At 43.3% G+C, this 1,153,433-nt stretch overlaps 6 protein-coding genes across 33 annotated transcripts; 2 read left to right on the top strand and 4 right to left on the bottom strand.

The window, feature by feature from the left end:
* The first annotated feature begins 209,015 nt into the window (after positions 1-209,015).
* On the top strand, positions 209,016-698,205 carry KALRN (kalirin RhoGEF kinase). Of its 21 annotated transcripts, none has more exons than XM_075000961.1 (57): positions 209,016-209,106; positions 248,848-249,040; positions 253,471-253,983; positions 284,886-285,008; positions 295,014-295,205; positions 306,952-307,083; positions 312,131-312,361; positions 346,452-346,574; positions 389,488-389,679; positions 409,207-409,376; positions 412,407-412,581; positions 432,569-432,764; positions 439,567-439,733; positions 451,396-451,515; positions 453,542-453,760; positions 457,936-458,085; positions 459,178-459,292; positions 462,068-462,183; positions 464,150-464,272; positions 467,439-467,621; positions 469,354-469,472; positions 470,898-470,964; positions 472,426-472,535; positions 478,488-478,557; positions 479,474-479,563; positions 484,146-484,238; positions 486,206-486,317; positions 487,489-487,679; positions 488,082-488,183; positions 488,920-489,062; positions 492,578-492,680; positions 544,921-545,167; positions 607,954-608,237; positions 609,442-609,543; positions 618,252-618,347; positions 620,356-620,486; positions 626,211-626,277; positions 627,808-627,911; positions 631,963-632,032; positions 633,182-633,268; positions 634,428-634,520; positions 635,995-636,045; positions 636,430-636,507; positions 637,345-637,530; positions 641,073-641,244; positions 644,453-644,688; positions 645,938-646,185; positions 650,091-650,211; positions 667,325-667,352; positions 669,312-669,483; positions 670,706-670,827; positions 673,719-673,850; positions 677,700-677,864; positions 685,083-685,161; positions 686,786-686,986; positions 688,391-688,529; positions 691,298-698,205. In XM_075000961.1, exons 2-57 carry the CDS (start codon positions 248,888-248,890, stop codon positions 691,841-691,843), a joined length of 8,550 nt encoding a protein of 2,849 aa, XP_074857062.1. In that variant the 5' UTR covers positions 209,016-209,106; positions 248,848-248,887; the 3' UTR covers positions 691,844-698,205. The 21 variants fall into 21 exon arrangements, 16 of the variants coding, with proteins under 16 accessions (XP_074857062.1, XP_074857061.1, XP_074857064.1 ...); XM_075000960.1 differs by having other exon boundaries at positions 609,439-609,543; XM_075000963.1 differs by lacking the exon at positions 618,252-618,347.
* A 1,877-nt stretch (positions 698,206-700,082) lies between these two features.
* UMPS (uridine monophosphate synthetase) lies at positions 700,083-709,215 on the top strand. The gene is made up of 6 exons (XM_075000981.1): positions 700,083-700,265; positions 704,392-704,545; positions 705,169-705,837; positions 706,652-706,827; positions 707,409-707,523; positions 708,542-709,215. Exons 1-6 carry the CDS (start codon positions 700,113-700,115, stop codon positions 708,721-708,723), a joined length of 1,449 nt encoding a protein of 482 aa, XP_074857082.1. The 5' UTR covers positions 700,083-700,112; the 3' UTR covers positions 708,724-709,215.
* A 20,102-nt stretch (positions 709,216-729,317) lies between these two features.
* Positions 729,318-852,447, bottom strand: ITGB5 (integrin subunit beta 5). Of its 2 annotated transcripts, XM_075000932.1 has the most exons (16): positions 852,033-852,446; positions 849,213-849,316; positions 845,374-845,459; positions 836,064-836,268; positions 824,253-824,502; positions 816,276-816,444; positions 803,580-803,741; positions 800,420-800,515; positions 798,248-798,337; positions 791,368-791,502; positions 782,058-782,487; positions 739,241-739,463; positions 738,142-738,245; positions 732,700-732,816; positions 730,600-730,766; positions 729,318-729,933 (listed from the first exon to the last, which is right to left on the bottom strand). In XM_075000932.1, the coding sequence occupies exons 4-16, from the start codon at positions 836,095-836,097 to the stop codon at positions 729,838-729,840; spliced, it is 2,073 nt and encodes a 690-aa protein (XP_074857033.1). In that variant the 5' UTR covers positions 836,098-836,268; positions 845,374-845,459; positions 849,213-849,316; positions 852,033-852,446; the 3' UTR covers positions 729,318-729,837. The 2 variants fall into 2 exon arrangements, with proteins under 2 accessions (XP_074857033.1, XP_074857032.1); XM_075000931.1 differs by lacking the exon at positions 849,213-849,316 and having other exon boundaries at positions 852,033-852,447.
* A 5,107-nt stretch (positions 852,448-857,554) lies between these two features.
* On the bottom strand, positions 857,555-890,005 carry MUC13 (mucin 13, cell surface associated). The gene is made up of 13 exons (XM_075001031.1): positions 889,921-890,005; positions 889,205-889,351; positions 886,628-886,734; positions 884,033-884,091; positions 882,258-882,421; positions 881,991-882,104; positions 877,650-877,778; positions 875,916-876,030; positions 874,184-874,221; positions 871,597-871,684; positions 869,395-869,644; positions 858,238-858,339; positions 857,555-857,629 (listed from the first exon to the last, which is right to left on the bottom strand). Exons 1-13 carry the CDS (start codon positions 890,003-890,005, stop codon positions 857,555-857,557), a joined length of 1,473 nt encoding a protein of 490 aa, XP_074857132.1.
* A 44,197-nt stretch (positions 890,006-934,202) lies between these two features.
* HEG1 (heart development protein with EGF like domains 1) lies at positions 934,203-1,038,263 on the bottom strand. 5 transcript variants are annotated; one of them, XM_075000926.1, is made up of 29 exons: positions 1,037,613-1,038,263; positions 1,001,997-1,002,341; positions 999,915-1,000,241; positions 997,040-997,375; positions 995,800-996,132; positions 992,917-993,258; positions 985,966-986,298; positions 983,109-983,693; positions 980,910-981,242; positions 979,236-979,820; positions 975,895-976,227; positions 973,508-973,849; positions 972,429-972,764; positions 970,229-970,588; positions 967,503-967,841; positions 965,540-965,884; positions 964,316-964,645; positions 961,514-962,917; positions 957,866-957,982; positions 957,190-957,309; positions 953,781-953,875; positions 950,612-950,670; positions 949,805-949,965; positions 946,154-946,288; positions 943,266-943,308; positions 943,119-943,156; positions 941,884-941,971; positions 940,219-940,393; positions 934,203-938,361 (listed from the first exon to the last, which is right to left on the bottom strand). In XM_075000926.1, exons 1-29 carry the CDS (start codon positions 1,037,908-1,037,910, stop codon positions 938,212-938,214), a joined length of 8,787 nt encoding a protein of 2,928 aa, XP_074857027.1. In that variant the 5' UTR covers positions 1,037,911-1,038,263; the 3' UTR covers positions 934,203-938,211. The 5 variants fall into 5 exon arrangements, with proteins under 5 accessions (XP_074857027.1, XP_074857028.1, XP_074857031.1 ...); XM_075000927.1 differs by having other exon boundaries at positions 970,229-970,522; XM_075000930.1 differs by lacking the exon at positions 964,316-964,645.
* A 9,845-nt stretch (positions 1,038,264-1,048,108) lies between these two features.
* On the bottom strand, positions 1,048,109-1,141,892 carry SLC12A8 (solute carrier family 12 member 8). Of its 3 annotated transcripts, XM_075000912.1 has the most exons (15): positions 1,141,857-1,141,892; positions 1,133,880-1,134,108; positions 1,132,787-1,132,933; positions 1,127,802-1,127,993; positions 1,123,078-1,123,309; positions 1,095,921-1,096,034; positions 1,085,693-1,085,780; positions 1,082,058-1,082,145; positions 1,069,582-1,069,728; positions 1,067,728-1,067,769; positions 1,063,395-1,064,076; positions 1,062,113-1,062,210; positions 1,061,521-1,061,638; positions 1,059,682-1,059,742; positions 1,048,109-1,051,775 (listed from the first exon to the last, which is right to left on the bottom strand). In XM_075000912.1, the coding sequence occupies exons 2-15, from the start codon at positions 1,133,997-1,133,999 to the stop codon at positions 1,051,610-1,051,612; spliced, it is 2,295 nt and encodes a 764-aa protein (XP_074857013.1). In that variant the 5' UTR covers positions 1,134,000-1,134,108; positions 1,141,857-1,141,892; the 3' UTR covers positions 1,048,109-1,051,609. The 3 variants fall into 3 exon arrangements, with proteins under 3 accessions (XP_074857013.1, XP_074857014.1, XP_074857015.1); XM_075000913.1 differs by lacking the exon at positions 1,067,728-1,067,769; XM_075000914.1 differs by lacking the exon at positions 1,061,521-1,061,638 and having other exon boundaries at positions 1,051,640-1,051,775.
* Between the last annotated feature and the right edge of the window lie 11,541 nt (positions 1,141,893-1,153,433).

Below are 1,153,433 nucleotides of genomic sequence, written 5' to 3'. Positions count from 1 at the left end.
AGCTTCCCAGCCATGGTAAGGGAGCATCAGGGATGTGGAGAGAGCCCTGCTGCACTTCCAAATGGAATGGCTTCTTGAGAGCTTGTAAATTTCTCCAGAAGTGGAATCAGCCTCCACTAGACCTCATGAATTAGGGGTGGGGGGATGACAGAATTGCTAAGCCCCTGAGCAGGGGTGCGGATGTGCAGATCCACACGCATCAAATGTCAGGGCCTCATATGGAAGGGGTGCAAGTTGCCATGCCCCTCCCACAACTAGTCCTTAGTGTCACACGGAGTGTACTGCTAGGGTTCTGGCAGCAGTTCAAAGGGACTGGGGCCCCTGCTGCCACTGCTGCTGCACTAGCAGTGGTGGCAGCTAGGAGGCTAGGATTCTTTAGAATCACCACGCCCCAGGGTAATTGTCCCCCAAGTCTGTAGACTTGTCTAGGGGTGTGGGCAAAAGGATGTTATTAAACCACCTTTGCCCCTTTCCACCACCTAGGCTGTGCTGAGCAGTGCCCTGGTGCAACTGACAAGCTGTCCCAACTTGTTACTATTTTAAAAAGGCATTTTATTTATCCATCTATCATTCTGGCTCATTTAGTATGTTTCTGTTTTCAAATTCATTTTTCTGGCTCTAAGTTAATTGAAACAAACATACTGCTATTAGTTCAGGTCCTAAAGATAAACAAAGCTGAGCACCAGTCCCCTGGGCTATCTGCATGAATGTGTATGATTCTCTATATGTGTGGGAGTGATACTAAAGAGGCTTCCCTACCTATCCACAGCTGGAGAGCTTGATTTGGAAACAAAACATGTTAATACAGTCAGGAGACACTGGTATGAAAGTTTTATAGCGTTTGAAGCCTGATAATGTCCCTTTTAAATGATGCTCTGATATTCGATAGAACTTTCAGTTGACATCTGTGACCTGAAACTGAATGTGAGTTGACATATTTTTGGCCTGCAATGTGTAACACACTTTTGTCATGTTCAAGTGGCCCAGTAAATTGTAACATTGTGTTACTAACTTTTTTTTAAAAAAAAAACATTCCTTGTGGATGAGTTTAGAGAGCTTACCTGACACTTGGCTTGGACACTTCTCCCATCTGATAAATAAGAAGGTCCTAAAAGTGTTTGATAATTGAAGTTTAAATGTTGCTTTGTGTGGAATGTTTTCTCATAGGCTGATCACTCAAATGTACCTGAAGGCGCAGACGTAATAAAAGATGGAGGCTGGTTTTGTCCCTGGGATAATGTAGAGGGGTTTGTTTAAACCCATGGCATTCAACACACTAGCCACTAGCCACATGTGGGTATTTGACTGGTTGAGTGTGTCTGGTTGGCTTGAACAATAAATATAGTTTCAGAATAATGTGGCTAGTTTGCTACAGAACGGGTTGGACACAATGGCTGTGGCCACACTTGGCCAAAACTTCAAAATGGCCGTGCTAATGGCCAAATCGAAGAATACTAATGTGGTGCTGAATTGAATATTCAGTGCTTTATTAGCATTCACATTCTGCCAGCTGCAGCGCTTCAAAAGCGCCGCTTTTGAACATGTGCCACTCGGCACAGTTACATGGGGGTCCTTTTCGAAAGGACCCAGCACATTTCAAAATCCCTTTATTCCTCTCAGCCGATTTTGAAATGGGTGGGGCCCTTTCAAAAAGGACCCCCTTGTAGCTGCACTGAGCCACGTGCTTTTGAAAGCGGCGCTGTCGAAGTGCCGCAGCTGGCAGCATGCAAATGCTAATGAGGTGCTGAATTGAATATTCACTAGTATTCTTCAATTTGGTCATTAGCATGGCCATTTCGAAGTTTTGGCCAAGTGTGGCCACAGCCAAAGGCTTTAAATGTACCCAGCTGCACTGGCTATCAAAGAGCAATTCCACAGTCAGGACTGCTGTGTTGCACTCCCAGTAAACTCCCTATTGGACTAAGAAAGGGGGTTGATTTAGGGCCAGATACGCCAGCTCAAACCATCAAGGGTTTCCTTCACAGTGGGAGAGTTCCATTTGGCTTGATTCAATGGCTTTCCAGTTGCTTTACGCTGCTGGAACAGTTCACCTCAGCATGATATATCACAAAATTAATGGGTGAAAATGGAGGCTCTTACATGTTCCAGGCCAATCCTGCCCTTAGCTACACTTATACAAAATCACGGCCAGTGGAATTGTTTCACATATGCACGCTCCTGTGAGTGAGTGTAGAATCTACCTTTTCTTGCTTAGATAAATCAGGGGGACTCTTTAATTAGACTTCGTTGAAGGAAGAGCAAAATGAAACGGAAGGGCCAGATAGTCACTAATACCAATAATGTGGGTAGGGGGCTATGTGGGCATATCTGCATCATGGGGAGCCTGGAGAAGAACTACACTTAAGAAAACCTCTGAGAGGTGCAGTCCCTTCCAAAATTCACCATTGTAGATGGATAGTGGTCAAAGTAAATCATATGACAAGATAGTGTAGCTTGCTCTCCTAGTCTTCCCAACTGAGCCTGCAGGAAGGACCTGCCACCTACTAGCACTCTTGGACTATACTGTGCCCAAGAAATCAGCAATCCCTGTGCTCCTCCATACACAGGAATTGTATTTGTGGCTATCTCTTAGAGGGCGGTTGCAAGGCCTCTCGCTTTTTTTGTGCTCTCACACAGGCCTAACAAATTCTGGACCAAGCTTCTTTTCTGCAGCTGCAGTGTTTCTCACCTGGTTTCCCTTCTCAAGGGCATAAGGTATCCTTGTTTCTGCTCCATTATCTTCCAAGGACACCTTTGTGACTCAGCTCCATCCCAGAAGCCTTTGTTCTGGTTAACAAGTCACTTCTTTTAAGTCACGACTGTGGTTGCCATGCAGTGCAGCATGCTTGGGAGATGTAGAGGCTCTCACTGCAAACAACTGAAGATCAACAAAGATACCTGCTGAGAGGAAGGAATGGCACAGAAAATTTAGTGGAATGCTAAGCTGGGTGTGCTGGTGAGGAAAAGGAAGCAGGGAACAACTGAACTGGGGTGCAGCAGGAATGGTTGGGCCAATCTTTCCTCACTTAGCAATCTGATCTAATGCAAGGCACAGGTACATTTGTAACACTATTTGATAGCTTTATGCTGTCTAGCCCCCATATTGATGATACCTGACTAAAAATTACTTTCTCTTGTGAATGGCCATGTCTACACTAGCCAAAAGCTGTGAAATGGCCATGCAAATGGCCATTTCGAAGTTTACTAATGAAGCGCTGAAATACATATTCAGCGCCTCATTAGCATGCGGGTGGTTGCGGCACTTCGAAAATGACGCGGCTCGCCACCACGCGGCTCGTCCAGACAGGGCTCCTTTTCGAAAGGATCCCACCTACTTCGAAGTCCCCTTATTCCCATGAGCAGATAGGAATAAGGGGACTTCGAAGTAGCTGGGTTCCTTTCGAAAAGGAGCCCTGTCTGGATGAGCCGCGCGGCGGCGAGCTGCGTCAATTTTGAAGTGCCGCGGCCACCCACATGCTAATGAGGCACTGAATATGTATTTCAGTGCTTCATTAGTAAACTTCGAAATGGCCATTTGCATGGCCATTTCGAAGTTTTTGGCTCGTGTAGACATGGCCAATGTGTATTTCTAAATGCGTTCAGAATATGACTTTTGTGCTTCCCTGGTTCTAGCTAGTGGTAGCAAAAGCGCCTCCGCTCACTTTTTGTTTGTTCTCTTGACATATACTTGTAATGGACAGACCTGGGAGCTGTCATATATTTTTCTGGATCATCAAATACATTATATGCTTGTCCTTCCCACACAAAATGCAATGGCTTTCATTTTTCAAACCATCAGCCTGTTTTTTTTTTTGCCCTTTAAAAATCATTTAAACTGAGTGAGATTGTCCATAAGCATTATTCATACAAGGGGGAAATCAATGAACAAATAAAATACACACAAAAAATTCTATAATCACATGGTGACAACCTGCTGTAAACAAAGGCCTGCTTTTCCATTGCTCTGCAACTTGTGTGGTAATGTACACCTGTGCAATGTGGATGTGAAATACCACCACTCTGGTCAGGTGTAAGTGATGACTAAAGGGGAAGGGCAGAGGAAAATCAAGTTTCACTAGCTGTAAGAATTAACAATAACATGGAAACAAGATGAAATTAAAGGAAATGTCAGAAGTGGCGTGTGTCTTCTCAGCCCAGAAGCTGCTGCCTGAGTGGTGTGTGTGTGTGTGCAGTGTGCTAAGAGGGAGATGAATACACGCACAATCCCAGAACCTTCACATTATATCCCTGCAGGAAAGAAGAGTCTTTTTTTACACAGAATCTGAGTAGAATTCAGCTCAGAGTCTTTGGCTTCTCCTTTCTTTCCACACCAGTTGGTGAGACAAAGTTTCTTCTTCTCCCAGGAGATTTAAATAGCTTCCTCCTTTTCCATCCTAATGGCTAAATTGGTTGTCCACATCCTAATTTTCCCTGATTCTGCAACTGCAGCCTCCCCTTTTCTGGTCTTCTGACCTTGCCCTGTTCAGATGTCTCAAATGCTTGCAAGAAAATCATCTTTCTTATCTGTTAACTGGCCACTCTCTCTCTTCAAACCACTCACTTAGTCTTCATTACACTGCCCATCATGTTCAAGTGCTCATACTCACTGTCAAGACTCATAATCCTCCAGGTGTGAACTATGATTTTAATTTCCTTTCTTTCCATTCACAATCACCAACCCAGAGCCGTCTGCCAAAAAATACCAGCGTGAATGTTTCTTTGATCGATTCTTATATATGCTCTCTTTATACATAAAACAACTCAATTCAGCTGATAAGAAAATATCTTCCACTGCTGACTTCCTTTCCCCCCACATTTTTATTGACATTTTTAGTCGAACATTTTACTTTGCCTCTGAAAACCAGATAACTAGATATTTTTAGCCAAAAATAACTAAACTTTGCATCTGAAAATGCCAAATACAAAAAAGTGAAAAATGTTAAGTTTATAGATTAAAAAAGGGAAGCAGACAATTTCTGTGACAATTTTTGACCAGCCTTGCTCCTCAAACCTTTTAAGCGCATCTTCTCATTTTGCTACATCACAAGCGAGCTATCTACATCTAGCTAGACGTAGCTACATCTAGATCTATCGCTAACAAACTCCAAACCTTGACAAAACATAATTTAATGGAACTATCAGATGTCTTCATGCTTTGGCGAATCACAATGAGGTCTTATTATTGATATCCTTGTCACATTGCTTTCCATTCCCTGTCTTTTTTCAAAGATCGTTTGATTTTAGGGCCAGAAGGAGCCATAGTGATCATCTCGTCCGACTCCCTGCATAACACAAAATCATTCCTAGACCATATCTTTTGGAAAAGCATCCAATCTTGGTTTAAAAATTGTCTGCAATGGAGAATTCATCATGACCCTGGATAAATTGTTCCAATAGTTATTTGCACTCAACATTAAATTTGGACTGATAATAAGTTGTACATTTTTGTGTGGCTTTGGCTTCCAGCCATTGGATCATGTTATACCTTGCTCTGTAAACCTAAAGAGCCCATTATTAAATATTTCTTCCCATGTAGATACTTATAGTCTGTAGACAAATTACCCCCACAATCTTTCTTTGTTTCGCTGAATAGATTGAGCTGTTTGAGTCTATTGCTGAAAGGGAGAAGTAGAGAACTTTTTTTGATTGTCGGCCACTGACTCACAGAAAAATCAGTTGAAGGCCATCCATAAGTGAGAAACAAAATACCCCAAAACTAAAGCAACCAACCAAAGAAAAAGCCCTCACTTAGAAGCTTGGATACTTGCTACAGTGGGAAGTCCTGAGTCCTGCCACAGACCAAATCAGAGTAAGTCAAGGGCCAGATCCAGCCCACTGTCTTTAGGTTCCCCACCATGCTATAAATACACATTTTCTAATAATTGAATCATGCTTGTGGTTCTTCTCTGGACCCTCTCTAGTTGAACTGTGGCACCAGCATTGGACACAGTGTTCCAAGAGCAGGAACATCAGTGCCAAATGCAGAGGTTATATAACCTGTCTATTCATGGTTTCCCTGTTTATGAAGCTCAGGATCACATTAGATCTTTAGACCATGCCGTCACACTGAGAGCTCATGTTCAGCTGACTCTCCATCATGACTCCCAAATCTTTTTCACAGTCCCTTCTTCCTAGTGTACAGTTCCCCATCCTGTACAAATGGCTGACGTTCATTGTTCCTACATATTATAGTTAGACACATTAAAATGTTTGTTTGCTTGTGACGAGTTTATCTACTGATCCAGAATCAGTGTGACCTGTTCTCTTCATTATTTACCTTTCCCTCAATTTTTGTATGTTCTGCAAACTTTTTCAGTTCTGATGTTGTTTTTTTCTTTCAAGTCACTAGTAAAAAAATTAACTAATGTAGTGCCAAGAACCAGTCCCTGTGGACCCCCACTGTAAACACACTCAGTGATTCCCAATCTAAAACTACATTTTGAGACTTATCAGTTAGCCAGTTTTTAATCTGTTTTGTGTGTGTCATCTTAGTTATCTGCATATATTACCTAATGTCTTTGTTACAATATGTTTGTCTGACTTTAGATTGCAAGGCTTTACAGGGAGGGGCCATGTCTTTGATTCTATGTGGCATCTGACATGCTTTGGATTGCTGAAAATAATAAAGAAAATTAGGAAGAATTAAAAATCTCTGGAAGCCCATACACCAATGGCAGAAGAGGGCACCACTTCATTGAAATCAATGGGCTTTTATAGGCTTGCTCTATTTGGGTAAGCTTGGCTCATGGACCATACCCATGTGCACTGAAAACACTCATGACGAATAAATCTTTACTCAGTAGCTCAAAAAGAGCAGATTCCTTGAAGCTCTAGAAAATAATATGGAAAGGTTGTTCCTTGGAATTAGGTCACTATGATGCCCTGTATGCATCCTATTCTTCTACCTCATTCTTTCCTATACACTGCTGTTATGCAATGAGGCCAAATCAACATGCTACTGTCTGCAAATACGCTGAGATATTGATAATTTTTAAGGTGAGAAGAGCCCTGTGGGGGAAATTAAGGCATGGGGAAAACTCATGCTCTGTTTAGCACACATGAAAAGGATGGGATCTGCATCCTACAGGGCTGGGGAAAGGAAAAATCTGCAAATTTGACTTCATTAACCATGGATTAAGCAGAGACTGGGAGTGGCTCGCAGGTTATAAAGACAGTTTCTCTGTTCTGGGTGTTGATAGCTCCCCATTAGACGCTGACAATGGCTCACATCCCCCTGTCTGATCTGACTTGTTTTTTCCTCTTTTGATAAGTACTGTTGATACTGGGCCATTTCCACCTTGCTGAATAGACCTTGTCAGCTCTGGCCCTCCCCCTTTACTGGGACCCCACTCTTTAAACACCCCTCTGAAACCGCCCCCCCCACTCATGCATCTGATGAAGTGGGTCTTTGCCCATGAAAGCTTATGCTCCAAAATCACTGTTAGTCTCTAAGGTGCCACAGGACTTCTTGTTGTTCTCGAAGCTACAGATTAACATGGCTACCACTCTGATACTGAAACACTTGTCATCAAAAGGATACAGTATAGTTTGTGATTACTTGGTGGGATGAAGCACAGAACTGTTTTGGTAGAGAAGTGGTAGAAATAGATATGAGAGGTCACCCAAGCTAAAATGGAGTTGATTTCCCCACAGTTTGTTTTTCAAGATGTGGGAGGCTTGGGTGGGTGGTTGAGGTCCTTGATTCAAGGTAGAAGCATGTGATGGCCTGGTGGACAGCCCTGTGCACCCTGGTACACTGCTCTTCAGGGCAAGTATTGTGCCTTCAAACATGTTATACATGTAGCAAAATGGGGTCTCTGGGCATATTACTATGGTACAAATACAATTATTAATGCATAGGGCCAGCCCTGGAGATGTCTCTGAATCCATCATCTATTAAAAATACTGAATTTTTTTTCTTTGTATTTTTGCTCTCCTCCCACAAATGCCTGGATATTGTACGGAATGAGTTTAAAAATATCACTAGGTACAACAAGTATATAATGGAAAAACAGAAGTAAATTATAGCATAGTTATGCCTGTGGTCAACCTGTAAGTCATACAGTTGCACAATACCAGAGGAGCAATAGATGATCAAATCTGCCACCTATGTTGCTTTTGTCTTGTTGGTTTTTATCTGAGATGTTGTTGAACATGAATTTGTTGCCGAGAAAAGGCTTGTTTAGGATTTGCATCCATTGATTGCTCTTTTTAATTTTAAATTACACCTTTTCTCCCACCTCCAAGCGCTTGGCGTATCTCTCATCTCCTAATCAAACAACTCTGGAGAGTTTTCAGTGTTGTGTGTATGCCAGTGCATGGTATAGCTGTCATATTCCTGATGCTTGAGCAGAAATTTATGGTTAAGAAAGACAGATACATGTGGTGTTAGGTTATGAGGCTGACGGATTTGCTGTCATATTTCATTGCAGTTTGTGTAAGATTAAGTAGGTTTTTATTTTTCACTCTGCGTAGAGTGCAAAGGCCAAAGTTGAAATTTATGCAGAATTAAATTACTGTTAACATACAAATGGAGACTGATTCTCCTTCCATTGTAAATCTGAAGGTGCTCTACTTAACTAATTTTATTTAAAAAAAAAATTAAAGCTCCCACTTATGTACCTGGAGAAAGGTGACCTTGTAGAAGATAGTAACAAATATAACGCATACTGTCAAACAGTCTGCTGCCCCTTCAAGACCTACTATTTATGCGCAGTTATTGAAAGACATGAACTCTTATCTGTTTTATTAGAGCATTAGTTCATGGTGTGATTAATTGGCTGAGCACTAACAAAGGAGTAGAGGGCATTGTCAAAAGTGAGTGTGTTCTGCTGTTTTTCTTGTGCTGAGGAAGGGATTAGGTCACCAATAGGAAGTGGTGCTGGAACAATTTTTATAGTGGTGGTGCTGAAAGCCGTTGAACAAAACTGTACACCCTGTATACTGTCAAAAGGCAATATTGTTAAAGTACACATTATGATCCACTAAATGTTATGGCCCTATCACCTTAACATCTGAAGCATTGTTACAACCAAGGATGGTGTACTGTTCCGCTACCAGAGACTGTGATACATACCACACAGCATGCTGAAGTTCTAGAGACAAATCTCTGCAATGGGTTTGTCTCAAATTTATTTAAATAGCTTTCACATGTGAATTCACTGTATTTTTAGCAGCAGCTGTCAAAATTATGTATTGGCTAACGTGTCAAAACAGTCTGATCTCAATCCATTGAGGTTATGGGGAGTCTGGCTTTATGTGACTTTTGCTACATGTACTTGAACATAGGGAAAATGCACTCAAACTAATTAAAAGTCAACAATCAAAGAAAAATCTGAAGGAAAGAGAAATTTAGAAGTAATCCAAGATTTTGAAAAGTTACTATTAATTTTGGATGACTTGATTTCTGAGTGCTCAGTTGGAGACATCTTAATAGGGCCCTGATTTGCAGGAAGTGCTGAACATTCATGTTCTGAAAATTAGGCTCCCTTAAGGTTGTCTTCATGTGGACACCCAATTTCTGAAGCACCCAAACTCAGAAGTCATGTATGAAAATACAGACTGTAGAATTCATATAGATGGAAAGATTATATAATGTTTTCTTGTGGTCCAATCCCATAATTTACTCATTAAAAGCAAATGAAAAGATTCATATTGACTTTAATGAGAGCTGACTTTGGTCAAGAAGAAAATATTTCCTAAAATCAAGAACTTCTTAATTGTTAGTGGTGAAGTCCTCTCATGTTGTTATCCCTCTTGCATAGCAGATTTCTACTCCCATAATCTGCTCTGTGCATGCCACTGAGGAGAAACAGGAAAAGTGGGGTATTTAAACTGAATCCTGAAGTGCAAATTTCAGGGAAAAATTTTTCTCTGGAGTAAACTGAAGAATAAATAAAAAGTCTGTTCATTCCAGAAGAGCGATTTCTTCTTCCCTGGATTATATTTCCTCTAAAAATATCATCTATAGTGATCCACTGTGTTCACCTTAATTATCTTGTCAAACAGGCCATACCAAATATTCTTCCCCAGCAGAAAAAAAAAAACTTTTCCGGTGGTTGCTATGAATTTCTGTACACCCCATTATAGAATTACAGTTTTACAGCATGCAGGGGAACAATGAGAGTTGCATATGAATCTTACTTCTTCCAAAATTTTTAGTTTATGTATTTAATGTTTTAATCTATTTTCTTTCTTCTCTTGTAGCATTGGCCCAATCACATGGTATAGGAAGGCTTTTGAGCTGGTCATAGCTTGAATGCATTAGAAAAAATGTACTTCAGCCTTCTGGTTGGAGTAGTTTTCTCAGAACTGTTAAGAGACGTTGTTTGTTACAGACACACACTACAATTAACAACCACAGTGGGGGCTGTCATTGGCTAAAGCTATGTGGGGTCCTATAGACTTACTAACAGCTTAGGTAACGAGCACAGCACAGCCTCAAGTAAGGAGATAGGTTCTTTTTCAGTCTGTACCTTTGACCAAAATGTTCTTTCATAAATGCCTGGCTATAAACAGACCTGTTCATATATGTTTGGGGTCCAATCCTGTGCTGTGCAGTGAGATATGCTGAATAAGTCCAACTATATTGACTTCAATAGCAAACGTAATTAAAGCGGGAATCCTATGTTGCTCATCCATTGAAGAAGCTGTGTAAGTACTCTCTGTCTTTTGATGATCAACCCTATAAGAAACACTCTGGAAAATTTTGCTCTATTTTATGTCTCCTTTGAACCTGATCCCAGGGTCTTTTAGCAAGGAAACACTAAATGGGGAGGGGGGTTATCCATATAAAGAATAAGGGCTTTTTGCTTAATACATATCTGTAATGTGAATTGACATATGAATGACAGCTTTTATAGCTGCTTCAGATCCTTTGCTGACTTTAGGATATGCCTTCATTTGTGCTGGGAGGTATAATTCCCAGCTTGCTTAAACATAGCCGTGCTATTTTTACTTGAGTTAGTACCAAAAGAAAGCAGTGTGTGTGCATGGTGGAACAGGCAGTAGTGTCTGCTAGCTTCCTGAATAAGTACCCCAGAGCCTAGGTGGTGTTGTACGCAGAGTAGCTAGAGGAAGCCCAGGCAACTGGACATACTCCTCTTTTTGATCAAGCAGAGTTAGCACTGGTACCATGTTAGTGTGGAATCACACCAGCCAGCGCAAATATAGAATGCTTACTTAATTGCACAAACATTTCCTAGCACATATTAGTTCTTTAACTTTCTCATAGGCATCTCTGTTCATCCCCAATGGCTGACATTTTGTCAGCATAGAAAATGTTATGATGTGCCTTAATTCATTCTACTACTTTCTGAGACATGCTCTGCACTTCCTTAAAATCAGGCCCCTATGTGATGTCTCAGTTTAAGCATACAATAACTGAAGTATTGAAAACCACTATTCATTTTTCAAAATCTAGACTTCTATCCCCTCTTATTTGTGAAGGGGGACTCCACTGCAGACACCCATGTCTATAACAGAGACAGGTATTCCCTGTGTATAGTATTTAAACTTTTTATAATTCAGGATACTCATTAATGAACATTTCTGTATTGAGGGAAAACCCTAAGGTCTGTAAGTGGGAGATTTTCTCTGTTTATCTTTGAAGCTGTGCTGCTTCATATTTGGAGCATTTAAGAACTGATCCTTCAAGTTGCTGCACACTGTCTATTCCCATTGATTGCTCTGTATCTCACTGGATAAGCCTCTTATACTGCCTAAGGTGTAAAGCATTTTGTTCTGATCTCTTTGAAGGTTAATTTCCTCTTTGCTTGGCGTATTCCCACAGCTACCCCAACAGTTTAGTGCTATTCATCCTTTTTCTTTAGACCATCAGTTCCCAAACTATGTTCTGGCGGAACACTAGTGTTCTGCAAGCTATGGCAAAGTGTTCCACCACTTTTCCCATTCGCATGGAAAAAAATAAATTTTGGGATAGAATTTTCTCCATTTTACAGTTTTCTTGACATGACTATACAGTTATCAATTTTTCTTAACATTGCTGCTTGTTAGCAGGCTAAAGTGTTTACTTTGTTAAGTCATCATTTGTGTCTGTTAATACCTTAGAAGCCTTAGATCAGTGGTGAGTAAATTTTTTGATACAGGGCCAATTTAAACTATTGATACTATCCAAAAGTCCTTGTGGGCTACAGTAACATGAAAATAATTTTAATAAAACAATTTTAAAAAAAATAAAACTAATTTAAATGTTGAAAACATAGGACAGTTAAATAATTTAATTGAAAAAAATAACAATTCATAAAAGTAGCCTAATTTTTGAATGCTTGATGAGCTATACATTTTTATTTTTTTGCACAAAGTTTCATCTTTGTACTTATTATTCAGGCTACATTCTGAAGCTTTGAGGGCCTCATGTGGTTTCATTATTATTTGTTGAGTTGTGTTTACCATACAGTAATTTAATTAATATTATTATGAAATATTTTCCATTAGTAATGTTCCTCATAGTTAGTAAGATGATATAAAAAAGATTGTGTTCTGCAGAGAGCACCGTGATGTTCAAGTGTTCTATGACCAGAAAAAGTTTGGGAACCGCTGCTTTAGAACAACAAGAATTGTTGACAGACAAAAGTGTTTTATTAAAATAAGAAAGTACTTTGTTTATTTCACTGAGTGGTTGTGCTGCTTAAAGGTGCACATGCTGGTAACTTGTGTGTATGTCAAATATTTCCTGCTGATGGGAGCAGTTCATAAAACAACTGTTAGTGCTCAAAGTAATATCACAGCTGTAAATATCTATCCTTTGTGATCTCTAAGCAAAACTAAGTGAAAGGCAGCTTTTCTGCTGCATTGTGTTGGAATGAAGTTTGGATACCAATAGCTTTAAAGGCACTTAGGTCAAAATATTCACTTTTGGATTTTTAATGTTAAACATGTAAGTTCATATTTAGACACCTCTATAAAAGCGGGTAGCTGTTTGGAGGCACTGAACACTTCTAACTGTCATTGGTTTCTGAAAACTCAAGCCACCCTTATTAAGGTGTTTAAAATTTCGATTTAAATGACTAAATTTAGGCACCCCTGTTTAAACATTTTTGCCTTAACCTAGGGTGTACAATGTACATGATAATCCGTTCTAGTGAATTGGTGACCAGACCTAAATCATCTGTTACAGCCATGAGAATTTAACATGCCCATGGGACGCTAGAATAAAACAGTAAAATGTTGTACTGCATATTGTCATGTGCTCATGCAGAATAAGTGGTACAATAGTTTTTCTCTTACTCTGAGGCAAAAATGCTCATGGTCTGATTCAATATAGAAGGCAAGTCAAAGCTTCATACCAAATAAGGTTGTAGCACCACAAAAGATCAATTTTGTGTGGTTTTTGCAATACATGATTCCTATTATTGCTTAATTTGGTGTTCAGGTGTTGTGTTAGTGCAAATCAGTTCAGCTGTCCAGCACAAACAGCACTGCACTGGTAGTATTTTTAACAGTGGGAGAAATGAGATTTTTAAAATCAGATCATTGGAACCCTAGAAAGACAAACACAAGACCGGCGAGTATGAAATGCTGTTTAGACTCTTTTCTTTTCTGGGTTTTCCTTCAGGGAGTGAATTCATGTAGATTTCAGATGTTAGAGCAGGTTGGTACAGTAGGGATCCTGTGGTTTTAAAGACAAACCTTTTGTAGATTATAGAAATCTTAATTGGGATTTAGAGGGGTTTTGATACCTCTAGTGTGCAGAAAGTACTGGTTCAGAAAGGGGATGATCCTGCTCCAATTGAAGTCAGCAGAAGATTTGCCACTGAGTACAGTGGGAGCACAATTAGGTCATAGTATTGCTGATAGAAATATATGACAATAAGAACACTGATTGGATTAGTAAGAACCTGCCAAGTCCGTCCCAGCTACCTACCTAGTTTTCCTTTCCTGTACTTGCTATGTTCTCTCTCCTCACTCCTCCCATGAGTTCCTGTAGCAGAACACTGCAGAGGAAGAACTGGGGGGCTTGTTTACTTGCACATCCATTGTCTGTCTATCTAATCTTTTTTATGATCCACCAACCTGATATCTGAAAGCTCCCAAAATTGTAAATTGTACCAATACAAAATGATTACTCTCTTTTCTCCCCAAGCCCACGCTGGCCTGGATGTTTGTTGGGGACAGTTTGTGGGTAGGCTGAGGAAAGAGGAATGGTTTGCATGTTGATCTGAAGGTAGAGAGGTGCATGATCATGCTGATCTCTTGCAGGAGAAAGTTGCTCTTTCATTTGAGGGAGCTGCTGAAAACACATATCATGCTGTTCAAACCAACTGTGATGCTGCCAGACCTGGGTTGCTGGCCTCAGGGATAGAACCTGCAAATATAGGGTCTAAAGCCCTGCCCTCTGCCACATGAGCTAAAGGCCAGCTGATGCTCAGCTGAAGCTAGCTGTAGAGCAGAGACTTCACTCACCCCAGATGAGGTCTCAGTGCCTCTGGGTACTACACAACCAAAAAGCAAGAGACAGGATTGAAGTTTAAGAGATAATTCCTCTTCTTGGTGCACACGTGAAACATCTATCTATTCATCTGCCTTCCTGTCCACTAGCATATCGGCAATGCCTTCATCACTACAGTAATCAAGTACCAGCTCCAAACAATAAAGAATACTTGCACTATGCAGTGATGGATGCTGTTTACTTCCCACTCTTGTTCTTAATATTTTTTAATTATTTTTGTTGAATCACGTGAATTAATATACCAAATTCTAATTGTGCATTTAAAAACTGCTTCTACTGCAGTACTGTTGGATTGGGAGTCCTCAGTCTTAAAGATTTGATTGAATTGGACATTAAGTCTTATTCTGTTCAGGAACTGACAAGGAAAGAAAGCACACCCAAATTAGATTGCTGAAGGTGTTTTGGTAAAAGTAGCATGGAAGCTTTTATTACCTGAAGTTGTTGTGAACTCTATTTTATGTGCAAGCTAGAACTATAGCATTTCAGACAGCACTGTGCCGCACGACAGATGCTGAGCTATTGGGATAGTGCTAGACCTGATCAGAAAATTTAGATAAACCTGATTTTGCTAATTCTGAAAGATTGGGACATTTCACAGACATGATTTTGCCAAAGTTTTGATGGTTAATTGATGCCTTCCAGGACTTCCAATGCTGGAGACTTCAGCTTTGAACAGCCTGTCATGTGGATTGAACTGGGCCTGGGGACTTGAGGGCTTCCAGGATCCAAAGATCTAGGACAGCCAGTGAGACTATGCTTCACGGAGAATTTTTGGTTATTTTTCCTAATTGGAAGGAAAGCAAATTTTGAAATATCAAAATCCATTGTGAAATGGAATTGCCTGTCTTTGCATGGCCCTAGTTAGTACTGGCCTAAAGAAAAGAAAAGCTGTGTCTACACGTGCATGCTACTTCGAAGTAGCGGCACTAACTTCGAAATAGCGCCCGTCGTGGCTACACGCGTCGGGCGCTATTTCGAAGTTAACTTCGACGTTAGGCGGCGAGATGTCGAAGTCGCTAACCTCATGAGGGGATCGGAATAGCGCCCTACTTCGACGTTCAACGTCGAAGTAGGGACCGTGTAGACGATCCGCGTCCCGCAACATCGAAATTGTGGGGTCCTCCATGGCAGCCATCAGCTGGGGGGTTGAGAGACGCTGTCTCTCCAGCCCGTGCGGGGCTCTATGGTCACCGTGTGCAGCAGCCCTTAGCCCAGGGCTTCTGGCTGCTGCTGCTGCAGCGGGGAATTCATGCTGCATGCACAGGGTCTGCAACTCGTTGTCGGCTCTGTGGATCTTGTGGTGTTTAGTGCAAGTGTGTCTGGGAGGGGCCCTTTAAGGGAGCAGCTGGCTGTTGAGTCCGCCGTGTGACCCTGTGTGCAGCTGTGCCTGGCACCCTTATTTCGATGTGTGCTCCTCAAACCTCAAAAGGTTTGAGGAGCAAGGCTGGTCAAAAATTGTCACAGAAATTGTCTGCTTCCCTTTTTTAATCTATAAACTTCTGGGATGTAGGCTTCATGTGTAGACGTAGCCAAAGAGTATCATAATAGGGCTCCATTAGCTCAGCGGCCATGATGAGATTTTTGTTTTCCACCATTCCCTCGTGCACAATTTCAAGAGCGTGGCTCAACAAGTACCGGCCTCTTTCTATTTTCAAATTCCCTGTTCACAATTTTTTTTCAAGCCATGCCCTTCTCCCATCAGTTTAGAAATCTAGTATTAAATGCAGTTGTTCAGCAACCCATTTGTGTGCTGGCGTGTGTGTTGGAGGATCAAAACGGAGTTTCTAATAAAAAGGGGCCTCTGACACCTCTAGAGAATATTCACCAACAGTTTTTTGCCAATGGTAATCCCTAAATTATATCCTAAATTTAGCAAAAGCACAAGGCTGCTGTTTTCACTGCAAAAGTATACTGCTATTTGTTGGACATTTTTGTTGCATTTCTAGAAGAATGAAGTTGCTTCCATAGGATATTTCCTACCTGCTCATTTACAAACTGTATGTATCAAATGGACTGGAAATATAAAGTTTTATTTTAAATATAAAATAAATGCCATACAAACTCATGCATGCGATAGATGACAATACCATATGGTATATAAGAATAAATGGTGGTTGTGCCATACTTCTAAAATGGCACAGAAACAAAGCTACTCTTCCTATTATAATTTTACTGCGTGCAGACTGCTGAGCTACTCAGCATTTTCCTTTTTATAGCATTTCTTTAAACAGTTGCATTTGTTTGTGAGGTACATTTGAGAGTGGGCTGTATCTAGAATTAAAATTGAAACAAAGAATAGAAAGGTAAATGTTAAATACTAAATTCTGGTCTAATTTTAGATGAAGGGATGTGTTTTGTTGAAAGGTAAAAGGTGGAGTCTAGTTGCTGGGTACTCCTTGGTTTATGAATGGTGCTAAATTTTACTTTTATTTCAGTGTAAATCTAGATTGATTCCATTGTCATCAGTGAAATTAAATATTTGTTGTGGTGTAACAGGGCAGAATCTGGGTGTTAGCATTTTCTATTGCTGTTATCTCTTTGTACAATAGGAATTCAAACTCCAAAATGGTGTAGACTCAAGGACTATGTATAGCCACAAATACATAGTGTATGTTTTATGTAAATATGGGTATATAGAAAGGACACTGCTGTTTGGTCTGGCCAAAGAGTACCAAAGTGGAATTTGATGTTATTGTGGTAACATTAAAAGCAATAGGAAGTTTCCTGTGTGCTTAGCAGTAGAAGATACCAGCATCAGATTTCCCCAAAGCTGGCATAAAGTGACACAGAGATAAGATAGAGAGACAAAACACAAAACAAAACAAAACAAAACAAAACAAAAAACCCTAATTGAAAGTGGTTCCCTCTCTCATGCCCCTGACAATGTTTCCAAGGTAGAAAGAAGCGGCGAGAGCAATGCGAATAGGACTCTTCCATGGCGTATGAGATTGAAGCAGGTGAGTGGGGAAAAAGCAAAGCAAAGCAAAGCAATTAGCTTAGGAACGAAGCTGAGAGTCTTGAAAACATGTATTCAGCAGCATATTGTGTGGATGTGAGAAATGGGTGATAACGAAAGATTCAAAGAGAAGAATATTGGCATTCAAGAAGAGTCATTATAGAAAGATCCTGAGAATAGGATAGATGCAGAAGGTCACCAATGAGTAATTATATAGGAAGATACAGCCAAAAGAAAACCTACTACAGAAGGTTATACAACACAAGTTACAACTATTTGGGCATATTTGCAGAATGAATGACGAACAAAAAATCAAGATCATGGTATTTGGCATAATGGACCGTTCGAATAGGAGAGGCAGACCTCACAGAGAATGAGTCGATGATATAGTAGATTGGTGTGGAGCTAGTTTACATAAACTAAGCCACTCTATACTGGACAGGGAAAGATGGAAGTTAAAAATGAAAGTGGTATCAGACACCAAGGGGAGCTGAGCCCATGGTTGTTGATGATGGTGATGAGGAAGTGGGAAAATGCTTATTGAAGATAGAATCATTTAAGGCTGGAGATAAAAGTAGTTAAATGTGAAGATGCAGGTGAGAATAAAAATGCCATACAATATCCAAAAAAATAATATGACATAATATCCTGACTGATATGAAAGCATAGAACTATTTATAATATGCCTGCATTCTTCTCCTCTTCTTCAGAATTGAGGTTATGGACATCTTCTTGGCAACTAATGAATTTCAATATGGAGGTATTAATGAAATAATAATTCAAAATGAGTGTTATTGTGAGGAATTCTCTAGAATAGGAAAAACCTTTTTAACTGCGTGGACTTTGTACGCTTTTATCAAGTTATTGATGGTACTCAAGACATAGCAACCAGAGTGATGTCTACCTGGGGAAAGGAGCAAAAAGAGGATTGTTAGCCAAAATACATCACAAAGAAAACAGAATAGCATTCAAAGTACAGGGCTTGAAGATGTCTTTGGTATACCATATGTTTGACATATCCCTATAGGCATCTCCTGGAAATCGGTCCTTTCAGTAGTTATTTTATATAACAGTATAAACAAAGCATGCATGCTGGGATTTTACATATGTTTGTCATAAAAATCTCCATGTCCATGTATCAAAGGAATTGTTTACTCCTGCACAATGTATGAGAATGGAAAATACTATTTTGATGTAACTGTTATGGGCCAGATAACTTGAGTTGCTAATGCAGCATGCAAAGTGTTTCAGGTGCCTATGTCCCTGAAGAGGAATTATTCTGTGAAACTTGTGTAAATCATGGCATGGGATTGACTGCATTACACGTTTCTGGGAAACTGAAACTTCCATGGGAAATAAAATGCTGTATCTCATACAAACTAGACATTTTTTGCCTTTTAAAAATGTCAGGAATGCACAGGTTAGGGCCAGTCGGCTTCCACTGAGACTAACTGGAGCTTTGCCATTTACTTTAACTGGAGCAGGAAAGAATCAGGGGGAAAAAAACATGTCCAAGGCCTGTAATATTGTAAATCATAATCTTTACATTAGTCACTATTTTTCTTTTTATTATTTGTATTACAGTAGTGCCTGAATGCCTTACCCAAGATCTGAACCTCTTGGTGGTGGGCAACATATAGACATATAATAGGGCATAGTCTCTGCCTCTTAGAGCTTATCAATGCAATAAACAAACACACAGAAAGATAGGCAGGGGAACAGAGACACAGAAAGGGGAAGTGACTTGCTCTTCCTTCCAAGTTCAGTGCTCTGGCCCAGACTGTCCTTTTTCTGCATTATACTGATGGAAGGCCTGTTCCTGCTAAATCAATGGGATTTTTGCAGTGGATGTCAGTGGGAGCAGCATCTGCTCCTAATTTGCCCTGGGCAGTGGCAGAAGGGCAATATTCCTGAACAAAGCTAAGATGTGTTATTTCAGTGAATAGATATTGGTTAGGCCATCCATCTTTGACTTACGTTTTTTCCTTCTAGGAATGGGGTGCTCTTTCAGCAGGTCTCTTTTGATGCACATCAGGTCTGTATTTCATGATACATTGCCACTGTGATAAAGGCAAATAACTGGAATACTTTGTCTTGTCTTTGCAGAACAGGCCTGACTTGTGTTCAACTAAGAGTTAAGTAAAGCTCTTGAAAGCACAATGTGTCATTATGGTTATTCTTTGACTGTGTTTAAGGCTGTTATCATTCAGCTTCCTTTATTTATCATCTTGTATTGGAGAGGAGAATATATACATTTTGATGTGATTCATGGTTAATGAAAGCTCCTTAGAGGTTGAACCTCTTTTATCCGGCACCCTTGGGACCCAACTAGTGCCAGACAAGAGAATTTGTGAAGTGGCGGGTGGTCAATATTTTCTAGCACATTACCAACACTTCCACATCTTACTGGGCTCTTAGAAGACTTATAGAGATAAATTACAGCTAAATAACATCACAGAACACTGAGAGCCAGGACTAGTAGCTGTAAACAAACTTTACAGGACCACAGAAAACTTGCCCACGCCCACTCTCAGTGGTCATCTTGCTAACTAAAATCACGATGGATTATGGAGTTTGCTGGACTAGAGAGTTCTGGATTAGAGAAATTCAGCCTGTATCAAGTAACTGCTAAATGCAAAGTCTGTAGCTTGAGTTCCTATATTCACTTATCTACATTCTGGGAGTCTTAAATATCCTCCATGCAACAGAGTCTTATGTTGTTGTTGTTTCACAGGAACTCACTGCTCTTCTAAATATGAAATCACCTGCAGTAGAAATGAATTTACAAGACTCTCTGTCTGCTTTAGCTAATTTAATCTATTTTGGGTAAATAACTCTATACTTATTCCAGCTCTGGGGTGAAACATGGAAATGTTTAACATAACAGAATAATAGTGTGCAACAATTTAGAACAGAAAGCAAAGAATACATTGGAGACCCAAATATATTTTATTTATAGCAGATGTTGGTCTCATACATTATAATTAACAGTGAAAAACACTTTCTGTTATAACTTCCTGTTTCCAAATATTTATAACTTTTCTGGAAACTCATCTTTTGGATTGAAGGAGAATTTTTTATAATGTTTGAGCAAAACTCCATAAACTATTTTTGACATATAAAATACTAAAACCCAATACACATTTTCCATTGCAGAAAGAAGTCTTTAGTAAATACAACATGATGAGTTGGTATAGCTCTTGGAAGCTTACTTTGTATTTGATGTTCTTTGAGAAATAGTATGTAATCATGTAATCTGAGACTGTGTTGTAATGTATAAACACCAGGGGCCGTTTCTTGGCACAGGAATGCTTAATTGTGCAACATTTCCATTCCTTCATTGTAGTTTTTGTGTGTGTGTGTGTGTGTGCTATAGTCAATAGATGTATGTGTATATACAAGAGACTAAGACAGATGTTCTATAATAATTGTAGAGTTGAATTTCAATTTATCATTCATCTTTATTTTTCATGCTGGAGATCCCATTACCTTGTGTGTGTGTTGTGTATAATACACACAGTGGCAAATTTAGACTGATAAAAATACTCATGTCAACCTTATGTGCTTTTTTAACTTTCCTCTGTATCTCTCCCCCTGTTTTGCAATAATACTGGATATAGGTTTTTTAATGAACAATTAAATATGTTTCTGCTACAGTTTCACTTTACTAGAGAGATCAGGATGGAAAACATAAAATTAAGTGAAAGTGATGTAATCGCCAAGGGAAAAAAGTTGCTTCAATTTGCTGTAAGTAGAAATTATGTTTCTTTTTTAGTGAGTGTCTTGGATCAAGCTGTTTAGGAGTTCCAGCAGAAATGTGAGTGCATCCAAATGGATTTCCTCCAGAGTAAAATGGTCTCTTTTTTTGGCTGTGCTTTTTATAGCAAAAATTATGTTAACACTCAGCAATTTCTCGTAAGCTCAGAACAGCAAAGTCCATTGGATCATCTGAAAAAAAAAGCATTCAATAGGATGTTTTGGAAAATCAATCCCAAGAAGTGAGGAATACTGTGTGATCCATGACATATGAGGCACTAAAAGTGATAAAATGAATTTTAGTGATGAGGGGAAAGGGGACTGTGTGACTGTTTAGTTCTAAATCAGTGGCAAATAATGCTTTTTAGAAGTTACTATCTTATTTCAGTTTTCCTTCTGATGTTGAGAAATATTCTGATTTCTTGTTATCAGACTAACTAAATGATGGGACAAATGCTGTCTGCAGCCATGTCTTGTGGAACTCTAGTCAAGTCAGACCTAGGCTACGATTGTGGGCAGAATTTGGTTTATTAATAAATTAATCCTTTCCACCTCCAAATAGGAGTAAATGTTATTAGCCTTATTTTACTCATGCGCAACCAGCAGCAGAAAGTACAAGTGACTTTCCTAATGCCACACCATGAGGCAATATTGGTGCAACCTTAGAATGCATGTTCCTCAATATCTGCACAGTTTTAAGCCATGAGACTACATCTCTTTCTCAAAATCTTTTTTTCATAAAGTGAGTCTATATTGTAATTAGGATCTACTCTTTTCTAGAGGCTATGCCTACACTAGGCCATTTTTACACCTGCCACTTTCTTTGAAAGTGTCATGCTAATATATGGTCCGAAATATGCTAATGAGGCACAGATGCAAATCCCTCACACTTCATTAGCATAAGGTCACATGATTTGAAGTCCGGAAGACGTTCTTCCAGACTCCAAAATGCCGTTTAGAAGTGCGCTCCCCAGGGGGTCTTCCAGAAGGAAGTCCTTCTTCCGGAGGTCCCTTCTTACTCAAAAATTTTCAGAAGCAGCTTCTGTCGACAGAAGTTACGGTCAACAGGGTAATCTCAATGGAACCTCTGTCAACAGATTGCATCTACACACAACTTGCTCTGTGGACAGAGAACTCCCAGACTGAACTGCCCTCTGGTGCCAGAAAGCGGAAAGGCAGCTCTGCAAAGAGGGCTGCCTGTGAACCTGAAGCCCTTTCTGTCGACAGAAGTGTCTACACTACACTTTTGTCAACCGTACTCTTTCCAGAGATTGTTATGCCTCACATTTTTGAGACACAACACTGTCAAGGAAAATGCAGCATTCTGTCGAGACTTTGTTGAGTGCTTTAAGTGTGTAGATGCTCACTGAGTTATGTCAACAGAAGGCCCCTTCTGTTGACAAAACTCTGTAGTGTATACCTAGCCAGAGTGTTTAGTGAAATTATCAGTGCTGAAGATACTCCCACAATCAGCTGATTTAGCCTCTGTATGAGTTAAGGATGAAAGTTCCTCTGGCCTGTTTTCTAGGCTGAAGTGTCCCATTCCTTTCTGTTTTTCCATCCTTCTCACTATATCTGGGCCAAATTCTCTGCATGAGTGAAACGAAAAACTCCACTGAAGCTTTATATTGGGAAACAAAAACCTTAATTAAGAAAGGTTCATTGTATGTATCTGTTTAAAAAAAACAAAACAAAATGAAAAACCTGTATGGATATTGTAACTATTTCAAAAGCAAGTGTCATAAACCCAGGAAATTAAGACATAAAGTTACATTTAAAAGAAAGCCAGTATGTTAAAGTAAGAAATGCACAATGAAGGCAACCAAGCAGTCTGAAGTCTATATTGTAGTAATGTCTTGCAATAACCATGTGATCACAATTAAGGCATTTTAATATTTGTGTTCCCAGATTAGATTAAATTTATTCTAAAGCTACATTAGTTTTTTCACCTTGTAGCATTCTACGTGGCAGAGTATATTTTCTGAAAATCAAAGAAGTTGAAATCCTGATTTAATTGCAAAATATTCAGCCTTAACTATTGACTTGTGATCAGTGCCTCCATAATAAGAGCAGGTAATACCATCTTCCACTTAGTGCCTGATCCTGCTTTTACTGAAATAAGACAGGGCAGATTTGGGCCCTTAATACGTACTTCTGGCACCACTATTTTTTTCTTGAAGAGTCTGACAAGTGTAGCTGCTCCCAGAGATGCCATCTTATTGCTGAAGAAAACCAGTGGGTTGATATCTGTATTCTTGAAAGAGCTATTTTAAAATATTCTCCAAACCAAGTTTAGCTTGCAGTCCAGTTAGTGTAAACTGAATATTTAGTTTACCTCTATAAAATGACCATGAAGATGTGGATGACTGTAAAATAATGGAGCTCATGTGGTTTGTCCTATGCCAGGTTTACACTCTAACCTATGGCACAGCTATGTTGGTCAGGGACATGATGAGGTGTGATCTTTGACTCCCATAGCTATGCTGGCAAAAGCGTTAAGTTGAAGATGCAGTTATGCTGCCAAAACTGTTCTTTTGCCAGTAAAAGTCATTCCAGCCTCCCCAAGGAAAATAAGTGAGGTTTCTCCAGTATAATTTTGACTATCCCAAGCAGTTTTGTTGGCACAGCTGTCTATCAGAGATCATACCTCATACACCCGCAATGAGCATTGCTAGTTTGGCAAAAATGTGTAGTGTACAACTAGATTTAGATATGTGCCTTATGCTGCTTTTAGCCCTCAGCCCCCTGCTTCCTTTTTTACAATTGCAAACAAAGGTATGCTTATTTTTAAGTAGACCATGAAATTCACATTCAGTATAGCGGACTTTTACTGGAAAAAAACTCTTATGTAAAAATGGCATCTTCATATTTAGTATATCTGCTCTCTGAATGTAAGGAAATTCAGAGTTTTGTACTTGGATGATAAAACGTGTTCATTACTGTCAGACCTGCAGAACCAATATAGATCTGACAATGATTTGAATTCTTTTCTGGTTTATGCATCATCAAGAGTATTGTTAACTAAACTCCATTTGCAGGACTACCTGTCTTCAAAGTATGGCATCAGTGACACCTGTTGAACACCACAGAAGACAATAGAGTTGCTCAGCTATAACTGAAAGCATACTGTAAGGACAGAGGCATTATACTGCACTTGGAATTGGCATTACTGGTGATGAGAGCTAGGAAACATTCAGCTTGACTTTCAGATCCAGGGTGAAGTTTGAAGGAGTTATTATTGTTTTAAACATAGTTTTTACTTATAACCTGACCAACTTCCTATTGAAATTGGTGGCGTAACTCCATGTTGTCTTTTATACTGAGTCACATCTCAGAATAGAACCACACTTTTTAAGTAGCAGCTACTAAAGGTTTAAAGAACCAAAATTCTCCAGCACACATACAAGTGGTCAGAGGAAGAAAACAATACATTTTTCTTACCATCAAAATACAATGAAAGATTTTTTGTAACCAGAGTAGCTGATGTGAATCTGAAAGTCAGGAATTTTTTTCATATTGTTTTTTAATACTTTCAGATTTACAGCCAGGCTATGTCCGTGTTTTGAAAAACTAAAGAGTTCAGGATGTGTGTCACCACAGTCACAAATTTCCTTCTGTAGTCCCAAAGAAAAAGTAGGCAATGCTAGTTCAATTACTCTTACAGTTGTGGCCTTCACTTTGTTTACTTGAGTGTTGTTGTTACACTTGTTTTATGCCAGTGCAATTCCATTGAAGTCAATGGCATTACATTGTCATAAAAGTGATGTAAAGGAGGGCAAAATCAGATCCTTAAATCTAAAAAGTTATTCAACACTGGCAATCCTAAGGATGAAAGGCCCATATTACTACCTTTGGAGTCTAAATGTTAGATGCTTACATCCATTTTTAGGCATTCAGTCAGAGGTGGATTCTCAGAAATACTGGGTGTTGACTTCAGTGGAAGCTGGAGAAACATCACCTCAGTGGGGCCAACAGCCACTGCACATCTTGGGGCAAGGTGTGTGGGGGCCCAGCTTTGCACCCCAGATGGGGTGGGGATCTAGGTGGAATGGGTGGGACAGGGGCAGCCAGCCCTCCCCCCTGGAGTCCTCAGAGTTGCACAAAGTGCCCAGGGTGCTGCTCTGGCTACAGTTTAAAGGGCCCAGGGCAACAGCTGCTGTCACTGTAGCAGCTGCAGCAGGTCCTGGGCCCATTTGAATCTCCAGACCCTTGGGCAATTGATTCCCCCCCACCACTGTCTGTAGGCCTGCATCACCTTATCTGCACCCAGGTTGTGTTTTACACGCACTTTGGACATAGGTTAAAACAAGAAAGAGTTTATTAAATGGCTAGCTCATTACAAAATTTTTCCCCTTTAGGGGTATTCTCACCTTATCAACTGTTGGAAGCGGATCACATCCACCCTGATTGAGTTAACCTCATTAGCACTGATGTTACACTCCATTTCTGTATAAATCCCTGCCAAACTGAAGATTCCACTTCATGCATCTGATCAAGTGAGCTGCAGCCCATGAAAGCTTATGCTCTAATCTTAGGGGTGCCCAGGATGTCTCTTTGTTTTTGCTGCAACAGACTAACACAGCTAGCGCCCTGAAACCACACTTAGGTTAAGGCATGGAGGGTCAATACTCTGAGGAAAATGTTCAGCTGTGATAAATAAATGCAAGTCCACTGAAGTCAATTGGAACTGTGTTGATTTACTTCATCTGTGTGACTGGTCCATTGTATTTAGATGCACATCAGTTCTGTTCATGTTAGAAGATAGCTTTGAGGGTATGTACAGTGGGAATAAATGGCATTGTTTTCTTCCACTAAAATAAGGGCCAAATTGTGTCTTGCAAGCAGTGGCTGAGTGAGGCATGTTGTGTAAAGTTCTGCTACCAGTGCTGGGGTACTGGAGGAGGGCTTTGTCTGTGAGGGCTCTGAACTTTCTTGTGTGCACAGAGCATGCAAAGACTGTACCACCTATTATGCTGCAAGTAACCTCTCATCTAAGTTACTAAGGTAGTTGCTTGTTTGTTTATGGTGTCTGTCAGATCTGAACCCAAACAACACTACTTCCCTAAGTTTTTTTCCTTTTGATGTATACATTGCATTTGCTTCAAAGACTGCCAGCACAATCACCATCCTTGAAAGCTAAGGAGAGCAAATGATGCTTCCTTCAGACTCCCTCACAGTCTCTCCCTATCACGCAGGTCCTATTGGATCAGGCCTCTAATGTTGAACCATGTGAGGCACTCCCTCCTTCGAGGGAAGTCACTTGCTTGGCCTTTTTAATACTTCCAGCCCCCACAGTTGGAGACAGGGACTATTATTCTAACTTGGCTTGGCAGCACAGAGCTCATTCACAAGGCTTCCAGACTGCTGCAGCTAGGTTCAGTTGAACAGCTTTATACAAGGCCAGAATAATGATTTTTCTCTGTTGTACTAAGGGGAAGGAGAAACCTCCTGGCTCTTTTTCTCTTGATTGGAAGGAAAATGATCCTTTACTACTGGATTTCTCAAACTGCCATGTAATCCGAATAAGTCTGGATTTTATTGAATTCCCATAAAAGGCTTAGTGATATTTGAGCCATTTAAAAAAACCAACAGTATAATCTAGTGCATAATATCACACTTCAAAAGCTTTTTTAAAAAATCATGGATAACTATGAGGGATTAATACAAAGCTTTTATTTCTATTAGGGAAGCACCAGACCAATTCTCATCCATTTAATGATTCTCCAGTTATAATAAATGATCTTTGTTGTCTTGTGCCACCTTCTAAGTTTACCTTCCTGATCAAGGCTCTGCCATTATTTTCATAGTGTCTTGTTTTTTTTTTTTTTTGTGATGACTTTCTAGACTTGCCTGGTGCACATATTGTGCTGCTCTGGCATTGATTGAAAGGGCCGAGTTCTCCAGCCATTGCCACTCTTGCAGTAGTGGCAGTGGCAGCTGGGAGCCTCTGGCTGTTTTGAATCTCCAGGCCCCAGGGCAACAGCCCCCGGTTGGTGGGCCTGCCCCTATCACTGGGAATTCCACTTCTAAGATTTTATTTTTACTGTTATAAATTGATGGTAAATCTATTGGGAATTGCAAGTACTTGCTTCCGTAGTATAAGGGGTTAGATTTATTGACATAGTGGTAGAGTCTCCCATTTTATTCTTGAACAGTTGTATGATTTCATGAGTTAGATGTCAGATCTGTGTTACATTTAGTATTTTTTTTTAAACCCAATGTGTCGGCAGCACAATGTGTAAAGACAAAATGTCAATTAGGATGTGAAAAGTAGAACTTAAAGGAAATGGTAGATGTCAAAGGACACTTCACTGAAGAAAAAAATATCTCCATGTAGATTTTAATAGGATACCAGGAAAATCCTCATTCAATAATTATATAATCTACTGTAGGTCGCAAATAAATGTTGTAGGATGTCATATTTATGGACACAGTGCTAAAAGCCTGTTTCCTGTCTCATTGGAACCAATGTCAAACCTTGGTACAGAGGTACAGGATCAGTACACATAAGCAAATCAAAGGACCAAATGTTGCTCTAATTTCTGTTGGTGTTCACCACAGATATTAGTGAAGTTATTCATGATTTATAGTGTCCCTTAGAGGAGAATTTGCCCCCAGAATCGCCAACATCACTCAACAGATCAGCAGCACAAGTGGATAGAAATCATGTCTTTTAGGGCTAAGTTCACACACATGAAAAGGAAAGAGAGGCAAACATAACAACCACAGAATGAATGCTGTGCATGTCGTGTGCATCAGGAGCACTAGAAAATTGAGCCAAAGTCAAGGCCAATCCTAGAGATGCTACGTATGTTAGTGTGCATGTGACCCTCTTTGATTACCAGTGTGCATACATAGGGTTTGTATATGGCAGTGCAGCTAACCTGATATTTTCTTATTGCTAAGAGGGCCATTCTCTTTAATTCCCATATGCACATATTGTTTTAGCAGTATTACACTCTATGATCTCTAGAAACTAACAGAAAATATTCCTGCTTTTCTCAAGCATTTTGGATTACCATTTTGGTGATGAATCCGGGGAGTGATCAGGGGATTTTGATTATAGGCTAACCTTTGAAAGAGCAGAACTTGGAGAGTAAAATACTTACTGTACTATACATCTGCATGGTACTTCTCAGATGTTTTTATTTAAGTGAAGCACCACATTGTTTCCCTATGATGTTGTTTTAATCTATTCTTTGACATTAGTCATGATCTTGGTGCTTCTAGTCCTGATTTTCCCTGATCAAAGATTCCACAGAACACAAGATTTCGTTCTCTAACTCAGGGGTGAGCAACCAAAATAGCAAGAAGAGCCATTTTTTAAAATTTGATTAATTCATTAACTCACTAATTCAAGATCTTATTCAACGCATGTGAATACGACTTTATTAGCAACACAATCAAAACACAGATACAGTATCATATCTCACAATGCACTGCACATATTAAATGGGGAGCTATCCAATGTTTGGAGATCACATATCGTTTGCTATTTAGATATCAGTTGTTTGTTGCAGTGCTTTTAGACATTCAGTCCTTATTGAAAATAATCAGGAGAGGTTTTTTTAATTATTTTTTTAAGTTTGCAATTATAGCTTTCGGAATCACAAAGAAATTATGAAAGAGCCATGTACGGCTCCAGAGCTATAGGTTGCAGACCCCTGATCTAACTGACAGGAAAGTAGCGTGCCAACCAACTGACCCATGCTGGCTCCCTACCATAAAGGCACCATAATGTGTGTAACAGGACTCATTATGGGATGGGCTTTTCGAAGAGCTTAAATAAGTTAGATACACAGCTCCCAATGATTTTCAATTATATCTAAGGGCTATCACTGTCTCCCTAGCCTCATTTGAGAACCTCAGTTGATAGTTCTCCTGATCACCATTAACAAGACAAAGGATGGATGGAACTATGTTCACTCTCTTGTGTCTTCCTCATGGATCTGATATTTAGTATTGGATTGTGGGCTTGCGTCCAAACCTAGGCAACAAACCTTAGTAAGTTTCCTATTGTCTGTTGATATTTCTGATATATGTGGTCCTGATAAATAAGTGCTCATCAGCGTGAGTAAGGAGTCCACAGTTTGGTCCAAAGCAATAGTTCCCCTATTAGATACTCAATAGAAAGTGAATTTTGTAATTTTGTTAAGACTTGTCATCTAAAAAGTAGTTACTTTGATTTTATGGGTAGAAGAGGTTGGGTTAAAGGAGGAACAGCAATATTCTTAGGCATGGATAGCAGCTACTGTTGTATTAAGTAAGCCATTATTATTTTCAGATGCCTACCAGTAAATGATGCAAAGATCAAAGTGTTGTGTTGGGAGGGTTACTTCAGTAAGCTTTCTCTCCACAACTGTTGGCTGAGTGCTTTTATTATGATATAACTTGGTTTAAGGTCACTGTGTCAGAAAGCCAGCTGTTGCCTGTAGTGTGCAAGTGAACGTAAGTAAACTCTCATTAACAAACAGCCTAGAGTAATTCTTGTGCCTCCTCCTTTTAAAGTCTGCCTTTTCTTTGCTGAAGTGTACTACTGAATTTAAAATACAAGGTCACTTAAACTGGAAATAGCCTCATATGGGCTGCTGCTTCAGTGGTGTTGCTGAATACATCATAGCATATGTGGATTGCTTCCTATTAGTTTAAATTAATAGCAGGTACCAACATTTTTGTGGTGCCAGATCTTACAAACCGCTTGACTGAAAATCATGTGAGTGCTGGTATAAATTCCAGTTTTATACAAGAGATTTTTGCCTGGAAAAAATACAGAAGCTCAGGAAAAAGGTACTTATGTTGGCCAGATCTATGTTTCTTTTGTTTTGAACCATGTGTGATGTAATGAAGATTTTTGTGATGCTGTGAACCTGGAAGTGTGCAGGATTATTACAGAATAAAAATGCTTCGCGTGATGTTTCAACCTTTACTATAGCAGAGGTTTTACTTTAGAGGGATCTATGTTATGCTCTTGTTCATTCACACCGAGAAGAGACTTCATTTCCCTAGACTGGGTAGAGATGTCAATAGAGCAATATGCAACTCCTATAATTGTAAAAGGGTTTACATGACAAAATAGCGTTAACTAAGATTTTCCTAAAGTAAACATATGGGGCAAGTTGAACATTGCTCTTCAATTTGTGTAGTGGTACAGGGCTTGATCCAAACCCATAAAACAATGGAAAAGAGTTCTATTGATGTTAATGAACTTTGGATCAGGTCCTTAGGCCAAGGATGAGCAAGATACTTAGATATATAAATGACTTTCAACATGTGGGTCGTTCCACTGCGGGTCCACTGCTTATGGGTTGCTTATAGTTATAACCAAACAGGAATAAAGGGATTTCGAAATGTGCGGGGTTCTTTTGAAAAGGACCCCATGTAGATGAGCTGTGTGTGATTGAAAGCAGCACTTTCGAAGGGCTGCAGCCACCATTATGCTAACGAGGGGCTGCATATATTCATTGCAGTGCCTCATTAGGATACCTCAAAGTGTCTCGTTAGCATCCCTCTTTCGAAAGGGGGCTGCTAGTGTAGACATAGCCATTGACTCTGTAGGGTGTGAAAAGACTTTGTAACAGTCGAGAGTGCAGTCCAACCCCTCTGTGAATCCTCAGGAGAATCTAAACAGACCAGTCTGTGCAAGGTGAAAAGCTGCAAAATAACTGCCATGGGAACTACTGCAGAACAAGGCGTGCTTGCCAAGATTTCAAGGCTACGCTGGCAGTAGGCCACAAGAGATAGTGATAAGAAATGCGTAGGCAATTTTAGGCAATCTTATGTTAATGAGTTCAGCTTTATCAGCTAGTGTTAGGAGGGCTGTTACAGAGCCTCTCCCCGAGCGAAGCTCCGACACGTCGGGTTTTCCCCCACTGGTGACTGCGGCGTCTCTGGGGCTCCCATCGCGGGTGTCACACGCTTTCAATAAACCAAATATAACACTCGCCTTCTGGGTGCAGCCTCGTTTCTGGGGAACTCGAGCCTGGTTGGCTACAGTTGGCACAGCGAGCAGGGTTTTCCAGGTATGATGCCTTTTTAGTCGAAAGCTGGGGAGGCAGGGAAGCCAGCGCTGTCCCTGCAACGCATACCAGGATGGCCCTCGATGGAGTGATGGGGGCCGGTAGCACGGATGGTGGCCTGTTGGGCAGCCCCGGCAGACTGGCCGGAGTTGCAGGAGGTGGCAAGCGTGATGCCAGTACAGGTAGAAGGAGAGTTGCGTTGGCTGCGGCTGAGCCGCCGGCCAGGGACGGAAAAAAGGGAGGTGGGAGAGGTAGCATGGCTTTTCCTAACTGCCCTCTGGGCCCTGGATGATGAGCTTCTCCGCCTGCAGAAGGCGCTGGCAGGGAAGGAGCAGGAATGTCGCGATTTAGCGGATGCGTGGGCAATAGCGCAGGAGGTGGTTACCTCGCAGTCTGAAAGGACGCAAGAGTTAACCCATCGTTGTGAGGTGTTGGCGGCAAGAGTTGTGAATTGGCGGCACGTGAAATTAGGGAAAGAACCGGCGTCAACAGCCCAAGTGTGTGAGGTCCTTGTGCTAGCCACTTGGGACCCTGAGACCTGGGATGGTAACATTTGGAGCTCTTCCTCGTCTGAGGAGGAGGAGGAGGTGAACGGGGAGGCTGTGCAAACCGACCCGAGACAGGCGTGCCCCATTCAGGAATTGAGGGCAGAAGGAGGTCGCTGCAATGAGGTCTGGCGGATGTTTAATACAAGTGAGTTGCAGGAGATGGTGAAGAGTTTTAAGCAGGAGCCAGAGGAAGGCCTGTTGGCCTGGCTAGTGCATGTATGGGACAACGCAGGCAACACTGTGTTGCTGCTGCTTGCGGAACTCCACCAGAAGGGAATGTTGTTCCAGGATTCACAGGTCAGACAGGCGCTGCAGACTATGCAAGGTATTACTGATGCACAGGGAAACGCCATGGAAGCGCCGTCCCTGTACTGCTGCTTGACCGTGGCAGTGGACCCGGTCTACCCCTCCCCGGGGGAACTGGAAGCACTGGTGAGGCCCTGGCATACGATCCCAGAAGGGGTGGGTGCGCTGCGGCAGCTGGGCATGGCGTGGGCTGTGGCTTTCATCGACATGGGACCGGACGATATAGGAGTCCATAAATCCATCAAGGCCACTCTGTTACACCTTGCCCCCCTCGAGCTGAAGGCCTCACTTATGGCCATGGTCATGGCAGTGGGTGGGAATGTAGGTGACTTGGTTGGAACGTTGATGCAGATAGAGGCTGTCATAGGCGTGAAAGCGGTCCGTGCCACAAAAGGAAAAGGTGGTTGGGCGGGAGCCCCTGGACAGGAGAAAGGGCACGTTAGGGTGACCTGGAGAACCATGTGGATAGACTTGCTGAAGGCAGGAGTGCCCCATGAGGAGATCAATGGTTTGTCAACACCAGACTTGTACAAGCATTGGTTACAACTGCCGCCTACTCAGCAGAGTGAGGATGTGGGTGCCTCCAAGAGGGCAGGCGAGACTCAGGCACCACAGAAAGGTACAGGAGCTGGGGGGAGGACCGAGCCCAGCGTCCCAGTCAACTGGACCCTTCCCCCTAGGAAGTGATGGGGAGGCAGGTCCCCTGTGGTACGGGCTGTGGTGGTGCAACAGGTAGCAGGGGACCGGCGCCCATTCGTCCCAGTAACCATCAGGTGGCCCCAGGGAGGGGAGCAGCATGTGCTAGCTCTGTTAGACACTGTAGCTGAGGTGACCATTCTGCATTCTACCCAGACTGCGGGTCACACGGTGGTCGTGCAGGGCCTCAGAGGAGAGGAGACCACCGCTTATTCGGTGGAGGTCACCCTCACGCTGGGGAAAGCCCCTGCCTTTCGGGCGACAGTGCTGGCTGCACCTTTAGGTGAAGACATCATTGGAATGGACATCTTGCGTGGCTGGTGTGTGGATACACAATATGGTCTGTTTGCTTTTGGGCACCCCCGCTACATTGGGGCAATCAGAACTGTGGAGCCCCTACTGCGGGGACATCCCAAATGGGACCCAGTGTGCCTGCCGGTTCCCCAGACCCCGGTGTCAGTCAAGCAGTACTGCATTCCTGGTGGAGAGCATGAGATCAGCGACACTATTGCTGCATTGGTACAGGCGGAGTTTATTCGCCCTACGCTGAGCGCCTTCAACAGCCCCATCTGGCCATTGAAGAAGCCGGATGGATCGTGGCTCATGACAGTGGACTATCGGGAACTCAATAAGGTAACCCCGGAGCTAACGGCTGTAGTTCCGGACATGGTTGCCATCCTGGAGCGCATCACCATGGCGGCTTTGCCATGGCATGCCGTCATAGACCTGGCCAATGCGTTTTTCTCTATTGACATTCATCCCGAGAGTCAAGAGCAGTTTGCCTTCACATGGCTAACAAAGCAGTACACGTTTACCGTGTTACCACAGAGCTTTAAGCATTCCCCGACGATCTGCTATCAGCTAGTGCAGGCCGATCTGGAGTGTCTGGACCTTCCTGACCAGACAGCCTGCTACCACTGCATCGATGCCGTTATGATCTCGGGACCAGATGAACCGACTGTTCAGGCTGCCCTAGACACCATCATAACAGGAGCTTGAGCGCAAAGCCACCCAGTGGAACTGGACAGAGAAGCACCAACGAGCCTTTGATCTCTGCAAAGAGGCGGTGGTGGCACATGCCCACCTCACTGCACCGCTGCAGGGCCAACCGTTTGAACTGGAGGTAACAACAGTTGGCAACGTGGCATCCTGGGGTCTGTGGCAGCAGGTAGGAACCCAGCGAAAAGAACCCATCGGCTTCTGGTCACGAACCCTTCGCGGAGCCAAAGGTGGGTACACCCCCCTGCAAAAGCAGATCATACCAGTGGTGTGGGCTTTGCAGAACATTGAGCAGGTCACGGGCGTTGCCCCTGTTACTGTACGGACCCCGATCCCCTTAATGGGGTGGGTCACGGGTACCTCTGGACTGCTGTAGCAACGGCCTCAGAGTGGGGCCCATGTAGCAGTGACAGCTCCAACGTATGGGTAACGTTGGCACAGACTGTCATCAACGCATCTGCCTTTTGTCTGCCCCACAGCATGGCCGTGGGACAGCTCATGGACACATGCTTTATAGGTGTCAGTGCTACTCCTGCTCTCTTGCAAAACTATACCCTTTTGTGTAACTTTGCTTTCATTGCTCTCATATGCTGTTATCAAGTCTGTTCCACAGGTGCACGCTGTGTTGCCAGAAGAGCATCAACCACCTCACTTGATTCCTACTAGCCTCGGAATTCACAAAGGGGTCGCGGGGAGGAGTGTAGGGTGTGAGAAGACTTTGTAATGGTCGAGAGTGCAGTCCGACCCCTCTGTGAATCCTCAGGAGAATCTAAACAGACCAGTCTGTGCAAGGTGAAAAGCTGCAAAATAACTGCCATGGGAACTATTGCAGAACAAGGTGCGCTTGCCAAGACTTCAAGGCTATGCTGGCAGTAGGCCACAAGAGATAGTGATAAGAAATGCATAGGCAATTTTAGGCAATCTTATGTTAATGAGTTCAGCTTTATCAGCTAGTGTTAGGAGGCCTGTTACAGAGCCTCTCCCTGAGCGAAGCTCCGACGTGTCAGGTTTTCCCCCACTGGTGACTGCGGTGTCTCTGGGGCTCCTGTCGCGGGTGTCATGCGCTTTCAATAAACCAAATATAGCACTCGCCTTCTGCATGCAGCCTCATTTCTGGGGAACCCGAGCCTGGTTGGCTACAGAGTCCTTCACTTGCATAGAGGTCTCTTGCTTGGAGCTGCTAGCAATATAAGAAGGAGAGGATAATAACATACTAGATAGAGTTTAATATTTGGAAATATAGTACTTTGGGTGCCATGTGTTCTAGTTAAAGTCAGGAAGCATGAGCCTGGGATTCAGGAAGTCTTGTGTACAAATCCCAGCTTCACCACTGAATTTCTGTGTGAACTCAGACTGGTTGCTTTATTTCTTTGGGTTTGTGTAATTTTCTTCTTCCACCCTTTGCTTGTCTTGTCTATTTATGAGAGTAAGCTCTTTGGGGCTGTGACTGGGCATATGGATAGCGTTTATCTCCATCTTAGTTGTGGGCATTGGCTGCAACTAATACAAACTAGGATACAAATTAAAACAGAAGCCAATCAAAGGACCATGACCTCTGCAACTTAATACAGTCTTCCCCTGCCTTACAAGGGTAATTCGTTCCTGAAAAACCTGTCTTAGGGCGAATTCTCGTAAGTCGAAAATGTAATTACCATTAATTTCAATGGGAAAAAATTTTATGCGTTCCTGAGCCCCAAAATTTACACCCATTTATGCTAAAACAACACCAAATCCCATTAAATCCGGTGCAAGGGGGTGGGCAGGGCACGTGGAGGCAGCCTGGCCTGAGTGCAGCTTAGGTTAAGCGCGGAGGGGGTGCTGCCAGGGGCTGGCTGCGTGGGGAGCTAGGCAGGCACAGGGGGCCCCCAGTTGGCGAGGGGCAATGCCTCACTTGTGTGGGGCTGCGCCGCGGAGAGGCCCTGCCGGTGGCAGCCGAGGTGGCAGCCATGGGCGAGTCAGGCGCTAAATGGGAGGGAGCGCCACAGATGGTGAGTGGCGCCCAAGGCACAGCTGCGTAGGGTGGGCAGTGGCGGCTCCCTAGGTGCCCAGGGGGTGAGCAGCAGCAGCGGGGCCAGGATGGGCTGCACGCCCAGCATCCACGTCTCGCAGAGTGGCATGATCTACTGCCGGGACTTGAATGAGTCTACCTCCCCACACCAGACTGCTGCCCTCTCACAGAGCGCTGCCACCCCCCTGCACTGCCTCTTCGTCAAGACCAATGCGGCTGACTCCATCCCCTCAGTGCTTGCGTACCAGAGCTGCCAGCCTCCAAATCAGTCCTCGTAAATGTGAAGAAATGCCTTGTAAGCTGAAGTAGGGGTATTAAATGAAACTCCTTGTAAAGTCGAATTCTCATAACTTGAATGGGCTTATCTTGGGGTATGACTGTACACGTTTTGGCTGAAGCGTTTTGTGGCAGTCAGAGAAATGGTTGATCTCTCCCTCTTCAGTCTGAATGCTGATGAAATAAATAGTGTCAGATTTAGATCAAGGTGGTCCCTAACTATGTAATATGTGGATAAAGGATCTGATCCTGGAAGTTATTTAGGCTCCTAAAGTCCATTTAAATCAATGGAAGTTAGAAGCCTAAACACCTTTCAGGATCTTGGCCAAAATGTTTTTCTTACAGGGGAGAGGAGGATTCTTCTGGTGTCTGGAGGTCAGTCCTAAACAGTGCAACTTATCCTAATATTAAAATCCCTTTGAGATCCATGCTCAGTGTCTAGCACTTCCAGTTTGCACTGCTGATAAAACAAAAGAGGGGCACTTGGGATGTTCTTGCTTTTTTCTAGTTTAGTAGTAGAGTATATGGGAGCAGCAGAGGAGATGACAAGGGAGCAGGAAGAATTGGGCAGGAGCAGTGACCCAAACAGGTGACTGGCACATAGTGGGCAAGAGACTGCCTGCTGCCTCGAGTTGGCAAGGAGTTCTTGAAGGCGCTGACTGCAAGGTGGCTCAGTTGGAAACAGCAACAGGTGGCTTGGTTGAATTCAAGGTTCAATACAGTTGACAAAAATGAGTGAAAAATGTGTTTTCCCCTCTTTTTGCATATCTGCAGATAGTAATGAGGCCCAAGTACCTTCTCTGTGCCACAGACAAATGAGAGGAATTGAAATTCCTAGTACTCCTCAGGCTTTCTGTTCCAGGGATTCATTCTGAAGGCTTCACATTCCCTGAAAGCAAGAAGTGGTTTCTGCGCTGTTGGCAGTGGCCTGTGTGGTCCTTAAGATAGTTTACAAGAGTGTTAGAGATTTGCCTGGTTTTGAAACAAGGATGGAGGAATGAACTTTGTGGGCTGTACATGCTGTCTCATTACTTTGAGATTTTAAAATTACCTTTGCTTGCTCTGCTGGATGAAGTAGAATGGCCAAAGGAACATGAATAATGGGATATGCATGTGTGCATATCAGTGAGATGCCTGTGCATCTATACTCGGACAAATACATATGTCTATTTTCCCTGGCATAGAGAAAATGGCTCCGAGAGAAGGAGTATCTTGGAAAGTTAAAACAATTTTTGTAAGCAAAATCTACACTTGCTTTTTATGCTGGGCTGTATTTGGATATTGCACTGCCTTTTTGTGGTGCTTCTATACAATTATAATAACTGGGCTCTGAAATTCTTCCACTAAAGTTAGTGCTCACAATGGGCCTTCAAAAATCTGCTGGCCCCAAATTATTCCATGATTTTATTCAGCAATTAATAGTGAGTAATAAGGAAGTTTAAGAAAACCCAACAACTGGAGCGGGGAGTGGGGTAGGTAATGCATTGCCAGAAACAGGCTCAATTTATAGAATGACTGAGCTGCTTCAATCTTTACTCATCTCTGATTTTAACACAGGTATTTTTAATTAAAGTAGCTGATACAGCTTTTCTTATGCAAATATTAAGTGTAATCACAACTTATTAAGCTTCTAAACATTCTACATGGAATAATTAGCCCTGAGTCTTTATTGTTTTTCCCAAACCTGGGAATTTGTTGATATGTAAACATCTTGTAATCTTGATTTCCTTTATGACAGCAAGAGTTTAAATTCAAACACTTCCTGCAACTATTTAGAGGTTAATTTAAGTGAAGGTAATTCAAATGCTGGGATAGAGCTCTGCATTAGGCCTTTTAAAAACTCTTTGCAGAATGAAGGGATTCATATTTTGCTAATAAAAACAAACAGCTGTGTCTCCCATATGGTATTCTCTTGTAAAATATTTACATTTGAAAGGCGCCCAGACTCCTTGCATTAGAACACAATTTAAACAATAACTCTAAGCAAACAAAACATCTCTTATTGCCAGCTTTGATGGTAAACGTTCTTAGTGTACACCTTTTTGCTTCCACTCTGCATTAAGCTATCATATTGTTACTGATGATAATGCCTTTTCAGGTAACTTGCTATTTTCAAGAATTAATAAGTCCCACAAAGGCTCAATGTAATTAATGTAAGGGGTTGTAACATTTCAGTGGAGTCAAAGGGTGTGTGTAGAAAGAAAAATATTGTGGAAGAACCAGAAAAACAACCAAAGGGGAGAATGAGTTATTAGGACATGAAGTTTTCTGATGTTTTGCTATTCTAAACTGCAGAAAAGTTGGCTCCAGATAGTTCTCCCTGGACGCAGAACCACTCTGTAGTTAGTGGCAGCAGTTTCCTTTTCTGTGTGTCTGCCAGAGTCTGTCTTTTTTAGCCTACTGGAAGAATAAACGCTAACTTTCCAGCTGGAATTGCTCTGTTTGCTTTCACAGTAAAAACAGAATTAACAATTCTGGTAATGTTATTAAAAATATTTATCATGTCAAAAACTCTTGCTGCCTACAATTACATTTAAACATCCCAGACTGAATAGCAACATTCAAACTCAACTAGAGTATTTGATTAAGTTCAGTTAATAGATACTAATGGGTGTGTAGCTTTTTTGTATGACTCGAGGGAGAGAATGGAAGAATTAATGACAATCTTATTTGGATAATTGTGAGTGACTGAAGGTTTGAGGTCTTGAATCTGATCCTGTATGAGCTTGTGTGTAGTGAGACTACTGTTGGGATTGTTCTATAAAATAAGGAGTTCTTATTTTTACAGTAAAGACAAATGCTTAATCAAGGTGAATTTTTATTGTCTGTTGAGCATGAGGTTGTTTTTTTGGGGAGGGGGGTTAAGTCTATGTTTTGTCTCAAAGCATCAGAAATGACTTTGCAGGTCATATTTATTGTCAATGTTGTGCTCTGTAGTGCCACAGGGATCTCAGTCAATAGCATTCAAACAGTGAGCTACTTTTAAAAACTCAGCTTAACGGAGGTGTGCACATGGTTTCCTGAGTCTGCCAGACACCTCTCTTAATTTACTGAGAGGTTGTCTACACTAGATAATAACTAGAAAGTAAATATCTCCTATGTGGGGTTAAAGGTGAAGTATGCTGACATAGCTTGCTCCTGTATAAGAAGGGAAATAAGTGATACTAGTATAAGGTATCTTTATATCAGTATAACTATATTGGTAAAAACAAAAAACAAACAAAACCAAAACCAAAACCAAAACCAAAAATTCACAGTGAACCAACATAGTTAAACCAGTCAGGCATAGGTGGAAAATTTTATGTCACAGCAGTTATTGATGGAACCAGATTTATTTTAAATCAAACACACTTTGACAAAAAGTTTTTAGAAAAAAATTGGAATTTTGGGGGGAAAATGCATGGCTTCAACATTTTTACCACTGGACATTTTCATTTTTTAAAAACAATGTACTTTATATAAAAATTTAAAAGGGTCAAAATGAAAAGAAAATAATTTGTTTTTTCAAAATAAAACATTTTGATTGAATCAAAATTAATTTTTCCAACAATTTTGTTTTGTGAAAAGACTAAACATTTTGATGTTGTGTCCAATTCAGGATGGAAAATCTGTTTTCCAATGAGCTCTAATATATATATAAACTTGTTGTGTAGACCTGACTTTTTGTGGCTTGAGAAAACTTTTGAGGTATGCTCTTTGTACCAGTTTCAAGGCCCTGATTGAGCAAAATGTGAGTCATCCCATGCCTATTCAGTAAGATATGTAAGTGCATTCTCAACTTTCAGCATACGCTTAAGTCCATTTTATTCAGTAATACATGAGCGCATAAAGTTTGTGTGGTTAAATCTTTTCTTCATAGGGCTGGCATTACTTGCATGCTTAAAGTTCAGCATGTGCTTAATTGTCTGTAGACCCACCTGTAGTGCATCGAATCATAGAATCATAGAATCATAGAACAATAGAGCTGGAAGAGACCTAAAAAAGCCATCGAGTCCAGCCCCCAGTAAGAAGTGAAAAACAAGATGGAGTAAGCCAGTTTAGCCCATATAATGTTAACATGGGATACTGAAAAATTAATTTTCAACAAAATATTTCCTTGTGCCTTGTGTGTATGTTCCTGACATTATTAAGTGGTTGGGCACTTTCCCATTCATACTAAAAAAGCTATTTCCTTTTCATTTATCAGCTCCATCTTGAAGCACATGTTCCTTCTTAAGTAGGACTAGTTATGTACTCTTGTTGGGAAGCTATAATATTTTATGTGCTTTTTGACTGTGAGCCAAAAGGTGGCCCAAAAAGCTGCATCTTTTAATGTATGGAATGTTTGGACTTCAGGAGTAATGTATATTTGGAAATAATAAATTACCAATGCCTTGAGAAAAGCTGTAAGACCTAAGTATGTTAATATTATTGGTTGAAAAGAAAATGAGAATAGTATTTTATGATACTATCTGATGCCTTAGATACATTTACTATCTGGCCGTAAAATAATGTGGAGGATCTCTTGTTTTTCAGATGAGGAAATTCAAATGTCTCTGTTTTAAAAATACATTTTAATTAATACATAAATTCTTAAGAGATCAGAAGACGCTGCAGATGCAAGTTGTGTGTCTGCTAGGTTGATAGTGGACCTGCAGTCCTAGAGGAAGTGGATGCTCTGTTTCCCATAGATCATCTGGCAACCATTAAAAAAAACCAGAGAAATAAAGGCCTATTACTTTATGCTGAACTGGAATAGGTGTAAACACATTTGCTATATTTTTCCTGCCTAGCATCTTTCCTTTTGTGTTTTCAGAGAGGTTCAGAGATGATCACAGGAGGACAGTAACATGTTCAGGAGGCATTGCTTCTGCAGCAGAAATCAAGCCTACCAACAGCGGGGAAACAAGGGGGCAGTTGCCCTGGGGCTCAGCGTTTCAAAGGGTCCCAAAGCTCTGGGCCCTTTTAAAGTGCTGTGGCTGCACTGCTCTGCTGCTGTATGTGAAACTGAAGGATGAGGTCCCGCCCTGCCATCCAGGCGGCCCTAAGGACTGACTTCTGTAGACCCCGCCTTTGATCCTGCCCCTTCCAGGGGACATAGAGCTCGTCTTTTCTTCCCAAATTGCCCTGGGGCCTGCAGAAGCTGTCAGCCCTGCTGGCCAGAATTAAAGTAGTTTTTAATCTCTTAATATCCCTGGTTTGCACTTGTAATCCTTGTGTTGCCTTGGAACTGCTGTTGATAACTCTGAGACTGCCAGACTCTAAGCGCACAAAAGATCAGCTCCATCAGGGTTATGACCCAGTGTTAATAGTGCTGCCATTTATTGTGTGGCTGCCATGTGACTTCCTTTGCTTTATCTTTAGTACTGGCTGGTGCAATATTCTCATCAAAATGCTTCCTTGCATAAACAAAAATTTGTGTCAACTTAACATTCTCTTTTATTGAACCCGCCTGCTCGCTCTTACTGTCGGAGGGCTTGCTGAAGGAAAATCTCACCGATGGGAAAATAGTGTAAGTTTCTATGTATATTTCTGCCGTGCAACCTGAATTACAAACTAGTGGGCATTTGAAAAATGTCGTACCATATGGCTTTCAGGCAGACTATCAAGATTCTTTTTAGATTGATGATAGCCATCTTTCTTGTGTATTTTTATTTGTCTGGGTCATCCAGCCACACCACAGAGTCTTGTCCCTTTCAGAAGGAAGCTACCTGCCCTTGTAGTGACAAATATGTTGAAATATTGCTTTAAAGCTGCATGTGCCTTTTCTCCGTTCCAGTGCAAACGTTTAAAACATAACTGGATGATCATTGTGTAATAATAATTACACATTGCAATAGATTTATGACCAGCTATCAGCTCATCCTTGTAACTAAACTGCACGCCATGGGCGCTTCGAACTCCATGACTGCTGCAGAGATGGAACAAGTGTACTTGAGCTCCAAAAGCACAAACCCTATACAGCCAACATATACAGGTATCCTCATTTGGAGTTGGCAATACAGGATCAATTGCACACAATAATCTGCATTGTGAAAATTCAGTAAAATACTGCTTCATTTGTTAACAATGCCTCTTCTCTTTCTCTTCCCAACTAACTCCTCATTGGCTACCTCCTCTTCTCTGGCCCCACCTACCTCTAAGTATTATAGAGCATTCATAGTCTCAGAGCCCTCCTGGCCTGAATGAAGTGTATCAAGTTTTCTCCTTCTCAAATGTTTGAATACCCAGAAAGCATTGCCACCTAAATACCCTTCCCTCCATGCTCTGCAGAAAATGCCCTTTTAGAAGGGAAACGTTACAGCTAGGGCTCCATTTCTGCCGAAAGTCATAGTCAGACCAAGATTTTCAGGTATGAAAGTGAGTCTGATGCCCAACCTTAGACTCATTAAAGGTGCAGTATTCCCAAACTGCTAAGCATCTATCTCTGAAAATCAGGTCCCTTTAAATGATGCGTCAGCTTGGGCATCCAAACAGTAAGGCAAGTAAAATCACTTTGGAAAATCTGTGTCTCTCAGTTCCCATAGAACCCCAGAAGATAGTAAGGAGATGTGCAGGAACACATTATAAATATGAAAACATTATGTGATACTGAGAACATAAAATATCCACATTCTTGCCAAGTAGCATGGGCTGAAATAGATGGATGAAACCACACCCACATATTTGTGATGTCAGCACCTAGCCACATATTGAAATTCTAGCCAGGCAACTCTGTTTCATTACTTAGAGAATATGTTTTAAATTTAAGTTATAAAGAAGAAACTATTAAATATGGTTCATTACTAAATTCAAAGACTATCTGTAATGGATATTTCTTAGTCATGAAGATAATAGAGATTACCCTTTGGAGAGTTTCCTAAAATGATTCTCCTTCTCTCTATCTCATCTGTTAGTTCCACTGTGATAGGGATGCGCTCAAACAAAAGTATGCATTGACTAGAAGACGTTTGGGGTACTTAAAATCTGGCCCAGACACATTTACATCACTGTTGGTGCTCTGTATAGTCTGCCAGGTATTGAAATTTTATGAATGTTGCATAATGTAGCACAAAGTGCTAGTCCTATCCTGTGGCATCCAGAGGTAAAAGGCAGAAGATTTCAAATTCATATTTGCAAAAGAAACTTAATTTTAAGAGCTGTGCTCATCCAATCAAAGAGAACTAATGTATGATGTTATCTATGGTATGAGTCGAGCCAATCCAGTTGGAATATTAGTTATTTTAATAACAAGCTACATTAATAAATAGTTTGTGAAGAAGCTACTTACCAGAGAAGTTATTTAGCAGATTGTTCAATTAATGAATGCATGGGGGAACAGGGGCGGATTAAGAGGGACCCACAATATATTAAAATGTTGATGTAACATCATTATTTATGCTTTAAAAATCTATTCATGCTTATTATTACTCAGGGGGTGCGTCTACACAAGGAACTAACTTGGAAGTTAACTTTGAAGTTAGGCACTACATTGAAGTAGCCAGCAGAGAATCCACACACATTTTCCCTTTCTTTGACGTTATCTTCAAAGTAGGGAGCCCAACTTCGAAGTCCTTACTCCATTCCCAGGAATTGGAGTAGTGCCCTATTTCAAAGTAGGGTGTGTGTAGACACTCTGCTTCGAAGTTGCTTACTTTGAAGCTGTACTTTGAAGTAAGCAACTTCAAAGTTATTTTTGTAGTGCAGACACAGTCATGATGTATAATAAAGTTACACAATTTTAAAATAAGAATGACAACATATTTCTTTTATTTCATTAAAGCAAATTGTTTAAACAAAATGGAGGTATGGAGTCTTGGGGCCCCTCACAACTGGGGCCCTGGGACCAACTGCCCCTTTTTGCGCTGTTGTTAATCTGCCACTGCTTGGGAAAATGGTGATCATGATCAAAGAGGGCAAACTATTTGAATAAATGAATTACAGGTTGAACCTCTCTAGTTCAGCACTCTCTTGTCTGGCAACATCTGTAATTCAGCATGATTTTAGTTAGCAGGACTTTCACGGGTGTGGTCAAGTTTCCTGTGGTTCCATAAAGTTTGTTTACAGCCACTAGGCTAGCTCTCAGTGTTCTGTCCTGTTATTTGGCTCTAATTTACACCCTAAATGTCTTTTAAGAGCCCACTAAGCAGTGAGCAGTGCAAGTGTTGATAACATGCTGGACAATATTGACATCCTGTGCACGGCAAATTCTCTCCTTTAGCACCAGTCAGATTTATTTAGCCAGCTTGAAGGAAGTTCCAACTTTCCTCTAATGTACTTACTCCAGTGTCTGTAATTCATGGGGCCAGATCATCAGTTGCTTCACTGATTTTGATGAAGCAGTGCTGATTTGTATGATGTGAGCATATGGCCAATATAATGAAGTTCATGTGGTAGAAGCTTTGGGATGGTTTTATTTTCCTTGCATTGAACTGAGCATTTTGCCTGAGGACTGTGATTGCTCTGTGTGTTTCGCAGAGCTCTCTTCTTGTATTTATTCTTTTCTGTTCTAATCTGCAAAGCTCACATGTTGCTTTTTTTTTCAAGTAGCATTGTTGAGTAGCCAAGAATGGAACAAAGAGAAACTATGCAGTTGTCAGAGGCTGGAAATTAAGTATTGGATTTTCTGTTCTATGAAGCTAATGTAGATGATGACCTATTAACCATAGTCTTCTACAAGCTGCCATCATATTTAGCATAGTATCTGTCCTGCTGTACATTAATGCTCTTGCACAAATCTGTTGAGTCAGATGCTTCCATCCACTTCCTTCTTTTACTATCAGTTCCTGGAAGTACTGGAAGGAAAGCAGACTCTCAATCAGAAGATCAGAATCCAAATCATATGAAGAGCAAAAATACTGAAAGGAAAAGTTTCTTCATCCAGTAGTGTAACCCACACATCTATGCATGGTTCAGTGTCCCATTTAGTGGTACCTAGACCACTTCACAGGGAAGGAATAAGTGTTCTCCACTGCTTCAGCTGAGAAGCTTTAGCTCAAGCTATAGCAACACATGCATTATGCTCTAGAGGTTTCAAGGTCAAGCCTGTCTGTAGGCAGTTACACTAGCTTCTTGGAGAGCTGTTTCCTGTACCTATTCTGCTTTTCTCACTTGCAGCCTTGGTAGTGATGCAGAAATCTGGGACAAAAAGTTATTCTCCTTGTGCTCTCTCAAGATTCTCATGTGGATACATGATGAATCTGGTTCTGTGCCCAAGACTGAAAAATTCACCTTCACAGATCAGAGGGACTTCAGGGAACAGATTCTCACTTTTACTGGTATAGAGGAAGAGTAAGTGTGTACTAGAGACATCAGGTTAACTGAGAGCAGAAGCTAGCCCTAACAGTTCAAAATACAATTTGAGCTTTTAGCAGGCTCTTTTAATTGCTGGTATGAACTATGTTTTTAAAATTATTATTTAAAAGTATTACAAATAAAGCATCTGCCAAAGGATATTTGCCATCAGTAATTTGCCAATGTTCTTACAAGTGTAACAAGCTCTGTGTTTGGGTTCATGACTGTGAACATGGTTTTCTACTTAACTGGTCATTGTCTGTGCTGATTTGAGAGATGTGGTTATGTGTAATAATACTCTTGGTCCTTCCTACTAAATGAGTGAGCCAAATTCAGAAGCAGAGTTGCACAAAGACTGTAAATTAGGCCCTTGTGTATAAATTAGTGATTTCAAGGAGGGTATGGCTCCAATTTGAGTTTCTTTTGGACATAAAGTGCAAAATAAGCCTCAGATCTTGCCTCATTGAAATCCATGGGAGGAGAATCAACCTCGAAACTGGGCAGAAATAAGAGGTTCAGTGAGGGTGAAATCATCTGAAAAGATGGGTGTTGCCTAGCTTGATTTACAGAGATCATTAGAAAAGCAGCTCACTGACAGCACTTTGTGATGAGTAGACAGCCAAACCCAGAGGAATCAAAGAAAGACTTACAGTTACATAGGCAATGTACACAGCAGCTTCACTGAGGTTTACACAGATAATCCAGCAATAGCACAGTATCTGAGGCATTCTATAAAATCAAATATTGTATAGTTCAGGCAAGTATCTATATGAATAGCATTACCAACAGTTTTTGCAAAATCTTATATCTATGAATCTTCTATGAAAAATGGATAATAGATATGTATCCTCCACTGTCCTTCACTGGGTGGAATCAGAGTTGTACATCTCTGAATTATAAGCCCTATATTGCTCATAGCTGATGACATTTCTTCTTTAGCTCAAGAGGAAGGGGTTTATTCATTGTAGCAGAAAGAATCCTCTCCATTGTAAAGTTTCAAGTGGCCATGATGTGCAATGTAGTGATAATAGTGATGTCATAGGTTTATTAAAGTGAGATCCTCCTATATTTTCCATATTTACTACAACATGCATGTGTAAGGCCGATGGACCCTGGTCATCAGCAGGAGGGATTGAATCTGTGGCAACAGACACTAAAGCCATGTGCCTCTACCACATGAGATAAAAGCCAATTAGATCCCAACTACGGCTGTAGTGCAGATTTCACGTTCCCTTGTCAGTGGTCTCAGTGCCTCTAGGGTTACACATGCATTGTAAAAAGAGACCAGTTCCAGAATAAATTTATTTCTCAGCCTCTTATGTTTGGTGGGCTAGTTTAACACCAGCTTTCTCACAGTACTGGGTGGCATCTGTGTGGTGTTATAAGAATGTTTGATGTGTCTACACTGGTGTGGCTGTAAATTAAATTGGGGCTGGGAATATGGAGAATTTCTTTATTCTCTCCTACTTCACAGCCCTCTGTTCCAGACACACTACCTCTGAACTGCCTCAGTATAACTTGCTACTTGACAGGGCAGAAAAATAACCCTGTTTTTCACCAGTTACATATCCTCCTTTTCCAGTTATTCCCACCCTCTTGTATTTTGTGAATGATTAATGATATTGGATTCCATTGGGCGGACTTTTCAGAAATGCACACAGCATCAACTGAAGTCAATGGGAGCTGCAGGCCACTTTTGCTTCTGAATATATGGGCACTTGTGAATGCTGATGAATTTAAATCTAGTACAGTCTAGTGCATTTTGCCATTTACCTCCCATTTCTGACTGCCCAATTTGTGAATTACTGAACACCTCAATTTCTCTCATCAGTGCTTGTAACCTAATGTGTTTTGTTACTCTGAGATGAATATATAGTTGCAATTTCATCTTTCCTCACATTCTCTTTTCTAGGTTTAATGCATTTATGTTGGGTTAACCTGTAACGCTTTTCATTATTATATAGGCTAAGAACCTCTCAAAAGAGGACTGTGTTGTGTTTGCCAAAGAACCAGAGGAAGGGGACATACAGAGCTTCTTCCCATAGCATTCCTTCCATTTCTACTTCTCACAAAGGCCAGCCAAAGCTGCAGTCCATGTGCTTCCTCAGATACAGACTTCCCTTGCAATAGGGTGAGCATCTGTCCCGTTTTGGCGGGAACAGCCCTGTATTTCAGGTGACAGAAAGGTGTCCCGATTTATTTTAACAAAGGGACTAACTGTCCCATATTCAGGCCCCCTACAAAGCTGACACTTTTCTCCAACAACAGGGCAGACACAGCTGCTGGCCAGAGGGAATGTACTCACATGCTCGCTAGCCACATGTGAGAGGGAGCCAGCATGGGGCCCTGTCCTTGGGGTGTGGCTGCTGCCTGGTTCCCAGCCACCCATGTCCTGGGAGAGCTGGGAGGAGCAGTGGCATGCCGGGTGCCCTGAGGTGTGGGACAGCTGAGGAAGTACGGCGCAGGGGCAGCAGCTCCATTCCTGGTGCCCTGAGGCATGGGGCAGCTGGGGAGATCTGGGACAGGGGTGGCAGCCCTGTTCCTGGCACTTCAAGCCATGGGGCAGCCAGGGAGTTGTCCCCCATAGCGTGTCCCGTATTTGGGCTAGGGAAATACGGTCACTCTACCTTGCAAGCCCTCTTATGATATTACTGACTTCAAAAGGAGTGGGGAGGATATTGTGTCTGATCTCTATTCCTCTGTCTACAATTACCAGCAGAGTCGGCCAGTGCAGACAGAGGTGCATGCTGCACCACATGAAGAAATGATTCCTGGATGTGCTTTCTGTGTGCCTGTGACATCTGGAGGAGATCATGTACTTCTGAGGCACAATCAAGTCTGATGCTTTCCCTCTATGGGGCAGCTTTGCATCACCCTCAAAGTTAGCCAATGCTAAAAGTCACAACTGAGCCACAATGTACCAAACAAAAGCCTCCCAAGGAGAACTCCTTTCTTTGTGAAGGCACTGAGAAGCTGATAATTTGCTCATTATCATCCACGAATACTGTATGTTCCTCCCTATGCACCAATATGTCGAATCCATCTCAGAATAATGACTGATGCTTGACAGCAGCCATTCCTGGGAATACAACTCCCCATGCTGCCATGTTATGCATTCACATGATAATTTCTGAGAGGGATGCACCACCGATGAGCATATCATTTTGATGCTGGGTAATCCCAGTAAAAATATGTGGCATTAGTGCTGGATTAAAGTGGAGCTGTTGCATACTCACATATTTATATGTGAAACAATAGAATGTGGTAAGGGAAATCCAACACAGAAACAAAAATAGAAGGCATCAAAATTGCTAGATATCAGGTACCTTTATGATAAACATGTGATCACTTATTAGAACCCTGTAGCAACTATGGCAATGTGTGATAATGATTTTTCAATAAACTATTTCCTGCACACTCTCATTTAAATGCTGGACACATCAGCCCAATTGCCTCAACTCTTCTTCCAGAAGTCTGTTTTTAAAATGCATTTCAACTTATCTGATTACATATATTGCCATAAATTGCTAAAAATTCCATCAGGCATACCAGATGGTCTCTCTTCCTTACCAGCACAGACTCTGACATGGTTCTACTTCTGTCCTTGTCCACATGATTCTAACTGAGCAACTTGAACTCTAGTTTCTTCCTTTCTCTACCCTGCTTCCTTCTTTTCCTCTCTTTTGTTTCTGATGTTTGCTGTGTCATCTTGTCTTCTGGGGTGCCTGCCGCAAGGGACCTGAGCTCCAGCCCATACACATTTAATTCACTAGCTAAAAATACGGAGATGTCAATCCAGTCATTTCCACCCTGAGGGTAGGAAGGCTTGTGGGAATTTTACCATTTAATGAAATGCTTCCAGTGACATATTCTAAATGAGCTATTAATATCTTACAGAAATAAATCCAAAACCTAAAAAGGAGGACAAACTACGTTGAATTAAAATGTGGAAAAGTTTATTTTAAAATTCCTGAACATTTCTCCAAAAGATACTGTATTAAGGCATGATTCTTTGCAGAGCTGTGCAACAGCAGTGTGAGCTGTTGGTTTAAGAAATATTTGTTGCATCTTTTCCCTTGGTGTTGAGGCCTCTCAGAACCAGGCCTGTAATTCTGAATGAGAACCTGGTGTCCCTACTGCAGCAGAATTCTCATTAAAGCCAAAGTAGTTTTGTGTGAGTAAAACTGAGGGCTCAGGTGTGGAGCTACCACTGGTCCTGAGTAATGGATAGCGTGTATTTGCACTGCCCAAGAAGCAGACCATAAATCAAACTGTAACTCTGGGTCACTGTGTCCCCATTGCTCTTGAGGGGAAAGAAGCTGTGCCAACCTGTATCTGGTCCAGGTTACATCCCCCTTTAAGCAGGCTCAGCTGCAGGAAAGGGGGTGAATAGTGCTCCTTATAGACTATGCCCCCTCCCTCCCAGGCTGTAATCTGTAGCATATGTAGCCTGCTCAGGGGAACAGAGAGGGGAAATTTTACTCTCTTTCACTCTGTTGTATAGGATGAGCTGCTGACTTACCTTCAGCGAGAGCTTCAGGTGTTGTATCCAAGATGTTCAGTTGATTTATAGTGCTGAAAATGGTGTTGTATTAGAAGGTAGGCTTCTTTGTGCCTCAGCCTTGCTCGTGAAACTTATAATAAGCTTTGAGAGTTTCTTTGGTTGTGAATCTGAAGCTTAACAGCTAACCCCAAAAATGAGCAATCAAGGCTAGATTTTCTTTCAGACCTCTCAATAGCGTGCTGCTAATGCCCACTTCGGCTTTTTCTGATGTATGATCTTTTTTTGTTAAACAAGAGGCCTCATCATGGCCCTAGGATCGCCTCCAGCCTATCTCAACAGGAGCTATGTTTCTGAGAAATAATAACTGATTGACTTAATCGACAGGTTTGCAGATCCAGATCCTTGACTATTGTGCTTATGCATCAGTGTGTATATGTTCAGCCAGTATTCTATAATTGTGCAGCCAATTAGTTTTTGTTACAAGCTCTCATGACAAAATACACTCTATTTTAATAATAATCAATATTTGACAAGCCACTAAAAAATAAAAACAGATGCAGTCATTAGGTGGCTGCTCATGTTTGCCAGATTCTACCTGCTTTCTTCAGTCATGAATCAAGTTGTAGCTTGTTTAGGGACTGTAACAGAACCCTAAATATGGCAATCAGGCAAAATATATTCACCCTACTGACTTCACATAGAGGAGCTCACACATGTCTGTGCTCCCTGTGGGCAACAGTGAGACAGGGTGCATATAGATATTAGAATTCAAAATAAATGCAAGTGAACCTCCAAGCCGTGCCACCGGGGAAGCCAGGCTGGGTGTCCATGTGCTCATGCATATATGAGTGTGTGTACGTTAATAAACCCCAGGGGCAAATTAAGATGTATGCAAATAAATTTATTTGTCTGAAATATGTGCTTCAAAGTGTTTCTGTATTGAGTCTTTTGAAAGTATATCCCAAGCACGTAACTGAAAAGCTTTTCCCCATGTTTCTTTCTGGATTAGAGAAAATAGGAAAGAAGAGGAAACTGAAGAAAAAAAATGAGTTTAGTCAGGTGGAAGGAGGGAAGATGGAAGAATTCTGCCAAAAAGTAAATGGAGGCTTTCATACTTTGGCAATGACAGTGAAGTCAGTGGAAGAAGAATGGAAGATGTTTAAAGAATTTTTCATAAAGATGGTGGAGGTGGCAGAATGAATGGTAAAACGGGGAGCGGCAGTTCAGAGAAGAAGCTGGTGGTAGAACTCTAATGTACAAGAAAAGTTAAAAAGAGAATTATTCAGAGTTTGAGCAAACAGATCATGATATGAGGCATGCAAATAGTCAAAAAGGGAGGCTATAAAGGCAATTGCAAAGGCAAGAATGGAGGCTGAAGAGGAATTCTATGGGAAGCTGGAAGAATACAATAGTGGGAAAACAGTTGGGGGGTTGGGCTGACTGCAAAGAGGAACAATGAAGCACAAGGCATGAAGAAATTTTATGTCTGAAGGATGAGAACTGTGTGGTGACTAATCTTAAGAAGGTGGTAGAGGAGTGGAAGAAATATGTTCAAAGGCTGTTAAATGATAAAAGAGTTGCAAGTGCAAACACCACTAGCAATTAGAGAGAAGTGTCAAAAGTATAGAGATGTCTGTAGAGGAGCAGAAGCAGTGAATAAGATGAAAGAATGGTAAAGCAATTCGTGAAGATGAGATACTACTGATGTAATTAATACAGTTATAGATACTGGAGTAAAGTGGCTTCATAAATTACTGTGTGTTTGCTGGAATTGAGCAATGTGTTTTAAGCAATCTTCAGATGACGGGAGAATGGAAGTGACTGTGCCTTCTTTGAAGGATAAGGATGATGCAAATGATACAAACACCTATGTGGGCATCACCTTGTTAAGTCAGCCTCTCAAAGTCCTTACAAAACAAAACAACAGTCATGTAGCCCTTTAAAGACTAATAAAATGATTTATTAGGTGTTGAGCTTTCACGGGACAGACTCACTTCTGAGAGAGTTTTGGAGGCAAGGTTGACATTCAAGAGGCTTGTCTACATTTGTCCTCAACTTCAAAGGGGGCAGGGTAATAAAGGTGATGGGAGATTACTAATGAAGTGCTGTGATGCATATTCAGCACTTCATTAGGCTAATTCTCCCCAGCGGCAACTTCCAAGTGTCAAACTTTGAAGTGCCTTTACTCGCCAAAATTTCAAAGTACCCACAGCTACACGCATGCTGGCACTTTGAAGTTGGACACTTCAGTGTTGGTCGGTGGATAATTGGCCTAATGAATTGCTACATATTCACCTCAGCACTTCATTAGTAATCTCACATCACCCTGATTACCATGCCCCCTTCGAAGTTGGGGGCAAGTATAGACAAGCCCCTTGAATATCAACCTTGCCTCCAAAACTCTCCTAGAAGTGGGTCTGTCCCATGAAAGCTCATCACATAATAAATCTTTTAAGTGCTACATGACTGCTGTTTTGTTTTTGTGTTTGATCATTTGCATCATCCTGATCCTTCAAAGAAGGCACAGGCATTCCATTGTCTCATTGCAAATCTGTAGTACTGCATCCTTTCCTAAAGTCGTGCAGTTCCTCTCCTCTATTTTAATTCACCTTGGCTGGGTCTACACTTGCCCCCAACTTTGAATGGAGCATGGTAATCAGGATTACTAATGAAGTGCTGCGGTGAATAGGCATCACTTCATTAGGCTAATTCTCCCCCATGGCAACTTCAAAGTGTCAAACTTTTGGGGAGTAAAGGCACTTCAGAGTAGCGCGGGCACTTTGAAGAGTCTGTGACTATATGCATGCTGGTACTTCTAAGTTTGACACTTTGAAGTTGCTGTGGGGAGAATTAGCCTAATGGAGTGCTGCATATTCACCGCAGCGCTTCATTAGTAATCTCCCATCACCGTGATTACCTTGCCCCCTTCAAAGTTGGGGGCAAGTGTAGACCCAGCCAAGGTGAAGAAAAATAAAGGAGAGGACCTGCATGACTTTAGGAAAGGAAGGAGTACTACAGATAAAGTGTTTGCAATGAGACAGACGTTTGCAAGAATGATAAATGGAAGGTGTAAGTCCTATGAGTATGCATTGATCTTGAGAAAGCATGTGACTCATTTCTATAGGAATGATCTTTTGTGTATTGACATAACAGGAGAAGGACTTAAAAAAGTGGACATCATAGAAAAGCTGCCTGGAGGGTTAAGAGTTAAGGTGGTAACAAAGCTGGGAATTTCAGAGAGTTTTCAGGAAATGGTGGGATTGACACAACAGTGGGATTGTTCTGTGCTGATTCCACTTCTCATCATCCTATTTATGGAGTTAGTAAATTGGGGAACTGAACCTTTGGAGATGCAGAAAAAACTAATGCCCACTGGCAATCTGGACCTTTTGGCTGAGGGTAAAGAGGAATTGGTAAATATGATTCAGGATGGGCATATGTGTTTGAAGTTAAATACACAGAAAACTGAAGTTATGTATTTAGGGATGGTGAAATACGTGCTGTTAATTGAAGTATTTGGAGAAAAACTGCAGCAGAAGAAGCAATTTGTGCCCTTAGGAAGTACACTTAATGCCATCAGAGAGAGGTCTGGAGACTTGAAAAAAAGAACTCAGTATGTATATCTGTCAAGACCTGCAGTTAAGTAACAAATTCTGAGGAAACATATATGTGGCATGGTTTGGAAATAGTTTGTGTTACAGAGATGGAAGAAAAGAAGATATTGATAAGAGTGGCAGGCAAATGGAGGTAAAGTGAATGTGCATGGAAAATTAGGGGTAAAATTAATTTGGCATTCTCAGTGAAAGGTTGGAGAGCAATTGTCTGAAGTAGAAGGGAGTTGTGGTAAGAATGGGAAAAGGACAACAAGAAAAGGGAGGAAGAGTATAGCAAGAAAAGGGAAATGGAAGACCAAAGATACAAAGGGAAGTTTCTGTTAATAGAAGTGTGATGAGAAAAGGACTGGAAGTCCAAGAAGTATGAACCCATGCCATGGACCAGAAAGAGTGGTGAAGAATCATGAGCCCCTGCAATCCTACGTGAATGGGTAAAGCAGTTGAGAAGTGAAGATATTGATACTTATCACCCATGAGTGACCTCTGTTTCCCCATTTGATTTAGTGTGATCCCTCAAGTTATAATTACATAATAATTAACAGAAGATCTGGGAAGATGTGTAGGAAAAAGGAGAAAAGTAATTTGTTATATTCTATGGCTACTTCTAGACTGCAGACTTTTTCTGGGAGACTGGAGGTCTTTTGGAAGAGGTTTGCAGCATCCAAACTGTTGGAAAAGCAGAAGCAGTTCTGCCAACATCCCTGTACACCTGGTGCCACAAGGTAGAAAGGAGGTCCTGGCAGAGGGGCTTTTCCTGACATTTGGCCCCATGTGGATTCACATGCACACTTTCCCCTGGCTTTTCTCTCTCAGTCAGAGTCCTTGGTTTTTCCGTGTCTCTGGCTTTGTGGTGGAAGCAACTTAGGTGGTGAGGTTGCTCTACACGCTATATAGCCCCACCCTCAGAACATCAGTCTTTCTTGGGGGAGTGGGGTGGTGGAGGTAGAAGAGGAAAATGTAGCATGTTAGATAAATTGCATAGGAATGAAAGTGAGCAAGACTTCAGCGAGATACTTAAGTGTATGCTTAATATTTTGAATTTGCTCAAGTGCTTTACTAAATTGAGGCCTAAATAAAGTCTTTGAAACTCGTTAGTTAATCAGCCAGTTCTATATCATGTTGTGTCCAATACAGTTTTCGAGTGCGTGTGTTCTAGAGCCAGTGGGTGTAGTTGGCTTAAAATAGAGATGATAAATGTTAGATCTGGAAGGGCTAGGCTAATCCAAATTGTGTGTTAACTGAAAATACTGTTTGAATATGCACTACGAAACACAAATAATGTTAAAGAACTGAAACCAACCCCCATGCACAATCTCAAACATGCCAAGGGTCAGAAAGAATAAACAAGCAGAGTTTTAACATATTGCAAAATAAACCATGGATTCATGTCAGGCTGATGACACATAACCCTTGCAGTAGCTAGGGACTGACTGGATCTATATGCACAAGTTTATTTATTTATTTTCTCATGTGTCACAGCTTCTTGACAAATTTTAGTTTATTTGTGCTTTTCAGTTAAAGTGAGAAGTTCCCCTTGTTATGTATTCACAGAAACTGGAAATAGAAACTCCTGACAGCAGTATGAAGGACATCTAATAATGTATATTCTATAAAAATTAGAAGATTCTGGAGGAAGAGTGATCTTACGGTTAGAATAGGAATCAGGAAAGCTGCATTCAGTTTTTGCCTGACACAGATTTCCAGTCTGACATTGGAAAAGTCACTTAATCAGTGTGTGCCTGAGTTCCCCATTTTCTCCTTGTAAGCTGCATCCCAAAGCTTTTCTGAGCAGGGTTGCCTCTTTCTATATTTGTGCACACTGCCTAACATGGTATGCATTTGATCTCAGTTGGGGCCTTATAGTTACTTCTGCAATACATATTATTATAATGTTTAACTCAGAATGATCAGCTCAGAAAATGGGATAAACCACAATACTCTTGCTCTCTCTCAGGTGGTTCCTTCCCTTTGAAATTGACAAGGCCACTCTGCTCATGCCTGGGAGATCACCTCTCCTTCCTGTAAAGGCCAGTCTCAGAGGGGTAGCCAGGTTAGTCTGTAGCTTCCCAAATAAAAAGCAGTCCAGTAGCATATTAAAGACTAACACATTTATTATTTTTATCATATTCAGATGAAGTGGGTCTTATCCACGAAAGCTCATAACCTAATACATTTGTTAATCTTTAAAGTGCTCCAGGACTCTTTATTTGTAAACTCCAGTGTCTTCTTTAATTCCACTAAAGCTTCTTTCCCTCCTGCTAGGAAAGTCCCTGATATTCTTTCCATCCCTGCCTGTTACAACTAAGGCAGGGGCAGGCAAGATAGGCCCTGGGGATTGGATCCCCCTCACACCCACAACCTTTTAATCCAGCCTGTGGCAGGCACCTAGGGCTGCAGTGGGGCCGGAGCTTCAAGTGCTATCCCTGCCTCCTCAGCAAACTCTCTCAGCTCCTGTTGGCTGGACACACAAAACTGACCAATGGAAACTGAGAGATTTTGCTAAGGGTAGGAACAGTGCAGCACAATTTTTCAGCTCCTACTGGCTGTTTCTGAAGAAGAGAAGCAAGACATTTTGCTGGGGGTGGGAGCAGGAACCCCTCTCCCTTAGTGCAGAGAACCACATTGAACAGCCTTTGGGCTGGGTCTGCTGGCAGGTGGGGCAGCCTGCCTGAGAGTGCTGCTGTCCAGGAGCTACTTAGGTAAGTACCTTCTGGCACCACACCCCACCTGCATCCCAGACTCTGCACCCCATCTTCTATCCCTCCCCCAGGCCAAAATCCTTTCCTGCACCCATACCACCTCCTGGACACTGCATTCCAGGTCACAACTCCCTCCTTTATCGAAACTCCCTCTCAGACCTTCCCATTGTCACCTGAACCCCAGTCACCTACTCTGAGCTCCCTTCTGTGCCAGAACTCCATCCCAGACTCCACAACCACTCTGTAAAAAAACTGTGGCCCTTGACCACTTACCAAATTTGGAGTGCCGCCTCCCATCAAAAATTATTGCCCAGTCTTGCACTAAGGACATTCCCACTATTCAGATACTCTGTTAACCTCCATGCTGAGACTCGTAGATTAGCTTTCAGTTCTTCTCCAGAAAACTGTGGGCCTAATTTTGAATCAATCCATCAATGTTTGTTTTGATGTACTGTATATGATATGATAAATATGCCTTTTTGTTTTGGATACTGTATGGAGTTTTTCAAAAAACATTAACTCCTGATATTTTCATTGTGTGCTTCAAGTTAAAACCACTTCAGAAAGTTGCTGTGCAAGTAGCTATTATGGTGTGTGGAGCTGTGAACCTCAGATGCTTTTGGCTTTTTTTATATAATACACCTTTGAATTTCTATGATCCCTCCTAGTAAAAACAACTGGGAAGCTATTTTGTTCTCAAAATCACTGCAACCTGTAGCAGAGGGGACCTCAACAGTGTGCTTTCTCTCATGGAGCCTTGAGATTATCTCATTTTTTTCTTTTATTTAAAATAAGCTATTTTGATGGACACAGCATTATTTCACTCTTGGAGTCTGAAAAAAACATAGTTAGAGGAGGTGAAATTATTCTCTAGTGAACATATGCAACTCCGTTTGACTTGCTGTGGAATATTTTTACTTCTCACCTATTCTCTCGCTATCTCTGAACGGTCGAATGGTCTCAGCTCTGCTGTAATTTGGTCCTGCCGTGGAGTGGGAATTAAAACTCAGCCCTCCATGATTTGTGTATTACATTTCAAATAACCCATCTGCTTTTTTCCCCATCAAATCAGTCGCTTAGAGCAGTTCAGAGAGCCTCTGTTCAACTAGCAAATTGAAAATTTCCCCTCACTTTTAAGGCATAACGCCAAAAATAATGGTAAAAAGAAATGCCATCTTTTCACCAGTCATAGATGTTTCTAATGCAATTGTATAATTAGGTTTGTTTGCTTGGCAATTCTGCTGACATAATATTTTATATTAATGCTGAAAACAAGAGGTTGTACTTAAACATCCATTGTTATCATATAGGGTTTCAATTTCAATAAGACAGGTTCCTAAGTCAGTTAGGCACTTTAGAAAATATTACATAAAGTGAAGAATTCATTCTTTAACTTGAAATGCAGTGGAAAACTTTGTGTAACTCATTGTAATCTCCATGTCACCCTACAATTCTTTATGGTAGAGTTAAGTGACATTTTAGGATCTGTCAGAGTTATTTGCATTTTGACACAGCTGTATAGCATGACCAGAATGTAGTGAGGAGGAGCTGAGGGAATTAAGTACAATGGATTCATTTAAGGTCTGAAGAGAAAAGCAGCTTGTGTCAGTAAAACAACTGTCATCTTCATTTGTAGACAGTAAGGTAGCCAAAAAGCATTTTAAGTGGACATTACTTTTTCCTGTGTTGAAGAGCTTTTGCAGTCAAGATATTCACAAACAATGGTAATTCAAGCTATTTCAGAAATCTGTTTGTAGTACCCAGAGGCCCTGAGACCTCATCTGGAGTGAGTGAAGTCTCTGCTTTAAAGCCTCAGCTGAGAGCCAGTTGGCCTTTAGCTCATGCAGTAGCATGCAGGGCTTTAGACCCTCTGCTCACAGTTTCTATCCCTAGTGCTAGTGAGCTGGGTCTGTCAGCATTGCAATTGGTGCATTGGCTGGGAAGAACTGCTAGAAGGTCTCAGAAGCTCAGGAGGTGCTTTCTCAGACCAGGGAAGCATGTAGTATCCAGAGGCACTGAGACCTCATCTGGAGTGAGTGAAGTCTCTGTTCTACAGCTATGGCTGGGAGCCAGCTGGCCTTTAGCTCATGTGGTAGAGTGCAGGGCATTAGACCCTATGCTTGCAGGTTCTGTCCCTGATGCTAGCAACCCAGGTCTGTCAGCATTACGTATTAATGGGAGGAAAGATGGGCATCCACAATGCATCTTGGATTGCTTTCCAGTTAGCAATAAAACACACTTCTTATCTTTACAGGTGGGATTTTCTGAAGAGCTCAGTATTGGCCTAATTCTTCTCCTATTCAAGTCAATAAGGCTACATCTGTACTTGCCCCCTTCTTTGAAGGGGGCATGATAATCAGGATGATGGAAGATTACTAATGAAGTGCTGCTATGCATATGGGCAGTAGGAGGGCCAGTAGCTGGGAGCCCTGCTGGGGCCAGGACCCTGGCTGGGAAGGGTGAGAGGAGGGACAGCAGCCCAGCTGGGGACAGTGGATGGGAGTCCTGCCAGAGTGGGAAGCCTGAGCAGGGTCAGTGAACACAGGGCTGGCAGCCTGGCTAGGGTTCGGTGGCCAGCCCAACTAGGGCTGGTGGCTAAAAGCCGGCTGGGGCTGGCAGTCTGAGTGGGGCAGCCAGGGTATCAGCAGCTGGGAGCAGAGCCAGGCGGGGGGTGGATTAAATGATATGAAAAGTCATAGCCCACTACAAATGAAGAGTCTTGCTTCCTTCCAGCATGCGTGTAAATGCTCCTGAAGTACAAGGCAGGTATCAAGTTTTGAAAGGCTCTATGTTGTGGAAGAGATTTGATAATTGAGGTAGACTTCTGAATGCTGGTTAATGCATCTGACTAGGGGGTAGGCCCCTCCACAGAGTAATGATACATGAGGGGAATGAAGGAGGGTTGTAGCAACTCGGACATTTAGAAAGTTTTAAGCAGTTAGAAATGTGGAGAGGGTTGACATCACCACTCGTAAGTGGTCCTAAAGAACCCAGTCTTGCAGCCCTTACTCAGCCAAAACTCCCACTGGATGAAGCAGGAATTAAATGATCCCTAGAAGCTCAGCCACCGGAAAGACTCAGATTCAACAGGCCCCTTTGCAAAGCTACTTTTAATTATAATTGCACAAATAATTTGGAAAATGATTGCATCCTAGGATCCCAGCCACTTGCCCAGTTGCCAGTCAAACATTGTTATGAACTGGTAGCTGCAAACTTATATCTTGTACTACAGTGTATATGTTCTGAATATAGATATAATGTATTTACATTTCAGAAAATAAGCAGATTAAATAGTGATACTTTAGTACAATGTATTTATGTGTAGAGTCAGTAGCTCACATGATATAAAAACTCCATTACAAAGCTGTTTCATGACATGGCCTACACAGTTATGTTTAATGAAACTGAAAATATTCTACAACATAGACTGTGTTTAAAACACTTTCTCTGAACATCATACTATAATATCAGTGGTATACTGGATTTGCTATTGTTAGGGGAAATATAGTAATGATAGTTAATAAGGAACCAATTCTCCTGAGAACTTTAGAAAAAGAACTAGTACAATAGAAATACAAAATCTTTTACAACTATCTCTATGAGCAGCTGATGTGATATGAAGGAAGGTCTGTTTAAAAAAAAACTAGTTGGTTTCCTCCTTTAATATTAATAGAACTTAATATTTTACATGTTCAAAGTACAATATAGGTATTAACAAAATCATTCTCAAGTAGCTTCTGTGAAGTAGGTAAATAAATAATGCTTTACTTTCCCCATTTTACAGAAGGTAAAATGGAGGCAAAGAGGTTATTTGACTTGTTCACTGGCACACAGTAAATCACCAGCAAATATGGGATTAGAATTTAGACCTTTCAGTTCTATGCTCAGTGCTCCAGATGTGCTGCCTCTGCAAAAGGGGGAAAGGAAAAGTATTTCTGGTTGAGTGTAGGAGTCAGCTGTTTGTACCTGAACACTCATGGTTTACTGACTAAGAGGGTACACCATTGTTTGGCAGGTGAGTTTAAAGTTCATGAAATCCTGGAAGACTGAAGTCAAACAGCAAATATTGCAATACTGCAAATATCACTATAGAGCTTAGCCCTAGGTAGGGGTGGGGCATCTTTATTGGGGAGGGGGCACTGACCCACAGAAAAATCAGTTGGGGCCACAAAATGAGGAGCAAAAAACAAAACACAACACCCCTCATTGACGTAGTCTGCAACTGAAAAGCAGAAAAAGAAGATACTCCCCTCATTCTATTTGCATACCAAGCCCAGAGCCTACGAAGGCCAGAGCTAATAGATTTTGTGGGCCCCCTTAAGATCTGGGGTGCAACCATAAATGAGGGTTTCTGTGTGCTAGGGGCTTGCCAGGAAGCAGGCTTGGGGCATGGGCAACAGGGAGGGTGCATAGTCGCTTCTTTCCTGCCCCACCTTGCAAAGCCTGTGGGACATATCCGGCCCCGACTTGCCTGACTCCAGCTTGCAGGGCTCAGGGTTCCACGCAATCCCCCCCTGCATCGGGCCAGATGCCTCAGGGGCTAGATCAAGGAAAGTTGCAGGCTGGATCCAGCCTGTGGGCTGTAGGCTCCAACCCCTGTAATATACACTTGGACAGATGAGAGAGAACTCTTATGTTTCTACACTCCCTCAGGCCTTGTTGCTTTAGCCTGCCAGGGAGCCATTCAGTGCTAAATGTATTGGTAGCTTTATGATATGGAAACCAGCTCAGTAGAAATTGGATTGAGGCCCTAACATTGATCTCCACTTCCCAAACTATGCTTTGTGGAACACTTGCTGGTGGTCCCCAGAAAGCCATCTGCTCACACAGTGCTGACTCATTGCTTTGTTTCCAACTGCTAAAATATATTATGATGTAACTAAAGATACTTAACTTCTTTGTTTCCCACGTATGCAGTTGGGGGCTGGACTCAATGACCTCCTGAGGTCCCTTCTAGCCCTACAATTCTATGATTCTGTGATTCACACAGATACAAGTGCGACTGGGAAGGGAAGCAGCTTTCCCAGTTGTCAGTGCGAAGGAACTTGTTTCATAAGAAAATGTTGAAGCCTGAGAAGTCATGGCAGACTACTGAATAACCTTTAAAATAGTAAAGGACTATGTATCACAACAGACTTGAGTTGAATTTGAATTAGTGATCTAGATGTGAAAGACTATCTATTGGTGCTAATCCTTTGAAAATTTTGGTCTCCTGGAGGTGCTGTTTTGGGCAGGGTAATATTTGCTGTAGTTACAGCTCTGCAATTCAGCTGACTAGGACAAGAATGGGTTGGGTGAATACAAATGAAAAGTTAGGTAATTTCTTTTTTCATCCATTCTGTGTTCCATTTCTCATTTCAGTGCTGTAACACCACAGACTCATTTATTTAAAACAGAGTTGTTTATGCTTGAGCAGGATTGCTAAACTAACGCTGACATTAACAGCGCTGATGATTTAACATTTATTTATAACCAGCCTGCTATCTAAGGCAGGATGATGGTTCTGCTGGCAATCCAGGCCTGCTCTTATTTAAAGGAGCCAAGCACAGTTGCATGTGACCATGGGTGGTTGTTGTCTCAGAGAGCAATTAAAAGTTTAATTAAAATCAGCGTATCCTCTATTGGCTACCACTGTAAATATCCTAAAATGATCAGACATGGGTTTGCAGCCTTTGGAATCCAATACTTGCAATGAATAGTGAACACTCGCCAGATACTGAAATGAAGGAAGAGTGCTGGCATGGGTTTAAAACCATATAAATGCTGAATTAAATATTTTAGATCATATAATAATCTCCATATTTTAAAGCTATTTTAAGTAGATCTGTCTCAGAATAAAGCAAGAAGGATAAAATAAAAGACATACTTTAGACAGAAAAGCATTACTCATCAGACTTTTAACTTTAATAATCACAAAGTTTAAAAAAAACACTCTAATACTGTAATGTAAACCATATTTTGTGCTGATGTTTAGGACAAAGAGTGCCAGTTGCTGCAAGATATAATTAAGCCAGCAAGTACAGTATAAGCCAATAGGATACATTGAGATTCTAGGCAATATCTGTGCTAGAAAAGATGTTTAGAAGTTAAGCGCTGTGTATGACACTGTCCTGCTCTCTCTATTGTAGTTGGTTCAGCACATAAAGGTCTAGCCAGTCAAGAAATAAATGGTGGTTGGCTTGTACTTCTTTTCTTCCAAGAAGTTGTGGACGTATGGCATGTGCAAAGATTCTAGTTCAAGGGAAACGTTGGTTTGAGGAGGGAACATACCACTGTGGGCCAGGTTTAAGTGAGTGCAGATGTATGGCTTGTAATCTAATATGGGTGAGTGGGAGGAAGTGCTCCCCATTTTTGCCCATACATGGCCTGGTCACATACTTAGTAGTTAAACTGCCCTCCCTCAGATCCATATCTGCCACATTTTACCATGTTTCTGGAGTGGGAAGAAAGCGGAGCAGGAAATGAAGGAAATGTAACCTTTTCATATTAGTATCAGAGGGGTAGCCACATAAACAACAAGAAGTCCTGTGGCACCTTATAGACTAACAGATTTTTGGAGCATAAGCTTTCGTGAGCAAAGACCCACTTCATCAGATGCATGCATCTTTTTATATTATTAGTTCTTGTTAATGTCCTAGAGCTTTAAAAGCCCACCTAACCTGCAGAAAAGAAGTGACTTTTTATTTTAAAACATGACATCACGGCATTTATCCTGTAGGGCACAAAATTCTTGCAGACTAGATAGTGGAATTCTGAGGCTGTAGGATTCTGTTTTCTTTTTCCAGGTGATGAGAAAACCACAGCAATGTATGTAATATTCACAGACTGACACCACAAGTCGTTGGTGTAATTACAGCCTGATGGCCATGTTTTGGCCAGCTGCAGCAGCATGCAACCCTTTAGACAGATCACTTCTGTAAAGTGTTAGAAACTACTTGTAGGTTCTATGTGCTACAATGTATGAGAACCGTGCACCCTACTTCCGTGGTCCCAGCCCTGAATTCTCTTTCCTGGTACCTGGTGCTGAGGTTTGATTTTTTTGGAGGAAGCCAGAAGCAGATGGAAAAATTCACTCTATATTTTTCTATGTGTTCATGGATCTTCTGGCTGACGCATACTGTTATGCATAGCATCTGACATGTATTCAATAGTCTCTGTATTAGTAGCACTTTGTTTATGGAACATATGACTCAATGTCATTAGTTTCCTACAGTAATATACTGGCAGATGCACTTAATCCTTAAGATCCATCTCTTAATCCTTAAGATCTCTCTTCTACTAGGTTTTTGCAACTCTGGCCTACCAAACTTTTTACTACATATCATACCTAAAAGTTTAATCTTTGTATAGCAAGCGAAAGGAATTTACAATTTCTCTTGGCCAGTTTCAAGAGAGTAGAGGTGACCTGAACTGAAATCATGGATTCACACTTGGATACATGAAGTTGTTTAGATTTCCAACCAAAATACTATTTTGCGCTTATGATTATATTTATAATAGGTTGAAACAATATTTAGAACTTTAAAGAGCATCAAAAACCAAATCTTAATTTTGCAGTTTGGTCCCCTTACTGATGAAATTCCTTTTTACAGTGAAGTATCTCAAGAGGGCTACAACCATCAAGACCTTTGGTTGAGCATTTATGCATCCTTGACCACAAATAAAATAGGAAGGTGAAAAGAAATTAGATAATTCTCTGGACATCAACATTATCTTTGCGGATAAACATGTTTGGGTGCTTGAAGACCATCTCATTAACATTATTGTCTAAGATTTTGAAACATACTAATTATCTTAAGTTCTGAACTGAGAAACTGATTTTCAAATTTAAGATCAGGAGAGAATGCTCATGCATAATATATGGAAAGGTTGTTCGAGTGGCCAGGATTTAATCTTTTTCTGCAACACTGGGCATGAATCATCCAGTTAGGGTTTGGTAGCTGCAAATCCAGTGTGGTATTGCCAACCACAGACTTTCAAAAATAGTGTATGAGGCTCCCAAAAATTAAAATTGAGAGAAATAATCTGAAGCAAAAATGAAACATTATGCTCAAGTTCAGTCATTTTATTTCAATTCATTGAAATAATACAATAACCTAAGGGATCTTAAATGTTTTCCCTGTCTTGCGAGATCTCCTGTGCCTATTGGAGCAAGTTCATCATTACAAGACCACACAGCTGCCTCAACTATATCTTTCCAACCCATAGTCACAAATATTTTCCACCACTGTGCCCCACTGAACTCCAAGGAAGGCGAATGGGTGTTTGGTCTGTGTTCTAGTTTTGTAATTTAGGTTTTTGATCCCATCCCGTTTTTGCTTTGTTTTTTTTTCTGGGTTTTGTGATATCCATCTAATTGTTGTAAAAGCAGGGGTCAAAACTGAAGAGAGAACTCCTTGGCAGAAAAAGATATCTGAGGCCACTGGAAAGTTTCTTCTGTTGCTTGAAATGACTGCTGAGTGGTAGGATAATAGAAAGGCCTGGGTTTTGAAATGTGATTAGGATAAACAAAGACTGGTTCTTATCCTTTATTCAGTCACAATCTAATCCGAGCAGCTCAGTGTAAAAGTACATTTTTGGCATTAATTGATATTTTACTAATCTTAACATATATGCCACAATGATCATGTTTACTATGACAGCATAAACTGTTGTGTAAGATTTAATTTGTACCATCAGAATATAAACATTCCCTTGCTCAGCCTGTGAGTTGCCATGATGGTTTAAATAGAGCTGTTTTCAAGGCTGAAAGCAGAATTGTCCGTGTTGGCTAAGGTGGAGTGGATGGGTCAATAAGGTCTGCTTTCCCATTTACTGGAATCACTTACATTATGGGTCTGATCTTGTAAGCACTGTGTGCTTTGAGTGCCTATGCAATCAGCAGAAATTGTATGCACAATGGCCTGGAAGGACTGGATCCAAAAGTTGTTTAATGTAGGTGGCTGTATGCCAATACAATTAATGCATTAATTGTGAAGAATTAAAGTCTTTAAGCATTGAAGAAGTGAAAGCTCCTGAGGAATAGCTGCTGAAATTTAGCTCATTGATTATTTTCCTTTGGAATGTTGTGTTCACCTCTGCTTTATTTGAGATTGGGGCTGCAATATTTCACTTAAATTGTGGTGCCAGAGTTGTCTCTTTGCAGTCCATATGTAGGGGTAATGGCTCAAACCCAAGAGTTAGTTATCTTGTGCATGCAGTGCATCTACCTTTAGCACAGTTACTTCTGTGACTCTGCTTGCTGATGCTTTGTGCAGCAGTATTCAGGATAGGCATGGAGGGAAGAGGGACAGCAAAGAGCTTGACAGGTATCCTGGCATAAAAGCTTTAGTTCTCAGCTTCCCATGGCTTCCTATGCATGTGTGAAGCAGAGAACAGCCGGAATGCAGTGCCAGTCTGACCCTCCTGCAAATCCTGGATAGAACCTGACATGGGTGACTCTTCCATCTTGGCAGTTTCTTTCTGTGGAAATTGTCCCTGAATGTAGTCTCTACCCATTTTAAAACAGCAAATTGGCAAACATGGCTTTGGAGCAGAAGAGCATTAGTCCCAGTTTGCCTGCACAGTAAACCCTCAAAATACGCAGCTTGAACTTGTGCGTTGCTGAGCTAAGCACAACTTGAAGCTGCTCTGTGGCTGTCAGAGTCCCTTCTCCCTGCCTTCCCCCAGCCATGTGGCTGTCAGCCTGAAGGCTGCACCACTGGGGGAAGGCAAGGAGAAACAGCCAGGAACTAAGGGCTGGTCAGTTTCCTGGGTCTTGCAAGTGGCAGCCGGCTCCTGTATCCCTCTGCTTGCAGAGCCAGGAAACTAACCAGGATAGCAGCAGGAGTGGAGGGGACCCAGGCTGCCTCTGGTTCCCTGCTCCCCTCATTGGTCTGAAGCCAGGAAACTGACCTAGGCTGCTCCCCGATCAGTTTCCTGGCTCTGCAAGTGGAGGGGAGCTGGGTTGGTCCCCAGCTCCCTGCCACTTGCAGGATCCTGAAAATTGTCCAGCCCACCAGCTGGTCAGTTTCCTCTCTGCTTCTCCCACCACTTGTGGGGAGCAGGGAACCATGTGGCAGCCTGGTTCCCAGCTGCCCTGCACTGGTGGGAACTAGGAAACTGACCAGCCATGAGCTTGTGGCATGCATGGGGGCACATAAACTGTTCTGTTCTGGAGCCCAGAATTGCTGTCAGTGGGCCTGTGTAAGTCTATTAGAGTCAAAGCTTACTGAAACCCACTGAAGCATTTATATTCATTCCACTGAGTTTTGGCTCAGGTACTTGTCCGATGTTGGGACTGGCCAGTATTGGTATACTCAAACTCTCATGTGCTTTAGTAATTAAATCCATTCACAGAGTGCATGTCTGCATTAATTCCTTTCAAATAAAGACCTCTAAGCTTTCTCTGTATTTAAAGTGTGACATCACTCTTTTTGATGCCCAAAAATAATTATATTTTTAAACAATCAGTCTGTGTAAGGTGGTGGGATAAGAAGCAATAATACCCTCATTTAAAATATTTAATTCTAGATCAGTCAATCTGACAAATGCACTTCTGATGGTCTGAAATTTAAAAATCAGACATTTTAAAGTTTGAGAGAAAAAACTTAACAAAGAGCAAGAGCTTGCATCTCAACCCTATGAAAAAAAACAAGTGTCCTCACATGAGCAAAACAGTAATAAATCAAGGCCCACATGGGCTGGAGTGGAACTAATAAATAATAATATGAATTAACAAAATAATATGAAATAATTGTGAAATGTGACACATGAATAATGTGAAAAAGAATGTGCCCCATTATCTATGTGAACTTGAGGAGGCTCATGTTGTTACAACAGCCATGGAACGGCTCTTTAAAATCATTTATAGTCTCTTGTTAGTAACCTGTGGAGTAAAGGTCCCTAGAAGTACATGTTGACATAACAGAGATTTTCTGTAACCATGCAAGTATGGTCTCTTGAGCAGTGTACAGCAGGTGAGGGGGCTGTGCTCTGAACTGCTGCCAGCTGAGACTCCTGAACTTCCTCCCACCAGTGGAGGAGGAGCAGGGACTGAAGATCCTACTTGCTCCTAGCCCACGGAGAAACCCCAGGGGAACGTTGAGGTAGTGCAGGATGTAGGAGAAAGAAGAATGGAGACTGATAGTTGTGAATCTATGGAATTATAGTATCAGTGATAGTCATTTAGATTTTGTCTTTTTATACCTGTTTTGATGGTATTACCAGTATCATTGATGCTTTCTGTTATCTATGGCCTAGGAGTACCATATAAAAGACAGGACACCCCTGAGAGGGAGTGTATCTGTATTAGCATCTACCAACTCACATTGTATTAATATATTATAGTAGATCTCATACATTAATACAACATGAGTTGGTAGATACTGATACAGATACACTCCCTCTCAGGCGTGTCCTCTTTTTTGAAAGGTCAAATATGGTAACCCTAGTATGGCCTCTGTCTGACTCATCTTAATGAACTGCTGCTCCACAGATGATTCTTATAATTTCAGTGATTGAACAATCTTAATTTGTCCATTCTTCAGTGTCATATTTTTTATCTTCTGTCTTGTACTGGAAACACCCCTGCCTGGGGTGAGTGGGTGGTGAGAACTGAAATGAGCAAAGCAAATTAGACTTTATTGATGATAAAAATTCGTGTTCTGCTACCAAGTCTTGTCTTTGTTTCATATAGTCACAACACTTGACACTAGGAGTGATTGGGATAAAGGATGAGCTATTCACCTGGTGTAAATTAGTGTGGTTATAGTCAAGAGAGCTGTGCTCGTTTACACCACCTGAGGATCTGGCTGCAGATATTTTGTGGAGAAATTTGAAAAACCCTGATAAGAACCCACTTACTGTAGTCTCTTTAAAAGATTGCAGGGTCCCCAAGTTTAAAGTGACTAGAAGCAACCAGAAGGGAAACCAAAGCAAGCTAGAGTAGCTTGTCAGAGCAGTAATCACTCAGTAAATCTGAGCTACAGTATGTAATAATAAATGAAGAGCATAGGTGAGTCTATTGTTAGTCATCTTGTTGAACCAGAATTTTTATTGTGTACAGTAAATTTCAAAATTCTGTTGTGTGTCATCTAAAAGAAATTGCTTTTTTAAATGGAGTTCTATGAGTATTACCATAGAAAGTAAAATGTGAATAGCCCATTGGTTCAAACTTAAGTGACAGACGCCAACAAGGAATGTTGATTGGGGTATAAAAAGCAGTATAGTTAAGGAGATTGTTGAGCCAATATGGAGTCTCTTTGTTCATTGCCAATTTACATCTCTATATCTGTTTGTTTAGAACAAATGTTATAATAACTTTGCCTTCTGTTTGAACAAGGAATAGGGTTCTTTGTATTGTGTAATCAGAGATTAGATAGCACTAAGTCAGTGGCACTGAGCTAATACGTGTGAATGAATACAGTCAAAACAAGTAGTTCCTGATGGCTGTAAGTCTACAAGCTATCCATAAAATATATTTATTTGCCTCCCAAGCGATAACAGAAAAGGAAAACAGCTGCAGCAGTCATTTTTAGATATTAGAATTATTTGGTCCCCTAGACCCTTAAAATTCATCCAATCCTTGATAAGAGCTTGTGTCTGCTTGTCCCCTTTAATTTATTGAAGTACATTAAACCACTGCAGTTATCCAAGAACAGTACAGTACACAGGACTGATAATGAGCCGATATCACTGTCTGTTTCACCAGCAGAATCTTTTCTTTTTGCTAAGGCCCGGGGGAGAAGTGCATTCTGACAGTGACAGAAGGGGCCACTGATAGCCACTAGTTGCATTAATGGCAGTTTGCCGAGGAGCTATCAGCAGGCTCACCATAAATCTTCACATTTTTTTATTGTGGTATCTATGAAATGTCACTTCTCTAAGCACAATCAACTTTAGAAGGGACAGAATGTTAAAGGGGAATTTCTTGTTTCTCAAGTGTTACAACTTAGATAGTGTAGGGCGATGTAGGAACCCTGGAACTCCTGTATCATATCAGACCATTAATTCATCTAGTCCAACATCCTGTCTTCGGAGTGGCCTGTACTACATGCTTTGAAAGAAGCAGTAGACCCACGTAATGGACATTTTTGCATCAATATGCTAAGAGCAGTTTCTTCTTAGCTGACATAGTTTAGTGATTGATTAGTTTATGTCCTGAAGCAAGAGGGCTGCTATCTCTTACAAATTTTTCTCCTGCCCTAGTGTTTGCAATGTAACTGCAGAAGTTATTATTTATATAAATGTTTAATCCTTTTTAGTTTTTGCCTCCAGCATATCCCATGACAGTGTTCCATAGATTAAATATCCATTTTGTTACAATTATTTATCATTTTTAATTTCAGTGAAGTTCTCCTTTTTTCTGTATTCTGTGAAAGGACAAAGGAGAGCAATTTCTTTTAATATTGTATACCTCTATCACATATGCTCTTATTTTTCTCTGCAAAAGTTAGTTTAGAGATATCTTGTAAATCTCTCTTCATGTGGAAATTATTCCATGCTTCCAATTTTCTGTTGCGGTTCTCTGGATCTTTTGTGTTTCTTCTATACTTTTTAGATGTGATTCACCATATATGCAAGGTAAGGGAGTACTGTCTGCAATATTTATTTATATAAATTAATTAACATTTGCAGTATTATTCTCAGTCTCTTTCTTAATATAGCCTAACATCTTGTTTCTTTGAGTCATATTCAATGACCAGATGTCCTCATTAACTTGTTCACCGAGTGGCTTTTTTCTTAGTAGTTACAGTTTATGGATAAAATCCTAACGGCCTTTGAAGTCCTATATGCTGGAGTGCTTCTGTTCTCTCAGTAATCTCAGTGAGTTGCTGCGGCAGACCTTACTTTAGACACAGGTGATCTAGATTACTGCCACATGGAACTTCAACACATCAGAAGAGTCTGGAGAGCTATCTTCCATATACACTCTCTTACAGGGAAGTAAGAAAATAGGAAGTGAATAGTACCAAAGAATGGGAAGCAGTCTCCAGTTAAAGGAGAACCTGTTGCAAGCTTTTAAGGTGAGAGAACCAATGAATTGTGGAGAGGTGGAATGACAAGGGGTTAATTCCTAGGGCTTGTGCTTGTCTTTGAAGAAAAAGTAAAGGCTTCCTTATTATTACAACAATTGGCTATACCAAGTTATTCCTTACAGTACTATTGGTGGCCATCGGTGTGCCCAATGCAGTCACCATAGTTCACATTTGTAGTGTCGTATTATATGAATTCCACACAGCACGGGGAAATATTTCTATCCTTATTTAAGAGATATAAATGGTATTTCCTTATGTAATAACTATAGGAAAAACTGCAGAGACTATCCTATCTGCCTTTTTTCACAAATACCTTGTCTTGTTTTGTGCTGAATAAATCTCAGATTTTGACACCTGGTGAGAAAATGAAGCGGGAATGATTTAAGACTGACACTGTGAAGAAAGCACTGCTCTTGAGATTGTGGGTTTTTAAAGAAATGTAAGGGTCTTAAACACTCAGTTCTGGGAACTAGGCAACTAACTTAGGCTTTGTTTACAATCCAGGCATCAGATTTGAGTTGAAGATAACATTGGCTTCACTGCAATGCAATGGAATATAGACCTGAATGAAAAATGCAATTCTGCCAACTGAAAGTATGTTTGGATTCATTACTCAGGATTTTTGGTGGCAGCTCCAAATGGAGGAAATGAAAACAAAAACTGAATTTATGACAGCAGTGAAGTAGTATTAAGAGGCCCCTTTTAAATCCTATTTTAGAGGGTGCTTCATGGAAGTGTCTTTCTGAATTATGATATTGCCCTGCCCAAAGATCCAGCCATTTTGGTTAAATGTCATCTTGTTAAAAAATACTGCTATTGATAATAAAGTGGGTGGATGGTGGTTCTTACTGTGTCTAGCACAAGAATTGGATTCTTTCTCTGAGTATTGCTTTCAGGTTCAACACCAGTGCTGTGCAGCAAATCAATTCTGAATGGCTATGGTAAACACTGCAGTGATCTGTCAACAGAAGTCACTGTCAGAAGAAGTTTCCTGACAAAACTTCTGTTTACAGAGTGCAGTCAGACACAAAAGCCAATCAAGAGAGAGCTCTGCTCTGTCGACAGAGTCTGGCTCTCTTGATGAAACGGGCACCCAGAAGCCCAGCAGACAGGGCTGTCCATTGTTGTGGATGCCTTGTTTGTCGAGAGAGGCCCCCTCTGGGGCTGGGTCTACTCGGAGCCACTCTCCCAGCAGCTCCATGCTAAAAGCAGTCTCAAAATTGCAAATTTCAGTCATAAGGGGCTGGAGACAGAGGGGCTTTTTGTTGGCAGAGGCAGGTGCACGTGGACTCTTTACTGCCAGCACCTCCCTCTGCAGAGAGCGAGTTCTCGCACGATTATGCTAATGAGCTGTGGGACCATGCTAATGAGCAGCCACTGGTAATTTTCAGTCTACTCATTAGCATGGAGCTGCCAGGAGAGTGGCTCTGTGTAGACCCAGCCTGGGTGTTTACACAGCTTTTTTGTCGATAGAATCTGTCAACAGCAGCATTATGCCTCAAATCTTTGAGGCAGAATGCTGCCGGCAAAAGTGGTGTGTTTTTGTCTAGATACTGTTGACAAAATGCATTTTGTGTAGTCACACTCCATGAGGTTTGTAGAGAAAACTGGGGTTTTGCTGGCAAAACTTCTAGTGCAACCGTAGCCCATGTGTTTATGTAAACCTCTTGGCAGCATGGATGTGTTGCTTCCTCTAACGTATATAAAAACGATCTTGGAGTAGTCTTTCTTGAAATCATAGGGGTGAATTGGAAGTTTGGAATACAACTTCTGTATTCATGCTTTCAATCTTTTCTAGTGGAATTTACAATGTTGTCATTGCAAAAAGGTAGTTTTAGATGTAGCAGTGATTGATAATCTCAACACTGTTAGAATACGATCTCTTAACATGATACACATGCTATTTCAGTGTGGAATAGTTTTCAGCTCATTTTGTATTAATTTAAAATTGTCTGGTGCCATCAGAGAGCCCCTGCAAAATAGCTTATGGAAATACACAGAGGCTATAAATATCAGAGGGGTAGCCATGTAAGTGCTATTTTGATGTTGTGCTGGCTACTTCGAAGTAGCCAGCTAGTGTAGACATAGCAGATATAAGGATCAAAGTGGGAAGAGAAAATGAACAAGGCATTGAAGTGGGTTTAGCTATTCAAGCAAGAATGGTGATGGAGTGCGTAATAAGATCTAAGACTTCAGGTGTAGGACATAGCACAGATGAGCAGAACCTTGCAAGTATATGTGAAAAACTTGATGTTGTGAGGATAGGTAAGTGGAAGCCAGTGGTATGACTAGCAGAGTGGAGTAATTCTGATTTGGATGAGGAAGATAATTTTGACTATGTCTTTTGAATTGATTGTGTTTTGGACAATTCTATTGTCTCTGGACAAAACTGAGACCCAGCATCTGCTCACAACAGTTCTGAATTTGCTGCCTTTGTTTAAAATGTACTCTAGGTTCTGTGAAAACGTTTTAAGCATTATGCATTTTAGAATGACCTTACCTTGTGGGTGGGTAGAAGCAGATTTTCAGAGATGCTTTAAAGAGAAAGCACTTTATTTTGCCTCTAACTTTCTGAGTATTGTTTACACTGCTAATCCATAAATTTCCCCTTTTATACAGTCTCCTGTAATTTGTGAAATTTGTCATGCTAATTAAGTTTATTTGCATAACAGTTAACTTGCTCTTCCTTTTAGGATTTACTTCATCTCCAACTTATATTGGAGTCTTTGTCTGTGGTTCTAAAAAATAAAGGTAAAGGACAGCTAGAATTCTGATAGTACCCATAAATATAGTGACTTTGAAGCCCATCTTAACTAATCGTACAAGAGATTGATAAAAATCAGTTGCTTAATGTAGGCGATTGCATCATAAGAATAGAGCCAAAAAATGACTCAGTAAATGTGGATATATTTTCTGTTGGTGCCCTAGGAGTGAAGTTTGCTCAGTAACAAAGGGTCCATTTTACCCACCACTCTTTTAAGTAATAAGCTTTTATGTATAATGTGAGATTTAAGTAATCTGCGCCTTTCATTAACCTGTAAAAGAGCAATTGTCAGAGGTCTATCAAAATCAGTAAGCATAGACTGCCACAATAATTACAATCAGTTTCCAGTTTTAACATATGAAAATAGCGATGATAGAATTATGTGAAAGCCACTAAGCTTTTGTAATTAATTTTCTGCCTTCTCCTTACCAGTCTCTTTGCCTTAGTCATTTGCATCATAAATCTTTTCTACAATGCAATGGATTTAAATGTTTAAAAATGAGTTTTATTAAAGTAAAAATAAATCCCTTTACAAAACAAACAGTGTTCATAGTCCTGACTGAATACCAGAGAAGATTATTTAATTATTGCATTGTTCTTAGGCTACTGAATACTGTCAAGCATATTAATGTGATTGCTCATACTGATGGATGAGATATAAATAGCAAGGCAGATGGATATTTGAAGTCTAAATTTTCAGTAGCCTGTGTAGTCTGTCATTTGAATACAGTTCATATAATCATTAATAGTCTTACAGAGGATTTTAAAGATGGACACTGGGACATCCCGGTTATCTGTGGAATAGAGGAAGATTTGGGAGAACCTGCACAAAATGTGTTGGTTAGTAGCTACAGGAAGTGATTGGATGCTTTTTATTACAGTACAGGACTTGGAATCTGCAGACCTGCATTTTGGTCCTGGCTCTGATGCTGACTTGCTGTGTGACCTTGGATAAATCCCTTAATCCCACTGAGACTCAGTTTCTCTATCAGTAAAATGTGGCATAAAGTGTTGTCAGACCTACACACAGGCATGCTGGGAGATTTAATCCAAAGGTGTGGACCTCAGTCCCTTCCATATCAGAATCCCTTTCCCCCTCCAGAACTACCCTGAAGTCTCCCTCCCTTCTAACTGGGAACACCCTTACACTTAGACATATGCTGAATTGGACATGCTGATTGATGACCTCCAACACTTTTCCCAGGATTAACTCCGGTTGTCCTAACCATTCTTCTTGTCCTTTTTGGTTACAGGTATATCATTCATACTCTTCCAGTCTTCTGAAATTTTCCTGGCAGTCCGACATCCATTAAAAATAATATTGGGCTGGAAATTTCATTAGTCAACACTTTTAGGACTTCTGGCTACAGGTTATACAGGCTTACTGATTTTTAAAAAATGTCCTTTATAGATGCTAACATCCCCCTAGACTGTTAATGGAATGCAAAGTACTTCATCATCATCCTGTCCTATGAGTATGTCATACTTTCCAAATACAGAAAAGAAATATTTATCGAATGTCTGTCTCCTGAATCATTATTAACAACTTCATCTCCATCTAGTAATTAGCCTTTACCGCTGATAGGATTTCTTTTGTTCCTAATATACTAAAAACTCCTTGTTTTTGTCTTCTGCCTCATCACAAATAGATTTTCACTTAATCAATTTTCTGCACTTTATAACTCCTAATTTACACTGATTGTTATCTATTACCCCTTTTTCCAGTTGTTTTATTTTTCTTTTTGAATTCCTAATTGTTGCCTTCCCTCTGCTAAGGAACAAAAGATGTCTTAATTGTAGAATCACTTATTGTCAGGGCCCTCTAATAAACACTTCTTTTAAAATTCCTAATGTTCATTTACATTTCGAGTCTAACTTTTTCCTCCCAAGTCATTTCACTCAGACTTTTCCTCAGCTTCAGGATACTATCCCTTTTGAAGCACCTAGTACCTAGTTGAGACTGTTGTTCTGAAATGCAACCTGTGCCTGCAAATGGGGTTCAGAGTGGGGACAGCAGGCTTCAGCAGTGTTAACTACCATGTTCAGTCCACATGAGTATTCTCAGTACAAGCCGAATTCAACGAATCAACAAATCAACGAATTCAGGTGGGCTTGTGTGTGGTGGGGGAAGCACCCTGTCCTGCCTCCAAGCATCTCCCTTTAGAGAGAGAAAGAAATGTGGCTAGAGTCTCAGTGAAGATAATCAATGGAGCTCTACTAACTCCAGTGGAGTTACAGTTATTTAAACCAGGTCAGAATTTGGGCCTTATGTTTTTAAGCCACTAGCAAGCCACATTGGGTCCAGCGGTACAATAAAAGTAGGTGAATTCTCTTCCACTAAGAATACTACTATAGAAGATAAATGAACATATTGCTCTTAAAAGATTGTTTAAAAAGAAAATTCAACTTGGTTTCCTTGCCAAACAGGTTGCTGGATAACCCTTTTAAAGGTCTTTTCTCCATTAGCATGGAAGCCTTTTCAGGAAGTGATTTTCTCCCTTAAGAAAGTCTTGTGCTGTTTAAATTCTGTAACCACAGCAGGTAGACTTGAACCTGAGATCTGGGGAGCTTAGTGCATAAGCCTCTAGAGTTTGAGCTAAATGCTGTTTGCTGCTCAGCTAAGGCTGTAGATGAGACAATTTCTTTCTCTCTGTAAGTGGTCTAGGTGCCTCTATATGGGACAGTGAACCATGTGTGGGTTATGGCTACATGGGTAGATGTGTGGGTTACAGCTATACTCAGAAGAGGCCAGGGGGTGGATGTCAGAAGGTACATCTATACAGCAACCTGATTTCAAATAAGCTATTTGGGAAGAGCTATTCTGGAATAGTTTATTTTGAAATAACGCTGCTATGCACAAAAATACACTGTGCCTTATTTTGAAATAGTATCTATTCCCTAACTTAACAGCACCTATTTTGAAATAACTATTTTGAAACAGGTACTATTCATCACAGAGGCTGTGTCTACACTACAGTCCACTTTCAAAAAGGGAATATAAATTAGGCAAATCAGAAATTCAAATGAAGCGACAATTTACATATCTCATGCTTCATTTCCATAATCACATTTTTGAAAGAGAGTCTTTCGAAAGAAAAAAAGCAGTGTAGACGGGGTTCCTTTGAGCACTTCTAGAATGGCATGTGGCGGCCATTAAGCCAATGAGGTACTGAATATGCAAATCAGCACATCATTTGCATTTTTGATAGACTGTGTTTGCATGCCCGTTTTAAAAGGGAGGGGTGGTGTAGATGCAGTCAGAATGAGGTTTACCTATTTCAAAATCAGCCAACTGCTATTTCAAAATTATTGCAAAACAGCAGTTGCGTTGTATAGACGCTAGCATAGTTATTTTGGAATAACAGCTGACACCCATGAAAGGGGGTTGATTTTCAGAGGGTGAGCAATCAGCATTTCTAAATATTGATCCTTTTTAAGTTATTATGCTTTGGACACCCAAAATCATTAATTACTTAGAGATATTTAGATCTGTTTTCTTTAGATGATTTTGGATATGCTCCTATTCTCATTGAAGTTTTGCCGTTGACTTCAGCTAGAGAAAAACTGAGCTTTTAGCATGTGCTGTGTTTGAAGGATGAATTTCCGATTGTTAGAAAATGCATTCTAAGCATTAGAGTCTTCCTATTTTTCATTAGAGAACATTTTAATTACTTGTAACTTTCTGAAAGTTGTCCGTTAGCATTCCCTCTAGTGAAGCTTTGGAAGTTATTTCAAAAGTTTTAGAAAACCATCAAAATCTGTACTTTAGCAACACCTGCTAATATCAATACCCATGATATTAGCAGTTCTTAGCTGGAAAACAGAAACTACAACTTTAAAATGTAGCTAGAGGCTAGTAATATATTTCTGGTATATTAATAAGGTTTTCCATGAGGCAATACATAGACATGTTTGGTGAACTGATATACTTTTTAACCTGAGTGAATATTAATTACAATAAATATTTAATCAGACCACTCATGGTGTGAATAAGAGAGTTAAACATAAATCTTATGAATAAACTTTTTTTCCTGTTCTGAATATAAATGCAGTTTTTATTGAGGGAGATGAAGTAAAATAATTTTGGTTTGCCTGGCTAAATTTCTAAGCTAATTTGCAAAGTAATGTGCACTCTGTTTCCAGTTTATACTGCAGTCTGAAGATAAGCATGCCTCAAGTTAGTTGCCCTTTTACAATCCACACAAAATTCAAAAACAAGAAGTCCTGTTGCACCTTACAGACTAACAGATATTTTGGAGCATAAGCTTTTGTGGGCAAAGACCCCCTTTGTCAGATGCATGAGTGGGGGGGTTTCAGAAGAGGATTTAAAGAGGGAGTCTCAGTAAAGGGGAGGGCCACATTCACCCTACCTGAATAGACCTTGTCAGCTGTGGCCCTGAGAAACTGAGCTGGTGTGGATGGTCTCCAAATGTTATGGTTTTCTATGCATGTTTAAATTCTGCAGTCAAGTTGTTTGACTTCTTGTGATTTGTATCTGACACCACAGGTATTCAGATACTTCATGGATAAGCATAGTAATAGAATTGAGAGGGTGACCCACCAGAAAACAGAAAAGAAGCAGAGAGAAGGAAATCTGAATGGTGAATGTCTGAAGGGTTTTTTGAAAAGTTAAAGATGGGGGGGTTTCAGACCCTGGATTTTGCCAGGCTCAAGACATCTTTATTTTGTAAAGTGGAAGCAATACTTCTCAGCAGTCACCAGCCAAAAATGTAATCTACTTCTTTTCATTAAATCATATTATACATGGTGGCCAACATGTGTATGTTATTGTAACCAGGCTTACACATATATAGCATGCCAAGGGACAGAAGTAATACACACAGGTTTTTTCATTTGTTTTTGACCTGCTCTTTTCTACAAGCTTATCCTTGGACCTATTGGCTATGGCTACATTAACAAGTTTTTTCGACAAAACTGGAGTTTCGTCAAAAAAACTCGCCACACGTCCACACACAAAATGTGTTTTGTCAACAAAACTCGACACTTCTGCCAGCAACCTTTTGCCTCTCCCAGATGAGGAAGAGTGGCTTTGTCAACAGTTTCTGTGAACAAAATAACTGTGTGGATACTCTGGGGGAGCCGGGGAGGTGTGTGTGTGTGTGTGTGTAGGAGCTTCTGTTGACAGACAGGGTTTCCAGGACACTGGGTGGCCCTGTCTGCTGTGCTTCTGGTTGGCTGTTTTGTCAAGAAAGTGGCCGGGCAGTCCAGCCGCTCTGTTGACAGAGCGGATTGCTCTTTTGAGCTGCTTTAGTGTATGGCTGCACTCTGTCAACAGACATTTTGTTGGAAAATCTCTTCCGTCAGAAACATCTGTCAACAGATGCTTCTAGTGTGGCTGTAGCCATTAGCTGCGTCTACACGTGCACGCTACTTCGAAGTAGCGGCAGTAACTTCGAAATAGCGCCCGTCACGTCTACACGTGTTGGGCGCTATTTCGAAGTTGAAATCGACGTTAGGCGGCGAGACGTCGAAGTCGCTAACCCCATGAGGGGATGGGAATAGCGCCCTACTTCGACGTTCAACATCGAAGTAGGGACGTGTAGACGATCCACGTCCCGCAACATCGAAATAGCGGGGTCCTCCATGGCGGCCATCAGCTGGGGGGTTGAGAGATACTCTCTCTCCAGCCCTTGCGGGGCTCTGTGGTCACCGTGGGCAGCAGCCCTTAGCCCAGGGCTTCTGGCTGCTGCTGCTGCAGCTGGGGGTCCGTGCTGCATATACAGGGTCTGCAACTAGTTGTTGGCTCTGTGTATCTTGCACTGTTTAATGAAAGTGTGTCTGGGAGGGGCCCTTTAAGGGAGCGACTTGCTGTTGAGTCCGCCCCGTGACCCTGTCTGCAGCTGTGCCTGGCTCCCTTATTTCGATGTGTGCTACTTTGGCGTGTAGACGTTCCCTCGCTGTGCCTATTTCGATGTTGGGCTGAGCAACGTCGAAGTTGAACATCGACGTTGCCAGCCCTGGAGGACGTGTAGACGTTATTCATCGAAATAGCCTATTTCGATGTCGCAACATCGAAATAAGCTATTTCGAAGTTGGGTGCACGTGTAGACGTAGCCATTGAGTTTAAAGGGAATTTGCCTTACCTTGCTTACCTAAGAACCTGAGTGACCAGGGAGTTAAAGAACAAGAATAAATCTAAAGGCTAGTTTCTGCCCTTTGATACATGCACACAGCTATCCTTCTGGCAAAAATTGTTGACTGTGATCCCGTCTTTACAGCAGTGAATGAGAGGAGAGATTTTAAACATGGAAACTTCACTGGGGTTGGGAGAAACATTGGGATTTGTTTTGCAGCTGGGTTCTTCATTTGCAATCAAATTAACAGAGATGTCAATATTATTGAAGTGACAACATTTATAATACATATGCTGTTGACATATAAGAGTCACAGGTGATGGAGTAACTCCTCACTACTTAGACTTGGCTGAATTTTTTTATTTTTTTATTTTTTGTTTGATAATTTTGTGGCTTATTGAGTATTTTACTCTAGATAATGTCCGTAAAAGGCAAAACACATTGCTTGTGTTACTCTTAGCAACTTGATGGAAGTGAATACATTTGGTTCACAGTTTCCTAGAACAGAGGAATTCAATTAGCCGGTAGTGGGGTTAATGATGGGAGCACAGAAACAGTTTTCATCTTTTCTTGTTAGGGATGTAGTTGATGACACCTTTTCCATGCTGACTTCACTGGACCAGATTCTGCCACTCAAACACATGGAATAGAACCTTACTTCACGAGGGCTGTGTCTAGATTAGCCCTGAACCTCATAGGGGGCATGGTAATTAGGGTGTTGGGACTTTGCTAATGAAGTATTGCAGTGCCCGTGCAGCACTTCATTAGTCAAAAACTCCCCTGGGGCAAGTTCGAAGTGTGAAACTTTGAAGTGCCGGCTTGCGTGTAGCCGCAGTTTAGCCGTGGGTACTTTGGAGTGCCTGCACTCCCTCCAAGTCCCTTTACTCCTCAAAATTCCCTTCAAAGTTTCACACTTCTCGCAAGTGGGCACTTCGTAGTTCCACGCTTCGAAGTTGCCGCCGGGGCCATTTTGATGAACGAAGTGCTGCATATGCACTGTGGCACTTCATTAGTAAACTCCCGACACCCTAATTACCATGCCTCCTTCAAAGTTCGGGCTAGTCTAGACACAGCCAAGTAGTCTTATTCAGTTCAGTGATATTACTCGTGGTAAGTCACAGCTCTGTGTGAGGAAAGGTAGCGCAGTCTGGTCTATTGTCTTTTTTATGTTAATTCACAAGAAACCTACTAATGTTTGCAGCTGTACTTTTTGAAAATCAAGTATTTTTGTAATGGTCTTATAAAGCAGACACATATAAACTCTCTTAGATTTTGTACTGAGATAAGGAAAGTCATTTCCCCCTGCAACTTAGTTATGGCTCTGTAAGGACTATTAAAAAAATAAAATATTCTACCTTGTTTAAATCATTAAGGAACTTTATCCAGTATTATGGAAGAAAATAATGTCAGATTATCTGCCTGCTCTGATGTCAAAATTTTCCCTCAAATACAGACTTTTTCCATTGAAAGCTCATTCATGTTGCTTTTATTATCTTACTGTTTTCACACGTGGAGCATATTATCAGTTTAGGGATAAAATCCTGCTCCCCTCATCCTTTTAAATAGAGAGCTCAGTGAAAATATTATTAATCTTTCTGGGGTTTTTACCTGGCATTACTAGTAGCAGATCCATGGCGTCAGTGTTAATGATTTTATGTAGGAAGGAATGAAATCTCTGCACTGGCCCTGAATCACTGTGGGCTTTCTGAGTATTATTTTGCAGTTTAGACATTTACTGGTGATTACTCTGGTTCTGTGAAAGGATGTATTAGCTGTAACATTGATTTTCTTGTCCTCTTACATGGATAGAATAAAATGTACCTGCTACATTTTGGTTGAGGGGAAATAAAACAATGTTTTGTTTTTTTTTAAACCCTCGGGCCTCAGATAAAAAGAGTTTGGGAGCAGGGACAGCTAAATAAAATTATGCACTTACCCTTGTGATGAGGTCTTGGGTGAATTTTTAAGCTGTAGTAGCATTATCTTTGAACTAAAATAATTTCAGGCTCCGTGCTGTCTGAAGCTGATAGAAACTGTAGTGGGAAGTCCATCTTCCAGGGGAGACAGCTCTGTTGGCAGAAATTGGCCACTAAATATGGAAGATAGCACCACTCTTCAATGGGTAATTGTGGATGGAAGACATTATATATAACAACTCCTATGTAGTTCCAGTCGTAATCTAAGACTGTTGCTTGGGGGAGGAATTTAAGTGAAGGCTTGCTAAAATAATTCTTGCCCTCAGGGAGTGAATTCCCTCACCCACCTGGTCTGAAGGGGGCTTAGCTGGCACAAGGGGATGCAATTTAACCACCACAGACCAGAAAGCATGAATCTGGCCCTTCATTTTTAATTGTATAAGACCCAAATCTGACAACTAGGGAAGTGTACAATTATTCTTTCCAACTAGGAGTGGGCTCTTTTGTTTATCCCTTTAGCTGTGGCATTCTACTTTGGCTGTCCCTAATCTAATCTGCCACTTTAGGTATTTCTAGATCGTGCTCTTTATTGTGGTATGTAAGCACTTTGTGCAGTGGGGAGAGGAGTGTAAAAAAATTGAGGTTGCACTGTGTTGTGCTCATTTCTTGTTTGTGTGGAAGAGTATGCAGAGTTTGCCTTCTGCTTTCTATGTCTTGAAAGGGGATGAAGCTAGCATGATTATGATTTATCTGTATTATTGTGTGTGATTTTTTCATGTGCCCAAAATGTGTTTCACGAATTTCCAGTTGTAGACATTTCAAGCCAAAATCTCAGTTCATCTCAGCTGGCATAATTTAAATAACTTCAACAGAGCTAGTTTAGACCAGATGAGAATCTAACTTTTCAGTTGCAGAACAAGGCTATGTCCAACTAATGGCAGTAACATTTCTAATCTTACAACCACCTCAGAAGCCAAGTGTGTGGTTTTCTTTAGAATCTCATTTGTTTTACACACTTTTTGCCTTCTGGTTAATACTCCATATTAGCATTTGGCTAGTGCAACCCAATTTGTCTGTTTCACTTTCCAGCTGTCATGCAATAACACAATCCAGGAATGTTTGGGTTGCAAACATAGCAGGCAATATATAAGTCCAAGCAAACATTTGATAATGAAAAATATGTAATTTCACAGTTTGGCAGTTTATAGAATTGAACAAGTGTTGTCAACCGTGAGCAGAGATGGACCCAGTTGCACCTGTGACACAATTAGTGTGCCTCCCCAGGTGTGGATGAGGGAGATAGCCATGAGAGTCAATCAGGCCCTCTGGGAAAGAGAAGTGGCTGTGGATGAGCTAGAGGATTTAGAAGAGTCCAACAGGCTGTAGATTATAAGAAGACTCCTGCAGGGGACCTTGGGATCTTGTGAGGTAGGTACATTCAAGGCAAGAAGCTCCAGGAGCAGCAGTTAAACAGAGTAGGAAGGAAGATGTGGCTGGAGAATAGAGTGAAAACTGTTTAGTGTTTTGTTTCGGATTACTCTGGGAAGGACACCATCAAATTCTATAGCTTCACAAATAACAAGCAGTCCTGTGGCACCTTAGAGATTAACAGATTTATTAGGTTGTGAGCTTTTAGGGGTAAAACCCACTTCCTCAAATGAAAAAAGTTGCCAGTTGTGGTAGAATGGGTGGAGGGGATGTCAAAGGGAACAGAGAAAAGCCCAGCATAAGACCTAGGGAATTCCACAGCTCTCCTTCTAAGTCCAGAGGGGAGAGTTTCAGCCTAGAGTGTTCCCTGGAAAATGTGTGAAAGATTAAATAACTTAGGCTCTCATGCAGGATGGAACTATTGCTAGGGATTCTTTGAAGTGTGTGTGGAGTTTTTACAGAGTCCCATGAGAAGAAACTGAGGCAGCACTGCTGCAGAGTCACCCCGGGTCACAAAGGGGAACTTGTAAACTGTTACAAGAGTCAACGTGAATTCTCCTAACTACAGTGACGCCTGCTTTCTTCGAAGAATTGCTGTCACATGGGAATCTTATTTTCTATAGTGATGATAATATGAAGTGCTTGTTCTCCCTCTGCTGAATTCCACTCACATGGTTATTCTTCATGCCTTTTCCTGCCTTCAGCTCAGAAAACTCGCAGAAGCAAATGAAGCTGTAAAATAACAGCTGTGTTAATAAAGCATAATTGTACCAATGCTATTAAAAAGAGCATTGCCCCCAATAGGCTCTTAATACTTTAGATCTCCATGCCAGTAGAAGGAGAGCAGACTTATTAATTTTTACCCTCCAAGTAAGGATGGGGTGAATGAACCCCACACTAGATCTGGCCAGGGATAAGAGAAAAATCCTGCACAAGGCAAGCTGAACTTCTGAAGAAACTGCAAAATTTGCAATGGAATGCAGCTACCTAAAACCGGGTTGCTGCCAATCTACTTAGAAGGGCTCATACTAGGGCTGTGGGGCTCCAGTGTAGAAAATAAGCAGATTGGTCCAAGATACCATGTGAATGAGAGACCCAGAAGGAGTATGCTGGATGCTGCAGGAAGTGGCATTGATATTTCCTTTGGGTACCAGGGGATAGTGGTGAGATGGGACAAGAAGTGCTTTTTTCAGTTGTGACTAAGAGGTCCTAGGTGAGCAGGGCACTAATGCTTTATCACAAGTATCTCTTTGATTACACAAACCACATCTGTCTGTAACCATAGTCTAGCTCCAGGATGACTGAACTTCAGGCAGATTTCTTCAAGTAGGTTCCATTGCTTTAATTACCCCTCTTATAGTGCCCTGAAAAAAAACAGTTGTATTAGAAGTAGGCAGCAAAGCTTTGGAAATTTTATTTTTGTTTAGTTTTCTATGATGTTTGCACTGTTGGGCTGATTTAGCATTTTAAATACTTGAAGAAGCATTCACATCGGCTCCCTTCACAAGGGCATATGCACTCAGGAATAATTAAGAAGATGATGACTTGTCTTAAACCTTTGTATTCTGAGTAGGTCATCTACAAGTCTCCTCCACTTCACTCTGTCTCAGGACAAGAGTTCTAGTTAACTTCAGGAGTATCCCAATTGTTGTCCTTCAGTCTCAGTAGATCTTCTCCACGTTTTGTGAGGTCTTCCTCTTTTGCGTTTCCCTTGAGGGTTCCATTTGAGAGCTTGACAGACTAAGCTGGATGATGATTATCTGAGCGTGTAGGAAGATGGTAGTGAAAATATATTTGAGCTGGTCAGAACATTTTCAACCAATGTATATTTGTTAAAATATATTGGTTTGTCAAAGGCAAAATGATGAATGAACAAGACTCTTTTAATGAAATTTTCAATAGGAAGGGTGGACTCTGTCTGGTCACCTCTGCCAAGGGAGTGTGAAAATGAGACCTGACTCAGAAACCTGACCTTTTTCATCACAAAAACTGGACATTTCAACCCAATTCCTTCTCTGAAAGCTTTTTGATTCCAAAGTGAAATGAAAATGAAATAGAATTATTGTTCTCTGGCCTGTCTTAAAATATACTTTCAGCTATTAACCCTGCTGGCCTAGGAATGGTTTGTGAATGGGAATTGAAAATTCCAGATCTGTTGTCTTCAGTCCAAAGTGCATGCACACTGACATACAGACTGAACATGCTTGTGAAAGACCCATGCTAATTTATACCAAAGTTGTTTTCTTTTTGATTATCTGTTGGTATCTTCTTCTGAGGTGAGGAAAATTGGGCCCTCAAAGCAGTAATCCCAAGCGTGTCACATAGAGATATGGGATTTATCAGTCAGAGCTGGAACGGTATTCATGTTTCTCATTAGCACGGCCGATAGGTGAGGTAGATGACTTCCTAAGTACATCAAAATACTGAGGACTACAGCAGGACTGTTGCTCCTAGTGAGGGTAGGTCTAAGAGATGCATATTTGTAGCTGTGTGTCAGTCCATGGGATAAGCATGATTTATGTGGGCCCTGATGGAAAAAACTAGACAATGATGTAAAGCCCATGTGCAGATATCTTTCCCCATTTCTGAGCTGTTAAAAAACTCTATCTACAAGTGTGAGAATGTAAAGATTAAAGAAGCATCGAGGCATTATTATCCAGTGGATTAAGCTGGGGAGGGTTAAGTTCAACCTTTGATTCTGCAACTGATTTAAGGTGTAGCCCTAGTAAAGCCATGCTAAATTTTTCAAATGTGCCCATTTTTTTCTGGGTGTTCCAGTGTGCGAAGGCTTGAGTCTCATTTTCAAAATGGCTGAACCACCAGGAAGCCCAAAGGTATCAGTGGGAGCTGCTAGGCTCAGCTTTGCTGAGAGTATGGTTTGAGGTTTTTTATTTCAAGTTAATAATACCTGTTATATAGTGCTTTCCTTCAGCAGATCTCAAAGCACTTTACAGAAGAGGTCAGAATCATTATCTCCATTTTACAGGTGGGAAAACTGGGGCACAGAAAGCTGAAGTGATATGTCCAATGACACCCAATGGCAGAACCAGAAATAGACCCCAAATCTCCAGTCTCCCACTCCACTGTTAATTTCACTATGCCACCCTCCCAGAGGCTGAAATTTAAATCCTCTGAACTCATTGATCACTTTTGAAAACTTTGACCTTAAAACCATCTTCAGCTGCAGACTCAGGCTTAAAATATACCAAGTGTGCTGGGAGTTATTCTTCAGTGACTGGTAGCTTGTTACATAAGTGCTAATTATTATGAGAACATGCTGAATTATCTGTAGAGCGCAGTAGGTACAAATGACATTTAATTAAACAGAGAGAAAGGCTAATATCCTGACCTCAGTGCCTTTAGAAGTTAATGGGAGCTGCAATTCCACATGGAATTCTGAATTTGGACCCTTATTCAGGCAAACAGGATACACAGGGCATTAGTTTCATCAGAAGGAGATGTCAGGGGTGAGATGATTAAAACAGGAAGCCCTAGTGCAAGACATGATTTAAAGTGGCGAGGAAGAAAGGTCTGTGGATATACGGGGGAAGGCTAGGGTTCCAGATGGCCCAACTCTATCTCTTTCCTTGGACCTGATGTTAATAACTGTAAAAAATACATTAGCTGATGCTTTACATTACCAAGGAGAGCAAAGGATGCTGTAATTAAGAGAGGGCTGATGCATTATTTAAGGACAATCTGCAGTTAGCAGTTCTAAGTACCATGCTATTATTTTCTCTTTTCTGGCTCTGTTGAATGCAGTTGGATAATCTGAAAATTTACAATGATGGAAAATAACCCACGAACACAGCTATGACTTTCCAAACTGAAGGGAGATGGAGGAGAAATGAGAGGCTTGCTACTATGGTTACAAGGCGAGAAAGATTGGAAAAAAAACCCAACTCTATACACCAGTGGAATACTGATAATGGATTTATAATAAATCAGTAATATAGGTGCTGAGCTCCCAGGAGAGGGTGCCAGGAGGAAAGAAATTTGCATATTGTTACCCTGAGAGCATTTTTCTTCAAGTCCTTCCTATAGAGGGCAGGATTTACCTCATGTAGAGAAAGCAGATGGCTGTGCCTGCCGAACCTTACAGATCCTAAATATCTGCCGAAGGTCTGGGAGCATTCCCTATCACTTTCCTTCAGCTTCCTGATAGTCTATTAACAATTAAGCTTAGCTGCAAGGTTACTCAGAGATCTTATACCTCCCTGTATACTACAGCACCTGGCTGAATAACTTTCCTTCAGGGTGAGTGTGAGGTGAATGTATGTATGTCTCCTATTCCCATTATCCCCTCTGACCCATTTGTGTGCCCTTGGAACCATAGAAAGCCCCAGCCTGTGTTCCAGAAGATGGAAGTGGATGAAAGCAATTGTCCATCCCTTTCCTAATAGACAGGAGGAAACCTGCATAACTCACACAGCCCATTTTCCATTAACAAATACATTAAGATCCCTTTACCTTCTTGCATTGTAGGTTTATTTCTTTAATAGCTTCACCCTTTCATTTGGTTCATGGGCAGTAATGATCAGCCATAGCTGTTCAGTTCATTCATTTGCTTATGGTTTCATTTCTGCTGCCATGGTAGAGATGTAAAAGTGCTCAACCCATATTCTTATTGCATAATATTTAAGTATTTATTATGTGTGTAATATTCTAGGCATGATTCAGAAGTGATTAAACCAAAATAAACATCATGAACACTCACAAGCAATCACTTTTAAAAATATTTTGGATTTTAATATATGTGCAAATATGTCTGATTTTCAAGGGTGTAGATCTAGTTGTTTAAATCCAGAGTAGAATAATCTGCCTGACATGGCCATATAACACTACCAGCTTCATAGCTGAATAGTAAAAGGCTGTGTCTAGACCAGCCCCCAACTTCGATGGGGGCATGGTAATTGGGGTGTTGGGAGATGACTAATGAAGTGCTGCGGTGCATATGCAGGATTTCATTAGGCTAAATCTCCCCTGCGGCAACTTCCAAGTGTGACGTGCGGCTACATGCAAGTCCACACATAGAAGTTTCACACTTGGAAGTTGCTGCGAAGGAGATTTAGCCTAACGAAGTGCTGCATATGCACCACAGCACTTCATTAGTAATCTCCCAACACCCCGATTACCATGGCCCCTTCAAAGTTGGGGGCTACTCTAGACACAGCCACAAAGAAGTAGCCATGTTAGTCTGCATCCTAACAAAATAAACAGACAGTCATGTAGCACTTTAAAGACTAATAAAATAATTTATTCAGTGATGAGCTTTTGTGGAGCAGACCCACTTCTTCAGATCTGGAGATAGCCTGTCATTACTATACAAACCACAGACTCATGGTGTTCAACCAGTTCTAACCAGCTGCCTTATTCTGAAAATATTTGTATTGTTTAAGCCAACGAGCCATCCTCAACTGGCCAGATAGCCATATGGGGCTAACAGATAGACACCATAGCTATAAACACTTCATGGCCAATGTTCCCTCTAGTTTTTTTCCATCCATGTGCAGAATAAATTTTTTGTGTGTACCGAGGCACATGTGGGTGTGAATCACCAATAGAATCACATGCTGCTGGTGATGAGTGACTGTGGGTGCTCTGCTAAGCGGCTGGATGGCACTTTACTCTTCCTGGGTGGCTGGAAAAGTGCTCAGCTTATAGGAAACACTATTCATCACAGCAGTGGGACTAGCACTCATTGTGCTTAGTTATAAAGCCATGGGCACCTATCATTTGAAGTAAAGGAGAAGCTCCTCTTCCTGATAGCACAGTAGGATTGTGATTTGAAACACTGCTATTGGTTTTAGGTTTTCTTTACAACTGAATTTTATTTATAAGCCATATGTGATTTGATTGTGATCTCTTTTGAGATTGGTCCCCCAAATCTTAGGTCCACCCTCAAAAAACCCCCAAAACTGTGGCTTGTCTCTTTCCTGCATTCCACACCCTTTGAATGATATATGAAGGAAACCATGATCCAGAATTAGGACATGCCTGCAGTTGCAGACACCCTCCACCTTCCTCCCCTCTTCTGCAGACATTTATCAGCTCCAGTATCTCAGTATTGGTGCAAGTAGGGAATCATTTGCTCTGTGAAGCAGGTTTTGTCACCTGGCCAGATGGTAAGTGAGCATTTGCCAAGAGTTGTTACCTTGGCAGGCACTGTGCGATATCCTGTAGAGGCTAAAAGCTCTAAAACAACTTCACTTGCATATCACCAGAAAAGCATCTCTGGTAAGAACTGTTTGCCTTTCATTTAGTTTGTTTTCTTTTTGGGGTGAAAAGGTAAGCATAGCTGCTCCCATAGGTTTTGCAAAAGAAGGGACTTTCTTCCACTTTAAAGGGCAAGTGTAGACATATATCACAACAATCACTAGGTACTTAAACATATCTCTTCCAGCCCTATAATTCTATGAAAGCTTGTTGCCCTAATGTTTTAAAAAGCGGATGAGTGGGAAGTAGAATACAAAGAGGTAATTGAGAAAGGAGGCTAAACCTGATTGATTTAAAGGGGAAATACACCACTGAAAGGAAATGAAGTAAGAACTGGATGTAAAATAAAATCAGAATGGAGATTCATAATGGCTATGGATTTCAGGTGGATAGTTTTCTGTATGGATCATATAGCTGTGAAAGAGCTTGGCCACCTTTGGGTTATTGCTTCCTTGGTTTCCAGTTGTGTGGCTATGCATCTTTAAGTTCAACCTCCTGCATTTAAACTGTGAGCTCTGAGTTTCAATGTGAAATCATAAATCTGATCTAGGGTTTTATGGTGGCAAAAAATTCAATGGACCTCTGATGAGTCTTGATTTTAGGCTTAGCCAATGCCAACTCTTCCTTTGAAGCTTCCCCCCACCCTTTATGCCCATTGTCCCTCAACCATCATAAAAGTAGGATCTAATTTTTTTCCAGCTGAAAGACAGGAATTTGCTGCCCAATATGGAAAAGCCATCAACTCTGCTTGATAAGAGGATTTTAAATTCCTAACTTCCATGCTTGGGCTGGTTGTTAAGGTGACACACATGCTGGATTCTGGAATGGGGACCTGGTGTCCTACTGGCAGTAGGTATTAATGCATTTCATACTGGCCCAGGCAGTAGAAACTGTGCTAAACCCAGCTATTTAACTGAAAATCTCTTGCATCCGTCAAGTCCAGTGTGCAGTTGTTGCAAATGGAAACTGCTGTTGTATGTGTGATTTTATTTTCACCCCGTTCCTTAGAAAAGCAAAGAATGCTCACTTTGGGGTAACTGCATTTAAGTGAAATATACCACAGAATTGGGCCAATCCATTGATGCTGTAATCTTCATCCCCCTACCTCTCACTGGGCTAAACCCACTTCTTATATGTACTGAGGCCTCATATTATTGAGACTCCTTTAGTTATGCAAAAGTTTCTGAAGCTCACTGGCATGTGATAAAGTTTTAGTGCAAATAATTAGACTGAAATTGTTGAAAGGAATGAAAAAGTCTCTTTTGGGCTTCATTTCCCTGGCATCTTTTGTTATGTTTGTGTGTACACCTATTAATTAGTAACATCTAGTCATTTCCAGTGGATCTTCCAATCATTCATCCAAATTAGTGAGTTGCTATAACATTTGCCTTTCATAACTATAATAGTAATTATAATAATAATACAGTAAAGCCACTTCCTCCAGCACTTGGATTACCAGCAAGTTCTCTTATCTGGCATGGTGGCCCATGGGGCTACTTGGCCAGTGGCTGCAGGAAGGCTGCCCGTCCGGCCGCCGTGGGGCTGTCACTCAAATAACCAGATTTGATTGTCCAGAAGTCCCCATTCCCCTGGGATGCCAGATAATCATTCTTTTGCAGTACTCAGAATGTATATAACACTTTGGTTACGTCTACACTAGCCCAAATCTTTTGAAAGGACCCCACCAACTTCGAAATCCCCTTATTCCTATGCCGCTTTTTGCTGCCGCGTGGCTCCTCCAGGCAGGGGTCCTTTTTGAAAGGACCCTGCCAACTTCTATCGGAATAAGGGGATTCTGCTGATGGGAATAAGGGGATTTCGAAGTTGGCGGGGTCCTTTCAAAAAGGACCCCTGTCTGGATGAGCCCTGCGGCAGAGAAAAGCAGCAATTTCAAAGAGCCATGGCTGGCAGCATGCTAATAAGGCGCTGAATTTACATTTCAGCGCCTCATTAGTAACATTCAAAATGGCCATTTGCACGGCTATTTCGAAGATTTGGGCTAGTGTAGACACAGCCTTTATGTGTTTAGCATACTTTACAGATATTAAGTAATTATCTATATATATGTATCTAAGGTAGAAGCCCTCCCATTTCAATTTCGTATTCTCATGAGGAGCTTTTTTCTAAGATTTCTTTTGTATTACTTTGTTTCGTGTCATGTGAACTATTTTGCAATACCAGCTTATTTTTTAAAAATTAGTTTCCTTTCTTGTCCTTTACTTTAGACATTTGGTTTAATAGGCTTTGCCAAAATATTTAGGATCTGTTAAGGCTGATGCAAAAGTATGTTTAGCTTTCATCTTGTATCGGATATTCAGAATATCGTGGTACTCTAGTAATGGGCAGTGTGCATATATGTGTAATAATAATAGGTCATATCAGAATTTATGACGCTACTGTGAGGATCAGAACAAAATCTGGATACTGAGGGGGTCAGCAATGCCCATTAAAACAAAGTTTAGCTTTTCCATGTTGTTCAAGTTAACAAAGAACAAACCTGAAGGATATTTATTGTTTGTGTGTATAGAACTGAGCAAGGTGGGTTAGCATGTTGAGTCAGCTGGTTTCAGCACAAAGGTGCCAGTTCCACGATGTATAAGAAATTCTAAGGAATGAGCTAAAACATGAACTCAGCACTGAAATATTTTATGAAATACATTCTAAATCTCCCTGCTCTAGGATAGGTGGGCTGCAAGCCAAAAAGAGTAAATCTTACTTTAAAGGAGTGACACTTGGTAGATCTACAATTTTGCACACAGCATGAATTTAGCAAGGGAAGGAAATGGAGCGATTATGAGGCCAGGAGACAGCTGTTTTGAGCTTAGGCTGAACAGCAAGAGTTGGAATACATCCTGAGTAAAATGGAGTAGAAAGAGAGAGGGGAAAAAATCAGTATGATGTCAACTAAATTAGCATTAACACACTTTTAAAGATTTACAGTACTGTATCTTTTCAGTCTTAATCTGCTTTATTATATCATTCACACACTAAATCTTCTTAGGACATGTCTCTTACACTAGTAATTATGATTTGCATTTTATTGGGTCAATTGCTGCTTCAAATAACTCCAGAGCAAACTGGAATAAGTCTGGGACTAGTTTTACAACACAGCAAATTCCTTGATTTTAGAGGATGATTTATAGCCATTTTTACTTTGTAAAAAAGGCCCCACAAACAATCATACCCTTTATTAGCAATATTTTTGCATTTATAATAGGACTTTTTAGGCATGGATCTCAAAATGCATTGCAAATACAGGTAATACAGGTTGAACCTCTCTCTTCTGGCTTGGACCTGACCAGTACCGAACCAAAGAATTTGCCAAAATGCAGGAGTCAGTTTTGTCTAGCAGCACTACCAACAGTTCTACTGCTTACTAGGGCCTTAGAAGACATTTAGGGGTAAATTAAAGCTAAATGCCTGCACAAGAACACTGAGAGCTGGTGACTGTAAATAAAATGTATGGGACCATGGGAAATGGCCACACTTATGATAAGTGGACATATGGCTAACTAAAATCATTCCAGACCATGTATGTTGCCAGACCAGAGTGTGCTAGACTAAAGATGTTCAACCTGTATTTCACAATATTGTAGGTGGATAGTAACAGAGAGGTAGCTGCAGTAACCTGTACTCCAACAAAACAAAACAGCAGAAATGTAACACTTTAAAAGACTAACAGAGGCCGTGTCTACACTAGCCCCAAACTTCGAAATGGCCACGCAAATGGCCATTTCGAAGTTTACGAACGAAGCGCTGAATTGCATATTCAGCGCTTCATTAGCATGCGGGTGGCCGTGGCACTTCAAAATTGACGCGCCTCGCTGCTGCGCATCTCGTCCCGATGGGGCTCCTTTTCGAAAGTATCCCGCCTACTTCGAAGTCCCCTTATTCCCATGAGCTGATAGGAATGAGGGGACTTCAAAGTTGTCTGGACGAGACGCACGGCGGCGAGGTGTGTCAATTTCGAAGTGCCGCAGCCACCCGCATGCTAATGAAGTGCTGAATATGCATTTCAGCTCTTCATTAGTAAACTTCGAAATGGCCATTTGCGTGGCCATTTCAAAGTTTGGGGCTAGTGTAGACGTAGCCAGAATGATTTATTTGGTGATGAGCTTGTCGTCCTCTGTACTTAATAAAGGTCAGTCTGTATTGGTAATTAGAGTAATCTGATGAAGTGGGTCTGTTCCATGAAAGCTCATCACCAAATATATCGTTTTGTTAGTCTTCAAAGTGCTCATATTGTAGGTGGTAAAACCAAAGATTAGATTAAGTGAATTGGCTATGATTCCATGAGCAACTACAAAGCTGGGAACAAAACCAGGTCTCTAAGACAATTGTCTACCCAGCAACCTGTGGCATTTCTTGCTGGGCCTTCTCCCTAAACTGCCAGGCCCCCAGAACTGTCTGAATTGTCTTATTTCCTCCACTTTGAAGTTCTGAAGCTTAGCTGTCTTCACTAGGCAGCACATATTTCCAAGTCCCTTCCCTCCTGACTACCCAATTCTGACTGGAAGGTATGTTTTTAATATTGTGAAAAAAATTGTGTTTCTACACTACAAGCTCCACAGGAAATTCACCATTCAATAATAATAATAATAATAATAATAATAATAATAATAATAATAGTAAATGGCTTAGAGTTTTCATTTGGAAGGGAGTTCAAGACAAGTCGAGAAAGTTGAAGGAGCCATTCTTGCATTCCACGTATGAACTAGGCAGTGATGGCCATCCATAAGAGTTTCAAGTACATGGAAAGTACATTATAATGGTTAAAGATAAAAGCAGTGTCAAGCCTGTGGTGCAAGAAGAGGCTGTTCGGTCAAGCTCATGATATTGTCCCCTTGACAAAACATATTAAACAGCTCAACCCTTCAACGTCTATTATTTTATAGAAAAACATGAGCACTGAAAAAGAAAATGTCTTGGCCATCTAATCTTTGGGGATGAGACTATATGATAGATGTTTTGCAAATGACTAGATGTTACTAATTAATAGATGTGTACACAAACATAACCATAGAGGCTCTCTAACTGTAAAAATTAGTTTTTGCACCCTGTGAGCAATGACCTGATGTCTGTTTTCTTTTCTACAAGGGTGTGAGATGGGGCAATATCTCAAGAAAGTTATTCTTGAATGATAGAGATCAAACTAGTATCAATCTGTATTTCTGCACTTGGCTTATGGCACTTCCTAACGATCCACCGGCAGGGTTATTTAGTTCTTAAAAAATCACATGGCATGTATTTGCCCAGTGGTAGTGTGGAATTTTGATAAAACATCTTAATAAGAATGGAGGGCAACTTTGAAGTTGACTTGACATGCTCACCCTGCAGTTCACACTGCATCTTCACTTTGTGTTTATACAAAATAGAAATACTGGGTTACTATAGCAACTCCTTTTTCACAGGTTCAGTGTTTGTGATATACTGTAATTCTTTCCTGTATGGTAGATGGACAAAGAGAGAGAGAAGACTGAAAGGTGGACTTGGAGATCACTCTATGTATGCAAAGAGGAATAAGCCTAGAAGGTGGACATGTACATAAGAACATAAGAATGGCCATAGTATCCTGTCTGCCGACAGTAGCCAATGCCTGGTGCCCCAGAAGAGGTGAACTGAAGACAATGATCAAGCTATTTGTCTCCTGCCATCCATCTCCTGCCTTCGACAAAAGGCTAGGCACCATACCTTACCCCTTGCTAATAGCCGTCTATGGACCTAACCTCCAAATATTTATCAAGCTCTTTTTTAAACTCTGTTAGAGTCCTGGCCTTCACAGTGTCCTCTGGTAAGGAGTTCCACAGGTTGACTGTGCGCTGTGTGAAGAAAAACTTGCTTTTATTAGTTTTGAACCTGCTACCCATTAATTTCATTTGGTGTCCTCTAGTTCTTATATTATGGGAACAAGTAAGTAATGTTTCTGTATTCAGTTTCTCCACACCATTCATGTAATAATTCAAGCAAATGCAGAGCTCACAAACTATTCTGATATATCCATGGATCTCTCTCCATACATTATGAAGTCAATATTTTACTCCTGTGAAAACCTGCCTCATTTTTTTAAATTTCTTTTTTTTTGCAAGCCATCAAGTGGAATTGAAGTTGGACTGTTAGGATTCTATAATGTTTAATGCATCTTTCTCACTAAATATTGCAGCAACGTATTATTAATGGTGTTCATTCAAAGTAGATTGATGAACAGTATATGAGGTGACCTCCTTGGGAAGTCCTTACTGGTTTGCAAGCAGATAGTGCCTGATAAATCAGTAAAAATATAACTCTCACTCTCATCACATGCAGCTCTTGTCTTTGACTGTCTTCCTGCTGTGCACGTGTGTTTGTGTTGGCAAGGGGATAATCTGCAATTGCACAAGCAGATGTTCTGCCTGTTTGGCAGATCTGTTTTGAGAATAATTTGTAGCCAATGTTATTCTCTTGCAAGGAAGAGATTGAAAAAACAGGACAATATGTGTAATAGCTAATAAATATTTTTCTGTAGTTTTTACATTATTTGTACTATGGTGGTGTTCGGTGACCCTGTTTTAGATTGTGGGCCCATTGTATCCAGTGTTGAATCATGGCAAGATACACTGCCTTCACCTCCTTTTTAAGTAATACCAAAAGGGAATTCTTTTAGAACTCTTGCCACTAAATCTGAGTTTAACCTCATAACTGGGAATAAAGAAAACAAAAAAATACAGATGTTAGCTCCTGTGCCAGTTGTCTATTTGGTGGTCTACAACACCAAAACATTGTACTTGTCATCACTAGTAAGGCAGTAAATAAATTGGGATTATCCAATTATTCTCATTTCATGAGTATGTCAGAAAGATTGTGTTGAGTTATAATATCCATGTTGCTTGTTAGTTACTCTAGAGCTGTGTCTACACGTGCACGCTACTTCGAAGTAGCGGCACTAACTTCGAAATAGCGCCCGTCGCGGCTACACGCGTCAGGCGCTATTTCGAAGTTAACTTCGACGTTAGGCGGCGAGACGTCGAAGTCGCTAACCTCATGAGGGGATCGGAATAGCGCCCTACTTCGATGTTCAACGTCGAAGTAGGGACCGTGTAGACGATCCGCGTCCCGCAACGTCGAAATTGCCGGGTCCTCCATGGCGGCCATCAGCTGGGGGGTTGAGAGATGCTCTCTCTCCAGCCCCTGCGGGGCTCTATGGTCACCGTGGGCAGCAGCCCTTAGCCCAGGGCTTCTGGCTGCTGCTGCGGCAGCTGGGGATCCATGCTGCAGGCACAGGGTCTGCAACCAGCTGTCGGCTCTGTGGATCTTATGTTGTTTAGTGCAACTGTGTCTGGGAGGGGCCCTTTAAGGGAGCGGCTTGCTGTTGAGTCCGCCCTGTGACCCTGTGTGCAGCTGTGCCTGGCACCCTTATTTCGATGTGTGCTACTTTGGCGTGTAGACGTTCCCTCGCAGCGCCTATTTCGATGTGGTGCCACACAATGTCGAAGTTGAACATCAACATTGCCAGCCCTGGAGGACGTGTAGACGTTATTCATCGAAATAGCCTATTTTGATGTTGCTACATAGCAATAGCTGATAAGCTATTTCGATGTAGGCTTCACGTGTAGACATAGCCTAGATGTGGACATCTTTCCGTACCCAAGTGAAAGATTCAGTTCCCACTTAGTAAAGGAAAGAAGTTTGTATTTGTTGCTTTACTGCTTAAGCTCTTGATACAGGAAAGATTTTTGGATGCCTGGCTGCACTTAGTCAGCAGAATTCTTTCATCTAACCAGTTGACCCATGAATTGGAATACCAATTACTTGTAAACTCTCAGGCATTGAATGCAGTTTCCTTTGAAGAGGTTCCTGCCCTCTGCATGGGCTTTTCCAGGAAAGGACACTTTGTGGGTTTGACTAGTCGTACTTTCACACTAGTTGATAAGGCATCAGACTTTGTTTCTTTCCCTATCCATCTCTGCCTGACTCAAAGAAAAGGATTATGGGCAATGGAGCATTTCAGCACTAGGTCAATGCTAGTTCAAATTTCACTCTGACTTAGTGGCTGAAATATTTTAACTGTATGAGGCATGTATGTAATGAGTTGGGAATCTCCAAATCCACTACTGGAACTGATCCTAATGGGAAATCTTGCCAGAGAGGGCCAAAGAAGTGTTTGTGTCTAGGAAACTGAACTTTTCTCTCAGACCTAGAAACCTACTCTGTAGCTCACTTTCAGGGTGGTGCAGGGAGACCTGCCATGTGCATATATAAACCACACACCTATGTGTAGTTAACTGTCTCGTGTAGCAGTAGCTAGACCACTTCACAGAGAAAGAATGTGTCCTCTACGTCCAAAACTGAGCACCAACTAGCCTTTAGCTCAAGCTGTAGAGATGCCTGCACTAAGCTCCAGAGGTCACAGGTTGAGGTCTGCCTATAGGCAGTTACACATACGCTGTCCAATTTTCCAGAGACAATAGGTACTTCATCTGTTAGTGATGTCAATTCCACTGCTTCCTGAGACCTGAACTCACTTTAAAAATAAATGTGCTAGTTAAATTAAGCTGATTTGCATTAAAGGTCTAGAAATAAATAATGTGCATCCTAGTATCTCTCATTATAACGTTAGACAACAGTTCATTGAACAGTTTAAAATCAATAGCACAGATACAGGTAAATCACTCCTGCCATTCAGAGAGATTTTGTGGAAAACTTTGGTTTCTTCTGAGGATTTTTTAAGCCCCTTTTAGTCTGGTTAAGAACTGAGAAATTTCAATGGGAACAAGATTCATTGCTACATAGCCAATTCTACATGAATGCAGTTTGTAGCTTCCTGGTACATTTTCCCCATATTACCTGGATAAGACGAAATAACTCTAACTAAAATCAAAGGGTATTGTGGATACTCAGCACCATAAAAATCAAACACTGTGTCTAAAGCTGGGCATTCAAAATAAAGCCATCTCAAAAAATGGCCTTTCTCTGCCTGAGCTCCGAAATCTGGAGAAGGGGAGTAACAATGTGTAACTGCCCCACTGGGGTCTTGTGAATGTTGATTTGTTAATGCATTGGGAGTAGAAAGCTTTTTGTGACAGGGACCATTTTTGTTCTGCATTTTTACAGCACCTAACACAATGGGCACCTGAGCCAAAAGTGGGGCTTCAAGGTGCTATCTCAGTACAAAAAATAAGACTGAGATGGATTATCATTGAAACATCTGTGTTTTATATTTGAATTAATTTCATTTGGAAGCTGTAATAGGGACATCAGAGTAGCCATAATTTACATGGTCAAAAGGCTATAAAATATTAAACTCAAAAGCTTTCTTTTCACAATGTTGTGCCAAACACTGAGGCTACGGTTACACTGTAGCTGTAACTTGAAATAGATTACACAATTTGCGCAACCCAAATTGCATAATTAATTTCAAGTTAATTTATTTCAAACTTGTTGCTGTCCACATGGTACCGAAGCTTGAAATAAGGGGCTATTTTGAAGTTTCTGCTACTCCTTGTACAACAAGGGGTAACAGAACCAGAATACTGAGCTTGAAATAATAGCGCCACTATGTACAAATGTATCCCAAAATAGCAGCTCAAGTGTAGCCATAGATTTAATGTATACTGTAGTAGTCCTTGCAGAGCTTCCTAGAAACATAGATTGATAATGATTTTATTAACTGAAATTATGCACTAATTTTGAGAGGAACAGAACGCAAGTTATTTAACGTGTCATTAAAGTTTGGGAATGTTGAAATGAAAGGAACTCTTTCACACTTGTGAACGTGGCTTACAGTTTTCTCCATTGGAAAAGATCAGCTGTTTGTGACCATGATCAACTTAATATTAAAAGAAAAAAGAGGATAAAGGAGCATTAAAAAGTAATGAAGGAGAAAAAAAACTTATAATCTGAAAATCCCAAAACTTCTCTTTCTACTTCATTACTATTTTAGTGCCCCTTTATCCTTTTCTAACTTTAATCTGTGAAGTTTGCAAGATTTTTAGCTATTCATTTTTTTTTTTTGCTTTCCATTTGGAGCATTCATGATTTAAGCAAAACATACATACCAAAAAGGAAATAATTTGGCCACTTAACTGTTGTGTCATATTTGATTTTAAAGAACACTGCAATAGACATCCCAGAAATCTCTGGATATAAAATTCTATCCACTGTTTATATTTGTAACCTCTCACAATTACCTAGAACACTTTTGGTTTAAATGAAAATGAAAGACCCATATGCTGTGATATGAAGTGTACAAAACACATTCTTCCAGTAAACATTTGCAAGGTATTGCTTAAATACAGCTTTTGGTATGTTTTACAAAATATTAGTAAGTTATTGAAATTGTAGGAAGATGACAACAATTTCACCTTCCACAAAATTCAACTTGTTAGCTGCGTCTACACGTGCACGCTACTTCGAAGTAGCGGCACCAACTTCGAAATAGCGCCCGTCGCGTCTACACGCGTCGGGCGCTATTTCGAAGTTAACTTCGACGTTAGGCGGCGAGACGTCGAAGTCGCTAACCTCATGAGGAGATAGGAATAGCGCCCTACTTCGACGTTCAACGTCGAAGTAGGGACCGTGTAGACAATCCGCGTCCCGCAACGTCGAAATTGCTGGGTCCTCCATGGCGGCCATCAGCTGGGGGGTTGAGAGATGCTCTCTCTCCAGCCCCTGCGGGGCTCTATGGTCACCGTGGGCAGCAGCCCTTAGCCCAGGGCTTCTGGCTGCTTCTGCGGCAGCTGGGGATCTATGCTGCAGGCACAGGGTCTGCAACCAGTTGTCAGCTCTGTGTATCTTGTGTTGTTTAGTGCAACTGTGTCTGGGAGGGGCCCTTTAAGGGAGCAGCTGGCTGTTGAGTCCGCCCTGTGACCCTGTCTGCAGCTGTGCCTGGCATCCCTATTTCGATGCGTGCTACTTTGACGTGTAGACGTTCCCTCGCTGCGCCTATTTCGATGTTGGGCTGAGCAACGTCGAAGTTGAACATCGACGTTGCCGGCCCTGGAGGACGTGTAGACGTTATTCATCGAAATAGACTATTTCAATGTCGCAACATCGAAATAAGCTATTTCAATGTTGGCTGCACGTGTAGACGTAGCCGTTCTGAGCTAATCAGATATCTTCCAGGTAAGAAAAATGGGTCAAACATACCAAATTAACTAGACACAGAGGAAAATGTTTCAGGATTTTCTTCATTAATTTTTTTTTCTTTGTTTTCATTTGGAATTAAAGACACTTGTGAGCTAAAAGTGGTAGAAGGTGATGTGGAGGGCTATTGTCATTTGTTTAAGTTCCATTCTTAGCCTACAATTTGTAACACTGAAAATTACAGCCATTTGAAAGTGTGGTATCCCATTTTAGTGGGATTCAGCCAGAAATAATGGCAAAAAAGTGATTGACATACATCCACTACAGCTCAGGAGTGACTGAATGTTGCTGTCATTCAAGAGCCGTCCAGTGCTGCATGTGAAATGAGTTGGTTGTCACTGTATGCTTGTTAATTCACAAACAAAAACTGCTGCCAAAATCAGCACTAGTTCTCCCGATTCAGTCCATTCTTCACTTTATTGCTGAGACTGCCACAGGCACCGGTTTCCTCTCTTTCCCAGGGATGTTCAATCTCTGCTCAGCCCCCGGCCCTACTTCCACTCCATCTCTTCTCGCCCTGTTCCGCCCTGGTGTGAACGTGCCCCATTCTCTCCTCGTCTCCTAGCATTTCCTGCATGCTGTAGAACAGATGATGATGGTGGACAGGAGGGGTAGAAATTCATCAGCGGACCCACCTGCTGATCTATTTCTGTGTGTGATCCAGCCCTGGAGCACACACAGAGTCGTCACCTCTGGAGACTATCCTCCTGTAGTCCTTACTATGGTCAGTGCAAAGTAGCAGGAAAGCATAAGGAAAATTAACCTGCTGTTATTCTACACTGCACTCAACCTGTGATTTCATTCTCCAGGGCTGCCCACCCAACACCGTTAATTCACTTACAAGGATTAGCCTGAAACAGAAAATGTTATTTTATTTGTTGGAAGTGTCTAGTATTGACATACTGGATGAGGATTTGGGAGACATGAGCTCTAAGTCTTGATTCTGCCACTGATCTTCTCTGTGACACAGGACAAAATACTTCATTACTATGTACCTCTTTCCCTGCTCACCCTTTATCTATTTTATCTTGGAATGTAAATTCTCTGGGGTGGGCTGTATTTTACTATGTACTAATGCAGCACCATACCACTTGTTTCTTTAGGGGCCTCTATGTTCTATGATAATACAAATAATAATTGCACTGTATTCCTCTCATTGCTTCTACCAACTGCATCAAACAATTAAAGTTTTGTGATAATCTTCCTACAAATTGAGAGTATTGAACAGCTGTGAGTAAAAGGGAGCATCATAATCAGGAGATTCGTATGAACTTATCTGCAGAAAGCTAATGATCTGATTTCAAATCAGCAGTAGTCACCCAGGCACAGGACAAACACAGCCTTCTTCAGAGAATCATCAGTCAGAAGGGGGTCACCTTTTTCACTTACACTGGTTATCATTTTTAAAAATAGAAGATAATGGAAGGGCTCATTGTTTAATTGTGATGTGGCTAGCTCTAAGAGAAAGATACTGGAATTTGAAAACTCATTGCCCCACCCCCCATGTACACACACATTAGTTAGACTGGCACAGTGTTTAATAGCTGTTTTTAATTTAATCATTAATTTTCAAAGAGACAAGCCAGGAAGTTAAAAAAAAATCTTTATGGTTCTTCACATTCATGAAATTCCAGCAGCTACCTTCCTCCATTTTCTGTATTTCTCAGTTTAAGCTGGTCTCCTGTCAACCAATTTAATTATCTAAATTGGGACTGTATTAGTGCAAGAGCACAACAAGACAGCTCTTTTCAAATGCCATGGCTCCTATGTTTCTAAAGAGTTCCAAGTTTAATCCATCTCGTTGTTTATAGTTTCAACCTGGACATCAACAGCATCTGCTAACCTGTCCTCAAACCTGAATAAGAAAGGAGGATTTATGTACATTAGTCAAACCGATTTAAAGGGGAGAATAATTATTGTGAGACAGGAAGAATGGCTGATGTCTGCCTAACAGAGAGAGAGATGTCCATAAAACAGTGTTAGACGTTACTTACCAAAGGTGGCACTCGCAATGGTGTATGGATTCAGCAACAAACAAGTATTAAGGTATCAAGAAGGAAAGGTGCTGAATAGTGAGGGGGATGCAGCTACCAACATTCTCTGCGGAACATGAAGGTGTTCAGCCAATTCCGGATTGTTCAGTACCATGCAGATTCAGATGCAAAGGTCCCAAATAATTATTCAGCAAAGCACATGCTTAAAATTAAGCATGTGCTGAAGTCTCATGTGACTAAGTAAAGTGCAGCATGTGCTGAATTGCTTTCCTGAATAAGACTGTAAAAGCATAGGCTATAAATATAGTCATATAAAATACCATGTGTGTGGGGAAACATTGATGTCAGTTTAGTAACAGCAACAGTCTATACCGCAGGAACACCAGTCCTGGGACTTTTCCTTGCCACAAAGCTCGCTGACAGCTTTGTCCACTTATCTATTCAGGAGATACCATTACTAGACCTAACCAGGTTAGTCACAGTATCATGGACACACTCTTATGTTCCTCAACTAACATCATATATGCCATCATGTGCCAACAATGCCCAGATGCTTTGCATATTAGACAGACTTCAAACTCTCTCAGACAAAGAGTTAATGGGCACGAAACAGACATCAAAACACTCCTGATCCACAAACCAGTTAGTCTACATTTTAATGGAGTGGGCCATTATGTTAATGACTTCAGAGTTTGCATCTTACTGAAGAAGAATTTTCACACTGCTTTGGAGAGAGAGAGACTGCTGAACTCTCTTTCATATTCAAATTCGACACATTAACATGTGGTTTGAACCGGGATGCAAATTTTCTTGGACACTGTAGGGGCTCTCTTCCATACTGGGCTTCATCTAATTCTTGACTCTCCCCCTCCCCTGCCCCTCTGCTCTCTGATTTGCTCACCTTGATAATTTTTTTTCTGATTTGTCAACCTTGATTACTGTTTTTGGTTCTCTGTGCCTTAAATATTGAGTCTGTTCTGGTATGGCTATGGTCTGAAGAAGTGCGTCTGTCGCACGAAAGCTCACCTAATAAATTATTTTGTTAGTCTTTAAAGTGCTACTTTACTGCTTTCTTTGTTTTGATGTCAGTTTAGTATTTTATTTATTATGTGCCTGATGGGAAAGAGAAACTTCTTTTTTAAATTTTGCTGTAACTTCCTTTACAGGTAGAGTGGCAAAGATAACTCTATATCATTTGGAAGCCACACTACCTATTACATTTAATTACTTCCCCCTGTGGTTTTTAAATCAATGGTCACTTCAGAATGAGGGCCGCTTGTAATAAATTAGACTGTTTTACTTTGCTGTTTGCATAGGAAATATGGGACTACTAAGCAAAGGGTGTTAATTTTGGCTTATCTTGACTTACAAGCCACCTTCAGCCCATGCGCTTGAAAAGCCCAATCATCTCAGTGCCCAGTACGATTTTACACTAAAAGTGCCGGTTATGTCCATTCATCCTGGAAAGAATGTATGTTGCATGAGAAAGCATGCAGGGTTCTGATCACAATTGAGCAAGTCGTTTGTGGTAGCAATTAAGGGCATAACGCAGTGCAATGGATTTGCTCATGTTTTATTTATGAGCCGCAGTATATGTGAATGTGGCTAAACAAAAAAGGAAGTGAGATTAAGTCAAACTAGTTACTAATTCTGGACCGAAAAAACCCAAGCAGTCCTGTAGCACCTTTTTGTTTATTAGGTAAAAAGACTATTTTCATTTATTAGGTAATGGGCTTTCATGAATAAGACCCACTTTGTCAGATTCTAGAACAAAAATGAGAAAACAAAGTGTGTGTCTGTGTGTGTGTACTGTGTGCATATATATAGATAGATATAGATAGATATGCATGCAGCAGAAGCGGCCCTCTCTCTGTATATATATACATACACACACACCAGATATATATGCCACCCCAGATCTGGTCACTGGCATCAACTTGGCCAATATCAATTGGCACGATAAAGTTTCAAATGTAGATGTCCTGTCAAAATCTGGCATACCCAGCCTAATGGCGATCCTCAACAGTAGAAGACTATGATGGCTCAGTCATGTGAGAAGAATGGGTGACGAATGTCTTCCCAAAGCAATCCTCTTCAGTGAACTGTCATGTGAGTTGAGAACAAGAGGAAGACCAAAGCTAAGATTCCAGGATACATGCAAAAACACCATGAAAACATTCAGCATTGATCCAAAATCCTGGGAATCTACATCATCAGACTGAAATACCTGGCGATGATTGCTATGACAGGGCACATCATCCTTTGATAATATATGTGCAAGCCACACAAAGGAACTTCGTCTTAGAAGGAAAAATTCTCAGACTCAAGAATTTGGAAATAGACTGACATGCGGTTGTTGCAATTGACCGTGCAAATCCAATATTGGATGGATAAGCCATGAGAGAAGCTGCGGAGTCAAACAATGCCCATAGATCCTCACCGCCGCTGCTAACCACCTTCTCTCGAGACAAAAAGGGGCCATACATATGATAGGTGACTTCTCCCCTTTTGCCCTTTTTTCTTTTCTTTTCTTTTTTTCCATTCTTCCTGTTTCTCCCCTCCCGTCTCCTGTTATATATTACACCTTGTTTTCTTATTTTTGCTCTAGAATCTGATGAAATGGGTCTTATCCACAAAAGCTCATTACCTAATAAATGAAATTGTTAGTGTTTCAGGTGCTACAGGATTGCTTGGTTTTTTTGTGAAGCTACAGACTAACATGGCTATCCTTCTGAGACTCATTCTGGTTCAGTTCAGCAAAGCATTTAACCATACATTTTATTTTAGGTTTGAAGTCAATGGGAGTACTTAAGTACGTATGTGTGGTCACAGTTTTGGCTAATGCAAGGATTAGACTGGAACCTCCACATTTAAGCTTTAAGTGCATTGCAGCAAGTCCAATGGAGGGGAATAAGAAGTAGAATCCCTAAGAGCTCACTGCTTGGGCCAGTCCTATGTAATATCTATATTACTACTTGGAAAAGAAGAGTAGGTCTATTTGTCAGAGAAGAGGTATGACTTGGCAGTAGGTCCATCAACTGGATGCAAACATGCTAAAGAAATTTCTTTCTGTTCTTGGGATGACATTAATTAGAATCACATATTGTCACTCTATCAGAGAGGTAGCCATGTTAGTCTGTGGCTTTGAGAACAACAAGAAGAAGTCTTGTGGCACCTTATAGACTAACAGATATTTTGGAGCATAAGCTTTCATGGGCAAAGAGCCACTTCATCAGATGCATGAGTGGGGGGGAGTGGTTTCAGAGGGGGTGTGTAAAGAGTGGGGTCCCAGTAAGAGGGAGGGCCAGAGCTGACAAGGTCTATTCAGCAAGATGGAAATGGCCCAGTATCAACAGTACTTATCAAAAGAGCAAAAAACAAGTCAGGTCAGATACTGTCACTCTAGCTGTCATGCAGATGAAAAGAAACCAACTTGAAAACCCTTCATGTTATCTAACAAATATTAGAAATCCACAAAGGAAGAAACATGAGTATATAAGTCCTCTGTCTCCATTTTTATGCACCACTGTAAATTAGGAGTAAGTTCATGCCAAGTCATTAGTTACACTAACATGAAGTATGCATTTGTGAGAGTGAATCAGGTTCACAGTGTACATCAGACCTTAAAAGCCAGTATAAGTGATGCTCAGGCCTTTGCTCACCCCCTGTTGTGCTGATATTACCATTCACAAGTTACAAAAGAGCACTCGCTGTTCTGAGTTTCACTTAAAGAGACTATCAGATTTAACATCTATTTTAGTTGCTGGTGGTTTGTGGCTCTAAGCCAGAGCTCTAGTGTTATTTTACCATCAATTATTGCATAAGCATTTCTTCCATTTTTTTCTTTTTTAAAAAATAAAGACAAACGTGCCAAGTTTTCTGCTGGTGCAGCACCATTAAAGTTAATAGAAATGAACTAGTTTGCACCAGTACAAAATTTGACCCATCATCTCCATGGAGACTGTAGAGTGTTTAGACAAGTTGTTAAAATGAATACTTGTTTAAAAAAGGAGAACTTTACCTGTTTTGAATTACATCAACCAGGTCTGGAAATGGTAACACATCCAGAAATATTTAAAGGGAATGAGCAAGGGATTTGAAGAACCTTTACAACTTTTCTAAAGCTCTTTCAGGAGTGATTCCTGAAGACTGTGAAGTGACGGACAAAACACCTACAATTTTTAAACGGGTCCAGAGACAAATCAGGAAACACTAGGCCAGTGTTTTTAACATCTGTTGTTGGGATGAGAAACACTTGGAAGCTATTTTAAGGGATGTGGAGGGAGTGCACCTGGAAAAATGCAGTTTCACCAAGGACAGCTAGCATGGATTCAGGAAGGCGAGGTCATGCTTAGCTAATCTGATGGAGTTTTACTAGGTTAGTGTCATGACATGGAAGGATGTTCTATGAGTAGTTTACACAAACACACACACACTCTCACAAATCTTTTGTCAAGGATCTATGTCAGAAACAAATAACCTGAGTGAACAGTAGTGGAAGAGAGGTTAAGGATGTGTGTGATGTGAACTGGCTTGACACCGGAGATAAAAGATTTCCAGAGAGGGAAACTACCAAAGTTGGAAAGAGGCTGTGAGTAGGACTGTGAGGGACCCAAAAGTCTCTTTACATAGCGTCCACAAGGCAAAACAGGGATGTTTGCTTAGAACTTGGTGTTGAGGGTTCACATAAGTTCAAGAATTCTGAAATGAATTGGGAACAAACTCTGGACAGCGTACTCAGGTTGAAGTTTTCCCACCTTCTCTTCTTACCCATTCATCCTCCATTAGTACCTACCACAAGGACTCTTGAGGAGCCCTGATAGGCCAGTCTATATTCTGTCCTGGTCCCTCAGCATTATAGAAATTCATTTCTGGCTCCTTCATGGAGACATGAGCATAGGTGTGTAACTTGGCATGGTTCACCATGCTCCCCAACACATGCCACTTCTGGGAATGAGGGAGATCCTGCTGCAGCCGTATCTCATATGCACTAGGTGGCCAACCTTCCTCTGGATCCTCCAGAACCTTCTCAGTTCTGATTTCACTTTTCCCCACAACTCTTGGGGAAACAGCACACTCCATCTTTAGCCCCATGAAGTCATGAGATCTCCTTGTCAACCTCCTTCTTGTTCTAGCTAATATGGCTATCCATCATACCAGAAGGAGAATGTTGGACAGGGAGATGCTCTGTGACTATGGGACCTTATTCCTTCTCCTATCCCTTTGGGCATGTATCTGGGCAAAGTTCTTCTAGCTCCTGTCCTCTGCTTCCTTAAACACCTTCAAGGAGAAGTTGATGCTGTCTGGGGTTCTCTGCTCATTGTCCCCTTCTGACTCCCTGGCTTTGAGTGTGTGACTCTCTCTTTTAGCATTTGTTGCCACACAAAATTACTTGATGTCTGGGTCCAGTAGCTCCTCCCCTTAAGCTGAGGATAGGGACCTTCAGAGGGGCCTCTGCTCATGCCTGACCATCCCCAGATGCTCAAATGGTACGTACTACAAGAACTCAGAACTTATCCCTCACCTAATATCAGCTGTGGGGAGATAGGGTAGTGGATGTCAACTCCACATCCCCTTTGGACATCTTTTTGGGGCAAACTGATGTTTTTTTTCTCTTCTGCAGACAGTGAGCTGGATTATGGTTCCCCACACTCTCTGGATAGATCTTTAGGGAAACAGGCAGACTTCTCATTAAAGTGGATCTAATGATACGCCTTTTGGTGGAAGTCCTAACTTCAGTTGTAGAATGAATAAAACTCTGGCAGCTGCAGTTCAGATTTCTTGTTTCCCACTAACTCATCAAAACAAAAAGCAGTCAAGTAGCACTTTAAAGACTAGTAAAATAGTTTATTAGGTGAGCTTTCGTGGGACAGACCCACTTCTTCAGACCATAGTCAGATCAGAACAGACTCAATATTTAAGGCACAGAGAACCAAAAACAGTAAGCAAGGAGGACAAATCAGAAAAAGATAATCAAGGTGAGCAAATCAGAGAGTGGAGGGCGGGGGGCACTCCACTCTCTGATTTGCTCACCTTGATTATCTTTTTCTGATTTGTCCTCCTTGCTTACTGTTTTTGGTTCTCTGTGCCTTAAATATTGAGTCTGTTCTGGTCTGGCTGTGGTCTGAAGAAGTGGGTCTGTCCCACAAAAGCTCACCTAATAAACTATTTTGCTAGTCTTTAAAGTGCTACTTGACAGCTTTTTGTTTTGATAGTGTATAGACTAGCACGGCTTCCTCTCTGTTACTATCCCACTAACTCATGTGGTACAAAGAACTAAAGTAATCAGCAAAAGAAGTCGCAAGTACTTCAGAGGATTGTGTTATTTTTGCACCCTGATCTCTACATGGCTAGTGTGGGGGTGCGGGGGGGTGGGGACGGACAACACATGGCTTACTCATTCCTGTCCTGGTTTTCTCCCTCTTTGCTCTCTTCTCCTTCACAGACACAAGGGCCCAGGAGGTCAGAAGGTTTTGCCACAAAAATAACATAGTAACTTCAGCTTTTCATTCTGAAGGGATGTGATCTAATATGTAAAGTTTTAAACATGTAGAACACGGGGACACAGCCAGGCTCACTGTTTGGTCTGCCGGATATGAGTGGGGTCGATTTAATGAATAATTGCTTATCTCCACCCAGAAATTCCATTACTGGTCATAAAAGCTATTTATGTTTTGGAGAAGGTACTGTGTGAAGAAATAAGTCTGCTATCGCTTCTTTGTTGAGAGGAAAGGCTAAGGGAATTAGACTTACTCTCTTTTGAGGGAAAGAGAGCCTGCAATAATATGTAAAGAAATATCCAAATGTTTTTAGGATTACACAGAATCAATGACAGATTAATGAACACTAATTAATCTACCAATTAATCTAGTAATTAAAAAATTAGAACTAAACCCGGAAAAAATCAGTCCAAACTGTACCACATGAAGATAATAAATGCATGGGATTAGTTACTACAGTAGATGAACGGAGCAAACACCTCAATCTCTCTCTTTGGAAAGAAGATTATGGGATTTAGTGAAAAAAGCAGGAGGAGGTATGGCAGGGTTTAGATCTACCAAGAGTTGGCAAGTGGATTTTCCTGTTCCTAAAACATGTTGTTCTTTGAATATAATATGCTTACAGGGAAATCTCTGTGCACCTCTTTTAAGCTACAAGTAGTTCTGTCCACTGTATTGTCAGATAGGAGCGGGTTTGCCTCAGGATCCTAAGGTAACAAGCACCCAGTGGGATTCGTCCAAATCATTCACCAAGTTTTGCGTATCTTCCTGGGACAGTGCTGATTACTACATCGGGGATGTACTAAGCAGCTTGCCAATAGGTGGCCCAGCTACTGTTTACTTTAAGGGAAAATAAACACTCTCCAAGACACAAAATGTATCAAAGATGCAAGGAAAGTCTTGTGGTTCAGGCACTTCAGTGATCTGAATTCAATTTGGGCTCAGTAACAGACCTCTGTGTGGCCTTGGACACGTCCCTTCTCTGTATCTCAGTTTCCCCATTTGTAAAATGGGGGTAATAATATTTCATTTCTTCCACATTTTATCTTGCCTATTTAATCTGTAATTTCTTCAGGACAGGGACTGTCTTTTAATATGAGAATGTACAGCACCTAGCTCAGTAATGTTGTGATCTCAGGGCTGTAGGTGCTGCTGTGATAAAAGTATATATGGTCATTAATAATGAGTGTCAGTGTTTATTTGTGTTAGGATAGAAAGGAGAGTTCCTCTTAGGGGTTTATCTTCAGATGCAATTTCAGCCCTTAACACATAATAGAACAGAATAATAATTAGGGTGGCCAATGTATTCTCCTACAGTATCTATCATTCACTTCAAGCCCCTTTGAAGTCCTTTGTATTCTAGAAGCTCAATGGCACAGTTTCTGTTATAAGTGGGAGATATCTCTAGGCAGTGTCTTTGTGGTAATAACTGTTTTGTGTGTTGCAAATAAATGAGATCATCAAAATGCACAAGCAGCATCTGACATTAATTGTATGAAATAAAATTCTGTGGAGAATTGCACGAGAGAATCTCACTGCTGGAAGCTCCTAATCTTTAAGACTGGTGTTTGTACGGCTCAACAGGCTTGAAGTTCATCACATGTTGAACTGTTATTGTGAGTAGCCTGCATGTCAGTGCAGGCTATTCTCCATGAAGTACAGTTTTAACCTGGGGTTTTGTTTCCCATGTGGATTTTCAGCATTTACACTGGAATACGGTAGAAAATGTTACGTTTATTGGGTTCTCTTAATGCTCTCGGTGTTTTCCTATCAAATCACTACTGTTCCCTACATCTGTGAGATTTGTATAGACAAGTGATTACTAGACAGCTAAACAAAACCATCCCCCCCTCCATAAAAAAATCCCATAAAGGGCAACATTTCCATTCCTTCTTTGGAAGCAAAAGCCTTGTTTATTAGAGCTTAATTAACAAAATATATTGTAGTTATTATACTCAGAATGATTCCAAACATTGTCCAAGGAGGAGGTAAATTGAATCCTGATAATTGGCCTTTAAGCAAAACTGAAAAGCAGCACTTAATAATAGTTGGTATAAATGTAGAACCCCATTGGATTGCCTACCCTCCTCCTAAGGATTCAATTTGGGCTAGTGTTCAAGTAGCCTAATCTCCCATTTTCATCCTACTGTTCTCCTCCTACAGTGTTTTTTTTAAATAAACCTTTAAGCTGAAATAATCATTATGTTCTAGCATGGCTGGCTGTCAGTATGCAGCTGAGAGAGAAGGAAGATTTTACAACCCTCAGCTTACAGCCAGGATGGACATTTATGGAGTTTTATCAGGCATTTCTTTCTATGCCCCCTGCTCATATTTTCTTTAAAGACAAAGATAATACTTTTTCAGTCCACTACAATATCCCAGACCTTTGAAAATGATCATCTGGTACTAAGAACAGAGAAGAACATGTATGCCAGTTAAAGCTTTATGTAAAATCCTCTTTGCTCTCTGGAGCATTGTGCAGTGAAAAGACGATTCATCATTACTTTAATGCCTCATAAAGAGAAAATCAGTAGCTAAAGTGAGTTGGGATGCTTTGTTCCTATACCCTCAATAAGGCTTTTTTAAGAAACAGCCAACTCTCCTGGATTCCTTTCCCCCTCATATTGGCTGCCTATGGGATACTGCTCATCTGTTCCCTGAGGGAATCAAATTCTTCTTTCAGAAATTCATGATCCATATTCTGCTGCTTTCCTTTCTCACCTTCTTTCAGAATCCTAAAGTCAGCCATGTCATGGTCACTGCTGCTCAGGTTGCCACCTACTTCTATTTTCCCTACAATTTTTTCCCTGTTTGTGAGCAGGTCAACAACCTAATTTTTTCCTCCAGCACTTGCACCAGGAAGTTGCTCTCAACACTCTCCAAAGGCATTCTGGATTTTCTGTGCACAGCTATATTGCTCTTCCAGCGGATGTCGGGGTGATTGAAATCCTTCATGAGAGATAGAGCTTATGATCTGCAGACTTCTGTGAGTTGTCTGAACAAAGCCTCATATACCTCATTCTCCCAGTGTGGTGGTTTATAGCAGACACCCACCATGCCATCACTCTTGTTGCTTTCTAAAGATGCTCAACACGCTTTTCACCAGTTTCGCTTTGGACCACTTTACAATCATACTGCTCTCTTACATTCAGTGCAACTCCTCCACCTTTTCTCCCCTGCCTGTTCTTCCTGAACAGTTTATACCCATTCATGACAGTGCTCCAGTCATGTGAGTTACCCCACCAAATCTCTGTTCCAATCACATAGTATCTTAGCTGAGCCAGGATTTCTAATTCTTCCTGTTTGTTTCTCAGACTTCTTGCATTTGTGTACAGGTATTTAAACTAACTAGCCAATTGCTCTACTTTCTCAGTGTGAATGAGGAGGCTTCCCGTTTCACCTTTCTTCTTCTGTTTCCTATCTGTATCCCACTTCCCCACTTACCTCAGTCACTATCTCTCAGAGAACGTATTTTAAAGCCCTCCTCACTAGGTTAGCAAGCCTGCCTGTGAAAATGCTCTTCCCTCTCTTCATTAGGTGGCAATCCCATCTCTTCTTAACAGTCCTTGCTCCTGGAACAATATTCCATGTGTTGTTGTAATGAGTTTGAGTTTGGGTGTGTGTTTTCTTGCACGATTGCAATAATGTGTTTATTTAAAACCCTATTATTGCAATGGATGTGGGAGATTCTCATACTCTAAAAGTGAAGTGCATTTAATAAATTTACCCTAGTGCCCAGCAAAGAGCAGCTGACATTACAAAAGCACATCACTTTAATAGTGTACAGTATTTAGAATCTGGTTTAGCTCAGTGTGGTAAAAACATGTTGCACTCCTTACCGAGTGCTACAAAGGCGATTGGAAGTTAGAATGCTGTCTTTGCACTGCACAGCAGCCTTTTAAACAGTATGCTAGTCAGTACAGGTGGCAGAATGTAGTATTTTTAGATGCATACACTGTAAAACGTGTTAGAGCTTGGAAAAGTGTAACTGGGAAATTTTGAAATTGGAGGAATTTGCAAATTATGAAGGCCCAGTGGTAAAACATTTTTTTTCCCAAGGATTAAGGAAGTAGAATTGTAGTTAAGGGATTCATAGTACTCAAGAATCTTAACTGGTTTTCACATGAATCATTGTGTAACATCCTTACAATGTTATTTATTAACTTTATCTTAGATCTAATGCGAGGAAGTTCTGTTAAAGAGGTGAGTGGAAGTATTTATCTTTACTGGAAAATTACATACCCACATGCACAAGTATTGTGTACCAGTTGTTTAGTATATTCAATTGTTGAGCAATTTCTGTTTTTACACAATTCAAACTGTGATAGGATAACACATCTGCTTTCAAGTCATGTGTGGGGAGATGTTTTTTTCTTTCCAGGAGTCATACTTTATTACATGTGGTGGCTTCATTTTTGGTCAGAGATATTGTATAATAAACACATTACAGCAGGGAATTATATGAGATTACTGAGATGCTGTGAACTCTCCCCCATTTTCTGGAAATAATGCCGAAGAACCACATAGTATAGCTTATGTAGAAGTGTGTGCATTTGAGTTGCATTGGACGTGGGGTGTGAATATGTGTGTAGGTAAGGAAAGAAGACTGGTCTTTTAGTTAAGCTACACAGCTGGTGGGCCTTTTTGCGTTCTCTTTCTGGCTCTGTCCCATATACGTTGATTCTGAGTTGCCATGCCATGCACCATGTGTAGTTCATTTTCATTTAGGTCTTAGCTATTCTGAAGTCCACTTTTCACTTTACTTAAATGATTTGCTGAATAGGGAAGGTCTACAGAATCTGGGCCATCTCTGCAAAGTGACTAGAGATGTCTTATTTGGTAGCATTTCACCCTCTGTGTCAGCTCCCCTGAATAAACTTGGCTAAGTAATTTCCTTTCACTGTGCCTCACTTTCATCATCGGTATAATGGCAGTATTAACAACTGGAGGATCTCAGATGGAAGTGGTTAGACATAATTAATGTTGGTTAAGTAGTTTAAAGTCTTCTAAAGGAGGTGCTGTAGAAAAATAAAATATATTTATTGATCTATAATTATTAATGGACTTTGAAACCTGTTAAGATAAAAGATGTTATCAGATGTAAGGTTTATAATTATTGTGTATAGCATTATTCATGCAAAAGCATCACAGACCTCTTACCATCTGATTAGAATATGTATAATTTAATTTCAGATATGAGTAAACACCATTACTAAATAAATTTAAATTACGGAAAAAACCTATGCATGTTTTAAATATATGGTAAAACTTCATTATTATTTTTGTGTAACCTAATGAAGATAATGTGCAAGAATTCATTATGAATAAACCTACAGAATTTGTATAATGAAACGGGCCTTTACTGTTTGTAGATCAGTGATTAAAATAACACAGAGTTGTAGAAAGAAACAGAAATAATTTAAATTAGAGTCCCACTTTTATTACCATCTCTCCTGAAGCGTGCCAGCTAGACCCCAGGATGGTGCTGGTGCCTTCCATTACAATTTAAAACTCTGAAATATTCCTCTGTATTAACCCAATTTAAATAATATTTGCTTATAAAGGGAAAGTTGTATGTTTTACAGCTGTTCTACATATAGCTAAAACTTTTGGAAACACTAACGGAAGCAGGATTGGCGTTGTGGAAAAGGTACAAAACACAGATTCAGGCATCCAGGACTCCATTCTTATTTCTGCTGGGGGATTTCTGTGTAATCTTGAACAAATGGACTATCCTTCACTTACCTCTATTTCCCCATCTCTAGAGTGAATGTCATAATGTTCATTCCTATGGAGCTGGTGTGAACATATAACAAATATTTGTAAAACACTTTGAGAGCCTCCACTAGAAAGGCCAAGTAGGCTGCAGAAAATAAATTATTGGACTTTGGGGTTTTTAAACACAGGCTGAACCTCTCTAATCCAGCATCCTTGAGACCTGACCGGTGTCAAATGAGAGAATTTGCTGGAACCTGGGAAGCTGATACTATCTAGCAGCATTTCCAATACTTCCACTGCTTACTGGGTTCTCAGAAGATATTCCGGGCCAAATTACAGCTAATTAATATATTAGAACACTGAGAGCTCGGACTGCTGGTTGTAAACAAACTTTATGGGACCACGGGAAACTTGGCCACACCTATGGTAAGTGGTTGTCCAGGTAACTGACATCATGCTGGATTACGGATGTTGCCAGACAAGAGGTAGACTAGAGAAGTTCAACCAGTATTATCTTTTGAATATTTATGACAGTAAGCAACTGGAAATTCTTAGGCATATTGAATAGGGATGTAAAATCCCATTTAATTGGTTGACTGGTTAAATAGTAGGTTAAACTGATTAACCAACTGCAGGGGGAGGGGGAGCAGCTGGCTGGAGTGCCCCACCCTTGTTGCACTGGGGACCTGGGCTGTTTGAGTCTGGCTGGAGCAACCCTGCCTGCGGCATTGCCACGAGCAGGGAACAATGCAGCACCAGAACATCCTCTGTCCATGGCAGTCCTGCATGTGCCCTGGACAAGGATGCTCCAGCTCCTCCCAGTTAACTGCAACTCCTACTGGTTAACTGCAACTGATAAGCCTCATCTGTTTAGGGTGACTCTCACCTATTACCACTTATCTGGTTAAACATTAACTTCTCCCTTATTGAATAAGTAATATACACAATAAACTCCTTTGGATGAGAGTTTCACCCACTTATAAGGTTGGTATAAAGATGGAGAGGTGTCAAGATGCTCTGGAAGCCCTATTTTCAGGTTAGGGAGGAATTCCCATATTCGGGAAGTAAGACTGCCTTCCCAGGCCTGCCTTGGCAGACTCTGTAATTCACAGAGACCCTCCTGGCTTTCTGCATTATGCAGATGTCTTTTTAGCTGCTGGAGCAGTCCAGGGTCAGGAGTATTCTCATACTCCTCAGCCTGAGAATTTCACTCTTATTGTGCTGGCTGTTATTATGTAACAAAAATAGCATTGAGCATATTTTATCTCCACTTGCACTGAGGTTTGCTTTGTTTTGAACATGGGCAAGAATTAAATATTTGTGTGTGTGTGAGAGAGAGAGAGAGAGAGAATTCAGCTGGCTTTATAAAATGAAGTCCTCTCTGTGCAGATCAGATCAAGCATAAGTAGTGTCACTTTGGTCTTTTACACTGTCCTGCCTCTGTACCTTCCCCTAAGCTCTGGGTGTGTGAAGTTGAGAGGTAGAAAGATCAGTTTCCATACTTAATCCTTCAGTGGCATCTCTGCTGAGGATACAGTCAAAAACAGAGGTGCTGGATTGAGGGGTGTTGCTGCGCCCCTGGCATGCAGTGGCTTTAATCATATACATTACAGTTTGAGTCAGTGGCTCTTAGCAACCCACCTAAACAAATTGTTCCATGTTCCTGGGCAATACTTCCAATTAGTGTGAATAGTGTGGTGGGCTGTGGTAGGTAGACATATCTTTATTGGCAACTGAAAAAGTGGGTTTAAATTCTGAAGTGGTGGAAGATATAAAAAATTAAACAAACTTAAAAGTCTTAACTGAGAAATAGGGGGATGCGTGGCATGATCTCTGTAAAGCATTTGTTGTGGAGACTAAATTCTAGAGCCATTTAATCCTTCGTAGAGGTCAATCCTGTGTGGTTCATGATACTTCTATAGGATGTAGAGCACCCTTGACTCTCCTTCAGGTCTGTGGATGTTTAGGGTGCTGAGACCCTTGCAGAATCAGATCCAGCATTTGGTGGGATTCACATTAACTCATTTTGCCATTAGCTATCAACTTTCCTTTGATGAGCAACAAAATAAAAAAGGAGTAATACTACTTTTTGGTTCAAGGAAGAGTTTCAAAATGTGACCGGGTGGCTGTCAGCACCGGAGTAGTCCATTTCATTTGCTTAGCTTTTGATGTGCAAGAAAAATGAAGGTATTGCCCTGCAATGCTTTGTGAAGAGAGACGGTAGGGGAAAATGAAAGGGAAAGAGAACTGAAAGCCAAAGAACAGTTCAGCCTTAAAATGTGGCAAAGTCACTACACCAAACAACCAATGCTCTGTAGAAATGTGTCACCATAGGAAATCAGTTGTGAATTACACTGTGTGATGCAGGCGATATTTTCCATCCTTCATTATAATGAGCAAGCACAGCCTTATATGATGATAAAATTTAAGAGATTGTTCTTGTCTTAATTTATTCCCAGGCACAAGTATCTATGGTGTTTTACTCTCATGTGTGAACATTGCACTGAAATATGCACGCTGGCTGTAGTGGTGGGTCGAGACTTGCAGAACCAATAAAGGTCTACATCTTTCTTCCACTCTTATGCCTCATTGATCTCTTACAGTAAGTGAAAAAGAACACTAATCAATGCCACTGATTCAGTTCCACTTCCTTTTTATTGTAAACCAGCAGAGGGGATGGACTTTTTCATCAAAAGAAGATGACTTTTAGCTCTGTGTTGGCAGCTTTAGGTGCCTTGGAACAAACTGTGTCTATGTAAGTGGAAGAATGTGAGAAGTGAGCATGAACAAATAGAAAAAGAAATATATGGTGATGCATGGTGAGAAATCCTTTCTAAAGTGCTTGAAAGAGAGGCGTGTATTTTTTGGAAGTTTGAATGAATTTGGGGACTGCTGGTAAAACAGGCTGACATGACAGATCTGGAGCCTGAAGTTCTTTCTGTAGCCAGAGGACAGACAAAACATAAGCAAGTCTCCCCACATCACTGCTCTTTCGGTCTGCAACTCTGACATAAAAAGAACAACTGTGGTGTGTACTCCATTCCGCTATGAACCACGTTGAGACAAACTGCTAATTTCCTGTAGGCCAACAATCAGAGGTTGGTAATACAACTTTTGGAAGCTGCTAATGTGGGCTGCATTTGAAACAGCAACAAGAGGCTGAAATGCTGTGTATTTCTTTATCTGTGCAATGGCCTAAGTAAATAATGGCCTTAGTACAACTGAAGTCTCTTCCCCTTGATCATTGGCCATTACTGTGGCTGTCTGATCTCATGTAGAAAATGAACCACCTCCAGCAGTGCTTCCTAAAGGTCAGGGTGGGGATGGCAGATCATCTCCCTGTTGGGAAAACTGTCCTTCCTTCACTATGCCCTCCTCTATACCACCAAGTATTTTCAGCCCTCTTCTTTATGTAACACTGACAGATCTGGGTGGCTGACAGCAGGGATAGAACCTGTAAGCATAGCGTCTAAAGCCCTGCACTCTACCACATGAGCTAAAGGCCAGCTGCCTCTCAGTCAAGGCTGTAGAGCAGAGACTTCACTCACCCCAGATAAGGTCTCAGTACCTCTGGGTACTACATTTAGCTTGTGGACTTTGGGGCCTGGGACCTTGAAAGGTCAAGGCCATTTCCAGCTGGGCAGTCCTCTGAGGTGGATGTTCTTGTTGTAATGTTCTCTTGCAGTGGACAGGGGGACCCAGGCCCAATCTCACCATGGGCTCCTGTCCAAAAACCAATATTCAGCATCTACACTTTGTGTCTTGGGGTTCTATGCAGCTGTCCCTGGACCACTTCATACCTAAATCTCCTGTAGTTTCACAGAGTAAATAAAAGATGCTTCAGTTTAGTCCCTCACCTGCTCAATCACCTGCTTATCCTTGGTAGATTTGTACAGGTCAGTGTTGTTGAGTTTGATGCAATAAACTCCTGAGCAGCACTTTCTCCTCAGTCATCTGCTCCTTCCACAGCCTTCCTGTCTCTGAGCTAGTCTGCTACCTTTTCAGACCCTGCCTTTGATTGTGCCAGCTTTCCAGGAATGACTGGGCAGGGATATTTGAGACCAAGAGCTTTGCTTTCAACTGTGGAATTTGCAGATCCCATTGCAATTCACAACTGAACTGAGGCTAGGTCTACACTGGACCTGAAAGTCAGTTCTAGATATGCAATTCCAGATATGACAATTGTGTAGTGCCGTGGTGTCCAATATGCTGTCTGTTTGCCACTTGTGGCGAACTGGACAGTGCGATGTGGCAAGCGGCTCCTTAGAACCACACACATGGACTGTCCTCTGCCCTTCCACTTGTGCACCCCATCACTTGGTGGGACAAGTGTGGCAGCAGTGCAGAAGTAGCTCCTGCTGCAGCTTGCTTGGGCCACAGGACATCTTGCATGGGGCGCCTCATGGCTGGGTGGCTTGCGTGGCTTGGGGCTTGGGTAGCAGAGCATGCAGGGCTCAGGGCTTGGGCAGAAGATCATGCACAGCTCGGGGCCATGTGGCTCTGGTGAGTCACCAGTAGTTTGCGAGGGGGTGAGAGGGTAGGGTGCCTAGGTCAGAGTGGGGAGGCAGCACCTGCCTTGGAGGCAGGCAGGGGACATGTGGCAATCTGGTCAATTGCTTTTGGACACCACTGGCATAGTGGGAATTGACTTCTCTAGTATCAGCTTATCTGGCCATCCTCACTGAGGGAATTTTCCAATCAACCTCCCTTATGCCTCTTGATAATGAGTACAGGGTTGACTGTTGAACCCTAATAGTTCAATTTCATGCATCCCCACTAGGTGTGCAAAATCTAACTCCAGACGATCAATTCTGACTGCGGCAATCTCCTGGTAAGTGAAGAAGAACCCTGAGATGAGGTTTTCACAATTTGTTTTGATTTGTTTTGACTAGTTCCAGTTTTGCAAAAATAAATATTAAAATAAGTTTCACAATTTTTTGCTGAGAAATTAGACCATTTAAAAATTTAAATGAACTCTCTTTTGGGCTGACGGGGTAATGTTTTCAACAGCAGTTAAGTACTAAGTTGCATGTCAATGACATTTAGGACCCTAAGCTTTAGAAATTTTCACCTGGCATACTAACTTTTTGAAATTTCAATTGGCGGAAAAGCACTTTTCTTACTGAAACATGTTACACCACAAAATTGCATTTATGTTGTTGCAAAACCATCATTTCACAAAAAGGGGCAATGTGCAGGCTAAAGAGTGTACTGGAATGAAAGAGTACAATGAAAAACCTTCCAATACACCCTACTATTTAGTGTTTACAGGGTAGCTGCCATGAACTTAGTGAATTAAATTCAGCAGGATCTCTGGTGCCAGGTCTGAATTTCACAATCTCCTCCTCCATCCAGATGAGCGTATATAAGCATCTCCTATGCCTGGAACTGAAGTGGGGCTACCCCAAGAAGGAAGTGACCCTCTTCCTGAATGGCAATATGGTTACCCTTTAACATATCCATGGCAGCCCTGGATATTGGTCAAAATACCAGAAGGAAACAGAACATAAACTCTAGATATCTGAGACTGAATTTTCCTTCCAAATGAAAGCAGAAAAGTTTTAAGTTAATATGAATAAAAGTCTAAAACCTTTAGACAGTTAAGGATTCTAATTAAATCCTCTACTTCAAACAGTCCTTTCTCACATGGCTTGATATATTTGCTGCTTAAACTGGTGAGTTCTGTGGCACTGTACTGTTTGTTTTGGTTCCCAAAGCGCAACTGTTATGAATCCCAAAGTGATAATAGCAGGCTTAGAAGTGCTTGGCTCTAGCAGATTGATCTTTCGTTCTTGGCCATGTAGTAACCTCAGTCTGAGTCACTGTTTGCATAGCACTTACTGATATACACACATCACCACTTGAAAATGCAGGTCGAGGGAGTCACTCTGTGAACAGAAACCTTAGACCTATACATTCTGATGAGCTGATGCCTGAAAACTCTTCCATTTCCCTTCTCCCTCACTCTAGCCCTCCCCCAACCCATTGACTCTACACTGAGGGTTGCATTGTAGTTGTAGGTAGCTGTACATAGTAGAGGGTTGCATTGTAGTTGACCATTGTGGTTAAGATGACCATTCGTCCTGTATTGGGAGGGACAGCCCCATATTTTGGGCACCAGAGAGGTGTCCCGACTTATTTTTTAAAGGGGCTAATTGCCCCGTATTTGGATCCCCATCAGCTGACCTTTTCCCTCAGCAGCATACGCAGACGTAGCTGCTGGCCAGAGAGCACATGGAGAGCTTATACGCCAGCAGAGGGCCCTGCAAAGATAAGGTAGGTTGGTGCTGCACTTCCTGACTCCCTGCGCCTTTGGGAAGCTGGGGGAACACAGCAGCAGCTGCCACCAACTTCACTGCTCCCCAAGGCTCAGGGAAGCTGGAGGAGCAGCTGTGGCTGCCACCAGCTTCCCGGCTGTCCTTATTTGGGACAAAGAGATATAGTTGCCCTAATTATGATGTATGTGATGATCAGAGGGGATAAGAGCTTTCACTTTCATACCAAAAGATCATTCCGTTTACTTAGACATCAACCACATATACACAGCTTAGATCAATCTCCTGATTTCTTCACATCTGCATGGTATTTGGTCTGGTTTGTCTCTAAATCTAACTCTGTGGGCGGAAAGGGAAGGTAAAAACCAGATGTACTGCTAGCCACTTGTGCAATGCTATATCTGGGTGCAGGGTGAGTAAAAGGCAATATAATTCCTATCCCAAGCACATAATTAATGGTGGTCTGGAGGTAAAGGTCATTGGATTGAGTCTCCATAGATCTTGATGTAAACGAATCCCAGCTCCACAACAGATCTAAATCCTGTTGCTTGTGTCTGTTTCATCATCTGTAAAAAGGGGATTTTCCCCAGCTCACAGGGGTATTGGGAGGACAAATGTATTCACATTTGTCAGGCACTCAGCCAGACAGTAAAGGGGTCTATATGTATGAAGTATAAATGCATAATCATGAGATTTGATTAGTCTTGGTATATATTTTTGAAAGAAATTTACAGCTTTTAGTTGCATCACAGAGTTAAATTAATTATTGGTTGGTCAGAGGCCTGCTCTTATTATTCAGTGGGAAAATTCCCATTAACTTCTTTAGAGACAGGATTAAGACCTATGTGTGCAGTTCTTTGAAAAGTATAAATTCTATACAGTATTGTTGTTAGAGTTTCTTCTTCAATACACATTGTAGTCAGTGAAAACCCTGTGTGTGGAGCTGAAAGCAATATTTGGCCTGATTTAATATCATTGATTTATAAAAACAAATGCTAAATATAAGGCCAAATTGTTGTCTATTTAGTAACACACAAATCTACACTGACTTAAAACTGGGATTACTTTGGCCTCACAGCAGGCCAATAATTGTCCTGAAGAGATTGTCACTGGTTTTAGCAACATGGTATGAAATCCACGTCCCCAACTGGGAGTAATGTCCATGTAGGAAAGAGTACAAATCTGGGTGCAAACCTACAAAGAGAACTGTTATTCCACATAATATTACAATTGTTCTATTTGTTTACTATTGCTAATTCTACATGATCAGAGGGAATGAATTAATTTCACTTCAAGGTTTTTTTGAGAAACATACAATACAAGTAAAAACGGACAGGATTTTGCATGTCTACCAAGTTTACTATATGAGGCTCTCCAGATGTTTTAGGGAGCTGGAGATGTATTATTGCCATTCTACAGTTGTGGTGCATTTTTAAAGGCCTGATCCTACAAGGTTCCAAGCACCCTGAGCTCCCACTGAGTCAATGTGAACTAGGGGTACTTGAGAGTTTGCAGAATCTGGACAAAGAAGTCAAGACTTGTGACTTATAGATTATTGTTCTAGTCACTAGGCAGCAGTCAAATTAAGTAAACGTTTAATTTTAGTTTATTCAGAGTTTTAAGGAATATTCCTAGCTAACCTCAAGTAAAGCGTAGCATTTCCCTTAGCCACTAACCACTGATTTATTTAAAATGTATATATTTGTCTGTCTTTTCATATGTTGTATGTAGTGGTTCAGTTTAATGGGACTTGTATCCCTAATCCATTTAGGGTATGTCTACATGGCAATTATACACAGAGGCTGGTCCCAATCAGCTGAATTGGGTTCGCAAGGCTCAGGCTAAGTGTCTGTAAAATTGCTGTGTAGACATTCAGGGAAAGGTTTCAGAGTCCAGGCTCCAGTTTGAGCCTGAGCATCTACACAGCAATATTTTAGCTCTGTAGCCTGATCCCTGTAAACCTGAATCAGCTGACACAGGCATTCTGCAGCTGTGCCACAGGCCTTTTAGTCCTGTGTACCCATACCCTTAAGTGCTTTTGAAAATCAGCCCCAAAATGTATACATAGCATGCACTCTCCATGCAGATTAGAAGAAAATAGTCCCCAAATTGACAGACTTTACCTTTTCAGGAGAGGATATTGCCAACTGGTGCAACATGGTCTTGCATGGTCTAAGGCTGCTGAACTGTCAATCATTCTGTTCCTGCCTTGGTGGAAGCATACAAAATGTCTTTGACACATGGTTTGATAAAAATCCAGTATTGCATACTCTGGGGATACGGCATCCTCACTTTAGAGAACAAAGGGAGATATTTATTGACAGTAGCAGTGAGAAAATGCATTACCACACTACAGCTTATGGGAGAAAGCCCTTTGATCAGGATGTGGCTAAAAAATAAATATCAGATATGGAATATATTACAGCAAGGGCCAGACTGTCTCCACACTTGTCTGAAAAAATGAGGGGCTTCAGCAGATAAGACATAATGGCTCTCAGAAAAGCAACTGCTGAGAGCATCCAAGGCACATGCATTTCAAGGAAATTTGGGAAATCTGATTTGTGGGGCTGTTCCTGTAAGCATCCCAATGGGATATCAGAGCATGAATGGCTGTTAGACTTTCCTGAGTGTCAGCTGCATGCATCAACTGGATCCAGCCTTCAAGGGAAATTCCAAATATATTGTTCTCCATGCTTAGTTCCCAAAAGGAACCACCCGCTTTCTGAACCATGCTTCCTGATCAGTGAAAGTCTTGGCATCACATTTACTTGTGTAATTATTACTGAGAAAGTTTTCTTTTGCTCTCCCATTACAATTATAATAATGAGAGTCTATTTAAAACCCTGAAACTTTGGGGGTGATCATTGCTTCAATCCTGCAAACACATGTAATGTCAGGTATAGAAAATGTCCTCCCTGAGCTCATCTGTAAAATAGGACTGTTGAGATGCATAAGTGTCTGCAGGAAAATTTAGCTCGTTGCAAGAAAAAAATCACATATCTTTTGAAATGGAGGACTTGATCCTCATTTGCAGGTAGGCCCCTTTCTACTACACCAGTGTGTAAATGTGTGTTCATGAAAATCAGAATTGGGCTGCGAGTACACAATTGATAGGAAAGCATAATGGTTTCATTCTTCAGTGTAACCCTGGCCTAAGACTGTACTGAATTAATCTCAGGAAATGACAGCTATTCACTGCAACATGGCCTGTCTTTGCCATCTCTGTTTACAGCACCTAGCACAATCTTTGTGGGATCTTTAGATGCTACTGTAATTGGGGTGGCCCACAGAATTGCCAGGCCCCTGGGCAAGATAAAGGGGGCTGGCTCCACACTTCTGGAAGGGGTGGGACTAGAGTAGCCAGCCCTCAGCACTGTGCTGCCCCCATAGCTCTCAGACCCTTCCGGAGTGCATGGCACAGCGCACCAGCTGTGATTTAAAGGCCCTGGGGCTTTGGCTGCTGCTGCAGTAGCAGTACCAGCAGCGGCAGCTGGGAACCTCAGGGAGTTGCCTCTTTTGTCCCCTCTGCCACTCCCTCCTTCTTTCCTCCTCCCCACCCCGGCGCCTTCCCTCCTGGTGGGTCTGACAGTAATACAGATAATTGTGAATGAAGCCATACATTTTTCACTCATCCATTTGTATGATTTCACATTTACACACACATTGTAAGTCTTAACACCCTCAAGTTGATTTGATATTAGATTTCAGTCCTGGTTTAAGAAATGAGTTTGAATATGTGAGAGAGGCTTTCATACCAGAGCAAAAAGCACTTTTAACATTTGTTATGGACAACATTTTCAAACGTCAGTGCCCAAGGTTAGCCACCTGCAGGAAGTTTTCTAAAGCATGCAGCTGTCTCTTGTGTCTTTGAAAAATCTCCCCCCACACTGTACTTAGGCTCTTAAATATAAGTGGTCTGCTTTTCGGGGTGCTTTTCAGCAACTTCCACTCCCAATGGCTCCGATAGGTTTGATGAGGTCTTCACAATGTCTGAGGAGTGAGCTACTTCTAGTTAAGTGGCTAACCATGTTTCTTAACTTTCCAGTTTCAGGAACTCTTGTTTAATAATGTTGTTTTAAGGACCCAGTCCTGCACTCTTTGACGGCAATGGTAAAATTTCCATTGATTTCAACGGAAGAAGGAGAAAATTCACAGGTGTGTTTACTCTGCAGTTAAAAACCCATACTGAGCATATGTCAGAAAACTTGGGCTTGCAAGTATCAGGCTAAGGGACTGTTTAATTGTGGTGTAGACATTTGGGCTTGGGGTGAAGTCCAGTCTCAGACATTCCCCCATCACGGGGTTCCAGAGTCTGAGCTCCAGCCTGAACCCAAATAGCTACACTGTAATTAAACAGCTCCCTAGCCTATCCCTCCAAGCCTGAATCAGCTGACATAGGCCAGCCTCAGAGGGTTAATTGCAATGTAGAAGTCATTGTGCTCTCTCATCCAGTTCATCTTTATGCACATATTAATATCTTTCAATATGCTTAGTCTTTGCTTTCAGCAAATGCATTTATGGTTGTTTTCTATATTTCCTGTCCAGTCATTGCTGACATCGAGAAGGCTTGTGATAGCCACAGAGGGTTACGGCAAATCAAGGGTTAAGGAAACATCTGCGTATTAGTGGTAATTAGAAATCATAGTGATTATTAACCACAACTGAACTAATTCCAAAGGCCATAGAAAGATCCCTTGGGCTTTAATGCTTTCTGTACAATGAATGTTTTAAACCGAGTAGGTTTTCCTCTCATATTATTTTTTTTCTGGGGACATCTCTGATATGAAAGGCCTCACATCTGGAAGGAAGTAAATTATAGGCAACAATGATACATATTCAAACACTGTATTTTTAACATAGATTCTCTTTGTAATGGAAAAACACTTATTTGTGATAGAAGCAAGTGATCACACGTATTTCACCACAGTACACAGGAACATATTGCCATCAGTGAAGCAGACGCTGCAAATGGGGAGCTGATTTATTTCATGCCAAGTGTTTGTGAGGCAACTAGGGGTTGAAGTGGAAGCACAAATAAGCTGATGCCATTAGATTGTCTTCATAAATATTAATGCTGATGTGCTTTCCCACAAGTAACGAGAGAATGGTGAAGAAACAATACGCTCTTGTAGCTGTGCAAGAATTAATTTTTTCCTTTTGTTGTGATCTTGGGTATCCTTTGAAGTGTATTCAAACCAGGCACCTACCAGTGACACACATCTCTTTGGACTGGATGGGACCTTTAGAGGTCATCTAGTCCAATCCCCTGCCCTCTTGGTAGGACCAAGCACCCTCCCTGACTTCAATTTGCTCTAGTCCCTAAATGGCCTCCTCAAGTACTGAGCTCTGAACCTTCAGTTTAGCAGGCTAATGCTCAAACCACTGGCCTAGAGGAAATGATCTATTTAGCTTCCACTAAGGACTACATGAAGAAAAAAGTATTGGGTTAAAGTCATCCCCAGTATAAGTCCACTGCAATCATGAAGTTACACCCGAATGCATTTGGCCCATTGTGATATCTTTTGAAGCTTATTTTCATACTTGGTTATTCCTGGCTTCAGAAACCATATGGATTAGCCATTTTGTAAATGCCTTGAATGACAAAGGTCTGTCATGACATCAGTTTTGCTGGTCACATGAAGCTGGATTCTCAGTTGTCAATTTCTTTATCCCACTTTCCTCCTCCTCACCCCCACTGAAAAAAGCAATGAGTAAATGCTATAAGTCTGAATCTCATTGCAAACCCTTCCAGAATTGCAGAATGTTGTAACCTAACTCTGTTCCAGGCCTAACAACTTTAAAACTGAGTTGGTTTTCAAATTATTATTATTTAATTAGTATTTGTATAACTGTAGCACCTAGGTGTCCCATGCATGGACCAGCACACCTCAGCTCAAATTAGCTCTCCCCACCTCTGAACAGATAATTAGCCCTTAAAAACCTGGTCTTTGTGTATGTCTTCTTTTCCCCAAATGTGTAATGGGGCAAACCACAGTATAGACACACTTACATCTGCTTCAAACTGGTTCTATGGATTCAGCTTGCATCTGTACATTACTGTCACAAGCAAAACGACTATCAGCCAGAACTGACTATCCAGAAATGAAATGAACTCACCTTGGCTTCACTGAAATGGTTTAAAAATTATACCTTTCATTCAGCTAGTGCAACTTTGTTTAGACCTAGCCTTTGAACAGTCTTCAGGTTTTGTCTAGGACACACAAGCTTGTAACATCCCTTTGAGGTCTGTTATGCTGGCAAGGGAGTCTTAAAGGTAGATGCAAGCAAGAATATTAGAGGTAGATACGAGGGCTCACACCATTCCCACAACTGGTTGCAGTTATGTAGGGAATGGGCATGAGAGCTTGGAAGGTGCCTACTCAGCTTTTCATAAAACTGTCACTGAATAATCTGACAAAACTTCACCAGAGGATTGTGACAAAGTGTCCTTTCAGGATTCTTGATTGTTTTGCCTATCCCTTTGTAAGGTCTGTGCATAGATGACCAGGCAGATTCCAACAGTGCATGTAGGGTTAGATGGTGGGTCTAGCCATCATACCATGAGTGCCAGTCATAATTGAATAGGTGGCCTAATGTCATGACCCATTTGGTGTTCATCTGCCAAGTTCCATGGAATCCAGAGCTGCTGTCACAGAACTCCCCTAGATGTAGACATTTACTCTTAATGTGGCTGGAGAGGAGTGATGTTAGTATATTGCTACCTTTTCATAGAGGCCTCCAGTAAACCAGGTTGTACATTGGCTCCTGTCTGTACAAAGATAATCTAATCGAATAATTAAGGGTTAATTACTGTCACCCAGGCTCTTTGCTGTGTGTCCTTGGAAAAGTCAGTTGTTGAATTTGGGTGCTTGACTGGATTCATCTAAATTGGTATATAGTCAGATAAATAAAAGTGGCCTGATTTTCCAAGATGCTGTGGACTTCCTCTCCAGTTGACTTCAGGGGAAGCTGCAGTGGACAGGAAATCAGACTACTTATTTAGCTGCCCATTTAAAAAAAGAAAGAAAGAAAAGAAAAAAAAAGTTCTTGACCTTTAAGAACCTGTCCTAATTTCCATGAAAATCAACAATATTCTTTCCATTGACTTCACTGGTACTAAATACGATGTATTATTTGCACACTACCTCCCAGTGCTGACAGCTCTTTGTTATTAGCAGTATCAATGAGGAGCCAAATGGACAATATATGAGTAAGGATAGCAGAATCAAATTATGTACATGGAAATGCCAAGCAAACCAAAGTAAATCTATTTATATTATAGAAGCTCATATGCAATGTTTACTTGCTGAAAAATGCACAGGAGATTTTTTTTCAGTACTGTATGTTTAACTGAGAACTTAAATTGTTCAGGCCTCACTTGTACTTTAATGATCAGCCTGCATTGATACCTTATAATATAAATATATTTATTCTGCCTTCCTTGGCATTGTCATGTACATAATTTGATTCCCAGTATGAAACTGACAAGAATTCGTTTGAAATGTTTTTGAAGCGTTCTTTCAAGAGACAGAAGTCTATTTTTAAAAAAGACTTATTTGACACAGCCATATATTCAATGTATAAATCTAGTCTATAACCTTAGTAGGTCTTCAGTGTTACATACAAGTTTTAACTGAAAGCGCTTTTATGATTTGTAAGGATAATGTCTAAGTACATACTGGAAAATACTTTTAAGTACAATTCTAATTGTATGCCTTGAAGGGGTACCAGAATTGTTTGTATAGTGGAAGTGAAAGAGAAAATAAGATTTTTTTTTACAACAGAAGAAAATCCAGTGTAATACTGCTCTGGATTTATCTGAGACGTTATGAAATCATTGAATTTGTATGATATTTAGAAAAATGAAGTCTCATTTTCCAGTATGCAGCAGATCTCATTAAGGCCCCCCAAAAAGAGGCTTATATGAAAAAATGTTTAAACCATCCTCTTATTCTTAGCAAATCCTTAAAATGTTAGAAAGAGAGAATTCTTAAATTGTTGAATTTTGTACCCTAATTAAATCTCTCTGACAGCTCTATACATTATATGCAGCAGCAGCAGCAGCAGCTCCATACAGCACACAGTACTGGGGTTTAGAAAAGCTTTTCACAGCTTACTTTTTCACAATATGAGGTCCCAGTTCTCTTTTATGTATTATACAGGATGAAGTCCAATTTTCAGATGATTGGAGCATTTTCACTTCCACAGAAGGTGTGCCTATTATTTTTCTCTTCTTGTAGGGGACAAAATGTCTGAAGGTTGAACACTGCCAGCGTTGTAATCAAGTAGGAGGAGTTGTAGTCATTTCTGAAGTTGCATTGAGAATGAACTATGGGATTTGACTGATAGATTTTTAACTATAAATGGATTAATTAGAGTGTGACTGAGGTCATGTATAAAAAAGGAGCAAGCTAATTAAGTTTAATCTGCACTGTGAATGTTTGTTGTACTGATGATTGGAGATCAAAAGCTAGAATAAGGTCTTTACATTATAGTTTTTTAAACAAATAAATGAGTCTTATTAAGGGCAATTGGGGGCAATCTTTCCAGGAGAATATTTAAAATCTTTGTTTTCCCTGTGATTTTGTGCACAGAAATGTCTGTTCTGCCATAGATGCATGGGTGTTTACACGCACAGCTCTCCCTTGTATTCATAAGCAGACCCAATATATTTCTGCATATAGTCTAAAAGTTGGGATTTTTCATTGCTGCCTTAGGCACTGACATAGGGAATTTCAGAAATGCTCTCCCTGTGCACCAACTCAGGAGTAGCAGAAAGACTGTATCATGCCTCAGAGAAGCTCTATTCCTTCTCTGCTTTTCCCTTACTTTAGGGCCATAATAATATATTACTCTGCCTCTTGTGCTTACCCTTCTACCAGCACTGAATTCCTTTCCCCTCTCTGTGCCCAGCAGATTGTGGGAAGTTAATGGGCATAAAATACTTGGTTACCAATATGCACCCAGAGCTGTGGACCAAGGAGGAAACCCATGGGCATGGTGTTTTATTTCTCCCTATGTCATTGCAGGATGAGCCACAGTTTGGCCCTCAGGTTTTTCAATGGTCTTTAAGAGTTTTGGAGTAGGGACCAATCCTGCAAGGGTACTGAGCATTCTCAGTGAAGCCAAAGAGAGCAAATAGCACTCAGCACCTCACGAGAGAGCAGAAGTTTTGCTTTGGAAATTTTTCTTTACAATTCCTTGATTATCATTAGAATGGAAATTATGATTTCCTTGAGAAGAACAAATCAACCCAACCAAGACTAACTGTGGAGAAGGATCAGAAAAGGAGACAGAAATTTTAAGTGGTAGTCTAAGATTTTTCTCTTAATGGACAAACATAATGAACTGGTTTGATGTATTACATATTGTGTTTGAAGATACTACGTCATAGTTACTACCAATTGGCCAGACAGTGTGGGGTAGTTATATAAGCTGTTGCAGGAGCCATGATGAGGGGCTGGAGAGGGGTAAAAGGGGCGGTTGCCCTGGCTCCACACAGCTGTCAGGACCCAGTGCTGTGGTCCTGGTGGTTCTATGGGTGATTACCCCATGCCTCCTGGGGGCATGGAGTTGCACCCCCATTTCCATCAGGATAGCTCAGTGGTTTGAGCGTGGGCCTGATAAACCCAGGGTTATGAGCTCAATCCCTGAAGGGGCCATTCAGGAGTCTGGGGGAAATAGAATTAAAAAGAAAGGGAGGGGGGTGGGGGATGGTGCTTTGTCCTACTACAGCATCAGCATCTGGGTCCCATAACTGGTCACTGGAGTTCTCTGAGCAGTGTTGAGGGTGCCTGGGGAAGGCTAACTCCACCCCTTCTGCCTGAAGTCCCACTCTTTCTGGGGCCTGGAGCTGCCCCCAACCCCCATATTGCCCTGGGGCCCAACAATTCATTCGGCCCCAGAGCTATTGGGGAAGCAATCCTCAATAAATTTATTTAGGGGTTTTTTTATCCTAAGGAAGTAGCTAAAATAATCATGTTATTGTTAGCAGTTATCTTTAAGAACTCATGTGCTACATCTACACTAGAGAGTTTTACAGACAAAACTGGGGTTTTGAAAACAAAAATCATGAAGCATCTGAACAGTTGGGCTATGTCTAAACTAGAAGCATCTGTCTACAGAAGTTACTGTTGGAAGAGCTGTTCTGACAAAACTTCTGTCAGAAGATTACATCTACACATAAAAGCAGATAGATCTTTTGATCTGCTCTGCCAACCAAATGGCTCCCAGAGCATCTACATGGCTTTTTTGCCGACATTTTCTGTTGACAAAATGCATTTTGTGTATAGATGCTCTGCGAGTTTTGTCTACAAAACCCCATTTTGGTCTACAAAACTCTCTAGTGTAGACATAGCCTAAATGTATGTTGTCAACAGAAATTGTTGACAAAAATACTGTGTGGATGCTCCGGGGGTCTCTTTTGTGGACAGAGAATATCAAAAGATCGATCTACTTTTACGGGTAGATGCAGTCTGTTAACAGAAGTTTTGTCAGAACATCTCTTCTGACAGTACTTCTGTAGACAGAAGCTTCTAGTGTAGACATAGCCATGGAGAATGGGATCAGTCCCACAGGGCTGAAGAAGGGCAAATATGGCACTTTTAAGAGGGAAAAGAAATTGGATGGGGGCGGAGAATAGAAAAACTGATTTTAATAAGGCTTTTGTCAGAGTCTCTTGTGACATTCTCCTAAGTAATTTGGAAAATGTGCTCCAAATGAAGTTACTATAAAGTGAGTGCATAATTGGATAAAAGACCAAAAGTGTAGTTATTAAGGGTATGCTGTCAAATTTGGAGGTTATGGCTAGTGGATTACTGCAGGTGTCAGTCCTGAATATGGCACTATTTAGTAATGTATTCTACTGAACGATGTGGACCATGGAGTGGAGAATATGTTTATAAAATCTGCAGATGATACCAAGCTAGGAAGGGCTGCAAATACTGTGGAGGGCAGAATTCAAAATGACCTTGACAAATTAGAGAATTAATATGAAATCAACAAAGACAGTTCAATAAAAACAAATGTCAAGCACTACACTTAGGAAGAAAAAATGAAATGCACAGCTACAAAATGGGGGGAAAATTGTCTAGGAGACATTACATAGGTTACTGCATTAAGTTTTGGACACCTTACTTTTAGAAAAGATATGGAGAGAGTGGAGAGTCACTTTGTCCACCTTATCCATAAAATGGGGATAAATACATCCATTGTTCCTTATGTGTTTGGAGATAAATATATTAAAACTGTGAGATTCTCTGATACTACAGTGGTGAGGAACATGACTATCTATATCAGTATTTAAGGTGCTACAGGACTGCTTTTTTTGACTCAGCCTGAGTAAGAGAGAAAAAAGAAAACAATAAATAAATAAAGGATGAAAAGTTTAGAAAACAGAATAGAAAAAAAGTTTGAAAACAATCATGAGAAAAGACTGACGGAGGATCTGATAACAGTCTTCCAATATATTAAGGGAGGTTATAAAAAAGAAAATGATCAATTGCTCTCCATGTCCTCAGAAGGTAGCACAAGAAATGATAGGCTTACTCTAGATCAAGGGAGGTAGCCACTGGGCATTAGGAAAAGCTTCTGATCATAAAGGTAGATTTAAGTTCTAGAATAGGCTTCTAAGGTGGGTTGTAGAATCCCCATCATGGAGGTTTTCGAGAACAGTTTAGACAAACACCTGTCAGGATAGTTTACTTGGTCTCATCTCGGGGCAGCGGACAGCACTAGAAGACTTCTCATGGTCCCTTTCAATCTTATGATTCTGTGGTGTTTGAAACAGATTATTTAAAGAAGCAAAGTGTACAGCCTGTTCCTTGTATTATGAAAAATTATTGCAGTACCTACTAGAAATAAATTCAAATGCTTACCAATATAAACTTCATGACCTTGAGTCCCCAGAGCTCTGCAAAGCAGTCCAAGGATTGTTGGACTTGGACATTTCAAAGCTCTCCCTGACTAGAAGAAAAATTGGAGGATGGATAGCTGCTATAGTGGTTTCTTTGCCACCTTCCTGCCTACCAGCATAGTGAGGAAAGGTAGTCTAGGGAATAAGACACTGAGTTTGTGTTCAAAACACAGAGCAGCTCCATTAGCAGCTTATCTACAGAGTTCCTGGGGGACCCTTGGCGAGTCATTTAGTTCACCTTATCCATACAATGGGGATAAATATATCCATTGTTCCTTATGTGTTTTAAGGATGCATATATTAAAGATAGTGAGGCTCAGATACCACAGTCATGAGGATCATGAGTTTCTAGTCAGCCTGAATGAGGGAGAAAGTATCAGTCTCTGTTTATGGACACTGTTGAATGCGCCTGTCAATATTCTGCAGGGGGTGCCCTGAGATATCTCCATCTGGTGTTTTGGAGCTCCCTATAGGAAGTAGACTTACCGAGTATAGTATCTGGGGCATAGGAGCAACTTGCAATGAATCTGTGCAGAAAAGGATAGCACAAGAATGAGGGGTCACACAAGGAACTAGGGAGCAGTTTTGAAACAAACATAAGGAAGTTCTTCACACAACTCACAGTCAACCTGTGGAACTTTTTAGTGTGGGATGTTATGAAGACCCCCCTCAAAAAAGGGGAAGGGGTTCTTAAAACTAATTATGTGAGTTCACATATAGGTCCATCACATATGGTTCCATCAGTAACTATTAGGCAGGGTAGTTAGGAATGCAACCCCATGCTCCAGAGGTCCCTAAATTCCAGTTTTAGTATCTGACACTAGCCGTTGTCAGAGACAAGATCCTGGGCTAGATGGACCATTGCTCTGACCTAGTATGGCTGTTCTTATGCATCTCTCACACAGAGTATGTCTATTCTTTGAATTTGGAGTGTGGTTCCCAACTTGGGAAGAGGTACTCATACTAACTAGCTCCCAGGTAGGTATCACAGGGATGGGCTAGGAGACATGAGTATATGCCTAGGGTTTTGGACAGCTCTGCACTTGGGGCACCCATCCCTTCCAACAGCTCATGCTGCTGCAGCAACATTGTGTTTAGCATGCTAACTATCTGATATCTAGCACATGTCCTGGAGGTGAGACACTCTCCCTCAGCCTGAAGTGCAGGCATACCCACTGTATCAGCAGGTCAGGATGACAACCCTTGTTGTTTAGCTCCAAAGATCTGGGCCTTTTCCACTTGAGATAAAGCAGCATCTCTGCTAGCTGTCACCTATTTTGAATGGATCTACAGCTTGATATACACATGCAAAACTCTTCTGGCTGTGTCTAGGTTTTTCACCATTATTTCTTCACATTTGAAAATGCACAAAAAGTACAATCAGAATAAAGGTAAATTGATTTTGTTCTATTTTCTTATTGTCTGAGAGGAGCAAAGGTCCTGAGGTTTCTCACTGCTGCTGTCCATTTGCTCTTTATCTTGGATGGGTCAGTGTTCATGGAATTGGCTGCACTATCAGCTAGCTAGAAGCCTGAACTCAGCTCATGACAAGTAAGGCTTCATGAAATTAGTGAATGGAAAACACACAATACTGAATATTACAGGGTAAAGTTTTAAATGAGCTGGGGCCCAGCTGCCCTTGCATTTTTGCATCTCAAAATAATTTGGAGGGAATTTGGACTAGCAAGTACTAGCTCTCTGATATGCACCCAGAGTAAGGCAGTAAAAAGGGGAAATATTCAGATTGGAGTCTCTACTAAATTTCTGTTGCAAGCATTCAGATGCCAGTTATATATGGGGAAATGCATCTGCAAAAGGAGGCTACCCTCTGGAAAATAGGTGTCCTTTGGTATGCCGCATAATGTATAGGACTAAAATTTTTATGGTCTTCTGATTAGCAGGGAAGATAAGGATCAATTCTTAAGTCAAAGCTATTGTTCTGGTATTTGCTTCTGCTATTATTTCCTGACAGTGCCAAGGTTTAATATGAATGTGTTTATTATTAGCTCATAAAGCCACCTAATCTTGCAGAGTTGAGTGAGTGCTCGTCTTTGATGGATTATTTCCCCCCTTAGGAATGAAAACAATAACATATTTAAGGCGTCCCCTGAGAGAGAGAGGAGGATGTGACTAGGATACCTTCTGGTGTTTCTTGTTGATCTATAAATAAGGTCAGATCCGTCTGCTGGCTGTTAGCATACACACCCATCTGTGAAGACACTTATTCTTAGGAAACCTACCTATCTATATTTATGTTGTTGTTCTTGGAGCTAAAATAGCTATTTTGCTTACAAGACCTGTTTCTGTAACTGATGGATGCAAATTAGATTGGCCCTGTCCATATTTAGCATTACGTAGGTGTGATAGTTACATTACTCACATTTCCCAGTGCTAACGGAATACAGCAATGGGCTAAGTCCCATCAAATAGGAGGAAGAATATATGGTTAAGGCAGAGGACAAGAAGGTGTGAAACCTAGATTATATTCCTTACTCTACTGTAGACTTCCTGTGTGATTTTGGACAAGTAACAGCAATATATTCTAAATCATCTACAGGCCTGGTCTCCCATCATGTGCACACAAAATTTGAAATGAATGAAAAGAATTTAGGTACAAATCTGCATACATCCATCTGCTTATTCTGCATCCACCATCAGGTATGTATTGATTCCAAGGCAAGAAGAGTCCATGTTGATCTAGTCCAACCTCCAGTATAACACAGGCCAGAGAAAATCCCCTGAATAATTCTTTTGGAAATGGAATATATCTTAAAAAAATAAATTCCAGTCTTGATTTAAAAGTTGCCAGTGATGGAGAATCCATCATGAGCCTGGAGAAATTGTTCCAATGGTTATTTGCCCATCCTGTTAAAAATTAACATCTTATTTTCAGTCTGAATTTGTCTAACTTCAATTCCAGCCACTGGATCTTGTATACCTTTGTTAGTTTATACATTTTCTAAAATATATAATCATATATATGGTGTGTGTGTGTGTATATGTATATATATGTGTATATATATATACTTTTGTTCTAATATGATGAAGTGAGTCTTACCCATGAAAGCTCATGACCTAATAAATCTGTTACGTTTTTAAGGTGCTACAGGACTGCTTGTTATTTATTAAATTGAAGAGCCAATTATGAAATATTTGTTCCTCATATAGAGACTGACAGGCTGTGATCAAGATATGCCTTAATCCAGGGGTGAGCAAACGTTTTACATCAGGCCCCACTTTCTGTCCCTGAAATTAGCAGGGGCTCCACGCCAGTTGGACCTGGAAGCAAGCTGTGGTCTCCTAGCAGTGACACACTGTGTGCCTTCAGCAACAGTGGCAGCAGAGGCCTTAGGGGCAAATAGGGAGGCAGTGGAGAAATCAGCTTTCTGAATGCCATGTTTTCTTTTTAAAAGCCTGGCTTTTATTTTGAGTTCATTCAGGAAGAGAGACCATCAAAAATGTTATAAATCTCCTTTTTTACCAGTTGGACCCATGGGATCATTTCTCTGACCATGGCACTAAACAGAAAGAGGTTGATTGTAACTGTGCTAGTTTTGTAACTTACACTGCTTCTTACTGCAAGGGATTCTCAGCAGCAATGAAACTTTAAACAAAATATGTTCCTCTCTCTTTATATCAGACTCTCAGAAGCTTTGAAGCAAGCTCATCCGAGGGTGCCTCAAGGAATTAAGTCTGAAGATGACTTTTGAAGCCTTTTGTAAGATATGGGGCATGCTGTGTGCAGTGGGAAGCTCAGCCCAAGCTCCTCTGAATGCTCAGCTGCGCTCGCTTCCCCATGGGAGGGTCATTAATCAAGCTGCTCTCCAGTGGCAAAGCCACACCTTCCTTCTGGGAGAGACTCCCTGCACAAGCTGCTGCCTCAGGGAGTTGAGTGGTGGGAAGACCAGGGCTGCGTCTACGTGAGAAGCCTCTGTCGACAGAAGTAACTGTTGGACTGTTGTTTGCTGTTAAAACTTCTGTTGACAGATTGCACCTACACATAAGAGCAGATTGAAAGAGCAATCCTCTTTGTCAACAGAGAGCTGGCAGACTGCCCAGCCCTCTTGATAGAATGGCCAACCGCAAGCTCTGCAAACGGGGCTGCCCGGTGAACTGGGAGTCCTGTTGTTGACAAAAGGATCCCAAAATTTCTACATGGCTGTTTTTTCAACAGAATATTGTCGAGACAGGCATTATACCAGAATGGGGAGAGGATGTTCTGATGGATGTGCCAGGTTTTGTTGACAAACTGTCGACAAAGTGCATTTTGTACATAGATGCTCTGCATTTTTTTTCCTGATAAAAGCTGAGTTTTGCCAGGAAAAGACTCTTGTGTAGGCCTGATCCAGGAGACAGCTCTCGGCAGACCTCAGCAAAATGGGAACAGAGTGGCTGTGGGGGAGGGGAAGGGGCAGCCTGATCTTGCTGTGCCCCCCTTTAAATAATTTTCACATACCGCCAAGGGGACACCCCCCCACACACACTTGTGCACTGCTGCCTTAATCTTTGCTTTATTAAGATAAACAAATTGAGTAGGAGGGAGGGATAGCTCAGTGTTTTGAGCACTGGCCTACTAAAGCTAGGGTTGTGAGCTCAATCGTTGACAAAGCCATTTAGGGGAGTGGGGCAAACAGATTTAAAAAAAAAAAAAAAGTTTACAACCAAGGAGAGTGGTGCAGTGGAAGTGTGCTGGGTCTGTAGGTTGATGGGTTAAAACCATCCTCTGCTAGTTATCAGAAACAGGTCCTTCAGTGGCTTGAGCATGCACCTGCTGAACCTAGGGTTGTAAGTTCAATCCTTAAAGAGGCCATTTAGGGAGTCAGGCAAACAGATGTCAGGGATGCTGCTTAGTCCTACCAAAAAGACAGGGGACTGGACCAAGTGACCTTCCAAGGTCTCTTCCAGTTCTAGAAGATGCATACCTCAAATTATTTCTTATTCTTTTCTTAGCTTCCAGTACAGATAGTCTGGCTGCAAGCATAGATTTTGCAGATGCAAATTGTTCACTAAAAAGAAGAGGACCGCAACATGAAAATTGACCTTTATATTTTTATGCCTTAGCGTTAGCTACTGGTTTAAAAAGATAGTGATAATACCTCCCTACCTTATTGTAGTGTGGTGGAAATTATTCCCCAATCTAACACCCTCTGAAGTAATTGGAATATCTCCCTTAAACACTGATGGACATTGAGTCATATCCTTAATGACGTTTGTAAACTGCCCTGAGATCTTCATATTACAGCTACACAGAAGTTCAAAGTATTTGTAGTATTTTTACAATTTGAAAGTAATAGTGTTTTTTTTTCTGTCAGTGACCTGAAAGCCAACAAAACAGCCAAAAAATATCTTTCTTTCATTTGGTACTGCCACTAATCTTAGGCTCAAAATACAGCAAACCCTTGAAATGTGCATGTTCAAGTAGTGCTTAACTTGTGTTAATGCAAGCTAAGTGCAACTTGAAGCCACTCTATGGCTGTCTGCCCGCCCAGGTCCCCCAGCTGGGGGAAGCCAGGTGGGCATCCACGCCAGGCTCGCAGAGTCACGGGGAGGAGCCAGGAAACTGACCAGCACTTGTGCCGGTCGGTTTCCTGGCTCATACCAGCAGAGAGGAGCCAGGAGCCAGGCTGCTACCTGTTCCCCAGCTTCCCTCCGTGCACTGGAGCCAGGAAACTGACCAGGGCTGGTGCCCTCGTCAGTTTCCTCGCTCTCCCGCATTGTGTGGGAAATTTGACTTACACGGGGGTTGTGAGAATGCAACCTCCATGTAAGTTGGGGGTCTACTGTATAGATTTTTGGAAGGAAATGAAATAAGATTTTATAAGGCTTGATGGGCAAGGAAGAAGGGTGCTTTTGAAAGCAGGGTTTCGTTTGGAATGAACCCTGTCTATATTGCTTATTTTTTTCCTCAAAAACAGTACTTCCAGAACAGTGAATGGGTGCCAATATGCAAATGAGGCATATAATATGTAAATTAGCACCTCATTTACATTTCTGATCAGCTGCATTTGCATTCCCCTTCCAAAAATGGGAATGTAGCATAGATGAAACCTATATGTATTCTCAGCTAGTTTACCATGGCAAAACTAACAGTCATGTAGCACTTTAAAGACTAATAACATAATTTATAAACATCACTGCTGATTAGATAAATCTGGGGCACTGCCTGCAAGGTGTTAAGCATTCCTTTTATCTGGTGAAGTCAGTGGGAACTGAGAGCACTTAGCACCTCAAGGATGCACTTAGCATCCTGTAGGGTCTGACCTGTAAACTATAAGGTTCCTCAGAGCAGAGATCTGTCATGTTTTATTTTATCTGTAAAGTACCAATGACCCCAATGGTACTGTTTAGATAATAACATACTGTTGAGAACAGATCCTCCCAGGTTGGGTTAGGGGACCTAATTCTTTTTCCCATTTCTCATCTTTGGTGCTTAGTGACTGGATGTACAAAGTCTGAAATCTCAGCTGTGCTGCCCAGCAAAGTGCTTACAGCTGTAGTGAGATCTAGGCTACCCGTCCCAGTAAGTATCGGAGGGGTAGCCGTGTTAGTCTGGATCTGTAACAGCAACAAAGGGTCCTGTGGCACATTATAAACTAACAGAAAAGTTTTGAGCATGAGCCTTCGTGAGCACAGACTCACTTCATCCCAGCAAGCTCACCTTCAACAGCACATATCAAAGGGGCTGAGGCCCTGAGTGGTTTTTGTGCTCTGGGATTGGGAAATTCCATCATTTTTCATTAAAAGTTTGAATAGAAACTAGTTTACCTAAAGGGTGGCTTGTAAACTCTGCAGAGAAAAGAGTTGTAGAATATTGTGTCATATGCTCCAAATAGCAAGGAGATGAGGGAGATTCATCACCTCAGTGGCCTCAAATTCCATTTTTGTTTTCTCCCTGGCCTGATATCTAGGTTCCCAAATGCATCCTGCTCCACAAGTTGCAGTATATGCTGGAAGTGCCACTTTATCAAAGCAAGAGTTCAAACCTGAGCTCAGTGAAGTCGATGGTGACTTTGCCTTTAACGTCAATGGAAGCAGAACTATGCACACTGTGTATTTTAAAAAAGCAAGTCCAGTTTTTCTGACCCCTGTGTATGCTGATTTCAGCCTTCAGTGAAGCCTCATGGTGATACCTTCCCCTGAACCATGTGCTCATTGCTGGATACTAAGTGAATCATTTATCTGTTCCACAATGATTGGTCTGTGTTCTCAGGCATACTGAAAAGACCATGCTACCAAGCAGGAGCCAGGAAGCCTTGCTGTCTAAATAGAGGAAATAAAGATAAAATCCCAAGTCTGTTATATGCTAAATACCACACTTGCTCTTGATGTTCAGCCCATATGGACAATCAGCACACATTTCTGAAGTTATGGATTTATTTCAGAGAGGCTCTGTCTACACTTGCCCCATACTTCGAAGGGGGCATGGTAATCAGGCTGTTGGGAGATTACTAATGAATTGCTGCTATGAATATGCAGCACTTCTTTAGGCTAATTCTCCCCTGTGACAAGTTCAAAGTGCCAGCATGCTGTGTAGCTGCAGGTACTTTGAAGTGCCCGTGTTTCTTCAAAGTGCCTTTACTCCCTACAGTTTTGGGATAGTTGGATATTTTGGGGAGTAAACGTACTTCGAAGTAGCGTAGGCACTTTGAAATGTCCGTGACAGCATGGCATGCTGTCATTTCGAAGTTTGATACTTCGAAGTTGCCACAAGGGAGAATTAGCCTAATGAAATGCTGCATATTCATCACAGCACTTTATTAGTAATCTCCCATCAGCCTGATTACCATGCCCCCTTCGAAGTATAGGGCAAGGGCAGACATAGCCAGAATGAAGCTGTCCTCATTTTAATACAGCCTGAGCTATACCATGTTATAGGCTAATTTCTATACCAATATCTTTAGAGTAACGGGTCAAGTGCTGTTTTTCCCACATGAAGTAAGTTTTTGGTAATTCGTAAAACCTTCCAAGAGGTGCTACTAATATGCCATTCTAACTGCTATCCTATATTATACTGATGTTATTCATTGTGACAATGGAGGAAACAAGATCCTGTAGAAATGGACATATCTTGCCGTCTGACATATCTTGCTGTTGCTCTGTATATTCACTATCTATTTACTCAGCTTGTCAGAGAATATAGTTCAATTTAACTTCAGTGTGTGGGAAGGATTTTAGTCTAAAATTCCCTGACCTTTAAGATAACAGTGTGTTTTAATTAAAGACAAGGGATTAGTAGCATATGTCATAGTTCTGAAACATCTTTATATCAGTTTCTTTAAGTGCACACAAATGTGCACGTGTTAGTGCACAAACACAGACCCACACAGAGGCCCACAATCATTGTCTACAGCCAAGCAAAGCACAAGAGCTCAGGGAGGAGTTGTGATGAAAAGGGCTTTCCACTCCTGCAATTTTGGATTGGACTGGTCCTAGTCCCATTCCCTGGTGTAGCTTGACAATCAGTTACATGGGCCTCTTAGAGCTGTTGGAAGCTCTATTTTTGGGAGAAAGGGCACGTGGAAGTTGCGCAGGTACTTCAAAGTGCCCACAGCTACATGGCCTGCCAGCACTTTAAATTTGCAACTTCGAAGTTGCTGTGGCAAGAATTAGCCTAATGAGATGCTGCATATTCGTTGCAGCACCTCATTGCTATTCTCCCCAAGGGCTGATTACCAGGCCCCCTTTGAAGAAGGGGGCTAGTGTAGACACAGCCTTAGTGTATTACTGTATTAAGCTTAGATGGAGAGTTTTTTTAAATTTATTAACTTACTTTGTCTATTTCACTTGCAGTCACTTAAGTCTTATACTCAATGAAAACACTTTTATTTATTATCAAATCCAGTGTTGTTACCTGGGAGTGAGTGTTGGGGTGAGGAGCAACCACTGTGTATATTTCTTATTGATAAAGAAGGCAAATTTGTAAGTTTCTCTGTGTATAACTCCTATACAGAATAAAATGGATTTATTTGGAGGTTTGGTCCCTTTTGGAGGTTGGGTTCTTGAGTGCTGTCAGTGAAACTTCCCACAGCTGGTTTGATTCAGTGTTGGTGTTGCTCTGCTGGGGTGCAGTAACCCAAACTCTGTGTCTTGGCTGGGGGAGATAAAGCTCCTGGTTCAGCAGGACAGGGTAGTAGGGAGCCCCAAAGGGCAGGACTGCAAGTATCAGTGGCTTGATCAGCATGCCAGGTGACAACCTCAAGGGGATTTCTGTGATCCAACCAGTCACAGTTTCCCATTGTAGAGGACAGAATAACACCAGATGTACTGTTGTGCCCTTAAGCATCCAGGAGATTGTATTGCAGATGAGACAGGACAGAAAGTACACCACAGTGAGCCCTAAATCTTTTCATGTTAATAGTCACATGTTGCTGGTGTGACATGCCCTGCCCTTGGTACAGATGAGATGGTGTTTGCAGAGAGCTAATAGCACATGTTTTAATGGTACCTCCATGATACAGTTCAGACATGCAAGTGAGCAAGAGACAAAAGATGCTATGGTTTGTGACCATGAACTCCCATGTTTTGAAACATTTAATGAATGATATGTGTGTGCAAATCTTGTTTTGCCCAAATTGCACTTGAACCTCTTTAATCCAGTAACACAGATTAAGGAATTTGCTGAGCCAGGGAGGGCCTTGGACGATTTGGGGTGAGGATGATGGTGGGTGGGGTGCTTATCTGGGTCCCTGCTGCTGGTTCCACTCCCAGCCACTGCTTCCAGCCACTATGGGAACAGCAGAGAAAAGCCTGAGGGGAAGCATGTTGCTGCACTGCTATTCCCCCAGCCGGAGGGGAAGGGTAGCAGAAGCATACAGATCCACTTCCTCCTCCGTCTGCCAGGGTCCTTACCATGGGACACCCTGAGTACAGAAACTCGAGTGTCCCATGAAGTTCATCTTTTCCTGGGCTATTAGTTGCTTTATATCTGAGTCTGGTCTGATTTTTATGTTCTTAGCTGCTGGATTTCATGCAGATACCAGAAACAAAATAGAAACAGTTTAGCTTTTTATGCAATGGAACTTGTATGCTGCTGAGCACTCCTAGCTTTCACCAATGTTGATGAGTGAGTAGGAAAGCCTCAGTGATGCTACTTGTATTGAGCTGCATTATGTAAGCTGGACAATGTATGGAATTGTCCTAAGAGAAGAAGGATTAGATCTCAGGCTTCAGGATGAAAGGAGTATCTCTCCCCAAAATTAGGTGCATTAGTGTCAAACAAGTTAGCAGCATGATGCATTTTTCTCTTCCACAGCTTCCTCTAAGGTGTCAGTCATTGGCTGTCTGACTAGCTTGTAAATTGATGGCTTCATATACTGCTATGAAACAATTTGCAAAACGATGTGACCTCTCACAAACAGTGGGCCCAATTGTCAGCTGGTGTATATTACCATAGTGCCATTGATTTCCAGTGAAATTGTGTTACATCAGCTGGGAAAATGACTTGCATCATGTGAACAGATCAATTTAAGCCTTTGCTTGTGCAAATGACTATCAACAAAACCACATAAGCAGCTGCAGATCCAAGGGCAGACTTGCTTTTATTTTATTACCATTCATCCTATTACCACTTCTTTAAAATATGATTTTGTTGTAGATGCAATGTCCTAATTGTGCCTTCAGCTATGCATCTGCTATCTCGCTCTCTTACAAGTTGTTGGAGGTGTAATGGAGGGCAGAATTTGGTTCAAGCATTTGATTTAGCCCTTTTGTTGTCTGCAGATCATTCAATATTAAAATGATCTGATCAGTTCACTTACAGCCTTGGATATGTAATACTGCAGAAGGAGACTGAGGAGGACAGAAGGACTCCTCAGTTCCTGTGACTACAGGATATGGATTACACGGGATATACATTCCTGATTCTTGCTCAGTTGTCTGGATATAGACAGGAAGCTGACCAAGGTCTCTGTCAAAAATAACTAGGAGAAAATAATGTACCAAAATCCAAATGTGGTCTTGAATTCTGCTGGACTTTTATGTGGGTGAACAAAGAGAACAGAAAGAGTAAGGAGCTGCCCCTTTCATTGGGCAACATGTATAAAGACCAGGGAGTTTTCAGGACACAAAGTTCTAAGGAGCATAATCCCTGTTACCATCCTATTCCTGTGGGATCTACAGCACTCTGAAGGGAGTAGAGAAGAAGGACGAATGTGCCCCATTGTTTGACCTTGTTATTATACTCACTTGCAATTTATTCAGTCTATTCCTTCATTAGCATTTCATCCATGTTCCATAGATGGATGACCAGGTACTATACACTTACTTATATTTGTCTGCTTTGTTAAATGCCCAACCAGACATCTGACTGTTTCCTGTGCTGTGAGATTTTTAGTAGATTTTTGTGCTGTGATTTCTTTTAGGGTATGTCTGTAAATATGGAAAGATTGCCACGCCATGATCGATCTTTCAGAGTTTGATTTGGCCACATGTGTGCAAACAAGGCTAAATTGATCTCCCTGGGCTCGGCTGTCAAGCCTGGTACGTGTGGTTTAAGGAATGTTGGTGTGAGCCTGAAGAGCCCCGCTCTACGCAAGGGCAGAATGTCGATTCTGATATGTCGATTCTAGCTATGCAAAATTGCATATCTGGGATCAACTTTATTCCCTAGTGTAGACTAGGCCTGAGTGCTCTAATCTTCTTGGAGAAGTTCCACAGTGCAGTATATCTCAGTGCTAAGAAAATGCCTTTTGAATCAGGGAACAATTACTTCAATTGATTTAAGCCTGGCCATACTCCCAAGGCATTCAGTGTTTCTGGCACCAAGATTCTTTAAGGACTGTAGTTTTTTAATAAAAGACCTTGCTGAGCTGTCAGTGTTTTTCTTTCTCAGAAAGGAGGAGATGCACCAAAAGGAAATGCAATGGCTGTGGACAGAGAAGTGCACTTTCTTTGGCTTTAATGTTAAGCTCATGCTAGCTTCAGGAACTTCCCACTTCCCACTGGGAGTCTCAGGTTTTGTCTAGGTATCATGTCATCTGTCCACATTTATTTTGGATTGAAGAGAAATGATTAAAAGTGACTGAAAATTAAACTTTGAAACAACTGGAGACCTGCTGGTATACAAGTGTAAAGCCTGACTGTCACCTTGTGACTCAAAAGTCTTGGCTTTTCTCTTCCCTGTCAATTCCCCATGCCCCCCGCTTCTTAAAGTGAAAACACTAGTTTTTTTTTCCTGAGGTGAGAGTGCTGCTTACTGATGTTATAGACTTTTTCTACAGGTTGCACCTTCCTTATCCGGCATGGAAGAGAAACCCCAGCATGTGCACGTGCACACACACATATACACACACCCCATGCTACTGGGCAAGTTCATGGCAGCATCCCAGCTCCTGCTGCTGTGGGACAGGCAGGAGACTCCAGGTCTCAGCCCCCCAGGTTAGGCAGGGGCTCCAGGTCCTGGCCATGCAGCAACCATGGCTGGGAGGCTGCTGGGAGGCAAAGAGGGGCTCCGTCTCCTGACCCTGTGGCAGTGTTCCACCCCTACTGCTGCAGAGCATGCAGAGACTCGGATTCCCAGCCCTGTGGGCAGGAGCGAGGCTCCAGCTCCTAGCCCTGAAGCAGCTTCCCAGCCATTGCTGCTGCAGGGGAGGCAGGAGCTCCAGCACATGTCTGCGGCAGCCTCTCAGCCCCTGCTGCCATGGTGCAGGCTGGGGCGGGGGTCCAACTCCTGGCCATGCAGCAGCCTCCCAGTCCCCGCTGTTGTGGGGCAGGCAGGGGCTCTGGATCCTGACCTAGCCACAGCATCCTGCCCCTGCGATTATGGGGCAAGCAGGGGATCTGGGTCCCAGCCCATGCAGCAGGCGAGGGCTCTAGGCATTGGCCGTGTGGCAGCCTCCCAACCGCCACTGCTGCAGAGAGCTCTGGTTCTCAACCATGCTGGGGCTCCTGTATCTGCCTGCTACTTTCTCATTGAGCAACATCCCTGGTCCTGTTGGATGACAGGTGGTGCTGGACGAGAGAGTGCTGACTTTGAGAGGTTCAACCTGTACTAACAACTAAAGGCTAAAGCATAGATAAACTGTCTAGACACCACCACTCTCTGAAAATTAAAGCTGGAAATACATTTTAAAAGGAAGCTTGAGGGATCCTGATTAAGATCTACATACTCCAGAGAATCATACAGTAAACCCTCAAGGTGTGCAGGGATTGCATTCTTGCAACCCCCACATAATTCAGATTTTCATGCAAGTTGTGGGGAGATGAGAACCAGGCTGCTGACTGGTTCCCGACTCCGCTGGGTTTGCAGGAGCCAGGAAACTGACCAGCTCATAGGTCTATTATCTCTCTTGGTTAGAGTAAGAAGTTAAAAACCATGTGCCTATGAAGTTTTGTTCAGTCCATCAGCCCTGAGATTCTGACTGTCTGGGCTGTCCCGGAGCCTGTCTTGTTATAGTTGCTCTCCTTTCTTTTTATTTTTTTATTTATTTTGTAACATGTTCTGATGTTGCCCCGAGTTTCATTAATTTTTCATTTTTAGCCCCTGGGAAACTTCTCTCATTCCTAACACATTTAAGTCACTCTCTGCAGAGTCAGACAAATTGTTTAGTTTCCTCGCAATATCTGCCTGATTTGTCATCAAGAAATAAAATTACTAAAACGTTGAACAACAGATTTTAAAAATGGACTTCTACAACTGCTAATTTTTTGTCTCCACATTATGATATTGATTGTATGTGAGAATGTGTATGCGTATTTGTGTATTGCTCTTGTATCTTGCTATTTGCCTTTCTACCACACTCTCTTTGTTAATGAAACTTACACTTGGCTGACCTATCTTCCTGGCTGAGAAGAATTGGATGTAGAACCCCCTAGATCTTAACTTTGGTGCTCCTCGGGCAACCAGAGAGTTTACCTGAGCACAAAGTATAGGAGAACCATCATTTAAAGGGAAACATTGCAGTTTCTATTGTTGGATGTTTTACTAGTGTAACCCCAGAGGTACTGAGACCACATAGTAGGGAGAGTGAAGTCTCTTCTCTACAGCCTTGGCTAGGAGACAGCTGATCTTTAGCTTAAGTGGTAGAGTAGCAGGCTTTAGCCCCTCAGGTCACAGGTTCATTTCCTCCTGCTTACAACCCAGGTTTGTCACCATTATAAATGTGGGGGCTCATCTGGGGTGAACTGCCAGAAGCTTGGGATGCACTTTCTCAACTGAGGGAATTACATAAGCCCACAGGCAGTGAGACCCTGTACTGGGGAGAGTGAAGGCTCTGCTCTACAGCCTTGGTTGAGAGTCAGCAGGTATTTAGCTCATGTGCTAGAGTACAGGTCTTTACCCTTATAGTTTGAGGTTCAATCCCTCCTGCTGATGACCTGGGTCAGTCAGTATTACACTAGGATACATGTGAGCAGACATGAACAGGATTGTGCCTCCTCGGGTGTGTGGGTAGTCCTTACAGTTCAGTGGCGGCAGACTAAATACAAATAATAAACAAAACCAATAACAAATGATTCCAACTGGAAAAAAAAAGAACTGAGGGAAATGTCTTTGTATCTTACTACCTTGAATCACATATTGCCCTTTGTAGTGTAAAAAATGGCAGTAAAACATTTTGATGTGGTAGCACCTTCTACTCAGTGTGCAAAAATGAAAAATAAGGTTTAGGGCCTGTAACTCTGATCTCATATATTCTTGTGTAAATTTGTGGTAATTCCTCTAAATACCCAGGGATTTACATTGATATAAAACTGGTGAAAAAGCAGTGTAGAAAATCCAAAGTCTTCTATAAGTCTTCCCTTTTGGATTGTCAGGGAACAACCTGTTACACCTAAGAATGCTATGTTTTAATGAGTGAAATTCAGAAGGAGATTGGGTAAGATTAGAATGCTGAAGACCAAATTCTGTTCACTCTTACACAGGCACAAACCCAGGGATCTCAGTGGCGTTTCCTGTGATTTACTGCTGTGGGTTTAAGAGCAGAATCTAGTCCTGAAATACAATTATATGACCAGTTTCTGTGCTATTAGCAACATTGTGAATAGACAGAGGCACCATATTTTCTGGTACAATACTGCCTGACCTTGCACGGCAAGTTTAACTTTCTATTACATTTCAACTGCCAGTTTTTTAGGTTTTTTTTTTTTTCTGAGCATCAACATAAGTAATCCATGAAGGCTGTCATCAGTGGTCTGTGGAGATTGCGTTGGGAGCTGGGCCTGGAGTAGGATTAAAGCTACATTTTTTAGTTCAAGTGTAAGGTCCAACTAGAATTACTCTTTGGATACAGGTTCTATGATGCTAATTTTTAAGCTATTTTCTTGAAACTTTTGGTCCTAAATTGAACAAATCTCACAGGGTCAGATGATCTCAGGCAGAAAATTATTTAAAAAAAATTCACATGTGCAGTCCATTACTTTTGAGAAATGGAAAAGATAATTTTTCTGTTCAATATACGCCTTAACTGAATATCAGCTGAAGATCTTTAATCATTGAAAATTAATTTACAGTTATGTGGCAGGTGAGTACAGTAATAACAGGTTAGTAAAGCTGAACAGAAAAAAAATTGCAAGTTATCCAGAATTCGTATCAAGAGATTTCATTAAAGATAATCAGAATAACTTGCCCACCTCAAATAGTTGTTGGATGCAGTTTTTTTTTTTTTCTGTGCTGGTACTTGATGGTGCTGACTACTGGCTTCTTGCCAGCCCCAGCCATGGCAGGGGGTGGAGGGTGAGGAGCCGTCTGAATACTGGATCCATTTTTTTTTAACAAAAAAAGCACTGGTTGGACATAATCTTGCTGAATGGTACTGTGGAAAAACCCTGATGTCTGTGCAGCCTCAGGGATGTAACAAATTCTTTCTTGGTATAGTTTTCAAAGTAAATACTCTCAGGAGCAAGCACCTAACAGGAAAGGGAAAAAAGACAGACCTTTGCAAGGTGTCTGCTGCGTTCCTAAATTCAGAGGCATACCCTATACAAGACAGTGGATTTAAAGCCTATTGGACATGATAAGAAAAAGTAAATTCAACAAAACATTGCATGGAATTTTTTTTCTGGCTCTGTGATTGTTTTGAAAGTTCACTCTTGAGGTTCCAATAACTTCCCACTGTACCCCCTGCCCTGCTTTTTAAGGCAGGGTTCAAAAAGTGTGTAATTGTTGTAAGGTGTTCAATATGTTAGAATGACTTTGTAGATAGGCGAAGAATTCAGGAGACCTGTGTTCTGATGCTGGTTTTGCCAATGGTTTGCTGCCTGGTGTTATTCTAAATCTGTTTTCCCATCAGTAAAGTGGGGATAATGATACTTATATTTATAAATGAAACTAAATTACTCAGAAAGTACAAACAAAAAAGGGGATTCATAGGAACGATCATACTGAATTAAACTGAAGGTCCATATAGCCCTGTATTCGGTCTTCTCTCTGAAGCACCTGGCACTGGTGTTTCAGAGGGGTGACCATCTGTCCCATATTGGGTGGAATGGTCCTGACTTTTTTTTAAAAGGGACCAATTGTTCTGTATTTAGACCCTAGAGGGCTAGGGCCCGGGGCCAGGAGTCCCTGCGGCTGCTGCTTCCCCAGTGCTACAGGGCTGGGTACGACCACAGCTGCCACTCCCCTGGCATTAATAGCCATTGATGGATTAATCCTCAGTGAATTTATCTGGTGCTTTTATGAACCCTATTCGTTGCTTGGCCTTCAAAACATCCTCTTCAGACTTCCATAGGGTGATCTGAAATAGCAGATCTTTGCCCATGAAAGCTTACACTCCAAAATATCAGTTAGTCTATCAGGTGCCACAGGACTTCACATTGTTTTGGCGGATACATACTAACATGGCTACCCCACTGACAGGTTGACCTTATGTTGCATGAAGAAATTCTTCATTTTGTTTGTTGCCTGCTGCCTGCTAATTTCATTTAGTGACTCCTAGTTCTTGTGTTTTGAGGACTAAATAACACTTCCTTATTTATGTTCTCCACTTCAGTCATGATTTTATAGATTTATATCATCTCACCCCTTAGTCGTCTCTTTCCCAAGCTGAAAAGTTCCGTTTGTACCATGGATTTATAGAATTGCAATATGCTATTTTCTGTCTTATTATCTGTCCCTTTTCTAATGATCCTCAACGTTCTGTATTCTTTTTTGACTGCTGCTGCACAGTTAATGGATGTTTTCAGTACTCAGTCTTCAGCTGCATGAAGTGTGGGATGAGTAGCAGAGGCAGGTAAAGAGAAAGGAACTGTCTCTTTCTCCTATCTGTCAATATTGCCTTCCCTGCCACCCACATCTCCATACATGTAATAGACTTGGAATCAGCCCCTGCTTTTGCTCCTGCCCTCCAAGAAGTTCAAATAAACTTCCAAGCACAGTTTGGTACTTGATCATTTTCTCTGCTGCGCCAGAGGTATCCGTGAAACAGAGCAGACACTGAGCTTGTCAATTTTGTTCTGTTACTGCTGGCACTTGCCAGACAAAGCATACAATTCACTCCTAGAAACAGGGTGAGTGTATATTTCAGGCTTGGACAACAAATTCCTTTGTGCTCCCCGTTCTTTGTACTATGGTTCAGTGTATCGTATTTTTTCTCAGTCACTATACTTTTTCTAAGATACTCTTTTCTAAACTCCTCAAGGCTGGGAATATGTCTCCTTACGTAGGTTTTTAGCTTGTGCTGAAAGTCTGTTCACTTTAGTGAAAGTTAAGCACATGGAGGATGTTACGCACATGCTTAAGCATCCTTACTGAATGCACACACTTTCCTGAATTGTGACCATCTTTTGTAAAAAGCTGCTTCTGTTGTCTATAGATAAATAACAATAATTGCAAGATTTGTGGTATGAAGTTAGTGGAAAGTTTTAAACAGTCACTCCAGTACAGAATGAATTATTCTCCTAGGCTTTATATCTTGTTGGCATGTATTCTGTGATTGTGGAAGAAAAAAGGATCCTGTTTACAAAATAATAACTTTTAAATTGCATATAAGTCAGAGGAAGGCCTATCTATAGTCCATAACAGTGTTATTAAAATACAGTCACTTGGCTTCTTTCATTACAGAGTGCTAGCCAGAAGGATACAAACCAGAATGGCTTGTCGAAATTTGCTTGGTGTGTTCATTTTAATTCAGAATCTAATGAAAAGTATCGTACTAGTTTAATCTTTCTTAATTTAACAGTCACTATTTAATTTTTCCAGGTACTTTGCCTGTTTCTGATTTGCTCTTTCAAATGCCTATTAAAACACCAGGAGGACACTATTTCAGTTTAAAAATAAAGATCATGTTGAGTAAGTGAAAATGAGGGCTCGTTAAAATGACTTGCTAAGAATATAATACAAGCTGCACTTACTTGATCATCTAGTGATTTAGCAAGATAGATAATATTACTGTACTTCAAATATCTAATAGTTAATAATATAAAATATTTGTTACAGGCAGGTAGGGTACTTGTTTTATTAGTAATTGTGTTGTATATAAACACAGTCCATTTTATTTGTGTAGACATACCATAAAAATCCATGTGCTGCATATATAATTACTATATAAATTACATAAAGAACTAAAGGAGCCAGACACACAAATGTGGTCTTTCATATCCTGAATCATAGGTCACTATCATTTTATTTAAAGGAGACCCTCTCCCTTAACTCAAGTGTCTGGTTGCATTGGTCCAGTTTTAAGTGGGAGATTTCCCCAGGATTAATGATGATTCTGTAGAAGGAGATAGTGGCATTTAGCAGACACCTTTCTTCTCTCTGAAGTTACTAACGTGAGCTAAGTATTAGGGAACACTGTGCTGGTCTTTCAAATTAGAAGTAAACCAGAGCTCTTTGTCTCTCTTGGTCCTTACAGCTCTCAGGGTGATTTATTGCAAGAAAAGTGTGTCCTGGAATGAAAAAAAGGTGGGTGCTCATCTGGATCATATAGTCTGTGTAAATAGTGTATGGTGTAATTTGGAAGAATAGTTTTAGGTGAGGTTCCAGTTGCCTATGGCACATTTGTTTAAGGATTGCCTGCAACATACCCATCTTTTCAGGGAGAGCATTGATTCTCACAGGGATAAGTTATCCGCACAGTTGGAACACTGTACTTTTGAAGAAGCAGGATGTATGTTCCAACAGCTGTATTCGTGCTCAGGGGCAAACAATGAAATTTGCCAGGCTGGGGTTTTTTCCTACTTCTCTGTGCAGTGAATATTGCAGCTGCAGAAGGTGACCACAAAATAGTCATTAAAGATGGATAATGTCCATCAGTTGGGTCCCTTAAGACTGGATTGGACTGAAAGCTAAAAAATGTACATTAAAGAATGATGCCCCATTGGCAAAGGGCATGGACTAAATAATTCATCAAGGTAAGCTGCTCTTTCTCATTTCACCTTAATGCTACAAATGGCCCTGAGAAACTGTTGTGTAATTATTGGCAAGTTGGTGAGAAATTCTATAGCAACAGCTGCTGTGGCCCCTGGGGCAAAGTGGGCGTGGGTCCTGGCTCCAAGCCCCAGAAGGGGTGGGGACTAGAATGGAAGGGGCGTGGCTTAGGCAGCCAGTCTTGGGGCCTCCCCCACATTCCCCGAGAGACTCATGTGGAGGGGTGGCACAGCATTCCACAGCATTTCAAAGGGGCCTGAAGCTCTGGCTGCTACTGCTGCCAGAGTTGCAGCAGCAGTGGCTGGAGCTCCAGGCCCCTTTGAAATACTGGGCTCAAGGGGCAACTGCCCCTTTGACCTCCCGTCCCACCATCAGCAAGCCTGACTGGGCATGTTACAATAAGAATGAAGCCCCATTCCATGCACCATATTTGAAAAATGTCAGGGTGCTGACAATGGTCCCAATTGTATCAGTGGTTCAACTCCCATTATCTCCTAAGGGACAAAGATTTTACCTACCTTGGAGAGTGCATAAGAGACAAGAATTTTATTTACATAGGGCTCTTTTGTCTGTGACCATGTTTCATTATCATTTTGTCACATTCTACTACAGTCACCAGCAGGAGCCGCTCTCCTGCCCTGCAGTGTTGAATTCTGTAGAACCATTTCTGTTTAGAGATGTGACAGATGGGGACAGTACAGAAATTTCAAAACAGAATGATTCCAGCTAGAGTGCCAGTTAAGCAGCCACTAAAAGCACCTTTATGGAGGATATGTCCAGACAACAGAAGCCTCAAAGGACCAAGTCTCTCTCTTTCTCTCTTTAAAGGGCCAGTGTTCTCAGTTTTCTTTTAGTACAAAAATGAAGTGTATTACTGCATCATTAGCATACAACATACCATACCTTTCTGAAATGTGAGTGTGAAAAATAAATTGGGATTTCAAGGATGGCCTTGCAGTTTTGTGATATGCAGATTATAAGAACTCTGTACGTATTTTTTAAATATAAAGTCTGGCCTCAGATTGTAAAATCCATTTAGTGCCTGTCTGTGAAGAGCACAAATTGTTTTCAGCAGTATGTCGTTAATTGTTCAATGAGCACACAGGACCTTACCAACAAAAGTTCAAGTAATTTCACATTTTTCAGTGGTTTGCTAACACCATTGGTTAATGCAGCCCATGGTTGCTTGATGTTCTTTTCTGTGCATGTATGTGTCTGTGTGTGCGTGCTTGCGAGTATATGTAACCTTTGTTAATGGCATATAGATTATTAATTTAAACCTGCTGAGGTGCTAAAAGCCTTCATAACTGGAACTCCAACACATATCAGTCATTGTTGGCTAGTTCTTGTGAGGACATACAGCTGATCAGTTGGTTAACATGTACTGTTTTTATGCTCCAAAAACAAGAAGGTATATAGAAGCAGAGTGGGTTTATCCTAAATTACTTGAGATTCTGTCTCTTAGACTCTGCGATCACATCATGAAAATGTTCTGTGGTCATAAATACATCAGATTTGTAGAAATGGTTACAAAACTCACATTCCAAAGTGGTAAAAGGGGATTTAAAGCCATTTTGATGGTTTAATGCTATCTCAATTATTTGTAGCTGATGATATCCAGCTATAAAATTTATTTTCTTAATTAAAGGGAATTAGTAATTGTTCTAATATCTATAGAGCAAACCAGGGTAACAGCCATCTTCAGTATAATGGGACTCTTAGGCTTTGTCTACACTAGCCCCCTTCTTCAAAGGGGGCATAGTAATCAGCATGAACGGAGAATACTAAGAAAGCACTGCAATGAATATGCAGCACTTCATTAGGCTAATTCTCCCCACAGCAATTTCAAAGTTGTAAACTTCAAAGCGCCGACATGCTATGTACCTGCAGGCACATTGAATTATCCATGCACTTTGAAGTGCCCTTACTCCCCAAAATTCAGGCTGATTACCATACCCCCTTTGAAGACGGGGGCTAGTGTTGACAGAGCCCTAATTCTTTTGATTATTTATAAACTTTTTCTATCTTAATCTGACAACTATGGCATGCAGGGCAGGGGCCAAATCTATTCTTGCCAATAAAGGCCTGAATCTGGATGGCACTGATTACCTGATTTCAATGAGAAATGAAAGCGGTCAGCACCATGAAGGATGAGGTTTTTAGGGAAGTGTACATTATACTTGCCAGGGCCATTTTGAATCTCTGCCTGCGCTTAGATATTCACCTAAGGGAGGGTCCAGTAATGGTACCTCTTCCTCTGCCAAGCATAGTAGCTGAGTTAACTTGGCTATGAACCTCATCGTTAGAGGCTGCTCAAGGAGCATGGTGCATCAAAATATTCTCCAGCCTACTTAGTATATGCTCTCAATGGCTGCTTTCACAATGCTCTCCCCTAGTGTGCTTTCCATGACCAAAGTTCCTATACCTGTGCTTATGCTGGTGGTCCATGGCTGTAAGTCTAAATGGTAGGTCTATATGTGCATGCACATGTGCACGGGGGGTGGCGTGGGAATAAGAAACCTACATTTTGTTTTAAGGAAGAGAAGCTGATTAAGGAAGCTTCACATATGTCCACAGGACTGTGCTGGAGCCAGGGTGATGCCCATAGAATCATCCCTCTCAGTTTCTTCTCTGCACAGGGTATGTCTGCACTGCAGCGTAAGCCCAGAGTTGGTGGGACTTAAACCAACTGACATGTTAAGGAATGTCTACATTGTATTTTAACCCTGTGTTAAGACTTCTCTAACCCTGCTTGAACCTAGGGAACTGACATCCACACTGCCATGCGCCGATCCAAGTCAAAGTACCTACTGCCTTTGGCACCCCACTCTCAAATGTGTCTGCTGTAGCTCTGGGGCTGTGGTGCTCTGTGGGAAACTTAACAGCATGTCCTGGAAATTACCCATGAAGCAGCTGTCTTTGGAAAGGGCTTGACTGGTTATCTCACCACTGCAAACCCAGCAAGTTCTTTGATAGTTAGTATGGTTGCAGTTCAGTGATCAGAAGAAACTGGATTAATCCTGACCTGTGCTGTAGCTGTTTGCAAAAGGGAGCCAAATAGCTTCCATGTTCAATAGCATAGATTGCAGATTGTTGGGCCAATAAGTACTAAGCAAGTTGTCTCATGAAACTGTGGGACACTTCTGGCTAGCTCACAGGTCCAAGTCAAATGGACCTGTGTCTACCCTGAAAAGCAAAAGTGTTTGGACTGTGGGTCCTGACCTTAACTTGATGTGACCCTCGAGGTTTGCAGGGTCCTGAGACCTGGATCAGCATAACTGCAGTGTGGACACATGAGGATTAGGTTTTAGTCTGAGCTCAGGAACCATCGTACATTTCAGTGTAGATATATTTTTAGTGTTTTGTAACTGGCAGTAATTCTGGAAGGAGGGAAAGGGATTGAAGGGAATAAATAGATCGTTAACTTCCATATCTGAAATGGGGAAGGATTTCAGTATAATTTGATTTCACTGATCTTTGATTTCTCAGTGACCTCTGAATGTACCCTATCACTCAGTAATGCATTATTGTTGTACTCAGCAATGCATTATTACTGTACTCAGTGACACTTAAAGCCTGTCTTAATTAATATGCTGCAATGTTTATGAGCCACTGTAAACACTTTGTTCGCACTTGAGCTATCTGCAAGATTCAGATTATCGCCATTAGTCCTGATACGTGTTTGGCATAAATAGCACTATCCCAGTTATTTGTCATCTTGGGACTTGTGTGTAACGTGCCGAGGCTCTGTGCAGGATACTCACTGTTATGAACAATACCTACTGGCTGCTGGTAATTAAACAAGCTTTGTCTGTTCACATTGCTTCCTTCATGGTGCTAAGCACTTGCAGATTTCATGGAGCATTTGAAGACAGATGAAGGGGCATACACAGTGGATCAGAGCAGTAAATTGAGAACTCATGGTAAAGATCCAAGAAGGTGGAAGCATTAATAAATAAAAAGTATGTCCTATTAAAGGTATTATCCCAAAAATGAGAATGCAGGTCATCTCTGCTATCGGACTTGAAATGCCTTGAAATTACCCAGTCTGCAACATAAATGTCACATGCTGGGATGTCATTTCAAAAAAATTTTGGGATGCGCAAAGTTGTATCAGCATCATTTTTTCATCACTCTGCTTAGGCAGTTGCTGCTTATGAAGGTTAGCGGGCTGGACCCATCCCAGAATGGCAAAGGAAAGTGGCATACCAGTCCTATTCCAGGAAATAGGGGGAGCAAATTAGGCTGGGTTGGTGTCTCACTGATGGCCCTTCCAGGGTTGGGACCTAGCTTTCCCCCAGCTAACACTCCTGCTTCCTGCCTGGCTGTCAGGGCAGGCTGGGGTATGTTGCTGAAAACACAGTGATTAGGAGCCCTGGACAGTTCCCACCCAACCCACAGTGACCCCACAGACCTAGGGGAGACACAGCAGTGCCCAATAGTGAGAGCTATACAAAGTTGGTGAGGTTGGGCAAAACAAGGTCTGAGGGAGGGAGAATATCACAGCAGCCCCATAGCTGGAAGGAGTGAATGCAGAAATGTGGAGAGAGTAAGAGGAAATGTAGAACAGAAAGGTTAGTGGGGTTTCCCATTTTTTTTAAGTTGTGCACCATCTACAATGGTAAGAACAAACACGCTGTTTGTACCCATCTCTTAAAGTGGTCATTTCTGTAAATCAATGGAGACTACATTTCTGGTAAATGGAGTGTTTGTTCAGCCTGAACCAGGACTTTAGTACACTTCATACATGGAGCCAATGAACACCAGAAATCCATTCTGTGAAGCTGAAAAGGGTGCAAATGTAGTGTTTTCTGTTTTATAGATTGTTTCAGATAGTAATAGAAGAGCCAGTATCTGGTGGGTACAGAAAATTCAAATCACACTGTAAAGGTATATCTATACTTACTGAAACAGTCACTCGATCACTGTTCATTTTCTGGGGTTTGATCAGGGGACATGCTAAATCGAACCATTGGGGCTTTACCGTTGACCCTGATGCTCCTCACTGTCACAAGGAGTATGGGAGTTGACAGAATAATTTCTCCTGTTGACCTCCGCGCTGTTAGGACAGCCAGTAAAATTAATCTATGATATATTGACTCCAGCTATGCAATTGTTGTAGCTAGAATTGTGCATCTTTAATCAACTTTTCAACATTATTGTAGACCTGGCCTGTGACTCTGCAGCCTGCTAACTGTAGATGCTATAAGTCATTGATCTATTTGATATTCTGGTTGCTATGGTGTGAAACAGGAATGCAACGGTGTTATACTTTCAGGATTATGGGCTGAAAGAGGTTGTCATTTGATAATCCAATCTGTCCGATTCAATTTCATCTGTTTCTCCAGCAGAGTGTTCAAGTACTTGGGAATGTCTTGCAGCAAAACAAAACAAACATATTGTAGATGTTCCAGTTTAATAACAATGAACATTACAGTTCAGCATCACTTTCAGGATTGACACAAGAAGTCGGATAAAACATCTGTTTAGAAGAAGTGCTGGGTCACTATGTAGCTCTCTTATTGTCCCTTGTAAGCTGCTGGCATCACTGATTATATGAAGCTTACAGATTTGTAGCCAAAAGCTGGCCCTGCCTTTCTAATGCATTGGCAAGACGGAGTTTAACAGTAGCAGATCCCTGATGGAGGCAACGACAAACCTCTTATTGACTTCAATGTGAAAGGAATTAGATGTAAGAGTACCAAGATCTGAAAGGTCATGCCTCATACTACTGGAGCCAAGATTTAGAAAAAAAATGACTAGTGATTTTTTAGTGCCTCAGTTCTTGGTATACCCTTGAGTGCCCTTATGAAGGCCTGGTTTTCTGAAAATGCTCAGCACTCACCTTCTGAAAATCAGGCCTCATTATAGTGTCTCATGCTGGGCACACAAAGCACATGAAAGTCTTGGCCTATATTCAGATGTGTCCATGTATATTAAACCAACTTTGATCCACTGTATTAAATCAGATTTGTTCATTATTTTTGGTCCTGTTTTACAAATTGTGCCAAACCCTCCCTTCGTTGCTCTGCTCTTACTCAGGCAAACAGCCATTGACTTCAAAGGAAGGTTTAATAGCATAAAGACTGAATCTATTATTGCTGGGCACAGGAAGCTAACATCAGCCTGGTGGGAGCAGGAGTTTCACTCATTTATACCAGGCTGTTTTGGTCCAAGTTCCTAACTTCTAATCTTCTATGCAAAGTGCTTTCCTCTTCTCCTTATGGAGGTTAAACTGCATATAATTAATTCCCCTATTTAACGCAACTCTTCTGTGTTTGGGGAAGTTCCACAGAGCTTAGATCTGGCTTATATAGTGGGGCTCCTGTGAGTTATTCCTGAAATCTTGCTCCCCGTCTCCTGTTCTGCATCTGTAGGAATTCAGGTGCATATTTCAACTCTGCAGTACAGTGTCTCTGAAAAATTTACTTAATCTAGTCTTGGTTGACCAAGGCATGTTGTTAGCCGGTGGCCAGGTAATGTGCGGTGAGGTACTCCCCTGGGTCCTAAACAACCCAGTTTTTTTACTGTTAGAGCAGACAGCTCCTAGCACTCTCACCCACGGCCAGGCTGTAGTAACCAAACGGTTAAAGTTCTTTTTGTTGTGCCGGCTGTGTTGCAGTAACAAAAGGGTTAACAAAATGGTTAGGCTCAGAGCTTAACTAGTTACAAGTTTATTTAAGCTACAGTTATAAGCGGGCGGTTACAAAAGGCTATTGTTTACTTCTTATATGGTAGCAAAGTACAGGTGTTAACAAGTTACGTTACAATCCAATACAAAGATATCTGTTATCATCTAACACAATGATATCTTGACACTAGTTACAGAGCTCTAATTCTTTAGCTGTGCACGAAAAAATCAGAGACCTAGCATGGGTGTATCTTACCCTCTCTGCGTCTCTCGATACCAGCGTAGCCAAGCTGGATCGGTCACTCAATTCTGCAGAAAGATGAATACGAGGTTGGGCGTCCCCAGCTGTGGACCTCGGGAGGCAATCACCTGACCCGACCAGCAGGTAGTTGGTGGAATGCACTCAAAGTTAGAGTTCTGCTGGACCCATCTTTTATACCCCTTTTGGGTTACGTATTCTCTTTCTTATCTATGGTGCCAGATCATACTGGTCTGTCTTTGTGACGCCAGTTTGTTACAAGGGCATTTCTACTTAGTTTGCACTTGTAAGACAAGAGATAAGCAATTTAGGAGTACAGGACATTCTTTTGTGTGGGCGAGGCACATCCCCTTCTGGGTGATTGTGTGTGTGCATCATATTGATCAATGCCAGCTGGGGTGATTTCTGAGGGTCCCCCCCCCTCTCACGTTGACAGTCTGGCCTGTTAGCCTTCTAGCTGTACTTTCTGCTTCTCAGGGTCATGATAAGCTAGCATATCTGGGCCTCAATGAGGGCATCAAAGACTGTGCTGTCAGCAGCCATTTCCGTGCCCTGTGTGCTCCTCGGTGGGGGGGGCAACGAGCAAGCTGGCTTGTAAGGGGGAGACTTTGTCTGGCTACATTCCACCCCCTGATGCACCACACTACATCCCAGAGCGCAAGGTGGTGGTGATGCCAGCACCTTTTGCCCTCCTTGGGGGAAGTCTAAAAGTGCCCAATGATCCGATCAGTATGTGGGCTATCGCGGAACTGGCTAGGATCACTTGTCAGCTCCATGTATCGGATTTGCGTGGAGGAGATAGCCACATCAATTAGTCTCCCAACGATGCACAGTGTTATACAAGACACAACTACTATGATAAGAACAATCAAAATAGTGGTTACAATAGAATGCAGGAATGGAGTGAGAGAAAATTCTAATTGTTGAGCTAACCATTTTAACCATGAGATAGTTACAGCATGTAAGATTTTAACTGCATCTTTGATGGCAGATACATCCTGTTTAATCTGTTCTGAGCGTTTACCTAAAAGCAGTAAGATTGGTTAATTACAGCACAAACTCTTCCTTGTTGGGCCAGGACTACATACTTTGAGACCCACCCATCCCTTGCTGGCACTCAGACAGAGAACAATTAGACAGGAAGGCAGATGGGAATTATGGTCTAATCCAGAAAGTTCAAACCAGTTACTTCTACCCCCACCAGCTTGGCTGGGAGGATGGGACAAAAGGGCCCAGCCTAACCTTGGAGCTTCCTCGCACGCGTTGGCTTCCACTCCGAGGAATTACAAGCAAGACATTCAGTTCCACCCTCCCAGCACCCGGGATGACAAGGTTGTCAGGGACTCAAATCCCACCAAGCCTCATCCCGTTACAGGGTACAATAACAAAACCAGAACCAGAACTTCCAGATTCCTTATCCAAGTAGGAGTTCACCCTATCACAGCATGAACCCCAGGGGCCGCGGCGAAGGTAGGAGTGGACGTCGCTGTCATATTGTTTCCTGTCCAGCTCTGGTTCTGCTTACAGAATGTGTACAGACTTGGGCCCTGTAGTGATGTTTACTTGCAGTATATTATTTAGCCTTCAGATGTCTCTGTTCTGTATAGCATTGCAGATGGGGTGTGTTCTCTGGTAAACAAGGAAGACAAAGCTGGAACTTTAACTTGTTTGTTTGTAGCTTGTAGCTCATTCTTTAATAAATGTCTCCTGTTTAACAATGACAAGTGATACCCTGTATCTTGTCAGACCCTGATATGGGGCAAGATGTGGGCCTAAGAGTTTCAACTTCAGCTGCAAATACATACTCCTAGGTATTCTTGGCTGGAAGGGCTGGAGAAGGCTGTTGATTACATGGCCATGTATCTCCAAGTCCTTATGAACTCATTACCATATAAGAATTGCTCAATCAGAGGTGTTTCATGTCAAAAAAAAAAAAAGGAGCATGTCATCTTGTACAGATGAGTCTGGAAACAGAGACTTTTCGTTGGGATAAGGCTTTCTGATCTGCATAATGTAACAATGTCTATGCGAGCTGGCACTGATTTATAGTTTTTAAAATAAATGGGTATTTAATTGAAAAAACAGTATTTACTAGATAAATGGTTGTTTATATGCAGATAGTAATAGAGATCTATTTTAATTGATTTTAAGACTCAGATTTTATCTTTTGTGCATAGAAAATGAACAGCAATTATTGCTTTTGTTTGAACAGGTTAATTGATTTCCTGGAATCCAGAGGCATGTTCATTCTGGGTAAAATTCACCCCTGTGCAGAGTCAACAGAATGTCTCTGCACCATTTACATCCCACCCAAGCTTCTGAGACTGAGATAATGCATAGGTCTTGTTCCTGTCTCTTCTTTCTCTTTTTATTTTCTGGAAATGCTTCCTATTAAGGAAAGCAAGATCATCCTCTTAAGGTGTATTGGCTCATTGGACATCTCCAAAGCAGATAACAATCTGCATTCTTTTCAAGTAGCTAGAGAAAAGATAACCACAGTGCTCTGAGCCTTGAACTACATCGGCTGAGGTAATGTGCTCTGAAGTTCCTGTTCCTTTTGACTTTGAGAGAGCATTGTGTAGCTCTAAGAGGATGACCAGACAAAATAAATAATTGATAGGGGGCATTCTTTTCACAAACAAGGGAAAGGGAAAGAAAGGTTATTAAGAGTTTGAAAACTGCAGTATTCTCCCATCATTTTTGTTGTTAGATTCCCCATAATTCTTTGTATAGGCAGTTACCTAGGAACGGGATCACAAACTATACTGCAATTTGTCCCAATTAATGCTGAATGGTCATTTGTTGTAGTAGTTTGAGAGGACTGTAGAATCAAATGATTCATTCTAGATGTGGATTTTGGTGAAGGTAGCTTTGTGTCAATTTGTATTTTATTCTCTTGACTCCATATATCTCAGCTAGTGTGATTCTACGAAGACCAACATTTTCATTTGCTTGGAAACTAATATGTATTTTAATCTGTCAAGCAACTTATATGGATTTTTTTCATTAACCAGTGTTACCAGACAGCCTAGCAAAATCCAGACTCAGGAAGTGGCTGAATTTCTTAGTCAAGAGTTAGCTTTATTGTAAGAACTATTTAATATGGAAACATTAGAGATAAGCTCATTCAGTGTGTCCTTCCCTAAGATCATGATCTTGTGTATTAGTTTTCATGGCTACCAGTTTACCAAGTGTTTGCCTGAGATCTGCAAAAGCCATTGATAAGAGTTTGTTTCCCGTCATGGGACCAGACCCTGTTTTCAATTACCATCCTGCAGTTTTACGGGCAACAGATTACTGACTTTTTAGAGGATGGGATGGATAAATATGGTATAAAAATATAGTTCTCTTGAATTGGGATCAAGTTTAAAATTGCTTCTTTTGACTTTCAATCTTTTGATTTATCATAGTAACATTTTTATTAAAAAACATACATGTGTTTCTTTTCTCATTTACACTTGCTTGATTCATTGTCCTCATTTACATTGATTAATTCATTGTCTTCTATTGAACTGTTAAATACAGCCATTATGTTTTGGGAGTTCTAAGTTAGTGTGTAAATTTCTTCTGATGGAAACTCTGATATGTTTAAGAGAAAATAGGTGCTTGAACGGAAGACTTTAGAATGAAAATACTGCTCTGTTTTCAAACATTTGCGTGTGTCTTTGACTTGTGATAAAAAATGTATAGAGTCTGAATAAATGACAAACACTATCTAACCAAAGACTGGAAATTCTGTATGAGAAGCCTCTTGCAAACAGATATTTCTCGGGATTGGACTGTTCACAGAAAAGAATATCTCTTTATGACTTAATGACTAGCTTTCATCATAAGCCCTCTCACAATACAGTCTAGGTCTTGGCTTAAAACAGGGTTTGGAATGTAATCATCTGCGCCAAAAGTGCATGTAGCCAAGATCCATTGTGGTGGAGATACTCTTGAAATCTTGGCTGCTTGTGTCTGTAGGAATATATTTGGATGGCTAATAAAGCAAGTCCTCTGTGAGGCCCAATTTCCTCTACAGGAAAAAAATATGGAAGATGGAGATCATCTAACTATTGATTTCTCAAGGTGCTGTTTCTCTGGCTGTTACCTATTGTAATTTTACATTGACAGGGGAACTTCTCCTGGATCACCAAGAACTTCGTGTTAATTACTTGTGCTAACTTGCAAACATGGAAGCCCATCAAGATAGTATTTCCAAATTAGGAAATCATAATGAAAAAATGACTCCTGTAAAAATACGCTTGTTCCTTTGAGTCTGAAGGATTAGCAACAGTGGGAACTGAATCTCTCTTTGTTTGCTAGCTATAGTTCAAACACAAATTGGCTGCCAGCTTCCTCTCATTCTCATGCTTAACTCCCCAACTCACACTTTGTGGCCACAGCATTTTAAAAGTGAGAGTTAATTCAATTTTGGTACTAATTCAGTCCTGAACCTCACCTGAGCAAAGACTGACAACTCTGTGCAGTTGTACCAGATTTCAAAATATATAGCTTTTTCTTACCCAGGACAGTGCCACCAAACTCATTTCATTGAGGACTCAAGGTATATTTGGGCTGATGTCATACAAGTGAAAGGTGAGGGGTTTTGTTAACCAAGCAATCCATCTCCTCTTAAAGAAAGAAAACATATTTTACAAGGTGTGGTGTCGCTCCCACATCTCAGATTTGAGCGCCAGCTTTAGCAACTCTTACATGTTATAGCTGGAGAAATTACACCTTTCAGTAACTGGATTATTTAGTGTATGATATCACATTTTATATTCAACTCTACCAATTTTTAGAGCAACCTTCACTTTGAAATGTGGTGAAATTATTGTCAGGAGTAAGCAGATGATTGTGGAAGAAGGGAGAACCACTGTAAAACCCATTCTTGCAATGTCACTGCTACTGCTCTTTAGGAATGAAGGAGCTAGGTATTCTTTCTCACCTTTCAGGAAGTTAGTGGTTAATATTGTGTGGTTCTGGAACTTGTGTAAGGCCTGCTTTGAACTATTTCACAATGTATAAATGGCTCTTGAGACAGAGGTATTGTTAAAGTGTTAAATAAAAATCCAAGTAAATAGCTTGGACATGAAGGGTGAGCACATATATGGCTCTGTTCCCAATTTGCTGAGGAGGCAGTGTGATCTCCTGGATAGGGCACTGACTGTGGTCCAGTAGACCTAGTTCTAGGCCAGCGTGACCTTGGAGAAGTGCATGTCTGTTTCCTTTATCCTTATGAACAGTGTACAGTAAACCCCCAATAGGCGCGATTTACGTGCAAGTTGAAATCCTTTGATTTCCAGGGACTGGGTGCTGGTGGGAGTGCATCTCCTCCGCCAACTCCCTGCTGCAGCCCTCAGCTCCCCCAGCTGGGGGAAGCCAGTGAGAAGCCACTCTGCCCTGGCTGTCTGCCTACCCAGCTCCCCCCAGTTGGGGGAAGCAGGGCAGATAGACAGCCACGGTGGGGCTACTATTTGCCCACCTGGCTTCCCCCAGATGGAGGAAGGTGGGGAGAAGCTGTGCCTGGCTCCCAGAGGGTTCCTGGCTCCCTGCTGCTCTGGGAGCCAGGAAACTGACCAGAGCTGGTGCAGTGGTAATTTTCCTGGGTCCTGCAAGCCCAATAGAGCTGGGAACCAAGCGCAGCCTGGCTCCTGGCTCCCCTGGGCTTGCAGGAGCCAGGAATCTGACTAGTGCTCATGCACTGCTCAGTTTCTTAGCTCCCACCAGCGGAGGGGAGCTGGGAGCCAGGTTGCTGCCTGGTTGCCAGCTCCCCTCCAACTTGTGCAAAATTTGATTTAAGTGAGAGTGCACAGGAATGCAACCCTTGCATAACTTGGGGGTCTACTGTATACTTTATGGAACAGGAGCTGTCTTTCTCTGTGTATGTGTACAATGTCTACCATGAAAAAGCCCCACTCTTGCTCATGGCTTTTATGCATCAATCAGACTCATGGGCTATGTTTCCTAGAAGCTGAGCGCTTAAGCGGCCACTCAGGAGAGATTCAAATGCTGCCGAACTAATTAGCAGAGTGTCCACAGCCAGAAACATGCATTTCTAGTGGTGGTGCACAGCTGCTTATGCCTGGATGCAGATAACAAAATTTATTCTGCACATAGGTGGAAAAAATTAAGGGAACATTTGTCCTGGGGACAAATAGGCATGGCCTTGATGCACTGCATGAATACAAATAATATTGTGCCCCAAAAGAGGATAATGTCTTTCTTTTTAATTTGAAGGGAACTATTTTCTGAGTCCTCACAGGAGCTTTTGCCTCAGGTCAGGACAGCACAAAGCATACTGTTTCCTGTGGAACTAAAGAAAGAATGTAGTAAATAGGAAGAAGGGCTCGTTCGAAGGCAGGATTTATTTTCAAAAGAGCCCCATCTACACTGCTTTTTTTCTTTCAAAAGAATCTCTTCTGAAAAGAGATTATGCAAATGAAGCATGAGATATGTAAATCAGCACCTCATTTGCATTTTTGTTTTCCCTCATTTGCATTCCTCTTTCAAAAGAGGAATGCAAGTGTAGACACAGACTGGTAGAATAGGGAACTGAAATTGGGTTTCCTGTGTTCCAGGCTAACACCATAACCGTTACCCTTCCTCTTGCTGGTTCCCAATGTAATGGGCAGTCCTTAATCTTTATGGGAATATGCTTATGAATATGAATATGACATAACAGGATTATATTTTTGCAAGTTACTTCATGTAAGATATTTTAAAGGTTGCAGTCTATGGAATATGATTATCCTGTGTGCGTGCATGTATAATTTCTGTGTCTGAAGCTGGGAATATTGATTGTAGATTTATTATCAATGTTTCCAGAGGTAGCTGTATTAGTCTGTATCTTCACAAAACACAAAAGCAGCCATGTAGCACTTTAAAAACTAAAATTAATTTATTATATTATGAGCTTTCATGGGGCAGACCCACTTCTTCAGATCTGGAATATCAGCACTACTTCCAGATATGAAGAAGTAGATCTTTAAAGTGCTACATGACTGCTCTTTTTTTTGTTTTGTCATTATCAGTGTGTTCATATTAGGAAAAGCCTATTACCAGCTCATCGTTCACAACAATGAAGAAGCTTGACACAGTGAAGCTGGACACAATGAAGAAGCTTGACACAGTCCATTAGCAAGAGAGGATAGAACTCAACCTTCCTAAAAAGTATGGAGACAAGGGCCTTGCACAGACATATGACCATGCCACCTGATACTCGGATCCATCTTGGCATGTTGTGTAGTGTTCCACAAGAGCGGAGTGGAAGTTAGGACTGAGCACAAAGTACTTCCACCTTACGTAAAACCTACTTAAGGGTGGGGAGTGAGGGAATCTAGGTTGTCAGTTCTCCTGGGCTCTCCCACCACAGATGAATGCTGGAAATATCCAAGATTTAACTGAGGGAAATACTGGGCCCAGACTGGAAGTGAAAAAAGCTTATTAGAAGAAATTTGAGGGTGAGATACTACATGTAATCAATTTTTCAGTGTTTTAAGCTTAGCATATGTGTTGGATTGTTTTGTTTTGTTTAGTAACCTACATTGTTCTGCATGCTCTTATGATCACTTGTCCTACCTTTTTATAGTTTATAAATCACTTTTATTTATTAATAAACCCAATGTACGGGCAAGGAGTCTGTGCATTGCTCTCATTACATTGAGAAAAAGGGTGAAATTAATGAATTTATACTGTGGAGATCTCTGTATAACACAGGACTGATTTATCTATGGTTCAGCTCCCAGAGGGGCTGAATATCTGAAGGCTAGAAACAGGTATTATGTACTGTTTTTCTGGTCTGCACCTTTGGGGGCATGGCCCAAACCCTATCTCTGTGTTACAGCAGGCTAGATTGTCTGACTCAACAAGAAAGGGTATGGGGGACCCAAGCTGGCAGGGAAAATAGGCTCGGTGGGGTCTCAGCACATTGGGTGGCAGCATCAAAGAGAATTCTGACCTGTCACACTCACATAATAAGATGTCAAAACATGAGCTTCCAAGACACCAGAAATGGCTGAATCAGGACCTCTCAGCACATTGATGGAGTTGCTAAACTATGGGCCACGTGCAGATTTTGTTGACTTAGATGTGACTCTAAGGCATTGAACACTTTACAAGAGTTGCTCAGCAACAGACAAGATTGGGCCAGAGGAAGGTTGATTCTTTGCTAATAAATATAATGCAAAATGAGAAATCTGCGTTTATGTAAATACTGAGTTAATGGTTGTAAACCATTTGCATGACCTATTCTCATATTAGAACTGTGAAGACAGCACAGGTATATTAGCACCAAGAAGAAGCTCATAGAAAGTGTGGGACCCTTACTGAATGGGTAAGGCAATCTGGTGATAGATGATGTAGAAAAAGCTAAAGTACTCCATGCCTTTGTTGCTTTGATCTTCATAGACAGGGTGAACTCCCAGACTGCTGGACTAGACAGTACATTATGGGGATGAGGTAAACTGCCCACTGTAGTGAAAGAACAGGTTAAGGACTGTTTAGAAAAGCTAGACATGTACAGATCTGTGAGGCTGGATCCAGTGCAGCAGAGGGTGCTGAAAGAGTTGGTGATGTAATTGCAGAGACATTGGTCATTAGCTTTGAAAACCTCTGGTGATTGAGAAGGTTCAGGATAAGCTGGAAAGGCAAATGTAGTGTGAATATTTTAAAAAAGGAAGGAAGGGGATCCAGGAAACTACAGACCAGTCAGCCTCACCTCAGTCGTTAGAAAAATCATGAAGCAAGTCTTCAAGGAGTCAATTTTGAAATACTTAGAGGAGAGGAAGGTGATGAGGAACACCAAGATTCACCAAGGTCAAGGCATGCCTGACCAGCCAAATTGCCTTCTCTGTTGAGATAAGTGGCTCTGTGGATATGGGAAAAATGGTGAAAGGTGTACCTTGATTTTAGCAAAGCTTTTGATATGGTCTTCCCCAGCTTTCTTGCCAACAAAATAAAGAAGTATGGCTTGTATGAATGGACTAAAAGATAATTCTGGTTACGTGCTTGGGCTCAATACATAGTGATCAATGACCTGATGTCTAGTTGGCAGCCAGTATCAAGTGGAGTGATCCAGGGTCAGTTTTGTTCTACATCTTTATTAATCCTCTGGATGATAGGATGGATTGCACCCTCAGCAAGTTTGCAGATGACATTAAGGTGGGTGGAGAGGTAGGTATGCTGGAGAGTAGGAATAGGGGCAAGAGTGACTTAGACGATTTGGAGGATTGGATTAAAAAGAAATCTGGCAAGGTTCAAGAAGGACAAGTGCAGAGTCCTGCGCTTAGGATGGAAGAATGCCATACACTTCTACAGTCTGGGGACTGACTGGTTAAGCACCAGATGTGCAGAGAAGAACCTGAGGATTACAGTTTATGAGAAGCTGGATATGAGTCAATAGTGCGCCCTTATTGCCAAAAAGACTAACAGTTCATTGGGCTACATTAATAGAAGTATTGCCAGTAGATAAAGGGAAGTGTTTATTCAGCACTGGAGAGACCATATCTGGAGTATTGTGTCCAATTTTTGGCCCCCGATACAGAAAAGGATGAGTGGAGAGAGTCCAGTACAGTGCAACATAAATGATTACAGTCGTACCCCAAGATACACCCATTCAAGTTATGAGAATTTGACTTTACAAGGAGTTTCATTTAATACCCCTACTTCAGCTTACAAGGCATTTCTTCACATTTATGAGGACCGATTTGGAGGCTGGCGGCTCTGGTAGGCAAGCACTGAAGGGATGGAGTTGGCCGTGTTGGTCTTGACGAAGAGGCCGTGCAGGGGGGCAGCAATGCCGTGTGAGAGCGTGGCAGTCTGATGCGGGGAGGTAGACTCGTTCAAGTCCCGGCAGTAGATGATGCCGCTCTGCGAGACATGGATGCTCAGCACGCAGACCATCCCGGCCCCGCTGCTGCCGCTCACCCCCCCGGGCGGCTAGGGGGCTGCCACTGCCCGCCATGCGCAGCTGTGCCTCGGGCGCCACTCTCCATCTGCGGCACTCCCTCCCATTTAGCTCCTGGCTCGCCCGCTGCCAGGGGGGCCCCTCTGCCACGCAGCCCCACAAAAGTGAGGCATCACCTCTTGACAGCCAGGGGCCCCTGTGCCTACCTACCTCCCCACGTGGCCAGCCCCTGGCAGCGCCCCCTCCCCACTTAACCTAAGCTGCGCTCAGACCGGGCTGCCTCCACGTGCCCTGCTCTGCCCTGTCCGCTCCCTTGTACTGGATCTAATGGAATTTGGTGTTGTTTTAGCATAAATGGGTGTAAATTTTGGGGCTCAGGAATGCATAAAATTTTTCCCATTGAAATTAATGGTAATTACATTTTCGACTTACGAGAATTTGCCCTAAGAGGGGTTTTTCAGGAGCGAATTACCCTCGTAAGGCGGGGGAAGACTGTACAAGTCTGGGGAGCATGACTTATAAGGACAGGCTGAGGGGACTGGTCTTAGTTAGTATGCAGCAGAGAACAATGATCTGATAGCAGCCTTCAGCTACCTGAAGGTGGGGTGGGGGGTCCAAAAAGGAAGGATGTGGGGTATTCTCATTTGTGACAGATGGCAGAATGAGGAGCAATGATCTCAAGTTGCAGTGGGGGAGGTCTAGATTGGATATTAGGAAAAGCTACCTCACTAGGAGGGTAGTGAAGCACTGGAATGGATTGCCTAGGGAGATGGTGGAATCTCTACCCTTAGAGATTTTAAGGTGAGGCTTGACAAAATCCTGGCTAGAATGAGATAGTTGGGGTTGGTCGTGTTTGGAGCAGGTGTTGGACAAGATGACCTCCTGAGATCTCTTCTAACTTTAATCTTCTATGATTTTATGATTGTACGACCATATAACATATTAGCTGTAATACAAAATTATCCAGAAATCTTTGCATCTGCCTTGCTGTTCAGTGTTATAGTTTCTAGGAAAAGTAGATGAAGACAAGCCAGCAGCACTGTTTGATTTGATTGAATGGTGATACTGTCTTTTCTGACTTCAAGCTCATGAAATCCCCTTTTGAGATCTCATTGTCATTGGTGCGACCTTGATTGGGGGTGGAGTTTAGAATATTATGGACAGTTGTCTCACAGTAAAAAGCTCTGTGATTGAGGGTGATTTGGAAGGCGCTTCTAGTCAAGGAATGTGTTTGTTGTAAGCTGTATAATTAACAGTAGTTTGTGCTCTTTCTTCTGCTTTACACCTGAACATGTGAGCAGCACTGGAGAATAACAGTACATTTTTCACCTCAATTACAACTGTAATTTGTCTGATGATAAATTAACAACTTTTCTTAATGATAGATACCAGAAGTGTGCTTTCCAAGCCAACAACAAAACACTTAATTAGAATGTATGACATTTTCACTTACACACCCTCATTTCCCCTTACTGGGAGAAAAGGTTGTTTGAGTTCTGCTGTTCTTAGTTTGACAGGGCTGCATGTGCTTGTAAGATGCAGGCAGGAACTATGGTTTATAAAAACAGCATGGAAGAGGATATATTGGGCATGCAAAAATCTGATAACCTGTTAAAAGATAACTTTAAACCTGTTGACTTATTGTATCCTTAAATACCTTCAGTATCTAATAGTCCATACTCCCGTTGTCTCCTATGTTGCTCTTCTACATGGCAGTGCCTTTTTTTCTGTGAGGTACTTGCAGGTTCTGAGTACCTGCACCTCAGCAGCCCCAGCCATGGGACTGGCTGGGGTGGAGGGAGTTGGTGGAGTGACGGCACTTCTATATTTTTTTAAACAAAAAAGGAACTGTATACTTGGCACAAACTCCCTTGAAAATATTTTTAAAAAACCCCACTACATAATGGTCCTTCAAATCCCTCTATTAGAACTGTTGCAGCTGTGAAGGCAATGCCTAGAGTAGTATTTCTCATTGAGTGACCTGTGGACCAGTGCTGATCCCTGAGATTTCCCTGACAAGGTTTAAGGAAGCAGCAAGCCAGTCTCTAGTATTGGAAAGATTGGGAACACCAGCCTACAGAATGCTACAAGTAGATCATGGCTAGGCAATTGAGATTTACATTTTATTTGTAGATTATATCCATGATAATTTGTTAATTTCATCCTCCCTCTCTTCCATCTCAAATCATGTGTTGGTCTGATTGTTGCACTTTGTCGTTAATTTTAGGGCCATTTTCTCAGTGGCTATCCATCTACATAGTTACGTTAAAATCAATGGAGCTGTACCAGTTTAGTCCAGAATTTGTTTCCAAAAGATTATAGCTTCTTTTAAATAAGGAGCAATCTTTTTGCTACATGGTTATATAGTGTATATAGCAATTAATACCTTTATATGGTCCTGTAGGCATTACTATAATATAAAAACAATAATGTATATGTGTACAGGTCTCATGGAATAATCAGCAGTTACCATACGTGCGTACCTGAAGTTAGATCCTCCAAGTATACATTTAGATACTGGAATAAACAGTCAGCTGTTCAGAGATACTGAGGCCATGTCATTTCACAGAAGTTAATGGGAGCAGCTTGTGAAAATCTAGGTGCCCAAATATGAGTTTAGGTAAGCTTTGAAAATATTAGCCTTAATTTTTATACCTTTTCATTCCCATAAGACCTGGAGAGCTAGTTCAGCTCTGGAACATAGAGTGGCTGCTCAAGCGCATGCCTGACAGGATATAGAGAGCCCGTTCAGGCTCAGGTAGGCCTTGTACAAGCTAGAAAGATAACAATTTAACTCTCAGATTCCAGTGTGGGTTTATAGGCCTGGCAGTTAGAAAAACAATCCAACATCTTTTACTTGTAAACTGAGCACATTTGATCTGGAAGTCACTGAGATGCAATAAACATGGAACTCTACAATCCCGTTTTTATGGAGTCACTTTTCAGAGTAGAATCACACTTAACAAAACAATAATTATAATTGAATAGTAGGGTTTGTGAAAATGCTGGATTGAAAGCATAGATGACATAAGCCTTCTGTTTAATCAGGGAAGTGCAGTGACAGTCGTAGCATAAATTTACAACAGGCGGCTCCTTAGACAACCTACACCAAAGGCAGTGTTTAATTTGTAATGAAAGGTTCAAAGGGCTCATCAGTTAGGTGGCATGACTCAAGTAATTTTTTTATTTTCATAAGCGAAGAAGCAAACCTAGACATGCAGAGGCAATGAACTGCCAAACCCAGAGGTGATGGGACTCAGCCCTGGCACAGATTAATCACTGATCAAAGGGATGGACTGCCATTAGGGCCTTGTCTATCTTAGTACATTTGGTACTTATTTTTCATAAATGGTTCAAGGTGCACTGGAGTTAGCAATGATGGAAGATGCAGTGTGGACATACTTTGGAGCATATTTCTGTAGAACAGTACACCCTGTCCTGGAATGTTTGTAGCTGTACCATTGCTAGAAAATAAGAACCACAGTTTCAGAAACTTTGGGTTGGAAAAAGTAGTTTAGTTTTTATTGCCTATTTGGTCTGTGTGCAAATTCTCACTTGTGTTGCCAATTAATGCTGAGTATACTAGTGCTTTTTTATTATGTGAACACCTGGCTATTGGGAACTGGACCTCAGGTTTTCAAAGCCATAACTCCTATGGTTTATGGAATGTTTCATTGTAAAGGTATATTAAGAATGCCTTCATGTTAAATTCAAGAGAATGGATTTTTCTAACAGTACCAGAGTACAGACCTCTGAATATTTTGACAAAAACAAAGGCTCATTTCAATGTATTAGATATCAGCGTGGGCTTGGGTTGTTTATCACTGTCTTAGAAAACTATTAAAGAAGAGTTTTAAAGTGCATGTGAAAAGAAAATAATTTCTTTTATGTGGTATTATCTGGGCAATTTATGGAATCATTTGATTCACCACTTTGCCTCCCATCAACATTTATTCCCACAATCTTGGTGCTTTATGTGTGGGTCTCTTGTGGCACTTGGGGACCACATCTGTACTTATGAGTAAGCTTACAGAAGTGTGCTTAGTACTGTGGCTTTTTAATGGCATGAAGAATAAAACTTTTCCTGATCTCTTTTTTTTTTTTGCAAAGCAATTTGAAACATTTTCTGGGTATGGAATTGTTGTCCATTTCACAGTACATCTAACAACATTGGACATTGTGAGACCAGTTATCTGTCCTATTCCCCCATATGATATGACAATGTAAATTACCATCCATAATATTTTAATGTGCATTATTTATTCAAATTCACAGATTGCTCTATCTGTAGCTTTCATTAGTAGTCATCCTTAGAGATCTCTGACATTGTGCAGGTTATTTGTGCCTTAATATAAAGTAATATTGCAGCATTTGATATGGCTTCATCCTGCAGAGATTTGGTGAAGAGATCAGATTGCGTAGACAAATTTTCATGGCCTGTGATCTCATGTGATCACACACGAAGTAACCTTTGTCAGTGATTTTTCCAAGGAAAATACAGGTGATAGAGAAAATATCATTGGAGACTTGGTAGGGGGCGCTCTTCCAGCCAAATCAATTCCATACCAATGCTACAGTATGGTGCTGGTATGGTTTTTACAGATACTGGAGGTGAGGTCTTTTGGATGAGATGTAAATCTGATATTCCTGACTCTTCTGATCCTTACAAGTTTCATAGCACTTTCTCTAAGATTAAAAGTTTTGGTCTGAAATTCTTTTTACCTATAATTCCCCTCTGCAGTTATCAGCTGAATAAGTTATTTTTATCCTGTTTGTGCTGTTAAATACCTGATGCTTTCTGCCCTTCAAGTGACTAAATTACACGTGTGAGAAGGAATGATTCTAGTATGTATACTTTTGTGGGATTCTTTGATGTGTAGTAATCCCCCGAAATGCGCTCAAAATCCTGCTCCTCCCTGCTCTGGCTCAACCGCCAGCCTCGTGGAGCCCTAGTTCAACCCCCCCACCACACCCCACGCAGCCCGGGTCACCACCCCCTGCACGCAGGTGTGGCTGAACCCGAGCGCAGCTGCGGGGCCCCGGCTCAACTCCCCCCCTCCCCTCCCCCGCAGCCCTAATCCACCCAGGCTTAACCCCCCTGCCCCACTCCCATGGCCACAACCCACTGCTAGGCTTAACCCTCCCGAACTGCCCCCAACCCCAACCCCAGGACTTACTTTTCAAAAGGAGCTCCAGGTGCTCCTGCTGCTTCCTTAGCTGCAGAACATGCATTCCACCAGGGAAGAAAGTCCCCCGCCCCCCTCTGGACTTAAGTGAAATTCGAGTTGTGTGAGGATGTGTGGCAATGTAACCCTTGCATAACTCGGGGAACTACTGTAACTTGCTGTATAAACATGACATGGTTATTATTCTAACCATTGTTTGATTCCTGCACCCAATTGCCCTCTGCTGCCTGAGGCTATATCTGGATTATAGGGATTTGTTGGCAAAAGTTTGCATCGGAAGATATCTTGCGGCAAAACTTCTGTTGACAGATCATGGGCAGATGGCACAAGTGGATTGACAGAGCGATCTGCTCTATTGACAGAGAGCAGCCAGACTGCCCAGCCTCTCTATTGTCAAAATGGCCCCCCAGAAGAACAGCAGACAGGGTTGTGTGGTGTCCCAGAAGCCTTGTCTGTTGACAGAAGGCCCTTGGAGCATCCAGAATGGCATTTTGTCAATAGATCTCTGTAGATGGCGGTGTTCTTCCTCATTGCACCCGGGGTATGGCTGTCAACAAAAGTGCCACATTGTTGACTTACTGCTGAGACAATGCCCTTGGGAATCTGGACATTCTCTGGACTTTGTCGACAAACAGCCAGTTTTCTGATGGATCCCTCTAGCCTAGACATAGCCTGAGACTGGGGGCATTGTGGACCCAGAATGCAGGGTCCTTAGCTCTGGCTGTGGTGGAGCTGGAGAGAAGAGAAAGAGGGTGTCACAGAGGCTTATTTCATTTAACATTAGTGCCTCTTGCTCAATTAACGCTGGTGAATTTGGATTGCTCTTTGGCCAGCTTGGGCTGGGGAATTTTCCTGTCCTGGGAGCTGACAACTATGTTGGAAGGGGGCAGTAAACCAAAGTCCTGAATAAAGAGTGGAACAGAACTGCACTGTATCTGGGGGAACACTGAGGGGGGAATTTCTTCCCAGAGCTTATAAGCCCAGAGGAAGTGAACAGGCTGCGTGGTTTCTTTGAGTAGTTGAGACAGTTGCCCTCTCTGTTGCTGGCCAGCTGTGTACGCAAGCATCCGAGGGAAAGGGCCATCCTGTTTACTACTTCCTTGCTCTCCTTGAGGTGGCTTGCATCCCCCAGAGAGAGCATTCTGGTGGACTGGAAGGACTGTGATTATAAGTGATCTTGTGTGTGTGGCCAAGAATTGGAAAGGAAGAGACTCCTTACACTCCTACCCCTTTTGTCAGTGACAATTAGCCCTTAATAATTGAAGGTTAGAGAAGAGATCCCAGCTGTCTGTGTGAAGTTAGGGTGAAGTGGTTTTGCCCATCTTCTCTCCCACTCAGTTGTTTATTCTAAATACTACAGGGCAGGAACTGTCATCTCGACTGTATTTGTACAGCACCATGCACAGTGGATGGACCTGACTGGAAGATGACAATGTGTTTTGCAGCAGTTTTTGAAGTTTTGAAGTCTGCTTTTTGTACCAAATGTCTCACATTTTTTTAAAAACCAGAATTGTGCCAAAGTGTCTATTTTCAGAACAAGACCTGAGCTTGTCCATTCTGCAGGGAAGTCATATTCAAGGCCCTTCTCTGCCTGATTCAGAGAGATCTAACAAAGCTTATCCTTGATCTCTGTGAATCAGGGATTTGAACATCAGTCTTCCAAATCTCACTTCGTGTCCCAACCAGCAGACTATAAAGTGTGAGCTCTTACTTCTACCTCCACACTATAGCCAACTAGTTTCCAGCTTAGACAGCTGTACATGTGCTAGCTTTGATGGAGCTAGTGGTCTAAAGATAGAAGTGTTGCTGCCTTGTAAGTAATCAGATGCCTGGTTTGTATAGCTGCTGCCTTTGTTGCAGCAGCTATGCTGTTATTTTGAGTGCCCTGGCTTTATCAGTGTGAGTGTGTGTTTGCCCAGGCTGGAAATTACATCATCAGGTGCAGTGTAGATGTGTCTTCTGTCTGGCTCTCTCAATATGTTTTAGGAAGAAAAAATCCTGAAAACCAAAATGTTTCAGTGAATTTCTGTTTAGAGTAAATTTAATTTCATCCCAAATATTCTAGCCAGCACTAACAATGGGGCTTGGGGTTCTGTTGAGGCCAATGTTGATATTAATTAAGGCAAAGTATATACAATCAAGTCTCTGTGGTTTATCTTTAGTTTATCCTTTCCTTTAGAAGCAAGTAAGAAAATATTAGTCAGGTTTTTTTTACTGCTTCCATTTAATTTGTTATTGTTTCTAATTAAACCTAACATTTTATTGACTGGGAACTTTAATTTAAGTCTTTACTTCAAAGGGTATTAGCATGGCACTTCCTAAGTGCTCTTGACTGATTGACATAATGGGCAAATCATTTCTGCAGCAGCACTGGAGTTTGCTGAAAATGGACATAGGAAACCTTCATTTTGAATCATAAAATAAAAACATCCACAGACCCAACCAAATATTCCTTTGTTAACATATGAGTAGGCCCAGTGATTTAAAACAGTGTATTCCAGGGGACAGGAGGGAAAAAACAAGATAACAGAACAGTAGATATTGTTTAAATTAAAAATATATTTCCAATGGGAAAAATCATAAGTGGCAGCAGAAAAAATTCACCAGTGGAGGAGTGAATTATCACTTAACAGTAGCAAAATTGGCAGAGGGGAATTGCGTATCCCCTTTTTTTGCCAATGACATGAAATCCACTGAAGTCAATGGAATTATTTCCATTTATTTCAGTTGGATTTGAATCAGGAACCATGTGTTAAAATAAGTCTACGTTATGATTACCACTTTATTTTCGTTATGGGAGATTTTTAGCCTTACCCCATGGATTAATAACAAGACTAGGATTTTAAAAAAAAATGTTTCTTCTCGTCTGCCTTTGCTAATTTTTGCAGAGCATGGTGATCATTAAAACCCAAATCAAAGGAAATAGCAATCAACAAACTCCCTTTATAAGAGGGGAGGAGATGTATGGAAAATACTTCTATAAAATAGCCTGAGGAAAGATTAAAAAATATACCAAATATAAAGTACACTTTTCAGCCCTGCCACAGAAAACATCACCTCTATACCCTCTGTCTTGGCAACCTGACAATACTGATTAGAATACTAGGCTAAAAGGAGGTGCTCCAAATTAGTGGCCTTTGCTTTATAGACAAGTTAGATGGTCATTTGACTCCAGCTGTCAGGGATCTATATGGTAACAGCTTGCACCCCCTAGAGATCAGTCAGATTTCATTAACCTGTAGCCAGTTCTTTGTAGAACTCTAAGCTCTCTTTAGCAAAGAGAAGCTAATTTGTTGATTTTAGGCAGTAGCTGGAGATATTTTTTCTCTCTTTCCTAAAATGAAGCATGTTTGAGATGAAGAACATGTTTCTGGTAACTGGTATTCAGTTGTGCACAGTGTAATAGGATATGGGAGGTGAGATTAAATGCTTATCCTTCTGTCTTGTACATCAAGAGGGCTGTCTGGTAGGTTTGTAACTATATCTCATGATGCACCATCTCAGTAAAGTTAAGTGATGACTTGTCCAGGAAAGGATCTGAATAGTTGGTGATGTTTTATCACAGACTTTTTTGTCCTGTATTCCCCAAAAGTCACATTTGAAGGAAGCTGCAGTTTCAATTCACTGATGACCCATGTCTTTTCAACTGTACAGAAATGTTTAATTTTCTTGTAACAAAGATTCCTAGAGCAACGTATCCTAGGACTATGAACATCCCCATTGGTCCATTTAAAAGACTTGGATATTAAGAGCTATATTGGCTCTAGAAAATAATTGAAAAGATGAGTAGGCTGACACTAAATTAAATAGAGACAGGCAGTAATTAATTATTATACATATATGGTCTGGAAGAAAATATGTAAAGCTTAAAAAAGTGTGTGAGGAAGTCTTTAGAAATCAAGGAAGTAATTTGCTTTCCAAAATGATTCACAGCATCTCAGCTTACCTAATTAACAAAACAGCAGGTTTGTGATCTTAACAGAAGCAAGGTTAGGACTCAGTGGATATAACTATAAATGCCACCTAATAATGTATTTCTAATCCTGTATTCAAATATCTTGAGAAACTGGCTTTGCTGCTTCATATACGTAGGCCCCCAGCACCATTCAGGATCAGACCTGTGGAGCACTGAGAGTTCCAAGTGACTACTCTCCGTAATAGGAGTTAGACAAAGGTGAAGGAGGCAGTTGGAAAGGCAGGGGATTATGTGCTGACAGGCATGACTCAGCTGTCCAGAAAATGATTTTTATTAATGTTTAATGCATGTCAGAAATGTCAGAATGAGTAGGAGAAACATACATTATTTAGTTTTGTGATTTTGTTTACCTCCCTTCCACACTGATAAATGAAAAGTATTAGTTCCTGACTTGTTTATATAGCTGATGCTCTCTGAGAAATTAAACTGATCACCTTTACACTTAGAACATTTCACTGCTGATCTCTTGAAGAGAAAGAATGCTACTTTGTGGCCCAATGTTTCATAGGGAAATCTGAGGGATCTGGAGTGAGTGACAACTGTGTTATGTAAGATCTGGTAAAGTAGGTTCTAGCTGCTTGGGGTTGATTTCCAGAGGAGTGAGCCATTGAATAACTGAAACAATAATGAAACCTAGTACAACCCTGGGGTCTGTTCTGCTACCTGTACTTATATGAATAATTGTTACGGTCTTTGAGTATGATGCTGATTTGTGACCTAAATCACAATTTGGTTCCTAATTCTACCTTGTTCCAGAATGGGAGTAAGACATGTCAGCTTTTTAATTTGGCAGAGTTTACTTCATTTTCTGTTCTTTCTATGCTGGCAGAGGCATGGATCATGTTTCTGTGAACTGCCTAGCCCACTCCTACAACTTCCTGCCCTTCAGTGTAGGAGAGTAGCAGCCCCTTGGAGGCAGCTCTTTCAGATGCATGTAACTTGCATAGGGGATGCTGTGGGCCTCCTTACTTTTCTGTGTGCACTTATGCCATTGGTCATAGTTTGGCTCTAAATGGCAAATCCTAACTCATTCAAGAAGTCATGCTGAAGTCAGTGAGTCTCCTTACCAAATAGGGAAAAGCCACTTCAATAAGGACTAATGCAGGTCAGTTACAGGATCTAGCCCTCACTTTGTTGAGTGTCTTTTGAACTAGGTGGATTTGAAAACGCACTGCAGAATTCAAATATAGTTACTGAGTTAAATCCTAAGCATGATGGAATGAGAATTGGACCAAGAGGCATAAGCAAAGCAGAAAAAATTTCTCTTCAGATGTGGAGAGTTAGTTAGACAGAGACACAGGAATGAAAAGATTAAGTAGAAGTAATTAAAAATTAGATATGTATGGTCTGAGCATAACATGAGCTAAAGCCAAACATGGATTATTATTTGTAATTGAAAAACCATAGTGCCATTCAGACAAAATCTAATCTTGCTCCCATCCAAGTCAATGGGAACTCTGCTGATGTATCTGTGTGTGTTAGGATTGGGCCTCTACATGCTATAAAGGAAAGGATAATGAAAAAGTGTTGCTATCTTAAAAGAAGAAATTAACAGATTTTTTTTTCAATTTGGGGGAAAATGCCGTTGTTCTCTTTGTTTGGGATTTTGTTAAGGTTTTTAGGAAAATCACAGGCTCCGAGACTAGGATCTGACCTGGCCTCTAATTAAAGTTGCTTTCTTACTGTCTGGCATTAAATCCCCTTGGGAAGCAGATGTTTAGAAAGCCCACTTCGGGCACTGGCATATGGTTCTTTTGTAAGGCCAGGGTTTCAGAAAAACACTTCCTGAATGTTGTACATAATTAGATATTTCATTTGTTCATCCTGGAGAAGTGACTGGGGACCTCCAGAATCTGAGAACTTTGTTTTCTGGAAGACAAGTGGGTGTGCTAATGATGTCACTTGGTGAGTTACGGGTGCAGACTGATGTCTTGCACAACATTTGTGGAAAAAGCCTATAGACTATACCAAGCATGAAATCAATGCTGTTTATAGAAAATATTCTAACCTATAGAATTTAATACTGTACGGAATGAGATCCTTCTGGATCAACCTGTAGAGTATAATAGTGAATTACATCTTTCTTTTAGAAACCCATAGGCAGATTGAAAACAGTTTGTAGCATTATTAAATTCTATAGAACGGTTTCCTAAGGGAATCAGTTGTAACTGAAAGGAGAGTGAAATGAAAAGGAAATGTTCAAACACCTTAGATTTGTCAGGGGAAAAAAAATCTTACATCAATTGACATTAGCCTGGAGTAGAAATGGTTCCTAGACCTGTACTAACAATATTACAGTTGGCAGTCTTTTTGACAGTTATTGTAGAGCAGGAGTAGTCAGTTTTTGTCAAGGTTCAAATTTCTTGGTTGAAGTATAGTCAAAGTCCAGACTTCAGAGAAACATTTTTCACACCACAATAAGAATAAGAAGTAAATAAAAAGATTTTGCCGTTGTTCAAAAAAGTCTGGCTGTCTAGATTTGGCCTGCAGTCTTTCTTTTGACTACCTCTGCTCTGGAGTGCCAAAGTCTATGGTTACGTCTACACTTACCAAAAACTTTGAAATGGCTAGGAGCTCATAGGAATAAGGGGATTTTGATGTTGGTGGGGTCATTTCATACAGGACCCCCGTGTAGACAAGCCATGTGGGAGTGAAACACGGCGATTTTGAAGTGCGGCGGCCGGCAGCATGCTAATAAGGTGCTGAATATGCATTTCAGTGCCTTATTAGTATTCTTCGATTTGGCCATTAGCATGGCCATTTTGAAGTTTTTGGTTAGTGTAGACACAACCATTATAAGAAGAATAGGATGGTTTTGTAGCTAAAGTCTTAGTCCTGCAATTTCTGACTATTTTTAGCTTCCTTTGCAGTTGAGGGTACAGCTACTTGCAACTTTGAACCCTAAAAGCACAAAACTGGTTGTCATGTGATGTACATTTTGTGTTCAGCTGTCCCACAAACTTTCTTTGTGATCTTGAGAAAGTCTTTCACCTTTCTTTGCCTCAGTTTCCCCCATCTGGAAAGGGAAATGATGTGATCTGCTACCTCAAAGGGGCTGTGTGAGGCTAAATTAATTGTTTATAAAGCACTTGAATGTCTTAAGGCAACAGCATTCAACACTTTTCATTTACAGTTCTCAAAGTATTTTACAAAGGTGGCTAACCATTATTTCACTTGTATGGTTGGAAAACTAAAATACAGAGAGGTTATCATAGTTTAAGGTCACAGAGCAATATAGCAGAAGAGCTAGGATTAGAACACATGTCTTCAGACTGCGAGGCAGGTGTTTTAGCCACAGGGTTATGGTGACTAAAGGCTTTATGGTGGTGCCAAGAATTTTTGTTTTTATTGAGGGTAAGAAATGAAATTTCTCAGACTGATCCCCAGATCCAGATGAAAATGAAAAAGAATGTCACTAAAGGTTGACTTGCATTAATTACATCTTCATAGTATTGTTAGTGTTATTTTAAACTGAAATAAAAAGTAATCCCCTGTTGATGGAGATAAAATACAAAATGCCCCACAGATCACACAATAATTCAGAGTTCTTCTAGTGCTTTGAGTAGTTTTGGGCCCTTGTACGAAAAGACAAAAGTCTGGCTGTTGGCTGATGTGCGAACATGTTTTTTGACTTCAGATGCTGAATGCTGTTTGTAAGAGGCCACATGTGCCCTGAAGCTGATTAATTTGCATTTTTGACACAAGTGAATGTCTTTTTATCACAACCTTGCCTATTATTTGGCTTGCTCTCAAGTAGTGGGGCCACAATTTAGATGTCTGTATATTCAGAGTGTGTGCTGAGAGACTGGGTGCTGCCAACCACCACGTGAAGGGAATAACAATCTTAACAATTAGCAACTCCCTGCCACTTAAAAAACAAAAAACTTGACAAAACCAGCCAGATTTTCATGTTACAGACAAAGCAATGAGGTTGTGTTTTAGCTCACAGTGGTTGCCCCTGTCTGAGGCTTTAAGTGACAGGAAATTTGAGAGACAGACTTCACTACAGGAGCTACTGGATCTCTGACAAGTATTGGCAGAGTTTTGAAGGGCTGAGTATTGTTATCAAATAGTTCCAAGGGAGGGATGTTGTGGCAAGTAATCGTGCCATATAATTAATAGAAGGAAGGACAGAATGGGGAAACATGAAAAAATAATATTAGTTTTGGATTGAGTCTAAGTAATACATGTAAAAGGACATTCATCTTTTCACTTTAGAATAAATTCAAGTGTAAAATGAATATAACCTTTGTCTTGGCTGGAATAAATTGTTTGGCATATGGACTAGTGGTATTAGTCTATAGTGCATACTGACTGTTTGGTTTCCATGGTTCTTGTGACTGAACTCTTTAAACAGTTCACTAGGACACAGTTTAGCCTGTATGGAATTTGTACATATACACTATATGTAATAGCATACAGTGATTTATTGAGTATAGTATTGGGGGAAAAGTTACAATTCCAATTCATAAGACACTGAGAGCTAGAGTCCACTGTCAGGTCCCAATTCTGTGCTACACTCAGGCTTATGCTTAACTTCAAACATATACTAAAGAACATTTTATTCAGCAAAGGACGTGTGCACTTTGAAGCCAATGGGATTTAATCACGTTTGAATACTTTGCTGAATAAGGGGCTCAACTGCACTGCTGTAATGCCAGTCTAAGTACAGGGAGGACAAAGGAGTTATTTGCATTTGCACTGTTGTAACTGAAAGCAGATTCTAGCTCCTGCTCTAGGAAGTGTAAGTAGTACTGTCTGAGCAAACTACAGTTCCATGGAAAATACCTGTAACGTTGATGTTGGTGCTCCCATATAAGCACTGCTCACTTTGGTCACATCTCTTGTGCAGGGTGTGTTGAATTCAAACAGTCCATTCACTGAACACAAATGCATTTAGGAAAAAGGCGACATATGGCAGGAACACTAAATTAGATCCTATTGATTGAGAAGGCAAACAATGGAAGGTAAAAGACAGCTCTTCTCTATTCTTGTTGCTTTGACTTAATTTACTCTGCCTTTTGCCCTGACCCCACTGCCCTCTAACCTGAAAATCTGTGATGGTTACTGATTATTGTGAGCTCCACAGATGTTATTTTACTTTACACTGGTTATTAATTAGCAGCATAATAATCTCTGCTGTTGCTGATATATAGATCCTGGTGTTAAGCTTCAGTAATACTCAATTATGATTTTTTTCCAGATTTCTTTTCTTTTCAAATGAAAAATGGGATTCTGTTAGGGCAGTAATGGCTTTGGTTTGGTTAAAATCCTACCCTCTGAATCCCAGGTGAAGAGGTGGAAAAACCCTTTTGCTCCTGAGTAAGCAGCAAGAGAGTAATGTACTCCACTGAAATATGTTTACAAGAGGTGTGATCAACAGACAGCCACTTGTCTCACCCAGATGGTGCCTGAAAGTGCTGGTTGGGGGCACAGATTGCATTTTTTCAGCAATATGTGCTCCACCACACACTCCCTTCTGGGGTTCTGAACAAATCTCTTCTAAAACCAGCATATTTCTAATGGCAGAGCCCCCACCAAGCAGTGCCTCAGCTCTGCTTCACTGCCCCTGCTAGAGCAGGATTTGCTTTTATTCTGCATGGTTTGAACAATTAATATCATGCATAATAATGATACTGGCCTTCCATCCAAGGATCTCAAAGCCCTTTACAAACTTTAATACCTTAATTGCCACTGGGGTTAAGATAAGAGTGAATGTGGTCATATGAACTAAAGGAGAAAATGGAGTATATTATGTGGAACCAGGAATGGCCACAGTGTGCAAGAGAACTCATGAGTAAGGTGTCCAGGTGTCTAGCTGTCAACTGGAAAACCTGGTCAAAAAGAGACCCTGGTGGCTCTAGTCAGCATCACTTGACCTAGCCATTAAAAGTCTGGTTGGCAGACAGGCAGGCAGGGTGCCTACCAAGTCTGCATGGCTCCCAAGAAGTTGGAACCTCCTTCCTGAGTACCAGCTCCTTAGCTCCTATTAACCAAGAACTGTGACCAGTGGGAATTGCAAGGGCAGTGCTTGCAGGTGGGGGCAGTACGTGGAGCCCCCTGAGAACCTCTCCACTTAGGATCAGTCAAGAACTGGGACCAAAAGAAGGATGAAGGGAAATAGATTCAGAAGAAAAAAATATACAAAAACAAAACAAAAACTCCAGAAAAGATTCTAGGAGGGGCCTTAGAGAAAGAGGAACAATGTCAGTGTGAGCCAGATTCAATCTAGCATAATTCAGGGACTTCAGTGGACTTACGCAAGTGATGGATTTGGTCCACTGAGTTCAGGTTATTTTTAAAGAAAACTTATTGCCAAAGTTTCTTAAATGGTAAAATCTGTTCTGAAAACTCTTAAAAAGGCAGAATTACTTTCCTTAAACATTGAATAGGGTTTTAGATGAGTGTCTCCCATCGAAGTCACACCCCATGCTGTGCTTTGACAATATGCCCTCTTTTCGCAGACACATACTCTTTCTATATATAAACTATTTCCATGGGTTTTTGAACAACTGATCTTTATTTGAAATTGAGAGTACATCGCATTTTCCAGATTAGAGTTAAATCATTTCTAGGAACAGTCAAACTGGATCAGACCACTAGTCTGTCAGTCCAGTATCCTGTTTCCAACAGTGACCAAAGCTATGTGCTTCAGAGAAAGTAATTCTGGAGTAGGCATTTATGGGGTAACCTGTCTCCAGGGATAGTTTACTGAACTAACACTAACTATTAGTTTGGCTTACACCCCAAGCTTGAGGGTTATGTTCCTTCCAAAGCTCTTGTCTATATTATTAATGTTTTCTACCATGACTGGATATTCTTGTTATTCATATAAATGTTCAAACCTTTGGAATCCAGCTGAGCTGCTGACTTCAATATCATGTGGCAATGAGTTCCACAGGCTAAGTTATGCTTTGTGTGGAAAAGTATTTCATTTTAGTTGTTTGAATTGGCTATGTTTCACTGGCTGTTCTTTTGTGGAACCATTTGTCAAGATCCCCTCCTCAAGCATGTGGTTTCTTGATTACAGTGCCCCACCTAAAACTAGAATTTGAGGTGTGTAAATCACTGTGCTTTGAAGTGTTGTTCTGCTGTGAAAAATGACTATGTAAAAATACTATTATGGGATCAGATCATCTTTCAATAACTCTGAGCTCAGTTTACAGCAAGAAATTTTCTAACTGCCAACCCTGTAAGCCTGTCCCTCTCACCGCTGGCAATAAAGGGTTTTGCTTCAGACTATTGTAGTCCAATGGAGTGCTATACTGAAACACAGGAAACTTGGAATCTGTCTGAATCTGCTCTGTCCTGGTGTGGGTGCCCATGGACATGCCATTGAATTTGTGTGCCTCAGCTTTCCCTTGTGTAAAACTGGGTTAACGCTATTTAACCTTGGCTGTGTCTACACGGGCACAAATCTTCGCAATAGCCATATTTCGAAGATTACTAATGAGGCGCTGAATTGAATATTCAGCACCTCATTAGCATTAGGACGCTTTGAAAGCGCCGCTTTTGAAAGCACGCAGCTACACGGGGCTCCTTTTCGAAAGGACCCTCACCTTTCGAAATCCCCTTATTCCGATCAGTGATCAGGTTAAGGGGATTTTGAAAGGTATGGGGTCCTTTCAAAAAGGAGCCCGTGTAGCCACGCTGAGCCGCGCGCTTTCGAAAGCGGTGCTTTTGAAGCACCGCGGTCGGAAGCATCCTAATGCTAATGAGGTGCTGAAGAGTCAATTCAGCGCCTCATTAGTAATCTTTGAAATAGGGCTATTGCGAAGATTTGTGCTCGTGTAGACACAGCCTTTCTTTGTAATGTGCTTTGAGATGGTCAAAAGAGTGTGATAGGTGAGATCGTTGAGTAATCTCATTTCCTTCAATAGGTGAGCAAGTGACTGGAAATGAACAGTTTCACTGAGTACCCAAAAGGAACACAGGAGTGCAGCTCAGTTTTATTCTGCTTTGTCTCTGAAGAGATAACAAGAGAAAAGAGCAGGGAGAATTTGTATTTTGCACATAAAGTTAGCAGATCTACTGGCCTTTTAACAGCCTTTTATTCAGAGCAGTACTTTTACTATAGGCCTGTCCTTCGTTGCTATTATTTACCAATGAAAAGATCTAGTCTGAGAAAGCTGAGTGTATAGTTGGATGCAAGTATTATTGGTACCATATTTTATATATTAATCAGACCTAGGGTTTGTATACACAGGATTCCATAAGAAAAGTTATACAGTGTCATGCACACATGGCATAGTATTTGGCAACTGAAACAAATACGTTGGAATCCAGTGTATTAGAAACAGCTGGTAGTTGGTATGAAAATGTTCTAATCTAAAAATAATAAGAATGGGTATGTTTATAAATTATAAAGTAGAGAAAGCATATTTGCCAGGCTGTTTTCTGCCTGAAGATGGATTGCTGTTGCTTTTTGTGCTGCCTTTTACCTTATTTGATCCTCTGGTTCCTGGTTCTTAAGTAAAAGGCCAAAAAAACAGCTTTGTTGGGAGAGAGAACTGCAAGAAATGGGTGAGCTCCTACAGAAGACCCTAGATCAAGAGAAAGGAGAGGCTTTACCTCTGTGTTTATGTGTGACTTTTTTGTTTGAGACCAAACCCACTATATGGAAGAAAGGGGCTGAAAATTTGACATTCTTGGGAAATTAACTTGATGGCCTGGCTGATGAATTGGCTCATTGGTTTGATGTTTCTTTGGCGTTTTTGACCACTACAAAAGAGTACTGTAGTATGTTTTATTAGCAGTGCCCACCCCCCCCGACCTTTTTTTTTTTTTTTTTTTTGGTGCCAGTACTTTCCAGTACTGAGTACCAGCACTTCAGCCGCCTGAGCCATGGGACTGGATGGGGAACGGGGCAGGGAGCTGGCTGAGTACCAGCTCCTCTTTTTTTCTTTTTTTACAAAAAAAGTTTATAAGTGCATCTATAAACCTCATTTCTGTGCCCATTCATACCTTCTTTTGTACTTATGCTCTCTCAGTACAGACTGCTACACTGAGAAGTTCTGAATAAACCACAGGTTCTGTGTTAAGGCAAGTGCAGGTGTAAATACCATCACCATGGTAGCCAGGTGTCTTGCTGCTGTGCTGGTCCAGTGGAGGTTACTCAAAGTAGTTCTGGAATACACAGAGCTTTGCTTCTGGTGTATCAGGCTAAGACCCTATTCATTTAATATATATGGCCCATTCTACAGACCTTACTCACACAAGTGGCACCAATTAATACAAGTAGCAAAATTCCTGTTGATTTCAGTGATGCAGAACCTGATACGGTTCTCCCTGCAGTGATGTCAATGGTGTGTCAGAGATAAAGGTGGCCCAGTCCTCGGTTTGTGTAGCTAAGAAGTCTCATGTGCAGCTAATGTATCAGTTGCCCTGGTCTGGCTTTTTTATTTGTTTTATAGTTGAAGAAGAGAGTTAGCTAAATAAAAGCACAATTCATCCTAAAATTTTATCAGAGGCTAAACTACTGTTATCCAAGCTGTGGTAAATCACTTCTTTCCTTTTTATCTCCATTTTCATAAACAAATGCAACATATTTGCTTTTGAAACTATCAGAAGTGAGTACCAAATGGATGAACACGAGAGGATTCCACAAACCAGGGTTCTGAAAGTGCAGGGCAAGATTCAAGAACAACCTTGCATGGGGACTGTGATGTAGCTTATGGAAACCCTGTTCCTGTGAGTACAAATCAGATCAAATCAAATCAACTCATGCTGTGTTCTTCTGGTAAACTCAAGCCACAAGAAAAATACAAGAACCAGAATAATGAGCCCTGGCCATATACAGAGATTTGTTTTATTAGGGTATACACACACTTCAGCTGTGAGCCATATAATACCGCTAATGCAGGCTGGTCTCTTTTGTATATCTGACTTAAAGGCAGGACTGGCCAAAGGCTTTGTTGGTCCCTGGGCAATATATGGGGAGCTTGGCTCTAGGCTCCTGGAAGGGGTAAGACCTCAGGCAGAAGGGCTGGGGCTAGGGAAGCCAGCCCTCAGCACTGCCCAGAGAGCACTGTGCCTAGGCCAGCCAGCCCTCAGCACCACACAGATCATGCTGTGTGGATCTCTGATGGAGATTTAAAGGGCCTGGTGCAAGTACCACTTTTGCCTCTCCCCCCCATCAGTGGCACTCCTTAAAGAACACCTTCAGCTGAAAATGGCAGCCTTTTGTACTTATGTGATCAGCCACCAGAGGGTGACATGATCACATATGCAAAGCTGGTTATTATGCAAGCGAATACAGACAGTGTACATTTACAATGCTACATAATCCTATCTTTTAATAGTAAATTAATAATGCTATTAATAATAGTATATGTACAGATTAGGTACAGTTTGGCTGTCTGTTTGAAAATTGGCAGTATGGACTGCCCCCTTGCAAAATATGTGTGTGTGATTGTACGTGCTAGGACTAGTTCATTGCCTGCTGATTGCACAGACTTGCGGAGATTAAGATCCCGTGTCTTTGCTCTGTACATAATGTATGGAATATGACAAAATGCTCTGAGAGGCATTTTTGCCATCCACATTCAATCTCAATCAAAAATCCTCCACTAGTGGTGCTGCATTCAGCAGCTGTGACAAGACAAAATGCAGTGTTTGAACAACAGGAGGCATTTGGGTGTTGTGGCTGGAGTGAAACACCTCATTTCAGTCCAGTCAACAGAGCTGCTTCCAAGCAAGTGGTTTATTCCACGCTCTGCCTTTCTCTCCGATGAATGGTGGATGTTGTCAGTCTGAGGCTAAAAGTAAATATGAAGTGTTTCAGTGTATGCTGTAATCTTTTGTGTCCCTGTGACAGAGATGAATTTAAAGTTGTATTGCAGCTCTGTTTTTATGAGGGGCATTTGCTGTGCAGTGACAGTTGCTCTGTAGGTCCTGGCAACTTCAAAGATGTCCTTCAAATGCTCATTTTTCAACATCAGCTGATCAAGTAGCAGCATCTGGCTTGAATGGGACTATTTAATGTTGGCCCATGATATATAAGCAATATGTGCTTTTCTTTTGAAAGACTAGGAAATGTGTATCTCCCAGGGCTTCCAAAGGACTGAAAGAAACCAGTGATTAATTGGTGAAATTCCTTGAGGGGGTGAAGCCACTGAAACTGCAGGGGAAGATAAACATCACATCATAGTATATACAGCAAAAATTCATGCATACAGCAGCATTCATACAAGACCTCTTCCCTTTGGAATGGTGCAACTACCCCTTTCCCCTAAGTCAACCTAACTATATAACACTGCAGTCATGTAGCACTTTAAAGAGTAACAAACTAATTTATTAGGTGATGAGCTTTTATGGGGCAGACCCACTTCTTCAGATCTGGAGATAGTGCTGTACTGGAAATTATTTTGTTTGTCTTTAAGTGCTTCATGACTGCTTTTTGTTGTGTTACGATACAGACTAATACAGCTACCTCTGATACTATGCAGCACTGAAGGAGGAAAGGCTAGCCCCCACATAAACCAAAACCTTTTGATGAATCCACCAGGGTTGATGCTAAATTAGTGCAGGCACTGCAATGTCCCATAGTCATACCTGGGCTTTGCTTAGGAACATGTAGGGGGACAGCCATGCATGCTTCCATTCCTGTGCACCTGCAAAAGGCTAGCCACAGTCTAGTCTATATGTGGGAAGGAAGCGGGGAGTTTTGTTCCCTGATTTGAAAGTTTATTAACCCTACAGAACACTGATGAGTGAGATAGTATGGTTGGATTCTTTGACTTTCACCATATAACTAATTGGGGTGAAGCTAATGCTATTTGTGTCTCATCTACTGCAATCTGTTTTATAACCTATACATCGCAGAAAAGCACTTCCTATTGTTTGATTTGAGCAAAGTGGTGGAGTATGTAGGTAACTGCATTCAGGGACCAACATCCTAATTTGCATTGTTATTTCCTCTGTTTTGCAGGGTCTTTTCGAAATGATGGCTTAAAAGCTGCTGATGTACTTCCAATACTAAAGGAGAAAGTGGCCTTTGTATCAGGTGGGTTCATCCTTCATTTGTTTTCTCCTCTGAGGATGTAGAGCCACATGCCAATGAAAAGATATGGAACTCAGTAGTAACAATTATAGCAATTCCTTATATCACTGCACAGACATTTAAGGGCTGGTTTCTGATATCACTATTGGCACTGATTAATGCTCTGATCCATGAATAGTGGCAATGATTTCAGTGAGACTGCTTGTGGAGCAAGATCCTATTCAACATGTACGAGGGCACTGGAGTCTGGCCCTTTATGACTGTTCCTCATATCCTGGGAGATAGGCAGTACCAATGGGCTCTTGGCATGAAGTCATGATTGCCATTAAGATGTGACCCAAATATTTCCCAGTTTCAGGGAACTTTGAATTAACGCTTCTAATTTGGACTCACTCTGAAGATAAATTGTGACTTTGCCTCTGAGGGCTTAAGTTTACATTACCCTAATGTTCTGGGAGGTTCAGATATGTCATCCTGCTGTGGGCCTCTTGTCAGTAAGCAGCATTATGCGCCTTTACAGAAAGCGCCATGCTATATGCCCTGCCACATATTCAGCTTCTAATTCTACCCTGCAACTTTTACAAAACCCAATAAAGGGTAAAGATTATATATTAATGTAACACCTTTCCCCCTCAAGTATCCCAGAGGATACTACACATTAGGTTATAAACTACATTCTGAAGAACAGTTGCAGCACATCAGGTTTGCAGACGACTGGGGCAGATGGGCTAGCAAGAGGAGGTTCAGCTGGAATGCTCTCAGAGTGGGTTGGGTTAAGGCTGTGTCAGAGTCTTACAGGACTTGTTGGAGGTAAGAGGGATGAGGAAGTGTGGAGTGATTGTTAAAATGATCATAATTCCAAGATAACTTATGGCTATTTTAATGGAAACAGTTATAAAGTTGTGAAACAGTCCCAGTGCTTTGCATTCTGTCTTCTTTCTTTGACCTTCTGTTCCTGGATATGAGAAGTTCCACCAGAACAGCTCTGTTTCTTCCCTTTGCACCCTCTGGCTATGTCTACACTAGCGAGTTTTTTTTTTCCCAAAAAAGCCAGGGTTCTTTCGAAAAATCCTGCTGAACATCTACACACAAAATGTGTTCTTTCAATATGAAATTGGAAGAATATGTCAATTTTTCCAGCAGCCCTCTTCCAATCCTGGCTGAGGAAGAGTGCTTTTTTCCAAAAGATTCTTTTGGGAAAAAGGTATGTATATGCCCAGAGGCCATTTTTTTAAAGAACAGTCCTCCATGGCACTGAATTTTTCAATCAGTTAAATTTAAGAGTGGCTGAGGTAAGGCCACTCTCTTTGAAAGAGAGGATCAATTTTTTTTCAATCCACTTTTTTGTGTGTGGTCACAATCTTTTGAAAGAAGCTTTTTGGAAGAGATCTTCTGAAAGACCTTCTTTTAAAAGACCACTGTAGTGTAGACATAGCCTCTACTTATTGGTTCCCTACTCTCTGTGATTTAGTAGACTATTGGAGAGTAGTAACCATGTTAAGGGAAGCAACACACAGAGGGACTGTCAATTAGATTTCCTTCAGCAGCCTTCTGTCTTCTGATTGACTCATTAGACTCATATTCCAGTGTTATTACTGGACAAGTCATAACAAGCTTTGACCTTGGAAAAATAATCAGTGCTAAACATACTGTGTGCTGACAGTGAAACTGGTGTAGAAAGTATTTTATATGAGACCACTATGACTTGAACAAATAAAACCTCACAGTTAAACTGGGAGATTCCAGATGTCCCTGAAAGAAGTTCTCAAGATGCTAAATGAAAAACCAAAATTATCTTGGTAGAACTGGGACACACAGTCCCTTTGTCTTCCACTGGTATCTCATTCTGAGTATCTCAACATCAGTCTCTTTGGAAGGTGGAACATGACAATTAATGGTGCATAGCAATTGCAGAACTCTTTCGGACTTGAAGTGAAATCGAACAGCATGTTCAGTGGACGGGGATTCATACATGGATTAAGCTGGAATTGTGTCAGGCCCCTTCTGCTAACAGTTCTGTTCACTTGGAAATGACCATGGCATCATATGGAAACTCCTGGAATGACCCACTAACACTAACCCCTTAAGCATTGACCTGGTGCAAACCTGCTTGGCTTGTGAAATCTAAAGAGTGGCCACTGAATGTCTATATATTGCTCTTTAATATTTCCCTGCAGAAAGATATATTTGGGAAAGCTTTTCCCTGAAAGCCTCACTGGTCTCCAAAGGTAGTTCAAAATAAAAATGTGATAGTTCCTGACACAGTTAAGTAGCTAGTATAAGGTATGGGGGGGGGCCAGCAGAGGCACAGGACCAGTGGCTTGGTATGGGGTCAGTGGTGGCTGCCAGATGCAGGACAGAGAATCTGGCAATGTGACAACAGGGATGGGTGCAGGGGTGGGCGGCCAGGAGCTGGGAGTTCAGGGGCGGCAGGACCAGCAACCAGGCACTGGGCTGCAGGTGGAGGAGGGACCAGCAACAGGTTGCTATTGGCCATGCCTAGGAGTGGCATTGATGGCCTGGGCTGAGAGTGTGGGTGGTGGGGCTGCCAGTCCCTGGGGAGATCATGGAGACTGTCAGCAGAGGATCTGGCATTGATCTCCCCTGGTCCAGCAAACTCCCTTGCTCAGGACTAGTCACATCCTGAGAGTGTTGGACCAAGGAGGTCCAAACTGTGTTGTAATTAATTCCAACTAGACGCATATGCCAAAATTGTAGAGTATGTTGGGATGGTCTCCAAATCTTTATATTAAAAAGAATGTACCAGTACACAGACAATTCTCATCTGATAATTTAATTGTCTGTTTCCCTTTCCCTTACTCTGTGGCTCTTTCCTTTTTAGGTCATGTTCCTACACTGAGTTCTCCCTGTTGCAAGATTGGATCCCATAGTGTATAAACACACTCCTCAAGGCAAAGGCCATACTTCTTTTACTTGTACAGACCTTTGCACATTCTGAAGGCTGCTGTTTTATGATCCAATGTCATTGTTCTGAGTCTGTTAAACATTTGTTCAAATGAGTGGGATGAACCAAGGGTGTAACCAAATTGGATGCAATGAAGCAGGGAGGGTCAAAAACAGACTCATCAGGAACTTGTTGCAGTCCAGTAGTGTCAGAAGAGTACTGAGATTTTCAGAGTGCCCTTGATTACAGATAGGGTTGCCAGGTGACCAGTTTTCAGTTGGAGCGACCAGGCTGAAAAGAGCCCCTGGTGGCTCTGGTCAGCAGTGGTGACCAGGCTGTTAAAAGTCTGATTGGTGGCACAGGAAGGCCCTCTACCTGGCTCCACCTGGCCTCCATGAGTGGTGACATGCCCCTCCAGCTCCTAGGCATAAAGATGACCATAGGGGCTTTGTGTGCTGTCCCTGCCCTAAATACTGGGTCCACAGCCTTCAGGTGGCTGGCAGCTGAGGGGACAATGCCTGCAGGTGGCAGTAGCAGCATAGGGAGAAGAAGAGACATATCAGTCTTCCTGGGAACCACCTGAGGTAAACATCTTTCACAGCATGCACCTCCCCGCAGCCCCAGCCCACACCAGAGCTTGCATCTCCAGATAGAGCCTTTACTCATTCCCCACACCCTAACGCCCTGAGTCCCCTCCTGCAGCCTAGGATAAGCCCCTTATCCCACCTCAGACCCTGTGTACCAAGCCGGAGCCCTCATCATTTTCCTGAATCCCAACCACCTGCCCCACATTGAGGGTGGGAGAGTGCAAGAGATGGAGGAAGAAGGGGCAGGGCCTCAGGGAATGGGTAGGGTAAAGGGTGGGGCAAGGATGTTTGTTCGTCTATGATTAGAAAGTAGGGAACCCTAATTACAGGGCTGAGGTGCAGCTAAAACCAGTTAGATTGTCCCACCTAAAAGTTAGATTTTAAAATAACAGAAGTTCTGCATGTGTGATTCTTTCCTAGTGGCTCTGATGGTAAGCTAGGCAGGGTTGACTTCTTCAGAAAACCCCAGTGTTATCCAGGGGACCCAGTCTGGTACTGCTGATGATCCCCAATGAATTTCACAATCTCAAATGCATCTTTGAGTGATTGCTCAGGTGCATTCCAAGTTGGGTGTGCGCTGGTGCATGCCCAGTAGCCATAGGGTTGGTGCAGCACCCCCTGGAGTGATGCCTGTATGGCGACCAATATACTCACTGCCTGACCTATCGTCCCGCCCCCGTCCCCCACTCCCTGGGCTCAGTTCCTTTTTTCTGTGCTGTGCTGTCAGTTACTGGAGCTCTCCCCTGTCTTGTAGTTCAGCTGGTAGCCATCACCTGTAAATTAGTTAGTAATTGTTAGTGTAAATAGTTGTAAGTAGATGGTTCTTATCACTTGTAAATAGCTTCACTTAGTTGTCAGAGAGCCGAGGCAGGACTTTAACCCCTCTCAGCACTTCGGTGCCAGGGGCTGACTGGCTCTCCAGGTTTCAAAACCTGCTCAAAATATGGCAAATGGATGCCCAAGAGTGATCCACCTAAGCCTTGTTTGAGTTGCCTCGGTGAGGCACACCTTCGTGAATGTTGCTCCATCTGTCAGGCCTTCAAGCCTAGGACTCTAAAGGACAGAGTGCAACATTTAAAAGCCCTACTGATGGGAAGTGTCTTGCACCTGGATACCTCCCCTGCAGGAGCTCAGAGTGATGCATCATGTGTGCAGAGCACTCCGGCATCATCGGTGCCATCAGAAAGCTCCCAACACTGGGACCAGGTGTTAGTGCCTAGCGCTACAAGATGACACAGAAGTCAGTTCCCAGTGCCTTGTAAGAGAAAGAGGCATGAATGGGGCTGGTCCCCAGAGAGGGTAAAGAGACAAGTGCCCTCTAAGCCATCTGCCAGAGTGCACCATGAGTTGGGTCATGAAGTGTGTGCATTGACACCAGCACGAGGTGGGAGCCCGTGCTCTCCGAGGCTGCCCTCAATGCCGGAGGCATTCATTGCGGCACAGGGCCTGTTACAGATCATGGTGCCAGGACCGACACCATGCTGTGAGTCTCCATCGCCACCACCAGACACGTGCGCCAAGGCAATCCACCAGGCAGGAGTCATCCTTTATGGAACTGGACCAGCCTTCACAAGGCAGACCAGCTGTGATGACTCTGTTCAGTGTGCCTTTTCACACAGCGCAAGGGCAACACGAGGGGGCGCAAACCATGGGCCCCATGGCACTGCCCTGGTCGTCGGCATCAGAGTCCAACTATTACTATTTCAGCTTGGCCAGGAGTGGGAGCATGGACTTAAGATACACATTTCTGAAATAGTGTTGGACTAGTTGTGGACTAGCGGATGGACTAAATTTTTAAGTTAAAAAAAAAGCTTTAAAATAATACAAAAATATTTCTATCAAATATTTTTCACCAGAATTAGTTTTGATTCAAATAAAAATGTTGTGTGCCATCCTGTCTTCCTATCTTGTTCCAGGAAGCAGGGTTCTTTTGAAGATGTGGTTTATTTTCAAAAGAGCCCCGTCTACACGGCTTTTTTTTCTTTCAAAAGAGTCTCATCCGAAAAGAGATTATGGAAATGAAGCACGAGATGTGTAAATCAGTGCCTCATTTCCATTTTCGATTTCCCTCATTTGCATTCTTCTTTCAAAAGAGGAATGCAAGTGTAGACACAGCCTTTGCATGTAGTTGTGTGACCCTATTACCACTCCTTTACTTAAGATACATTGATGACATCTTTATGATTTGGACCCATGGTACAGAGGCTCGAGAAGAATTCCACAGAGACTTTAACAATCTACACCCCACCATCAACTTATGCCTCGATTACAACATGCAAGAGATACATTTCCTGGACACTACAGTACTAATCAAGGATGGCCTGATCAGTACTACACTGTACTGAAAACCTACTGATCGCTATACTTATCTACACCCTTCTAGTTTCCATCCTGCACACGTGACTAGATCCATTGTTTACAGTCAAGCTCTTAGGTATTATCGCATTTGCTCTGATCCAACTGACAGAGACCAAAAACTACAAGAACTTTACCAAATATTCATAAACCTGAGTTACCCACCAGGAGAAGTAAAAAAAAACAAATCGACAGGGCCAGACACATACCCAGAAACCAGCTACTCCAAGATCAGCCCCAAAAAGCCAAGAACAGAACACCACTGGTCATCACTTACAGCTCCCAACACAGACCACTGCAACGAATTATTAAAGACCTACAACCTATTCTTAATCAGGATGCTACACTCCAGAAGGCCCTGGGTGACATGCCTGTTCTCTCCTACAGACAACCTCCCAACCTCATGAGGATCCTTACTAACAGCCACAGTCTATACCCCAGGAACACCAGTCCTGGAACCTTTCCTTGCAACAAAGCCCGCTGCCAGCTTTGTCCACATATCTTCTCTGGAACTACCATCACTGGACCTAACCAGGTTACTCACAGAATCACGGGCACTTTCTCATGCTCCTCTACTAACATCATATATGTCATCATGTGCCAACAATGCCCAGATGCTTTGTATATTGGACAGACTTCTAACTCTCTTAGACAAAGGGTCAACGGGCACAAAACAGACATCAAAACACTCCAGATCCACAAACCAGTTGGTCAACATTTTAATGGAATGGGCCATTCTGTCAATGACCTCAAGGTATGTGTGTTACTGAAAAGAAATTATCGCTCCTTTGTAGAAAGGGAAGTGGACGAATTGACATTTATATTCAAATTCGGCACATTAACACATGGTTTAAATCGTGATGTGAACTTTCTGTCACTATAGGGGCTCGTCTGCATACTTAACTCAATCTAATTCTTGATCTTCTCCCCCACCCCTCCACTCTCTGATTTGCTCACCTTGATTATCTTTTTCTGATTTGTCCTCCTTGCTTACTGTTTTTGGTTCTCTGTGCCTTAAATATTGAGTCTGTTTTGGTACGGCTATGGTCTGAAGAAGTGGGTCTGTCCCACGAAAGCTCACCTAATAAACTATTTTGCTAGTCTTTAAAGTGCTACTTGACTGCTTTTTGTTTTGATAGTGTATAGACTAGTACCGCTTACTCTCTGTTACTATTTTGAAGTAACTGTTTTAAAATATCTTATCTCAAAATAGGGCTGAATGTAGCCGTAGGTACAGATAAAACAGCAGAATACAGTCAGTGGCCATATTTCTCTCCATATGTTTTAACAATAGCCACAGTCTAAATCAAACCATTTTAGCAGAGATTAGTTAATACCTGCCAGCACTCCCTGTACTGGCTGCAGACACTAACAGCCTGCCAAAAGCTATCCACCTGTCTCCCTCCTGAGTAGGAAGAGATCTCCTTTATGTGCTCCCTTAATTGGCTTGTTTAAGGTTAATGAGGCCACCTGTGCTGAATGGCTGAGTCACCAGTGAGGCTCAAGTGCTTTCAGCCCTAGACAAATTGGAAAGGGCAAAAGTCTCACACTTTCAATTTTTGTTCCCAAGGGCTCATGAGACCTTGCTAGACTCCAAATTAGAAGCAGGCCTCGATATAGACCTGTGGCTCTCAGCACTGGTTTCTAGGACAACCTACATAGGCTTTTAAGTGTTTGTGTGTTCTGAAATCCAATCAGCCAAATATGCCTTTTTAATTGACCACAGTTACTTTAATTGGATCAGAATAGCAACAGCAAACTAAAATAACGGCAAAAACTCTTAATTTTCTCTGTATGTAGAGTCCTTATGTACAAGCTACATTTGGTTTCTCAAACTCTGCTCTCCTTGCAAAATGGCTACCAATTGACCAGTCTTTTGGCCAGTGGGCCAGTTTGTATTCAGCCTTAGTCCCATGTTTCACCAGGGGGATCAGTTGTTAGCCTCTTCGTGGCTATGGTCAAAGTGTCATTCATAACACCAGGGAGCAGAGGTTGACTGATGGAAGGGCCTGCAATTGTGAGGCCTGTTTTTGTTCTTTTCTCTGTTCTCTGGGCAGAGTTCCTCTCTGTGGTGTCTGCTGGCTCCTTCAATGCTTTTAAGGAGCAGTAGGTGCTGTCTGGGACTCTGCTCAGTGTCCCCTTCAGGTTCCCTTCTTTTGACTGTTTGATCATCACAGCTGCCCCTGTTTTTCCTTTTATTTGTCTCAAGTATTCATTTGGTTTCCTAGGCTCACTAGATGCTCCCCAGCAACTGAGGCCATTCCACTTTCCAGAACCTAATGGTACTACTCTTTTGACTTCGGTCACAGTTTTCTAGACCTTAAAGATACAGTATCCACACACAGATTCCCCGAAGTGCTGAAAGGTCTTCATGGGTCGGTAGACATCCTATGTCTTGATGAAAACTGTGGAGTTTGTCTAGGTCAGGGGTTGGCAACTAAAGTATCAAGAAGAGCCTTTTATTTAATTCAGTAAAAAACCTCCATAATTCAAGAGCTGCAATGCATATGAAAATGAGACAGTCCTTAATAAATAATGTCAAATCACACTTTTTGTAACCTCTGCTTTAAGAACAGCACACACACAACGATTTGTTATGCGATACCTGTTTACTGCAGGATGTTTACAAAATTTTACATATGCTTTTTCCTCACACTTTACAAGTGTGTGTTTATAGCACTATCGTCCTCACTTTCACTCCTGAACCTACTTTAATTATGCCAGTTTTACTTCGTGTTTAATTCCAGTTTTATTTCTTAAAATGCATGTTGCCCTTCACAGCAGGAATGTCGCAAGCTTCCCTTTTCCTTTTCAAAATCAAGACTTTATTAGCAACACAATCAAAACACTGATACAGTGTTGTATCCCAGAATGCACTGCACATATTGAAAGGAGAGTTATCCTACGTGAGATCACATATTGTTTGCTGTTTAAATGAGTTGTTCATTGTTGGACTTTTAGACATTCACGAGTTATCAAAAATAATCTGGAGGGGTTTTTTACTTTGCAATTGTAGCATTGGGAACTGCAATGGCCAGTGACCATCTGTCCCATTTTTCCCAGGTCAGTCCCTTATTTAAGCTGTTCCACAGACATTTTAAAGAAAATTGGCAAATTGTGCCATATTCTGTGGGACTCTGTTTCCCGGCACCCAGTGTCTCAGGGTGGCAGCCTCTGCTGCCAGGGAGCCCCACTGAAGAGCAGCTGCTCAGTTCCCTGGCACCCTGTGCCTTGGGGCAGCACCTCCACTGCTGGGGAGCTCCTCTGTGGGCAGGCTGCCCTGTTACCTGGTGCCCTGTGCCTCGGGGCAACAGCTTCTGCTGCAGGGGAGCTCCTCCAGGGGCAAGCTGCCCCATTCCCTGGCACCCCATGGTGTCAGCCCCTGCTTGCCAGCGAGTTTTGCCCTGGGCCAGCTGCCTCATTCCCTGGCACCCCATGCCTTGGTGTGGCAGCTCCTGCTGCAGGAAAGCTCTTCCATGGGCAGCTGCCCTGTTCCCTGTCCCACCTCCAGCTGAGAGGCTGTGAAGCCCTTAAGCCCCTGTTCTCATTGAATGTACCCTGCCAAGAGGTTGCCAAGCTCCAGTCCTCTGCTCCCCCTCATTGGGAGTCTGTGGAGCCCCCATCCCCAATGCCTCACTGTGGGGCAGCAGCCTCCATAGCCAAGGAGCCCTAATATAGGAGAGCATTTCCAGAGGCGAGTGTCCTGTATTTGCCATAGGGCAATGTGGTCACCCTACTTAAAGAGCCACATGCATGGGGTGACCATATCTCCCTATCCCAAATATGGGGCATGGAGATATGGAGGGGAGGGGCAGCTTCTTCTGGCATCACTGAGACATTGGGAGCCAGGAACCCAGTGGCAGCCACTGGGAGCTGGGAAGGAGGCAGCAGTTGCTGGTGCTCCCATGGCTTCCCCAAGCTTCAGAGAGCTGAGAAGGAGGCAGCAGCCAGTGCTCCCCTGGCTTCCCCAAGCATCAGCGAGCTGGGAAGGAGGTGGCAGCCATTGGAACTCCCCTGGCTTCCCTGAGGCACGGGGAGCCAGGAAGTGAGTGACAGCCACCCCTAAGCCCCAACCTACCATTAACTTTGCAGGATCCCCTGCTCGATCCCTTTTCCTGTGTCCAGAGAGCATGGTGAGAGAAAAGGTCAGCCATGGGGGTGTGGAGTAGGGCAAGTACGGGGCAATTAGCCGCTTTTTAAAAATAAGTTGGGAAGCCTTTCTGGCACTTGAAACACAGGGCTGTCCCACCCAGTATGGGACATACACATATGGCTGTGGAGCTACAGGTTGCAGACCCCTGGTCTAGCTGGGAGAATCAAGGCAGGTTGTTTCTGGGCCAAGAGGGTTTCTTCGTGAAGCGTTGTGCGCTCAGCCACAGAGATATGTTGACAGGCTTTCCAGTTACATTAGCTAGTGTCCAGTTATGGCAGTTGTCATTGTATATCCACTCCTTGTTCCTGAAGCATATTCCAGGTCTCATACAACCATCCTAATGGGAATGCACTCAGACATGTCATTGGAATGATTTTTCATTCATATTTAAATCCAGCCTTATTTATTATCAGAGAGAGGGAGAGGCTAGTCCCAGAGTGTGAGGACTCAAGGGGTGATGTGTTTGCAAATTGACACTGTCCTATGGATTTCAGCTGTATGTTTTCATGAGAATGATTTTGGTTGCCTTTGCTGTCTCTTAGTGGGCTTTCTGATCTCTGAAAAGGTGTGCCCTCCATAAAATTCATGCAGGCAGAAACATGGCATTTTCCCAAGGCTGATTAACCAGTGCCAAGGCGCACAACTGAATATGCTGTCCATTCCACAGCACTAGGCTGGCAGGCTACACCAGTGAAAAACATGTTGCTCATACAGGGGGTTGTGAAACCTGCCCATGATTGCTGATTGGGAAGCAAACCCTGAGACTCTATTTTAAAAATATTTATCCCAAAATTTGTACATTTTAATCAAACTCATTTTCACAGCATTTGAAGAGATGCTCCAGACAAAGCCCTGACCGTTTAGTGCCAGTCTGTTTCTGCACAGTACTCTGTTAGTCAAGGAAGTAAAAGATGTAATGGTAAATATTCAGGTGTGCTAGCAGTGAAAGCACCTGAAATCAGGACATAAGTGCAACATGGGCTCACTGGGTGTTTTATTTATTTGTGATATTCTCTACTTGTCTGTAATTGGGTATCATTTATGTGCTGTGGGGGTATAAATCCATTCAGCCAGTCAAATTAAAATCAGTTGAATTCATTGTTAATTTTCACCAATTAACATCAGAATCCAGGTTCCTCTAATAATTATTTGTGTTGATATCAAGTCAGAAGGGAGGCTGAGCCAAGGCAGGTTATCAGCTTGGCAGTGGCTACCATAAAGTTGTGACTTCCTGACTTTCTTCACTTTTCTTGAGATGATGTGAGGGAGATTTTTCTCACAGACCAGGATCAACACAATCCCCAAAAGTGCCAAATTGTGAAGAGTTCACGTAAGTATAGGGAATCCAAGACCTACCACATTTCCCCACATGAACAGACTCCTAGTACACGCGACCTGAGACAGTTCTCACATCCTGTAAGGGACCAGAAAGCTCCACTGTAACCAGTGCTTTCATTGAAGACTGCTATCATGGGGACCTGAGATCCCAGTCAAAGCATTTACTATTTGATGGAAGGCAGGCTGTATTCTACCATTACCATCTACTGAAGATTCCTGCCAGGAAGTGATGCCTTATTCTGTATACTTTTGCTGGTTTATATTCTCTCCATTTTATAATCTCTACATATTGAGGTGGTTCCCATCATGGTGACATCTGCCCTACATTGTAGTATCTGAACATGTTGGTGGGCAGAGCTGTGGTGGTGAGTACAGCTTGAGAGTGTACCCCTACTTACTATTCCTTCGTTTGACTATTGCCTTGCTCAAAACTCAGTGTAATGCATAGAGTCATCTAGTGGCTGAAATTTGCATTGCAGGTAAACATTCATTACATGAGTTTGAATTTGATGCAGAAGCACAGAGATTACTATAGGGGAGTGCCATGGTATGGTCACAGCAGCAGAAGATAGAAACTGATTTCACCAGTGGCTTTTTATGTAGCCAGGGAAAGGCCAGAGAAGAGGAGGTTGCAGTTGCTAAGGGAAGCGATGACTAAACCAGTATACCGTTACAGGGTGTTATATTTATTTTCAATGCATTTTGTGCCTGCAACCTTCTTTTTTACACACTACTAATAATCCTGAAGTGTCTGTTTGCTTTCATAAATCATACAAACCCTGTTAAATTTACCTTAAAATAATTTAAATATTAAACCTTTGTTTTAGTATTTAATAAATCTCAGGGGCGTAGTTTCAGCAAAAACAACAAGGAGTCTGGTGGCGTTTTAAGGACTATCGAATGTATTATGCCATAATACCCTAATACATTTTATAATCTTTAAAGTGCCACCGGACTCCTTGTGTTTATTTAATAAATGTAGTTAACACACTTAATGACATGTTTGATTACTGCCGCTCATGCCTTCAGGCACAGTGGGAGGCAGGAGAGGGGGCATATCCCCAAAAGAAATCCAGACTCTCTACTCACCCATTGTGTTTTTTTACTTTAAACAACATCCTACATGGATGTGGGAAAATCCATTGTGTATAGGCAACAGCATTTAACTAAAAATCAGCTTGGGACAGGATTGTTCCTGTAGGTGGATAACTTCTGTGCAAGGACAGAGTAAACCCCTGAAATATGCACAGCCGAGTTGAGCATGTCTCGAGTTAACATAACTGCTGCCCCGACAGGAGTGGAAAAACTGCTATTGTTATGGGAGGTGGCTGCTCCTGTCAGTGGGGGCCGCCAAGAGACAGGCTGCCATCCCTGACAGGAGTGTAAAAACTGCTTCTATCAGGGGCAGCAGCTTGACTCTTGGCTGCTGCCCCTGACAGGAGTGGTTTCCTAGTCCCTGAGAGTGGCGGGGGGCTGGGAACCAGGTGGCAGCCTGGCTCCCCTCTGCTGGCAGGACCCAGGAAACTGACCTGCTGCTCAAGGATAACTCCCTGAGTTACCCAAAAATTCAACTTACATGGGGTTGCCAAGAATGCAACCTCCATGAAAGTCAGGGGTCTACTGTATTCTCAACTGAAGCTGAAAAATACATTTAGCCACCTGTGGAACTAGTAATGAGCACACACCGTAGCACTGAACTGATAGGAGATCTTGTTTCTAGTCCTGGTTATTCCATGAGGGGTGATCTTTGGCAACCAGTTTAACTTCTCTGTTCCTCACTTTCTTAAGTACAATGGGGCTGGTAACACTTAGGTTCCTTGTGAAGCACTCTGAGATCCATGGATGTAAAATGCTGCAGAAGAGCTGATTATTATAACAGTTTGCACTGATTCCCCAAATTCTAAAATGGAACAGGAATCTATAGAGAGTAGTTTAGGAAGAAATTCTAGAATAAAATTTGTTCCCATAAACTCTTTGCCAGTTACCCCCAGATTGCGATATATTTATGAATTTGTGCATTACTTTACAGTTTTTTGACAAGCAGACAAAATGATTATGTTTGTGTGGTGCATTATTTTCAAAGACCATTTCACCAAGTTGCACAAATCTGGCTGCTACATTTCTTACCTTGCATAAGAAACAGCTGAGAAACACATGGGTTTTTGTTTATTTTCTGGGCTTTTTTTGAGCTCAGCTTTCTTAAACTACCTGTCTCCTTGCCCTTGCAACCTGGATGCTGCAGAAATGAAAAGAATTGGTTCAGGTTCTATATACCCTTCCGTCACCTGAAAAAACTTCAATTAGGTCACCAGAGAATCTCTGCTTCTCCACAGAGAATTAGCTCATTTTCTCCAACCTGTCCTTGTGACGTCAGATTGTATGATCTAGCATTATCTGCTCTGTTCCCTGAAGTACAATTAGACCAACTGTTAAAAAGGACTTTCAGGCTGGCTCAGAGATTGGCCAGAAATGTACTTGTCCTGTATTTCCATTGCTGAAGCTGAAGATCCTTATGTTACTATGTAGGCTTTCTTTCATGCCAGCTTTCCTTCCTGCCTGACACTTCAGTGATTACATAATGGTTTTGGTATTGTTATGGTATGTGAAATAATCACAAGTGAAGAGTGAATATGCTCAAATATAAAATTTTTGATTTTTTTATATGAAAGCTGAGCTGGGCCTAAATCACTAAACAGTTCAGCCTGGGCAGTATTAATCATAGATCATCCCTATGTTTGTCCCGACTGGTTCACAGCCACCTCATCCCTAGGATGGAGAGAGGTGCAGAATTCTGCTTAGAACATCCTGTTTGTTCTTGGGAAGCATACCTCTGATGCACCCTGTCAGGGACTGCAGCATTGTCCCTTCTGTGTGGCCAGTTTACTTAGGACCTGCACTTGTATGGCCCATTGTTGATTGGGGGTTCAAGAGAAGGGAGCTTTCTTCTCCTCTTACATGCCCCTGGAGAGCCAGACACTTCCTGCTTTGAGTGATTGCATGGGTGCATTCTCTGTTGCCATTAGCATACCCAGTGCATAGCCATTGGAAACATTTGGCCACACTGGTACCCATTGGGCAGCTTGGGCTTCCCCTGCTGCTGTGCACCACAACATGGAGGTATATAGGGTAGAGGCACCTCAGCTCATTTAATTTCCTTCTTACTGTCTGTAATGATTGTTGTGTGTGTTTGGTTAATCTAGACTTCAACTTAGGATAGTAAGATTTAGTTGTATTAAAAAAAATCTTTTTGGATTTGTTATTGTCCCTGTTTAGGGGAAAGGGATGTTTCTATTCACAGTCCCAATTTATGTCCCGGTAGCAGACTTCCCTCTTCAATCCTGGTATCTTCTTCCATATCTCCCAATAAGAGCATTTTGTCTAAGGCAACTTTACTCCCTCCTGATGATTTTAAAATGTATCAGGAGTTGTTAAAGAGAATGGCTGAGTATACAGGTGGATGAAGTCAGGGAGTCTTCACTTCACCTGACAAGCATTTTATTGTCTGCAAACGGTGGACTAGACCTTGAGGCCTTGTGGCCCTGTCACACCCTGCCATAGCAGAGGGCAGTAGAGAGATCCTGCAAGCTACCTACCCCAGCTGTGTGGAAAGCTGATATTCATGGCCTAGCAGGCTAGTATACAAAAAGCTGCAGGGCCAGAATGAAATTAGGGACAATCCTTGCTAGAGCTGATGGAGTGTGGGCAGTGGTCTGGGCTGGCTGTTTGCCTGCCACCAGAACAAGGCCTGAAGTAAGGGTAAAGAATGTTCAGGAGCTTGTGGGGTATGGCCTGGGGAATTATCAGAGGAGTTTATCTGATTTAGAGGGATACTGTGGATGGCAGCTATCTACAGAGTTACTGAGCTGGAACCCAGAGTAGGAGATGGGCCTGTGTCTTCCCACATCAGCCACTGGAAAAGTGGCCTGGAATTTGAGGCACCCCAGAAGGAGGACTGAACTACAGTGCTGGTGGGGCCTTGAGAGAGTGAATACATTGTTTCCAGGGAAGGTGTCCTTCACTTATTCTCAAGCAGGAGCAAACAGAGAGATAACAAAGAGGGCATTGAGAAAGGCCTCTATTGGACTTGTGCACCAATAGGTGTCTGCTTTGCTTTTATCTTACAGACAGACCGCCTATGACTGGGGCAGTAGGCTGAGTCAGTAAAGACCTACCACAACCAGGTAGTGAGAGAGTGCAAGCACATGCACTCAGCCCGAGGGCACTTGTTAGAGGTGAGTGCATCCTCATTATAGTGTCCCTCCAGAGCAGTGCTGCCAATTAACAAGGCAATAGTAAAGTTAGTAAAGCCTTCATGGCAGATTCCATGTTTTTGCCTTCCACCTCTAGAAAGACAGAAGAAAAGTACTGTTTACCTTTCCAAGGCTTTGAATACCTTTATACTCGCTCACCTGTGGGTTGATTAGTATTCAGAACAGTTAATTAGAGAGCACAACAGAGGCACCAGACTGCCAACCCCAAATCATACAAAGCTAAAAAGCTGTGCATTTGCAGTTGCATGTCACTAACCAACAGGATTTGCTGGATTAACAATACATTGATTTGTGTGAACACATGGAAATGTTCAGAGAGCTACTTCTAGAAAATGATAGACAGGCGTTCTCGTCTCTAGTGTATGAGAGCAGACTAGTCATGAGAACTTCACTACATTCATGGCTGCATGCAGCAGACTTGGCAGCTAGAACCATGACATCTGAAACTGCTGTATGTATATCACCCCGATTGCAGTATCCTGATCTTTGCTATGAAGCCCAGAATAGTATCCAGGAATTGCTGTTTAAGGACTCTTTTGAATTTGACCAGATAGTCAGCAATTTCTATGAACATAAGGATGCTAGAGCCACCTTAAAGGCATTGTCTCTACAACCTGTCCCAATCAGGAGGCAATATAGGGCCTAGTGGATTCACCAATATTCTGCTGCTCCTCAGTAGAACTTGTCAAAAAAGAGGCCCATGTGTTACAGGCATAGACCTCACCTGCCCTCCGCTATGGTTTCAGCTCTGAGCCCTTCAAGACACCAGGGAAGTGCAAAGCAGTCACTTTGATGGGCTGGTTAAAGTCAACTTACCAGCCCCCATCTCTCCACACCCTAACTCCTTCACTGCCTCAAACTATCTATCTCATTTCGACAGTGTTTGGTCCTGAATTTCATCAGACCAGTGGGTCTTGAGCATTGTGGAACTGACATGTACTCTCCAGTTTGTCTCAACCCTTCCCTCCCATGCTTTCTGCCTGTCCCTCTTAAGGGACCACTCACAAGAAAATGCTTTTTTAGTCAGTGCAATCACTTATTTGGTTGGGAGCCACAGAGCAATGGTTTTCATTCAGGGGTATGTATCCCCTGGGGGTACACAGAGGTATTCCGGGATACAGGAACTCATTGAGATATTTGCCTGGTTTTACAACAGGCTACATAAAAAAACACTAGGGAACTCAATACAAACTACTATGCCATAGAGATAGTGATTTGTTTATACTGCTCCATATACTATATTCTGAAATGTAAGTGCAATATTTATTTTCCAAATTTTTTATAATTATATGGTAAAAGTGAAAAAGTAAGCATTTTCTCATTAATAGTATGTTGTTACACTTCTGTATTTTTATCTGATTTTTATAGGCAAGTAGTTTTTAAAGTAAGATGAAATTTGAGATATGCAAGACAAATCAGATTCCAGCAACGGGTACAGTAGTCTGGAAAGGTTGAGTGTCACTGACATAGAGAAGCTTCCATGTCGTCTTAGAAGGAAAAGGTTTTATTTCTAATATTTCCTCATTCTAAAAGCAAAAGTATGTGTGGTGGGTGGGGTGGGGGATGTCTCAGTCCAATTTTAGACTTTTGTCAACTCAACAAATTCCTTAAAAAGGCTACTCATGTGAAACTTTATCTTCTTGTTCCTTCCTAGGGACTGGCATGCTGTTCGTGACATAAAAATGCCTATTCAGTGTGTCAGTCAGTCAAGTTCACAGGAAGTACCTCAGATTTCTGATAAGTCAATATCATTACCAGCTCACCATTCTCACTGTTAGCCTGTCAGCAGTTCCAGGGTCTTATAAAAGTCATGACAGTACAGCTGCATTCCTCTGGAAATCAGGAATTCAGGTGTATTACTGTCTGGATGACTGGCTGATCAGAAACTTGTCCAAACTGTAACTACAGAACAGTATTCCTGTTATCTAATCAACATTCACTTATCTGCAATTGTTAATCAACAGAAGAAAATCTCTCCTCTCCTGATCAGAGGATAGACTTTACAGAGTCTGTATTGGACGTATCTTGAGAGAGTGCCGTTCTTCTGAACTCCAGATTCTAGGCAATCCAGGTTTGATGGCTTACCCAATCACAACAGCTCAAAACTGTTCAAAACTTCTGGGTAATGTGGGTCATCTATATGGTTCAATACAGCCAGCTGCAACTCCCACTTCTGCAGGGCTGGCTGGCATCAGTCTCCTCATCAAATCTCCATCAAACCCAACAGATGGAACTGCAGAGCCAAGTAAAACATGCAAAGGTGGCTCTGCACTGTTATGCTACGCCTGCAACTACCCCTTCAGATCTCAGGTGTTCAAGGGGTTTTAGACTCATCGTACTTGTCTGAGATTCATGCAAACCTGCAAATGCCACATGAACCTTTTCTCACATTTCCCATATCCAGTTCTTCCCTCATACTATCCCCCTCCCAACAACAGAATCCCCTGGAAATCTCCATCTCCTTCTGAGAGAACCTCAAGCAGTGTTGGGCAACCAGTGGGCCACACAGTTTATCAGCATAAGCGGCTGGTGGGCCACAAATCAGATTATTTATCTTGAGTCCACAGGTACAGCTGTCCACACCTCCCATTGGCTGGTTGTACCTGTGGATGCAAGGTAAACAACCTGGCTGTTGGCCCACCAGCAGCTTACCCTGACATACTCCTACTGAATCCTGTCTCTTCTTATTGAAACATTTTGTACATGATCCTTGAAGAATAAGGTACAAATGGATAGAGTGAACATGTTCTGTTTTTCTTTGAAATTGCTGTTTACTTCAATGGAAGCATGGCCCAGTGTTTATACAATTAAGGCATGATACTGACAAGGTTGGGAATGCTTCCAACACCCTGTGGAAGCTGAAGGTGCTCAGCCCTGTCAGGATCATGCCCTTAGAGAACAAGATTGTATTTATTCAGAAGGGCTTGTGCATTATCCTTGAATGTCTCTTGCTCTCACTCAGATGATCTAGTTCATAGAAATTTGTGTTTCATTCTCAGAAGTTATTTTCCTATTACAAGGTCACTATTTCCTTTGGGGAACTCAACATTTAAAAATATAACTGATATATAAAATTTAGCAGTCTGCAAGGTCCTTTCAGCTCTTTATTATTTTAAATTGAAGCTTTATTCTACTTATCCCCTAAACATAAATGCAATGGTTCAAAACTTACTGAGTAAGCAAAATATTGGGTAAGAGGTTTAGTAACAAAGAATAAAAGATGTTCCAACAGTTTGTATTCATCTCTAATGTGTATGGTTCTGTAATTCAGGCTAGAGTCATTTTTAAGAATTTCCATGAGATATTGGTTACCAGACATCCACAGTTCTTTTGTTTGTTTTTTTAACAAAAAAGCAGTAAAGTAGCACTTTAAAGACTAACATGGTCTGAAGAAGTGGGTCTGTCCCACGAAAGCTCACCTTATAAATGATTTTGTTAGGTTTTAAAGTGCTACTTTACTGCTTTTTTGGTTTGATAGTATATAGACTAGCATGGTCTTCTCTCTGTTTTTTTTATTTTTGTTTTTTTTGAAGTGGCAGTGAAACTACATAAAAACTCTTGATATTCTCATGCCAATTGTTAAATGCATCCTACAAATGAAATGCATCCCACAAACAAGAAGCCTTAAAAAGCTAGACATCAGATTTTAATTAAACATTGCATTTGTAAGCAATTGCTGGAAACACTAAAATGTCCTCCTGCATACATTTCATTTAAAGGCCAAAGGAGTAATACAGATTGGGTAACACTGAAAAAGGTTTCAGTTCTCCTCGTTTTGTGACATTTAAAACTCCCTAATGATAGCATTTCCTTAGCGTTGGCTGCGTGTGTTGATTGTTGTATTAGAAGGTTTGTTGGGATTAAGCTGAAGTAAAAAGAAATGTCAGTTACAAGTTTCCTTTCCTTGGTGCTGCAGCGAATGTGAGAATGTCTTGCCCGATAAAATGAATCTGAAATCTACAAATGAACAAGGGTCTTAAACTTGTAGTAATTTAAGTTTATCAACTCACTGCACATACTTTTTTTTGACATGTGCTTCCTGCCTGATTTTCTAACAATCCTTTATTTTCTGCAGGTGGCCGTGATAAACGAGGTGGTCCCATCCTGACCTTTCCAGCACGCAGCAATCATGATAGAATAAGGCAGGAAGACCTTCGGAAACTTGTGACATATTTGGCCAGTGTGCCAAGGTAAAGCTAAACAGAAAACACTTCAAAGCTGGGGGTGGATGAGTGGGTGGGGGAATTTGTTCTTGGCAGTTGCTGATTTCCAAGTATTAACCTTTTAGTCCCTTTTAGTGCTCGGAATGGGGAAAATGTGTGTTCAAATTGCTTTCAGCCAGTGCAGTGTGATGCAGGAGCCTTTGGAGTCTTGCTTGCACTGAACTGACAACATTTCCACGTTCCACCATTTCTTCTAGTCTGTTCTAGAGGAATTAAAAGCAGGGTGGGGGTGGGGAGAATACTTTGATTCAAATGCTTGGAGGTTTGTGTGGAGTTCTTTATCAGGGTTGAGGGAGAGATTATCTAGCATTGCCTTTTTATACCCTCATTGCCGGCTTCAGGAAAGCTGGTCCAGGGAGACATAATTCCGTATGCAAGAGAGAAAGGGATCACTCAGTTCAGCGTAGACTGTATTTCAGCTGTACCACACCCTTGACTTTCTGTTAGGCAGTTTGCAAGCCTAATCTCTGACTAATCTCTGATCTGCTGAGGAAAGATACTGAACCTCTGTCAGTTCTCAGATATTGACCTCTTTGGCCAGCTGACTTTTCTAGGTGTGCTGACTCCTTATATCCACTACATTCCATCCAGAATAGGGGGAGTCTACATCTGCGTATTGCCTTTGGAGCCGTGTCCCTCAATGAGTGTTTCGAATATAGGCAGGTATAAAACGTGCACTGAGTCTAGTCTTGCTTTTGTGTTTGTTTGTTTTTTGGGAGGAGTTTTGCGGGGGTCGGCAGAAGTTAGAAACACATATCTGCATATTTGGAGGAGGGCTTAGTTTATTTTCTCAGGAAGTTGATTAAAATAAGAATCCATACTGCCTCCTACTCCCAAAGACACAGTTACCTCTGAAGATGGAAGCAAATCTACTAAGAGTGATAAGGCTCTTGCTTTTCCCCATTTAATCGTAAAACAGTCTCTCCCCAAGGATCTCAATTCCCTGTCCTTTCTCAAAAACTAGCTTCTTCTAGAATAGATGCTCTGCTTCGCTATCCTTTTTTCAAAGTAAAAAGTCCATTATCTGGGTTGTCTGGCCCTCCTTTTAGGCAAGACCACCCAGGTATCCTTCTCATCTCAGAGAATGAAGCTACTTCTCTCTCCCCCTGTGATTTATCTCAATTCCAAGCTTCCACTGGCTGTTAGGGAATGACAGTTACTTGTAATCCATCAACACTGAAGAGAGGGTGGTGTTTCAGCCTACCTTACTCGTGGGGCTCTGTCTTGGGGCTATAAGCAGGGTTAGCATTTTGGGTTTCTCTCACAGACCCCAGATTGCCACCCCTAGTGCACTTCAGTGAGGCTATATCTAAACTGTAGGCTTGTGTTGGGAGCCTGGAGGTCTCCTGACAGAAGTTTGCCACTTTTGGAGCATTCTGCTGACATCTCAGTCATCCGCATTTCACAGGGAAGAAGGGATGTCTTGACAGAAGAGGGGGGTTTCCTGACATTTGACCCCCTGTGGATGGGCCAGCTGTCGGGAAAGCCTCTCCCAACAGAACTGTCAGTGGGAGATAATGCAAATACGTTGCACAATTCGCATATCTTTTGTCAGCAGTTCTTGACAATCTAGACATAGCCTGTCCCACAGATTATATCTACAGGGGAACATTTTGGAAAAAGTAACTGCTGACCTTCAGTGCTTCCCTTAACAATCTTGAAGTGATGGTACCGCTCATTTATAGGACCTACTCCTTAGAAATGATAAAGGCATGCCCACATCCCTCAGAAGTGGTGCAACCTGCTGTTTTCTTCACACCATTCAGCAGGCCTACTCTCAGGTGTGCCATCTGATAATTATCGGATACGAGCCATTACATCAGTCCAGGATTACTGGATGACAGAGTGCCCTTGCCACTCCTGTACCTGGAACACTTAGACAAACCCATGGTTAGAGAGAGGTTGACTTGGAGCCATCAGAGCTACTCTGTGCCATCTAGGAATGCTCCCTTTCTCAAGGTCAGGTTCATGCTCAGAGAATATGATTTTTTATAATTGCAAAAACTGCAAAAATAATGTGAGGAGGGAAGAAGTATGATTTCCATGACAATCAAGAGATGAAAGTATTTGAATAACAAATAATGATTTACTCATTATTCTAATCATTACAAGACCACATTCTTGCTCCAAGTCCATAAGTGTTTTGGGATCTTTTTGAGACCATCTCTGTCAGGTGCAGATAGTTGCAGGGGTAAACATGCCTCTGTATGCCAAATACACTGCAGCATGCAACTTTAATTTCCTGCCTGATGATGTAATGTCATGTGGCATCTGGCAGGGCTTCTTTTTTTGTTTGTTTTTTACTCATCAAGCTTTTTATTTGCACTCTGCTTGAGTTCTCTCTAGCCTGCTCAATTTGACTATGTCTACACTAGCCCCAAACTTCGAAATGGCCACGCAAATGGCCATTTCGAAGTTTACTAATGAAGCGCTGAAATGCATATTCAGCAGTTCATTAGCATGTGGGCGGCCGCGGCACTTTGAAATTGATGCGGCTTGCTGCCGCGCGGCTCGTCCCGACGGGGCTCCTTTTCGAAAGGACCCCGCCTACTTCAAAGTCCCCTTATTCCCATGAGCAGATGGGAATAAGAGGACTTCGAAGTAGGCGGGGTCCTTTCGAAAAGGAACCCCGTCAGGATGAGACGCGCTGTGGCGAGGCGCGTCAATTTCGAAGTGCCGCGTCTGCCCACATGCTAATGAAGCGCTGAATATGCATTTCAGCGCTTCATTAGTAAACTTCGAAATGGCCATTTGCATGGCCATTTCAAAGTTTGGGGCTAGTGTAGACACGGCCTTTGTGTCTATATTGCATGAAATATTATGAATATGCTCGGGGTTGAGAGAGCAGTAGGTCAATCAGTGCAAATGAATGTCAGATTGCTTTGCAATTGCCTTCCTGATACTGTAGTAATAAAGTTGCTGTCTTAGATGTTATTTTTTGCATGAATCATGGATATGAAGATATGGCATTGTCTCCTTTCCTCAAGATCAGTGCTACCAATAACTGCACAGTTAAAATAGTCTTTTAGCATGCTCAGTCTTTGTCTGTAGCTTTTCCCTTGTAGCAGAAGCACCCAGGATACGTGCCCTGGGTTTGCCCTCATATACAAGCAAATCAATAGAGTAATAACTGGATGCTTGCTCAGTTTGCCTTAGTTGTTTCAGCTATGTGCACTCTTTGAGGTTAGTATTGCCTAGCATGTTAACTAGGAATGAAGAAGCTGAAAAAGCTCCAGCTAGCACAAAACACAGCAGCTTGGCTGCTAAGCAACATGAATTATTGTGAACATGCTACCTACTCCAACGCTCTTGTGTAGCGGCTCCCTATTGAATAGAATCCAGTTCAGGGTGTCTGTTCTGATCTTCAAAGCCCTCCCTGAGGTTGGCCATATTTATAGAAGAGTCTCTGCCTGTGTAATGTGATTGCTTAGAGTGAAAATGGACAGCAGGAGGACATTTCTAAGAGTAAGAAACAAAAGATTTATAGATGATGGTCCTAGATTATGAAATTTACTCCATAAAGAGTTGAAAATGACCATGAGCTTCATCACATTCAAAGCAAAATGCAAATCTCATCCCTTTCTCTCTTTCCCAAAATAAGGTATGAAAATGACAGATTGTGAAGTGGGGTCAAAGAAAGGGAGTGATCTTTATCATTTGTTCTTTGAACAGTTAGGGCTGTTACTGCTTATGGACTGTAGTAACAGGGGCTATGTGAAGTTCTATCTTTCAATTTGCATTACAGTCTAATTATTTCCTAATATTTTATCAACAATCATTTTTGCTAAAGCCAGAAATCACTCAAAGGTGTTTACATTTTGATGGCTCTCTCAAAATAACAGTTTGAATGCACATAATCAGTTCCCAGCCCATAGTCACTCTTAGACTATTATTTAACTTAACCCTGGCTATAATTAACCAAGGTGTAAGTGACCTATCCAAAGAAACCAAATTGCATTAGTATAGATTCTGGGCAGGATGTCAGGAGAAGAAATACTAATATTGCTATTGTTGAGGAATTAGGGGCAAGTCAGCTTTGGCGGGAAAAATAGAAAATCCTCCTCAGCAAAAGGGACTGTAATTTATCATCGTGACATCAGAATAACAATCCTCTCTTTAGTCCAACTTCTTAGAGCTCTTGAGATAGATTACCATCCACACTGATGCTGTCACTGTTTTCATGTCATTAATGGAGAGGGCTGTGATGGTATGTTAGCATGAGATGTGTGCAGGGGTAACATCAGTGATGAAATATGACAAGTCAGGACAGGGGCACCAACAGTTTCCATGAGTCCAAGGCATGGTGTGGGAGGGCCAGGCCCGTGGCAGACATGGGGCCTTGAGTGGAAAGGGTGGGGCTGGGGGCAGCCAGTCCTCAGTGCTGCTCAGAATATGATGCTGGGCCCCGCCCCCAGTGCCATGCAAATCACCTGATGTGGTGATCCAAAAGCAATTTAAAGTGGTGTGTGGGCTCCAGCCACCACTGTTACCATCCAGTAGCAGTGGGCAGGAGACCCCTTTGAATAACTGGGCCATGGGGCAATTGCCCCTTTTTCACCCCTCACCCTCTTGGCAGGCCTGAGTTGGGGTGAAAGTGAATCTCCACCCTACTGTATCCTGGTATAGTTTTCTCTAATTCCATTTGTTTTAATAGAATGGATGGCAATATCTCTTGGACAGGTAGCAGAAAAAGAAATACTATTCAACGGCTAACATCTGATAATGTCTAGAAGTCTCTCATTGAAGTATTTGAAGTCAGGGGGGCTGTGGGCACAGTAAGCACTGTTTTGTGGAAGTAAAAACTGCAGAACTGGAACCAAACTTTATGTCAAAAAATTATAAAATTCCAGTTAGAAGTGCTTAGCTTCTTAGATGGCATATGAGGTTACCAGGCACATTCGTAGAAGATGATGTGTTCCCCTTTGGCCTGATCCTGTGGTGGTGAGTACAAGTAGGAGGGAGGGAGGAAAAATAACAATGTTTTAGAAATTTGGTGCCAGATTCTTACTCTCTACGCATACCAAGCACCACCTTACTTCCCAAGTAGTTCCACTGAAATCAGGAGGACTATTAATGGAGTAAGGTATTACCATTATTTATGGTGAGTATCTATCCACTATTAATCTGCTCCTGGGCCATGATATCTTAAACTTGAGAAGTATGATCTTAACTCTGAGGACAAAAGACCTAGGATCAGAGGTGTTCAGCTATGCTGTAAATGGTTCACCCTATGCAGCATTATTCTGATCTCACTTGTATGGGTTTTACTCTAGTAGAGCTCCATTGATTTCAGTGATGCTAGTCTTGATTTACACATGTATAAATGAAATCATCAGTACGCCAGTCTTTACTACTGCAGGTCATTTAGCAATGAAATAAGTTTTGTGTCAGCTATTGGAGGATCAAAAAGGAGACAGCATATTATTAACCTGAGCTTTCTGACTGCTCACATAGCTCTGTATCATAATCTGAGATGATGAAGGAAATACTCTTTCTCAGCTATATAGCTGACCTTTCTGCTGAATATATCAACCTGTCTTGCAGCCAAAATCTGCAGACTCTCTGGGTCTCTGTGGTAGGGGATACCCAAAACCGCTTGGAGACCTGTGTTTTAAAAACATCTTATTTTATTTGTCCTCTTTATAAAACATGCTCATTCTGGGGGATATCTGGGACTCATAGAAGTAGCTCAACATTTTCAAGGGACAGGTCTCTGTGTCTGAAGAGCTTGTGAGAGAGGCTTTTCTGGGCCATTTTACAGGCCCTAGAATCAATGCAACTGTTTAACTGCCTTTTAAGGATTGTTTCAAGCTTGGGGGATTTTAAAATAATTAAAAGTATGGCACAGGGACTGGCAAAATGTAGCAATGTGCACCAACATGACTTAAGGTATTCTGTACATTAGCTTTTCTAGCCAGGACTAGTATGTAACTCATTTTGTTGACTGATGGGAATTAAATGCTGGGGCTCTATTTTCTGTTACATGATCCTAACACAAAAGAAGCTTTAAAGTTGTTTATGGGAGCTACAAAAATACATATTTTAAAAATAACACTGGGCATTTCATACTTCAGGAAGCCCTTGCTATTTGTGGATTTGCCATTCACAATTTTGCATATTCACAGTGGCTGTATCAGGCCAGGAACATGATGCAGTGTGTTGATGCTTTTTCAAGGTTCTCTAGTTTAAAAAAAAAAAAAATTGCTAAATTGCAGTAGTACTGCATTTCAGTACTAACACACACCCTGAATGATGACACTGGGAAGAAAAGCGAGTGATGCAGAGAGTAGAAAAGAGGCTAAAAAGGGGAAAAGGTCGTGCCTTTAAGCTAGAAAGTTGAATTACTGAAAAAGCTTGCTAGCAGAGTTAGGGTAGCCCCAGTAGCTAGGATATATGATGTTAATGAGTTGACTGTGTGTTATGTTAAGAAAAAGGATTAAAACATAAGGAACAGTGCTGTTTAGAGTGCACCAGCTTGTGCAAAAGTGTCATCTTTGAATCTTGATCTCATAATGGAGAAAATGGAAAAGGCGGTAAACATTTGGCTAGAGTGACCGTCCGTCCTGTATTAAGTGACACACTCCTATATTTGGGATGCCAAAAGGGCATCCCTACTTATTTTTTAAAAGAGACTAATTGTCCTCTGTATGCACCCTCCCCCGTTGACCTTTTCTGCCAGCAGCTGTGCAGGCTCTGAGCCTCGGGGAAGCTGCGGGAGCATGAGCGGCTGCTGTGTTCCTGCTGCTTCCCCGGACTCCCAGCAAGGGCTGGCAGGTACTGCTTCCCTTTGCTCCTGGGACGTGCTGAAGGCTGCTACTTCTCCGGGGCTCCCGGGATGGGCTGGCAACTGCTGCTTCCCTGGGCTCCTGGGGAGCACCATTAGCTGCCACTGCCTTTCCTGCTCCTGGGGCTTGGTGGAGCTGGGAGGAGGCGCTCCTCACCCCTGCCACATCTCTCTGTCCTGTATTTGGGACAGGGAGATGCGGTTGCCCTACATTTGGGTAGAAGACATGGCACAGAAAGGAGCATCCATGAACGGCCCTGTGATTTAAGGAAAGGGTTTGCATTTGTGGAAGTATTTAGTGCAAGCATAAGGTGGGGACGGGGATAGATTTGACAGTGCTGTTCTTTCACCATAAGTACCCAGTGGATCAAGAAATTTAAACAAAGGCATAGTTTACACATTGTGAAGTTAACAGGGGAATTGGTGTCAGCAGACCATAAAGCAGCATGGGATTATCCCGAAGAGCTTAAAATTATTGAAGAAAATTACATGCCCTTGATTTGGGAAGGGCTGCTGGCAAGAACCTACCTTTCCAAGAAGTAAAAGACAGTTTTGGGTGTCTGTTTTGGTAAAGCAAAAGACAGGCTAAGCCTTTTCCTCTGTACCAATGAGGCAGGAGACTGAATGGTGACCTATAATGCTCTACTGCACATAGAACCCCCAAGGCATTAAGGGGAAAGAATACATACAGCCTGCCATTTTTTTGGAGATCAGAAGGACCTGAGCCATGAATGATTTATTTTTGGACTGCTTCCACAACTGTTTCATCCAAGAGGTAGAAAAATACCTAGAGTCCAAAGTACTGGAGGGGTAGCCGTGTTAGTCTGGATCTGTAACAGCAACGAAGGGTCCTGTGGCACCTTATAGACTAACAGAAAAGTTTTGAGCATGAGCTTTCGTGAGCACAGACTCACTTCATCAGATACTGGTCTCGGAAATCTGCAGGGCCAGGTATAAATAAGCCAGAGCCAGATAACCTTGTTATCCCCACCCTTGCTCTGGCTTATTTATACCTGGCCCTGCAGATTTCCAAGACCAGCATCTGATGAAGTGAGTCTGTGCTCACGAAAGCTCATGCTCAAAACTTTTCTGTTAGTCTATAAGGTGCCACAAGACCCTTTGTTGCTGTTATAAAGTCCAAAGGGTTGTCCTTCAAACTGCTATGCATCTTGGACAACGTGCCAGGCCACCCCACAAGCTAGTCTGCAATTTGCCCCTCCTGACAGGGAAGTGGTTTTCCCACCACCTAAAACAACTTCCCTCATTCAGCCTCTGAATCAGGGTGTGACTGATACTTTTAAAGCCTATTACACCAGGCACACCTTCACTCATATTAAGAATACACTGGAAACAGATGAAATGCTTGATGTCAGGAAATGCTGGAAGGACTACAACATTATTAAGTGCATCAATAACATAAAGGAGTCAATTGAGAAAGTAAAGTTATCAATCATCAGTGCTTGTTTGAGAAAGCTGTGGGAGGAAACTGTCAATGATTTCACTGATGTTCTCCCCTGCTGGCTCCCCCCTGCTCCCACCCTATGTCAATGAAGAGACCCTAAAGGATTCTGCGAATGGCTGGTGACATTGGAGGGGAGGACTTTGAGAATATGGCAAAATAGAAGGTTAAAAAACTGACTGACTCACATTCAGAAGAATTGACTGATGAGGACCTAGCAAAACTGATGACAAATAGCGAAGACAAAGAGGAAAGAATATGAGATAGAAAAAAAAAAAGATTTAAATTTAGAAACAGTGGCCAAACTCTTCAGACGCAGAAAACAACTCATGACAAAACTCTTTGAATATGATCCCTTGATGAAATGATGTGTGAAAAGGGATATTGAAGCTGCAATGATGCCTTATGGTGGAATTTTTAAGGAGTTAAAGAAAAAGTGTAAATAGATTCCCATCACAATGCTCTTCAGCAAACGGCTGTTAACCTGACATTCCCCTACTGCTTTGGCCCCCAGCTCTGCTGATGAAACAACAGTTAGATATGTAGGGAGCAGTGAGTTCAAGGAACTGTTTAGGGAGATTAGCATTCAGTTAAGGTTTTTATTATTTTTATGTTAGAGTTTAGTTGGAGATTTGTTATTTTGAAATGCACACTGTGAAAGAGCAGGGAATAAAACACTACTTAGCATTTTATTAGACTTACTGTCTCCAGCCTGTACTTATTCCCACCACTCCTTCATCATCATCAGCTTCATTATCATCATTTTCTTCCTCATCGTCATTGCCATCATTAAATGTAAGTCCAGTACCAAAAGGCTATTTTGTTTAATTTGGATATTACATGTGTTTATTGCATTACTACATGTAAATATTAATCTATTGCATTATTACATCGGTTTATATGGAAAAATGTGGTTATTTTGTTTCGGGAATATCCCCTGTATTCACAGATTTTGCCATTTGCAGTGGCAAGAACATATCCTCTGCAAATGGTGAGGGTGTCCTGTAGTTTTAATAAATAAATATCTGTTGCTATTTATCGGATATATACTCTGCAATAGATTTGCATAAAAAGAACATATTAATAAATGAGACTAATGAAGCCAATGGAGCTTTGGTATTTTCTTTAAATATAGTGTTTTTTTTAAAGTTGTATATGTATTTCACATGCAGAAAGCTTATTGGGAGTGAATAACTGAGGGGATTGGTAATATTTTAAAGAGTCCTTTATGCCCCCCAATAGCCCTTTCAGACCTACCCTAGGTTGGCACAGTTATTAGGATTTATTTTTGCCAGCTCATGTCCATTTGGTGGTCCCTCTGAAATGAGTTGTGGGGCTCATTTCAGTTCCTAGGGTTCACAGACTAAGAGACTGACCGTGTCATTTTGTATTAAGTGGCACCTTTGCTGGCGGTCTCAGTTAGAAGCCATTGACTAAACAGCCACGAAGAGCAAGCTTTCCACTTAGGGACATGTGAGGATTTTGTTCCCCTGGTTAGGTTACATGTGTTTTCTGGTGCCTGGAAGTAACCCAAGGTTGGTGCCTCACTTTCCCTTGGCACAGCATCAGTGCATAATGGTAATGGGAGGTTCAGTGTGATGACTTCTCACACATAGATAATGGTCCTCCATGCTTCTTATAACCTAGGCAGCCAGGTAACACCTTTCTTCTCTGGGAAAGAGACAAAGGAGGGAGAAAGGGCCTGGCTGGTTTGAACTGGAACTGGACTGTTGGGTGAGACTCTCATCTGGCTGCAGAAGGAGGGCCAGGCCCTGGCTCAGGGACCCACCTCTGAGCCTCTTCTCCCCAAAATGGATTGCAATGACTGCTTCTATTTCTGGGCTGAAAAGTCTATTCTATGCTGCATCACTGTTGACTAATAAATCTTCTGTTCTACCTTCTTGAATGAGAGTCATATCTGACTGCAGAGAGGGTTGCAGGGCCTGTTGACCCCCCCCCCCTTGTAAGCATGGTATCTCTAGCTACAAAGATGATCATTTCGGAACAGTGTAGTAGCATATCAAGGGGGTTGTACAGGGAACCACTTGTGTTGTCTCAATTAATACTGATACTGTACATAAACAGCATACAGCAGGGTTCCAAGGCTGAGAATTTGGCATTTTCATCAGCACTAAAATCATTTTCAGTGCACAGAAACCTTTAAGAATCAGTCCAAACCTAATTGCAATGCAGGACATTTTATATACATTTCAAGATTGCTTCCAGTTTGACTGTTGTTAAGCTGAACAATTTAGGGGCCTGATTCTATACATTGCTGAATGCCTACTGCAGAGTCCTGAATGTCCTCTGCGTCCATTGACCTCAATGAGATTTGAGGCTGTAGAAGGTCCTAGAAGGATTTGGTCTGAGATCTGTTTGCTGAAGAGTCTGTTCTGCTTCAGCTTTTAGTTGGATTACAATGCAAGTGTTCTCATATTAGTGTTGTAATGAATAACACAAATCGTGCTTCATGGGTAATGTACTATGAATTGCATGCTTCAGCTAGCCTATTCCTACCAAGGACTGATAAATGGCATGATAATTTGGGGCGATGTGCAGCAGCACTCTTCTGCAAGTGGGTAGAAAATGCACTGTGTTTGATCTAGCAGGAACTTCTATTTGGTGGATGTGTTGTGTGGAAGGGGAAATAAGGTAAATAATATTAAAATCAGATAAAGACATGCAAACTTGCTATTTTATTTCATAATCAGTTAATCTTCCGAATTCATTTTCTGCAGCCGGCAATGTATGATCAAGGATTCAGAAAAAAGAGTTTTGGTTATTTCAAGAATTGATAATTTATTTAAATCAGCTTTCTAAGAATACCAAGGAAATATTTCACCCATGCAGTCAGCATAAAGTATTTCTTTTTATGTTGAAAAATAGTGTTAATAACAGTTTATAAGGCCTGAAGTTCTGCAGTTAATTTCACATACCTGATTTTCCAGCATTACCATTTTGCTGACAACAGTTTATTTATTTTTTTGCCATTAGAGAATTGAATTTTTTGGGTCTTTCACCATACTTTTTCATACTATCCATATATGGCCCCAGGTTTCCTACATACTTTTCAACATCCTATACAAATTCAACATCTAGTCGAATGTAAACCCTGACCCTGCAGTCAGATCCATGTACCCAGAGCCCTGTAGCTTTGTGAAGCCTCATTTACTTCAAATCCACATCATAACTGGCTGTAGTCTCAAAAAGCAACTTGGTGAAAAATATTTTTATGGCATCCCATGTTTATTGTGTCCCATTGATTTCCACAGCAGTTTTTCTTATTTTCTAAGGCGGCTGTTTTTCTGCCAGCCATGCAGATATGTATTTTAAAGTCATACTGGGTTCTTTCTCCCTTGTGGAACATCTCCAGCAAGAAAGATTCTGGAGGCTAAATTTTTTCTGTAGTGATACTTATGGAACTCCCTTATCATCCAACTGGTTGCACAGTTGTAAACAGATGTATAATTTAAGATTGCGGCTACACTAGTGGCCCTGCAAGTGGAATTTCTTTACCAATAGGAATTCTCTAGCCAGTATTCATCTAACCTTAGAGCTGTGCCTCTTTTTCCAGGGCTGCAAAAGAGTTGAATCTTGCTTCATCTACTGTCAATGAATGTGACTATATACAGCCAGTAAAAAAAGCTGCTGAATAAGGAGGCGGCCTTTTTATGTAGTCACTTTTTGGAGCAAAAAAGAAGACACCATAACCTGGTCCTCGTATCTTTTGGTTTTATTGTTTTGCCCTTTTTTAGTCTCAGGTCTGCCCTGTGATGTTTGGATCATTAATGGCAGGTGCATTTAGGCTGTAGAGCTAGAGTCAACTGCTCTCGTACTTGCTCGGAAACACGAGCGGCAGCCTGCCAGAACTCCATTTCATAAACACAGATCTTCCTGACAAATGAGCTGAAACTCAAATAGGTCCACATTAAGTACAGTGCATGGTCCTGCTCTACACAGCCATTGAATATTTTCACCTTACAGCACTGATATGTTGCTTCCCTTTAGAATCATGGGACTTCTTCTCTCCCGTCATGAAAAAAATCAATTTTAAAATCTCAGCTGTTTAAAAAAATTAAATCCCTCATAGAAGGTACCACTAAAAATCTGAGGCTGTTGCCAGCTCACCTAGCAGGAGCCGCATACTCTCTTTTCATCTGTGCATTTTAGTATTTTTCAGCATTATAGAAGGGAGAGATATTGGCAGAAATACCTGAAAATATTCTGCAGAACAAGTGCTATACTGATAGCCGGAACCATATTGTGAAGAGCAATATAATTTTGGGCTCAGTTTTGCCCTGATTTACAGGGGATCAGTTTGCAATTGCACCCATGTAAATGAGAATATACAAGCCACTTACAATTTTGATATGGGGCTTGGAACAGACATCTTTTAGGTTGTAGCCTGGAAGATGTATATACCACTCTAGAGACTCTCATCTAATATAGCTCTCTCTAGCTACGTCTACACATGCACGCTACATCGAAATAGCTTATTTCGATGTAGCGACATCAAAATAGTCTATTTCGATGAATAACGTCTACACGTCCTCCAGGGCTGGCAACATCGACGTTCAACATCGACGTTGCGCAGCACCACATCGAAATAGGCGCTGCGAGGGAACGTCTACACGCCACAGTAGCACACATCGAAATAAGGGTGCCAGGCACAGCTGCAGACAGGGTCACAGGGCGGACTCAACAGCAAGCCGCTCCCTTAAAGGGCCCCTCCCAGACACAGTTGCACTAAACAACACAAGATCCACAGAGTCGACAACTGGTTGCAGACCCTGTGCATGCAGCATGGATCCCCAGCTGCAGCAGCAGCAGCCAGAAGCCTTGGGCTAAGGGCTGCTGCACACGGTGACCATAGAACCCCGCAGGGGCTGGAGAGAGAGCGTCTCTCAACCCCTCAGCTGATGGCTGCCATGGAGGACCCCGCAATTTCGATGATGCGGGATGCGCAACGACTACACATTCCCTACTTCGACGTTGAATGTCGAAGTAGGGCCCTATTCCTATCCCCTCATGGGGTTAGCGGCTTCGACGTCTCGCCGCTTAACGTCGATGTTAACATCGAAATAGTGCCCAACACGTGTAGCCGTGACAGGTGCTATTTCGAAGTTGGCGCCGCTACTTCGAAGTAGCGTGCACGTGTAGACATGGCTTCTGTGTGTAGTATTTTGTTTAACAGCCATTTCTTACAGAGTTGTGAGTGCACTTGACAGTAAACAGTCTTTTTTTTAAAAAAATGGCTGTTCTCTGACTGTTCAATGGTCTGTTGCTTTCTTGGGTTCTGTACAGATTCACTGAGTGATTTACTAACCCAATATCTGATTCTTATTTTCTTTTTACATTTTTAGGCCCAATCCTCCATAGGTGCAGCTTCTTTCAAAGTAAATGGGGCTAATTCAGTTTCCTTGTTATGTGAATATGTCCATTTTTGTGCATGTAGTCTTGCTTTATGATAGACTGAGAGTCTGAAAGCTGATGGCATCTGTTCATCCGTGGGGCCCGTACAGTCTGCATGCTGTCAACACTAGCTTCTTTACAACCTTCAAGAACAGAGAAACAAAGAGAAGTTACCTGCCCAGGAAAGGAGAGTGCAGAGGCCACTTCTTAAAAAATATATTCTACACTAAACTCTTTCATATCTGGCAGCCCCTGGATCAGGAGGTTGCCAAAAATTCAAATATTGTGCTCTGGATAATAGAGAGTTATACCTAGCAATGCATAACACTAAAGAACAAGATTGACTATTAACAAACAAACAAAAATGTATGCAGAGTACTTTATTTACCAACAGTAGTAGTATTGTACACTGTGAACGTATACTGTATTTGCTGTATTTAATTGTATTTACTTTCACTATATTGTACTTATGGAAATCATAACTCAAATTTACATATGGTTAAAATGTCGGTTATTTGCGAGTTCTGGATGATAGAATGCCAGATATGAAATAGTTTCCTGTGATACTCTATTCAGCCCTTTAATGCTGCTGTGACCTGTGAAATATCAATAGAAACAATAGCTAGACTTACACCTCCAGGAGTGATGGAGTTATTCTTTTTCTACTTCTCTCTAGGCCTTGGGTTCTATCTTGAATCTAACAGAAGATGCCAGTAGCAATAAATGTTCCAAGGAAGAATGGCCTAGTGGTTAAGTACTTGCCTGGTATTTCGTGAGATCTGAGTTCAGTTTTGGCTCCTTTGTGATTGTTGGCATTTCACATAATTTCTTTGTATCTGAGTTCCCCATCCCCCATGGGATTAATTGCTGCCTGTCTCCTATACTTAGCTGTTTAGGTCATAAGCTTTTCAGAACAGGAATTCTCTGTTACCCTGCATTTGCACAGTCCCTTGCAAGACAAGTCTCTAGTCTAAGCAAAACCATTCTAAAAGAACAACTGATTGTAATAAATAGTGATTAGAGAATGAGACTACAAATTAATTTCACTTAATGCTATATAACCTCCTTTTGGAGGGTAATAACGAGTAGCCACTCCTGGCATTGTGTAACTCGTGGTATAGAGTTGAACAGTCACCTTAGAAGTCTGAAAAGATGAAGGAACCAACAAAATGACAATGTGAACTATGTTTTCAGCTATAGAGACGAGTGACTTGAAAAGCTGCTGAAAGTAGCAAATTTGTAGGATTTTTTTATCTTAATTTTCTGAGTGCAAATCATACATTGACAGTTTTTCACATCCTTAGTTGTAGCTGGCATTGTCTTCTCTTTGTTGGAGGCATCCAGTCTTCTAACTCTCACATGCACTTGTAAGACCATTTAATGCAGCTGCTGTGATTGAATGAAACAGGCACTGACAATAAGTCATTGTCAAATACTGGAAGAGGAAAGGAGCAGTTATAGCCTGAAGCATCTGGGAGGTCTAGGGGAAAGAGCCAAATGTGATCATGCCCTGTGAGCTGTCTGACTAAGTGCTGCATGGCACTTTTTTTTTTTGAACCTCAATGCCTGATCCTTTGATTGGATCAGCATTTTCTCCTTTGTGCTAAATGCTTTTTCCTGTCAATTGTACTGACAGTTGCTGTTTGGGAAAAGGAAGTGTGGGGGAAGGGAGAGGAAAACAATAAATCAGATGCTTGTATCATAGAAAACAAAAACTGTGAATTTCCTGCTGTCATTGACCAATTTTAGCAGCAGGTGGATCAGTTGTCAATACAATACAATACCACTACAAGTTACAAGAATTACTTAGTATATCAGTTTTCCCCTTCCTCAATGGATCTTGAACAAATGGTGTGTGAATGTCTGCAGTTTAGTTTTCAGTACAGTCCTCTACGTGCTTTCTCTCTAATGGTTTTGATTTAAGGATGTTCCTTGTACACCTTGTGTGTTCTTTTACATTCAAATGTGTCTTCATAATATACCAGCAGTATAGAGGATTAAATAAGAAGTGCAGGTTAATTGCCTGACACAGCATGAACAGCATTTTAAGTGAGCTAAAATTAGCAGGCTTTAGCCTTAGTGGAATGGCACAATGGCAACAGGCAATTTAAATGCGGAGTTTGCTTTTTAAGCTCTGTCAGTGTCCATCAGTAGAATTTACAGATAGATCAGCAAGTCTAATGTTATTCTAGCTGCAATGTAGAAAAAGATTTTACCTTGAGAAGTTTATAATGGCCATAAAATGGTCTTGGAAATTTTGGCACTGGAGCTGATGGTTTTCCATCCACTAATCCACTGTACTAAGTGTTATCATCATTATTCCTAATAATCATTTGTTGTAATTTTGGTCTCTGTCTGCATAGGTATGAATTACCTCCCTCTCCCAGTTAAGTAGAACCAGCATGTTACTCTGTAGCTTGCACTGTGGTGTTTCCAATGTGCATCAGATGGCAAGTGCTATCCCCTTATCCAAAACACGTTCAAATCAATGGGAAAATCTCCTATTAACCTTAACAGGTGTTGAATTAGGCCTGTATTGGGGACCAGTATACAGCAAATACCTGTGGGCGATGCAGAAGATCCACCAAAGTGCAGATCCTCTGTATAAGATGAGGCAGATGTCATTGAAGCTAATCTAAACCTTAGACTTCTGCTCCAGCACACAGCCTGCCTATTCAGGCTGTGGTCTAGGGGAGAGTATTTTTCCTTCACTTTATTGTAATCAGATAATATTCTAACTAATAGCAATCAATATCACATTAGTGTAGCACAATAAGCTCAACTATATCTGTATTATCAAAAATATAGGGTGAGATTTTCAAAAGTACCTAGAGATTTGGGTGCCAGTTCCTATCAATTTCCAATGGAATCGGTATTCAGATGCATTAGAACAACTTTGCAAATCCTGCCTGTCTTGTTTTTCCCCATTTTCCACATGGTGCTCTTAATGAAGTCCATGTGCAATGTTTTCCCTTTTGACACCGTCATAAACATGGTGCTTCTGGTGGATTCTCTAACCATCCACTCATCAAGAACATATGTGCCTGCCTGGAGTGTGGTGAAATGGTTACTTAAACATAAAAGAAGAAAAAAAATGATGAAATAACCTATACTAATATAAAATGTTATTGACCAAAATAACTACGGAACTCTTTCTTTAAAAAAAAGTGTGAGAAAATGTAACCTAAACTGTTCTTGGCTCACCTAGTATATAGTCTGGCTTGCACATATTTGCTACACTATGCTTTTAAACTGTAAATGATAACAGGTTGGTTTCCCTGCATGACCACATAAGACTTTATCTCATTTGTAATATCGAGAAAATCTTGTAATACCTTAGATTCTGGTGTGATATGTAACCAGAAAATCAAACCACCTGCAGGTCAGACAAAGATGCTTCCCTCCCTAGGAGGAGTTGCAGTCATCCTAATAACCAGAAGTTTAAAAAAAAATCTTTTTTTTGAAAACAAGATCCAGTAAAAATTTGTTTTGCAGAGTGGGTGTATGACTGCTCACAGGTAGACTCAAACCTGGGACCTCTGGAGCTTAGTGCAGGTGCTTCTACAGTTTGAGCTAAAAATAAACATCTGCATTGCCTTTGAGGAAGACCGCTGCTGGCGTCTACAAGAGGCATGCAAATGACGTCACAGAACATCAGCAATGCATAGCCCACTGATTGCGAACTTCCCATGCAACATCTCTGGCAGAGGGCACACCATGAGACCAATAACAGATGATCTGCACAGATTTGTCATCATCTGGTCGATGGACTACCTAGGTACCACTACCTGGAATAGTTAACCACACATGGGTGTGTGGGTTACTGGTGCAAAGGATACCTTAGCTTCACCATTCTGCCTGGTTAAAATTTCTAAGTTAGGAGCTTGGTTATCTGTGTTGAGTCTGTAAGGTTATCTCCCACAGGGCACTGAAAACAGAAGGCCCATCTGAGTCATTCTGGCAGTAGTGGCTGGCACTTCTAGCCAAATTCAGGATGCTTCTTTATTTTGCTCCTACACACAAGTGAAGTGATGTATTTGTGATGTTCATCTGCAGTGGAGGTTCTTTTCTGTCATCCATTCCTCGGCAATATAGAAGAGGAAGCAAACATTTATGTGATGGCACTGGCACTTAGCGTTTTAATAGAAGGATGAGTTAGGCTTGACATTTTTAATTTTTTTTTTAAAATTTATATGGCCATCAGGCTTGCTAGATGTTTATGCAGTTGATGCTGTCATTGAAGATCGAATAGATTCTATGTTTTGAAATCTAATTTGAATGAATTATCTGTTTGCAAAACCCAGCACTTGTTGAAATTTAACCTGTCTCCCTTACCCTTATAAATCAACGTTAACTCTGAAAGCAGTCACAGAATGTGTCCATGTAAGTAATAGAAAATTATACCAAATGTGCAGCCGTTTGATCTTTGCAGGTATATTCATTGTCCATTCATGTTGTTCCTGAGTAAGAAACCAACACGAATATCAAAGTGGCATAAGCATCTGGGGATGGTCCATCACTGCATTTTAAAATACTTGGTCAAATTACTCGCAGAACAATTTCAGTGAATTCAGTGGACTTAAACCAGGGTTGAATTCAGCCCATAATTCCATATCCAGCAGACAATCCTGTACACATTTTCGTAGCCAAAAGTACAATAGATATTGTGGCAAGGAAGATATTTAAAATTTCTGTAATTGTGGTACAATGCTGCTTTTCATGCTGCAATGATTTGGGAACTTCTGTAAGTGTAAGTACCCCACTGGGAGTTTCAACCCTACAAAGCAGGGTGAAATTTGTTATCTGGAAGGATCTTCAAGGTATTAGTCTGACCTGCTTTAGAGTAGATGTTTATCAAGTTTGTATTTCATGATCAAATGAAACTCTAGATGAAACTTTAACATTCTACTTTGACATTCCCTGTTTTCCAAACAATACTCAAATGCAATTCTCATATACTATAGATGTGAAATTTGGAAGACATACAAAATTCATCCAGTTGCACATCAACAATAGCTGATAGAACACTCTGCATTGTGTATGCTAAAGTATTTTTTAAATTACATGGTATAAAATGTAGATTCCCATTAATTCTATATTGTTCCATGAAATTGGGAAATTCCCTTTTATTTGTGTGTGAATGTAATGCTGTGAATAGTTTGGGCTCTGGAGTAAATGGAAGATTGACTGGATGATGATCTCATTAGTATTCCTTGTTTGTAAGCGCTAAGAACAAACAGTACTAGGCCTGGGTGAACTTACTATGTCTTTTCCATGTTGGTCTTTTAAATATCTGCCCCCCATTATTTTACTCCTTGCTTCAGTCCTGGTCAAGTGGTGAAAGAATAGATCAGTGTCCATGGCCTGTTTAGCCCTTGGCCTCTCTACTCATATGACCAGTAAGAATTCCGTTTCCTGTCAGCTCTGATGGTGTCTTACTCTTTTGTGATGTGAGTATGTCTTTGGTAGTAACTGGGGTGAGACCTCCAAATTGAACTTCAGCCTCATTGTAGGTTACATGCTCATAGGTCCATGCGAGGTCTCTGGTCAACCCAGACATGAAATGGGCATGGGGAGAAGGTCTAAGATGCTTTTGCATTTTAATCCTGGCTTCAGCACTGTGATCATGTCACCTCACCCCTGCGCACTTCATTTTCCTTTGTATAAAAGAGGCCTAATACAGACATCCCAGAAGTATTGTGCAGACACACTAGTGCTGTCAGTTGTTGATTGTGTTGCAGTGCTTGTTTCGTGCCATTACTTGCTGGTACTTTTTTTGTGCTGGTACTTGCCAATACTGCACCTTGGCAGCCCCACCCATGGGATTGTCTGTGGGTTGAGGGCAGGGAGCCAGCTGAATACCAGCACCTCTTGTTTTGCAAAAGGTGGGGGGGGGAAAGGCACTGACATGGCAGATTTCCATTGAACTGCCCAAGAATACCACAGATTCAGGTAAGTAGCAAAGGTGCCGAGTGAGGTTTATTGCTGACAAAGCGCATAACCTAACAATGTCCTAACACGATCCATTGTCTACAGCCAAGCACTAAGATATAACTGCATTTGCTCCAACCCCTCTGACAGAGACGAACACCTACAGGATCTCTACCAAGCATTCTTGAAACTGCAATACCCACCTGAGGAAGTGAAAAAACAGATCAACAGAGCCAGACGTGTGCCACGAAGCCTCTTACTACAGGACAAGCCCAAGAGAGAAACCAATAGAACACCACTAGCCATCACCTACAGTCCTCAGCTAAAACCTCTACAGTGCATCATCAGGGATTTACAACCCATCCTGGACAATGATCCCCCACTTTCACAGGCCTTGGGAGGCAGACCAGTCCTTGCCCACAGACAACCTGCCAACCTGAAGCAAATCCTAACCAGCAACTATACACCGCACCACAGTCACTCTAACTCAGGGACCCATCCATGCAACAAACCTTGTTGCCAACTCTGCCCACATATCTACCCCAGCAACACCATTACAGGAGCTAACCAGATCAGCCACACCATTGTGGGTTCATTCAGCTGCACATCTACCAATATAATTTATGCCATCATGTGCCAGCAATGCCCCTCTGCTATATACATCGGACAAACTGGACAGTCTCTACGTAAAAGAATAAACGCACACAAATCAGATATCAGAAATGGCAATATACAAAAACCCATAGGAGAGCACTTCAATCTCCCAGGCCATGCAGTAAGAAACTTAAAAGTAGCTATCCTACAGCAAAAAAATTAAAGGACCAGACTCCAAAGAGAAATTTCTGAGCTACAATTCATCTGCAAATTCGACGCCCTCAGCTCAGGCTTAAACAAAGACTGTGAATGGCTGGCTAAATACAAAAGCAGCTTCCCCTCCCTTGGTGTTCACACCTCCAGATCAACTGCTGGTAGTAAGCCTCACCCTTGCTGACTGAGCTAAGCTTGTTATCCGCACCCTTGCTCTGGCTTATTTATACCTGGCCCTGCAGATTTCCAAGACCAGCATCTGATGAAGTGAGTCCGTGCTCATGAAAGCTCATGCTCAAAACTTTTCTGTTAGTCTATAAGGTGCCACAGGACCCTTCATTGCTGTTTAATGTCCTAACAATGGACTTGGCTCAGTGAGTGGCAGGACTCTCTGCTCCCACCTTGGCTAGACAAAGACAGACATTCCTTCTCTGATCCCTCTTTTCTATCTTGATGCAAACAAATTACGCATTGCTGCTCTGACTTGGTTTGTCATCACCCTTTATCTTGTACATGTTGGTTTAATCAAAGTGTGTTATCCATCAGCCTGTCACCCTTACCACATCCTTAGGCAGTATCACTCTGCCCCGAATCATCTTCTGGAGGTGTCTTTACCCTTCAAATCCATGTTGGAGTGTTCTGGCATGATCCTTCTGTGACGTGTTTATGTGAATAGTAAGGACCTAGGATTGTTTGTATTTTTTCAGTGCCAGCCTTGTTCTTGCCCAGTTCATGTACTGGATAGTGAACCACCAAGCTGGCATCTGCTTTGTAACAGGCCCTGATTATTGCTCATAGCCTGTCTCTTGCCAGTGTTGTTTTGTGTTAGTGGGACCTGACTATAATTTGTCTTTAAGACTTACACCAGGCCTCATATTTCAAGCTTTCTTTTTCTATTGCAGTTTTAAAAACACCCTGAATATGGAAAGAACTATGCATATTTGTTGTAGACCTGTTCTGAGAGAGAGGATATGGATCATATAATTGGCATGCCCTAAATGGCAAGCATCTTTAATGTAGCGCTTTCCATTACGTTTAGGAATCGTACTTCACTATCTATGTCAGTAGTTCTTATTCTGCACCATCCCCTGACACTAGGAAATGGACTGGACCATAGCTACATTTGAGAGCCCTCATTACAGACAGGCTGATTTGATTTTGTGGTATTAAAGAGTGAAGAATTGTTGCCAGTCTCTAATGCAATTTTTAAAAGTGCAGATGGGAAACTAGTTGACGCACTTACCCATATGACAACAGATGCTCCAGAGTCAATGCTTTGGTAATGAACTATTAGTTTAGGAATTAAATGCATAGATAATCTGGACTTTTTCCTATAACATTTCTTATTACTCTCTCTAGAACCAGGAATGTGACTTGTTGAACACCAGAGAGATCAAAAATTAATTTAGATTGGGCTTCCAACCAGAGACCTATGTTAGTTATTTGCTATTCCATTTCTTATAGACTTAGTGGAAAGCTAACTTTCATGATATATGTATCACAACTGCTTCTCTGATGATTTAGTAGTGTCACATAGTACATTTACAGCATTATTTGATTTGAAAGCAGGATCAGATAACAATCTAAGTTTTAGACAAGAAACAACAGATGGTTACAGTTGAATGGGTTCGAGACTCAATAGCAGGCCCCAGCATTGGAGAGCACAGCCGTTATTATACCAGACATTATAGAAATGCTTTGCCATGTGTGTATAACATTTTATAATATGATTTGTAATAGTGACTGAAATCAGGGGTTTCATTTCTTGCCAGCTCAGAATATTCAGACTGATTTTTGAACATGCACCAATGTGATGTTAGTTGCCTGAGAACAAATGTTGCCTTAATCTGTGAAAATTCATACAACCTAGAACATTATTATATAGGCTAGCACCATCTGAAAAAAACAGTTAAGATTCAAGGCCTGTGTACTCAACCATTGACCAGCTCTGGCACTTTTCCCTGTCACCAAACTTCAAAGAGTGTTTCATTTATAGAACAAAGGCTTGTTAAGTAATATGTAAAGCACTGGGATCATGAGAAGGAAATCATCATGTTGGAAATGTGCATTTCCCCCACATGCTATTAATTACAAAAGAAGGCAAGGAGAAACATTTTTCTCTTGTTAGACTAACCTATTAATTATTTGAAATTAACTTGAAAAATTATGTAAGAGGTTGTTGGGGAACAGCAGAGGACCTAACTCTTTTACTAGGAGTCTTCAATTACTGTTTAAATAATCTTTCCTATGTTTTGTATAGGACTTGTGACCCCAATTCAGCACAGAAATTAAGTACATGCTTAAGTCCATCCTTCTTCAGCAGAGCACATAAGTATGTGCTTTAAATGCCTGCCTATACAGTATAAGTAGAGCTGAATAGAGTATTTTGAGATTTTTACATTTGACTTGTTCTGGAATCAGAACAAAAAGTGAAAATTTTGAAATTCTCCGCAAAAGAAAATTCTGGAAAAAAGTGTTTGATTTTGACTTATTTTTATTTTGTATTATACTGTAATATACAATTGCGAATGGGCACAATCTCCTTCTCGCTACACATAGGATCATCAAAGTTACACTGGACCTTTAAACAATCCTGGGCACAGTCTCCTCATCTGTACATATGGGATCATTGATGGCACACTGGACCTTTTGCATCTTGGTCTCCTGGTTTTCTAGTCTGTGCCAGCTGCTTTTCAACTTCCTGTTGTAAAATTTTGTTCCCTAACCTCATGGATTGGATGGGTAGAAATCCACTGAGCTGTTCCTGGAAATTTCACCCTGCTCCCTGAGGAGCTGCAGGGTCTATGCCTTAGCTGGCTTCTTGTCCACCACTGCTGATAAGCTTTTTCAGAATAGTCCCCAGCTTCTCTGACAGCTGCTACCTTCTGTGTCAGATGCAGCCTTATATCCCAGTTGTCGCTAGCCAGGCAACTAGTTACAAGGTAGAAAGGGAGCTGGCTTCTCCATTGAATACACTCTGTCACAATAACATAAAACTAAAAAAGCAGCAAATGTGATTTCAAAATGATAATTTTGGTTCCAGAAATGTTGAAACAAATCATTTTAATTGCATGAACCTTCTCCCACCTTTCTTCCAAAATTAAGTTCCAGCAAAATTAATGTGAATTCACAAAGCATTTTGATTTCATTGAAGCCATATATTCTGATGGAATATGGTTCCATTGAAATTTCTCCAGCCATCTCTAATTGTAAGGCAGAACTGTGCAAACAAGAGCCAGATGGAGAAGCTGTTTTTTATCAGGCAGTTGGATGGAAAATGCAGTGCTGTTGAATGCTGCTATCCTTTATTTATAGGTTTATATGTATGTATGTATCTGTCGCTGAAGGATCTATTCAGGAGAAATTCCACATACAACTAGAAATATCAATGAATACTAAGTTCTCAGTAAACAAACTGCTTAAATCATCTCTGAAAATCCAACTGTGTGAATGGAACTGAGATGCGTGTGTAATGCTCCTGCGCAGGGCTGTTTGGTTTAACCTGTCAGGAAATTAAGTGTGGCCAGAAAGACATCTTCAACCATCTAGGGATGACTGGTGACTCTTCTTGATGCTTCTGTACTAAGAATAATGGAAAGAAGAGACAGGCGGATGAAGGATGATGTGCAGGTTTCTAAAACTGATAGTCAAGAAACTGCTGGTAATTCTTTGAGTGCCATCCCTTTGGGAGCTCCACTATAGGTGTGAGTGGGTTCTGGTGCCATTGATCGTAGACTTTTGGTAGCAGTGTCTGGTCAGGATGACTTGTGCACCATAGCTGCCATATGGTACTGTTAGCACTTGTTTGTCCCAATCGCCCTCAGCTTCTTTTCAACCAGTCTGAGCTGCAGATGAAGTTCCACAAACAGTGTCTGAAATAGAGAAAAACAAAATACACTGGAACTGAAATAGGCATAGAGTGGTTATAATAACTCTGTATTTGGCAACGCTGCGACCACTACTGAAGAATTTTGACCAGTTCCAGTGTCTGCAATTAAATAAGTATCTTCATGAATAATTGGAGAGCATTCAGAGAAGAACCATATGCATCTACTGAGTTAACAGAGACCTAACAGTGGCAGTGCCTAGGTTCTTAACTTCCATTAAAAAGAGACACACAAAAGTAACAATAGTAGATGTATCAGATGGTACAAATGTACCAGCTGTACTAAACTGATGTGTGTCAGATTGATAGTTCATTTTTTTATAATCTGCGTGTTTTAATGGCAAATTTAGGCCTCACATTTAATTAGGTATTTATATTTACCTGTTGTAAATTGGTACTGTCATTTTCACCTCCCCACTTTCTGATGCTAGTAGATTCCACTGCTTTGTGTGATTATCAGAAATGCAGGCAGAATGGAGTTCATGTCTGATAAAGGTGAAGTAGTTATTTAATTTTAGAATGTGGTGGGTATGAGAATTGTGAATGCAGTCAATGTGATTACATTTTTCCTTAGGCCAGTTGTTCTGTCGGCACTAGTTTAAAATATATATATTTTATATATAAATATAAATATATATATGAATATCTGTCGGCACTAGTTTAAAATATATATATAAAAAGATGACAAACTGCCATAGTTTCAATCCGTACACAGTACAGCGGGAGCCATGTTGATTTCAGGATATTACAGAGACGAGGTGGGTGAAACAATATATAGTATAAGATCAAATTTTGTGGATCAAAGGTCATCAGAACTTGTTCTAATAAATAATATTACCTTACCCACATTGTCTGTACAATGTAAGTCTTTTACAGGGGGAATATGATACCCTTACTATTTTTAACTGTTAGGGACAAACTTGCATGTTACATTTGTGCTTTGATTTGTATGCTGTTAATAAAATATGCCCTCACTGGCGCAACAGAGGCTCTATCCTGATGGGCTATATATAGTCTTATATTTGAACACTTGACATTAATATATTGATGCCAATAATCAAATATTATTCATTAGGTTGCAGATCCTCAGAGATATATAGGTGCCAAACTTTCACTGGTTGCTACACTCCAATGTTTTTGCTCAGCTCTGTTGCCAGCTTTTATCCCAATTAATTATTATTTTACATCCTCTGCTACACCAGGGAATTCCAATAGTTGTGACTGTGCTGAAATCTTCACTTTTACACTGCATTGGAAGGAAAGCAGCAAACATCTGGCTTATCTAATGAATATTTTGCTCATCTATAGGCTTAGTCCAAATGCTCAGCCTTAGGCTACGATTACATTAGCAAGTTTTGCCGACAAAACTGATGGAATGTCCACACATAAAATGCGTTTTCTGTTGACAGTTTGGCGACAAAACCCAGCACTTTCACTGGCAGTTAATGCCGCCATTGGCAGATTGTGTCGAAAAAAAGCTGTGTGGATTCTCTGGGGGCCTTCTCTCGACAGACAGGGTGTCCAGAACAATGGGCAGCCCTGTATGCTGTGCTTCTGGGTGCCTGTTTTGTTGAGAGAGCAGCTGGGCAGTCCAACTGCTCTGTCGACAGTGGGGGCTCTTCCATTTGGCTTTTGTGTGTGGCTGCATTCTGTTGACAGAAATTTTGTCAGGAAATCTCTTCCAACAGTGACTTCTGTCAACAGAGTGCTGTAGTGTAACTGTAGCCTTAGTTGTACAAAACGGCCATTAATATGAATCCAGTGCTGTGGCATGATGGAGCTACCGCTTTGCTCAGAACAAAGAAGTCTGCAGGCTGGGTGCTAAAAGGAGCAGCAGTGAAAGGGTTAAGAATGTTGGCATTTAGGCAGTCTCATTTTGCTTTCAAGTTAAACACCTCACTAAAATAAAGACCCAGCGTATAAGTTCATCCTCTTCCTCATGCCATTGTTTCTCACCACTGGCTGCAGACTCAGCAAGACAAAGCACAGTAGTTTCCATAGTCAAGGCTATCTTTGCAAGCAGATGGGGTGGAAATCTAATTAAAACACCCATAAGCTTTGATTCTGGCAAAAATAAAAAAGGGAGGGGAACAAAATCTGTAGGACGACCCTAAATCCTTTGAATTAAATGGATGCTCTGTGTCTATGCTGTTCTATTGTCCCAGTTTATAAATAAAATATGAAGGGCTCCATTTTCACAGAAGTGCATAAATGTGTTCATTTATGAGTTTAATAAACCATGTGTATTCAGCGCCATTAGATAAGCATATGTATATAGCAATAAATGTTCTCTGTATAAAATCAACACATGGACAATGCTCTGAATATCTGAAGCTTGGATAAGTCGGCATGTGTTTAGATTTTAAAGTAGCCTTTCTAAAGTTTTGGGGCATTAAGCATGAAATGAGGGTTGCATGCGATTTATAATTCTGTTGACAGCATAAGTAAATGTTTTCCAAAAATGTGATAACATCAAAATACCTAGCTCTTAAATAGCATCTTTATATGTGGGTCTCAAAGTGCTTTAAAAAGAAAGAAAAATAGAGCGTGCCTTATTTTACACAGGGAGTAACCGAGGCACTGAAAGATGAAGTGACTCCGTTAGCCTACTCACATAATAGGGCAGCAGGGGAGCCAAGATTAGGCATCAGGTCTCCTGATTCCTAGCCCAGTGCCTTATTCACTGGACCATACTGCCTAACTAAATGATGAGTATTATTGTGGAGTTCCTAAAAGTTATGAAAGGGAAATCTGGGAGGAGAAACAAAATATACTGGACCCTACGTAACCTGCATGAAATTGAAGCACACTCCAGTATACAACACAGGTGGTAAATAACCCTAACACATTATAATTCACATTGACAATGGAGCCACTTGTTCTGTTAACTACTGTCATTTCATTGGGATTTGGGCACATGACCTCTTTCAGCAAGTTCAAAAAAAATAAATAAATAAAGCTAAAATTTTGTCATGGCTGTGTTTAGCAAAAGTTACAGACAGGTCACAGGCAATAAACAAAAATTCACAGAGCCTGTGACCTGTCTGTGTCTTTAGTAAAGTAACCAGGGGCAGGGCTAAGTATTGGGAGGAATGGAATCCCATGAATGTGGGGGGGGGGCCGGGGGAGGTTGGTGACCAACAGGCTGAGATCCCTGCCACTGTGGAGAGGCAGAGCTGTGGGGGCACACAGCTCCCACTCTGGAACTGGCCGTCCCATCCCCATAAACCACAGGGCAGGGGCTGAAGAGGTCTGGTTCCTGTCATCCAGCTGCAGTTGCAGCAGGGTGGGGTGCACAATCTTGCCTCCAGCATTGGCTGTTGACCACTGAATTGGGAGACATCACAGAGTTCCAATAACGTCATGGAATTTGTGACTGCCCTGACTAAATCATAGCCTTAGCAATGTCTTTTGCTTTGGATCCCTCTCCTAGACTTTTGCAAACAGGCACTGTCCAGTTTGGTTACTTGTCCCTACAGGAGCCTAACAGTTGTGTGCAGTGCATCGCAGGAGTAATAAGAAGGTATATTTATTTCACTTGATTTTATTTTGTCATTTCTGTGCATGTATCAAGGCCTTAGCTGCCCACTCAAGGTTTCAATATGATATTTTCTCTTGACACTGGTGACATATTTTGAGTGAGTGTGGGTTTTTTTTTTCTGATTTAAACAATAACTTCTTATTGCATAGGAGAGAGTGAAGCTCTCCTGTTTAACTGGTGTTGCCAAACATATCTTCAAAATATCTCCTATACTTAGTGCTAGGCTGAGCCTCCACCATTCTTCCCAGCAGCCACTTCATCCTATGCTAGTAAACTATCAAAGTAGATGGGAACAGTGTCTTTCCTGGTAGCATGAAGAGAATGTAATTGATGACTCTCTTGACCTGATTTTCACCTTGACTGCTGCTGCTGGGTCCTAAATGCTCTCATGCTTGAGTTCTTCCTCCAGCCACCAGAGAAAATTGAGTCATAGAAATAATTTTTATGCCACAGGCAGCAATAATGAGTAGAGATTTTTGTTTTTTTAATTCAACTATAGCACCTTTCCCCTCCCAAATGGTGAACAGTTTCATGTGGTGAAAAGGTTGTCACATCTAGAATATCTCCATCCAAAGACGTAATCGTGTGTTTCTTGTTTGGAAGATCTTTTGTGTTACTCAGTGGTAAGGTTGCTTGGATGCAGACTGAACTTTCTTCCTCCATGGTAGCATAACGGCCTGGACAGGACTAAAGTCCTGTCTTTTGTTCTGAGGTGTCTCTGCTGCGAAATGACCCATAGTTCTGTTTTTTCAACCCCTCTTTTTTGGCATGTACATGTGTTTGTTCAGAAGCTCTGGGTGAAGATGTGGGTTTTGGTGCTTTCATTCTGCTGTCTCCATCTCCAATGACCTTGCTCAGGGGTGTCCAACCTTTTTTCATGTTCTGGGGGCCAAACACAAAATAGTCCCAAACTGCTCTCCCAAACCCAGGATTAACTTGCGCAGGAGCTCTGCCTGTCACCATCCCCCGCTGCTTCTTTCTTCACCACAGCTGTGTGGCTCTCCCCAGCCCTCCTATTCCTGCCATGAACACCACAGCAGCTCCCACCACCCTGCCACTCCTGCTGGTGATTAAACCAATTAAATTAAGTTCTAATCCAGGGTTTCCTAATCTTTTTTTTTTTTATAAAGAACCCCTTTAAAAATTTTAAGTACCCCCAATTTTCAGACACACAAAAATCCCCTCCAGGGAGGAAGCGTGGCCTATGCAACTGGCAGGTAAAGAGAAGCATCAGCTTCCCCTTCAATGTGCCACTACATGACTCTTGAGAGTCCTCCAGCCAGCACTTTCACATCTCATCACCACCTGGCCCCTTACCTATTCCTCTGATGCCAGGGCCATCCTTATCGATACACAGAATATGCAGCTGGGTAGAGCATCCAGAAATTTGGGGCATCACTGGTATTAATGTCCACCCACCTCTTCCTGTCCCTGTTCTGTGACTCTGCTTCTTTCAGAGAGGATTTAGTTAACTTAAAAGAGAAAACCTGCCAGACCAATTACAGCATTGTGAATGAAGGCATCTAAGAAGTATTTGCCAAACCCAGATATAAACGGTCAGTTTTTGAATTTACTGTGTTAGTCTACAGGACCTTAGTTTAAAATTTGCTTTACATTTTTTTATTATTGTGTTGCTGAAATTATAGAATCACATCTCTGAAAAATCATCACCATGCCCGCCCCCCATGCAACTGCCCCACCTGTCTGAGGCTGTAGGTGAGCTTTTGTTTGTATTTGCAGATGTTTGTAGATTAGATGTTTGTAACTTGGTGAGTGTCAGTACATCACCTAAATTGTACCTGCTTTATCAGCAGGACTCAGCTCCTCCAAGGAGGTAGAGTGACTCATCCACCTCTTCTAACATTTCTTTATAAGGAGAAAAGTATCGCCCCATTGTGAGAGGGGACTGCTTTGAACTGAGCTGTGAAATGCACATGAGAGCAGATGTAGGTTGGGTTTAGAAAGACATAATAAATAAAACTCAATTGTTTGCCTTGTCAGTGCATTCCTGGTGTTTGTGTTTGTATGTTAGCTATTTTAAAAAGTTGTGTTAGTTTCCACCTAAAAATATATTTTAACAAATAGGTTGATTTTGTAGCTGAAGAGAAAATGCTTCTGGATGTAACACTGTAGACAGACTGCTCAAGGTTCTCCTCTCTAGTCTGGTATGGGCAGGAAATGTACATCTGATAAGCAAACTATTTTGGGTAAATCCGTGTAACTGCAAATACTTACTTTGTTTTCTCTGAGGTGGGGCTCAGAAAGAATAAGAAATGTTAGTCACATTGAACTTAGTCAGGGAGGTGGAGAAAATGGAGGAGTTGGCTTAAATTATTAAATCTCCAAAAAGAATTCCAAATTCAAACATACGATGTTAATAAAAGTATATGTGGGGAGTGGGAAATGTTACTTGAGTATAATGTTCAATTTTTCTCTTTTTTGGGCTGCACTCTGAGGCAGCGAGCAACATTGAGTAAAACTGAATGTGTGGACTTTTGCCAAAGTCTGGTGAGCTGCCTAATACAATGGCTGTATAATTTCTACTGAGAAGCTAACATGGGAAAACAACTTGAATGTTGAAACACTCAAGGCTGGAGCAGAGCTAGAACATGCTTTTTCATTCCATGGGAGAATCCATGATGTCAAATTTTTCCCTGTTCCAAAATGGATTAAAAAACAAATTCCCATGGAACAAAATTCCAAAGAAAAAAATCTGTATGTGTCTATCAAAACATTTTGTTCAAATTTTGACTTTTTCCATTTTATATTATACACAATAAAAATAACAGCTATCAAAAGTGATTTCTAAATGGAAAATCAAAAGAAAGTTAAAACAAGATGTTTATATTTTGACCTTATACAATCTTTTTCTTTTTAAACAAATGTTCATCAAAATCAATGTGTTTTTTTAAAAATTTATTGCTTTTGGCAAACTGGAAAAAAACATTCTACTGGAAATTTTCTGAGCTGCTCTACTCAGGACCTTTAAATTACGGCTACAGAGATGTGACCTTACTTTCTCCTGCAGCAGGACATACTCATGCTAATTCTGCATCAGCTAGTGCACTACCCTAAAAAGTACAGTATGGTCACAGCAACATGGGTGGCAGATGGTTGAGTAAAAATCTGCCTGATCCTCTGGGTATGTACTTGGGAGGCTACCCCGAGACATCACTTGTGCTGCTGCACTTATACTAGTGGTTTTTTTTCACACTAACTTGAGTTGAGTGGTAGTCTTCTAACTTCCAATATAGGCTGACGTACATGTGGAAGCATTTTCCTCGCTCCTCCACCCACACAGCCTTAGAAGAATTATTTTCCACGCAACATGGGTGCATAACTCTTGATAAGTGTTCCAACTTCCACTATCTTTATTAAGGGAAAAATGTGGATCCTACTTTGAGAGACCAATCTAAACATCTCTAGGCAATAACATTGAGTATTCCATGCAGTGTGTCTTGTTCAGCCCTGATTGAACAGGCCTAAGTCCACAAGACGAGAGAGGCTGTATTTTCTTACATCAGGGCTGAGTTTGTCGCAATGTCTGTGGATACCATTTGGGCTTCAGTATCCGTCCTTGCCAAATGCTTAATCCTCTATTAATCATACCTTGAAAACTCTCTCTCTCTCTCTCTCTCTAAAAGCGAGAACAATTGCTGGATTTATGTAGGGGAAATCAAGTGCAGAATATGACTTATCTTCAGGGAAAATTCTTCTTCACTCAGGGTACCTGGAGAGTCCATGGAACTCATCACCAACATGTACAAATGTCTAGAATCCATTATCTAGGAGATCAATCACTGCCCAGGAAGATATTCTTTTCCCTTGGTGAGAATTTGGCATTGATAGATTTAGACAAAGGCTATGTCTACACCACAAGATAAGTTTGAATTTATTAAAATTGATTTTATAATGCCTTTTTTTAAAAAAAATCCTCACTTCCCACAGGCTCCCAACAAATTCGACATACTGCTTCCACGCTGAAATCACCAAACATAGACTGTAGCAGCAGGGCATTGTGGCAACCTAACCCACAGTTCTCCCAGCACCGCATTCTGAGCCGGGAGGCAGGTGCAGCAGCCATGGTCAGCTTCCTGTTTCCTGCTAGTAGCAAAGAACTGGGAGCCAAGTGCAGCAGTGCTGTCAGTTTCCCGGGTCCCTGCAGCTTGGGGGACCCAGGAAACTGACAGCACAGCAGCCCCGGTCAGTTTCCCAATCCTGCTAGTAGCGGGGAGCTGAGAGCCAGTTGTAGCACATAGCTTTGTGGGATACATATGGGACGCTTGTGGAGGCTAATGAATTTGAATGAAAGACGTGGCACTTCCACACAAGCCTTTATTCGACATTTTAAACTTGAGAATGATGCTATACCCATCCATTATTATCAACATTTTGTTATGGATATTAGGGCAGACTAAATCAAGCTAATAACATTTACAGTGAAGACAGTGATGTTTTGGGCTGCATCTACACTAGACCCTTTTGGAAGGGGCATAGTAACGAGAGAGTTAGGAAGCTGCTAATGAGGTGCTGCCATGAATATTCAGTGCCTCATTAGCATAATGATGGACGCACGTGATGCAAAATGCTGCTTTCGAAGCACGTGCCGCCTGTGTAGACAGGAGCCTTTCAAAAGGACCCTCCGGATTTTGAAGGCCTCTTCTTCCTATTTGGTTTTATGAAGAAGCAGCTTTCGAAGTCCTGGGGGGTCCTCTCAAAAGGCCCCCATCTACATTAGTGGCACACAATTCAAAAGCAGCACTTTTGAATTGCTTGCGGTCACCATTATGCTAATGAGGTGCTGCATATTCATGACAGAGCCTCATTACCATCTTCCCAGCTCACTCATTACCATGCCCCTTCTTCAAGGAAGGAGCTCGTGTAGATGTAGCCTTAATATCAAGCTAACTCTTTTAAGTTCAGTTTTATCTTGTAGTGTAGATACAGCATAAATCTTATTGCAGCTGATTCTTCGTCTCTGAATTAGTCACCAAAAAATGCTGTACATTCAGAACACACACACAAGGGCCGTTTCTACACAGGCCACTTTCTCTGAAAGTGGCATGGGAATACACGGCCCAAAATATGCTAATGAGGCGTGGATGCAAATTCCCCATGCCTCATTAGCATACGGACATGTGATTTGGAGTCTGGAAGACTGTTCTTCTGGACTCCAAAATGCCGTTTAGAAGCGTGGCCCCTGGGCATCTTCCGGAAGGAAGTCCTTCTTCCGGAGGCCCCCTCTTCCCAAAAATTTTTGGGAAGAAGGGGCGTCCGGAAGAAGGACTTCCTTCTGGAACCTCCCCCAGGGCCGCACTTCTAAACGGCGTTTTGAAGTCCGGAAGAACGGTCTTCCAGACTCCAAATCACATGACCGTATGCTAATGAGGTGCGGGGAATTTGCATCCGTGCCTCATTAGCATATTTCAGGCCGTGTATTACCATGCCACTTTTGGAGAAAGTGGCCTGTGTAGAAACGGCCAAGGACTGGAAATGTTTCTCATGTTAATTATTGTTTGCTACACCAAGCAGAGAATTCCAGCAGCGTTACAGTCCCAGTAATATTTCAAAGCATCTCATGCTCTTCCAAACTATTCCCATTAAGTGTGTGTATATCAGAATACAGATCTAACAGTTCATTTTTACAGCCAGTAGCAATAAGGTGTGGATTTTCATTCAACTTTTTGTTTGTTTTTGCCAAATGACCCAAAATGTAGGACAGTCCATAGTAAGGAGATAGTTTTTCTCAAATATGTTTCTGTTGTTGTAACAAACTCTCAAACATAGCCTTGGCTAAACAACCCTCTGATTAATTTCATATTTCTCTTCACGGCTGTTTCAAGAGAACCTGCCAGACGTTGATATGATTATAGTAAATGTAAGGCAACATCAGCAGAATAGGGCAAATGGGGTTGTATCAAGATGTCATCTGGCAGCAGAGTTTTATCAAGAGTCTGGAAAATTGTAACAGTCACCCTTTGGTTTTGTCTTTAACTGCTGTCATCATGTATTCTTGGACCCAGCTGTGTTTTATATCCTTGTCATTTGAATAAAGACATTAAACTTCTCAAATATTCTTTATGGGTCTAATCAAATGGAGTGCTGAGTAACTTCAGACATGTGGGCCTGGTTCTCCTCTCTATTACAGTGATATAAATTGGAGTGGTTTTTATCTGGATTTATGCAGTGGAAATCAAGAGCAGAATATGACTTATACTAAGTTCTCTCAAATTCTCTTGAGTTTAGTAGGCTCTTAGAGCACTGTGCCCCGTTCAGGAAGCTCTCAGTATTTTGCAGGATCAGAGCCTATGTTAAGGGATTATTTTCTTGTAAGCATGATTGACTGGAACACTGAGCCTCATTCTTTTTTGACTTACAGCAGATTTTGATAAAACTCCATTGACTTCAGGCCCATTATTTATAAAGGGGAAAAAAAGTGTTACTAAGGCACTTGATTTACTTGGTGCCTTGCTTGGCTGGCACATGCACTCCACTATCCGGCTTCTGCTTCCAAAGTTGCTTTTTATGTCTTTGTATTGTAATTTATTGATATTTGCCCACAATCTCAGGTTGAATGTGGGTATTGTGCAGTCACACATCTGCAGTCTTGTGCCATTACCAGTCATACTTCATGTCCCCATAAACGTAGTGGCTCTGCTGATCGTGGTAATGAGAGACGAAGAGTTTGGCTCTCATGGACCCCTCAGGCTGCAAATCTTTTTACAGAATGTCACTGGAAATTCTCTCCATTACTGCTTTATGTCTGATCCCAATGTGAGACTGGCTTTGGTTTCTTTTCTAAAAGCAAGAACATTGCTTATCCATGTTGGAAAACTAGAAACTAGATACCTGAGTGCACAGGTGCCCTTTCTCTCACACATTGGGTGTGGATCAATAAGTGTTCTGTGCTGAACCCTTTGTATATGCTTATACAAAAAGGAGGAGATGGGGACTGGACAGAAGAAAGACATTGTAAGACCCATAACTGAGTGTTTCTACTGCCCTTAGCACCCCACAAAGGGACTCTAGAATGGCAGGAGCTATTAGTTAAATCTATGGAATGTTGTAGTTGCCTTAGAAGAACAACACTGTGGTTGAACAGCCTGCCTACGAACAGGGGTGGTGAATGGTCAGATGGCGGAATTGGGTATATTTTGCTTAGAAAGACCTCCAGACAAGTTTAATCCTTTCTGACTGATGCTACCATAACAACAATGCTGAACAAAAAGTAAATAAGTCACAGATGAATTGAACAAAGTATATCCTTTTTGATTGGTGTCCATGTAGGTGCTCCACTTCAGGTGGCAGTGTGTCCTGGTGCTGTTGATTGGTGATTTCTGCTATCAGGTTGATGCACCCATATACAGTATCAGTTTTGTGGCTCCACTGGCACCTCACCTGGCATACATATGCCCTGAACCCCTCCATTCCTTCTCAAGTATACTCTGCTTGAGATGGAGTCCATTAGTGCTGTCCCTACAACTTTAGAAAACTATAGTTTTTAGATTGTTTCTTAGTTTAATTATAATTAATTTTAGATTAACACCGTAGTACCATCGTAGTATTAATTTTAAAAAAATCTTTATCTCCAAATCCCGAAGAAGGATGCTTTAAGAAAGCCTGGATCCCCACATTTTACAAAGTCTTTTAATGACACCACACCATTACTGGACCTAATCACATTAATTACAAGATCAGGGGTTCATTCTCATGTGTCTCGACCAATATTATATATGCAATTAGGTGCCAGCAATGCCCCTCTAAAATGTACATTGGACAAACCGGGCAAACACTTCGCAAAAGAATGAATTGACACAGAAGAGACATCAGGAACCCCAATACGCATAAGCTGATCAGTGAACATTTCAATGGCGTGGGCCATTCTGTTAAAGACCTGAGAATATGCATCCTACAACAAAGAGACTTTTAAAACAGATTATATAGAGAGATTTGTGAACTGGGCGTCATATTCAAATTTGACATAGTAACACTTGGTATGAACAAAGACAACAATTATCTCACGCATTACAAGGACTGCTTCCTTCCTTTGACGTTTGTAATGATCTCAGGCAAGACACTTTACATCCCCCATTCCACTCCCCCCTCCTTCAGTGCATATGTTTGATTTGTCAGTTTTCAATGCATTATTTCGGACCTCTGTGCTATATATCTGGGTCTGGACTGGAAATTCTATAGATCTGAAGAAGTGGGTCTGTCCCACGAAAGCTCATAACCTAATAAATCAATTGTTAGTCTTTGAAGTGCTACATGACTGCTGTTTTGTTTTGACACCACACCAGTCTTAGATGGACACTCATTTTCTGCCCACTTCCTCAGGGAATTGCACATTCCTCAGAAGTGTACTCACTGCAACAGCCTACAGGCAAGAGTCAGCGAGCTAGGGCTTGCTGTCTGTAACTAATCTTGTTGGAAAAATGCCTTTTCTCTGCAGCAGAGTCAACAAATAGCTCTGCTGGTGCTCCCTCCATTGACAGGGTGAGTGCTTCGTCTTTGAAGAAATCAAGGGCTTTGTCGTCACCAAACCATGGACCATTAAAAAACAAAGGGTCTCCACAAGATCCCTGGCATTGGTGGTAAGCTCATCAAATGCCTTTGATACACCAGGCATCTCTTTGACTATCTGCCCACTGACCTCTGCCAATAAGGGAAGAGTCAAGTTGTAGGCACCATATAGCTTCCTCCTGCACGATAGCATCTACCCCTGGAAAGGATTCAGTATCTCAAACTGCACTACAGATCATGGCTCCCCCACCTGCAATGAGTGCAATAGTGCTGAGCTTGGAACAATCAAAACATATGACAGTGCAAATGAAACTACTCATAAATGATCAACACCAAAGGAAACAGCACTGCATATGACGACATTGTCTTCTTCACTCATTACACTGAGATACTGACTACATCAGCACCCAGCTCCCGATTGTATGGCACTATAGACTCCCTGATACCAACAGCACCAGACCAGCCTCATTTCCTCTGCTATTCTCAAGCAATGAGAGGGAAGAAAAAGAAAAGACAGCTTTTTTTTTCCTCAAGATATTCTTCCCAAATGGACACTACCCGCCAATACAATTGCAAAAGAAAGACAAGGAGAGATCTACAGCTGTGGCTTGCAAGCCCACTGATAAGCCTACGTGTGTCTTTCCCTATGTAATGGCCACAATGGGACCCATCAACAGCTTATATGGCCCAATTCCAGAGAGCTGAGTCTGCACACAAGAAACCCCAACAGTTTTCAACATTAGTACCTGAGCCCTCTGAGATCATTAAGGAATGGGAAGAATAGAGGGAAGACAGCTCTCATCATAAGGAGTCACCAGAACACAACTCATCTTTCCTAGATGAAGCACTCATATCAGATGATGTCAAATATTTCTAGGAGCTATTTAGGAGAATGGACCAGAGCCAAAACATCCCCCTCTAGAAGAGGTTCAGAAGACACAACACACAAAGATTTTACATACTTCCTTTTCATTTAGAAAATCAACATTCCATACCTTCCTGTAACCTGTAGGTACAGTGTAGTAACCTCAGGCTTCCATCCCACCAACTAACAAAACACCCTCCAGGTAGCAGTCCAGGCCTGCAGTAAGACACGTTGTTGGGACATTGTGCAGGAAACTAATTGCTTCTGCTCATGGTTTTCCTGATCTGTGTATAAATTAACAACATGAGAAGAGCCATACTGGGTCCATTTCGCCCAGTATCCTGTACAATGGCCGATGCCAGATGTTTCAGAGGACACAATTCTACTCTTTTCCTTCTCACACAGAATTTAATAAGTAGGGCCAAATATCCAAACTTTTGTAACCTAAAGTTAGCATCCTCAATCCATATTTAGGCACCTAGAGAAAAGTGATCTGATTTTTCAAATATGGTTGAATACTTACAGCTTCCATGGGCTTTAGTAGGAATTGGGGATGCTCCGTATGTCTGGAAATCTGGGCAGATGCCTCAGGATGGATCTGGGAGCTTACCTTTAGAAAGCCAAAATTTTATTTTTGTCTCATGTAATTCTGGAAGCACTGAGACCATGCACTAAAGAGAGTGAAGTCTCTGCTCTACAGCAGTAGTTAAGTGCTGCCTGGCCTTTAGGTCATATCATAAAGCACAGGACTTTATTCCCCAGTGGTTGTGGGTTCAATCCCTTCTACTGACAAGCATTACACTTCTGTCCTTAAAGTCATAGTATATGTGAAATTTTCAAACACGCTAATCTCACCGAGATGCTGTTGAAGCCTGTATTATTTTCTCAATTTTTCTGCTTAATTTTGTTTTTGAGAATGTTTTTAATTAATTTTAAAATATTATTTAAATTTGCATGTATAGCTGAATGAAGGACATCTTCAGTATTAACTTACTAGCAGCTGAAGACAGCAGGGGCTGGTAGGCAGCAGCCAATTCCATGGAGCTAGGCACTGTACAGACACATATAGTCCTGCCACTGATCAGTTAGTAGTCTAAATTCCTAATTCTCTCCTCTCATCTCGCTGATCAGTACCTGTATGTCCGCTTATGCTACGAGCATCTGTGCCACTCTTAACAACATATTCTGTCATCTAAAAGTAAAATTAAGTAACGGAAGATTTTTTGGCTCATGGCATCTTAAATACTGTTAACTAATAGCATTTGAGAAGTAGGTTTAGAAATTGGGTGGTACATTTGTATATGAAATCACTGAAGGGTGTTGTGGAATTATAACTGTGGCAGAAAGTTCAATTCAGTGATGAGACAAAGTGCCACAGGCTAATATTATTGGATGAATGCTAGTAATCTAATTACAGTAATAATTGTAAGGATAGTCAGCTCTCAGAAACTGCTAGCAAAAGTCTTGAAACTATGTTCACCTTTATTCAAAGTGAGCAATGCCATTCTTCAGTACATCAGCCTATAAATGTGAAGGACTTGTCTACCTTCTCAGAGTTATTTCCTTGATACATATCTCTTTCAGGCAGTATCAGTCTGCTTCTTTGCACCTGGGAAATTCCTATATGACATTGATATGAAGATGCTGCTACCTGTTAAGATGAAATATTCTGGCCCAAAAATACCTCTATAAAAACAACAGATTCCCAACTTGAACACTTAAGCGGTGTTTTTGTTTGAACTTTGGACTAATGATACAGCAGAAAAGAAAACAAAACAAAAAATAATATGCATTACTTCTCTTACTAACATGCCTGCTGTCTGTTCTATCTATTGATTGATGGCCAAGGGAGATTTATCAAAGGCACAACTGGCAGCAGGTATTAATGAGAATTAGATGTATAACTGACTTTGTACTTTTGAAAATGTCTCTTCTGTTTATCTGTATTTTCTTTGGACCTGACACAAAGGCTGCTGAAGTCAGTAGAGAGAGAAGTAATACATGAGGCTGATTTTCAGAGGGTGGGTGCACAGCACTGTCCAAAATTCAAGCCTCTGTAGGGGGCTCTCAGGTTGGAACTACACAACTAGAAGCATGCAAAGTCACTCATCGCTTTTGAAAACCTTGACTTTGCTTTACAGAATCCAATAAAAGTGCTGAAGACAATCCTTAATATATATTCAATTTTGTAGCAATCCGGAAACCCAAGTATATATGTTTGCAGTGCAAAATTGAATTCTATATATTTAGGAAACAGGAGACAAGGCTGTAGTGTGTATGTTAACTACTGAAATAAATTAGAATTAGGTCATAATAGAACTCATCAGATTCCCTACAGCCATTATATTATATCATCCTCTGCTTCATATTTCCAAGAATATTATTCCATGGTTTGCATTAAAATGTTGAAAGATAATAACAGGAGGCTGAGACTTAACGTGTCATATCTCATGTGTCTGTAGACAGTATTAATAATCCTGCCATACTTTTATCTCTACAGTGAAGATGTCTGTAAAAGAGGATTCACTGTTATTATCGATATGAGAGGATCGAAGTGGGACTTGATCAAGCCTCTTCTGAAGACTCTTCAGGAAGCATTCCCTGCTGAGATCCACGTTGCCCTGATTATCAAGCCTGACAATTTCTGGCAGAAGCAGAAAACTAATTTTGGCAGCTCCAAATTCATCTTTGAGGTAAGAGCCTGACTCAGAAGTTTTCCGGGGTGCATTTTGCCCCTTAAGGTTTTTTTCTTTTTAGGTTAAAGGCCAATCCTATTCAGAAGGCTTATGTGTCACTGATGTTCTCTAAATTTTCAGCATTTGCAGTTGTATTTTGGCCCTTGGTTGGCCTTCACAGGGCTGAATTTCCCCAGAATATTTATGTTTGGCTTTTTGTGTGGTACTGTTGCTTTCATTCTTTCCTTTTAGCTAACGGATACTTAGTGGATTTTTTTCTCATGGTTTTGCTGTTTTTATGGTTCTGTTCTAAAATACAAAGAAAACTAATGACCCACAATTTTGTAGTCATTTCTTTTAGCCAATCTTCTACAGAATTTCACTAATGGCCCTCTTAAAAGGCATTTAGGTCTAGATTGTTAAAGGTACTTAGGACTTGCTATGCTCAATTCTGCAATGCTTAACTGATTTCTGAAACAAATATTTTCACAAGGGGTTTAGGTTCCTAAATTCTATTTTGCTGAAGGTGAACATTCAGGTAGGGCGTTTTTGTCTTTCTAAGAAACTTGAGCTTCTTACTCAGGCTGAAGCAAAATTCTGGCATGCAAAAGGTTCATTTTTCAATTGCAATATGCTATGAAATTAGTTAGCTTTTCTTTTCTTCCCCATTTCTAAAATAGGACACTGTTTTATTTACTCTAATGTAAATCCACTGATTTCAGGGAGATTCTGTGAATTTATGGAAGTGTAACTCAGAGCAGAATTTGGCAAACACTGGATTTCGAATTGCCTTTTCAACTAACTAGCTCAACATTTTTAAGACCTGTTGAAGTTAGTGGGACTTTAACATGTGCTTAAAATTCAGAATATGCTTAATATAAACTGTTGTGCCATTCTGATTGTCAGTCATGGTTCCAGATAGTAGGAGCACTCCTCTGTGTTCTCTTATGGCATCTGTTGTCTGTCATAAATTAAAAGGACTTTTGTTTTGAAAGTGCCCCTCAGGCCTTTACTCTGACTGCCATGCTGTTCACTGACATGTGGGTGCCCTGACTGCTACTTTGGAAAAGGTTTTGTAAACTTGGACTCCTAGATTCCTCATTCAAAAGAGTTACATTATTAAAGCTACAGCTGCGGTTTGAAGAGATATTTATTGAACTTTGATTTTACTTCTCCTCCCTCCCCCAACTTTTTGTTTCTTTTGCGAGTTTGGGGCTGTGCCTTTGTGTCCCCAGGACAAATCTGCCACGGTTGATTTTACACAGCCAAAGCAAATCACAATAGGGTAGCTCCCCCATTGAAGTAAAGTAGTATAGCTCCCCTGAAATCAGTAGATGTAAATGATCGGTCTGAGCAGAGGATGAGACCGAGGCTAGTATCCATTTTAATGCCAGTTTCTGCCTTTGAGGTTCGGAAAGTAGGGCATGCACCCCAAGGCAGAATTTGTCCCTTGGTGAGTGCTGATTGCTAGTGTTGCCAGGAGTCTCCTGGAAATGGTTTTAATCTCCTGGAGGCTGCTGGATCTGTGGGAGTGGCAAATGTGGGCAGGTACCAACACATGAAGCCACCTGGCCCATGCTTCTAGGGAGTGCAGGGAGGTGTCAGCCACTTCTGGAAGTGATACAGGGCTAGGACAAGCCGGAGTCCACCCTAGCTGCTGTGCCCACAGCTGGGAGCTGCCCAGGTTTAGCATTGCCTGGCTGGAGCCTACACCTTCAAATCTCTATCCCAGCTCTTAGCCCACTCCCAGGACAGGCAGCTCACTCCTCACCCCCAAATATCCACCTGCACCCCAACATCCTACCCACACCTGAGCTCCTCCTGTACTGAAACTCTTTCCCAGCATCTGCACCTTACATCCCCTTCTGCACCCCCAACCCTGTGCCCCAGAACCAGCCCAGAGCCCCCTCCCACATTTGGAAATCCATGGCCCCTCTCCAGATCTCACACTGCAACTCCTTGCCTCACCAAGAGAGCAAGTGACGGAGGCGGGGGTGGAGTGGGCAGGGGCTTGGAGAAGAGGGTGGGTGGGTGTAGGACAAAGGTTTTTGGGTTTGTGTATTGAACAGTTGAGAACCCCACTGATTCTTGCATTTGGACTCATTGGAATCTTTGCTGTAGCCAGTATTGCTTTACAAACTTCATTTTCCCAGAAAAGTTGAAGAAGCTATAAGCTGTTGCCAAGCAAAAAAGAGCAAGACAGACACTTGATTGACTAATTCAGACTCAAGGAACTTCCAGTCACTGTGAGGAATGATTCAGGAAGCCTCATCATCATTCATTCAGAAGAGATTTTGATGATTATTTTCCTTTTGTCCTGAACAGGGTGAATAAGTGGGCAATGATTTGTATTGGTTGCATTTTTAAAGAAAGAGAAATGAGAGCAGATAGACTGTTACCTTGTCCTACCCCATCCCTACCCACTGAACTTAGGTAATGTATTCCCCTCAAACAGTTCTCAAGGGGACAAATTTGAATAACAAATTTGCCTGCAGAATTCTTTAAATGAAAAGTTCTCCTGCCACATCATCATGTCAAAATGCTGATAAAGGAGAGAATGTATTGCAGTGTCTTGGCAAATGGCATATAAGCAATCTGGAGAGAGTTTTTTTACAAGTAGTCATAGTCTGAATTATCATATTACTCCTTTCCAGGGTCAGTGTGCAGGTTGACAGGTTCTATCAAATTAACTGCCTTTTAAAGATGCATATTTACATTCACATTGTCATCCTGATCTCCCTGAAGTGACCCTGTCTGTGAAATGACATTACAACAGAATTTTACGGGTCCCCCCCAGTGACCAGTTTCCTTGTATAATTATCTGACCATATTTTCAGTACAAAGATCATTTTGTGGTGTTGTCTGAAATATTTTTAAGATGCATAGGAAATTGGAATAACAGACTGTTACAATCCAGCTTACAATCTCGATTTACTGGTGGGCAACATGTATTGTTGGACCAAATTCAAACCAATAGCCTTAAATTCTTTTGCTGACTTCAACGGTAGGTGGACTTGACAGCTACATCTACACTACAGAGATCTTTTGAAATAAGCCCTTCCAGAAGATCTCTTCCAAAAGAACTTCTTTTGAAAGAGTGTGTCCATGCAGTCCCTGCTCTTTCAACAGAACAGGCCAGGAATCAAAAAGTCAGGCCTCATGAGGATTGCTCTTTCAGGGGAAAAAAAGGGAGGGGAAGCCTGTGGAGCATCTATGCACGAAGGGAGCGCTCATCCTGAAATGGGAAAGGAAGAGTGATTTTTGAAAGGAGTGCCACATTCTTTCAATTTACTTTCGAAAGAACACTTTGTGTGTGTGTAGCCACTCCAGGGGATCTTGCAAAAGAGCCCCCTTCTCGCAAAAAATATTTTGAAAGAACTTGCTCGTGTAGACATAGCTGTCCAGACCAGAGATTTTAAAAAATGGCCTAGCTTTTCCATATTGATATGGTTCTGGATGCCTGTGTTTTTTGGGTGTCCAAATCATTTTGTGCCCAAATCACGACATATCCCAGGGCCTGATTTTCAAGGGTCAGTTTCAGCCCTTTCTGAAAACCACACACCTTTAAGGGTCTCAAGTTGAGCATCCAAAAACAGAGGCAATCAAAATCACTAGTTCTGTAAAAGTAGGCCTGTATTTCAGTAAAATAACGTATGTAGAAAGAATGTGAACAGCCATCCACCATTAGGCTATTATGCCTTACTAAATCCAAATTCTGAGTTATTTTCTGTACATCATATCTCTTTCTTTGGCATTGATTTTGTTAAACTCTAACTAAACTAGACCAGTGTCTTGCTAATTTTTGCATGATTCATGGGTGGAACTTTTTATTCTTTTATTCTTTTTGTTGATACTTCAAAGAAATTTTATTTTTACAATGATTTTGGCTTAATCACAGTAAAAAGTAGTGTGAGAATTCTTACTGTGGCATAAAACAACTGGAATAATCTGAAAGAAAATAAGAAGCGGTACGCTATGTATTTTGTCAAAATAGACTAAATGCCTTCACGTGCCCAAAGCTTGTGTAGCCATATAGTCACTGAGCTGCATATAATGCAGATTAAACAAGTCAGTGTAATCATGTATTCACTTAATAAGGCAGCATAGCCAGTCTTGAGTAACCATGCTTTGATGCTCAGTTGGAGCTGTGCGATATTGGTTAAAGTAATCTCTGCAGAAGCATTCTGAGATGGTCAGTGTAGCTTAAAATGATTTAAAAAAATTGATTTTTAGAAAAGTTCTCCAAAAAAAGGTTAATATGCACACTTATATAAAAATAAGGGGTTAATGACTGGTTAAATTAATTAAAATTAAATATAGTCTCGAGTCTTCTCTAAAAATGTTCAGTGATGAGGAAAATGATCAATTTATGACATTTACAGATTCCAAGATTATTTGTGGTTGGTCAATGAAAACTGATTCAGATTGTGTGTAATTTTTCCCTTTAGACAAATATGGTCTCTGTGGAAGGCCTAGCAAAACTTGTGGATCCTTCCCAGTTGACTGATGAGTTTGAAGGCTCATTGGATTACAACCATGATGAATGGATAGAGCTACGGGTCTCCTTGGAAGAGTTTTTCAACAGTGCCATCCATTTATTATCAAGGCTAGAGGACCTCCAGGAAATGTTGGCTAGGAAAGAATTTCCAGTTGATGTAGAAGGGTCAAGAAGGCTGATTGATGAGCACACACAGCTTAAGAAGAAAGTGATCAAAGCTCCAGTGGAGGAACTAGACCGTGAGGGCCAAAGGTTACTACAATGCATAAGATGCAGTGATGGTTTTTCTGGCAGGAACTGCATTCCTGGGAGTGCAGACTTCCAAAGCCTTGTGCCAAAGATCACCAGTCTCTTGGACAAGCTGCATTCAACCCGGCAACACTTGCATCAGATGTGGCATGTACGCAAACTGAAACTGGACCAGTGCTTTCAACTCCGACTCTTTGAGCAAGATGCTGAGAAGGTAAGAAATAACCTGTCGTTTCAATACTTTTATTTAGCTATTTACGCATGGATACTATAGCAATTTTTCTGCACTTAGCAAAATGAGGAATTACTGGGAGAATATAAATCTCAAGTTACCAGAAGATGTGGTTTATGTGATTCGTAAAACAAAATCACTAAACTAATTGTTTGAAATAGCAGGCATAATGAGATCCAAGAATAACCTGCCTGTGTCAGTTCTGACAAAAATTAATCTGCTTTTTCTGCTCACTGTGGGTACAGTTGGTAGGTGTTAACATTAAAAATTGGGCTTCATTCAGTTACTGTTCAAGTTTATGAATACATCAGTGTAACTCTCAATGTAAAGGAGAATGACAGAATTTAATTCATTCTGGTTATTGTTTTTACTTCTATCCAGACCATGAAAAATATGTAACTGTAGATGTATTATTCTTGATTGTTATTCCAAGCCACGTTTTCAGTCTGCCTGTCCTAGAAAAGAGTGGCAGGATTTACAATTGGTAGGCTTTTTAATTAATGGAATGGAGTAACAAGAAAATGGAAATTTAGTTTCACTAGTATGAGATTGGGAATTGTGGGTTAGGCTTAGCTAAACACATAATTAGACCGAAAAAAAAGTGCTCCAAACTACCCCAGTGTATTTGGTTTGCATTAAACAGCACATAAGGATGGTATTTGGATAGATATCTAACTGATGAATCAGTGTCCAAGACTCATCCTGTTCTCCACCATGGGATCGTGTCTAAAGATTTATGTAAACTTTAAGTTGTACAGTGCAATCATTTTGGCAACTTAAATTTTCTTTTAACATTTTTAGTACTGCACAACAATCCAAAGAACACATAGCGGTCTTACACAGTATATAAAGAAATCTACACATGTAAGTAATGTGGCTATACCAGTAGTTAGTTGCATAACAGGTTGAAATTGATACAATTCAAGTTGAGCTATAATCCCAGTTTCCTCTCTGTAAGCAGTTTGCAGACACACAGAAAATAACGTATTAGGTAACAGCATGCACATGTCAAGAATAAATTGTGTCAAAGCAAACTTTGAGAGAGTGAGGAAGGGAGGATCCAGCACCACCGTGTTTAAACAAAGCCTCTGGGCCCAGTTAGCCCTACCCCACTTAACCTGCAACCGATGCCAGGTGTGAAGCGGGAGAAGAGAACAAGAAGGAGCATGGCTCAGTTTCATACTGACGAGCAAGGAGGCAGGAGCTTGGTGTGGCGATCTGAGGGCATGAACTAGAACCTTCCTGCCTAGCAGTCATGGTAGTAAGCAAGCACCCACTCCTACCCCTCTGGACAAAAAGGGGCAATCTCTTGGGACTCTTGGGGCCATGTCCCAAAGTGAAGGATATGGATAGGGAGTAGCTAAGAGTTCCTTGACTAAGAACACAGGAGGTAAAGAGGGACAACCTTATCCCCTTTTCTGCCCACCTATACAGCAATCTAGCCACTAGACTACTCAGGTTCCAGGGACCTGGCCCCACATAGTGGTAGCTTTCCTTCACAGAATAACAAGCCTTGTGGATAGGGGAAGCAACATTTGTGGGATATCTTGACTTTAGAATGACTTTTGGTATCATATGTCTGAGTATAGTATGGCTTATGAACTCTCGAACAAGCTAGGGAAATACAGTCTAGATGGAACTGCTATAAGGTGGGTGCATAATGGGTTGCTAAAGCTTTCATAGAGAGTTGTTATCAAAGGTTCATAGTCAAGTTGGAAGTGCATATTGTGTAGGGGCTTCCTGGGATCAATTCTAGGTATGGTTCTGTTCAATATCATCATCAATTACTTAGATAATACCATGGAGAGTACACTTATAAAATTTGTAGATGTTATGAAGCAGAGGGGGGTTGCCAGTGCTTTGGAGGGTAGGATTAAAATTCAAAATGATCTGGACAAAGTGGAGTAATGGTCAGAAGTAAATAGGGTGAAATTCAATAAGGACAAATGAAAAATACTCTACTTAGGAAGGAACAATCAATTATGCACATACAAAGTGGGAAATGACAGCCTAGGAAGGAGTACTGTGGAAAGGAATCGAGGGGCTGGGCTGGGTCATAGCAGATCAAAAAGTAAATATGAGTCAATGGTATAACACTGGCAAAAAACAAAAGCAAACATCATTCTGGATTGTATTAACAGGAGGTTATAAGCGAGACATGAGAAGTCATTCCTCCATTCTACTTCCTGCTGATTAGGCCATGTTTCAGAAACAATGTGGATTAGGGCCTTGGGACAGGCCTTGGGTTTTCAGGTTCGTGTGAATAGAAAGTTGGCAAGCTTACAATACAAACATATTTGTCTCTGACAGAGTAGGTTCTATGCATATATTACTGGCAGATGCCAAGCTGAGAACCTGCATTGCCTATCTGGGGCCCTATTAACTAGTCATGACCAAACAAACCAGCAGTCATGTAGCACTTTAAAGACTAACAAAATAATTTATTAGTTGATGTGCTTTCGTGGGACAAAAGCTCATGCAAACATGAAAGCTCATCACCTAAAGAATTATTTTGTTAGTCTTTAAATTACTACATGACTGCTGGTTTGTTTTGTTAGAATACAGACTGACACGGCTACCTTTCTGTTACTATTAGTCATGATCAAGTCAGCTCTACTGTACTCATTACCTCATTACCATGTCACTAACATCCTCATGTCAGAATAGTGACATAGGAAAGCCCTGTAAGCAGATGCGAGCATGCCTTTCAGGTTTGTAGTGTTTGCCAAATTTTCTCTGGGCTCACTGGTAGCCATGTGATCTTTCAGTGTGGTGGTGGGGGAAGGGACCCCACAGAGATTCTGACAAGGAGTAAGCTAGAAACTCTCCCTATATAGCCACTGGTCTGTATTTTAACATGTGTGGGGATTGTCAGTGTTTATACTGACGGTAAGCCTTGCTGTCAGATCATTCCTTTAGGGGTCTGTATTAGTATACATTAAATAGGGACTTGGAGATGTACTCCGCTTTTCTAAGCCCTGTAGTAGGCTGTGCCTCTACAGCACCTCCTTCTGGAGAAGGTAGGCACTACCTCTTTCTCAGAGTTCAGGGCACAGCCATAGTGTGCAGATGCTTAAACTCCATCCTAGGTGTTCATAGTCCATCATATAAATAGCCACTGCTGCTAACATCCTTTGAGTGTGTTTACATTTAAATGGAAAGGGTCCTGGTTTTTCAGTTAGTCTAGTGAATTCTGTCCGTTCCTGATACTTGTAGTAGCAGTAGGCAAGAAGGTTCTGCAGCAGGAACTGGGTTCTGCTTACTTCCAGGGGAGATACTTCACTTTTTCCTTGTAACCTGGATCTGTCATTCATTTGGTCATCACTCAATAATGAGTCTGACACACTGTGCAAGCCCAGCCTTTTGTGTAAGAAACTGAATATAAACAAAGACTTTAATAGTTCTGTATGTTGCTTGGGTGGTATTTTAGAAATACAGTAGAGGATGGAGACCAGCTTTCCATTCTTCACACACATCTCTGACTAACAGGGCTAAGAGAGTGCCCTCATTTGCTTGACAGGTGTTTTTATTAAGATTGGATGGGGTGTGAGAAACAAGAACATGTCAGGGAGAGAGAAGGTACTTCATTTTTAGAGTAGGTTACCTTTTGAGTCTCTTAGTATTTTAATGCCATTCATGTTCCCTTCAAAGCAAGGTAATTCACTCTTGTCACCATTTGTAAGGATATTTGTAAGGGTGTTCAAAGCAAATTCTGTGCTTCTCTACCTCTCCTTTGCTAGTCTACCTTTCAGCAGTAGTATTGCTCCTGTGCTGGTCTACCTTTCAGCAGTAGTATTTTCCGTATGAGGAAACCAATTGCGTTGCCTTGGGGATGGGGTTACTAGTCCTGTGATGTCTGGGTAAGCCCACTTGAGCCCCTTTCAGTGTCTGCAATATTTTAATAGATACCACCAAGAAATATGACTATTTTTTCTACTCAGTGATTAGAGGCTCCAGACTGGAACCAGGTGGTTTCTAAAGTCGTCATCTGCTGTGTAGCTTGCACATTTGGTGAAAGAAAGGGAGGGGGTGGCAGTCCCACTCAAGGCTTCTGTCACTGGAATAGCTTGGAAAAAGAGCACAGCTGTCTATGGAGAAACTTAGTTCTCAAATCAATTATTGTTTTTTCCGTGCCGGGGCAGAGGGAGGACACCAATTAGGAAATCACATGGAGCAAAGCAGTGAACCAAGATTGAATCTGCAGATGGTGACTAAAATCTTCTTGCGGCTCAAGTCACCAGACAGTGATTCAGTCAGGTCAACTATGTGGGGAGCATTGGCAGAGCAATGTGAGGAAATTCACATACTGTGCAATCTTGACTGAAATGATCTGCTGATAAATAACATATTGCAACCTCCAGTCACTGGCACTCATTGTCCAACAAATTAATTCCTTACCATCTATATATTCACATCTTTGAACCAAAACTAGCTAGCTGTGTTTTTACTGGACAAATATTTTTAATCATCAGTAACATATGAAAAATGCAGTTTGCGTCTAAGTGGAATATTTTTTAAAACAAAAACCGCAGTCCACACAGATCCAGCTATTAGAAACATCTGAGAAATGTTAATTGGATGGTTGATTTTTGGACATGGAGGAGAAAAAAATCAGGCAAGCATACACGTCTTCTACTTGAAAAAAATACCAGAAAAGACAAAAAAGTAGTGTCTTTATCAGGTTGTGTACTTGCCAACACTTCTGGAAATACTTTTGAGCTGGCTTTCGTCCCAACTTTTGTCGGAATTTCCTGCTTATTATGTGGTGGTCCCATATAATCTTTACTGCCTCCATATATCCAAATGGGAAATCCATTATTATGATGCAATAAATATTTGCCATAAACATATAGAAAATATAGTCATCAGGTTGAATTGAACCCAGTACCACATGTTTGTATCACTTGGAATGAGAAAGAACTCCCTTTCTGATAAATAGCATGCGGTTATAATCACAGGGATCAGTCAGCACTGGGAAACAAGACATGAGATGTGACTGAGTACGTATGCGTGAAACTGATTGTTCCTCCTTAAGGCTACATCTACACTAGCCTGGGAGATCAACCCGCTAGTATGGACATGCTAAATCAACCTCTCAGGGGTCGTAGTCGACACTTGTACTCTCCCTTTGACCTTCCGCAGTACAGACAGCCAAGTTAGCTGAGCGCAGATACATTGATATTAGCTACATAGCCATAGCCTAAGTGGAGTCAGTTGTCCGTATTGAACTTCATCCTATTTTCCTCAGACCATTTCTCCAGTTTGTCCAGATCATTTTGAATTCTGACCCCATCCCCCAAAGCACTTGCCGCCCTTCCCATCTTGGTACCATTTGCAAACTTGATAAGCCTAATTTATATGCGATTACCTAAATCACTGATGAGGATATTGAACAGAACTAGCCCCAAAACTGACCCCCGTGGAATCCCTCTTGTTATTCTCTTCTGTCATGACAGTGGTCAATTAACAGCTACTCTCTGTGAATGGATAGTCCACCAGTTACACACCCACCTGATAGTAGCCCTATCTAGATTGTGTTTCTCTAATTTACTGATGAGAAAGTCATGTGATATTGTTTTAGGATGACCATATTTCCCTAAGCCAAATACGGGACATCCTGGGGGACAGGCGGCTCCCTGACTGTGGCTGCCAAGAAAGTGCAGCTCCCTGGCTTCCCCATGCCATGGGGCATTGGAACATGGCTGCCACCCCATGGGGGAGCTCCCCGATTGCAAGGGCAGTTGCCTGCACAAGGAGGGTGGTTCAGTGGCTGTCCCACACTGCCGGGATCCAGAAATGCTGCAGGGATGTTCCTTGGCTCCAGCAGTGGCTGCCCTTTGGGGGTTGCCACTGTCTGGGTGGGGGGTGCTCTCTAGATGCAGGGGGCAGCTGTGGCTGCCCCCCCCGAGCACCAGGAATGGGGCTGCTGCCCTGCAGAGGAGCTCCCTGGCTACCCCAGGCCTTGGGGAGCTGGCAATGGGGCTGCTTGCCTGCTGGGGGGGGCCCTCCCCATCTGCAGTGTGTGGCTGTACCATGCCTCAGGGCACTGGCAATGGTGCTGCCACCCCACAGGTGAGCTCCCCAGCTGTAGGGGCTCCCTAATTGCAGAGGCAGCTGCACCGTGCATAGGGGTGTGGGGAAGGTGGCTACACAGGAGGGTGACCTGCCGCAGGAATTGGGCCGCCTCCACATAGTGGTCTTCCCAGCTGCAGGGGCAGCTGCCCCACAGAGGAGCTGCCCAGCACTGCTGGGGCACCAGGTCCCTCTTAAAACTTTATGGGGGTGATGACAAAATATTAACCTACCCCACTACATACTCTGCCTGATCTCTATGGCAGGGCCCCTGGTTCTCTCTCCTGCTGCTGCCTGTACTAGCTGGTCGGTACTTGCTGCACATGCTGTTCAGCTACCTCCTGATTGATTTTACCTGCAGCTCCACTAACTTGGGGTAAAGACAGTTCAGCAGAGGGAGTGAATATACCAGACAATCAGCTTTTTATTTAAAAAAAAAAAAAGGCAGGATGCCTGCCTAAAATATGGAACTGTCCTGGTGAAAATGGGATGGATGGTCACCTTGTACAGTAAACCTTCGATTTAACTGACTAACGGGGGTGGGGAAAGGTGTCCGTTAATTCCAAAAGCCCATTATATCAGAATGGTTTTACTGTATGATGATGCACTGACCTTCCCAGCCCATCACTCACTGCTGTCCTCCGCCCCCTTCCCTTCCCCCCTCCTGCCCCATTCTTCCCCTCACACTTCCATTTCCCTCTCCCAATTGCCAGGAGAGGAGCTGAATGACAGTCTGGCTCCTTCTACCTCCTGCAGCTCTGCAGCTCCTCCAGCCCCCAGCTCTGAGCCACCTGCACGAAGATAGAGCATGGCTGCCCCCAGCCTGCCAGTGGGCAGCAGCCTCCGACACCATGACTGCTGCTCAGCGCCATTGCAGGCAGTGGCAGCGGGGTGCCGACATGCTCCACACACATGGACCTGGGGGAGGAGAGCTTCTATGACCCACCACAGCCCCCTCCCAGCTCCTCTGGCCCCAGTGCCCCCAGCAGCCCCAGCCACTCTAGCAGCTCCTCCAGCCCTGGCAGTGGCTCCAGTGAGTCTCTGGCATTTATTGGGGGGAGATGGAGGGCTGGCAGACAGTGTCTGTTATTTTCAAAGTCTGTTATATCAGGGTCCATTAAATCGAGGGTTTACTGTACTGTAGCAAACGCTTTAGTAAAGTTCGGGTATACCACATCCATCGCTTCCCCTATATCCACAAGGTTGTACTGGAGGAGAACTGTTTATTCACCTAAATACAGCAACAGATTGTGAAAAGAACAAGGAGAACTCTTTTGAAAATCTGGCTGTATTTTTATTCCTTAAAAGTCATCCCATTTGGAAGGATACTTGAGGTTAAAGGTCAGTCATGAATGGCCCTGCTCCTGCTTCCATGGAAGTCAGTAAAAACAACTCTTATTGAATTCAAAGAAAACAGGAAAGCCCTATCTGTGGAGTTATTTAGAAGCTGCAAGTGAAGCTTCATATTTCCTGATATATGGTCTGACCTAATGCGATGCTGAGTGACACCAGAGATTCTGAGAGCCTTCATTTCCCACCAGAGTCCATGGGTGTTGTGCTTGTTCAGTAGTTATCAAAGCTGAACGTATTTATACCATGCTTATCACCATTGTCTTTAAGTATGGCAGCATGTGAAAGGATCATTCCCCTCTAAAGAGAAGAATGTGTAGGGGCTCTGCTCTGTTTTTCCAATTTTGAACATCTGATGAATAGCAGCAAGCCTGGCTGCAATGTACACTGTACATTAGGAAAAAGGATGCTAACTCCATTGCAGTGCAAAAGTAGGTAGTACAGCTGTGCTGCCTTTTTCACTGGAGTGAGAGAACCCTATTTGTGCATTCATAACCAGGAGTATCATACATTTCTACATTAGCTGTTTCAAGTATTACTTCCTTTTATACGTCACTTAAGAATTCTGAAGCTGTATGTGCTCTAATAAAATGACCTTATAGAGCTGATGACATGAGCTTTCTTACTAATAGGAAGCAGTTTATTTTATTACAGTACATTAAGAAGAGCAATAGTAAATGTCCCTTGGAAAACTGCAGTCAGTGCTTTTGTTCAGAGAGGCATATCCTAGAAATGAGTGTTCTCTGGCTCTCTGGAATAACAGCCTGAAAAGGATTAAAAAGATGAGCAACAGTCAGCAGTGCAGGAACAATTTCATATTGGGGGTGCTGAGCGCCATTGAATCAAACTTGTATATAAAGGAATCCACTTCAAGGTAGGGAATGCAGCAGCATCCCTAGAAACCCAAGTTCCAGCACTTATGGCAATGATAAGATCACATGTGGCATCTTCCTTTCCCAAAGTCACATTTATATTTTTCTTCTCTCAGGTGCATAACAATAGATTTCTGAAAAGTGTTACAGTAGGTTTATATAAAATGACAGAGTGCTCTTTATTTATCAGTAATTTTTCATGATTACTTATTAATCTTTAATGAACAGTCTAGATCCTAAGGGATACCAGGAGATGGGCAATTGTTTTGTACATTACAGCTCATGGGGAAGTTTTCTCATAATGAGGAACAAGCGTATGATGGCACAAGCACCCCTGGAGAGGCCTAGCCTGTTTCACCACCCTGGTATTGCAAGCTTTCACCTATCCATGCCTGTTCTACCTATACTACGCCTGCTTGCTGTCAGGCTTTTATTGAAATGTTGAGGTAGATACCAGCAGATGGTGGTGAACCATTTGGGAACACTTTTGGCATGCCCGTGAGAAAGACATTTGGAGATGACCAAGAAGATGGGTTGTCATAGAGGCAAAGTGAGCAGGAAAGATGTGAATAGCTCCTTGGAAGGGTTAGGTTAGGAAGCAGAAGTTGGAGGGAGGCCTGGGCCACGTCTATACCTACTAAAAATTTTGAAATGCCTATGCTATTGGCCAAATCGAAGAATACTAATGAGGTGCTGAAATGAATATTCAGCACCTTATTAGCATGCCTCTGGCTGTGGCACTTTGAAAGTGCCGAAGTTCGCTCACCCGCAGCTCGTCCACACAGGGGTCCTTTTCAAAAGGACCCTGGCAACATCAAAATCCCTTTATTCCTATGTTTGCAGGGTCCTTTAGAAAAGGACCCCTGTGTGAACGAGCTGCGGGGGAGTGAACTGTGACACTCACAAAGTGCCGCAGCCAGCAACATGCTAATGAGGTGCTGAATATTCATTTCAGCGCCTCATTAGTATTCTTCAATTTGGCCATTAGTGTGGCCATTTTGAAATTTTTAGTAAATGTAGACGTAGCCCTGATTAGCCGTCTTAATGGGATTCCGCCTCTCCTCAAAGGGATTTGGGCTTGTTTAGTTTACAGAAGAGAAGACTTAGGGGTGATTTAATAGCACCCTACAGCTTCCTGAAGGGGAGCTCTAAAGAGGATGGTGAGAGACTGTTCTCAGTGGTGTCAGATAGCAGAACAAGAAGCAGTGGTATGAAGTTAAAGAGGGAGAGGTGTAGGTTGGATATTATGAAAAACTACTTCACCAGGAGGGTGGTGAAGCACTGGAATGCATTGCCTAGAGAGGTGGTGGATTCTCCATCCCTCGAGGTTTTTAAATCCCAGATAGAGAAGGTCCTGGCAGAGATGACTTAGTGGAGGTTGATCCTGCTTGAAGCAGGGGGCTGGACTAGATGACCTCTTGAAGTCCCTTCCAGTCCTATGATTCTATGTATATTAGAAGAGGTAGGGAGGAGTGAGGGACTTTTGAGGAGTGCTGCAAGCTTTCATCAAAGCTGCTGTTTGCTGAGAAGAAATATACATGCCTGCTGGGAGTGTTAACATTTTATTTTACTAGTACAGTGCTAGGCTCCATTGCAGGAATTTTTATGAACTTTTATGTTAAGTTGTTAAAAGTAATTACAGTGATAATAGTAACAGCTCTCTCTTCCCTAGCCTGCCCCACTCATTCCCCCACACAGGAGCCCAGCTGCCCCTCCCCGTCTTGCCTTAGGTATTCACCCTCAGAGCCTGGCTCTCTCTCCAATGTCCTGCACCAGCCACCCCTTTCCCTCAGAGTCCTGCTCAGCTGGCAAGAGGAGAGTGGTGGAGAGAAAGGGGCCTCAAAAAGAAAGAGAGCAAAGTGTAGGGCATCAGGTGAAGTGGTACAGCAGAGGGCAGGGGAGATTCTGGTGCTCAGTGTCTATTTTTCACAGATTTGGCACCCTGTCATCATAGTGCTATAGGTGAGCACCACAGTGAGGTATTTCAAAACGCTGTGAACACGTAAAGGCTATGTCTGCACTAGCCCCTTCCTTTTGGAAGGGGCATGGTAATGAGCAAGTTGGGAAGATGCTAATAAGGCGCTGCCATGAATATGCAGCACTTCATTAGCATAATGGCAGCCACATGTGATTTGAAAGTGCCACTTTTGAATCACGTGCTGCCCGTGTAGACAGGGGCCTTTTGAAAGGACCCCTCCCCAGACTTCAAAAACCTCTTCCTCCAATTTGGTTTTAGGAAGAAGGGGCTTTTGAAGTCTGGGGGGTCCTTTTGAAAGGCCACCGGCTACATGGGTGGCATGCGATCCAAAAGTGGCACTTTCAAATTGCGCACAGCTGCCATTATGCTAATGAAGTGCTGCATATTCATGGAAGCTCCTCATTAGCATCTTCTCAACTTGCTCATTACCATGTACCTTCTGAAAGGAAGGGGCTAATGTAGACGTAGTCAAAATGTTATTGTAACTAGGTTCAGTTTAGTGAATGCAAGTCTCCTCACAGTCACTTCACTGAAGTTTCTGATTGAAAGACCCAGGATTCAGTATGTAACTTTTACTTTTGCCAATATTCCTGTGTGATGACAGGTGGGAGACCAATAAAGTAAAATATTGTATACAGAATTCAGAAGTGAAGAAGTGGAGAACTGCTGTCTATGTGCATACGTATGCATGTTTGTAGGGCATTGTAAGAACCTTGGATCAAGACTTCCAGGTAAACAATAGTGTTATATCTCATTTACAATCACAGAGTTGTCCAGGATTTCCCTAGGGCTCAAGTTATCAACACAACGTTTTGTCAGCACAAATCAACTGTTTCTCACACACTGGAGCATAATCAGTTTAGGATCACGCTGGTTTTGGCTGGGTCCTTCTGACCTGGATTCACTTAATTGCTGCATGTTTGGCAGGACAGTCTGAATCATCCCTGATTATAACAAATGATGAAGGGCCTGGTCTGCATGAAGTTATGTGTTCAGCCTCTGTTACAATGGTGTCCTGATCCTAACCGGGACCTCTGTATGGTCCCATAATAACAAAGTAGTGCAAGATTTAAACTTTGCTACAGGAAGGGAAACTGTACATCCAGTTTCAGAAAGCTGTATATTTGCCATTGTAAACGAGAATGCAAGCTCTACCAATACCAAATCACTTTTACCTAATTACTTCACGTGTTTTGGAGTAGTAAAGTATCTAATAAGGCAGCTGAGAATTGAATTAATGTAACAGTGGCTTGTGGCTTTCTCTTTTGAGACAGCCCAATTTTTCATTAGTTTTCAGTGTTTCTTCAAATGTATGCTTTTTCTCTGTATTTTTGGATTTTAAAATAATTTGAATACTCTCTGATAAGTGCACTTTTGCCTGAAATTTGATGGTGTTTTCCCTTGTGAAGGGAGCCCCTGGTGTGTGAACTGGCAACAATTAAACAATGCCTTATGGTTCAGAGCACATCAGGGATTTTTTTCTAAAGTGTTGCGGGTCTCAAAGCTTCAGACAAGCTTGTTTTGCTTTAAAGAAATTGTGTTTGCTTACAAAGAGCAAAAGTTACTTATAATGCGGGGACAATCTAACAAGCTGATTGTCTGAGATGATGCCATGGACATTGAATGAGTGACATCATGAGTCAGAGAATTGCACCCTGCTGAAAGTGGCAGCTAAATCATGTATGATCTAAGCTTCCCCATGGAATCACAAAGTGCTGAGAGTTACTGTGTGTGAAGAGATAGGTGTTAAATACCATTTGAAGGTGTTTACCATGTAATCTACTTTAGATTAACTGATACACAATAAGCAGATGTGACCTGCATATCATCCTCATCTCTAATATAAAAGCGAATCCCATGTGGAATGTAGGCCTTAAATCAGGATACTATATCCTGAACTCTGAAATCTTTGCAAGCTACACCTCTGAATTAAAGATACAGAGCAACTATCCCCTGTTCAATTTTATACAAAGTAGGTGGGAGTAGGTTCCCAGCAGCTTTCTTGTGCAATCTTCAATTTGGGTGCCCCCAGTGTAGTGGAAAGAGTTTTCAGAAGAGGAAGCAATCGTGGGGCTTTCTAGGGACTTTTCATTACTTTGATCCCCAGTATTCAAGGTTAATGAGATCTAGACTTTAAATGCTACAATATCTCTAGATAAGAGTGGGTTTTTGCTAGATCAGGGAGTCATTATAGTTGTTCCTAGCCTGTGATTTTGTTTTTGTATGTTTTGTACTTATTACAAACACTTTGTTTATTATCAGCTCCAGTGTAAAAATATCTGGTACTGGGGATGGAAGCAACAACCATGATGTATCTCTCCTTCATTGATAAAATGGGCAGACCTTTCTCTGTGCAAAACTTATACACAGAGTAAAATGGATTTGTTTGGGGTTTGCTCCCATTTGCAGGTTGGTTTCCTGGGTGCTGAAGCCTGGTAGCTGAGGTCTTCTGGAGCTGCACTGATTCAGCATCTGTATTGCTCTTGGGGGGGCAGTAACCCCACTTCTGTGCCTTGGCTAGGGGAGACCAGAGGATCTGTCCTGGCTGGGCAGGGTGGTGGGGTTTCCCAGAGAACAGGAAGACAGGTGTCAGGGGCATGAGCAGCTCACCAGGGGACAACTGAAGGGACTTCTGTGACTCAATTCATCATACCTGGAATTCAAGAAAGATGTTGATACGTTGGAGAGAATTCAGAGAAGAGCTGTGAGAATGATTAAAGGATTATCAGACATGTCTTGTAGTGGCAGATTCAAGGAGCTCAATCTATTCAATTTAACAAAGAAAAGGCTATGGAGTCACTAGATTACAGTCTAGAAGTAACTCCATAATAAACAAGTTTTTAACAATGAGTTCTTCTGTTTAACAGAGAAAAACTCAATGGCTGGAATTGTACAACTTGAAGGGACCTCAAGAATCATCTAGTCCAATCCACTACACTCATGGCAGTACTAAATATTATCTAAACCATCCTTGACAAGTTTTTGTCTGTCCTGTTCCAAAAAAATCTCCAATGATGGAGATTTCACAGCCTCCATAGGCAATTTATTCCAATGCTTAATCATCCTGACAGGAAGTTTTTCCGAATGTTCTACCTAAACTGCCCATGCTGAAATTTAACCTCCTTGCTTCTTGTCATATCAGAGGTTAAGGAGAATTTTTTCCTCCCTTCTCCTGGTAACAATCTTTTATGTACTTGAATACTGTTATCATGCCCCCTAAGTCTTCTTTTCTGAATAAACAAACCTAATATTTTTCAGACTTCATGCAGAGGTCCTGTTTTCTAGACCTTTAATAATTTTTGTTGCTGTTTGTTTGTTATTAAAGTTGAAGCTAGACAAATTTAGATGGGAGATAAGGTATGAAATACTGATAGTGAGAGTAATTAGCCAATGGAATAATTTACCAAGTGTCATGGTAGTTTTTCCATCACTGACAATTTTTAAATCAACACTGGATATTTTTCCGAAAGATCTGTTCTAGAAGTTATTTTGGAGAAGTTCTCCTTCCTGCTTCATCTAAACATTCAGATTAGATGATTACAGTACTCACTTGTGACCTTGCAATCTATGGATCCATGCGTATCATTAACATTGCGTACAGTTGCATCCCATCTACTGGTAAGAACTTGAGGGATGAATATAAAACAGTTGGACAAATTCACCATAACATTCTTCCTGGGTTATGCTGCTCCAACAATGTAAAGCAAATGCAAACTCTAATTAGTCATCTAGTTAAACTAGTTTTATGGCTGTCTTGTGTGTGCTGCAAAGTGGTGGAAGGCAGTGGCAAATGTGTCCCAAAATCTTCACACACGCATCCCTTACTTATTTTAATCTGGAGGCTTTCCTGGACCATCTCTCCATGCAGCCATCATTTCTTAAGATGAGAAAAATGGGACCAGGCCTCCTTTGACACCTCTCAATGCCTTTACTTCGATTGCTAAGTAAATGTAGTGTGGGCATTACAGTCCTAGTGATCAACTTCCTCTGTTTATGTCCAGACTAGCTGCATGATGGACACTGATGATGGTGCAACCTTCTTTCTGCACTACTTTACCATCACACCATTGTGGTTGTGATAGGAGTTCAGTTTCCATGAGCAAGTCACCATTTTAACTGTACTGAGATTATTGACAAGGTTGGAATTGGTACAAATTGTCGTGTTCATTTTAATTGTATGGACAGTTGGCCACTAAGAAAGCCAGACATCCATGAGTGTTTGACCACTGTTGATCCAGATTCAATTAGGACCAGCAACAGAGCAGCAGAACATACAAGGGGTGTGTCATAGAAGCAATGAGGGATGCAACAAACAAGTAGGAGGTTGGGAAATGAGACTCACAGAGGTCAAATAACTTGACCTCATTTCACATAGAAGTTTATGTAGAGGTAGATATTTAACTCAAGTCTCCTGAATCCTAGTTTGTTACCTTTAACAGAAGACTGCCCTTGCTTCAATGCCTTCTAGCATCTTAAATCAGCTAATTAGGCTACTGAGAGGGCAATGCCAGGCATGCTTTCCATGATGGGTCTGAGCATGCCATTTCTATAGTATTCAGAAGTGAACCATGTCTTGTGCATGGGAATACAAAGTACTAACTATAAGCATTGCTGGTCCTCTGATTACATTTAGAGATAAGACAAGTTTTTGCTAGACTTGCACTGGCTTAATTTATCGTGTCCCAAAATGTTGTTGTACAATTTGGTTATTTATCATATATGAAAAGAAGCATTCACCACACTTGTCACCTTTTGGTGCATGAGGCCAGGTCATTAAGCAAATGATTGTGTACTTCTTGCTGTGTAAAAATGGTTCCCAAATTCAGCAGTTATCACTTCGAAGTCTGTTCACTTCTGAGGGGGAAACAGCTCCATGTTCCGCTTCTACTGAAACTGGAACGAACACGGTGTACTGTCCTATTTCCAGCTTCCTGCTGCCAGCTTTGGATACTTCATTACCAATCCTCATACCTCCGCCATGAACATCAGAACTGAACTGATCCAAAAATAATTACAGTCAGAATGTTCTGATTGAGTATTTTTGCATTTGCATTTGCACAAGTTCACTTTTTATAGCCAATTTTGACATAGAGCATTTCAAGAATGCGTCAACTTCATGGTCTTGGCACCACATAAGAATGCTCCCCAACCAGCATTGCAAAAGCAACTGTTTTGACTGTCTGAGTAGGGAGTATTTCAACCATGATTTAACAGAGATTACAGCAAGTAACAACCAGCACTTTTAGTTGTAATTACTGAGTATGTCAAGGGTTAAATTATCTAAAATAGCAGTGTGGCCCACAAGATTATGATGCTTGCCTGCTATTCCAGAATAACATGCTTTTTTTTGGTTGATTATACAAATTTGTTATTATATTCAGCTGTTGCTGAACAGTATTTCCGGGGTCTTACTGTATTCATTATGGCCGTGTCTACACTGGTACATATCTTTGAAATAGCTATGCTAATGGCCATTTTGAAGATTACTAATGAGGCACTGAACTGAATATTCAGTGCCTCATTAGCATTCCTCTTCCAGCTGCGGCGTTTCGACAGAACTGCTTTCGAACACCCACAGCTTGGCGTGGCTACACAGGGTTCCCTTTTGAAAGGCCCTCACACATTTCAAAATCCCCTTATTCCTCTCAGCTGAAGGGAATAATGGGATTTTGAAATGTGTGGGGTTCTTTCGAAAAGGAACCCCGTCTAGCTGCGGGCATTCGAAGCGCTGTGGCCGGAACCATGTGAATGCTGATGAGGTGCTGAATATTCAATTCAGCGCCTCGTTACTAATCTTCAAAATGGCCATTAGCATGGCTATTTTGAACATTTGTACCAGTGTAGACACGGCCCATAGGTGTTCTTAGTCATCCATAATATTAAGCTGAATTGCAAGAAATCTACAGGGCTGTATGAAAAAATAAAGCAAGATAGGAAAATGAGTTAATATAACTACTTGCAACCTTTGGCCTAGATAAAATGACCGCTTGGTTACTTCTCAAGTTTGGGGAACTAAATGAAGGAACTGAATCTGGAACTGAATCTAGAGCTGAATCATTTCGTCTGGTGCCCAGAACTGGTTGGTAACTGTAAAGCAAAGAAGTTGCAAAGAAGGCCAAAGGTAATGGTTTGTGGAGTGAGATAATCAGGGAAAGGTGTAAATATGCTAGACTTTATTTGAAGAAATGGTACCAGGGGAGTCATAGAATTGTATTATGTTCTTTTGGCCCCATGTTTCCTAATGTTTGGTGTTCTTTCATGTGTTTTAATAAAGGTTTTAAAAAAACTGGTATTGTCCTCAATTTAAGTACCCTTGCCATGCACCTCCAGAATCCTTTTCTCCCAGGATCTCTTTCACTCTGTATGCTGAACTGAGACAAGAACCTAAATATCTTCTGGTCAAATTTGGCCAGTGGCAAGCCATAAGATCTACCCCATAAATACAGGTTAACAACAGGAATCCATCAGAGAGAGATGATGGTGCATATTTATTTATTGAGATACACATTTCATAGAGCTGGAAGGGACCTTGGGAGGTCATTGAGTCCAGTCCCCTGCCCTCTGGTCAGGACCATGTACCACCCCTTTTTTAATCTATTTGCCCCAGATCACTAAATGGCCCCCTCAAGGATTAGGTTTAGCAGGTCAATGCTCAAACCCTTGAACTATGGTGAGAAGGTTTTCAATTTTTATGTACTTATTGCTTCAACCCTTAAGAAATCTCAGATGAGTAAATACTTGGTTGTCAGAAATTCATACAGTGAAGTGGTGCACAAAGTCTAATAAACCAATGAATTGTCTGCCTCCCTGGATGAAACTTTCTGAGGCTGCAGCCACACAGCATTTGGGACATGTACTTGCCAGCTTGGATAGGCATACATGCATTAACTCTGCTTGAGTGAGCACTTAAAAGTAGTAGTATGGCTGTGGTGGCACAGGTGCTAGCTCAAGCAAGCTGCCCAAGTACAACCCTCCTGCCCACCAAGCTCCTGCGTATACGCTCTGCCTAGGCTATAATGGCCATACTACAATTTTTAGGGGCCAATGCAAGCGGAGCTAATGTGTGTATTTCTACTTGAACTGGGAACTTTATTTCCCAGCTATGTGTACCTGTATCCTAAGAGGCTCATATCTGGCAGGAACTGGATTTTTAGGAGTATATTTTAAATTAATATTCTCGCCTACAGATAAGGAATGTGCTATGATATGACATGGTGTAAAGATGTCATCAGCAAGGGTTTGGGATTCCTGTGGTACTCAAAAAGGCAAGGCCAGCAGTTGTGTAAATCATCCCAACTGAATACCGTTAAACCACACCACCAGGGTTTTCTTCCCCAGAAAAAGGGAAAGTGTAACAAGACCAAAAATGAAAACTCCTTGTAACCACTATAGTGGCCTGAAATAGCTTTGTCATACATTATGCTCTCATTACGTTAAAGTGCCTTTAGCACTGAAGAACTGGAAGGGCTCATAAAGGATTTTGTATTTTCATTGGCAGAACTGTTTGCTAAGGCGTAATCAGTTACACCTGATGGCAAGGGGATTGCACAGGTGTCTGTGAGGGTCTAATTTGCCCTGCAGAACATTTATCACTTGTAATGATGCATGACAGGGAAAATTGTTCTTGAGATTCAGGGGCCAGGTTGCATTTGCTAGTCTAACAGCTAGAAAACATATTTTTACTTCCAGACGGAGCTCATCTGATGTAAAAATCATTAAGCCAGAATGAACTTGAGAATACATATTATGATCTATAAGAAATCACTTTTCAGAGTAGACCTTCCACATAATTTTTGTCCACTGTTTTGGGATCCATCAGAGCTAGAAACAAATTCAGCAGAAAATTAGTACTTCTGGTTTAAAATACCCAGTATAAAGTGTTATGAGATGGCAGAGTTTAAACCTGTGATTATTCCAAGACTATATCTCTGGTTCTCCAGTCAGCACAGTGTTGGTGAGGCCATTCATCACATGAGATATAAAACAATAAACATTTGTCTGCCTGTTTCATTTATAGTGAGAGCTGTTTAAAGTGGCTTGACGGTCACAGATTGAGCTGGAACTCAAAACCGGGACTGTAGTCACCAAACTCTTACAAGTTTTTAAGTTTTTTTTGTCTGTTTATGAAAGTTGAGGGGGAGTTGCTCATTTTGAGGGTGCAATTACAGTTTGTCCTCTGAAATATTTATGCTGTTATTTACAACAGAATTTTTCTATTGAGACATTTTCACTGTCCTTTTAATATTATATGCTCTGTCTAACCAATTAATTAATTTGCACTTCAGTAGCAAGCAGATTCTCTTCTGTTGACAATATGTGCTCAGGTAAGGCCAGTTTCTGCTGTAAGGAGCAGAAAATAATCTTTTCCAAGTATGCAGGAGTAGTTAATGTCAGGAGCCATGTGAACACACAATGGTTTGTCAAAGTTAAGCTGAAAGGTAGAGACATCCAATATATCTGAATGTCATTAGGCCATATTTATATGTTCACCACCAATATTGCAAAAAGGTATTTATTCCCATCTGCAATAATAAAGTTATTGCTGCTTTACTGTGCATTACTGGAAACTCATGCCTTACTTCCCACCTACTTCTGGCTTGATAACTGTTTTAGAAGCAGTGCTATGACATAAATGCCATTTGGCTTATCAAACGTCTAGTTAATTTTCTAGTGGGTTGACAGTTGAGTCTATTGTCTCAAATAAGCTTAATTTGCTGTAGCCTAAGCATAATGCGCCATATGAATCATATGCGTAGACATATGTAATGGAAACTATGTAGTAATGTCATACTGAGCTGATAGAAGTAGAGCTAAAGGACCAAATCATCTGGTAGTATGAACTGGCTTCAGTGGAGCCACACAGTAAGAGGCAAACCCGCACCTTAAAGGACCAAGAGGCTTGTTTATTTAGTTCTGCACCTCAATAACTGTGTTGTGTTAGGTATGAGACTTAAAGCAGGAAGCCTCCAGCTTTGGGGATTGTCTATGGCAGAGAGTAGTTGAGCTTAGCTGAGCAGGGGAAGCTAAACCACAAGAGCGGTTCTAACACCAGTGACAGGCCTCTGGAACTATGGGTCAGACTTCAAAAAGGCAGTCTTGGGGATCGTAAATTGCAAGAGGAACTGGGAGTTGAAGTGGAGCTCAAGAAGCTCAAGCCCTGAATGGAGCTAGAGGTATTGCAGTGATGTTTTGTTTGTAGATCTGCATTCTAAAGAGGAACTTCAAACAATTGCCCTGACATATGCTACTCTGGAGAGAAGAGTGAAATTTTTACTGCGCTCTGTGATGGTTTGTAAAGACTGTCTGATGTCCCAGAAGGAGACCGTTGAAGGGACTTTGCAGAGTCCAGCTGGGAGAAGCTATCTCAAGGTCAATCCAGTTACAGCTCACCTTAGACATTGCAGAAGGGGGTTGAACTTTTGAAGTGATTTGGCTGGAGGGCTGTGCTAAAGATAACCATGATGGAGGTGACCAAGGAGAAGGCCCAGAAACCCTGCGCTAAGCCACAAGCCAGTTCAGTGAGTTGCTGTGAGGCATGTGGGCAGGACCCTACATCACACAACTTACACCAGTTACATACTTGGATCAGGAAACTTAAAAGGGAATGATCTAGCAGAAACCTTGACATGCATATTGGCACAGCTTGCATGCTTTAAGAAAAATGCCTTAAGGCCTAAAAATACGAAGCTACTCATTTAGGACCTTTAGGGTCATCTAGGTAATTTGGGGCAGGGACGGATAGCTCAGTGGTTCAAGCAGTGGCATGCTAAACCCAGGGTTGTGAATTCAGTCCTTGAAGGGACCTTTTGGGGTCTAGGGCAAATAGATTTAAAAAAAACTGTCAGAAATGGTGACATGCTGTGAGTGCAGGAGACTGGACTCAATGACCTCTCAAGGGTCCTTCAAGTTCTATGAGACAGGCATATTTCCATGTCCTGATTAAGCTAAGCACTTAAGGAGTAAAGGTAAGCATTTGCTTAAAGTTTTGTTTGATGGGGATCAGCTTAGGCTATATCTACAGAGAAACTAGACCCCTGCCACTGGCCTGTGCCAGCCAACTTGGCCTTGTAGGGGCTTGGCTGTGGATCTATTCTATTGCTGTTCAGAATTCTGGGCTCTGGCTGGAGCTCTGTTACCCTCCCATTTTGCAGGGATCTAGAGCCCAGGCTCCAGCCTGAGCCTAGAATTCTGCATAGCAATGAAACAGCCCCTAAGCCACACCCTGGGAGCTTGAGTCAGCTGGCACAGGCCAGCCAAATGTGTCTAGTGGCTATGTAGATGTACCCTTAAGCATGTGTACAAAGTCTAGCATGCACTTAGCTATTGTGCTTAATTGGGGCCTTAATCTGTAAACAGTGATAGAAAGGGCATATGGCTCTAGGGCCAGGGTTTTAGTGCATAATCTTGTAAATGCTTATATACACACATAAACTTATGCAAGTGAGAAGTTCTTTAGAAGTCCAGGTGATAAAGTTAAGAATGGATGTAAGTCTTTGCAGGATAAGGACCTTCAAGGTCATTTAGGCCGTGTCTACACTACCTCTCTACTTCGAAGGGAGGATGGTAAGGTAAGTAGGGTGTTGGGAGTTTATTAAAAAAGTGCTAAATGCAGATGCAGCACTTCATTAAGCAACTTCCTCCTCCCCCCGCCCCCACGCAGCAACTCTGAAGTGTTAAACTTCAAAGTGCTGGCTTGTGTCTAGCCGCGGCTAACCCGCTGGCACTTCGAAGTCCCTGGGCAACTTCGAAGTCCCTTTACTCCTCAAAATTTTGAGGAGTAAAGGGACTTCAAAGTACCGGCGGGTTAGCTGTGGCTAGACGCGAGCCGGCACTTCAAAGTTTAACACTTTGAAGTTGTTTAGAAAATATAAAAATTATCACTATGTACTATTATTGTGAATAAATAATCAACAGTGAAAAATATTCATTTTTTATTCTTTTTTATATGCGTTCATATCTTCGGGCTGCAAAAAAGGTACTGAAAAATACTGCGTCCCAACTATATAAAGTTTGGGAAACCCTAATTTAGAACATCATATCAATCATTAACAGTTTATTCAGTAACTTCTTGTGGAAGTACTGGGGAATTCATATACAGTAAACCCTCAATTTAATGGACTGATGGGGGGATGGTTGTCTGTTCAGTCAAAAGTCCATTAAATCTGAATCTGTCGAACTGGAGGCACCTTGCAAGGTGCACTAGGGAGCTCCTCAGGCCCTGGCAGCCCCAGCTGATGCGTAGCCCCAGTGGCCCCAGCCCCAGTGGCTCCAGCAGTGGCTCCGTGAGTCTCCATAATTTATTTGAGAGGGAGGGGCTGGTAGAGAAAATCCATTATTTCTGAAGTCCATTAAATTGGAGTCCATTAAATTGAGGGTTTACTGTAGGTGCATTGCAAAGATTATTGACCTGATCAACCCCTCATTAAATTCATTGGGCACCTTTACACTGACTTTAATGGATGATGATCAAGACCTTACATTTAGAAGCTTTATAAACCTCAAGGAAGTAACTTTGACTGTTTCTCTTGTACAAACACTATTATTTTGTGAAAAGGAAGTTTCAAATATTTGTTTAGTTTCAAATGTCCTCCATGTGGAACCTTTCAGACGTCAGTGTATTTGAGTCAATTTGAAACTGGACAGGTGGCACCGGTAAGCCAACATGTGTGCCACATCCACTGTAAGTGATGGATTGCTTTGCTTTAATTGGTAAGGAATTTCTTGGGGCCCCATAATGATTCTGCTAGCCTCATCATTCCTTCAGATGCCTGGATTTCTTTGCATTTCATTGCACACATAATTGGTTACCTCTCCTTCATTCAAATAAAGACCCAAAGATTCTGTTAGAATAACATTTCTTAAGTGTGTCCCCACTCATAAGGAGACAGTGGAGACTAAATATTCATGTGCAGTATTATGTTGAGCAAAGCTCATTGTGAAACCTTATCTTGTATTTTAGTTGGGCCTTTTCCAATCACTCTTGAGACTGATTTTAGTATTTGAAACATATCTTTGGTTGTAATCTTGTCAGACTAAATCAACTAAGCACCATTGGGCATGATCAATACTTGGATGAGAGACTGCCAAGAAAAACTAAAGTGATGGAAGAAGTAGAGCTGTTGATTAAAAAGTGGTTCTTTTCTAGCTGAGTCCAGAAGTCCAAGACATATATGTATGAATTAGTTACTCTTTCAAGTTAATTGTTTCTCTTTGCTATCATCATGGTAATATTTGCCAGGATTCTATTCTGCCCCACTTACCAGTCTTATTGTATTTCTTATGGCTTAAACTGAGGATTCCTGAATTGTTCAGACACAACTTTTGGGAGGAGGAGAAATAATTTTTTTCTCTGAATGCTAATGAACTATTTCATTAGCAGACATGTTCTGTTTTCTTACAGCAGGAATGCTATCTCTCAAATTTGCATGCCATGGACAAGTTTTGTTCGTTTAATGTTCAGAGTGAAATAATAATTAAAGATTGGACTGAGCTGGGAAATTCAAACATGGATCTGAACCCAAACGTCAGCAGAATTTGAGGGTATTTTTGTAACAGTGGTTGAGAGCCTGTGATGGTGATGTAACAATCTATCAATGATCATCCATAGGCATAGAAATAGAGATCTTCAACACCATACTACAAGTCTCTACCACTGACGATAAAACTAATAGCAGTGCTATTCGCTGGTGATAGTAGCAGACTTAACACCGTGTTGGCCATGCACTGTGAGAGGGGATACATCCCAGGCAATTAGCTAGTGTGTTTTACTGAGATCACTTTTTGCTATCCAGAGAGGAAAGAATTGAAAAGTTTGGGTCCTAACTTCTCCAGAGTTTGAGGGTACTGATAACCAGGATTTGGGTTCAAGCACATTTCTCATGTTAGTGGGTATTGTACAATTTTTTAAAAAATTTGGAGAGTTGTTATTGTTGAACATTTTAAAAAAGGGTGTTATGCTAATGAGCACCATATAAAAGCATAAATTAGGAAACAAAATCATAAATTCTTCTTTCAGTAGTGCCTCTATGTCTGTAAATCAGTGAGGGGGGAAGGATCTGGGCCAAGGAAGAGGTGTTGAGTACCTCCTGACTAGAAGGGAAGTCAATGTCTATGGCAATAATTTACCTACCCACCTCACCCCACCCCACCCCACATTTGGAGACCAACATCCCCATTTTCAGTATACATTGGAACTGCTTTCTCCCAAGAGTAATTTGTCTGTAGTATTTTACCTACCTTCTCCCTTCCATTGACTTGCAGTGACTTCCCACTTCCTCATCCCTCTTTGAGGAACTTCTCTCAAGTTCTCCCTGAGATAGGAAATAAACTCCCTTATTTGATTAGCAGTGATTGAGGCTGTCCCTGAACAATACAAACTACTTGAAAGGAAAGAGATATTCTCTCATACCAAACAAAAACTGAGGGTGGAGACTGATTTGAGAAGTAAGGCTACTAATACATGTACACCTGAAGTGAAGTGCATGTGAGCAGCACATCTCAGGGAATCGCGGTTACTGCCCAGGTTTCATCACCTCTTCTTATCATTTGGAATGATGTTATAAATCCTAATGATCTTAATTATCATTAGACTGGGTACAAAATTATTTACTGTCCTTTTGTGTCTTCTCCATTCTTAAACAAGCAGTCATTATTGCAATATGCTTATCAAAATGGCAAATTTTACAGTTAAGAGCTGGTCAAAAGCCGGAATTCCCTGAGGAACAGAAACAATGGAATTCTTTAAAAATTGCTCCACTACAGAGTAAAAATAATTTCAAAATTTACTGCAGAAGGGAAATTTGTGAAAGTTTGTTCTGAAATAATAGAAACATTTTGCTTCAAAATTTTCTAAAAGAAAATTGACCCTGGGACAGTGTTTTCTGTAAGCTGAGAGATTGGGTGGCTGCTGAGAAGATATTCAGGGGCCACCCTGTTGATTAGCAGCTGAGTGTCCACAGCCAGCAGCATATATTTCTACTGGTGATGTACCTCTGCACATTACTTGGTGCACTTAACAACATTTATTCTGTACATGCATGGAAAAACTTCTAGGTAACCTTCCCTGGGAGCCCAAGCTCTGAAGCTCCTGGCTCAGGCATGGTTCTCAGAGCTTCTAGATACCTGCTCCCTCTGCATAAGACCTAGCAGACTGAGAGAGCCAGGAGTGTAGAAGTACTAGGAGTCATGACTGATCAAGGAGCATCAGAGCTTGAGAGCAACAGTTTTCAGGCTGTGACAGGAAGGTCTCAGTACTCTGCATTTCCCTGCTGGTTCTAGCTGGAGCTCATCTCCTGGTTCAGTCTGTAGGAGCTTTCAAGTCCTGAGGCAATCCATGTTGAGGAACCTTTGAGAATTCCAGACAATGGAGGCCCTGGTATCTTCAGCCCCAGGGCAGTCCATATGTGAAGCTGCTCTAGAGCTGTGGATCTTGAAAGCTTATGCTCTCTAGTTGTCTGCCAGTCTAGCTGGCAGACAACCTTATTGGAATCCAGGCCAATGGTTAATTAGAGTTTCATTAAAACCAGTATATTTCTACAAATTGTTTTGTTGGATTACTCCTAATGAGCTACAGTAACATGGTCAGCTACTAAGATCTGAAGCAACAAGGCAGGGTCCTCCTCCATTCTCAATAAGACTTAAAACTGTCATTCATTTGTGATCAGTTTGGGACTTATCTTTTTGTCTGCTGCTTAACTTGGATCTCTGAGTCATCAATGGACTTCCTTGGAAAAAAATATCCCTACTTTTAGAGTCTTCTTTGTACATCTTAAACTGAGCTAATTGGAGCTAATATTTGCCAGGGTATGGATAGGGCAGTGGAAATCTAGTTTTATGGCCTAACCCACAAATGGAAATAAACTTAGTGGCTTGTGTCTGGATCTTAGTAGGGGACATTTAAACAGAGTGGTGCTGAATGTAGGGTGAATGCTTTAATAAGGTTTTATGAGAATGCTCTTTGCACTATGCTTAGCTCTTTTGATTCTTTCATGATGATCTAATTTCCTTCATTAAATACAATTTTGGTACCACTTAGCACTGTTCAGTGTGTGCCTTCATTTTTCATTCAGGTAGCACAAGAGACACAGACTGCAATGATAATCACCTTGGAATTTATCTGCAAGTTAATTGTGTCTAAAAAATAAGAAAATGATCAGTCACTTAGAAATTCTTTATGCTTAATTGGTCTCCAGATTATTGGGAGCTGTGTGGAGAAGTGTCAGTGTGGGAGATACTGAGAAATCTTGGCTCATGTAATTTAACCCATCTAGTGTCCAATTGTAGAGTTCTTTCATTTAACTGAGCGCGAGTTCCATAACTGTAAGACTGATTTGCGTACTAAAAGTCATTGGCAGTCAAAGTCACTCTAAATAAAATAAGCTGGAGTGTTAACTGTAGCAGTAATTAAAGAACCATTAATATAATGGTGATGGCTGGACTATTGGGGTGATATTTTTCACAAATTGGCTGGAAACCACTGATTCTCTGCCATTGATTCAGTGTATTTTAATAATAGGAAAACAATCAGTTAGCTAGCTGAATCCTAATATCTGGTCTAGTATAAAATTACCTGTGATCATGAATTCAAACACTCAAACAAACAATATTTAACATTTCTACAGGACTCACAAGAAAGCCCTTCAGTGTGATCGCCCCCTGCTGGTTCTCTGAAGTAGCAATCAGTCTCTGGTTTGTTGAAATCTGTAGTGGAACATATCTATGAATCAAGCCACGAAAGATGCTTATTTCCTCTACAGCAGTGACACAGGAAACACCAGAGTGTTCAAGTAGGAGAGAAATTTGACTTGAAAACTCAGGAACTCTTCTTACATCAATAATCAGGCCCAGGACAGACAATGCTGTCAAACCTAGGTTCATCACCTATCTTTTCCACTGTTGACAGCTCTCAAGATTTTATCATGAATCTAGTAACATTTTGTATTTTTTCTAAAAGCTCCAACTCCTGAAGTCACCTTATTACATGAATTTACAATTTGAAAAAAACAGTAAATTTCTAGCCTTTATGGTTGGAAAAAAAAGAAGAAAAAACCTTAGAAATATGAATCATACGAATTCAAAATCAGAAGGCAAATAAAGAGAACTCCCAATTTGTTATTTTGAAAAGCTCAACTTAGCCAATCTTATGATTTTTTGTTCTTGGTGGGGTGGCTTATGAATTTTGAAAACTAGTTTCCCTACCACCACGTCATTGGGTTTCACCAGTGCTTCTCTGATGTTTAGTATTCATGTTCCAGTGCCAAATGATGAGGAACATGAACGTATTAATCACTCAATGCTGGCAGAGTTATATGGTCATAACAGGGTGAATGTTCCTCTTTCCCCCTCCCTCCCAGGAAATCCAGCTAGCTTCACCTTTATCATAGCTCTGGCTCAGGCGGAATGTGGGTTCCCAGTTTTCCTGAGTAATGAGAACCTGCCTACCAGTACCTACTAAGGCTCTGATTAAACTAAACACATCTCTTCATCAAAGCACATAAATAATGGTTCATTGCTTTGCTGAATATATGTTTTTCTTGGTGATTGTCATACATGCACTTTGGTTCCATGGAACTCAGCATCTTGCTATGGACCAGGAACTAGGTGGTGGTGTCTGGTGGGTGGAGAAGATATCCATTTCGAGGAATAGAACAGAAGATTAGCACCATGATTTAACTGCTGATTAGCTCAGCCGGGAGATAAACAAATATAAAGTTGCAGTCAGATACCAAATGCCAGAGTCCCAGGTAAAGCAAGAGCTGGAGTCAGACATCAAAGTTGAGGGTCAGAGACAGAATTAGTAACCTGGATTAGATAGTCAGAGGTGAGGTGTTCATGCAGGAACCAGCAGAAGGGCAAGGAACAGGCAGAGAGAAGGAGCACAGAACTGAGATCACGGTCAGGAGCAAGTGAGGAGCCTGAAGCTAGAATTGGAAACGTGTCTGGGTACAGTTTGGAGAAAGCAGACACAAGCAGGATCCAGTGCAGCAGCAGGGTATCACATAGTTGCTCTGACAACTTCCTTACCCATCTTCTGGCTTAACTAGCATGGCTGGACTAGTCAGTGGAGCCTAATGATCCTTCATTCAGAGGTCCGTTGGATGGTGTCTTGGTAGTGGCTGTAGTCATATTAGCTTCCTAGCCAGGCAGATTTCAGCAGACATCAGATGGTGGCCAGATGTGATGGGTGTTTGGGAACTCAGGCCTGTGATAGAGAGCCAAGAGCTCACACACCTTTTGCCTCCCTGACCTTCTGTATTATGGAAATTTATGTTAGGTGGTGGTTGAAGGTTACACACTGAATCTTGGATCTTACCAGTATGAGATAATTTGCCAGAGACCCATCTCTAGCTTGAACTGTTCTGGAAATAATTTGGAGTAATAAAACTAATTATAGTCAAAATCTGAAACACAATTGAGAATTCTGCTGCTGCCATTCATCTATATTCCATGAATATGAATGAAGAGAAATTTTTGGAAAGCAGTACAGAAAATGATTGTGTGTTGTTCAAAGCTCCTGAGGTACCTTTTCAATTACTATAGTTTGTTATGATTTATTAAATGAGACAAAATAATACATCTTTTATTCATTTGAAATTTTAATTTTTCTCCTAGTCAGTTATTCTACCTCAAAGTTCATAAATATAGTTTAATTTAACCCAGATCCTTGTTTCATAATACACATTGTGGCTAACATGAAGAAAGCTCTCTTTCATCCCCAGAAATAATCTGTTACTTCTTGTTTTGTTTTATTAATAATTTAAATTCAAGTTGATTCCATTTAGGATCGCTGTGCATAAAATACTAGATTTATTTATTTTCAATGGATTTCAGCCAGCTTTTTTCTTTTCTTAAGTGGTTCTAGCTTGGTTTTAAAATGTTCACATTTAACATGTATCTACATGAGATAAATCTGTTTTGGTTTCTTACACATGGAGATAAAACTCTGTTGTATGGACATGAACTTTGAAACTGTATATGTATATACCATTTATAATATAATACTATATACACTTTTATGGTATTACTTTTCCTCAGTCCACTGCTGTATTAAATTATTTTCTATTCCAATTGTATTAACTCTTAATGAGGTACTGAGATAGCTGTAGGTTGAATTACACTTGGTCGTTTTCTTCAGTTTAATCACTAAAGATGTTTTGAAAACAGTGGCTGTAGCCCGGAATGAACCTAGTCAGCTTCACAGTTAGAAATAATGCATGAGAGGCCAGATTCTGATCTGTTATAATGGTTTAAATCTGGTGTGATTGTACTGAGAGCAATAATGTTAGTCTGGATTTGCCCTGCTATGACTGAGCTGTGAATCTGTACTAAGTAACTTCCATCAAAAAATGTAAAATACAAGATTAAGTACAAAATCTCTTCCTGCAAATAAATGAATGTAGAATAACACCTGGAGGGGACAAGCTGATTCAAACAGGCTGATAGCTTTCATCTATAAGGGTCTTGTCTTTGTAGTAGGGTTCAGTGTAACAGTTCTAGATCTGAAGTTCTGGTCTGAAGAAGTGGGTCTATCCCACGAAAGCTCACCTAATAAACTATTTTGCTAGTGTTTAAAGTGCTACTTGACTGCTTTTTGTTTTGATAGTGTATAGACTAGCATGGCTCCCTCTCTGTTACAGTTCTAGATCTAGTCTCAAAGCATCACCATGTTAGATTGCAGCTACAAAAAGAACAGAGTCCTGAGATACCTTAAAGGCTAACAAATATAATTGGGCATAAGCTTTTGTAAAACCCATTTCATCAGATGCATTGGAGTGGAAATACAGAGATAGGGATACACACACACACACTGGTATTACTGGAGCTTTGATAAGATTTATTCTTCTTTCTGATGTAAAGGGTATTGAAGGTTACCTGTGTAAATACTCTACACAGTGAGACTAGAACAGATTCTAATGTTGAAATGAGCACTTAGAACAAAATTCGACTTCTCCAGAGAGGAGTTTGAGATGTATATACAGAGCCTATTTTCAACCTAAATGTCTGCATAACTCTTCATGCCAATGGGACCTATAACTACACAAGCAGAGGAGAACAGACCTTGGGAAATAATAGTACTGTATAATGCATGCATGCTAGAATCTGTTCTAAAGGCATCACCAGTCAAACGTTTTGTACCGTAATACAAATAATAAATACATGAATAATATCACATGATCTGCTTTACTGGAGTGCAGTCTCAGTGCGGTTGTTTGGTGGTGCTGAAGAGGCATATGGTTTTGTACTGTTGTGGGTGGCAGGGAGGCAAATGAAGAGCTTAGCTATAATAACCCTATGCTCAAGCGATTGCTACAAACCTTTGTTATGTTATTGATGTGACCTCCGATAAATACCAACATCAAAGCAAGGGAATAACTTACAACCAGAAGCTGTCTTCTGGTTTCTTATTTTTATTAAAGTATACGTCCCCGCTGTAAGTGTTCAACTAACAAGCTTACACCTTAAGCCAATGACTTAACCTTTGCATACTCATTTCCTCAATCTGTAAAAATTGAGTTAATAGATACCTTGCAATGGTGCAATGTAGGTATGTATGTATGAGAGCTCAGGACATTGGGTTGGAATACTAAGATTTAGTTCTGGTATACCCACAGAAAGACTGTGTAACATTGGGCAAGTTGGTTATAGTCTCAATTCTTCAATTTACTTATCTGAATAGTAGTGTTCCCTGTAAGCTGAGCACTTGGGCAGCTGCCCAGGAGAGATTCAGATGCCACCTGGCTGGTTAGCAGAGTGCCCATAGCCAGACACAAATGTTTCTACTGGTCCTGCGCATCCCCCTATGCCTTGGTACACAAACAGAATTTATTCTGCCCATGGATGGAAAAAGTAGAGGGAACAGTGATTATAATCCTTACCTACCTCATATCTAACCTGTAATATTTAATTCACAAATGAGCTTGTTGGATGTCAGGTATTACAGGCTTTTGTTAGTCAGATCCAACATGCCAAAATACTTAAGACATCCATTTTGCTTTGAAATGGGGCTAAGAGCTATGAGAAGCTGACAGGAATGTGGACCTCAGAATTAAATAAAATGTTCATGTGTGTTTCACTGTAAACTACCATTTGGAAGCAAGATTGCTCCTTGCTTTTGGAAGGAACAAGGACTAATAAAATTCAGTGTAAAACCTGAATTTGATTTTCAGCTGAAACATTTGGGGAGCTTACCCGTACACTATAAAGAAAGAAAATGAGGAAAACCAAATCATTATTGTGTGAAAAATTCCTGTTTCTGCTAACATGAACCACTAAAGAATAAGTCAGTGCAGTAACTTCTTATATATCCCTGTCACTGTGGTCTTTCTACCTATGGAACGTGTAACAAAGCATAGGCAAGGACAATGGGATTACTTTGGCAGAGGGATTGGTTTACCATGTGTGTTTCCTAACTTAACATTCTGTTCAGAGAGAAGATGGCAATAATTTAAATTTTGCTCTTTGTCTACACTATATTCAGAAAAGGGACTTTTTGTGTTAGTACTAAATCATTTTTTTTGTCATTAGTGTAAACTGTCAGAAACTTGATCTTTGTATTTTATAGTTGATCTTGCTCTTTTATCCCTGACTCTGTGTCTTGTGTGAACTTTCTATAGATGTTCGACTGGATCAGCCACAACAAAGAATTGTTCCTGCAGAGTCATACAGAGATTGGAGTGAGCTACCAACATGCCCTTGACTTACAGACACAGCATAATCACTTTGCTATGAATTCCATGGTGAGTTCAGAGATGGACTGTAAATATGGATTCTGTCTGAGTGTGTGTGGGAGGGGAAGGGACAGCAGCACACTTCCACTTCAAAGAGAACTGTAAACCCATGAGATGTGAGGAACTAAAGAAGGTCAGGCTGGGTGACTGCAAGCAACACTTTGTTCTGGGGAGTTACTTTATCCACCCTGATGCTGATATATGATTATTTCCTTTATTTAAAACCAGTTCAATCCTGTGGAGTTGTTTGCATGTTGGAAAACAAATCGAGTATTTTTAAGGGTTTGGCATTTTCTTGACATGCAATTAATGAGACTCAGTAGAACTCTGGCTTAGTGCATTAATAATTTATATTTTATTTTTCCCAAGTGGCTGCTCCTCTGATATCCAAATAGAGGAATTTGATCAAACTGCCAGTTGTAGCCGGAACCAGATTTTCTTTTTTCTTAGCTGATTGATCAGATCCTTTGGATACAACTCATGATTAAATTACATAAAAAAATTAATCATTATCCATTTGAAAATGCCTTGTTTTCTTGACTTGGTTTTTGCTGTTGTATACAGTTGTGTGTGTGGAAGCTGCAATGCTTTCAGTGCAGAAATTGGGGTAGAATATATTTCAATTTAATTTCAATCATTATATTGATTTAGAATAATGCATGCACATACCCCATCAAAATAACATAGGAAGGAAGTAGTCCTGTCCCCTCACTCTCTGAACGTTGACTGTCAGCTACAGAAAAAATGACCGGAGTCAACTAACCACTTCATGCTGGATTTCTGTCAGATCTCTGTAAAGTGAGGCAGGGTCAATCAAGATTGACACTGAGATGCAAGACCTCCAAGCAATTTGTCATTTTTTCAGCTTGTGGCATAAGTCTGTAGTGAGCCATGGCCCTGCACACTGCTAGCAGGCTCTGTGCTGCTGAAGGGGATGCCTTTCTGATGAAATGTAAAACAGAGATCCTGACCACTTGTGGTCATTAAAGACCGCATGGCACGTTTCATAAAATTAGGAGGATAACTCTGGTGTCCTGGACATATTCCAACTCAGGTAATTATATTCCACTGACCTAAATTCCCCCTGCCTTTTCCACACGCTATTTTTTTTTAATTAAGCCATCATGCTGTGTGCTCATTAGAACACTGCAGCTCACCGATGGATAAGAAGAGTGATGAATGTTATATATTTATTGTGATTTTTAATTCAAAATATGTAAAAACATAGGCTCTAAGAGTCCTGACTGTTGCTAAATTTGCAATAATAAAATATCATCCAGAACAATACAATAGAAAAATGAATGTACTTTCTCTTTAATGCCCTGGGTCCTACCCTCAAGAAGAGTTTTCCACTGTGTGAAAGGGTCTCTGACGAAAATTAATACAGCTTAATGTATGAAAATAACTTTTGAATTACTTTCCCTTTACTGTACCAAAACTAAAAAGTAATTAAGTGGGTGAAAATACAGTGTGTAATACTCCAAAGTCCTTTATAGTATATTCTGAATACTGCTTTCCCACAAGCCTCGTCACTGGATAAACAAACAGCTAATGGAGGAGAATGTTTTAATTGTACTTTTGCACATATAATACTTTCAATGGTCTAAGCATGTTTACAAACAGATGATCTACAAACTGTGACAGCTGTAGACAGATATCTCACAATCATCAGTGCATTAGGTGGTAATAAAAAGATGATGGGAGAATAAAAAGATTGTAACCAAATGGCAAAAACTGTAGAATGATTTTAGAGAGAACTCAGGACTGCCCATACTGAAGGCCTCATTTGCATTTCGCAGAAGTATTAGAATTAACAATGGTTGAAACTTACAAAGGTCAGATAGCTTGTGCAAGACCTTCATTACCCTAGGAGCCTTGTATTTTTTGTCCTTGGAGGAGTTTCAGAGCACTGCAGCTGCATAAGTGACAGTGGTGATCCCTTAGCACTATTTCTGTATCAGGTTGACAAAGCAGTGCAAGAGGGCAGCAGCTTTATGAGCTTGTTTGAGAGTGGTCATGGGTTGCACAATTACATAGGGCAGGTCTACGCTAGAAATGCTATACTGGTGTACTTCTTTTGTGCATCTGGTGAAGATGCCCTATGTCAACAGGAAAATGTGTCCCACCTCCATGGGGGCAGACGCTGTGTTAGTGAGAGAGTGTCTCCTGCCAACAGAGCACTGATAGGAACAGTTTGTGGATCACTATAACTTGTGTTGCGTAGGGAGGTGTCTTTTACCCTGAGTGACGTAAGTTAGATTGACTGAAGTGGTAGCATGCATTATCTTATTTCCACTCCAGACCATGTCAGAGTTAAATTCATATATTTTATTAAATGCTGCTGTTTGATTAAAGAAAAAAGGGGAACTAGCTTTCAAGCGCACACTCATACACACTCACACCCTCCTGCACTCATGCAGGTGAAGAGTCACATAGGGACGGAAGAGGAAACACAGGAAAAGTGGACCCAGTGTGTCTGCCTTCAGTCATGAATGCGGGGTGGCGAGCTGAATGTATGGCTCCCTTGTCAGCATGCTCTCTCGTCAGTGTTGCTTCCCACTAATTATAACATTCCCAGTCCTAATCAAGAGTTAGCTCCCCAGAAATCCTGAGGTTGTCTTAAAATCATTAAGAAAATAATAATTGGGTTATTTTCCTTTCCCTCCAAGTTTCTGAGCTTTTAATATAAACACAGGTCACGTTTTCAAGCTTTTCTCCACAATTATGAGGCCTAGAAGCTTATCTTACTGTATTTTAAAATGAAAGCTGAGATTTTCCCATAATCTGTTGATTCTAGCGTGTGGGGCTTTAGAAACACCAATCAAGAGATTGGTGATAGAATCATGAGAGTTGACAGCAGTGTAATTGGTTGAGTTCTTATAGGCAATACACTAAAATGGGCTTTAAGGAAGGTTGTGAAGGAGGGAGCAGCGTGAGAGATGCTCTAAATTTTGCGGCAAGAATCCAGTTGATTTCAAGGGAAGTTGAACTGGGTCCTGGACCTGTAATTGCACATTGTTTGTGAAGTTCCTAGCACATTTTAGGCCCATGTTCAATAATAATAGTTCTAATAATCTTCTAATTCATCTGAAAAATACAGTCAGAGGATCGTTTTCTCAGGCCAAACATTTTCACACATGCTTTCCCCTATATATTTTTATATAGTTGATATGAGGCAACTTCCTTTCACAGAAACACGATTCGTAACGCTGTTTATTCTTACTACACTACTCTTACCTCTTAAAAGAGCCATACATTTCAGGTACTGTAGTGCAGCTCAGTATTTTTCTCTTAAAAAGTCAACTGTGAACATAGATTTTTTTACAGTGAATCATGCCACTATTTTGTTTCTTCAGTTCTGAAATATGAATTATGTTTGTCTTTATTACAGTTGTACGATATTTATACCAATATAATAACATGGTTCGATAAAATAAAACACTGAGCTAGGCCATATATTTAGTGATCTCATTAACCTAGTTAATTTGCTAGCCTAAGCCACAATGTTCTAATCAAATGTGCACAAATCTGATTGATTATAGTTTTGCACTTGCATTACCTAATAGGCTTGCTGTTGATTCTGATTGAAGTTATTCATATCTACTTCACCAAGATTATTTTATGCCTATATTCATTACCTCATGAAATGGTGAGTCATTGCTTTCTGATAAACACACGCTGACAGAGCTGTGTTCAGTGGTGGAATCATCAGCTCTTCTGTTGCCAAGGAGTTAATTATCTGAAACTAGGCTGAGATGCATGTAGTCCTTAGGGAGTCACAATACATCTTAAATGCATCACAATTATCTGGTAAAGGCTAATGGCATCTTCTGGAAATTCCTACCACTTGTCGTTTTCATGAACTATACCCTTCTGTATTAGGGTGAGATAAAATGCCATCCAAAATAAATCTGCACCAAGCCACTGGCTTTGTTATAGAGACTACACTGGAAACCCAGACCTTAAAGATGTTCCACAAGAAACACTCTTTCTGGGAATTTATACTGCTTTTATACTGAATTTATACTGAAATCTCTGAGGAACATGGTATGAGTTAGGTTAATAGAGAAAGTACTTAACTGTCAAATTTCACCCTCATTTAGCTCTGCTGGAACCTATTCTTTATATCTATCTGTGGGGTATATCTCCATAGAGTCTAAACCACTTTGTCAGTAAATTAGACTGGCATGATCAAGTTCCTAGTAGATTCGCTTCTGTCTTCTGCTTGTCTCCTTTTCCTGGTTATAGGAGGCTCTGTGTTTATTAACTGCAATAATTCCATGATGTGGATACAGGTTCAAATTCCCTTGTCCGGCACACTCTCACCTGGCAACATCTCTTGTCCAGCAGGACAATGGATGTTGCCGGACCAGAGAGCAGACACAGCCATGAATCCTGCAACTGGGAGCTGGCTGGGGTATGGAGCCCTGATGGCAGCACCAGCTGCAGGGACCCCACCAGCACATCAGCTGTGGAAACCCTGGCCAGAAGTCAGGGTTCCTCCAGCAGCCATGTGGCTGGGAGCTAGCTGGGGGGCAGAGCCATGCTGGTAGCTCCAGCCACAGGAATCCCAGCCAAAGGCAGGGGAACCCCTGCAGCCCCACAGCTGGGAGGCCTGCCAGATGGAGGGAATGGGGGAGCCCAGCAGCCCTGCAGGGGAGCCGGCAGGAGTAGGGCCCCCCTCCTGGCAGCCGGCCTGACTGCCCCTCCACTGGAAAACCCCCTTGTCTGGCACCACTCAGGTCCTGAAGGTGCTGAATAAGGGAGGTACAACCTGTATTTTTGTCAAATAGTATCTTTAAATTTATGGTGAAGGGAGATTGTTTTTCATGTCCTAAAGATGAACAAACTAGCTTAGTTCTTATTTCCCATTCCACAGTGCAACTCATTCCACAGTGCAGTCTCATAGAACCGTCTGGATTCTATTTGCAAAAACAAAACAAAACAAAAAACACTATTGCCTGGTCCCTACCACATCCCTTTCCCAAGGCCCTGCCCATTCCATCCTCCTGCACCCCCACCGCCGATTGCTTGCTTTGCCCCACCCTCACTGACTTGCTCAATTTTACTCATCTGGGACAGATATTTTGGGTGCAAGAGGGTTTCAGCCAGAGTTTTGGGCTCTGGGGTATGGCTGCAGATGAGAGGTTGGGGTGTTAGAGGGGGCTTGGGGCTGGGATCAAGGGGTTCAGGGCTGGGGCTAAGGGTTGCAATGTGGAAGGGGACCTCAAGGTGAGGCGTGGGGCGTATGCTCTGGGCTACAGGTGTATGCTCTGACATGGGGCTGGGGATGAGAAGGCGTCTCTGGGCTGGGATCAAATTGCTTGGAGTATAGGAGGGGGCTCAGGTCTGGAGCAGCAGGTTAGGGTTTGGGAGGATATATATAGTGCAGGCTCCAGGCAGTGCTTAACTCGGGTGTCTCCTAGAAACAGCAACATGTCCCTCTGTCTCATAGGTGGAGGGGCATCCAGTTGGCTGCCCCAACAGTTGCCATTATCCATGCTTCCCAACCAATGGAAGCTGCAGAGCTGGTGCGCAGGGCAGCAGCAGAATGTGGAGCCCGCATGGCCACACCTGCATCTAGAAGCCAGAGGGATATGCTGGCAGCTGCTGGTCTGGTCCCAGCTGAGAGGCTCTGCACCTCTGGCAGGGCTTTGCTGCCAGCTGCCGGCCCCTGTGCTCCATGCCCCTGACCTCTGGTCACCTCCAGCTGCCAGACTCCCAGGTGGTGGGGCTCTCTGATCCGGCAACATCCATGGTCCTGCTGGACCACAGGTATTGCCGGACCAGATAGTGCCAGACCAGAGAGGTTGAAGCAGTACTAAGCATCTGACATGATGAAGAATGGGCCAGTACTTAAGGTGCTAGCCTGAGACTCAGAAGACATTAATTTAATTTCCTGCTATGCCAAAGACTTCCTGTGTTGCCTTGGGCATGGCACTTATTCTCTTCTGGCTATATAAATATCATTCATAGAAAGTACACTTATTAAGTTTGCAGATGATACCAAGCTGGGAGGGGTTGCAACTGTTTTGGAGGGTAGGGTCAACATTCAAAATAATCTGGACAAATTGGAGAAATGATCCAAGGTAAACAGGATTAAGTTTAATAAAGACAAATGCAAAGTGCGCCACTTAGGAAGGAACAATCAGTTTCACACATACAGAACGGGAAGCGACGGCCTAGGAAGGAGTATGGTAGAAAGGGATCTAGGGGTTATAGTAGACCACAAGCTAAATGAGTCAACAGTGTGATGCTGTTGCAAAAAAAGCAAACATGATTCTAGGATGCGTTAACAGGTGTGTTGTGAGTAAGACACAAGAAGTCATTCTTCCACTCTACTCTGCACTGGTTAGGCCTCAGCTGGAGTATTGTGTCCAGTTCTGTGCACCGCGTTTCAAGAAAGATGTGGAGAAATTGGAAGGGTCCAGAAAAGAGCAACAAGAATGATCAAAGGACTAGAGAACATGATCTATGAAGAAAGGCTGAAAGAATTGGGCTTGTTTAGTTTGGAAAAAAGAAGATTGAGGCAGGGACATGATAGCGGTTTTCAGGTATCTAAAAGGGTGTCATAAGGAGGAGTGAGAAAACTTATTCTTCTTGGCATCTGAGGATAGAACAAGAAGCAATGGGCTTAAACTGCAGTAAGGGAGGTACAGGTTGGACATTAGGAACAAGTTCCTAACTGCCAGGGTGGTCAAACTGGAATAAATTGCCTAGGGAGTTGTGGAATCTCCATATTTGGAGACATTTAAGGACAGGCTAGATAAATGTCTATCAGGGATGGTCTAGACAGTACTTGGTCCTGCCATGAGGGCAGGGGGCTGGACTTGATGACCTCTCAAGGTCCCTTCCAGTTCTAGCATTCTGTGATTCCAAGATTCTATGATTGTGCTTCTGCTGTGCTAGAAATGGGAGCTTTATAACATTGGGAAAGGGGACACACATACAAATTTGATATTCAGCACTTCAATTCACTCTGGAAGCAGCTGATATATAAGATTTTAACAACATGACAGCGCTATCGATAGAAATGCCATTGAAGTATTATAAACTTTGTTGACATTTATAATGCCATTGAAGCATTATAAAGGTATTATAAACCTCTTAGTTTCAATTTCTTTCTTTTCCTTTCTCCCTCTCTGCAGTGGAGCGGACAGCCACTGCAGGCCCCGGGGCAAGCCATGGGTGAGGGGGGGGGCATGGGAGGGCAGCTCTGTGCCTCAGGAAGGGGTGGAGCCTTGGGCAGAAGGGGTGGAGCCAAAGGCATTCAGCCCTTTGCGCTTCCCAGACTGCAGCATTGCGCCCCCACCCCCACCCTCAGAGCCATGTCATGGCATTCAGGCAGCAATTCAAAATGGCCTGGGGCTCTGGCCACTGCTGCAGTAGCAGCAGCAGCAGCCAGGAGCTAGGGCGAAGCACTGAGCCCTAGTGCAACTGCCTTCCTTGTTCCAACTTCCCCCCCAGCCCATGTGAGTGGGTCTGCCTCTCTCTCCGTCCTTTTCTGCTGGGCTTGTGGGGTCTGCCTGATTAACAATTACAGAATAACCTGGAGCTCTGCCGACCTGGTGCTTACCATGTGGGGAATGACAGGGGAAGCTGCTGAGACCCATTATCTCTTGGCAGCTCTCAGAGTCCACTGGGGAGTAAGGGACTGAGGTGTCCAAAAGTCAGTGTGTGGTCCCAGCTGGAGCAGGGAGAGCTATGACAGATACCAAGTTAGCTGTGGAACATGTTGGTACTCTTCAAGTTTTGTGAATGAAAATCCACATCTAAATAGGTAGATGCAACAATATATAAATCTCCCCTAACTGATGAACCAGATATTAGGAACATCTGCTCTGTTTCAATCAATCTTACCTTTCTGCCTTCTGCTATACTGTAATTAGTGGGAACCAAAGCATTCAACGTTGTTTTCCTTTCATTGAGTCAAGCTCATTACAAGCACTGATATAATTCTACAGGGAAATAAAACCAAGTTCAGTAGGAAAGGTTCATTCTTCACATGAAATCCAAACTGCTGTGCTGACTTTCTAGTCTTCAAAAAACAAAAACATACAAACAAAAATCAACGTTCCAGATCTTCAGCTGGAGCAAATGGCAAAGCCCTATTAGTTATAATGGTTCTATTCTTATTTACATCGTTATTTTAGGTTTGACCTAAAAAAATCTGAAAGCTGATCTTCACTGGAGCAAAGCCATGAAGATTTTCGGGAAGAAACGCTGGATATTTAGAAGTCTTTTTGCCCCAAGAGTCACTGCTCAGTCTAATTGCAATTTCTGAGCTAGAAGGCCCCAAAGACGCATTCCATAGTTAGCAAAATTTAGGATTTCCAATCATGGCAATTTTTAAATTTTAATTCTAATTCTAACACCAATTTTACCAATTTTCTTCCAGCCGCACCACTACATGAATCAACCTCTTTTTGCCTTTACAATTACTCTGATATTTTCAAGTGGAGCAAAATTTATGAGCCAAGGCTGTTGGAGCAGCAAGAGAGGGGCCAAAAACAAAGCTTATAATGGAAGCTTGATACTGTCAAGGCTCCATATTACATTATGCTGCATAACTATATCTGACTGAGCGCAAACGATATTAATAGCAGATTTGCATTTAGATTGTCTAATGCCTACGCGTGCTGTGTATTCAATTGAAGTTGTGCATATGTACCACACTGAAGTCCTGATCCTGCAGCACATATGTGTTTAATTTCGGTTATGCAAATAGTCCCATTAAAGTCAATGGGGCTACTTACATACACAGAGTCATGCATGAGGTCAAATATTTGCAGAATCAGGGTCTAAGGCAACTTTATGTACATATTAAACTCTTGTATCACACAGTCACAATTTTGTGATCCATAAATTCAAATTGCATTTCTCCCAGTTGCGGAATTGTTAGACCAGTGATGCTCATACCATGGTTCTCATAGATTCTTCAGGTCTGATTAAAATTCCCAATGCACTTTCAGATTGCTGATTAAACTAGTCACATAACCCATTTCTTTTAAGAAAGCTAGAGAATACTGAGTAGTGGTAGAGTTGTACGTTGCCGGGACTGTCTCAGCCGTCAATGAGGAGTAGCAAGAGGCAGAGATGAAGAGATCAAATGAAGTTTGAGGAAGCCACAATGTTATTGTTGTCCAGTATCCTGACACTGGCATTTTGATAGTGCATCAATATATTATATTGTTGCAATGGTTCTTTTATGAGGGTTACATTGCAGTGAAACATTGGGGTATCAATGCTGCAGTGCAATAGCTTTCTGAAACACCGTTTGATAACAAAGTGTCTCCACAAAGCTTCAAGGCTCATAGAAAATTCCCATCAAAGGAACAGAAAATGCTAAGTTTTTAGTAGTTTTTTAAGCTCTTCTTCATTTATAATGTAATATAAAATGTTATTACTGATATGGGATGGTTTAAAAATCCGTAGAAGCAATAGTTTTTATCAAACTGTGTAACTGTTACAGCAATTTCCATATAGCTTCTTAAATTTCTATGACACGTTGTATAACCCCTATAAAATTCTGTAGGATTGTTCCATAAGGATTGTGTTAGCCTATCTCCTGACAATGCACCCTTTTTTAAATGACTCTCAATGATCTCTAGATGGGATAGAATATAAACATTTCTGCAGCTATAATTCACACCAAACATTGTGAGTGAATATTCTTGGAATACCAAGAATAAGGAAATGAGAAGAAATTAATAGGGTAACAGAGTTCTTTCGATATGGCAAATAATTTTCCTTAAATAAATAAAATATGTGTGTAGGAAGAATAGAAGATGGAAAACATGTGCTAAAATATTCCTGAAGGATTTATTTTTAGAAGGAGACATAGTATGTCTACAAACTACAACTCACGCATATTTAAAAAGCTGTTTGATTGTTCTCACCCAACTCCTCTTCATCCTTCCAGCTGATGGTGTTTTGAATTGGTAATGAACATGCAGGATGGCCATGTTTCTCCCTTCTGTTTATTCATGGGTTTTTTTTTCCCCTAATTTTCAGAATGCCTATGTCAACATCAATCGGATCATGTCAGTTGCATCCAGGCTTTCAGAGGCAGGTCATTATGCTTCCCAGCAAATTAAACAAATCTCTACCCAGCTGGATCAAGAATGGAAGAGCTTTGCTGCAGCTCTGGATGAGCGCAGTACCATCCTAGCTATGTCTGCTGTATTCCACCAGAAGGCTGAGCAGGTGAGTTACAAGGTATTGGCAAATTATCTACAACCAGGTTGGTAACCACTAAGATAAACTGTTACTCTGCTGCATCATGGTTCCCTGCGCTTGCTGCCTCCAGTGGTGAGTTTGATGTATTCCAGTTCTCCTGTTGGTGTCCCTCCCTTTCCATGTTCTAGTAAATCCTGGAATTCCTGGCATTTCTCACTTTCTAAGCACTTCCTAACCTGGACCTTGATTTAAGTTACAATAAGAGGAAGCTGCATTCCAAATTTCATGGTCATAGCTCTTATGGTTTAAAAGGAGCTGTTGAACAAATGTAGAGCAGACAAACTCACTCTAAAAGATATAGTAGATTGTGGAGGAATCTTAGAAGGTTAGGGTTGGAAGAGACCTCTAGATATTTCTAGTCCAACCTACTGTTCAAAGCAGGACCAATCCCAAGTAAATCATTCCAGCCAGGGCTTTGTCAAACCTGAACTTAAAAATCTCTAATGGTCGAGATTCAACCATCCCCACAGACAACCCCTTCCAGCGCTTCACCACCATCTAGTGAAATAATTTTTTCTATTATTCTCCTCCCACTGCAACATGAGACCATGGCTTCTTGTTCTTATATGCCATCACTGCCTAGTTTCATTCTCTTTGGAACCCCCCTTTAGGTAATTAAAGGCTGCTTTTGAACCCCCTTCTCATTCTTCTCTTCTTCAGACTAAATAAGCACAGTTCCTTCAGCCTCTCCTTTAAGTCATGTGCCCCAGCCCCCTAATTATTTTTTTTGCCCTCTGCTGGATTATTTCCAATACGTCCACATCCTTTCTTTAATGGTGTAGGATCCAAAATTGTATGAAGTACTCCAGAAGTGACCTCACAAGTGCCATGTAGAAGGGAATAATCACTTCCCTTGATCTGCTGGCAGTGTTCCTACTACTGCAGCCTACTAATATGAACCAATGAACATTGCACTAATCCATTAGATTCCCCCCTCCCACCAACACCACAAAAAGAAGAATTCTACATGGACTCACCCTGATGGTCACAGTGACAGTCTGGACTTGTATATTGAATGCTTCCACAAACCTGAACAGGCTGCCGTTATGAACAAACTACAGCATGTGACACATAACCTCAGTCATGCGGAATGCAATGCTATCTGCGGCCTCAAAAACAATTCTGATATTATAATCAAAGAGACTGACAAATGGGGTGTTGTGGTCATCATGAATAGGTCAGCCTATGAACAGGAGGAGGCCAGGTAACTCACCAATGTCACATTCTACGTGCCTCTTTTCTCTGATCCCACTAAGAAATACAGCAAGGTAGCAACATTCGCAAGTGCGACATTCGCAAATTCAATTATTCACAAGCAGCCACCACTTCCCCAGGGCTGCAGGTGGGGAATGCCGGTGGCCTCCGCTCCCCTGGGGCTCTGGGGCCAGGAGCACTACCAAGATTCATAAACCTGGAAATCCCAGATGCCCCATCATCTCAGGTATTGGCACTTTACAGCAGGACTAGCCTGCAATGTTGCATTTCTCACACTCTATGTTGTCAGCACTCTCTGAGACACTACTGACTTCCTGAGGAAACTACAGAATATCTGTAATCTTCCTGGAAAAACCATCCTTGCCACCATGGATGTAGAAGCTCTCCACATGAATATTCCTCATGAGGGAGGACTACTAATGATAAGGAACATGATCCCCAAAGATGCCATGGCACATCTGGTAGCTGAGCTATGTGACTTTGTTTTCACCCACAACTATTTTCGATATGGGAACAATTTAAACCTCCAAGTTTGTGGCATCATTATGTTTTCTGATTTTCAGAAATTAATAAAATAAAGGAAGACATATGAGTGTATACCCAGAAAGCGGTATAGAATGTGCATTACATATTATGACAGATGTTGGTGGTTCCAATCCACTCGTAAAATAGTATTGCCTTTGTGGCAGTGGGGCTGGGTAGGAGAGAAGAGCACGGAGGCTTTCCTAGCTTACTTCTATTGGTGTGCTGACAAAGATACAACTGAATCCTCTTTTCGTTAGGCACTCTATTGTAGCCTGGAAAGGAACACATCCAGCAGATGGATCCATGCCAATGGGTTCGTGCATGTATACACATCTCCAAATTGGTGGGGTCTATATGGACCCAGCCATACAGATCCATTTGTACAATAAGAGCCATATTTTGGTCTTTTATGATAAGTGAAATAATTTTTTTAAATAAATTCATGAGTACCTTAAAATTGCAGGTGTTCATGCAGATAAAGGTGTGCATTTGAGCTTTTATTAGCTAATAATGTTGGTCTCAGAGAATAATAACTAAAAAATAATTTTTACCTCAGAAGGCAGCTAGTAGTGTCAAGGTAAAGTCCAGCACAAACAGAAGATAGGATATTTACTACTTCTGCCATAGAATTATGACAGATTTCTCTTGATTTTGTATTTTCTGCTTACACTGGGTCAGAATATAGAGCCATTAGTCATCCTACCATGCACTTACTCATGTGAAAAGACATCCTTGGCTTCAACGGGGGAAGTGCTCATCTGTGTGAGTAAGGATTGCATGCAGTAACCCCGTTTCATCATACTGTCATGTTTCAGATACACTGAGCAGCATCAGAGTGTTTAACCATAAGTCTCTCTGCAGGGCTGTTAATCTTCTACCAGATATACATCCACGTGGAAAAATGGAAAGGAGAAGTATTTACAATCCAAAATCAAATCAAAATGAGAATTATTTAAAGATATAATTAAAATAATTCTGTGATTTTCTTCAGAGTGACCTGTTTTTCTGAACTTTTAGTCTTGTTTCCCATTTAGGAAGTGTTGCTAAGAAAGTTTATAAAATGAAGGGCGATGTAGCAATGTAGCTGGATTGAACTGATTGTTAGTTGGCATGAATTTGTTGTCTTCTTGTCCTGTGAGCACCACCAGAATAGATACTCATCCCAATCTCAGCTTTTAAAACAGATGCATAATGACTTCACTTTCTATAACTCGTCTTTTTTTCTTTAAAATTGAAAAAAGGTCTAAAAATACAGTCTTCTCTTGGCAGCACTTTAAAGGAACAAAAGTTTGTGCTGTCTAACAGTGACCAGAGTCGTCTTGGCCTTGAAAACACAAGAGATTTTGTTAACACTGCATGGCTGTTGCTCCTCAGTTGGAATAAGAGACAGTTCGGGAGAGGGGAGCATTGATATGAAGCCAATAAACTCAGGTTGCTGGAAGAAAATGATGTGGGAGTCAGCATGTCCTGCTCACAGATCCATCAGCTGGAACTGAAATATTTGGCTTGCTTCAGTAGCTTTAGTAGCTCTAGAGGGCTAAATGATGACTTTCACACTGAGGATTTAGTAATTCAACCTTTCTGGTACCTTACAAAACATAAGGTACCAGGAATTTTGTATGAGACTCAGCCTCATGCCCATCACACATTCCTACTGGTATGGATTATGTTGAACAACCTGTATACAGAAAAGAAGGTTTAGATTTCTGAGCCACACGAACATAAATCTAAATAATTCTGCCTTGGCTTGCAGCTCAGATCATGTCTCTGATTGCACCCTTCCCTCTTCAAATGATGCCATATTTAACCTACAGAGTTACTCTGGCTCCTTGCCACCCCATTGAGGTGACCATCCATCCTGTATTAGGTGGGACAGTCCTGTATTTGGGATGCCAAAAAGATGTCCCGACTTATTTTTTAAAAAGGATGAATTGTCCCCTATTTTGTCTGGGGTCTGGGGGCGGGGGCGGGGGCGGGGGGCGGGGGCGGGGGCGGGGGCGGGGGCGGGAACGCCCATGGCCGCTGCTTTCCTGGAGCTCTGGGTAGGGACTGCCCTCAGCCGCTGCTTCCCTGGGTCTCCAGGCCAGGAATGCCTGCAGCTGCGACTTCCCTGGGCCTGGAGGCAGGGGCGCCAGCTCCCCAGGGCTTGGTGCAGCCATGAGGTGCCACCCCTCCCCCCTCCATATCTCCCTGTCCTGTATTTGGGAGAGGGAGATATGGTCACCCTACACCCCATGCATGAATTCTCTGTTGGTAATGGGACAACAAACCCTCCACTGCTCAAGAGGAGGGTAATAAGCTGCTGTGGGCTCTATTAGCCCTCCCTACGATACCTGCATTTGGAGCCAACCTCGGCTGAATTTATTAGAATGGGAAAGCACAGCTCAGGTGAGGAAAACAACATGAAGAACAGACATCCAGTTGTGTCTGTGAGAGAAACCAGGCTGGGGTCAGGAACTGCTTGAGAGAGTGCTGCTTGTTAACCCTGGCTTGAAGGGAGGTAAGATGACACAGGACTCAAGTTGATGCCCCACCTGTAATAATCTTTAGGACTGCTGCCTGTCAGCACCTCCTTGAAGCAAGACAGTCCTGAGGTGAGATGTTTAGTGAGATTTGCTACCAGCGATCTGAAGGAGTCTGCTACCTGGCAGAGACTCCCTGGGGGAATGATGTGGGTCAAACCACTCTAATCCAGTCTGTCAGAGTATTAGCTTCTGCTTGTTCAGTTCCTTTGAACAACTCCTTCCTTCTGTGCTGCCAACCAGAAGTGAGTCTAAGAGAATATTTGCCATCAAACTTTTGGCACAGAGCATGCTGCCCCTCAGTCATGGCAAAAAGGCAAACACTTTTTTTACAAAAGAACGAGGGTATGTGTAACATCTACTCAGAGCGTGCAGGTCTTTGTTTTGAAGGTTTCATCTTAAAAATTCCAAACAGGAAACTATATGGAATGCATTTTGTCTAGCTTGAAAGGGTGAAAGGCTGAGTCAACCTTGCTGGGAGCTGAACTTCACTTCTGTGTTTTCAATCCTCACAATCACAGGTGTTTCCTGGGTCTTGACTGTACACCTGTCCAATGCATACAGCTGAAGCTGAACTTAGCTGAAGGAGCTCTAGGATCAAAACTTAGTTTTGGGTTGTTTTTTTTTAAGGAAGATAGAAAAACCTACATAAATCCCAAAGAAAAACCTCTGAATAAAGACAGGTTGAAAAAACCCTTAGCAAGTCAAACAATGCCCCTATAGCAGAGAAACAGGCAATGGATCCAGCTGATGGGAATAAGGGGGCTTCAAAGTAGGTGGCGTCCTTTCGAAAAGGAGCCCCGTCTGGACGAGACGCGCAGCGGCGAGGCGCGTCAATTTCGAAGTGCTGCGGCCGCCTGCATGCTAATGAAGCGCTGAATATGCATTTCAGCACTTCATTAGTAAACTTCGAAATGGCCATTTGCGTGGCCATTTTGAAGTTTGGGGCACATGTAGACGTAGCCCAGGCCACTCAAAGCAGATGGCTGCTGGGGGGCATGTGTCTCTCTGCTCCGTGTGCCACTTGTGTGGGAGGGGGAAGGGAACGATCATGTGCTGGCCCCTGCCCCTAGCACAATCCTCGCCATTCCCATTAGCTGGACAGATTGTACTGGGCGTGGGGAGGTCTTCCTCTTCTCCCATCCTGTGAGCAGGGAGTGGTGCAGAGATGCACATGGCCCCATCAGCTGGCCACTTTGATCAGCCTGGAGTGGCAGCAGGCAGGGAGCCTACCTTAGAGTCCTGGCGGGCTGCTGGCTGGGAGTCTCCTAGGTAAGCACGTCCTGGTCAAAACTGGCACCCCACACCCTCTGGTACCCCAACTCCCTTGCCCTCAGTCATGACCCAAACCCTTTGTACCCTTCTGCACTCCTGCCCAGGGTCACAACTCTCCCCATTCTCAGCAACCATCTCCTAGACCCTTCCTCCAGTCCTCACTCCTTTTCTTCTCCCATGCCCCATCCTAGACCCTGTACCTCTCCTGCTTCCCAATCCCCATCCTGTGCTTTCTTCTGCACTTAACCTTTGCCTCCAACCCTGCACCCCCTCCATAGAAGATCATGGCCCTTGACCACTTTTCAAAATCTTGGCGTGCCTCCCCCCATCAAAAATTATTACCCACCTCTGCTATAGTACATGTTTTTGATCAAAGGTCAAAATAATTAGCACTAGACTTGCTGCTACATCACCCAGGTCAGGGCCTGACTTTGAGGGCATTCAACAGCGGGTTTTCCCAAGGTCTCCTGCTTCAAACTATGCGAGACCTGATTTTCCCCTGTCAGAAGTATAAATTATGAGTATTTCTACGCACATAAATGAAGGTGCATTGGTGTAAAACCAGAGTGAAAGAGGAATCTGGTCCTATATTTTTAAGTATGCATGATACCATGCTGTGGCAGGAGGATGCATTGATGTGCATCTGTTCCAGGGAGACATAAGAAACTGTGCCTTACTCCTATGTGATTTGAGTGGAGCTGTGCTGGTTTTCACAAGCTGGGATTCTGTCCCAGAGACTGTGAAGCAAGGCAGCAATGAAAGTACCAGGTTCTTTTTGTACTTGGCAGTGGTTCCTAAAAAGATTTAAAATATTCCTGGAGTGGTCACTTTGAAAACCCTCTCAGATTGAACAAATTAACCTCTTTGGTTGGCCAGAGATCTGAATCATTAATTTGGACCCAGTTCTGTCCTCAGAAATGAACATGCACAACTTCGATTAAAAGTAATGGGTGTTGCAAGCATTCAACATCTGTAACCAAGATTTGGATGCTTATGTTGATTCTCTGAAAAGTCAATGGACCATTCATTTTGTATCACCATGCTCCAACCAAGACAGACCATTCTCTCTCAGGAGTTCTCTGCCAGGATCAACACCAGGCAGGGCCACATTTCCCTACTGTTTTAGGGTCCTCAAGAACTAGTGGATTTTACATGAATATTCTGTTGTGGCCTGTAACACTTTGGTCTAATTTTGGTTGCTGGGTCCAGTGGGTGCATCTTGGCTGGTGTTGGTGACTCGTGATATATAGGTCAGATTAGATGACCTAGTGGTACCCTCTGCATTTAAATGGTATGATGCTCTATGACTCTGAGACTCCTCATCTCCACTAACCTATACCTCTGTACTGTATTAAAGTGTGAGATGGGATGCACAGGCAGAGGAAACTGGCAGTGTTCAGAAAGTGGGAAGAAGCAAGGGGTCCAGAGATAGGCACATCCAGGATATTTTAGCTGAGTCCCTGAAGCAAAAGGAGCCAGCAAGTAAAGCAGCTAGAGAAAAGAAAAACCTGCCCCACGAGTGACTTCTTGCTCGAAGAACTCAACAAGGAATTACAACTTATAGGGAACTCCACAATGTCTGAGCTTGGCCTGAGAGGTAACTGGGGCCTCAGACCTTGAAACATAGGAATTAGAGGTTGATCTTGCTCACTCACACATATGTTCTGAAGGAAGAGTAAGTAGAGGTGTGTGCTGTAGCACTGTCTTCTTTTGGGGGCTCCATCCCCATGTGTCTATAGCAGGGCCTGCAGCCTGAATGAGTAAGCCCTGAGATCAGAGATGACTTTGGCTTATTATGACTTCGTAGGACCTATCTGGATTAAGGCAGAAGCACACACGCATTTGAACTGAGGCTTTGTGTTCATTTTTTTAACATCTTGGGGAAGGGTTTTTTTTTTCAATCTTTTATGGAAGCTTGTAAAACATGTACTGTTATCTACAAGAGCCATTTTGTTCTATAATTTCAAATCACATTTAAGCAGCTTTTTACATTCCCAACAGGAGCTGTTCCAGTCTATAGGATAAGCAGGTATTTAAGCAATTAATTTAAATGGTTCTGCATGTCTAGTAGACAGTAACAGCTTACAGAACTGCCATTCTGACCTAACAGTTAATTAGTTTTTTACATTTTAAAGGCATCTTTTTAACACCTCAAACCACTATCTTATTGCGTAGATATATATTTAGCATGAAAATACATGTACATTTAGTAAAAGCACTTGTGTTCTTGCAGTTTTTCATACCAAGGTAAACTTTACTATCTCTGCCATTTTCCAGAGTGCCTAAATCTATGGCTCTATAAGATGACTAATACTTTGCCAAAGTTCATTTTCTTTAAAAATTGGACCTTTCCCTCCTATCCATGCACAGTGTTAAAGTTTGTGTCACCCTCCCTCATAATGGTTGTTCTTCTAGTGTGAAGAAATTCCAGGGGGGTGCAAGGTGACCCAGCCCTACTGTGATGCCTCCCACCTGAAGAAAGAGCTGGCCTTTGTTTCCAGCTCTCAGCCCCTTCCATTTTACATGGGTGACCCAGTGCAGCCACAAAAAAAAAGCAGGCAACCAGAGAAGACCCATGTGGAGCTAGCTGCCTCCTGCAAAGGGGAGTGAGTGGGTTGGGGAGAGAAGGCAGAGGAGGATGGGGTTAGATGGGGGTTGGGGTGCCTGGCTTGGGGGAGGGGGATGAGGTAAGAGTGGGGCCCTGGTGGTGCCTGGCTTTGGGGGATGGGAGGGGACTCACGGGGCTTGGGCATCTGGCTTCTGGGGCTCATGGGGCTTGGGTGGCTGGTCCCAGCATCATGGGGCTTGGGAGGCTCAAGCTGGCAGGCAGGCAGCTGGCCCTGGCAGCGTGGGGCTCAGCCGGAAGGCTGGCCCCAGCAGTGCAGGGCCCTGGCAGCTGGTGTGTGCGTGGCTCAGTGAGTGACTGGCCCCGGAAGCACAAGACTCAGTTGGCTCGGATGGGAGGCTCTGGCAGCACAGAGCTCAGGCAGGTGGGCAGCTGGTGTGGACAGCTCTGGCAGCTGGCACAGGGCTCAGGCACCTGGCACTGCACTAGGCACCTTCAAGGGGCAAGAAAAACCCTTTGTAATTATTTTTAATTTTAAACAACATTTTTATATCAAGTTTTTTGTGTTTATTTAAAATTATGAATTAATTTTTTATTGAAAGGGGGAATTTGATTATGGTAAAGAAGAGGATGGGGGGGTGAGGGTTCCTCAAAAATCAGAAGTGGGGGCATAATGCCAAAAAGTTTGGGAACCACTGATCTAGAGGATAACAGCACAAATAAAGTTACTCCCTTAGGTCAGGTGGCAGTGGTCTGTTCTCTGCTGCTGTAGAATTCCAGCCCATACATTGCACTAACAGGCATTCTAAACCTGAGCGCTGCTGTGCTTTTTGGCATTGTGGTTGTGCTTATATAATAACTTGGCACGTCTATAGCACCTTTTATCAAAGAGTCAGGACTGATGGGCTCAGGCAAACCAATGGTATTTTGGGGGATCACACACAGGACTTTTCAACAACATAAAACTCAGGCTCCGTCACGAGTTCAAGAGCATGTTTTTACAGTCAGGGGGACACCACTGTAGAAATGATTTAATGCACTAAGCCAGTATATTACATGCAACCTTCAAAGCCATTTACAGACATTAGGAATCTTCACAATGTCCTTGTGCGTCAAGTAAGGATTATTATCCCCATTCAATACAGGGATAAACTGAGACACAGACATAGACATTTACCAAGGCAGGAATAAGATTAAACATACTGCACTTTCTTATTGTGCCTTTGCAACCCAAAAGCATCCATTATTGGGGGCAAATTAAATTACCAGCACAAGTAACTTAAAGAAGTGGGGAGAGTGCAGGGCTCTCCCAGTGGTATATGCAATCAGCATGCATCTCACGTAAGCCCTAGCTTGAAATATGTGTCACTTCTCATTTTGCCAGGGGCTGCTCAGCCTTCCCCTCCCCTTTCTTCTCCTCCCCTCAAGCTTCTCCCCATTCCACCCACACCCTCAAACCCCTGCCAGGCCTCTTCCCTGCCGCCTTCTTAGTGTGCCCCATCCTGTGTCTTCCCCTCACTCCTAGCGCTTCCACAGCACCATCACTCAGCTGATTTGTGTCCTGGCTCTGCTCCTCCCCCTCATTTTTTAGAGATTGAACACTGCAAATCAGCTAATTTGGGCATTCAAGGTCTGGGAGGGAGGGGGAGGAGTAGGAAGGAGTTGTGAATCAGCTGGTTCACGGTGCACTAGAAGTGCTGGGAGTGGAAGAGGAGTAGCGTGTAGTAGTAGATAAGTGTGAGACCCCCGTGCCTGAGAAGTGCGGGGGTGGGGCGGGGAAGAGAGGGTGCACATATATCCTCAATAGGCCAGAGGTTGTCCACCAGTCGTGTAGCTGGTAGTTGTGGCCCAGAATTCACTTTATCACTGAATCATGGTGTCTTGACAATATGGATTTATAATACAGGCATTTTCAGACCTTGCTCATAAGCACTACTATGACTATAACTACCTTGATAATAAAGATAACACCTGATTTCAGACAAGATTGAGATAAAAAGTCCGTGCTTTGAAGCTCTGTGTTCTATTCTTTAAGTGAGTGCTTTGCTAACAAGCCACAGGTGAGCACCTCATGAGTAGACAAAGCTGTGATCATAAAGTTGGTTTTGTAGCCATTGTACTTTCAGTCTGTGGTGCACTACATCTGTTGTATTATTAGCTGGTTTTTAATTGATGGCTTTAAAGATATGTAAGTATGGGGGGATAGTTAAACAAGAAGCTGGAGGAAGAGGATGTAGTTAACAAGCAGTAATACAGTGTGATTAGGTGGTTGGGTGTGTGCAACACACAAACACATTTGAAGGTACATCAGTAGATCAGACTCCATTATAAAAAGTGATGGGAGCCCTGAAGAGCAAAGCCCTTACGGAAACATGAGCTTGTTCTGCCATCCTGCATTAGCCTGAAGCTGGAGACCTGTAGGAGTGAAAGAATGTCTCACCCTCTTTACCTATTCAATCCCTTGCCTCTCTCCTGAGGCTGCCATCAAAGGCGCTAATTCATATTAATTGCAGTGAGAATTTCTGCTTTTCTTGTAATGTGTCAGACCCCTTAATGTGCTACAGGATTGCTTGTTCTTTTAATGTATAAATGTAGTCACTAGCAACTGGAATGATGCTAGCAGCGAATTTCTAGGGGTATGTCTACACAGCAAAGTTATTTCAAAATAACACCCTTGTTTCAAAATAACTTTGCTAGCGTCCACACAATGCAATGCTTATTTTGTAAACCTCATTCCACTAGGAATAGCCCCTATTTCTAAATAAGCCATAGTGAGTCCAGTGGCTCTATTTGGAAATAAGCTCTGTTGTGTGTAGACGCTTTATTTTGAAATAGCTGAGGGCTATTCAGAATTTCTCTTCCGGAATAGCTTATTTTGAAATAAGGCTGCTGTGTAGATATGCCCTAATAGGCCAGTTGACACTATCTGGTGGTATTGATGGCTAATCACTACTGACGTAGGCCAAATTCAGATTGGTGACTTAGATGTGAAAGTCTCGGTACCAAGTCCCCTGAGCCAGCCTTGGATTGAGAACTGTTTTAATACTTAGAAAATCTGTCTTTCACTGAAACGAATGTCAGCAATGATTTAAGTTTTCTTATTCACGTGTGTGCTGTTAGGGCCAGGTGAACAGCTGAGCTGACCAGGTGATCAGAAAATCTCCCTGGTGTGGACCTCAGGTATAAATAACTGAGGAGTTCTGACAACACTAAATGCAATTAGACCACTGACTGCTTCCTCTCACATCATACGTTCATGTTAATTTTAGGAGCAGGATTGAATTTCTCATGTTTTTACTCAAAGGTTAATCCTGTAGGTGTTCCTTAAGTTGTTCTGAAAGTGAGCACTTGACTTGTAAAGCAGAAGAAATAAAATCCTCCTCCTTCAAGCATCCCTTAGGCCCAGGTGGTTGAGTGTATAAGGATTACAATTACCTGTGTAGTCTGTGCCATTTTGGCTTTGTGCTGATTGTTTGGCACAGGCCCCCTTCTATTCAGTGCTGTATTCATCTATGGCAGTCTGTAAATGGGTCACAGCAATAGCATAAGAAGTTACCTCCTTGCCTGTGAGTTTGAAAAACCATGCTGATTGCTTTTGGAATTGTTTCAGTTCCTTTCAGGTGTGGATGCCTGGTGTAAAATGTGTAGTGAAGGAGGCCTCCCATCAGAAATGCAGGACCTGGAGCTGGCCATCCATCATCATCAGTCTCTGTATGAGCAGGTGACCCAGGCCTACACAGAGGTAAGTGTTTCCAGGAGGAAAAAGGTTAACAGCTGCTAAAAGATTGTTTAACTACAGACAGATAGATAGATATGGATATATAATGTGCATTTTAGAGCTATTTTAATTGACTAAATCATAGGTTAATAATAAAACTAATAAACCTTTAAAATGGTTCCCAAGAGATATGTGATCTCTACTCATGACTTCATGCAGGAGGTCAAATTTGCTCCCAGACACTGTCCCCCCAACACCCCCATGCAGTAAGTCAACCTAGAGCACCAGTATAAACTGCAACCATACACCACACCTTTGGAGGACCTGTGGCCAGCAAGCCAGAGCAGCTCACAGGGTGGCTGAGAGAGGCTGCTTCTTTACCTTTCATAGGCATCCTGAAGAAGTGAAGTTGCTATGCAGCCCTAACAAAATTGCTTTTCCTTAGGAGTGAATCTCTGCTCCAGTGAACTTATTTTGATGGAGCTGGGGCTGGGGTGGGAGTGATTCGATTTATTTTGCACCCCATCAGCTCTTTTCAGTAACATTAAAGTCCCAAGACAGGAAGCCACAGAGATGCCGGGTCCTTATCACAGCAGAGGATGTAAATGACTGTGTCTTAAAGTTAGATCTATTTGCATAAGCTGTAGGGAAAATGGCTGTCTCGGCTCTAAAAAGCTTTTGTAAAAAGGATGATGTCAAAGTTGCTAAGACTAAAAACAGCCTTATGTCACTTTGGCAAAAATCCTATAAAGATTTTCATTATGCTTTTCCTCCTGAATTGATCCAGGCTGCAACAGGAAATAACCCTCCACAAACAGCTGACATTCTGTGCAATTCACTGCATACTCAGTCTGCTTAGCATTCTGCAGGCTAGTCCCAGGATCTGTGTGCTCTTGCCTAGGAATGCAGTGTGAGCTCTTACTCAGAGGCCTGGGAATATTGTTGCTAGGTCTAGGGTGGCCTGCAAATCTTTTGTGGGTGTGGGGCCAGTCTGCTTTTGCAAATTCCACTCTTGAGGCAGCTGCCTTCTTTTTATGTAATCGGGTATAGTGCATGTTGAGAAATAATCTACACATGTTATGATCTGTTTATTGCTTCCTTTTTCTCATCAGTGTTTCTCATTTCTTGTTCTCCATCCCCCCACACTCAGAAGGCATTGTTTTGTCCACGATAGCTTTTCTGGCCAAAGAGGGCTGGACCTGGTTCCCTCCAAAGTTTGCAAATGCCTCTTCCAAACTGGCTAATAGAAACATGTACAGTAATTGCAATAATATTTACTGGACTAGTCAAGATACCAGAACAGGATATCTGTCTGGAGCCAAGCACTTCTCCGCCATTGAAAAATGTAGGTTAAATGTGACCCTGTGAGGCCAAGGCAGCTGGATAATGCACTGATCCAATTCTTCTCTAGCCTCTGCAGTTATACAACTCCCAAAAGAACTTAAAACTGCCTTTCCATGCCAGATCTCCCAGGAGAGGATGATAGGAGAAAAGCTGCTTACCCACTCCACAGAAGGACCTTGCACTGTGCAGTGCCCTTCACTGGAACAAGCAGGTGGAATCTGCTCCACTATATACCAGTAGGGAGTGGAACTCCTTACTTTTTCTATCATATAAATTGTGAAGGCCTGAACTCCTTTAGATATTTAGAAAGAGATTCCTTTCCTTTCCTGTATCTGACAAAGAATATTCAAGTAAATATCAGCAAGATCAATCTCTTTGCATAATATATGCTTAACAGTTTCTTTTAGAAAAGGCTTCTGTTACATCTTACATTATATGTTTCTGTTATTTCCTTCTTTGATACTCAGTCCCACAAATCTTTGTTAAGATAAATAAATTAACTTTCAAGTGAAGACTTAGAAACAAAGGCTAAAGCTCAGCCCCACATTCATCCTGCTGCGCTCTAGGCATTTACAGTGTGGTACAAGAGAACAGGATTTGGTACTATAGATTTGTTGAAAGATACTTCTTTTTCCCATGAGCCCAGCTCATCTCTTCAGTAATACAGGCTAGTGAATGTTGGGGAGAGGAAAAAGATGAGGCGAATTCAGGATTCTAGATTCAAGCCTAACCTGTGTTGATGAGTACAACATCTTGCTAAACGAGATTGCACCAGGTCTTGTTCATTCTTTGTTTTAAGAGGCATAGTGTATCTGCAGGGAAGACCAATCTCTTATTTAACGCAGCTAAATCTGTTAATCTGAGGGGACCTTACTCTAATCACTTGCCAGGCTCTCAGCATGCTGCAGACCCAACCAGAAGGATATTTGGGATTTAAAAATAATTTCTAGCTGTATTAAAAAGTTCACAGTAACACCTAGCTGGCGAATCTTGGAGCCAAACACTAATTTTCAATGCAAACAAGAAGGAAGCATGAATCAGGCTAACTTGTTTATATATCTATATCTATATAGATATAGATATTTCTCATGTATAATTCACAGAGGTGAGATTCTTCCTGGGCATAGGTACATCATAAGGCCAATGCACATTTAAGCCTTCAAAATAGGGTATAAGTTGAATGCAAACAGTGCATGGGTCCTTTGCTGTTTTTCTGCACTTTTGAGATTTACCAGCGGTGCTCAACTGTTTCCCATAGACTGGCTTTTTTAAAAATTGTGAGGTGATCTACTAAGCAGGAATGTTAATGCTTCTGTCCTTGAACAATCCTTGAAAAATGCAAAGCACTCACATGAAAGGAAATCCAATGACTTATTTTTCAGTTGTAAGGAGAATAGTGAAAGTGATTGAAAAAGCACTGTAACTAGCTCCCCAGACTGGTGAAACTATTCATTTATCTTTCAGATCCATTAATTAGCAAACTTTTCATTACAAAGATCTTTCATCTCCATTGGTTGGGGGAGGGGAAAAGATAAAAGAAATGCTCTTGGAACAAGAATTTTTGAGCCAAATAAAGGCCACTGAGTCATAGAAGGTGTGAATGACTTGGAAAGACTCCAGTAACATTTTATGAATATTATGCGTACCTCTGTTTGTCTATCATCGCTTATGTATTATAGAATTACCATAGGTTAATTTCAGAAGGAGCAGACAGGAAGGTAGGCCAGAAAACAGACAAAGGCTGATACTTCATGGAATAATGCAGGCATCATTCCCTCTGAAGCTTAGCTCTAGCCTTATGGGAGATAGATATCTGGCTGATCCCTCTGGGCAAAGGGCCAGCTTTGCAACTTCAGGGACCTTCAGGTGGGAAGCTGAAACAAAGGCCTTTGAATCTGATACAAACTTGATGTACCAGGGAGGGAGAGAAGGAGGTTGGGGGTCTATTGCTGAGCAGGCTGTCCCTTCAGTCTCAGAGGATTGGGTACTGGGGTAAGTTAGATCTACTTTACCTTTAGATAAGATAGATGCAATTTGATTGTTTTGTAAAAAATCCTTTTTTCTTGTTACACTGCGTTCCTGCTCTTGTAGGTGGTGGAATTAATGGTGTGGGGGTGCTGCAGTACCCCCTGGCTTGAAATGGTTTCCATCAGATACATGGTTTACTGTTTAGTTTAATGTCTCTCAGCACACACACTATACAAATTTTGTTCCAGCATCTTTGCTGTTATTGGGATTTGACTTTATTTGACATACCATATATCCACATTGATCACCACAACTGCAGGGAAATCCTGTAGGGCAGTTGAATCTCAATGGGACTGTCTGAGATCTCATGGCTAGTACATAGGATACTGTCCCTGGAATCCAATTTAAAGAGAGTAAGAATCATTGATGAGTTGAAAGCAAGTGGCCTGACATCTCAGAGGATTGCATATGCCAAGACTGAGACTTTTGAAATGTTCAGGTTTTATTCTTCGTTGAAATGAAATGTATTTTGCAATCTCAAACCTCTGTAAAACTGAATTGTATTCTATACACATCTTTACTTAGTACCTGTATAGTGGTTTTGTATTATCAGCTGATGTCAGAGACTGCCATACTGGCTATCCATGTACATTTCAAGTCCCCGTTAAAAGACAGGAATGCACTCAATTGTTACATTAGTAATAGTTCATTTACATTTTGTATTTTATTGCTGAAATTTTTACTGGATCCCATGAAATGTGTACAAGAAACATATTTTGTGCGCATTTTTTGCATGTACAGAATCCCTTTGCCTGTGTAAATGCAGGATTTCATATGTAAAATATTTCACTTGCCACATTTGCATGCATGTTTCTCAGGCCCATTGAAAACTAGGCCTGTTTTTCTCTGAAGTATTCCTGGTGACTAAAAGATACTTTGGACAAGAGTCTCAGGGTGGGAGCTGTGTTAATGTGTATTTTCACAAAACAAACAAGCAGTACTGAAGCACCTTAAAGACTAACAATACTATTTATTAGGTGATGAGCTTTCATGAGAAAGACCCACTTCAGATCTGAAGAAGTGGGTCTGTCCCACGAAAGTGCATCACCTAATAAATAATATTGTAGGTCTTTAAGGGCTACAGGACTGCTTTTTTCTTTTTTAACTTTGGAGAAGTTTTGTACTAACATTTACTAATTTATTTTCTCACAGTGAATGAAGGAAAACATAAATTTCGCCTTTCAGAATTTGTATTCACACATCATAAGCTCACAGAGAAATGACTGTTACCATACCAATTGTAAATGTTTTAGTCACCCGTGTATTTCTAAAAATGCCACCTCCTCACTAGAATATATCTATATGTCTCCTTCCTCCAAACACCACTCATAACACACCCATTATTTCTCAATTAATTTTCCATGCCCAAGTGTCATTGAACATGCAGAGTTCAATATCTGTCTAGGTATCTGAGACCTTTTATAGACCTGTCACCTCAGTGCTTACGGTCCCACTGAGCGGCACAGTAGGTCTGCTGTGAAACTGAGGCAGGTGATAAATACATAAGTAAATTGTTCATGGTTTCCTGTCTTTTCCCTCTAACGGAACCACAAGCCCTTTATAGGTGGCATAGAGGGAGGGGAAGAACTGGGAGGATGAGACTATTCCTGCTATAAGCAATCAGATGTTTAAAAAGAAATGTTCTCAGCAGTAATGAAGTTGTCCTCCAAATTTAATCTTTTTCTTTTATTTTTCTCAGGTAAGCCAGGATGGGAAGGCTTTGCTGGATGTCCTGCAGCGTCCCCTGAGCCCTGGAAATGCTGAATCCCTCACTGCTACTGCTAATTATTCCAAGGCTGTCCACCAAGTGTTGGATGTGGTACATGAAGTCTTGCATCACCAGCGGCGCCTAGAGAGCATCTGGCAGCACAGAAAAGTTCGATTGCATCAAAGGCTGCAACTCTGTGTTTTCCAGCAGGATGTTCAGCAGGTAATCTCATCTATAGAGCTGTGAAATGAAGATCAAAATGAATAATACATATAGGCTGCATCTGCACTAGCCAAAAACTTCGAAATGGCCATGCAAATGGCCATTCCAAAGTTTACTAATGAAGCGCTGAAATACATATTCAGCGCCTCATTAGCATGCGGGCAGCCGCGGCACTTTGAAATTGACACAACTTGCCGCCGCGCAGATCATCCAGACAGAGCTCCTTTTTGAAAGGACCCTGGCTACTTCAAAGTCCCCTTATTCCTATCTGCTCATAGGAATAAGGGGACTTCGAAGTAGCTGGGGTCCTTTTGAAAAGGAACCCTGTCTGGATGAGCCGTGCGGCAGCGAGCCGCATCAATTTTGAAGTGCCATGGCTGCCCGTGTGCTAATGAGGCGCTGAATATGTATTTCAGCGCTTCATTAATATACTTCGAAATGGCCATGTGCATGGCTATTTGGAAGCTTTTGGCTAGTGTTGAAACGGCCATTATGGCTAAATCTTTTTCCCGTTGTTCAATTTGTATGGTTGCTTATTTGGGGGTTATTTGTTACTACCTATATTGCATATGCCACATACACAGTACCAACCTATTTTACTATTTACAATTTTTCAACTAACTTTCTTAAAGTTCTACATGTCAGATGCCACCATTTATAATGTAGCTTAGAAAAAGAGATCTTTGGTAATACGTTTAGAAAGTTAATGGCTTCTGAGAGTGATGGTTATCATAGCTACAGCATATTCTTAGGGAAAAGATGGGTAATAAAAAAGGTATGTGACAATGTTAAAAAGATGGTTTAGGTGGCGTAGTCTTGAATGGACCCATTTTCTAGCTTCCCTTGTGGAAACAATACTACAATGTTTGACAGATTTTGGGTCCTTCACATTGGAGCACAATCTTCTTTGAGTGATTACTGTGTATTTCCACTTGTGGGATCCAAGTGCCTGCAGAGACAGCTAGTTGAGCTGAACTGCATCAGCAGCACATCCCATAAGTGTAAATGTGCAGAATTAATGTAAAAGACCTTCAGTTACAGGCCAGTAACCTTCGTATATGCAGAGGTTTGTTCTGAAGTATTCCAGTTACTTGGGTAATTTTCATTTTCTTAGGGAAGTAACTATAAGAAGTAAACTAACAATAATCAAAAGATAATAATAATAGCTTCTGTCCTGTACGTAAGCATAAAGAACAAACATTGCTGGAATCTGGTCACTTCCAGCTGCATGGTATGTTATGGGAAGACTAATGGTCAATACTGTTGTGTGCTGCTAATATGATGCTTGCTGTGAGTGAAAGGGCTGTGTGTTCTAAGCCTGGTAAGCACCTATTAACCTCATTTTTGGTTGGTTGTTTTTAAGTCACTCCTTTACAGTAAAACACACAGAGGAGTTTGAGCTAGAAAGTTCTCATAAGCATATGAGGGAGGCAGAAACTGAGAACCATAGGGACATGCTAGCAGCTGATGTGCTGTTCTGATGTGTGCGCTGTTCTGCATTAAAAGCAGAGAGAATTGCTAGCATAGCGCTCCCTTGCAAATGGATAATCCACTTCTTAATAGGTTTACACTTTTTGTGTCCAGCATTTTAACCTTCTAAGGTGAAAAACATTATACTTATTCAGCTTTTATTTAAGCTCAAAATAATTTCCAGCAGCGTTAGGGCCATAATGTTATATAAAGAATTTCTCTTGCATTCTATCTCAAAATATGTATGTTGCATGATAATGAATCTGTAAACTGCATATTTAAGTATCCATATATAGTACCCAGAGGTACTGAGACCTCAAGGGTGAGCGAAGTCTCTGCTCTGCAGCCTCAGCTGAGAGCCAGCTGACCTTTAGCTCACGTGGTAGAGTGCAGGGGTTTAGACCCCATGCTTGCAGATTTTATCCCTGGTGCTGGCAACCCGGATCTGTTGGCGTTACAACTGCTGCATTGGCTGGGAAGAGCTGCTGGAAGGTCTCAGAAGCTTGGGACGTGCTCCTTCAGCCCTGGGGAGCATGTAATACTTAGAGGTACTGAGACCTCATCTGGGGTGAGTGAAGTCTCTGCTCTACAGCCTCAGCTGGGAGCCAGCTGGCCTTTAGCTCACGGAGCAGAGTACAGGGCTTTAGACCCTATGCTTGCAGGTTCTACCGCTGGTACTGGCAACCCAGGTCTGTTGGCATTACACATGTATGACAGAGTGAGCACTGAGTTTCCATTTTAGCATATACTGGAAAATGCCAGAAATCCAAAAATGCACTCTGATATGGCATCAGTTCAACAAGCAAAAACTGAGTAAATATAGTTTGTATACTAGCTGTTATTCACCCATATTTCACTGATTATGCTACATTCCAAAGTGTATTTGTGAGTAGCCTAAGGAAGAATAGTCTAAATTGGAGTAAGAGACACCTTCTTTGAGTATTTTGGGTCCCTGCTTCCCTTACTTTTTTGAGCAATGTGGTTGACCTCCATAGGAATACTTGTGTAGGTTAAAGCAAGCAGCTTTGGCCTATTAGTGAAGACAGTCAGTCCTCTGGTCTCTTTCTTTTCCAGTCAATGGGGAATTTTGTCATTGTCTTCAGTGAACACAGGTCTAGGTCCTGAGTGTGTTTTATAACTGCTACATTAGTGAAAAGTAAATTTCACAGGAGGAAGAATAATTTTGAATGCATTGCTGGAAAGCTTTTTAGTGTTCCATTGACAGCAGACTTTCCAAATTTTTTGTATAATGGGTGGTTATTATCTAGGAAGCAGCAACTTAATGACAGATGAATTTCTGTCTTGGCACACACTCCTAGAGACATCTTTTTACTATGCTTATCAAATGGGGAGGAAGAGATTAATCATTTTGTACTTTAAACAGCTGTAGTGTTTGAGATAAATGCATCATAACTCAATAAATGAAATATCATGAAAACAGACTCAGAAATGTGAGATAAACATTTACACAGGCAAAAAAGATTTAGGTTTATGTCTTGTAAAATGGGTCAGTATTTTCGGGATCATTCCTATAGACCTGGATGGCCCAGGCACACCCTGCTACAATTATTATTTTAAATTCACAATAGCGAGCCTATAAAGCTGTCCTCCTCCCACTTTTCATGAATAGGCAGGAATAGTTCAGGCCTGAATTCTGTCACTAACAAAATAATCAGTACACAGGTTAATTAAAATATGTATTTGGAGATTGAAATATACCAGTTAAGGTAGAGGTTATGTCAGAGCACATCAGATGAGTAGTCTAAATGGTCTATGCATGATTCCTCAATCTTGTAGCTTAATAATTTCAGACACTTTGGTGGCAGGTTGCCTTGCTAGATGTCTAAATGTGGCCTACTGGCATTCTTTATTTTGAAGCCATTCTTCCCTTCTCACGAAGCCTCTCAATCCTTCCTATAGGAAACACTCATGCACCTGTCCAGCAGTGAGAGTGATACGTTTGATCTCTGAGCTCTTTCCCACTGATGCTCCTTTGGTTGAAATTTGATTAGTTTGGCTGCTCCTCAGGGAACACATCAGCCAACAATGAGGAATATACGCTGTATTTGCAGACAGTTTCCTTTCATGTTACAGAAGCCCTGAGTCAGCTTGGGAAGCTAGTCTGGAGGGAGCCATGCCCCTCACGACTGCTGAAGGCTAAGTGGGAGATAGGCAGGATGTCAACCAATTAAAACAAGTTTTCTCTGGCTAGGAAGCAAATCAGTAAGTGGTAGTGACTTAACAATGGCAGTCTGTCTCAGTTCTCATTTTTTGAGGACTGTTTCTGAGAGTGACATGCAGGATATAGCACAGGCTCCCTCGGAGTTTTCTGACTTTATAGATATCAGTTGTCCTAAATTTAGGCCCAGATATTTTAAGAGAGACGGCGTGGAGCAAGTTTGTGCTTTTGGACATGAATGCTCAGTTGTGCTGGTGAACTATTCGTGTTGCTCCAATGGGAAATAAATTTGAAAAATTCCACAGGGCTTTTTCTGCTCACCTGGCTGACGAGCACTGGACTCACCAGAGCAGTCACACTGGAGCACTCTGGGCTACCTCATGGAGAACAGTAACTCCAATTTACAATACACAATATTTACACTGCTCTTAATATGAAGCATGAATGTTGACTCTGGCTTTACTGCACTCATTCATGTGGAGTATAGGAGTAGATTTTAAAAGCCTTTTAGATTGATGGGAAGGACTCAGCAGTGTAAACAATCTCATTATAAATTTGACCTTATGTTGAATATGCCAACCTAAGCTCATAGTGTAGATCTCAGTTATGATAGTGATGAGCATGGAGCAGATAGATGGACAGTACCATGATCTGTCAATTAAACTGCTTCATGGAAACTTCATCATCTTTAATTGGATCCATCTAACATTGAACCCAACAGAATTTTATTGGCATTTCACAGTCTTGAAATTATACCGTAGGAAGTATTGGAGGGGTAGCCGTGTTAGTCTGGATCTGTAACATCAACGAAGGGTCCTGTGGCACCTTATAAACTAACAGAAAAGTTTTGAGCATGAGCTTTCGTGAGGACAGACTCACTTCATCAGATGCTGGTCTCAGAAATCACCAAGCATCTGATGAAGTGAGTCTGTCCTCACCAAAGCTCATGCTCAAAACTTTTCTGTTAGACTATAAGGTGCCACAGGACCCTTCGTTGCTGCTACCATAGGAAGATAATCTTAAAACCACTTTCATAACACAGTCTGCTCTTAGTCTGTCCTGTGCAAGCCTAATCAGCTCTTGAATTCCTTGTGGGTATAAGCTAGACCATTTAATTGAAACTGGACCTTCTTTGAAAGATATTCGTGTGGGTGCTCCAGGTGTTGGTGTGCCCTGTGCCATGACTGAGGTTTGCACAGCAGTGTGCTTGTAGGCTGTATGTGTGTGGTATCTGCCTCGCATGCTGACAGTGTCATAAAGTCACATGTGCATGTTCTGTCTCCTATATTCCTTCTCTACTATCCCCAACCTGAGGCGGAGCCCAGAAATGTTGCTCAATTTTTTCATTACCTCTCCAACAATTACCTTAGTTCTTAAATAGTTAGGGTTTTTTCCTGTTCATTCTCATGAGTTTTCATAACCCCTTTTTGCATCCCATCTTCCAATTTTTTTCCTCACACCATCCCTGAAGTTAGTCAGATCAGTTTTAGTTATGCCTGGGTCACCAGGATTTAAAAGATGCACTTCATCCAGAAATGTCAGTCCTATTTCTGATGGTTACTTTCAATGTGTCTCTTTTTTGGACAAATCCCACATTCCCCAGAAATGTGCCACTGTAACAAAATTAAAGAGAAGGTGTGAAAAGACAGAGACCTGAGATCAAACACATTCTCATGGAGAAATCTGTTTGTCCTACCTCAGACCGAGATCTGGAATCCTTTACTGGTCACTTCACACCTCATGCCAGCAAGGACGAAAAACAACAACAAACAAACCCCCCCCCAGAATGGTTTTGTTTCCTCAGAAAAATTCATCCTCAAGATGATCTCCAGGCCAATTGGTGCCATACATGAAGGCCACACTGCTCTTCAGCACTTATGATAGAGACCATTTCCAGCATTGCTCACACCATGGCTGCTGCCAGTGCTCCTTGTTCTTGTGCCAAGATGACTGGCTTCGAGTTGCCAACCTTTCTCACCACAGCGCTGTCTGTCTTTGGCAAGGCCATTGCCTCTGTGATGTAAAAATCACCATGCTGCACGGTGCAGTTCAGATAGTCTTAATTTAAAGATAAGGAGCCAGATCCTTGGCTGTGCAGCATACTAACCGTGGAGGAACAAGGTGTACAGGAGGCCCCTGAGAGATATGTGCGCTCTAGTAGCCTGTATCTCCAGTTAATGCAACTCTGAGTGCTGGGGAAACTGACCAATGCTGCTGTGCTGGTCAGTTTCCTGATTCCCGTCAGGGGTGGCAGTGACTGCGCTGCCGCCACTGACAGGAGGGTTTCCCCCCTCATGTCAGTGACAGCAGCTGAGAATCAGGCTCTCAGTTGCCACCACTGACAGGAGCGGCAAAACTGATGAAGGCATCAGCCCTGGTCAGTTTCCCAGCTCTGCAAGTGGAGAGTTGCGGGGAGGCAGGCTGCTGCCAGGTTCCCAGCTCCCCTCCACTAGCTGGAGCCAGGAAACGGACCAGGGCTGGTGTCCTGGTCAGTTTCATGGCTTCCCTCCCCCAAGTTGCGAGGAAAATTTGACTTATGTGGAGGTTGTGAGAAAACAACCCCTGCATAAGTCAGGGGGTCTACTGTAAAGCTGTCTTCCCAGTTCTGCTGCTTTCGTGTGCAAGGCCAGTCCCACTGAGCTGGTGTAGAGCTTCTTTAGCATTAACTTTCATCTATTGCAAATGGCCAGAGGGGGCCAAACTCATTCTCGGGAACTGGTGCTGTGAGGAATGTGCAAGTCGTGTTCAGTTTCCTCTGATCACCAACACTTCCTTTTCCCTGTTGTACTGGGAGTAAAGAGAGGAGTGACGTGAGTGCACTTATGCTGGCACTATACAACCAAACAATCCCCCTTGAACTGGGTTTCAGGACAAGATTGCACTGGCACCCCAACACAAAGCAACGACACTGCACGGAAGAATCTTGTCCCAGTTTTTCTCAGCTGCTGCTTTTTCAGAAATAGTGAGTGTTTCCTTTCAATCTGAAAGATTGCAGCAACTTTCTACATTAGACACTGATACCATGCTCAGTGCTGAAGAACCCCCAAGGAACTGTGTTACTGACTCTAGAAACACAACTTAAGGAATCAAAATAGGTCTTTTATGTTAGAGATGATTGAAAGCTGGAAAATTATTTGGTCCCTTGGAAGGCTGCAGTGCACCTATCCAATTGAGAAATTTACATTTTTGGCATGCTGGCATTTGAACATGTTACTGAAAAGCTGTTTTGATGTGACTGACTTTCATTTTCCACCTTAAAGCTTGGACTTACCCTACTAGCTTCCGATGAACATGTGATATAAAAATACCTTAGAGATGTGTAGAGCTGTCAGCCTGAGCAATTAAATGCTTTAAATACTTTACTCCTCTAAGAAAAATGGAAAGGAATGTTCTGAATTTGTAACAATGCTCCTTATATACAATGTAAAGTTACCTGGCATTTCTGAGCCAAAAATATTTATGAAAACTGGTTTTAAATGATAACATTTTCTTTTAATGATATTTGCTAAGGAAATTCTTTACGGCTCATTGATTAACAATGCTTTATCCTGTGTGTAATTTAATTTAAAGTTTAATTTGAAATTAGTTAGCACCAACCATACTTTCTTCTGTGCTATAGTTATAAATCAAAGCAACTGTTCTTCTTCGTGCTTTAAAAAAAAGCTCTGCTTAAAAATAAAAATAATGATGATAACTTTCTATTTCCACCTGGAGCAATAGCATTAAGGAATATCATGCTTCAGGGCTAGGGTTTAGTTTCAAACTAAGTTTACTTAGCCTTGATGTAAGACTAGGGCACAGTGCTTTGATGATACCCACAGCTGTCTCAGAGAATAGGATCTAAAGAAATTAGAACCAGCTGGCTTGATCTCTGAATCTAATGAAGCCAAAACAGGAACTAAAAAGTAGTTCCTTAGAGACCAGTAAAAAGTCTTGCTTGTTTTGGGCTGTCTGTCCTTAAAGATTTAGTTATGTCAGAGAGGTGGTCTGTGTGCTGAACTAAGACCATTTGGATCGTAATTCAAGGCTTTTCTTAGCAGGCCTAGTTCAGAGCTTGCAGAAATTCTATTGGCTTTTGGATCAGGCTCATAATGGAGGGTGGCAAGTCTTTTGTTTTATGAAGAATCAGAAAAGGTGATTTAAATATAGAAGTTCTCCGTAATGTAAGCAAGAGCTGTACTATGACGGTTTGTTCCAGCAAAGTTCTGAGAACCCTCCACCATCAGAGGGAAGTTGTGATCACAGAGGACCCGATGGGCTCAGTACCTCAGGATTTGCATATGCTTTGTGGAAAACTCCGAAAGACATTCTGAGGCACATTGAACAAGTGTTATAATCATTAAATTTAGGCAAAACTGTCCTCATAGAGCATATGCTATACTTCTGTTAACGTTACTGTGCTGGTGGGATGTGCATGAAAATATCCCTGAAATATGACGTATCAACATAATTGTTTCTGTGTTTCAAGGCACCATTGGGTCTGTAAACTGTGGTGGTGAAAGGTGAGGAAAAAGGAGCAGGGCCATTCATGCATGATAAGGACTGAAAAAATGGTGAAGCAAGAGACATGAAGGAGAAGAGTTTTCCTCAAATATTTTTTTTTTTCAAAGCAGTTTTTGGAGTAACAGTTTGTCGTCACAGAGTAGGAGAAAATAGTCCCCTGAATAAATGTAAAATATAATACAATGAAATTTTTGAAAATATTTCATACCTATTGTAGTCCCCTTTATCCAAGGATCTCATAGGCTGCATCTGCACTACAGTGGTCCTTCGAAAGAACTTCTGGAAAAGATCTTCCAAAAAAACTTATTTTGAAAGATCGCGTCCACACGCAAAAAGTATTTTGAAAGATCCATCTGCTCTTTTGAGAGAGAGCATCCACATAGCCCCTGCTCTTTCAAAAGAATGGGCCAGGGATTGAAAACTCCAGCACCATGAGGACTCCTCTTTCCTACGAAGCACCTGCACATGCTTTTTTTTGAAAGAATCTTTCAGGAAAAGGCGCTCTTCCTCATCTGGGAGAGGAAGAGGAACTCCAGGAAAAAGGGCCACATTCTTTTGATATCAGATTGAAAGAACACATTTTGTGTGTAAACGTTTCATGAGTTTTTTCAAAAAAGGCCCAGCTTTTCTGAAAAAAACTTGCTAGTATAGATACAGCCATAGTGTTTTTCAAAAGTAACCACTCATAAATATATTTAAGTGACTTGCCAGAAGTCAGTATAGATCCATATTAGTAAAGAAGTCTCAGGAATATAACTTAGGACTCTTGATTCACAGTTCCCTACTCTAATTAATAGTCTTCACTGCTTTTCAAACATTATTCTCTGTAGAAAGGTCTTAAAGGATTAAGAAGTTATTTCATTTCTGTATAAAGATCAGTTACCCTAAAAAGAAGAGAATTTATGTATATAGGTTGATTGAGGAATTCTGTACAGACGTAGCTGGCCAAAAGCAGTTTCTCCTCTCTTGATGTTCACAACAACTCATTAGCTTCAGATAATGGGCCACATCCTCCGTGACTGAATTGACTTTGTCAACTCTGGCCCTCCTCTTGACTGGGGTGCTCTCCTTTTCATAAGCCTGTAAATTTAGATCCTCCTCTTGAACCCCCACTCATGCATCTGATGAAGTGGGTCTTTGCCCAAGAAAGCTTATGCTCCAAAATATTTATTAGTCTGTAAGGTGCCACAGGACTCCTAATTATGTTTGTACAGATGTGTTTTACTACGTTATGTTTTCTTGATCTTTCCTCTCCTCTCCCACATTTTGTCTTTGTTGCCATCTTCAAGATCTTCCTGTAACTCTCAATTATATAAGGAAAGAATCATCTTTGACTCCTCCCTGTCCCATGTTCTGAACATCTGAACATTGATTGTCTTTTTCCCAAATCTGTCCTTCTGTGTCTGTCCACACAGCTAAAACTCTGATGATCTCCAGTCTTAATTGCATCCTTTTCCTCATCCTCATCTATTTCATTCTTGACAGCAAAATTGCCCCTCTGCTCGATTTCAAAATGCAGCTCCTGTCATGATTTTCAATGCTTGTCGCTAGAGCTGGCTAAAAAATTTTTCCCTTTTGGAACAAATTTCAAATTTTTAGAAAGAGAAATCTTCACAATTAAAAAAAATGAACTTTTTCTCAGGAGAAGTCTCAACGAATTCCATTTCAGAAGAACTGAAATGGATTTTTTGGCTTGCTTCCTTGGCTGCCTGACTGCCCCTGAAGGCAGCTGCCCTGAGTGTCAGGCAGACTGATATGCTGGCCACCTGGAGACGTGGTAGGGCAGCCTGTGAAACTAATAGCACATGAAGCTGGTAACCAAGCAACTCAGTAGAGATGAGGCAGTCTGGTGCTGGCTGTTCAGAAAGTCCTGGCAGCCCACCAGGTGGGCTGAAGTTGATTCAGGGTGCTTGGAAACTTTTGTACCTTTCTTTTTCTTTCTTTCTTTCTTTCTTTTCTGGCAAAATATGCATTTTGTCTATAGAAAAGTTTGCAGACTGCATTTGCTGTTGGAAAAATCTTTCTTAAGAAAAATTTCCAACCATTTCCACTCATCACCCTAACTGTATCATTCCCTCTTGCACCCTCTACTGTCTCTTCTTTTTCTGTCTCACCATTTCTGTCTCACTCACTTCAAGGTAAAAAGCAGTCAAGTAGCACTTTAAAGACTAGCAAAATAGTTTATTAGACGATGGTCTGAAGAAGTGGGTCTGTCCCACGAAAGCTCACCTAATAAACGATTTTGCTGGTCTTTAAAGTGCTACTTGACTGCTTTTTGTTTTGATAGTGTATAGACTAGCACGGCTTCCTCTCTGTTACTATTTAACTTCAAAGTCTTTGTCCTTCTAATATGACTCTTCACTACTCTTTCCCTGCATGTACTTATGGGGTCTTGTCTATCATTGTGTCATCTTCCACTGTCTTTGCTTTGCCAAATATACAGCTCTTGAAATGCCCATTTGTCTGCTTCCGCCACAAAACTCTGCACATTTTCTTCTGTGCTGTCCCTTTTGCACATAATACCATCCCTAAAGCAATCTGTAAGGCCGCTACCTAATCCTTCTCCACATCTCACCTCAAACTTCATTTCTCTTCTGATGCCTACAAGAAATCAACCAGTCATGACTGGGTCACAAGATAGCTGTATTGATAGATTTATTGAAAAAAATCTTCTTTCAAATTATTTGAATCTGGAAACTGCAATATCTTTCTGTAACTGTGAACATATTATTGTTGTCTCTGTCTTCTCTTTTTGCCTTGTCTCTTGTTCCAGATTAGATTGTAAATTCTTGGGGAAAGGATCGTATCTTTCCACGTGTTTTCACACCTATTGCAATGGAGACCTGACCTGGATTGAGAACTGTGGGTGCTCCTCCAGTACAAATAATTTTCTCTAGTTGTCCATAACTTGTATGAGAATGAGCTTCTGCAGCCGTTGCTCTGATTCAGGCTTTATTTCATAAATCACTAACCCATTTTAGCAACTGTGTTGTTATTTTGAGTCTTAACCTCATTGTTTGCACTTATGACAAAATTCTGTAATCCCCAACCTATACTACCAGTAATTAACAGGTGTATTTCATTTAATGTTACATCCAGTCAACCAGTTTTTCCCCATGTAAACCTGGACAATGCCAGAAGATAGGAAGAGGGATGTGGTTTGTCAGGGTTAGCTGCTGGCAGGCCACCAGATGATTTGTTTATATGAGCATATGCAGGCATGGAGCCCTGAAGCTCTGGGTGTCTACAGTTTACTGTTCCCAGACAGTGGAAGCTGTGGCCCATCCAACAACATTTCCTGCAGCTCTCAATGTCTGTGAAGAGCAGAGTATGACCACTGGGAGCTGCAGGCAGCCATGCCTATGGACACTCAGGTAAACAAAGTATCTAGCAGCCTGCTAGTGGCTAACCCTGATGAACCATGTGCAGCCTGGGAACAGGAGGTGTCCCACCCCTGATTTAACCCTTATAATTCAATAATACCAATAGTTCATTGAGTTAATGGACTCTGTACTAGGTGCTGTGCAAATATACAGTAAATAGAGTTTAATATTTTGGTTGAATGTTTAACAATATGTAGCATTTACATGTCACTTTTATTTATAGATGTCAAAGCACTTTACAAAGGAAGTCAGTGTCGCTATTCTCATTTTATAGATGGAGAAAAATAGACAGAAGGTTGAGTAACTTGCCCCAAGAGAACCCAGCAAGCCAGTGCCAGTGCCAGGTATCTTAAGTTCCAGTCCAGTGCTCTATGTAGTAGGCTACAGTTGTCCCCCTAAGTCCAGAAGGCACATCCTTCATTGAGAAAGTCTTTGAAACTAACAACAATCTATGTTTATTAAATCAATGTTGTTTCTTGAACACCAAATATTTAAAAATTTGCTTTGCTTCCTCACTTGCAATTGTTGTGTTTCTCATGCTTCAGGTGTGCTTTTATGTGCCAGTTAGGAAGAACTTAACCCACCAAAAACATGAAATAATGTGATGTGACAAATCTTCTTTGCAAGACAGAAAGGGCCAAATTTTCATATACACAGATGTCTCTAGGGCAGCAGATGTCATCCTTCACAGAAGAGATAAATAGCTCTGCACATTTATTGGCAATGATAGATGATGTTGCTAAGCATTTCAAACATCTTCTGGCTTTAAATTAGGATTTTCGATGAATCCCAAATCACCCTGGTACTTCAGGTGTCTCTCTGTATTATTAAAGCTGCAAATGCTATATTCCTGTTGGACTGGTGTCAGATCAGTGGGATATGAGGTTATGAGTGTTGAAATTGAATGTATGGCACCAGCTAACTAATTATGGTGTCCAAAAAGGCATAATTTCAAGTAGATCATGGTGTCTTGTGCATGGCGTTAGCTGTGATGTTCAATAGGCTTTGAATGCTAATTAGTTATTCACTGAAACATGAGCCAGTGATGATGCACATAGCTCCATTCAACATGAGTGGGCTTTGGGAGGTCAGACTACATGACCTATTGGGGATTCTGGTCCCAATTCAAAAAGCAGTCCTGACCTTCTGATTATGAACCATCCCCAAAGAGTGACAGGCAGATATAATTGGCTGCAATGTCTGACCGGTAGGAAGGTAGAGATGCCAGATAGTGATAAATCTCTAGAGCAAAGAATCCTAAAGGCTGGGCAGAAGCCTTTGATTGCCAACTCAGCACTGTAAATCCATTACAGAAGTTCAGCTGTAGATGATTTGAAGCCCCATGCAATGTGTAACAGTATCATTATATGCTGTTTAGAGCACATTTTTTCTCTTACATGGAAGGAACATGCGCAAATTCAGTTATTTGTAGCTTCTCCACCCACACGCAGCTTTGTAAATTTTGCCCTATGAGAAGCATGTTCAACTTAAGAAGCTAGGATGGTTTTTGAGTATGATTTTTTTTCCCTTACAAATACATTCTGGGAATATTGGTAGTGGTTGAAGGCAGTAAAGGGAAAAAAAAACATTCACTTTTGATTCTCCTGCCTGCTTATTGTTCTCCTAGAATGTTTCAATGGGGCAGATGATGGCAGGCAATATTAAGGAGCGTGCAAAATCCAATTCCTTCATAGAAGGTTCTCAACTACATTGTAGCATTTAGCAGTGGGTAAACAGCAGTGGGTGAAGCAATGGTCAGCAACCCCCCAGCATGGGTTCCAAGAGTGGCATGCTATCCAATTTTTATTGGCATGCAAGGTGGAATCTCAGCCCTGCCTCTCCTACCCCATTCAGCCAGGAGCTTGCTCAAAGCCATGCTGTCCATGGATTAACAAAAGACCAGCTAATGCTACCAACTACCACCTAAACGGTAAAGCTCTGCATCTTCATTTATTTATTAATGAAGCTATTGTAAGTAGAACTATTAGGCTACGTCTACACGTGAAGCCTACTTCGAAGTAGCTTATTTCGATGTAGCAACATCGAAATAGGCTATTTCGATGAATAACGTCTACACGTCCTCCAGGGCTGGCAACGTCGATGTTCAACTTCGATGTTACGCAGCACCACATCGAAATAGGTGCAGCGAGGGAACGTCTACACGCCAAAGTAGCACACATCGAAATAAGGGTGCCAGGCACAGCTGCAGACAGGGTCACAGGGCGGACTCAAAAGCAAGCCGCTCCCTTAAAGGGCCCCTCCCAGACACAGTTGCACTAAACAACACAAGATCCACAGAGCCGACAACTGGTTGCAGACCCCGGGCATGCAGCATGCATTCCCCAGCTGCAGCCAGAAGCCCTGGGCTAAGGGCTGCTGCACACGATGACCATAGAGCCCCGCCGGGGCTGGAGAGAGAGCGTCTCTCAACCCCTCAGCTGATGGCAGCCATGGCGGACCCCGCAATTTCGATGTTGCGGGACGCACAACGACTATACGGTCCCTACTTCGACGTTGAACATCGAAATAGGGCGCTATTCCCATCCCCTCATGGGGTTAGCGGCTTCGACGTCTCACCGCCTAACGTCGATGTTAACTTCGAAATAGCGCCCGACACGTGTAGCCGTGACGGGTGCTATTTCGAAGTTAGTGCCGCTACTTCGAAGTAGTGTGCACGTGTAGACACGGCTTTAGTGACTTAAAAAAGGATTACTGGCATTTGGACCATACATAGATGTCAAAAGGTCAAAATTCAGCACTCTGCCTTGGAAAGGTTGTTGACTTCTGAGTTGAACAGTGCAGTGAGGACGTTTTAGGATACCACGGCCAGCTACCTGCCTTCCAGCTAAATCAGAGACCTATTTCCTTTGGGTTGATTGTGCCTCTGAAATGTTCACATGCACTGCACAAGTCTGCAATCTCCTCAGGCTGGGAACTTAGGTACCTGCACCAATAATAACACAATTAATAATTAATAGTAGCAGTAGACATTTGTGGAGAGTTGTTAGAAGGCCTCCCTCACCATACAAGCTTGCCACAAGAATTGGGAGCTATAGCAGAAGTATCCGTACATGGAATCCACTACATCCACTGCAGTCCCATCATCAAGTGGGGGGCCATGCTGTCCTGAGGAGGATGGGACATAGAAGAGATTTGGGAGCAGGAAAGAGTTCTCTGACTATAGGAGTGGCACAGATATCAGGGTGAAAGACTGGTACCAGCAACCTGGTTTGTCTTGGTGTTCAGGAATGTAGAGGTCAATGAATAGGTCTAAAATCAGAACGCAGGTGGTAAAGCCAAAAGTCAAAGCCAAAGCAGACAGGAAATAAAGCTGAAAATCAGTGGTGAGTCAGAACCACAGACGGGTAGCCTAGGATTGGAATTGGGGTTGGATAAGTAACAGGAGCCAAATCTAGGAGTCAATCAAAAAACAGGGTGATAGGGTTCAGGAATTGGAATGAGTCTGCTTAGGGCAAAAGCTGGAACCAGAATAGGCTCAAAGACAGGATCCAGGAACAAATCTGGGAATCCTGTAGAGGACAGCAGGGTCTGCCAAATCAGCTGGCCAGATCTATTTTCTTGCACAGACAACTTCCTGTATCTCTTTCTGACTCGAAATTGTACCTGGCCCAATCAGGGACACTGGAGCTCCTTCAGTCAGGTTCCTTTGGACAGTACTTTTACTGGAGTGTAAGGCCTTCTGCATAGAGCTCTTGGGTGGTGGTGTGGATGCAGCCTGAAAACATGGGGGCCTTGGTTCAGGACCCATGAACCCTCACAGCAGAAATACCCCTATTCCATGCTAAGACTTCGTATAAAGGCAATCACAGAGTTCTGAGTGTAGGGAGCAGAGAACAACCCTGAGAGTCCCAGGCTATTGTTAGGGAAGGTCTGCCTTTCAGGATGCTGTCTTGGACCTTTTCTCTCAGTATCATAATTCCCTTTGCAGCTATGTTGCAAATAATTAAATCCCTGCATCTGCATACTACTATGGAGTTACAGGCTGCTGACAGGGTGTTAGAGCTTGTGCAAGCTGCAGTAAGTACTGAGTTGATTTCCACAAGGAAAACTGTAAAGACCAGCTGTATCTCCCCCAAAGCCCTAGAGTCCCAGCTCCAGGGTGTACAATTCTCGGACATCTATGGTCTCTGGAAGTAAGGGGGAGAATGTAGAAGCATCTGTGTAGGTTTTGGACTTTACTGCTTCTTTTTCCTTTCCTCTGCAGAGGGTTACACATCTCATAAACCCACACAGTCAAATCAGTAGTGCTATATAATAGTTTCAGATGTTTGTAGAACAAAATGTAGTCATTGTACTCCTGGCAAACTAGTGTTTTTGTTTTATTGTAAAAAGACAATTTATAAAAAGGTGAAACCTTTACAAACTGCCCAGGAAGCTCATAAAATACACCTACAATCTGATTTCACAGGGGCTTTGGGATTTAATGTAGGCAAGAGAATAAAGGAAGATTTAAGAGTCATAAGTGGCTCTGTATTTAATTCTTCCTATTAATTTAGTTACTCTGAGTAAAATAATAGTGGTAAGTCTGTAAAGTTGCTTTTGTCTTTAAGGGCAGAACGCATGGTGTGTCTTTTCTTTTTAGCAGGCCTCTGTGATTATATGTAGTGGTAGATGGACTAAAGACAGTTTGAGGGGACAATGCGGGGACTGACTAGAAAAATCATACATAAATGCCATCTGGATTAACTCCCAAGATTTTAAAATATGCATATGCGTGGTTTAATGCATGGGAACCCCATGGAGAAAATAACGTGGAAAGAAAAAAGCAGTGTGAAGATGGCAAAGTACATAAAGCGCTGCCAGTGCATTTGTAAACTGATGAGTCATCTCTGATTAATCTACACGTTAGTCATTCCACTTCTAGAAACCAGACAATCCATAAACCAGGGTTGTTGGAACAATTTTAAAGTGGAAGAGCTCACAACTGGAAACCTTGTATAAAATGGAAACCACTTCAAGACAGGGGATGCGGCACCCACTGCACCTGTTGTTCCAGCATCTAAGCCAGGAGCTAGTGTGATGACTCTCAAGGCAGATATGTAAACCTAACAGGAGAAATAGCAGCTCAGTCTTGTCACAGGAGAAATAGCAGCTCAGTCTGCTCAATGTCACCTCATGGCTTGGAATTCTCCTGTGCTTGGACTCTGCAAGCTGTAGTCTGCTTCTGCCTTGGATTTGTTCCAACCATGTTCCTAGTCCTGCTGCAGCCTTTCTTTTGCTCCAGCCCTGTTCCTAGTCTTGCTCTGGCCTTGCTGTTGCTCCTCTTGTTCTAACTCCACTCTGGATTCCTAACTTCATTTCCAACTCCCTTGCTTCAAACGCTAGGTCTGACTACATTGGCTGCAGCCTTTAGATATGACCATCCTTCTCACAGTTTGATCTTGACAGTTTGAGTGGCCTAAGCCTTGTCAGCTTCAGTGGCTCAGGTGGATCTCCAATGTCCACAGGTGCCCTTTACAACTGAAATCTCCAGAAACACCCACCACTGAGATAAGTGGAACCAATTTAAGGTTTGGAGAATCATGTTGCCCAGCTAGAGTGCAAAAATGCCTTCCTACACTCACAGGTCCCCAACAGTCCAGGATCTTCTTGTATCACCAGCAATGACAGTTCAAGATCTAGGCCTGATGAGCCCACTATAACAGATGGAGATTTGGTGGGAATCATTGGAAATTTCAGAGATTTCTTAACCAGTGTTGCCTACTGTACCTGTTGAAGTCTGCAGTGCACCAGAATCGCCAAACCAAGGTAGGAGCCGTCACCATCTCATTAACATGTGAAGCTCTGGATTAAGCATGCTACTCCTGGAGCAGGAATCCTTGTTTCTCAGTTACTTTGATGAATTTGTTTGTGTCTTTTTGCTCATGTTTGATTAACCAAATTATGGTTGCTCCACCAAAGTTGCCCTGCAATTACTCAGACAAGGCCCTGTCCCATCATGGCCCATGTCACTAATTTCCATCCTCTTTTGTGGTCATGGCCGGAAACAAAGCAGCACCGTTTTACCATTTCTATCTATGCTTGAACAGTCAGATTAAAGGTGATCAGAGAAGTGGAAAACCTACTTATGAGAGGAAACTCAAAGAATGTGGCTTCTTTTTTTAACCTAACCAAATAAGGGCTGAGGGGAGATAAAATTGCTATTTATAAATACATCCGAGGTGTAAATGTTATCCAGGGAGAGGAGTTATTTAAGTTAAAAGCCACTGTTGACATTAAGGAAAAAATTACTATAATTTGACCATCAGCAAATTTAGGCTAGAAATTAAATAATGGTTTCTAATCATCAGAGGAGTGAAATTCTGGAGTGGACTTCTCAGTGGAACAGTGGAAGAAAAAACCTAATTTGCTTCAATACTGTGCTTGATAAATTTTTAGAGGGGATAGTATGATGACACTGTCTGGCACGTGGCCCATCTGTGACTGCTAGTAGCAAATACCCCCAAAAGCTGCAGATGAGGTGCTAGATTGCAAAAGTTTTGAGTTACATGGATTGTGTGGCTCATTTATTTTTTACTGCATCTGTAAGATTCATGGATTATCAGATGACCTTACATTTCATCATGGACCATAATTTGTCTCCTCCCAAGTCCTGGAAGTCACCCTACTCATTCAGATGGATGGACAATCAGAATAGTTAGACCAAATTCTAAAATGGTATCTCTACTGTTTCATCAACTACACTTAATATGACTGGTGTTCTGACTTTTAATGTTTTGGCAAATTTGATTACAATAACTCAGATGACGTGTCAATCCACCAGTCTCATCTATTGTAGATATGGCTTACGCCACCAATTTCACCAACCTCCTATATTTGATTCAACACCTCCACCACATGCAAAAGGAATTAAATAACAGGTATAGCTCTCAACTGAATGCTTGGATACCTATCAGACTTCAAGGAAACTAGACCACAAATGCTTTGGCCTGTTTTGGATCATGCAATGTGTAGCACCCAGAGGAACTGAAACCTCATACTATGGCGAGTAAAGTCTCTGCTCTACAGCTTCAGCTGAGAGCCAGCTGGCCTTTAGCTTATGTGGTAGAGTGCAGGGCTTTAGACCCTATGTTTGTAGGTTCTATCCCTGGTGCTAGCAACCCGGGTCTGTTGGCATTACAAACAGATTAAGCCGGGGGTATTTAAGTTCTAGCTATCTGTACCATGAAGATACATCCAGTGTTCCTTGTTTCTGTGTTAAATAAATGTGTGGACAATGTCTTTTCTGGACAACATGAGCATATCCACGCCCATCATGGTTTGGAGCAGGAAGGATATGTAGTGTGACAGGTCCTGGATTCTACATTCTTCTAAGAACAGTTAATGTACTTCATGCATGGGGACAGGGTTGGGTCCATCAGATCATGGGAACTAGCTGGTAATATGTCCCCAAACTCAATTGAACCCTAAAAAGCTGTGTCCAAGGGTGCTGAGAAATCATTATCATAGGTGGTGGATAGGGTTCATGTAAGGTGATGATGAGTCATCCTCGAACTATAGCCTGATTAACAAACATGCACTGATGAGTAATGTCTGTGCTGGGCCCCAGCCAATCCACAGGTCAAGAGCTGGTCAGGTGACTCTAGCAGGTATGTAAGCCTCTCAAGAGGAACAACACCTCAGTCTGTTTGACATCACTTGAAACTCTCCTGTGCCTGTGTGATGGGGTTCTGGGGTCCCCCAAGCTCTGCACCCTGTCTGCAGGCAGGAGAGTCTCTCACTCAGCAGGAAAACAGCAGGTTTATTAGCCGACAGGACACAGCATTGTACAGAGGAGTCAGTACAGCAGGCAAAGACAGCCAGTCCAATCCATGTTGGGGAGAGGAGGCCCTGAGGGGCCCCCAGAGCTGGGGCCTTGCCCCCTCCTTTGTCTCTCTCTCCCTCAGCCCAGACTAACTGCTTCCCAACTCCCAGTTCCAATTCAAACCCCTCAGGCTCCACCTCCTCCTTTGTCTGCAGTACAAAGGTGTCACCTGGTCATCAAGGTTACCCTCAGCAGGAGCCCCACACCCTCTGTGAGCCACTCACATACACACAGGTATCCCCCACTCCATCACATCTCTCCCCACTTCCAGACCGAACTGAGTGGGGTCACTCAACTGGTGACCTGGGGAAGTTCGGGGCTCTCCCCTTGTGACAGGGCATCGGCTGTACCCTCTGTTCTCCCCTCGATGTGCACCACCTCCACATCATAGTCCTGCTGGGGGAGGCTCCAAGTCAGGAGCTTGGTCTTGGCCCTTTTCATGTGATGCAGCCGGGCAAGTTCCTTTAGTTTCCTTGGGTTGGTCGGTCTCCCTGCTTCGGCCCCGGTCCGTCAGCCACGTTCTCAAGTCGGGCAGGCAGAGCCCATACAGATGCTGCAGCACCAACAGATCAAACAGGTCTTTTGTGGTCTGGGTCCTGCCCCATCTGACCACCAGTCCATACAGCTGCTCCAGCCAATATCTGGAATTCAGTTACAGTCCAGTAACGGAAGGTACAAATGCTTCCATCCTTGGCATTTAGCCAGACCACCACAATGGCTGTGTGCCTCAGTTTCCCCTTCCATGCCACACAATAGGTTTGGAATGTTCCTTCTCATGTCAGAGGTTGCAAGACTGGAATGCTCTTTTCTGGTGGATCCTTCTCCAGCCACCCCAGGCTGGGGAAGTCTTCCTCAGACAATGGGCTAGTTTCCTCATTGGCACCTTTTCCAAACGTAGGCTCTGCTCTCTCCCCAGGCTGCTGCTGCTGTTCAACACAGACAGACAATGGGAGACACTCTCTCCTTTGTCCCAGCCCCCCAGCTGGTCTCCACACACACACAGAAGGTGAAGCAGCTTCTCTCACAGACAACTTGCCATTCCCAGTGGACAAGCTGCTTTCCTGCACAGACACACAGGCACCTTCCTTGGCCCAGGCCTGGAAAACTCTTCGCAGGTCTGTCTTGGCCACTAGTAGATGATGGGTTGGAATCGCTCCTTCCCTCCTTGAGCTGTGGCAGGCCACTCGGTTCAGAGCTCCATGCAGTCCAGGGTTCCCTGCCCCGATCCGGGCTCACCTCTGCAGGATTTTCCTAAACCCTCACCTCTGCCACTGCACATCCACGCTGCCTTGTCCAGCTTCTTTAATCTCGATTGGGTTTCCAGGTGCTGCCACTTCACAGCGGAGTTGCTCAGCGTGGTTGCAGGCTCTCAGGCTGATGCCCTCTGCACCCCACGATTCCTGGAAGAATCCCTTCAGTGTGCCAGGCTCCTTGCGGGTCACAAGCTCCCCGGGGTTAGGCCGTAGGCCCCTCTGCCCTCTGGGACCGACTCCAACAGACTCTCAGAGGAACCCCTTCTTCAGTGTGACACCCGCTCTCAAGGACCATGAGCACACTGTCTTGGGAAGACTCATTCAGCGTCAGCCTCTTTGTGGGTCACTTGTTTCTGGGGGTTGGGCCCTCGGCCTCTCCACCTTCTGGGACCGACTCCAACAGATTCCCAGGAGTAACCCCTGCTCGGGTGTGGCACCCCCTCTCGAGAACCACGACCGCAGTTGCTTGGGTTCGGCTGCAGGCCCCTTCGCCTTGGGGAGCTGCACCTCACTGCCCTTCAGCACACCAGGGTCTCGCAGGCCCCACTTCTTCCGGGGCCCCGGTCACTTACTGCTGGATGCTCCATCCTCAGGGTGCAGAACATCCCACTCCTGACACCAGTGTGTTGGGGTTCTGGGGTCCCCCAAGCTCTGCACCCTGTCTGCAGGCAGGAGAGTCTCTCACTCAGCAGGAAAACAGCAGGTTTATTAGCCGACAGGACACAGCATTGTACAGAGGAGTCAGTACAGCAGGCAAAGACAGCCAGTCCAATCCATGTTGGGGAGAGGAGGCCCCGAGGGGCCCCCAGAGCCGGGGCCTTGCCCCCTCCTTTGTCTCTCTCTCCCTCAGCCCAGACTAACTGCTTCCCAACTCCCAGTTCCAATTCAAACCCCTCAGGCTCCACCTCCTCCTTTGTCTGCAGTACAAAGGTGTCACCTGGTCATCAAGGTTACCCTCAGCAGGAGCCCCACACCCTCTGTGAGCCACTCACATACACACAGGTATCCCCCACTCCATCACAGCCTGATAGCGGTAACAGATTCTGCAAATCTTAGCCTGCTCCAGTCTTATTCCTAGGCCTGTTCCAGCCACATTGTTGCCTGACATCTTTCCCTAGTCACACTGCAGTCTTGCCCTTACTCCACCCTTGTTCCATCCCTGCTCTGGACTCCTGATTCCAACTGTCACTCTCCACACCCCAGCTTTGAACACTAGATCTGACTGCCATGGCTCCAAGCACTAGGACTGACTTCCCTGGATCCAAGCAATAAGTCTGACTACCTCCATCATGGTTTCTGACAGCATCCACTTCAAGGGATTGGATCAGTAATGGACATAGCCCTCCCTTCACGCTGCTCCTTGACTTTTCCTTCTGTGATTATGGACAGCTCAGAAGCATTGCTTCCATAGATTGTGCAGCACTTCATGTGTAAGAGGGTATAGAGTGGTGTTAACTGCAGGTGGATTATTAAAAAGTTCTGCCTAAGGGGAGTAACATCATGTAAAGCAGACACCTCTGGGTTTCTCCTACTGTAGCCAGCCACTGTTCTCCCAAAGACAAAGTTTTCTATTCATGTGGGCTATGACCACACTGAGTTTTCTTTTTTTTTTTGACAAAAGCAGAGTTTTGTCAACAAAACTTGCTGCATATCCACACACAAAATGCATTTTGTCGACAGTCTGTTGACAAAACTTGGAACTTCTGCCAACAACCTTCTGCCTCTCCCAGATGAGGAAGAGCGCCTCTGTTGACAAATTCTGTTGACAAAAAAGCTGTGTGGATGCTCTGGGGAGCCTTTTGTTAACAGGGCTTCCAGGACACTGGGCAGCCCTGTCTGCTGTGGTTCTGGTTGGCTGTTTGGTTGAGAGAGTGGATGGGCAGTCCAGCCTCTCTGTCAACAGAGTGGATCACTCTTTTGATCTGCTTTAGTGCATAACCATGGTCTATTGATAGATGTTTTGTCAGAAAATCTCTTCCAACAGAAACATCTGTTGATGGATGCTTCTAGTGTAGCCATAGGCATGGAGAAGTGCCATCTCAGGATGAAGGGGATGTGGCCTCATGGGCTCTGCTTCCCCATATTCAATCTCACTACAGTAAAACTTCTCTAGTCCAGCACCCTTGGGACCTGACTGGTTCCAAATGAGAGAATTTGCTGAATGCTGCAAACTAATATTGTTTAACAGCATTAACAATAGTTCCAGTGCATACTGGTCTCTTAGAAGACATTTATGGGTAAATTAGAGCTAAATAACAGCACAGAACACTCTGAGCCAGGACTGGTGGCTGCAAACAAACTTTGAGACCACAGAAAACTTGGCCACACTCATGATAAGTGGTCACCTGGCAAACTAAAATCACGGTGGACTATGGATGAGAGAATGCTGGATTAGAGAGAGTTTCAACCTGTAGCTACATCTCTTTGTCTGATGCTTGCTTTCCTTTTCTCCCTTACGTACTTCTCAATGAAGGAGATACTCATAGTCTCAATAGAACATGTATAAATACTGTGTCCTATGAATGACGGCTGAGGATATACTATAGTTTTATGTTTTATGGAAGCTAATTTATGGCAATAAAACTTATTTTAAATAAATAACTAGAAAGAACAAGTCAACCAGTAAGGTTTAGAGAAGGCTGGAGAACTATCAAAGATCATAATCCTGGGTCTAATCATTTTAGGTGGTGTTTAGTTAGCAAAGACCCACTGACTTAGTTCCACCTCCAAAAATTGTCAGCTGGTGAGCTTTGTTATACTAAAGTACACCAGGCTGGAGCTCCAGCTGGTATAAATCAAGTACGTCCCTTGACTTCAGTGATTTGGCCCTGTGAAGTTAAATATAGAAAAGCATGGTTGGCTGACATTTTCTTTGAGATGGAATTAAGAAGTGAGCTTTAACAATACTGGTTCCAACATTGGCTAGCTATTATTTTCTAATTAAATAGGCAGGAACTGTGTGGATTGCTGGGTAATTGCTTGCAACAGCCTCTGAGTGGCTATATTTTGTGCTCTTTAATACAGAGGTTTTTTTCTTAGTTTCAGTGTTTATTTTTAAGGAGAGTATAGCTCTTTTTAAAGGGATAAATTGATGTTTTACAACCATTTTGACATAATTGTTTTCTTTGAAGTATATCAGCCCCTTCCAAAAATCCACAGCTCTGGTGTCACAAGTGGGTGGACAGAGTGATGAACAAAGAACAATCATATTCCAAAGATGGCTAATTTAAATGTAGGTGGCTGATTAAAATTCTGTATGGGATATTAAGGAATCAATCAGTTAATTTTTGTGAGGCATTACAATGCATTGAGGGTGAGTGACATGGAACTGCCCACAAATAAATAGGGCAGGAGTAGGGAAAATGCCTATTTAGAATATTAACCCTTTACTTATGGACCAAGGACAGCTCCTCAAAGGCATTCAGGTACTTAAATACTGTTGATTTCTGGTCACAACAGAAAATGAGAAATCCCTACTGAAGCCAATAGTCTGTGCATTAATGATTCACTTGTCTGTATTAGCTTGTGCTGTTTGTAACTCATTTTTATGAGCACTAAATTTGCTCACAAGTTAGCAACTGGAAAAAATGGTGTGGTGGAGTGGATAATTGCAATACTACAGCCTGTGTTACCCCAGTCTCTTGGATAGAGGTCATTTGAGGTTTTGCTATTGATTTTAATGGGAGATGAGATGACTCAGGATCTGTATTCATTGGACCAGATGCTGACCTCATTTATCCTGGTGTAAATCTGCAAGAAGTAAGTGAAGAAATTCTTGGTTTACACTATTGTAAATTAGTTCTGATTTTTTTCACTGCCTCTTTAAAATAAAACAAAAGGTTTGAAACCAAATAAAAATGCTTTTTGTTATTATCCTTTGATAAAGACTATCAGTGAGATTTGGTTAGTGTTGTTTTTGGTTCTAGTCTAAGTCATTATTAATGGCAGGAAAAAACAGGATAAATTCCTTTGTATTTAGATGTATTTTCTCAGCTAGACCTTTCCTTGACATTACCTTGCTGTGACAAAGCCAGTGATAGGTAGGAGATGAAATCCATTTCCAGAAAAGGAATTTTTTTAATACAACAAAAGGAACTTTATTTAATTAAATTGGATTTTGATTGCATTATTACTCATTAAATAGGATTAGGATTTATTAAACCTCCTTGATTTTTTGTTCTTTTTCTTAATATTTTTCTGTCTTAGTATTATCCGTGATGATATATCCTCCACAGGGCCTGATGTCTGGCCATAGACCTAGCTGCCTGTGCCAACTTATTCAGAGTCAGATTACATTAAAGACCCTCCCTTTCTTTTTCTACCTCCCCAGGAGGACAATGGCTTCTATGAGTGCCCCACAAAACACACAAACTTTAAGCCTTATGCTACATACAAACACGTTTTTGTAGTTCCCTATCCCTTGTACTTTAAAATGATGAAGTATTTATCCTGTCTTTTGGATTTCTCTATTTGCTGCATCTATAAAATTCAACCCAAACGGTAAATATTGTTGTCTTGGGTTGCACACATTTTTAAAGTCTCTGATAGATCAGGTCAATTTTTGCCACTGGTAAGCAGAATATAACATTTGAAAAAATGTTGAATGCAAAATACCCAGGAAAATATACAGTAGTCCCTTGAGTTATGCCAGCATTGCGTTCCCCCGCACCCTCACATAACTGGAATTTCGCCTAAGTTGGGGGGGCAGCTTTTTCCCCAGCAGAATGCACATTCTGCAGCCAGGGAAGCAGCAGGAGCACCTGGAGCTCCTATTAAAAGATAAGTCCTGGGGTTGCAGGGGGGAGGCAGCTGGGGAGGGTAAAGCCTGGTGGTGGGTTGGGGCCATGGGAGGAGGGCAGAGGGGTTAAGCCTGTGGGGAGGGTTAGGGCTTCAAGGAAGGCCAGGGTGGAGTTGATCTGGAGCCATACATGGGGGAGATTGAACTGCGGCGGCGGGGTCGAGCCAGAGCCACGCACAGGGGTGGTGAGGTGGAGCCGTGTGCTGGTGGTGAGCCAGGCTGCAGGGGTGGGTGGTTCAACTGGGGCCAGAGCTGAAGTCATGCATAGGTGGTGAGCTGGGCCATGGGAGGGTTGAACTGGGCTGCCTCAGGCGGGAGGGGGGAGTTGAGCCAGGGTCAGAGGGAGTGGGATTTTGAGTTGCACTTAACTCGCAAAATTGCACATGTCGAGCGATTACTGTATTCTGGAACAAGACCCATAAAACTAGCTTATTATGCATCAAATTTACAAGGAGCTCAGTTAACAAATGATGGATTTTTGAAGGCAGTATTTTAAATATACAAGGTCTTGGAATTACTCAAATATTAGGAAAAATATATTTACCAAAAGAGATTTTGTTTAGCGTATATGTGGATTCATCTCTGAAACTTTTGGAGTTACACCAGATCAGTAGCCAACCTAAAAATTTTGTTGGGCAAGCATTAAAGTCTATGTGATAGGCCAAATTATTCTCTTTGGACCTAAGTCAGCAGCGTATTTAATCACATGTCTAACTTAAACATATGAGTTGCCTCACTGAAGCCAATGAAGTTAGTGATTGTGCTTGAAGTTAGGCATGTACTTAAATACCTGATTGAATTGGGTCTTCACTCAAAACGTGTTAGAATCCTGCATATGTCACTGAAGTTGTTCTGGGATTATAGCATCCCAAATGGGGTTACTACTGGATTAATTCAGCTCCAGTGGAATTACTCCAAATTTGCTCCATTGAAACTGAGTTCCAAGATTTGGCTTTTGAATCATTGTGGCAACAATAGTGTGTCTTGTAGTTAACAAGGATTAATGATGAAGTCCCTAACTAGGTGATTGTCACAGTCAACTAATTTCCTCAGGGGGTCATTACGTTTAGGAGCAACTAAGCATTGTTATACACTGGTCATTATCAAATGCAGAAGTCAGATTGCCCAATCTTTATTGGCAAAATACTGTGCATCTAATTTCTGCTTTTAAAGATCAACAGATTACCTGTCTCTTCTGCTTTATCTAGAATGATCCTTCTTGGCAGTCACTGATCCTTCTTGGCAGTCACTCGATAGCGAGTAGAATGTCTTCACGTCACTGTAATGGTGATTGTTTGGGAGTGGCTTCTATGCCCTTCTCAAGTATTTTTCCTTTTAGCTTCTCCTATTTGCGTCTAAGGCTCAGAGTCTGATTCAGAGTTGTGTTTGCTTACCAAAGGACTCAGTTTGACTGTAATAGCAAGGACAAATGCAATAGAGCTGTTTCTTTTACCATTGTATTACTGACAATAGCCAGTTTGACCACATTTGTAGTTTGTTCCTAAAAATGCACAAGAGACCAAATAACTGAACATAGCCAAATTTATTGTCTAAAGACAAAGCACTACTCTGTAAAAATGAGATACACATAATCTTCATTCCAGGAAATGGTCATAGTGTATTCACCTCACACAGAAAGTGTGCTTCAGAGATATGCATTTCAGCTAGTTATATTTATGGTATGATTTTACAAATTACAAAACTCTCACCAATTTGTAACTCTTCCTTAAATTATTGTTTTGTTCTGTACGTTTATGTCTGGTTTGGATATGACATGCCAAACCAGCTGACACAGAGGTGCATCAAGTTCTGTGCAAGGACTCTGTAGGCCTGTATCTTAGTTTAATAGACTTCCTGTTTTCTAATGCCAAAGCTGATTTTAGCTATGCAAAATATTATGGGATACTTGACATGGGTGAACGGAATTGTGGAAAGAGCGTAATACATTGAGTTAACATATCTTCCCAATATCATGTATATATATTATATTGTTACCGTGCACAGTATCATGCAGCAGTACATTTATGTTAGTCTTAGCATACACCACATTCATAGGTATTTTATGTGTTTTATACTATGACTAGCAAAAATATTGGCAAATATTTTATGCCTTAGTGTAAATAAGGAGTGATCCTCTGATACCAGTGTTTTTACACTATAGTCTCTGAAGGAGGAATCCGGTCCAAAGAATGTTGTCATACATTCATTTGGTGCAGTTCTGTTTCATTTCCTTGATGACCTGAGTTTACTGTCCCATCAAAGGCATTATGTTCTGTTCGGTGCATATTCAGTGCTTCCAAGGAGAAAAAAAGAGTGTGATTATTGTAAATGAAAGTTGTACTCCTTTTTTCTCCTTTAAAATAAGGGAAATGTAAAAAATTATCTATTAGAGTAGTGTCTTTGGATGGGGGTGGTTGTGAGTGTGTGTGAGTGGGATGTGTTCCACTGCATCATTTCTGACAAAGGGCACAGCTGTCCTCAGAAGTGACGCTTTTATGTGGTTCCTGTTTTCCTGCTGGTAACAGCCTAACACTGATTACTAACAAACAGTGTTGCTGGGCCTTTTAAATATGAATATTAAATGCATAGAGATTAGACTGTGACTCAGAGGATGCACCCATGCAAGAATACTAAGCACTTGTCACACCTCACTTATGCAGGCCAGCTGGACCTGGGGCATGCAGGGGCAAACAGGGAGACCCTCTTTAGTTCCTTCTATTGTGCAGGTGCTTAGGAAAGAAGTGGGAGAAAAGGAACTTTGACTCTACCACTTTACTTTTTAATTAGAGTATCTGTGCTAACATCGGGAGGTGAAGGGAGTGTTGTAATTTGCTACTGGGAAAGGCTGCGGGGAAATTAGTATCCTAATGTACTATACCGTGAGCAGCAAGAAAATGGGAGGCATTATTCTGACTCCCGGATATGTGTATAAGTCACAAAGCTTCCTAGGCTGCTCATGGGCAAGTGCCCTTACACTCTACCCTCTGCTCTAGCCTGTGTGTAAAGCAAGACTCCAACTAGACTTTCACTAACATAGCACAATGTTTTCTAACTAGCATTATGAAGTCTTGAGTTGAGCCCTCAGGATAACTCAGCAGTCACATTGGAGACTGTTGTGGCTTCATATTCTTTAGTACTCGTATTGCAATAGTATCCACGTCTGGGTCAGGCACCATTGTGCTAGGTGCTGCACAAACACCTAGGCAGTGAGCATTCCTGTCCTGATGAGCTTGCAGTGTAGATCAAATATCATAGTACTCATCACTGGAAGGAGATAATTAAAGAAGCATTTTGGGATTAAACAGTTACTTCATGTTTCAAATAATGGCTCTGACAACCTCTTTGAGGTGACTGTCACTATTAGGCTTCATGGCATGTAATATTTTTCTAGGTGATTTAAAAATATTGGAGTATGAAGGACAATTATGAAATAAAAAAATCAGAACAAACGTTGAACTATGTACTTTCTGACAGCATCCTCAAGAATACAAAAGCAGGTGTATATATCTAAAGAGTAATTTAATTATTTGAAATAAATCATTGTAATTTTGCTGCTTAGCTGTAGATCTGGGGATTAATTTTCAGTAACAGAATCAGTCAAGTACAATGATTTCAACCTAAAAAAATGTCAGTGTTCCCCAGCAGTTTTCACATATAGCACTGTTGGTGATTCTGTAGTCATTTCCTTTTCTCAGAATAGAAGAAATTGTGGTATTCACAAATCATAGGCAGATAAATATTTACAGTTGCTTATGTTTTTATTTTAATGATGACCTTTCAAGATTTTGTTTTATTATGTTTTTGTGGTTAAGTCATGGGATTGGCTCTGCTGCAGACATGAGGCAAGATATTCAGAAATCTGAGCATTTGTACCTCCTTCTGTTCTCGTTTGGTGTATGAGTGCTCAGCACTGCTGGAAATTAGGCCTCTGATATATAAAAAAAGGCCACCACTCACCTACCCCATACCTCCCTTGCCCATTTTGTGAAATGGGCATAATATTTCCTGTCCGTTTTTGGTGGTAGGTTTAATCTTTTAATGCTTGTAAACTTCTGTGAGCTTATCAGGTGGAAGGCATTTTATATATAAGGGTAAATTATTTAGTAGTAGTAGTAGTAGTAGGCCTTATTTTATGTATCAGAGGCCTAATTTCCAGCAGTGATGAGCACTCATGCTCCAAACGAACACAGAACGAGACACAGGGGATTATAATAATGAGATGGCCCAGTAATTAGGATACTAGCCTAAAACTCAGGAGACCTAAATCAATTTCCTCCTCTGCCACAGATTTTGTTTGTTTGTTTTTTGATGACTTTGGACAAGCCACTGAGGCCCAGATCTTCAAAAATATTTAGGTCCCAAGATCCTACTGAAATCAACCTGTCATCCCTCAATATGTATAAACAATACTTTGTCCTTTTAGAAAATTATGACTCAGCCTGCACACCCTTGCATGCCTTCCCTATGACCCATATCTTCTTATGTACTTGTGCAGGCCTAACTTTTCAGGGAGAGTTAGGGGCCTAAATACCTTTGAGGATCAGGTCTTAGCCCTTCTGTACATCAGTGCTCCATCTGTAAAATGGGGGTAATAGCATTTACTACTTCAAAAGGCGATTGGGGATGAATATGTTAAAGATTGCAAGGCATTTTGTTACAATTGTGATGGGGCTAGAGGAGTACCTTAAATAGATGGACTTCAGTTTGTTCAGAATAAGTCCTTAGAAGTGTGTACATAACATGTCTTAGCAAGTTACTAAGTTATAAATATAAATCTTACTTGATACAATTCTTGTGGGCATTATGGCAGAAATACAGTAAACTCTCAAAATATGCGGCTTCAAATTGTGCGTAACTCGCTTTAACGCAAAGCACAACTTGAAGCTGCTCTGAGACTGTCAGCCTGCCTAGCTGTGTTCAGCTGTGGGCAGATAGACAGGCTAAGAGCCCCTTCTCCCTGGCTTCCCCCAGTAGTGCTGCTGTCAGGCTGTGGGAAGGCAGGGAGAAGCAACCAGGAAACTGACCAGCCTGGTGGGCTGATCCTGCAAGTTGTGGGGAGCTGGGAACCAAGCAGCAGCCTAGCTCCTTCTCCACTCTGCTTGCAGGGCAGCGAAACTGAGCGGGGCAGCAGAGGGGAGCAAGGAGCCAGGCTGCTGCTTGTGGGGAGCTGGGAACCAAGCGGCATCCTGGTTCCCAGCTGCCCTGTGCTGGCAGTAACCGGGAAACTGACCAGCCATGAGCTGGTCAGTTTCCCAGGTCCTGCAAGCAGGTTCCCATCTCCTCACTGCTTGCAGGACCCAGAAAAGTGGCACTCTGGGAGCCAGTTGGGGCTTGTCAGTTTCCCAGCTCCTGCAAGCTGAGACCTGGTTCTCTTCTCCCCCCACTTGCACAAAAATTTGAGTTATGCAGGGGTTAAAGGAGCACAACCCCCATGTAACTCAAGGTGTTTACTGTAGATCTTAAGGAAGAAATTGTAACAGATGCTTCATGAAATGAAAGTGGCCTAGTGAATCTGATTAGGAGGAGCATTCAAGGTATAGAAGCAGGATAGAAAAAAGTATAGAGACCGATATGAGGAAGCAGACGAATACAGCACTAAGTTCATAATTAATAGATTTTAGCTGAACTACTCACCTTTTTTGATTTATGAAGTAGGTATACAATCTCATTATCCTGAGGTGTGATTTTATCTGGTCTCATGAGCTAAGTAGTGCTGGCCCAGGTCATCAGTTAGAGAAGGGATTTCAAAGGAAACCTTGCAGTGCTTCAGGAAATGGTGTGCCATTCAACAAATGGCACCCTCCCCTGTAAGTTAGTATTGAACCAGTGCCACAACAAAGCATAAAGGAGCTCTGTGTTGTGTGGATGAGATGCAAAACCAAAGCCTTTACTACTTATGGGTTAAATATCTTATGTTCCTTTTTGCAGGGTTATCATAATTTATACTGGTGCCCTGGCCCTATTAGGTATACATAGTTAGATCGCAGAAGCGCTGGACCCCTGGGCAATGTGGAGGGATAGCTCTGCACCCAGAGAAGAGGCAGGGACTTGGGTGGAAGAAGGACTGCGGTTGCCTTCTGCAGGAAGCCCTCAGTGCCTCCCAGAGAATCCCAGACCCTTTTGAATCTCCAGGCCCTGGGGCAGTTACCCTCTACCCCACTCCTTGTCAGTAGGTCTGGGTAAACATAAATTGCCTTACAATTTGAAGAGGTTATTTCCTCTTTTAAATTGTTGTACACCATTGGTGTGAGTTGCTTTAAAAAAAGTATCCCACATCAGGAATAGAAACATTTCAATTGAGATTAAAGCAGCTCTTCTGAATTCAATGTGTAAATGCTTCCATAGGAAAAATGCTTTATATATAATTTCACATTACTTTTAATGCTGTAAATATGAAAGAATTGTCAAAAGAAAATAAAGCCATTTGTGAGTTTATCGGAAATCACATTTTTAGAACTACAATATTCTATTAAAAAAAAAAAGAGAAAATGACCTCTTGGGTTGAGATGTTCTAAATTATGTTTTAGCCAGAATGCAATTTTAATAGCAAGCTGAAAACCCCTGACAAATGGGAAGAGGATATTAATGGAAGTATTAATAGAGTCACAGTGACAGCCATGCTAGCATGCAGCCTCCAATAATTACTATTATTACAAGTTATTCGCAAACAAGGCATATCATAGAAAAGCTCTTAGCAAGCCAGGTGTTATGTTGCTGTCATATCATTAAAGGAACGCGTTAGGTTCTGTTACATATGCAAATGGGGAACAGAGTAGATCGCAAAAGCAGGGATAGAAATTTTGTTTCCAAATGCCGCATCTTACTAGTTAATCCACAGTGTGACATTTGTGACAACTATACATTGTCTTGGCAGGGGGTAGGGTGCTTCACTGCCCACTGTTCTGAAGTGCTTTAAACTCTTGTCAATTAAAACTATTATGTAAATGCTAAATGTTATTATTACAAAGTTCTTGGCTTCAATGGAAGAAGAGAAGAAAGATGACAATGTATATAAAACTGCAACTATAGACAATCTCATTATAAAGAGGCTTTTAGAAGATACAATGGAAGGAAAAATCTGAACGTTCATGTGGTTTAGATTCTATGCTGCTAATCATAAAATTGCTCCATTTGACTAAATAAGAGCCATGCCTTCACTTGGTTTAGCTCGGTAACAGCTGTTTTCATCAGAGCTACACTTGCCAAATGGCTCCTACACACAGCCAGTATCTTCTGTCTTTGTCTCTAGCCATCCCTGCTAAGGCATGAAGTGGTCTTGCAGAGCCATGTTGGTTTAGACCCGTGGTGTCCTATATGCTCCACATTTGCCTTCAGTTGCAATCTCCCTTAACCTCACCCCCAACCCCATCTACATGACAGGACTCTGCAAATGTGTTGTTTTCTGCTTATGCTCCAGTGTCACATCGTGTGAAAAATGAAAGTAAGAGCCACTTGGTGCTGGCAGAGACCTATGGTGATGATAATTTTAACTTGAGGGGAATCAGGATGTCTCACCCTTTAGCATAATGCAGGCTCAAACCTCTCTTGTGTAGCTGAAAGGCTCTAACTATTATTTAGTTCTCTATTGACTTCAGTAGGAAATGAAGGAAAACCCCACCTGCAAATTGTACTGATCACCTTGCAGTATGAGATCCTACACACAAAGTGATACAGGATCACCAGTGCTGGACACATTTCTTATTTACTTTCTCCGTTTCTTACCTCCAGTGGATCTGAACAATCCCTGCCTCCTACTGCTTTCATGACATAGGAGCTTGAAGGCAGCTATAGGGAGAAGGCCACACAGTATATCTTACACTTTGCAGACATGTGCTACAATCAGCATGAACCAGTTCTATGTGGTCCCTGAGAAGCACGACCTGAGCCTACATGTGGGGCACCTATATGAGACATCCAAAATCTTGAGTGGTGACGAGTGGTAAATGATGGTGGTTTAATGGACAGCAGCATAAAAAATAAAACAAAACTGGCATTATTGTCAGGAACAGTTCTAGACTGATAGCAATGAGACAGTGCAATTGTTTTGGAAAGAAAATCCCCTCAGAGCATCAGACTTATGACTCTTTTAGGTAGGGTTTGGTTACATTGGGTACATTGGAATCTGAAAGTATTTGAGAAGTTGATACCCATCAGTGTTTTACAACTTTTAACTAAGGACCCTTAGCCTTTCCCTTTTACATGCCCTGATAACCCTCCCTCCCCTTCTCAGCCATTTAAATTTATCCCTCCATGAGTTTCGAAATGTTTTAGATTTTGAATGTTATAGTCTGTTGTCTGTGTGAAATCAATCATTGGACAACTAGCAACCTAAACTAGGTTTCAGTTTACAAGTGGAAGATGTATGATTTAAGACTTCCCATTTCACTTCTCCCATGTAATTCAGACAGAATCAAATTAAAATATTGAAAAGCAAACACTTACCTTCTCTCAGATGTTGTGTGTATGCCATATACATGTAATGGCATTTCAATAGTGATAAATTATCACTAACATTTAAAAACACTATCTTATGTCTGATTGGATTAGGCTCTGCTATATGTCAGTGTGTTTTGTCACAGCAAACATACAAATAATTTTTTCAGCTATTTTGACCATTTACTGAGGAATTCTGTGTGATAACGAAACATAATACATAACTTGATATTCTTCTGTGCTCAGGTATTGGACTGGATCGAAAACCATGGGGAAGCCTTTCTTAGTAAACATACTGGAGTGGGAAAGTCTCTGCACAGGGCACGAGCCCTTCAGAAAAGACATGATGATTTTGAAGAAGTAGCACAGGTAAGAGTCCCAAATCTGCAAGTTGTTTGCACAGCTTGTGCCTTCATGCTGATTTTGCTTTCCTTTCGCAGAATCCTACGAACGCATGTTGTTATTTATAGACCTCTAACTCTTCTCAAATGCATGAAATGGACAAGGATCCTACCCTGCAACATTTAAAATCTATCAGCTACAAATTATCAATTCAGAATGAAAGTTTGTCTTCAGAGCAAAACTGGAAGATTTCTTCACAGCAGTGGATTTGATGGAGTAGGATTCCAGATACACATGAAATGGGAGACATAAAGGAAGCAATTCTAAGTGAGAAAAGGGTGAAATCAGGAGAACAGATCATGGAAAACAGAACAGATGCAAGAGACAAGAACTGTAGATGGGGAAAGAGTAAAGCAGGCTTTGAAGTTAACAATGAATGTGAAGTAGAATTGGAGAGGTAGCCAATGAAGAAACAGAAGTGAAGATGATGTGGTGGCAATGATTAAAATTATGCCACTTATTGTGGGTAGATGAATAGATTTTAAGGCCTGAAGAGACCAATGTTCATCTAGTCTGACCTTCTGTCTAACATAGACCATAAAATCTCACCCAGTAATTTCTGCATCGAGCCTATAACTTCTATAAGGCAGTATAGTATATATTTTGGAAAGGCATCAAGTCTTATTTCAAAGATTAAGTATGGGGAATTGGCCATATTTCTTGGTAAGTTCTTCCAATGGTTAAGTACTATAGCTTAAAAAAAACTTACCTTGTGCCCAGTCTGAATTTATGTAGCCTCATCTTCCCAACATAGAATGTCTATCAGAAATCTGATCCAGTGTGTTCTTAGTCTTTTCTTAGATAAATTGCCTAGATTTTGGGGATGATGATGTATGGCCTTCCTTTGTTAGAAACTCTTAAAAGGTGTGCATTCTGGTCTATATTTTATCATTAATCATGTTTTGCTCTAGTTCCTTATAAACAGATTAACATAGGCTTTTGTAAAGAAAGCTTGTCTCAGCCTTGGTTGCTGATGGTCTTTGAGTCGGGTGCTCCAATTTCAGGGCATTATGGATGGAAAGGTGCTCAGTAAATTAGGTTTTACATAGAACATGTGCTTTGCTCACATGATGGACATAAGACTAATTTCATCTCAGATGGTCCCTGGTCTGTCGTGGAGGTATGAGATGGGAATGGCTTACTAGATCATCCCATGCACCCTCTGGCCATCTTTGTCAGATGTTTTCCTGGTTCAATTTTAGATGTTCCAAGCCATATGGCTTATACTAATCCATTTGAAGACTGTTTCTCAGCCTGGTGGAGGTTTCTGTCTTCAAGGTTTTCTCTCTTTACTTTCTTGGAAGGTTTGCATACAGTTTATAATTTCCCTTTCTTAAGTTCTTTCCATTACTTTTGTTTCTGCCTCTCTTACTGTCATAATTAATTCACCTCCTTCCTTGGCATTTGTAGACTACACATATTTGTAAACTGATATCATGTCTCCTCTTAATTGTCTTTTAACCACGTCATACATATTTAATTCTGCTAAGCTTTTCTTATTAGTCAGTCCCTTCAGCTCCATAATCTTTTATTAAAGTCTTTCTCTGAACACTCTCCAGTTTGTCAATATCTTTCTGGTAATCAGATGCTCAAATATGAATGTAGTATTCCAGAAGTGATTACACCAGAACTGTATGGTGAAGGGCTACAATGGCACCTCCTTTTCCCATGAGAAGTAGCCTCTGCTTTTGCAACCACCATTTATATTGTCTTAGGCGGCATGACCAAAATTCTACTCAATTGGTAGCTCATCTCAATGGCAGCAGGTTGCACAGCTTGGCTAACTCTGAACACTAATGACTTTCAGTCTTGAGGTTTACATACCAAGCTGTGTTGCCTCCCAGTTAGAAAGGGCTGGCCTGGTAAAATTACCATTAACTTCAATGGGAATAGGATCTAAGCCCTTCTTCTGGTAGATTTACATGAACATATTGTTGCTAATTTATGAGGTCTGTCTGAACTATGACATTGGAATGTAGTGTTGGCAAATGGAGCATGGAACTGTATGTTGAGGGGGGAAATAAAAGGAATCCCTTGCTTTATACAAGGTCAAAGAGTTTAAAACATAATAGTGTCTATTTTGGAAAGAGTAATAGCAGGAGTAAAGAGGAAAAACCATAAATTTTTCACACCTGGGATTCTTCGGAAGAAATGTCTCATGAGGTAGATTTTGTGGTTTGGGAGTCAATCTTCCCTCTTTTCCCTGTATTCATGATTTATTCTCCAAACCCTTCCTTTCTGAATTTTGGACTTAACCCTTTAGAGCTTTTCTTCATGGGGTGTTTTTTAACCTGGAGTGAATTACTATCATTACTAGTTAACACAAAATAGTTAATTTCTTTGTAAAGGGTGATGGACCATCCCCTATGATTTGTTCCAGGTTGTGCCCTAGGTTGAAGCCAACATGGTTGTGTCCTGGGATGAAGGCTTGAGAAATATCCATATTAGTCCTTTGCAGGATTGAGTTAATTGGCAATCGAGTTACTCAGGGTGAAAAAATAAAAAATGCAATGTTGCCTTCCCCAAAAGTCTGAAGAAACATGCAGTGGTATTTGGTTTAGTGATTCCCAAGCATTCATTCTTTCTTATGGATAAAAATTTACTCTCCAAAATCTGTTTTTGGACGGCACTGATGTGTTTGCCTTTGGCTCATACAGATAGTAGGCACTGGGAAATTCTCTGCGTTTTCTTGGTGATTTCAGTGGTAGATAGTTAATGCACACTTTTGTATGCTACTAAACTACATGTAAAGAATATTAATGTTTAGTGATTAAGGTTACAATGTTGTGTATACTATGTCTGAACTGCATATTTTGCCTGGGTGATTGGCACCAGGGCCTGATTCACTCTGAGTAGTCTCCCTCAGGGGTAAGCAAATCTGCTAAATGGTACCTAAGTTCCTTGTCCTCACTGATTCTGCACTCACCCTTTGTGTCTGTGGCCATATTCCATGGTTCTTTGTGCTGCAATGTTCTAGGAGCCTTTCCCAATGAGTTGTCAGTTGTCTGCCTTTGGGAAGTGAGGGACAGAGAGGAATTGTGGAAGCCACTGGAGAATTATCACACTTAAATGATTTAGCCTGCATCTTCATGGCAAAGATGGAGGGTACCAGGGCAAGTTAAAGAGCAACCTGGATTGTAATCCCCAGCTAGGTAAGCTAGGCAGGTCTTCAAGTGGGAGTTTTTTCTGTGAAGGCAGTAAATGGGGGTGTAGTGGTGTATGCACACCCTGTCCCAAAAGGAGGGTTTTGGGGGTATGTGGATACCACTCTCTGACAGTCTGTGACCTATGTCAGGGCCCCGTGGCTCTTGCTTGCAAGGCAGAGAGCATCAGTGGAGCAGCCCCTGTTTGCAATGCAGCCTGGCCTAATGGTCTGCGCTGAGGGAGCTGTCAACAAAACTGAGAGCAGCAGCCCCTGTAGAAGGGCGTGTGCCCACCTGATTCCACAAGGCCCCGACAGGAGTGCTGTGGCTCACTGCGGGCTCAGCAGGGAATCCTACTGAAACACACCAAGCGCATTTGGGTGAGAGATACCACTCACTCACTCACCCTTCCTGGATCATTTTCTACCACTCCTGACAGTCACCGCAGCCACTAGGACAAAGTGGGAGGGGGGCCCAACTCTGCTTCCATGGCAAGAGCTGGGCCAATTGTTGAAGGGGAGTTGCCTAGAGCAGTGAGCCCATAGTGCCACCCAGACTGAGATGCTGGGCCCCTTCCCCCATCCCTCAGAGCCATGCAAAGCAGGAGAGTAGCATTGTTGCACACTTCAAAGGGGCCTGAAGCTCCAGCTGGCACCAGTGCCAATGTAGCAGTGGTGGGGACCAGCGTTCCAGTGCCCTTTGAAGCAACAGGGCTGGGGCAAGTGCCCTCTTTGCCTCCCCCCGACCCCTACTCCATTGGCAGCAGGAAAATCCTTGAAGCTTGGGGTCCTCAGGCTCTACAGCACAAGTCGCTCCCTAGGGCTTTGCAGGTTCTGGATATTCATTTCAGTCTCCAGGGCCTCCAGCTTCTGCTGTCAGGATCTGTGGCTGGCCCATCTCTGGAGCTCCTGGCACAGGTCCTCCCTCTCTGGGACCCAACCCAGACTGAGGTAAGTTGCTCCCTTTTATACTAACCCAGAACTTGGAGCTTGCCCAGTATGGCTGGAATGGGGGCCAAGATTGTCTCTGACCACCCCTTCCAGCCCAGTGCGGGGTATACACACCCTGTCACCGGAGGTTTAAGGTTAAAATTTGTGTAAAAACAATGGGTAAATTGTTCAGTGTAAGCATACTGTTAGAGAGAGACCCTGTAACCTGGTTATCTGCCAGGGTACTACAATAAGACATGGAACATATTATCCTGGCAACGTGGGGATTCTTCTAATGTGCATGCATCTGACTAAGAAGTTTGCTGAACACAGGTATACTTTCAAAATACCAATGATTTAAAGAATAAAGCATTATGGGTGTGACTGAGCTAATCTGTGGACCTCTTCTCATGTAGGTACTGTTTGGACAACATTTTTCATAGACATGTAAGAAAGTAAGAACTACAATAATGGGTCAGACCAATGGCCCATCTAATCCTGAATCCTGTCGTGTGCCACATGCTTCAGAGAAAATGAACAGAATAAGGCAGTTTCAAGTGATCCATCCCATTATCCAGTCCCAGCTTCTGGCAGTTGAAGGCTTAGGGACACCCAGAGCAAAGGGTTGCATCACTGGCCAACTTGGTTGACAGCCTTTGTAGGGACCTAACCTCCGTGAACTATCTAATTCCATTTTTAACTCAGTTATAGTTTTGGTCTTCATGACATCCCATGACAATAAGTTCCATATATTGACAGTGCATTGTGTGATGATACCTGTCTGTTGTAATATTTGGACATTTTCAATGTTGTAATTATTCTTCATGAGATATAAGTATGGCCTAGAAAAAGAAGTTTGGACAAAAGAGCTGGAGTTCTGAGTGGTCTCTATAAGCCATTCAGAACCCAGGCTTTTCCTGTGCATTTTATAGGCCTTTTTTAACCTCACACAAACCTGAGGGTCTTTAGCTATTTCTCAGCCAGCTAACACTTGTCTCTGGCTTGTCATTTCTGGAAAAGCTGTCTTCAGAGCACCAGCCAACAAGAAAATGAAAGGATCACACTCTCATGATTAGTTGATGTCAAGGTACCATCTGAAGAAATGCAGAAGATGCAGTACTTCCTGGAATGACAAATAAGCACAGTAGCCTCTTTGTGGGCCTAGAGTGTCTTTTATGGGTTCTTATGATAACCACGTTTTAGCCAATATCTTGAATGTTACACATGTAAATACAACTAAGTTTCAGGTTTAGAATCAACAAGCCTATCTTTCCCCACCAGGCTCTTCACATCCAAGAATAACCTACAGTATTTTTATTCCAGAACTGAATCAGAAAATACTATGGACTGGAACATGCCTCCTAGACCTGAACATGGCTGTGGGGAAGGACAGGATCAGCCACTATGCAGTCATGTCTGTTTTTAACTGTCCTCTACAAAAAACCTCCCTACTCTCCAAACAGGAGAAGGAAGAGTGTAGTGCACTGTCCCTCCAGCCAACACTCCAGAAAATCTGCTTAGGAGTTTATAAGTGTCTTGGGTTTAATCACTTCTGTGCTGAGCCCTCTTCATGCTGTGAAATACTCATTCTCATAGGGTACTATGGGCTGCTACTAGTTCTGTTCAGCTTGTCTGGATTCATCATGATTGTTAATTAGGGGAGGGGGCTGGCAGACTGTAAGGAGGTGAATTACCTCTATTAAAGATTCTCCACCCCTACCCTCCAAAAATCTCCTCGGCCTCAGGGGATGCAGGTTTTGTGATCCAGGTCCCAGAACGATTTGAAGCTAATTTTTTTTTTAAGAGAAACTTCTCTGAGTAGGCTTTCGCTTGTGTAGGCAGTCTGATCCCATATTGCTTGGAGCGAATTCGTCACACTAAGTCTTTTGGCCTGTAGATGGCACTCCCTGCACATTTTAAAAAGACGGTGAGGTCTATAAGGGGCTGAGCCAATGTTCTGGTTTGGACCACTGGGCAAAAAACGTTTACCCAAGTTTGGAAGCACTCAGTATCCTGGCTAGCTTAGCTGTCTGGGGTTAGAACCCAAGCTGCTCTTTTACTCATGCTGGAACCTGCCTACTTTGCAGTAAATATGCAAGCTGATTCATTCAAGTGCTGATAGTATTCCAAATTAATTGAATATCTTTAACTGAATTGCCAGTTGTATCCTGGAGAGTGGCAATATCCCCTTTAGGCCCCCTCTGTAGCCCACAAAATGCTTTGAGGCTCAGAATCACCAGAGAAAGCAACACACTTTAGATGGGTTTGGTTTTGGTTTGGTTTGGTTTAACGTCTTCTGGAGTATGGCATGCTTGTCATTTGCTAGGATTGTCTGGGTATGTCTCAATCAGTCCTAGCCATTCCAGGGGATTTGGGTACTGGTGAACCCCGATCCTTCCTGTTCTCTTCTAGTGGCTCACAATAATTTAGATGCCTGAGAAGCTGTAATACTTGGGTCCAATTGCACTTGTTGTACTTAACGTGTGGCTGGAGAGAGGGGTAGCTCAGTGGTTTGAGCACTGGCCTGCTAAACCCAGAGTTGTAAGCGCAATCCTTGAGGAGACCATTTAGGGGCCTGGGGCAAATAGATAAAAAAATATCTCTCAGGGACAGTGCTTGATCCTGTCAAGGAGGCAGGGGACTGGACGCAATGACCTCCCAAGGTCCCTTCCAGTTCTGTGAGATTTTTTATCTCCATATATTCATTTTGATGGCTGGGACCCACAGTCAACCTATGCGAGAGGTCAGACTAGATGATCTGGAGGTCCCTTCTGACCTTCAACCCTATGCTTTTGTGACATACAAGCGCTTGTAAATGCATAGTTGGGCATTTAATACATAACTATAATACAATGCTCACCACTTGTCCTTTTGCTGAGAAATTGTTCTAGCTTTGTTGAGCTACTTCATTGCCCTTTTGACTTGCATCAGTTTCTTGGCTGTTATTGACTTTTAGGTTTAGATACTCTAAGATTACAATGTAAAATACCTGTATAATGGATAACAAGTGCACACATGCTGAAAGCTATTGATTCAAAACTTGCAGAATCATTATTTTATCCTCATCAAATGTATCCTGTGAGTAAGGGGTGGGCCAGAGATGTGGCTCCTAGAACATCTGCATCAAAATGTGGCAGGATTATTTTTCTTCTTTGGGAGTAAAACATCATCAATGTAAGATATATAAATGGCCCATATTATATCAACTGTTCTATTTACTTCTATGAGACCATTTCAGAAGGGCTGGCTGGAGGTCTAAACATCAGTTTTCAGATGTCTAGACCAGGGGTTCTCAAACTTCATTGTACTGCTGTCCCTGTCTGACATCAAAAATATTACACAACCCCCCAAGAGGGGGGACCAAAGCCTGAGTATGCCCAAACCCCAAGGGCTCAGGCACAGGCTTGTCACCTGATCTTCACTGCCCAGAACTTCTGCTTGAGCCCCAGGAAGTGGGTCTTGGGCTTTGGCCCCAGACTCCAGCAAGTCGAAGTCAGCCCTGGTGATCCCATTCAAAGGGAGTCATGACCAATTTCGGGGTTCCAACCCACAGTTTGAGAATCACTGGTCTAAGTTTTCTTGTGCCTCCAAATTCAAATCCCCATAGAGTCAAATTTATCCTTCGTTCTTCTTGGGCAGATAATTAGACTTCCATAGTTTATTGTTTGGGGGCATTCAAATGAGACCTGGAAAACCAAGATACTTCCGTTCTGTTTTGGATCCAAGATCATGTGGTATTCTTCATGTGGTATTCTTCATTCTTCACTGTTTGCTCTGGATTTCCTGGCTAAAATTTTCCCTCCCTCCATTGTAGTGTCCAGTACATTGTTTATCCATCTGCCTGTCTTCCTGTTCTGGAGTGGACTACATTCTCAGGGTACTCTATGCATATATTTTCCAAAGTACTTTGGTATTAAAAAGGTATATAAGTGTTATTATATTTCACAATATTTGGTGGTTTTTTGTCATAGGAACTACCAAATGTGATGAAAACTAATACCATTGCTGGTCAAAGTGAACCCCTATGACCTTTTAGTTCTGAAATATTTTTGAACTAGTTCAACCAAACTAAATGAAGTTCTGGGATAGTCAAGCCAAAGCTGAATTGCAAACAGCTACTTGTTTGGCCTTGGAAAACAAAATCCAGTCTTACAGATTCCAACTCTCGTTGGATGTCAGAATTGTTAAGTTTGGCATGAAACCCAGTACTGATTTAAAACAGGCATACTTTAGGCACTCATATTAATTGGTTAGTGAGTGTTGTCCCAGGGTAATTTTTGAAAGTGCTGTGGTATTGGTTTTTGACCTACCTGTACATCAAGAGTTGATAGGAATAACTTACCAGGACTTCTGGAATTCTCCTCTTTTAGTTGTGCTATGACTGCACGTGTGGAGTGACAGATTTAGCCTGAGTGAGGGAAGTAGAGGATTAAAGGCATAGTAAGTAAAAAATTAATTTGAAGTTAATAGAAAAGTAACTAAACTTTCAATACTGCCAACTCCAAAAATTCAAAAAATACCAATTAGTCCCCACAGCATGAAATTATTCCAGAATTCTTATACAAAGTTGTATGTCTCTCTTATTATATCGTAATTTATTTATTTCTTTGCCTCACACTGCCGCCCGCCATGTGGCTAATTGAAAAGGTCTTGACCTGCATCTATGGGACACACTTATTTCACTTCAAGTAGATAAATAACTGGTGAAGAGAGAAAGCATGGTATTTTTTATCTGGAACAATTTTACAAGAAGTTAAACAAAATACATTACCTAAAAGTTACATAAATGTTTGTGAGGCTGCACTGGAAGTGGGGGCATCAAAATTCATGGTTTTTCTTCCTGCATGGTGTGTTACTTACAGCAGGATAAACAAATGAAACTGTGCCCACATTTGGCTTGCCTGTGGGGTCTGAAACTGGGATTTCTGAATATAAACATGAATGTACTACCTTATCTAAAGAACCAGTTCTCATAGCATGGGAATCGTAGCAGAGCAGAAACTTCTATGTAAGGTCTCACTACTAAAAGGTGGGTAGCACAGAGCTGTACTATGCTAGGGCTTTTGTACACTTGAAATGTTACAGAGCTCTGCCACTTCACTGCACTTCTGTACTACTTCAGAGTAGACACTACCTAAAATGGTGGGAGAGGTTCTTTTGTTAGCATATTTAATTCACCTCCCTGCATGGCAGTGGCTAGGTGGAAGGAAGAATTCTTCTGTTGGCCTAACACTGTTTTCTTGGGGTTTTAGGTTGGCTTAACTTCATCAGTTAGGGTTGTGGATTTTTTGCATCCCTGAGTGACATAAGTAAACAGACCTAATTTTCTAGAGTGAATTAAATCTAAGGCTGGGTCTACACTCACCATGGAAGATTGAATGCTTACGTTCGATCTTCCAGGGTGTCGTTTTGCACATGTGCAAAATGGCGTGTTCCAGCATCAATGTCAATTCCAGAATGTCTTTTGAGCAGCATGGTATTAAGGAAGGTTGATGGGAGGAGTGCTCCTGTTGACCTTCTGCTGTGAAGCCAGCCATGGAAGTCGACAGCTGCAAAGTTGATTTTTGATACGCAATTAGAGTACCAAAAATTGTGTAGTAGCAGTTGACCTTCCAGGTAAATGTAGATGCAGCCTTAGTGTGTGTTACCAAAACACCTAGTTTGCCAAACTTCTTCTCAAAGGCCATAGGCAAAAGTGGATGCGACTTCTCTGTTATATTAGGGAACTGGATTTTATTCTCAGCTCTTGTGACCTGGTGAAAACTCTGAATTATCATGCCCATGAATTGGTTGAATGATTGTTATCCCCCACTGGTGTAATTTAAGATCTTGGCTCGTAATAAGCATTATGAAATGCAGACATATTAATAGCAATGAGTGGAAGAGCTGTGACTAGAACACATAATCCCCATTTGCAATGTAGTGCACCTTCTCTTACAGAACAGGTGATCTTTTTCTGTCTGTGCTTCTGTTTACCCCAAAATCTCATGATGGTTGAATCTTTTTGTGAAACTGCCAGAAGTAGGAGCCAATCACATTGCTTGCAATAAAATCGTGAAATGGCCAACAAAATACATTCTCAGCAATCACAAGGCATCAGCCAAACAGGGTTGATTACAATGGTGTATTTCTTTGTCTTTAAGATATATTTTAATGTACCTATAAATTCAAATCAGTCTTCCCATAGTAGGCTAGTATGAACCTACAACTATACAATAGTGATATGTTCTTAGTCAGTTACAGAGCTAGTCAGAAAAATAAACTGTAGTGGCAGAGGTAACTGCCATTTTGAAATTTGTTTCAGACAGAATCAGTATGAAAGGCAAAATTTCCTGCAGCAAAGAACAAGGAAACTAAAAGTGTTGATTTGGAACCACCAAAACATTTCAATTTGATAAAGCTGAAATGTTATTGTTTTCAAATATCACATATATATTATTTGAATGTAATCATCTAATCAAAATGAGTTAAAATTACAAAGTTGAAGCTATATTTTTACCTCACGGCAACAAAGTTATTTTGACATATGTGTATACACACACCTCATAGAGTTGGAAGGGGTCTTAAGAGGTCATCAAGTTTGTTCCTCTACCCTCACTTAGCACCATCCTTGGCATATTTATTTTTAATTTCTTTTCCCCAGATCCCTAAATGGCCCCCTCCAGGATTAAGCTCACAAACCTGCATTTAGTAGGCTAATGCTCAAACCACCAAGTTATCTCTCCTCCCCATTGCTTCTTGTGGCTGTTGATAATAAAGACATTTGGTACATGAAAAGAAAAAAAAAAAATCTGACAGCTTGATTTGCAGTGTTGTAGCAGTGTTGGTCCCAGGATGTTAGAGAAACAAGGTACATGGGCAGCAGGTATCATAAGCAGTGGGAAACTGACTCCCCCAAGCAGCTTCCACCAACAGGCCTCCTCATAGGCATTTGGGGCCACCAGAGGGGGTGGTGTTGGGCCAGGCTGCCTGGCACACTGGGCCTGGCTGCCCAAATACAAAGACTTGGGGCTAGCTGGGGCCTGGGGTATGTAGGTGCGGAGCAATACTGACCAGCTGCCCAATCACTGAAGTTGGGGTGTGGTGACAGCATTGCCCAGCCACCCACAGTACCAAGGCTGGAGGCACTGTGGCTGTGCCCCCCAGGGTCAGCAGGCTAAGTTCCATATAAGCTGCACAGCTGCCTAGTTAATTCCACGCAGGTGCTCAAGGCACCCATGCAAAGTGGGGAGGAGGGCTGTCCCACCTCCAACCTGCCTCCCATCTGGTGGCCAGGGGAGAGAGAGCCTGATCCAGGTGTTTCTCCCACAGCAACCGCAGCCAGGGTAGCCTGTCCCCAGACCCTCCCTTGCTGTAGTTGGAGCAGCCCAGGTGGCCTGTCTCGGACACCACCCTTGGACCACCCACCACCATGCCCTGGGCGGACCATCCCTGGATTCCCCCCCTGCTAAAGTGGACCTGGCCTGGCTCCAGATCCTCTGTTTTCTAACCCAGTGCCAGTGTACCCCTCACAAACCTGTTCCCTACCCTCTGTCCCAACCCCACCCCAGAGCTCACACTTCCAGCCAGAGCCCCCCCCACTCATTCACCAACCCTCTACTCAAAGCCTGAGCCCCATCCCACCATCAGAACCCCTTGGCCCCACCCTTAGCACATGAATTTTGTTATGTGACTTGTTACACATCACCTCCATATTGGTGAACATAAGAAAATTAATTCATCTCAGGAGTGGGCAAAGTTATAGGGAGCACTGGATGTGGATACTGACACTGGCCTTGTCCCCAGTGGTCTGGGGCTGGGATTGGTGGCTACAGATGTGATGCTTTGAGCTTCTGTGGGAAAAGATGAGTAGAACGGGAGAGAAGTGAGTGGGGCCTTCAGCACAAGGGGTGTGGCCAAGGGCTAGCCTCATCAGTTGGGCGTGTCACTCGCCACCCATGACAACATGAATTAAGTAATATCTTTTATTGTTGAAAGAGACAAAAGTTTGAGTTGCATAAAGCTTTTCTGGAAAAGGTAGCCTGACCTGAAGAAGAGCTCTGTGTAGTTCAGCAGTTGATTTAAGAAAAGATATTACCTCACCTACCTTGAATTTGATTTGAGCTTTCATCTTTTGCTTTTGTCATGCTGATGCCAATTACAGTCAATACCCTAAGATCTTATTCCTTTGTTTGGAGCTCTGATAGTGTCTATCAGAACAGCTAAGATAGTAGTCAGGAGCAGTTCATAAGGCAATACTGTAAATAGTCCAAATTTGAAATGTATTGTTGCATTGGTGTTTTATTGACGATAGTGGGAACATTATGTTCTGATTCTATAAGTATCAAAGAGCTTATGCTCAATACAGTGGTCAAATGTCTAGATTATCTTTTTTAAAAAGACAGATTTTTATTGTTAATGAAGGTTGTGCACGTCGTTCGGAAAAGACCAGGGGCCCGGTTTGTTTGTTTGTTTGTTTGTTTTTCTGTCACACCAGTTTTGCACCAGCATTAAATTGCTGATTTCAAAGGAGTTTCAATACTACAAACTAGTTGGCTTGAGAATCCTCTGTGCTGAGTCCTTAGACATATAGTAGTGCAGTACCAAGAATAAGGCCCTGGAGCTGTGCCTGCTCAATCTCCTTGCAGCCTGACATGTCAGCAGGCCAGTTCTTAAATCCAGCAACAGCAGCAGCTCACTTGCTGTTGAACACATAAACCCACAGATTCTATGCCTCCTTGTGCTTGCCTCACTTCAAATCCTGCTCCTGCTTTGCTTCTCTTGCTCTATATCCAGGGGGTCAACATTTGAGGAAGGCATCAGCCCCCCAAGAACCCTTCCACTGCAGGACATTGGCTCCTGCCTCCTCTCTGCCCAGGAGTGCAAGGAACATAGGACAGTTTATTTGTGCATCTCTGGCTCTGCTGTTTTTCTGAGCCATCTCCCCCCCGGCCCTGACCCACACACCTGCCCTCAGCCACACTGATTGAAAAGCTGGTTCACTCTTCTCTCTCCTCCCGCTCCCCCCAGGCTGGCTATTCTTTACTCTGTCACGTAGGAATGCTTCACTGTCAGAACAGCAGAACTAAAGAATGACCTGCTTGGATCTTTCCCTGCTTTCAAGGAAAAAAACATGCTGTCACACCACAAACGTTGCTTAAATTACCCTTAAGCCTTTCCTGGTTTTTCCAACTCTCTAATTTTGGGAGCACTGATGGTGCCCCAGAGTGGGACATCTATTCTTCCATTTAGTTCCACTTTGCACTTGTGTGAGAGATGATTTCCTTTACAATGTGTGGGGTCAGATTACCAGGTAGGGTCCAGACAGTTACGCACAAGTGTTGATTCCTCAGCAGGACAGCACATGCACCTTTGAATTCTAAGGATTTTTTCTCATCACACCTTTGCTACTGGTTACTGAACAGAAAATAACAAATCCTTGCCTAAGCAGCCAGCCATTTCATAGCTGAGTGTCTCCTGTACTATCCACCTCTTCCAACTGGTAAGTAGTTTTAGCTCCAGCTTACTTTTTATTATTTCTGAGGGTAGCAGAGTACCAAATCTGAGCACCTTCAGTGAAAGCCGTGGAGATGATGTTTATACTCTCAGATCTTTAGAGAAACCCTAGGATTGGACTGCCTTCCAATCCTTTGTATTTATTCATAACCAGAGGTGAAAGTACCAGATTTCTTACAGGTAGTGTACTATCACAACCTAACGCTCCCACCTTCTGGGTGGGGTGGGGGCACTATGATAAAACAGTGCCTGTAAGAAATTCAAGTGTAAGGTGGAGTGCAGGGGGTTCAGGGCAGAGGGATGGGGTGTGAGGGGAGGGTCAGGAGGCAGAGGGTTAAGATGTGAGGCACTGTTCCCTCTAATATTTTTCATCCATGAGCAGAGTGAGTTTTGTCTTGTGTGCCGATACTGAGGTCCTATGCATCTGTTCAGATGTGTGTCACCATGGCACCGCACTCATCAGTTACTTACTAAAGGAGGCATTTTTAAAATAGGCATGGGCACCTCCCGCACACACACACACACACACACACCAGCCCTTTGAAGGTGGCTGGCATCTCCTGGCCCCTTTGAACTACTGTGCGGAGAAGTTTGCAGGGTGTGGAGTAGTGTTGTGCCTTTCATCCACTCTGTCAGCTTGGGAGAGGGCCTGAAGGCTGCCTGCTTTCAGCCCTGTGCCTTCTGCCACCAGTCCTGCCCCTTCCAGGGGCATGAAGCTGGGTCTCACCCCACCTTGCCCTGGGGCCTGGCATGACTCTCAGCCCCCCTGCCCCTCCCCACTGCAACCTGAAATGACACCCCTGGTACTGAACCATTCTCCAGTCCAATCCCAGCTTTGATCTTTCATTGGAACCAGTCATGCTCCTGCTTTCCCCAACTGTAGGCAACCTGGTTCTGACCCTTGGCTCTGATTCCTGGCGCTCTCTCTCTCTCTCTCTCTCTCTCTCTCTCTCTCTCTCTCTCTCTCTCTCTCTCTCTCTCTCTCTCTGTCAGCTCTGGAGTCTGGACTCTGGCTCTGATCCCTGGCTCTAATTCTGCTTCAGCATTGGTTTATAGCATTTAGACTCTGACCACTAAGCCACACTTCTGCACTGACCACTAGTTCTCCCAGGATGCTGTTTCCTGGTTCATGTGTCATTTTTTCATTGTACATTACATGAAAACTGGCATTTGAATTACCTAATTTACATGCTTTTTTCATGACCATTACACATGCTGCACTATAATATTTTCAATAAACTCTATCAACCGATTAAAAAAACCTGTTGTCATGGATCAGCTTCTGATCTTATTTACAGCTGTTAAGATGTAGTGGATGTATTCAGAGGATGTATTCTGGAATTATTCATAGTCCAGTCCCTAGAATCCACCATTTTATGTTGCTGTGGTATTTGAAAAATTTAGTAATCTTTAATTAATGGCTGCTCAAGAGCATTATCACACATGACATCTTGCACAGAGCTCCCTTTACTCCCTCCCTCTTATCCTTTGAAGGAAATGGAAGATTTGCATAAGAAAAGAAAGCAACATTTGAACTTCATTTTTAATGCAATGACAATAATTATGGAGGCAAAATTACATAATTTGGAAAAAGTCAGAGTCCTAAATCTGGGAGTTATTTCTGAATTGTCACTGAATATTTGCACAATTTTTTTTCTGTCATGGCTACCTATATTGATTCCACAAATATAATGGCAGCCCACACACACGCCAAACAGTCACACAATGCCTGCTCATTATTAGTTCATTTCATTCAAAGCACAGAGGTTGTTTTTTCCCCTCAGTATGTGTGCTTGACTCACACTGACTTTAGTGGGAGTCACGGAGAAACATCTAGGGGAGGATGAACCCCCACGTCTTACTATACAGACCCCACTGAACAGAAAACAGTCAAAAATAATCTCACGCATCACTCACACACTAAAGGATCTTTGTGTTGATTGATTAATTCATCATCATCACAACTGGATAAAATTAAAACTGCAACCCTCACCTTAAACATGTCAGCTCCAGGGCTGCAATGAACAGAATACAGATATTCATTGAAACAAAGAGTTTCTATCTAGAGTCGAAAGATGTGTTGGCTGTACAGAATTAGATTTTCAGTGACAGCTCCTTTTTACCAATATTTCATTATCACTTCGTAGCCTATAATTTAGATATGTAACTGTCCACAAATCAGTAATTAAGCATCTAAATAGTGTTTATATAGGGCTCAAAATGTACTAGGCACCATGCGCCAGAAAGCTTACAATTTACATAGAAATTACAAAGGGGGAGATAGGTTCTGCACAGCACAGGGTGGTTTTTGTTTTTTTTCCCAGGCACAGTTAATTTATGCCCACACAAAGTAGGCTGATTGAGACCCTTTTAGAACTAAGAACCCAGCATGCAAGCATCGTGTTCCTAGCTTAAAGCAATGCAGGACAGCATACGTTATGTAAGCTCAGTCTGTTTCTGTGCTATAGGAAGTAAAAATCAGTGACTCATTTCACAGTATGACAAGCTGTCCTATGGTCATTTGTGTAAGAAAGATATTGAAACATCTATGACAATAATTCTCATTCTGTCCTGAGGCAAAATTATTTAACGTATGTGAAGATACTGGCTGCATTTAAGTGCCACTTCTCTTATCATAGGTTCACAATTCATGGGACAGAAAGTGTTACATTACAGCGACTTCTGTAAAGCTGTGATCCAACAGCTGAAATACAGCCTAGTCACTAAAGCATGTGCTTTGCAGAGATAGGTAATTGGGTCTCTAGGTCATTTCAACAATAGCAAATTGAATATCCTTGCTGTGATACCTACATATGGGGCGAAATGAAACACTGAGTCCACTGGGCATTTTATGCATACATACAACACAACAGAATCTGATCTATAAAATGGAGTAGACACAGTATAAAAAGGTTCTGTTTTCAGGAAACATTTACATCTAACCATACTGCAGACAGCTCTGAGTAAGCACTGTGCAAAAGAACTGAACTGTTATTACTGGTGGACAACTTCCAACACATGAGCAGGCTCCAGCTCCCTGGAAGGGATGGGGCCTCAAGGAAAAGGAGTGGGGCCAAAGTCTAGCCTCCCTATCTAGATCTTCAGAGCTGTCCAGGGGTCTGGTGGCAGTTTAAAGGGCCTGGGGCTCCAGCTGTTTCCATTGCTGCTGTAGTGGTAGAACTAATTGGGAGTCCCAGGCTCTTTTAAATCACCAGGCCTTGGGGAAGCTACCCCTTTACCCCCATCTCTGTTGGTGGGCCTGTCAAAAATCAATACATTTTTAACTTCAGGGCTTCTGGCAATAGTTACAGTTCAGCATCAAATTTCCCAGCATAAATCATTGCTAAAATATATTTAGCTCAGATCATGGATGACCTTTTAATATGAGCCAGAAATCAATAAATGTTCTATTCCTAAATCTTCAGTTGCAGTTATGTATAATTTCAACTGAATTTCACTCTGTGGATTATTTTTAAAATGTATTCCATCTAAATCCTGTCTAAGTACTGTACATGATATTAATCACAAAGTGATTGAGTGAAAACAAGAACTGAATGTGAAATACAGTTTGTGTTTATGGAGGAGTAAAAATTCAAATGTATTTCCTATTGTTTCTTTCTTATGAATGGCCGTGTCTACATTAGCCAAAAACTTAGAATTGGCCATGCAAATGGCCATTCGAAGTTTACTAATGAAGTGCTGAAATACATATTCAGTGCCTCATTAGCATGTGGGCGGCCGCGGCACTTTGAAATTGATGCGGCTCGCCGCCGCGCAGCTCATCCAGACGGGGCTCTTTTTCGAAAGGACCCTGGCTACTTCGAAGTCCCCTTATTCCTATGGACTTCGAAGTAGCCAGGGTCCTTTCGAAAAGGAGGCCCGTCTAGACGAGCCACGTCAATTTGGAAGTGCTGTGGCCTCCCACATGCTAATGAGGCGCTGAATATGTATTTCAGTGCTTCATTAGTAAACTTCGAAATGGCCATTTGCAAGTTTTTGGCTAGTGTAGGTGTAGCCAATATGCCTTACTACCTTGTGTGGGAGATTTTAATTTTGTTGTATTTAAGGTTAAAAAAAAATACCTCACCTTTTTTGCCTTCAAGAAGGCACCTATGATGAAACGGATGTGATGGCTGAGCCGTCAGGATAATTCACATGTCATGGAAATAACAGTAGTGAATAACTGGTTTATAAATCTAGTAAGATTGAGAGAATGGTTTCTAGTCATTCGAAACTAATTCAGTTTTCCGTCATGGTTTACATATTGGAAATTATATTGATAGATAGGGGACTCTGAATCAAAAGACACTCTTCTCACTGACCTGTTTCTAAGGGCACTGAACTGGAATGGGGCCTCAGAAGTGTTTTTAGCTGTAATTGAAAGCATGGGGTGAAAAAAATATTAAGTGGATCTTTGCAGTGAGTTTTATTGGTATCTTGTGTGTCAACCTATGTAAATGGCACACTCCGAGAGTTACAGTTCAGTTCCTGCTTTCCCCTTACTCCAGGTGATAAATGAGCTGTGCCATTTTTTTCCCTGACACATTTTGTTCTTCATCAGGTGCTGGTATGTAGGATTCCATTTGCGGTGTGTGCGTGTGCTCTGTACACAGCTGCCATTAAATTTTCCTGCTGTGATAACCATCAGGGTGGCTTTAGCACATTCTGCTGCCACATGCCACTGCATGCCCATATAAAGAGTCCAGAGGGCCCCAAGACCCCTCAGTTCCTTCTTACTGACCAGATGGTCATTGGAATTACTCAACTCACATTAACAAGGGCTCTTGGTGTTTTTGTATTTTTATTGTCGATACTTGTTGTATGGTTTTTTAATAGTTATTAGTGTAGATAGTTTAAGTTTTACCCCACGTGAGGGTTTTGTCTGTTACCCAGCACAAGGGAATATCTCAGTAACTGATGCCTGTAAGTGACACCACTCCTGCTGCTCAAAGTGTTCAGGGATTCATATTTGGAGCTGCTGCCAGATCTGCAGAGACTTGAAGGTTCGCACCAAGAAAGACAGAGGCCAGGCTGATGCTCTTACTTATGGGGCATCCTTAACATTGCAACTTGCGCCAAGTGAGTCACACTCAGCACTGAGTTCCTCAGGACCAGTTAGGAGTTCACCTCCTCGATTGTCTGAGTCCTGACCGTGCTCATCCTCCCACTTTAAGCAGAGAGTGAAAGAGCTCCAGCACTAAGTCTGCTAGGCATGGGTTTGAGAGTAGAGTGCACCTAAAGTCTAAGCTCTCTTCTCTGGCACTGCAAAAGCTGGCATTGTTGACTCTGGCACTGAGGCAGGTACTGCTGGATCCAGAGTCTGAGGAGCACCTTCTATATCTGTGTCATTACACTACTCCAAGATTGCCTTAGTACCAACCACATGGGACAGGAGTTTGTTTTCATTATCAACAGAGAGTGGTTGCTGGCACCATCAGGATTTTTCTGGATGCCAGGTCAACCCCAGTTTTCTCAGACAGCATGCCTATCAGTACTACTGAAGGGGAAGCCTGCATGTGGGCAACCCCGAATCCTTCTCTGGATCAGCACTGGTGACTGGCACCACTAGGAGCCACAGCCCCATCTTGGTCAGCAAGGAAGAGTCATCTTCTTCTGAACTGGAGATTGGGTCCTACATTTCCTAGCATTAGAGCTGTTCTTACTACTCCCCATTAAAGCGCTACTATCCTGCTAGGGATCCTTCAGCAATAGTACCACTGATTGGGTGACCACGATGTAACTGGATGCCACTGCCTGTCCACTGGCCTTTTAGGAATCTGTGGAGTTTCTCCACAGTTTCTAGATCATATGCAAAGCATTCCTATTCTGTATCCTCACAGAGGCAAGTGGTACCTACCTACTAGGCACCATCAGTTTCTGAGCACAATACTGAGCAACAAGAGGCGATTCAGGATGATGCTGCTGAAGGAGTGGTGGGAGTAAAAGCAGCTCCAACAACCTGTGCTGACCTCTACTGCATTTTCTCCTGAAGAGGCAGTCTCATCAGGAAGCATTTTGCATCCCCCAGAAGACTACAAGGCCCCTCCAAGAGCCATTAAAGAGGGTGGCCTTAAGCCTGGAGATCCAGGCAAAGGAGGTGAAAGACTCCACATAGCATCTTTTAGAAATTTTGATCACAGCAAGTCCTTCCAGAATGACCTTGACTTTTAATCAAGCAATCACGGACCTTGGTAATGTACTCGAGTAGACTTTTTTGTCCCCTCCCCCTACCTCTGAAAGGACCAAATGCAAATATTATGTCCTGTCCCAGGGGTATGAATATCTGTTCTTTCACCTCAGCTCCTCCACCTAGGGTCTCAGCTAATATTAGCAATTGATGAAAGGCTACAGGAGATGACCCCAAATCAAAAAAAGGTAAAAAAAGTATATATATTGGGTAGAATAGTGTATCCTTCTGGGTGCAGGGTGCAGCTGAGGATTGCAATAATTTTCCTCTTGGGAAAGCTGGCATTGTTCACTGTTGGGGTGGGGGGAATCAATAGCTGTAGTCCTTCAGGAGGCGATAACTCTTTCCCTTCTGGTAGGGGCAGTGGAACAGTTTTGGGGGTGTGGGTGCTGAGCTGCATCTCCTCTACTGCTGTCCATGCCCCTCCCTGCCTCTGGGAGTTGGGACTGGGAGCAGGGCTGTGGCTCTATGAGGAGAGAAGACAATAGTAAGGTGGCAGACTCTGGGGCCGCAGGTAGAGGTAGGTGTGGAGTTTGAGACATGGGTCCAGCAACTGGGATCCTGTATGCAGGGCTGGCAGCTGGGACCTCAGAGCTGGCAGGTGTGTGAGATCCCAGGATGGTGTGTGTGACCCTGGGCCAATAATGGAGCTCCTGGGATTGGTAGCCAAGTGGGACCTAGAGCTGGCAGCAGAGCTGCTGGGCATCAGACCATGAGGCAAGTGGAACCCCAGGACTACTGATGGAGACACTGAGCATGGGGCCAGCAACCAAGTGGGACCCAGGTTGGCTATCATGTTGGATCTCGGGCCGGTGGCCACAACCCTTTATGCAGGGCTGACAGCCTGGACCATGGGGCCAGTAGTGGAGCCTCAGATGAGGGGCTGGTGGCCAGATGGCACCCAGGGTCTTGCAGCAGAGCCCCTGAGACCAGCACCTTGGCAGAATCCTGGGCTGACAATGGAGCTGCCAGGAGCGGGAGCAGCATCTGAGTGGAAGTTCAGGCTGCTGACTGGGCCAGCAGGTCCCCAAGATCCATAAGAGAACCCCCAGGTTTAGCAGCTGAATGGTATGTGGGGCCAGCAACCATGTTCACAGGTGTGAAGACAGCAGCCCAGCAGGACCAGTGGAGCCACCAGGCAGCAGGGTAGGTGTCAGTTGAGATCCAGGCAGCAGGGGCACTGGGCCATTGGCTGGACACAAAACTTGGGGGTGCTGCAGCACTCCCTGCATCCTGACTTCTTGTGCCTTCACCTGCTGGAAAGACATTCAGCAAGTCCTGTCTCTCACAGCAGAACCTGTAGAAATCTGTTTTCATTTAAGTCAGTGGTAAAATTCTTATTGAAACTCTTATTGGTTCCTCTTCTCTTTCACCTTCCTGTGATTAACTAGCCCCCTTGGAATACCTTGCTTTATCACCTTCCCAGGAGGTGGTACGAGACTATGGCAAGTTCAGCTTCACTGGAACGTGATTTGGAGCATCACTATAGCCGCGTCTACACGAGCCGGCAACTTCGAAGTAGCTGTGCCAACTTCGAAATAGTGCCCACCACATCTACATGTGGCGAGCGCTATTTCAAAGTTGACATCGACGTAAGGCAGCAAGACGTCGAAGTTGCTATTCCCAACAGGAGATGGGAATAGCGCCCTACTTCGATGTTGAACGTCAAAGTAGGGCACGTGTAGACAATCTGCGTCCCGCAACATCGAAATAGCGGGGTCCGCCATGGCGGCCATCAGCTGAAGTGTTGAGAGACACTCTCTCCAGCCCCTGCGGGGCTCTATGGTCACCGTGTGCAGCAGCCCTTAGCCCAGAGCTTCTGGCTGCTGCTGCTGCAGCTGGGGATCCATGCTGCATGCACAGGGTCTGCAACCAGTTGTCGGCTCTGTGGATCTTGTGCTGTTTAGTGCAAGTGTGTCTGGGAGGGGCCCTTTAAGGGAACGGCTAGCTGTTGCCCCGGAAGTGCTAGTCCGCCCTGTGACCCTGTCTGCAGCTGTTCCTGGCACCCATATTTCGATGTGGGCCGCTTTGGTGTGTAGACGCTCCCTTGCAGCGCCTACTTCGATGTAGTGCTGCTCAATGTCGACGGCACCAGCCCTGGAGGACGTGTAGACGCTGTTCATCGAAATAAGCTATTTCGATGTAGCATGCCTGTGTAGACGTAGCTTATAAAAGAAGAGGAGGCCCAGTGAAATGAACTGAAGCATATGGAGATTTTAATTCAGTATGAGCATGATCCTGCCCCACTGGTGTAAGTGGGAAAAGACTCAGATCCTGAACATGCAGTTTTACTACTGTCAGAGCCAGAACATGAGAGGTTGTGCATGGCTATGGGCTGTTGTGCCAAGAGCCTGCTTTCACCTGATAATGCTATGCAAGGGTTTTTCACAATAGCAGAATTCGTGCTCCCTGTTCTTATGGAATGCACTGGGATGTTAGGAAGGCAGAGCTATGGTCCCATTTCAGCCAGACCTTCCATTCCAGTGTATTCACTGAAGCTAAAGTGGGTGTGCTGGGGGGAGTGATCTGCATTGAGGAACAGCCTTGGAACAGATTGTGCCCGCCAGAAACATAATCTCTCAGTACTCCTCTTGAGGCAGTGTAGCTCTGAACTTGCCTCCATGTGGGGCTGTGGCTTATACTGGCTTCTGGTTTTGAATTAGTATCCAATGGGCCCTCTAACATCAGTTGCCTCATAGATGTGGCCTTTAATTTAAGGTAAAATGAAATGCGCTTGAAATCTCGAGGTTACTTTTACAGAGGTCACTTCAGAGAGAGTTGTCCATTAGAGATGTCTTTAGTTGCATCTTCCAGTATGTTTGTCATCTTTCAGCATGTAAATAGAAAACTTGACTGTGGTGTGTAATATACAGTGTTGCTTTGTATTTTTACAGAATTATTAATTTCTTTATGCTATAGGGGATGCATAAAAATGGCTAAAAACTTTAGGGACAATAAGAACAAAATTTTGCCACCTTTGCTCATGCTGAGTTGTGCCTCAGTAGCCCTGCTGAAGTCGCAGTACTCTTTAACATGATGGTGGCAGAATCTGGTCATAAGGTGTAGAGGTTTAAAGGATGCTGAGACCATAGGGATGGGGAAAGAGAAGTGTATGACACACACAGAAATGGGCAGGATGGGCTGTATAGAAATGCCTTTGTGTCCTGTCTTTCCATATTAAACAGTCCTCAGAAGACTGGACAGGTTAGTGATAAAACCAGCCATTTTACAAAATCCACCTTCGTTTTATATTTCTTTAATGACTGCACAGCTGCCTTTTGTATTTGGTGCTCACTTTTCTTAGAATTGCTGCCTGACCCAAGCCTCTCAATATTACTGTCACTGTCTTTGAAATATCCAAATGCTGAGCACAGTATTAGACACAGAATGTCTAAAGTTATTCCAATTCAAGAGGCTGGCAGTACTTGATAAAGCTGTAATGATTCTGCTCATGTCTGCAGGGCTCAGAAAAGATGTGAGCTGAGCTTTTGGCAGAAAAAATAATACCTTGCCCTCCCAGATTGCTGCTCCCCTCTTGAGCTGCCAGGCTTTTTCCTGCCTCTCTAAAGAAGCGCTGGGGCCTTGCATGAACTAGCTCTGCATGCTGGTGGTATTTATCATTTGAGATGCTGTCATACTGCTATGCTTCTCTCCTGTCAGTTTGGCTCATCACAGTCTCATTCCCCCAAAAAAGAAAAGGCTTTTTTTCAGCTCTGACAAACCTTTTCTAGTTGTACTGTTATCTAGCAGTCACTTGAGCAAGTCCCATTTATTCAGTCCACTGATCACCCAATTATCAGTCAGTTCCAGGGATGGCATTTCAGATTTACAGTACATTTGCTGCACTACAGCACCAAACAATACCAAACATTGTAAGCTCTTTCTGCCTTAAGTAAAAACAATTCAGTTTCAGGTTCAACTCCAGTACTAATTTATAGTGCCATTATAGCTGAGAGGTTTTGTTCACTGTTTTGTTATCACTGTTGCTCACTTCCATTTGACTTTATCTGATAAAGCTATTTTCAAAGGAAGAAGAGAACAAGCAGCCATAATATATGTTATCAATGATGAAATGATAGGAATAAATGTTGCAAATGATCATCAACTTTAGTGATCTTTTCTTCTTTCGACACATGGCCAGTTCTGGAAAACGTTGGGACAACAAACTTTGTGCTGGAATACTTTCATTACACTATTTTATATTTTATCATTTTCCTTTACCCCTTCCATTAGGATTCCATGACTTTTTTGGACTATATTCTTAACAATGTCCATAGGTCTTTACCACACAGTTCCTGGGTATTCTAGTATCTTTTCCCACCTACCCGAGCCTACCCATTAAATAGAGACTCTCCACCCAAGGTTCTAGAGTGGGCTGAAGTTTTAATTCTAAGCACTGAGATTTTTTAAATTGAAACTGCCAAATTCTTCGATCTGAATATTATTTCCTGTGAAATGGGAAATGAGTTGGTGTTGACATACCAGGCCTACTGGACCAGTGTTCATACAACAAAACTACTCTCTCAGTGGCCAACTTTGTCTCTGTCTCAGGAGAGAGACCCAAGAGTCAGTAGGCCATGGGAACAGAACTAACCCTTCTTCTCCAAAAAGGAAGGCATTCAATATCACACTGCACATCACAGAAGGTCCTTGCACCTCAGAGGTCCTCAGACAACCGTCAGGAGAAGTGAGGAAATTATATTGAATTGTATTCAAACTCATGTCTTGTTTGCAGATATGTAGTGCTGCAGTTCTGCAAAGACTTAGATGTGCTGAGCTTTAAGCAGACGTGTGGTCTTATTGAGTTTAGTGGAACTAAATATATACTCAAAGGTAAGCACATGTGTAAATCTTTGCCAAGTAGAGCTTAAGGTCGGCTAGCGTAGAATCTTCAAAAACATATTTTAGGTAAAAATTTTGAGCAGCCACAGCTCTGCCTTTATTTGACAGAGAGAGAGAGAGAGTTTAAAAATATTATCTCCTTACTTAAAGAGATGAATTCTACTTTTTAAAAAAGCATCTCTATAGTAGAAGGTTTAAATTTAGTAGGGGAATGGTCCTTTACTAAAATAAGCGTGTTTGAATATTTTGTTAAAAATTACTTTTAATTTAATCTAGCTAGTAGTGTTTGAAAATAGCCCTTCATGTATGCATCGAGCATTTTTAGCAATATCTGTGCATTTTAAGGACTGCTTGGTAGACTGTTGACTTGCATGCACAGATGATTTAGCTGTGTAATGACCATGCACATCACTTGAAACATGTAGGCTGCGTCTACACGTGCACGCTACTTCGAAGTAGCGGCAGTAACTTCGAAATAGCGCCCGTCACGTCTACACGTGTTGGGCGCTATTTCGAAGTTGAAATCGACGTTAGGCGGCGAGACGTCGAAGTCGCTAACCCCATGAGCGGATGGGAATAGCGCCCTACTTCGACGTTCAACATCGAAGTAGGGATGTGTAGACGATCCGCGTCCCGCAACATCGAAATAGCGGGGTCCTCCATGGCGGCCATCAGCTGGGGGGTTGAGAGATACTCTCTCTCCAGCCCTTGCGGGGCTCTGTGGTCACCGTGGGCAGCAGCCCTTAGCCCAGGGCTTCTGGCTGCTGCTGCTGCAGCTGGGGGTCCGTGCTGCATATACAGGGTCTGCAACTAGTTGTTGGCTCTGTGTATCTTGCACTGTTTAATGAAAGTGTGTCTGGGAGGGGCCCTTTAAGGGAGCGACTTGCTGTTGAGTCCGCCCCGTGACCCTGTCTGCAGCTGTGCCTGGCTCCCTTATTTCGATGTGTGCTACTTTGGCGTGTAGACGTTCCCTCGCTGTGCCTATTTCGATGTTGGGCTGAGCAACGTCGAAGTTGAACATCGACGTTGCCAGCCCTGGAGGAAGTGTAGACGTTATTCATCGAAATAGCCTATTTCGATGTCGCAACATCGAAATAAGCTATTTCGAAGTTGGGTGCACGTGTAGACGTAGCCGTAGTCATGTGAAATACTTTCTGTGCTGATGTCGTGCCTCCCCTTGTGCTACTTAAACCTCCAAAACAGGACTTCAGAGACACAAGATCCTTGTGGCAGTATTCAGCACTGAGGTTAGTTTCATCCTGTTGAGGTAGTACCTTTTGAAATCTTGATTTTTCTCTGTATTTTCATGCTATCTGTTGCTGCTAATTCCTTGAGCATACTGAGCACAGCCATTGCAATAATGTATCAAAATACATGTGCAAAAGTTCTACTCTTAAATTATTTTTGGCATGTTCTGGCTTGTGTTTTTCACCATGCAAGCAACACATATTTTTGTCTAATGAGATATTGTTGAAACTAGTTATAGTGTTTGGAATTGATTTCAGTGGAACTATACCAGTTGAGAACCTGCCCTATTTTGTGTGTGTGTGTTAGTTATGGGATATTTGATGGGATTTTTGTTTAATTCTTTCATTAAAAGGTTTCATTCGGTGTTTGTGGAATAATGGCTATTGAGGACCATGTTTAAATTACTGTAATTAATATGAATGTGATAATAGAGTATTCTCTACTTGATGTGGAGTGACTGCACTCTTCACTGAGATTCACTGGCTGATGTAATCAAAGATACATTGTGAGATTTCTTCTTTAAAGTGGGTACTTAGTTAAAGGGTACAACTATAGTACCATTTCTCTGCCAAGGCTAAAATAGAGAAGAATCAATTCACAGAAGATTAAGGTAATAGTGAAAAGCTTCCTATTGTGTAGTATATATCCGTCTATTAATATGTAATTTTGATTACCTTTTTGGAATTAAGTGTTTAGATAAATATCATATCTGGATTTTTATAAAGCATTTTATATAATGTCTCACAATATCTTACTTTTAAAATTCATCAGATAAATTCAAATTATCCTGTTGGGAAGATCCTAAATACAATTGTAAAAGTACATGGCAAAATATTAAGTTCTAGGACGTGTTTAATGAAGCACCAGAGGGATCAGTCTTTGTTCCATCTTACTTCATAGCTTCCTAGTGACTGATTCTGTCACCCTTGCTCACATTGAGAAGTACCTTGTAGTCTGGCAGATTTACTGCGGTTGTGCCCTCATTGATCTCAGGCTCTATTGATGATAATCAGAAGGCTGCTTGCATGCATGTTCAATTATATGGGTCCAATGATTGCAGTGGACCCTGTGAGGTTCCTCAAAGACCACAGACCAGATAAGGATCAAAGGCGCTCAGCCAGGGTTTATTGTCAAGCAACGTACAATAACAGATGTCAAGTATAGTATACTGTGCAGATACACAGTACAGATGCAAGTGCAGCAGTGGACTGATGCAGTCAGTGGGAATTCCATTGCCCCCCATGTCAAACAAAGATGGTCCCCAAGACACCATATTATATACAGTTTCAAACAAAGCATGCCTCGCTGTTGACGTATCAGGTTACCACCCTCTGACGTTATTTAGATACCACCCATCACTCTGTACCTCCTGGTTTGAGATCAGGGATTCTCAGCCTATGAGTTGGGACCCAAACATGGGTTGTGATTAGATTTATTAAGGGTTGCCAGCAGGTTGGAGCTGCATGTGGCTCTTAAAGAAGCCATTTGCAACTCCTCAATGCTGCCACATCCAGCAGCTATCTCTGCGACCTGGTGCTTGCGAACAGGGTGATTGCTAACAGGAGAGAGTTTTGAGAGGGCTCTCCTGGAGAAGGAGGAGGCAAACCACAGCAGCTTGTGGTAAGTGGCTCTCTGTTGTGTGTGGCTCTTTGTGTTTGGGGGTTCTGGGCTTGTGTCTGTCTGTTTGTTTGGAGTTTGGAGTGCTGAGCTGTCTGTTTGTTTGAAAGGCTGTGTGCTCAGGGTGGCAGTTGGAAGCTGTTAGCCTTGATTAGGTTTGAATCAGAACACTGTGTGCTGATTGGCTGAGCTGTAGTCAGAGGGAGGGGCTATCAGAGGGAGGGGCTATCAGGAAGGCCAGAGCATATAAACCCTGCTGGCAGGCGACCAGGGAGCCTGAGAACAGGGTGATTGCTAACAGGAGGGAGATTTGAGAGGGGATTTTAGAGGGAGCTAGTTATTCTATTGCCCTTAAACATAAATCTTTATAATAATCCCCATCTGAAGCATTTACTTAAAATCCCCATATATAATTAAATTACATTAAATCAGAGCAGACAATGGAGGCAGAAGCCCAGCAGCACAGCAGGGGCTATCCTGTTCATTGTGTTGAGTGTAATATGTATGACTGCTTGCCCTGTGGGCAGGTGGCGTATGTGTGCACTCGATGCAAGGAGCTCCTGACCCTCAGAGACCAAGTGCGGGCTTTGGAGACCAGGGTGGCTGAACTGGAGAAGTTAAGGGAGGCAGAGAACTATGTTGATGAGGCTTTCCAGGACATAGTAGGGCTGTCCCATGTCCAGTCTGACAGCCCTGATGCTGTTAAGGAGGATGAAAGGCTCGGGAAAGGAGAGCAGTCAATGGGAGCAGAGAGAAACCATCCCATAGTTGGGACCCTCCTTCCAGAGGGAGCTACGTTATCCTCTCGGGCCGAGGATACCTCTCCGGGGGAGGAAACTCCAGTCGTTAGGAAGAGGCAGGTGTTAACAGTGGGGGATTCAGTCATTAGAAGTATAGATAGTTGGGTTTGTGATGACCGGGAGAACCGTATGGTGACTTGCCTGCCTGGTGCGAAGGTTGCGGATCTTTCGAGGCATCTAGATAGATATGCGGTGCTGGGGAGCAGCCGGTGGTCGTGGTACATGTAGGTACCAATGACATAGGGAAGGGTAGGAGAGATGTCCTGGAACCCAAATTCAGGTTGCTAGGAAGGAGACTGAAATCCAGGACCTCTATGGTGGCATTCTCAGAAATGCTTCCAGTTCCACGCACAGGGCCAGGTAGACAGGCAGAGCTTCAGAGTTTCAATGCGTGGATAAGACGATGGTGCAGGGAGGAGAGGTTTAGATTTATTAGGAACTGGGGACACTTTTGGGGTAGGGTAGCCTATACAGGAATGATGGGCTCCACCTAAAACAAGGTGGATCCAGACTGCTGGTATTAAACATTATAAAGGCCGTAGAGCAGTTTTTAAACCAAGATATGGGGGAAAGCTGATTGGTGCAGGGGAGCACGTGGATCGGACGGAGACTTCTCTTAGATGAGACTCCATTGATAGAGATTCCCTAGAACTCAGTCAGAAAGAGAAGATGGAAGATGGTAACGTATGGGCCAGATCAGATGAGAAACAGTCACATATAAAAAAAAATACAATAAATCAGTGAAGGGCACACATAGAGATAGTGGTAGTTTTTTAAAGTGCTTTTACACAAATGCTAGAAGTCTGTCTAATAAGATGGGTGAACTAGAGTACCTCATATCAAAGGAGGAGATTGACATAATAGGCATCACAGAAACCTGGTGGAATGAGGACAATCAGTGGGACACAATCATACTGGGATATAAAATATATCGGAAAGACAGAACGGGTCGTGTGGGTGGTGGAGTGGTACTATATGTGAAAGATAATATAGACTCAAATGAAGAAAAAATCCTAAATGAATCAAATTGTTCCATAGAATCATTGTGGATAGCAGTTCCTTCCTCTAATAGGACTATGGCACTAGGAATATATTATCGACCACCTAACTAGGACAGTGATAGTGATGCTGCGATGTTAAGGGAGATTAGAGAGGCTATCAAAATAAAAAAATCAGTAATAATAGGGGATTTCAATTATCCCCATATTGACTGGGTACATGTCACCTCAGGACGGGATTCAGAGATAAAATTTCTCGATGCCTTAAATGACTGCTTCTTGGAGCAGCTGGTACAGGAACCCACAAGGGAAGAGTCAATTCTCGATCTAGTACGGACTGGAATGCAGGATCTGGTCCAAGAAGTAACTATTACAGGACCGCTTGGAAATAGTGACCATAATATAATAATGTTTAATATTCCTGTGTTGGGAAGAACACCGCAGCAGTCCAACACTCTGGCATTTAATTTCAAAAAGGGGAATTATACAAAAATGAGGAGGTTAGTTAAACAGAAATTAAAAGGTGGAGTAACTAAAGTAAAATCCCTTCAGGCTGCATGGAAACTTTTCAAGGACACCATATTAGAGGCCCAACTTAAATGTATACCCCAAATTAAAAAACACAGTAAGAGACCTAAAAAAGAGCCACCATGGCTTAACAACCATGTAAAAGAGGCAGTGAGAGATAAAAAGGCATCCTTTTAAAAAGTGGAAGTCAAATCCTAGTGAGGAAAATAGAAAGGAACATAAACACTGCCAAATTAAGTGTAAAAATGTAATAAGAAAAGCCAAAAAAGATTTTGAGGAACAGTTAGCCATAAATTCAAAAAACAATAGTAAAATGTTTTTAAAGTACATTAGGAGCAGGAAGCCCACTAAAAAGGCAGTGGGACCCCTGGACGATAGAGATATAAAAGGGGCAATCAAGGAAGATAATGCCATTGCAGAGAAACTAAATGATTTCTTTGCTTCAGTCTTCACGGCTGAGGATATTACAGAGGTTCCCAAATGTGAGCCATCCTTTGTAGGTGACAAATCTGAGGAACTGTCCCAGACTGAAGTGTCAGTAGAAGCAGTTTTGGAACTAATTGATACACTAAACAGTAACAAGTCTCCAGGACCAGATGGCATTCGCCCAAGGTTCTGAAAGAACTCAAATGTGAAATTGCAGAGCTATTAATGGTGGTTTGTAACCTATCCTTTAAATCAGCTTCGGTACCCAATGACTGGAAGACAGCTAATATAACGCCAATATTTAAAAAGGGCTCTAGAGCAGACCCTGGCAATTACAGACTGGTAAGTCTAACGTCAATACCGGGCAAATCAGTAGAAACAATAGTAAAGAATAAAATTGTCAGACATGTAGAAGAACATGATTTGTTGGGCAAAAGTCAGCATGGTTTCTGTAGAGGGAAGTCGTGTCTTACTAATCTGTTAGAGTTCTTTGAAGGGGTTAACAAACATGCAGACGGGGGGATCCAGTGGACATAATATACTTAGATTTCCAGAAAGCCTTTGACAAGGTCCCTCACCAAAGGCTCTTATGTAAATTAGGTGGTCATGGGATAGGAGGAAAGATCCTTTCATGGATCGGGAATTGGTTAAAAGACAGGAAACAAAGGATTGGAATAAATGGTAAATTTTCACAATGGAGGGGGGTAACTAGTGGTGTTCCCCAAGGGTCAGTCCTGGGACCAATCCTGTTCAACTTGTTCATCAGTGATCTAGAGAAAGGGGTAAGCAGTGGGGTGGCAAAGTTTGCAGATGATACGAAGCTGTTCAGGATAGTCAAAACCAAAGTAGATTGTGAAAAACTTCAAAAAGATCTCAGCAAACTGAGTGATTGGGCAGCAAAATGGCAAATGAAATTTAATGTGGGTAAGTGTAAGGTAATGCACATTGGGAAAAATAACCCCAATTTTACATACAATGTGATGGGGGCAAATTTAGATACAACAGCCCAGGAAAGGGATCTTGGAATTATGGTGGATAGTTCTCTGAAAACATCCACGCAGTGTGCAGCGGCAGTCAGTAAAGCAAATAGGATGTTAGGAATTATTAAAAAAGGGGTAGAGAATAAGACAAAGAATATCATACTTCCCCTATATAAAATTATGGTGCGCCCACATCTTGAGTACTGCATGCAGATGTGGTCTCCTCACCTCAAAAAAGATATACTGGCATTAGAAAAAGTTCAGAAAAGGGCAACTAAAATGATTAAAGGTTTGGAAAGGGTCCCATATGAGGAGAGGCTAGAGAAACTGGGACTTTTCAGTCTAGAAAAGAGGAGATTGAGGGGCGATTTGATAGAGGTATATAAAATCATGAATGGTGTGGAGAAAGTGAATATTGAAAAGTTATTTACTTGTTCCCATAATATAAGAACTAAAGGACACCAAAGGAAATTAATGGGTAGTAGGTTCAAAACTAATAAAAGAAAATTTTTCTTCACACAGCGCACAGTCAACCTGTGGAACTCCTTGCCGGAGGAGGCTGTGAAGACGAGCACTCTAACAGAGTTTAAAAAAGAGCTTGATAAATGTTTGGAGGTTAGGTCCATAAATGGCTATTAGCCAAGGGTAAAGTATGGTGCCCCTAGCCTTTAGTCAAAAGCTGGAGACAGATGGCAGGAGGCAAATCGCTTGATCATTGTCTTCGGTTCACCTCCTCTGGGGCACCTGGCACTGGCCACTGTAGGCAGACAGGATACTGGGCTGGATGACCTTTGGTCTGACTCAGTATGGCCGTTCTTATGTTCTATCAAGAGAGAAGCAATTATACATTATGAGGACAGCTTCTCCACCTTCGCTATTTGTAGCCATCCCAGGCAAGCAACAATAGATTCTTGCAGTAAGTAATTTTCACCCCTCCCCTCTTTTGCTCCCCTTCTGTTCTTTGTAGCCAATTTGTCAATTTTCATTTTTATTTGCATCTCCCTCCAGCCTCTGAGTGTGACTCCCCATCCCCTCCAGCCCCTGACTGTGACTTCCCCAGCCTCTGATTGTGACCACCAGCCCCTGAGTGTGACTCCCCCAGCCCACCAGCCCCCTGTCCCTTAGTGTGACTCCCCCAGCCTCTGAGTGTGACCCCCAGCCCCCAACTGTGACTCCCCCAGCCTCTGATTGTGCCCCCAGACCTCCCAGTCCCTTATTGTGACCCCTAACACCCCAGCCCCTAAGTGTGACCTCCCAGCTCCTGAGTGTGACTCACCCAGCCCCTCCAGACTCTTTGTGTGATCCTCCCAGACCTCCAGCCTGAGTGTGACCCCCCCAGGCTCTGAGTGTGACCCCCCAGGCTCTGAATGTGACCACCAACCCCTGAGTGTGACTACCAACAGCCCTCGTGTGACCTCCCAGTCCTTGAGTGTGACTTCCCCTAGCCCCCAACTCCCCCAGCCCCTGAGTGTGACCCCCTCAGCCCCTACAGTCTCTGAGTGTGGGATTTAAGGTGGGGGAATGGGGGGCAGCAGTCGGGGATAAGGGTCTTTCCCCCACCACAACTCAGATCAACTATAATATTAAAATATTAATTGACTATAATAAACACAGTGGTATTATTTTATTATTATTAATGTGTTTTCCATTTTAATATGAAGTAACTACTATGAATATATAGACACGAGGGGGAGCAATTTTATATTCTTGCCTCAGGTGCAAAATTAGGTGGTTATGGCATTGCTTCCCTCCACCCCCATTTTTGAATTGCCTTGGGTCACCAAGTCTTCCTGAATTGTCAAAATGGGTCTCCATCTGGTAAAGGTTGGGAACTGCTCGACCAGATCATTTCTTATCTATGAAGCTGTCATTTTAGACCCCTTCCTGAACTTAGGTCTGTATCCATGAAGAGTAAGTATCAAGGTCTTTTTAACAAGCTGGTGGTACCTTGTGATTTCAACTGATGAAGCTTACCAATTACCATTCTGCACTTGGGCCAATTATCAATTAGTGTCTTGTACTCTCAGCCTTATCTGTGCCAACTTCTGTTAGCAGAGGTCTACCTCTTGCTGACAGCTTAGCTTTGCTTTGAGCCATGCTTTGTAATTGTTGCTTGGCCTCAGACCTCAAACCAAGCCTGTGCTGCATAGGCTTAGGCCTTCCATCTTACTATACACCTTACTCCTTGAGAAGCACCCTTGAATTCATATACCTAATCAAAAAGCAAAGCACAAATCAAGCTAAGAATGATTACAGAATTGGGACCTTAATTATCTAGGAAATGGTGTAAATGTCATGTTCCTGAAATTCACAGATGTTACTAACTGGAAATGGGTTGCTAACTTCTGTGAGAAAAGAGAAATAACACACATTGATCAAAAGTTATTAAGACAATAGAAACCTGGGCAGAAAATAATACAACAGGGCCCAACTTGAGTAATGCAGCTTAATATAGCTGTAGAAATATAATCCAAAGCATAGTACTAAATGGCAAGTTAAAATCTGGGGAGTGGTGATTGTAAGTAAAACTTGTGGTGACAGGAAACAACAAAATATGCATGAATTTGCAATTGGGTGTGATAGTAGAAAAGGCCAGTGCAGACTTGGGCTGTATAGGCAAATACATCTATCTTGTCATAGGCTGATGAGACAATAGTCGCACTTGATAAATCTCTGATCTCACTGCATCTGGAATGTTGCATATGATTTCCTGAAACATATTGACAAATTGAAAGGTGTTCAGAAAACAGTAATGCATTTGTGGAGGGTTATGGGACTGATAAAAGTGTCAGATGTCCTGAGTAAGGTATGGATGCAGCAAGTTATTTAAGTAGTTCACGGCTACGTCTACACGTGAACGCTACATCGAAATAGCTTATTTCGATGTAGTGACATCGAAATAGGCTATTTCGATGAATAACGTCTACACGTCCTCCAGGGCTGGCAACGTCGATGTTCAACATCAACGTTGCACAGCACCACATCGAAATAGACGCTGCGAGGGAACGTCTACATGCCACAGTAGCACACATCGAAATAAGGGTGCCAGGCACAGCTGCAGACAGGGTCACAGGGCGGACTCAACAGCAAGCCGCTCCCTTAAAGGGCCCCTCCCAGACACAGTTGCACTAAACAACACAAGATCCACAGAGCCAACAACTGGTTGCAGACCTTGTGCATGCAGCATGGATCCCCAGCTGCAGCAGCAGCAGCCAGAAGCCCTGGGCTAAGGGCTGCTGCCCACGGTGACCATAGAGCCCTGCCAGGGCTGGAGAGAGAGCGTCTCTCAACCCCTCAGCTGATGGCCACCATGGAGGACCCCGCAATTTCGATGTTGCGGGATGCGCACCGACTACACGTTCCCTACTTCGACGTTCAACGTCGAAGTAGGGCGCTATTCCTATCCCCTCATGGGGTTAGCGGCTTTGACGTCTCGCCGCTTAATGTCGATGTTAACATCGAAATAGCGCCCAACACGTGTAGCCGTGACGGGCGCTATTTCAAAGTTAGTGCCGCTACTTCGAAGTAGCGTGCACGTGTAGACACAGCTCACATGTTTAAAGCAAAAGGTAAGCAAGTTCTTGAACAACTTCCTAAATCAGGACCAAGTGGGTGGAAGAAATGGACACCAGAAATTCCAAATATTTAATGGGTATAAATATCAAGAATGCCACTAATAGGACTAATGGGAGGGAAATTTGAAAAGGAAGATATAAGGTGCATATAAGTAAAAATATCCTGAGCAACATTTTTTGCCACCTGAGGAAGATGATGGACATCCTACTGCTCTGGACATTTAAAATGAGTCTGAAGAAGACTCTAATCCAAGGTACAGTAAGGAATAATACTGCCCTGGCATGGAGAATGACTGCACAAGCTAGGAGATCCTCTCTGCCATTAACTTCTGTGACCGTAATTCTTTCTAAGTCTGGTTTGAATTAGAGCAATAAAACATTAGTGAAATACAGACCTTGATTCAATTATGTGAAATTCAAATCAAATAAAATCACAGATTATATCATAATCATGCACTTTTCCTCTGACCTTCTTGGTAAAGGGAGGATTTTTACAAAAAGAGGTGCAGCTTTAAATGCCTAATTCATTTATCACAGAAACACTTCATTGTGATCACTCTTTTAAATTGTAAAATATTAATTTACTATATAGTTCTCCAACAAAAGATTGAGTGTGAGATCCAAGTTCCTTTCAGAACCTAAGCTTTAGAAAAAAGCAAGAGAAACGAAAACCACTGGAGCTATTTTATGAAAGGTATTTAACAGAAAGAGTTGGATAATGTTAATTGGACTGAATAGTTAAGAGGTAAGGATGAGAGCAATTTATAACACTATGGCTATGTCTACACTATCCCCCTGTTTTCGAAAGGGGGGTGCTAATGAGACACATTGGGATATGCTAATAAGGTGCTGCAATAAATATGCAGTGCCTCATTAGTACAATCGCAGCTGCAGCACTTTGTAAGTGCCACTTTTGATTGCGCACGGCTCGTTTACACGGGGTCCTTTTCGAAAGGACCGTGCACGCTTCAAAATCCTCTTATTCCTATTTGGTTATAAGAATAAGGAGATTTCAAAGTGTGTGGGGTCCTTTCAAAAAGGACCCCATTTAGACGAGCCGCTTGTGATTCAAAGTGGTACTTTCGAAGTGCTGTGGCTGTCATGCTAATGAGGTGCTCATTAGCATATCCCAATGTGTTTTATTAGCAGGGCCCTTTCGAAAGAGGGGGGCTAGTGTAGACATAGCCAATCTGGGAAATGCAAAATTGTCTTAAATCTAAGGCAAAATTTACAAATTGACTTCACAAAACTGGGAAACTGAGCAACAAAATTGTGAATGAAATTCAACATTGGTAAGTGCTAAATAATGCACACTGGAAAAAATAATCCAAACTACACATATCTAATGATGAGTTCTGATTTAGCTTTGCTACTCAAGAAAGAGATCTTAGTCACTGTCTGTAGTTCTTTGAAAATGTCCGCGAAATGTCACTATGCAACTCCATGGAATACTCTGCCCAGTTCTGGTTGTCCCATCTGAAGAAAGGATACAGTGGATCTGGAAAAGGTTCAGAGAAGGGTAACAAAGATGATTGGAGGGATCTGGAACATCTAAAGAGATTAGGGATGCTTATCTTAAAGAAGAGACAACTAAGAAGCCCATATGATAGAGGGCTATAAAATCAGGAATGGTTTGGAAAGAGTCATGTTTTCACCTTCTCACAATACAAAATCCAGAAGTCACTTTATGAAATCAATTGTCTGCAGGTTAATGCAAACAAGAGGAAGTACTTTTTTACACAGTACACAATTAATCCCTTTGGAAGTCACTTCCATTGGATGTTGTGATGACCAAAAGTATAACTGGCTTCAAAAAAGAAGTAGGACAAGTCCATCAATGACTATTAGGCAAGATTGTCAGGGATACTGCCCTACGCTTGGGGCAACCTGAAATCTCTGACTGGATAGAAGCTGGAAAGCTAGATTCCTGGGGGAGAAATATTGTCTAGTAATCTATGCACAGGATTAAGAGCCTCTGAGTTCTAGACCTGCCTCTTGCCCAAGATCTGACTCACTCTGTATTCTTAGGCAGATGAGTTAGGAATGTTATCCAATTCCCAGTACAGTAAACTATTTCATATCCAGCATTCTATTATCTGGAACTCTCAGATAACTGGCATTTTTAACCATTAGTAAATTTTAGTTACATTTTCCATAAGTACAATATAGAGCAAGTAAATACAAATAAATACAGCAAATACAGTATAAGTTTACAGTGTACAATACCACTGTTGTTGGTATATAAATTACTCTGCATACATTTTTGTTTGTTTCTTAATATCTAATCTTGTTTTCTTTAGTGTTATGCATTGCTAAGTATACCTCTCTACTATCCAGAATATCTGGCAATCTCCCAGTTTGGGGGCTGCCAGATATGAAAGGGTTTATTGTAGTCAGTAGGCCCCTTTCCATTGACTTGAATGAAAACAGGCTTAGGCTCAAACCTTACCGCCTATGTTTTCCCATCTTTAAAGTAGGAATAATAATACTGGAATATCCCCTGTGGAAGAGAAAAGTCAAGACACAATTACAATGAATGTAAAGGAAGAGAGTTGATAGAGGTGCTGCAGGACCTCTGTGACTCTAACTTTCAGATTTACAGTTTAATCTAAAACACTTTGAAATCACTAGGAGCCTTTGCCATTTTCTTCAGTTCACTGCCCCAAACTTTAGCTAACACAGAGTTAAGGTTGCTTCAGGTTAAGTGCCTCATGCCCTTCCAGAATGTCAAGTGCACCTGGACTTTAAACTTCTGGAAATCCAGAAGTACAGAGTGAGGATACACAGATTTGGTTCAGTGCCTAAACATTTACTTTGACATCAGGCTGCCTGCAAACACTCAGCTTTGCAAGAGCCCCTGTACTAATGCATACAAGTAAATGAGTTCCTCCAGGTTAGTAACTTTCTTAATATTGCTTCTCCAAATGGACAGTAGATGCTAGTCACTAGCTTAGCACAGCCCTACACAGATGGATGCCTGTTTGGGAAGTATCAGAACTATAGTTTGAGCCCCAACTGTGTGCAAACAAATATAAAATATATGTTACGTGACTGAATCAGGAGGACTGTATTTCAGCAACCCCATGCTCAAGTATTCACGTTTGAACCAATAATCCTGCCTTGGACCCTGTGAGTCAGAGCAATTTTCAACACAATTACAGTATGTCTGTGGCTTTTAGAGCACTTCAAAAATTAGTTGTTACATAATAATCTAGGCTCAGCCTTAAATATTAGAGCTAGTCAAAAAAACTTAGAAATCATTTCCATCTGTTTGGTCAAAAGCAAAATGCTTTGCAAAATTATGTTAATTTGGCTGAAATTTCATTTTGGAGGAAAATCACCAAAAATAATTCAGGCAATGATGAAACACCCCATTTTGATATTTTCAGATATTTTAATTTTTTTGTTTTTAAATTTTTACATTGTAAAATGGGAACGTTGAATTCAGAATGACACATTTTGCTTAATCTGAAAGGAAAAACATTTCAGAATTTTCTTTCATGAATAATTTTGAAACGTTCAGGTTTTGTTCTGATTCTAAACAAAAACAGATTTTAAAATCTCAAAATTTTTCACAAAATAGAATCATTGGGTCCTCAAACCAGCTGTGTTAACTGAAGGACCAATGCCACAATGCCACTATGATGGTGTTGGAGTTCAAGTGCCAATGGTACAAATGTTCTGCTATCTAATTTCACTGCCCAGAATCTTCCTGATTCCTAGGCTAAATGAAACAGAACAGGACCAGACTGATCAGTGTTCTACAAATACTTAACTAGCTCAGTGCTGCTGTTGGGTACGAGGGTGGGAGGGGCGAGTTAAGGCTTCTTTCAATGTTTCAAAATGAAAATGTCTTCTCTCTGATCTTTTCGAAGGTCTCAGTTTGGATGTTCTGTATTCATTACAGTGTTGTCTCTATGCATGCAAAGTAAGAGAGACAGGACTACCTCAGAGCTAAACTCCACCATGCAGATCAGAGAGTAAAAACAGAGTTTTGAGATTTTTACTTTTATGCTCAAATATATGCACAAGGAGGTATACAATGTGCTGACAGGCTGTGAAATGTCAGCCTGCCTTTTCTTTTTTGTTTATGAAACCCTTAAGAATTGATTAAACAAATAATAGTGACTATCAATATCTGACCTCATAGCAATATCAGCTAACAAACATGTCTGATTAAAAACGGCAAGATGATTTTAGCTGTAATCATATTTGCTGTTTCTTGCCGATTGAAAATAAAACTAAAACTTTGATAATTCTTTCTGAAATGAATTCCAGGAGCACAAATTTATAGAGATTTCCATTCTGAAGCCTCAGTCCTAAAGTGGTTTTCATTTTCTTGTGATTGCAGGTTTTGTAGGTCGCAAGGTTAGTACAGAAAGGTTATTTAGAGATTTGAGATGAAAATTGGTTTTATTCTTGAAATAGCACCTGAGAACTACATATTGCCATTTAGAAGATCAGTAGTGTAGAATTTTAACGATTTCCTCATTACAGTCTGTTTTTGAGAGGGTTAATGCATTGTGTATGTGGGGTGGGCAGAATCTTACCTCAAAAATAAATAAATAAATAAACCAACCTTCAAGGATTGAATACAAATAATCTAGCAGGAAGTTATTAACCAATGAAACTGTTACTGTTATTTAACAGGCAACTGTCTCACCAGATCCTCATATAAACCAGATCCATATAATCCATGTGGATCTGGCTGTAAAAAAAGAAATTAACTGCCTCATTAGCATTATTTTCAGCTTCCATAGGTTTGGGGAGCCATACATGTGCAGCAGCAGGCAGAAGGCTATACGTTGTCTTTCCTTTCCCATCTGCAGTAATTTCACCCATGAGCTCCTAACTCTTGTATGGTTTCCCATCTCTGCTCTTATATTTCTGATAAATCCTTCAAGAGCATGATTGTAGGGCAAGAGTTTCAGTTGGTGAGAGAACACGAAGGGCCTGAACAGCATCTCTTTTATTTTTTTCATCCTACAAAAGTTCATCTTTTTGGTTTTCCTATGTGAAGGGCAATTTCACTAGGAAGGTGGTAAAGCAATGGAATGGGTTACCTTGGGAGGTGATGGAATCTCCATCCCTAGAGGTTTCTAAATCCCAACTTGACAAAGTTCTGTCTGGGATGATTTAGTTGGGATTGATCCTGCTTTTTAGAAGGAGGTTGGACTTGACACCCTGAAGTCTCTTCCAACCATATGATTCTATTATTCTAATCTGGTTCATTGTTATTCACGTAGAACCAAAAGAGCAGGAGACGCTTCAAACAAATGAAACAAGGTCTCTGCCCTGAAGCTTTTACATCAGAGTTAATCAATAAGCAGATTGTAGGCCAGATCTGGATCCCCATCCGCTTTTGAGTGGACCCTGCAAACTTTTTAACTTTATTGTTTTTTGTAATTATTTTCTCTAGAAAAAAGAGAATAGAGAATATGGAGATATGCCTATATCATCAAATGGGAAGTAACCTTCAGAGGATATTGAGTCCAGCCCCTGCCCTCTTGGCAGGACCAAGCACCATCCTTGACAGATTTTTTTTTTAAATAATGTATTTTGCCCCAGATCCCTAAATGACCCCCTCAAGGATTGAGCTCACAATCCTTGGTTTAGTAGGACAGTGCTCAACCCACTGAACTATCTGTCCCCAAAGTTTGGATCATGACAATAGCTTGACCAAGAAATCTGGACCTTAGTAAAAATATAATTGATTACCCCATCAGACAATCTAACTAATTAAGGAATTGATGAGAGATCTGGAATGTCATGTGAAAGCAAGTGAAGCAGTAATGAAATACTGATTGTTAGTTTCCCCTTAAATGGATTTTTGATTGGCACCCATTTGCTAGTGGGATAGAGAGAGCTAATTTTGTGGGAAATGTGTGTTTTAAAGAAGAACATAGAGGCAAAGCTTAATCTACAGTGAAATATGAAATGCTGGTATTTTTATGAGTAATTGCTTGGTGGGGGAAGAGATTCAACGCTCCCTTGTTAGATAGTTGCAGTACTTATTTTCTTTTGATCAAAGAATGGTAGTCCCTTTGTGTGTGCATCAAGGTTTGGAGTTCAAGTTTGGTTCAGATAATTCTCAAAAGTAACTTGCTTATCTAGACACAGAGGTAGCTGTGTTAGTCTGTGTCTTCACAAAACAAAAAGGAGACCTGTAGCACTTTAAACACTAACATAATAATTTGTTAGGTAATGAGCTTTCATGGGACAGACCCTCTTCTGTCTGAAGAAGTGGATCTGTCCCATGAAAGCCCATCACCAAATAAATTAATTTTTTGGTCTTCAAAGTGCAACAGGACTGCTTTTTTGTTTTGCTTATCTAGAGTTTATCTGAATCACTTGTCCGCAAAGCTGAGCTGGAAATCGCTAAAGAACAGGCTTTGTGATTCCAGTGGGGAAGGAAATTCCCAAGAACAGCTTCTCCTTTGGTACTTTATACCTGTTCCAAGTCCTGGCTGGGACTGGGAAGGGCAGAAATTCATGAAAAGGGGGAAAAATCTCTAGAATTCAAGAAGTATTTTATCCAGGCTTGTTCACTCATGCTGATAGACATGGTACACAGCTGCACCTTCCGAATGGGAGCACCAAAGCATCCTGTGCTTCAGAGGGAGGCATTGCCTCCTCAAGTTCCCTTGCACAGCATGCACTCATTGCCTGTCCCTTAGGAGAATGCAGCTTGCACTCCCATGCATGTCCCTCAGCTGCATTCTTACACAGGGGAGGCTCATCTGTGGCATCATCTTTTCTTGTCCCTTTATGGGGTGGCTGGAGCCCCTGATGTTGCTAAAAGGGACTCCAGCGGGGGCCAGATTTTGCACTTTGTACCCCACTATCTAGCCCTTAGAATGGTTAAATTCTCCTTACACTACAGTTCATTTATATCTGATGATCATCTCAATTAACCATATTCAGACCAGGCATAATAAAGCATGACTCCCCTTAACATCCCTGGGAGTTGTGCTGGTTTACGCCAGAGCTGAAGATTGGCATATTGATGACAAACATACTAATGTTAGACTTTACCTCAAAGAGAGTATTGTAAGGGCTGTCACCAGAGAAAAGTGGCGGAGTGTGTTACTTAAGCTATAAATAAAGGCAAGGAAATGGAAAACTCACACAAAAATGCCTTAATGTTATTTATTCCTCTCTTGCTGAAACAACGGTGATAAAATTTTCTGAGTGGAATAGGCTCTTCGTAGTAACGTCATTTCCAGTTTGCCTTCCATGTTAAAGGGACACTTTTAAGACAAATTTGCCCCCCAAAGATAAATTTTATTAAATTGAGCATTTGCAGATTCTCGGAGAGGTTGAACAGCATGCCTCAGTTTCCCATCTGTTAAAAAGAGATAATAACACTTACCTGTCTCAAAGAGGTGTTGTGAGAACAATTACAATAGAGAATTGTGAGGTGATCCACTATGGCAGTGATGTGGGACAGGGAGGTATATAAGATATATGGGTGACAATGTCATTCATAAGCAATCTCAGCATTTCACATTGATTAGCCAGCTCACAGTACAAATGGTTGGCACCGTCTTACAAATCTAGCATACAGTAGATAAGAGCTAACAAAGAAACACTTTGAAGAAAAAATTTCACACTCGGATTTCTCCCAAATTACCACACGAAGGTTACTGAAAGGCAAACATTTCTTGTGGATGAGATGTTTCAGGTTAAAAAGATTACGTACCATATGACAGCTATTAGGAATCATTTGTCACCAGTGTGCTGCCAAGTGTCGCGTGAGACAACTTCTGCCTCTAAAGTGGTTAACTCCACTTACTTCATTACCGTATCTTTGAGAAATTCCAGAATCCTGGTAAATAGCAAGTACACGGTCATTTTTATCTGTCAGGCAGGCTAGCACTGTTGTGGTGTGTGCGTTTCAAACAAAACTATTTCATGCATATTTAGGGATTAGTCTGTGTGGGTTAATACTTGCTCCTCTCACAGATGGCAGCACCAATAGGAATTATTACCATTGTTTTACAACTCTGATAATCGCTCACTTTCATGCCTTTGAAAATGCAAGCAACTTGTTTCAGTAGCTTACTTGCCACAGTTATATTACTCATACTCTTTTCCTTTTTTTACTGGTAGAATACATACACCAATGCAGACAAGCTTTTAGAGGCTGCAGAGCAGTTGGCTCAGACTGGAGAATGTGACCCTGAAGAGATCTACAAAGCAGCCCGGCATCTGGAAGTGCGGATTCAGGATTTTGTCCGGAGAGTGGAACAGAGGAAACTTCTCTTGGACATGTCTGTCTCTTTCCACACTCATACTAAAGAGGTAAGATGCACGTGATGGAATTTCTCTATGTTTTGCAATAATCCAAGACGGAGAATGTACAAAGTGAAAACTCAGAGTACACAAAGAGGATGTATTTACTGCACAGGGCAAATGCCAAATTCCTGCTTTGTTTGATCTGGATCCTTGGGCCCGTACTGTGGTAAATGTGGAAAAAATATGCTTGAATTATTTTTATTAAGAGAACATTAACATAGTGCCACATTCTGTCAAAAACAAACCAAAAAGTGGTTAATTCACAATTAAAAGGTGACACTATAAAATAAGTTGGCCAGTCATACTATGTTTGAGATCTTTTTTTAAGAGCATCAGGTAGGAACCCAATAGGCATAAGTGTGCCTGCAGTGCAATATGTTCTCCCTCAGGAATTCTGTTTAAATGTAGCATGAATTAACGTAATCAATTAATGCATTACTGTTCCTAGAAAAAATTAGCAACGCTATTGTTGCTAAGTGTTACCAGAAAAATGTATCTGGTTAATGAAGCTGATTTTTGTTTTCCAAATTAATAGTAAGGGGTTACAAGTACACATACACATAAAGTTTTGATGTCCCATTGAGAATCTGAATACATGCTGCTTAGAATAAGTGAAAAGCATTCAGAGATAAGGCTGTCTCAACACAGATACAGTTTACCAGACGTCAACCAGGAGGCCCCAGAGGATGTAATTAAAGCATACCTCACATTTTTCTGTAGGCCAAAGGCCATTCAGCAATGAGTAACTTTGAAAGATAGGCTTCCTTTCAGGAATTAGTCAGAATCATTTGTTTTTATGCCTTGTTGTATCAGTTTGCAACAGCACACTTGATCCATAAAGATGTTCTTATAAGCTGAAAGTTTGCCCCTATTAGTTGTATGCACACATTCTACAAAATTATTTATAAGAAGCTGGAACTAAGTGGGGAACATTTGTAAACAAAAGTTTTATGACGACAAAACATTGCCTCCCAGAAACTATTAATGATTTGCAGTTTATGCGTCATTTTTGGAGGTAAAGTAATGAACCTTCAGCTGTTGGAAGTGCAGGATACACTCATTTGCACCTAAAGCTCCTGATTCTGCAATGTACTTTTAAAACAAAGTCTAAGGACATTTCTACACTACATAGCTTTTTGCGACAATGCTGTTTCAACATAACCCTGGTGTTAAAATTCAGCACATGAACTTGATTGTCAGCTATTCTGTCAGGAAAATATTTCCACCCCCAATGAGGGGGTTTCACTTTGCTGGCAACAGAGTGCTCCTGCCAGCAAAGCATGGTTCACACTTCCATTTGCCACAGCCAGACTTTGATGGTCATGGGGGAGGGGCGTTTAAGCATCCATGTGAATGACAAAAGTTTTGTTAATCAAGTGCAATTCTAGACATAGCCCAAGTTTAAGCACATAAGTCCTATTAACATCAGCATTTATGTGCGTCAGGTACCTTGCTGAATAGGGGGCCGTAATTCTCAAACCAAGATATTGCTCTAGTGTCCAAATTAGGGTCATAGTCTCATCTCAGTTACACTGGTGTATAATTGGTGTAACTTCATTAGTTATGTCTCCATTAGAAGTGATTATAAGAATATCCCATTGTTCCTAGCACTGGTTCAGCTCCATGGATGAGAGCCACCAAAGCCATGGAGACAGGACTTCGAATTCTTTGACATTTTAATCAGTGTATGAACTGCACTTGTTCAGATGATCACTGGCATTTTCTATGCTAGAATACCCACTATTCCAACACCTAATATAGAAAAGCTATTGATTTCAGTGTAATAGTTTCAGGTTTACAATGATGTATTTGAGATCAGAATCTGGTCCATAAGTTGAGGAAGCAGTAGATGACTCTGAACTAGTTGTTTGAGATCCAGGCCCGCTGGTGGGGGTGCAAAGGGGCAATTGCTCCATGGCCCAGTGAGTTAAAGTGGCCTAGAGCTGTGCTACTGCAGCCCTTGGCTGACAGAGAACCAAGTCCCATTTGAATTGATGCTCCGGTGCCACTCCATGAAGCTTTAAGGGCTGGTGGATTGGGTGAGGGGGCAGAGGGGGACAGTGCACCATGGTCTGTGCAGAACAAAGGACTGACTGCCCTGAGCTCTACCCCATCTGCCTGAGGCCCATCCCCTTCTGGGTCACGGAGCTGGAGCCCTCCCTACACCTTACCGTGAGTCCGACGGTGGCTGTCAGTCACCTGGTGAGATCCATAATTAGCCCAAACAATGAGCAGTCCTATGGCACCTCAAAGATTGACAAATTTATTTAGGCATGAGTTTTTGCGAGCTGGAACACTTCTTCAGATGCATGAAATTGAGAGTTTAGTTTAGCAGTTATATATACACTATATATGCATTACTGTGCAGAGGACCATTGATATTCAGTCAGGATAGATGTGGCCCATTTCCAATAGTTGATGAGAAGGTGTGAATACTAAAAGAGGAAAAATTACTATTTGTAGTGAGCTCGCCCAGAATCTATCTCAAGATAAAATTCACCCTGCTGCAAAGAGGATGCTGCTAAGACCTCTGTATCACATAAACTCTACCTGGTTTCCCCGCAGGGGCGGGGGGGCTGTATGAGCAGAATGCAGAATGAGCAGTCTTCACAGCAGACGCGGGTGTACCCATCCATGTGGGACTGACTGACAGCAGACCAGGGAAGAGTCATAGATCCACATTTATGGGAAACCAATGGTTTTGATAGCTCAGAAGAATGCAGGTGGTATTGCAGTTCTTTGCAGCCACAAAGAGTTGGGAGGTGCCCAGTTGTTTGAAGGCCAGAAATAGAGGTTCAGGATGGTGTCCTCATGAAGTTATATGGGTTGAAGTTGTTTGATGAAACCCCATCCAGGTTCCTTTGTGGAGTGGCACAGAGTGCATTAAATGCCCCAGGAACAAGTATGTGGGTGAAACCAGGCAATCACTATACTCTTAAATGAACTCCCACAAAAAAACGCCATATTTCACAATGCAAATACTCTATCTGCCCTATCAGTCAGACACTGACATACCACAGAAAATGCTCTGAGGAGAAAGTCCATGACATACACCTTAACATACTTAAAATTGCCTTCACCAAACAAGGACACGCCACAAGAGAAATAGACCATATCTTGTAATGGGCTACCCTCATAACTTGAGATAGCTTGGCAGGGCTGTCCCTGCCACTCACCATGCAGGCAACAGGAGCAGTAGCATGCTCTGTCCTTCTGTACTGCATCACCCTCCTGGTCCACAGTTTCTTCCTTCTCTACAGGTGCCAGAAATGGGAGGGATCTTAATGGTACTAATGATGGTTTCCTTACAAATGAAGGGCAATGAATAATAGTACCAATAAATCATTTAAAACTCTCAAAAATCATTGCTATATCCCATAAAACTACATGGCAATAGTTACTTGATCATTCATGAGTACTGTAGCTATCTATCTTATCCTATTCCCAGTCACATAAAAACTTTACACTGTGTGCCTTGCTTTTGTAATACATTAATTATCATCTAAAGATCATAATACACATTTTTCAAAGCCTGCTAGGCCAAAGACTACTAGCCATTCTTTATCCCAAGGCCTGAAAGTGCCCACTTAGGAATCAAATCCAATTATCCATATGCCAAGACAGAATTAGAAATTATTGCCAGTGAGCTTTCAGAAAAGAAGAATTCTGCAGACTTGTACATGAGTCATTTCCAAAGCTTTGAAGTTGTTTTAGTATGTTTTTTTTGCATCAAGTCTATCTGTAGATTTCATTGTCATTTGCTATGAATTCCAAATTTTATGATTGTATTTCATGGCTATGATATTTGCTGTTTTTCTTAAAGCTCCAGGTCCTGGAGTCAAGTGATTTCATTAGAATTTCAGCTTTCATTTAAAAAAATAAATATGTTTCTAGAGCTCATTCTTTTGGAGAAAAGGTTGCAAATGCAATGCAAGGGCACCCTAAAGACTCATAAACCAGAGGAAAATAAAAAGAAAATAAGTTGTAATATTTTTAAATCACATAATTTTAAAGGTAACTTCATGTTTTTAAGGCCAAGTTCAAGCTTTTGAAATCCCTGGGGTTGGCAATATCTTGTATTAGAAATGTAAAGATAAAGGGGAATTGTCAAGAGTATCATATAATTACAGGTTTTACTTCCCTGGTCCAGCACCCTTGGAACCTGACCAGTCCCAAACCAGAGAATTTGCTGGATCCAATAAGGTCAATGCCAGCCCCTCTGCTGTTGCCATCTGTGGGGCTCCACTCTAGGTCCCCAGAGGGCTATCATTGACTGAGTGGGGCCTAAGGGGAAGAGGCAGGTTGGCTGCAAAGTTCTGTGGTTGAAGGCCAGGAGTGCAGCCCCACGAGAACTGAACTCCTGGCCCCACCACCAGCTGCATGACTGTGCTCTTGGTCCCCAGCCCTGGGGCTATGCAGCTACTCTGCCTCTTCCCCTGAGCGTTCCATCCCTGCTTCTCTCCCTGCCTCCTTGAGCCTGAAGGCTGCACATGAGCTATGTGTGGTGCTCTGGGGGGGGGGGGGCAGGACAAGTTGCTGAGTGTGGGGCCCTCAGATTTTCCCCGTGAGTGTTCCAGCCCAGAGGCATCCCTGGGGATACCAGACCACAGGTGTTGCTGGACAAGGGAAGTGCAGTGTGAGCAGTTCCCACCTGGGACAGGGTGGTCTAGTGGCTAGGCCCCCTGGCCAGGGCCTGGGGTGTGGGTCTTTAGCCCCATCCAAGAGTCTATGGGATAAGTTTGGGGTGTGACCCCAAGAACCTAGTTCCCCCTTTGGTGGGAGAGGTGTTCCTTGTGAAGGGCTCCCCACTCCCCTCTGTGCATGGGGGAGGGTCCTGAGGCCATGCCCTCCAGTGGCTGACCGGGTGGCAGCTGTGGCTCAGGCCCTGCTGCCTCAGAGCCACCTCCTGCTTCTTGGCTGGTCAGCTTCCGACTGGCCTGGCTGCCCTCCCTTTATACTCCTCCAGGCCTGACACTTGCTGCAGGTAAACCGGAGTGGGGCTGATTAGGCTAACAAGCCCTGTTTAACCCCTGCCCTGCCTGGCCTCCCTCGCACACCCTGACATGCAGATTACCCAGTTCCAACCTGTAGTAACGTTTCTCACAGCCTTTTATAAGTAAATACTAATTTGGAAACTTGGAAATGCTGTATCTTTCTTTACCAATTTTGTTTTCGGTTTAGCACTCAGTGTTTTCTCCCCTTATTTAGGGCTGCAGGAACTCATGTGGCAAAGCACTGATATCTTCAGGCCAAATAGAAATGAATGTGGGAATTGCTTTTTTCATTAATTGTTGAAGTTGATCAGAAGAGGGGGGGCACAGGCGCACACTTGACTACATTCTTGGCTTTATGGACAGGGCTTTAAGAACATATCTTGGGGCAAGCCACCCAGCCTGTATCCACAAGCTTATGCTAGTGGGGTTTGTGTTAGTGCTCTAAAAATGATTGTGTAGCTGTTGCAGTTTGGGTTGGAGCTAGGGCTGCTCGTGGATTGGGTCTCGGATTGAAGGCTGGGGGATGCTCTTTAAAACCTCAAGCTCCCATTCAAATTGCAATGTTGAAGCACCAACCACACACCAGTTTTGAGAGAACTAACATAAGACTGACCAGAACACATGTGGACCCGGGCTTGAGACTTGCTCACTGATGCAGTGCAGACATGCTGTAAGCTGTTAGCATTAATGTGCTTCTCTAAAAATGTGCATATGAAGGTGAGCGTACGTTCCACAGTGTGTTAACGAATAAGTTTGGGTACAGCCTTGGTGATCTTTATATTGATTGGCAGTGGAGTGACAGATGTAAAACCCCAAAGGAATCCCCATCTCATAAGGCCATATTTAAGCTAGATGGGTACTCCATTAAATGTGACAGTTTGGTAAGGAAGGAAGGTTACATATGCAGCTCCCTAGTTCTCTGGGGATTAGACACATGCCGCCTGCAGTCATTTCAGTATCCGACTCTAAACTGGCAGTCATGGATCTGGCTTCGAGCCTGTCTTTTGCTTGTATAAGCCATTTATTTTATTTATTATGCAGTGGGGCTTGCTGAGTTTCAATGTATTTCTTAGAAAGCTGTCATTTTAAAGGGTGGAAGGGTGAGCCCTGGTTTTCTTCACCTGCCCCCCATCCTTCCCTTGCCTCTTCTGCTCCTATCCCTTCCATGACCCCGACTTTCTGCTCTTGGTCCTTGGACCTAGCTCTGAGTTCTGACCCTCCCAAGTTATGCCTCATCTTCCTGGTCCATGTGCCGGATTGTGCCTGTCCCCTCTCCACCTGACTCCTGCCCCTTCCTTCCCTCCTGGTCATATTGCCACCCCACCTTCTCTCTGTTTCTGCCTCATCCCCACAGTTCTTGCCCCATGCTCCTCCTGCTTTCCACAGCTCCTGCCCTCTCCACCCTTCCTTCTGATCCTGTCCCTCTTATTCCTCTTCCATCTTCTGCCAACCTTTATTCCTAACCCAGTCCCTCCTCCCACTGGGTTCCTATCCCTCCCCAGCTTTTTCCCCAGTCCCCCCACCAAGTCTCTCTTCCCTTACCCCCCAACTTTCTTACCCCCTGTGCATCCCAGTTAGAACTCTGCCTCATTTTACGTACTGCCTTGGCACAGCAGGGAAGCATTGAGAACATAGGAGAGGCTGTCCTGCTGCTCGCCGGTTCTGTGTCCAGCACCATTATGGCACCCTGCCTGACTGATGTAGGAACAATCTTACTCAGCCTTGACATCCCCAGGATGCAGCACACTTGGTTGGTTTATATGAATGGGTTTGCACAGTCTGATCATTTCTTGGGGACTGGGATAGTACAGAGCAGTGATTCCCAACCTGGGCTCCGAGAGTGTGTTGCTGGGGGTCTGTGTGTGGGAGCAGGGTGAGGGAGGAGTTAAAAAATGATAATAGAAAATAACTTTTAAACACATTGCAAAGTTTCAATTTATTATTTTTAAATTAAGTATCTTGCAATAATGTTTTGAACTGCTGTCTGAAAAGCCATGTGGTAGTTTCCTTTTTCATTTAAGGAAGTGTGTATAGCAGTTAGTGTTGACTTTGAGGGGGGTCCACCAATGGTTTGGGGGATGATTGGGGTCCGCACTAATTAAAAGGTTGGGAGCTAATGGGGTAGCGCATGCTCAGTACAGATGGAAGCTTGAGAAAATATACCTTGCAAACTGTAACATGTCTCTGCTGAGCATATGCCTGACCAAATCTGGAAACATTTTCATCGGGATGGATACAGGCACTTCTCTGGCATAGGGGAACAGTTTTGCAAATATCACATCCCTGCTCCAAAGCAAAGAGGTGCTTGCAATTCTCAAGGAAACAATTGTAAACAAGTATTAATATATGCAAAACAATCTCCCTCCCCCCCAGGATTCCCACCTTTGAAATGCATCCTCCCCACAAGGCTAGCCTGTTTGGGACTCCAAACCTCAGCCAAATGGCAACTCTACAACCCTACTCCCACCATGTATCTGGAGAGGTGACACATAAAGATAACATTGATAACATGATTGGAAACAAACTGGCATTTGTTTTATCAGTACATTTTGCCAGCCAGGCTTTGTAGCCTGTTTCCTTTAGCCAGTTGTTATTGAAAGGGCAGGTTCTGATACAAGCTATTTTTAAGGGGCATGGTGGGATCCACTCATATTGTCTCCCTGATCTTCCCTTGTTTAATATTCCTTGTGCATCTCCTCACTCTCTCATGACTCAAACCCTCTTTCACACACCTCTGGCGTATCTGTGTGTTGGTGGGCAGACAGCTGCTATATTTTCGATAGTTTTGATCTGTTATCACTTAGGCTCTATCTACAGTTACAAAAAACTTTGAAATTGCCATGGAATAAGGGGATTTCGATGTTTGTGGGGTCCTTTCAAAAAGAACCCCCACATAGATGAGCCGTGGGCAAGTGAAACGTGGCACTTTCAAAGTGCTGCAGATGGTGGCACGCTAATGAGGTGCTGAATATTCATTTCAGCGCCTCATTAGTATTCTTCAATTTGACCATTAGCATGGCCGTTTCCAAGATTTTCATAAGTGTATACGTGGCCTAAGACTGTGGAAGTGGGAATGCTGCAGCATCTAACTGGACACAGCAACATTTAACATTAGAAACCCCTGTGAAGTGTGATCATAATGCAGACCTTTAGATGCACATAAAAGTGGCAGGTTAAATTGTTTTTCTAGCACCTGGCAAATCCATAGAAAACCCTATTTGGCCAGTCAAATACCAGCTAGATGATAATCGTCTTTTTCTCCTACTCTTGTTCTCAGAAACTGCAGATCAGTGTCAGCAGAAACTTCCTTAAGCAAACACCTGTTATGAAGATAGTCAGCCGTAGCATATTAAGTTTGACAAAGTTATAAGCAACTGGAAACAGGGTCTTTTACCACAAACAGAAAACTTGGTCTTTACCACAAAGGCAATCTGTACCATTTTATACTCATACACTTCCATTCTCTATCCCACTCCTCCCACTTGGGTTTTGAAATTAAATTCACTATGTTTCAGGCAAATGCCATAATTAGTGGCTCCGGTTCTTTTATGTCTTTAATTTTAACAGAATTTGGCTTGCAAACTGTGGTGCAAACATTGGGAGTCTTTAAATTAAACTCTGGCTTGTTTATGGACTGTTGCTGTTCATTCTAACAGAACAGATTATATAACGAATCAATGCTAATCGCAAAGCAAACAAGACTTTGTTTCCAGGGCATTGTTTAGTTCTATCAGTCATCTTAAACTGACCCACTTCACATTTTATTTTTCTATGCATTATAATATATTTCTTACATTTGGCTGTTGCTATTGTCATTTTTAAGAATCTGCCCATCACACAATAGAATACTGTGATGTTGAGGATAATCAACAAAAGGACTCCTGTGTCTAACAACTTTTAAGAGCTCAAGAAAGGTCTCACCTTCTGAATATGCATATCGATTCACCTATACACCCCAAAAGCCTCATCTAATTTTTGATCCACTGGTCTATTAGGCATTGGAGCCCTCCCCCCATTCCAATTCACTATATAGATACATTTTAAAATAATTGAAACAAAATTAAAGCACTCTAAGAATGACCAAAATTAGCTTTTTATGCATAAACATTTCACTGTTTCAATATCTTTACAGCTTGGGACCTTTCTAGAATAGAATCAGGTACTGCAAGTCTTGTTGCAAAGCTATGAATCTTCCTTTTGAAATGGCATAAAACTCCAAGCTCAGATTTTCAAGGCTGCCTAGGAGATATGATTTAAAATATTAGCCCTTTGTGCAGGGTTGTGAAATATTATATCTTTCTTACACATAAACTCCTGGTCCAGTACTGAATAGTAAGGGCCTTTGAACAGTGAAATTTGTTTGGTAAGAAGACTCTGCATTTGAGGGGGGAAAGGAAACTTCTTTAGGAGAGGTTGAGATTTAAAAAAGGCTGTAGTGTAAAGGTGCCCAGATGTTTGGAATGTTAGAAGTAGTCCTGGTAAGATGGATTTCTGGGGAGAGAGCAGGCGAAGCTGTCAAAGGTGCAGAGTAAATACATTTATCAGCTGGATATTGTCACCAGAGATACACAGGTGTGTGCGTGCATGCGTGCGTGCACACACACACACACACACACACAAATACATTTCCACAGTGCCTAGGAGAATTAGATAGCATTCCTGATTGGGTAGCTGGGACCTGTGTGGGTAGTGGTTGTCAGCCCCCCGGTCTTGCTGGGAGTCACTTGGAGTTGGGCTCTATTTCACTAAGGCAACTGAAGCCAAATCAGGAGATTTTAGGCCACTAAATATCTGGTAGTGCAGCAGGGCTGGGACAGGCTTCTTCCCTGCCCTGGCTCCACCCTGCTCCCAGAAGGAGCCGGTATATCCCTGCAGCCCTGCGAAGGAGAGGGGTTGGGGGTCTCTGCACCCTGCCCTGCTCTGGGCATTGATTCTGCAGCTCCCATTGGCTGGGAACTGGCTGTGGGCACAAGCAGCACACAGAGCCTCCTTGGTCCCTCAGGGATGTGCTAGCCGCTTCTGGGGGCTGTGCTACAGGGTCAGAGCAGGCAGGAAGCCTGCTTTAGCTCCACTGCACCATTGATTGGGAACCACCTGAGGTAAGCACTTCCTGGCTGGAGCCCAAACCCTTCATCCTCCCCACACCCCAACTCCTGACCTCCTCCCACACTCTAGCTCCCAACCTGGAGCTCCCTCCAGCACCCAAACTCCCTTCCAGAACCTGAACCCCTCACCCCTGCCCCCACATTCCAATCCCCTGCCTCTGCCCCAAGCCCTCTTCCAGAGCCTGCACCCATTCCCCCACACCTGCCCCAGCCCTGACCCCCCTCCACCACCCCATCTCCCTCACAGAGCTTGCATCCCATACCCCCAACCCTCTCCCCAGACCCAGTGTCCCCTCCTGCACTCCAAACCCCCATCCCAGCCTGGTGAAAGTAAGTGAAGATGTGGGGATCAGGTGATGGAGGGAGGTGGGATGGAGCGAGCAGGACCTCAGGTAGGAACAGGACAGGGCAGGCCATTGGGGAAGGATTGGATCAGGGGCAGATCAAGGGTGTTTGGGTTTGTAACCCTACTGGAGTCAGAGATCTCAGTTATCTAACACATTACAATGGCATTTTCTGCACGGTTGATATTCGCAGGAATGACACACATCCCACTTTTAATTTACATCTTCCACTGATCCTATTAATGACAGGTGACACTGTCCCCTCTTTTTTTTTTAATTCCCTCCTTCCTCCCCCCACTTCCTGCTATATAAATCTGGATTCTTATTATCTACTTCAATCAGAAAATCTGAAGAAGTGGGTCTAATAAATTTGTTAGCCTTTCAGGTGCTCTTGTGAAGCTACAGACTGACATCGCTACCCCTATAACGCAAGTGTGAGTACACTACTAACACAATACAAATAATAAATATTTACATGCATGTAGTTTAATGTGAGCTAAATGCTTAAGAGATCAGCCTCTGACATCATCAACCAATTATCATAAACCACCATGCATGGAGACAAATCCTGCTCTTAGATATGTGCTTGCTACTCCCACTCGGAGTTTGGCCCATGATTTTAACAGAAGCTCATTAGTCCTGTGTGTTGGTAGGTCCCTGCCAGGCTTAAATCTCTCACATATCTTAGCAGTGTTAGCAGAGCTCCAAAACTGTGGAAGCAGGAGAACAAGGACTGTGCTGAGGTCTTTTACAAAGGATTAAGGAGCTGACAAGGGAGACCTGTTGTGTCCTGGCAGCACATCTTACACCCAATCAGAATCTGAAACATGGCAAGAGCCCTGTAGGATAAAAACTCTGCCATCTGTGATCTATTAAAAAATAGTCCCTTAGAAACAAATGACTGTAAACACAAACATACAGGCCAAATTTCAATAAATCTAACATGTAGAGAGCCATGTAAATGAAAAAGAACTTGTCTATTCATTTGCCATGAATTTGCCAAGGGATTCCTATGGAATACAACACGTTCTCAAAGCGCACTGCATAGTCCTCCTTTTCATCTGTTTTGTTTTGTTTCCTTTGCTTTGACTACGTTCACTATTAATTTCAGAAACTCATTGCATCTACACCAAGTTGACATATTATAGCCTCTATATTAACCCTTCATATGCCAAGCTTGTCACAGGTTCACGCTGCAGGCAAAAGGTGTTTTTACGCAGTCATTGTGAAGTCAGCAGATTCTACCGAAAATCCTCTTACTAATGAGTGTAAATAGTACATTCTGTTGGTACCCTCAACGTTAAGGAGGACAGAACTTTTACCAGTTCCCCTGAACCCATACCATACAGCATATTAACTAGGAACAAGAATATAGGCAATACTTACCAAGTGGGAATTTTATCCCGAGAAGAGGTAACTCTGAAGATGATTTGTGTGTCATAGTGGATAACCAGCTGAACATGAACTGCCCGTGTGATACGTGGCCAAAAGAGCTAGCATAATTCCAGGGTACATGAACAGGTGAATCTCAGTGAGAAGCAGAGAGATCGTTTTACCATTGGAAGTTGCTGAATTGCAGAGGATTCAGAGAAGAGCCACAATAATGATCAGAGAATTAGGAAGGATACCATACTGTGATAGACTCAAAGAGCTCAATCTATTTAACTTAACAAAGAAAAGGTCATGCAGTCAGTAAGTATCTACATGGGGAACAAATATTTCATGATGTGTTCCTCAGTTGAGTAGAAAAGTGTAACTTGGCCCCGTGGCTGGAAGTTGATGCTATTTAGACTGGAATTACAGCATTCATTTTGACAGCGATGGTAATTATCCATTGAAACAAGGGTTGTAGAGGATTCTCCATCATTGACCCCTTTTTTAAATCAAAACTGGATATTTTTCTAAAAGTTCTGATCTAGGAATTATTTTTTGGGTAAATTCTCTTCCCTATGTTATACAGAAGATCACAATAGATGATCACAAAGGCCTTGGAATCTATGCCAGAATATTCAACTCTATGGCTACATCTATACTAGCCAAAAACTTCGAAATGGCCATTCAAATGGCCATTTCGAAATTTACTAATGAAGCGCTGAAATATATATTCAGCGCTCCATTAGCATTCGGGCAGCCACGGCACTTCGAAATTGACGCGGCTCACCACCACGCGGCTCATCCAGATGGGGCTCCTTTTTGAAAAGACCCCGCCTATTTCAAAGTCCCCTTATTCCTATGAGCAGATGGGAATAAGGGGACTTCAAAGTAGGTGGGGTCCTTTTGAAAAGGAGCCCCGTCTGGACAAGCCACGTGGCGACGAGCCACATCAATTTTGAAGTGCCGCGGTCGCCCACATGCTGATGAGGTGCTGAATATGTATTTCAGTGCTTCATTAGTAAACTTCAAAATGGCCATTTGAATGGCCATTTCGAAGTTTTTGGCTAGTGTAGACATGGCCTATAAGTACTATGCACTGCCAATAGTATGGGTTGTCAAAGCCATCTTTTGTCTTATGGAGTGCTTAGGCCTGCATTACATAGTATATGTCCTGACAAGAGGGTCTACATGCTTCTTGAAGCAAGCATAGCTGCCACTAGCACATTTGCCTGAATAGGGCTGTGTCTACACCACAAAATAACTTCAAAGTTAATTTCAAAGTAAGGAGCTACTTTGAAGTAGCCTGCACACTTTTCCTTACTTTGAAGTTAACTTCCAAGTAAGGGAGGCTAAGTTCAAAGTCACTAATCCATTCCCAGGCGTCAGTTTCAACCCTGGCTCCCAGCATATCTAATGCCAGCCCAGGCAATCCCACTGAAAAGGGGCCATGACCAATGTTCTGTCTTATCTCTTGCATCCATATGTGGAATAAATTTTTATATACACCGAGGCATATGCAAAAGCGGACCACCAGTAGAAACAAAAATCCTAGCTGTGGACACTTTGCTAATCCTTTGGGCAGCCTTTGAAGCTCTCCTCAGTTGCTGCCACACGCACAGCTTACAGAGACCCACTTTGGGGTCCCAACCCACACTTTGACAACTGCTGATGTATTGTTAGTATGTTTCCACTGATACTTTGGTCTTCCATTATTAAATGTAAGGCACAGGACCTTTGTGACATATGAAAATGATGTTGAAATACTCAAAGAAACAACAAAAACTTGCATTCAGATAACATTTGAATGTGCTTTATAAACATGAGCTAATTAATCCTCACAAATATCCTGTGAAGCATTATCTCTACCTTTTCACTGTCTATGTGCACAAACCTATGTGGTTACTTTATTTCATTGGTGATACTGCTTAGCTCTTGTTGTTCTAATGACTGTTAACCTACTGAATTGCTATAAACAAATTTTTGGGGCATACTGAGTAAACAATTATATCATACTTTATATAGTTCATAGCAGTTTGTGTACTCCCTGAGTTTGTACTAATTGCCTGTTTCCTTTATTATTCCCTTTTTAAATGAATAGTTCAACTCTAAAAATCTTTAAGTCAAAGGAAATAATTTCTAGGGCCTTGTCTACACTACTGGAAGATCAGCACTGCAGGGATCAATCCTCCAGTAGTCGATTTAGCAGGTCTTGTATAGATGCATTAAATCAGCCACTGATTGTACTCTCGTCAACTGTAGTACTCCACAAAAATGAGAAGCTTAAGGGGAATTGACAGGAGAGTTTCTCCTGTCAACCCCCACAGTGGAGACACGGTGGTAACTCCATTGAAGATGTCTCATTTCGGGCTATGTTAGTCACATAGCTGGAATTCCCTACTTTAGTTCGACATTGCCCCTAGTGTAGCCCTGACATAGGTAACACACAGAGGTGTCCTTCAAACCTCCAGTAAATGTTCTCATTAACTACTTAATTAAGCTGACGGGTGCTGCATTAGATGAAAGAGCTAAAAGGGAAGAGGTGTCTTGTTCTTCCATCGAGTGAAGTGTATGTACGAAGTGAAATATGTAGTGTAGTTGAGTAGTGAGGCCAACAGCTACTGTGTGCCCAAGGATGGGGGTGTGACTTCTCACCCCCAAAAGGTAAAGGACAGAAAGGGCGAGGCGTTGGGTGGGTCTCAGAGCAGTCAGCTCTGGCCTTCCCCCATACTCCTTTAGAGCCACTTGTGTTCCGGGGTCTGGAGCTACTACTTCAGCAGTCGCCAGAGTGTGGAGCCCTTTGAACTGCTGGACCCTGGCGCAACTTCCCCTTTACTCTGCCGCTAAACCCACCCCAAGTCAGCAGGCCTGTAGCTGAGAGGAACAAAGAAAGGTGATATAAGAAAAGCAGTAGATGGTGTAAAATAGGGCCTTGAGGGTTTTTGTTTTGTTTTTTGTTTTTTTCCCATAGATCAATACTCTAGTGGTCTGTGAATGAAATACTTTTTTTTATTTGAAACTATGGCTGTCTTATTTAAAAAAAAAACAAAACCCTACCTAAGTACAGGTAGTTCATGGACAATAAGAGCTAAATATTCATTGTGACCTTTCTTGTACTTGCAGTTTGCAGCTACAAAATTTTCACCTGAATGTATTTCACACCTGTAAAGTTTGTGGGTGGGTATTTTTTTGCAGGTGCATATCAAGTTGTTAGTCATTAAAATTAATTATTAATATATGCATCCGGGTTTATTGCAGTAAATCAAAATTCAGTAATGTGAATAAGCAAGTGAACAAAAAATACCTCTGTATTATTGCTGTAGGTTTTCCAGTCTTTCTATCCTCTTTGTTTTTATCAGCTGCTAAATGAGATGGAGTAGCAACTGTTTTCTTTTTTTATTTTATTTCTTGAGCTATGTGCATTGTTGGTACTTATAATAAAAATGGTAATTATACATGGAAAATATGTGACTGCAAATTTAGTGCTAAAGTGCAGGAGGAAAGATTCCTGCAAATGTATGCCAAAATCTTTATTACAAAATATAATTAATTACAAAACATATATTACATTGACTAGAGAAGTCTATGGGCCACGTACCACACATCTGGTCACCTCGGACCTTCACAGTCATATTCTTTTCAGTCTGGATAACTACTGAAAAATAACCTGAATGAAAAGCTAATTGGTTTTTAAAATCAGTTGTTGGAATGGGCAGATTTTTAAGATAAGCTGAATGGTTTCCACTTTCACTGGCGTCTGTGGTTATTGAGAATGCTCAGCACCTCTGAAGATCATTTAGTGACCCAGGGGTATGAACAATAGCTTGTGCATATTTTTTACCTTGATGGTGGTTTGTTTAATTTGTGCAGCTCATTTGGTTTTGAATTTCCTTATTTGGCACAAATGGCGTTTACCAAGTGAAATTTTTTGTTTGCCTCATTAAAATTCCATTTTTAGTGGAAACAAAGGTTGAATTTGAACCTTTCAATTACTAAGAGCTGAGAAGAGCAACTCTTAAATAATTGATGAGAAATATCAATACTCATTAACACTCTGCACAATGCAGCATAGAAGTATGACTTGACATGCAGAATAACAACCTCTGACATGATTCAGTGATCATTCCCCTTCACACTATGGGCCCTTAGCTTTTTAAAAACAGGAGTGGAAAAGCATTACTGAATCTATAGCAGGGCTACAGTGAAATGCATTATAAACTGTCTCTGATAGGATTCCTAAGCCATGTGGATTTTTTAAATTAATTCAACAGCTGCATTATAGTTAACAATCCCCCAAAACACAGAATTCATTACTGACTTGTACCAAGCCAGAATAAGAGTGTGCCATCTTAGTTTCCCTTAGCAACCAGGTTGATATCCAAGTGATGATGTAGTGGATTCCTTTTTTCTACTTTTGCTGTGCTCATAAAATAAAAAGATCTTGTAGGGAATCATACTATTTGCAATTACTAGTAGGAGGAGACTTGGGAGGTGTGAAATGAAGGTAAACTTGAGTCAGATTCTTTTTTCAAATTGTTTCCTAAATATCTTCATAATCTTATTAATACTGACTGATCCTTTGTGTTAGGATTTCCCTGGGATTGGTAGCGTCTAAAGATTTAAAACCTTCTGAGTCAAAGATGACCTAAATTCTGATAGCTTTTGTTATGCAAATCCTCACAATCAGAGATCATCCACTGGAAGGAACTGAGGCTAATGAACTCAGATGCTCAGGTGCTATCTCAAGCAAATGTAGACATTTTAGAAAATGCTTTTCTAAATGACTTGCCCATGGTTACACAACTAGTAACAGAGTTAGGAGTAAAACATAGAAAGCCTGATTCCCACAACAAATCAGCAAGATTATGGTCCATTGGGCCTTATTCTGAAGAGTAAAATGCTTTTGTCGCTGCCTGGAACAACAGACCAAGTTCAGTTTCACTGCTGCTCAATGCACTAGTTCTGTCCTTTTAAAAATTCCCACAGTTGAAATGATGATACTTCTCAGTACAGTGACTTTTCCTGTCACCTTGCACATGATGCAGCAGAAAGCAATAGAGAATAGGTTAATGGGACACATCAAGTGGAAAATATTCTCTCATAGAGGCATAAGGATTTGCAGGCAGATCGCCAGTGCACTTGGTGGAATTTTACTCTTCATGGTAAGCTTAAAGGGGAAGCTTATTACTTAGTAGGGGACTTGGTAAACTATCTAGAGCCTGGCCTTGTTTGCTTTCAGATCTTAGTGAGTGAACAGCTGGCTGGAAATTCTAATTTAAATGCCTAGTAAAATGATGTTTAAAGAGTCAGGACCATTTAATATGAATGGATCAGCATAGAATTAATTTGGGTCACTATTATCTAGTAAAAAAAAAAAAAGACACCTTCTTATGTCTAGATTTCATCTTCATCCTAAAGTCACAATCTCACGTGCAGGGGGCACATTGCAAATATAGTCTATGTCAAGTATGGTTGACTGTGCACAATCGATGGTCAACAAGTATCACGCACTAGATATATTTTCTTAGGGCCTCATCCTACAAAGTGCTGAACGTGTTCAACTCCATGGCTGTGGCCGCCCTAGTCCCCTCCTTTTGGAGGGGGCATGGTAATGAGGCACTTTGGCAGATGCTAATGAAGCTCTGCCATGAATATGCAGCACGTCATTAGCATAATGGCCACCACATGCTCTTTGAAAGTGCTGCTTTTGAAACACACACCGCCCATGTAGCCAAAGGCCTTTCAAAACAACCACCTGATTTCAAAAGCCCCTTCTTTCCATTTGGTTTTGGGAAGAAGGGGCTTTCGAAATCAGGGGGTCGTTTCAAAAGGACTCCCACTACATGGGTGGAGTGCATTTGGAAAATGCCACTTTTGAAGTGTGTGGCCACCATTATGCTAATGAGGTGTTACATATTCATGAAAGCACCTCATTGGCATCTGCTGAAGTGCCTTATTACTATGCCCCTTCTGAAAGGAGGGGCTAGTGTGGCCACAGCTCAAATGAAGTCAGTGGGAGATGAGGACACACAGCTACCAACAGGACTGGGTCCTTGCAAATTTATCTGTTGTATGTAGAATTTGTTGAAGCAGTAAGGCTTTAGTAATATATACTAGACCGAGATGCCAATTTAATTGGGAAATAGAGTGCTTAATATTTCTATAGGTGTATGTTTGAGATATATGTTTGAAGTTTACAATTACAGTAAATTCTTTCATATCCAGCAGTCCCAGGACCAGTAGGCTGTCAGATATTCAAATATTCTGGATAATAGAGAGGTAGAATCAGAGAATCAGAGAATCATAGGGCTGGAAGGGACCTCAGGAAGTCATCTAGTCCAACTCCCTGCTTCAGGCAGGATCATCCCCGTCTAAGTCATCCCAGCCAGGACCTTGTCAAGCCGGGACATAAAAACCTCTAGGGAAGGAGAATCCACCACCTTTCTAGGCAACACATTCCAGTACTTCACCACTCTCCTGGGGAAGTAGTTTTTTGTAATATCCACCCTACTCCTGTCATTCTGTAACTTCAGACCATTGCTCCTTGTTCTGCTATCTGTCACCACTGAGAACAATTTCTCTCTTTTGAGCACCCCTTCAGGAAGTTGAAGGCTGTTATTAAATGACCCCTCAGTCTTCTCTTCTGTAAACTAAATAAGCTGAAATCCCTCAGCCTCTCCTCATAGGGCATGTGCTCCAGCCCTTTAATAATTTTTGTTTCCCTCTGCTGAACCTGCTCCAGCACATCCACATCCATTTTATACCATGGGGGCCCAAAATCGGATACACTATTCCAGATGTGGCCTCACCAGTGCTGAATAGAGGGGAATGACAACCACTCTAGATCTGCTCACAATGCTGTTCCTAATGCACCCTAATATGCTGTTAGACTTCTTGGTTACCAGGGCACACTGTGAGAGGTATACCTATCAATGCATAGCGCTAAAGAAAAACAAGATTAGATAGTAAGAAACTAACAAAAATGTATGCAGAGTACTTTATTTAAAAACAGTAGTATTGTACACTGTAAATGAAGGAAATAAATGCAAATGATGTACTGATTTACATATCTGGCACCTCATTTGCATATTCTCCTTTCAAAAGAGCTTCTTTCGAACGAAAGAAAGCAGTGTAGATGGGGCTCTTCCAAAAATAAACCCCATCTTTGAAAGAACCCTTCTTCCTGAAACAAAATAGGAAAAAGGGTTCTTTCAAAGATGGGTTTTTTCCCAAAAGAGTCCCATCTACACTGCTTGCTTTCTTTCAAAAGGGGAATATGCAAACGAGGTGCCAGATATGTAAATCGGTGCCTCATTTGCATTTTTTATTTCCTTCATTACATGCCTCTTTTGAAAGAGGAATGCAAGTGTAGACACAGCTATACTGTATTTGCTGGATTTATTTTTATTTTCTTTCACTGTACTGTACTGAAGGAAAATGTAATTAAAATTTACTTATGGCTCAACTGCCAGTTATTTGGGAGAGATGGATGATAGAATTATGGATATGAAAATGTTTACTGTAAATTCCATCTACCAGAATCTAGAAATCAATACAACCTTTTGGTTTGAAATCATAAGTTTAGGTATAATTGAGTATCTGAAACAATTTGTGCGTAGAATTTTGATTAACGCTTCCTTAAATGGGATTAGAGGATAAAAGGGTTAAATCTGAATCTCTGACTTTTTCTGATTTGTATTTCCTTCCTCTCTTTCGTAGCTGTGGACATGGATGGAAGATCTGCAGAAGGAGCTCTTAGAGGATGTCTGTGCTGACTCTGTGGACGCGGTTCAGGAGCTTATCAAACAGTTTCAGCAGCAGCAAACAGCCACACTGGATGCTACCCTGAATGTCATTAAAGAAGGAGAAGATCTAATCCAACAGCTCAGGTATGTTTCCTACCAGTGGAAAGATGTAAAGAAATCCAGTGAAGCATTGTACATTAAGTGCAGTTTAATGAGGAAAGTGTAATTCAAAATTTAACAAGATGATTTACTCATTAGCTTTTATAGTATTTTATTGAAATGCAAGGAGTGATTTGTAGAGACTAAGAAGAAGACCCCTATCTAACTGACTGGCAGATTTATAGATTAAGTGTTTTACAGGTGAATATTTTGAGTGAATATTTACAGATGATTGTTAAATGGTTGTGAGCAAAGAATTAGTAAGCTATGTGATTACTCTTGTGGAAGCTGTATGCCTGTAAATAAAACGTACATAATTGTTTATCAGGCCATGCTATTTCATTGTGTGAAGTACATGTGTCCATGGGAAGTTTATTTGTGCTGTCAGATTGCTCTTGCTTTGGCATTTGTATTATAAATTTAAGTTCCTCTTTTACCCATTTTAGAATAGTAACAGAGAAGTAGCCATGTTAGTCTGTATTCTATCAAAAAAGAACAAAAAAACAACAGTCATGTAACACTTCAATGACTAATAAAATGATGTATTAAGTGATGAGCTTTCGTGGAAGGGATCCACTTCCTCTGATCCCAAGAAGAAGATCTGAAGAAGTGTGCCTGTCCCACAAAAGCTCATCACCTAATAAATAATTTTGTTAGTCTTCAAAGTGCTACATGACTACTGTTTTGTTTCATTTTAGAATGCACTAGTTGACTGATTTTAAGAAATGCTTCTGTCCACTCTGTAAATATGAGTATCTTAAACATTTTTTCTATCCTACATGAAGAAATCTTATCAAGAAATGTCATTCTAAGGCCTTCACTCTGCTCTCATTTCTACTGGTTTTCTATCAAAGTTTAGTTATGCTCTGGGTGGAGTTTTACTGATTTTTCCAGACGTGACTGAGATTAGAATCAAGCCATATATTTTTGTGTTGTAAGGGTTAATCTAGTGTGGAAAATCTTCCACTACCTGCCAGGAATGTAACCACATGATCATCAGTAAAGTAGAAGATAAATTGTAACTTGCTTAGCAAGAATTGACTAAATAAGGTTTTTGACATTCAGAGTGGTACACTTCTCGCATCTTCCATACAAGGTCTACCACCCTCCCTTCCTCCATGTGCAGCTACATACATTCCAGTGCAAAACCTTTTGTTATATATAATGTAGCTATATAGAGCTTGAATGTAATTCAGCCTTATGCAGCTAGATGGGGAGTGGGGAGGGGAATATAAATTGCTCTCCCTTGTTGTAGAGCTGGACAAAGCTCACCTGGATCACAGATGAGCCTTTTGAGCTCAGAGGGAAGAGCAGGGATTCCTTGTTGGATATTTCTTTCTGTGAGCTGTTGGGTAAGTAAGGACAGATGTAGGCAGACTTCCACCAACTACAAGCTAGCTGGGGAAGAAGTGGGTGGGAAATGTACTGTGCTTGTTAATGAGCTGCAGCAGTGTGCCTCCCCATGCAACTATGAAAAACAGGAGTAACTGTGATTCTAGTTTCTAAGTCACAGTTTCTTTATGGAGTTCCTTCAGGGGTAGTGCAGCTCTACAACCTCCATTATACAGGGTTGGGAGTAAACTCTTGGTCATGGTGAGGGTGCAGGGCTTGCACAGGAGTGGCAGGTTACTGCTGCAGCCCATGAACTGATGCTTCAGCATTTGTTTATCAAGACAGAAGTACAGACTAACAGGGACTGCTGGTTCACCCTCTTCATCCTATTTATTGCCCTGCCAGTTCAAGGCTTTTTCTTACAGTGTATTATACAGTGCTTCAAATGACCTTATTTTAAGTATCTCAAGCAAGGCAGCTGCTACTTTATACTTCATGGGGAAAAGAAAACATAATTTCATACTGAATTTTACTTATTTTAGCTTATGCACAGAAACTTTGACACTCATATCTGCCTGCATAGGTCTTGCTGAAGTTAGGGAAAGCTACACTGGAATTATCCAAGGAGAGAATTTAGCCCTTTAATGCCCCGCAAAAGCTCATTTATCCATAAAACCCTGCAAAACAAAAATATCTTAAAGAACCCAATCTAAGTTTCAGTCTCCAAATCTCTAGTGTTAAATGTGAGACAGCCTGCAAAACAGAAACTGACAATAACGGAAATAGTTTCTTTGCTGTATTTATAACACACAGCTATCTCAGGATCAGATTGTAACATTAAGGCAGAACCCTGCCATTACGATTGTGCATCCTGCTCCTCCTGATTGGCTGAGCTGGAGACAAAGGGGTAGTGCCATGGCCCGTTCTCCTGTCTGCTCACTGTGGGATGATGTATGCCTGGGGGCGCATAGTAGAAGCAGTTCCTGATCTCCCCTGAGGACATGGAGTGTACAGTGAAGGAAAGATTCCTTGGAGCCTACCCATCACCCTAGGCATCTACACAAGGTCAAGTCACAGTCTGTTAGTGTTTTAAAATCCTCTCAGTTTAAAATACAGCATTGGAATTTTATTCCGGTTTTGTTGCATTCTGAATAAGTAATCAAGGGGAATCAAAAGAATCCCAGCCTTGTTAGGCTAAAACACTGGCAATTCTGACTCTCTTAATTCACAAGAAATAGCACGCATTGTGCGGTAATTTAACTTGTACAAACCTACCACATGTTTGTAGCAGCTAAGAGGATGATGCCTCTGAGGCAGGCTGATTGTAAGAAGAAATGGGTCATTTGGACTCAAATTAAATGGGATTGCCAGTCAAATTCCTCAGGAGATCAGTTCAGTTATATGTGCCATTTGGCTTCATTCTGCTCTCCTCCAACTCCTTGTTAATGTATCAGGGTCAAAGTGTCACAACATATGAAAGGATGTGCCCATTGTTTTAACTTTGTGTTGAGTTCAGGAAACATGGGATCTGAACAAGCAGAAGACATGAGCATTGCATACATCTTCCTTCTGCTCTTTGTGCTTGGCTGCCTTCTTGGCTATGCACAAAATCAAGAGTATTTTGTTCTTGTCCTTCGCTTGCATAAATGCTAAGCTTTAACCACTCTGCCTTCCTTGCCACAGGGACTCAGCAGTGTCCAACAATAAGACTCCACACAATAGCTCCATCAGCCACATCGAATCTGTCCTTCAGCAGCTTGATGAGGCTCAGGTACAGATGGAAGAACTCTTCCATGAGCGGAAAATTAAGCTAGACATCTTCCTTCAGCTCCGGATTTTTGAACAGTACACCATTGAGGTAAGAGCTGTCTGGCTGACCTGGGAAAAATAGAGCTTTAGTGTTGGTGACAATGTCGCTGACTAACATTCTGACAGGATACACAGAGTTCCAGGGAATCACAGAAGATTTTGATTACATGCAGATGGCTAGTGAGACTAGGAGGGGAATAGAAATCACCTGTTCAATGGAACATTTAGAAACCAGTAATATGCCTTTGTGACATACTGATAGAATATGAGACAGATTCATGTCTGCCACACTGTCTGTATTCAGAGTGTCTGAATGCTTTGATGACCAGTTTTATGGCATGTACCATACAGTGGTTTGCATATGCCCCTCATGTACATCTATCTTTGGTACTCTGAAATTTCATGATCTTTTGCAGGTGAGATTTTTCTCTATTTTATGGCTTCAAATCCCTCGAGCAACAAAATATTAAGCATCAAATGAAGGGTTCTCTTAGAAAAAGGGTTGCAGGCATAGCACTTGTTTTGCATAAAGGGGGAAAGGAGAAATACTGTACAAGAAGCCCTAAGGTGCTCATCAGGTAATTTTATGTGCCTATAAGAATACTGAAAATGATGTCTTATTTTCTACCTTGTACATCTTTTTGAAATCAAGTGCTCTTGGTGGAAAAACCATTATCAGTACATTACATAAATGAGGTTTTCTTGGACTGAGTCATTTGAAGAGGTTTTTAACAAATCTGAATATTTACCTGTAAATCAGATTAAATGTGATACTAAAGGCATGGAATGTTAAGTTATTTGGGTCTCATGTATGTTGAAACAGAGTGTGTTGTACCTGACTTATATGAGGTATCAACGTGCTACTGTATCTTTCTTGTGTTGTTCAAAGACACCTTTGGGAGTGGATAAATCTGTTAATGTGGCACTTTTATTTGAAGCATTTGATGATGATAAATTTCCAGAGCTGTTACATGTAATGCAATAGGTGTTCTGATGGAATATTTTGATAGTTAATGGAAACTTTAGACTGCTACATAACACTTCATAGGTGACAGTTTATTTAAATTATGACACAAAACAGCATTAAATTGGAAAAGCTGTGAATGCAGATTCCTAGATGCTTCACTGTATAGAGCAACATGCAACAGATCCATCATAGACCCAAATCTCCAGTTACTGCTGTACAGTCAAATTTTGTAGGGAAACCTATTCCACGGTGCTAGCTATCAATGTAAATAGAGCAGTCTTGTTAAAATAGTTACTTGTGTGCCATTCAAATGCAAACAGTTGGATATCCTAATACTCTTCTACATATCTTCACATGAGGTATGTTTGCACAAGACAAGTGGTTGCTAAAAAATGAAATATCTATGTACAGTATCATCATATGCATATAATAGAAAATAAAAATATTAGGGTATTGCAGAGTGGCAAGTGCTGAGTATTTGCTGACTCATACTCTTCATGAGCATGTAAATGCAGCATACTTTTTTTAAACTGAAATCAAAATAAATTCAAACTATATAGGCATGTCTGAATGCAACATACACTGGATGTTCATAATGGAGCTGTATGAGCCTTTCATTTAAGAATTCCAAACCACATGAAGCTTTGTGAATTTCATTGCAGAGCCCAAGCCTGGGTTATGTACACAACATGGGCTATGTCGACACTAGCCCCAGGACTTTGAAAGGGGCATAATAATGAACCTAATCGGCACATGCTAATGACACGAAACAGCATTAAATTGGAAAAGCTGTGAATGCAGATTCCTAGATGCTTCACTGTATAGAGCAACATGCAGCGCCTCATTAGCATAATGGCAGCTGCTTTCAATCACACGTGGCTCATCGCACACTTCAAAATCCCCTTATTCTTTTTTGGTTATAGGAATAAGGGGATTTTGAAGTGTGCAGGGTCCTTTCAAAAAGGACCCGGTGTAGGTGGGCTGCTTGCGATCGAAAACAGGACTTTTGAAGTGCCGCATCTCCCATTATGCTAATGAGGCACTGCATATTCATGGCAGCACCTCATTAACATGTGTGGATTAGGTTCATTATCATGCCCCTTTCGAAGTTCTGAGGCTAATGTAGACATAGCCATGGAGATCAAAGGTGTTCCATGCTGCAGTATGACTTCATCAAGCCTCCATCCTCAAGAAGTGACTAACACCACGATCTAGGTTTGAGGGATAACTTCAGAATTCATTCCCATTGTAAATCTTTGCCTTCTTACAGTGCTTTTTAATCAAGGATCTCAAAATGCTTTTCCAGGGTGGACAGGTACCTTTATCTGTGTTTTACTGGTAAGCACAGTGCGGTACTACGCCCAAGGTAATTCAGCTGGGAGTGGAGACCAGGTCCACCAAGTCTACTTTATCCCTGTATGCGTATTTGCTTTGAAGTACGCAGATGCACCTAGTGGGCCCTGATTCATCAAGGTGCTTGAATTTTGTCATGTAATTGACCTTGCTGAATCAGAGCTATAGTGACTAATAGGAGCTTGAAACCAAGTCAGTGCTGTCACTGTTGATATGCTGTTTATTAATGTGTTATTTGCTGTTTGTTATGAGAATGCCTGAGCTCACACTACACGAGTCAGGTGGCATGTTTTTTATTTGCATAGAGCACCTGATGGGCAGAGTCTTTTAGTTAGAGAGCTCTGTCTTTAACTGAACTGTATTTGTCATTTTAGAATAATTATGGCACTTGGCAAATAACCAATAGAAAACACAAAGGCTACGGGTACACTACAGCGCTCTGTCTGACGAAGCGGGTCTTTGCCTACGAAAGCTTATGCTCCAAAATATCTATTAGTCTGTAAGGTGCCACAGGACTTCTCGTTGCTCTCCGAAGAGATTTCCCAACAAAACTTCTGTCGACAGAGTGTGGCAACGCACAAAAGCCAATTGCAAGAGTGCCCCACTCTGTTGACAGAGCAGCCAGTCTGCCTGGCTGCTTTCTTGACAAAACAGGCATCTAGGAGTGCAATGGATGTGGCTGCTTATTGTCACATCTCAGAGACCTGGAAGGGATCTTGGAAGGTCATCAAGTCCAGTCACTGCCCTCTTGGCAGGACCAAGCACCATCCCTGGCAGATATATTTTTTTTAAAAGTCCATTTGCCCCAGACCCTGAAATGGCTTCCTAGAGGATTGAGCTCACAACCCTGGGTTTAGCAGGCTAGTGATCAAAACACTGAGCTATCCTGAATGCCCTGTCTACTTAGAGAAGCTCCCCCCCATGAGCAGCCACACAACCTTTTTGTCAACAGAATCTGTTGACAACAGTGTTATGGCTCATGGCTGAGAGGCAAAACACTGCCGGCAAAAGTGCTGAGTTTTGTTAACAAACTGTTGACCAAACGCATTTTGTGTGTGGATGTTCCACTGGGTTTGTTGGCAAAACTCGCTAGTGTAACTGTAGCCAAAAAATTTATATCTAGATCAATATCAGGAACTTATGAATAATGATAGCTGCCAAGATTAGTCTTCGAGCAAGGAAAACAACTTAAAGGACAATAAAATGAGAAGCAATTTGAAATGCATGTTAAATGTCACCTTTATATTATACGTCTCAAGCAATTGCTGATTTTGTTCATGCTGACAAAAGAATACAAAGTAAGTTAATAGTGGAACCACTAACAGGCTATATTATAGCTATATTATTCTATTTTTAATTTGGGCACCCAAAAAGATGTTCCCATCATCAAAAAGTAGGCATCCTTCAGTCTGCATAGACTATGGATCGCACCCTTTATAGTTGCAATTGAGGACTTCATTTACAGCGTCTACTGTGACTATGAAGACCCACACGAGAGTGACAGTCCTTGCTGCATCTCTTGCAGATGTGGTGGGTGTCTGGCAAGTCCTTAGTGTGCTTTCTGTGTGCTCGCTTCTCCTCTGCTAGCTGTCTGATCCTCATCTCGCCCTTCTGAAGGCCCTTGTGTAACCCCTGCCTCCATCTGCTGCAGTCATCTGCTAGTTCTTCCCGGTTGTCCAGCTCAATGTCTACCTCTCTGAGGTCTCTCTTGCAGACATCTTTGTAACGCAACTGGGGGCGTCCAGGAGGTCTTTTGCCAGAGGCTAGCTCACCATACAGGATGTCTTTTGGAATCCTTCCATCATTCATCGTGTGGACGTGGCCAAGCCAGCGGAGTCGACGCTGCCTGAGGAGGGTGTGCATGGTTGGGATTCCAGCTTGCTCGAGGACGGCGGTGTTGGTCACTCTGTCCTTCCATGATATTCCAAGGATGCACCTGAGGCAGCGCAAGTGGAAAACGTTCAGCCTCTTTTCCTGGCGGGCATACAGGGTCCAAGTCTCGCTGCCATAAAGGAGGGTGCTGAGGATGCAGGCTCTGTAGACTTGCATTTTGGTGTGAGTGTACAGCTTGTTGTTATTCCACACTCTCTTGCTGAGTCTGGACAGAGTTGTGGCCACTTTTCCGATCCTCCTATTTAGCTCAGTGTCCAACGACAGGGTGTCAGTGATGGTGGACCCGAGGTACACGAACTCGTGGACGACCTCTAACGTATAGTTGTCAATGCTGATTGATGGGGATTCAGCAACATCCTGACCGAGTATGTTTGTCTTCTTTAGGCTGATGGTAAGCCCAAAGTCCTTGCACACTTTGGAGAACTGATCCAGCAGTTTTTGAAGCTGGTCTTCTGTGTGAGGCACTACAGCAGCATCGTCTGCGAACAGCATATCTCTGATGAGGACTTCCCGCACCTTAGACTTAGCTTTCAGCCTTGCAAGGTTAAACAGTTTCCCATCAGATCTTGTGTGCAGCAAGATACCCTCTGTTGAAGATCCAAAGGCATGCTTCAGGAGGAGTGCGAAGAAGATCCCGAACAACGTCGGAGCAAGCACGCATCCTTGTTTGATGCCGCTCCTGATTCTGAAAGCATCCGATAATGCGCCGTCATATTGGATGGTTCCTCTCATGTCTTCGTGGAACGACTGGATCATCTTGAGTAACTGTGGAGGACAACCTATCTTGTGGAGCAGTTTGAACAGACCATCCCTGCTGACCAAGTCAAAGGCCTTGGTCAAGTCGATGAAGGCTATGTAGAGTGGCTTCCTCTGCTCCCTGTACTTCTCCTGCAGCTGCCTTAGAGAGAAGACCATGTCAACTGAAGCCAGTGGTTGTTGGCAGAGTGCCTGGCTGTCTGCTTTACTGTTCTTCTGGCCACTTTAAGTGCTTGCTGGGTACTCTGGCTCGGTGAGCATTTGTACTCCAGGAGTGCAGCATGCTTCTTTTCAATGACTGGAATCATCTCATCGGAGTTAGCTTCGAACCAGTCATTCATGTTTCTAGTTCTTCCAAACACCAACAAGGCCGTATTGTAAACTGTATCCCTCAGATGTTGCCATTTGGATGTCACATTGGCGCCCCCGCGGCTGCTGCGCAGATTTTCCTGGAGGGTCTCTCTGAACTTTTCAGCTTTCTCCGAGTTTGCCGTCTTTCTAGCGTGAATGCGGGGCCTTCCAGCAGGTTTAGAGCAGTCCAGCTTCTTGGGTCTCAGCTTGAGCTTGGAGCAAACTAGTGAGTGATCTGTATCACAGTCAGCACTATGAAAGCTGCGTGTCAGAAGGACGTTTTTGAGGTTATTACGCCTAGTGATGACCACGTCTAGTTGATGCCAGTGCTTCGAGCATGGGTGTCTCCACGACACTCTGTGCTGTGGCTTCGTTTGGACAAATGTGTTTGTGATGCACAGATCATGGTACGTGCACAGTTCAAGGAGACGCTGTCCATTGTCATTCATTTTTCCCACACCGAGGTGTCCTAAGCAGGAAGGCCATGAGGCTCAATCAGCTCCAACTCTTGCATTGAAGTCACCCAAGATGTATAGTTGTTCACGAGCAGGTATTTGCGCTACAGCAGCACTAAGCACGTCATAGAACTTGTCTTTTACTTCTGGTGTGGCGTACAGGGTTGGAGCATAAGCGCTGATCAGGTGGACGGGACCGGCACAAGTTTGAAGCGTGATCCGAAGAAATCTTTCTGATCTGCCCATGACTAATTCCACCATTTGTAGAAGGGTGTTTCTGACAGCAAAGCCAACACCATGCTCTCTGGGTTCTTCTTGGGCTTTACCCTGCCAGAAAAAGGTGTAGTCCTTTTCCTTTAGAGATCCCAAATCTGCAAGCCGCGTCTCTTGCAGTGCAGCGATATCAACTAGGAGCCTCTTCAGTTCCTCGTTGATGACAGCGGTCTTTCGGGTGTCACTGATGGCCTGAAGATCTTCAGTCAAGCCAGTCAGCATGGTCCACACATTCCAGCAAGCAAGCTTAAATTGTTGATGTTTCTCATTTCTTGTTGATTTTCATATTGGTTTGCCTGGTGCCCAAATTTCAGTCACTTGTCAGGTTCAGGAACCTTAAGCCTCACTCACCCAGCAAGGCAGGTGAACTGTGGCAGGACAGTACCCTATTGGCTGGGGGCTGCCCAGCTTGAGGTGGGCGGTGACTGTCCAGTGAGATGCAAGGATCTCTCCCACCATCGAAGGCAACCACTGGCGCTCGTTCTCTACGCCAATCGAGCAAGAGCTTATAACCGGTATCTGTTGCCTCCCGTGTTGATGCAACACTGTTCAGCGATGCTGGAGTACCTCTCCGGGCGCGAGCCTGTGCATTTATTATGGAGACTCTGGGCTGCCCAGACACCAGAGTCCCCCTCTTGGCTTTACTGATATAGTCCAAAGGAGAGCATAACCTCCACATCTGGTACCAGCTCAGCTGCAGGAGTTGCCGGGACAGTGCCAGAAGTTGACACTGAACCGCCTTTGGACTCCACTCCAGATTTTCTGTCAGGGTTTACTCCCTTAGCCTTTCTCCTTCCCAGGATAACCCACAAGGCAGTGGGGTGTGGAGAATATGGTTAAGGATCCCACTACTTCATACCTCCCTGTCACCACGAGTCACCATAGCTCCCTGTGGAGCAATGACCTCATATCCCCGGGACCCTCCTCCCCACCTTTCGCTCCCCCCCCCAGCTACAATCACCGTAGGACCCTCTCAAACCCACTACCCCCATCTGCTCCCATGTCTGCCCTCCTCATTGGACTGGCCCCTCTCCCCCCAGCTGCTCTCAGTGCCCCCAGATCCACCTTCCCCCATCGCTCTTCAGGCTCTTCTCTTCAGAGACTCCTTTTCCTGATAGTGCTCCCTTGCAGGGCACAGGTGGAACACCATACCTGAAAAGGACAACAAACACGGGGCTCCTCCCTCGGCGAACTCCCAGAGGCAAACTCCCTTCCCTGTTACCTGCTGCCCCTGTTTGCTGCTCACAGAGTTCGCTGAAAGCTCCCTTCTTATAGAGAGAGCTGCTAGCTGAACTGAACTGAAGAGAGCCATCGACAGCATTGCAGCAGGAAAGGCCCCTGGCCAGGATGGTGTACCACCAGAGGTAATCAAGTGTGCTGCGGACACACTCCTTGAACCCCTACATGAACTACTGTGCCTGTGCTGGAAAGAGGGTGAGGTTCCACAGGATATGCGCGACACTAACATTGTAACGTTGTATAAGAACAAAGGAGACAGAAGCGACTGCAACAACTACCATGGAATCTCCCTCCTAAGCTTCACTGGTAAACTGTTCGCTCGCGTCATCCTTGGCAGACTCCAGAAGATTGCTGAGAGGGTGTACCCCTAATCACAGTGCGGATTCCGTGGAAAGAGGTCTGCCGTCGACATGGTCTTCCCATCATCATAATTCAAAAAAAAACCTGTGATGCTTTTGATCTTTGTTTGTTGTCAACGTGGCAGAGATGACAACAGAGCCTGGAAGACTCAGAGCAACAAATTATAACTTCAACAAAATATGTTTTATTAATAATGGCTGGCTTGAGGTATGGAAATTAGATATTTATGTTTTCATTGTTTTCTATGATGGTCCAGATTCTCAGGTGTGTGTGTAAATTGAATACAGCAACAGAGCCTGTGTTGCGTAAATAAAGCATGTCTAGATGGTGAACACCACTGTGATTCTCAGATCAATATGTCCTCCTTCTATTCAAGTTCAAGTCCCCTTCTGTCTGTCCAGAAAGCAGTTATCTCTTTCATCATCTGCAATTACATCCCCCTCCATGCTGTCATGCTGGAAAGCACTGTCATTATTCTGCCTGATTGAGCAAACCTTGTCCTTTAAGACACAGGGGTAGAAAAGTGGGAAGTGAAATAAAGAGCCATGAGAAAAGATGAATGGCAGAAGCGTGTCTGTGAATGGATCTTGAAGTCTGTGTTGTGCTTTTAAAACCAAGACATTTGATGGACATGCATAAGATTCCAGTGGCTTTCCTAGAAACTGTGCTATAGCTTTTAATCTGATAGATGCATCTGGTTCCGTGCTCCACTTGCCTTGTCATGCTCCATGTTACCTACCCTCATTTCCTCTCCACCAGTGTTCCCAGGTTTGTCCATGTGCTTTTCAGCTTCTCAAATCTTCATGCCTTATTCACAATGGTTCCCTATGCATTCTGCAAGCACCTAGAGCTCATTCACAAAGTCCTTGCCCTTCCACATTTAACTTGCTCTTGAAGTTCCTCTTCTACAGAGCTACTCACATAGAGTTTGTTTATACTTCGCAGTTTTTAACGACAGGGCTGTGTCACTACTGCTGTGTCACTAAGGCTACGTCTACACGTGAAGCCTACATCGAAATAGCTTATTTCGATGTAGCAACATCGAAATAGGCTATTTCGATGAATAACGTCTACACGTCCTCCAGGGCTGGCAATGTCGATGTTCAACTTCGACGTTGCGCGGCACCACATCGAAATAGGCGCTGCGAGGGAATGTCTACATGCCAAAGTAGCACACATCGAAATAAGGGTGCCAGGCACAGCTGCAGACAGGGTCACAGGGCGGACTCAACAGCAAGCCGCTCCCTTAAAGGGCCCCTCCCAGACACAGTTGCACTTAACAACACAAGATACACAGAGCCTACAACTGGTTGCAGACCCTGTGCCTGCAGCATGAATCCCCTGCTGCAGCAGCAGCAGCCAGAAGCCCTGGGCTAAGGGCTGCTGCACACGGTGACCATAGAGCCCCACACGGGCTGGAGAGACAGCGTCTCTCAACCCCCCAGCTGATGGCTGCCATGGAGGACCCCACAATTTCGACGTTGCGGGACGTGGATCGTCTACACGGTCCCTACTTCGACGTTGAACGTCGAAGTAGGGCGCTATTCCGATCCCCTCATGAGGTTAGCGACTTCGATGTCTCGCCGCCTAACGTCGAAGTTAACTTCGAAATAGCACCCGACGCGTGTAGCCACGACGGGCGCTATTTTGAAGTTAGTGCCGCTACTTCGAAGTAGCATGCACGTGTAGACACAGCTTAAAAGTTGCATAATGTAGTCTTTGTTCACACTGGCACTTCTAGCATCAAAACTTTTGTCTTTCATGTAAGAGGTGGTAGACACCTCTGAAAGGCAAAAGTTTTGTTGAATAGTAACAAAGAGGAAGCCGTGCTAGTCTATACACTATCAAAACAAAAAGCAGTCAAGTAGCACTTTAAAGACTAGCAAAATGGTTTATTAGGTGAGCTTTTGTGGGACAGACTCACTTCTTCAGACCATAGCCAGACCAGAACAGCAACAGAACAGACCTGTTCTGGTCTGGCTATGGTCTGAAAAAGTTTTGTTGCTCAACTGCCAGTGTACATAGAGCATTGCTTTGTAGGTAAATTGTCTGTAGCTGCTCCTCCCACTAATCTCTGTGAGTTTATCTGCCTATCCTTAGGCTATGAAGTCTTTGGAGCAAGGACTGTCCCAGATAAAGTATTTGAAAAATACTTAGCACAGGGATGGGCAAAATACAGCCTGTGGGCCAGATCCACACCCCACACATTCACATCCAGCCAACTATTGTACTCTGAGCTGCCAATGTCCTGTGGCCCAGGGGAACCTTGGGCAGATTCCCTGGAGGCTGTGGCTTCACACACTGTCTCTCTATATCCCATGGCTCTTGGGGAGGGTCTCCATACCCTGTCTCTACTAGGGAAGTTAATGATTTGCTGGTTACAGTTATCCAGTAGAGTCTGGAGCAGCCCTCTACCCACTATGAGCAGAGGTTTGCTCTAGCCCTAAGGGGCCACTGTGTGGTGGGGCACTCTAGCCTGGCTGGAGCAGTGCCCATCCACAGTGGCCAGGGAATGGAGATGGCTGGAGGTGCGGGGGACGTACACCTCAGGCAGGAGCACTACAGTCTGACAAGAGCAGCCCAGGTCCCTGATGCACTGCAGGTGGGGGCCCCTCCCAGGCTATCCCACCTACAATTAGTTAATCAGTTAAACTGACCCCCAGCACAATCCTCACAGCTCCCATTGTCTGAAAACTGGCAAAGAGAGCTGCCTGGACTGTACTTGTGAGAACATATAATATGCAGAAACCCCTCATTCTCCTTCCCCACAAGGGGTGCACCACACTACGACACATTCACTGGCCCCAGCAGCTGGCTGCTTTGGTTGATGTATGGGGCTGTGTTGACCAGGGAGCATGCCCAAGGGTCCCACTGGACTGCTGTCTGGGAGTCACCTAAGGACAGTGCCTCCTGGCCAGAGCCTGCACCTGGCACCCTACCCCTTCCCACCCCCTACCCCCTGGCCCAGGTAACAACCCCAACTGCAGGTCACAATGCAAGCCCACTGCATTCCCTGTTATGTCCCTCACCCAAGTCAGAGTCATCTCCTGCACTCCAAACACCCTGCCAGACCCCATGCCCCCTCCTGCACCCAACCTCTGTCCCAGACCACACATCCCCTCCATTAATATCATAGGAAAATGTAGTCCCTCATCACTTACCAAATTGTTGAAGTGCCCTCCCCTTCAAAAACTGTTGCCCACCCCTGATCTAGAACATGTTGGGTGTTGCTGTAAATAAATAAATTAATGAAGAAGAAGAAGAAGAAAGAAGAAGAATGAGGAAGTCAGAGCCATGGCATTTTAAATTTCTATTTCCATTTGTTAATTTAATGTGATATTTAATCAAAGTCACTAATTAGTTCTAGTGCTCTTATATGAGTCATAGCATATAATTTCTGTAATAATATATTAGGGTTATATTAAATCTAAAAGAGAATAAAATGCAACAAAGTAGCAAAAATCATGGTTAAAACTAAAATTCCATTCTTAGCTTTCTCCATTGTTCCCTGCAGATAACTTACTAAAGTCACTCTCTTTTTAGTGTGCCCTGAAATAAATCTGCAAAATGGGCTAAATTAAGAAAGCTTTTAAGAATGATCTGGATGAGGATTTTTTTCTTGCATTTGGGCTTGTGTCCTTTTAACTTCTGGAAGATTTTGCCTGAATATTTTTTAAATGTCTCACCCCACTTGCTTATTTTTTAATGTTAGAACTAACAGGAATATCTGGCTGTGTGACAGATTCATCTGGAAGTTTCTGCAGATGTAGATTGCTGGTGCTCACACCTTGATAAAAGTGGTGGTGCGGATGAACCTTTGGCTCTCACCCTATCAGAGTAATTCATTGGTGGGCCACCAGACATTTTGCTGATGTTGACCTTCCACAGGCATGGCCCCCTGTAGCTCCCAATGGTTGCAGTTCATCATTCCCAGGCAATGGGAGCTGCAGAAAATGGCGTGGGCTGCAGGGACCTGCTGGCCACCACTTCCTGTGGCTCCCGTTGTCTGGGAACAGCAAACTACAACCACCGGGAGTTCTAGGGGCTGTGCCTGTGGACAGTCAGCATCACCAACAGATTACCCTGGCAGCTGAACTTATATAAGTGTTAGCAGAAACAGGCAAAAACCAAAGAGTTGAAAATCTTACTGAAATTCCTTTCCAATCACAGTGGCTCAAGTTACTCCCACTATTGTTTCTCCTGGCATTTCTCCACTACAAGCGTCCTGCCTTCGGAGCTGCAGTTACTGCAGCGACGGAACTCCGGAAGTGGCATCTGCAGAAGAGTCACTTAGTCATTCCTGGGGCAAATACCTTTTTTTGCTAAATTCCCATGAACATTATGTACTCCAATCCTCCTCCTGCCTGGAGACTTAGTCACACTCTGTATTGTATTTGGTCAGACATCTCTGCTTACTGTTTTCCATATACTTTGTTTGTCTAGCTCACGTCTTAAGCTAAAATGTGAGGGGTATTTTCAAAGATACAAATGGCAGCTGAGTGTCTTCAACTTTGACTTTCAGTGAGAATCTGGTACCTTTCTGCCATTTGTGCTTTTGAAACAATCTAACCCCTTTTCTCTACACTGCCCTCAATGGTGAAATCTATACTACAAGCTGCTTTCTTTTGCAGTTCCGCATAAACTTTCTCTAAATATTGTCTTAAATGTCCACTCTCTGGATTTCTGTTGGAGTTGAAGCTTGCCTGTAAACTTTTCCTAATTACTCTTGGTTGAAAACCCATCTTTTATTTAAGGGACTTCTCTTATTAGGTGCCTGATGTCCCACCATTACTTATCATGTTTGTAAAGAAAGGGACTGTTAGGATTATCTTTCCCAGGTGTTTTCATCTTTCAACACGCCCCAATTCCTGTCTGACAACAAAAATTTCTACCCAAACCCAGAAGGGAGGATCAAATCCTGAGCTTGTCTGAACCCCACTGGCCAGAGAACCTGTGCTCTGAACCCTGCCACCCAGGGAGGGCTGAAGCCCTCAGGCTTCCAAGCTCTTTGTCATACAATGTCTTTTCAAGGTATATTCAGTTGGTTATGTGGATATTGTTGGGATTCAGAATCCAAAAGCATCAGAGCACTATCATTTCAATGACATCCTTTTATAACTCAGTGACCCCTTTCAACCAATCCACTGTGACAGTTCTGTGTACTATCAAAAAACCAGGAGGAATGTATTGTGATATCCAGAGAGCCACCCCACAACTGAAGCCCATCTCCTTGTTTGAGAGACAGGACCCAGTGGACTTTCTTCAAATGTACGATTAATATAACAGGTGTTGGGATTCTAATGGATACTTAAACAAATGGGGAAGCAGCTGTCCGATCCAAGGCAACATGGAGCAGTGGGATCATGTGGAATTCTGGAAACCTGGATTCTAGTCCCAGCTCTGATCTGAGGTTCTGCTTATTACTTCACTTCTCTCTGCCTGTGTTTCCACTTCAACCTCCTTTCTGGTTTATTTAAACTGTATGGTGTTTGGGGCAGGGATTGTTTCCTCTTGAGTTAACGCACAGTGCCATAGCACAATGGTGCCTTGAGACTGGTTAGATATTCAGGGAGCTGTAAACTGGAATAACATTAACAATGTAGGAGTCTACTACAGGCCACCTAACCAGGTGGAAGAGGTGGATGATGCTTTTTTTAAACAACTAACAAAATCATCCAGAGCCCAGGATTTGGTGGTGATAGGGGACTTTCACTATCCGGATATATGCTGGGACACTAATACAGTGGGGTATAGACTATCCAATAAGTTCTTAGACTGCATTGGAGACAATTTTTTATTCCAAAAAGTTGAAAAAGTCACCAGGGGAGAAACTGTTCTGGATCTGATTTTAACAAATAAGGAGGACTTGGTCGAGAATTTGAATGTGGGAGGCTGCTTGGGTGAAAGTGATAATGAAATCATAGAATTCACAATTCTAAGGACTGGTAGGAGGGAAAATAGCAAAATACAGATGATGGATTTCAGGAAGGCAGATTTTGGTAAACTCAGAGAGCTGGTAGGTAAGATCCCATGGGAGGAAAAACTGAGGGGAAAAACAACTGAGGAGAGTTGGCAGTTTTTCAAAGAGACATTATTAAGGGCCCAAAAACAAGCTATTCCCCTATGTAGGAAAGATAGTAAATATGGGCAAAGACCGCCTTGGCTTAACAAGGAGATCCTGCATGATCTCAAACTAAAAAAGGAATCTTATAAAAATGGAAACTAGGACAAATTACAAAGAATGAACACAGGAATGCAGGAGTAAAATTAGAAAGGCTAAGGCACAAAATGAGCTCCAACTAGCTACAGGCATAAAGGGTAACAAGAAGGCCTTTTACAAATATGTTAGAAACAAGAGGAAGACCAAGGACAGGGTAGGGCCATTGCTCAGTGAGGAGGGAGAAACAGTAATGGGGAACTTGGAAATGGCAGAGATGCTTAATGACTTCTTTGTTTCAGTCTTCACAGAGAAGTCTGAAGGAATGCCTGACAGAAGCTGCGTCTACACGTGCACGCTACTTCGAAGTAGCGGCACCAACTTCGAAATAGCGCCCGTCGCGTCTACACGTGTCGGGCGCTATTTCGAAGTTAACTTCGACGTTAGGCGGCGAGACGTCGAAGTCGCTAACCTCAGGAGGAGATAGGAATAGCGCCCTACTTCAACGTTCAACGTCGAAGTAGGGACCGTGTAGACGATCCGCGTCCCCCAACGTCGAAATTGCTGGGTCCTCCATGGCGGCCATCAGCTGCGGGGTTGAGAGATGCTCTCTCTCCAGCCCCTGCGGGGCTCTATGGTCACCGTGGGCAGCAGCCCTTAGCCCAGGGCTTCTGGCTGCTTCTGCGGCAGCTGGGGATCTATGCTGCAGGCACAGGGTCTGCAACCAGTTGTCAGCTCTGTGTATCTTGTGTTGTTAAGTGCAACTGTGTCTGGGAGGGGCCCTTTAAGGGAGCGGCTGGCTGTTGAGTCCGCCCTGTGACCCTGTCTGCAGCTGTGCCTGGCATCCCTATTTCGATGTGTGCTACTTTGACGTGTAGACGTTCCCTCGCTGCGCCTATTTCGATGTTGGGCTGAGCAACGTCGAAGTTGAACATCGACGTTGCCGGCCCTGGAGGACGTGTAGACGTTATTCATCGAAATAGCCTATTTCGATGTTGGCTGCACGTGTAGACGTAGCCATAGTGAATGCTGGTAGAAAAGGGGTAGAGATAGTTTTTGAAATAAAAACAGAACAAGTTAAAAACCATTTGGAAAAATTAGATGTCTGCAAGTCACCAGGGCCTGATGAAATGCATCCTAGAATCCTCAAGGAGCTGATAGAAGAGGTAGCTGAGCCGTTAGCTCTCATTTTTGGAACGTCACGGGAGACAGGAGAGATTCCAGAAGACTGGAAGAGGGCAAATATAGTGCCCATCTACAAAAAGGGGAATAAGAACAACCCAGGAAATTACAGGCCAGTCAGCTTAACTTCTGTGCCAGGAAAGGTAATGGAGCAGGTAGTTAAGGAAATCATCTGCAAGCACTTGGAAGGTAGTAAAGTGATAGGGAACAGCCAGCATGGTTTTGTAAAAAACAAATCATGTCAAACCAACCTGATAGCTTTTTTTGACACGATAACGAGACTCGTAGATAAGGGAGAAGCAGTGGATGTGGTATACCTAGACTTTAGTAAAGCATTTGATACGGTCTCGCATAATATTCTTATCGACAAACTAGGCAAGTCCAACTTAAATGGGGCTGCAATAAGGTGGGTGCATAACTGGCTGGCTAATCGTACTCAGAGAGTAGTTGTTAATGGTGCTCAATCCTGCTGGAAAAGCATAACAAGTGGGGTTCCGCAGGGGTCTGTTTTGGGACCAGTTCTGTTCAATATCTTCATTAATGATTTGGATATTGGCATAGAAAGTACGCTTATTAAGTTTGCAGATGATACCAAGCTGGGAGGGGTTGCAACTACCTTGGAGGATAGGGTCAAAATTCAGAATGATCTAGACAAATTGGAGAAATGGTCTGAAGTAAACAGGATGAAGTTTAATAAAGATAAATGTAAGGTGCTGCACTTAGGAAGGAATACTCTGTTTCACACATACAGAATGGGAAAAGACTGTTTAGGAAGGAGTACAGCAGAAAGGGATCTAGGGGTTCTAGCAGATCACAAGTTAAATATGAGTCAACAGTGTGATGCTGTTGCAAAAAAAGCAAACATGATTCTGGGATGCATTAGCAGGTGTGTTGTGAACAAGACACGATAAATCATTCTACCGCTCTACTCTGCGCTGGTTAGGCCTCAGCTGGAATATTGTGTCCGGTTCTGGGCACCCCAATTCAAGAAAGATGTGGAGAAATTAGAGAAGGTCCAGAGAAGAGCAACTAGAATGATAAAAGGTCTGGAGAACATGACTTATAAAGAAAGGCTGAAAGAATTGGGCTTGTTTAGCTTGGAAAAAAGAAGATTGAGGGGGGACATGATAGCGGTTTTCAGATATCTTAAAGGGTGTCATAAGGAGGAGGGAGCAAACTTGTTCTTCTTGGCCTCTGAGGAGAGAACAAGAGGCAATGGACTTAAGCTGCAGCAAGGGAAGTTTAGGTTGGACATTAGGAAAAAGTTCCTAACTGTCAGGGTGGTCAAGTACTGGAATAAGTTGCCAAGGGAGGTTGTGGAATCTCCCTCGCTGGATATATTTAAGAACAGATTAGATAGATGTCTATCAGGGATGGTGTAGATAGTGGTCAGTCCTGCCATCGGGGCAGGGGACTGGACTCGATGGCCTCTCGAGACCCCTTCCGGTCCTAGTGTTCTATGATTCTATGATTCTATGAATGAGATTTATAGTCCTTCAGTTAACATGGATTCCAATCATGAGATCCTCACACATATTAATGTTGGTGGGTAAAGTACAGGCCTTGGAATCAGGAGTCCTGGGTTTCTTCATTGCTAGGTCACACATTTTCTAGTGCGACATTTAGTAAGACACTTAACCACTTTGTGCTTCAGTTTGGCCAAATTAGAAAGGGAATCTAACATTAGTCCTGCTTTAGCAGGGCCCAGTGAGGGAAAATCAGCCAGCATTTGCAAAGTGTTTGAGATTCCTAGATTGCAATTTAGGATAAAATATTGTTAAAACATTTCACTTTCACTAGGGTGAAAATCCGTCCCATATTTGGGATGCTAAAAAGGTGTCCCTACTTATTTTCAAGGGGGCATAAATGTCCTGAATTTGGGCACCCCCCACAACCCGCTGACTTTTTCTGCCAGCAGCTGCTGGCCATAGAGCACTTGGCTGTCACATCAGTGCCACTTTCCTAGGTCTGGCGAGGGGGGAGTGCTGGAAGCTGCTGCTTCCCCAGGGCTGCAGGGTTGTGGGGAGTGCAGGTGGCTGCCGCTTCCCCATAGGGGAGGGCCAATGGCTGCCACTTCTTTGACGCGGGGGGAGGGACATTGGCTGCTGCTTCCCAGGGGCTGGGGAAGAGAGGCCAGTGGCTGCCGCTTCCCCAGGGCTCAGGGGAGGACATGCTGGCAGCTGCCACTTCCCTTAAGCTTGGGGAGAGAGGGGGAGAAGGAGGGAGCGCCAGTGGCTTCTGCCTTCTTCCCAGCTTCCTCGGGCTTGGTGGAGCTGGGAGGAGATGTCCCTTCCCCCTGCCAAAAAATATCTCCATGTCCTTTATTTGGGACAGGGTGATATGGTCTCCCTAACTTTCACTTTTGGTGTGTGTTTGGTGGTCTGTGACTTGAGTCAGTGTCCATATGACAGATGCTCCTGTGATCTTTTGCACCATCTGCAGAGAGGCCAAAGATTGAGTGGGCTGAAAACTGAACCATCTGTAGAAAGTGGTTCCTTCAGGAAAGGCTCAAGTACATTGACACAGTAGAGTCTTCTGACCAGGTCAAGATGGTTCAGTCCTGGGGTACAAGGATGGGTAGCTCTAGATGTCTCTGCCTGTGGATGGCTGTGTAAGTACAGGAGCCATCAAAGGTTTGTGGCTTGGCAACAATATCACAGAGTGCGAGGGATGCTCCAGATGGGTGGACTGAAGGCTCAGTAGTCCCACAGTTCACATTGCATCCCAAGAACTCCACCACAATAAGACATTTTCTCTCACAGGCTATGTCTACACAAGCCCCTTCCTTTTGAAAGGGACATGTTAATGAGTGGGTTCGAAAGATGCTAATGAGGCGGTGCAACGAATACGCAGTACCTGATTAGCATAATGGCAGCCGTGGCAATTCGAAAGTGCAGCTTTTCAAATCACGTGCTGCCCGTGGAGATGGGACCTTCCGAAAGGACCCCCTCAGTTTTCAAAAACCCTTCTTCCTATCTGGTGTTAGGAAGAAGGGCTTTTGAAAACTGGGGGGTCCTTTCGGAAGGTCCTGTCTCCACAAGTGGCTCGCGATTTGAAAAGCCGCACTTTTGAATTGCCGCAGCTGCTATTATGCTAATCAGGTACTGCGTATTCGTTGCACCGCCTCATTAGCATCTTTCGAACCCACTCATTAACATGTCCCTTTCAAAAGGAAGGGGCTCTTGTAGACACAGGGACACTGTCCCCCTCTAATGTCCTGGGATCAACAAAGCTACAACAACACTGCGTATGAAACTGTGTATTAACATCTGCAGGATGGAGACATTCTCCACAGTAGAACAGAATCTCCACTATCCTAATATGTAGTTTGTAAGAGAAATCAGATGTGACATATGATTGCATTTCTGATTCCTCTCTGTAACTGTGATTCTTAAGTACCTTTAGTCAGCTTCCCCAGTGCAGGTACACAAGAATTGATTCACATCTACAGGAAATTTTGATTAATTCTATTATACATTTTCGGATGACTATGTTTTACCAGCTTGACAATCAATGCAATGAACTATGAAAGGCAATATTCTTAATAACCAATAAAAATAAAACCTCCTTCTGATCCAGTAAAATTATATGCCATTCTAACAGCCTATGTGAGCAAAACTGGCTTTGTATGGAACCTCAAGTACCATACCATTCAGAGTGGAAATCTATTCTCATTTTAAACTGTAGCTATTCGTTATGTTTTCCATCGCTTAAAATGAGGTCAAGGCCTGCCCACTATCAGCAGAGGATCTCGCTTTAAAACCCTTTCTAACTGTCTACCAACCTCCTTCTCTCTTTTCCACCATGACTGTTTCTGCAGGGCTTGGTAATAGAAAAGAAAATCTGCCAATAAGCCACTGCGTTCCAGAGACTCCAATTAAATGGGAAGTGTGAGTAAAATCATAGGCCACTGCAATCCGGAAGGGTACCAATGGGACTGTAAACCAAGAGAGTTATTATTTCAAGTTATTTGGATGCAATGGACAAAGGAATAATTTGAATAAAAATGGAAAGCCCTCAGGAGCACTTGTGCTCTTCCCTTCACCCTGGAACTTCAGTCCTGGGTTTGTAAAATGATCATAGATTGCCTGGGGTGAACAAATCTGTGTTTCCACTTCATTCAAAGAAGAGTCTAAACAGGGAGCTGGACTTGGGTTCTCATTTTGAATTTATGTCTTTTAAACCCAAATCCAAAACAACATGCAGAGGGCTTGGGGCCAGAAATTCTTGGTTCGGTGCTCTTGGTTTGCTTTGTAAGTGTGGGATAAAATGCCAAAATTTTCCAAAGTGGGTTTCAGAAGTTAAACACCTAAGTATGCATTGGGGCAACCACAAATTTCATTGACTTCAGTGAGAAATGGGGCTTAACACCTCTGAAAATTGGACATCTTTCATGTTGGTGCCAATACAGATTAGATATTTAACTTAACATCAAGATTTGATTACCATTACCTTTGTCCCCTGTTCTTCATTTCCTCCTATGGCTTTTTATCCTTATTTACTTCTTTCTAATTTCAAGTGTGATTCTGTAGAAGCTAATGCAGTTGGACTCATTTACTATCTGGGTACTACAAGGTGATAATACAGTAGAAATAGTGATTGGACTGTTAGATTAAACAAGAGAATTGTTTCAATGAAGAAACAGGACACAGAACAAAGAACAAGAACAAAGGAAGCAAAGTTAGACAATCATTGCAAATGATTGCTGGAGATCTGTGTAGAGTTTAGAGCTGGGAATTGTAATTTTGTACTTAATTCTGCTACTGCTTGCTGTGTCGTTGATCAAGTCACTTCTATGCTACATTTTCCCAGCTTGTAAATAGCATAATAGCACTCACACACCTTTGTCAAAGCACTGAGATCCACATAAAAAAGTGCTATGCAAGTGCCTCTTCCAAAACTCATGGAAATAAACAGACTCCCCTTGATTTCAAGTGGCTTAGGATCGGATCCTGCTGGAGGAGTATTATGATGATCTAACTACTGTTTTGGAATAAGCTTTTGTTGGCTTCCAGTGCATACAATATGTGGCTTTTTCTTTGTTTTGAAGGTAACAGCAGAGTTAGATGCCTGGAATGAAGATTTATTGAGACAAATGAATGATTTCAATACCGAGGACCTAACTCTGGCTGAGCAACGCTTGCAGCGTCACACTGAGCGGAAACTGGCCATGAACAACATGACCTTTGAGGTTATCCAGCAAGGACAAGATTTACACCAGTACATTATGGAAGTCCAGGCTTCTGGTGAGCAAGACAGTTTGCTTAATGGTTGTCCATTTAAAAAAATACAAAAGAAATCACATAATCTGTTAACAGACCCCTAGCTGGATAATTGAATGTTCTCCCTTCAAAGAAGTATTGAAAATGTACATTGTTTTCAGTATGAATGTGCCATATGGTGTTGGAATTTTATGTGCAAAGTCTATTTGGCAGTGAAGATAAACACAGGATATAAAAACCTGCCTATCATGCGCTCCTAAATGGCAGTCTTGAACATATTTGCAGAGAAGTTGCTTTGTGTCTTATACCCTGCTTCTCTGCAAAAGGTTCGTGTTTCCAGTATGTTTGCATTCTCACCTGGGAAAAAATAATAATTCAGATAAATCTCTACTTACTGTCCTAGAAGCTATAATTATTTGTGAGCTGCTTAAATCTTCCCACATGTCTTGAAAGGTGCACAGAACAGTTTCTCCACACCCTTAAAGTAGGACAAGAGGAGACTACTCTCAGGATACAAATAACACTGATTTTCTTGATCTCATCCTAGTCTTTTGCAAACATTTAATCCCAAAATACATTTTTTTCAATATTCAGCATAATTTGGCAAGCTCTGGGTAACAGGAGCTGAGCAGCAGCTAAAAGGGAAAGTTGTATGATAGGAAAGCAGGTGCACAGAGTAAATAGTATGTGGAAGCTGGCACAGCATAGACTCACAATATGTCCAGCTCTCTGCTTTGCCTGTTAGTTCCTGGCTTTGTTGTTTGGTGAAATTGCCCAGAATAAATCAGTAAGTTGCACTTTTCTTCCTGGAAATATCAGAGCAGTATGGCATGGCAGGTACAGGATGTGATCCAGAGCAGATGCAGGTGGGAGTAGAAGACATGGGGAGGTACAAGATGTGATCTATGCCAGAGCACAAACAAGAGGTTAGTTGATTGGTCTCTGAGGAAAAACTCATTGTGTTTGTTTGGAACTCTAAAACTGCTGGAGAATAGAAATAATTTTCTGGATTCTAAACAGTAGAACAGAGATTACATTGATTATTTCTTAAAAAATATTTCAAAAGATTACCTCAGCCTCCCTGTGTGAAGCCCATGTGGAGCAAACAAAAGCCATCCTGAGGACTGAGTATAACAGGGTTACTTGAAGGTTCTTTTCATAACCGGTTTGCAGGGAATGCAGAATATTTGAAGGATAGCAATGTAAGGGACAGCAATTGCTCTTTGGAGCCTACTGTTTCTGATTTCAGTTGAGGACAATTTTAGGTTATAAAAATTACACTGAATTTTCTTTCCTCTCACTGAACTCTACATCAGGTTTGTTCAGTTTACAAGTCAAAAGCTGCTTGCTCTTACTAACAGAGCTGGTAACTCAGTATGAGGCTTTGAAAATCAATTCCTATTTCTGCCACTTTTCAAACATGATTGCTAGTGCTGCAGTGAGTGGTTCGCTGAAAGTTTAGATGATGAAGCCACAAACTTCTTCTTCTTCAAGGAGTGTCCCTGTAGGTGCTCCATGGTAGATGCCTTAGCAACTTACTTCTTGCCTAACATCTTGAGGCTCGCGGATGATATAGTTATCATTGAGAAAGATAAGGAGAAGCTAGTGAAAACAATGCGGGTGTTAAAAAGGGAAGCGGTACGGACTGATTATGAACATCAATAAAACAAAAACAATGGTTTTTGGAGGTAAGGAAATAGGAAGGAAAATCAGTGTCAATGGTATTGAACTAGAAAAGTAGAGAAGTTCACATATCTGGGGAGCAACATAACATATGATCTAGACTGTAAGAAGGAAATAGCAACTAGAATAGTGAAAGCAAGAGCGAGTTTGAAGACGATAGATAAGATCTGGAAAAGCGAAGCAATTAGCTTAAGAACGAAGCTGGGCATCTTGAAAATGTGTGTATTCAGCAGCATGTTGTACGGATGTGAGACGTGGGTGATAATGAAAGATTCAAAAAGAAGAATATTAGCATTCAAAAGGAGTTGTTGTAGAAAGATTCTGAGAATAGGATGGATGCAGAAGGTCACCAATGAGGAATTATATAGGAAGATACAGCCGAAAGAGAACCTGCTGTAGAAGGTTATAAAATGGAAGCTATAACTATTTGGACATGTTTGCAGAATGAACAACGAATGAAAAATCAAGACTCTAGTATTCGGCTTAATGGACGGTTCGTACAGGAGAAGAAGACCCCACAGAGAATGGATAGATGATGTAGTAGATTGGCGTGGAGCTAGTCTACAGAAACTAAGCCACTCTGCACTGGATAGGGAAAGATGGAAGGAAATAGTGAAAGGGGCATCAGACACCAACAGGTGCTGAGCCCATGGTTATTGATGATGATGATGAGACCTCTATTCTGACATACAGGGGTAAAGCAGACCCTGGGGACAGGAAGCAGCATGGCATCTGTGACCCTGAATGCAGGGCAGGGTTCCCTCTATGTTTCTCCATCCATGATCGGAATAAATTTTATGTGCACCAAGTCATATGGAGATGTGCTCCATCAGTGGAAATATATGCTGCTGGCTGTGGGTGCTGTGGGTGCTTTGTTAATCAGGTGGGTGGCATTTAAATCTCTGCTGGATGGCTGCACAAGCACTCAGCTTACAGAGAACACTGGTGCAGGGCTGGAAGTCAGGACCCCAGGTATGCAGAGGCAGTGTGGCATCTGGGACCCAGGGCATGTGAGAGGATAGAGCAGCTGCTGGGACTCTGGCATGGGACCAGAAATCAGGGCCTAGGTGCAGGGCCAGCAACCAGGACCTCGGGTAAAACATGGGGGTGTGCTGCAACACCCCATCACTCCTAGTTCAGTGCTGGGGCACGGCAGAGCCCCCGACGCTCTACTGAGCTTTGACTTCACATCGGCAGGCGCACAAGCCAGGCAGTGTGCGCTTCTGGCACTCTTGTGCGGGGCAGCCTGTAGCATCTCCAAGCCATGTGCCTACGGTGGGGTTCAGGTTGCAGGGATTCTAGTGTGAAAAATCGCTATCTGACTTAATTTGCAACCTCAGCCATCGCATTAAAGCTGCGAGTGAATTAAATGTTTTACATTTCCCTTCCTTACAAAAGACCTACATTAAGTTGCTTTTTATTTGTGTGTGGCCCACGATTGATTTTTTTCTGCAAGTCAATGGCCAATGATAGAAAAAAAGGTTCCCTGCCCTGCAATAGAGCCCATGACAATGTACACCAGCCAAGAGTGGTGTGTGGCAGCTTGTGCCTCCCCAGACAGCCCCATATGACTGCACCCATGTTCTGCCTATGAGCGGTGGGGGCAGGTGCCTATGATCAGAGGGATGCCTGGGCTGCCTCAGGAGAAGGGGAGCTAGTGGAGTAGTGGCTTAGGTGGAAGGGATGGGTTGGGACAGGTCAGGGTCTAACCTCCCTGTGCCCATGGTTCACACATCACCCATGACACCAGCTAAGGATCTACTCCAGTGAAAGAGCTCAAGATGCAATAATCTTGGTTTAATGCCAGCAAAGCACATGCTTCAGTCTCTTCCTAAAGCATTTAAACAAATGCAGTAATCCCGCAAAATGAGCAATTTTGAGTTGCGCTTAACTCTCATTAATGGAGTTAAGCACAACTCAAAATCCCCCTCCTGCCCTGGCTCAACTCCCTCAGCCCCTCCGCTATGCAGCCTGGGTTCAAACCCCCCAGAGCCCCAGTTCACCCCCACCCCGTGCAACTCTGGCTCACCATCCCCTGCACGGCCTTGGCTCTTCCCCTCTCCCCCGCTACACCCAGCTCCGGATCACCTCCTGTGCGTGGCTGCAGCTCACCTCACCCTCCGCGCCCAACTCCGGCTCACCCCTCACCCCCTGGGCTCAGCTCTGGTTCCTGCTCACCCCCCACCCTGTGACTCCAGCTCACCTCCACAGGGCCGCACAGCCCTGGCTCAACTCCACCCACCGCCCCCTCTGCAGCCCTAACCCACCCCAGGCTTAACCCCCTGACTTCCTCTCCTACAGCCTTAACCCACTACCAGGCTCAACCCTCCCCAGCTGCCCCCTCCAACCAGGGCTTACCTATCAAAAGGTGCTCCTGCTGCTTCCCTGGCTGCAGAACGTGCATTCTGCTGGGGAATAAAGCTGCTCCCGAGTTACACATAATTTAAGTTATGCGAGGGTGTGTGGGAGTGCAACCCTCACATAACACGAGGAACTACTGTATTTTAATTACAGTTAAGTATGTACTTAAGTGTCTCTCCTGAACTAGGATGCATTCTTGAAATGGGTCCTAAATCAGCACAGGAATAAATGCCTCTGAGATTAGAAGAGCTTCATATTATGCAAAGCAATTTCCATTTGGTCAGTGAAGTCTGTCATCATGTGGCAAAGTCAAGCTTAAAAGATTTTGAAATTGAAGTTTCCCAGTATCATTCACTATAATCTACAACTCCGTATTACACAGAATACATTTTTGTCAATTATGTCATCAAAATGTATTTTTTCCTTTATTTTAGTGTTTAATGAAAGCTATTTTCAATTTCCATACATATATTTTATCTGTAACATATTTTAATACATTTAAGGTTATTCACTGATTTAATTAAGACCTCATTGTGTTGCTACCACTAAGAAAATTAATAAATAAAACTTATTTAAAGGTTGGAAGTCAGAAATTTGACTTCTGGCATCCGTGCAAACAGAATGGCCTTTTCTTAAAATCATCAGCTGGCTTTTTGGGTGGATTTTTCTCAGATTTCATTTATTTTGGCAAATTAGGTTTTTTATAAAATCCTAATTGGCTGAAACATAAGCAACATGTGATGCATAATACAGGCCTGATCCAAATCTCGGTAGTGTTTTCATCGAATTTACTGTGCTTTGGATCAAGCATTACTTGAACGTGTATAATTTGAATAGTCTGTAGTTATCTGAAGGGTTGAAGAAAATATATATAGGTAGCTAGGTAGATTGTACCTCAGTTACACCAATTACACCAGCATCAATCCAGAGTAAATACCGTCATCTTGGTGTTGTTTCACTTGATATAGGGGGGCATCACTGAGAGCTCTGGTGTGTTTATGTTGTTGTACTTGAGGCTACTCATTTTAATAAATCTGCTTAAGAGCATGCTCCACTCCATACTGAAATCCCCTTCAGTAAAGAGATGACTAAAAAATTTGAAATTGCATTCAGTTTATTGAAAAAGTAGTTCTGCTTGCATATGACAAACGTGTGGGTGAGGGCTTTGGGGGGAGTGACATTATTAAAAATACAGTATGAAAATGCTTTCTGTTTTGCAAATCCACCTTTGAGGAAAATGAGCTCTTTCGTTGCATATGCTGGCAAAGTGGCATAAATCTGTGTGACATGTGGCAAGCAAGAAAGGGCAAATCATTGATCACTGGGAGAGTGGGTTTCCCTTGGATAGTTTCCTAGGCTGTTTAGTGGTTACTGCTGATGAGTTAGCACAGTCAAAACTACATCAGTCAAGTGTGCATGATGGAAAACCATGAGTTTAATATCAAATAGGAGTGGTGAAGTCAAGCATGTAAAACACCAGTGTTTTGTCCTAAGGATGCAGTACCATATGCAGGCTAATTATAACAAATATGCACGGTGCCTGACAGTTAGAAGGAGCTTCATTCCCAAGAATGGGAGCATAAGTTAAATTTCCAAACCCTAAATCTGAAGCGTGGGGCCATTTCATCTTATTTGGTATTGAGGAAGCTGTTTTGTTTTGGCTGGGAAAGAGAATCAGCCAATGAGTTTCACTCCCATGTGCCTTTCTTGAGAGAGTCAGAAAATGGATAACACAAGGTAGGGCTGACACAGGGTTAATATAGGTTCTAATTCTGTTGCCTGCAGATATCACTGTGACAGAGGATGAAAGTCATGGAATTCTGGGACACAGAAAAGACTTCACATTAAATATCTCTAAAAATAATTTCTCTGCTTTCTGTGTAACTACTTTCAGTTGTGGCGTGGGGGTGGGTCCTTTTTTAATTTTGCATAATCAATGGCTTTGAAGAACAATGCATTGTCTCCTCACACTTAGGTGAATCTTATTATTATAATTATTTGGATCCTGCATCTGTTGAAGCAATTAAAAATTTCAGGCTCTTACTGATTTACGATTGCATAGATGACAGTAGTGTGAAATGTCAAATAAAGACTTGGGCCAGTCTGTCAGTTACACTGGTGAAATTGCATATCAGAGAAGATGAGCTATTGTTTTGCATTGTTTTTCTTGGGATTTTAACACAGTGGGCCAAATCTACTCGGCCAATGAAGCATATTCAGTACTGGGTTTGGAGGGATTGGGGACGGGTATGCTAAGTCACCTTTTCACACCTCCAGTTCTAGAGCTGGTTTAGGAATGATTTGACACATGGCATAAATGAGAACAACCTAAAATGACTGAATAAATTACAAGAGTGTTAACGGTCCCCTAGGAACCTGCACAGACTTTAGGCACACTCGACATTGTGGGCCCTCTGCTCTTCCACCATCCCAGAAGGAGGACAGGAATCCTTCCTTCCTTCCTTCCTTCCTTTTAAATTCCCAGTTCCACATCACCAAAGCTGCAGTCAAATCATTGCCGTATGGAAAGTTGCAGATGAGCAAAACGAGGAGCAATCAACATAGAAATCTCATTTTATCGATACACACAGTGATAGACAGGACAGTACTGACATAGGATTCAACAAACATGTGCACCAGGGTAAACCATATGCTGTTTGTGAAAGGGTTTACCAAGAATCACGATAGAGTCAAATCAATGTGACAGGTTGCAGAAATGTGCTGCAATTGGAATTGCAAATAAATGAAATTGTCTCTCTCTATGCATGTCATTTTGTTGTAGGCATTGAACTCATCTGCGAAAAGGACATTGATCTTGCGACTCAAGTGCAAGAGCTGCTGGAGTTCCTACACGAGAAACAGCATGAGCTAGAGCTTAACGCTGATCAGACTCACAAACGGTTAGAGCAGTGTCTGCAGCTCCGGCACCTACAGGCTGAGGTCAAGCAGGTCAGGCTTTCTTCCATGGCCATTAAACCATTTTGTGGTGGCTCAAACATGTCTTGAAAGCAATTACAGTACAGGCGGGTTGTTAAAACTGTTTCTGCCAAATTGCTTCCCTCTAGGTTTATGGAGTGTTAATCCTTTTGTGTAGCAGTATTTCATCTGTTCACAGGCTTCAAAATGAGCTGTTACAAGTTCTTGAGGAGTCGTTTCCATTTTCTGCGCATGGGCAAAACCCCATAAATATTTATGGGAGTTACATACACCATTCATGCAGAATTAACCCCTTAGCTTTTACTTTGGAGTGTGCTTCAGAACAAAATGTGATCTGGGAATATGAGGATTTGGGTACAAACTTGAAAGCACTGTGGAGCATTGGCTTCATTGGTGCATATCTCAATGTCCAAGTTTAAAGTGTACACAACGCTATTTTGCCCTCCTTACTTCATTTTTTGCATTATTCACTGACCTTGGGGGAGCTCAGCAAAGTTTGTCATCTTTGGTTAAGATGTAGAACCCTGAGTATTTTTAATCTTCAACTGTGGATCTCACAATTTTAGCATTAGTCTTCTAGCTCCAATAACATTAAAGCTCAGTCATTTATGTTTTTCATGCCTGAATTTCCCAGTAGCTTCATTTAGATATGTTATATTGCTTCTCTTCCTGTCCTGTCTGATTGCATACTGCCACAGAGCTACATTTTTCCACTCCAGAGGTGGCTGCATTTCGGTGAAATGACTGTGTCTTGGTTTAATGGGTCAGTCTTGGTTTTCATAGGATGCCCTGAGAGTATCTGTTTGATCACTTGAAATATCCAACTTTTCCATTTCATCAATTAAAATGTTGGTATTTTTTTTTAAAAATTACAAATTACATTACTCTAGGGAGCAAAAGATGTTCTGTGTTCACCAAGAAAAATGGAATTCAGTAGAATAAATGTTCAATGTTTAGAGTGCACAGAAAAGTCAAATGATCATAGACTCAATCAATGCTGTTCTTTGCACAAAGTGAACATTAATTATAACTGCTCAATGTTTCATGAGAAACTGACTTAGCATTACATTACATATTCTTCTGATATTTTCCCACATGACCTTCTCATAAACAAAGTAGGGAAATGCAACCCAGATGGAGCTACTAGAGAAGAGGTGCAAATCTGGTTGGAAAACCATTCCTGGAAAGTAATTATCAATGGTTCACAGTCATGCTGGAAGGGCATAACGAGTGGGTTCATGCAGAGATCAGTTTGGGTTTGGTTCTGCTGCCCCTGGGGGACATTAAACTCTCCTGGAAGCTCTGCCACCACCTCCAGCAGCAAAGTGGGGTTGGAGCGCTTTCTGGCTGCTAGCTCCACACCTCTGCCAGCAAATCCCTGTGGCCCAGGGGAGGTGTGTGCAGAGCTGTCCCACCCCTACGATGGCCTGGGGCAGCGCCTCAGGCCTTGTGGTTTTGGGGGCCCTGCAGCAATTGCCCTAACCATCCTATGGACAAGATGGTCCCCCCCTACTCCAGGTCAGCCTGTAGGGCCTTGGGTGGGCCCAATAGCAGCAGTTGGGCCCCCCTCCCACTCACCATGGTGACAGGAGCCTCAGGGAAGCAGAGTGCTGCAGCAGCCTCTGCATTCCCACCGTCTCCCAAACCAGACCACTTGTTCCACTTCCCACCACCACAATCTGCTGCCTCACTCTACTTCCCTTCATGTCCCGCTGCTGCAGTGAGTGAGGGGAGGCCTGGCTCCTGCTGCCACTCCTTGGCATGCCCCGTAGGGGAGAGGGCATGAGGGAAGTGGTGCGATGTGGGGAAGGGCAGAACAGGGGTGGTAAGAATGAGAGTGGGCGTGGAAGAGGTGTGGGCTTGAACTTTTGTAAGGCCAAGTGCAAAGTACTCCACTTAGGAAAGGGCAATCAGTTTCACACGTACAGAAGTGGGAACAACTGCCTAGGAAGGAGTTCTGCAGAAAGGGATCTGGGAGTCATAAAGGACCACAAACTAAATATTAGTCAACAATGTGACACTGCTGGTAAAAAAAAAATGGGGTGTATTAACAGGAATGTGGTAAGCAAGGCACAAGAAGTAATTCTTCCACCCCACTCTGCATTGATTAGGAGAGTTGTCTATAGTTCTGGGGACCACATTTCAAGAAAGATGGGGACAAATTGGAGAAAGTCTAAAGAAAAGTGACAAAATTAAAGTTTAGAAAACATGACCTATGAAGCAAGGTGGAAAAGAATGGGATTGTTTAGTCTGGAAAAGAGAAAACTGAAAGGGGACATGTTAACCATTTGCAAGTTGTAAAATGTTGTAACAAGGTGGAAGGAGAAAACATTATTCTTCTTAACACCCGAGGGTAGGACAATTAGCAGTGAGCTTAAACTGCAGCAAGAGTGGTTTTCGATGGATGTTAAGAAAATTTCCTGTCAGGGTGGCTAAGTACTAGAGTAAAGTGGCTAGGGAGATTGTGGGATCTCCATTATTGGAAATTTTTAAGAGCAAGTTAGACAAATATGTGTCAGGAATGGTCTAAAATAATAATACTTAGTTCTGTCATGAGTGCAGAGGGCTGAACTAGATGACCCCTCAGGGTCCCTCCTATGTGTAATTGTACAGTTGGCAAAAATCCTCCATGCTGAGAAATATGTTCCTGGGGCTGCTGAGTGAAAAGCTGTCAATTGTGCCATTAGTGCTTGTTTTAAAAGTGCACTTTGGTTTGAATAGTTTACAACCTCAACAAATGCTAACACAAAAGTCTCCTCGTATTCAATTTTGAAAATATGGTCACCTGGCATTTCAGTGTCAAGTATGAAGTGTGTGGAATTTATAAAGTGCTTTGGAATCCTTCTGAATGGAAGGCTGTATATTATTATTATTATTATTATTATTTATAAAGGGGCTGTCTTTCTCTAGGGACACAAAATATGTTACACACTGTATTTGGAACAAGTACTTTACTCTCTGCAGTGTAGCCAATTCTGAAACGAAACACGGTGGTTATTTAAGAGTACACAGTGGTTCTGTGTTAGAGCATAGAGGGCCAGATGCAATATAAATTCTAGAAATACATGTTGTTATAGTTGGGCCTAATCCATTATGTCACCGTTGTTTTTGAGAAATACAGTGATTACTGCTTTCTGGATAACTAAAGCTGCAGGACCGAGAGCATGTATGGGGAAGTTTAATTCACAGGTTTGTGCCTTAGAATATTCCACAAAACAAACAACTAAAAACCTAACTGATGTGTGGGGAATCTATGGTCTGCTGGCCATACTCATCCCACAGCTTGCTTGATCCCCGTGAGGTGTGACCCCCCCGCACACACACACAGTAGCATGAGCCATCACTGGCATTCCAGCCATGCAGGGGCACCCTGGCTGGAGCGCCAGCATTGGCTCTCCACTGTGGAAATGGGGGTTGAACCCTGAGCTTTTCAGGCCTGATCAAGGCAAGCTGCTGGCCAGACCTGGCCTGTGGGTCCTGCCTGGTGAGGGTGAGGGTGGGGAGTGGCCTTGCACACTGCAGAGAAGCACTCCCATTAGGCTTGTTCCCACTGACTGAAGGCCAATGGGAAAGGCAGGGAGCGGTGCCTGCAATGAGCACTTTCCTGCAGCGCAGAACTGTGCAGAGCCACCAGTGTTCCCCCTGCCTTGGGAGTTGGGTCATATGTGTCCTCTTCATCTGCCCCCTTCTGCCCAGACCCCCATCATCCCACTCCACTCCTGCACCCTCCCAGCCCTCACACCCCCACCCACAGTCCTCTCCACCCTACCTCCTGACCAGACCTCACACCCCAACCCCAAAGCACTCTTTCATCCTTCCTCCTTCTGAGACTGCACTAACCCCCAGCCTGCTCCTGCACTCTACCTCCCACCCAGACCCCACACCACAACCCTGCTCCCCAGAAGCCCCCTCCCACACACTGAACCCCTCAGTTTGGTCCTACCTCAGAACTTAAGGATCCCACAAAATCTACTAGCCCTGGGCTCCCAGAAGAGTTAATCTGGCCCTGGGAGTAAACCCGGAGCCTTCCTGATTTTCATTTGGGGGCCAGGTCAGTGATTCCCCACCCTGATCGAAAAGATAGCATTCAATTATCTATCTCCTGCAAGAGGAACACGAGCTGTCCTGAATTAGTGTTTCAGTATTTGAAGTATCAAAGCCTTCATTACCCTGTGACCATTCAGCAAGCTGATGGCTAAGAATCATTTTGTATGTTCAGATGAATATTAAAAAATCTATTCCTTATTAACCTATCAGATACTTGAGCTAATTTCCCAGAAAAGAGCAAAATAAAATATATCCTGAAGTAGCTGTATTTAGTTTCCTTGGGGAATGAGTCATATTCACAACCACTTAGTGAAATTGGAAAATACATTGATTTTGGCTTGTTCATCTCTGGTCAGGGCCAAATTTCCTTCATTTTTAAGAATGAATTGTCTCACCCTCATTCCCAAATTGCACTTGCTCTTGAGAGTCAATGGAGATTTAGTTGCTACAGACACCTATTGTAGCTTTGGTAACATTGTGCTGACACAGCAAACTAGGTTGAGTTCTGGGAGACATACATATGTTTGTGTTTTAACATGATGGCTTATGTAAATCCAAAGTCTTTTTCCTGTCTGTATCTATTAAAGTCTCTTTTAGGAAAGGTTTCTGTTTTAAATCATATGCTTCATGGGTTTGAATGCGAAGAGGATAGCTGTTTGTGGCCATTTAAGTGAAAAATCTCCAAGTGTGATGCTCTGTGACCTGAGACAGAGTGGAAATAATATAGATCACTGGTTCACAAAATCTTTCATATTAAGGCATAGAGCTTCTCAAGGACATATCCTCATGCCTCACCCTTCTTTTCTGTTGTAACTATAGAACTTGAAAAGCTTATGCAGAAATAATAGCAGGACAATTGCTGTTTAGATTAAAATAAATTCCCCTTAACATTGGCGGCCTATGGTTTTAAATTCCTGTTCCCCTGTTTTATGTTAGTCCTTTTATTTCCTTTCCCTAGTTATAATATGTTAGTTTTCTTAATACCCAATTTAACCAATCTCACCTTGCTGTCCCACTGTTCCTGTGTCTCAAGCTCATTATATAGTTTAGTTCTTCCCTTCTGCGTGCCTAGTGTCCACTTCAGGTTTGATTATAGCTGAATGTAATCCCAGGTACTACATGAAAGGCCCACTCTTCACTTTTTTCAGTTTAATAGGAGAAAAGGCCTTTGGAAACCTGAGAAGAGTCTTATACGAGGCTCTAACTGTGATGAGGCATCCTTGCTTGAAGACAGGCAGATGCTTTCCTGCTATACTACAAGAAACTCCACAGATCACCTGCAAAATAGAGGTTCTTGTACATTAATTTCAGTACTGATTGAAGTCAGTGGAGTTTCAAGTTGGAAGTCTGAGGAGAATTTGGGCTCTGTGTTTGATAATAGTGGGAAACTGCTTATAGCAAATTGGAACAGAAGTCTGTAACTGTTTCAGTGCATTGTAATTACGATGATAGTGAAACTTCTGCTTACAGTGAAATCATTGTGCAGGCTTTGCTCCAACTGGATTCTACTGTTACTGCTTTTCAGTCATAAGCAAAATCATTGGGCCTCTTTGTAGAGACTTGGGGGTTATTTAAATCCATAAATATTTTATTTCCACTTCAACAAAACTGATAAAATCTGTAATTTGTAGGAAACGTCTGTTTAAAGCCCATCATTTAGTGCTAGGCTGTTAGCACATTCCCAGATAATAGCAAGTCTGTGAATATAGGAGAGTGATCAGAGAATTATCTTGGGGCTATATTAGAAGCATCTATACAAAGTTGTAATTAAAAGAATATTAAGTGTCATTTAAGTTGGAGTCAATTTGCAAGCAGGTCTTGTAAACCAGATAAAATATGTAAATGTTCACCTCCAAATATTTCTCAGTTCTAATTCCAACTCTCCTCTTTGTGGCTGTTTTTTCCCCCAAGTTGTTTGGGTACTCAAAGAAGCTTTAGCTATTCAAATAAAAGCTATGCTTACTATGTGTACACAAAAAATAAACACTTGTGGTGGAAAAATTACTTGTAAAAAAGTGTAGACCATTTAAGCTGAGAACTGTACATTTCTATATACAATGTGGAACATTTTGAACATGTTTGTGCCATCAGAGCTTTCATCAAACTCTAATTACATGGCTCCCAGAGTGGCAGGGAGTAGGAACATGGCCCATGGCTGGTCAGTTTTCCAGGTCCCACAAGCAGAGGGGGTGGGAGCTGGGAACCAAACCCTGGTAGGATGGTCATTTTCCTGGCTCCAGCAAGCCCAGGCTGCTGCGTGGTTTCCAGCTCCCCTGGGCTTATGGGACCCAGGTGTTGCTGCTCCCTGGTTTCCCACAGTGGCGAAGGCTGTCTGCCTGCCTGGCTTACCCCAGCTGTGGGAGCCTCATGGGCAGACAGCTGCAGAGCAACTTTGAGTTGTGCTTAACTCGTGTGAGCTCGAAGTCGTGCATTTTGAGTGTTTACTGTACTTAAAAACTCATACATTGTTTTACAGCTGAAAATATAAGGATACAGAATTCTGAATGGAAAAATGAAGGCCAGGAAGCTTTTTACATTGCTGAGAAATGTCCCACAAGCTGTGTTTTTATCATCTGATTTAGACTCTTTTAGAATAACGTGTTGTAATCATCATTTCCAAGTTGTTTATTTCAGTTGTTTGGTTAACATGAGCAACATAAAAGACAATTGTATCCGTGAGAAGTTGTGAGAAACAACAAAAAAAGATCCTGATTTGAAGTAGTTGGCAATTAATTTCATTGGTATTGATCAGTTTGTGAAATGTAGACACTCAAGATCATGAAGGTATTTGCTCTTATTTCTTTAAACATATGGACACAGCAAAAAGGTATGTTGAAATACTTTCAACAGGATGGAAGCATGAAGGATCAATGAGGCGTTGAATTATAGCATTAGTGTTTTGATTCTGCAGACCTTTATATACATGCTTATGTTTAATAACACGATTTATAAACATTTTCGGGTTTAGCATCCAGCTTTGTATCTCTGAACACTAGATATTACATTTTCAAGAGCTGCATGACGTTTTCGTTTCCACTGGAATTAAGGAGAGTCAGGATTCACAGGTATAAGGATAATTAGAATGTGCCATATACAGCTGACTTTTCTGTCTCCAGGGCTGTGTCTACACTAGGCACCTTCTTCAAAGGGGGCATGGAAATCAGCCTGAGTGGAGAATACTCATGAAGTGCTGCGACAAATTTGGGAGTAAGGGCACTTCGAAGTAGTGCGGGCACTTCAAAGTGCCTATGGCTATGTGGCATGCAGGCGCTTCAAAGTTTGCAACTTTGAAGTTGCTGCGGAGAGCATTAGCCTATTGAGGTGCTGTATATTCATTGCAGCACTTAGTTAGCATTCTCTGCTCAGGCTGATTACCATGACCCCTTTGAAGAAGGGGGCTAGTGTAGACACAGCCCAGCTGTTGCTTCCCAAGTCTTCCTTATGCAGATATTAGTGGAAAGTGAAGTGAAGACTAATGTTGCTATTACATGCAAAAGATTTCAGAATACTCATTTGCAATTTTAAACAGATCTATTTTGCTCATGCAAATGGTTTTAACGCTGATTGAGTTTTTACTGATTTACAGTTGTAAAACTTTTCCTGTTAAAAATATTGTATCTTCTCATGAGGGAGCAGCAATTATGTCTTTTGCCTTACCTGACCAATCAAAACAGACTCAGATTCACAAAATAGCAGAGCAAAAGAGTCTGCCTTAAGTCATGCAGAAACTATACCTGGCTTTCATCAATATTGTTAGTACCTCATTTTCATGAGGGGAAACTTTAACCAAAAGTTGAGATGACAGTGATGCATGAGAGAGAGCTCTTACTGAAGGCAACAGATTCCAGGAAATGGAAAATTAAGGCTGAAATGCCATGTGTAACCCCATTAAACATTTTTTAGTTGCAGCTCATATACTTGGTGGCTACATCCATGCTAGTGAGTTTTTTCGAAAAGCTGGGGCTCTTTCGAAAGGTGCTGCAGAGCATCCGTACATGAAATGCATTCTTTTGATATTAAATCAGAAGAATGTGTCACTTTTTCTTGGATGAAGAAGAGTGCCTTTTTCTGAAAGATTCTTTCAGAAAAAAATGTGTGTATATGTCATGGGGGCTCTTTTTTTCAAAAGAGCCGTCCTCCATGGCACCAGATTTTTCAATCCATGGTGTTTCCTGGGCCGTTAAGAGATGGGGGCTGTGTGGCCACTCTCTGTCAAAAGAGTAAATTTATATTTTACAATCAGCTTTTTGTGTGTGGTTGTGCTCTGTCGAAAGACATTTTTTCAGAATAGATCTTCCAGAAGAACTTCTTTCAAAATATTGCTGTAGTGTAAAGGTAGCTGTGTGTGCACCTGGTTTCAGACAGTTTCCAGTTTTTATTGGGCTACCTCAAATATTTAACGTTGTTTAGTAAGTTTTTTCAGAGCCATTGTGTAAATATAAACATAACTGACAATTGGGAAGACCAGAACTCTGCTTTAAGATCTGAATTACTGATTTCATTGTGTGAAGGTAGCTGTTACATAGAGCGATCAAGTACACAGAAAATATCTCATTACTACAGGTGCTAGGAAACAAGTCGTTACGTCATCCAGTCCCTTCCTAGTGTTTAAAGCCAAGCTGACTTTTTAGGCTGAAGCTTTTGAAACTGCACAGGGGATTTAGAGAAACAAATTGCAAAAAACAATTCAGCATTTAAATCTAGTGGTTTTGAAAATGTCAGCTTATAGGTTTGAAAAATGAAAGCTGCTTCCTAAAATTCCCAATGACATTCTGATCCCTTTTTAAAAAGAATGATTATGGTCAGCTATGTCTTTTCCAGAAGAAATACTCCTTTTTTTTTTTTTATTTAATTCACAGAGGCCCAAGTCAGCGAGGAGCTCAGCATAATGTAAAAGTGTTTCCTGGTGTATGCTCTTGTCACTTCATAGCTTGTCTAGCCATGGGGATCCTTTGGTTAATTCCTTCCGAAAAAAGGCAGAACTTCAACACTTGCTACAGTGTAGTTTGTAATACGTGGGTTTCTTGGTCTGGAGAATTAAACAAAATTATAGACAAAATGATTGTTGTGTGAAAATCCTATTCCTTTTTCTCGGATCTGCTATTGTGTTTCCCACAGCAACAGTAACACCTGCTGATAGATGAAGACTGCTCTACTGCTGACTTGAGCAGAATGCTATTTTCTACAAATTAGGGTCAGCTACATGTGCAGACTGGCTCCTTTTTTTCCTCCTAGGGACAACTAATTTCCTTATCCCAGAGGGAGGGAAATGGCTGTGAGGAAGGTGATGTATGATGTAGGGAGAAAAAATGGTTTCTGTAAGGCACTTCAATGAATCACCTGGAGGGAATGGGGAACCAAAGATAAATTGATATCTAGAATGGTAAACCAAAGTTATTGGATTTCAAAGCTTATACATCATAAGCTACGTTTGTGAAGGTGATTAGGTAGTAAGGATTTCCTGTGCATTTGTGAACAGGATGTTATAATTTAAAAAAAAAACAACCTGGATTTCTTGCAATAATTTGATAGCTATATTGACAGAAAATAGGACTACAATCAGTTGGCAAATTTATCCATGAATTTACATGTGCTGTTTGAGTGATTATTTTTGGACAGAGTGTTTTAAAATAGCAGAATGTGTCCCACTGTTTTTAAAAAAAATGTCCGGTATATCATTCACACCTATTATACAGTCCAAATCTGCCACCCTGGCATTTAGCCTTCCTCCAAAAGTAGTCCAAGAACTTCATCCAAAGCCACTAAAGCCAATGTAAAAACCTCCTGACTTCAGTGTGATTTGAATCAAGCCCTTACTGAAATCCGTGGGACTACTTGCAGAATAGGATACTATTCAACATTGGTAAAGGTAACAGAAATGGGCCCCATGACCTGAGGGAGAGGGAAATTGTTCATTTACATTTTTTTAAAAAGTGATATCCAGGGGTCGATCAAGCTTGTTGGCATTACTCTTAATGAGCATGCAGAGCTACATAGTGGAATGAGTAAGTCAGTTTTAGAATGGGGGGAGGGCACTAAACTGTACAGGTGCAGAATGAGAATTGCATAGTAAGATTAGAAAATGAAGATGGAAATTGCTCTCTGTGCAAACATGTAAGAGTAAGGCGACCATATCTCCCTGTCCCAAATATGGGAGAGGAAGATATGGGGGGGGAGAGGCGGCTCCATCAAACCCCAGGGAGCCAGGAAGGAGGTGGTAGCTGCCAGCACTCCCTGGGAGCCCTGCAGAAGTGGCAGCTGCACATCTCACCCCCCATCCGAGCCCTGGGAAAGCAGCAGCTGCCAACCCCGAGCCCCACTCCCAGCCCCAGGGAACTAGAAGCTGCAGCCACCCGGATCTCCTGGGAAGCCGCAGTTGCCATTGCTCCCTGAGCCTAGGAAAGCAGCAGCAGCTGTCCCCACTTCCAGCCCTGGGGAAGCTGCTGCTGCACCTACCACATTCCCCCTGATCCACACATCCCCCGGGAACTGGGAACCCCTTTGAAGCTGCAGCCACCGATGGCCCCCTCTCCTCCCCCCAACCCCAAGCCCTGGGGAAGCCACAGTTGAGAACTCTGAGAAAACTCCGCACCTACTGGCAGAAAAGGTCAGCTGGGGAGAGGGCCCAAATATGGGACAATCAGTTCCTTTTAGAAAATAGGTCAGGGTGCCCTTTTGGTCCCAGATACGGGACTGTCCCACCCAATATGGGCCAGATGGTCACCCATTGTAAGAAGAAACAATGCAGGCTGAAATCGAGCAGAAAAGTAGAGGTAAGTCTGAGTTCTAGAGCTTGGACTGATCCAGATCAGACATTCCTCCAAATTCCTGGGTGCTTCCATTGAAAGGAAAGGGATGTTTGATTAAAACTATTGAAATTCAAATGTAGAAATGGACCCACTTCCTATTTTAGCAAATACGTAGGTGGTTTCTAAAAAATACCCAAGCCAAGAGTCTTCATGAGATCTGACAGTGCAGCCCTTCCACTTAATCCTCTTAATCCTGTGGCCAAAGGCTTTGTACTTGGAAAAATATTATTCAGAGAAGGAGAGTTCACATTGCTAGCTACTGTGGGCTCCTCAAGTCAACAGACCTGGGCCTGATTTCATTTAAGAGTAAGATTGGAATCATGCCCACAGTTTCTATGACACTTTGCTAAGAACTTTGTTACATTTTCTAATGAGCTGTAAGAACAAGAAAGCAGCTTTTAAGGTGAAAAATGTGACTTTTCAAACAAATATGGACAGAAATTTGCAAAAGGGGCAGAAAATCATGTCTAATTTGAACCCTGCCTTCTTACCCATTGCATTCCTGACCTGTGGCATTTACAAAGAGGAATATTCACTTTATAATCAAAGCTTCTGGTGACACTGGGGACTTCCTTGATATCAAAATACTCCTGCAGTGTCTTCTAATTTTTCACGCAATTACTTGTATAGTGTGACCTGTTGTCTGTTTGACAATGCATATTATTTGTTTAAAGAAGTGAGTCCTTATCCAATGATTTATATTCTGCTGATTGACTCACACTCAGATCGTGTTAAGTAAAGTATATTTCTTCAGGCGGGCTGAATTAGGAGGTTATTTGACAGTATAGACAATCACATTGAGTATCCTTTCTGTACAGGTGCTCGGCTGGATTCGGAATGGGGAATCAATGCTCAATGCCAGTTTAGTCAACGCAAGCTCCCTTTCAGAAGCTGAGCAACTCCAGCGAGAGCATGAGCAATTCCAATTGGCCATAGAGGTAACACCAGTGGGAACATTCGCTTGTCTTTCCCAGTTAAACAGTATAGATGGGACTAACTGTCCAAGACAGGCCTCCAAAGATTTCAATGTGTTGAATTCGTTTTCATTTAAAATTATTTAACCTCTGTTTAAAATAATCATTACCACCCATAGAGCCATAAAGCAGTGTACTTGAACATCTTCCTAAATGTTTTTGCCACCTATTAATGCTTTTTGCAAATAGTTTTCTCTACGCTGCGTTATTCAACAGTGTATACCAGACATTTCCCAACTCCTTTCCTGACTCAGGAGTTAGATCATAAATGTATCACATGTGAATTTGTCATTAACAATTAAAAACTGAACAGACTAGGTGTGTCTTTAGGCGACTTTTGGGCTTCCTTATAGAAGATTAAAAATAACATCATAATGTTGGGCTAAATCGTGCTCCCACAGTGCGGCTTACACATGATGAGAAGGGAAGCACTGAAGGGTTTTCTTCATCTTAGCAGCCTGCATAAAAGCTGCCCTTGCAGTCAGAGGTGTACAGGATCTGCTGCTCCATTGCTCCTGCTGGCATTAATAGCTATGGAAAAGGATGAGGCGTGTGTTAATTCATTGTTCTGTCTCCTACACCCTGCTGGCCTTCATAGCTGAGCAGCTGTGATACATCCCTAAAAACCTTAAATTACTGTAGTAAATTACTCCCTCAGTTAGCACAACCAGCAGACTGCAGGAGGTATCCGTGTCTCTTGTCACTCCCTGAGGGTGGTGTAACTGCAGCTCCCCTGATAGTAACATACCATATATGAAATATTGTTTAAAACATTTTAGATGGTACAAGGCATGGGCAGTCAAGATCACTGAGCTCTTCAAAGACTAATACAACTTTTTTTTCATCCAGATGGCTCAAATTCTATTATGAATTATGATTAGGACTTCCCAACAACAAATGAAACCTGCTTATCCAATAAAGATTGGAAAAGGTTCCTTGTATCTATGGGTTTCTCTGCACAGAGCAGTAATGCTGATTATGGGCATGTGATTTCTAAAGCACACTAATATGTTGCTCATGAATTGGTTTGGAGTATGCTAAAGGTTCCCTAGTGCTCCTTCACAAATTGCTGTTTGAAACCATATTATGCTAAAGTGCACTAAGAAACATTACAAAGACAAACATTGGAGTGTAAACTACGGTAAAGAGTAATGTATAGAAATTTTAACTCATTGCAGCATGTGCAAAAAGCCACTCAAAACCCTAATTGTTAGACAGCTACATAAAAATTAAATATTGCTAAAATAAACCCTGAAAAAATAAATTCATAACACCTAAAAGAAAATAATTAGAAAAATGAAATTAATAACCCCTGATTAGAAAATAAAACTATTAGTAATAATAATAATAATGTATTTAACACCATAATTTCACATGGCCATTAACATAAATTAAAAGGAATAATGGTCCCTTGAAGTCATCTTCATGTTTTCTGGAATTGATGGGTTGGACTGTTCAGGCCAGATTACACAGACACCTGTGGAAGTGATTATCTTTACTCACGTGAACAGTCCCACTTAAATTAATGGAAATATTCATGTGAGTAAAATGATGTTTAAATGTTTCAGGATTGGGTCTTTAGTTTGCTAAGGGTTATAGATCTGTTGATTACTTTTATCCATAGCTGGGAGCTTTAGGCATTTCGGGGGGGCGGGGGGGGAGGGAGGCCAAGTATGGCTCCTGATTGGTATTATCTGATTTTTGGGTACCAAATATGCTGTAATTCCTTCAGGATTCCAAGGATACTGCCATAGTGGATAATTTTTACCCATATCCACCAGTGCTTGCTGCTCTCCAGCTCTAACAATGGGTTGTATGCTTGTATCTATAAGGTGCACCAAAGTGCTTTATTAAAAAAAAACTGTTAATTCTAGAAAATGATCTGAAAATGTTTCACTCTCTCACATCTCCATGTTCACACCTTGTTTCACCTCTTTACCATATGCCTTGCACATCTGTACAAACCTCTTTTTCCTCCCCTTATACATAGTCCCTCTTTCATGCGACTTCCTTACAGAAGACACACCAGAGTGCTCTGCAGGTACAGCAGAAAGCTGAAGTATTGCTACAGGCTGGGCATTATGATGCTGATGCCATTCGGGAATGCGCTGAAAAGGTGGCATTACACTGGCAGCAGCTGATGTTGAAGATGGAAGACAGGCTTAAGCTGGTCAATGCATCAGTTGCTTTCTATAAAACCTCTGAGCAGGTGAGCTGAATAATGTTATCCTTGCATATACTTGAAAATACTTGGTCCCTGGCATAAATGGGAAATATCTTGATTGGGCAACTTCAGAGGCACTCAGATCAAGGGCAAGGGAGAGTGAAGTCTCTCCTCTGCAGCCTTGGCTGAAAGGAAGGTGGCTTTTAGCTCATACAGTAGTGCACCAAGCTTCAGCCCCTAAGGCCACAGGTTCATTTCCTCCTACCAATTACCCAGGTGCACCAGCCTTACAAGGGGTTGCTCATTTGGAATAAACTGCTGGAAGGTCTCTGAAGTTTGGGATGTACTTCCTCAGTGGAGGGAAATGTGTAATCCCAAAGGCACTGAGACCCTGTATTGGGGAGAGTGAAGTCTCCGCTCTACAGCTTTGGCTGAGAGCCAGCTGTCCTTTAGTTCATGTGCTAGAGCCCAGGGCTTTAGCCCCTGTAGTTGCAGGTTCAAACCCTCCTGCTGACAACCTAGTTCTGACAGCCTTACAGCTTTATCAGCTCATGCCAACAGCCTCCTATTCTACCCTTGGGGGGTTTCTGCAGTTGTTGCATTTAGCACCATAGTAAAATAACACAGTTATCCCAGGACTGCTATTCACTTGTTTACTCTCTAACCTTAGGGCTCCTGTATCTCCTTGTCTCAAACACAGGACAGGGAGCTATGGCAGCGAGAGGTGGCTCCTCCCAGCTGCACCAAGCCCCAGGGAGCTGGTACTGCCTGCGTGGAGCCCCAGGGAAGCAGCAGTCACAGCCGCTCCCCAGCCGGAGCCCTGGGGAAGTGGCAGCCATGGGAGCTACCCACCCGGAACCCCGGGGACATGGCAGCTGCAGGAGCTCCCCAACCTGGCCCCCAGGGAAGCAGCAGCCTCAGGAGCTCCTGCCCCAACCCCCAGCCCCAAAGGGCCTAAATATGGGATAATTTGTCCCTTTTTAAAAATAAGTCGGGATGCCTTTTTCGCATCCCATATACAGGACTGTCCCGCAATATGGGATGGTTGGTCACCTTATCTAACAGTCACTTTACTCTATATCCCATTGCACAGTTACAGGCCATGGTAGCTTTCTGGAGCATAGCTCCACCTTTAGGGTTCTTTTACCTTATCCTGAGGGGTCCTGAGGTACAGAGGGAGATCCTTGAATACTAGGCATGAAACTTGAAGTGATGCTGATAAAATTGTTGCATCTGAAATGTTTTTGATAAAAGCCACTTTGAGCTGTATGCAAATTTGTCTACTCCCCCTCCTCGAAACTTTATTTTCTTGCTAAAATATAATGAAAAATAATGCGTTCAGAGTTTTTCTCTCCCCTTCTGCCTGAGAAGAAAAGGGAAAGAGAATGAATAGGAAAGTGGGAAATGAGCATGAAACCACAATATTTTTGTTTAGAATTTATGTTAATGTTTGTTTCATTTCAAACACTTTTAAATGGGCTTTTGTTTGTTTATTTCCTTTGAAATTCCTCCTGCTTAACATTTGCCGTATTTGACCAGCCCCAGCCAGAAGTATCCATATTGAGTGGATAGCCTGATGCCAAAAAAGACAGTAAATTATTGATGGCTACTCCTTGCAGTGTAGTCCAGGCTAACAATCACGTATCCACTATCTTGCCTTATTCCAGGTGCCTATATATTTGCAAAGCACATTTGAACTGGCTTTTGATATGATTGGATTAATTCATCCTGCATAAAAAAGTGCAACTCCAAGTGAGGCCAATGGGAATGATGTCTATTTACTCCAGGCTTCTCATGCGGCTGCTCAGATGGTGTTGCTTGGCGTTGCTTGAAGCTGTACTTGTGAGGACATGACATGTCTTTGAGTTGTTTGTACAAAAAGAAATAGTGATTTAGATTGAATCCTGCTGTATTATTTACATGCAGTTCATGCAGTTGAGAGTGCTAGAATGCACCTGCCACATTAGGAACAGTAACATGCCCGCATTGGGTGTAGTTGTTTTGATGGTAGCACAGTTTCTTGTGGACAGAAATTTGTCTAATACCCCATGTTACAAACTATCCATGGGCTAGCTTCCAACATGGCTTGTTTAAGGCGTTTGTAACCAAGTTCAATATAAATGCAAGCCTTTTTACATGTCTTTGAAAGGCAAGAGTTTTGAACACAGTTACAATCCTGAGTACAGATAATGTTGAAAAGAACAATGGCTTCTAAACAAATCTAAGAGGGGAAAAAAAACCACTGAAGGGTACACTGGTGCCTTATGCAGTGAAAAGTGCTGGACAAAATATATGTGATTTATTTATGAAATCTAGCCCCTTTTTCCACTTGAAGTTGTTGATGAGCATTTTGCTATGTCCAACAATTTTGTTCATTAGTTGCTATTATTCAGGGAATGCTTGGTGTAAAGATAGTTCACCTCACAAAGTGTTCTCAGCAAGTAATCGTTCGTCAACAGTCAGGCTATTTGATCAGTCACCTAGGTTACATGTTGTTTCTGTTCCCTGACTAGATGACAGTCATTTTTATACGCAGGAGGATAGCTGTAATAAGTAATGGGGGTTTTATACTCTCACAAAGGGAGAGCCCTGCAGAAAGCAACTGTGGGAGAGAAGCTGGAGTATTGCAAGAACTATTTGAATTTCTCCATGACTCTTTTCCACAGCAGCTGTTCTGGTCACCCCATGGTCCCCTGACTAAAGGTTGTCCTACTTCCTTCCTGACTGCGTTTACAACAGATTTATGCTAATTTTCCTCATCATGGTAACAATGAGTAATGTCATTTGCACAAATGAGGCAGTCCTATTTGTAAAAGACACACACATAATGCTTTTCATCTCATTTGATTAATTGCCTCAGAGCTAGTGCTCGAAACTATTTTGATGCCCTCAAAATCCCCAAAATAAAGAGCAGGTGAACACAAGGCTTATTCTGTGTACAGCACGTGGCACGCTTCTTGTGCAAATACAAACTTGTTCTGAACATTAGCCTTGTTCATATGGATATTGGTGGGAAATGTGTAAGAAAGTGTGAAATTCATGGAAAACTTAGGACATATTTTTGAAGTCAGTGGGACCTACCACTTGGGCAGCAGGATGCTTAGAATCCCAGTCACACACTATCAGAAATCAGTCTTCTCACAGTAGCAAAAGCATTGTTGCTCTTTAGGGCTGTTCACCATTTTCACACTGATTAACTATAGGGGTTTAGTTGGCTCCCTTATGTAAATTTACCAGAGTAAGCTACAGGTTGAACCTCTCTAATCCAGAAGTCTCTCATCCAGCAACAGCTGTAGTCCGGTATGATTGAGTTAGCTGGATATCCACTTATCAAGCGTGTGGCCAAGTTTCCTGTGGTCCCATAAAGTTTATTTACAGCTACCTGTCCTAACTCTCAGTGTTCTGTGCTGTAATTTAGCTCTAGTTTACTCCTAAATGTCTACTAAGAGCCCAGTAAGCAGTGGAAGTGTTGGTAATGCTGCTAGACAATACTGACCTCCCATAGTCCAACAAATTCTCTTGTTCGGCACTGGTCAGGTCCCCAGGGTGCAGGACTAGAGAGGTTCAACCCATGTAGCTAAACACCTCTATTCCGGTATAACCACATCAACACTAGGAGGTTACAACCATTTAAACTCTAACCTTTTCTAACCAACAATTACAGAAACTGGGCAAAGTCAAGCCCTAACACACAGCTGAAGAAAATCAATTCCAGATTTGGGTTCTGTTTCAGTAAAGTATTTAAGCATATGTTTAACTTCAAGCATGTGCTAAATCTTGCTGACTTCAGTGGGATTGAGCACATGTCAAAGCACCTTTCCTGAGTAGGGATCATTTCCTGAACGATCTTTCAGTGCTGGAAGGAACCCTCCCCCAGTATAAACCTCAGGTTTTCCAACCTGGTGGGGATTTCTCACATTTCTTGGAGGAAAAGTGAGGTTTATCCCCTTTAACCAGGAAGAGTTACAGACCACAGTACGGAACTCAAGGAATCCCTATTGTGAAGAATGAGTGATCTGGCTGTCTATGATGGAGCCCTTTGCACTCACATATCCAGCATTCCCTGATGGCACATCTCCTGTGGACTGGGATCCCAAGTACTTCTCTGGGAAGTGCTTTTGACTGGTCTAATAGTGAGTGAACCAGCTTTTAATTGATTGTTGTGTTGCTGATTATGACTCTGGATAACTGAGCTTCTGTGTTTTGGGGCCATTCTTCAGGTGTGCAGTGTGCTGGAGAGTCTGGAACAGGAGTACAGAAGGGATGAAGATTGGTGTGGAGGTCGGGATAAGCTTGGGCCAGCAGCGGAGATAGACCATGTCATCCCCCTTATCAGCAAACATCTAGAACAGAAGGAGGCTTTTCTCAAGGTCTGACCACCCTTCGTTGCTCAGACACTCATTCGGGCTTGGAGGAACAGGGTTCATAAGTATTATTATACTAATTTATTTTCTAAGAGGTGGAACAGTTTAAAGTAAAAGAAGGGTGGAAGGTTCCAAATTCTAATGTACCCTCTGAGCAAGTTTTCCACCTGTAAAAATGGGATAATAATACTTACCTCAGAGAGGCATTATAAGAATTAATTAGAGAATGTTTGCATTTCCATTGGAGCACAGTAATTGATATACACTTTCTAAATATTATTCTCAAAGTAATTTATTTTGAAAATTTACAATATCAGATAGCACAGGCATTTCATGTTTGCTTATTTCAGATTTACAATTTTTAGAATTCCATGTAACTAATGAATTAGAGATGAGCAAAGTAGATTTCACCTCCACCGACAGCACCCTGGTTAATTCTGGGCTTTCTGACTGCAATCCAGATGTTATGCTATGTGAGATGCTGAACTGGCTGGCTTGAATGTCAACTAGCCTGCAGACTGTCCCCCAGTATAAATGCTTATACTCCTATGAAACTACTCACATAGTCCATTATTAAAAAGTGAAATATATAGATCACTCACTGCATTTTGCAGTGGCCAAATTTCATGAGGCTTTAATTGGCACATAGCACTGGGAAGGGCCTCCTGTGTCAGCAAGTTCAATCTATGCTATTGCAGGCAACCCTGTTAGTTAATCACACTCATAAATTTATCAGTCGATTTCTGCTTGATTGAAAATCTGTACCAGATCTTTGCACAATTACTTTATCAGCATCATTAATTGGCTTCAGAAAATGATCAGCCACTGTTTCTCTACAGCCACGTATTTTAATACTGTTCAATGTATCATCCATGAGATTGTTGGTTTAGTGGGTGACGTGTAATACTTGTGACTGTTCACCTGTTGCATGCCAGTCGCTCTCCAGAATTCTTTCATGCATGAGGCCCTGCTTCTGGAGGTCGAAAGAAAACTCAACATTCAATAAAGTTCCTCTTGGTTGTTCTGGGGGGAGATTTAGGAGGAAGGGAGAGGACTTTTGCAATGCTAACTCTTCTCTGGGGGTGTGGTTTTCCATAGGCCTGCACATTAGCACGAAGGAATGCTGAAGTATTCCTCAAGTACATACACAGGAACAACGTCAGCATGCCTGGAGTAGCAAGCCATACCAGGGGGCCTGAGCAGCAAGTGAAAGGTTAGTACATTGAGGCAACAACACCATAAGGCTTTTTCTATCACCAACCTCAACATCAGATTCTCATCATCGTGAGACTTCTAGAGGCATATCATAAAGGAGCCCAGAAACGTCCACCTACTATAACTAAGACAACATTTATTGTCAATAACTTTAACAACAACAATGTGGGACCTTTATGAAGGAGTTTCTTTCTCCATTAGACTGAGTTTCTCATACAAAACATTAACTCAGGTGAATGTTAAATGGAAAACAGAAAGAACCTCCAAACCCTAGTCCTATGGCTCCTTTCATTTGGATGGGAGCACCAGGAAATGACAGGGTGCAGTTCCATGGTTCTTTTGAAACAGCAAGTCAGACAGCATAACCATAAGACACTTTTGGTGTTAAAACCTATGAAAGTAGGAACACACACACACACACACACACACACACACACACACACTTTTGGTGTTAAAACCTATGAAAGCAGGAACACACACACACACACACACACACACACACACACACACACACACACAGATCATGATACACACCTCTCCTGCCAAGACAAGCAGAAAATCAAAATCTGTTTGCATCAGAAAGCAACTCCGATCATTTCGTCTTTTGTATGCCAGGTCACACACTAACCAACTGTCCATCACTAGACTCTTTCCCTTGGTCAAAAGAACACTGTTTCAACATGACGATATATTTGAAGTTTTAGGCTTTGTTTCCACTCCTACTCCCCCACTCGTAATTAAACAGTTGCTAATCTGTCCCCAGTAGTCATCTGAGGTGCTGCTAAATACTAGTAAAGCTGCCGAACGAAGTCATTTTTTTATTGCTGAGTTACTTGTGAAGCTGTAGAAAGGAGCAGGTTAATGGCAATGCAGATATTATATAGATTACAGCAAGGGTGCAGGAACCTACATTATTTGCACTCCGTAAGACAATAAAAATGCCTGTGATCATTACAAAACCATTTTTTTTCTCTGTTGGTGTTAGTTTTTCTTTTGATGCCAGATTTAATCTTACATTTAGTTAAAGTTGCTATTGAATTTGACAAACTGGTTGAATTTTGTCACTCTGTGATTTCTGCATCTATTAAAAAGGTTAGGCTATATTGGTTAGGTCCTCATTTAGCAAGGTACATAAACACATGCCTAACATTTGCTAGTGAGTAGTTCCGGTGCAAGAATGCAGCTAACCAGAGTTTCAGTTCAGTGGTCAAACGAAAAAAGAGTTGGAGAAATCATATTATGTTAACCTGAAAAGATTTTTTTTTTAAAAATTAGCTAGCTGAAAAAAACGTTAAGAATTTGTTACAAGCTGAACAAAATGTTTCATTTCAGTTTATTTTTGAGGTTTTATTACCTTTAAAATTAATAATATGAAAGTAAGATTCAAAGCAATAAGTGGTTTTGGATTAAAATGTTGAACCATTTCATTTGGAAAATATTAAAATGAAATGTTTTAATTCTTTTGGAGGGGTGTTGGGTCTGGAAGAAAGGTGGAGATTATTCAACCCAGGCAATTTAGTAAATTCAGCACAAATTTGTTAAGTGTTTTGGTTGACTTAATTTGGAATTTTTGGTGAAAAAAATTGCATCCAAAATTGTCACAAAGCTCTACTGACTTTGATGAGACTACTCATGTAGACAAGTGTCTTTTTGAATATGGGCTTTAGACCTCAAGTAGTGCTAGACAGGGCTAGCTATTGCCAAATAGGATAGTCCACAATAACTCCCCATGTGGAAACTCTGTTCTGAAATAAAAATCACTTTCTTACAGAATAAACAGTTACCTTCCAAAGCCGAGTAATTATTCCGGAATAAAAATCACCTTTATTTTGAAATAGAAAATGGCTATGGGGGATCTATATTAGCTTATACCGCAATAGGTATTCTGGCCGGTTTCTGGATGTTAACAGGCTTGGGCACCAAAACTTCCATTGTCTCATGGGTAGCGAGTTCTAGTCCCCAGCGTAAAGTCTGCATAGCTTGACTTGGCACAAGTGGTCAGAAAACACGTATCTCCTTAGGCCGTCAAGCAGCAGCAGAGCAGTTATTTCCATAATGCCCTTGTACTATCTCCTTTTCCTAGGCAGCAAAGATGAACGAATCAATGTGTAGTCCACAGGTCTCATCCCTCCTGTAAACTAAGTTCACTGTAAAGGGCTGCACCTTGGTCTCAGGAGTCTCCACCCTCTTCACAAGCTCCCAAAACCTTATGTCCCTCGGCTAGTGGAACTTTACCAGTTTGTTACAGCTACAGAGGAGGGGAATCATTCCCTAAATTCTGCAGAAGTACTTGCTGTTTCTAAAATGCCATTTTCTCTACTTGACCCAAGATGCTGGACTGTCTCAAAGCCCTTCACCAGGCACAAAAGAGTAGAAGTGCAACATTTCCTCTGTCTCCATCACTCCTGGCCCTGAGAGAAGCAGCAGGGTAGAACAGGCAGTGAAGTTGCAACAATATTGTGCATCAAGTTATGTTGGAACTAAATCTAACTCAACTTTATTTTGGCATTTTCCCCATTCCTCCTATAAATCATCACTAATGGCTGGTAATGTTGCAACTGTTACAATATTACTCATTTTGATTTTTCAACTACAAACTCTCCAAAATTTGTTTTGTGTTTTTGTAGCAGCCTTTTTAAACTCAATGTCTTATTTAAGAAGGATGGTCTGAAGGGCTCCACTCCTGTGAGTTCATTCTCGTGACAGGCAAATGAACTCACTTTGTTGGTTTATGTCTGCCTTTACTATAGAACCTTTCTGCTTGAACCCACAGCCATTCTGAGCGAGCTGCTGCAGAGAGAGAACCGAGTTCTTCATTTCTGGACTTTGAAGAAACGGAGATTAGATCAGTGCCAACAGTATGTGGTCTTTGAGCGCAGTGCCAAGCAGGTACTGTAATGACCCAGTCCTGTCTGGGGCCTTTATAGATCACCATTGTATCTATGTCATGCTTTCACGCTGAGCTTCCATTGCATCTCAGAATCCTATCTGCAGCCTGGACAATTAGAAATGGAAGGGAAAACCCTTTGGAGGCACTTTTTTAAAAAACAAAACAGAACAAAACAAGAATAATAGTTTTATTAATACAAATTTGTGTTGAGTTTTGCTCATCAGTTTGAAAGCAAGCAGAAAGAAAAAATAAAATCCATGCTTAAGCCCAGCAAGGAAGAGAGCTTCCAAATACAACTTTCTCTGTCATACAGCATACACTGACAGAGCAGACAAAACTTTGGGCTAGATTCAAAGGGAAGCTATAAAGTGGTATGAATTTACCCATGTTAGGGGTAGTTGAGGGAGTCTGACAGAACCCAGGAAAGTCTTATGTAAATATAACTTGAGTTTTGCTGAATTAAGAACTGAAGAATTTGACTGAGAGTATCTGAAACAGAAGGGTATAGCCAGAAAAGAATCTAACAGGCAGACATTTGTACCACTGTAATTATCATCTTTTGCTCCTTCTTCTAGTTCCAGGGTCAAATCTAGCAAAGAGGGAGAACAGTGGTATAAGCTATGTGTTGGCAAGTAGGTGAAAAGGAGTCTAAATAAGTAGATGGCGATATTAAAGGGAAAGTTTACACAGCCTTCCCCAAGTGTAGTTATTTTATAGTACTGAAAGTGTGTACTGTGTGTGTGACAGGAGAATTATGATCAGGCCGTATTTTACACTATCTGCTTATATTCTGCATATATTTGGCATCCGTTTCTTTAGTAACTGGTTCCCAAACAATACATTTTTGTTAGTATCTGAGTCCCAGACAATATGGGGGTACACATTTTGTTATTCTTACAACCCATATAAGATAGGGAAGTTCACTCATCCTTGATTTACTGATGGAGAACTGAGGCACAGAGAGAAGTGGGGTATTTTTACACTGCAGTTAGACACTCATGGTTGTCCTGTGTCAGCTGACTCATCTACTCTAGGCTTGGGCTGAGGGGCAGAGTAGCTGTTCTGGCTCAGGTTGCATATGGAGTTCTGGGATCTTCCCATTTAGGAGGGTCCTAGAGACTGGGGTCTAGTCTGAGCCCAAATATCTACACCACAATGAAACAGCCATTTGATCAGAGCTCCGTGCCATGAGCCAGCTGGAAGTGTTTAATTGCAGGGTGGTCCTGCCCAATTAACTTGGCCAAGGCCATTCAGGAATTCTGTGGCAAAATAGGGAATTAAATCTTGGTCACCCAAATCAGGTTAACTCCCTAATCCCTGGAGATACCTTCTTCTCATCCTTCCTCCCTTCTCCCCCTTCCATAGACATAAAACACGAAGCAGCAGGCAAAGCAATGGGGAATCAGGCCTGATATTTGTACAACTTATGAGGGAGGAGGCTGGAAAATATGAGAAAATTCTGGTTAATAGGTATAAGAGTTGGGGTGGGGAGGACTCTCACTCATTCTCCTGGTAGTCGGTTTTCTTAGTACAAGCCTCTTTTCTGGGTCCACTCTTGTTGCACTGTGCCATCCTGCCAAGACAAATCCTCTGGAAGCACTGTTGTTTTGGCCTTCTGAAAATTCTTCCTGTGTCAAAGGGATTTTCAGGTTGTGTTTAGCCACTGAATGTAGTGTGGCTACACCACAGAATCTGTTCCAGCCCATGTAAGTTACTCTTATTTAAAATCCCTTAACTCACTCACAGGAGGTAACCTATGCAACTTTATATATCACCTCTGAATCTGGCCAGCTGCTTTAACTGAGGGCTCTCTTGATGTGTCCTTAAAGTGCATTTTCATACACAAGGTCTCACTGGAATTGAGATCCTCCATTTGTAAGAATTACCATAAGAGGATTCATTTTTTTGAAATACACAAACCTACTTTTTTTTTTAATTTTCTTTGGTTGCTTTTGCTACTCCCAGGCTTTAGACTGGATCCAAGAAACAGGAGAATATTACCTCTCTACTCACAACTCCACAGGGGAATCAGCAGAAGAAACTCAGGAACTCCTGAAAGAATATGGGGAGTTCAGAGTACCCGCCAAGGTAAACAGTAACAACATTCTAATTATGGCATCTGCCTTTCCTGAGCCTGTGTTTATGGTTTCTATTTCACACTTCTTTTGTCAGGGGCTTAGAACAGTGCAATAAACATTCTTTGGATTCGGGAATCTGCTTTTGACATTCTCGGTCCAGGACAGAACTTTCTCTTTTGAGAACTGTGACACACCATTTTTTTAACCAGTTCTAAGCACAAAAATGGGATTTTTATACTATCTGTTTCTGGAGATGGCATAGTTTTGCTCTACTGTAAGGCAGGGAGAGCTGATTCGTACAAGGAATAATTCACAGGTATTAAGTTCCTAATTTAGACATAGTAAAACTCTAGCCCCAAACAAATTTGTACGCAAAAGGTAGTTAATTTAGCCTAACATATTTGAGGTCACCTTGGCCTCAATGGATGTTCCTTCTGTAATTACTACTGCAATTTCTTTAACTGATTCTCTTTGGACTGACTACTTATGACCATACTATTCATTAGGAATGCTCTATTGATCCCAATGAAGTACTTCTAATGAATGGGTTGGTAAATTCCCAGGATTAGTTTTGTTGTTTCCTGAGCTCCATTGGAAAGAACTCTTAATTTCTATGGAAATTGCTGTGGAATCTTGGGTTGTCATAGATTGATGATGGGGTTGGAACTGCTTCAGGCAAACTAATCCAAACTAAAGTTAATTTACAGACAGAAAATACACTGAATCCACAAGGGTATTCACAAATAAGGATATAAATTGCTAAATCTGACTGCAGCAGGGCACCAGCCTCAGTGTTATGCAGCCTCTGTCTACTAGGTATATAAATTTATATTCCTTAATTCTTCATGTGACTCTCAATGTTTGTGTAGTCTTGTATCACAGACTTCATGTTCATCCTCCTCCCCTTCTTTTTCTTATAAAAGTTAGTGAGAGAATATATATTTGAAAATGGGGATTAAATATGACAAATGATCAAAGTAGGTATAATGCAGGTTCTTTTAAAACAATAGCTATAGGAGGTTTTCCATGTCTTAAGAAACTGGAAAATGTATGCCTCTCCCAGACCACTGTCACCATCACAATCAGATGCCAATGAGCAGTTTTCTTACCGCCAGTATTTTCTTGTCCAAAAAGATCTAAAGTCAAAGGACCCAATAGTTTTGTGAATTACATACCCCTTTCATGGGGTGAAATTGAATTTCATGAAACAAGTTTAATTTTCTAGTGCTACTGAGGTGGTCACTGACTCTCCCATTCATATGTTTTGCTAGAACTACAAAGAACTGCCTTCAAGTTTTGAAATCTCTTGGAAGATTTTGTGGGGTGAAACAAATATTTGTACACTTCTGGGTAGATTTTCCAAGGTGCCAAACATCTGAAGTGCTTTTGATTATAGAAGGAGCTGAGCTGCTCTTCACCTTTGAAAAGTAGGCCAGGCAATATTCATCAGGACTGAAGGCAAAGATACTTTGGGAATGTGATTGAGTATCATTCTGCTTTTTTAGTTTAATGGTTGAGTCACACTGGGGAGATCAACATTGGAACTCAATTTGTTTCATTTATATTAAACATTTGTTTTTATAAGCATTTTTTCATCACAGATAGACCAGGTCCAAATCCGACATACAGACATCTTTAACTTCTCGGGTGGGGGAGAGTCGGGAATACATACTTAAAATCCAGCTGTGAACATAAATGTTGTTCCATTTTTCTGTAATGGACTGAGCCAAACCCCAGATCTGAAACAGTTGCAAACATCAGATCCTATGGGGATTGAGGTAGTGTAAGAACCTGACTAGAATAAAATTTTTGGAGTTTGGAAGTCTGGGTATGAATTTTATATTTCAGGCCACTCTTAGTTGTTAGTCTGATTAGAACAATAGCATTGTTTTACTTCTGAATTCAGTACTTGGATAGGGTGCTGCAGCCTCAGTAATCAATTAAATCATATTCAGACATCCCAAAAAATTAATTCATATTCCAATCAAAAGCAGAAATCAATTATTCATGCCCACCTCAGTGGCAGATGTTTTGAAGTACTGATGATGAAACGTTTAAAAGAATTACCTAGGCATGGATTCAAAATAATTGTGTGTGTATTGTGATGGGAGACTTGAAATATTATCCAAGATCCAAGATCACAGCTATTACAAACAATGGTTTGATATTTTGCTAGGATTTATGGCATTAAAACAAGAAGTAACAGGTAAGAAAGAAAAAGATATTCTTTACCGTTCAGAATATTTTTCCTTTATGCATTTGTGAGTACAGTTGTGAAGCCTTACTCTTCTATATTTCATGCCAGGGATTTCCCACCAAGCAAGATGAATTCCATTGATTAATTCTGAATCCTGCCTTTCTGCAAGACAGGCGGGAGTTAAAGGTTCTAGGCTGTACATATTGGCTACGTCTACACGTGCAGCCAACATCGAAATAGCTTATTTCGATGTTGCGACATCGAAATAGTCTATTTCGATGAATAACGTCTACACGTCCTCCAGGGCCAGCAACGTCGATGTTCATCTTCGACGTTGCTCAGCCCAACATCGAAATAGGCGCAGTGAGGGAACGTCTACACGTCAAAGTAGCACACATCGAAATAGGGATGCCAGGCACAGCTGCAGACAGGGTCACAGGGCGGACTCAACAGCAAGCCGCTCCCTTAAAGGGCCCCTCCCAGACACAGTTGCACTAAACAACACAAGATACACAGAGCTGACAACTGGTTGCAGACCCTGTGCCTGCAGCATAGATCCCCAGCTGCCGCAGAAGCAGCCAGAAGCCCTGGGCTAAGGGCTGCTGCCCACGGTGACCATAGAGCCCCGCCGGGGCTGGAGAGAGAGCATCTCTCAACCCCCCAGCTGATGGCCGCCATGGAGGACCCAGCAATTTCGACGTTGCGGGACGCGGATCGTCTACACGGTCCCTACTTCGACATTTAACGTCGAAGTAGGGCGCTATTCCTATCTCCTCATGAGGTTAGCGACTTCGACGTCTCGCCGCCTAACGTCGAAGTTGGTGCTGCTACTTCAAAGTAGCGTGCACGTGTAGACACAGCTATTATGAAATAACACCTTTAGTTTGTGTAAAATTATTAATTGCATCTGGCTGCTGTGTGAATTAAAACCAAAGAATAATAATAAACCTGTCATAACCATGTCCCATGTTTTGGGCAGCAAACCAAGGAGAAAGTGAAACTTCTCATACAGCTGGCTGACAGCTTTGTAGAAAAAGGACATATACATGCCACGGAAATCAGGAAATGGGTCACCACTGTTGACAAACGCTATCGGGACTTCTCTCTGAGGATGGGGAAATACCGCTACTCACTTGAAAAAGCCCTTGGAATCAATACAGAGGTACTGTAAGTCAATGTCCTAGTGTGATGTTATACCAAGCAGTTCTGAAATAGCTCCACCTACAGAGAGAAAGCTACTCATTGGAAATCAATAGGCTAACATAAACGAGGAGGAAGGAAAAGCATTCTACACAAATGTTTGCTCTAGTTCCAGTGAGACGGGGAGTGAGCAACATATCAAAAAGATTAAACAAGCTATGGTAACCCTTGATCTGGATTTCCACATCCCAGCCCTGACAGCCAAGGTCTGAAAGCTCCCCATCTTATCTCTGGGTTCTCTTTGGGAGCTATCCAGTGAAGCACAGAAAACAAAAACTCATACAGCTGGTATTTCATACTGTGGATAAAAAACCTTTTAAACCCTTTCAGGCAGTCATTCTACAGCACTGTAAAGAACCAAAGACAGTACACAGTCATCCTCACCAAACCCACAATTAAGAGGCATGTTTAATGGCCCCTATCTTACAGAGGTCTCTCATTTATGTACCTCTACTAATGACTCTCTAGATTGGAATTCCAGGGGCAGAAGATTACTGGAAGCATCTACAGAACCTGTCACAGTAGGAATTAGTAAGCTGTATTTTTTCCTGAAAATACTGTAGGATGAATACTTATTAACTTAAATTGGGGATCAAATTCTGCTCTCCTGAGGTGATCAGGTGAATAGTCCTTTTGAAACAAATTGGTCTAATCTTAAACTAGTTTGAAATACCTTTACACTGAGTAAAGCCACATTTCTCATTATTGCATCATTTGTGGAGTAAGATACTACTCACCTAACTTAGCCTTCACAGGGCTTGTCTGCACTTGCCTCCAACTTTGAAGGGGTCATATTAATCAGGGCTGTGGGAGATTATTAATGAAGTGCAGCAGTGAATATGCAGCACTTCATTAGGCTAATTCTCCCCTGCGGCAACTTTGAAGCAACAAACTTCGAAGTGCCAGCATGCGTGTAGCCGCGAACACTTTGAAGTGCCCGTGCTACTTCAAAGTCCCTTTATGCTTCAAAAAGGAGTACATGCCAGCACTTCTCAGTTTGATGCCTTGCAGTTGCCACAAGGGAGAATTAGCCTAACGAAGTGCTGCCTATTCACCCTTCAAAGTTGGGGGCAAGTGTAGACCCAGCCACAGTGTAAGATAAGCAGATTTAGTTCTTTAGCTACACTTTAGTTCCCAGACAAAAGTACAAGTAGGCATCTTTATTAATACAAATGACCCTTTCTAATCTGGCTTGGTTTTAGTTAGCCAGACGTACAATTATCAAGGATGTGGCCAAGTTTCCTGTGGTCCCATAAAGTTTGTTTCTAGCCACCAGTCCTGGCTCTCAGTGTTCTGTGCTGTTGTTTAGCTGTATTTTACCTCTAAAAGTCTTCTAAGGGACCAGTAAGCAGTGGAAGTGTTGGTAATGCTGCTAGACAATATTGACCTTTCAAGGTTCAGCAAATTCCCTGGTTCAGCACTGCTCACGTCCTGAGGTTGCTGGACTAGTGAGGTTCAACCTGAACACAGTCTTTCCATTTAAGTAAATTCTTCCCAGGTGAAGCTTATATAAAGGGTGCCATTGACATGGCTGTCTCCTTAGGACTTCTCTGAATTTCCTTCATATGATCTTTGGCATTTTTGTCCTATTTGTATTCCTTTTTGTCTGCTTAGTCTTGTGAATGTGTTGCCTCTTAATATACAAACCCTGGGATTAGACCCACCTGGCAATCTGTGTGATTACTGTTTTATAGGATAACAAGGACCTGGAACTAGACATCATTCCAGCAAGTCTTTCAGACCGGGAGGTGAAGTTGCGAGATGCAAATCATGAGGTTAATGAAGAAAAAAGGAAGTCAGCCAGAAAGAAAGAGTATGTGCCCAAACACATGCTGCAGCAACACCACACATGAAATGACCTTTCCCCATGGACACAGCTCCATAAATCCAGCTAGTTTTGGGGTTACAGAGATATATCTATAGGGGCTTGAGTAGGCATTGTGGTTGTAGCTTGGAGTGATTTCAAAAGATTTATTTTTAATTTATTTGTGATTAATTATTTCCACAAAGTTTAAGGAGTGACTCAGAGAAATGGATTAGTACATCCTGGTTATAACACTGAGAGGCTCATTATCACCAGGGTCTTTCTGTCTGGATAAAAGGGAGAAGAGAAAGTGAAAATAATATGCGTATGTGCAATCAAACACTATTCCGAATTAACAATTTATGATCAGATGAAGTGAAATTCTGACTCCACTGAAATCAGGGGGATTTGTGACATTGACATAATTAAGGCCAGGGTTTCATTCATGGGATTTAAAATTCTCAGGGTGTAGTTTAGATATGTTTAAAAATCTCAGGACTAAGGCTCTTATAGGTCAGGCTAAAATATAGAAAAGCAGTAATTTCTCAGCACATATTTGGCTTAGTTTGTGTGTGCTAAGGTTTTGAATGTAATAATTTACACAGGCAGTTCTTCTCAAGCCTGTGAAATATGAAGTGCAATAAAGGGACGGCATAAAAATGGTTTGGATTTGAGGGCTTGTTCTATTTGTGGTTATACAAGATGTAGGTCCAAATTTTCAAAATTTTGTGTGTACAGCTTGAGAAAGCTAGGGCTTGCTTTTTTCAGAGGCACTGAGTAACCCAAGTTCAGACTGACTTCAGCTGGAGCAGTGGTTGCTCAGAAATTCAAAAAATCAACATCTACTTGTGTTAGATTGGGTACCTAATAACTTAGCCGCCTAAAGGCCAACCTGACACTGAGATGTTTACTCCTGAAATCGTCCTCCTGAAATCAGAGTACTACTCAATATGAGTAAAGGTGAAACAAGGTTGGCCATAAATAGTGAAAACTTTTAAAAATGTAGGTGGTGTGGGCCAATTTCAGTATCCTCACTGATGCAGAACTCCAGTATGATAGATGGGAGACGCACTGACTAAGGACTGGAAGACTGGCCCGTAGATGAGACACACCAAATGATTTGACAAACACATTGGATTTTATTCCTGAAGGCTCTTTTTTAAACAAAGGTGGGTTAATAATAATATGTATATACGACTAGTCCCAAGTGACTAGAAAATAAGTGATACTTTATTCATAGATTTGGAAGGTGTGATGATGATGATGATCATGATGATGATTTTTATTCCCATAGAGCCTAGGTAATACTAGTTAGGTGAAAATTAGAATGGCAGCGCACTGGTTTATGACAAATGTAGAAGAGAGTTTTTCATTTTAGTAATGCCATAAATGTGTCTTATGTACAAGTTGACTGAAAGACCTTCCTCCTTCCAGATTCATTATGGCTGAACTGCTTCAGACTGAAAAAGCTTACGTCAGGGATTTGCATGAATGTTTAGAGGTAAGTTCTTTGTCCTTGAAGGTCAAAGTACAGCTTCCTCGCATATATTTGTGCTGTACTAGGCTGTAAGTAAAGCCTGAGTTTCAGGCACTGGGAAGTTACTGTCATTTCAGCTTCTTTGCCCCCCTGTAGTGGTGCTTAGGGCAAGATAGAGAAGCAGGGCTGGAAAGTACAATCAGGTTCCACTGGGGAGACTATAGGCACTGATTTCCTCAGTTTCCAGGGGTTACTCAACCTGTGTTCAACCCACAGCCCCACCAGCTCTGCACTCCTTCCCCTCAAGCCTCCACCCCTGCCCCACCTCCTGTTGTCCCTGCTCCACCCCAGGCCCTGCCCCCACTCTGTCCCTTCCCCCAAAACTCCAACCTCTGTCATGCCTCTGCTTGCCTCATTCTGCTACCTCTCCTACCCCTTCCTACCCTACTCCTCTCCCTCCCCTCCCCCCCACCCACAGCACCGCCTGAACACCACTGATCACCAGTGGGCAGGAGCTCCTGGGAAGGAGGGGAAGGAGCTAATTGTCCAGGCCCACCAGCGAGTGGAAGCCACTGGCAGGAGAGAAGGATGAGCTGATCTGGGGGACTGTTGGTAGGTGCTAAGCACCTAATATTTCTGAGGGTGCTCCAGAGCACCCAGAGTCAGCACCTATGGGTGGCAGCTGGAAAAGCAAGAGAATAAGCTCTTCTTTACATTGTTAGAAAGAGAAAGTAAGGCAGATACTCTTATATGTCAGTGTATAAACATGTGTCAGTGCACCTTTTGCACCTCAAAGTGACAGTCTGAGCTCTCCTCTATTTTTAAAAGTTTCATTCATCCAGTCAGAAAGTAGAAACACTTCCCTGTGACTGTGGTACTCTGGTTACTTGCAGGTTCAAACTAGCCTGAATAGCAGATTTTCTGTAATTTGAAGGCCTTAAATCACAATTGGAGGACTTCTGTAGTTCAACCAAAGGATATGAGTCTATTGCAGGAGTGTGCAGGTTAGGTTCTGTGGCCTACAATGTCTTCTGAGTAGGTCTGTGTTGGTGAAGACAGTAAACAAGGTAAACTTTAGGGCAGGAGGTTAGCATTCAAGTTCCTACATCTACAATGTGGCTTTATGCATTGAATGATAAATGCCTCACTCTTGAAGTTGTGAACTTACCTTACCTTTGAACTGTTTTCTGTCTGTAGTTCTATTTGGTTATCAGCAGAGAACATTAAGAGAGACAGCGAGATCTGGCTTTGACAGCATGATTTCACTTCCTCCTCAGGCATTCTACACTGTGGCTGCACTTCGAATTTCTTGAGACATTTTTCACATAATTGGAGCACTTGTATTTTATTTCTTTTCAGTTGTGGGTTTTTTTTCGTCTCCAAGTGCTCATTCCCCTGACCAATCTGTGCCTTTGGTAGGAAAACAAGAAGTTCTGTTTGTTTGCTTTTCACTTCTTGATGCTAAGAATTTCTTCTGTCTTTCAGACCTACCTTTGGGAAATGACAAGTGGAGTGGAGGAGATACCTCCTGGGATTCTTAACAAAGAACATATCATTTTTGGCAACATTCAGGAGATTTATGATTTTCATAACAAGTAGGTTTTCCTAATGCATACAAGAAGGTTCACTGATTAAAAAACAGAATGAAAGCTCCAAACTATTCTGCATGTTTTGCACAATGTGTTCTGCAAAAAGGTATGGTAATATTTACAAAAAGGCCTGGAGTTATTGATCCAAACCTGGGGAATACTGACTCTTTCCTGGTTTATGTCTTTTTAGAAATAATTAAACTTTTTTCAAATTTTGCTTTATAGCTAATTAAAGCCAGGCAAGCCAGGCTAGTAATGCTATTGTAATAATAATTTTTTGCAGTCCTATAAGTTCTCTCCATCTAAGTATCTCAGAGCACTCTACAGACATTAATGAATTAAGCTGTATGCCACTGTAATGCAGGTATCATTAGGCCCATTTGAGGAAAAGTCAGGCATCAAGAGGTTAGGTAGTATTCCCTCAATTTTGGAGATGGGAAAAATGAAGCCTAGTTACAGAGCATATGTACCAGTACATATATGTATCATCATAATATGTTCCCTATTTAGAAGTTGGGCCCTGATCCCTGGTTAGCACGCAAAGCATAGCTCAGGTTATAAACTGATTGATATAAATTAATAGGGCCCTTGTCACGAAATGAAGTTAATCAGAATTAAAGAGCGAGAGAGATTCTCTAGCCAGCTACTCGCAGGAAGCAAAACAATCATTATCACTTCTGAATTATTAGACTTATTTATTGGTAAACGTCTGAGACTCTTATGTACTCTTAGCCCACCTGAAGCCCAGTGCAGGTCTGCCAGATTTAATCACTCCTGACAAATGTATCTAGATTGATAAAGATCTTGTATTACATGAGTCAAACAGAGCATCAGCAATCTGGTCCTATATCATTGAAGTCAATGGGATCTTTGCCATTGATGTGATGGGCACAAAATCAAACCCTGTGTGATTCAAGGACTTGATCTAGCCAAGTTGGATTGGAGCAACAGACAGCTTGAACTGTAAATCCTAACAATTTTACTGTGTTGAGATGAAGTCAGTAAATTCAACCTTTTAAGTAGCAGTTTGGAAGCTTGCCTGTGAACCATATATAGTAGTATATATAGAGTAGTTCTTATTGGTTCTCAATCCTGCTGGAAAAGTGCAGTAAGTGGGGTTCCACAGTGGTCTGTTTTAGGACGAGTTCTGTTCAATATCTTCATCAATGATTTAGATATTGGCATAAAAAGTACACTTATTAAGTTTGCAGATGATACCAAGCTAGGAGGGGTTGCAACTACTTTGGAGGATGGGGTCATAATTCAAAATGATCTGGATAAAATGGAGAAATGGTCTGAGGTAAACAGGATGAAGTTTAATAAGGACAAATGCAAAGTGCTCCACTTGGGAAGAAACAATCAGTTCCACACATGCAGAATGGGGAGAGACTGTTGAGGAATGACTACAGCAGAAAGGGATCTTGGGCTTGTAGTGGACCACAAGCTAAATATGAGTCAACAGTGTGATGCTGTTGCAAAAAAAGCAAACATGATTCTGGGATGCACTAACAGGTGTGTTGTGAACAAGACATGAGAAGTCATTCTTCCACTCTACTCTGCACTGGTTAGGCCTCAGCTGGAGTATTGTGTCCAGTTCTGAGCACCACAGTTCAAGAAAGATGTGGAGAAATTAGAGAGGGTCCAGAAGAGAGTGACAAGAATGATTAAAGGTCTAGAGAATGTGACCTATGAAGAAAGACTGAAAGAATTGTTCTAGTTTAGCTTGGAAAAGAGAAGATTGAGGGGCGACATGAAAGTGGTTTTCAGGTATCTAAAAGGGTGTCATAAGGAGAAGGGAGAAAACTTGTTCTTTTTGGCCTCTGAGGATAGAACAAGAGGCAATGGACTTAAACTGCAGCACAGGAGGTTTAGGTTGGACATTAGCAAAAAGTTCCTAACTGTCGGGGTGGTCAAACCATGGAATAAGTTGCCAAGGGAGGTTGTGCAATCTCCATCACTGGAGATATTTAAGAACAGGTTAGATAGATGTCTATCAGGGATGGTTTAGACAGTACTTGGTCCTGCCATTGGGGCAGGGGGCTGTACTCGATGGCCTCTTGAGGTCCCTTCCAGTCCTAGTGATCTATGATTCTATGATTATCTCTTGAAAAAGGCTAGAAATAGAAGGAATGGTCAATGGGAGAAAGCAATAGCCACTTCTACAGCCACATTTAGCTGGTATTGACACCTAACCTGTAGCTTGCTTACATCAGGTTGGGACTATATCCTTTACATTAACCCGATTTACATTCAGAGCTATTCTGTCCTTAGTTTATATGTATGTGCAACATTTACAACATCCAAGGGACACGTAATTGCAATTCAAATCAAGCCTTCAAATTATACATCAAAAAGTGAGGCAGTCTTAGAAGCAAGCATAACAAAACAACACTTTGTTGATTTAAAGAACTATCTGTGCTTCAGTCAGATAAAGTGAAACTTGTGATAACTTAAGACAGTACATAAATAGAAATGGTCCAAAAGGGACCATATCACTCAAAGATTATACAATCAGCTTTAAAATGAACCAGAAAGCTAGATTCAAACTATTTCAGCTATGAGAAAAATGACTTATACCTTGTGGGTATCTAAACTGCTAGCCCATTTGAAGTGTCCACATTTTTTATTGGTAGATTCCACCCTCTCCACTTCTTCCATTTGCTATTTAATTGAGCAATGAGATTGTCTGATTTTTACTCTAATTCACCTTTCTCCCATTATGGTATTCCTCCCACCTCCTGTACTTGTTTTGCAGCAACTGATGTTTGTATCCTGGGGATCCTGTAGGATTTACTATTGTAGAAATAGTAGGACACAGCACATACAACTCTTTTCAAACTCTTTCCAGAGCCAGAGGATGACCTGAGTGACATAACATTTTCCATAGTAGCAGAGAGATAGCTGTGCTAGTCTATATACTATGAAAACAAAAAAGCAGTCCAGTAGCACTTTAAAGACTAGCAAAATCATTTATTAGGTGATGAGCTTTCATGGGACAGACCCACTTCTTCAGACCATAGCCGTACCAAAACAGACTCAATATTTAAGGCACAGAGGACCAAAAATAGTAATCAAGGTTGACAAATCAGAAAAATATTATCAAGGTGAGCAAATCAGAGCACAGAGGGGCAGAAGTGGGGTGGGGGAGTGAAGAATTAGATAAAGCAAAGTATGTAAAAGAGCTCCTATAATGAGCTAGAAAATTGCTGTCCCGGTCCAAACCACGTGTTCATGTGTCAAATTTGAATATAAGAGTCCAGCAGCCTCTCTTTCCAAACTGCTATGAAAAGTCCTCTTCAGTAAAACACAGACTTTCAGGTCATTAACAAAATGGCCCACTCCATTAAAGTGCTGGTTGACAGGTTTGTGAATCAGCAGTGTTTTTATGTCTGTTTTATGCCCATTAATCATTGTCTAAGAGAGTTTGAAGTCTGTCCAATATACAAAGCATCTGGGCATTGTTGGCACATGATGGCATATATGATGTTAGTTTAGGAACATGAGAATGTGCCTGTGATTCTGTGAATAACCTGGTTATGTCCAGTGATGGTATCTCCAGAATAGATATGTAGACGAAGTTGGCAACTGGCCTTGTTGCAAGGAAAAGTTCCAGGATTGGTGTTCCTGCAGTATTGACTGTGGTTGTTGGTGAGAATCCTCATGTGGCTGACCTGGAACAATGATTCCTCACCTTTCATCCCCTATTAGCCCTCCTCTGCTTATGATACATCGATGACTTGTTTATGATTTGGACCCATGGTATAGAGGCTCTAGAAGAATTCCACAGAGACTTTAACAATCTGCACCCCACCATTATCTTATGCCTCAACTACGCCACGTGAGAGATGCATTTCCTGGACACTACTGTACAAATCAAGGATGGCCTGATCAGTACCACACTCCACTGGAAACCCACTGATCGCTATACTTACCTACATGCTTCTAGCTTCCATCCTGCACACACAGCTAGATCCATTGTTTACAGTCAAGCCCTTAGGTACAATCGCATTTGCGCTGATCCCACTGACAGAGACCGAAAACTGCAGGATCTCTACCAAATATTCAGAAACCTGAATTACCCACCAAGAGAAATAAAAAAAAAAAACAAATCGACAGGGCCAGACGAATACCCAGAGACCAGCTACTCCAAGATAGGCCCAAAAAAGCCAATAACAGAACACCACTGGTCATTACCTACAGCCCCCAACTCAAACCACTGCAACATATTGTTAAAGACCTACAACCTATCCTTAATCAGGATGCCAAACTCCAGAAGGTCCAAGGTGACAGACCTGTTATCTCCTACAGACAACCTCCCAACCTCATGAGGATTCTAACCAACAACCATAGTCTATACTGCAGGAACACCAATCCTGGAACTTTTCCTTGCAACAAGGCCCATTGCCAACTTTGTCCATGTATCTATTCTGGAGATACCATCACTGGACCTGAAAGTCTGTGTTTTACTGAAGAGGACTTTTCACAGCAGTTTGGAAGGAGAGTCTGCTGAACTCTCTTTTATATTTAAATTCAATACATTTACACATGGTTTGAACCAGGACAGCAATTTTCTAGCTCATTATAGGGGCTCTTTTACATAGTTTGCTTAATCCAATTCTTGCCCCTCCTTCTGCCCCTCTGCGCTCTGATTTGCTCACCTTGATAATATTTTTCTGATTTGTCAACCTTGATTACTATTTTTGGTCCTCTGTGCCTTAAATATTGAGTCTGTTCTGGTTCAGCTATGATCTGAAGAAGTGGCTCTGTCCCACTAAAGCTCACCTAATAAATTGTTTTGTTAGTCTTTAAAGTGCTACTGAACTGCTTTTTTGTTTTAACACTTTCCATATTTCAGCAGAAGATGAACATCCCTTGTACTGATAACACACAGAGTGAGTTTCATCCCAAAGTCCTATGGTAACCTGAGACTCAAGCTAGAGCCACACTCCAGTGGAAGATCAACCTGCTGAGGGTCGATCTTCTGTGGTTTCATTTTGCACATGCACGAAATGAGGCTCCCAGGGTTGACATTGGCCCCTGTACTCCTTGCGAGAGGGGAGGCATAAAGAAGGTCAATGGGCGAAATGCTCCTGTCGCTCTTCTGCCATCTGGACAGACATGAAAGTCGACCACAGATAAATCGATTTTAGCGACGCAATTGGTGTAGCTAAAATTACATATCGGCAGTCAACTTCTGGGTGTAGTATAGGTGTATCCTCACTCTTAGCTCTGTAAATTGCTGGCATTGTCTAATTGAGCCTAAATTAATATAAGGGGGTAGCAGTGTGGTGGACTGGAAACCATAAACTTGTCAGTTCCTAGTCTTGCTCTGCTATTGGTACACTATGTAGCATTGGATAAATCAGTTAACTTCTCTGTTTCATTGTCTCATGTTAAATAAAGATAATGCTCTGTCTCAGTTGGAGCAAGGATTGGAATTGAGCGCTCCAGCCATTGGGCTATTGGCTGTAACAGTGTAATCCCTCTCTCTCTCTGATTCTCTCTATCTCAAATATTTCAAGGGATTGCTTTTTTGTCCTGGTGTAGAATGGGAACATTTCTAAAATCTCAGAAGTTTTTACATGTAGAGAAGCTGTTTCCCACCGCTTTCTAATAATTATCTCTCTGACAAGGTTGCTGTGAAGATGACTTAATTTATGCTTGCACAGCACTGTGTTGCCCCTACAGCACTATCCCAGTGTTAAGGATCATCATCTATTTATCTATTGTTGAGGTATGGAACAAACATTTCAGATGGAGAAGTTGTGAATAAATAAAAAAGCATCCATTGACAGAGACACTTTTTTTCCAATGGCTGGGCCAGAAAACTCAGTTCATTAGTTTTGAAGTGAAGATACTTTTAACAGTAATCTTAGCGGGGCATAAATATTTAGCCATATGGAGTAACTAACCCCATCTCTCTCTCTCTTTCTCTCTCTCTTGCTCTCACATTTTCAGCATTTTCCTGAAAGAACTAGAGAAATATGAACAACTGCCTGAAGACGTGGGTCACTGCTTTGTCACCTGGGTAATGAGGCTTCCTGCTTCACCATTTATTATATCCTCAAATCCAAACCAGAGCAAGCTAGAGATTGGTGCAAGTGATATTTGTCTCTCAATGAATACAGGGCATTTAGGGCTATGTTGTGACTTGGAGTGTACATCCTCACAGAGGAGTAAACTGGACACAGATATATGCTGACTTTCTGTTTGCTTCTTCCTGGAAGCAATGGAAACTAAAGCCTTGCTCACCTCTTCACCCCCCCATGTCCCTCCAGCTTTCCTGCAGTCTTTGGGTAACACAGCTGAGCCAGCCTGGGTGACAACTGCTATAGGCCAACAATAAACTACAACCTTCCCTAGGAGCAAAGTAATAATAGATAGACAATGTAGCCCCATGCAGCACTCAGGTGTCCAGAATAGGAATTTGTGTAACTAATACCTCAGCCAGAATTCCTTCTGGAGGATGTTTCCATGGCACGATAGTAACGTGCAGTATCTTTGTGACAAAAATCTAGCCCTTAGCTTTGTAACAGATGCTTTGAGGCAGAAGCAAACATTCTCAGATGTTGTTCATGCTTTACCAAGAAGTTTTTATTAAATGGTGCATCTTCTTTAAAGGAGTACTCTGGCAGAGTCTTATGCTTACTCAGTGTCCCAGAATAAAGCTGCAAACATTTGCATGAGCCTTCGCTCTGATGTTACCTGTAGATTTGTTAGAGAAAAGCAAACAGGTTTAATATTTGGTGTACCTCATATTCCTTCCAAGTCTTATACTGGAAGATCACAGTTTGCCTTTAATTGTTCCGTTTAACCTTCAATACTCTCATTAGAGCAACAGAAACAGATTAACTTTATGTATTTATTCTTCTGAGCCTTAATGGGTGACTATGAGAGCAGAGCAATAGCTTATCTCACTTTTCCCTTGATATTTGTTTTCGCAGGCAGATAAATTTCAGATCTATGTCACCTACTGCAAAAACAAGCCTGATTCCAGCCAGCTCATCCTGGAGCATGCAGGGACTTTCTTTGATGTAAGCAACTCTTGATGTTCTCCATCAGAGCACATGCTGTTTCTGAGAAAGAACTTGTTAACTTCTTTGTGTTTTTTCCTCCTTTGGTATTTGATTCTTTCCTCCCATTGCAAATGTCATGTCTGGTTTCCTGCTGGATGACACATATGTGCATTGTGCAGTCTTCATCACTGGGGAAACTTGGTCCTAGTAGGATTGGGCAGTCCTTATGGGAACCTTCATCCGGTTTTACAATCAAATCGTTTTAAGTTTCTGGGTGGTTCAGAGGGTTTTGTTATAACAAAATCAAACAAGAGTGTCTGAGCTCATTATATTTAGACCATGAGGTGCCAAAATCAAATAAGAGGATCTCTTCTCCCAACATTTCCTGCAGAAACTTACTAAACACCTGCTTAAGCATGACAATAAGTGACCACGTTGACTTCAACTGAACTATGCCCAGTAGTAAACTGCTAAGCCTGGTAATAAGTGTTTGTAAGATCCAGCCCCAGCTTTGCTCACAGAGATGGCTCAGATAAAACAAACATCTTTCTGGATTCTTTATTTGAACTAAATGCATGTAGTGAACCTCTGCAGTGTGCTCCATCTCTCAGCCATATGAACACTCTGGTGTTCCAGTCCTTTAGGGAGCACTGTGGGTTGTCTTTGCTGTTTTACATACATCTCCCTTTCTAAACACTAAACATAGTCAGTTACAAATATAATAAGTCTGCAGGGTTCCTACTCAGGCAGCTTATACCGTGGTAATAACGCTATGAATCAACTCGAACTCATTATAGGCCATTGATTAAATTGTTTCGGTTAAACTCAGCATTTAGAGCTCTTAAGTGAACCAAAAATGGAGAGCATAATATTCCTTTTTAAAAATAATTTGTTCTGGACCACATAGTGTTCTTTGTGCATTAGCTACATTCTCTTGCTAAAAGTATATTTGGTAATTGAATAGTTTTGCCAGCAGGTGGCACTTGAGCCTATTTAATAGTATAGGAGTGGCTTCCCTGGGACATGGGACATTTTAGCAGATTTACATGTTTATCAGTGTGTTCACACAGATTAAAAAGTATTTACTCCGCTCAGCTTTTTCCATCACTGCTGTGTATATTGTCTGGAAACCTTTTGATAGTGTTTAATGCTGCAAGTTAAAGTTTCAGCATATTGATGTTGGACAATAGCAAGTTAGGTTTTTATGCTGTAAAAGTAGGGGTTCTGCTATGCTGAAAAACAACTCAGTATGCAAAGGAAGAAAAAGGACATGTCAGAAACACTGAAGGGTAAATATTCTCCATATCTTATGAAGTTATTTGCAGCAGTGGAAAGTGGTTGCAAAACATTCTCATTTCGATGTGGTTCATGTTTACTTTGCAGTGGTATAAATAACTGCACGAGTTGCCGGACAGAGGAAAATTAGACTCTCAGGGCTTGTCTATATATGGGGAAGATCAATCAGTTCAGGGTTGATCTTCCAGAATTCAATTTCGTATGTCTGGTAGAGATGTGTGAAATTGAACTAGCTGTGGTTGACAGCTGACTCCCTGTACTCCTCGCTATCCCAAGGAGTAAGGGAGGTCAGTGGCAGAAACTCTCCCAATGACCTCCCTCTGTGTGGATGGCCAGGTAAGTTGATTGCAGATAAGTCGGTTCTAACTACACAATTGCAGTAGCTAGAATGATGCATCCAGAAATGGCTTACCTGCATAATATAGACGAAGCCTTAGTGTAATATAAAGGAAATTATATTCATCATTCCAATTCTTAATGAGTTTTGGACCATATCCTGCATATCTTGTTAAAACAATCCTCTCTGCAATAATAATCTTCCATGTACATAATGTCTCTGAGGATTCCAAAGCACTGCACAACATTTGCAAACACTGGAATCACTCCATCCACCACAGAAATAGAGCCACCAATGGGAGGACACTAGCAATATAGTAAAGGACCTCATTGAACATCCATTCAAGTCAATGGGAATCTTTCAGTTTCAGAGGTCTTTTCCTAACTGCACATGGCATGGTTAGTCCCATTTTCGGACGGGCAGCAAGGGGAACTGCCTTATCTATCAACGCTGAAACTACAAGAAGAATTTAGAAACTTGGGATACAGTTAGCCGAATTGGAATTTGTCTGGGGCACTGAAACATGCTCCTTTTTCCTTTTGAAAGTAGCTTTGAATTTTAGCTGCCACAACTTCCTTGATTCACCAAGCTCTTATACCTACTATACCTGTTCTACTGTAATACCTAACTGCATAGGTCACAGCATTAAAATTGTGTATATTCTCTTCATCAAATAGCTTCAGAGATCACTGAAGTCTAATGGAGACGTGAATTTTTTATGGCACCTTAATGAATTATACGCATCAGAATCACCGGATATAATTGTGACTGGTCATATGGGCAGTTCCTGAGCTAGTATAAAATCAGCATGGTTTTGAAGTCAGTAGAGTTATGCCAGTTCACAACAGCTGAGGATCTGGGATATGGAAAAGAAACATTTGATCCCTGTTTCTCTCTTCCATTTGCCTCAGGGACTGTTTCTCTGAATCTGAAGCAATTTAAATACTAACAGACCTGAATACTGCTTTCTTATTTAAACTATCATGAGTGAGTTTTCCTGCTGGGAGTGTTGGAGCATGTCAAGGAAAATTTGGCCAGAGCATAGGTGGGCGTGGGTGGTCAAGAGGACAAGAAAAAGTACAAAACAGGGAGGATCTGGCTCAAACGGTTGCCTCTGTCTTCCCCTTACTTGAACTTTTTTTCTTTCAATCTTAGAAGAAGCTCAGTGTGTTAGTTTAGTGCTGCCTCCAGGCACCTTTGACTTACATGACCAGCATGTACACAGCAAAACACAGAAAGGGTCACTGACCTTGGCACTATTACAGGATTCGTATTTCTGCCTGAATGGAGTGTTCTTGAACAATATCTCCAATGAACCAGAGGCAAGTTTTTCTTCCTCAGGAGGCAGACAGGATCCCTGTCTCTCTTTAGTTAATTCTTCAAGAGATTATAATATTGCCTGATCATGTAATGCTTTCAAGCATCTTTGCTTTACAAAAGATCCCACTTCACAGATGTAGCTGAAATAGACATTATCACACTGCAGAAACTGCTCAGGACGTAGCTCTGCACTTTTGTCAGTGTGTGTATGGCAATTTTGTGTGCTCTAAAGCTCTGTCCTGGTTAAAGCTCCTGTCTCCCTATATAACCAGTTAGAGACTTGGACAGTTCACCACCATTCAGCCTGTGTCCATCCAGCATTTTTTCTGTCCTCATTGTTATGTTTGCACATTCACACCTCGCCTGTTTATGTGTTTTGGCATCCACATCAGATGTGGGGTGAGATTCTGTCTTCACCTATTACAAATGTAGTAAGAACTTGCAGCCCAGAGGCAGGGAAAGAAGGTAACTTTAAGCCCAGTCCTGGGCTCTCCATGATCATACGTGTAACTGTCTTAGACAGCCTGCATGGCAACACTGACCAGAATCTCTATTGTACCAAGTTCTGTGATCCCACTGCTAGTATACCCTTTCTGTCCTCATCCCCATGCCCCATATGTCCCCTGTGCCAGGCTGTGTGATGGAGTCCTCTGGAGGCTGCTTTGTATCTGTCTGCTTTCATGTCAATGCTGGGGTAATCCTCTCTGGCAGCAACTTAGTTTTTTAGGAGCCCTCTGGTTCACCCCTGGTTTATTCAGTGTAAATGAGCTGGGCAGATGTGGACATTTCACCATGTGCGAGAAGCAATCCGATAGTGCATCAGGAGGGGCTAGTATGCCTAGTGGATATTAGCCTGCAGCACATGAGGCAATGGAGTATTTGACTGCACACAGAGCAGAAAGGGATGAAAAAGTGAGTTACAATGCAAAAAAAAAAAAAAGGTGTGTGAACTGTTTCCAGGAAGAGAATTGTGCCAGGTAATACACAGTTTGTATTGTGGGTAATCATCATGGGTGTGGAAGTTGAGGGGTTAGAGTACATTGTACTTTCACTATGTTGTCAGCTGGCAGAATGCTTCTGGGGGGCTATTACCAGCTGAAGCAAGCTGGTGCAGCATCCTGTCAGCTCTTACCTTGCCCATGGCAAGGCACCAAGAAGAGAATAAGGGAGGCTGTATCTGGATCTGTGATGGCCCCTCCCATTCCTCCATTATGCTGACACATAGAATCAGGGCATCCTAGAGGTTATTAAATTACTAATGCTCCCAAATGTGAATTATGATAAAGATGCATATGACATTAATGCAGGATTTAATGTTAAAGGTCTTATTTCAGCCCTCACAACTAAGGAAGAACAGTTTATCATAATAAAAAATACATTCTAAAGTAAAACCTTCTTTGTTTGCTCAATAGCTGGAATGACTGAACAGAGCTCTCCCTATTTACAAACTAGAAGAGAACACTAAATAACTCTGTGGTATATGGCTGTCCTTTCTGAAACCACATTATTTTTTGTATGTAAACTAAAAACTAGTTAAAGTAAGAACTCCAGGGCTAAAATTAGTTATGGGTGGTTCATCTGGTATTGGGTAGAGGGTTTTTTTTTTTTATGCCTGTATTTAACAGCATCTTTTTTCGCCTCCTATAGGAAATTCAACAAAGGCATGGTCTGGCCAACTCTATCTCCTCCTACTTAATCAAGCCTGTTCAGCGGATCACCAAATACCAGCTGTTACTGAAGGTACAGTAATGATCTAGTTTGATTACCCATATTGTTCAGATGGGGTACAAACACAGAGTCAGTAACTTAACTGGCAGGCACTGTGGCCTGGAGCCACACGATTGTGGGGGGCTAGATGTAAGCCTGCTAGGCTTCCCTTCCACACATATGACTGGGAATAGAGAGGTGGAGCCAGTAGTGGATAGACCCTGCTCTCAACCTTCACTTGCTAACACAACAAACAATGCATCTGATCTGACGCTAAGGAGAAAATAAATTGGGCCAGGAAAAGAGCTGTAAATTAGAATCTGACTCCATAAGAAGAGGCGTGGCTAGGGAGATCTAAGTTAATGTCCTTGCTCCAATGTTGGTCTTGTGTAACCTTGGACAATGGGAGTTGAGCATCAAAAATACTTTTAAAAATTTATTACTTATGGTAATTAGTCTACATATCAGTTCCATTTCCTACCTCACAGGGGTGTTGTGGTCACAAATACAGTACGGATTGTGAGGCACGCAGATCGTCTGGTAATGAGAGGCCAAAAGAGTGCCTACAACATATTGCAAAATGTCTGTGAACACTGCCACTCTGGTCTGGTGGTTTACAGACTTTTGAGGTGGTATAAATGACTACACAACAAATGAAGTCAGTGGAGAGAAGGTGGCTCACCCAGAACGTGTCTTTATGGAAATCATAAGTTAATGGGATATTGCCTCTAGCAAATTCAGGCCAATTTCTTAGCCATGTTTCTGCCCAAGATATTCTTTAACCAATACGTTGAAATTACCAAGTTTTTATAAATACGCACTGGGGGTTAAGTATCATTTGTTAAAGAATATCTTTCTCTCTGTGTTAATAACTTAAGCAAATAAACTAGTAAAAATTGCAACATTCCAATTTACTTTCCAGCATTAATGCTGTTTACTTACTGTCTGCATTTCATCCAGCTGAGACGGTGCAAATAAGCCAGTCAGTTTGTCTTGTGCTTATAGTCACTTTCATTTACTAAGTGTTATATGCTAGGCAGTGCTACAGCATTCAGGTTTCCTGTGGTGTGGTGAAGAGCTCTCAATTAATCTTCAGTATGGAGGGTGGTAAGACCTACAAAATAAGTCCATTGCCAACTCATTTTCTGAAACATTTGTACCATCAACTTGCATTTGAGTGTGGTCCCCATTCCAAGAGGATGCAAGGGGGCAAAGAAAGTGGGACTGGTTCAATTCTTACTGAAATCAGTGGAAAGCTTCTTTTGATAGCAGTGTGATCAGCAATAGGTAGTTACAGAAATAAGGAGAGAGATACTGGTCAAGAATAACTGACAGAAAGAGGAAAGGGAAAAATGAAATTGTGAATTGTAAAAGTAGATAGGATAAAAGGACTGAATTGAGAACAAGAAATATCTTTGAGAAAGTGAGATGCGAAGTGAAAAAATGCAAAAGATGAAGAACTGCTGAGGGGAAGTCATGTTGTACATTACAAATGACAGAGGAAGAGATACACGAAGAGTAAATGTAGGCACAGAGAGACTGATTCTCCATAGAAACTAAGCTCTGAACATCCAATTTAGACCTAAAAGGAGGAAAAAGAAAGAAGGGGAAAATCCAAGAGGGAGAGATGTGCTTTCTTACACAATAAATTTGCTTTCTGGAACACTCAATCAGATATTGTTCAGCTGTTTCTAACAATACCAAACATCTAGATGCTTTCCTGGGTTTGGACAGTGACCACTACCCAACATCTAGGTGATTTATTTTGTTGAACCTCAAATTAGATCTCAATGACCTTAAGCCAGGTTTACAACATATGAGTATCAACATGGGCTTTGATGCAACTGAACTTTATCCATTGTAAATCTCATATTTAATTACCTGTTGCAGCATTGCATGGAGACCAGGCTTCAGATGGGGAAATGTGATCAGAATTTAATGATCGTATGTTATTCTGTCTGTAAAGAAGTTAATTATATATGGCCCGCATTTCTTCATAGGAACTTTTAACCTGTTGCGAAGAAGGTAAAGGAGAACTCAAAGATGGTTTGGAGGTGATGCTCAGTGTCCCCAAGAAAGCCAATGATGCCATGCATGTCAGCATGTTGGAAGGTAGCAAATTCTCAAAATTATGATGGGGGAATCTATGCAAGAGTAGGTCCTGGGATGACTTGTTGCCTGGAGTCTGCAGTGACAGCTTTGTGACTGCTGACTCCATTGCTTTCAGATGCTTCCTAGCTCCTTGTGAGATCTCTGAAAAAAGCTTATCACACCTGGTAAAGGAGAGGAGTGTTCAAGCAAGTGATAAAAGTTCTGCATTACATCCATCTGAGCAACACCTCAGGGGATGCAGAATTGCCAATGGGCAACTTAGGTTATGAATATTAAGAATCCCATACTCCTCCTGAAAAATCCTACCTACATGTGCATCAAAATGAGCCAATCCATTTCAGGAAATCTAATATCTGAGTGTGTTTTTTTCACTCTAGTCTACAATAAAAGCAGAAATGGTGAAATACTACATGAAAATCAGTTCCTCTGAAAATCAAAAGCTATGAACAGTTTGCCTAAGCATTACACAAGTATCTGAAGTTTTTTATGAATTGAACCAAAATTCTCTAAACTTATAGAGCCTAAATCTGATGTCTTGCCTGTTTTGCATTGATATAGCTCCATTGTCTCCTGTGGAATTTCTCTTAAATCACACTGGTGTGAGATCAGAAAGCCACCCCCGCCCCCAACAGTGTTTCCCTACATCTGGGTACAATGGCCATATTATGTTAAGCTAAGCTAAGTGCTCTGAATTGCCACATGGTACAATGTTTTTATTAAAGGCTTTACTATGCCATTTACAAGTAATTAAGATTGTGGTGGCATGCACAGCATTCCATACATTCCTACCCTATATACAGATTCACCATTAAAATCTTCACAGCATTTCCTCTTGCCTAATTAATGTTATCAAGCACAGGTACAGAGGAGAACACTAAAGGTACATATAGAACAGCAATATATGTACTTTTAGCCCAATATATATAACATACTAGGTATCACAGAAACAAATACAGAGCAACAGAGAATAAAGTGAATAAATGTTCTGACTGAGATGGTGCCTTTCTTTCATATCCATTCAAGAATTAGTTGCATAAAAGCATGTGATTCTATGTTCTTATTCTTTCCTAACACTAATCCTCTGAGCAGTGAAAACCCTGCTTTGTGAATCATCAGGCATATTGGTTCTGGGAACAAAACTAGATAAAATATTCTGTTGTGTTTTATTTAGGCTTTGATGAAAACCTGGATGTTCAGGGAGAGCTCATTCTTCAGGATTCCTTCCAAGTATGGGATCCCAAGTCTCTCATTCGAAAAGGCCGTGAGAGACACTTGTTTCTCTTTGAAATCTCTTTGGTTTTTAGTAAAGAGATTAAAGATTCTTCAGGACACACTAAATATGTTTACAAGAACAAACTACTGGTAGGTCTTCCCGAATGAAATATTCTGGGGTTGGGATTTTTTGTGGGTACATCTGGAAGGGGAAGGCTTGTTTGTCTCTGCATTGAGTTTGGAATACTTATGCATTCTGGAAACATATGCTCAGACCTCATCAGGGTTCACTAAGCCCTGCTGTGCCTCAATGTGTGTCTGAAGAGACTAAAGATGACGGTGTGCCTGGTGGTTGGGATGGTGGCAGGGGGGTTCACCTGAAATAATCAAACACATCTCCATTACCATCCCTTGCTACAGCTTTGTTTTCAGTTTATATAATCAGTGCACGTAACTGAGGAGCTGAGCTCCCACCTCCAGTATAAAACTCGTTTGAAACAAGGAGGCTCCATTGATAAAGTATGGTCTACAGTCATGTCTCCTTCTCACTAGACCTCAGAACTGGGTGTGACAGAGCATGTAGAAGGAGATCCCTGTAAATTTGCCTTGTGGTCTGGACGGACACCATCCTCAGACAACAAAACAGTGCTGAAAGTGAGTATTTTGGGCTTATTTTCTTTGCCTGGAAAACATCACATTCCCACCGGGGACTAGGAGTGCTAGATGAAAGGTCAGATTTTTGACCTGGAAGTATTCATGTGGTTCCCATTGTACTTGGGTTCAATTTTGCCTGCATTTTGAGACAGAATTTGGCTCTAATTTATAAGCTGGATCAAGAGGGTTCAATTATGCTGCTGGTCAATTCACTGCAGTCCACTTCCTATTACAGTTTGTGGTGAGCTGCTGCAAAATCTAACTCAGCGTGCTTCTGAGTCTGGATTGCTATTTACATTGGGGACTGTAATTGCTTCAGACGATTGCCCCTGATTCGTTGGCAATAGTGCGTTTCTTCAAAGCCACAGAGCTGACAATCATTTCACTGATTGAATTCTTAAAGTAGTCACACTACATATTTTGTTTGAAACATACCATCTGTGCACTGATAACCCATTTCCTCAGCATAGAGCATTTTGTATTTCTTTTATTAAATAAAGCACCCAGAGATAAACTGCTGTCTTGTTGCCTGTTGAACTGCCAGGTAGCTATGAAACACACACATTTCCAATTCTGCTAGGTTTACCATGTATTCCAGTGGCTGGGACAATGGAGCTGAGAACCAACAATGAAACATTCAATGATGTGTTAATATCAACAAATCATGACTCTTCTGCATAGGAGATATGCCAAGAACATTATAATGTGCCCATCATTTTGTCTTTTGGAACTTCAGGCATCTAGTATTGAAACAAAACAGGAATGGATCAAAAATATCCGGGAAGTCATTCAGGAAAGGATTATCCATTTGAAAGGAGCTTTGAAGGAGCCAATCCAGCTGCCCAAGACACCAGCAAAGCAGAGAAATAACAGTAAAAGGTAACCTCAGTGATTCCATACGCAACCCTTCTGTTTGGAACTTGACTCTCTGATGGAGCTGATTTCTTTAGCAGTGCAGGTTTGCTCAGATTAGTTAATTGAATGTAACATTTTTTTAAAAAAATCAACTGTTTTAGAAAAATAATGTATTTGGTTAAGCTGTCTTTGAAAAATCCACACATAGTTTAAATTCATAAGATCAGTGGAGCTTTGTTGCATCAAACATGGAAAGTGTTTGTTAGCTTTTTAGTACAGGTTCAACCTCTTAAATCTGGAATTCTCTTGTCCAACAACATCTGTTGTCTGGCATGACCATGCGTGTTGCAGGACCAGAGAGTCTGAGGGCTGCGGCAGGACCTACATCACTGGGGCTGGGGCTAGCAGCCTGGCCCAAGCCAGAGCTGGAACCCCCGCCAGCCCTGCTGCAGCACAAGAGGTGAGGATGGAGGGCAAGTGTCCCTGCTGGAGCACAGGGCTAAGGTCAGAACCCCAGCAGAGCTCCGCAGGAGAAGGAAGAGGGAAGCTGTGGAGCAGAAGCCAGTGGGCCCCGGTGACTGCAAAGCCAGCAGTGAGCACCAGGACCCCTTTGGCTGGGGTTGATCAGGGAGCAGCAGAGCTGAAAGCCAGCTGGAAGCCATCTAGATAACTGTGGTCCGGGAGCCAGCCAGAGAGCTACAGGGCTGAGAAGCTGTGGATCGGGGAGCTTCCAGGGAGTCAGCTGGGCAGCCACAGATCTGTGAGTGGCCAGGGAACGACAGGGCTAGGGAGCCAGCAGAGAGTCTTGAAAATGGCTGAGGGACAGGAGGGGAGCCCTGAGGGCATTGACTCCTCCTCCTCTGGCAAAAACCCTCGTCCGAGTCTGCTCAGGTCCTGTGGATGCCAACGAGAGAAGAGAAACCTGTAGATTCACATAGCATTTTTACAGCAGCCAACCACAATTTTCATGGACAAACTTTGCTTTTGTCAACTATGAAATGAAAATTCAGGTATAAGGATCTGGTGACATAGGGGCTTTTTGCTGGCAGGGGCACATCTACACAGTGTCTTTACTCCTGGCACCCCACTCTGCTGAGACTGAGCTCTCACGCAGCTATGCTCATGAGCAGCTATTTGCAATTGTGAGGCTGCTCATTAGCATGGACCTGCCGGGAAAGCCGCGATGTGTAGACCCAGCCGTAAACTGGATCTATACTACAAAAATAACTTCTAAGTTGCTTACTTCGAAGTACGACTTCAAAGTAAGCAATTTTGAAGTTGAATGTCTACATATCCCCTACTTAGAAGTTAAACTTCACAGTACGGCGCGACTCCATTCCCAGGAATGGAGTAAGGACTTTAAAGTTGGGCTTCCTACTTCGAAGTAAGGGAAAAGGTGTGTAGACTCTCTGCTGGCTACTTCGAAGTAGAGCCTAAGTTAACTTCACAGTTTGTTCCTAGTGTAGATGCACCCATAGTGAATTAACTGCTGGACCAGAATGAACATTATCCATTGGCTCCAAGGATGTTTCTCTTGCTGATCTAACCTGAAGATGTCTACGTCTCACAAATATGCATCTCCATGTTCTTTTTTCTTGATTAATTGTGTAACCCATGTGACAATAAAAGTAATACATAATGGCTGTGTCTACATGTTCATCCCTCTTTTGAAAGAGGAAAGCAAAGGAGGGAAATCAAAAATGTAAATGAGGCACTGATTTACATATCTTGTGCTTAATTTGTATAATCTCTTTTCCGAAGAGATTCTTAAGAAAGAGAAAGAAAGACGGAGTTTATTTTCAAAAAATCCCCCTCTGCACTGCTTTTTTTCCTGTCAAAAGAATCTCTTCAGAAAAGATATTATGCAAAGGAAGCACGAGATATGTAAATCAGTGCATCATTTGCATTTTTCAGTTCCTTCATTTTCATTCCTCCTTTGAAAGAGGTATGCAAGTATAGATGTAGCCTATTTGTATGAGCAGACTCCAAAAATTCAGTGTCACTATCAGTGACAAACAATAAGAAACAATAACCAGATTTTGTGTCAGCAATGTCTTGACTAAGAATTACACAAAATACATTGTTCTTTTCACTGTGTTAGCTAAGGCTCCAATTCTGCATTGGGATCCATTAGAATAAACTCCATGTACTCACAGAGAATCAGCCTAATTGAAATATTATATTGTCCCCCATTTGAGCTCTTCTCAATCTTTAATTTGTTTGTTTTCATAACACTCTGTAGAAGTACATCGTGCTTTGTTCCCCATTTTACTTATGGGAAACTAAAGCACAAAGAGGCTAAGATCCAGGTATTTAAAAATGATCAGATGTTGTGCCACTTAACATGAAAACATTATACTGATTTAGGAGACTAAGCATCATTTTCAAAAGTGAGTTAGGCACTTAGGAACATAAGAGTCATTGAAAGTCAGTGGTGCAAACCCTCAGAATGCAGCAGGGCTAAGGCACTGTGGGATAGGTACCCACAATGCATTGCTCACGCAGTCAAACTTGGATAAGGCAATGGAGATACGGTAAGTCGACATGTAGAAATGGTAAGTCAGGTCTCTGAATCATTTGTGGACTTTTAACTTCGAGTTTATAAAATCGAGGTTAAAATGTCAAATTTATTAAAATGGATTTTTATTTCGTAGTGTAGACCTGGTGTGAGGCTACTTAGTGTTTAAGTCACTTCTGCATTGCTGAGGGGAGCAACACACTCAGACCTTTAAAAACCAGGACCCAAATGACTTGCATACAATTTCACAGGAAATCTGTAGCAGAGCAGGAAAAAGCACCATAGACTACCATCCTAAACAGTGCAGCATCCTAGCCCTGGTGGTTTTTCGTTGGCTTCTGGATGGTTTTTCTCTCATTGATCTCAATGGAAGTGTGAGACTTTTGTCTGCAATATCAAAGCCCTGCCAGTGTTCCTTCTATACAAACGTCAGTAAAATAATTCTTCAAAAGAGGGGAGAGAGGTTGAAAAGAGAGGAATTCAGGAAGGAAGAAAATACTTTATGCCAGCTGACTGATGTGGTTATGTATTTTCTTTTCCTTTTTTATTTACTGTTTTAGTTTCACAGTCCTGTCTTTTTATCATAGTTTTAGACTCCCAAAAATGTGGATTACAGTGAGACTCCTTCATTTCAGTGTCATGAACAGCAGTGCTATAATTTGGACGGCTGGTTTTGGTTAAGTGAGAAATCTAACCAGAGTGGAATATCTGCCTGCCACCCTCATTAGAGAGCTATTTCAAGGAGCAAGGGCCCTCGTGGCTGTAAATATGGACAACAAAGGCCATTCCTATTCCAGCAAGAAACGTGGTGATTACATACAGAATTCTAACCCTACAGCAGATGTGACATTTTAAATTACACAGTGTGTAATATGATGAGCTTCATCAGTTGGGTAATCTTAGCACAAATCCTGCCCTAAAATGCTGAGTTGGCAGTTTTCAAATCCACCTGTCAATGTTTACACTTCCCAGGGCTAGTTTTCCAAGTAAACAGGGTTCTTTTCTCATTGTCTCCTTGCAGAGATGGAGTAGATGATGCAGACAGCCAAGGAGATGGGAGCAGTCAGCCTGATACCATTTCTATTGCATCTAGGACCTCACAGAACACAGTGGACAGTGACAAGGTAGGATCTCCTCTTGAATATGCACTGTAAATAACTCCTCTGCAGAGAATTCTTTATGGAGGTTCTTTAGCTATATTACACTTGGGATCCTCTTTGCTGAGGTACTGAAAATCTGGCTATTCCTGTGCTTCTCCTCAGTATTGCAGTGGTACATAGTTTGCCCCTCTGGTTGCTGGCTCTGAGCTGCAGCAAGTGTCCTGTGTGTTAAAAGTGAGATTTTGAGTAGTCTATGAAGTATTACAGCTCAGAGCAACTTGTTTCTTATTCGCACTGTCCCAAAGTGAGCCAAATTGTGAATTACCAGAGAGTTGGTTATCTTCCATAATTGTCATAGTAGTGCCAAAAACTAGTCTATTGGAGAGTCCATAGGGGAACACACAGCGATTAATAGGACAACGCTAAAATGCAAGCTTCTCCTGCTTCCAAGTCTGCAGTCATGAGAGGGTGAGAGGCTTTCCTCTTACAGATATTGTGATTCTGAAATCCATTCCATCTTGATATATGATAGAACACATCTGTGGCACCCTTAAGACTCATTAGATTATATTTTAATCTTGTATGTTGCACTGTGTGTGTCTGATTGTTCTATTTCTTGAGCAGAGGATTTACCTGTCTGGGTATTCCATTGATGCTGTGAGGATTGACTTGGGAAGATTTCCCTAATTTCTCCAACTGTTACCTTTAGCCATATTTCCAGTTGCCTAGAGGTCTTTGTGCAGGAACACTGATCCAACAGTGATGTTCTGTTAATAATAATAATTAATAATAATAATAATAGCTTACTCATTTTAACATTGTTGTTTTTTCATATCCAGCACAAGAGTATTTATACCTTTGCATGTGTTTGATTTTGAAACTGATATAAAATTGCAAAATAATGAACTTTTCAGGATCACCTAGGGTATATATACTTTTCTGTGTTTTTACCATGCTGTCAGTGGCACTGAGTAGAATGTGTTCTTGCAATTACAAGACTTGTATCTGTGATTATCAAGCTCACCATGGCTATGTCTACACTAGCCCCAAACTTCGAAATGGCCATGTAAATGGCCATTTTGAAGTTTACTAATGAAGCGCTGAAATACATATTCAATGCCTCATTAGCATGCGGGTGGCCGCGGCACTTCGAAATTGACGCGGCTCGCCGCCGCGCAGCTCATCCCGACAGGGCTCCTTTTCGAAAGGACCCCGCCTACTTCAAAGTCCCCTTATTCCTGTGAACAGATGGGAATAAGGGGTCTTTGAAGTAGGCGGGGTCCTTTTGAAAAGGAGCCCCATTGGGACGAGCTGCGCGGCAGCGAGCCACGTCAATTTTAAAGTGCTGCGGCCGCCAGCATGCTAATGAGGTGCTGAATATGTATTTCAGCGCTTCATTAGTAGACTTCGAAATGGCCATTTGCATGGCCATTTCGAAGTTTGGGGCTAGTGTAGACACGGCCCATGAGCTCTAATATAGATTTCTTGGAGAGCAAAACTCTAAAATAGAAATAAATTATAAATGCATAATAAAAGGGGGTGATATGCCACTGGAGTGTGCCTTTAAGGGAAGCATGTTACTCTTGTTCCACCAGTAACCTAAACAACATGTTGGTATGATCTCTGTGTATTTCAAAAGCCATAGAAACTAGGTAAATACCTTGTTGGATGCTAGAAAATACATTTTCACTTCTTTCATTTATGCTGACTTATTCTGCTTTTCTGTATTATTTACTTCTGTTATTCCTGATAAACATTCCAGGCTCTTAACACACATGCTTAACTTGAATCATTCACCTAGGTTCTGTTGCTTTCACTATGGCTTACTCTTATGCTTATACTTAAAGGCATTGGGCAAGTGCTTTGCTGAATAGGAATAGACATAAGTATGTCCTTAAAGCTAAATGGCTACTCAAGTGTTTTGATGAATCACAGCTATAGATCCAAAGCCAAATCCTGCTGAAATAGGGCCCTTGACATCAGTGACACTAATCTGTGGGAATAGGGTGTTGAGAATTTAGCCTTCAAAGTAACCACCTCTCTACTGAGGAATAGAGTATAATTCACCATTTCACCTCGGAATCATCTCTTCATGTTTCCGTATGCTAAGGCGGTGGCCACACTTGGCCAAAACTTCGAAATGGCCATGCTAATGGCCAAATCAGAGGATACTAATGAGGTCCTGAAATGAATACTCAGTGCCTCATTAGTATTCTGCCAGCTGTGGCACTTTGAAAGTGCCACATTTCACTTACACGTGGCTCATCTACATGGGGGTCCTTTTCGAAAGGACCCCGCAGACTTTGAAATCCCCTTATTCCGATCAACTGATAGGAATAAGGGGATTTTGATGTTTCCAGGGTCCTTTCGAAAAGGACCCCCTTGTAGATGAGTGGCGCACGAGCGAAATGCGGAACTTGCAAAGTGCCACGGCTGGCAGCATGCTAATGAGGTGCTGAATATTCATTTGAGCACCTTGTTAGTATCCTCTGATTTGGCCGTTAGCATGGCCATTTCGAAGTTTTGACCAAGTGTGGTCACAGCCTAACGGTTTAAAGACTGAGGTCCTGATCCTGCATCTGGATCTGTCACGAGGGACCTCTATTCTAGCAGATCCCACAACCATATAGTATAGTACTACTTATGCTAGCCTCTTCTAAACACAGAACAATTTTCTGGCTATTGAGGGGATTTCAGATTGGGCCTTTAAGAGATATCAGCTCCTCATGTATGGTGCTTATCTTCCAGAATTAGAGTGAGCCTCTTGTGGGGTGCAATAAAGTCAGTGGTTTCTCTTCTCAGACAGACCAACCATAAATGATTAGAGAGCTGCAGTTACAATCCAGTGTGCCAAAAGCTCAGGTTCCTTGACAAAGCTGATGGCACTTGAATATTCCATAACATATGCTGCATAATGAATTGATGTGTTCAGATATCACCACTGCTCAGGCACCAATATGTAATGAAAGAGTGAGCTGTAAATAATATTTAATCACTACACAACTCCACTGAAATCCATGTAATTGCCCTAGTGTGAGTCAAATCAGATTCAGGTTCTGAGATTTGTCCCAGATGAAACCCTCTATTCTGTGACCTCTGTGAAGCCTCTCTGCAGATGCCCTCCTGGGATTCAATGCAGAAGAAATCAGGGAGAGCCACTCCCTCTTTTAAAGACAATATACTATATCTTTATAGAAACCTCTCTTACAACTACATAGACTACGGTTACACTGACACGAACTGCCAGCAGCAATATGCAAATGGACAGTCTCAGACATGCAAATGGCTGCTCGTTTGCATATTTGCTCACTGGCAGATGCTGCTGCCAGCAGAAAAACCTGTGTAAACTAACTTAACCTGGGTGTGGCCAACATTAGACATATACTCATTTAACATGGGTGTGGCCAAGTTTCTAATGATCATGTAAAGTTTGTTTACAACCACCAGTCCTGGCTCTCTCAGTATTCTGTGCTCTTCGTGAGCTCTAGTTTACCATTAAATGTTTTCTCGGAGACCATTAAGCAACGGAAGTGGTAATCCTTCTCGACAATTTTATGGGAAGAAGGATTCTTTCAAAGATGGGGTTTACTTTTGAAAGAACAGTGTCTACACTGGTTTTCTTCTTTCGAAAGAAGCTATTTCAAAATAAGAATATGCAAATGAGGTGCCAGATATGTAAATCTGCATCTCATTTGCATTTTGATTTCCCTCATTTGCATGCCTCTTTCGAAAGAGGAATGCAAGTGTAGACACAGCCTATGTGTTTGTCTAACACTTGGGGCCTGGATCTCAGCTGGAGACTTTAAGCAGCACTGTCGAAATATTTTAAATAAAAATATAATGCCTGTATTATTATAAAAGGAGAGGCATCTGTCTGTCCATCCATCCACCAATCTATCTGCCTGTCTCACCCCAGCTGGGTTGCTGGGGCAGAAGCAGCCGGCAGAACTCTGCACTCCAGCCAGCTCCCAGCCCCAAGGCCACTGGGGTTCCCCTGACCCAGCCAGGTCCCTGGGGCTGCTGGGATTCCCCAGCCCCAATCTTATCCCTGGGGCTGGAGCTGCCAATGGAGCTCCACATCCCTGCCAGCTCCCAGCCCAGGGCTGCCGGGGTTCCCCCCAGCCCTGGCCAGATTGCTATGGCTGGGGCTGCCCAGGTTCCCTTAGCCCCGAGGAGCGTCTACATACATTTTCTTTCAAAAGAAACTTTTGAAGGCGTGTTTCCTGCAGCAGGAGTGGAAAAGAGCTTTTGAAAGGAGCACTTCATTCTTTCAATTTATTTTTGAAGGAACACTCCGCAGGATCTTTTGAAAGAGCCCTCTTCTTTCGAAAACTCTTTTGAAAGAACTTGCTAGTGTAAATGCCACCCAAGTCTTCTTCAACATCCTATACAAAAGCCTCACTTGGGATGAAATCCTTGGCCCATTTAAGTCAGTGACAAAATCCCGTCCTCCGGATAGATGCACGGCTTGAGGGACCTACACAAAGATGTTAATATGAAAACCATTCTGACATGCTGACATCTATTGGCTTTGAGAGCTGGCTATTTTTAAAGATGTTGGTTTAACTCCTACTGATTTATCTCCTGTTTTCCTTTGGAGATGTAGTCCTCCTTCCATACATGTTGTTTTTGGATCTGAACTAAAGCTCTGAAATGTGAACTGGAAAGTTTATGTGTTGTAAAAATATTCAACAAACACTGTATGTCTTCATGTAGAAAATGGCCTTAATTCTCATTTCAGAGGAATCATAATACTGAGGTCTTGACCTCAGACATCTGCACCTATAGGATTATATAAATAATAATCAAAGTAACAATAACTATTCTAATTGCAGTTGATTATTATAAAATGCACATTTTTAATAATGATGATTAATCATTGAAACAGCTTGTGACCATTGCAATCACAGAAGTCCCCTTGGCATTGTTCCTTAATGTGCTGATCAGGTCACTGACACTCACCTTCTTGCTCTCTGGGGCTCCCCACCTCCGTGTGCTGCTGGGCCACATCTTCTGCTGTCCCTCAGACAAGGCACAGAGTTGAGCTTACCGCCCTCTACACTTCAGCTTTGGGAGGATGCAGTTCTAGGGCTCAGCACTCAGGAAGACAACCCCCAAAAGGTGCTCAAAACTCCCAACAGATCCCACTTTATATAAAAACTTGACACCAGGAGAGCTCATAAGGTAAGCTCCCTTTATCAGTAAAAGAGAGAGATACAGAGTGGTGGCTTCCCTCAGGCAACAATTAGTTACACTGGGCTTGGGCACAAACAAAAGAGGGTTTTTTTAGGCATAAAGGGTAAGATTTTAGTAGCTGCAAGTGAAAACAAATCAAAGTTGCTAAATTAAAATGAACGAAAATCACATAGCTACTTCTAATTCACTAAGAAACTTGTTACATGCAATTTCTTACCCTAAACAGCTGCTCTTATTTCAGATATAAACTTCAAATCAGAGTGGATCTTTTAGTCTCACTTGGCTCTCAAGCTCATCAAAGCTCTTTGGTATCCGCTCAGGGTGTGCCACACAGTTTCAAAAACTGGCTGAAGACAAAAGGGGATTGCATCCTATTGCTTAAATAGGCTTTTCTGCAGGGCAGGAATCGATTATTTTATATCCCTTCTTCCGTGGAAAAATATCAGGTTCAAAATGGATTTCAGTACCGCTGGTATGGTCACACCTCTTTCTAGCACCAATGACCACTTGGGCTTACAGGACAAACAAGGCTGTTTACAAATAATTGAACTGACTACCAAGCCATCAGGCTTCCAGGGCACCAGTAATGACTCTCATGAGCACATTTAGAATTATAAACAGATTCAGACTTCATATTTCTAATGTCACCTCCATGAAAGACACAAGCACAAAAATGGGATATACAGATTCAGCAGATTGTAGCTTTAAAATTCATAGGTTATATGAGGCATTTTGTTTAAAGACTCTTCCTGTTATGCACATTCATATTCACAAGCCAATTTTCATAAAGCATGGTGGGGCAGGACCACCACACAACTTACCTCGGGACATGATGGCTTCTCGTTTTCCAAAACTTGAAGTCTTTAAATTAAGACTGAATATCCTTCTCAAAGAAATGCTGTTGCTCAAATAGAAGTTGTGGCTTGGTGCAGGAATTACTAAGTGAAGTTATATGGCCCATGTTACACAGATTACACCAACAGCTTGCCTACATGATACCAGCAAACTGCACTAGAGGTGTGAGATTTGTAAAATGTTCTAACATACTGCGCACAAACTGCTCCTGATAGCCCTTGTTGGTATGCTCTGAAAGGTAACTAGTTCACATTAATGTGAACTAATTACTTTTCAGAGCAAGCCAACAGTGTTTACTGTTAGAGTACTTTGCAAATCTGACCCCTCTGGTGTGCTTTGTCACCACCATATAGACAAGCCTTAGAGGATCATAATGTTTTCTTACTATATCATATATGAATCCATAAGTACGAGGAGTCCCTTGATCCATTTTGTTGGATTAGATGTGTTATCCTTGTTTTTTCTGCCAAATTCTTATTCACGTAACTATGTTTTGCTTACATAACTTCCCACTATAGACATAGTATTTTCTCTGTCAGTGAATGGCCCCTTCATGAATCTGAAGCAGCCACACAAGTCTCCCTCAGATAAACTCCACATATGCTTTCTATGGCCAGAACTATCCATCTTTAGGGTCTGAGTATTTCACTGATCCATGACCTGGTACATGTCTCACAAGAGAACTGTAAAGCTCAACTAATTAGTTTTTGCAAAGTGCTTTGAGATCCTGGGATGGCAGCTGCTACAAATAGATAAAATAATAATAATAGTCGTAGTAGTAGTAGTAGCAATAGTAGTAGTATTGACTGTTCTTCAGTTAGTAGGTTATTTAGTAGATTAGTAGCCACAACTTTACATTTATATCTGCTAGGTAAAATAATTACATTTATTACATATTACCTTCGCTAAATCAAGATATACAATATTACATGGCCAGTAGCTGCTTCCCAACATGAAAGTAGCATGGATGTTATTGTTGGTGGATGATATATGTACTAATCTAAATTAAAATGTCTGAGAACACAGTTAAAAAGCCAAAGACCTATTCTAAGCAGGCAGTTTATGAAAAGGCCAGAAGTGGCAAACTACCAGTAGTGTGAAGTATATGTGCACAACTAGAAGGCACCTCTCTTCACTATTAATCTTACCAGATGGATGAAGGTCAGTGACTCACTTTCAGTGAAGGACTTTGGAAACCTGAATAGAAGCAACTCAGAGAGATGGTGTTCCTGACTTCAAGGTCTATTCTCTTGCAGTCAGGTAAATCTGGAATAACTCCTTCCACTTTGGAACAGAATATGGGTTGCTTTTTCCACAGTGAGAAGTGGATATTGATGATATTGACTTTTCTGTAGCCCACAAATATGACATTGGCCAAGTGAGTTTCCATTGTCACAAAGGGTAAAACTTTAAATCAGTGCCTGTGTGGAAATGTGCCTGTATAAATTAGCTGAGAGAACAAGGATTTGTGTGTGTTTCCTACACAGAATGCTTTACGGGCACAAAACAGACATCAAAACACTCCAGATCCACAAACTAGTTAGTCAACATTTTAATGGAATGGGACATTCTGTCAATGACCTCAAGGTATGTGTGTTACTGAAGAGAGATCATCGCTCCATTTTAGAAAGAGAAGTGGACGAACTGACATTTATATTCAAATTCGGAACATTAACACATGGTTTAAATCGTGATGGGAACTTTCTGAGTCACTACAGGGGCTCGTCTGCATACTTGACTCAGTCTAATTCTTGATCTTCCCCCCCACCCCTCCACTCTCTGATTTGCTCACCTTGATTATCTTTTTCTGATTTGTCCTCCTTGCTTACTGTTTTTGGTTCTCTGTGTCTTAAATATTGAGTCTGTTCTGGTCTGGATATGGTCTGAAGAAGTGGGTCTGTCCCACGAAAGCTCACCTAATAAACTATTTTGCTAGTCTTTAAAGTGCTACTTGACTGCTTTTTGTTTTGATAGTGTATAGACTAGCACGGCTTCCTCTCTGTTACTCTTCAGAATGCTTTGAATGTGCTTTCTTTTCCCATTGGTGATTAGCTTCTCTTTTTAATGGCTAGTAGGAGTTTCTAGTGCTCAAGAAGTTCACCATCAAATAATAATTAGCACTTATCTGGCCCTTTGCATCTTCAAACTATATTGTGTGACATATGTGAATTAGTCCTCACAGTACTTCTGAGAAGTTGTTTAATGAGCTTCTGATCTGTGTTCAGTGCTCATTTGCTGCTTCTAGGGAGGGAAGGCTGCAGAAAAGCTAGATGAGGCTGTTAGGTACTGGAGCTCATTCTGTTGTGGTCTTAGAACAAACATAGTTTGGACCAGCCTCAGGGCTGCTCTAAACTACTCTATCGGAGGGGTAGCCGTGTTAGTCTGGATCTGTAACAGCAACGAAGGGTCCTGTGGCACCTTATAGACTAACAGAATAGTTTTGAGCGTGAGCTTTCGTGAGCACAGACTCACTTCATCAGATGCTGGAGATGAAGTGAGTCTGTGCTCACAAAAGCTCATGCTCAAAACTTTTCTGTTAGTCTATAAGGTGCCACAGGACCCTTCGTTGCTGTTACTAAACTACTGTAGTTATCTCTTACCCATTGAATTCATAAGCTCAATCAAGAACACATAGAGCAGGATAGCATTCTAGCCACAAGAGCCGTTAACAGACAGCCATGGAGCTGACACTGGAAAAATTTAAAAAATCAGCAAACCTGAGATTTTCCTATGAAAATTGTTGTTTTGTGAAGTGAACATTTTCTGCCACATAATCATTCTGACGGAAGATTCACATCCAGCTCTAATGAGCACTATGTACATTTATAAAGGAAGAAATTGATGCACAGAGAAAAGAAGCTCAACACAATAAGGCAGTGACAATGTTCAGATTTGAAAATCAAGCTTCCTGGCTCCCAGACTTGTGCTCCGATCACTGCAGTGCTCTGACTAGAATTTAGCAGACAGTTCAACCTGAAGCTGAAAAAAATAACACCATACTGGGTCTCTCTATTTAACAGAGTGACTGTCCTCTGTAAAGAAGTGTTTGTGCCTTCAGGAATTTCAGACTCATTGCTTGAATACTGGATGAATCTTATGTGAAGTCTCAGCAGAAATGAAATACACATTGTAAACCCACACACACTCAAACACATCAGAGAGAAAAAGGCAGTAAAGTAGCACTTTAAAGACTAACAAAATAATTAATTAGGTGAGCTTTCATGGGATAGACCCACTTCTAGGGAACAGCCAGCATGGTTTTGTAAAAAACAAATCATGTCAAACCAACCTGACAGCTTTTTTTGACACAATAACGAGACTCGTAGATAAGGGAGAAGCAGTGGATGTGGTATACCTAGACTTTAGTAAAGCATTTGATACGGTCTCGCATAATATTCTTATCGACAAACTAGGCAAGTCCAACTTAAATTTGGCTGCAATAAGGTTGGTGCATAACTGGCTGGCTAATCGTACGCAGAGAGTAGTTGTTAATGGTGCTCAATCCTGTTGGAAAAGTATAACAAGTGGGGTTCCGCAGGGGTCTGTTTTGGGACCAGTTCTGTTCAATATCTTCATTAATGATTTGGATATTGGCATAGAAAGTATGCTTATTAAGTTTGCAGATGATGCCAAGCTGGGAGAGGTTGCAACTACCTTGGAGGATAGGGTCATAATTCAGAATGATCTAGATAAATTGGAGAAATGGTCTGAAGTAAACAGGATGAAGTTTAATAAAGATAAATGTAAGGTGTTGCACTTAGGAAGGAATAATCTGTTTCACACATACAGAATGGGAAAAGACTGTCTAGGAAGGAGTGCAGCAGAAAGGGATCTAGGGGTTCTAGTAGATCACAAGTTAAATATGAGTCAACAGTGTGATGCTGTTGCAAAAAAAGCAAACATGATTCTGGGATGCATTAGCAGGTGTGTTGTGAACAAGACACGATAAATCATTCTACCGCTCTACTCTGCGCTGGTTAGGCCTCAGCTGGAATATTGTGTCCAGTTCTGGGCACCCCAATTAAAGAAAGATGTGGAGAAATTAGAGAAAGTCCAGAGAAGAGCAACTAGAATGATAAAAGGTCGGAGAACATGACTTATGAAGAAAGGCTGAAAGAATTGGGCTTGTTTAGCTTGGAAAAGAGAAGATTGAGGGGGGACATGATAGCGATTTTCAGATATCTTAAAGGGTGTCATAAGGAGGAGGGAGCAAACTTGTTCTTCTTGGCCTCTGAGGAGAGAACAAGAGGCAATGGACTTAAGCTGCAGCAAGGGAAGTTTAGGTTGGACATTAGGAAAAAGTTCCCAACTGTCAGGGTGGTCAAGTACTGGAATAAGTTGCCAAGGGAGGTTGTGGAATCTCCCTCGCTGGAGATATTTAAGAACAGATTAGATAGATGTCTATCAGGGATGGTGTAGATAGTGGTCGGTCCTGCCGTCGGGGCAGGGGACTGGACTCGATGGCCTCTCGAGGCCCCTTCCAGTCCTAGTGTTCTATGATTCTATGATTCTTCAGACCATAGCCATACCAGAACAGACTCAATATTTAAGGCACAGAGAACCAAAAACAGTAATCAAAGTTGACAAGTCAGAAAACAAAATTATCAAGGTGAGCAAATCAGAGAGTAGGGGGAGGGCAGAGTCAAGAATTAGATTAAGCCAAGTTTGCAAAAGAGCCCCTATAATGATCCAGAAAATTCGCATCCCAGTTCAAACCACGTGTTTAATGTGTCGAATTTGAATATAAAAGAGAGTTCAGCAGCCTCTCTTTCCAAAGTAGTGTAAAAATTCCTCTTCAGTAAGACGCAAACTCTTAAGTCATTAACATAATGGCCCACCCCATTAAAGTGTCAGCTGACTGGTTTGTGGATCAGGAGTGTTTTTATGTCTGTATTGTGCCCATTAACTGTTTGTCTAAGAGAGTTTGAAGTCTGTCCAATATACAAAGCATGTGAGCATTGTTGACACATGATGATATATATGATGATAGTTGAGGAACAGAAGAATGTGCCCGTGATTCTGTGACTAACCTGGTTAGGTCCAGTGACGGTATCCCCAGAATAGATATGTGGACAAAGCTGGCAGCGGGCTTTGTTGCAAGGAAAAGTCCCAGGACTGGTGTTCCTGTGGTATACACTGTGGCTATTGTTGAGAATCCTCATAAGGCTGGGAGGTTGTCTGTAGGAGAGAACAGGCCTGTCACCTAGGGCCTTCTGAAGTGTGGCATCCTGATTAAGGATAGGTTGTAGGTCTTTAATAATGCATTGCAGTGGTTTGAGTTGGGGGCTGTAGTTAATGACCAGTGGTGTTCTGTTATTGGCTTTTTTGGGCCTATCTTGGAGTAGCTGATCTCTGGGTATTCATCTGGCCTTGTCAATTGGTTTTCTTATTTCTCCTGGCAAATAATTCAGGTTTATGAATATTTGGTAAAGATCTTGCAGTTTTTGGTCTCTGTCAGTAGGATCAGAGCAAATGCAATTGTACCTAAGGGCTTGACTGTAAACCATGGACCTTGTTATGTGTGCAGGATGGAAGCTAGAAGCATGTAGGTAAGTATAGCGATCAGTGGGTTTCCGGTAGATCAGAGACATTCTATAGTTCTCAGCCTTTAAAATTCATCCTGTCTTTTGTGCAGGAAGTCAACATGAGTCAATAGAGATTAACTTGCAGGCAGGGAGAAACGTAAAAGGCCACAACAACAGCTACAGAATGGGAAACTGTGCCCAATTATACTAATAGGATGGGGACGGTTGGCCACAGACTAAACAGATTGTCTCAGAGAACATACTGTAGGTTTGGAGACAGTAATATACAGCACAAGATCATCCAATGAAAAATATTGATTTCTGAAAAGGTAAGTACTTAATGTGAAAGGCATACAACATATTGGTGATGCAGTGAGAGAAATCTGAAGCATAACCTTCAGATCTGCTTCAAGAGCTATTCCCCAAAGTTGAAACTTATTTTGTGATGCATCTGGCCAGAACTTGTTCCTCAAGATTGAGCCATGAAGAGGTTGGTATATTAGGAAGCCAATATGGTACCTATGGCTGCTCCCATGGCTTGGACAACGTGTTGTTGAATGTCAAAATTTTAGGGGTGAGAATGAAATGGATGTGTGGCAATGTGTGGTGGTTATCAGAAAATTATATTCAATTATGAAGGTCAGTATCTAGAGTAGCAAATTGAAGGCATGTCTTTCTGTTCTTTTTTCAGAAAGGTTTCTTTGTGAGGATTTTCTTATAAATCTTCTCATTACTTGTAACTACTTTGGCTTGAGGCTGTCCCTCAAGTGAACCCTTGGGACATTCTCACAATAATACTTCTGGTAAAACGTTTACATTGTTGCAAGGCACAGACATGTTGTTTGAGGCTGTCAGATGGTCTTCATCTTTTAAAGTGATTTATGCTGCTGCTACTGAGCAGAGGAAATGCAAGAGAGCTCCAACATTTTTTAAAAAGATTTAATTCTATTTTTCCCACTGGTGCAACATCCTTCTGGCTGATGACTTTGTAGTCTTTTTGTACTGTACTGAAATCCTGCCAAGGTTTTCTGAAAACTGGCTACTGTGAGATGTGGAAAAACTAGGCCAGTTTTTCCCTCCCAGCATCTGCGATAGTCTAGTCAATCTGTAAACACTGTGAATTCATAATTATTCAGAAGATGTTATTGTTCTGCTAAAACATTAGAGCTATGTCTACGCTAGAGAGTTTTGTTGACAGACGGGACTTTATGTCGACATAACTCAGGGAGCATCTACAAACATAAAGTGTTCTGTTGACAGTGTCTCAACAGAACTCTGCATTTGCCTTGACAGTGTTATCCTTCAAAAATTTGAAGCATAATGCTCTGTCGACAGATTTACTTTCAAAAGAATGCTTTTTGTGTGTAGATGCTCCATGGGCTCTTTCAAAAGAGCCCTATTCTTTTGAAAAAATCTTTCAAAAGAACTTGCTAGTGTAGACACAGCCACTGTGTTGATGTGGGTATATCCATGACTTTGGGGATTTCTGCTGTATGGTAATTTCTGCTTATCTTTTTTATCACTCATAAGAAGCTCAACTCAGGGAGCTCTTTTGGATTTCACATAGGAAGAACATTCTAAAATGTTCACTGTTAGTTCAAGGGGAACCCTTACCATAATCTGCAGTTGATATGGAGTTGGGTCTAGTACTCCAAGGGCTAATTGGCCTTTGGATTCTGAATTCTCAAGCATTTTCTTCACCCTTTTGTAAACATAATGGTGATCAAGAAAAGAGTGAACAACTCTTTTTCTCATTCCAGAGGTGATGCACAATGTCCTACAGCTAAGATGTTATATTAGCAAATGTCCCTTCCCATAAGTAGAAAGACAGGAGGACTTATTCTTTTGCTTTCTCACATGTGTGGATAATGCTGTCTCCCACTCCTAGGTGGAGGCAACACTAATAGCAATCAAATATATTTCACACATTGGCTGCTGAACATGTTATACTTTGTTCCACTGACTACAAAGATGGTAAAGCCTGGTGTTTACAGTGCATACGAGTACATGTTGTAAGGGTAGCTTGGCAAATCTGCCACAGGGCATTTTTGGAAAATACAGATTGAATGTCTCTGATTTTGGCCACCACTGGTATAATGCATAACAAGTTTTGATGTTGTGGGTCCTAATGCAATTATTCCTAAAGGGTGCCAAATTCATTCTGAGTGACAAAGATGCTGAACTTATTTCTAGCTGCAGACAGCTTGTTCATTTACACTGGCAGGCTTTACTTGCTGTCGCACAATCTGTGGTTGCATTTGAGCATCATAAGAGAACAAAACATCTGGAAGCTTGGAACAGCTGCCATGTCAGTGCTAAAGGAGATCATACTTAAAACTGGGTAATACTCTCTTTAGAGAGCTTCATGAAAGGCATCAGTCAGATTTACCAAGACTGTATCTTAAAAATCTTATGTGAGATTTTCACAAGTGTTATTGAGTTTCAGAGGAACTTGTGCTCCTAAATCACTTTTTAAAATCCTATCCCTTAAGGCATTACACTACAGTGGTGCCTGAGAAAAAGTGAATGATACATTCACACAACCATATCACACTTATTAAAATATAGAACACTAATAGTAGTAGAGATTTCTTGGATGAAGTTTCTTAATGCTGCTCCTAGTTTTATGGGAGCTATTTTGCACCCACAAGTAAATACAGACACAAACCCAGCCCCAATCAGGTAATTAGATGCAAGCAGGAGGTCAGGTTGAAGCCCCTTTTAAAAACATGGTCAGGCAAGTATCTGTTCTTAGAAGACATTTTTCAATACTTAAGTTATTTTTCTGGCAATAATTGTTAAACTTACTCAAGACATAAAACATAGGGTACTGCTTAAAGTGCTGCTATAACAATACGTAGTTTCCTTTTTAATTCTAGTACTGTCCATTTAATAGAGAAAGGTTGTTATTGATTTTTAAACTTGTATATAGGAACTCATTTTTCAATTTGGAATATCGAAGTTAGGCACCTAACTCTGTGGCCTTATTTTTTATCATTTTGGCTTAGCATAACTTTTGATGTCAGATAAGAAGCATGATGACATGAATAAAAATAAGTAAATCCTCCCTACATTAACACGGATAATGAGACTCCTTAAGGCTGTACTGACTCTGAGAGCAAGGTGGCTGCTGAATTGCGTACACAGGAAGATTTAAATGTATAGGGTCAGTACACAAAAGTAACGTAATATAGCCTTTGGGTTTTTGCAATATCATAAGTACATACACCTCAAGTCCATGGCAGGCCATTTGATATATCCTGTCTAACAGCACAGATAGTGTGAAAATCAGATTGCAGATCAATACACTGATAAATGTATCCTTTGTACAGACACATGGAAACACAGCTAAAGGTCAAGTTAACTTTAATAATAAAAATCTCAGCCTGATTGCAAACACAGCATCTGTAAATCACAAGATGCTCCTGATGTACATGTGTTCTTGCTCCAGGCAGAATGGCTGAATCTTATGAGGCATAAGGCTAACTTGGTTACAAGTGTAGAATTTAACTGCACCTACAAGTTGCAAAAACAGTTCAAAGTCTCTGCTCTGCATGACAACATGCTGATAAATTGCAGGAAATACGTTATGCTAAACCAGTAAAGCTTCTTAAGCAACTCAAACACAGGAAAACACTTTCAGATTTGCTTTCCACTGGAAAGAAAGACTTCAGCAAGTGAGCAGTCAGGATGTTAAAGTGGTTCAATTTGAAGCAATCAAAAGAGAACAAGAGAGTGAGTATGCTCGGACCCCTACCTCCCATTGTGAGACAGGGTGGATACAAAGGAATAATAATATGTTGTACAATAGATTGATTAAAATCAGTCATTGTTTTACAGGAAGGAAGAAGGGTGTTCAGGTTCTCAGATAAGGATACTCTAGGTTCAGTTTCACTGCATAAATGTGCCGTGATTCGCACAGAATTACGAAGTCAAGTACTTTTTGCTGTTTCTCCTAATAACTCAGAAAGTGAGAGTGACTCTGCATGGGAGAGGAGGTTTTAGAGTTGGCAGCTACTCTAACCTTGAACTTGGAAGAGCTAAAAAGCTGATGTGTTAGGTCAGAATCACAAAGTCACCAGCAAGCTTCTGTCTGGAATGGGAAGGCAAAAATACATACATTCAGAGACCAAGAGGGTCCAAAAATGTTTGGAAATGGGAGTGGAGGTTAAAGGCTGCTGTTACCACTTATCAGAACCAGCCTCTGCATTTGTGGGTGGACCTGTGAACTAATTCCTCAACCCACTGCTTCCAGTTGAACTCTAATCCATTGTTAGCCCTTCCCTGTCTGTTGTGAGAATTTTAGGATTTGGGAATGGATTGATTAAATAGGGGGACCATCCATCCCATATTGGATGGGACGGTCCCATATTTGGGATGCCAAAAAGGCATCCTTACCTATTTTTTAAAAGGGCCTAATTGTCCTGTATTTGTGCCCCCTCCTCACCTGCTGAGCTTTTTGTAGCTGGAGAACACTCAGCTGCCTCATCCTTGCTACTTCCCTGAGGCTCTCAGGAGGGAGGACAGGTGGCTGCCACTTCCCTAGGGTTGGGGAAGAGAGTGCTGGCGGCTGCCAGTTCCCCAGGACTCTGGAGGGGAGGGAGGATGGCTGCTGCATCCCTGGGACTGTGGGAGGGGTAGTGCTGGCAGCTGCCACTTCCCAAGGGCTTCAAGGGGAGGGTGGGTGGCTGCCTCTTCCCTGGGGCTGTGGGGGAGGGGAGCACCAGCAGTTGCTGCTTCCCTGGGGCTGGGAGGAGGGAGCAAGAGAGACTGCCACTTCCCCTGACCTGCGGGGGGAGTGCTGGCAGCTGCCACCTCCTTCCTGACTCCGTGAAGCTTGGTGGAGTGGGGAGGAGCAGCCCCTCTCCCTCCCCCCACCCCCCATCTCCCTGTTCCGTATTTGGGACAGGGAGATATGGTTGCCCTACAATTAGATAATTGCTCGATCCACCCAAAGAGTTAACTGCATAATTGCACCCCAGCAGAGGACAGTGGGAAAAATTATTTCCATCCTTTGGCATCTATGGCAGGACAAGTCCAGATGATCATGTATAATTATCTACATTTGGTAATGCTCTTTATTTGGCTATATAATGTATTTCCCTTGTCATGTATTATTGAGAAAAAGTCAAGTGCAGCCATAACTTTTGGTACTCTTTGAACGTTTAATTTTTGTAACCTTCATGATAAGGCAAATGTGTGCTGTTGCCAGTGGAGCTGCTTTGCCAGCAATGGCGGAACATTTTATGAATATAACTATAGTGTAGTGCTGGCCTGAGTGTGGAGCATTGTAGCAGAAACAAGCTCAGCTTTGCATCAACTCATCCCTTCATTAGTCAGACTTCCTAGTTTACTGAAGATTATTCTAGAGCCCATGAGAAAATGGGCATTATTTACAAAGTATAAAAGTAACTTCACAGACCCTATCAACTCTTCTTCCTGGCGTGACACAAGTATCTCAAGCCTGAAATGAAGGTTTAATATTTCACTGCTCCTCTGTGCAAACTTTGTTTGTTCATTATCTCCCGGTTGTTGAATAGTTATGACAAACTCATGTTTCATGTTTATGACATGCAGAAAAATTATAAGTCAGACTGTTTCCAGGAGTCTCTTTTAATATATAATGATATATACACACAAGCCATACACAATATAGATGGTACATAGCTGCTTAGCAACGATGAGGTCTGCATACTAATGAGTATGAGAACATCAGGTAAGTAGCACTGTAGTTATGAAACGTCAGTAATTTGCTAAAGGCTCTATGTGCCTTGTATATTTAGTTTTCTATTGTTGTGAATTTGTAGTAACTCAGCAGTTTCAACAAACTCCCTTCACTCCATTTTTCTCCATATCTACTCCTATTGTTCTTTGGTTCTGTGCATGTATACATACAAACCATACATACCATACATAATATTGTGCACAATATTGTGTATGGTATGTATGGTTTGTATGTATATATGCACAGAACCAAAGAACCAATAGGAGTAAGATGTGGAGAAAAATGGAATGAAATGAGTTTGTTGGAACTGTTGAGTAACTACAAATTCACAACAATAGAAAACTAAATATACAAAGCACATAGAGCCTTTAGCAAATTACTGAAGTTTCATAACGACAGTGCTACTTACCTGATGTTCTCATACTTATTAGTATGCAGACCTCATCGTTGCTAAGCAGCTAGTCCCACAGCATCTGTCACTTGAATGTGCAAAACTGTCATCTACTAAAGTAGTATGAAGAATCCAATAAAAAACTGGGTGTACAGAGCGCTGTAGTGCACAGATCCTGCTACTGATGTACATGTGCGTGTACCATCTTTGTAGCTGGGACGGGCTACAGGGGCAGTGCAAACAGTGAAAACCTGGGCATAGAAAAACACTATTTTGTGTATCTAATCTATGGCATTTGTAACGTGGTTATTATGATAGTGTCCAAGTGTCACTTTGGGAGCAGGCACAAGAAATGGTGAAATAGATATCCCCACCCCAATGACCATCTGTCTTTGCAGCAATCCCCATGGGTCTGAGTGGTCCACAAAAAGAGCAAACTGAAAATGGAAAGTAACTTTATCAGTGTTCCTCTCAGTAGGCATTTTTTCTGGAATGATTCATGAAGTCCAGAACGGCTCAGGTGACTGCTTTTTATTTGCACAGTGCTTTGGAGATGTTGAGTGTGATATCTTTGTATGAATATTAATGTAAATATTACATAGGTAATTTAAACCAGATTGTTCAAGTAAAGAGATAGATGCTGTTATACCTCTAGGTACTCAGTTTCAGAGCTGGTATGATTGATAATGGCAAGGAGTCAATGTTGGATAATCTATAAAGCAAATAATTGCTATAGATTTTCTTGTTGCTGATTTTTTTGTGAATTGCTAATCTATTTCTCAAATCTTCCAAAAACTTTCATAGAAGCTGGTCTATTTTCAGACTCTTTACTAATCACTGAGGGCTATAGGTCACGATTATGATGGTGTTAATGGATGGGATTTGTGAAAAATGAGACAGATATTGCTAATAATAGAGTCTGGAGCAGCTCTCATTCTCCAAGCATAGATTTTGAAGAAGAGGTGGGGCAGGGTAGATCATATGCATCTCCAGAGGTGAGGGTTTACAGGACAGAGGAGCTAGTTGCCTGCCTCCTTTCTTTGAGTGTTACTGAACTCTGAAGCATAGTGGGGCAGACCCATATAGTCTATAAAATACTAAGCTGTTTAAGGGCATAAGCAAACTGCATTCAGAATTCATATATAGTACAGTTAATATCTGGATTTTTTACTTGAAATTTCACCTCCTGTATTCTTACTAAACAAAAAGCTGTTTTTCATCCAAATATGGTGGTTATCCAATTGTTCTTCCAAGAACTGGAGTTCACATTTATTTATCACAGTTAACAGTCAGGGTGAGCCTCTGTTAAGTTTTCATTCTGTTGATTCGAGATGTTTGTTTTATATAGTCATCTCAAATGCACAGTGGAACACAGAATGCTCATCTCTTGAGCAATGCCTGGAACAAGTTGTTATTTGCGAGAGGGAATATTTTTACTTTTAATTTTTCATCAGGTGTGTTTTCAGTGGTTTTCATATTGTGTTCTTTATAAAGTTTCAGGGAAAGATACAAGGAGTTGGAGCAGGAATTAGAATTGGGAGTCAAGCCAAAGATCAGAGCCAGACTGAGAGACCAGAACAATGTAGGAACCAGGAACAGGTCAAGAAAGTTGGACTAAAGAGCAAGGCACAGAAGCAGAGTTTAGGAAGGCGTAAAGGTGAGGTCCAATCTAGTAGCCAGGTAGATGCAAGTGGTGCAGATAACTTCCTGTGCCTCTCCTTGGGTTTAAATAGGAAGCCCTGACCAAGCAGAGTTCACAGTGTTCTTCTAATAATGACCTGAGAAACCCTCCTTGATGTAACGTTGGGTTTTGTGGTCTCTCCTGGTTATTTGGTTAATAGCTGCTGATTGGAAACAAAGCAGCAGCAGTCAACTGGCAGCCCTGCAGATCCAGTTCAATATTTGCAGCACCATGCCATTAAGTGCCAGAGTTGTACAAGGAGCTCTGCAACCATTTCATGAAGAGCTTGTACTATAACTCAGACAGCTCTATTATAAAGGAAAAAAAATCAGGGTCAACTGTAATCAGAGATCAGTGATCAGAAGAGATTGAACATTGAACATACGTGGATAAGAGTTGAGTTACCAGAGAAATTGGAAGAGATCAATTATCAGCAGTGATCAAAGATCTGTGTTACAAAGAAGATAAATATTGGAAGGCAAACCAAAGGTGGGCATGAAGAAGGAGCAGGACAAAATTTGGCACATCTTGAAAGCATCTCCCAGGTATAGCATCATCTTGATAAAAAGCACATACCTGAGCATGTGAGAAGAAAACAAATGGAAAGAAGAAAACAAATGGAAAGCTTTGGTCTGGGCTGATGTCAGAGACACAATATTGAACAAGATGGGCCATGTTCTGATCTATTAGGGCAACTTTTATGGTTCAACTCTGCTATACTTCAGAGGAAATTGACACTGCAAATGTTACGCTTTGTAGAACTGGGGCTTCAGTTTGCCTCATTACTGTTAAAATGTTCATACTGTAGTGTGAAGTCTCTAAAATTCAAGGGGAAGTTCCCGTTTGAATTATGGGGCAAAGAAAACCTTTTCTCAGCCCTAAATGTTCAGTTAGAATCTTACTTGTTAAACCACATAGACCCAAACCAGCTGTTAGAACACTGAAATTGGCAGCGGTCAAAGTTAAATGAAATATACAACCACACAGGCTATTTAGTTAGTTAGTTACCTTGTAGAAGGGGTCAGTTACGAACATTATTATCTGGAGAATAACTGATATTTTCTCCAACTTCAAGGGTATTAGGGCCCAGTGTTTTGGCTCAGCTCATTTTGTTGTTAAGGGTCAGCAGCAGAGTTGGATCTGGATTGGGATCCAGATTCAAGTTCAAGTTTTGCCAAAAGTCTTTATTCTTCCAGGCTGTGATTTTAGTTTAGGAATTTTTGATCAGGCTCCTGACAGAGAAACTAGCTGTGAATTTAGTTGAAACTCTGATTTTATTAAAGAGTGATTCAGTGTTTTCTAGCTGGGCTTGGGGGCTTGCTGGGAGAGAGGAGGGAAGAGGGGAGGCAAGTGGGAACAAAAGGCAAATATAATTATAGGAGAGCTCTTTATCTAACTGTAGAGTGGAACATTCAACAGCTGCTACTCTACAACAAATGAATTTGCTGACTTATTTGTTGCACGGGCACCTTGAACCTAAAGGGTTTCAATATTAGGGATGTGTCTTCATGAATGCTTGAGAATTCAAGTGCAGTAGCATATCTGAAGGAGCTCATTGCAAGAAGGTAGAGAAGCATTCTTGACCGGAAGGATTAGCTTTATGAAATGTAAGGGCCATGGCAGCTGTCCTCACCTCCTTGGTTTTCACTCCTCTTTATGTGGGTCAGATGCGTACTCTCATTTAAAGATGGGCATCTATTACGTTTTCATCCTATGCATTATAATGGCAGTGGGCCTTGTCCTCCTGTCATTTACCTCTTTATAAATCAGGAATATCTCCTTGGTATCACAGTATAAAACTGGTATGAGAGAAGAATTGGGTTCTATAGCTCAAATCAACTCTCAGATCAAGATAGGGTGTACTTCATTTTGTGTCATGATCCTTGTGTTCTCTTGTGAGCTCCTTAAAGTCTGCCATCATCCATCCCGTAGAATGAGGGCTATATTTCAATGGTCACTAACATCTCTACAGAGAGGTGCAGAACTCCACAAAGAAGACAAAAATTAGTGGTGTGGTCTAGACAAACAATTAGAAGTAGATTTATAACTCAGTTTTTTTACAGGCAAGGTATTGTTAATCAGAGGACAGAGTCTAATGTAGTAGCCGATTGAAAGGACTTATTAGTCAGTGTAGACATGGTTTATAAAAAGTATTCGTTTGATTAAAGGACCCTGCGTTGTAAGTTTTAACTGCTTTCCATTAGACTTCCTTGCCTGTATTTTCCAGAATATGCAGAAATTCTCTTACCCTCACTTTGGATCACTAAAGAGCTCCGGCTCTCACACAATATCATATCATGAGGAAATCACTGGTATACCTCCCTGGTCCCTCCTAGGTTAAATAGTAGTAGTAATGTAGTTGATAAGGAAACATGATATGGTCTCTTCTTGCAGTTTCTGACCAGCTGCTGTTTGCTTTGAGCAATGAGGCTTTTGCTGTGTTCTTGAGAAAGATTCTGCATGTAAAAATTAGATAAAGAATCTACATACTTGCAGATTCAGAGAATGCAAAGGAGGAAGCAGTCCTCTGAAAAAAGGCTGCATAATATCCTCTTTTTTCTTTTTCTCTTTCTTTTTCTTTCGAAATGTAGATGCCTCAAAAACTTTTGGACCCTGAAAAACTTTGAGAAGTAATATGCCACACTGTTACACTAAACAGCAATGGAGATTTATAGTACTTCAAAAACAAACAAAAAAGACAAAAACTCATTACTGGACCTGAGAATTTATTGCAGTACATTTTACTTAACTATAATGTTACTTCCCTTGGCTATGCACTCCTACAGGTGGATTGGTTTGCTGGGTACATAAAAATATAATGTATGTCTCTTTAAATTGTTGGTCTTGAAAGGTTTAAGACAGTTAGATTATCCAGCTGGAACCGTTCCCATTGCACTGCTTTGCTGTGAGCTACAGGAATTGTTTCAAATGGCAGGCAGCAGGAGGAAAGGAGAAGCCGTAAGTATCAATGGAATGTGTATTATGATGGGTTTTCCTATATGGCATCTGAAGCTGCACACCCTGCGTATCTCATTTAGCTTAAGTGGTTGATCTATTTAGCGCTCTACTTGATTCAGGACTGACAAGTAGGAATAATAACTGTGGCCCCAGTTCAGCAAAGCATATGCTCAATGTTAAACATGTGCTTAGGGCCCTCTGAAATCAGTATGTGCTTCAGCTTTTCACTGAATGGGGATGAACTGAGGATGTGCTTTGTTGAATCAGATTTATTTCTTGGTTTCAAGCAGAGCAACTAAGCTGGTAGTGTGGGCAATGCAAAGTGTAATGCTCACAATTAAGAGTGAACACGGACATGCCTTTTCCTGGAGTTGCTTAGACTCAACAGCTTCAAAATGAAACTGGTTGTGTCTGCCTCCTGCAATAGGAAATTGACATTTTTCCCTCTTTTTGGCTGCTGGCATAGACAATAAAACAATCAGGAAGGAACTGTTGATTTAAACTGTAGATAAGAAGAGGCCCTTGAGTGAAATACTTGAAAAAAGCTAAGCAAAGGTTGTGTATTTAATGTCTTCACTTGCTAGATAGAAACAGAAGATGGGAAGGATCAAGCTCTGTCTGTGTCCCCCAACCTCCTCAATCACAGGAAATTGACCATATGATATATGTCTGTAGGAGCTTAACCAAGGGTGCCTGTTTGCTGCTTCGGTGGAAGTCAAGCATTCTGTCTAAGCTCTGAGTCAGTAAGTCCATCACAAAAACTCCTTTTCCCACCTGCACATTTGGCAACAAGTTCAACTATGTACATGGACTAAATCCTGCCACCATTGAAGCCAAGGGCAGTTTTGACTTCAGTGGGGTTAAGATTTTCCCTCATGTTAGAGTAATGCACACTTACACAGTATGATGCAAGTTCCCTCTTTTTAGACACACAGCTCTTTGAGTTTGCTACTGATTTTAAACTAATAGTGCCAGGTCTTTTATACCTCAGGTAACAGAGGCTCATGCTTTTAGGTTCAGAGATTTGGCTTTTAATTGTCACTGCTGACAAGATACTAAAGGTGTCATGTTACATAAAGAATTCCCATAGTCATTTATATCTGAAAATATGATTGATATCAAAGTAATTATCTATATGCTGTTCTTGAAGCCCAGTGAAAACATGTTCTTTTTACTTGATTAATGTGTGGTCCATTAATAAAAATATTCCACTTTGGAGAACAATCAATTGCACACATACAAAATGGGAAATGAATGCCTATGAAGGAGTACTGCAGAAAGGGAATTAATAGGAGTGTTATAAGCAAGACACAGGAAGTAATTCTTCTGCTCTGGTCTGTACTCATGAGGCCTCAACTGGAGTATTGTGTCCAGTTCTGGGCACCACATTTCAGGAAAGATATGGACAAATTGGAGGAGGTCCAGAGAAGAGCAAAAATGATCAACAATCTAGAAAAACATGATCTGTGAGGGAAGATAGAAAGAAATGGGTTTGTTTAGTCTGGAAAAGAGAAGACAGAGATGGAACATGTTAACCATTTTCAAGTACCTAAAAGGTTGTAATAAGGAAGAGGAAGAAAATATGTTCTACTTCATATCTGATGATAGGACATGAAGCAATGAGTTTAAATAGCAGGTAAGGGAGGTTTAGGTTAGACATTAGGAAAAACTTCTTAAATGTCAGGGTGTTTAAACACTGAAATAAATTCCCCAGGGAAGTTATGAAATCATCTTTTGGAGACATTTAAGAGCAGGTTAGACAAGCACCTGTCAGGGATGATCTAAACGGTGCTTGGTCCTGCCATGAGTGGAGGATATTGGACTTGATGACCTATTGATGTTCCTTCCAGTTCCTGTGGTTCTGTGAGTCTATCTCATCTGTCTTCTTCACATTTTATATAGCATAAGTTAGGTATTTGGTCACTATAATATATTGTTGCATTTTCCTTCCGGTCCCTCTTTTCCCCCTCCCATCCCCCCAACATCCTCCTTCCTCTCCCAGTGGTCAATTAGTTACATGCAGTGTTGAAAATTTAGTAGTTTTCCAACCTATCACCCCTGCAAATCTGAATATGTCCTCTCAATTCTGGGGAGGAATACTTTAGACTATATTGTTGGTTCTCTACTCCTCATATTTGCTGGCAGGATTTGCATATGCAGCAGCCTAGAGAAGACTTTATGAATACAGGATCTTGAGTAGCACCAACAAAAAAATTATTTCCAGAAGTGAGATCTGGAGTTGTTCTGAGTGTGTGATGAAAAGAATTACAAATCCCTAGAGGACCGTACAGAATTTCAGGAATCTGCACTTTAACCTCATCAGCTATGATAATTTTCCCAATGAGCTTTTCATAATTGTAAATATTCAGAAATGATCCTGATTCTGCTTCCTTTCAGAACAGATTTGGTTGTAATCCCATTGACTTCAGTGGAATGACTCTTGAGAGCAAACTTTGGTTCTAAGGGATGAATTCAGACCTGGTATATGCATATGTAACAGAATGAAGTCAATAGTAACACTCCCATGGCCCCACCCCTCACCCTGAACCTTTCCAAGTACACCAACAGTGAAATGGGCCTAAAGTCTGTGCCTTAACTTCCCAGAAAAACAAAGACTACATGAAAATGAGTACATTTCAGCTACCCCCTCTCTCATACCTCAGTGTAGCCTTCTCAGAACTCTCTTCCCAGCATGCATTGCTGCATCTTGATGTTATATAATACTTAAATATTTTTATCCACACTTCTAAAGATTTCAGCTCTGGGTATGGTTAAATTTGTGTTTTTAGTGTGCCCATAGTTCTATAAATTGGTGCTACAAGCAGCAATAGCTATATCATGCTGATATGGTTTAGTTCTAATATGTATGTTGCTATGGATTATATGACCGACAGAATCAGCTGTCCCCACTTTATTTTACTTTGAAAAGTTCATATATTGCAGGAATTTTGTTAAATTAAGTCTGGATGCTCATCATGCCTCTCGGGTTGTAAGGTAGATCAGTAACAAGGAACCCAACCTTGGGGAAACTGGGAACATATTTATGAAAGACAGCAGGAGGTAACTAGCAAGGGAAGAGAAAATATTATGTGAAGCTGTAATCCAAGAATCTCTCTCCTTTAATTGGAGAGACAGATACGATGTGAGCAAAGCACTGAGAGCAATGGAATTTGGAGGGATAATTGTGTCTTTAATACTCATTCTATCTTTAACCTTACACCAGTCACTTGAATTGTTTTCATGAGATTCTCTGTGTGTGGTATGGGGAACTAATGGTGTAGTGATGATTCCTTGATTCATGTTGTAAAGGCTGTTGAAATCTGAGATAATGAAGCTGTGCATAATGTCTTACCATGAGTCGTTCTTAAATTACACAGTCACACCTTGTATGAGTGTTCGGTTTTAGCATTAACAAAATTATGCTGAAAATATTCTGAAACTTGTATTATTAAAGCACATATCTGAAAGATAATAAATACATAAAGAATCTCTTTTGAATAATAATTACCATTTAATATTAGTGAAATCAGATCCAGGTTCTGAAGTGAATTGCAGGAGAAATAGATTGGAGCTGAGGTATCACTCCTAACTTTAGCTTAAGGACTCTACCAATTTCTTGGTTTGTCCCTCCCCTATAAACTGCTCTGGTGACAGGAGTTGGGGTACCAGCCCAGATCCACCTCAGAGAGCCCCCTCCTGCTGCAGGATGCTGTCTGGGACTGGGCAGCAACCTGAGGTTCCAGCAGCTGAGCGTGTGGTAGGAAGTGCAGCCACGCCTGCCAAAAAACAGGGGAAAAGGGGAATTGCCCCCGGCTTGGCATTTCAAAGGGGCCCAGAGTTCTAGGGATCGCCAGTGCTGCCTGTGTGGCAGCAGCCAGAGTTCCAAGCCCTTTGAATTGCTGCAGCAGTGCTGCTTCATGTGGCTTTGAGGAGGGGCCAGTGCCACACTGAGGGCCAAATGCCCTAGATGACGCCCCTTCCAGGGCACGGAGCTGGGCACCGCTCCCAGCTTGCATCGGAGTTTTCAGTGCCACTAGATGTAGCACTTTCTGCAGCTGTGCAGAGAGAGAGCAAGTTTTGTCCCTCCCAAGCTGTTTAAGACTCTCAGCAAGAAACCTCCACCTGGGGTACTTCCAGCAGCACTGGGAAGATCAGACCCACTTCTACCTCTTGGACCGTCCTACTGTTGCAGGCAGCCCAGCAGTTGGTGCCTTCAGAGTACAGCTCTGAAGGCAGTACAGAAGTTGGGGTGGGGAGTCTTCACCCTCTCTCCCAAGTCACCTTTAGGTCAAGAGCCCACAGTTACAATATCATGAAATTTCAAGTGTAAACAGCAGAAAACATGAAATTTACTAAAATTTAGATCCTATGGACATGAAATGGCCATAATGCATTGTGAATTTGGTAGGGTGCTATTTATCTGCATCTGACATCTCACTTATAGCATAACCTGATGGTCAAGCATCCTGCAGCCTTTTTTATAATAGGTTATATTATAAGAATCCAGAGTCTAATCCATTTTCTTTTATTAGAAATTCTACATAGTGAATAATCATGTGGAAACTTGTATGGATACACATACATTGTCACATGCAGAAGTTAAAGCAAGGCCATTCAATATTTATATCAGACAGGAAATTATTACAGCACTAAATCCTGGTGTGTTAAAGATGTATGCAATATGTTAAAGCAGATTACAGACACATTAATATATTTGGCAGAACAGTATACTGTAAAAGTACTAGAGTACTGAACCATCATGTAATGCCTGGTGAGGTTGTTAAAGCATTGGAGTGTTAAGGCCTCCTGCAATATAATGGGAATTTATTGCTGGCTGGAACAATTTTGGACAACAATTTCACGTCAAAATGACCCTGTCTCAGACTTCATGAAACATGGGTTTCTGTGGAGGCTTTTTTTATTTCATTCTTTTCTCATTAAAATTTCAAATGAAAAATATTTTGATATTCGGGTGGCTGACATTTTATAGCAGCAAACAGCAGCCTTCTATCAAAAGACAATGAAACATGCTTTTCAGCAATTACCACCACATGCCTATGTAACTGATCCATGTGCTGTGTCACATCATGACGGCTGGTGAAAAATGCCTGAAAGACTATGCAGGAAAGCTAAATCCACTGGGCTGCCTGCAACAGTAGGAGGGTTCAAGAGGTAGAAGTGGGTCTGATCTTCCCAATGCTGCTGGAAGTACCCCAGGTGGAGGTTTCTTGCTGAGAGTCTTAAACAGCTTGGGAGGCACAAAACTTGCTCTCTCTCTGCACAGCTGCAGAAAGTGCGACATCTAGTGGCACTGAAAACTCCGATGCAAGCTGGGAGTGGTGCCCGGCTCCGTGCCCTGGAAGGGGCACCATCTAGGGCATTTGGCCCTCAGTATGGCACTGAGCCCACCTCAAAGCCACAAGCAGCAGCATTGCTGCAGCAATTTGAATTTGCAATTTAGCTTTCCTAGTAAATGCAATTTGAATACCCAGAACAGTCTTGAGAAACATTCCCAAACTGTCACCTTAATGTGTCAGCCTGACTTGGAGGGTTCAGGCCTAAATTTATAGTTCAGTTATCAGGCCTCCACAGTCCTCCTTTCTCATAACACCAGCGACAAAGGAGCCCATGCAGTATAGACACCTTCTCACTAGAACCTAAACTATTGTGTTTCACAAATATACTGCAGTATCTTGTGCGTTATCAAAACTTTTGGTCATAACTTGGAGCAGTGTTTCTCAACCTTTTTTTATAAAGTACCCCCTTTTCAAAAATAAGTACCCCCAGACTTCTCTTCTTTACCCCAAGGGTACATGTACCACTGGTTGAAAAACAAAATTCCAAAGTAGTAGGGTGACCATCCGTCCCGTATTAGGGACAGCAAAAAGGCGTCACTATTTGTTTTTTTAAAGGGATGAATTGTCCTATATTTAGGCCCTCGGGGGCTGGGGGTGGGGGTGGGGAGCGCCCACGGCTGCCACTTTCACAGGGCTCCAGGTGGGGAGCGCCTGTGGCCATTGCTTCAGAAGCTATGCAAATGTTAAAAGACCCTGAAGAAGCCAGAGCGATCCCTGAAATTGGATTCATTAAAACCAAACAGTTAGTAAGTGCTGTAAAGCTGCACAGCAATTTGTTGCTGCTATGGCCAGATGAAAAGACTGTGATCCTCTAAACTGTGCTATGTTTCATTTTATGAAATAAGAGTACCTAGCCCTTGCATAAGGTGTGTCATCTGCCATTCTCACAATGCTTTGCAAAGGAGGTAAATATCAGTATTTAACTGATTTAACAATTTAACTATTGTTAACTATTTAACAAAAGGGAGGCCAAGGTCACAGAGGAGGCCAGAGTTGGAAATAGAACCCACAGCACCTGAATCCTACGTCAGTACCTATCCACTCAGGCTCCCTGTTTTACTTCTAGCTCCATGCAGGTACTAGTAATGTTCTCATCTTTAAGCAGCAAATTCTTCAATATATATTTAAAAAAATATTCTCTTATTGAAGTCAGTGGGAGTTTCAAGGGCTCTATGGCTGACAGGATCTGCCAGGACTTCTTGCTCTGGCCCTCCTGTTATTCTTACAGATTTAATTATCGTGAAAACACATCTGGACAGATGTATACAACAAGAACAACAAGATATTTATAATAAAGTTGTGTTCTGTTCTTCGCAGCAATGCTCTAGCTCTCTCCTGTGGATAAACTCTTTGTCTTCTCTTCCGTGTTTATGGTTTATCCATAAAGAAACTGGATTATTGATTTGTAAAACAGTGCAGCGGGCTCTTTTGCTTTTAGTTAGCCATCTGTTTTGTTTTTATTAGGGTACTCCATACTGGGGCTACATTAATATTATAAGCACTAGAAGATTTACCCAGTATTTCTTGGGTCCCTGAGGCTGGAGGTGTGGCTGATGCAGGAGTCAGAGCATGGATGAGGGTGCAGGTGTGAAGACAGTGGATTGGAAGGCAGAGGGGGGCTCAGGGCAGAGGGTGGAAGCAGCCAGCATTGCTCCCCAGAGCAGCGGGGGCCACGTTGGCTGGCAGCCAGTTTTTCTTCTGGGACCAGCCCGGGTTGGTGGGGGCCATTCTGGCCAGTCACCAGCATTACTTGGGCTGGCCTGGAGTGGCGCGGCTTTGCTGCCGATCTGGCAGCTGCTGTGCCAGTCTCCAGGACTGTCAGGGGTGCTCTAGCTTGCTGCCCCATGCTCGTTCTAGAGTACAACTGTCTGCCATGCCTGTGCTTTCTTCCCCCTGTGGTCATTCTGGCGTATAACTGTAACCGCTATGAGATCCCCCTCCCTTTCTGTTTAGTGAGAGACAAGGGCATTCCACTCACCTCTCATTGTCCTGGCACAACCAAACCAGGACTTTGCTTTAATTCACAATAAGAGGAAGCTGCATACCAAATTTGGTGGTCCTGGCTCTAATCGTTTAGGAGGAGTTCTTGACGAATGGACATGCAGATGAATGAACAGGCACACAGACAGATGCACAAACTCTCTCAGATATATAGCAGATATAGAAAGTTTATTATTTTATAACAAACAGCTAGCCAATACTATTATTGGTTTTACAGCTGGCAGGAATGCTGTTGAAATATAGTTGTGATTATATTCTTTCTGCCCTCTCTCTTTTTCCTTTGTCTGGAGAGCATAGGTATACAATTGGTCCTTGTCACTGTCTCACAAATGTACCATTTTCACTGAAATGAACAGATTGTAATAGGTACAGATCAGTGATAATACATTACTGGAAAATAGCCATCCCCATGAGAGCACATAATAATATTTATTCTTGCAAAGCCTTAAAACCTGCAACTTTTATGATCAATGTTTCCTGTATGGAATTAATTTGTGAATTTTATGGGTGCTTGTAAGTCCTTTATGCTCATTTACTGTTTTTCTCTACTCCCTGCAAGTTACCATAACGAATGTGTCACATATACTCTAGCACTCAGATAATATGGCCACTGATTAAAAAAACATTTCTAACTTGTCAGAGGTGAAACTATTGAAGCATTGAATTTCTGCATTGTTATTCAAATGGATTACCACAGATTAATTAATTTCCGGCATATGAAATATAATAAATGTCTCAGTGAGCACTGAGGAACAAATACCTTCAGAACTTTGCTGATTAAATAACAGAATGAGCAGTCAGTATGTGTGTTCCAAAGAGGAGCATGGTAACCTCATGTTACCAAAAGCAAAAGAAACACGTGTACTAGGAAAGACCTGGCTTATTAAAAAGCATTGTATGTTCAAAGGTGATAGAAAAATACATTTAAATCAGATGCACAAAGATTACATACTCTTCAGTACCAATATAGCCTGGAAATCTGTTTCCAATTAACCTGACCTGCCACATTTTAAAAAAAAAAAAAAGATTTCTGCTTGTGCCTATCAGGAGAGATATAACCAGGAGGAATTCATTAAGAAAATCAGAAAGTTGCTTTCCAGTGAGGAGGCAATAAGAAAGGGGACATTAATGTGTGTTGAGATGTGTACTGTTTTAGTTTGTGTTAACCTCCCACACAAAACCTGACCCATCTATATTTTAGTTTGCCATAGGGTGGAGTCCCTTACCACAGGAGCACAGAGGATTAGGGTGTGCCAATTTACACAAGTTTAAGGTCTGGCACTGACTTTTAAATACAAGGGAGACTGTGCAATGCTTTGACTAGTAAAATCCCTACTGTGGGCCAAATACTGCTCTTAGTTATAACAGTAAAGCCAAACAGTCTAACAGTAAATCCTCAGTGCTGATGTACCTGAGCCTCTTAAACAGCAAACTCTTGACACAGCAGTTTTGTCTCCATGTTTTTGTCTCTGGCCTAGAATCCTGCGGGGGCGGGGTCTGGATGCTACCTTACTGTAATTAATAAGTACTATAATAGAATTTTGTCTTGTGTAAAACAACGCATGTCCCATCTTCTCTCCATGGCCACCTGCTTAATATTCTAACCTTCCCTTATTTGGCATAATCTGTAGTCCTGGATTTAATATTTAAAAAAAAAATCATGGTGAAAAATTCAGGCAGTTGTCCAGTCTCTTCTCCTCCCCAACCGTCCCACCATTGCTTTCTGTCAGTTGTTGCAAATAAAAGAAAAACAAGGCATATGTGACATATATGTAGTTGCCGTGTGTGTCTACAGAACATAAATAATCTTCCTTTGAAAAGGATGTATGTTTCTGTCACATTAGGAGGGTAACGTTGTTTCCTTCTGCAGCTGCTATTTAAACAGCGTGAATTCTATTTTTAATCATAGGCAAAGTTTAAAATGAGATGCTTCAGACATCTGTTAGCTATTATGGGCTCTGCCTGCTGGAGGTAATAAATTTAGCCAAGGACAGAGTCAGATGACCTAATAGTATTTGTGTTCATTGCTTTCAAAGGTTGTTCTCATCCAGTATTATCTGTTCTCTGTGTTAGTCTGGAAGTAGTCAGCAGGTTTTGAAAGAACATTGTGTTATGGGTCACATAGGTGTAATCACAGTGGGATGAGGATAACAGCCTGTATTTTAAGTTAGGAAAGAAACAACAAGCAACTTGATTTCACTTTTCCACAGTGCATGGGGGTTTGAAATTGAATCACATTAATGCACCCTCTGTGCATCCTGCCAAAAACAGAGAAAGAAAAAAGTTAAAAAAAAAACTGTGTGGTTCCTGTGAAGTGTGTGAAAAAGGGCCACTTCATTTTCCTCTGAACGAGTGATAATGGCTCAGCTTTCTAATTTGTCATGGAAACCTTCTGTCAACCCAGTAACAATGACGTCAAGGTGACAGTGCCAAACAGACGGTATTAGTCTGTTTGCAACACACCTGTTCAACAGCAAGAGTACAAGGTACGTAGGTTCTTACATTTTCCATCCATTGTACAAAACAATTTGGACTTTGAAGAGCGTTTGGAAAAAGTTCAATTTTTAGGGCAACTTTTCTAAGGTTGACTAAAGCATTTACTAAGTGAAACTTGTAACCACAGGTTTTTGAAACCTTTAATAGAGTATGACCTCCAGAGTATCTTCTTTTCTGTGTATAACATTAGGTATTAATGATATCCAACTTGTGTCATGAGAGGGAGTGGTAACTCCCATCAGTTTATTTTACTCTATTTGCATGGATGAAAATACTTATAATGACCCTCATCAAAGTAACATTAGGTAAAGCATATGTAAAGGGGGAGAGGATGCTGCCTTTCTTTTTAATATACCTCCTGTAAAAGCTGCAGTCTACAAAGGATATTTTTCCTGCTTGTTTCTTGCTTTTTGATTGATCATCATGTAACGTTGATTATCAGTTAATTTTTCTTTGATGACAACAGAGTAGAGTTGTCTTTCTTCTTTTCATAGTTGCAATCCACACACATGTATGACTACCCCATCGCTTTTGTTAATTAAAAATAACAGGAACAGGGGCCTTTAAAAAGTATTGAAAACAAGCTTTGTTGTTTTTATACTGAAAATACATTAGTGGAGAAAGCAAACTATTTCTGCTGGGCTGCATGTGAGGTATCAAAATTAGGTGTACAAGGAAAACAAAGTGTGGCATTTGTAATAGATTTTGAATCAGCAGAGGAATTTTACCTTGCCAGTTCTTGATACATTTTCTCTTATCACAGCTAAAACAGTAATTTACAGCAATTACACATCTTGGTCATGGCAGCACATGATAATTTTAATAAACTAAACTGCACAATTATCATTGCTAAACTGTATGCATGTAATCGACAAATTCCTAGCATGCAAAGGAGAAAGGCACATGGTCTGATCACATGAATGAAGACAATGAAAATTATGCTGGCTTGTTGAACGGATGTAAGGCTGAGAAAAGGAGCAATATAAAATGATGCTGGGTAAAAATCAGAGGAAAATGGGGTCAACCAATATTCGTTGAGATTTACTATACAAATGTAAGTCAACAAAAAGATGTGTGATACTAAATAATAACAGTGGAGTTCATCTGACTCTGAGACAAAGAACTATGCCAGATTATCATTCCCAAATAACTGATGAATTAAGATGAATGTTGACAAGCATCAGTTGCTAAAACAACATAATCCTAATGGAGATGGATGATGCTAGATGATTGTCAAATTCCAATGGGTTGGAAGAATAAGACACAATGCTAAGGTGTTGGTTTTATACATAAAAGTAGGAAACAAGAAACGGGCTGATCTGCTCAGCACTGGTTAGGCCTCAACTGGAGTATTGTGCCCAGTGTTGGTCACCAGTGTGTGGAAAGGAGGATGTAGAGAAACTAGGAAGGCTTCAGAGGCAAGCAGCAAGGATGACCAAAAGGGTGGAGTGCCAGCCATATGATCAAAAGCTGAAGGAAGTGGGTATGTTTAGTATGGGAAGGAGCAGATGAGGGGATATGGTAGCAGTCTTCAGATACTTAAAAGGCTGCTATTATAATGGAGAAAAGTTGTTCTCTTTTGCCACAGAAGGCAGGACAAGAGACAATGGTTTCAAACTCAGTACAACAGATTCAGATTAATCTCAAGGAAAACTTTCTAAGTACAGTAGGGCAATGGAACAGCCTGTCTTGGGAGGTTCTGGAAACTTCTTTACTGGAGGTTTTCCACAGGAGACTGAATAGCCTTCTGTTTTGGATAGTTTAAACACAACAAATCTTTTTATCTTTGGCAGTGGGTTAGACAACATGGTCCTTTCGGTCCCTCCAAAACCTGTGGTTCTATGATTCTATCATACAAGCACTGAGTCAGAAAAGTACTTTTAAGCACATTCTTAAATCCTGTTAGCTCTTAGGGGACTTGTATGTCTGCCTGAGTGCTTTTCTGAAGCGAGGCCATGCTTTGGATAGCTGCCATACCATGTTCATTGGGTTCAAAACAGAGCCAGTAAAAACTGACAGAATTAGGATTTTGTGTATAAATGAATATTTCTGTAGGAAATGGCAATTTTCAATGAGGATTTTCAGATTTTCATTGTCTAAAACAAAATCTGGAAATATAGCAGTTTAAACTTTTTCCCTATAAAATTGAACAATTTTAAGAAATTTTAACAAGGTCTGGGAAAAATTATCTAGCCTTTTCACAGAAATAAAAATTCCTGAGCTGCTGTACTTGGGACCCATTTATCTGACAAAGGGATAGCAGTGTTATACTATTTTTTGTAGCAGAGCTAGTCAAAACGTTGTGCTCCAAATTTTTGTTTGGTTTGTTTCACCAAAAATAAGAAAAATCTAGATGAAAGTTGTCAGCATTTAACCATATTGTCTAAATACCATCATATTATTTTCCTGCTTTGCCCCATTTTCTGGACTGCTTTTTTCAAGTTCTCTTCCCATTTTTTTCATGCCATATAAATAGGGTGACCAGACCTCCCCAGGCCAAATATGGGATAGGGGGATGACCTAGTGTCCCAGCCAAAACAAGACAGATGGTCACCCTATCAATCATGTGGGGGCTGCTACATTGCTGGGGAGGGGTTCTCCCTGGCTGCGGGGGGCACCAGCAGGTCCCAGCTCCCCCAAGCAGTGGGGAGTCAGGAGCCAGGTGGTAGCCGCGCTAGTCCAGCTCCAGCTTCCCTGAGCCACAGGCCAGTGATGCCAGTGCACTCCTGGGTCCCCGCAGCTCAGCAGCCGTGAGCCAGGCAGCAGCTGGACCACTTGGGATCCACCTCCCCCTGAGCAGTGGGGAGCCAGGCAGCAGCAACACCACTTGGGCTCCCCCAGACAGTGTGGAGCTACTGGGGAGCCTTGAGCCAGACAGTAACTGCGCCAGTCAGGCTATGGCTCCCCTGAGCAGCTGGAAGCCAGGCATGCTGGTCTGGCTCTGGCTTCCCCAAGCCACAGGGCGCAGGATCAGGGCCAGCCGTGGCTGGGGGGCTGGGAACCAGACAGAAGCCGTGCTGGTCAGGCTCCAGCTCCCCACGGCTCAGGGAGCCAGGAGCCAGCAAATACGGGGCAATTAGCCCCTTTTTAGAAATCAACTGGGACACTTTCCTGGCACCCAAAATATGGGGCTGTGCCAGTCAATATAACCTTACATATAAAACATCTCAAAGATGCAGCATCTATACACAATGAAGATTATTTCAAAATACAGCCATTGAATGCAGAGGGGTAGCCGTGTGAGTCTGTCTCTGCCAAAACAACAAGAAGTCCTGTGACACCTTATAGACTAACAGATTTTTTTTTTTTTGGAACATAAGTTTTCATGGGCAAAACCCACTCCAAAAAAATCTGTCAGTCTATAAGATGCCACAGAATTTCTGATTGTTTTTGTGGATACAGACTAACATGACTATCCCTCTGATACTTGTCACCATGCAAGGCACTGTATTTAGCCAAATGCAGTGAAAATTCATCAACCCCATAAAAAAACTTGCACAGATATAGACCTGCATCGGACAAAGTGTGTCTCTGCCCACAAAAGCTTATGCTCCGAAAAAATCTTTTAGTCTATTGAATGCACTATGGCTTATTTCAAAATAGTCTCTATTCCCTGTCTAAACAGCCCACCCGTGGCTACTCTACCCCTCCCTTTCAGAAGGGGCATGTAAATGACAGCCATTTGAAAATGCAACTGACGTGCTGACATAAACATTCAGCACCTCTTTTGCGTAATGGCAGGCACCTGGCCCTATGAGGCTGCGTCTACACGTGCACGCTACTTCGAAGTAGCGGCAGTAACTTCGAAATACCGCCCGTCACGTCTACACGTGTTGGGCGCTATTTCGAAGTTGAAATCGACGTTAGGCGGCGAGACGTCGAAGTCGCTAACCCCATGAGCGGATGGGAATAGAGCCCTACTTCGACGTTCAACATCGAAGTAGGGACGTGTAGACGATCCGCGTCCCGCAACATCGAAATAGCGGGGTCCTCCATGGCGGCCATCAGCTGGGGGGTTGAGAGATACTCTCTCTCCAGCCCTTGCGGGGCTCTGTGGTCACCGTGGGCAGCAGCCCTTAGCCCAGGGCTTCTGGCTGCTGCTGCTGCAGCTGGGGGTCCGTGCTGCATATACAGGGTCTGCAACTAGTTGTTGGCTCTGTGTATCTTGCACTGTTTAATGAAAGTGTGTCTGGGAGGGGCCCTTTAAGGGAGCGACTTGCTGTTGAGTCCGCCCCGTGACCCTGTCTGCAGCTGTGCCTGGCTCCCTTATTTTGATGTGTGCTACTTTGCCGTGTAGACGTTCCCTCGCTGTGCCTATTTCGATGTTGGGCTGAGCAACGTCGAAGTTGAACATCGACGTTGCCAGCCCTGGAGGACGTGTAGACGTTATTCATCGAAATAGCCTATTTCGATGTCGCAACATCGAAATAAGCTATTTCGAAGTTGGGTGCACGTGTAGACGTAGCCTGAAAGTGCTGATTTCAAACTAAAAATAGCCATGTAGCCGGGGTTCCTTCAAAAGTGTGCCCCAATTTTGAAAGCCCCGTTCTTCCTCAAAAAGATCAGCAGCACTTTCAACGGGCCAGGTGGCCACTATTATGCTAATGAAGCATTGAATATTTATATCAGCACCTCATTTGCATTTTCAAACAGCCATAAATTACATGCCCCTGCCGAAAGGGAGGGGTAGTGTAGCCACAGCCCCCTTGTTTCAAAATACCTATTTTGAATAGACACTATTCCATGTACAAAGAGGTTTACCAATTTTAAAATAAGATGCCTGCTATTTTGAAAATATTTCCAAATAGCAGTTGCATTGTGTAGGTGTTTGCACAGTCATTTGGAAATAGTGGCGGTTATACTGAAATAACTTTGCTGTGAAGACGCGCTCTTTATGAGCACCAGCAGGGAGCAGAGTTTATGGGACATATGGGATCATAGAAATGTTGCGAGTTGTACATGGACAAGGTGAGTCATCTGCTCTGTAGTGTGGAATACAAGGGATTTTAGGCTCTGCAGAAGGGATATAGGGAGATAAGTATGTGTTGAATTCTAGAATTTCAAAAGTGGCCTGTGGTCAAAACGGGGTGTTTGTATGTGTGATTGGTGCTGATTGCCATTCCTAGAAGAACTCAAAAGAATGTGTGGAAGTGTAGCAAACATGTTTTCAAGTGTCCTCTTCAGATACTAATATTTATGAAAATAAAAATTTCAATTGCCCTATGAAAAGTTACTGTACCATACATGGAATTGGAATTCAGTCATTAACTTATAAATCATAAAAGTTTTTAATTTTGTATCAAATGAAAATCTCTGTCTAGCCTTACCTATGGAATCTCTAGCAATCCCTCCATCTTTTCAAAAAGGCTTAGTTTAGTCATTAATCTGCACTGGTGAAACTAACAGAAGTTCATTGTACAAGCACATTAGATAACTTCAGTTTATAGATTTAAGTACAACAGAAGTTACGCTGGGATTTTCAAAGAAAGGCTTGGGAAATGAGTGCTCAGTTAGCATGAACTGCCATATAAAGAGAAAGAATGGTTCAATAAATAAAGTACCACCCTAGCACTTGGGAGATCTGACTTCAGTTTTTTGCTCTGTCACAGACTTGCTGGGTGAATTTGGCCAAGGTGCCTGGACCCAGATTTTTTAAAGTTATATAGCAAGGGTGGGGAACCTCTGTCCCATGGCTGCATGTGGTTTGTCAAACTTAGTTTCTGGTGGGCTGCCACATGCTTTGTTTACCTGAGCATCCACAGGCATAGCTCCTTGCAGCTCCATTGGCCAGGAATAGCGAACTCTAGCTGCAGACACTCAGGTAAACAAAGCTTCAGGCAGCCTGCCAGCAGCTAAGTCTGACAACCTGCATACAGCCATCGCACCAGAGGTTCCCCACCTCTGGTATAGGGACACCTAACTATCTCTAAAAATCTGGCCTGTAGCCTCTTCTGTGCCTCAGTTCCCCATCTGTAAAATGGGTATAGCAGCATGTCCCTCCTCAAAAGCGTGTTGTGAGAATAAATATCTTAAACATTATAGGCATCCACATGCTACAGTGATGAGCCCAGAAAAGTATCTTTGACAGATTCATATGTATGTGAAAGGCACATTGGATATGTTAATGTAAAACATTAAATTTACTTAGATGTCACACTACCAACTTTATACTTAGATACTGGAACCTCCTGTTTATGCAGGACATTGTTGCATTTAACATTTGCAGAAAGCCTAAGGAGCATTTTAACCTCAGGGAACATTTCCCACTCCATACTGTGTTGTGCAGCAAGTAAAAATACAGAGTGTGTGAGCAAAGCAGGTGTGTGCACAAATGTAGTGGTTATAACTTAGACAGACTTTGAAAATGGGGCTTCCTGTATTGATCAAGTTGAAGTGAAGAAAGAAGGGATCAGATTTATTTGCATATGATACCAATTGCATAGGGCGCAGAGTTTGATTTGTGATGTGTTTAGGGGAAGAACTGAAGTAGAATCATTCAATTTACTTATCAAAAGATATAATTTTTCAAATCACCCTCTGGTCAAATGAGCATAGCTAGTTCTTTTAGGACAATTTGATTCTTTTCTTTTTTGCATTAGACTTCACTGATCAATTTTTAACTCTTTTATAATGTGACATGATGGGAAATATAACGTGCAATGTCAATGAGCATTTCATTTTCACTAGAACAGTCTCATAAAGCAAGTTAGATCTACACTCAAAATCTGGAATTGCCTTCTTGTTTGCAATAGAATTTATTGCCCATGTAATATAAAAACTGCAATAATTTTTCTGAGATTTTAATAACAGAAGAACAGATTTTATGGCAGCACTGTCCTCTGGGCATGTTCAGATTAGTTCTATCCAAAGACCAGACCAAGGACTATAAAATTTTTAAAACTGCAGCTGTTGGTTAATTTGAGACCCACAGTTCAGTAGCACAAGCAACATTTTAAAAAGAGAAACATATTACTGCAGCCAGAGTCTTTTCTCTCCCTATTTGAAATCTGGTGCTCTGTACAAGGATCGTTATAATCTCTCATGCTGTTGTAGTTTAAGCAGTATCCTTATTTAGTAATGTTTTGTGTGCCATTAGACCTTTGCTGTAGAAACATCAGGCCTGACTGTCTACTCTGTTGCTCTAGTTGGTACGTAGCATCACATCAATGAAATACTGGTATAAATGCAGTAGAGAATTGATCACCAAAGGATCAACTAATGGAACCTGAACTGCATTCCCTACTAGTGAAAAGTGCACCCAGTACAGGTAGGACAGCAGTGGTGCAAACTGCTGAAAAGACTTGATATGGCCAACATTCCTTGCCAAGTGCAAGAGGCAAGCCTGGGGAACTGTCAAGTCCCTGTCAAAGCATATGTCTAAAATCTTCTACCAGCTGTAGCTGCAGAGCCAATTGCGGGCTGGTTGATTGTTTAGTCATTGTTTGTTTGTAGGCCTGGGCACACAGTAATCCTGCAAAAGCCAGGGCATGTCTTACGGCTTGCTTAGGAATGGCCACAGTACCTCCTTCACAGCCATCCACAGCCAGGAGCATTATTAAAGTCAGTGGAGGAAAGTGCACAAGAAAGGTTGGCAGAAAAGGAGATATGTGCAAAATTCCTGGATTATGCATGAGACAGCTGGAGCCCAGAATGCCCCCACTGCAGTTCCAGCTGTGCAAGATCTGTGAAAGTGTGAATTCTACAAATCCCTGAGGAGAACTTCACCAAGTCTGCCTTCGTTTCCCCTCCTATATACATATATATGCTCAGTCCGAGGCCTGCACCTGGCATCCAGTATTTTCTGAACAATCACAGTGAAAATGTGTTTTTTAACGTTCATCCATATAATGTTTCCTTTGAAAAATTCCATTTTATAGCCCAGTACCTGTAAAGGTAAAGGAGGTTGTGCCAGTCCTTAATAACCTTTTGTAAATGCAAAATACTGCAGCTCCTCTGGCTAGGAGGAGAATGCTACTTAGTTTGTGGAAGAATGTATTTCAAGGAATTAGCAATCTCAAGTATGAATCTGACTTTTATGTTCTATTAGACAACCCACTGAATATCATTAAGGGCAATTTATCTAAATCTGCCCTTGAGTTAATGCTGGACCTAAGGCCCTGATTTACAGTAACTGAGCCTAAGGAGCCTCTATAAAAATGAAAAATAGCAGCTATTACGTTTACAAAAGGGAAACAACTTGGAAAAGGAGAAAGATGCCCTCTCCAGAAATGGCCAAAGGGACTCTGTTTTACAGGACCATATGGTTTAGACATAGTTTGCATAATCTCCTCCAATTAAAAATAAAACCCATTGTATAAAAAACATCTGTTCTCTGATTTCAACATTTGAGACAAAAAAAAAAACATTTTCATTTTCTGCATTCAGATTTTACCTGTTTTGAGAAGTTCTCATGCCCCACACCAAACAACACTCATGTATTTTCTGGCCCTTTGTGAGAAGCTAGCACTCTCGCAGAGGCATCATGGGTTGCTTGACATGAAGCTGCCAGGATGATTGCAGACCGTTCTGTTTACTTTTACAAGACATCCTTTTTCATTCCTTTTTACGTTAAGCAGGCCAGGTATGCTGCCTTGGTTTCAAATGGATCAGTTCATTTTATGAATTCTCTGGAAGCTGGAATATCTGACCTTATACAGGCTAACGGGCAGAAATTTTTGCAATGAAGCAACTATGTACAGACAAAAACATAATTATCCAGACTAAATACTGCATTGCATTAACGTAAACTTAATCCTAGTGATATTAATCTCTTCTGGCTTTATCTCTGTTTGACAGTGATAGGCAAAAACATATTTAATGTCTAGATCACTAACTTCCAACTCCAAGTTGAGATTACCTCAGCTCTAATAAAATATTCCTTGGCAACTACATCCTATTTACCACTTGACATCACTAGCTGCCTCCTCTCAAGAAACTTCCAGTTCAATATAATTTAAAAGCAGAGACAGTGTATTGGAGGTCTGTAGCATTCTGCTGAATGGCTAACACCTTGCACCCAATATTGCGGTGGCCAGTGCTTTCTGAAAAGAGCTAGGTACTGCAGGACAGTTCCCTTCTCCTCCAAATACTCAGGAAAGGGCAGGAAGAGGTGCACACTACTGCTTAGAAAAGGAATTCATGCTGTATATTACATTATACATAGAAGTGTATAAGCAGATATTGTACCCCACAGACTCTAGGCCTCCACTGTGGTCTGAGTTGTCTGGGATAGGAGCTAATGTTGATCCCAGTACTATCTTTCAAACTGTGGAGGATTCTGCCCTGCTATATGCTTCAGGGAAGAGGTTGCCCATACAGCACAGCAGAAGGCAGAGGTAGTCCTGTGTCTGTATAAAAATAAGGTAATAGGTTATATGGAAGCTAATGTGTCTGTTATTTATGCAGGAGACTATCAGCCAGGGCTTTGGGCATTCATAATTTGCTTCTCTCTTACTGGGTGACAAAGAACAAACAGTCCTATAGCACCTTTAAGACTAACACATTTGTTAGGTAACGAGCTTTCACGAGTATGACCCACTTCTTTAGATTACTAAAGAAGACAATTAGAATTCAGGAGGGAAAAAAAGAGGGTTACTTGTCACTAGGAGGGACCAGTAGATGAAGCAAATTAAGTAGTATGTGTGTTGTTCCTGTGAATATCAGAGATGGGGAAATTGCTCTTGTAATGCTTAAGATAATTGAGATCTTAAGGTCTAATTTAAATGTGTCAGATTTGCAAATGAATTCCAATTCAGATGTCTCCCTCTGTAATCTTGTGGCAAAAACCATTTGTAGAAGAATGGCTGCTTTTGAATCCATTATTGAATGTCCAGGGAGATTAAAGTGTTCCCCTATAGTTTATGTGTATTCCAGTTCCTGATGTCGGATTTATGTCCATTTATCATTTGGTGCAGAGACTGTCAGGTTTGTCCAATGTATGTAGGAGAGGGGTATTGCTGGTACAATGACATATATCACATTAGTGGATGTTCAGGTGTATGAGCCCCTGATGGTGTGGCTGATGTGGTTAGATCTGGTGATGGTATTGCTAGTATAGATATGTGGACAGAATTGGCAACAGCGTTTGTTACAGAGTTAGATTCCTGGGTTAGTGTTTCTGCAGTTTGGCGTGTGGCTACGGGTGAGTATTTTCTTGAGTTTGGGTGGCTGTCTATAGGAGAGGACTGGCCTGTCACCCAAGGCCTGTGAAAGCGTGGGATTGTGTTCCAGAATAGGTTGTAGGTTGTCCATGATGCACTGGAGGGTTTTAAATTGAAGGCCCTCAGTGATAAGTGGTGTTCTGTTATTTTTCTTGTTGGGCCTATCATGAAGTAAGTGACTTCTGGGTACTCGTCTGGATCTGTCAATCTGTTTCTTTACTTCCCCAGGTGGGTAATTAAGTTTTATGAGTACTTGATAAAGGTCTGGTAGGTTTTTGTTTGTCGGTGAGATTGGAACAGATATGGTTGTATCTTAAGGCTTGGCTGAAGGCAACGGATCATGTGATGTGTCTTGGATGGAAGCTGGAGGCATGTAAGTAAGAATAGCAGTCACTGGGTTTCTAGTATAAAGTAATATTAATGTGACCTTTGTTGATTTGTACTGTACTATCCAGGAAATGGATCTCTTGTGTGGAATGATCCAGGCTGAGACTGACGGTAGGGTGGAACTGTTGATTCGTTATACTCACTGGTGTTACACTGATGTATAAAACTTCGGAAAGTTCTTTAAGAGCTGAGAGCCTCAGCTAACAGCCACTTATATAAGCACAAAGTACTGTATCTAGATAAGAGCCTTGTCAACCAATGAGTGTGGCGTTCATTAATGTTTATCTGGATAAAGACAGTTTCTTACCAAAACTTTTGAGAGACTAGAACTCTCTCCAGCATGTAGTTATGTTGTTGATATCAGATGGACATCTGTATATTCTCCATCTAAGGACCATCTGAGACTCACCTTTTCAGAGTTCCCTGGTTAGTTAACATTTATCACATTCTTGAGCTGTGCCTTTGCTATCTGTACAGTACCTTGAGCTGTTTACCATAGGGGTTTTTGGTCAGAGTGCAGTAGCTCCCTGACTTACATGAGGTTGCTTGCTTGTGCAACCCTGTGTAAATCAAATTTGCATAACTTGGGGAGCCAGGAAACTGACTAGCACAGCAGCTGGTCAGTTTCCCTGCTCCTGTGAAAAGCAAGCAGCCAAAAGCCTGGCTTTGAGCTGCCTGCTGCTCACAGGAGAGGGGAAACTGACCTGCACTTCTATCAGTGATGGTAAGCCCATACTGACAGTTTCACTCTGTTGCTTAACAAACATAGTAAGCTTGACATCTGATCACCCTTGCTCTTGAAAACATTCAGTTCAACATTTAATGTGCTCTTAGGGCTATAGTGAAGCCATTTTTTGCCCCTGGAAAATGCCTCTAAAATTCTTCAGAGAGTGTCATTCAAGCTGTACTGAGGATGTGTGAGAAGGCACATCAGTCCAAAACTCTGTTGTGGTTCTCTGGTAGGGTTTATAGTATGGGTGCAACCTGGCAATGAGATGTTTAACATGAAAGGTACAATCTGAGGAAGTGAGTCTTACCCATGAAAGCTCATAAACTAATGAATTTGTTTGTCTTTAAGGTGTTACAGGACTGCTTGTTATTTATAAAAGGTATGAGGACAACAACTGGGGTACTCCTGGATTCAGCTTGAAGTTTTGTCCTGAAACAGAGTAAAGAGAAGTGAAGTGCTCAGCTTGGAATACAAGAATTTAAGAGGATATGTTATTTGAGTTCATAAAACAGATTTCCTTTCTGTTCAGATATTTATACCTTTCCACTTGCTATCACTGCCTTTTTTATCTTGACATATAATCACATAATGGCTACGTCTACACGTGAAGCCAACATCGAAATAGGCTATTTCGATGAATAACGTCTACACATCCTCCAGGGCTGGCAACGTCGATGTTCAACTTCGACGTTGCGCGGCACCACATCGAAATAGGCGCTGCGAGGGTACGTCTACACGCCAAAGTAGCACACATCGAAATAAGGGTGCCAGGCACAGCTGCAGACAGGGTCACAGGGCGGACTCAACAGCAAGCCGCTCCCTTAAAGGGCCTCTCCCAGACACAGTTGCACTAAACAACACAAGATACACAGAGCCTACAACTGGTTGCAGACCCTGTGCCTGCAGCATGGATCCCCAGCTGCCGCAGAAGCAGCCAGAAGCCCTGGGCTAAGGGCTGCTGCCCACGGTGACCATAGAGCCCCGAAGGGGCTGGAGAGAGAGCATCTCTCAACCCCCCAGCTGATGGCCGCCATGGAGGACCCAGCAATTTCGACGTTGCGGGACGCGGATCGTCTACACGGTCCCTACTTCGACGTTGAACGTCGAAGTAGGGCGCTATTCCTATCTCCTCATGAGGTTAGCGACTTCGACATCTCGCCGCCTAACGTCGAAGTTAACTTCGAAATAGCGCCCGACGCGTGTAGCCGCGATGGGCGCTATTTCGAAGTTAGTGCCGCTACTTCGAAGTAGCATGCACGTGTAGACACAGCTAATATGTCTTGAGTCATAGATTGCTGCATCTCTTAATGTCTCTGGTGTTATCACCGTACTCACAGCATCATAAACTGTGAATTTGGACTGGACAGCTATCACAGTGATTCCAACCAGATGTGCAAGGTCACATAGAAATTAAGTCTTCCCAAGGAACTGCGGGGTGGTGTCATTGTCTCATTGTGTTAATTTTATCAGAGAAAAAAATCAGAGGAAAATGTCATGCCCAGCTTAATGAAAATCCAAATTGAACGTAACAGGCCCAAATCCTGAAGCCAAAGGAATTTTACCTGGAAAAGGATTTAAGCAATGAGCTAAAGACTCCCTGAAGAAAGGGTTTAATTCTTTTTTAATTCTGGAGTAACTCCATTCGCCACATGACTCCCCATTTAGCCCATCTGTGCCTGGAGTCACAGTCTGGCCCCCACTGAAACATATTCAGAGATGCAGCAAAATGTTAACTAGAATTTCCAGTGCTCTCAGTCAGGCATTTCAAAGCTGAGCAGGCTGTAGATGGAAGAAACTGTGTAGCACAATGCCTGTAATCTTTGACAGAGCCAGTCACAGTAGGATAAACCTAAGCAGTTCTCTCATGCTTCAACACCATCTACAATTTCTGCTGTGTTTTATCTTTTCTAACCTCCCCTTTTTCAAATTTCCTATGGAATTACACATATTTACACAAAGAACATTTCTTACCTGCTTTCCTCCGCCCCAGACTCCATAGTGAAAACTGTCGATGAAATCCAGGGTTGTGTCTACACTAGCCCAAAACTTTGAAATGGCCATGCAAATGGCCATTTCGAAGTTTACTAATGAAGTGCTGAAATACATATTCAGCGCCTCATTAGCATGCGGGCGGCCGCAGCACTTTGAAATTGACGCGGCTCGCCGCCGTGTGGCTCATCCAGACGGGGCTCCTTTTCGAAAGGACCCCGGCTACTTCGAAGTCCCCTTATTCATATGAGCAGATAGGAATAAGAAGAGGAAAGCCTAATTTGTAGTCCCCATCTTGGCTGTAGTGACAGCTCTGAGATTTTTCAGTACAAACCAAATCAACCTTTAAGAATCTAATCCATTTTTCTGTTTATCCCCTGATATGAATGCAAATACCATTATTTTCCCTTTACCTCTTTTACTCTTTCAAAATAGTCTGTTTAGGGTGATTAAACTGTTCTGTCCAAAACTTGCTGTCATCCAAAATCAGACAGGCAGAAATCCTATAAGCAATGGAAAACTAGCAATTTATGTGAGTGCACAATACAGTCGCATGCAGAAACACTTTGTTTAAACCAGCACAAGATTGCATCTTATTGAATATATGTAAACAAGTACCATGGGTATGTGGAATGATATTTGCATATTTTAGAACACTAAAATGCTGAGCCCCAAAGCAACTGCTTCCTTTATCCCAACCATACCCTCGTTGGCAGACCTGTTCCAGGTCCAACCCCCAAGTAAATTAATATCACATTAGAAGATGCCCAGCGTGTTGCTTGCCAGTGACACTTTGGACATTGGCTAGTTCTGAAATGGGCATTAGCCAAAGGGACAGGAGTCTAAATGGAGAGTTGGCAGGATGGTTCAGTTTTAGACCTTGGAAAAAGCATGCCAGACAAGCAACATCAGTGCACAGCATTTGGAGTGAAATTCACAAAGAATGGTGTGAAAAATAGTGAGAATGATTATAGTGCAGAGAATATCCTTCAATCTGTCCTTCCAGCTCCCTGTCTACTAAGTTTCCATTCGCTATTCAGTTTAGAGATGAATCTCAGTTTATGAACATAAGAATGGCCATAGTGGGTCAGACCAAAGGCCCACTAGCTCAGTATCCTGTCTTCAGCCAGTGGCCACTGCCAGGTTGCCCAGTGGGAAGAAACCGAACGGGTAATCATCAAGTGATCTGTCCCTGTTGTCCATTGTAAGCTTCTGGCAAACAGAAGCTAGAGCTGCAATTCCTGCCCATCTTAGCTAATAACCACTGATGGACCTCTCCTCCATGAAATAACACCTAGGAGGCAAAGGGTAGCTGCAGACCTCAGGTGGATAGAGTACTGATGGGTGCAACCTGTAGCCGGTTCTTGACCTCGCTCTCAGTGTCCTTTTGACCTCTAGGAGACAGGACACGATGGCAACAGTCCCCAGCTACTACCTCCCAGTTTCCCAGAAATCTATTAATTTCACTCTTGTTCTGCTTGATAAGTTTGTAAGCAGACACAAAGACAACATTGCATCATTCTGCATTCAATTCACATTCATAAAGCTATTCAGCATTACAGGGGCTAGAAACAATTTTCCTGTGAAATTAATTTTTCTGCAGAAATTAATTAGTTGCAAAACTTGCATGAACATTTGAACACTGCCAGAGTACTGGCTATTCAGGAACAGGGTGTGGCGTCAGTCCCATGTGTGATTAGGTTATTTACCTATCTTCATGCTGGCAGTGAGATTGTCTGACCTGTAATTAACCCCCTACATCTGTACAATTGGCCCTATATGGTGTTCCTCAGAGTGTTAAAGGTTTCTCAGAACAGTATTTATTCATTTACCTAGTAACCACCAACACAGGTTGTTAGAAGCAGATTTCCACCTCTCAAACAGAGCTTGGTTGGCTCTTTCAGAAGCAGAGTATGTAAGATCAATTGCAGCATGTGAGATGAACATTTGAGCCTTCGGGGAATTTCCCCTATATTTGTGAAAAAGTGACATTCCTGCCCTAGGGCAAACAAAACTACACTCTCATAGGCTGTGTCTAGACTAGCCCCCAACTTCGAAGAGGGCATAGTAATTAGGGTGTCGGGAGATTACTAATGAAGTGCTGCAGTGCATATGCAGCACTTTGTTAGGTTAAATCTCCTCCCCGACAACTTCAAAGTGCAGCTACCCACAAGCCGGCACTTCGAAGTTTCACACTTCAAAGTTGCTGCAGGGGAGATTTAGCCTAATAAAGTGCTGCATAAGCACCACAGCACTTCATTAGTAATCTCACAACACCCTAATTACCATGCCCCCTTCGAAGTTGGGGGCTAGTCTAGACACAGCCATAGAGTATTATTAGTCATCTCTGCTGAGGCTTGGCTCATTAATAAAAGATAATACAAATCCCAGGTAAACCTTCCCTTAGTGCCTAGCTACCCGGATCTTATTTTACCTGAACCTAACTTGTCCCCATTTTAGAAATATTTAGCGTTTTGTCCCTGGAGACACATCTGGCCCACACCCCAGCGCTCTCTGCCAAAGGACTTTTTCTACCCACCTTTCACACTTAATTGCTAAAGCACAAGCCAGTGTACTGTAATAAGCAGTTCTTTACTGGCAGGGACATGGACTGGATGTGACCTGCTCAGACCCTACATTCTTAATATTTCTGATAAATAGGCTTTGGGGCTCAGTCTATGCTCCCCTTCGCTTTCTCTCATGGGCACTCTGCTGCTTGAGTCCACACAGGTATGCTGATGCCCAGGTGCCTGGACTACACTATGATTAAGAAAAAATTCTAACACATTAATCCTACACTAAGCTTTACCATATAGCTCAAAAAGCTTTTCTGGCTCCTGGGCTGGGAATAGCCTGGATTGCCTGACAGCAGGATGTTTCCATGACTGAGATAGTCATCCTCCCCAGGTGGGTGGAAGAGCCGTCCCATCCATAGGATGGTTCAGGACAGTCCCCCTAGTTCCTGTGCTTTGGGGACCCCACATTTCAGGGGTATTGGGAAGTAGGGGACACAGCAGGGGTAGGGCCCATCCCTCCAATTGCTGGTGATGGTGGGAAACAGAGGAGCAACCCAGCCCCAGGTTGCTCGACTCTGCTAGCTCCCCAGAGCCTGTCCCCCGGGCAGTGCTGGGAAGTGGTGGGATGGGGGCAGGGAGGGGACAGAGCATGGCAGAAAGAGGCAGGGTGGGGGCTTGGAGGAAGGAGTGGAATGGGGATGGGGTACAACAGGGGCGGGAATAAGCGGCTTGAGGACTGGGCCTGTGGTGGGCGGGGGGGGAGATTGTCCCATGTCATGCACTCCTCTAGGGACAGCTCTGGCTGGTGGGAATTGACAGGGTCCTTCCACATGAAAGTTCCTTTAGGAGCCTGGAGATGGTGTGTAGTTGGATCAATAGACTCCACACAAAGTGAATTGATCACATCACTGCCCATAGTTTTGTGAGTTTTTTCCCCAGGAGTGACTCCTGCAGTAACAATGAATGGCTGGTTCCTCAGTGGCTCAGCCACTGCAGATTGTGCTGGCATAGGATGGTCTTGTTTTCTAGCTCCAGTATTCCTCTGAAATTTACTTCCATTGTACCCATATAACTGGGGAGCGTGGAAGCACTAGATATATGTGTTCTGCCTGAGGCACCTAGCATGGTGAAATATGTAAAATAACTTGTAACAGGGTTAATCCTGAACTATCTTGGATAGTAAAAAGCAGAATAGAAATGACCATGAATCCAAACTGTGATATTCCAGAGCTGGATTGGGACACTGCAGCTGTGCCCATCTCTAATTATTTGTCTTGTATAGCTAGCAACATATTCAGTGCGTAGGGGCCATAGTGTAGCTTTTTAGCTGTAACCCAGGTTTTTTTGTGATGTGGAGGGACTCAGCTAAATGTTCTGCAGTTGCAACCCTGCCAACATTTCACACAGATGTGATGGATACACTTCTCTGTGCTTACTTAGCTCTTTCATCTCTCTACCACTCTCCTTTGGCTGGCTAGCTGCACTGGGGGACAAGCAGGGACTAATGGCTAGCCTATGAAGTGTGCCTGGCTCTCTGCAGCTCATACAGGTAGTTTCTATGTTTCTGCTCACTGCCTCATTGAATAGAGTTGGTCGTGCAAAGGGAATATTTTTGAGAACCAATCAGCTGGAACTATGTGAGTTGTTACAGACACATCTCACCCTGTAATGACATACTAACTTCATCAGTAATGTTCCATACCTCAGGCACCAATGAAAACAAAACACAGAAGATGCCTGACCAGTTGTGGCTATTGTTTTTGCTACATAGGAGATCAGGGCACAACTGGCCCAGGATAGAGTTCTTTTGGTCCAAAATTCCTGTTTGTGGCAGTTCCACCTAGAGCAGAATTACTCACTAGCTTCTTTAGGTCATGATGCCTTGAAATTGATTTGGGCCCCTTTCTTAAGTGCTAACATTTTATTATCTGTATTTGGTATCATTTTTTCTTTCTGATTCTAGTACTAATTTGGTTTGCTTGGGGATTCTCTGTGTCCAGAGACTATTGGGTTTGTCCTTGTGTCCAGTCTTCTTGTTCTACTTTATTGTATGATCAGGGTGTTTGGATCTTTATTTTTATATTAGTATTTTGTACTCTTCCCATTGTTCAGTGCTTAGAGGCAAACACACGGCCTGTTGATTTATTAAATGAATCAAGTGTAAGGGGTGGGGGACATTTCTAAAAGAGTAAGGGAGCATGTCCTAGAAAACAGTACTAAACCATTTTCATATGAAATACAGCCTCTACAGCATTATGCATTTTCTTTTTATTTCATATCAAATGCACTTCTGCATGACTGGCTATAGATAGGATAATATCACTTTGTGGCTGAAAAAGGTATTCTCTTTTTAAAAGTGTATTAAACAAGTAATAAACTAAGGAAGTACTTCATAGTTGAAAGGATGTCTCCCATCACCAGGCTGATCCATCTGCATTTCACTTACAGGATTCACAGATATTTTTCCAAAGCTTGCTGTTACTGCTAAATAGTCAAAGCTCAGGTACCTACAAGGTGAAACTACTTGCTAACTCCCTTTGTGGATGTAGCTGAGAAGAACATGAATTGATTTCCCATCACAACTAGAGAAAGATAACCAGAGTTCATTTCTCCTCTCCACAGCTATAGCTGAACTTCAGATGTTAGTTCTCAGGCCTTGTCATCTGCCAGATACATAGGAATGTATGAAGCAGATGGAACATTGTGGATACGTTAGAGGTGGCCCTAGCCCTTTGGTGAAACTGAATTTTTCTATTACCTTTCTGCTTGTACAGTTTCAGACCTTTCTACTATTAGTTATACCACAATAAATCCAGCATTTTTAGCTTAATGGCTTTATTAACTAGAGTGGAAGTGTTCTAGATTCCAGGGTAACTGGACAGAATTTGGCCCATTGCCTCAAGTGACTATTTTTAACAAATGAGAGAAAAACAATAAGGGAGTAGAAGTCACTATTTAATGACAATATCTGAGGTTCACAACTGCAGGTGCTTCCTAGGTGGTAGTGGCTAGAAGTGCTGTCCTGCCAGAAGGACCCTTTATCGCAGAACATTTGAAAATTAACAGAATATTTACACAGCTGTTCATTTGTAGTGTAGCTCCTCTCCTGTGTCTGTTGCATGAGGTGCATCGTCACAAATAATTGATATGGACACGTCAGGTACTCAGTGCAGTTTGTTCAGCTGATGTTCTCGATAACATGCTTTACTGTGCTTTGACTTTCTGAAGCCGTGGCACCCCAAGGTGACCACTCTTTGCCTAGGAGATGTTAGGCCTATTTCTCCATTTTACTTAAACAATAAAAATGGATATATGTTTCCAAAAATCAAACCAGCCACCTGAAGAAAGCCTTTGCCTTGTTTGTAACACCTGCTGCCCTCATTACTGGAAATGATCAGTCCCTGGCTGTCATTTAAGGAGTATCCAGGGGAACATGCAGCCATTTATTTTCTTGGATTTAAGCCCAGCTCATTTGAGGCAGTTGTTTGTTAATGTGCTGTTCAGTACATCCCTCCAAGCCACCCCCATATTTAGAAAAAACTACCATTCAGTCCCTATTTGCTGTCTGTGTAAGGGCAAACATAGACATCTAGTGGCAGTTTAGTACATAGCACATAGCTTTTAAAACTGAGCAGCTGTTTGGAAAGCAAATAGGTACGCCAGAAGCTGTTCCTTCAGTTGTTTACTTTTCTCTTAAAAAGTTGAGGAGAGGTATGATTGTCTCTCAAGAGGCGCTGTGAAGGCCTCATCACATCAAAATAAAGAGCACACAGCAAGGAATAATCATTCTTCCATGAAATGAGGACCAATTTCTTTTATATTCTGTATTCATTCCCTCATTGAAACCTCTGTTGATGCTGTGTGGAGGAAATTAAGAACGTGAGTGTGACCCACTCTTTGGACAGGAGAGTGAGAGCTTACTCTGAGATTGATCAGAATACTTGGGGATCCTGAACCCCAATCATTATTCTCCTACAAAGATAGAAGAGAAGGGAAAAGGAAGCAAAACAAGTGTTGTAATGAAAATCTCCCAAAGCTAGAAATGTCAGCAAATGAAAGGGTTAACTGTGGGGTGGTTTTTAATTTGTTACCTAAGGCTGGCAAAGTCAAGAGAAATCAAGGAAATCAGAGGCACAGCTAGTTGAACTTTGACACAGGAAATGACTAATACAGCTGCTAAGGAAATGCAATAGAGATTCTTTCAACCCAAGATCTAGGATGGCCAGTATAAATACAGTATACAAGTCAATTGCATTCAGGGCACTTTAACGTGATATGTTTCTTTCTCCCTGGGCAGTTGTCTGGAGGGTGTGAACTAACCGTGGTGCTACAAGACTTCACAGCCAGCCACAGCAGCGAGCTAAGCATCCAGGTGGGACAGACAGTGGAGTTACTGGAGCGGCCCAGCGAAAGGCCCGGTTGGTGTTTGGTACGGACGACAGAGCGGAGCCCCCCTCAGGAGGGCCTAGTCCCCAGCAGCACTCTCTGTATCTCCCATTCCCGCAGCAGTGTGGAGATGGACTGCTTCTTCCCTTCAGGAAAAGGTAGGCAGAAGTCTAGCTGGGTTCCCCCAAGAGCCATAATAGCAAAGACCATTTCAGGTTTCCCCCTTTGGAAAACACAACTGTGTGATTTCTAGCACCGCCCCCCTCGCCAAGGAACAGATGTAAATAATTTAAAGTTAGTTATTAATACATTCTGCTAATACCTCCTTGAAAATCTATACATTTCTAGGAAATCTCCCCAAGAGTGTGTCTCTGTTACCAGCATGGAGACAACACTGGAGTCATACATAGATCATCGTATAATCATAAACTTTAATATACGTCTAGGAGAAAACATCTTTTGAATGTCTTATGGGACCACATTAATGGTCTAGGACAAGACATAGTTCAACTGTGTGTGTTTTTCAGAATGCCCAGATTATATATCAGATGTTGTATGGGTACTGCAGTGTACATTAAGGCCGATTTTTTTTTAATTTCACACATGCTTGTCTCTTTATTGATCACTGCACACAAGATCACTGGCACAAGAGTACACAACTGCAGGCGAGCCCGGGTGATGCCAAGTTTTCTTCTAGAAATATCTGATTGTATCTGTTTTAACTTTTGCATTAGCTGAGTAGATTTGTAACTTGACAGTGATAAAGGCATAATATTGAATAAAATTCAGTTTCTTGAGTAGAGATACAGCAATTGCCATGTATCAGAGAGGTCGCCGTGTTAATCTGTATCTTCAAAAACAACAAGAAGTCCTGTGGCACCTTTTAGACTGACAGGTATTTTGGAGCATAAGCTTTCATGGGCAATGACCCGCTTCATCAGATGCATGAGTGAAACCCCCCGCCACCCTCCACTCATGCATCTGATGAAGCGGGTCTTTGCCCACCAAAGCTTGGGCTCCAAAATGTCTGTTAGTCTATCAGGTGCCACAGGACTTCTAGCAGTTGCCATGTTAGATTAGATCAATTAGTCTTGTCTCTGGAAGTGACATATGCTTGTATCTTCAGAGTAAAGTGGAATGACCTGGGTACAATGGTACATCATGGTGAGAGAGATTCCTCCACAACCACTTTTGCAGGGAAACAAGAGGGTTGATACTATCCTGCAAATTTTATGCATAGTTTGTTACCACAAAATGAAAATAATTTTCATATTAATGTTACACTTAAAAGGTGAAATATTATTAGTCAAAAGTGTGATTAATGTAGCAAACCTGATTGAAAAGAATTTCAAACCTGGATAAAGAATATATATTGTTCTAAAACCAACGGTTTGAGGGATAGATGACACAGTGCTTTCTGTAGACTGCTCACTACAGCCACCCTGCAGTCACATAATAGAATAGCTTCAAGCTGTCAATGGTCAGCACATAAAGCTCCTACAAAAGAACTAGTATGCTGCTCTGACTCGTTACACACAACATACGTACATGCTGGACGTTTGATCAGTCTGAACACTAGCAGACCACAATCTGTTGTATTTATAGTGCCTGCTGTACACATTGTCCAGGTCCTCAGTCAGTGTACTGTTCAGTTGGGTGAGAATTATGCCAAGCAAATGCTCTAAAGAGGGTGAAAAGGCTCCTCATATAGTATTCCTGGCCCACCAAGAAAGGTCTGGCCTTTCTCTTTGTGAATTTTCCCATTACAGCATAGGAAACAGAATTTAACTCTTTCTTATTAAACAAGAGAAGTTTGCAGGTTTTACAAAAAGCATAAAAATAGGCTATAGTCTGTCCTTGTTCTACTCATGAAACCTCCATCACCACAGATAGACACTTTTCACAAAGATGAAAGAAAATAGAAAAATGATAAGGGCGGATTCCTGTGTACATCTGGTACTAAAGATTTTGACAGGTATTGGGGGTAGATAAGTTAGTCTGTATCTTCAAAAACAACAAGAAGTCCTGTGGCACCTTATAGACTAACAGATATTTTGGAGGATAAGCTTTCATGGGCAAAGACCTGCTTCATCAGATGCATGACAATGTGAGTCTTTGCCTACAAAAGCTTATGCTTCAAAATAAAGATTTGGAGTCACAGTTTTAATTGGAGGTGGGGCTGAAACAAAAGACCAGATAAGATAACCACAGAACTGAAGGGGAAGGGAGTTCACATTCAGGTTTGCTATTCCCTGATATTCTGTCTCAAATATGGCCCTTTCCCATTGCCTGATATTGCGTCAGGAAATGAGAAAAACATCCTGCTGTGACTGCTGCTAGTTGTGGTGGGGGAGCGTATAGCCCAGGAATCCCCAAACCTGATCTGAGTTTCACCTGTTTTTTCCTCAGTCCTGCTTTTCCTATCTGTCACATCACTGGAATCATGGTGAACTGTAACAACTTTTGGTTATGCTGCAGCAGGTGTTTGTCCTCCATTCACTAGACTGTGCTACTGAGTTGAGTTGTTGGAATTGTACTGAGGTTATTCTAGGGTGCATCTGGAAACTTTAATAATGGTAAATGTCAAGTCAGGCTTCTGTATGAAGAGCTGAACTCTGAAATCGTTTACATGATGCAAGAGTGTTGTGGTGGGTAGCAATGTTGTGACAAGGCACTCATGCTCAGGTGTTTCACAGAGCTGAGCTGAACTGTAAACTCAAGTCATAACTCATTCAGATGCCCAGCACACTAAGCTTTGAAATCCTGGGTCAGAACCTGCCCCTGTAGTTCTTGTCCTAAGTTATGTTTGAAACCAGGAAAAAACATCTGTTTTCCATTGTTGGTAGAGATGCCACTAACATTGCAGGAGGTAAGTTGATCTAATGAGATTTCTGCAATTTTCAGTTAAAATCTCAACAGACAACTTTGCAGGATTTCAGTGTGTTGAATCTGTGCTCAATAGTACCTGTAGTTTTGTGTCTTTGACCTGGTCAAAGAAGTGGAACAGTGTTTCATTAAAATATCTTTCTGCTATGATTATTAAAAATGCCTACATTTGAATTCTGTGGGCACTGCAGCTGTATTCAAACTGACACTCCATACCCTACTTATACTTAATTATAAACCAAGAGCAATTTATTAGCCTACCTCTAATTCCTCAGTGTTGCTTTATGAGCTCAGAGGTGCTCTAGCATTTTTATTCCATGGGCCAATTCACAATAGCAGAACATCCCTGTGGCTACTTTTGCAGCTGTTTATATGGAAAAATATAACAAGCAGATTTCACCCATCTGTTTCAGATATGGAAGTGTGCACAGCTGTACAAAAGGAGCAGTGGGTTAGCTCTGAAGACGTGGAGTTGGCGTTATGTATAATTGTCTTTACAAATGATATAATTGCAAAAATGCAAAGTCTCTTCACTTAAAATCCAGTGTCTCTATCAGTGGGCCATCTGTGACATCAATTAGCAGATTTCTGTCACAATATTAAAAAGTAATTTCATCTGCTTAGTGGGAGATGGCAAAGAATTTTGGAATGATCTTTAACTCTTGAATGGTTTAGGTAAGTATGTGGGATCTTAAAATGTAGGTTATATTGTCCATCAACTTAAAACCAAAAAAAATTTGTATGATTCAATGGGTTTGCACCAACATTTTATCTAACATCCATATAAGCTGTCACCTAAAAATGTCAAGCAATCTATGTTTTTAATAACTCTCCTATTTAACAGCCCGTGAAGGTGTGAAGGCAAAACTGTCACGTAAAGATGCATTCAGACACTCTCTGCTGCTGTGGATTGACTAATTCTAAATGTACTATTAATGTTCTTTGCTGTTTTTTTAAATAATAACAACAGTAATATAAAAAAATTGCAAAATTATAAAGAGTGCCAAGTCGAATAGACTAAAAACCAGTAAGAACCCCCATGGGTTTTAACTGATTTGTATTGTTGGTAGACAATAAAACTAGGACTTTAACATGCTAGTATCACATTCTTCCTTTGCATTTGCTGCTAATCTCAGCTATGCCTTTGAGAGTACACTAAAGTTTTTCTCGTGACTAGATTACAGCTCAGTAACAGCACAGGCCTTGAATGTTCTTTATTTCTAACAGTCCAACAGCATTTGAAGTTATACCTTTTTAACTAGGCATAGGGTTTTCTGAAGTTAACCATCCCCAGCTAATGTCTGCTAGTTGAGTAAAAGAAATTGTCTTGAAGCTTCAGGCATTGTACTTGGGAATTCATGGGTTTTTTTTTTTTCCAACTGGCATTCCCAGGGAGGAATGAAGAAAGAGTTATGACCCAGGAAGACTGAAATTCTGTCTGAACTGTCCCATATGGCACATCACAGAAAACAGTGACTTTTATTCTTGTCTATGCGTCTGCACAGTTGTACTCTAGGGTATTACAGAGTAAATCACAAAGAGGGAAATGAAATGTATATGTATGGAAAGGAACCTAATAACCTAGCAAATGTACATGAAATAAATTGAGGCATATTTACTCTTGGTGTCACTCAGATAATTTAACCTAAATCTGTGAATGGACTAGCCTACTCAAGCTAGCTTGAATCCAAGTATTGCAAATAATTATACTCTAAAGACAGCACTGTATAGGCTTCAGCTAGCATTGCTAATTAAAGATTAATTGTTAATTAAAAATAATGTCGTTGAAATCTCCAAGAATTTGTCCAGCCAAAATTGGCAACCCTAGCTTCAGCACAAGTAATACATTCCCAGTGGTACGGAGCCTGAGGCTATTTCTATAGTAGCCTGGAAGATTGACCCTGAGCAATCAATTGATCTTCTGGGGTTTGATTTCATGCATCTGGGAGATGCACATGAAATCAACATCTCAGGAGTCGCAGTCAATCGTTGGACTCCTCATGAGAGGCAAGGAGTAAGGGAAGTCAACAGGAGAAACTCTCCAATCGACTTTCTTCAGGGTGGATGGTCAAGTAAATCAACTGCAGATATGTTGGTTTTAGCTGAGCAATTGCTGTAGCTAAATTGCATATCTGCAATCAACTTCCTTTCCCTAGTGTAGATACAGCCTGAGTGTGTACTCCTAAGATGTGCTGAAGCTCTTGCTACTGTTACCTCTGCTGGTTGGATTTGTACTAGCTCAGGTAAGCTAACCCATGTACAGCATTTTCTGTGTGGTGATTCTGAGACTGAGTTTGGACCACAGAGCCCTTGGAAGAGGTACAATTAACAATTTGGCTTGAACTTAGAATTTATCATATTGTCCTATACTGCAATGTAACATCAAAATGATAGATTAGTTAAAAATTCTAGAGTACCAAATTAAGGTTCTCACAATCAATTTTAAAGACCCACATTGCACAGAAAGAAAAATATTAAAACAACTGTAAATATTCTGAAGCAGTTGTTGTGGGAGTGGGGTGTGAGAGAGAAAAATCCATAAAACTTCAATAAAAAATAATGGGATTTGTGCTTGCATAGTTAAAAGGTGCAGTTTTACGTTACCTTGACCAGCATAGTTAGTGAAAAATAAAATAAAATAAAATAAAATAAAATCCATGTATCTAACATGGGTAAATTAATTCAATTGTGATTTTTTTTTAATTTCCTGACTCTTGATCTGATTGTCATTTTAAAAAGGTAACAGGGAAGGATGCTGCCAGACTCTCTATTATGGGTCTTGGCCCCTTTAAAGTCGTAGACTCTGGGAATTATAGTCCCTGGTGGACTATGTGACCAGAACACGGACATGTCCTGTGGCTGCCTAGTGGGGTATAAAAGGAGGCTGCCTTTCCTTAGTAAAAAGATGTGAAGTAGATGGAAGGAAATAGATAACATTTTTTGAGTTGGGGGTGGGGGAGATCCAAAAAGGATGATCTCAGTGAACAAAGGGGTCAACAGAAGACTTCCTCCTTCCCTCCCCCAGATATACACATTTATTTCTTCTGTAGCCACCACGTGGGGAAATGAAAATTTCTTTAACACGTGTTTCGGAAGAAATTGATGAATTAAACAGTAATATATCAGCAGGATCACCCAAAAGTTTTGAAAAACTCAAATATGAAATTACAAAACCTTGAACTTTGGTATATAACCTATTGCTTAAATCATCCTTTGTACGAGATGACTGTAGGATAGTTAAAGTAATGAGATAAAATGCTCCAGAGGTGATCCTGGCAAGTTTCAGGTTGGTAAGTTTCAGTACCAGACTAATTGGTCAACACCATTAAAGAAGAGAATGATCAGACACATAAATGAGCACAATATGCTGGGAAGAGTCAACATGGAAGTTGAAAGGGGAATTCATGCCTTCCCAATCCTTTAAAAATTTTGAGGTAGTCAAAAAGCATGTGGACGAGGGTTATCCATATTTTCAGAAAGCCTTTGACATTCCCCACTCAGGCCTGCTGGTGGAGAGGAGCGGGGAGGGGGCGGGGGGGGGGGGGCGGTACAAGGGTATAGTATTAGCAGTGGCAGCCAGAGCCCAGGCCCTTTAAATCACTGCCATGCATTCCGAGCGGTGCTAAGGGTTGGGGAGGTGCAGCCCACTCCAGCTGGCAGTGAAAGCTAGCTGCCTTTGCCCCCACCCTTTTTGCCCTCAGTCTCACCTCTTCCGGGAGCACAGAGCTGTCTCCCCCATTCTGCCCTGGGGCCTGTGGGAGCTGTCAGCTTCTCTGCCCTCACCAAAAACTCTAAAGCGGAGTAACCAGTCGTGGGGTAAGAGGGAAGTTTCTACCATAGATTAGTAAAAGATAGGAAACAGAGATTAAGAAGTAAATGGTTGGTTTCCACAAGGGAGAGAGATAAGTAGTAGCATCTCCCATAGTTCTCTACTGTGGCCAGTGACGTTTTATACACTCATAAATTATCAGGAAAAAGAGGCAAAGAGTGAGGTGGTAGGCTAGAGAAAATTACTCAAGATAGTCCAAAGCAGACAGTGAAGAGATACAAAGGGATCTCACAAAAGTAGCTGATTGGGCAACAAAATGGGAGATGAAATTCACTTTTGAAAAATGTAAAGCAGTGCACACTGGAAAACATAATTCCAAATATACAGACAAAATCATGAATTCTAAATTAGCTGTTAGCATTCAAAAATCAGAGTTCTAGTATCGTTGTGGATAGTTCTCTGAAAATATCTGCTCAGTGCTGTCAAAATACCTAACAGAATGGAAGGGGATAGATAATATTAGAAAATATTATGTAAATAGATAAATCAGTGAAATCCCAACACCTTGAATATTGCATTTCTGGCTGTCCCATCTCAAAAAAAGATATATTTGAATTGGAAAAAGTAGGGAGAAGGACACTAAAAATTATTAGGGATGTGGACCAGTCTTCATTTGGGAAGAGATTATAAAGACAGGAACTGTTCACCTTAGACAAAAGACAGATAAGGAGTGATCTATAAAATCATTGTTCACTTTTTCCACATCATTTCTAGAGTGTTATTTACCCCTTCACTTGACACAAGAAGCAGAGTTCTCCCAATTAAATTAATAGGCAGTGGGTGTAAAACAAACAAAAGGAAGTACTTCTTCACACAATGTACAGTCAACCTGTGGAACTGTTGCCAGATGATTTTGTGAAGGCCAAAAATATGAACAGGGTTACAAAAAGAATTAGGTAAATTCCTGGAGGGTAGTTCCATCTGTGGCTATTTACTACAATGATCAGGGATGAAACCTCATGCCCTGGGTGTCCCTAAACCTCTGACTGCCAGAAGCTGACACTGGAGGACAGGATAACTCATTCAATATGTTTCCTGTTCTGTTCATTGTCTCTGTAACATCTGGCACCAGCCTCTGTTGGAAGACAGGATAGTGGCCAAGGTGGACCATTGGTCTTACCCAGTTCCTTTTTTGTAAAAAAAATAAAAAGAAATAAAAAGAAAGAGGAGCTGGTACTCAGCCGGCTTCCCATACTGACCCCAGTCCCCAGCCAGTCCCACAGCTGGGGCTGCCAAGGTGCTGGTACTCAGTATTGGCAAAAAATGGCCCCAAAAAAGCACTGATCTCACCAAGTACAGACATTCGCATCTTAAATATGGGTGCAAAAATCTGTTGTGGAACAGAACAGCTTCTGGTTGGCTATCCTGGCTTTTGTGCCCTCCAGCCCCACCGTCCCTCCAGGATGCAAATAAATATTCTAATAATAATAGGCATTACAGCTTCTTCCCACATTCTGTTAAGTTTGTGTATCTTAAATTTTATGAAAGTTTCAGGAGCAGACTGCTGTATTCTGCTCCTGTTCAGCTCTGATTATGCTTGAGTATTAAATTTTCAATCCACATTGGCTTGCTTGATTTCTCTGCTTTGGCTTAAATAATCCCTTTTGGAAAATCTGTTTAATGGTAATGACTCCTGATTTCCCAGGGGAGCTCTGAGAGGAGGATTCAGAAAGTTTAGCATATTACATGAAACTTTCAGTTAGCCTTGTGAAGGCTGGGACATTGTTAGAGGTTCAAGGAATTGTAATTAAGAGCATTCAGTTAAAAAGTTTAGGTTGTATGATCTGACGGAAATGTTTTGTTGGTTAGCACAATCAATATAATTGGCACATAAACAGGCAAGCACAGTGGTTCTCTTAAACAACCCATACTTGAGCACTGCTATCAAGCCAGTATCTGTCAAGCCAGTATATAGCCAGTATTTTAATAAAAAAAACAACCATTTAACTTGTGTTCCAAAACACACTTCAGCAGCAGGATGTGAACTCGTTCATTGGTTATCTCTTAATAAAGAGATGATCTCTAGGTTACTTCCCCTGGCCACTTGCAATCATCTAGTATCCTTGTAATAAGCACAGGATTAATTTATGGCAAAATGTAACTGGGAGAAGATTCGTTGCACTTTCATACATTTTTTAATGTGATAGAATAACCAGAAACAGAGTGGCTAAACATCAGTAAATGACCAACCACCACCTGTTCGTGGACCACTGCCAAGTGCTATTCACACAACCGTTTGTCTAAACACCATTCTTTGGGAACAACTGATTTTTGCTATTAAAATAGTCACCCTTTAAAAGTTAATTTAGAGAGGGTGCCCTGGACTAAACCACCCTTAAGCCTTAGAAAAGTTCAAATCTGAACTTGATGGCATTAGACATTCTTTAACACAACTTGCTTTTTGTTATTTACTGAATTTTTGCCTTCTGCTCACAGCCCAGACTTGCACCCTTACTCCTTTGAGTAGTGCAACTGAAGCTAAAGAGACATCAAAGTTGAAAGTACTCTGAAAGGAAAGTGAAGCTATTTCAGCTTAATCTTTCCAAACTAGTATTTCCCCAAGTGTGGGATGGCCCTGAGGTGGAGCACAAAGGTCAAGGGCATGGACAGGTCTTTCAGTTCTTCTCTAAAGTGTCACTTTACAGGCAAATAAAGTAAGAGTGAAATTCAGACCCTTTTGAAGTCAGTGACACACTTCTCAGGCTAAGATCCTTAAAGTTGTTTAGGCTCCTATCTTTCATTGATTCCTTTCTGAGGATTTTGTCGTTTACTTCAAAGGAGTCTCAATTTCACTCTTATTTGACTGCAAATCAGTGGAAATTAGAACCCTAAATACTTTTGAAGATTTCAGCTTCATTGATGGCAAAGATTACTCTACATCTTTTGCTATTATAACTGTGAATACCTTGAAAACATGGCCTGAGTGTAAGGAATGTCACCTGGAGTTTACATATAACTCATAAAACACCCTGAGATGTTAACCATGTATAGTAATTTGGGAAGTAACGATGTCAGTAAAGACAATTGTACTTGCTGCTTCAGCTGGAATAGCACGTATTCAAAGCAAAAGGTCATGATGACCTCCATCTGAATCCTTATTTTTGCTAAGAATGACCGACTTTTCTGATGAATGCTGTGATAAAACAGGAAGGACTATTTTGGGGAAGCAATTCTGCTATTGTTTCACTGATTTTTTATTATTTCAAACAAAAAAGGCTTTGTTTAAAGAGACAAGACCTGTGAACTTTCATATTTATTTTGTCGTCACTTCCCCTGAATTGTTAGGTGAAACTTCACCCATCTGATCTCGTCACTTTAACCTAAAATTCAACAATGACATAGGTCATGCTGGGCTTTCATTATAACAGACAAAAGCCTGGTTTTCAATGTGATGAACAAGTGAGATTACCAAGCGCAATGGAGAGGTGCCATATCTTGTCCTTGTCCAGAAAGTGGGCCAAATTAGACAGTCTCATAAATGGTGGTATATCTTACATATCAGTGTCAAGGAAAACTGGAAGGCAATGGTATGACTTCCACTGATTTCACATTTCTTGGGGCTCATTCTCCTCTCTTACACGAACATAAATAGGGGATGCATATACAGTAGAAACTAACTTCGAAGTAACTTCAAACTTAGGCACTACTTCAAAGTAGCCAGCAGAGGGTCTACACACATTTTCCCTTAATTCAAAGTTCGGAGCCCAACTTCGAAGTCCTGACTACATTCCTGGGAATGGACTAGTGCCCTACTTTGAAGTTTAACTTCAAAGTAGAGTGTATGTAGATACTCAACTGTGAAGTTATTTTTGTAGTGTAGACACAGCCAGGGAGTATCACTACTGTCATCAATGGAGTTACACAACTATATGTGAGAAGAGAATAAGGCCACATATATGTAATTTGCACATCAAGGGAACAGAAGGGAACAGATGGCAGGAAAAGAAATCTAGTGCAGGATGAAACATAAAATAGGCCTCTTCATGGTGGCTTTTCTAGCTACATCCCCTTCAATCTTTTTAGAATGTAAATTACACTCACTTTACATAATGCTTGAATGCAATGCTGTTTGTTTGGTGATGAGGGGTATTAGCCCCTAATCAAGAATTAGGGCCTGCCCGTGCCAAGCACTGTATGCACACAATGAAAAGTCCTTGTTGCAACAATGTGTGGACTAAAGCGAGAGGTAACAGATGGATGCAATAAATATGGGAAGCACATGGTAAAATTGGATGAAACCGTAGCCAGGTTAAATTCTATGGTAGATTTTACCCAGGAGATTAGATGGTTTGATGATCCCTTCTGGCCATAACTTCTACAAAAAAATTTATTGTTTGACCTCTAACATTTACATTCTAATGTGTAACCTGCAGCACCATTTAGTTCACAGCTAATTTGGCCTGAAGTTTGTCACGCAACCTCATTTCCTGACAGTTGGTCTGCATGACTTTTTTTGTTGAAATACCGGCATTATTTCCTCCAGTTGGGACTGAATTTGCTGCCTATGGAGATCAGCAAATCACTTGTTGGTGTGTTTGCAGGATGGATGCTCAAACAAGGCGTCAGTAGCCTAGAAAATTGAGCATACATTGCAGACACCTCAAAGTGGAAAAATGGGAAAGAGTAAGACTTAAAACAAGTGTCAGAGAGAAAAAAATGGTGTTGTTGCATAGGACGATGTTAAACCAGCTTCCAGTGAACTCCCTGAAAACAGGAAATTAATGCTTCAAAAGTGTTAAAAACAAAAGTATCTGGAGAAGGAAATAGGGTGTATCGCCAATATGTAGACTTCTGTCAACACCACTCTTAGTTGTGCTGCTGAAATGCCTATCTGTATGGAAAAAATCTTCTGACTCAGGGTAAGTGGTTATTTGTTTCCTTCCGATAGGCTTGTGGCTTTGTTCATGTGGCTTTTTTACTGTCTCTCTCTCACTCTCTCTTTTTCCTTTTTTTTTTTTTTGAAAGTAGTTTATCTTCTCCAGTTGTATATCTTCTCCAATTGTAGCTATTTTGTTTTATAATGAGATGATCCTTGGCAAGTGGATTAGTTAGGCTGCAGAACAGACATCACCCCAGGGGATTATGGGGGAAAAGCAGTAAGGGTCTTTGGACCTCCCCAGACCTGTTCATCCAGATACTCATCTCATTCAACTGGCTTCTGCGATGGTAGCTTCAAAAGGTGAAGTGGGTTATGTGGTTTAACAAGGAGAGCCAAGGCAGAGAAGCAAATAAGCAGCAGAACAATCTATGAATGCATGTGCTTTCCCAAGTTACCATGTCACTTACTATAAATTCCCTTCTTTGCTTTCCAACATTTGTTGTCTTCTGATGACAGCCTGTGTCCTGTTGCAGATTGGCTGTAAAGCCTTTCATGCCAAGATCTTTTGGAGCTCTCCAAAGGAAAAACGTAATGCAGGTGACAGCAGTCATCCAAAGTTGTGACTGAAGTCTCAAAGCTGCAGTACCTTTGAGGTCAGTGAGTTCCCCCAGTTTTGGGGAAACCAATGGGTGAATCTGTGAAGTTACAGCTCTACCATGCACATCTCTCCTGGTTTCACACAGTTCTGTCCTGCCGGAGCTATTATTTCAGGCTACCTGCACACTCAGGGTATGTCTGTACTGCAGAGTTATTCAGGAATAGCATATTCCAGAGTTATTATCCAATATAAAATGTTCCAAAATAATACATTTACACTACAGGGAAGCCCCCAAATAAGCAAAACTTATTCCAAAATAGTGTGTCTATACATAATAGAGCCTACTTCAATGCCTGAAGGGGTTCTAATCTAAAATACTATGTCTGCACAAGCAAAGTTATTTCAGAATAAACTATTCTGAAATATCTTGTTTCAAAATAGCCCCTATTCCCTGTTTACAATACTATTTTGAAATAGGTGCTATTCCTCATTGAGGGTGCGTCTACACTAGCCAGCTTCTTTGAAGTAGCTGGAACAATATCGAAATAGCACGCGTCACGTCTACATGTGCCATGCGCTATTTCGACGTTGAAATTGACATTAGGCGGCAAGACGTCGAAATTGCTATTCCTATCCAAAGATGAGAATAGCGCCTTGCTTCGACGTTCAATGTCAAAGTAGGGCGTGTGTAGATGATCCACGTCCCACTACATCGAAATAGTGGGGTCCTCCATGGCGGCCATCAGCTGAGGGGTTGAGAGACACTCTGTCCAGCCCCTGCGGGGCTCTAAGGTCGCTGCGTGCAGCAGCCTTTAGCCCAGGACTTCTGGCTGCTGCTGCTGCTGCTGCTGCTACTGCTGCAGCTGGGGATCCATGCTGTGTGCATGGGGTCTGCAACCAGGTGTCGGCTCTGTGGACCTTGTGCTGTGCAGGCCGAGTGTGTGTGAGATGGGCCCTTTAAGGGAGCGGCTTGCTGTTGCTCCAGAAGGGCTAGTCCAGCCTGTGACCCCATCCACAGGCTTTGCTGGCCACTTATTTTGACAGGGAGTGCTTGTGTGTGTAGATGCTCTGCATTTCCTTCCAGGGTGGCTCCTTTCGACATTCCCCATCGCTACTTCGACATTGAACGTCGACAGCACCAGCCCCGGAGGATATGTAGATGATACGTGTCGAAGTAGCCTATTTTGATGTTCTTACTTCAAAATAGGCTACTTTGACATAGTGTGCTAGTGTAGACATAGCCTGAATGAGGGTTAGCAAATTCAAAATAAGCCACCTGCTAATTCAAAATTATTTTGAAATAGCGGTTGCATTGTGTACATGGTCACAAAGTTATTTCAGAATAGCAGCAATTAGTTCAAAATATCTTTACTGTGTAGACAAACCTTAAGCAATACTGCTACCCTGGCTAAATAGGTTGTGTTTCCAAATTGTTCTTCACAACTACAAGATAGACATTGTCCTTATTTTTAACTGGTAATGGAAGTTCTGGTGTTTTGACTTGACTTTTAGGGTACTACACAGAAACTTTATGGCAATGGCAATGAATGCTCCATTAGGTAAACAATTCTTCTTATTACATTTTAAGCAAGACTGCCTTGTTGGGACTGTTTTAGCTGTGAATAACTCCTGGCACATGAAGAAAACAAGAAATACAACTTGCCGTGAATGCCTGTATCTAAAGGGATTCCACATTAAGTACTGCTGTTGTTTGTCAGGTTATAGGACAGGGTTTTTATTAGCCCTGGCCAGACGCCATCAATTGCAACCCCTCTTCCTTCCCCCACAAATAAAAACATGCTGCAGGAGGAAGGGTGTAAAAATAACTTGTCTGGGTTTGATTAGAGTGTATATGCTACTTTATCTCTATATACTCCTGCTTCTTGCACTAACTCAGATGGGTGGGAGGGTTGTGTACTAGCATTTTGCCCAGCCAGCTAGCCGAAAGTGAGCCAATGTTCTTTAGCAAAAGAAAGCTACTGGAGCTTGTGAATGGCTTGGGTCTCGCTGTTAATCGTCAGTTAAGGCTGAACTAAATTTACCAGAGAAACATGCTAATGTCTCAGTGTAATCCATCTGAGATTATGGTAGGAAAATTGGAATCTGGCCCACTGGCCTTGCGTGTAACCAAATTCAGTGGACCACCAGTCATTATAATATTCTTTGCCTGTTGAACATGGGTGTTTTACCAGTCTTCTTTCCCTTAAACCTGTGAGATTTAAAAGTGAAGAAGCACCAAAACAGAACAGATCCTGAGTTTATGCCTGTTTCGTTACTAACCTGATGTATGGATTATGGGTGTGCACAGTGATAAAAATGCTACCAAAATGTGTTGCCTTTCTAGCTCTACCAGAAAGCCAGGGAAACAAACCCAGGACCAGAATCACAACACCTCCTTTTTATTTTTAAACAAATAGTTTATAAATCAGACTTCAAGTGCCCTCATTGTGATGAAAGTCTAATTTTATATGACAGACAGAGCCACAGATCCAGCGGACCGAAGTGGCTAGCACATAAGGATTAAGGAACTGATTGCAGTTCCTTGGATGTCTTTCTGTAAATTGGCTACAGCAAATGTGTCACAGATTTGCCATACTTATGATAATACAACAAACCAGATTCTCTTCTCATTTATACCATTCTATCAACTTTAGTGGAGTAGTTCCTGATTTACATCTTTCAGAGTAATGATGAGAGTCAAACCTAATATCAATTTCATCAAGGGCAGATTAGTCCCAGAGTCCAAAAATGCATTCCTCTGTATTTGTTTTCTTGAACAACATAGTGTAAAATGCAGTTCACTTTCACATTTGGATGGCTTAAGGCATATTTGGCTGTGGTCTGCTGTAGAGGATATTCAAAGTTACATTTGAGTATATTTCTTCAGGGGCATGCAGAAGATGGAAGCAAGCAGGAACACAATGCCCTCCCTCCTGCTTCCAATAATCAGTAGGGAAACAGATCAAACTCCTCCTAAAATGGTCCAATTTAAAGACATGCACTTGTCTCTGTATTTCCTAATCAGTCTTTCATAGTATTATTTGGAAGTTCTTAGTGTGGAATCATTTAGTAATTCTGCAGAACTGTTACCCAGTAAAATAACAATCTACAGTATGTACAGTACTTCTTAAATATCATAAAGTTGAGAGAAATCAATGAATGATTTCATAAGTATCACAGTGAAAGCTGGCTTAGTTTCCAGTCTGCTAAAAAGTGTGTTATCAAACATAAGCAATAGTGCACTGCTCAATATTTCACTTAATAAAGACCATGCTGACTTTTGCCTTTAATAATAAGATTCAAAAGTCGCATCTGTTGATGTTTATGGTTTGTATACAGGGAATCTAACACTCCATTTCTCTTTCCAATAACATTAAGCTGCATGATCCCAAATCACACGTTCTTATTAAGACACTTTTCTAAGCACAAGAGATTTATAATTAAGCAGCAGCACCCAGTGTTTATAACTGTAGGGCACTTTTCTATAGATTAAGGAACTGAAATCTTTTAGCTCAAAATATTGATTTATTTAGATCATAGTACTTTAACCTTACAGGACTTAGGCTGCTGTAAATTTCAGTTTTATTACTTCACAAGGTACCTGGCCCTCCATATTGTACATGTGAGATTCTAATCGGTTTTAATCCACTTTATAAATTCTGCCTTTGCACTTTATAAATTCTTCCTTTGCCCCACTGAGGACAAATCTTCCCTCATTGCAGTCTTTGCAAAGCCAAGGTGAAAAATAGAAAAATTTTGGGCAAAAGTATATCCTCTTTTTCCACTTACAGCCTCTGGGTTGCAATAGCCTCTTTGGCCACTGTGTATCACCAGCACAGATAATTAGAGCCTCGAAGAGCCAAATTGTTACAGTCATCATAAGATAGGCGGGGTAACCTTTCTGCACCTTGCCCTTACCATGAATTTATCCACATTCTACTGCGTTGAGAGTCTTCTGCGCTCTTTACTTGTCTAGAGATTTGGCTTGTGGGATTTGAAGATACAGAAGTATCTGTTCTTGCAGTTGCAACTTCAATTCGTCGTGTTGCCTTTCCCTTTTCCTGAAATATAGGGAGGGTGCAAACACAAGTTAGTTCTTAGTATTATAAGGTCATAATTGTATTTTATGTATTTAATTGTAAACTGTGGGGGTAGCAGGGAAGAAAGTAACTCAACATTTCTTACAGGTACTGTGTTATTGCAACTCGGGTGCCTGCCAGCTCTTTAAATAGCTCCCTGCTGAGTTTTGCTACCATTCAGCCAGCTTGCACCAGCGGGACACACCTGCTTACTTTCACCATTGGTGTGCAGGGACCATGATTTTTATTGTAAGGTGTTCATGGGCATTACCTACTCCAATAAGGCCTTGATCACTGAGTGGGGCCCATACAAGCTATTATGCTACCAGTGATGATTAACTTACATACCTTGATTATGAATATTTAATATAATATGAACACAGAAGATGTGAAAAGTATATGTTGTTTTGTTTTTACAAAGAAATCCGTTGACTGTGGGAGGAACCAGAAATGCCCCAGATCATAGTGTGCTGTACCTCCAACAGGGGGGACTGCAAGTTTGATTACCTAATAGTAGCTGCAAGTTTAGTGTGCGAAATTTCAGATCCAGATAACAGAGGCTATATGGGTGGGATGTGTGAAATATCTGACCTAATAAAGCTTTCACTGACTTTAGTACAAGCGGAACTGCAGTGGTGAATGCCTATCTACCATCTAGAAATGCAACTTGTTTTATTTTCTTCCACAGAAGGCCTCCTGTCACTTTTGGCTTTGCTTTTTATTTCCACCATACATTTCAATAATGTCTTTACATTTTCTTTTACACGAGCCTTAAACCAGACACAGCAAATCAGAAAGCTTTACACTGTTAAATGTCTCCCGTTAAGAATTCTTCTCCATTTTCTAGCAAAAAAGAAAATGGACAAAGGGCCATATCCTACTGGTTATAGTGATTTGGACCACAAGGTGACAGGATTTACAGCATTGACCATGTATATAATATTTTAATTTCAGTCAGGCTCCTTTCTAGTAACTTCTCCCCTATACACACCCAGGTTTTCAAGTCTAGCTAGCACAGTGTATCCTAATTACACTTTTTTTTAATGTCTAGAAGCCCAAATGTGTTGGAAAGTCCTACAGAAAAAAAAAAAAAAGACACCAAACAGCATTTGCCACTTTCTCCAAAGCACTTATGTGACCAGTACAGTAGTTTCCCAAAAAGAAGCAAGGAAGCAAATTGCCTGTTAGGGAGCAGTGGTACCAGAAGAGAAATTCATCTTGAATTTTGTTATGAAAGTGGAACTAACTCAGAGACAGAGAGACTACAGGTTGAACCTCTCTAGTCCAGCACACATTCATCTGGCAACATGCATCATCTGTTATGATTTTAATTAGCTGGCTGTCCACTTATCACGGGCATGGCAAAGTTTCCTGTGGTCCCATAAAGTTTGTCTATAGCTATCAGTTCTGGCTCTCAGTGTTCTGTGCTGTTATTTAGCTGTAACTTACCACTCAATAAATGTATTTTAAGAGCCCAGTAAGCAGTGGAAGTTTTGGTAATGTTGTTGGACAATATTGATCTCCTGTGGTCAAGCAAATCCTCTCATTCAGCACCAGTTTGTGCCCAAGGGTGCTGGACTAGAAAGGTTCAACCTGTGCCATTGTGTGTATATAGCTGATGTATTTATCTGCTGCTCCTTTTGATGTAATCCCATTTTGTGTATACCATTCATTCATCATTGCAAGAGCAAACTCCGTAAATTACACTATGCTGTTATGGTTGCCAGAATTCAGGACAGTCACCACACATCTGACATGGTTGGAATAGCCCATTTCCTATGGAAAAGAATTTGTAAAGGACTAATAACAAAGTCATAATTTCTCTCCACACATGAACGCTCAAGCAGAGGGCCCCAAAATCTGTCCAAAAGGCAGGTTATGTGCATACTTTTTGTCCTCCCTGATTTAATGATAACTGGGCAAGCATAAATACTGCCAAAAAGAATCAGTAGGATGACCGTATTTCCCCATGATTAATATGGAACACCTGGCCATTTGGGGGAGGGGGTGTATGGGCGAAGAGCCGTTTGACCTTGACCTCAAGCTCCAAGAGGGGCTCAGGTTGAGACACTTGTTAATTTTTTGGCATTTGATAAGCCAGAAAAGCATTTGTTAAATAAAAAAAAAAAAGAGTATTCCAATGCTGTCTCATTGTTTTATGGAACCTTATTTTGTTTTCGTATATCATCTCTTTTTTCACTTGCACTATGATGAGGGTCCTCAAAGTCTGGGCATGGCCTGGACATCTTTGGACCTGTGAGAGGCCCTGCTGTCAGCATGCTTTAAAAGCTCCAGGCTCCAGCAGGGGAGGGGCTGGGCTGAAGGGAGTCTCAGGTATATGTGTAGTGTGACTTCTGCTTTGGGGCAGGGCCCAGCCGGCTCAAGCCACCTCCATACGGCAGGACCAGGAGGCACTGCCACCTCCACCCCATTCACGCCAGCAGCCCCCCAGCCTGGCTTGGCTGTGGTGATGCGGGAGGCTCACCTCAAAAAGTTTGAAAACAGCTCAGGAGTAGCTCAGGTGTGGAAGGAGGAGTGGCCAGCGGTGGTTGTGCAGGCAGGAGCTAGCTAGGGGACCTGTGCAGGCAGCTCAGTGTTCAGGGAAGGATAGCTAGGGGCTGGGTGTGTATGGGCAGCTAGCTCAGGCTGCAGGCAGGGGCTGCTTAGGGTGCAGGCAGGAGATAGCTCAGGGGATAGGCAGAGGGTAGCTTGGGGCTATATGCATCCAGGGGTAGCTTAGAGTCTAGGGAGGGGGGAACTAGGGGCTGTGGTGGCGAGCAGGGGTTAGCCCATGATGCAGGGAAGGGGTAGCTGTGCAGGCAGGCAGGTTGTAGCTGCGAGTGCAGGGAAGGGGTAGCTAGGGGCTGTGTGCAGGCCGGGAGTAGCTCAGGGTGCAGGCAGGGAGTAGCTAGGGGCTATGGGCAGACAGGCCGAGCGAGAGACTGTGTGTAAGTTGGGAAGAGCTCAGGGGGCAGGGACAGGGTAACTAGAGTCTGTGTGCCAGGAGGGCTCCCCTGCAGCCCCTGCTCTCTGACAGCTTTACCAGCTGTAGAGCTAGATCCCCACACCTGTAGCTCTTACCGGCTATGTGAGAAAAGGGGGCTGGGAGCTGGCCAGAGGCAGGGAGAGAGGGGTCTCTGGGACTGTCCTGCACTTGTACTTAATTTTTTGGGGGGTGGATAAGGGGGATACACCGGGGTCACCAGGGCTGAGACATTCCATCCTGCAGCTCCACTGGCAGGAGAGAGGGGAAACAGCAGGAATCAGGGCTTCAGCCTAGTGGGAGGAGATTGCTGGGGCTGGGGGTCCAGCTGGGGGGTGGGGAGGAAGGGTGCACTGGGGAGCAAGGCTTCAGACGGTGGGAAGGGCATGCCGGGGTTTGGGGCTTCAGCCCTCAGGTCCTGTCCTTGGCCCCGTGGGGTCACCAACTTGGGCATTCAGCTCTGCAGCTCCCAGCTTCAGTGGGGGGCAGAGGGGTGCCAGGCTCGGGGCTTCAGCCCCACAGCCTGAAAGGGCTGGCAGGCCCCACCCTCACCCCATCCCTCCCATTGAGAAATGCTGCTTTAGGGTGCACGTGGGGAGGGGTGACACAACCCCACACCCTCAGTCACACACACACAGGCTGTCCTCCCACTGGCCTCCTGTGTCTGTGTCTGAGCGCTGCCTGACAGCACCACCTGCTGGCCACTGCCTTCCCAGCAGTCTCCTGCCAGCCACAACAGGAGACTGCTGCAGCTGCACTGACCACAGGTGACCAGCATGGGAAGCGCTGGAGCTGAAAATATGGGATAATTGGCTTTTTAAAAACAAAACAAAAAACCTCAGGACAGTTGCCTTAAATCGGGACTGACCTGGCCAAAACATGATGGATGGTCACCTTAAGGATTAGGTTACATTTTAGGAACAAGGTGAACTAACTGGAGCCAAATTCAGTTGAGAGCAACAAAAAAGAAAAAAAAAGATTTAGAAAACAATCTATGGGGAAAAGATTATTTAAAGGGCTATTTCCAACCATAAGGACAGGTAAGCTCTGCAATAGGGTTCCAAGGGCACTTGTGAAATCCACATTTTTCAAGGTTTTAAGAACAATTAGACAACCATCTGTCAGGGCTTGAGCTTGAGCTTGACTTCGTGCAAGGGGATGTTCTAAACAACTTCTTGAGGTCCCTTACAGTCCTACGTTTCTGTGATTTTGCATTGCCAGTGGACAGTCAGTCCCACAGATCTGATTTTGCTCTAATTGATAGAAAATTTCTGGGAACAAAATATCTGATTTTCTTTTTTTAAAACTCAAGTCAGTGTTACCTTTTATTGTGACTGTATTTCAAGTGGTATCCATCACATTGATGGAATGGCTTGCTTGCAGCCAGGTCATGCAGGCCATAAGATAATGCTAGCTATATCTTTAGGATACTGCAGTATTACATACTGATTTATGCGTAAGGGGACACCAGAGAGGAATTATTGCTGCAGTCACATTCCCTTGTGGTTCATCTGAAGCTGTTGATGGCTAAGTAGAGACATTTTCTCTGGCAATGCACGAGTGGTCAGATTTAGCTTCAACATTTGTCGGAAGATATTGCTATCTCACTGAAGCAGAAACCATCTGAATAAAATGTTAGCCAGGAAACTCTGCATGGCAGTCAGTAAAGATCTAGTTTGTTTGAGAAAGAGGAAGAGGCATCACTGCGTGTAGTCCTGTTACCTGAAGAACAGTTTACTTCCCTGCTGCACCTATAGAATAAGAAAAGGGCTTCAAGTGACCACTGCAAATACTTAAACAGACCTATATAGCATGCTTCTATAGCTCTGTGGATTTTTACTCTTCAGCCTAAGCTGGTTACAAGGTGAAACTGACCAACATGATTATGTAGTGCCATTATGTACAGGTTAGCAACCATTGTGACCAGGAAGTCAGGCAAACTGATCAGAGATAGCAGGTTCTTCATGGTTGGATTTGCATTCTGAAGGTGTGAATGATACAAAACCATTATAAAATAAAAATTGCCTGTGTTTACCGTAGGTCTGATCCAGACTGCATAGAACTCAAAGGAAAGATTCTCAGCTCACTAGGTTTGAGATCAGGTCCCTCTGCACAGGGATTCCAGTTCAAGTACAGTGGATGTGTGTTAAGTGCTCTCAAGGAAAAAATAATTAAAGCAAGGGGTGGATATAGGCCTGGCTTAAAGCCTAAGCAACATAGGCCCATGCATTGAGGGTTAGCTTCTCCGGTCTGCCATTTCATCATATTTTAAGTTTTTATTTTAAAACATATTATAGCACTCGTGGTTCCCAATAGAAACTCCAAAGTGTGACTTGAATGTGATTGATGCAGTGATGTCTGCCTGAGTTTGTTGGGAGCCTGAAAGACTAGCTCTGAGAAGTGTGAACTGACATCTGTATCTCAGTGAAGTGTTAATACCAAGATTCAGTATTGTGGGATCCCACCCTTCCCTCCCTGCCCCAGAACAGGAGAGCATGTGTGCCACAAGGAATGCACTGCAATGGGCCCAGCCAACATATCCATATAGAAGATTGAGGAAATTTAGAAGGCCTGTTTGTTGCCCCAGTGACTCTCCAGCAGAAGAGCAGACCCTGGCTGCTCCCGGAGTGACAGATGCCCTCCTGTGGATCTCAATGGGGGACACAGCAGCCAGATGGCATCCCATTCCTTTCCCCCTTAAGAGGTTCCATAAGGGGAACCGTTCTTTTCTTGCCACTCCAAATAGGGACTGTGCCATAATTTAACATTACATTAGTCCAGTCATAAATTGCAGTAATCTCTAAAAGGGGCATGACTGATCTGCCTGACCACATGTATCACAGTTGGGAGAATGCACTCAACATATATTTCTTTTTCATTTGTTTGTTTTGACTAATTGAATCTGTTTTTCATCCTTCTCCCATCACCATGCTTAAGTAGACGAGACAAAAATCTTTCTTTGGAGTAGTGCCAGTAGGGAATCTGACTCTATTTTTATCCTTTTTACACTTTGATCTGTTTTTAAAAAAAAATAAAATGTTTGGACCAAAGGGCATGACTAAACATCAGTTATTTATACAACTGTGGTTAACGTTATTTCATCTAATGAGTGGTTAGTATAGTTCACTAGCAGTAGCCAGAGCCACAAATAATGTACAGGAATTTGCTATGTAAGCAACCATCACACAGCTCTGCCAAGTCACCTTCCTTAAGATAGTTCAGCATCACTGCGTTTGGAGCTAAGTTTGGCAGTAAGCAAACACTTACTGAGCAGTATTTGTATTATATATATTTAGTAGAAATAAGACTGACAATGCTTAATTCATATTTTGCTCCTGACCTTCAGACATAACAAAACAATAATAATTTGTTACTTTCATATGGTGGTTTCATCCCTAGGCCTCAGAGCCTATTAGGAGGAACAGTAGCATCATCACCACTTTACAGATGGAGCAATGGAAATGCTAAAGGAGAAGGTCACTCCCTTGTGGTCACAGAGTAAGTCTGTGGCAGAGCTGGGAATGGAACGTAATTTACTTGACTCCCAGTGTCCTAATAATGGGTATGATGATGTCCAGTGCAGGGCCATCCCTACCACTGTTGATGCCCTATGCAGCCCAACACCTGTGCATACACCCTAGCAGTGGGGAGAGGGCAGGAGCTAGAGCTGCCAATTCTCCCAAACTGAACACCATTTGCTGCAGTCATGTCCGCTCTAGCGGAGTTGGCAACCATAAGTTCAGGAGGGAGGCTCACCTGCAGCCTCAGGGTACTAGTGGGAGATGTGAGCGAAGGCCAGAGGACTTGAGGAGCAGGTAGCCCTATCACCAGCAGGAGCTGCGCAGCACTTTGAAACCGCTGTTTCTCACCCACCACAAATTGTGCTGCTGCCTCTGCTCCTCTGGAACCCTCCAGCCCACCCTCGCACTGCTTGACCACCATCCTGTGAGTGGGGCTGGGGTCAACCCACAAGGCAGGGAGATAGAGGCTGCCACCTGGGCACTGTTAAATTTGAGGTAACTTGGCACCCCAAAGTTTGTGATGCTCAGCTGCCACTCCAGAGCTTCAAGCTTGTGAATTCCACAGGGCAGCATTTTCTGGAGTTCTTAAGGAAAAGTGACAGAGAGAGCAAAAGAATGTGTACACAATGTGCCAATGCAGACAAAAAGCACTTCTTACCTGAATCATACAACTTCAAATCCTAGGCATGTCAGTCCTAGGATATTAGGGAGACATTTTATTGGATCACCTTTTATTGAGGAGAAAAAACAAGCTGCTGAGCTCAGAGTTCTGGATAGCTTGAAAGCCTCACTCTCTCCCCAACAGAAATTGCTCAAATCAAATTATATCAATTGCAATTACACTACTCAGCTCCCTTATCACATGTAAAGGGATAACACTTCTAACTAGGGAAAGAGCTTTACCTTTTGCTGTTTGAACTTTGGCTTATGCCACTCAGACAAAGTGGGCCAGATCCTCAGCTAGTTTAAGTGCCATAGACTTGTTGGCCTCACTGGAACTATGCCACTGTACATCAACTGACTCTCTCGCCCTTTGTCTCCTTCAGAGAAAGGGCTCAGTTTTCAGCTTAATTCTTTTCTTCAGGAAGATTAAACAGCCCCTTGAAGTATTCAAAAGACAGAAAGAAATACTTGTACCTGACATCTGGTATATGTTCCTTTTACCAGTGATTTTAGCCAGAGAACTTGAAACTATTGCAAGGGAAATCCTTCCAGGGCATGGCTCACAAACTCAATGCAAGTCAACAGCATAGTACCATTTGCAAACAAAAATAATTATTGTGGAATGTACTAGTAGGAGTGTTGGAAGCAAGACATGAAAAGCAGTTCTTTCAACATACTCCACACTGATAAGGATGCAAATAAGAGTACTATGGTCAGTCCTGTATGCCATATTTGAGAAGAGACACGTACAAACTGCAGGAATTCCAGAGCAGAGCAACAAAAGTTATTGAAAGTCTAGAAACCATGACCTAAGAGGAAAGATTTTAAAAAATTGAGTTTATTTAGTCTGAAGAAGAGAAGACTGAATGGGGACAAAAAGTTCAAGTATATAAAAGGTTATGATAGGGAAGGTAAATGGATTGTTTTTGTTAACCTCAGAAGATAGCACAAAAAGCAATAGGCTTATATTGCAGCAAGGGTGGTTTAGATTGGCCATTAGCAAGAGTTTGTTCCAATGCTTAGAGGGGTTGTGGAATCTCCACCATAGGAAGTTTTTAAGAGCAGGTTAAACAAACACCTATTAGGTATGGTCTAGTTATTACCTACTCCTGCCATGAGTACTGGGGATTGGACTAGATGACAGTCCAAATGACTCTGAAAGACTACCCCTTCCCCCATTTTGCCCCTAGGCCCAGCAAGTCTGTTGGCTGCCCTGGCCAGTAAACACTGGGCTTTACAGGAATCATGGAAATGAAGCTCATTTTTGTTTTGCCTCTGTAGCTTATGGAGGCTTCAAATTAGAACATGTGCTTCCATCCCCTGGAGACTTAAACTTTGAGAAATTCCTCTTTGATGTTATAGGACCAAATTCAATCACTAGTACAAGTTCCAATTACAGTTAACGACAGCTGTGCCCATTTAGTCATGATTCCAAAGGGCTGTTCTCTTCTTTCACCTGGAAAGGGCATGATGTGAATTTGTATTTAAGCATGCTTTCTTATGTACTATATGTTTTTCTACATGTCATAGAATGTTATGAATTGCCCTGCAGATTTTTAAAAGGACTTAGGTTTAGCTTTAATCTTAACAGTATTGCTGATCCATATACTCAGAAGCCAAAAGGCAGTGGCTGGCCCCCAACTAACAAGATTTAAAATAGACAAATTTGTTTTCTTTTGATTTGCCTTCTGTGTTTTGAACTTTTGTACATTTGGATCAGGCTTTCCAGATTTTTCTCAGCAACCCTGAAAGCTGGTGACAGACTGCTCTGGGTTTTTTTTTAAACGAAGGCTGAGATTCCCCATGTGTCCAACGTCTCCGTTCCTGGAGTCACATATAACCCCTCAAATATTGCCAGTTTCCAAAAACAAAGTCACAACAGCTGGCAATACTTGCTCAGTCACACCAATTTATCATTAATACACATTTCTAAGGGTCCATTTTTCCAGTTAATGGATCAAATCCTGTCCTCATTTCAGCAGGTTGCTTCCAGCCAGGCTCAGAGAAACTTTAGAATAACAGATTTATTCCCTATGATATAAAAACCGACACTAGGTGGCTCTGTGAACTCACCAAAACAGAGACTTTCTGTTTTGTCATCATATAGTGTAACACTAACAGAAATAGAAAAAGTTCAGATGCACAAGGGATACTGTAGCATTACTGTATTAGGCAGCAAACAAGCTGCTCATCTATGTTACTACAGCAGTGGCCCTCACAGCGGTTAGCTACACCAATGGTTTGCAGCAGTTTAAATATAGACTGTTAGTTCCAACATCTTTACTAGCGTTTTCTTAAAGACATTAAGCAACATTAAGACAAAAGCAGAAAAGCAGCCCTGTAGCATTTTAAAGACTAACAAAATAATTTATAGGTGATGAGCTTTCATGGGACAGACCCACTTCCCATGAAAGTTAATAAATTATTTTGTTTGTCTTAAAGTGCTACAGGACTGCTTTTGTGGAGATACAGGCTAACAGAGCTACCTCTCTGTGAGCAAGCATTAAGATCGCCTCTGCTTTTGAGACATGTCATAGGGCATTTGCAGGAGAGTACTGAATGCTTCAGGAAGACGTTACTACATATTTGTTATCTAGATCAAAGGGTTAATTATTACATATTTGCCATCTAGATCTAGGCCACAGACCAGGGGTACTACACCGCTGATGTAGGTACACAGTGCACTTCTTCTGCCTGAATAGATGCATCACACAAGGAAGTGGTAGCAGAGGATTAAGACTCACCTTTATTTTTGCATATCAAAAAAAGCACTTTTTTTGGATCCAGGGCCACTGACTCACAGGGGGAAAAAAACATCACTCAGGAGGGGAGGGGAGCACACGTGAGAAGACACACACACACACAGAGGAGACACTGCCCTCATACCCTCACACACCAGCCCCAGGCCAAAGGGGCACCAGGGCTAGTACATTCTGTGGACCCCTTTTGGCTCTGGGGTGGGGCCAAAAAATGAAGGGTTTAGTGTGGGAGGAGGCTGCCAGGAAGGGGGCTTAGGATGTGTGGGTCTGGGCAGGAGGGAGGGTGCAGGGGAAGGCTGGTAATTGAGTGTGGGGTGTGGGCAGGAGTAGTGTCAGGAATAGGCAGGATTCAGGAGACAGATGGAAAGGCTGGGAAGGAGGATGTAGGAGTGGGCTGGGAAGTCAGGGGTCACTAAGGGTGCTGGAAAGGGGTGGGGGGGATCTGGGGAGACAGGAGGGTACAGAAGCAGTTTAGGGGCATGGTCTGGACAATAAATGCCACTTACTTGTTCAGCACCCCAGCAATGCACATGGCTTTGCTCTACCTACCCACCCACCCCGCTTCTAGGCACTGCGCAGAGCTGCTTCTTGCCTCCCTGCCTCCCCAGTAGAGCGCATAGGGCAGGCCCACCCCAGGTGGTCTGACTCCAGTCTATGAGACTCAGGGCACCACATTCTCCACTTTGCCATGGACTGGATGCTGGAGAGGGGAGCCCCTGTCTTAGGAGCCAGACCGAAGCAAATAGCAGTCCAGATCCAGACCACAGGCCAGGGGTACCACACCACTGATCTAGGTAGATGGTGCATTTCTTCAGCCTGGGAATAGACACATCACATAGAGAAGTGGTAGCAGAGTGGGGTGACTATATCTCCTGGTCCCAAATACAGACAGGGAGATATAAGGGAGAGGGGTGGCTCCTCCCAGCTCCACAGAGCCCTGGGGTAGCCAGCAGTCAAAGATGCTCCTGCCCCCACCCCCAGCAGCCTAAATACAGGACAATTCATCCATTTGAAAAGATAAGTAGGGACACCTTTTTGGCATCCTGAATAAAAGACGGTCCCACCCAATATGGGACAAATTGTCACTCCGTAGTAGAGGGTTAAGACACACCTTTATTTTTGCATAGTAACAAAGAGGAAGCCGTGCCGGTCTATACACTATCAAAACAAAAAGCAGTCAAGTAGCACTTTAAAGACTAGCAAAATAGTTTATTAAGTGAGCTTTCGTGGGACAGACCCTCTGAAGAAGTGGGTCTGTCCCTCAAAAGCTCACCTAATAAACTATTTTGCTAGTCTTTAAAGTGCTACTTGACTGCTCTTTATTTTTGCATGTCAAAGAGTAGCGGAGCACATTGCAGGAAGTTTTGCACTGTGAATCAGGTAATAAGTTGCCCATGTTCCAAATAAGACCGCAGCATAGCAAGGGTCTTGCCCATTCTTTTTAAAGATAAAGGGATAAGGGTGGATATTTTCATCAGGTTAAGGTCCAAGATAGGAATTTCACTGTGGGTCCTGCTCAGCCCTCCTTGCTGCTTTATTGGGTTCAAGTGGACGAGTGTTAATGCAAATTCTACCCCTAAACATCAGCTGGGGCATTTCACCCAGGGGGTTCTTTGCCAGGGGAGCTCTCATGGGCATAGGCTTTAATCTAGCTGGTGCACTAAATCAGCCCTCTCCTTTGCCAGCTTTGCTCACTCAATCAGGAGTGGGATTAATTAGCTGCACATTCCCTGTTACAACATCAGGGTTTGGGAACACTTTGCTGGTGTTCTGGCCTTAAACCAAAGCATCAGATGGGGCCTTCAGACATTGGCAAAACATGACTTATTGACAGCTGCCAGATAACAAAACAGACATCTGTCTCTTAGTCCAAATCACTGAAGGAATAGCAGGCCTTAGCCATGATGCAAGCGTGCAGCATGAAGGAAAAGGGAAGCCATAGTAGGCCAACAGGAGAAAGTAAAATGCAGTTCCTGTTCATTCTCCACTAATTGTTTACTGTTTTCTGATGTATATTACCTCTGAGAGATGTTAACAGGTTCTGCCTGTTCCATATCAAGAACACAGAAAGCAATTGTAAGAATTATAGACTACTTAAAGATCACACCAACCATGGGACTGGTGGTCAGACATCCTGTTCCCATCTACATACTATATGAATTGTGTGTATTGTTATAAAAATGAAATTCCCGAGTGCAGATCATTCACAAAATATTTTGCCTCTGAACACTGGGAAGGACAGACTCAGAACTCAGATCAACATTGTGTCAACTAAAACCTAATCTATCCTCATTCTTTTTTACCTTAGGGTTTATTTTTCTAACGCTGTACAGTTTTTTTTTCCTGTTAAGCTTGTTTAGTTTAGCAGCAGATATAGCTTCCAAGTGGAATTAAACTTTTTCTTGGTGGGTTGTGACTATCTGTTTCTTCATGTACAACAGGTTGAACCTCCCTAGTGTGGCACCCTCAGGACCCGACTGGTGTCAAATGACAGAATTTAGTAGACCACAAGAGGTCAATATTTTCTAGCACTTTACCAACACTTTCACTGCTTACTGAGCTCTTAGAAGGAGCTTATCTCCAGCTCAGAGAATACTTCCAACATACCATCTGCGCTCTTCTAAGACATTTAGGGGCAAATTACAGCTAAGTAACAGCACACAACACTGAGAATCAGAACTGGTGGCTGTAAACAAATTTTATGGGATCCCAGGAAACTTGGCCACACCCATGCTAAATGGTCATCTGGTTAACTAAAATCATGCTGGATTACAGATATTGCAAGACGAGAGAACGCTGGACTAGAGAGATTCAACCAATACTTCACATGTCCAATGAAGATCTTTTTCACCAGTGCTTGTTAATAGATCACAGGCAACTAGATAGTCTGGTGCTTTTATTACACAGCAATCCTAACAGTTTTGCTATATTAGAAACATGTTTTCACCCCATACCAGCCAGATCCACCATTATAAGATCTAATCTCAGAAATAATGGATTTGGCAACAGTTATTGGCTGTGTCTACACTTGCATTCCTCTTTTGAAAGAGGAATGCAAATGAGGGAAATTGAAAAGGCAGTGTAGATGGGGGCTCTTTTGAAAATAAACCCCATATTCAAAAGAACCCTTCTTCCAAAATAGGAAGAAAGGTTCTTTCGAAGCTGGGGATTATTTTCGAAATAGCCCTGTCTGCATTGCCTTTTTTTTTTCAAAAGAATCTCTTCTGAAAAGAGATTAGGCAAATGAAGCATGAGATATGGAAATCAGTGCCTCATTTTCGATTTCTGTTATTTGCATTCCTATTTCAAAAGAGGAATGCAAGTGTAGACACAGCCATCGAGTATTGCAAAAGCAATATGAAATGCCCTGTTAGAATTCCAATGCAATCTACTTCTTTAAAACAGTCTTCTGTGGAGCATGTCCCATACTGTGTTACAATCACAAACCAAAACACCTAGGCTACATCTAAGCAGCACCCTAAACTCATAATAAGATACTCAATTTGCGCTATGCAAATTGCACATCTTAATTTCTAGATTATTTGAAAATAGGCTATTTCAGTATTTGTCACTGTCTAAACAGCACCAAATGTCAAACTAATGTGCTGTTTCAGAGCATCCCTTTCTCCTCTTGCAACAAAGACTACAGGGATGCCGAAATAGTGCACCTGTTATTTTGAAAAATATTTCAAAAGAACTAATGCACCTCACAGACGTGGAGTAGGTATTCTGGGATACTGAGGTATCTCCAAATAGCTCTGTGGATGTAGCCCTACTAAATGTAAGCCTGCCCTTAAAAATAAATAGAGTAGTACTTCAGAGCATGAACAAAACATGAGTTACAGATTCAGGAAATGTCACAATTAAAAGCTGGAGAACTGACAGCCTTGAATTTAAGAATCAGCATCACCAGAAGCCCTGGCATCAGAAAACTTTTTACTGCTGACAGATATAATCTACTAGAAATACTGATTGCATAATTAACCCAATTATGAGTCTTATGCCAGAGATTCTCACAGCAATGTGTGGACTGCTAAGAATAATGTTGATCATTAAACAGCGTTTTGTAACTGTAGCCAAAACCACCTCCTTGAAAACTACACTGATGTAGAAGGATGTTTGTAGTTTTTTTAGTATATCCAGCTGCTACTCAAAGAGTCTGCAAAGCTGAACTGTAGGCATTAAACTTATTCTGTTTCTTTGTTGGCGTGGATATAATTTGCTTTCTTGGTCGAAGAAAGATTCTTTGCACAATATTTTGGTTATAAAGCAGCACGCAGGATGGTAGGAGAGTCCAAAGGAGGATTTTCACCCCACAGTGACTTATTATTGGATAATATGACACGACTAGTTTTCTGGGATGGGAATTCAGCCAACAGCTGCGGGTGTGAGTGTAACTCCACCCTCCTACACTCCCCGCCCCCTCAAGTGGAAGAGCTCCTCCTGTTTCTAAGGTGGTTTGTTTGTAAGTTAGAGTAGAACACTCATGTTGTGTGGTGCATACTTTAGGTAGAATTACGCTTTGCTGGTGGATTGCTTTTGTTGGGGGTCTAGTAACTACTTGCTATGAACGGCATAGAGGCAGAATGAAAGGTGGGAGACACAGTTATTCAAGCAGGTCGTGTTTAGGATGGCTCTTTTCAAAGTGTTGCTGCTGTTTCTCGTGCAAAGGTCAGTAGCTGTGAACTGTATTCTTCTGAAATAGGTCTGAGAGTAGTAGTAAAGCTGCAAAAGGGGCTTGGGGGATGGGTAGCTTTCTGAGTAAGGCTTCTCATTATTTTTCATAGAAGTAAGTACTTCAAATTAATTAAGCATTAACTATCTTTAGACTAAAATGGGTAGTCATGTAGTAACTCTTTCAAGTACCTATTGTAATTACTAAAACTTGAGGAAAAGTGTTCTGTATAACAGATGTAAAACATTACTACTTTAGCAGTAGTTTATCTTCCAACTTGTGTATGGCTCTAATATGTCTGATTAACTGTTCTTGTGTCACAACACTGTATAATTCCTAGTTAGTTTGCTCATAAAATGGGAGTGATTTTTACAAAGTGACTGTGCCTTTTAATGAAATGCTCCATGCTTTGTACTGTTAGGGGTTTAGTTCCTCTTAAACCAGACAGTTAAATAAATGACCTTCTTTTGCACAATAAAAGCTATTTAGTGGAGTGTAGGGTGGTTGTGGGGGGTGTGGTGGTTTTTTGTTTGTGCAACTTGCTTTTGACTAAGCATTTGCCTCTGATAAAACAAATTACTCTTCTAGGAGGCATTTATAAGTATATAAAACACTGCATTGAATGTTAGCTGTTCTGATAAATCCTTCCATTAGTGCTGTAAAAACTAAGGTAGTACTTGCTGTTATCTCTGTTTAAGTTGTGGGAGGAGGGGTGGAATACCACTGTGGTTTTATGCTAAAAGTTCTGTAGAAACAGTAACTTTTTTCCACTAATTCTTGTATAATCCATTTAATACACAAATTTTATTCCTTCTAAAAGCTGTCTCAGAAATCTATAGGAAAGGTTATTCTCTCAGCATGTATTAGGGTGGCTATTTAGCAGTTAAAATACATTACTGAAGTTTCTCCCAAAACTATGTAATCTTGGGTAGATGCCTTGTTGACATTACATACACCCAGTTCTGTAGGATTAGTGCAAAATAATTCTGTAACATTAAAATGCTAGTAACCCTTAAGAATAATTCTTTGTTTTTGCAGTACTGGACTTAGTCATACACTTTATTTTTAATTCTAAATATGAGTGAGCATGAGGAATAACTGCACCCTAGTCAGTTTTGATTAAAAACAAAATCTAATTCATTGGAGTTTCCTTGTTTCTTCCCCACCCAGACTGTTCTCTGCCTCCCTGGTGTTAGTCCTTTCCTGTCTCAGCCCTGCATCAGAACGGCTTGTGACAAGGATGTATAGTCCTTAAGCCATAAGAATGGGCTATTTCATACAGAATCTGTAAACACACTTGCTCTGTCTACACTAGTGTTTTTTGGCAAAACAGTAGATTTGTTGACAACCTGTGGAGTGTCCACACTGGAAAAAATGCAGTCTGTTGACATGTTGTCAATAGCCTTCTGCATATGCCCCACAAGGAAAAATGCCTTTCTCAGCAGAATGTGTTGATACAAAAGCTGTGTGAGTGCTCTGAGGGGCCCTCTGTCAAGGGACAGGGCTTCTGGGTCTGCCATTCTGTTGAGATGGCCGGGCGGTATGGCTACTCTGTCTGTAGAGCTGTTTGGTTTTTTGATCTGCTTTGGTGTGTGGATGCATTCTGACAGAAGACTTATTGGAAGACCTCGTGTGACCTGTAACTGCTGTCAATGGGTTGCTCAAGTGTAGAATAGCTATTGTGTCTTTTTTTTTTAATGTTATTGGTTTGGGGATATCTTCTGCAGGGCAGAAGGCTCTGAATAAATGTATACAATAAACCCTTGATTTATGCAGAGGTTGCATCCTGGGCAACCACCACATAAATCAAATGTTGTTTGGGGAGATCTCCAGAATTCCCCTGGCTGGAGGAGGCTCCAGTCAGCAGCTCCGGCTTCCCAGGTGGGCAGATGGGAGCGGGGGGCTGGGCTAATGGTGGGGAGCCTCCTGTTCCAGCTGCCAGCAATGCAGAGTGGCCATGGCACCCCTGCTGCCCCCTAGCTGTGGCACAGCTTGGCCCCAGGGTTGCTCAGGTGGCGGCAGCAGCTCCAGCCACAGCATTGAAGCCTTGGGGAGCTCCAGCAGCAGTGTGACTTGGACCCAGGCAGCTCCAACTGTGCCTGCCCCACTGTTGCAGTGCTGCGAAGCTGCAAGGCAGGAGCTGCCTCCAAAGGCACCCCTGAGTCAGCCAGCAGCGCAGGGGTAAGCAGAGAGGTGGGGTACAAGAAAGTAGGGTGTGTCCTCCATCAACCCAATTCAGCTCACATTAATATAAAAACACACATTGAGTCCATGCAAAGTGAGGGTCTAGTGCAAATGGCACAGTCTGCTGTAGCTTTTTTTTTTTTAAACCTATCCAGAGATCTCGGTTATTTGTGTTAAAGGAGTAAGCAGTTCACTATTTGGAAAGAGACCTTGCTAATCAGCATGTTAGTCAAATACTCCTTGTTTGTCTATAAGGGAAACATTCCCCTAGCTTGTCTGTGCCAAAAAATATAGTATTGCCAGAAATGCCTTTTACTGAAAGTTATTTTTATAGCTTGCTCTTTACTTTCCCTCCTTTTTGCATAGAGGAGGCATTCACTTCTGTGGCTCTTCAGAAGTACAAAGGGAGGGGATACCCTAGGAAGTCACTTGCTAGGCTGAAGCCCAGTGTGAGCACTCATTGTTAGAAGAAACTCAGTCCTGGAAAACTGACTTAAAAGCAGAGATATCAGCAGCCTTAATCAATGTCTATGAGATGGTTTAAATGGGCAGAGTTCAGTGGAATGGTTTGGCAGCTTGTACAATGGGCCTTTCAGTAGGAGCAATGGTTGATTGAGTTGATTTAGTGAGAAGCAATGAGTGCTTTTGCTGTTCTCTTGGTTGGTTCACCAGTGTGGGTCATCCTCATTTTGTCCCAAAGATTCAGGAGAGGTTGATTCCCACAGCTACTTTCTGCAGAGGAAAATAAGGTTAGTGGTTTTTTTGTGTCAGGGCAGGTCTATGCTATCCTGGAAGATCAACCTGTTGCTGGCTCAGGGTCAGTCTTCTGGGGTTTGATTTCATGCATCTAGTAGAGATGCAGAAAATCAACCTCGCAAGGGTCACAACTGACCCCAGTGCTCTCCTGTTAACCTTTCCCTGTATAAACAGCCAAGCACAGATACATCTCTTAGCTGTGCAATTGGCATAGCTAGAATTGCTTATCTGCAGTCAACTTTTAGCCTCATGTAGGCATAGCCTCAGTCTCTGAAGGCAAATAACCCATCATTCATGGTCACCAAGGAGGAAATAAGCCTAAATGGAAAGGATCCATTTTATCATAACTGCCAGGAAATGCTCCAGGACTGTAGGCAGAGAGATCCTGTTTCATTGAAATGAGGTAGCAAGGTGTTCTTATAAGACTCATAGCATTTCCTGAGTTTGGATATGATTGGAATACACTGAAAACAGCTGCTCCTCAGTTGGGTACATCAAACCCTCTATGTTTGGGGTGAGAGTTTGTATCAGAGGTGTGTAGGAAAAGCCTCAGGTATGTAGGTGCTACTGGCTTTCCCAAGGAACAATATGACTAAGGCTTCCAATGCACTGGAGTCTACTGGCCTGCCATCTCCTCACCCAAACCAAGGGCAAGAGTTAATTTGTGTGAAGCTGTACAGTACTTCCATGCTTCCTATTCAACACAGGTTGGTGATGGATGAGTAAAATAAAAACAAGATAGGAAAACCCTTTAAGGCAGATCCTTTTTGAAGAGTTTAGTTCAATGCAACAATTTGGTGAAGGTGGGAATGATTCTTTCTTGATAAAATACAAATTGACTGTCTCTCATTTATATTTTAATTGGGAAATGTAGATGAAGAGGGCTCAAGGACAGGCTGGCCTACATTGCCAGTTCATGTAACATGAATGTAGTATGTGCTTTGCTCAGCTGCTATTGAGCTAGGCTCAAAATTCTGCAAGGACAACCAACCAGAGCAAGCAGTATGTTCAGTTTGCCTTGACGTGTTGACAATTTTAAGAGATGTTGATCTTCCACAACACAGGAAGACTGGCCTTTTGGTACCAAATGAGGAGTAAATTAAAAATTTTGGAAGTTGTGACCTACTGAGCAGAGATAGTGGGATTGCTTGGTCAATTTGGCTGTAGTAATAAGCTATAGGGCAAAATCTTGAAAGTCTACTCAAAGTAATGTTGGCACTCCCACACTAGCATATGCTGCAGGTTCAGCACTGGTTAGCACTAGCTGATGTGGATTTGGAATTTATCTTCCTGCTACTTGTTGTCCTTGAAATGCCATTGGGAGAAGGGAACAGCTTTTCTGGAATGTTGGCTGATTTGTGCTGGCAATTCTTGTTTGCTGGCATAGGTTTTTTTAAAAAAGTGCAGTGTATTCAATGGCTGGTTTATTTTCGTCTTGCTTTATTCCTAATAGTGAGGGGAGACTGGGCAGAAAAGGGAGAGATTAATAATAGTCATGCTGCCTTTTCAGAGGCTGGGGAAACAAAGCTGATCAGATCGTGGAAATGTGTTTTATATCCTTTTTGCATGCTCTTGTTGATGCTGTGGGTAATCCAGACTACCACATACTGTTAATGTTAGTGTCACGTGCATGAGCTTGCAGACTATTCCTTAGTGCTGCAATTTTAACCTTTGACCATCTAATGTCATTTGGTCGTCATTGCCAGAGACAGGTTTTATTTCTAATGCCTTTTCCTCTGCTCTTCACAGTCAGACTGGTGCAAGGTGAAAAGTGTGTGTAACTAGAAAGGGGGCTCATCTATAGTTTGCATATAGGGAAGCCTGACTTGGACTCATGGCTGCTGCCCTGTAAATGACCTCTCCCATTTCAGACAGTGGCCCTTTTTACTGATGCCTGATTATCTTGTGCTTTGGCAACCCTTATGTAGTTTGTCATACCAGTAAAGTGTCTCCTGAACTGAATATGATTTATAGAAACTGACAAGAATAGTTTGCAGCCTGTTTATCACAGGTCACTCGTCCAGGGTAAGCAAAAGGGTTTTGTGCTGTGAAACATAGTTTGTGTGCATAATTGATTGGCAGGAGGAGAATAATAGTGTGACAAGGTCTGAATCTTAATTCCTAAATATATTCCACTGCTTAAAATATATGTAGCCTTTCTTTTGGAAAAGCATGTCCTTTTGCATAATGGGGTGGTTCTGGGGAGGACTTCTCATCTCATTTGACGGGGGCCTAAAAATACTTGAACCTCAGTCTCATGTTCTCTTTCAAAACACTTGTATTCATGGTTTCTGTTTGGTGTGGGTTCTATCAGGTGGGCTCCTGATCTTGTCAGCTATGTCCACAGGTACAGAACTAGGGAGATACAGTCAGACTTATAGCGATGGGTTCCATTTTAAATTGTGCTCTAATCCAAATCATGGTGAACTAGATAAGGATTGTTTCTATGCTCACGTACAGGGACATACATGTATCTGCCATGAAACCAGTCTCTAACATCCTTTCATGCATGAAAATGATGATAAAGTGCAGTAGACACATGCAATTCCTTTGAACAACTGACTTAAGGCAAGATTTGACACATTTTTTGCAAAGTGTGCAATTTGCACACAAGGTGAGGAAGTGCCATATTACTCTGTAGAAATCAATGTAATAGAGGTTTGAATTCAGAATATGATCTTGTAAGTAGAAGAGAATACTGATTTCTTACTGAGAGTTCAGATACTATGCGGAAGGAACCTCCTTTATTTAACTAACGTGTATATAAAACTCATCCCTTGCATTTTCCAGCTCAGGTGATGAGAAGCAGTCATTTCCTGACTATGATTATATGCACTGGCACCACCAGAGCTGTCTTAAAATCCTGGAAAATGTTTTTAATTAGTGGAAAGTCCTGGTTCAAAGAGGAGTCTTCTAGTATGTTCTGAATGTGTCAAGTCAGGGTTTAATTGCTTTCCTTTAAAAGCACATTTCAGCAGCGAAGCCTCATCGCTAAGGATGGCCAGACTTTTGACTCCATTTGAGATTGTCTAGTGAGAGTTGAAATGCTCTTGTGTGAAGTTTGTTTGTCATGTGGTGGGTCTGAGGGGAAGAGGCTGTGTCTTGGCTTAAGTTTTTGAGTTTTGTATAGAGCAAGTAACACCTTGAGTTTTGCCTGGAGATAAACTAGTCAATAAGAGGCTTTTTTTTTTTTAAAGATGTGTCCTATGTTAGCCCCCAGGTAAACTGTACTGAGCTCTAGTAACAGAAAGAAAGCTGTGCTAGTCTATGTACTATCAAAACAAAAAGCAGTAAATGGGCACAAAACAGACACAAAAACACTCTTGATCCACAAACCAGTCAGCTGACACTTTAATGGAATGGGCCCTTCTGTTAATGACTTAAGAGCTTGCGTCTTTCCGAAGAATTTTCACTCTGCTTTGGAAAGAGGCTGCTGAACTTTCTTTTATGTTCAAATTCAACACATTAACATGTGGTTTGAACTGGGATGCGAGTTTTCTGAGTCATTATAGGGGCTCTTTTGCATACTTTTCGTGGGTCTGTCCCACGAAAGCTCATCACCTTATAAATTTTGTTAGTCTTCAAAGTGCTACTTTACTGCTCTTTTTTGTTTTGTATTGAGCTCTAATTATCTTAAGAAGCCATAAAGATTCATGACTGTAGCAATGTCTATATCGCCGAAAGAACATGCCTGCCTTCCCTTGGCTGCCCAGAGGGGGAGTTTTTTGTTGGGAGAGGTATTTATGGCCACAGACTTTCGAAGTTGGACACCAGGAGTCTATTTGCATGTGGAATTATGACAGAAAGATAGCAGTGTTAGTCTGTATTCAATCAGAACAAAAAAAGCAGTCATGTAGCACTTTAAAAACTAACAAAATAATTTATTAAGTGATGAGTGTGTCCCACAAAAGCTCATTGCCGAACAAATTATTTTGTTAGTCTTTTTAAATCCCTACGTGACTGCTTTCATGTGGAATTATGTATACTGCCCCACACTGTTAACTAGTCTATGGGACAAAAACAGCTCACTATCGGCTATTAAATAACTTTTAAAGCTGACACCCTGCACTAATGCACTCCTGTCAGCCATAATTGTACTGCCTGGATGGCTTACAGATGACTAGGATAGTTTGCACACTTACCTAGACTGGAAGGTGACCTAGAGCCAGAAATGGATGCTTTGAACAGCAGGGGAAACAATCTGAAATGAAGAGTTTGCCCCTTCCTCTTCTAAGCAGTCATCCTGTGAATGAGTAGTCATGTACTTTGTGTGAGTGCTCTAAACTTTTTGCTTCATAAAATAAGCTTAGGTAAATGTTAAACCTTCCCACTTGTTTTGTTATAATGAAAGCTGAGTGAGCCTCTCTACCACGGACTTCTAGGATTCACTCTTATTTTAAAAATCCTGTCCTCTTGTCTCTGTTATCCTCTCTCCCTTTCTTGCATCTCCCTTTGTCCACTTTTCTCACTCTCCCTTCACTAATCTCAAATTCATTGAGTTCAGTGTAATGAAGATGTGTAGCATAAGACTAAGTAGACTATCCTTGGCTTTGGTTATAGTGATTCTGGTAAGAACAGAAAAGCAGTCCAGTAGCACTTCAAAGGCTAACAAAATTTATTAGGTGATGAGCTTTCGTGGGGCACACCCACTTCAGATGACAGCCATACCAGAACAGACTCAATGTTTAAGGCACAGAGAACCAAAAATAATAATCAAGGTTGACAAATCAGAGAGTAGAGGGGCAGAAGAGGGGGTGGGGAGGAGTCAAGAATTAGATTAAGCCAAGTATGCAAAAGAGACCCTATAATGAACTAGAAAATTCTCATCCCGGTTCAAACCATGTATTAATGTGTCAAATTGAAATATAAGAGTTCAGCAGCCTCTTTCCAAAGTGCTGTGAAAATTACAGTCAAGCCCTTAGGTATAATCACATTTGCTCAGATCCTACTGACAGAAACCAAAAACTACAAGATCTTTATCAAATACTCATAAACCTGAACTACCCACCAGAAGAAATAATTTAAAAAAAAAAAAAAGACAGGAGCAGACAAATACCCCAAGACCAGCTACTCCAAGATAGGCCCACAAAGCCAAGAACAGAACACAACTGGTCGTTACCTACAGCCCCCGACTCAAACCCCTGCAATGCATTATTTAAGGATAGGTTGTAGTTCTTTATCAGGATGCTATTCTCCAAAAGGCCCTAGGTGACAGGCCTGTTCTCTCCTACAGACAACCTCCCAACTTCATGAAGATTTTCACCTACAACTGTAGTCTATACCGCAGGAACACCAGTCCTGGAACTTTTCCATGCAACAAAGCCTATTTCCAACTTTGTCCACACATCTGTTCTGGAGATACCATCGCTGGACTTAACCAGGTTATTCACAGAATTATGGGCAAGTTCTCATGTTCCTCAACTAACATCATATATGCCATCAAGTGCCAACAATGCCCAGATGCTTTGTATATTGGACAGACTTCAAACTCACTTAGATGAAGGATTAATGGGCATAAAACAGACACAAAAACACTCCTGATTCACAAACCGTCAGCCAGCACTTTAATGGAGTGGGGCATTCTGTTAGTGACATGAAAGTCTGTGTTTTACTGAAGAGGGAAAGAAGCTGCTGAACTTATATTCAGATTTGATACATTAACATGTGGTTTGAACCAGAATGGTGACTTCTTTTTGGCATTATAGAGGGGCTCTTGCATACTTAGCTTAATCTAATTCATGACTTCCCCCCTCCTCTCTACTCTCTGATTTGCTAACATTGATAATATTTTTCTCATTTTGTCAACCTTGATTGCTATTTTTGGTTCTGTGCCATAAATATTGAGTCTGTTCTGATATGGCTATGATCTGAAGAAGTGGGTCTGTCCCACAAAAGCTCATCGCCTAATACATTTTGTTAGTCTTTAAAGTGCTACTGGACTGCCTTTTTTTTTTTTGGATAGTATATAGACTAGCATGGCTTCCTCTGTTACTAGTCAACATGGAAGTGACTGATGTATGGTGAAGACTGATCTATGTGGTAAAGACTTTGTGCTTTAATCTACCTTTTAATCCTCTGCTTTTACTTTTTTTTTTTTCTTTGGTTCTGTAACTCCTACCAATCAAGTATGTTCCGTCTATCTTTCTGTTTTTGCTAATCACTTTTGAGGCATTGATTTGGCTCCTTTGACCTTGGGAGAGGTCTCTGTGCCTTAGAGTGAAAGGTGGGCTATTGCAGTAGTTCCTTCCTCTTTGTTTACAGGTGCCCTCCTAAGGGAGGGTTAAGAACTAGGTGTCTTCCTGTACTCTAAAGAGGAGTTTTCTCACTTAAGTGGTAACTACCACTACCCAAGGTCAGGGAATCTGACCTTGGGAAGCTTTTAAGCAGCAACCCATTGAGGCAAGTTAATTTTAAGGTCTCTTGTGGGGGACCCCCCACCTTCTGCACTCCATGTCAGAGTGTGGGCTAACCTTGGTGTAAGCTGAGGAAGTGGATCTTGCTCATGAAAGTTCATTAACTAATAAAGTTGTTACTCTTTTAAGGTGCTACATGACAGCTTGCTTAAGAGCAATCAGCAAGCCACCTCCTCAAATACTTAATGAGCTATCAGAATCCTCATGCCTTACTGGAAGTTAGAGAAATTGGAGTAACTACAACAGCTGTCAGCTCATCAATACAAGTTATTTGTTAGGTTAAAAAGCGAGTTTTCCTTAGGAAAGCATTTTTGGAAAGTGTGAGGGTTAAAGGCATTGTAAAATCAACTATAGAACATTGTTAAGGGAATAGTAGCTTTCTGCTGCATGATAGCAAGGGCATGGTCTGCAATAACATTCATATTAGCAAATGTTATGGACTTTATTTTGTTTTAAAACAACCATGGTTACACAATGTAAAGCATGCTTGAATGTGTGTCCAAAACAGCTCTGAAATCAACATGTCAGAAAAAACAATTGTGTAGGTTTAAGAAGGTCTGACAAATTTGACATTCAGGAAGCACTAAGATACTTGTACACGGAAACAACTAAAGTCTTCAATAGGCTTTCTGGGATAGGCCCTTGACTTGCTTACTGGTTATGACTTGAGAATGTCTGTCTATAGACTCTCAACAATACTAGCCATCTGTCTCTGCAGTTACTTTTGTTTGAGTTAAAGGGTGCTTGGTGCTCTTATGCAAAAGCAGCCTTTTAAGCTTTGGCCCAATTTCGCTATAGGAGTTAACCTCTTTTGTTTGTGGACCCCTGAAATATTTCAAATGGAGAAGCAGACCTTTTTTGAAATCTTACATGTAGTCTGAGGGCTACAGGCATCCAGAAACCATGGGCTGAAAACTGCTGGGATGATGACACCACTAAGGTAATGATACTTACACAGACTGTCTAAAGGAGTCCCAGGTTGAAAAATGTGACACCAGGGGAAACTTCTACATTTCAGAAAGGACAAAGTTCCATTGAAGTCACTGCACCCTCACACTCATAAGGATTTAACTTTTAAGTTGAGGCAGGTTACAGCAGAGAGGCTATTTGGCAAGAAACAATGTTATCAAAATAGAGTGAACCTGTGAGCTCAGAACTCTTACTTCATAATAAAGTAAATACTGTTGGTTAAAGTTTCTTCTGATCTCTTTACTACATCTCTTTAATGTGGTACATTGAGTAGTAGTCGATAACCTCCAAGTGTGATTTTTTTTTTTTAAATGCTGCTTATATGGATAGTCATATGGGAGGTAGGGTCATGAATTCCTTTTCTTAACTAGCAGTGTTTCACCTTGGATTTATACATAAATTTACAGCAAATTTTCATCTGTCAGCTCTGGGACTGGGAAGCTGATGGATGTTTGGATATTCTGGACAATAGGTATACCTACCAATCCATAACACTAAAGGAAAAAACTAGACTTGATACTAAAACAAATGTATGCAGAGTACTTTATTTACCAACAGTAGTAATTGTTCTATTTCCTTTCACTATACTGTACTAATGGAAAACTAATTTACTTGATCTTTCAACTTTCATATACATGTACTGTGCTTGTATGAAACTCAGCTAAAATGTACTTAACTTAAAGTGGTGAAATAAAGTTATGTTTAAGTTAAACTCAACCACAGTGCTGGTTATTTGAGAATTCCAGATGATGGAATGCTGGTTGAAACAGTTTACTATATGAAACTTTCTCATTTGAACTCTCTAGGTATCCTTAACTCTCAATTAGAAGTGCCTGGTATGTGGACAATCTTAGAATATGAACACTTCAATCAGATGCATAGCTTCTTGGATTTTGTTTTGGCATTAAAGTTGCTCTAATCAGTATCTGTAAGATCTTTATGGAATTATTTGGTTTTAAGCATTAAGATTATGCTTTTTAAGTTTGTGTGTGTGTGGTTTTGGTGTGTGTTTTTTTTAATTGAAGCATGAAAAATTTGACCAAGATTTCTGGGGCAGGGTTCATGTTGATTTAACTTCTATTAAAATATCCACAGACCAGCATTGCTCAAATACTCAAACTGGCATCTCCAGTGATTCTTGGTCAGTCTTCACTGAAGAATGGTGCCTTCTGCCCACTTTCCTCTGGTAAGGTTGTCTAGTTTTCATAAACAAGACACTTCTCAAACTGTAGGGGGCTTGAAACAAACTTTCTGCTGGGTAGATTTATATTAGTAATAAGGCCACACTTGGTATTCCTTTGATCACCAAAGTTCATAGCAAGTGTGTCTGGATATGCAATCTGTCTCTCAAGAACAACCTGGCAGCTTCTTCCTTTTGAGGCAGTTGCATTTGGGGTGAAGCAAAGGAGCTGTATAGAACATAGACTTTCAGGTTTCACATTGTAGAAGTGAGAGGTAATGAAGCTTGTACACAGATCAACCTAATGCTGTGCAATCAAACTAAACTAGTGGTGCTGATCTTACTTCTCATCTACTGTATTGTTTTCAGTTCTCATAGTAGTAGGAATCCTTCAGTCTGCATAGACTATGGATCGCGCCCTTTATAGTTTCAATTGAGGACTTCATTTACAGCGTCTATTGTGAGTATGAAGACCCACACAAGAGTGACAGTCCTTGCTGCATCTCTTGCAGATGTGGTGGGTGTCTGGCAAGTCCTTAGTGTGCTTTCTGTGTGTTTGCTTCTCCTTTGCTAGCTGGCCCTTGTGTAACCCCTGCCTCCATCTGCTGTGGTTGTCTGCTAGTTCTTCCCAGTTGTCCAGCTCGATGTCTACCTCTCTGAGGTCTCTCTTGCAGACATCTTTGTAGCGCAACTGGGGGCGTCCGGGAGGTCTTTAGCCAGAGGCTAGCTCATCATACAGGATGTCTTTTGGAATCCTTCCATCATTCATCCTGTGGATGTGGCCAACCCAGTGGACAGTGGGGGAGAGATCCTCACATCTCACTGGACAGTCACCGCCCGCCTCAAGCTGGGCAGCCCCCAGCCAATAGGGTACTGTCCCACCACAGCTCACCTGCCTCGCTAGGTGTGTGAGGCTTAAGGTTCCTGAACCTGACAAGTGACTGAAATTTGGGCACCAGGCAAACCAACAAGAAATGAGAAACATCAACAACTTACGCTTGCTTGCTGGAATGTGCGGACCATGCTGACCGGCTTGACTGAAGATCTTCAGGCCATCAGTGACACCCAAAAGACCGCTGTCATCAACAAGGAACTGAAGAGGCTCTGAGTTGATATCGCTGCAGTGCAAGAGACGCGACTCGCAGATTCGGGATCTCTAAAGGAAAAGGACTACACCTTTTTCTAGCAGGGTAAAGCCCAAGAAGAACCCAGACAGCATGGTGTTGGCTTTGCTGTCAGAAACACCCTTCTACAAATGGTGGCATTAGTCATGGGCAGATCAGAAAGACTTGCGCCCGTCCTGTCCGCCTGATCAGCGCTTATGCTCCAACCCTGTATGCCACACCAGAAGTAAAAGACAAGTTCTATGATGTGCTTAGTGCTGTTGTAGCGCAAATACCTGCTCGTGAATGACTGTACATCTTGGGTGACTTCAATACAAGAGTTGGAGCTGATTGGGACTCATGGCTGTCCTGCTTAGGACAATTTTGGTGGGGGGGGGGGGGAAATGAATGACAATGGACAGCATCTCCTTCAACTGTGCACGTACCGCAATCTGTGCGTCACAAACACATTCTTCCAAATGAAGCCACAGCACAGAGTGTCGTGGAGACACCCACACTCGAAGCACTGGCATCAACTAGATGTGGTTATCACTAGGCACAACAACCTCAAAAACGTCCTTCTGACACGCAGCTATCATAGTGCTGACTGTGATACAGATCACTCGCTAGTTTTCTCCAAGCTCAAGCTGAGACCCAAGAAGCTGTACTGCTCTAAACCTGCTGGAAGGCCCCGTGTTGACACCAGAAAGACGGCAAACTCTGAGAAAGCTGAAAAGTTCAGACACACCCTCCAGGAAAATCTGCGCAGTGGCCTCGGGGAGGCCAAATGTGACATCCAAGGGATACAGTTTACAACACGGCCTTGCTGGTGTTTGGAAGAAGAGCTAGAAAACATGAACGACTGGTTCGAAGCTAACTCAGATGAGATGATTCCAGTCATTGAAAAGCAGCATGCTGCACTCCAGGAGTACAAATGCAGGAGCAGAGGCGTCAATGATCCATTGTGCACTTTCCTCTTGCTCCTTGACAGTCAAACACACCCCCAACCACCTGCCCCAAGGCATCCATAGGGTAAATTGTGAAAGGACAAGTTACCACCCAGCCAGGAGTGAAAGTAAGTTTTGTCCAGTTTGACTGCTGTAAAGAGAGGGACATTCACAAGCGAGTGGAGAGGCATGTACCTCAGATTAATGATGGTTTGAGATGCCTGTTAGGTTCAACTAACTAGCATAAATTAAAACACAGAATAAGGGTCACAAGGTGGTCTACAGGGACAAATGACAGGCAGATGTTAGTTTCAAGTGTAAATGTAAGTTAAATTTCCTTACTGGAAAGATGCAAGAAAAGATTTCAATCATTCTGGGCAGGTCTACACTTGATACGCAACTCCTCCAGTTACATGAACACAGCTGAAGTTGATGTAAAATAAAGCCAAAAAACTCTTCCATCTTCCCTCTTTCCTTGTGACTCCATAGAGTATTGGGTCTAATAAGGATCTGCTAAACTGACCCCACTAAATCCCTCTCCCCATTTAGGTGTAGACAAGCCCTCTGATAGATTCTCATTACCCACTAAGCTGCTCATTGTTTACAAAGAGAAAAAGGCAGAACATGAGTGTTCTTCACAAAAATGCCCGACAAGCTTTTGTTCTGTGACTTACACCATGCATTTAAAATGGCAGCAATGCAGTTCTTACCTTGCTTACCATGATGTTATCTGAACATGAAAAGGAAATGCACAGGAAAGGGTTTAATCAGTCTAATGACTAAAACATCTTTGATGGTGATAGGAGCATAGGAAATTCACCTCGTCCTGTTTACACTTGCTTCTCAGTTTTACCTCTCTTCTCAGTGCTTTTAACATGGTTCAAGTGTTCTGAGTAGAAAGATATTTAAAACTTTGCTTTAAGAATCTATCACCCTTCTCCCCCCTACTGTACAGGAACAGACTGGCACACCTATCTACTGTATTAGGTTGTCCAGTTAGCTGTATACCACCTGATGTATTGAGGTTTTATTTTTTTAACTGAGCCTCTCTTACTGAACTAGGCTCTCTGCCCTCTTCTATCACATGCACACAGAGGTCTGGCCCAACTTAGCTGTGGCAAGAGGATTCAGACAGCACTCTGCACACCCCTTTAGTGGGACAAACTCAAAACACCACCTTCCACAGTAAGGAAGCTGCATAGCACAAGCCTGTAAGAATTTATCCTCTTTCTCAATGAGGAGAGAGGTGTGAGGATTTTTCCTGCACTCCCTTCCTCCCCTGCGCCGCCCCCCGCCCCCCCGATACTGACTAAAAAAGGTAAACTTTTCAGTGATTGGCAAACTGATCAAAACAGATTCCCTTGGCAAACAACACCCAGAAACTGAGTGTACCCTACTCGGTAGGTTATATACATTAGCAGATTCTCATCCTGAGTGACAGCAAAGCTGGCAGATTAAGGCACAAATTCGCTTGGCTTTCCCAGGTTTTCATACACAGGCTAAAACTCCTTCCAGCTTGGGACCATTACTTCCCACAGTTCAGTCTCTGTCCCTCAGGTGTTTCCAGCTGTGGTATTCTAGGGGGAATGATGTCATCATCCCCATTTTACATCATCTTCTGGCTTGTTGGAAAGTTCTTTTGGGTGTGACTGGGGTCAGACCATCTCCAAGTGTGTAGTTCTATCTCAGAGAGGTATCTGTTGAACACTGTTCATGGGGCAATCTTGATGCTAGTGTGCATTTCCTCAATAAGCTCTTGGCATTTTTGGGCCTTCTTCCTGTTGTACAGTGTTTAGCGGAGCAAGCCTTGTAGAATTGCTCAAGGCATATTTTGTACAAACTGCTGATTATAGAACAGTGGTGAAGACCCAGGTGTCAGGATATCACACAGCCCATCACTTATTGTACTTCACTTAGCGTTTATTAGGACTGTCAGACAGAGTGGCTTTTGCAGTTTTTACACTCATGAAAATAGATCTGTTGAAATATCTCGTTCTTGGACTGAAACATCAGGTGATACTGGATATTCTGGAGGCAATAACCTGGTGGTTGGGGCACAGACATGGTTTGAGGGGCCGGATGCAAAGCAGTCTAGGATAATAAAACTGAGCTGACTTGAGCAAAGCTGGGACTTGAACCTAGGTTTACTATATCCTAGACGCATTAGAAGTTACACTCCTTCAAAGCCAGTTCCAAAATAAGTCAGAAGTACCTTGGAACAATGTTCCTGCTAGTCTTTTCTTCATTCATGTAGGGAATACATCTCTTATGCGCACTGAGGCATGTGCAAATGTGCACCACCAGTAGAAACAAACCTAGCTGTGACCACTCGGTTAATCAGCTGGGCAGTATTTGAATCTCTCTCCTGAGAAGCCACAGGAGTGCACAGCTGATGGGGGAATGCTGACTTGGAATATTTTTTGAGTGGGTGCATGTATGAAACTCTCGCTGTGCCTTAACCATCAGGATACAGAGCATTCATGCACTCAGTGCTCTAACTTACCTCTGAGTTGTTTGGAAACTTGCTTTGAATGAGTGCAACTTAGTGACAGAACACACTCTCCATTGGAGAGCTTGGCTGGTGGCTACCCCATTCCAAAGGGAGCGCAGCATGCAACTTAGTGAACCACATAATATGTAGCCCTAACAGGCCCATATGCAGTAATTTCTGAGTGGACAACCCCTTCCATTTCCCCTCCAGCTAGCCTTGCCTCTCTCCCCGAGCATCCCTGCTGCTGGTGGTCAAGCCCACGTGCCTGGGGGGGGCCCCTGCTGTCCTATCCCCTCTCCTTGTCTCCTACCACTCCTTCTCAATTCCTCCTTTTCCTGCGGTCAGTGGCAGCAGCCAAGCATCAGGCTCTCAGACTGCTGCCACTGACAGTAGTGGGGAACTGAGCAGCACAACAGCACTGGTCAGTTTCCCCACTCCCCTGAGTGGTGGGCAGCCCGGAGCCAGGCACCACCTCCCTGCCGCTCAGTCATAGGAACCCAAAATTCATGCAACTTGAGTGCATGTGTCTCAGGGTTCTACTGTACTCAGATCATTCATCAAAGTATCTATGAAAGGACTTTTTTTAACAAGCTTCAGCCATAAATTAATGAAATATTTAAAGCAAATGTTTAAACTAAGGTCCTGTGGACATAGTATACAACTGTTTTGACACTAAATTCACTGCATGCCTGTTTAAATACTTTTAATTGCCATGTAATGTCTCTCTTTCACCAGGTTTGTTATGCTAATAGGTCACAATAAGGATAGGAAAAGGGGAGAGTTAGAGTACTAAGGTCTGGGTAGACATTGTTCTAACCTTGGAAATTAAAATCATGCAGTTGAGACTAAGATCATCTGGGGTCAAACTCTTGCAAGGCCTGTGATTAGATCAGTATGTGAAGACTGCTTCAGAAGGTTGAGAGTTCAGTACGTTCTGCTGAAGCTTTTCGTAGTCCCAGGATATCCCTTTTGCGAGGGCCTGAGTCTTTTATTCTTGCTGATCTTTAGCTAATCCCGCATTAATACTTCACGTGAAAAATAACCTCTCCTGTGGGCTTGTCTTGCTCATTCCAGTTATCTGGTTTTGACAATGCTACTTCCTAATTAAGAATTGTTAAATAAACCAAAGGACAGAATAGACATTCTGTATTCCTCTTGTCACTACAGGTCCAGCAAACTCTGTAATCCAGCATATTGCTTATGAATGTGGCCAAATTTCCAATAGTCCCATAAAGTTTTACATTCATCAGTCCTGCTTCTCAGTGTTCTGTGCTGCTGTTTAGCTATAATTTACCCCAAAATGTCTTAGAGCCCAGTAAGCAGTGGAAGTGTTGGTGTGCTAGAAAATATGACCTCTTGTCATCCAGTAAATTCTTCCATCTGGCATCAGTCAGGCCCTGAGGGTGCCAAACGAGAAGTTTTGCTTGTATTTTAGGGCATCAGACAGTATTTCGAGTTTCTGAAAGGTGTACAGTAGACCCTGACTTTTGCATAGGTTGTATTCCTGAGCAACCATGTGTAAATCAAATTTTGCATAAGTCGGGACCAGGTGCGGGAGGGGCCCCGCTGCCTTCGGGTTCCCCGGTCCTGGCTGTGCCTGGCTCGCTGTTCCCAAGAGTTGCGGGGAGCCCCCAGCCAGGCGCAGCAGTGCTGGTCAGTTTCCTGACTCCTGGGAGAGCCAGGCACAACAGTGCAGGTCAGTTTACCTTCTGGTTCCCACTCCCTGCTACTCATGATTTTGACAGGTGCTATGGCAAGAAATGTGTAAGTTGGGTCTACTGTATTGCAATCTCTTGCAAATAAAACAAAACTGGTATGTAGGACTTGAAAGACTAACAAATTTCACTATGCAAATAAAATAAAACAACTTTATATGGGTGTCTCTAAGCTGGTTGCCTGTTCTCACTTTAATTTTTGAACATTGGAATTACTGGTGTGTGTTACATTTAATCTTCCTGTTTTAATTGGTGTCTGCCAGTTACTCATCTCCTTTTAATCATCTTCATTGTGTGTTGTTACAAGCCTTTATTTTTCTCTAAACTAACCTCAGATTCAAAGAGGGTAGAGGAAGTAGCTTTTGGGAACTGACATGGAGAGTTCTGGCACAGAAGTACAGTGGGGCTTTGGGCATGTCTACCATCAAACAGTTCATTTCCGTGGTTAGTCATATGGTGCCCACACTAGCCCCAGGACCATACACAACTTGTGTGTGTTCCATCCTTCGGTGTTGGAGACCTCCACCACTGAATATTAAGAATGAGCAAGCAAAAGGCTAGCATGGGCATTTAATTGTACAGTTTCCTATGTGTCTGCCTAATCCTAGTCACAATGAGACACATGTAGATCATACTGGATTTCTATCCTAGCTATGACAGTTGTCTTTAACACAGGGTGTCATGGGAAGCCTTATCTGAATAAAGGGAAAGAGGGACACAAATCAGTATATTCTGCAGTGGTCAGTATGGAAAGGAAGAATTGGTCTCTGCTTTGAGAACAAGAAGTCTTGTGGCACCTTATAGACTAACAGATATTTTGGAGCATAAGCTTTTGTGGGCAAAGACCCGCTTCATCAGATGCATGAGTGTGGGGGTGGTTTCAGAGGGGTATTTAAAAAGTGGGGTCCCAGTAAGAGGAAGGGCCAGAGCTGACAAGGTCTATTCAGCAAGGTGGAAGTGGCCCAGGATCAACAGGACTTAATCGAGAGGAAAAAACAACAGGACTTGGAAAAACAAGTCCTGTTGTTTTTTCCTCTCGATTAAGTCCTGTTGATCCTGGGCCACTTCCACCTTGCTGAATAGACCTTGTCAGCTCTGGCCCTTCCTCTACTGGGACCCCACTTTTTAAATACCCCTCTGAAACCACCCCCACACTCATGCATCTGATGAAGCGGGTCTTTGCCTACAAAAGCTTATGCTTCAAAATATCTGTTAGTCTATAAGGTGCCACAAGACAACAACTTGTTTTGTAAGCTACAGACTAACACAGCTACCTCTCTCATACTTGTCTCTGATTTCAGTTCTTCACAGCCTCCGTGTCAAAGGAGAATTCATCATTGAACGGGCTTCATAAACGTGTGTGCTCTATTAGACATCATTCCAAGTACAGACCTTCTCTCCCAACACATGCAAAATGGCCTCCCTTGCCCCCCACATTGCTTTCTTAGTAATGATGTGATTATGGTGTCTACTGTTTCCACTAGAAATTGGGCAGGGTACATGTCTGCTGTTTCCTTCAAGGGAAGGGTATGGGCACTCCCATAAACAAGTTAGTCATGTTTCATGCTGCCCCTTTTTCTCAGAACTTGCTTTGGGTGGGGGAGACAGGTGGTTCTTTTTACCATGGAAAATGCCTGTTCTGAGCCTAGGGAACCCATAGACTCAGCAGAGATGTCACTGAGGAATCGCTTCATTAAATGGAAAAATTCTTGCTGTAGCTCAATTTTTGAAGCTGCTGACTGAAGCTGACCCTTGGCACCCTGCAAGAGAATAGGCCCTGTGTTTTATTAACAGCTGTTCAGAAAGTATGTGTAGCAATTTTGGGGGGGAGGGGGCAGACCTACCACTTGGCTAAGAGATGGTATCCACAGACTACCCTGTCATACAGAGTAAAGAAATAAAATGGATCCAAATTTAAGAGACCAATCTGATTCCATATGGATGTTCGCATGTATTTGTGGTAACTTGTGCACCCTTTGTTCTTTTAGCATCTTTATCTTTTTAGTGAATGGTTTAGCTAGTGCTAGGCAAAAATGCATTGCTTATTGCATTGCAGCTTCACACCTAAGCCGTGTCTACACGTGCACGCTACTTCGAAGTAGCGGCACTAACTTCGAAATAGTGCCTGTCACGGCTACAAGTGGCGAGCGCTATTTCGAAGTTGAAATAGACGTTAGGCGGCAAGACGTCGAAGCCGCTAACCCCATGAGGGGATGGGAATAGCGCCCTACTTTGATGTTCAACGTCTAAGTAGGGCACGTGTAGACGATCCACGGCCCGCAACATCGAAATAGTGGGGTCTGCCATGGCGGCTGTCAGCTGAGGGGTTGAGAGACGCTCTCTCTCCAGCCCCTGCGGTGCTCTATGGTCACCGTGTGCAGCAGCCCTTAGCCCAGGGCTTCTGGCTGCTACTGTAGCAGCTGGGGATCCATGCTGCATGCGCAGGATCTGCAACCAGTTGTCTGCTCTGTGGATCTTGTGTTGTATAGTGCAACTGTGTCTGGGAGGGGCCCTTTAAGGGAGCGGCTTACTGTTGAGGCCGCCCTGTGACCCTGTCTGCAGCTGTTCCTGGCACCCTTATTTCGATGTGCGCTACTTTGGCGTGTAGATGTTCCCTCGCAGTACCTATTTCGATGTGGTGCTGCCCAACGTCGAAGTTGAACGTCGACATTGCCAGCCCTGGAGGATGTGTAGACGTTATTCATCGAAATAGCTTATTTCGATGTAGCGACATCAAAATAATCTATTTCGATGTAGCGTGCACATATAGACGTAGCCTTACTGAGTGGGTGGGGCCATGAGGGCCCTTAAAACTCCAAATTCACAACTTAAAGCTTCCCAGAAGACTTCCTAACATAGCCAATGCTTTTGAGCATGCAAAAAACCTCTTGCAAATAGGATTTCAGACATACAAATTCCAAGGGTTTTGTTGCTATGAGTGGCCCTATTTTCCCAGAATCGTTCATGCTTGTCATGAAACTGAAACTCTTTGAATTCAAAATGAAACAAGTTTGCTTGCACACCTGGGAGGGATTTTCTTTAACCTTGGTTTGTACAAAAACCAGAATCCCTTCCTGAACAAACCACTGACTTCCAAAATAGCATTCAAAGGTGCTACATTTTTTGCGGAAACCTGCTACCCAGCATCTTGTGGGACAACTGTTCCGTTCTTTCTGCCAGTTCTGAGTCCCAGCACTACCTAGGCTTGGCAGTCCTAAGCCTGACATCTGAGTTGCTTGTGCCCTGCGCCTCTTAATTTGTAATAAGTACTGAGAAGACTCCTCTCCACGTCTTTGCCAGTTGACCTGTACTTGTTGCAGCTGTGCTCTGGTTTGCAATGTCTTCTCTGGCTGGTGGAGGGGAGGGTGGGTGCGAGAAGAGAGCAGGATTCTGAAAACTTAACAAGAGTGCCTGAGAGTTTAAGACAATGTATTTTTTAAGTTACCCATGGTATCTTGACATTTCACCCTTCAGAATGATTTCTCTAGTAAGCAGATGTTGGTTTGTCCTTTGTGGATAGAATGGGGGCAGTGAACAGCTTTGCTCTACAAATAACAAAGTGCCTACCTCGGTAGGGAGCTAAGGTTTCCCTTCTTTGGAGTTGAACCTCACTCACATTGCATTTTATCCTTAGATCATAGTAAGCCTTCGAGTTTACATGGCAGTTGCATTCCTGCTCTCCTGGGCTTGCAGGAGCTAGCTAGCTCCAGGACTGGTCAGTTTCCTGTGTCCCCCTAAGCAGTGGGGAGCTAGGATCCAGGGGGCAGCCTAGTTTCTCCTCACCTCTTGCAGTATCCTAGAAACTGGGCAGCTCATGGCTGGTCAGTTTCCTGGGTCCAGCAAGGAGTGGGGAACTGGGAACCAGGCAGCAGCCTGGCTCTCCTCCCTCTTGCAGAGCTAAGAAACTGAGCAGGGCTGCTGGCCTGCTCAGTTTTCTGGCTCCAAGGAGTGGAGGGCAGCCAGTGGCAGCCCTTGGAGCCAGAAAACTGACCAGGGTTGCTGGCCTGCTCAGTTTCTCAGCTCTTCGAGGGGAGGAGTGCTGGGACCCAGGCTGCCACCTGGTTTCCAACTCCCCACCCCTCCCTGGGACTTGACTGCCACCCTGACAGGAGCAGTTTCCAACAATCAGGCTGCTGTCCCTGTTCCTGTAGGGGTGGCAGTTGTTACATGCAACCAAGTTGTGGGTTATCTCAAGGGTTTACTGTACCTCACATTGGACTGCTTAATAAATTCCCTCCTACCTGTTAGGTCCACCTGGTGGTTGTGGTTTTTTTTCCTCCTCCTTGTTCCCCTTCCCCACAAACTCCAGTGTGGCTAATGTATAAGATACAAGCAGTGTCAGTGGGGTGGTAGTATAGGTCTGTGCTGTTCTTTGACGGTAACAGTATAACCTGACAGAATGTGTCTGTACTGCTACATCTAACTGCAGGTCAGGTCATAGCTGCTCTGGCTGTCTGCTCTCATAGCTTGTAAGTAATTACCTAAAGTACGGAAGCTCTTAGCTTTAAATTCTTATCCCTAGAGAATGGGAACTCTCATCCTGCAGATACTGTGCAACATGAATCCTTTCCCAAAAAGGTCACCTATGACAGCTTTAATTCTGCCTGTTACCCCAAGGCGAAATGTTCGTTACTTCTCTTGCCAAATTGATTTCAACAGTAGTTCTATTAGAACAGTAACAAAGACGCACTGTCTGAGCTCTACTGATTTTCTTACCCTTATGCTGCTGTTCCTCTTCTGGACTCACTTATTCAAATTGCTGTCTGGTTTCAGTAGTTTTTAAATCTAAGACTGCACACTTCACTTCAAAACTACTTTGTCAGGCCTTTGTTATCCCAGTCTTTGAAAGTTTTCCAGAGTCACAATAACTTATCAAAAACTGGAGGTTAGGGACAAGTGTCAGGCAATAAGGTGGCATTTCATAAACCCAAGCCTGAAGGCTAGTGTGATTAGTCAGCTTTCCCAAGCCTTTTGTGGAAATCCATGGCTGAAGAACTGAGCTAAAAATAAACCTATTCAGCTGAAATGTAATGGTAGGTTGCCTTTTGGGGATTCACTGCTCCTTAGAATAAACTGTTTATGCTTAACCTCAACTAATCATTTTCCTGCTGGGAGATGCACCTGATATGAAGTAAGCCAAGTACTTAAATTTGTCTTTGTTTTTGCTTTTGGCTTACTAGGATGTCTGAAAAATGCCATTCCTTTACCACAGGAGAGCTATGAGCATTACCCCAAGACATTAGAAGCTCCAAGTAGCATTCATTATGCTTTCTGTCAATGCCTCTAATAACTTTATTTAAAAAAAAAAACAACCCTTTCATGTAGGCACTGTACAGTAAACTTTCATGTCTGGCAGCTCTGGGACCAGAAGGTTGCCAGATTTTCAAATATTCTGGATAAGAGAGGTATACCTAGCAATGCGAGATACAGAAAGCAACATACATTTTAAAAAAAAAAAAAAAAAAAAAAAAAAGCAGCATCATTTGCGGACTTCCAGTCCAGTGTACTTTTGAAGTCTGACTTCAGTGATGGACGCGCAACAAAGCAGACATCCAAAAGTTAAAAGAATAAACTCCAAGTTATACTTGACATTTAGAACTTAAATACCAGCTTTACAATAAAGAACCCATTACTTGGAATGGGCAAGAAAACAGATTGCTTTGAGTCAGCTGGCAAAGTAAACTCTTCTTAGCCAGTATTCTATCATCAAGAACTCTCAAATAACTTGCATTTTAACCATGTGTAATTTTTAGTTGTTTGTTCATAAGTATGTTGGAAGTAAATACAAATACAATATAAATTGAGGGTACAAATACTACTTTGCATACATTTTAATATCTAGTCTTGGTATTTTTTTCCTTTAATGTTAGCATTGCAAGATCTAAAGTTATTTGTGTAATTCTGCCAAGCGAGATACAGAAAGTAACATACTTGGGGGGTGGGGGGGAAGCATCTGCGGATCTACCTCTCTATTATCCAGTAGTAGGCATCTTTCAGTCTGCATAGACTGGATCGTGCCCTTTATAGTTTCAATTGAGGACTTCATTTACAGCGTCTATTGTGACTATGAAGACCCACACGAGAGTGACAGTCCTTGCTGCATCTCTTGCAGATGTAGTGGGTGTCTGGCAAGTCCTTAGTGTGCTTTCTGTGCGCTCACTTCTCCTCTGCTAGCTGCCTGATCCTTCATCTCGCCCTTTTGAAGGCCCTTGTGTAACCCCTGCCTCCATCTGCTGTGGTCATCTGCTAGTTCTTCCCAGTTGTCCAGCTTGATGTCTGCCTCTCTGAGGTCTCTCTTGCAGACATCTTTGTAGCGCAACTGGGGGCGTCTGGGAGGTCTTTTGCCAGAGGCTAGCTCACTAGACAGGATGTCTTTTGGAATCCTTCCATCACTCATCCTGTGGACGTGGCCAAGCCAGCGGAGCTGACGCTGCCTGAGGAGGGTGTGCATAGTTGGCATTCCAGCTTGCTTGAGGACGGCGGTGTTGGTCACTCTCTTTCCTTGATATTCCAAGGATGTGCCTGAGGCAGCGCAAGTGGAAGACGTTCAGCCTCTCTTCCTGGTGGGCATACAGGGTCCAAGTCTCACTGCCATAAAGGAGGGTGCTGAGGATGCAGGCTCTGTAGACTTGCATTTTGGTGTGTGTGTGTGTGTGTGTGTGTGTGTGTAGCTTGTTTGTTGTTCCACACTCTCTTGCTGAGTCTGGACAGAGTTGTGGCCGCTTTTCCGATCCTCCTATTTAGCTCAGTGTCCAACGAGACGGGTGTCAGTGATGGTTGACCCGAGGCAAATGAACTCGTGGACGACCTCTAACGTATAGCTGTCACTGCTGATTGGTGGGGATTCAGCAACATCCTGACCGAGTACGTTTGTCTTCTTTAGGCTGATGGTAATCCCAAAGTCCTTGTATGCTTATTATCTAGCATATTTAAATACCTGGCAACCTCCCACTCCTGGGGCTACTGGATATGAAAGTTTACTGTAAATGGCTGACAATGTTGCACCTGACGAAACGGGTCTTTGCCCATGAAAGCTTGTGCTCCAAAATGCTAGTCTGTAAGGTGCCTCAGGGTGGCTGCTTGTTTTTTGTAAATGGCTAGTTTGGTGGTTTTTTGTGTGTAAGTAATCAGAGGATTTCTTTGTTCACTGACAAACCTGACTTTAAATAGTGCTGCAAGTTGTTGGCCAGGAATCCAAACTACATATTATATTGTCCCCTGAACTCTTAACTGCTGCATAGTCATAGTAGTGATTTAGAATTGGCCCAGGACATAACTTTTTTGTGTTTTAAAAATCTGATTTGGACCCATGTATGTTGGCCTCCAACTAGTGTATCTAAAAATACTTCACCTAAAAACACCAAAACCTTGAAAGGGGCCTTTATCAGCCACCCTTAAATGCGCTGATTAGGATTTCACTCTGACTAGACCTTCTGACTTCAAATGGCATGACGTGAAAAGTAAGGTATTTAGTGTGAACAAAGGAACCTAAATCAGTCCTTAAATTATGGACATGAGACCATTACACAGGTACATCCCATTCCTAATGTACTTTGGAAAGACAACACCACAATTTGCAAGAATAAAATTGAATATCTCACTGGCTGAGGTGACTCTTTTTAATGAATGCATGATGTTTTAAAGTAGTGGCAATGGAAAGCAGGGCCCACTTGTGCAACATTTGCAAGACTCGTAAATGGAGGTTTTTTTGAGATCATGAAACACCAAACAATTTTTATGTGGAACACTTAAAAAATTTCAGACCAGGAAAAAAAAAAAAGAGGCAAATATTTTGGAGCCTAAGTGTTCATGGGCAAAGACCTGCTTTGTCGGATGCAACACAAAAGCTTATGCTCCAGACTATCTTAGTCTATAAGGTGCCACAGGAGTTCTTGTTGGTTTTGAAGATACAGACTAACTCGGCTACCTTGCTGATGTTTAAACAAAGTCCACTCTGGCCCTCTTTCAAAGAGTAACCAATCTTTTAATGTTCTTCGATCTAATGTAATTGGCATAACCCATGCTCCTGTAGTAAAGCCCTCGGATTCTCATCTCATTCTCTTCTGAGTGATTTGGGTAGGAACTTTTTTCCATTCATGTTCATTTGCTAAGCCCAACGTAGACATTTTTTGGTTTATTGGATGAACATTTAAAATGTCCTTGCATGGTGGCAACACTGATACAGGTAGATATGCTCCTTTGCTGCATCCGTAGCTGTTCTTGAAGGATGTGGTGGTCTGCAATCTGTCCTTGAGGTATAGACAAAAAAATTTTGCCAATATAATGTACAAGTCTGTCTTCATGGGTAACGGGAAACATGACTTTTCGTTCCACGCTATGCCCTCGATCCTCTCACCCAAACTTGTTAGTCTGAGTACATACCCTAGCAACAAACTCCTGTGACTGAAGATCACCAGAGGTGCTTGCTATAGCACAAGTATGTCAAATGTGTGGCTCAATCAAATTTCAAAATAAAATCATTAAATTCTCAACTAAAAATTATTGTATTCTAGTGAAACAAGCCTTGAAAAAATAATCTATAATTGCAGGTTTCCGGTAGAAGTACACTTCTTCAGACCTGAAAGTTATCCATTGTTGGTTTTGTGCAGCTTTTCAGTAGGTTTGAGTTTGATGTACTTGTGGCACATGATTGCCTCTTGTTTGAGTTTCAATCGATTTCAGACTGAAGAAATCCACTGATAATTTGTCTGTGAGAGAATTTCTCCATCATGTCTGGCCTGAAGACTTTGAGTGACTAGTGAGGTGATGCTCAGTTTGACACTTTCAAAGGGTCTAACTTTTCAGAGCAGATTTTTCATGACTGTATCTCAAGTCTCTAGGTTGGGGCTCTGTCTACACTTCTGAAGTTTTAATTAGAAGTGTGGCCACAGCAGGAAAGCTTGAAAGGAGCTCTGCTGTGCTCTAGCTAAGCTGCCTCCCAGAGAGGAGTTGCTAACAGCACTGGAAGCTAAGAAGGTGCCCAAAGTAACTTTTCAGATCTCCTTCCGTTTGAGGCTTCCAATTTTTCTTGAATGTATGTTCTGTTTCATTGCATAGCGGTTTTAATGGAAGACTAATCTTTAGCATGGAGTTTCCAAGAATTAATCCTGGAGGATTGGCAAAGCTACTTCCCATGCCCACTAAAGGCACCAAAAAAAAAGTCAGATCCCAGCTTATATCTGACATGCTCCTTAAGGGGGTGGTCAGGAGCGGTTAGGTAACTGAGGTTCACCTGGGAGCGGTTACTTCATTCAAGTAGGAGGCAGTTAATTAGACAAACACCTGGCCATGACAAAAGACTGAGGCAGTGGTGTCCAAAAGCAATTGAATGGATTGCGACATGCCCCTCCCCTCTGGCCTCCCAGGCACCCTATCGTCCCGCCCCCGACAAACTGCCACTGACTCGCCTGAGCCATGCCGCACTCTGCTGCCTGAGCCCCAAGTTGTCCTGCAGTCCAAGTGAGCTGCAGAGGGAGCTGCCTCCGTTGCTGCTGCCAAGCACTTGTCCCAAGTGGTGGGGCATGTGCATGGAGGGGGGCACTCCACATACGTGGTTCTAATGAGCTGCTTCGCCACCCCATGCTGTCCAGTTGACCCCATGTTGCAAATGGCCCGCATATTGGACACCGTGGTGCTAAGGCACTCGGACAGAACCAGAGACAGGAAAAGTACTCCCAAAAGTTGCTTGAGTAAAAGTACTGCTGCTTTCACTTCTGGATACTTGAGCACAATTGATGTGACCTGCAAGTGTGCACTTCAACTCAGTAGTTTTTGTTTTTTTGTTTTTTTTTCCCCCACATGGACACCAGTGACTTGTACTCCAAGTATGCCCCTGCCCCCAAGCAGCTGTGCTTTTACTCAAGTAACTCTTTTCCCACCCACCCCACCCCCCAACCTCTGGACAGAGGTCCCTGGTGAGAAAGGAAGCCTGAACTAAGCAAAAGCACTGTAGCCAGTGAGGCTTGGGAGAGACCTTGAATAAGCAGGAAAGAGTCTGCAGAACTCTGCAGGTTTCCCTGAGGTCTCAAAGCAGAAGGAGCTGTGCCTCTTTAGGCTATGAGGAAAGAGCCTTTTAAAAAATTGTACTGGCACTTCTTTCAGACGGTTGCTTTTAAAGGGAGGTGTACTGCCATAGGGTTTTGGTTTCTCCTAGATAACCTAGTCAGAGTGAACTCATTGCATCATAGGGGCAGATGCAGGCCACAACAGAATGGTACTTAGCTGCGAAAGCATTTTCAGAACATGACTTTTTTTAATGTGGAGTAAATCTAGTATGTATGTGGGATCAGGTGGTATCTAGTGGAATTGTACATCAGTACTATTAAAAGTAGTATGTAATGAACCAACAAACATATGGCTTCTCATCCAGAGGAGGTTACAATTTTATAATTTCAGGTCACAAACCAGAGCATTTGAGTGCATTTTTAGTTAATTTTTATGAGGAACTTAGTTTGCAATAGGCTGAGAGAAGCTTGAGTTTGGCTCCTAAACGTTGACTGCTGGGATCGTCATTTCTCTGATGCTAAAAAGACTTAATTTGGAAATGGCCAATTGATAAGCAGACCTTCTAGAATGTATTGCTCCACAGGAAGGTTTGTAGGGGGAGGGGTGGAGGTTGAGTTTTTGCTCACCAGTTGTGACTCGCCTTTCAAGGGGCAGGGGCGGGGAGGAAACCCTGATCAGTGAAAATGTCCACCTTGGGTGAGGTTACGATTTTACTTTTACCCTCTTTTTTTTTTTCCTTGAGTAATGTTAAACACGTACTGGAAAGGCTTACAGAGCCGTTTTCAGTGACTAGCTTATCTGCTGCCTGATAGGCACGTTCCATATATAGGATTCACTTGTTCCTTTTGGAAGCTAAGCTTTATCAGCATGCTCTGTCAGCAAAATTCAAGGGTTCAGTATGAAAACTTTGCACTTTTGAGTAGCCTGGAAGAAGATGCATGTTCCTGCTCCAATTTAAACTCCCTGCATATTCATGGTGGAATGCACACTTCTCACGTCTTCACTTAGCAAAGTTCTACTGCTGAAATGTTCCACTTTGAAACAGAACAGCCGTCTGTTTCCAGAAAACTGTCTTTGCACAGACTAGCTACTATAGCAGTTAAAATAGCTCCAAAAGTTACTGAAATGTACAAAACTCATTCATGGAAAGTTCCACTTTGGCAGCCCCAAAGAGTAGATTTTTCTATTTCTTAATTTAAACACATTTGTATTGGGCTGGCCCCATTTGTAAGGCATTCAAGGCTGTAGGGTACTACGCTTGTGGGTGGGGAGTTTCAAGAAGCAGGTGTATGCTGTTTAGCATGCATAGGCAAATATGAAAAGAAGTGCAACTTTAGTTTGAATATGAGAGCATGATCTGAAAAGCCACTGGAAGGTTGGCCATCTTGAATCCACCTACTGAGATCCAGGGATTGCTACCCATTTGAATTGACTGCAGTATCATTTGTCAGAACAAGACTGACATTAGGAAAGCCCAATAGCAGAAGTAGTAATTGTCCTGAAGCCAGACGTGCAGGGGGTGAAGGGAAGTCTTGTGTTTAAAAAATTCACACTAAGCAAGAAGGTCATGTAAGATTTCTCCTTGCCTTACATCTCCAGCACAGTGGAACTCGTGAAATGGAAATCGGAAGAACTCTATTAGCAAGCTGTGCTGTGCAATGATCTTCCACTGGGGGGATTCAACCCCTTTCATAACCTAATCAGTACTTTGATCAATCTTCCCCACTGTACTGATTTTCCCTCTTGTAGAATCAGAAGCAAGAGTAGTTTTTCACAATTCTGGGGGTGCATAATTCATCACTGCTGCTATGCCTGCTATGTAGGTTTTCTTGCTTTCAGTTGCATGTTCCAGATGAGAGCTCATTGTGGTTTTTTAATGAAGTGCAAAACCATTTACTGAGTACCAGTCCAACCACCTTTTTATGCAATCTGTTGAATGGTCAAGAGGTGGACTTAATCTTTACTGGCCTGGGCTGGATTTGAATTGGCAGCCTAGGAGGTGGTAGTAATGGCTCTGTGAATCAGTACCTTAAGCCAGTTTTGAGTTCATTTGATTATAGAACCAGCAAGTACAGCACCAGTCACTTGGTACAAGCTAGGACTTTGCTATTACTGACGTTGACAGACTCCAGAAATTACAGGAAGTAGTGAGAGAATCAAAGTTTTAAGGCTAGAGAAGACCATGAGGTCCTCTTGTCTGCACTTCGGTGCATTCCAGCGCCCACACACTTAAATCAACCCACTCATATGCTTTTTTTTGTCCCTGCTTGTTTACTCTGCAGTGTTTTGGGGGCAAGAGACAAAATCCTATATCTTCTACAATGGCTTTATGCCACCCAAGGATCTCCATGTGCCGAGAGCTGTTCCTCATAACCAGTTTTCTAAATCTGCACTGGAGGTAGCAGACCTCATATGGGTGAGGGCTATGCTTTCAATTCGATTTCACATAATGTCTTAACAGATTTCATCAGGTAGTGGCAAAGTATGTCTCTCTCTCTCTCTGAGAAACATGGGTGTTATCCCCAAGCCTTCAGTCTTTTTTTTTTTTCTTTCTTTCTACCATAGAGCTTCTGCCACACTAAGCACCTTCCCTGTCTGCCTACTGCCTGGCTCCTTGCAAAACTTTAAACAATGCATTACATATAACCTCCTGTCCTGAAAACACAGTCCAGCTACCCAAGTGGAATATGTACTAAAGTTCCAATCCTGTCTCTTTCCAAAATAAATTTCATATTTAAATAATGGGAGTGTCATTTTTTTTCTCTGCATGATTCATTCACTCACTATTGGTTGACATCAAAAGTGCAATGCATTGGCTCAAACCAAGTTTGAGCCGGAGGCTTACTGGACAGAGGGCAGGCAACTGCAGAAGCAGGAGCCAGTCAGCAATGACTGGTAGAAATTCTCTATGCATCAGCAACCCATAGCACAGGTGTCGAGTGACGTGAGCTGATTTCCCGTGGCGCGCCCCCCCCCCCACAGCCATTAGCCGGGTGCTTACTCAAAGCCATGCTGCCTGTGGATTAACAAAAGATCAGCTAAGGCTACCAACCAACCACCTAAAAGATAAAGCTCTGCATCTTCATTTATTAATGAATCCTGTTGTAAGTAGGATTATTGATAACTTTTAAAGGTATCACCAGTGCTTGGACCACACATGGAGGTGAAAAGGTCAAATTTCGGCACTCCACCTCGGAAAGGTTCCTGATCCCTGCTCTAAGCTGTGCTTCACTTTTCCATTTCTTGAAAGGAAGCTAAGGGATGAGGTCTAAAAACCCATCAGTTTGCAGCTATCCAAAGACACAGCCCTCAAGTCTGTTCATGAGATTTCCAAGCAGTAGCTAAAATGGAACATATTGGCTCTTAGAGCTGGGGAACAATTATTGATTGGTGTGGGCAATTAAGTAACTAACTGGTCAAGGGCTGCACTCTTGTATAATAATGGAGGTACAAGATCTGGGGTTTAGCTTGAGTTAAGAAGGAAGTTGAGGTTCAAGAAGGGGTGTGCAGTCTGGGATGGGCTTCAGAGGAGAGAGGGGATGGTGACCTGGTGCAGGGTCTAGGAGGGGTATGAATGTAGGAGAGGATTCTGATGTGGAGGAGGGGTATAGAAGTGGGTGCAGATGGTCTGGGTTATGACCAGGGCAGAGAGTGGGGTACTAGGTGTAAGCGATACCTGGGATGGGGGTGTTCATGCACTGCGTACACTGTAAGCATGGCGGAAGCAGCTCCCACTAGCCAATGGGAGCTGCAAGGATTGTGCTGGGGATGGAGGCAGTGTGCAGAGCTATTTTCCCTCCCCATGGAACATGTGACCCCAGCAATGGGCTGCTTTGAGCAGAATGTGGTGTACGCAGGCAGGAATGCTGCCTGCAGTCCTTCTGGGGTGCAGGACATTGATAGTTCACAGGATCATGGTGGGCTGGATCAGAAACTTTGGTAGGCTGACTCCAGCTCATAACTTGTATTTTGTCCACTTGACCATTAGGTGCTGGTGGCTGGCAGAGCTATAGGAAAAGTGGCATAATACAGAGCTATCTTGTGTCTGCTCTCACTTCAAACTGGACTGTAGTGACCTTTGGCTGGTGTTTCTCAAGCATGGGTAATATGGAAGGAAATTAGAAGGTGTAAGATTTAGAGAGGAATCTGGAAAATGGTTAAATCAGGTATTCAGTAAAGAGATGTGCTGTACAATTACTTGGAGAAAACAAACTGACTTGTTCAACACTTGACAACTTGTTTTTCAAAACCTTTTTATTTTGTTCCGCTTCTCACACATCCCCATGCACTACAACATCCTAATCCTGCGGTAGTCCCAGAGAGCCATCTGACATTACCAGTAATCATCTGTTGTTTTCGTTTCCTTCAGATGTGTATTCAGTCTCCTCTAGTGAAAATGGAGGCAAGTCAGAATCGGTGGCCAACTTGCAGCCTCAGTCATCCCTCAACTCAATCCATAGTTCCCCTGGCCCAAAGCGTTCAACCAACACCCTGAAAAAGTGGCTGACAAGTCCTGTACGTCGACTGAACAGTGGGAAGGCTGAGAGTAACATCAAAAAGCAGAAGAAAGTGCGGGATGGCAGGAAGAGCTTTGACTTGGGTTCACCAAAGCCTGGAGATGAGACCACACCTCAAGGGGACAGTGCAGATGAGGTATGTTTTAGTCTCCTCTCCATTACTGTTATCGTGGGCAGAGCATTGAGTGATATCTGTCTGAATACAGAATAAGGGTTTGTCTTGTCTGCATGTGGTCAGGAACAGCTATTCCTGACCACATGCAGACCAACTGTGTGTGTGCTTTTTTATTCTGTAATAATAGGGCTTTGTTCTAGTTTACATTCACTGTGCAAGTGGGTTAAGCTAGGACAGTGGTGGGAGGGGAGGAGTGGCTGACAGATCTTTTACACTGCTGTTGCTGTAGTTGTGTCTGCTCTCACTTCTGGTAGCATACCTCCATTTGCAATTTTACAATTCCTTATTTATCTCCCCCCCCCCCCCCCCCCACAGCCATCTCAAATACCAAACACGCATTAGGGCTAAGACATTCAAAATTGCCATACATCAGTATGTGTGGTGGCTTTGTTTTCAACTGAATTACTAAAGCATTCCAGATGAAGATGTACAGTATTCTGTTTTTACCAGTGATTACCAATTTATGCTGGTGTGTTTAGTTTCAAACTGAGATTTTTCTATTAAAACACTAACTTTTGTAAGCCCATACCACTTTTTTGCTTTAAATACATTTGTGTAGCAGTAGTAGCCACCATTTTCATGTTTGTCTGCCTAGAATTTACCACTTCATCCATCCTGTCAGCAGCTCTAGCTTGAAAGTTGAACAGAAGATGAAGGTCACAGTAGTTGAAAACATGGGGAGATAAGAAACCTCAAAGCTGTTTTAACAAAATGTAAATGAGATATGGCTTCTGTTGGGCCATAGTGTAAATAGGTGGTTTTTTTTAGTCTCCTGTTAACTTCTTAATGGCTTTCAACAACTTTCTTTGAAAGAGTATATTCACTTCATTCTTCTCATTTGTCCCTGGGCAGATCACTCTAGTAATAGTAACGGAGAGTAAGCCGTGCTAGTCTATACGCTATCAAAACAAAAAGCAGTCAAGTAGCACTTTAAAGACTAGCAAAATAGTTATTAAGCTCACCTAATAAACTATTTTGCTAGTCTTTAAAGTGTCACTCTAGTAATGTTTGACTTCCCTTTGTATTATGGCATCCAGATTCCTCCTCCCGACCCTATGTGTGTTACAGAAATTGTATTAGAAATAAGCATAAAGGTAGGCTCTGAAGTGGTGCTTTCAAAAAAGCAGCCTTTCTTTGTGCCTAATGGTAATCTTGCTTTCAGAAGAGCAAGAAGGGTTGGGGCGAAGATGAGCCAGATGAAGAATCCCACACGCCACTTCCTCCTCCCATGAAGATTTTTGACAATGACCCTACGCAGGATGAGATGGTAGGGCTCTGCTGCTAACTGGTTTGCTGGCTAGCTGTGTTCCACAAATGACTGTGCGCTTTATTCATATGACTTCATTATTAACCATGAATAATTTTGTCCAGTATCCATGGGCTAGTAAGGTTACAGTGGACATTTTCTTGAGTCGCTGTCAGAACCCCTTCACCGAATAGCTTTAAGAAAATGGTGTCTGTTGAGCAATTCAACCTTGTAGCCTCTGCTTTGGTGCATAAGGGCACTTCTTTTTTCAGAAATTCTGTAACTTCACTTATGTATTGAACAACAAAATTCCACTCTGTCCTTTCTAATATGTTCATGTCTCACAAGTGCCCCTGCTATCTAGCAATAGCAATGCATGTGTTGGCTGGTGAATGTTTAAGGCCTGGTGAATAGGACAAGCATTGTAATAGCCACCAGAAATGGACTGACTGGGAGTCAGGAGGCCTGGGAACAAATCCCAGTCCTGCCAGTGTCTTCCTGTGTAACTAGAGGTAAGTCACTTCTCCTCTGTGCTTCAGCTTTTCTGCCAGTGAAATGGGGAGAAAGTCCTTATGTACCATTCTAAACTGCTCTGGAACCTAAAAGTGAAAAGTGCTGTATATGTTGGAAGTAGTATTTCTTGAGCCTCTCCAGAGGCAGCAGGGGGGAGGTGTTTTTGCTATTGACAAAAAGCCAATGGCTCTTATGTACTGTAGCAACAATTCAGGTGCTCAGGGCCCTGTGGGAATCTTCAGTTCTTCCCCGTTCCTGCGCATTATGCTGGTAAGCTATTTGTCAGTAGAAGAGAGAGCCTAGTGTGCTATCTTCATTTCTGCTACCACAGGCCTGGACTAGACTAGCCATCTGGACTCTCGGACACCCAGATTACTAGGTCTGAAGTGCCTGAGTGTCTTAATCACCCAATGCAGATAGTAAGGGACCTGTGCATGGAAAGGGAGTTCTATGGCTCTTTTTTGCAGGGTGTGGAGGCTTTTACTGATAGTGCCACGTTAGTTGCATGTGATGGAGAAGATGCTGGATGGCTACTGTGATTAATGGCTTAGTGGTATATGAAGCGAATCCTTGGACTATTTCAATTCACTTTGGAGTGAGGGGATACTTCAGTTTATGAATTTGATCTGTGGATCTGCTTTGTGTCCAGCTAATTGCCTTTCTTTTCCCTCCTTTTCTTGGACTATCAACTTGTAAAAATCAATTTTATTAGCTGCTTCCTTTCTTTCCTTGTGGCATCTGGTTTAACACCCTACCTTCCTTCCTCTCCTGCTCCAGTTACTGTGTGCAGACAGGTAAAAAGGGAGAGATTAGTAAGTCTACATCCAAAGAAGCTGGCTCATAAAAGGATTATGGTGTGTTAGGAGTGAGCAAGTCTGTCAGCTAGCTAGTGCTTGAGCTGATGGATTCAAGGGCACTGCTCTCATCTCGTAAATCCTGTTATGACATTTTGTGATGGTAGCAAGATAGGCAGAAAGCAGCTGGGAGTCATGGACTCTTGACCTAAAGTGGTGCATATACTGCTGACTGTTGTGAAAAGGGGAGGGTGGTGTAAAGCTTTGGATGCATGCCTGGTATGATGATGATCTGCTTCTGGCTAGTTGCCTGCAGGATTAGATTAGATTTTGTCTAATCTCGTGACTCTGGTTTCCACTCCGGGAGGTTTTAGTGTCTCTGGTACATGCATGATCCTATAACACTTCAGTTAATCAACATCTTCAATTTTCTTTGCCAGGTAGATGAACTTTACAGAGCCTCTTTGTGTCCTGATAACTTCCCCCATTCTAAAAGAGACTAGCGAGAACAGGAGGCTCACTGGCAGCCTTGGCTTGTATTCTAACTTGAGCATGGATCCAAAGTTAGGTATTCAAAAATGCAGGGTGGGATGTGAGTCAATGCATTCTTAAACCCAAACCCCGTGAACATTGACCAAAATAGAGGCCTGGCAAAGAAGACTTACTCTGCACTGAGGCCCTATCTGTTTATGAAAGGTGGTATTGTCTGATGGCTGGAACACAGATGTGAAGCTTGAGAGACCTGGGTTCAGTTCCTTTCACCTTCAGACTTACTGAGCAAATTGCTTAGTCTCCTGGCTCAATGGCCTATCTGTAAAATGGGAATGTTGGCACTTCCCTATTTAGAGCTGGCCAAACTCTGTAGCTAATGGCAAGCTTGCTGAAAACCACACTTGCTCAAGGCATCCAAACAAGTTGAGAATTCGGTGAATAGCTCCATCCAAAACAAAAATGAAAGTGGGTGGGTGGAGGGACACACTTCAAACACCTCAAAACAAAACAGCTTCAGAAGCCTCTTCAAATTAACACCATTTGGACTCCCTCTGAGGGTGTAATGGCAGTGTAGATTTCTATCCACAATGCTTCTACCACTGTGCACAGACTGAAATTATATGCAAAAAACACCAAATGAAATATAATCTCAACTGTGAACGCTATGCTGTACAAAGTCTCAAAAGTAACTTAGACATTGTAATCAAGCTGGCTGACAAATGTGGTGCTGCTATCATCATCATCATCATGATGAATAAGTCAGTCTATGAACAGGTGGCAGCTAGACACCTCTCCAACACCACATTTTACAGACCCCTTTCCTCAGATCCCACTTAGGAATTCCAAAAGAAACTGCACCATCTACTTCTTGTCTACCTGAGACCAAATTCACTCACACCATCTGAGTCCCAGCTTGGATTATTCTATTTACTGCCTAAAATCCACAAACTTGGAAACCCAGGATGCCCTATCATTTCAAGTATTAGTACTCATACTACCAGGCTGTCCAGCTATGTAGACTCCCTCAAACTGTACGCCACCAGCACTCCTAGCTATCTCCAAGATACCACTGACTTCCTGAGGAAATTTAGAAAAACATCAGAGAACTTCCTGACAACACCATCCTTGCCACCATGGATGTAGAGGCTCTCTACACCAATATGCCATATGAAGATGGACTGTAAGCTATCAGGAATATCATTCATCCTTGATGTCACTACAGCAAATCTGACCTATAACTCTTGTCACCTGCAATTATTTCCAATTTGGGAACAATTTATACCTCCAGACTAGCAGCACTGCTATGGGCACTTGCATGGCCCTATAGTACGCTAATGTTCTTATGGCCAACTTAGAACGATTCCTCAGCTCTCATCCCCTGTTTACCCCTACTTTACTTATGCTGCATCAATGACATCTTTATCATTTGGACCCATGGTAAAGAGACTCTAGAAGAATTCCAAAAATATGTTAACCTGCATCCTGCCATCAATCTCAGCCTTGACTATTCCACATGAGAAATACATTGCCTGGATACTGCAGTACAAATCACTGATGGCCACATAAACACCACTCTACCAGAAATCCCCTGACTGCTACACTTACTTATATGCTTCCAGCTTCCATCCAGCACGCACCACACAGTCCATTGTTTATAGTCAAGCCCTTTGATACAATCACATCTGCTCTGAGCCTACTGAGAGAGCAGAAACTTCAAGACCTCTATCAAGCATTTATAAAACTTAATTACACACCAGGAGAAGGTGTGTGTTTTTTTGTTTTTTTTTAAAAAAAAAAAAAAAAAAAAAAAAAAAAAAGACAGGGCCAGATAAATACCCAAAAACTAGCTACTTCAAGACAGGCCCCAGAAGATCAATAACAGATACCACTTGTCATCAAATATAGCCCACAACTCAAACCTATTCTAGATCATGATGCTAGGCTCCAGAAGGCTCTAGGTGACAGGCCTGTCCTTTCCTATAGACAACCTCCTAACCTGAGAGAGAGTATCTCACCAACAGTCACAGGCTGCACCACTCCAATGCTAATTCTGGAGCTTTTCCTTGGAACAAACCCTGCTGCCAACTTTCCCCAGAATAAATGTGGGCATGCCATCACTGAACCTAGCCAAGTTAGTTAAAAGATCAAACGCACAGTCTCTTTCACCTCCAGCAACATTATATATGCCATTACGTACCTCAGTGCCCTGCCACTATGTACATTGGACAGACTGGGCAAAATCTTTACCAGAGAATAAATGGACGCAGAGCAGACATCAAGAAACTTAATACCTGTGAGCTGTGCAGTGAATGGAGTGGGCTGTTCTGATAAAGACCTGAGAATTTGTGTCCTAGAGCACAGAGAATTTAAAAAGATTACAGCAAGAAATTTTGAATTGGAATTCATAGTCAAATTTGACACATCACATGGTATGAACAGAGGCCTCAATTACCTCAGGCATTACAAGCACTGCTTCCCTTCTTTTTGATGCTTGTAATTATCTCGGGCAGGACACATCATCCCCCACCCATCTGCCCCCTTCTTCAGTCCTATGTACTTGAATTCAGTTTTTTTATTGCAACTTTTTTTGATCCTTTTGTACTCTTAAATGTCAGTCTGTTTTGGAAATGAGATTGATCTGAACTGGGTCTGTCCCAGGAAAGCTCATCACCGAATAAATCTTTTTTTGTTGGTCTTTAAAGTGCTACATTTCTGCTGCTGTTTTATTGGAGTGCAGAATTGTGGGGTTTTTAAACATTTTGGTTAGGATGAAGAAAGTCGGTTACCTCCATTCTGGTTTGCTTTCTGACTTGAATAGCACAAGTTTACACATGTTGATTCTAATTCCCTTGACTACAGCAATGGGAGCACAGCTTGATAGAATTTCTCCATATGCACTGCTTCAGTTTTCCCTATAAAAGCTACTGTGGCTGGTGAGAAGCTAGTTTAGCTTCAAATTGAAACTAGAAAGCTTTTTGTATTTTAATTCCATAGCAAGTTAGCCTTGTGAAACCATTTAAAATTTGTGGTGTGGGCACATGTGCACCCACTGCAGTATCATGGGACTGAAAGGATCCTTGAGAGGTCATAAAGTTCAGTCCCCCTGCATTCATGACAGGGGCAAGCACTATTGACCACCCCAACAGGTGTTTTATGTAAGCTGTTCTGAAAAATCTCCCATGATGGATATCTCATACCTTCCTTGAACTATATATTGCAGTGTTTTAACTGCTCAAGCAACTAGGTTGGCCATTAGGAAACTTCCTAAACCTTCCTTGCTGCAATTTAAGCCCATTGCTATTTGTTCACTACTCAGCAGTTAAGGAGAATAATTTTTCTCTTCTCCTTGGAACAACCTTTTAGATACTTTCAGTCTTTGTTTGCTAGACTGAACAAACCCAGTTCTTTCAATCTGCCCACATTAGGTCATGTCTTCTAGATCATTTTTTGGTTGGTTGTTTTTTGTAGCTCTTCTCTGGACGCTTTCCAGTTTATTCCCGTCCTTCCTGAAGTGTGTTTCCCAGAATTGGACACACTAGTGTAATCGTGACTCTTCAAAGACTATAGGTAATGGTTGAGATCTTCAGTCAGCTCCTTGATTATTCTAGGATACGTTTCGTTGGACCCTAATGATTTGAAGACATCTAACTTGAGTTAAAAATTCCTTATACGTTCTTTTTGCATTTTAGCTTCTGTCCCTATCCCATATTCCACTGATATTCACCATGTTATACCTTTTCATTGCCATCAACCTCCTTGGTGAAAACCAAAGCATTAGCCCACCGTAGTGGGTAGGTTTGGAACAGGAGTGGACCCCTTTCTGCTGTCAGAAGAAATCGATGGCTATTGTATTCCTTGTAACAGCGCCCTTTTGAGATGCAGAAGAAATGAAAGTTACATTAAACTGTATGCAAGTTATTGGGCACTATAATACTTCTCCCCAGCCCTACTGCCAAGGGGTGTACAGTGGACTGAAAATGTAAAACCATACAAATGCAAAAAAAGGTGCTCAATATTAAGCATCTCAGTCCCCATCGATGTACCCCCTGTCTTTTCACAAACATTAAGAAGGCTCAATGCTAATTGAAAGATAGGAGCTACAGGCATTGACTACCTCTGAAAATTTGACCCAATTAATTAGGCACCTACATTGGACAGTGGTGTAAACATCCAGCTATCTTCTCTTTTCAGAACCCTGCTCCTCAGTCATATATCTTTTTTTTTTCTAGGTGCCATTCCTGTTTTGAAGATCTGCATGTAATCTTTAGTAAGAATTTAAAGGTTATTTCAGTATGAATTTGAAGCTAATTCCTCTGTTAAATTAACGAGCTGATTATCTGTAACTTTGTTTAATTAGAGCTGTTGATTAGATGTGTCAGTTGGGTGAACGCTAAATCACAAATAATGACAGTGTTGACATTTTCTGAACTGCTTTAAGTGGATTAGTCTGCCCCTTTTCCCAATGCTGTACTATAGTAGCAAGACCCCTGCTGCCCTATCAGTGTTTGATTTCCCACAATAGTGTGGTGGCCACATGCCTAAATGGACTAATCTCTGCTGTCACTCCTTCTGGCTCTCGTTACCATCCTGTCTTAATATTTCATTAAAGCTTGGATAGTGATTTAATAAAAGCTATAACCTTTTCTCTCTATTCTGCCTCCCCCCTTGAAGCTGCAAACCTTCATTAACTGTCTGAGGAGATGAATAAGTCTTTTGTAATTCTAAAGGAATAAACAGTAAAGGCAGATGAATCTTCGCTGGCTGCTGTTAAACCATGTAAGGCACCTGTAAGTTGAATCTCTCTGACCCATGCAGAATAAGAGAATTTGACCTTCCATGGTTTGGCACTATTATTGAGCAGCATTACCAACACTTCCACTGCTTACTGGGCTCTTAGAAGACAATTAGGGGTAAATTACAGCTAAACAGCACTGAACGCTGAGAGCCAGGACACGTGGCTTTAAACAAACTGTATGGGACCATAGGAATTTGGCCATAACCATAAGTGGTCATCTGGCTAACTAAAATCATGAAATGTGTGTTGCTGGATGAGAGGATGCTAGATTAGAGTAGATATATTCAGCCTGTATTATCAGGGACATAGAGATACAGTCACTACTTTCTCTTCAGTAGAGGATAGCTCATATAGAAAAAAGTCTATATAGGTCTCTTGACAGAGCATTGTTAAAAAGTAGATGCTAAATTATAGACTTGTGTGCTGAATTTGGAAACCCACATGCAAAAATTCTGGCTTAGTGTTTGTGTTACAGCATTTTTTGGTGAGACCCAACACTAATATCTGTAGAGATGTTTCTTTGTCTGAAAACCCTTTTCTTTCATAGGCCTGGTCCAGGCGAGGAGCCTCTTAGAAAAGCACTCCTATTATGGATCTAGCTTGTTCTGGAAAAATCTACTCCTGCCACTAATCTCCACACCCTCACTCTCCAGACCTGAACTATGCCAGTGTAGCTAAGTCTATAGTGGGGGGGGGGGCTTTGCTGGCAGAGGCAATACGCAATTGTGTGTGGTGGTGGTGGGGGGCTTAAAGGCTTACGAGGGCACAACTGCCTCCCATATTACTTCTGGTCTGAACCAAAGGTTTTTGCACTGGGGTGCGTGGCAACGCTGGGGAGTGGTGAGGAGGCCTGAGTGCAGGCAACCTGGCAGAAATTAGACTGGATAGGTACATGCCCCTACACGTCACCGTAGTTTGCTGGCATAGCTGTGTTGGTCAGGAGTCATGTTTGTGCACATTCTCAACTGCTCTGCCTGCAGAACCTGTCGTGTAGGCCTGGGTGGCGATTGTTTTAAACTAAACAGTCTCTGCAACCTGAATTGGTGCTAACCTGTGAACCAGCAAGTGGAACAGACTAAATTTCTTACCCAAGTTGTTGACTTTGCCTCAGGTTTTGGACCCCTAAAGCCCAAGTCAAATTTTGCATGAGCGTACTGATCACCCACAGCTCTTATTTGCGTCTTGAAAACATTTGTATGTTAGCGCTGTGTGCCTTTGCTTCCCCATTTGTGAAATGAAGACTACAAAACTGATCTGTACTCAGTGGTAGACTGTGTGTGTAAAGCTACTAATTCCTTACTTTAAAATTCAGAATTTTCAATTTATTAATTATAATTCTACCTGTCACTTGCAACATGAGTAAAGAGAACTTTAATTTACGGGGTGACCATATGTGCTTTGCTTTTTTTTTTTTTTTTTTTTTTTTTAAGTACACAGTAACACAGCTACCTTTCCACTACTATTTAGGGTGACCATATGTCCTGTTTTGGCAGGGGCTGTCCCTTTTTATTCTACCCTCCCGCCCCCACCTCAAAAAAGTGGGTATTTGTCCCTGATCAAATTGACGAGCAAACTGGACCAACTTTAGCATGTGTGGGTGTGGGGGGTTATCCATGTGTGTACGTGTGTGTGCATGCACACGGAGGAACGTGTGGGGTGAGGGTAAGCAGTCAGGAAGCTGGGGTGGAGGGGAGAGCAAGCAGGACTCTTGTGAGCAGCAACACCCACTGCCAGCTCCAGTTCTGTATGGGGGTTGGGGGGGGAGTGCTGGGCAAATGACTCAAGCTAGTCCTGGGGAGAGCAAGGAAGCTTAGGCAAGCAGGCCAGAACAGCTCTATTCTGTGTCCTCTTTGCCTTTTGGGAAATATGGTCACCTGTTTAACATGTTCTTTTTAGCAGCTAGCTTTTCAATCCTACACGGAGACGCCACCCAGAATTCTACTGCTAATTCTGTGCTGCGCTAGTCTGATAGTTGGCCTCCTGACACTGCATGTCTTCCTCAAACCCTTTCCTGCACACATGTTCTTCCTGCTTGAGTCCCAAACATTACCTCTTCAATTGCTGGCTTTGTCACTTTTTCCTAACCCTTCTCATCCCTCTAACCTGCTTTTCCTTTGCAAACTGGTGTCTTGCAGTCCTCCTCTTTGCTAGCTGCTCGTCAAAGCTCCTCTGATGTCCCAACTGCTGCGGATCTTGTCAGTGCAATAGAAAAATTGGTCAAAAGTAAGCTGGTAAGTGTAGTGTCTTGGAAACTATGTACAGAACAGGCATAATTTTTTTTCTCTGTAGCATGGGTGTGAGTTTGCATTGCTTCATTTTTATTAACCCTTAGGTGTACCAGTTCTCAGCATGGAAGTTCTAATAGTTGCTAAAGTTTAAATGCAGTTGCAAGCTTCTGTGTAGATGTTCTACCAAAGCACTTGATAGCCTTTGAGCTGTGATACCAGTGAATTTCATGTAACACCTCTTCTGAGGAATGACTCTTTGAGGCTAACATTGTGGATTGTATTAAAGGCAAGACTGTATTCATAATATAACTTTTTAAATATGGGAATTTAGCTATGAAGACAATCAGTTTATTTTTTTACTTAAGTATTTCTGAAAATTTTAATAGCAAAATTGTTTAACCTATTAATGTGTGATAGCTGTGATTGAACCCTATTGAAATTCAAGCACTACCTGTGTCACTGTGCTTTTCTGCTAATAAACTCTGGGGCCATGTCCACACTAGCACAAATCTTTGAAATAGCCATGCAAATGGCCATTTTGAAGGCTACTAATGAGGTGCTGACATGCATATTCAGCACTGCATTAGCATGCTGCTAGCCACGCCTCTTCGAAATTGCTGCATTTCACTCCTGCGCGGCTCGTCCAGACGGAGGTCCTTTTCGAAAGGTCCCCAGGAACTGCTGAAGATGTGTGTTAGTGTAGATGTAGCCTGTATGCTCTACCAGGGTGAAAGCACTATCGAGCACTCTGGTTTTAGTTTATTCTAGTCCAGTTTTTACTGTATTGTACTTATAATTTATAATCAGTGTGAAAGTGTAGGTGCCCTTAGCAGACTCAAGCCTAGGATCTCAGGCACTTAGTGCAGGCCCCTCTACAGCTTGAGGTAAGGCCAGCTGGCTTTTAGCTTAAGCTGTATAGGACACTTTATTCTTTCTCTGTGATGCGGTCTAGGTACCACAACATGGAACAGGTGAACCACACGTAGATCTGTGCGTTACAAAAGGGATGGTTTTTCTTTGCATTTTGGCTTCCTTTAATCTACAGAGTAAAATATTCCTTGATCAATAAACTCAGGCAAATACTGTAGCTTAAGGTTGTGTTTCTTCAGTGAAGAAGTCAGAGTTGAGGCAGACCTATGCTGTGACTCTGAAGGCTTGTTTTCTTGCACTCATGTTAAAGGTGAAGAGAATAATAAAAGGTACTGGAATTCTTGAGTCTGTGGAACTGGTTTTGTCTGACAGTGATTCCACAATAGAAGTACTGTAGTAATTGGGGTTTACTACTTCCTCAGTCTGAGTTTTCGGCACACAGGTGGTATCTGGTTGGGGAAAGCTTGCCCTCATTCTGTGCACTTGGATGACTGTTAAATTGGGGATTTGGAGGAAATAGGTATTTCAGAATTAGATGGGCTTGTGACTAGAGAAGCAGGGCACTAGAAAAGGGGAAATTCTAGAAGCGCCACCAGGGGTTTAAACTACAGTGAATTAACAGTGCATATTAAGTCTCAAGTTTTCATAGGAGGATAGCTATTTAGTGCACTAACCCCAGGTAGTAAACTTTTTTTTTTTGTCTGAAATCCATTAAATAAACTTCCTGGAAATGACTAGTCATACCTGGTTTTGTATGTAATCTTCCACAGAAGAATATTTCAAATGCTTGTAGCCTAATTCTATCACATTTTGAAAGGCAGTGTGATTTCTTCATACCCATGCCCTTTTGCGATTTTGCTCTGAATAATTTTGATACTCATTCTAGCAATACCAGCATTTTCATACTGTGCTTAGTGATGTACGCTTTCTGCTCTGCAATGAGTCACTTGAGGTTTTAAGTTGCAGTTTTTTTAATATCAACCTCAAATAAAACCAGTTTGGTTGTAACTCAATCTCCAAGGGGAAGTAACTGAACATTAATCTGTTTTTAGTTTTCCCTACTCATGAGTGCAGAGGCAACTATTGCAGCAGAAGATAATGTTCTAGCTTTGCTCATCAAGGATAATGCTTTGTTCTTTAGACCCTAGAAGGAGGAACTTATCGAGGAAGCTTAAAAGATGGCACTGGGTGTTTAAATGAAGGGATGACGCCTTCTGCTCCCCCAAGAAACCTTGAAGAGGAACAAAAAGCCAAAGCAATGAGAGGCAGGATGTAAGTTATCTTGCTGCTTTTTCAGTTTTTCAAATACACACTACAAAAATGTGCACAGCGATTAAAGCAGGGAGACGTGCTTGGGTGATGGACGCACAGGACTGGTACTGTGAAGGTTTGAATTCCATTCTGTGCTCATTCAGCTTTCTTTTTAAAAAAAATGGATTTTTTTTCTTCACTAGTGGGAAGAGGGGAAAAATGTATCTGTCTTTATCATGGAATAACTGAAGTTAACAATGAGTATCCTTATCTATCCTAGTGGAGACCAGGGTGAAACCCCAGGCAGGATGATAAAGTACTAACTTCACACTCAGCCACTTTGGGGGGCAACTTTAGGGGCCTTTGTCTCAGCTAGGATTTTACAGTCAGAGCTGTTGTGTGGTGGTTTAGCTTGGGGAGTGGGGGATTGAGAAGAGGAATGCCTTTAGCAGAGATGTGAGAGCCTTCTCCTGTAAAGCTACATAATACATGCTGAGGGGTGTGGTGGCTGGTTTTAAAAACTAAGGCTTATCTATTTATACACTACCAGAAATGTGCTTGAAATTTACAGCTGAGAGAGCGCTCTTATCTTGATCATGCTTATCTAAACTGAGGCATGTCTTACCGTATGTTTATCATGACACACAGATGAGAGGACAGTGAGGGTTGGTAGAGGGAAGTCAGGGGTTATAAAAATAACAACTTGTCTGGTCTGGTTTTGATATGGAGTCTTGCAGTGTGAGCACTATTAATACAGCACTTTAGACTTCATTTGAGGGAGAATGCTAGGATATGTAGATCTCATGGAAGTGTTTAATGAGCAGAAGAATAGCAGATGGGCTAGAGAAAGGTTAAGGGTATGGAAAGGGAACTGTGGTAGGGGGAAGACAGGCCAGTAGAGCTTTGAAAGGCCATGTGAGTCTCTCTTGAATTTGATGCAGAAGACAGAGAAATAATCGGTGAGCAGCTTGATGTAGTCCTAGCAAACAAAGTACGCTTTTTTGGATGACTTTTTGAATGGATTAGAGCAGGTTAGAGGAGATGCATGCTCTGCTTTACCTGGAGAGAACACCTTTGATGTGTAAACTGATTGATTGTTCTCGTAAGATTGTCCCAATGTTGCAAGTAGCTGGTTTCAGTATCTGTCTGATTAATGAATCACAGTTTACCATTGCAAGCTGTATTCTTTGCATTCTCCATTTAGAGAAACATGCCATTTTGTATGCATAGATATGTGATGCTCTTTGAAATGCAAGTGCTCTGGCAGGTATGTACTATGTATCTCTCTGTGTTTGGTTTCAGTCCAAATAAATGCCTTTTACTCCAGGATGTTTAGATGTAAGTGGCTTTCAGCATAAGGCCTCTCTGGTACACTACTTTCTCTGGTCTTTATCTGGTACTACATGGCTTCTTGTTTTAATAACCTGTTGATTTGGATTTGACCTCTTTATGACCTCTTTCTCAGCAAATAGTAGATTACTTGTGAAGTCATATTTGTAGGTGGTAATCTCGTACATGCATGTGTCCTTTCACCTTTCATCTCCGTTCAGAGCCCCTATTCCAGCAGATATTGCTGAAATATATGCATGCCAAGTTAAAGGGGTGTTTTCTTAATCCTGTCATACCCTCAAGAGAGAACTTGGGGGTGTTGTCAAGATATACTAATTTTTATTTAAAAGAGTAGGGAAGGGTCCACTTCTGCTTACCAGTCCCCCCACATTCCCAGGTGGAAGGAAAAATACTTCGGTAACAACAGAAAAAGGCATGTAATAGACCTGTATTCCCCACAGTTTTGTATTTGTAAATGATTCATTTTTGTTACCTGTTTCAGATATTCTAGGTTAAGGAAGCTTGTTCTCGGATGTCCCTTTCCTAAAAAGTCTGTAATTACTACTACCAAGTTATGGAGGAGTTTGTCATACGTGGCCGAGCAATAGATAAAAACTACCAAGTGACATTCAACAGAATTGTTTCAAATCATGCAGTTTCCGCTACGTCATCTTTAGAGTAGTGAGTGGATGCAATTTTAAGCTATGTAGGTGCTGAACTAAGCTCCCAAAGTAAGAAAAATGTACCACTTTGCTTTAAATCTCCTGAAGTATTGGCCAAACTGACACCTTTTGCTCATCAGAAGTTACAATGGTTAGTCTTGAAGGGTGCTTAAATTCTTTGCCTCAGACCTATAAACACTGTAGTGCTGGCATTGTTTATATTGTAATTTTCTTTGCATAGACACTTAAGGCCAAATTCTGCCTCCTGAATAATTTAAGTGTAGAACAGCAGTGGGCAAGGGGGCCCTATTCCATCAACACCCTCAGGTAGGCTTCCTGCTGCAGCCCAGCTGGCTGCCTCCACGTGCTTCTCCCTGGGACTGCAGGAGGCAGGGAGCCTGCCTGAGTGTCCCAGTGGGCTGCTGGCTGGGAGCTGCCTAGGTAAGTGCCTCCCAGCCAAAGCATGCATCTGGTACCCCCAATTTCCTGCCCCAGGTCACTACCCAAACCCTCTGCACCTCCTCTCCTTGCTCAGGTGACAACTCCCTACCAGACTCTGTACCCTTTCCTACACGCCTCCACCATGTCAGAATCCCCTACCCCAAGCTCTCTTCTACACCCAACCTCTGTCCCAAACACCCACACCTCCACAGAAAAGTGCAGCCTTTGAACACTTTCCAAAATCTTGGGGTGGTCCCCCATCAAAAATTAGTGCCTGCTTCTGGCATAAGAGGGGAGGAAGTGTTTCTTCAACATCCAGGGGTCCCATCTAGTGCTAAGGGCCACGTTCCCCTCTGTTCAGTAAATCTGGCACTGACATATGTTGTATCTCCTTGGCTGGAATATTTCTTAGCAGCACATGGTAAGTCAGCCAGGGAGCAGCTGCACAGGGTGTATGCAGGGCTGTGGCTGGGCCTGGGGAGCCACCCCTGTGCTGCAGGGCTGTTCTGTGGGGTGGGAAGGGGCAACAGCCATGTGCTGCACTGCCCTGGCTGGGGATTACCTGGGGTAGGGGATGGGTGGTGGGCAGCTGGGGCATCCACAGGATTTCACACTCGCCATGCCCTCCTAGCCTACTGGGCTGACAGAGTAGTCGCTCTGTGGTGAGTGCTGGGGAGGTGGGGGAGGCAATCCCCTGCTGCTGCTGCAGTCTCCCCCACCACCCAACCCTGGTCCAGGTAATCCTCCTCCTGCTGCCCATAGGATGAGTGGGGTGGCTGCCTTGGCCCATTTGTTCCATAAATAGGACAGGTCTAGGCATATGCTTGCCTACAGACCTACACTGCTGCTTTTTAAAGGAGCAGCTGTTTGCCCAGCATGTATTACACATGTATGGAAGTTGGCAAAGTGGTTCTTAGAATACGCAGCTAGCTGGCATTTCTGCTTACACTCCTGACTCTTGCCCAAGAGGCTGGATTTTGCTGCTTGAACAAGAAGCAACATGCCCTCTTTGTGCAGAGGATCTGTGGAAAAATCTTCTTCTCTGCTTTGCCTAAACAGGGCATAAATGGGTGCTACCAACACTGCCATCATACTCCATGTGTCTCAGGTTTTCTGTACCTTGCATCACTATACTCTTGTCTTCATGTCTCAGGTTTTCATGATTTGGCAGAAAAATTATTCCAGGCAAAATGGCACATTGTGATGAATGCTCCCCTAATTTTTCACCTCCATGTGTGGAATAAGCACCTAGGCACGTGCAGACGTACACCACCAGTAGAAACATGCTGTGCGCTTTCTGCAAATCAGCTGGGTGGTACCTGAATCGCTGTGTCCATCTGAGCACTCAGCTTACAGGGAACACAGGTTGTGACCTCACTGCTGTCTCAGCTAAGCAGTTTGTATATCTGTAACATGTTGCATCGGACAGGATACCAACCACCATTTTGTTAGACGACAAGAGGTCCAGTGGCACCTTGTAGACTAACATACTTTGGAGCAACTGCATCTAATGAAGGGGGTCTTTGCCCACGAAAGCTTACACTCCAAAATGTTAGTCTATAAGGTGCCATAGGACTACTTGTTTTTTGAAGATACAGACAAACTCAGCTGCCTCTCTGATACTTGTCACCATTTTGTTATGCAGCATCAGCTTAGAATAGAATCTTTCACCTGCTACATCTGGTTCAAAATTATCACTTCATTAGTGCCCAGTATTATCAAATTATATTGTGAGGGGAGGTTTACAAGTCACCAAATATATCCTAGCTGTAGAATCTCACTAGCCCATGTGATCCACCTTTCTTCTTTCAAATGCCTGTGACTAGAATTTTTTTTCTGTATGAGTTACCACAGCTTCCATATTGGCTCTGTAGGAACACTGCTGTCATTTCAAGTGAGTCATAGCTGATTGATGTATACAGGCATGAGGGCATTCCCCTATCTTGTTAAATTTTATCAGTGTGCCTTTGAACTTGAGCTGGATGGAATTTAGCTCACATAGTGCTAAATAAGTTTCTTTGAGAGGGAGATTGAACACAATTGAAATAAACAAAGCCTTTGACAGCCGTACCCAGATTATTTACCATAATAGCTCAGTCCTTTGGAAAGGAGATAGGGTCAGTCTCTTAGCACTAAATCACAAGTGAAATGGAAGACTAACTCCTTGTAGCTTATGGAAGGACACAGTTGAATGAAACTTGTTTATAGTGATGGGGACTCTCTGGCAGCCAGGGGAACAGAATACTTGCAGTGAGGTATAATGTACTTGAGAAATTTCAGAGCTACTGCTGTGGTACTCTTTCTTCTCTGTGCAGTGTCATACATGGAATTGGGGTTGTCTGAGCATGGGTATAGCTCTTTGAGGGGGTTGCCTGTGTCTTCTACTTAGGAGTACAGCCAGCATGCTGGAACTGCAAAAGTGTTTTTTTATTTTGATTTCCCTGCCACCATGCTCACCAGGGTGAAGAAGGATCATGCCAAGATTCTTACCATGTCTGCTTGGTTAAGGTAGTGTTAGTTCTGTGCTCTTCACAGCCTCTCAACTCTAACTCCATGTGCTTTATCTCCATTCCTCAAACTGCTATCCAAGCGTCAGGGGCAGATGTTGCAACCTAAACCCAACAATGTGCACTTTGCCATGTGGATGTTGAGTGATTAGGTGAAGTGCAAATGAACTGCTAAGTGGCAGTTCAGGAAATATTGCTTATAGGAAGCATAGACCCACTCATGTGGCCACAGTGTGTGGGGGGGGGGTAAGTTTTTGTGTGGTGGTCTCTATGGAATACAAGCACAGAGGTGCAAATTCAGGACATTCTGGAGTACCACATGCAACAGCTTCACTTTTCTGGGAAGATTGCCACTGCCACAGTCCATTGTCCGGAGTTCAATTTTAGCAGGCCTGGTAGGGATACGTTAAATTGAACTCGCAGGGCATTTGTCACCACTGGAAAATATACTGGCTTACCTTTACATAGGTGACAAAGTATCAGTAAAATGGGGGGGGGGGATCAGTCTCAGTAGAATGTAGTTTAAGGGGAAGTTGCACACTTTTTTCCCCCCATCTAATCCTGCCAATTGGCTCGCTGCTCCAGGAGGATGATAGTGCTGGTGAGGAGGATTGTTACCTCTGACACAAATGAATATTCCTGAACTGACAGGCTTACGTTTTTCATCAGATAGTAACCAGTGAGCTGGGAATTAGGTCATGTGATCTGGTATAAGGATATTGTTTTCTAGTTAGTTAGAAATCTACTGTGGTAGAGAGAAGAAATAATGGATATATTGAGAAATGATGCAGTTATTTTTAATCTAGGTTTGTCTTGAACGAGCTGGTGCAGACTGAGAAGGATTACGTCAAAGACTTGGGAATCGTGGTGGAGGTGAGTGGTTTTTGTTTGTTTTTGTTTTCTTTTTTTTTTTTTTTTTTTTTTAAAAAAAAAAAAAGTCCATTTAATATCTTTAAACTTGGTTCAGTTCAGGAAAAAGATGTCCCATTGACTGGATGCTGTGCTAAAAAGTACCTAAAGTAAATGAAGCTCACGTACAAAATTCAGAACATACAATGAAGTATGCAAGGTTCTGAACTGGCTGACTTGTTTTGTCAGGAGCAACAAGAAGCAGTCCTATAGCACTTTGAAGACTAACAAAATAATATAATAGGTGGTGGAAAATTCTGACCAGATCTGAAGAAGTGGGTCTGTCCCACGAAAGCTCATCACCTATTATTATATTTGTCTCCAAAAAGCTACAGGACTGCTTTTTTGTTTTTGTGAAGATACAGACTACCATGGCTACCTCTCTGACTTGTTTGTCTTGGGTTGTGGTAAGACCTTTTCAGCTGTAGTAGGCTTTCAGGTGACGGAATAGATTTTTTAATTCCTTCCTTCCTTGCACTTCTTATATATATATGCCCATTGCTGAGAGACAGAGGTCCTATCTGAACCTGGAACTGATTTTTAATAATGGCATAAGCTTCCATGAGAGAGACCCAAATCAAAATTCCAGATATGAATACTTCTAAATAGTGGCACCAGGAGCTAAACAGCCTGTTTCAAACCCATATGAAGCCGCTAAGTTATTTCTTTGCAACCCACTTTGGGATGAGAGGAACTGTATCAAAGTTGTTCTTTGTTCTACACTTTCAAAGGTGTCCATTAATCTTGTCTGCTTCAGTGGGGAACCCAAAAACTGATACCTGGATACTGTGAGAGGTTATTCAGTGCACAGAACACCACTCGTTGTCCAAAACACAAGGGCACTGAAAACTAGTGACTTCTCTGGGAATCTTTCCTTTGCTTTTTGTAAATGCAATGGCTGGAAGCATTCACTGAACTAATATAATAGTGGCTTTCAAAGGTTTCCAAAATTTAAGAACTGGTGTTCGCTTACTCAAATAGTGAAGTGTAGGCAAAGGTAAACTGTCATTTGTCATGCTGTAAAGACGCAAGTGGAATGCTCAGATGGCATGAGAAATCCTATCTGTCCATAAATTCATGACAGTCTTATGCACCTAAGATGTACTTTTTTTTTCTTTTTGATAAGAAAATTCTGTGCCATGTTTGGCTTCTTACGCTTATTAGGGAATGCAGGAATTTTTGACAAACCACTCTTATATAACTTTAATTTGCATTTGTATGTTTAATGACCTCCTATAAAGGTTGTACACATTTATTGTAAAGTTACAGAATAGATCCTTTTTTGTACCTTTTTTTCTCTCAAGTTTAGAATTCAAAATGTAAGATGGCTATCTAATTTTAAACTGCATAACATGCATTTTAAATACTTTGGCTTTCTAAAGGAAAAAGATCCTAGCTATTATGATGGCATGGATTTTGTGCTTTTGCTGAAAAATGAACATTAATTATTCTTCATCTAGGCCACTGATTAATCACTGATCTTCTACGTCTTAGGGCTTCATGAAGAGTATAGAAGAAAAGGGAGTCCCTGAAGATATGAAAGGAAAAGACAAGATTGTATTTGGTAATATCCACCAGATTTATGACTGGCACAAGGAGTAAGTTGGATTTTTTTAAAAGGATCTTTGACAACTGTACTTTCAAGGAGTTAGTTGCCTGGGTTCTGACCCTGTCTCTACCACCAAATTTACTTCAAATGGACCTTGCACAAGGTCTTGCAAACTTTGACCCCCTAGGGAAGAGTTAAAATAATATAACTTTTTACAGGTGCTGCTGAGTCATCTTTACTCATTTGGGCTTCAGTGGGCACTAGCACTTCAGAAAATAGATATTTTTGTTCAGGACCTCACATAATTTTGCAATGACAAAACTGTGGGTCTTGAACACAAATGTGAAGTGTGTGCACTTGTATGGTTGTGATACCTGTCATACTAAAGTCTTCAGATCACAAGCTACAGACACTCAAACAGATGCGTAGGGCACATCCTTCTCATCAAGTGGCAAGACTTTGTCATAAATGAGCAGCTTTAGAACCAGAGCAGGACAAGAACCACTTGACATTCAAATCAAGAAGAAAGTGGGGATGGCTAGGCTCCACACTCAAAACAACATCCAGCATAGTCCATCACTCTCTCAAATGGAGCCACAAGGAAAATGCAAAAGAGGAAGATATCCTGAGATTAAAGGACAGCAACTGGGATACTCCTGGAGTCAGCTAAAAGTTTTGTCTCAAGACAGAGTGAAATGCAGGAGGCTTGTAGATGACCTGTGCCCCACTCTGAGTACAAGGGTTTAAGTTCAGTCTGAAACATGGTCTTTGTGAGGGGAGGGATAGCTCAGTGCCTTGAGCACTGGCCTGCTAAACCCAGGGTTGTAAGGTCAATCCTTGAGACGACCACTTAGGGATTGGTGCAAATAGATATCGGGGATGGTGCTTGGCTTTGCTGAGAGGGCAGGGGACGGGACTAGATGACCTCCAGAGGTCCCTTCCAATTCTAGGAGAGAGGTGTGTGTGTGATTGAAAATTTCCATAAATCGGCACTTTATTATTGAGATAGTAGGTCTATAAAATGAATTCAAAGTAACTTCCACTCACTCTGATGGACCTTAACTTACCTCAAGCTTTTGATATTGGGATTGGTGGGTGCTCAGTAACTCTGAAAACCACCTATGCATTGTTTCCCAATAGAACTGGAATGGTGGCAAAGGGCTAGCATGGATATGGGCATGGAGGAAATGGAGCAAATACATGGGAAAAGGAAACAGTATATGGAAAGCTGCATCAGTCCATGATTTGTAGTTGGATGTAGAAAATCAAACATAAGATAGCTGTGGAATCCCTTAGGGTGGTGTATTTCTGGACACTAGCCCTCCAGTAGTCTGCTCATTTCAAGTCCTAAAACGGTGGAATCTGTGTGATCCACAAACACCTTCCAGGTGGACTGTGTGCTTAGAGCTCTGTTTCACTCCCCACATGCAGCTGTAGAACTGGAGCACAAGGGGATTGAGGTGTCTCAGTTGGGCAACGTCTCGGGGGCGGGGAGGGCATTCCCCTCACCTTTTTGTGTGGCCCGGATGAATTTTTGAGGGTCTGACCCAAAAGTTCCCCACCATAATGTTGAAACCTTTTTAACCTAAATTAATATTTTACTTTGGTAAACGCAATATAGGTAATAAGATGGGGGCATGCCCCACTGCCTTGTGGGTTATTCTGGGAAGGAGCAAGGCTAAGGGAGTAAACCCTGACAGAAAATCCAGAGGGGAGTCCTGGGGCGGTTCTGTGTCAACTTCTGGCATTGACCCGGAAACTCCTGCAGCTGAGCTGGTACCAGACGTAGAAGTTATCCTCTCCTTCAGACTATATCAGTAAAGCTGAGAGGGGGACGCTGGCATCTGGGCAGCCCAGGGTCCCAAAAAAAAAAAAATTGCCCCGGCTCACGCCTGGAGAGGTACTCCAGCATCGCTTAACAGCATTTTGATCCATAGTCCACGTAGACTGAAGGATGCCTATTGTACTACTGGGGGCATAACTAGCAATATATTACAGCTGTGAATTTGTTTTTGTTCCAGTAGCCTATGTCAATTATTTAGTGTTTAGAGATAAGTGAAATGGATTTTGTCATTATGGGTGACTGGTTGGGGGTCCGCGGAAGGCTTTTCATTGAGCATGGTGGGACATGGGCCAAAAAGTTTGAAAACCATTGTGGTAGAAATTGATTATTTAAAATGTGTCAGTGAACAACGTCTTGGTTTTACCTTGAACGTGACAGCCATTGTTTGCTTCTTGAAACCTTTGAGAACAATAGCAGTCATTGACTCTGCAGTGCATTTCAATTCTGGCACTCATAAACATTCAGCTGCTACAGCTCACTACTGCAGAGCTTGTCTTACTTGTTGAAAGGTTCCTGATGATGAGAAATAAATGTCTGAAGTCATTATTCCAAAGTGTTAACCAGGATTTTTAAATAAGGTCAGATTTCCTGGAGATCATCTGTATTTGATTAATGAAAGTCCCATATATAATCAAATGGACTTTGGATGTCAATTATTTCTAGTTTATTAGTTCTGTTGATTTTGTTGCAATGGAATTCTTGAAATGCATATAGCTGACCTGTTAGACTGGTATCAAGAGGAAGTTTAATGCTAGCTACATCTTTTAACAGCAGTAATCTTACTGTAGAGTTGGAGAAAGTATGTGTAAACTCAAGTAAAAGCAAAATATAAATGGCTCCAGACATCTGTCTAGCTGAGAACGTGCAGTATCTTTGCTCCTTGCCAGTTCTCCTGTTGTGAATGTTTAAATGGAAGGAGAAAAAAAAATCTCAACCTTTTTAGTTAGTTAAGTGGTTAAACAGTTTAAAAATAGGAGCATGAAGACCTAGAAGAACGAGGTCCTGGTCTAAGATCCTTAGATTCCACGATAATATTGACAATCTCCTGTGATATGATAGGAAACAAGGGGCTGAAGTTGAAGCAGCAAAGGCAGTTTAGGCTGGACATTAGGGGGGAAAAATCATGTCCAGGTGGTTAAGCACTGGAATAAATTGTCTAACCTGCTCTTAAATCTCCAATAATGGAGATTCCACAACTTCCTTAGGTAAACAGCAGTCAGGGATGGTCTAGATGGCTCTTGGTCCTGCCATGAGCACTGAGGATTGGATTCGACGTCTCAAGTTTCCTTCCAGTTCTGTTCTATGAGTATTGAGCAAATGTAGAAATAACAAGCAGTCCTTTACATCTTAGCCTAACATATTTATTAGGTAATAGGCTTTCATGGACAAGACCCACTTCCCAGTAGTTGGTTCATCTTTAGTGAGGGTCAGAGCAAGGAAGAGTTAATGATGAAATTCATGACCCCAAGACTTAAAGCATCTCCCTTCAAAAAGCTGTATATGAAACAAGTCTCTGTTGAAACTGGACCTTGCCAGGACTTGTTTACTCGAGGCAATGTTTCGCCCCATGCCAGGCATCTGCGGTGAAGATCCATGAAGAGACTTAAGCTGGGAATTGCTCAGTCTAAAAGAGAACCTGTTTTTTTCAGTACCCTCTGCTTTTTCAGAAGCTCTCTCCTTTGGCGCTGTTAAAAACGGCATCTAGAAACAAAGCGCCTTCAACAAAGCTCATTTTTCTGCATCTAAATAAAATCCCTTCATAGAAGGGATTCAAGCTGGAGGTCTCTAACAGTGTTGATCAATGTAAATATTTTGTTCATCATATTGTTATGCAAAGATAAACTAGAGCTGGTCAAAAGTTTGTAATCAACATATTTAGGCAAAATTCTGCATGGGTTTTGTTCAACTGAACACTTTTTTTTTTTTTTTTGCTATTTATTTTCAAAAGCTACTTTTTTTTTGGGGGGGGGGCGCGTAAAATGTTGGGTTTTCACCCCAGTCATTTGGTTAATTTTTTTTTTTAAATTTGAGAACTGACTTTCTCCCTGAACCCCTTCCAATCCGAACAGTGCTCTGATCGGTGCAGTGTGCACCTAAAGGAAGGCCAAGTTTTCCACTCTTGTGCAGTCGTTGTGAAATTCTCTAGCTGAGATTAGATAATGAGAAGATGAAGGTATGTGGGAAAGAGGAGTGGGGTAATGTGGGTGTTTAAGAGGAAGAAACAATTCTGAATTGCTGATCTTCTCTTTATTTCCAGTTTTTTCCTGGCTGAACTAGAAAAATGTCTCCAGGAGCATGACCGTTTAGCACAGCTTTTTATCAAACATGTGAGTGTGTGCGCTCTGGTCTCATTGTAACTTTCTCTCAGAATTTCAGTTTGGCCTTGTTAAAAACCATGTGAACATAGGAAATTTATATCAGGATTAAAAATGTTTATACTTAGCTACTGAATGACTGGGTTTCCCTAATAATAAAACCAACGGACATTGTGTGAACATATTCCTGCATTTGCTTGGTCCTGTCCAAGTAGCATGCTCACACAGACTAGTCATATGTGTAACTCCAGATACTCTGGCTACTTCCTCCAGACCTGAGGGAACACTTCTGTAGAGTTTGGAAGACTGTGTTCCTTCTACCATTGCAAATGAACTAATAAAAGATACGCATCACCTTCCTTCTCAGTCTCTGGTATCTTGGAAACAACAAGCCGAACATATACATAAGAAATTTACTTATTCCCTGGTGAGAAGCGTTTAGCTTCTTAAAAGCATAAAATGGTGTGCTTGCACATCTTGATGTTTGTTTTACTGAAGTTGACAAAGCAAAAATGCATTTCCTAGTAATTCTCATTTGGCTGTTGAGTTGGCTATTTTCTTTTTGGGGGCTGGGAATCCTTTGCATAATACAAGACTGCATGCCAGGTGTCTGTGTTCTCTGAAGGTGTATTTAAGAGTAGTTTTTATAGCACTAATGTTTTTAAATATTAGAAAATTTCTATGCTTTTAACTTAGAGACTGCAGAACAACTTGTTGGTGTTCAGTTAATTTTAAAAGGAGCATAGATACTGGACCATACCTTTTGGCTAGCATAAATCTGCTATGGTGAATTCAATGCAGTGAAAAATCTGACTACTTGTAAAGTTTCCATGTTGCAAATACATGAGCACCTGACTAGTACAGTTTTCTCAATTGGACTACTTGCCAAAGCAAAGCTATTCAAAGGCCTGAATGTTGGGAGGATCAGGGCTGCATTGTGTTAAATATTTCATAATGGGGAAGCAACATTCTCCTTGATGAAAAGCAATTGAGGCAGATTCAGGTCACCCAGAACCAATCTGATTCTATTGCTTTGCACCTTTTGTGTGCATGAGCAACATGAAACAGAACAGTTCTAGCATTTTCCTGCCAATCTGTTGTTTTTAAATAAAGTATAATAGTTAATACCTTACTAGACTCCTGTGCATCTTTTCTTCCCAGGAGAGAAGATTACACATGTATGTGGTGTACTGCCAAAACAAACCACGATCGGAATACGTAGTAGCTGAATATGATGCCTATTTTGAGGTAAGGTAGCCCGTGTGCACTGAATACTACTGCTGCCTGCACTGGTGACATAAAGTTAAAGGAGAATTACCCCAAAACCAATTGGGTTTGGCTCCTTTTGGCTAAAATAAAGCATTTTGTGATGGGATTTGTTCGTGCATAAGTATATTCTGCTTACAGTATCTTTTTTTTTCCAGCAAATCCTGATGCATTAATCACAAATTCCAGTTTGCAGCTAATGGCTAGCCTAGGGGCACACAGTGGGGTCGGTGGGTCCCCTTGGAGAGGTGTGAAATTTCGTAAGGGGGAGGGAGGCGGTGTTAGGCATCCATCTAATTAAAAATGTTGAAATGTTAGTTTTTTAATGTGTTCACATGTATATACCGCTTACTAAAGTTCTTATATTCTACGTACTTTCTTACACATGCCAAAAGGTCTTTTTTACATGAACATAATTGAAATTTGTTAGTTTGGATTATGTTAGTCTAGTTGAGGAGGCCTTGCTAATTGCAAGGATGAAAAGAGGGGCCCAAAGTAAAAAGTTTGCTCACACCGAGGTAGGCTATTGTGTTTCCAATGCAAAAACTTTACTTCAGACCAAGAGGATGGGGAGACATGGCCTTTGCCACTTCTGATCTTTACAGAGAGTAGTTGGGGGCTGGGGGGTGTTAGCTGGTGGATGTGCATATTTATGTAGGTTTTTATCTAATTGGCTGACTGCCATTGTGGTGGGTAGAAGTTAAGAATTCTACATTACCCAGCAGAATACTAAATTTCCTTAAGACTTTTTGGATTCAATCCAAGAAGTGTTTGGGTCTATGCAGAAAAGTTGAGTAATGAGGGGAAGGCCTTCCCTTTCATTAAAGGGAGCATCACTGCAACCTTTCATGCTGTTCAGGACTTCTTTATGGCCACCACCCATCTGTGATGGGAAGAGCAGTCTCTCTAGGTTTGTAATTCCTGCTCAGACTGAAAAAGAATCCCAGGTGTTTAGATTTCCTTCAAAGTGTTTTTGCCAAATGCCAAAAAGGGACAGTTAAGACTTTAAAAATGACAGTCTTCAATTGATTTGTGTCACTTGGCTTGTCACGTTTACTGTATTCACTAATAGAATAGCTATTCATGTCCTCATGTGGTTTCATAATGATTTTGTAATATTTGTGGTGGTGATTATTTTCAGGAGGTACAACAAGAAATAAACCAGCGGTTAACCCTCAGTGACTTTTTAATCAAACCTATTCAAAGAATAACCAAGTACCAGCTTCTGCTCAAGGTGAGTGGAAAGAGGCAAATCAGGTTAAGCTATGGATCAGACATCTTGCATTAGGTTTAGAATTGATGGTGTTTGTCTGTAAAATTGATACAATATACCCCATAAGATAATTTAAAATTTGTAACAAATCTTTTAACTCATTAAGAGAAAAGTGAATGGAAGAGAGAAGCTCTGTTTATATCATATCCCCTACAATATTTCTCCTGTAGATAAACATCTAGCCAGTAGGGCCTCCCCTAGCTTGTGTCTGAGAACAGTTTGGTTGCTGATGACTAAATATGTTATGCCGGTTGTCTTTCACGTGCTTTTGTTGCTTTGACTCTTTCTAAACTATTGATGTTTAGCAATGTGCTGCATGCGCCATACAAAAATTGGAGCTGACAAACTTCGGAGCTTCTCATTTTTGAGGAAATAATGATAGAAAATGAGGGTTTTTAAAGAGCTTATTTTAATGAAGTTTAAAAAAACAAAAACTGGAAGATGCCCACTTTCTTCCAGCCCTGGAAAATTAAATTAGCAAAAGGTAGAAAACTTCCACTGAAGAAAATAGTTTTCCCTGCTACCCCTCCGCTCACTTCCTTAATTTTTTCAAATATTCCTGTGGGGCTCAAACAGGAGGATTTCAGATGAACAGGAATGTTCTTTGCAAGATGATACCCACCAAAATCTTTCCCATTTTCTGGTCAGTTCTAACTGGAATAAACCAGTCTAGAAATATCACTAGCACAGATGGATAATGAATGAAGACCAGTGCTTTTAACAGTTGTGTATGGAGCTTCTGTATGTCAGTATTGTTTGCTCCAGAATGAGAAACCCATCCAAATTTTTAGTGTCTGCTTTGGGAGTCCAACTAGACACTACGTGATTTTTCAAGGATTCTGAGGTACCATAGTTCTTCCCCAACTCAAGCTGCTCATCTCTGAACATCTAACCTCAGATGCCTAATTTTAGTTGCCAACTTGAATGACTTCTGAAATTTGACCCATAATCTACAAAGATACTGATTGTGTTTTTTAAAAAAAAAAAAAAAAAAAAAAACTACTTAGTACATCAAACTGACTGCCATCAGCCTGTGCTTTTTGTACAGTTACCAAGAGGAAATTGCATTTGGGTTTTTCCCTCCCTTTTGAAATCTCACAGAAAACTATCTTCAAGCATGTGGTCTTGTGGCTTAAGAGGGAACTGAGTCAGCATTCCCAAACTAATTTTAGTTCAGTCCAGTCTTTTACTTTCAGCAACTCATTAAAGCAGTTGTGCTTGTTTTCTCCCCCTATAAAATGAGTAGAACGTTTTCCTTACCTCACAAGCAAGCTTTTGAAGGCTAATTTATATTAAGCTCTCAGATTCTCAATGTTAAGTACAGATTTCATTTTCTGTGAAGTTGCATCTTATCACTCACCGGTGATTTTCTTTTTAAATTGGGAAATAGATGTTTCCTAAAACATCTTCATTAGGACTGTCTTGCTTTCTTTAGGACTTCCTGAGATACAGTGAGAAAGCTGGGCTGGAGTGCTCTGATATAGAGGTATACTTTTATGTCTTAGATTCTACTGCTTTATCTGGTTTATTGCTGACTAGTGGGATTTTGTAGAGAAAGTAACTTCTCAATAGACTATTGAGATGAGCAAAAGCCATCCCTTTATTCCGTGGGGTTTCTTAAACTAGAATAAAAAATATTGAAGCTACAGGTAGCTGGGGAGTGGGGGCAGCTGGTCTGTGCATGACAGATCTCCCACTGACACTTGTGAAACACCTAGATACAAGAATCATGCCTTTAACTTCTAAAAATGTGTGCCTCAGTAATTTATCATTTGACTGTTTAGTGGGCTATACTCCTTAATCTTAAGGAGAACTCTGGTTTCCCATAATTCATGTACTGTTGTCTTTTTTTTTTTTTTTAATTTAACAGAAAGCGGTTGAATTAATGTGCCTTGTACCAAAACGTTGCAATGATATGATGAACCTGGGCCGCCTTCAAGGCTTTGAGGTATGCATCTGTTGTGTGTAGAGGCTAAAAGAGCAGTGCTCAAAGGACTATGAGAGGCTGTTGTTTTTTCCAATAATTATCTCCACAGATTTGTCCTTCAAGCCTCTGTAGCTAGTGTCCTGCTTTTAACTCTGAACTACATTCCTCTGAGACTTTGGGAAGAGGGGTGGGGAGAATGGACGTACACCTGTAGCTCTAAAAAATGGAACAGTCCTGTACAGGTGTAAAATCTGAGGCCTGTTATTGCTTCCCAAAGCTTGAATTGCAGACTACTTATTCTCTCTTCCTGCCAGAATGAACAGCCTCCCGTCCAGACTCCTTTGCTGCTTAGCATGGTATCCCAAAAGCTTGAGTGAAGTAGCTCAACATGAGCGAGCACCTGTGCTCAAAGTTTTGAGGCTTCAGAGGTAGTTCTGAAATGATCTGCCAAGCTGACTTATCCAGTGCAGGAATTGTCTAGCCTGGTAAAATGCCTCATCTCAGAGATTGTTTGGCATGCCTTAAACCATAGCTCAGATTATAATGGGAATGTTGTTGGAAACCAGGTATAAAAACATTCTATTGGAGACTTGGCATTTTCTCTTGGGAATTGCAGTTAGTGGTGATGAGAATAAAGAGCAGCTGTGTTAGTACTCTGAACTCTTGTCAAGGAAGGCAAATACTGTCAAGCTGGGGGGATTCTGCCTTTCTGAGAATTCACTTCTCCTTGGAGACTCCAGTGTGTGTGTGTGCATTCTAGCAGATCAACCCTTGGACTATGTGTGGCTTTTGTTTTTGTTTTGGGGGTTTTTTGTTACCCAGGTGTGTGTTTAAGTTAGCAACTTTTTTATTTCTCAGGGCAAGCTGACTGCTCAGGGCAAGCTGTTGCAGCAGGATACGTTCTACGTAACTGAGCAAGACTCTGGAGGGCTGTCTCGGCCAAAGGAGCGCAGGGTTTTCCTTTTTGAGCAAATAGTCATCTTTAGTGAACTTCTTAGGAAAGGCTCTTTGACACCAGGCTACATGTTTAAGAGAAGCATAAAGGTAAGAAATAGAAAAGTCATATTTGGTTAGAGTTTGCTACTTAACCATGACTTTCCTGTGCTCTGGAGTGACTGGTATGTTTAAGGCTGCAGAGTGTTCCCATTAATTTTCAGTAATGTGTGAATCAAAAATAGATAAAGCCAACAATGCCGGTAAATCTGCCCCCACACAGGTCAGTAGGTGACTCCACAAGGTATGCAGCAAAGGGACGGTCTGAATAGCTAACATCTTGCCTGTAGCGCTGCATGAGTATGGACTAAAGATCATCTAATGATAGCAGAAGAAAGGGCTTGCCAATTTTCTCTTAACTAGCAGTGGAGGAGGGGAAATAGTACCAAAATGATCCCTGTTCAGAGCTGAGGCATGAGTTGCTGGAATAAGAATGTGCCCTAAATAGGGAACATGTAATCTTCACTCTTTGCTATTGTTAGACTACTTTTGTGTTGCTTGCCTATTTTTGTGTTGCAAGAGAATATTCAAGATGGAAATATTTGATTTGCCAACACAAACTAATAACATCCAGAGAAATTGTAAATCCTGATGTCTGTAAGGTCCTTTAATCTTAAAATAACTTCCCCCTTCCATTCTGGAGAAAGACATCATGACAAGAATGAATCCTAACATGTTTTTGTTTTTAAATCTAGATGGGAGAAGTTGACTTCTCCATAGGTGATTGTACTAGAAAGTGTACAAAAAACAGGTTCTTGCCACCAAAAAAAAAAAGAAATCAGTGGTATCTCTATCCACCAATGCCAAAACAAGCAAATGTTGGCTAGGACTAGCTGATAGTGTGAAACAAAACAAACCATGAGTCATGTAGCAATTTAAACACTAAAACAATGTATTAAATGAGCTTTTGTGGGACTGACCCACTTCTTGATCTGAAGAAGTGGGTCTGTCCCGTGAAAGTTCATCACCCAATAAATTATTTTGTTAATCTTTAAAGTGTTACGTGACTGCTGGTTTTTGTTAAAATACAGACTAACATGGCTACCTCTGTTACTATTCAACATGATAGCTTCAAGTTAATATGCACTTCAGGGCATGCCTTTGCTACATTATCTTCAGCTGTAACTCCAGTTTTTGCCCCTAACTCAACTCTGTGTATACACTGGTCTCTAATTTGGTTTGTGACAGAAAGGTAGCCGTGTTAGTCTGTATTCTGTCAAAACAAAAAAAGCAGTCTCGCAGCACTTTAAAGGCTAACTAATTATTCCTGTTAGTCTTTAAAGTGCGATGTGACTTGCAATTTTTTTTTTTGCTTTGACTTAGGTGGTGCTTCAAGCTTGAACTAGCCAGCTCCTCAGGTAGTAAACTGAAACTTGAGTGCTCCTCATGCTTAAGACAGGATATAGCTATTTATTATTTTTATGCTGGTGAGTTGTAGTAGTCTGCTAATTCAATCACTTGATGATTTTCGTGGTTTGATCACCACTTGTGGATTCTATCAAAACAAAAAAGCAGTCATGTAGCACTTTAAAGAGCAACAAAATAATTTATTAGGTGATGAGCTTTCGTGAGACAGACCCACTTCTTCAGACCATAGCCATATCAGAACAGACTCAATATATAAAGCACAGAAAGAAAAATTTGTTATCAAGGTTGGCAAATCAGAAGAGCAGAGGGGAAGGGATGTGGGGTGGGGGAGTTCAGAGTTAGGGCTCTTTTACATACTTTGTTTTATCTAACTCTTAACTTCCTCACCCACCTCCCGCCGCCATCCCTCTGCTGTTCTGATCTGCCAACTTTGCTAACAGTTTTTAACCTCGGTGCTTTATATATTGAGTCTGTTCTGATAAAGCTATGATCTGAAGTGGGTCTGTCCCACAAAAGCTCATCACCTAATTATTTTGTTAGTCTTTAAAGTGCTACGTGACTGTTCTTATGCGATAGAATGCAGACTAACCCAGCTACCTCTGTTACTTGTGGATTGTCTGTGCTTAAATTCTCCAGCTGGCAACACCATAGAGACTGCCTGGGGTTCTCCCATCTACATAGAGTCTACATCAGCAGTGTCTAATAGGAATTCATAGATTGCCACACTTCTGTTTTTGTCCTCTTTCCATATTTGCCACATTATATTAAATATTGAATTGTCTAAATAAATGCCCTTGCCCTAACTCCAGAGGCAGGCACCCCTAGACCCCACTTGAATTCAAGTTGTGGGGCATGTGTGAAGAGTGGGCAGACCGCACTCCACACATGTGGTCCTTAAGAGGAGCCACGTTTAAAGGCTCCAAGAGCTGCGGGTTGGCCATCCCCATATTTGCCACAACATAGTGTCCTATTCACCACATGTGGTGAGAGGTGAATTTACTGGACATCATTGGTCTACATCCACCCCCTTCTCCCCAAGCTGCAGTAGCTGGGTCAATAGATTGCTTCTATCCACCAAATGGTGTCTGTGCTGGGGATTAGACTGGCATAGCTGCATCTCTGAGGTGTGAGAAATCTATTCCTCTGACATGGAGCTAGTGAATGGAAGTTCCCAGTGTAGAGCAGTCATCACTTGAGCTTGCCCTCTACTTTCAGAGGGAACATGGTAATGAGGGATTTTGCCAGATGCTAATGAGGAGCTGCCATGAATATGCAACTCATGAGCATAATGGAGGACAAGCGCACCTCAAAAATGCCACTCTCCAAATGCAGGCTACCCATGTAGCTGAGGGCTTTTGAAATGAACCCCTGATTTCAAAAGCCCCTTCTTCCCATTTGGCTTCGGGAAGAATGGCCTTTTGAAATCAGGAGGTCTTTTGAAAAGGCCCCCAGCTACACAGGTGGCTTGTTTTGAAAGCAGCATTTTTGAAGTGTGCGTGGCAGCCATTATGCTAATGAGCTGCTGCATATTCATGGTGGTGCCTATTAGCATCTGCTAAAATCTGTCATTACCATGCCTCCTCTGAAAGGAGGGGCTAGTGTGGCCACAGCCCAAATGTTTGCATGATCATAGAAGGCCTAAGGCCTTCTCTACATTTAAGAGAAGGTGCTGCAGAAATCATTTTTCCCCCCCACCCCCGTTTGATTTTTTTTTTTAGCAGGTCTAGTAAAAATGCACTAAAGCAACTGCTGATTGCACTTCTATCACTTGTTACCCCACCCAAACAAAAGCATAAGCAGAGTCTCGGATTCCCTGCAGTAACTCAGTCTAACAACATGGACTCCAGCTATGCTAGTCACATAGCTGGAGTTGCTTGGGTACTTTTAAGTTTGACATTACCCCTAATAGTCGTTGCATAGAAAGTGACTTAGAGGGAAAATACTGCTGGATTTAAAAAAAAAACAAAAAAAAAAACCAACAGAAAATGCAGATCTAGGATGTTGAGAGGTCTGGGATAACTATTAAGGAATGAGATTTATTTTGCCTGTAGAATGGCTAGACCTTCATTAGACACTGTTAGGAACTTCAGGCACAATGGCATTTTGTTCTCCTGATTGATTGTAATCAAATTCTAGTCTACGTTCTGGAAGAAGGGTGGTAATTTTTTATATTTGAATGCTGCTGAGCCTTCTCCAATGTAACGTTTCAATGGACTTTATTGCAGATGAGCTACCTAATCCTTGAAGAAATTGTGGATGATGATCCCTGTAAATTTGCTCTGATGAGCCGGGAAACTTCAGAACGAGTCATTTTGCAGGCTGCCAATCCTGAAATTCAGCAGGCTTGGGTACAGGACATCAGTCAGGTCCTGGATACACAGAGGGACTTCCTAAATGGTATGTAGTCTATCTTTGCACCATGTCTCCTGCATTAACAGGAATCTACAACATTCAGATGTTACTTTCTGATGGAAAAACACCACCATCAGGTTCATAAGGAAATACTTTGAGCAGAAAACTTAATCCAGGCAGCCCATTTTTAAGTAGCATTTGACACAGGGCTAGGCCACATCCCAGAGTCTCATAGAGGACTACTCTACATGGATCTTCCCTTTATCTTGCAGAAGAAAGGCTGAGGTGTCTTGTACAGCCCTACTCCATGCAGCAATCTTTCTGTGTGGTGGTGGTGGAGAGAGGCTAGATAGCCCATACATGGGGATGGGAGAGAGGTATATAATGACACCATTATCCTCAGATCTTTAAAGTGTCCCACAAATGCCATACAGTCATACCCCGAGATACGCCCATTTGCGTTACGAGAATTCGACTTTACAAGGAGTTTCATTTAATACCCCTACTTCAGCTAACGAGGCATTTCTTTGCATTTACGAGGACTGATTTGGACTTTGCGTGCCTCAGTGGGATGCAGCTGCCCTGCAGTGGGGGAGAGGCCGCGGCTCCAGGCAACAGCTTCGTGCAGCTGCTGCCCACCCGGTGCATCTTTCTGCAGTGCAGGAGCCCACCTCCTGAGCTGGGAGAGGAGGGGCAGCACCCATCTGCAGAGCTGCCGCCCCGGGCACCTTGACCCACCTTTACCTTGACACTGTTGTGGCTGGTCTGGGTCTCCGCCTCAGTGCTGCAGCAGCAGCACCCCAGCCCAGCCCAGCCAGTGGACGCGGGCTCCCTGCGCTCCTGGTGGCGTGGGCCAGGGCTGGGCAGAGGCTGGCAGCTCTGGTAGGCGAGCACCGAGGGGATGGAGTTGGCCACGTCTGTCTTGACGAAGAGGCTGTGCAGGGGGGCGGCGGTACAGTGGGGAGAGGTAAATTCGTTTGAGTCCCGACAGTAGATCATGCTGCTCTGCGAGATGTGGATGCTGGGCGTACAGCCCATCCCAGCCCCACCACTGCCGCTTACCTCCCCAGGCAGCTAGGAGGCCACCGTCGCCCGCCCTGCGCAGCTGTGCCATGGGCGCTGCTTGCGGCGTTCTGTCCCGTTTAGCACCTGGCTTGCCTCCCGCTGCCGCCTCAGCTGCCACTGGCAGGGCCTCTCTGCAGGGGAGCCCCATATGAGCATGGCATCGCCCCTCGCCAGTCAGGGGCCCCCTGTGCCTGCCTAGCTCTCCACGCGGCCAGCCACTGGCACTGCCCCTGCCCTGCTTAACCTAGGCTGCACTCAAGACGGCCTGTCTTCCCATGCCCTGCCCTGCCCTGCCCACTCCCTTGCACTGGCCCCGCTTCTGCAGCCGTGGGCAGCTACCCAGCTTTGCGCCCCCCTCCCAAGCACTCTGATATCCATTCCCCTTCGCAGCCCTGTCTCTGCACCAGGGACAGCCCCCCAAAAGCAGGTAAACAGCCATGTTATAGAGAGAGTAATGAAGGGAAAATGCATTGTTAGGTTGTGTTTATAACTGGTTTTAACTGTTGAAGTAATTGTGTTCATTTTAATGAAGTTTAGTGTCACTTTAGCATAAATGGGTGTAAATTTTGGGGCATAAAATTTTTTCACATCGGAATTAATGGTAATTACGTTTTCAACTTAGGAGAATTCACCCTAAGAGGGGTTTTTCAGGAACGAATTAACCTCGTAAGGTGGGGGAAGACTGTGCAGCTCCATGCTGTGTTAATGGTTCCGTGGAATTCTTGGCTGGCCCAGGAACAAGTGGGGGTCTCACTTTACATTGGAGTCATGATTGCTGCCAAGTATGTGGTTGGTTCAGTCTATTCAGAGACTGGTCCCACAGGTTATAGCCCAGGGAGCCAAATCCCTCTTCCCCAACAGCATGCTACTGAGATGATACCTGTGGTGAAAGCCTTGCACAACTTCCTCACTTTTTCAAGGTCATGTCTACTGATGACTGTTAACTGCACTCTACATCGTAAATATAGTAGCACCCACAGGCCATTCTTAGAATCCACTCCTTCCAGAATGGCCTTGAGCGTGCATCCCTAATACTGTGAGGCTGGCTGCCTCTGAAACAAGAGCTAGAATAGTCTCAGCTCAAGTGTTTGTACAAATATATCCAGAAGTGGTGCTCTTTTTCATTCTCCTTCTCCCTTCAGAATGATAAATTGGGGTATTTTGCCATTTCTCAGCCTCTTTAATCACTTCACATTTCTCTCTAGTTCCCCACTTCAAACTACATCTAACTCATGATTTATGATTGACTCCTCTCCTCAAGCCTGCAAATCCAGCCCTTCTCCCCTACCACTTCCACCCATCCAAATCTTCTCCGCTCTCCACCAGCTCAAACATACACACCTATTTCCTACCCTTCATTTTTCTTTACCAGTCTCTCCACAGCTGAACGCCTTCTGTTGATCCCTGGCTCACTGTCTTTGGTTGTGCAAAATCCTTTGACTTGGCTTATGGCCTGCCAACAGGCTTTCTTATAACCGATGTACAGGGCATCTGCTGGAATGAATGAACAGCTGAGGTTAACATTCTGATGTCATCCATACCAATTGCCCAGTTGGTCGTCTTTTTGCTGACACTGCCCGGCACCAATGTTGTTACAATCATGTATAAATCCTCCATTTTGTCAGTGGGGTAGACTAAAAGACTATTCTGGTCCCTTCTTCTTCGATTCTATACAAAGACCTAACCAGTTCTGAGTAAACACATGTTTGGTGATAATTTAGTAGGCGAAGTTTCTAGTCTAAAACTTGTGAAATCTGACAGGAGTAGGTTTTCTGACCCCTCCATATTTTCAGTAACTCTTTGCAGCCTAGATGGCAAGAACTTAGATGAATACACACTGCTTAACATAGGGGTTTTGTCACTGGTACTAACAGTAACATGTTGAATCATGCTGATGTGGGCTGTTTGACATAAAACATGAACTTGTTTGTTTACATTGAAGGGCTAGGGTGTGTTTAGTATGCTAGGGTTCAACAAGCAACTTTTCATTACATTAGTAAGAGGCGTCTTGGGTTTACTCCTGTACATTGCTGCAAGGAGGGCTCAAAATTTTTTTAAATGTAAAGGTGCTCTTCCCTGTGTGATGCAGTTGAGTATCCCTTGGATTTACTGTGAAAACAAGTTGCATACTGCATGTTGGCTTACTGTTGCAAGCAGTGGTATATCTGACGTTCTTCCTCTCCTACAGCACTACAGTCTCCCATAGAGTATCAGCGCAAAGAAAGTACCTCAGCAGTAATGAGGCCACAAGTTAGAGTGTCTCAGCCAAACAGCAGACCCTATTCTTCTGGTCCAGTAGGGCCTGAGAAGCCTTCAAAGGCTACAAGCCGCAACCCATCTCTGCCACCCCTGAAGATGTCTACCTCCAATGGCAGCGCGGGGTATGAACACCACCAGCCTGGGGACAAATATGAACAAAGCAAGGTATTGTACATCTGGTCATGATTATGGCCAGGCCTGTTTTTCTTTAACATGGGATATCCATGAAACTGAACTAATCAGGTCAGCAGAAACCAGCCTGCTGACCCAGTGCACAACAAACTAGGTGTCTACAGCTCAAAGGTGTGTCGACTTAAACACTTGAAGCTCATGAAAAATGTGGGGTTCATAACCCTGGTGACTGAATTTGCCTCTTTATAGGTCTTGTCTGAATGTGAAATTCGTACATCAGCTTTCACAGCATTTTTTTCCTCCACATTCTGACTATAGATTGGTTTTGCTACATTTAAAATGCAAAGCAGTCTTGTGTTAGCACTCTGGGGCAAAATTACTATTGGACCAAATGTGAATTATGATATGAACCAGGACTCTGGGTTTAATTTGTAGGGTATTTGGTTTACTAGGCAACTTTTAAATCTTAAGTAGAGACTTTTTTTCTTCTGGTATTTTGTTTTAAAATCCCCAAATTATTTTAAATTTACATCTGAACACAATCCTTTCTTCACTAGTATAACACATCTGAAAACTGTGTCCTGGGCAGCATTCCCCCTGACTTTTCCTACCCCTGGGAAGAATGAATTTGATGTCCGTCCAATATGGAAGTGATATGTGACATACAATCTTTGTAGCATGCACATAATACAATTCATATGGCAGGGATGAGGCCAGGGGGTCCTGAGTGTGGCACAGGGTTGGGATTCAGGAGAGTGAGAGCTCCAGCTGGGGGAGGGGGGTTCTGGGGTGGGGCTGGGGGTGAGCAATTTAGGGCTGGGATGGGGGTTCAAGGACACTAGCTGGGGTGCAGGCTCTGGCGTGTGGCCAGATTGAGAGGTTCGGGATCAGGAAGGGTGCTCCAGGACTGCTTTGGGGAGTGAAAATTCCCCCCCCCGCCCCAGCAGCACCTGGATCGGGGGGTGGGAAGGAGGAGAGAAGAGAGATGCTTCTCCTGCCATAGCAGCTCTGGGGGCTCGCATTCCAGCTAGGGCCTGGGCTAGGCTTCTCTGGCTGTGGCAGGGAGAGGGCCTCTGGAGCCAGGCTAATTTGGGGGGGCGGGGGGGCGGTGTGTGACTGTCCTCTATCTAGCAGGTCCACATGTTGGGTGGGCTTCTTGAGTGTGTCTGGAGTGCTAACTAGTCACTGTACAGCTTATAGAAAACTTAAGTTCTGGCTGGTCTCTTTCCTGTGCCTCAGCAACAGATGCTTAGTGTGAATTTTTGTGATGTCCACTCCACAGAGTGACTTGGGAGAGTGCAATGGGGCCTCTTCCATGGTGGTAATCAAAGATTACTATGCACTGAAAGAGAATGAGATCTGCGTGAATCAGGGTGAGGTGGTTCAGATCCTTGCCGTCAACCAGCAAAACATGTTCCTGGTGTACCAGCCTGCGACTGATCACTCCCCAGCTGCTGAAGGATGGATTCCAGGCAATATCTTGGCTCCCCTCACTAAATCTACTACAGATAATAACGACGGAAGCATCAAGTAAGTGCCATGTTGGCTTCCCTGGGAGCAGTATGTGGATTTTTGAGGAAAAACAAACAAAAAAAAAATGGTAGGGATCCCTGCTGATTTTTTTTATCTACAGTGCCATTGGAACAAACTATGAATACTCAATCCACAGCATGGGGCGACCATGTTGGATAGCTGGGTTTTGGTTATTTTGGGGGGTTTTTGGTTTATACTTTGTAAAGAATTTAAAATCCTAGACAATTTATTTTGACCCATTTTACATCAACATGGACCTGATTGGACTGGACTTATTTATGTTACATAAGTTACTAATATATATATTGGTTATAACAGCATTTAGCAGAAAATCAGGCCTTGTGTTGGACTGAGGCCTACTTCTCAAGGAGGAGAGATTTTGTTGTCTATGGCAATTGCTTTGTACAGCTTGTATCTTTTCTAATTATTTTGACTTCTTCTGTTCACAGTAACTTTTTTGTAAAATATATTTTTTGTTGGCAAGACTCCCTTCTAAATACATTCCTGTATAAAGTATTTTGCACTATTTAAAGAAACCCACGTTGATGAAGTCAGGTTGTGCAATATAATGGATAGTCGCAATGTTCATCATTGTACCTGTAATGTATCTAATTTTAAATGTACTATTTTAAATATGTAAAATAAATTTTCACCATGAGCATGTTTTAATGAGGTAAAAAAGGACTAGTTTGACCCGTTTTGGTTTTATGTTTTTTGTTGCTTATTTAACAAATGTGTGGATACTCTTTTTCTTTTCTGATTTTTAGAAATTTGTCAACCTGAAATGACTAAATGCAAGAAACTGTCTTTTTGGTATTTAAATACAGAAGGTACAACCCTCTTCAGTAATACCTGTTTTTTTAACATCTAAAAGTATTAGCATGATGGATACTAAAAAATCTTGTCGCACATGAGTGTCTCAAGGTGTAGATTTGAAAAGGGGGGGGGGGTCTTAATTACCAATATTTCAGACAATTGATTTCTGCAAAAAGTTGGCACATCTGATCTTGTGTAACAAGTCATTGCTCCTTCTCAAAACAGGTATAAGATGGTTTACTAAAACTAAAGGCATTATTTAGTGAGTTTCCCAGAGAGACTTGATAGCATTCTTCTCTAACATTGAAGTGAAAGTGTGTGCCATTATATTTTGTCAACAGCATTAGATTGCCCAATAACTAATGCCAAATTGAAACTTCCTGTACAGTCATATGTGTCAGTGATTCTACGAAGAGAACTGAACAAACTTCTAGGCTATTGTTACATTGACCTGTACTGGCAGCAGTATGCAAATGAATGATCATTTGCATATTTGGTCACCAGGAGAGGCTGCTGCCAGTGGGGGGGGGGGGGGGGGGAGAGCTGTGTAAACATGGTTCTGTTGGTGAACTGCATCGTGCCCCCACCACCACCACCTTTGTTGGCAGCTTCTTATTCCTAGTAACAATCTGGCAACAAAGTTGGGGGAGGGGAGTTTCACTGGCAGAACCACTTCTACACTGCTTTTCTCCTGCTGGCAGCAGCCTCTGCTGAGGAGAATACACAAATGAGCAGCCATTTGCATTTTTGAGACCACCTATTTGCAAACTGCTGCTGACAGTTTGGGTAAGTGTAACTGCAGCCCCAGTGAATGAAGCATTTGCACTTCTCCCCTTTGAGCTTTAAATCTAATATTCTCTACATGCTTTAGGAAAAAAAATAGTTGCTTGACTGAACTAATGTATTATTTAAAGCATGCACATGAGCAATGGCTAACTTATGCATGGTCTACAACTTTGTCCGTGCAACTACAAATAATGGTTTAAAAACAACAGTGAGATAACTTAGGGCAACCATATGTATAGACAGACTAGTCATCTCCCTGTCCCAAATAAGGGACAGGGAGATACGGGGGTTGAGGCAGCTCCTCTTGGCTCCACCAAGCTTTGGGGGGGGGGGGTTGGTAAGGAGGTGGCAGTCACCAGCCCTCCCCTGGAGCTCCAGGGAAGTGGCAGTGACATGGCAGCCACCCACACTCTCCCCCCTGCTTCCCTGAGGCTCAGGGAAATGAGTCCCACCAGCATCTGCACCTGTGCAGCTTCTGGTGGAAAAGGTCAGCCGGAGTGACTGCCCCAATACAGGACAATTAGTACCTTTTTAAATTTGGCCTCCCAAACATGGGACTGTCCCGCCTAATATGGGATGCATGGTCACCTTATCGAAACACCATGTCAAAGCATTTACAGTACACTCTTCGCATCCTGTTCTGCTTGATCTTTCTGGTGATGGGTCAGCCAGATGAGGATAAGAGAAGAAGCACATCAGATCACCACTGACTTGCTACATATCTTCCAAAAAAAAAAAAAACAAACTGGTGGCAGCTTTGCAGTGCTTGGATAGCTCCCACCTTCTTTGCATATCCAATTTGACTGTCCTATATCAATGTCAGGCTAAATGCCAGACTTTACAGATGAGAGGTTTATATAATGCTGCTTTCTGGTGCTGATCTTCACTGAATGGGAATGCCCATGACTAGTTGTCAAAGACACACACTGCACATGACTTTGTGTTGCTGTAGTGTGGACAATAAAAACTGAAGCAATGTCCACAGCCAAACAAACCAGCTTAGACTTGTGCTGCTGTGTATAGCTGTTGGAGGTCTAAAGTTTCAATCTTACCATGACTTACTGTACTAATCTGAAGCCAAAACACAATGAATACACGCTGTAGAATTGGAATACGCAATGTCTACTGTTTCTGGGGTATAAGATTGTAATGTCCAATTTTATTGGCATCACAGGTCATCATTGGAGTACATGCAACTTCTGTAAAATATCAAGGCACTGTAGATGCGATATCAGCCAAACACTGGACTGCAAACAAGCAACTGTCAGAAGACAGGATGCTGGGCTTGATAGACCTATGATCTGACCCAATATGGTTGTTATGTTCTTAAATCAAGTTTGCATGCTGTAAAGGTGGGCAGATGTAACACAATGCTTGTATTCTGCATCCTACCTCGTTCCACTGCTGGTTTTGAGAACTTTGTACTTTAGATGAACACGGGGGGGGGGGGGAACCCCATATAAAATGGTAAACATCCTGCTAAACAAACGTATATATTTTAATGTCTGTCATAATTTGTCTGGTCTGATCTGTTTTTTCTCTGGTCTTTGCAGCACTTTTTTTGTAAGGGTGATATGACCTTTTTACTAAGGATAAGGTCGTGGAGACAGTAAATAGAAGCTGGACATGGAAATCACTAATTCCATGCTCAGTTTGGTCAAAAAATTTTGATTGGATAATGTTGGAAAATAGGAATGACCACGTGCAACTATGTTTAACAGGAAATGCTTGGCCACAAGAAGTATAGCAAAGTTTGTAGTTCTGGAAAACATCTCTTGGAAAGTTAATCATCTAGTTACTGTTTTTGTGTGTTGGAGGGGAGGGGGTTAAAGCTTTTCACGTTCTTAGCAACACTCAGGGATCCAGCTTGAACTTGTGAACGCTTGTGCTTGCTGTATCAACTCAGATGATTGAGACCCACTCTGATCATATTTTCAAGCAGTGAAACTGATGTATTGATGAAATTTAGAATTGGATTGGCACTTGTATTTGTCGCAAACCTTTGCTGAAGTCCTTGAAGCCTGAAGATTGGATAATCTAAAGTTGATCCAACTCAGTTTTCTGTTTAGTAGAAAGCCAGTTCACTAGATAAATAGCAAGCATGGCACGACATCTGCTGGTAGAACTGTTGAGATTGTCTTAAATAACGTTATTGCTGAACCTGAAATAGATGCATTGCTGCTGACCTTCACTTTCTAGGGAATTGCAGTACTCACAAGTGTAGCTGCTGGTCCCATTTCCACATCCTTCCTTCCCTGCCATGATCTGCCATTTGATTGGTGCATTTTTTGGTACAACAGGAAGTCATGTTCATGGCATACCCTGCGCATGAGAAAGCGGGCGGAAAAGGAGACCAGTGGCAAAAATGAAGCCAATGGGCCACGTAAATCCAAGGATATTCTGGGCACCAAAGTCTCTGAAGTGAGTAAGGCCATCTAAAGCTGTAGGCCACTCTCCTGCTTCCCATCTTCCTCACCCCCTCTGGAGAGGTGGGGATGATGCTTTTTTTTTTTTTTTTTTTTTCTTTATATCATTTTTGGTAGTTCCCATAACAGGATTTTGCATGCAAAATAAAATGCAGCCTTTGTGTGTGTGCATTTCCCCCCCTGCCCCCAGCATCCAAACTGCAAGTAAGTATTTCTTATTTATGTGGCATATTTTAAAAATAATCTATGCACAATGGATGAAATGCAAAATGTGGACCTAAGTAATTCTTTTGCTCGTTTTACCTTTGCTAGTCAAGGTGAAGCAACAGGCCTGTATGAAAGCTATTGAGTGAAATCTGGCACCACTGAAGTCCATTGAGAGTGTTGCTGCTTACGTCAAGAGGGCCAGGATTTCACCTTTTATCTTACGCTATTCAGGGTTTTCAAAGTTCAAGTCAAAGCTAAGTGTAGAGGGAGAGGCATCCTCAGCCACCCCCCTTTTCCCCTATTAAAAAGTGGGGGTGTAGAAACTAGCCTAGATCCTGATGTGGCGGAGGACAAAGGGGAAGCTTTTCCATACCAAGATGTATCCTTGTAGAAAAGATGATTTAAAATTCAACTTCTACTATAGTTGAATGCTTAAAGGTTGAACCTCTCTAGTTCAGCACACTCTCTCATCCAAAAACATCTGTGGTCCAGCATTATTTTAATTAACCAGATGTCCATTTAGCAAGGGAGTGGCCAAGATTCCTGTGGTCCCAAAAATTTGCTTACAGCTACAAGTCCTGGCTCTCAGTATTATGTGAGGTTATTGAGCTCTAATTTACCCCAAATGTCTTTGAAGAGCCCAGTAAATAGTGGAGGACTTGGTAATGCTGCTAGATAATATTGACCTCCCATGGTCTGGCAACTTCTCTCCTTTGGTACCAGTTAGGTCCAGACAGTGCCGAATTAGAGGTTCAACCTGTACTTCCCAATTCATAGCACAAATACCTATAAAAGCTACTAAAGGAGCCTCCCCAGCACCTACCTGGGGCTCATTCACCCCACAAAGACGAGGAAATTCTTATAGCAAAATATTTATGCAAGTGAGAGATGTGTGAGATGCATATGGGGGATGAGGGGGAATGCTATTACTCTGAGTTGACTGCATCTTACACTCACTGCACGTGGGAGGGCTACAGAAGACCTAAGGTAGCAAAGAACCAGACCCAAAGAAGTACTTGGTCTAGCTTGGCAGACAAGCTCTTCTTTCTGTTGCTTACTTTGCTATCTTTTATTACTTGAACAACTGTGGCAAGATTGTTACCGCTCCTTTTGCAAAAGCATGTTGCTGCCTTTGTTGGCTTTTGAGTTTTAAAGCATTTCCTTTACCAGTGCACATTCCCGTGCTGCTTGCAAGTCTTCTGCTACTCACACAGCTTCGCCAATCTCTTCTAACTTTTTATACTTTCTTCCTCTTCATGCTGCCAAACAAGGAGACGAACAGCTCCGAGGAATCAGAGTGTGATGACCTTGACCCCAATACGAGCATGGAGGTAGAGAGAGCCATTGTGATATCTTTTCCAGGGAATATGCACCATATTTCTAATTGGTTTTTATTGGGTATACTGAACTTAAGTAGAACATACAGACAGCCAACTCTGAGAACCTGGATGGAGCTTGGGCTAGTGTTAGGGGAAGGCAGATAAGGCATCTATTAAGAGGTCTGAGAATTCTCTCTTTAAGGAGTCTCCATTTACTGGATATCCTCAGCCAAGGCCTCTAACAGTTGTAGGATGGTGAGGTTTATATAGAACTTCTCCAGGTAGGCTAGTGGTATAAATAATTATAGCCAATGCTATTGTGCTGATGGACTAGATAAATTTTTTAAAGTTCTGGGGCAACAAAAGTCAAGATTAAATGTGGTCTTTCTTACGTCAAGCAGGCTTATTTGCTTGTTAATAATAGCAAGCGCCAGTTGTATGCGCATCTAAATGTTGCACAGCCATCTAACAGCAGCACTAAACTGGCCTTTAGTTCAGAGAAGGCTCACGGGGGGGTGGGGGGGTAGACCTGATTTCATGTTTTATTCCAATGTGAGTGAGTTCAGTGGAGCTATTCCTGACTCTCAGCCAGGTCAGAGGAGAATCAAACTGGACCTTAAGAACTGTAGACATTAAACTAACAATCCCAATATAACAAGCACTATATAAATCTTCTGAGACAATCTCTTGCTGAAAGCCTTTGCAGTCCAAACCAACAAGGATGAGTCTCAAGTCTGTTTCTCAGCATGTCAGGAAATAGACACATGTCTGGTCACATCTGTCATTTCACCTGCCCAAGCATTCTCAAACATCTTAACTAGGGGCTTCAGTCAGAATCAATATGGAGAAATGTAGCCTAAAGGAAATCTTAAGCTACTTTTTAAGACTGTACCAATTCAGGCTATAAAGTTATCATTCAGGTTTAATTACACATTTAATAGTACATTCTTTACAGATGTCACGAGAGTTAGTTTAGGGCAGAGGTGTGCAACTATTTTTTCAACCATGACCCACACTTGTCTCAACCCCCAGGTTGAAGCCTCATAAGCCCTCTCAGCCCCAAAGCCCTACCCCCCACCCCCATCTCCATCTTCCTCAGACCGTGAGCATAGCTTGTCTCCACAGCTGCTGCCTCTCCTCTGCTGCTTCCCCTACTGCTGCCTCCTGTCTGCAGCTCTCTGGCAGGCATCCTCCACCTGCAGGTAGATGGCTCCCTGCCCTGCTGGCTTCCTCTGCTGCGGCTCCCTGCTTGATCAGCTTTCTCCTCCAGGGTCCCCTGCCCTACCAGCTGATTTCTGCAGGGCTCCCTCCTGCAGCTGACTGCTCAGTGGCTCTGGAGGCTGCCACCGCTTAAACAAAAAATTCCATTTAAGCAGCAGCAGTGACGGCAGCAGCCTCCAGAGCCCCAAGAGGAGTCAGCGGTGGCAGCCCTTGGAGTGGCAATTTAATTCTTTAAAGCTGCATATAGCTCCAGAGCCACAACCCACAGGTTGTGCTCCACTGGTTTAGGGGACCAACAAAAAACCACCTTTTGAATGTTGACAAGTATCAGAGAGGTAGCCGTGTTAGTCTGTAGCTTTGAGAACAACAAAAAGGTTTTGTGACACCTTTGTAGACTGACAGATATTTTGGAGCATAAGCTTTCGTGTGCAAAGACCCGCTTCATCAGCCGCATCTGATGAAGTGGGTCTTTGCCCATGAAAACTTATGCTCCAAAACATCTGTTAGTCTGTAAGGTGCCCTAAGACTTTTTTTTTTTGTTGCTTTTGAATGTTTGTTTTATGTACTCCTTGCATTCAAAAATATGCAAGCCTTGTAGTTGGGAGCTAGTCAGGTGGCTCGGGTTGAAATGAGGGGTGCGGTTTGTAGTTTACAGCAGGGAAAGGTAGCTTTTGTATTACAAAACTTGGTTTTCATTCCACTAAGGAAAAGCCAAAACCTTTCCTGGAGACAGTTTTGGACTCTTGGCTCCAAAACAGTACATGTGGCACAGCTGGCCTGGAAAACCCTGGGCCTGCTACCTTCAGGCAGGCTGCATCCCAAGCTCCTGAGGTGGTGGGTAGGCAAACAGGTTGGCAGGCAGTTAAGTGGGCTTTAGCACTAATCCTGCCTGTGTTTCATCAGAACTTCAGCTGAATTAGACCATTTCCATAAAATAGTTGTTTGATATAGTAATATACTTTGTGAGGATGAAGCTCTTCTCTGTTACGGAGAGAGGACAGAAAGGTGATAAGACTCATGCACCCTAGTGCTACCTAGTGTCAAGGTGGGGCATGGCAAATCCTCTTCTCTCTGGCTTCCCTGTCTCACGGCTCTTCACATCCCATGGTGATTTGACCCTTCTGTGTGACAGCCTTCCATCAGGGTCTCAGCATTTTGTGTCCTCCTGTTTTTGACTAGATAAACCCTACCACCAGGCATAGCCCTCTGATTTTGCATCTGGGTTGAGGTCTCAGATCTTCTCATTCAGGTTCTAATGCCTTCTTTCCCTGAGACTTTCCATATGAGTACCTCCATAAGCAGAAGAGAACCCCTGAGGAGTTGGAGCAGTGGTGGGCAACCAGTTAGAGGCTAGGAGCCAAAATAGCTGTGGATTATGTCATGTCTGTATACATGGCTCAATACTTTCTCCTCCTCCAGAGCCAGAACCCCCTCCGCAGTTTTTCTGCTCTAACCTAGTTTCCCCTTTCACTCTGCCAGAGCCAGGCACTCCTAGCTCTTCCCTAGCCCCCGACCCAATGTCTGGGACTCAACAGAGCGGATGCCACGAACTTCCTCCTCCAGGCGCTGGGACATATGCACAGAGTGGTGGTAAGCTGTCAGTCCAAGCAGCTCTGAGCAGAAGCCACATTTCACTGATCAAAGAGCTGTGGGTTGGCTACCCCTGAGCTAGAGGAACATATCCCCACCCTCTCTGGTAGATTCTAATCCAGAATTCAGTGTAGGTAACTGCGGCTTCTAGGGAATATGAGCTCTCCCTCTCTCTCCCATAGTCAAATTCAGGTCCCAATGGTGGGGGCTAGATGGGATTTGTTTGCCTTGTCATAAGGACCATACTCTACTGGTAATCCAAAGGAGTTTTCCCTTTAGTTTAAATAATAGAGGGGTGGTTGCCTTGAGGAAAGAGTTGAAGATTCTATTTCCACTCCTGGTGTGGTAGCTCATGTAGTGAATGTCTGTCTGCAACATGTGACTTGGTTGTACCTGGGGCCTAATCCACTGTATCTCCATGGTATTTTCATTATATTTAATACTTAATTCACACAGGCCTTGTTAGCCTGTGATAACTTTGAATCAGAGCAAGAGCAAAATTGTTTGGTACTGAGTCAGGCCCTTAAAATACCTTCCCAAACTGCAGTGAAAACAACACAAACAAAAAACTAAGAGAAGAAGAACCAGGACACCATGCTCTGTGCCACCACAGGGTTGCTGAGTCTCCAGGAATTTAAAAAGTAATCTTTTGCCATGATAAATCCAAAAGTATATCCAACCAGAATTGGTAATCCTAGCTGCCAGTAACTTTCCATACAGCAGCATTTAACACAGTCTGAATATATAGTGGTTTTGTTTTTTTAAATCTGCTAATCTTCCTCTGAGATTAATTGCTAGGTCTTAGGTGTGGTGGGGGGACATGGCAAAAGGGGTGCATTTACACACCTGTAGAGCATTGATTCCCACTGTCTCTTGTCCACAGGATAGCTACACAAGAATCAAACCAATCTTTCTCCACCACCCTGGCTGCTGAACCCGAACATGGCATGACTGTCTCGGGGGGGCAAAGTGACGACTCCTCTGTGCTCATTCACATTGAGTTCTCAGATGTTACTAAAGGTTAGAGCTGTCCCGTCCATAGGAAGGTCCAGGGCAGCTGCCTCAGGCCTTGGCAGTGCTATGGAGGATATCTCAACCATCCTATGGACTGATCCCAGTGTGCCTGGGGCTGGGGGGGTGGGGTAGGGGCGAGCCTCGCAAGGAGCAGCAGTAAAAATCTGCTCCTCTCCCTCCCTATGCAGTGAGAGCCTGAGTGACCCAGCAGCCTGGTCCACTCCATTGCCCTCACTGAGTCTGGTAGCAAGTGGAGTGACCTGGGGCTGGGGTGCTCTGCTTCTTGCTGTTGAGGTGAAATCAAGTGCAGCTGGCTAGGAGAGCCTCTTGTACCTCAGCACAAACCCTCTGAGAGACTGGTTGGAGGAGAATGGGCTCCCTGATTGGTTCTCATCTGGATGTAGCAGAAATGCATCCAGACCTTCTAAAGCTTCTATTGTTACCATTTCTAGAAGTTGGAAAATATTGAGACATGGTCTAGACACCTCAAAGTATTTGCGTAACTAAGAGTAATATCTTGCCTTAGCATCTTTGCTTTTGTTCAGGTATTTATTGTATGCCTCACTGTCAGCAGACAGTTTCTCAAGGGAGAAGATTACCAGAAATGAACACAGTTTAAAATGTGTCTTCCTGATTCCTAACCTGGCTCAGCTGGCTGTGTTGCCTTTCACATAAAAATACAATACACAGGTGTGCTGTTAAGAAGCAGATCTTTATAGCATGGCTCCAGTCCTTTTGACTACAGCTGGGGTTACACTGTCATGATATATCACTGAAAGAAAAGGGCCATTGCCTACTATTATAGCCTTGGGCACATCACTTTGTGTCTCTACCACTGTAATAATAGTGATCTACATTTCAGACCTTCTGTATGGATTATGAATTAGTATAATTGCTGTGTCATGCTTGGTGTATGGAAAGCAATATGTAACACCCTTGAAATATGGGTGAAATATGGTTTACTTTTGACTGCCAGAGCAGGAGGAGTCATTCACATCTGTTCAGCCACTTTAGCAGTGCCAGCCAGATTACTTGTGGCTTTTAATTTTCAAGTCTAACTTTGCTTCTGTTAATTTAAAAAACAAACTGGAGCATTGGAAACATTTGCTTTTGTGTTGGTTGCTGTGAAAATTTCCATGGACTTAGTAACTAATAGGAAAGCACATTTAGGGCACAAAAGCTTTCAGCCTAACCCTTTATAAGTATTTGCAAAAACAATGAGGAAGCTTGGGGACCCTGAAAGGCTAACGGATTTGTTTGGGCAATAGCTTTCATGGAACCCATGAATAAGTAAACAAATCCGTTAGCCTTTCAGGTGCCCAAGTTGCCTCCTGGGCTGCTTCTACCAAAACAAACACGTCTGCCCTCTGCGACATTTAAATATCTATAGCTTTATTGTGCTCCATTTTGTCTAAACAATGATACTTTGATGCTACAGAACTCCTTATCCATAGTCATTACACTTGGAATAAGAAGTGGTGTTAAATGAGCAATGTTGTTCTGTGGAGGTGAGGTACCACTCTTTGTTCCCATCAACTAGGTGAAGTGAGATGGGTGCTCTAGACTCTTCCATTGTGGAAAACTTGGTGGTATTGCTTTCTCAAACCAGAGCTGTGCATGTTCGTGTGTTAACCCTGTGATGAGAGACCGTAACCTACCATTAGGAATAAAGCAAATGGGCTACTCCCACTGTCAAACTAGTGTACTTTCTCGAATGAAGGGGCCTGATCTAAAGCTGGGCTTGTTGGTTCCTGGCAGTGAGACCATCAAGCTGTGAAAGTGATAGGTAGGGCATGCAATAATGGATGTGGTAGAGGAAAAGGCCAAGGATTTCCTGGGGCTGCTTGAGTATCTTTAGAATTCATGCTTCCAGGTCTTTCCTTGCTAAGAGAACAATGTATGGAAACTCTGCTAAGCAGCCCAAGCAATTCACAGGTCAGCCTTTTCTTTTGAAATCAGTTTCCCTCTGAGTGTGTTCGGACTTAATACTCTGCCAGCACATTTTTTGTAACAAATTTTGTGCTTTTTGGGATAATGTGAGATTTTTGAAAGTATAATAAAACATTAGCTGTTTAGTCAGTAGCAGAGGGTAGCTGTGTTAGTTTGTATCTGCAAAAACAACAAAGTGCTTTGGCAGCTTATAGATAACAGATTTTTGGAGCGTGTGCTTTCAACAAAGGCCCACTTCATCAGATGCGTGTCACATCAAACAGCTAATGTTTCCTTACACTTTCAAAAATGTCACATGCATCTAATGAAGTGGGCCTTTGCTCATGAAAGCTTATGCTTCAAAAAAAATTGGTTAGCCTATAAGGTGCCACAGGACTTCTCACTTTTTCTTTGATCAGTGAAATTCTGTTTGTGTCCTCCCCCTGTCCCCCACCACACACACACCCTCCATCCCCGGAAAGCTAGTAATGATTATGGAGGAACCATACTGAAGTTTTGGGGAAATGTTTTTTGTTTTGTTTTTTTTGTTGTATGTTTGTCTTCTGGTGATCATTAATACAGTTTTCTTAATTTTAAAAATAGAGGAAGAAGAGAGGTTCACACTGAATTCTTCAGCCCTTACGTGCAAATTCTGTTTTTGTTTTTGGTTTTTTGGTGTCTTGTTTTTAATCGTAGAACTCTTGGGCTGGAAGGAACCCCAGGCTGTCATCTAGTCCAGCTGCTTGCTTAAAGCAACATCGATCCCAACTAAATCCCGCCAGCCATGACTGTGTCAAGCTGGGACTTAAAAACCTCTAGGGATGGAGATTCCACCACCTCTCTCTGTAATGCATTTCAGTGCTTCACTATTCTCCTGGTGAAATCTTTTCCTAATCTGGTAGGCAAGGAAGAGAACAGTGAATAGCTTGCAAAAACCAGACTGCCTGTTGAGTAAACCTGCCCTCTACTGTTAAACGGAAGAATGAATCCAACTCTCTACTTATGTCAGTTTGTATTGGAAATGAAATTGATCTGATGAAGTGGATCTGGCACTTGAAAGCTCATCACCAAATAAATCATTTTGTTAGTCTGTACTCCAACAAAACAAAATACACCAGAAATGTAGATGAAATGTAGCATTTTAAAGACTAACTCAGCTACCTCTCTGTTACTATCCTACCAGGAAGGTTTTTACATTTTGACTTTGTAGCCACTTTGTAAATGATGAATGTGAAAGTTAATTACTAGAGTTCATTGTTACAGTACTGAAAGGTTGGGTTTCTGACTGACCCTTCTGCATGATAGCTTGTGAATGCTGCATGAGTACATTCTCCATTCTCCTAGCAGAGCTGTACAGTTCGTAGGTCATAATGAAGTGTTTTTCATAAGGGGGAATCAATCAAATCCTTTATTAAAGGGATGAGCTACCTGAAAGCTGTTGGAGCCTGCTAGAATAGAAATCAGGCTTTCTGACCTTTCCTTCACATTAACAAACTACACAGAGAACAAGGCTTGTGCAAATAAGTGTAAGCACCTGATAAATTCTCAAGCAATTCAGAGGCACATTACAGGGATCTGACTCCCTAACACTGTAAATAGACCACCTGCTGTGCAAAGCATTCATAATACAAGAAGCCTTGTACCTTAACCTGATTTTAGTTTCCAGAAAGGTAAATAACTGTTGTTTAACATGTTAACACTGGGTGCTGTCATAGGCTTTGGTGGTGGTTGTCAGAAGACTAAACTGTAAATTATTACTAATTCTCTACAGCCACAGCATTTCCTGCATAAAGAAACAACGTTGCTGTAAAGTTAAGTGTATGCCCACAGCATTTGATCTTGTGTGGTGCAAAGGAGGAACCTTCTTAACCACACCTCACTACCATTATCCAAAGAATTGTGCTGGCTAGGCACTGGGTGTCTGGCTCTATGATGATTATCAGAGTTGCTGGTGAAAAATGGGAGGTTGACTACACCTCCATCTACACCTTCATTTTGTTCAGTTTAGACATTCCAGTGAGAACTCAGAGTAGAGTGGGGGAACACCTAAGGGCAGCAGGTGCAGCTTCTGTCAGTCTTTAGGGTCATTAGACCCTTCAGTTGCCTTCTCCATTCCAGGTCATGATATTCACAGAATCAATTGCAGTCAAGTGTTACGGAAGGGATCTAGGGGTTATAGTAGACCACAAGCTAAATATGAGTCAACAGTGTGACGCTGTTGCGAAAAAAAGCAAACATGATTCTGGGATGCATTAACAGGTAGTAGCAGAAGGCATCCTTCAGTCTGCATAACTATGGATCACGCCCTTTATAGTTTCAATTGAGGACTTCATTTACAGCGTCTATTGTGACTATGAAGACCCACACAAGAGTGACAGTCCTTGCTGCATCTCTTGCAGATGTGGTGGGTGTCTGGCAAGTCCTTAGTGTGCTTTCTGTGCGCTCGCTTCTCCTCTGCTAGCTGTCTGATCCTCATCTCGCCCTTCTGAAGGCCCTTGTGTAACCCCTGCCTCCATCTGCTGTGGTCGTCTGCTAGTTCTTCCCAGTTGTCCAGCTCGATGTCTACCTCTCTCAGGTCTCTTTTGCAGACATCTTTGTAGCGCAATTGGGGGTGTCCAGGAGGTCTTTTGCCAGAGGCTAGCTCACCATACAGGATGTGTTTTGGAATCCTTCCATCATTCATCCTGTGGACATGGCCAAGCCAACGGAGTCGACGCTGCCTGAGGAGGGTGTATGTTGTGAACAAGACACGAGAAGTCATTCTTCCGCTCTACTCTGCGCTGGCTAGGTCTCAGCTGGAGTATTGTGTCCAGTTCTGGGCACCGCCCTTTCAGGAAAGATGTGGAGAAATTAGAGAAGGCTCAGAAAAGAGCAACAAGAATGATTAAAGGTCTAGAGAATGTGACCTATGAAGAAAGGCTGAAAGAATTGGGCTTGTTCAGTTTGGAAAAGAGAAGATTGAGGGGAGACGATAGCAGTTTTCAGGTACCAAAAAGGGTGTCATAAGGAAGAGGGAGAAAACTTGTTCTTATTGGCCTCTGAGGACAGAACAAGAGGCAAAGGACTTAAACTGCAGCAAGGGAGGTTTAGGTTGGACATTAGGAAAAAGTTCCTAACTGTCAGGGTGGTCAAGCAGTGGAATAAAGTGCCAAGGGAGGTTGTGGAATCTCCATCACTGGAGATATTTAAGAACAGGTTAGATAGATAGATGTCTGTCAGGGATGGTTTAGCCAGTACTTGGTCCTGCCATTGGGGCAGGGGGCTGGACTCGATGGCCTCTCGAGGTCCCTTCCAGTCCTAGTGATCTATGATGATTTTTTTAACAGTGATTAGCATGCACTTCACTGTCTGTCTCATTATCCTAATACACACTTGTCAGATTGTTTTCTTTTCTATTTATGGGCACCTGCATAGTTTTAAATAAAAGAAAAGAAGTCTGCCCATCTATCACTTTTTGTATTTTACTGCACCAACTGCATCCTACTGCAATTTCTGCTTTGCCTCCTTAGTTGTGGGGCACTTGGCAGTGGATATGTGATTATTTTATATAATTGAACTGAAACAGAAGAGAAACCCAGTTGTTGAGTGATGCTTCTGCCCCAGTAATGCTGTTCAATAACCTTCTAAAGTGTTCACGCAGTTCTAGTTTCAGACAATCCTCTAGCTGCTAACTTATAAGCACAAGCGCTAATCAGCTGTTGCCAGGTTTAGCAAAACCCATTACTAGATAAATGTTCTGGTTATCTCAATTTCATATTCAGTCTCACTTTTGGAACCCCTGCTGAAACTGCATGGTAGATCACACTTAAAATGGAAGCAATTTACATCTTTATGGGGCATTTGCCTCCTTACATTACTCCTGTCCTGGCTTAGTTTCCTGCTTCAGTCATTTAGACTCCACAAAAGTTGGGCTCCTGGCCTCTGTCTACACTAGAGTGATCTGTTGACTGATGGGGGCTAGACCACAAAGCAGGCTGAAAAAGTGATCCCCTCTGTGGACAGGGAGCAGACTGCCAGGCCCCTCTCTTGGCAGAAGGGCTAATCAGCAGACAGGGCTACCTGGCATCCTGGAAGCCCTGTCGATCAACAGATGGTCCCCCAGAACATCCAGACTGGTTTTCCAGCAACAGTGCTCTGGAAAGAGAGAGATTCTGCCTCATGGGGGAATAGCAGAACACTGTCAACAGAAGTGCTGTCTTCTGTCAATTTATTATCAATAGAACGCCTTGGGGATGTGGATGCTCCAGGGGGTTTGTGAACAAAACAGCAGTTTTGTTAACAAAACCCTTTAGTATAGCCATAGTCCTAGTGGAGATAACCCCAGCCATCCCCTTTGGAAGGGAGTGATGGGATAAAGTAGAAAATAATAGTGGCAGTGCTTAAAGTCCTGCAAGTATGGTCCCACAGCTTTGCCAAAAGGAAGCTGGGTAGAGGAGTCCTGTCCATACCTCCATAAATCATCTGAACTCCAGCGCCCTGCTGTTCATTTGCATGGGCTTGGCTCTGGGAGGAGCCTGTGCTTCTGACAGACAGGACAGACTGTAACTGTGTAGGGCTCGCCGCTGCCTTTCAGTGTCTTCTGTTGCCTTGTGGCTAAAGGGATAATAACATCGTGCCTCTAGCGCTGTACACGGAGGTGACCTGTCTTCCTGTCTCCCCATTGTTCGTGCAAAAGGGGAATATAGCCAATTGCCTCTGCCCTGCTATTCCCCGCCTCATGCTTTTGAGGGGTCGGGGGGAGGAGGCTGCATGCTGCAAGGGAGCAGAGAGAAACTAGCCTGGAGGCAGGGATAGACTTGGCAGGGGTGTTGCAGAGACTGCATGTCCTCATACCCCTCAGTTTGTGTCAAGATGACCTATCAATCCATATTAGCTCTTGATGCTGATACCTCAATACACATAGCTTCTGGGCCCAGGGACAGTCCAGTCCTGGTGGTTGAGTTATGCTGCCAGATATAGGCCCTGACTTCCATTTTACCTGGGGGAGGAGGGTACTTTATTCTGCCTGTGCCCATTCCACCTCCTCTGCAGGCCTTCCCCACCCTTTGCTCACTCCTCTCTGCCTTCTCCCACCCACCTACATCTTCTGCCTACCAACAAACAGCTGATCAGCAGCCAGCTCCAGGGCCCCATCCAACAGCTGTGGCTGGTGGGTGTTGAAGACACCTTATACTACTTCTGTGGGTGCTTGAACCCCTGTCTTCCCTCTGGAGTTAGCAACTGTACTGCCAGGAACAGGGACTTGCTACAGAGGCAGAGATCTTCATATGGCTGGCCTCTAACATCCAAATGGCAGTGGGGAGGGGAGAATCCTCCTCCTGACCCTGAGAGGATGACAGACAGCTGGGATCTCAACAAGAGAACCCTTAAAAGATGTGGCTTTGCCACACCCTGAACCTGTTGGTGGTTCTATGTATGTTTGTTACACTGATGGATTTGCACTCCATGAACGTGGCAGTCACAGGTGTTTTAACCTAGAATTCGGCTTTCAGGCTTGTTTGAAATTTCTGGCTTAGGCTAGACCAGCTGCGTGCTGCCGTTTTGGTAGCCCATGTGCCAGCTCTCAGCTTCTGATTTTACTCCTCTCAGAGTGCAGAATTCATGAGAACTGCTTCCCAGAGAGGTTGTGTGTGTCAGTTTGTGTTTTGACATCATCTTCCAGTTATCAGCTGAGGGCCTGTACTCCACAATGGCAGCAGCTCTCATTTCTTGACTCGCTCAGCAAGAGCTGGAAATAAACAGGTCATTTGATAGGCTGAGTAAAAGAAGCCAGGAGGGATTGACTGAGTCCTAAAGCACAACAATTCTTTTAGGTTTGTCACATGACTTCAAAGTTGAAGTATCTTCCACAGATGAACTGTGGCCCTGTTAAATCTAAAATCAGAAAACTTGAGGAAGAGTGGAGCTGGCTAAGGATCGGGGAGGGGGGATGAATATGGGTCAGAGAGTTCATGAAGGCTGGAGAGAGGCAGGAAATTTTAAACCCTTTAAAATAAAGCAGACTGTATTTTCACTACTGGGGAATGGTTGTAAAGATTGTAGAAGCGAATTACAACAGTTTTGTACATGTGTGTTTCAAGAGCTCTCCTGGCTTTTATGCAAGCCATTGTTTCCAAGAAACCTGATTAGCTGCCCATGATAAGGCTGAATCCCCAACATTCGGGGATAAAACACGTTAGGCAAACTGACGTGAATCTTTTCAAAGCTAGCAGGGGTGTTTGAGTGGCGCAGCAGAAATAATTCAATAGTTCAATGCTTGTTTATGTCTGCTGAGGCTGCGGCCCAGATGTCTTCCATACCTCTAATGGCAAAAGGGTTCAAGCCTGTTTTGGCTCCAAGTAAACATTTGGAGAAAGGGGAGGCTCCCATCCACCTCCCACAGTGGAAACGGTGTGGAAGCCTGACTCAAGGTAGACTCTAGCTACATAATTAACATAGCTGGAATTGTGTACCTTAATTCAACCTTCCCCTGTAGCGTAGACCTGCCCTTAGGGTGCGTCTACACTGCAGTCAGGGGCTCTGACTGCCACTCTTGCGCACAGCTCAGATGCTGAAGAAATGCTGCCACAGCCAGCTGGACTTCAGCAGTGATCCACTCTTGCAGGGCGAGGTGGGGTGAGGGGTGCAGCTTTGCTGTCAGGTTTTTGTCACTGAGTCGCTTTGCGTTTAGGCAAGTAGTTTAACCTTCCTGTGACTCCATTTCCCTTGTTTGTACAAAAAGGACTAAAGTGCCCCTCCTCTTTAGAGCATTAGAATGCTACATATAGGCCGTGTCTACACTAGCCAAAAACATGGCCATTTCGAAGTTTACTAATGAAGTGCTGAAATACATATTCAGCGCCTCGTTAGCATGTGGGCGGCTGCGGCACTTCGAAATTGATGCGGCTTGCTGCCGTGCGGCTCGTCCAGACGGGGCTCCTTTTCAAAAGGACCCTGCCTACTTCAAAGTCCCCTTATTCCCATCTGCTCATAGGAATAAGGGGACTTCGAAGTAGGCAGGGTCCTTTCAAAAAGGAGCCCTGTCTGGACGAGCCGCGCGGCGGTGAGCCGCGTCAATTTCGAAGTGCCGCAGCTGCCCACATGCTAACGAGGCGCTGAATATGTATTTCAGTGCTTCATTAGTAAACTTCGAAATGGCCATTTTGAAGTTTTTGGCTAATGTAGACATAGCCATATTGGGACATGTTAACTGATGTACTGAAATGAATAGCTGAACCCTAAGGGTAATACTTCTTGAATTGAGGATTTAATTTCAAGGGTGTTCACTTGATTTTTCCAATAGTATCACACTTTTTCAAATTGCACCCCTGTAAAAACTTAGAATACAAATGTCAAAAGGCCCATTTTTCAAAAGATTTTAGGAGCCTTAATTAGTCTTACTGAAAAGACAATGGAAATTTTAACCTTAGACTCAATCAGCACTACCAAGCTGCAGTAATTTTCTTCCTGAATATTAAAATATGAAATATCCTGAAAAGTCATTATTGCAAATGTGTCATGTCTCACAGGTTATTAGAGAAGGAACGTTCACAGATGGCTTTTGTTGCACTCTTTGCTGTTATACTGAAGACGTCACAGCTGTATTGATTAATAAAACGTTTATGTATAGGAACTTGCAGTAATGTGTTAATAGCATTTCAGTATCTTGCTCCCAATCCTATAAAGCCAGAAATCCTTTTAATATAAAAGGCACACTGATGGGTGTGTGGGAGGAGGATATGCAGATTGAATGATCTGGAGCTGGCTGGATATGGAACTCACTCACGCTGTGGCCGTGGCTACACTAGCACCCCCGCCTTTTGAAAGGGAGATGCTAATGAGCCCCTTTGGCAGATGCTAATGCGGTGCTGCTGTGCATATGTAGCACCTCATTAGCATAATGGGAGCCGCACATGTTTCGAAAGTGCTGCTTTGGTAATGCACACCTCCAGTGTAGACTGGGGCCTTTCGAAAGGACCTGCGGACTTTGAAAGCCCCTTCTTCCCATTTGGTTTTGGGAAGAAGGGGCTTTCGAAAGGCCCCCATCTACACTGATAGCATGCATTTTGAAAGTGGCACTTTTGAAACGGGCGTGCCTGCCTTTATGCTAATGAGGCACTGCATATGCATGGCAGCGCCCAATTAGCATCTGCCAAAGTGCATCGTTAGCATCCTCGAAAGGGGGCTACTAGTGTAGCCACGGCCTGGGATTCTAACTTCAGTTTAAAGGTTGTGTATATTGGTTAAGCTAAGACTTCCAGAACAATGTTGGATGTCTTGAAGAAAACATTTCACGCCACAGAAGAACTGTTGCAACTCTATTGCAAATGAGCTAATGCCCCGAATGTTGCTTATTTGATAAATATTCATTTCTCACTTAAATGAGCCTCAGCAAGTGTCCTAAATGTGCTGTGCAATTGACACACAGTTTCACCAGACCTGCTAAATCAATGCCGCTGCATCAATTGCAGGGGCACCGAAGACTAGCCCTCAGCTAACAATGCGGTTGATATGCAAGAAGGAGCAGAGTCCTGGCTCCCACACCAGGGCCAGGAGCAGGGTTCCGCTGAATTTTTTCTGTCTATGGGCACCTAAATGTCTCTTGGGAGGCCACCCAGGCACTCAGCTTACAGGAAACATGGGCCAAGTGGGGAAGGAAAAAAACCCTATAATTTGGGCACTCAAGTCAGCAGCTCTGCCTCTTGATATAGCCAGGGAGCAGATCTGTGGGGGAAGCACTGGGCCTTTGCACACTAATGTATCACACTTATCTTTACATAAATATATATATATATATATATATCTGCCAAACTGACATTTTCCATTTCATGCATCTGACAAAGTGGGTTCCAGCCCACAAATTATTTATGCCCAAATAAATTTGCTAGCCTTTAAGGTGCCACAAGATTCCTCAGTGTTTTTGCTGAAACGGACCAAAATGGAACACTGAAACTTAGAAGTTGTTACAGATGTAGCATTGCAAAAGTTATTGGTGGTGGTTTTCAATTCTTCCACCTTTTAAAATGTAAGATCAGCTTGCCTTAATTTCTATATGTGGGCCATTGAATGCTAAATCCTGTCTCGTTTTGTGTTATACCATTACATAAAAGTGCCCTCAAATGACCGTGCCTAGGTGAATGTATCTTAGACAGTAGCAGTTCCCAGAGATCCAAAGGGAAGACAAGATTTCATAGCAGTGACAGGTCATGAGGTTAGACTTTAACTCTGCTCACTGAACTGCAGTCTGTGAGCCCATGGGCTTGAAACATGGTAATAGAGAGGGAGGGCAAAAAAGCATTTGTGTGATGTGTTTTCCCCCCCCCTACTTCTTTTTACCAAAGCATTTCAGAAGTTAAAAGGCGTCTCAGAAGAGATGGGTTAGTAGGCAGAGTGCAGGTGAGCTGGTCAAAGGTACCTGATAAATGCATTTGATCATGTGGGTATGCAATTTATCACATGGTGGAGCAATTGATCACGTGCAGAAAAAGGAAAGAATAGCATGAGTATCATCACCACAAATGTAATAAAACTAAACTGACCACAGTCTGCAGCCTTCATAGAGTTAGATTAGTGCCTGTTGCCTGTGCTGCAATTAACACTCAGAATGACTATGCTTTATTCAAATATGAAGAGCTGTTGTTTTAATGGGCCTTTCTAACTTTGCACTAGCCATTTAGAACTCACTTTTATAGCAGCTTGCAGTGTACAATGGTCGTTCGAGATTCCACTTGTGCTCTCTACTCAGTCTCTCTCTGACTTTCACACCCGTTGCTTCACTTGCCCATGCAGAAGACGCTCTTTTCTATTGTCCAGAAAAATAAAATGTTCATATTCTTTTTATCTTTGCAGATAATGAACCCAAATTTCATCCAAGAAGGTGAGTGGAAGACTGCTGTGCACTGCAGTGTTTTCCTGCTGTACCAGCTGCCAAGAGCTATTCATGTGTACCAGAAAATTTGAATTGAGTTTGATCATAGTGAGATGCACATGGGCAGGTCCCACTTTGTCTCACGGCCTGAGCAATCTTGGCTAGGTTCCAGGGTAACCGGCAAAAGGAGGATTGTTCATGGCTTTAGAGCCTCCTGCCAATAACCCAAGGATCCACAGAGTGCTGAAATTTCCAGGCCTGCATTTCTCTACTACATGCCATTTTCAAAATACAAGTCTGGCTTCCAGTGAAATACCCAATGTCTGAGCATTAGCTTGGGTGGTACAGCCCTGCCAAAAACACAGGGTGGAGATGTATTGACCCAGGAAAATTGTGTCTCAGAGCAATTATCCGTGGGGTATCCAAGTTAGTTTGTATCTTCAAAAACAAGAAGTCCTGTGGCACCTTAGGGTGCGTCTACACTTGCATTCCTCTTTCGAAAGAGGTATGCAAATGAGGTAAAACAAAATGCAAATGAGGCATAATTTGCATATTTGGCACCTCATGTGCATATTCTAATTTCGAAAGCTGCTTTTGAAAGAAGAAAGCCAGTGTAGACAGTGCTCTTTTGAAAGTAAACCCCATCTTCGAAAGAATCCTTCTTCCCTTTATTTAATGGGAAGAAGGATTCTTTCGAAGATGGGGTTTACTTTCAAAAGAGCACTGTTTACACTGGCTTTCTTCTTTCAAAAGCAGCTCTTTTGAAATTAGCATATGCACATGAGGTGCCAAATATGCAAATTTATACCTCGTTTGCATTTTTCCATTTACCTGATTTGCATACCTCTTTCGAAAGAGCAGTGCAAGTGTAGACACACCCTTATAGACTAATGGCTGTTTTGGAGCATAAGCTTTCGTGGGCAAAGAACCACTTTGAATCTTGCATCTGATGAAGCAGGTCTTTGCCCACAAAACCTTATGCTCCAAAATATCTGTTAGTTTCCATAGTGCTGCAGGACTTCTTGTTGTTTCTCAGAGCAATGCGATCTTCCCCACAGCTGCCCAGAGTGAACAAGAAGCTCCATCTGTTGTTACAGTACAAAATGCCATTTCACCCTGGGCACCAGCACTCTTCAGCAGGCTGCAGGGAACACAGCTTGCTTCTCCCCCTCCCCACCTCCATTTTTCAGTGATTTGCTTCCCAGGAGCCAAGTGAAAACCTGCTGTTGTGGAAGGCCCTCACCCATAGAGCCTCTTGTAGGGCTGCCACTTCTGCACAGCAGTGATAGGGCCCGCACGATCTGGCTGTTAGTGAAGTCACAGTTTCAGCAGTTTTCCCCCCAGGCTGCAGCTACACTAGAAGAATCTGTCGACAGACGTTTCTGTTGGAAGAGATTTTCTGACAAAACGTCTGTCGACAGGGTGTGGCCATGCACTAAAGTGGATTGAACAAGCACTCTGCTCTGTTGACAGGGTGGCCAGGCTGCCCAGCTGCTCCCTCGACAAACCAGCAAACCAGAAGCATAGTAGACAGGGCTGCCTAGTGTCCTGGAAGCCCTGTCTGTCGAGAGAATGCCCCCCCAGAGCATCCACACAGCTTTTTTGTCGACAGAATCTGTCCACAAAGGCGCTCTTCCTCATCTGGGGGAGGCAGAAGGTTGTCGGCAGAAGTGCCGAGTTTTGTTGAGAGAGTGTCGGCAAAACACATTTTGCGTATGGATGTGGGTCGAGTTTTGTCAACAAAACTCCAGTTTTGTCAAAAAAAAAACAAAAACTCACTAGTGTAGCTATAGCCCGAGCCTCTTATAGCCTCTGCATTTGGTACGAAAGTTGTAAAGACATCATTCAGGTGCATGAGGCTGTATAAAACGCCACTATGATGGAATGCTTGTATTCCAGCATGGGACCTGGATGTGGGAGCATGTCTTCTGCTTGGCTAAAAGGCTTTTTGTGTGTCTTTTGCTGCAGTGGCTCCAGAATTTCTTGTGCCATTAGTGGACATCACCTGTTTGCTTGGTGACACAGTAATGCTGCAGTGCAAGGTGTGTGGGCGGCCAAAGCCCAACATAACCTGGAAGGGACCGGATCAAAATATTCTCGATAGTGACAACAGTACAGGCACTTACACGGTTTCATCCTGGTACGTTCATGCATTGGATTCCCAAAGTATGCTGGCTTGTGTTGGGTGGTTTCTGTCCCATCAAATGAGGTGATTGTATCAACTAGACTGCAAGACACGTTAAAGATTTGATTATCTAAGCCAGCTTGCTAGGCTGCTGTAGTAGCACATTATGTATGCCAAGTCTGGGAGATCAAAATTTGAGACTGAAGTGCAGGCTGCATTTCCCCAGCCTGACATGGGCTGGATATGTGCTTAGCCTCCGGTAGGAGGCAATGTCTGGTGTGGCTTTCTAAGGATCTCTTCCACCAGCTCCAAGAAGAGCATTGATGATCTCCAAGGGGAGTCAACGTTCTCTGTTCTTGGACAGACACAGGTGGTCATGTTGCTGGCTCAATCCCAGTAGCACCGTGTGGGGAGGAAAATACATTTTCTGAAAGGCTTTGCAGTCAGCTTTGGGCAAACCTTACAGGGTCTGGAGTTTGAGTGCAGTTTGGCTGTTCAGTCTGAGTTCAAATGCCCATCCCCAACATAGCTGATCCCCCTCAGGGCAGCAACACTGAAGTGGAAATCTCAGGGGAACCAGCTTTTGCAAAAGATTTTCCAGTACTTCTGGTTCTGGTGCTGCTGGAAACCAGGAATGCTCAGTCAGGGAAAAATGAAAAACTAAGAAATCAGATGTTATGGTCATTCATCAAAACCTGCTGACCCACCAAGAGATCCCCTGGAGCCCCCCAGTTTTTCAAGGTTGTCCTTCCTGTGCTCTGACTTGCCCTGCTTGTACATACTTAGCAGATCGGTTCCCTCGGGTACTTTGGGTGACATTCCTTTACAGGTGCTGTGATATGTTTACATTGATGCCTTCTCCTTCATATTAGCTTTTTTCTTCAGAACTGGAGATCTGTCTTGTCTTGTTGCTTCTTTCTCCGCAACAAGCCCCTGGCTGCCAAATACATGACATGTCCATTGCATGTAATCTTGTCCAGCAACTTCAGACATAGTGTAACCCGGTGCAAATTCATTGGACTCAGTGGAGCAATGTCACAGGCCTGAATCTGGCCCAGCAGAATGAAGAATACCCTTAGTATGTATGTCTCGCTAATGTTTTGCATTGACATCCTTTATCTGTGCCCATTGTACGCTCCAAGACATCATCATTGTTCCAGGAAGCTGCAAGAGAAGTCAATGCACATATGAGCTAGAAAAGCAGCATTTTAAATTGTGACGTTTCTGACACCCGCAGTGATTCTGGGGAAATCACCCTGAAGATCTGTAACCTGATGCCTCAGGATAGTGGTATTTACACCTGTGTGGCAACCAACGAACATGGAACAGCTTCAACCTCGGCTACAGTCAAAGTGCAAGGTACAGGTTTTCACCTTCATTTTTAACTGCTTCAAAGGCTCTGTCTACACGGGCAAGTTACAGCTCAGTAAATCAGCTCCCAGCGCTGTAACGCCCAGGGTGTCCACACTGGCAAGGCCCTTAGTGCTCACTAACTTTGCAGTTGCTGCACTCCAAGTAAACCACATTGACAGTGGTGAGAACACTAGGGTACTATGTGGACACTTCAGTTATTTGCTGGGTTGTGCTTGGCCTCCGGAAATGTCACACAATCCCTGCCGTGGCCACTCTGCTCATTGTTCTGAACACAGCTGTCTGCTCTGCAGGCCCACGTATACCCTGCTTTCAGAGCACCTTTTGGCCAGCTGGCATGCTGTGCAGGTCTGCTCTGGGCCACGCAGCAAACCAGTCGGGTGAGCACAGAGAGGCAGATGGGTGTGGAGGTGTGAAAGAGAGAGAGTGCTGTGCAAAGGGCTGGGAAGGGAGGTTAGGTGGGGGGGAGAAGGGGAGGGGTGATTTTGGATTTTGGCCTCCCCCAGCCTCAGGACAGCTTGTTTCCTGATACCACTGTCTGAACTTAAGACAGCCATGCTGACAAAGCCCAAAACACAGTTTCTTCCCCACACCTCTTCACCCAGTCTCCCCTCCCCTGGACATCAATCAAAGAGCAGCTGTCGATGCAGTAACCTGGCCAGGGAGCAATGGGATTGGGAAACTTACATCATGTGACACTGACTGTCCCATGCAGCATTGCAAACCCTTCCCCGTGGGTGGCAGGTAGGCAGGGGAGAGCACTGTCTTCCCAAGAGGATTGTCATGAACATTGAGGAAGTCAATTTTTGTTCTCACAATGGGCCCTGTTGGTTGAATGTGTCCGATTTACCAAAAAAGTAAGTGGGTGATGAGCTGCTACTATATTCTGGACAATACTTAAATAATTCCACCTCATGTGCCTTGTTCGTCACCTTTTGTAATGTCGGCTGGTCGAAGGCCACTATTCCGTGGACTCACCACACCCCAGGCCCAATCCAACGAGGTGAAATCCTTGGATATCTTTTAATGTCTGTGGGCTTTGGATCAGACCCTGAGACCGCAGTGGAAACTACTAGGAAGGGACTAAGCACGCCAAAGCATTTACCAAAGTTAGAATAAATACATATCACCATGTATCTGGGTGAAAATTCACCCCTTGCTGTTCTCCAGGGTTAGAAAGGTGATGATACTGACAGGCCAACCTCAGTGATGCTGAAATATACCATGGCTGCACTTGCCTTCCTTTGTTCCTCAAATATCACTAGGGAGAGAGAGCGAGAGCTAAGGTATCAGAGGCCAGGTCTACACTAGACATTAATGTTGATTGTAGAGATGCAATTCTACTATGGCAATTTCCTAGTTGGACCTGACTTACCTATAATCGATGACCTGGCCATCCTCAGAGAGGGAGGTGTATGGAAGAAACTTCTCACAATATTGAGGAGCACAGCGGTCAATTGCCAACCCCAGAGAGTATGATTTTCATGCGTTCCTACCAAGTTCATGGAAAATGAAGCCCAGAAGATTGAACCTGCTCAAGTCAATCTTCTGCATAGTTATAGATATACCCAGAGCAAAACTGAGCACCAGCGGAGAGCAAGAAGAAACACCCACTGTGCTATAGCGTTGCACTACTGTCAAAGCACATTGTGATCTAGATCAGTGGTTCTCAAACTGTGGGTTGTGCCCCATTTTAATGGGGTCCCACTGCCCCCCCCCGGCCTAGGATAGGATGCTCCAGCTTTAGCTTCAGCTTCAGCCCAGAACAGTGTGGTTCCCAATACAGGCTCAGCCTTTCATTCCCCACCTCCTGGGGTTGTGTAGGAACTTGTGCTGTCACAAGGGCGTTGCAGTGGGATGAAGTCTGAGAACCTCTGGTCAGGAGGACATTGGCCATCCTCAAAAATCTTTGGTGTAGATCTGTGTCAGAAGCAGGATCACTGACTGTATGGACCCCTTCTGATACAACAGTTCCTTGATGTCTCCAGTCACTGCCCAGACAACTCCTGTGTCAGCATTGTGTGGCCGTTTCTTGTCTATGCTCTAAGCAGTAAGGTACCCACCAGAGCCATCACCTCCACAGGATGGTTTGGGACAACTGCCCTGGGTTGCATGCTTTGGGAGCCCTGTGTATCCCAGGGTGGCCTGGAGGGACCTGGCACTGGCAGCCGGGGTCAGGCCTGCCATGCACTTATCAGCGGCATCAGGAAGTGAAGCAGCCTGGCACCTGGCTCTGCCCCCTGGCTCCCCAGTGCATCATTTCAGGGCAGGAACTCTGGGAAGAGGTGGAAACCCCCCCACACTCATCAGTGGCAGGAAGCAGAGTGAAGTAACTGGGAGCCAGAGGAGTGACCCCAGCCTGCCTCTCCCTAACAACACAGCCGGGGTGATCAGCAGGGTGCCTAGTGCTGACGGCAGGGACCAGACCTACCCCTGCCTCACTGACTCTGGTGGCAGGAAGCAGAGCAATCCAGCCCCATCCCGCTCTGCTCCCGATTCCCAGCCACATCACTCCATTGCCGACTGCTGGTGAGTGTGAGGACCAGTTCCGCCCCTGTCAACAAGGCCCCTCCCTCAAGCAGTGCAGCTGGGAGCCACATAACTCTGCTTCCCCACATGACTGGTGAGCACGGGAGCATAGCTGACCCCCCAACCCCGCTGCCAGCTCCAGGCCCCTGCTAATTCCCTTGGCTGCATCACTTAGAGGCCCTGAAGGAAAGAGTGGAAGGTGGAGGTCAGGGACAGGGGTTTAAGGGAAGAAATGGAGTGGGAGTGGGGTGGGGTGGGGTTGGGCCTGAGGCAGAAGGAGGGTCCCCACTCTCCTTGCCATGGCCCTGGTATCAACAATAGGTGATGGGATTCTGGTTTTTGCTTTCAAGGTGTACCAGCAGCTCCAAACCGTCCCATCGCTCAGGAAAGAAGCTGCACTTCTGTGATCCTTCGCTGGCTGCCCCCATCCAGTACAGGCAATTGCACCATTTCGGGCTACACCGTCGAGTACCGAGAAGAAGGTAGGGAAACATTAGCCTTTACGGCAGGGCACCGTTTTGGGGACCTGATCCCACCACTGCTGCGTTTCATACAGAAGGCCTGATTCCACACAGAGCTCTTAACTGCCCCTTGGATCTCAGCACAGAGTGCAAGTTCTGCAAAGGAGCGGTGTCTGTGGGACAAAGTCAGTATTTTATTAGAAACAAAAGTAAGGTGATTAAGAAAGGGCTGGTAATTGCCTGTAAAACAGGAATCCTTCTGGCAGGGGTTGGAGATGTTGAAAAGAGAAGGCGGGGGACTCAGGTGCAATGCAGCCAAGCCTTGTCTCTGCCTGGAGTGGGACCTCACAGATAATCCTGTTCAGCCTCTTTACTCTAAAGCTATATAAAATGATTCCATCTTGTTCTTCTCTTGCCATGTGAATGCCCAATACTACAGTGATTCACCAGTAATGTTCTACAACTCCCACATCCTCAGTCAAAACACACCCCATGCTGTACTCCAGGCCTAAACATTGTTTATTGATGATATGGAATCATGCCATCTTCAGTGAATCTGAACGGTAACATGGCTGCCGGTGCCTCCTTCCCACATGTGATTGCTACTGCTGGTCCAGTTTTCTTCATTCTTTCCACATCACATTCAGTGCATTTACAAACAGGTCTTCCTCCAGTGCAGAGGTGCCCGGTGTAGGGATTCCAGGGGACATGCAGGCCACATGTCCCTGCCCCTCCCATTCCCACATCTGCTCCACCCATGCCCCAACTGTTCCTGCAGAAGCTCTGCGCTGCTTCTGGTGAGTGCAAGGTAATCGCGCCCCCCTCCTCTGAAGTGGCATGGCCTGAGAGAAGCATGAGTTGCTGCTCTCGGGCTGCACCACTCTGGAGGAGGGGTGGAACTGCCCCACCCAGGCATTCAGAAGAAGTGGCATGGCCCTGACAATGTGTGTGGGGGGCAGATTCTGGGGGATGTGTGCAGCCCCATATGCACCCTGAAGCGTTTTCTGTGTGCCAATGCATCCCAGAACCCTTTGTGCTGGTTCCCATTGTTTTTCAAACAAGACACCAATGTCCCTGGCTCTTCACAGGAAAGGCTATAGGAATGGTTGCCCTGGGTTTGTGGGCATTTGTAGATGACCCAGTTGCAAATGAGTGATAACCCGAAAACTCTTAAGAACAGAAACTCCTTTTTGTCTGATTTCTTTTGTATTTCACCCAGGTTGACCACTCTCATTTCCAGATGCAGCCACATAGTTTTGTGGGATATATTTTGGTTTTGTTTTCCATGAATTTTATTCCTGGAGAGGTCCATATTTAGCTGGTCCCAGTATGCCACAGACATGGTTTGAGAATCCTGACAACTTATTCTTCATCTAGGTCCTTCAAAGAACCCTATCTAAGGCCCAGATCCCTCTTCCCATTGGAAATAATACGTCATAAAATTTCTCCCCCTGCGTTTCATTCTGTAATCGAAGGGAGAAGCTCATCAAGCCAACATCACGTTTCTTTACCAGATTTCATGCTCACTGAAACCTTGCACCTCAGTAGAAGTTAGGAAAAGAGTTTTGCGATGTTATATTGAGCCAATATTATTATATGGGTCTGAAGCGTGGACAATCAGCAAGCAAACTGAGAAGTCCATTGAAGCCACAGAAATATGGTTTTTAAGGAGAATGTTGCGTATTCCATGGACAGCTAAGAGGATGAATGAGTCTATTTTGATTGAAGCACAGGGAAGGAGATCGTTGCTAGTGAGAACAAGGACAAGACAAGCAAAATTTATAGGACATGTAATGAAGAAATTAGGACTTGAACACCTAGTAACGATGGGGAAATTAGATGGTAAACAGGGTAGGGGTAGGCAGCGAGAGAAATTATGGGATAGTATTACATCCTGGTTATGGTGCGGAAGCTCTATAAAAATGCTAGAAGGCACTCAGAATAGACAGGGGTGGAGGGCCATGATCACCTATGCCAGTTGGCACTTAAGGAAGGAAGGAAAGAAACCTTGTACAAAGGTTGGTCCAAGTCAGTGTAATCCTGGTGAGGCACAACCTCCAAGGCTTGTGCATTTCTGGGACCCTCACTGCCAGATGGATATTGGCAACCTGAGGGGAGTTCAGAGACCAAAAAAAAAAAAAAAAGGAAAAAAGTGACAGGGGTTGCAGTAACTGAATTAGATCAGGGGTTCTCAAATTTCACTGCAACATCACTCTTTTCTGAAAACAAAAATTACCACACAAGGACTGAAGCCATGTGCCAGGGACATGTAACCTGATCTCCACTGGCCAGGGCTGAATCTCTTTGGCTTCTGTTTGGTCCCAGACAGTAGAGCTCAGGCTTCAGTCCTGGGCCCAGCAAGTCTAAGCCAGCACTGGTGACCCTATTAAAATGGGGTCAGTGCCAGGGACATGTAACCTGAGCTCCACTGGTCAGGGCTGAAGCTCTTTGGCTTCTGTTTGGTCCCAGGCAGTAAAGCTCAGGCTTCAGTCCTGGGCCCCAGCAAGTCTAAGCCAGCACTGGTGACCCTATTAAAATGGGGTCAAATGAACCCTTTGGGGGTCACTACCCCCAGTTTCAGAACTATTAACTTAAAAGAAAGAATAAAAGTATTACATAAGTGGAGCTTCGTTAATAACTAGGGCAGAGCGTTTGGGAGGGAGACAAATTGACAAAGGGTGGTCCAAGGTGATATTTGCAAAAGATAATAGGATGGAATTGTGAAAAGCAAAGTTTAGGATGTGCTATGAGGAAACTGTCATGTGCTGCCAATGGGCTGTGGGAAGTGGTGGTAGCCCCATCAGAAGGGGGGGCTGATTCTTCTCTCCATTACACCACCACCAAAAGTCACATGCCTAATGCAAGTTAGAACCCTATGGACAGCCCTAAACAATGGAGTTGACCATCTCAAAACCGATGTAATGGAGTGGAGAATTAGGCCCATTGAAACTTGTCTTGAGCAAATCACTCAAGAACCAGCCATTGCAAACATCCTGCGTATTTCTAGGTCAATGGTCAAAACTAACTACAAATAATAGAGGCTTTTTCATTTGTACCTTTTTAGAAGAGCACATGGATTTTACCTGCTGCAATATAGACAGACTTTGGTGACTCTGTGTGTGTGTGTGCGTGCGTGTGTGCGTGCGTGCGTGCGTGCGTGGAGAAGGTGGAGGTACTGAGTTCTGGCATCTCTGCAACAGTGTTCCCTCCAGCCAGGGATCCCGCAGCCAGGGATGCCGGAGGGGATCCCAGCCACAGGGCTGTGGGGTTCCCCTCCAGTCCCCGGTTGAGGTTCCCACAGCTGAGCCTGGGGGGCTGCAAGAGCCCCCGCTGGCCCTGCAGCAGCGTGGGGTTGGGATGCTGCTACAGAGCTGGGAGCCAGAACCCCTGCCATCCATGGCAGCATGGGGCCAGGAGCCGGAGCCCCACCGACCACACAGCAGTCTGGAGCCAGAGCCCAGGAGAATGATCAGGGAACCAGAGCCTCACCAGCAGCCCAAGCTGTGGGAACCCTGGCGGGGAGAGAGGGGTGGTGAGCCAGCTGAGTACCAGCGCTCTCTTTTTTTTTTTTAAACAAGAAAGCACTGTATATACACCTAGGTACATGTAATACAGTACATGTACAATATACATATAATACATGTACGTTCTGAATGAAACATAGTTAGTAAGAGAATTCACACATGCTTCTCTTGTTGGCTATGCTTCATTCACACATTGATTTCTTTATGAACTGGCCTTATGCTGCTGTTTAGCCTGTAAAGGGTAGTGGCTAATAGGGTTGGGTAGCTATTAAAAACTGGTATTCTACTTCTGAGCTAAATCGAACTGCATTTTCTTTAGCTAGCTCTTTCTCTCTCTCAAATGCAGGATCCCAGGTCTGGCAGCAGTCCGTAGCCTCCACTTTGGATACCTATCTCGTCATTGAAGATCTCACCCCAGGCTGTCGGTATCAGTTCCGAGTCAGCGCCAGCAATCCCTGGGGAATTAGCTTACCTAGTGAGCCCTCAGAGTTTGTGAGCCTCCCTGAGGATGGTGAGTACTTTGTGCAAAGACAGAGGCCAGCTGATGGATGAGCAGGGGAATGTTGGGCTTGTAACAAAAATTGTTCTCCGATTTCCATTCCAGAGCTGAGATTCAGGTAATGAATACCAGAGACTGCTAGAAACTCCCTCTGAGTAATCCTTCACCAAGCCCTAGCAGCAGCACAACCCCTTTCTCTCCAAAAGGAAATGGTATTGGATGGATCCCAGAAAACTCTTCATTCCTCCACCCCTCCATAAAAGTATTCCTCATACCTTCCTGCAGGCCAGGGGATGTATACCCCCCTCCCGCTTCCCATGCCACTGACTTTGTCTGGAAAGTGGATCATTAAAAAAATATTAATTGAATGTAGGGTTTTGCAGACCCAGCCACTAATCCTCTACATGTCTGTAAGGCATTCTTGTCTGAAGCTTTCAAATAAATATTGCAAATATTGATCCTCCCCAAGCCCCAGAGATGTGGAAATGGCAGGATTACTAACTTCTTTTTACAGAAAAGTATACTGAGATTCTCTCAGTTTAAAACATATGAATGTATTTCCTCAGGTAATAATATACTTTTAAATGGAGAGAGAGGGTAGACCTGTGGTCAAGGTCCCTTGATTCTTGGTGCATCAGTTCCCATCGGTAAAACAGCGATAATACAGGTTGGACTTCCCTCGTCCAGCCCCATTGGGACCTGACCAGTCCCATAGCAGGGAGTTTGCCAGACCAGGGAATGTCAATGCCAGTCCTCCTGTGGCTGGCCTCCAGGCTCTCCCCAAGCTACTTGGCTTCCCTGCTGGCCACTGGCCCCCACTCCCCTCATAGCAGCAGCCCCGCTGTCATCAGTTCCCCCAACCACCAGCCTGGCAAGACTCCTGGCCACTACCCAACCCCTGCCACCGGTCCAGCTGCACTCTCTTCTATCAAGGCTCCTAGCATCTGGCACCCCTACCATCAATAAGAAGGGGTCCCAGCCACTGGCCTTTCTGATACTGGACTCCCAGCCACTAGGACTCTGTGGCCTAGGAACATTCATGGTCCTACCAGATAACAAGTATTGCCGGACCAAAGAATCCCAAATTAGAGAGTCCAACCTGTAATACTTTCTGTCTTTCCACACTCTGCCTTGCCTGTTCAGATTGTAAGTTTTTTGGACAAGATCTGACTCTTGCTACGTACAATGTTTCACACCAGAGAACTGAGGTCTTTGTTGGTGGATCTAGACGTTAACAGCAATATAAAAGGTTCTATCACATCTTACAAACATTCTCACAGTGACATTAGAAGTGTTTGCTTTTCCATGCCCTTACATGGAAGCTGTATTATTTGACTCCTCCTCTGCCCCCTGAGCCAGTCAATATGACAGCTTGGTGTCAGAGGTTGATCCTGCACTCTGTGGGGATCAGAGCCTTACCCCACTTGGTTAAAAGGCCAAAGTTGAGTTAAAGGGCCAGAGTCCAGGGTGGGGAAATAATCTGGCAATAGGGAGACTTTCAGTGCAGGCACTGTGGAAAATATCTTCATGTCTGTCTTTCACGGACCCCTCACATGCCCCAGCATAGGGGGAGGGATGGAAGTGGAACAGTATGTCGGGTACAGGGCTGTACAGGAAGGTTATGGGCAGCTTCACATGTTGTTTTAAGTGTATGTCTACACTGTAGCTGTGAGTTGGTCTAGCTTGGCGACACAGATTTGCATTAAGGTGGCTAGGTTGAGCACACTAGAAATAGCAGTGTGGGCTTTGCAGCTCAGGTTGGAACTTGGGCTCTCAGGCCTGAAAACATCCACACAGTGAGCAGCAGCCAAAAGAGTGAACAGGATGTTGGGAATCCTTAGGAATGAGACAGATAATAAGACAGAAACAGCATGTTGCTGCTGTATAATATAAGGCATGCGCACATCTTGGATACTGCATGGAGATGTGGTTGCTCCATCTCAAAAAAAAATTAGAACTAGAAAGGGTATTGAAGAGGGCAGCAAAAATTATTAGGGGTATGCAACAGCTTCCATATGAGGAGAGATGAGAAGGACTAGGGCTGTTCAGCTTGGAAAAAAGACAAAGGGGGAGAAGACAGAGGTCTATAAAATCATGACAGGAATAGAGAAATTAAATAAGGACGTGTTATTTACTCCTCCTCATGACACAAGAACTAGGAGTCACCAAATGAAATTAATAGGCAGCAGGCAATAACACGAAGGAAGTATTTTTTTGTGCAATGCAAAGTCAACTTGTGGAACTCTGGCCAGAGGACGTTGTGAAAGCTAAGATTCTAACAGGGTCCAAAAAGAATTAGGTAAGTTCATGAAGAATAGGTTCACCAACACAGGCACAGAACTGAACACCCCCGGATTTTAACCGAGGTTGTGCTACTGACCCAATGTCTGGCCTCCTGTTGCCCCATGACTGGAGTCCCAGGCAGCTGCCCTCCACACACACTGATATCCAGGTTGCCAAAGTCCCTACTGCTGGTTCCAAGTCCTTGTCTCAGCTGCTGGCCCTGGGGCTCTGTTCCTGGCACTATACCTGCACCTAGCTTGTGCAGGGAGGCAGATGCGGTAGGAAGCTGGTTTTCAGCACTCCCACTGCTCAGTGTTCGCACGCTGCTGTTCATCAATGGCTATTAGCCATGATGGGAAGGAAGGGTGTTCCTAGCCTGTTTGCCAGAATTGGGAATAGGTCACTTGATGATTTCCTATTTTGTTCTTTCCCTCTGAGGTACCTGGCATTGGCCACTATTGGAAGACAAGATACTGGGCTAGATGGACATTTGGTCTGACCCAGTATGGCTCTCTCCAGCCAAGCTGTAACATCTGCTATTTCAATGCACTAACTCCATCCTCACTAGAGTAAATCTGTCTGCCTAGGCTGAGTGGCTCACTCCCTAGATCCATTGTAGATATACAATGGCTGCTGTATCTTGGCTCCGCCTCAGGCTGCTTTTGTTATAGTGAAGACTCCTTAAGCTGCTGGAGCAGCCCAGAACTAGGAGGGCACAAAGGTGACTTCAGGTTCTTCCTTGAGTGCTTGCTCTTGTCCATTCTGTAATGAGTGTGGGTGCTCACCACATTCATGGCGCCAGAAGATTTTTCCCTCAGCAATACCCCTAGGGCTTCAACCATAGTGAGTGCTGGAGTGGCACCACAAAGGAGTGGAATAAGGGGCACTGTGGGCTCCATCTCCGTCAGTTCCTTCTTGCCACCAGTGATGGTGCATTGGAACAGCTGTGCTCCAGACAGCTTTATTTCTTGCTGCAAAGGCCATTAACTTTGCGGAGATTGTTCTCTCAGTAATGTTAGTGTTAGCTGAGCTTGTGTCCCAGATGGGACTAACTTAGAGATGAGGCATGCCACAGTTCCCAGGTTTTAAGCCATGTTTGGAATGCAAGCATCCTAGGCTGGTTAGTGACCCACATAACAGCTGCCTGAGGTGCTTGAGAAAACGGCATGTTAGGAGTAAGTGCCTCACTCGCAAGTTGGTCAGGGCTCAGGCAGAAAGACATTCACTTCATGGCCCTTGTAAGCAGGGGGCACTAGCTGCAGCACTGGAGACCAGGTCTGACTTTGGCTCAAGTCATATAACCTCAGTGTGGGGCACTTCATCGGTGTCTTCGTCAGGCAGGCTCTGTTCCACGCCATGGTCAGCAAGTGGGAAGGCAAAGATGGCAGCAAGGAGGCACTCCCTAACATCCGACAGGCACAAGGGGAAGATGGGGAGAGAGCCCAGATCCATGGCAGGGAACTGGGGGCTGGCTCATGCAGCATGGCCAAGCCCTTCCCATCTTGCTCCAGTGACAAGGAGTAGCGATAAAAGTCTCCGGCATGTGGTGGACCCAACTGGATTGGATGCCTTTGCAGCAGTGCAAGATGTCCTGATTTTGCCACACCAGCCCAGGTTGTGTCACGGTCCAGGGGCAAGCCTATGTTGGGCCTGATATGGGCCTCACCTTCCCAGTGGCCACAGTCCACTCAAGGTACCATCACCCTAGCATTCCCCAATGCCCTACATTCAAGCATCAGACAACGGGAGAAAGACTTTGCATGTGTCCTTTCCTCCCCTCGATTCTAGGCATAGGTGGTAAGACTTGGGGCAACACTCATTGGCTCCCCAGAGATATGAACAATTCCCAGGCTGCCTATAGATCATACCGGGGTGAGCAAAATGGGGGGCGGAGCCCCCTCAGGGGTGTGTGAAATATCAAAAAGGGGCACAGCATGATTGGCTGCTGTCTCTGGCTCATCCATCTCATTAAAATGTTGAAATATATTACTGTGTTTATGCCTGTGTAGTCACATTTATATACCAATTAATAAAGTTTTTACATTGTACGGACTTATTTTCTTACACATGCTGAAAGGGTGTTTTTTCATATGAACGTAACTGAAACGTCCATTGATTTGGATTATATTAAACAGGCTGAGGAGGGGGCCCTGCTAATTGCAGGGATGAAAGTTGAGCTTGACGTAAAAAGTTTGCTCGCCCCGGATCATACCATAGTCAGTCCCCATTTACGAGAGATCTTGGGACCGTTCCTGGGACGGCCATTGCTTGGTACATCAATGCAGTTCAGAAGATGGACTTCATCAGGGCAGTGCTTGACTTGTATAATGGTCTCCCTGCCCCTAGACAGATTCCAACCCGTGACAAATCTCATAGAAGAGACGTCCAAGTTTCCCAGAACCACAGTCAAGAGTCTGCCTGTATCTGCTAGGCCACATGGCAGCATGTATATATATATGGTTTACCACATGGACATTCCGGCAGTAGCTTGTCTTGGCTTAGTCCCAGTCTTGGACCACTTGGACAAGGTGATCATGATTCCCCCACAATTGCTTTTCACCCTCCAGAGTCAGACAATTCTGGACAGTGCTCTGGAGGGAGTCCCATTCAAGGCCTCTGCTCCCTCCCTAGAGCTAAGGTTGGATGCCTTGGATCTTGGTTGGAGAGCCTATCTCGGCAATCTCGAAACTGAGAGAATGTGGATCCCGGAGGAGGTGAGGCTCCACATAAATGTCAAGGAATTAAGAGTGGATTGTCTAGTTTGCAAGGTCTTCCTGCCTCATGTGTTGGGCAAGGTGGTGAGAGTTCTCACAGACCATATGGCCTCAACATCAGCAGACAAAGAAGGACACGCTTATTGGCTTTTTGCCAAGAAGCAGTCCACCTGTGGGACTTCTGCATCAGCCACGACATCCATCCAGAGGCCTTCTGTCTCCTGGGTGTCAACAGTGATCTGGCAGAGCACCTCAACAGGGACTTTAATGTGAGTGGTCACTCTACCCACTCTGAATGTGGGGTCTTCCCCTTGTGGACCTATTTGCCACCAAGCAAAACAAAAAATGCCAGCAGTTTTGCTCTTGGAGTGGGCAGCAGAGCTGGAAAAGTGTTTCCTTTCAGATGCATTTCTCCTGATGTGGTCCAAAGATCTCCTGTACCCATTCCCACCGTTTTCTCTCACCAGTTCAGTCTTGTATCAGAGCAAACAAGACAAGGATCAAGTGACCCTGATCACTTTGGCATGACCCTGCCTGCACTGGTTCAGCATGCTCATGAGAATGGTGTTCAACCTGCGTAGGCCCCTTCCTAACTGCAGGATCAAGGACAACTTCTGCATCCCAATCTCGTGTCACTGCACATTTCAGCATGGATACTTCATGGTTAAATGAGGAAGAATGCACCTCATCGGAGGAGATCCATTAAGTCCTCCTTGGCAACAAGAAGCCATCTACATGCCTAACATATCAGGGTGAAATGCACAAGGTTCTCCTTTTGGGCTTCGGAGGCTGTCCTTGACTCCTGCTGCAGCTTAGTAGCCAAGGGCTGGCTGGCATGCTCCTCCATCCGAGTGGACCTGTCCTCCATCTCCACTTTTCACAAGTGGATCCAAGGACAGATGGTCTTCTCCCATGACATGACAGGGAGATTCCTAGGGAGCCTTGAGAGATTCTGTCCCCAGGCTCAGGATCCCAGCCCACAATGGGACCTCAACCTAGCCTTCTTCCAGTTCACTTGGACCAGACTTTGAGCCTCTGGGCTCCTGTTTCCCGTCCCTCCTGTTCTGAAGGTGGTGGTGTTCTTGGCAGTCACTTCAGCAAGATGTTTCAGAGATCAGAACCCTGACCTCAGGACCCCTGCATGTAGTCTTTTACAAGGACAAGGTCCAGCTGCATCCACACCCAGCCTTTTAACGAAAGGTCATCCCTGCTTTTCACATTAATCAGGACATGTTCCTACCAGTCTTCTATCTCACAGATTGGCAGAAGGGTGGCGGCTCCATGCTGTGGACATCAGAAGGACTTCTGCATTCTACTTGGAGTACACTAAGCCTTTCTGCAGATAGACAAATCTCTTTATAGCCACCACCAATAGAATGAAAGGTCTGCCGGTGTCTGCTCAACAGCTTTCCAACTGGCTCACCTCCCGTATCTGGACTTGGTTATAAGCTCACAAGGGTCCCCCTGCCACCCATCATCCGAGCTCATTCGACAATCCATGAAATCTGCATGGCTGCAACATGGTCTTCAGTCCACATGTTCACATCTTACTGTGTCAGCACCCAGCAGGCCAAAGATGATGCTGGGTTTGGCAGAGCTGTGCTACGGTCAACACAGCCTTGAATTCCTCCTCTATGCCACAGATACTGCTTGGAGCCACCTATTGTAGGATGGACGTGAGCAAGCACTCAAAGATGAAAGGGCAGTTACCTGTTCATAACTGGCATTCTCCCAGATGTGTTGCTCATGTCCATTGCAATCTAACCCTCCTTCTCCACTCTCAGAGCTTCCAGAAAGAAGGAACTGAGAATGGGGGCAGCGTGCAGCACTTCATGTCCCACCACGGAGGTGACATTCCAGGTGTTGCTAGGGCTGCTACCCTATGGGTACTGCTGAAGGAAAATCTTCAGGTACCGATGCGTATGGCAAACACTCACACCCATTGCAGAATGGACATAAGCAGCACATCTTGAACAATACCTGTTACAAACAGGTAACTGTCTTTCAACTTAACTGCCTCTTCTCCTGGGCTGCTTCTTTTAGGGACATAGCACAGAATCTCGTCCTGGGAGTTTTGTCTGGAGAAGAGATATTAAAATAGACTCTTAATTGTTAATTCTGCATTTAACACACTTAATTTTTTAAATGCAATATGATGATTAGGACCTGTTTTATGTTACTGAAGAAACTTCCCTTAACCTTGATCTTTCTTGAATATGTTTTTCACCCAAAGATGCTGCTGCTGATGGTGCCACTGTTTCATGGAAAGAAAACTTTGACTTTGCTTATGTGGAATTGCATGAAATTGGGAGGTAATATCAGCATTGTAATAAAACACAATAATAACGTGAAGCTTTCTCATCAGGAGAATGTTCAGAGTTATTTTTATATCAACTAAGTAAATGCAGCATTTCCTTCTTACCTTTTCAAAAATGCCATTTCTTTCATGAAGTTATGCATATAATTTCAGTTGTAAATATGTCACTTTCAAGATCAATATTGGAATATCATCTGAGGAGCGTAATTCAGAAATGAATGGCTGTCTGTCAATGTCTAACCTATTAGGTATGAAAAGCTGTATCTGTCATGGGGAGTTTTAGCTGGCATCTGCTCTAACTTCTCTAGTTTGGCTGGATTATCATGACATCAATAATGCAGGTTAATCTTGATAGACTTAACTTGCAGTGCCCTAGTTCAACAAAGCTATTAAGCATGTGCTTAAGTCCATCACTAGCCAACAAAGTGTTTAAATATATTACTTAAAGGTGATCATGCAATTGAATGCTTTGGTGAATAGAGATGAGTTGTTGAACTGAATCCAAAAGGGTAATGTAAAGTACTCAGGGTGAGGTCACCCTCTTGGGGTTGGCCAATATAGAAAGATAAAGGATCTACAACTAGTATAATCTAAGGCCACGTCTACATGGCGCTGTACTCGCAGTAGCTCTATGCTAATGAGTAGTCTCGCAATTGCAATGGTTGCTCATTAGCATAATTGCATGGCTAGTTAGCATAGCCATGGGAGATTTCGCTCTCAGCAGAAGTGGCTTCCAGCAGTAAAGCCATGTGGACATGCCTCTGCTGGCTAAACCCTCTCTCTGTTGCCAGTTGCCCATGTCCACATGGCCTCTTTACTGACAGCAGCCCCTTCTGCTGGGAGTGAAATCTTGTGCAGCTATGCTAATTAGTGGTATGAATATGCTAATGAGAAGCCATCTGCAATTGTGAGACTGCTCATTAGTGTGGAGCTGCTGGGAGTACAACACTGTGTAGACATGGTCTAAGAGATTTTCTTTAGGCTAAGTGGTAGAGACCAGCATTTCTGGGATTAATGGGTTAGGATTTTACCTTGCTCTGTAGACCAATGTGCAATTCATCTCCTACCTGTAATTTCTTCTTTTGTTACAAGACAACAGTACGGTATTTCACTTTGTTCTTCCACTGTGGAACAATTCTGCATGGATTTAGACAAATCTCAACTGCTCTGTATAAGTGAATCATTATTGCTTGTCAATGTATCATACAGCCAAAATGATTAGGTGAAATAATTAAATATTTTTAATTAGTGGTGGGGGATCTTTGGGTTTCCTAAGAATGGTTATTGTTTTTTATTGAGAAAATATTTCTGGGCTTATTTAAAAGAAAAGGTGGCAGCTGCAAACTGAACTCTTGGGAAATCATTGGACAACAGCACAATGACTGTACAAAGAGAAATGACACGATTTGTTATCTCTTTTTCCTCATCCCCTGTGAATCTAAACTCCCAAGACAGGGAACGCAGGTTCTTTACAGAGGAAAGTTCTGAATAACTAGACACATCTGGTTCTTTGTAAAATATTAATGTGCTGAATCAAATAACACTTTGAAAATCAATTTTATGGCACTGAAAAACAGACATAATTTATTCATGGATATCTTTATTATCATGTCTTCCAGGGGTCGATTTTCCATAGTAAAGAAATGTATTCACAAAGCCACCAGGAAAGACGTTGCTGTGAAATTCATTAGTAAAAAAATGAAGAAGAAGGAGCAGGCTGCACATGAAGCAGCTTTGTTACAGCACTTGCAGCATCCTCAGTACATAACTATCCACGATACTTACGAGTCGCCCACGTCTTATATCTTAGTTTTAGAGCTGTAAGTACCTGAAGGGTCAGGATTTAAGTGAGGCTCTGGGTGAAATCCTGACCCTTGAAATTCATGACAAAAGTCACATTGACTTCAAAAGCCTAGGGTTTCGCTCACTGCCCTTTTTTAGATTATAGCACCATGTAGAGCACCCCTCACATGCTGGACTTCCATTGTCTCTTGTCCATGGATTAAAGGAAACTAAGGCTATGTCTAGTCTAGGCAAAGTAAGTTGACTACAGGGACGCAAGTTTAGCTATGTCAGTTGTGTAGATAGAATAGACGTATCTGTGCTCAACTTACTTAGCCGTTCTCACTGAAGAAGATCAACAGCAGAGTTTCTCCCATCAGCCTCCCTTACTCCTCATGTCTTGTGAGGAATACAGGGTCAATTGCAACCCCTGGGAGGTTGATTTTGCACATCCATGCTAGATGCACAAAATCAAACCCTGGAAGATAGACACTGAGCATGTCAGTTTTCCAAGCTAGTATAGACATAGCCTTGGAATCACTGGGACAAGTTCATGTTTCATGTTATTCCACTGAGGGCAGTGAGATTACATGGGAGATTAATGTGGCCCAGTGTGTCCATTTTGAAAGTTGTATTCAAATATCTATCTATCAAATCTCACTCAAATGCCTTTTTTAAAGTGGCAAATACAGTATAGCAAATGCCCTGGCCGTGTGAAGAAAAAGTGGCTTCTGGAGACAGTATTGCTTAGTAGACAGAGCTCTGGTTTGACTCCAGAGACATGAGCTCTAGTCCTGGCTCTGCCATTAGCCCGCTGGGTGATCATTGGCAAGTCACCATCCTCCCTGCGCCTCAGATTTCCAGCCTGCCAAATGGGGATAATAATATTGCTCTGCTTTGAAATCTAATATTAGAAGACCTTGACGTTATTATTAAATGAAAATGCTAGTTAGGTGGGAAATGTCCCATGAGAGTGCATGGGCTATTTCCATATTTATCTACAAAGATAAATAGACGTGGGTGGACATTTTTCAGCGGATCATTTTCAAAAGGAAAATATTGTAATGTGAAAACTTCAGAACTGTTTACCTAATTATCCATCAGCTCTACAAACAACAGACCAACCCAATAAGTGTAACTATTTTCAGAGAAACTGGCACCATATGTTGGATCCCTATGTTGCATCAGTCTTGAAGTAAATTACAATACCTCGAGGCTACTCTAGATTTTGCAGAGACTATTGATAAGTTAATGGCTGAGGGATAATCATGGTAACATTTTCATGGCCTGCCAGTGTCCTTAGATATCACTAGCTGTGTGCTGAACCTTACATTTAGCTTCCTCCATGTTTGAATTACAGTGGTTTTATTTTCCAATATCAGACACTCCTGCATGTTTCACATGATTTCTCTTTCAAGCTGGGTTTTTTCATTTGTTTGTAGGATGGAGGATGGCCGTCTCTTGGATTATCTTATGAACCATGATGAGCTGATGGAGGAAAAAGTAGCCTTCTACATAAGAGACACAATGGAAGCCTTACAATATCTGCACAATTGCAGAGTGGCTCATTTAGATATAAAGGTAGGAGGAAGAGAGGGTGAAGCTCTTCACTGGTCAAACACAGATCATAGAACGCTTAGCAGACATGGTCTAATGAGTTTACAATCTAAACAAACAGTCCCTACCAGAGTCATCCTGTCCATAGCACAAACCAGGATGTCTGCTCCAGGCACCACGCTTTTGGATGCTCTGTGGCAGCCACCCCAACTGTCCTACAGATGAGAGGGACCCCAGAGATGATGGAGGCTTGGTGCATGGCAGTAGCAAGGGTCGCTGCCCAAAGCTTATCACTACACATGTGGTGGGATCTGGAGCAGTCCAGCAGCCTGCTCCGCCCTGCCCTCCCAGCCCACTGTGCTCAGCTTCTCCATATCAGTGGGGTGGAGCAGGCTACCAGGTTGCTCCAGCTCCCACGGCCTGTGTGATGAGTGCAGTGGGGCACAGGGAGGAGGCCCTTGCTGCCGTTGCACTAGGCCCCCTGGGTCATGTTGGCGGGAGTGGGCAAGAGGGTGGGTCAGGGTGGGGTGGAAGCAGACATGGGGTGAGGCCTGCAGCAGGAGGGAGAGTATTGCCCCAGGCCCTGCACCCCGCCTTGGGATGGCCCTGGGCAGTACAGTTCAAATCTGACCAGGTGGCCAGAAGGAAGTCTGGTCACATTTTGGTGCAGGGCTTTTCTTCCTTTTGATACATAAGACCAGGGATGATGTGTGGAGGGTGCACAAGGGGTCACATGCACCCCCCGCGCACACACCAGTGCCCATACTCACGGTTGGTCCTGCTGTGCTGCTCCAAGGCTGGGAATGGAACACCCCCATGCTCACCAGAAGCAGTACAGTGCATCCAGAGGAGGTGGGCAAGGGTGGTGCAGAGGTGGAGCAGGGAGGGAAGGCAAGAGTCTTGGGTTAGAGAGGGGTTGAGGGGGCATGCGGCCAGTGTGCTCCCCAGAGTTCTCTTACCAGTCAGCACTACATAAGACATAGCTTTCTTATTTGATGGGTTTATGTTTCTGGCTTTGTGGAAAAGCCGTGTTTTAAGGAGGGATGTGATAAGGAAAGTGGATGCCTGGCACATGGGAAGAGTAAAGTTGTTCTTGCAAAAAGAAAAAAGTAGAAGGATGAAAAGGGAACAGTTAAGCAGGAGGAGCAAAGTATGAAAATAAAAGAGCAAGAGGTGCAGACAAGAGCATAATGGTGCAAAGCCTTGAAGATGAGCCAAGGAGCTTAAACTGGGAGAGGGGCCCAGAGGAGAGAATCAAGGAGGGGAGTGGCTTGGCCAGAGTGAAACAAGATTTTTCCAGCTGCATTTTGGAGGATTGGGATGGCTCAAGAAGCCTCTACTGTAGCATCATTAACATGAATCGACCCTTGTTTTGTTACCACACATGGCAGGAGGCAGCTGTGCTGTCAATCTGACAGATCATGCCCCGAATTCGTTATTGTAATATTTTACTTACTGGCATTCTAAAACTTGTAACTAATTATAACTAGAATTTCACTGAGGACTGACATTAGTCTTGGCTCCAGTTGTCCTGGGTACCAGTTAAGATTTTTTAATATAAATTACTTGTGCAGATTGAAACGGCAATCAAAAATAGATACTAAAGGCAAAACTGTCCTCTTACACCTATTGTTTTTCCATTTAGTGACTCCATCCCTAGTAGTGGACACAGTTCAGTCTCTTGGAACATCCAGAAATGTCATTTCAGGTGGTATTTCGGTTCCTCCTTCGCCCGTGACCTAATCTTTTTTCCAAAGTAACATAAAAATCTTCAGCCCCAGCTGATTAAGCTATCCCAAATGCCTTTCAATATGTATTTGTGTATACTTTGCTGGACCTGTAGGAGCTTTCAGGAAGCGAAGCATGTAGGTGTTCCTGCAAATTTCTTACAAATTACACTGGATCCTAAAGGAGGAACTTTCCTAGACCATGGGACAGTTTCCCAAAGCAGGTTGTGTTAGTCCCATCACTTGAGTCTTTAGAGATGCAATAGAGAGAACAAAACTGAGCTGCTAAATCAGAAGCAAGAGAGGCAGAGTTCACAGTGGTCAGGAGCCTGAGTCATGAGTCTGCATAAAACTAAATGAGAAAAGAGATGGTGGTATTGTCAACAATGATTTGAGAAGAGACAGAAGAGTGCTTGGAAAGCTCTATAGTTAGTTTAACTTTAGACAAGTTGAGCTTGAGATAGCAGTAGAAAATGCATGAGGATGAGGAGACGAAGGCAAAACAAGCAGGTAGGTCACTGATGGTGAAGAAATAAAGTTTATCACATGCCAGATGAGAGCTGAATTCATGATTCGTATGAGAATTCCTTGGAGAAGTTCCATAGGGAGGGAGACAGACAGAGCCCTGAAAGTCTGCACCAGGTGTAGGAGAGGACAATAAGAAATGCTGAAATAGCTGTGAATAGGTGCAAACCAGGAGAGCTTAGGACCAAGAATACCTACACTCTCGTTTGGAAGACAAATCTGTATACAATTGCTTTAGGAAGATCAGTCTGGGCAAATAAATGTATTTCATCTCGAGTCCTGCTCCATTGCACTGGCAAGAAATGAGAATAACTCCATTGACGCTAAAGGTGTAGATCTGCCTTTACGGCTGTGGAAATGGGAGCTGAATTTGTGTCCAGGCATTCAGTGTTCTGACTGGTGTTTCACATCTCTGATTGAGTGTAAGTCATGATGTGCTAGTACATGGGTAAAGCAAAGCTAAATACTGCAATGGTGTGGACATCTCTAAACATTTCATTTACAAAACAACTGTACAATTTAATCTGTTTTAAATTTCAGCCAGAAAATCTGCTGATTGACTTAAGGATCCCAGTGCCTCGAGTCAAGCTTATAGACTTGGAAGATGCCGTTCAGATCACTGGACATTACCATATTCATCAGCTGCTTGGAAACCCTGAATTTGCAGCTCCTGAAGTTATTCAAGGTGCCCCTGTCTCACTGGGCACAGACATCTGGAGCATTGGGGTTCTCACCTACGTCATGTTAAGTGGCGTCTCTCCATTCCTGGATGAAAGCAAAGAGGAGACCTGTATAAACGTGTGCAGAGTGGATTTCAGCTTCCCTCATGAGTATTTCTGTGATGTGAGTCATGCAGCCAGAGACTTCATCAATGTGATCCTCCAGGAAGATTTCAGGAGGAGGCCTACGGCAGCCACTTGTTTACAGCATCCTTGGCTGCAGCCTCACAATGGCAGCTATTCCAAAATCCCACTGGATACCTCCCGTCTGGCTTGCTTCATTGAGCGCCGCAGACACCAGTTTGATGTGCATCCTGTTCCCAACGTCAAGAGCTTCATAATGAACCGGATGAACCCAGGAACGTGATGCCATGTAACCCTGTGATATGACACTGCTGGGCCTGAGGCCAGGCATGGTGTGAACAGACACAAGGTGGAATCTGTCTGTATATAATTCAGTATTAAGTATTACATGCATTTTACATGGTTTCCCAAACTAAGGGATGAAACTCATGCTAGTGGTTGCAATATCCGTCCAGTTACTCAGAGCCAAAGTTAGCGTAGGTGCAGTTAAGTGGGCACGCACAGTCTCTTGATAAGGTTTTTCTTGTTGATCAAGGAATCTCCTGGTAATAGAGATGTTCATATTATAAAGAGGATGTTTAAAATGGGAACCAAAATACTGATGCCTTAGTTTGTTGAATGGCATCCTTATGAGAGAGCATCATGGTCTTGCCAGACTGGTTTGGAAAAGAGTGGTGATTTGGTCAAGTGAAACCAGGCTGACCTTAGGCTGTCGGCATTTACTGCAAAACTGTGTTGGATTCAGATTTTTCTGAAATCATTGCCAGCCAAGTGCCAGTTAAAGGCAGGACTTTCCAAACCCTTAATACACATGATTCCCATTGAAATCAATGGGGACTCAGTCTGTAGAGAGTATTCAGGATCAGGCCCTATTCATTGTAATATCAGTTTTTGTGGTTAACAAATTTAAATACAATGTGATTTCAGACAGGTTCTCATTACATGATATTGCTTAAGTGTACCTCTTCAGATTAGAATACCAGTGGGATTCCAGAATGAACGATGAACGAAAAATCAAGACCCTAGTATTCAGCATAATAGATGGTTTGAATAGGAGAGGCACACCCCACAGAGAATGAATAGATGATGTAGTAGATTGGTGCGGAGCTAGTCTACAGAAGCTAATCCACTCTGCACTGGATGGGGAAGGATGGAAGGAAATAGTGAGAGAGGCATCAGACACCAGTGGGCGCTGAGCCCACGGTTATTGATGATGATGATGATGATGATGATGGGATTCCAGAGCTTTCAAGTTTATTAAATCAACATGCAGTGACTTTTAGAACTCTGTTTAAGGCAGTGAGTTCACCGTGTCAGAGAGCTGTTTTAACAAGCACAAAGAGATGCTGATGGTTTTTTAAAACATTTTATAAACACTGTACATAAATGTTTTTCCAAAACCTGTGCACTGAGAAAAGGCTATGTCTGCTTTTTGCAGTATCTGTAAATTAGATGATTTTTTCTATCAGATTGTTCAATTTACATATGCTGTGTGTATATATGAGAAGGATCCTGTTGCATTTCTAGTTCTGAAATTGCTCAGCCCAAAGTCCACCCAAAGCTGGTCAAAGTGCTGTGAATTAGTGGGTGGTTTTTTGTGCTTACAGTTTCAGAACAGTTTTTCAGTATTTAAAATTAGCTGCTTATTATACTTCCAGATTTCATAAATCTGTCACCAGGTACTTCAAGGCCTCCAATACAAAAGCATCCATTTTTATGTTCTAGGCCTAGTTTGAAATAACAAAATAAATATTCACAATTAAAATATTTCCCTTAAGCCAAGTTGTAACATTGTCATATGGTTGTTATGACAGGGCTAGTCTTAGATATAAGCAACACAAGAGGTTTCATGCAATTCATGGCTTGGCCAGGTCTTCTTCTTTTTAGCCACAGGGCCAAAAGAAGAGGCAACTCACTGCCAGATGATTCCCCACTGCCTGGTCCAGTATTTCAGGGTAGACCTCATAATCAGAAAGGGAGTATACTCTTTGCAGGCACATGGGTAGGTTCTGTGAGCGCTAACAGTTGGGTACCCAGAGTAGGTATATTACTAAACCAGGTAATAATAAAACTTTCATTCATGGGGTTGGGATTTCACAAAGCAAAGGGAGAAATTGTATTTTGTTTGTTTTACATTAAATACTATGGAATTATGCCAGATCTTGTTCCTACTGAAATAATTTATGGCCAGATTTTGACTCCACCACTTTAGGTACAGAGGAACCTGAAAAGTGTAATTCTGCCACCAGAGGTCCTTGAACTTCAGCAGATAGGAACAGCTGATCTGCAAAGTGGGCCAGTGGTTCCAGGACTGCAATATCTGCTGTTCAATGATGCTGGATATCTTGCATATTAAGTTTTCCTCCAAGAAACCATGAAAAAGCTCATTGTTTTTCAAGAGATACAGATAGGCTGTTAGATTTGAAACCAGGGCCGTGTCTACACTAGCCAAAAACTTCGAAATTGCCATGCAAATGACCATTTTGAAGTTTACTAATGAAGCGCTGAAATACATATTCAGTGTCTCATTAGCATGCAGGCGGCCGCGGCACTTGGAAATTGATGTGGCTCGCCGCCACGCGGCTCGTCCAGACGGGGCTCCTTTTCGAAAGGACCCCGGCTACTTCAAAGTCCTCTTATTCCTATCTGCTCATGGCAATTTCGAAGTTTTTGGCTAGTGTAGACATAGCCGAGGAGATGAAGCTGTACTGTGAAATTTTAACCATCACTGCAGCATAATGAAAGGTAGCAATGCAGATCACACCCCAAAAAACCAATGCATGGGATACCATATTTTATGTATTTTGACAATAGATTTGTAAAAATCCACAACAAGTGGCTATTAAGTGGAGAAAGTTGAACTTCTAATTGCACAGAGGCCTCGTGGCTGTGCTTGCAATGGTCAGATCACATGTGCTTCGTAATCCCTTACTAATTCTTTACTTGTCTGCACAATATTGAAAAAGCTAAAGGAAGGGTTTCTGCTTAGATAGTGACCCCCAAAAGCAAACTCAAGAAGCTTCATTAATTGAAAGATCAGAGTACAGGAGTATGTGTGGATCAATCTAGCTGCCTTTCGGTTCTTGTGAGGAGGACTGCTATTCTGCTTACCAGGAAGCAGTGAACACACAGGGAGGAAGATAGGTGCCCACCCAGAGAAAGTTTTTTGACATTGGTAATTTAAACAGGAACTCATGGCCCTCAGAAGGAGTGCACCAGCTTCAGAAAGAGGTAGGTAGACAGGACTTCCTAAAACATTCACTAAAACAGTGCCACCCCATCTGACGGATTCTGTGCTATTGATGATGATGAAAGTCTGAGAGAAGGAAAACATCGATGGAGTCGAGGAAAATGATTCTGTAGTTGGAAACCTCTTTCCAGATTATGGGTTGGTGTCCTCTTGCACTGAAGTTATCCCTCTGTGGGACAGAATCACAGATATTAGGAAGAGATACATAATAGTAATAGGGGATTTTTTATTAGAGATACAAATGACTGGGAGAAATACATGGTGAATTGTTGAACAGATGCAAAGGATGTGGCCCTCTCAAGACATCTGAACAGATTTATGTGCAGTGTTGGGAACGAACCAGTATCATATGGTACATGGTTGATACAATACATGTAGATACCAAGGGCATAGGGAAATGTAAGAGATATTTCCCAGAGGCCAAACTAAACTATTAGAAAAGAGATTACAATCCACGACCTCCATGGTAGCATTCTCTCAAATGCTACCAATTCATCTGTAGGGCCACTCAGACAGGCAGACCTTCAGGGTCACAGTGCATGGATGAGACAATAAAGCTGAGAGGAGGGATTCATATTTAGTATGAATCATTTGGGGAAGGAGGAGCCTATACAGGAAGGCTGGGCTCCACATAAACTGAAAGGGAACCAGATTGCTGGCAAGTCAAATTCAACAGATTACAGAGGTGTTTTAAACTAAGGGCTGGAGGAAGGCTGACAGGTGTGGAGGAGCACATGATTTGGACATACACATCCCTTAGGGAAACTAAGAAAAAGGATATGCTATTTGCTAGTAAAGAGAAGAGGATAGGTGATGCTGAAGTACAGGTAGGAACTGACGAGAAACAGTCAAATGAAAAAGCCCCATTTAGTTACATCACATGAAGGCAGACAACTGAATACTGACATTTTATAAGTGCTTGTATAGGTCATGAAAGCTTATCACCTAATACATTTGTTCATCTCTAATGAGCTACAGGCTGCTTGTTACTTATAAAACTGTAATAGGAAAAATACACAAAAAACTAATAGCAAAATTGTTTTTAAATATGTCAGAAGCAGAAAACCTGCTAAAAACACTGTGGGGTCTGTGGACAATCAAGGTGCCAATGGAGCACTCAGGGAATGTGAGGACATTGTGGAGAAGCTAAATGACTTCCTTAAATTGGTCTTCATTGCAGTGGACATGTGGGAGATTCCTACATCTCAGCCATTTTTGTAAGGTGCCAAATATCTGTTGAACTGTCCCAGATTGAGTTGTCAGTAGAGAAGGTTTTGGAGCAAAGTGATATATCAAACAGTAATAAGTCTCCAGGTTGAGATGGTAGTCACCCAAGAGTTCGACAAACCTCAAATATAAAAGTGCAGAATCTTAACTTTGGTATGTAATTAATGACTCAACCTCTCTACAGATGCCTGGTGAATAGTTAATATAATGCCAGTTTCTAAACAAAGATCCGGACATGATCTTGGCAATTATAGGCCAGTAAGCCTAACTTCAGTACCAGGTAAACTGATTGAAACTATAGTAACTATAGAATTATCAGACACACAGCTGAACACAGTATCTTGGGGAAGAGTCAACACTGCTTTTGTAAAAGAATCACACCTCACCACTTTATTAGAATTCTTTTATGGGGCCAACAAACGTGGATGAGGTGATCTAGTGGATATAGTGTACCTGAACTTTCAGAAGGCCTTTCTCAAAAGATTCCTCACCAAAAGCTCTTATGCCATGTAAGCAGTCCTGGAACAAGAGGGAAGGTCCTCTCATTGATCAATAACTAGCTAAATGACAGGACACAAAGTGTAGCAGAAAAGTGGTCACTTTTCACAGTACAGAAAGGTAAGTAACATGGTTGCCCAAAGATCTGTACTGGAACTAATAGTGTTTGACATATTCTTAAACGATCTGCAAATGGGGTAAACTGAGGCATCAAAGTTTGTAGACAATGCAAAAATTACTCAAGGTAGTATATGATAGATGTCTATAAAATAATGGCATGGACAAAGTGAATAAGCAAGTGTTATTGCTCTCTTCACTTACTGCATGAACCAGGGGTCAGCCAATAGGCAGCATGTTTAGAGTGAATAAAAAGGACAAACTTCTTTGCACAATGCTCCGTCAACCTGGGGGACTTGTTGTCAAAAGTTTTGAAGGCCAAAAGAAAAACTTGGTTAAAAAAATTGGATAAACTCATAGCAATTACATCCACGAATGGCTATTTGCCAAGATGATCAGGGACACAACCCTATGCTCTGCGTGTCACTAAGCCTCTTGTTAGAAGCTGGGAGTGAATGACAGGGAGAGGGATCACTTGATAAATTGCCCTGTTCTTGTTCTCTGCCTGAAAGCATCCAACATCAGCCAGAGAAGACAGGATACTAAGCGCTATTTATGTAGAATAAGCAAAGCTTTCCACCTCTCAGCTCCCACTCTGTCACCTCCATGACTTGCTCTTTTTCTTTTCTTTTTGGAGGATTGTTATTTTGAAGTACTAAGGGACAAAGTGGGTGATATCTGTTACTGGACCAACTTCTATTGGTGAAAGAGACAAGCTTACAAAGGGCTCTTTGGGTTTGGGAAAGGTCTGTTTTGAAGTTCTAGAAGTTGAAGCTAATTTCATTTTTCAAGGAAGTAAATTTGAGGCCAAATTCTGCCCTTAGTTTCCTGTGGCATCAGATGGTTTTACAGATACAACTGAAGGCATAATTTTAGCCTTTGATGTGCAAACTGCAAGAGAAGTTAAATATGAAACCCCACAATGTTATTTATATGGATGCTTAGGGAGTTAAACCATACTTCTAAAGATAAAAAGCAAATTATCTAAGAGAGTACAATCTTCAGAGACCAGGGCACATGCAGAGATCTGACTGATCGTGATACAGTTGGTTCTGTTTCCAGTCCATTCCTTGTAGAAGCAGATTATTCTCTCACACAGGGCTCAGATTATCTAGTTCATTCTTTTCCATCAGATGGGGCTTTCCTGAGAGAAACAAAATTCTATTTTACAAAGCAGATTGCAAACTGCCATCAATTGATGAATTCCTATTCTGGAATCTGTATATTGGTGAATGTTACCATAATGTCAGGACTCTGAATATTTGCTGTAATTGTGGTCTTTTAATAGGAAGCTAGTGAAAACAAACATCTTCTCTAGTCACAAGCCATATTTCACCTCCATGTTCAACTTCTGATGCTGGTGCTTTTACTTCTCTTTCTACCAAACTCTTCAAAACTGCTCTGCCACTGAGGCCAATAACACCAGATATGCCTTCTACTAATACCATAAAGAAGGCAAATGCACAGACTGGTTTTTTTTTTAAAAAAAAAAAAAAAAAAGGAAATTTCACAGTGAGATTAAATCCACTGAAGTGTTTCAATCTTTTCAACAATCAACTGAAAGAGGAGCAAAAATTTGCTACAAGCTCAGCATTTTCAAGGTGCAAACTAATTCCACAGCCTTAATTTCAGTGTCCTGCTGGTCTGCCTTAAATGTATCTTCTGTTTTATTGAAAATTTCATTTTGTATACACTCAATGTGGTTTTGTAAAGGTAAGTTTGTAAATATTTTGTTTGAAAATCCAATCACTTGTGTAACATTGTAAAGTGCTTAGCTGCTGCCACTTGTTAATATTACTATGCTACAGTATGTTATCTACAGAAGCTTCAAACTGTACATCTTATTTCATTGTGTTCCTATAAATGCAGTATATTAAAAATGCAACTTCTGGCTTTTTTGATTAAAGACAATTGTTCAGAGAAAGAGTCGGTTTTATTTCACAAACTCTGGATTTTGAAAACTTTTAAGACACTATTGCAGGTCAGCTTCTTTACTCAATACACCCCTTTATACCGGTGGGCCAAGGGAAAACAAACCATTCAAGCTGCTAGGTCTTGGAGCTAAGAAAACCATGGATTTTGTAGATCGGTGGTAATATTGGAAAAAGTTCCCAAAAAAAGTTTGTTTTGGATCAAACCAACATGGAACTTGGAGAGGTACCATTGGTAAACAAAAATATACATAGGTTGGGTCAAACAAAATGTTTTGATGAAAAATAATTTGTGAGTTGCTTCATTTTTTAACCCCGTCACATTTCATAAATGTTTAAAAAATAAGAAGATCTTGTTTCCAAGCTGTTTATGTATTTCAGAAGACTAGCTACCTTAGTCTGCAGCTTCACAAATAACAAGCAGTCCTGTGGCACCTCCAGCTATGTCTACACTGCACAGTTAATTTGAAATAACAGCTGTTATTTTGAAATAAACTTTGCAAGTGTCTTCACTACACATACATTATTTCTAAATATATTTTTGTAAGTAAATGTGTTAGTTCAAAATAGCTAGTTCAAAATAAGGCTGCAGTGTAGCCATAACCCAAGACTAATAACTGTATTAGGTTGTGAGTTTTTGAGGGTAAAATCCACTTCTTCGGATGAAAAACTGAGAGGAAACCCAGAATCCAGTGTTTATATAAGAAGGGGTAAGGGGAAATGGTAACCTGTCACTGGGAGCAGTAAAAGCAGCAAATTAAGTCGGTTGAGTCTCATGCCTGTTGATCTCAAAGGTGGGGAAGTTGTTCTTGTAGCACGTGAGACAGTGAAGATCTCGTCTGAGACCAAGGTTAAAGGAGCCAAATTGCTGCCATGGCCGGACTTATTTTTCCCCGTCTGAGTATTTGTTCACATCTTCCCCTGTGCGTCTGTCACAGCCAGAACCGCGGGTTTCAGTAAATGATCCGCTTCGAGCGCCTCTCCCCGGGATCGTGCCCCGCGCGGGTAGAAGAGCGGCTGGCACTGCTGGGGCCGAGGCGTTGAGCGGGGGGCTCGGGCCAGGCCTGTGCGCAGCTCGCTCCTCCCAGCGCACGACTCCGGGCTCTCCCCGCGGACGCTCCTCCCAGCCGCGGCGCTGTCCGCGCCCGCCTTCAGCCCAGGGGCGCTGCGCCCAGCTCCGCTTGCGGCGGCAGAAGCCAGCGGCGACGGCCCTCTTAGCGCTGGCGGCCGCGAAAGGCGGGTGGTGACCCCGTCCCGGCCCCAGCTCGCAGCCAGGCGAGGGTGGTGACAGCACCTCTCAGCCTAAACGCCGGCCGACTACGGAAGCCGGAATGGAACCGTTCCTGCCGCTACACTCCCACGTGCCCAATCATAGATTGACACTGCGCATGCGGACACAGCGGACGAGCAAATCCCTTTTTTTTGCCATGGTGGAGCAACTGTGTTTTCTACTACGTCATCAACAGGCGCTGGCAGGAAGGGGGAAGGGTGACGCGACGTGTGCGCGGGCTGGCGGTGCTGGAGTGAGCATGGTGGAGTCGAGCTCCGTGGAGCGGCTGGTGGCCGGGCTGCACCGGGCCCAGGCCCTGCGCTTCGGGGAGTTCGTGCTCAAGAGCGGTCTCGTCTCCCCTGTCTACATCGACCTCCGAGTCATCGTCTCCCACCCGCCCCTCCTCAACCAGGTACCGCGCCGCGGGCAGTCGGGGGTAGGGTGGGGCCTGCTGCTGCTGCTGCTGCTGCTGCTGCTGCTGCTGCTGCTGCTGCTGCTGGGGGAGGGCTGGTGGTCAGGGGGTGTCTGCACGATGCTCCCCCCCACCCCATCGCGGGCTCCACAGCTCCCTTTGGCAGGGAGACGCTAAGAGTTAGTGCCGGCAGGCGGGGAGCGCACAGACCACGTGGCCATCCCTGCTGCTTGGAGCCAGACAGGCCAGCCACTTCCCAGGAGGTGCCTGAGGTAAGTGCCTGCACCCCAGTCCTGAGCCCCCTCCTGCACCCGCACCCATTTCTCAGCCCTGGGCTCCTCCGTACCCAAACTCCCTACTCTAGGCCCAGTACGGCATTACCTCCCACACCCGAACTGTCTCAGACCCCCAGCCGTGAGCCCACTCCTGCACCACAAGCCCCTGCCCTGGCCCTGAGCGATCCTGCACCCAAACTCCGTGCCCTAGGCTCAGCATGGAATTGCCTCACACAGTCAAACTGTCCCAGACTCCTGCACCCGAGCTTGACCTTCCATACTCCCAAGCCCTCACCCTGGGGGGCAAATTCAGATACAACAGATCAGGAAAGCGACCTTGGAATTATAGTGGATAGTTCTCTGAAAACATCCACGCAGTGTGCAGCGGCAGTCAGTAAAGCAAATAGGTTGTTAGGAATTCTTAAAAAAAGGATAGAGAATAAGACGAAGAATATCATACTTCCCCTATATAAAACTATGATACGCCCCCATCTTGAGTACTGCGTGCAGATGTGGTCTCCTCTCCGCAAAAAAGATATACTGGCATTAGAAAAAGTTCAGAAAAGGGTAACTAAAATGATTAAGGGTTTGGAAAGGGTCCCATATGAGGAGAGGTTAGAGAGACTGGGACTTTTCAGTCTGGAAAAGAGGAGATTGAGGGGTGATATGATAGAGGTATATAAAATCATGAATGGTGTGGAGAAAGTGAATATTGAAAAGTTATTTACTTGTTCCCATAATATAAGAATTAGAGGACACCAAATGAAATTAATGGGTAATAGGTTCAAAACTAATAAAAGAAAATTTTTCTTCACACAGCGCACAGTCAACCTGTGGAACTGCTTGCCAGAGGAGGCTGTGAAGGCCAGCACTCTAACAGAGTTTAAAAAAGAGCTTGATAAATGTTTGGAGGTTAGGTCCATAAATGACTATTAGCCAAGGGTAAAGTATGGTGCCCCTAGCCTTTAGTCAAAGGCTGGAGACAGATGGCAGGAGACAAATCGCTTGATCATTGTCTTCGGTTCACCTCCTCTGGGGCACCTGGCACTGGCCACTGTCAGCAGACAGGATACTGGGCTGGATGGACCTTTGGTCTGACTAAGTATGACTGTTCTTATGAGTGCTAGATTGGTAAAAGCACGTGAGGGTTGGAGAACGAGCAAGTGAGGGAGGGGGAGATTTTGTGTTTGTCGGACTAGACCATAGGCAGCCCAAGGGCTCATCCTTATCAGGGGAACTACGTGGTCTCAGCACTGTCCTATATGTGCCTCTACTAAAGCCTCAGGGCTGCATTGCCCAGAACTAGATCAGAACCAGGATGGCACGGGCCTTTCCTTTGTGCCCCTAGCTCCCAGTGCAGTAGCAGCAGAGGCCACTTCCCACAGCTGTGGCACATGCCACTGGCAACTGCCCTGCTTAGGAGCAATCAGGGTGGTCTTGCAGTGCCTTTGCCTGTAGCCACCAACACTGCAATTCCTGTTGATCATGGTGCCCTGCCAATGGGAACTATGGAGCCAGTGCTTGTCAATGGGGAGGAAGGACAGCATTTAGAGATCCCCTGGCTGCTCCTGCACATAGGAGCCAGGCATGGCCTTAGTTTCCTGGAGCTGCAGGGTGTCTTTGTTAGCCCTGTTGTGCTGCCAGATTTTTAGCAGCCAAGAATCTCCTGTATTGGCTTCAGTAGCCTCCAGGAGATTGAGATGGATTGCAGGAGACTTTTGGCAGTCCAGGAGGAATAGCAGCCCTAATTAGCACTCTGCACCAGTAAGTGCTTCTGAGGAATTTTACAGACACAAAGCAAATGTATTAGTACAGAGGTGCAGAAGAATCTCTTCTCGTTAATGTCTTTTATCCAGACTGTAGAGGGTGGAAATCTTTATGGGGGAATGAAGCAGGATCAAGATGTGCTTGTTTCTGGTACTTAAGTATTTATGTGAACATTCTAGCTGACCTTCAGCTAGCTGACCTTGGGATGGCCAGTGGCTCAGTTAATTTATAACTCTCCTTTTATTCTGTCATGCAGTGAATGATGGTGAATATCTGACTTTAAGATAACCAGGAATTTATCTAGTCATGTGTTCTGTGTAACTGAGACCTTGTTTTATTTAAAAAAATAATGTAGCACTGGTTGAACCTCTCTAATCCAGCATTCTCTCATTTGGCAACATCTGTAATCCAGTATGATTTCAGTTAGCTGGACAATCACTTATCAAGGGTGTGGTCAGGTTTCTCGTGGTCCCATAAAGTTTATTTACAGCCACAGTCCCAGCTGACAGTGTTCTGTGCTGTTTTGTAACTCTGATTTACCCTCCATGTCTTCTAAAAGCCCAGAAGGCAGTGGAAGTGTTGGTAATGCTCCTAGACCACTGTTTCTTAAACTAATTTGGCCACAAAACGCTTTTGGGCTTGGAATATATTGATGGAAGGCATGCATGCTGATCCCTGGGGATGGGGGTTCATACTGAAAAATTGCCACATGTAATGTTCAAAAGTTGATTTAAGAGTTTTATATGTTTATTTTACAAAGAAAAAAAACAAGAGAAAATCGTCTGAATGAACAGCTAATGCCCTTCTGATGGGGGATAGTTAGCAATCCTATAATTAAGTACAAACTCAAAACCAAATATCAATATAGCAGCCCAGAGAAGGATGGTTATCCTTTTTCTTTTGTACAGAAATAGAAAATACAATGCTGTCCAAAAAGGACAGTCCTTCCTTAAAGCTTAAAAAACCAAATTAGATATGGAAAAATATTTTTAAATTTTGTGTTTTTATGAATGTTATTTTTACAGAAGACTGCTGAAAAATAAAAATAAGAGTTGACAGTTTTTTTTTAAATGGGAAGAGTGTTTTTTTGCATCTCTGTTTAGGCACGAGTTTCATAACAATAACTATACTATTATTAATACATTGTAAATATTAATATACCTACAATCTAAATATTGTTCAAGTAACTTAGTATTTTTGATACACACATAATGTCTTATTTAATATTTTGGAAGGAAAAAAAATCACTAGCATCAAAAATTTTTCACAGACCACCTAGTCACATCACATGTAACACCAGTGTTCCACGAAACACAGTTTGGGAAACACTGTGCTAGACAACATTGTCGTCTTGTCAGGTCCAGAAGGTGCTGGATGAGAGACGTGCAACTTGTATTCATTGTGACAAGTAGAAGACTGGAAAATATGCTGACTTTCTTTCTCTCTCCCCATCTCTCCAAAAATAGTACTATAAGCATGGATCTGTAATATAGGATAAACAGTATATTTTACTTTTTTCTTCTGTTTTTGGCTACTGTTCTAACTCTGTGAATACTGTCATTTTGGAACTATTATAATATATTGAAAAGCTCCATTATATAAAAGCCAGTAGAATATAGCCCCACGTTCTGCTTTTTATTTTTAGGTAGCATCCTTAGTGGTGACTGTCAGTGTTTCACAGTGAGAAAGACAAGATCAGGATAAATTTAAAGGAAGTGATGACTGGTTGGCTGAAGAAATGGAAACAGTACCAAAAAAAAAAAATCCAGTGGAGGACATACTTTGCATGGCTTCTTGAATAATTGGTCACTGACCGCTAATTCTGTGAATGAAGTTACTAAACGTTTTTCTGAAATAATCGTTTTCCCCCAAAAGAGTTTAGTCGTCTTCTGTTTTGACAGCTTAGCTGCTGACACAGTCTGGATAATACCTGGGTGCAAATAATACTGACCAACTATTGCTTAAAAATATCTGAGTGTAGCTTCTCGGGCCATATACCAATCAGTCAGGAATATCTGAAATTTCTTCTGTGGGTAATATGTATTTATGGTTCAGATTACCACATCTTAAACATGTGTCTTTAGATTGCAGATCTCCTGTTGCAAACGGCAAAAAATGCAGGGATCAAGTATGACTCCGTGTGTGGTGTTCCATACACAGCATTGCCATTGGCTACAATTATCTGCTCAACTAACCAGATCCCAATGCTTATACGGCGGAAGGAAGCAAAAGACTATGGTAAAATTATTCAACATCATGAAGGTTAAATTGTCTCTCTGGTTGAAAGATTTGCTTGTGAAAGTACTTTAGTTTTACCTCGTACCTATTTACTGGTCATGAGGAAAGGTTCCAGGGACTCAAGAGCTTACATAATGTCTGTAATAGGGATGTTAAATTGCTTCTTAAGTTCAAAACTAGGATATTGGCTGTATATTAAGTTGAACATCTCGATAGTGCAAATAATCTACTTAACTTTTTCATTCTGTGGCAAATATGTACATAAGAGATTCATGTTGTGGCTTGGTAATGGTTTCATTAACCAAATAATGTGGTCGTCTTATAGTGCCTGTTGCATGAGGATTAGTAATGTGTATGTTGGTGCCTGTAAGAGCAAACAAATCAAATATCTGATTGTTTTATACGAATAAGCCTCACAACTTCCTGGGCTGCATAGGAGAGTTTTATCTATTCAGGAAGGTCAGGTGACTCACATGGAGTTACAAAATAAATCAGTGCTAGAGCTGTGAACAGAGCTGTAATGATACAGTACATTTAGCTTTAACAACGGTAAGTCTTAAGGTAGCGATTTTATGTTAAATATTTTTAAATATTCAATGGATTGTATCTTTATTGCTTCAAAGGTACCAAGCGCTTGGTGGAAGGTGCCATTAATCCAGGAGAAACCTGTTTAATCATTGAAGATGTAGTCACAAGTGGTTCTAGTATCTTGGAAACTGCAGAGGTCCTTCAGAAAGAAGGATTAAAAATTACTGATGCCATTGTGCTGCTGGATAGAGAGCAGGGAGGAAAGCACAGGTTAAAAGAACGAGGGATTTGCTTACACTCTGTGTGCACCCTGTCCATGATGCTAGAGATTCTCCAGCAGCAGCAAAAAGTTGATGCTGGGATGGTTGGAAAGGTAAAGAAATTCATCCTTCAGAACATCTTCAAACCAGTAGAGCAAAATGGTTCTTCTCCTATCAAACAAACATGCAAAGAAATGAGCTTTAGCGCTCGTGCTCAGCTGCCTGGAATCCATTCTGTTGCAGCGCGACTTCTCAAGCTCATGGAGAAGAAACAAACTAACTTATGCCTCTCTGCTGATGTCACAGACTCCCAAGAACTTTTACAGCTGGCTGCTACTTTAGGCCCCAGCATTTGTATCTTAAAAACTCACATAGATATCCTGAATGATTTCACACAAGAGGTAACAAAGGAGTTGAGAGCACTTGCAGACCAGCATGAGTACCTGATATTCGAAGACCGCAAGTTTGCAGACATTGGAAATACTGTGAGACATCAGTATGAAGGTGATTATTGCAACCTTGTTTTATTCTGACTTCTTCCCCGTACCTTTACCTGTGATTCCCTTTAGCGCAAAGAGATTATGGTGAAGACAGCTATAATGATTACTTTTAAAACACTTTACTTGTGCATGTGTCATTTTGCTGATCTGAACCTCCTCCTTTAAGCTATGACAGGGGCCTTCATCACCTGAATCTGCTTTTTTATGTTCCTTTTTCATCACTTCATTCTACATTGCCCTGAAAAGTAATACTAGTGACAGTAGGCTGTAGGTCCATATAAACGTCTTTCCAAGTAATGAAGAGCATAGTGTACCATTGTTCATGAGAAGTGTGATTTAGACTACATCTGCGCTACCCTGGAAGATTGACCCGTTCAAGTAGATCTTCTGGGGTTCAATTTCACATATCTAGTATGGATGCATGAAATAGACATCTCAGGGGTCGCAGTCGACCCCTGTACTTCCTCGCAAGAGGCAAGGTGTAAGAGAGGTCGATGGGTGAAATACTCCATTGACCTTCCCCTTATAGACAGACAAGATACATTGATTTTAGCTATGTAGTTGGCACAGCTAGAATTGCATATCTGCGGTCAACTTTCTTAGTCTAGTGTAGACATAGCTTTAGAGATGGTGGCCTGTTGTGGTTAGGCAGGTAACAGCTTGTTAAATCAGATTGAGCAGGCAGCTGCCAGAAGCTGAGGTAGTTAAAATGTTGTCTTAAACACGTACGCTGCTTAGTTAAAACACGCTTCCTGCTTGAGGATAAATTTATAATGGTACTTAGCTGAAAAGATACACCTCTCTTTCTTTCTTTTCAGGTGGGGTATTCAAAATATCTTCCTGGTCGGATATAGTTAATGCCCATGTAGTTCCAGGTTCTGGAGTTGTGAAAGGACTGAAAGAAGTAGGGCTTCCTTCACAGCGAGGCTGTCTGTTGATTGCTGAGATGAGTTCCCACGGATCACTTGCCACTGGTGACTACACAACAGCTGCAGTAAGTAGGAACTTTGGTTTGTCTTGCAAGAGTTGCAGACTGCTCTGGCAGCGGAGATAGTTGCATGCATTCATAACATTAGAGCCTGCTGTTACAAAGAGCTTTTAACATACAATGACTACTTACAGATTTCTCTGTAGTACTTTAAAGACCATAAACTTGTAGACTTTTGTATTTTAAGAGTTTGCCCACAACTGCAAATTTATATCACTAGTGTATTCCTGATTGGTTGTGAATTGTCATGGTCACCACAGCAAAATTATATTTGCTCTTTATTACTTTCCTTAGCAATCACATCCAATTAGTTTTTATCCTCCATTCCCAAGCAAATGTCCAGTCTTCTGCTATACAGCTTCTAGTTATCTTTAGATCCAGATAAGGAGCTGTCAGTTCTGAGTATTTTGTGTTTATGTTTCAAGTACTAAAGATAGGACATGGCTTACAAGACCATAAAAAACTGATTTCTCTCTAGTGCCTTACACTATTGGCCAAACTCATAGCACTTGGGACATCTCATGGGTTATGTTTAGTATCAAAAATGGGAATTTGTAACTTGGTTTTTTGGATTTTGTTATATTCAGGTGCAAATGGCTGAAGAAAACTCAGATTTTGTTTTTGGATTCATTTCTGGATCGAGAGTTAGTAGGAAGCCAGAATTTCTTCACTTGACCCCAGGGGTCCAGATGGAAGCTGGAGGTAAATATTCCTGGGGAGATCGCATTCTCAATGAAAATTCTCATGGTCATTTCAGAATTGACTTTTAAATGAGAGAATATTTATAGTTCTTAGATAAGTTTTTGAAGCTATCTCTAATGTAACAATCTATTTTGAGTGGTTGATATCCCATGAGAATAGATACCAACCAGATGTGGCTGTGCAGTGAATCTTACCCAGTAGGTGCAGATCCTTGGATATGAGACCGTATATGCTCGCAAACAACAGGCCTTGAGCCTCAGTACTTTCTCCTGCAGATCTTGGGAAACTTGCGGAAGGAGAAATGTAGGCTACACATCTTTTTTTTTTTTTTACTGAGAGTTTTATACCTCAAGTTTTGGGTGCAGTGGAGTATAAATGTACAGCTCCTGAGTATGTGAAAGATGTGTTAAATGTACTGTCATTAGAGCTCTTGTTCAAATATATAACAGCAAAGGATCAAAAAGCGTAATTGAGTGCAAACAATGCAAAATCTTATGCACAACATTAGTATTTTTATTTAGTAGAATTGATTACAAAAGAATTTGAAGTCTTACATTGAGTAGGGAGGGCATTTCCCAGGCCTGTTTCAGTGAGATGCTTTCTTGTTATCAGTAGCTGCTTCATGTAACCAAAACCAAAACTACTTATCTTCATTTGAATGCTGAAAATTATGTTTAATTACGATACTTCTTGTCAGTCAAGTTCTATTGTGTCTTATAAATCAGACATGCTGTTTGAGCCATGTAATCAACAATCAAATTATATGCAAACACCAAGTCCCAATAATCCTGCCAGGAACTTTTTGGCTAACTACTCCATAGAATTCAGTTGTAAAGCATGAATAACGAGACCCCTGGATATTGAATTCAGTGTGCAATCTCATATAAAATGTATCAAATCTGTGGTGCTAAGAACTGAAGCTTGTGGCCCTTCTTATGTCTGTTTCAGAACTCCTAGGACAGGGCATTACTTATTCCAAATCAGAAGAATGATGTAGCTTATGTATTGTGTATTTCAGGTGATAACCTTGGACAAAAGTATTTAAGCCCAGAGGAAGTTGTTAACAAAAGAGGTTCAGATATCATTATTGTGGGACGTGGCATCTTGTCTGCATCAAATCGTCTAGAGGCAGCAGAGATGTACAGGAAGACAGCTTGGGAAAGCTATTTAAGCAGACTTGGTGTTTGTGCGCAAGACTAATTTCAGCCAACGTTCTGGTGAACAAACTAACCCAATGCAATCTAGAGGAAACTTGAGTAATTTGGAGGGTATTTCTCCCTGGTGGTTAGCTTGACACCTACTTTGAACACAACTGAACATTTAGCTTTGGATAAAATCTTCCAGTGACTCAGTGCTTAGTAATGTGAATAGCAAAATCATTGTGACCATTTGGGGCTGTGAAACCAAAAATCACCACCCAACTTTGCTCTTCTAACTGGTCTGTACTTCAGAAAACAAGAGATGAAAACTCTCCAAATGGTACTTGCTGGTTTATTAGTACCATTTGTTATTTCCTTTAGTCATGGAAACAGTGAAAATGGAGCTTTTTCAATACTGTACAACAAAGCTGACCATTCACTATGTTGAATGGCACAACACAACTTGTCTCAGTGTTTAAGGAGCAAAAATGTGTCTGAATCCCACTGTGTAATATAGTAATTTGCTACTTAATAAACATTTTAATTGACTCTTCTTCAGCAATGAGTTTATATATTAAAAGTATTTTTTCTTCTGTCTTGTAAGTATGTTGGACTAAAAAGTTAAAGGTATTATAAAACTAGGCCTCTAAGTTTTAGCTATCTCTCCCTGGTATGTTTGTAATTACTGTTGTGATTGATAGAATTATTGGTACTGGGGTTCTGCTCCAAATTACCTGTGACAAAGCTACTGTTGTAGCTATTAGCTTAACCCACTTGGAAAATGACTTGGAGTGGGGCGGGGTGCGGGAGGGTTGCTAGTCCAAGGCAAAAGTACAAAGTCCTGACATTCTGGTGTGGTTTTTTTTTTTTTTTTAATGGAACATCTTCAGTACTTTTCATGATACTTTTTCACTATTTGAATTAAAGAAAGGATGTAAAAATGTTCTTTTTTAAAAAGATGGAATCACCTTAAATTTGCCCCACAATTTGCTACCGAGTTGAACTGAATTGGGTTTTCATTGCTCAGATCATGAAAAGCAAGATTATTCATACTCTGTGGAAATCAGTCAGTTAGTTTTATAAGCTAAAGCACAATAAGAATTATAGCATATACTGTGCATAACGTAAGTAAGTACCTTAAGACATGAGTCTCTTTAAATACAGTTCTGGCTCAATATGGAATAGTAACTTTAATTTTAAAATGCCATTCAGAAGCATCATTTTCCTGCTTATACCAAAATTTTGACTTGTGGTTGGCTCTTGAAGCAGACCCTTTGCTGCGTATAAATTGAACTAATTTATGCAGAAGTTTTATGAACAAGGAAAGCAGGTTTGAACAGGATTATGGTATTCTAGCTTGACGCTAGTACCAGAAAGATTAGAGAGAATCCAATGTGCTCTTCAGTCTTTAAGTAAACTTTGCTATCCATTTAGTAGAATGATGCAGAATTACTATGTCTACCTTGACAAAACAATGAGAAGTCCTGTGGCACCTTATACACTAAGGCCATGTCTACACTAGCCCCAAACTTCGAAATGGCCACGCAAATGGCCATTTCGAAGTTTACTAATGAAGCACTGATGGGAATAAGGGGACTTCGAAGTAGGCGGTGTCCTTTCAAAAAGGAGCCCCATTGGGATGAGCCGCGTCAATTTCGAAGCACCGCAGCTGCCCGCATGCTAACGAAGCACTGAATATGCATTTCAGCTCTTCATTAGTAAACTTCGAAATGGCCATTCAAATGGCCATTTCGAAGGTTGGGGCTAGTGTAGACATAGCCTGACGGATTTAATGGGGCATAAGTTTTGTGGGCAAAGACCCACTTTGTCAGATGCATGATCAAGATGCCCTTCTTCTGCTAGAATAGTAACAGAGTAAGCCGTGCTAGTCTATACACTATCAAAACGAAAAGCAGTCAAGTAGTACTTTAAAGACGAGCAAAATAGTTTATTAGGTGAGCTTTCGTGGGACAGACCCACTTCTTCAGACCATATGGTCTGAAGAAGTGGGTCTGTCCCACGAAAGCTCACCTAATAAACTATTTTGCTCGTCTTTAAAGTGCTACTTGTCTGCTTTTTGTTTTTGTTCTGCTAGAAATTTTTTCTCCTTCTTCCACTAGAGGGCGCTGTGATGTTCCCTTGTGCACATTTTGAAGCCACTGTACTGCTTTAGCTGGTAGAATTCATCCTAGGCAGGCATTGTAGCTGTTCTCAGAAGCCATGTATTTTTCAACAAACGGGTAATACCTGCTCTGCATTGAAGCTGCTCCCATGCCTGAGAGCTGCAGGGATTTATATGAATTATCCTGAGTATAATATTTGTCTTACAAATTGTCCTAACTAATAAACAGGCTCAGTCTCTGCTGTTGAAGTGCAGGGAGATTAATGAATTTTGTGAAGTCCCATGTTTCCTAAACCACATGCCTTACTGTAAAAACCTTGAACTAGCAACTAAAACACTAATACCTATGTTTACAACAAGTTAATTGGGTCTATCAAAAGGTGACATGTCTCGAATAAGATTATGGTGATTATTTCTTTTTTTTATGAACGATGGTGAGTTATTGGGGTTTTTTATTTGGAATTATTCATAGTCCTTTGCTTATGAACAGCATTCATTTCTACTGTACAATTTATACTTTGGTGTTTATAATGTCCAAAACATTTCAGTTAACAAATAAGGCTATATCAACCCTCTTATGCCCCCTCCGTGCCCACCCACATGTTTTATATTCAAGACTGTTAAAGCAAATAGGTGCAGCTCTAATCTGAGAGACTAATACTTTTGTTTAAGATACCTGAAAGGGATAAAATTCATTTCAGTTGGGCATAATGCTGATTTCTTCTGCGTGCCTCTGCTGTTTACATTCCATGACATGTAGTTCCTGCAGTTGGTCACAACTGCATTTGTAACATGGGAACTAGGTCACAATTTGAAAAACTCATTTGCATCATAATGTATGAAGCTGTTTAAGCCAGAGAATGAATTTCAAGACTGTCAGCATCAGGGATGGCAGCAGATGACTAATACTTATTTAGTTCATTGGCTGACAGATAAATTAAAATCTCTTTATGAAACTTAAGATACAGTGAAACTCTTTTTATAGTGAAATAGGATTGTTCCATCTAGTTCATTGTGAATTATGAGTGAATAATTGTTCTTAGTTCATCATTTATTGTACATCAGTATGTAAGCATTAAAGATGGTAACTCTCACGTGACCACCTACAGATCATTCAGAGATGATACTTTCCTAATAATTGTAGAAAATAATGCACAGAAAGAGATTTGCCTAAACTGACTTATTTCCTCCATTAGAAACATGATGGGTGCGTCTACAGTAGCAGGCAGCTTCGAAGTAGCTGGCACAACATTGAAATAGTACACGTCATGTCTACACGCTCTGTGAGCTATTTCAATGTTGAAATTGACATTAGGCGGTGAGACATCAAAATCGCTATTTCTATGTGAAGATGGGAATAGCGCCCTACTTCGACATTGAACGTCAAAATGGGGCACGTGTGGACGATTCGCGTCCCGCTACTTTGAAATAGCAGGGTCTGCCATGGTGGCCATCAGCTGTTAGGCAGAGACATGCCATCCAGCCCCTGCCGGCTCTATGATCTCTACGCCCAGCAGTTCTTAAAGCTGCACGGACCCGGAAACCCCAAAGCAGGAAGCTGACACTGTGCACGCAGCAGCCATGCCACGAGGTGCCCCTGCACAGCGCAGAGGGAGACCATGGCACCAAGCCAGCCCCCCTGAGCATCCCCAGAGCTCCCCCTCTGGGCCATCCCAGGGCTCCCAGGCCTCCAGCCAGCGGGCTAGGAAGCAGGGCCCCTCCTGGACCGACTCTAAGCTCCGTGATCGGCTGGGGCTCTGGGTTGAGGAGGAGGTGCTGCACATAATGGGGAGCAAGTGGCGGAACACAAAGGTGTTCACCCAGCTGGCCGAGGGCCTGGCTGCCTGGGGTCACCCTGCCCACACTCCTGACCACGTCAGAAGTAAGGTCAAGGAGTTGCAGCAGGGTTACGTCCGGGCCCGGGACTTGGCCAGCAGGTCTGGGGCTGCCCCTGCCGCTATTACCAGGAGCTCAGGGCTATCCTGGACTGCCAGGGCACCACCTCCCCCACAGCCACCCTTGACACCATGGCCAACGAGCTGCAGCAGGCCTCAGAGCCAGGGTCGGATCCAGAGGCCAGCCCTGCACCCCAGGGCTAAAGCCGGGACCCTCCACCCCAGCCCCAGAGTAGTCCAGTGAGGAGAGGGAGCTCGTGGTGGACATCCTATCCTGCAGTTCCAGATGGGCCTCTTTTGACCCTGGCAGTGGACCGTCAGATATGTACTCCACAGGGCACAGACCCCCAGAGCATGGGGCGGGGGCACCACTTGACCGGGGGCCCCCACATCCCCAGAAGACCTCAGCCTGCCATGGCACGGGCAGACCATGGCCCAGGGACGGTGCCACAGCCACCAGTGCCCATCAGAACCTCCACCCCTGGCCAGGGCCATGCCCCACCCCTGGTGGGAGGGGCAGACCACTGGAAGGGGCCACCCACAGGATCACTGCACGCACCAATGGGGGATGTGGGGTGGGGACCAGAGGCCCTTGGGGGGGCTGGGTGGGGCCACGGGTCAGGGCTGGGTACTCATGGCCTTCCTCCCCCCTTTCCCCCTATTTCTGCAGCCGCCCCATCTGTGGTCTCCAACAGCCCCCTGAGACCCCCGGCCCACCAATGCCCAAGGTCACCGCCTGCACCAAGATGGGCCCACCCCCGCTGGGGCCAGAGGCGCACTACGCATGACCCAGAGGTGGCTGCTGTCCTCCAGCACCAGGTGGACATCATGGAGTGGAGACTCCAATTCGAGGAGCGGGAGTTCACCTGGCACCGGGAGGCCTGGCAGGATTTTATGGCCACCTTTAACCAGGTGGCCGCCACATTTGAGGAGCTGGTGGCCCAGCTCCCCGCCCCCCCCATCCCAATGTCATCCATGCTGCCCTCTTTGCCACCCCGCCTGATGTCCGGCCTGCTGCCCCATCTCATGTCCTGCCTGCCACCCCACCCACCAGCTCCGCACGGCAGGAGCCCACTGGGGCCGATGAGTGGGCCAAGGACCCGCCTCAGTCATGCCTCCCCATCCTCCCAGCCCCCAGCTGGCCTCACCAGGGACCCTGGCTGAGGGGGAGGATCAGCCACCCAAACATGGTGGGGGTCGCGCCCTTCCACCCCCGCCCCAGAATGATGGGCCGGTCTGGCCTGCCCACGTCTCCCCCCGGGTATATAGTTGTCGCCTCCCTGTATATAGTTAACGCCCGCCCCCCCCCAGTATATAGTTTTTTATAGATGTCCCCACCTGTGTATAGATATTTTCAATGATGCTGTCTGTATTTGTTTTATATGCACAAATGAGGTGAAATTTTTGGTTATTTAAATAACGACAGTTTTATTTTTCAAAAAAAAAAAAAAAAAAAAAAACCCGCGTCCAATGTGTTTTTGGTGAGGGTGGGGTGTGGGTGCTGGGGCGGGGTGCAGGGATGGCCTGCGTGATGCTCACTAGGCCCCCCTGGGCGAAGTACTCCCGCAGGGCCTCCCGGCCCCAGATCCCGTCCCGGTGGGCCTGGCGGCCAGGGGCAGCGACTGGCTGGGGGTAGCCTGTTCCAGCCTCAAGTGCCCAGCCCTGCACAAAGGCCTCCCCCTTGCTTTCCACCAGGTTGTGGAGCATGCAGCAGGCACCCACAACCTGGGGGATGTTTGGGAGGCCCAGGTCTAGGCATGCCAGGCGGCAAAGCCACTGGCCCTTCAGGCGCCTGAAGACCCGCTCGACCACTTGGCAGGCATGGTTGACTTGGGCATTGTAGCACTCCTGGCTAGCACTGAGGTGGCCTGCATAGGGCTGCATAAGCCAGGGCTTGGGGGTGGGTAGGTGGGGTGGCTTGGGGGGGGGGGGGGGGGGGGGGGGGGGGCAGGCCGCATCATCCACGATGCAGAGGGGTACGGTGGTATCTCCCAGAGGGGGGTCTCCCTCTGGGAGATGTGGGTCCCTGCCTCCAGTTGGCGGCATAGTCCTGAATTCCAGAAAACGCAAGCGTCATGGGTATAGCCGGACCAGCCGATGTATACATCCTGGAAGCGGCCACGGCTGTCCATCATGGCCTGCAGGACCATGGCGTGCTAGCCCTTCCTGTTGATATAGCGCCCACCACTGTGGTCTGGGGCACGGATGGGGATGTGGGTCCCATTGAGGGCTCCGAAGCAGTTGGGCAATCCCATGGTGGTGAAGCCCATGATGGCCGCGTCCAGGTCCCCAACTCGGATGACCCTCTTCAGCGGCAGGGCATAGAATGCATGCACCACCTGTAGGGAGGGGACATGGGTGCCTGTGAGGGTTTGCAGAGTGTGACCCCCCCCCCCACTCCCCAGTTCCCCCTCCTCAGGAACCTCACCTGCCCCCCCCACAACAGTGGGTTCAGACCCAAGCCTCCTTACCACCATCACGACAGCCCTGACTGTGGCCTTGCCAATGCCAAACTGCTGTCCCACGGAGCGGTAGCTGTCTGAAGTGGCCAGCTTCCAGACAGCTACTGCAACCCTCTTCTCGATGGGGAGGGTGCGCCGCATCTGGGTGTCGTGGTGCCTGAGTGCAGGGGTGAGCCACTGGCAGAGCTCCATGAAGGTCTGCCGGCTCATGCGGAAGTGCCGCAGCCATTGGTCATCATTCCAATCCCCCATAACCAGGTGCTCCCACCACTCGGTGCTCGAGGGGTAGCTCCAGAGTTGGCGGAGCACCCCGGGAGCGGGGAGGGAGGGCCCAATGGTCTGGGGAGTCTCCTTGTGCCCCTGGGGAGGGCTCCCATTCCCGAAGCTGCTGGGTGGCTGCCTGTGCAGTGTCAAGCAGGGCGCCTGCTCCGCGGGAGGTGGATTGTAGGGCTTCCAGCTGCTGCTGGACGTCCATGTCTGTGGGCTCGAGGTCTGCGAGGCTTATATCACCAACGCAGGGCTCGTGCAGTGCAGGCCGGGTGTGTCTGGGAGGAGCCCTTTAAGGGAGCGGCTTGCAGCTGCCCCAGAAGGGCTAGTCTGCTCTGTGACCCCGTCCACAGGCTTTCCTGGCCCCTTATTTTGAAAGAGGGTGCTTGTGCGTGTGGACACTCTGCATTTCCTTCCAGGGAGCCTCCTTTCAAGGTTCCGTCGCCCCCTTCGATGTCGAACGTCTATGGCACCAGCCCTGGAGGATGCGTAGCTGATATGCGTCAAAGTAGCCTATTTTGCTGTTCTTACTTTGAAATAGGCTCCTTCGACGTAGTCTGCTGGGGTAGATGTAGCCAGTGAGGATTATAAATTGAACTGTGGTGCATGTCCTAGCTCACACTGGGTCTTTTAGGCCTTGGGTGTGCTACAAACCACTACCATGGCTGAGGATTTGTGAGCAATCATGTTAACTGACAAGATCCTTGGACCATGACAATCACGTCAGCTGACAAATGTTCAGGTAGAGTAAAATTTTATCATGTGGATAAGAAACCCTCTGATTTGTAGTCTTATGCGCAAAAGATTTGTATTTCACGCGCACACTAGAGTACATCAATGAATGGAAATACAGTTTTCAGTGCATCTGGAAGGCCTTTGAACAATTTTGTGTGTACAATAGGAGGAGACCCTCAGACATATAGAAAGCAGAAGGCAGCATCTTAAAAAGCCTCTAAGCTGTGTCACACTATTGTTTGTAGGAAAAGGACAATTTGCATCGTAAATCGTGGCACTTCGCCAACTCATACATAGTGAAGCGGCACACACCTTCATTTCTCCATTGCAGGGGGTGAATAGAAATTTGAGTAAAAACTTAATGTAAAGCCCCTCCACTTCATTTCAGCTGGCATCATGAAAGAATTGAATCCATACAGAATCTAGTTATTTATGGTGAGTATAAGGTACTGATCACCTTAACATCCAGGACTATAAAGTTGAAGAGCTTTAAGAAATTGCTAGACAGTGTATGCCACTGCTAGTGTGTATAATTAATTGATACAACACTCGACAACCTGTCCAGCATAATAAAATGAGTATTAAGGACTTCTGACCAGGGACAGACTTAGCCTGAATGAGTTCATGGGGTTGATAATTGACAAGTACCTAGAAGGTGAGTGATGAAAATATGGGAGCATTTGGGCTTGGCTTGCTTACTGAAAAGGCATCTGACTGTGCTTTGAGCTGAAATCCCAATGGCTTTGTTTTTAATTGGCATCTTCACATGGGTGTGGGAAACCATTCTTTGAGGCACTGAGCTATTTAACTCCTACCAATAGCAGTGTACAGAGTTGACAATTGCTCAGATACACATGGGATCAGTCTTACTGCAGTCCCAGCTGCTTAATCAGGGTATTACATTATGAATAAGGCACTGGATAATTCCTAGTGTGTTTTACCTCATAGACTACCCACTCCCCTAATAGTCAACAAGGGCTGATTTACACTGCTTGTTAAATGGCCTACATAGTTAGAGGGCACTCTGGATCTAGTCCCAGGAAATGAGCCAAGTACAACACACAATGTTGTGGATCTTTCAATATAATTAAGTTTGAAATGCTCATTAGCACAAGTCCTACAGGAAGCATCACTTGATTCAGGTGAGCGTTTGGGCCAAAGGCTGGTGGCAGGCTTGGCTGGAATTCTGTTGTGGGAGGCCAGTAGCTTGTGGGAAGTGGATTCCAGTTGGGAAGGACTCTGCCTGAAGGAGGACCTGGCTAGCCTGGAACCAGTTTTTGAGAGCCAGTGGACTGTTGTTCTTTGTTGAGCTGCAGCCAATGGTGATGATGCTTTCTCAGTACCAAGGATAACTGAGAGTGTTTTATCCTTGAAAGCAGCCAAGGTGGCAGCTGTAATGGGTTTGGTACACTTTACTGGGGTATATGGGGAGTCCAGGGAGGGTAGCACCTCTGGTGTGGGGATTTGTTGTGCCTCTTTGGGTCAGTTCGTGCACTTTTAGTCCCCACCTGGCACCCAGCTCTCACCTGTGGCTCCAAGAAGCTGTAGCATGCAGTGGCCATACCCTGATAAACAGCTTCGATAGGCGGGCTAAACCAGGTGAGGGTAACCAGCAGGTCTGAAACCTGCAGGGAGATATGGAATTTCCTATCCCAGTATGCAAAGTTAGCCCTGACAGCCTGGGCAGATGGGGTCAACAGCAAGATCCAATGACCAGGAAGACGGTTCTGCAATGCTCTGTGGACGGAGAAGGGCATGACAAGGCACCAAAGACTGCATGGCCATCCACTGCAGCCTAGGACATCCCAGCCATGACGTCTTTTCGTACCACTGGAACCAGGCTTCTGAGGTTGAGAGATTGAACTGCCCCTGTGCAACGGCTTTTCCACTTTAAACATTCTCCCACACAGGTTCTTTGCACATTCTCATCACTTCTATCTACCTCAAAGTCCTACGGTGATGGTGGAGAGGCAAAGCACAGGTGGAGGTGACCGCTGGAAGTCGTAGCTGCAAACCTGCACATAGGCAGCCTATGCACTCTGGTCTCTTGACTCTGACCCTGGGACGACAGAGGACTTCAGCAGCATCCCAGGTGACTGAGCAGGCCTTTTCAGGAACAGCACTGCTCACCCTCAAAATGAGGGAGGGGACTAGAAAAGGTGGCCCAAAAATTGCTTGTCCCAACCAAAATGGCCAGCAAACTGCAGTCCGCAGTTTTACCCTCACAGCTGTCGAAAAACAGTGAAAAGAAAGATATTTGCCACATGGAATGTCTGCACCCTCTTGGACAGGGTGAATGCTATGAGGCCTGAGAGCAGAACGGCCTTCGTAGCAAGAGAACTGGCACGTTATAGCATTGACATAGCCGTCCTGAGCGAGACCAGACTGGCAGAGGAAGGATCCATCTGTGAACCGAAAGGAGGTTACGACTTCTTCTGGGAAGGCCAGCCAGAAAATGAAGACAGAATCCACGGAGTGGGACTAGCCATCAAGCCATCACTTCTGCACCAGCTTCCTGACCTACCAACTAGCATCAGTGAGCGTCTGATCAAGCTCCACTTCCCCTGAACTCCTCTCGCCATGTTAGTCATTAGCATTTACGCCCCCATGCTGACTAGCAGCAACAAAGCAAAAGAAAGTTTCTATGAAGACCTTGACCATCTTGTGAAAGCAACTCCTCCTAGTGACAAGCTTCTCCTGTTGGGTGACTTCAACACCAGGGCTGGCAAGGACTGTAGGACCTGGAATGGGGTGCTGGAGCATCATGGTGTTGGTAACATGAATGCCAATGGTCACCTTCTGCTGAGCTTGTGTGCAGAAAATGACCTGATGATTACCAACACTCTCTTCAAGCAAGCCAATAAATACAAGACCACATGGACGCACCCGAGAACAAAACAGTGGCACCTGATTGACTATGTCATCAGTCACAGGCGGGACGTTCGAGATGTTAAGATCACCAGGGCCATGCGGGGAGCTGAGTGCTGGACTGATCGTGGACTCGTCAGATCAGTCCTTATGCTGCACATCATGCCATTGCACCGCAAGAAGCTCAAGGTTGTCAGACCCTCCTTCAACATGAGGAAGCTGCAACATACTGGTCATTGTGAGAAATTCTCAGACTGCCTTGATGAAGTGCTGACATCCCATGGACCTCTGACTGGAGACCCAACACAAAAGTGGGACCAGTCCAAAACCCTGGTGACAGAGTCAGCCAAGTCAACACCAGGACTGAAAAAGAGAGTTCACCAAGACTGGTTTGAGGAAAATGACAAAGCCACCATGAAGATCTTAGAAGAAAAACAGAATGCATTTCTGCTATGGCAAAACAATCTCCAGACGTGATAGTTTCAAACACCCTCAGAGCCAGGCACAAACGGCACTTCACAAAATGCAAGCTGAGTGGTGGGAGAGTAAAGTTGATAAAGTCCAGTACTATGCTGACATCCAGAACGCTAAAATGTTCTTCAGTGCTATGAAAGCTATATATGGACCTTCAAAGCCGAGTACTACAACTCTCCAGTCTGCAGATGGCATGACCCTTCTGAGGGAGAAGAACAGTATCAACAATAGGTGGAGATAGCACTTCAGCAACCTTCTCAACAGACTCCCCCATTGTTGACCCTGTAGCCCTAGACCAGATCCCTCAGAAAACCCACAATAGACAGTCTTGACCTGTCCCCTACAATGGGTGAGGTCAAAAAGGCAATCAGCCAGACCAGCTCTGGCAAAGCTCCTGGGATGGACAGTATCCCTGCTGAAATTTTCAAAGTGGCCGGACCAGTGTCACTTGAAGCCTTTCACAACATCTTGATCAGCATCTGGGAAGAAGAAGACATGCCCAAAGACGTTAAGGATGCCACAATCATCTCGCTCTTCAAGAACAAGGGCAACAAAGCTGACTGTGGAAATTACCAGGACATCTCCTTTCTCTATACTGCTGGGAAGATGTTGGCTCGAGTCATCCTCAACTATCTGATCACCAGCATCTCAGAGGAGAACCTACCAGAGGCACACTGTAGTTTTCGCCCAGGCCGCAACACCATTGACATGATCTTTGCTGTTCATCAGGTCCAGGAAAAGTGCAAAGAGCAGAATTTGGATCTGTACGTTATCTTTATAGACCTGACAAAGGCATTTGACACCGTCAACAGAGAAGCCCTGTAGATTATCCTGTCAAAACTTAGCTTCCTGAGAAGATTCGTTAACCTCATATGCCTGTTCCACGATGACATGACTGGCTTTGTTCTTTCAAACGGTGAGTCCTCAGATCCATTTGAGATATCCAATGGTGTGAAGCAAGGGTGCATAGTGGCCCCAGTGTTATTCAGCCTCTTTTTCACGTGCATCCTCAGCCACGCAGTTAGGGACCTGGACCATGGAGTCTACATAAAATACAGACTCGATGGGTCACTTTTCGACCTTCGTCATCTGAATGCTAAAACCAAGACACTTGAGAGGCTCATCCTTGAAGCCCTTTTTGCTGACGACTGGGCACTTATGGCACACAAGGAATCTGATCTCCAGCTCATTGCAACAAGTTTGCTGATGCCACTCGCCACTTTGGTTTGACCATCAGCCTAGGAAAGACCAAGGTGCTGTTTCAGCCTGCTTCACTCTTTATTGAAGGAACAGAGTTAAAAACAGTAGAGGAGTTCAAGTACCTTGGCAGTGTGATAGCCAATGATGGCTCCCTGACAAAGAAATCAGTGCCAGAATCTGCCAGGCCAGCCGGGCACTAGGACATCTGACAGCATGAGTGTTGACTCAGCACAATCTCCGACAGTCCACTAAACTGAAAGTGTACAAGGCTGTAGTCCTGACCAGTCTCCTGTATGGCTATGAAACCTGGACCTTGTACAGAAAACATATAAAACTGCTGGAGCGCTTCCACACACACAGCTTGAGGTCAATACTGCACATTTGATGGCAGGACAGAGTTACAAACCTGGAAGGAGCAGGAACCATGAGCATCGAAATCATGGTTCTGGACAGGGCACGTCATACGACTGGAGGAGTCAAGAATCCCTAAGCAACTCCTCTACAGTGAACTCTCCCAGGGCGAAAGGAATCAAGGTGGGCCTCACAAGAGGTATAAAGACTGCATGAAGGCCAACATTGCTCATGCTGGTTTAAAACCAGATCAGCTAGAGCAGCATGCAAAAGACCGAACAGGCTGGCGTGCTCTCATACCACACGCATATGACAACTTTGAAGAGCAGCAACACGTATGCCTCATTGATGCTTGTGAGAGGAAGAAAGTGACAGTAGCAGCCACACCAACAGAGCCAGGACAATTCCCTTGCCCCCACTGTGAACGCCCATGCCGTTCAAAGCTTGGACTCCTCAGCCACATGCGAGTCCACAAGCGATGAGCCAGTGCAAGCTCAAGACGTCATCGTCGGACACAACAGACTACCTACACACCTACACTTTACTGGCGTCCTTGCAGAAGGGCCTCAGTGTAAAAGTGGTTTAGCTTCATTCCAGCTTAGTTTGGCCCAGCAATTTGTAGTTCAGCTCTGTGCCATCATCTATTCAAGTGCTGTCTGATGCACTGTGGCCAAATTTCCCAGGAAGCAGTCTTTACCCCCCACGTCGGCTGGTGGGAAAATATCATGATGGTTGACCTGTGGTTTGGTTTACAGGGCAAAGCTAATGTGTGGCTGAAAGTGTTTACAACAATCACAGCAGACGCAAAGGTCACAGCCTAGTTCCCAGACCACAGCTGCATGCGCAATGATTAAATGTTAAGGGGGACGTGAGCCAGTGTAGTTACAACTGTCAGGCTGGAGAGCAAAGTGCAGAGCAAGTAGCAGCCACGGTCAATCAAATGCACATTCCCCACAGCCTACGACCCTGTGGTGGCTACAGGAGCATCTCACAAAGCTTTTGTATAGGTTGAGCATGTCTTCTGGATCTCTGGTAACCTCAACTTCCCTCACCCTGTATCCCCCACCCCACAAATCAAGCCCTTGGTTACAAGCACACAAAGCAGCTGTAGTAATGTCATGTTGGCTCCACTCTGACAGGACTTGTACTCAGAGGTGGTGGGTAATGGAAGCAAGGGATGGCACTACCTTCCCCAAAAGACTGGGATGGCCCTACTTCCCACCTTCCGGCTGGCTGGGAAGACTGAAGTACCTGCTTCAGGAGAGGTCCTGCCAACCAATGCTCCACCTGGAAAAGCTGGGGCTGCAGGGCAGCATCTTGGCTGCCTGGCTCCTCCCAGGTTCAGAGCCAGGATAGCGGGGAAGCTATGGCTGCCCTCCTCTGGGGCCCAAGGTGGGGAGAGGGGGCCTCGGGCTGCCGAGTGCTTGGCAGGAAGGTGGGTAAGAGCCCTGGTAAGCATGGATGGAACAGGATGGGTGCTTGCCTCCCCAAGTCCAGCCTTCATCCACTGCCCATGCTTGTCCTGATGGCTTTCCATCCCACGAGCTTGTGCTGTTGTTTTGCTCCTTAGTTTGCACATGTGCCACGGTTAGGCTGTGGTAGCCAAACAGGTTTTACCACTGTACCAGTCCCAGAGTTTGCCACTGCACTAGCAAAGAGCAGGTCAGCTTGGTTTAATGCTTACCTGCCTGTTCAGCTGTAATGTTACGCAGGTTACTTGGGCTCCCTTTCCACTTGGAGATACAATACGGAGCATGCTTGTTGCTGCCTCAGTTGCTATTGCTGTATAGTGACCTACACAAACAGTGAGGAAAGTGGTGGCCAAATTTCAGTGCAGAGCAACAAAACTGATGACAAGGTTAGAAAAACGCGCTCCGAGGGAGGATAGCAAGAACTGGATTCGCTTAATTTGGAAATGAGAATGCTAAGCCGGGAAAGAGGGCACATAGTTTACAACTATCTAAAAGAGTGTTATAAGGAGGTGGGAGAAAAATTAGTCTCCTTAACCTGTGATGATGGGACATGAAGCAACAGCTTTAAATTGCAGCAGGACATTTGGAATTTTTTTCTGTCCGAGTGGTTATGCTCGTGAATGAATTGCCTAGGGAGGATGGGGAAATTGTAATCTCCCTTATGCAGTCTTTTAAGCGTAGGTAGGAAAACATCTCTCAGGCTGTTCTATGAGATGCATGGGCCTGCCAGGCAAGAAAGGGGCTGGATTTGATGTCTGCTCAAGGTTTCTTCCAGGCTTATGAGTCTGATGCCTAGTGAGAGGCTGGAGGCTGAGTAGGGCTAGAGCATCAGATAGGCGCAATAGCTGTTGCTTGTTACTTCAGCCCCTCTTGAGCATGTCACTGCTCAGCAGCTGGCCTGGTAGCTGGCTAAATGGGCTGGCTGCTGGGAAGTTCCTTGGTAGGCCACACGGGTTGAGGTCTGTGCTGCATGACAATACCCAAGTGTGCAGCCTTTGAAGAACTGAGCCAGAGTGAGTACAGGAATGGTTTCACAGCCAAGGTGGCTGCTGTGGCAACTTGAGACCCTTGGAACTGGGGTACTTTTGTGCCCTCTTACCCGCCCAGCTTCTCACACTGTGCTGCTCTAACAAGCTGCCACACTCTCCAGTCTTGCATATTAATGCACATCCCACAGGTAGGGCCGCCCCAGCTCACGCTAACCATCAGCCTCCCAGCCTAGGATCCTAAAGCAGTACTGGCCACTAAGTGGATTTAACACCTGGTTTGCCTCACCCTCAGTGTGAAGAGAACCATGCACACTGGTGGTAAGCAAACTGAGATTTTTTTTTCCCAGCTAGCTTAGGCAAAATTCACTGGTTTGGATTAAAACATTAGGTAAGTTTTATTCACTACAGAAAACTTCAAGAACAACAAGAAGTCATTTTGTGGCACCTTATAGACCAACAGATATTTTGGAGCATAAGCTTTCTTGGGCAAAGACCCGCTTCATCAGATGCATGGTAGGGCAGGTGGGGGGGGGTGGTTTCAGAGGGGTATTTAAAGAGTGGGGTCCCAGTAAAAGGGAGGACCCCCCATTCTTTAAATACCACTTTGAAACCACCCCCACTCCCCACTCATGCATCTGATGAAGCGGGTCTTTGCCCACGAAAGCTTATGCTCCAAAATATCTGTTAGTCTATAAGGTGCCACAAGACTTCTTGTGTTCTCAAAGCTACCTCTTTAAGACAGGAAGCTTGTGACCCCCTGAGAAGCTAGGAACCGACCTAAGCAACTGAAACACACTAGGCAGGTAGAATGAGAAGTTACAGAGTGGAAAAAGGCTGGCAGAGGGTAAAGGCACAAGTGCCTTTTTTTTTTTTTTCAGCTTGGGTTTCTATTCCTGGGGTAATCCTTGCACATGGGTACAGTTCCTCACTAAGCCAATTCCAGCCTTTGGTGTGGTAACTGAAGGGGTGCCCTCACCTCACAACATGGGTCAGTAACACATACATCCCAATGGCACCTACCATGATAACACATACACGCGAATGAGCTGTGACTGTTGAGCAAATCAAGACGTTTAGCTGGCTACCCTACAAAGTATACATTGCACAAAACATAGCCTAATTATACTGAAGTGGTGAATCAGGGCTAACAGATTGGCTTACAGTGTCTACTCTAAGCCAACAGGTGTATGCCGCCAATGAGCTCCCAAATACCTCATGGACGGATCTCAGTGTTAGGAGAGCCCCAGCAGAGGGCACCCTACCATTGAACGCCTCAGGAGTAGGTAACATTCCTTTGTAACCGCGGCAGGCAGGGTCCTGCCTTGCGCCTAGGCTACAGTCAGCTTGTAAACCAGGCAGGGAGCTGCAACTTCAGCCTGCGTGGTCACCCTAGTGCCAGACTACTGAGTGTTAAACCCATAGCTTCCTGGCAGTGTTTTGTTTAATATCTTGTGCTCCAGTGCCAATTGACTCACACATGAACAGTGAGCTGACCCATGACCTGCAAAGTGAAAGAAATGGGTTTATGGTGGTGTAGTGTTTTCTTTATGAGGAATGCAAAAGAGCAAGGCAGCATGTCCATGCCCCTGAAACCTGCACAGTACAACGTCTGGTCTCCTCCAGGCTGTAGTTCCTAGAAGACGCTAGGGGACCTCCCCCCCCACCTCACAATTCCAATGACATGACCACAAGTGGCACATGACCAAGGAGAGGCGCTGGGGAGGTGGGAATGGTTTCTATGGAACACGGTGCGGAGGATGTGTTCTGTATAGGCTGGAGAGGTGGGATGTTTCGCCTGTGCCTCTATCAGGCATTTTGCCAGTTCCGCTTGTTGTCCTGTAACCTGCAATAGCGCCTGAATCTTCTCCCCGTCCCACTACCCTTAGCTCCTCACACGCCATTCACATCTCCTGCAGCATTGGCCTCTGCCATGCAGCTAATTGTGCCTGGATTGCATTTACTCACAAAATGTCAGTGCCAGCTCAAATCCCCCTCCAGCCTTTTTTTTTTTCCTGGCCTTTATGTGCGCTAGCCGACCAGTGGAAGGCATTGGGAACCCAAGCTCATTGTTTCACCTGCTGTAACCAAAAAACAAAACAAAAAAAAACCACCCTTGAAGAGCAGACATTAGCAGAGGTGCACAGTGAGCTTGCTGGCAACTGGCAGGGAGGTGGCCCCTGTTGTCTCCAGCCACAGTAACAAACTGTGCTGAGGAGCCCCTGCAGTGCAGCCAGAGAGGCAGCCACAGAACATACCCAAGTGCCTGAACCCATTGGTTAATAATTAATAATAATAATGATAATGTGCTGCTAACTAATGTGACCTCACCAGAATTACTCTCCCCACCATCAAGCTCAAGCAGCAATACGGCTTGGGAGGAGGGGCTGGCGCCAAAGCTAAAAACAAGGTCTGGTGTTCAGCTGCACCGGTCACCTGCTGATGATTCGCCTCCTCTGCCACATAACCCAGGGCCTCCCTGCTGTTGCCTGAAAAAACCATGGACAGTTTTGGGTCCATGGTTGTGGGGGGCGGGTCTACGCCGAGTGTCCCATGAAGCAGCTCAGCATCGTGGCATGTGTGCGGGGAATGAGCCAGCCCATCTCTTTGCATCCTTTGTCTTCTGCTATGCCAACCCCTGCCCCCCACCACATGCTGAAAAGAGACACCATTTCTAGTGGTGCTTTTCCCAGTATGAACCAGCCCCATGTTACAGGGCTCGTTAGCCACAGTGCAAGCAGTGTTAAAAGCCCGTTGGAGCCACTGGGCTCATTTTGCCTGACAACAATCAGTAATTTCTGCATGACGTGTGATTGTGCTACAGCCTAGCTGTTCGCAAACTACCAAGAGCCTGGCTTTCCAGTAAGATGCAGTTAGCATGCTTGCCTTTAGGGTCATCACTGAGGCTTGTTGGTCTTATTGCACTGTGGACACTGAGCCACAACACTGATGGTCCACCATGAGAACTGGTCGCAGCCTAGTTCAGTGTGTCTCCCCCCCGCCCCCAACCCCATCCACTCACTAGCGTGCAATGAGCAGAAGCCCAGCCTCTGCATCAGTGGTGGTTTCGGCCTCTTGGAGTGTGAAGAGTAGTGCATCACTGCCCCAGGCTTGGGGTTCCTGGCCCTCTGCCTGGCTGAGAGATTTCTGGCTCCCAAGCCCCCTGGAAGACGTGTGCATGCCTCAGCCCACCCTCCCCCACCCCCCGCACTTTGCATATAGTTACACAGTGGCTTGGTGTAGGACGTCCTGGCCACAGAGGGGGGGTGTCTGGGTGGTCACGTGGGCAGGCTGCCCAGGTACATACCCTGGGACGGGCAGGCGGGGGGGGGGGGGGGGGGCGGGAAAACAGCCAGCCTTACTCTTAAAGCTAGCTCATGTTGCCAATACTACCATGCTAGTTTTGGATACTAGCTCAGGGTGTACTTGCCCCCCCCGCCCGAACGCACCCAGTAGACATGCACTGTATCCCAGCAGGCTCACAGTGTGGGGCTGGGTTCTGGGGGGGTGGGTTTGGGTAAGGCACATACTGAGGAGGCGCACACACACACACACGAGCACCATGGCCCAGAGGAGCACATGGGTTGGTTGGTTTTTATTCCTGTTTAGCAGACTAAAGCACGAAAGCCCAGCTTGCCTGGAAGCACACCCCCCACCTGCATTACCCTGCCTCCATGGCCACCCCACTCCCAAGCAGTCTGAAGGAGAGTTGTTTATGGTGAGCAAATAAATGCTGCTGTTTACATAGGCAGGCAAAAATTGCTTTGGGCTGGGATTAGGGTGCCTGGGGGTTGCTCAGATACCTTCTTCTCCAGTGCATGCTTGTGCCCTGAGGCATGGTGTTACTGCCCCATAGCGCCTGGGATTATCTTCTTCCTGCCCATAACTCCCAGGGGAGTCACTTGCCTCACCTGACCACCGAGGTGCCTTAGTTAGCCCCATTTGGCTAAATCTCCATTGTGCCAAATCTTGTACTAGCCACTCCCCATCTTCCCCCCAGGGCCTCCTGCCAGGAGGTACTAGCCCCTGGTGTTCCTTCGGATGCAGGGACGCTTTAGCAGGACAACAGTCAGTGGTCAAAGAACAATTCCTTCCCACTGCCCAGGGAGGACCTGCTTTCCCACTGGTGTGACACAGGGACATTCATGATACAGTAATTTTCATAGGTGAAACTCTGTAACAGTTGCACAAGTCAGACAGGCAGCTCCCTGCACAGTGCGCCCCCACTTTGACCCCACCTTCCCCCAACCCCAAGCATGGCCCCAGATTTTCTCCTGACTCCCCAAGGCATGGGGCTCAAAATGATTCATGTTCAGGGAGGTCCTTGCAGCCACAGCTTCCCACTGTTAACAACAGACTGCAGGTTGCAGAGCGCAAGCAATCCCCAGTCCTCTGCTCACTTATTTGTAGTAGTGTCGCTTAGGGTGGTTCAGCCTTTCTATTAGCAGGTGGTTGCAGGGGACATGTAAACATCCTGAGGGCGTGCTGTTTATATAGGCAAGAAAAAAAAAATCAGAGCAGGATGTTTGGGCCCATGACCCACTTCCATGGCAAGGAGCAAATCAAAACAATGAAAATCATTTGCTTTTGCTTTTTCCTGGCAAATTTCCTGCCCTGGCCTAGCTTGCAATGATCCACTCAGGGCAAAGTGACAAAGTCAGCAACCCATGTAGGAACAGTGGCAGATGGACTGTTTTGTATGGCTCTTCCCCTGCCAAAAGCCTTCTGCAACATTCATACTGAGCCAAGGATGCCGCAAGCATCCTGAAGAGCTGGGACGTGGACATGGACGGGACGAGTCAGTCTCTAAAAACCATCAGCCATTCGGCACCAGAAGCACAGGCCACACACAGCTGCTCACAGAAGACGACCGCACTTGTAATTACCAGGCTATTCCTGTCAGAGCCATCCTGTCCCTAGGATGAGTCTAGGCCTCAAGCTTAGGGGGATTCCCGCTGTGGCCATCCCAGCTGTCTTATGGATGGGAGGTGGAGGATTACCTGGGGCAAGGTGTGGGTGAGTGGGTGGGTAGGTGGCGGTGGCGGCAGCAGCAGCAATGGGGGTTGGTTGGGGAGTTGCCTCCCCTCTGGAAATTACCATGTGGGCAGTGGGAGCTGCAGTCTGTTCCACTCTGATTTGCTGCCCGCCCATCCTGCTGAGCCGAGCTTCTCTGCAGCAGTGGAAGGCATGGTGGAGCATAGCAGGCTGCTGCTCCTGCTGCCTGTGGGATGAGTGGGGGGTGGGGAGGCAACCTGCTGCTGCTCTTGCCATGGCACGCAACCCCCGGCCCCATTGCTGGGGAAGGAGGTGAGGGAGCGGAGCAGGGGAGGGGCAGAACCTGGGGTACTGAGGGGGGAGGGGTTTGCCCTGGGTTCCACCTCCTCCCCCTCAGGAAGGCGCTGATGCTCATCTCAGATGCCAGCTACTATAGGTTTTAAGCCCAGATGGGTCCATTATGCTCCTGACGGACATAATACAGGGCAAAGACTACACAGACCCCGTTTTTCCACTGGAGTTCCCCAGGATGCCCCAGTATGGGAATGCCAAACTGGCTGAAACCCCTGACAATAGTTTGCGTCCCACCCACCTCTCTGAGGCGCCCCTGCAATAAGCTGCCATGAGACACTGTTAGGAGTCTCAGTCCACATGGCTGCAATTGCGTTTTTGCTGTCACTTAAATGTAGAGCTCTGCTTCCAAGGGTCTAAAACTGATCCAGTCATGCTTGCAAGAGGTAAACACAGCAGCCTGCCAGAAATGCATTTGCCAAAGAGAATGGCAGGGAGACACCGGACACTACTGATAAAATCATATATGCACAACAGTTTTATTTTTTAATATAAAAAAGGTTCTAAAGACCGCAGAACACCTGGAGCCTAGGTTGGTTTTTTTTTTGTTTTTTTTTTTTGTTTTTTTTTTTTTTACACAACTGCTTCCAACTCCCCTCTTTTAAGCTAATTTCTCCCCTAAAGACTTGCAGTGGCACCCTGAATTCAGCCTAGCCACCAACCCTTATACCAGTATATGTCTGAAGCGGCAATATGGCATTTGTTTCGCGGTGCTGGCAGGTTGAAGTTATCCAGAAAGCTGGGTTATGTAGAGTTCCACACTCCTCAGGGTCCGTGAGCCCAGGAGTGTGTCTTCGTGTCCAGGAATCATATAGTACCTGCCCTGCTGTGCCACATCATTACCGTGCAAATAACAGCCTTCCATCCATGGTCAGGCTTGCTTTAGAAGGTAGTCTTCACTGAAAAGGATTCCAGCTTCAATTCAAGAATCAATAACAAAGTCAAGCAACTGACCACAACACATCAGTTCTGGTTGCATCAGATTTCTAATATGCGATCAATCAACTGTACCATTATAGGACTTGCTTAGCTTGTTGAATGTGAAATCTAAACTATGCGTAGATATAGGCTTTCGGTAAAGAGGATTGGAGGCCTGAGGAAAAAAAATAGAAAGTATGAATGACAGCAACACAGATAAGAAAACACTTTTGCTCAAAGCTAAATCGCTATTTGGTTTCCACTGAAACATTATCTTTTAACTGCAAACATATTGGGTTGCTGTTGTGTCTTTGCAGGAAACATGGTAGCAGAGTGCAGCAGGGTTCCATCTAATTCTTATTCCAGGAGACTCTCCTAAAACTGAGAGCTGATAAGGCTCAAAGGTAGTGCAAAGCAGCTCACCCAGGAAATCCTGAAGCAGCAGTTTTCTTTGGGCACCTCCAGTTGGCAAGGCTAACCAGGATAGGACAGAGTCACCCCAAAACCAGCTCGTTTCATTAAGACAATGCAAGTTTCAAGCAGCAGGACGAGCTTCAATGCAATAATAATGGGCCTGCTCAAAATTAGTATGTTTAGTCTGCACTGGGTAGTTACAATCCAGACTGCAACTTCAGTCTTCTAATATGTGTGTATTCGGTCTGATAATGCAAAAACACCTGTACCAGCCCAATTTTGCCAATTGCATCTTCATATGAAAGTCAGACAAGCCTTACTTTAAGTCTGACATCATGAGTCTGCATGTGCCATAGGCCCCCTCATTCTTAACCCATGAGCTTTCTTCAACCATCTCCCTTTCCCTAGCCCCAGGAATGCCCCTCACCATTTCATATCTCGCCCGGGAGCGTTCACTTTGGAATTTGGCAAACTCCCGTCTGTCATGAATGGTGACAAGTAGCTTCCAGACAGCAAGCAGGACAATTCCAATCAGCAAGATGCTGCCCACCACGGCCAGCAAAATGGTCAGGGCATTGGGTGCAGAGCCACACTCTAGTGAGGAAAACAAAATTAACTTCAATGCAGGTGAATGCCCTAACTTGAGTTGTGCATTGGGTAACATTAGGTGCAGGGAGCACAGAGACAGTACACAGTTGCGCATAGGTCAACGGCTGGAGACCAGGGTAACTCCACTGACTCTAATGGAATCACTCCTCCTCTACACTTCTGTCACAAGCAGTTTATCATGGTGGTGTTTTTTCTAACTGAAGTTTTAAAAAGATTTTTTTCTGTAACACCAATAGGGGAAATCTTGCCTCATTGGCATAAATTGCAACATTCCTATTGACTTCAAAGGGGTGAGAATTTTACCCAACATTTGTTTAGGATGTCCACTTACCTATTGCAATGCTGCCAGAAATATCAGCTGTGTTTGTGCAAGCACAGAGGGTTAAGGGCTTAATGCAACTGACAAAGTGTCTGGGGCAAGTGGCTATTTCAGCTCCTGCACACCTCTGAGCAGGAAGACAGGAGGTCATTAGAATCAGTAAGAAGGTCTATTAACTAATGTCTCTGCTATTTCAATTATGCACCAAATGTTGCAAGTGCAGAATTTGCAGTCTTTTGAGACTAGGCCCGTAGTGGCTTTGCCTCAGGGGACGTGCAGACTGCTAGCAGCTACTGCGCCATGGTGATTGGTTCACTTCACAGCACTGATCAACCAGAAACATAGCTGCCTTCAGCCGTGGTTTGAGAGACCAGCAGGTGACATATTGGTGAACACACATTAGACACTGCTTGGGCCAGGATCAGTGTTTGCAAATAAGAAAAAAAAAATCTATAGTCGCTGTGGTTTGTGAACAGGCACACTGAGAATTTCACAGTTAGGTCACTTGCCAGATGACCATATAGAGGTTGTATTCGGAAACAAAGCTCTGGAAGTTTTTAGCTATGCTGACAATAGATGTTTCTGATGTCTTCATTCAGTTTTGCGAGAAGAGTTCTGCAGTTATCCTAGGCCAGTGTCAGGGAAGAGTCTGGGCCGTGAAATGCAGCATGGGATCAGGGGCACTGGTTCTCTAGCCAATGCATCCAGATTCCTTTGCGCTCTCTCTAGGGATCGCCTTCAGCCCAAATAGTTCCAGCAACTATATGGGGCCCCACAGAGTTAGGGACTTTGTGCCAGCTCAGCTGAGAGGGTGCAAGGATTCTCCCTCCCTACCTCTCCACACACGGAGCTGTGGAATCAGAGGCTAAAGTAATTCAGCTGACCTCCATTCTGGTACCCAGAATGACTGTGACCCTTCATTTCTCCCCCACTACCATGTTTCCTTCCTTCCCTCTGCTGTCTCATACTCTGTTCAACATTTGGCAGGGAAATCTGTCATGTGTACTCTCTCAGACTCCTCGCTCTCCTCAGTGGTGTTTTTTCCCAGAACCCATCTCTGGTCCTCCTTTGGGTGTCACATCTTCAGAGTACCCTTGCTACTCTAGTTCAAAAACACACCCCCATCTCTTCACAAGAAGGCCAACAACGTGTCTAGGGACAGGCAGAAACAACACCAGCATGCGCTCACTTGTCATAACAGGTCCATTCTCTACCCCGATCTTGCTGGACTACCTATTGCGGGAGAACGTAACAGCAGGACTTGGAAAACAGCCTCATGTGGGACAGTTGAGATATATGGATGTATAATCAAAGGTAGCTGCATGAACATCCTGATTTTCCCTTTCCCATCTAAACCTGCTTAGAGTTGCATGAATTGTAAGGTCAGACGTGACTCAGTTTCCCCAAACTTCTATCTTAATGTCCTGAACAGCCTACTTTGGAGGAGGACTCCAAGCTTTCTCCTTACCCAGAATCTGCTAGGGCCACAATTAACAAGGAACACTTAGCCATTCTGACAGCTGGGCACATTCCTCAGTTATCTAGTACCGCATATGAACTGGGATCTTATAGCAAAACAAAAATCAGACACAGAACAACCTGGCTCTTTGAGGACAGTGAGATTGGACTTTCCGCTGGGCAGTTCCAAATAGGTAAACTTCATCACACAGTCATTCATGGGGTAGACGCACAGGACCGAGTGCTGGTCATCTGTTTCTGGAATGAAATGAAGAACATTCCTGAGGCTCTGTTAGCAGTGCAAGGGCTAACAGCTACTGACACAGCAGCCCAGTGCATGTAAAATACAAGCTAGAACATTTGGTGGTAGGGCATCTCTACATGGTGACCTAACATTCACACATTTGTTGTTTGGCTGTCTGCAGGAAGAAATACCTCTACCATCCAAAGACTTGGCCTCAGCGCTGGATGTATTTTCTGGAACTCTATAGCTCTGGGGACTTTGAATTCCTTTAAATACGAGGAGCTTCCTGTTGGTACATATGGTGCACATTACAGAACAATTCAAACAGCTGAAATAGAAGAAACCATTAACACTAGAGGGAAGAAAACAAAAAAAAAAACCCACAACCCAGCCACTGAACCTTAGGCTTGTACCTATCATCCGGATAGTCTTCTATGAATACAAGTAAATGGCTGAGAAGGAAATGCCTGTGGGGGAGGGAGTAGTTAGCCTGCCTCACACAAACAGAAATTAATACGGGTCTCCGGAAGAAGGTCAAGCAAATCAGAACCTTTGCAAAAACCCTTTACAAGTTCAGCAGCTCTTTTCTTCCGTCCAGATATCAGAGGAGTTGGGGGGAAAAAGAAACAGACATGACAAACAATAGCATAGGAACAAGCACATTCTGATTGTGATTTGTGGGGATAAGCAGAACAACATCAAACACTTGAGAAACGGAAGATCTGGAAATATGATGAAAATACTCAATGCCGGCTGAACATTTCTAATCTGGAACTCTCTCGTCCAGCAACATCCATAATCTGGCAGGATTTTAGTTAGCTGGATGACTATTTATCATGGCCAGGGACAAGTTTCCCATGGTCCCATAAAGTTTGTTTACAGCCACCAGTTCTGGCTCTCAGTGTTCTGTGCTGTTGTTTAGTTGTTATTTATCCCTAAATGTCTTAGATGAGCCCAGTAAGCAGGGGAAATGTTGGTAAGGTGCTAGACAATATCGACCTCCTGTGGTCCAGCAAATTCTCTCGTTCAGCATTGGTCACGTCCCAAGGCTGCTGGGCTAGAGAGGTTCCACTTGTACTGACATTCTTCAGCGACGGGCACTCTACAGATATCCAGGTAACCACACTGGGCACCAGCTAGGGTGTTGACCAGATGTTCTCATCCCCTGCCTAGTGAATGACTTTTGGCAAGGAACTTCCCATCCAAGCTGCTGGTCTTTTAAGGCTATAAAGATCTCAGGGCAAGGACCACCTCTCACTACAGGTATGTTCACCTGAAAATCAGAGAGGCAACTGCAGCGCAGGTGGGCATGCCCCTAGTAGCTTCAATCTACCTAAAGAGGCTCAAAAAACAGCAGTGAAGGTACAGTGGGCACAGAGCCCAGCATGGGTAGGAACCTATGGACATTCTCAGCCAGGGTTCCAGGAGGGCTTCTACTACTGTGCTGATGTAGGTACTGCTGTTCCCTCTTTTTAACCACGTTAGCTAGATTAAAGGGAGGGCACATGGCTCACGCTTGGCTGTTAGTTGCCCTGCTCCATCCTCCATAACAGGAGGAGAGCTTGCGAGCATGACTCTGTGCTTCCATCCAGCATAATCTCCCAGGCTGCGAGTCAGCACAAAAATCTGGCCACGGAGTGGTGCAAGAATTACGCATGAGATTTGGGGATGGATCAGTGGATAACTGCATGTTCTGTTCGTTTCCTCTTTGGCACCCAACACTGACCGCTGTCAGAAGGCCCACCTTTGACTGATGGTAGACATACCCTATCTGTTTCTACAGTGCTTTGCATAAACAGTGCCGTAGCCTGGGCTGGGCTTTCTAGGCACCAGTGTAAATATGAGGACTAATGCATAATCCTGCACACAACCATTTTAAAGAGGTAAAATTTACATTCAGTGGTGCATGTAACAGTAAGATATTCAAGGCAAATATAAAAGCTGAGATGATCTTTCGTTTTGACAGTATGATCCTATGCAGTTCAAAAGGCAGACACCATTTTCGTTTTTCTTTCTTGCTCTCACATTTGGAAAGCTGGAGCTGAAGCGATGGATATAGGCCCAGTTTATGAGGAAAGCAGTGAACTGCTGACACAAAGGAGAATGTTAGCAAGCCCACTATCCAGCACTTGACTTGCATTCCAAACGTGCTGAATTGTTTTTACTCTGGAAATTATCAGGAGGTTTATTTTTTTAAAACCAAGATAGAAGAGATGGGAAGGAATAAGTGGAGGGAGAGAAGGTGAAAGTGCAGGAGTGGCAGGAAATGGGAAGCTTTGTTTTTAGGGAGGAAATTTTTTTTTAATGTACCACAGAAGAAGATTGATTTCATATTTGTTGCCCTGGACCATCTCAGTTCCAGATCCTTTTTAGTGTTTAAGGCAGAGGTTTCATATTTAAAGGGCTGAATTTCATGTATAATTAAGGTCTGAGTGATAGGGTACAAAATTTAGAGTACAGGTTGAACCTCTCTAGTCCGGAACTCACTTGTCAGCCAAAATCCATAATCCAACATGATTTAAGTTAGCTGCATGACCACTTATCTTGCATGTGGCCAAGTTTCCTGTGATTCCATAAAGTTTGTTTACAGCCACCAGTCCTGGCTCTCAGTGTTCTGTGATGTTACTTAGTGCTAATTTCCCCGTAAGTGTCTTCTAAGAGCCCAGTAAGCAGTGGAAGTGTTGGTGAAGCTGCTGGACAACATTGACCTTTTGTGGTTCAGAAAATTCTCTTGTCTGGCACTGGTCAGTTGCCAAGGGTGCTGTATTAGAGGGATTCAGCCTGTGCTCACAGTTTCCCCTCCATTTTCACTGGGGTTGGTAGAAGGTTTGCATCATGATCAAGGGTAAATATGATCACTGTGTACCAACTGAGCTTGCAGACTATGATTTGCAAATGAGCCTATGGTAGTTGGACATCTACATCACATTAAATTGAAATCAGAGTGAGACAGCTAACTTGCTTAGGCACCTTGAAAGTCCAAGGATTGTTAGTGGTAGCTGCAGAGTACCTTACTCTAGTCCTATTCAGCGTCAAAAGAAAAATGATCACATTTATGAGCCTGCTACCTTACCCTATGATTTCTCTTCTTTCTGCGTTTCCTCTGCCTCTCTTTTCTCTTTTGATTCTGACCTAGCCTCACTACAGAAATGGTTACCCCTCTGTTACAACAGCCAGTCATGCTGCATCTATGTTAACTCTTGTGCAAATAAATATCAACATGCTAGGCTTTCCCTAGCATATGTAAGGTGTACTAGATAGTGTAAATGTACTGTCAGCTAGGTTTTTGGTCTCAGTCTTAAGGGCTACGTCTACACGAGCCCCAAACTTGGAAATGGCCATGCAAATGGCCATTTCGAAGTTTACTAATGAAGCGCTGAAATACATATTCAGCGCTTCATTAGCATGCAGGCGGCTGCAGCACTTCGAAATTGACATGTCTTGCTGCCGCGCATCTCGTCCCAACGGGGCTCCTTTTTGAAAGGACCCCGCCTACTTCTAAGTCCCCTTATTCCTATCAGCTCATGGGAATAAGGGGACTTCGAAGTAGGCGGGGTTCTTTTGAAAAGGAGCCCTGTCGGGATGAGCCGCGCGGCGGCGAGGCGCGTCAATTTCAAAGTGTGGCGGCCGCCCGCATGCTAATGAAGCACTGAATGTTCATTTCAGTGTTTCATTAGTAAACTTCGAAATGGCCATTTGCGTGGCCATTTCGAAGTTTGGAGCTCGTGTAGACACGGCCAAGAGGTTTCAGATCCTCGGGTATCTGCGAGAGAGAGAGAGAGAGAGAGAAACAGCTCCCAGTTAAAACAGGAAAGTTTAAAACTAAACCTTGGCTGTTAGTTGCCCTGCTCCACCTTCCAAAACAGGAGGGGAGTTTGCAAGCTGCAAGCACAAGTCTCTGCTTCCATCTAGCACAATCTCCCAGGGTGTGAGTCAGCACAAAAATCTGGCCATGGTGTGGTGCAAGAATTAAGCATGAGACACAGGGATGGATCAGTGGATGATTGCATGTTCTGTTCGTTCCCTCTTAGGCACCCAGCACTGTCCACTGTCCAAAGACAGGATGCTGAGCTAGCTGCACGTGTGCAACTTCCCTTTTAGCTGGAGTGTGTATAACCCCCACTCCTAACTGAGGCCCTGCCCCCAGTCCACCCCTTTCCCCAAATCTCTATCCCATGCTCCCTCTTCCTGGCTCTGCTCCGCCCCATTCGTCCTCTTCCTCAGTCCTCTGCCACCAATTCTATCCCTTTCCTCAACCCGCTGCCAGATGCAATGCATGGGGGGGGGAGATGAACAGCCCCCAGACAGCAGACTGGGAGGAAGTTGGAAGCACACAAGCTGACCTATCACATGTTCACACAAATTGCTCTGATTCTATGGGAACAGAAGGGGAGGGGGAAGAAGGAAGAACAGTGAACAAATTACAAAACATAAAGGTTAGAGAGGACTTAATTTACCTTCCATCCCATCCCAAGGCTCTCATCTTTCTACACTAAGGCTCTCCCTTACAAAGGGACTAGAAAACATCCCACCATGTTACAGACACAAGGACTGCGTCTCCACTACATTCCCCTTATGGAAAGGGCATGCAAATGCGGCCAATTGGAAATGCAAAAGAGGCACTGATTTACATATAATGCACCTCATTTGCATAACAATGGCCACTCACTGCTCTGGAAGTGCTGTTTTCAGAAAAGGAACAAGCGGTGTAGACAGGGTTCATTCGAAAGGAAACTCCGCTTTCGAAAGCAACCTTCTTCCTCATATTTTTCAGACAGTTGGAGTAAGAGGATGGGGGAGCTGCGCAGCCACGGTGACGAGGAGATGGTGGCCTGGCAAAGGTTCAGTTGTGGGGGTGGCAGCAGGCAGAACTCCTGTGTCAGGTAAACTAATCCTGAGTTTGGGGCTGTGAGGGTTAAGCTTGGTGGAGGAGGGGAGGGCTGTCTGAGGCTGTGAGGGGTCAAGCCTGGGGATGGGGGCCAGGTTTGGGGCTACTTTGTGTTCAGCCCCTGGAACATGTAAAAAATTGCCATGTGGCCCCCGATGAAAAAAGACTGGCCACCCCGGGTGTAGCTGATATGGACAAGAGAACAAACCTAGCATATGGTAAGTACTTGGACTCGGGTATATATTGTAACCGCAAAGTGATTATAACCTGAAGATTGGCTAATGGAGTAACCTTTCTAAATCCAGGTATTTTATTGGAGACATTCTTTGGTTGAAAACCTGGAATCCCATTGGGTAAATACAGTTCTTTGCAAAGACTGGTTACTCCTAGCACCCAGTTGCAACATTCTCATGCATCAAGTTGCCATAAGATTCTCCTGTACGTTACTTACTGAGGACGTCCACACGTGTAATGATCTCATCCTTGCAGTGCTTTTGGCAGGTTTGGTTGTCAGCCAGTCTTCCTGAGCTATATAACATACACTCAATGCAGTCCCTTCAGGAGGGAGACACAAAGAGAAAGACTAAATAGCTTTGAAACCACAGGGACATTCAGACATGCCACCCAAAGTGTTTGCCAAAGGGAACCCACAGTCACATATCTGCATATGAAAAGAAGTAGAAACCTTTAGGCCAAGTGCCTCCAAATTAAGGGCAGATTAACCTTGGAGGTGGGGCTCAAATGCCAACTTCCTGGGTATCTAAGTGTGTTTGTATATGGAGCTTTAGTTTAACCCACTATAGATATCTCTATGCCACTATACAGATGAGTGTCAGCTGTTATATTTGGATCCAGCCCTGAATGTTCTCAAGTTTCAGGCGTTTGGGGATCTGAGTGGCTGCAAGCTGAAAAGGCAGACACCACAAATATTTGTGGTGGGGCTACAAGAATTTAAATGATCAAAGTGTTTTTTTTTCCTCGTGTATTTTCAATCTCTTAAACCATAACCATCCCCTTGCACCCTAGTGTTCTCTCTGTACCACATAGCATGGTCCAGTCAAATGAAACCTTTGTTCCAGACAGGGGAAGCAGATCTGGCTGCCAGTACTTACACAGTACAACCTGCACTAGAAGGAGGGATGAAATGACCTTTATTTGTCACTTTCTGCTAGGCTCAGACTGGTTGGCAAGAAAACGTCCCAGAGAGGCATCTGGACATCCCCAGTCACATGCTAACAATCCTCCAAGGCCCTTCCCACAATTCCCTGTATGTCACCAAAAGGATAGGTACACTCTCCCACAATTCACTGGAAAAGAATCAGCATGATGCCACGTACCACAGCACAGAGCTATGCTCCCAGATTCCCAGAGCCACACGTATGGGGGACCGCAGGGAAGATAGTGTTCACACCAGGGCTAGGATAACCCAGGTGCCAATCCCCCAGGCTATCTTTGCAGTGAATGACACACCCTTAGCCAGCCGGTCCACCCTGTAGGAGTGATAGAGGCCCCTTGCACACAGGTGAGTCATTAATGAGTTAGTGAGGTACCTTTTTGTACTGCAGACTCCGGGGCAGGTAGGACATTTCTCACACGTCTCTCCAAAGGCTCCAGGCTCGGTGCACTGGCATTTCCCACACACACAGTTGCCTCTGCCACTGCACATCTGACTGTCATTTGACATGCACCCGATAGTCGCTGTCGAGCAGTTGCAGTTATCCCCAATGTAACCAGCATGGCACTTACACTCTCCACAGTGACACTCTCCATGGCCTAAAGAAAGTCAGTAACAGGCACAAACATCAGACTTCAGTGCAAGTGAACAGATGTGCTACTAGGGAAAAGCCTGGGGACTGAGACTGGCAGGCAAACACACTGTGCAGGAGGTGGGACGTAGAAAGGGACAGAGGAGCATCAGGAACATTCCTGGCGTTCCCAAGATGATGGGAGGGAGGTCACAGGGCAGGGGAGATGGGGAGATAAAAGGATGAATGCAAGTGCTTAAGTATCAAGGTACTGGGGCCTTAGCAAGTTCTTAGTGTCTAGTTATTATGATTGTAAAAAAGTCTCAGGGGTACTTGTGTTAGTCCCGGACTTCAAACACAACAAGCAGTCCTGTGGCACCTGAGAAACTCACAAATTTATTAGGTCATGAGCTTTCAGGGCTTGTGAGCTGTAGTTTTACTCACGAAAGCTCATGAACTAAAAGATTTGTTAGTCTCTAAGGTGGTGCAGGACTTCCCCTTGTTAGTCCTATTGTGACACAATGGCCTGCAGCAGGGAAATTTGTCTGAAAAACAACAGATATTCATTAGAAACTTCCTCTTCAACCAGCAGTGTGACTGCATATCATAGAATCATAGAACTCTAGGACTGGAAGGGACCTTGAGAGGCCATTGAGTCCAGCCCCCTGACCCAATGGCAGGACCAAGTACTATTTAAACCATCCCCGATAGACATCTATCTAACCTGTCCTTAAATATCTCCAGCGATGGAGATTCCACAACCTCCCTTGGCAATTTATTCCACTGTTTGACCGCCCTGACAGTTAGGAACTTTTTCCTAATGTCCAGCCTAAACCTCCCTTGCTGCAGTTTAAGCCCGTTGCCTCTTGTTCTATCTTCAGAGGCCAAGAACAACAAGTTTTCTCCTTCCTCCTTATGACTCCCTTTTAGATACCTGAAAACCGCTATCATGTCTCCCCTCAATCTTCTCTTTTCCAAACTAAACAAGCCCAATTCTTTCAACCTTTCTTCATAGGTCACATTCTCTAGACCTTTAATCATTCTTGTCACTCTTCTCTGGACCCTCTCTAGTTTCTCCACATCATTTTTGAACTGCGGTGCCCAGAACTGGACACAATACTCCAGCTGAGGCCTAACCAGCGCAGAGCAGAGCGGAAGAATGACTTCTCGTGTCTTGTTCACAACACACCTGCTAATGCATCCCAGAATCATGTTTTCTTTTTTTTGCAACAGCATCACACTGTTGACTCATATTTAGCTTGTGGCACTATAATCCCTAGATCCTTTCTGTTGTAGTCGTTCCTAGACAGTCTCACCCCATTCTGTTTGTGTGACACTGATTGTTCCTTCATAAGTGGAGCACTTTGCATTTGTCCTTATTAAACTTCATCCTGTTTACCTCAGCCCATTTCTCCAATTTATCCAGATCATTTTGAATTATGACCCTATCCTCCAAAGTAGTTGCACCCAAAATAACCAGAATCTGACTGAACTGTGGTTGCCTTCAGCTGTTTTCTCTGTGCAGTGGCGTAACGTCTCAGATTCCTAGAGGCTTCTTTTTTCCAAAGTGTTACTCCTCCTATTCTACTACCCACTAATACAGCCATTGACACTCAAGTGCAAAGGTTTGAGGCGCTAATGGCACCTTTCAGCAATGACTCATTGCAGGAATAAAATATTCTCTATGGCCACAATGGGGGCTGCTATGTACTTCACTGTGTCCATTACTATATGTTTCAGACATTCAGGATTCTAGGCTGTAGATGCCGTGCAAAGTGTGCCAAGCAGATTTCCTTTCTTCCTCTTTCTGCTTCCACTGTTATAAGAAAAATGTCAGTAGTTGCTGAAATTTGTTGCCATGTCAACATGAAAAGTCCAGCTAAGCAAAATGCAATACTCTTAGCCCCCCTGGCTTAGCATTAGGATTTCTGCAGTTATTGGATCAGTTTTAAAAGGAGAGGAGGGACTAACCCTTAGCTAATTTAAGGCTGAGGACAGCTAGATGTGAAGTTCTTTCAGCATCCAGAGTTGTTCATTGTTCCAGTCTGGTAAAAGAAACATCCCAAAAAAGACTGTGTTTACTTATCTGCAGAGGTTTTTCTAAGTGACCAGAGAATTTCAATGGACATTCAGCTCCACTTTTACCACAGAAGGAAGTAAAGAATACAGTGATTTAAAGCAGAAGGGCCAGAAAAGTAGCAAAAGAGAAGCTGAGCCTTTGATTCTCCAACACCCGCCCTCCTTGCTGAAAGCTGGGAAAGGTTCTGAAACACCACCTTCAGGAATATTAAAACAAAAAGCAGTCAAGCAGCACTTTAAAGACTAGCAAAATAGTTTATTAGGTGAGCTAAACTATTTTGCTAGTCTTTAAAGTGCTACTTGACTGCTTTTTGTTTTGATAGCATATAAACTAGCACGGCTTCCTCTCTGTTACTTTTCAGGAATATTGTTTTTTAACCCAGACGTGACTATATCTCAGCTCAGAGGAGACAGTGTTTCACAGATACATATCCCTGGGTGCTGGAGAATTACAGTACAATCGACAGAATCTCGATACTGACTGCAGTGAGCCAGGCATGGCGACAAGTATCAGAGTGACAAGTATCAGAATCCTGTGGCACTTTACAGACTAACAGATTTATTGGAGTATAAGTTTAAGTGGGCAAAACCTACTTTATATCTCACAGAGCTGGAAGGGAACTCAAGAGGTCATGGAGTCCAGTCCCCTGCACTCACAGCAGAATCTATTACCATCCTTTTTATTTTTCTTAAGAAAAAAAAATGAATTTAACCTACCCCAGAACCTTGAAAGAATCCCTCAAGGACTGAGCTCACAACTCCAGGTTTACCAGGCCAACGCTTTAGGTGCTGAGCTATTCCCCTCCTGCACAGACACCTCTGACAAAGTGGATCTTTGCTCACAAAAGCATATGCTCCAATAAATCTGTTGTACAAGCTGCCACAGGACTCCTCACTGTTTTTGCAGTAAGACAGTGGAAGTTGAAGCAGATGCAGAAAACACAGAGTTTGTGGTCAATTTTCCACTGTCATCTTAGTATAGAATCAGATTTTCCTAACGTACCCAGCGTGGCAACCAACAGAACAGCCCTAGTTAGGTTTTGTGCCTGGTCTCCTCTGGTCTGTGTCTCAATAAGAGGAGCTTGCTCTCTCCCTCCTTCCCCAAGCCCCTTCTGTTCCTCAGTTGTAGGACTCCACTTTACTGCAGAGCGATCAAAGGCTATTAGAAAAAGTGCTCTTTCCAGCACTTCCCTCTTTAATGAACAGACTCTCCGATGAATTACTGGACATTCACTTCTTCTGCTACCTTTCTAGGCAGAGCCCTAGATGGATTCAGATGGGTTCTCCCACCTCACAAGGATATTGGGAGGACTAATGCCAGATGGCCAGGTCTCAGCCAGCCAGGTGACAGGGATCAGACTGACATGGCACAGGTTTTAGCCTAACTTTGGGGTGAATTTAGGCTTGTTGAACATTAGTAAGGAATAGCATTGGTCCAAGCTAGGTGCAGAGTGCGCAGCTGCTGTGCAGTCCCTCTCCACATCTAACCCACCAATCTCAGTGGTGGCTTTATGGAAAAATTCAAATGTTGAGGCTGTAATCTTCCAGAGGACAGGGCCTGGTGTCAAACATAGAACTTAGCAATAGACGTAACCAGACTGACCCTGTCATAAGGGCACTCAGCTTCACTTCCTCTCCTTTAACAGCTGGAAATACCTATGGCCTTTGAGGGAGTTTTTCCCCTTACACAGAGGGAGGAAATGCCCTAAAGTAAGCCTTGCTTCCTTCCCCCATAACAAATCCAGTACGTCAGATCAATTTGCCAAATAATTATCCACCTCGTTATAAGTCACAGAGGGGTAACTATGTTAGTCTGTATCTTCAAAAAACTCAAAAAGCAGTCCTGCAGCACTTTAAGGACTAACAAACTAATTTATCAGCTAATGTGCCTTTGTGGGGCAGACCCACTGCTTCAGATCTGATGACATTCTTGTTTCTCAGACACTGTCATTAAAAGTCTTTTGTCGACTCAAAGGAGGAGGAGCTGCACCTGCCACTGAAAAATACCTCTCAACAGATTCAAAGTAGCTTGCTCACCACACAGTGCAGGAGGTCTGGCCCCAGTGCCGGAGGTTTGTAGGCAAGAGCTCAACTAGCTATAGAATAGCTCAATCGAAACTGCAAGCCAGTGGTGCTCCTCCAGCAAAGACTCCCACTGCAGCTCTGGGGCTAAGGAGACAGCCTGAAAAGTCAACTGTCTCAAGGGCTTTTCCTTCTTGTATGTGGGGCAGCACACTGTCAAGTGTGCGGTTTCTGAAAGTCATGAGTCAGCTTCCTGGAAATACTGATGGGATACCTAAGTGCTTACCCCCCAGAAGGAAGCCGCTTTCAAAGGCATATTTTATAAAGCCAAACAGTTTGGACAAATGATCATCAGCAAATTAATTACAGCTTCAGTTTCCACACTGGAAACATCTCACATTTCCCAGACATAACTGCTAAATAAATAGCTTTTTCTTTTCCTCACAAACATTCTGATTTCTCCGACTGTCCATGACTCCTGAGTTAGCAGCAGTATCAACATATCTCAAATACAGGCTCTGCAGAACAGGAACATCTTTATTTCACTAGCCATCTCATTTGCCCAAAGCTTTGTATGGAGCATTCACACAGCCCCATCCTTTGTTTGGGGCTAAATTCATGGCTTCAAAATTTTAAGGAGGTGGGATAGCTCAGTAGTTCAAACACAGGCTTCATTAAACTCAGGGTTGTGAGCTCAGTCCCTGAGAGGGCCCTTTAGGAGGCTGGCACAAAGAGGAAAAAAACACCCCCTACTAGGGAGGGTGATATAGGTCCAGCTGAGAGTGCAGGTGACTGCACTCTGACTTCTCAAGGTCCCTTCCCTTCCAGCTCCATGAGACAGGCATACCTCCATATTACTAGCCATAGGGTATTTGCACGAGAATGTTATCTCCAAAAGCAACTTTCTTCCTCTCTTGTACCTATTGATAAGTAAAGCTGAAGCCCGACCAGTGTTCCCTCTAATTTCTCCTTTCCCTGAGCAGAATGAATTTGGTTGTGCATTAATATGGAGGTGCTGTGCAATACATCACTTTCCCAATGGGGCACATAACAAAAGTCCTATGGCAGGAGTGGGGCTAAGGTGCTCTGAGTGTGGGAGGGGGGTTCAGGCCTGGGGGAGAGGGTTGAGGTGCAGGGATCTGAGAGTGGGGCCCACGATGAGGGGCTCAGGGCTGGGACAGAGGGCTGGGGTATAGGGGCTCTAGGGCTGAGGTAGAGGAGGAAACTCCTAGCTGGGGCCAAGGGATACAGAATAAAGGAAGGGGCTTCAGGCTGAAGTGAGACACTGGGGTGCAGAAGGGGGTGAGGGCTCTGGGGTGGGCCCAGGGATGAGGGGTTTGGGATGAAAATGGAGGCTCCAGGTTTGGGGAGGAGCTCAGGGCTGGGGGTAGGGGTATCGGCTCTGGACTGGGGCAGGGTACAGTAGGGGGTACACGCTCTGGGATGGAGCCAAGAATGAGAAGTATGGGGTCCACAACTGGCTCCAGGTTGGTAGGGGCTCAAGAAAGAGGGTCTGGGGCTGCCTGGGTAGCTCTTGGTCAGTGGTGCTGCCTGGCCTGGGCCACTGCTCTGTGCTCTGGAAGTGGCCGACATCTGCAGCTTCATGTGGGGGCCAGGGGAAGGTACCATGGCACTCGGAGCTCCATTGTTCTCCCAACCTAGGAGCTGGACCGCCTCGGCTGGTCACTCCTGTGCTGGACTTAACACAGCACTGCCCCAACCAGAGGACAGGGGTTCTTTCATGTGGGCCCCACCATGGGTCAGCTCCCTCCTAGGAAATGCAGGGACGGGTTCCTCTCCCTCACCTGGGGCAGTTCTCTGCTGGGGCCAACAGGGGCCAAAAGCCAGCCGGGGCAGCTTTGGGAGAAGCACCTCTTCCTGCTGCAGCCCTGAGTTCCTGTGTGGCTGAATGGAAAGCTGCATGGCCATGCCACTCAGCAGAAGCTTAGACACTGACTCCCCTTCTCAGAGCCTGCATCCCATGTCCCTCCTGCATCCCGAATCCCCTCCTGCACCCCAAACAGCTGACGAAGCTCTGACCCCCGGCCAGTGACAGCATCCCATGTCCCTCCTGCAGCCCAAATCCCCTAACGGAGCTCTGACCCCCTGACCAGTGACAGCATCCCATGTCCCTCCTGCATCCCGAATCCCCTCCTGTACCCCAAACAGCTGATGAAGCTCTGACCCCCTACCCAGTGACCGCACCCCATCCCCTCCTGCAGCCCAAATCCCCTGCTGTACCTAAGCACTGGCTCCAGGACCCACATTCCTCTGAACCTCCTCCTGCCCCTCACACACCTCCCCCGACCCTCTCACACATTCATCCCCTCCCAGCACACACACACACACCCCTTCTATACCCAAGCTCATTCATGTGCAGCCCAAGCACCTCCTCCAACCCAGTAAAAGTGAGTGAGGGTGGGGCGGGGGAGGAGGGGGCAGGACTTCAGGGAAGGGGAGGGGAAGGTAAATTCAGCACGTGACATTGGGCATAGAAAGGCTGGGGATCACTGCTATAGAGGAGGAGGGAAAGGTCTATAGTTCTGGAACAGAAGGTCTCACAGGGAAGCCTGTGCTAGCTGTCCACAGGGATTTTAATCTTATTCTCACTGTCCTCCCTTTTCCCTCCTCTTCCACCAAATGGACCACCCCCCTGCAGTGCTTCTCTCCCGCCTCCCCAGGGGGCCTCCCCTGTTGCTTACTCTCCCCACTCTCCCTGTTCCTCACTCAATCATTTCAAGGCACCCGCCTGCATGGAGGAAATGCCTCCCGCTACCCCATGGTAACCATTTAGGGTTGCCAGCAATGTCCCTGTAAGCTGTGTGTTTGTGTGGCCACTCAGGAGAGATTCAAATGCTGCCAGCTGACTAGCAAAGTGCTCACAGCTAGATTTTTGTTTCTACTGGTGGTGCACAGTCAGACATGCCTTGGTATGCACAAAAAATTATTCTGCACCTGGAAGGAAAAAATTAGAAGAAACACTGATTGTCAGATCCCCTTTTTCAGCCACTTGACAACCTTAAATGGCATTCAGACACAGAAGCCCAAAACCAGACTGTCCAGGTCCCGAAGCCTCACCCAAATATGACAGGTAAAGCAACCCACTTCAAATGCTAAGATTCCAGATTAAACCACCACCATCTCTCAAGAAAGTGCTCAAAGGGAGCCCTGGATCTGAATTTTTCAATGAACCTGAGCCTGATTTCAGGTTTGCAGCAAACCTTGAGAAAGAATACTACACGGTGTTTTTTATTTTATTGCAAAATGGTTCATACGCTTCCAGCCGCAACTGCCTCACTGACATATGTAAAGTGGCTCAGGAGTTATTACTGTACACAAGAAAATATCCATGGGGAAGTTCTCCAGGACTCCGGCTCTGAAAATAAACCTAGGAATGTTACCGCTCATTGGGAAGGGGTTTCACTTCCAAACTGACTGTCATCTGAGACTAAGTGAGAAAGGTGTATTTTAATATCCCGCCAAGAAAATTAAATGTCCTGGTGCAAAGCACTAATGTGGATTAAAAAAATGTTTGGTTTGGTTTTCAATTAAGTCTGTATAAGCAAAGAGATTAACTGGCATTTCCAGCCATAAAAAGAGACATTTTCTTCTGTTCCATCCCTGACATTAAATTACCTCACACCCGCTAAATCGCCACATAAGGCTAGGAAATGAAATGTTCTCTCTGAATTTGTCTTTAAAGACTCCAGATTACTAACTAGAAACCTTCATTGAATGTGCCTGTCGAGGTGATCTGTGTGCTTGTCAAACCCCACCGCAATCAAAAGAGTAATCTGGCCAAATAAAATCTGTCAACCTGTCAAAATGTCCCTATTCTACATCTGTGGGATTTAGCCCCACTTCCATAAAGCTGAACCATGTTATCAGACTAAGAAGAGAAGAGCGTAGGCAGTTTGTTAGATAGGAGTTGGGATGCACAGTGCTGTTTGGGGACCCCTACATGCTCCACTTAATACAGTTGTACAGCCTGGTCTATAAAGATTCTGTGCACCCACAGATCCCAGGGAAGTCTAAGCTGCCCGTGTTTTGCACTTCTGAAAGTGATCCATTCCTGCTTTGCGCATGCTGCCCTGCACAGATCAGAGCTGCAGTCAGCCCCTGCTGCTACTTAAACATTTGGCAGAACATCTATTTGTCCTCATTTCACCCCTCCAGCCCGCTTCCCCACTATTCTTGATCAGTAAACAAGGGGCAGCCAGAAAACTCCCCCTCCCTCTCCCCAGCTTTTCCTTTTCACACTGGTGGCAAGAACACAAAACAAATTAGGAGAACTGGAAGGGTGAGGCTCAGCTCAGTTCTGTGCTGCTGCGGCTGCTGCTTTGGACTACAAAGTAACTTGTTCACAGGAACACAAGCTGTGCTTCCTTGGGGAAGCTCTGGGTATCCCTAAGGGCATTGTAGCAATTAGATTAACAGATACTGGATAGCAAAAAGACCTCCTGGGCCATTTGGATATACACACATGCCTGAAGATGGAGGCCAATGCAGGATTGTTCCCTGCATCAGATTTCCCTGTACTTTGTTCATTTTAACAGTAGAAGTGCTTCTGCAGTAACTTTTGTCCCAAGTCCATCCCATGTTTTCTTACAGGTGCTGCTGCCTCCAGGAACGTTCAACCCCCACCCTCTGCCCTGGCCCTGCCCTTACCGAGCCCCTTTCCTAAGCTATTCCATATTCCTCTGCCCCAGGCCCCCTCCCATCCTTCTCCCTGCCTGGTTTCTTCCTTCTGCACCCCATGTTTCCCCCTCCCCCAGCACCTCCTGCACAGCGCAGAATAGTTGATAAGGGCAGGTGGAAGAGGAGCTGATCAGTGGGGCGACCAGTGGATGGGTGAGCTGGGGAGAGGAGAGATGATTCCCCCTGTGTGCTAAGCACCCACTAATTTTTTTCTGTGGGTGCTCCAAGCATGATTCCTAGTAACATTTCCCATCATCATCTAGTGGCTGCCATGTACAATTCTTCAAAAGGCAATGGGGACTGATGGTCCCTTTGAGCCATTACATCTATCATGATCATCTAGTCTGACTCCTGCATATTACAGGCCACAAACTTTCCCATCCACTCTTGTAACAGCTTCTCAACCTCCGACTGAGTTACTGACATCCTCTAAGCATGACATCAAGTTACACAGAAAGAAAGGTTACTCACCGTAGTAACGGTGGTTCTTCGAGATGTGTCCCCGTGGGTGCTCCACATTAGGTGTCGGGCTCGCCCGGTGCCGCAGATCGGATCTTCCAAGCAGTTTCTACCGGACCGCGCATGCGCCAGTGCGCGCCGCTCCCCCGCGCGCTCCCGGCCATGTGCGCGATCCGGTCCCCGCCAGTTCCTTGACCAACCGCCTCGGATGCTCCTGCAAAACACTAAACAGAGATCCGGAGCGGGGAGGATGGGCGGGTAGCGGAGCACCCACGGGGACACATCTCGAAGAACCACCGTTACTACGGTGAGTAACCTTTCTTTCTTCTTCGAGTGTCCCCGTGGGTGCTCCACATTAGGTGACTACCCAGCAGTAACCCAAGATAGGAGGTGGGTAATCGGATTATGTGCAGCTTGTCCCCGAGAGGACCGCTGCCGAGAGACGGGTATCCTCTTGGAATACCCTGTGAAGGGCGTAATGTTTGGCGAAGGTGTCACAGGATGACCAGGTCGCCACTCTGCAAATGTCTTTTAGCGCAACGCCCTTGAAAAAAAGGCTATTGATGCTGCCACCGCCCTAGTGGAATGAGCCCTGGGCGTGGCCAGTAAAGGAGTCTTTTTGAGTTTGTAGCACATTTTTATGCAAGATACGATGTGCTTAGAGATTCTCTGCGAAGAGAGACATTCTCCTTTTGATTTGGGAGCGATAGAGACTAGGAGCCTATCCGTTCTCTGGAAGGACTTGGTCCTGTCCATATAGAAGGCTAGCGCCTGCTCACGTCCAGGAGGTGTAGGCGCGCCTCTTTGTTAGAGTTATGAGGCTTTGGATAAACAAGGGTAAACAATAGGTTCGTTAGTATGAAACTCAGAAAAAAACTTTAGGAACAAAGGCTGGATGCAGCCGTATGGTTACCGCCTCCTTGGAAAAACAGCGCAGGGCGGCGTTGCCATAACTGCCTCAAGCTCGCTCACCCTGCGAGCTGACGTGATTGCGAGAAGAAAGGTCGTCTTCATCATAAGGAGGCGGAGGGAAACCGTGGCCAAAGGCTCAAACGGTGGTCCCCTTTCGCATTAAGCACCAGGTCCGAGTTCCACAGAGGTGGAAGCGGTTTCTGAGGGGGGTATAGGCTTACCAGCCCTTTGAAGAACCTGGTAACCATGGGATGGGCGAACACCGTGTGCCCTTCCTCTTCGTGTCTGAACACCAAAATGGCGGCCAGGTGGACCTGAAACGAGGATAGCGAGAGTCCTCCTCTCTTGAGGTCCAGTAAATACTGTAATATCACAGCCATAGGCACCGAAAGGGGGCTAGCTGTTTGGTAGAACACCATGCCGTAAAGTGAGTCCATTTCTGCTTGAAGGTCTTCCTGGTGGAAGTCCTCCTGCTACTTTCTAGGACTTGCTGCACTTCCTCCGTACATGTGCTCTCTAGGGAGCTGAGCCATGGATTAACCACGTTTGTAGTCGCAGGCTTTGGGGGTGCGGATGCACTATGGACCCCTGGGCTTGCGTGAGCAGATCCCGCGCCACCGGAGGGGACATCGGTGGCCGGTCCGACATGCGCAGGAATAGGGGGAACCATTGCTGTCGATCCCACGTTGGGACTATCGGGATCATTCAGGTTCCTTCCCTCCTGGCTTTCTGCAACACTTTGTGGATGAGCACTGTGGGAGGGAAAGCGTAAAGCAGGGGGCCCCCCCATGAGATCGCGAAGGCATCCCTCAGGGACCCCCGTCCCAGTCCTGCCCTGGGGCAGAATCGTGGGCACTTCTTGTTGTGCTGAGTAGCAAACAGGGTCTATCTGGGGAAAAACCCCATGCGTGGAAAAATCAGTTGCAGCAGATCGGGACGGATCTGCCACTCGTGCGTGAGTGCGAAACGCCTGCTCAGCTGGTCTGCCTTCACATTGCGAGCGCCTGGTAAGTACGAGGCTTTCAAGGTTACATTGTTGGCGATGCAGCAGTTCCACAACCGGACTGCTTCTACACATAAGGCACGGGACCGAGCTCCTCCTTGCCGATTTATATAAAACATGGTGGAGGTATCGTCTGTACTGATCCCGACTACCTTGCCTTTCAGTTGGTCTCGAAAGTGTCTGCAGGCGTGGAACACTGCTTTGAGCTCCAGTATATTTGTGTGCAGTGACTGCTCCATAGAGGACCACAGCCCTTGCGTCACCTCTTCACCCATGTGTGCTCCCCACCCTATGAGGGAGGTGTCTGTAGTAAGAAAAACCAATACGTGTGGTTGGTGGAAGGGTACCCTTGTTAGCAGGTTCTCGGGGTTTACCCACCATTGCAGGGATTTGCGCACCTCCGTTGTGGGCGACGCCATCCTGTGAACTGTGTGCTGCCGGTTTGTATACGCTCGCCAGCCAATGCTGCATGCTGCGCATGTGTAACCTGGCGTTCTGTTCTACGAAACATCGCTGCTGCCATGTGGCCCAGCGGCTGTAAGCACGTCAGAACCGGCACCATAGGGCTGAAGGTGAAGCCTTGCGCGAGGGAGCCGATGGCCCAAAAGCGAGTCTCTGGTAGATACGCCCTCGCTGTAATAGAATTTATGCGTGCCCCTACGAACTCTATGTCCTGTGTGGGGTCTGTCTTTGATTTTGTCAGATTGATAAGCAGGCCGAGCGAAGAGAACGTGCCTGCTGTGACACATATTATGCGTAGTACCTCCTCCTTCGAGGCCCCTTTGAGTAGGCAGTCATTCAGATACTGGAATATAAATACCCCCTGTCTGTGCAGGTAGGCTGACACCACTGCCAAGGTCTTGGTGAAGACTCTGGGGGCTGAGGAGAGCCCAAACGGTAGGACCTTGTAAGTCGAGGGCTGCGAACCAATCTCCATCGTCTAGTGCCGTAAGGATGGAGGCGTTTGTGATCATCCGAAAACGTTGCTTGCGCAGGTACCGGTGAGGCCTCGAAAATCTAAGATGGGCCTCCCCGTGAGGAAGTACCTCGAGTAGAACCCTCTCCCTTGCAGTTGCTCCGGCACTCTTTCCACTGCCCCTACGAGCATGAGATGGTCTACCTCCTGCTTGAGCCTCGCTACATGGGAGGTCTCCTGGAGGTGGGGCCCCGGGTGGAGGTCATGGCGGTGGGAGCAACTGGGAGGGGATGGCGTACCCCGTGGCTATGATCTCCAGCACCCATTTGTCTGTGGTGATCCTTTGCCACTGGTTATAAAATGGTCGGATGATGGCCTTGAGCACTGGTTTCGTGCCCTCTGGAAGCGAGTCCATGAGGGAGGTCACCTAATGTGGTTGTCGAAATTATGGTTCGCTAGATGCGCTGCGTAATTTGCCATTGGCAACAGTAGCGTGGAGGAGGAGTAGACCTTTCTGCCCAACAGCTCTAGCTTTTTGGCATGTTTGTCTATTCCCCCACGTTGCAACGACTCCACCACCAAAGAATTTGGTTGTGGGTGGCTGAACAGGAACTCCATGCCCTTCGTGGGCACGAAGTATTTTTTTTTTTTTTTTTTTTTCCGCTCTTTTGTGGACAGGCGGAATAGTCGCAGGAGTCTGCCATATCATAGTGGCAGACTCCAAGATTGCGTCATCAGCGGTATTGCTATTTTGGAGGAGGCCGGAGGTCTCAGATTTTTGAGGAGCTTATGGTGTTGCTCTTGCACCTTTGCTGTCTGGAAGCCTTGCGTGAAGGCCACCCTCGTAAAACAGCTCTTGGAACTGTTTGAGATCGTCCGGAGGATGGACGCCCCCCGGGGCCGTAGCCTCATCCGGGGAGGAAAGCGAGGAACCGCTGGGGTACGTCTCTCTGGACCCTTCCGGTTCCTGCTGATGATGGTACACCCTCTCACTAGAGGTGTGCGAGGAAAATCTCGGGGTTCCATAACCAGTCCCCCCTGAGATGCTTAAGTCTCTGTCCCCGGTCGCAATTGCCCTCGGGGGTACGAGATCGTTCGTAGGGATCTTTCCCTAGTAGATTGCCGATGGTGTCTATGCCCTGCGTGGTAGGGGCAACCATGGCAGTATAAGCACTGGTCTTGGGAAGGTGACCTAGACCACTCCCTTGGTGCATACCCTGTGCGTCTGGGGGAGGGAGACCGTGGAGACCCCGGAGAGAGCGACTTTGCCTAATAGTGCAGCGGTTCAAATCCCAGGAAGGGTGGAGGTGGTCCCAGCCAGGGTGAGGCTGGTTGCAGAAATGGAGAAGGGGGCTCCGGGTAGGCCAAGGGGAGGGGGGACCCCTGCCTTCTAGTTGGAGTCTGCAACATAGCGGAGGGCTGTGAGAAAGCAACTCCACAGCCCTGTGCGGAGAGGGGCTGCAATGCCTCCTCTTGTGTGCAGTCTTCCCCCTCCCTTGAGGAGGTAACTCCGCCCCTGACATACAGGGGATCCCGGCCCCGTCCGCACCAAGCTCGGCACACTCGAAGTCGGTGCCGCACGTGCGGTGTCCTTCGGTGCCGGCAGGCTGCGTGCCTGCGCGCTCTGCACCGCCGGTTTTTCCGGGGGTCGGTGGTACCGGCGCTTGTTTAGCCGCCGCCCTGCCTGCGGTGCAGGGCGGCTGGCTGATTATCGAAGGGTGAGCCGCTTGCACGTGGCTCTCCGTGCCGCCGCCGATCAGCTGTTGCTGCGGCTGGGGGCTGCTCGCTCCTCCCGTCCCGCTCGCTGTTGCTGCCGGCAGGGATCGGGCTGGGGAGCATACAGGGCATTCCGGCGTCCGCACCGAGCTCGGCACGCTCAAGGGCGGTGCCGCATGTGCGGTGTCCTCCAGTGCCGGCAGGCTACGTGCCTGCGCGCTCTGCACCGCCGGTTCCCCGGGGGTCAGTGCCGCTGCCCGCGGTGCCGCCGGTACCGGCGCTTGTTTAGCCGCTGCCCTGCCTGCGATGCGGGGTGGCTGGCTGATTATCGGAGGCTGAGCCGCTTGCACGTGGCTCTCCGTGCCGCCGCCGATCAGCTGTTGCTGCGGCTGGGGGCTGCTCGCTCCTCCCATCCCGCTCGCCGTTGCTGCCGGCAGGGATCGGACTGGGGAGCATACAGGGGATTCCGGCCCCGTCCGCACCGTGCTAGGCACGCTTGAGGGCGATGCCGCATGTGCGGTGTCCTCCGGTGCCGGCAGGCTACGTGCCTGCGCGCTCTGCACCGCCGGTTCCCCCGGGGGTCGGTGTCGCTGCCTGCGGTGCCGCCGGTACCGGCGTTTGCTTAGCCGCCGCCCTGCCTGGGGTGCGGGGTGGCTGGCTGAGTATCGGAGGCTGAGCCGCTTCCACGTGGCTCTCCGTGCAGCCGCCGATCAGCTGTTGCTGCGGCTGGGGGCTGCTTGCTCTTCCCGTCCCGTTCGCTGTTGCTGCTGGCAGGGATCGGGCTGGAGATACTTTCCTCCGTTTCTGCGCTGATGGAGTGAGGGAGGCAGCTTTCCTTTTAAGGGCCCCGGAGGGTCCCTCCTGCTGCGGCCGCTCCGGCGCTTCTGGCTGGAGGGCCTTATCAAGAAGCAGCATTTTTTTTTTTTTTTTTTTTTAAAGCCTGAAGAGGACATTGTTGATGAGTCTTTGAGTTTTTAAGTGGGTACTTAGCACCTTCTTTGTGCCGTTTTCCCCGTCCGATGGCCTGCCTTAGCAGGAGGGCTGATAGCCCTAGCTCCTGGCCTCTGGCGCTTGTTACTGGGACTGGCTGAGCTGTCCCTCTCCTAGCTTGTTCGTTGTTGTTTTTTTTTTTTTTTTTTTACAAAATAACAACCGGCTAGCTTATAGTAGCCTAAGTGCCTGAAAAAAACTTAAAGAAAAACAGATAAAGTTGTTGAATACACTACTTGGCCTTAGCCTAGTTGGATTCCGTCTGCAGCCAACGGCGGTTAAGAGGAACTGGCGGGGACCGGATCGCGCACATGGCCGGGAGCGCGCGGGGGAGCGGCGCGCACCGGCGCATGCGCGGTCCGGCAGAAACTGCTTGGAAGATCCGATCTGCGGCGCCGGGCGAGCCCGACACCTAATGTGGAGCACCCACGGGGACACTCGAAGAAGAATCTACCATTTACGCTAGCTGAAGCCTGCAAGTGACCCGTCACACACTGGAGAGGAAACCATGGATTCTGCCAATCAGACTGGGTGGGGGTAAGAATTCCTCCTCACCCCAAACATAGCATTCAGGTTGACACTGAGCCTTCCAGCAAGACCTCACAGCCAGACCCCTGGGAAAGTATTCTCTGTAGTAGCTCAGTGCCCTTCCCATCTAGCATCCCATCAGCGGCCTTTGGGGATTCTTGCAACTGGCAGTTACAGATCGGCTACATGCCATGGGGCGCGGTCTCATCATACCATCCTGTTACAGGTCATGCAGCCCATCTCCTTTCAGGAGGTGGGGACCGGTCGCTACAGGTTCATGGTCAAGTTTGTGAGAGCCCTCTGGGACTCAGAGTAATGTGGCCTAACAGCTGAATCAGTCAACATGCCTTCCCTATCAGGGCTGCACGGCCTAGTAGTTGGAGTCGATGGTGTTGTCCTTGCTACCAGGGCAACATGTAAACAGGGCAATAGAGTAAATAGGGCTGGTGAGGCAGGACACCGACCCAGGCTGGGCAGCAGCCAGGAGAGTGGGACCAGGGCTCTCCCTCTCCACTGCGTTCCAGCTGCCCACCAGTTCCATGGGGATATGGCTGAAATATGCCAAACTATTCCCTGGTTCTCCAACCACCTCCCCTCAAAGACACCACGGCTGGGTCTACACGTGCCCCTTCCTTTCGAAAGGGGCATGTTAATGAGCAGGTTCGAGAGATGCTAATGAGGTGCTGCAATGAATATGCAGCGCCTCATTAGCATAATGGCGGCCGCGACGATTCGAAAGTGCGGCTTTTCGAATCACGTGCCGCCCGTGGAGATGAGCCCTTCCGAAAGGGCCCCCCCCAGCTTTCGAAAGCCCTTCTTCTGATCACAGATAGGAAGAAGGGCTTTCAAAAACTAGGGGGGTCCTTTCGGAAGATCCTGTCACCACGGGCAGCGCGCGATTCCGAAAGCCACACTTTCGAATCGCTGCAGCTGCCATTATGCTAATGAGGTGCTGCATATTGATTGCAGCGCCTCATTAGCATCTTTCAAACCTGCTCATTAATATGCCCCTTTCGAAAGGAAGGGGCATGTGTAGACCCAGCCCATGAGTTATTTTCTACCCACTCCTCTGCCTGTCTTTCTTCCCTCTGTGGTACTGGCGAGCCAGCAGAGCATCTTCTTCCTCTTTGGTGGGCAGTCCCAAATGAACTATTCGGTTTTATGCCTGACCTCCAGCCAGAGCATGACCTGCAGTGTCAAGAGGCGTGGGCTTCTCAGTGCAAAGACAGGAATTAACCCCTGCCGTCCCAGCGTGGAGCACGCGCACCTCATCACACATCCCCTCCATAAACTTAACGAGCTCAGTCTTGAAGCCAGTTAACTTTTTTACCGCTCTGGGTGCTCTTGGGAAGCTGTTCCAGAATGTCACGGTTCTGCAGGTTAGACCCCTTCATCTAATTTCAAGCCTAAACTTGTTGATGGCCAGTTTATATCCATTTGGTTTTGCATCAACAGTAGTGCTTATCTTAACCCCTCTTTCTTGCTGATATTTATCCCTCTGATATAGTTAAGAACAATCACAATTCCTCTCTGCATTCTTCTGGTAACACTAAACAAGCCAAGCTCTTCGAGCCTCCTCTTCTAAGGTAAGTTTACAATTCCCCTCCTCCGCATAAGAAAAGAAGAACAACCAGTCTGGGTCAGACCAAATGGCTTTGTAGCCCACTATCCTGTCTTCTGACAGTGGCCTATGCCAGGTGCCCCAGAGGGAAGGAACAGAATAGGTAGTAATCAAGTGATCCATCACAACACTTGTTCCCAGGTTCTACTAGCAGTTCTCTGCACCCATTACAGTTTGAACTAATATTTCTTAAATAAGAGAGGACAGAATTTCACACAGCGTTCCAGGCGAGGTTTCACCTGTTGTACATAATACGGTACACACCTTCCAGAAGGTTCTTTTTAATGGCCTCAAAAGGTTTAGGGTCCAGGTAAGCATCTGGGAGGCTTGGTCACTGGCAGGCCCATCACCTCCAAACAAGCTCTGCCAAAAAGGTGCTCTGACCAGACCAGACCTATAGTGTCAGAGGGATGGTCGTGTTAGTCTGGAGCTTTACACAAAAAACAGTCCTGCAGCACCTTAAAGACTAACAATTTTATTTATTAGGTAATGAGCTCTCCCATGAAATCTCACTATATAATAAGATTGTTAGTCTTTAAAGTGCTATAGGACTGCTTGGGTTTTTTGACCTGTCCTATAGTTGCCTTGATAGCAGAGGATGGCTGCTCCCAGAGTACTTATACTACAGAGCTTCTCTAGAGAAGCTCCAGAAGAAAATCCTGGGCTGTGGGAGTTCGTAAGCAGTGCAGGTCCTAACATCACAGTAAAGAATGGCGGGATATGACAATGTCAGATTTCAGAGATTTCAGGTTTCCATCATTAACCAGAAACATTGTCCATCTATCATACCAATCAGTTCTCAGCTTTGTTTTCCCCATAAAAGCTACGCTTCAGGCAGCTACAACAAATTAATGTTGATAACTGTCCAGATTTTGTCACAAGTCTTTTGATATTAAGTTCATTTCTTCGACCCCCATTGCCAATCTGTGAGTCACACAATTATAGGAGAACTCAGCCTTCCCTTATCATAAACTAAGAGCAAGCACCTAGTCTTCTTAGTTGTGGAGAAAATCTTCAATACTCAAAGCCTAAAGGCTCTCATGCCAAAAAGGAAATAAAATTAACCCAGAATATATCTGCTTTTTAAAAGAGCTCATATTTTAAGCCAAATTCAAGATTTTGGGGGGGAGGGGGGGCTGATTTATTCCTTTTGAATGCTTGTGCCTGGCATTGGCATTACTGTCGATTAAAGAGAGAGGGTGTTTTTGTTTTTAAAGGAGGTCCTCAATTTCATTCCTGACAAATCCCCAAGTGTTTGCTCCTGTGCTATCATACTACTTTGTTGGTCACAGAATTACAGATGTGTAGGCCTGGAAGGGACCTTCCAGAGCTCATCTACAACATCCCACCCCATTCAGAGGAAGAATTAAATATACCTACGCCATCCCCGACAGATGTTTGTTCAACCTGTTCTGAAAAACCCGCTAGAATGGAGATTTCAACTTCACTAAGTAACTACTTCTACTGCTCAACTATTCTTATACTTAAAATGTTTGCCCCTGCTGAAACTAACTAAACCCCCTTGTCCTAGAATAGATCACCAACCTCTTTATAAAAACCTTGTACATTATTTGAAGACTGGTGTCAGTTCCTCCCCATCTCTTTCTGCGCCCCCGCCCCCCCCCCCCGAGTCTTCTTTTCTCATGACTAAACATCCCCAGTTTTTTTTTACATTGCCATATCCTGGTCAGGTTTTCTAAACCTCGGTCGTTTTTGCCTCTGGGCTCTCTCCAGTTTGCTTCCATCTCTCTTAAAGTGTGGTGTCCAAAACTGGGGCCTCACCAGTAGCAAGTGGAGCAGAATTACCTACTCTCTTACATCCCATCCTGTTAACACATCCTTGAATGGCAATCACAGCAGCACACCATGTGAACTCAATTTGTGGTCCACTATACCATTTCTGGCAGTACTTCTGCCAACCCAGTTACTCCCCATTTTCTATATGGACATTTATTTATTTATTTATTTATTCAGCCAGTCGATCATTCCAAGTGTAGTACTTTGCACTTGTCTTTATTTAACGTCTATCTACCTTTGTACCTCACTGGCCTAATACTCCACTGTTTCAGTAACAAGGAGCTGATACGCAGACTGACACTAGATCCTTATGACTATGAGGTATAAATAAATATCTCACAGGGGCTCCAGGAAATGAGTATTTAAAAGGGGAAGGATGGAGGGTGGTAGAAGAAGCTTTGAACACTAGGAAAATATAGACTTCTCTGCTTTGAAAAGACTTGTGGTTAGAAACTGTGTCTGCTTAGGCAAATAAATGAAACCATTTCCTTCTGAACAACTTCCATGACTCAGATGAGCCATAAGCTTTAGCCTTTGTCTACATTCCCAGGGTGCAAATAACTGAGTCTTATGCAACTCAAGTCAATTAGCATGCACTCTCCTTTGGGTAACAGTGGTCGCTCTGCCAGATGTTTCACGCTAGTCACAGCGAGCTGAGAAGCAGAGGAAATTTTCAAATGGAGGAGGGTATTAGTGTTCACTTCCATGAGCACGCAACACTGTTGCTGCTCCACAATGGCCTGGCAAAGGGAACATGCAAGGAAGGCAAGGAGGGACATCCTGACTGGTTTCAGGATGCTAATGGCAACAGTAGCTCCCATGTTTAATGGTTACTATGTAACCAGCAACTTAGGAATTCTGAGGTCAAAATTCCTGCTGGCCTAAATGGTACAGATCCCTGACTTCAGTGAATTTTCTCCCATTTACAGCTGGAGCAAATTTGACTAAGCTTTGCTCATCTACCAGACAGCACTGAAAAAACAAGGCACTAAATTACTGGAACATCCCCTCTGCAAGGGTGACACAATAACATGGCACTGAAATTAATTAGAGTCCCCAGGTATGTTATAACTTTCAGCAGACACACCTTCCAGGCATCTTGCCTTGGCATTGATTCCAACGGCTTAGGCCAGGGGTCGACAACCTGTGGCTCTTCAAGGAGTCATTTGCAGCTGTGGACTCCTCTGCATCTCCCTGCCCTGCCACCACAGAAACAACAGAACTAAATTTAGTTGGTTTAAAAAGACAGCAGGGTGGCGGGAAGGATTCGGCTGTTAAACCAACTGAATTTAGTTCCATTATTTCAGTGGCGGCAGGTCCGGAGCCACAACAACTCCATTCAGGCCCTGGGAGAGAGCAGCCTAGCCCCAGAGGGGGGATCTAGAAGGGGTGTTTCTACATCCTCTCTCCCGTCCCCTGCCATGGGCAACAAGCGCCCCCCCAGGCAAGGCCTATCCACAGAGCTCACCTCAGGCTGGCTCCCTACTTTGCTAGCAGTGCACAGGGCAGGGACCTGGTGCCAGGTCACCTGGGAACGTGGGAACTCAAGCTGCCTCAAACCAGCAGCAGTGTCAGTTCCTGGGATGCCAAGCGGGGCCAGCACTTCAGCTCTGTCCAGAAGAGCAAGTGTGACACTGAGTATTACCTGCAGGGAACTCACTGACCAGGTCCTGCTGTGTGGAGGTTCGATGCGAACATTGCTCCTCCTTGCTTAAGAGCCTATCCCCAAGCACAGCGTTTTCCTCATCCACATGTGCTCTCCAATGCAGGGGCGAAAGTAACTTAACATTTCTAACTGGTACAAATCATTGTGTGCGCACTGTCCTTAAAACAGTGATTACACAAAGTACATTTTGACTTTACTTACTAAGAACTGTCTCATATTCACGTGCACTGCAGCTCTTGAAGTATTAACTTTGTAACTGAATTTGAAAAAATGGCTCTTCTCACTATTCTGGTTGCAGACCCCTGGATTAGTCTATCTAAAGAGGCAGCACAAAGAAGAGACGAGCCCTCAGTGATTGCCATTTGCAAGCAAGTGACTCGCTTCCTTCCCAAAGTTAACTGCATTCTACATAAATATGTCCTCTCATTTTTATGGCTAAAAATTATTTACATCACAAATGCAGAGCCATGCAACTGACATTAGTTAAAGCATCATCTACAACAAAGAAGTTAATCTTACTGCCTTCTAAATTTCCAGCATGAATGCTTTGTGTGGTCCCCACCTTTTGGGTCTTTATTTCACCGTGTCCCACACCTGGGTATTGAGAGAGACAGAGACAGAGACAGAGACAGAGACAGAGAGAGATGCATTTATCTGGGCCTTGCTTCCAAGATTTCGCCTTTTAGACATCTGTGGTTATGACAGTGACATACTTACCCCATTTGCTCACTTGTTTGGATATTTTCAGGGGAAATGGAGACTTTACCCAAAGCATTTGGCTTCAGAAACTGCTGTCTGCCTTATCTTAGGGCAATGCAGATTTCCATAGTCCCTGCAACACTACAACCAGCTCTCTCATTTTATTTCTCTGTGCTCACACACAACTGAAATTACACTATACACCATATATGTTCATCCTAACATGAAACACCTAATAAGCAGAAGGCCAAAACAGAGCACTAAGTTCAATTCCTTAAAATAAAATCCATTGTTTAATAGACTTTTATGACCCAACAGTTCTCCTAATTTTGCCAGCATTACTGGACATTCTATGCTACATAAGTGGTGTCTCAGCCTAGCCTTGATCTGAGTCACAAATGGTCTTTTGGTGACAGGTTTAGTGGAGAGGCCTGGGAGCTAGAACTATTCTCGGCTTTGCTACTGACTCAGTGAGTGCCCTTGGACAAATCACTCTATGTCTGTCTGCTTCACTTTACCCACCCGCTTGGGACTTAATCATTAACGTGTGAAAACACTGGCTCCTGAGCACTAATAATTTAGTATTAACCCTTTGAGATGTCATAATCTCTTCTTGGAGAAGGAGAGGATCCTTCAACTTCCTTCCCTCACTTACTTATCCTTCAATTCCTCCTCCACTGAAAACAGCTCTGGCATCAGTCCTTCATACCAAAGTCCCTGGAGGTTTTTCTAATGTCTCCCAACATTATGGTATCACAGAGTCTCAGACTCAGCATCAGTGCTTCTTAGAGCTCAGGCCATTAGGTGGGAAAATATCAAATATATTCCCCTTGCAGCTCTCCAGTTCTTCCCCCATAATATTTCCTCATCCGCAGTTCAGAAGGGGAATCCACACTGAAGAATATTTTACAACTGAAGGTGACCCACCCTTCAAAATTACGGGGATAGACCTCTTACTTCAATCTCATGCTACTCTGGTAACCTGTTTTGTGACCCTAATTTGGAAATGATTAGACACAAAAAGACAACATGTATGCAAAAATTCTTGGGCAGTATGTGCATAAGACATGAGGAAACATATCTAAGGCTGGTTACTTCAATATGTGTGTCGAGGGGACCATCTATAAAGAAGGCAGAGAGGATTACCTATATGAAAAACACCAGTCTCTTGCACACTTCATTTTTAAGTAAAAAGCAGTCAAGTAGCACTTTAAAGACTAGCAAAATAGTTTATTAGGTGAGCTTTCACGGGACAGACCCACTTCTTCTGAAGACGTGGGTCTGTCCCACGAAAGCTCACGTAATAAACTATTTTCCTAGTCTTTAAAGTGCTACTTGACTGCTTTTTGTTTTGATAGTGTATAGACTAGCACGGCTTCCTCTCTGTTACTCTTCATTTTTAAGTGTTGACAAAAGCTAACCACCACCTGCAAACACTGAATGAACAGGATCCAAAAGAAATTTGGTCTCCCCATTCAGCCAGTGAAGCTCACCCCATTTTTTCTTGTACTCCAGTCAACATGACAAGAAGGATTGTTTGCCAAAGAGACTTTTACACCTGGCTCCTACAGAGCTTTCCAGAGTGAAACTTCTATGGGGCAATTACAAGTTGTCTGTCCTCTTCTTACTCCCTTCCCCACCATACCTAGCTCCAGTTAGGCTGGCAGTAAATTTAACCTTCACATTGGATATCATGATCAAGAATGATCTACATTTATGCAGTCAGGATTCTGGGACATATGGTGAACACTCACTCAGATGAAAGACAGACCTCAGAGCTTGGAGAGACTACAAAGTTTTAACCCTTTCATACCACTTATTCGTGCCCAGCCTGTTCAAAGGAAATGCACCTCCACCTTTGTTCAATGTTTGACGGGGTAGCAACGAAACATCATGGAACAGCCATGGAAAACTGGCTCAGCACAGATGCAGCGATGCAGGGCTATCAGTGATGCTGTTATATGGGTTTACTTGACCACGTGAAGAAAGGGGCAATTCTAGGCCCTGTTCTTGAGTCAAAAGAAGATGCAATTCCAAAACAATGTTCCTGATCTCAACATCTCTGAATCTGGAAGGGAGGTCCACCTAAACTTCATGGTTCAAACCCATTTAAAAGGAAGTCAGGAGAAGCCCCCACTTCTAAGGCACAGGCATATGATGTCCCTTGGCTGGACCTTGTTATGAGGGAATCATGTCTAAAGCAAAGAGATTCTTTCTGGGTGAAATCCCAAACCACAGGAAATTCACCTGGTCCCATATTTTCACAGAAATACAAGAATCTGGGCCAAGTTTGCAAAAGGTGCACAAGGTTTTGTATGGGTCTTGGAAGGCGTTAGGCTTTCAATCAAAAAACAAGAGACACTCCCCAGTGTGGGCTGCACCATTTTAAAAACCAGAGACCAACTGACAGAATGAATCCATTTCTACTGCGGCTGAGAATTTCAGTCCTTTTCCCTGTAATTCTGTGATGGCATTTAATTCCTCATTAGCATGCCTTGGCAAGAGCAAAAGGTCTAATAAAGGGCAAGAAGGGGACACCTAACACAGGTAGCTAGGACTCCATTTTCTGCAGTTGGGTTTCTTACAAGTGGCATCTATAGAGATAAGGGTCTTCTGTGTGGGGAAAACAAAGGATCAATGGGAGAGTTTCCATTCCATGTGGAAACTCTGCCAAGTTAGCTTTGGTCCATTTGGAAAAGCACAAGCAGCTGATTAGTGTTCTGCTTTGAGCTGCTCACAGCAAGATCATGCCAGTTCAGAAAACAACGGAGGAGAGTTGTTTAAAAAAAGAATGATGAACTGAAACAAGGGCAGAAGTATGATTAGCTTTCCAAATGGAGATCTCATGCAAAAGCAATGATAAATACGACAATTATGACGTAGTACATTTAACATGACAGGTGACCTAAGCACTTTATTATCCAACATAGAAGACGATATCCAAGGTTAATTTTTCCCACCACTATACGACAGCCACTTCTGGAGTAAAACATGGCATCTATTCAACCATGCAACTACAGGTTGAACCTCTCTAATCTGGAACTCTCTTGTCCAGCAAACTCCATAATACAGCATGATTTTAGTTAGCCAGATGACCACTTATCATGGGTGTGGGAAAGCCTCCCCTAGTCCCATAAAGTTTGTTTATAGCCACCAGTCCTGGCTCTCAATGTGTAATTTACCCCTAAATGTCTTCAAAGAGCCTAGTAAGCAGTGAAAGTGTCAGTAATGTGCTAGACAATATTGCCCTCCCATTGTCCAGCAAATTTCCTCATCTAGCACCAGTCAGGTCCCAAAGGTGCTGGACGAGAAAGAGGTTCAACCTATACACCATCTATCTGGTCTAAAAGTGAAAATGCCTGGACCCATCTGAAACTGCAGGGAGTTTATGTAAGCAAAATGCAATCACCAGAGGAGTTGAAATACTTTACTTCTTACCAAAAGCAACAAAGGTTCTTTAATGACCACAGGTGGTGCCTAGGAATGAAAGGTTTACATTTCATTAGAAAGAAGACAACTTTGTCAAATCCAGCAACAATGTCACATTTATAGTATGTTCAAGGAGATTTAATGTGATAGAAGCAAAACATGGAGGCTGTGGTCACACTTGGCCAAAATTTTGAAAGGGCCATGCTAATGGCCAAATCAGAGAATACTAACGAGGTGCTGCAATGAATATTTTGTGCCTCATTAGCATGCTGCCGGTTGCAGCACTTCGACAGTGCCGCATTTTGATCGTGCACAGCTCGGCTATGTGGGGCCCTTTTCGAAAGGACCCTGCAGCCGACACGAATAAGGGGATTTTGAAGTCTGGGGGGGTCCTTTCGAAAAGGGCCCCCTGTAGCTGAGCCACGTGCGATCAAAATGTGGCACTTTCGATGGGCCATGGCCGGCAGCATGCTAATGAAGTGCTGAATATTCATTTCAGCACCTCATTAGTAGTCTCTGATTTGGCCATTATTATGGCCCTTTTGAAATTTTGGCCAAGAGTGGTCACAGCCATACTGTGATAATTTTGTGTTAGTCCCATAGAATTCTACACATGAAGCTCAGAAAAATAGGATCGTGTGCTGCTAAAGCAATGCTTGAGTAATTTCAACTGTTTTCAGGGCCAGCCCTCAGCCAAGTTGCTGGCTGGACTGTCAACCATTTTTGTTAGAAATCAGATAAAGCTGACCTCGTCCCCTTTACTGCTGGACAGACTGCCAAGCTACTGCTGGGGAAAAGCAGCTAGGGATTGCTAGCTGGTATTCCAGATACGCAAAGAGGCCCTTAGAACACAGGATGAAAAGCTGGAAACTTACTAGATGGCTGAGGGATAGTGGAGAAAAATCCCCAGAGCTGTCATTGCAGCATAAAGTTGCAGGAAGCAAGGCAGAGAGAGGAGCAAGGTGTACTGGCAAAGGATACAACATAACAGAAGGGCCTCTCTGGGTTCAGTTTGTTTAGCTGCCCAAGCTTCTGAGTTTTGCAAAGTCAGGCTGCAAATGTTTATCACTCTCATCAACTTAAGCATTTCTGCATAGTTAATATTAGTGCTTCCCTGTTCATTTAATTCAATCCCCATTAATTTCTGGAGGGCAGCTTGATGAGATTCCCAGGGCTGCATGTGGCCTTCCAGCAGAAGCTGGCACTTAACCTAGCTCCTGGAGAGCTTCTGTTTCCAGCAGAAAAATCTACAGGAAAGGCCTCTAGTGGTACAATGTCCAGGTCTGACACAGGCCACACTCATCGGAACATTTTAGTTTTTTCAGAAGCCTGAGGCAGAGACTCACAAGTCTGAGCCTTTGTGATGCCTGGATGCAGTCAAGCTAACGGCCGGGTATACAACCAGGTACATCCAGTCCCCTTTCCCAGTCTTGTTACTGAAAGGTGAACAGGAGTCAGGAGTCCATGCTCTGCCTAGCATGTGGGTTGCTGTGGTGAATGCACCCTGAACAGCCACAAGTGGAGAAACTTATTGTTCACACTTTGATGAGAACATCAGGGCTTCTGCAGCTGTGTACCCAAGAGAGGCTTCTCCAGTCAGCAAAGCTGTTTGTCGACAAGCTGATGCTAACTGAGAGCTAAATGTGATTCATCTTCTTTCTGCATGCAGCTCCAGTATGAGACTCGCTCACAAAACCAAACAACATCCATCGTCCTTTCGATTTCTGGAGCCACTTTGCTGTGAATAGGAGGGGAGGAGCCACTGGCAGCAAACCGCTGCCAAACCCAGAGGTCCATATTTGTTCTATTTAACACAAAGGCTAGGGCTAAAGAAAGGGCGGTGTCTGATTTGCGCCGCACTGCACTGCACATCCCTGGGCAACTAAATTAATTCCAGTCGTCCCTTCGCACTTACTTACAAACAACAGACTGAGGAAGCAAAACTGAGGAGAGAGACCAAGGGAGAGAAAACCTTACATTGTTGTTCCACAAAGCCAGAGTACGTGCAGCCCACAGGAACACATAGTACTGTCAAGCACAAAAGAGAGGGAACAAGTTTACAGAGGCAGGCGCAGAGAAGAAAAGGTTCAGAGGTAAATTGAAAAAATCAAAATATAAATAGGGAGAAGACATGGTGAGCCAAGAAAATGCTGCTGGATTTTTACTGTGTCTTATTCAAACTGGTCTCTGTTAGCCATGTGGTGCAAGATCTACACGTTATCATTCCCTGAAGTGGGAATTCTGGCATGTAATATTCCTTTAGTTTCTTTCCTGTCTGAAACTACAAACTCTATGAAGTTTCATAGCCCCCACAGAGCACATGCCCAGCATGATCAGGCAGCATGCCCTTTGCTGCTAGCCCTCCTCATGCAGGATCTCAGCTCAGCCACAGGGATCCCCATGGCCTATAGGACTTTCAATCTGCAAAAGGTCATAAAGCAGAGCTGTGCAGAAACTGATTTTTCAGTTCATTGGCCATTCAAACAAAATCATTTTGGATCAACAAAAACATTTTGTTTAATCCTAAGCAAAATGTTTCCATTTTCAGCTTTTTAAAAAATGTATACACTTGAAATAAATGAAAAATGGAAAGCTACTTTGGATCAAAAAGTTCTGATTTTTTTTCAAATTCCCTCCCCGCCCCAAATATTTTGGTCAAATCAGTACAAATTCACAAAACATTTCAATTAACCTGACACTGCCTTTGGTGGCAAAAAGAGCACCAGCAAAAAATTCTGCCTAACACTAGTATAAAACAAAAAGTGGAAGATTAAGAAAAGATATGCTCAGCTGCCATAGTGATGAATGCAGTAAAAATGCCTGAATTAGATACAGACAGATTTGATGGACGGTTTTTTTCTGAAGGGTGTTTTTGCGCCCCAGCAGTAAAGACCTTTACCCTAAATTCCCTATTTAGAGATTCAGAAAAATACATATCATTAGGAAGTTGACCCCAGACCCATTGTCCTTCAGTCTTTTCTTCAACCCAAAAAACACAGCAGCATCCTAAACCATCATTGTCCTGATTACATTACGAATATATTCCACACTACAGCTGAATGGCCATTTTATCACATTAAGCTGATGCCACAGCATGCATTACACCTCAAGAGGTCTACACTGTATACACAACGAAAGGGAGAGTGATCAGTGCCACCAGAAAGGCTCTCAGTGGAAGAGTAAGAAAACAGCAACAGCTCTAAAACAGGTTGAGGTTCCACCTACATTGCAACCACCACCATTCTGTTGTAACATACTCATCTGATTCAAATACACCAATCACAGCTGATTGCATCTCCACAGTAGCTCATCTACCATCACAATTACATGTTAACCGTGCATACAAGTCCAAACCTCCCTGTCATTGAACTTTGGAACACTTCAAACAAAAAGGAATGTTTTGGAAAGTTATGAGCATGTAAAATGGGAATTGCAACAGTTTGCTCTGCAACCTTAACTACAGTAGGTGCTGCTCAGGCAGGAGTGGACAATGGCAGGCCAGACACAGTTCGCCAGGGCTAACCCCTAACAGGCTGCTGGATGCTTTATGTGCCCGTGTGTCTGCAAGCACAGCTGCTCACAGTTTGTGTTGGCTGTGGGTCAACGTTCCCGGCCAATGGGAGCTGCAGCAATTGACATCTCAGCGACTATCAGGTAAATAAAACGTCAAGACGGCCTGCCAGGGGCTAACCTTGGCAAACTGTGTCTAGACCACAGGACTCTTATTGCCTAGCCATGTATTGGGGAATGACAATAACAAACAACAGATCAACACTCACCAGTACACAATTATATCATGACCAAAGTCTTGTGCAGTTGATAAATCCTAACATCTTACAGACTAAGTCTGCTGCAAAGAGGGTTATGGTGAAGTGCAAGTCATTCTTGCACTGATCTACAGCAGTTCCAAAAAGTGAGTAAGAAAACGCAACAAATGGAAGATGTGGGTCTGCCCCATGAAAGCTCATCACTTAATAAATTATTTTGTTAGTCTTTAAAGCGCTGCATGACTGCTGTTTTGTTGTTCCCAAAGCTGTAATTTGAACATGTCTCCCAGTGGGCTGTTTCAGCTTCCTCTTGGCTTTTGCTACAGACAATCACTGAAGACAATTCCAAACATGTGGTATTTGTAAACCAAACATTCAATACCAACTAAATTTAGTGGGAAGACAAGACGTGTCATTGTCTAGACTCTTTATATACTCTTTTAATAAAACAAGCTTTATTTTAAGGGTCGATGGCTAATGACTTTCCAAGAAGGTACAAGAGGCACATATAAAAGCCAGAGGACTTAGGAACATAAGAGCTGTAGTCCAACTAGTCCAGTACCTCTCTTATTCTGGACAACAACAGATGCTTTTGAAGAAAGCAGTTTCTCCTCTACTGGTGTTCACAACCTCCACATTAGCTGCTGGAAGTGGGCCACATCCTCCCTGACTGAACTGATCTCGTCAACTCTGGCCTTCCTCTTGATTGGGACTCCCTTCTTTTTAAGAGCTTGTATAATTAAACCTGCCTCTGGACTCTCCACTACATTGCATCTGATGAAGCGGGTCTTTGCCCATGAAAGCTTATGCTCCAAAATAGCTGTTAGTCTATAAGGTGCCACAGGACTTCTAGTTGTTGCTTTTTGTTTTGAGTGATGGGGAACAACCTCCTGATCTTTTTCTGTGTAAGAGGAAGAGTTTTTTTCCCCATCTGAATCTCATATTGCCTTTTTCTGCATCAATGAGGACTGCTATTTTCCTGAATCCAAGGAGGCGTTTGTAGACTTGTTGCATTTTGGGTGATCTTTGCAATAATTTGTTTCAGAAAAGTAGAAAAGAATTAAGCATATTTCCCTACTAACATGTGACTCTAGTTTTCCCCTATATTTAAACGTGTATACAAATTGTAAAAGCAGAGATGGGGTCAAACCATTAATATCAATACTTACTTGTCTAAAAAGTTGGAGCTGTTTGGAACTGGGATGTTGATTCAGATCTTTCGTTTGGATCAATCTCAATTTTGATTTTTTTCTTAAGCTTTGCTTTCTGGGGTTTCTTCCCCGCCCAATGGCATGTATCTTAGGACTAAACAAACTTGCACTTTGATATCTCATTTTTCTTGTGAAGGTGAAATGAGTGGAAGGAAAGCAAACATAGGTAGCTATGGATGTTCCAAATCTACTTTTGCAATAGGATAAACCAAGGATTTATTCCAGTGGTAAAGAGAGGATCTAAATCCAAAATTATCAAAGTCTGGATGGGAGGTAAAAGAAATGCTTAACACTTAGCAGTCTTCATCCTACCCCACCCCACCCAGCACATACTTTAGAATCTACTTCAATAAGATACAAGAAATAAATGGACAATTATACGCATTCCACTGGTATCTCTGAATAAGATGCTTCATTACTGCCATTCCTGTTCACATGAACCGTCAATGGCTAAACTGGGGACAAAGGATGGGCTCCCTCTGTTTTATTTTGGGCTTTGCCTAGATACATCATTTAGGCTGTGTCTACACTACAAAGATCTTTTGAAAGAATCCCTTCCAGAAGATCTCTTCCAAAACAACTTCTTTTGAAGGAGTGCATCCACACACAAAAAAGCAGATCAAAAGAGTGATCTGCTCTTTCAAAAGTGAGTGTCCACACAGCCCCCGCTCTTTCGAAAGAATGGTGAAAAGAAATCCATGTATGAAACAGAAATAAGAGTTTGCTGTTGTAAGAGCAAGACCTGTTATACATTTAACCTTAACACCCTTGTTTGTTGACAATTCTAAAGAAGGCCATTAAAGTAGCATTTAACTTCAGAAAGGGAAATCGTACAAAAAAGAGGAATCTAGTTAAAAGGAAATTAAAAGATCCAGGTGAAAAGCCTGCAACTTGTACGGAAACTTTTAAAGAACACTGCAATAGAAGCTCAGATTAAATATATTCTCCAAATTAAAAAAAAAAAAAGAGGAGGATCAACAATACGCCTCTGTAGCTAAACTATGAAGCAAAAGTGGATAGAGACAAAGAGGCATCCTCTTAAAAACTGGAAGTCAATACTACCAAGGAAAATAAAAAAGAACATACACTCTGGCAAATGAGGTTAAAAGTATAATTGGGCAGGCCAAACAAGAGAATTTGAAGAGCAGCTAGACTAGATGCATGGCCAGACAGAATCCACATTTAAATGTGCTACAAAGAGCAAGAGCAACCTGTGAGTGAAACTGCTGCTGCTTATCGCTGTCCAAGTCAGTCCTCGTTACACTGGCAATTCCAGTCTGCTCAACTCAACCTTATGTTTCCTTGCACTAATCCATTTGACAACAGAAAGTGGCACAAGCTCGGCCTAATGGTTCTAATTCAGCCAGAAAGGAAACAAGTCATGGAGAGAAGGTCCCATATTAGGCTCACTATCTCATACAATATGTATGCAGAGTCCATGTGAACCCTTACAGGCGCCAAAACAGGCAGGAAGAAAAACACAGTTTAAATATGCAAAGAAGTAATACCTGTAAAAGCTGATGATCAGGGTTAGCTTTTTAAATGATCACATTAAAAAGGACGCAGCCCCTCATTCCTTAATTCAGAACTCACATGAACTACGTGAGCTGTAATTAGGACACAGTAAGTCTTAATGCGGTTTTGTTTAACTTAATTTGTTTCCTAATTGATATGTTATCCTAGTTCAGCTGAACTTTTTTATTTGTTTTGACATATGAAATGCTTTGAATTAGTATTTTGGTTATTGATTTTATTAAGTTAGGACGAAACTGTGTAGCTGAATTAAGGTTAGTACAAATTCACAGACTTATGGATTTGAGGCCAGGTCTAGTCTGATCTGCTGCTCATTGCAGACCACAGAAAGGGTGTGGGGAACCTCTAGCATGTTTCCAGTAACATGCTTAATTTCATCCAGTCCATGGCAAATGTCTGTGCTGCAGGCCAGAAGCCCTGAGCCTTGTTTTTCCCTCCTTGGGCTGGAGCTGCGAATGCCGGCATGTGACGGTCAGGGAAGCGCTACATGCTGTCTTCACCTGCTGGTGATGCTCTGGCAGCTCCCAATGGCCAGAAACTGTGGCCAGTGGGAACTGCAGGGTTGGTGCATGGAGCCCCACCCTCAGGACATGTTGACTGCTTCCGAAAGTAACTTGGAACAAGGGCCTATAGAGAGCCTGCCTTAGCCCCACTGCAACACCAAGAGCTGCCTGAGGTAAACAGCCCCGACACAGCACTCCAACCCCTTGCCCCAGGCCAGGGCCCTCTCTTACAATCCAACCCCCCTCATTCTCTGCTCCCCCAAGCTCAAACCGCTTCCCAAACTCCAACCCTCTGGCCCAGCCTGTACCCAGTCACACCCTCTAACTCCCTCCCAGACTCCACCCCACAATGTCAATTCCCAACGTGTTATAGTCAGCCAGCACATCCCCATGTAAATCAACCACTCGACTTGCATGTGAAGAAGGGGAAAAGAGAGATGCTGCTAGTGGAGGAATTAGTATGGAAAATACCTTCCAAGCATACACCACGGTAACGGTAATCAGCATCTGTCTCTTCATCTCCACTTTGCAACCCACATGTCTCATTGCTTCCTGCTGCCATCTCTGGTTCAGCAGTTGAGAGCAGGAAAGGGAGATCTAGACCAGTGGTTCTGAATCAGGGGTACCTGTACCCTTTGGGGTACTCAGAACTCTTCCAGGGGGTACATCAACTCATCTAGCTATTTAACTAGTTTTATAACAGACATATAAAAAGCATTATTGAAGTCAGTACAAATTTGATACAATGACTTGTTTGTGCAGACCTGTGTTTTACACACCCAGATTTAAATACAATAGTTATATTCTAATTCATTTATTTTATAACGTTATGGTAAACATGACAAGGTAAGCAATTTGTCAATAATAGTGTGTTGCAACACTTTTTTATTTTAAGGTCTGATTTTAGAAGCAAAGTTTTTAAAAGTAGGATAAACTTTGGTCTTGTGTGCTCCCATCAGACTCCCAAACGGTTACACTTATCTGGAAAGGTTGAGAACCACTGCTCTGTAATAGTCAGGCAATTATTCAGAAAATGCTTTCGTAAGTCCTAGAACACTAAACATACTAGTAACATTACTCTGCAGTACAACTTGCTCTGATACAGTAGAACAAATGTGTTGCAATGGTAGGAAAAACATGGTGTATCTGAAATTTTTGTTTTGGGAAGGGGTACGTTATAAAAAAGGCCGAGAAACACTGATCTAAAGAACACACAGCACAGCAAGCTCTTTCTTATCCAGAGACCTTGGGACTGGGAGGTTGCCAGATGTTCAAATATGCCCATTAACAGAGAGCAGCTGCTGGATCCGTGTCAGCGGGGTGGGGGATCATGCCAGCCCCAAGACTGGGAGCCGGCTGGGGTGTGGAGCTCCATTGGCAGCCCCAGCCAGCCCTGCAGCTGGGAGCTGACTAGGGTGTGCAGCTCTGTTGGCAGCTCCAGTCCCGTGGAGCCGGCAACCCCAGGGCCAGGGGAACTCAGACAGCAGCTCTGGTGCTGGGGAGAGCTCCTCTGGATCACGGAGCTCCACTGATAGCCCTGGGGCTGGGGGCTGGATGGGGTGCAGAGCTGGCAGCTCCAGCCCTGGGAGCCAGCGGAGCAAACCCCAGCAGCCCCAGGGCTAGGAGGTGGCAGGGTCACAGAGCTCCGCTGGCTACTCCGGGCTCGGGGACCCTGCTGGGGCCGGGAAATGTTGGGAGCCCCTCTGGCACCTTGGAGGGAGGCAGGACAAGCACTGAGCAAGCTGGCTGCCAAGGGGCAGGGTGATGCTCGTGTGCTCAGTTCTGCTCTCAGAGGGTGAAGCAGTGTCTTGTTTGTGCTGGTTATATGAACACAGGATAAACCAGAGTTTACTGCTCTACTATATACCTTCCTAACAGATGAACAATGGTCTGTGACCCAGGAAGCATGTTTGAGTTCAGCTTACGGACTCCCTTCCCCCTAAGTCCTTCTAACCTCCACAAGCAACCACTGTTGCAGTGGCACATCAAGAGCCTTCAAACTGCTGCGAATGAGTTGGGCCTGTGATCTCTAACCAAACAGCTGGTACAAATGACTGCTCAGTAATCTGACAGACTACAGTAAAGCAACTTGGCTTCAATCCCCAAAACTGAGCTTCAAAACATGTCAGACTATTTGGGAGCTGCTGCCCAGCACTGTATCTTCAACCCCCTGTAACAGCTGCAGAACTACGCATACTGAGAAAGTATAGGCTACATGTGAACTTCAAAAGCAGCAGCTAAAGAGACTACATTTTTCCCCCACAGCTACATGATTCATCTTTATAGCATCACATCTGCAGCCACTGCACAATCATAACATTGCACAATCCTTTAAATGATATTTTGTCCAAATAATATCTCCAATAGACTTCTTGTTTCCCACACCCTTTATCTCCACATTCTCCATTCAACGCACTGCATTAACCTTAGGATTTTGCTTATCCAGTTTTGCAAGAACTCAAAACGGGGGCGGCGGGAGAGGGAAGGCTGACTTGACAAAAACATTACAAGTGTGGTTTAGGCTTCACTCTCATATGAATGCCTCTTTCACTAGGCACAGTGCCCCGTTCTGACATGCACTAAATGTGCCTTGGAAAGGACCCAGACATCAGAGTCATTAGACAAAGTAAAAACAAGCTCTCTCGCTTTCCCCTCAAAAATCCCAAACTATTAACCCACACCCTGTGAGTTGTTACATAAAATGTTTACAGTAGCTAGGGTTCCTTGTTATGCCTACCACAGTTCTAGGCTGAAATTTCCAAACTTACTTTTAAAACTAAAATTACCTCTCTCAGCACAAGTAGCCTCATTTTCAGAGCTATTAGACACCCAGACCTGTCTGGAATGAACCTGGTATTTGGGTCACTCACTTCCAATGCAAGAGCACAGAGGTGACTGGAGAGAGAGGACACGGGGTCCACTGACAACAACGACCACCATTCTCCAGCCCAGGAAAGGGCTAGGACGACTTCCCTCTGCCCCAGGCTTTGCCTTGCCCAGCTCTTACTCTGCCCCTTCTCCATCATTGCGATACTCCTCCCCCTGTATTTTCCCCCAACTGATGCAGCCCGGAGGACCAGAGGCTGGAGCGGGTGCTGCCAGCAGGGGGCTTCCCCCCACAACACTCACTGGCAACAGCAGCTAAGCAATATGGCTCCAGCTCACTCCGCTCCCCAACCACATCACTTCACTTCCTGTCAGTGAATGTGGGGGCCGTCCTGCCCCTCCTCCACGCGACACACTGGGAGATCACAGCGAGTTGGGACTACATTGCTCCACTTTCTCCACCACGGCTGGTGAGTGCAGGGGGCACAGGGGTGGGTAGACCCCTGCTGCAGTGCCAAGTCCCCGTTGGACACTGGCCCCGCTGGCAGCTGGAAGGCTGCAAAAGATTTGCTCGTTCTCAGCACCTCTAAGGATCAGGTACTTAGGTAGGTGTCTATTGCTGCACCACAGGCAAAGCTAGTCTCTGTTAATGGAAATACACGTGTAATTTGCTGACTTTCAATGAGACATGGATTCCTAAGTCACTATTGAAAATGAACCTGTAAGGGCTTTTGCATACTTATTCCATGGTGTTCTACACCCAAGTACCCATATGCTGTCTTCTCCCAGAGCATCTGCTCTTGAGAGGCACTATAGCCTAGTTGTTTAGCACAAAGAACGATTCTTGGTTCAATCCCCAGATATGCCATTGAAATTTGACCTGCAAAACTGTGAGTCTTTGTATAATAGTTACAATAATTAATGTGCATAAAAGTTAGGTGGGTGTCACAAGGATCAATTAATATTTGCAACATGCTTCATAAAACACAGAGCCTGCTCATGCTTTTTAAAATAGAGGGCATAGACTAAATTCCTGATCCCACTGGCCCACTAAATCTTCATACGAATAAGTTCTGTGTCAGGTAGTGGGAGAAGTTGTCTAGAATTTACATCAACATTATTCTTTATTTGTACTGCATCTGCACCGAGAGGCCCCATCCTGTTATATTAGGCACTTTGCAAACATAACAGAAGAGTTGGTCCTTGTCTTGAAGAGTTACAGACAAGGGGAAGCTATAACATACCCACCAGGAGGGAGAATAGCCAGGAACTAATTCAACAGCATGAATTTGAACCAACTTCCTATAAAGCTACTGTTAAAATGCAGTAGGACGCTGCATGTAACAGATTATCAAGATATACCCGTGTCTAATTTAAAAAAAAACATAGGAATATGCCTTTTCCTTCCTCACATAGCAATCAAATATTACAGATCAGAACTCAGGCTATGTCTACACTTACCGGAGGAGCCACTCATTTAGGGTCAATCTTCTGGCGTTCAATTTAACGCACCTAGTGGGGACATGCTAAATCCGCAGTGCCCAATATACTCCCCATTCACCACATGTGCCGAGCGGGGAAGTGGACTGTGGCAAATGCAGTTCAGTGGCTCAGGAGAGCTGCACACAAGGGGCGTGCCCCTCTGGCCGCTCTGTGCACGTGCCCCACCACACAGTGGGACAAATGCATGATGGCAGCAGTGCAGGAGGCTTCTCCAGCCCCAGTGGGCTTGGGCGGCTTGTGCAGCAGCCCCAAGGGATTGAGTGGGTCAGACGGCTCGTGAAGTGCAGTGGCTCAGGGGCTTGCGCTGTGCGGCTCCAGTGAGTGATCTTGGGGAAGAGGGGTGGCCTGGCTCGGGAAGGCACACCTGGGGGGGTTGTCCAGCTGGGGGGGGCAGTGCCTCACTGCTGGGGGGAGGGGGTGTTGTGGCAATGTGGTAAATTTCTCTTGGACACCACTGCACTAAATCAAAACCATCAGAATCTACAGTCAGCCCTGGTACTCCTCATTGCTGGGAGGAGTAAAGGAGGTCGATGGGGAAGTTTCTCCTGTCGACCTGCTGTGCAGATGGCCAGAAAAATCAGTCTAGGACCTGGCCTCAGAGCTGTGCATTTCCCACCATGATGTGCATCACTGTGCTGTACTTAAAAAGCTTGTCTATTTTCAGCATTCAGTGACAGCTGTCTGTCTATATCCGTCAGGATGCCATGATGCTCTTTCAAGAGAAGAGCACAAGCAGACTGTCAGTGGATTTAGGAAACAGCAACTTCCTGTTTAGCCTAGGCATGGTACATTCATCATTGCAACAGTCAACTGCTTCATTTTTCAAGTGGCGGGGGGAACCAAACTTGCAGTGAAATTCTGTTTGCTTGTCTCTTATGTTTGGGGGACAATGACATGTCTACAAAACATTCTCTGCCTCCTGCCCAGGAACTGTGTTTACAACAGCTACGCTTGGACATGTGAAACCATGGAACAAATGTCACAGCATTGTAAACAGCTGAAAGCAATCTTAGTCAACAGTTACAGTGCACCAAACACTAGCATATTCTTTTCACAGCCATTCTTCATGGACACATGCTACAGGAGTGCCTCTCAATAGTATGGCTATTTTACAGGACTAAACATTATCTTGAGTAAGCACGAGTTCCATCCTATTTAGTGTGGGACACATATTTAGGTGCATGATACAGTTCTACATCTAGATTGACATTCTTGTTTCCCTTTAGAGTGACTATCATCCACTCGTTCTGGTGCATGGAAAGACAACCTCCATATACTGCTGTCTACAGCAGTTTCTGCACTGGGAACGGAGAAAAGAACAGCAAGTGCAACCTAGCTCTTTGGTAATAACTGAGGAAGAAGCTAAGGGTATTTCTTACAGGGAGTTATCCATTGGGAACAAAGTTTTGGCATACAGGTTCAAGGGAGATGCTTACAAATGAAGACAGGAAGGAGAGCTCTCTTTCACTGACTGCTGTGTTGAGCCATGTGCAGTGCAGCTCCTAATGCTCTCAAACTGAGAAGTCAGGGAGTTATTTCCTACCAATAGAGCACATTAGAACGTTTGCTGATTCATTAACTAGTCATTGTTTTATTAAAGTAATACTGGGGGTGAGAGGTGAGCCCTAGTCACAAAGTGTGGATCAAGACACGCACTGCTGGAAAAGATGGTGGCCAACAGACATTGCTGAGCCCTGGGCAAGGTGGAACTGAACAGGCGGGCCCTTGTGCAGAGGGGTGGGGCTGATGAGCGGCTTCCCTCAGCCAGCCCCTCAGCACCACCTGACATGCCACCCAAGGCTCCAGCAGCAGCAGTTTAAAGGCCCAGCCTCCAGCTGCTGCCATTGCTGCTGTAGCAGCAGGGGCAGCTGGGAGCCCCAGGCCCTTTTAAATCAGTGGTCTCTGAAGCAGCTGTCTCCTTTCCTCCCTGCCCTGTCAGCAGGCCTGCCTGAGAAAGTTTGGAGATGTTAGATCCAGGGATACCAGAAATTGTCCCACCGCAAAACTGGGTTGTGACTTCCCCAAAGGTCAGCCTTGCTCATCCAAAATAGGGGTTTTCACTCAGGCCCAGCGATAGCGAGAAAGATGTAGAAATGTCCCTGATTAGCTGCTGGCTGGGATACCGTACCTGTGGGCAGGCCAGTGGAACGGCACTTGGCAGACATGGGCTCTGTTTCCAGCTCTGTCACAGAACTGTTGTATGACCTTGGGCAGGTCTCTATACTGCTCTTTGCCTCTGTCTTCCCTAATTCTTTCAGGGTAACAGTTGTCTTTTATTACATGTGTAAACAAGTGCCTCAGAACTTGGCCTCAGCTAAGGCTTTAGACGTTACAGCCAGACAAATATGATAAAGGTCTGAAGTGCTTTATATGTTTAAATCTATCTTCTGAACTGTTTCAAACCCCACAATCTAAAACCACTTGGCTGATGGTTGAGATGCCAGAAGCACTTTGTGGCCTATCCCCTGCATCTTGGGGCACTTCCCATGATGCACAAGGGTGCACAGGCAGGACTAAATTGCTGATGGGGGTGAATCAATATGAACAAAGCCCGGGAACACAGGCATGTGTGGGAAAAAAAACCAACTCCCCCGCTTTTCTTTTCATCTACCTTTTAAACTTCATTTCTGACTGAAGATGCCAATGACTAATAAAAACCTAGGAAAATCTAATAAAACCAGATTAACAGATTCTAAGGCCAGAAGGAACCAATGTGATCATTTAATTTGCTGTTCTGTATGACACAGGGCAGAAAATGTCTCCAAAATAATTCTGTTTAAAGTGGAAAAAGCCTTTTAGAAAAACATCAGTCTTAATTTAAGAATTGCCAGTAACAGAAAATACACCGCAACCCTTGGTAAATTTTTCCCTTGGTTCATTCCTCCTACTGTTAAAAATATAGGCCTTATTTCCAGTTGAAATTCATCTGGCTTCAACTTCTTACCACTGGATCTTGTTGTATGTTTGTCTGCTAGATTAAAGAGATGATTTTTAAATATTTTTTCCTCGGGTACCTATTTACAGACTGTAACTGAGGCACCATTTAACCTAGTGTTTCCCAAACAGTAGGTCTTAACCCAACTGTAGGTTACAGTAAATGTCTAAGTCAACTGTCACTGACCCACCCCCACCATAAATCACTCTGCATACTGTGCGTGCGCTGGGAGTACTCCTGTCTACCAGGACCACTTAGGGTGCATCTACACTAGGAACTAACTTCCAAGTTAACTCTGAAGTTAGAGGCTACTTCGAAGTAGCCTCCGGTGCATCCAAGTTTAACTTAGAAGTAGGGTGTGTGTATACGCCCAACTCCCAAGTCTGTTACTTCAAAGTACGCAACTTCAAAGTTATTTTTGTAGTGTAGACACGGCCAAAGAGGTGTTGGTGAGGCCAGAGGCAACGAGTGCTGGGATTCTGCCACATGCTCCTGCCCTGCCCCTGCCCCCGCCCCCCCCACGCTCCGCCCCTCTCCATCCATGATCATCTCCCTCCCACCTCTGCTGTGCTTATGCCCCGTCCTTTCTTTGTCTCTGCTCCCTCCCCTGCTCCGCCCCCACCGGCCTCTTCCTGCAGAAGCACTGCACCACTTCCAGTAAGCAGCCTGAGAACAGCAGGAGCTAGGAAAAGAGCCAGGCCTTTTAGACATGAAATGATCTCGGGGAGGTAGCTAATTCTCTCCAGGACACAGACAGCAGGAGCCCATCCACAAAGGTTGGAAAAGTGAGAACATGGCTCTGAGTGGAGCTGAGCAGAGGACTTGGGCCAGTGCGTTAGCAATGTGGACAGCACATAATTTTCCAGGCTTTTTTTTTTCTTTAGTTTGGTGTTTGAATTAAAAACCATTAAAAATAGTAGTTAAGTGTACACACACAGTATACAGGCAATGGTGGGTCCCCAGAAAAGGACAGATGTTGAGTTTCCTTAATAAAAAGCTTGGGACCACTGTCTTGGTCTTTCTTTCCTATAATAAATAGAGTCTAACACTCTACAATGTGTTTTCCAACCCAACAAATTCCTAACATAGCCACACAACCGTGACAGTCTGAACAGAGCAAAGTGCTGCACAACGTCAGGTATACAATGGATAAGACATACAAAGATATTGGTATGTGAGTTAAAAAAACAAAAAACAAAAACAAAAATACAAGATCCCCAAAGGTGACTCTGAGCAGAATACGGAGCACAGTCCATTCAAGAGACACCAGATTTATCTGAGAACCACAATATAGCTTTGCATATTCTTAGCCTGCCAATAGTATTGGATCCTGCCACAGGAATAAGTAAGACACCACATGGAAGAACTCAAAGCCAGCTTTCACACTTCCATCTGAGAATGCTGCCCAAGAGAGTAATACAGACTCTCCCTCTCAGCCTTTAAATAGAAACTTTAGAAAAACAGCAGGGTAAAGATGTTACTGCCAGCTAGTTTGGTTCTGCAATGGAGTCCTAGCTCTACAACCGAGCAAGATCAGGGAAGCTCTGTGTGCTGGAGAAGATCCATAGTAGCATTAACACAGCCTAAAAATAAATCATGTATGGTAATACTTTGCATTATAGCTTATGCAGCGCTGGTGATTGGATACATCATGAATGGAGAAAAGCTCCTCCATGATTCTATAGAGGACCGCATGCACTAATGAAGGGGAGTGAAGGGATAGCTCAGTGGCTTGTGCAGCTGCTTGCTAAACCCAGGTTTGTAAATTCAACCCTGAAAGGGGCTATTTAGGGAACTGGGGCAAACTGAAAAAAAAAAAAAGGTGGCAGGGATGGTGATAGGCCCTGCGCTGCACACAGGAGACCAGACTCAATGACCTCTCAAGGTCCCTTCCAGTTCTATGACATAGGTATATTACCACAATTATTTTTTATTATTAAGAGGCTATCTTTTAGATAAGGCAAAGAGGTACAGCCATGTTGTAACCATCTTGGTTACCACAATCTTGTGGCTCACTGAGATGAAGGAGGCCCACTCATGATTTAAGGACAACAATAATTCTCATGAGATTTATGACAAAATCATGAGAGTTGACAACATTGTGACTGTGGACAATTGGATTCTTCCTATTTAAAACTCCCACTGCGGTTTTGATTGGACACTGCTCATCTTCCCTGTTGCAGCTGGGAGGGTTCCTGGGACAGAATAAAAATGGGATTGCATGATTCTTTGTGTCGTTTTGTTCTATTCAATAGCAACTGTCTTCTGACTCAGATGTAGCTGCACTGCAACGGAGGCTGCCATGCCCCCAAATGTATATGATGTAGTTTGTGAAGACCTGGGCAATCCTTTACGAGTAAAGATGTCACTGTAAATATAATAGCCAGCAGTCAGCAGAATGGCATGAAGAGTTTTTGAAGGGTCAGTTCCCTGTGCAATCACCCCCATTGCCTTGCCTGCCCCTGTCCCCCATCCCCATCCCCCGGGGCATCACGAGACAGGTCTTCTAGACATAAAAAGACAAAGTTAACAATACACAGAAAGAGTCATATGAGCTGCCTCTGCTTCTCCCTGGAAAGGCTCTCAGCTAAAGAATTGCAGAATGAGAGCAAATGTCTGTTAGGAGACCAGTTCTGTGACAGGACAGGGTGTGACTAACCTAAGGCTGACTCATCATTCAGCAAAATCCTCATTTAATGCAACGAGTGAGATAATCAACAAGGTGATTCAAGCCCCTCGGCTAAGGACAGTGAAAAGACAGACAGGGGCTACGTCTACACGAGCCCCAAACTTCGAAATGGCCACGCAAATGGCCATTTCGAAGTTTACTAATGAAGCGCTGAAATGCACATTCAGCGCCTCATTAGCATGCGGGCGGCCGCCGCACTTCGAAATTGACGCGGCTCGCCGCCGCGCGGCTCGTCCCGACGGGGCTCCTTTTCGAAAGGACCCCACCTACTTCGAAGTCCCCTTAGTCCCATGAGCTGATGGGAATAAGGGGACTTCGAAGTAGGTGGGGTCCTTTCGAAAAGGAGCCCTGTCGGGACGAGCCGCACAGCGGCGAGCCGCGTCAATTTCGAAGTGCGGCGGCCGCCCGCATGCTAATGAGGCGCTGAATGTGCATTTCAGCGCTTCATTAGTAAACTTCGAAATGGCCATTTGCGTGGCCATTTCGAAGTTTGGGGCTCATGTAGACACAGCCAGGAAGAGAGATGACAAACTACAGGCTCTCAGGGTAGTGAGATCTCTCACCCCATCTAGCTGAACCTCTCACAGCAGGTGGGATTCATGGTCTGTCAGGACTTTGTGTGGACATGCACAGAACAAAAGTGGTTGCTGCCTGCAGTTATAATGGGGATAGAGCATTTCAAAGACAGAAAGCTGTGTAGGAGAGGCAGGAAAAAGTGGATGTTGGAAACTTTTTCTCCTTGTCCATGAGGCTGGGCAAAATCTCTCCAAAGCATACAGGAACGCATGAGCTGGGGAGACGGTGAAATTTGAAAAGATTCATTCTATGTTTGCTAAACTTACTGGACCCTGATGCAATTATTTTTTCCAGTTTAAACTGGGTTAATACCCATATTTACTGGTACAGTGTCCGAAAGTAGTCTTTCCTGGGAAATTGCTAACCCTGTATTGAAGGAAGAGCCCAAATGTCAGCACTGAACGAACACACAGCAATTTGCAAATACCAGCCTATGAAGCACGGTGGAGTGGTCTAAAATAATTTCTCAGCCAAGCACTCAGAGGAGATCTGGTAGTGGGTGACAGCTTTTAAATGAAAAGTGCAGAGAGGGATGCTCACTCACCTGAACAGAGGACACCCTTGTATCTGGCACAGGAGAAGTCATCACATTCACAGAACAATCCATAGATCCTTCCAAACTCACTCTTGTAACAGACGCAGTCGTTGCAGCTGCATTCCCCCCGGCCACTGCAGACAGGTTTACCTTCTGCCTCCCGGCACAGATTCTGGTACATGTTCCCGCTCTCTCCCTCTTCGCATTCACACTTGGCTCCCAAATAGCCTGAGTCACATTCACATAATCCACAGGCATAAGTCCCATTGCCACTGCACTTGCTGCTGTTCTGTTCTGTCTGCTTCGCACATCCACAAGCGCAGTTGTAAGCCACCTCTACCTCCAACGTGTCCCGGAACCCAGCTGGCTTTATGGTGAAAGTGTGGGAGGTGTTCTCAGCAGGGCAGCTCCGAGCTTCTACAGACACCTCAAAGGAAACCTAATGAGGAATGTTGAGATATTAAAAAAAAAAAAAAAAATTAGTTGTGAGCTTAAATTGAAGTTTCTGAAACATCAAACAGCAGCATGGTCCAGGGGGACAGGTAGGGGCCCGAGATATAGGAGACCTAGCTCTGCCGTGAGACCTTGGGCAAATCACCTCTTCATTTCCCTTTCTAACTCATTGGTGCTCTTGTCTGTTTAGACCAGTGTTTCCCAAATGGTGTTCTGCGGAGCCCCACGGATCCACAAAGTGAAAATAAGGGTCTGCAAGAAAATTCCTCTGCAGCTCTCTGCCCTGCTTCCACTGAAACAACAGAACTAAACTCAGTTGGTTTAATGGCCAGCAGTGCGGCGGGAGGGATCCGGCCGTTAAACCAACTTAATTTAATTCCATGATTTCACTGGTGGCAGGGCAGGGAGCCACAGAGAGTCCCTCACTCACACTGCTACCTAAGCAGTCACAGCTCTCTGGTAGGCATGGCTCGGCTCACCCCCACCAGCCTTCCACACCAGCCTTCCTTCCGCTTGAGGATAAGGGATGGATTTGGGGGCTGAAGTGGGTAAAGCCTGGAGATGAGGGCAGGTTTGGGAGCCGAGGGAGTTCAAGTCTGGGAATGGGGTTTGGCAAAATTCTTTCAAGTTTAAAAGGGTTCCATGGCCAAATAAAATTGGGAAACACTGGTTTAGACTGTACCCTTTTCAGGGCAGGGATCATCTCTCCTCATGTGTATGCATGCTGTTTAGTGCATAGGGGCCCTGATGTTGAGGCCTCTAGAGATTATTGTAATACAAATAATTACCAAATAACAAGGTGTTGAGAATTTCACAGGTTCTAGAATTTAAAAAAACAAAACAAAATAAAACAAAACAAAAAACAAAAACAACTGTCAGAACTTAAAAGCAAGATTCAGCTTGAAATAAGGACAACCCAGGACATTATAGACCAGTCAGCTTAACTTCAGTACCAGGAAAGGGGTTCAATTAATTTGTAAACACCTAGATGATAATATGGTGACAAGTTACAGTCAGCATGGATTTCTCAAGAACAAATTTTGGCAAACAAACCCAAAAGCTGTCTTTGACAGGGTAACAAGCCTTATATAGGGGGAAGCAGTAGCTGTGATATAGCTTGGCTTTAATAAGACTTTTAATACAGTCTCACAAAACCTTCCCAAGCAAAATCTGGGACGTACATCCTAGGTGGAGTTACTTTGAGGTGGGTGCATAACTGGTGGGAAAACCATTTGCAGAGAGAGGCATTATCCCATTCAATATTATAATCAATTATTTAGATAATGACATAGGCAGTATGCTGTGCTCTTTGGGGAAAATACCAAGCTGGAACGGGTGGCAAGTGCTTTGGAGCATATGGTTAAAGCTGAAAATCATCTGGACAAACTAGAGAAATGCTCTACAGTAAATAGGATGAACTTCAATAAAGATACATGCAAATTACTCCACTTAGGAAAGAACAATCAACTGCACACATACAAAATGGGAAATGACTGTCTAGGAAGGAGTACTGTGGGAAGAGATCTGCAGGTCAGTGGATCACAAGCTAAACATGAGTCAATAGTATAAGACTGTGGCAAAAAAAAAATCATAATTTTGGGCTGTATTAGCAGGAGTGCTGTGAGCAAGACACGAAAAGTAATTCTGCTCTACTCTGTGATGATTAGGTTTCAGCTGGAGTATTGTGTCCAGTTCTGGGCACCACACTTCAGGAAATAGGAAGACAAGTTGAAGAAAAGTCCAGAGAAGAGTGACACAAAGAATAAAACGTCTAAAAATCATGACCTATGAGAGAAGACTGAAAAAACTGGGACTGTTTAGTCTGGAGAAGAGAAGACTGAGAGGGGGCATGGTAACAGTTCTTCAGTACATAAGGAGGAGGGAGAAAAATTGTTTAGGACAAGAAGCAATGAGCTTAAATTGCTGCAAGGGAAGTTTAGGCTGGACATTAGAAAAAACTTCCTGTCCAGTTAGTTAAGCACCAGAATAAATTGCCCAGGGAAGTACTGGAACCTCCATCATTGATGAGCAGGCATATTAGAGACAGTGTGGATAATATTTAGTCTTGCCACAAGTGCAGAGGACTGAACTAGAGATGACCCCCAAGGTCCCTCCCGGTCTCACAATTCTACTTTAAATACAGAGGGTAAAAACTGACATTGAGTGGTCCTGTTCATTGTCTTGCATGATTCTCTTGCCAATGTGCGCAAAGAACATTTGTTTGTTTTTCTGATTTCCAGGTCCGACACATAAAGTAGGATCTCAAAGTCGAGCTGCGATCTTTCTAGCTTGTTTGTGTAACAGGTTTTAAGATGGATCTTGACAAATTTATGAATGGGATTGTATGGCAGCATTACCTATAGCAGAAGACTGAACTTGATGACCCAGGAGGTCCGTTACAGTCGTGTTCCTCAACATACCAATGATAAAGATCCCACGAGCCAAATGCTGCTCTTCCTTACACCTATACAATCTCACTGCCTTCACTGTGGCCATGCAGGTGTAACACAGGGCAGAATCGAGCCCTGCAAGGAGATCCAAGTTAACAATTCTTGTGCTGGAGCATGAGCTGGAATAGACTCTACCTCTCATGTCACTGTAGGTGAACACAGCTAATAGGAGCACAACTTATTTTTGTCCTGAAGTAAGCGGTTCTGAATTCACACAAGGACAGGTCCATTGAGCAACAAGTGCAGTTTGTACACAGCTCCTCAGCCAGGCAGATTTGCCCTTTGGGTTTTATTCTGCGTGGAGGTAGCAAGAAGTTTATTATGCCTTTGAAACAGTATTGCAGGTTTCAGTTTTAAATGTTTCGTGAGAACACCTGGAACTCAGAATTGTGATATTGCCTCTGGCCTCTTGCATATTGAAAGTGTCATTCTACCTTGTTAAGGGAGGTTAAAAATACCATGATCCAGGTGAAAGGAGCACAAGCATAAAACAGACATTTAATCTTAGCAAACTGCAAAATATAGATTCCCCACAGTAACATCTATTTCTATTTAAAAAATGCTCCACCTGGTTCCTGGGGCGGGAAGCACATTGTGTTAGTATGTTACGTTGCCTAAAGGGTTAGCTAAATCCTAGCTGAGGAGTGTTTCAGTCTCCTGGTAGGTATACAGGTGTTCCTGAGAAGCAACATGTGGTTTAAATATCTTGCTTGCATTACTATTTTAACAAAGCATTTTGAATCTAAGCTGGAACCAGCTCTAGCTCCACGTGTTTATGCTGCATTTAGATGGAATAAATGTCATCCACTAGCCAAAATGTTTAATTGTTGGGGGCAGCTCCTTCTAAAAGAAGCCACAAGTACAAAAGAGAAGATCTGCAGTAATATTAGCTTTATCAGCAATTAGTGGTACTTTTCTTCATTATTACTCACTCTGGTTTCTGGGTATGGGGGATGGAGTTCTAACAGAAGCTGCCACACTATTCTATTTAAAGAATTAATGTAACAATCTGGCAAAGGTTAACAGATATTTAGTCAGATTTTCATGATATCAGGAAACCAGGGTCGGGGTCAAAATATGCACAGCTGCATAATTTATTGGTATGTGTAATGTCCACAACTGGATAGGGAAATAAGGTGCAACAGGTCAGTAGTGAACACAAATTCCTGATTTACACATGGAATCAGGATAGGCGTAAAGGCAAAATTGAGCATGCAACCGCACAAGCCACTTTTTCATAAGTGGCTCAATCTCCTGAACTTTTGAGAAATCAGTCCTACCTTTTATCAAACTCTCCACCCATACAACTTTATCGTTATTTAGACGGATATCTCTGCTAGAATTTGCTTCTCTCATTATATATGCAGCACTTTATCATCCCCATTCATTCTGTGATGCAGGAATCAAGGTGAGAGATTTTCTCTTTAAGAACCAAGAGCATCTTACAGTCAAGCACTTGGACTATGAAGAATGAAAAAGTCTTGCCAGTTTATAGGCTGGAGGGATTGGCTTTGGAGAGTGCCTGTGGTTACTAAGAAACAACGGAGTGCTACTTCACATCTTGCAGTCCAGCTACATGTAAGCAGGTGAGGGAAAAAAAACATTGAGATCTTTGCATGGAAGGCATTACATTAGTGCAAAGCATTTTCATTCCAGGCCTCTGAATAAACCCCTCTCTTACCCAGTACAGTCACTTGGATTTATTTTGAAGACACAAAACAAAAACAGAGGGGAAGAAAATTCCTTCTCCTCTAAAGAATCACCTCAAGTTCTCTCTGCTATTGGAATACATCTGCTCTGTTCTTGTTAGGCAGATGGGATTTCAGCACCCTGCTCCACCTAATGGAAATGGAAACAGTAGCAATATTGTCTCTTCTTCAGAAAATGGGGTTGGGGTGGAAGACTGATTTCCTAGACCTGTAAATGATTGCAGAGAATGGGGAAAAACACTAAATTAGAGAGGAAATCAGATCAGAGAAACTGAGCTAAGGGGATCAGTGAAAAGCCAGTAGGATTGCATGGTTTGACACCAGTGCTTAAACCACAGCAGATTATGACCCCACTACCAGCATTATCTTCGTTAAGGAAATGTTCTTAACAGCTTTAAAGCCAAATCCTACTGCCTTTGACATCGACAGGAATTTTACCATTGACCTCAAGTGGAGCAGGATGAAGCCCTAAACATGAATGTGGGAAATTCTCTTGGTACAAAGACCATTGTTCTAGAGAGAGGCAAACTTTACAGCACTGATGGGTCATTGAGGGAAAGCAGAGAAGCATGAAAATTGAAGGTGGCAGAGCCTACGACCTCATGTCCAGCCCTCCCTTCGCCAGCACAGAATGTGCCATGCTCTACTCATTTCTCAGCTGCCTGGCTCTCTGTCCGAGGTAAGAAAAAGCTGCAATGTGCTGCCTGCAGTTTGTAGCTTTCCCCCTTCTAATCCCCAAAATGATAATTTCTCCTCCTTTGTTTTAAGAGCAACAAGAAGTCTCTCTTGCTTCCTGGGCCAGCAAGAACTAGGATCTCTTCAGAGAGACTGTGCACGCAGCCCACAGGGAAGACAGACCATGTTCTCAACGCATGGCTGAGACACAGAGCAACCTTGACCTTCTCCTCAAAAATTCACACTTGGCTGCAAAGGGACAGTTATTCATTACTTATATTCCATTGAGACACCTTGTAGGAACTAGCCTGCCCATAGCATTAGTGTTTGTAACCCCATGCCAAGGCAAACCATCCTCAGAGAGGGCACCAAAACCCAGACCTTGACAGAGTACAAACTCACAAACATATGCATGTATACCTCAGAGGGTTCTCCCTCCTCTAAGAGTTTACAAGACAAATCCAAAACAAGACCCAGGGCAGGATTAAAAAAAAAAAAAAGAAAAGCGAGGCTCTGCCATTTATTGAGGAGGATGAGGAAGGATTACATCAAGGAGTGGGCTTTAAGGACGGTTTCAAGGAGATGACAGAGAGCAGTTGGTGGATACAATCAAGGAGGGAGTTCCTTGGTAAAGGGGGCACAGGAGATAAAAGTGACAGTAAAACAAGAGCTTATGGGAAGAGGGAAGAGCAATGGGAAGACAGAAGACCACAGGGTGGAGCTGGAAGGTATAACAAGGTGGAAAGGTGAACATTAGAAAACTAGAAGATTCAGAAGACCCCTTCCTGCCTCCCAGATATAGCTGGCTGTGAAGCATGTCACTTTCAGACCCAAAAGTATCTATCTCCTGGCACAGAAGCCTGATGTTGCATTCCAACATACTGCTCTAAAAGCAGATTACAGAAAATCCTATAAATGACAAAGAAAGGAATCCCACACATCATTGCAAACTCTCACTTTGTACTTCTGCCACCCATTAATCCTCAGCACACTCAGGCTGTGTCTACATTACAAAAGTTGAAGTTGAGTGTCTACACACACCCTACTTCAAAGTTAAACTTCAAAGTAGGGCACTACTTCATTCCTGGGAATGGAGTGAGAACTTCAAAGTTGGGCTCCCTACTTCAACATTAACTTCGAAGTAAGGAAAATGTATGTAGACTCTCTGATGGCAACTTTGAAGTACTTTGAGTGTTTTAATTTTCCCTTTATTTTCCCACACTCACCCAAAAAGTCATAACCCTTAGTGCAAAATGCTTTCTGTGGTGTATGCTGGACATGAGATACCATGTGCCAAACCATACTGAGTGTGACCAAGCATGGTATCCAATGATACTACCCTTATGACCTCTGTCTTTGCTAGAGGCCAGATTATTTTACCATCCCATCTCTTACTACCACAGTTCAAACAGTTTAGCAGATTTGATTTCTATCAGGAAGACAAGACTACCGCTCAGTACTTCGTTTCCCACAGAAAGGCACTGGGTTTGAAAAGGCTCACGCCTCAAGATCTTTAAAGAGCCTGAAGAGGCCTTTCCAGTGGTCCTTTTTTGCTTTTTCCAGGCTTAATAATGTGCCAGCTGGAATAAACCAGCTTGCAGCTGTATCGTGCCAACTTCTTTCACTGGCTAACACAAACAGGAATGGCTTCAGATTGGTGCAAAGATGACGTGACTTTTTCACAAAAATGACCAGCAATATAAAAAACAGAAACAAAAGAACTCAGCTGCAACAAATGAAATAACTTTGTTTCTGCCCTTTGCTATGTTTTGCCTGTGTTGGGTCTCATTTGCAGCTTTCAATTAAAGAAGAAATATTCTTCCCAATACCTCCTCTGCCCCTCCCTTAGTACCCCAGAAATGTCAGCGGCAGCAAAAGTTTGACTACACAAATCTTAGGCTGACTCCATCCCAGTTTAATTCATCTCACATTAGTGGAGTTGTATTAGAGGTAAACTTGGCCCATTGATTACAAACAGGTAAAGTCAGCTAGAAGTGCTGAAACCAGCCTTTTCAACAACAACCCTAGTTTCCAGGATTCTTATTTTTTGCAACATGTTTAAACATCATTCCTGTTTCAGACCCTTCTAACATTCCAAACACCAATTTACTCTTAACTCCCAGGAAAAATCTTTAATTCTTCTAAAAGAAGGAAAATAGAATAACTACTCCAGGCCTCAGTGCAGCAAGCATATCACTGAGGGCAAGATTCTCAGCTGCTGTAAGCAGACCTGTCTCCATTGACTTCAATGGATCCACGATAACATACACACGTTGACAATCTGGCCATCTGAAGGTAAGCCTGAAGTTTTGCATGCAAGGCAGAAATAGACTAGCATACAGTAGCTAGTCCAAGCTAACACATGTTGAAGTGCTATTTATCCCTTGTTCAGCACGGTTCTGAGTCGATCATGACCAAACCGTACAAAGTCAGTCTTGAAAAACAGCCAAGAAAAATCCCTGACTAGCAGAAGACAATTGTTTGCTCAGTAGATGCCCATATTTCCGGCCTTTCTCACCACAGGGGGATTGAAAATAAGGAAAGAACCACTAAATCCTCCTAGGAGAACTGAAAGCTAAAACAAAAACATCTTCCTGCTCTTATCCTGATTTTGGGCCAGAAGTTCCATCTTTTGTCTCTTCTAGTAATTTATTATAATGCAACATTTCCCTAGACTTCCTGAACACAGACTTAACACAGTTGATCAACTCATTTAGCTTAAAAACAAGACACTTTACAAGCAAAGTTCAACTTCTCTGTTGTTTATTAATTAGAACATATCAGATTACAAGATGAGATGATGTTAACATTTAGGAGCAAGCTGTGTTTTAACTCAACAGTGTAGAGTTGAGTTATAGCTCAGATTTGCCAAATGACAGAATAGTGAGTAGCTTTTTGTAAGTTTCTCGCTATTTTAAATACTGCAGGTGGTCGCTGAAAAGTCAATACTGGTAGGTAAGTGTGTTTTGGGAGAGACCAAAGACTAAGGATCTCAGGCACCATTGCAAGAAAATGTATAATAATTACAGGACTGGGAAGAGAGAGAGAGAGAGAGATTTGATGAAATAAGAGGATATAGGAAACAAGAACAAATAGATGCCTGGGATCAAAGTCTATGCCTGCCTTTCACAATCCAGATTGCTTAAGAAAACTCCATGCATGTGGCTGAAAATATTATGCCTGTTTTCCCTCATGCCAAGTTCAGAGGTGATCTTGTACTGATTTACTTCTTGCAATAAAACCAGCTCTTAGCACATTTCTGGTACCATCATCTGAAGACATTAAGATCATCAACATGACTAGGCTTCAACATTTTGCCCAAAAGGAGAAAGCAAGAGAGTATTATACTAAGGCCCACTGATGGGGAAGAAAAGGGGCCAATTGTCTTGGGACCCCGGGATTCAGAAGGACCCAGGGTTACGGCCAGAACTCCACGCTCTTTAAATCACAGCCGGAGCACCACCATGGCATGCTCTGTGAGGCTCTGCAGGAAGCCTGGCTTTGGTGGCATGGCAGGGACCACTCCAGGTGGTGCTGTAGGCTAGCTGCCTCAGACCTGCCCCTTCTGCCCAAGGCCAGGCACCTTCCAGGAGCCCCTGCCTCTGCACCTCGCCCAGCAAGCCTGCTGGCACCCCTGATTGTACTCTTAACAGAAGTGAACATTAGGCAAAGAAGAGCGAAGTGACTCCTCACTTCTGGTCCCTGCTAGGCTCTTTGCTGTCAATCAGCCCTGCCACTTTCCCAGCGACGCCTCTGGCCCTAGAAGGGCTCCCAGATGCTGGCCCAGCTGTGCTCCTGGCCTTGGCCACCAACCTGGCTCTGCTCCTGGCCCCAGCCAGGCTCCTAGCCACTGGCCCCCCTGCAGCCAGACTCCCAGCCAGTCCTCACGCTCAGCTGCTAAGGATCTCTGGCCCAGAAACATACATGGTTGTGCTGGGCCACAAATGTTGCCAGACCCGAGAGTTCTGGATTGCAGAAGTTCAACCTGGAACAACAACCCATCAAATGGAGATGCAAACATCAAAAACTTACTGTGTCTCCTATTTGGAGACCTGCACACTTCCTGACTCCAGGATACAGCAAGCCATCTTGACATGTAGCTGTGAAAGTTAGGCTGACGTCTTCAGGATTGTCCCAAACAGTTAATTCCACTTTAGACCGAATACTCTAGAAAGCAGACAGAAAAGAAACCTATGAGATTACTAAAATCAATACACATCTTTCTTGTGCATGTTGTTGTTCTTAGACTATTGAGGTCCTTGTAGTACGATCAGCGGAGCTGGGCATCCATAGACATTTTCTTTTTTAAAAAAATCAGGTGTGAACACACATGTATAGATAACATTCTATCAGCTCCATGTTCTTCTGGCAAGCAAAGTAAGAATTGTTGGTCACTGTCTATTCACACACATGCACCCACTTCACTCCATTGGAAAGTAAAGGACTCATAAAACATTTTTCTTACCCCACAGGCACCAGCCGGGGATTTTATGATAGATGGACTGTCCTGTGCATGTGTCCATAAAGCTGCATCTATATAGATTTTTGTTCAAGAACTCCTCCTAAATCGTAAGAATGCAGAAATTTGGCATGCAGCTTCCTCCTACCTTAACTTGAACCAAGTCAGGGTTTGGTTGACTCCGGAAAACAGGAAGTGCTGGGAATAGGGCTGTTTTCTATAGCATGGAAAGGGAGGGGGCAGAGAGAGGGAGGGGCACAAAGAAGAGGTATGCGATATTGAGCGTGGTCACTGGGGGCAGCCACAGCATCAAGAGATTGGCCATTGGGATTCTGCCTTCTTGTCCGCCACTGGACCAGATAAGTAGCTTCCCTTCCCAAAACTCTCTCCCGGCAGCCACTGGCAGCTGGAGGAGAGGCGGGGGAGAGAAAAAGGCCTGGACCAGCCTGGGGTGGGAGAAGGCCCCTGCTGGGTGGGAGGGTAGGAGAGAAAGTCTGGCCACACTGAACCGCTGCCCGAGTTCCTCCTTACCCCCAACCCTCACTCTCCCACATCTCCAGCCTCCCACCCTGCTTCTCCATCCCCACGTCCCTGGCCTGGTTCCTGCCCTGACCCAGGCATCACTAGGTAAGTCTTTTAGTATTCCAATAACATCAGCCTAATATACCTGAGGATTCACAATGTAACTGGAATGTAGACATGTATAAACAGCTCATAAAACAGATATTTCTGTGTCAAAAAAAAAGCTGCTCTAGACTATGGCTTGGGATGGGCTCTGTTGTCTGCCTATGCAACAAAGGCCAGCATTTAGCCTGAACATCCATAACTCTCCTGTATACAATTACTCTTATGGAAATACAGACCCTGATTCTCCACTGTTTGGTGCCTGGGATGTCATTTATATCTGTAGAAAGGGGGTAGAAATCTTTACCAAGGCAGAATTATTATGCCAGTAATTAGACTGTATTAACTTGGTGGACAAAAATCCAACACTTTTCCAAGGAAAATATTCTCGGACAGAAGGGGAAGAAACAGAGAAGCCATGCTGAAGGATGGCAGTTTTTCTGTGGGAATTTGTGCTGAGAACCGAAAGGAACATTTTCTTTCAGACCAGCAGTTCCCAACCTTTTTCAGACAGGGACCCATTCTGACAATTCAGGAAGACTTGGTGACCCAAAGCAATTCAATAACGGGGGGAAGGGGTAGCAATGCTGTAACTAGTTAACTTTGTGCCTGAGGCAAGAATATAAAATTGCTCCCTTATGTTTATATATTCATAGTAGTTATTTCATAGGAAAGCGGCTGGGAGGATTGCATTCAGGGTCTGGGGGTGGGGGTCGCACTCAGGGGATTGGGGTGGGAGTGCTGGGGGAGTCACACGCAGAGGCTGGGGGTCTGGAGGGTCACACTCAGGGGCTGCAGGCTCACATTCAGAGGCTGGAGGGGCTAGGTGAGTCACACTGCCAGGCTGGCGGGGAGATACAAACAAAAAATGAAAACTGACAAATCAGCTACATAGAAGAGAAGGGGGACAAAAGCAGGGAGGGGGCAAAATTACCTACTGCAAGAGTCTATTAAGTGGTTTGCCTGGGATGGCTACAAATATCAAAGGTGGAGAAGCTGTCTCTGTTATGCATGACTGCTTCTCTATTGATAGCGATAGCTGCTGGATATGGCAGCGTTAAGGAACAGCAAATTACTCCATTAAGAGTCAGGTGTAGCTCTAAGCTGCTTGCAACCCTTAACAAACCTAATTGCGACCCATGTTTGGGTCCTGACCCATAGGCTGGGAATCCCTGTTTTAGGTGGAAGAAATGTGCTTCTTTTCCATTTTCTGATCCAAGAGTTTGAGGGGAGGGGTTTCTCATCACGTCTCTGTCTCCCTTTTTATGCTCTTCTTCCTGTCTTTTCTCCTCCCCCTCCCCCAAAATGGGATATTTTAAGTCAAACTGAAACCAAAATATGAACTGCAGTTGGAAATACTAATTTGAAACCAAGTTTCTTGTTTGTTTCTGATCAAAAAAGAAATCAAAATAAAAAAATCATCAAGGTGGAATATTTTGGTGTACAATATTCTCTTGATCAGCTCTACTAACACTTCAGTAGGCTTTCCGATCCACTCTGGTGTACACCTCACTCCAGCCCTGCCTTGAAATGAGAACAACAACAAACAGAACAAATTCAGTACCATAATTAGTCTGCTAATGTAGCCTGTGTTCACACTGACACACAATACTAGCAAAAGACTAATGCTTCTGGAAAGCAGCAGGGAATAAATCAGTGTTGACTGTAAATCTAAACAACCCAGGAGGAAAAAAAACAAAAAACAAAAAAAAACTAACTTCCCATATCTATGTTGTAATATATGAAACTATTTCCTGTCTGGATTGTAGTCTCCTGTTCATGGGTTCACATTACGGCCCCAGCAGAGGTTCTATTCCTTGGAGACTGAACCCAGTATATTCCAATAAAGTTCATCACGCTCCACACATAACCCTATTCCTCTAAAACTAATTTCACAGAAATTAACATTGACCTGTCAGGATACTAACAGAGAGGTAGTCGTGTTAGTCTGTATTCTAACAAAACAAAACAGCAGAAACGTAGCACTTTAAAGACTAACAAAATGATTTGTTCAGTGATGAGCTTTCTTGGGACAGACTCACTTCACCAAATAAATCATTTTGATAGTCTTTAAAGTGCTACATTTCTGCTGTTTTGTTCTGTCAGGATACTGTGCTATCTCTTCTTGCTGATCTGGGCAAATTTCAGCTGTATCCCAGAAGGGAGATTAACTACCAGTAACGTAAATACACTCAGTTATCACTTGATCAGAATGGAGTCTATTTAAAGAGCTGGAGAAAAGCTCTCATGGCATTTTTCTATCAGCATTGGAATACTTCAGCCACTAACTGTCATTTAACTGTGTGGTGCTACCTCACCTACCCAATAAGCCAAGAGAAGCATATTTGTCTAGTGGGCCTTCAAAGACACTGATATGGATAAGTCTGCATTGAAGGGGTAGGAGGACGGGGGAGGAGTCTGTTCTTAGATAGCTAAGCTGGGTTCAAAGAGCAGTGGAGATATGAAGAAACATTTTAAGTGGGGTTAGCAGTTCCAGTTAAAACCTGCGAAAGGAGAATGGAGTTGCACTTGAGCTGCGCAGTTGCCTTGCTAATGTGGTTTAGTTAAATCAAGTTAAGAACACGCCTTTTCTTTGCAGCGGAGCAACACCGCTTTGGGAGCTGGTGGAAGCTCTCAACAGTGTACTAGTTTTAAACCAGACTGAACAAAGCACTGAAGTGCAGACTGAGGAGAAAGGCCCCACACTGTTCACAAGATGGCTTAGGCCTGTGGTGTCCAACATGCTAGCCACTAGCCATTTGTGCCTCTTTGGCCAATTGAGTGTGGCTAACTGGCTTGAACAATAAATATATTTTCAAAACAATGTGGCTAGGTCACTATACCCATAGTGACTACGCATTGAACCTCTCTAGTATGGCACTCTCGGGACCTTATGGGTGCAGAACAAGAGAATTTGCCAGACCGCAGGAGGTCAATATTGTCTAGCAACATTACTATCACTTTCATTGCTTACTGGGCTCTTAGAAGACAGCTGGGGTAATTACAGCTAAACAGCAGCACAGAACTCAGAGAGCCAGGACTGGTGGCTGTAAACAAATTATTTGGGACCATGGGGAAACTTGGCCACACCCATGATAAAGTGGTTGTCCAGATAACTAAAATTATGCTGGGTTATAGATGTGCCAGACAAGACAGTTCCAGACTAGAGAGGTTCAACCTGTAGAGTGGCTACTGCTTCAGAGTTGGTTGGACACCATAGACTTAGGTGGTCATTTCTTTTATGTCTGGGTTTCTTTAGTACCCTTCATCCATCACCCCTTTGACTGTGTATTGTTGTACTTGGGAAATCTCCTGGAATAGAACTGAAGAACTTTTTCAAAGGAAAACCTTAGTCATATGGGAGAGGCTGCAACCAGAAGCAGCCAGGCTAATTCTCATTTTTAATAGGTGGCTATGTTTGGGCAGACAGGGCAAACGACTTTGGTTCTACCTCTTGCTGTGTGCACTTGGAGAAAATCACTTAATCTCTCTGTGCTTCAGTTCCTGCCCCAATTGTATATGGCGGATAATCTTTGAATAGGCGCTTTTAATGATTCTTATCCACTGTGCAGTCGACAGAGAGGAAGTACTTATTAAACATGTTTACTACAGGCAAAGGTTAAAATTGTTGTGCTGCTTTTCAGGGACAAAAGAGAACCTTGATGTAACATAAAGGGAGTGTTCAGAAGTCTGATAGGCTGTTCAGTCAGGTAAAAAAAAAAAACCCATTCAAAATAGCAAATGGGCAATCAAAGAACAAGACATTTCTCTATAAATGAGGATAAAACATACAAAAAGAGGACGCAAGGACAGCTATTGTAGTCAAAGGTTTCTAGGAGATTACCCAGTGAAAACCAGCAGGGTTAAGAGCAGAAGCTTGTTTGAGATACCACTATTTTTCGGAAAGCAACTCTAAAAATAGCACCTTGTTATTTCTCCCTTTGGGTCATACTCTATCATGTGTATAATTCCTATTGATCTCCATATGACACAAACAAGGCTAGAACCTAGCACTGTGGATTTTCGCAGAGATGTATCTTAAATTTACTGACAAAGGCATGCTTTGTTTTCTTTTTTTTTCTTTTCAAATCAGCCACTCTACCTAGCTGATATGGCTGTAGAAGAGTCAGTGAAGTTCTATTTCACCTATTTCATGTCAGACACCAAACTGAGGGGAGGAAGAGTGGACTAAGAGGTGGAGGGAATCCAGTTGCGGCTTAAGCCATAAGTAAGTAAAATGGAAAATAAGAAAAGATGGAGAAAGGATTGAGAGAAATCTCACTAAGTTTTCCTCTTCCCAGCCACGGGAAGCTGACTTTTCCTCAGTAGGACCTTCCACAAAAGTTCAAGGTGACCCTGGTCTTTCTACATGAAAGAACTTTGCATAAGCAGGTTTCTCACCTATATTCACTTCCCAGATATGCCAACTGCCTCTTGGTCCCGAAGGACCTATCTTTCTCAGCTTTCAAGAGCTCTATTCCTCTGGGTATGTCTAGTGATAGATGTCAAAATAGCTTCCTGTCTCTGCTCATATCTTCTGAAATTCAATAACCTTGTTTCAATAGACAGGATGACCTCAAGTTGTTTTTCCCCTTCCTGTTGGCTTCTCCCTAAGCTCCATATGCCAGTGGGGCTTTTCATAGTTTTCATTCTAGGATGTTTAATTTACATAGGAGACAGGTGTAATATTTCCTCCAGTCCTTTCTCCCTTTGTTTGGACACAGACTGCCAAGCCTAATATCAAGTACCCAGAATTCTTTTTGCGTGTTAATACACACAATTCACAGTGACATTTATCGCCAGCGTGTCACAGGCTTTCATAAACCATATCATTTGTCATACTGTTATAATACAGAAATATTGTCTAAAAGCAGGTGATTCAACTGCTTGTCATTTGAGGTTCACCTCTCCCCCCACTTCATAGATCAGTCAACCTTGTAGATGCAATGCTATCTCCTCATGAATTATCTTGACAACTTTCCTCCCCTTACTATGTATGGCTTAAATCAGTTTAGTCATCATTCCAGCATATATCCATAACTTTTAATACATACCACCAGGTCTTAATTTCATTTATTTATGTATTTTATTTACGGTGCTAGCCTGGGACTTGGGAGACCCACGTTTAATTTCCTGCTCTGCTACTGGCTTCCTGTACGAGATTAGGCAAGTCACTTAGGGCTCATCCACATGACTATTTATTTCACAACAAACTGGGCTGTGACTCTACCCTGTACTAGCCTGCCATTGTGCACAAGCTGTCCGTATGCAACCTGCTGACACACTGACAGTTCATTAATGTGCCTTGATTAGTCTTGTTTCAAAGAACACTAGAATTGATCAAAGTGCATTCACAAAAAGTTAATGCATATCAGCAGGGTCACTACAGGCAGTGAATGCATGCCAGGCTGGAGAGACAGTCCAGCTTGCCATGTTAGTGTAAACAAGCCCATGGAGAACTGATGCACAGTACGACTATCTGTATAATGGATAAGAGTGTTTCCCTGTCTCACTGGGGTGTTAAATAAGGTAAATACATTCAAAACTGTAAACAGATCAGATACTTATATAACACCCTTTACTGTAGTATCTAAGATAGCCAGACAGGGCATGAAACCAGAACAAACAACCCTATTCCTGAGCCTGACACAAACACCACAATCTCTGCAGGGTGGGAGGCAGCAGCTCCAGTAACAGACTGATCCTCCGAACACCGGGTTCAGAAAAAAACAAATATGGGTGGAGACCCCAAGGGAGGAATAAGCACAGCTGAACTGAACTCATTTTATTACACATCAGCTGAAGGACAAAAGTAAAAGAGAAACTTACATTGTATGCCTTGACTATCAGCTGGATAATATTGTTTGAGTCTTGAAGTAAAATTTCCACTGTTGTTCCAGGAATTAGTGCTGTAAAATTCTTAAAAAGAAAAACAGAAAGATTCAGACGATGAAATACAAAATAGAGTTAAATTGTCCTCTCAGCTCCACCTGCACAGCCACTGATCTCATTTGTTGCTTACATGGGACGGAAGACACAGTTTTGCATGGACTTTATTAGTTAGGGTTGATGATGCAGTGTAATTTTAATCTGCAGCCTGATAAAGGAAATAGGAACACGTCTACAGGAAAGGAATGGCTATGTCTACACTACGGAGATCTTTTGAAAGCACTTCTTCTAGAAGATCTCTTCCAAAAGAACTTCTTTCGAATGAGTGCATCCACGCACAAAAAAGCAGATAAAAAGAGCTGTCTGCTCTTTCGAAAGAGAGTGTCCACACAATTGCTGCTCTTTTGAAAGAATGGACTGGGGAATCAAAAATCAGGCCCCACGAGGACTGCTCTTTCGAAAAAAAAAAAGGGCCTGTGGAGCATCTACACACGTTTTCTTTTGAAAAAAGCTTTCAAAGGGGCGCTCTTCCTGAAATGGGAAGGGAAGAGTAATTTCAAAAGGAGCACTGCATTCTTTTGATTTACTTTCAAAGGAACGCTTTTTGCATGTAGATGCACTGTTGGATATTTTGAAATTGGCTAAATAATGATCCCACTCTCAACACAGCAAAACCCACACTTATTAGATGGAACAAGATCTGATGGATTTGCACGGTTGTAAAGGAGAGCAGGGTCTGGCACAAATTCCTCCAATATGGAAAGTAAGCCTTGGCTTCCATCAGAGAGCACTCTGGTCAAAATGCTAACTTTCTCTGAAAAGGGTGTGGAGAATGAGATAATGAGCCATTTAGCTCTCTGCGGGTTGCTAGCATGAAGATGAAATCATCAACATTTATCTTCCTTTAGTGCAAATGATGAATTTCTGGGATAAGGGTGTTCTTTTTAACAAAAACCTGCATGCAAACATTTAGGTGTATACTTTCCATGCAACCATTTTCCCACCCCACTTCATTCTTTATGATGGACAGCATGGTTTTCTAAGAGAGACAGACAGAAAAGTAGCAGAGACAGCAGGACCCAAATCCAGTGTGTGTGTGTTTGTAGAAATACTTGAGACCGAGGGTAGAAAATGTACAGGTGTTTTAGCCTAAACACTAACTGCAATCCCTCAGAAGAAATATCTTTTGCTTCAAAGCCCTGGATTTAGTGAGGAAAAACAGCTGGGCAGAAATCCAGCATGTTCTTAGATAATGGGATTAAGTAATAGCAGCGGGGTTGAACAGGTGTCTGCTCTCTCAGATAGCTGGCAACTTTCCTACACACAAGATCAGGCCAGAGTCTATTTTAAGTATCCACATGATTGTAAACATTTACCTGCTTACTGTAAGAAGCCTGCACACTTTTCACTGAAACAACAATGCTGGAAAATGGTAAACACACAGTTGGGCGAATTCAGGTTGTGCTAGAATTTACATGTGTTGCAGCACAGGATGTCAGGGGCTCTTTCTCAGGGTATGTTTACACTGCCCACGTTACAGCACAGCCCTGGCAATGCTGCAGCCTGAGCAGTGCAGTCACTTTTTATTGCAGAGGGAGAGTCTTCTGGTGTTTAAGAATTATAACCCAAAGGAGGGCTGGTGGGTTTATTGCCTGTAAGCTGAGCACTTGGGCCAGCCATCCAGGAGAGAGCTGTGTGCCGTCCAGCTGATTAGCATAGTGCCCACAGTATGTGCTTCTGCTGGTGCATATCACACATGCCTCAGTGAACACAACAAAATTTATTTCACATATGGATACTAAAAACTAGAGGGAACGTCGCTCCCAGCAGGTAAGTGCTGTCTCTACTGGAGCCTTCCAGCACTGAAACTTTTGTTGCTCAGGAGTGTGTTTTTCACACCTCAGCACTAAAACTTTACTTGTTCAGGAAGTGGCAGTGCGCACACAACCTCACTCACACATGTTTGATTCACAGTTGTTCTTCCTGTCCTCCCAGATGTAGGAAGGAAGACTATTCCAAGTGACACTTACGTCTCTTTTCTCCTCCCTTCCCCCAGTAGATTCTTGATCACATAAAAAACATCTGCCTGCTGGGTGGCTCAACAGCACTCACCTTGTAAAGCAAATAATGAGCTTTTGTCACAGCAAAAATGAGGTGGATGTTGTTTTCAGCCAGTTTCTCCCCAAGAAGTGCCAGGGAAGGATAATCCTAGTATAACAGATCAGAAAGACTCATTTGTGACACAAAAACAGAGAGCAATTTAGCAATTCAGAGAGTAGCAAAATTCCATATGGAAATACAGCATGTTTCATAGTTATGGCAGAGTCCTGTTGTGTAGTTATAGCCAGAAAAGTGACATCTTCTCTCTGGATTTGGATTTCTTACACACCCATCACCGTCAAGTGCCAGCAAAATTAGCTACAGCAAAATACCTCTGAAACACTGAACTCCCCTACTCTTCACTTGGCCATCAGTGAATGCATAGATTTAAATTAGCTGCTGTCCTCAAGCAAGTGAGATAAAGGCCATTACTTAGGGTTGTTGTCCCAGGAAATCTACTGTGTAGAGACAGATCTGACATTTTTTCCTGAAAGGGGTAATATCCATTGTCTGCTCTTTGAGTTTTAGAGCAGTGGTTCTCAAGAGGGACTTCCACACAGCACGTCTTTGAATGAGACCCACCCCCCAGACATTAAAAACACTTTTAAACACAAGTAGCACCATTATAAATGCAAAGTGGGGTTAGGGGTGGGGGCTGAGAGCTCATGACCCCCAATGTAATAACCTGGACCCCCGGTTTGAGAAATGTTGTCTTAGAGCAGGAGTCTGCAACCTGCAGCTCTTTAAAGACTTCTTTGTAGCTCCCAATGTTATAATTGCAAAGTGAAAAAAACAAAACAAAAAAAGCCCTCCTGATTATTTTCAATAAATGGTGAATGTCTAAAATCCCAACAATGAACAACTCATATAAATAGCAAATGATATGTGATACTGAAATACTGGATAACTCCCCCTTTAATATGTGCAGTGTATTGTGGGATATGATACTGTACCTGTGTTTTGACTGTGTTGCTAAAAACGTCTTGATTTTGAAAAGGAAAAGGAAGCTTGAGGCATTCCTGCTGAAGGGCAACATGCATTTTCAGAAAGAAAATTGAAAGTAAACATGAAGTAAAATTGGGCTAATTAAAGTAGGTTAGGGAATGAAAGGCAGGAAGACAGTGGTACAAATACAGACACGTAAAGTGTAAGGATATGGAATATGTAAAATGTTTGTGAAAGTCCTGCAGTAAACATGTATCACATTATAAATCGTGTGTGCGCACTGTTCTTAAAATAGAGGTTACAAAAAGCATGGTTTGACCTTATGTATTCAGGACCATCTCGTATTCACAAGCATCGTGGTTCTGGAATTATTGAGTTTTTATCAAATTTGAAAGAAATGACTCTTCTTACCTTTTTGGTTGCCCACCCCTGTCTTAGAGGAATGACAACAACATATTCTGATTAACAGAAGAGTTTACATTTTAGCACTGTAAAGCCCACAGTGACGTGGGGGAAGGAGATGGATTCTATCCCACCCTGCATAGCATCAGACAACCATTCACAGGATCTGCATTGTGTTGATAAATGAAGACAAAAAGATATTGGCTGGAATTTCAGCTCAAGGCTGAGTCTGCAGTGTTGGTAGCCAGAACAAACCAACAACCATCTTTTTACTAATTGACGAAATAATTTGAAGCCATGGAGATGAAAAGCCTGGAAGTCCAGGAGTCTTCCTTTGCCATTTTCACAATATAGCTCCTCATCGATACACAGAAAGTCAGAGTGACCCCTGTGAATGTACTTTTGTTTGTTACCAGTAAAAATAAAAACAAACAACAACAACAACAACAACAAAAAAAACCTTAGCTTGCTGTGAGGACTCTAGCCTATTGTCATGAGGCAGGCAGCCAGGAAAGCCTGCCATAATTGGGACAGCAGGGGAGGACCTTCGATGTCCATTCAGGAACATAACAATAATTAGTGTTTGCAAGCAGCAGAATGGTGTGTAGATATGCAGAATGACTTGATAATTACACAGCAGACAAGGGGCTCATTCACCCAGGAAGTAACCTGCAGTGTTCTCTGCTGCCTCACTTGTAATTTCCAAAGAGGTTAGTTTACAGTTATATAACTATCAGACCTAGAGGCCCAATCAGGAACAAGGCCCTATTGCGCTAGATACAAGTTAAACCTATCTAATCTGGCACCCTGGGGACCTGACCCGTGCTGAACAAGAGAATCTGCCAGATCACAGGAGGTCAGTATTGTCTGGCATCATTACCAACCGTTCCACTGCTTACTGGGCTCTTAGAAGACACTTAGAGGTAAATTACAGTTAAATAATAGCACAGACCACTCAGAGCCAGGGCTGGAGGCTGTAAACAAACTTCCTGGGCTCACAGAAAACTTGACCACCCCCAGGGTAAGTGGTTGTCCAGCTAACTAAAACCATGCCATATTAAGGATGTTGCCAGACAAGATTGTTCTAGATTACAGAGATTCGACCTGTACTACACACACTGTCCGCACACTGAAGAGATGACAGTCTACTGCATATATATTAGACAAGGGGCTTGCCTACACTACCACCTTCCTTCAAAGGAAGGATGGTAATTAGGGTGTTGGGAGTTTACTAATGACGTGCTGTGGTGCATACGCAGCACTTCATTAAGCAAATTCCCTGCTTCCCCCCACGGCAACTCCGAAGTTTTAAACTTTGGAGTTGCCACAGGGGCAGCAATTTGCTTAATGAAGTGCTGCCTGTGCATGGCAGCACTTCATTAGTAAACTCCCAACACCCTAACTACCATCCTTCCTTCGAAGGAAGGTGGTAGCGTAGACAAGTCCAAGGAGTATGACATTTATATTTCTTTATGCTCAGTGGGTGAATCTTGCCAGGATTTGGGGTGTCAGATGAACCTTTCCCATACGCAACTAACCCAGAAGGTCCTGCAGGCTTGAAAGCCTGTTTAGCCATGTTGGGGTGCCAGAGGAAAAAAGAGGGTAGTCTTTTGCCTGTGGACTGCCAGCTCAAATAAACCTCACCAATGGTACAGAGGGAAAGATGCTGACATCTGTCAGAGTCATACAACCTGTGAGAACAGTTCTTTAAACAGGAGTATTTTGAAACCAAATAAATGCAAGGAAGTCGGTGACACTCAAAGGTTCTGAAGGGACCAATTAAAAAGAAACCCAGCACACAGAAGACACCGGGGTTGATTCTCACCATCTGGTTTGACGCAGTGTATTCGTTCGCCTCGTTCAGGTGACACTGGCCATCATGTGGCTGGACCAGTCCACCCAGCTTCCCGTCCAGAGCTATGTGTGGCACATCGTCCGTGGTAAAGACCAGCAAGTGAGAGGCCTCTTTCCTCCAGCCAATCTTTTCCTGGGTGGAAACAAAAGAGGAGAGATTCATCAGTCTCCTGTGCTGAGCCAAGGATTTCTCAGACTCTGTACTGTCCCAGCCCCACTTCCACGTGACAGAGGAGTCTCTGTTATCACTTACTAGAAGTATCAGAGGGGTAGCCATGGTAGTCTGTATCCACAAAAACAAGAAGTCCTGTGGCACCTTATAGACTAACAGATTTATTGGAGCATAAGCTTTTGTGGGCAAAGACCCACGCACCAGAAGACATGCATCCAACGAAGTGGGTCTTTGCCCACGAAAGCTTATGCTCCAATAAATCTGTTAGTCTATAAGGTGCCACAGGACTTCTTTGCGGATACAGACTAACACGGCTACCCCTCTGATAAAAGCATACTGCAGGCCTGTCTTCCTACTCCTGACCAAGGATAAAATTCCCCTTTGGGTGCCATTTTCCAATATTTTTTCCAAATAAGGTTACTTCAAAAGGCATAGGAGTGGGAGGATATGCATGAGTGACCTCTCCACCACAGCCTCTCTTCACTGCTCCAAGCATAAGTATTTCAGCTGCTTTTATAGCCAAAAGGCAGCTTGCCAAATTCCTCCAAACACATTACATCTCACCTTGTTTCCTCACCAGCATGGAATTGCCCTACTGACTCAAACAGCACAGTGCGATAGTGAGAGCACTAATCATAACGTATGGCATCTTCATTAAATACTGGTCATGAAAGGCCATTCTGAGGTGTAACACACGAGGTGAGGTCTCTGCCTGTGAGAGTGAGGCTTGATAAGCAGCACACACACACATATCCCACTCCACCAAACACAGGGTAGATTTTCACTTCACAGGTAATCTGGGCTCCTACTCGGAGTTATCCGAGGGCTACAACTTTGTCACAGAGGTCACAGTGGTCAGAGATAGTCTGAATCTGAGCATCATGCATGAAACCTTTCCAGGGGATGTAAAAGCTCATTTAATTAAGCCCCCAGTCCAAGTGGGGTTGCGATCCTGTGCGCCAAGTTACAACGGGGAGCCCTGTGCAGCCCCGAGTGGAAGGAGCCACCATTGTGGAGTGAGTGTAGCTCACGTCTGCTCTTCAGGCCCCTGGCAAACCATTCCAGATCTCACCTGGTGTGGACATCAATGTAGTGGACATTACATTATTTGATGACCTTTCCATGACCAATTCTTTGGTTCCTGCACCTCTGCTATGAAACTTACTAGAAATGTCCCTGCTAAAATCAAAGCCTTACTTATCACTAACTGTTATGAACCACCACATGGGCAATCTGGCCTAGTAGTAAGAGCAGGAGTCTGGTTCGGTGGGCAGCACCAGCAGTTAGATTAAGGAATGCTACCAAAGTCATTAGCAGAGCATCCAGAGGTAGGATTTTTGTTTCTACTGGTGGAGCACATTTACACACACCTTGGTGCACACAACAAAATTTGTGCCACATCTGGATGGGAAAAAATTGCACTTCGATGGAAAAGATTACAGGGATCCCTGCCAGTCAGCCACGCTGCTCCTCCCTTCTGCCTGCTCTGCCTCCCGGCTCCCGGCTCCGCTTCAGCTACCTGCTCCGCAGCCAGCCCCCATGCCCTGCCCTGCCCTGCCCTGGCCCTCGGAGCTCTACTCCCGCAGCCATGAGCACAGCCCCTGCCTCCCTGCAGAGCAGCTGCCTTACTCCCACCTGCAGGGCAGGAAGGGTCGCAGTGAACAGGCTCTGTAGGGCAGCAGAAATCATAAGGCTGACCCTGAAATCCCCCACGTTCACTCTGCAGTGAGGGCACATTCTTCAACAGAGAATCCTCCTAGCTACCCGGAGAGCGCTCATTCATGCCCACGTGCGGACTGGCCCATACAACAACAGGCAGCCTGGGGTGAGGTGCAGTGCCAGGAGTCTCCCTTGCTCCTTCTGCGTAAGGGCCAGGCTGTAATGACTGCTCTGTTTGCATTGCCCAGGGAGGCAGGCAGCTGCTCCACCCTCTCTGCTCCCACCCTTTGAATCTCCAGGAGGCATCCTTCCTTCATGACATACCCTCTCAACCCTCTCCTGAAGCACTCCAGGTCCACAGCACCCACAGGTCTGCTGACAGGAATTCCGGGCCCCAGGGCAGCACAATCAGTGGGCCCCCGTCTCCCTCCCTCAGACAGCCCCCCACCATCAGGAAAACCTGGAAAACCTCTCAATCAGAGGCTCCCCCTGGCTGGTCGCAACCCCGATCCCCACCTACCTGGAGGTGCCCCTCTCACCCTCCTTTCAATCTCTGCCACTCCCATCACAGCTCTTCCCTCCTACCCCCAGCAGTCCTGTTGCCAGCTTGGCCCCTTCCCTCTCTCTCCCCTCAGTCCACCTTTGCCCCCCATTGGTCATCTACCCCTCCACTCCACTCAGCTCCTTTCTCCCAGCCATCCCTGCCCGCCTCTGCCCCCCACCCCTCTGCTCTTTTCCCTTCCCAGCCCGGTTCCTCCACCCCCCTCGCCCTTCACGTCCCACTGCGTCATGCTGACTGTACCCCAGAGCTAGGCTCCCTCCTCTTCCAGCTCTCCCCTCCCCACTCACTCACATGGTTACAACCTCTGGGCTCCCTCCTGTCATGCAGCTCCACAGATCTGAACTCCAGGGCTCCCAGCAGTCTTCCCACACTGCTACAGCAGCTCTATTTAAAAGGTACCCCCATGCAATTGCCCCCTTTGCTTCCCCTCTGACAGTGGCTTAACCATCCACGAATGCACCGTTGTGCTCTTGAAAGTACAATCAAGGTCTTAACATGCAGGTTAATATGCCCCTGTGTGGGGCACTGGTCAGGCATGGATTGGATTTTCAAAATTCAGTTACTGGTTGTTAATCTATAACGTTACACCACTTTCCCTCAGTGCTCCAGGACTGTGCAGACCTCAGGATACAGGTACAGTGCAATTCAAAGCCCAGACAATTGCACTAGTCAACGCTAAATATGCATGGTGGGGCAGAACATTCCCAAAATAGGGACCTCAACTCGCAGCTTCTCCCTTTGGTCCAGCAGAGTCCAAAGGTGGGATTTTCAAATGCACCTAAAGAATTTGGGTGCATAAGTTCCCTTGACTGTCATGGACAAGTGTTTTATAAGTGATTTAGGCACTTCTGAAAACAACAATCTAAGTATAGTGATCTTTCTAGTGGTTAGATATTTCCTTTCTGTCCAAGAAACAATTTTGCCATTTATTGTTCTACTTTTGACATAGCTGCTAACTCAAGACTTCCATAATCACACTACTAAAGAGCCACACAATGGTTGTAGGACCAAACTCCAGCCAGACACTTGCCTAACACATCACCCTCACTCATTCTCCCTCCGACCCTCACTGTCCCGGCACAGGCACGTTACATTCCTGGGCATTGTGCAAAGTGTACTTTCAGATCTGCCACGCAGAAGAGATTTGACAGACCTGATCTCTCAGACAAATGGCAAAAAAACTTCTCAGCAACACGCAACGCTTCACATCCTGGGGAGGAAGAGAAATCCCCACACTAAACCACAGCAACCATTGGATGTGCAGGCACTTTGCAATACTCCCTTCTCCTTCTCTTGGGGAGGTCAAAAGCCAACATAGTTTGCAGGACTGAGTCCAAAACAACTCCAAGGAGGTTTGAAGGATTAAGCTAGAGTTTCATTAGCTGTGAAATGCATGCACATGGACAGAACTGGCTGCATTTAAAACGTGGTTATTAGGCCATTCAAAAGGATGCTGCTTCTATTCATCAAACTATTGAGACCACCTTTAAATCAAAACCTGAATATATTTTTAATGTGTTTTCCCTTATTCTTGTGTTTAAGCCAAACACATGGAAACTTTCAAAAATGGCTTTTCCTAAAATAGGAACATAGAGATTTTTTTACAGAGCCGGGCAAATCAGACTGGAGATTCCTTGTGCAATTAATAACAAGCAGAGTGTCCTAGAAGAGAAAAACTGGCTCAAATTCTTATTTGGGGAGAAAAACCAAAACACTGATATATAACTTTTTATGTGTTGCCTTTGGTAGCGAAGGAGAAAAAACTATTACCTGGAATGGTAGGCGCCTGGGTGAATTTTCAAGATCACTCATTTTTGTGTTTGCAAAAAGCAAGGATCTGACCAAGCACATTAGAGCCTTAAACAACACCACAATTTGGAGTTTTGTTTCCTTCCCTTGCACCTATCACTATGCTCACCAACTCATCCATCTGCTCCTGTCACTTCACACACCAACTCATCCACCTTCTTTTGACAGCTCCTCCCCAAAAGGACACCATTTTCTGCTTGGTGCGTGACACCCACGAAGAGCCAGATCCTGAGAGGTATTAAGCACCTTCTGACTCCCACCAATGTCAGTGGAAGTTGATGGTGCTCAGATGCAGCGGGGACGGTCCTGTATTTGGGATGCCAAAAAGGTGCCCCTACTAATTTTTTAAAGGGACTAAGTGTCCTGTATTTGGGCCCTCCCCAATGACCTTTTCTGCCAGCAGCTGTACAGGAACAGCTGTTGGTGGTAGTCACTTCCCCGACCCTTGAGGGAGCAGGGAAGTGTGGGCAGCTGGCACGTCCCCGCCAGTTCCCCATGGCTCTAGGGGAGGGCCGGCAGCTGCCGCTTCCCGGGGGCTCCTGTAGAGGGCCATTGGCTGCCGCCTCCTTCCCACCTCCCCGGCGCTTGGTGGAGCCACCCCTCCCCCCATATCTCCCTGTCCTGTATTTGGGACAGGTGGATGTGGTCGCCCCACTCTGAGGAGCAGGTCCTAGGTATCTCACAGTGGACACCCAAAATTAGAAAGCACTTCCAAAAATGTGAGCCTCACTCCTCCATGCCTCAGTTTCCATATTCACAAGGAGAGGCCAATAATACTGCCCTACCTTGCAGGAATGTTGAGATGAGTAATACACTGTACTTCATAAAGCACTTGGCGATCCTCCATTGGAAAGTGCCAGAGACATGCATGTTACTCGTAGCAAAAAAAAGGATGGCAGTTAGAAAAGGAAAGGTGCACCCAAAGGACTGTAAGTTTTTCATGAACATTCCTATTAACTAGAATCTATGATGATGGGTTGGCTCACCGCTCACTGGATAGAGAAGGCATCTGGGAAAGGTGCAAGTCTTGTACAGACCTAGCATTTGAAGTTCTGTGCTTCCCAATTATTCCCAGAATGAAACTAGCTTCTCTTTCCAACATATGACTTGTGCTACAGACAAGCAGGGCTAGACCCAAGGTTTAAGGAAGGAAGCCATCAAATACTCCCCAAAGCAGAGAAAGGTCAGGGAAAGTTTAAGCAGTGCATATATATTTAATAGGTTTATTTTGGCACTAACCTTTGACTAAGTTAAAGGTGGCAATGGGTGTGTGTGGAGCAGTCGAGTGACTTCCAGGGCAGGGAACGCACAGGAGGGGGACGGAGTGGAAAAACCAATTGCGGTAGGGCTGCCAGTGCACTGAGTGGAATTACTAGGAGGACATGTGAAACCTGCACAGGGCCAGCCAACCGAGAGTATGTAACCATTTCCAAGGAGACCAGTACTTAAGCAACTACATCATAAAAGTGTTGAAATATGCAGCCAGTCACCCTTCTATAGTTACTTTCCATCATGAAATGCAGAACACACTGCTTCTTTCATGAACATAAAAACATCCCACCAGGCTTCAGATTATTTCTACCCCACTAAAACTTTAAACAAAAACCCGAAGAGCCATCTGTATGCGGCTCTCCCCACCATGCACCCTTTTAAACAGTATATCCATAAGACACATGTCCTTTTGGCAGTAACTCAGGTCTGATCCCAAGCCAAGTGATACAAATAGGAGACTTTCCTTTGGTTTCCATAGGGTTTGTAGGGGGCCCATAGTTCCATGAGCTCTATCACTATACATATATATTACTGCTTCCTCTAGAAAGGAAGCAACAAGTGAAAGCATGAAGCAGCAATGAGCTTCAAGCTTTCTGTACTAAAAACAGTATTTCCAATGGTAAAAATAAATCAAATCTTCACTGCAGTTTTAGCAGACCCCAAGCTCTCTGAACCCTGTGAGAGAACAAAAAACCAACAAATCTTGTACCAAAATTTTCCAACTTACACTCCTGAAGTGTCTCAATCCCTATTTAGAAACCTAAATAAAAGAAAAATTGTTTTTTTTTTCCCAACACACTGAGAACTGTTGAGTCCCGAGTGAACACACCCAGAAAAACTTCATTATTGTGATGGGGCAACTTTAGCAGTACCTACATGATTAGGAACACAAATCCCAGTGGCTTTCAAAGGGATTTGTGCTCCCAAGTCACTTAGACTCTTCTACAAATGTGTCCTAAAAGGTAGATACCTAAAGTGGGACTTTTCAGATGCTGGAGCCAAAGACATAGGCATGAACTGGAGAAGGACAAGAAAGCCATGAGCTGGAGGGTTAAGTGATCTGAACTTTCTATGCTCAAGTCAAATTTCCAAAGGATATTTTCTAACCAAGCAAAAGGGGACTCTTCCTCTTGTAGCTCACTTCACAGGACATAGAATTTACAAACTTCTTAGGCATTGACAATATTTGTACTTAAATGCAGCACGGAGCCAAAAAGCTGCAAGTGGAAAATGTAATTACAGAAGATTGATTAATATCCCTGGATAGTGAGTTTGGTCTCAATATAAAGGCACATTCATTGTGTGCCTGGTTTTTTCATTGTCTAATGTATGACATTTAGCCATCAGTGTTGATTTTTACCATAATAGTTTTGGAAAAAGAGCCAAATGTTGCTCCGGTTATTTTTATTAACTGTACAAATTTTCCCACTCTAAGAGCCAAAAAAAAAAAAAAAATGAGACAGACCAAAATAATGACTCAGATGCACAGCACTTCTCAGGCAGCTCACTCAGGGAAAGCAGCACTGTACCAAGCACTGAATACACTGAAATGTTTGGACAATTTAGGTATTCAACGGGACTAGTGTTACCCTAAGTCTTGAAACATCCTAAAAAGGGTCCTGATTATCAGAAATGCCCTTCAGAAAAAGAAAAAAAATCAGACCCTTTTAAAGTGTTTCAAGTTTAGCACCCAAAAATCAAGGCAGGCAAAAATCTCTAGTTACTTTTAAAAATCCTGGCCTGTGTAACATGGGCAACATTAAGGAAAACACAGGAAGTGAAGAACCAGATGCCAAGCAAAACGCATGCCTAAGACATGTTTCACTCTGGGCAACGGAGGTGTCTTAGAGATCCCAGCCACCCAGTGGAAGTTTGGCCACTCCACCTTAACTGAAGCCAGTGCAGTGTGCATTGTCTTCTCTGGGTGACTTGGTCCTGGCTGGAACGGAACGGCTTTGCCAGTGCCTTGCCCCTTCTGTCCCACCCCCAGAAGAAGTCAGCGTCTCCTCCCCCCTTATTCAGGAGGATGTACAAAGAGCTATTCATTTCATATTGGGGGAGAACAAATAATAAGATTTCATTGCATTAGGATGGAGTCTATGCAGGAAAAAATGAAGTCACACACCCACTAAGTCAACTGAGAACTTTGTTTCAACACAAACATAAACCAACAGAAGCCTGGAACCCTTCTATCCCATGTCCTGGGTTAAAGAAAAATCCACCAGAGTAATGCCTTTAGATTTTTCAAAGAAAAACTGTTTTAAGGCCCATATAGATGATGCGTTACAGCCGCTCCCGGTAGCGTGTCAATTCTAGAGCATCACGCACTATCACGTGGACCCAACTGATGAGCACTGAAAGTGCCCTAAGCATCAGTGTAGCCCTCTGTGAAACAGAGCTACACCAGTGCGCATGGGGGAACTTTTAGTGTGCCCCCGCAGGGTCCAAGCAAACTAGTAAGTGCACCACACGACCACAGACACTAGAATTGACACCACTAACTCACTGTGGTGACTAGACACAAGCTTAGCCGTGTCATAATTCTGTGAGATAAGGACGTACAGTCCCCTTTTCAAAATGGGGAAGGTGAGGCAGAGAGAAGTTGAAGCATTTGCCAAGTAACTTAGGGGCAGATTTGGAACTAGAACCATGTGCCCTTGCAGTCCTCTGCTCTAGCCAGGGAAGTCCTCTCCCTCCTAGGACGTTACACATCCATTAAGCTTTGATTAACACTGAGAGCAGATGGAATCAGCCTTGTGATCTTCCCAGTAACAGTACCTGAACCAAGCCAAGAAGAAAACAGTGTTCAGATGTTTAAATGCTTGCGGGGCATGTTTTAGTCAAACCAAGATCCTGTATCATGAAATGAAGCAGGCTCCAGCAACTGTGTATATCCACCCATAAACTAGGTAAAGCAGGGTAGTTAGGCTGCCTCAAATCCTTACTGAAAAAAAAATAATCTGAAAGGCAAGGCCTGTCTCCAGTCAACAACAATCCTTTGCCTACCTCAGGAAACTGCCATTTTGGGCATAGATAGCTTCTTTCAGACCTACTCCGCCAGGACCACGTCATGAACTGTAACAAATGAAATATTTATTGCATGCCTGAAATTAACAGCAAAGACAAGAACATGACTCATGGGGTCACTATGTCAAAGGAGAGGTCACTGGTAAACCAGCAAGGGATGCAGGAGCAGCTGCATGGATGACTTCCTCAGAGAAATAAAGCTACAAATAGCAAGTCTACAGCTTCAGAAGAGAACTTGCTGAGGGTACATCTAAACTTACCGGAGACTTGATGCACTGGTGGTCCATCTTCTGGGATTTGATTTAGCATGCATAAGTGTTGCCGTGCTAATCAATGATCAGGGCACCGCCATCAACCCCGGTACTCCTCACAAGTCAACGGGAGAGTTTCTCCCATCGACCTCCCGCTGTGGAGACGGTGGCAAAAACCAATTTAAGGCTACGTCTACACGTGAAGCCTACATCGAAGTAGCCTATTTTGATGTGGCGACATCGAAATAGGCTATTTCGATGAATAACGTCTACACGTCCTCCAGGGCTGGCAACGTCGATGTTCAACATCGACGTTGCGCAGCACCACATCGAAATAGGCGCTGCGAGGGAACGTCTACAGGCCACAGTAGCACACATTGAAATAAGGGTGCCAGGCACAGCTGCAGACAGGGTCACAGGGCGGACTCAACAGCCAGCTGCTCCCTTAAAGGGCCCCTCCCAGACACACTTGCACTAAACAGCACAAGATACACAGAGCCGACAACGAGTTGCAGACCCTGTGCATGCAGCATGAATCCCCCGCTGCAGCAGCAGCAGCCAGAAGCCCTGGGCTAAGGGCTGCTGCACACGGTGACCATAGAGCCCCACACGGGCTGGAGAGACAGCGTCTCTCAACCCCCCAGCTGATGGCTGCCATGGAGGACCCCACAATTTCGACGTTGCGGGACGCGGATCGTCTACACGGTCCCTACTTCGACGTTGAACGTCGAAGTAGGGCGCTATTCCGATCCCCTCATGAGGTTAGCGACTTCGACGTCTCGCCGCCTAACGTCGAAGTTAACTTCGAAATAGCGCCTGACGCGTGTAGCCGCGACGGGCGCTATTTCGAAGTTAGTGCCGCTACTTCAAAGTAGCGTGCACGTGTAGACACAGCTTAAGATACGCAATTTTCATAGCTGGAGTTGCGTACCTCAAATTGTTTTTTGCCCCTAGTGTAGACCAGGCCTGAGAGACTCTGACACCCCTCCTCTGCCATGACAGAAGTGGAGGCAGGAAGTTCAGCTGTTCTTTGTGTGGAAATAAGCTCTCTGGCCTAAAGCAGTCGCTATGGCACGCAGATGACACAGGCAGCTATACATTCACTCTGCAGCTGGTAGGCAGTGTGCTGCATCTGGTTTAGAGCGTTCCCTGCTATCTCATCCACAGGAGCAGGCCATGTGTTTTAGAATTAGGTTGCAAAGAGGCAAAGACGGCATCAGGCAGCAAGAGTCTTTTTGGGAGAAGAGCAAGTCAAGGACTGAAGTGCAATTCCGAACGCACGCAGCACATCACTGCAGGATTCAGGTACGCTGCGTAACATGGAAGTGCAGCAGCAGCGTTCTCACAGAAAATGAAAGGGACCTTGAGAGCGCCTCAGTGCCAGGACACTGCTGTCATGGCATTTGCCCAAAAGGTGGGATGTAACATATCACAGGGAAACGATCAACTCCCCTAGCACGCTTGGTTTAAAAACATTTTAGTCACAAATTTCCAGAAGGGGTCTCTCAAGTCCTTTGCTGGTTCACCAGACTTACATCACACAGGGATATTAATGATCGGTGAGTTGTCAAGCAAAGGAAAGAGACCAACACTTCACTCCAGGTATGACCAAACTGAGTGGGCCATTCATTGTATCCAGACGTTTCAGGAAGAGATCGTTTGTATTGTGAAAATCACCAGCGGGGGAGAGAAAACAATATGGAATCTATACCAGACAGCCTGGTGGCGGCACTCAGTGGGGGAAGGATTTTACTTGGGGATGCGTTTCACCAATCCCATTGCTCAGGTTCACTGGACTAAAAAGAGAGGGAAGTGAGCCCCCAAGTTATCATTCATTTTAGGAGCCAAAGGAGCCCAGCAGTAGTGACTGCCAGGGAGGCCCCAGCTCCTCCCCACACCACCCCTAGCCCAGGAGAGAGCCACATCTTTTCCCACCTCACCCCCACCACACCACCTCTCCCATGTCCCCACCCCTGCTCTACCCCCCCAGCTCTTTCCATCCCTGCTCTGCCCCCTCACCATCTCATTCCACCTCCTCCCCCAGAGCAATGTGGCTTGGGGGACAATCAGGGGGATTACTGCCAGCACTATGGGTTCCCGCCTCCCCCACCCACCCAGCACTCACCAGAAGTGGAGGCAGGAACCGGCCCCAGCCCACTCCGGCCCCTGACTCCCAGCTGCATCACTCTGCTTCCCACCACCAGTGAGTGCAGGGGGCAGGTCCAGCCCTTCCCCCCAGCGATGCAGCTAAGGACAGGTCACTCTGCATCCTGCTGCTGCCGATGAGTGCAGGCAACCCCTGCAGCCCGCACCAAGCAACCCCTGCCGCCCGCACCAGGCCCCTTGCAAATCCCCCAGGCCATCGCTCGGGTATGAGGCTTGTTGGAAGAGTAGAACCACCTTCACCCGCGGTGGGAAACCACATGACGTGGCTGGGAGTCAGGGGAGCAGAGTGGGTTGAGGCTGAGTTGCTCTGCTTCCTGCCAACTGCTGGTACCAGGTCCCTTCTAATCCCCTAGGCCCCACGGGGCCCCCAAAGCTTGGGCCTGGGGCTGTTAGATGAACTGTCCATACAATAGGCTGGCTCTGCTCGCCAGTTGCTGGCCCCTTGCCCCTCCCTCCCATGATGCTGGGAGAGTCAGGGGCAGGCAGCTGTGTGACCCTTCATCCTTGCATTGCCCCTGAAGCCCAGCACTTTATGCTCCATGCATTAGGTCTGGCCAGAGGCTCTGATTATCCGTACTGAAAAGGGACATGGTGAGAAACAATGCTGGGAACAAGGGACTCTGATTTGCTAAAGCAGGTTTTCACGGTGTATTGTTATGTTCTTTGCTTGTAAGCCCCTTTCTCTCTTTACCACTTGCTATTACTTCAACCTTGGGGTTTTTTTCGGTTTTGTTTTTGTTTTAATAAAGTTGCCTACTTTTACCATAAGCCAATTCAGGCCATGACTGAAATAAGAATGTTTCCCAAGCCCCAATGGAAAATTAATAAGCAGCAGAATGTTATCTCCTTAAAAGAGAAACAACCGTAGTAACTCCTATAAGTGTTCAGTGATGGGCCTGAGCACCGGAGAGAAAATTCAGGCCTGGGAAAGTTTGGGGATCACTCCGCAAAAAGTAACTGGGCATTGGAAGCCAAGTGTGACCTGCATTCTTGGGTGTTCACTGTTGGTCTCAGTGCTGTGAGCCATAGTAATTAAGGCAGTTAAGCGGTGTTTACGGCAAGGCTGGTGGTGACACAGCCCCTTACTGGGTCTGGACTGAACCCCCAAATGTCACAGCACTACATTGCACTTAGTGTATCTGATGGTCATTTCACATCTAGTCTGACAGCTGTGACTTGGGACATAAGATTTCATATTTAATGACCCACTCCAACAGGACAACAGCAGGCACAAAGCAAACGGCCACCATTGTAAGCGTTTGAGATAAAGGAGTTATACCATGAGCTAGTAACCCTACGTGGCTGAGAGTGTGTGCCAGCCATTGTAAGAAGACATGATGCACACACTGGGCAAGGATGGTAAGGACAGGTAGATGCTGTGAATTGCACCACTGCCCTCAAGCATCGAGAAAGCAGTTTTCTTTCACCCACAGAACTGACAATGGAATCAGTTCTTACAACTTTGCATTCACATCTGTAAGGAATCACATTCTTTATCCCTTTGCACTACACAAGGTATTAATGGGTGTTTTTCATACACAGAGATCTATAAAATAAGAACAACAGAACAACTTCCCCTTTCCACTGTATCTTTGTTATATGTTCTCTGAAAAAGTTAGTGGCAATTTTTTGGAAATCACCAAATGCTGGAGGCCTTTACTCTATTGCCTGGACAGAGTTGAGGAAAGCTCCCACTCTCCTCTGTGTTATGCTTCAAAACCCAAGCAGCACAAGCAACCCGTGACTCACCTTGCACACAGCAGCCTGCAGGATTGCATCAAAGCCACCTTCTGGAGCATCTCTGTTCCGGGAAACACTCTGTTTCTGAACTTCTTCATTGAAACGGTCGACTTTATCAGTGAGGGATAAGAGATGGCGGAATCCAAAGGATGGGACACAGTTTGGAAATAACTTGTAACTGGAAGTAGAAATGGAGAAACAGAAATGAAATGGAGTCTGCTTTCACTCACCTGGGGACAAAATAGGGAAATAAAATTGCAGAATTGTGTTCCTAGATCTAACACGGGTAAGTTCTCCTGAATAAGTCACCCAAAGCCAAATACAGCTTCTCAATTTGATAGACTCCAATTCTGGATGCTCAATTAGAAACATCCTCCCACAGAGACTGACTGAAGATGAGGCACACAAAGTCAGAGGTCACTTTTGAAAACAGGGGCTTGGCAGTTGCTAAGTTCTGGGGTCCTATAAAATAGGGTGATGGTTGCTTTCTCACTTAGACCAGTGTTTCTTAAATTTTTTGAGACCACAGAACACCAAACAATAATATAATTTTTATGCAGAACACCTATGGAAACTTTCTTCAAAAAAATTGTCAGACCCAAAAAAAAAAACAACCCAGCAACATATACAAGCAAAAAGGAAATGAGGTCATTTAATCAGATAGCCTAGCAATGAAGAAGTAACATTGTATCTGGTTTTAATAACAGAAAATATATACCTTCAGTGCATGATATCAAAAAAGTGGCAGATGCTTGCGGCACACCTGCAAGCTGTTCACAGAACACCAATGTTCCACTGAATAGAGTTTAAGAAACACTGACTTGAGAGCGAGTGACTCTATAGAACACTAGCTGTTGCACCGTGTAAGTGATACTAAGAAGACAAAATGAAGCCTAAAATGGCCACCTGACAAGCAATGAACCAGAGCTCTGAGCATGACAAATCAAAGGTCTCAAGGCTCTGGATCCAGCTGATGTCACAGGTTAGCATGATGTCTAGGAAACACTGTAGACTCTTGGGGTGCTTCTACATTAGCCGGTTACTTCGAAGTAGCCAGCACAACGTCGAAATAGCACGCGTCGCGTCTACACGCACCGTGCGCTATTGCAACGTTGACATCGACGTTGAAATCAATATTCCTATCCAAAGATGGAAATAGCGCCCTACTTCGACATTCAACGTCGAAGTAGGGCATGTATAAACAATCCGCATCCTGCTACTTCGAAATAGCAGAGTCCTCCATGGCAGCCATCAGCTGAGGAGTTGAGAGACGCTCTTTCCAGCCCCTGTGGGGCTCTGTGGTCACTGTGTGCAGCAGCCCTTAGCCTAGGGCTTCTGGGTGCTGCTGCTGCTGCTCCTGCTGCTGCAGCTGGGGGCCCATGCTGTGTGCATGGGGTCTGCGACTGGTTGCCAGCTCTGCGGACCTCGTGCTGTGCAAGCTGAGTGTGTCTGGGAGGGGCCCTTTAAGGGAGCAGCTTGCTGTTGCCCGAGAAGGGTTAGTCCAGCCTGTGACCCTGTCCACAGGCTTTGCTGGCTCCTTATTTCGACGGGGAGTGCTTGTGTACGTGAACGCTCTGCATTTTCTTCCAGGGCAGCTCCTTTTGATGTTCCCCATCGTTACTTCGACGTTGAATGTCAACAGCACCAGCCCCAGAGGATGTGCAGACAATACGCATCGAAGGAGCCTATTTTGATGTTCTTATTTCTAAACAGGCTACTTCGACGCAGTGTGCTAATGTAGACGTAACCTTGGTTGAGCACTTCCACCCTGATATCTAACATGTTTACAGTACGTGACAGTCATGACACCTAAGCAGTTTTCCAAAAGGATAAATATCCTTATTATTGATATTGCACTTAAAGCACCACATGGACACGAACTCATTCATCCCTGAAGCACCAACGTGAGGCAGGTGAGTTATCTCCATTTTCCAGTCACGGTGTGAGTCAGAGCTGTGATTCGAACGCCCTTTTGCCCCTTTGATGACTCTTCCGTATCATTCTCCTCAAGCGCTAACCTCTGATTGGTGTTAATGTTAACAGCCCAATGTACTGCCTCTCTCACATACATCACATGTACATGCGTCAGCACTGCAGCTTTAGCTCTCAACGAGTTTCACTGGGGTAGGAGATTTTCACAGCTTAACAACTTCAAACCCAATTAGCTAACATCTGAGGCTAAAGAGAGACTTTATTTTAGTGCTAGGTTAATTAAGTGGAAAAAACAGTGAATGCACAGGGGTTTGAAAAGGGAGGAGCAAATAATGAATTTAAAGTAAGTGAGTCTATAGGGTAGGAAGTTTACTGATTCATTAGAAATTTGTAAATAGCCCAAGAGAACAATTAAGGGTCTTTGGTACCAGCTTTATACTTCAGGGCATCATTTGGCTTAACGCAGCTTAACAGATGGGTTTAACAGGCCGAAGGTTTTTTTTTTTTTTAAACACAGCCCACCAAGAATTCAATTCCTTACTCACTAGACATGCAGGCAGGTGTACACTATTCAGTCTCCAGGCAACAATGATAAGCTCTTTTAACTGAGCTTCAGGTATTTATCACCCTGTGACGTGCATATCCGTAAGTAAGAGCACCTTATAGCAGTGATTGTATTGTGTATAAGGACAGGTCCATTGATGGCTATTAGCCAGCCTGGGTAGGTATGGTGCCCCTAGCCTATGTTTGTCAGAATCTGGGAATGGGCAACAACAGATGGATCACTTGATGATTACTTGTCTGTTCATTCCCTCTGCAGAAACTGGCATTGGCCACTGTTGAAAGACAGGTTCCTGGGCTAGACGGGCCTTTAGTCTGACTCAGTATGGCCATTCTTTGGTACACATTTGCCTTCTGATTTCACTTCCATCTTCAATTCCCACCTTGAGTTTGCTGGGTGCAAGCCAGCAAAGCACCCAGGAGTTTTTACACTTGTCTGAAAACAACCAAAGAAAAAGACATACGTGCCTACTAAGCGACCTGCACTGTACAAAGCAAACACAGCTCTGCAATCCACTTTGATGGCAGCAATCCCAGTACAATGTAGACCCAGAGGAAAACAAATGAATAGAAGAGAGGAGACAGAACAACCCTGAAGCAAGCTTTCCAGCTAAGCCGCTCAGATACCTCAATGCCTCCAAAAATTCTTTCCAACTCCACTGCTGCTTGAGATCCCCTCACCTGGCTAAACCCAGATGGCAACTGTGTGTGGAAAATGTTATGGTATGAAGATCATCTGATCTAACAGCAATGTGGGCCCAATGGGAAAGAAGGCAACAGCTTTAGACTGATTTAGTCAAAGGACTGCAACAGCTTCAGACTTCTCACTTGCACACTCACGATGCTTCCAGCCTACCCAGAAGATTGACCAGCCCAGGTTCTTCCAGAGTTGATTTCACATGCCTGGTGGAGACATGCAAAATTGAAATAACTCGGTCTGCAGTCGACCCCTGTACTCCTCACTGTTGCAAGGAGGAAGGGAGGTCGATGGGAGAAACTCTCCCATCGACCTCCCTCTGTGTGGACAGCCAGGTAAGTTGACTGCAGATAAATTGATTCTAGCTACACAATTGCAGTAGCTAGAACTGTGTATTTGCAGTCAACTTACCAGCCAACTACAGACCAAGTTTGCCTTCCTCCTTTTCCCCCTTCACTCTCCCACTATACCCATTTCATTTCCGCCATCACTGGATACAACACATGCAATTAATTTAACCATGTCACATCTGTTTCTCTACAAGGTTTTGTAGATCTGATTTAAATCCCTCCCCTGCCTGCCAGACATGTGAGACAATGACAGTAAAGATAACTGAGCAGGTACACAGAAGGCAGTGCTCCATTTGCATGAGGAATGTAGAAAGCACTGGGTATCCCATATCATCATGGCAAGAAGCCATCCCTATGCCCTATCAGCTGCAGCAGGTGAGCACAACATTCAGAAGAGTGGGCTCTCACAGAGTGACACGGGACAGGCTTCAGAGTGCAAATATGCATCCCCAGAGCCAAGCATTCATCCCTTGCCAGTTTCACCCAGCCAGGGTTGCTTTTGGCTGCATCAGCACCCCAAAGTTGGCACAACAGTGGGTACAGAATGGAAAATACTGTGTAACCCTCTGTTTACTTTAAGCAGCAGGAGCACAAATGGAAGAGATGGTTTTAGGCATTTCTTGTTGGGTCACAACTGTCTCAGTTCTCCCCTCTAATCTCTGCTTCCCAAAAAATCTCCATTAGTCATGCTTCAAAGACAGTGTATTAACAAATTGACTCCATTTTGAGCATAATAGTTTGCTGTTTTTTCTCATGCATGCTAGTAAAAGTCCTCGACTACATGGAAATACTCAGGAAAATTAATCTGAATTAACTTTTAAAGTGGATTAGTTAAAACGCATTAAAATCCTCTGCAGAGCCTCTAATTCAGAATTAAAGTGGCCTTAATTCAGTTTCGCTTAAAGTAAATTAAGATAAACTAAATTAAGGCCATTTTAATTCCGAATAAGTGCCTCCACACACGGGTTTAACATGGTTTAAATAATCCACTTGAAATTCACATTTTTAGTTCATTTGGATTAATTCTGCAAAGTGTCTCCCTATAGATAAACTTTAAATCTGGTCTAATTGACATCAGTGGAGTTAAACCAACATGAAATGGGCATGAGAACCAAGCTGTCATGGGGTGTTTTTACCCTAGTCTGGCCTGGAAACCAAGGGTTAATGCACAAACTGGCAGCCAACCCTGACTGGTAACCTCGCAGCCGCTGGGAGAATAAAAGCTCTCCTGTGGAGGAGAGAAGTAGGTGACAGCCAGAGGAGCAAGCAGGCTGGAGAAGGAAATACCAGCCAGCAGCCTGCTAAAAAGCTATCCTGAAAAGGGACAGTCATCTCTATGGGCCCAGAGAACCCTATAGAAACCACAGGAGGTAAGAAGGAGTTCAGGGCACAGCATGAGGAATTGCTGAAGCTGGATTCTGCCTGCCTAGTTGAAGGGCCGTGAAGTGGAATGCAGTGGAATTGGTGGGCGTGGTTTCCCTACCTATCTGTGGGAGATGTAAGAACTGAAAGGTTTCAAGACCCTCTGAGCACAACGACCTGCCGACCAATTATTTCCTGTAATCTTTTCCATCCATGTGAGGATTTTTCCATCCCTGTGAGGAATAATTGTACGTGCACCAATGCATGCGTGAATGTGCACCAACAGTAGAAACAAAAACCCTTTGCGTGGGCTCTCTGCTAACCAGCTGGATGGTATTTGAATCTCTCCTGAGTGGCCCATCAAGCACACAGCTTACTGCTGTTGACCCCACCAATTATAAGGGGGAAACCCACAAACCTCAGTAGGCCTGCGGCCAACACCCACCATAGTCCAAACAGAACCACCACAGACACCCAGACCTCTGTTGTAATGCTCCGTCTGGCCAAATGGAGCATTATTGTATCAGTGCACCCACTCACACAAGCCCATGCAACATGTCTTCAAGGGCCACTTGACATTACTCCCCCACAAAAAGTTTGCACCAAAATTTCAGCGTTCAGAGACCAGCCAGAATGTCTCATCTCATCTTTGAATGAGGGCTGCTGTTCACATTCGAACCCATGGTTCAGAAGCAAGGGCTATCATTGTGGTTCCAAATCAGATCAAAAACAGTGTGTCTGTTTTTTTTAGTTAAGAGAGGGATAATGCCGAAATCTCACAAGAAACATTGTTTTTTTATAGTCTTTGGCCTAAGATGGCAGAAGCTCATAGGAAACGTTCACACGCTTGCATTGATTCCTGGCCCCGAGTGAGATAATCCAGATGTGAACCATGCATCCTCAGACCATCAGAGTCAATTTGGAAGCTACACACACGAAAGCATGTCTATTAATGAACGGAATCAACCAACCACAAGTTATCCCAGATGTTGCTGGCTCAAGGAACACAACTGTTCTTGGGATTTTCATGATCCAAGGGTCATGTATTACCAGGACGGGATTTTCAGAAGTGCTCAGAATTGATCCAACACCACCCACACTGAAGCAAATTGGATTTTTATTTAAGAAGAGTAGGGTTAGCTCAATGCTGAGCACTTTTGAATATCTCACCCATATTCCTACAGCAGGAGCTTTTGGCCTCCTTCACAACAGCAAAACACCACATGGAGCTGGTGCCCCCCAAAACAAAGGGGATGAGGAATGATGGACAAGGGGGGTTCACATGGCCTGCAAATAAAACAAAACTCCTGTGAGAGAATTCATTAACACATCTCTTCTTTTCTACCCAGCCAGACTCTAAGGGCCTGATTCTCTACTTATTTAAACCAGCTTCCCTCTGGAACTCTAGAGATTTACTCCTAATTTATGCTGGTGTAAACAGCGTGGTATCAGGCTCAGAGTCTCTGGCAAAACAAACCAGAGTGCAGTAACTGCAGAGCTAACAACGGAGCTGGATAAGCAATAGCTTCTGGGATCCATCCATCGTCTCTCTTTCCACTCCAGACATCCTCTCTCTACCCACTCCAGACACAGCATTACCATTAAAGAAGGAAGACTGGATGGACGGATGGATGCATGGATCAATGGATATAAACAGCAACAGTTTCCAGCCCACTATCTTCAAAGCACTTCAGAAGCATTCATTAGTCCTCCAAAGATCAGCCCTCCCAATAATTTGAAGGTAGGTAAGTGTTAGTGTGGTCTCCATTTTAAAACATAAGAAAGCTTGAGGCAAAGAAATTAAGTGAGGTGTCCAAGGCCACAGCATTAGCCAGTGTCAGAGCTGAACTGTAACTCAGAAGTTCCCTCCTCCTGACTCTTTGCTCCAACAGTGTCTATGTCTGCTCCTTCCTCTGAGTATCCAACTGCATACAGATTCTGTTACAAAGTGGGGGGTTTGCATATCTTGATGTTCTGCTGCTACTGAGCCATAAAAAGCTGTCCTGCTTTCTATAGCACTACAGCATTGCAATTGTGTAGCTGTGGGTTTGCAGCACCTCTGAAAATCTGGGCATAAATGTGTGTAATACAGTTGACTCTAAAATAGCAACAACACATTAAAGCATTCAATAATCATCCAAGAGAACAACCCCACTGAACTTGAAGTGAGAGTTACATAAATTGACAACGCATGGGGTATTTTTTTGTCAAATTAAGTGAGGCCTCACACAAAAGCTCCAGCAAAGCCAATGGGAAGGCTCCTTCACCTTGTATTTTTCCATCATTTGAGATGTGCCTGACAGGATCACAGAACTGAACTTTTGTGACTGCAGAGAGGAAGAGGGTTAAAATCCAGATGGGAATTTTGCTGATTGGACCCAGGGCTACCCTGGAATATAATATCATTTTAAAAAAATAAAATAAACCAACAAGAAAAAAACAATGGCTGTGCTTGCTTGCTCAGTTGCTATACAATGCTCAGCATTGTAACCCAAAGGAAAAGAAAGGGTCTTACAGAACCTTCGTCAAAGAAAAGATAGCAAGAAAATGCAGCTAGCAACTGATAGATGCTGGTTGAACAGCTGCCTGCAGCAATCCCATAATCACCCATAGAAGACAGGTCATTTCACCCAGTATGCACTCTAATACGGTGCATGCAGCTAGATAAGAGAGCTCTGGCAGGGTTTTGCAATCATGCAAAATGTGGACTATCAGGCAAGTCACCATACAAAAGGATGTGCCAATGATGAAGAAAATGGCCTGGTATCTCTACTGTTCATGACTTATGCCAGCCTAAGTAAATAATATTATCTAGCTCTTGCTTAACTCTTTTTATCAGTAGCACTCAAAGTGAGGCATGTATTATTACCCTTTTTTTAAGAGATGGGGAAACTGAGTCATGCAGCAAGGACATGATTTGCCCTAGCATCCAGCAGGCCAATAGCAGAGCAAGGAATAGAGCCAGCTCTCCCAAGACGTAGTCCAGTGATCTATCCACTAGGAAACTTTGCCTCCCTGAGCCTGAATTCCTCTGCTGGAGCCTACACACCACAACTGGTCAGTGAGGCTCCACAGAACACTTACCCAATGCAGGGATTGTTTTGATATCGGGGCGCTGTGTAGGAGAAAGGAGAAATATTTTTGTCCACAAATGACCCAAACCCCAGCCGGAAATTGCTGGTGAGCTTTCGCATTTCCTCAGCCAGCTTGGTTCCCAGATTCCGAATGTTATCCAAGTCATCCTTCATGGAGAGAGAGAGATCCATCAAGTAATACAAATCCACAGGATAGTCTTCTACCTGACGAACCTGCACTTGGAAGGAGGTCTTGTCACCTGCGGGAACAGAAAATTAGGAGACAGTGATAAGTAGTGCAGCCTGGACAGAGTCCCCCATCACCACCTACCTTTTGAATCAAGGTCTGTATTTTTATTACTTCTAGTAGACCAGTGTAATCACCAATGGCAATAAACATAAGGATTCATGTTGAAAATATGAACGGTTCTTCACAGTTTCTTGTTGCATTGTGAAATTGATATATGCAAAATCCAGACAGCATTTTTCTTGCTATAGCCCATTCCTACATATGTAACACTCCTTCACTGCAATGACTGCCCACAGAAATACCTGGGGATATGCAAGAAAGGGGAGAGGGAAAGGAGGTTAAGCACGTCTTTCTGTAAATTCATCCCTCATGTGTATGAGCTGAGAAATGTTGCTCAAGTAGCATCCTACATTTAGTTTTGGAAAGGATGGTGAGGAATCCTTCATTTTTAGTATAAGTCACACATAAGTATATGGAGCTGTGTATACTGTCCCAAACAACAAAATGCTTATAGTCTAGATATTAAAATGGGTCCAAAACAAAAGCAAGCAGCATGGATCACAAGTGAGATGTATCATGGAACAGAACAGATTTTTAGAAGGCTATAAAAAGAGGGAACTTGGCAAACCTTGCATGGTGGACTGCTCAAAGTACAGCTGGCCTGGTCAAAGACAGTACACACTGCGTAGGGGGAAAGAGACAAATGGAGTGGTCCAGAAAGACTCTTTGGTGGAGTGGAAGGAATGAGAAGAGTGGAGTACTTGAGCAGGAAGAGGCAGGGATGCAAGACAGCAGAGTCATGGTCATGAGGAATGCAGCCTTCATTAACAAGTGAGACCTAGAACATGTAGCTAATGGTTCAAAGTGAGTTGAGTGTAAGTACAAGGTTTAGGTTCCACTAAGGTGTAGGATTCCCTACTGGCAAGAAGGTTCTGATTAGGCCCATCAAGAACAGCTGAGTGCCCTGATCAGCTCCCTTATCCCCCTACACACACACACGTGCCAGTAGAGGGGTGGCAACGCAACAGAAGGCGGGGGTGATCATGCTGCTGCCCCCCCCAACAAAGTTTCGCATCCCCTTTGGGGGACATGCCCCCCAGTTTGCACACCCATGATTTAGAATGGTCCTTCCATAAGTGCTGGGGACTTTACTCGATGACCCCGAAGTCCCTTCCAGTTCTGTGCGTCTATGAAAACCGGATCCTCTTGGCCCAGGAGACAAAACTAAACGGAAACTCACTACAGGTGAGAAACCAGCTTAGCTTGTAATGCACTGAAAATAAGTTTTTATCACTAGGAAGTGTGTTTTATTTTACTTGTGATTAGATCTCTCTCTCTCACAGATTTACTCTCCATTACTTAAATATCTGTTCTCGGTTAATAAACTCATTCCTGTTTTACCCCAAACCCATTTCAGTGCTGTGTATGAAAGTGAAGGGTAAAATCTTCCCAATATTGATAAGCTGGCATGTGCTCTCTCTTTGGAGGTTGTAAAACTTGGTAACTTCTGTGAGGGAACATTGAGAGACCCAGACGCTGCAGGGAGTTGGGTTCTGGGAGACTCAGGATAGGTGCCACCCCACATGAAGTAACTAAGGTTGGTGGAAGCAAAGATAAGGCCACTGCCCTGTGAGCAGGCTCCAGGTGTCAGGGCTCTGAGCCAAAGATGCGTAACACAGAAAAACCCAGGTTTACAAAGCAGACAGTGGCAGAACCCTTTACTGGCCTGGGTGAAACCCCAAACCATCAATTACTCTGGAAGAAATTGTTACCATGGTATTTCTGCTGTGTTCGGATACACTGTTCAGAGCCAGGCCAAAGACAATACGGGTGAAGTCTGGCAAATAAGATAAGGTAAATGCATGAAACAATGTTCCCAAGAGGGAAAGACAAGTTCTGGCTGGAGCTCAAGCATTGTGTGTAACCTGAACTATCAAGTTGCTCCTGGTGTGAAACCCGTCCCTCCATAAGGAAGCTCACACCATAAATTAATCTGTGGTGGGCCCTATGAAGTCTATAGTTGGCATCGCAGCGAGGATGGGTTTTTCCAAATTCACAGTGACTCCTAGAGAAGAAAGAACTTGAAGCATTAATGAGGTTGACTCGTAGGCTTCCTAACACGTCCTGGCAACAATAAGCCAACCATCGAGACAGGAAAGATGGTGATAGTATTCTCTCTGAAAGGAGCTGTAAAGACTGCAGTGGGTGAGGCTGAATGTGAGCATCCTGTACTGGAAGTGGTCAGGGCCCACACGGATCTGAGAAAAATATCTGTGAGTAGGCAGAATACCCACAAGGAAGTAGCCTTCCTTCATATCTAGAGCTGTAAAGCCGGTATATTTTTCCAGAGCTGGGATTACTGAAGCCAATGAAATCTCAGGTTGTGAATAAAGCGATTGAGCTAGTAGAGACAGAGGATAGGTCTCCAATCTCCCTTCTTTTTAGGTAGAGTAAAAACCCTTTTCTTGATGAAGTGGTACCTGATATTCCACATCCTGCTTCAAAATCCTCTCATGAGAACAGTCCCTAACAGAGAACAGAGATGGGGAGGTTGGAGGAAGTACAGGAGTAAATTTGATTGCATTGCTAGACCGGATGATTTCTAACACTCATTTGTCTGTTGTTCTGGAACTCCAATTGTGGAAACAGAGCAATAAACAACCCCCCTAGGATATATAGGGATCAGGTAGTGGTGACATGACTAATGGGTTGCTGTTCACAGACTCCCATCAACCATATATTTTCAGCAGGGGATGGGATTCAGATGCTGCTGGAGACATGGGAGGTGCAGGAAAATAAGACTTCTGTGCTCTTTGTCTCTTAAGAGGATAGTCATGAGATCATACATGACGAAACTCTTGAGATGCTGATCTCAGTTTACAAGTACCCTACACAGAACATGGCAGCAAGCTTCCCAGCCTGGGCTGACATTTTTATTTTTAGCACAGTAATGCAAGCCCAAGCCTGCCAACCAGGGTTTCCTCGAATTTTTTTCATGGATGCGCAGAATACACTTTGTTATGTGCACCTAGCCATGGGCAGATGTGCACGACCAAGAGAAACAATTTCTGCCAGGTCTAGGCCCTCTGCTGCTCAGCTGGGCAGCATCTGAATCTCCCTTGGGCCACCATCCAAACGCTCAGCTTCCAGGGAACACTGCTGTCTACCTGCTAAAACCGGCACAGACACATCCTCACTGACTTATCACTGGTGGGCAATCACAGGTGGAGCTGTGCAAAATGGAATAGCTATGCTTGGTATCTAGCATCACTGACAAGCAGCGTGGAGCCTACCTTCTCTTTTCCACTGGACTGACAGCATTTAATTCAATGGGTAAAACCAGGAGACTCAGACTTAGCGTCTTGGTTTGGAAACCTCAGCTATTTAAATTATTTCCCTAAAGCTTTGCTTCAAGAGATACTTGCAAAGCAGGGCCCCTTTTATTAAATGTAACGGCTTTGCCCTGGGGCTTGCATAGGAAGAATTCCTGCTAAAGATGTGGCTAATAAAGGAAAGCAGTTTCTAAACCAACACTTGCACAACAGATTGTGGCTACAAGAGAGGAGCTTTAAAAAAGAGTATGAGTAGGGTGACCATCCTGTATTGGGCGGGACGGTCCCATATTTGGGACACCAAAGAGTCACTTCCCTGAGCCTTGGGGAAGCAGGGGGAGCATGTGCAGCTGTTTCCCCAGGGTTCTGGGGGAGAGTCGGTGCCTGCCACTTCCCCAGGCTCCTGGGGATCGCCAGTGGCTGCTGCTTCCCCAGACTCCTCGGGATCGCTGACGGATGCCGCTTCCCTGGGGCTCTGGGGGATCGCCGACAGCTGCCGCTTTCCCAGGGCTCCCAGGGAACGGTGGGGGCTGTGGCTTCCCTGGGGCTCCCAGGGAGTGCCGGCAGCTGCTGCCTCCTTCCCAGCTCCCTACGCCTTGGTGGAGCCAGGAGGAGCTGACCCTCCCTGACGTATCTCCCTGTCCCATATGTGGGATGGGGAGATATGGTCACCCTAAGTATCAGAGAAGCTTCATGTTATATTTGTGACTCCCCTCCCCCAAACCTATGAATGTTTCTGTTTAAATACAATTTCCTCTCTGTAGTTCTGGAAAGCCAATACCCACAGGGTGTAAATTAGCATAGGGCCCACAAGTAACAAAACTGCCAGGACACCTTACTTTGATCAGCTAATCCTAACATGATCCCCACAATATACATTGGTGGGGAGAGGGGTTAAGGGGAGACCGTGGTTTAAATGTGTGTAATGCTTATTAACACTGAAGGGGTGGGTGGGAAAACAAGACACTCTGAATGCAGACTTGGCTGTTTCAATTTAGGGCTGCAAGGATCAGTTTTAAACAGGAAAAAAATAGGAGCATGTAAGTAAGAATCAGTGCTGAAATGTTCAGTCTTTACAGAAACAAAACTCCCACTATTCTAACATATTTCACTGCTGCAGAAGAAGGAGATCTGTGCATGGAAAAACGTGTTGAAATATCGATATTTAGGCCTGCCTGCTAAGGTCTATAAGAATTTAGGTACAGTCTTTTGCTTATTACAGGGGTATAAAAAAAGTCTATTTGTATATGATAATCTAAGGCAGTGGTCAGCAACCCCTGGCACTGGTGTAAAAACAGCACACGAGACCATTCTCATTGACATGCGAGGCGGGAGCTCAAGCATCAACCCTCTTCCCCCATTCAGCCGGGAGCTTGCTCAAAGCCAGGCCACCATAGGATTAACAAAGACCAGCTAATGCTGCCAACCAACACCTATACTGTAAAGCTCTGCATCTTCATTTATCTATTAATGAAGCTGTTGTAAGTTGGATTATTAGGGACTTTAAAAAGTGTCACAAACACTCGGACCATACATAGAGATCAAAGGGTCAAATTTCAGCACTCCACGTCGCAATGGTTGATGAACCCTGATCTAAGGCCTTGTTTTTAAGCTAAGGCTTTTGGTTAAGCAGCAGGTGGATCCACAAGCTGCGAAATGTACAGTCTCACATCTTGACACATTCCAAACCAGTCATATCAAAAGAAAGCATTTTGAGGCTGACTGACTGAGGTACACCTGAAAAACACAGGTTGAATCTCTCTAGTCAAGCACCCTTGGGACCTGACTAGTGCTGAATGAGAGAATTTACCAGATCACAGGAGGTCAGTACTGTCTAGCAGCATAACCAACAGTTCCAATGGTTACTGGGCTCTTAGAAGACATTTACCTATCTCCTAGAACTGGAAGGGACCTTGAGAGGTCATTAAATCCAGTCTCCCGCATTCACAGCAGGACCTATCACCACCCCCGATAGATTTTTTTTTCCCTTTGCCTCAGACTCCTAAATTGTCCCTCAAGAATTGAACTAACAACCCTGAATTAACAGGGCCACTGCTAGAACCACTGAGCTATCTGGGGTAAATTACAGCTAAATAACAGTACACAACACTGAGAGCCAGGACTGGTGACTGTAAAGAAATTTTTATGGCACCATGGGAAACTTTTTTTTCTTTCCAGTTAGCAAAAGAATTTTCCTTCAAGAATGAAGAGCAGTTTTCACATGATGTTCTTCTCTCTTCCAGAGAAGCATATGAACTTTGCAGTTATACGATGACATTCTGACGCCACTGAAATCAGTCAGAGTTTTAGGATTGACTTCTTTGGGGCCAATATTTCACCCACGGTGTTTATACCAAAATAACTGAAGATTAAGCCCACAATTTAAGACCTCAAGTCAGGGAACAAATCTTCTTTCTGGCTAACACTTACCCATGTGTTTAAACTTTACACTGCACAAGCATAGTCATTGGCCACGTCTACACTAGCCCCTTCCTTTTGGAAGCGGCATGGTAATGAGCGAGCTGGGAACATGCAACACCTTATTAGCGTAATGGCCACCATGTATGATTCGAAAGTGCCACTTTTGAATCACATGCTGCCTGTGTAGATGGGGGCCTTTCGAAAGGACCCCCCCAGACTTCAAAAGCTCCTTCTTCCTATTTGGTTTTAGGAAGAAGGGGCTTTTGAAGTCCAGAGGGTCCTTTCGAAAGGCCCCCGGCTACACAGACTGCACTTGATTCAAAAGCGGCACTTTCGAATTACACATGGCTGCCATTATGCTAATGAAGTGCTGCATATTCATGGTAGCACCTTATTAGCATCTTCCCAACTCGCTCATTACCATACCCCTTCCGAAAGGAAGGCACTAGTGTAGACGTAGCCATTGAGTCCTGTTATGGTCTGCAAACTATGCATGTACTTGTTTGCAAGATCAGGGGCTGCATTTCTAAAGCATCATGTGTATAACCAGCAGATCCGTGGAAATATTTAATAACGGCCTACACACACAATTGCTTTCATCTACTCAGCTGGGACTAGCAGTGTTGGTTGCTCCCACTTCCTACCCAGTGTCACCCCACCACTTACAACCTCTTGAACTAACTAATATGACCCCTTTCATCAGAAGACCTCAAAACTCTTTTCCAACTTTATTTAAAGTTCATAGGAACACAATGGTAAGGGGACACCAGCGGCTCACATTCTGAATTTCATCCAAATAAGAAGGAAGAATCTGGCCCAGGAAAATGGATTTTGTACAAGTTCACCCCAAGTCAGGAAAAGCACCTCTAAGTATAACCACATTTCAGTCTTGACTCCCAGTAACCAGCTCACTCCATTGGATCATACTGCCACTGTTACAGTCTCAGAGGGGTAGCTGTGTTCTTGTTAGTCTTTAAGGTGCTACAGGACTGCTTGGGTTCTTTGTTTGTTCTTTCGGTTTTTTTTTGGTGTCTCTGTTTTACAGAACTTATTCAAATCACCAGTTAGAAATCAAGGAACACTGAAATTGCAGTATGGAACTGTATGATTAATCTGTTACGTCAGGTGTCCTGTCCCCAGCGGCGATCACTGAGGAAGGAGAAAACCCCTGTATATATATCTAGCTGCCTGAAAAATGCTCTCTGTGCATGAGGCAACATTTCTTCTTGACCCTTTGACCATGACGATGCAATTATTCTTCTGACCACTTTGCAAACTGCGCTTCCTCTCCAGAAGGTGGGGGAGGGGAGTGGGTGGGGCATACAGTAGTAATTAGATGAAAATCTATGACCCGGAATTCTGTGACCTGGGTTATGCCGGAGTCAAACTAGATGATTTAATGGTCCCTTCCGGGCTTTAAAAAAAAGAAAAAATCTAGGAATCGATATATGAAACACCTGCACTGCGGGCACTGGGTCCAAACCTCTTCTCACCCTGTGATATAAATCTATTGATTTCAATGGATTTGCCACTGCTGTACACCAGTGTGAGTGAAGAATCAGGTCCACCTTTTCCACTTCCAATCTCCAATCAAAACCTGTAATATGAAACTTTCCTGAAACTTGAATTAAGGAACTCTCCTGACCTTATCTCACACAGTTCATTGGAGAACTGGAAAAACGGCTTTTACCCGACTTAAGAAGGCAAGCTCAGCAATAACTTTCTGAGTCACTGCTGTACACCTGAGCAGAGGAAGATTGATTTGGGATGGGCTTTAATATGGAAGAAAAGTATCTGTCTTGCTTACTCAGAACATGACAATCTTTCTAGTTAACCTGAAATGCAATTATTCTCCCAAAAGCACTCTCATTCCTATCTTGTGATGCTTAGGACAAAATGGCCAAGAAAATTAAAAATTCTATTTTATATTTTTAATTCCATCTCTACATCCCCTCCATTTATACTTCCGACAGAATGTTGTAAATCAGTGCTAGAGACAAGCTTCAAACTGTGGTGCTCCTTAAACAGCTCAGAGGGGTAGCCATGAGAGTCTGCATATATGAAAACAATGAGGAGACCTGTGGCACCTGAGATTTACTATGCATATGATCTATTAGGTTATAAGCTTTGTGGGTAAAACCCACTGGATCAGATGAGTCGGAGTGGAAGTTGCAGAGGCAGGGGAATCTATATAGAAATAGCAAACGAAGGACTTGTCACGTGTGGGAGCTCAGAACTGAAACCACACTAATAGGGCCTAAAACCATATCTTCCCACCTCTTCCACCCCAGCCATGCCCCTATGCTGGGGGCTGTGCCTCCTGGAGATGCAGCACACAAGCTACCCCAAACCTCTGTGTAAGTACAGTAAGGTCTCAGAGTACACAAATCCAGAGTACACAACCCCGCTCTTACGCGACTGACCCCCAGGTCATACTTTATACAGTAAACCCTCCAGATACGCCCAGGTGTGGAGTGGGGAGGAGATTCCCCTGTCAAAGGGGAAATAGAGGTGCTGGCAGGTGCCAGCTCTTTCCCTGAGTGCCACCGGTGGAGGGTGGGGTGGGGGGGCGCCAGCCACTGCCATGTGCCCCAGCCCCAGCCACCGCCTCGCACCCCAACCCCAACCCCCATGCCCCAGCCTCAATCCTCGCAGACACATCTTCAACTCCCGCAGACCTGGCTCAACTCCATGCCCCCATCCTGTCCCACAGCCCTAACCCACCCCAGGTTTAACCCCCACCCGACCACTGCCCAAGCCCCTGACTTACGCAAATTTTGGGGTATGTGAGGGTTGCACAGAACACAGCCCTTGTGTATCTTGGGGCATTACTGAGTGTTGATTTCTATTGGTCTGCCATGTATACAAACACAGGCCAGTTCATAGCAACCCCCAAAGACACACAATGGACTTGTCTACACTAGCAAAAACATTTTGGGAGTAAGGGGACTTCGAAGTTGCTTGGGTACTTCAAAGTGCCCACAGCTACGCGGCTTGTTGGCGCTATGACGTTTGCAACTTCGAAGTCCACGCGACGAGAATTAGGCTAATGAGGTGCTGCATATGCAGCGCAGCACCCCATTGCTATTCTCCACTCAGGCTCATTTACATGCCCTCTTCAAAGGAGGGGGCTAGTGCAGACAAGCCCAATATGTAGTGTATCTGCCTAGCACTGGGGTTCTAAGGCATCCTTCACCTAAAAGCCGTACAAGTAAAGACAGCACCAAGTGGACTCTAAATGGCAATATTCCTACCTCCTGTCTCCCCCTCATTCACTTGAAAACCTTCCTCTTCTCTCTCCAGTTAAGGAAGGTCTTACCTGTGCATGGGATCTTACATCTTGATTCTAAAAAGGCCGGTGAGCTTTGCCAATCATCTGAGATAGTGAGACCAGAGGTCCCAATTTTATAGCGAGAGTCTTACATAGGTACCTATTACCCTTACCCCACATCCCTATTTTTCACACTTGTATTTGGTTACCTTAACTTAAGAGTACCTATCAAACAAGAGAACCACTCTTGGTTCTGAAGGTTACTGACCAGCAGCTAAAAAGTTCAGCTAGGGGGAGTTCTACCACCTTCTTGCTCACCTCCAGTACAAAAAGATCAATCCAAGTGTTGCAAACGGTGCAGAACTGTCCGGGGAAGCTCTGGAATTTGCTGGTTACAAGATTTATGGTAGGGCGGTCTTAGGGAATCAGAGTTTAATAGCAATGCTCTGCTGAAGCAGTGTTTTCTGGCAGCAACTGCTTCACGAAACTCTTTGGCATATTGAGAACCATGCTTTCATGGAAGCAAACCTCTTTGACATGCAACACTAAATCCCAGAAACTAGCTGCATGGTGATTCTTTGCCAGCAGCAATTTGGTGCATGCCTATGATTTCTCTACTACAATAACAGCATGTGCTCTCTCTCTCTCTCTCAACAGCAGACTGTGCTTCCCTTCTGTGAAGAGCCCCTGGGCAACTTAGCCTTTATCACTGAGTGCCACCGGTGACACCAAAGGTTGAGTGGAGAAGGTTGGTCCTGCAATGGAAGAGAGGGGTTTGGGCTGCATTTTCAGGAGTGGCCACTAATTTTGGGCAGTTGATTTAAAACAGTACTGGCCTTGAAACATTTGCAGCCAGCTACTTTGCAGAATAAGGAACTATTAAACATGAGAGAGTGACCCACAGAAAGCACCACATTGATTCACATTGGGTAGATTTTATTCAGAACCTTCGGGGCTAGAATATACATAGAGTTATAAAACTTGCATTGCAGAGAAACTGATGGGATTGCTACAGCAGCACTGGTTCAGGAAGCCACTAAGTACTGGCTCAATCTTTCCTCCCTCTTCAAGGGAAAAGAATACATATTTTAACTTTTTCTTTAGGCTTGAAAAATCAGAGGCAAAAACGCCAATCCTGTATTTACACACACGTTCTTTTTATGAATCATGCTTCCATATTTGTTTTTAGATTTGCTACATAGGACCTTTTTTGTCTTAAACAAACATCAAATATTTTTGCAAGAATGCTATGCCCACGCTAAAGCTGTTTTCCTTTGCAAGAAACTGTAGATAACAAACATGCTCCCATGACTCAGTCCCTTCTCTTTCAATTATAAACGCTTTGCTTTTTAATTGGATATTTCAGGGGGAACTGATGGCTTAGGGTCACAAGTTCAAACCTCCTATGTCAGCAATAACCAAGGCTTGGATTTTGCATTTTATGTTTTTGTGGGTCTTTCGCACAGCAACAGGGAACAAATAAGCATTTAAAAATTTGTTTAGTAAGACAGCATGATTGCAAATCATAAAAATTATCAGAACGAGGATTACCTGAAGGATCTAGGGCCATTTTTAACTCTCTTTTAAACTGACTAATTTTGAAGTTGAGAACGTCCCTTTAAATACTTACACAGGATAATAACAGAGAGGAAGCCGTGCTAGTCTATACACTATCAAAACAAAAAGCAGTCAAGTAGCACTTTAAAGACTAGCAAAATAGTTTATTAGGTGAGCTTTCGTGGGACAGACCCACTTCTTCAGACCATAGCCAGACCAGAAGAGACTCAATATTTAAGGCACAGAGATCCAAAAACATTTTAATGGAATAGGGCATTCTGTCAATGACCTAAAGGTATGTGTGTTATTGAAGAAGAATTACCAAACTGTTCTGGAAAGGGAAACAGCCAAGCTGGCTTTTATATTCAAATTCGGCACATTAACACATGGTTTAAATCGTGATGGGAACTTTCTGAGTCACTATAGGGGCTCATCTGCATACTTGGCTCAATCTAATTCTTGACCTTCCCCCCCACCCCTCCACTCTCTGATTTGCTCACCTTGATTATCTTTTTCTGATTTGTCCTCCTTGCTTACTGTTTTTGGTTCTCTGTGTCTTAAATATTGAGTCTGTTCTGGTCTGGCTATGGTCTGAAGAAGTGGGTCTGTCCCACGAAAGCTCACCTAATAAACTATTTTGCTAGTCTTTAGAGTGCTACTTGACTGCTTTTTGTTTTTACAAAGGATAAAGATTAGTGCTTAAAAGGGTTTTATAAAGAATTAGCTGATCTGAAGGCCCACATGACAGGCGTGCTCTTTCGAGTGAGCAGAATTACTAAAGTCGTTCTGTCATTTACAATAGCACGGTGTGGGTTCAGCAGTTCACCTTTGTGATGTACATTACAGGATCAGGACCTGACTTCTCAAAACAAATCTATTCTCTCTCTCTCTCTCTCTCTCTCTCACACACACACACACACACACACACACACACACACGGCCCTCAAAGACCTTCTCAAAGTACAAGCGTCAGTATTGGTTGTAACTCACCAGGCCGCAGATTCAATGAGATCTTCTGAGGCATTATTTGCGTAACATCTGAAAGAGGGGAGCTGGCGCCCTTGGTACTAAGAGGAAGATTCTCCACGATGTGGATGCTGCTCTTTGGAGTTTCAAGTTCCCCTGCACAGCCATTTGTAATCAGGTTTTCTATGAAATCACACCTCGATGTGACGAACTTTGTGCTACCAAATTCCTAGGAGTCGGAGAAGGAACAAGAGAAAAAAAATCAGTTCCACAATGGGAGTCTTATTCAGTGGCAAGGGCTGGACACTGCAAAGGAACACTCATCAAGGGGACTCAAAAGTTGGGATGCACCTACTTTTAGCCAGCAAGGCAAGGAGAGAACGGGCAGTGCCCTGAGGGGCTTGTTTGGCTGGATGACACGCGGGAATGGGCAGGGAGCTGTTACCCAGATTAGTAACAGCAAATCTCTCTCTCTCTCATGGAGGCAGTAGGTCAGCGTTTCTCCACCTTTTTCTTTTTATTAAGTACCCCAGATATATACATGGGAACTGATGGCTTCGGGTCACAAGTTCAAACGTTTTATATATACAAATGTACCCCCAGACTTCTCTCATCACCGGCTGAGAAACATGGTCCTGAAGTAACCTGAGGTTTTGACACAAGTGCCATTCAACTTTTCCAGATTACTGTACGCTTTTTAGGATTCAGATTCATTTTGCTTACCACCACGTTATACCTCATTCAAAAAGTACTTACTTACAAAAACACGCAAAAATATCACAGAAGACTACTACTGAAAACTTGCTGATCTTCTATCATCTTATTATCAAATAAATGAATTGGAACAGAACTATTACACTTACATTTCAGCGTAAGGCATATGAAGCAGTAGAAACAAGTCTGAATGAACTTTTAGACTGTACTGACTTCACTAGTAACAGAAAGGGAGCCGTGTTAGTCTGTACTCCAACAAAACAAAGCAGCAGAAATGTAGCACTTTAAAGACTAACAAAACGATTTATTCGGTCACGAGCTTTCATGGGACAGACCCACTTCTTCAGATCAACTGAAGCTCGAAAGCTCATCACCAAATAAATCATTTTGCTAGTCTTTAAAGTGCTACATTTCTGCTGCTTTGTTTTGACTTTAATAGTGTTATTTACTTAGCCTATTGTAAAACTAGGCAAATATCTACATGAGTTGATGTACCCCTGGAAGTCCTCCATGTGTCCCCAAGGGTACTCGTATCCTTGGTTGAGAAACACTGCAGCAGGTGACAAGGTTACACACAATGAAGAGAAGGCACCACAAAGCCCAATAACGCTATCTAATGTTTAGGCTGCATACTATTGTTTACACACAGCCAAAATTCTGTAAAATGCTTAAAAAAAAAAAAAGAGGCAGGAGACTCCTATAGTCTAAATTACACATAGGAGGAGGACAACCTGGTGTGCGTGGCAAGGGGATTCTGAGTACAAGCGTCCTAGATCAGGACAGCATAGGGTTTCTTGTATACATAGGCAATGCTAGTTACTTTGCATATGTGTGGGTGAGAGAGAAACGTTACACAGTGTGGAGAGACACTGATAGCAAGCCAGAACAGGCCAGTGATGGAAGGAGGCGTCTGGGGGAGGAGGAAACAAGAGGAGAGTTGAGATTTGAAATGGGAGGAGCTGGGTGTCTCAGAGGATCAACATGTCCACAGATCTGTACAGTAATATCCTAAACCATGAAAATCTTCCCCCTCCAAGGATGGAAGCATAGGCAGAGCTAACATGACTGTAACGCCCATGGTGTGTATAACAAGTCTCCCTCTATGCTGATCCAGAGGATAGGAGTTATTACAGCCACCAGTTGTAGAGTTTGGCTCTCGAGCTCAGCATGCCTTTAGGTATGCAAGTCTCCACTTCAAACCCTAGTGCGTGGGTCAAGACAACAGCCATCACTCAAGTAGAGGCTCATGTGGAATGTCAAATGCTGCGGAGCTTGGACGGAGCTTCCTCTGAGTAGAGGGCATAAATAACCTCCTGGTAAGTGTGTGTGTGTGTCACAGATCTGCCAATCCGCAGACAGCAGTTTCAGAGTCCTGACTTTTCAACTCAAGCTGTAGCAACTCATGTGGTTAGGTCTGGAGGTCCCTGTTCAAAGATGACGTGTTAGCCTGGATGGCATCCATCGTAGTCGTGCACACAAATTCAGTACAGATTTAACGTATGTGGTCATCTGCAGATGGAGAGGTCCAGGAAAGTTTTTGAAAGAGGAAACAAAAGACACTTGGAGCACATCAAAACAGAAGCCCTTTGATATGAATGAAGGGATCAAGCATTCAACGGATGGAAATTACAAAGAGAAGACATCGTCCATTGTTATATGCAGTGTAGCTGAAGCCATGTTGGTTCCAGGACATTCGAGAGACTGGGGAGGACTGAGGTAATATCTTTTATTGCACCACCTTCTGTTGATGACAGACACAAGCTTCCAAGCCCCACAGAGCTCTTCTTCATATCTGGGGAATGTCCTAGGATCTCAGCAAAATGCAAGATTGTTTAGCATAAATAGCTAGCACATGTTGCAAGGGAACATTCAAAGTAGAGTTGCCCGTTAACACCTCTGCAGTCTTAAAATGAAAAGAGGGGTTAGTGTGGGGATTCCCAACCTATGGGTCAGGACCCAAACATGGGTGGCAAGCAGCTGGAAGCTACATGTGGCTCTTAAAGAAGCCATTTGCAGCTCCTTAATGCTACCACATCCAGCAGCTATCTCTATAAAAAGAGAATCAATTATGCCTTACAGAGATCTTTGATATTCGTAGCCATCCCAGGCAAGCCATTTAATAGACTATTGCAGTAATTTTCACACCCTCCCCTGCATTCGACCTACTTCTGTTCTATGTAGCTGATTTCTCAGTTTTCAGTTTTTGTTTGTCTCACCTACTAGCCCCTGAGTGTGACCCCCCCACAGCCTCCCAACCCCTCAGCCCAAGTGTGAGCTCTCCAGTCCTGTCAGAGAAAAAAAGAAAAAGCATCATATACAGCAAAAACAAAATGACGGAATTTAATAAGGTATCATAGCAATGAAGAAGTAACATTGCATCTGGTTTTAACAACAGAAAATATATACCACTAATGCATTTTTCCAAATGCTTGCGGCACTCCTGCAAGTTGTTCACAGAACGCCTGTATGCCATGGCACATTATGTAAGAAATGCTGGTCTAGAGGAGCTTGCAAATTTAAGCCAGGCAGACACATGGTCACCCAAGTGGAGTGAACATGGTAACAGTGGAGAAATCAGACGAATGGAAAGAAAAGGTCGGAGAGATGGGGTACTGAAAGGAACTGGGGTGAGGGGGGATGGGCATGGGGAAAAGAGGGTAGGAGGGAAAAATATGAAGTGCAACTGAAGAGAAGAGTCTGAGGGATGGGAAGGGAGAGCTTCGGAGCAGAAAGCCAATCAACACGAGGTGGAGAAAAGTCCAGTCAAACCTGCAGAAAGTTCTCTGAATGGTAAAAGTTCCCTGCTTCAGCTGTGTCTGCAGCTGCTCCTACCAGGTGGATTCTGCAGCTGGTCCCTCTGTGCTGCTCTCCCTCACCCTGCAAGGTCGCACAGTGGGGAACAGAGGATTTAAATTGATTCATTTCAGTCCTACCCCTCAAGGTGCTGTTCCAAATCTATGTTTATTCCATGTTTCTAACAGACTCAAGAATTTCCCTGACCACCTGGTTCACGGGATCTCCAGGGCTGCAGGGCTACCTGCCCCGTCTTCAATCCCTCATCAGTGTCAACACCCGTAACGTGTAGTTCTGTTCCAAAAACTGACTCTGAAAATTGCATTACTGGCTTCCACATTTATTGGATCTCAGTGATTCCTGGTTTGGATGTGCTAACACAATACCACTGAGTAATTAACCCCCCTCAAACCTGTTCATTTCTGAGGGCTCTTTTTCAGTACTGGAATTCACTAAGTCAGTACTCAATACATTCATGTTTTTAGGAGCTTAAACCTCAGTAAAGATCACTGGTCAGAAAACAATTCCAAGGAGCACAAACTGAACACATAATACATTCTATTATATTTACATCATTTAACACCCAGAGGGTTTACCTTTTATAAAAGCCACCATCTACAAAACTTTAGTGGAGGGAAATAGCCCCATGAGTTTAAGCGCCAATGGAAACATTCATAGCTTAATAGCTTGGCAACAGAATGTTACCACACGAGTTGCAAATGCTAATTAAAGAAAATATGAAAGTAAAAATGATTAGACTACTGTGTTTTTGTTATTTAAGAGAGACAGAAAAAAGTTAGACAACCCCAAAAAGTGTTTAGATTTTCAGAATAAATAACAAAGTGACATTCATAATGCAGTTTAAAAACAATGTCTTTTAGAAATATATGAATCTTAACTGGCCAGTTTATTATTCCATTCTTTTGATTGCTAGTTGCAAACAGTTTGAAATGAATATTTAAAAAACTACCCCAACCTAGACCTAAGAATGTATTTCTCTTGTAAATAGATTTATTTCCCCTTCTGCCCCATATTCCATTTAGAAATCATTAAAAAATAATCTATGGCTTGCTATGCAACATCACAACTCTAGTGCCAAAAAACTGGCCTACAATTAACAGTCACAACAACTACCAGACAAACATTTGCATTGGCAGAGTTGTCCAAAAATTCCCTTTCTGTGCCAAGAAAGAAAAGTCTACTGGATACCCACAGCTTAATAGACAACATTCCTGTATTCTAAAATCACCACCACAGATTACTTGGCTGAAACAGTTTCTTGCAGCTGTATACAAGATGTCTCAAATGCAGAGGTTTTGCTGAATTCCTTCTCCCTATACATAGTATTCATTCTTTTGCAAAGGCATGTAAATGGTAACAATTTTAGTGAACAGAGTAATAGTCTTAACAGGTTTACCCCAAGAGCTGTAGCTGTGCTTGTGAATAAATGAAAGCTAACCAAATGTCTAAGCAATTCTGCTAGGCAAGGGTTCTACCTTTCAGCTCAGGACTGTGACAAAAGAAATAAAAAAAAATAGCACAAAAAGCCCTAATTGAACTAGAAGTAGAGTAGCAGGGCAGGAATCAGTAGCAAAGAACACAAGAATTTTACCTCTGGGCAAAACCACAGATGGCCACATAAGGAGTGAACCTCCTTTAACAGATCTGGGGCCCATGGATAAAACAGCTATAGTAAGTCACCATTGCCCTTTGTTCTTCATACAATGACTTCTGCTCAGTTGCCTCAACAAGCTCCTACAGGCATTCCTAACAGAACTTCTTAAGACTTTTTTTCATTTTCCGTGTAAGGATCCAGATCACTGAACTCACATAGGGACCAGACACTCAGTACATGGCAATGATGAGCTCATTTACACTGGTTCCAAGTGACTACAAAGTAGACATAAAATGCAGGCAACTGCACTGAGCTGGTTATACTTTAACTCCCTACACATTGGTAAAAGTGACTGCATGAAATTCAGGGAAATAATTAATAGGGCCCATAGGGGACTGGACACAGAAGGTTCTGCCTGCAAAACTTGGTTTATTTCCCTCAAGAGGCAGTTTTGCACCTCTGCTTCCCCTGTTGCAACCCAGTAGAATGGACAGTGGCATTAATCCCAGAACTAGTAGTAGTAGGCATCCTTCAGTCTGCATAGACTATGGATCGTGCCCTTTATAGTTTCAATTGAGGGCTTCATTTACAGCATCTACTGTGACTATGAAGACCCACACGAGAGTGACATTTTGGATCTTGGAGTTATAGTGGATAGTTCTCTGAAGACATCCACGCAGTGTGCAGCAGCAGTTAGTAAAGCAAATAGGACGTTAGGAATTATTAAAAAAGGGATCGATAATAAGACAAAAGATATCATACTTCCCCTATATAAAACTATGGTACGCCCACATCTTGAGTACTGCGTGCAGATGTGGTCTCCTCACCTCAAAAAAGATATATTGGCATTAGAAAAGGTTCAGAAAAGGGCGACTAAGATGATTAGGGGCTTGGAACGGGTCCCATATGGGGAGAGGCTAGAGAGACTGGGACTTTTCAGTTTGGAAAAGAGGCGATTGAGGGGCGATATGATAGAGGTATATAAAATCATGAATGGTGTGGAGAAAGTGAATATAGAAAAATTATTTACCTTTTCCCTTAATACAAGAACTAGGGCACACCAAATGAAATTGATGGGTAGTAGGTTCAAAACTAATAAAAGGAAATTTTTCTTCACACAGAGCATAGTCAACCTGTGGAACTCCTTGCCCAAGGAGGCTGTGAAGGCCAGGACTCTATTAGGGTTTAAAAAAGAGCTTGATAAATTTTTGCAGGTTAGGTCCATAAATGGCTATTAGCCAGGGATAAAGTATGGTGCCCTAGCCTTCAGAACAAGGGCAGGAGATGGATGGCAGGAGATAAATCACTTGATCATTGTCTTCTGTTCTCCTTCTCTGGGGCACCTGGCATTGGCCACCGTCGGCAGATGGGATGCTGGGCTGGATGGACCTTTGGTCTGACCCAGTATGGCCATTCTTATGTTCTTATGTTCTTATGACAGTCCTTGCTGCATCTCTTGCAGATGTGGTGGGTGTCTGGCAAGCCCTTAGTGTGCTTTCTGTGCGCTCGCTTCTCCTCTGCTAGCTGTCTGATCCTCAACTTGCCCTTCTGAAGGCCCTTGTGTAACCCCTGCCTCCATCTGCTGCAGTCATCTGCTAGGTCTTCCCAGTTGTCCAGCTCGATGTCTACCTCTCTGAGGTCTCTCTTGCAGACATCTTTGTAGCGCAACTGGGGGCATCCGGGAGGTCTTTTGCCAGAGGCTAGCTCACCATACAGGATGTCTTTTGGAATCCTTCCATCATTCATCCTGTGGACATGGCCAAGCCAGCAGAGTCAACACTGCCTGAGGAGGGTGTGCATGGTTGGGATTCCAGCTTGCTCAAGGACGGCGGTGTTGGTCACTCTGTCCTTCCATGATATTCCAAGGATGCACCTGAGGCAGTGCAAGTGGAAGACGTTCAGCCTGTTTTCCTGGCAGGCATACAGGGTCCAAGTCTCGCTGCCATAAAGGAGGGTGCTGAGGATGCAGGCTCTGTAGACTTGCATTTTGGTGTGAGTGTACAGCTTGTTGTTATTCCACACTCTCTTGCTGAGTCTGGACAGAAAATCCCAGAACTATGGTTTCGTCTATGCAGGTAAATCGATTGCAGATAAGTCAATTCTAGCTGCACAACTGTCATGCCTAAAATTGACTTATCTGCAATCAACTTACCTGGCTGTCTACATAAAGGAAGGTTGGGTGGGAGGGAGGCAGAATTTTGTTTTGTGGGGGTGGAGAGTTTGGCTCAGCAGTACTTTATAATGTGCCCCATTCCCAGCAAGCCAGGGGGACAGTCTGTAGCAAAAGCTTCTTTGGGACAAAGGAAGGAAAAGAGACCCCTGAAACAGTGGGGAGGTGGCTAAAGAATCCACTTAGACTTTTCTATACTATGGGGGAAGATTGACCCATTTAGGATCAATCTTCTGGCGTTCGACTTTTCACACCTGATAAGACACACACAGAATCAAACTATCTGAGATTGGCAGGCTTGGTATTTAGTAATAGCAAAATGTTTGTGACTGTGGTTTAAGAAAATGCAGAAAGGCTTATGCCACTGTGCTAAGTGACATGCTATATACTGGGGAACAGGGAACTTGTTCATAAATCTTTACCATGTTCTTCAGAATCCAGAGGACATCTTCATCTCTAAGCAAAGTGACAATAGAATCTCTGCAGTACACTGCACTCCCTACCCTTCTCCCTGCATCTCTGGTCAAGCATTTAGAAGCACAACTCATCAGACAGGTTTTAACTTAGGGCCAAGCCCTACCAGGAGGTGAACACCTTGAGCATACTGTATAACCTCTGTCAGGCAGGGATCATGCTTTCTGTTTTTCTCTCAAGCACTGCGCACAATTTAGGACACTACATAAGTAATAATTTAAGGATATTGTTTTATGAGGTAGCAGGTATGCATTATAAACTTATAATGCAGCAATACGCTGCCAGTTTGCAACCTGGCCTTACAAAGGGCAGCACGTGGCTGCAAGAATGGATCACATAGGGAAGTGGGACAATTCCTTCCCTGATTCCACCCTTGCTCTGAGGGAGGAGGATGGGACAAGCCTGTATTTGATGTAGATCACTTCCTCCTCCATGCTGACTTAGCTATACAGAACAGCACATGGCAAGGATTGATGAAGGGCGCATATAGGGCAAGACATAATCTTGCCAGACTTCCCAAACCCAGCCCTTATGCTTTGAGCACTCTGCAACCCTCCTCCATTCCTATTTAAGGAAGAGATGTAATCATTTCTGCCCACACAGCAAGTCTGGAAGCTGAATAATCATAGATCTGATCATCAGGTCCTGGCATTGTGTGAACCAGGGGTGACCAATATGTCCACGACTAACCACATGTGGCGAATAGGACACTGCATTGTGGCAAATATGGGGGTGGCCAACTCATGGCTCTTGGAGCCTTCTGCAAGTCACATGCCGTGAGTGCTGTCTGTCCACTCCATGCATGCACCCCTCTGCTTGGTGGGAGAAGCGTGTGGCAGCAGCAGTGGCAGCCCCTGCGGAGGCCCCAGCTCTGGTGAGTTGCTGGCACTGAATTAGAATGAGGGGGCTGGAGGTGCCTGGCTCTGGGGGAGGGTATTTATTTTGAGCAGGGTGAGGAGCCTGGGGGTTCTCTAAAGATTTGTATTGCATCATGTGGCAAATATGGAAAGATAACAACCACAAGCGTGACAATCTTTGAATTCCTATTGGACACCACTGGTGTTCAGAAACATGAAAAGCATGGCCATGTGCACAACCAGCTTCTTTCTGAGCTTTGCAGAAACCGAAGCTAATAAAACATCCAGGCAAATGCCATTTAGTAGAGTCGTTAGGACGCCAGTAAAAGAGACTGGGCTTCGTACAACATTCAGTTAATGGGAGTTCAAATAGCACAACACAGAGCACTCTGAAGTGTGGATGGGATGAATTCAGCAAGACATGCCAGCCCCACGAGGTTACTGCACTGAGCAAATACTGGAGTGCAAGTCTATTAGGATGCATGGAAAAGCTGATCTACTCCGTTTGCCAAGGAGTTTATGGATAACCAGATGGGGCATGGAGGACCTCCCCTCCTCTTTATCAATCTCCGTTAGGAGGGAGTGGTACAGAGAAGGAACCAGGGACAGGACGGTCTGTTTCTCTGTTTCTGCAACAAACAATTTATAGTGTTCCACTAAAAGCCCACCAAAAAAAAAAAAAAGAAAGAAAAAGCAAAACCCAGTACCTACCTCTTTGGAGCACCAAGCACATTTTGGATGAATGAGCAGGCACTCTTCACAGGAGGTAGCACTTCCACTTGTGCAAATATTGAGACCTTCAGCAATAAAGAACAGAGAATGGGCTCATCTTACTGGTGAAATAGCTTGAAATTGGCAGCTTTGTGCTCAGCACTGCCAACATTATGTAACAATTAATGTACTATTCAACATTTCACCAGCCTTTAGAGCTTGAACCTCTGCAAATTAGCACTCTACTGATTTCCTGCCCTCCCTACTCAGATCAATTAATTTTTGAAGAGTTAGTTAATTGATCAACCTAATTAAATATTTCCAAGACTTCTGCTACAAAATATGTCATTCCTTTGATATTAATGTTGTTCCTTGCAAATCCTAGAAAACATTCAGGGGATAGCTGAGTTAGTCTGTATCTTCAAAAACAACAAGAATTCTTGTGGCACCTTATAGGCTAACAGATAGCTTGGAACATAAGATTTCATGAGCAAAGACACGCTTCGTCAGATGAAGCAGGTCTTTGCCCACGGAAGTTTATGCTGCAAAATATCTGTTAGTCTATAAGGTTTCACAGGACTTCCTGTTGTTCTAGAAAACATTGACTTTCAAAAGCTGTCAAAATACATCATAAGCACTTTTTGAATTACCCCTTTTCATCTGAATTAATTAATAGGGTAAAGATTACTGCATCTTTTTGTATCTTGTATTCACCTTTAATGATCTCCCAGCCCCACTTTCCCACGAGCAATTTACGTAATTGACTCACTTCCTTACTGTGGATTGCTTTAGTTCATTCAGAATCATTTCCACAGGATATCCAGGTTAAGCTGGACAGCTTGTATATATTGGGTAATACCCAACATACCTTTGAACGGAACATGTGGCTCTACACTGCATGGTACAGGTTGAACCTCTCTAGTCCAGCAACATTTGTGGTCCAGAATGATTTTAGTTAGCCAGATGTCCACTTATCATGTGTGTGGCCAAGTTTCCTGTGGTCCCATAAAGTTTGTTTACAGTCACGAGTCCCGGATCTCAGTGTTCTGTGCTGTTCTTTAGTTCTAATTTACCCCTAAATGTCTTCTAAGAGCCCAGTAAGCCATGGAAGTGTTTGTAATGCTGCTAGACAATACTGACCTACCGTAGTTCGGCAAATTCTCTGGTTCATCACCAGTCAGTTCCTAAGGATGCCAAACTAGAGAGATCCAACCTGTTGTACGATTTTGACGTGCAATGCTAACCCAAAACATGCATTGGTTCAGACATACAAAATTTGGAATGTTATCTGCACCCTTATGTTGTTAGCATCATACAGAGTACATACAACCATCAGGGTTTTATATGCAGAATCTAGAAGGCAGATTCTGATCATATTAAATTAGTGATGAGCTACCAACACTACAGTTAAATAGCACTAAACAAAGGTATTAGTTTGGAATGCAACAGCTTATTTTTAATGGCATCCGAAGCTATCATGAAAATAACATTTGATGTCACTGATGTCTCTGTGCTCCTATGTACAGCTATTAACGTCAACTGTCAATAATTAATTAAACAAAATTTCAACAGAGGAGTCTATGTGGATACTGCACAGGAAATGCCTCAGGCTTGAATTCTGAGCCCACTTTTTTTTCCACGCTGAATGTCAATAATTATACTACAGTTCATCTATTTGCAGACAATTATGTCTGCAGACACTACTGCACTAAGTATAAAGCTCGTGCAGGCTGAGTGGACTTGGTGCTAGCTGGAAATGTCCTGATTAAAGTTTTGCTCTTTAGTGAGAACTTTTTATGACAACGTCTGCTTATGAATCACAAATGCTGCCTTCCCTGGGTGTGTATATATATATTTTTTTTAAATGTTAAATGTTGGATTTGGCTGGCTGAGTCACTCAAGTCAGAGGGATATATCAAAGAGGAAGTAAGCAGTGATTCATGGTAGACGACTGTATAAAGCCATCCCATGCTCTAGGTTAAAAGCTAGTAAATGGTAAGTTATTCATTCACCATCTTTAAGTCATAATTGTACCCTAAATGTTGATCTTGATGCCTCTCACTGGCAATTTTCTATAATCCACAGGATGATTCATTTTAACTCACTCTCCCTAAATCAAGGGAACTATGGATTGTACTTTTTCAATGGTTTTCATTAAAGGGCACAGATATTGTTTTCATTTACCAATGGGTTCATTATAACGATATTTAATTGATTACTATCATATACGTGCACTTTATTCCTTAAACCAAGCCTAACTTCTGGACTATATGGATTAATATTAATAGAACAGAGCCGCTCTCTATAATTAACAGGTTGGACTCTATTTCCCAACCACGTAGTAGATGTGGTTTCCACAAAAGTGGCAAAGCTTTTCTCATTTAGAAGAAGTCTTGCAAAAACAGGTTTTGTAGTGCAGCAAAACTGCTATGTTTTATTTTCTGTGTATATAAATTCAGGGGGTTAAGCAAGGGACTAGCGACAGAGAAAACTGTTATAGAAATCATCCTTCCTGCTGCAGATACAACAGACCACTACTCTAAATGTCCATGGTGAATCTCTGATGCTGGTTTTGCAAAACCAATGCCTTTCTTATGAGATTTTCTCAAGTTTACCAAGTAGTATGTTAAAGAGGTATGTAGAAGCCAGTGGCAGCTGAGTTCTAATCCAGGCTTTCCAACTGACACTTCATCACTTGACTCTCTGTCTGGAAAATGGTATAATGTTTATCTACCTTCTTTACAGGCATCTAAAAGAAGCAGGACACCCCGCCTCATTTAATGATGTTATTAAAATGAAAACCAAGAGTTCCCTTCACTGAGCCTTTCCCATACTGTACCACGGCTATGCCTCCTCTACAAACACCATACTCAAGTCACTCGGCAAGGTGCTGGGATCGGAAATGGCCAGAGGCAGCCATTCCATTTCAGGACAGCTTTTGAAAGTTCCACATTTGTTCTCCTTATTGACTGGAGTAAAACCAAACCTTTCAAATGTTGCTGGAAAAAAGAGTAATTGTATCCCATTGGCCATTTTTGGACCAAAACCTGAGCTTTTGGATTTGGGGGGTATGCATCACCACTGGCCTGGGAGACGCAGATTCAAGTCCCTGTTCTGCTTAATTCAGCAGCACTGACATTTTCAACTCCAATTATGCTAAAGCAGGTGAAGCACAGACAGGGACACAACACTTCCTACATCGCAGGCCAGTGCCCTAAAAACCAGGCTACGGAGCGTGACTCTCAGGCGCTCCATAATTCTACCAAAATTGATGCACATCCAAATAACACATTTCAACATCATCAAAACAGCATATTTTGACCAAATGTTCAAACCAGCCCCAGCTGGGAAAGGAATCCACCCCAGCTAGGCCATGGACCTCCACAACTGTTAACATGCCACCCTACTACTGCCACCTCTGGCATAACCTAAGCTTGCATGCCAACAACCAAGAGTCGGCAGGATCTTCAACCCTTGTACAGTGAGCAATGCTCTCTACCTAGCTCCACCGTGCTCAAGCACCCAGCAGGCTCTGAGTGGCTTCCTCAGATTGCATCATTTCCTTGGTACAGCAGAACTGCACTGGCTCTACCAGGAAAAGGCCCTCTGCCCCCACAAGGGAGAAGGATGAGATTTTGCACCCAGGAAGTTGTATTATAATTCCAGAATTTCAGTGATGCACCATACAGCAACTTTGTCAGAGGTGCTAAGGAAGTGTCCACCAAACACAGGATCCATGTAAATAACCATGAGCTTATTTTAAACCAAATAAAGCTGGCTTGTTACTACATAATGCATTTTAATGTACCAGCTTGCCCAAAACAGGCACATATAGTTACCTCTGTAGCCATTTAGTTAGGTACATGAGTTCATCCACATTAGCCACGTAGGGGCTGAAACATCTATGTAGTCCACTGAAAGGAGTTCTGAGTGCTCAGCATCTCTTAATCCCATAGAAGAAAGAAAATCAATGATGAAAATCTGTTGAGTTTTACCGCCCCAGCCACAGCACTTTTGTAAATGCTTGTATATGTAGCTAGTTAAAAAAGTAAACACACGGGTAAATAAATAAAGAGTGGACTCAAAGCAATTGATAGGGGTCTCTTTATAAGAAAATGGCACTTAACTAACAGAGAGGATGCCAATTCCAGTATTAGCAGAGCTCAAAGTGCTGCTGTTGTAATAGTGGCCCAGGAGCCATAAAAGCATCCCTGCTGAGAAGAACAATGATAGCTCTCTGGATTAAGTGCATCCCTCCCATTAGACCTGAATCTAAACCAGGAGTAATATAGGGAAAGGAGGCCTAGATAGCAACATAAATAAAACAAATGTTTTATTGTTTATGGTTATTAATGCTGCTACTCTCCATCTAGACCACGGAAGACCTGTAACCCAAATGAATATTCCAGGAAGGAATATTTCTTCAGTTGAACTTGATTATAATCAAACTTTATTCCCTTTCATGCCAAGTAGAGAATGCCTTTGAATTATAAAAGCCCAGATCCAAAAGGTTTAAGGTGGTCCACCCAGGGATGTAGTCTAGGCCACATTCAGTAGTAGCCTCTACCAATTCTGAACATACGTCATGAAAAGGAAAAACCCTGAAATAGGAACATTAGAGAATATCTATGAACAAGAACTTCTAAATTCTTTGTACTAAGGAGCAAAACCTAAAATTCTTCAGAAACTACTGAAAATCAAAGCTGAGCCCTTCATACAAATTACTCAAGCCAATATGACTCCTGGCCAGCTCTCTATTAACCTGTCAGGGTACTTAGGCTACAGTTACACTACAGCACTCAGTCTCTGTCGGAAGAGATTTCCCCACAAAACTTCTATTGACAGAGTGCGACCGCACACATAAGCCAATCAGAAGAGTGTTCTGCTCTGTCTACAGAGCCAGGCAGTCCAGATGCTGCTTTCTCAACAAAACAGGCACCCGGAAGCACAGCAGACAGGGCTGCCCATTGTTGTGGATGCCCTGTCTGTCGAGATAAGTTTCCCCCAGAGCGTTCACACAGCTTATTTTTTGATAGAATCTGTCCACGGCAGCGTTAGGCCTCACAGCTTTGAGACAGAACGTGGCCAGTGAAAGTACAGAGTCTTGCCAACAAACGGTTGACAAAACTCATTTTGTGTGCGGATGTTCCACCAGTTTTGTCAGCAAAACTCAGTAGTGAAACTGTAGCCTTACAGAAAGATCATTAAGTCTGTTCTGATAACAACTACTTCCTGTACTATCCTTACAATTTTTGTTGCACCTGGACACAGATTATTTCTAAGAAATTGCAAAAAGCAACAGCATATATGGAAACCTGGGCACATTTTGTTTCAGGCTTAGCTGTCAACAACACACCTCAACCGTGATTACTTAAAAATACAGAGGTATTAAGTAACAAGGCATATGCAACTTATTTCCCAGTGATTTTTTTGGAAACTGTCAAATAAATGATAAACAGGAAACGTTTTGGAATATAAAACAATCAAAACCCAGAAGAAAAATAAATAGGACCTTTAGGCTTGTTAACTCCAATATAAATAGAGCAGTTAACATCTTTCATTTTTATTTTCTGCTGTAATAATTATAGATAATCCCTGGATGTTCTTTTATTTGCATTGCTAGTAAAATGGCCCACCTGTCCAGCACCTGGACACCACGTACAAAAACAAATTGAACAGCCTGTCCCGAAACGTGATGGAGTTCGTTGTTTTCTGAAGCACACATAAAACAAACTGAAGAGTAACAGAGAGGGAGCCCTGCTAGTCTATATACTATTAAAACAAAAAGCAGTCAAGTAGCACTTTATAAAGACTAGCAAAATAATTTATTAGGTGAGCTTCCGTGGGACAGACCGGTCTGTCCCACACAAGCTCACTTAATAAATTATTTTGCTAGTCTTTAAAGTGCTACTTGACTGCTTTTTCTTTTGATAAAACAAATTGGCACTTTCATTTGTTTGGTCGAAACTGAGGGGAACCCAGGACTATAATGTGATGAGGCACCAGCCTGGACTTTGTGAGCTCTGCTCATTTCCTGGTACTGGGACACACCTGATCCAGGAACTTGGGGCTGTATCTCCTGGCAGACACCAGCTATTGCATGTGAAACGAATTCAGCTCCTTTAGAGTCACTTCCAACGTGACCAGCCCAGGCATTAAAAATCCCGCCTGGCAAGAGGACCATTTCCTTGGCTGGCATGGGGGGGAGAGCCCCCTTTTGTGCCCTCCCCCATCTTTGGGGGCTGCCCCCCGGCGGGTGAAGCGGGCTCTGGGGTAGAGGGCAGAGCTCGCAGCCCAAAGGCTCTGCAGAAACCCCACGGGAAGGAGGTTATGGAGGTGAAAACAGGTTATTTATAACCTTCCAACCCGACGGTGCTTCAAGGAGCCTTTTGTCCTGGGAGAGGCAGCGGGCGGGGGGGGGTCAGGCCCCTCTAAGAAGGGGGGGAAGATCAGACTCTAGCTGCCCCCGAGATGGGCCATCAAGGGGGCCCTGGAGGCCCACAGCTGCGGGGGGGGGGCAGGCCGCACCCCCCGCGGAGCCTGGCCAGGAGCCCACCCCCTACGCACCCCCAGCCCGATCCCGCCAAGCGCGGGGGGGCTCGCCGGAGCCTTCCTGCCGCGGGATCGGGCCCGCTCCCCCCGCCCCCGCCCCAGCTCACCGCGGAGGCTGTGCAGCAGCGAGGAGAGGAGCAGCAGGCCGGCGGCGCTGGGGGGCGCCAGCGCCGGTCCGCGGGGCATAGCGCCGGCCGGCCGTCCGCGAGCCCAGCTGGGCAGAGCTGCCCGCCGCGCTCCGCCTTCCTCCTGCCCGCCCAGCCGCGGCGGGTTAGCAGCCGGAGCCGCGGCCGCCGGGCCGGCGGGGGGCGGGCATTCCTGCCCCGGCTAGCAGGTCCGAGCGGCCGGGGAGCGCGCAGCGCCCTGCCCGCCTCAGGGCAGCCCCTCCCAGGCCATCGGCGCCGGGCACGGGCCGCTGGCGGCGCTCGGGGCTCACGAGCCGCGTGGGGGCAGCGCCCTGCTCGCTGCCGCCTTCCCCGGGCTCAGTCCCTGCATCGCGCCCGGCGGGGGCTGTCCCCTCCCTCCCCAGGCCTGGCTCCCGCTGTCCCCTCCCCCTGGGGCCGGCCGGCCGGCCGGCTCCCCCCCTCCGCGGGCTCAGCCGCCTTCTTCCTGCTGCGGGGCGCGACTGGGAGGTAGATCCCCGCCCAGCCGGCACCCGCGGGCCTTAACGCTTCCCTGGCCGACGGGGAGTCCGAGCCCCCAGGCAGCACGGCCAGAGAGAGAGAGACACACACATGCCCCTCCCCACTGCACGCACAAAACCTTCCACCTAACCTCACAAGCGCGCACGCCCCATCCGGTCCCACATGGCAAACGCTGCCCCTCTGCAAGTGGGACTAGTTGGGTAACCTGCCCATAGGCTCGGCCAGTTCGCTTGGCAGCGTGTCAATGGTTAATGTTCACTCTGAAGCATTTTGCATTTTAGCCATTGAAATGTTCAGCGTTGCGAGAAATGGAGGAGGGGGGCAGCTAAGGAGGAGACCAGTCCTTCCATAATGACAGGACACGCGGAAATTCAAAAAGTTAAAAGTTTGCAAAGGGGCAACATCAAATACAACCATACACAAAGTTGCACTAAAAGTATACAATGCCTTAAACTACAGGTTGAACCTCTCCAGTCCGGCACTCTCTCCTCTGGCAACATCTGTAATCCAGCATTATTTCAGTTAGCTGGATGTCCATTTATCATGGGTGTGGCCAAGTTTCCTGTGGTCCCATAAAGTTTATTTAGAGCCACCAGTCCCAGCTCTTAGTTTTCTCTGCTGTAATTTATGCCTAAGTGTCTCCTAAGAGCTCAGTAAGCAGTGAAAGTGTTGGTAATGTGCTAGAAAATATTGACTTCCCATGGTCTGACAAATTCTCTCTTTCAGCATTGGTCAGGTCCCCAGGGTGCTGGACTACAGAGGTTCAACCTGTAATACATTTTAAAGCCACATTTTTCTGACTTGGCCATCTGCAAATGTTTATTTTCAACAGGAATATTTTTATCAGTAATGTACACACTGTGAAATCAACATTTTCCAACATTTATTGATAAAATTCTAGCTCTTTAAAACCTGCCCATCCATTTGCTTGCATTGCTTTTCCAGTAATGCATTACAAGACGTTCACCAGCAAAACAGATCAATAGAATTGTAATAGAGAACATTTATGATCCACAGGATGATTGTGGATTTCTTATGCTGTTTCAGTTGCTCTTTTATTTTACTGTATTAGTTTCTTCTCGATTTTTGAGTGGATTGTAATTCAGTTCTGCAACATTAAAGGAAAATTCCAGTAATCAGTTATACTAGCTTAGGCTTGACTCTTGGAAAGCTTTACCTGTTGCTGGATCAGGACTTCAGCATTTGAGCCTAAGCGATACTGCATACCTATGTCTCTTTTTCTAAGGGAGTATTTGTATTATTCAAATACTCAGCACCATGCCACTTCCAGTGAGTTCAGGGGGGTGCTGTACAAGCTATAGCCACCTTATACAACTCATGCTGCTCTAGGACTGCACCTCTCTGGGGTCCTACCCTCCCCTACCCCCACACTCACCGGAAGTGGCATGGCACTGAGGAAGAGAGGGCAAGGCAGAGGCAGATCTTGGGGGAGGTGGTTGTGTTGTCCTTCCCCCAGGTGCAGGGGGATACATGGCCAGTGTCCTCCCAGACCCCTCCTCACCAGTCACCACTGACTATAACATTTGCTTTATTTTCATTAATTTTCAGAATTATTTTTAAAAATAGGGTTAGTTCTTTCAGTGCTGTCATAAGGATGAAAAGTCGTGGAACTGGGTTTACTTTAACAATTGGTTGTGAGTTATGTTCAAGCCAGAAGTAAGAAACCAATGAATCACACCCTCCATAATCAGGGTGAGTTGGGTTTGTTGTTTTTAAAGATTATATGGTATATTTGGCCTACCTTAATTTCTATACTTCCCCTGCCAGCCTCCAGTCTGTGTGTGCGGGAAACACAATTAGATTGCCAACACTCCCAAATGTATGATGTGATTTTTGCTTTTACCCTCACATCTGCCTAACCTCCTTCCACACAATTTGTTCTACCTACCTAGCCTCCAAGCAGTTCTTCCCCACTCCCTCACCCCCACTCCTGATACGGCTCCTGGATCTTCACACTGTGGTGATTCAATCACAGAGATGCCTGTCACTTGGTGTGCTGAAATACCATCAAGCCCACCTATCTGTCCTTTGTGATGTCCCAACACCCTGTTCTGCTGAGGCAGGTGCTCCCATCTTCTGCAGTGATGGCAGAGAGCTGGGGTTACAGCTTGCAGCAGAGCAACACAGACACTGAAATCAGCTCATCTCTGGGAAGGCTCAGGGACTTGGCATAGCACCCAGGTGCACAGCCCAGTGGGACCACAACTCCCCAGAAAAATCTATCTTATTCCATATAAAATTTATACAGAGCAAGCTCATAAATTGTTTACCCACTTTGCCAGTGCAAGATATATGCACAACAGTTGTCCTCCCTCAGTAACAACTATTTACATTTGGTTTATTAATAAAAAAAGTAATTTTATTAAGCATAAAAAGTAGGATTTAAGTGGTTGCATGTGACAGTAACTTTCTTTCATCTGTCTGCTGAGCAAAGTAAAACAAAAATATGCCAGCTAAGTTTAATACATAAGATAAACTTAGATGCAGAATTTCACCCTCAAGTTCTTTTAATCAGCTTCTTTCACAGCCTGGGTAGCCTTCTCTATCTGAGTCCAGTCCTCCTTAATGTTCAGTTTCAGATGTTTGCAGCAAAAAGCTTAGATGGTAAACAAGGGTATCATGGCATCTAGCAACCATCCCATTTGTTAGGTTTCCTCCCTATATATAAATGTTGCCTAAGATGAGAATCACTTCACTCCAAGCTTTTCTTGCCTTCAGTGCAAAAGTACAACATCCAAGGTGGATTCCAGCATCAGGTGACCTGTCTACATGTCTTGGCAGGACCACCCATTGTCCAAGTTTACAGGAAGAACAAGACTATTCAAAGATCATTATATCAAGCACTGGGCCATTAAGTGACTTGAGTACTATTAATGGGTCTCCTTTAGCACATCTAGATTAGTAATCAGATTTATACATCATATTTCTAACTTCAAACAGGAATGATACACAGGAATAAACTATACACATTCAACAGATTATAAATTTGTAAATGATTATGGTATATGGAGTACTTTGCATAAACCATATTGGAGCTATGTCATATTACTATTCATAAGCATATCTCCATGAAGATTAAGGGGTGCAACATCGCAACCCCTTTCCCTAAGCCTGCATTGTATGGAGCTGTAATAGGGTTCTTTTCCTCCCCCTACTGAACTGGGGAGAAAGGGGTGACTCCAGGAATTCTCCATCCTCCTCTCTGATTTTTCCCAGGCATGGTATGACAGCCATCCTGAGCTGCTGGGCACTTGTTCCCTGACCCTGCTCTCTCCATCCCCTTCTGTGAGAATGGGCTCTTCTCCTGAGAGAAGGGCAAAAGAGCTGTGCCCACTTCCTGTAAGCCCTCCGGTCGGCTGCTTTGCCCATGCAGGCAGAACCAGAGAACCAGCTAATCTCTGTCTGCCCCAGCAGAAATGCTGGAGGGACTGGTTTGGAGTCAGTTGGTTGCCAGACTAGCTCTGCCCAAGTGCAGTAACCCAAGAAATAATTGCAAGAATTGGTGACACTGAGATGCCAGTAAAAGGCCTGATTAAAGGGGCTTAATTTGTGCTGAGGCTGGTCGGGGCTGAGCCCCGGCACTGTTGGGTTTGCCATGGCAATTATGAAAGTAAAAAATTATCAAGCCCAAGCCCCTCTGTCATTACAAATTAAGCATGGCCTTTGTCCCAGTGCAATTGTGTGTCCATATGAAGCCAACCAAGTTTTGGCTACCATCATTCCCTCCCTCAGTGAGTCCTGCAGGAGTGAGGTAACTCACCCAGGAGCCTCTGTGTGGTTCATTTTACAGGCTTTGCTATGAGAGTTCCACTTAGCATCACAGGGAATCAGCAGGGTATCAAAGCTGCTTTAAGCAGCATGAACACAGGGTCATATGTCCAATGGGAAATCTGTGGGGTCTGAAGGGGTGCATGATATGGCATGTGAGTGCTCTGGGGTTCCTCCACTCCTGCCTGGTGCTCCAGTTCCCATGAAGAATAACCCTGCAGAGCTTTAAGTGGAGGAAGTTCTCTGGATTCTTCAAGGTGAGCGTAATGCAAAGTCAGTGATCTCCCATCTGGTCATCTGCAGAAGCCGCAGGGAGGATATTTAGGATATTGCCCTAAATATCAATGGAACAACAGTAAAGTCAAGAAGGACTGTATCATAGTTTTCGTTATATGTGAGGAATGCACCCTGCAAGAATGAGGGCAAATGGAGAATCCCTGAGGCTGGCTACAGAGCTGGGAAATACTCCATTAAAGGAGGTTAAGTGTGGCCTGAACTGAAGCTCCTAGACTGTTCTTCAGCTAATCCTTTCTATTTGCCTGTTCTGGTGAGCTCTGAACCACATCCCTATTGCTGATACCCTGGAGGATTCAGGCAAAAGCAGTTGCCAGCATACGGCAAAGTCAGAGAATTAAGTTTACCTGCTCCATTCCATTGCACAGGGATCCCTTCTCTGGGATTCCCTTATACAAAAGGTCAGACAGATGCCAACGTAATGTGTGGAAATAGAGTATCTGTGCAAAGTGATGAGGAAATAGCATCTGGGTAAGCAGTGTGGGGGAGGGGAGGCTAGAACATTAGGGATTTGCATTCCATTCCCAGCTCTGACATGTTCACTTTGTGATCACAGATAGACAAGTGGTGTAAGGGCCAGTCCTGCCCCATGGAAGTCAAGTTTTACCATTCACTGAAATAATTCACGCTCAAGCCTTAACCCTCTTGGAGCCACCATTGCCTTATGTACAAAATAGGGATAATACCACCCTGGAAAGGATTGTTCAGAGACTCAGATACTTACACGTATTTACTATGGAGACACCATCACTTGACCTAACTATGTCAGTTACAGGATCAGGGGCTCCTACTCCTGTACCTCCACTAATGATACACATGCCATCATGTGCCAGCAATGCCCCTTTGCTATATATATAGGACAAACCGGACAATCACTCTGCCAAAGAATGAAGTCATACAAATCAGATATCAGGACTCTGAACACACATAAGCCTGTCAGTGAGCATTTCCACAGAGCAGACCGTAGCATTCAAGACCTGAAAAACATGCACCCTAAAACAAAGAGACTTTAATACCAGCTTCCAAAAGGAGACATCTGAACTGGAATTTATTCATTCGATACCTTACGCCTTGGGCTCAACAAAGATAGCAATTACCTTATGCATTATAACAACAGTTTTCCCTGCTTTAATATTTGTAGTGATCTCAGGAAACTCACTTAACTTAATAGACACTTGCAATAAGTAATTTTCTTCTCTCTCCCCCCTCCCCATTTGCCACCCTCCTTCTGCCCTTTATAGCTGATTTGGCAGTTTTAATTTCATTTTTTTCTTTCTCTTAAATTCTTGTCATGTCAGTTTACTTGTATCAGAATTTTCCAGATCTGAAGAAGTGGGTCTGTCCCGTGAAAGCTCATCACCTAATAAATTATTTTGTTAGTCTTTAAAGCACTACAGGACTGCTTTTTTGTTTTGTGAAGATACAGCCTAATCTGGCTACCCCTCTGTGACAGATAATTAATGATAGCAAAGTGCATTGGGCTCCTTGGAGGTGATGTGATAATTATTACACTCACTGTATGATGCAACATTGTGGCTCATTCCTTCGAGGCGCTGGGGTCCTGCTCAATTCAGAGAGGTCTCACCTCCCACTGAAGCCATTGAGGACACTCAGCACTTTGCTTGATAAGGCCCTTGAACTGTCCAAACAAAAACGTGATTTGTAGTTCAGTGTCATGGTGTTTCTCCTGTGGAAAGGAAACAGGAAGAACACCAGGATTCTGTGGAGCTTGTCTGTTTTGTTTGCTTCATCTGCCTGGCATTCTGTAAAGCTTCTGTTAAGGCAGGACTATTACCCAAAGGAGACCTCTCCAGGCCATCTGCACTTAAGATCTATTTAAACGGGCCATGGTTTTAAACTCAGCTCAGCTGGGCAGTCTGGCTGTTTTGTCAACAGAGCTAAGTACTCTCCCTATTGGCTTTGTATGTAACTGCACTCTCTCAACAGAAGTTTCGTCAGGAAAACTCTCCCAACAGTGGCTTCTGTTGACAGAGAGCTCTAGTATAACCGTAGGCATTGTGTTTGACGTGATGAAGAAGGGGAAGCCAGCAAAGGGATTCAAAAAGAAATGTGACATGGCTGAACTGACAGGATGGGAAATTATCTTCACAGTAGCATTCTGAATGATTCTGGGTTATGCTACGGTGCTTTTGTGAAGACCAGAGAGAAGGATGTTGCAGTACTCCAGCAGTGAAGTGGTGAGACAGAAGTTAGAGCCTCATGGGCATACAAGATGTGATGCATAAAGAATTAGCAAGATTTAGGCATAGCCTGGATGTGAAGACCGAGCAAGCTCTGTGCTGAAGATGATATCCAGCTTACCGGCTTGTGTGAAAAGCAGGATGACGGTATTCTTCCGAGTTTTTGGAAAAGGAAGTAGCAGAGAGGGCTTGTTGGGGGAGAAGAAGATTAGGAGCTTTATTAAAGCCATATTTAGCTTCAGCTAATAGCTGGACGTCAACAAGATGATGCAAAGAGACAGGCTGAGATTTTAGTTTGGACATATCTGCAGTAGCGAGGCATGTCTTTGAATCCTCAGCATAGAGATAGATGGCAGATGAAGGGTGTTTCCAGGTGAGATTACCAACAAATAAGGTTCAGAGCGGGGAAGCAAAGCAAGCCTGAGGCCTGGTCTACACCAGGGAACAAAGTCAATCCCAGATACACAATTCTAGCTACGCCATTAGCGTAGCTAGAATCAACATATCAGAATCAACTTTCTGCCCTGGTGTAGATTGGAGGTCTTCAGGCTCACGGCACTGTCCCTCATGCCACGCAACAGCATAGAGTACCAGGGTCAGTGGACGAGCCCAGAGAGATCAATTTGGCCGCGTCTTGACATGTGCATCAAAATTGATCTCTGGAAGGTTAATTGTGTTGCGTCGAACACACAGTGAGCATAGACATACCCTGAGGGACTGCCTCAGAGAGCAGCCTATAGTAAGGGTGAATGGGTTATGCCTGTCTTTTGGGCATGGAGGGGAAGACTCTTTTCCAACTCTTGAATGTTATCATTCTGAATTCTAAGAAATAAAGTAGTGTTAAGTTGCAATATTCCAGCAAGAGTATTTACGTATTTTATCTAATCTCTCTGGCTACATCTACACTAGGAGCATCTGTCTACAGAAGTTACTGTTGGAAGAGATGTTCTGACAAAACTTCGGTCAACAGATTACGTCCACACATAAAAGCATATCAGTCTCTTGATCCACTCTGTTGACAGAATGGCCCCCTAGCATATCTACATGGCTTAAACCATCGACAAAACCCATTTTGTATGTAGATGCTCTGCAAGTTTTACCTACAAAACTGTCCAGTGTTGATGTAGCTTCTGTGTATAGGCCATGATCATGACAACTGAAAAGCTGAACTTGGAGGGCTACATCATTAATTTCAGCAACAAGGTTAATTAAAATGCCCATATACAAGTGTAATCTATTCAATGCATGAGGACAGATAATGTAGATCTCAAATGAAAGGTAAGTCTTGCAACCCTAAAATGTGCCTTACTACCCTAATCTGTGAAATTAATTAAAAAGCAATCAAAAAGGGCTAGGCCCATGATTGTATAAGATTATGACACAGAAGGAGCCGAAGGTTAAGAATTAACTCCTAATCAATGGGAAACTGTTTGCCATCTGTTGGTTATTGGTTGACTGAGAATCTGAATGAGTACATTGAGGCTATGGTTACATTAGCAAGTTTTGTAAGCAAAACTGGGATTTTTTAGACAAAACTCCCAGAGCATCTACGGAAAAAATGCGTTTTGTCAAAAGGGGTTCATATTCAAATTTGACACATTAACACTTGGTATGAACAAAGACAGCAATTATCTCACACATTACAAGGACTGCTTCCCTTCCTTTGATGTCCATAATTATCTCAGGCAAGACACTTAACATCCCCCACCTCCCCTCCTTTAGTTCTATGTATTTGATTTGTCAGTTTTTGTTGCAATTTTTTTGGACTTCTGTACTCTATATCTGGGTCTGGACTGGAAATTCCATAGATCTGAAGAAGTGGGTCTCTCCCATGAAAGCTCATCACCTAATAAATCATTTTGTTAGTCTTTAAAGTGCTACATGACTGTAGTTTTGTTTTGTTAAGAAAAACTGTCTGCAAAAAGCCATATAGATGCTCCGGAGGGCTCTTTTGTCAACAGAGAGGATCAAAAGTTCAGTCCACTTTTATGTCTAGACATGGTCTGTCAACAGAAGTTATGTCCGAACGTCTCTTCAGCCAGTAACTTCTGTAGCCAGTAACAGAGAGAAAGCCATGCTAGTCTATATACTATCAAAACAAAAAAGCAGTCCAGTAGCACTTTAAAGACTAACAAAATAATTTATTAGGTGATGAGCTTTCATGGGACAGACCCACTTCTTCAGATCATAGCCATACCAGAATAGACTTAATATTTAAGCCACAGAGAACCAAACATAGTAATCAAAGTTGACAAATCAGAAAAATATTGAGTCTGTTCTGGTATGGCTGTGATCTGAAGAAGTGGGTCTGTCCCATGAAAGCTCATCACCTAATAAATTATTTTGTTAGTCTTTAAAGTGCTACTGGACTGCTTTTTTGTTTTGTAGCCAGATTGCTGTAGTGTAACTATAGCCTAAGGGCTTTGGTTTCTAAAGCATTGTCCTTCTACTGAGAAGAGACAGTACCACCTTGTGGCCAAACAAAGACTTTACCAAGTAGAAAAAAATGAAAGTCACTTTGCACAACACTGTTTAAGCAACATAAAACCATAACGACAATTTATTACACAGATTTACTAGAGCTCATCAAAAGAGAGCAAATGGAATGGAAACAGTGTAGCGGTTTCCTTGGTTGAAATAATCATTGGGTTGTGCTTTATTATGCGTTGGTATAACAGAGAAATAATCTGTGAAATCTTGGCTACATACAAGTGAATGGCAAACACTCCCATTGACTTCAGTGGAGCAGGGATTTCAAATGAAATGCTATAAAAGCGTGAAGGGTAAGATTCGCAAAGCTCCCTAGAGAAATTCTCACTAAAAGTTAATGGTCATTGGTTCAAGCTCATCACCACACATTTTTCCTTTTGCCTTTTTCACCACAAAACATATAATTGTCTTTGAAATACATTTAAGGAAATATATGCAGCTTTTTAAAAGCAAGACGTCCTGTGACACCTTATAGATTAACAGATGATTTGGAGCATAAATTTCATGGGCAAAGACCTGCTTCGTCAGATGCTGCTTTTGAAAGTTAAAATCTTTTACAACGAGAAGGAATGAAAACCCTAAAAAGAAAGTTCTTCTCTTGTGAAGTCCTCTAGACTATAATGACTGAAGGTGGAATACATGCATTGTTGGATTTATAGTGCCAGAGAGCTAGCTGTGTTAGTCTGTATTCTATCAAAACAAAAAAGTGGTCATGTAGCACTTTAAGGACTAACAAAATAATTTATTCGGTGATGAAGTTTCATGGGACAGAAGTGGGTCTGTCCCATGAAAGTTCATCACCTAATAAATTATTTTGTTAGTCTTTAAAGTGCTACATGACTGCTTTGTTGTTTTGTTGGATTTATAGTTAGTTAAGTAAAACATGCTTTTCATATTTATTATTTAACAAAATAACATGAATCGTTCAAAAAAATCACTCTTAGTCTGAGGCTCTGAAAAGTAAGGAATTCCTTCAAGGGTCTCACAGTGCTGGTTTAGTTAACCAGTTATATAAAATATTTCTTAACATGAGTGTCAGATATTGTCCAGAGATTCATCCATGAAACTCAATTCCTGGCTACAAAAACAATTTATTGGTAAATTAACTGCAGAAATTATTGTATTTTTTTAATCAGTCTCACATCATGGGAGAAATGACATCCAATAAAGCAATTGCTCTTTGAGACAGGTGGCAATTAGAGGGAGGGTTCTAAAAAAGGGTTTGAATCTCTTTCTTCACCAACTCTCCAAAAATGCTGGTGGATGAAATAATTAAAACAAAATTATACAGTGAAATCTGTGTGCACATTTAGTCACTATAATAAAGTTTGCAAAGGACTTTGAGATGTAAGAAGCTATAGAAATGCAATATAAAGGACATTATAACAAATATTTAAGTGCCATCCCTCTATTTTAAGTAGCATTAGATTTTTTTTAAAACATATGAGAACATAAAGGCCATTTGCAAGAGGAGACAATTACTGTCTACATAACAGAGACGGGCCCAATTCAAACTCTAATATCCCCTGGACTGGATCTCAAATTTCCAGTGACTCTGATCTGAACACCAATGAAAGCTCCCTAAGACAAATATTGCACCCAATACTGTGGTGTGTATGGGTGCTGGGCATGTGTGTTTTGATGCCCTCGTTTGGGATTGTGGGCTTGATCAAGGCCAGAACTATATGGTGGACCAGTGTTTTTAAACAAAGACTGCGTGTTTATTTTTATTTTTTACTTACCTGAACACAATGGATTCATATGAATACACATGTGCATTATGGGACAAATACCAAGGTGAGGCATAAGTTCAGTTAGACCTTGTTGTTATACTGACTTTACCAAATGTGGAAGGAAGTCTACCTTAGAATAACTTAAGCTGCTTCTACACATGCCATGTCCCATCAGAGGTGGCATGGTAATGAGGCAATTCGAAGCAGGTTAATGAGGCACTAATGTGCATATTCAGAATCTCATTAGCATAATTGCAACCACGCAAATTTTGACATGCAGACTTTGAATTGCAGATTGACAGTGTAGATGGGGGTGTCTTCAAAATAAATGTCCCACTTCCACATTCCCTTGCTCCGATCTAGTTTTGTGGGAGTAAGGGAACATCAAAGGGGAGGGGGGCCCATCTTCACTGTCAATCTTCAACTCACAGTCTGCACTTTGAAATTCATAGAATCATAGAACACTAGGACCGGAAGGGGCCTCGAGAGGCCATCGAGTCCAGTCCCCTGCCCCGACGGCAGGACCGACCACTATCTACACCATCCCTGATAGACATCTATCTAATCTGTTCTTAAATATCTCCAGCGAGGGAGATTCCACAACCTCCCTTGGCAACTTATTCCAGTACTTGACCACCCTGACAGTTAGGAACTTTTTCCTAATGTCCAACCTAAACTTCCCTTGCTGCAGCTTAAGTCCATTGCCTCTTGTTCTCTCCTCAGAGGCCAAGAAGAACAAGTTTGCTCCCTCCTCCTTATGACACCCTTTAAGATATCTGAAAACCGCTATCATGTCCCCCCCCAATCTTCTCTTTTCCAAGCTAAACAAGCCCAATTCTTTCAGCCTTTCTTCATAAGTCATGTTCTCCAGACCTTTTATCATTCTAGTTGCTCTTCTCTGGACCTTCTCTAATTTCTCCACACCTTTCTTGAATTGGGGTGCCCAGAACTGGACACAATATTGCAGCTGAGGCCTAACCAGCGCAGAGTAGAGCGGAAGAATGATTTCTCGTGTCTTGTTCACAACACACCTGCTAATGCATCCCAGAATCATGTTTGCTTTTTTTGCAACAGCATCACACTGTTGACTCATATTTAACTTGTGATCTACTAGAACCCCTAGGTCCCTTTCTGCTGTACTCCTTCCTAGACAGTCTTTTCCCATTCTGTATGTGTGAAACAGATTATTCCTTCCTAAGTGCAGCACCTTACATTTATCTTTATTAAACTTCATCCTGTTTACTTCAGACCATTTCTCCAATTTATCTAGATCATTCTGAATTATGACCCTATCCTCCAAGGTAGTTGCAACCCCTCCCAGCTTGGTATCATCTGCAAACTTAATAAGCGTACTTTCTATGCCAATATCCAAATCATTAATGAAGATATTGAACAGAAATGTGGCTGCCATTATGCTAATGAGGCACACTAGTGCCTCATTAGCCTGCTTCGAATTGCCTCATTACCATGCCACCACCAACAGGAGGTGGAATGTGTAGAAGCAGCCTTACCTGCTGAGGAGCAGAAGAAGGTGCCGGTTAAAGATGTCTTCTTCCTTGTTGCGCCTCAGAAGGTGACTTACAGCAGACTCCCTTACACATTGCTAAAGTGGATGAATGAAGCTGGTACCACCAAAGGTGTACTCTTTCTGTCGTGGGGTTCTACAGGTGTCACTGTGTGTGTGCGTGGGTGGGGGTCTATGTTTTTGCCTGCAGAATCTCAGTTACAAGCAATAACAAGAGGAATGCACCAGTTCCATTCTTGGATCTCAGGCTGATATGGCAGGCTGGGCAGCTCTGTCTCCTACATAGACCAGCATTACCCTCACTGTAGAGAGTGCCATCATGGCAGAGGAGCTAAGGATTTTCCATGGTCTTCATCCTGTGGCTTTAGTCAATCTTTAGGTCCCCTCCCTGACCTTAGACCATTGGGAGTCTGGTAGAGTAGGACTAAGACCACAAACTTGTCCTACTCTGGCTCCCTGTGGGGAAGCCAGTGTAGGACATGTCTGGTGTGTACAAGGGAACCACACTTCTCACAGTCTGAGCACTTTCACTACCAGTTTATTGAGCAGGTGCTGTGTTTCACTGAACACAAGTTCGTTCATATGTCCCATGAACACAACTCACAAAGCATGATATAGTTATTAAATGATACTTTATAGGTGCTTAACCTGTTTAAATATATGTACAGAGTGAGGAGTGCTAGTACTAGTCAGTACAGACATTAATGGTATGATCAATTACACAGTAAATATGGATTAGGTATTAGTTTAAAAAAGATGTTCTGACTGTAAAGAGACAATAAAAGCACACAATAAACTAAAAATAATAGGGGGGGGAAAGCCAAGTTACAAGCACATGTGATGGGAAACTCTAGCTTTTGTAAAAGCTGGAATTGGGAGATATTCACCTGGCTATTGTATACAGAGGGAAGTGTAAATGGATTCAAATGGAAGCCCTAACTCTGGATACCAGACTGTGGCCTGGATCTGGGTCTCACAGAACTCAAGACCCTCCACCACGAAGGGGCTGTGGCAGGCAAAAGTGGGAGCGTGAAACCAGTTCTTTTATTATTGGTGGTATAGTAACACTTGGAGATTCCAGTTGAGATGTGGAACAAACAGATGAGCTAGACTGTGCTATATGTTTGGAACCCAAAGTAGTATGCAGTCAGTGAGATTGTTCTTGACTTATGCTGCTTTCTTGGGGTATGGGGAGGAGGCATTTTCCACAATGTTAAGGTGCTTATGGTAGCAATGGTGAGAGCTCCAGAACAGACCAGGGTCAGATGGTTATTCTCACCTGTCATTGGGACCTTCTCTGAACAGGGGGAGACAACATGGGGGTTAAAATGCTGGTGCCCTGTTTCCCCACCCCCAACCGCTGTGTCACTGGTAGAGCTGCATTAGTGGTAGTCTTCCTGAAAAAATCTTGTGTAGACACAATCAGTGATGGGCAAGTCCATGATGTATTTAAGAACACTATTTCTCCATTTTCATTTACACTTATTTAAGTGAATTAGTTATAACGACATCTCCTTCAGACTTGTCTTCATTTTAAAAAGTCACCTGCAGAATTTGTAGTAATTTTAAGTGTTCTAACCTACACCAGACTGAAATCCTCTCCTAGATGATGATGAAGCTGCAGAACCCATCTGCTGCAGTATGTTGTCATGGCTCTCAAATCTCTTCAAGCCATCACTCTCTCCTTCTGCTTAAATTCAGTATCTGGGCTCAAGCCTGAAGCCAGCACCTCTTGGGATTGGATACTAGAGAAAGCAATATGAAAAAGTGGATGTGACAAAAAATACAGCTCAAGGATGAACACCGTGTTCTCCTGCAGTAGCCCTTTGCCACCTATTTTTAGTTTTGATGGAAAACAAGTTTTAGGGCAATTATTTTACAAAGTGAGTTTTCATTAAAAAAAATGTAATATTCTTGACAAGCTAGTAAAGTCTGACAAAATCACTGTTTGGATGAATCAGACCCAGTGATAGTTACCTGAAGTAATTAGATACTTTTTATCTGCATTTTTGTGTTTTATACAATGTAAAACTTACCATGTTTCTCAGATTCAGGGATTAGGCCCCAGTTCAGCACAAGCATGTGCTGAAAATTAAAGACCCGATGCAAGTTCTTTACTAAATATGGACAGTTTGTTGCATCACAGCCTAATTGAGGTGGATCTAAAACACCTTTGAAAATGGAGTAGACTATTCAGTGTCTGATTCTGTACTCTGTATCCAGACAAAACTCTCAGGCTGTGTCTACGCTAGCAAGTTCTTTCAGAAAATCAGGCCCCTGTTTGCAAGAACATGCAGAGTGTCTACACACAAAATGCACTCTTTTGATCTGAAATCGAAAGAATGTGGCTCTGCTTCCAGAAGCCCTGTTCTAGTCCTGGATCAGGAAGAGAGCGCTCTTTCAGAGGCTTCTTTTTTTTTATTAAAAAAAAAAAAGCGTGTTTAGATGCCCCAAGGGCCCTTTTTTTCAAAAGAGCAGTCCTCATGGTGCCAGATTTTTCAATTCCTGGCCTCTTCTTTCAAAAGAGCAGGGGCTGGATGGACGTTCTCTGTCGAAAGAGTGGATCGATCTTTCAGTCTGTTTCTTTGTGTGTGGATGTGATCTTTGGAAAGAAGTTTTTCTGAAAGAAATATTCCAGAAGAACTTCTTTTGAAAGATTGCTGTAGAGTAGACATAGCCTCAGTTGTTTCACAAGGGTGTTTTTCCTAAGCCAGGACAGCATAATTGGGACTTAAACATTTTAAAAAGAGTGTGTTTATTTCTAAAATGTAGTGGGGATGGGGGCGTTGAATGGAAGAGTTCAAGGATCGCAAGGCTCCAACTGAATTGGCAACAGGTGGAAAAAATCTACGATCTGTGAAAATGAATATTTAATAAAAGGAATTTTGAGGGGCGGTGGACGTGACATACACAGCACAGAAAAATTACTCCAGAGTCTCCTATCAATGTGTTATTTATGGTTGCACGCAGGGTACAGTACATGACTTTCATTGATTGCCAATTTTTCAATGTACTTAAAACTGCAGCACCAAGTACTAATACAAAGAGCCAAAATGCTTCTGAATAAAACCCAGGCAGTGCAGATTCCCAGTGTGGCAGAAAACGCCCTCCAGCTGCTGGAGCATAACCCATCTGTTCTTGCTGGGCTCCACCTTTGCGGTGTTAAAACAAGGGGAGAGGTTCTCTGCAGTGCTTCTTCATGCCCTTTAAACCCCCTCCATGCTCTCCCTGTCTGGGCTGTTGTAGGGAATGATTAATTAGACAGCATAAAATAGACGGGTTTGAGAACTCAGCCCTGTATGTGAGGGGGGCGGGTTGTGAGGGGTGTGATTGTACCCACCAATGAGCTGCCCCATCCCCACCTGACCCTCTGGCCCCTCCCCGACCAGCCTGTCCTGAGGTTATCTGGGGCAGAGGGCAGGTAGACAATTGCAGCGCTACGGGAGGGGCTGCTGATGCAGTCAGAGCCGTCCCACCCATAAGATGGGTGAGGCAGCTGCCCCAGGCCTCGCAGCAGCTGCCCCAGCTGTGCTATGGACAGGAGGGGGAGGATTACCTGGAGAAGAGGGTGGGCAGGCAGCAGCAGCTGCCTCAGGGGATTGCTTCCCCTGTGGTCTTCCCAGCACTCACCATGTGGTACTCTGCCAGGTCTTCCCAGCCTGCTGAGCTCCACTTCTCTGGGGGCAGCCCCAGTGGGACAGAAGGGCACAGCAGAGCACCGCAGGGTGAGTGCTGGGGAGGATGTAGGGGAGTAATCACCTGCAGCGGCTGCTATCGCCTGCCCACCCCCACCCCCAGGTAATCCCGTTTCCGTCCACAGGACAGCTGGGGCAGCTGCCTCACTCATCCTACGGATGGGATGGCTCTGGCCATGGGATGACCTTACCTAGGCTGGCCACCAGGCCATGTGTGAGCGGCGTAATGCACACACCCCCTGATGCTACTGAACCACAGGCCACCCCATGCTGTGTGTGGCCAAGGCAAGGAAGCCTTAAGCTGCACAGCACGGCTGCCACTTCTGACACCTGACTGAAGTTCAGGCACAGGGGCTGCCCCACTTAGCATGATGCCCAGGTAAGAGACCTGCTTCAAGCCTCCTCACTGATTTTGCTCTTTTTTTTTTTAACTGCTTCCTTTGCTACTTGTGACTCCGCCACTTCCAGTTCAGGTTGTGTTTCTCCTTCTGTCTGATTCTTCATCTTCTTGACCTTTTGCTGCTGCTTCTCCTGCTGCTGAGTCTGAGGGAGCTCAGGGCAGGGGGATGAAAACTAAAATATTTTGGAATATTCTTTTTCACTTATGATATTACAGCAAGATCCCAGAAGGTAACATCTATAAAACGTTTGTTACTGTATTACCCAGGGAGAAGAGCTGGGGGAGGGTTGGCTGGAGAGCTGAGGGTGGAGTGAGAGAGGGCCAGGGCCCGCCATGTGTGGAGGGTGGTCAACATTTACAAAAAATTACCCCCTACAGAAATTCCCTGGTACAGGCCTGGAACTTGTGCAAGTTTCAGCAGCTCTGCATGCTCTGGCCTCACCCCTGACAGCCCTTCCCAACCCCACAGCATAAAGGCACTAAGGCTTTTAAGGGAATCTTCAGAAAGCAGCCTACAACTTTCTTCTTCAGCTCCTATGATATGGGAATGTATGCTCCCATGGCTTACTCAAGGATCCACCACTCTAACCCCTTTCAAACTGGGTAAAACAGATGGAGTGGAGGTGAAGCTCTCACCCTTTCCATAAATTACTAGGGTTAAGATATTCCATTCTCTTAGTCACCTATGAATTACTTACCTCATCATCATCATCATAATCATCATCATAATCTGCCTCAGGAAGAGTCTTCATTGGTGGTCCAATTTCATAATGGTTGCTTGTTTGAAACCCGGGGTTCACTTTAGCATGATCAGTAGTCTGGACTGTGGGAAAGATTTTGGAGTTTGCCACAGTTTTGGAGGCAGGAGGATGGGCAAATTTTTCCTTTGCTTTGGGATAGTTGTCTTTTAGCAAATGGCTCTTATCTGGGCTTCTTTGCTTTTTTGCTCTTGAATAAAAAAAGAAAACGCTTTACAGAAGGCAGAAGTTTTTAGGTACAGCTAGATCCATCCACCCTCCCCTGCATACACACTCTCCCTCCTTATTTTTGACACTTCCACATCCCTCTTCTGAACTAGGCAATGACAGCGATTGTTGGTGCATTTGCTGTGTGCTGTCACATCACTTGCCACAAAGGTCAGATAATGTAGTTTATAAGGCAAGCCCCAAACTTTCTTATTACAAATAAGGTTTAAGGTACCAGGAAAGCAGAGATGAGAGAAACCCTTTTCTGTTTTTCCTGGGAAGAGGTAACAGCCTTAGCAGCATTCCCCGTGAATGCAAACCAGAAATGGTTATGTTACTTTATTTCCCTTACAAAAGCAGCTTTCATATGTACAACCAAGTAGCTCTTTATGGATGCAGAATTGCTGATTGTCTGCAAAACATTCACCCATGTGTTTTAGCCCATGAAGGTGAAATCCACCCACTCCTGGAAGGGTTGCAAAGTCCTCCGCTTAGCAGATGCCCCATTTTACCTCACCAGGAGTCGGGTGAGGGCAAAGGTAGAATGGCTGTGCTTGAGTAGCCTCCATCCCCACAGCTTGGCAGTATCACAGACTCCATGGCAATTCAGAATAGGCCAGTGCTGAGGGGAGCACGAGAGCTGGTCTGAGAAAAGGGTCATTGGGTCTAAGCTTATAAAGATCTAGGGCCTGGGAACCCCACATAAAAGATGCAGACATGGCTGTTGCCATGCCAGCCTGTGGGCTGGAGAGGTGGTTGATGGCACTGCCACCTCTGAAGCACAAAAAACTGCAACATACTTTTGAGTTACATTCCAGGGATTCAACTACTCTGCCGTCAGGCCAGGCCAGGTAGCAAGTAGCAGCAGGTAACACCTCTCCTTGCCATTCAGGCCAGGGTGATGGGTCTGTATCGCCCCCAAGCCACAGCCTCATTCATTCCTACAGCCCCAAGCACCCAGGCTATGCCCCCACCTTGTGCTGCTCTGAGCCAGGCCTTCAGCCCTACTGCTGGACATCCTGGGTTAGTCCCCCATGGCTTATCTTAGGGGCAGGTCAGCACAGCAGCACCCCAACCTTCTTGTGATTGTCACCCTCTTCCCTCAACCAGCCCGAACCCATCTCCCAGATTTCACTCCCCTTGGCTTTCTGTCTGCCAGCCCTGACTGCCCATTGGTACAGGTGCAGCCTCCCACCCCAAGCTCTGAGAAACATTCTGTCAAAACTTGGGACTTTTAATGTCTCAAGAAGCTTTACAGATTTCCCATGACCACAACTTCCAAAAGGGATTCATCCATGAAGGCTGCACAGATGGGGGGGCAACCTTCATGGCTGAAGATGGGCATAGAGGTGCTGAACTTGAGCCCCAAAGGGATGGAGTCTGACTTCCCTTCCTTAGTCCCTTCAGGCTGTGGGTTGGGACAGAGATATGAATTCAGAGGCTTTAAATGGGGGAGGTGGTACTTTTTAGCCATATGTACAATTTTTTTAAAACAGAGACCCCGGGTTAGAGTCTCAACAATGGGAGCACACATGTCACATGAGAGAGTAGCCCATGCACCTTCTGAGTGTGGTGTACTGTCCCATCTAGTGGCAATGGACCACTTACAAAGAGAATGAGTCTGTTCTACAGCCTTAGCTGAGAGGCAGCTGGCTTTCACCTCATGGAGTAAGGGCTCCTGCACTGAGCTCCAGAGGTTCCAAGGTTCAATTCTGCCTGAAGATGACCAGGATCTGCCAGCATTTCAACAGCACACAGCTTGCTAGAGGAATACAGGGACAAAGCCCTAACTTTCCTGCTAAAAATCTGGTAATAACATGTCCCAAATAGACACACGATTTCATTGGCAACTTTAAAAACTGGGCTCTGCTTTTCCATAGATGACTTTAGCAATTCCCCTTGAGTTCAAGTGCCTGGCAAACAAACTCTTTATACCTCATTGAAATGCAAATGAGTCCTGTCATTAAGCCCAGGATAAGAACTCCACATAGGACAGCCACAATGATAAGGATCAACAAGAAATCTGAAAAGAGAGAGACCAAAAATTTGTAGCAAATTCAGCACTAAGGGAACTTCTCCTTTACTATAGTAAGAATTTGGCTGGGAGGAAAATAGGTTCTGTCCCATGAATAGGTATCTATCTTGCAGGCTGTGACCACTGGGGCAGAGCGCATGAGATGGCCACTGTCATGGATTGAACCAGTCTGCTCCAGAGCTAAAAGCATCAACTGCTATAGGTGAGCTCAAGCTCAGACAGAACTGGAACACCTCGTCTCTGCTGCCAATCTCCAGAGGGCGACCCATGTCCCACAATCCCCGGTGGACTGCATACAGTCTCAGTTAAGAAGAAACATATCTGAAGCATGTGAGACCCAACATAAATGAATGCAGGGAAAGGGTTAACCCTGACAGAGAACTGTCAGCAGGGGATGGTCAGGTAAGCCAAGGGGAGGAAGAGAAACTTTTTTGACCTAAGAACAACTGCAGTCTGAGGGGTCTTTGTCTGCTGGCTGATGCAGAGGGAAGATGGAGCGAGGATGATGTCTCCCAGGCAGTTGAAATGAATCTTGTAAATATCTTAACTGTCTCAAAATCAGCCATCAATATGTAAGCCAAGGGGAAATGTGTAGTTAAATGCAATCAGGTTATGACTTAATTTCTTTCATCTATAATTTTTAAGCTGAATCCCAGGGAAGTAATTATCTGTGCTGCAACCAGTACAATTTATTTCCTCTTGTTTTGAGAATCAATTACTTTTTTAAGCAAATGATCTAGTAACTGTGTCCCGAGAAGGGTCTGTGTATGTGCATGCCTTAAGCTAAAAGGCCAGCTATCAAATTAGAGACCCTTGTTTCCAAGCTCTCATGCAAGGAAGGGGTAGGATCTGGGGTTTATCCTACAGGGGGACATTTCCAGGTGTGTCTTCTTGGGTTAAGGGGTTTTTGATCTTTACCTGGGTGGTGACAGCTACCCTCCAGAGTCAGGGAATCTGTGACCTTGGGGAGTTTGGTTTTTTTTAAACAAAGCCTGTTATAGGCCAAGTGTTTTAAGTTTTTGTGGGACCTCACTTTCTGCACTTCAAGCGTGAGTGGGGAAGAGACCTGACAGGGCCCATAACAGTTTGAATGCTAGATCAGCCCCCATTTATGTGACCTCTGCTATCTTATATTGGCCAATACACTGGGGCTTGAACTAGGAACCTCCAGAGCTAAAAGTAAAAGCTACTACAATGCAAGCCAAAGAGCCAAATCTGGACCGGTAGGGATGATTCCTGGCTACCTTCTCTGTGCTGCTAAAACTATTATTAGCCATTCAGGCCCACCAACAGAGGGGGGCAAAGGGGACAGTTGCTCCAGGGCTTGTCTTTTAAAAGGGGCAAAGTGGTCCCAAGTGCCGGGCCCCTCTGAAGTGCCATGTTAGTGTCATGCCACCACTCCATGTGGTTGTGGGGGAAGCCCACTGCCACGGTCTGGGTGGCGGTCAGGGCTGACTGTCCTGGGCCCCGCCCCTTCTGGGAGCATGAAGCTGAGCCTGCCTGCCCCATGCCAACTCTGCCCTGGGGTCTGGGGTGGCTGTTAGCCCCTCTATAGCCATCATGCTAAACTTTCCAGCAAAGTTTTAGAGTTGAATTTTCATACGTTGGTTAAACATACTTCTGTTCAAGAACATGGTGGGGTAAGAGGAGATGAAACATTCACACGCAGATGCTCCCTGCACTGAATAAGTCTCCAGCCAGTCACCAAGAGTAAAAAGTTCTAAGTGTGACGTTCTTCAACAAACTCCTGTGTACATAGGATGATACCGTAGGCACAATCCTCGATAGGGATGAGGGGGCACTTCCCTCACAACATTTTTCTGTCCTGTACATTGTTGCAAAAATGGGGATTGAAGATAAACCCACAAGAATCAAGAAGCACTATCTTTTTAGCTATCAAAAAGAAGATCAATATGTGACTTAATCATAAAAATACTTTCCTGGACAGAAAATACAGGGTACTAACTGGCACCTTCATGTAGAACAGAAAGGTATAATAAGTAGAACCAGTGGATCAAGTTACAGTCAAACAAATTCAAACTAGAAGTAAAGACATGAATGATGATTAACCACTGGAACAAATTTACTGCTAAGGGAAATGGAGGATTCTTCATTTCATGATGCCTTCAGGTGAAGGCTGGAAGTTTTTCTGAAGGATGTGATTTAGTCAAACATAAGATATTGGGCTCAATCAAGCATAATTGCATAATATTCTATAACCTGTTTTCTGTGACCAGGAGGAAGTCAAACTAGATCACCTAACAGTTTCTTCTGTCCTTAAAATCTGTGATGCTTCCCTCCAGATGGCTAGTGGGCTTTTGCTTTTTAACTCATCCTTCCCTAACTTTTTGTTGTTGTTAACATAATGCGTTTGCATGTCCATATGCTACTAATGTTTACTATTGCAGGATCTGCTCTGCTGGTAAAGAAAGCATCACTGAAAATCTTTCCACGTGGTAAGTAAACATCAGAAACTCTCATACTCACTGTTGCTACAGTTTACCCCAGAGTAGCCCAAGTCACACCTAAACAATAATAAAAGAAATGGAAAATGTTAGTCAATGGGTGGTCATGAAACAGCAGCACTTCCCCACCCACCACCATCTTCCCTCATTTATAGGTTTCATATGTGTCTTCCTCAACAGTTTTTCCTCACCTGGCAAGCCTATGTCTAAACTACCCCGGAAGACTGACCCACTCAGACATATGCCAGGGAAGATCTTCTGGGGTTCGATTTCATGTGTCTAGCATGGACGTGTGAAATCAGCTTCTGAGGGATCACAGCTGATCCCTATACTCCTCACGAGATGCAAGGAGTAAGGGAGGTTGATGGGACAAACTCTCCCATCGACCTTCCCCCATAGAGACAGACGAGTTAGCCAAGCGCAGATACGTCGATTTTAGCTGTACAATTGGCATAGCTAGAATTGCGTATCTATGCTCATCTGTCTTAGTCTAGCATAGACATAGTGTCAAGGCACCATAAAGAAACTAAATCTACATCATTTCTCTGTGGCAATGTGGAAGAGGAGAAAGCATTGGGGAATGACAGTTTCCTTTTAAACTAAACTTTCTTTGACCAAGATCTCTAGACATGACTAGTTATCTTGGATATCTCAGTTTTTGAAGTGCCCAACTTGCTGCAGCCCAACAGAGGTGATTTTCAGAACATGCTGAACACCTGTCTATGACAATCAAGCCCCTAACACACAACATAGCAGGCTAGGCACCACAAAAATGGAGGTACTCAGAACTACTAGCCACTCCTGAGAGACTTTGCCTCTGTGGTTACATCTACACTAGCCCCAAACTTCGAAATGGCCACGCAAATGGCCATTTCGAAGTTTACTAATGAAGCGCTGAAATGCATATTCAGAGCTTCATTAGCATGCGGGCGGCCGCGGCACTTTGAAATTGACGCGGCTCGCTGCCGCGCGGCTCGTCCCAACAGGGCTCCTTTTCGAAAGAACCCCGCCTACTTTGAAGTCCCCTTATTCCGATCTGCTCATGGGAATAAGGGGACTTCAAAGTAGGCGGGGTCCTTTCGAAAAGGAGCCCCATCGGGACGAGCCGCGCGGCGACAGGCCACGTCAATTTCGAAGCACCGTGTCCGCCCACATGCTAATGAAGTGCTGAATATGCATTTCAGCACTTCATTAGTAAACTTCAAAATGGCCATTTGCGTGGCCATTTCGAAGTTTGGGGCTAGTGTAGACACGGCCAGTGTGTGTCATAGTGTTTCCAAGGCACCTGAGTGCTGGAAGCTCCTGAATTTTTCATCCCACTGCTGCCATTTTGAAACAAAGCTTTGGCTAGCGTCAGATTAATTTTTCTGGTGCACATAATAGTCATGGGAATAGCTGGACTGACAGAGAACGAAGAAGTTCTCTGTTTGTCCAGAGGTACAGTATGGGTAACGCACAGCCAGCTTACCTACACTACTTCAGTAATGGGCCCTGTCGTGGAGAATGCAGAGCTAGAGGGAAACCACAGCGAAATATCACAGAACTTATACTGGTCAGCATGTGCTTCCTGTGGATTGCAATGGAAGTTCTGCCATGAATCTGAAGTGGTATCGATCGGTCTTTGCCCGTTACTTAATGTCCTTTAATTTGTACAGTTTAGGGGTTGATTCTAAAGCAATATTGTCAGTTCTATTCTGATCCCAATGCCATGTTGCCTTGTCTTGACAGAACAAAGGAAGTATCTGAGTACTCACTTCACACATTGTTCATCTTGTTTTATGAAGTCTGGAAGACATTGGCAATCCAGGGCGCTGTTTTTACCCATAACACATTGCTTGTGGTTTTCTTCAGAACATGCAATCTCACAAGCTACATTGTCAAGGGAAAAAACAGAGTTGCTTTAAAGAGAGTCTGAAAATGGACATTCTGCAAAAGAGGTTTAATAATTCAATATGCAAGTATTTATATTTTCTAGTTAATACAGAAGAATGTGGCAAAATGCACATTGTTTTTACAGAACTCACAGAATTCTGGTTTTCCTCTGTGCTGCATTATGTGTTTAAGGGCCACTGAATGATCTTTTAATGGAAACACATACACAGGGAAAAGATAGGTAGCAGATATAAAACAAATAGAAGGAAGTATTTCTTCATGCAATGCACAGTCAACATTTGGAACTCCTCGCCAGAGGATGTTGTGAAGACCAGGACTGTAACAGAGTTCAAAAGAGAGCTAGATCAATTCATGGAGGATAGATCCATCAATGGCAATTAGCCAGGATGAGTAGGAACAGTGTCCTTAGTCTCTGTTTGTCTGGGAATGGGTGACAGGGGAGGGATCACTTGATCATTCCCTGTTCTATTCATTCCTTTAGGACACCTGGCATTGACCACTGTCAGAAGGCATGATACTGGGCTAGATGGACTTTTGGTCTGACCCAGTATGGCTGTTCTTTTGTTTTAATCTTAAATACAGGCGAAATGGCAGAAGAAAATAGCTTGGATCCCAACCGTCTGCACCCTTGCCAACTCTAGCAATTTAATCATGAGCTTTTGCAGTGGTTGATGTTGTCCTTAAAGTCTCAGGTCTTGGAATCAATTAATTCTGAGAGGATCTCGGCAAATAATGCATGTTTCTGGTGCTCATGCCTATGGAGAAAGACTTGAAAACATGAACTGAAGGTCAGTTAAACTCTCCAAAACAAGCAGGCAAACAAGAGCACCAAACTTGTTATCTTCCAAAATCCGCTCATGATTTTTGTATGCTTAGGGTTCACAATGCTGTCTTCTGTAGCAAAGCCAAAACCAATGTACGTCAGCATGAAATGCTGGTTTCCAAGGACAGGAAATACACCACACCTAAAGCCATTGGGCTGGCCGGTGGTGGGATGGAGCAGGGCAGCTGGATCCTAGCAGGAGGATTAGTGGTAGCTAGGCCACAAGCTACTGTGGTGAGAAAATGTGCAAATGTGAGTTTGAGGGAGACTGTAGGCCCCCGGAAAATTTGTAAAGTGTCATCAAAAGTATTAGTAGATAGTCCCAGAGGCATGCTAGGAAGGGACAATATTTTATTCACTAGGTCACGTCAAATGACAAAGCCTGACCGTTTGTAAACCGCTGGTATGCATGGCTAGAGTCCAGATTCTAATCAAACCCAACAGTCATGGTGGATTAACTCCTGAACTGTTAGCAAGGAGAGTAGATTGTCTGCCCAATACTCAGTCACAATACTCATATGTTTTAAATCACTCTGGTGCAAAGCACTTCGCAAAATTGGAATGAAATTACTCATGTGATTCAAGTGACGCTCATCCGTAAGACCACTATTTAATCAGGGCCATGATGCCCAATCTTCACTGCTGATGATCCTCAGCATGTCAGAAAGTCCCTTTTTTCAGCAGTGCTGACAGAGTGTGCAAACCGGGGTGACGATCGGGAGGGGAAAGCACTGATCTTGAGAAGGGCTTATAATGGTCACAAGGCACTCACATGAACAATTTTTGTCTTCTGTGTTCTTCTTAAAAAGTCCTGATTTGCATTCACACACTGGTACCCCACTACTGTTGCTGCAAGTAGTAGTCGCCTCGTCACAGCCATAAATGTCACATGTGGAAAGTTCTGAAAAGTCAATTAAATATTTCAAAGACCACAAACGAAAATATGCAGTGAGCTGTAGCCCTTACCAGGATGCAGTATATGTGCTCAATGACCTACAGTTAGCATTTCGGAACTCAGTTTCCAGCTACTTAAGATCCAGATACACCCCTCACTTTGAATTAACTCTTACAGTATTGAGAACTTTCCCAGAAACTGTATCATTCCCATCAGAGGGGTTGATCTCTCCTTTCTCCCTGCCCACACTGGCCTGATCTGCCTCTAGCAGCCGATGTCACACAGAAAGAGAGTGTTCTGCCAATACTGTATAATCACAGAACACTACAACTGGAAAGGACCTCACGAGATAATCAAGTCCAGCCCCCTGCCCTCGTGGCAGGACCACGCACCATTCAGAATCTCTAAACCAGTGGTATCCAAGAGAAATTTGCCAGATTGCCTCAGCCTTTCCCATCCTACCACCCCCACAACCATAGCCAGGCACCCCCTGAGATTACTCACTGGAGCCACCACTGCGTGAGCCACCCTAGTGAAGCCGTGCCATGTGAGCCGCCCCAGGGCTGATGCTGCACTGTGCAAGCCACCCCATGGCTTGAGCCCACCGGGACCAGAAAAGACACCTCTGCCATTGCCCCATACGCTTGTCCCACCATGTGGAGGGGCACGTGCACAGAGCGGCCGGAGGAGCACCCTGAGGGTATGATTCTCTTGAGCCACTGAGCAGCATTTCACCACCCTATGCTGCCCCATATGGGCACATGGGGAGCGTTTTGGACACCGCAGTTCTAGACCATCCCTGATAGGTGTCTGTCTCACCTGTTCTTAAATATCTCCAAAGATGGAGATTCCACAACCTCCCCAGGCAATTTATTCCAGCGTCTGACCACCCTGACAGTGAGGAAATTTTTCTGACTGTCCAACCTAAACCTCCCTTGCTGCAGTTTAAACCCATTGCTCCTTGTCCTATCCTCAGAGGCCAATGCTTTAACAAAGAGCTCTTGCAAACATTTCTTCCCTCCGGCCTTTTAAAGAGGAGCTGCACCTTAGTGGAGACTACTGATAGGCATGAGGCGGATCATACCTCTAAGTATTTGCAGGCAGAGGGGTCTGTGCTGAGGGATATGGGGAGAGAAGCTCTGAGGGGAAGAGCAGGGCAGGGACACAGCAGGCGTGGGGCCCATCCCCACATTTACTGGCAGTGGCGGGAAGCAGAGCTAGCCAATCCCAGCTCACTCAGCTCCACTTCCCAGCTCCCAGCGGTGTTGCTTAGGGGAGGGGATTGGAGGAGACGGTTGGACCATCCCACCGCACTCAATAGCTGTAGGAAGCAAAGTGACAGAACTGGGAGCTGGTGGAGTGGAACAGGCTGGGGCCAGGCCACACTGCTTCCTGCTACCACTGGTGAACACAGGGGTGGTCTGACCTCTGCTGCCAGTGCCAGGCCCTCCTGCTAGTCCTCTTTGCTGGGAAAAGCAGCAGAATGGGGGCAGGAAAGGGCGTGCGTGGGGGTGTGTTAGGTCCTACACCCCACCAGGGACAGCCCTACTGAGTGCAAGCCTTGAGGAGAGGGGCTGGCTTCCAAAGTCTGTGACACAGCACGCATACCACATAGCTGCCTGGGGCACCACAAAATGTGGGGCAATTTGTTGTGGCACATTTTGTGATGTCCCAGGCAGCTGCATACTTTGCCTAATGGTAGGGATGGTCCTGTTTGCACAACCCAGGCTTATATTTAATATATCATATGGTGTTCAATTTATATATGACATGAAAGTTGGATAGAAGCTCTGACTAGAGGAGCAGCTCTATAATTGATTGGGGTTAGAAGAAATTTCACCTTTGGACAGGTTGCTCCGTAATTGTCAGGTACGGAGTTTCTTCTAGCTTTTTTCGGAGGTATTTGGTGCTATCTGCTTAGCGACAGGATCCTACACTAAATTCAGTCAATTGTCTGAACTAGCATCGCCATTTCTATATTCCTATATTATTTAAAATTGATTCAGGAAAAGCCCCCTCAAACTGATACTTGGAAAACAAATCTACCTGGATGTTGTTTAAGTTGGTTTCAGAACGTATGGCTTTGTTTGATTTGCAAAGCTGTAAGCAACAAAAAATAAGTAAATGGTACTAATAATGCCCTATAGCGGTGTTCCCAAATGGGGTGCCATGGAACCCCAGGGTTCTGAGAAGTGAAAATAAGGGTTCCATGAGAAAATTCCTCTGGGGCTGTCTGCCCTGCTGCCACTGAAACAGTAGAACTATAGCTACGTCTACACGTGAAGCCTACATCAAAGTAGCCTATTTCGATGTGGAGACATCGAAATAGGCTATTTCGATGAATAACGTCTACACGTCCTCCAGGGCTGGCAACGTCGATGTTCAACATCGACGTTGCGCAGCACCACATCGAAATAGGCCCTGCGAGGGAACGTCTACACGCCAAAGTAGCACACATCGAAATAAGGGTGCCAGGCACAGCTGCAGACAGGGTCACAGGGCGGACTCAACAGCAAGCCGCTCCCTTAAAGGGCCCCTCCCAGACACAGTTGCACTAAACAGCACAAGATCCACAGAGCCGACAACTGGTTGCAGACCCTGTGCATGCAGCACGGACCCCCAGCTGCAGCAGCAGCAGCCAGAAGCCCTGGGCTAAGGGCTGCTGCACATGGTGACCATAGGTCCCCGCAGGGGCTGGAGAGAGAGAGCGTCTCTCAACCCCTCAGCTGATGGCCGCAATGGAGGACCCCGCAACTTCGATGTTGCGGGACGCGCAACGACTACACGTTCCCTACTTCGACGTTGAACATCAAAGTAGGGAGCTATTCCCATCCCCTCATGGGGTTAGCGACTTCGACGTCTCGCCGCCTAACGTCGATGTTAACATTGAAATAGCGCCCAACATGTGTAGCCGTGACGGGCGCTATTTCAAAGTTAGTGCCGCTACTTCGAAGTAGCGTGCACGTGTAGACACGGCTTATATTTAATTGGATTAATGGCCAGCAGGGCAGCAGGAGGGATCCAGCTATTAAACCAACTGAATTTAGTTCCATTATTTCAGTGGCGGCAGAGCAGGGAGACACAGAGAGCCCCTCACTTGCCCTGCTACCTAAGTGGCCACACCCCTCTGGTGGGTGTGGCTCAGCTCATCCCCCACTAGTGGAACACCTCCATGCCAGCCTTCCTTCTGCTGGGCACACCAGGCCACCCAGTGTCAGGTCCCCAGCCAGCACTATGGGCGGCTTTGGGGCCGAGGTGGGTTAATCTTGGGGAAAAAAAGAGGAGCCGGAACTCAGCCAGCTCCCTGTCCTTCCTATCACTGGGATTCCAGCGGCTGGGTCTGCCCAGGTGCCAGTACTCAGTACTGACAAGCACCAGTATAAAAAAGCACTGCTTTTAATTAATGACAGTTTTGCAGGAAGTAGCAGGGAAAGTGGAAAATTAAAGAAGATGTTCAGTTGTAAGCATTAATGCTCCTCTTCTGCAGGTTCTGGTTGTTTTGGAGCTTGTCTCCACTACAGGGTGAATCGACCCTGCAACAATTGATCCACTGGCAGTTGATTTAGCAAGTCTAGTAAAGACCCACTAAATTGACCCCTGATTGCTCTCCTGTCACCTTCAGTACTCTAGCAGAATGAGATGAGTAAGGGGAGTTGAAAGGAGAGTTTTTCTGTCAGACCCCTCCTCAAGTGCAAACCCCACCATAAGGAGATCGAAGCTACATTGATTTGACTTAACTCTACTAATGTAACTCAAACTGTATCATGTAGATTGACATGTAGTGTAGACCTGCCCTTAGTTACATAAGAATTTCCATACTGGGATATGTTGGCAAACCATCCAGCCCAATACCTGGTCACTGTGTCCCCAGTTTGGGAGACCCTCGAGCATGCGCTTAATCCATCTCTATTCAAGCACATGTACGTACTTAAATATTTTCCTAAACAGGGATGGCTGGCCTCACTGTTGCCAATAATAGATACTTCAGAAGACAGGGTAAGACACTCCCTATTGGAGAGTAATGAAACAATAAGGGTTTTTCTTCCTCACTTTCAAGTAAGAGAGAGAGTTATGCTCAAAAACAAAGGAGTCCTAGTTCTTTTATTTTTGTCTTATCTAAAGGCAGGGTCTGTATTTTTATTGTGTGTTTGTCCAATACATGGCATGATGGGTTTTGGGCCCATAACTGGGCCTCCTAGGTGCTGTGATAATACAAACCCTGAATACCAATACTCCCATTAACTACAGAACCTGTAACATTCACCAAAACATTCATTTTAGAAAAGAACATTTCTCTTCCATTCCCAAATCCAAATATAACATTGTCTGTGCCTGAAAAAGATAAAAAGTTACAACAAAGGGCTGTGTTTGCAACTGATTTAGGCACATAACTTATGAAAATTAATGGAGGGCAATGTTTCTAAGCACTATCTTGGCCTCACGAGCCTGGGAAATCTCAACCAATGTACTCAGCGCAGTACTTACCTTGGTAGCTATTGCTGACAAAAAAAGAATGGCCATTCATTGTTTTTTCTATTAAACTAGCAATTTGTCCAGAGTTTAATTTTGTTGTGATTTCAAACATATTGCTTAAAATTACAATGGTTCCACTGGCTTTACTCTGTATTTTAAATGTTGCTGAAGGTTGTCTGAAAAATGAATATATAGAGAAATTGTAGAAAGTACCATAAAAATCACATTTACTTTAACAACAGATCGTTGTAACCAAACAGGCATATCATAGCTAGCGAGAGCAAGTTCACACACAAACACAATATACCACTGTGTGGTACCTTCTTGATTATCACCCAGAGATACCATCATGAGCAGGTGAAGATATTTCAGTCTCTGTCTCAGTCTTTGGTATCTGCTCCACAAAAAAGTGAGGAAATAAATGCCAAATGAGTTGCAACAGGATTGTGTGAAATAGTCACTTTCTCACTAGAAATTACACTGAGATCACAAATTCACTGACTGCTGGTTATTAGCACCAAGACGAATCTCATGTCAGCTGGTAACCAAGAAGTTAAGATGCTCTATCCTACTTGCTAACGCCTTGGGGCATCCAGACCTTTTTGTGATGGGGTTGTCATTCTAAATCCTAATCATTACACTTTTAACAATCAGATTTTCAAATGACATGGGTGAACAAAAGCCCAAATAATTTTTGCATTGTGTTAGTTGTGTTTGCACAGGAACAAATAAGTAAAAGGCTGAGAAGAGTGGTCCTAAATATGCCCCCAAACTCAGCAGGGCTGATAGCCACTGTGGGACCTAGGGCAAGGTTGGGGGGACGGGGCATGGCAGTATGCCTCTAGAAGAGGTGTGGCCAAGGGCAAAAGGGGTGGGGCCAGTGTTCCCTGTAATCTGAGTACTTGGATGGCTGCCCAGGAAAGATTCATGGGCTACCCAGCTGATTTGCACAGCGCCCACAGCCTCCCACGCTGAGCACTGCATTTCTACTGGTGGTGCACATGGGCACATGCCTAGGTGCACATAACAACATTTATTCTGCCCACGGATGGAAAGAATTAGACAGAACACTGGGCAGGGCCCAGGGCAGCCAGCCCTTAGTGACACCCAGCCTGCTGCACTGGGCACCTTCCTTCCCTGCACAGCCGTGTAGAGTGGCACTGCCATGGCAGTTCAAAGAGGCCCCTGTTTGCAACTGCCCCTGTTCTCCCCTGTCAGGGGCCTGCTGAACATTTTCTCCTCTTAGTGATGCTGAATACAATAGTAATTTTACTAAGGGCCAGATTGGGGTACCCATATTCATGATGAACAGGGTCTTATGCCATGTATGTCTTACACCCTCGGCTATTACCCCTGGAGTAAAATGTTACTGAGCATAAGTCTTCTCCTTGGAATCTGGCCCTGTTTCCATATCCCCATCAGTGCTGTATTCTACTCTCAGAATTTTTGCAACACTCCCATTGTTACTAGTGGGAGTTCTGCTGTGTATTGAGAAATAGGTAGGGTATTGTCTTGATTCTCCCTCCCCACAGGATGAGCCTGAAACGTCTGACTTTAAAAACAGGTATTTTCCAAGTGGCCCACATTCCTAAAAGCATGACAAAGTTCCCACTGATCAGAAACCTCGTTTAGCTGAGTCCATTTTGAATTCTTCGTCTGATTTAATTAAATAAGGCTTGACAGAATATAAGCTGGGGGCAAAGTAAGAAAGCAATGAGAGCTATACCTTCCGTGTCTATGCTATGTGCATGGAGAGATCACGCACTCACGCATGCTGATGAATTTACCTGACAGCCACAATTATCGTCTGGCCATAGCTTGTCTCATTCAGGAACGTTTCCTTGAACTGTGAAAAATAAAATGAGTATGGTTCTTATCTTTGCCAGATCACAGATCCAAATAGCCCAGGGAAAGTTTTAGGGGGATCACCTCTCTCAGAGCCTTGCAGGGAAATTAAGGACCCAGAGTTGGCTACTCCATGTCCAGGCAAATGCCTATTGCCTCCTAACAGACTTCTGCCTAAGCAAAGAGTGACTGAGAGGGGTCATAGATCATACAGGTTCAACCACTCTGGTGCGGTACCCTCGGGACCTGAGCCACCCAGGACCAGGGATTTTTCCAAACCAAGGGTGGTCAGTTCTGCCCCTCTGCTGGAGGTCCAGCCCCTGCTCTGGGGCTCCCCTCCTCTCTGTCATACACAGTTCCCTGACTCCCCCCACACACAGGCTCCCCAGCTGCCAGCTCACAGCCACAGCCACCCCTCCCCAGCTGCAGCTCCCTTGGGCTTCCCACATAGCCTCAGCAATGAGACACCCCTCCCCAGCCTGGGGCTTCTCACCCAGGCCCGGCTGTGGCTTCCCGAGGATTAGCTGCCACTCCCGTGCCAGGGGCTGTCCATCCAGCCCCTGCCACGGTTCCCCAGGCCAGCTTCCTGCTGGGCCAGCCCTGGCTACTGCTCCCAGCCTGGGGCAAGGGTCTCTTGCTGCAGTTCCCTGGTGGAGGCTGCTGGATCCCCTCCCTTCTTGCCACCAGACCAGCTGTGGCTGCCCTGGGCTCCTGCTGCTGGACTGGCTGGCCCCTCCTCCTGTCAGGCCCCCCCAGGGACTCTCTGGTCCTGCAAGATCCATGATCCTTCTGGACGATGGATGTTGCCAGACAAGAGAATTCTGGATTTGGATGTTTCAACCTGTACTAATAAAAGACCACTGCACACAGATACTGTAGGAGGCATTGTCCTCTCAAGTACCACACTTCCAGGGATTCTGCTAAGCACAGATATTCTCTCTCTGGCTTGGACAAGGGGGAGCAAATCTGGCAGCACAGTCCATTAAAGAGCTTTAGGATAATCACCCAGCACATCCCACTTCCCCAGGAAATACGTTCCAAGACTTCATTCTTTATACAACTATACATGATATTTAACAAACCCCTCACTCATACCACTAACCTACGTATGGAACAGAACTTAGGACTCTTAGGCTACGTCTACACTAGCACACCGCGTCAAAGTAGCCTATTTCAAAGTAAGAACATTGAGATAGGCGACTTTGACACGTATTTTCTACACATCCGCCGGGACTGGTGCCATCGACGTTCAACTTCAAAGTAGCGACGGGGAATGTTGAAAGGAGCCGCCCCGGAAGGAAATTCAGAGCATCCACACACACAAGTGCTCCCTGTCAAAATAAGGGGCCAGCAAAGCCTGTGGATGGGGTCACAGGCTGGACTAGCCCTTCTGGGGCAACAGCAAACCACTCCCTTAAAGGGCCCCTCCCAGACACACACGGCCTGCACAGCACGAGGTCCACAGAGCCAACAACTGGTTGCAGACCCCGTGCACACAGCATAGACCCCCAGCTGCAGCAGCAGCAGCCAGAAGCCCTGGGCTAAGGGCTGCTGCACACGGTGACCATAGAGCCCCGCAGGGGCTGGACAGAGTGTCTCTTAACCCCTCAGCTGATGGCCGCCTTGGAGGATCCTGCTATTTCGATGTAGTGGGACGCAGATCGTCTACACATGCTCTACTTCGATGGAGGGTTGAATGTCGAAGTAGGGTGCTATTCCCATCTTCAGATAGGAATAGCGATTTCAACATCTCTTTGCCTAACTTCGATTTCAACATCACAATAGCACACAGCATGTGTAGATGAGATGCATGCTATTTCGACGTTGTGCCAGCTACTTGGAAGTAGTCAGCTAGTGTAGACGCACCCTTAGGGTATCTACACAGCTTTCCCATTCACAGGAAATTCTGAAGTTTGATATTTTGATCCCATTTGGAACAAAACGGCATCTTGAACTCTTGGAATTTCCTGTGTGAAGGAAATCTCAGTTTCTGGCCAGTTCTAGTATATGAGGGCAAAGCTTGGTTTCTTATCTATGAAAGGGAAAGAACAATACTTAAAAAAAGTCAGATGCAACTTATACTGCCAAACAGATGCAGTTTCTTATCAGGCTCTTTTTTCACCACAGCCTGCCCCCAGACTACATGCATCCTCCTTACTCTTATTTAATACGTTGGAGAGGGTTCCCAGCCTGCCTTGCTGGTAAAGGGATAGGACACAGTCATGGGCTTTCTATGTTTTAAATTCAGTGGGATTTTTTCATAAGGGAAGCAAATTAGGGGCAAATTCTGATCACTGACACATTACAGGCAACTGCCACTGACCTCGGCAGGAATGGTATGTGGGCATTTCATGGTAGAATATTTGATTCTCATGTACTGTAGTCCCTAGACTGATGTAGCATACCCCAGGACAGAGAAAGAGGAAGGCGTAAGTTATGCTGACCAAAACTTCTATATTTTCCTACCCATATCTCCTTCCAGAAAACAGGTCTCAAGATTAAACATATATGGAAGATTTTTTTAAAAAATAACTCACAAAATCCGTGACATTTTGGTATAATTTCCTGTAATCCAGAGAGTTTTGATTTGCAATATCAGCGGAATACACTATGCTCACTGTAAGCTGTCCAGGGAATACTTTTCCTTTAAAAAAAAGAAAAAGAGATATTAATTCATGACAGGTATTCGTAAGAAACAGGGTTACAGAGTTAGGCTCTCAGTCCTTTAGGGAGGGGAAGCAGCTCTATATGGGATCCATATTTGCTAATTTTCTTTTATGGCAAGAGACAGTCTCAGATAAATATTCACTTAACCGACCCTTTTGAACAAGGGGTTATACCCTGCTATCTATCAGTGGGCATGCAGGGCAGAGAAACTGGTGTGGTACTGCTACTGAAATGATGTTAAACAATAAGCATGACTCAATGCAAACAAACTCAGGACATGTCTAAGTATTACAGCATTTAATGACATATGCCAAAATAAATGGGCACCTACGTGTTAACATGGGGTCCCCCAGGGATCAGTTCTGGGTCTGGTTCTGTTCAATATTTTCATTAGTGATTTAGATCAGTGTTTCTTAAACTATATTCCACAGAACATAGTTGCAACTTGCATGTGTGCTGCGAGCGTCTGATACCTTTTTGATATCACACGCTGATGGTCTACATTTTCCATTATTAAAACCAGAGATGATGTTACTTCTTCGTTCCAATGATAGGTGATTAAATTATTTCATTTTGTTTTTGCTATATAAGTTGCTGTTTGGGTTTGTTTGGGGGCATGGGCAGGTCTGACCACACTCTTTTTTTTAATTTCATAGGTGTTCCACATAAAAAATAGAATATATTGATGTTCTGTGGTTTCAAAAAGTTTGACACTGATTTTGATAATGGCATAGAGAGTACACTTATACAGTTTGTGGAAAACACCATACTGAGAAGGGTTGAAAGTGCTTTGGCAAATTGTTTTGAATTTTAAGCCTATCTAGATCATGGAGCAAATGCTAAATACAGGCAGTCCTCGACTTTACAGTGTTCAACTTATGACAAACCGCAATGACAACATTTCTGAATTAACACTCTGATTCGGTTTACAAAACCAGTTTCAACTTTATGAGACTCGCTCTTCCAACGCAGTGGATTGCAGATCCAAGTTACGAGGTTTCAATTAATGGCAGCATTTTCAGGAATCAACTGTGTTGTAAGCCTGAGGACTGCCTGCATATATGAACAGTATAACACTGTTGCCAACAGGGCAACATCATTCAGGGTTGCCTTAGTAGAAGTGTTCTAAGTATTAGTTCTTCTGCTCTACTTCACATTGATTAGGCCTCAGCTGGAGTATTGTGTCCAATTCTGGGCACCTCATTTCAGCAAAGATGGGATAAACTGCAGAAAGTCCAGAGAAGGGCAACAAAAATGGTTAAAGGCCCAGAAATAAGGCCTAAAAGGGAAGATTGAAAAATTGGGGTTTGTTTAACCTAGAGAATGGAAAACTGACAGAAGACTTTTTCAAATTTGTTACAAGTAGCCCGAAGGAAAAATTAAGCTTAATCTCTGAGGGCAGGACAAGAAGCAGATGTCTTCACCTGCAGTAAAAGCAGTTTAGGGTGGACATTAGGAAAAACTTCCCAACTATCAGTGTGGCTCAACTCTGGAATAAACTGCCTACAGAGGCTGTGGAATCTCCATCACTGAAGATATTGAAGAGCAGATGAGAAAAAATATCTGTCAAGGATAGTCTAGAGATAATACTTTATGCTGTCATGAAAGCAGGGGACTGGATGACCTCTTAGGTACCCTCCAGTCCTACAGTTCTATGAGATGTATTTTGGGGAGGATTTTCAAAGGTATGGAGATATCCAAAGACACATCCAGCCGTAGGGCCAAGTGAGCAAGGTAGGTTGCCTGGGCCCCTGTGCCGTAAGGGCCCCACTCTCCAATAGGATATAGTATCCACCAACCAGGCCCCGCTTTCAACATGCACCTTGGGCCCCACCCACTGGCCAGGCCATGCTGGCCAGCTCTGTCCAAAGGTGTCTACTGATTAAAATCCTGGGGCTGGGTGCATAACTGTCTTAGACACTTCTGAAGAATCCTACTTGGTGCAAATCTGAATCTGTAGGCACCGAAATAGCTTTGAAAAGCTGGCCTTTGGGCACCTAATGTGACACCTAATTTCCCCAAATGCTGAGCATGGGCACGTCCTATGCAAGCTCACTTCAAAAGGACCTGGTGAGGAGGAAATTGAGGCCATTTTTAGAAACCTATTTTGGGCACCATCATTTTACAAGCTTGGTCATGAACATTAGCTTCCACACCACCCTTGGATTTCTGCCTGGTTTCGAAGCACTTTAATTCACACCTTTAGCTCTGAGGAAGTGCAATTTTGTCTATTGTGTTAAAGCCTTTTGTTTCAATAATGTTGCAGAAGCTAAACAGATCAACCCACTGGGAAGTATTTGCTGGGTCAGTTTCTACTAGCATGGGTCAGCGTGGCAGAGACTTGCTCTGAACATTCACATTTACACAGGGAAAATTAGAATGAGACCAGAGAAGGCACCATTGTCTATGCAGCGATAAAGAAAACCAGTCATCCGCAGCCAACTGACCTTCCCGGCATCCTGAGTTTGTATAGTAGTATCCATATTTGCATTGGCATAGATAATCCTCTGATAGGTTAACACACACAGCATCACTGAGACACTGCGTATTTGTACAGGGCAGAAGTGATTCTAAGAGAAGAGAGAATGACACAGCTTAACAACATTTTATATGTAACAGGAGGAGGGAAGCTTTTTTCCTCCTATTGAACTTGTCATACCACTAGAAGACTGAAACAGTTAAAACTTCCATATGACAACAGGCCTGATCCATAGCTGATGTGAATTGATGTAACTCCATTGACTTCCACGGAGCTATGTATGCCTGTTTGCAGCAGCTGAGGTTCTGGCACAGCATGCACCAGTGAGACAATCGAAGACTCGTGAAATGCAACAGTTCTACTCCCAGAAGCTTTCTTTTATGCAAAGACCAAAAAGGACTCATGACTTGCACTTGGGAAAACCAATACTCTCCTTGGTTGTGCATGGGACAGGATTTTTTACACTGTGCAACCAGCACTGGACACAGACATTTTAGCATCGTCTCACTGCCTTTAGGTAACGCTTCCACCGTTGCCAGCACTGGTGGAGCTGCACTGGCACTAGAGAAATGATGTGAAAACTTCTAGCTTAAGCAAGGTCATTTAGTGTCTCAGTTTCACCTTGTGCACAAGATGGATAAGTGAACCAACTTCATAAGGCTGCCTCACAGATCTATCAGTTACCTGATTCCTGCCTCACTCTTGGAACATGTAACACCATATATGATCGGTAGCAGAATATAATCCAGTGATCTTCCAATTCAGACATGCTATGGGTGTGTCTGGAGATCACAGGATAATCTTAAAGACTTTATTTGTCTGAATCCTAATCTCTCGCGTCTCAATCCTTAAAGGTGCAGCCCACACAGCTCTGATCCAGCACAGCATAAAAACACATGCTAACTTCCCATGAAAACACTTGCAGGCTCATCTTCAAGCACATGGGGAAGGGATTTGCAGGATTGGGGCCAGGTTGCTCAGCAATTTGTAGCAATGAGCCCTAAATGCCAGGATGGGCAATCCTGAATAGTGAGTGGGCCACCTGAGTGTCCCTCCTTCACTCCAGCCTCACTGGAATTCTACCCGTGAATCCTCCCTCCCCAATGCACCTCTTGCACACCAAGGCACCAGAGCCCTGCCCTGCCCTTACCTGCTCCTTCCTCCCAAGACTTTCGGAGCAACAAATAACCCAGTTAAGCATGTGCATAAATCATTGTACGTCTAGGGCCTGAATTAGTTTCCCACATTGTCTGTGTAAGTCTTCCGCAGGCAGCAAAAGGGAAGAGGAACACTGTGAATAGTCAATTTCACTGCTTCATCTCTTGTTTGTGTGGCTCTCACATAGCAACAAGGGAAAGGAAAATGTAATTGTGAAGCCCCAAAATCTGGCTGAGAAGTTTATGATTTGGTGGAGGATTTGAAACTACAGTACTTTGAATTCCCTTTTCTACATCGCTAACTTTCCAGGTAGCTGAGTCCCTTTAGTATCATCATGACTGAACTGACTGTTCAGAATTATAGTAGTTAGTAATTCTAAGTATTTTTCTCTAGCACCATATTTCTGTCAGATGCCTTTCAATCCCATAAGTGCTCGGCCTATTCCATTTTTCTATACTTATGTGTTGGAGGCCCGGGAGTTGTGGTAGAAGTTGTTTCTGAGAAAGAGGAAAGAGCGTCTCAGAATACAAAAGAAATGGTAAATGTCGAATGCTCTCAGGTCTGCATCTTGTAAAGGTAAATAGGTAACATGACAATTTTAACTTCTTAGCAACTCAGGGATGGGCTGTGCTCATTTACTGGACCCACCACTGTTTGAAATGGTGGGGAGGGGGATTGAGCAGAGCTGTACCTGGGGGTGGTGAGCAAGAACCAGCTGCAGAGGGATTAAACAAGGGCCTGGAGGGTTTGTTAGTGGGCCAGAGGGTTTGAGCCAGAACTGCACGTGTGGGTGGTGAGCTGAACCCAAAGCTGAGCACCGTGGTTGGGGGGTGAGCCGGACCCGTGCACAGGTGGTGAGCGGGGCTGGGGAGGTTGAACTAGGGCCAAACAGGGTTGCAATTTTGAGTTGCGTTTAACTTGAGTTAATGCGAGTTGAACGCAACTCAAAATTGCACATTTCGAGGGTTTACTGTACTTATTAATTCTGAGTATGTTTCCATAGCACCCTAATTGTGTCAGATCCCTTTCAATCTCATAAGTACTCGGCCTCTTCCATTTTTCTATACTTACGTGCTGGAGTCCTGGAAGGTATGATAGTAGTTGTTTCTGAGAAAGAGGAAAAAGTCTCAGAATAGGAAATGGTAAATATCGAATGCTCTCAGATCTGCATCTTGCAAAGGTAAATAGGTAACATGACAATTTTAACTTCTTAGCAACTCAGAGATGGGCTGTGCTCATTTACTGGACCCACCACTGTTTGAAATGGTGGGGAGGGGGATTGAGCAGAGCTGTGCCTGGGGGTGGTGAGCAAGAACCAGCTGCAGAGGGATTAAACAAGGGCCTGGAAGGTTTGTTAGTGGGCCAGAGGGTTTGAGCCAGAACTGCACGTGTGGGTGGTAAGCTGAGCACAGTGGTTGGGGGGTGAGCCGGACCCGTGCACAGGTGGTGAGCGGGGCTGGGGAGGTTGAACTAGGGCCAAACAGGGTTGTAATTTTGAGTTGCGTTTAACTTGCGTTAATGCGAGTTGAACGCAACTCAAAATTGCACATTTTGAGGGTTTACTGTACTTATTAATTCTGAGTATGTTTCCATAGCACCCTAATTGTGTCAGATCCCTTTCAATCTCATAAGTACTCGGCCTCTTCCATTTTTCTATACTTACGTGCTGGAGTCCCGGAAGGTATGATAGTAGTTGTTTCTGAGAAAGAGGAAAAAGTCTCAGAATAGGAAATGGTAAATATCGAATGCTCTCAGATCTGCATCTTGCAAAGGTAAATAGGTGACATGACAATTTGAACTTCTTAGCAACTCAGAGATGGGCTGTGCTCATTTACTGGACACATTGTTTGAAATGGTAACGGGAAAAACAAGTATAATTCTAGACAGGCCCCCAGTGTTAACAACCACTAGTGTTAATGGGTGGGAACAAAACCTAGACTGTCAGCTCCAAGGATGTACAGGGCACCAGGAGGTAGCCTAGGTACCTATAAACCCTCCGGTGCAGACTTAGAAAGAGTTTAAGGTATCTACCAAATAGATACACTCTCCTTAACAATAGCCCCCTGCCAAATTCCACATCCTAGTGCTAAAGTTTGGAAGAACCTAATTGCTCAGTGCAATGGCTGAAAGGACTGTCCACAGCCTAAGCAATGTTTCTCCCTCTAAAATGGGACAGATGGTCTTATGTTACTTAATGCTCTGTTGGAAATTGCTAAGTTCAGTATCGCCACTCTGCCAACAGTGGGGGGAGTGGCAAAAGAAGCATTTGACCCCAGGCTCCTTTGACATGCCACAGCAGTGCTGCTGATGTGAACTGTTGTAACTCCATTGTCTCCCATGGAGCCATGCTTGGTTACAAAAGCAAGGATCTGGCCCAACACGCAACACTAAGGCCAAAAAGGAAACATGATATGCAATCAATTTCTGAACAGGAAGCTTTTCTCTGCACAAGCAATGCCAAAAAGGACTCATGACTTGTCCTTGGAAAATGATTTATCCTCCTTTTCTGTACCTAGAACAGGATTTTTTACACTGAGCCTCCAGCACTGGACACAGACATTTTAGCTTCGTCCCACTGCCTTTAGCCAATACTTCCACCATAGCCAGCACTGGTAGAGCTGCACTGGAACTAAAGAAATGATGTAAATCTTCTAGCTTAAACAAGGCCCTTTAGCGTGTCATGTTGGGAAGGGATTTGCTGGATTGTTCCAGAATGTTCAGCAACTTGTAGCAATGAGCCCTTAATGCAGGGATGGGCAACCCAAATAGCAGGTGAGCCGCCCGAGTGCCCCACCTTCACTCCAGTCCGCAGAAGAAGCCAGCGACCCACTGGGGTTCCATCTGTGGACCCTTCCTCTCCTATACGCCTCTTGTGCACAGAGGCACTGGGGCCCTGCCCTTACCAGCTCCTCCCACTCCTTCCCAGAGCTTTCAGAGACACAAATAGCCTGGTTCACGATCCGTCCCTGCTCCTCGCCTCCTAGAGCAAATCAGCTGTTCACAGCATTCCAGCTCTGCGAGCGAGGAGGGGGAGGCGGGTGGAGTGAAAATCAGATGATTTACAGGCTCCAAAGTTGCTGGGAGGGAGGGGGAGGAACAGGTAATATTGGGAGTGCAGTGCCATGGTGCAAAATAGGTGCATCCATGTGGGAGGTAGCCAGGGAGTTCTCAGGCTGCAGGTGAACCCGTAGTGGGCCGCATGTTACCCACCGTTACCTGAATACCTTGTGGTGGCCTAAGACATTTGTTAGAAAGATGTTCATTCTGCTCACAGAGAAAACAGTTCTTTTCCACGTGCTCATGAAAGCTTCAGCTCCCAAACCCACAGTGTCTACACAAGCCAAACACGCATACAAGCTTATGGGAGTTTTGCTAAAGTCAGGGCAGAGGAGGTAGTTTTTCAGCATTGCTGCAACCCTCACATATATCCCCTGCCTCTTGGTAGGGTGTCCATCTTACCTGTTGCAGGTGTGGTAGTTGTATTGTCAGGCAATTCTGAAAAAGAATGAACAACTCTTAAAATGCAAACCCCCCTGCATCATTCTGGTAAAGGTATATAGACACAGGGCCTGTTCCTGCAGTTACTTCTGATTGAATTCCCGGGTGCTTGTGCACCAAGTTTTGGCCCCATTTCAATTTGCTGTAGGTTGTGAAGCACATATTCATGTTGTAAACATTCAGCATGCTCACGTGTAAGTGACATTTATCATACTGTGCACATACACAGATTGGGCTAATCCCATCCATGAGGTTAATTAGTGTCACTCCATAGTCAGAGTGATTCCAAATCACATCAATGATGGATTTAGTCTATTATATTCTTGAGAGGGTAAAGTCAAATATGCCTGGTAAGATCTGGGAGTACCTTGAGAAAGTTTATTAGTTTGGATGATTTTTTTTTTTTGTCTTTATGTGAAGAGTTACTTTTTACCCCCTGCAATTAACCAGGCCCAGATCCTGCAAAGACTTATACGATGCTTCACTTTAGGGTTGTGAATAATGCCAAATAAATACAATGGGACTAGTAACAAACTTAAAGATAAGCATGTGCATAAGTCATTGTAGGTCTGGGGCTTTAATTAGTGTCCCATATACTCTGTCTAGGTCTTCCCCCCGTAGCAAAAGGGGAGAGGAACAGTGGGGATAGTCAATCTCACTGGTTCCTCTTGTTTGTATGGGTCTCACATGGAAATGAGAGGCAGGCAAAAGTAACTGTAAAACCCCAGAGTTTGGCTGAGGAGTTTAAGGGTCTAGTGTAGGAGTTGAAACTAATGTCCTTTCAAATTAAATTGCTAACATTCCATTTAGCCGTGTCCCTTGAGTATCACCATGACTGAACCGGCTGTTCAGAATCGTAGTACGGTCGTGCCTCAGTTTATGTGAGGGTTCCATTGCCACGCACCCTTGTGGAACTCGAATTTTGCCGAAGTCGGAAGGCAGCATTTTTTCCCTTGCAGAACACACCTTCAGCAGCTGGGGAAGCATTTGGGGAGGGTTAACCCTGGTGGTAGGTTGGGGCCATGGGAGGTGGGCAGGGGGGTTAAATGTGGGGTGCATTAGGGCTACAGGGGAACAGGGGGTGGAGTTGAGCCAGAGTTGTGGGGGGGGCATGGTTGAAGTGGGGTGGGGGGCAGGGTTTGAGATAGAGCCACAGTCAGGAGTGGTGAGCTTCAGCCGTGCTTGGGTGGTGAGCTAGGCTGTGCTGAGGTTCAAACGGGGGTTGAAACTAGGGAGAAGGGTTGACCAGAGCTGTGCCTGGGGGTGGTGAGCAAGAGCCAGCTGCAGCTTGGTTGAACAAGGGCCTGGGCGGTTTGTTAGTGGGGCAGCGGGTTTGAGCCGGAGCTGCACATGGGGTTGGTGAGCTGGACCCTGAGCTGAGCGCAGCGTTGGGGATGAGCCAGACCCGTGCACAGGTGGTGAGTGGGGCTGGGGAGGTTGAACTAGAGCCAAACAGGGTTGTGATTTTGAGTTGCGTTTAACCTGTGTTAATGCAAGTTGAACGCAACTCAAAATTGCACATTTCGAGGGCTTACTGTATTTATTAATTCTGAGTATGTTTCCATAGCACCCTAATTGTGTCAGATCCCTGTCAATCTCATAAGTACTCGGACTCTTCCATTTCTCTATACTTACGTGCTGGAGTCCTGGAAGGTATGATAGTAGTTGTTTCTGAGAAAGAGGAAAGAAAGTCTCAGAATAGGAAATGGTGAATGTCAAATGCTCTCAGGTCTGCATCTTGCAAAGGTAAAAAGGTGACATGACAATCTGAACTTCTTAGCAACTCAGAGATGGGCTGTGCTCGTTTACTGGACACATTGTTTGAAATGGTAATGGGGAAAACAAGTATAATTCTAGACAGGCCGCCAGTGTTAACAACCACTAGTGTTAATGGGTGGGAACGAAACCTAGACTGTCAGCTCCAAGGATGTACAGGGCACCAGGAGGTAGCCTAGGTACCAATATACCCTCCGGTGCAGACTTAGAAAGAGTTTAAGGTATGAACCAAATAGATACCCTCTCCTTAACAATAGCCCACTGCCATATTCCACATCCTAGTGCCAAAGTTTGGAAGAACCTAATTGCTGAGTGCAATGGCTGAAAGGACTGTCCACAGCCTAAGCAATGTTTCTCCCTCTAAAATGGGACAGATGGTCTTATATTACTTAATGCTCTATTGGAAATTGCTAACTTCAGTACCACCACTCTGCCAACAGTGGGGGAAGCAGCAAAAGGAGCAGTTGCTCCAGGCACCTTTGATATGCCACAGCAGTGCTGCTGATGTGAACTGTTGTAACTCTCTTGTCTCCCATGGAGCCATGCTTTGTTACAAAAGCAAGGATCTGGCCCAACACGAAACACTAAGGCCAAAAAGGAAACATGATATGCAATCAATTTCTAAACCAGGAGGCTTTCCTCTGCACAAGCAATGCCAAAACGGCTCATGACTTGTCCTTGGAAAATGATTTATCCTCCTTTTCTGTACCTAGAACAGAATTTTTTGCACTGAGCATCCAGCACTGGACACAGACATTTTAGCTTCGTCCCACTGCCTTTAGCTAACACTTCCACCATTGCCAGCACTGGTGGAGCTGCACTGGCACTAGAGAAACGATGTGAAATCTTCTAGCTTTAACAAGGCCCTTTAGCGTGTCATGTTGGGAAGGGATTTGCTGGATTGTTTCAGAATGCTCAGCAATATGTAGCAATGAGCCCTTAATGCAGGGATGGGCAACCCAAATAGCAGGTGAGCCACCCGAGTGCCCCACCTTCACTCCAGTCCGCAGAAGAAGCCAGCGACCCACTCGGGTTCCATCTATGGACCCTTCCTCTCCAATACACCTCTTGTGCACAAGCGCACTGGGGCCCTGACCTTACCGGCTCCTCCCACTCCTTCCCAGAGCTTTCAGAGACACAAATAGCCTGGTTCACGATCCGTCCCTGCTCCTCCCCTCCTAGAGCAAATCAGCTGTTCACAGCATTCCAGCTCTGGGAGCGAGGAGGAAGAGGGGGGATGGAGTGGAAATGAGATAATTTACAGGCTCCAAAGGTGCTGGGAGGGAGGGAGAGGCGCAGGTAATATTGGCAGTGCAGTGCCATGGTGCAAAATAGGTGCATCCATGTGGGAGGTAGCCAGGGGGTTCTCAGGCTGCAGGTGAAGCCGAACTGGGCCGCATGTTGCCCACCATTGCCTTAATAACTTCTGTTGGCCTAAGATATATGTTAGAAAGATGTTCATTCTGCTCACAGAGAAAACAGTTCTTTTCCACACGCTCATGAAAGCTTCAGCTTCCAAACCCACAGTGTCTACATAAGCCAAACTCCCACACAAGCTTACACGAATTTTGCTAAAGTTAGGGCAGAGGAGGTAGTTTTTCAGCATTGCTGCAACCCTCACATGTATCCTCTGCCTCTTGGTAGGGTGTCCGTCTTACCTGTTGGAGGTGTGGTAGTTGTATTGTCAGGCAATTCTGAAAAAGAATGAACAACTCTTAAAATGCAAACCCCCCTGCATCATTCTGGTAAAGGTATATAGACACAGGGCCTGTTCCTGCAGTTACTTCTGATTGAATTCCTGGGTGCTTGTGCACCAAGTTTTGGCTCCATTTCAATTTGCTGTGAGTTGTGAAGCACATATTCATGCTATAAACATTCAGCATGCTCACGTGTAAGTGACATTTATCATACTGTGCACATACACAGATTGGGCTAAATTCATCCATGAGGTTAATTAGTGTCACTCCATAGTCAGAGTGATTCCAAATCACATCAATGATGGATTTAGTCTATTATATTCTTAAGGGGGGAAAGTCAAATATGCCTGGTAAGATCTGGGAGCACCTTGAGGAAGTTTATTAGTTTGGATGATTTTTTTTTTTGTCTTTATGTGAACAGTTACTTTTTACCCCCTGGAATCAACCAGGCCCAGATCCTGCAAAGACTTATACGATGCTTCACTTTAGGGATGTGAATAATGCCAAATAAATACAATGGGACTAGTAACAAACTTAAAGATAAGCATGTGCATAAGTCATTGTAGGTCTGGGGCTTTAATTAGTGTCCCATATAGTCTGTCTAGGTCTTCCCCCCGTAGCAAAAGGGGAGAGGAACAGTGGGGATAGTCAATCTCACTGGTTCCTCTTGTTTGTATGGGTCTCACATGGAAACGAGAGGCAGGCAAAAGTAACTGTAAAACCCCAGAGTTTCGCTGAGGAGTTTAAGGGTCTAATGTAGGAGTTGAAACTAATGTCCTTTCAAATTAAATTGCTAACTTTCCATTTAGCCGTGTCCCTTGAGTATCACCATGACTGAACCGGCTGTTCAGAATCGCAGTACGGTCGTGCCTCAGTTTATGTGAGGGTTCCATTGCCACGCACCCTCGTGTAACTCGAATTTTGCCGAAGTCGGAGGGCAGCATTTTTTCCCTTGCAGAACACACCTTCAGCAGCTGGGGAAGCATTTAGGGAGGGTTAACCCTGGTGGTGGGTTGGGGCCATGGGAGGTGGGCAGGGGGGTTAAATGTGGGGTGTGTTAGGGCTACAGGGGAACAGGGGGTGGAGTTGAGCCAGAGTTGTGGGGGGGGCATGGTTGAACTGGGGTGGGGGCAGGGTTTGAGATAGAGCCACATTCAGGAGTGGTGAGCTTCAGCCGTGCTTGGGTGGTGAGCTAGGCTGTGCGGAGGTTCAAACCGGAGCATGGTGGGGGGGGTTGAAACTAGGGAGAAGCGTTGATCAGAGCTTTGCCTGGGGGTGGTGAGCAAGAGCCAGCTGCAGATTGGTTGAACAAGGGCCTGGGCGGTTTGTTAGTGGGGCAGCGGGTTTGAGCCGGAGCTGCACATGGGGGTGGTGAGCTGGACCCTGAGCTGAGCGCAGCGTTGGGGGTGAGCCAGACCCGTGCACAGGTGGTGAGTGGGGCTGGGGAGGTTGAACTAGAGCCAAACAGGGTTGTGATTTTGAGTTGCGTTTAACCTGTGTTAATGCGAGTTGAACGCAACTCAAAATTGCACATTTCGAGGGTTTACTGTATTTATTAATTCTGAGTATGTTTCCATAGCACCCTAATTGTGTCAGATCCCTTTCAATCTCATAAGTACTCGGCCTCTTCCATTTCTCTATACTTACGTGCTGGAGTCCCGGAAGTTATGATAGTAGTTGTTTCTGAGAAAGAGGAAAGAAATTCTTAGAATAGGAAATGGTAAATGTCAAATGCTCTCAGGTCTGCATCTTGCAAAGGTAAAAAGGTGACATGACAATCTGAACTTCTTAGCAACTCAGAGATGGGCTGTGCTCGTTTACTGGACACATTGTTTGAAATGGTAATGGGGAAAACAAATATAATTCTAGACAGGCTGCCAGTGTTAACAACCACTAGTGTTAATGGGTGGGAACGAAACCTAGACTGTCAGCTCCAAGGATGTACAGGGCACCAGGAGGTAGCCTAGCTACCAATATACCCTCCGGTGCAGACTTAGAAAGAGTTTAAGGTATGAACCAAATAGATACCCTCTCCTTAACAATAGCCCACTGCCATATTCCACATCCTAGTGCCAAAGTTTGGAAGAACCTAATTGCTGAGTGCAATGGCTGAAAGGACTGTCCACAGCCTAAGCAATGTTTCTCCCTCTAAAATGGGACAGATGGTCTTATGTTACTTAATGCTCTATTGGAAATTGCTAAGTTCAGTACCACCACTCTGCCAACAGTGGGGGAAGCAGCAAAAGGAGCAGTTGCTCCAGGCACCTTTGACGTGCCACAGCAGTGCTGCTGATATGAACTGTTGTAACTCCGTTGTCTCCCATATAGCCATGCTTGGTTACAAAAGCAAGGATCTGACCCAACACGAAACACTAAGGCCAAAAAGGAAACATGATATGCAATCAATTTCTAAACCAGGAGGCTTTCCTCTGCACAAGCAATGCCAAAAGGGCTCATGACTTGTCCTTGGAAAATGATTTATCCTCCTTTTCTCTACCGAGAACAGAATTTTTTGCACTGAGCATCCAGCACTGGACACAGACATTTTAGCATTGTCCCACTGCCTTTAGCTAACACTTCCACCATTGCCAGCACTGGTGGAGCTGCACTGGCACTAGAGAAATGATGTGAAGTCTTCTACCTTAAACAAGGTCCTTTAGCGTGTCATGTTGGGAAGGGATTTGCTGGATTGCCCACCATTCCCTTAATACCTCCTGGTGGCCGAAGACATTTGTTAGAAAGATGTTCATTCTGCTCACAGAGAAAACAGTTCTTTTCCACACGCTCATGAAAGCTTCAGCTCCCTAACCCACAGTGTCTACACAAGCCCAACTCCCATACAAGCTTACAGGAATTTTGCTAAAGTTAGGGCAGAGGAGGTAGTTTTTCAGCATTGCTGCAACCCTCACATGTATCCCCTGCCTCTTGGTAGGGTGTGCATCTTACCTGTTGCAGGTGTGGTAGTTGTATTGTCAGGCAATTCTGAAAAAGAATGAACAACTCTTAAAATGCAAACCCCCCTGCATCATTCTGGTAAAGGTATATAGACACAGGGCCTAGTCCTGCAGTTACTTCTGATTGAATTCCTGGGTGCTTGTGCACCAAGTTTTGGCCCCATTTCAATTTGCTGTGAGTTGTGAAGCACATATTCATGCTATAAACATTCAGCATGCTCACGTGTAAGTGACATTTATCATACTGTGCACATACACAGATTGGGCTAAATTCATCCATGAGGTTAATTAGTGTCACTCCATAGTCAGAGTGATTCCAATTCACATCAATGATGGATTTAGTCTATTATATTCTTGAGGGGGGAAAGTCAAATATGCCTGGTAAGATCTGAGAGAACCTTGAGGAAGTTTATTAGTTTGGATGATTTTTTTTTTGTCTTTATGTGAAGAGTTACTTTTTACCCCCTGCAATTAACCAGGCCCAGATGCTGAGAAGACTTATACGATGCTTCACTTTAGGGATGTGAATAATGCCAAATAAATACAATGGGACTAGTAACAAACTTAAAGATAAGCATGAGCATAAGTCATTGTAGGTCTGGGGCTTTAATTAGTGTCCCATATAGTCTGTCTAGATCTTCCCCCCGTAGCAAAAGGGGAGAGGAACAGTGGGGATAGTCAATCTCACTGGTTCCTCTTGTTTGTATGGGTCTCACATGGAAACAAGAGGCAGGCAAAAGTAACTGTAAAACCCCAGAGTTTGGCTGAGGAGTTTAAGGGTCTAGTGTAGGAGTTGAAACTAATGTCCTTTCAAATTAAATTGCTAACTTTCCATTTAGCTGTGTCCCTTGAGTATCACCATGACTGAACCGGCTGTTCAGAATCGTAGTACGGTCGTGCCTCAGTTTATGTGAGGGTTCCATTGCCACGCACCCTCGTGTAACTCGAATTTTGCCGAAGTCAGAGGGCAGCATTTTTTCCCTTGCAGAACACACCTTCAGCAGCTGGGGAAGCATTTGGGGAGGGTTAACCCTGGTGGTGGGTTGGGGCCATGGGAGGTGGGCAGGGGGGTTAAATGTGGGGTGCGTTAGGGCTACAGGGGAACAGGGGGTGGAGTTGAGCCAGAGTTGTGGGGAGGGCATGGTTGAACTGGGGTGGGGGGCAGGGTTTGAGATAGAGCCACATTCAGGAGTGGTGAGCTTCAGCCGTGCTTGGGTGCTGAGCTAGGCTGTGCGGAGGTTCAAACCGGAGCATGGTGGGGGGGGGTTGAAACTACGGAGAAGGGTTGACCAGAGCTGTGCCTGGGGGTGGTGAGCAAGAGCCAGCTGCAGAGGGGTTAAACAAGGGCCTGGGCGGTTTGTTCGTGGGCCAGCGGGTTTTGAGCCGGAGCTGCACATAGGAGTGGTGAGCTGGACCCTGAGCTGAGCGCAGCGTTGGGGGTGAGCCAGACCCGTGCACAGGTGGTGAGCTGGGCTGGGGAGGTTGAACTAGAGCCAAACAGGGTTGTGATTTTGAGTTGCGTTTAACCTGTGTTAATGCAAGTTGAACGCAACTCAAAATTGCACATTTCGAAGGTTTACTGTATTTATAAATTCTGAGTATGTTTCCATAGCACCCTAATTGTGTCAGATCCCTTTCAATCTCATAAGTACTCGGACTCTTCCATTTTTCTATACTTACGTGCTGGAGTCCTTGAAGGTATGATAGTAGTTGTTTCTGAGAAAGAGGAAAGAAAGTCTCAGAATAGGAAATGGTAAATGTGAAATGCTCTCAGGTCTGCATCTTGCAAAGGTAAAAAGGTGACATGACAATCTGAACTTCTTAGCAACTCAGAGATGGGCTGTGCTCGTTTACCGGACACATTGTTTGAAATGGTAATGGGGAAAATAAGCATAATTCTAGACAGGCCGCCAGTGTTAACAACCACTAGTGTTAATGGGTGGGAACAAAACCGAGACTGTCAGCTCCAAGGATGTACAGGGCACCAGGAGGTAGCCTAGGTGCCTATAAACCCTCCAGTGCAGATTTAGAAAGAGTTTAAGTTATCTACCAAACAGATACCCTCTCCTTAACAATAGCCCCCTGCCAAATTCCACATCCTAGGCAAAAGTTTGGAAGAACCTAATTGCTCAGTGCAATGGCTGAAAGGACTGTCCACAGCCTAAGCAATGTTTCTCCCTCTAAAATGGGACAGAGATTTCTTATGTTACTTAATGCTCTGTTGGAAATTGCTAAGTTCAGTACCGCCACTCTGCCAACAGTGGGGGGATCAGCAAAAGGAGCAGTTGCCCCAGGCTTCTTTGACATGCCACAGCAGTGCTGCTGATGTGAACTGTTGTGACTACATTGTCTCCCATGGAGCCATGCTTGGTTACAAAAGCAACGATCTGGCCCAACATGCAACACTAATGCCAAAAAGGAAACGTGATATGCAATCAATTTCTAAACCAGGAGGCTTTCCTCTGCACAAGCAATGCCAAAAAGGGTTCATGACTTGTCCTTGGAAAATGATTTATCCTCCTTTTCTGTACCTAGAACAGAATTTTTTGCACTGAGCATCCAGCACTGGACACAGACATTTTAGCGTCGTCCCACTGCCTTTAGCTAACACTTCCACCATTGCCAGCACTGGTGAAGCTGCACTGGCACTAGAGAAATGATGTGAAATCTTCTAGCTTAAACAAAGCCCTTTAGTGTGTCATGTTGGTTAGGGATTTGCTGGATTGGTCCAGAATGCTCAGCAACTTGTAGCAATGAGCCCTTAATGCAGGGATGGGCAACCCAAATAGCAGGTGAGCCGCCCGAGTGCCCCACCTTCACTCCAGTCCGCAGAAGAAGCCAGCGACCCACTGGGGTTCCATCTGTGGACCCTTCCTCTCCTATACACCTCTTGTGCACAGAGGCACTGGGGCCCTGCCCTTACCGGCTCCTCCCACTCCTTCCTAGAGCTTTCAGAGACACAAATAGCCTGGTTCACGATCCGTCCCTGCTCCTCGCCTCCTAGAGCAAATCAGCTGTTCACAGCATTCCAGCTCTGCGAGCGAGGAGGGAGAGGGGGGATGGAGTGAAAATCAGATGATTTACAGGCTCCAAAGGTGCTGGGAGGGAGGGAGGGAGAGGCGCAGGTAATATTGGGAGTGCAGTGCCGTGGTGCAAAATAGGTGCATCCATGTGGGAGGTAGCCAGGGAGTTCTCAGGCTGCAGGTGAAGCCATAGTGGGCCGCATGTTGCCCACCATTGCCTTAATACCTTCTGGTGGCCTAAGACATTTGTTAGAAAGATGTTCATTCTGCTCACAGAGAAAACAGTTCTTTTCCACACGCTCATGAAAGCTTCAGCTTCCAAACCCACAGTGTCTACACAAGCCCAACTCCCATACAAGCTTACAGGAATTTTGCTAAACTTAGGGCAGAGGAGGTAGTTTTTCAGCATTCCTGCAACCCTCACATGTATCCTCTGCCTCTTGGTAGGGTGTCCATCTTACCTGTTGTGGGTGTGGTAGTTGTATAGTCAGGCAATTCTGAAAAAGAATGAACTCTTAAAATGCAACACCCCCCCCGCATCATTCTGGTAAAGGTATATAGACACAGGGACTGTTCCTGCAGTTACTTCTGATTGAATTTCTGGGTGCTTGTGCACCAAATTTTGGTCCCATTTCAATTTGTTGTGAGTTGTGAAGTACATATTCATGTTGTAAACATTCAGCATGCTCACGTGTAAGTGACATTTATCATACTGCGCACATACACAGATTTGGCTAAATTCATCCATGAGGTTAATTAGTGTCACTCCATAGTCAGAGTGATTCCAAATCACATCAGTGATGGATTTAGTCTATTATATTCTTGAGGGGGTAAAGTCAAATATGCCCAGTAAGATCTGGGAGCACGTTGTGGCAGTTTATTCATTTGGATGATTTGTTTTTTTGTCTTTATGTGAACAGTTACTTTTTACCCCCTGGAATCAACCTGTCCCAGATCCTGCAAAGACTTATATATTGCTTCACTGTGGGGATGTGAATAATGCCAAATAAATGCAATGGGACTAGTCACAAACTTAAAGATAAGCATGTGTATAAGTCATTGTAGGTCTGGAGCTTTAATTCGTTTCCCATATAGTCTGTCTAGGTCTTCCCCCCACGTAGCAAAAGGGGAGAGGAACAGTGGGGATAGTCAATCTCACTGGTTCCTCTCTTGCTTGTGTGGGTCTCACATGGAAACAAGAGGGAGGCAAAAGAAACTGTAGAACCCCAGAATCTGGCTGAGGAGTTTAAGGGTCTAGCGTAGGAGTTGAAACTAATGTTCTTTCGATTCTCTTTTGTAAATCGGTACCTTTCCATTTTGCTGTGTCCCTGGAGTATCGCTGTGACTGAACTGACTGTTCAGAATTATAGTACCGTAGTGCCTCGATTTATGCAAGTGTTCCATTGCCACGCACCCTTGTGTAACTCAAATTTTGCCTAAGTTGGAGGGCAGCATTTTTTTCCCTGGGGGAACACATGTTCTGCAGATGGGGAAAGAGTGGGAGAGGGTTAAGCCTGGTTGTGGGTTGGCTTCATGGGAGGTAGGTTTGGGGGGTTAAATTTGGGGTGGGTTAGGGCTGCAGGGGAGCAGGGGGTGGAGATGACCTAGAGCCATACGTGGGAGCACGGTTGAACCAGGGCGAAGGGGAGGGTGTTGAGCTAGAGCCGCATTCAGGAGTGGTCAGCTTGAGCCCTGCTCCGGTGGTTACCTGGGCCATGTAGGGGTTCAAACCTGGGCACTGGGGGGAGGGGAATGGGACAGTGGAGGAAGACTGATCCAGAGCTGCACATGGGGGTGGTGAGCCAGAGCCATGCTCGGGTGGTGAGCCAGGCCGAGGAGGGGTTGAACAAGGGCCAGAGGGGTTGTACCTGGGCCAGCGGGTCTGAGCTGGAGCTGTGCGTGAGGGGGTGGTTAGCTGGACCTAGAGCTGGGCGCAGGGTTGGGGGGTGAGTCGGACCCGTGCACAGGTGGTGAGCAGGGCTGGGGAGGTTGAACTAAGGCTGCACACATGAGTTGCGTTTAACTTGTGTTAATGCAAGTTAAGTGCAACTCAAAATTGCACATTTCAAGGGTTTACAGTATTTATTAATTCTGAGTATGTTTCCACAGTACCCTATTTATGTCAGATCCCTTGCAATCCCAAAAGTGCTCAGCCTCTTCCATTTTTCTATACTTACCTGTTTTAGGCATGGGAGTTGTGGCAGCAGTTGCTTCAGAAAAAGAGGAAAGAAAGTCTCAGAATACAAACCAAACGGTAAATGTCAAATGCTCTCAGGTCTGCGTCTTGCAAAGGTAAATAGGTAACATGACAATTTTACTTCTTAGCAACTCAGAGATGGGCTGTGCTCGTTTACTGGACACATTGTTTGAAATGGTAATGGGGAAAATAAGCATAATTCTAGACAGGCCGCCAGTGTTAACAACCATTAGTGTTAATGGGTGGGAACAAAACCGAGACTGTCAGCTCCAAGGATGTACAGGGCACCAGGAGGTAGCCTAGGTGCCTATAAACCCTCCAGTGCAGATTTAGAAAGAGTTTAAGTTATCTACCAAACAGATACCCTCTCCTTAACAATAGCCCCCTGCCAAATTCCACATCCTAGGCAAAAGTTTGGAAGAACCTAATTGCTCAGTGCAATGGCTGAAAGGACTGTCCACAGCCTAAGCAATGTTTCTCCCTCTAAAATGGGACAGAGATTTCTTATGTTACTTAATGCTCTGTTGGAAATTGCTAAGTTCAGTACCGCCACTCTGCCAACAGTGGGGGGATCAGCAAAAGGAGCAGTTGCCCCAGGCTCCTTTGACATGCCACAGCAGTGCTGCTGATGTGAACTGTTGTGACTACATTGTCTCCCATGGAGCCATGCTTGGTTACAAAAGCAACGATCTGGCCCAACACGCAACACTAATGCCAAAAAGGAAACGTGATATGCAATCAATTTCTAAACCAGGAGGCTTTCCTCTGCACAAGCAATGCCAAAAAGGGTTCATGACTTGTCCTTGGAAAATGATTTATCCTCCTTTTCTGTACCTAGAACAGAATTTTTTGCACTGAGCATCCAGCACTGGACACAGACATTTTAGCGTCGTCCCACTGCCTTTAGCTAACACTTCCACCATTGCCAGCACTGGTGAAGCTGCACTGGCACTAGAGAAATGATGTGAAATCTTCTAGCTTAAACAAAGCCCTTTAGTGTGTCATGTTGGTTAGGGATTTGCTGGATTGGTCCAGAATGCTCAGCAACTTGTAGCAATGAGCCCTTAATGCAGGGATGGGCAACCCAAATAGCAGGTGAGCCGCCCGAGTGCCCCACCTTCACTCCAGTCCGCAGAAGAAGCCAGCGACCCACTGGGGTTCCATCTGTGGACCCTTCCTCTCCTATACACCTCTTGTGCACAGAGGCACTGGGGCCCTGCCCTTACCGGCTCCTCCCACTCCTTCCTAGAGCTTTCAGAGACACAAATAGCCTGGTTCACGATCCGTCCCTGCTCCTCGCCTCCTAGAGCAAATCAGCTGTTCACAGCATTCCAGCTCTGCGAGCGAGGAGGGAGAGGGGGGATGGAGTGAAAATCAGATGATTTACAGGCTCCAAAGGTGCTGGGAGGGAGGGAGGGAGAGGCGCAGGTAATATTGGGAGTGCAGTGCCGTGGTGCAAAATAGGTGCATCCATGTGGGAGGTAGCCAGGGAGTTCTCAGGCTGCAGGTGAAGCCATAGTGGGCCGCATGTTGCCCACCATTGCCTTAATACCTTCTGGTGGCCTAAGACATTTGTTAGAAAGATGTTCATTCTGCTCACAGAGAAAACAGTTCTTTTCCACACGCTCATGAAAGCTTCAGCTCCCAAACCCACAGTGTCTACACAAGCCCAACTCCCATACAAGCTTACAGGAATTTTGCTAAACTTAGGGCAGAGGAGGTAGTTTTTCAGCATTCCTGCAACCCTCACATGTATCCTCTGCCTCTTGGTAGGGTGTCCATCTTACCTGTTGTGGGTGTGGTAGTTGTATAGTCAGGCAATTCTGAAAAAGAATGAACAACTCTTAAAATGCAACACCCCCCCCCGCATCATTCTGGTAAAGGTATATAGACACAGGGACTGTTCCTGCAGTTACGTCTGATTGAATTTCTGGGTGCTTGTGCACCAAATTTTGGTCCCATTTCAATTTGTTGTGAGTTGTGAAGTACATATTCATGTTGTAAACATTCAGCATGCTCACGTGTAAGTGACATTTATCATACTGCGCACATACACAGATTTGGCTAAATTCATCCATGAGGTTAATTAGTGTCACTCCATAGTCAGAGTGATTCCAAATCACATCAGTGATGGATTTAGTCTATTATATTCTTGAGGGGGTAAAGTCAAATATGCCCAGTAAGATCTGGGAGCACGTTGTGGCAGTTTATTCATTTGGATGATTTGTTTTTTTGTCTTTATGTGAACAGTTACTTTTTACCCCCTGGAATCAACCTGTCCCAGATCCTGCAAAGACTTATATATTGCTTCACTGTGGGGATGTGAATAATGCCAAATAAATGCAATGGGACTAGTCACAAACTTAAAGATAAGCATGTGTATAAGTCATTGTAGGTCTGGAGCTTTAATTCGTTTCCCATATAGTCTGTCTAGGTCTTCCCCCCACGTAGCAAAAGGGGAGAGGAACAGTGGGGATAGTCAATCTCACTGGTTCCTCTCTTGCTTGTGTGGGTCTCACATGGAAACAAGAGGGAGGCAAAAGAAACTGTAGAACCCCAGAATCTGGCTGAGGAGTTTAAGGGTCTAGCGTAGGAGTTGAAACTAATGTTCTTTCGATTCTCTTTTGTAAATCGGTACCTTTCCATTTTGCTGTGTCCCTGGAGTATCGCTGTGACTGAACTGACTGTTCAGAATTATAGTACCGTAGTGCCTCGATTTATGCAAGTGTTCCATTGCCACGCACCCTTGTGTAACTCAAATTTTGCCTAAGTTGGAGGGCAGCATTTTTTTCCCTGGGGGAACACATGTTCTGCAGATGGGGAAAGAGTGGGAGAGGGTTAAGCCTGGTTGTGGGTTGGCTTCATGGGAGGTAGGTTTGGGGGGTTAAATTTGGGGTGGGTTAGGGCTGCAGGGGAGCAGGGGGTGGAGATGACCTAGAGCCATACGTGGGAGCACGGTTGAACCAGGGCGAAGGGGAGGGTGTTGAGCTAGAGCCGCATTCAGGAGTGGTCAGCTTGAGCCCTGCTCCGGTGGTTACCTGGGCCATGTAGGGGTTCAAACCTGGGCACTGGGGGGAGGGGAATGGGACAGTGGAGGAAGACTGATCCAGAGCTGCACATGGGGGTGGTGAGCCAGAGCCATGCTCGGGTGGTGAGCCAGGCCGAGGAGGGGTTGAACAAGGGCCAGAGGGGTTGTACCTGGGCCAGCGGGTCTGAGCTGGAGCTGTGCGTGAGGGGGTGGTTAGCTGGACCTAGAGCTGGGCGCAGGGTTGGGGGGTGAGTCGGACCCGTGCACAGGTGGTGAGCAGGGCTGGGGAGGTTGAACTAAGGCTGCACACATGAGTTGCGTTTAACTTGTGTTAATGCAAGTTAAGTGCAACTCAAAATTGCACATTTCAAGGGTTTACAGTATTTATTAATTCTGAGTATGTTTCCACAGTACCCTATTTATGTCAGATCCCTTGCAATCCCAAAAGTGCTCAGCCTCTTCCATTTTTCTATACTTACCTGTTTTAGGCATGGGAGTTGTGGCAGCAGTTGCTTCAGAAAAAGAGGAAAGAAAGTCTCAGAATACAAACCAAACGGTAAATGTCAAATGCTCTCAGGTCTGCGTCTTGCAAAGGTAAATAGGTAACATGACAATTTTACTTCTTAGCAACTCAGAGATGGGCTGTGCTCGTTTACTGGACCCACCAGTGTTTGAAATGGTAACAGGGAAAACAAGTATAATTCTAGACAGGCCGTTGGGTGGGAACAAAACCTAGACTGTCGGTACCAAGGGCACCAGGAGGTAGCCTAGGCACCTATAAACCCTCTGGTCCAGATTTAGGAAGAGTTTAAGGTATCTACCACATAGATACCTTGTCCTTAACAATAACCTCCTGCCAAATTCAACATCCTGGCGCTGAAGTTTGAAAGCACATGACTCCTCCGTGCAAGGTCTTCAAGGACTGTACACAGCCTAAGCAACGTTTTCTCCCCTAAAATGGGACAGAGGTTTCTTATGTTACTTAATGCACTATTGGAAGGTGCTAAGATAAGTACCCTCACTCTGCCAACAGTGGGGGGATCAGCAAAAGGAGCAGTTGCCCCCAGGCTCCATTGACATGCCACAGACGCGCTGCTGATGTGAACTGTTGTAACTCCATTGTTTCCCATGGAGCTATGCCTGGTTACAAAAGCAAGGATCTGGCCCAATGCACAACACTAACGCCAAAAAGGAATTGTGATATGCAATCAATTTCTAAACTGGGAAGCTTTCCTCTGCACAAGCAATGCCAAAAAGGGCTTATGACTTGTCCTTGGAAAAATGATTTATCCTCCTTTTCTGCTCCTTCACTTGCTAATGGCCAAATCGGAGAATACTGATGAGGTGCTGACGTGAATATTTAGCTCCTCATTAGCATGCTGCCGGCTGCGGTGCTTCGAAAGTGCTGTGTTTCAATCTTGCATGGAGTGTCTACATGTGGCCCTTTTCGAAAGAACTTCGCACACTTCAAAAAAAAGGGCGACTAAGATGATTAGGGGTTTGGAATGGGTCCCATATGGGGAGAGGCTAGAGAGACTGGGACTTTTCAGTCTGGAAAAGAGGCGATTGAGGGGTGATATGATAGAGGTATATAAAATCATGAATGGTGTGGAGAAAGTGAACATAGAAAAATTATTTACCTTTTCCCATAATACAAGAACTAGGGGATACCAAATGAAATTGATGGGTAGTCGGTTCAAAACTAATAAAAGGAAATTTTTCTTCACACAGCGCACAGTCAACCTGTGGAACTCCTTGCCGGAGGAGGCTGTGAAGGCCAGGACTCTATTAGGGTTTAAAAAAGAGCTCGATAAATTTTTGCAGGTTAGGTCCATAAATGGCTATTAGCCAGGGGTAAAGTGTGGTGCCCTAGCCTTCAGTACAAGGGCAGGAGATGGATGGCAGGAGATAAATCACTTGATCATTGTCTTCTGTTCTCCTTCTCTGGGGCACCTGGCACTGGCCACTGTTGGCAGACGGGATACTGGGCTGGATGGACCTTTGGTCTGACCCAGTATGGCCATTCTTATGTTCTAAATCCCTTTATTCTGATCAGCTGTAGACGAGCTGCGTGCGATCCAACACAGCACTTTCGAAGGGCCGCAGCCAGCAGCATGCTAATGAGGCACTGAATGTTCTTTTCAGCACCTCATTAGGATTCTCCAATTTGGCCATTAGCATGGCCCTTTTGAAATTTTGGCCAACCATAGACACAGACAACCTGAGTGACCCCTACCATACAAAGTACTGCTCACCTATACTAGCCAAGAAAGATGAATCTGGTAAATAGACACTGACACAGGGTCTTTGCATCACCCACCAGAACCTATTTACAGCCACACCATCAAATAGGCAGCCAGATTTTTTAAAGGTATTTCAACATAACAGCTGTACATCTGCAAGCCTTGGAACTTGCTGTGATTACACTCTGCTTATATCTTTTTTCTATATTTGAAGCTCAGTCCCACTAAGGCGCTGAGCACTCTTAGCCCCAATTTAGCAAAGAAATGAAGCATGTCTGATGGCTGCCGATTGGGCTGACATAACAGGAACTCAACCAGGGATCTCCAGAACTAGAACAAGTGGCCCAACAATTTGTGCTTAAGAGGCAGGCTTTGTAGATCCGTATCCTCCCTGGCTCAGGGACAGAGACAGGTAACACAAATTGACCAGTGGATTGCACACATGGTCACCCTAAATGTGTGTTTGGCATTAGCAGGCCTAGTCACATACTTCAGGTTAAAGACATGTTAAAATGCTGTGCTGGATCTGCCTGAGAGTATTCACCCCACCAAGGCAAAGAATAAGTCACAGCAGGGAAGGAATTTTAGAGATAATAATAAGAAATTCTTCAAATATATCAGATAAAAAAGTAAGAACAAGGGTGGTGTGGGGCTGCTGCTCCCTGGAGAAGGTGAGCTGGTAATGGAAGGTGTTAGAATGGCAGAGCTAGTCGGACCCTAGTTTGTTTCAACAGTCTCACAAAAATAACATCTTACCTGATGTTTAGTGAAGTCACCATAAACACAGGGGTAGGGAAGTAGTTTAGGATAAATAAAGAACATATATAGTGGAGTGAAGGCTCCATGCCTGCAAGGAAGAGGTTAACACAGGCTGAAGGCAGCCTGTGCGGCATCTGAGCCAATGAGGAAAGGGCTCCTAGGGGAGCCAATCAGAGGGCAGCTTGCTGGAGCAGGCCTGTACATAAGGAGCTACTCAGTAGAACAAAGTCAGTTGGGACCTAACTAAGGAAGGTGCAGGACCAACTCCTGACAGAAGAGGAAGCACCTGGACAGAGCAGTGCTGGGCAGGCTCAGAGGAGTAGGAGAGAGGCCGCACGCCTCTGGGCACTGGGAATGGGGCTGCCACCCTGCAGGGAACATCCCCAACTGCCCCACAACTCTGGGCTTTGGGAACAGGGCTACCACCCCATGGGGGACCTTCCCAGCTGCCCATACTTCTGGGTGCTGGGACTGGGGCTGCTGGCCCATGGGGGATCTCCCCAGCTGCCCCATGCCTCCAAGTGCTGGGAATGGGGCTGTGGCCTCCCTGGTGCCGCTCCCAGTCTCTCCCCAAGTTGCAGGGAGCTGGCAATGGGGCTGCAGCCTTACCAGTGAGGCTCCCAGCTTCTACACAAGCCACAGGGAGCCAGAACAGGGCTACAGCCCTGCCTTGTGCAGGATGGGGAGACTGGATGGGTGGCAGCCCAGGGTATGAGGTCCCATTAAAATCTTCAGAAGGAGTGGGGGACACACACTCAATTCTACTTCTCACTCAGCCGTTTGCTCAGACAAGTAGGCTTGGTTAAAATTTACAGGACAAAATGCAGCCCACTTCCTGTTTAGAATGTCAACTGAAAGTGAGAAGAGACATTCACTTGGCACTGTTGTAGTCACTAATTGCAACTAATTTTTTAAATTGCAATGCATTGTTTTAATTTAATGCATAAGTAGGTATGATTAATCAACAGCCCTATGATTATTTTTCTACAGCAGTTATTTGGACATGATGTCTTTAAGTCTCTGACTTATCACTTGCCAGTCCCATTTTTCTACTTACTTGTATTTGTTGAACCTGCAGGAGCAAAACAAAAGAAAACAAATATCCACATCACTAGAACTGTCTAGTAAATGTAGAACTTCAATGGACAGTGGGTCTGATCATTACTTGGGCTAATAGCTCACGGGAGTGTTTAACTTCCAAGCAATTGGGATACATGTGATGTTCTTGCCCATTTGTTATTAAAGAAAACACATAAATTAATTGCAATTGGGTATTGACAGCACATTTAAAAGTGCCCAGTGCTCAGAGATGGTTCAACCTCAGGCCCTTTGAATCACAGCTCTTGCCAAGAACAGCACAGTCCAGTGCCAGCTTCACTTTGCTTCTGCCTACGGTCGCCACCGCTTCCAGGAGTGCAGAGCTGCCCGCCTCTTGGCCGGGGGCCTGACATTTCTGTCAGCAGCCTTGGCTGGCACAAATGCAGCAGTATATTTCCTTTACCAGATGAAATCGTCCTAAACCTCAAATTGCATTTTGTTTGTCTGTCAGTCTGCTTAAACTATAACGTATGTGGACCCGAGATTTGATCCCCACTTCAGGAAAACATCTCCAAGAGGAAGTTTTAACTTCTGAGCAATGGGACTTTGATTTCTTAGCTATTTTTCGTATTTCAGTTAATGTTACCTAAATGGATCTATGTGTTGTTATAACATTGAGAAAACCCCTCACTGGACCCCAGAGAGAAAAGCCCAGCACATGAAGCCCCAAGGGTGAATTTCACCAGTTGTTAGCTGACTCTTCATCAATAGGGTTTTAACTTATCATTTTATCCCATACAGCCTCTAGCACTTCAGGATCACAGTCTCTCATGGAGGCTCCAAAGTCTGCCTCAACACAAATAAATAGATATCACCAGCAGAGGAATATTATCTATTAGCAATAATTGTTTTTCAATGGCATTGCATTTGTTTCTCCTTCCAAGTCTCATGCCATGGGTAAGGGTAGATAGCACCATCTGTCATTAACGTTTCCCAGTATTTCCATGATAAAATCCTGTTTTCAGTTGCCAAACTGGACTTTTTGCCAACTTTGTTTAACTTTTGTTACTTTTTATAACTTTGCCAAACTTTAACTTTTGGGGCAGAATGTCATGCTGGGTATTTACCTCTGGCTCATTCTTATGGAGGGAAGCAGGGGCTTGGGCCAGAACTAGGACAGGCTGGATTAAAAAGACTGTGACAAAGACTCAGAGGCCTTGGGACTCTAGGGAAGCCAAAAAGGCTGGGGAATATAGATGTATATGTGTGTGCAAGGGTTAGGGGGTGACAAGCACTGGAGGACTGGGAGGAGAAATAAAGAAAGACTGGAAAAGAAGTTGGAGATGCATGAGACTGGGAATTACTGAGCAGGAAAGGGGGCAAATCTTAGAAATATAGGACTGGAAGGAACATTGAGAGGTCATCAAGGCCAGTCACCTGCACTCATGGAAGGCCCAAGCATCATTTAGACCATCCTTGACAGGTGTGTGTCTAACTTGCTCTTAAAAAGCCTCCAACGATTGAGTTTCTACACCCTCCTTAGACAATTTATTGCACGGATTAACATCCCTGACATTTAGGAAGTTTTTCCTTATGTCCAATCGAAATCTCCCTTGCTGCAATTTAAGACCATTTCTACTTGTCCTATCATCAGAGGTTAAGGAGAATAATTTTTCTCACTCCTCCTTGGAACCACCGCAGAGTAGAACAGAGGAATCACATCTCGTGTCTCGTTCAAGAGAGTCCTGTTAATACATCCTAGGATGAGATTTGTTTTTTTGCAAGTGTCACATTGTTGATTCATATTTAGATTGTGACCCTCTATGAAGCCTAAATCCCTTGTTGCAGTACTCCTACCTAGAGTAGGAGTATTTTAAATGTCTGCAACTAATTGTGCCTTCCTAAGTGGAGTACTTTGCATTTATCCTTGTTGAAGTTCATACTACCTAAGTCAGACCATTCCTCCAGTTTGTCCAGATGATTTTGAATTTGAATCCTATCCTGCAAAGCTCTTCCAAGCTCCGCCAGCTTGAGATCATCCACAAACTTTATAAGTATTTTCTAAATCATCGATGAAGCCACAGAACAGAGCTAGTTCGAAAACCAGTCCTCTGTGGAACCCCACTTCTTATGCCCTTGCAGCCTGACTCTGAAATGTACTAGTTGCTGCATCTGCACTAAAAGAGAAAACAAAAAAGCAGTCCAGTAGCACTTTAAAGACTAACAAAATAATTTATTAGGTGATGAGCTTTGGTGGTGAAAGCTCATCACCAAATAAATTGTTTTGTTGGTCTTTAAAGTGCTACTGAACTGCTTTTTTTGTTTTGATAGTGCATAGACTAGCATGGCTTTCTCTCTGTTACTAAAAGAGAAAGTGTAGGAAAAACATTTGTCAGTTTGTTTCCTTTTTAGTTTCACAATTTGTGTCTCGTCTGTATCAATGTTTCCTCTGCAGATCAAGGCAATTCTTTATATGGGTGTCCCACTTCCAGAGGTGACAAAATGAGAGGATCCAACACTTCTTTTAAACGACTTTTATAAACCAATAACATGTCAAATTGACATTTCCCCTTTGATATCATCAGCTATTCTGTTGGGTCTTCTCATTAATTTTTGATGGTGATTTTAAGCTTCCTACTTATCAATCAGTTCCATTCATCTGGCTTACTTGCTGTAGTTGTGAGTTCCAGGGTCAGATTAGATACTAAAAAGAAGCACTAGGGGGCACTAGAAGGAACAAGTTGTGGGACTGTCAGTGCCCTGTGCTCAAACAGCAGCTTGGCAGACCACAAAGAGCCATAGCATCCTTTCAGATCATGTTCACACCTGTAATTGGTTCACAGTAATAATGAATGGTCTTCAGCACCGCAGCTGTGTCTGATGCTTTTCAGCAGCAGGTATTTCACTCCCCACTCCTATTCCTTCTGCTTGCCTGGTGCAGCTGTGAAAGCTGCAACAGAATCTCCTACAAAAGAGATAAATCCAGGACAGCTCGGGAGATCAGCTCTGATTAGTGGATAGGTGAATTGCTCATGGCAGTTTTAAACTTCCCAGCCCCTGGGAAGTGAGATGTCCTTGCCAATTTAATATGTCCATGTATGAAACATGAACATCTAACATAAATGTAACTACAGATTGAAACAATATTTGCTCTAAGTTACCAGATTTGATGCAGGAATGAAATATGGCATCACCCACACCATCAGTAAAATTCATCCCTGTCTGTGTTGAATCTCCACAGTTGCATCACAATCACTATCAGTTATGAGGAATAATTATTTTTCTACAGTTGCTAAGCACTTCCATTTTAGGACCTTGTTTGGAGCTGCTTGTAATTTTGATGAACTCTATCTGCTTGGGCTGAAATTTTCCAGGTTAGGCATCTGCCTCAGATTGAATTCTTGAGAAAGGAAGGCAGAGACTGGGACCAGGTCCAGAATTGGGACTGTCTGGATATAAAGACTGGGACAAAGATCTGGATGCTTGGGGAAGTGATTGGATGAGGACTCCAGAAATTCTGACACCTGATGCTTCCTTGAAGCATAATTTAATAGAATCATAGAACACTAGAGCTGGAAGGGACCTTGAGAGGTCATTGAGTCCAGTCCTCCTGGTAGGACCACGCATCATCTAGACCATTCCCCATAGATGTTTATCTAATCTGCTCTTAAGTATCTCCAGTGATGGAGATTCCACAACCTCCCTAGGTAATTTATTCCAGTGTTTAACCACCCTGACAGGAAGTTTTTCATAACGTCCAACCTAAACCTCCCTTGCTGCAGTTTAAACCCATTGCTCCTTGTCCTATCCTCAGAGGCCAAAGAGAACAATTTTTGTCCCTCCTCCTTGTAACCCTCTTTCAGGCACTTGAAAACAACTATCATGTCCCCTCTAAATCTCCTCTTTTCTAAACTAAAAAGGCCCAGTCCTTTCAGTCTTCTCTCAGAGTTCATGTTCTCTAGACCTTTAATCATTCTTGTTGCTCTTCTCTGGACCTTCTCCAATTTCTCCACATCTTTCTCGACATGTGGTGCGCAGAACTGAACACAATACTGAAATTGAGGCCTAATGAGCACTGAGTAGAGCAGAAGAATGACTTCCTGTGTCTTGCTCTCAACACTCCTTTTAATGCATCCCCGAATCATGTTTGCTTTTTCGGAACAGCATCACACTGTTGACCCATATTTAGCTTGTGGTCCACTATGACCCTAACTCCCTTTCCACAGCACTCCCTCCTAGACAGACTCCTTCCCATTTTGTATGTATGAAGCTGATTGTTCCTTCCTAAGTGGGGTACTTTGCATTTGTCCTTATTAAACTTCATTCTGTTTACCTCAGACCATTTCTCCAGTTTGTCCAGATCATTTTGAATTATGACCCTGTCCTCCAAAGCAGTTGCAACCCCTGCCAACTTGATATCATCTGCAAATTTAATAAGTATACTCTCTATGTCAATATCTAAATCGTTGGTGAAGATATTGAATAGAACCCATCCCAAAACAGACTCCAGGGTAACCCCACTAGTTTATGCCCTTCCAGCTTGACTATGAACCATTAATAACTAGTCTTGGAGAACGGTTATTCAGCCAGTTTTGCACCCGCCTTATAGTAGCCCCATCTAAGTTGCATTTGCCTGGTTTATTGATAAGAAGATCATGCAAGACTATATCAAATGCCTTACTAAAGTCTAGGTGTACCACATCCACCACTTCTCTGTTATCCACAAGACTTGTTATCCTGTCAGAGAAAGCTATCAGATTGGTCTGGCATGATTTGTTCTTCACAAATCCATGCTGGCTGTTACCTATTACCTTATTTTCTTCCAGATGTGTATAGATGAATTCTTTAATTACTTTCACCATTATCTTTCCTGGCACAGATGTTAAACTGACTGGTGTGTATAAATTTCTAAATTAAATTTCAGATTGAAAGTGTCTCTTTCACATCAGCAGCTTCTCTATTGATTCTGCACAATTATATCATCACTAGTAGCAATTACAATTTTTCTGTAGGAATATACTTGTGACAGGTGATTTTAAGTCATAGATTTATCAATATGAGTGACAGCATTCAATTTTTAAAAATAATTTTGATATAATACATGTGTGTGATTTTAAGCTTTTTGAAAATGTTGGTTGATACATGTTTTCACAGCTGTGAGAAATAACAGAGGCATGTTAAAATAACTTGTATTAACAGCACCTGGTCAGATTAAAAAAAGCAAAAACTTTATAAACCATAAAATATAATTAACATCAGGCATCAAAATTTAAAAAGTAAATATTCTTATATCAAATACTAAAGTTCTCAAGTAGCATTTTTTTTTTTACTTTGGCTCTCTGTAAACTTCAAATGGTACAGATGGATTTTGTTGTTGTCAATGTCTGGTGAAATTGGCTTGCTGTCAATGTCTAGTGAAATTGTCATTTACCAACATTTAGCAATAAAAATCTAATCCCTCCAGGTTTACTAATCGGTTAATTCCATTCCTCCTGCTTTTCTGAGCCTAAATCAGATAAATGCAAATTTTAATTTCCTTTAAAATGGGAGGGGTGCTTTTCCATTTGTTATGTTAATGTCTAAAATATTAGTATACATACATTAAATGTTACCACGTTAGCATAAAAACAAACAAGCAGTAAAGTAGCAATTTAAAGACTAACAAAATAATTTGTTAGGTGAGCTTTCGTACAAAAGCTCACCTAATAAATTATTTTGTTAGCCTTTAGAGTGTTACTTTACTGCTTTTTTGTTTTGGTAGTATATAGACTAGCACGGCTTTCTCTCTGTTACTAATCAACGCGTTAGAATAAGATATATTAAAACCACTGGGGGGCATCAGCAGGAACAAACAATGAGATTGTCACCAGAGTGGAATGCCTTGGTGACTGTATTCCGCAGTAGCAAGATGACAAATTCCAAAGGGATGTAGCTTATTGCCAGTTAGCTCCCCACAATTATGGTGTGAGGGTCTTGTCCATTTGTTATGCATATTTGACCAGTGCTAATATCTCAAGTAAAGTGTTCTCTGTGCCAGTGTTTCTCATCTGTGTTCTGCGGAACACAGTTCCACGTGATGTGAATAGGTGTTCCATGAAAAAAAATGTGATGCCAGCGATATTTTTCCTTCTAAAATATTATATAGGAAATTATGTATGTATCAAAAATACTAAATTATTTAAATAGCATTTAGATGGTAGGTATATGCATATTTTTAATGGATTCATAATAGTATAGGTGTTATTCTGTGACTAGAGCCAAAACAACTGGAGTTGATTCAGATTGTTTCAGCACCAGTTATGTTCAGAGAATTCACGTGAGGCTGCACATCATATGAAGAGCCAACTTACCAGTATCGTTCTTAATACTAAGCAGATTTGTCCTCAAAAGATACAAAAACACTTCCAATTAAAAAACCTGTCAAATGTTAGCTATTTTTATTTTCTAGTAGTTTTCTGTAAAAATAACAAATTTATAAAAACACAAAATTTAAAAATATTTTCCCATACCTAATTTGTTTTGCATTTCCTAATTTCCAGCCTCAATATGCCTGCTCCAAAGAAACCCAGGACTGGCATTCTTTCAGAAGCTGAGCACTTCTTAGCAGGTGCTGTGGGCTAGAACTGAAACCAGTTTGCTGCTTCTGGGGACAAGCAACCCAGAGGAGAGGGGTCTGGACCATCGGCAAGACCAAGCTGGGAGGGGAGGAGAGGAGAGGTGGCTGCCCCTCCCTTTGCCTGGACATGAAGAAGTGGCTGTGAATGCTCAGGCAACAGACTGAGCCGGTGCAAGAAGTTGGGCACTCCCACTGGAGAGAAAGGAGGCTGTGATACGACGCTACAAACTGAAGAGAGTGTGGAGAGGTAGGAAGTGGTGCTGTGGGACTTCTCAGGTGCACCTGGAAGAACTGACTGAGACATTCCATCTCTCTCCTTTAAGGGGCTGTATCCCCCTATTATTTTCCCCTCCCCTGCCTGCCTGGTTGAGCTCTAGTACGTCAGAGAATTGATGTGCTATGGTTGGCGCATCAGTCCTGTTGGTTGCTATGGTTGGCGCATGGTCTGCAAGACTTGCTTTGCTATGTATTACTCTCAGGCTGAAGGAAGGCCGTACCCCTTGCATTATTAGATAAGGCCCAGCTATTGCAGTTAATCAGTGTGACACTGTTTCCATTATAAACCGTCTTGATACTCCAAAAAGGGAAACAAGGTTCTCCTAATTTAAAGTTAAATTTAAGGGTCAAGCACAATGCCAAAGGGACACCCCTTGAAGACTGAAATTGTGTATTCAGCCACAGAGTTGGATTAAAACAAGCAGCTTCCCCGTGCCTGCTTGCATAATTTTTTATGGAAATGGTGGTAAACGTTTGAGGTTTGAGGTTTGCTACAAACTCCATGAAGAATGTGAAACCTAGAACAAGGCGGCCATACAAATTTCATGGTTTGCTCCTGCTTGTTGGGTGTGAGTGCTCTTTGGTCTCAGTGGAATATTGCAGTCGGGCTGATCTCAGTGGATATGAACTATGGTTGGACCGCACTTGGGAGTTGGTTGCAGCTGACGCAAGCAAAGGTGGGAGCAGAATATATTCATGCTCCAGTCTCCCTGGCTGAACCTGCTGACAATGAGAACAAAAGAGCCAAGTGGTGGAGACAGTGTTTTAAGCTGAGGACCTGCTAGTACAGAAAGAAAGGACAGGTAAATGACATGCCATAGAACAAAGAAGGCTTCTTGCAGCTGTGTCTTTACCCTGGTTGTGTGGGGCATGTAAAGTTTTACCATGTTCATTATGGGTGAGCAGGACTTAAGACATAGTATCCCTGAACAAATCCTGCTTAGGTCAATGAAAGAGCCCATGGTGAGACAGGATTCAGCAGGGATTAATATGATGCAGAGACTCTTGTGCATGTCCTCTGCACTGGGTTAAATTTCCCTCACAAGGTCATAGGCTCTGACACTGTGAGGACTACAGGCCTGGAGCACCTATGGAAAAACAACAGTAGGTGCTCAACACCCACGGGTGGCCCAGTTGATCTGCTCCTGTCCGTCCCTCCAAGCGCCTCTGCCCACCATGGATCAGCTGCTCAGTGGCATGCAGGAGAAGCAGGGGGAGAGAGAGGAGCAGGTGGAGTGAGCTCAGGGGTGGGGGTGGAATGGGATGGGTGTAGAGCAGAGACAGGAGGAGGCAGGGCAGGGCTGGGAGTGGGGCCTGGGGCACAGCAGAAATCGAGAATCCCCGGCGCACTATCAAGATAGAGATTGCTGCCCTCAAACAACTCAGAAAGGGGTTTCTTTTACAATTAAAGCTTTGGGAACAAGCACAGCAGCTCCTACGTCTCCATGTCGAATTTAGGTACAAGCCATTGGACTTTGTGCTATTCGTGTTTGTACAGTGCCTCCTGGAAATAATGAGAGCGAGGTGGTATTATGTAGCATTTTACTTCAGCGGATCGTCAAGCATCTACAATGGTATTGGGAGACATGATTGTGGCACAGTGACTGGTTTACATAACGCATTGAGTGTGTCACCATAGTTACTGAACTTACATCTTCCACTCAGCTCACATAGCCTGAAAGCATTGCATACCACCAGCCAGCTGCCCTCCAAGCTCCTGTTAATTCCCACCCTTGCCCCTCTTCTGAATGCACTCCTGTCTTAAAAAAATCAGGAAGGAAGGAGCTAAGGTAGATCCTCTGTCTCATTATTATCTTGTACCGGTAACAATGCTACATCAAATAAAGTGGGTTAAGCATTGGCTCTCAGATTTCACTCTGAATATTCCTGGCATTTGGTGATTTGATACTTTTTTATATTTAAATCTAGGTGCTATGGATAATAACAGATACATATCGTTGTCCTTTTTAATTAATTGTGTACCCAAATGTCAAACTCAAGTGACTTCAACAGGGCAGGACTCAATCCTTGCCTGAGTCAACTGGCGTTGAACTGGTTTATTTTATGAAGATTATTCTTTCAAAAGATTAAGTGTTTTATTAAAACAAAGGACACATCCAGCACTCTGTTCTCCGGAGTTGAAGTAGATGTGTTACTCATTTACTGATCAAAACAACCCTGCTTCTTATCTTTTCTAATAAAGCCTTAAATCACTATGCTCCAGTACAGAGGTCTGGCAAACAGATTACAATTTTGTGCATTGAATTAATCACAAACAACCATGTTTTTGTCTGGGTTCATGAACGGGTAAAACTTGGGTTCACTGAAATTTTTCCACCCCTTCATTAATCAGAAATAAAAAAACACTGAAATGTAACCCTTCTTCCACAGAATATTTCATTCTTTCAGGAAGCACCTTAGTAATTGCGCCACCAAGAAAATGTTATCCATTCACAGAAGCAGATCACTTGCATTATTATTTCAAAGTCCCAGAATAGAAGGTAGTGTTTCTTACCTCTCTTGTCAGAGAAAGCAAAGCCGAGCAGAAGAGCGAGAGACACGTAGGTTTTCATTTTTTGAGGTAGCTCTCCGGTAATCCTGTGAGGAAGTGATTTCTCTTCTAATGTCTGCTCATTTAAGATTGTTCTAATAAGTGCAGAGTTCAACCCCTAACTGACGTCAGAATTGCAAATGGCAGCAAATGGATGATGTTAATTTGTTTTTGCTTCCTCTTTAGACTTTGAGACACAATGATGCGAGCTTGCTTAATACCAACTATAAACTTGCTGCAAAATTATGGCAATGTAATCCTCTGCTCATAATTGCATTGGTCATATAAGCAAATGATTTTTTCCATATGCTCAGTGGGATACACATGCTAGGCCAAGACATGCACTTCAGTAGAGAAAAGTAAAAGGTAACTGCAGACAGCTGGGAACCACACAAACGGAGTTGAACTGAGCCTGAACAAAGGAGATTTCTGAGATAAACACTTTGCCTCATCATCTGGCAAGATAAGTGTCAACATAATCAACTATGAGGTCAATTATAAGCTCTTCTCTGCCATTTAAAGTTTGGAAGTGGCTCTGCTTGGTCTGTAACCCTGCTGTCAGGGCTGAGTTTGATCTGTCTGGAAGACCTTCCCTAAAAATAAATAAAGCTAAAACTCGAAGGCTCAGTCAGAACCATAGTTCTATTCTGTGGAATGAAAATATAGTGTCCCTGGTCTCCTTTGCAGATGCCACTTCCCTGTCCAGAAGTACTCAGATTTCCTGGGGAACATGGTACATGGTATTTTTATGGGAAAAAGGAAACAAGCAGTCTCCAGATTCATGAAACCTTGCTATATACTTACACAAAAGAAACAGAACCACTCAAATGAGTTCGTGAGGAGTATGGTGACCCAGACTATGTCTACACGGTGGGTGCTATTTTGAGATACAGAGGTATCCTGAAATAGCTGTCTGCATCTAAAAAGCACTCCCGTTGTCTCAAAACAGTTTTCAAGGTAACAGGCAGGCTATTCCAGCATCCCTGTACTCCTCCTTGCAGGAATCCTAGGGAGACCTTTTCCCTGCTGTAGAATGACTGGACCTGAGCCATCTGACAGGCTGTCAAGGAAGCTCTGAGGAGGCACAGAACCTGAATCAGCAGAGCTTGGAGCAGGTCTCTGTGGCTTACTGATAGTCAATCATGGAGATCAGCTCCACGACAGCTGGTAACAGAGTGAAAGTCTCTCACTACGCATCCTCCAGGCAATAGGTGTCCAGATGTCTTATAGGCCAGCCCAACCATCCCCGGTAGCATTCCCTTTGTACCTACATCCTAATCACGCTCTTCCCCCTTCACCCCAACATCTCTACCAGGGTGGCTGATGCAGTGGACTCCACAAGGGAAGGCGTGGGGGAGGGGGAGAAGGCTCTTCAGAGGCTCAGTTCAGAGGGTGAAGTTCAGTTGCATGTCTTCCCCATGGCCCTACACACATCTTCTCAGCAGCAGTGTCCTCCACCCCACCCCAGCCACTGCTCAGTGCAGTTGAACACCTCTGAAAAGCAAGCCATTTGCCTTTTTAAATTAGTAACAGAGAGAAAGCTGTGCTAGTCTATATACTATCAAAACAAAAGAGCAGTAAAGTAGCACTTTAAAGACTAACAAAATAATTTATTAGGTGAGCTTCCGTGGGACACACCCACTTCTTCAGACCATAGACCATAGCCACACGCGTCGGGCACTATTTCGAAGTTGGTGCCGCTACTTCGAAGTAGCGTGCACGTGTAGACGCAGCTTCAGTGTCCCTTTGATCCAGGGAATGTTTATGAAAAATCTTGATTACCAGGCTCTGGAGGGCATTCAGAAGCAGGGGTTTATCTTAAGTAACTGTTTTTGTCAGTGCCCCCACCTGAGCATGGGATCCGTCTGGCACTTTGTACTTCAGAGCTTAGAAGCCATTCCACAAATGCCATTGGTTGCAATGAGACGTCCGGTACTTGACACACGGCAACCTTTGAAACAGGAAGAATGAAACCAAGAAGATTGCACAGAGGCAAGATTATGAAAAAGTGTGGGCAGATCCTTAATGGTATAATAATGGTATAATTTGGATCTTAATGGTACAAATTGGCATAGCCTTGCTGGCTGTTCCAATTCATATCAGCTGAGTATCCAGCCCGGAAGATTTTTAGAAGGTAAATTAAAAAATCTATCTCTATGGTGAATGAACGTCAAGGCCTGGATCGGGGGTTGGGAGTTGGGAAACAGTCACCACATTATTTTAGATTTAGCTCAATTTTTATTTTTGCTTTATTTTCTGTTAACACAGTCGCATCTTGAAGAGACCCATTTGTGTCTGGATCACTGCCTTTTGGTCTATAGAAGTGTCATGGCGCATCTCACTCACCACCTGACTGGCACCTCCTCCTGGTCTTTCTGGGGATTAGCTTGAGGCTGATTTCTCCATCCATTGTCTGCACCCCATCACTCCTTCTCCACAGTCTGCCTGCAACCACTCCTGCAGCATCAGGAATTGCAGTATCCTCTGTGTGGCTCAGCCCTCCATCTGTGTCACTGTCCGTGCTTCCCCTCCTTCCAAGGGGAGTTCTGCTCCTAATCCAACCACTTCCCCAGAGGCAACTGCAGTGAGTTGGTCTGCCTCTTCCCCAGTGGTGAATGGGTGGAACTTGGTCCAGGCTCCGCTATGGATGCCACCCCAGGGACCTTGTGGCTTGCAGCTTCCTGCTGTGTCCCGTTGTCTTTATTACCAGCACATTTCCCTGAGGCCAGCACTGCCCCCTTTGCAGTCTCAAGAGCTCATCTAGAACTCCTTCTCTTCTTCCTGAGTTCCAGTCTTCACGCTTTGTCTAAGGTGCTAAAGGGATACAGCCTACACCAGGCACTCGGCCCTCAAGTTCTAGGAAGCTACTGACCCTGCTCTGCCCTTTATATGGGCCTTTTGGGACCTGACCAGCTATGCAGAGCCATCCCTCCCCTGTTGCCTCTTTAGGATTCTAGTAACCCCTTACTGGCCAGTGTTTGGCAAACACAGTATTACAGTCATACCCGAAGATACACCCATTCGGGTTATGAGAATTCAAGTTTACACGGAGTTTGATTTAAAACCCCTCCCTCATCTTACGAGGCATTTCCTCGAATTTACGAGGACCGATTTCAGCAGGAGAAAGGCTGCGGCTCCAGGCAACGGCTGCCCGCGTCTGCATCCTGCCCGGTGCGTCTCTCCACAGCTCCTGGCAGCAGTTTCTTGGAGGCCCTGGCCCAGACTTTACCTGCGGCTGGTCTGGGTCTTTGGCTCGGCTCTGCAGCAGTGGCGTGCCCCAGCCCAGCCAGCAGCCATGGGCTCCCAGGTTCTCCCGTGAGACGTGGCTGCTGAGTGTGCAGCCCATACTGGCCCCACCCCTGCCGCTCACTCCCTGGGTGGCTAGGGGGCCGCTGCTGCTCGCCCTGCACAGCTGTGCCTCGGGCACCGCTTGCCACCTGTGGCATTCCTTTGCATTTAGCGCCTCGACCACTGCTGGCGGGTCCTCTCCACCGCACAGCCCCGCACAAGCAAGACATCGCCCCTTGCCAACTGGGGGCCTCCTGTGCCTGCCTAGCTCCCCACACGGCCAGCCCCTGACACTGCCCCCTCACCACTCAACCTAAGCTGCGCTCAGGCCGGGCTGCCTCCCCATGCCCTGTTCTGCCCTGCCCACCCCCTTGCACTGGCCCCACTTCTGCAGCCTCAGGCAGCTACCCGGCTTTGCGCCCCCCTCCCAGGCACCCTTCAATTTCCGTTTCCCTGTCTCTGCAGGTAAACAGACAAATTGTAGAGTAACTAATCAAGGGAAAATGCCTTGTTATGTTGTGTTATGATAATTAATATTAACTACTGAAGTAATTGTGTTCATTTTAGTGGGATTTGGTGTTGTTTTAGCGTAAATGGGGTGTAAATTTTGGGACTCAGGAATGCATAAAATTTTTTCCCATTGAAAGTAATGGTAATTACATTTTCGACTTACGAGAATTCGCCCTAAGAGGAGTTCTGCAGGAACGAATTACCCTCGGAAGGCGGGGAGAAGACTGTACACACCCTCCCCCTCAAGACACTCTAGGAGCTGAGGATATTAGAATAATAGAATCAAAGGACTGGAAGGGACCTCAGGAGATCATCTAGTCCAGTTCCCTGCACTCAGGGCAGGACCAAGCACCATCTAGATCAGTTTTGACAGGTGTTAATCTAACCCGCTCTTAAAAATCTCCAAATCTCCCTAGGCAATTTATTCCAGTGCTTAACAGCCCTAACAGTTAGGAAGCTTTTCCTAGTGTCTAGACTAGCTCTCCCATGCTGCATTTTAAGACCATTGCTTCTTACCCTATCCTCAAAGGTTAATAAGAACAATTTTTCTTTGTCCGCTTTATAACAACCTTTTACATGCTTAAAGCCATTATCAATGTCCTTTCTCAGTCTTCTTTTTTCCAGACTGAACAACCCCTTTTTTTCCCAGTCTTCCCACATGTCACATTTTCTAGACGTTTCATCATTTTTGTTGCTCTTATCTGTACTTTTTCCAATCTGCCCAGATCTTTCCTGAAATGTGACACCCAGAACGAGATACAATACTCCAACTGAGCTCCAACCGAAGCATAGTAGAGCAGAATTACTTCTTATCTTTTTTACAACACACCTGCTGATGCATCTCAGACTTATGGCCACTTTTTTTTCCTTTGCAATGGCATTATGCTGCTTACACAGTTAGCTTGTGACCCACTATGACTCCCAAATCCTTTTCCATAGTTGTCCTTCCTAAGCAATCATTTTGCATTTTGTATGCATGCAACTGATTGTTCCTTCCTAAATGGAGTACTTGCATTTGTCCTTATTGAATTTTATCCTATTTGCTTCAGATCACTTTTCCAATTTGTCTAGATCATTTTGAATTTTAATTTCATTTTCTAAAGCACTTACAACCCCTCCCAGCTTAGTATCATCTGCAAACTTTATCAGCAATGGTCTTAAACTGCAGCATGGGAGGGTTAGCGGTAATGAATGACAGTGGAAATGGCATAGGTCAAGAAGTTAGAATATTGAACAGTGAAACAGTGTTGCCCAAAAAAAGGCAGCAAACTTGATTCTGGGATGCATTAACAGTGTCTTGTGAGTAAGCCAAAAGAAGTAATTCTTCTGCTCTGTGCTGCACTTATTACGCCTCAACTGGAGTCCTGTGTCCAGTTCGGGGCTTCACATTTTAGGAGAGAAATGGAAAAATTGGAGAGAGTCCAGAGAAGAGCAAGTAGAAAGATTAAAGGTCTAGAAAATATGACCAATTAGATATGACTGAAGGAATTGGATTTGTTTAGCTTGGAAAAGAAAAGCCTGAGAGGGGACATGATCGAAGCTTTCAAGTACCTAAAATGGTGCTCCAAGGAAGAAGAAGAAAAATTAGTCTCCTTCGCCTCTGATGATAGGACAAGAAGCAGTGGGCTTAATTTGTAGCAAGGGAGGTTCAGGTTGGACATGAGGAAAAAATTCTTAACTGCCAGGGTTAAGTACTGGAGTAAACTGCCGAGGGTGGTTGTACAATCTCCAACATTGGAGATATTTAAGAACAGGTTGGATAAATATCTAACAGGGATGATATAGATGGTGCTTTGTCCTGCCGTGAAGGCAGGGGACTGGACTTGATGACCTCTTGAGGTCCCTTCCAGTTCTGCTATTTCTATAATTCTGTATAACTCCAACAAGCTCTGTGTAGTGGTGGGGCCTCTTTAAGTACTGACACATGTCCCCAAGGCTAAGGGGTGCCCAAGGCTGCAGGGAGGGATAGCTCAGAAGTCTGAGCAGTGGCCTGCTAAACCCAGGGTTGTGCAATCAATCCTTGAGGGTGCCATTTAGGGATCAGGGGCAAATAGATTTAAAAAAGTCTGGCAGGGATGGTGCTTGGTCCTGCCAAGAGGGCAGTGACTGGACTCAATGACCTCTGAATATTTCTTCCCGCTCTGTGAGATATCAGTAAAGGGGATAGCTTTTGGGCTTTACTGCTTGTCAGAATGTCACAGTAGAGGGTTGCACCTACCTTCCAGGTGGTCCAGTGGATTATCGAGGGATATCATGAGACTCCCACAATACTCTGTGCCCAGCTGGAGGAGAGGTCATGATTTTCCCAACATTTCTGTGTTGTTTCAGTCAGAAGATGACATTGGTCTAGCAACTCAGATGGAACGATGACTTAGCGAGCCTGGAGGAGCACTTACAGCTCCTCGAGGTTGCCAGGGTAAAATGTAACTCTATCAATGCACAAGTAATGGTCACTCAAGTTTCCTTCCTAGGAATCACCTGAACAAGACGGAAAAGGATTCTTACACAGAAAAAGACAGATATTTGAGCATTGCCTCTACTGAGAGATACTGCAACATAGTCAATCATTTTGGGCTTAACGGTATCATGAGGATTTTATTCCTAAATATGCTGCTAATGGGGGCCCTTCGTACCAGTGTTAAAAAAAGGATGTAGCCTGGGAACAGATTCAGGATACAGGGAAGTATTGCCACGCAGACCTTCCATAATCCCCATTGCAAGCTGCTCTCAGGCTCACACCTTCTGTCATTGGATGCTGCTTCTGGGTCTAGAAAGCCTTCAACATGCCCATTACATTTCAGTCAACCACTCAAGACCAGAGCTATAATATTAATAATTTTATTGTATTCTTTTATGATGCTGACTAGAACGCCAGATTTAATTACACTGGATGCATGTATAAAAATAATCCAATCCTTAAAAATTACACTTTGCTAATACAGTGGTGTATAATTAGTGGAGGGTGCAAATATGATAACTTTAAATAACACTGGTTTGAAAAATTAATTAACAATCTATGTGGAAGTTAACATTTGGAGATACGAGAAGGGAGATCCAGAACAATGTAAAGCAGGTCTACTGACTGTACATTCATTTTAGTAACAGAAACAAACAAATGTCCCATCTTTGCTGTTTGAAACCGGCTTTGCTGCAGGTGAACTTTACTGATGTAATTCTGAAGACTACTCTAGCAGTTGTAATGATTTGCATATTGTGTTTGCTTTGTCTTTAAAAAACTGTCCCACAGAATGTAACAGAAAGGAAACCAATAGGGTTTTATAAAATTTCCTCTGGACCATTTAATAAGGAAAGGTATCTTTTCTGTATGTTTCTTCTTTAACCATCTGATGTGTTTGTAAAGCACTGATACAATTCTCTATCAGATGCCATAGTTATTCTTTTCTGTTGCATTCCACAGGTATTTCCCACAGCTCATTGTGGTAGTCTGAAGACCAGTGGGCTTCACAGTTCACTTTTTACTTTGTCAAAGCTCCCACTGATTTCAATTAGGCTATGTCTACACTAGGCAAAGTAAGTCAACCACAGATACGCAATTGTAGCTACAGCAACTGCGTAGCTAGAATCGACCTATCTGCACTTGGCTTACTTGGCTGTCCCTACTGAATAAGGTTGATGGGAGAGTTTCTCCCATTGACCTCCCTTACTCCTTGTATCTCATGAGGGGTACAGGGGTTGACTGGGATCCACGAGATGTCAATTTCACGCATCCCTACTACAAGTGCAAAATCAAACCCCAGAAGATCGACTGTGAGTGGGTCAATCTTTCAGGCTAGTGTAGACATAGCTTTAGAGTTTTGCCAGAATACCTATTCCAGCACCTCACCATTTTATTAGTGCTTCCAAAGAATATTTGGCCAATATTGTTAAGGTCTCTGTCACCATTAGGAATAGCTCTCAGGTTGAACCCAAGTTCCACACACCACATATGAAATAATTACTGCTACTTAGAGTAAGGTTTTAATGACAACATAGCCAAATAAGAAAAGTGGGGGAGACATTTATTTCTGCTTCTTGGCTTATTGTTTTACTCTTTCTCTCACATCATTATTGGTCTTTGTCCTGCATATAAGCCTTTTATGGAGTCAGGGCAATGAAAAATAAATATGTCTTCTTTGCCACTGTGAAATTTAAAAGACATACAGAGTAGATTAGACACCCCACCAAAAGTGGCATGTTTTCTTCTTATTTCCAACAGGGCATTTAAGGGTAAATTGGCCAGTGGTTTCTCAGATATGAGCACAGAAAACAACACCCTTAGCCCAGGAGGCTTTTGTATAGGAGAAATGTTGCTCAACTATTGACGTTTTTCCCACCTAAAACAAAGTATGAAATTCACATTCATTCTCTCTTTAACAAGGTGCACAAGATTTGAAAAAAACACTGTACATACAAACTCACATACTACAGGGTTTGCTACAATATTGAGTATACGTTTTAAAATTAAACACACTATTAAAAGTGGCAAATGGTCACAAAAATGTCCCAAGCTGAGGTAATCCATGCAGTGAAGCATCACATATCCTGAACTTGGCATGGGCTGAAGCCTGAATCAAACACACGTTAAAATCAGTGGGAGTGTCTACACGTTTGCTTTCATAGAAGTTTGATGAGGTGCCGGATCTGCTAAGAAGCATAAATAATAGCACAGAAAGAACATTTAAGTAAAATGAATTGGTTTGATTTTTAAGGAAGAAAGCTGACGATTACACATTGAGTAGAGGGACGGAAGGCTCCAGACGAATTTAGAAAGGAGACTGGAATGGACACAACCTGGGAAGGAATCCCTATAAGGTACTACAGCTTCTATGGTAATAGCTAAAAACCCACTACATCTGATCACAGTGCTCTCATGATACTTGGGGAAAGTCTGGTGGAATGCTGCAGGAGAACTATACATGATTGGGGGGCTGGAGCATATGACCTTCGGGGAGAGGCTGAGGGATTTGGGCTTATTAGTTTGCATAAGAGAAGAGTGAGAGAGCTGATTTGATAGGAGCCTTCAACTTCCTGAAGGGGTGTTCTAAAGAAGATGGAGGGAGGCTACTCTCAGTAATGAAGGATGGCAAAACAAGGAGCAATGGTCTCAAGTTAAAGAGGGAGAGGTCTAGGTTGGATATTAGGAAAAACTATTTCACCAGGAGGGTGGAGAAGCACTGAAATGAGTTGCCTAGCAAGGTGGCGGAATCTCCATCCCTAGAGGTTTTTAAGTCCCAGGTTGGCAAAGTCCTGGCTGGGATGATTTTGCTAGGGTTGATCCTGCTTTGGGCAGGGGGCTGAACTCAATGACCTCCTGAGGTCTGTTCCAGCCGTAAGATTCTATAATAGAACAAGTTTGTATGTAGATGCAGCTCTACAGTATATTTAAATGGCTCTTGCTCCTGCATAATGTATTAGATACCTCAGGCAAATGCACCTGCAATGCTGAGCTCTCTTGGTGGTGGGACAGGTGGGGTGCTATGGCATCTGATTGGGGATGTTAGAACCTCATAGGAAATGTGGCAGAAGAACCAGGATTAATTGTCTCAGTGTCGCTTAATGGATTGTGTGCGCATGGCCAGTTGCGTTGACAGTTCTGCTCTTTGTTCTGGTTACAGCCCTATTTAAAGCTTTGAAATTCTCTTAGCACATTGGCCATTTTCCTCTATAGGTCAGACAGGAGCAGCAGACCACACCAGCAAAGCAATTAAGCACCCCCCGACCCCCATTCAGCTCTGGGGTCCAGCATCGAGGTCAAATTTTGCCGTGTTACTCATCTTAAGTTGGCTGCCCCTCTGAACCTGTCTACTGGGGTCATATAGCCCAGAAAAGCTGCTCAGTTCAGCAACTGATAAGTTATTATACAGCAGACCCAGACCTACACGATGTTGACTTGCATGTTTCTTAGAATAATGTGAGCCGAAATCAACCAGCGAGTGACGGGGGAGCCAGGAACCATGCAGCAGCTGAGCCCTTGCACTCCACCTCTCAGCAGCTGCACCTGGCTCCTGGCTCCCTCCACTTGCGGGAGCCAGGAAACTGACCACCGCTGCTGCATTATTTCAAAATAGCTATTCCGGAACATCTCTTTTGGAATAGCTTATTGTGGAGTAAGACTGTTCCACGGACATACCTTAGGTGATTTTTAGATAGAAATAAATGCGGTAGATAGAAATAGACTGGCGGGATTAGTGTTTTGTTTTTACTTGACGCAAACAATGAAAGAATGTGTTGTATCCATGTTATAAGTAGTCATGATCAGGATGGATTCTAGCCGCTGCATTTCTAGCACTAAACTGTAAGGTGCACCCAACTAGTATTCTCTGTTTAGCAGAGAAAGGACTGCGGAGCTATTTGTCAAAATTGGAAAATTATATTCCCTGCCTACCGACTGTGTTTGCAGATCAGCAATTAGTCAGACTGGCCTAGAAGTGGACTGAACCAGGGGCACGTGTTTGTGCAGAAAGCCACAATCAACCTATGCACTAAGTCCCCCAAGTACAGGTCTTAAAATCCCCAGCGACAGGGATTCCACAGCCTCCCTTATAACCTATAGTGCTTAACTATCCCTCCATCGCTGTAGTGATCAGCACTTGTCCTCCCCCAGTGATACACCTTTCAAGAGCCATGTGACCTTCACATGCCAATCTCAGCACGTGCTGTGCCTCACCCAGAGCGCTTAATGCTCCAGTAACAACGTGGCTGAAACCAGACAACCACTGCACTCTCAAACTGACAGAGGAAAAGAATAAAAGGCAAAAACACTCAGTGGGTGACCACTTGTCACAAAGCCATGTGACTTATCTATCCTCATCCTCAAAGGAGACCTGCACAATGCTCCAAAGAGGAGCCAAAGAACTTAAACATTACTCTGGAATCATTCCTGGAATCTCCACTACATTGCATCTGATGAAGCGGGTCTTTGCCCACCAAAGCTTATGCTCCAAAATCTGTTAGTCTATAAGGTGCCACAGGACTTCTCATTGTTTTTTCATTACACTGCTAGACCCTAAAACACTCTGTCTGAAGAGAGCCACTGGATTTATCTTTTATCACAATGGACTGTAAGCCACTAACCCTGGCTTTTTGTTAGCGGGCTGTTTTGTTGAACGGTTCCTTACAATTCGTGCTAACTACTTAGGCTGACTCACCTGCTCCTCTTGAAGTTTGTTGTGCTGCTGGGACCTTCTCTCCCAGACACAAAGAGCTTTGTGTGATTTCAAAGTTTGTCTCTCACCAGAAGAATTTGGTCCCATAAAAGATATTACCTCACCCTCCTTGACACACTAATATCCTTGTAGTTGGACAGTTATGCCACTATCTAACCCAAATTTCCCTTGAAGTCTATTAGTTCTTGTACCACCTTCAGTGGACATGGGGAACAATTGATCACAGTCCTTTTTATAACAGCCCTATCTGATTGCTGTTATCAGGGCCTGTCTCAGTCTTCTTTGCTCAACACTAAACATACCTAGCTTTTCAACCTTTCCTTAAAGGTCAGTTATCTCAGAGGTGACGCCATGTTAGTCTGTAGCGTCACAAAAAACAAACAGTCCTGTAGCACCTTAGAAACTAGCAGAATTTCAACTGCTACAGGACTGCTTGTTTTTCTTAAAGGTCAGGTTTTTAAAACCTTGCTATCATTTTTGTAGCTCTCCTCTGGACTGTCTTCCACATCATTGCTAAAGCATGGCACTCAGAACAGGACACGGGTCCAGCTGAGGTCTCATTACTGCACAACAGGGGTTCATAAGCACTAGAATGTCTGCCTTCTTATTTATTTTTTCACAACTGCATCACATTGTTGACTTACGTTTCATATGATCCACTGTAACAATCAGTTCCTTTTCTGCAGTTCTAAGGTCTAGCCAGTGATGTTTACCTATTGAAACATTTTGCACGTTATAGCTAATCACTAGAGTCTTCCTTTAAGTGGAGTTCCTTAGGCAGAGTGAAAGAATCACTGCCTATTTGTTCAGAGTTGAGATATGTTAAACATTACCCTCTGTGGACATGAGCCTGCACAAGGCATACATGAGTTTCAGGGCAAGAACAAAAGCTGTAAATAGGGAGGTAAGAATGGGGATCCTGACCCTGTATCATGAGAATGTTGGTGCACAATCACATTGTTACTTCCACCTATTGCTTGCTGCAATTCAGATAAAAAGCAGAGCGAGCAGATAAATGCTTCATTTATACACTATCAGAGAGGTAGCCGAGTTAGTCTGTATCTTCAAGAACAACAAGAGGTCCTGTGGCACCTTATAGACAAACAGATATTTTGGAGCATAAGCTTCTGTGGGCAAAGACCCGCTTCAGCAGATGCATGAGTGGGAGGCATCTGATGAAGCTGGTCTTTGCCCACGAAAGCTTATGCTCCAAAATATCTATTAGTCTATAAGGTGCCACAGGACTTCTTCTTGTTCTCATTAGCCGTGTCTACACATGCACGCTACTTCGAAGTAGCAGCACTAACTTCAAAATAGCGCCCGTCACAGCTACACACGTCGGGCGCTATTTCGAAGTTAACTTCGACGTTAGGCGGCGAGACGTCGAAGTCGCTAACCCCATGAGGGGATGGGAATAGCACCCTACTTCGACGTTCAATGTCAAAGTAGGGACCGTGTAGTTGATGCGCGTCCCGCAACTTCGAAATAGCGGGGTCCGCCATGGCGGCCATCAGCTGAGGGGTTGAGAGACGCTCTCTCTCCAGCCCCTGCGGGGCTCTATGGTCACCGTGGGCAGCAGCCCTTAGCCCAGGGCTTCTGGCTGCTGCTGCGGCAGCTGGGGATCCATGCTGCAGGCACAGGGTCTGCAACCAGTTGTCGGCTCTGTGGATCTTGTGTTGTTTAGTGCAACTGTGTCTGGGAGGGGCCCTTTAAGGGAGCGGCTTGCTGTTGAGTCCGCCCTGTGACCCTGTCTGCAGCTGTGCCTGGCACCCTTATTTCAATGTGTGCTACTTTGGCATGTAGACGTTCCCTCGCAGCGCCTATTTCGATGTGGTGCTGCACAACGTCGAAGTTGAACATCGACGTTGCGAGCCCTGGAGGACATGTAGACGTTATTCATCGAAATAGCCTATTTCGATGTTGCTACATCGAAATAAGCTATTTCGATGTAGGCTTCACGTGTAGACGTAGCCATTTACATACTGTATCTCACATGCCAGCAAAAGTCTCCTCAGATACACTCATCTGTTGCACCTCTTTTATTGTGCGCTCTAAAGAGCAAGGTGCGAACAAGGGTTTGAAACCAACTGTCATAAAGTGCTGAGAAGGAGAGTTTACTGAGACGTCTAGGTAGAAGAAGATCTTCTGTCCCAGGATCTGAAACTGGTAATATGGCCTGCTCCATCATCATGAGTTTAAACTTGATTTCCCCATTTTTTTTAAATCTCCCCTTAAAGTGAGGAGCTTCTAGTGACTAGGAGTAAGGGGAACAGCCAAACAGCATAGTTATTGGGAATGCCTGTTGCTGACTGGAACAGCCTCATGATAAGAGAAACACCTTTTAAATCACAGGAAACCTAGCAGTCCTGGGCAAATTAACAGCAAATTACCCTCTATCCTCTACTGAAGGTGGAAAGATCCTCAGCAGTAACTATCTAAGAACAAAGCAATATAACAAAATTTGATTTTTTTGAAAGGACAGACAGAAAGAAAGGGCTCATCCAACACCACCACACTGCATAATGACCATCTAAATTCCAAACCCTGCTAGACAACAGGCACAATTGTAGACTCTGTCTTGGGCTGAGGCAGCAGATGAAGAATTGAGAGTGGTTCACTGGATAGCCCCATCTAGTCTTGGTGTGGGCCATGAGGATGTGTGGGGTGCAAGCAGACCCTTCTTCCGAAAATTTCCAGTCAAAGGCTGAGGCACATCTGAAGTGCAGCACTCACGGGGACACTACTTGAAGAAGAACGAATGCCTAATGCTGAAATGTACTTGTGCTTCTGTTCACACCTGAGATGGGGCACAACAACTAGCTGAGTGTGGGGCAAGAGTCTGTCGGATCACAGGCTCTGTGGCAGTTAATGGAAGGCCTGTCTTCTCTACAGAGTTAACTCACATCACCTTTTCTGCAAACTTACTGCACCAGAGTTTGGCTAGTGGGAGTGAGAGCAGCAATAGTGGTACATAGCACCTTTCCTGCCTCTTGCATCCACGCCGACACACTGTATTCACTCATATGAGGGACTACAAAATACGAGGGCCCATTCCATTGCTAAGCACTGCAGTGAGCAAAGCCACTCCATAAATTCTTTCCCATGTATAGTCTTTTCTGAGCATGCAGGGGTGACTGTGGAAAGGCATCGTAAGATTAGAGGCTCTGGAGCAGAGCTAGTCTGTGTCCACACAGGAAAGAGATTATGTTAACAGCTGACTCAAATGCTAGCATATACCCCATCTTGGACCAACTGACTTGCAATAAAAAACACCATCACATTCAAGTTAAGGGTTTATGTGTATAGGAAGGAAGTTGAGGTAGGGACAATCTGAGTTACAATTTGAGTTCAATTTGCAGTGAAGACTATTTTGTTTAATGTGATCTTCACGAAGCATCCACTCCTGCACAGAGTGAAGCCAGAGAGCTTTGGGTCAGTGCCTTAGTTGAGAATGGCAACGAAGGATCCTGTGGCACCTTATAGACTAACAAAAGTTTCTGTTAGTCTATAAGGTGCCACAGGACCCTTCGTTGCTGTTACAGATCCAGACTAACTCAGCTACCCCTCCGATACTTAGTTGAGAATGTAATAAATTATGTATTTGGAGCATCTTCCTCAATGATCAATAGATATTTTTATATCAGCCAAATATAGCTTCCAAAATACGTGTGTTCAGACAATATATTGCATCACCAAACAGGATGGGGGAAATAAGTTAAAGAGCTCTTCAAGAATGAAGCAGCTGTGAAGTTTGATCAAAATGAAAATGAAAAATGAAAAAAAAAAAGACTTTCACAAGTAATATTTTGTAGCTTTGCAGCTAAATTTGGTGTTGATCATCAAATTTTCTAAAATCACAGACTGCCCAATTGGCTTGTAAAAATAATTTTGGCAAATTGCTTTAATTTTGGGGATCAAAACTTCTAAAATTCACAACCAGCTCCATTTGCAGTGACTAACTGGCAAGCCAGCGAGAATTACTGGCTAATAGGACTGAAAGGGAGAAGAGAGCTGGAAATCCTTAACTGTTTTGTTGCGATCCAAAGCCTGAGGCTTCTCCCTCACTCAAATGCAACTGGCCACACCAGACCTATTTTCAGATATGCTGAGTATTCCTGCAGCATCCACTGAAATCATGGGAGCAGTGGCTGTCTGGGTCCAATGCAAATTCAGGATACCTATCATTCCCACCAGGGCCATAACACTACTACTCCTGCTCCTTCCTCCCTGAAGTTCATTAGGATGCTACCGACATTTCTTGCACAGCAATGAGATCTACCTCATCGATTCTCTCTTGCACTTTATTCCTCCATTAATGAAAACTTTATCTGATCTTGCTGCTTTTTAAAAAGCTTTTAAATCCCTGCTGGAGGTTGTTATGGTGACCGACTACAATTTAGTAATACAAGTTTAGAACAACATTGCAGATGAGTGGGCAATATGCTATCACAGTCAGACCTTTCCAAACACAAAGGAGACTTTCAAAGCAGTGCAAGGGATTAGCTATACCTTCTTCCCATTAAAATGAAGGAAGTGTGACTAAATCCCCTTACGCCTTTGAAAATGTGAGCCTATGAATTCAGCCATCATTGCCAGATGCTTAGTTAAGACCTGAGACAGCTGACAGAATGACACATGCCAATAAGGAAAAACATTATTTAGTGGGCAGACCAGCTCCCTTGTTGCACAGGAAGCAGATCATAACATGGAAAGGCAGAGAAGGGTCTGAAACGAATACACACCTCCTGCCCCAAAAGAGCACCTGGTGTATCTTTGTGTAAAAGATGGCCAAGAGGAAACACACAGTAGTCAACCGATATTGTACAATATCCGTAAACAAAACTCTCCCTAGTGGCATTGATTTTTGAGGGTGGGCACCCGCCTGTAATGATCTAGTACACAAATGCATGTTATGGGACATCAATAGCAAAGATAAAAGCGGACATGTTAACTTCCATAAACTTCCATCTGGGTCTTTTACAGATCTGCATATTGGCATTCTTCCTTTCCATCTTTGCTACTCAGCAACAACTACAAAGGGGTTTTCAAGGCAGCAATGTTCTGTGCTCTTTTGAGTTCAAAGTCCTTCCTGCACGTGACGATTATGACTGGTATCAGCTGAACTGTAATGTGACAGAGTGTACCTGGTAAACAAGGACACATATCTATGTTGATCTTCCACTCCCATGTAATTGTGTTAAAAATAGTCTCTTCGCCTGGTTTCATCACTAATAAAGGATGGGTTATATTGTCCAGGGTAGATGCATGAATGTCGGGATCCAGGCAAACCAGTGTAGGGAGGATAAAGTCCATTTCTTTCCAGTTCAGAGTTTCGTAGACCAGTCGGCTATAGTACAAAAAAATAAGAAAAGAAAAGGCTCTTATTCTTAAGCCTGGGTCCTAGTTCAAATGTAGCCTTAAATGTTGTTCCTTCTCCAGACACACATGATGAAACAGACACACACTTGGTTTTCTTCGTTTCTGTAATTCTTGTCTGAGTTCCCTTTATTTTCAGACATTTACTGAGCCGATGTAAATTAGTGTAATTTCAGTGATGTCAGTGAAGCTATGTACATAAGAACACCCAGACTGGATCAGACCAAAGGTCCATCTTACCAGTATCCTGCCTTCTGACAGTGGCAAATGCCTGTTTCTTGACAGGGAATGAAATGCTGGTGTACACCAGCTGAGGGTGTGGACCACAGTTTTAAGCAATGACTGAATGTAGTTATTTCAGTGGCTATAAGGAAAGGTAGTGGATTGAGGTGATCTCTCAGATCCATCCCACCAGCTACTCCAGGATTCTTCACAGCTGTTTTTAGGGTTTTTATTTTTTGTTTGGTCTCATTTTCTAAGGCTAAATATCTCAAGCAACGGAGATACACCAAGACTTCATCTCTGATTCCAGGATGTGCACTCTCAGAGCAGTAGAATAGCAGGACTCTGTGCAACTTATTTATACATTGTGCAAATGTATCTCTGTTATAACCATGGCTGTGCAAGTGCAACAGTTGGACTAATTCTCAACTGACAAAAGGATACAGGCTTAAACAGGAGGTTGGTTAGCTCAAGCCACTGTTCGCCTTTGCACCTGCCCGTTAAGAGAGGGGAGGAGCTGGATGGAAACTATCAGAGTTTTGCAAACACCTCCCCAGTTGGTGTGAAGGCAAAGGGAGGTGCTATGCATATGAAGAGCACTGATATATCAGCACAGGGTGAGGTGCAAATACCCTAGACTATTGAATCCTTATTCCAAATAATTAGTGTCCTTAAGTAGTATTAAACCATGGTTTGATACTGTTGGGAGATATTTCTCTGCTGTGCAAAGCACCTGTGCAGGTTCTGTACTACCCAGTTTCTGTACTATCCATTTTGGCCATAATAAAGGTGTGATGGGGTTCTGGGGTCCCCCAAGCTCTGCACCCTGTCCGCAGGCAGGAGAGTCTCTCACTCAGCAGGAAAACAGCAGGTTTATTAGCTGACAGGACACAGCATTGTACAGAGGAGTCAGTACAGCAGGCAGAGACAGCCAGTCCAATCCATGTTGGGGAGAGGAGGCCCCGAGGGGCCCCCAGAGCTGGGGCCTGGCCCCCTCCTTGGTCTCTCTCTCCCTCAGCCCAGACTAACTGTTTCCAACTCCCAGTTCCAATTCAAACCCCTCAGGCTCCACCTCCTCCTTTGTCTGCAGTACAAAGGTGTTACCTGGTCATCAAGGTTACCCTCAGCAGGAGACCCACACCCTCTGTGAGCCACTCACACACACACAGGTATCCCCCACTCCATCACAAAAGGTCTTCAGAAATATTTGGGAAATCCCTTTTAGTTTCTGACTGCAGGGACAATTGTCAATTCCATCATTATGGTATAGCCCAATAACTGTGTTCTTGGGAACCTGAAATTTACCTTGCAAAGAAAATGCAAATCAAAGTAATGCTCATGGTCCTGTTATCAGTGGACAATGTTATTGCAGAATATGGGCATGACTCCTCAGCATTTACTTACATGAGTAACCACTTTGACTATATTAGACTTACATAAGTAATAATTTGCAGGCTCAAGACTTACGAAACTCTGTTCATAACCTCAGCAATTTGCTTTTTCCTTTTGTCTTATGTGTCATGGGTCCACATCCCCGGTAGTAAAGACTATATCTGTGAACCAGCAGACAAATGAGAAAGTGTAGATGGAATCCAGGAATACATACCGAATAATATACATCTGTCATCTGCAGCAAGTTTTTAGTGCTCCCATTTTCTTGCATTTCTATGGCCTCTCTGCCCCACTCCTGTGTTCGAGGATTCTTGGGGTACTCGGCATACGGTGACATTTGGAAATCCCCACTCTTGAAGATGAGTTTACTTATGTCATTTTTATTCTTCCTGTTTAAAAAAAAAAAAAAAAAAAGGCAAAACTGACCTTGCTGTCTTGTTCTTGTGATGTGATCTAAGGAGATTTGCCCTCGTTCCAGGCAGTAGTGTGAAACACGATGCAGAAGAATAAACCCCCAGTTTTCTCCAGTTTAGCTTATTACCGGGATCAGTTGCACTAGTGTAAAAATCACAGCTTTTTTGTGTGTACTCAGGGTTCACACTAGTGCAAGTGTCACTGGAGTGCACAGTGCAGACAAGCCTAAACCTTGTGAGGAAGACTTACCAGTGAGGACAATTAACCACTAGCATGACTTCCCCAGTGATGTGGTGGATACTTCATCACTTAGGTTATGTCTAGACCATCGGGTTTTGTCAACAAAATGATTGTTCTGTTGACAAAACCTGTAGAGCATCAAGATTGCCAAGAGGATTCTGTCAACAGTTACGTCGACAGAACACAGTGCTTTTGTCGACAGCTGTACCCAGCTCGCCATGAGGAAGAATGTTGCTGTCAGAGATCTGTTGACAAAACGCCAACCTGGATGCCCCAGGGGGGCCTTCTATCAGCAGGAAATGCCTCTGAGACACCGCGCAGAGCTGTCTGCTGTGGTTCTGGGTGGCTGCTTTGCTGATAGAGCAGCCAGAGAGTCTGGCCACTCTCTGTCAACAGAGCAAATCACTCTTTTGAGCTCCCTCGTGGTCTGGAAGCGATCTGTCAACAGAAGTTTTGTTGCAAGATATATTCTGGCATGAACTTTTGCTGGCAAATCCCTGTAGTCCAGACATAGCCTTGAAGTCTTTACATAAGGACTGTACATCTTTGTAAGGAGTTGCACTTTTGCTCAAACAGGTGTTGTGGGTTTGATGCTAGGCTATTAGTGGGCCGGCCTCAACCAATTTGTTTACTTGCAGGATGATGTGGCAAACACAGATGAACTGCCAGGCCTAGAGGTGCAGCATTCAGCCCTGGCACAAATTAAACGCTGCTCCCATTCTGCAGGTACAGAAGGCCTCTTGGCGGGGTAATTTTGCGCTGTCAAATTGGGGCAACACTTGTAAAAGTGTAATGGCCTGCACTTCACATGGCATACGGAATCTAGTTCTGCAGAGCCTTCATAAGTGGCAGCTAACAGGGGTCTGAGCAGTGGGGCTGGGGCTTGAGAGGAGCAGAGCATTACCCACTCCACTAAATCCTCCAGTCTTTCCAATTGTTTCGTTCATCTAAATTGGAGTTACCTTTGCCAGGCAGCTCTTTTGCTGTTCCAGGGCTTGCAGCAGGCAGGATTCCTTTATCTGCCCATCCCAATGAATGGGATTCCCAGCACTGGGATGAGTTATTAGAGCTGGTTACTGGGCAGGGAATGTTATCTCCCCTAAATCTATGGTTTACACTAGATATTGTCCTCTGCATGTTTGGCCTGGTGTCAGACACCAACTCCTCCTCTACAGTCTATTACCATCACTAACACAGGATTTGGTGTCTGGCTTGTGATACCTACTGGCAACAAGTGACGATCAGTGCGATCCCCAGGATAAGCAGAAGTCCTCCTCCTGCAGCTGCAATCACCACGGTTATTAGCTGATATGCTAAACACAAGAGAAACAGGAGACCTCACTCACCCAGAAATGGTAACATGCTCACAAATATTGGAGTATGCTGGTATTAGCTACCTATCAATCCATCATGCAAAAGGATTAAGAATGTTCTTGTCTTCTCTAGTAATTATTGAAGAGGACATTAAATTAAGTAGATTTATCTGGAGTTGGGGACTTTTGGAGGATAGAGTAGAAAAATGGAACTATTAGACATGGAACAACAGGTCCCTTTGGGACAGTTTGTACTTATGAACATATGAGAGGCATGCAATGAAAAGTCTGCCAATTCACTTCAGAAGACCAACTTTAAGTAGCAGTAATCAACTTGTGATAGGCTGTACTTTTTCACCTTTCTCTGCAGCCTGGGGCTTGGGTCCCCTGCAGGTTGAAAGTAGTGTAAATGGTGAGTTCTCTGTATCCTGAAGTCTTTAAACCATGATTTGAGGACTTCAGTGACAGGAACTCAGCCAGAGGTAAAGGGTCTAAAACAGGAAAAGGTGGGTGAGTTTCTGTGGCCTGCAATGTACAGGAGGTCAGACCAGATGATCACGATGGTCTTTTTTCTGATCCTCAAGTCTATATATGGGCACAAGAGGCCTCCAGGAAATTAAATTTGTAATCATGTGGAGCTGGTCAAAAAAATTGATGGAACACTCTTTGACTAGAAAATTCAGTTTGATCACAATTGAAATTTTTGGCAGAAATAAGATCCCAACAAAATGTTTAACAGTAAAATGTTGTTACAAATTTCTTATTTGTTTCATGTTGTTTAGACATTTATATTATTAATGTTTTGATATTATTAAATGAACCTACATAATTCTTTCAAATCAAATGATATTTAAATTTCTATTCTCAGAAAAACTTTTCTAACATTGAGCAAATGACCACAGCTTTTTCAGCAATAAAACATACTACTCCGACTTTTTTTGCATTGGGTAAGGCCTCTGATTTTAAAAAAGGATAAGGATTTTTAATTAGTGACAGCTGATAACGGTGGCCTAAGGAAAATTCTGCCCCGCTTATTAGAAAAGCAAAGCACTGCGCTTGCAGTCCAGGCTGAAACCGTAACAGAAACAGAACAGCCATTTGTGCCCTTACGTCCCTAACATGAAAGTACAAGAAGCTCTGTACTTACGGTTTCTACAGTTGAATCCCCCTAAGCCAAATGGGCACCTGTAACAGGAAAGCCCTATGAGCCTTAGTTGTGGCAACATGTTACCAAAGAAAGTTCTGGAGTGGGTCGGGGAAAAGGCATTAGGTTAAGAAGCAGAGATTACTATACCTCACACAAGTCTCATTTTCAAGCCTATATCCATCTTCACAAGCTAGAAAATGAAAGAGAAAGATGATGAGCACCCCTCAGTGGCAAACTGTGAGTCAGTTTCTATTCACTGCTTGTATGGCTGGAGCTAGATGCTCTCGTCATAAGATCACAGTCGAATTGAAAGGGGCCTCAATTGGCCATCCATTCCAGCCTCTGCTCAAGGCAGGACTAGGGGCATGTCCACATTTAAAGTCCTGCATAGGCAGAACTGCACTGGTGTAATTGTGCTGCTGCAGAGTTTTAATGAAAATCCTCTAAGCCAGTGGGTTTAGTTAAATCCACCTGCCAGGGAAGCACTAGGAGTAGAAACTCTCTTCCCAACAAAGTGCTGTTTACAAGGGGAGTTAGGTCAGTGTAAATATATGATTCAGAGATGTGGGTGTTTCATGCCCCGAGTGAAAAGTTATACCGATAGTCCTTTGTAGTGTAGCCCAGACCAAAATCATAACTAGACCACTCTTAGCAGGTGCTGGAAATGGCCAAGAGGGGCTGGACCACTTGTTCATTCCTTGTTTTGTTCATTCTCTCTGAAGCATTGGCATTAGCAACTGTCAGAAGGCAGGATACTCAGCTAGATTGAATTTTGGCTTGGCCTTGCATGGTCATTCTTATGTCCAGCTAATTCCCTGGGGTCTGCATCTCCACTGCAAAGCAATAGGGCTTGGATCCTTGGTCCCAACTAAACTTGAGCGTGAAGCCTGCAGCCTGCAAGGTCCTGAGAGCATGCCTCTGAGCCTTGGGCTATTGCAGACAACCGGGAGTGAGCTTGAAGCCAGGGATTAAGGAGGTGCTTGCAGTGCAGTGCAGATATACCCCTGGAATCATCAGAGCTTGAGAAATAAAGATGGACAGCATCTCAGCACTTCTCCAAATGAGAACAGAATGATCCCATCCCTTCTGAGGTCCTTACAAAGCCCCCATTACCATAATATTTTAGCACAGATAGGGAATAGATAGCTATTATAACCTCCACTTTGCAGGTGGAAAGCTGAGGCACAGAAAGATGAAGTGCCTTGACCAAGGTCATACAGAAAGTCTGTGACAGAGCAAGAAACTAAAGGGGAATCATGCAAGCCCAGGTTTACATTGAACCATTCTTATTCTCAGCCACCATCACTCTCCCCACAACTTCTTGCAAGCTACACTGGAGCAATCTCTTCATCCTCTGACACCCACCTTCCTCCGTTCTCAGAGGAGGAAACAGAACTCTACTTTCTGACTGGAGCCTGCTGAAATAAATGTGAGATGTTATTTTTATGTGGGTTTCACACATCCTGTCTCCTCCTCTTTGTTCCTGTTAGAGGCCGGTGCTGCTGGTGATCCCATTCCAGGTATGTGAATGAAGCGTGGAAACGGAATCACACATTTTTCAGCGAAGGCAGATTAGACGGCTTTAAGCTTATGTCAAATCCACTGCAGACTTGATTAGAATTAGTGCTGTTTGAAACAGTGACTTTATTGTGCTGTCCATAAGAACCTAGTCAACTAAGGATGGCAACATTAAGAACTATTTGGAGACAATCAACACATCTTCACAAAAATACCCCTTTACACACATGCACCCACTCACTCAGGTATATAATTGCAAAGGGTTCTTTTATTCTACAATAGCATTTGCAGATTCCACTTGCAACTGGGGCTTTGTGCTAGATACTGTACCCAAATATAGCAAGAGATATACTGTGTTCCTGAGAGCTCACAAACAAAGATTGCTCACGGAAATGAAGGCTCATTCAGGCCAGGTCTACACTAGACATTAAAGTCAACTGTAGATAAGCAATTCATGCTATGGCAATGGCATAGCTAGAATCGACTTGTCTACAGTTGACTTACCTGGCTGTTTTTACAGAAGGAGGTTGATGGGAGAAACTCTCCTGCTGACCTCTCTTACTCCTTTCAATATTGAGGAGTACAGGGGTCAACTGTCAACCCCAGGTAGATCGATCTTCCGCATAGTGAAGACATCCCCTCAGATGAAGTGTCCTGCCCTATACCACACAGAATGGCTGAGTCAGGGTTGGAAGCCAGGACTCCCGGGTCCCCATCCAATGCTCATGTGGTCTCTTACAAATCGTGATCTTCTCAAAACATGACTAATCACCAATTGGCCACTTTCTAACCTATTCCCCTCTCTGTCCATATCATCTTTTGTAGCTTGTGCGCTCTTTGGAGCAGTGATTTAAGCAGCATTCCAGCATGTATCAGGAAGCCAGACTTCTCACGACACACCACAGGATCAACTAGTCAAAGCAGACAATGGGCTCCACTGAACCACTGCTGGAGCAAAACAGAGCACAGTTTATTTAAAAGCCAGTGAAATGGCTCTGTGTCTAAGGCAGTAGTTAAGAGCTATTAGCTCTTGTATTTATTTATGGCTTTTTTTAAGATTAAAATAAATTTACACTCCCCCTCAGCTACTCGGTCATTTCAAAAGACTAAGGATACATAAATACAGCTTATGAATTTAAAACAATTATCTTTACTTCCCCTGAGTTCAGACAGATGAGAAACACAAAAGCGCCAAGTTATCAATACTCTGTGCCATTGAACTCTTGCCACAGGCATTCCAACCCTGTGTATCTTTTGACTAGGTCTTTCTGACTTGCACAGCACACTCCAGAAAGTGATAATATTATGATTATTGTAGTGAGAAAGACTGTCTTCAACTTCTATTGGAAAGCACCCTATCCAAATGGAGGAAATCTACACTGTTAATATGTATTCCTAACTCTGAGCTGAGCAAGCAAAGAAATACAAAAACACCCCACATGCGTGAAAATCATTTCAACAGGAAACAAAATATTAAACAAGAATCAAAGCAAATCTGGCTGTGAAAAGAACCACACCTCTGCAGGAATGATCCATCTTGTTGTATTTAAAGTATCCACTCTTGCACTGGCAGACTGCAATGCCATCCAGGTCGGTGCATTCTGAAGTTTCTGTGTCGCATTTAGGGTCCTTCTGTTTACACAAACCACCTTCTACCACAAAGACATCAACAATATTAGAACATCCTTTTAAATACACTATTAAGCACACTGATCAGCAGGTTTCCCCATATAGCACAATGAGGTCAGGTAACATCTTCCCTGATTGTTTAGTAATATTTGCTCCCTTTTGAGATTAAAGCCCAGGACCTAATGCAGCAGTCCCTACAGCAGAGACTGGTCCAAACATGTAGGGAAGGGAGGGAACCAAAACCCAGATCTGAATTCCATAGCTGTCCATGTAACTTCTTTTTGTCATGTGATTATATGTTATCTAGCACAATGGGATTCTGGCCTATGGCATACCCCTCTGATACTGGCCTATGATTGTGGTTCCTAGGTTGAACCTCTCCAGCCCAGCACCCTTGGAACCTGACTGGTGCAGAACGAGAGAATTTGCTGGACCATTGGAGGTCAAGATTGTCTAGCAGCATTATTAACACTATCACTGCTTACTGGCCTTTCAGAAGACATTTAGTGGTGAGTTAGAGCTATAACACAGCATAAAACACTGAGAGCCAGGACTGGTGGTTGTAAACGAACACTATGGCACCATAGGAAATTTCACCACTCCCAGGATAAGTGGTCATCCAGCCAACTAAAATCATGCCAGATTACAAATGTTACTGGACGGGAGAGTCCCAGACTAGTGAGGTTTAACCTGTACCACAATACAAATAATAAAGAATGACACAATGGGCATGAACTGAAATGAAATACGCCCCAGCTTTGGAGGGTTTATAACGCAGATGAGTTTTCTGCCCATTCCTACACTAAACACAAAATTTAATTATTATGAGGGTCAATGTTTGAACACAGATATTAAAGATGTAAAAGATCTACTGGGCCATCTAGTCAACCAGAAGAGCTCTGTTCCTTGCAATATTTGAACGCTTTAACCAACCTAGTAATCCCTTGAGAGAATCCCATAGTCTCACAGAACTCTCCACTATAGCTGTACATGATATTCAGTCTAAATGTATATGAAATCTGCAGTTTAAAAAAGAACTTTGTATGTTCTGCTCTTTTTGCCATGCACCACATGTACTTCCCAGTTTAGATGATTTCTTCCACATGAAGGGACCCAAATATTAAATCCCTGTCAGAGAAACACTGGAATATCCACCAATCTGTAAAGATCTTCCATTGTAAACGCCCTCACATCCACACCACCTAGCAGACAGACCAACCTCTGGCACGTAAAGCATAGCGTAAGGCAAACTGCAGCTGATAATTCACAAATAGTATTATAATTTCAGCCAAGATATATTTTCCCCATGCTGCTGGTACAAACAACCAAACTAGAACAGACAAAAAGAGGGGTGTGGTCCACTGCTCTTGGCACAGAACAAGGAGCTAGAAACTCATGAATCCTAGCTATAATCTTAATTCTACGGGTATGTCTACACTGTAGTTAAAAACCCACAGCTGGCCCATGAGAGATGACTCAGGCTCCTGAGGCTTGAGCTAAGGGTCTGGTTAAGTGTGGGGTAGATGTTTGGGCTCAGATTAAAACCTGGGTTTTGGGACCCTGTGAGATGGCAGAGTCCCACAGTTTGGGCTGTGAACTAGATCACATTTAAACAGCCCCTTAGCCCAAGATTATCTAACTGCAGTGTAGATGTACTGTATGTGGCTTTGGGTAAATTACTTAACCTTGCCACACTTCCACTCTCTTTAATACTGCAACACAGGGAAATGAGGAATTAAAGTTTGTGAAGTACTTTGAAGAGAAGAGCTACATCAGTACAAGGTATTATTGAGTGAATTCTGCAGTACAGGAATGTGTTCCCCAAGACCTGTTCTCTGAGCCTTTATGGATTCTGGTTGTTCACTGACTGGAGAACAAGGGAACTCCAACAATCATTTGGTCGTAATAAAGGAGCCAAATCCAATTTACAGGTTTAAGCAGCATGAAAATGGATTCCCTCCTCTTAAGGCAGAGTCGCAGAAATGTGGATGGCCAAAATAAAAGAAGATAAATTGAGCTATTACTGCCTGCATGGATTCATAACCCAACCAGAGGCCTGAGCCAGCACCCTCTGCAGTCAGAGGGCTTTGCAGTCTTTACTGGGCTTTGATACTGAGGAGAGCTGGATCACATTGGGTGAACTTGCATAAATATATATCATTGCTACAACTTCTAGGCCAATCTACCTTCCAAGTGGAGCCTCTCACCCTTCACGGTCCCAGTTCTTCTTGATTCCTTTCCCTTCTGAATTTGTCACCTTGATTTTTAATACTTGTGACAGAGAAGAATTTGTGCTGTCAAAAATTCTGTTTCTCTTAAATGGGAAGTGAGACACTAAACCCCACAAAATAAAAATACCAACAAGGCCACCTGCTGGACTTGGTCTCAACTGGTCTAGCAAATCAAATGCCTCCCCTCTAACTGGCCTGGCTGCCGGAATTAGCAGGTGAAGAGCTTCGGCATGCGTTACACAGAAGGTCAGATAAGGTGAGTGAAATAGTTTGGCCTTAAAATATATAAGGAGAAAGAGTTAAAAACTCCCACATTTCTCATTTCTGTGCTTATTTAGCTTAAAGGGCCAGATCACGTATTTTATTTGAAATGTTGCTAAAAGCTAAATTTTGACACCTTTCATCCTCAAAGCAAAACACCTACTGCATTGTCACAAAGCTCCAAATGCAGGTTTTTTTTAAAGGAAATAGGTCTCTCAAATATCCCTCATTTCATGGGATAGCACTCATCTTAGTCTGTAGGTCACCTCTGTTGCATATAAGTTGGGAATCCCTTTAGCTGTATTGTAACACTGGAAATACAGTATCATGGAATGGAGGCTAAAGAAACCTGTGTCCACAGAAGGAAGGAATCCCACTGCATTTTTAAACTTCCTGCATGAAACACGTTTTGGTTCTTAGTCACACAGTGTGTCCCACGTTTAGTCCTTGGCAAGGGAAGGGTGCCACATAAAAATATTACTCAGCCTCAAATCATTTTAACCCCATTCATGGGCACCAGTGGAATCAAATGGCACCAAGAAAAACCCAATCCTCAGCACATACAGATTAACTACAGCAGCCAAGAAATGCTATACTCAAATGGACTGGAAGGGCTTGTCTCACCATAAACCTCACCTGCTGTCACTCCCCCTCTTTCTAGCAGCACTAAGCCCTCACTGAGATCATTTTGACAAAGTTCAAACCATGTGGTTAGAATAAGTCTCCTGTTTCTTTAATCGGGATGGGTTCAATGCTGCACCCCAGAGATGAAAGGATCATACAGAATAACTAATTCTGGGCTCTGTAAAGTCTTTCACTCATGTACTGCCTGCACAAAGAGGCAATTTCTCACACATTTGGGTAAGACAAAGCTTGAAATTGGCAGTCTCTTTTTTATGTTGAGGGAGCTTTAAGAGAACTTCCATCTAAATAAGACAAACATTGGAAAAGGACTTTTCAGAAAGTCATGGTCCCTTAAGAACAAACAAACAAATAAAAAGATGATTGCTTCCCACGTTCATTACCATCCATCCGGATGTTATTTACCTGTGTGGAGCACCATAAAATTGGAGATGAATTGGCAGGTTTCAGCAGGAGTTTTGCACGCTATAATGTAGGTCTGTACACGACTAATAATGTCCAATACCATCACGCTGGATGCTAAAGAGAAGGTGATTTGGACTGAAACTCGGACAGAATTGTACTCCCTGCCAAAACAAAAACCAAACCAAAACAAAAAAAAAAAACAACTGTGCATCATTGTTTTACATTTTATTTCATTGTTAATATGTCCTATGCAGATTGCTATATTTAATACCAGTAACAAAGAGCATGCACACAATACTCTCTGTATATTGAATGGACTGTCCAAACATGAGCACAGTCCCCATAACAAGCCTGCTCTTTACAGAAAGGACAAAAGCATACATTTAAGTTCCAATTCTGTCCCCAGTGGGATATAAATAATTAATAATGAAGCCAATGAGAGGAGATACTCATATTTTTCAGGGGCAAAGTTAGACCTAGAGATATTACCTTAACCCTAAGATTAATCCGAACCCTGATTTTGAAAACAGGTGTCATTGACTTCACTGGGAACTGGTGTTGAGCAGCATTTGTGAAAATCAGGCCATAAGTGACTTGGTGAAGGTCACAAAGCAAGTCAGTGGCAGAGGACTATGCTGTTTCTTGCTACCAAATCCACAGCAAGCCCTCTTATGCTACACTGCATCTATCTTATTATCAAGTGCAAAGTTTGGTCCAGAGCTGAACTTCCCTAGAATTTGAGGCTGTTCAGATCAAAGAGGTTGATTCTCCCCTAAACCCAGCAAACACATTTATTCTATTCCTTACCTTGCAGCTTTAACTATTGAGTTGTAATAGCCAGGTAATGTTGAAAGAGACATGTTCAGCTGAAGGAAAGAAAGGATATTCTATTACTGTTTGTGGATTAGACAGGGATCCCTGACCTTCACAACAGCCTGCTATTTCAATGAGACAGAGGAGCCTTTGTTTTGTCAGCAAGGGAAGGATGAAGCTACCATTGTGCAGCCTTGGCCATGAACAACATTCTATGGTTTATAAAAATGAGCATCTGTCCGGGGCCTGCTGTGCAGTGAGTACTAAGGGTGAGCACCAGCCAGCAAAGCAGTGGGGAAAGAGGCCTGCATAAGGCAGTATTCAGAACGATACCCTGGATCTTGCACATCTTCAAAGGCACTCCCCCCCCCAATTCCATACATAAAGAATGAGTCTCTTTCTCAGTCATTTATTTTGATTTCTCATAAGTTTGTTTAGTCAATATCATGGTAGGTGCAATTCCATCTTCCTGCTGCTTTAGTTATGTCACCAGACATGCTGTCTTGCTTGCTATACAGGCACAGGGCACTGCTGTGACCCAGGTCTCCTAAAAGCCTGATCTAACTCATACAAAGATAAATATGAGTAAACTGTAGGCAAGAGAAAGACTCCTGGCATGCACGATACAAAGGCCACCTCTCCAGTATGAGCCAGGAGAGTGGGGGTGGAGGGGCAACCTGCGGCCCTACGGCCACATGGGGCCCACGGGGGTTCTATCTGTGGGTTGCGAGACATTTTGTTTACTGTTGCCCGTCCACAGGGTTACCAGATTCTGCTTTTTGCTGGTCTGCATTGTTTTTTGCCCACTGGTATTACTAAAGCAACACACATGTGAAACAAGGGCAGGTGAGGTGAGAGGCCTTCTGGTTGCACACAATGTTGGCTATGAGAGTTGTGTGCACCCTCTGCATCCAGCCAAAGTGCTGCAGTGGTTCAGTGGGCACATTGCAAATTCTAGGTACACAAGCGCAATTGCAAAACTAGCTTATCCTGGGAGACTGCCTTGGTTGTGAGCATCTTGCAGTGCACCGAGACGAAGGAGGGCCACTCATGGAGCACACTCACTAGCCTAGATTGCCTGCCTCTGAGCTAGGAGTTGGATTCCCCTTCCTGAATACACAAACTTGAACTAGATTGTATTGAGCTACCCAAGTTTCAATAGCTGTGTAGCCAGGGTAACAGCCACAGAGGCTTTACTAAGTATACCCCTGCCCTGAAACTGGTGGGTATGTACAAAGCACAGCTACTGCATATGACTGCATGCTACCACGGCTACACTGCTAGTAATAATCATGCTAGCTTGATGAGCATCATGGAGTATGTGAACTCAAGCTGGCAAATCACAACCCTCAATCATAATGTAATCATACATACAGTTACCTTTTCCAAGCAACTTCTGCACCAGGTTGGAATTTATGAGACTTGTTGCGGATACAGGAGGAGCCCAGGATTATTGGTCCCAGAACCAAGCAAAAAAGCTCTTTATAACCTCTAAATTGGACACTTCATTACAACAACAAGCCGCTAAGGGGAGACCACTCAATACAAACAAATGGGCATCCCAAGCAGGAAACAAGGACTGGTGTTTGGGCTGCTATCTATATTCAAAATCTGTGTATTTTTAAAAACTTAATTCAGCACCCCCCCCATTCCATCAATACCTCAGAGGAGAGCCCCTGACTCAAGGAGTCTGAATAAGGTAGACTGAGGCAGTACATTGACACAGAAGACCTGTAGGAAGTACACAGGGCTGTTGGAAGCTCATTCTGGCTACTAGGCAAGTCATCCCGCAGCCAAGGGGGAAGAAGAGGAGCTAATAATTCAAGTTCCATATCTCACGGGTGGCACTTGGCTCTCCAGGTGGGTAATCGACGACTGTTTCTGCCTTCCCATAGGTGGGTCACTGAGACTGGAACACCCTGAACGCCAGCCAATATTATCCAGCTATTTGCAGACTATCTAATGTTAGCACTATGTGTACTGTTGTGCAAATGCAGCATTTTTATCATTTATTTGAACTGAGGTAGCAACCAGGAGCTCCAGTCACAGACTAGGGCCCCATGGAGCCAGGGGCTATACAAACAGAACAAACAGACAAGTCTTGCCCCAAGGAGTTGACTCATTTTCCTCTTCCCACACAAACACAAATTCTGTTAGGAAGCACTGAAGCAACAACAGAATCATAGAGTAGTAGGACCAGAAGGGACCACGAGGGGTCTTCTAGTTCTGTCCCCTGCATTCATGGCAGGCCTATGTAATATCTAGATAATTGCCAACATATCTAGATCACTGCTCTTAATCTCCAGTGATGGAGATTCCACAGGCTCCCTAGGCAATTTATTCCAGTGCTTAACACTCTGACAGGTAGGGCTCCACTCCACCAGCAAGTTACTGTGCTGTAACTTTCTCACTCTAGAGTGTGACACCCCCCGCCCACTCCCGCCCTGGGTGCAGTGAGTTATAGCACTGTAAATAGGCTCCCAGCACAGCTAACTATTCCCCTTGGGGAGGTGGTTTACCAAGAGCTCTCTCCAGCCCTGGCACCTCGACCAGAGCTTTAAACTTGGAAGTGTAGCCAAAGTCTTACGAAGTTTTTCCTAATGTGCAACCAAAAGTGCCCTTAGTAACAGAGAGAAAGCTGTGCTAGTCTATATCCTTGCTGCAATTTCAGTCTGTTGCCTCTTTTCTTATCCTCAGTGGTCAAGGAGAATAATTTTTTCTGTCTCCTCCTTGTAGCAACCTTTTATGTACACAAGCACATTTTTTCAACCCTCCCTCAAAGGTTATGGTTTCTGGACCTGTCTTCATTTTGGTTGCTCTTCTTTGAATTTACACAACTTGTTCACATCTTTCCTGAAATGTGGCACCCAGAACTGGACACAATACTCCAGCTGAGGCCTAATCAGCGTAGGGTAGGGTAGAAGAATTAATTGTTACTTCTTGTTCATAAAATATTTTACAGTCTTTGAGGAGAAATCCTTAGGATCTGGCATGGTCATGACATAGTGAATGACAAATGCCTGAACTAGAAAACGTTACTGGTAAATAGACAAACCCATGATCTATAGTCTCTGTTTCTTGTGCCTCGTCACACAGATTATAACGACACTGGATGAAATCTGCCCAAAGCAGCATTTGTTAATGTTCTAGAGAGGACACTTACCATTGTTATTATTTCATCTTCAATGAGACGGAGATCAGAATACTTCCCATGAGTAGTATTCCATTCCAGTGCAACTTGACCAACAAACGTTCGTACTAAAATTAAAAACAAAGCCTGTTAGCTACCATGTGTGCAGCATTGATCCCCCAAACTGAGATCTTATCATGTCTCATAACCTAGACAGAGTTTACAAATATTTTAACAATAGAAACCTATGAAATAAAGCAAAGATCCCATGGGATTCCTCACAAGAGGTGGTGTGTCAGCCCCAGTGTCTAAGCTAAAGCCTGGCTCAGATAGGCATATGTAATCCAAATACTCCTGTAGCTTAAACCGAAGAGAGGTGGGTTTTTTCACTTCCTATCCTCACCCGCTGAGCCGTGGTACTACTTGCTGTTCATCATTCTCCTTTCCACCAATGAGTAATGACATTGCAGTGCTAGGTGCAGTAATTCTTGTCTATCTCGGGACATTTTTATGGCTACTCTGGAGGTTCTGATAAATGATAAACCAAAATCATCTGCCTTTCCCACTCTCCACCAAGTTTCTTTTTTATACTGCATGTATTTCACTCATTCCATGTCTAATCTTCTATTCTTTGCATAATATATTTTGATCTTGCTGTTTTTCTTTGTTGTTCTTAATTCTTCCAACTCCTTCCTGTGCCACGGTGCCCGAAATTGCACACAGCTGTGGTGGTGGAATGGCTGTAGGTTTAGAGAGAGCAGAGAACCCAAAGGAAGGACACAAAAACATTGCCAATGCGGGAAACTTTAAAGATTGTTGGACCCATTCATTCCTTAAGCATAAACAACTTTTTCTGTAACTTTAGTTACAGGAATCTTTATTTCTGTTTTCAATAACTTCAGTGTGGCCAACACTCATGTTTCACCATCTTTGGTGGTTTTCTTAAAGCCTCAGCTACTGGAGGCATGTGGTGACTACGGAAGAACCTCACCCTTCTCTTTTGTTTTATAAAAAGTAATTTTCTAGCCCTGATCATTGTAAGCTTGTGATAGGGTCTAAAGGCCCCACACTGAAAGTGGGCTGGGAGTGGAGCAATACTGGGCTAGTGGGTGGGTCCTATCTAGAGGCACAGCAAATCCCAGTGGAGGAAAAATGTATATGGCCACCAGTAGCTGAGGGAAGAGTGAGGCAGGATTTGATAGCAACCTTCAACTACCAGAAGGGGGGTTATAGAGGATGCAAAGAGGCTGTTCTCAGTAATGACAGATGGCAGAACAAGGAGCAATGGTCTCAAGTTGCAGTGAGGGAGGTGTAGGTTGAATATTAGAAAAAACTACTTCACTAGGAAGGTGGTGAAGCACTGTAATGCGTTACCTAGAGAGGTGGTGGAATCTCCTTTCCTAGAGGTTTTCAAGTCCTGGCTCGACAAAGCCCTGCCTGGGATGATTTAGTTGGGATTGGTCCTGCTTTGAGCAGGAGGCTGGACTTGATGACATCCTGAGGTCTTTTCCAACCCTATGATTCAAGGGCAATGGGGAAGGAGCTGCAAGCTCCCCCCAGGAAGCAAGAGTGAAGCTAAGGACAGAGTCAAGAGTGATAACAGCTTTGTGAAGGCTGCTCTAGGCACAGGAATTGAGTCCTCCCACCTTTTTGGGAGCTGCAAGCCCTAAAAGAAATTGCTTCAACAGGCAACTAACAGACAGAGGAGCGTCTCTGAAGCCAGCGATCATGTTCCAACCAGAATAGCACCAGACTGGTAGGAAGCGATTCAGGGGAAAATACAGTTTAGGGTAGTTCAAAAGCTGGGCAAACCATGAGGTGCTGGAACAGGAGCCAGTGGAAAGGGTGCTCCCATGCCCTCCTATTTTGCCTACCCTGCTTCTGTAGTGATGGACCTCTGTGAGAGCAACCTGAGTACACAGAACCAACTGAGGCTGCAGAAACTGTAAAACCACAACTGAACCACTAGGACAGCTGGTCATTGGACCATTGGGTACAATAATTTTAAACGAACGTACTGATTTGGGAGGGCTGGCGGCTGACTCATGAGTGTTGGATGTTTGGGGTTGGCAATATTTAATTTTCAACAATATAAAGGGAAGAGATGCCAAATTGGTATGGAACTTAGGTACATTTGGACATCAAATGTACACTGTCCTTTGAGCTGAGGTACAGTTTATAGAGTTAAAAAGAGGCGCACTCTTGACTGCCTAGACCGGGGTTGGCAACCACCGGCATGGGTGCCAAGAGTGGCACATGAGCTGATTTTCTTTGGCAGGCAAGGCAGGAACTCAGCCCCACCCCTTCTCCCCCATGCATCAGGGAGCTTGCTCAAAGCCATGCTGCCTTGCGTTTACAAAAGACCAGCTAATGCTACCACTCACCTAAACAGTAAAGCTCTGCATCTTAATTTATTAATGAAGCTGTTGTAAGTAGGACCAGTGCTTTTTCTGAGCTGGTACCTGCCCCTGAGGACCAGCACGGTGGGGGCCCCATGGGACTGGCCAGGTGCGGTCAGGGGAGCTGGTTGAGTATCAGCTCCTCTTTTTTTACCTTTTTTTTTTCCCACTTTTGGAGGTGAAAGTTACTTAAAATTTATTACAGGTACTGTGCTATTGTAACCTGGGCCCCTGCCAGCTCTTTAAAGAGCTCCCTGCTGGCTTTTGCTGCAGATCAGCCATCTCCTGCCAGAGATCCTCACCAGGGTACATCTGCTTACTTTTACCTCTGGTGCTATATCCTAAATGAAAGCTCCAAAATAAAGTCTTAAGCCTACTGAGACTTACGCAGTTGCTTAAATTTTTGAACATGATTAGTCCCACTGAAGTTGAATTATCCCCTGGCCCTACCAGCATGCGTGTAAGGAAGTCTTTGTAGGAGTGGACTCTAAACTATTTTTTGGAATTCTCTGGGGTTGTTAGAATACATTTAAAAAACCTGGCTCTTCTGCCCTTACAGCACAAATAGCCTGTAGCCGTTATATCAAACATGTTGTCTCTATAGCTTTAAGAAAGCAGAGGAAGTCTTTAACTATCACCGAACTTATTTCCCCAACACGTTCCACCACAAAATACATTAGACTACATACTGGTACACACAATAAAAGGCACTTAGCTAATGGAAGCCAGTTATTGGTAGGGGAATTTTAGAAGGGAAAGGATTTGCGTCATCACTGATTTTATTTCTGTCTTTGAAGACTTTCAGTTTTAACCAGCGTTGCCTGTAAGCTGAGCGTTTGGGTGGCCCCCCAGGAGAGATTCAGGTGCCACCCAGCTGATTAGCAGAGTGCACACAGCCACCCACAGTGGGCAGCGTGTGTTTCTATTGGGGGGGTGCATCCCCATATGCCTTGGTGCACATAACAAAATTTATTCCACCCATGAATGGAAAAAATTAGAGGGAACCCTGGTTTTAGACTTTTTTTTCTATGCAATTCTCTTACCTAAACTGCATTTTCCTTTTTCTAGTCGGTATCCAAGAGGACATTTGCAGATGTAGGAGCCCTGAGTATTATTACATGTGGCCAAAGCTGGGCATGGGTTCGTAAGACACTCATCCACATCTGAAACAATGGAGAAAACACAATAGCCAGTAGAATCCCAGAATTACAGGAATCATTGACAATAGAATTGGAAAACCTAATTTGGCTCATTCCCCAGGACCCTCTGTGTATTGCTGGGTGATTTACTGCATTATTAACACTTCCTATTATTTACCCTGTTCTTGATTATCCTACTGGAGCTGAATGAAAAAAAATGCACAAAAGCATTCCCATTCTCATTATGTAGTTTTACCGATTTTGCTTCAATCCCTGTGAATAACACCTAGCTCATCATTTTTAACAGTCAATATATCAAAGTGCCTTAAAAAGAAGGTCCCCTTTATCCCTGTTACCACATAAAGAGGTGAAGGGACTTGCCCAAGGTCACCCAACAGGCTAGCAGCAGAGCCAGAATTGGAACCCAGGTCTTTTTTGAGTTCCACACTAATACATTAGCCACTGGGGGCACAGCCTGTTTGTGCAATGCCTGTTCAGGCAATGCAGATTAATTCATTTGGTGTTGCTTGAATCGTCACAAGTATAAGACAGAGCCACTGGCCGTTGTATAATCTTTTACCTTCACTGCAGTCTTCTCCTTGCCAGGCTGGTGAGCACTTGCACTGATATCTGCCCAGAACACCATTAATAACACATTTTCCATCATGCAGACAAGGGTTTGTGGAGCACATATTAACTGTGAAATAAGACATTTGGGTGATTAATTCCTGGCTTGGCTGGTGTGAATGTAGTTTAGTCTATTTTCAGGTGCTTGGCATGTCATACAACTCAACATACAAATTCTTATGGGGGGAGCATGGGATTCTCGCTCGTTTTAAGGTCACTCCCTTTTCTGCCATCTTTGGAAATAGTCTTCACGATGTATGTGTTCTTCTCATTAGGAAGAATATAAATTATACGCATGTCCAAGCACAGAAGATACCAAGGGTGGGCTTGTTGATTACACCCAATTACAAGCCAAGCCAGGTGGCACAAGTCACTCAGATTTGTCCTCTGATGATTATCGAACAGCATAATGCACAAAGGCTGGAAGGACAGGTTTATAGTTAAAGTGTGGCGCATAGATTCAGGAACTCCCAAGTGCCATTTCTAGCTCTTTCTGCCATTTCTAGCTCTTCTGTGGTCTCAGACAGGTCAAATATTTTTTAAAAAGGCCACTGATTTTAGGTATCCAGCTTCAGATGAACTGGTTTGTCAGAGTTGCTGAGCGCAGGCCCTGGTAACTTCATATCACTGGAGTGATGGGCAGCACTTCTGACAAGCAGGCCAAAGGGGTATCAAGTAGGGCACCCAAAAATTAGGTACTCCTTTGTATTTCAGTTTCCCATTTGTAATAGGGGGATGAAACAAATTAAGGAAAGGGTGTGTGTGTGTGTGTGTGTGTGTGTGTGTGTGTGTGTGTGTGTGTGTGTGTGTGTGTGTGTGTGTGTGTGTGTGTGTGTGTGTGTGTGCGCGCAGCGGGGATGGGGCGGAAGAGGAAGTGCATGCACACTGTTCAGTCTTCACACCTTATTTTTTAAAACATGAAATCGTCAGAATTCTGAAATATGGAGTGGGGGTGGAAATGATAAAAAACATGGAAATTTTCTCTCACTCTCTTTTGTGTCAAGATTTGGCATAGTTAAAAAATCTCAAAATTAAAAAGTTTCAAGCAGTTCTAAAAGTGTTGAGACAGACATGGGACTCCACCCTGGAACTCATATTCATGCCAGTACTCCTGCTGAAATCAATAAGATTGCTTACATAAGAAAGGCAAGCAGAATTGGGCAATTAATTCCTTAACATTCCTAAGCAGTTTGGAAGGCATTACAGAAATACAGAGTATTATTAAATCCAGAGCAGAAAGTATTAAGTCCAGGTCACCAAAAGGATTTCCTCTTTACAGTAAATGTTAAAACCTGACTTTAAAAAAAAATGTAACAAAACATGAATTACTCATGAATCACTCAATAAAGGACTGCATTAAAATTAGTCTCATGTAAAATGCATTAACCCATGTCACTGTTCCCAATATAATACTTTTATACTTAAATATAATCTGTAATGAAAATATTCAGTCAGAGTCCAGTCCAGTAAACCCTTATTACTGGCTGAAAGGCTTCCTATTTTTTGCAGTCCAATGGATATTAAAGGACCAACTAAAGTCAGTAAACACTACTCTGTGTAGCAAGTGTTTTCAGCCCCAGGGCTTTAATATTTCCATTCTGATCAAAACTTTGCTGAATTTATGTAATGGAGAAGATAAGGAGGTGAAGCTAACTGAAGCTCTTGGAGTTTTGTTATATAAAGTTCTTCACACACTCCTCCCAATGTCCTGATGAAATAGCTATGGCTACCTTTCCTTAACCCCCTTATTCCCTTAAGGATAAGTACATGAGTCACCATTCTAGTTCACTCGTAGAAAGAGTTTTCCCTTAGCCAAGCGTGAAGATGCCCTGCTTCTGCCAAATTATGTATTCTTATTTTATGAAGTGGAGTTTTTTTGCCAAAGTTTCTGCATATAATATCAATTCAGGTTCATGTTCTCAACACATAACTGGCTATGACATAAGGCAAAACTGGAACTGATGCGTAATGCTTTTCCATATTTTTCTTCTAAATATAAATAATAGAACAATGGCTATAGCAATAGACACAGCAAAGATACACAGAATGTGGCCTAGGCTTTAACTAACAAGAGAAGTGGCAACTGAAAAGCAATGCATGTTGGAAAACATAATACTAACTATATACACACAATGAAGGGGGTCTCAAAGAGCTGTTACCATTCAGGAAAGAGATCTTGGAGCCATTGTATACAGCTTTCTGAAAACATCTATTCAGAATGCAGCAGCAAACAAAAAGGTTAGGAGAATCTTAGGAACCATTAGGAAACAGAGATAATCCAACAGTAAAATGGCATTATATAAATCCAGAGTATGCCTGTTCCTTGAATATCGTGTAGTTCTGGTTGCGCCATCTCAAAAAAAAACCCACAGAAAGAGGAAGCAAAAATGATGAGGGGTGTGGAAAAGCTTCCACATGAGAAGAGATTAAAAAGACTGAAGAGAAAAAAAAGAATTTGAAGACAGATGCAGGAGGGGGAGCACTACAACAGAGGTTCACGAAACCATGAATGGTGTGAAGAAAGTGAATAGGTAAGTTATTTATTCCTTCACAGAGCCAAAGAACCATGGCTCAGCCAAAGAAATTAATAAACTGCAAGTTTAAAACTTACATAAGTCCTTGTCCACACAACACAAAGTCAGTCTTCAGAACTTGGTGCCAGGGGATGGAGAGAAAGCCAAAAGTATAACTGGATTTTAAAAAGACTGCATGGAGAAGAGCCCCATCAATGGCTATTAGCCACGATGGTCAGGGATGCAACCAGGGGCTCAGGTGGTCTCTATGGCTACATATGCACTACAACAGGCATCAGTGCTCTGAGACTGGCCACAAATTGCTCTGCAGTCGACCTCCGTACTCTACTCCAGATGAAAAGAGTAAGGGAAGTCATAAGGAGTTTCTCACATCAACCTCCCATGGTATAGACCCTGCAGTATCTCAGCCTCAGATATGTTGACTCCAGCTACATTGTTCATGCAGCTGGAGTTGTGTACCTTCGGTCAGCCTTCTGCGGTAGTGTAGACATAGGCTAAGCCTCTCACTGCCAGAAGCTGGGACTGGAGAACAACAGATGTATCACTCAATAATTGCTCTGTTTTGTTTATTCCCTCTGAAGCATCTGGCGCCAGCCACTGTCAGAAGATAGGATGCTGGGCTAGATGGATGATTGGTCTGGCCCAGTTTGGCCATTCTTATGAAAGACCCTTTCAAGGGATTTATATATGAAATGATCATAGGTTACAATAACAAGACAAGCCCCAAAGCAAATACGATTGCTGGCCAACTGCCCTTCCTTGTTAATAAGACACATACTTACATGTATCTATTTTTACTGTGAAAGAAATATATTGTTAATTCTAAATGTACAAAGAGAGCTGGTCAACAATTTTTGAATTTCAATTAACTTTTGGTAAAATTTCCACCGACATTTTCTACATTTTTCAACTGGGCACTCTACTAAACTCTTTTCTTTTGCTTCAGATGCCTAAAGATACCTAAAATTAAGACTAACATATCCTTAAGGGTTTTTGTATAAGCTACGTCTGATGTTCCCTTCATTCTACATACCCAATGTTTCTGGGCACTCTTTTAGGTGTTTTACCTGTTATATGAGAAGATGTTACCAATGCACTTGTGCGACTTAACAGAGTGACAGTAGTTGGTTTGGTAGCTGCTGCCAAAGTGGTGGAAAACCTTGTAGTAGTTTTGCTAGAGGAAGACATTTTGGGAGGATGTGTAGCTGGGATATTTTCTTCAGTGATTTTAATGCTAGTGGCAGTGCTGGTTTCCATTGTTTTTGTAGTTACTTCAGTGACATAGGCCAGTGTTGCGGTAGCAGCAGTTTGAACACCACGCGTTTTCGGAGTACTAGAGTGGCCTGTAGTTGGCAGAGAACGTGGTGGCCCAAAAGTCATGCCTGCTGACAGTGTAACAGTTTTCCCCGTTGTTAATTCCACTGCTGGGAACACTTTCCTCTGACTTTTTGTACTTGGTAAGATACTAGTCGATGCTTTTGTCATCTCAGTGTGTTGGGTTCCCTTGCTGAGACTTGTAGCAGCTGTTGTCAGAAGCAAAGTTGTCTTTTCAAAATGGTCCAGACTGGAAACGAAGGTTCCTCCTGTAGAGCTTTCTGTTACAAGTGAGGAAGTTGATGTAGATGAAGAATGATGGCTGAGCTGTTCCATAGGTTCAGTCTGCAGAGGAAGTGGTCCTGTGGTTTTTTTTAAAGTAGTGCTCTCCTTCAACAGGTGTGGTCTGCTGTAATTGCTGTCTGTGCTGGGTGTACTCTCATAGAGCACAGGAGTGGATGGCTCCACTCTTTCTCTCCCTTCTGATGTAACCTTAGACAGACTGGTTTGAAAACTATCACCAGCCTGTGATGATGATGACGGTAATGAGGATGACGATAAAGGAAATGGTGTAACTGATGATGAGGTGGATGAAGATGACAAAGATAGTGGTGGAAGTGAGGATGGTCGTATCGCTGATGAGGAGGATGGTAGAGATGACTCTGATGATGCAAATGAGGGAGGCGGTGGTGGCGTTGATGAAGGCAAAGGATGTAATGATGATGCTGAGGAAGAGGATGGAAACGCAGATGAGGATAATGATGAGCTGCCAACTGGCGATGATTCAGTACCAGTGAAAAACAAGGTTGTGTTTTGTAGGGTGACTGTAGTAGAGTAAGTTGGCATTTTGGAAGAATGTACAACCAAAGGCTCTGTAGATGGAGCAATTAAATCCTCTTCACTTGATGATACATTACTTCCTCTGCTCTGACCCATGGATGATGAGGATTGTGCTAAATCTGAAGAGTTGGACATTTGTGCGTAAAAAGTCGAACTTTCTGATGATTCAGCAGAGGTGCTGTTATTTGATATAGACAGTAATGTCCTGTCTCCGCCTCTGCTGAAGGTGGTTGAAATGTACATGCTATCAGTACGAGATGCAGAGGTCCTTTTCTCAGTCTCAATGCTGCTAATTGGTTGGTGGCTATTTGCAATGCCTGGAATAGAAGAAGAAAATTGACATGACAGTAACATATCAAAATATTTTGGCATTTTACTGAAAGTGCATGTCTGAGACATACAATGTACTAGTCTGTGGTCAGGTCTATGCTAGGAGGTAAAATCAATTTTAGAGACACTAATCCAGTTATGAGAATTGCTTAGCTGGAGTCAAATTATCTAAAATCGATTTTTGCTGCTGTCTACACAGTGGAATGTCAATGGGAGAAACTTTCTCACCGATGTTCTTTACACGCTTTGCAACTGCCACGAGTACCAGGGTCAATGGGGGCACTATTACAGTTTGATTTAGTCTGTCTCCACTAGGTGCACTAAATTGAAGCCTGGAAGATTAGCCACCAGTGAATCGATCTTCCCATAAGTGTAGACATCTGTGTGTTGGCCATCCAGTCCATCAGTTTATAAGGAGGCCAGTGAAAACTAATTTAAGTGCAATGCTTTCCCAAATGTAACTATGTGCTATGAGCATACTGTAACTTTTAACACATTCTGAAATGTTAACCTCAAATTCTTGCAGCACTTAATCCCAAAGAGTAACTATTTGTTCACTAAAAGGGATTCTTTAATTTTTTTCAATAGGTTGCCTTTTCAGATGATAGAGTACTATGTCCTCTTCTTGTGTTTTGTAAAAGGGCAAACAGAAAAAGCCCATTTGTCCTTCCATTTCAAATTGAGTCAAACCAGTCTTTTTCTGATCTGTTTTTGCACAGAAGATTTAAAATACCTCATGGGAAGAAAATATTTTCAAGGGCACATTCTACATTAGTGTGTGTAAAATAAAATAAAAGTCTTATCAAGTTACTTGATCAAAGGCTTTATAATCAGGAGCCCCTAATTGTACAACACATCCCTTTAGCTCTGGATTACACAGAATATTAACATTTCTGGCACTGATAATCATAGGATGAGCGTGTGCATAATGAATTTCAGTGTTTACAGTGAATTTAGCAATGTCCTTACATATTCAGAATGGGGTTTTCGAAAGCCTTCTGAATTGGCCTAACTCTGCTCATACTGAAAGCCTCCACTGGCTTCATTAGGCACTGAATTTGGCCAACAAGGAGCATTTTTGAAAATACCGCTGGTAAAAAATAAGTAAGAATGCAAATGAACAGCATCTCCATCATGTTTCTTGCTAATAACGACCAGTCAAGAATCACAGTTTCAATGTCAATATCCTCATTGCCTGGCCATTTACCCCTTTGTACAGATTCCCCAGAAAGTGCGAGCTTGGCTTTGATTCGGTTACTCTAGATAGTGCTTGAGTATATGGAACCACCATCTCTCTGCACACACATGCAAGGTATTCAATGCATTGGTGAGATTTTCTAAGCAAGACAGGCATTCTCAATTTAACATACACCCAAAACACTCACTTGAAGGATCACTTTGGAAAGAGGAATAAGTTGGTGTCTTGGAAGAACGTATAAAGAAAGTCTCAGTGAAACCAGCATCATTTGCTGAGATACTTGTCCCTCTAGTCTGTGCCACTGAAGAGGACTGAATTAATTCTGAGGAATTGGCAATTTCTGTGTACAAAATGGAGCTTTCTGTCGTGTGGTTAGATGTGCTATTTGTCAGAGATCGTGACGCCCTCTCTCCACTTCCGGTGAATGTAGCTGAACTGTACGTACTGTCAGTATAAGAACTGGAAATCCTTTTTTCTGTATCTGAGCTGCTAATAGACTGATGATTACTTCCAAAGGCTGAAATGGGATTAAAAGGTGGAAATTAAATTTTATATGCACAAATCAGAAGGAATATGTGAGTTCTCGAATCATTTTATACTGAAATATGGGGCCAAATAAATCGCACAGGTAACTCTAAAAGTTAAATAGGCATAAGATTAATTTGGTTTATAAAGACAAAAATAATAGTTGTGTATAAATCACTGAGCATTTAAAAACAATATGATTTCCATCAATTTAAACTGCTTTAAGCAGAGAGGTAGCCGTGTTAGTCTGTATCTTCGAGAACAACGAGAAGTCCTGTGGCACGCTATAGATTAACAGATATTTTGGAGCATAAGGTTTCGTGGGTAAGGAAGCAGGTCTTTACCCATGAAAGCTTATGCTCCAAAACATCTGTTAGTCCCTAAGGTGCCACAGGACTTCTTGTTGCTTTCTAAGAATGCAAAGTATTGACACAACATGTGTTGGTAAAGTTGAAATGATGCATTAAGAACAACAAGAATGATGCATGATGAAGCAGGTCTTTGCCCACGAAAGCTTATGCTCCAAAATATCTGTTAATCTATAAGCTGCCACAGGACTTCTTGTTGTTTTTGAAGATACAGACTAACACAGCTACCACTCTAAATGATGCATTAGACTTACTATGACCTGAATTATCTAGGAAGTGAACAGTCTCCAATACTAAGAAGGTGTGGTCCACTTTCCTACACTGTTAGCTCACTGTTAAGTACCAAATACTGCATAAGCGATCTCACTGAAGAGCCTCAGTACTGTTTACAAATACTGCGCCCGGTAAATGCGCGGCTCTGAATTTGTTAGTGATAACAGTATGTATAACCCACACTGGAGAAGTTCAGGAGAGAGTTTTTCTTATCACAATGAGATTTTTGAGTTCAGAAAACTCACTGAGTGCATCATTAGGTAAAGACAACGTTGAGATCTTGGAAGAGCTTGTAAGCAAAGGCTCAGTGGAAGGCTCCGTGAAATCGGCATCACTTGATGAGATATTGAACCCTCCAGCCTGTGATACAGAAGATAAGAACTGGGTTGAATCTGAAGACTTGGCTGCATCTGTATTATGGGTGGAGATTTCTGTTGCCACAGTCGATGTGCTGCTGGGAGTTTGAGACTGGTATGTCCTCTCCCCACCTCTCGTGAAAGCTGTTGACACGTACATGCTATGAGTAGGAGAACTGTCAATCCCTTTTTCTCTGGCTGAAATTGTAACTGATCGATGGCTACTGCCAACTCCTGAAAAGGAATTAAAATCTGACAATTAAAGCTTCTATATATGCATCCTGAGCAGATCAGTACTTCAATACCACATGCACAAACTGACAATAAATCTGGAAATCATTCACTTTTTAGGACATTATTATTACTTTAAAGATAGATTCCTCTAGCTGCCCCCAAGGAGAAAGGTGGCAGAGTGTTGGATCCTGGCCTACGATGGCTATCAGAAAATTCCATTTGTGCAGGTAGGTATTAAGTGGCATAACGGGCTTATATACCAACTGCCTATCACACCAAACCCGAAAGGGGGAATATTGTAAGCATGCTGGGGCACATGAGGGAGGAGGACAGCACATGCCTACACCATACTAATTCTTGGTAGACTTAAAATCCCATAAAGCTATAGCCAGCTAGTGTAAGGTGGAGTGGCCCCTAAACTGCTCTAACTTATGCCTATGGGCCAAGGCCAGTGCAAATGCACCCTGAGAATCATTAAGGTTATGTCAATCAGATGTTGCGCAATGGACACATGTGGCTGGCCCATACCAGTGACACAGGCTCCCAGGAGTTAATGTAAGTGGCCGTTTAATTGCAGTGTAGATGTTTGAGTGCAGAATTCAGCAAAAGTCTGGGACTCTCCCACCTAGCAGCACCCCAGAGCTTGGGCTCCCGTCCAAGTCCAAACTCTACACCACAAATAAACAGCTCCTGAGTCCAAGCCCTGCAAGCCTGAGTCAGCTGGCACTGGCCAGCTGCAAGTTTTCATGACAGTGTAAACATGCCCTAAACGTCTGAATCTCCCCTCTTAGTCACCCTGCTATCTTACAACACACATAACCCCTTTCAGTATAATGGGACTACATGCAGGGAACATGCAAAACAGAAGCAATTGTGTCAGAATTTGGCAGAGAAAAAGCTATGACTGTAGAAGGGGAAAAATGGACTGCTATTTTAAAAAGTGATTAAAATATTTGGAGAAGTGCAATAAGACAAGGCTGGTCTGAGGTCAGGAGGCCTGCTTTGGACTTGGAACCTCCTGATTAGTCCCCTGGTCTTTTGAGAACTTCCTGTCCAACCTCAGACAAGTCTCTTGGTTTTTCGCTGCCTCAGTTTCCCAGCAGTCAAACTGGGATAACAGTGCTCTCCTACTTCACCATGGTGTTGGGAGGACAAATACATTAAAAATTGTTAGTGGTATCAGTGGTCATATGAGGCCTCATCATAGGTATGAGTCTGAGTTAAATTTATTCTTTAAGTAAAAGGGTTGACTTAGGGTTGGTCTATACTTGGCAGGTAAATTGATTGCTGATACACACAATTGCAAGGCTAGTATTGACTTACTTACAATCGACTTACTTGGTCATCTACAGGAGAGGGAGGTCGATGGGGGAAACTCTCCCATCGACCTCCCTTACTCCTTGCAACAGTGAGGAGCATAGGAGTCGATAGCCAACCCCAGATAGTTTGATTTCGTGCATCTCTACCAGGCACACGAAATCAAACCCTGGAAGATCAACCCTCAATGAGTCAATCTTTGCTGTAGTATAGACAAGCCCTTAATTTGGGGAAGTAGGAGGTTCTCTCTTATTGTTTTTTTTAAATTGTGCAATAACCTGTAGGGAACAGCAAAACTCACCTGAAAGATCATTTGATGAAGACGAAGGAGTTGGGGTCCTCGATGTACGTGTAAATGAAGGCTCTCTGGAAGGCTCAGTAAAGTCACTAGATGAGATATTACTTCCTCCAGTCTGTGTAACAGAAGATGTGGGCTGGGATAAATCAGACGACTTGGTATTTTCTAAGTTGGAAGGGGAGCTTTGTCTTGCGTCAGGCAATGTGCTGTTTGTTAGGGACCTTACTGTCTTCTCTTCAACACTGGTGAATGTTATTGAAATGTAAGTGCTGTTGGAATGCAAATCAGAAGTCCTTGTCTCTGTAGCTGAGCTGGTCAGTGGTTGGTGGCTACTTTCCATGGCTAAAATATGATAAAGAAAAATTATGATTTCACTTGCATAAATCCAAACATGAGTTTACTTCCAACACACACAGATAGATAAGGGGCATATATGAATATTAAAATGGGCTAGGTTTCTGGGTGGAGAAAATACTGCTCTGGAAAGGCATGCACACCTCATATTCTGTAACACCTGAAATGATTATTGGAAGAGAAGACTAGAGCTAAGAATAGTGTCACTACAAACATATCTGGGGAACTAACAAGCTGCATGCTTAACTTCACCATCCACTTATAGTGCTTTGCATTCCATACTACTGGCACAAAAACTATAAACCATAGACACAATGTCAGTACAAGGACTGGCAATTCATTTTTACTGTATTTGAACTGTTAGGTACTGATAACTATCTCCAATGGGAACTATGGGATCCAAAGGTATTAACTACATTAAATCAGAATAGATTTGTGAATTATATAATAATTTTGCTTTAGATACAGGACCAAATAAATTAAAATGGAGCTACACATGAGATGAATTAAGTTTATAAAGAACAGCTCAAGAAAATATTTGTGGATAGATCACTGAGTATTTAAAATATTTTTTCTGTTCATTGAAACTTATTAACAGAACTCTCAGAGGATGAAAAGTACAGACACAATGAGTATCGTTAGAGCAGTGTTTCCACACTGGAGTTCTACAGAATCCCAGGGTTCTGCAAAGTGAAAGTAAGGGTTCTGCCATCAGAACTCAGCAACCTGTAGCTCCAGAGCCACATGCAGCTTAAGGAGTCATTTGCAACTTTGCCGCCGCCACTGACTCCTCTGGGGCTCCCTGCAGCTCACTGCCCCGCTGCCACCAGTAGGGGAGTCAGACGGGGCCTGTGTCATCCCCTCGGGACAAGAGTCGGAAGAGCAGAGGTAGGTTTGTCCACCATGTTGGGTGAGGTATTTGGGTGGGTTTGGGGCTCAGAGGGGTTAAGCCTGAGAGTGAGGGGACATGTGATTTAAATATTAAGCTCAGTGCTGAAAGGGAAGGCTGGACCAGATGGTGAAGGGTTAGCCTGGGACTCAGGAAGTCTGAGAGCAAAGCCCAGTTCTGTTACACACACCCTGGCTACGTCTACACGTGAAGCCAACATTGAAATAGCTTATTTTGATGTAGCAACATCGAAATAGGCTATTTCGATGAATAACGTCTACACGTCCTCCAGGGCTGGCAACGTCGATGTTCAACTTCGACGTTGCGTGGCACCACATCGAAATAGGCGCTGCGAGGGTACGTCTACACGCCAAAGTAGCACACTTCGAAATAAGGGTGCCAGGCACAGCTGCAGACAGGGTCACAGGGCAGACTCAACAGCAAGCCGATCCCTTAAAGGGCCCCTCCCAGACACAGTTGCACTAAACAACACAAGATACACAGAGCCGACAACTGGTTGCAGACCCTGTGCATGCAGCATGGATCCCCAGCTGCCGCAGCAGCAGCCAGAAGCCCTGGGCTAAGGGCTGCTGCCCACGGTGACCATAAAGCCCCGCAGGGGCTGGAGAGAGAGCATCTCTCAACCCCCCAGCTGATGGCCGCCATGGAGGATCCGGCAATTTCGACGTTGCGGGACGCGGATCGTCTACACGGTCCCTACTTCGACATTGAACGTCGAAGTAGGGCGCTATGCCGATCCCCTCATGAGGTTAGCGACTTCAACGTCTCGCCGCCTAACGTCGAAGTTAACTTCGAAATAGCGCCCGACGCGTGTAGCCGCGACGGGCGCTATTTCGAAGTTAGTGCCGCTACTTCGAAGTAGCGTGCACGTGTAGACACAGCTCCTGTGTGACTTTTAAGTAGTCTCTCTGTGCTTCCATTTCCCATCTGTAAAATGGGGAAAACAGCACCTCCCTGATGCAAAGGGCTGCTGTGAGGGAAATACATTGCAGATTGTTAGATGCTCAGATACTAAACTAATAGAGGTAATATAAGGACCCTGTGCACCTCCATCCTTTTTATCCTCAGACCATGGCACATAATGTTCTACTCTCCTGTGGGAGGTAGTGCTATGGCCTCACTTCCATCATTAGGTTAAGCAGGTGGCTATTTGGTGCTGTTGGTAGCCTTCGACATACATGTCTGTAATCTAAGGTTCAATAAGCTTACAGTTCAGTTGGGGAATAGCTAACTGATGTAAGCCAGACTAGCACCTAAACCTCTTTAAGTTATGTTGATGGACCACTCAGATACTGTGGTAACAGTGAGTCATGTAAGTAACTCTGATTGGTATAATTCTGAGTTAAAAGCCAACCAATTCCTTTACAAAACAGTTTGATTCAATATTTCGTGGGTAGAAGGCTCTCTCTTTTTTTAATTTTTTTTTTATTTGAATGGCGCACCAGCTGTGAATCATGAAACCCACCTGCAAGGTCATTTGGTGAAGACGAATAACTTGGGCTCTTGGAAGACTGTGTGAGAAATGCTTCCGTTGAAGGATCAGTGAAGTCTCTTGAGGAGATACTACTTCCTCCAGCCTGTGCTACAGAGGTTGAGGCCAGCGTTAAATCAGCTGGCTCTGTATTTTCTAAATTAGAAGTGGAACTTTCTGCTACCTCAGGTGATGTACTGCTGTTTCTTATGGATATTACACTGCTGTTTGTTACGGACATTAAAGTTCTGTCTCCATCTCCAGTGGATGTTGTTGAAATATGAGTGTCTGTGGTATAGAAATCAGAAGTCATTTTTTCCGTACCTGAGAAGCTAATTGGTGGGTGGCTATTTCCTTTGGATAAAATGGGATAAAAGATAGAAATTAAATTCAATATGGCCAAATGAGAATTGATTTGCAAGTTCTATGAACATTAGGCTCAGAAATACAGAACCAAACAAACCACAAGTTTAACTCTAACTTAAATGATAATATACAATGAATATGGCTTACAAACATTAGCTCAGGAATTAAATTAGTTGTGAATTAACCAGTGTGTATTAAAAAACAAATCTTTTCTACTGATTGTAACATTTATAAGCAGTTCTCTCCAAAGATGCTGACACAGCAAGCATCTAACAAGCAGGAGTTATGCCTTAGAATTATTATAAACAAGATCCAAGCTAGTCAAGTAACCCAGGAGAACGTTATTATGTGAAATCTGTTGCTTAGACTGATTTCTGTAGATGATCGAAAGCGGAAAAAGGTTGCAGAGCGATGGGAACCTGTCCCTCAATGGCCAGCATAAGATTTCCAAGGCACAGAGGTGTTCTCAGCTAGTGTAGTTGGCTTCTACACAAACTGCCTCTCATGCACATCCTGGAAAGTGAAGAATTGGCGTCATGTTGGGAATGGGAAGATAGCATGACAGTGGATAATTCTGGATAGACTTATGGTCCAATAAGGCGAAACTCAAGTACAGGCTGAACCTTTCTATTCCAGCACCTTGGGGAATTGGCTGGTGCCAAACGAGAGAATTTGCTGGACCATGGGAAGTCAATATTGTCTAGCACATTACCAACACTTCCACGGCTTACTGGGCTATTAGAAGACAATTCGGGGTTAAATATGGCTAAATAACAGAACACAACACTAAGAGCCAGGACTGGTGGCTGTAAACAAACTTTATGGGCCCATGGGAAATTTCGCCACAGCCATGATAAATGGTAATCTGGGTAGCTGAAATTAAGCCAGATTATGGATGTTGCCAGATGAGAGAGTGCCAAAATACAGGTTTGACATGTTGTGTCAGTTACAGCAGTTCCTGAGATGTTTTAATTTATGTTGCTGTGTCAGAGCCAATGCATCATACGGATCAGAGAGGTGTAAATTGCTCTAACGCATCCTCCTGTGCTGTTCTTAGCACAAGACAGACTTTGGACCTTTATTTTCAGGAATCTTTAAAAACTTTGTCTCTTTTTGAAAAAAGTGGGCTCAAACAGCTGTAAAATGTGTTACTGATTCAAAGCTGGCAATGAAATTCAGAGTTGAGTACTGAAATTGAACACCTACAAAAATACCGAAAGGTACCATCCTCGGGAATAGCACCTAAGCAATCCACAGTTGTATGCCGTTGTCAATCCAGCTAGTTGGTACACAGTCACTAAGTGCCTGAATCTCCAATTTTACACAGTGTCACACCTTTCAGGGCATGCAGTCCCATACAACGTAATGAGAGAAGCTGCAGGATATGACATGGTGGACAATGAGCAATGGTGGCAAAATCTGGCAGAGAACAAATGGGAGCATTGTAAAGAAAAAAAGGATTGTTGCTTAAAAAGAGGGGGAAAGGCTTAAAATATTAAGAGCAGTTTAAAAGAAAGGTTGTTATGGTGCTAGTTTAGGATCTTAAGGGGAAACAAGTCCAAATACCTGGTCTGCCACAAATTATCTCGGTGACACTGGACCTCTCTCTCTTTGCCTCAGTTCCGTACCTGTACAATGGGGATTATAGCCCTCTCTTATCTCACAGGGTGTCATGAGGATAAATGCATTACAGACTGTGTGGTGCTCAGATACTATAATAACAGGGGTGCAGAGAATCATATCAGACATGTAAGAATCTAAGTTAAAGAGCAACGGCTTCATAAAAAAATAATCCGTGCACTAAAGAGTTAGGAATCACAAAACCCACCTGCAAGACCATTTGGTGAAGATGAGTAACTTGGGATCTTGGAAGAGTGTGTAAGCAAAGGCTCTGTGGAAGGTTCTGTGAAGTCACTAGACGAGACATTACTTCCTCCAGTCTGTGTTACAGAGGACAGGGGCTGAGATAAATCTGACGACATGGTATTTTCAAAGTGAACAGTGGAGATTTCTGCTGCACCACTGCTGCTATTTGTTGCAGAGGTTAAAGTCCTCTCTGCAGTGCCAGTTAACATCACTGAAACGTGAGTACTGTCAGTACGCAGATCCGTAGTCCTAGTCTCTGTAGCTGAGACGCTCACTGGTTGGTGGCTACTTTCCATGGCTAAAATATGATAAAGAAAAATTATGATTTCACTTACATAATTCCAAACACATGCATGAGTTTACTTGGCGTGAAACACAACTGGATGCAATGCACAGGTATATATGAATATTAAAACAGGCTAAGTTTCAGTCTAGAGAAAATACTGTTCTGGAAAGGCATGTACACGTCATACTGTAACAGCTGAAATGATTACTAGCAGAAAAGAAGATAAGAGCCATGAATAGTGCCATTACAAAATAATTGTGGGGCTAACATGCTGCATGCTTAACTTTTCCATCCACTTACACTGCTTTGCATTGCATGCTACTGGCACAAAAAGTAGAAAACCCTAGTAATAGTGTCAGGACAAGAACTGAAAATTCTCACAGGGCTGTTGTGAGGAAAAATACATCACAGATACTTAGGTACTCAGATACTAAAGTGATAGAGGCAATGTAAGGATCTGTGCACCTCTGTCCTTACCAGCCTCTGCCTTTGGCACATAATTGTCTCTTCTGTAGTACTGGGGTTTCATTTCTGCTTTGGCTTAAATGGGCAGATATTTGGTGCTGCTGTTGGCCTCTGGCATACGGGAGGTCAGCCCTTCTGATTTAGCGGTGACTACAGGGCCTTAGATGGATTTGAATTATTAAAGAGTAACTGATTCCTAATAAAACAGATCAGCAGAGTTTTCTGGGAGTGAAAGATTCTTTTTATCACCTCCATATGTGCAATAATCATTTGGGAATCACAAAACCCACCTTCAAGATCGTTTGGTGAAGACAAATCGCTTGGGCTCTTTGAAGAAAGGGTAAGCAAAGGCTCCGTGGATGGCACAGTGAAGTAACTTGATGAGATCTTACTTCCTCCAGGGTGTGCTACAGATGACAAGACCTGGGGTAATTCTGAAGAACTGGTATTTTCGAAATAAGACGCAGAGCCGTCTGTCACACCATGCAAGGTGCTGCTATGTGTTAGCGACCTTACTGTCCTCTTTTCACCTCTGAAGGATGATGTTGGAATGTATGTACTGGAGTTATGCAAATCAGAAGTCCTTGTTTCTGCAGCTGAGATGCTAATTGGTTGGTGACTACTTCCAATAGCTAAAGCGGGAATAGAGGACAGAGATTATATTTCATATACCCAAATCTGACTGGATTTGTGAATTCTGAAATAATTTTGCCCTGAAACACAGGACCATTTATGTCCTACGTATCATTTCATCAATTAAATTGAAATAAACAAAAAATAAATGTGGTTCATAAGGATTAGATAAAGAAAAACAAGTGGTATATAAATAACAGAGTTATTAAAAGTAATATATTTTCTATTGATTCAAACCTACCTAGCATGAAAGCACAGACCACATTAGTCTTGGAATGACGCTTTGAAATTGTAACAAAACGATGACACAAACTAAGCAGGTGTCGGACACTCTCCATTAACAACCTGCGATCTACTTTCTGACATTTTTATCTTAACAGCACTTCTTGGCACACATGTAAACTTCATGGGAAAAATAAATTCAAAAATTATTCGGTCCTTAGAAAATGATAATTGCTTTAAAGAAGATTACTGAGTGAAACTTGTTGGTTAGATTCCTAGAGCTGTTCAGAGGTAAAAGGTTATATAGATTAGAGCTCTGCAAAAACCAGACTTTTTAGCTCCCTAGTAATTAAAAAAACAACAGAAACAAAGTTTTGGGCTCACCAAACAATAAAATCATTTGGCATTTCTGGTGAATTAAAAATTTAAAAAAAATTATTTTATGAAAACAAAAGTGTTATATTTTATTTCAATTATTTTTAAAATAAATTTGCATTAAAAATAGATAAAGTGGAAAGTAATTTCAATATGAAAAGTCATCTGAAACTAAAAAATAAAAACAATTCAGTTCCCTTTTTTTTTATGTTTTTTTGTAATTTTGACAAGCTCAGGTAGTTTGAGTAATTTTGACAAGCTCAGGAGCATGACCTTAAATGGCAAGCAAAGAATCTTCAGAGGAGACAGAAGCTTTCAGCTACCATGGCTGGCTTCTAAGACATTTTCCTTCACTTGCAGTTTGGAAAGAAGAATTCAGAAGGCAATTGGTAATGGCAATTCTGGATAGGCTGATGGGCTGACTGAGAAATAACCAGAAGGGCTAAATTACAGTAGCCCAAATGTTACTCCAATTTATACCAGTAGACTAGACCCAGTGCAAATATACCATGAAAATCAGAGACATGTAATTAGCTGCCTGGCAGTTGCCTGCCCACTGCACCACACAGACCTTCCTCTCGGAATCTGAGACTTTCTATTCAGAAATTTTAAGAAATATTGTCATCATTCTGTAAACAGTAGGCTCAGAACCACCCAAGATAATTCTACAGCAATGTTTGTAATGAATTTCAGTAAAGCTATTGAAGGCTTCAGGCAATGAGTTTTGAACTGGAACTCAACAAATCTAGATATGTTTAGAGGTACAGCCCACAGGTACAGTGTAAATATAAAATATCAAGACTGTAGGCCTTGCTAATCTAGCTCACAAGTAAAGCATCCCTAAGGGCCTGAACTCCTCCTCTCACTCACACTGAGGAATACCTTCCTCTGCAAGCAGTTTCACTCAGCATAAAGGGAGTACTTGCAAGGCATGGAACTGCAGGACATGAAAAATGGTAGCAGTATCTGGCAGAGAAAAAACAGTGACACTGTAGAGAAAGAAATGGACTGCTGACTTTTTTGAACAACGGTGATTAAAATGACCAGATTAGGGTCAAAGAATAGTATGGTTTAGGCACTACAGTGCTAGGCTGGGACTTGAGAGGCCAGACTTCGGCTTTCCCTCTAGCACAGACTTTGTGTATGACCTATGGGTAAATCACTTCACATCTCAGTCCCCCATCTGTACAAGGAAGGGAATAATCCCTAACTCACAGGGGTGCTGTGAGGATATGCATGTTTAATATTGGTAGGAGCTCAGATACTATGATAACAGGGGTGGGAGAGCAACATGAAGACCTTTGATAGGTACGAGTCTCAGTTAAAAAACAAATGATTATATATTTATAAAAGAAAGTATGACTCAGTTTTGGGGGGTTGGAGGTTCTTTTTATATTTTGTGTTTGTAAATGGTGCACTTAACCAGTTGGGAAATCATAAAACCCACCTGCACGATCATTTGGTGAAGACGAGTCACTTGCAGTATTGGAAGAATGTGGAAGCAAAGGCTCTGTGGAAGGCTCAGTGAAGTCTCTAGACGAGATACTCCCTTCTCCAGTCTGTGCAACAGGAGACGAGGGCTGAGGTAAACCTGAAGATGTGGTATTTTGTAAGTAAGAAGTGAAGTTTACTGCTTCATCAAGCAATGTGTTGATAGATGTTGAAGTCCTCCGTGCAGCTCCAGTAAGTGTTGTTGAAATATAGGTGCTAGAGGGATGACTATCTGAAGTCCTTTTCTTTGCAGCTGAAGTGCTATTTGGTTGGTGGCTACTTCCAAGAGCTAAAATGGGATTAAAAAATGGATATTAAATTTGATGTTTCCATATCTGACTGGATTTTTGAATTCTACAAAAAGTTTGCCCTGAAATACAGATCCAGTTATGGCCCACACATCATTCCATCAATTTATGGGATGAATTAGACTTACAAATTACTAAATCAAGAAATAGAGAACAACAAGAAGTCTTGTGGCACCTTACAAACTAACAGATATTTTGGAGCATAAGCTTTTGTGGGCAAAGACCCGCTTCACCAGATGCATGATTGGGGGGGTGGTTTCAGAGGAGTATTTAAAGAGTGGGGTGCCAGTAAAAGGGAGCTGACAAGGTCTATTCATCAAGGTGGAAATGGCCCAGTATCAATATTACTTATCAAAAGAGGAAAAAAAAAGTCGGATCAGACAGGGGGATGTGAGCCTTTGTCAGTGTCTAATGGGGAGATATTAATACCTGGGGCAGAGAAGCTGCCTTTGTAAGGTGCGAGCCACTCCCAGTCTCTGTTTAATCCTTGGTTAATGGAGTCAAATTTGCAAATAAATTGCAGCTGAGAGATTTCTCTCTCTATTTGATTTTTGAAATTTCTTTTTTTCCAGACTGTCACCCTTAAATCTGCCACTGAGTGCCCAGGGAGACTGGAAATACAAGTTGTATATAAATCACCAGGTATTAAATACATATACACATACCTATTCTCTATGGATTCATGCCTTCATAAGTAAGATTCTCCAAGGACAAAAGGTACAGAACACAGGGAATTTAATTAGACTTGGAATGATGCAGTGAAATGATTATAAAGCCTGCTACTAGCTACTGGCAAATACTCTGTTACTCTTCCGTTAAGATGCGATTCGCTTTCATACACTATTAGCTTAATAACATTTATTCAATAATACTATATCAGAAAATTAATCTGGAAATTATTCAGTCCTTAGAAAATGCTAATTACTTCAACTTATTGAACGACACCTGTGGCTTCAGCTCCCGTGGTTATTCCAAAGGAGAAAGCTTGGACAGACAGCTCTGTGAAAACACATTTAGGTCTCTAGCAATTAAAACCCAACAACATGCGGCAAATGGCCGAAGCTACTGTGATGAGTCATGCATTATTTTGTGTGTATGGTTTGTCATGGCATCTCCTCCTCTATTCTCAGGCATTGTGAAGTGGGCTAGTGCCTCCATAACAAAACGAAGGGAACACAGTAGGGCCACTTTTTTGCTTCCACTCTCAGCCCCTTCAGTTTTGCAGGCTGCTTACTCTCTCAGTTTCCCTCAGTCCACTGGGCTGGGAGAATTTCTCTGGTATTCTGGGCCTCTCGCTAGCAGCTGTTCTCTTCCACACTCTAGTCAGAGCCTCTTCATTCTCTCTGTCTGACTGAAGCAGTGGTTTTAATTAGGCAGTGGAAGGCCTACTAACCTTGTAGTAACCTAGACCAAGTCGATAGGAAATAAGCCCTTACCATTCTAGAGCATAGATACCACCCATATATCATCCTGCTGCTTTCTGGCCCTGCTGTATCACAAACTACCACAACAACAACAAATAAAACCTAAGTTTGGGTTGAAGAGACAATATATCTTTGGTGAACTGAAAAGAAAAGAAATCATTTCAGTCAGACAAAAAAATTCCTTTTGATGTCAAGTACCTATAAAATATTTTTGTTTCTAAAAATTAAGTTAATGGATTTTTCTATGTCATCATACCAAACTGAAACTTTAAAGAGTTTTAGTTCAAAAATATCAAAAAGAATGTTTTAACTCTTTTGGTAACACGGTTGATTTTTTTTACATTAATAATTTTGTGAAACTGACATGAAACCATGACACAATTTCAGTGCTACCAAATCATCTTTTTTCACAGAGAAAAAATTTTGAACAGAAAGATTTCACCCAATTTAGACAGAGTGATGGATTTTCATCCAAAATGGTGGCGGGGACCTCTCAGCTGACACTGATACCTTCTACTTCAACTGTCCACAACAACCAACCTCAAAAGTGGAGTAGTGGAAGCACACAGGGGCTGGTGGTGTGGTGGAACAAGGCATGTCTACAATATACTTTGCAATCAGCTTATGGTTTAGTTCAGAAATAGCCAGCTGGTGTAATTTAGAGTGGCACCTAAACATCTCTAACTTATGCTGATGGACCAATCAGATACTACTGTAATAGTGGGTCATATAAGTAACTCTGATTGGTATAATTCTGAGTTAAGAGCCAACTGATTCCTTTATAAAAGAGTATGACTCAATAGCTGTGTCTACACGTGCACGCTACTTCGAAGTAGGGGCACTAACTTTGAAATAGCGCCCGTCGCGGCTACACGCGTCGGGCACTATTTCGAAGTTAACTTCGACGTTAGGCGGCGAGACGTCGAAGTCGCTAACCCCATGAGGGGATCGGAATAGCGCCCTACTTCGACGCTCAACGTCGAAGTAGGGCACATGTAGACGATCCGCATCCCGCAACATCGAAATAGCGGGGTCCTCCATGGAAGCCATCAGCTGAGGGGTTGAGAGACGCTCTCTCTCCAGCCCCTGCGGGGCTCTATGGTCACCGTGGGCAGCAGCCCTTAGCCCAGGGCTTCTGGCTGCTGCTGCGGCAGCTGGGGATCCATGCTGGAGGCACAGGGTCTGCAACCAGTTGTCGGCTCTGTGGATCTTGTGTTGTTTAGTGCAACTGTGTCTGGGAGGGGCCCTTTAAGGGAGCGGCTTGCTGTTGAGTCCTCCCTGTGACCTCTGTCTGCAGCTGTGCCTGGCACCCTTATTTCGAAGTGTGCTACTTTGGCGTGTAGACGTACCCTCGCAGCGCCTATTTCGATGTGGTGCCGCGCAACGTCGAAGTTGAACATCGACGTTGCCAGCCCTGGAGGACGTGTAGACGTTATTCATCGAAATAGCCTATTTCGATGTTGGCTTCACGTGTAGACGTAGCCAATATGTGTTGGGAAAGAGGCTCTTTTTATTTTATTTATTTGTGAATGGTGCACTCACCAATTGGGAATCATAAGACCCACCTGCAAGTTCATTTGGTGAAGAAGAATAACTTGGACTCTTGGAAGAACGTGTAAGAAGTGCTTCTGTTGAAGCATCAGTGAAGTCACTTGATGAGATATTACTTCCTCCAGCCTGTGCTACAGAACTTGAGGCCAGCGTTAAATCCAAAGTCTTTGTATTTTCTAAAGGAGAAGTGGAACTTTCTGCCACCTCAGGAGACAGGCTGTTGCTTGTTACAGACCTTAACGTCCTCTCTCCACCTCTGGTGAATGTTGTTGAAATGTGTGTATTGCTCAGCGTCTTGGAAGAAAGCCTATGCAAAGGCTCTGGGGATAGTGCAGTGAAGTCACTTAATGAGCTACTACTTCCGCCAGGCTGTGTTATATGTGACAATGTCTGGGGTAAATCTGAAGAACTCGTATTCTGTAAATAAAAAGTGGAACTTTGCTCAACATCAGGCAAGGTGCTGCTATGTGTTAGAGACTTTACTCTCCTCTTTTCATCTCTGAAAGATGTCGTTGGAATGTATGTACTGGAGCTATGCGAATCAGAAGTCCTTGTTTCTGCAGCTGAGATGCTAATTGGTTGGTGGCTACTTCCAATAGCTAAAGTGGGAATAAAAGGCAAAGATTGTATTAGATATGCCCAAATCTGATTAGATTTCTGAGATCTAACAAGAGTTAGCCTGAAAAAACAGGAACATTTATATGCCACATATCATTTTATCAATGTTAAGGAAGCTAAGAATGAGAGAAATGTATTTCATAAAAAAGACAAAGAAAAACAAGTGGTGTATAGCTCATGGGATATTTAGAAAACAATGTATTTCATATAGATTCAAACTTTCATAAAAACGATGCACCTAGCTTGAAAGACACAGACCACATTAGTCTTGGAATGATGGATTGAAATTACTATAAACAAACAATGACACAAACCAACCAGGTATTATTGAGAATAACAAGAAGTCCCATGGCACCTTATAGACTAACAGATATTTTGGAGCATAAGCTTTCATGGGCAAAGACCCGCTTCATCAGATGCATGAGTGTGTGGGAGATTTCAGAGGGGTATTTAAAGAGTGGGGTCCCAGTAAAAGGGAGGGCCAGAGCTGACAAGGTCTATTCAATCAAGTTGGAAACGGCCCATTATCATTAGTATGTATCAAAAGAGGGAAAAACAAGTCAGATTAGATGGGGGGAATGGTCCATTGTCAGAGTCTAATGTGTAGATGTTGACACCCAGGGCAGAACTGCTTTTATAAGGGGCCAGCCACTACCAGTCTTTGTTTAATCCTTGGGTTGATGGAGTCAAATTTGTAAATAAATTGCAGCTCAGAGATTTGTCTCTCCATTTGATTTTTGAAATTTCTTTGTTTTAGGACTGCTACTTTTAAATCTGTTACCGAGTGTCCAGGGAGATGGAAGTGCTCTCCCACAGGAGTCTGTACATTACCGTTCCTGATCTCTGATTTATGTCCATTTATTCTTTTACGTAGAGACTGTCCAGTTTGGCCAATGTAGATTGTAGTGGGGCATTGCTGGCACATGATGGCATATATTACACTAGTAGAGAGCAACTGATTCTATTTTTATAAACAAAAGGTTGACTCAGTTTTAATGGGTTGGAGGTTCTTTCTGTTATTTTGTGTTTCTAAATGGTGCACTAACCAGTTGGGAAATCACAAAACCCACCTGCACGATCATTTGGTGAAGATGAGTCACTTGGGGTATTGGAAGAGTGTGAAAGCAAAGGCTTTGTGGAAGGCTCAGTGAAGTCTCTAGAGGAGATACTCCCTTCTCCAGTCTGTACAACAGGAGACGAGGGCTGCAGTAAATCTGAAGATGTGGTATTTTGTAAGTTAGAAGTGGAGCTTTCTGCTACATCAAGCAATGTGTTGATAGATGTTAAGGTCCTCTGTGTGGCTCCAGTAAGTGTTGTTAAAATATAGGTGCTAGAGGGATGAATATCAGAAGTCCTTTTCTCTGTAGCTGAGGTGCTAATCGGTTGGTGGCTACTTCCAAGAGCTAAAATGGGATTAAAAGATGGATATTAGATTTGATGTTTCCATATCTGACTAGATTTTTGAATTCTACAGTAAGTTTGCCCTGAAATACAAGTCCAGTTACGGCTCACACATCATTATATCAAATGAAAGAAAGTTAAATATGGGATGAATTTGTCTTACAAATTACTAAATCAAGAAATACAAGCTGTATATAAATCACCTGGTATTAAATACATATATACACACTTCTATTGATTCAAACCTTCATAAGAAAGATTCTCCAAGGATGAAAGGAAAAGAACACATGGAATTTAATTAGACTTGGAATGATGTAATGAAATATTATAAATAAAACCTGCCACACATTAGCTACTGGCAGACACTCTTCCATTAATATGTGATTCTCTGTTGTATATTATTAGCTTAATAACATTTATTCAATAATATTATACCAGAAAATCAATCTGGAAATTCTTCAGTCCTTAGAAAATGATAATTACTTCTAACTATTGAATGAAACGTGAGTCTTCAATTCCCGTAAGTATTGCAAAGGAGACAATTTTGACAGAGAGCTGTGAGAACATTTTTAGGTCTCTGGCAATTAAAAAAAAACAATGTGGCAAATGGCCTATGCTACTGTGATGAGTCTGCATTTTTTTCTTTCTGTGGTTTGTCATGGCATCGCCTCTTTTCTCTATTTTTTGGGCATGCTGAATTGAGTTAGTGCCTCCACGATAGAGCAAGGGAGTGTGGTCTTTCTGGTATTTTGCTCCTGGTCTCAGCCCCTTAAGCTCTGCTGGCTGCTTCCTCTCTCTCCCCTTGGATAGGGTTTCCCTCAGTCCACTGTGCTGGGAGAGTTCTGCTGGTTTTCTAGTCTTCTGGCTAGCAGCTATTCTCCTCCAAACTCTAGTCAGAGCCTCTTCACTCTCTCTGTCTGATTGAAGTAGTGTTTTTAATTAAGCCATGGAAGGGACCATGACTGGCACCAGACGCTCCATTAACCCTGTAGTAACCTTGACCTAGTCCATAGGAAATAAGCCCTTACCATTCTAGGGCATATATACCACCCATGTATCATCCTGCTGCTTTTTGGCCCTGCTGTATTGCAAACCAACACAACAATAAACAAAAACCTAAGTTTGGGTTGAATATATTTTTGGTGAACTGAAAAGTAAAGAGACCGTTAGAGTCAGACAAAAAAAATTCCTTTTGATGTCAATTACTTTTAAAACATTTTTGTTTTTAAAAATTAAGTTAAAGGATTTTCCTACATCATCATACCAAACTGAAACTTCAAAAAGTTTTATTTTGAAAGTGTCAAAAGGAATGTTTTGACTCTTTTGGTAATTTGTTTTTTTTTTACCTGAACAATTTTGTGAAACTTACATAAAATTATGACACAAGTGCAGTGTTACCAAACCTTCTTTTTTCACAGAGAAAACTTTTGAACAGAAAAATTTCACCCAGTTCAGGTAGGGTGATGAATTTTCATCCAAAATGGTGGCGGGGACCTCTCAGCTGACACTGATAGCTTCTACTTCAACTCTCTACAAAAACCAACCTGGAAAGTGGAGTAGTGGAAGCACACAGGGGCTGGTGAGACGGTAGAACGAGGCATGTCTACAATATGCTTTGCAGCTTATGGATTAGTTCAGAAATAGCCAGCTGGTATAATTTAGAGTGGCACCTAAACATCTCTAACTTATGCTGATGGACCACTCAGATACTACTGTAACAGTGGGTCATATAATGAATTCTGATTGGCATAATTCCGAGTTAAAAGCCAACTGATTCCTTTATACAAGAGTTTGGCTCAATATTTGGTGGGTATTTATTTATTTATTTTTGAATGGCACACTCACCAGTTTGGAATCATAAAACCCACCTGGAAGTTCATTCAGTGAAGAAGAATAACTTGGACTCTTGGAAGAACGTGTAAGAAGTGCTTCTGTTGAAGCGTCAGTGAAGTCACTTGTTGCGATATTACTTCCTCCAGCCTGTGCTACAGAACTTGAGGCCAGCGTTAAATCCAAAGGCTTCGTATTTTCTGAAGGAGAAGTGGAACTTTCTGCCACATCAGGAGACAGGCTGCTGCTTGTTACAGACGTTAACGTCCTCTCTCCACCTGTGGTGAATGCTGTTGAAATGTGTATATTCCTTGGTGTCTTGGAAGAAAGCATAAGCAAAGGCTCTGAGGATAGTGCATTGAAGTCACTTAATGAGCTACTACTCCCGCCAGGCTGTGCTGTATGTGACAAAGTCTGGGGTAAATCTGAAGAACTCGTATTCTGTAAATAATAAATAGAACTTTGTTCTACATCATTCAAGGTGCTGCTATGTGTTAGAGACCTTACTGTCTTCTTTTCAACTCTGGAAGATGTTGTTGGAATGTATGTACTGGAGCTATGCAAATCAGAAGTCCTTGTTTCTGCAGATGAGATGTTAATTGGTTGGTGGTGACTTCCAATAGCTAAAGTGGGAATAAAAGGCAGAGATCTTATTAGATATGCCCAAATCTGATTTCTGAGATCTAAAATGATTTTGCCCAGAAATGCAGATCCATTTATGTCCCACATATCATTTCATCAATGTAAGTGGAGCTAAGAATGGGATAAATGTACTTCATAAAGAAAAGATAAAGAAAATCAAGTATATAACTCATGGGGTCTTTAGAAAACAATATATTTTGTATTGATTCAAACTTTCATAAAAAGGATGCTCCTAGGATGAAAGGCACAGACCACTTTCGTTTTGGAATTATGCATTGAAATTATTATAAACAAGCTATGACACAATCTAACAAGGTATTAGATACTCTCCTATTAAGAAGATGTGATCAATCCACTTTCCCACATTTTTAGCTTTACAGTACTTATTGATACATACATTCCTACACTTCATGGGAAAAGTAACAGAGAGGAAGCCGTGCTAGTCTATACACTTTCATAACAAAAAACAAAAAAGAACAAACTGGCTATGGTCTGAAGAAGTGGGTCTGTCCCACGAAAGCTCACCTAATAAACTATTTTGCTAGTCTTTAAAGTGCTACTCGACTGCTTTTTGTTTTCATGGGAAAAGAATCCCAAAATTATTCAGTTCTCAGAAAATTATAATGAATTTAAATAACACTAATGAGTGAAACTGTGGGTTAGATTCCTTTAGCTGTCCCAGAGGCAAAAGGTTGTTGTGATTACACCTTGGCGAAGAACAGATGTTTTAGCTCTCTATCAGTTAAAAATAAAAAAATAAAGGTTTGGGTTGACCAAACTATAAAATCATTTGACATTTTTGGTGAATTGAAGTTAAGTTCAAACAAAAGTGTTATATTTTGATTTCAATTACTTTTTTTAAAATTTCTGCATTAAAAATATAAAATGAAATTTAAAGTCATTGTAAACCAAAAAATGAAAACAATTAATTTAGAAAAAATATCAGTGTGAAACCTTTAGACTACTTTTTTTTTCTTTTTGTTATTTTGCCCATCGATTTTTTTGTTCAGGAGAAGTGAAGAAACTTGGCCCTAAATGGCAAGCCAACAATTTCCTGGGCAGAGGGAAGCTTTCAGCTACCATACCTGAATGGCAATTGCCCCCACTCACAATTTGGAAGGCTGAGTTTTGGAGGCAACACCAACGGCCAGCGGGCAGGACAGGGCATTGCTTCACTAGATCAATTCTAGATAGGTGGATATCCCACTGGGAGATAACTAGCAGAAATAAACTAGAATACCCCCAAGGTCACACTAACTTATGCAAGCAGGCCAGATCCAGTACAAACGCACCTAGAGAACTGGGGACTTGTAATTTGCTCCTTGGCAGTTACATACCTCCCGTGTCACATAGACTTCAGCCCAGAAATCTGAGCCTTTCTATTCAGAAATCTTAAGAACTATTGTCATTCACCTGAAAAAACTAGGCTCAAAACCACCCAATTACTACAGCCATGTTTGTAATTAAATGCAATGAAGTTATTGAAGGCTTCAGGCAATGACTTCTGCATTGGGCAATGACTTCTGCATTGGAACGCTACAACTAGAGAAATAATTAAAACTATAGCCAACAGCTATAGCGTAAAAATAAAATATCAAGATTGTGGGCCTTGCTAACCTAGCTAGCAGGTAAAGAATCTCTAAGGGCCTGAATTCCTCCTCTTACTCACACTGAGTAAAACCTTTCTCTGCCGGTAGTCTCACTCAGCATAAATGGAGTACTTGCAAGGCATGGTACTATGGGACGTGAACAATGGTGGCAGTATCTGACAGAGGAAAAACTCTGACATTTTAGAGAAAGAAATGGACTGCTGACTTTTTTGAACAACAGTGATTAAAATGACCAGATTAGGGTCGAAGGATAGTATGGTTCAGGGACTACAGTGCTAGGTTGGGATCTGAGAGGCTAGACTTTGGCCTTCTCTCTAGCACAGGCTTCGTGTATGATCTATGGATAGGTCACTTAGACTCTCTGGACCTCAGTCCCCACCTGTACAAGGAGGAGAATAATCCCTAACTCACAGGGGTGCTGTGAGGATATACATATTAAATATTGTTAGGAGCACAGACACTGTGATAAAGGAGTGGGAAGACAATATGAAGACCTTTGACAGGTGTGAGTCTCAGTGAAAGACCAGCTGAATCTATTTTTATTTTAAAAAATATGGCTCAGTTTTTGGGGGTTGGAGGTTCTTTTTGTTATTTAGTGTTTGTAAATGATGCACTTAACCAGTTGGGAAATCACAAAACCCACCTCCACGATCATTTGGTGAAGACGAGTCATTTGGGGTATTGGAAGAGTGTGGAAGCAAAGGCTCTGTGGAAGGCTCAGTGAAGTCTCTAGAGGAGATACTCCCTTCTCCAGTCTGTGCAACAGGAGACAAGGGCTGCAGTAAATCTGAAGATGTGGTATTTTGTAAGTTAGAAGTGGAGCTTTTTCCTTTATCAAGCAATGTGTTGATAGATGTTAAGGTCCTCTGTGCATCTCCTGTAAGTGTCGTTGAAATGTAGGTGCTGAAGGGATGAATATCAGAAGTCCTTTTCTCTGTAGCTGAGGTGCTATTTGGTTGGTGGCTATTTCCAAGAGCTAAAATGGGATTAAAAATGGATATTAAATATATTTCCATATCTGACTGGATTTTTGAATTCTACAAAATGTTTGCCCTGAAATACAGATCCAGTTATGGCCCACACAGCATTTCATTAATTTAAAGGAAGTTGAATGCGGCATGCATTTGACTTCTAAATTACTAAATCAAGAAATACAAGTTGTATATAAATCACAAGGTATTAAATACATATACACACACCTATTCTTTACTGATTCAAACCTTCATAAGAAAGGTTCTCTAAGGACGAAAGGTACTGAACACAGGGAATTTAATTAAACTTGAAATGATTCATTGAAATGATTATAAATAAAGCCTGCCGCACACTAGCTACTGGCAGGCACTCTTCCATTAAGATGTGACTCGCTTTCACACACTATTAGCTTAATAACATTTACTCAATAATATTATACCAGAAAATCAATCTGGAATTATTCAGTCCTTAGAAAATGATAAGTATTTCCAATTATTGAGTGAAGTCTGTTGCTTAAATTCTTGTATCTGTTGCACTGGAGAAAGTTTTTACAGAGAGTTGTACCCCTTGTCTCTATTCTTGGGCATTATGGGCCCTGCTATCACCCCCTTGTGAGAAAAAGGGGAGTCTGGAAGGCACCTGGGTCTGCTGTTCACTCCCAGTCTCAGCCTCTTTATTTGCAGGCTGCTGACCCTCTCTTTCCTGGGGTAGGGTTTCCTTCAGTCCTTTGTGCGGGGTGGGTGGGTGGTTCCCTTCTCCTGGTTCTCTAGTCCCCTGGCTAAGAGCTCTGCTCCTCCAAATCCAGTCAATACTTCCTCACTCTGTCTGACTGAAGCAGTGTTTTTAATTAGGTCTGGGAGAAGCCTTAACTGGCACCAGGTGCTCTAATTACCTTTCCCTAGTAACCCATTGCTAGTCCAGGGGTTGGCCACTCCTGGCACATGTGCCATGGTTGGCACACAAGTTGCTTTTCAGAGGCACACTGGGGAGCTCAGCTCTGCCCCTCCTTCCCCTATGCAACAGGGGAGCAGAGAGGGATGGGCGAGGGGCGCACACAAGCTTGCGGCTTGGGCACACTGCTTGCCTGCCCCACTTGGAGCTCAGGTAAATCACTGAAGAGAGGACTGAGAGGGGGCTGCCTATAGGGCGGAGAGGTTTGCGGGAGGTGGCTGTGGGGCTGCTCGCAGGGTGAGGGGTTATTGGGGGCTGCCAGTGGGGCTCCCTGCCCCTGGGTTGTGGTCTGCTCTGGCCCACCCCAGCTGCAGTCCCCAGGGCTGTCGGCAGGGCTCTGTGTCCCAGGCGGCTTCTGGCCTCAGAAGTCTTCCCTAGCCCCACAGGTCGGCCCCAGCCCGGATGGGATTCCCAGATCTATGGGGGTGCTGGAGGGGTTCTGTGTTCCAGGCGGCTCCTGCCCGCAGTCCCATGGGATTCTCCCAGCCCTACCAGGGCCTGTGAGTGACCAGTTCCTCGCTGCTGGGCCACGGTCCCCTCCAGCCCAGTTAGGATCCTCCAACTGTGGGGCTGCTGATGAGGCACCCCAGCTGGAGTCCCCTTGGCCCAGGCTTGGGGCTGCTGGCGAGGTGTCCCGGCTTGGAGTCCCCCCAGCTGTGGGGCTGCTGGTGAGGCTCCCGACTACAGCTGGCTCCAAGCCACAGGGCTCATGTCTGGAGGTGGGTTCCCCAACCCCTGCCAGACTCCCAGTAGTGGGGCTCCCCTACCTGGCTCCCAGTCCTGGGATGCCTCTAGGGCTCCCCAGAGCAGGCTGTCAGCAGGGCACTCTGCCACTAGCACAGCTGGAGCTCTCTGGTTCAGCAACATACATTGACCTGTCAGACAAGGGATGTTGCTGGACCAGAGAATCCAGGATAAGAGAGGTTCAACCGTATTAAAATCCCAGACATTTTTAGATATTTAAAAAACCTGGCCAGATGGAGATTTAAAGACAGAAATGATAGAGCTCTGCACCTTTATTTATAATGAAGTGGTAAGTAGGCTTCTTAGTGACTTTTAAAAGTATCACCATCACTCGGACCGTACACGGAGGTCAGAAGGTCACATTTTGACACTCCGCCTCAGAAGGGTTGCTGACCCTTGCCCTACTCAACAGGGAACAAGGCCCTGATCATCCTGGATATATATACACCACTCATCCACCACCCTGCTGCTCTCCAGCTGTTCTATACCACAAAGCACCACAACAACAAACCAATCAACATCAAAGTTTGGGTTGAAGAGACAACAAATTTTTGGTGAACCATAAAGCAAAAAAAAAAAAAAAAAAAAACCCACAAGAAACAAAACAACAACAAACCCAGAAAAACCATCACTACAGTCAGATAAAAAGTTTCATTTTGATGTCAAGCACTTCTAAAATATTTTTGCTTTTTGAAATAAAATTAAAGGATATTTCTGCATAGCGAAGGAGGAAGGAACAACAAAGAAAGACCCCTGGTTTGAAAGGAGAAAGTAGGCCAATCAGCTAATTGTCTAAGGTGTTTGTATACAATGCAAGAAGCCTGGGAAACAAACAGGAAGAATTAGAGGCCCTGGCACAGTCAAAGAAGTATGAGATGATTGGAATAATGGAGGCCTAGTGAAATAACTGACAGAACTGGAGCACTGTCATGGAAGGGTATAAACTGTTCAGGAAGGACGGGGGAGAAACGGGAGGAGGAGTTAAGATGTATGTGAGAGAGCATGATGACTGCTCAGAGCTATGTATATGGAGGGAGAAAAGCCAGTTGAGAGTGTCTGAGTTAAGCTTAGAGGCAGAAGCAACAGCGGTGATGTTGTGGTTGGTGTCTTCTACAGACTATCAGACCAGGTAGATGAGGAAGACGAGGATTTCTTTAGATAATTAAGAGACGCTTCCAAATCACAGGCCCTGGTTCCCATGGGAGACTTCAATCACCCAGACATTTGTCGGGAGACAAGTACTGCAGCACATAGGCAATCCAAAAAGTTTTTGGAGAATGTTGGGGATAACTTCTTGGTCCAAGTGCTGAAGGAACCGACCAATGGCCATGCACAGCTTGACCTGCTGCTCACAAAGGCCGGGTCTACACGTGCCCCAAACTTCGAAATGGCCACGCAAATGGCCGTTTCGAAGTTTACTAATGAAGCACTGAAATGCATATTCAGCACTTCATTAGCATGCGGGCGGCAGCGGCGCTTCGAAATTGATGCGGCTTGCCGCCGCGCGTCTTGTCCAGACGGGCCTCCTTTTCGAAAGGACCCCGGCTACTTCGAAGTCCCCTTATTCCCATCAGCTCATGAAGAAATAGAAGTGCGTGGCAACCTGGGCTGCAGCACCATGAGATGGTTGATTTTGAGATTCTGACAAAAGGAAAAAAGGTGAGCAGTAAAATAAAGGCCCTTGATTTCAGAAGAGCAGACTTAGACTCCCTGAGAGAACTGATGGGCAGGATCCCTCAGGAAACTAATATGAAGGGGAAAGGAGTTCAGGAGAACTGGCAGTATTTTAAAGAAGTCTTATTGAAGGCACAGGAACAAACCATCCCAATGTGCAGTAAGAAAAGCAAATATGGTAGGCACCCAGTTTGTCTTAACAGGGAAATCTTTGGTGAGCTTAAACTCAAAAGGATGTGTATAAGAAGTAGAAACTTGGACAGATAACTAAGAAGGAGTATAAATATATGGCTGGAGAATGCCAGGGAGTAATCAGGAAAGTGAAAGCACAATTGGAACTGCATCTAGCAAGGAATGTGAAGGGCAACAAGAAGGGTTTCTACAGGCATAATAACACTAAGAGGGTTCTCAGGGAGAATGTGGGGCCATTACTGGAGGAGGGAGGTGACCTAGTGACAGATGATGTGGGAAAGGCTGAAGTACTCAATGCTTTTTTTGCCTCAGTCTTCATGGACAAGGTCAGCTCCCAGACTATGGCACTAAGCAATGAAGTATGGGAAAGAGATGGGCAGCCCTCAGTGGGGAAAGAACAGGTTAAGAGCAATTTGGAAAAGCTAGATGCACACAAATCCATGGCTCCAGATTTAATGCGTCCAAGTGTACTGAGGGAATTGGCAGATGTCATTGCAGAGTCTTTGGCTATTATCTTTGAAAATGTGTGAGGGTCAGGAGAGGTCCCAGATGACTGGAAAAAGGCAAATGTAGTGCCCATTGTTAAAAAAGGAAAGAAGGACAGTCAGGAGAATTATAGACTGGTCAGCCTAATCTCAGTCCACAGAAAAATCATGGAGGGACGCCTCAAGAAATCCATTTCGAAGCACTTGGAAGAGGGGAAAGTGATCAAGAATAGTCAACATGGATTCACCCAGGGCAAGTCATGCCTGACCAATCTGATTAGCTTCTGTGATGAGGTACCTGGCTCTGTGGACATGGGCAAGTCAATGGATGTGATATACCTTGACTTTACCAAAGCTTTTGGTACAGTCTCCCACAACATTCTTGCCCATAAGTTAAGGAAGTATGGATTGGATACATGGACTGTAAGATAGATAAAAAGCTGGCTTGACAGGCAGGCCCAACGGGTAGTGGTCAATGGCTCAATGTCTGCTTAGCAGTCCGTTTCATGTGGAGTGGCCCAAGGATTGCTTCTATGGCCAGTACTGTTCAACTTCTTTATTAATGATCTGGATGAGGGGGATGGATTGCTCCCTCAGCAAATTTGCAGATAACACTAAGCTAGAGGGAGAGGTAGATGCACTGGAGAGTAGAGATAGGGTCCAGAGTGACCTAGACAAATTGGAGGATTGGGCCAAAACAAATCTGATGAGGTTCAACAAGGACACGTGCAGAGTCCTGCCCTTGGGACGGAAGAATCCCAGGCATTGGTACAGCGTAGGGACAGACTGGCTAAGTAGCAGTGCAGCAGAAAAGGACCTGGGGATTACAGTGGATGAGAGGCTGCATATGAATCAACACTGTGTCCTTGTAGCCAAGAAGGATAATGGCATTTAGGGGCGCATTAGGAAAAGCATTTCCAGCAGATCTACAGAAGTTTTTATTCCCCTCTATTCGGCACTGGTGAGGCCACATCTGGAGTACTAAATCCAGTTCTGGACCCCACCACTATAGAAAGGAGGTGAATGAATTCAAGTGGGTTCAGGAGAGGGCAATTAAAAAGATTAAAGGGCTGGAGCACATGACCTATGAGGAGAGGCTGAGGGATCTGGGGTTTGCAGAAGAGCAGAGTGGGGGGTGATTTGATAGTAAACTTCATCTTCCTGAAAGGGGGTTTTAAAGAGGATGGAGAGAGGCTGTTCTTAGTCGTGAAGGACAGCAGAACAAGGAGCAATGGTCTGAAGTTACAGAGGGAGAGGTGTAGGTTGGATATTAGGGAAAACTATTTCACCAGGGCCGTGTCTACACTAGCCCCAAACTTCGAAATGGCCACGCAAATGGCCATTTTGAAGTTTACTAATGAAGCGCTGAAATGCATATTCAGAGCTTCATTAGCATGCGGGCGGCCGCGGCGCTTCGAAATTGACGCGCCTCGTCGCCGCGCGGCTCGTCCCGACGGGGCTCCTTTTCGAAAGGACCCCGCCTACTTCGAAGTCCCCTTATTCCCCTGAGCTGATGGGAATAAGGGGACTTCGAAGTAGGCGGGGTCCTTTTGAAAAGGAGCCCCGTCGGGACGAGACGCGCGGTGGCGAGGCGCGTCAATTTCGAAGTGCCACGGCCGCTCGCATGCTAATGAAGTGCTGAATATGCATTTCAGCTCTTGATTAGTAAACTTCGAAACGGCCATTTGCGTGCCCATTTCGAAGTTTGGGGCTAGTGTAGACGTAACCCAGGAAAGTGGTGAAGCACTAGAGTGCTTTACCTACAGAAGTGGTGAAATCTCCATCCCTAGAGGTTTATAAGTCCCAGCTTGACAACGTCCTGGCTGAGATGATTTATTTGGGGCTGGTCCTGCTTTGGGCAGGGGACTGGACTAGATGACTTCCTGAGGTCCCTTCCAGCCCTAGGATTCTATGATTCTACATCCAGTCGCATAAAACTGAAATACTAAAATGATTCATTGCAAAAATGTCAGAAGGAATATTTTGACTTCTTTGGTAATTTTTTTTTTACCTGAACCATTTGATGAAACGTACATGAAATCATGACACAATTTCAGTGTTGCCAAATCTCCATTTTTCACAGAAAAAAATATTGACCAGAAAAACATCACCCAGTTCAGGCAGAGTGATGGCTTTTGGCCCTAAATGGCTAGTTGAAAACTCTTCTGGTGGAGGAGACCTCTCAGCTGGCACTAATAGCTTCTCCTTCAACTGGTCCCAACAACCTACAAGGAAAGTGGAGGAGTGGAAGCACACAGGGCCTGGTAAGGGGGCAGAACAAGACACATCTGCAACATCATTTTCAATAAGCTTATTATTCAGTTTGGAAATAGCCAACTGGTGTGAGCTAAGAGTAGTCTCTAAACATCTGTAACTTATGTTGATGGACCACTTAGATACTACAGTAACAGTGGGTCACATAAGTAACTGTGATTGGTATAATTCTGAGTTAAAAGCCAACTGATTCCTTTAAAAAAGAATCTGATTCAATATTCGGTGGGTAGGAGGCTCTTTTACTTACTTATTTTATTTATTTTTGAGTAGCACACTGACCTGCTGGGAATCATAAAACCCACCTGCAAGTTCCTTTGGTGAAGATGAATAGCTTGGTCTCTTGGAAGAACGCGTAAGAAGTGCTTCCACTGACGGGTCAGTGAAGTCACTTGATGAGGCATTACTTCCTTCAGCGTGTGCTTCAGAAGTTGAGGCCAGGGTTAAATCAGAAGACTTCATATTTTCTAAAATAGTAGTGGGGCTTTTTGCCACACCGGGCGAGGTGGTGTTGTTTGTTATGGATCTTAACGTCCTGTCTCCACCTTTGCTGAATTTTACTGAAATTTGAGTATGAGTGACATGGAAATCAGAAGCTGCGTTTTCTGTAGCTGAGATGCTAATTGGTCGGTGGCTACTTCCTTTGGCTAAAATGGGATTGAAAGAGAGAAATTAAATTCAATATGGCCAAACAACAATTGATTTGCAAGTTTTACAAACATTAGGTCCAGAAATACAAAACCAAATAAAGCAGAAGTTTAACTCCAACTTAAATCATGCTATGCAATGAATATGGCTTATATAGATTAGGCTAAGAATAAAATTCTTTGTGTATTAATCAGTGTATATTAAAAAAAGAAATATTTTTATAAGATTGTAACTTTCATAAGCACGTCTCTCCAAAGTAAGCATCTAATAAGCAGGAGTAATGTATTAGAATTATTATAAGTATGATCCAATCTAGCTGGCATTTTTTGGGGATTGTGTTTGGGGGGGCATGTGAAATCATCACATCTATTCATGAAATCCTCACATCTATTCAGTCTTTAGAAATGATTAAATCTGTTGCTTAGATTGATTTCTGTGGATGATCTAAAGCAGAAAGTTTGCAGGGTGATGGAACCTGCCCCTCAATGGACAGCATCAGATTACTTAGGCAGAGGGGAGTTCTCAGCTGGCATAACTGGTTTCTATGCAAACTGGCCTTCGCACACATTCTGGAAGGAGAAGAACCGGAATCATGTTGGGAATGGGAAGACGGTTGTAGGCAGTCCGTCATGTCCGACGGTGATGTCTTGAGCTTGCCCAGGCTCATCAGTTGTGGACTCGCATGTGGCTGAGGAGACCAAGCTTTGAACGGCAGGGAGGATGGTATGACAGGGCACAATCCTTCATAGACTTATGGTTCAATAAGGTGAAAGCCAAGTAGTTCAGTTGCAGCAGTTCATCAAATGCTATAATTTATGATGACGTGTTAGGGCCAATGTGGCATATGAATCAAAGAGATATAAATTATTCCAGGCTAGATCCTATTCTCCTACACTGATCCAGCCCAGAATGAAATTGGGACCTTTATTTTCAGGACTCTGTAGAAGCATTAAGAAGTCCCGTGGCACCTTATAGATGAACAGATATTTTGGAGCATAAGCTTTCGTGCTCCAAAATATCTGTTCATCTATAAGGTGCCACGGGACTTCTTGGCTGCGTCTACACGTGCACGCTACTTCGAAGTAGCGGCAGTAACTTCGAAATAGCGCCCGTCACGTCTACACGTGTTGGGCGCTATTTCGAAGTTGAAATCGACGTTAGGCGGCGAGACGTCGAAGTCGCTAACCCCATGAGCGGATGGGAATAGCGCCCTACTTCGACGTTCAACATCGAAGTAGGGACGTGTAGACGATCCGCGTCCCGCAACATCGAAATAGCGGGGTCCTCCATGGCGGCCATCAGCTGGGGGGTTGAGAGATACTCTCTCTCCAGCCCTTGCGGGGCTCTGTGGTCACCGTGGGCAGCAGCCCTTAGCCCAGGGCTTCTGGCTGCTGCTGCTGCAGCTGGGGGTCCGTGCTGCATATACAGGGTCTGCAACTAGTTGTTGGCTCTGTGTATCTTGCACTGTTTAATGAAAGTGTGTCTGGGAGGGGCCCTTTAAGGGAGCGACTTGCTGTTGAGTCCGCCCCGTGACCCTGTCTGCAGCTGTGCCTGGCTCCCTTATTTCGATGTGTGCTACTTTGGCGTGTAGACGTTCCCTCGCTGTGCCTATTTCGATGTTGGGCTGAGCAACGTCGAAGTTGAACATCGACGTTGCCAGCCCTGGAGGACGTGTAGACGTTATTCATCGAAATAGCCTATTTCGATGTCGCAACATCGAAATAAGCTATTTCGAAGTTGGGTGCACGTGTAGACGTAGCCCTTGTTGTTTTTGAAGATATAGACTGACTCAGCTACCTCTCTGATACTGTCACTTTAGAATCACTGGCTCTCTCAATCAAAAAAAAAAAGGCTTAAAAAGCCATAATTCATGTTAATGAAGCAAAGCTGGTACAGCAATTCCGTGAAGTTCACCTACAAAGTATTGAAAGGTACCATCCCCAGGTATAGTACCTAAGCAACCCAGAGTTTTACACCTTTGTCAATCTAGCTACTTAGTACACAATCACTAAGTGCCTGAATCTCCAATTTCACACTGTGTCTCACCTTACAGGGCATATAGTCCCATGCAACATAATGGGAGAACCTGAAGGATATGACATAGGTGGACATGGACAATGGTGGCAAAATCTGACAGAGAACGAACAATTGCACAGTAAAAAAAAATGTATTGTGATTTCAAACGGGGAAGGCTTAAAATATTAAGAGCAGTGTATAAGAAAAACTGTTAGGGTGCTAATTTAAGACCATAAGAGGAACCAAGTCCAAATACCTGGTGTGCCACAAACAACTTACGAGACAGTGGATTAGTCAGTCTGTCTGTGCCTCAGTTCCTTATCTGTACAATGGGGATAACAGCCCTTGCGTAATTCACTGTGGTGTGGTGAGGATATATGCATTACAGACTGTGTGGTGTTCAGATACTATGATAACGTGGGGGGAGGGCATATACATCTGTTAGATAGCTAAGAATCTGAGTTAAACAGAAACTGGTTCTTAAAAACAAACAGAGCACTAACCAGTTGAAATCATAAACTCACCTGCAGGGCCATTTAGTGAAGTCAAATAACTTGGAGTGTTGGAAGAGTGTCCAAGCAAAGGATCTGTGGCATGCTCAGTGAAGTCACTAGACGAGGTATTATTTCCCCCAGTCTGTGCTACAGGAGACAAGGGATGGGGTAAATCTGAAGATTCAGTATTTCCTAAGTTAGAAGAGGAGCTGTCTGCTACATCAGGTGATATGCTGTTCATTAGAGACTTTAACGTCCTCTCCTCACTACTGGTGAATGATGCTGAAGTGTAGGTACTGCTGGTATACAAATCTGTAGTCCTTTTTTCTGAGATGTTAATTGGCTGGTGGCTATTTCCAATGGCTAAAAGATAACAGAGGTTTTAAATCCATATGCATAAATCCAAATGGGTAGTTTTTCTTACAGTATCACACAGATTGCAAGAGTGCATGTACGAATACTAAATATGGGTACTTTCCTTCTGGAGAAACTGCTAATTTTGAGAGATGTGAACCCTGTATAGTCAGGAACACGCAACATAAAGCCATGAGAAATGCAATTAAAGAAACGGTGGCACTAACAAGTGCCATGCTTCTCTCCATCATTCAGTTCTATTGCTTTGCGTGCTATGCTGCTGCCTTTCAAAATTATAAAAGGACAGAAATATTTGGAATTAAATTCAGGAGGGGTTAAAACATGGAATCACTAAGGGCTTGTCTATGTCAGATGTTAGTGTGCAATAGAGTCTTCAGCTGTGCTCAGCAGCCTTTACCACTTTGTGGCACACTTTGGCACTGGTTATAATTTCATGGCACACCCAATATGTATCACCCCTCCTCCTCCAGAGCCAGGCATCCCCAGCTCCCCACACTAACCCAATACCTCTTCCCTCCCCTAGAGACTCTCCACCCCACCTCCCTCCTCTAACTCGATGCTGGTGACTCATCAGAGCTGGTGTCACGTGCTCCTGCCACCAAGCAGTGGGGCACCTGTGTAATTGCATTCAGCCAGGCTCAACCCTGGAACCTCTGCAGCTTAGTGCAGGTGTCTCTACAGCTTGAGCTAAAGAGCACCTGACTCTCAGCTTAGGCTGCAGAGGACACTTATTCTTTCTCTCTGAAGTGGTCTAGGTACCACTACACGGGACAATTAACCACACGTAGGCGTGTGGGTTACACACATGGAGAGCAGAAGACGGCATTCCCGGCACACAGCTCTGAGGCACACTAAGTGCCACTTTAAAGCAGCAATCAAGACTAATTATGCTCACCTTTGGAAGCAGTTTTGGAAGCAGAATGAGACTGTGTAAGCAAAGGGTCTGTCAAAGGCTTGGTGAAATCTATGACATCCAATGAGATATTAGTTCCACCAGTCAGGGCTACAGAAGATACAGATGACAACTTGGTGAAATAGGAAGAATTGGACGCTTCAGTACCAGAAGTAGAGCTTCTTGTTGCATAAGATCTGCTGCTGTTTATTAGAGATTGTAATGTCCTCTCTCCAGCTCTGTTGGATGTAGCTGAAATGTATGTACTGGCAGTGTGAGAACTGGCAAACTTTGTCTCTGAAATTGAGCTGCTCACTGGCTGATGGTGACCTTTAATGGCTGAAACAGGATAAAGAAATATTAAAATCCCATTTTCATAAGTCTACACAAATTTTCTTGCAATAATATTTAGATTCCCATAATTTGTGTGTTGCAGGAAAATGATGGAGAAAATAAATGATAGTATGGAAAGAAATTGTGACTAAAACCTTTATATTGAGGAAATGGCAAGCATTGACTGCTGTCTTATCATCGAGTCATAGAAAAGTAGGAAAGTGTGCCTCAAAAAGGCCATCTAGTATTTCCCCCTTTGCTGAGGCAGGATTAACTAATTCCCTAGACTATCCCTGAGAATTGTTTGTCTAACCTGTTCTGAAAAACATTCAATGATGGGAATTTCACAACCTCTCTAAGGAACCTATTCAATGCATCTCCTTATAGTTAGAAAGTGTTTCCCAATATTAAACCTGAATGCCCCTTACTGACAAGTAAGCTGATTACTTCTTATCCTGCCATCAATGGGCATGGGAACAATTGATTATTCTTCTCTTTACAGCAACTTTTCACCAGTTGAAAACTTATCAGCCCTCCCCCCTCCTCTGAAGTTTTCTCTTCTCTACACTAACTATGCCCAATTCTTTCAGCCTTTCAGAAGAGGTCATGTTTTCTAACGCTATTACTGTGCTTATTGCTCTCCCCTGGATTCTCTCCATCTTGTTCACATCTTTCTTAAAGTGTGGTGCCCAAACACAACACACCCACCGATTCATCCCCGAATCACATTTGCTCTTTTTTTTAACCTTGCAGCATCATATTGTTAATTCATACTCCCTTTGTGATCCACTCTAACCTCCAGACCTTTTTTTGGTGGTACTGCCTCCCAGCCCGTCAGTCTCCAATTTGTGTCTGTGCATTTGAGTTTTCATTCCTAAGGGGGGTACTTTGCATGAACTATATTGAATTTTGCCTTGTTAATTTCAGATCAATTCTCCAGTTTATCAAGCTAATTCTGAATTGTAAGACTGTCCTAATAAAGTGCTAGCAAACCCTTCCTGCCTGGTGTCATTCACAGTTTTTATAAGAACACTCTTCACTCCATCACCGATGTCGTTAATGGAAACAATGGAGTCAAGACTCTTAGGGGGATCTCACACAATGGCTGTGTCTACACTAGCCCAAATCTTCCAAATAGCCATGCAAATGGCCATTTCGAAGATTAATGCTGAGGTGCTGAAATACATATTCAGTGCCTCATTAGCATGCTGCCGGCCAGGGCACTTTGAAATTGTTGTGGCTCACTGCCGCACAGCTTGTCCACACAAAAGGCCCCGGGAACTTCAAAATTCCCTTATTCCTATCAGCAGATCAGATCTAGAGAAGTAATTGTTCCCCTCTATTCGGCAATGGTGAGGCCACATCTTGAATATTGTGTCCAGTTTTGGGCCCCCCCAGTATAAAAAGGACGTGGATTTGCTGGGGCAAGTTCAGCGAAGGGCAACAAAAATCATTAAGGGTCTGGAGCACAAGACCTATGAGGATAGGCTGAGGGATTTGGACTTGTTTAGTTTACAGAAGAGAAGACTTAGGGGTGATTTAATAGCAGCCTTCAACTTCCTGAGGGGAAGCTCTAAAGAGGAGGGTGAGAAACTGTTCTCAGTGGTGTCAGATGGCAGAACAAGGACTAATGGTCTGAAGTTGAAGAGGGAGAGATGTAGGTTAGATATTAGGAAAAACTACTTCACCATGAGAGTGGTGAAGCATTGGAACGCATTGCCTAGAGAGGTGGTAGATTCTCCATCACTTAAGGTTTTTAAGTCCCAGCTGGACAAGGTCCTGGCTGGATGACTTAGTGGAGGTTGATCCTGCTTGGACCAGGGGACTGGACTAGATGACCTCCTGAGGTCCCTTCCAGCCCTATGATTCTGTCATTGTGTGATTCTGTGAAAAGACGTGAGCTAACCTGACTGCCTGCTTAACAACAGCCATAAAATTTTATACACTGATTCCCGTATCAAGGTTAAAGACCTGTGGCTGAACTAGAGCACATAACTTTTCAGCAACATATCTGAACTTGATTTCAAGATTTCATGTGTTGGAGAATCCCTCAGATAAATGTTCTAATTGTCCTGACTGATAAAAATTTGCACTTCATTTCTTACCTTCAATTTCCAGTGACTAGGTCTTGTTATTCCTTTGTCTGCTATATAAAAGAGGTGTCTACCAGCAGGTCACCTCTTTGTGTTCTGTTTCCTAAACAGACCGAGTTCTTTAAATCTCTCACTGCAAGGCATATTTTACAGCCATCAGATAATTCTTGCAGTTCTGTGGACCATCTCTACCTGTTCAATACAAATTGCTAGCTGCTAGGCATTACTATTCCTACATTTTAAAAAAAAATGATGTTTGAAAATGTTTTATGGTATTCTTACTGTGAAATACTGTATTTTTACAGCCATCAGACAATTCTTGTGGTTCTCCTTGGAACCCTATCTAACTTTTCAATAAACATAACAGTGCTTAGCATTACTATTCCTACATTTGGTAATGCATTATAATATTTTCACTGTGAAATGACAAGCTTACAGACAGCCAAACTCACCTGGGAAGCCATTCTTTAAAGAGGAATGAATAAGTAAATGCCCTGTTGAAGACCCAGGGAGATGAGTGATAGCTGATGATCGATTACTTCCTCCACTCCATGACACAGAAGGCGAGGAGTGGGTTAGATCTGAAGACATGGAAATTCCTGTCTGAGAAGTGGCGTTTTTTAGTGAATTAGTAGAAGTGATGGGGTTTGTTAGCAACTGCAGTGTCCTCTTTGCACCCCTGCTGAATGTAGGTGAAATATGCACAGCATCATCACGAGAACTAGGAATCTTTTTTTCCATATCCCGAATACTAGCTGTCTGGTGGTTGCTTCCAATGGCTGAAATATAACAATATTTTAATGATTATTGTACTAACAACTATTACAGTGGCAAGTCTTAAAGATATGCCAGTTTGGGGTTATACTAGTAGCTGAAGTTGCTGCTGTATTTGCACTATTACCTAAAACTTCCCTATACTCCACAGAAAACAGTGCAAATACTGATGTGATACTGTCTAATTAGCCAACGGAATTAAATGTGTTTTTACGTGAGATGCTGTAATCATCCACATAGCGTATGTGGAATTTTTTCAATCAGCAGGGATAAAAAAAAACAAAAAAACAAAAAAACAACTTAACCCTTAGCTTTTGCAAAAACTCAAGCACGTACACAGCTGTGCTCCTGGTCACAGTCAATGAGACCAGGTCCATGAATAAAGTTAGGTGTTTTCAGGATAAGGGCCTCAGGAAAAAATCACTGACTGAAACCTTTACACACAGTATCTCTTTGCCTGTAAAAAAGAAAATGATTCTTATTTACACCAGTGGTTCCCAACTTTTTCAGTAACACAGCACACATCAATTAAGCTGATAATTCCACAACACACCCACTTTTTCAGCTGAATTGATTGCTCCTAAACATCACACTTCCTCACATTTACTACAGTTACTGTCTTATCAGAGAGGTTTGCAACATAGTAATGCACACAACAAACTAAACAAGGATCAAATGGGATGTTGCATAATCGACTGACGGCTGAAAATTTCAGCGGTTACTCGATTACTCACAGGGTGAGGGAGGAGGCAACTCCAGAGAGCAGTCTCCCCTCCCTGCCAGCCCACTGGAACCGGGAGAAGGCATTTAAACCACATCCCAGCTCCAATAGGCTCCTGCCCCTATTGCCACTCCACCAATGCCCCTGCTACACCAGAGCTGCTGTGAAAGGAAATTGACCAACCTGGTGCCAGCTGGGACTCAGGCAGCCTTGCTGATTGAACCCCAGTAGGTGTGGGGTCCTCTATTTCCCTCCACAGTGGTTCTGCAAAATTTCATGGCACACTTGGACAGTTCTCAAGGCACATCTTGTTATATTGCCAGAGTTATGTAAAGATGCCTTGGTGTAAATAAGAGTCAGTCCCAGAAGGCCATCAAAGGTGTTAGTCACCTTAATGTTTGTAATGAAATTCAGCAGAGTTCGCTGGCTGAGCTCAATAACTTAGGGACAACTGCATGGTTAATGTAAATTACCAGTCATGGGTTTCCCCTCCATGTCACTGGTTGGCCAAGAATAACAAATGAAACTAATAAGATGGTCAGAGGAGATTACAGATCATCCTTCTTAAAAAATATCCCCCATGAAATCAAGAATGTCCTAGAACAGTGGTTCCCAACCTGGACTCCATGGACCCCCAGAGGTTACTGCACAGGGTCTGGGGGGAAAAAAGTAAAAGATAAATAAAAATGATAATAGAAATTAGTTTTAAATGAGTCGCAAAGTTACAATCAATTATTATTTTTAGACTTAATTTCTTCCAATAACATTATGAATTACTGTCCAATAATCTACGTTGTGGTTTCCTTTTTCATTTAATAAAGTGTACGTAGCTGCTAGAAGTGGCTTTGATGGTGGGGTCTGAAAGCAGTTTAGGGATGTGATTGGGGGGCTGTACTAGTGAAAATGTTGGGAACCACTGCCCTAAAATATAGTTATGAACAACAGGGCATAACGCCTTTATAAACCATGACTTATATTTGGTGCCGAGTATTGGGTGGAGTTTACCAGAGGTACTGCTTTTTTGGATGATAAAACTCACCTGGAGGACCACTTTGTGAAGATGAATGGGTTGGTATCTCAGAAGAAGATACGGTCAAAGGCTCCATGCCAGTCTCAGTGGAAACCCTGCCACTTGTGGAGCTATTTCTTCTGCTCTGCTCCACAGAAGAGGAGAGCTGGGTGAAATCAGCAGAACTGATTATTTCCGTAGAAGAGGTGGTACTTTCTGGTGCGGTGGTTGGCATAACATTGTTTGTTATAGACAGCAACGTCCTCTCTCCATTTCTGGAGACCGTATTCAGAGAGTCCATATTGTCCACAGGAAAAGTGGAAGTCCTTATTGCAATATCTGAACTTCGAAGTGTTTGATGTCCTCTTCCAATGACTGAAAGAAAGGATATGGGAAGTGAAAAAAATTAAAATTATTATCTGCATGAACACTAAGTCTCTCTTTGTCATCACAACATCCAGGGCTAGATTCTGATCTCTGTTACACAAAGGGAAATCTGCAGTAAGCTGAAATTCAGAGTTTCTTTGGTTTACACCAGTGTAAATGAGAACAGAATCTAACCCATGATATCAAATTCAGAAACCAGTGTGTTTGTGTGATGAAAGCCATGATGCATTGCGTTCCTTTTCTTTGTCTAGGAAACAGTTTGGGGGAATTATTCTAAAAATAGTCAGATGAATTCCTTAAAATGAAATTATTAATATAATGTTTATAATTTGGAATCCCTAAAAGAAATGGAACCCCCCTCAGGGCAATTGATTTTGTAAGCCAACAATTTTGTGTATTAGTAAGGGAAGAGCTATAATGAATTTCAGTGGTTTTAAGAAACTGGAGTTTAGAAACTTCTAGCTGCCTGGATAATGTGCTTGGTGAATAAAAGATCAGACATGTCTGATGAGCATTGTTGGGTCAACAGGCAGGGTTGAGCAATTCCCTTGGTGTGGTCTAATGCCAGTGAGTCATTGAATTGCAGCTCCCTTTGTGGACAGTGGCAGTGGATGGTTATTTCTCTCTCTCTCTCTCTCTCTCTCTCTCACACACACACACACACACCCCACACCACCCTGCCCCGGGGGCTGGTTACTCTCTTGCTTTTGTCTCTACGGAGACAATAGCTGGCTGATCTCCCCAATTTACAGCATGTTTTATTGAAAACCATACAGCACAATGTCATCACTTTCTGTGCATTAAAGATGTGTATTTAAATAGAACTGGGTGTTTCATAACCTCTCCCCAATACCTCACAGGGCATGCTTGTGTATAAGATCACAACTGTGCACAAATGAGGAATAACGTGGAGTGGGGGGAAGAAGGGGTGTCCCATGGCACTCCTCCAAGGTAGTGAGTGTCACACTGTACCGAGGGTATCAAACCCAACACAGGGGGTCCATGCTTTGACCTTCTCCAGTCCTCACCTGCACTTCAAGCAACAAGACACTGAGAAGACTGAAGACACGAGCAGAGGAGCCCAGCCCAGGTTTATGGGACAAATTTGTACATTAACAACTGTAATGTCCACTGGGTGAGAAAAAAAAAAACAACTGCTTAATTTAGGTGTTGACCAGTCTAATAGGGTGGGAGTTTAGATTGTGATGTGATATCTTCTTTTCTGTTGATTACAAATCTGATTTTTTGCCTGTCACTTATAATCACTTAAAATCTGTCCTCTGTAGTCAATAAACTTGTTTTAGTGTTCTTCTCCAGTGAGTTTGCCTGAAGTTTTTGGTATCAGCTCAAATTTACAATGGCTGGTGTATATCCACTTTCCATTAATGAAATGGCGAACCAATTCCAGCAACCCCCGGAATGCGTGCCAAGAGTGCCACGCAAGCTGATTTTCACTGGCACATGAGACAGGCGCTCAGCCCTGCCCTCTCCCCCATGCAGCCAGGAATTTGCTCAAAGCCATGCCCCCTGTGGGTTAACGAAAGATCAGCTAATGCTACCAACCACCACCTAAATGGTAAAGCTCTGCATCTTCATTTATTTATTAATGAAGCTGTTGTAAATAGGACTATTAGTAACTTAAAAAACAATCACCAGCACTGGGATTGTACATAGAGGTCAAAAGGTCAAATTTCAGCACTCCACCTTGGAAAGGTTGCTGACCCCTGAATAATATGGAAAATTCCTGGGAGCAGGAGGAGGAAGCGGGGAGGATTTGGCTAGTACCTTTCTCTGCGTGAGTCATGAGTGGCTCTAGGAGCACGGACGTGCTCTGTAATACAGGTTCAAGCTCCACAGTCCAGCAACATCTGTGGCACGGCATCCCCAGGGATGCTGTGAGGATGGAGCAATCATGGGGACAAGCTGGGCTCCATGCTCAGCCACTCCTCCCTGACCCTCCCAGAGCACCACAAATAGCCTACGTGCCAGAGCTCGAGCTCACAGAAGGAGGATGCTCAGGGAAAGAGGCTGCAGGGTCAGGAGCACAGCCCCATGGCAGGGGCACAGCTCAGCAGCCATGGAGTTCAGGGCACTCGCACAGGACTGCACAGCCACCCTGCCTCCTTCACTGAGCACAGCCCCGCTCCATGCTCACTCAGTCACTGCCAGCTCCCCTGCTGCCGCTGGAGCACAGCCCCACAGCCAGTGGCAGCAGAGGGGCTGGCTTTGACCTCCCACGGTCTGGTAAAGTCCCTGGTTTGGGACTGGTCAGACACTGAGGGTGACGGATCAGAGAAGTACAACCTGCAAGTGAAATTTCAGCTAAGCAAAGAAAGAAAAATGCTGCTTGAGAACTTACTGGACTTTGATTTAAGATATTTACTTTATATTTTTGACATCTGATATTGGCAATTTGTGTTTCGAATACTATAAAGCTTTCACTTGTTGTTGAGTCTCAGCATTCCTGTTACTAAACAATTGTTATCTGACCTACACCCTTATTTCCTGCAACTGTGAAAATGTAAAATCAAAAAAATTGAAAAAAGATGCTGATAAGATCTACATTATCCATCAGTCATTACAAAAATTACTATCCAGTTCTGACAAACATACATGTAAAGCTGTGGGAAACGAGTACTTTAGTTCATGTTGATCTTATGAACCAAAACCAGAGAGTTTAGTTCATCTAAGTTTGTGGCTGCTGCTATTTTGGTTTCAAGTGAGCTCCCCCCAAACCCACATAAAACTCAAACTGCCCGCTTCATTGTAAACCAAACCAAACCAACCAACACAAAAAGCCTCACTCAGTGTTTGCCAATTACCACGAGCAATTCTACGGGAAGACATTCTGAAGGTCCCAAACCCCCTTTGGCTCCTGTGTGGAGAGTGTGGCAAACTATCTAGTCCAGTGGTTCCCAAACTTTTCACTAATGCAGACTCACAATCACCCACCCCAAAGTGTTCACAGACCCCCATCAAAGCCATTTCTAGCCGCTATGCACACATCATGAAATGAAACAGGAAACCACAATGTAGATTTTTTTGGACTGCAATTAATACCATTATTAGGAGTTACCTGACTTTAAAATAATTGATTGTAACTTCACAATTTACTTAAAACTTTCTATTATCATTATCTATCTTTTTACCGATGGACCCCCTGCAACATCCTTGTGGACCCCCAGGCATCCACAGACCCCAGGGTGGGAAACACTGAACTGATCTAGTCAGTTTCACCACGTTCAGCCCGGTAGGAAGCAGTGAGGGAGCATGTCTGCCACCTTCCAACAATGAGGAAAAATCTTACAGGACAGCAACACCTGCTTCCCCACCTCTATGTCCAGCAGCACAGGGCTTCACAAAGCTATAGCATATGCTGCCATCATTATCTCACTCCCAGTTAGGGACTACTGAGCACCTCAGAACAAGGTAACTGACAACGATGGAGGAAGCAACAGTGGGATCACCAGATCCTACCAAAGATCTTGCTACTAAGTAGGAACACTGCTCACCTGGCCTGTATTCCCCTCGCTAGCACTTGTCAAAATGCAGAGTTCAGAGTTTATTGCCAGGTCCAAGCTAAATTCTAAGGGGGTCATTCAACCTAGCGTTTATTTAATATGTATTCTTAATCATTTTCCCAGAAATGTCAGGCAGGGTTGCTATGCATCTGCCCTAACAGAAGTAGCTGCATTTCCTGGGTGATATGATCTCTCTCAAATACAACAGTTTCGGTGTTAGCTCGGCAAGAAGAGAAAGAGAGAGACGGAAAGTACTTGACTAAGATAGCAAGTACCTTGTAGCCAACATGTAGTTTCTTATACAGGATGTAAACGCTTGAGGGGCGAGAACGGTCTTTTTCTTCCATGTTTGGACAGCTCCAAGCAAATGGCAGCCTACTCTGTGATGAGGGCTCCTAGGTGCTACAGGAATCTGAGAAAAATCATAACGTATTTGCATAATGCTGCGCACGCCCAGCAAACATGAGTTTTGCACAATCCAACACGTACTTTGACATCAGCTGATGAGAGTCGATCCATGCAGCTGTTAGTCCCGTGCACTCGGCGGAGAAAATAAGCCAGAGCGTGGCCCTGATTAAGGAAGAACCAAATGGCTGGGACGCTCAGCTCCTGGGGCTCTGCAGCAGGCAGGTGAAATGGGCTGGCTGGGGGCGTGCCCTTCCCCTATCCAGGACTGCCCCATCTCCCCAACTCCCAGGTGCTATTTAGGGAGAGCAGCTAAATCTCTCCTCTACCCTCCGTTTGTACAGGAACACTGCTTGCTGCTCCTCTTCATCATTGTCAGGGTGCAAGGGGAAAGTACACAGTTTGTTACGTTGTTCCCTCAGGCTAGGTAGGGCAGAGGGCAGATGAGCTGTGCACTTTGCTGTCACTCCCTGACAGGGACAGGAACGGGAACAGCCAACAGAGTCCTGGTCTGAATCATAGGGGGAGGGTAACTTCAGCCTCCCTGCACACTCCACCCCTGCCCCACACCTCCACCCCTGCATGCCCTGGCTCCTGCACCTCTCCATATCCCAACCCCATCCTGAGCCCTTCCTCACCGCCCCCAATGCTGACTCTTGACATCCCCGCACTCCTCCCACAAACCAACACCCTGCCTTGAGCCCCTCCTCACTCTCCCAGTCCTGACCCCTGCAGTCCCACACCCCCAAACCACCGCCTGGACTCCTGCACCCCCATGTCTCCACCTCCTGCCCCGAGTTCCCCCAAACTTCCCAACCTCCTGCCTCAAGCTGCCCCCCCGCACTCCACCCTGCACTTCAATATCTTATAGGTACTGTTGTATCACAACCCCCACCCACCCCCCACCTGCAACCTCCTGCCCTGAGAGCAATATCTAAACAGACTTTGTATACTCAGCACAGTCATCAGCCCATGCCCATTTAACAAGCTGCTCGTTGCTGAGGCCTTGTCCGAGACAGGGATTCTGAAGTACAGGGGGGAGGGTTGGCGTTTTATCTGCAAATCAATAGCCAGACTATCTGCGCACAGTGGGCTGAAGCTGGAAAATGTGGGTGCGTTTGTGGATGGGGCACCAAATTCTTCTCTATATTCATCTGTCCCTAAAAGCTTTCAGACGCGAAACAGCATATCACCTTACCGGTGAGACGCTGAGATGAGCTCTGGCATCCATTTTTGCTGCATTTAAAAAATGCAAAGTTAACAAATACTTAAAGACTCCTTCGGGCCAGCTACTGGTAGAGAAAGATTTCACATCCCAGACAACCTCTCTCATCCAGCACCCTCGGAACCTGACCAGTGCCGAACAAGAGAATTGACAGATCACGGGAAGTCAATATTGTTTAGCACATTACCAACATGTCCACTGCTTACTGGGCTCTTAGGAGACACTTAAAGGTAAATTACAACTAAATAACAGCACAGAACACTGAGAGCCAGGGCTGGTGCTGTACACAAATTTTATGGGACTACGGGAAACTTGGCAATGCTCATAAGTGGTCATCCCGATAACTAAAATCATGCCGGATTATGGATGTTTCTGGATGAGAGAGTTCTGAATTAGAGAGGTTCAACCTGTAGTGAGTAACTTGTCACTAGGTAATGTGGACATGGCCTCAGTTACGTTTGAAAATCTGGCCTACACTGTGCAATAAGCATACCCAAGGCTGAAAGGATCAAATGTGAGAAAATGTGACAAAAATTCTGTAATGGTTGCTCAGTCCCTAATAAAAATGTGTATGATCTGGGCTCATTACATAGCTGTCAAGTCAATCAGAGATGATTGACAATTACAATCCAATCGTTGACTCCCTTGCAGAAATTGATCATCAAACATGACTGTCAGCTTATGCGGAATGGCCCAGACCCAAACATCTTGCAAAATAAAATAAACACAGGACCATCTGGTCCCATCAAATCCATTAAAAGATTTACACTCTAGCAGCCCCATAGCTCAGGTATAGTTTTGTCACTTGCTATGCTGTTGCCTTAGATTAAAAAAAAAAACAAAAACAAAAGCCTCTTATTCTGCCACAGCCGTCAAGAAAACAATTTCAACTGGAACATGAAATTGTCACACCACCTGCAGCATCAGTGTTTGTGTTTCCAGTTAGCGCCAGCAATGGACACTTACCAGACATATCTCATCTTAAGAGCTACTTTTTCTTCACAAGCACAAAAAGTATGCAACTGAATCACAGCGCAGTTATAACATATCCAATATAAACAGATCAAATTCCAGCAGATTTTTCAGCCCCCAGGGGTTACTGTTTTCAGCCTTGCTCAGTATCCAGCTTGTGAAAGTCTTCAGACATATACAGGCTCATTAAAAATATGCCTATGTGACATAGCTGGTCTTTATTCCCTCCCCTGCTCCATGAGGCCCTTCTTTGTGACACCATCACAATCCTTGTCTCTCCATGCATACACACCCAAAGTTCTCTCCATCCTTGAGGTTCATCTCACATGCAAGGTGCACCACTGTGAAAGGTGTTGTTAACCTGAATGCTCGTCACAGTGTTTTCAATGGACATCATTCGAGCTCTTGCAAAACACATGGTTACTGATGGAGGGCAGGGCTATGGTCTAAAAGCCTTGAAGGGAGAGTAGGAAAGAGCAAGATTTTCACCTCCTGTTGTGTCATGTCTACCATCGTGCACTCTGGCCAGCATGGGAGATGCTTCCTGTGATAGGCTGGAAGTGGGAAGGGATAAGACTTCGGCTGTGCTTCATTCCTAACTTCAGCACAGTTTAACTCCGCACGTCTTCACTATTATTCACTCCCAGTATTAAGAGAGAGGAACTAATCTCTTTTATTCAGACTCTCTCTATCATTGTACACAGTTTGCTTGGCTTTCCAACATAGGGTTGCCAGATTTTTGGGGAGGGTGTGAGGGATAGGCAGCTCCAGCCACAGGATCCCTGACCAAGGAGATGGGGGACCCCAGCAGCTACAAAGCTGGGAAGCTGCTGTGACTGGGGGGTGGGGAACCCTGCACCCTAGCCAGCTCCCAGCCACGGGGCTGCCAGAGTCTCTCCACCCCTCCAGCCAGGGTTCCTACAGCTGTTGCTGCTGGTGAGGCTCTGTGCTCCAGCCATCTCAGAGAACGGGGCTCCTGGGGTCCCCTCACCCAGGGATCCCACAGCTAGTGCTGCCAGCAGGGCTCCATGCCCCACCCAGCTCCAAGCCACAGGAATCCCAGCTGGGGAGATGGGGCTCTGCTGCTGGGAGCTGGCTGGAGCACGGCGCCCCACCAGCAGCCACAACCACAGAAATCCTGGGTGGGGTCCAGGAATTTCCATGACAAGTCCCATGTCCCTGCAGGACATTTTTGCATACATGTGGCAAGCAAGACTTGTCATGGACATTCAGGACTATCCCGCAGATTGGGCTGGGCAGAAGAGACCCATATAGCAATTTAAGGACATGTTGAAGTAAGTACAACATCGGTGTCAACACTTGGGAGAACCTTGCCCAGGACCATCCTCAGTGGAGAGCCATAATTTGTGAGAGGGTGGCACAATTTGAAAGAGCCCACTGCAGCGCAGACAAAGAGGTGAAGAAGGAGAAAGGAGCAGCAAAAATTGCCCCTCGCCCCTCCAAGAGGTACCAGCCCCTGCCCCTTCTGCGATCAGACATGCAGCTCCTGAATTATGTTGGTCAGCCATCAATGGCCTCACAGATAGGAGGGTGACATGAAGACATCTTACGTGTTATCGACTGACTGCCAAGAAAAAAGCATGTGCATTTGGTGAAACTTTTACCAGCTTCCCAAGCCTGAGAAAGACACCGAGAGTGGCAAGTGACTTGCCCATGGTCACCCAGTAAACCCATGGCAGAAGCAAAACCCAGATCTCCTCAGCCCCAGCCGTGCACCTGCTCTCTTGGGCCATGCTGCTTCTCCTAGGCAAGCTGCTTGACTCACCAGTGAAATGCCATCAGGTCTGGTGCAGAACATTACAGAACAGTTTTAGGACAGGAAATGAAGGCAGCAATATCCAGTTTGAACTATAGAGGGGAAGCTGAGTAGGCCACGTGTAACTATCTGCATTGGAATCTGGCCTGGATGTTGAGATCTCACACCTCTGCCCTTGCATGGACCTTCCATCAGCTCCTGGTTTTGTAAATGAAATTAAAGGCAGCACCTCATTCCCTGGGAGATTAGTACAATGTTCATTCAGACAGATCCTTAATCACCAAAGGCTCATTCCTGGAGGCCAAGTCTTGTTTAGCGTACAGAGGCAGTCAAATGCACAGTCCAACCCCCATCCCAAGGAAGTTAACAGCAAATTTCAAAAGAAGCTGGCCCTAAAGGAGTGGCCTCCTCACTGAAATGCAGCCAGCTTGGGGTGGGAGCTGTTAAACACCTACAGCACATACATTTTAGGGCAGGAAGAGAAGAAAATCATTGTATTACTTTAGAACTGCGGAGGCGGATGGGGAGGGGGTGGCTAGTGGGTGAAGTCAAACAGACTAGGATCATCTGAGCTGAAATTTGACCACAGTGCCAGGGCTAACACCTGTACAACCCAGGCAACACGAATGTATCTGTCCATTTATGTCTTGGCCACTGAACTGAGAACTGTTCTCTGCTCTTCTATAAAAGAAGGGATTTCCTAATTTCCTAGAAGTAAAGAAATTATCCCCTCTAACAAGGGAGCAAAATTAAACCAGCAGACAATGATAAAAGAAAACCTAGTCGTCACCTCGTTTGCAAAACAGGCACTCAGCTCACATGCTGAAATACACCAAACCAGCAATCCTGTAGCACTTCAAAGACTAACAAAATAATTTATTAGGTGATGAGCTTTTGTGGGACAGACCCACTTCTTCAGAGCTGGAAAATCTGATGCAAGTAAACTGGCACCATGAACACATATAACAGAGAGATAGAAAAAAACAAGTGAAAACTGACAAATCAGCTACAAAGGACAGAAGGGGGGTAGTAAAACATGAGGAGGAGGTGGAAGAAGAAGAAAATTACTTACTGCAAGTGTCTATTAAGTTATGTGACTTACCTGAGATCACTACAAATAATCAAAGACAGGGAAGCTGTCTTTGTAATGCGTAAGGTAATTACTATCTCTATTAAGACCAAACTGCAGTTTACCTCTACGCCAACCTATGTAGCAGATTTGTCAGTTTTCATTTCATTTTTTGATCTCTGTTATATGTTCATCATGCCAGTTTACTTGCATCAGAACTTCCAGCTCTGAAGAAGTGGGTCTGTCCCACGAAAGCTCATCACCTAATAAATTATTGTGTTAGTCTTTAAAGTGCTACAGGACTGCTGTTCCGCTTTGTGAAGACACAGACTAACACTGTTACCCCTCTGTGACTATTCACACTCAAATAAGCATAGGAAAGTAGATAACTCAGGAGAAATAGCAGCTGTAATTGTAAAGCTCACATCTGTTCAGCTAATTTCAGCCTCAGACTGAGACAGAGAAAAAAGTAAGTGAATGCAGAAACCTCCTGGCCAGCTGCAGAAAAAGCTTCAGGACCCAGATTAGGCTATGAAGAATTAATAAAGAACTGAGCAAGCCATCTACTTGTTGAATCTGTCCAGCCTCACTAGGTGGCACATATTTCTGCTGTGTCTTTATCAGCCACCAGGAAAATGGCTCTGTGTCATGTTTTGAAACACTGCTGCGGATGTAATGATTATGGGTGGAGGCCATTTGGGAGCCAAGCGAGTTTGTATGAACAAAAGCTACAGCCCTAAATCTGGACTGTCCAGGGCTCTGTGGGATTTTCAGTTTCCTTCCTTGTCCTTGCCCTGAAACAGCACTGAGAAAAAATCTGAAGCACACACACTCAAAAAAAAAAAAACTTGCCATGCCTTCAACTGGTCAGTTCAATATAAACATGTTGATATTGTTCATTTAAAAGGGGCCTTTGCATGCACTAGCTATGGGAAGAATTTAAAGGGGTAGGTTGCAACATACATTTCTCTTTATTGTTTCTATCGATAGTTGTAACTAGGCGAGGCACCTCAGAGTGTAATCGCTAGGAAATACCCTGCTAACAATAGCCACACACAACAGGCAAGTCCGCCAAAAGTCCGCCAGCCTCTCACAACCATGAGTGGCAGTAACAATGCCACAATAGAGGACAGCATCAGATGCCCCCTTCATGAGAATATCCTCTATATCCCACTCCCACTCAGGTAACTTCATAAGTAAACAGCTGGGGTTTATAGTCTCAGAGGTATAACTGTTGTTAGTCTGGAGCTTCACAGAAAACAAGCAGTCCTGTAGCACCTTAAAGATTAACAGCTTTATTTATAAAGTAATGAGCTTTCATGAGCAAGACTCACTTCATCAGCTCCGGTTTGACTGGGCCCTGGGAGGTCAGCAAACCCAGGTTCTAACCGGCCACTCTTCCTCCATCCACGCACAGCTACTGTTTTTTTTAAAATTCAGCACCATCAGAGAAACTAAATTCAACATAACTCAGTATCCAATATCCCCAACATGTTTTTGTTTCTGTTCAGCATGTGCACCATGCTTCTCGATAAGTTCCATCCTCAAAAGAGCTACTGCATGTCTCCAACCAGTTACAGAACAAGGAACAGATGTGCTGACAATGTACTTTACTTTCTCCCAACGTACTTTACTTTCTCCCATTATTTCACCCCCTCCCACAACCCCTCTTCTCTGTCTTCACAAGCAGAGGAGACACAAAATGGCAATTCCAGACTGCTGCCCAGGACTGCCTCCACAACACACGTCCCCTCTCTATCTTCTCTCACAGAAGTCTCTCTTGGAAGTGGCTTCCCCACGACAGAAAATATGGCACAGACCCCCCGGCTTGACTCTGCTGGGCACCTCTGACAAGCTCATGCTAGCTGGCTCAGCATAAACACTCCACTCTGTCATCAGCACGGCTGTATATAGACATCACTGGCACTTGCTGGAGCTTTCAGGCATTATACACTTGACCTCTTCATGCACGGCCCAGACCTCCGAAGAATCTTGGGGTCCCAAGGGATTTGGGAGCTGAACCTTTCCCTGGCCCTGAGGTAAGCATAACTTTTCCCACTTCTAAAAAAGATTAACAAGTGGAAACTCAGGTAATTCCCAGTCTCTTAAGTGGGAAATTTGGCACGAGGTGTCTATGCCTATCTTGCACAGGCTCCTCCTAAGATGATAATGACAAGAGTCTAAGATTAGCCCAGCAGACAACCAGCCCAGCAATGCCCACTCTCGGAGACTGCCACAATAGACTCCTGGGCTATGACTAGGCCTCATAGATGCTAACACGATACAAATAGTAAGTACATAATGAAACAAAGAAGAAGAGGCACTCACCCAAAGGTACTGAGAACACCTTCCATTTCCCCGCTTCCCACTGATATGTGGCAGTGGAGTTACATTCATGGTGGGACCCCACGTCTGATGACAACTTCAGACACAAAACACAGAATGAGGTGTCTATGCTTGTTACTCAAGCACTGCTCTCATTGCCTCTGCTCCGAAAATTTTAACACACCAAACAAAAACCTCAAGGAAACCTCTTCTCCGTACCAGTCGCCACGCCGCAATCAAGCTTTGTTCGAAAATAAAACCGCTTCCAGAAGACTAATTGAATTACTGATATTCACAACCTGTTCCTTTCAGTGACACCTTACAAGATAAAAATAGGCTATAAGATTGCAGGAGACATAAGGAATAACTTGAAAAAGAGGTGTGGGAGGGGCTGGGGAGGTTTTGTCCTTTACATTTGTCTGTGATAGATTAAAAAAGCCTAAAGGAGTTTTGTTTTCTGGCTTTTCACCTTAGAAGTCTCAGAAATGTCACGTCTGGCCTTCCCTATTGTTGTTAGAGAACATCTCAGAAAAATCAGAGATACTTTACTGGGGACTTTTCTTAGCCCCTTCACAGGGGTACCAAAAGGGAGGTTCTCTCTCTCTGTGGTTTAGTTAAATAACTGTTAACTAAAAGGGAAAAAAAGTCTTCCAACTGAATGAAGAATCATAAAAAAATTCCCTTCCCTTCTCAGTTTATCAGGCTGGACTGTCTGCTAGGTGATCCTCATAATTCTGCAGACACACAGCATGCAGAAAGAGCTAATTTCTACTGGTAAATACTAGCAAGATTTCAAATTATTTTCAAAATCTTTCTGGCCCTTCTTTTACAACAAAGGACAACAAAAAAAAATCGACCACACTATTCCCATCCCCCCCATTTTTAAGGTTCCCTTGACATTTTCATTAGCTAAAGGCAGCATCAATGCTTCAGGCCCAAAGCAGCTGAGGAAAGAGAAAAGCCCTTTAGAGATCTATTTTGTTGTCATTTTAACGTTTGCTCCCTTCTGAGGGCCGTGCTGCTGGAGTCTGTCAGACTGCTGGGAGAGGAAGTTGACTGGCAAGACTCCACCAAAGTGGAGCTGCTAGGTCATTGGAACAATAAAAAAGCAAGAAAAAACATCCTGGCTGAAAAAAAAAAGGCGTAAAACTCATAGCAGCTCCATGGGTGTGTACTGTGCAGGTTGAATGGAGTGAACTAAGCTCTGAAACACCAGGACAATGTCACTGCTGACTTTTGGAAGCATACGAGTTAATTTACAGCACAGACTTTCCTGCAGTGCTCTAGTAAGTGTAAGGAAAGAAGGAAAAAAATAATTTGGAAAGTTGCTAACCATCAGAAACCTTACCCTAGGCTTCCTGGAACAAGATTTCAGAAGAAGCCAGCCTGCAGCTTGTATGCAAAGATCAATTACTCTTTGAATTTTAAACACGGTATCACACACCTCGTTGCTCCATTAAGCAGTTCCCGGCAGCTTTACACACTTCCGTAAATAAATGCTAAGGCACAGGAAAACTCTCTTCCCACAGAGAAGAGAGTAATAACATGGGAACTGATCCCAAGAGGCAATGAATGACCTGTACTCACAGATTCAGGTTCTTATGCTGGTAAAGGTGTGCAGAGTTCCAAATTTTCAAACTTAAACTTTAGAATAGTGAATTCTATGGCCAGAAGGGAAAATTAGACCATTCCCTTTGACCACCTCTAACCATAGGCCACTGGACTTCACCCAGATACCCCTACACTGAGCCCAACAATTTGTCTGACTAAAGTGTATTTTCACTGATAACCCCAAAACTTTGTGGCCTGGTCCACATACACATTTTGTACTAGTATAATTATATCTGTTAGGGGCTGGGTTGGTTGGTTGGTTGGTTTGTTTGTTTGTTAACCATATGGAGGGAATAAACTACACCTGTCTAAGAATTTTTATTTGGCTAATTGCATGATCAGCTTTTATGATACCTTAAAGTGGCACAAACTTTTCTGCAGACAAGACTTGTTTTAAAAATATTCAGCCATATTCAGGTGGCGAAAGGAACCCAAGCTCTTCAAATAATTAATACTTGATATTCCTGGGGCAGCTTCCATCCAAGGATCCACAGTCCTTTACAAACAGGAATGATTTAGTCCGTACGTCCCTTCCACCCAGCAGGAAGGTGCTGTTTCCCCCGTGTTTACAAAACAGAAAGCACAAAGAGGTCAAGTGACTTGACCAAAGCCACAAAGGAAGTAAGTGCCAAAGCCACGATTAGGCCTCAGGAACTTTCTGTCACATAGGAACGCACTGGGAAAACTAAGAGTACAACCTCAAGCCCCTGACTTAAAACCACAAAAACATCTTTTCCTAACTCAGCGTTGTATGCCTTGAGCAGACAAAACACCCAGGGGAGTTTGGTTTAGGTTAGGGCCAGATCCTGCATTCCTATGTTTCCCTCATCCCATCGTTCCTTTAGAACATAAGAACGGCCAGACTGGGTCAGCCCAAAGTCCATCTGTCCCAGTATCCTGTCTGCCAACATGGACCAATGCCAGGTGCCCCAGGGGGATTGATCAGAAAAGGTGCTCACCAGGTGACCCATCCCCTGCCACCCATTTCCCAGCTTCTAACAAACAGAGGCTAAGTGACACAATTCCTCCCCATTCTGGCTAACAGCCTTCGATGGACCTAACCTCCTTGAATTCAACTAGCTCTTTCCTTCTCCATCAAAAAGGTCAGCCTACTTCAAGACCTTCTCTCCAATGCGTCTTTGCTTTTTAAAGCCATTTCTACTCCGCACGTTATCCTGGTCCACTCCCCAGTGTGACTGGTCTTCAAAACCTGAAAGGGCAGCACAGCACTTCCCAACCCACCCTTGGGAGTGAATTTCTAACCACATATTTAGCATGGTCTCCTTGCTTTTTAATCCCTTTGTATAAATGGGATAACATTAACCTGACGCACGACCGCTGTAAGCAGTTTCTTTGGTGATCATACGTGGCTGATCTGCAATGGCTTTTAATCAGCCTCAAAAATGTGTTTATCGCTTTGCAGGTGGCAACAGAGCAAGTGGTACCCTGCTGACCGAGCTTGTAATATACAATTGTAATATATGAGTAAATGAAGCTGATGTTTGTGATGTGACATACAGCAAAGCAGCGGAAGCATTAAAGGAGGCAGGATCCATTGTGTGGTTGTATGGCAAAAGAAGAAAGCCAACTACAGAAAAAATAATGGAGATAAAACTTGTGAAAGGGCCTAAAGGACTCAGATTCAGCACAGCTGGTGGTAGTGGAAATCAGCAAACTCCTGGTGACAACAATATTTGTGTAACCAAAATTATGGCAGGAGGTGCAGCGCACAAAGATGGCAAACTTCAGAGTGGAGACAAACTTGTAGCTGTGAGCTGTTGGCTGGGATTTCCTCATACACCTCCACCTTGGCTGATGCCTCTACGCATCTTTCTTCATTGCTTCCGGTCAGTAGCTGGGTTCCCATTGCACATCGCAGCGCTCCATGGGAAACAGGACTTCAGCACTGCCACTAGCCTTACTTCTCTCCTGTCACGGGCCTGGTCTGGAAAGGGTGCCGAGCTTTTGTCTGACCTGCACTTGATCTCAACACCCTATCATTTGTTTTCCCCTAATGTGCCATCCTGCCATCTGGTGCATGCAAAGCCAAAATGTCGGAGCAGCTCTTTCTCTGCTAATCAGAGCACAGCAAAGCCTTGTTTCAATTGAAAACAAAGATTCAGGATAGGGGAGCTGAATTACAGTGTGCTAAAGATCCTGTGGGCTCTAACATCTGCAGCGTTCATCTCCACAAAAGCCACAAATCAGTTGGGCTGGAGGACAGAGGTCAGTTTACTGCAAATGAGACTGAGTGTTGCCAACTGTCTAATCCAGTGAAGGGCAACGTAGGCTAGTGACAAGGCCCCATGAGAGGCCTTCCTTCATCTCAATTGGTCGCATGATTGTTGTAACCAAGCAGGTCTCCCAGGACAGGGTAGTTTTGCTAACTGTGTTTGCATACCTAGAATTTGCAGGGTGTGCCCACCGAACCATAGTAGCAGTTTGATTGGATGCAGAGGCTGCACACAGCTCTCACAAGGCTGTTGCGATCAGCATGCACCTCACTTCATGTGCATGTCGCTTGGTAACACTGGTAGGAAAAAATAAAATAATACATAATAAAATCTGGCAAACCCTGTGCATGGGCCACACATAAAACCCTGATGGGTCACATGTGCCCTAGGGCCCTAGGTTGCCCACCATGGTCTAATCACACAAATCCAAACACCCTTGCTCTCTCCCACCCCTTTGGCCAAACCCCAGTCCTGCCCCTTCTCTGAGACCCCTCCCCACTCACACCACACCCCTTCCCTCCCTCCCTCCCTCCTTCACCTTCTCTTACCCTTACTCACTTTCACCAGGATGGGGCAAGTGGTTGGGGTGTGGACTCTGGGCTGGAGTTGTGGGGTTCAGAGTGTGGGAAGGAGCCCTGGGCTGAGCCTGGGGCAAAGGTGGGGATGCCGGAGGGAGCACGGGCTCTGGGACGTAGTTCGGGTGCAGGAGGAGGCTGGGATTGAGGTATGGGGAATGCGATTTATAGGCTTTGGCCGGGGAATGCTTATGTTAGCCAATAGCACAGCGGGCTAAGGCAGGCTTCCTGCTTGCCCCAGCTCTGTGAGACTCCCAGAAATGTCCGGCATGTCCCTACTGCCCTAGAGACCCATGTTATCTCTCCCTGCAGTACCCTCTCCACAGCTCCCACTAGCTGCTGTTCCCAGCCTGTCGGAGCTGTGGAATCAACACAGGGTAGAGGAGCATGCGGAAACCCTTTGGTCCTGCCGCAGGGACATGCCGGCCACTTCCAGGAGCCATGGGAGGCCAAGCCTGGCCTTAGCCCCATTGCACCAGTGGGCTTTTAGTGGTCTAAAATCTCCCAGATAGGCTTCAGTAGCCTCCGAGAGATTAAACCGAATTCTAGGAGACTCTTGGCAAAACTGGGAGAGTTGGCAACCCTAATGAGAGTATTGAACTCATTCCCCTATACCTCGATCCCAAGCCCCCTCCTGCACCCAATCTCCCTCCCAGAGCCTGTGCTCCCTCTGGCATCCCAACCTTTGCCCCAGGATCAGCCAAGAGCCCCTTCCCACACTCTGAACCCCACAACTCCAGTCCAGCGTCCACACCTCAACCCCTCGCCCCATATGTGCTCTGCCAGCGCTCCTACAACAAAGTTCTTCGGTGACTTCTTCCATGCGTTACCACTTGGCCTGCAAAACCAACTTGTGCCAAAGAATCTCACTTCCCTCCTTCAAATGCCTCCCATTTGCAGACCTTGGTCCCAACAAAACACTTGAACACATGCTCAACTTTAAACATATGAATAACCCCACCAGAATTGCTCTTGTTCTTAAGTGCTTTGGAAGATCAAGGCCTCAGTCAGGTTCTTCCAGTACCAATCTTCCTCAACCCCCACATACACCCATAGGTCTTCATTATGAAGTGTCTATTACACGCTCCCAAAGCATCTTTTTAAAATCCAAATCAAACCAAAAAATACACCTCATTACCTCTTACAGTGTTACAATCCTGGTTCTCTTAGCGTTTCTCTTCAACCCTTTGTTGTGTAAAGTCTATTCAGAATATAAGTGCCTCTGAAGAGGAATTTCACTTTCAGGTTCCAACACATAAATACAGCTTTGTCTTGTCTTAGAGTCACTATAACAGGATATACAGCCCCCATGTCTAAAATTAGATGAGTTCACTCCTATGGCTGGTCTCTGTTACAGCTGTAAAATGATACACAGAGCAGCCAAGAAAAATAAATCTTATTATATATAACGACACACAGACACATGCAACATATACTCCTATGCATATTTATTAACTGTAAAGAAAATTAATAGTAATTAAGACCAGAAGGGACCGTTACGACCATCTACGGAGAACTTGTATTTGAGCTATCACATATCTTTTAGGAAGACACCCAGCCTTGATTTAAATACTTCAAGTGATGGAGAATCCACCACATCCCTGGGTACATTTTTCCAAAGTTTAATACTCTCACAGTTAAAAATGTGCACTTTCTTTCAAGCTTCATCGTCTATCATTAGCTCTTATGCATTTTTCTGCCACATTAAAAACAATAAACCATCATAAATCTATTCCTCATAGAGGTCACTTGCAGACTGTGATTAAATCAACTCTTTAATGCCTCTTAGATAAATTAAATAGATTGAAGTTGTCTCTGAGTTTAAGGCAATTTATCCTGACTTTGAATCATTCTTGTAGCTCTTTTCTGAACCCTTTCCAATTATTTATCTTTTTAGAATGTTCAAAAATGAATCTTGGCTCCAAAAAAATATTACTACATCCCCTGGGAACAGCCAGAATGATTCTGATTGTACACATCATCCACTTCGTTTGCAGGCTGTTTGGCAGTAATTAAACAAGCACTTTCAAAACTCTGTTTTCATTTGAATAGGGTTCATCACTTCCTGTTCTATGCACAGAAGTGAGAGTGCAGGTCAGACAGGGAAAGTGGCTGTCAGATGGGAAGCTACAAAGGTACTATTCTATCCCCACAAACAGGCCACACTTGGACAAGAATTGCTGGCTTGGTCTGGGGGAAACCAGCTTGGAGTTGCAGCAATGTAAGCAGGGAGATGAACTGTGTAGTGGACACTCACACACCACAGTCTATACCCCAGGAATACCAGTCCTGGAACCTTTCCCTTCAACAAAGCCCACTGCCAGCTTTGTCCACATATCTTCTCTGGAAATACCATCACTGGACTTAACCAGGTTACTCACAGAATCACGGGCACTTTCTCATGCTCCTCTACTAACATCATATATGCCATCATGTGCCAACAATGCCCAGATCCTTTGTATATTGGACAGACCTCTAACTCCCTTAGACAAAGGGTCGATGGGCACAAAACAGACATTAAAACACTCCAGATCCACAAAGCAGTTAGTCAACATTTTAATGGAATGGGGCACTCTGTCAATGACCTCAAGGTATGTGTGTTACTGAAGAAGAATTATCATCGCACCGTTCTGGAAAGGGAAACAGCCCAGCTGGCTTTTATATTCAAATTCGGCACATTAACACATGGTTTAAATCGTGATGGGAACTTTCTGAGTCACTATAGGGGCTCGTCTGCATACTTGGCTCAATCTAATTCTTGACCTTCCCCCCCACCCCTCCACTCTCTGATTTGCTCACCTTGATTATCTTTTTCTGATTTGTCCTCCTTGCTTACTGTTTTTGGTTCTCTGTGTCTTAAATACTGAGTCTGTTCTGGTCTGGCTGTGGTCTGAAGAAGTGGGTCTGTCCCACGAAAGCTCACCTAATAAACTATTTTGCTAGTCTTTAAAGTGCTACTTGGCTGCTTTTTGTTTTGACACCACTCTCAGTCTCTTGTTTTCACGAATCTGCAGCTCCTCCCCATTATTCTCCAGCAGAGTCTCCAAACCAAGCCAGTTCAGGCAAGGTTATTACTTGGAAGGCACAGGAAGGTGCTACAGGATAGAAGGCAGCACTGATGATTAAGCAAATGGAACTTTTCTCACATACTGAACCAATACTCCAGCCCCACCTTAACAGAGGACAGATTGTGCTGCTTTACGGACAAGAGGTAAAATTCAGGTCAATCGCCATTGTGGTCAATGTTACTGTGACACTTTCCAAAAGAGGAAGGGTTTCAAAGCCAGGGTTCTGGCCAGATGCCAACTGGCATAACTACATTCTGCTTCTGAAAATCTACCCACTCTCTGACAAGGGCTTAGGACAGACCTGGACAAATAAGAGATTTTTTTTTTCCACTAGCAATTCTGAGAAAGAATAATTAAAATGTTGGCGTGAAAAACCCACACTTTGCCAAAATGTTTGATGAAACAAAAGGTCAAAAAATGGTTTGTTCTGTGCAGTGACACAGGCCTCGGCAAGGCCATATCTAGTCTGAAGAAAGACAGAAGCAAATCAATACTGTGAAGATAACTTTAATTTTTAAACCCCAGCCATCTGGCAGAAATGATTACACAATGGAAATAATATAAAGTGACATGAAACACTTGTTTAGGAAAATAACGAACTGTAAATTCCCATCACAATGAAAGAAGATTTTCAATGACAGATTGTGTCACCTCAGGAGGGAATTAACGCCTCCTCTCCCCAGCTGCAAAGCCCAGCTTTACCCCAGCTGTCCTGCCTTCAGCTCCCTCTGGCTTGCAATGCTCCTTTGCTTCACCACTAGTGACCGCACTCTTCCAGCAGATCCACCCAGAGATGACAGCTTCCCTCCAGGAGGGCGATATCAGTTCCCCATTGTGTAAACTTATTCCCTGTGTCGGCGTTCCACTGGTCTGACTCACTGACCACACAATGGTCTATGCCCCTTGTGGTGCCTCCTTGAACTGCCCTTCGGGGTCCACCTGCCTCCCCCACTGAGATCCTCACCATATCCCCCCTTTACCCCAGCACTGACTCTTTCAGCTCCTTCGTCTCTAATTGCCTTGTAACAGCCATCGCGCACATTGTGAGTCCCCTCCTAGCTCGAGCTCCCCTCTCATTAGCAGGACGTCCAGTGATGCCGACAGCCCGGGACAAAATGAGAGGGGAGCTCAGCTCCATGCCCCAGAAGGGCTGGTGCCAAGAGCGGGGGGGTGGGGCAAAGCTCAGTCCGCCCTCAGCGCTGCCTGAACTGTGGTGCTGGGCTCCCCATCCACTCTCTCACAGCTGTGTGGAACACGCTGCCGTGGCTTTTCAAAGGTGCCCCAGCTCCAGCTGCTGCTGCTTCCAAAGTGGCTGAGGCTCCAGGCCCCCTTGAAACACTGCTCCCAGGGGCAAGTGCCGCCTTCGTCCCCATCCCCCTTTGGGCAGGCCTGAGTAAGCCTCCCCAGGACAGCATCCTGGGTGCTGCAGCACAGTTGTTGGCCCTCACTTAATCCCTTGTGGTCAACACCGCAGCCGGTGATAGGCCCAGGGTGTGACACCAGTTCAACCCCAACCAAATGCTTCGTTTAGACCACAGGCTGCATTGGAACATTTTTAAACAATCAGAAATAAAACACAAACAATACAGTAAAGGGACTGTTTGCAAAAACACATTTAGCCTGATTTTTTTTTTGCCCTGCTCCAATTTAGTACTCAATCATTCATGGTCCTGCAGCCTTGTGTGCTGCCCCTTTTCATCCCAGAGGTGGCTGCAGTTCACTGGTGGGCAGTGTTCCCTATAAACTAAGTGCTAAGGCCAGGAGAAATGCGGGTGCCGCTGAGCTGGTCGACAGAGTATCCATCGTGGGCAGCGTGTGTTTCTATTGGTGGTGCACATCGGCACATGTATTGGTGCACTTAACAAAATTTATTCCACTCAGATGGAAAAAAAATAGAGGGAACACTAGTGGTAGGCAACATATTAAGCCCTGCTGACTTCTTGCTTGCTGGCCAGCCATGGGAATAAAAGAAATCAATCACCTTCAGAGTGGGCCTGACGGCCACTAACTAAGTCTGCCCGCACAAGCTGTGCATATGAAGTGACCTGTTCATGAGTGGTGTGCTATTGTTGCAGCAGCAATGACTCACAGACCCTCGTGCAGCTGTGCTACCCACCTTCCCTGCACCAGAAAATGAGATTGGGGAGGAGATGGGAATAAAATGCAAATGAGTCAGCTTGACGAGACATTAATCCCCAGGACAGATAAGGCCTCCATCCCCCTGCTCCTGGAAAAAGGATGATGATCTAAACTGCACTTCCGAGCTGAAGCTATAACCATCCGCCGCAGGAAGCAGTGATGGATGACAGTGCCAAGGGGGCAGTGGGGATGGCGAGGATCCCTTCCAAAGACTGAGGTAGTTCCTCTCTCCTCCTGCCACGCAGGGGAAGAAACACTGACTAATAATCACTTGATGTAACAAGCAGCTTTCGTGTGCGGCCAACACGACTAAGACTACCCTGTAAGCCGATCCATACCCAGATCGTTACGCATGCCTCCTTTGTGCGCATTAGGGAAGGGGCAGGGGATAAGGTACCTGTGTCTACAATTTCGCTGTTTTTTTTAAAAATGCCTCAGGGAGACTCAAAACTCCTTGTCTTCTCCCAGGTTTCTGATCACTTCTCTCTGGGGAATAAGTCTGCAGGAATGAGATTCTTCCTGGTGAAGGACAGATCCCAGCACCTTAGCTGCACATTTGCATCACGCTGCCAGTGCAGCCAAGCCAGGAGAGCAGAGACTGGCAGGACTGCACTGTAAATCTCTCTCTGGATCAACCCTGACTGATAGCAGTGAGAGTCAGATCAGAAATTTACACCCATTTTGCACAGATTTGAATGGCTGCCTCAGGAACCTTGGAGAATCAGACCCTGTAGCTGCTTGCGATCCATTCGGGCCACAGCCTTGGACATCCACCTACAGTGCACAGACAAGCACCAGCTCACAGCAATCGCTCTGGTATTCTCTCCAAGTCAAATGACAGACAAGTTTAGGCTTTAATCCAGCATGTGACCTGACCTCGTCCATTGTGGTTTCTCGTGGAGACATGAACGCTGGCCACATTACGAAGCCTCAGGACTGAATTCTGAAGACCTTTTATATTAAAAAACAGGCCATTCCAGCAGACTGTATCCAATTAAATGTATCTAAAAGTCAACAGCATAGCCTACTGACATAGTTATTCCGGTTCTTTTGTTCCAGTATAGAATTTTCCTTCTTTATTTTTATCCTTTCACATGTCCACATTTGCTTTTTCTGGGGCCTCCTGTTTTCATGGTTATACTGAGCTCTGATCATGTTACTGCTCAAAGAAACTGCATTTCAAAGAGCCATTATTTCCTTGGCTGTCTGGCAGTCTAACACTACCTCACTAGCCTTGATTCGATAAACAAGTGGATAATATCCTAAAGAGAACTGCAATTTAGTGCCTAGTGCTGTAACTGACTCTGAATCAAACAACGATGAATGCTCTGATGCCTAATGCTATCCAGGAGCATTTTTATAAAGGTCTTTTAAATACTTGTGCCAAGGGTAAGAATCCTTTTGAAGATGTCTTTGTGAATTACAGCTGCTGAAATCCGTCTCTTTGTCCTTCCAGACACAGATGCAATTATGACCAGATCAAAAAAAAAAAGAAGATAAGTGATAAATTAACAAGAGCTGCATTGTGCCTCACAGTCAAGGTCATGCATTCAGACTTCTCCACAAAGCAGGCAATGTGCAGTGTGATAGTTTGTTGATGTACCTTTTCATGCAAATGCATTTATGCATTTACGACATAGCAGTTAGAAATGACTTTAATATGACAATGCTGTTTGCCAAAAGTAAGCATAATTCCATGTGGTTTTGGCACCCACCCGACCCTAAGCTTTCAGAGTCTCAGATTTTAGCGTCCAAGCAGGTCAATGCTTAATGCCAATGGCTAATGTTGGAAATCTCCAAAAAAATCATTCAGATAAACCAGGAAGTGGCGTTTGTTCATCCTGCCTTTCCCTCCAAGGCAAAGCTGATCCCCAATAATGGGGGCTGGAGTAGCATGGGACTGCGGCTATGTCTACACTACAGCATAAAGTCTATTCTAAGTCCCTTAGCTTGATTTTACAATGTGACTGTCTTCAGTGCAAACACCATTTGGTCAATTTCAAGAGGCACTAAGGTCAACTTCCTCGCCTCGACCCTCCGATGAAGTGTAACGCCAAGTTCAAATTTAAAGGGTCCAATTAACGCTAGTGGAAACGACATTACTTTAAATAGACTTTATCGGCCTCCAGAGGTATCCCACAATGCCCAGATATGTCCATTCTGGCCACTTTCACCTCCGCTGCTCTCCAGGTGTGGAGAAACTAGGAAACAGGAAGTCTGACAATTTGAATTCATTTTCTGTCTGGCCAGCATGAGAAGCGCATCGAGCTATGAAAGAGAGCCCCAGTATGGAGCTGTCAGGAAAGCCAGGATCTCATTTTGGCTGGCAGACTAGCCTCTGCTTCCCCATGCCACGTGGCAGCTTGGCTGTGAGGACCAGACAGTGGCACAGCAGACGGCGGCGGCATGTCCTGCCCTGTGTGAGGTGAGGACTTCTTCCCTGAAAGCATCTAGTTTTCTCTGCTGCACATTTTCTGAGTGGAGCTCACCAAGAGCCAGGGGGCTGGTCCCTGGAGGCAAATTTTTGTGGGGGCTGGCCCCTCAGAGGGCAGCAGTTATTTTTGGGGCTGTCACCGCACCTAGACACACAAATGATTGAACCGTCTCAACAGGTTACTCAGCTGGCCCCTGGCAACTGATATGTTTGGGGGCTGGCCTGAAAGGCAACACACGCCAGTACTCTCCCTTCCCAAAGTGTGTGGCTCGGGGGAGCCCAAGCCCCAGCAGTGACCTGTTCGGTGTGTTTTCACCGGGGCAAAAGTAGTTGAGCAACCTGTTCACATGGCACAGCTGACTGTATAGTTACAGACAACAGGACTGATGGTACTTAGAACAAGTCATACATTATATAATATAGCGTAACGTAACGAAAGGAACAAAGTTGTTAAAACTATTAAGAAAATTTTTTTAAAATGTTAAGAAAGGAACAACACATGGAGCCTCTTTGTTACAATCTACAAAAGGGACATAGGCACTAATAAATCAGCTGATCTAGAGGCCTAGGTGTATGGTTCTTGACAGCGATGTCAAAGGCCTGGGCCTGCCCTCACGGCAGAAGTGAAAATTAGCTATAGCCTGTATTGTGCAAGATGTCAAACCGATGATTGTTTTTAAACTTTTGATGGCCTCTTCTGCCTTTAAAATCTCTGAAGCCACAGTTTAGTGCAAACACAAGAAATGTAAAACGACTTAGGCAATGATAACCAGGGGAGGATTTGACTTGGCATCCTAAGAAACTGCACTAAAAACCCAACAACACACCTGCCCTAAAAGAATTCTTGCTTTATTCAGGACAGACCCTGACTCTGTTTTTCTCTTTGCTCCCCAATATTTTGTGAGTGATGTCCTTGACACGTCAGGAGTCTGGGTTTGACAGCAAAGCTCCAGAAATGCAGGCAACGGCTATGCTAAGAAGCTGGGAGAAACCAAAGTTTGCAGAACTTCCTTTCCTCAAGGGAGCTGCATTTTTCTAAGATTATATTATGACTTGGGCTGGCTGCTCAGCAATAAAGCATCATTTCCCTTTGGGGTGGAAAAGTTCTCTCCTCATCCTCTGACTCTAATTATGATTTCAGCCTGCAAGGATAAATGTAAACTCTCTGCATAATGGAAGTACAATAAGCAGTGTCTCTCATAGCAGCAGCAGCATGTTATGGCACAGCCTGTGGGTCATTAAAATATATACGTACCTCTGTACATTCACCTCTTCCAGCTACACAAAGAGAGGGAAAACTGGTGGGCTATTGCAGAGCAATGTCCCATAAATCTGCATTTGAACTGTTAATACAATCACTGAGACTGGGTTTGTGACCCTCTTTCTTCTGCGCCCCATGAACGTTTAGGCCTCAACTGGAGTATTCTGTCCAGTTCTGGGCACAACATTTTAGAAAAGATGTGGAAAAACTGGAGAGGGTCCAGAGAGGAGCCACTAACGTAGTTAAAGGTCTAGAAAATATGACCTATGAGAGAAGATTAAAAGAACTGGGTTTATTTAGTTTGAAAAAGAAAAGGCCGAGAGGTGACATGACAGCAGCTTTCAAGTACGTGAAAGGGTGTTACAAGCAGGAGGGAGAAAATTATTCTCCTTAGCCTCTGAAGATAGGACAAGGAGCAATGGGATTAAATTGTAGCAAGGGAGATTTGGATTGGACATTAGGAGAAATTGCCTAATGGTCATGGTGGTTAAGTACTGGAATAAATTGCCTAGAGTGGTTGTAGAATCTCCATCATTGGAGACATTTAAGAACAGGTTGGATAAATATCTAACAGGGATGATACAGACGGTGCTTGGTCCTTCAGTGAGGGCAGAAGACTGGATTTAATGACCTCCTGAGGTCATAGAATCACAGCATAATAGAATTCTAGGGCTGGAAGGGACCTCAGGAGGTTCCCCCTTCCAGTTCTAGTATTCTATGATTCTATGAATGCTCTTGCCAATGAGTTTACTCACATTCATGAAAACAGCACACTTAAAGCAACAATTCCAAAATGTTCAGAGAGAAATTTAAATATGTGATAATAAATAAATAAATAAATAAATAAACAAATAAATGCCTCGCTACTACATAGCACTTTTCACTGACAGATCTTAAAGCACTTAACCAAGGAGGTCAGCAGTTGTGAGAATTTCCACAAGAAATAAAATTCTATTTTGTTACATTCACCAATCAGGTAAAAGAAAACAGACCATAGAATCTGCCTGTCAAATCTAATGTGAATAAAAGGGCCCCCATTCGGGATACTGAAGGCTTACAACACAATCAGCAGGCTTTTAATTACTCACAGGAGTTATCTGGTGACTAGTTCAGATCAAAGACATTGCTTTGGTTAATCTTTAGAGAGCAGGTTACACTGCCTTTGAGCTTCTTTTCTCCACTAGAGAGCACAAAGCAATATTAGCAGGTGCCATGAACCAGTCCCATACCTTTTCCCAGAAAATCAGTGTGAGTTATGGGATGAGTGGAGTAATAAAGTTTGAATCAGCACAGTGCAACAGTAGGTGTGTGAGGGTTTGTCTAGTCTTACTGCCGGGTCAACGCACTGGCGGTCAATCTTCTGGGGTTTGATTTAGTATGCCTAGTCGGGCTGTGCTAAATTAAACACTCATGGGCCGCATCTACATGTGCATGCTACTTCAAAGTAGTGGCGCCAACTTCGAAATAGCGCCCGTCACGGCTACACGTGTTGGGTGCTATTTTGAAGTTGAAATCGACGTTAGGCGGCGAGACGTCGAAGTCGCTAACCTCATGAGGGGATGAGAATAGCGCCCTACTTCGAAGTTGAACGTCGAAGTAGGGCACATGTAGACGATCCACATCCCGCAACATCGAAATAGCGGGGTCCGCCATGGCGGCCATCAGCTGAGGGGTTGAGAGACGCTCTCTCTCCAGCCCCTGCGGGGCTCTATGGTCATCGTGTGCAGCAGCCCTTAGCCCAGGGCTTCTGGCTGCTGCTGTGGCAGCTGGGGATCCATGCTGCATGCACAGGGTCTGCAACCAGTTGTTGGCTCTGTGGGTCTTGTGTTGTTTAGTGCAACTGTGTCTGGGAGGGGCCCTTTAAGGGAGCGGCTTGCTGTTGAGTCTGCCCTGTGACCCTGTCTGCAGCTGTTCCTGGCACCCTTATTTCAATGTGTGCTACTTTGGCGTGTAGACGTTCCCTCGCAGCGCCTATTTCGATGTGGTGCTGCCCAACGTCGAAGTTGAACGTCGATGTTGCCAGCCCTGGAGGACGTGTAGACGTTACACATCGAAATAGACTATTTTGATGTTGCTACATCGAAATAATCTATTTCGATGTAGCGTGCACGTGTAGACGTAGCCATGGTGTCGTTGTTGATCCCAGTACTCCTCGCAGTCTTGAGGAGTAAGGAAAGTTGATGGGAGAGCTTCTCCCATCAACCTCCTGCTGGGCGGACAGTGCTGAAAACTAATGCAAAGTATGTCGATTCCAGCTACACAATTCACGTAGGTGGAGTTGCACATCTTACATCATTTTTTTGTCCCCTACTGTAGACCTACCCTGAGTGTGTGTGCAACCTTACTTCAAATGGAAGAGGGAGAAAAAAGATCTTGAGAGCTTCCAAAATGCCATCTTATCCCCTGGTCCTCAAGAAAACACAGGGAATTTTTGGGGCAAAGTGCTGTGGTCTGTGCTATACAAAAAGTCAAACTTCAAGGCCACAATTGTCCCGTCTGGCCTGGGAATCTACAGAATATGAATACGCTCACTCGAGAAACACAAACCCTCAAGTGTTTTAAAGCTTTCGGCCACCCACTCAGATTAGAGCATCAAGACAGAGCAAGCCTGGGCTTTTTGAAAGGACTTAGCACTGTTCTTTCCAGCATGATGGGAGCAGAGTTAGATCAGTGCTGTGCCTTTTGGAAAATCCAGTGCGAGTCAAAGTGTGAAAAGAAAAAATGGAAAAAGCTGAAGCGCTCTGGGGCAGAAAAGATGGAGGCTGTTTTACCATCCAACCTCCTGGCTTACACACCCCCTCAAGCTGTCTGCTTTGCTTATCTCAGTTTGGAAATTGATATACTTAACTTGGTAAGAGTCCTTGCAGTTCTGTTGGTTTGGCCTTTAAACTGGGCTCTTGCTGGGACTTCAGAGAAGTTGGGGAACAGCAAAATTTTAAAGTTCTTAGACGGAAAATAATGGAAAGCCCAGGAATCACTTTTCCAGGGTACGGACACATGACAGATGCACTGGTGGGTTCTGTTTGTTAGCCTGGGCTTTTTAATTGTCTTTTTACTGTAATTCACTCCTGTTTTTACTACACTGTGAAAACATCCCACCACCGCAGCGGTAAGAGTTTAATAAGTAAACTTACTATTGCCAAGCTAAGTACTGTTAAAGCATCAGTCCTTCTGCCTTTACACACTCATATGATCAATGGGGAGGGTTGCCAACTTTCGAACTGCATAGAGCCAAACATCCTTGTCCCACCTCCTGTCCCATCCCTTCCCAGTGCCCCCTCCTTTTCTGAAACCCCATCCCGGATCCCTCCACCCTTCCTCCATCACTTGCTCTCCCCCACCTTTGCGCACTTGCTCCTTTTTACCAGACGGGGCAGAGCTAAGGACAGAATTCACAGTACCTGGCTCTGGGGGCCCAGAAGGGGCAGGGCCTCTAGCCTTCCCCGGCCAGCCTTTCAGCACCCCTGGTGATTTAAAGCGACTGGGGCTCCAGCTGTTGCCACTGTTTGGGTAGTGTCCCTGGCAGAAATCCCAACTAGGCCCTGAATTGCTTTCCCAATGAAAGTTGCATTGACACCATTATAGTCTCATTAAAAAAAAAATCAGTATAGAAAAACTGGCAGTTTCTGACCAAAAACACTTAGTCAAAAAAATGCTAGACCTGCTCTGTCTACCGTTGTTTTCCAGTGATATAAAGAAATCTCTTTCCAAGAATGACTTGAAATACAGTATAACAATACTCAAGAAGCAGTCTAACATGTAAGACTTCCGCCCCACAGCAGCAAGCCTGAACCACAACCTCTGAACAACTCCTTTTCATGTTGCATGCTGAAGCCACAGTAAACTAAAAGTTGTCTCATACAGAGCATTTTCTGTTCAACACCAGGAAAAGCGTATCAGTTTCCAGCAGTCAGTCTTATAGATGAAACTTCCACTTGCTTCATTTCAGACACACACAAAAGCTTTGTAGCAAATACTCTGGTGATCACACAGCCAAAGAGAATCTTATTGGAAATTAGGCCTTAGTATGGTACAGAAACAATGAGAAGTCCTGTGGCAACTTATAGACTAACAGATTTTTTTGGAGCATAAGCTTTCGTGAGTAAAGACCTGCTTCGTCAGATGCAAAAACATCTATTTGCCTTGAACTCCTTCTTTTAATAACTGGACACCACAGAAACATTCACGGGCCTTGATAAAACCATCCCTAATCAATCAGCAAGGAAATGAGGCCCAGTGTAGTTCAGATGCATCTGACGAAGTGGGTCTTTGCCCATGAAAGCTTACACTCCAAAAATCTGTTAGTCTATATGGTGCCACAGGACTTCTTGATTTTTGCTAAGACAAACACAGCTACCCTCTGAAACTTGTCATTATGGTACAGACTGGGCCGTCACACAAAAGTGACCTCCCATGCTTCTTGCAGTGCAATTTAGTTTTACAGGATGCCACTCACGAAACTGTCCAACAACACATGTCAGGTAAAAAGTAAAAGTGTTACAGCAAGAAAATGTAAGGACAGGAAAGGTAAGGCCCTGACTCTTCTTAAGGATAGAATTCAGGAGACTTGGGTTTTAGGTCCAAGCTGACCACAGAATTCCACAAGTCAAGCACTCTGGGCTGCACTTCCTTGCTGGTTAATTAGGGATGTTTTTATCAAGGCCCAGGAATGTTTCTGTGGTGTCCAGTTATTAAAAGAAGGAGTTCAAAACAAATACCTACAAACAAAATGGACAAGGAAGGAAGAGGAGAGGTGATACCAGAAAGTGCCAGGGTGCAAAACTACTTGAAATCTAAAGCAGCATTGGAAAGAGAGGATCTGAGTTTTAGATTTAAACTATGGATCCTGGCAGATGGAGGAAAAAAACAAACTATTTCAGATGCGCAAAATATCACAGTCACCCCTTTTTGGTCATGCTCATGTAAATCCCATTCACAGAGGAACTCCTCCAAGGAGATGTTACAGTGGCAAGAGAACATCACATGGCCATGTCTCGTAATCCACCATCAATTCATGCACTGCAAGAATAAACCTTTTTCTATTGGTTTTTCCAGCCACAAGACCATGGCAGCTCATTGCCTGTCCTGTTTGAAGTGGAAGCGGTAATTACTGATGGCCTGGGAAGATCTCAGGAAGGGCTGCTAGGCTTGTGTGAGGAATGTGATGGCTCTAATTGTTTGCAATGGAAGACTGGAACCGTCAGAAGCTTCTAGAATAGCACTTACAATAAATGTCTTATCTCACATTCATACAATGCTTCTTGCAGTAACCCAGCACATAATAGATTTATTCCATATTCACATAGGTTTCTTAGTCATGGTGAGCCTGGACTATAAACATTTGCATTTCATCATTCCTTAATCTGCCATTAAAACAAATGGCTACTGCTTATGGAGCCTGATTCAAATCCCAGTAAGTCAATGGAAAGATGCCTATTAACATCTGTGGACTTTCAATCAGACCATTAATGCCTGTAAGGATCTGGGAACTGGGTGAGTCTCTCTCCCCTTCTCTTTTGCTCCCCAGAAGGTGCAAAGCTAAATCTATATAAATTCAGCAACTATTCATTTGTAATACAAAAAAATAAAATAATTTATATGTTGCATAAAGATTAATAGGAAAGGAGGTGAGACAGCAAAGCACGTTAGCACACAGGTCCTCCAGGTTTTACACAGCCATGGTGCTCTGCCTCTTGCAGGGTCTTTCACACCAGTGCCAAGTGGGTCTGATCAGAATGGCCATGTTTTATCGGTTGCTTTGCACTGCTTTGCACAGATGTAAATGATTCTACATGTCACAAGCTGCAGAGAATCAGACGCGGGGCCTGGAGGGAATCATGGGATCAATACTAACTAGCGAGCAGGAAGGAGATCTGAAGCCAGCTTGAGGGCACAAGCCCCCTCCTAAATCCATCTGCCGTCCTAAACTTTCCTGCTCTACCACAGGATGCTATAAGGAAGGTGCGACAGGTGAGGGTGGGAGAAGGAGGACACAATATTCCACAGTTACTTTTAATGTTCATAACATGCAACACGGAAGAAATGTAAGGCAACAATTGGCATGGAAAAGATGACGAAGAGAGGAAGGAAGGAAAGACAACACAGACGTAACAAGGAGGAATCTACTTATTTAGGCATTTGCACTGCTTCCAGCATCACCGTGCTGCCTAACGCCTCACATACCAGAGCCACAGAACAGGGACAGCAGAGAAGAAAAGAGGAAAAGCCATAATACGGACAAGGGGAAAATATTTGGGTCACTGTGGACCCTGGCCTGAACAGGACACTTGTACACATTCAGTGCTACCTTTTATCATCATTTAATTAAGTTAGCACCTATAGGCCACAAGCCAGATCAACGACCTATTGTATAAACACATGGAGCAAGGATCAGTCAAAGCTTTAAAGATTTTACAACTCACAACAGACAAGGCAGACACCTATAGTAAGTATCATTATGCCCATTTTACAGATGGGGAAGTGGAACAGAGAAAAACAATGACTTGCCAGTAGACATAAAAAAGTTTGTGGCACAGCTGGGAACTGAAACCCAGTCTCCCAAGTCCCAGTTTAATGCCTTACCAACAGACAACCCGCTTCCTCTCGTGCTTATCTGCATAACTACCAACAGAAATGCACAGTGGTGAGTTTAGGTGGTCCCATAATTCCAGCTGTTGTTTGAACCATTTGTCTTGTTTTCAGCACTACTTTTTCTGAATACACCCATGCCTGCATTCAGTCTCCATATTACACAACAAGCAAAAAGGATTTGTCCTAGTACTAACTTATTCACATCACAGAACGATTGTCCAGCTTTGACCTACTGCCAGGAGCCTAAGTAAAGTTGAAAGTCAATACTGAGGTGGCCTGACAGAGCTGCACAGGGAAGCTTGGATAGGACCTGCCTTTGTTATGCATAGTATAATCCATTCCCGTTAACCACTTGCTTTCCCAGACATTAATGCTTTAGATCAGTGGTTCTTAACCTGGGGCGCACGCACCCCCTGGGGGGTGCGTGATGCCTTTCCTGGAGGTGCAAGACATCCCAGATTTTGTTCCAAGGTAAATCATTGAAAACACAAATTAAGCACAGGCACGTAAGTACAACTACTTTGTTTCGTCAAACCTCTGTATGAATTCAGTTAGCCGCTAACTGTTAGCACGTCAGTCATAGTTTACTTCCACAGCAAAACTCCACAACATCTCTGGGTAGTACTTGGTATTTTTGTATGCCTACTGTACTATTATTAGTGGTGAGTAATAACATTAAATTTTACATATATTTAATATGCATTTAAAACTTCTTAGGCCCCTCCATCTCCATTTTTTATTGTTGCTAAGGGGTGTGAGAACATATTTTGAGAAGCAGAGGGGTGCAGGCTGCAGTAAAGGTTAAGAACCACAGCTTTAGATTAAAAGTTTCACTGCAGTGCTCCTCTCTGCTGATACCATCTACTTACTAAACTCCCTGAGACTCTGCTGAGACTGTACCTTTGCATTCTGACCGCAAACTGAGTCAGACCACAGGCTGCCAAGATGCAGGCTCCATTTCCATGTAGCGGCAGAGTGGTGAGTTTACAAGAAATGCTTGTGGAAGGGCAGGCTGGGTAGACAAAAGATAACTTTCCAAGTGTCTAGTATCAGAGAGATGGTTGTGTTAGTCTGTATCTTTGAGAACAGCAAGAAGTCCTGTGACACCTTATAGACGAGCATATCAGGTGCCACAGGACTTCTTGCTGTTCTTTCCAAGTGTCTATAACTCAAAACCCAAATGAATCAATAGGCCACATCAGACTACTGCCACTACACAGAATCATTACCTGAACTGACAGGCACAGACCCTCACCTAACATCTGGTAGATTGCAGCTGTCAGGGCATACTGTAATTTATTACGAAGTTTACCACCGTTTCCAGCAGCCACCATGCTCTCAGCCCTCCTGATGGCATTGCTCTAAATTCCTCCCAGGTGAGGATCAATACTATTCATGGCCCACAGCATGATAAATTCTATGGAGAATGGCTGGCAGTGAAATGTCTGAGCAGCTGCTCACAATAAGTCAACTTTATTGAAGAACTCATGGGCAGATCATTTTAGTTTTTCAAACCTTTATGACAGAAACGTGTTCCTCTCTCAACTCAGGGGTCATCACAGTCATGAAAAGATGCTGGACTCATGCTTGAGCTTGAAGTATGTATTTGTTTTCTATCAATCTAGGAAGTTACACAACCCTCATCATTTGAATCTGAGCATCTGTTGATCTTTAATAGATTTTATCTCTGTCAGGTAGGGAAGTACTACCCCCATTTTACAGGTAGGGAAGTGATGCAAAAAAGTAGGTTGCGACTCCTCCAAGGAACAGAGATCTCTCTAGCTGGAAATGCAATAAAGCTGAGGCCTCTTAAATCCAAGGCCAGTGCTCTAAGCTGCTAAGCTATTCTTCCCCCTTGTTATTGTGCATTATTCATTACAGGGCTTTATTTATCTGATGAAAGGTGCTTTCTGGATATGTTAAGAATATGAATTTCTTTCAAAAGTAGTTTTTAACCACATGTTCAGAAATTGTAGCTCTAAAATACATCTCTAAATAGCACAATGTGACATTAGGGATTTCTCTCCCCAGCAGAAAATACTGAGTGAAATTCTGTGGTCGGTGTGACCACAAGGTCAGTAATCATAGTGGTGATCCCTCCTAGCTTTAAAACCATTGAAACTATATTTATCACATGCTAGGTTTCTTTACGCTGTACATAGAAATTCAGTGCCAGCTCTCCTGACACATCCTTAGAGCTGTGTGTTCAAACTGGAAAATAGGAAAGTCATGCTGCTTAAAATTATGCCCACTTTCTCTACAAAAAATTGGGCCTGGTGCGTCAGCCTAGGCACTGGCCATCGTCAGTGGATACCTGTGTATAGTGTATACCTGATATATGAGTTAAAAGAAGATTTTAAAATCTGCTGTGACTAGCTTTCTATTCTTTTCAAACACAGCAGAAGTACAGCCAAGAAAGAAAGAAAGATTCACATTCTGAAAAGTCCCTATATCTGAATGTGACAGACCAGTAATCAGTGCGAAGCAGGATGAGGAGATATCTGAATGAAGAAACATTACACAGACGAACTCTCACTGCACCTGCTAATTTCCTGCCCTGGAAGTATTGCATAATACCTGATAAAATATGCACCTTTGGAATGCAGCAACAACTAACTGCCATTCGAACAGCGGGTTATTGAATTAAGGACCGTCCTGAAGCTTATTCATTTCCTACTTAAGTTCTCCTAGCCTTCACATTTTCATTTCCATCTTCTTTTTAAAAAGTAGGACACTGAATCAACTTCAGAAGATTCTATCAATATACTGGAAATATACAATCTGAGTATGTAAATGAATGTGGGTGAATGAATTTTATTGTATTCTTAGCACTAGCCTTCACCTGTTTAAACCCTCTTTTACTGCACTAGCATAGATCCATGCAATGTTCAAGTGATACCAAGGAGCCCAATAATTTATAATGAACCAAGAAAATGAATCTGGGCTTAAAATCTTTCTTTAAAGGTCAGTTTAATATTTTTTGAGGCTTCTGTAGCCTGTACTTAAAATATAAAGGCCTCATACCCCGTTGAACTTAATCACCTCTTAAACCCAGAGATATTTCTTTTCATATTCTATTATTCCCCAACAATATAGCTTTTAAACTTTTGAAACTGTAAACTACATCTGAGATTGTACATAGCAGCCAGGAATGCAAGTTTTAATTCCAGGTGTATTAACCAGCAGGAGCACATTTAAATCCGCACCAGTTTTGTATTTTAATAAAACATAAATGTTGCCACAAAAAGCAGCCTAATAAGGATTGGAAATTAAAAGTAGAATCTGAAGAGGAAAAACAGCCCGAACTTTTCCCTTGTTCCTTTTGCATCACAGGTGATGGGCTACCAAGGTCACCTGAATGACATAAATGCTCTCACTCAACAGGGGCTTAACCTATCCTGGGATACAATTCCAGCCTATTGAGAGGGTTTCATCAGATATTGCCCGTGCAACCTACATTACCTCACAAACTTTGCAATCAGAGCCTAAACTCCTTAGATTCCCAAGGACATCATTCAACGCTCTTTGAAGTCAGTAAGAGTCTTTGCATCAAGTGCAAGAAGGGGCTTTTGGGGTCAGACCTGCACCCGAAGGAAGGTTGTTCTGCAGCTCCTACATGCACTTTCCTTTCCTTTGCAGCCCTTTGTGTTGGAGAAGCAACCGATTCCTCCCATTGCTCAGGAACAGCTTCCCAATGCCTGTGCATCCAACGCCGCCAGGAAGTAGACTGGGGACAAGCCCCCAGCGTCCCCATCGCAGCACCCCGACGTCTCCCCCTTTGCAGCTCACCCCAGCCAGTTAGAATCCCTGAGCCTACCCAGGCCGAGGGGCCAGCAGCTGGCTCGCCCCTATGCAGCACAGCTCCCAGTCCTCTGCTGGGACTTTCCCCAGCCCCGGGGAGCCCTTAGGCCAGAGCCCGGGGGCGGCCCCTGCAGGCAGGGCAGGGTCTGCTGGAGCCGGAGGGCTGGCAGGGGCCCACAGGGGGAGCCACGCGCCAGCGGGACCCACCCACCCCGGAGCAGCAGCGGCACTAGTGCCCGGCTCTCACTCACCCGGGCTGCTGGTGTGTCCTGCCGCGGCCGGCTCCGAGGTGCTGCTGGACACGGGAGGCGCCCAGGGCACGGAGCTCTCCCTCTCCCAGGGAGGCAGCCGGGCAGCCGCCGCTGCAACAGCAACGTCCCGGCTGGAAGACCCCGGCAGCCCCGCGGCCGGCGTGGTGGCTCCGCTGAGCTGGCTCCCAGGAGGGGGGTCGCTGGAGGCGGCGAGGGGGCCCGATCCCGCAGCTTCCCGCACCAGCAGCAGCAGGAGGAGACCAAGTTGGCGGAGCAGCACCGCGCGCGTCGCCCGCATGATGCAGCCGGGGGGCTTCGCATGCCCGGCGCCGAGGCCGGCGGGTAACGCTAGTAAATGGCAGAGCTGCCCCCGGGGGCGAGGGCGCGGGGAAGGGGAGCGAAAGCAGCAGGACGAGCCGGGGGGAGAAGCAGCGGCCGCTGCCCCCGCCTTAAAAAGTTCCCTGGCTCCATGGGGAGGCAGGAGGGGGGGAGCTCATGGTCGAGCCCCTGGGTCACACTGCTTAGTGAGTGGCCGCCTCATGCTAATTACAGGGAGCCCGGGAGCGAAAGGACAGGCACAGGCTCCTCCTAGAGGTTGACATCACCAGCCAAAGCCGCTTCCCCGGCCCCGCTGCTGCCCCGGCCAGCCCGCCTCCGCAGCCCCCTGACCGGGAAGGAGGGGACAGGGACACCTCGGTTTGCATTGAGTTCTGGGGGCTGAGACAGCAGCTGCCGCCAGACGGGTCCCCCTCCATGCGTACAGGGGAGAACGGTGAGATGCCCAGGGGAGGGGGGGTTGGGTGTAGTTTTATTTACACACACCCCCATTCCTGCCTCTGGGCTCCTAGCCAGCCCGGGAGGGGCTCCTGAGCCGTCTCCAATACATGGGCAACACTTAACAGTCCGGGCCTGGTTTGTGCTGGGATAATTCTGCCCCTGCACCCTGTTTTCATATAAACATAATATACAGGTTGAACCTCTCTCCTCCGGCACCCTGGGGATCTGACCCACGTCGGAGGAAAGAATTTGCCAGGCAACAGGAGGTCAATAATGTCAAGCAGCATTACCAACACTTCCACTACTTACTAGGCTCCGAGAAGACATTTAGAGGTAAATTACAGCTAAACAACAGCACTGAACACTAGGGCCAGGGCTGCTGGTTGGAAACAAACTTTATGGGAGCCTGGGAAAGTTGGCCACACCCACAACTAATGGTCCTCTGGCTACATCAAATTATGCTGGATTACGGATGTGGCCAGCTGAGAGTATGCCGGACTAGAGAGGTTCAACCTGAATCAAAAAAACATTTGCATGTGAGCTACCAGGGAGTAAAGGGTGTGGAAGGGTGTGTCAAACCAGTAGTCCCTCAAGTGTGGGATCTTGTCACTTGGCTGTGAACAATACTGCTTTAGAAGCAGCTCAGCATCAGTCCAGTTGCACAACAAACAGTAAACAAGAAGGAAAAGTTTTCCACCTGACCCCTTCTGGTAATCATATGATTTCATGAAGCATGAGATTTAGTTGCTGATGAACCAACCTTTAATTCCCACCCAAGCTGCTTGGGAATTGCCTTTTGCAAAATCAAGCCCTTAGCAAACAGAACTGCACATTCTTTTATTGGCGTAAAGTTATCCAGCCTGGTTTTAAATTCCAGGGCATCATCTGACTCCACAGCCGCCTGCAGTAGTGAATTCCACAAGCTGGCTGCATGCTGTGTGCAGGATTTCCTTTTATTTGTTTTAAAATTACCTACCATTAACTTCATTGAGTGGCCCCTTGTTCTTGTAATGTGAGAGACTATATAAAAGAGCAGCAGATTCCTTTTTACTATACTCTGTAACCTTAAATACCTCTTTTGCACACCTGTCTAAGTTTTCTCTTTCCAAGTCTAAATAAATATCGCGTGGGTAGTTTCTCTTCATATGTAAATCCTGACAGACCTCTAACCTCCATCTCTGCCTTTGTCAGGAACTTTCCAATCTCAGATTTAACTTTCTCAAGGTGCAGCAGTCAAAACTGAAGACATTGCTCCAAAGCAGGGTGCTCCGTTATTCAGTATGTTGTCACTGGAGTAATACAAAAATCTGTCACTGCCTAGACATCCACAGCCGTCACTATGCCACAAACCATGGCCACAGCAACTTTCCAGCTCTTGAAGAGCAGTCAAGCTACAGCAGAATAAGGCTAGCTGGTGGCAATATAGGGCCTATGAGCCTGATGCACACAGTCAATCAGTTCTGATTTTATCCAGCAGGAGGCAGTGGTACATACACACACTAGTCACTTCATTACAATACAGTGGATCTTGTTTGCTATCCTTTTAAAATGTACTCGTGTTATGTTTGTTTATAACTACTACTGCATGCTGATAAACATCTTTATTGAGTCCAGTCACTCCCAACTTGTTGAACACAAAGAATCATGCATGATCTTAAACTCCCATTCTGCCCACAGGTAATGCATTACCTCTGCCATTGGGCTCTGTAATCTCCCCAAGTGGACTGTCTTTTATAGCTCTGTGCTTTTCACAGACTTACCAAAGCTATTTTGCAATTCACCATAATTAAAAAAAAATCTTCCCTGAATTTCCCAACTATATTGGAATTAAACAAATGCAAAATGACTAGGGCATCCAATTATTAACTTTTTCTACTCTGCACACAACAACTTTCATTTTCGTCTTGTTAAAAAACTATAATTACTCCATTCTTAGTTTTAAGTGTTAAGAAACTGAAACAAACAAATTACAAGTACATATCTCACACTGTACATAGAAGACATGGCAAACTGAACATGAGTGAACAAGGCACCATGGAACTATATGAAATGATTTCAAAGCAAGACCTGAAATGAGGCATCAGTTTGTTTCTCAGCTATTCTTCATTAGATTCTCCATTCTTTATTGGATATCTCGTTCAAACAATCCAATAAGTGAGCTTACAGGACGCTATTCATATTTAGTTAAGGGCTGTACTAAGGCTCAGTTCAAATTTATAAAGTAGTTTAAGATTTTTTGGCTAGAATATGAAAGTAATAATGTTAGCCTTTGAAGTGCCCATCCTAATTATACTCACTTAACTACCACTTTCTTTCCTGTCCCTAATAATTACAATTCTTTGTAAACTGCTTTTAGTTTCTGGAATGAAAGTATCTGTAAAGAACAAATGGTAGGTCTCACTACATCCTGTGAGGTAGCCAATTTCTACTTCAGATGTGGGACAAACAAGGCACAGAAATGAATATTGATAAGTTATTTACTTGTTCCCATAATATAAGAACTAGAGGACACCAAATGAAATTAATGGGTAGTAGGTTCAAAACTAATAAAAGAAAATTTTCTTCACACAGCGCACAGTCAACCTGTGGAACTCCTTGCCAGAGGAGGCTGTGAAGGCCAACACTCTAACAGAGTTTAAAAAGGAGCTTGATAAATTTTTGGAGGTTAGGTCCATAAATGGCTATTAGCCAAGGGTAAAGTATGGGGCCCCTAGCGTTTAGTCAAAGGCTGGAGACAGATGGCAGGAGACAAATCGCTTGATCATTGTCTTCGGTTCACCTCCTCTGGGGCACCTGGCACTGGCCACTGTCAGGAGACAGGATACTGGGCTGGATGGACCTTTGGTCTGACCCACTATGGCCATTCATATGTTCTTATGAAGTCTGACATATACACACTCAGATAGCTGGGGAGAGAATATAGCCCAGACAAAGTCCATGTCTACACTAGCAAATCCTTTTGGAAAATCAGGCCTTCTTTCAAAAGAATAAGTGGAGTGTCCACACGCAACATGCGCTCTTTCAAATTCCTTTCGAAAGAACACGGCATTTCTTCCAGAGGCCTCTTCCTCTCCCAAATGAGGAAGAATGCCTTTCTCCAAAAGATTCTTTTGGGAAAAAAAGTGTGTGTAGACGCTCCAGGGGCCATTTGTTCGAAAGAGCGGTCCTCATGGTGCTGGATTTTTCAATCCCTGGACCATTCCTTTGAAAGGGTGGGGGCTGTGTGGATGCTCTTTTTCGAAAGAGCAGATTGCTCATTTGATCTGCTTTTTGTGTGTGGGCATGCTCTTTCGAAAGATCACTGTAGTGCAGACATAGCCAAAGTGGCCACAAAACTTACTTGAGAGCTGAACTCGACCACAGTGTCTGTATACTGATATATCAGAGAACACTCCCTTCATTTCTAATCCATTTCCTTGTTCTCTGCCGTAACTGCCCTCTCCGAAATTGTAAATCCAACAGGCAGGAGGCACGATATTGAACTCATACCTAAAAATGACAAAACATTATTCTGACTATTTTGTTCAACAAGCAAGTTGAGAATAAGATCAGTAAAATGAATACAAAATACATGTTCCTGGAGAATAACTGTGAATTACACTGTGTCAGTATTAAATAGCACATTCTGCCACTGTGCGTATTGCTTAGCTGGGCCATCATTATTTGCAACTGACATTTCTTTAAAATCAGACAAATGAGAGCTAAAAACATATTAATTAAAACCAGAAATGAGCTCAAACTTAAATGAGGATCTGAACATTTCCAGAATTCTATCGTTACGCTGGATAAATTCCTATTTAACAGTTTCAAAACATTATATAGCTCACAATTAACTGTACAGCAAAACACAAGGAAATGTTGAATTAAGGTACCACATTGCCATTGACCTTGAGACATCCTGGTTAAACTTAATATAGGTGCAGGAAAAACAAAAATAGAAGGTGTGTTGGCCTCCTACGACTTCACAGGATGTAAACAAAGTACCTGAAGTCCCACACTGTCACCTGGGGAGTAATACTTGTATTTGCCTTTTACAGCCTACAATAATTGGCAGTCAGTATGCAGAGCTGAGCTGTGGCTAACTGAAACATAAAAGCACATTAACCAGAACAAATGCATTTAATGAGCATCTGACATAGGAAAATCATGCCCTCTCTCTGCCATATGTACAGTGACCATTGGCGTCGTATTAGCAGGTTTTTGAAATGAAAATACCAATATCTATCCTTGCCTGGTTTAAAGCTTTTCCACTACAACTGCCTGATTTGTTACTCTTGCAATTTTATTGTACGCCTAGCAATAGTTTGCATTTTTCTCTAAGCTCAACTCCTGAAGTCACGTGAATACATGAAAATGTCAGTTTTCATTTTTAAAAAAGTAAGTTTGTAGCCCTAACGGCTGCAGAGAAAAGGCTGAAAACATGATTTAAGTGTAGTCTGAAGGTTCTAAACCAGAAGGCAAATAAGAAAAACCCCAAATTGTTATTTTGTAAAAATTCTCATAATTTTAAAGCCACACATTATTTTCAGAGCTTGACTTGCAATTATTGAATGCTTGGGATTGCCAGTAGCTAAATCACAATAATCCTTTGCTCCTTTCTAGCCCCACAGAACTAAGGATTTCAAACCATGTTACAACTATTAGTATTGGCCAGGGTGAGAAATAAACACTGAGCTCAAGATGAAGTGCTGCATGCTGAGGCCTGTAGCCTCAGTATCGAAATTAAAAAATAAGAGTGCTATCTGATCAGTTGTCATGAAAACTACACCGGGGGGGGGGGTGCATCCCCACCCTGTGTCTTGGCTTTATTGATCTGAACTGTGTGAAGGTTGAGAACTGACGCAGTAGTCCTACAGAACTGCATCCTTCACTAATACATTCAAATAATGTGCTCGGTCATTTGCAAGTGATATAAAAGCCAGGCATTTCCCTGTCTTTTCAGGGCCACAGCATCAATGAAAAATTTAAGTGGAAGAAATGGTACCATGTGTCAAATGTGCCCATACTTATCCTGACACAAAATGTTAATCTATTACTATCCTGAACACGCTGTGACCTAAAAATTCCAGCTCTCTCTCTCGCTTTCTGTACACACACACCATATGGAATTAAGAGTGACTAAAAGTTGCACCTCTGAAAACCACACACACTGGTCTGGCAACATTCATGGTCTGACAGGACCACAGGTGCTCCTGAAACAGAGAACTGGGGAGTCTAAGGGCAGGAGGGTCAGTTGGGCCAAAGGCAACAGGGTCAGCACCCCAGCTGGGGACAGCATGGGACTGGGGCTGGAGCCTCAAGGCTGGTCAGGTGGCTGGCAGCAGCTGGGCAAGCAGCCAGGCTTGGGGGGGCAGCAGGGCAGGGTGCCTGCTGGGGTGGTAGCCAGCAGGCAGTGGACTTGGGAGGTCAGTAGCAGGGGACCTCTTCTGGTCTGGCAAATTTTCTTGTTCATGACCAGTCAGGCCCTAATGGTTGCAGACCAGGGAGGTCCAACCTGTAGCCGATTTCCGGTAGCAGATTGAAAGGAAGAATTGTTATCACTGCCTTAAGAAGCTTGTTTGTCTAATATAATTGTATGAAACCTGGTTCTCATCCACTGATTTACTGAATCCCACTTCTCACCCTGTGTGCAGAGAGGAAGAACTTTGTTTCTTTTGCAAACATCTGCACTAGCACTTGTATATTCAGTGGCTGGCTATTGTGCACAAGCCACACAACTTGCATATATCCAGCTGAATACAGTGATGCAGAACATCACAGGAATCCTTAAGTCATCTCCATCACCGTGCCTATCTGATCTATGTAACACCGCTCCCTCACCGGGACGCTGAACTGCTGTGACATTCTGAAAAGTTCAGCAAATCCAGGATATAAACCAAGACTTTGACAATATGCCTCCACTCCAGTATCCTGTGTCCCACAAGTCTATTGGGAACATTCATTTAGCCTCCTGCAATCAGGCTATGATCAGAAGGAGGTGCTGAAAGCTGACTGGGCTACACAAGATTTTAAATATAAGCACCTCGTTCCAAATCCTCCAGAGAAGATTCCTGGGGCTGACCTTCTGTAGTCATCTGTAAACGGAATCCAAATTACGTGGACATGGAATGCAGAAATGGAAAACCAAGGACTCTTGTGTGTGTGTGTGCACGCATGTGCACGCGCATGCACAAACTACCAAACCTATCACTGTCAGCTGCCCAATTTCTAAACATGAAGGAGGCATTATTGCAATACAGTCTGGTATTCCAGATGTAAGCATTTGGCTTGATCAACCTCAAATGAAATTGTTGTTGCTGGTCTACACCAGCCATATGAAAGAAGAAGAAAACAGAACTTGGTATAAGGGCCTGTTCCAGGACTAGCATTCCCAGGTGCTCCAGTACTACAGGTATCAATTGATATAGTGTCATGAGTGCAGTCAGAGCCAACAAGTCCACAAACCTCCATTTGAATTTCCATTTGAAACTGTGCTCACCCAGTGTTAGTTTGGGTAGTGCTAGTGACTTCTAACACTCAGAGCTGACCAAAAAGCATGAACAGCTGCACAGTTAAAATAGAAAAAGAAGCTCTTGCCCTAAGCTTATGAGACAGATTTTGGATCCAATGAAGCTACAGGTGCATTTCTTTACAATTTCATTTTCCAAAGTGCTCTCTCTAGCTGTTTACAATATAGAATTGTGTCTGTTTGCAACAGAAACCTTCCACTTTCACACCACCAACGCACATTCCAAATATTCGTAACCCAAAGCTTTAGGAAGAAATCTCCCAATCCCTTTCCCTAGCCCACTCTCTGTTTTCGTAACAGTGTTCTTGACTCCCACCAGACCAACAATCACAAGAACCCAGCTCCTTGCAGAGAGCCTCCAGTGAACTGCTGTAGGTGCTTGTGGGCAGCAAACACAAGGCTGGAAATGATCAACAATAAAACTGGTTCTTTTATCTTGAAGAAGTAGCGGATTCAACAGAGAACGTCATAGTCACTCAAGAGATGCAGCTGCTGTTTTGACCAAAGGCGGCAAAAAAACTTGCTTTGGAAGGTTTCATGCTTCACAAGCTGCAGAACTGAAAACAACAGCTGTCTCTCACCTTAGTCAGGGCATGCAACTAACACATACACAGAAAGGATTGATCAAGATGCAAGCATGGGATGAGATAAAGGATAGTTATGACGTTGGACTGGGAGCTACAGACTTTCATTCTGGCCCAGCTACAAGACGCCCCATGCAACCTTGCACAAATCACACAGGGGAAGGCCCACTGACTTCAGTGGAGCTATAAGAATTGCCACAAACCAAAGAACTCACCAAGACTTTAAGGCCAGAAAGTACCGTGCAGGAGCAGTGTAACCGTGCAGGAATAGAAGGCAAGCAGGAGCCATACTGTAGTTGGGGAATTGAGATATTACCAGATTAAGGACTTAGGGGGGTTATTACAGGCGGTATATTATAGAGGTCTATAGGTCTATTATAATCTGACCTCCTGAGTCACCCACGCACTCTTGTAATACACCACCAACCCCTTAATCTCATAGTATCTCATTTTCCTAGCTCACTGTTCCTTCCGGCTGTCAGTCAACTACTTAAATTGCAAGCATTTCAGGGCAGGGCCGTCTCTTACTACATGGTTACGTAGCACCTAGCACAATGAAGTCCCCATCTCAGTTGGGGCCTCTAAATGCTACTACAACATGAATAAATAATAAAACATTTAAATGGCTGCTTCACAACACTTTGGGTCTGTTTTGCTAGCAGGACAACTGCATTGGAAGGAGAGGTGTAGAAAATATGCCCAGCCACAAGCTCCCACATTCATATTTCAGTATTATCAATAAACCAACATTCTTCTTGAGATTTGTACATTTGTTTAAATAATTTTTTCCTAGGTTGACTGACTTATTAGCAACATTTATTTCACAGCTTTCTTCTAAAAAAAGCTTCTTATCTATAAATACATGGCTAGCAAAATAGTAACTGCTGATAGCTGAAATCTTTGAAGGAGACTTAGAAACAGAAGTGGCAGGAAATTGTCTCAGTGATAACCAAAGGGTACTTGTCTGGGAGTAGCCTGCACAGAGAACTCTCAAGAGCTATTCTGTGGGCTGACCTTAAGGTAAATTGTATCTTCCTGCAATCCATAGAGAGTCTGGAGTTATTTATCTCCTCAAAGGACGTTACTAACCTGCTGATAGGTTGCTGTAGAGTGGGGAACAGTAACAAATCCCCACCCATCCTCTTCCTTTCCGAAAAGGGCAAGAAAAAAATTTCACACCCATGAAAGTTTCTTTAAAACCAGAGGAATCAAGATGTTTTAGCAAGAGGAGCACAAGGCACAAGCTAATTTTACCAACATTCCTTTTGTTAACATGTAGGATTGCTCAGTTCATGTCAAAAGTTTTTGCTTCTTCCTTCTGTTCACGGGGTGCTCATGAAAGCATCTGGGAACTACCTAGAACTAGACCTTCCAGCTCTGCCAATGTACCTCCATCTTGCCCCAAAACGCAATTGGCTCTTTGAGTGTGTTGTCTCTCTAGAAGAGGGGTCATCAACCCCTGGCACGGGTGCCCAGAGTGGCATGTGAGCCAATTTCACTGGCACATGAAGCAGGAGCTCAGATTCACCCTCCTCCCCCATGCAGCCAAGAGCTCGCTCAAAGCCATGCCACCTGTGGATTAGCAAAAGACCTGCTAATGCTGCCAACCACCACCTAAACGGTATCACTCTGCATCTTATTAATGAAGCTGTTGTAAGTAGGACAATTAGTAACTTGTAAAAATATCACTGGCACTCGGACCATACATAGAAGTCAAAAGTTCAAATTTCAGCACTCCACCTCGGAAAGGTCACTGGCCCTGCTCTAGAACATATTTCATTATGCCATGGGCCGCATTCCACTGATACTGGTTTTCAATGTGGGACTGAGGCACTTAAGTCCTGGATTTAGGTGCCTGAGTCCCATTGTGGATCTGGACCAAGAGAACATTTTCTAGGCCCCTCTCCAATTACTCAAACAACTCTGTCTGCACTATCAGAGCTATAATGAATTCTGTTTAGCAATGATAAAAATCGCTTCTTTGGTCATGTAGACAATTATTAAACTTTAATATTTAAACTTTCCACGATCTGGTGCAGCCTATCCCTTAGTCAGGGAATACATAGTGAAAATAGACTTTCACTGTAATGCCAGAACACCACCATAGACCAGTGTTTCTCAACCTTTTTTTAAATAAACAAAAAGCAGTCAACTAGCACTTTAAAGACTAGCAAAATGGTTTATTAGGTGAGCTTTCGTGGGACAGACCCTAACCTGGTTAGGTCCAGTGATGGTATTTCCAGAGAAGATATGTGCACAAAGTTGGCAGTGGGCTTTGTTGCAGGGAAAGGTTCCAGGACTGGCGTTCCTGGGGTATAGACTGTGGCTGTTAGTGAGGATCCTCATGAGAGTGGGAGGTTGTCTGTAGGAGAGAACAGGCACCCACTTTTTTAAATAAAGTACCCCTTTTTTTCAAAAAAGAAAAAAATTATAAGTATCCCCAGTATCCACAATTTTCAGAGAGAGAAAATTTTTTCTACCATTACAACACATTTGTTTAAACAACTTAATTGTAACTGGTTGGTTGGAAGAAATTGCCTAGATGCAATAAACTTGCCATCATACTTATGATTGTGCAAAGAGGATGAATAAAATAATGAAATGAGCATACAATAAGACCAATTTTTTATTCATACATATGTGTATATTTTTATGCAAATATCAGTGAACAGCGATCAATGAAATTACAAGAAAAATCATAATTAATGTGAAATTTGAACTTGTTTGCATGAAATCAAATGTTCAAACCTAGGCTTCAGACTGCTGAGGACCACAATTAAATCAATGTTTCTGATAGTTTCCTGTGTACTACCGTCTTCCAAATCTGCAGTTTTATCCTTTGCTTTCACAAGGAATCAGTCAATTTTAACCCCTTCCAGTTGTAATTATAAATACTAAACTAAAATTGTATAAATAGCAATTGTATCACTTACATCAGATAACAGGCATACTATTCCAGAGCCAGGCACCACCAGCTCCCCACTTTAACCCAATCCCCCTCCCCTCTTCCAGAGCCAGGCAGCCCCAAGCCCTCTCCACCCCCCGCCTTAACCCAATCCCCACCTCATCCAGAGCCAGGCACACACAACCACGCTGTAATCCAATGCTGGCAACTCACTGGAGCCACCGCCACCACCATTGCCACTGCCACGAGCTTCTCCTTCCAAGTGCTAGGGAGGGACGCATGCTCAGAGTGGTGCACAGTGTTCTCACAGCTCCGAGCATTGTATTGGTCAAAGAGCTGCGTACAGCTCCAGCGCACATAACCCCCGGACTTCTCTCGCGTACCCATGTGTGCCACGTATTGAGAAGCACTGCTGTAGACATGCCAATCCGGACATATTTCTCACATCATACTAGGGTGAAATTGACAGTTATGCATCGACCATCAAAACCCTGTGCCCTGAGGAAGTGCCCTGATGAAGTCCACTTTCAAAGCCCCTCCCCCACTCCCATAGTCCTCCAGTGATGCTTAAGGCCTTGTGCTAATCCTCTGCACAGGAATAAATTTCCCACATTAAAGCCCAGTATAGCTGATGGTGTTGTTACAAGGCAAGAAGAGCAAAGTCATTTCAGAGAACATTAATGTGGAACAAGAGCTTTTGGGAAGGGTGAATATGTTTAGTGTTTGTTCTGTTTTTTTTTTTTTCTGACATACGGAAATTGATAAAACAACATGAATGGTGCCCAGTCAAAACCTCCTAGCACAAAGCTAGAAACTATTGTTTGTATTTCCTGCCATTTACAGTGTTGTCTGATGGATAACTGAATCAATGGTGATGTCTGAGCTTTAAATATTCCACACCAAAACCAGTCATCTGGTTTTAATAAACATATTATCAAAGATAAAGGGACAATTTTTTCCCTTAGATGTTTTGCTTCTGTTTGCTGTCTCTGCTCTCAAAGAGGGCATTGAAATGTTTTAAGCCTAAGAAAGAAAATGTAAAACAATGTCTTTCTAACCTTTTCTCATATCAGGCTGTGCAATGTGCTTTTGTCTTTTTTAAATACCTTACGACAGAAAAATGGTGGCAGAATGAGCATCCTGAGATGGAACGAGCATCAGCACATTTAGCTGCCATGAAGTTTTGAGCACTATGAAAACTTTCAGTATAGGACCTTATTATAAAACTACGGCTATGAATCAACCTGTAAAAAGAAAACATACAGCATGCTGGTGGGTATTTGATAGCCTAAATCAGCATGAAGAAAATACTGAAGATTGCAGAGCTACATTAAACATAGTCGACACGGTCATACTATCGTTAATTTAACAATTGCAGGGTTCTGCTACCAGGTTTCTGCTTTGTTCCCATCTTTTCAAAGGCAAGATATCAGGAAAAAAGAATCTGAAGTGTCTTCACAGATGAACATATACAAGCCCACTATCTCTGAGCATCCTGTACCACCACAGGTCCATTAATAGATCTGCACCCATTTAATCAATGGCAAGACTTGCTTTGAAATCTGTGGGTTTAAAAGTAGGTGCTACATTAAGAAAAACAGTAAGACCTTAGTTTTAAGAGGGGAGGTGTATACTGGATCAGAAACCCAGTAAACTCAAGAGAGGTCTAGATCAACATCCACACTTTTTTTGTAGCATACAGAGCAAAGCCAGAACATCAGATCCAACTCTTCTTAATATTTGTGGAAAATCAAATCTGACAGTGTCTTTTTAACTTTCACAAGCGCGGCCATTTGAGAAATTGTGAATTGTGATCAAAGCGGAAAATTAAAACACTGAGCAAACTTTCCATAAAACCCTAGAATAGCTTTATTCTCGATTGTGATATTAAAGCTGGTTTCCTTCCACCTGCAGGAAAGTGTTACGTGGTAGAAACAGCATTCAAATGGGCTGACACTGAGGTGCCTCTGAATACCTTCATCTCCCATTGAGTTCAATGGGAGTCAAGGGCCTTCAGAACCTCTTCGTAGCATTGGTGGGAATTCACAGAACTTTTTCTGTAGCAGATGGCGAAAATAGGAGCAGCTGGTTATTATCTCACTGAACAAGGATTAAAAAACTGTCTCAAGATTAAAGGAAATGATCTCTGTCACCCTTTGTCATACATTTACATGCCAAAGCAGGCTTACTATGCAGTGCTCACTACTATTTTACCCCTTACCCCTGAGGCCTGCTCCTTCATTCAGTCCACATCAGATTTGTCTACATTGCTTCTGACTTAAGAGGACCGAGTATAAGTGATGCATTTCTTCTTATTGAAGGAAGAGTGAAGCCACATATATGCTGGCGGGTACTTTTTCATTATTTATATAAATGATTATTGTAACTGGAACATGTCCTATGTTGCTACACTTCATAACTTCAGGAAGAGGGTCCCCAAATTATTGCCTGAGCTTTAAGATTCTGCCTCTCCCAACCTTCATTTCTGAAGTGAGGTTGGAAATAGCATTGACAAGTCATAATTTCACAACATAACAATACAGAAGAGCTCATCACAATGGAGGCAAGTTCATAAATTTTAATGAACAGATTTAATTCCAGTTTTGAGTACATTTCATAATCCTCTTGATTTCACTAATTCAGCTTCCATCTAAATGCCTCCAGGCACTTTTTTTTTTAGCACCAATTAATTAAAACTCACATCAACCGTGTGAGGTAGACAAACAGTATTTTAGAGGCAGAAAACCTGGGGCATGAAGTGACTCAATTAAGTTTGCACCAACTCAGTGGCAGGGCTGAGAACACAACCCAGGAGTCCTAATTCTCCGTTTGCTGCTCTAACTAAAAGATCACATTACCTCCATATTTAGTCCTTGGAAGTTTCATATTGCTTTTTTAAGTGCTTTTGTAATATTTACTGTGTACAGAATTTGAAGTTTTCAGACTTATAATGCTACTGTTCTCAGTTACTGATCACTTTAGTATAATCCTTTAACTTGTTTTTCCTCAGCTGGGTAGACTATGGAATCAAAATGACAATTGCAAAGTTTGTCCTTTGTTAAAAAGAAAAACCAAAACAAAAAATGACTTCCCACTCTAGACAGTGGAAGCATTAGAAAATATATTCATATTGTTCAAATACCTTTAAATATTTTACCAGGTGCTACCCCAGTGATTAATGTTAACAAGCAATTGCTGGAGTGAACAGACTGATTTTTTAATTTTACTGAAACTGATTGACAAACTCTTCTCTTCTGATCACAGAGGAATGGTGGTAGCGGTCTCGAGAAGCAAAATCTGCATTCTCTTCGGTGAGCTGAGTGGTCTCCATGCCAACTGTTGCAAAGGATGGTGTAACAATAATCTGTTCCTCTGGAGATGGCTTTCTCCTGAAAACAGAAATACGTACAACCTTCAGATGTCCAATGGTTTTCCAATCTATCAGCAGCTGTGCTTTCAACTATGTATACAAAACAAATTGACACCCCCAACCCCCCCGAGACACAGCAACTTAGCAAAAAAGGTATCAAAACTTTCCTTGATGGCTATGTGAGTTACAAAACTCCTAGAAAATTTTCCTTTACTTAAAAAAAAAAAAAAAAAAAAAAAAGAATTAGCCATAGATCTTACCAACCATTTCCCAAAGTTTACAGGCAAAGTCATTGCAGGAATTGAGAATGCTCTACTTCCAGTCATCCTGCTCATAATGGTAAAGGTCAGTCAATATAACTTTTTTCTACAGTAAGATTTTTAATGAGCTCTCTGTCTACAGAGCATAATCTACTGTATTTAAGAGACCTTTTTTCCAAACTTAGGAGCCCAAATTTAGACAACTCCGCATCGTTGACCGCAACTATTCAAATCATCAGGACTGAAAAACTCATGTGATTGGCTTGCAAGTCTTCAGATTTTAAAAATGTTGTGTTCTTTATTGTTGCCTCTGGTTTCTGATTCCTAAGGGTGGTTTCTCTTCATGATTTCAGAGTTTTCTCTGCAAGTATGAGGTCTAGAAATGTACTTTTTTAATGACAGCTGAGGTGCTCATAGCATCTCTTGATTTCAGGAGCTGAGGTTTAAGAAACACATCAAAACTCACGATTTGCAATGCAATTCTGAGGGTTGGCAACATCCATATATAAACCGCTGAATAAGTTGCCTGATTTTCAGAGGTGCAAAAAGCCCTCAGCTGCCTTTAAAGTTCATTTAGCATTGTCCGAGATTGGGCCTCAGTCTCATAAAAGTTCCCTTTCCCATCTTGCTTTGCCATTTGTACAAATAAATCTGAAACAAACCCATGCATGATTTATTTCTATGTAATATAAGACAGCTTGGGGGTTGGGGAGGGGTGTTTGTTTTCAAAGCTGCACTGGGAGTTGACTGCAGACATTATTATAAGACTATCCTGCCAGCTGCCTAAAGTAGAGAGATTTTTTATCTTGTGACAAGAGATAAACAAGCTAGACCTCTAACTTGGACCCTTGCCATCCTCACACTGATTCTCCTTAGCTGTGCCCTGACTGATCAATACTACTGACAAAAGGCCCCAAGGATTCTATCAAGCTGCCAGGCTGCAGTGTAAAGAACCTCCTGTAATAGTGACACATCTACCCAAAGGTGAGGAACTTGCTCATTTCAGGAGGAACATTTCTCTTTTTACACACTGCCACTCTCCACTGCATCCTGAACTTCAGCGGGAGTTGTGGAATGGTCCTCAGAAATTTGAAGTGGGAGTAAGAAATACATAGGCGCATCTGGAGTGTGTCTACACTAGCTGGCTACTTCGAAGTAGGCAGCACAACGTTGAAATAGCATGCGTTGCATCTACATGCGCCATGTGCTATTTCAACGTTGAAATCAATGTTAGGCAGCGAGACATTGAAATCACTAGTCCTACCCAAAGATGGGAATAGCGCCATACTTCGACATTCAACGTCAAAGTAGGGCATGTGTAGACAATCCATGTCCCACAGCTTCAAAACAGAGGGGGTCCTCCATGGCGCCATCAGCTGAGGGGTTGCGACGCTCTGTCCAGCCCATGCAGGGCTCTATGGTCCCCGCACACAGCAGTCCTTAAAATACCATGGACCTGGATTTCCTGTGGCAGGAAGCTGAGAGTGTGCAGGCAGCAGCACACGCATGTGCTAGCCCTGCATGCACTCTGCAGACCCCGACCCGACTACCCAGTGCCATGACATCAAGCCAGCCCCCAGAGGGCCCCCAGGGCTCCCCACCTGAGGGGACCCAGGCACCCCCGGCAGCCAAAAAGAGGCAGGGCCCCTCCTGGTCAGAGGCTGAGCTCCGAGACCTGCTGGGGCTCTGGGGTGAGGAGGAGGTGCTCCATGTGCTGTGGAGCAAGCAGCGGAATGCGGATGCATTCATCCAACTGGCTGAGGGCCTGGCCACCCAGGGTCACCCTGCCTGCACCCCGGATCACGTCTGGAGCAAAGTGAAGGAGTTGCAACAGGGTGACGCCCAGGCCAGGGACTCAGCCAGCCGGTCTGGGGCCGCCCCCTCTGCTTGCCCCTATTACAGGGAGCTCAGGGCCGTCCTGGGCCCCCGGGACACCTCTTCCCCCCCCGGCCGCCCTTGACACCACGGCTTCCCCTCCCTCTCTGCAGCTGCACCATCCGAGGCCCAGTGGGTGCCTGAGGCCCCAGGCAGCCAGGCACCCACCGGAGGTCAGCCACTGCCAGCACCTGGGGACACCCCCAAGGCCAGCAGGATGGTCACACCACCGCTGGACCCAGGTGATGGCCCTATGGACCCCCAGCTCCTGGCAGCTCTCCAGCAGCAGACAGAGGTGGCCGAGGAGAGACTCCGGTTCGACTGGGAGGAGTCCACCCTGCGCTGGGTGGCATGGGAGGAATTCATGGGCATATTCCAGGACATAGCCAGGACTATCCGGGAGGCTGTCACCCAGCTCCCACCCCCCACTATCCCCCATGCCACCCACCCCACCACTCCACCCAATGCCCCCCAGCCACCCCACCCGCCTCACCCCCTGCCATGCTGCCTGCCTTGCTGCCTGCTGCCCCACCTGCTATACCATCTGCCAGCCCCCCAGGACCAGAGCCCACTGGGGCTGAAGACCGGCCAGTGGAGCGTGGACAAGGAGGGGAAGTCGCGACCCATACCTGCTGGGGGTCGCACCCCTCTACACCCACCCCAGACTGATGGGCCGAAGGCCGAGCCATCCGCTGGGCCCCCATTTGTATATCATTGTCCCCCTTGTGTATAGTTTTCCCCCTTGTATATAGTTGTCCTCCTTTGTATATTGGTTGCAGTTTTGGTTGCGCACATAACACAGTTACCAGTTTTCAATAATTCACAGTTTTATTTTCCAAAGAACTTGAGATGTGTGCTTGTTGGGGGGATGGTGTGTGGGCGGTGGGGGCGATGTGCGGGCAGTGCGGGCAGGGCCCTCTGGGAAGGCCAGGGAGGTGCTCAGGGGTTTCCCTGATGAAAATGGGCCTGCAGTGTCTCGCGGACCCGTACTCCCCTCACGGTGGGCCTGGCGACTGGGTGCAGCAGCCTGCTGGGGGAAGCCCTTGCCGGCGTCGACTGCCCACCCCTGGATGAAGGCCTCCCCCTTGCTCTTGACAATGTTGTGGAGCATGCAGCACGTGCCCACCACCTGGGGGATGTTCTGGAGGCCAACGTCCACGCGGGCAAGGAGGCACCACCAGCGGCCCTTCCGGTGGCTGAAGGTCCTCTCCACCACTTGGCGGGCATGGTTCAGGCAGGCATTGAACTGCTCCTGGCTGGCATTGAGGTGGCTGGTGTATAGGTGCATGAGCCAGGGCTGGAGGGGGTAGGCCGCGTCCGCCACGAGGCAGAGGGATCTCCCTCTGGGGGATGTAGGTCCCTGCCTCCAGCCAGCGGCACAGGCCCAAGTTCCAGAAGACATGGGCGTCGTGTGTGCAGCTGGCCCAGCCCACGTAGACATCCTGAAAGTGGCCCCAGCTGTCCACCTTGGCCTGCAAGACCAAGGAGTGGTAGCCCCTGCAGTTGATGTATCTTCCCCAGCTGTGATCCGGGGTACGGATGGCGAAGTGGGTCCCATTCAGGGCCCCGAAGCAGTTTGGGAACCCCATGGTGGCAAATCCAGAGATGGCTGTGTCCAGGCCCCCAAGTTGGATGACTGTCTGGAGCATCATGGCATTGAGTGCATGGACCACCTGTGGGGAGGGAACACAAGCACCCATGAGGGTGTGCAGGGTGCCCCAGGCCCCTCCCCCCCAGGCGCCCCTCCTGGCCACTTCCCTGGATACCTCCCTGCTCAGCCCCTCCCTCCCCAGCCCCACACCCAGGCCCTCCCCCTCCCCAGCACCCCTCCCTCCCCAGCCCCACACCTGGGCCCCCATCCCCCCACACCCCCAGTGGATGCATGCCCAGTCCTCCTTACCTCCATGACAACGGCCCCAACCGTGGCCTTTCCCACTCCAAACTGGTGTCCCATGGAGCGGTAGCTGTCTGTAGTGGGCAGCTTCCAGACAGCTATTGCGAGGAGGGTGTGCCACATCCATGTTTCCTGGTGCCTCAGTTCTGGGGTGAGCCACTGGCAGAGCTCCAGGAAGGTCTGCCAGCGCATGTGGAAGTTCTGCAGCCACGTCATCGTCCCACTCCCCCCATGACCAACTACTCCCACCACTTGGAGCTGGTGGGGTAGCTCCAGAGGCAGCAGAGCACCCAGTGGGGGAGGAAGAGGGAAGCCCAGTGGTCAGGGGCATCCCCGTCTGCTCCTGGGAGGGCTCCTCTGGCAGGAGCTGCTGGGCGGCCTCCTGGGCAGCACCTAGCAGGGTGCTTGCTCCCTGGGTGACTACCTGGAAGGCTTCCAGCTGCTGCTACTGCTGCTGCTGGGAGTCCATAGCTGCTGCGCATTGGTCTGAGAGAGTGTGGCTAGCGCTCTGCAGACCTCGTGCTGTGCAGGCTGTGTGTGTCTGGGAGGGGGTCCTTTAAAGGAGTGGCTTGCTGTTGCCCCAGAAAGGCTAGTCCAGCCTGTGACCCCGTCCGTGGGATTTCCTGGCCTCTTATTTCGAGGGGGAGCGCTTGTGTGTGTGGACGCTCTGCACTTCCTTCCAGGGCAGCTCCTTTCGAGATCCCCGTCAATACTTCAACGTTGAACGTTGACAGCACCAGCCCTGGAGCATGTGTAGATGATACGCGGTGAAGTAGCCTACTTTGATGTTCTTACTTCGAAATAGGCTACTTCAGCGTAGTGTGCTAGTGTAGATGTAGCCCTGAAGAGTAGAATCTCCCTCTACCTTTGCAATGTGCATATATAAAGTAAATGCAGGTTGAACATCTCTAGTACAGCACCCTCAGGACCTGACTGGCGCTGGATGAGAGAATCTGCTGCACCACGGGAGGTCAATATTGTTTAGCACATTACCAACACTTCTGCTGCTTACTGGGCTCTTAGAAGACATTTAGAGGTAAATTACAGCTAAATAACAGCACAGAACACTGACAGCCAGGACTGGTGCTGTAAACAAACTTTATGGGACCACAGAAAACTTGGCCACACCTGTGATAAGTGGTCATCCAGAAAACTAAAATCATGCTGGATTAGGATGTTGCTGGATGAGAGAGTTCCAGATTAGAGAGGTTCATCCTGTACTGAATCTGCACATACAGCAAGGGAGAATTGGATGGACACAATGTAAAGGACACAGATCTTCTTATTGGGTCTGACTCATTATGCAATGACTAATTCTGGCTGTCCTTCTAGCCTAACCTATCCACCCCGTTCTCAGGCCTCACCTCAGAACTGTTCTCTTTCACTCGCATCATAATGCAAACAAACAATGTAAAAAATAAAGAGAGAGAACCCCCGGTCCTAGTTAGACATGGAGAAAGCTCAATTCAAATCCATTCCCCCTCCTTTGCATGTATTTTGTCTAACTCAGCTTCTGATCCTGCTATCACTATCGAAGTTATGAAACTTTCCTCCCAGGGTAGTCCCAATGGCCACAGGAGTAGAGTCATACACTCAGTTATGGGTTTGCAGGAATGGCACCTTTGAATTTACCATATTCAAAAAAAAGTCCCCTCTCCTCTTTTGTATGGGGGAGGCCGATTGTCTAGCTGGGACTCAGGATGTCTGGGTTCTATTCCTTGCTTTTCTCCAGACCTGCTGAAGGACCTTGTGCAAGTCATTTCACTACTTCTTCCCTCACACTCTTTGTCCAATTTTTTAGCCTACAAACATTTTGGGACAGGAAGCGTTGTTCATTATGTGCAAATACTTAGCAAAATGAAGCCCCAATCTTGGTTGGGGCCTGTAGGTAATAATTAATTGATAATATAAAAAAACACTATGCATACTAATAGTGTTAAATGAAAACAAAAAGGAACAGTCAACATTATTGTCCTGCCCCCACATACTTTATGAAAATTGGCTTATGAATATGCATAACTTGAACATGCTTTAGGCAAAATTAATCATGTAACATTTTTAAAGTTACAATCTGATGAATGTGTATTTATCACTCTCGTATGTGAAGTTAGAAATCTGAAGTGTGGATCTGTTTATAGTTCTAACTGTGCTAAGGAGGGCCATTATTGACACTCAGGATCAATATTCAAGGTAATGATCTGTGAATGATTTTGTTTTCCTGTAAGCCCAAACTGGGGCTGCTCCTAAAAACACATGTGACCATGCCACCTGTCACTAGAATCCATCTTGAATCTGTTTTTTTCCCGCAGGGATACGGAAATTAACCAAGGGATACCAGCCTGGTGAAAATTTACTTAAGGAATGGAAAGCATTAAGTCTTTTGTCTTCAGCTGGCTTTTGAAATTTCTGCCACACCCTAGAGGTTACACATGAAGAAATCTGAAAACAAAGAATTCTAAAGATACAAACAGCTATAGACCCAGCCCAGTGGAAAAAAAATCAATTCTGTCTTGAAGCATTTTACCTGAAATAAAGGCAAAGGTGATTTGAAACAATTTCTGCTAATGTATTAGGCTTAATTGGAGTGTTTTGTTTATTTTGGCATAGTAACTTACTTTGATTTGTCCATTTTCACGTGCAATCACTTTGATCCTATATTTTATATGTAATAAAAACCCTTTTCTTTATTATCAAACCCAGTGAAAATAATTCTTACTGGGGAGGGGAGCAATCACTCTGCATCTCTCTCTCAATGATAAGGAGGGTGAACTTATCAGCTTTCTCTGTGTAAAACTCCTATGTAGAGTAAGCCAGATTTATTTGGGATTTTGGTCCTCTCTGGGGCTGCGTTCCTGGGTGCTGTCAAAGCCCTAGAGCCACCAGGGCCAATAATCACCATGGGACCCTGGGCAAGGTGGAAGGGAGGCCTGGCTGTCCTGGGTGGAGCCCAGGGCAGAAGAGGTGGGGCTTAGGGCCTTGCACTGCTCAGACCACAGGCCCCATCCCCACCCCATACAGACAGGCGAAGCAGTGCTGTTGTGGCATTTCAAAGCACCCTGAAGCTCCAGCCACCACTGCTGCCAAAGTAGCAATAGCCAGAGCTCTGAGCCCCTTTAAAAGGCTGGCTGGCCACTGTGAAGTTGCCTTCTTTCCCCCTCCTGTGGGTGGCCCTGCTTAGAGCTGAGCTGTTTCCGTGTCTGTGTTCCTCTGCTGGGGGACAGTAATTCCAACTCTGTGCTTTGGCTGGAGGAGATCAGAACTTGTGGCCCAGCAGGACAGGGTGGTGAGGAGCCCCAAAGAGCAGGTGGGGGGCTCAGTAGCATGCTCAGCACACCATGTGACAGCCTCAAGGGGGATCCCTGTGATCAAATCCATCACAGTCATCTCTTCTGAACAGCAAGCTGTGTAGAACCTGGAACCCAATCTCTGCTTCCCTCCAGGATTTGACACTGGCCAGGCTGCTCAGTAGCATTCCCATCCAAATGCTGGATAAGAGTATGGCCAGCTAACGTATACAGGGCTTTCTAATTTCTAAAGACAACTCACACAGTGCACATCAATTGGTCTGTACAGCCCCAGCTGGGGTGCACTGAAGATTCCCTTGTGCACTTTTACCTAAATAGGAGTGAATATTTATTTCTGCAAACAGAGTAAGCAAATGCAACTGTGAATATACAGAGGGGACCAGTCTATTGATTAAAGCAGTAAATAGTTTCACAGTCACTCTCTGTAGCCATGCTAAGATTAATTCAGTCATAGCAGGGAACTCTGATGCATCAAAGAAGCATGTAACAATTTCTGCAACACACAGCCACCTTTTCACACAATGTCAATTCTTCACCCTTAAACAAGAGCACTGCTTATGTCACTGTCAGAGCCAAGTGATTAGTACCAACCTGCATGAGCTGACCAAACCTAACTTAATCCAGCTGAGAAAACTGAAGTTAGCTGCTGCCCCTGCAGAGGAAAAACACGTGAAAAGTCACCATGCTGCTAAATCTCTCGTAATAGCTTTAGATGAACTAGCCTTGGAATAAACTGTCAAACAAGTGTGCAGATTGTTATTAGCCCTAATTACGCAAAAGGTTAGAAGTTTAATAACTGTGAGAATGTTTTTCAGTTCTTCCCATACATGAACATTGTTTACATATTCTCAAGAATGTAACCTGAAAGTTTACAAAAGAACACGTGATTGTTACTAGACATTAACTTCATCAAACTGTAATAATATCGCCTATATTTTCACCAGTAGATTTCTTGGCACTTTAAAAAGGAGTGTTTTTCACTATCCCCATTTGCAGATAGGAAAAGCAGACATAGAGAAGTGAAATGATTTGCCGGAGGACACTCTGGCAGAGTTGGGTATAAAACCCAGGTTTCCTGAGTATCAAGCTTGTGTTCTATCCACTAGGAAACACTGCCTCCTTTCCTGGTATAGATGATGATAAAATATAGTGATAAGGGGGGAAGAAAACTCAAAAGAATGTTCAAACTGTATACAAAACAAAAACTGAAAAAGTAATTCAAATCATGTGTTTGAAAATATGGAAAGATACAGTTAATATATGCCTAACAATCTTTAATTGTGTCCCAATATTCCATATCAAAGATATATTGAGGCTGAGAAATGGGGAAGTGATGTATAGAGGCTAGAAGGGATATTCCACAACTTAACTGCTTATTGCTTTGTCTTTTACAATGTGTATTTATGGGATCTAGCAACCTTAAGGCTACACTGTCAAAGGCTACGAGCAGATGGGAATAAGGGGACTTCAAAGTAGCCAGAGTCCTTTCGAAAAGGAGCCCATGTGGACGAGCCGCGTCAATTTCGAAGTGCTGCGGCCGCCTGCATGCTACTGAGGTGTTGAATATGTATTTCAGTGCTTCATTAGTAAACTTCGAAATGGCCATTTGCATGGCCATTTTGAAGTTTTTGGCTAGTGTAGACACGGCCATAAGGAGATATTTTCAAAAGCATGTAAGGAAATTAGCTTTCAAAGCTCCACTGATTTTTCTCTCCTCCAAAATTTTGTGCATTCACCACACTGACCCCACACCCTGCATGTTCACCAAGGAGCACAGACAATGAGAGCTTGTTTTGTGGACTTCTTTTAGTCTTCAGTTTTGAACCTCTATATACTAATCACATGCACAGACCTTTTCAAGGCCCTTTTGCTTAAGAGTATTTGCCCAGATTACATTCCTCACATTTTCAATCTGTCTAATTCAGAATCAGAAGGCCCACTTGTTTTGCCATTACAAACACTAATGAGATACTTATTGTAATTCCAGTTTTCACAGCAGCTTTCTCAGGTAGATTTGTATCAACTAATTAGATTTATTAAAGTGCATTTATAGATTAGCCACTGATGTAATACATTTAATATTTGCAATTCCCATTAACTTTTATCATCAGTGAGTTTATTTAATGTAATTGATCTTTCTAATTTATTTTACAGCATGGCAATACAGCTTATTGACTTTTAAACAAGATGTTTAAATTAATCAGAAACAAAACAATCTGGGTAATGCTAATCACAGCCAGAGACAAATATGTAACTATATCTTAAAAGTTATTTAGCAAATTTTACTATAAACTATCAAGGAAACATTATCTGTCATTTAGAATACGGAACTCACATGTTAAATGAAAATGCCTTAATTTCTGCTTAACTCCAATTAAAATGTAATAGGTATTTAAGATGGAGTTAATGCCACAGATTAAAGATACTCACCAGGGGGTAGACCAGGACTCATTTGGCCAATGTAGAAATACAGAATAATTGCTACACTCAAACTAATGAGAGTGTAGATCCACTGAATGACAAACATGATTACAAGCGATCCGATTGCCTGTTGAAAAGGCAGTGTTCAGGATTACTACACAGCGCATGATTGTATTTCACTGTTATGCTAACAAATATTTCCTTCTAAATCCAAAAGATATCTTCTGTCATTTTTCTGATCTTGTGCAAGACCTGGAGATTCACTGGATCTTAGGGGAATATTACAAGCCATATAGGAAAGTTTCCCAGGGGGGACTGGGAAGCAGACTTTGACATTGAGTCAAAACTTCCTACCTGCAACAGCCAAACAATGCACTGCCACATACACAGGGCTCACAGCAGTCACAGCTAAGCCTTAAAGTTTTTGGTTCAACACGATCTGAGCTCTGTGATGAACTGACTGCAGAATGACTTGGAACACTGGAAGTTAACATGCCCCCACCCCCACTTACCAATATCCCAATCTATCGATTGTCAATCGTTTTATTTTTACTGTTCAATCATCCTACAGCAATGCTCCAAGTAAAAGAAAATGACTTACACCAGCAAGGGAGACCCAATGACTGCAGAATCTGGAGTAGAAGGAAACTGGCATTCTCTGAATTTCTAGTTCTTGATTTTGTTGCTTTACATTTGAGTCTGTAGAAAGAAAATGAAAACAGAAGCATTACCAAACCAATACAGGTGATGATGTAGAGCTACATTCTAGAAGGTAGCCAAGCTACCTACACCTTGGGGAGGGTCTTTCTCCCCTGCCTACAATTCACATGAAAACATGATACAGTATAATTCCAGGTTTCTAACTTGCATGACAATGTTTAGCCTGATAACCTTTCCTGGTGGTAGAGAGGCAATCTTATCGAATGTTCAGAGCAGGAGACAGGGCATCTGGGGTCTATTCCTAGACCTGCTACTGACTCTCTGTAGGGCCTCAGGCAAGTCACTCCCCCTCTGTGCCTCATTTTCCTCATATGGAGGAATTAATAATAAAATCTCACAGGGCTTTGTGAAGCTTAATTAATCAATGTTTGTCCCTATGAACAATTAGGTTGCAGCAAGATGGGGTGTGACTGTTTTCTGCATTAGCCTGCCAGGTAATAACTACCCATATGGAACCTGCTGATGCACAGTAGCAATTCATTAGTGAGCACTGATCCAGCACTCTATGGAACAGAACACATTAACAAACTGTTAATGCCTATCAGTACGGTCTACACCAGGGTTAATCTGTAACAGGCTAGAGCTGGGTAGACTTGCACTCCAGCTTGATGTCTACACAGATAAGCCCCAAAAATCTCAGATGAAAAACTCAATAAACTCAACGTGTTACGAATCCGGATCTAAAATATAAACTAATTCTTAGGTGCAGCGACAAATTACTCATGGTCTTCTTGAACAGGTTGGGGATAATTTCAGTTTGAAGAACAGGGCTCCATACTCACAAGCCTTCCCCATCACTATCAAGATGAAAACAAATGCCTTGCAAGGTTCAGAAATCTTTTAGTGTACACAGCATTAAGAATGCATTTGCAGAATAATAAGTGGCACGCTGTATATAGTCAACATTCCCACATAACGTTGCCTGTTCTCCACCAATTAATCTTCCACAGGCAAATTAGATTGGAACCTCTCCTGTAATGAATTATGGTGAACTCTACCCTCGCCTATTAAAAAAGAAGATATTGTTGCCGTGCATCACAGAATGACAGCATGATATAAAACAAGTCGCTAGCCTGCATACAGGAAAGTGTCAGCAGGATAGAGATTCTTAAGTATCCCTCCACAAAAACACAGATGTCTATCTCAGCTCTCATAACCTTTACCTTCTGCTTTCTGATTGGAGGAATTCTGCAGCTCATTAAAAAGTTGTTCTCCATATTCCATTAGCTCGTGGTCACATCTCTGCTCACTGGCCACAGTCAATGATGCATATAGATTTCTTTCACCCTGACGAGTCTGATCAGCAAAACTGGGAAGGCTTTCATCCCTGAGGTCTGAGGTTTTGGTGCAAGGAGCAGGACTGGCATTATGATCAAGATCCAAGAGAAAGCTGTCTTGTAATGTTTGCTTGGCTGGCTTCTTTATCTTTCTCTGTTTGACCTTTTGGTTTAAATTCTTGTCTCTCTCTTCTTTCTCTTTATGAGTCCCTGGATCTTTATTAAAAGGTTTAAAAAGCTGGTCCATGTCTTTTGTGAATTCTAGCAAAGTACCATCTGATCTGCTTTGAATTATCCCATCTGATCCATAACGGGAAGTTTTCTCAAAGGTTAAAGGCTGAGAAGAGTTGACAGACCTAGATGTCTCCTTCTGTGTCCTTTTGGGTTTCTGCTGTAGAATATAACTCATAGATACTGAAAAATAAGAGTAGTCCACAGCAATGTATGTCAGCATGAAGATTATGGTGACTATAGGAGCAAGGATGTTCACTTGACCAACGAAGAGGAAAGCCATGGTGATGAGACTCGTTAAGCAAATCGCAGCCACTGGGGTCTTGTTAGGCCCTTTCTATTTTGTAAACCAAACAAATGTATTTAAATATATAGTTGCATACCCAACAAGCCAGAAGTGAAGACGACACACACACTGTTCACACCGATAGAGTACTATCAAGATCTAAGCATAATTTTGATGGACTGATCATGAAATAAGGGAACATACAGCATACATGAAAAGACACACCAGAGGTTAATGGAATAAGCCAAGACGCCAGGAACTGCTGAGCAATAATCTGACTTCTGTCACTGCCTTGTTGTTCAGCCTTGGGAAAGTTACTTAACTTCACTCAGTATCTGTTTTCCTATCCCTAAAGTCGGATACTAAAGCAACGCTAAATCTTACACAGAACTGAGAGTATTATTATGTTGTTTGGAGAGTGCCCTGGAGAGGAATATTTTTGAGACAGTTAATCACACATTTATAATTTCAGGTCCATGGAAGAACATACATGTTGCCAAACAAAAGGTGATGTGTAAGATACTGGAAATGAGCTCTGAAAACTCACAGCCAAGCAAGTCTTTTGAGGCAGGGGAGAGGTGTCATTTTCCATTAGAAACTGCTGACTTGGCCTTTAAAGGAAGCTGAACAGTAATCATGGTATTCTGGGACTCTGCATTTAGCTTGACTTCTCTTTTTTATAACGAAGCTACCACTGCTCTAAGGCCAAGAGGAAAGGAGCAGACGAGAGGGTAAGCAGTCAAGGATGTTGAAGGGTGTGTGTCAGGAAGAGCAACAAATGATGCCAGGCAAGGATCAGGAAGGCAGACTACCACAAGAAGTATTGTTTATTCTTTTACTTCAGGGTAGGGTAGAGGTGGGGGGGGAGGGTGGAAAGGAGCTACAGACTCAAGTGCGTCAAGCTGAAATAAAGGCTTGGGTGTTGGCAGCTCCTGAATTTCAACCCCATGTCTAACACGCCCTCCCGATGCCTTAGCCGAGTCATTCAGTGTCTTTGTACTTCTGAGATGCCTGTGCAAAGCCACATAAGGCTCAAGGGACACCAATGAGGGCATCATGGGAGTGCAAAACCTCTTACAGATGAAGCTGTGACGTGAAAAGGGCCACACTCCACTCTCGTGCCTTGTCCTCACCGAAAAAGTCATCAGTTACATCTGATTTTGAACAGCTGAGTTAGCCAATATAGCGCTGGCAGGCCAACACAGACCAAGACAAGTCGTGGGCAAATCCTTCTCGGATCAGAATTTACCTGTGACTATCAGACACAATGCTGAATATCCAGACTGACTGGTATGGTCAGAATCACTTCCCCACTCTCACTTAGAGAACACATGATACTCAATGCTATCTCTGCAGTGAAGACAAGCCCTTCGAGCTTCAGGGGAGTTTGCGGGGCTGTCCAGTAAAACAAAGGTAGTTTTTTGTGTTCTTGAAATTGGCAAGACACTCACAAAGCCACTCTACCATGGAGAACAATGCTTGAATTAACTTGGAGGTCCGATGTAAACCTACAGCACTTAGATTCTTTTGAAGGAATTTATGCTTTTATACATCCCAACTCTTCCATTAGTGGCTAAAGCATCACCAGGGGTAGGGCAACACTAAGGGCAAGGAGGCACCACGACAGAAGTTTATGGCGATCAGTGGCGAGTAAATACCAATGCTAAAGAAGTGTTATCAGAAAGCTGTAAAAAGGAGGAATGAGATGATGAAATTAAGGAAAGGAAAACACAGCCCAAGTAGAAGACAAAATCCTAGAGGGCCTCTGCCTGGCAAAAAGCAATATTTTACAGGATCACAGCTCACGTATGTTAGATTATGGAACAGTCTCTCAAGAAGGCTAACGGCATACTAGGGTGCATTAGGAGGAGCATTTCGAGCAGATCTAGGGAAGTAGTTATTCCTCTTTATTCGGTACTGGTGAGGCCACATCTGGAATATTGTGTCCAGTTTTGGGTCCCCCAGTACAAAAAGGATGTGGATTTGCTGGAGCAGGTTCAGTGAAGAGCAACAAAAATGATTAAGGGTCTGGAGCACAAGACCTATGAGGATAGGCTGAGGGATTTGGGCTTGTTTAGTTTACAGAAGAGAAGACTTAAGGTGATTTAATAGCAGCCTTCAACTTCCTGAAGGGGAGTGCTAAAAAGGAGGGTGAGAAACTGTTCTCAGTGGTGTCAGATGGCAGAACAAGGAGTAATCGTCTGAAGTTGAAGAGGGAGAGGTGTAGGTTAGATATTAGGAAAAACTGCTTCACCAGGCAGGTGGTGAAGCACTGCAGTGCGTTGCCTAGAGAGGTGGTGGATTCTCCACCCCTTGAAGTTTTTAAGGCCCGGCTGGACAAGGTCCTGGCTGGGATGACTTAGTGGGGGTTGATCCTGCTTGAAGCAGGGGGCTGGACTAGATGATCTCCTGAGGTCCCTTCCAGCCCAGGGATTCTGTGATTCTGTGAAGTGGGAGAAGAGCATCACCTGCAACATTTAAAAATGGGTAGGACGAGACACTGCCGAGAATTATCCAGCACTGAGGGATGGATTAGATGACTTAACCGGACAACTCTGGCTAAACCTTCCTGCCAATTATGAACTGAAATGTTATTTTTTTAAAAAATGAAGAAAAGCGATTTTGGAGGCATTTCTGTATTCAGCTACAGTATTTGGAAATAGGACTCTCTGCACTGGAGCTGACAGACTTACTGTGTCCCTGGACAAGGAGGGGAGTGGAAGAAGGGGCTCCAAGCTCACGGAAGGGGTGGGGTTGGGGCAGCCAGTCTTCAGAGACACCCAGGCTACTCCATGCTGCGTGCCCCCTCTCCTCCACAGCCAGCCCACTTTGTCATCCAGAGCATGCCTCACCGGGCTCCAGCAGTGATTTAAAGGGCCCAGCATTTGGGTCTCTGCCACTTCTACAGAAGTCGTGCCTGGGAGCCCCAGGCCCTTTAGAATTGCCTGGCGCCAGGGTAGTTGCCCCCTTTGCCCATCCCTGCCCATCAACGGGCCTGCTCTGCATGGGAAGATGGCTGGTTATGAAACCATGCAGAGTAATATCACTGACCACGCTGAACAAAATGCACAAATCAAAGAAGTAGGATAAAAGGTGGAAAGGAAATTAGATTTCTAAGCTTCTGGTGGCACCAGCAACCCAAGGGAACATTTTCAAATATCAGCTAAGTGCCTAACATACACTGATTTTCAATTGGAGCCGGCTGTCTAAATGACATTTGTGCCTTGGACAATCTGCCTCCTAAGGCATTATTAGTACAGCAATCAAAACGTTTAAATCCCGAGTGTCCCTATAATACAATCTCTCAGCTCTGATTGGATAAACAAGAAATGCATTCAAATAAATGTTTTCATATATACAGTATTAAGGCTTTCACCATCTTCCATGTAAACCATGGTACAGACCACACTAAGTTTCCTCCAATAGTGTCTGGAAGGCACAGTTCAGTTACACCAACACTGACACAAAACATGCCCCCTTGAAATATTTTTCATCCTATATTCTTCTCTACCATGAGTGCTTCTTTAATAATGGCACAGCTCAAATGGAAATTATTTCCATCCCTCCCCTCCCACTGATTTATTAATAGAAAATGGTAATACATCCTGGGCTGTACACATTTTCCCAACACTATGAGAAATGTGTCTCAAGCATAAAGAAACAACGTTCTCAGAAAGCATCTTAAGTCTTAGAGATACTTACTGAGACAGAGAACAGATGGTACAGTCTTTGGATGCATTTGGCCTAAGGTTAACAACACAGAAAACAATGTTCAGCTCCTTCATATTAACTAGGATTATGATGACTACAAAAATTAAGCCATTGTTTGAACGAAGCAGTACAGAATGCATTGTTATGGGCAATACACTTTATTAACCGACTTGTGAACCAAATCAACAGTTGACTCTCAAGGTGGCAGATACTAGCAAGAGGAAGGACATTTTCCTTTAATGCCTAACCTCTTTTCAAAGCACTTCCTGTCCTGGCACTTGGCGAGCACTAAGGAGTTCATATGAGGAAATTTTATGAAAAAAAACAGAAGCTGTCTATTGCAGTGCTAAGTCATATTAGAATCAGCTTTCCAGCTAGTGGGTCAAAGTCAATAAATGACCCCACAGTAGCTGACTGCAGAATTTGGCCCATTCTACAGAAGTCACTTTAAAAAAAAAAAAAGATTTCAAAATAGTGAATCATTACTACTCTTGTTTTTGAGACCCACAGGTAGAACTATGTAAGAAACAGAGTACACAAAATGAATAGAGTCACAGAACATTTAACATGTTAAAAACTTGTTTGAAAGTCATTTTTTTCTCATTTCATTTACCACCCATTGCACATCTGAAAAACTTCTTTTGGGAGATTTTTGTTTGCTTTCCAGCATGGTTTGTTTTTACACACATGCTTTGAGACATGCAGTTTTTCCCCCTATCTTGCAAAAAGAGTCAGAAAAGAAAGATTTGGTTTGAATTTGTGACCCAGTCCAACAACCCTTATTCACGCAAACCCAACTGAACTGAATGGGATTTTATATATATATGATTGTATATACAAGATATATAAGACTATGTACAAGAGTAATGGCGGCAGAAAAGCCTTAGCCTGTACTCAGCCAAACCTTAGTTTAAAAGGCCATTTAAGATTTGTAGCCCCCAAAACTGACTCTTTTGAAAATGTATCCACAAAGTCCAATATCATGTCACAATATAAATAAGTCACCCTTGCCTTTTGATGCTTTTTACATACTAAGGCCATGAACCTGCCACTAGCAAAGCTAGCCCTAATTTCAAACATGATACAATCAAGAGAGAAGACAAGATAGCGAGGAGAGGTTAAGGAGGAAGGACAGAGTACACAGGCTTTGATTCAGCAAAACACATAGGCATGTGCTTCAGCCTCACTGACTCAAACAGGACTTAAGAACACATGTGACATCTATAGGGCTGCATGAAGCAACAATGGTGATCGGGGGGGCTACCGATATTAAGACACAAATTAGCCAATCTTTTTAATTAACTGACTAATTTACTGTGAGCATCACAAAAGAAGTGGGTCCTATGCAGAGACTTGAGTAACAAGAGCATAGAGGCCTTGCAGACCCACTCAAGGAGGATTTTCCATGAGTTGGGCTCTGTTTGGAAGGAGCCACAGAAAACTGATGTGAGAGGGGTGGAATGGGAAACTGAGGCAGATGCCAATGATGGAAAAGGGATGGGTGGGAGGCCACACACTCAAAGACAAGGTCAGCTAAGTAAGAAGGGAATGGCCCCGTGAAGGCAAGGATGAGATGTTCCATGGAGAGGGTTCAAAGAGCAGACAACAACATGAACAGAGCTACAGGCAGTGAAGAGGAACGTAGTGGCTGTGTTTTGCGTGGACTAGAGAGGGAGCAACATGGGAGCTGGTGAGAGCAGAGATTAAAGGAGACATTTACTGTAATCAAATAGGGAGATGGTACTGTACATCAGCCATGACAATGGGCTAGTTTTTTCCAAGTATCATTAGCATTTGTTTGTTACTGAACCCACAGCTAATTCTATATCAACATGGATTACTGACCCCACGTCCAAGAAATGCCAGAGCAGGTATCACTTTTTCCTGGGCAATGCACTGAAGGATGCGGGGTGCTCCATACAAGCCTCCCATGCAGGAAGCTAAGGATGAAATGTACAATCCTAATAAAAACAAGAAACCCACCAACGACACCTAGAAAATGCAAAGAGAAAACAAATATTTATCAGACACTATTTAAAACACACTACATTTTCTTTAAACCCTCATCTTTACAAATGCAAATCCATTGATTTCATTTGCAAAAAATTAACTGAACCAACTACGTGAAAGTAGTAACTTAACCTGCTCGGTACTGTGAGGGTGAACTATTAATACTGTAAAACACTTTTCCATGAAAGCAACCCAGTGCTGAATATTCTGTACCAACTGGAAATCATTCGATAAGTTCATGTCCAGAAATGTGCGCCACGTTGAGAAAATGCATCGAGGAAGCAGACATCTGATTTCATTAAACAACTGGAAGTGAGTTTGAAGGGAGTTTATTTCAGGCACACACACTTATATACAGAGGACATCATACAGGAAGAGCTATACAAGGCTCTAAACCATCCAAAACAGGAAGACAAACCCCTGTGTCCCATAAGGGAAAACCAACAGTGCGGGGGGGCGGGGGGGAGGATCATGGGGGATGGGAAGAAATCCATAGTGCAATCAAATTAAAGATGCCATTTAAATAAATTGGATTCCAAAGCCATGTTCCAAAGGATATAATGCAACGACTTAATTTTCCTGTCTTAAATGTGTGAGGAATGTCCTTAAGTTAAATGAACGTAAAACTTAAAATTTTTAAATTGTGCTAAGTAGGCTGCTTTAGTCATACGTTGTATTTAACACCTTTGGTTCTAGTGGATCCTAAACCAATATTTAAAGTTCACACAACTTTCATACAGACTAATCTCTGAAGTGCTGGCACCTTTTACTGCTGATATTGTGTATGGTGGAAGGTAGCAATCTGGTAGGTGCAATACGAACACATCAGGGTCCCTGACCCAAACCACTTATGTAAATAGACAAGACACCAACACATGGGAGAAAGGAGTAATTGTCCATTTTATAGATGGGAAATGGATTGATAAAATGCCTTGTCCCAATTCATAGGTGAAGTCTGTGGCAAAACCAGGAACTGAATCTAAATTTTCTAAGTTCCCGTCCAGAGCTTTAACCTCACCATGTCCTTCCTCTGCTCTCCACTCCTGGCCTGGACCAAGACTGTTGTTTAACAGGACACAGCCACATTCTATCATTCACAACAGGAAGTGAAAAAGACTGACATTCCAAAGGGACCTTCTGTCAGCAGAAATCTGGTCAAGTAACTACTCTTCTAAAAGAAGGTGCCTGTGGCTACACAGTTGCCTGTAAAAGTACAGTGGGCCATGTATAGTTTCAGTAGCTTTTAACAGGGAAGATTTACACCTACTGAAGCTCTGTCACTACTTCTTGCAGCACCCTATGTTCATCTCACTTCCATCCAAGATGTGGATGAGCCACCAAAATTCTAGCCAACTGTATGATTTAATGACCAGCTACTTCTCTTAACATCCACGTTAATTGTGCAAGTATGGATCCTTGGAAAAAGAGAAGTTCTCCAGAAACAAAAAGAGAAAATGCATTTGCGGTTAGCACAAGGGATAGGGAACTGGAAGAGCTGGATTCTAGAGTTTCTTTCAGGAAGAGAAGTGCCATTATTTTAAATAGACCCTCAAGAGGAACAGCAAAACAGAGGAAATTGACAAGTACCAGAGCAGTAGCTGAGATAATCTGTATCTTCAAAAGCAACAAAGAGACCTGTAGCACCTTATAGGCTAACAGATATTTTGGAGCATAAGCTTTTGTGGGCAAAGACCCACTTCATCAGATGCATCTGACAAAGCAGGTCTTTACCCACGAAAGCAGAGGAAATTGAGTTTGTCTTTTGCTGCTCCTCTGGGATGTATAAAGACGGCTTTCATATTTTTTTTCCAAAATACTTTTTGGCATTATTTTATATATCAGAAGTACCAGTTAGATCCTCTCTTCCCTAACTTTGTTAGGCTACGTTTACACTAGCCTGGAAGATCAACCTTGTCTAGTAGGGACACAGGAAATTGACCTCTCAGGGGTTGCAGTTGACTCCTGTACTCCTTGCAAGATGTGAGCATTGAGGAGTAAGGGAGGTTGATGGGAGACACTCTCCCTTTGACTTAATTCAATAAGGACAGTCAGGTAAGTGGAGCGCAGACAAGTCGATTCTAGCTACTCACTTGGTGTATCTAGAATTGCGTATCTGCAGTCAACTTACTTTGCCTAGTGTAGATCTAGTGTTAGGGCTGCTTTTACGCATGCCGTTTCCCATTGGAGGTAGCATGGTAATGAGGCAATTTGAAGCAGGCTAATGACACTAACGTGCTTATTCAGCACCTCATTAGCATAATGGCAGCTGCATGAATTTCAAAGTGCAGACTTTGAATTGAAGATAAACTGTGCAGATAGGGACCACTTTGAAATAAGCACCTCACTTCAGCATTCCCTTACTCCCACAGCACTAGACCGGAGTAAGGTCAGGCCAAAGGGGGACGCTTATTTTGAAGCTGCCCCCTTCTTCACTGTCAATCTGCAATTCGAAGTCTGCACTTCGAAATGCACGTGCCTGCCATTATGCTAATGAGAGGCTGAATATGCATGTTAACGCCTCATTACCACGCCACCTCTGATGGCAGGTGGCATGTGTAGAAGCAGCCTGTGAGAACCTTGGCAAAATCTTTGGAGGAGCTGAATCCAGGTTTTACAAACATGAGACAAGATAAAAATTGGCCATGCAAGACAAAGAGCTCCACAAATCTGGATAACAGTCTCTCCCCTCCACCCAAGATTTTGGATAGGGGCTATTTACTTCCAATACCTCTCTACTGCACAGCTGCCATCTTTTCTGCTGTGAAATGAATTTTTGCCTGCTTTATCATCACTGCTCATTAACCAGCTGGAGAGATTAAGTGATAAATCTTTTGTCTTCCTCTCTGGGCCTATTCAGAATACTCAGCCACTCCGCTCCAGGGCCCTCAGCCGAAAGAGCAACACGCTCCATTTTACACATACTTGCTTTAATCAAAATGGCAGAAAACAGGCAGCCCACCTTCTCACACTGAAAGAAGGGGCATTTCATAGAATCATAGAACACTAGGACTGGGGACCTCGACAGGCCATCGAGCCCAGCCCCCTACCCCAATGGCAGGACCACGTACTGTCTAAACCATCCCTGAGAGACATTTCAGAATGACCTTTATGATCTATAGAGCCCCTATCAGCTCTGGGGCGGAAAGAAAACCTGTGCTGTGAATGGGGTTGCCAGTGTCCAGTTTTCAACCAGAGCGCGCTGTCGAAAGGAGACCCTAGCAGCTCTGGTCTGCACTGCTGACGGGGATGTTAAAAGTGCAGTAGATGGTGCAGTGGTGCTAGGGCAGGGTTCTTCCCAGAAGCCACAGCATGTCCCTCTTCCAGCTCTCATGCGTAAGGGCAGCCAGGGGGTGCCGCATCCTGCCTCCATGCTGAGCACCAGCTCTGCAGCTCCCATTAGCTGAGAACTGCAGCCAGGCGGTACTGTGGGGGAAGGCACCTGTGGATGGGGCAGCATGCAGAGCTGCCTAGCTAGGAGCCAGAGCAGGAACACACCACTGATTCCTGCAGCTACGTGAACTAAGAGCCTTCTGCAGCCTGCGCCCCTGAGCCCAGCCCCCTGCCCAGCCCTGACCCCCTTCAGTCTCAGCTGAGAGCACCCCGCTGCATCCCAAAACTTTCAGTCCTACTCCAGGTCCCGCACCCTTATCCAGAGCCTCACCTCCCCCCACACATTTCAGCTCCCTTCTCCAGCCCTGATCCTCCTCCCACCCTCCAAACGCCTCTAACCCTGCCTGGAACCCCCTCCCGCACCTCAAATCCCTCACTCTTGGCCTCCACCTAGAGCCCTTGTATCTCCCCACACTCTGAACCCCTCCTCCCCAGCCCAGAGCTCCATCCTGTACCCCAAATTCTTCATCCCTGGCCCCACACCTCACATGGAGTCCCTACCCGCCTACTCCCTGTTCCTCCACCCCACACCCACATCCTCTGCCCCAGCCCGGTGAAAACGAGTGAGTGCGTGAGTGGAGAAACAATTGCACCAAAATCCCCTGTGTAGCACCCTAACCACTGGACCACACTTCCTCTCACAGGTAAAAATTCTAAAAAACATGTACCTCATCCTGTTAATGAGAGTGTATTCCCTGTGTCCTTGTATTCCTGAGATTTTACATGCCAGCTGGTGTGTGCTTGATGAGAAACAGTTAATAAATTTGCATTTTCTAAGGAAACATTGGTCTTTCTTCCTATTTATGAAAGCAGCTTGCAATGCAAAGGAGGATGGATGAAAAGATATAGAATTAATGCTGCCTGGAGACAGCATGTCACATTCATGCTGGGTTTTGAAAATCCTCAAACCAAACCCCACCCATCTACCTCCTGCTCTCAGAAAGAATACACACCGTAACTAACTAATTTGGCTCCAGGAAAACAAAGCATGTTATGAAGGGATGGATGAAAAATAACAGATACAAATCAATGAACGTAAATTTCCACTAGAGAACAGACCAGCCCCTTTTTATTTCAGAATGCTGTAAATACAAAATAATATTAATACACCATCATATTGGTGGTAATACACCATAATATTGGTGCTATTTAAAAAAAAATACTTGACAGAAACGTTTGATTGTGTCAGGCTTTACATATCATTGTAGTCACCAAAAACACTTGCATTTAAATGGGCTACTTGACATTCCACTCAGGGCTTGGGGGAAAATGTCTCTTCACGATATTGTGAAAAGTAAAATAACGTGTTAAAAGTTCAGAGAGTAGAAATACTTCACCAGACATTGGCAGTCCTAGCCTATCAGGTCTCCTTTGAAGTGAAATTCCAGAGTGTCCATCTCTACTACATATTTTAGAGAGTTTGTCTGATCAAGAGTTCCTCCTAAATGGTAAGAACTAGAACCACCAAATTCGGTATACAGCTTCCTCTTATCATAACTTAAAGGCATGTAAGGTTGTGGTTGTGCCAGGAAAACAGGCTGTGCCTGGAATGGGACTGTGTCTCATAAAATCAAAAATAAAAGAGACAGAATCAACAAACGACATCCTCAAAACTGACATCTCTGAGGGCTTGTCTATACTCCCTGGAAGATTAAAGAGGGTTCAGGGAGGCCAGGTGCACATGCAGGTGCATGGCGTGCCATTTCTACCCACTGGCCCTAGCACAGGGAAGCCACAGGCTCTCTGCTCTGGGCTAGTGGAGGGCTGTGCTCTCCCCCACTACACACACGCACACAGACTGGGGTCTGCTCTTTGCTGGAGCCAGAAGAGTGGGCACCTCCCCACCAGCCATGGCACCCAACCTGCAGCTGTGCAACAACTGACACTGTCAGGGGACAGGTGGCCCTTCCATGGCCGCCACCTGCCTAGCCTGGACTTGTCTCACCTGGGGAAGGGGCATTCACGGCTTCCCAGGCTGTGTCCACTGGAGCTGCTACAGCCACACAGAAGTGCCTCTCACTGGGTCCCAAACTGCTGGGGTGAGAGAGGGCTGGGGTAGTTCTCTCCCCACAGAGCAGCCTGCGTACTGAATCCCGCACCCCCAGCCCACCTCAGAGCAATGACTGAAATGAAACACGAACCGTTTCATTTTATTTTCCATAAAACAAAAATTGAGTTAAGGACCTGAGCAATGCTGGGGAAATCTGCTAGTTTTGTACGTTTACAAATATGCATTCTAGAGAAGACAAGTGGCCAAATCTTGCTTTAACTATGACTGACAGAAATGGACAGTTTGCACACTTTCTGATTTGTAATGATTTCTGCTCCCCAAACAGGGCAGATAAAATACAGATTTGCTTATACTAATTCTATTAAGAAGCCATATTTTCTGGATTTATTGCATCAACCATGCATACCCTCCTCAGGCAGCGGCGCCTCCGCTGGCTTGGCCACACCCACAGGATGAACGATGGAAGGATCCCAAAAGACATCCTGTACGGCGAGCTAGCCTCTGGCAAAAGACCTCCCGGATGCCCCCAATTGCACTACAAAGACGTCAATAAGAGGGACCTCAAGGAGGTAGACATCCACCCAGATAGTTGGGAAGAGCTGGCAGATGACAACAGCAGATGGAAGCAGGAACTACACAAGGGCCTTCAGAAAGGCGAGATGAAGATCAGACAGCCAGCAGAGGAGAAGCGAGCCTGTAGAACGGACAGCAAAGACCTGCCAGACACCCACTACCTATGCAGCAGATATAGCAAGGACTGTCACTCTCGTGTGGGCCTCCACAGTCACAGTCAATGCTGCAAATGACGATCTTAAATGGAGTTACGAAGGGCGCAATCCATAGTCTACACAGACTGAAGGATGCCTTGGAATTGGATCACCCCTTCATATGGCACAGGGTAAAGAAAATTGTACTTTTTCCTGGATCTTTATGCTATCTAACACAATGACGTAAGACACTTTCCAGATTTCATAGAATCATAGACCCACAGGGCTAAGGTGACCATCCGTCCCGTTTTTGGCAGGACCGCCCCGTATTTTGGGCACCAGAAAGGCGTCCCGACTTATTTTAACAAAGGGGCTAATTGCCCTGTATTTGGCTCCCTAACGGTGCTCAAGTGCAGCTGCTGGCTGGAGAGCAGGTACTCACGTGCTCTCCAGCCACACCAAAGGGAGCCAGCAGGTGAGCCAGCAGAGGCAGAGATATGCTGGGGACCATGTGGTGGCAGCGTCCTTCTTCCTGGTTCCCCAAGGAGAGAGGAAGCCAGGAGTCCAGCCCTGCACCTCTGGCAGGGGAGGCAGAGAGTCCCAGGCACTGCACTGGCCTGCGGGGACAGGGCGCCCCAGCTGCTTTCAGTGGCTCTGCGCTGCCTGGCAGCCCTGCAAGCTGCTCAGGGCTGGGAGGACCAATGTCCAGCCCAACACAGAGTGAGAGCCACACACTGCCCAGGGCACCCAGGGCTCCGCATGTGCATCCTGCTGGGGCCAGGGCCTTTCCCATGGGGGCAGCTGCAGGGTGCGACATGCCTGACCTGGCTTGCACCCCATGTAAGCAAAGCACTGCTGAGCTGGCAGGCTCCTAGAGGGTGGTGGGGGTGCCCAGACCTCCAAAGCCTGCAGGCTGTGCACCAGGCAGCACAGACAGAAGCTGCAGAGCTCCGGGCTGGACTGTTGTGGGTGGGGTGGTGCATGGGGCTCTTCTCCAGGCTCTGGCGGGTCTGTGACGGTACCGGCACCACCTCCCCGCCCCGCTCACACCCCACCATGAGACCGCTTCTCCTGGGCAGAGCGGCACTGCCACCAGCTTCCCGGGAGCAGGGGCACCCCTCACCCTGCCCCACCCCTCCTGTGCACCCCTGGCACCCTGCAGGGTCCAGCTCCTGGACTGCACAGTGAGTGCCCCTCATCTGTCTGGGTTCCCTTGGCTTCTCCCAGCTCCCAGGGAGCGGCTGCCCGCAGCCCCATCCCTGCTGCATTCCAGGGGTCTGCGTGGCAGTCCCCTGCCCGTCCCCCCAACCCCATCAACACATGGGTGGCTCAGGCTGGTCAGACAGCCGGGGAGCCACTCCCCCTCAGTATCTCCCTGTCCCATATTTGGGACAGGGACATATGGTCACCCCACACCCTTTGATCATTTCTGATGTTTACTTCTGGATCCTTTCCCATTTCTCTACAGCCCATTTCTATATATTGGTGGTCAAAACTGGACACAGTAATCCATCTGAGGCCTCACCAGTGCCAACTGGAGCAGTATCACCTCCTGTGATCAGTGTTTCCTGTAAGCTGAGTATTGGGCCACCACCCAGCAGAGATTCAGGTGCCACATAGCTGATTAGCACCGCGCCCACAGCTGGCAGCATGCATTTCTAATGGTGCACATCCATGCATGCCTGGGTGCACATAGCAAAATTTATTCTGCATATGGATGGAAAAATTAAAGGGAACATTGCCTGTAGCCTGCCTACTAGCCCTCTGTTAATGCACCTGGAAATTGAATTTTTTTTTTTGCTTGCAACAACGTCACGTTGCTGATTCTTATTGAGATTGCTGTCCACCACAACTTCCAGATCCCTCTCGCAGTGCTGCTGCCAAGCCAGTTTTCCCCCCTATTTTGTATTGGGCCGTTTTGTTTTACTCTCCTAAATTTAGCACCTTACATTTGCCTTTGTTGAATTTCATTTTGCTGTCTAACACCCCAGTTCTCTAATTCGCCAAAATCCCTTTGAGCTTTACCTCTGCCCTCCAAAGTGCTTGCAATGCCTCTCTCAGCTTTATACTAGCGGCAAATTTGATCGCTATGTCTCTATTCCTACATCCAGGACACTAATAAATATGTTAAATGACACTGAACCCAGAACAGATCCCTGTGGAATCCCTCTTGAGGCCTCCCACCAATCTGACATTGTTCTCTTAACAGTCATTCTCTGGAGTGGTTTGACCAGTTACGGATCCACTTAATGGTAATTCCACCAAGCCTGCATTTCTCCAGCATACTTATCAGGATGTCAACCCCAGGCGCCAGATATTAGGGGTGTGGGGCCGAGGACGTGGCCCCCGCCTCCTTTGTACATATCCCTCATTTGTATATAGTTTGTGTTGGACCCCTGTTCTGTTCTGCTACCTGCCCCCCCATGTAAATAGTTCCCCCTTTTTATATATATATATATATATATATATATATATATATATATATATTATTAATAAGAGATTGCACTGTTTGGTTTCAAACAACATGTCCATTTATTTGCAAGAAAAGTCGGGGGGGGTGCTCTTGGGTGCTCTGTGGTGTGGGCGTGGGGGCAGGGAGTGTTGTGGAGGATGCGGGGGTGCAGTGGGTGGCCTGCCAGCGTTCACCCCACAGCCTGGTCAAAATGGGCCCGCAGGGCCTCCCGGACCCGGATCCCCTTGGGGTCGACCTGGCGACTGGGGGCAGCAGGTGGCTGCACGTCAGCCCTGCCAGCCTCCACAGCCCAGCCCTGGAAGAAGGCCTCTCCCTTGCTCTCCACCAGGTTGTGGAGTGCGCTGCACGTGCCCACAACGTGGGGGATGTTGGGGAGGCCTGCATCCAGGCGGGTGAGGAGACACCTCCAGCGCCCTTTGAGGCAGCCGAAAGTGCGCTCGACCACCTGGCGCGCATGGTTCAACCGCGTGTTGAACCGCTCCTGGCTGGCTGTGAGATGGCCCGTGTAAGGGTGCATGAGACAGGGCCGGAGCGGGTATGCCGCGTCTGCGACGACGCAGAGGGGCATGGTGCTGTCCCCCACAGGGACCTCCCGCTGGGGGATGTAGGTCCCCACCTCCAGCCGGCGGCACAGGCCCGAATTTCTGAATACCCGGGCGTCGTGGGTGCTGCCAGGCCAGCCAACATAAATGTCCAGGAAGCGGCCCCGGCTGTCCACCAAGGCCTGGAGGACCACCGAATGGTAGCCCTTCCTATTGAGGAAGCGTCCTCCGCTGTGCTCTGGGGCACGGATGGGGATATGGGTCCCATCCAGAGCCCCAAAGCAATTTGGGAAGCCCAGGCTGGCAAACCCCGCGATGGCAGCATCCAGGTCCCCAAGCCGCACAAGCCTGTGGAGGAGCAGGGCACTGATTGTGTGGACGACCTGCAGGGGAAGGACATAGGAGAGCACCAATGAGGGGTGTGCAGGGTGTGTCTGGCTCTCCACCCCAGGGCTTCCCCCCCTGGGCTCCCCCCCCCCAGGGTCCTCTTACCTCCATGAGGACAGCCCCGACGGTGGCCTTGCCCACGCCAAACTGCTGCCCTATGGATCAGTAGCTGTCTGGAGTGGCCAGCTTCCAGACAGCAATGCCGACCCGTTTCTCGACCGTGAGGACACGTCACATGGAGGTGTCCTGGTGCCGTAAGGCAGGGGTGAGCCACTGGCAGAGTTCCAGGAATGTCTGCCGGCTCATGTGGAAATTCTGGGGCCAGTGGTCGTTGTCCCACTCGCCGAGCACCAGCCGCTCCCACCAGTCTGTGCTCGTGGGGTAGCTCCACAGCCGGCAGCGTGTGCAGCGGGGTCAGGGAGGGAGGGCAGCAAGGTCTGGGGCTGCTTCCTCATCCCCTGGGGGCAGCTCCTCTTCCACGAATAAAAGGTGATCAGCTGCCTCCTGCATAGCACTGAGCAGGGCAAGCACTGCTCCTGCAGGGGTGGGTGTGTGGACCTCTGGCTGCTGCTGCTGCTGCTGCTGCTGCTGCTGGGGGTCCATACTGCTTCGATGGGGTGTGCGTGCCTGTGGCTCTGCAGACTGCATGCTGTGCAGGCTGAGTGTGTCTGGGAGGGGCCCCTTAAGGGAGCGGCTAGCTGTTGCCCTGGAAGTGCTAGTCCGCCCTGTGACCCTGTCTGCAGCTGTTCCTGGCACCCTTATTTCGATGTGGGCCACTTTGGCGTGTAGACGCTCCCCTGCAGCGCCTACTTCGATGTAGTGCTGCCCATTGTCGACATTGAACGTCGACGGCACCAGCCCTGGAGGACGTGTTGACGTTATTCATCGAAATAGCTTATTTCGATGTCGCTACAGCTTATTTCGATGTTGCTATTTCGATGTAGCATACCCGTGTGGATGTAGCTCTAGTGTCTACACAACGCAACTGCTATTTCAAAATAGCGCTTAGCTTACTGGTAAACCTCTTTCTATGGGGAGGAAGGTGGGGAAGGATAGCTCAGTGATTTGCACATTGGCCTCCTAAACCCAGGGTTCTGAGCTAAATCCTTGAGGAAGCCACTTAGGGACCTAGAGCAAATAGATTTAAAAAAAAAAATCCTTCAGGGCTGATGCTTGGTCCTGCTAAGAAGGCAGGGGACTGGACTTGATGACCTTTCAAGGTCCCTTCTAGCTCTATGAGATGTGTATCTCCACATATAGTGCCTATTTCCAAATAGGTGCTGTTAAAACAGGGAATAGAGCCTATTTCAAAACCAGTCATAGTGTGTCCAATGGCTCTGTTTCAAAATAGGGTTTACATGGTAGGTGCTGTATTTTGAAATAGCTATGTGCACTGTCTACAGGCAACTTGTTCGTAGCAGCATAGAGAAAAAACAAAACAAAACAGGTTGCTGTGTAGACAGACCCTTACTAAATCCAGGCATATGATGTCTACCCATCTGCCAAACCCAGTTACCCTACCAAAAAAGGAAATCAAACTATTCTGCTTGTTTATTTTAGGGCACTGAAGATAATCTAATTTTACAAATCATTTCTCTTCTATTTTCATCAACTCAAAAAGTACATTACTAGAATGCACTGTGAGTCTCACTAAAGTTTGTTTCTGTTTCTTTGAACTCCCCCATCAGAGTATCTATATCTACCAGTTGTTTCTTGTCTTATACTAACACTGTAAGCTTTTGGAGCTAAAAAGCCACCATCTTTTTGTTCTGTTTGTTCAGTCCCCAGTGCAGTGGTCCATGACTGGGGCTCATGGGCACAAAGACAATATAAACTTACAAACAAACAATCATAAAGGACATTCAACATTTATATAAAAAAGACACTTAATTAAAATGGCTAACTTAGAAACATTCCACTTTTCACCCAGAAACAGCAATGATTTCTGTGGCTATAAATGATACACATATGTTCATATTTCAGTGTAAATCTAACCTATTTTTTCTTATCTTGAGAGCAGGACAAAATCAAGGACTGCTCTCAACTTAGAAGGAAAATGAAATCATGCATTTCAAGCAGGAATCATAGGTTAAACTGTTAGAAGAATTTAAATATAAACAAAAGTAAAGCAGGCCAAACTAATTTAATCAAAGAAACTCTGTCAAATCACATCAAGCATATAATTTTGGATAATGTGGAAGACCTGAAAATTAGCCATATAACGTTTACTTCCACTTAATGTAAGATACCAATGAAATACAGCGAAAAATGTTCCTCTCTTTTCAGAGGGCCTTAGTGATAAGATTCACTGACTATGACACTACAAACCTGCTTCATAGGTAGATGCCAATGTGGAATGCCTAGCATTTAATAATCCCATTACTTACATTGCAATTACACTAAAGTGGATATGAAAATGTAAGCCCTGCTTGGCTTAGCAAAGATAAGCAGTCTGCTTCTTTAGAGATTTCAATTAGACCTAAGTTTCTACTGGTGAAATGGGATATGCTGAGTAATGTACAGTGTTTATCCTTGGGCAAAATTAGCATTTTTCAGCTATTAAAGTTATTGCTGTGGAATGATTCCAAGACTCAACATTATCAGGCAGGTTGGAGAAAGCAAGCTATTCAAATCAATTTTACCCAGGAATCGTAGGTTGGGGTTTTCAAAGGCGTCTAAAGCACCCAATACTACTGCTTTCCCTTAGAGTCTGGAAAATCCCAACTTCAAATAATGTCCCTGTGGCCTGGAAAATATGGTTTTCTGCAATGGACTGAGTTACTTTAAATTTAACGAATTACCTTTTCTGCAATCATAAAGTCATAACGGAGCGACACCCGGGTACATGTGGCTCCCAGCAAGAAAACAAAGACTATATACAGAAACCACCTGAAAATAAGAGAGAGAGACAGTTTGTTCCCCAAGCAATGAGATCATCAGCCATTTTCACTGTTATTAAGACCTGAAGAAATTCAGCTACCTACAATGACCACCATTTAAAAGTCTCACAAATAATTGACATTGCTGCAATACCTGTGGTATTCCCCCTTCTAAATTTAGGCACTAATGCAGGAGCATTGTCTACAGGCAAAGGCAAAACTGCAGAGATAAGCTGCAACTACTGCACTGGTTTATTATTTTTAATACCAACTGGAATCCCTTTGCTTAAAGCAAAGCAGGTATTCATGTAAATCATCTCAATAGCACCAAAGGGAATGAAGTGCAAGTTAAACTGATGATTAAGGGACAGATTCTTACAGTTATTTAGGCACTGAAATGTGCACATGGGCACCTAGTGGGATTTGCTGAAGTGTCAAGGTGTCTGACTCCCATTAGTCCATTGATGGGAGACAGCGTGACCAAATGGATCACACACTAGACTGACACTCAGGAGAACAGGGCTCTGGCACTAACCCAGCAAGTACTCTTGGGCAAGTCATTTAATCTGACTCCATTCCTCCATTTGGAAAATGCGGATAATTAAATCCAGGGCTGTTTTTGTGGCAGTATGTGCCAGTATTGTGTACCAGCACCTCTGTACCAATCTTCACCCTAGCTGGGGATTCTGTAGCTGGGACTGCCGATGGGAGCCCTGGTGGAGTGCAGAGAGGGGAGGGAGAGCATCCTGGCTCCTGTTTTTTGAGGAAAAAAGCACTGATTAAAACTATCTGCTTTGTAAAGAAAACATGCGGAGATCTGCTGATGGCAAGCACTATATCACAGATAGATACCATATGAATTGTTATTACTGTGACTGAAATGTACAAAAACTGGCATTTTGTTTTGGGGAAAGACAGTAGCATCTCAGAGTTACGAACACCTCAGGAACACAGAGGTTGTTTACATCTGACATTTTTGTAACTCTGAACAAAACATTAGGGTTGCTCTTGCAAAAGTTTGTTATTGAACACCGATTTAATACAGCTTTGAAACTTTACTACGCAGAAGAAAAACACAGCTTTCCCTCTTTGTAGTAGTTTATATTTAAGATAATAATACTGTTACTGTGTTGGTGGTGAGGGTTTTTGTTTTGCTTTGGTTTTAGTCTCTGCTGCTGCCTAATTATGTACTTCTGGTTCCAAATAAGGTGTGTGGTTGACTGGTCAGTTCATAACTCCAATGTTCATAATGCTGGTTCCACTGGACGTGAAAAAATGGCCTCAGAAAGAACGACTAGATGAGAAATGTCTGGACAAGGGAAATGAGTGAATGTAAATGGACATCTTTCATCAGTCTCTCTTTAAAGTCTCTTCTTCCTAAATGCACGTGGCTATGACAAGGCCGGTGTACATTCCATTAAATGTGCTTGCCTCTCTTTTACCTTGTCCTTCCTGCATGTATCTGAGGGTAGCGGCGCAGAGGCATAGTCTTCCATAAATCGCTACATCCCACCACACACAACAGGTGGGAATTGTTTAGGTAGGGCAGGAAATTGAGGGACCCTATGCTCTGTTCCCCCACAATTCACCAGCCAGAGTACGAGCAGTGGTTCCCCACATGATGTGCACTGTGTCAGGAAACAAATCTCAATGACACTATCTGCCTCTCTGTCTCCGTAGGGGTCAGAAGAGCAACCCGCTGCCGTTCAGCCTGCCCAGGCCAATTTGTACAATACCCAGGGCCCAAATCACTCTAGTGTTCTTTTAATCCTCAGGAACGACCATCCACACTGCATGCAAGGTTAATCCCCAAGACCATGTAGCAGACATTAGAATGCGGTGCGTAGAGAGGTGGTGGATTCTCCATCCCTTGAGGTTTTTAAGTCCCGGTTGGACAAGGTCCTGGCTGGGATGACTTTGTAGTGGTTGATCCTGCTTGAAGCAGGGGGCTGGACTAAATGAACTCCCGAGGTCCCTTCCAGCCCTATGATTCTGTGATTCTGTGACAATTATAAGCCTTCAAAATGTTCTAATCATCCTACCAATAAAACTGAATCTTTTATGGCTGTGAGAGGAAATATTACCCTCACACACACTGCACTAAGAAACCCTCTTGCACCACCGCATGCAAGCAAATATCTGCTGATCAGGATGAGAAACTACATAAATAGAACAGAGTACCATGTTCACTATGGGTTTGCCACAAGAAGGCCTCCTTAAATCTGATGGCATGTCTACAGTGAGGCTGGCAGCATGCTTTCCAGCTCGGGTATGCAGAGGTGCTAGCTCTGCTCAGACTAGTGCACTCAGGTTGCTGCTACACTACTATTGTCCCGTTGGAGGTGCCAGGGTAATGAGGCGCTGACATGCATATTCAGTACCTCATTAGCATAATGGCAGTCATGCGAACAGACTTGGAATTGCTGATTGACAGTGAAGATAGTGGCAGCTTCGAAATAAGAGCCCAGCTTCGACATTCCCTTTCTCCCACAGAACTAGATCGGAGTAAGGGAATGTTGAAGTGGGGCACTTATTTCAAAGCTGCCTCCATCTTCACTGTCAATCTGCAATTCAAAGTCTGTTTGCGTGGCTTCCATTTTGCTAATGAGGCACTGAATATGCATGTCAGCTTGCTTCAAATTGCCTCATTACCATGGCACCACTTCAGGACAATGGTAGTGTGGCAGCAGCCTAAGAGTACATCTACACTACCCTCACTCATGATCAATCATTCCGATTTCCATTTAGCACGTCTGATAGGGACACACAAAATCGACCTCTCAGGGGTCATGCAAAACACGAGGATTAAGGGAGGTCAGTGGGAGATACCATCCTGTTGACCTTACCCAGTCTAGGCAGCCAAGTTAGCTGATTGCAGATATGTAGATTTTAGCTACGCAATTGCCAAAGCTAGCATTACATATCTATGGTTGACTTACTTTGCCTAGTGTAGATGTAGCCTAAAAGTTTCAGTATGATCACAGACTAACCTACCTGACCTCCTAGGTCTGCACTCAGGTAGTTAGCCTGATCTGCCTTCCATCCCGTCAGGGTGCCTCTGTTATTTCTAACACATTAGCTTAAGCAGAGCTAGTGCCACCATTTGCCAGCACTGGGATGCACCCTCCCTACTGCTGTGAGGACAAAAGTCTTTCTTCGTAAAACAAGCACTTGAGAAATTTAGCTGCAACTTATCAGTTAATGTACATAAATGATTCATACTGTTTCCGTAGAAGGTTTGTTATTTTTCATTTCTTGAACCCCAGCACAGTCCAGTTCCAACAATCTGACTTCTAGAGCACATGCACATGCTGTACTAGGAAGAGGGCCTGAGGGGCTGGAAAGAATTGATTATGTCTGCATTAATGAATCTCTTCACTTAACCATCCAATGAAGGAGGAGGACGTAATAGATGATACTTTGAATAAGATGCAGCTTTTAATTTTCCAGATGGGTGAGTGATAAAAGGTTTCCTGGAATATGACTTAGATTAGAGTGCGCCCTGGATACGACCAAACCAAAAGTAAATTCTTCTCACTTTGTTTCAAGAGACTTACGAAATGCCAATCGCTGCCAGAGACCCGAGTGGGATGCTGGCTGCAGGCTTCTGGAGATCTCCACTCATATTAAACCCAGCCATCACACCTGCATGTTGTAGACAAAGACAAACATAATTTGGGATTAGAGCATTTATTGATCATGTCAGAACAGGACACATACCTAGTCATGTCACTGTTGCAAACACTACCTCCCCCGCAAACTGTAGCCTTGTAAGTAATTATTCAGCCCTGTATCCAATGGTAACAAGCTACCAAAATCCTAGCCACAAAGGACCCTTTGTTCAGACTGGACAATGACATGAGAAAAAAAGCACGAATTTAAACAAAAACGTCTTATCTTAATACAAACATCATGGGAAACAGTGTGATTCGATTGTCAATAGAAAAGGACTGCCATTCATTCCAGTGTTCATTCAATAGGCCATATTACCCAACTCTGACACATGCAGTTAGACCCAAATAGATCTTACATCTCTGAGAGACAACCTTTATTAGAAAATGGCTTGTATGGTCTGTGTCTAACAACAGTCCGACGCATATTTCACTGATGGAGGATAACAACGCTGTACAGGCACATGCCATCTTCCAGGCAAGAATCTGCTTTGCAGACGTCAGTTACAGCTCACAACATCCTTGTGAGATAGCTATTATCTCTAGCTTGCAGATAGGGAAACCTAAGCTCTGAGAGGTTAAGTGGTAAGCCCAAAGACACACACAAAGCACACGGCTGAGTCAGAACCTCCAGTGTCAGAAATGAGTACAATGTAACTAAACTGCTATTCTTATTTATATACTAATAATTCCTAGAGGCCCTAGAAGGGATCCCAAGGTGACAGACACATAGAAATACATAGTATGTGACATACTCTGTCCCACAAAGTTCACAATTCAAACAGACGCAACAAACAAAAGGACAGAAGAAAGGGAGAACTGTCCCCCCAGTTTGCAGCCTGGCAAAGTGAAGCACAAAGGGATTAAGTGACTGTCCCAAGGTCGTATGGAAAGGCTGTGGCAGCATTAGACACTGAACCTGCAACGCCCAAGTCTCACTCAGTTCACTGATACTTAATAAGTACATCATTATACTTCTGGGTCAAAATAACTTTTGACCAAAATACTTCCCAGAAATATTCAGATACTGGTGAAGAGAAAAGTAGTCATGTTACTTTAAAAACATAATGGGAATTTGGACAATTTGAGGGAGGACCGCATGGCAAGGGAATCTCTGACATTCTATTTCCTTTGCCCCTTCTGGACTTGGGATGTCTGGATCAGACGCCAGTCAATGCTGCTTACGGGTCTGAGAGTGGGAAAAGGAGGGAGATCACGGCTGAACAACCAGGAGCAGAAACAGGCCAACTCCAAAACACCAATAGCTGAGCCGAACCTGGGAGCAAATGACCAAACAATGGTCTGCCATTCAGCTGTCAAAACAGCCAGCAATCAGTTGTTTTAATGCTGGGAAGGAATAATGAAGTCAGAGCTTGGGTGGTAACAAAGTGACGACAGACTCCCATTCAGCAAGGGTCCGTGCCTCTTTAAGGCTCTCTCATGATTGGCTCCATAGGTGGCATTTCTTCCTGAACCAAAGACTAGGCAGGAGCAACTCATCTTGGCAGAAACCCCACTGCAAAGGGGACTCATAGACTGCAGTCTGCAAAGGACACCTTCCCAGCACTCGGCATGGTAATGAGTTGAACGTCCCTGGGAAGGGAAGAAGTTCAACGGTTAGGGGACTTTTCTGGAGCTGACTTTGCTGCAATGTTGGACAAGTCCTTTGACCACTCAGTTTCCCATCTGTGAAATGGGGATAATAATACTTCATTACTTCACAATGGTGTTCAGGGCTAAGTACACAAAGGGCTTTGGGCCACTCATGTACAATTCTGAGGCCATGTAAGTCTAATAGATAGATTAGATAGTGCAGACCAGTTAATATGGGCATCACTGACCACACAGGCCAGTACAATCTCTATAACACATGGATTACTGAACAGAACCAGGGAAGTTCAGGAATGCTAGGTGATGCCAAAGCTGTCTTGCAGTTTTATTCTCAATCACCTGGTCCACAAAGGGTAGGGGGACAGCTGGAGCATCGGAAAGCACCTTCCTAAGTAGCTGGTCCAACAACCACTCTTTTCAATGAAGCAGCAACATTTAACCATAAAGCCCTCCCTCCCTGCTACCTACAAGGAAGAATGGGTCTGATGGGCAAGGTACAGGATGGAGTTCTCCCAAAAGGATCTAGCACTCAAGAAAAACTGGCCAAAAATTAACTTGAGAAGCAGAGACATTTCTCTCCTCTGAGCGCAGATCAGCTCCCAGGGAAATATTCACATCCCCCCCAAACCTCCAATTTGAACAATCGTATCTGCTGATTGTTCACAGAGAGAATTACCCACGTCTCTGTTTCAATCCGATAGCAGCCTGGATTTTTCCACCCAGACTACTATCTCACAAAGTAGATAATGGCAAGGCTGCTGGGCAAGGCAGGATAAAACCATAGTCAAGTCAGCCAGGAAACCATGGGAGTATCAACAAAGCCTGAACAACACAACTACGCCCAAAGTAACCCTATTCTATAAGCATGGACACAGGATATCTTTTAGCAGAAAAGTCTTACCTATTTCATAGGTCAGAGGCAATCAAACCTGCACTGCCTCCAGTTTTTAACTTCCATCTACGATTTATAACTGCCATCAATGTCACACAACAAAGATGTTTACATTTCCGAGTGCATTACAGTATATCCAGGTAAAGAGCAAAGGCCTTTCCATTCCTCATCTCCTTCATGAGAAATGAAAAACGCTGGATCATTTTTAAAGGGGGCCAGATTCTTTGCTCCTGTTCATTGGCACCACTTCACTGACTTAGTGGAGCTGTGCCATTTTGCATCAGCAGATTATTTAGCCCAAGATGTCTAAATCTAGTTATTGGAACTTTGAAACACCAGCTACATTTTATTCTAGAATTCAGTTTCAGTGCAATGATGTTTCACACTAAAATGACCTCAAGAGGTAAGTTTTTTGTAACTAGAAGTCTGAGAGGTATGAAACCCTAATCATGTTCCCTGTCCCTGAGAGTGGAAAATTTTTGCAAAGCAAAGCAGGTTGGTCCACATTTGTATCCCTACTGTCCAGCAGGTATTAGTGGCAGGGTGGGACAAGGCAGGGTGAATTAACCCCATTTTCAGTTCTTTCTCCACCATAAATTATGTCAAGACCCAAAGCAGATGGAAACAGGGTGAACAGTTAAAGAGAGATAGGGCACACACATCTTAAAGGATCTTTCTTCTTTGAGCACAGGCCCTTATCTATTATTCCACTCTGGGTGCCTGACAGGTAGTTCTCAGAGAGGAGCAGTGTGCAAGAATACAGGTGCTATATCCACTGTTGAACTGCTGTCCAATGGATGAATCAGTGAAGGAGTCTTGGACCAAGCCATAATTCCTCATGAACTTGGAGCTCCAAGTAGTTGCTCTTAAAATGCCAAGCAGGGGACCTCTTACAGTATGTTACTGAAGCTGTTTCTATCTTGCAGAGTGAGCCCTTACTCCATATGCTATCCGATAATGGAGTAGGATACAGAGTCATCAGAGATCGTCTGAGAGGATACAACTTGACCACAAATTTGTTCTTGTACAGTAACAAAAAAAAATTAAGTGATTTTCTTATCGGTTTCATTCTCTACAGGTAAAATGTCATTGTTGATGCTAGTTACATGTCAAAGGAAGACCTTAAGAAGAGCTGCTAGACCAAATGAAAGTGCCCTGTCTTGACAATGGTTGGGATCGACCATAAACCTAAGGAATCTTCTGTGGGAAGCGTGAATGTCCATGTAGAAGTTTGAGTCTCATATCAAGGGTCCTGAACCACAGGCTCGTTTCCAGAAATGGTATCATTGATGCCACTGTAACCACACAGAATTAGAACAGCAAACCGCCTTCGTATTCAGCAGCCCTGGGACTGTGAGTTTGCCAGATGTTCAGCTATTCTGGACAACAGAGAGGTATAGCTAGCAATGCATAACTCTAAAGAAAAACAAGATTAGATATTAAGAAACAAACAAAAATATATGCAAAGTACTGTATATACCAACAACAGTAGTATTGTACACTGTAAACTTATAATATATTTGCTCTATTTATTTGTATTTACTTTCACTATGCTGTACTTATGGAAAACGTAACTAAAATTTACTTACGGTTCAAATGCCAGTTATTTGACAGTTCCAGATGATAGAATGCCGAATAGGGAAGAGTTTACTGTATTTGTGACCAAAAATGTCTAAGTGTGCAATTTGAGAATGGGTCTCAACCTTACCTTCTTTTTGGGAACTGGGATATATTTTGAATAGAACCTTTTTCCCTAACACTGAAGAGGTACCTGCTCTATTGCTCCCTGCTGAAAGGGAGATTCTGCCTCCTGGGAAGAGGATCTCCTGTTGTGACTGGTACCCAGAAAGGGACAGTGACGGGGCAGTGAGGGGCGACTGCAGTGCAGCTGGGGAATTCTATAGCTAGAATGGATGATATTCAGCAATCCTTTGTCCATTTTTCCCTCCCCAACTGTGCAGAAAGAGTGCTACCAAAGGAGACTGGACACCCTACAAACCTATTTTGACCAGATTTTTCAGTCAGAAGCTGTGCACAAGGCAACTCTAGTCTAATGGTACAACTGAACTACCACCACTCACATATTGCTGAAAATCCAGAGAAACAGAACAGAATTTGGACTATGCCCTTGATTTTTTTTAATGAAATCCCCAGAAAGTACAATGTACTCAGTTTCACTTCAGAGAAACAAGGTGGGTGAGCTAATGCTGTTTATTGGACCAATTTCTGCTGAGAAAAGAGTTAAGCTTTTGCGCTACACAGAGCTCTTCTTCAGGTCTAGGAAAGGAACTTCAAATGTCACCCCAAATACAAGGAGGAATAGATGGTTTAGCATAAGAAGTTAACATACATGCTAAGAAACAATTCAAGGTGAAGTGGCCATTTAATATCTCAGCAGTTATAGGACAAAAAAGTGGGTGCAGGGTTAGTGGGCTACAGATTGTTCTTGTAAGTCATAAATCCAGTGTATTTATTAGGACCATAGTATGTAGTGAGCTCTTGGACTTGTCTTTTGAAAGTGTTGTGCGGGTTTCCACTGAAGTCAGTTTTGGAATAATTGCTCTGTGAAAAGTGTTTGCTCACAGGCGGTGTGATACACAGGGACTCACATAATCAGAGCCTCAGTCATCATTACACAGAGCAGCACAGTTTCCTTATTATCACTTACACAATACATTCCAGTTCCTAATGTGTGGATGTCTAGTATTAATATCTCATTTCTTACAGGCTGGTGTTTGGAAAGAACTTTCCATTACTCCCATCTTCTGCTTCAATACAGTATGACAGCAGTTTTCAACATTTTTTTCATTTGCAAGCCGCTACAAAATTTTGAATAGAGATGCAGACTCCTTTGGAAATCTTAGACATAGTCTGCAGGCTCCCGGGGGTCCATAGACCACAGGTTGAAAACTACTGCTCTGTGGTAACATGTACCTTTCACAGACTCCCTCAGACATAGTCCTAGTGTGTTTGGAGGTTGGAACAGTTCCAGGGTGAAACAATTGTCATAGGGCAGTGGTTTTCAGCCTGCAGTAGGACTATGTCTAAGGCATGTGCAAGAGGAGGTTGTTACCACACAACAGAGGTTTTCAGTCGAAGAACATACATAGGCCCTATTGCTGAGTGCCTCACAAACTTTGTGGCACAGTCTTGCTGCTAAGGAAATGGAATGGGAACTCAGGAGACTTAAGTTCTATTCTCAACTCTACCACAGAGGTCATGAACGAGATAGGGCAGGGGTCAGCAACCTTTCCAAGGTGGAGTGCCGACATTTGACCTTTTGATTTCCATGTGTGGCCCGAGGGGTGGTGATACTTTTTACAGTCACTAATAGTCCTGCTTACAACAGTTTCATTCATAAATAAATGAAGACGCAGAGCTTTACTGTTTCAGTGGTGGTTGGTAGCATTAGCTGGTCTTTTGTTAATCCACAGGTGGCCTGGCTTTGAGCATGCTCCCAGCTGCAGGCAGGAGGAGGGGCAGGGTTGAGCTCCCCCCTTGCATGCCAATGCAAGTCGGCTGACACACCACTCTCGGCACCCATGCTGGGAGTTGCTGACTCCTGATATAGGGCGAGTCTCATAGGTCTGATCTATACCAGAAATGCACATTGGCCAACCTACCTCTCTCCAACCCCTGAGAGAGACAGCTCTGCTGACCTAACCGCCCCCATGCAGATAGTGCTAGGCTCACAATAGAATTCTTCTGTCAATCTTCTGTCAATTACCTCATGGCGAAGTGGCTTATCTACAGCAACAGGAGAACCACACTGGTCACTGTAGGGCCTGCACTGAAGCACTGCAGTGCTGTAGTGGTTAAAGTCTTGACACACCATAAACCTAGTTGTGGCTGAGGCCTGGGTCTACATTAGCAACTTATGTCACTATAATTGTGTTGCTCAGGGCTGTGGAAAATCCATGTTCATGTGCAATGCAGTTATACCCATCTAACTCTCAATATAGACAGCACTATGTTGAGGAGGGCTTCTCCCGCTGACATAGCTACCACCTCTCTGGGAGGTGGATTACCTAGGCTGACAGTAGAAGCCCCCCATTGGCATAGGCAGTTTCTTCACTGAAGAGCTATAGCAGTTGTGTCGAACCAGCATTTTATGTGTAGCCAAGTTCCCTGTTTCCTGTGCTTCCTTGCTCCCATCTTTTCTCTTGTCTACACAGACTGTAGGTTCTTTCGGACAAGTTCTTCTGTATGTGCTGCACATATCACACTGTTATCCAGCTGGGGCCTCTATGCACTGCTTTAATACAAACAGGAATGTGAGTCAGACCACACAATCACTCCCGACACACTGCTACTGCTAGGGAAGAGTTTAAACCTCCAAACACCTGAATAACCAAAAGTCATGTGCTGCAACCTAATTAGTTATACTGTACACCTCACAAAGCTGTATTTTCAGGGACTATTTCGTATTACAACTGCTAACCAATGAAATAATAAACTGCCAGAGCTTTCAATACATTATATCTATTAACTCCAGCTTTCCTGGCTGCCGTGAATTAGTAGCAATGATGAACCATTTAATTACACTAAGGCTAATTATCTTTGCAGCTCAGTTATAAATACAGTGGAACCTCAGGCTTACAAACACCTCCGGAATGGAGGTTGTTCATAACTCTGACCAAAACGTTAGGGTTGTTCTTTCAAAAGTTGACAAGTGAAAACTGACTTAGTACAGCTTTGAAACTTTACCGGTTGACAAAAATTGCTGCATTAAACCATTGCTGTTTAAATGAAACAAGCATGGTCACAGTTTCCTCACCTTATCAAATTTTTTAAAATTTCCCTTTATGTTTTCAGCAGTTTAAGCTAGTACTCCACAGTGTCTGCTTACAGGAGTTCTGCAGCCTGACTGCATGCTTTCAAGGCCAAATGAGGTATGCAGTTGACCGGTCAGCTCCCTGCAGATGGGTCAGGGTGGGCAAGAGGGCCAGTTGCCCCAGGGCCCAGTGACACAAAGAGGCCCAGGACTCTGGTGGCAGTGGCCAGTGCTCCAGGCCTTTTGAATCGCTGTTGAAGTGCTGTGCCACAGGGCACACTCCAAGCAGCACTAAAGGCTGCAAGGGGAGAGGGGAACACCACACTCTGGGCAGCACTGAGGGCCAGCTGCCCTTCCCCCTGCTCTGCCCTCAGCCCAACCTCTTTGGGAGGATGGATCCAGTTCCTTCACCTCCCATGTTGCCCGGAGGTTCACGCAGGCTTTCAGCTCTGCTGCCAGTCAGTTCATAACTCTGGTGTGTGCAACTCTCAAGCCCTACTGTACTCTTTTGTTCCCTATTCAGCTGGTTAGGAGCAGCTGCACTCCACAGCCAGTCATCACAGGCAAGGGAGAAACAAAAAACCATTCCATCTGTCACCGCCTCTTCTGGGATGCTGCAGCTGGGACTGGACTCAGAACAGTAATTCTCCCAGGAGGGGGCACATGGTGCCACTAGCCACGCTGATGGGACAGCACAGGAAATGTTTCAAAGTAAAACAAACTCGCACTGGGCACACAGGAGCAGCTGCCTGCCACATCACGGCCCAATTGTTTGGGCTCAGAACACGGGAGTTCAAGGAGAGGCAAATAGGAAATAACCCACTTTCACAAGGGCTCAGTCTCCGTTAAAGTACTGAGCATGCTCAACCCCTGGCAGACATGAAAGGAAGCCAAGAAATCTCAGATCATTGGAGGACTGAGCCCTTAGGAAGGTTGTGGCAGGCAGCAGAATGATAGAGGATTCAAAAACCTTTGAAGTGCTCCAGTCCTTGTATAAAGAGTGAGTAAAATGGTAATTATTCCAGCTACTCAACAAATGCTTCCAAAAACACACATAATAGGAGATGCTCAAAGGCCAAGGTTTTCTGAGAGCTGAACATGCCCTGAGACTATGGTAGGCCTGACACACCATCACCCTGTCTCTTCCAGCTCTGACAAAGACTTCCTTTCTCATCAGCCTCACCTGAACAGAGCTCCAGGAGCGTTTAAGGAAATGGGAAGCAACTCTCTTCTGTAAAAGGCCACACAAGCCATTAAAACAAACATTCCTTAGTGTCACTTTTCACAGTAAGTTCGTGTCACCCTGGTGATCCAGATGAATGAATATCTTGGGACAAAAGGGAAGTAATGGGAACACTTGCTCTTCCAAAGTAACTGAGGTAGACTTCTAACAAAACAAGTATTTAGGCTACTGGAGCACTCATTTACTTCATCTGTTTCATAATACCCTATAATATGCCACCTTGTATTTCTGCAACTCTGCTAATGACTTTCAGCTAGTTGCTTAGAGCTAATCCTCTGAAAGTTCATGCTATAATCCAAGGATTCATCACTATGGAAACTGCTTACAATTGGTACTTTTTATAGCATAAAAACAGCATCAACAAGAGGTATTCTAACTCAAATTGATGGTGATTTCATCCCCACTTGGCATTGCCAGATTCATTTTTATGGCCTTTTTGTTCATTGAGGGACATGACATAAAACCAAACCCACAATTAAATATAACAAATGTATCAGCTGGCACGATATGCAACAGTACTTCACCTACCAGGCCATCAGCCTTCATTTTACACATACCACCACTGCAGCAAGCATTTGGAAGAGTCTCTCAGTAGCTATGCCAAGAGGTTAATGCAAAGAAAAATCTGTCAAGTAGGGAGAGAGGATAACTGTGGGCTAGTTCGTTGAGTGAAGGGCTGGAATTCAGCACATACTGGTTAGGTTTGCTCCCAACTTTACTATCGATTTGCTCAATGACCTTAGGCAAATTCACCTGTGCATTAGTTCTTTGTAGATGATTCTGTAACTATTGGCTTTTACGGATAGGGTTGTTAACACTAAGCCAACCCCTTTTACCTCAGGGAGAAGTGATCCAAATGTATCTGGTCTCTACCCTTTGACATGTCCAGTTTGGGTGACCCTTCCAGGAGCTGCAGCTCCTGCTGGCATAACTCTCCGGGTCCTTGAGACACACACCCCACCTTACCACACCAAGGAATAGAACATGGGGTGGACCCTTAGCCGCTCCATCTAAAATGAAAAAGGAACACTCACCTCATTCAGGAGACACATTTAAGATTTGTTACCCAAAAATTAGGAAACAAATCTTGTTCATTGCCGCTATAGGTAAGTGCTATCAAATGCAACACGGCAGGTTAATACTATGGCCTGATAACACTGACCTAAACTAATGCCTAACCCTCTAGTCTGGCAGTCAGGACAGGTTACATAGATAACTGTAAACTGCATACAGAGAAATTCCAGCTTCCTGTATTAAGGAGCTAAGATAAAAGAGTGTTCATTAAAAGGCAAGAAAATTAGGATGTGAAGCTGATTAGAGCTCAGCACCAATAGAGTACAAACTACATGGAATTTCTGACCAGGAGATAAAAAAGCAAATTAAATGGAAGAGTACAATGAGGCTGTGCAGAATGTGAGGCATCCCAGAATCATTGCTCCACCATGCCCTTACTGAGGAAGGCTGGCCCGGTTGACTCTGATGACCAGGAGAGCTGCTTGTGTTGCTGCCCTTCAAAGGAGCTAAGACTTGTTCACACTGTCTACAGGAGCTCACTCCTAGGTACTACAGCATCAGGAAATAGAATATATAGTACCTGTAGCAGCTGGGAAAAACACTCCAAAAACGGTGAAGAAGGACTCCCCCGGACTGTAGTCTGGTAGCGTGTTGTTAAACATAAGTTCTTCTGAATAGCCAACAAAGCCGTGTTCTGCAAACACAAGGGTTTTAAATGTGAGCCTTGAGAAAACGGATTTGGATTCTCATCCTATTTTAAATTTCTGGAGAAACTAGGGTGAAATACAGTGATGGATAAGACACCAGGCCCATGGGGTCCCAGTGAACTGAGGGGTAAGGGAATCCAGAGAAATGGACATCCTTGAAGCCCGACTTGCTCTGTCCACCTGGCACTCCTGCCAGGGAGCAGGATGGGACGTTGTATCTTGCCCCAGTCCACACACATGGCACTCCTGGGAAGCGAGGGAAGCCTTCGCACCCCAACCTCACTCCACAGGAAGAGCACCGGGGTTAGGGACTACAGGCAGAAGGGGTAGAGAAGAGCCCCCCCATTTGGTCTGACCCACGGCCCAGAAAACCATAATCCACCTCTGGAATATAACTAAAATAAGGATCGTCAGATCATCAGCTGGTGCAAATTCTCACCGTGACATTTCCACCCATGGGTTTAAGCCCCCAGAAGGCAAGGCTCACAGTACCAGCCTCAGAGGGCAGCTGGGTTAGTCTGTAGCATCACAAAAAAAAAAGCAGTCCTGTTGCACCTCAAAGGCTAACACATTTATTTATTAGGTAATAAGCTTTCATGGGGAAGGCCAAAAGTCCTTGTCTGTACGGAGAAACTGGGGGGCAGAACTAGAGCAGTATTATAATGATACCACTATAGATAGTCCAGTATAAAACTCTCCACTTCTAAAGCAGAGTTATTATGTGGAAATAACATCACTTTTAGTCCAGAACAGCATGCACATGTGGAATTATACCGTTGCCTGTCAATTTCCACATGTAAAGAAGCCCTAAATCAACATCTACTATGTATCTTCAGGCACATGTTATCAATAAGTTCACAGCTGAAATAAACTTGATGCCCTATAGATTAAGTCTTCTCCTCTCGGTTAGATTCAGACACAGACTGGAAAAACAAAGATGCTATATTACAGACAGAGACTCCCACATTATCATCCCCACCTACATTGTTTTCCTGATGCTTTACTATGGTTTCAAAAAATATAGCTAAACACATGGCTGTGCACTGTGACCAACAAAATTCCCTCCCAGATCTTCAGCAGATGTTTAAACTGGTGTGTAAACATGTATCATAATGAGAAACAAATGCCAATAACTGCATACCTTCTGCTTTTGCCGAAGGGTTCACGATCCCCACACCCACCTTATGCTAAGTTTTTCCAGCTCACACATGAATTTTGATTTAAAAAAACAAGAAGCCTTATGAAGTATGGAAAAGGGGCAAGGGGTGAGAGATCAGCACTGTGTAAAGAATAATCTTTAAGTATCTATGAAATGTATTTCCCCATCACCACCACCCACATGCTACAGATTTGGATACTGCACATTGAACCATCTGAATCTGCCAGACACATTTGAGCCTAACAGCTGTGGTGTCATTCTGGCATTTATAAGCTAAAGCTAAGGTCACAGGGTGGTCATAGTAAAAATGACTCAGCCCATGGAAATGCAGTAAGAAATAAATACTCCAGACAAACAGACTCTACAGACAAAGTGAGCCTATTGTTGCAGTTGACTGGGACCATCGTGGTTGTCCATACAAAGCCCTTGTGTTGCAGGAACTTCTTGTGGGGGACTTGAACTGTAGTAGCTGTTCACTGCATTAATCAAAGCATTTGTTTGTTTTCATAATTACAAAATGTTTGCTCATGGCAAGTTACTATACCAGCGAGACTTGTTCGTGTAATGCAAGAACGAAGAGTCAAGTGGAATGAGTGTTCGGTGCAATAACCAGTGTTTGGAGTGAAAAGCTGATTATGTGAAGAATACCAGGGACAGAGTAAGTTAAAAAGTTACAGAATAAGTTAAAATAACAAACTATCATGGAAAATTTCTCTGAATAATCAAAAGCGACTACTGAATCCTCATCGTCTGGGTGGCCTTAGCATGCATGGATACTCTCTGACAAAAAGCACAAAGAAATATCTTGCCACTATTTTTTTTTAATTTCAGAACCTCAGCAAAGTAGGACTAGAAAGAACCTAAGTAGCTCATCTCATTCAATCCCCTGCACTGGAGGCAGGATTAAGTTATAATTAGATCATTCCTGACAAGCCTTAGCCTAATGTGCAGCTAAAAATCTCCAGTGATGGAGATTCTGCAACTTCTGCAGGCAAATTCATTCCAAGTGCTTAACTACCATGGCAGGAATTTTTCCCTAACGTCCCACCTAAATCTCCCTTACTGCACTCTAAGCTCCTTTTACTTTCATCACAGGTTAAGGAGAGTAATTTTTCTCCTGCCTCCTTGTAGCAACCTTCTATGTACTTGAAAACCATTATGACTCCCGTCAGTCTTCTCTTCTCCAAACTAAACAAATCCATTTGTTTTCATTCTCCCACATAAGCCATATTTTCTAGAGTTAATTATTTTTGTCACTCTTCTTTGGACCTCCTCCAGTTTGGCCACATCTTTTCCTGAAATGTGGTGCCCAGATATGAACACAACTTTCCAGCCCAAATCTTGTCAAAACAGAGTAGAGTGAAAGAATTGTGTCTTGTGTCTTGCTTACAGCACTCCTGCTAATACATCCCAGAATCATATTAGCTTTATTTAAATTTTACAACAGTGTTGCACTGTTGACTCACATTCAGCTTGTGATCCATGATGACTCCCAGATCCCTTTCTGCAGTACATCTTCCTAGGCAGTCTTTTCCCATTTTTTCTGTGTGCAGTTGATTGTTCCTTCCTAAGTGAAGTACTTTGTATTGGCCTTATTGAATTTCCCTCTAGTTACTTCAGACCATTTTCCCTATTTGTCCAGATCATTTTGAACTTTCATCCTCTCCTCCAAAGCACTTGCAACCCCTCTGTGCCATTATCTAAATCATTGAAGATATTGAACAGAAATGGACCCAGGACCAGTCTCTGAGGGACTCTACTCAATACGCCCTTCCAGCTTGACTGTGAATCACTGATAACTACTCTTTGGGAACAGTTTTCCAACCAGTTATACACTGACCATACAGGAGCTCCATCTAGGTCAGCGATGGGCAAATTAGGCTAGCGAGTGAGCCGCATGAATGGCTCTCCTTCTTCTGAATGGGCCACAAGACTGTCATAACCAAGACCATCTCCCGGAATAGAGCAGTTTTGCTAACTATACTTGCGTACGTACAATTAGTGGGATGTGGTGATTGAACTGTAGCAGCACTTTGATTGGACGCAGAGGGAGCACATAGCTCTCACAGTCAATGTTGTGTGCAATTCGTATGCACCTCAATTCCCAGGCCCTTGCTTGTCACTTTAGTAATACTGGAAAGAAAGAAAAACTACATGGACTGAAGCTACTGGAATCTGAAAATCCTGCTAATGATAAACAAAATGTCTCATGACCTACTTATAGAACCCAATGGGCCGCATGAGGCCTGTAGGCTGCCTACCACTGATCTAGGTTGAATTTCCCTACATTGTTTAGGAGAATGTTGTGTGACACAGTACCAAAAACCTTGTTCAAGTCAAGATATATCAAATCTATCAGTTCCCCTTCTATCCACAAGGCTTGCTTCCCTGTCAAAGGCTTGGTCTACAGTAGAAAATAAATTCAACCTAAGACACACAACTCTAGGGACAAGAATTGCATAGTTGGAGTCGTTCTACTTTAGGCTGAATTTTCAGCACAGACCCATTGTGGGGAGGTCAATGGGAAAAACTCTCCCGCGAGAGGAAGGAGTACAGCAGTTGATGGTGGTGCCCCCAGGATTTGATTTAATGTGTTCCTAGTAGGCACGCTACATCAAACCCCAGAAGATCAACCGTAGCCGTGTCGATCTTCCCCTTAATGGAGACAAGCCCAAAGAAAGCTCTTGGGTTGCTTTGACGTGATTTGTTCTTGACAAATCCATGTTGACTGTTACTTATCACCAGAGCTTAATTTATGATGAAAGAGGTGATGGGGCTCAAGGAAATCGACACTGGGGCACAAGGAATTTTTTTACTTTCATAGCTCATGAAGCAAGCCCAGAGTTTCCAGGGTTATGAACTGCCAAGTCTAGAGATGCAAAGGTTCAGTTCCGGTAAACCCTGGCATAAATTAAGCACTGCTTATCCCCTTATTACCTTCTAGGGGTTTGCAAATTTGATTGCTTGGTTATTTGGGCCATTATCTGTCCAGGTACTGCAGTTAAGATAACCGGCCTGTAATTCCTGAAGTTGTCCTTATTCCCCTTCTTATAGACTAGCACTATATTTGCCCTCCTCCAATCTTCTGGAATCTCGGCTATCTTGGTTTCAAAAATAATCTCTAATGGGTCAAATATCTCCTCAGCCACCTCCTTGAGTATTCTAGGAGGTATTTTATCAGCCCCTGCTGACTTAAGACATCTCATTTGTCTAAGTAATTTTTAAACTTGTTCTTTCCCTATATTTTCCTCAGATCCTACTTCATTTTCACTGACAGGCACTACGTTAAATGTCATCGTATGAGCCTGCTCAAGCTGAATTCTTACACGGGCCATGAACAAGGCTGAAATGGAAATCCTGGCACAAAACACTGGGCTGCAAAGATGGTATATTTACATTATGAATGGGGGAATTTGTGTGTCTTAATAGTTCAGTCAGACTGACATTCTGCTCTTTTTGCCTGCGAAGCGTGCATTGACTTAAATGGAAGCATAGCCTGAGTTAGGATTGCAGTAAGGGTAGCTGAAAATTTTCTGTCAACACTACTGTTTAATGGAAAATTGGCTTTACAACTAAGCAGTTATTTTGAGAAGTGTGTCTCTCCCATCCCAAGCATGAGGCAAAGGACAGCACTCAGTACTCAGGAGCCCAAGAGCATTTGCTGGGAACCCTCCTTTGCAGGAAAATACAATACAAGAGAGTCATTTTGGTTGAGGATTCTTGCTTAACAAATAAAGAGCATGGACACCTGATTGGCCTTGTATGATAGGAGTCCAAACTTGGCCACAATGGAGGTAAACCTGGCAACAGGCAGGTCACCTGCATCTAATTAGTTTATAAATGCATAAAACTATTGGTGATCCTTGTGTTTCTTCACCCACTTTATTAGTTAAATTCACTTGCTGCAACACATCTCACCTTACAATGTAAGCTCTCTCGGGATGGGACTGGGACTCTGTTTCATGAAGTACCTTGAGCACCGTGAGTGTGCTGCGTAAAAGTCCTAATATTTGTTTGTTCATCCATTTGCCTTGGTAGATGAATACAAAATGTTTATTGATTAAAGTTCTCTCTGACCAGCATCATCCTCACTCTCAAATCAAAGAGAGGATCTAGTTTTATGTCCTTGTGAACCACTGTGCACCCTTGCTCCAGGATCTTGGGGTAGGTGTTGACCATTTGGGTGCTTGATCCTGCTGTGAGTGTGGAAGACTGGGCTTGATAACCTCTCAAAGTCCCTTCCAGTTCTAGTATTCTATGGTTTTACGATCCTCCCCACTGCTATTATGCACCAGCCAGAATCACAGACACGCTGTGCACAAACCAGGGCTGTCAGCTACAATCCAACTAAAGGTTGAGCACTAACTCTTTTTTTGGCTTCATTTATGTCTCTTGGTGAGAAGTTTTTGAGAAAGACTCATGCCCAGAAAAGGGTCTGGCTGGATCTCTAGGAAAATGGAGAAGTCAAGATTTAGCTCACACTGTACTCAGATCCCTCACTTACACTGCATGATATAGTATGAAAGGACACAGAAAACTTCCATAACTCTCAATACTTCATTCACCAAATGCAAGGAGAAGCTGCGTCGCTGAGATCTAAATGCTGATGTTGGAAGCTTTGTTTCTTCTCGCCCTGGGCCGCTTTTAATACTTGGCTTTTTTTCAGTTTGAAGAAGTCAGCTTTTAAGATGTGAAGTTTGAGAATATGGGACACACCTTAGTGGGCTGGCAATGTGCAGAGTCTGAGGTTTCTCCCTAGCACTTTAAGAACTTGGAAAAGGACTGATTCGGAGATTCTGCCAGCAAGAAGTGGTTATTTGGGGTCAGCCCATTATGCAATTTCATAAAGGATATCCACCCTGCCAAGTTTCATGCAACCTGGAGCTCATTACAGATTAGTCAAGTTTTGGCCAGATGGAAAAGGCCTGCTCATAAACTAAAAGTTAAGCAAACCCTGGCAAGAAGGCAAGATTGAGTGAGGAATTAAATCAAGCACAAGTGAAAACTACCTTAAAAACCTTCCGCCAAATGATCGTCACTTACTGCACTGTCGTGGTTAGAGTTTTATGCAGAAAGACGGATTCTGAAGACTTAGAAGTCCGTGGGATTTTAAAAGAATTAACCACCAAATTTCCATTCCAAATACCACAAACTGGCACCTGGCCTGGATATTTCTGACTGGAACAGGCAACAAGGATTTCTTGCAGAATGTTTCCTGGGGCTGCCTCTAGCATTTTCAAGATCCTGGAGAGTGAATATCCAGAATCTTGAAAATCTAGGGGAGCATCAACCCAAATGTACAATGCTAGCGTGATTACCTCTTCTTTATTTCTCTCCTTCTTCCATCACTAAGTCCTGCCTGTTTCCGCACCAAAGTCTTCCGTATTCCTCTCCGCCACCATTGCCAAAACATCTGCAAAGTCCTCAGCCTTCAGGAAACACATTATAGTGTGGTTTGCACTCAAGAGTCTCCTGCCCCGTGTATAAATAAATACCTAAATAGTTTTTGGAACAGGGATATGACTCTCCATCTCCCAGGTGAGTGCACAACCACCAGGCTACGTGGTCGTGTTCACTCACTCTTGCTCTCTCTGGCCCAGTGATTATTCAAGTATTTTATTCACAGTGGAAAAGCCTCAAGACAGGAGTTGAGGTAGACCCACAATAGCCTGTCCCATAGCCCAGTGGTTAGGGGGCTCTCCTACACCATGAACAAACCATGTTCTAATCCCTTTTCCTCATCAAACAGGGTGGAACTGAATATGGGGCTCCCACATCCTAGGTTAGTGCCCTAATCACTGGATTAAAACTTGTAAGGTGGATGGTTCCTCCCATTTTGGAAGTGGATCAACCCCCCCTGCCAGATGACCAAAGTTATCTGACAAATTCATGTTACGTTTGCAAATAATTTTAGGTTGACCAAAACTACATTTTGCAGGGGATTAAAAATAATTCATCCCAAAAAATTGCACCTACCTCTAGTCATCGTGTTACCTACTCAGGCTGGTGGTAGCCAGCTGTTCTTGCTATCAGATGACTGTTGGATGAACTATATGAACTAAATTTGGTGTGGTCTCATTCCCAGCAAAAAACCAGTATAGGTTCAGTATCCTATTGAAAACTCACCAGGGAGGCAAAAGACTGGCTTGAGTATGGGGAGTCGGCTGCATTCTCTTCTCTTAGGCCAGGTTTAGACTAGGCATTAAAGTTGGCTGCAGATACACAATTCTGACTACAGCAATTTACCAGGGTTCAAAGAACTAGATAAATTCATGGAGGTTAAGTCTATCAATGGCTGTTAGCCAGGATGGGTAGGAACGGAGTCCCTAACCTCTGTTTTTCAGAGGCTAGAAATGGATGACAGGAGAGGGATCACTCAATGGCTACCTGTTCTTTTCACACCCTCTGGAGCATCTGACATTGGCTTCTGTCTGAAAACAGGATACTTGGCTAGGGGACCTTTGGTCTGACCCAGTCTGGCTGTTCTTATGTAAACAGCAAAATTAACAATTGGATAAAGTCCAGCTCAAACCTTCTTTCCAACCTGAGCTGCTCCTCAGACTCCCAAATCATGACTACTTAGCTTGCACCCTAGAGCTTCTCTCCTTAATGAGTCACACAGGTCTGACTCCACCTGGATATAAGGGTGGCCCATTTCAGTAAGTTAACAGAATGTACCAGTGCTTTTTCTCAGGCAGTGCGTGCCAGTACTGAGTACTGGCACCACCACCAAAATAAATCAGTGTTCCCCACCTAGGAATGAGGGAGCAAAAGTGAGAAATGAATTCAGAAAGAGGATTGGGAGGAGGGAAGGAGGAAGGAATAGACAAGAGGCAACGCTGAACAGAGTTGAATGTCAGAGTTTCCACATTCAGGCCTGAATCTTGGTGTAGGACTACTGCCCCACTTTGGCCAAGAGGGCTTGTGCAGAGCTCCAGCCAATCAGAAAAGGGCTTACAAGGAGCCAACCAAAGGGCAGCTTGCTGGGGGGACCCCGTTTCTACGGAACTGCTCTGCAGAGCATTGGGTAGTTGGGTCCTGACCAGGGAGGGTACAGGCTGGTTCCCTAAGTGGAGATGGAACAGTTCTGGGCAGGCAGGAGAGCTGGGGAGAGCCTCCTACCTGTTACCTTACAGGCTGTGGGCTTGATAGGAAGGCCAAGAAGATGCAAGGTAAAGTATCCAAGGGAACAGGAGGCAGTAGAGCGGAGGGAAGGACAAGGCTGCTGCTAGAGGGTCCCTGGGCCAGGACCCAGGGTAGAAGGTGGAACCTGGGTCCCCCTTTCACCACATCTAGCCACACTGGAGTGTGACATTCACAGACTGCAGCTTGCCCCTGAGGTGAGAGGCCAGATCTTGGCTGCAGTTGGCCACGGTGGCAGGTGTGAGACTGAGGACTTCTGACACCCTCCCCCAGAAGGGGGCGAATGACCAGAGTAGTGGGCACTGGCAGAGGGCAGTGTCCTGAAGAGGGTGCTGTGGTCCTGGGAGTGACACGGGCCCACATGCAGAGGGTGGAGAGACTGGAGCAACGACAGGCAGGACACCGGATAGGAGACGGTCTGAGCTAGTTCCCAGCGTGACCAGCAGAAGGTGCTGTGCCAGTGAATGAGCAAACCTTTACAAGGAGGCATCAGCCTAAATTTATTTTTGACTCCTTGGGCCCTCCAACATTACGAGAAATGCGTTTGGCTATTGCTGAGCTGTAGAAGGGACTAATTGAAAAGGGGAAGATGAGTTGCCAGGTAACCCAGACTAGATAAAGCACAAACAAAACCTTTGCCAAACCAGAACTGAGATTCAAACAGGTTTTTAACATTTTTCAAACGGAGCTGAGCAGACGTTCCTGCCCTTCCTGATTTGCTGTAGAAATACAAGAATCTCTTTTAAATCACAGTTTCTGGCAGGCACTGGGGGATTAAAAGCACACTGGGGCCAGATTCACTGCAAGTTGGCAACCCCTTCCTACAGGCAGCAGCGTGCGTGGCGTATTGTCTCTGAGTTAGGCGCATGTGATTCCCAGGTGCTGTCTGCCCCCACGGCTTTCCCCCAGGTCATGATGGGACCTCCAGTTTGAAAGGGGGCTCACATTGTGTTTGCTGCTCCCCAGAGTGTGCACCAGCAACCAGTGGTGGGTTACAACCAGCTTTGTTGCATGCAATTTGCTGCCACTTTCCAGGCCTCCAGAGGTCCAAAAATCTTAACTAAGAAGCCTCATCCTGTGAGATTCCAAACGCAACTGTACTTAGGGTGATCATCTGTCCCACTTTTCCTGGGACAGTCCTCTATTAAGCTGTCTCTCACAGGCATCCTGACTTTTTTAAGAAAACACGCAAATTGTCCCGTATTTTGCGGGGCTCCTGTTCCCTGGCGCCCCAAGGGAGCTCCTCCACTGGGTGGCTGCCCTGTTCCCCTCAGCTCTGGCACCTTGTGACAGCAGCTTCTGCTGCAGGGAAGCTCCTCTGCGGGGCAGCTGCCACATTCCCTGGCACCCTATGGTGGCAGCCCCCACTGCCATCGAACTCCACAACGGGGCAGGTGCTTCATTCCCTGGTGCCCTATTCTTAGGGGAGGCAGCTCCTGCTGGCAGAGAGCCCCTCCATGGGTTGGGGTGCCTCATTCTCCAACCTACCATGCCTCAGGGAGGCAGCTCCTGATTCATTCCCTGCCCACCCCCAGCCAGCAGGCTTTGAAACAGCCCCCACCGGGGGTTCTGGAGCCCCCATCCTCCACTCCCCTTCATCCCTGGTGCCTCCCCATTGGAGGCTGCAGAGCCCCCACTGCTGGTGCCTCACCCAGGAGCAGCAGCCCCAGCACCAAGGAGCCCTGACATGGGACAGCAGTCCCGTCCTCATCCCCAGAGGCCATTGTCCCATATTTGCAATAGAGCTGTGTAGTAACCCAAACTTTGCCAGACACATTAGGATTAGAACAACCAGAAGCTTTATCCAAAACTCTACATCAGCACCTTCTGAAAGTCAACCCATTACTAGCGCTAAGTTAGATCACAGCTTCACAGCCCAGCAATCCTACACAACTGAATTAAAATCAGTACAAACATACAAACTATCCACCCTTTGAATGGAACACTGCACCCAGAAGTGTATTAGTTCATACAAGCTCATGTGCTTCATAATACACAAAAGGCTAAGCATACAGTGTTACAGTGAGCCAGTTGGTGGACTGGGCTAGTCCATTTGCCACTCACCTCTGGAGTTCTGAGTTCAAAATGCTCACTTTAGGTCATCAGTAAAACAGAATCTGGTGATATCCTGGTTGCCACACAAATGGCTGCCTACGTTTCGAAGACGTCACAGCACGAGGGCAAGAGTAGAAATCAGTGGAGCTTTATTTTCTTTAAATAAGTCCTGATCCATCAATGCACTTGCAGTGACTCAATATATCCATGACATCATTCGCACATTGGTGCAGGACCATGGAAACACAATTTAAGGTCTACACAGCAATTGCACAAGCTCAGCCCAACAGCACAGCGGTGCTCAACTCCCTGTGGCTATGTCTACACAGCAGTGTTATTCCTGAATAAGCTACAGTAGACCTACACAACTCAGAGGAGCCAGGAAACTGACCAGGGCGTTTCCTGGCTCCAGTGAGCTGAGCTGAGCTGGTGACCAGCGGCAGCTTGCTGCTGCCCTCGTCAATTTCTCTGCTCCTGTCAGTGGTGGCAGCTGAGAGGAGCTAATTAAAGGAGGACTGGAGAGCCCACTGGTCAGGGTCTAACCAGTGTTCTGGCATCCATATTGCCAGAAGCTTTAATTGCACTTTCATCTTTGCAGCAACAGGGAGCGAACATAGGATTACGACATCATTTGGTACTTAACTCTCAGTTCAAGTCACTAGAGTCATTAAAATACTTATTTTGCATTCTTTTGTTGTCTTATTGAGCTAATTATGGTTGTGGGCACATGGGAATACTCTGCAGTTCTTGAAGAAATGCAGTTTTAGGTCTCAATGCTGGAAGTGGCTCTGAGCAGGCGATTGCCACAGGCACATAAAACTCCACTGAGGTCAAAACACCAAGGCACTGATGACCTCTCCCTTCGCCCATACTAAGGCATGAATCCCACATTGGGCCCCTTACAACACCCCACTGGCCAACATGAGAGACATCATGCTAGGACAAGTGTCCTGAATGCTTCAAGATAAAATCCAGAAACAAGAGAGATGGACACTCCGACTGCTATTTTTCTTTCCTATTCAAAGCATCCTAACGATAAAAGGGGAAGCCGGTAGTGTTTATTAGAAACCCAGTTTCCCACAGGAGTTACAAAGTAGGACAAACAATTTTCTTCAGCTCAAATGTAGTACACTTACAAGCAAGAAACCAAAAAGCAATCCTGCACCACCATTGTAATTTTAAAGAAGAAAACTGAAGAGGGGAGGGGGGACGACTGAAGACAGACAGACAGAGGAAGGAAAGAACAGCAAAGAAAAGAAAGATCAGAGATTTTTTTCAACACCCATAATAAGCAGGGCAAGCCCACGACAGTTTATATAAAGTCTGTAATTGAAGCAGTGAATGCTGCAGTTAAAACAATCTAAAATGACCAAGCCCTGAGAAAGGCAATTTGGATTCCTTATCTTTTGATGGAAAAGAATGTGCTCTCTTAGATTAATGACGTGTTTACCCGAAAGGAAATCACCACCCTTCAGAAGCATTGACTGTTTGTTCCTTCCAAGTCACTGTTTTCTGATTCTGAACTGATCTCCCAAACCTTCTGTTTAAAGTCAAAACACAATATAACTTCCTGTCAGATACAGGCTGTGAGGGATACCAAAGTTAACCCTCTCCCAAAAGCAGCCGAAGGTTGGAAACTACTGCACCTGTTGTTTTGGCCCCTGCCAATGTCAACAAGGAGAAAAATGTCATATTTAGGTCACACTTCAGTCAAGATGAACTATGCACATGCCGCAAGATTGGGCTCATGCTAATGGCAGCCAGTGAAATTATAGCAGGAGGATGAGTCAGTCCCTAACATACAAATATGTGTATGTACAATCAACAAGCTAAAGAGTGCAGAGACTGCCAGTGTTTTAAGAGGAAAACCCACTCACTTCATGTTTTATGCTGACCAAAGAGAGCACACTTCGCAAAGTTTAAAAAAACAGCATGCTGCCTCTTCACAGTTCCACATAGGTTTCAATACACGGTAGCACTTTTGATGCTGTGTGTATTTCTAGAGTATGTCACCAGAGGATCTTTAAATGCTTGATCAACGTTTAAATCAGACCCACTGCACCGTTCCGAGTTGAGTGGCATTATTACTGTTCAATAGGTGGGGAAACGGAGCTAATAAGAAGTTGAATGACTTGCTAAAGCCCACCCAGTGGATCAATTACTGAGCAGGAAATTCAAGCATCTTGCTGTGATTACTCGGTCTTCAAATTATATCCCCTCCAAGGATAATACAGTAATATTTACAGTAGGAAGGACTGTTTATTGTGATGAAGAAATAACATATGACTCAAAATAAAAGCAGGTTAAAATCCTATAGCAACTTGCTGTCACATAGAAAGACCTTTTAAAGGTATTTTACATTGAATAGTGCCATGGTTCTGAGGTGTATTACCTGAGACCTGGCAGAAGCAGAGGACTTGCTCACTCTGGGGTTGTCAGTATTCAACATACAAGGATGTCTGGGATAGATATGCCCTGAAGGTTGTCTGGGTGAGCAAAATCCTTGGTAAAAACTGTGATTCTCTGTCTCTTGTATGAAGAGCAAAACCAAGAGTTACAATTGCCACTTAGTGCATCAATCACTGCTAATCAGCCTAGACAGTTTGGCAAGTTCATTATGACTATGACAGAGCCCCCACAATTTGTTTCTCTTGGAAACCATGATGACTAGGACAGGTGGGATTCTTATGAGTACAGAAACAGCTATACTTGGTCAAAAGTCCATCTAGCCGAGTATCCTGTCTTCTGACAGTGGCCAACACCAGGTGCCCCAGATTCCTTAGCCCTCAAACTCCACCAGTAAATAGACACAACCTTAGATACCTCTACACTTAGTGGAAGATGGGTGGTCAATCTTCTATGGTTTGATTTAACACCTCCAGTGGGGACATACTAAATCAAACTGCCATGGCGCTGCTGTTGAATCTGGTACTCCTGACTGTCACATGGAGTAAGGGAAGTCAACAGGAGAGTTTCTACCATTGACCTCCTGTTGTCTGGATGGTGGCAAAAATGAATTTTAGATATGTTTACACAGCTTCACAATTCTTGTAGCTGAATTTGTGCATCTAAAATCAATTTCATCTCTTAGTGTAGACATGCCCTAACCAGATGCTTTGAGAGTAGTGGGAGTTTATACTGAAACATTAACCAGGGTAATTAACACACTGATATCTGTATGTTCTCATCTGTCTTGACTTCTTGGAGAACACTGGGATTTGAGAAGTAAAGAGACAAGGTAGGAGATTAGACCACAGGTGGAGGGAAATGCAGATCAAGTGGTGCACTCTCACCGTACTATCTGAATACGTCCTAGGCAGTAATGAAACAAGTCTCAAAACATCCCTGTCAAATGTAGTTAACGGAAGTGGAACCTTAAATTCACATTCCATGGGATAATCTGAAATTTCAGCAACACAAAAAATTGTTTCGACTCAGAACCAAAAACTGACATGTTGAAATTTCCTGCAGAGTAGGATTCCGAAATTTAACTCTGGAAACATTAAAGTGACATTTCTTCCAGATAATGTCAAAACATTATCTGTAAACTCAACTTCTAAGTTATAATACATTACAGTTATATATAATTACATTATCATATAATCATGTCATTTTGTGTCAGTCATAACACTATTATATTGTGGCACGACAATGTAATAGTTGAACCACTTAAACTACTACTATTTATTTTAGGGGGTATATTGTTTGTATATATTTTATTTTATAAACTGGTATTGTAATTGGTAAATACAGTAGTAATACCATTGGTATTATTCTACCATTGTAGAACAGGAAATCAAGTTTAAAAAGTGGCGGCTGGAGAAATAATTTTATATTTAGAAATTATTTTTGTAAAGAAAATAAATGAAATTACTTAGTCAAGGCTCAGCTCAGTGAAGGAGTCACCACTGGGATGAAACACTGAAGAAATACAATCATTCAACATAAAAGAGCTCATTGATTTAGAAACAATCATTAGTATACAAAAAATTGTGATTTTAATTTAATTGCTCCATTTAAACATAAAAAAGAGGAGGAAAGTAGAGATTATGGGACAGTAAACATTTTCTTTAAACCACTTAACCTTTTTTGATTATAGTACTAAATATACCGCTATTATAAAGGGGGGGACTACAATAAGATTTATTAAACAAAGCACAAGGAAAAATCATATCCAGTGCTAACGGCACAAGTAGCACCAACAGAGACAAGAAGGGTCAAGGCCGAAGTTGCAAATGCTACCAGTGTTATTTCCCTGGTGGCTAGCTACTGGACAATGACTGGCTTGAGGTAGATGACGAATAGTTATTGCCCCAAAGCACTTTACAAATGTGGATAAAGCATTACTATCACCTGTTTACAACTTCCTTCTCAGCTGTACTGGCCTGTGCATATTGTAGGAGATGAAGTCAAAATTTTGCCCAGTCTCTGCTTGTCCTCTATCAGGTAGCCCCTGCTCAGGAGAATGAGAGGAAACATTCAGGCAGGCCTCGAAATTATTGCTTTCTCTGCTTGATGTAAAAGGAATGCCTTGATCCAGAATCCACCCATTAGCCTAGCCCTGATTTATATGTTTCCCACTGCAATGCCACACCCACATGCCAGCGTATCCCCAATATTTCAGCGCTCATCTGTACATGTCTGAGGGCATAACCCACCACTCTCTGTACTGAGATTCTTTAGGATTCTTTCCCAGTAACTTAACTTGCAGGAAAATTTGCTTGCCTTTCGGAAGTCATCAGAGAGCTACCAGCACCTGAGTGATTTTACCTGTGACTTCACTGCAAAGTAAGCGGGTCCCCGCTCAAGTTAAGACAGAGCCCAGCTTTGCCCCATATGGCCAGCTGGGTCAGCTAGCCTGGATTCAGAGCACCTCCAAACACAGGCCACAGGTTTTTGTGTATAAACTGTAGCAGGGTTTGGGCTAAAACCTGGGTAAGAGCCTGTGAAACTATGCCCTGGTTGGATCAGCAAGAGGGATGGTAATGAGACATGGGAGGTGCTCCCTTCTCTACTGCCCCTAAGCACGGAATTCCCTTCGCAAACTCATCCGTTGCCCTCCCCTTTCTCAAAACACAACCCTCCCACAAAGCCCCGACAGCCAGACAAAGGGGCAACCAGCAAAAACAGATGTTTAGTTTGACTGTGTGCAAAAAACAAATGTGTGCATGTATATAAAGCACTGACGCACCTGTATACACTGGTATGTAGCCTTGCTCCACTTCCCACTGTTAACCCCATCTATTTGTAGAGCAGAAGTTTTCTACCACTGTGCCTGTGCTGTGAGAACCGTTCAAGTGTGCTGCAAAATTTCATCAATTTCCCCTTGTCCTGGCTCTTTGCAGAGCCACCATGCAGGGGGAAAGTGACGAAGCCCGTGCCAGCTGGGGCTCAAGTAGCAAGGCTGCCTGAGTCCCAGCTGGCTCAAGGTGGGTCAATTTCCCCCTGCAGTGACTCTTCGCAGAGCCGCTGTGAGGGGAAGTGCTGACCCCCGCAGGAGCCCATTTGCACCAGGAGGCAGCTGAAATGCTGCTTCCCAGCCGAATGGGTGGCCAGGGGTCCTGGTCATCCTCCCTGCTTTGGAAGGAGGGAGGGAGGACAGGAGCCTGTTGGAGTTAGGACACAGTTTAAATGCTACATTCTGGTTCCAACAAGCTGGCAGGAAGGGGAGTCTGCTCTCCAGAGCCACCTCCCCATGCTGTGGTAAATGAACATTTCAGCAGTTACTCAATCACTCAACATCCTATTTGATCCTTGTTTAGCTTGTCATATACACTGCTTTGTTGCAAACCTCTCTCACACCATAACCATAGTAAATGTAAGTAAATGCGACATTTATGAGCAATCGATTCAGCTGAAAAAAGTGGGTGTGCCGTGGAATTGTTTGTCTCGTTGAAATGTGTCGTGTTACTGAAAAGACTGGGAACCACTGTGGTAGAGCCCACAATCCCCAATCAAGGATCCAGGCTCAGCTGTGTCAAGCACTCTACAGACAAATAACAAGACAGACAGAGAGCTCCACAGAGCTCTTGGCGTGTGGGTCAGGCAGGACACACCAGGTAGATGAAACAGACAAAAGTGGGTGGATGGATTTGAAGGATGAGGTGACAAGAAAGCAGAGAAGTCACACCTGGCTACTTGTCTAATCAAAGCCAGGGAGGAGTGATTTATGGGCGTTCCTAATTTTTTAAACAGTGTGGGTGACTGACGATGGGGAAACATTTCCCCAAGAAGTGGGGGATTCTCTGCCTCCTAAAGTCCTCAGATCAAGACTAGGTGCCTTTCTGGAAGGCATGTTTTAGCCAAATGCAGGTTTCAGGCTCAATCTAGGCCTGACGGGAAGAAATCCTCTAGATTGTGTCAAAACAGAAGACCTGATCTGATGTCCCCTCTGGCCTCAGAAAACTATCTATGCTGAGAGAAGCAGAATGTAAGGGAGGGTTCCAATGGTTGCCTTAGGAACATCAGTGGAGGACTTTTCCCAGGCTTGGGTCTGGCACTGGGGAAAGCACTGAAGCACTTGCGGACAAGGAGAGAGGTGGGCACTGAAGCTGGCAGCCCTGGCAAAGCAAAGGCCGGGGCTGATAGCTCAGTGTGATAACAGAATGAGGCTCACTTTGCGTCTGGTGCGACTGTAATAACAGCATTTAGTTACTAATAACTATCTTTTGCACAGCTGCTTGGGGGCGTTTAATTTCATTTCTTTTACCTTATTCTGCATAAACAGACATCACACATGAAATCCTGGACCCACACGTATCAATGGCAAGACCTCTAAGGACTTCCTTGGAGTCACAATTTTACCCACCTCTGAATGTTATTTCTAAACACGGCCTTTTGGTATTTTTAAAGGCAGAAATCCAAGTCAAAAGAAAGTCCTTCACCAACAGCCTTCTCAGATAATATCCCTCTCAGCACTCTCAAAAGCAGCATAATCCAGAAGATAAGGATTCTGATCTGATTCCAGTGCCTTAAAGTCTGATCCCATCCCTGCCACTAACCTGCTGTGGGACCTTGGCCATGTTCTTTCATCTATCTGTGCCTCAAACATATCCACTAGTCACTCCTATGCTCAAAATTGATGAACATCAGCTTCTGAGATCAATGAAAATCATGGTATGAGGCACCTTGCAGGAGGTGCTTGAAAACTGAGCAACCTGTTGTCAGAAATCTCTCTTTTTCACCCACAAACATCACCACCACCAAACACTAAGTGTTGCTTAATACAATCACAGCAGTGAGTGTACACAGTGGGAGAGGGAGCTGGACAATACAGCGAGACAGCCAGTCTCCAAACCTACCTGACAGTGGGAGGGGCCAACTGTGATAATACCAGTTCTCAAAAAAGTTATGGATCAATTGAAAAAAAACAAACAAAAAAAAAAAACCTCTCTCCTTCAATACTTACTTTAGCAGCTACACAGGCTGTGTAGCCTTCCTGTCAGTATCTAAAAAAGGATCTTAACAATGTTATCACTTTTTAAAACACATCTACATAGCAGTTCCTATTCCAGACAATTAGCAGGTAACTAGTTAATAAACTTCTTCACCAGACTGTTGAATAAACTGGCCTATGGTCAACAGTGATGTCACAGCAATTCAATGGGATATAATTGGAAAAACCTGGGTAAAGCAATTGCTTATGTTTTAATAAACAAAGATCGAATTAGCAGTCTCTTGATTTATTCACCTTTGGGTCTACCATGCTCAGTTGCAAAGTCAGATTTTCTGGTGCGGTTTCGTCAGTGATTTCTATGTGGAATTCCATGCCAATTTCCAGATGTGTTTCAAGCCAGGAAGTCAGCAATCAGGCTGGATAAAGCCTGTGGGATTCGCTGTACATCATCGTCTGACACACACATCCTTCCTCTACCTCTCTTTCAAAATGGGGCACACCCCTTATACCCAAAAGAAAAAAAAACATGAAGAGTAAAAGGCTTATTTATGCTTTGATTTTTTACTTATCGGGGGGAGGGTAAAGAAATTCAGACCATCAAAGCCCCTGAGACACCATTTTAAGGATCTTGACAACAATGGAATCTTTATACAACAGAACTTGATTTAACGGTGGCAGGTTCCCACTCTGCAAAATGGCTTACAAGAGGATCTCCTCTTATAGCTAGCCAGCTGCAGAACTGACTAACGAATGTCAGCTCTCCCTGTTCTCTTACAGGAAGCCCGGGAGAAGGAAGAATAAAAAATCCTTTGAAGAAATCACCCTCAGAAAGAAGAGCAAATGCTTTGCCCAGGTGAGGGACACCAGGGATGAGTATTATCTGAAGAATAACTCCAAAGACAATTATCCTATCAGAGATATATTTGGAAACAACAATATAATCTATTGTGTTTATGTAGCACCTCAGTGGCACACCTAAAAGCACTTTAAGCCCCACCAATAAAACCTCATTTTATAGCTGGGAAAAAGCCACAGGCCTTGAGCGTCCCTAGCAATATAGGATTCTAGCCACAGAGAGATTAAGTGACTTGCTGAAGGTCACAGAGGAAACTTGGCAGCAGAACAAACTCTCAGTCTGAAGTCCCCACCGCTAGGCCGTACTGCAAAGCAACAGACATTTTCCCCAAACACTGCTATTCTTTTCCTCTCACAAAGGGAATAATGCAGGACAAAATTAAACTCCGGATCTCCTCCCCAAACCCTAGCCTACCCCTTTATTCCCTCAATACTGCTGTTTTCAGAGAATACCTGAAAGCAACTAGGATGGGAGTAACCCTCCACAAAAATGACAAGAGACAGGCTAGGAAAATAAAAGTAGGGCATTAACAGTGGTCTTATCTTCTTTTTCCATGACTCTAGTGTTCTACACATAGAGGCCAAAAGGCTTTGCCTACTGTTCTGAAGAAGTGACCACGTATACTGACGCAGTCTTCTTTTGAAGCAGCAGAACAGCTCTGTAAAGACTAACAAAATGATTTATTCAGTGATGAGCTTTCATGGGGCAGACCCACTTCATCTGTCCTACGAAAGCGCATCACCGAATAAATCATTTTGTTAGTCTTTAAAGTGCTACATTTCTGCTGCTTTGGTCTGTTGGCATACAGACTGACATGGCTCCCTCTCTCTCGCAGTCCTCTTTTGTTACCGCTAAGTTTTTGAGGGTAGCAAATGAAGATGAATATTGAAATTTAGGATCCCAAAGACATAAGCGTTAAATTAAAGCACAAAGGCGAAAAAGAACATGTTCAATATCAACAAAGGAAAAATAGTATAACACACACAGGTCCTCCACCAGGGATCAAAGGGCAGCTGGATTTGCTGGTGCTGAGGCACATATATTGGACTCAGTAAAACTAATAAATAGTGTCCACCTACCAAGACAATATGGCTACTTTTCATTTCCTAACACAATCAGACTCCCCATTTTAAGCAAGCCCCATATTTTATTGAAACAGATGTTCATACAAGGATCACAAGATTTCATTTTTCAGTCACAACTACAGGTTGAACCTCTCTAATCTGGCTCCCTCAGCACCTTACTGGTGCTGGACAAGAGAATTTGCCAGACTACTGGAGCTCAATGTTGTCTAATAGCATTACCAACACTTCCATTGCTTACTGGGCCCTTAGAAAACATTTAGACATAAATTACAGCTAAATAACAGCACTGAACACTGAAAGCCAGGACTGGTGGCTGGAAACAAACTTTATGGGATGACGGAAACTTGGCCACGCCCATCATAAATGGTCATCCAGCTAACTAAAATCATGCTGGATTACAGATGACGCTGGATGAGAGAATCCCAGATTAAAGAGGTTCAACCTGTAGTGATTGAGGATGCCCAACCTGAGATGCCTTTGAGGGGCCAGATTTTTAGAAAGTTCCTGTGACCGTAAATTGGAAAAGCTATAAAAAAGCCTTGGAAACACCAAAGAAAAGGTTGAGTGACATTGCTAGCAACATTCAGCAGAGCACAGGACTCAGCTGCATGGAAGAACCCATATATCTCTTACCATTATCATCCCAGCCATTCCTATCTAGGCAAGCAGCTTGACGTAGATGTTATTCCTGGTTCTCCTTCACAGCGTTATCTTTCTCAATGCTGGTTGTTAGTTTCAAAGGGGTAGCTGAGTTAGTCTGTAACTTCAAAAAGAACACGCAGTCCTGTGGCACCTTAGAGACTAACAAATTATTAGGTTAAATCCACGAAAGCTCCCAACCTATTAAATGTGTCTGAGGTGGCACAGGACTGCTTCTCGTTGTCCGTGTTCTTTCAGCTACACCTGAAAACCCCAGAGACACTTTCTTCCATCTCATATTACACTGCACCTTTCATTTGCTGCCCCTCACCCCAGGATCTTGCAGCATTACTTATTACCTGGTACCCTAGTTAATGACTAATGAGCTAAGTAATTATGCTTATCCACTGTGAAAATTCACAACCTACATTTCTTACCCTGACAAGGTGAAAAATGAACAGTTATTTGCTCTTGGGCTGCAGTTCACATCTGTGCAAGCAGGGGTGGGGATGGGCAAACTATTTGCTGACTCACCCTGGCCACCAGACCAGATGGGGTTTCTTCAGAGAGGAATGAGAGCTATTGGAGGATGAGTGAGAGAGAGAGAGACTGAGACAGGAAGTCCAGCTGAGAAATCCACTCTTATATAAGTACAGCCCGGCCTCAAAACTCTAAAAATAAGGGCAAACCACAGGAAAGACATGAGGTTTTGGACAATATCCTATTTGATAACTGATATTTTTGTGTGTGTGTGTGTGTGTGTGTGTGTGTGTGTGTGTGTGTGTGTGTGTGTGTGTGTGTGTGTGTGTGTGTGTGTGTGTGTGTGTGTGTGTGTGTGTGTGTGTGTGTGTGTGTGTAAGCCAGAGTACTCTGCCAAAGTAGAACCAAACAAAGACAATAGTTATGAATTTCTTAGAATTGATGTCTTTTTTCCCAAATAAAGATACAAAGGAACATAAAGGACAGCCAGTGATACCAGATGCACTATTGGCAAGGTTGACAATAATAATAATTAATCTGTCCTTACATAAGCATCCTGGGTACCTCTTACCATTGGATGAGCATTCAGGTGGACTCTTAAAAAGACAAAGACAAAATACATGGTACTTACATATTTCCAAAGTGCTGTATGGACAATAACAACAGGTTAAACCTTTCTAACCTGGAACTCTCTCATCTGGCAACATCCGTAATTTGGCATGATTTTAGTTAGCCGGATGACCACTTATCATGGGTGTGACCAAGTTTCCCATGGTCCCATAAAGTTTGTTTACAGCCACCAGTCCTGGCTCTTAGTGTTCTGTGCTGTTATTTAGCTGTAATTTCCCCCTAAATGTCTACTAAGAGCCTGGTAAGCAGTGGAAGTGCTGGTAATGCTGCTAGAAAATATTGACCTCCCATGGTCTGGCAAATGCTCTTGTTCAGCACCAGCCAGGTCCTACCGGTGCCAGACAAGAAAGGTTCAACTTGTAGTCCTTTAGCAAGCCTGTGAAATGGAAAAACATCATGGGATGCCCCCTCTCCCCATCCTCATTCTAAAGGTGAGGAAACTGTGGCCCATAGAGACTGAGTGACTTGCCATATATCATAAAACTAGAGTGTTAAAAGCAGGATTAAAACCCAGAACAACCTGACTCTCAATTCATACTGATCTACTAGACCATTGTGCATCACTGTGCCTCTCTCTTGCACTTGAGCAAGGTCTGCCGATTGGAAGGTGGAGGACGGGGGCAAAGTGGGATAGTTGTCCAGGTCCCAGAGATACAAAAGGGTCTAGAACTCCTGGCTGCCACTACTGCAGCAACAGTGGGAGCCGGAGCCCCAGATCCCTTAAATCACTGCCAGAGCTCCCCATGCCATGCTCCACACATTACTGAGGGAGGCGGTGGGGTGTGCCGCAGTCCAGGCAGCACTGAAGGCTGCCTAGCCCCAGCCCTGCCCCTTCTGCTGCAGTTCCTGCTCCTTTTGGGGAAGTGGAGCAGGGCCCTCTCCTTGCCCAGGGCCTCAGATCTGAGGAAGTGGGTCTGCCCCACGAAAGCTCATCACCTAACAAATTATTTTGTTAGTCTCTAAAGTGCTACTCAACTGAATGTGTGGAAAAGATCAGTTGGGTTTATCAACATCTGTATTTATAACGTGTCAATCATTAGATGTTACCTTGTCGGAAAGGCTGCATGTAAACAGATAAGACTCAGGCTAATTTATCTATGCCACTCTAAAGGAAGTGCTGGAAATCCAGACAGAGCAGGTTAGCCTTTCCAATGCCCTGCTGCTTACAGTCAGTGCTGAGATACCACTCAGAGGCCTTCTCTGGTAATGCAGGAGGACTTCACGGTAAATATATTTTTCAGACAACTCCAAAAAAGCCCTGTTGTATATAAAGTTAGCAGTTATCTGTAAATCTAACAAATGAAGACTTCTCCAAACAAACATTAAGCCAGAAGGTGGAGAGGAGATACAGCCTGCACACTTGAGGAGAGATTTTGGACTGAAGTGCTGCGACCCTCAGCTCCCAGCCCTGAGCCACAATCAGATATAAGAAGCTTTCCTTGGCCCTGAAAATTTTCCCCTCAGGAAGGCCACAGATATGGTGTAGATTCCATTCTGCTAAACTGGCTCTCTCAAAGCTGCCTCCTTCCCTTCTGCCTCTCTCTTGTCTATCAGAAAAAGTCATGGGAGGAAAAGGAATTAAAAATTGCAGCTGTAAAGTTGGGCATGTTTCCACCCTCTTTCTGATATTCCTCCTTCCATTCTCTCCTTTAAAATATAAAATGTATGAAGACACACATCTCATAGACCTGGAAGGGAACCTCCAGAGGTCATCAAGTTTAGCCCCCTGCCCTCCTGGCAGGGCCAAGCACCCTCTCTTCACCCCAGACCCCTAAATGGCCCCCCCCAAGGATTGAACTCACAACCCTTGGTTTAAGCAGGCCAATGCTCAAACCACTGAGTTATCCAGGCTCCAGATTCAGCTTCCTGCCATAAAGTATGTCTACGCTGCAAAAAACAGTGGCCACAAGCCTCAGAGCCAGCCTGGGTTAACTGATTCAAGCTTTGGACTACAGGGCTAAAAATAAGGCTCAGCTCTGAAACTCGGTGAAGGGGTGAGCCTCAGAGCCTGGGCTCCATCCAGACTTTAGGGTATGTCTCTGCTGCAGTTAGAAACCTGCAGCTAACATAGGCTCATGGAGCTGTTTCATTGTAATGTAGACCTTTAGGCTCAGCCTACAGGCCAAGCTCTGTGGCCCTCCCCACTTTAAGAGTCCTAGAGCAAGGGGCACTAAGGGTGCCCTGCGGGTGAGTGAAATTTCATAAGGGAGGTGCAGCATGAGCAGCTGCTGGGTCTCAGGCTCATACACCTCATTAAAAACGTTGAAATATGTTACGGTTTTATGCGCGCGCAGGCACATTTTTATACGAATTAATAAAGTTTTTACATTCTACAAATTTTTTTTACACATGCTGAAAGGTCTTTTTTTTTTCCCCATAAGAATATAATCAAAATTTCTGTTGGTTTGGATTACATTAGACAGGTTGTGGGAACCCTGCTAATTGCAAGGGGAGCCCAATGCAAAATGCTTGTTCGCCCCGTCCTAGAGTCCAGCCTCCAACCCAAGCCCGAACATCTAGATGGCAATTAACCAGCCCAAGTCAGCTGGCATGGGCCAGCCCCAGAGGTCCAACTACAGTGTAGTCATAATATACATGGCTATTTTTTTAGCCTTAGTAGCATGAGCTCCGGTCAGTTGATCTGGGCTCTGGCACTTCTATATCCATAGTCTCTCTCATACATTGCACCTATTCTCTCCTCTTCTCTGAAAAAAAGACTGCAAATTTTAGGCCCAGTTCCCTTGTGCCAAGACAAGTTAATTGAACCGTGACCAACTTGGAATCTTCCTAATGGTTTCTTTGACAACAAAGCAGCTCCCTTTATTGTTACAAACCATGCTAAGTCAGGGTTTCTCCCCTCAACCTCCCTCTGTGATTGACGGCCTGGTAAGTTGACCTTAGCTACATCAATTCCAGCTACAGAATTGTTGTAGCTGGAATTGCATATCTAGAATTGACTTTCAGACCTTGTGTAGTCCTGACCACTATTTGCTGCACCTAGCACAGCATTCTTCAATTTACTTTTGTTTTCAAGTATCAGTTGAGTGGAACAGCAGGTTTAATTTTGCAGTGCTTACCACAATGAATTAATACATTGTTTTCATAGAGCCTCCTCTCTATAAAGGATCATAAAGTATGTTCTCACAGGCGTAAGTCTTGTGCCTGTAACACCAGCAGAATGCTTGCTCATGGCAACGTTGGATAAAATATTTTGATGTGAAATTCTCTCAAACAGCCAAGCTATGAATATTTACAAGGTGATTCATCTTCCCACCCCTGGTCCCGCCCTTACATTTTTTTTAAATGTTGAAATCAAAACTAAGGACAACAAAAAATGGAATCTGTCCATATACATTAAAACAGAAAACACTGATGCACTGGGGTGAAAGCAGAGATAAAGTGACACCTTCTGTTGATTGGGATAATTGCAATTTTTTGTGGTCATTGTCACTTAAGCATTCCAGCACATCTTTCACTGCAATCCATCACATTATGCCATTTACTTCTATGCCCACCAGATAATAGAAAACAGCATGGTTAACGTTATTCAGTGCTGTAGGGGTTATTATTAAGTGCAGAGATGTCTGTTTCTAACCCTGAACCACAATCAGCCTTTAGAGACTTTCCTTCTCCCTAAAAATGTTCCCCTCCTTAACTAGACCACCTATCACCCTGGAAATTACTTTGTTTGTAAATAGGTCTATATTTGCTGGACTGTTAGACCAACTTTTACTGAAAGGGGAGCATTTCGGTACAAAAAGTTACGAAAAGAGGACTGACAAAGTCACAAAGAGGTGCCAAATGTTTTCAAATGTAAAGCATTTTGGATATTCTTGCCATTATTTCAACTGGCTTCAATAGCAAATGCTTATTACAATGACAACAAAGCATATCGAAATTCAAAATTATTCATCAAATATGTATACAGTAGACCCCAAATTACGCGGGGGTTGCATTCTTGCACAACCTCATGTAAGTTAAAATTTGCACAACTTGGTGCACTGGTCAGTCACCCCTATTCCACCTGCCCAGCATTTTAATCAGGGACTGGGCAAGCCTCAGACCCCCACTCCACAAAAGGAGCCCCAAACCTGCTACGTCCCTGCCTCAATCAAACTTCACAATCATCATTGGTGAGCACAGTATTAAATTGTTTAAAATATTTGAAAATTTCTACCATATACGCATATGTCTTTTGTCCGGTGAAAAAGTTTCTCTGGCATCTCAGCCCCATCCCCCAATTTACATTAAGTCTTACGTGGAAATTGGATTCACCTAACATAATTTTGCTTAAAGTACCATTTTTCAGGAACACAACTACTATGTGAAGCAAGATGTTACTGTATTTGTTTTAAGGTAGCAGTTAGGACCTCCATCATGGAGCACGGATCTTTATTCCAGGTGCTGTAGAATAAAAATGAGAACAAAAGATGGTTTCTGCCCCAGAGAGTTTACAGTCTAAGAAAAGAGACAGAAGGTGGACACAGATACACAGAATGGGGGAAGGAAGGAACGGGGGAAAAAATAAGACAGTATTGTATGCACTTTCTAAATTGGTATTCTGTCATGCAATTCATTATAGGTTCACAGTTTTATTTTTAAAGGACCTTGCAGGCATCGAACAGTTTAAAAAAAAGCTTCTTAATGTATGCTTGTAATCCTCAGTCTTTATGGCCACAACTCTTCTAAAAACTAGTTAATCTGAAACAGCAACTCTGTTAGTGCAGGCAGTTTTCCATAGTTAGAAAGCTTTCAAGAAACTAAGCATTTAACAAAAAAATTATAGCCAGCACTTTTACAAAGAGGTACCTCATTTTAGGCATCAAAGTCAGGCACCTATGCTCCCAATCCTGCAAACATTGGTACCAGTGTTTAGGGATGTATCATCGGCCCTTTCCGCACTGCATAGTTAGGTCAATGTAAGCTGCAGTTTATGTTGACCTGATTATGTCAGTGTACATACTACAGCCTTGTCCCGCCAAAGTAAGTGCCCTACTCCACTTCCAGAAGTTGGTGGAGTTAGGGTGACAATCAGCTTTTGGCTGTCTTGTTAATTTCAGGACTCCAAAAAGGAGCTGTGAAGCTGACAAGAAAGAGGATCAGCTAATGCCTGTCTATCAATGTCTCCCCGCTCTCACTTAGGCTTTTAATTGGAGGCTCCCCACTCAGGGAGAAAAAAAGCCCAGGTGGCTGTTCCCTTCCTCCCAGCCAGCAGTGGGGAGCTAGTAGGGTGCAGCCAGCCCCTCCCCCCCCCACACAAACACACCACCCCTCTGCAGTCAATTAAAGCACTCCTTGTGAGGATGTGCACCTCTGACAGGAGGAGGATAGTGTGGGCATCAGCTATCACAGTAAATACTGATCTACCATAGGCCAATGTTGGGCTGTAGTGCAGAAATGCCCTACATGTTTGCAGGATAGGGGCTCTACTTCGGCGGTTAACTTTAGGGATCCATATCTGGAAGTTTTGATCCATATTTTTATCTGGATTTTACATTCATAAAAACATAAATGAAGGAGAAAACAAAATTTAATGCATGTTAAATATTGTTGCAACTGTAAATATGAAGCATTCATGATGTTTTACCTGGATCTAGGTGCGTGAATGATCCAATGACAAAGTCCAGTGTAGAAACAGCCAGCAGGAAGAGCAGTAACAGCTGAAGCCGGATTATCCATTTAACGCCAGCCAAGTTAATTCCCAACAGACACAGCAGGACTGCCAGTGAAATGCCTCTAACTGCCCAAGTGCTACTGAAACCCAGTAAGTCAGAGATGGATTCTGCAAACCCGGTGATGTACATAGCACCTGCAACACACTGAATGATGTTTAAATATAAATGCCCACCCAGAGCAGGTTCTGGACATTTAACATGCCTGAATAGGAGGGTGTTGGATGGCTCAGAGGATTGGTGGCAAAGTATAGAGCCTTCCACCCATGAGAGCGAGCCAGGCCAGCGTGGCATTGACTGAAGGTTGTTAGCATCCGATGGCTGCACCACAACAGATGTGAGAGGAATTTAGTGATCTCAGATCCCCACAGGACAGGTGACACACCACAAATTGCACACTGAGCACTGGACTTGCCACCCCTCTAATCATATAAAATAAACTCTTTCATATCCGACAACTCCAGGACCAGGATGTTGCTGGATGTTCAAGTATGCAAGGTAATAGCAGCAGTGGGATCCCTGGTGGGGTGGGAAGGGACCCCACCAGCCCTGAAGCTGGGAGCAGACTAGAGCACAAAGCTGTGCTGGCAGCCCCAGCAGCTGGAACCATGGCCAGGTAGCAGGGGCTCCGCCAAACCCACGGCTGGCTACCTCGGCCCTGGAGAGCCAGCCCAGGAAACTCAAGGAGCAGAACTCTGCCGACCACCCTGGGGCTGGGAAGCGGAACTCCACAGGAGAGTGGGGCTCCGCTGGCAGCCCCAGTACCAGGGCCCGGAATTCTGCTGGGGCCCAGAGCTCCAACAGCAGCCCCAGAGCCAGGGGAACCTCAGCAGCCCTAGGGCTGAGAGTTGGCAGCTCCAGCCCCAGGGACCCAGAAGGGTTAACCTTGGGGCTGGGAGCTGACAGGAGGTAGATCCCCACCAGCAGCTCCAGCCCCAGGGACCTAGGGGCTGCCCCAGCCAGAAGAGGCAAGGTGCAGAGCCAGCAGTGGGTGGTACCAGTTGTTTGAGAGTTCTAGTTGAACGAACACTGTATAAGACACAGCTTACTGCATAGAGATTGCTACAGTCTTAAGAAACACATGTGGACCCTTCAGTTGGCTCAGAATTTGATGTCCGCTACCAGCACATTGAAAAAGATTGTCTCTGAAATGACCTATCCACAGCCTTAGTGTAACTTCAAGGAGACCAAGGATTACCTGAGCCAACATTGCCAGTAGACTAACAGATTTTTGCAGCATAAGCTTTCATGGGCAAAGACCCACTTCATCACCACTTGCCCACAAAAGCATATGCTTCGGTATATCTGTTAGTCTATATGGTGCCACAGGAGTTCTCATTGTTTTGCAGATACAGCCTAACACGGCTACCCCTCTGATACTTAACATTCCCAGTGAGGCGGCAGGTTAGATTCCTCACACCAGAATGAGCTTTGTTGGTAGGGCAGTGTGAGTAGTTTGAACTTGTTCTGTGGGTAAACAGGAAACTTAGGACTCTGAGGCTGTCAATCTACTACTGTATACTAGCTCCAAAATGCACTTTTGAAAACAGGATATAACTTAATGAATACACAAGTAACGGTGAAGGCACAATGGATTTGACACAACAGAGACATTGCGCATCTCCTGAATATACTCTGCAGTGATAGAAAATATATTAGCCCAACCAAGGCACAAAATAAAAGCACATCTCTGTAATTTCTTGCTTCCTTTTCTTTCTGTGGACAGCATAGGGTGCTCTTTAAGGCTGCGTCTACACGTGCACGCTACTTCGAAGTAGCGGCAGTAACTTCGAAATAGCGCCCGTCATGTCTACACGTGTTGGGCGCTATTTCGAAGTTGAAATCGACGTTAGGCGGCGAGACGTCGAAGTCGCTAACCCCATGAGCGGATGGGAATAGCGCCCTACTTCGACGTTCAACATCGAAGTAGGGACGTGTAGACGATCCGCGTCCCGCAACATCGAAATAGCGGGGTCCTCCATGGCGGCCATCAGCTGGGGGGTTGAGAGATACTCTCTCTCCAGCCCTTGCGGGGCTCTGTGGTCACCGTGGGCAGCAGCCCTTAGCCCAGGGCTTCTGGCTGCTGCTGCTGCAGCTGGGGGTCCGTGCTGCATATACAGGGTCTGCAACTAGTTGTTGGCTCTGTGTATCTTGCACTGTTTAATGAAAGTGTGTGTGGGAGGGGCCCTTTAAGGGAGCGACTTGCTGTTGAGTCCGCCCCGTGACCCTGTCTGCAGCTGTGCCTGGCTCCCTTATTTCGATGTGTGCTACTTTGGCGTGTAGACGTTCCCTCGCTGTGCCTATTTCGATGTTGGGCTGAGCAACGTCGAAGTTGAACATCGACGTTGCCGGCCCTGGAGGACGTGTAGACGTTATTCATCGAAATAGCCTATTTCGATGTCGCAACATCGAAATAAGCTATTTCGAAGTTGGGTGCACATGTAGACGTAGCCTAAAGCACCTCTTTAGAGAATGACTGAATGATTCCCACTTAATTGTTTCCAAGGCTCAGTATTTAGTTTGGATTTAAATTTTGCTGTTTCACCGGTTCCCTGTCTCTTTACTGGAACACAGCCTGCACTTCCAATAAAGCCTGTATTGTGCAACTCATATTCCATACACTCTGGGGAGAGCTATTTATTTTTCTGGATGAGGAGAAGGACTCGTATTCTTTAGTGGGGGGTCTGTGTCTGCAGGAGTGAAGTTCCGAAGCTCAGGGAAACATATACAGATTAAGGCTACAATTCATGCTAGAGACAAGACACAAACCCAAGCAATCCTTTCTCTGCCCAAAACTAAGAGTGGCACTACTGGATTTAAAGATGAAGGGGTGGGAGAAGGAGACAGTATTTGTATTCAAACTCTCTAAACTAAAGCTTCCCACTGTCCTATTACATCTGACATTTAGTGACAATTCTTTTTAATGTGTGGTGTGCACCAAGGGTCACGTATCTAAAGTCAGACACAGGCAGTTGCATACAGACATCAGTGTATACCAAACGGAGGTGTACAAAAACTCATTGTGTGCATGTGTAGGCATGACAAGGTGGTGACCCATATAGCATTTTAACTGCTGTGGACTTCCTCACCCAGGGTGAGTAGGTAACCTAGGTGGACACAACATGGCTCTTTGTCCCTTCTAATGGTAAGGACAATACACAAATCTGAGTCTACCTGTACCTCTTGACTAATATCCTTGTCCTTTAATTCGAGCGCTAGAGGGGCTCATGCTTTTAGGTCCATTGGTCCCAGGACCAATGACTCAATCATAAATTCAGCTGGTTCACCCATGTAATTAGTTTAAATATCTACAGTTCTTGACACACGTCACCTGTCTCTCTGCTTTTAAACACAGCTGTTTTAGAGATGGAGTCCAAAAACCTTTCTTTGCACAAGTAGTCCTAGCTCAAATAACCATGACAGAAGTTGCACATTCACTACTCAGCTACTTGCTTGGAAGACAGCTAGCAAGAGTAACAAGGGGTCTATAACTCACTGAAGAGGAGAGTGTGAAAGAAACAGCACAAAGTGAATGGGAAGGCCTTTTCCCTATATTTTACTGTGTCCTGCCTTGTAACAAATCAATTTGTATTTTATGCTGACTTTTAGAATTAGCCAAGATTTAAAGACAGCTGGAAGTGAATGCATTGAAGAAAACAATTCTTCTCTGTGCATGACATTTTCAGATATTCCTCATACCTTTATTTTTTTTCTTGTTCAGTTACTCTGGGCTTTAACAAATCAGTTTTCTACTAGCAGGGACAGTTGTTTGTGTTTCTTAGCCCTTTAGTTTCAATCCACCTCTTCAGTGGCACACCAGTATCTCTCTAAAAACAAAGAGCTGAATAGCTATGCACAGAATCAACTACCCTTGAGCTCCTTCCCATCAGCTCTGTAGCTCCTCCTTCACATGGGCTTCAGCTCATCTCCACTTCTCTATTGGCCCAGGCTTGACTTTGTCTCCAAACTGTGCAATCTCTTTCCCCCAGGTGCTGCTCCTACTTCTACAGCCCCCCAAGGAAACATTTAAAACACAATGGGCCAATGTATAACATAACCCCACAGCTGGTCTGCAGGGTTTGTTTTGGCCACACAGGCTTTTTCCTCTCGCCTTTAAATATTTCCTTGCTTGTAGGTGAAACTTCTTCACTATGGCATTTCTTGTGCCTCATTCTCTTTTGCTCTCAGGACCAGAACCTCAGCAGAGCAAGGACCTTTCAGACTTGTCAGAGCTGGCTCCGTACGTGGGGAGGAAATCATTAGTCTCCTCATTCGTATTCCCCCTATTCAAACACCACAGCACAGAACCTCCTTTGTGAGCTGTACCTCCCAGGTACTGCCATAGAGCTGTGGCAGAGCCACTCAGAGTTCGCCCCTCAGGGCCCAGGGCTCTGGCTCCCACCACTGCTGCGACAGTGGTGGCAGCAGTGGAGAGCTCCAGGCTCTTTTGAATTGCTATGCCAATGCCCTTGTGCTGCCTCCATTGAGGCCTAGGACTGATCATAGCATGAGGAATGGAATTATACACCTACATCTCTGCTTGTCCCTGCCACCCTCCTTCTCAGTAGCATCATCTTATTTACTTTATCACATGGAAGGAAAGGACCAAGGACCTGCTTGCAGTAACAATCATTCTTACCTGACCAAAAATATAAAGGAGGCCAATGGTCCCTCCCACTTGACCCCCGAGGACAGTAGAAATCATGGAATAGACTCCTCCGCTTCCGACGCTGCACCGCTCACAAACCCCAATTCCAGATAAGACAGTTACCAGGGCAACCAGCACAACAAAGGACACCAGAAACATGCCCAATAAAATGCCGGTGTTTCCCTGTAATGAAGAAACAATGATAGTGAAGAACACAACGGAAATTAGTCAGGGCAGTGAAAAAAGACCTAACCACTGCCTGGTTACTGCACGTCCAGATAAATAAAACACACAGGTCTGACCTGTAAATTTAGCAGCTACAGAAATGCATGTTAATTGTAAAAGTCTTGAAACTTGTTCAATGTTTTTGTGGGGCTCAGGGCCGTGTTTGTTCTATGTGTGGGTCCAATGCTGAAGACAATGGGGTTTTGGTCCATAACTATGTCTCATAGGGTGCTAGCACAGTGCAGATAATAATAATAATAATAATAACAATAATATATCATAACATTTATCCCTACTGTTCTTTCTGGGCAATGATACTGTGACCAATCAGGGAGGGTCTCTCCGCCAAAGCCTATTTCGTAAAAACCAAGCAATCTTGTAGGGCCTTAAAGAGTAACAAACGTATTTATTAGGTATCATAGAGGTAGCCTTGTTAGTCTGTATCTTCAGAAAAAAAACAAGTAGTCCTGTGGCACCTTATAAACTAACAGATATTTTGGAGCATAAGCTTTTGTGGGCAAGATCTAGAAGGTGCCACAGGACTTCTTGTTATTTATTAGGTAATGAGCTTTCGTGGGCAAGACCCACTTCCTCAGATTTGGAGTGGACTATTAGAATCCAGGGTTTATATACTGAGGAGGACAGGAAGGAGGGTCATCTGTCACTTTTGGAACCTGGGGAAACAGTGGGTCTTACCCACAAGAGCTCATTACCTAATAAATAAATAAATGTGTTAGCTCCTGAGGGAGTCAAATTTTCTCATTGACCCCTTGAGCTGAGATTAACACAGCAGGGGCAGATCACTACTCACCTGAAGTTTCTCAGTTACAACTCCCTGACAACCATGAATCATCCATCACAAGGTAAAATGGAGGCGGGGGGGACGCGAATAAAAGAGAAATATCTTGATTGTTACAAAGGCTGGGTCAGTAAAACACAAAACAAGAAAACCTCAGCACCCACCAGGTCCTGAAATAGCTGTCTGGATTTTCAAACAGCCCTAAACGATCTGACATGCAAAAGGGCTCAACAGCCAGCAGCTCCGACAGAGATCAAATGTTTCTGAAAAATCTAAGCCGCTGAGACCCACTACATTGCTAACACCCAAGTCAATGAATTGCAACAGCAGTAGTAATCACTCAATAGACAAGATAAAAATAAACTTAAGATGAGTAATTATTTGCTGGCATTTATCTGGTTTCCCACTGTGTCAGGGGAGGCAATGTCTCAATCCTCTCCCGTGTGTTCCTCCAGCTGGCCACAGATGATAGGGACGGTCCTGGCCTTTTCAAGCAGGCCTGTTCAGTGCCCTGCATCAAGGAAATTGGATCTCCTCCTGGTGGTATCACAAGCAGATTTGTGCAATGTGGGACTCCTCACTTCCTGACCTGGAGCAGAGGTCCATGAACAGCTGCCTTGGCATTGGACACAACCTCCTCCACTTATTCCCAGCTGCTAGGCTGCATTAAGAGACAGCTAAACATACCCTACATCCTTTTTACATGTATTCAATTGCTGTAGCTGTGTTATGAGACAGTGAATGGCAGAGCATCTGTAGAAGAGTCCCATAATGCCCACAGCCCACAGACTGACAAGGAAATCCAGTATTTTCCAGGCAGGCATAATGCTCTTGTCATGGTGTTCCATCTAGCCTGTGGTAGGGGCAGCCGGTTAGTCAGACTGTGTTCCATGATAGACAAATATGGCATGGAATCCCACCATCTGCAGCTTTGAAGGCCAATATGTCACAAGTGTCTTCAGTCTAAAGCTTGCCATACTTGGTTGGCCTATCTATTCAAGTCAAGAAGTCAGAATTCCAAAAGTGAAGTAGAATTAGTCTGTTCGGTGGCTTCAGGAGGTTCCAACTTCAAGTGCTTCTCTTTTGACCCCTGTTTCCTCTGTCTTCTACTTGTTCTTCATGCTTCAGAAGTCTCTTTCCCAGGGTCAAAGCATCTCTTTACACTCCTGGTGAACTTTCCCAGCTAGTGTAACTTGTTAATCCCTCAATCACAGTCACTTCCACTGAAAATTCATCCAGGACCCAACGCCAATGCAGAGAGGACTGGAAACTACCTCTCCTAGCCTCTCGCACAGCACTGCCCTGCCTCATTATTAAATTGAGGTACAGCATAATTTCTTCCCTCCTGTCGGCTGCCAAGTTCTCTCTCTCTCTCTCCCTCCAGTGCAGTGGCATTTGTATCTGCGGAGGCACTGGCCACTGACACCATTTTGTTTCTGATCAGCAATAAGCAGCTACTGCTTCTACTTTGTGCTGGTCTAAGGCCCAGATCTTTTTGTTGCTGTTGGAGGTGGTTGTTGGGTTTTTTTTTTTTTAAACAGAAAAGTTTCCAGGATGTTGCTGTCATTGTGAAATCCTATTTTAGTTCAACAGCCTGCTGCATTAGATGTTGGTTTCACTGGATTAGGGGAAAATGAAGCCAGGGCTCACTGTGAATGCAGCGTTAGCACTACTAGTTAATATTTCACTGTGGCCCAAAGACCTCCAATAAGGCTCAGGGTGTCCCTCCTATCGAGAAAATCTTCCAATCCCAGGCCCTGATCTTGCAGTCAGATCTAGGCAAGCAAACATTTGTGAAACCCCAGTCATTTCAAGGCCTAATGCCATTATTTTCAATCACGCTCCATCTCCCTTTTAAAAATCCTCTGTCCGTTTGGATTTTTTTCAAGTGCATACAAGTGTTTCACTTGCAATGGGAGTTTCTGAGCCACCAATAACACTCTATTAAATTGCAAAACAACTGTGTCAATGAGGAGCTTATAAAACCTTTTGACACCCCAGTTGAAATTAACATGGGAAATGGCAGCAAATGATAAAAGAAAGAATCTGGCTAAAGGTCATCAGTAATTGACCCTGAGGAATGAGATCTTTCTGGTGAGGCCACATCTGTGCTCCCAATGGATTATCAGATTTCATAAGACAAGGGCCAGGCCTGGATGATTCGTGGAGGAGAGACTCCAAGAAAAATCACGGCAGCAGCAGGACTGGTGACTCAGTGGGCAGCACTCAGCTTTCTGAGTCAGTAATGAACTGATCCCCTACGTGGAGCTAAGGCAGACGGGGTTTCTGGGAGTACAGTCGTCAATGAGAGGCCTGCTACCTTTTGGTTACTCTAAGACCCAGAACAATTCTCACGACTACTGTTCTTGTTCCCAACAGCCAATATGAGTAATTACACTGGCACTAGTCCCAAGCAGGGCTGGAAACCTGACTACCCATTGAAGCAATGTGCCAAATTTAGATCCTCTAATCAGGAAGGGTGCTGAAGTGGTTATCGAAGGGAACTAAAGGTGCTCAGAACTTGGCAGGACTGGGTTCTACATGTGTTTCTCTGCAGGTCCAATTACATATGATAGTATTCTACACTTCCTGCTAGAAACCCCTGTGAAGTAATGCTATGTGCCTTAGAACAGCTGCTTTATTTCCTCCTAATAGTGGCAACAGGATTCCTCACTATCTCTTTGTTATGGGCCTGAGGCTTGGTCTCCACTAGGCAGGTAAGTTGATTGCAGATACACGATTCTAGCCACAGCAATTATATAGCTAGAATCAATTCATCTGCAATCAACTTACCTGGCCATCCACATAGAGGGAGGTCGATGGGAGATAGCAATAGCTGAGGAGGTTGATCTTCCTGGACATGTAGACATAGCTTCAGTCTCAGGTTACATCCACACTTCCCAGCAGATCAACTGGTCAGGGTTAATCTTCTGGGGTTCAAGTTCACGTGTTCTGGTGGGATGCATGACATTGAACTATCAGGAGTTGACAGTCAACCCCCGTACTCCTCAATCTCTAGAGGAGTCAGGGAGATTGAAAGGAGAAACTCTCCCGTCGACCTCCTTCAGTGAGGATGGCCAGGCAAGTCGATCATATATAGGTCGATACCAGCTTTGCAACTGCGGTAGCTGGAATTGTGTATCTAAGATCAACTTTAAGGTCTAGTGCAGACCTGGTCTCAGACTGTGTAACTTCAGTGATATTATTCCAAGTATGCTCTGGTATCCCTGGAGATCAGAACATGGCCCTGAATTTCTCTTCCTGTAAAAACACACAGATCTCTACCCTTTCAGAAGAAAAGTGTTACAGAAAACGGTAGCTGTTAAAGATGCTAGATGCTTTAAGAACAGCTGGGCCCAGTCTAGGCCACAGCTCCAATATTCCCTGGGGAAGCTCTGCTTTTCCTACACGGAAGTGGCTGGGAAGGGCACAGTACATTGAGCAAGGCTGGATTCTGCTTAATGCCATAGTATCAGGCTCACTCTTACAGCCATGACATTGGAATAGATGCTACACTTGACTCATGCAGTGGATTCCCTGGATATCGAGGAGAAATTTGCGCAACCCAGGGCCTTTCATTCAGGACAGCAGGGTCTCCAATTAAAACTGCCATGTTAGAAATACAACTATATCAGTGCTGCTTGGAGGAGGACAGTGGAGGATGTGTAACCATGGCAATACATTTTACCTGGAAAGTTATATTTGGTTACACTATTGCACATGGACTTCCCTATAAACTGTCAGGTTTCTTTGGAATTTGCAGAACTCCACTTCACAGAGAAGTCACAAAAACAACCCAGGTCTCACAATCATTTGCATTTTGAGAAGAGCAAAAAAAAAAGTTGATTTAACCAATTCACTAAGCACAAAATCAAAGGTAAACGTGTAGGAGAGGGAGGAATAATAACCTACCACTTATCCCACAATGTTACCCAGTCTGTCCTTCACTTACCACTAGCCAGCCAGTCCTCAGAAAAAGAACCACTCCAAAAATGTTGATCATGCAAGAAGTAAAGACACCATCCCAGGTTCCAAAGAGCACTGGCTCCCAGACAAAGAGCTGTATCTTCCACCAGGGTTTGGTCTGTGTTTGAGATACCTAGAAGACAGTAATACCTTAAGTAACATCCATGCTGCCATCCTGATATCTGCTGTAGTAGCACAGAGGCCTGTCAAAACACCTACAATTGGGTGATTTGTGCATGGTTACTACAGCATCACTTTACCTGACACCATGCATGAAGACCAATGCATCAAGGGAAAGGGATGGTAGGAATGGACCAGGAGGGTCCACAGGCACCAGCCCATCCGCCTTGAAATTATAGCCCATCACGTGTGGTAGTTGAAACTTGAAAAATGGCTTAGAGAAAACAGTCAGCAGCAGTCTTCCAAACATCATCCTTGAAAAGAACCGAGACCAATTCCGCAAGGAAGACTTCTGTGTGCGCAGTTTGAACCTGACAGCACACAGAGTTGTGCTCCAAGCTGAAGTTTGTAATAGGTCTCTTGCAGGTCTGAGTGGCTAGGAGCAGGGCCTCTATCCACACTTTTGGCTTTTTAAAGTATTAAATCTCTTTTGGTTCCAGCCTGGCTAGACTCTCATGGCGGATGAAGCCAAGAGTTACAGCTTGATGAAGGAGACTACACCCAAAACTGTTCTCTGAAAACTAGCACAGAAGACAGACCCTTCCTTGCCTGACATCAGAGATGTTCATCCAAAAAAGTCTTGTAGAATTCCCACGGACCAGATCTTGCAAAGGCTACTTTTGGCTGGATGAGACATCAGACCATGACCTAGAGAAAGGTCACCATCATGCAACTCTGATGGCTGTCCATAGGGTAATAAGATAGACATTATGCTCAAGGTATAACGAATGAATGGAAACATCTCTTACTGAAACACAAGTGACTTTGACACAATAAATGTCTGCAGTGAATCAGATTATGTCAGTCTATTCATCGGAAGGTTCATGATGATGTCGCAAGGTGCTGAAGATGGAAATCAGAGAATAGTGGTTTGGGGAGATGGGGCTTTTTCAACATACCTGTTGTGCTTCCTCATGGAACAGCTCTTGTACGCGAGAGTCACTTCCCAGGCCAGTAGCACTGGTCCACATAAATGTTTTATCCTTCATGTTAGAGCTGTATGTCCAATGTGCAGCCATAATGCCAACCACAAGTTTTGGGGGCAGACCAGAAGGTCAGCTACTTCCCTCAGACAAATCCCTGTAGTGTTGGTATCTCCCCCGATAAGGGTTCATGGTATTGTTACTCCTAATCAGAAGAGATGGAGAGGAAAAGAAAGAACAACCAACTGTAATTCTCTGATTCTGCAGAAGACAAAGAAGCACAAATCTGCCATTTAAAGAGCACCAGCCTTTCAAAGCATACCCTTGCAATCACACCTGTACCTGAGATAGAGAAGTTACTTCTAATAAGGCATCTTAATTTGAGATGACATTAGCATGAAGAGAAGAAAAGTCCTCGTCTCAAATGGTTTTATTATTTGTACCATACCTCAAGGCCAGGTGTGTCACAGAATAGATAAAAACATAAGAATGGACAGACTAGGTCAGACCAAAGACCCATCTAGCCAGCATACTGTCTTCCAACAGTGGCCAATGCCAGGTATGCGATAACACGTACTGGATTGGATGACCTATGTGATCCCTTCCCTGACCGACCCCTGCCCCAAACAACTTGCAGTCAGAACAACAGGTCATACAAATGAAAGTTAAGGGCAAAGAAGCATAGAATGGGAAGGGAGCACACAGATCATCCAATCCAGGACGTCTTATCACAGGCAACGCTCCACGTAAGCCCATTCAGAAACATATCAAGTTCCATTATAAAAAGTCAGTTTTCTTGTTCACACTGCTCCAATTGGCAAACTGTTCCAGAATCTCAGTCCTCTTGCAGTTAGAAACCTAATTTCCAGCCTAACTTTATTCAGGGTCAGTTTATACCCCTGTCTTCTTGTGCAACATTGTCCTTTATCTTTGATAGCTCTTCCCACAACCCTGCTGTTTAACCCCAAATATATTTACAGAGCCCAATCAAATGCCTTCTCCGCTGACAAATAAGACATAATAACAGGGACGGATTGAACAATATATTTAGATTGTATTCTCACAGTTCTTAAATTGATGATGGGATCTTATTTGTTCCTTTGGGTTTCCTAACACCAATGTTGATTGCATTTCACAGTAGATGGAGTTAACAAATACACACACAGAGAGCGATTTCAAACAGTGTGCCAAGACATACTGGTGTGCCATGAGAACTGTCCAAGTGTGCAGTGAAAATCTGTCAATTTTCCCACACTTCAGTTCTTTGCAGAGCCACCGTGAGGGGAAATGGCAACCTCACAGGACCCCATTTGTGCTGGAAGGCAGCTGAAATGCTGCTTTCTGGCCCAAACAAGCTGGCGGGGAGCCCACTCCACTCCCTGCTACGGAAATGGGAAGGAAAGGAGGGCAGGAGCCCGCTGAACCTGGGACATGGTTTAAATGACATGCCCCAGCTCCAACGGGCTGGCCAGGAGCGGAGCCTGCTTTCTGGAGCCACATCCCCCACCTGCAAGTAATCGAGCAGCCACTGAAATTTTCAGTTGTTACTCATTTACTCAAACATCTCTAGCATGGCACTGAGCAGATTTTGAAAATGTGTCTGTGCTCACTCTCTAAGAAGGTGTATTCCATGGTAGATTAGAAACATTAATGCATTTGATCCTTGTTTAGCTTGTTGTAGGCACTACTATGTTGCAAACCTCTCTAGTAATACTAACCATAGTAAATGTAAGTAAATGTGAGGTTATGAGCAATCGATTCAGCTAAAAAGGTGGGTGTACTATGGAATTGTTTCTGAAAAGGTTGGGAACCACTGACTTAGAGATCCCACCTCAGATTAGATATCCACTGTGCCAGGAGCTGTACAAACGCACAGAGAGGGACAATCTCTGTCCCCAGGAACTGACAGTCTAAACAGACAAAAGAAGATTATTGTCCTCAGTTTGCAAAAACAATGGGAGAGAGATATTAAATGAATTACCCAAGAATACATGGAACATTGGGTGGCAATCTGGGACTTAAATCCAAATGGTTCATGTCCCAGCCCAGAGGTTTATCCACAAGATCATCCTTAACCAGCCCTCCTTTCTCATCCTGTCTTTGCCTTAAAGCATCACATAGGGAACACACTAATATGCCAACAACATCTGTGCACCACAATAGTTGCACTGATGATCCTCCTCTCTTGCACTTCTGCTGTGCCTGGTATGCTGGACAACACAGGAGGTATATTTTTACCCAGTGCGCTTGTCCTGGTAAGCAGCAGTGAGGCAGTTACAAATTCATTGATTCCATCCTGCTCATTTTTCACTCTCTTTACAACATTATGGTTAGTTGCTGTTACAGAACACTGAGAGCCAAGACTGGTGAATGTAAACAAACTTTATGGGACTACAGGAAACTTGGCCACACCCATGGTAAGTGGTTGTCCAGCTAACTAAAATCATGCCAGATTATAGATGTTGCTGGATGAGAGATTGCCGGACTAGAGAGGTTCAACCTGTAGATTATTTTTCAAGGCATCAGGGTGCTCTCTTTAATGAAAAGAGATTTATTTAGTAAAGAGCCTCCTGAGATAGCAAAACTTATTTCATTTATGGAAGATGTACATACAAGTAAAAATTGAGCATGACTGTCCTTATTGATTTTACAGCATTCATTTTTAAGGCACATATGCTTATTGCATTATCTGATGGCACACATAAATAAACCATTCCTACCAGCTAAAGTCCGCTTGCAAGAGTACATTGGCAGCAAGTTTGGAACATCAAGAAGTAATTAATTGTTTATCATATCTTCCTTTGCAAATGTAAACATATTTTACGTGGTAAGGTCCCAGTCCTGACATTTATAACTTGCAGGAGGACTGTGCTATAGAGGTTGCACGATTGGGGTGCAACCTTGCCAGGATATTTGGCCTTCCTACAATTTAAATCCTCCCACAGCCTTGCTTCTTTTTCGTCTCTCTCTGAGAATTCCTGCTCTCTCTTTTCTACTTCCTAACCCCTCTGCTTGTCTATCACTATCTTCTTTCTCTCCCCATTGTCTGAGAATTCTGCAGTTACTGCTACCTGGAACAGATTCCCTCTTTTTTCTCCCTTTCCTATTATTTAATCCAACAATTTATTTTCATCTGCATATCAGAAATATTTGCATCCATTTAGCATTGGAAAACAATTTGGGCCACTGCTTTACGTAGGATGCTATGCAAGAAACATAAATAGAAGGAAAATAAAGATTTTGCTGGGCTCCTGCAAAGACTTACACATGCTTTATGGTGTTCAATGTGAGTCATCCCATTGAGGTTGACAGATTTTCTCACAGTGTGTAAAATTAACAAACACTTCTTTGTGGGCAAGGACCTTTTTGTTATGTGTGTATATAGGTGTCTAGCTCAATAATACCACCACAAAATATCCATCGAGGTTAGAGCATAAGAATGGCCACCAACAGTCAGCTACCCTCGTATCCTGTCTTCCAGCAGCGGCCAATTCCAGATGCTTCAAAGGTTATGAACAGAACAAGACGATCAAGTGACCCATCTCCTGTCATCTGGCCTCAGCATCTAGCAGTCAGAGGCTCTGAGACACCCAGAACACGGGGTTGCCTCTCTGTCCATCTTGACTAAGAGCCATTGATTGGGAAGTCCATGGGGAATAGAGCCAATTTTTTTTAATCTAGTTAGAGTATTGGCTCTCACAACACCCTTTGGCAAAGGGTTCCACAGGTTGTGTGTACATTGTGAGAAGAAATCTTTCTTTTTGTTTGTCTTAAACCTGCTAATTTCATTGGGTGACGTCTGGTCCTGTCAAGCATTTGCCACAGTATGGCTGTTCAAAATTAGATTTCTACAATAATAATGTTTTTCCTTAATTTAAATTAAGAGCTAACTCAAATGTTGATTGATAGGCACTTCTCTGGCACTAAATAAACCCATAAAATGTAACTATGGCCATATAGCTATTTCCCCACAGCTTTCGTGGCTAAGAATAAAACTAGAGCTTTGGGGGAATACATCTGTTGCAGTGCTAAGGAAAAGTAATTATGTAGGATTGATTTTCTGTTTGTTTGTTTGTTTGTTTGTTTTTACGGTGACAAGCAATTTGGAAGCTGCGGTGCTTTCATGCTCAATTATAAAGGCTTATTCTGGAAGATGAAAATTATCGCCTGTAGTGTGCATTCTGCAACTCAGAATGCCTTTGTACTTTTTCAAACTAAGACAATTTCATTAATAATCACATTATAGCAGCCAAAATCACTACTCTAACTATTCAACAGATGAAAACAAAAAGCAGTCAAGTAGCACTTTAAAGACTAGCAAAATAGTTTATTAGGTGAGCTTTCGTGGGACAGACCCACTTCTTCAGACCACAGCCAGACCAGAACAGACTCAATATTTAAGGCACAGAGAACCAAAAACAGTAAGCAAGGAGGACAAATCAGAAACAGATAATCAAGGTGAGCAAATTAGAGAGTGGAGGGGTGGGGGAGAAGATCAAGAATTAGATTGAGTTAAGTATGCAGACGAGCCCCTATAGTGACTCAGAAAGTTCACATCCCGATTTAAACCATGTGTTAATGTTCCGAATTTGAATATAAATGTCAATTCGTCCATTTCCCTTTCTACAAAGGAGCGATAATTTCTTTTCGGTAACACACATACCTTGATGTCATTGACAGAATGGCCCATTCCATTAAAATGTTGACTAACTGGTTTGTGGATCTGGACCACACTGTACCGAAAACCTACTGATCGCTATACTTATCTACACCCTTCTAGTTTCCGTCCTGCACGCGTGACTAGATCCATTGTTTACAGTCAAGCTCTTAGGTATAATCGCATTTGCTCTGATCCAACTGACAGAGACCAAAAACTACAAGAACTTTACCAAATATTCATAAACCTGAATTACCCACCAGGAGAAGTAAAAAAACAAATCGACAGGGCCAGACGCATACCCAGAAATCAGCTACTCCAAGATAAGCCCAAAAAAGCCAAGAACAGAACACCACTGGTCATCACTTACAGCCCCCAACTCAGACCACTGCAACGAATTATTAAAGACCTACAACCTATTCTTAATCAGGATGCTACACTCCAGAAGGCCCTGGGTGACATGCCTGTTCTCTCCCACAGACAACCTCCCAACCTCATGAGGATCCTCACTAACAGCCACAGTCTATACCCCAGCAACACCAGTCCTGGAACCTTTCCCTGCAACAAAGCCCGCTGCCAGCTTTGTCCACATATCTTCTCTGGAAATACCATCACTGGACCTAACCAGGTTACTCACAGAATCACGGGCACTTTCTCATGCTCCTCTACTAACATCATATATGTCATCATGTGCCAACAATGCCCAGATGCTTTGTATATTGGACAGACTTCTAACTCCCTTAGACAAAAGGTCAATGGGCACAAAACAGACATCAAAACACTCCAGATCAACAAACCAGTTAGTCAACATTTTTATGGAATGGGCCATTCTGTCAATGACATCAAGGTATGTGTGTTACTAAAAAGAAATTATCGCTCTTTTGTAGAAAGGTAAGTGGATGAATTGACATTTATGTTCAAATTCGGAACATTAACACATGGTTTAAATCGGGATGTGAACTTTCTGAGTCACTATAGGGGCTCATCTGCATACTTAACTCAATCTAATTCTTGATCTTCCCCCCCACCCCTCCACTCTCTGATTTGCTCACCTTAGCTGTGTCTACACGTGCACGCTACTTCGAAGTAGCGGCACTAACTTCGAAATAGCGCCCATCGCGGCTACACGCGTCGGGCGCTATTTCGAAGTTAACTTCGACGTTAGGCGGCAAGACGTCGAAGTCGCTAACCTCATGAGGGGATCGGAATAGCGCCCTACTTTGACGTTCAACGTCGAAGTAGGGACCGTGTAGACGATCCGCGTCCCACAACGTCGAAATTGCCGGGTCCTCCATGGCGGCCATCAGCTGGGGGGTTGAGAGATGCTCTCTCTCCAGCCCCTGCGGGGCTCTATGGTCACCGTGGGCAGCAGCCCTTAGCCCAGGGCTTCTGGCTGCTGCTGTGGCAGCTGGGGATCCATGCTGCAGGCACAGGGTCTGCAACCAGTTGTCAGCTCTGTGTATCTTGTGTTGTTTAGTGCAACTGTGTCTGGGAGGGGCCCTTTAAGGGAGCGGCTTGCTGTTGAGTCCGCCCTGCAACCCTGTCTGCAGCTGTGCCTGGGACCCTTATTTCGATGTGTGCTACTTTGGCGTGTAGCCGAACCCTCGCAGCGCCTATTTCGATGTGGTGCCGCGCAACGTCGAAGTTGAACATCGACATTGCCAGCCCTGGAGGATGTGTAGACGTTATTCATAGAAATAGCCTATTTCGATGTTGGCTTCACGTGTAGACGTAGCCCTTGATTATCTTTTTCTGATTTGTCCTCCTTGCTTACTGTTTTTGGTTCTCTGTGCCTTAAATATTGAGTCTGTTCTGGTCTGGCTATGGTCTGAAGAAGTGGGTCTGTCCCACGAAAGCTCACCTAATAAACTATTTTGCTAGTCTTTAAAGTGCTACTTGACTGCTTTTTGTTTTGATAGTGTATAGACTAGCACGGCTCCCTCTCTGTTAATAGTAATAGAGTATAACATTAAGTACAAACCTTTACTCGCTTCAATAGCACACCAGTTTTACAGCCTGACTTCTTTTACCTCAATTTTAAGATATTTAGTGTCCCCTTCACCTTCTGTACCTAGACAGTTATACTTATGTTGTGAACGATCAGTTATAAAGACAAAACAAGACCAAACCCCACTGAAAGGATTCATACAATAAAATAAATCAATAAATGGCATTCACCTCCATCACATTGTTCACTCTGGTTGTACGTTATCTCCTGCTCCTACACCTTCTCTCTGTCTGGTCTATCATTCTATCTATCATATACCAGCTACCTTTCTGAGGTGTTGAAATTTGACCTTTAGACCTCTATGTACAGTCCGAGTGCCTGTGACACTTTTTGAAGTCACTAATAGTCCTATTTACAACAGCTTCCCTAATAAATTAATGAAGATGCAGAGCTTTAAGTTCAGGTGGTGGTTGGCAGCATTAACTGGTCTTTTGTTAATCCACAGATGACATAACTTTGAGCAAGCTCCCAGCGGCAGGGGTGCAAGGCTGGGGTCCCATCTCAGGAGCCAATGAAAACTGGCTCACCTGCCAAGAGCAGTAAGCATGCTAGGGGTTGCTGACTCCGCTTTAGTCTGTAAAGTCCTTGGGGCTGGGGCTATCTCTGTCCAGAGCCCAGCGTAACAGGGTCTTGTTGGCGTCTCCCCTTAGGCATGACTATAATACCCACTGCTGCATACATAAAGAGGGAACCAAGCCGTGAGAGTTCAGTGACCCTATTAGCCAAAGTATAGAAAATGCATCTCTTATCCACTGGGGTTTTAAAATACTTTAACGGGAGATGCCCCAGGAAGCTCACAAGGGGCACAGCGAGTCCTTCCTGGATTTACCAGCCTACCACTGGAGCTGCGGAGCCTCTCGGCCAAAACAAGCCCCGCCAGCCACAGACAGCGGCGCGCACAGGCGGCCAGCCTGCACGGGATGCTTAAAGAACCATTCTGCACAGCTCGGCTCCCGGGCTCCGGACCCCATTCCCAGGGAGCCGGGCCGGCCTGGGAGCAGCAGGAAGGAGCCCAGCCCAGCCCTGCCCTGCCCACCCGCACCCGGCAGTTTCCTGGATCCGGGAGAGAGGCGCCTGCCCCCGCCTCCCGCTGCTCCCGGACCACCCCGCGGGCCTCTGCCACTGCCTCCGGGGCCCCTCGCCGGCGCGGCCGCTGGTCGGAGCCGGGCGCCCTTTCACAGGGTCAGTGAACAGGACCCCCAAAGCCGCGGTCTGGACGCGTCCCCCGGCACTACAGACCCTGGCGCCCGCCGGCCCCGCGCCTGCACCCGGCCACTGCCCCGCTCACCTCGGCCGGGGCCCGGGTCGGGTTCGCTGCCTTCTCCCGCTGGCTCCGCCCTCCGGCTCGGCTCCAGCCAGCGCTGCCCTGGCCGCAGGATCCCGGCTGCGCTCTCCTGGAAGTGCCACGTGGGCCGGGCCGGGCCGGGCCTGGCCTGCAGGTGCTGCGGCGAGGCGGCCGGGCAGGGACACTCCCCGGGAGCCAGCCGCAGCCAGATGCACATCCACGCCTCCAGCCCTGGCTGCAGGCCAACGCTGCCTGCCCCAGCCTGGGACTGCCTCCCGGGCTCCAGAGCTGGGCTAGGCGGGCAGTAGGGGGCAGGAACAGGGCTCCCCCCACATAAAAGCCACTAACCTGGCACCTACACCCAGCTACCAAATAAGGGCCCCGTTCTGCCACTGCTTCCTGGAGGCCCCAGGCTCTCAGCCTGCCCCTGACCTAAGGGACTACGGGTTAAGGCTTTGCCTTCCTCAGTGCTGACCTGGGCATTCCCAGAATGTAAGTCTCTGACTCACACGCATACATCCAGAGCGACCCCATGAAAAGGGCATGGGACATACAGCGACAGAGCCAAGCGCAAAATTAGATCCATACAGAGCAAAATCCTGGCTCTCACTAAAGAGGGTGGGACAACTCCCAGTAACCTCACTGGAGCCACAAGTCCCTCCACAGTGTTTAGAAGCTGCAGGTGGAAGAGGCCTGCGTGGTATCTGGCCCCGCTCCTGCCCGTGCAGTATTGTACTCTGCAGTACATTGTTGACTAGTCTGAGAAAGAGACCACACTTGTTGGTTGTACCCAAAAGAAGCAGCACAGGTAACAGGAGCCTTGTATAGTTTTATCTGTTACCAACACGTGTATAGGGTGAGCACATTGCCCTAGGGCAAATACTGGCCACCAGCCTCTGGCGATGGGGGGCTGCTGTTCCATGTCAGGGCTCGTCACTGAGAAGCTGCTCCATAGTGAGGCACCAGGGTAGGGGCTTCACAGCCTCCTGCTGATGGGGAGTGGAGGATGCAATCTCACAGCAGGGGGGATGCCAGTGAAGGAGGCAACCACCCCATGGCAGAGCTCATTGGTGGTGGGAGCTGCCTCCTTGGGGTATCAGGGAATGGGGCAGCCTCCCAGTGGAGGAGCTCCCTGGGAGTGGGGCCTGCCACCTCAAGATAGCAGGTGTGGGGGAACAGGAGCCCCGCAAAATATGGGACAATTTGCCCATTTTCTTGAAGTCGGAATGCCTGTGGGACAGCTTAAGCAAGGGACTGTCCCAGGAAACGGGACAGATGGTCACCCTGCACATGCAGCCAATGGGGAGGAAATGTGACAGGTCATATACATGAGCAGAGAATGAGTCCTATTATCAGAGATAATGGGCTCAACATCCTGCTTGGCAAGCTCATTTGTTTATTCTTTATTGACGCTCAAGAAACATGATTCTTTTTCCCCCCTAAGGGCAGAGGACAATGAGGCACATAAACAGGGAAATGAGGGTGCTAGGCAGCAGCATTCTGTGTTTCACCGAAAACATGAAACCAATAATTCATTTCTTTTTTCATAATGGAGTAAGACTTTCAACAGTTTTGAAGATCCTAGCCGTTGTATAAAGAAATTCTCACACACCCAGATTCAGCCTGATGGAGCACCATAGGCATAAGAACTTGTCCACACAAGGATATTGATGGGAAGAGCCATTCCATCAGAGCTTTTCCTAAATAGCTCCCCATGCGATACAGTAAGGAGTTGTCTACAGTGCAAACTTTCAAAGCAGATTTAGGCATTTGTATTCTGGCATTCCAGTTTATCCTATATGGTTTCTGAGATCATGCCCATCATCCATATCTGAGCACCTTCCAGTAGTGCACTAAGCAATGTGACCAGAGATCTATAGTTTGTTCTCTCAACTTCTCCCAGGGGAGAAGTGTGTACCATGGAGTGCCATATTCTTCTATGGTTTCGGGATTTGTTGATATGTATATTGATGTTGGAGAAGGCAAGGTCAAATAAATTTACCTTGTGTTGGAGCAAAAGATGGTGCAGTTTGAAATGATCCTCAGTTCCTAGGGAGTTATACTGGGCCAGAGGCCCCTGGCTGTTGTCCAGGAGCTTCATCTGAGACCTTTAGGCAAACTTTTATATGTACTGGGCCCAGGCCCCAAAGCTCCTTGAAGGACAGAATTTAAAATCAAGTTCAAAGTCTATGGGGAGCTAGTGAAGAGAACAGTGGATAAATCTGATGTGTTTGCAGTATGTGGAGCTGCTGGGATGGCACTGTGCAGAGTTCCAGATTAGTTGGAATTTCTTAAGTGCTGAAATTTTCATCCCAATGTCCGCTGTATGGCTTTAGTCCACAGAAGGAAAGAAGGCGTGAATAACTGAGGCCAGGTCTTCATTTGCCAGGATGGGACAGAGTTTTCTTGGCAATAGAAAATTGTAAAGTATTACTTATGGATGCTTCTATAGAAGAACTAAACATCAGTGAGGAATCCAATTGTAGGTGTGTATATTTAATCAAAGGAGACTGCACCATGACTGCAAACTCATAGAATCACAGGATACTAGAACTGGAAGGAACCTCGAAAAGTCACTGAGTTCAGTTCCCTGCACTCACCAGGCAGCATCTAAATCATCCCTGACAGGTGTTTGCCTAAGCTGCTCTTAAAAATCTCCAATGTTGGAGATTCCACGACCTCCCTAGACAATTTACTCCAGTGGTAAACAATCCTGACAGTTAGGAAGTTTTTCCTAATGTCCAACCTAAACTTCCCGTGCTACAATTTAAGCCCATTGCTTCTTTTCCAATCCTCAGAAAATTTCCCTCCTCCTTCTAACAAACTTTTAGGTACTTGAAAGTTATCATGTCCCCTCTCGGTCGTCTCTTTTCTAGACTCAATTCTTTTAATCTTCCCTTATAGATCATGTTTTCTAGATATTTAACCATTTTTGTTGCTCTTCTCTGAAGTGTCTCCCAATATCTGGGGCCTACCATTATTTGCACCACTTGTCCTCCAATCTGTATCTGGGAAATTAAAGTCTCCCATGATTGCACAATTCCCAGTAGTAGTTATTTCAAAGAAATATCAGAGCTCTTTCTATTCATTATCATAATCATATCTTGGTGCTCATTTGTAGACATTAAGCACGATACCAGATGTCTCTTTTACCTTTCATCCCCCAAGTAATTTTGATCCAAATATATCTGGTTTCGCCATTCTACCCCCTCTAATTTCTCTTCAGTCTTTCTTGCTATTATTATACAACACTACTTCTCCATCTTTAGCTTTGTTGTTTTTCCTGAGTAGCACATCTTTCAATAACTGTATTCCACTCATGAATACTATTTCATCTTGTTTCTGTTATCCCTATAAACTTCCTGAACTAGTAGTATGAGTTCCTCCATTTTGTTATCCTGTTGTCTAGCACTGATTTACACATATGTTAATTATTTTTCCTGGGCTTCACCCATATTCCTCACCTAACTGGGGTAAAGTCATTTTGCTGCTAGTATTGCCTACATATTATAGTCAGTGATATTGGCATTAATTTTCCTTTTGTCCATTTGCCTAATCTCTGTAGCTCCTTTCCCCACAATCTCTTTTGCTTTAACTCCTGCTCAGTATTAGTAATCGCCAAACCTGATTCAAGAGCATCTCTCAGCTCTCTCTCCCCTATTAGTATTTTAAATATTTTTAATTAGTTGTGCCAAACTACATCCCATAAGTCTAGTTTTCTCTCTGTTAAGGTGTAGTCCCTTCCAAAAAAACTGTACTTTATCCATGAATGCTTCCCAATGGTTGACTATCCCAAAGCACTCCTTGTAGCACTACTGTCTGAGCCATCTGTTGATCATCATACTCTTGTCTTGTCTGGCATCTCCTCCTTAGGGATAGGTAAAATCCCACTGACGATCATCTGGGCCTCCTTATTTCTCTATGTGGCTTCCCCAGATTGGTTTAGTCTTTCTCGATAGCAAGAACTATCAATATCATTTGTCTCAAATAAAGTAAAAATCAATGGGTTCTTTCTTGCTCCCGTTTACGTCTCAGGTCTACATCCTGTATCTTAGCTCTCAGCAACTTCCTTACCCTTCTGTTCTGCAGGTCAGCCCTGGTGACAGACCTGTCTGCTGTTCTCAGCAGAGAATCCCCAGTCATGGCCATCCTCTTTGAAAGCTCTTGGCAATCAGGGAAGTCCCAGATGATTGGAAAAAAGGCAAATACAGTGCCCATCTTCAAAAGGGAAAAGGAGGAGGAGGATCCAGGGAACTACAGACCAGTCAGTCTCACCTCAGTCCCAAGAAAAATCATGGAGCAGGTGCTCAAGGAATCTGTATTGAAATACATGGAAGAGAGCAAGGTGATCAGGAGTTGTCAACATGGATTCACCAAGGGCAAGTCATTCCTGAACAACCTGATTGCCTTCTATAACTGACTCTGTGGATATGGGAAAAGTGGTGGAAGTTGTATAACCTGACTTAGCAAAGCTTTTGGCATGGTCTCTCATAATATTCTTACTGGCAAGTTAAAGAAGCACGGCCTGGATGAATGGACTATAAGGTAGACAGAAAGCTGGCTGGATTAGTGGGCTCCGCAAGTAGTGATTAATAGCTCAATGTCTTATTGACAACCAGTATGAAGCAGGGGTACCCCAACGACCAGTCCTGGAGTCAGTTTTGTTCAACGTCTTCATTAACGATCTGGATGATGGGCTGGTTTGTACTTTCAGAAAATTTGCAGATGACATGAACCTGGGGAGAGAGGATTTGATAGCTGGCTTCAGCTACCTGAAAGAGGGTTCCAAAGAGGATGGAACCTTCCCCATTGGTGGCAGATGACAGAACAAGAATCAGTGGTTTCAGATTGCACTGGGGGGAGATCTAAACTGGATATTAAGAAAAAATATTTCACTAAGAGAGTGGTAAAGCACTGTAGTGGGTTATCTGGGTGTGTGTGGAAATCTTCATCCTTGGAGGTGCTTAAGGTGAGGCTTGACGAAGCCCTGGCTGGGATGACTTATAGTTGGGGTTGATCCTTCTTTGAGCAGGAAGTTGGACTATATGACCTCCTGAGGTCTCTTCCAATCCTAATCTTCTATGATACCATGTAGACCAGCTCTTCCTCACGTCGGTACAGTTTTTCAATATTCCTCCTGTTCTTTTTGGATGCAAAATCTCTTCTATTTTCACTTCTAGTCTTCTGAAATTATCTGCCATCTTTCTGGCTATCTCCATTGTCTCTTCCCCTCTTGTTGTAGGACTAATCACTCTTCTCTTCTTCCTTGCTCTTCTATTTGCCCACCAGCATCACCTTTGTTTTGCTTGGGTTTGGCTTCAACCAGCTGCTCATTATCCATAAGCTGATCTCTTCCAGGTGCTGGGCTATACTGGCGTTAATGGTATGGTCTTACATGGTGAAGGATAGGTAGAGCTGTGTGTTATTTGTATATTGGTGATACTTCAGTCCATGTTTTCTGACTAGTTCACCTAGTCATGGCATGTAAATGTTGAAGAGAATTGGAGAACTGATTCTTGTGGGACTCCACCAACTAAGGGGTATGTGGTTGAGGGTCAGTTTTCCAACATTGTTTATTGTGTTCCTTCAGGACACATTACCCTGGACTCCTGCCACTCATTCAGGTGAGGCAGCAATAGCTCACTGTAAATAGAGCAAAATTCTGTAGAGGTCCAAGAAGATTTGAATGCATGTCATCTCTTTATCCATTAACCGGTGTAGTTCACCTGGCAATGACACTAAAGCAGTTTCATCTGCACGTCCTGGCCTGAACCTGGATTGCACTGGGTTTAGATATTAGTTTAAATTAGGTCATATTGTAGGTGGCCTTTGGCTACCTTCTCTAGAAGTTTGACCAGGAATGGGATATTAATTGGCAAGAACCAATGTATCCAAAGTTGGTTTCTTCAGTGTTGGTCAGACTATTGAATTTGAAGTGTTTGAAGGGGGATGAGAAGATTTCTTCACTAAAGAATGTGTTGGCTACTTCAGTTGAGAATTGGAGCAGCCACCTAGGAAGTATTCTGAAATAGCCATAGCATTTTAAAGTCACGCCCTTCCTTAATCTGAAATAACTTCCCAGGTAAACAAGCCCTAACATTTTTTTCTCAGAGACAGAAAGTGAACTGGTGTCAAATGGTGCAGTTAGGTGGAGCACAAACTCAAATATGGGGGGTAGAAAGCTGGTCCCTGAAGGATGGGGAGGTCTAACTCAGATCTGACATCAAGAACAATAAACATCTGCTTAGAAGAAATGCCTTTTAAAAACCCACTTCTGAAGGATGTAAATCTCTAAAGAGCTCTTTGCCAGCTCACCCTTCTACCATCCTCCCTTCAAAGAAAACAGATTCTTTTACCACTTACACCAATGTAAATCAGGATTAACTCAATTTAACTTGGTGGACTAAAACTGATGTAAACTAGGTGCCACAGGGCTGCTTGTTATATTAGAAAAATCAAGACAGCTGATCTTATTGGTGTGCGTTAGGACTCCGTGTGGAATGGAGGATGGTTTGTGTGTACAATTGTACTTCCAGTAAGACATTAAGGATAGGCTTTCAAAAGCATTCATAAACGGTTTATATGTTCTAACACTGAAGTCAATGGGCTTTTTAACAGTATGTTCTCTGGAAGTAGGTAGGTCAACACTGCATATATTTTAAAATCTCACCCTAGTATTTAAGTGCTAACATAGCTGTTTCTGATGAGTGTTAAATTTCATTTACTTTTAGCAGTGTGTAGACCTTTTATATGCCAGTTAATTTTTATGTCTATTCAATCAGTCATTTCCAAATGAATTTAAGTTTTCTGAGAGAACAAAATGTGAAAATTAAAAGCAGTAAGCAATATACTATGGAACATACTATTAAATTAGATATAGAAAATATGTGATGATGTGGTCTGGTATAAACACATTTTTCTCTCTCTTTTTCCATCTGTAAAGATAGTTTAGGTAGGAGGGGTAAAATGCAAGCAATATTTTAAAACATTTCTCAAAATGTCCTAAAATCTCTACTATACATAAGAACAATATGAACTAGAAATCTGATATCTTGAGTGTTTTCAGGGTCTTGATGGAAAGCTAGGAATCTCCCCTTTCCAATAATAGAGAGTTTCCATTTCAGGCTGTGAGATGTTGGATGCTAATCCTAGCAGGACTGAAAATTGTTCCTCAGTATTTAAAATAGAAGTATTTCCTTTCTCCATAAAATTATACTAGGCCAGCCATTTGAAACCAGTCACAGGTTTGGAATGTGGAGATGAATTAATAGACAGAATGATGAGGTGATAAAAAGATGATGTACAGTGAAAGCAAACAAGCAGGCTGGGGACAAATTCTGGGTCCAGAAAGTGTAGCAGATCTGCAGAAAAGATATTAGCAGGCAGGTTAGCCAGCAAGAAGGAAATGAGCTACATTTAAAATGGGTACCAACTCAAGCAATCATTTAATTAAAGAGAGACTGAGAGCCCTATGTAAGTGGAGGAGAATGACAAAAAACTTACTTAATTGCTTATTAATAAGGATCATCACAATCTTTACATTTTGCACCACGTGCAAAACACACTACTTTGACCACTCTTCTCTAACACATACAGGAACATACATCTGTTAAAAAAAACCTCAAAAGGAAACATTCCATTACCCACACACTTTTCATCCTGCAGAGGATGTGAGAATGAACCACATGTGACAGATATTTAATTTGGACTAACTTGGTGTTTTTGATTTAACAACAAAGTCCTTGTACGTCTGACTTTGTGAAGTTGCACTAAATCAGATCTGATCATGACAGGGGAAAAAAAAAGCATATAGAGGCATCTGTGAAAATTAACATGTTGTGTGACAGCTTGCATTTCTATACTAGTGCCAGCTTACCTCTCTCAAACACCCGGTGAAAAGGTTATGTAGCCCAAAGAGGAAATATTATTTGTTCTGAAAGAAAACACCTGACTCAATATAATATTGGTGTAATATAATATATTGGGGTGTATGGGGTGTACAAGGAGGGGTAGTACCTCTGTTAGAGGGACTTTGTCGTACCCATTCGGGGGTAGTCCGTCCACTTTGGTCCCCGCCTGTCATTCAGCTCTCACTTGTGGCTCCAAGTAGCTGCAGCATGCGCAGCGGCCACACCCCGGGCAGCGGCTTTGACAGGCCGGCCAAACCAGGTGAGTGTAACCGATGGGGCTCAAACCCTCTGTGAATTTTCGGATGTGCCTGCCCAGCATGTGAAGTCAGTTCCGGCGGACTGGGCGGAAGAGATCATTTAGATCCGACAGCCAAGAAGGCAGTTCTGCAACACTTTGTGGAAAGTGAAGGGCTTGACAAGGCACAAAAGATGTCAAGGCCCATCCACTGCAACCAAAGAAGTTACCAGTCGTGACGATTCTATGTACCACTGGTGCCTGGCTTCGAAGGTCGAGAGAGTGGGATTGCTCCTGTGCAACGGCTCTACCACTTAAAAAGCTTTCACACACAGGTCCTGTGCAAATCATCACATCTTTTGTCATCATCGGATCGATGGACTACCATTAATATAAATATAACTTGCGTCTATGGATTATGAATATGTTTGCAGGCCAGTAAGAGAGCTGTATGGACATAGAAGATACGCTAAAAATCCAGAGAGATGTGCGTGCTTTCAGACCCGTAGCCAAACTGCTTTGCTAATCAGTGGGTAGTACTGTATGGTAACTGTTACAGTATCTTACTCTGGCTCATGCATGAGATGCACAGAAGCACTGGCCAACAAAATTAACTCCAGCTGGAAAAATGCTATTCAAGCCAGGCAAAAGGAGCAGTTGTGGTTTGGTGATGCTGTGATTCAGAACACAAGGCCAAAAGCTGCCTTGAAAAACACCCACAAAACTTCCGCTGATTGCATACAACAGAGGACCTATCAGGGTTTTTCAGAAAGTGTATGGCTGACACCTACATAGATCAGTATCAGGAGTAGAAATTTGGGTAGGTCTCAATTTATGATGCAAGGGCAACAACCAAAGCTCTGGTTTTATAGCAAATCATCTGTTCTGTGTACTAGTGTGGATTATCTTTGAATAAAGGGGCACATGATTCTAGGAGAGGGCTGCAGATTGTGCAGAGAAGGGACTTGAGACCAGAGATGCAGGGTTATTGGGTGCTGAGTGGAGAAGAGTGACCCCAGAAGTAACCTCAGGCAAGTACAGGTTAATCCAGGGAGGAAGAGATGATAGTTATCGCGGGTGCAAGGCTTAGGTCTCAATAAAGTCATCCAGGGTTAGAAGGGGTGCTGAATAGAGGCAACATCAGGATTAACTGAGCTGTTCCACTCTGCTCCCCACCAGCCATGGCTCTCTGCAGGTAGGACAAAAATCACCCACTCTTAAGCTAGGAGTTAGGATCCAAAAGCACAAGAACCTCAGCTTCTGCATGCACACAAGCTTGTACTTCGGAAGACCTGAGTGCTAGGTGGGTAGACAATGCTGCACCAATGGCTACATTGACAGATTTGGAGTGGTATAGGTTGCAAAGAAAATGCAGGAAATTAGTAAATGACTTTAGGAGGAAGAGGAGAAACTAAGTCCTGCAGCAAATTGCATATTACCCCAACCATCCAACACATATGTAATAAATTAAAAGGCTGGCATGTGTGTATGTGTATGCATATGTGCATGAGAAAGAGAAGTATCCATTCTTCCATAACAAGTAGTTCTGGGGCACCTTATAGACTAAGAGATATAAGGTGCCACAGGACTGCTTGTTGTTTTTGAAAATACAGACTAACTCGGCTATTCCTCTGATACTTGTCACCATTTTTCCATGACATTTGGATTTAATAACCACTACAATTCCAAACTGAAGTGCTAAATTATAAGGAAGACAATCTTGCACCAGAAAATCTTCATTGATAAATGTTTGGTGGGGAAATGTTCTAGCATCCTTTTGTAGGGCAGTGGTTTTCAACCAGTATGCTGTGGCACACTGGTGTGCGGGGAGAACTGTCTACATGTGCCATGAAATTTCTCCAATTTCCCTTAGCTGTGGCTCTTTGAAGAGCCACCATAGGGAGGAAATTGATGACCCCACACCACCTGTGGCTCAAGCAGCAAGGCTGCCTGAGTCCCAGCAGGCATGGGGTCATCAATTTCCCTCCCACAGTGGCTCTTTGCAAAGCCATCGTGAGGGGAAATGCTGACCCTGCAGGACCCAGTTTGTGCTGGGAGGCAGATGAAATTCTGCTTCCCAGCCCAAGTGAGCTGGTGGGCAGCCCATCCCCACTCTCTGCTGTGGCAAGTGGGAGGGAGGACAGAAGCCTGTTGGGAGTTGGAACATGGTTTAAAGGCTACATCCTGGCTCCAACAGGCTGGCAGGGAGGGGAGCCTGCTTTCAGCTATTACTCATTTACTCAACATCCCTAGCATGACAGAGCAGGAAAGGCAGCTTAAACATCAATGTTTTACTTCTAAAAAAATGGCTGTTATTGGCTACTATTAATTGTGTGTCTGTAAACAATGATAAGCAATGTATCACTTGGTTAGAGGTAAGATACCCCAGTGAACTACAACATGATGAAATGCATCCTAAAATAGTCAAAGAGTGGATAGAGGAGATATCTGAGCCACTAGTAATTATCTTTGAAAAGTCTCAAAATACAGGAAGGGTTCCAAAAGACTGGAAAAGGACAACTATAGTGTGTCCCTCTAAAAAAAAGCAATAAGGACAAACCAGGAAGTTACAGACCAGTCAGCCTAAGTTCTGTACCAGGAAAGATAATGGAGCAAATAATTAAAGAATCCATTTGCAAAAGTCTAGAAGATAATAAGGTGATAATAGCATAGATTTGTCAAGAACAAATCATATCAAACCAACCTGACTCTTTGATAGAGTAACAAATTTTGTGAATGGGGGGAAAGTAATAGGTGTCATAAAGTTTTAACTTTTGTCAGGCTTTTGATATGCTCACATGACCTTCTCATTAACAATCTAGAGAATACAGTCTATCTGGAGCTACTGTAACGTGGGTGCAAAACTGATTGGACAATGATTCCCAGAGAGTAAATATCAATGGTTCACAGTCATGCTGAAAAGGCATAATGAGTAGGGTTCCACAGCAGTCAGTTCCAGTCTGGTTCTGTTCAATGTCTTCATCAATGATTTAGATAATCGTATAGAGCAGGGCTGAGCAAAGTGGGGCGGGGGCCTCAGAAGGGAGTGAAATTTCATAAAGCGGTTGCAGCACGATCAGCTGCAGGGTCTCAGGCTCATCCGTTTCCTTTAAATGTTGAAATGCATTACTGTTTTTATGTCTGTGTATTCACATTTACAGGCCAGTTAATAAAGTTTTTACATTCTACTTACTTATTTTCTTATACACACAAAAAGAGTTTTTCTTCATATGAACATAACCAAAATTTCTATTGGGTTGGGGGCCCTGGTAATTGCAGAGATGTAAAGGGCGGCATGACATAAAAAGTTTGCTCACCACAGTATAGAGCGTACACTTATGAAGTTTGCGGATGATACCAAGATGGGAGAGATTGCAAATTCTTTGGAGGGTAGGATTATAATTCAAAATGATTGGCATATATTGGAGAAATTGT

The sequence above is a fragment of the Carettochelys insculpta genome, chromosome 8 (genome assembly GCF_033958435.1).
Source record: "Carettochelys insculpta isolate YL-2023 chromosome 8, ASM3395843v1, whole genome shotgun sequence".
Classification (NCBI taxonomy): domain Eukaryota; kingdom Metazoa; phylum Chordata; order Testudines; family Carettochelyidae; genus Carettochelys; species Carettochelys insculpta.
Note: the sequence above shows the minus strand (reverse complement) of the source record. Positions and strands in the feature narration are given on the sequence as shown.

What these genes read in the sequence shown, in the direction of transcription:
- MUC13 (XM_075001031.1), bottom strand. Translation starts at nt 890,005, where the DNA reads ATGTCTGAATTGGAAGATCACTGGATTATATTCTGCTACCGATCATAT. An exon ending in AAGAGTGAGGCAGGAATCAG is followed by an intron (nt 889,352 to 889,920) that starts GTAACTGATAGA and finishes AATGTTGTTAAG; the next exon opens with CTGTGTCATTCTCTCTTCTC. An exon ending in AAACTCAGGATGCCGGGAAG is followed by an intron (nt 886,735 to 889,204) that starts GTCAGTTGGCTG and finishes TTTTTTTTAAAG; the next exon opens with GAAAAGTATTCCCTGGACAG.
- HEG1 (XM_075000926.1), bottom strand. Translation starts at nt 1,037,910, where the DNA reads ATGCGGGCGACGCGCGCGGTGCTGCTCCGCCAACTTGGTCTCCTCCTG. An exon ending in TTCACTAAATGGCCCTGCAG is followed by an intron (nt 993,259 to 995,799) that starts GTGAGTTTATGA and finishes ATCCCATTTTAG; the next exon opens with CCAAAGGAAGTAGCCACCGA. An exon ending in AAGATGAAATAATAACAATG is followed by an intron (nt 950,671 to 953,780) that starts GTAAGTGTCCTC and finishes TCTTTCCTTCAG; the next exon opens with CTGAACATGTCTCTTTCAAC.
- UMPS (XM_075000981.1), top strand. Translation starts at nt 700,113, where the DNA reads ATGGTGGAGTCGAGCTCCGTGGAGCGGCTGGTGGCCGGGCTGCACCGG. An exon ending in GAAGGAAGCAAAAGACTATG is followed by an intron (nt 704,546 to 705,168) that starts GTAAAATTATTC and finishes ATTGCTTCAAAG; the next exon opens with GTACCAAGCGCTTGGTGGAA. An exon ending in GTGACTACACAACAGCTGCA is followed by an intron (nt 706,828 to 707,408) that starts GTAAGTAGGAAC and finishes TGTTATATTCAG; the next exon opens with GTGCAAATGGCTGAAGAAAA.
- ITGB5 (XM_075000931.1), bottom strand. Translation starts at nt 852,111, where the DNA reads ATGCCCCGCGGACCGGCGCTGGCGCCCCCCAGCGCCGCCGGCCTGCTG. An exon ending in ACACTGCGTCAAACCAGATG is followed by an intron (nt 800,516 to 803,579) that starts GTGAGAATCAAC and finishes CTGTTATACTAG; the next exon opens with GATTATCCTTCCCTGGCACT. An exon ending in CCCGGGCGAGATATGAAATG is followed by an intron (nt 729,934 to 730,599) that starts GTGAGGGGCATT and finishes TTTTTTCCTCAG; the next exon opens with GCCTCCAATCCTCTTTACCG.
- SLC12A8 (XM_075000912.1), bottom strand. Translation starts at nt 1,133,999, where the DNA reads ATGGCTGCACATTGGACATACAGCTCTAACATGAAGGATAAAACATTT. An exon ending in TCCATGAGGAAGCACAACAG is followed by an intron (nt 1,132,934 to 1,133,879) that starts GTATGTTGAAAA and finishes ACTGTCTTCTAG; the next exon opens with GTATCTCAAACACAGACCAA. An exon ending in TGAGGACTGGCTGGCTAGTG is followed by an intron (nt 1,127,994 to 1,132,786) that starts GTAAGTGAAGGA and finishes TCTTCATTACAG; the next exon opens with GGAAACACCGGCATTTTATT.
- KALRN (XM_075000960.1), top strand. Translation starts at nt 248,888, where the DNA reads ATGAGAGGATCGAAGTGGGACTTGATCAAGCCTCTTCTGAAGACTCTT. An exon ending in ACCCTACGCAGGATGAGATG is followed by an intron (nt 609,544 to 618,251) that starts GTAGGGCTCTGC and finishes GGTGTCTTGCAG; the next exon opens with TCCTCCTCTTTGCTAGCTGC. An exon ending in TGGCTCATTTAGATATAAAG is followed by an intron (nt 688,530 to 691,297) that starts GTAGGAGGAAGA and finishes TTTAAATTTCAG; the next exon opens with CCAGAAAATCTGCTGATTGA.